The sequence below is a fragment of the Ambystoma mexicanum genome, chromosome 1p (genome assembly GCF_040938575.1).
Source record: "Ambystoma mexicanum isolate Mex_15411 chromosome 1p, UKY_AmexF1_1, whole genome shotgun sequence".
In the NCBI taxonomy this organism is placed as follows: Eukaryota; Metazoa; Chordata; class Amphibia; order Caudata; family Ambystomatidae; genus Ambystoma; species Ambystoma mexicanum.
The window spans coordinates 1,454,196,306-1,455,133,688 of NC_090921.1; the positions used below are offsets into that span (position 1 = coordinate 1,454,196,306).

General features: G+C 46.2%; 1 protein-coding gene and 1 long non-coding RNA gene across 3 annotated transcripts; one reads left to right on the forward strand and one right to left on the reverse strand.

Annotated features, from left to right (window-relative positions):
• Positions 1–4,085: 4,085 nt before the first annotated feature.
• LOC138455244 (fatty acyl-CoA hydrolase precursor, medium chain-like) lies at positions 4,086–824,267 on the forward strand. Of its 2 annotated transcripts, none has more exons than XM_069607092.1 (14): positions 4,086–4,269; positions 5,512–5,629; positions 119,771–119,960; positions 163,991–164,126; positions 266,471–266,604; positions 300,153–300,306; positions 388,516–388,629; positions 408,189–408,293; positions 524,669–524,809; positions 590,125–590,202; positions 698,217–698,364; positions 736,202–736,351; positions 817,936–818,008; positions 818,108–824,267. In XM_069607092.1, exons 2-14 carry the CDS (start codon positions 5,557–5,559, stop codon positions 818,292–818,294), a joined length of 1,683 nt encoding a protein of 560 aa, XP_069463193.1. In that variant the 5' UTR covers positions 4,086–4,269; positions 5,512–5,556; the 3' UTR covers positions 818,295–824,267. The 2 variants fall into 2 exon arrangements, with proteins under 2 accessions (XP_069463193.1, XP_069463194.1); XM_069607093.1 differs by lacking the exon at positions 4,086–4,269 and adding an exon at positions 4,555–4,642.
• Positions 683,928–684,858, reverse strand: LOC138455271 (uncharacterized). Its single transcript, XR_011261914.1, has 4 exons — positions 684,776–684,858; positions 684,594–684,668; positions 684,413–684,479; positions 683,928–684,017 (listed from the first exon to the last, which is right to left on the reverse strand). It is a non-coding gene; the product is annotated as an uncharacterized lncRNA (long non-coding RNA).
• Positions 824,268–937,383: the final 113,116 nt, after the last annotated feature.

The following is a 937,383-nucleotide window of genomic DNA, read 5'->3' on the forward strand; positions in this document are numbered from 1 at the left end:
CGCAGCAGCAGAAGTAGAGTTGAGGATGTCCCAAACGCAGTGAACCCGCACAGTTTGTCACCACAGCAGGGCGACGGAGCAGCCGTGTGTATTTTAGCCCAATGTACACTGCTCACTTCAGACCTGGGAATGCCAAGTGTACGAATCATGTGAGAGTGGCAGGGACTCGTAATACAACACAACCTGACGGCAGTTACAGAGCAAGACTCCTGGGTAGGCTGGTCAGTCCACTGGATGGCCCAGAGACACTTCCGAAGGCTTACGTGCAGGAGATGGTGAAGATGCAGAGAATAGTTGTTCCCACTATTCCAAGGGGCCGAAGTACCAGTACAGGCCTTCTCGTTCGATCAGAGGTAGAAAGGGTTTCACAAAGCGACAGCAGTGCAGAGGAGCAGTCCTTCAGCGGGTCACCAGCGATTCCTCGGTTCAGCCTCGTAGTTGCAGGATACTTGGCTCCTGTATTCCTTCGTTCGTGAGAACTCAGGAGATCGACATGGCAGTGGTGTTTCCAGCCTCCTCTTATCCACGGTTCCCTTCGCACCAAAACGGAGGGGACCCAATGGGAGATCTGCTCACAAAACACTCACACCATACTTGGACCTATCACGGACCACGGTGGTCCCAGACATTCACGACACACTAGACTCTCTGGCACCCAGGATGTGTATTGGGACCAGACACCCCAGCCCACATCCTGGAGGCACACACAAGGCCTGTAGAAGCCCGCGAAAGCATCTGTGTTTCGCAAGAAAGTACATGCCCAAATAAGGAAAGCCCCGGGTCGGCTCGACCTGGGGAAGGTGAAGGGGGCAAGACGGTCAGCGGGCAGGACAAAGAGCCTCGTGGTCTGGCCATTTTGGGAGCCAGGCCACCATTTTGGGCCAAGCGCGAGAAACACGCTTAAACGCCAAAAGGAGCTCAAAAACACAAAGAAACGATCGCTGCCACCAGTCCCGTCCGTGATTCACTTGCACCGTTCATTAGCAATCCAAAGAGAGTATCTAGGGCCTGTAGAAGACTAGAGACCCAAGAGAGCAGTAACTTAGCTTACAGTGCCCTCTTGTGTCATGTTGCGCGAAAGCTGCAACATGATAAAAGAACTACGGAAAACAACGTCTCCCGGTACTGACTGTCTTAAGGGCATGTCAGTTTCCCCGTAAGAATGGAGCGAAAGCCCAGAGGAGTGCGGCAGAAGGCTGCACTTCGCTGGCAAAGTCTAGATCATGGTGAAAACAACAGCAAAAAGTTTAGGGGTTGCCACATGGAAGGAAAATTACCCAAATTAAGAAATCTTTCCTAACATATGGTAGTTAGGATGTTAAGAAAATTAGTAGTATCTTTGATATAGGTCTTGGTATTTTGTGTGATAGGTTGAAAGAAATAGTCCAAGTATGTTCCCAATGGTTGTAGGATGCTATTCGTTGCGGACACGTGGTTTTATTAATGTTTTATGGATTTTAGGGATAGTGTAGAACACAGGTATTCTTGGGTTTGCAGTAGTTAAGAAACGTCGAGTTTTCTCTGATATCCATTCATTCCTCTGTGCTAAATCCAGTATGTATTCCAAATTTTGTTTTATTTCATTTGTGGGATCTCTGTCTATGGGGTTATATACAGATCTATCCATGAGTTGCTGTGAACACTCTTGATGATAATCTTTAGTGTCTTGTATAACCATGGCACCCCCTTTGTCGGCGGGTTTGAATGTGATGTCTTTATTAGAAAACAGTCTTTGGATAATATTCAAATCTTTTCTACTGAAATTGCTGTTACATGGAGGTTTGTACGAGAGTTTCTTAAAATCATTAGTGACCATCCTTTGAAATAGATCACTTATAGGATAATTGACAGGTGGCATTAAAGTACTCTTGGGTTTGAATTCTTTGTACTCTGTTTCTTGTGTTGGGTTCTGTACGGTCTCCTCTTCAATTGTGGCAAAAAATGCTTTTAGTCTGACTTTTCGTGAGAATTTGAAGAGTTCTATTTCTTTTCAAAAAGTTGGAATGATATGTTGGGACAAAGTTAAGTCTTTTCTGTAATAAATCATTATCTTCCTTGTTCAGTTGATATCATGACAAATTAACTACTAAGTTTTCCTGGGGTTCAGTCGAGTGTGCGGGCGATGTTGGTATATGTCTGCGTCCCCTCCTGGCCCTCTTCCTCGTGGGCCTCTGCCCAAAAAAGTGCTGTTTGGGTTGAACCCTCTTCCTGTGGGACGTTTGTTGTTAGTGCTGGTTCCTTCTCCTGCGTCTTGTTGTTTCGGTACTTGTAGATTCTGGTCCACTGGTATCGGGGTCTGATGAGCTTTTTGAATTCCTAGTAGTTGGCTTCTGGCTATATTTGTTCATCCAACTATAAAGTTCATTGTTCAAATAATCGTATGTGTCTCTACGAAATGTGCGCAATTTCTTATTTTCCAATTCAGTACGATAAAATTTCTAGATCTGTTAGAGTTAGTGCAGTAGTTAATTCTGTTTGTATTTCTAAGATTTCTGGCGCAAGTTTATCCAAGTTTATCTAGGGGAAACCAAACCAAACACGTCTTCTCTCCACTAAAGCACTGCTGGAATGACTGCAGTGATCACACTTCCCGCTGCACTTACGCGCCGGCGCTTCATGCCACACGTCAGGTATTAAAGGTCCACCTCTTGCAATCATTACTGGTGTAGTTGCCGTCAGCTATGGGAAACCAAACACGTCTTCACTCCACCAAAAGCACTGCTGTAATGACTGCAGTGATTACACTTCCTGCTTCACTTACGCACCAGCGCTTTGCACCATATTTCAGGTATTAAAGGTCCAGCTCTTGCAACCCTTAAAAGTGTAGTCGCTGTTAGCCAGGGGAAACCAAACCCGTCTTCTCTCTACCAAAAGCACTGCCAGAATGACTGCAGTGATTATTACACTTCCTGCTGCACTTACACGCCGGCGCTTCATGCCACACGTCAGATATTTAAGGTCCACCTCTTGCAATCCTTACAGGTGTAGTTGCCGTTAGCCAGGGGAAACCAAACATGTCTTTTCTACACCAAAAGCACTGCAGGAATGACTACAGTTATTACACTTCCCGGCACTTAGCGCTGTTGCTTCTCGCCATGTGCCAGGTGTTAAAGGGTCACCTTGTGCAATCCTTAAAGGTGTAGTTGCTGTCAGCCTGGGGAAAGCAAACATGTCTTCTCTCCACCAAAAGCACTGTCGTAATTTCTTTCAATTTACATTCACTGGTTCTGATGTCACTCACTCCACAACACATACGTCTGAGACCCCACTATTCTTTTTTAGGACTCGAACCCTGACCAAACGTCAGTGGGCCGAGTCACAATATGGGACCTGGTATCGAATTACAGTGGACACCTAGGAGTGACATCACAATGGGCAGATTGACATTGGGGCCCCTCCTGCAGTGAACCCAGAACGCTCCTGAGGCTTGGTGCTATGCCCATTGTCTGCGGGTGTCGCATACATGCCAACATGTCCATTCAGCAAATGTAAGACCAGCGGTGTTTTGTTCTTCGAATTACAAGATTGATGACGGGGCAATCCAGGTCTACACTTCTCAGAACGCAGAGAAAAACACTGGGCTCCACAAACATCTCCCGATGGAATGGGCCATGTTGGGGTGCAGTATGCGGCCCTAGTAGTGGCGGCCAGGGGAGTTGCTAGGTCTGGAAAAGACCCGGGGCTACGCTGATATCGGAACTGTCGGGACTGGGGGCTAGCTAGTCTTTTGGCTGTAGCTCCTGAGATTCTATCCGGGGCTACAACCAAAAGATCAGGGGCTACAGCCCCCTTAGCCCCCCCCCCCCCACCAACGCCCCTGGTGGTGGCGCCTTGCAATGCAGACTGCAGTTTCCCTGGGGTATGTGCTCCACTTATCTCGCATTTAAAAATGCGTGTTTGTAGTTGTCGAAGCCAAAAAACAGCGACATCACTCTATGTACTGTGAATAATGGCCGCATCCAATCGGCCTATCAGAAGCCGCACACGTGCTACTGGCCGCCCGGCACTCCCTGGCTTGGTGAGATAGTTGTATTTATTTGCACAGGTTCAGATAGAACATTCACTTACACAAAAACAAACACACGCAAACGAAAACTGGTTTCGCCTCTTGGTCTTATTTCGTTTCATATTATTCGGTGGGTGAAGGAGAACAGTTGGGAGAATTAATTCCTAAGCCTTTAGTCCTGCCGTGTTCTGTCGGATCGCAGTCACGCGAACACATTCTTCGCGAAGCTTCTGCGAGCGCGCCTTTACATTTCCTTTTGGGAGGTGAGTTCTGCGTTCTTTTAATAGCGAAAAACGGTCGTTTTTGATTTAATGAACGAATGTCCATGTTCTGTTTGGCAGCTTTCGTTTCAGCCGAAAAGAACACGGTTCTGCGTTTTTTTTTCCGACCGCTTTTCTGATCTGATGCCAATTTATAAGGAGGCAAATGTGGCTTTTATGTTTGGATAACGTCGCTGCCCCCTAATCCTGTGCTGGAAACTGCGGTGAAAGTTAATACTTGATTTATTTTATTCACTGTGCTGTGCAAACAAAATGTGTCGCGTGACCGCCAGTTTATAGGCCGCATTGAAGGTCTGTTTCGACCACTCGGCGCTTTCGGGTCCAGAGGAAGGCACAGGTGAAACCCCATTGGCAGGTACTGTTGGCAGGGCTCTGGCGGCCTGTCCTCGTGTCCTCTTATGAAGCCGTGTAGAGGAGCGCGGCGAGGCTCGTGCAAGTCCAGGGTTCGCGAGCCGGTAACACGTCAGGCTAGCCTCGTCCTGTAGGGGCCATCAGTGCTGGTCATTGGGCCGGCTCTCGCCGGATCCGAGATCCGGCACCAGATGTGAAGCCGGATCTCAGGATCCGACCAGAGCCACCCCAACCCATGCTCTGCAGCTGGGTTACGTGCAGCGAGGTAGAAAACAAAAACCTCGCCGACGCCGTCACTAGTTTAAGTTGCTTTGCTGCCGGGCCGCGGAGGTGGGGGCTGGGCTGCTCGGAGCTGGCGTGCCCGGGCCATTATGTGTGCTCAGCCAATATGCTGCTCCACGTTACTCCCATGTTTAGGAAACCGCTTTCAAGAATCAAAATGGAAACACTCGCACTTGATACTCTTGAAAAAAAGGCCCTGACAATTTAAACAAGGCTGTTATCTCTTCAGGAAATGGAAGGGGATGGATGCATAGAATTCTAAGCGTAGGGGGGTAGTATTTAAGCTGCAAACGTTGGACGCATTGGGAAGGCGCTCGTAAAGCAAAATGTAGTCTACTCAAAAGAAAATACTCGTGAAAAAACGAACATTGACTAAAAAAAATCGATGGAAAAGAAATGAAAAGTTTGAGCAATCTTAATCTAGAGTCTTTATGTGTGTGTTTTTTTTTCAATCATAAACTTATTCGGTTTTTCTGAGGAAGTATTCTAGTTTATACAAAAAAAGTTACTCTCTAACTAACTTGTCGCCATGATGTATCTTGTTGCGCCCGATGATTCATGGTCCCTTTTCCTATGTCTGTTTGCTATCAGGGGCAACTACGTCGCAGGATTGCAGAGAAACGCGCCTCCAAAACAATGTTCAATGGCAAGCTTATTTCGCTTCTGTTCCTTATTTCGGATCTGTGGATAACATCTATTTCTGCAAATGGTAAGCTCTAAAAATATATTCTTGTATTTTTAATTTCCTCCTAAATAATGACAACACAAACCTTTCCTGAAGCCACTGCAGGGGGGCACAGTCACTTGCGGCTCTCTGCAGGAGCAAGGTGGGTGGGGGGGGGGGTTAGGGGGAGAGACAGAGGGTGCGCAGGTGCGGGCCCTAGTTCACCTGCACCCACAACCGGCCTGACCTCAACATTTGAGTCTTTGGATAGACAATTTCCACACGCAGTCCCCAGAGCCCTGTTGTGCACACCGGGGGACCGATTCATGGAAGTTTTATTTTATTTTTTGTTTTATTGGCTTTTCTGGTTACACAGCATAGATAACCTTTTGCCACTTAAGAAAAAAAGAACATTGATGAATACAAAATAAAAATGTCATGTATGCAAAGGATAATATAAAAATGGGCTTTCACCAGTGTTAATGGCATAGGCAGTTCACCATCATTATTTTTACATTTCACGTTAGATGCATCACTTGACTTGGATTCTCTAATGTCCCCAAATATCCTTAGGAATAGTTTTGTCAATACTATTGTCAGAGGGATAAATACTGCCGCCCCTAGGGAATTCCTCCGGGAGCCATATGTTGTGGTAAATTCAGTTAATACCCTGATTCTCGCCTCTCTCATGGCAGAACAATATGGTAGCAAGTGTTTCAAGGTTTCGTATGAATCTCCTTCTTTACAGAGTCTGCACGAGGTCCAAGATTCGTTTTGTTTCCCTGTCGGGAATAGGTTAAACCGAAATCGAAGGAACTGGACCCTGAAGTACCAGTTTGTAAATTTCACTAGATATTTTGGCTGACTATTCAGCTTTCTTGCTTCCTGAATCGGCCTCCTGGACAGTTCGAATTTCTGGCCTTGATGTTGGGTAATGATCCAGTCTTGCGTATACAGTTTTTTTTAACCCTGTATCCCTCAGGCTTTGATCTGATTCAACTGCAATATTTACCCTGTGCAAAGTGACTTTGCACTGCCGACAAAAACCCTGTTTCATGGAAATGTGCAGTGTATTTTTGCCATGCAAAGATACGTTGCACTGCAAAAATACACTTTGCACAGTTCCATGAATCCGAGTTTGTGTCTGCAGTGCAAAACCACTTTTCAACAGTGCAAATTAACTTTGAACCGGGCAAATGTTCCATGAATCGGGCCCAAGGTCTCTGCTGCGTGATTATCGGTGGCTTTGCCCGGAATCATATCTAAGACTAGCTCTTTTCTTTTTCAGCCTCTTCCCCGCCTGATTTCTCTTCTTCTTCGTCCTGACCGGACTTTGTCTTTCTGCGCACTTAGGCCTTCTGGCGTGTTGCGCATTTTTAACATTAAATAATAATAAGAGGGGCACGCAGGGCTCACGTCAACTATAGGGCAGAGGGCACCTATAATGTGTGATGTGAAACCCTACATCTTAAATAATGAAAGACGCTCTCTTACTCGCACTCATATATCTGCAGGGTGCTAAATAAGGAGAGCCTGATGTACCCCAGCAGTACTCGCCCGTGCCCTCATAACAGCTCGAGGTTATGCTTGTGAACTAGACAAAACCGCCATTTTGTGGGAAAGCGCCATCTTCTCACTGACAGTCCATTCATAACTCTGCACCATGCGGCTTCAGACAAGGCAGTATAGAATGACAACCAGACACCTCTCGCAGGAACAAAGCAGCTGCTTGGGGTACGATTCTTATCCGGTCATATCTGAAGCTGAAGACGGACTGCAGCAATCGCACTCCAAGCGGCACCATTTTAAGTCTGACACTGTTGCGGAGCCTTTGCGTGGAAATTATTAATGCTAAAATGTAGGCCTTTGACCTTAAAGTGTCCATACCCACAGATGTTGGTAATCACTTGATTACGGGTGTTGTATTTCTCATTAATGTAATGCCTATTATTACAGTGCTTAGAGGCAGGGGAATTACACCAAAGAACGCTTCATAAAAAACGTTACGAAATTAGTATTATGATATTTTGTATTGAAAAATGACTGGGAAGATCAGGAGAAGGTGGTGGGCAGATATCAAAGTAAATGTTTTAAATTACTGCATAGTTTGATTTACTGCATAGTTGATCGGAGGCAATGCATTTGTCCGAGCAGATAGCTCAGTGAGTTGAATGCTCACCTCTGGCATGTGTCAGCCAGCACTACGCACGTTAAAATCCCAGAAGGTACCACCATGCTCCTTCCTCCTTCCAAGGTTGATCATTTGAGGACCATTGCGTTAGGTAATAATGATACATGTTCTTACACTGCTTAGAAGCAGGAGGACTTGAGCAAGAGGCGCTACATAAAAAACGATTCCTGCGGAATACAAAGAAATCTATGTCACAGTAACATCAAAACAATATGTTGACGTGCACAAAAGGATAGGTCAAAGAAACATAAAGCAGACTAACTAATAAGAAGTGCTGATTATTTTGCATCCCGCATGCCTGTTGTCTCATATAAACAAACCATACTCTCTGGCTTCAATTTGTAAATCAGCCAGTGAAAGAAAGTCAGAAGTACACCTGAATAGAAGCAGGGAAAATGGCGGTGTCATTGGTAACCCGCAGGCCACATGAACAGCCTTTTGCTGCTCCCTCTGTAGCCTAAGACTCATAATTTGAGAGAGAAAAATAAATATGAAACAATATGCTGTTATGGAGCTACTCCTGCCCAGACACGGCTAATGGCCGGACAGCTATGAAAGGCAAGGTAATGAAAATGTAAACTTTAAAATCTAGCTGCGGCTAGTATTAAGCGTTTGGAAGAATATTTTGGAAAATAAACGTTCCTGCCAAGTACCTATTTAATCAGTACCGTTGCCTGGAATTGCCCAGAAAAAATGCCAACTAAAGCGAAGGTTACTTCCTGCAAAAGTTAGTACAAATGTGAATGTCAAGGTTAAGTTTTAACCTATTATTAGACAACAAACATTACATAAACTATAACCAATATTAATACCAACGTTGTTCAAACCCTAACTCGAGCTCACAAATGACAAATAAAAAGTAGTGTCAGCACGTAAATGCATCTTTACCACCTACTTCTAAAATAAACTGAATACAGAGCAAGCATACAATGCGTTCTCAGAACAAACATTACCGATAAAATAAATAGCAACATGCACCGTCACGCACACTATCCCCGAAAGGCTACTGAAACAGTAACAATGGCAGCTGGTGAATATTTGTAAGCGGAGGGGCACCAACATGCAGGATCGACAGAGGGTAGTGGGTCGCCCTGAACAAAAAATGAGGCGTCGGGAGAAATTCTCCCCTGGAGAAAATGTTAAACATAATAATGTAAAATAGTGCATTTTACAGACACTTTCTGAGAAGGTCACCCAGTTTACAAATGGTTTTGCATAGTAACACATGAAAAAATCCAATAGATGCATGTCACAGACAGTCTACAGGAGAATTCCCCAGCCTATTTCTATAACGCCTTTGCCCACAATATATGCAGGTATGGAAGGCCTGTGCATGCTGTATGTGCCCAAACACGTCCATGCTGGCTGCACTAGTATATCCCAATGATCCCATGCAAGAAAAGACCTGTTTGCTTTGTCCATAATGCCAGTAATGACACCGTAAGAAAACGTGTCCATGCTGGCTCTGTCAGCATATGCCACAATCCCCGCATAAGAATATACTCTTGTTAAAGTTCCAGTAAAATATACTATGCCATAGTAAGCAAATATGTCCAGACTAGCTGCCCCAATGTATGCTGGTAAGGCAACATAAGAACACTCATCATTTCTGGGGCCAGTAAAAAAATGCCATGCCACATGAAGAAAATATTTTCAGTTTGGCTCCACCAATGTAGACCAATATGGTCATGTAAGAATACTCGTTATGCTGGCTTTATACTTGATTCCATTACAAAATGGCATTCCATAGTAAGAAAACATTCTCAAAATAGATGTGCCAATATAGGGCAGTATTGCCACATATGAACACTTAACATTCTTGCTTTACCCATGATGCCCAGTAAAAAATGTTAAGCCACAGTAAGAAAGCAGGTCCTGGCTACCACTGTACAAGGGGACATCGCCCACTCCCCTCTGCCTGATAATCTGGGGTTTGTTACATGGCAGTGCCTGTGTTAGAGTGGTCGATAAACTCCCCAATGAGAAACAGGGCTGTGCGTTGCGTGTACCATATTGTTGACTGGGGGAAGGCGATGTTGACGCAATGTTGCGATTTAGCAGGTATCTAGTGTAGTAAGGAAAGGATAAGTGCTACTTTTAGTGTTACTTCGGGTTTTGATACATTTTAGATTCACATGCGCGCAGCAAGAAAATGTCAAATCTGCCGATGTAATATAAACACAATGGAGGTGCGTGATGTGCCATGTAGCACCTAAAGTTGGGCAGCAAGAAGCTTCAAAAGCACACGCGAGGCAGGAGTTTTGTAATGGAAAAACCACTATGCGAGGACGCAGTAGTCTGGAACATAAACGCACAAACATAAATACATGCGATCTTTACGGACATGTGTTTGGGGTACACGGGATGCACGGTGAATATACAAATCTGCATGCCACAAGTCCTCTCATAGCTAGGGATTGTGCAGGCCCAGAAGCCTTGGTTGCGAAATGAACTCAATGGGTCTGGGAAAACTGGATGAGGAAGGTTGAAGGTTGAGAAAAGGCAGCAGTCAACTGCGATAATATCAGACAGTTAGCCACTTGCAGGCTCAGGTTTTTATGACTTGGTACTATTGTGGAGAGGAGATGCACTCATTTTAAGTGTATGGGAGCCTATTATTCATTGTCCAGGGCAGTCCGGCCATCTGGTAGAGTTAGTTTGGGACTGAGAAATAAACCTGGTTCAAGGGATGCTTAAGGGCAGAATAAACAAATGGTTTATGGGTTGCAATCAGGTTCTCAGGATGTGCCCAGAGGCTATCGGCATCATTACACGGTAGGCGGAGAACCATGGCGCTATTAGCGCCATGGTTCATGCCGGTAAAATACCGGCACCGCCTTGGTGGAAAGGGGAATTACCGACCCATTCCAAGGTTGGTGGGGCGGTAATTCCCCCTTCCATCATTGCCCTTCCCCATTCCCATTTTTGCCCCATAGGGCATAATGGGAATGGGGAAGGCGCTAATTATGGCACCTCAAATTGTGGTACCGTAATTAGCTCCCTGGGTCCCTTTGCGGGTTGGTTTTTAACGCCTGCAAAAAGCAGGCGTTAAAATCCCCAACCCACAAAGGGACCTCGTAGTAAGGCGGTAAGGGTTTACCGGTACCGGTAAACCCTTACCGCCTACCGTGTAATGAGGCCCTATGTGTGCTGAATTGGTAGTTGTATAGATTAATGAGAAATACGGACCAGAGCAAGTCTGGGTGGATAAGATGTTGATCCCCAGTTCAAAGGGAACTTGTTTGTGTCTCTTCCTCCTCATGTTGTTCAAGTGTCTTTGAAAAGACCATGTGCATCACATTCAGGGTTAGCGGTCCCCCACAAGTCTGAACTTGGAATTAGATTTTTTTGTGTGAATGCGTAACTACGGAACAGCGTCATGACTTACCACGGAAAGATTCCAAAACGGGGTGTGCTGTAAATATGAGCTAATGCAAAGACATATTGAAATGGGATGGTAGTTAAATAAGGTTGTCCAATGAGAGCGTGGAAATTAAAGGAGATTGGATTTCTTTGTATAGACTTGACAAATCATGTGTTGGTGGATGATTTGTAATTACATAAGTGGGAGTGTTTTTACTGTTGCAAAATGTATAAAATGTGTAAACCCGTGTGGTTCAGAGAGACTCAGGGTAGTTTGACTTCACAGCGCCATTAAGCTCCTCCTGGCCATTTGTAAAATATACTTACTTTACGGACAGACATGCACTCACTTCTTGAGAGGTGGGCCTACTTTGGGTAAAGGTGATCGGAGGTCTATCCCCACACCTGACACACATGCATTCATACACACTCACTCTCTCATTCACATGCACACCCACAAAGCATTCATGAATTCTCACCCTCTAATTCACTTGTGCACCCATACAACATACACAGTCTTGGTCAAGTGCAAACACAAACAGCATACGCGCTCTCATTCATACATGCACTTAAAGATACAAACCCTTGTACGCACACATACATGCATACACACTTGCATACTTCATTTATTTTTCTTACCTGCAGCACCAGTCCAGACTCACAACACTACCTGCCACGGGAATTTCCTGGTTCCTGCTCATGCACAGTGGAGCCAAAGCACCTCCATCGTGCCACCCCTATGCCTTTGAATGTGGCGAGGTGCCAAAGTACCCCTTAGGCACGTTCAGCCCTGCAGTACTTCACCCTGCATCAATAATGGGTGATGCAAGGCTGGGGAAGCAAAACTCACCCGGCCTTACATGGCCCTTTGGGCATGCACGTTAGAGTATTAAACTGCCAAAGGGAAACTAGGTTTTCTTTTGACAGATGAAACCAGCCCTGGAGCGCTCTATCAGCTGCTGGCTGCAGCTGAATGAGCACTCTTTGTTTTAATGGCCTGGCTTATCTCGTACATAATGCCTAGTGGGTTGGCACCCATTGCCCATTATGGACAGGCTTGTCCATAATCATTAACACATTAGCAAACATGCACGAAAGAGGGTGAGTTTAGGTTCTAACAATGTTGGATCAGGTGTTGGTTCTGTCAGTGATAGCAGCTCTCTAGTTCTCGTTAAGTTGGAATTTACATAGTGTGGGGATCTTGAGGCATTAATTCAGCATAGACACTAGGTATGTACCAAACAGCCTCTTTATTTAGTTCAGGGTTAAGGGTTCAGGTTTAATAAACAAATAAAGGGACAAAGGGAAGTTTGATGAATCTCGGGAACTCGTCCCCTCTCCCTAAGAGGGAGCCCTCCCCCTTTGAGACTAGGGAGGTGTGCCCGTACCGCAACACCCTCCCTAGGAGTCGAGGCAAGAGGGACCTCACCAGGAGGGACTCCCTCTTTGGGGACAAGGACTCCTGTTCCTGTTATGAACTCCCTAAGAAACCATCTAACAGTACCTCTTCCTGCCCAACCAGTAAAGAAAGGTACAAAGAAACCACCAAACTGTGCTATTGTTGTCCGGAAACTCTAAACACACTTTGCAAGAAAATCCACTTTTTAGTGAGGTGAAGAAGATCTGTGGAGTAATAGAGAATGCAGAACAAACAGAGAAGAAGGAACAAGGGATTCCACCAGGGCAGTCCCACCACTGCGTCATAAAGAAAAGGGGAGGAGACTGGAGAGACAGAGGGGAAGTCCGTGAGAAACAAAGCTGCTTGTGGGCTTATACAAAGTGGAGAGTGGACACGCAGCATCCTGTGGTGGAAAGAGATCCAACTGCAGAATTGGATGCCTGGCGTTGGGAAACCAGCAAGACGAGAGAATCAAATGTGGACACAAGGCGTCCTCATACAGAGGGAGAACCGAGTGGTGGCATGACCACAACCAAACTGTGGTGGACCAGCGGTCCCTTGAAATATGCCAGTACCATGCTGCTAAGCCTAAAGCAGAATCTACCCGCGAAAGAGAAACCAGTTAGCTCGCTTGTGCGGCAAGGTGAAAGGAAAGTGATAGAGAATTCACGAGAAGCCATTCTGACAAACTGGAGAGAAGGTACCGGCAAAACAATAAGCCTGTTGACATTATCCCTAAACACGGAAGTTAACAGAGATAATAGGAGACCCGCGAGTGGCCCAAGGCGTCATTATTGTAACGCTCACACTTGTCACAGATGAAACAAAACAGTTATATTGAATAACTGAAAGACAATCAGTATTTGAACTCTAATACTCGTCACATCCGAGATAAAGCATTTATATCAAATGAAGTGAAAGAGAATAATTATTGGAACTTTCATACTCATCACAGTCGAGACAAAGCATTAATATTGAATGAAGTGATTGAGAATCATTACTGAAGTACTCATACTCACCCCAGTCAAGAAGAGAATCTTGATACCCTACAAAATAAAAGAGGGAACAAATGCCAAAGCCAGAATGTTTACCTTTATGTTAAACCAGACCAAGGAGGTCTAAGTAAAGAAGAGGGATATCATAACAGAGGAACATTTTAAGAGAAACTGGAAATAGTGCAAAATAATCAAAGCCTAAGAGAAACTAGACACTGTTAACCGTGTGTTAAATGTCAGAGACCAAAAGGGAAGATCCCTAAGTATTGGATAAAGTTACCTTGGGAAAATAGAAGGATTAATACAAGTAAGACAACTCAAGGAAAGAGCAAGAGAGAAACAGAGTAGTTACATGAGAGAGAAGAATCTGAAGTTGAACAACCCTATAACAGAATTATATGAACTGATAAAAACAGTTACCAAAAATGACTTAAGGATTAATTATTGAACTGAACTGTGTGAAAATGCCAGTATTCAGGAGAAGGAATATATCCTTCTGGTTTTGGTTATTAGGATAGTGGTAGGGTTAGGATAGGTTCATTTGGACATTGGACAGATTTGATTCTGGACTCTCACTGACCACTAAGGAGCACCGTAGATAGTTTGGTTAGGTATGGATACCCCATAGCATAGGGAAAGAAAGGCATTCATTCTTTACTTTAATAAAATTATCAGTGAGATGGAAAATCAGAGTCTGCGTCATTCTTCTGGCCCGCCGGAGGAGCTATACAACTAAAGAAGGACCTCTGAACAAGACCGTCAGGATGGGTTAAACTAAGTGGTGATCCCTCAGTGCTTCAAAGGTTTCCTTCGTAAGAAAATATAAATGTTCAAAACATATTCTATTAAGGTGCTTGCCTCTTCAGGGATTCCCTAGACTACAAAGTAATTTCTAAACAATATGAAGAAGAGCTCAACCTCATTTCCTATACGTGTGTAGCCTCCTGACTAAGCTAAGTGAATGAAATAAATGTTCCAAGTATTTGGCCTAAGAAAACACTTCCTCAAGGTCCATCCCTATTCCACTGCAAAAAAAAACAGAATAGTTCCTTTACGAAGGTTCTTGTTGCATTTGCAACAGGTCCCTCTTGGACCTTGGGTCAATCAGGATGTACAACAGGCCCCCCTGGTCCTTGTTTCATTCAGGCATCTCAAATGGGCCCTTCTTCTGGACCTTATCTTAATTCAGGATTACTAAACGGTTTCACTGTTTCTGAGACCTTGAGTTTTAAAAATGCATGAACGTTTTCTTTCTTAGGCCTTGGGTTTCTGGGTTTCCAACAGGTCTCTTCTTAGACCATGGGCATTAGAATTCACAAACATTTTCTTCCCAGATCTTCAGATTCGATATTCACCACAAGTCTCTTCCCAGACATTGGGGTGCAGGATTTACAACACATTTTTTCTTAGACTTTGGGGTTTCAGCAGTCACCACAGGTCTCTTCCCAAACCTATGGTTGCAGGATTCATAACAGGTCTCTTCTTAGACATTGGCCCCTCCTGCCACTGGCATGGGCCCTTTACTATCATTCGCCAGGTGTTGCTGGTGGAAAGCCTCAGGCTTTGGCTCGCCAGTTCCCCCAAGGACTTGGGCAGTGTTCTGGTACCCCTGTGGTCAGCCTACCTTGCCAGGGCCTCCAAGGATTAGCCACTCTCCCCCTCTTCTACCAGCCTCTTCAGACTTCTACTGCCCTGCTCCAAAAAACAAACAGTGATTTTTGGCTGCAGATACCCCAGACCTGGTCATGCTGTGTAAAAGGTATTTGACTCGGGGTATAAAGGGGTTGTTTATGGTAAGTAAGTGGTTGAGGGTAGTGATGGTATGAGGAATCATTGTGGAATATGTTTTTTATCAGTGAAAACAAATGTCTCCACGTAGTAACTGCTGACACGTTCCAGGCCCTGTGGACCTTTCCCTGCTGTCCTTCTGGTTCACAAATAAAGGGTGAGCTCACAAACGTGGAAAAAGGGCCAAATAGGAGCATTCCGAGGCTTGTTCTGACCGTATAATGAATGAGAACATGCCCGAGATGGGTGATATATGACCTTTTTCTGCAAAAAAGAACATTTTGTTTTGGCTGCAAGACCAGCAGTTCCTGAACAGGCCTGCGTGTGGTATGTTATGTAAATAAAATCTCAATTAGGGTATAAAGGGGTTGTTTAGGGAAAGTTACAGTTTGGAGGTGTGAGGGTATGATCAATGATTCTGGCACCTTGTTTTCAGAAGTGGAAAACAAAATGCTCCAAGTGGTCTGTAGACCTTTCACAGCCTCTTAGTTCTTTCATAGAAGATGATGATGATGATGAGGGAGATCTATGTCTCCTCTTCATTTTTTTCGATGATGACGAAGAGTGTCTCGATCTACTTCTAGATCGAGATCTCTTTGAGTGCCTATGGCGATCCGATTCCTTAGACTCAGTCGCTTTCTTTCGTCTTTTTGACGTAGCCTTCTTTGAGGCCTCCTTCCCCACCGACAGTTTACCTCTCCTCTCACGAAGAGCTTTCTCGGTCATAGACTGGCAGGACCCGCAGTCGTCGGTTCGGTGACTGGAACCGAGACACCAGAGACAAATCCGGTGGGGATCAGTGATCGACATCTTAGACCCACAATCTGCACACTTCTTGAACCCACAGAAAAGAAAAGCGTGCCGTTCTCGATAGCGAAGCGATCGGAAAAACAGAACTGAAGCAACGGGCGCGGCTCGAGCTATTTATACCATCGGTGACGTCGACAGAGTACGGAGTCCATCGAGGGACAATCGACGCCACGACCTCGAGCACAGCGCCCTCTGCCGGGTTAAAATTTCCTGCAACAGGAGCGGATCCGGAATTTTGGTGGAGTTGGCTCCCGGTGGATGATTCCGAGGCCTTTTTAGAAACGGGAGAAAGTAACCTTGGGCTACTGTTTCCAGTGCCCAAGCATCTGAGGTAATGCCCCGCAATTCCTTCAGATGTTGAGAGATCCTGCCTCCCACTGGTGATTTGTGTAACAAGGCCTGAGAGGGATTTGGAGGCGGCTGCAGGAGTGGATGAGGGTACAGATGCCGCTGCTGAGGCTGATTTTGCACCTCTTCCTCGTGCTCCACGAGGGAAGTTTCTTTTGCCCCTTTGAGAAGCCTGTCCTCTTCCTCTACCAAAAGAGGAGTAGTATCGAAAAGAATGACGCCTCCAGGAAGATGAGCCGGAATAGGGTTTTAGAGGCTGGCGCAAAGAGGCGCTAAGTGATTTAGCTGCAGCTTTCGAGGTCTGAAGTTTTTCTAGGCTTTCATCAGCCTTTCTGCCAAAGAGCCTCGAGCCATCAAAGGGCCTGTTGAGGAGTCTAGCTTGCACGTCTGGTGCAAACCCCGAATTCCTCAACCACGCAAATCTGCGTAGCACAATGCTTGCAGCCATGGATCTGCTGATACTATCAGCAGTATCCAGTCCAGACTGGAGACATTCCCCCATTGCCTCCTTCCAATCTTTGACTATATTCAGGAAGCCTTCCCTTTCCTCGCCTTCCGGAATATGATCAGCCGCTGCCGAAATACAGTCCCACAGGGTATGGGTAAACCTGGCTAGGGTACAGGTGACATTTGTCGACTTAAGTGCCATACTGCCTGACGTGAAAACTTTACGTGCCCAGGCATCAATTTTTTTATCCTCTCTATCTGGAGGGATAGTTGGATAAGCAGTTTGTTTTGAAGTAGATGCTGCCTGAATGACTAAATTCTCTGGATTCGGATGTTTATTCAAGTATTCAGGATCCGTTCCAGTATAACACGGGGGAAGGGCGCGCACCGAGGCAAGGACCGGAAAGGACCACTTTGCCACAGACGTCTGCTCCATTGATCCTGACTTCCCCTTGAGCGTTTTTTACTTGGACTCATTTGCTGCTGTTTTCAAGGTGAACTTCCATCAAGAACATATTCTTTGTTAACATATATATATTGGATTTAAGGAGAGCCCTAAATAACATATATATTTACTTATTAATTTACTTATTATAGAGTCATTTACTTGGCCACGCCCCCTTTTTCGGCGTAGAGGATACATTTGAAACGTGTGTGCACTAGCGCGTGCGCAACGAGGCAAGGACCGGAAAGGTCCACTTTGCCACTTCACCGCGGCGTCGTGGCTTTGTGCTTGTGTGCCTTTTCTGCCTCTCCGTCCTTGATTTTCCTCTGTTGTGGGCCCCACTCAGCCGTTGCTCAACGCATTTCGGCTGAGCTGTTCAGGGCACTGGTAGCTTCCAGTTTGTTCTCGTTTGGAACTGTCTGACATTGCCATTACTCATACGTAAGTGCGCTTAGTCTTACGAGGCTTGTTGTTCTGTTTGGCAAACTGTTGTTATATATCTTTTGATGTTGCAGCGCTTATATTCCCTAGAAACTGACAAGCCTGCAGATTTACTTTCATTACAAAGGAGAGATCGGGGTGGAGGTGGTCCTAAGGGTGGCAGCGCAACACGAGTGTCTCGTAAATTCATCACTCTTAACACCTGTGACTCGCTGCTCCTCGCTCACTCCTACCCGCGATATTCGTAAATTTTTTCCAGACACTTTTCTGCCCGTTCCTACAGTAAATTTACCCTTGTGCAATACTAATCAATCACCTTCTATGTCTCTGACAAATCCTGCTCAGCCCATACAAGCGTCCGAAACAATAAATTCTAAAATAACTTCAGATAAAGTTGTTGTGGTCTCGGATGAAACAATGTTAGGAACACATGGCTACCCGCTCGCTTACCTCCAGCGGACATGCCTGTGCCGGGAGTAGTGGATGAAAGTCCAGATTCAAGCTATGTCATCCCAGATATTTCATTACATGCGGGCGATTATGACCTTTACCAAAATTCTGAGGCTTGTGCTGCCTCCACGCCAAGTGCTCATGGCTCGACTTCACCTGCGTCTCCAGCCATTTCTTTTGTGCATCCTACTCCTAGAAGACCCACGGTCCCTCGAGAAGAGCCACATGAGCCAACTTGTGTTCCCGCTCCCCCCACCATGTTGGAAATCACATTGGCAGCAGTGAACATGACTATTACTAGTCTCTTCAAATTGTATGTAACTCTAGAGATTAAGCTCACTAAACAAACAGATCTTATCCAGGGTATTTCAGACTGGATTACAACTGAACTAGCATCTAACCAGAAAGGCCACCGTAATAGAGACAACCCTGTTCTTAACATCACTCCTGCTGGTGCTGCCAGACCCAGGACGCGATCATTGGAGGAGATTCCGTCTGCAATACCTTACAGTGAACAGGTTATTAAACCTGTTTCGTCACAGAACATGCCACCTGACAAATGTACAAATTCTAATTCGAAGAAAAACAATTCCTGGATTAGCATTGAGCAAACTTCTCAGGAAGATATACCACACCCTGATCAAATACACATTGTTGAAGAACATTTTGACATCTTTTCTAAGAATAAAGATAATCTGAATAAGAAACAAAAGCTATCTGTGAACTTGTGCAAGTTAAGACTTGGAAGAAAAAAAATCACAACTCTTGATCAAGTCACGTGTGACTAAGCCACCAATAATGCCAGCACAACTTGAATCTGCTAAAGAGGACCAGTAAGTCATGTATGATCAGATTTCGGCAACAGCCCATAATAATCAAACGCTAACGCATGCCCCATTAAATGATCTAGTAGAGGCTTTAAGCAAAGGCGACCAGCGGGTAAATGAGGAGCTACCCGTTCCTCCAGCAGCAGTGGAATCAAATCCACTAGTCAATTCCAAAGAAAAGAAGCTTGCTGACCATCTTGTGAAAAATATCAGAAACACTATGAGTTCCACAGATAATTTGCTTCTTGAACAACGGAGGCTAGACATTAGGACTGAAGTTGCAGCTTATTTAAAGAGTCTGACAACACAGGAGAGTCTTCTTTCAAACCCAATGTTGGCAGTGATGGCCAGTGCGACCACACACGCAACGTGTGACGACAGGAGGCAGTTTTCATTGTGCGATTCCAAAACAAATTCTGAAAACTGCAGCCATACTGAAATGCATCATGAACAACCTATATCTGATCAATTCGATCATCGAAACCACCTCTCTCTAAAAGTGATTCAAGATCTTATGCAAGATCAACTTGCTAGGAGGAAGGAGCTCCAACCGGACCAACGAGTAGCATCTCGACGCGAAGCGCTTGATACCTACATGAATCAACAACAACCAAGAGGAACTGCCACTCCAGATCAACATCAGTATATCACTTGTGGTGCTAACTCAAGGCCAACTCAACAAGTCGAGACACAGGCCCTAATCGTTGAAATCAGTGAGTCATATCCGAACAAATTACAGTCCGTGTCAAATAAATCACGCACGGAACATAACTGTGATCTCTCGAGTGAGAGACGGGTTGATTTCACTGTTACGTCAAATGAAGACATGACCAAACATCATTCCAGTCAAGCCTCTAGAGACGTGTTACAAGAGCAAGCATGCATTGAGATGTCTATAAAATCGTGCTTAGATGCCTATTTTCGGAAAATTGAACCTAAGAGCGATTCCGAAGTCTTCCATCAGAATAATACCATGAGATCGAAAAAAGACAGCACTTTGCAAAAACACCAACTTGGCATTGAAGAGTGGCATAACACGAATCCTCGAAAGGAAGAAAGTGAATATGCTTCGAGTTATAACAACCAACACTCTCAGAATAAGTTAAGAAATAATTCAATTAAAGCAAACAGCAAAGAACTAATGGTAACAATGACTGAAAAAAGATACTCACTCATTATAAAATGTCATGCAGCTCCATACCGCATGTTTGATCTGTGCAGGACAAGTGTCTTAAACATCTTCGGAGATATCCCCGAATTAGAAGACTTGTCCTCAGCTGACATTGCTCAAATAGAATTCTTGAATGACGAGGATCTTTCAATCATTCATTTATGGCTACCCACGATTGTTGTGCTAAACGCAGTGGTCGAAGTTAGCTGGAGCGGTCGGGAGCGGTGCTCCTCTACTTTTTTAAATTATGTGTTACAGCTCTTATACTCTTATTTTAAAAAGAAACCGTTCCTGAATGGTTTCGTTTTAAAAATAAAAGTGTAGTAAGATGTTGCAGCTTGCACTTTCAGTGCACTGCACTGAATGTTCCCTTACACAGCAGGTGAAAGTGTTTGGGGGTTTGTATTGTGTGTGGGAGGGGGTGTGGTGATGGGTTTGTGGGGAGCAGGGGCAGGCCAGCAGGGAACATAGCTCCACTACTTCTTTTCATACACTTCGACCACTTGCTTATAGAAAGCAAAGATGGAGGTTTTCAAATTGGGTTTCATAATTGCTCAAGACCCGCATGCAAAAGGACAGTTAGAACCCGAAGCACATCAGCTTCCAAAACATGTGCGACAAATCTACCAAAAATCACTGCAAGACACTGCAGTGAACCAGAGTACATAACAATCAAACAATCCATCTCAGATTATCTCCCTGGCCATATGATATACCCGTGGACATAACCACCTTCAGATTGAAAAAGGTAACTGCTTGGAGGATTATGATGTCATTGCTCTACAAGAAACGTGGCTGAGGGACACTCCTCTTTGGAATAATCACAACGTTTCCTTCGTACCAGCTATCAAAGCAGCTAAGGGTAGACCAACATCTGGATTATTAATAGCAGTAAAACTGAGCAGTGGATTTACCATCAAGCCCTGGGCTGCACCGAATGCATTTCTTCAGTTGGTTAGAATTAACTTCCAACATTTGTCTTTAGCATTAATAAACATGTACAGAAATCCTGTTGGTATCTCAGACGATTCATTCTATGAAGCACTGTCCTCTTTACTTGATCTGATTTTAGCCTCTACAGACATCTCGGCAACTATTATAGTTGGAGACATTAATCTCAATTGCATCTCAAATAAAAGTAAGTATCAATCGGAACAAGTAAATAGATGGATTCAGTTCATGGCTGATCGAAACCTTAGAGTAACCAATCGTTCTCTTCCAGGAGATGTACCACCGAGAAACACCTGGCATCGTGGAGATTCTGGCAATATCATTGACTACATCTATGTTGATGAAAATCTATTCAACATAGCTACCAAGTTTATGATCGTAGAACAAATCAACAGCGATCATCATTTGCTTACGCTAACCGGGCTTTGGTTTGTTAAGCAACCTATTGCTTATTTTAGACGAGTGAAGCAAAGTGTGTTGGTCAATAACGCAAAGACTAGATTCAGATGGACTGATAAGAACCTATATACTCTTGGAAATGACTTAGTCAAGCTAGATCAGAATAACATCTCGTATGTAAACATCATGAATAAATACAGGACAATCTTCTGGAAAAATGATCAGCACGCCTTTTCCCATAATCATCTTTTCGATCAAGAAGTAAAAGATCGCAAGATCGAATTAAGAAGAGAAAGAAGAGCCATTAAGTTACTTCCACAGGAACTACAACTCCAAGCTTTGAGAAAAGTTAAAACCAAGTTTAGGAATTGGACTTGTGCCAGAGCCTCAATCCTGTTTCAGAAAGGCAGTGCTTGTATGTTGCAGTCCATCGCCAACAAAAGCACCGCTGAAACTTGGTCGCTACTCAATAATGCTCAGTATGACAAACAAAATCATAGTCAAATAAACAGAGTAATGGAGTGGCAATGGATACACCACTTTTCTAATCTTTACAGTGACTCTAGCCCCTTAGTAATAAACTATCATTCACCTGAAGCGGCTATATGGGACCTAATCTTTTCACAAACTGAAATCGAAGAGTTAATAAAACGCTCTAGTGGATCAAGAGTGGCTGGACCAGATGGTTTAAACAACGCAATGTTCAAGGCAAATCCAATAGCTTGGGCGGCAATACTTGAAAGAGTTTTTAGAAACATCATACATACTAGAAGCTTACCAGATTCCTGGCAGACTTCCATCGTAGTACCTAGTTTCAAGAAGGATGATCGATCTCAACCCAGCAATTATCGACCAATTGCACTGCTCGACGCTCCAGGCAAGATTTTTGCCAGACTAGTGCTTAGAGGCTTTAACTCCTGGACAAATTCACATGAGAAGCGAGACCCGAATTAAACAGGGTTCGTACCAGGTCTTGGCCTTCGTCGACTTTAACGCTGCATTCGATTCGGTCTCTAGATCACTGTTAATGACCAAACTTTCGAAAGCGGATTGTCCAAACACACTTAAGGACATTATCCTTGTTTTTCACTCCAACACCTCCATACGGATCAGATTAAATGCAGAAGGCCTACTCTCTCCAGCAATTCAGACTATGAAAGGATTGAAACAGGGATGCATACTAGCGTCAGCATTGTTCAGCTTCTTTGTGCACGACTTTAAAGAAGTCTTCATTAATCAAACAACAGACGCCCCGAAATTGAATGGCAAGCCCATAGCAGCATTACTTTATGCAGATGACTTGGTCCTTTGCTCTAAAAGTCTGGTGGGCCTACAAACTTCACTAACTCTTCTTGCACAGTACATTCAGATCAATCTGAGTATAAACTTGGGAATGAACAAAATTGTGATGTATGTCCCAAAAAGAACAACTCGCAACATAATGGAATGGTCTTTACAAGACATCAGAATTGATGTTGTAAACCAATATGTCCATCTGGGAATCACCATTGATATGAGCCAACGCAATCAAATACATTTAGATCAATTGCAACAAAAGCTACAAACAGCAATATCCCAAACAAAAATTATAATGAAGTATAAAACATTTTCGATCATGCCTGATTGGACTTATTATACTCAAAAATGTACTCCAGTTTTGTTATATGGAATGGAAGCGTTGGAATTAATGGATGAACACTTTCTTGATAAACTAGAAGCATCTTTCTGGAGAAAGATATTGAATCTTCCCCAAGGAATTCCAGTTGTCTGGATCCGTTAGGAACTGGGTTTGATTTCTCTCACTGCGCAGTACCACTGGCGCCTATGTGCACTTTTCAGGAAGTGTCTTATGTGCAATAATTCTAATACTGTCTTGAAAACGATATCATCTTATTTGTTATTGTCCAATAATATGTTTGCTAGAAAATGGTTGCAATGCATTTATTACACGCTTGCGAATGCTAATGTACCAATTGATCTCTTAGTTAAGAATCCGGTGAAAGTTAAATCTCAAATATTCGCTATTGGTTGGATTCGCACTAGAGAATCAAGTTTGACTTATAAACATTTTGATGGCAATTGTATGCTTGATAAAAAGTTTAGAACTATATCATCTTATTTGGTCGAAAGTCTATCTCCAAATGTTCGATCAGCAATTATGCGTCTAAGATTTAATCTATGGCCGACAAAAGAAGTCCTAGCCGATAGACGCATAATTCAGAAAGCAGATAACATCTGCCGCTTTTGCCAATTGTCATGCAAACAAGAAACCATTAAACATCTTATTATGGATTGTTCGAAGCTAATTCTCTTGAGAAAGACACACTTTGCTAACTTATATTCCTTTCTCGCAGATATTGACCAAGAACTAAGATGGCAAATTATTTTTTCTGCTCGTCTAGTGAGAATTAGAATTGCCACTGTTAACTTCTTGAATGCGCTGAACTTATCATCTTGTCCTCTCTAATTTCTTTTGTATGAATTGATTATCTTTTTATTGTAAAATTCAGAAACTAAAATCTTATTACTGTGGCATTTAATTCTCTTTGTTTTAATTTAATTGTGTTTTAAGTGTGTCTTTTTTGGCTATGTAAAAATGAAATATGTAAAAATGAAATAGATTTTTTTTAAAGAAAAATAATGATATTGTAAAAGTTAATTAATTAACTATAAACAATAAAAAAAAATAACGGGGTGGTTAAGTATGTTACTGTATATAAGTCCTTTTTCTGAAATGTGCAGTTTATATATAATTGGCACATGTACATGAGGGCTGTATGCCTATAGCTCAGGAATTTGTTCTGCCTGAAATTCTTTGGTCTAATTCTTTCTGGTAGAAAGTGGGGGAGATGCCTGTCAACTCCACCGCTGTTCCTCCCCAATCCCCACAAATATTGCTTGACCTAAATCTATCATCTACATTTTGTGGGTCAAATTTTCTCCAAAAACGAATTGACCTTTTGCTCTATGAGCACCAGACCCAGTACCGACATAGAATATTGTGCATATGTACTGTTCTTTGGCTATGCCATGTGCAAGGTGCACATAACAACTGTTTATAACTGATTCCCTGTGCACTTACCAACATTGTGTTTGGTTGTGACTTGTAGGCACCCTTTACATGTGTCTAACATGGATGTCCATGAATGTTTCGATTACAAACATTTTGAATACAAAAATTGCGAATTTAAAATGTACGAGATTGCAATAATCTCGAACATCACTACGCAGCAAAATGCCATGCTTTTAACCTGCTTGCCCTCAAACACCCAAACTTACCTTTTTGCGGCACACTGCATTGTGTGCTGCTGGCTCCCCTTCTCCCTGCAACGCCAGTTCCCTTCACTTACGTGAACAAGAGCCAAAGGGTCCTTTTCTATTGTAGTTTTTACTTTGTTTGCCCCCCTCTTTCCTTTTTATGGAAGTGGGGGACACCCTAGCTAACCCCGAAGTCCCACAATGCGGATTAAGGAGAGTGAGGGAACCCCGCTCCCCTTGCTCGACGTTATGAGAATTATCTAATTTTTCCAGTGCCGATTTCGGCATTTTCATCAATTCAAATTTTCTTTTTCGAAAATGTTGACGGCTACCTTCTAACGTCATTATGGAGTGTGATATCACTGTTAATATGTACTGTGTCTGTTTTGCATATATTTCTCAGATATGCAAGTGTAAAGTATGCAAGAACTACATATTGATAGTGGCATGATAATGTGATATGGTGGTACATTGCGCCCAAAAGCCATGACCCAATACATCGGTCCACTGGCCATGGCCGGCAGACCATGGACATTTAATGGCAATACATGAGCCACTGCGCCTACCTACTGACGTGTGGTTTCTTTGTTATATAGCCTCTTCTGTTTCTCTGAGCTGATACTTAGATGTTGCTGGATAAATGCACCTTTTATGGGTAGCTTGAAGGAATTTTCTCTCTTCCTCTGCTCCCTCGGGTCCTTCCCAACCTTCCATAAAAATGTTGATCACATCCCTGGGGTTTCTCCTATAACAAAAATCCAGTGTACCCTCAGGAAATCTACCTGACCAGGAGTATCCAGAGCATATACATCCACATCTAGTTGGTTTACAACTTATATGGACAATAGGAAGATATTCACATATGTTGAAAGAGACTAATTACTGCAGCTAAATGTGCAACATCCATGAAGATAATCACACATGTGGAAAGTGACCAATCACTGCAACTAGATGAGCCACATTTGTGTTTAACTCCTCCTGATGAGCCATGAAAGGAATGGTGAAACACGTGTAGATGATTATCACCTAAGGACTATGTACTGAGGACTATCAGTTAAGGATTATACACTAATAGAATATTTCGAGCATCATTGTTTGAGAACCAAGTATAAATTGTACGTCTATTAAAAAATTCTATTATCACATCAAATTGAGCGCGTTTGGAACTCTTTACACTATTAAGTGGGCCATCACCCTCACTGAACTACTTAAGGTTTTACACTCTAGCACAGCGAGTTGACATCATCAAGTATGCAATGTTATTGGGCTGACACAATAGAGGGGCCGCACTAGCGTCAGCCAGACCCTTTTAAAACCATAACTATGAGGCCTTTTGCCAAAGGTCTGACTTGTGTCTGTAAACCTTTAGATTGTCTGAAGCTTTGTAAGATTATCTAAGCAAGTGCCTGCCAAAAGGCTGCCACAATAATCTATCTTAGAGCAGGTACAGCTCTAGCAATGATGGAGCCTCTATCTTTGGACAGAAAGGGCTGATTTTGTTGCATCAGCTTCAGATAGTAGGCACAGCTCGGCATTATGCTATTAACATGTGGCCTCATGAAAAGATTGGAGTGTAAGTAGACTCCAAGGGCTTTGGCCTTGATGGAAACCTTAACATCAATTCCTGAAATCTCAAAGCTCTGATGCTCCTCTCCCAGTTTTTTTTAGACATTTAGATGTACCAATAATCAGCAGTTCCGTTTTATCATTCAACAGAAGCCAGTTTTGCACCATCCAGCTTTGGATAACAGCATAAATGTTATTAATAAGGACAGTCTCCTTCCCATGATCACCCAACAATTGAAACAAAATCTGTGTGTCACCAGTATAATTCGTGTAGAAAATACCTTTTTTGCCCAGCATGTCAAACAGAGGTTTTGTAAATATATTATGTAGCGTTGGAGATAAGCAGGGTGCCTGGGGCACCCCACACTCCAACGTTACTGGATTGGCAGAAATATCTTCAGAATAGACCTTAACAATAAGAATGGTAAAAAAAGAACTCACACAAGCAGCTTCCTCTGGTGAAAAATTGGCAGAGCTTAAGAGTCTGTCTGACAATAGCTTATGATCCACCAGATCAAAAGTGCTGGACAGTTCAAGCAGCATCAATAAAACAGCTTTTCTAGTGTCCATCATCTTGAATATACTGAATTTAAGATCCAGAAGCACTTTCTCCACACCATGTGCCTTCTAAAGCTTTATTGTCTTTGACCGAGAAAGCACTTCTGCTCGAGATGGCGCTATACCTGGATAAAAGCTACCCTATAAAGGATTTTCAACAGAAATGGTACATTTGTGATGGGCCGATAATTTGTAGCTACAGCTAGATCGAGATTAGGCTTTCTCAAGAGCGGCGTAATCCAGGCCTCTTTTATACCAGATGTAGCAATTGCCGTAGAAAATTAGGTAATAATAAACATAGTAATCAGCGTAATCAGAGCAACAGCACATTCCTTGACCACAACGACAGGACAGATGTCCCTTTGCATAATGTGGGCTTCAAAGTTGCAATGATTTCAGACACCTCCTCCTTCGACAGAGCTACTAATGTAAATGGAGGATGACCCAGTAACGATGAGCAAGGGGCAGAGATAGGACATGGAAATTGTTCCAGCCTGGCACAGATATTATTCTGCAGTTTCTAAATCTTACTTAACAAGGCATTTGGAATTACAGGGCACCACGCATGATCCTTAATCACTGTGGCTATGGGTTTCCCTTTGGGTGCTTCCAGATCTTTCAGGATTTTAAAGAGAGCTGCAGTGTAAGGTTTTGCCTTCGCTATCTCAGCTTCAAAGTGAACTTTTTTTGACAGATTAGCATTCTTGTATTGAAGTACAGCGCTATTATATGCTTCTTTGCTTTCCCGAGAGGGAGACGAGATCCAATGCCTGTGACGCTTTCTTTTATTTGCTCTATGAGCAATACGTTCTGATGAAAACCAAGAGTTGGTAATAGGACACATAGTCAGTGTTTTCAGTTTCTATAGTGCAAATGTATTAACTGCTCCTGAAAGTAGGGAGTCATTGTGATCAATTAGCTCATCTACTGATACCAATTTGTTGAGATTAACTATCTCTGTTTTCAAAAAGGAAAGCATATCTTCCTTTGTTAATTTGCGATGATTCTGCATTTTTAGTCTTTTTCTAGCTGGGGGGGTTAAGCTGAGTTTTGTCAATACTTGGGGTTGGTCCCAGACGTGGACTCCCTGCTCACTGTGCTCTGAGAGGCACAGCTCCACCTCACTGATGAGGCCCAACAAGGCTGAAACACGTGTATGGGGTTGCTGTTGGTACTCTTGTTTCGATGCTGGACTGCCCATGTGGGCATGACAAAGACTGATATGCAAATGGGTATTTCCCATCTGTGAAAGGTACAGTGAGTTAAAGTGTGGCTGCTGACTCTCGAGTGGGTACCTTCCCAAAGAACAGGTCAATGGGTCATGTTCGTTCTGGCAGAGGGGTACCTATGGCCTATTTTTTGATTATTTAAGTGACTTAGGTTTAGTCACCCTAAGTTTCCTTGGGTCATCCAGACGTGGACCCCTTGCTCACTGTGCTGAGAGAGGCACAGCTCCACCTCACTGGTGAGGACCGACAAGGCTGAAACACGTGTATGGGGTTGCTGTTTGTACTCTTGTTCAGAAGGGAATTGCCATAGCATTTCAATGCTGGTCTGCCCATGTGGGCGGGACAAAGACTGATATGCAAATTGTATTTCCCATCTGTGAAAGGTACAGTGAGCAAAAAGCGATGGCTGCGATCTCTCAAAGTGGGAAAAAAACGCAGAACAGTTTATCATACAATGTTCTTTCTGGAGAGCGGAGCCTGCTACCTTTTTGAGAGTTTTGTCAATAGCAACATCAAAAGAGACCAAGAGTTGATCTGACCATGGACATTATGTACTTGAGTGCAATGAATATGAATGTTTAAGTGGGAAACCCAGTCAAGCGTCCACCCCTCTCTATGAGTAGATTCCCCAACCGCGAGAATAAACCCAAGGTTAGACAGTGCCTGTTCCACAGCAACGGGTGGTGTATTTCCACTTCCAAAGTATTCGTCTAAAGTATACATATCTATTCCACTTTGGAAGTGTATGCCATTCTGGGCTGTCCTGGCCACTTTCTGGTGCCTCAAATGGGTTGTGGCCAATACTGGTTAATGAGATCACCTATTCCACTGAGATTTGAATGTGTATATAGGAAGTAACATGCTGTTTCAGCTGCCCTGGACATTTATTGATGTCCTGAACGGGTTCTTACCAATACGGGTTAATAAAATGATCCATCCCACATTTTTCTACCCCAAATCGTTACCCCAATGTACAGATATCTCGTTCATGTGGATTTCTGGATTTAAATTCACACATTAGAAGACCCTTGCTATTCTTCTCTGTTCCTTTCCTGGTTACAATGACTTCAAAGAATCACTAGTTTGCCTCATCAAGAGTTTGGTGGTAATTCGGTTTTAAATCTGCCAAATTACTGCCAAACTCATTTACTGTTACCACCACTGTGTCCCATGAATTTACCACAGGATTGCGAGTGGTGGCCTGTTGGAGTTAGTCCCCATCTTTTGAGTCCTAGGACTGCAGGCGGATTTTGGAAGAGTTACTATGAGCGGTAATTCTGCTGCTGTAATCCCACCGCTATTTTACCTTAAAGTGGCACATTCACCTCCAACATAATTCTGGATGTAAGCCCTCCACTTCAAGGTTGATTTGGAATTCAGCGGTATGGTAAAAATGGTGATCATTTCATTACCGCCAAAAAAGGTGATGTAACGGAATTAACGCCACTTTTTTACCGCACTGCCAAACTTGCAATGAGGCCCACTGTGTTTTCCATATTTTCCTATTCCAAAATATTTTTCCAAACTAGATGCATTCCAATATTACCTTGATATGAATTCCTAAATTGGGACTACTATACCATTCAGAGCTGTTCTGGGCCCTTACAGTTGTAGGACTTGGTGGGAAGCAGTTAAGTACAGCATACCATTTCATCTTTTTTTTGTCCAATAACAGTCCTTGAATGCTTTAATTCGGGTCGACATACCGTTCTGGTCCAAATGTGCTCTTTCAAATGGGTTTTCGGCAACAACATATTAATGAGCGCATATAATTCCACATCTTACTTTTCCGAATCATGCTTCGGAAGTTTGGATGCATTTATCTCCCAGGATGGAATATTTAGATTGGAATTACCAGGTCGTTCTGGGCTCTGCCACGCACCTCTCCTGTTACAACATTTTGTGGGCCTGAATGTGTTAATGAAGGCATATTATTTAAAAGGTTTCTATTCAAAAATATTTTTCAGAAGTATTTATTCCTGACTCGGGTAGATTTGAATGCTTCAATTTGAATTGGCTGGTCTCGGGACTTTTTGCTGTTTGAACGGGTTTCTGGGCATGAACTGGTTAATCACAGCTTCTTGTTTCGTTGTATTCTCTTCCAAACATTCTTTTTAGGTGTGCACACCTATGCCAGCTGTTTTTAACAAGAAATGTTTTCACGTGTGAACTGCTATTGCCCGTTTCGAGTACCTTTACCTTTTCAAATGTGAAGTTTGGTCACCAGTGGGTCAAGGATAGCACACTATTTTTGATTTGCCATCTTTAAAGTATACTCTGTGTGGAATAAGTTTTAGTTTCGTTTGTTCCGCCTACTCTTGTGCCTTGCGTTGCCCTGTCTGTTTTGTTTTTCTGTTGTGTTCCTGTAGTTCTTTTCGGTTTATATTTCTCATCTATTGCTTCAATTAATTCTGATGTTTGCATTTCTGCATTTATTGTAACCCTGATACACACCGTTGTGCCTTTTAATTGTTAATACAAGTTACATTGTTATCTTGGATTATTGCATACTCTGTGTGTTTCTCCATCTTTTTCAGGTGGTTTTCACTAAATTTGTAGCTATTTTGACACCTTTCCGTCCGATTCTGGCGTAGTTTGGCTTTTCCCCAGACCCAAGCCTTGTCTGAACCTTAGATGTCTCTTGGGCTGCAATCGTATCTAGGCAGAGTCCGTTGTTGCCTCACTGTTTTTGTACATCTCTGTGCAGCTGTTACTCGGTAGGGGCACTGCAGTTCCCTCTCTACTGTTTTTTTTTTCGGTCATGGGAAATTACTGTCCCTGGCTTTCTATATGAGTTGGTTAGGGCGCTGGCTGTCTCTGTGCTTGTATTTGTTCTGGGGATGGAATATCTCTGGGTTTATATGAGTATTTCGCCCAGTGTAGTGTGCCACTGGATGTCTCAAGGACATAGTTGCCAACATGACCCATTCCAATCTGTAGGTGCTTATCCAGTCCTGTTTTTTTCTTTGCATTCTGGGATTTGTAGTTATGCTTGTCTCTTTATAAAACTCCGACTATAAGACCCAGAATGCAAAGAAAAAAACAGGACTGGATAAGCACCTGCAGATTGGCATGGGTCATGTTGGCAACTATGCTCAAGGTATGTTGTTAGTAAATGTGTGCTTACGGCAAGTAGTTAGGTTGTCTGGAAGGCTCAGGGTCTGCAGATGTATTTTGTCCATCTTAATACCCGTACTGTTGTTTAATGTAAGAAGTGACACTGACCATGTCAAGTCTTTTAGCTGGGTTTAGGCATATGTATTGGCTGGATGTTCACAAAGCTGATGTCCATTGAGTCGCCGCCTATCTTATGAAGGTGAGAGAGTGAAATAGCTCACACATACCAACATGCCCAAACTCATTCGGCAGTTACTCACTCAGGGGGTCATTAAGGGATAGCCAGTAAGCCGGCAATCTCGGTTTATCGTTTGTGCTGCCCGACATCCCGGTATTACCAGGATATTCCGGGTGGCGCAGTAATGGTAAGGTCCCGTTCCCATGGAGATGGGAACCACTGAAGCACCGGCACCGTTTTTAACAGTGCTGTTGCTTCAGTGAATGATCTGCCGGTAGGGGCCTGAACTGGCGGCAGGTAGTTTACTGCCCCTACCGGCAGATTTAGAGTATGCCGGTCCGGGAAAAAGTGCCAGCACATGTTATCGGCACCGTTTCCAGACTGGCATACTCGTAATGAGTTTTGTTTTTTTCTTTGTATTTTGATTTTTTATAGTTTTGCTTTGTCAATTATGAATCTTGGACTAAAGTCTAAAAATGCAAAGAAAGATCCGAAGTGGATGAGCACATCCTGAATTATATGGGACACGTGGGTAAAACAATAGCCTCATTGTAAAGAGCCTGGCATGCATGCAGCGCATCAGTGTGCCTAGGGTCAGGACATACCCTAGGGTGCCGGGAGGATAGCTCAAGGACAACGTGCTCGCCTTGGAAGCAAGACGATGCTGAGCAATACAGGGGCAATCCCCGGGGCCGCGCTTCGAAACCTCTGGGTATTATGCGCGTTATAAATAACCAATTACAGCTGTTTGCTGAACAGGATCCGTTGATCCAAGATAACAGGCGGACACACATTTTCAGTACTGCATAGGCCAATCAAATTCCTGGATGTCCGCAAACCCAATACTCATAATATAAATACATATTTTGGGGTATTTAATTATAAAAAGCAGAACTGATTTTCACCAACCGAAAAATGATTTTCACTTGGCTCCGAACACAACTACTAGTCCAAGTTTGTTGTGAATGCATGTAGCACCTTTTTTTTAAAAAAAATACCCCCTCAAAAAGTGAAAAGTGCAGTTTTTGGTGCCCGCCTACCCCACCTGGTTTGGAACTTTATGAAACTTTCCAAAACATGTCAGCATTAAATGGATTTTTTGCTAGTTTTCTTGAATGGCGCCAAAATAATAGCATCTCAAAAAGTGCCCTTCCTATGGTAAGTCCAACTTGACCACAACTGTTCAAGCTGTAATTGAACACCGAACATAAGATAAAAACCAACATTGTTGGAGCTTTAGTACACCCTCAAAAAACGAAATTCAGAAACTAAGAGCAGGAAATATGTACATCTTTACGACATACACCAAGAACATACCAAGATGCCGCGCAAACACACATTACATTTCAAACACACACACTACAATTTAAACAATAGCTCTAATATAGAAATGAAATAGCGTAAACCATACACACAAGCTTACTCAAAGCACTAGCTCTCAAAGTCATTCATTTGCCACCAACTTCATGCCACATTTCACACCGAGCAACAACATACAAGCACTATGAACACGAACCCGAACAAACATGAGAGTTAAGATTGTAACAATGTTGGTTTTATTTCATGTTTATTGTTTGAGGTTGCCCCTTTCTATTGGCATCGGTGTTATTTGTAGATGTGAACTTTTTATAGGCAGTAAACTAACTTTTGTGAAACACATTTTTGACACATATAGAAACCATAGACATACACACACACATCACTATTTTATTAGGAGCTTACTCCCCTGGATGGGCCTGTCCACCTTTGAAAGGGCTGGACTTGCATTTCCAAGTGGCAGCCAATGGTTTCCCCGGGTATTCATTAACTTAGCTGGGCGCTGGCTTTTGCTTTTCTTCATGCTAAAAAGAGGGCGAGGAGTGTGTACTTAAGAGATACTTTAGAAAACTGGCAATCAGATAGCAGAGGAAAGGTGAACCTGAACCGTGGCGAATGTGGTATAAAGCTCAAGTGGGATTTGCATTCTTCCTTCAAGTTCAGGCGCGTTCTTGCAGAAAGACATTTTTGAGACAAGCAGCCTTTTCCCAAACAAGCGGCGCCTAGAATGCAGAACCGATCTGATTACTAATGCATGCTATGAATGGTGTTTGTGTTTAGGCAACCTGCAACACAGGCAGAGAGCCAGTATTCTGGGTCTCATGGGTCCATAAACGCCCACTGTTTGGTGCCAGGTGAGAGGAGAATGCCAGGTTCTCAGGAGAGTTTAAAAACAAGCATTGGCAAAGCCACCCGTTTTGGCTTGTATATAGATATTAGGCATTTGCCAGGCAGTGCTATTAGATGCCCAGGTAATCGCACCATTTGCATCTGATACCATCAAGGAGGGCCAGTTAATACCACTACGGCTGTGCCTGGCAAGTACCCTTTCCCATGCCTACACAAAAACCCAAACAATTGGCTTTGCCAATGCTTGCCTTTGAGTGGCCCCTGTTCGCCTCTGGAGCATGCACAGCTGTTGGAGAGAGACTGCGTGGGTGGGCAGCGGGGGCCTCCTTCAGTGGGTCCAATGAGCTTAGGCGCTACACTGCCAATGGGCAGTGGACTTTAATAAATTCTGTGCTGTGTGGTTTTCCGGAACACCCAGTTCCATGATGGCTGCTGTGGAAAGGGCTACAAGAAGAAGTACTGGCTTTATAGAGGTATCCCTATGCCTGACCGGACGTGTATAGTAGAGTGAGAGTAGAAAGAGGATTGTCCGCCATAATTACAGAAGGTTAAATGCGCAACGTAGACTACAAATCCCAGCTACAGAATTCCTAGCTAAAAAGGTAAGCAGCATTTGATTTAATCCTCTCCCAGCATCACGGCACCTAACTTCCTAGTCACCACTGCCTTGCTGCAACTGGAAAGGGCTGGGGTAGCACTTGGAAAGAACAGAGGTACACAACAGTGTACACACGTGACACGCATTCGAGCATGACAAGTTCGACCGCTTGAGACCACGCTGTTATCAATACAGGCGCGTGGCCCCTTGCGTATTTATTTACAAGCACGAGCCAGATCAATACTGGTCCTGGGATGTGGGACAACACAGAATGCAATGCACAGCACTGAGCAGTCTTATGTCATGGGTTTTGGCATTAGGATTAGTACTCCAACAGGTCAAAACCTAACACATTTTGGCGTAAATAGAAACAAATGTGATTCGTTGCAATGCAAAAAATGTAGAGAGACTCAACGGTGGGCTGGGGTCCTCCTGCCAGTGCACCACCTGGGGAGAAAAGCTATAATGTTACAGGTGGGAACATTAACTTTTATGAACACTCTGATAAACGCGCTCCCTGTTGTAAAGCACGGCATAAAGCCTTGCAGACCCATTGTTGACCCTGAGGGAGCTAGAAGGAAAAGGGGATTAGGTGCCAGTCTACGACCGCTAGTGCCAATGCAGCAAGACCGTGCTAGTCAGGGGCGCCGAGTAAGGGGGGCTGCGCCCCCCCCCGCAGAATGAAGTCGGGGCTGAGCCCCCCCGCCCCCACCCCCCGGCCGGAGAGAAGAGACGCAGTATGGATGGCCCTTTGTTCCATCCATACTGTGTCTCTCTCTGGCGGCCAGGGTAAAAGCCGGGGGAAAAACGATGTTTAGAAATTGCGGGACAGATGCAAAGCAGGAGGCTCGTGCTTTGCATCTGTCCCTCAATTTCTAAAACTCGTTTTGGGTTGGGTAGACACAGATGTAGAGGTACACCCAACCCAAAGCGATTTTTAGAAATGGAGGCACAGATGCAAAACAAGTCTGTCCCTCAATTTCTAAAAATCGTTTTGGGTTGGTTGTATTTGTACATCTGTGCACCCCTGTTGGCAAGAGGGGTGCACAGATGTAGAGGTACACCCAACCCAAAACGAGTTTTAGAAATGGAGGCACTGATGCAAAACAAGTCTGTCCCTCAATTTCTAAAAATCGTTTTGGGTTTGGTGTATTTCTACATCTGTGCACCCCTCTTGGCAAGAGGGGTGAACAGATGTAGAGATACACCCAACCCAGAAGGATTTTTAGAAATAGAGGTACAGATGCAAAGCGAGGGAGGGAGCAGGGGCAAGGAGAGGGCAAATGAGACTGTTTGCATGTCTCTGAGTGTGCACGTGGTGAGGGTGAATGCTAAGGGCGGGGAGCGGAGGCGTATGAGCCAGCACTTTCTAGTAGAGCTGCCATATTTGAAATGGGGCAATGCTGGTACTCCTCAGTTAGCTCGCTATACTCTTGAGGGGATAGTACTGCTGTAACAGGGTTTCTATAATTGTTGAATCTTCTCAGCGATAATACTATGCTTTTGTTGAGGCAATGCTAGTTCATCTTAGTGGGGTTGCTATACATTTGATGGGACAACATCAGCACTTCTCAGCTGAGCTGCTACACTCTTATCGACAAGGCCCCAGCACTTCTCAACAGATGTATTTCTTTTTATTTTAATTGGTTATTTATAATGCGTGTACTACCCAGAGGTTTCTCAGCACGGACTGAGGGAACAAACCTGTGTTGCGCGGACCGAGGGAGCGAACCTGTGTTGCGTGGACTGAGGGAGCGAACCTGTGTTGCGCGGATCGAGGGATCGAACTTGTGTTGCTCTGTGTCGTCTTGCTTCCAAGGCAAGCGCGTTGCCCATGAGCTATCCTTCCGATACTCTAAAGATCTGAAGTACATTTAATGATACAGAACCAGAGCTATTGAGCAAGTCTGTCATCATCAGAATAACTCAACACTGTTGTGGTTATACAAGAGCTCCTATATTTAAAGGGATGGAATTACCTAGAATGTAGCAGCACTATTCAATAACCCAAAGTTCTTAAACATAGTTAATGTGAAAATACTACACTTCTCACCGTTGGGACAGTACTGCCACTTCTCACAGAGGCTTCTACACCTTTTATGGGGCAGCACTGATCCAGCCTACTGCTCACATGCTCAGAATTGTCATTTCTCAGCAGGACTGCAACACTATACCATTGTGTTCTGTATGTTGAGTGCTTCTCCACCACCAATGCGGATTCATGGCTCTCTCCCAGTGTCTAAATAGTAGATCTGTCTACATTCAATTGGCAATAAGCAGCCGCTCAGGATGTTGGGAGCCGTGATGGGGCAAGGGATAGAAGGCTCGAGCCTGTCGGATAGCAGAATCAGCAGGGACTTAAAACCTACTCACTCCTTCTGGAGGGGCCACAGGGCAAAATGAGCCTGATCCCACATACAGGGGGTTGTTACCCCTTTATCTCTCCTGAATGAAAGAATGAGCTCTCTCAGACACATGTTATCACCCCTGCACACACATTGAATGAATATGGTATGGATCTATAGATTGAGAAAACTGGAGTGACAATTCAGAGTATTTTAACAGAAATATAATTGTCTTCCCAGATGGGAGACTGACTCCATTAATATACATGGGGTCACTGAGATGACCAAGAGTGAAACTGTACATTCAGTTGTAAGATTATCAGCAACGGTTGATACTATGCTCCAAGGAGTGAGGTGCCCACTCAATATATCACACTGTTTATAGGTCTGAGACCCATCCTCAATGCTTGCCCAAAGAGCCTTGGCCAGAGTTTCACACTGAAGAAGTGAGCATGTGATCCGGGGTCTGCAGCCCACACACACACAGGGGATTCCCATGCTCCCACTACCGAGATTTGTACCAAATTAGTGAAATTGTGCTCCAAGGTAGGAGGCACACGCACAGTCTTTGCTCTGACGTTTGACACACTCACAGGATGGGACAGCATTTCGTTCTCCCATCCTAGTTGTGTTGCTCTGCCTATTGAGGGCTACTACAACCGGGATGATTATAGAGGGGTGGAGTAGGGGCAGTGATGGCTTACTGGAATGCAACTCGAAGGCTTAAATCTCCTTCTTACTTTAGTGTATGCAGTACATGCTAGCCAATGTTTCCACTGTTCTGCGCTGCGCGCGGCTCCACCCCCCTGCACGCTGTTGCGCCAAGTTGGCGACTGCTTGCAAATTTGTGGTCCTATAACGGCCAGTGATGTCACTTCCTGTATTTGGGCCCACCCCTGGGAAATTCATAAGTCGGCTCCCCTGGTGCTAGTATGTGACATGCCCTACTCAAAAAGAATTCCTGTGATTTTTGGTAATTTATTGGGAGTATTAGTAATCTATAAATCCATGTGCAGGAAAATCCGACCCCAGCATGTATCTGGGAAACATATTATTAGGATATATATAAAGCCCCCAATGGTTCGGACACCATAGTGGATGGGAAGGACCGATGAACTCTGAAATGTTATGTCGATGAAATATTAAAGCGTCAGCACCCAGAGCCCCAGGCTCAATAGGCCCAAGCAATATTGTATTGTTTGATGAAATGTGGGGTGGGTTTTTGGAAGGCATGTGATAAGAAGTAGGTCTGTTATGCATTTTTAATTCTGTGAAGTTTGGGGATGGTTAGGGGGGTGTGGATTCTCTGTGATGAATTCTACAATTACAATGCTGATAAGTTTGATGTTTGTATGTTTTCTGTAAACTTCAATAAAAAATTAGTAATTAAAAAAAAATGCTCCAGACACTTGGGCTACTATTCTATATATTGCATTTCAGGATATCGCGGCCAGGCACGTCCATGGTCCTTGCAGCCCTCGGTAGGACACATGAGTGTTTACTCAAATTGCATTCTGGAACCTGAAGTCCTGCAATAGTATAGCTAGCTATAAGGACCAGAGTGCAAAGAAAAACATAGGACTGATAACTGTGCATGCCCTGGCACACAGAGCACTGAAGTCATCATTATAGTACTTAAAAGCAGCATTAATTCTGTATTGTGAGGTGCTATACAGTACACGAGGAAGGAATTTTCCACATGTAGGCACGTGTGCACAAATGCACAATACAATAAAGGGTCAATTGGGGAGTGGGGGTGTACATAAACCCGGAGCACGCGCATGTCCCTCTGTCGCAAGAATGGGGGCAAGTCAGCATTTTGTAGTTAGGGGCGAGGTAACAAAGCAAACCTGTGGCCAGAACCTTGAGAGAACTCTTGTCCAGCGCCTTTACGATACACCTGTTAGCCTATGCAACCTCCCCACCTCGGCACTCACTCACCTAGGCAGGGAGAGGCTCTGGAGGGGTGCGTGTATCGCCAGGGGTCTGAAAGGCTTGGGGGTGTTTCTCTCCCTCCTTACACCCCGTCAAAGATGCCTGTTCTTACCTAGTGCTTTCAGATAGGTTGGGCACACAAACGCTGATGATGCGTAGCGCAAAGGAGGTCCAGTCCCAGGCGTGGTGGGAGGCTGGAAGAAGGGGCTCATGCTATAGCATGCAACAGAGGGAGAGAGTGTGGGAGTCAGCGGCACGTGCCCAGCGCCGGCCCTGATTGGTATGTCACTGCTGTGACAAGATCGGGTTGAGAGCCCCAGAGCCCTGCACGGGCTGCAAACCAGGATTCAGTGAAACAAAATGGATGCCGTGTGGGAAAAAAGCACATTCTCAGGAGCTTATAACATAATAGTGACATCACTAACAAACTGGATAGTCAATCAGTTACTGCTTGAATCTCAAAGCACCAAAACAAGCCCCACAAATAACCTTTCTTTAAAAACTTTATTTTTGAAGGTTTTTTCAACTGTTACAAACAACCTCACCCCCATTAGGGTGAATTAACTGTAAGCCGACCCCCCACCCATCCCCCTCTCCCGCCTCCAATCGTTTTCGCCTCCAGTTTGTTGACCTCGTTGGTCCGCCGTTCTCTCCTCCACGCCTTTCACTTGAGGTAAGAGTTCCTGAGTTTGGGCAAGTTACGTGTCTGTGCCCTGAGTGCCTTGACCCCCCGAAGGGGAAGAAGAGATCTCATCGGCCTCATTGATTAGGAATGACACCAGTGGGACCCAGATATCCGGTGGGCGTGCGTGTTGAGGCAGTGTCTTGACGAAATCAGACTCTATGTCTTGGCAATAGAGGATGTCCTTACGCCAGTTAGCTACTGTCGGAGGGGGTCCTCGACCCCACAACATGGCAACTCTTCTACGGGCGAGTGTTAATAGCACCCCTGCAAGTTTCCTAATAGCTGGTGAGAGTGACTTTGTCATCCCCAGAAGTGGCGCCGTCGGGAAGGGTTGGATCTCTTTGCCTACTATTGCTGTGGTCGTCTGCAGGTTCCAAAATGGGGTCAGCTTGGGGCGAGGTGGATAAAGTCGGCTTTGGGGTTCCCACACCTTTCACACCTTGACAGTGATTCTGGTTGTTGTTTGCTCTTTTTGACGGGTGAAGTAAGTTTGATGTAGGTAATTGAAATGGATTAGTTTAAGGCACGAGTTGAGGGCAATTTTTTGTGTTTGTCTTAGGATAAATGTGCATTCCTCATCAGGGATAGTTGCTTGGAGGGACATTTCCCATCTTATTTTCACGCGGGTGTTGGTGGGAGTTGTGTCGGTTAGAATGGATTTGTAGATGGACGAGACTAGTCTGCCTTCTCCTTGCGCCTGGATCACGCTGTGTAGAAGTTGCCAAGTCGGAGGTTGTATCGGAAAGGTGGGAAGGAGTGTTTGAAGGGTGTATCTGGTTCTGAAGTAGATGAATGTGTCAAGGGAGGTGCTACCTCCTCTCAACTTTGCTTGCTGGGGGGTTAGGAAGGTGCCATCAATGAATAACTCACCTAGGGTGTTTATTTGCAGTTTCTCCACCCAGTGATGGAAGACCCTCTCTGAGGTCAGCAGGATTCCTGGTATAAATTTGACTGGAAGGAGAGGCGAGTACCGTACCTGAACCTTGTATTTTTTTGCAATCCTCTTCCAGATTCCGTATGTTGCGAGTACGATGTTCATGGTGGTGTAGGGTACTGGAAGCTGACTGATGATGACCGCTCTCAACAGATTGGGAGTCGATAGGGCACGTTCTATTTGTACATGTGGCCTGATAAAGTGTGTGGAGTACCAAAAGCTGAAGAATTGTGCCTGAGCTGCCCAGAAATAGTTCTCTAAGTCAGGGAGAGCTAAGCCTCCGCATGACACTGGAAGGGTCAGTGTTGAATGTGCCACTCTGGCTGGTTTGCCTGCCCACAACAGCTGGAGGACCAGGCTTTTCAGTCTCTTTAGGAAAGATTGCGGTAACAGAATAGGGATGTTAGAAAATAAATACAGAAGCTTCGGTAGGATTACCATTTTAACTCGTGAGGCTCTTCCCCATAGGGTCAGGGGGAGTATCTTTCAGTGGGCCACTTTTTCCTGCAATGATTTCGTTACCACTTCATAGTTGTCTCGGAATACATTGTGGTAGCCCAGTGACATCTGTATTCCCAGATAGCGTACTTGTGAAGATTCCCATGAAAAGTGAAAGTCGTCGGCAAATGTCTTAGTGGCTAGGGTCAGCGGAAATATGATCGATTTAGTCTGATTGATTTTTACACCAGATATTGCCCCGAATTTGATTACTTCCCTCATTACTGGATTCAGGTTTTCGATGGGATCATCCATGAATAGCGCTACATCATCCGCATATAGGGATATAATCAGCCTGTGTGGACCCATGTTGAGACCCCTAAAGATTTGTTGTTCGCGAAGGTTGGACGCTAGGGGTTCCATTATCAATGCGAATATTAGTGAGGAGAGTGGGCATCCCTGTCTGGTGCCGTGTTGCAGTTTGATGGGGGAGGACTTTGCTGAGCCCACGATGATGTTGGCCTGGGGGTTGGTGTAGAGCTGAGATATTAGCTTGATGAAGCGGGCGCCTAGGCCCATTTGGATGAGTACTGCGAAAAGGAAGCGCCATTCCACCGAGTCGAAAGCTTTTTCAGCATCTAGCAGGACTGCGACTGCCTGGTGGTTGGGGTCAAGGGCCTCGATGATTCGAGCACAAGAGCAGGCATCAGTGGCCTTAGCCTGTTTGTGAGCACCTTTGCCAGGATTTTATAGTCCAGGTTGAGCAGGGAAATGGGTTTATACGATTCGCATTCTTCGGACGGCTTTCCGGATTTATGTAGAAGGACTATGTTGGCCTCACAGGTTGATTGAGGGAGGGATCCCTTTTCCAGCGCTTCTTCATATACTTCAGCGAGGAGTGGAGCTAGGGTGCCTGCAAAGGCCTTGTAGAATTCACCCGTCAGACCGTCAGGTCCCGGGGCTTTGGAGCGCGGAAGGGTTTTGATGACTGCGGTGATCTCTTCCGGTGAAATGGGCTCGTTGAGGGGTTTGCGCAGTTGCTCTTCTACCCAGTAGAGTTCAGTGTTTTCTAGGTATTCACGCAGGGCGTCTGAGTCTGTATTGTATTTTGAGGAGTACTGGTCCGGGTAAAAGGTTTTGAATTCCTCAGCGATTTCCTTGTCGGTGTGTATCTTCGTGCCTTGCTTGGAGCGTATCCTTTCTACTGTGGTTGGTTTCCTGTATGCCTTTATCAAATTTCAGAGGAGGGCTCCTGGTTTTTGGCCTTCGCCGTATTGACGGACTAGGCTGCTGCGGTTCAGTAATTTTATTTCACGTTCTGCCGTGGCTCTGAACTTCTGTAGCTCTACTTTTAGCGCGGCTTGGGAGCTTGGATCGTCTGCAGTCATGCACTTGAGCTTGAGATGTTTTAGTTGGTCTTCACAGGTGGCCAGCTCCCGTCTGATCAGTTTGAGGATGCCATTTTCCTTAGCGAGGCAGACCACTCTCGTAAAACATTTTAGTGTTTCCCAGATTGTGCTCATCGAGGAGACTGTGCCCAAGTTAGTTTCTAGGAATGCAGAGATCTCGTCACGTAGTTCGGTTGCGAACGCCTGGTCTAGCATGGAACCTGCCTTGAAGCACCAGCGCGCCAGCGGGGGTTTGAAGCTGGATGAAGTGCAGATGAGGGTTACTGGGGAATGGTCGGAGAAAGTCTTAGATAGGATTTGGCAGGATCCACATCTTAGCGGGCCTCTTGCGAAGATGAATAGATAGTCAATTCTAGAGCTAGTGTTTTGCACAGCCGAGTGGAAGGTGTAGTCTCGCTGCTCCCAGTTTCTGTGTCTCCATGCATCTATTAGATTGTGGGCTCTGCAGATTTCCTGAACTTGAAGGCTAGCTTTGGATATAGGTTGTGGCGAGGTCCATGATCTGTCTTTTGTGGGATTGAGAGCAGTATTCAGATCGCCTCCCCATACTATGGTCGCTTGGCCTTGAGCTGAAAGGTGAGTTAATACCCAGTCAAAGTTGTTTGCCCCGTCCACATTGGGGCCATAAGAGTTGACAAAGGTGATTTTTTGGCCTGCCACAATTCCACTCACTAGGAGAGATCTGCCTTTGGAGTCTTTCTCCATGTTTAGCAGCCCGAAACCGATTCTCCTGCTGATTAGAATTGCTACTCCTCTGGCGTATGAGGAGTAGGAGGAGAAGTACCTATGGCAGCCCCAGTTCCGAGCCCAGTGGTGTTCTTTTCCGGGGAATAGGTGCGTTTCTTGAATCATGGCTACGTCTACTTCATGCCTTTTCATTTATTGTAGGATCTTCCTGGTTTTAGAAGGGAGATTGCCCCCTCTAATGTTCCATGTGGCGACTTTGAATTGTATGTTTGACTTGCTTGATCGGTTTGGTTTCATTTGTTCTGACTTGAGGGGTTGCGGGATATTGTGAACTGGACCATTGATTGTCTGCTGGAGAATTCCTAGGCATTCGGAGGAGGAGCGGCAGTAGTAGTTGGAGGTTCAGAGGGTTGACGGCGGGCGTTGATCTGGGGGCGCGTTTCCCTTCCCCTTTTTCTGTTTCCTTCCTTTCACGGGCAACCCCCAACTCGCCCGTTTGCTTACTCGACCGGGAGGCGAACCTCAGCATGGCTGGACTGTCGCCTGATTTCCCACCCAATAACAAAAAACTCTTGGGATAACTGTGCTGTGCAAGTGGTTCTAGGGGCTTCCCAAGCAGCCTGACCCCGGAGTGCTGAATTCTGGTTATTGCTTCGGTAAGGCTGCTGTGTTTTGCCAATGTATATTTTGCCTCTGACCTTATTTTTGTTATGGAGGGTTCCTGTGATTTCTTTCTCTCTGTGGATGAGCTTGGTTAGAGTTCAGCCCAGGGCAGCCCGCTTGGTCTAGGAATGCATTTGTTTCCTTTGGCGATTGGAAGAAGTGGACTTTCCCACCATGTTGCACCCTGAGCTGTGCCGGAAAGACCATTGAGTGGGCTATTTGGTTGCCTTTAAGCCTCTGTCGGATGTTCGCGAAGGATCTCCTCTGCGTTTGAACTGCGGGGGAAAAGTCTGGGAAAAAGTGGATTTTGTCTCCTTCGTGGAGTAGTTCTCCTTTCTCCCTGGCTAGACGAAGGATGGTGTCACGATCTCTGTAATTGAGCATTTTTGCGATTATTGGCCTGTGTGGCGCTCCGGGAATAGGTCTGGAGGATGGAATTATATGCGCTCGTTCTACTATGAACAGGTGGGAAAGGGCTTCACAGCTGAAAAGGGATGAGCATACTGCTTCCGCAAAGTCCTCCATTTTGGTTTGTGGCTGGTGCTCCCTCACCCCAATAATTCTTATGTTGTTTCTTCTTGAACGACCCTCTAAATCTTCATATCTGGCATTGGCTGCTTTCATTTGAGATTCGAGTTGGGACTCTCTTTTTGTCAGGCTTGCAGTGCCGTCATCTAAATTGGACACCCTTTGCTCTACTTCGTTTAGACGTTATGTGTGGGTGTCCATACGGTGTTGTAGGAGATCGACCTTGGACAAGAGTCCATCCATTTTGTTGTTCAGGCTACCTATGCCTGCCTTCAGGTCGAGTAGGAGTCCCTTGATGTCAGTGGGGCAGCTACCCTCCTCCATTTGGAGTGAGCTTCCTGATGGGAGTTCTGATTCCTCCTGTAATCTAGGGGCTTTGGGGTTATACCAGTTTCGAAGGTTAGCTTTCTTTGAGACCTGTCTGTTTTCCCCATTACCCTTGTGACGTTGGAGGTGGCCCTGAGTTAGGGTCGCTGCGCAACTGAGGTTGGTGGGCTTCAATGGGTGTCTGACGAGGAGGAGTGGCTCATGCAGTTCAGCAGAGAGTGGTGACGGAGTTGTGGGGTTGTGACGAGTGTCTCAGGGTTGTTAGTTACTTAGCGGGATTTTCCTGTGGTGACCTGGCTTTCTGGATGGAAATTGCGACGGGGCCCAGAGAGTCTGCGGATGTTACCCCCTCTCACCACGCCGAGTAGTGCAGCTCTGGGAAATTGTGGCTACTGCTCGTTGGGCGGATTCAGATATAAAGTGGCTTGTCGTGTTATGTGGGGCCTGCTTTAGGCGGCAGTCAGTGCGCCCGGAGTATGCGGCCCAGCTGGCGTATAGATGGCTGGTGGTGTGGTCGCCTTAGGGTTGAATTTATTGGGGTGTTTTCTGCTGTGGATATGGGGAGAGAGGCTGGGCTCTGAGGGGCCGCGGGTGACCCTCTCTCCCGCCGAGTTGGGGGGTGAAGCCTTGAAAGATTATGGCTGCCTTCTGACAATTAGTTTCGTGTAGGATGAGGCTTGCCGTATTGTATCTAGTGTGGATGGATGGCAGCCTGTGCGTAAAGGGAGTGAGGCCTGGTAGTTATGCACAATGCTAGAACCCCCGCTCCCGCCGCGTGAGCCGTACCTTGTCAGGATGGAGAGCCGTGGGGATCTTTTCCTGGCACGCCGGCGTGTCCTGAGGAGTCTTTGGCGTTCCGCCGCAGCACGGGGGGGTGATGCCCAGGGCCTCCGGAGCCTGCCTCCTGGTCCTCCGGAGCCCGCCTCCAGGCCCCGGACCACCACTCCATATGCTGATAGTGAACCGCCGGGGGTCCCGGCGGCTAGGATGGAGAGGATTTCGGGAGGGGGGGTGCTCCGGCACCCAGGTCGCCTCTATCCACCCTCCTCTGCAGCGTGGGATGTGCGTGGTTGACTCCGGCTTGCGCAATGAACGCCTTTGCCAGGGCCGTGCTGCAACTCCTCCTGGTATGGGAAGGTCTCTCGCTTGACTTCAGGTGTCCGCTGTGTCCCGCCGGCGCCCCTCACATTCGCAGCTCCCAGAGTCAGACGCTGCGGATTACACTGATCCTCCCAGGCCGGCCTGTGACAGAGGCTGCTTTGTGTGTTCCGGTGGCTCGGATGGAGAGGATTTCGGGAGGGGGGGTGCTCCGGCACCCAGGTCGCCTCTATCCACCCTCCTCTGCAGCGTGGGATGTGCGTGGTTGACTCCGGCTTGCGCAATGAACGCCTTTGCCAGGGCCGTGCTGCAACTCCTCCTGGTATGGGAAGGTCTCTCGCTTGACTTCAGGTGTCCGCTGTGTCCCGCCGGCGCCCCTCACATTCGCAGCTCCCAGAGTCAGACGCTGCGGATTACACTGATCCGCCCAGGCCGGCCTGTGACAGAGGCTGCTTTGTGTGTTCCGGTGGCTCGCGGGGCCCAGCTGGACTTCACGAGCTCAAGGCTTACGGAGCTGCGTTTTGGGCCACCGTGGTGCCGATTTTCATCCAGATTTCACAGAACGGTGGCTGCGCCAGCGGGTTGCCTGGGGGTTGTCTGGTCAGGGCGGTAAATCACCAAAGACGGCAGGATTAATAAGGATTAATTCGGGGCTGGGTGGGTGCTCACACTAAGGCGGCCATCTTGGTTGGCCCTCTAGCGCCCTCCTCCCCACAAATCATTAAATGAGCATTTTTAGAACCACTTTGAAACCAAAACCTAACTAGTGCAGTACTTTGTTAATTTTAATACAAAATACAGTAAAATGTGTAACATAACTTGAAAGCTGCAGTTAATATAATTTAAAGCATCAATCAAGTCAAAACACTTTTTAATAACTTTAAAACATGGAAGCCACCGTTTTGGAAGTAAAAATGTCCGACAAATCCACCACACAGTAGAAATTGAGCCAAAGAGTGCAAAAGGAGGTGTGGCTGGAAGGGAAATTGGTGGGAATGGGAGGAAACTTCTATACATTTCACTTAGCAATGGGCGTTAAATGGGTGGGACGCAAAGTCAAACTACCATGTACCCATCCTCATATGCCAACCTGCATTGAAAAGTATTACAAAAAAACAGCATCCAAAGCCCCAGTTTCAAGCCCTCATGTTAAAGCTCCTTTTTAATGACAATAGTTTTGGCTTTATAGGTAGCGCTTTCAGCGTCACCTAATAGCCAAAACTAAAAAATCTAAGCTATGTTGGCTGAAGATCCATTTCTGGGTCTTACTAGATAGAACTTGAGCTCTGCTAGAGAGCTTTGTAGAGGGGACTAGGTAGCAATAATCTGCTGTGGGATTCATAAAGGGTGCATCATGGAGAAAGCTTTGTTATAGATATGGACATTTTGCAGAACCTAGTACAACTGTGCAAGTTTTGGCAACTATTGTCACATTTTGCTTTTAAGAGCTTCTTTTTCTTCCATGTTGCTTTTGAGGTTTTTCTCATTGTTATGTAGGATTACAGTGTCTTTAAAAAAATATACTAATGAGGCTCCAAATCCCACATTGTTTAGATGTTCTGTGATGCAGAGTCCCTTCCATTGGGCAATTGCATTTGAACTAAAGCAGTTTTTCCTTGGAACCACTACTTGTTAACACACAGGACCAAGTGGTCGTAACGGTAAACAAGTTTGGCTGTCATTTGGTAAATTTACACTGAATTACCTTCTCTTATTCCATATTTTGAATTCTTCATTCTATTCGTCAAAAGTATAGATACTAATCTCACGTGGATGTCAATGGCTATTAATGGGCCTCATTACAAGTTTGGTGGTCTTTCTCCAGCTTATCTGCCGAAATATCACTAAACAGATTTACCGTTACCAACACTTGTTCAGGCGTAATTACCGCTGGATTGCAAGTGGTGCTAGGAGGTGTTAGTCCCCAATTACTGGAGTCCACAGGACTCCATGGGGATTTTTGGCAGATTTACCACCGCCGGTAATTCCGGTGGCCTTAATTCTGCGGATTTGGTTGTGTTTGGGTAGTAAGGTTCAGGAATTACCGCCAGAATTCTGGTGGAGATTTTTCCTCTGCCTTACCCCCAAACCCATAGTTTAGAATTGCGGTAACGCAGTATTAATGCAGGGGTAGCTCTGTTATCGCTACATTATCACTGTTTTTAGCCACACCTCATAATGAGGCCGATTGTCGTTCATGGCTGGTGGTCCCTGTAAATTTAGCTGCTTAGAATTGGTTTTATGCAGGAACTATTTAACAACAGCATATTGTTTCCTTGGAACGGTAGAACATGCTTGCAATGTTATTGCTACATGTGTGTGTGTCAGTTTTGTGATAATGCTTTTGTTCAATGTGCATTTTCTTTGTTTGGGACAGCTTTCATCTGCAGCATGTAATGATACAGTTTAGTGAATGAGTTAATGAAATTATAGCAGAATGTTACTGTATTGTTTTGTGTTTATCTTTTGTATAGACCTTTTAACCATTATTATAGTCTCAATGTGCTGTTAGTGGGAACGCTGTTGTAGGATGAAAGTCCAGCGTGTTGGAGGTCATGAAGTACTATGAGGATGCGTGTGTGCATTTGGCCAAAAAGGCTTGACAGGGCTGGCAAGGCACTGGTAGAGAGCAACCCATGCATTCAGGCCATTGGGTGTCTGCTGAGAGGAGACGGGAGATGGCGTGGGTGCTAGAGACTCGCTATGTGTTCAGCGTGCCTGAATTTGTCATAGGTTTGCGCTGCTTTCTGCTGTCATAGGTGTTGAGGCGTAGTCAGGTGTAAGTAGCACAGAATTATTTGAACAGCACAACCACTTTTTTCATAGTCCTTGCTGTATACTGATGTGTGTGGATAGCCATGCCTGCGGCCAGTGGTGTGTCATATCTAACTTGCTGAAATCGATGGCGCTTTGTTATTTGGGCACCCGCTCAGGTACTTGGCTTCTTCTGTCAGTTTGTGTGGCTGTGATAAAACGATTAACAAGAGCGACAGTGTATGCCCCAACTATTTGCCACAAGAGGAGCATGGGTTGTACTTCCTGATTATTTTAGACGGATAGGGTGGCGAGTCTAGCCTGATATCCAACGCTTACTGAAAATGTTAACAAGTTACCTTTACCATGGGCATCCAGTCATATGGTACACACACACACACGCAATACCTGCCCATCCCCCATCCCTTCCACAGCATACTGGGATGGTTCTTTATTGCCCCCCTGTAGTGTTGCATGCCCCCCATCCCCTGGCCAACTGGTTCGAGACATGGCCATGGCGGCACAAACTCCCGTGACAATTCCTTGCAGCGCATCCCAATCTGTCCGATTGCAATGGTGGTGCTTCTATCACACCACTGTGCTTCTACCACTCTGTATGTGATTTTGACTGTTTTCCCATAGATACAGGAACATTCATCATTCCTGTGACGTTTCATCCATGAGGGCTGTGATTGAGCTGGTGGTGTTTGAGGAGAACAGGGTCATGATAGGTGTATGATAGTGTGTGTGGTTATGGATGATTGTGTATAATTCTAAGCCGTGGCACAGATACACATTATATAGAATAAATCGCTGCATTTTTCTCTATTAGAACATTTTAGTTTACTGATTGTTTTTTAAAATAGTGTATATTCAATGGTGCCCCACATATGATATGATGTGAAATATCATTTATAATAAGCCTGTACACAAGTTTTTCTAGGCCGACAAGACAAGGGAGGGAAGACAGAGCAAGGACAAGACAAACCACCTGACTAGGCCTTGTTTCATCAGGTTCGTGCAAGCGCGACAATGTAAAGTGCAGGGGGGAGGGAGCTGGAGGAGTGCCAGGGAGGGGGAGGAGTGAAGGGTAATCGGGCAGTATTGCTCTGAATAAGTGCATCCAGGGCGGTGCGGATCTGGGTAGGTGCAGGAGGCAGGGGATTATAGAGGTTACAGTTACAGTCCCTACATGCGCGGCAGGCGCGAAGGCAGTACTGGGAGCCTCATCATGGAGGAGCGGGGTTACCAGTGAGCCTCTGTGGGTAGCCAGCAACTAGTCGGTACAGCAGACAGGTAAGTCAGCAGGGGAGGGAGAGAGAGAAAGCAGAGGAGAAAAGGAAGGTCTTGAGCTGCTTCTGGAACTTCAGGTGGTCCACCTCAAGAATGAGAGGGGCAGGGAGGCCATTTCAGAGGGAGGCACCCAGAGGAGAGAGATATACCCCCCCAATCTGTGCCTGGAGAAGTGTCTGACCCTTAGAGAGTTGGAGGTAACTGAGCAAAGGGCTCGAGAAGGAAGGTATTTTGGAAGAGAGAGTTAGATGTAGTGTGGGAACCGGCCTCAGAAAGCTTTGTGGACGATGCAGAGGGTCTTGAACCTGATCCTTGTAGCCACCCAGAGCCAGTGGAGAGATTTCAGGGCTGGAGAGGTACAGTCCTGGGCTTGAGGCCAAAGATAAGTCTTGCAGTCCTGTTCTGGATTAGTTTCAGAGGGCAGAGAGTCGCGGCAGGCCGATTGAGAAAGAGGCGGTTGCAGCCGTCCAGCCTAGAGAGAACCAGGGCTCTGGAGACAGTGAGCCTCTGGGGAAAGTGAGAAAAGGGATAATACCTCTGATGCGGTGCAGCTGGAAGTGGCCCTTCTCAGCAAGGTCCGTGATGTGGGGAGAGAAGGAGAGAGTGGAGTTGAAGATGACACCAATGTTTTTTGCCTCACAGGGAGCAGAAGGAAGAAGGCCCAAGGAGGGTGACCAGTGTGAGAGAGGGAAAGTGGGAACAGGGGTCCCAATGAGAAGGATCTCTGTCTCACTGGAATTAAGGCAGAGATAGTTGGAGGTGCACCAATCCTGAATCACAGATAGACAGTCAGGAAGGGAGGAGAGGAGGCTGAGGGGGGCCTGAAACTGAGCTGAGTGTCATCTGCATAACACTGAAAGTTAGAGGAGAAGGTAGAGATCAGGTGGGCCAAAGGGGCCAACTAGACATTAAGGAACCAGGGTGAGAGTATAGAGCCCTGGGAAACACCACATGTGGAGCAAGAGGTGGTGGAGAGAAAAGGATGCAAGTTGGACCTAGGAGGGTCAGTCCAGGAGGAATGAGATCAGCCACTCTAGGGCCTGATCGCGATCTCACAGATTTGATTGATCAGGATGGTGTGATTTACCATGTCAAAATCAGAGGAAATGTCAAGGAAGATGAGGACAGAAGGAAGGCTGGAGTCAAGATTACAGAGCAGATCTTCACAGTTGTTTAGGAGAGCAGTTTCTTGGCCTCTGGCTGCACGGAAGCCGGAATGATGGTCATGGAAACAACCAACAGATTCAGTGTGGAGCGTAAGCTGGAAGATGGCCAGCTTTTGCAGGAGTTTACCCAGGAAAGGATTAATAGAGATTGGGCGATAGTTTGCTGGACAAGTAGGATCGGTAGAAGGCTTTTTAAGTTGGGGTGCCCAAGGAAGTGTTTGCAGAGAGGGGAAATATCCAGTGGTGAAGGAGTGATTGCATAAACCAGCCAAGGTTAGAGCGAGGGTGTCAATGTGGTCCTTGATGGTTGAGGAGGAGCAGGGGAGCACCTGTTTGAACGACACTTTGATATATCGGACTTGTCTAGAAACATTTTCAGGTGTTGTGAGAGTGAAAGAGGAGAAAGGAGGAGGAGAGGGAGAGGCAGCCATAGGGGTGCCGAGAGAGGTAGAGGGAGAGGAAGAGGAGAGTGATGGCCGGATGTCCTGAGTTTTAGTGATGAAGCGAGAAGCCAGAGCTGTACACAGGGCCTGGGAGGGAACAGAAGAGGTGGAGACTGAAGAAGGATTGGCCAGCTCCTTTCTGATTTTAAAGAGTTTGCCCGTGTTGTTAGAGGCCACAGAGATGCAGGCTTGCATGTGGAGTCTCTTCTTGGACAGTACAGAGAGTCTGCATTGCCCTTGGAGCAGGCTGCGGACCAGTTTGCCAGAGGATGTGCCCGAAAGCCTCCACTTCCTCTCAGCCACCCTGCACTTGCGTATGAGGGCGGCAAAGTCAGAGTCATTTAAAGAGTTGCACTTGGAGGTAGGCTTCAGAAGGATTCTCATGACAGGGGCAAGGATGTGCAGGGTATTGGAGAAGGAAAGATGCAGGTTAGAGAGGGTTGTGTTAGAGTGTGAGTCTGCCACAGGAGAAGGAAGAGCAGAGAAAGTAGAGGCAAAGGCATCCACTGGCACACGCTTCATGGGCCGAATGACAGAGAAGGTAGGTGGCAGTGCTGGGGTGAGCTTTGCCTGAGGGACAGAGAGTTTCAGGTGAGAGGAAAGCAGAAAGTGGTTGGTCTAAGAGAGAGGGGGATGTCTGAGGAGATGAGAACATCCAAGGTATGTCTGGCAGAGTGTGTCAGACCATAGAGTAGGGGGGAGAGAGAGAGAGAGAGAGAGAGATATATATATATATATATATATATATATATATATGGCTGTTGAGGTCTCTGGGGAGTAGAAGTTGAGAGGTGGAGGCAAGGAGAGAAAAGGAAAGATCAGCCAACTCTGAAAGGAAGAGGGCAACCTGGCCAGGTGGCCTGTAGAGGGTGGTCACTGTCAGAGAGAGCCCAGGAGAGATAGAGAGCCTGCAGACCAGGCATTCAAAGGAGGAGTAGCCCTGCGTAGGAATGACAGAAGCAGGGACCCATTTTGGGAAGATCAGAGCTACTCCACCTCTGGGTGGTTGTTCTGGGCTTGGAGAGGATCTTGTAGCCATCATGGAGAGGATCTTGTAGCCATCAGGGAAGAGGGTGTCAAAACTCGTAACAGAGCTGGCCGTAAACCATGTCTCGGTGAGAGCAAGGACATCCAGGTCTCGCTCTTTGAGAAGGTGGCAGATGTCAAAGAAGTTTTTGACAGCAAAACTATAGTTGAGAGTAGCAACGCAGAGCAGGTTGCCGCAGGGAGCTTTGAAACACAATTTACATGATGTATAAGCGCCTTACAAATGCACAATAAAATAAATAAAAAATAAATGAATTTGAAAGACTTCCATGGTGGGGTACAGGCTACAGGTACACCCAGTGAAGTGGTAGAGGGGACAGAGAGTGGACAGACGTAGTAGCAGGAGGTGGCATAGTAGCCAGAGAGGAGGAGGAAGATGCCAGAGAGGCGGTGGAAGAAGGATGTGGCAGAGAAGCTAGAGAGGTGCTAGTGGGAGTAGAGGAAGTAGGAAGGAAGTTGATAAGACAAGACGCCTATCAAAAAGGAGGAGATTGGTCTGAGTGCCCTGGACCAAGATGGGGCCATTCTGATAGACATTAATGATGTTCTTGGATGTCAAGAGGACCTCCCAACAAGTGCCACCATTAATGGGAGGGGAAGAGATAGGAGAGAGAGCCGAGACAATATGGGGCTTCCATAGGTCTGGGGAGGGACTGATAAAGAGGATGTTGGTGAGAGTCTGTCTGGAAGAAGCATGGTTATCAGTGACAGCTATGGCTTATATACAAATGCGTGTATCCCTGTATTTTGTTGCTCTTTAATGTTCTCTGTATTATTTCGATGCTTTGCTTTTTGTAGCATGTATGTCTACATTTTCCATGCCCATCGCTGCAATCAGTAACAATCCATGCCCACACTGTTGTTCATAAATGGATTGTACTACACGATCTTGAGGAATGCGATTATCCGAACCTATAAAAGCGAAAGCTCACCCTTTATTCATTTCTGTTGCTTTCCCCCTTTACACTAACAAATAAATGTTTACCCTCCGGTTCATTCAGTTCTGTTAGGTACCCCTCCCACACTCATCCTCCGTATTATGCTCTGCCCCAGGCACTTACATTTCCGCCAATGGCCAGATAAGCACGACTGCACACTGACTATTGCACAGACACACGACTGTCTAATGTGCTTTCCAGCCCGATTTTTCAGCTTTTCTTTCTTTAAATTAGTGTAGGCGTGGGCGGACCCACGCAGGCGCTTCCCCATCCAATTGGATGATGTGCACCTATCCACCATTCAGCATTCAACCCACGTAAACTCACAATTCCTCCCACCGCCCTGTCTGCCTCACAAAATCCAACAACACACTACTCCTCCTCCTGCCTCTCACCCCGTCACCTCCCAACAAAGCCTTCCCACTCAACTCAGCCACACCCTGCGCAGACAACCGAACCCTCATCAATTCTCTCTCTACAGCATGTCTCTCACACCTAAACAGAAAATGTTCCACAGTCTCAGACACTCCACACACCGCACAGTCCCTCGACTCTCGCTTCCCCACTCTAAACAGACAGTCATTCAGCGCCATATGCCCTATTCTCAATCGATTCAGCATCACCTCCTCCCCCCTCCTCCATTCTAGACTTCCCGGATCCACCTTTACTGACACTTTCTCACAAATACTAAACATCCACATGCCTTTCACCCCACTCACCCACTTCTCCTGCCACTCATCCATGACCCGCCTCACCATCACTGTCTTCATCTCATCCACACTCAAAGGCAACCTTACATCAACCGCTTCCCTTCTCATACCCTCACCCGCCGCCAAATCCACTAACTCATTTCCCAGAATGCCGCTGTGACTGGGGACCCACCCCAACTCCAGATCCATCCCCCCACGCACACACCGATCAATCTTTCTCCTGATATCCAAAATCACATCCTTCCTATCACCATCCCCTGCCACAATCGCCTGCAACCCACTCAACGAATCTGAAAACACCACTACTTTCTCAAACCTCAACTCGCACACCCTTTCAATCGCCATTGCAATCGCCACCAACTCAGCCGTACAAATTGACACATCATCCGTCAGACGCCCCACTTTATACTCCCCAGTGCTTTCCAAATAATACGCCATTCCCACTCTTCCAGATACCGGATCCTTTGAACCATCCGTGAACACCCTGCACCCTTCTTTCTCTGCCACATATGCCTGACCCAAAGCTTTGATCTCACCCCGCAATCCCCGCTTCTTTGACACCACACTCGTCAACTCCAAGCACACCTTTGGAGACCCCATCATCCACATCGGACACCTCACCAGATCCATATCTGTCACAACCATCAACTCGCCCACACCCCACTGCACCCCCTTCTCCCACATGTGAAACCCCAAAGTGCCCCCTTTCCTCCTCCACCGATCCCCATAATAGTCAAACCTCCAATTATACCGCAAACATTCACGTACCGGATGAGCCACACTCTTCGCACTACACTTCACCCAATACCTCATATTCAACACATCCCTTCTCAACCCCAATGGCATCTCCCCCACAAGTACTTGAACCGCATTCATTGGAGAGGATCTCATCACACCCGAACACACCCTCAATGCTCTCGCCTGCACCCTATCCAACCGCAACTTCTGACTCATTGTGAAACCCACTGCCACCTGACATCCAAAATCTAACACACTCAAAATCAATCCCTTATATAACATTCGTAAACACTTCTGCTGCGCACCCCACTCTTTCCCAGTCACCGCCCACAACAAATTCAGCCTGCGTTTACACTTGTCCATCACTCCATCCACTTGCACGTTCCAATTCAACTTTCTATCCAGAATCACCCCCAAGTACCGGAACTCCTTCACACTCTTCACCCTCACACCTTTCAAAACCAAGTTCAACTCCTGCTGCACTCTTCTCCTCGAAAACACCATACTGACACTTTTTTCCACAGACACAGAAAAGCCCCATTTCCCACACCACTCCTCCATGCGTACTATCACAGCTTGCAACCGACTCTGCACCATCAACAAACTCCGCCCTCTTACCCATACCACACCATCATCCGCAAAGAAATCTACCTGACACCCGATTCCCATCATAGCCCGAATCAGCCCATCCACCATCACATTAAACAGCATTGCACTAATCACACTTACCTGCGGTGTCCCATTCTCCATCTTCCAAACTTCAGACAGCACCCCCCTCACTCTCACCTGAAAGGTCCTATCCGCCAAAAATGCCCTTATCCACCGAAACATCCTCCCCTTCACACCCATCTCCAACAATCTTACCAACAACCCACTCTTCCACACCATATCATATGCCTTTTCCAAATCCAAAAAGAACGCTCCCACCAACTCTCCATCACATAATGCCTCCTCCACCCCAGTCACTAATCTCACTAATGGATCAGCCACCGACCGATTCTTCCTGAACCCACTCTGAAAGTCACTCAAACACCCATTCGACTCCAAATAAAACCCCAATCGCTCAACCACCATCCGTTCCATAACTTTACACATCACAACAGTCAACGCAATCGGCCTATACGACTTACACTCCGTTGGAACCTTTCCACCCTTCAAAATCGCCACCACAATCGCTCTTTTCCACAACTTCGGCAAAACACCACTCTTTCAAATCTCATTGATCAGAGCTAATACTTCCAACTTACATTCTACAGGCAACTTCTCCAAAAATACATACATAACACCATCCACCCCTGGACTTGACCACTTCCCCTTTCGAATCGCACCATCCAACTCCAACATCGAAAACGGGACCTCATATTGCTCTTCCCAAGGCCCAACATTTGCCAACACCTCCCGCATCTCCTCCTCTACCACACCCATTCGTAACCTCACCGCTTCTGGGAAGTTCCCCGAACTGTGAACCCCCGCAAAATACTCCCCCATCAAATTTGCCTTTTCCCCATCCTCACTAATCACCTCTTCTCCTTTCAACAACACTGACATTCCACCCTGTGGTCTCGTTAATCCAGACATCCGCTTGAACTGTTTCCATACCTCGCCCACACCAGAATCACTCCCCAGGGACCCACAATAACCCCTCCAATAACCACGCTCCCGTTCCCTAATTACTCTCTAAGCCATAGCTTTAGCCTTTTTATATGCCACCAAATCCACTATCATTCCTGACCTTACCGCCCTGGCCCTAGCCTTCTTACGTTCCGCCACAGCTCTCGAACATTCCACCGTCCACCAAGGTACCTCAATCTTCCCACTCTTCCCCTTCTCAATCTCTGGAACTGCCGCCTCAGACGCTGCTCTCATTCCCTGCACCAAATATTCATTCCATTCATCCACCCCCCCATCTCTACCTCGAGGAACAATCACTTCCTGACACACTCTTTTATACATCTCCTAATCAGCCTTCTTAAAATTCAACCGTCTCCCAGTCATCCGTGGCCTGATCCCTACCTCACCCCTTACAGTCACCAAGATACCAGAATGATCACTCCCCATGTCCCCATCCACACGCACCTCCCAATCACATTCACCCGCTATTGCAGCAGACACCCAGGTCAAATCCAAGCACGACAACTTCCTAGTTCTCACATCCAACCGCGTACCTGAACCATCATTCAGTAAAACCAGACTCAATTCATCCGCCATGTCCTCCAACAATTCCCCATTCGTATCTGTCCGATCGCTACCCCACAACGTGTTGGCACTGTTAAAATCGCCACACAAAACACAAGGTCCCACATATCCCCTTATCACTTCCGACAGCACACCCACTTCCACCACCTCACACGGATTATAATAATTCAGCACCAATACTTCCGATCCTCCTACCCGTATCCCCGCCCCAATCGCCTCTACTGCTCCTTCCACCACAATCTCCCTTGCTAGCAACCCCTTTCGAACCGCTAGAGCCACACCCCCCCCCTCTCCCTTCCAACCTATCCTTACGAAACAGCTGAAAACCCAGAATCACAAACCTCAGATCACCCCTCAACCACGTCTCCTGAATACAAACCACGTCAACGTTCAATTCCCCACACAACACCGCTTTCAACTCCTGTCCATTCCTCAACAAACTCCTCACGTTCCACTGCAAAATCCTCATGCCGGGACCCCACTCTGCTTCCGCATTTTAGCAACCATCTTAAATACATCCTCTTCCACCACATCCACAACACTCAAATACCTCCTCCCCGCTTCCACCACTCCTTTCGTAAGATCCGACACACTGATAGACGCATTCCTCTGAACCAACTCCAGCACACTCACTATGAAGCACATAAACTCAGTTTTCGAAACAATCACCATTTCTTTGCCTTTCACCTCACCCATCACTTTCTTCCTTCCCACACCCTCTTCCACTACCAGCTCTTTCGCACTCACCTCACTTACTACCCGTGCCGGTTTCACCTTTGCTGCAGCCTCCGCATAAGACAAACCTTCCGCCGCCCTAACCTGCACCACCTCTCTCGCCACCCTGTGACTCTCACACCCCCTAAACGCAGTAGAATGCCCTCCCCCACAATTCACACACTTCATCGGGGTCTCCACCTTGCATTCCTTAATATCATGGTCCCCTCCACACCTCCCACAATGTCTCTCATTCCTGCATACTCTCGCCATATGCCCAAACTGTTGGCACTTATAACACCTTATCTGTCCCTTATTGGCATCGCTACATAAGCTTTCACACGGAACCTCTGATATCCCAACTCCACCATTTCCGGACAGTCCTTCCTCGCAAATCTCACTGCTACTGTCGTGGATATTACATCCCCACGTGCATCTCTCCTCCCCAACCTCCACGCTTCCACCACCCCAACATCCACCAATTTATCTTCTATCTCAGACATATTCACAGCCACCGGCACTCCATACAACACCCCCTTACACGACACACCACTTTTATCAATCGCATGTACCGCATGTCTACCCAAACAACGCACCTCCAGAATCTTAGCCTTGCTATCAGCATTCGTTCCCTCCACTAGCAACCGACACCCAGCCACCACTAGCACCCGAGTAACATCCCCCACAGCTGCCTCTATCCATCTAGCAATTTCCAATGGATTCACCCCCAGAAATGTCTTTTCGCGACTATCAGGCTTCAATACCACCTTCCACACACTATCACACTGCATCTTCTCCTCCTCCAGCACACCGCTCCCCAAAGCCCCCAGCTCCTCCAAACCACCTTTTTCCTGAGACTCCGACCCTGAGATGTCCTGAACCAACCCTCCTTCATTATTCCTCTGAGGAGACCCGCTGCAAAGCCGTCCCCCATTTCCCCCTTTCCCCTCCTCCACAGATGAGGATCTCACAGATGACACCTTCCCCCTCTTCTCCCTTTCCTCCACCCCTCCTTTCTTTCCAGGCTTCCCGTCCCCCTTTCCCATCCTTACCTCCTCCTCTGGACACACTTTCCCCTTGCTCCCGCCTAAGGAGACCTCTCAGCCTCCTCAAGCCCAACACCCTCCTCCCAGTCACCGCTCCGCCCTGCCTGAGTCCGCCCACATAGGAAACCGGCCAACGGCAAAACGTGTTCCTTTCTCCGGCCTCCGCCGCGGTGCTCCTCGCCGCCTCCGCCTCCTCCTCCACCGGCGTGGAAGGACCAACCAACAACAACACACGCCAAATCCAAACACCCGCCGAAGACGGTTTTTTGATTTTTCAGCTCCCTTGGCTCTGTTGGGTCGCTACTCCCTTGAGCCACTACTCCTTTGAGCAGGCGCCACTAGACCCCGGGACTTCTGTCTCCCACTCTGCATGAGACACTATCACGGAACGCATGCGCCCTGGTTTTTATCTCCACTGCGCATATATACAGCTTCTTTTTTTCAGAGGCAGCACCAGCGCCATTTCCAGACGCCGTCGCTTCCACAGCCCGCACTGACTTCTGCAGGTATTTTTCAGGATATGCTTTATCACCCCAGAGGACAAGCCATTTCTTATTAGCAGCTGCCTCTATCTTTCAGCCCCTCTCACAGGCCACCTTTCATTTTCTCTTGCCTCCCCTGTATAGTGTTCCAGGGTGCTTGTCACGAACCATACCAAATCGGTCGAGTTTGGACGACCTCCTTGCCAGCTTTTACTTATTCTACCCACATCGCTGAGCTCTGCAAATACCTCCAGGTAAAACGCAGCGCTTTGTATTTAGCTGTTTCTTCTTTTTTCACAGCCTGCTGTATTTATCTTTATACTTTTCATACCTAACCATTAATATAGCAACGCTGACATATATTTATATTTTCTCACATGCATTTTAGACCCGCCGGAACAGATTATCATTTGTTCCTGGGCCCTATATCTATACCGTCCGTACCTACATCTCATGGCCCCCCTGCGCCACCTATTTAAGCCCCAAGCGGTCACCTCTTCTGCCCATATGGACCAATGAAGAAACCTCTCCGATCCATCCACCCATACTCACAGCAATTTCTGCGGTGAGTGTTCACTTTATTTCTGGAACTATATTGTTTTTGCTGACGATAGCAGCTACTCTTCTATGACCCTTTCTCATATTCAGTCGCCATTTTTTTAAAACTCCAATCCTTATTCTATCTATCTTTCTGAAATACAGAGTTCTCTGACCATCTTGGCCCCAGAAGAAGGCGTTGACTTACTTTGCCGAAACGTCAGCAGCGCACAGACCCAGAACCTGCATGGACTGTTTCTCATGCTGCATCTATACCTCTAACATCCCACCTAGACGTAGGGCACCTGAGACACGGGCACCTGAGACACATACCTAATGTCTTTTCCAACTGAATTTCCACCACCATGTGTTGATGCATTGGCATAATTTTATTGAACAACAAGTTGCCTGTTGTAAATACAAATTGTTTATGTTGGTTGTAACACTTTTTCCTTAAAAAGTATTGGGCACCAGAGACAAATGCCCAATATCTCTTCTAATTGTGTTTCTATCTCAGTGTTTTGACGCATTGACACGTTTTATTAAACAACAAGTTTCTTGTTGAAAATACAAATGACGTATGTTTTTTCAAATACCATTACTTAAAAATATTTTGAATTTAACCTAAGCTGAATATTTTACATATGAGTAAGCAATATGTGTTTTTCACCTACATGATTGTTGTTTCTAACAGTGGCTGCCCCAACTGCAAGGGCTCCCAAAAGGGTTTAAATACCAGTTTGCACCTAAATCATTGATGCATTTTTTTAACCTTAGAGGGAAGGACAACCCCCCAGTCACAGTATCAGTGACAGGGAGGCCTGGGTTGGAGACCAGGATATCCCTCTTGAACCTTTTTCTACCAGACATAGTGATAGGGATATGAAGTAGAGTAGCAGTGTGAGAAGATGGGAGCGATTGCGAGCACCATAGAGGGTGCGAGGAGGCAAGAAGGGAGTATGACAGAGGAGAGCAGCACAGACAAAAGCCATGCAACACCGGAGGCAACAAAGGCGAGGGTAGCATAAAGGAGGGGGTGCACATGAGGCAACAAGCAGTCAACCACAGGGGAACGCAGGAGCAGTGTGGCCGAAAGAGGGGGTGGGGGAGAGCACACTGTACAAACTCCCAGATTCAACTTTCCTAAAAAGTGGGAAAAAGGTCTAGTTTCAACACAAACAACGATGTAAAAACACCCAGATTTGATTTTCCTAAAAAGATGGAAAAAGGCTTAGTTTCTACAAAAACAGCGGTGTAAACACACCCAGATTTGACTTTCCTAAAAAGAGGGGAAAAGGCCTACGTTCAACACAAACAGCAATGTAAAAACACCCACATTCGACTTTCCTAAGAAGAGGGAAAAAGGCCTAGGTTCAACACAAACAGCAGTTAAAAACAAGGAGAAAGCAAGCTTTCCTGGAGAGATGGCCAAGCAATACAGTTCACTGGGATGCGTATGGGTGGTGCAGTAGGAGCAACAGAGTAATTAGAGGGTCAGTTTAGAGGTGTGCAGTGTGCAGAGATTGCTGAACCCCCTGACCTACCAAACTTACTTTGGCAGTCACAGCATGTTGATGGCTGCAGGCTTCTTGCTTTCCCGGCTATACCGGCAGACACCATCTGGAGCTGTTTCTGTGGGAGCTGCCCTTTGCCTAGGGGTTCTTCACCAAATGGGCTCTCAGGGCAGTGGGGCTGCCCTGGAGGGGGACATAAGTGGGTCTCATGCCCAATCAGAGCAAGGATGGGATGGCTCGGGGCAGTCACAAGGAACCAGGAAGTTCATGATTTCCTAGAGCAGACTCGAGAAGAAAGCGCCAAGATGAGCACAAGTCTACAAACACCAACACGAAAGTGGCAGTTCAAATATTTCTAAAGGCTCAGGGAGCTCTTACCCCCATGAATCCAGCAGTGAAGTGGCTGCCGGCAGGGAAAAAACCAAGGGATAGACCCTCTTCACATACAATGGGCCTCATGCCCAATCAGAGTGAGGATGGGAGGGCTCAGGGGCAGGCACAAGGAATCAGGAAGCTTGGGAGGCCCTAGAGTGGCTTCAAGGAGAAAGCACTGAGTTGCGCCCAGGTTTACAAACACCAATACGAAAGAGGCAGCTCAAATATTTCTATAGGGTCAGGGAGCTCTTACCCCCACGAATCCAGCAGTGCAGTGCGATATCCAGTGGGCCAGCTACAAACATTCATAGAATGATTTATGACCCGCCAAGTCATTGGAATTCTACAATGAAATGCTTTCTGTTTCTGGTTGCTTGTGTTCTAAACTTTAGAATACAAGCAAAGCCAGAAGGGTATTGAAACCGATTGAAACACCTTCATTCACTACATATTTATATTTTTTATTTATTTATTTATTTATTACATTTGTTACACGGCCAGACCCTTAGGTATCACGGAGAGATTACAGACAGCTTGTTAAGAACAGTCGTTGTGGCACAATTATAGCATGGATATAGGCAAACATTCAAAGAATGTACATAATAATAATAGTACAGTACAAAGACAGTCATTATTTACAAGTAAGAAGGTAGTGACTTGCTTATTATTGGTTAAATAACCACGTTTTTAACAGTTTTTAAAGCCTGTGAATGTATCCTGTTTTTTGATACTGCATGGAAGGGAGTTCCAGGGTTTAGGAGCTAGATATTGGAAACTACTGCCCCCTGCTCTGGTGTTTCAGAACATAGAAGGCAACACAATTACCAATGTCTCAAGTAGTCTTCTGTAGCCTACACTACATAATGTTTAATTTTACAATTAGGTTTCTATAAAACATTATGCTTTTTGCCTCAGAAAATGTTCACTTTTTTATAAAATGTAAAGTTACAAATAAAACAATACAATTAATAAACAAACATCAAAATGCCTCTTTTATACTAGTTTTTAATTCTTTCGTCTCTCTCTTATCTTGGATATTCTGACTCAATCCTTCAATGGTTTTATTCCTTATCTTTCTAACCGCACCTTTTCTATTTCTTGGTATGGTACCTATGCTCCTTCCTCATCTCTGTTATATGGGATTCCCCAAAGTTCTGTTCTTGGCCCCCTCCTTTTCTCTCTGTACAGGTCTCTGCTTTCTAAAATCACCTCTGAATTTGGCTTTTCCTTTCATTTCTGTACTGATGATACTCAGCTCTCCTCTCCTTTTCTGATTTCTTTTCGGTCACTCTTCCTATGACTTTTTCCGCCTCTCTGACCCCAATCCAACAATGGATGAATTCTCACTTTCTTCATCAGAATCGCTCCAAGGCAGAGGTTCTTTTCTTCCAGGCTTCTTTCACTCTTTCTCTTCCTGTCTCTGCTCTTTGTTTTATTTTGTACCTATTTCCTTTTTCTAAATTTGCTTGTGATATAGGCATAACATTTGATTGCTCGCTTTCCTTTTCTCACCACTTTAACTCTGCTGCCCATAGTTGATGGTTCCATCTCTCTAAGATCTGTAAGATTCAACCTTTATTATCGTTGTCTGATTCTAAAACCCTTGTCTGTGCTTTCATTTTCTCTTGCCTTTTCTACTGTTTCTCCCCTTCTTCGATCAGTCTACCATCTCTCAAGTCAGACTTTGCGTTCTCTTCCTCCATGTTCTTCCATTTCCTTGGCTCTTAGCTCACTGTCTTGTTTGTCTTTTGAATCACGTCTCTTCTTTAATTTTATATGCATTGTATTCAAATCTCTCTATGATCTTGCACCACCTTATCTGTCGTCTCTTATTTACTTCTACTCACATTGTGTTCTGTCCGTTCTTAGTCCTTTTTACTTCTTGACTTTACAAAGCCACCTTGTGCCTCCTCCAGGTTTTGATCCTTCGCTCTTCTTGTTCCAAAGTATTGAAACTCCCTTCCTCTCCCAATTCGTTCTTTGCCTTCTTTACCTTTCTTCCACACTCAACTTAAATCTTTCCTCCTGTCTAAATGGAAGCGCTTTATGAATAAATAAAAATACAAATATCAATGTTTCTTTTTTTAAAAAGCTTTCAGGGGCAAGATCCACTGGTCTGTCCCGTAGACAAAATTCAGACCACCATTGAAAGCTTGTAAGGTACGGTTGACACTCTAGAAGAAAAAAAACATTTTTAACACTAGAGATGCTGGGTTTGAAATGTGCATCACATCTCAAACCCTTGCAGTGTTTATTAAAGCAGCTTGTGATATTTCTCCTCAGCATTTTGTACTGAACAGTAGTTTCTGAACGGGAACTAATTGGTGTGACTTTTTATAGAGCCCTATTTAAGACAAAATTTCAAAGTTACAGTGACCATGTTTTTTCATCACTTATCCATCCATTCAGTTCACTTCACTCAACATTTTGTAGCATCCAACGGAAGTGAAAACATAACAGGAGCAAAGTAGCAGCGTCTAACACAAACCAAAGCGAATAATAGTTATGCAAATGTGACCTGCCTGATATTCTCCCTGTTGCCTTCCCACCCCCTGCCCGGCCAAATCCTGTGATTTCCCTTTCACCCCTCCCCACTTACCTGCGGGACAGGAGCTTGTGCTTTAGTCCCGGAGCTCCTCTCATCTGGCCGCTGCCATTGAAATAGAAAAGGGACTAGGCCCCTTTTCGGATCATGTTTTCCAGGACCTAGTCCCTTTTCCATTTCCATTATGATGTCGGCAGGCGTTTTATAAAACTTTATTTTTCTATGACGGGAGATGGGCTCCCCCTGAGATAATCTCCCGTCAGAAGGAAGAAAAAAAGAAAACTATACGCACCCCGGCAAATCCCATGGTGCAAATAGCTTTCATGACCCAGCGTGGGGCGGCCATGGCCTATAATGTTCCGCAGCTTGAGCGGAGTCCCTCACTTCCCTCGGGCCTACCAAAGCTTGTGGTGGCGTACTGTTAAAGCCCATGTCCACCCCCACACCTCCGCCGGGGCGTGAAAGCTATATTATTACTTTAAGGATTGAATAGGTAGCAAGTGGAATATTTTGACAGTCTCTCCACAGAAAACCGAGCGAAAGAGCTTTTTTTCTGATTCCTCAGTAAGTTGGTATATAGCACAGGCTCTCCAGCAGGGTTTTCTCCTGGCCTTTTTCCTGTGGTGGTGCTGCGGACTGCCCTCTTGTTGTCCTTTCTGGGTTGTGTGCCTCTCTGTCCCAGTAACAGCATGGGAGGCTGAGGTTCTGATAGCAGTTATGTGCCAGCATGTGTTTAAAACATGCACGTGCCGCTGAGTGTCCCCACATATACGACTGAAACTGGCCCATTCCCACGTGCATACTGAACTAGTTAGCTACCCCTGTAATCCTGACTGCTACCTACCCAACATGCCCGAGCTACCCACCCTTCTGCGGCAGTCCTCCCGGTTATTACAGTAGCAGAGCTGAACAAATGTCATGAGGTCTGAGTGGATCAGTGTGCAGGAATAGCCAGCACAAGTGCCCAGGGCTGCCCCCTTCTAGTTCATTGTTATATATTAAAATTGATAACGAGCACAACAGCACAGGTGTGGCTAATCAGGTTCAGCAACAACGCCCAAGAGTTTTTGCTTGTTCTGTGACTACAACTGATTGAAGGTTAAAAAATAGTTGCCAAAACAACACCTTGATATTGAACTTAGACAATAAGAGCCTGTGCTCAAAAATAAGTACCAGAGCTCAGCGCTGGCAACCCTTACCCCACAAATTAAGTACTGTACACAGGAGCATGGCAAGGAGGGGAGAGGGCTACTCAACACTTTGGCCATCACGTCGCCCCCCGCATCACCTGACTCACTAGATGCCATCCACCCCTCTCCGTCACTCTGTACAGCTTTACCCCTCCTCTGTGCCTCTCTGAATCCTACCCCCACTGTACATTTATTCTGTTGTTACCTCTGTAAAGCGCTCCGTTATGCATCTGTACAGTTGTATACCTCTGTCAAGCGCTCAGTTATGTATCTGTATTGTTGTATACCTCTGTACAGCACTCCTTTGCTTCTCGAAGTTAGGTCTGCACTCAATAAATACTACAATAATAATAATAATAATAATAGTAAAAAAGAGCAAGATCATTTTACATCCTAAAACCTGTCACGGACTGCTTCAAAAAGAAAACGCAGGAGCGCCATTTTGAATCAATAGATGGATTAATGATGGTGCGGCTCCTTCGCAGGTGGCATCAAACAAGATGACGATTATACTATTGCAGAGAGGCACACATACAGGAATCCTGGGCCCTACACTCGCACTGAAAGTATGTGCCACCCTGAAACTCACAGGTGTAATGTATGCAATGTATAAATAAGAGGAAACCCTAGTTATCTGAATGCAATCCATGCCACAAACTCAGAAGACAATCCACTGTGTTGCTTGTGACTAATACCATGACAAGCGTTATGTAATTTGGCAAGTGAATTAGTAAAAGAAACGATGCAAACGTAGAGTGAAGGTGCAAACGTAGAGTGAAGGTTATTCATCTAGAATCTGTAGGTGGACGTCTGTCCGTTTCCAGCATGAATGGTCTCCATATTTACCATTCCATGGAAGAATCAACAGCAGTCATGGTCACTTTAGGATTGTTGCTAACCTGGTTTCTAATGGTATTCAAATTGTTCAGCTGACAGAGGCCTTTGAACTGGGTGCTTTGGAAGACGTTGTATCACAAACAGCCGGTTGTCTGATATTGTGGTGGTGTGCTCTTGCTCTTTTCCAGGCCATATGGCTGCAATAAATTCAGCAGCATGCCCCCAAAGGTCCTGTTATCAACACCTCTGTCCAACAGGATGGCAGCGGTAAAAATAAAAGGTGATTGTAGAACTTTGGTTCTAGTCGGACGGTAGCGAGGCTTGTTTGTGTGAATGAAATGTACTGACTTAGCATTTGCCCAAATTTCCTTTCAGCTTTCCCATCTATAGAACCTGCCTGTTCGTAGTCGCTCAGGGCATGGGGGGAGTATGCAGTGGGGCTTTGCACGCTGTATTTCCTTGGGCACGGTTTCTACATACCTTGACTCACCATGCAGTGAGAAAATTGCAAACATAACCCTTTGTGCAGCAAACACTTCTTCTCCGGCTATCTTGCCTTTCAGGGCTGTGCCCCATTGTTAGGAAAGATTTCCATTAATGTGTAATTTTCCCTCCAGTTGTGAACCCCCCAACATTTTGCTGTTATCTGACCATCCTACCCTGACGTTTGCCAGTGGACCCCAACCTTATGTTGTACTCCACTGGGGTTTCGCTCACTTTGTTATGGGGAAACTGACATGCCCTTAAAGATAGTCAGTACTGGAAGACTTTGTTTCCCTTAGTCTTTCACTTTGTTGCTAGTTTTTAGCAACATGTTAACAGTGCACAAAGTACATTACAGTACAGTGTGCTGTGGTCTTCCTTTCGTTTTTATGGCCATTCCATGAGGTCCTTTGTTTTGTCCTTTGGTCATCTTGTCACTTTGCCTTCCCCAGGTGGAGCATGCCGGGAAAACCCTTATTTGGTCATGCAGATCCCCGCTCAAACTGAAGCTTTTGCGGGCTACTGCATGCCTTTCGTATGTGCCTCCAGGATGTGGGCTGGACTCTCTAGTTCCAATCCACATCTTGGGTGCCAGGATGTCTGGTGTGCTCGGAATGACTTGGACCACCTTGGTCCGTGATTGGTCCACGTCTGGGATGGCTGTATGTTAGCAGATCACTCATTGGGTCCTCTTCGTTTAGGTGTGAAGGAGATTCTCGATAAGAGAAGGCCCCTTAAACCTATACCAGGTCGATCTCTTGAGTTCTCACCGAACTTAGGATAGGAGCCAAGTATCCTGAAACCAAGAGCTGAGGAACCGCTTGTGACCCGCTGGAAGGTTTGGCACCCTGAGCCCACTGTCGTCCCTTTGGATCCCCTGTTTCACATCGAAATGAGAAGGTCTGCAAAGACACTTCGACCCATTGGAATGGTGGGACTAACTATTCTCGGCACCTCCAACTTAACCTGAAACCAAGCCTTTTCGGAGGTGCTCCTGGACCGCTTGCACAGTACCTTTGCCCTGGAACCGCCGCTGTCTCGAGTTGACACTTGAGCATTTGGAGACTTTAAGCTCTGGGTATAAGGCACTGTCCCACCGAGTTTCGTACACCTAGCATTCCTAGGTCTGGAATTAGGAAAGTACGCCTGAACCCGAGCATATGAGGTCACTGTGTCTCCCTGCTGTGGTGATGAACTTTGTGGATGTCTTGTTGCACTTCTCCCCTTTGCCCTTAGACCTGCTGCAGTGGAACTGGCCTGATCCCTTCATCAGGAGCGGAGAAATAGCCACAGTCCTGCCACGGAATCATCCCTGCAACACAGCCCCTGAAAGCCACAGAACCGCACACCTGCAGGATTCGAACCCGCAACCGAATCTTCTTTTTTGTGTAACCGAAGTGGACTCGACTGTCGAAGTTTAGTCCGAAGTGCACCAAGGTTCGGGACCGTGCATCCATCCAGTTTTATGCACAAGTGTCCCCTGACGGCCACTCCTCTTTATCGATGTAGCGCTGAGCTCTGAGCTATTCCCAACTCTTGGATCCTGTTCTGCCCTCTTGGAGAAACCCTCCTCGAATAGTGGGAACTTATTCTTCACTGCCTCACCCAACTTCCTGAGCTGCTACAACCCCTGCAAGAGACCCCGTTTTGGCTCAACCGCACGATCGCGTGCATCAGCACCGAAAGTACTTTTGAGCACAAGGCTCCACTCGAAGTAGGGAATGGACTGCCTCTTAGTTAGGGTTTGATAAGTGACGGACTGCCTAAATAATATTTGCACAATGTGCTCCCTTTCTTCACAGGTTGTGGACCCTTAGTGTGCACTATTGCTTTAGGCCATTGGTAACTGTATATATGGTTAATAGTAGTGTTGTATTGCTTTAGTTATTATTGCTGATATTTGCTTTGTGTTTGATTTAAAAGGTCTTTAATACATGTATATGGATTTATGATATATAAACCTGACTGAGAGCATTTTGTAGTGTTGTGCTCATTGTGGGCTTTCGATCACTCTCACCCCTCCTGAGACCTAGGGCCTCATCACGAGTCTGGCGGTAACCCTTAAATGCAGCAGTAGCGCTATTACCGCCACATTTAAAGGTCTGCCAGATCATGGCCTTGGCGGATTTCACCCCAGCTCGGAGCTGGGGGGAAATCTGCTGCAAATGTGCCGATTTTCGGCACTATTACCGCTGGCGGGAAACCTGTGGGAGTGGTTACACTGATGCACTGTGCAGTCAGTCTGGACACATTTCCTTGCAGTAGCATGCCATTTTTAACTGGCATCAAGGATAAAGCCAACATGAAAAGTGTTCTTGTGAGTCCCTCTGGACTAGCCTACATCGGTGCAGCCAGTTTGGACATATGTTCTTACTATGGCTAATGCCATAGTAAGAAAATATGTCCAGCCTGGCTTTGGCATGATATTTGTTACTTGGCATCAAGGGTGAAGCAAACAAAATAACATGTTATTACGTGGCTAGACTGACCTACATTTTTTTTAAATTTATTTGTTTTTGTACATTGCTGCATTCAGTTAGAAAATATGTTCTTACTGTGGCATTGCAATTTCTACTTGCATCAAGGGGAAAAACCAATATAAGTGTTCTTATGTGGCCTGCTGTATTGGCCCACATTGCTGCAGACGGTCTGGGCATATATTTTCTTACTATGGCATGATTTCATAGTAAGAAAATATGTCCAAATTGGCTTTGCCATGCATATTGTACTGGGCATCAATGGTAAAGCAAACATAAGTGTTATTACATGTCTAAACTGGCCTGTGCAGCCAGTCTGGAAATATGCTCTTGAATGATAAAGCAAACATGATGAGTGTTATTAGGTGATAAGAGTGGCCTAAATTGTTGCAGCAAGTCTGTATGTATTTTATTTATTTTATTTATTTATTGGACATTTGTATGGCGCCTATACACAAGTGTTTCCAGGTGCCCCAAGACAAAAAGGGGGGAGGGGCATAGGAACAAAAACAAAAGTGCAGGGGAGGGGAGGAAGTATAGGAAGGGGTGGGATGGGGGAGTGAAGTGTAAGAGTGGGGGACGCAGGGGGGGTCAGCAAGTTCTGAGGGGATCAACAAAGTGCTGGAGCATAAGTGGGAGAGGGAAACAAATGCGGTGGACCAGATTAGGCTAGTCAGGGAAGCGTTCCCAAAGGCAAGTGCCGGTTAGGTATGCTGGGGGAGACTGGACAATGTTATCCGTGGCATGTCATTTTTTTACTGGGCATGAAGAGTAAAGTGGATATGATAAGTGTTATTATGTAGCTAGACTGGCCTACATTGGTGCGCTAGTTTGGATATGTTTTCTTTCTGTGGCATGGGATTTGTACTGGCAAAGCCAACAGTAGTGGGTGGAGATGGGTGGACATCAGGGTAGATAAAGTTAAAATTAAATATTGAGGAGTCTGACCCAGGGACGAAGGAATGGATATGTCTGATGTGAACTGTGAAGTCTCAGATGAGGACGAGGAGGAGGTAGAAATAAGTACAGGGATGAGGATCCCTGGGTGGCAGATAAGGAGAAAGAGAGGGGCCGAAAGCAAAGGAAGAAGGGAGATAAGGGGGAACTGGGTAGAAACTGATTGACTAGCCACAGGAAGGTGAAGATAGGGATGGCAAAGGTCACAGGAGGGGAGGACGGACCCCAGGTCCCAATCAGCCCAAATGTCCCTACTACAGAAGGGGAAGGGTGACGTGCACTATGTGTCATGCCGTCCCTTTCCTACTTAAAATCATAGACAGAGTAGCATACCTGCAAATCCAGGACTACTTAGAAACTAACAATTTACTAGGATCACGGCAATCTGGCTTCCGTCCCCTTCATGGTACTGAAACAGCCTTGATTGACCTCAAGACCCAAATTGAAGGACAATGGTAAATCAGCTATGCTACTCCTCCTTGACCTATCTGCGGCCTTCGACTTGGTAGATCATGCAGTCTTATGCAATCACCTAAGCTCGGCCGCTCATTTCTCAAGTGATGCCGTAACCTGGGTACAATCCTTCCTTGCAAACCGGACAATGAGAGTCTTCTCCCCCTCAGCAGCCGCTGATCCCATACAAGTTTCATGCGGTGTTCCCCAAGGATCATGTGTTTCTCCGACGATGTATAACATCTTTACTAAGCCCCTGTTTGATAAGTTGGACAGACTGGGTGTTGTCTACACTAATTACGCAGATGACACTCAGATTCTAATCCCCCTTTCGGGTAACTTCTTGGAAGACACGGCCTTAGTAAATAAGATATATCTCCTCATTCAGGCTTGGATGGCATCCCATGGCCTCTGCCTGAACGACGACAAGACTGAGCTACTGATCCTTGGCTCAGCGTTGGCCATCAAAAAACTTGATTCTAACTATGCCTCATTTAACATCGACAATAACGTCATCAAAGTGATGCCTGCAGTCAAAACCCTCGGGGTTTATCTTGACTCAGCGCTCACCTTCAAAAAACAAACGAACTCTCTAGCATCCTCCACTGCATATACTTGCAAATTGATACGAGCACGCAGACCATTTCTAACTGAGACTAGCTGCATCACATTAGCCAATGCTCTCATCATATCCAAGCTGGATTACTGCAATGCCCTCTATGCAGGTTCTAACAAGTATATCCTTGACAAACTATAAACTCTCCAAAATAACGCTATCAGAGTAGCTTTAAATATTCCTAACAGAGCCCACATCTCCACCTCTAGGAAAAATATCCATTGGCTAAAAATCAAAGATAGGATCACCCTCAAAATACTTTCCCTCACATCCAAATGTCTTAACAACATTGCCCCCCCCTTATCTGGCCAACAGAATCCACAAGAGAACCTCAAACCGTCCCACTAGACTGACTAACGCCTTCACCTTAGTGATGCCTAGATACAAAAAGAGTACAGCCGGCGGCTCTAGTTTCCCAATCATAGCTGCGCAAACTTGGAACAAACTCCCTTTGGATCTCAGAATGGACCAACCTTACTCTAGTTTCAGGCGAAAAGTCCTCACTTGGATTCGTGCCAATGACACTTAGCTTGACCTCCCCCTCCCATATAGACACTAGACGTCTGCAACCAGCTGAATGACATCCGATCAACTAGACTGAACCGTAGTTCTGCATTTTTCTTTCCTTTCTGCGTTCTTTGTACACTTACCTTTGATCTAATGTGAACTGTATAAACTGCACTTTTCCTGATCTAATTGTGAACTGCTTAAATTGTATTTCTCCTGTAACTAAGTTCTTAAGTAATCTTGTACTGTTTGCGCCCAGCTACCCCTTCGGGTTTGGTTCTGCGCTATACCAAATAAACAAACAAACAAACAAACAAACGATGGATAGAGACAATTTAGTATACATCTTGCCCTCCCTTATGGCAGAGGCGAGCAAGTGAATATACACTGTCGAGAAGGAGGCAGGAAGAGCTTCTTTGCGGTGATAATAGGGGAGCGAGGGGACAGAATATGGGTACAAGCAGGATAAAACGGCATTAAGTTGAGTACAAATCTACACAATGGGGCCCCCTTTAATAACTACTGCGCCCATGTATGCAAGGTTCTAAGAAGCATGTACCCCAATCCCTCAGATCTGGGCACTGTGATGGCCTGCAAGGTGAAGCCAGACGAGGACCCGCAGAATATGGTACGAGGGCTACCCCCAGACATGCATACCTCCATGAATAAGGTAGTAGCGATAGAAGCAAAGTGGTGGCCAGAGATACCATCAACTATCATACATTATTGCAAACGGAAGCAGGAAAGGGAGAGGGAATCTGTGTGTAATGTCATTAAGGGGGAGAACAAGCTAGCACAAAAGAAACTCGCAAAGCTCTCCATGGAAGTGGCAGTGCTCACCCCAGGTCCTTTAGAAGGGGCTCCCGCCCAACAGGGGAGGGTTCCCAGTAGGAAGTGGGCCATAGCAAGGAGGGTATACACAGCCACAATATGCCCAACTGTGTGGAGCCCAGCCACCCAGCTTTTACTCCCAAGGAGGGGTTTATCAGCAAATGGGGTACTACCCACCGGGTAGAGGACACCCGTAGAGGGGGGTTGGTTACAGAGAGGCAGGGCCTAGGTTTCTTGGACCATGATTTTTCTGTGGTCAACAGGACCACTATGCAGGAATGTGTCCCTCTGGGCAGCACATATACTATAATCCCGGGAAACACAATTAGGGGGCCCACCAACACAGCAGCAGGCCCCAACACAGCAGGCACAGCCACAGCAGACACCGCCACAGCAGGTGCAGCACTTGCCCCAGAAAGCAGAGATGTTTGCCCAAGCAGGGCATCAGGGATCTTGGAGAGGCCCACAAATGCATTGCAAGCACCACACAAATACACCCACAAGGGGACAGTACATTGTTGGAACAGAGCGTAGTGCCCCAGTAGACAGGAGTAACTGTTCTGGGAGGGAATATTTTCCCATTCCCACAGAATTCAACACCTCAATAGGAGTGCCCACAGAGAGCGCGTGTGTGCCCTGTCCTTGCATTAACTGAAGACCCTGAAGAGGAACCCGAGGTAGCAGTGAAGATAGGACAGAAAGGTTCTCCTTCTTGATAGATAAGAGGGCCACCAAATCTTGCATAAAGGAGGGTTGGGTCCCACAGTCAAATAAAGTAATGGACATACAGGGCTTTTCTGGGGATATTTTCACGGCTCCAGTTGCACATGATCTACCCTTAACAACAGGAACACAACACCTTGTAGCTCCCCTTCTGTACTCAAAAGATACTCCCATAAACATATTAGGAAGAGACTTGCTAAGCAAGCTAAATGCAACCGTTTCATTCAGAGAAAAGGATATGGTGTGCTCAACTCCTGGCATTTATCCAGTGAGGGTGGCAGCCATCATACAGGCCTACCATGCCCACAGCACCTTCAGAGGGCAACCAATGCACCAATACTATTGGGATGAGTGCCAAGGAAAAAAGGGAAGACATTCCGAATAGCCACAGAATTTCTCTTCAGGCCCTCGTGGCACAAGGACATTGCTCCGGGTACACAAATATTGTACTTAGAGGAGGTGATTGCAAGAAAAGAGATGGTGATACTATGTGGGACTGATGAGGATGACATTGAGTGGCGTACCATACTCTGCATTTACCACACATTGACTTTGACTGATGTGACTGATGTACAGCTTTTTGCAGATGGGAAAGAGGAGGAAGATGGTGAAGTGGTGTTCCAACTACACATCCCATGTCCCATACACGTGATATAAAGGTTAGTTCTACAACTGACACAGATGGTGAAAAGCAAGCAAGCTACACTCAAGAGGATTTGAAGAAGCTCTCAGAAACATTATGGACAAAGGGGCCCTATGATGTGGAGTGCTCAAAGGAGCAGGGGCGGTCAGCATAAAGTTAAAAGAAGGGGCTTTACTGCCTCGGGTAAAACAGTACTCCCTTTCCCGCAAAGCAGATGAGGGCATTCATGACACACTCCTCGCGTTATGGCAGCAGGGTATAATACACACGCCAGCATCCCTATGTAACCCGACCATATATCTGATCAAGAAGGTAAATGGAGGGGCCTGGAGAGTCATACAGGATCTCCACCCATGAACAATGTGGTGGATGCCAGATTTCAGCTCATTCCTAACCCTGCTACAATATTCTGCAACATTCCAATAACACAAAATACTTTAGTTATCGATCTCAAAAACGCCTTATTTTCCATCCCATTACATCCTGACTCAAGGTATCTCACCATGTTCACGCATCGCGGGATCCAATTTGAACAAGCCAGGCTAGTTAGTCCCCCAGTTTGTTCAACAGTGTGATCCACATGGATCAGAGCAATTTAGACGCCCCTAGAACAGTGATAAAGTATGTGGATGACCTCCTAGTGTGCAGCATGACAGAGGAACAGCGCAGGGACGATTCCATCCTTCTTTTGACCCTGCTAGCAAACAAAGTGTACAAAGTAGACAAGGAGAAGCTGCACTATTGCCAGGAAGAGGTGGTTTACCTAGGACAGATAATATCTACAGAAGGGCAGAGGATAACACCTTAAAGAGTGGAAGCCATTCATCCAGCACGGTAAAGGAGAAGCAGCAGTTCTCAGGACTGTGTAATAACTGTAGGCAATGGGGGTTCGATTACTCAATTTTCACCAAGCCCTTCCTCCAGGCATTTAAAGAAGCCCAAAATGTTAAGGGTCATATTAAATGGACCTCCGAAATGAATGAAAATGTTGCTGAACTGAAGGAGGCACTGACACACGTACCAGTGTTGGCAACCCCCAACTATAAAGAGAAGTTTTACTCGTTCTCACACTCTGACAGCATAGTGATAACAGCTGTCCTCACCCAGAAAAAGCTTTCTTTCTTTATTTATTTATTGAACATTTGTATGGCGCCTATACAGCAAAAAGTCTTTCCAGGTGCCACTTTCAATGAGGCATCATATCAGCAGTCTGGTGTCAAACTCCTCATACTACATTATACAGTTTGCACAGATTAGACCTTTCCTTAATGCTTGCAACTGTGCCACGTTAGCCAGGGCAATTATTGGAAGTCACCTGGAATATTGTGCCAGTATCCTTCTTGGGGTATGAAAAACATAAATAAACCACCTAAAAGTTGTCAAAAACAATGCAGTGAGAGTCCTAGTAGGTCTACGTAAAACCAATCACGTGTCGACAGCACGAAGATCTCTGCACGGGTTGCCTATAGCAAAGAATTTTGATGCACATATGTGTTTGAGAGGGCTAGGTCCCCTACCCACTTGTTTGTTGATTGTGATTGTAATTGGTTATTTAAAACGTGCTTAATACACAGAGGTCTCTAGCACGGACCCGCGGATCGACCCTGTGTTGCTCCGTGTCGTGTTGCTTCCAAGGTAAACACCTATTGACAGAGTGCGCTTTTATACTGACGCTCCGAACGCAGGCTTTGATGGGAATCTGAGAGCAGAGTCTATTTGGAATCTATTCATGGGTGGTTGTCATGAAGCATGCATTATATTCTTTACTATTTTATGGAAAAGAAGTGCCAACATTATGGACATTTTGACATAACGTGTGTAGATGAAGGACGAGTGAGTATGTTTCTATTTTTAGGATGTTTTCTTGGATTTAATTCGGATGTTTTTTTTTTACTGTGTGGTATTAAAAGTTTTTTTGTTTTGTTACCTGTACAATACCTTAATACAAAAATAAATAAATAATGGCATACTTTGTTTCAGGAGGGATGTCCCCTTCTTCTAGTGATCATTGAGGCGGCTGATATTAGAGGAGTGATTCTGAGGAGAAGCAGTTTGGGAGTCCTGGTTATAGCTGAGGCTGGGAAGGAGATCTTGTAGGATCATATTGATGTCATTGGCTGCCTGTAAACCTACCATTCCTAGTTTCTATTCGCTGGCTTGGCTTAATAGAGAGTTGAATGTAACATGCGCTGCTTTGCTTGCATTAGTTACCAATCCAACAGCTAGTGGCTATGTCAGGCTCCATATATTAACATATTGTGCCTACATTTACAGGTGGCAATTTAGGAACAATGCCAACATAACACTTCTAATTGGTGTGAAGAATTGCTTGTTGTACCCACAGCTGTATATATGTGTTAATAAAGAAGTAAGCCCGCTTATTCGATTTGTGATACATCATTTATAAACAATGGAACACTGTGTGCTTTTTAACAATTTTATTCTTCCTTTTACAAATTTAATTGTAAAATAATTAAGCAATAAGCCCCAAGGTTGGAGGTCAGGTAATGGCCTGGGGCCTGAGTTACAGTTAAAATGGTGAAAATGGCGTTCTCCCATGGTTGCGAGGGCTGGGAAAGCGGGGAATAGTATGTATTAAAGCCCACTGTCCGAGCTCCCTGAATGAATGGGAGGTTCCGTGACGTCACCTAATGGGTGCTCATTTTTAGCAGGAAAAACAAAAGATTTTTGTTGTCATATTGTTGCTAATGAATAACTAATTAGTTAACCATCTTTCTATACCACTGGATACATTGTATCCCCTGGTCACACTCTAAGAACCTTACAACTACCATACACTTGCTTCTCACTTATTAGGAAAACACATCTGGCCGAACATGCGTTCTTCTTCACAGCCTAATCTCATTTCTTTAGAAAAAGAAAATTTAAATTCAAGTTTTGCATTATATCCTGTATATGCTGGGGCACATATTGTTATATATTCTATACTGCTATCCCTGGTTCATCTTTCAATAATCTAAGAAAAAGCATGAAGTCCAAATTCCCATGGAATTTGATCGGATATTTAAAGTAAAAGTTGCTGACTGTTTAGAAAAAGGGAATCATTGGCTTTGATGAATTTAGCTTGCATCCAGAGTAGTAAGTATGGCCATCCTGACACAGTGATTGCTGAACTCAGTTGTGTTTTTATTAAATTCAGGCTTGTAAAAAAGTAACATAGGTTGTGCAACATAGTGATCAGCATATGCTTTCACACTGTCTGCAACTTTGGGGTTAGTCTCCTCAGTCCTACACAGCCAAGTGAGTGGGGCATGGTCCGTGGCATGGGTACATTAAATGTATGCTAGTCCATTCTGGGGGATCTATATATGCCATGCACTTGGTGGGTAATTATGCACAATGGTGGCATAGTTCCTTTCACGAGGATGGATTGTTCTGCTGGTATAGAGGAAGGTTATTTTATGCCATTCTGGATTTGCGAAAGTGCAACCCCCAAACCTAAACAAGAGGCATCTGTTTGCATGATAAACAGATCAGTAAAACCGAACATTATTATGAGGGGGAAATGGTAACAACTTTCAAAACCTTAAAGGCCTTTTTGGTACTTTCGGTCTATAGATATGGTTACGTTTGGATCGGACAATGGTTTGAACTTTCAAAATTAAGTGATGAGACCATCCCACTAAGCAAAGGAAAGCTCACAACTCTTTCATATTGGCCGTCTGGAAAAGTTAAACTTTTGCTTCATGGTTGGACTGCACCTCTTCCATCTGAAATTCCTGAGGGAAGAACAAGGTGCCTTTTGGCCAGGTTGGCTTTCAGTCTAACGTTATTGATACTTTGGACCACCAGGAGCAGATTTCAAGTTGTTGGCCCAGTCCAGAATGTATACAATGTTAAGCTACAGAAAGAGCTTGGTGAGGCCAAAGGATCTGTTAGCCATTGAAAAGTTGCAGGAGCCCCATGTAGCCTGATGAGTTTCACTGCAAACGGAACAAGCCCATCTCAGTCACTAAAGCTGTTTTCTCAAATACTTCGGTGGCTAAGGGGATCAGTCACTATCCTTTTGTTAAGTCAAGGGTGGACATATGTATTGCCTGTTCAGTCCTCTTGATCATTTAATCTATTCTTGACATGGGATATGCATCAAAGTGAGAGATATTGCTTATTTTCCTGTATCCTATGCAGAATCACCTGCTCCCATCAGGCATGGACACAATAATGATGGGCTAAAACTACTAGCTTTGTGAAGTTTCTGTGATGCCCAGGTGCTGCATTTTCTTCGCCTCCACAGCCTTCCGATGAACCATAGGTCAATAGGTGTGACTGATTTCCCCAGAGGGGTTCCGATACAGTGTAAAAGCTTGTTGGCCTGGCTTGGCCATTTGAACAAATGTGGTCTTAGATCTTGGGTCTGGTATGGAGCCATATCCTTTATTATCAGATACATAAACATGTTCTCACTTTCTCCAGTTCCCAAGGGCCCTGTCAAGCTTGTTAAATTGGCTTTCTGCCAGGTCTTGGACACATTTGCATGTCATATTTGGGAGGACTTTTCACAATCATCGTTCTGTTCTTGGTAGTTGAAATCACTGAGGACTTGTGTGACTTGGTAAGCCCATGCCACTTGGTCACCAATGTGTTTTCCAAAGTCTGGAGTAATACTGGGACAACATCACCTAGATTTAAACACCTTAGGTTCGCCTTTTCATCACATAAACATTTCTGCTTTTCATGACTGGTATGTAGATGTTGTTGTGCCCAATTACATATCAGTCCATGTCTCTCTTGAGTAGTTCACACTATAGGGTTCATCCTTCTTGTTCTTTTATCCCTTCTCAGTCTTCCTTCAATATTTAAAAGAAATCTTCGGGTTCTCAGTCATAGACCATTATGACTGGAGGGTATCTGGTGGAAGCTTACGGTGTTTTGTGTGCCATAAAGAGGTACCATAGTACTACTTCATCCCACTTTCTCACATCCTTTGAAACCAATTTCTGTTGAAAGTTCTTTAGGGTCTGATTGAAGCTCTCCACTAAGCCATCTCACTGAAGGTGCTAGGCTGATGTCTGGGGGCTATCTTTTTGCAACAGTCTTTTCAACTCTGTCAGGAGTCTAAACATAAAAAGTGACCACTGGTCAGTGATAATTTCTTCTGAAACCCCACGTGTGTACAATAAAGTACTAGATGTTTCAAAACGTCTTGTATGGTGTTCAGTATCATAGTGATTCCCTCGGGATAGAAATGAAGCATAATGCAATTTGACTAGGAAAGAGAAATGCCAGACAAATCCATGAAACTAATCACATCCATTCCAATTCTTAAGGGTACGCCGATGATAGGTAAAGATTGTAAAGAACATTACCCACATCATTCATAGATGTCTTTGGACACACTGGAATTTCAGACACTATTTCTGGATTTGATGATATATCTTTGCCAAAACAAGTGACTAAGGGCATGCTCCTGGCTCTTAGTCACTCATTTGTGTCCACCCAAAAGATGGGAATAAGCCATATCAATAATGACTTTCTAGAAAGAAGAGTGTACCTTCAGCTGATATCTCCTCGGCCCATCTCCATCACATATTTTGTTACTGTATGCAGAATACCCCTTTGTTCGACCAAGTAAGGCCCAGTCATTTCCCTAAGCCCCCTTTCTCTGCAGACACTGACATTAAAAGCAGCTCACAGAGATGGGTTATTCCTCCTTCCCATGATGCACTTGGCCTCCATATGGGGTTCCTGTGTTCCATAACCCTAGGGTTAGGTATCCGTTTCCCTAAAGAGTCTAACTGATCCTGCTCTAGGGGGTGGGTTGGATGCCGACTACTGCTTCTCTGGGATCTCTAGGATACATACGGAGACCCAAAATCAGTGTCATCCCCTTCAGTTTTCTCTAGCTTCTTTATTTCTTCATGTTAGGTAGTAAGCTACATTTCACAAATCTTCTGAGCCATGGGATCCCTCCCTTGGATTATGCTTCAATGCTATGGTTAAACAAAGGTAGCCTCAGCATCCCATACTAATCCCAGGCAACCACCCCAAAACCTATGCCATATTTCGCAGCTAAAAAGGATTTGGGAGTGATCTTTATATAGATAGCCTCAAGTAACTAAACTTGAAGGTCTGTAGAAATTGAGTTCACTACCTTAGAGGAATTTCTACATTATACAAACTGTGAAGGTCCTATAGAGCTGGGCATGGTCTTGGGGGGTGCTTGGGCCATTCTGGAGGTTCTAACCTCCCAGACTCTAAGGCTGGGAGAACTTGGGTAGGCTTGCAGAATAGCTTGGCGGGGACCTCAAACAGGCTCTACACAATTCTTATGTTAAATCAGATTGTATTTAACACACAAATGTTCTCTCCTGGGCCAAATGCAAAACCGAAGGTGTCCAGATAGTCTCTTCTCAACAGTTTCAACATTGTGAGCTTCCTTATAACTTTTCCAAAGTTTTGGGGTACTGTCCCTTTGCTTACAGTCTTAAGGGTATTCTGTCTGAGCTTCTTCTGGCTTGTTTCCGGTTTTGGGTGGGATACAGCTACCTATGGTGTGCCTAAGGCAGATCCAACTGCATTTGCCTTTCCCATTTTCCACCAGTGAGTTTAAGCAGGTCTCCCCCTCTCCTATGGCCTGATCTCCTTCTTCACCAACTCCCTACTCATGTTCTGGTCTTGCTCCTCCCTAATACCCTATTACCTGTGAAGAGGGATGGGGAAGCCTACCACCCCCTTATACGAAATTCATGACAAGGAAGAAGGCCAGGAAACACTGCAATCACCCTTTCTATTTCGGACCGATTCCCAGTGGTCCTATGATAGGCACGTATGTCGAGAGATACCCCCCAGCCAGCCATACCCCTCAACCAGCCTTACAGACCAGGTGCAGTACGGATTTACCCCCAAGTGAATGAAGAACCACAGTCCATGATCAAAGATACCTCTATTGACAGCTTCTACTAAGCACCAAGAAGCCATGTTGCTGACGTTGTTCGAGACACTACGACATAGCAGCGTTAGTCATGAAGCACATGTGCCATCTGCACTTCGGGACACAAACACACACTCGAATACATAAAGAATACGAGCGTACACTTCTATAGTTAGAGAACAGATACATATACATACTGTCATTGCTTTTATGATTTTGCCATTAGCCAAACGCAATAAACACAAGAGGTAAACACAGACGACAAAGGAGCCAGCTGCAGAAAATACGAATACATTCTCATAATTTAGAGCTGCACAGCTCTAATTCGTGGTCGATGAACATGTGACGCGGCAGAGCAGAAAATGGACAGCAAGAAGCGGTGGGAAAGGAGCACTGGCCCAAGGCACTATACACAGACAGCGACAAGTATGCAAATAATATGCTACAAGTGTTGCGCCTATCAGGAGAGCACTCTTATAAGCTAAGGTGCTACACACAAGTTACAATGCAGACACATAGTCATTCTTGTTACCTTGAAGAGGTACGCAGAGAGCTAAGGTCTGGCATCAGCTCTAGCCAATCACAGTTTAGTATCCTATGGGTGGGTAGCAATAGGCAAGAACCAATGGTATGTCCACCACACTGCAACATTGTTATAGATAGTTGCTTGGGGATGGACCAGGCCAGCCACCTCACATGCGAGGGCCAGTCGAGTAACATCTATATAGTCCACTATAGGTGGTAGGACGCTCGATACCCAATTGTGTGGCACGATAGGTTTTCTGGAGAAGGGCCCATATTGTGACATCATGCTGATGACATATCGCATTAAAACCAGCCTGCGATCCAAGCAAGAGCGAGATGTGCATGGAATTTTACTGTTCCTGTGCTGATTCCTGTTGGTTTCGCCTGTAATAAACCACAGTTTGATCTTGCCATTGACTGATTCCTCCATGTATTCTGGGCAGGGTTTTGAGCTCTCCAAAGTCTGCTGACTTCCAGTGATGCTCTGGCATACCTGGGAGTTCGTCCGAACACCTGCTTATTCCCCCTCCCACCATGGGTCTAAATGCTTCAGATTGGGGTCTCAGCCTTAACCTCTGCTTTTGGCAAAGCATGCCCTCTTGCACCCTTCTGATCTTGCTAGATTTGGCCTTGCTAGCCTTCTGTACTTTCTCCTGACGCTTTTCCCCAACTTCCATCTAGTGTCGCCAAGTAACCCTCCTGATGTTGTTGTCAAGCAACCTTCCTCCTTATCTTGCCAGCCAATATATTCCTGACTTAACTGCCCCAACCTCCTTCTCTCACCACTCTGCCGCCAAACTCCTTCCTAACTCTCAAAATCACTCCAAATGGCTACTGCCAGCTCCTACTCCAAACACCCACACTGCATGACATAGCCTTCCCTCTGCTCCCCAGCACCCTCCATCTGCGCCGGATTGCCACCTTGCTGCGCACTGCTGGGGCTAAGGAATCAGAAGACATTCATTTGACTTTTTGTGTGCTACAGCGTGAACTCGACTTTTGGTCGGTAATTGCACGATTGTGATCGCGCCTATGATCTGTTAGCTGGTGTTTGCAGCATGTTGCACTCCGTACTTATTGTACGTTGCATTTTCATTTTATTGTTTGGGCCCTGCCTACTGCCACCATGCCTAATGCATTCCAAGATGGCCGTTCCTTGTGTGTGCCTGAAGATGCTTTGAAATGTTTTCCTGTTTGTGGGCCAGCTCCCGCCCCCCATACCATTGGTTGCCCTTGGCCCCTTAAGCCAATGGCTGCAACAGGGAGGCGGGAGCCGGCCACACCAGTTAAGGCCCACAACAAAGGCCCTGTCTACCCCTGTCCACCACTGTACACCGTGTTGCGTTGCCCCTGTGAGCTGACGTCAGTGTGACCCCCACCCACCCCCTTGCCCCTCGTGAGCATCAGTGTGCTCTCCATCACCCCATTGCCCCCTATGAGCTTCAGTTGGGCCCCCCACCCATCCCCTATGCCCGTGAGCATCTGTGTCCTCTAACCCCCCCTTTTTTAGTTTTTTTATTCCTTGTGCTCCCCACCCTCTCCCATGCCCCTCGAGTTTATCATTGTTTCCCCCCTCCCTCCGTCATTCCCCTCCCATACTCCTCTGTCCCCTTTTTAACTCCTCAGTCTCCTTCTACCCCCGTCTTACTTTGCTCCCTCCTGTACTCTTCTTCCTCCCTCCCTTCCCCCCACCCCCTCCCCTTCACCCTTTCCTGTTAAAGTCTGGCACTACCCCTGTTGCTGTCAGGCATAGTAATCATAGCGGCAGGTCTTTCTCCCCCTCCTGCTCTGCCCTCCCCCTTACCCTTTCCTATTAAAGTCTGGCACTACCCCAATTGCCATCAGGCATAGTAATCATAGCGGCCGGTCTCCCCCCTCCTGCCCTCCCCACCTCCCCTTTCCCGATAAAGTCTGGCACTACTCTCATAGGAGCCAGCAGATGCTTCACGTCAGCTGGGTTTTTTCAGCTTCAGAACAGGACTCCCTCTCAGGTGGACGACGCCAGGGTGCACGTAAGCCCCGCTCATTGAATGCACGGTTTGCGTCTTCTTGCAGAGATCTTTCAGGCGCACCTGGGAAGTACCCGAAGTACGGCTGTTGGCTGGGAACGCTGGGACAGCTCGGACTGCTGGATTAAGAACGCCACTGAGGCGCCGTTCTTCGCGGCGTCAAAATACCTCGTAGAAGAAGCGGTCAGGACGTACATAAAGGCAACACGGAAGTTGCCTGACTCTGAGATGTTCTGATTGGCCATTTCTTTTGCAATCACGCCCTGACCCCGCCCACTCGTAGCGTCAAATACGCTGGTCACTGCGCACCTGCGCGCGCACCTGGGAAGTACCCGAAGTACGGCTGTTGGCTGGGAACGCTGGGACAGCTCGGACTGCTGGATTAAGAACGCCACTGAGGCGCCGTTCTTCGCGGCGTCAAAATACCTCGTAGAAGAAGCGGTCAGGACGTACATAAAGGCAACACGGAAGTTGCCTGACTCTGAGGTGCATGACGTATAAACTTTAATAGCTAAACTTTAATAGCTAAAAGCTATCTGTTATAACGGTTCTGAATAATAAGGAAGAGGACGAGGTGTGTTTGTTTCTGCTGCTTTGCCTCTCCTCTTCCAGATGTTCTGATTGGCCATTTCTTTTGCAATCACGCCATGACCCCGCCCACTCGTAGCGTCAAATACGCTGGTCACTGCGCACCTGCGCGCGCACCTGGGAAGTACCCGAAGTACGGCTGTTGGCTGTTTGCTGCGTTGTGCGGTGTGCAGTTGTGCATACGTGTGTGTGCTGAATTATATAATCGAAGGCCTGTACGAAGACTTAACAACAGGGCAGCCAGTTGACAAAGGTAAAACATCTATTGGAGGGAAAGAAGTAGATCTGAGTAAGGTACGCAAAGGTAATCACGTGTGTATGCTTGATTGAAGGTATGGTTTTTTCGACACAGATCATAAGATTAGTAATGAAAAGGAAGTTTGCCAGGGGTAAAAGAGACCCAGCTATAGCAATGAATATAATAAAAATGTGCCGTATGAGCATGGCGCACGCTATTGCAATAGCTCTTCCACTACCCTCCGATTCGGATGAGGACCTAATTGAATGTGCCCAAAATGAATCCGACAGATTAATTGCTGAAAATCTGAATGATGTGATCCCTGTCTCCTCTCAGTCCCTGTTCAATGAAGAGCAGAGACTGGATACTGTCTCATTTATTGACACACCTCACATATTTACCTCTGGTGAAATAACTTTACTGGGTTTATCTGAACACTTTGATTCATCTACACAATGTTCGAATGAAGTACGGAACATAGGGAATGTAGAGGAAGCTATAAGTGAGCCCAGTCGAACACCGAGATCAGAGAGAAAGGATGAGATTCAGGATCTCATACTAAAAGAAATGAAGTCGCAGACTCATACTCTAAAAGAAATCTTGCTTGCCTTGACAGCTTTCCCGGAAATGCTAGCTGAAAATATGAAAAAATGGAAATTAATGTCAGGAGAAGGCGCCCTCAATACTACACCTAATACACTGAACAATGGGGATCAGGACGCGGATGAGTTACACCTGATTCTCCCTAGTTCAGATACGGGAGACATTGAACAGAGTGTTATCGAGGTGCACAATACTAGGAAGAAGGATAGCTTGACGGGAGATTTGCATATTCCTGCTGCCGCCAATGCTCCTATCAGAGTGGCGGATATATTTAATGTCAGGATCTCTAAAAAAAAAATGAAAAAAAATAGACAAAAACAGGCTCGTGCTCTAAAGGCCATGAATGCATCTGCCTTAAAGTCCTTAGTGATATTGAGACACGTAACCCTGAATCAGCACGGGGAGTGAACTCAGCTACAGGACAGAAAAAGGATGGGGTTGATGCATGTATGGACGCTGATAAGCTTAAGAGAAAAGGGTCGAAGTTAGGAATCACCTGTATAAACTCTACGAACAACAAGTCTGAGGGGAATAATGCCCAACCGAGCTCTGGCAATGGCTCAATCACTGATCCCAGTTTGATTTCGATCCTTGACACAGAGCTTATTAATGAGCCAAAGGTGTCAAGCTACTCTGATGCGGTCAACAACTTATCAGATGCTATGAAAAATAAAATAGTCACTGATAGAATTGATACTAACTTGAAAAATTTAGAACTGGGCATGCTGGATATCTTTGATTTATTCAAGAACCCGGATGCTCAGATGCGTACAAAGACACCCTTCAGCGAGCCGAACGGGAACGATAAGTCAATGGAAATTGTCGAGAATGCTAGTAGCTTAAGAACAATACATGACGAGCTTAAGGGTGCTCAAAGAGATAGATCTATGGAAGCGAGAAGTCTTGAGAGAATTAGTAACGAATTCTTTCCTATAGAGCAGACGTGCACAAATAAAGGGGTTCAAGACAAACGAATCCCTGCAGAGAAGAGGAGAGATAGCCCAGCACGAATGCCTGTACCAGAAATAAGGTCAATGAGTGACATCGTACAATCTAAAAAAGAGGACACAGAGGAAAAAGAACAGCCCTTGACTGTTTCAAGTGTGAGAGAAATAATTCAGGAAATTTTGTCAAATAAAGCAGGAAGACTGCCCGCTTTAGAAAATGCAATCACAGGAAATGATATGTCGCTTAACAATAGAAATAATGAACCGAGTAAAGAGTCCTGGGGAAAACCTAGGCTTGAAGTGAGTATACAGGAGGCGACCAGTTCTCCTCATGAAGACGCTACTAGGGAGCGCGAGGTGCACCATTATCGAATGCAGGACATGGCATATGATAATTATGCAAATAGGAAAAATCTGAATGGTAATCTATCTGATAAAGTGAGACAGCCTGAAGAATCTAGTGAACCAAGCTTGATTGTATATTATGTGTTTGATGATGGATATCATCCCATCTTAAATAGATCTTATATCTTGAATTTGTTTAGAGAGATACCAGAATTAACTCTTGTATCCTCATGCGATATTCAGCTAGTGGACTTTATTGATCCTCATAGGATGGATTTTGTGCGTTTAGTGATCACTTCGCCCATGGTGCGAGCTCTTATACTCAAGGAAGCCGGGGCCCTGCAAAAGAGGGGGTTTGATACGTATGAATATGTTGATCATGGTGAGAATACACGTGTGAGATATGTGGAGCAATACCCCCGAAATAATAATACAAGAGAGAAATATAGGGCGGCGAATCAAGCAGGAGGTGAGCATGTAACCCTAAGTGAAATGGATGAATGGAGATTGATGGCGAACTCTCTTAGAGATACTTTGGAACAACTAAAGGGATTGGGTAAATCCCTTTAGCGATGACAGCTTTTTTAAATTGATATCCTGGAATTCTAGAGGACACACACACCTGGTACAAAACAAAAAAGTATGTATGAATTTAGAGAAATTTGACTTTGTTTTGTTACAGGAAACTTGGGCATGTGGTTCACTTCTCTGGGAAGGATTTGTTGTCCTCTGTTTGCCTGGTACGAAGGGCACGAGAGGTCGCCCGAAGGGTGGCATGGCGCTTGCGTACCGTAATGACCCAGATATATCTTTGATAAAAGAGACGCATGTACATGAGTCATGCCTAATGGCCAATTTTAAAATCCTAACTAAAGAGAACATTATTCACCTCATGATCATTAATATCTATTGGAATGATGTGGAAAATGATGATCGTATGCTTGAAAAATTGTTGTACGACCTGAATGTACTGCTAGATGAATGGATAGTGGCTACCCCAAATGGTTTGATAATTCTAGCAGGCGATTTAAATGCGGATTGCGATGTAACAAGTAGCGAAAGAGCAGCAAGATTAAGTGGGTGTTGCAACCAAAGAAGGCGACTAGATAATAAACGAAAGAGAGGAGCCCTATGGTGTAACTTTGCAAACGCATGGGGGCTGATACGGTTGTTTAATGACAAACCCACTTGGAAGGCGCGTGGACTTTCCTCAATTATTGATTTCATTTTCGCAAGCGAACATCTAATTGGTAATAGGACCAGTATGCATGTGGAAGACAATTTAGAAAGTGATCATGCAATGTTATCAATGAACATAAATATAAAGAAACAAAATAACCTTACCAAAGCATATTGTGCCCAAACAATTGTTAATGTCAGAGGTTCGAGAATTAAGTGGAACATGAAAAAAATAGCGAAATTTAATGCTATGATGATGCATGATTTTGAGAAACGTACTATGGAGGTAAAAAAGACCCAATACTCGGGTGACAAATTTAGTGAGCTCTTGGGTACAATCATGGCCAAGGTGGAGCAACCAACAGCCAGAATAGCGCTAAAAGATAAAAATCATAGGCACGCCTTTGATCTTGAGATTAAGATGCAAAGGGCATGGTTGAACAAAGATCTCTGTGTCATAAAAAAACAAAAATTACCTGTTGAGGATGTAAGGGAGCAATGTAGACGGAGACGTCAAGCCTATAGGAACTGGAGGCTGCATCATCAAGCCTACTTATTACAGAAGGATGGTGAAAAAATGTTGAATGCAATGAAGGAAAGCAACCCGAGAAATTATTGGGCCATCATCAATAGTACTGAGATTACTCAAACCCAATTAAACACTAATCCAACCAGTGAAAAGGTATGGTGTGAACACTTTGAGAAGTTGTATGCTCGCTCGGGTAATGAGGATTATATGTTTGAAAAGACGACCTGTCAATGGTCCCTTGATGTCTCTGTGGAAAAAATATTATCCATAATAAAGAAAATGAAAGCCTCCGGCACCCCGGGACCCAATAATTTGTCCATGGCGGTGATAAAGCAGAATGAAAGGATGTGGGCGAAAATACTCCACATACTATTTAAAAATGTAATTGAGACGCAAACTATGCCAGTTTCCTGGAAAGTTTCTTACGTAATCCTGATCTATAAAAAAGGGAACGGACTGAGTACGATTAATTACAGACCAATATCTTTATTAAATATAGAGACAAAGATCTTTTCGGCCATAATTCTAGAGAGTCTATTAAAATGGATGGAAGAAAAAGATGTACTAGATATCAGACAGATGGGTTTTCGTAAAAACTTAGGAACTGATGCTGGGGGCTTAGTACTTACAATTATGCAGAATCAAAGATCCAAAAAGGGGTATGGACCAATTTATGCTGCCTCAATGGACCTTTCGGCTGCATTTGATACGGTGGATAGGCTTCTTTTATGGCAGAAATTGGCAAGGTTAAACATAGAGGGCGGCTTACTTTCCATGATCATGCACCTGTATTCAAACACAACTCTAAAGGTGCGACTTAATAATGATGGACTGATGTCCAAGGAAATTCATGCAAAGAATGGTTTGAAACAAGGCTGCGCATTGGCAGCAATCTTATTTAACCTATACGTCTCTGGTGCGAATGCTAGACTGGACCCTGCGGGCCTATTATCCCCCAGGGTTGGAGGCATTGAGATTAAATGGTTGGCTTATGCGGACGATTTCATTCTTTTTGACAGAACTAAAATTGGTCTTCAGAGGCTTATTGATGCTTTTGTTAGATTTATAAGTGATCTGAAATTGAAAATTAATCCGCAGAAAACAGTGGTAATTAACCTAGGTGAAAGTAAAAAGAAATGTGCAAATCCGGTTTGGTATGTTGAGGGTATCACAGTCCCCCTACAGAATGCATTCAAGTACTTGGGTTATTCTTTTGTTAGTAATATGTCATATAGTTTTGTGAAACAATGTTTGGAAGCAAAAACCACTGATGCGGCAAACCAAATGAGAGTTATTGAAAGCAAGTATGGTAAATTTTCGATGAATGCCTGTAGAGATTTCTACCTAATGAAGGTGGTACCAAGACTGTCTTATGGTCTTGAATTCTACCCAGAGAAAGAAGCTTTACAGCTAAAAAGTTTTGAATCAAGAATTTGGAAAAAGCTACTATTTTTTCTGCCAAAATGTATACCGATGGAGTTAATAAGATATGAGTTTGGTTTTAATTCATTAAAATGCTGCATGGATTGCAAAAAAGCGATGATTTATAGAAAATGTGTTCTTGCCAAACAGAATTCAATATACCAAGTTTGTAGGAATGATACGGGGACATATATGTCTAACTTGAAGGTACAGGTGGAAAAGATCCTGAGAAATATGGGTGTTACAGTGAATGTCCTCTTAAAAAGACCTGATAAAATCAAAACAATGATCAAAGCCTTCGATTGGGTTGCGAATAATTCTGTAATAATAAACTCAAAACTGTATGCGCAAGTACTATCGGTCTGGAAATGGTTCCCAATACCTGAGCAATACCTAGTAAAATGTCCTTCACGGAATTTGAGATACAGTATTATGAGATTCAGAATGAATGTAATGAATACCAATGAAATATGTGCAATAAGAAAATTGATCCCACAGAATTTGAAAGTATGTAGATTCTGTAAGTCTGAAGATCTTCCTGAATCTTTGTTACATTTGCTGTTAGGCTGTACCATGCTAAAGAATGAAAGACTTGCCTACTTTGCTGAATTTGTCACGGATACCTCATGTGTATTTAGAGAGCAAATCTGGTTTGAAATGCTACATGGTCGTAATATCATACTAAAAATAAGGGTGATAGCGTTTTTGGCAAATGTATGCAAAGTTACATAGAAGGATGGAAATCTGTCATGGGTGGTCACACGGATATATCCCTGGGAAAAATGACCAAATGTATGTAGTTAGATGGAAAAGGGAATTATGTACAGTTGAGGTCTCCAATTATGGATGAGGAAAAATCAAAGAATCTTAATTACCGTAATTTTTTTTTTTTTTTTTTTTTTTTTTTAGCAGAAAGAAAAGAATTGAAGACTTGTATGTGAGTTCTTTTAGTTATCGGGTGTAAAATGCTTATTATATGTGTAAAAAGATGTTTTAAAATGGAGGTGAAAAATGATAAAATGTATTTTTGTACAATTTTATGTTTTGATAATGAAAATTTGTAAAGGTTTTTTCAAACCAATATACAATAAATAAAAAAAAAATAAATAAAAAAAAAAAAAAATTAAAGTCTGGCACTACCCCAATTGCCATCAGGCATAGTAATCATAGCGGCCGGTCTCCCCCCTCCTGCCCTCCCCACCTCCCCTTTCCCGATAAAGTCTGGCACTACCCCAATTGCTGTCAAGCATATTAATCGCAGTGGCCTGACTTTCTCATCCACCTACCCTCTCCTCCCCCTTCCCCCTTCCTGTTAAAGTCTGGCAATACCTCAATTGCTGTCAGACATAGTAATCGTAGATGCCTATCTTTCACAGCCTTCTGCCCTCTCCTTCCCTCCCCCTCCCCTTTGTCTTATTTATGTCTATTAGCACTTACTCCTATCATTTGTCCTGTGACTTTTGATAGCAGCCCCCTTTTTCCTCCTTGTCTTCTCCACCCACTCCCCCCACACTACTCTAATTAATCATCGTCTGACCTTTATGATAGTTGCTTGTCTTGTTCCTCTCCTTCTCCCATACTCCACTTCCCCTTCCCCCTCCTTTTGTACACTCATGCACTACAACAATTGTCGTCAGGCATAGTAATGTTACTGCTCGTTTTGTCTCCTTCTTTCCTTTCCCCTCTTCTCCTTAATTGTTTCCCAGCACTTGCACTATCTGAAATGTCGCCAGACTGATTATTATAGTTATTTTTCACATTCTGAATTGTTTCAAGGACTTGTAAGAATGTAATTTGTATTATCTCCCATGTTCCCTCCCTCCTTGAAGCGCTGGGCCTCATTACGAGAATGGAGGTAATGAAAATAGGAAGGCGGAATGGTATTACCGGCATCGTTAACGGGTCTGGGCCATTACGACCCGACAACCCGCCAATACCGCCACCGCCCGTACCGTGCCCCTTCATACCGGCTCATGCGCGTACATGGGCCCCTTCGCGGAGGAAATACTGGGATGCCGGTAATAGGTGGTACATCACAACTCAGACGGGCATGCAATTTCTGGCATCCCGAAGGCGGTAATTAGGGCCTGCACGATGGCGGCCAGACAGGCATCGTGGACCACCCGTAAACAGCAACCTGCAGTCAAGGCAACTGCCACAGGTGCACACAATCACCACAGGTGGAGCCATTGGAGCCTGTCCCAGCATTAAAGGAGTACACCCACACACCACACCCCTTCTCACACCAAAATGATACCACTAGCTGTTGCAATCATGGCGCTGGAGGACATGCCCATACTGCTACAACTACAGCAACAACAACAACTACAGCCACAGGCAGCACAGAGGAGATGCAGGAGGAGAAGGAGGGTGAGACAGGCCCAGCAATTACCACCAGTGCAGCCAGTAGTACCTCATCTGCAGCCACCAATCCCGCGCATCAGACCCAGTCCATTCAACCTTACCCCTGAGCAGATCCACACCCTGTACAGGTTTGACCGGGACACCATCACCGCCATTGTGGACATGATACATGACGACATTGTCAGCCTCATAGAAATACGCACTGCCATCATAGAAATACGCACTGCTCCACTTCCTTGCCACAGGCACCTACCAGCACACAGTGGGCCAGCTGCATGGCAATTCACAACCACTCTTTTCACACATGCTGATCCAAGATCTGGATGCCCTCCTGAAGCACGCTAGCACCCACATATCCCTACCACGGACTGCCGAGGAGATTGCCGACACCAAAGTAGGCTTCCATGCACTGGCAGGTATGCCCAATAGCGTCGGTGCCCTCGACTGCACCCATGTCAAATTGGTAGTCCCTCATGCCATAGAGGCTGTGTACCGCAATCGCAAGCAATACCACTCCATCAATGTGCAGATGGTATGTGACTGCAGCAAGATCATCACACATTGTTGCGCCCGATATCCCGGATTTAGACATGATGCCATGGTGCTGCGTAACTCCACGCTACCCCGTCACATGGAGCGACATGCTGGACGACGTGCCTGGCTGCTTGGTGAGTTGCCTGACTGGACCATGGCAGTGCATTGGGGTCGTGAGGTGGGGGGATGCATACTCCACATGGGTGGGAATGGGCAGTGAGTGGAGAATGCACGAATAGCTACACACTCCTGACCTGAACCTCCCAACCCGAACATGAGATATCACTGCCACACGTTGGACCAATGCCGTATATCAATGACAACATGTAAGACGCCCAACCTGCCCACCATGGGTATGTCAAGCAATGCATGACCAAACATGATTAAAACAGTGCTAAAGTGGCTAGTGTGATCATGCACAGAGTACACAGCAATCATGGGAGGCAAGACATCGTCCTGCATCCACAGTACATCCGCATCAGCATGCAAGTAATCACCCTGCATCATCTGTCCAACGCCATCCAGATTAGCACACCATATTGTAGTATACAATGCATCTAAATAATATTTGTGCTTACATACAGGGACATGTGCATGTCAACAGCAAATTGCTGCGGCCATGGCTGTGAATCGTGAAGGTGGCAGCTCAGAATCACTCACACAGACCTCTATGTACTCCCATACAGGTGATGGAGGATATCCCTTGAAGCCGTGGCTACTTACCTGCGGAACAGCCATGAAGAGGAGTACAATCGGGTCCATATCTGTACCCGTGTTGTTATTGAGCAGACCTTTGGCCTGTTGAAGGCGCGATTCCGCTGCCTAAACAGGTCTGGTGGAGCACTCCTTTATAGGCCTGAGAAGGTTGAAAGATCACCCTGGCCTGTGTCATGCTGCACAACATGTGCGTCTGGAGAAATGTACCACTGCCACCTGACATTGACATGCATGCACCGGGTGAGGATGATGAGGGTGAAGACGGAGGAGAAGCAGCACCCCTCCCAGTACGTGATGCACAAGATGGCCTTGCAGTACGCCAATCACTGATTGACGAATACTTCTGACCCACAGGGACGTTTATGGATATGTGTCAGTACTACACAGAACACTGGGTCCATGTGGACATGCACACAGGGAATGTGGGGAGTTGGGCACTGTGCACTGTCATGAATAAAATGAATACACACGAAATGAACAATGTCCAGGCATTGAATGATTTTTCACAAAACGAGTGTATTAATGTAAACTACAGAAATGTGCTACCTCCCTCACCCCCCACAACACCAAAAAAAACATACCTCCCAATGAACACCCCATACCCCCCAATGAACTCCCCAAACCCCCATTGAACGCCCCATACCCCCAATGAACACCCCCTTATATACCTATACACCACCAACACCATCTAACCCATGCCCATTGTCGTCCAGCACTGTTTCCTTGCTAGCTTGGTGTCCGTGGGCTGCATTTCTGACTGCCTCGCACTCCGTCTTGTCTGATGCACAGGGCTGGAGGGTGCAGAGGAAGGGGGTGTGGTGGATGGGGTGGAAGCCGTGGTGGTTGGCATGGCTGGTGTGGGTTGTTGCTGCTGCACGTGCAGCAGGATTGAGGTCAGGACCTGCGTGATGGCCCCCAGACTGTCTCGCATCATCACTGCAGATGCATTAATGGCGGCTGTGTTCCCCGCTATGGCCTGCGCTCTCTCTCGCCTCATGTCCTCTCCCTCCGCCACATATTGTCGGACAAGTCCTGTCTTGCCTCCACCCTTGCTAGCCGTGCCTCCAGGTTGGTGGGAGCAGCAGTGGTTGAGGGTGCTGCAACCGGGCGTGCATTGGCAGGACTGGCCTCGGGGGTGGTGCTTAGGTCTGAATCGTGGAGTGCAGGATCCACAATGGTGCATGTGGGTGTGTCCTGAGTGTGGGGTTGGGGGGTGAACAGGGGGCTTGGGGAGTGTGGACATGCCACGTGGATTAGCCCTTCCTCGTCCACATACTCCTCTGCTCCAACTTCAATGTCGCTCTGTGGGGCAGTGGCAGCTGTCTCGCCCACGGAACTGGTTTCTGCCGAATGGGTGCCACTGGCCTCGCCTTCTGCTGGTGTTGCCAGCTCTGTTGTTACGGTGTCAGGCGTAGCTGTGGGGCATGGCCTGGGCACTTGCCCTGGGTTTTGGTGTGGCCTGCGAGGCTTCCCCGGAGGTGGTTTTGCCTGTGGCAGTTGTCTGTGCCGGGATGTGGATGCCCTTGTGGGTGTTTCCACACTGGCATCTTCTCCATCGGTGCCTGGGAGGGTAGAAGAGATGCAGGGCATCAGTGATGGTGTTACATGCAAGATGCATTATATGGTGCTGTGGAGAATTACATTTATCATGCATTCATATCTTACAGGTGTGTCACACATGGTAGTTTGAAGGGGGCATTTTGGCATTTGCAGTGATGTCTCAATTCAGGAATGCTGCATAGCAGGTGGCATGCCGTTGTATTGGGGTTTGTGTGATGTATTACATGGGCACGGTCCATGTGTGTTGGCTGTCTATTAGTAATGGGATTGGCACTCAGCATGCATTTCAGTGTGGCAGGGTTTGGGCCTCCATCTGAACATGGATATGTTGATGTGTGTGTTGGGATATGCATTGCCTTGCCTAGACTCTATTCCAGATCACTTGTGCTACGTCATGGTTTCCCCTACTGGGGTCTGCAGGGTCACTCACCTCCATCTGCAGATTTTGCGGCACCCATCTCCATCTCCCCGATGCCCTCGATGGACTCCATCTGGATGAATGTACTGCACGTCTCCTCCCTGCGCATTAGTTTTGTCGGAGATTGGGCCATGGCCGCCCTCCTATTGCTGGCCAGGATGTTCTGTACCCTAAGGCGGAGGATCCCACCTTTTCTTACAGTCTTTGACGGTCCGTGGGGTGGTGCCGACCACAGATACCTTGCGGGCTACCTCCTCCCAAATCTCCTTTTTCCTTATCTGCGCCTCCCTTTTGAGGTTGTGCGTGTTTATCTCCTCAGCATGGGCAACAAGGGTGTCTGCTAATATGTTGAGTTCTTCATCAGAAAAACGCTTTTTGCGCAGGCGGGGGGTTAGATTTTCTGCTTGCCTTGGAAATGGTGATCTGGAAGGCCCTGGTCTCTCCTGTAAAACACTGGTGGTTTGGGAGGATTGCAATGGATTGTGTTTTTAAAGATGGCCACCGGCTAATTTCCCGTTCCGACACAATGACGTTACTTCCCGGTCCGGTATTGCGAGCCTGGTATTAGCATGGTTTTATTACCGGGTCGATATTAAGGGGTTCCTACCAGGCGGAGGCGGTATCGGCGGGTCCCGTGATGGCGCTATCGGGGGGTTGGAGGGCCTTTAGCGCCATGGCGGTATGGCCATTACCGGCATGGGGGTTCGCGCATGCTCGCACACTCATTATCAGCCACTATTAGCGGCGTCAAACGAGCACGGACCCGCCAGTTCCTCCATGCCAGTAATGACCCCGTTTTTAGTGCACTTCTCGTAATGAGGCCCACTGTGTATAGGCGCTATACAAATAAACAATCAAATCAATCAAATCAAATCAAATGACTGGGAGTTTGATCCCATATAACCATGTGGGATGAGCTTCCTGTGAGGTCTGCACATAAGGGTGTGAATGTGAGAGGGTCTATAATTACCTCTTTTCAATTACTTCACCTGGATTTCATTTGGGGTTTTGGGGCCGGCCCATACTTTAAAAAGTGTAGTCTGTCATCTTGGATTACTCTTCTCTCCACTTTGCTGGCCTGGGCACTTCATGGCTTCTTTTTGTGTAATAATGCGAGGGAGCTGGTATTTCTACTCCACAGGTGAGATACATGAAGCTGAGAAAAATAAAGGCATTTTTTTATTTTAGTAAACTTTCCCTGCTTGCTGTTTTTGTCATGCTGGGAATGAAAAGCAGCATTGGATTGTTAAGTGGACTTGCTGTGCAAGTTCCATAGGAAGAAATGCCAATATCAATAAAGCGGGCCACCCAGAAACTTAGTGTTTGCCTGATTGTCACAAATGAAGGTGATATTACTGGGATTTAGCACAATACAACAATAAAAAGTAAACTTCAAACGTATTATTTACAATCCTACATATGAAGTTTCACCTCATCACACCCAACCATCCTGCACATTGTGAAATGAATCATAGATGCATTTCCAATCATGAAAAACCATTGGATTCAAAAGTGAAAATGTAATTTTAATATTCAATTATACAAAACAATCAAAGTCAACAGACAATTAACATATGCATCATTCAGTAAAATAAGTACATGAACACATAAACAACCTCCATAGAAACCATAACAACCCGCCATCAGAAGTTGAGCATAGCCACACATAAATGTATAGTTCCGCACTTCTCTAGATCACTTATTATCCAGTTTTTCAATCCTGAGTCCTTTGTGCTTATGGTTGTTAAAAAGAAATGTATATTCAGAGGGATTAATTTTTCCTATAGCAGAACTGGTTCTGAAACCTGAATATGTTTCCTTCCTCACACGCACAAGCAGAACTTCATCATGAGAGAAGCGGTTATAAAGCAGCCAAGGAAACTAAAAGACAAACGAAAGAGTGTTCCTCAAAGTTACTCATGTGTATATAGGAAAGTAAAAAATACTTTACATTTGTTTGTGGGCAAACATTTTGAGGTAATGAATTAACCATACTCGAAGAGACGTAATAAGTGCCCAATTAATCATTTAAGGAATACATCCTACATTTTATTTTTATTTATAAAATGTATGTAGTACCCAGACCTGGGGGTATCACGACGTTGGTACAGATAAACAGCAAGTGAGGATTCAGAAACGTTTTTTGTTAAGCATGTTTGTCAAACAACCAGGTTTTTAGCAATTTTTTTAAAGGTTGTATATGACTGTTCTTTTCTCAAGGCTGATGGTAAAGAGTTCCAAAGGGTGGGTGCAGTTACACAGAAACTGATGTTGCTTGCTCTCTTCTTTCTGTGACATTGTTGAGGTATTTTGGGGCATCTTTGTATATGCAGCGTTGTGCAATAATCAAAGTCTTAAGGTCAATTTGGTAACCAGTGGACCTCCCGTCTGGTTGCAGAGATGTGGTCAGATCGCTTGATGCCCTGGGCGGCTCACAGTTCTGTATTCTGGAGCAGCTGTAGTTTAGCCAGCTTAGCAGCTGTGGCTCCCATGAGTAGAACATTGCAGTAGTCTAGCTTGCTCAAAATGATTGCACGGGCGAGAGTGAGGCAATTGTTCAGAAAGAGAAATTGTCTGCTAAGGGATATAAGTTCGGATGTATGGGCTGCAGCTGAATATGGCTGGTCATGGATAGATCTGCTTCAAGGTATACTCCCAGAGTTTTTAGATGTTTGAGGACCACGATATCGAAACCATCAATGCACAAGGTGGAAAATGTGGGTTCAAGGTACTTTAGCTGGAGTGGAGAGCCTACAGCGAGGAGCTCTCTTTTATCATCATTGAGGCAGAGATTATCAGAGCCCATCCATTTTTGTATGATACTGTATGTTCTGTTTATGGTAGCCCAGTCGCAGTTGTGGTTGCTCGATATGCGAATGAGGATTTGAGTGTGTTTTGAATATGAAAAAGTTGCTTCTGGAGTAGGCTCTATACAATGCTAGTTTGGGCTTCCTCGCATGGATACAAAAAGACACACTAACTCCTATTATCAATTAAGGCTACAGATTGAACTGTAACATCTCAATTGCGAACAAACCTTACAGTACTGACCTAAGTCTTTGTTAACTTCCCTATGGACGTTTACATTTGTAGCAATCTGGGGATTGGATTACCTCAGAACATGTATGGCAAAGGAAGATCCATAGAAAGGTTTTTGCGAAGAAACCTTATTATTGCTCACTAAGTTGAACGATACAAAAATAACATAGGCAGATCAGGGTCCAGAATCATATACCTCTTTTCACCACAGGAAAGTGCAGGTACCAGTGCAACAACGGGTATGGAAGTCATCTTGTAACCACCACCATATAAATGGCTGTTGCTGGTAATTTGCCAAAACTTTGAGAAGCCAAAACAGTTTTCATATTGTGCAGTTCATAAATGATGCTGAATTCTCTGTGTATTGTTATGAATCCAATGGAGTCATCATGCATTCCCTCGTAGTGACCTCCTCCCATGTGAGCCAGGGGGTGGCAGCCACTGCCTTATGTTGGCCCTTGGGGCAGCTATAAGAGGGAGGATAACATGGGAGGAGACAACTACCGGGGAGATGTTGTGACTTCATTGGACGAGATGTGGTATTCCCCCCACCACGTTTTCCCATGAGGAAGACCCTCTAATTCCCAAGAGCTTAATGGCCTATTGCCAACTGTTCGTTCCCCCTTGTAGAGGAAGTACAGAAACACCTTCCCAATACTCTTTAGGTCAAACCCACATCTATGACCTAAACACACAAAGCTCCAACAAAACTCTTTTTGCTCCTGATGTATCTTTATGTGAAATTGTTCTTTCAAGTAAAACTACTGAGAAAAACTATCTAACTGATATATGTTCAATGACACCCATGCACTCCAACTCCCATAACCATCTAAGTACAGAGATGAGGAGCATGGAGTTGGTACAAGGTAACAGGAACCCGAAGCTCAATGTGCAGACTAGTTGTTTGACAGAATTACCTGTGCGTGCGACATTTAAGGATGGCACCACACTACTGAGTGTGGCAGTGCAGGAGAAGACGTTGGCTCCTATGCAGAAGCTTATGAGCGTTTAAGACATGTACCGGTGTAGCGGAGCAGAGGAGACAACCAAGGTAGAAGGAGAAACATAGCGCGCGATCAGGCCATGCTGTGGAGATGCCAGGAGCGGCAGCTCGAAGAGGCAGTGTTTTCCATACCTGGACCTGAATGGAAGCAGACGTGTGACCACAGAGCCACAAAGGAAGCCAGAAGGACCTCTGCACAGTCCAGAGTGGAAAGCAAGCAGCAGAACCACGCCACAGAAGTGCGAATAAGACCGAAGACACTGGAGAGAACAGGTGAGTCAACAGAAAAAAGAAAGTGAGGAGCCTGGTGCATTTCGGCGACTGGACCAACAGCAATTTCAATGTTAGGAGATTGCCAATGCAGAAACTACAAGAAGATTGTTTTAATGAAGAAAAGATTAAGTGCAGATCTAGACCCAAATAAGATATGAATGCATCAGATACAAGTGTTCTGCACAGTTTGAATAAACATTAAAGAAGAGGGATAGATATACAGAGTCAAGAACGGCATATACAGATATGATATATGAGGAATTGTGAATCACAAGAGAATTTCTGGTAAGGAAAGGATACCAGGCAATTGAAACACTAGAGAAGTCATGCAAGGGAGGGATACCAGGCAATTGAATCACAAGAGAAGTTGTGGCAGGAGAGTATACCAGGCAGTTGGAATTGCATAAAGAATCCTGGCAGGAGGGCATGCCAGGCAATCTGCAAAGCTATACGAAATACTAAAGAAAGAGAGTGTTTGCTAAGTTGGAATTACATAAAGTGTCCTGGCATGGGATTATGCCTGGTGATTTGCAAAGCTACAAGAAATACTAAAGAAGGACAGTATTTGCTAGACAAAGGAGACATTTGTGTTAAAGAGTGTTGCAAAACGTGTTGCTTAACAGGAATATTGTGAACCAAATAGAGACATTGCCATCCCATTTAAGAATCCAGGGGAAGGGAACCATCCTCTGGATCCAAGGTCTTTTACCTTGTAGAACATTTTTCGTTGGAGCTATTCTAATTTTTATGTGCCAATATCAGGTTGAAGACATTTCCTTAAACACTTTGGGTCTGATTCATGGAATATTTTTCACGTTTCAAAGTGACTTTGCACTGCTGAATGTGCAAAGTCTGTGCAAAGTCAGTGCATAGTCATTTTTGTGGTACGAAATGATTTTGCACATACTTTGCACTGCAAATATACACTCTGCACTGTTCTATGAATTAGGGTTTGTGTCGGCAGTGCAAAGTCACTATTCAGCAATACAAAGTCACTTTGAACCGTGCAAAAAATTCTACAAATCCGGCACTTTATTGTTTTGTTAGTAGTATGAGGGTCAGGGTAAGGTTTTTTCGGACAAAAGAACGTTTTTTCAGTTATTGACATCCTTACACAGACAGAGCCTTAGTTTATGATTTCTTTTAGGTAGGGAAACTCCTCCTTTAGAATAGGGTCAGAGAGGCATTTTTCCATCCCATTTTCATTTCAATAAAAGTATTTAACCAAAAACATGACAACTTTGTGTCCGGCTTCAATTTCTGACCCCTCACAGTATGTTGTGGAGTAAATGAATGCCTTTTACAGATATATCAGATTGCAATTGCTAGGTATGAGAAACTCAAAAAATACATCTCCATCTCTGACACATTCTTAATTAGCTACCATGGAGAAAACCTACCTCAGATGTTTTCAGGGGTCAAGAGATTCCAAATAAGATGTTAGGTAATCTGACATAAAGGTTACTAGAAATGTCACAAGTAGCAATTGGTCATGAAGAAAAAAGGGGAATGATCTTAAAATGTACACGTTATTTTTTATTTGACTTTAATGTGATTTTATGTTACTGGTTTATACAATCTTAAATACCACTTTAATCACACTTTATGAGTACATGATATAAAACAGTATATAGTCTCAGATCTTTCGTCAGCAACATTTTGACTCCAGTGCCAAGCACCTCACCATAAAGACCTTAAAGAAGTAGCACGGTCCAAGTGCGTGCTAAACGGGCACGAACTAGATGCTCACTCTCCCTACTCCCACCCCGGACCAACAGGATAAGGGACCAGTAAAGGGATGTAAATGTCACATAGTCCTAACTGCACTAGCAGCTCTAAAGAAGCTGGCACTCCTCAATCACAGAGGAGGGAAAGGAATTACTGGGGAGTATTATCCAAGAAAAGAGGGTGACACAAGGGATCCCCAGCCACTGCCACCACCAGAGCAAACTCACATTCCCGGGCGATTCGCAACAATCTGATTGACATACCTGCTGACAACATTGGTCGTTCCACTGCCCTACTGCAAGAGTGCCCCTGATACTAGACGATCTTGGCATGTGTACCCAAACCTCTAGCCACCTGAATCATAGTTTCCAATCACCACCTCAGTTAGTATGGGGCAAGTTGTACAGTGCTCCAGAGCTCCGTCTACGAGCGATAAATCATTTGTAGGGTCAGGGCATGCAGAATTTAAACTGGCTCTCAATAAATCCTGCAACAGGAGCTTAAGACTGCAGCAGGGGTACGGCACGCTGCGTGAAAATGCGAGAGGGGCCCACAGGGGGAGGTACGATATTACTGCACATGGTCCCTAAAGTAGATTCTGACCACCAAGAAACTAGGGAGTCGCTAATCAATAAGGGCACCCAATGGTTTTGAGTGGAATGTGGTTGCCAACCTCTCATTCGAGATGACAGCCAACATTGCACCCGACTACTCAACAATGAGGGGTCCATTTTTTACGCTATACGCATAAAATTGAAGGAACAAAGAGTGTCTAAGGGCATACTAGGCATTACAATGAGACGTCACCCGTCGCCACACACTACGATCGAAATTAGCCCCCATCCCTATGATAATAATATTCACCCCACAGGAACAAGACCACAATACACCACGCTTTCAGGCACCAATGTAATTCCATGTGGGAAAAGATTGGGGGGAGTCATCTTTGGAAGTGGAGAGGGTGCCCATCAGACTAACTGATAAGAAAGAAACAGAACTATGATGTTCCAATGACAGAAAAAGGCCCAGTGGCAGTCGTGATTTTAGATAGTATCTCTAATTTGTTTTTTTTGTTTTTTTGTAATGCGCTATGGTAATTTTTAGTTATGAAACTAACTGTTTATTTGTTTGATAACCTTATGGCGAAATAGAGTTAATATATTACTACTGAAAATGTTTTCAATTGCTTTCTAGAAAAGAATAAATACTAAACATGTGGGTTGCAGCAGAGGCATTGCTAGGGAGGGGGCGAGGGGGCTATATCCCCAGGTCCTTTGGTTTTAGCCCGGATAGAAGCTCATAGGCTACACCCAAAAGGCTAGTTAGCATTGAGTCCCAACAGTCATGACATTAGCCTGGCCCATAACCATTTCCGGACCTAGCAACACCCCTAGGTTGCAGAACCTTAAATTCTCTTTTGACTGGTTATTTCCCGAGTGTATTTTTTGAAAGAACATTCCTTTCCAAGCTGTTAATTCCCTACATGTGTTGAACAGGTGTCTTAGTGATACATTTGATTTCTTGCATAGTTGACGACAATACAGAAATATTGGGCCTCACTGCGAGTTTGGTGGTATAAATCCAGTGTTTCCGTGATGTCAGACCCTCCGTTTCTGGCAACCCAAGACGCTGGAAACAACGGCTGAACATGGGTTATCCGGCATGCGCATTCCGGCATGCCAGAAACGGTGTCACTGGCATCATGGAAACACTGTGAAAAGTGGCAAAAAATTACAGCACCGTCGCTGCCGGTGCCAGCATCACTCGAAACAACAGCACCAGAATTACCGTGAGCAGAAATAAAGTGATCGCCGGAACAGGAAGCAGTCCGGTAGCCATCATGAAAACACAATCCATTGCAATCTGCAGCATCCACTTGCCATCCACCCCTCCTAACTGCATACATCGATAGTGGAACATGTCCACTTGCATCCGCGAGGCCCCACAGCGCAAGCCGCACTACTATGAGGCAGAGCTGAACATGCTATTTGAGTCCATTGTCCTACATCCAGGGGAGTTGTTCTCAACTGACCAGCACCACCAAACACAGCAGCGGAAAAAGGTCATATGGAAAGAAGTGGCAAAGAAGGTCCCAGCAGGGGGACAACGCCACACACAGTCAGGGATTGCCACAAGCAGTGGGATGACCTATGCCTGAGAGTCTGGAACCTCCTGTCAGCACACCGCAGGCAAAGAATAGCCACAGGTGGTGGAACCTCCTCGCCAATTAGATTTATGCCCAGCAGTGTGCTGCACATGGAGACCATAGAAGGGGTTGGTGCTGCAGAGGCTAGAGCCGGGACACCCGACAAGGCCGGTGAGTACACATAGCCCCACAATACTGAGCCACCCCCCTGGCCACCCTGTCCCCACCACCGTACCACCACCATACCACCACATCACTGAGATGGGAATTGCATCATGCCCATCCTCCAGAATACACCCTGCAGGTACACCTCCTCACACCTGAACCATCACCCAGGGCCCTGTCGTGGCCATGCACCCTAGCTCCCTCACAATGACCCATGCATGTAATAAGTGATGAACACTGCACAGGGACCCTGTACTGCCAAGTGTAGAGGCATCTTCCCCCATACAGACACACAGCACCCTGCCACAGTGTACTGCATGCGTGCCTGGCGAGGCCACCACTGGTACCAAGACACAACAATGTTGTACCTCTGCTCCACCCACACATGGCCACCCTCCCATACAATGGCAATGACACATGTCCCCCACGTCCCTGACAGACCTGACAAACACCCCAATACCCATTCTGGCCCTGCAACAGGGTCATCCATCAGGCCCAGGCTTGCCCCATTCAACCCCCCCTAGGCCCTCCCACATCCCAACATGCCACACTCTGACAGAGCTCCCATACCACCATCCCCCGCAAATGCCAGGTCACCCTGCCAGTAGTCCCAGTTCAGCAGTGTATCATGTACCAACATCCCAAATCCTGCAGCTAAGTCCGCACAACAGAGGCACGTGTGCACCATTCTATTTGTGACGGCTTGTCCCCTCTACAGCACACCTCACAACCTACACATTGCATGTATCTGTGCACCTTGAACCTACACTGGTCCCTAACATCATGCCTTTCTTCCACCCAAAGGCATCTCATCAGACAGCAACGTAGTGCAACCAGGTGCCTCAAGGAGCACCAGACGACGACGGCAGACAACTGCACGGACCACCACCACCCAGGGCACTGCAACAACTGCTGCAATGGTCACAACTGCCACTCCAAGCCAGGCTGCACCTGTAGTGGCTACACCTGCTGCCCCCTCTGCCCTGCCAGCACCTGCTGTGACTACACCTGCTGCCTCCTTCGCCTTACCAGCACCTGCTTTGGCTACACCTGCTGCCCCCTCTGCCCTGACAGCACCTGTGGTGCTGCAATTGCCTGCACGGCCAACAGCAGGAGGACGGACACTGCCATCACCATAGCAGCCACATACAAATGCCAACTCCAGTGCAAAGGAGGCTGCTGACGATGCAGGAGACACCACAGGGGACACTAATGACCATACCACCTATGAACGGACTGAATTAAGCCTCATAAACCTCTCAAGCCCCCCACACCCACCATTGCCCAGTGTCAGGGACATGGATAGACATCTGCGCCGCATTGAGGAACGGCAGGAGGGATTAACTGCCCTGGTTCAGCAGCACCCAGAGGAGTCCTGTCTGATGCATGGGAAGGCATCCATACTGCGCACAGAGGCTCAGCAGATGCATGAAAGCGTGCAGGCTACTGGGCGGCACACTGCACACACCCTTGGATGTGCTACATTGGATATTGTCCCTATGGCCAGGAGTGTCCGCGAGGGCAACAGCATCATGTTGGCCATGGCAGAGTCAATTGCAATGTTCCTGCAGGTGGCCCGGGATCGACGGGCCAGTGACCCTACACACACCCCATCCACAAGCTCCACACCTGCCAGTTCTCTCTGTGGCAGCCCAAGGCGGAGGTCAATGAGCCTGTTAGGCACACCACACCAGAGCAGCCCAGGTGGCAAGCAGTCCCGTAAATATTCCAAGGACTAACATATGCCTTGGGTGTGTCTTGGGCTGAGACATCATGGGAATGTGCCACAAGTTGGGGAGGGAGTGTGGGGAGGGATAGATGGGGAGGGAGTTTGGGGAGGGATAGTTGGGGAGGGGGTGTTGGTCAACCTGTTATTTAAAATCATACTTGCACTTGCCAACAGCTGGCCGTATTTTTTATTATTGTTTTCTTTATTCTATGTGTCTCATGTACTGCACTGTCCCCTCCCATCCCCCCGCACTGTTCCCCTTCTCCCTTCCCATGCACTTGCGCGATCTGAATGACACCTGGCCTTGTAGGATCGTTGTCTCTGTCTTCCCTCTTTTCACCCTCCTCAAGGCCTTGTCGCGCCTTGAAACACTTGTGTATAGGCGCGTTATAAATGCCATATCATATCATATCATGCAGTAGAAAAAGAAGGTCAGGCGCGCACTCTGGTTCCAAGTCATTTAATCCTGATGTGAGTAATAACAGGGTTGAATCCCAACACAGTTCAAAAAATAATAACAGGGCTGAATCCCATATGCAAATAGTCCCAACAATGTCCAAAAATTACCAGGGTTAAATCCCAACTGCTACAGTTCCAAAGCACAATAGTTAGTTCTACTCCTCCAAGTACTTTCAAGTCTCAAACTCTCATCAGGGAGGCTGTGTTAGCTCTGTTCCTTTTCAGGTGTTACTAATTACTTTTTTCAATTTCAGTCTCGAAGGATTCTGTGTAACGCTCACCTGATTCCCACGGAGGCGCAGGTCTGGCTTCGAGTGCTGATGCTTCTTCAATGGTGAAGCGCAGGACTCTGTAGATGGACAGGAAGGGCCCTCTACTCTGGCTTCTTCGGCTCGCAGGAATATTCCCCTATGCGTGAAAAGGGAGTATTACCTACTGACTGAGTTATGCTCAAGCCTCCCACTCTCTTCCAACCCTCCACGATACCCTTCCACGATTCCCCGTGAAGTCTCACCTTAGGGTCAGGAAGGATGAGCTCTCCATCCTGCTTCTGATGCAGCGGCGCGTTGAAACCCAGTTACTTCACTGGATTGAGGATTGATGGGAGTTCAGGTAAGCTTGACTATTCAGGTAAGGCTCTGTAAAAGTTCTCTTGCAAGTTCAAAAGTCCAAGCTTAATAATAATGTTCATTGTCTTTTTGCAGCGAACGCTAATGCTTATGTCTTTTTTCCCCTTAGGGGCTGGGGTTTGGAATGCCGTAGATATGGCGCCGACCCAAAGTGAAACGTGCAGTTCCAGTTCCAGTAAATGGCAGGTTAGTTCTGGATGAGCGCTCGGGAACTATCTTTGCATACGCTCATTCAATGTCTTTGTCTTTTTTCCCCATGGGGCCGGGGTCCGGAAAATGCCTGGAAGCGGCAAGACCCGAAATGAAATGGGAATGACCCAACAGGTAAGTCTTATTCCCTTCCTTCTCTCACCTCTTATTCTTGTCTTTTTCTCTAGGCTCTGGGAAGTGGCTGTGTATCCGGATGATCGCTGCTGAAGATGGAGGAACCCAGGAAAGGTGAGTGAAATGCAGCACTGCAGCGATCGTAACGAAATGCTTTTAAAAATAATGTCTTCCCTTTCAGGATCGTCGGTGATGTCTCCGTGGAGCAGATTTAGCTGGTAAGGTCTCTTGTCTCCGTTTGCAGGTGACCCAGGATGCTGACAGGCGTGGCTGAAGTCCAGATGCAGGAGCTGACACGGTGAGCGTCCAGCTGCGAGGAGCAGAACAACGCGAAGCGTGAGTTGCTGATCGGGTGTGGTTTAAATAGCTTTGGAAGAAGTTCCAAGTGTGTATCCTTCCTCCGATCAGATATGTATCCTTCCCCGACCACACCCGGGTGGAAAGTAGTCCCACAGGTAAAGTAGTTCCATTCAGGCCTCAAACGGGCCTGGATGTGGCAGCATGGTCTGCATCAGGTAAGTGCACATAAAAACACTTGAACACATGTCTAGCTTTATGAGCCTGGCGCCTAAGGCGCCAGGACAGGGGTCCAACATGAGCCTGGCGCCTAAGGCGCCAGGACTGCGTCCAAAGGGCCCCAGCTTGGGCCCGCTGACACTCCCCTGGGGGAAATGATGCCTGCCTCTGGGGTTGCTGGGTCGGACCTGGCTCCTTGGAGGTAGGCAGCATGACAGTACCACCCCCTCAAGGCCCCTCCCAAGGGTCTTCCCTCCGGGGGTTTTGGCTTGTTCGGAAATCTCCGGTGAAACCTTTGCACTAATCGAGGTGCGTGGACATGGTTACTTGGCTCCCACGATCTCTCCTGAGGTCCATATCCCTTCCAGTCAACAAGATAGAAGAGTTTCGACTTTACCCCCTTGGAGTCTAAAATGTCTTTAACTTCGAATTCTATTTCCCCTTCAATTTGAACTGGATCTGGAGGCTTGGACAATCGGGTTCCTGGTTGTACTGGCTTCAAAAGTGATGCATGAAAAACTGGATGAATACGCATGTTGGACGGTAGATCCAGTTTCAAGGCCACTGGGTTGATTATAGCTTTGATAGGATAAGGTCCTATGAATCTGGGATTGAAGGTTCGCGGGCCCTTGAGGGGTAAATGTCTAGTTGCTAGCCATACCTGGTCTCCTACCTGGTAAGGAGGAGTTTTACTTCGGTGCAAATCAGCGTTTTCTTTATACTTTTTCTTGGCTTGCTGTAAATGAGTTGCAGCTTCTTTGAAGGCTCGGGTTATTGTGGAATGCAGATGATTTACTGCGGACATTTCCAGGGTCAGAGGTGGATCTAGCTCAGAGGTCCGAGGATGGTGACCATACAAAGTATAAAAGGGGGTTTGTCCGGTTCCAGAATGCACTGAATTGTTGTATGCATATTCTGCGATCCAAAGGATGTCTTTCCAATTTAACTCGGATTGGTGTAACATGCACAGAAGATATTGCTCGAGAGTTTGATTGGTTCTCTCGGTTTGTCCGTCGGTCTGGGGGTGGTGGCTGGTGGATAACCGCACATCTATTTGTGCTAGTTGGCAACACTTCTTCCAAAAATGTGAGATAAATTGACTTCCACGATCCGAGACTAAATTGGAAGGGAAACCATGTATGCAAACTATATTCTCCAGGAATACCTTGGCCAAGGTGGAAGCTGAAGGCAAACCCTTTAAAGGGATAAAGTGGGCCATTGTGGAGAATAGGTCCACAATTGCAAGGATTGTGTTGTAACCAGCACAAGGAGGCAGATCTGTTATAAAGTCCATTGACAGGGTGTGCCATGGTGCCGGTGGAATATCCAAGGGTTGAAGTAGGCCGGCTGGCCTTTTCTTTTGAGCCTTGTTTTGGGCGCAAATTCCACAAGACAGTACAAAAGACTTTATGTCTTTTCTCCAAGAAGGCCACCAGAAGTGGCGTTTGATTTTTTCCTCCGTTTTAGCGATACCAGGGTGTCCTGCCATTAAAGATTCATGATGATGGGCAATAACAAGTTCTTGCAATTCTTTACTTGGCAGAAACAACCACTCCTGGAAGTAGGGTAAGTCATCCTTAACGGTGTAATGAGGACCCTTTTGACTCCATTCCATTAAGGTTGAAGAGTCTAGAAGTTGTTTTACTTGCGTTTGGATATCCTCAATAGTTTGCAATGAAGTTAAGCCTAAGATTCTTTGCTCAGGTATGATGGGCACAGGTTCTAAGCTCGAATTAGGTTCTTCCATGCCAATCCGGGATAAGACGTCCGCTTTTCCATTCTTGCAGCCAGGGCGATAAGTAATTACAAAATCAAATTCCGCAAAGAATAGAGCCCATCGGAGTTGTCGTGAAGATTGAGCTTTGGCCGTCTTTAAATACTGTACGTTTCTGTGGTCCGTAATTACGGTGATGGTGTGTCTTGCCCCGAGAAGGTAGTGACGCCAAGCCTTGAAAGCAGATTTGATGACCAGTAACTCTTTATCGGCAATTGCGTAGTTGATTTCAGGAGGAGAAAATTTTCTGGACCAAAAGGCCACTGGGTGTAGTTGGTTAGTTTTTGGGTCTCTTTGCGACAGGACAGCTCCCATGGCCGAACTGGATGCATCGGTTTCCACTATGTACGGGAGATCTGGGTGCGGGTGCTTCAATACAGGTGCAGAGGTGAATTTGGTTTTCAGGTCCTGGAAGGCTTGTTCGGCCTCAAGAGTCCATTCGAAGCGTTTGTTTTTCTTTAGGAGAGCGGTGATGGGTTGGACTGTTCGGGAAAATTCCGGGATGAATCTTCGATAGAAATTGGCAAAGCCGAGCATGCTCTGAACTCCCTTCACCGAGCTTGGAGATGGCCATTTGAGGATGGCATCCACCTTTCTCAAGTCCATTTGGACTCCTTGAGGTGTCAGGATGAATCCGAGAAACTCAACTTCTGTGGTATGAAAAACGCATTTTTCGAGTTTTGCAAATAGTCTGTGCTGGCGCAGTTTCTCAAGAACTGCCCTAACATGTTTTCTGTGATCAGATTCTGAAGAAGAGTACACCAGGATGTCGTCAATGTAAACAATGACACAGACATCGATAAGTTCCCGAAGAACATCATTCCTAAAGTACTGAAAGACGGCAGGTGCATTGCACAAACCGAAGGGCATCACCTGATATTCGAAGAGCCCAAATTTGGTGCGGAATGCAGTCCTCCATTCGTCGCCTTCTTTTATGCGCACCAGGTGATAAGCTCCTCGGAGATCTAACTTGGTGTACACACAAGCGTCTTTCACCTGGTCGATAAGCTCCGGGATCAAAGGCAGAGGATAACGATTCTTAATTGTTATTTGATTTAGGGCGCGATAGTCTATACACGTTCTAAGGTCGCCTTCTTTTTTCGGCACGAAGAACAGAGCTGAAGAGACAGGAGACTTGGACAGGCGAATAAAACCATTGGCTAGATACTGATCTAAATACTGACGCAAATGCAGGTTCTCAGGTTCCGTAAGAGCATAAATCCTACTACAAGGTAGTTGAGCATTGGGTACCAGATCGATTTGGCAATCATAAGACCGATGGGGAGGTAACGTGTTAGCCTGTTCTTTCTGAAAAACGTCTTGGAATTCTTGGTATTCTGACGGTAGCTGTACAGGGGTGGAAGTTGCTGAGGCTAGACCCATAGCTGGATTTCTTGGATAACAAGTTGGTTCACAATCAGAAAAACTTATCTTCTTTGCTCGCCAGTCAATTCTGGGATTATGTGTTTCTAACCAAGGAATTCCAAGAATTACTTGAAATTGTGGGGCCTTGATCACATCAAACACGATTGCTTCCCGATGTCCATCCTGACCCACCAGTGTCACTTCAACAGTGGAATGCGTTACAGGCCCTGAGGCTATTTCGGTTCCATCTACTGTAGCAATGACATCTTGGGTTACTTTCGGGCGGAGTGGAAGCTTAATCCTGGAAGCCAATTCACGGTCTATGTAATTTCCAATAGCTCCACTGTCGATGTATGCTTTTATAGCATGCAACTGCTGAGGCTGTTTTGGGTCCACGAGCACCATTGGCATGACAAAATGCGAGGTCAAAGAGTTAGTTTTCAAGCTCGGCAAGCGGACCCCTACGCTTGCCGGGCTAGGTCGTTTCCCGAATCAGGTGTCACTAATTCGTTATCAGTAGCTCCAACCACCTTCTTAAGTGGTTTAACTGGACAATTTCGAAGAAAGTGACCGGAAGTCCCGCAATACAGACAAAGTTGCATTTGCCGCCTTCTCTCTTGTTCTTTCTGCGTTAATGGTCCTTTAACACCACCGATTTGCATAGGTTCAGATATGTCGGTACTCTGGGAGTTAGCGTGGGTTTTGATCGGTGCTCGGTTTTCATACTTGAACCGATCTGCTTTTCTATTTTGAAGTCTGTGATCAAGTTGAACCACCAAGTCAATGTAGTCTGCGCAGACCTGGGGTGGGTTTACTATCTGAGCTAGAACATCCTTAAGCTCTCCGCGCAGGCCTCGATGAAACAATGTGATCCTTTTGCTTTCTGGCCATCCAGTTTCCACAACCAGTCTGTTAAAGGTGGCTATGTAGGACAGAAGATCCTGATTACCTTGTCGTAAGGATAGCAGTTCGTTATCAAGGGCCTGTCCTTGAGAGTGTCGAGCGAACAATCTTTCCATGCTGGCCTGGAAGCCCTGCAAATTCTGGAGAATGAGATCATCCTGATTTACCAATGGAATAGACCAATCGGCAGCACTGCCACTGAGGTAAGATAGTATAAAGGCTACCTTGGTCTGGTCGTTAGGGAAGGCTCCGGGTCTGCATAGAAAGTGTAAACGACATTGGTTCATAAAGACGGCATATTTCTTGGGATCCCCCGCAAAACGTTCAGGCGGGGCCACAGGCATGTGTCCAGGTAGATTAATTTGTACCGGGTTACTCAAACCCATTGATGTGGAAATGTCTCCGGAATTAGGTAAAGGAGTGTGCCCTGCCTGGGCCTGTAATAACCTTTTGGCTAGGTCATCTGTTCTTTCCTTGGATAAGATCAGTTCTCTTTTGAGAGAGTTAGTCTCCTGGCGGGCTGAGTGCACCTCTGCCCGTAATTCCCCCAAAAGCTGGGCCAGCTGGTCAGTCTCGGAAGTCTCCATAGCGCCTGGGTGGGAAATTGTGGGTAGGCTTCGCGTTCTGTAACGCTCACCTGATTCCCACGGAGGCGCAGGTCTGGCTTCGAGTGCTGATGCTTCTTCAATGGTGAAGCGCAGGACTCTGTAGATGGACAGGAAGGGCCCTCTACTCTGGCTTCTCCGGCTCGCAGGAATATTCCCCTATGCATGAAAAGGGAGTATTACTTACTTACTGACTGAGTTATGCTCAAGCCTCCCACTCTCTTCCAACCCTCCACGATACCCTTCCACGATTCCCCGTGAAGTCTCACCTTAGTGTCAGGAAGGATGAGCTCTCCATCCTGCTTCTGATGCAGGGGCGCGTTGAAACCCAGTTACTTCACTGGATTGAGGATTGATGGGAGTTCAGGTAACCTTGACTATTCAGGTAAGGCTCTGTAAAAGTTCTGTTGCAAGTTCAAAAGTCCAAGCTTAATAATAATGTTCATTGTCTTTTTGCAGCGAGCGCTAATGCTTATGTCTTTTTTCCCCTTAGGGGCCGGGGTTCGGAATGCCGGAGATATGGCGCCGACCCGAAGTGAAACGTGCAGTTCCAGTTCCAGTAAATGGCAGGTTAGTTCTGGATGAGCGCTCGGGAACTGTCTTTGCATACGCTCATTCAATGTCTTTGTCTTTTTTCCCCATAGGGGCCGGGGTCCGGAAAATGCCTGGAAGCGGCAAGACCCGAAATGAAATGGGAATGACCCAACAGGTAAGTCTTATTCCCTTCCTTCTCTCACCTCTTATTCTTGTCTTTTTCTCTAGGCTCTGGGAAGTGGCTGTGTATCCGGATGATCGCTGCTGAAGATGGAGGAACCCAGGAAAGGTGAGTGAAATGCAGCACTGCAGCGATCGTAACAAAATGCTTTTAAAAATAATGTCTTCCCTTTCAGGATCGTCGGTGATGTCTCCATGGAGCAGATTTAGCTGGTAAGGTCTCTTGTCTCCCTTTGCAGGTGACCCAGGATGCTGACAGGCGTGGCTGAAGTCCAGATGAAGGAGCTGACACGGTGAGCGTCCAGCTGCGAGGAGCAGAACAACGCGAAGCGTGAGTTGCTGATCGGGTGTGGTTTAAATAGCTTTGGAAGAAGTTCCAAGTGTGTATCCTTCCTCCGATCAGGTATGTATCCTTCCCCGACCACACCCAGGTGGAAAGTAGTCCCACAAGTAAAGTAGTTCCATTCAGGCCTCAAGAGGGCCTGGATGTGGCAGCATGGTCTGCATCAGGTAAGTGCACATAAAACACTTGAACACATGTCTAGCTTTATGAGCCTGGCGCCTAAGGCGCCAGGACAGGGGTCCAACATGAGCCTGGCGCCTAAGGCGCCAGGACTGCGTCCAAAGGGCCCCAGCTTGGGCCCGCTGGCACTCCCCTGGGGGAAATGATGCCTGCCTCTGGGGTTGCTGGGTCGGACCTGGCTCCTTGGAGGTAGGCATCATGACATTCTGGTTATTGTAGTGATGGCACAAGTGTTTCTTTCAGGAGACCAGGAAAGAACTCCCCTCCAAACACAAATCTTACCCACAATTGGGGGAGGGGGGAAACCATGAATATGGCTCTCCAAAGTGGGGGCATAATAGCCCCGGTGCTGCTGACTTGGAACCAGAGTGCGCGCCTGACCTTCTTTTTCTACTTCATATCATATCATACATTTCAATACACTGGGTGTTGCATAGAAATCATGACTGAAGATTCATTTTTCATGTGATTGTGTGATGTATTTTGTGCATTATGTAGATTGCGGTTGCTGGCCTAGGCCATGTGCATGTGTGATCTGCTCAAAAGTAGTGTCTGATCAGTTCATTGCGTGCGTCACGCCCATCTATGGCATCCCTTTGATGGGGCAATGCAATTCATCCTCGCTATCAGTGTCGTCCTCCGGTGGATGCATGTCCATGTCTGGGGGAAGATGAATGCTGCGCCTAATGCACATGTTATGTAACATGGCACAGGCCAGAATTATCTTGCCCACCTTCACAGGGCTGTACATAAGTGCACCCGCAGACCTACTCAGGCACAGAAGCTTGCCTTTAGCAGCCCAAAAGTTTGTTCTATGGTGCACCGTTTCTGGATGTGTGCACAGTTGTAGGCATGGTCATGCTGGTCTTGCGGTCGCCTGACTGGGGTTATCAGCCATGGCATCAAGGGGTATCCTGCATCACCTGCATGGGAGGGACACAAGGGGGACAAAGTAATTGCAGTGGTAGTGTCATGGAAGCCAAGTCTGTATGTTGGTCTGTGTCACATGGGATTGGCACAAAATGTAGGCAATGGCACAGATAACCCTAGTATCCGTTGCATTATGTTTAAGGCTTCTTACTGATTTTTACACATTCGTGCAGATGGAAATAAGCCTGCTTGCAGTCTGCATTTATGTACGAGCATGGTAAATAAGGCTAAAACAGGTCTGTCTGGCTGGTTCACTCTGGCGTCATTCAGACATCGCATGGCAATCTTATTGCAGATAGGGATAGTGCAATTGTTGTATGGAAATTGCAGTGAAGGTTGTAGGTTTGCTCAAATCACATATCTTAAGGCAGCAGGAGTCACAGGAGCTATCGTTTGTTGCTATGGAATGAATGAAGCTAGGATTTCTTTCCTTGTGCATGCATGCTTTAATTAATGGATTTTTGATTTTCAATTAAAGCAGATTAATACTGCTTGTGATTTAACTTTTCATTTGACAACACAGAAATGTGGATGAATGCAGAATGAAAGGCGCTGAAATAAATGTGGATGAAGGCAGAATGAAAGGCCCAGAAATGAATGTGGATGAATGCAGAGGGAAAAGCAAGTTGATATATGCCATGCACCCAAAGCCTTAATCATGATAAAGGGGGTGGGGGGCTTTAAAACACACCCTGCCCATTGACCGTTTGGCAACACCAGCTTCTAGCTTGTCCATTGCGTGTGCTACTTCTGGTTCTCTTTGCATTTCTTGCGATGGTCATCTCGCCCATTTGTTCACCTGTGTTCAAACATTGTTATGCTTCATTTCACATGCATATAGGTATGTGCACTTCTAACAGGCAGGTGATCTGGCTACATGCTGCAGGGTACAGTTCCTGGGGGGGTTACATTAGCCTGACATGGCTGTTGCACAGGTGGTGGGGGATGTGCACAGTGTGTAGATGCTGGGATTGGTGGCATGGGTAAAATGCATTCTGGTACCTGTAGTGCATGTGTCGTGGCTGTCTTTCATCAAACATAGTGATGGGGTGTGCTCCATTTGCCCATGCACCACATACCAGACATGCCCTCCCGCTCATGCATGCTATTTGTGTACATGCCATTGCATTACACCCATGCACTGGTGGCAGTGGACAACCCCCACCCTCCTTTCCACAGTGCACATGCCATGTTACTTTGATTCACCCAACAGCCAGGTCTGGTCCCTGCTGTGTCATGCCATGCACCCTGGGAGCGTGGAGTTCCGCAGTACCATTGAATCATTCGTGGAGCCTGGGAAACGACTGCAGCAGTGGGTGATGGGGAGGTCTGCATCGCACACAACCTGCACATTCAGGGAGTGGTACAGTTTGCGCTTCCTCATTTGCATGTCTGACCACCAGCCTAACATGTGTGCTGTCCAGCGCACCGATGAGAATGGGCATGCCTGCCAGAGCACGGAATACCACTTTGGTGGCATTCACCTGGGCTGGGCTATGTGGTCTGACTTGTGCCAGAGGAGTGCATCCAGGACCTGGAAGAGCACCCTGGAGAAACAAGGTTGGGATAACCTGTACAGCTCTCCCATGGTGTGCTGAAAGGTGCCCGTGGCCAAGAAATGCAGCACCGATACCACCTTGAGCAAGGGGGTATTGCAGTCCTGATGTTGATTAAGCTGCTGATATAATCATGGATCAAATCAACAATGTGTGCAATGGTCTCCCTGTCCAACCGATACAGGGTGTGGATCTGTGCTGCACTCAGGTTCTAGGGTGTGGCCCTTAGGTGGAGTATGGGTGGCATATTTTAGTATAGATGTTCATTTGTTGTACTATTTAGTGTATTGTAGTAATTAGTGTGTTGTTCAATATATGTTCGCACTTTTGTGATTTTAGTGTGTGAAGACAGTGTTATAATTCATTATTTGTGTTGTTTTTCAGTTTTGCACTGTGTAGGTCTATTTATAGTTATTTGTTTCTTGTTTTTTTTTTATCATGTAAGTATACAAGTTGCCTATTTGGGTATAGCTGTATGTATTGCTAAATTATATGTCATTAGTGTAGTACTGTCAGTAGAGAACCTTGTATTAACCTTTTTGATAAAAGATTGAAATTAACTTTTGATATAAAAATGTGTTTTAGTATAAAAATGTTTAAATGTATTTTTATAATAAATTATGTGAAACAAGGCAAATAAGTACAGAGAGATTATTTAATTGTTTAATCTCCCATAGGGAAGTTTACACCTCCTAAGTTCGGTACTCTGCAAAAAAGGAAGGCCTTCACTACAACCAGTCTCATTGTATGTTTTTTGAGTTTTGATTCCAGGGAAGACCGTGTTGGTTTTACTTACCCTGCTGTTCCCCCTTAGTCTATCAGGGATATGGATGGCTGCCTACAGGGTGCTACCTGCTGGCCATTGTTACTGGCCATGCCCTTCATCCTCCTCCTTCTCCTCCTGCACCTCCGCTGCCTCCTCTGCCTCTCTGTCTCTTCAAAATCCTCCTCATATTGGAGCCCTGCATGCAGGGCCCCCAGATCCATGACTTGTACTGCAGCTGCCAGCATGGTTGTGTTGAGAGGTGTGAGGTGTGGGGTGTGGGTGTGGGACTTTTGAGAATTCTCAGTGCTAATGGTGTGCAGCTGGGCTGATTATGTACACCTGTGGTCTTTTACTGCACTCCTGAGACTGCTTTCCGCCTGATCCGCGATGCCGGTGTTTCCCGGCGTGGTGATCACGGTGGCACCAGCATTTTTATGCCGGTGTTCCCTTGATGGTGGTACTCAGAATGTGACTATACGTCCGACGTGCCAGTGTTTCAGGCACAGGCTCCTGGTGCGATCGCTGGCCGCGGTGCTGTCGGCAACGGTGACACCGTGGGTCTTGTTTGCGGTAATAGTTTTTCTGGCAGCGCAACTCGTACTGAGGTGATCCGGAAACGGGTGCCGGTATCGTACAGCCGGCACCACTATTTCCAGACCGCCATACTTTTAATGAGGCCCCTTGTGTCTTATTTCATGCACCCATAATCTCATTTGTAGTGGGCAATTGATTGAATCTAAATTTCAAGAAAAAACTGTGGTACACATTTTAAGTTGAACTGGGGACAGTAGCATTTACAATTTAGTGGTAATGTTCTCCCATAATCTTGTCTAATGCAATGTCATCTACTGAATATTTTCAACTGTCCATTGCTTTTTTTACCCTTTTTAAAATCCAAGTATTTATTAAAACGTGTCATATTTATATTAGAGCATTCCAAAAGTTATCGGACATTCTAAACATTCTGATAACCTTTATGTGCTGGTTGGTCTAAAATATGTTCTAAATATCCCCATCCGTTTTTCGTGCATCTCAAACCAAATCGTATTTCAAATCAAAACATATCTGACATAATCAATATGATCTAGAGTGCCCCAAACAATTTTGAAAACTTTTTGCCACATCTTCCTTGTAAAACATCTAGCTTTCCTGTTTAGTGTGTGTCTAACATTTCTCCTTCAAAACAGATTGTGGGCTCGATTGTATCTCTGTAAACCTTTATAAGGGAAAAACAGATTCACTGGGCCTCATTAGGACTCCGGCGCTAAACCATGGTGCTATTAGCACCATGGTCCATGCCGGAGTCCGCCATGGCGGAATGGGGCATTACCACCCCATTCCGAGGTTGGCGGGGTGGTAATTCCCCATGCCGCCATGGCCCTTCCCCATTCCCATTTTTGCCCCATAGGGCTCAATGGGAATGGGGAAGGTGCTAATTACGTTACCGCAAATTGCAGTACCGTAATTAGCACCAAGGTCCCTTTGCGGGTCCCTACTTTAACGCTGGTAAAGCCAGCCATTAAGGTCGGGTCCCGCAAAGGGACCTCGTAATTAGGCGCTAGGGGCCTCATTACAACCCTGGCGTTGGACCATGGTGCTATTAGTACCATGGTCCATGCCGGATTCCGCCATGGTGGATGGCGGATTTACCGCCCCATTCCAAGGTTGGCGGGGCGGTAAATCCCCATTCACCATGGCCCCTTCCCCATTCCCATTTCTGGCCCATAGGGCTCAATGGGAATGGGGAAGGCGCTAATTATGGCACCGTAAATTACGGTGCCGTAATTAGCACCAAGGTCCTTTAGCGGGTTGGACTTTAACGCCTGCAAAAAGCAGGCGTTAAAGTGTGAATCTGGCGTTAAGGGTTTAACGGCACCGCAGCCTTTTACGGCACCGTTAAACACTTAGCGCCCGGGTCATAATGAGGCCCACTGTCCCATTCAAAATGAAATCTCAGCTGCGCAGTCATTAGCAAACATCGTTTATTAATCCAGATTCCCTCTAATTGGTTCTAGGATAGTTTATTATTACAAGTGATAAATATGTACATTCTTGGTCTATTTTTAACCTTTTACCTCCAATAAACCTTGTTCCTTTGGAAAGCGTGTATTTACCAAAAAGACATCATAATATTTTTGCATTTATATAGAGCGACAAACCCTCAGGCATCTGAGCGCTGCTTATTATTACCCACAGTGAGTGGTGCTCATTCATGGATCTTGGAAGGATGAAAGGCTGAGTTTGGCCCTGCTTGAATTCAAACCTGCGTCAACAGGCTCTGCACGGATGTCAACGCGAGCGCTCTACTCGCTGTGCTATCTGACGGGTTAATAGTGCCCTGCCTCTTTTATTTGTTAAAATGTCAAATCAAATCTTTCATTTTACAGTAATCCTGTTATATTTAGCAGCTGTTGTAATCCAGTACTAACATGTTCCACTAAGGATTCTATCCCGACGTTTATAAGTAATTCATACTTAATTTAGGAGGTTGTTTACATGTCCTGATGTAAATACTGAGGGAGGTCCACCAAATGTATGTTTAAAAGCATCATTGATGAAATGCATCCTTGCTTTAATTTACCCTTAATATCACTCATCAGATATAATCCCCATAGTTAATGGTTTTACTTTACCTGACGCAATTCAGGTTTAGCTGGACACACAAGGTTTCGGCTTCATACACCAGACTAAAAACACAAAGCACAACACTGCTGCCATCAGAATGCAGTGACGACCTACGACAAAATTCGGTCCAGCTGGACACATAACTAGTCCCTTGCACTCACGCAATCTCCCGACCACCTCAGCACCCACCCACATGCTTGACCTTCATGGGTAGCTTACTGGAGCTCGGCGTGTGTGTGTGTGTGTGTGTGTGTGTGTGTGTGTGTATATATATATATATATATATATATATTATATATATAGCTGGTACAGGGGGGTTACTCTGGGGGCTGGGCCCCTACACCCGCTACATGATGTTGGGGCACAGGGTCCCCCCCACAACACAGGAACCCTGAGACAGGAGGACTCACTTGGCATATAGTGTAGCTACTGTATCTTTAAGAAATCAGACCAACAGAGTTAAAATGATATCTGTGGGCCCTGCAAGCCCAGACTCTCAGTATGCAGGGAAAATAGTATTGTGGGGGGTTGGAGCAGCTAAGCAACAAGTGGTGGATCAGAAGCATTGGTGGTACAGGAGGATATGTAGTGGGAGGGAGGAAATCAAGAGAGGTTGTTTGAGGTGGATATCCAGGAGGAGAAACGGTAACAGAAGACTTTGGAGGATGTTAAGAAGGGAATACGTAGAAAACCAACAGAAAAAAGTAAAGCAAAGAGGTTGTATGGAGGAAGGAGAGGTAGTTGGGTGAGAGAGCAAGAATCAAGAAGTGAGCGAGGAGGACTATGGGAAGAACACTGGAAGAACAAGGAGAATACCAGACATTACTTGTTGGCACAAGCTTATTTGTTGCCTGGGAGAAGTGACAGGAGGAATGAGCATGTGGTGAAAGGTCGAGGCAGCCAGATAACAGCTCAACAGAGTCAAAGTTTAGCAACCAGCCACAGACACAATTGAGCATCAACTTGGTGAGCAGGGGAGAAAGACTGGGTAAGGTGATCATAGCTTTAGAACCCTAAGGCAGGGAGGTGGACAAAGCAAATCAGACACCAGACAACCGTCCTGGCTAACCTCACAGCTGGGAGATGCTGTGAAACCTGTTCAAGAAGAACCTAGAGCTGACACAAGGCTAACAGACATCTTGGTGGTGCTATCCACCCATTGGTATCCTGGCAGAGGCCACTCACCCATCAAGACATTTAATAGAGCAACTCCGTACAGGAGGGAAGAGAACATAGGGGAATGAGGAAGGTTTCTCTGTGTACACAGAGACATTTTTGGAGAGCTATTTTGAATGAAGAAAACATTTTGCCATGTATACCCCTTTTTGAATTTCCCTTATATATTACATAGTGACTAATAAATCTTTTGAAATTAATTCTCGAGTTGCATCCTTTGTGGAGTCCACTTTGTTTTGTGACAGGAGGCACAAGGTGAAGGGACTGTGCATTTTAGCATGTAATATCTACCAGTTAAAGCATTTAGATGTGTAGTAATCTGAAGTGAGCAATTGCAATAGTACAGTATGATTCTTAACCCGTGTCATAAAGCAATGGCGTGCCTAAGGTATTTGTCTATTTTCCACAGATCCTATTGTAGCTACCAGTTATGGAAAGCTGAAAGGAAGACGTCTCAGCATAAAGGGAACTGACCGAGCAGTGGATGGTTATTTCAGCATTCCTTTTGCAAGACCGCCAATCGGGCCTCTGAGGTTTTCTCCGCCTAGGCCTGCTGAACCATGGAAGAACGTCAGGGATGCAACTGCATACCCTCCAATGTAATCTATCCTCTTTCTTTGCTCTTACCATGTAACTTTGTCTGCTGTCATGAGATTGAGTGATCTGTACAAAAGACTCAAACCCTGCAGTAAGTTTAACAAAAGGCATATTTAGGAAATTAACACAAAATGGCACCAGCAACCCACCAACACCCTCTTGCTTTGCTCCTCGCAGCCCCGACAGAAGTCCGTACCTAAGGGTCTTCCATCCTCCTCTCTTCTGGGAACCTGACTCTCTCCTGGCTCCTTACGTACTTCCTTGTCCCCTTGTCAAGTGTTTTTACATCCATCCACCAATCTCACACACCCTTTTTGCTTAGTGTGTAAATTCTCTTCATTTCCACTCTTCTTTAGATCTTGCTCTCTCTTGCCCTCCTCCACACTATGCCTTCTCTTCTCCACAGGTCTTACTTCTATCATCACCTCCTCCTTTCTGTGTTCTATTTCTGTCACTACCATCACTTACGCAGCACATATCCCCGCCTTCCACCTATCTGCTGCTTTTTTCACTACCACCTCCAACTCTACTGCTTTTCACTTCCTTTCCCACTTCTTTTACTCTCTCCTCCACCTCCTCTTTTGCTCCTTTCACCCACCACTCTTCCTCCCTCTAAATATATTCTGCTCCTCCATTCTCCTTTTCTCCTCCAGCCTCATCTACTCCTCCATTCTCTCCTTTCGACAACCTTCACCAAACTCACACATACTCTTTTCCAACCTCCCTCACACTTGCCCTGTTGTAGCCTCCTTATATACACCCCTCTCACCTTTCAGTGGGTCAGGCTCTTCTTTATGCAGTCCTGCAGGTGTATATGATTTGGTATGCTGGTGCAGAATTGGTTGGATTTGAATATACACTGTAACAGTACTGCCTCTAATGGAGAAGTGTGAAGTTCCCTTGTCCTCTGGACTACAGCTTTAAGAATCCAGTCTGCCATTTTGGTTCTTGTTTACTTCTCGCACCTCAGTACAAGTAGTGCACAGAGGCCCAGCCCATGTCACGGCTTCATGGTGATGAGGAAAAGGGGAGAGTGCAGTGGTCTTAGAGTTTCAGTAGTAAATTAAGTACTTGATCTGGGAGAGAAAAAGAGTATAGAGGAAGACCCATGTGGAGGATTGGGCTGCAGTTGAGGTGGCTGAGGACCAGAGTGGAAATCAAGGACTTATTAGAGTGATGGGTGTGGTGTGAATGGATCCGGAGAATATTAAGAAGGTTTAACCAGGCCACTGTGACAGAGAACGCATTGAATTGTTGAAGGTTTATATCACTGCCAAACAATTCTCACGGTTTGCAAGTTGTTAAGCAGAATTACATGCAGTACCCTTTGAGAACACTACACACAATTAAGACTACTGGTGTAAGCACAATCTCACCTTTGGTACAAGCCTGTACTACACAGTTATGTGGTAGCAGTGGCTGAGCAGCCAGACTTCTCAAGAGTAATGTGAGCAGTACAAGATGTTACACAAAGGACTTGCAATCACAGTAGTTCAAACAAACACCATTCAAGGTTTCTGGGTAAAAGAATATACATTTATTTACACAATCATTTGAAAAACATTCCACTAGTAAGAAAGCAGCTCAATATCACACACTAATATACTACAGTACACAACCAATATGTTTCTGAACAAGTTAAACTCCCCTGAAGTGAGAGCAAAATGGCACTTCAGTTACTTTCAAAAGGTGTAGAAAGACAAGGTTAAAATAATTGAAAGCACAATTACTTTCATAGGCAGGGAAAATAGTTTTAGTTCACTACAACCAGCAATTCAATTCAATAGGCCTGGGCCAAAGTCAATGGTTCAGAGTCTTGGATAGGATAGCACAGTTCTGGTAGTAAACGGTTAAGTCTTTGCCAATGTTCGAGGAAGTATTTTGCTAGAAAAAGAGTTATATGTCGCTTTAGGAGCGAACAAGGCCCCAAAGTTGGGAAAGTTTCACAAACTTTCACCATGGCAGAAAGGATTTCCACACCGCGTTTGCCCAGTACCTTAGTTATGAAGAAAAGCTGTAGCTGAGGCAGTTGTTCCTGGCAGTTCCTGCATATCTCGCTGTTCCTGAGATTCAGTCGTGGGGACAAGAAGGAGAACGTCGGGAGGTTCCTGCACTGCCCAGGGAAGAGGCCACAAGCTTGACTAAGTGTCAGTTTAAGGTCTGAGTGCCTTAAAGCCCACAAACTGGTATCCTTCTCACTGGCTATCCGGTTTTCAACAGCACTCTGAAGAAAATTCAACCAGTATGGAGACGGTGTCCAGGCGGTTTACGAGTTGGTTGTTCCCACCAGCTCAAGGGAAGAAGCCGTCCTTGAAGGAGCTTCTTTGTCGATGGAGTTTCAGGCAATTCGGACCTGCAGCAGGGCTTCACCAGGCAAACCAACGGTCCAGGAGTTTCAGCAGTCGCCTTCCTTCAGCTCGTCTTCGGTTCTTTCATTCCAGTGGTCGACTCTGCTTCCAAGTCACAGAGACCTGCTTTTAAACAGTTTTCTCCTATTCATTCCAGCCTAGCTGCCACTCACCTAGCAGGGTGGCTGTCCTTGTCAGACAGCCAGCCAATCACGCCAGAGTACATTCCATCTCCTAGGAGACTAAGCAGAGGGAGTTTGGGGAACCTCCCTCACATCTTGTCCACCCCAGACACTCTGGCGCCAGAGGAGGGCTTCCGCACTGAAGCCCGCCAAAGGGCATTGAACAAAGGGACCAAACCTGGTTTGGCGCACAGAGTTAAACACAAGAAGGGCCTTTCCTAAAAGAAACGGCGAAAAAAGATGACCAGAGTCTGTTTTTACAGAGGGGTCATGGGCGCCATATTGAAAAACATGGCTGACCCGATTTTTAGCTACCGGTGTTCGCGGTCGGAAAAAATCATGGTAGTTTGTTCTAAAACCACTGCCACCAGCCATTTCAAGAGGAAAGGGTAACATTTGACTGTTACATGAGTGTTTAGACACGGGATGCTAGGCAACCCCTCCAGCACTCTATAGGAAGATAGTGTGTGCTGGGTCTATGAATTTAAAAGGACTAGTAAAGTCAGTTTAACTTCACATGCTCTGGGAGATGGTAGTCAGTCCCAGAAAAGGTATTTAAACCTTGGGGAGTCTGAAAGACACCCCTGTGCCACTGCACTTACGGTGCTGTGTGACACACAAGAACATGCCTTAAAACTCCATATCCAAAGAACACAAAAGTAAAACACACATCAAAATACATGAAAGAGTGGGAAAAAAGGCTCACACTCTTTCCAGGTAAAAATTAAAATTCTAGAAGTCCAGCAAAGTTGCTGGGGGTCTTGAAAGGTAAGGGAAATTAGCACATTCTTGAGAATTCTCCCTAACACAAGTCTTGTATTGCAAGGATAACTGAAATGACACAGAGATTTTAGTTGCTTTTCCTAATGGTTTATTCCAGTCTCCAGGTAGGACAATTCTGCTGCATCTGCATGGCATCAATACATTCTACACACTAAAAGCAATGGAACCTGTTTACAATCCAACATGTAACTATGTGCAGTGCTGGTAACTGGAGTTACTATACATAAGTAAATAACTTTACAGCACACCTCCTCTCCTAGGGCATCAATACATTGGCACTTCACCCCTCATGCATATTTTGCAACCCATGCCTTATTCCACACTTTGTCACCACACAGCCTTACTGCATTCCCATAACCTTTCTCTACCACCTTGACCGGCGAGAATCTCACATCACACTTCCTCAGTCTCCTTGCCAACAGCACCTTTACTCTGTCACCTTTCTCAAACTTCAAAAACTTACAGCACATCTTCTCATAATACCTGCCTTTGGCCACCTCACCACATCTCCTTATTCAATCCCTCATTCTCTCAAGAGTCAACCTTAACCAACCTGGATTTCCCTAGCCAACTGGGAATGAGGGGGGTGTTGAGTTTCCTACCCCTGAACAGTTCAAAAGGAGTTACTCCTGTTGTACTGTTCTGATCTTGAGGGTTGTGCAGATTATCGTACCTCCGTCCCCAAGTACCGCACAGACAGGACAAATAAACTGCCTGTGCAATCTTTGAGGCCTCAGGTGTTGTGAACCATCAATCAGGAATCAGGAACACCGGAAGAACCCCAGACCACTGTAAGGCAATGGGTGATTATTTAAACAGGTGCAGTACTAAGGAAATACAATGTAAGCACCAATTGAAATAGGGCTTACCCCAGTGCATGACAGTAGTGCCTTGAATGTATTGGGTAGCAGGAGGTCGAGGGCTGAAAGACCAGGCGTTCCGCACGGCTTGTAGGAGGATATCACCTGGGTCAGATGGCAAAGACCCGAAAGCACAAGTTCCAAGATACAGAATTCAAAGATCCAAAGTTCCAGAGAAATTGATCGGAAGCAATCCAGGGGATGGGCAAAAATGAGGTCCGTTGAGAAGTCCGAGGTGATAAGGGACAGAAGTTCCGAATTCCGAGGAGTAGACAAAGATCGAGTCCATAAGGCAATTCGTACAGGATACAGTTCCAAAATCCAAGGAGAAGGAAAAAAATCAGGTCCGTTGAACAGTTCGAGGTCGAAGTAAACGTGATTTGAAGGGAAAAACAAGAAACGCCAAATATCCTCACGAGATCAGCTATGAAGCACTGCTTCTGTGTTTTTGGATGCTTTTGAATTTGTTTGAGCCAGTCACGTGATGTGAATCACGGAAGCGTGCAGCGTGAGGATTGTCACGTGATCTTGATCACGTGATGCAGGATGTTCGAGGGTGCTGTGGGAGTCTCTCTATGTGTCGCCAGGATGATCGTGAAGACCGGGGACGTTGCCAGTTGTGGGAAAGTCTCCATGGCAACTGGCAACGAAATGAAGGACGGAAAACACCCGGATTACATGCTAGTGTTTTCACTCGTTGGGTAGGATGCTGCCGCCTTGATGTGTGTGCCGTGACTGCCGTTGCAGGTAAGTCTGAGGAGGGAGGAGCAGCTGTACTGGGGGACGTGACATGTACTATGGGGCATGACCTTGTACTGGAGTATTCTTTGCGCCAAATCTTGCTTTTATGTTCATTCCATTGGCTACAGCCATCCGTACTCCAACCATTGTGGTCTGGCTAAAACTCTCAAGATACCCATTGCATCGAGGGTAGTCCAGGGAGCTCTTCTTGTGTTTCATGCCCAGCGACTTGAGCCATGATTCAAACTTCAGAGACGTAAATTGGGGCCCATTGTCACTAACAAGACTAGTGTGAAAACCTTCTCCCAAAAAAACCTCCCTCCAAAAATTCACTCACATTAGCTGTGGTAATCTCTCTCAAAACACCTACCTCGGCCCACTTGGACAACAAATCCACAGCTACCACCACATAGCTATCTCTAACTCCTAGCAAATTGAGTGGGCCCAGCAAATCATTGGCTACCATCTCCCACTGTACTTTTGGCACATCTGATTCCACCATGGGAGCTGTCCTGATTTTCATAACGTTGTCACTCTCACCGACAATGTTGCAATTTTCTACACCACGCTGAATATTGAAATCCATCTGTGGCCACCAAACGTCCACTCTAATGAACAATTTGGTCCTAGAGATGCCATGTGAGCTCTGTGACCCAAATTAATCACGGTTTCTCTCATGTCAGCAGGAACTAGCAACTGCTCCCCTCTACAGACTAAATCATCTCTCAGACACAACTAATTTTTGATACTGCTAAACCTCCTAAGGTCATCCATCCTTTGCATCTCATAATCGCAACGCCAATTTCCTTTGATAAGACACTTCACCTGCTGATAAACCTCATTGCTGTCACACGCCTCCAGCCACTTTGACTCATCTAAACGTTCTTCTACAGCAAATATGTCTTTGAACCCTACATCAGAATCTTTTACATCACCACAATCTTCCTCCACTGGGGCAGTCCATCAGCTACCACATTCTCCCTACCTTCTATATGTTCCACTACAAAATCCAAATCTTGCACGCTAGTCACACATTTCACAATGTGCCTGGAAACTCTGTCTAAACTTCCCTTGTTAAATTATTTTTACCAAAGGCTTATGGTCCGTCCTCAGAACAAAAGGCCTGGCAAACAAATATACCTTACACTTTATTACCACCCACAATACTGGCAGCGCCTCCTGTTCAATTACTGAATACCGTTTCTCAACATCTTTAAGTTTCCTGGATGCAAAGGCTACTGTGTTCGTGTTCCCTACAGAATCCTCTTGCATCAGAACCACCTCAAGACCTAACTAATTGGCATCAGTGAAGACAATGGCTTTAAGTTTACTCTTGAACCCTTTCAACAATGAAGCCATAACCAATTGATTTTTTACACACTGAAATTCATCCATAAACTCAGATGACCATTCAAACTTAACGCCCTTTCTGGTAAGTTTCTTCAGTGCATGTGTTTTTCTATGCAAACTCTTCACAAACTTTCATAATATTCAACCAGCCCAAGAAAGGATGCCACCTCTAACTTGTTCTTTGGAGCTGGCATGTCCGCTATGGCTTTAATCACACTTTCTTTAGGTTTGAATCCCCTCTCAAGTCAACTTGTGTCCAAGATATTCCACCTCACACTGACGATACCGACACTTCTCAAGTGTCAACGTCAAACCTGATTCACGCAGCCTTTACCAAACCATCCCTATGCCTCTCATTATGCTCGTTGACATCACCTCCTCAAATCAAAATATCGTCCTGATAACATTTTACTCCTGACAGATCACCCAAATACAATTGCTGGCGACACCAAGCCAAATGGCATACCCACACACCTGAACATACATACATGTGTAATAAAGGCAGTGAGATCTATTGATTCTGGGTGTAAAGGTATCTGATGATAGGCCGATCTTAAATCAAGGAGCGAAAATACCTTGGCCCCAGACAAATCCAGAATCAATGTATCTATCTTGGGCAGTGGAAACCTCTCAGCAATTATGTTCTTGTTCAAACCATGCTAATCAATGCAAAGCTTTACAGACCCATTGGCTTTCCTTGCCACGACAATTGGACTAACCCACTCCGACGATTCCACTGGCTCAATAACTCTCTCCTTTACCATCCGCTCAAGTTTCCCCTCCACCTTCTTCCTGAGGGCTAAAGGAAAAGTCCTCACCTTTGCCACAAGGGGAATTGCATCATTGCTCAACCTGATTTTGTGCATGAAATGCTTCAAATACCTGACTTTATTGGCAAAGATTTGCAGCATTAATGAAGAAATCTCTTTATTTACAGCAACACTCATGACCACATTGATCACTTGTCGCAGACCCACTCACAATGAATGTATATACCGAGTGCTCGGCATTGGGTTCAAGCTTGATGCCCAGTGCAGCTTCACTGCTCCATGATAGTAAATCTCTGCCAACATTGGTTACATATACCTTGCTTCTGGTACTTCTCCTTGGAACTTGAGTTCTGCATGTAACTCCCCAATTATGTGAATCGGGTTCTCTCCATAGTCATGAGCTTTGACACTCGCCTCCTTTAAAACACAGCATTTAAACTGCGACTCCCTAGTGTTTTTCCCAATAAGGTTATAATCTGCACTACTGTCTATTAGCATTAACACTTCAACTCCTTTGACAGTGACAATTTCTCTGGGTTTCCGCAGTTTCATTCTCATCACTGCATTGACAACTTGAATAACTTGTGCACCTCCATAATACTCAGAGTCTGAATTTCGGTCCTCCTCATTCTCTTGTATATTTCCAGGTCTGTTGGACATCCTGCAACACTTTGCCAACTGTCCCCCGAATGCCGCGTACTCCCACACCTAAAACATCTTTCCTGTAGCAGCCCCATTTTGCGATTACTCACTCTGCATGTTTGTCTTTTGCGTTCCCAACACTCTTTCTTTCCTTTGTTCCCTCTTGGTCTGCCAGCATCATTGTTCCTGTCATAATTCCTCCTCCCACCTTGACCTTTCCCCTTGGCAATCGAAACTACACTCACACCTGTGGCACTTTTCTCCCCAGATTCTTTATCGGTTTCTACACTTAGTTGTTTAATGTAGATGAAAGTATGCTCCACTTGTTTCGCTGTTTTGATTGTTCTGTCTAAATTGGGATCTCTCTCCTTCCATAGCTCTTTCCTATCTTGTCATCTGAACATCTAATCATTAATTGGCCCCGTATATGTTCATCATAACAGTGTCAATAAAATTGACACTGAACTGCTAAACCCCTCAGAGCAGTGACATAGGGCCTCATCAGGGGGTGGCGGCACAGTTAAAATGCAACGGTAACACTACTGCTGCCACATTGCTGCTCCGCCCAATCCGGAGTTTGGGTGGAAATTTGGAGCTTTAAGCTGGAGGTAAATCTGTCCACTTTCTGCCCATTTTCAGCACTATTACTGCGGCACTATTAGCGCTGTGGTAATAGCGCCGAAAAATGCCCCATTGGGACCCAATACAAATGGAGACTTACCACCCTTGCCACAACTCGGTATCCGGCGTTAATAGCACCGGACCGAGTTGAGGTAACACTATTTGCAATGGGCGGTATCCCGGCCCAACTTGTCCTGACCCCTATGGTCTTCTATTGTCTCCTCATTCTTCTTCCCTCTCGTACCAAAATGATACCTCGCCAGAATGTTATTCTCTGCAACCTCATAGTGTTTATCAAGTTTGGTAATAATTATGTCAAAACTGTTCCACGTGCTTCCATCAGGCAGTTGAAGAGGTGGTTCTGAGACCCTCTTGAACACTTCCTGCACCGCATGACCGAGACAATGATACAATAATGCATCCATAGTTTGTACCATACACCCCAGAACAAACATCATAAAATCCTCCTTCGACTCTTTCCATTTTATCATTGGCTCCCAGGCTGAGGCAAGGACAGTGCTGGCCGTGGAATATTAGACACGACAGCACACCTTATGAAGCAGATTTGGAATAATAACAATTGAAACACTGTGTACACTCCCAGTAATCCTTGAAGTAGCTAATTGGCTGAAACACATAGAGTGGTGTCCTCCTGAACCCAACTTAAATTCTCAATGTACTCCCAAATATCTCCTGTCTAAATAGTAAAAGTATCTTCTCAACACCATCTCAATTCCTGATGCACTTCTAAATTCATAAAGTGCCTGAACTACCACGAGGTAAAAACTGCTAAATGCCTGAACATTCAGTATTTACGATTGTAACAAAATCAAACAGCAATAAGCAAAATAACATTTGTGCATCAAAATCAAATGGTTAGTTGGTGCAGACAAAATAAATTAAATGTTCTTTTTACAGAGAAAACAAATCAAATGAGCTTGTTGCGCTCCACCAACTAGTCTTCCTATAGGAGAGCGCACTCAAACCAACAGTGCATGACCGAGCGCTGTGAAATGGATGGATGAAATCAATGGATGAACGGAAAGTCCTACAATTCGTGGGTCGCAAGTTAACTATTGCCTCAGTCAGCGCTTCAGGTTGAAGGACGCACTGATGCCCTTGCCTCTAACACACCGATGTGCGCCATGTCACCATTCCATCATAGTCTTCTGAGACGACTTCAGGAGTTCTGTGTCAGGTCACAGCCGGCAAGGAATCAGTATGTGTAGTATGCTTTCAAACTATCTTGTTTAAATGATGATATGCGCGGGCGCCATCCCCCGAGGTCTACACAGAGGTGTTTCCAGGCGCCACAAGACAAGATGGGGGAGGGGAGGAGGGAATTGAAAAAGCAGATCAACAAAAATACATTTATATTGGCCTTGTGACAATCCTACCATGCCAGTGCATGACAAGGTGGTAAGTGCAAGGGCGAGGGGCTAGAGGGAGAAGTGCAGGAGTGGGGTACCCACAAGGGTGGGAATGAGAAAGTGCTGCCTGGACCAAGGCAGCAAGTGCCAGATAAAGGGGGGAGGGAGGCTACGTGCGGTGGGCAGGGAGGACGAAGTTGGGCTAGTCCAGGTAAGGAAGAGGAATGGTGAATCCGCCAAGAGGCTCAGGCCCTCCAACCTCATGACAACTTGTGGTCATTTATGGGGATCCCATTGTTTTGCCCTGTTCATTTCATTTCGGCTTAGTCTGTCACATAGGCACCAATAACATTGGCCTGAATTCTTTCTGAACAGCACGCACATTTACGTCCATGTTGAAGTGCAACCTCTGAAAGTCCACTGGATGATCCAACAAAAACTGGCAAAGCCAAATGGGATGGGTAATCTACTGAGATAGGACGTGGCCAACTTTATTTTATTTTTAGTACATTTTCCACATAAAATGTTACTGTATATTTATTCATTTCTTTATTGCATGCTGTTTCCCCCCACATACGTGAATGCAGATTTGCTGCAGATAGGTGTGTGGGTGGACCACAATACTTTCTGAGGTGAAAAGACTATTTTGTGTTCAGATTCTCTTCACAGGGTGACTCACAAGCATATATAGTAGCACATTATTGAAACTACAATGACATATTTGTGTGAATGAAAAAGTGGCACTTGCACTGAGCCTAAACTTTGTGAATTTCAACCGCATGCCTGCCAGTTTCAGAGCAGTATGTGCTGCACATTTTGATGCAAACACATGTATGTTGTGCAGCCACCATTGTTTTAATGGGTTTATTTTCTTTCACATTCTCCACAAGACCATGGGAAATCGTGAACTATTCTTAGCAATTGAATACTTTTAAGTAGTGAAAAGACACCATTCAATGAAATGACCAGTTCCATTGTCCTAGAACATAACATAATGTGAGCCTAAAAAGTCATCTCCTGAGTTTTGTTATAAGGTTACCTGCTTCAGTCATTGGCTGGCTATGCAGCGGATTCTCTGTTGTGATAAAAAATAATGTGCAAGTGGTAAATAGAAAGTAAGGGGAGTTCACTGTGTGATTTAATTCCTTGTTAAATAATATTAGGTTGATGTATTTGCTGTGTGGGGGGCTTTGAAACCTGTTGTACCGATTTTATTGCAAATGATTCAATCTGTCACACTAACCAGAAAGAATTGTCACAGGCAACCGAGGAAGATTCACTCAAAAATAAAGAGCACAAATGGCTTCATAGAATTATAAATAATGCATTTTAGTATTAGCCAACTAAAGAGTGTGAATTTATTCAGCAGTTGAAATGAGGAAGAGAGGTTTTGCCCTGCCGAAATTCAAGCACATGCATGTTTTCTCTTCTCAGACAGAGCAGTAAAATGCGTGTAAATTAATCGCTAAACAAGAACATTCATGATCCCGATAAAGGGAGGAAAGCAGAAAAAACATAAACCCTGTATGTTCACGTAACATCTTTCCCTCATGTACACTCCTGTTTCTTAAAAACATGCCACAACAGAGCTCTCAAACTATATCCTTGTATTGATCCACGTGCCGTTTTTTATTCCTGTGCATATACTATATGCAGGACTACATGTGACAGAGGTTAACCTGAAATCCAGAACATTGCATATTATTTCATAGTAGACATAGCGCTAGATGACCTCTGAGAACTACCCTATGAATATTGTTCTTTTGTCAGACTTATAACCCAAAATAGTACATGATTTGTCTAATCATACACTCACAAGGTGGAATATTTGGCCTGTTCAAAGAAAAATAGCAAGGATCCTTTTTGGTTCATTTCACAAAGATGAAAGTGTTGAGATGTATTTCTAAACTCTGGCCTGGTGGGCCGAAGTTTAGGGCACCACCCTCGGTTTAGTGAAACACAGGAACCTTCTGGACAAGCCAGACCAATCTAGGTACCTTGGCAGGTGGTCAAGACTAAGTCTCAGGAGGGGTGAGAGTGATCGGAAGCCCACAATGAGCACACACAGTAACGAACTACAAATTACTCTTAGACAAATGTATATGAAAAATATCTATACATTGATTGTCAGCCGGACCAATAGACACAAGTAACTTTAGTAATGCAAAAAGAGTTATCACACAAAATCCTTATAGTATACAATATATTTATACACTACGTTTCCTAATGCAATACAGCGGTAAACCACAACCTGTAAAAAGGGGGGTTGAGTTAACACATTAATAGCATTAGGCAATTCTTCAGAGTCGTTCCCCAACTTTCGAGTTCAGCCTTAAGAAGATTGGAGCCTTCTGCTCAACCGTACAGTTTGTGCGTAAAAACGCACGATCGAGCATGTGAAGCAAAAAGCGGGTCTTCTTGGGAGAGCTGTAGCAAGTCAGGAAGGGGCTTGAGGCAATGAAAAATTGGTTCCCTCTATTCGAGCAGGGTTTGCCTTTGCGGCAGAACAGTTTTCAAAAGGTGACAATAGCTAGGGAGTGCAGGCTGACCCAGCCAAGATCGAATACCATTAAGGGATACTTGTGCGTAAAAGTGATTGGTTGTGCCAGGGGGGTCACCGGTAAGTGATGCAAGTACTCACCAACCCTCAGCACAGTCCGGACCAAACTTTGCCAGTTTAGTCGAGGTCGCTAGTAGGTTCGAGAGCTGCAGTTTCGCAGCCCAGGAACACTTCCAAAGGGGCTTCTTCAGTGAGTAATCAGGGGGTGCCGGGAGTAGTTGTTACCACTACTCCAAAGGGGAGAAGCGGCCTGGCAGGTCTTCTTGATCGAAGAAGAAATCAGGGGGCCGACGGCACAGCATAGGGCTAAAGGTGCAAAAACCTTCCAAAGTGTCTCTGGCGGCTTCACAAGTCCATTTCTTCATGCAGGAGACTTTGCTCCTTCTGTGGGTCAGTGAGAACACAGGTGATCGACCTGGAATGGATGCAGAGGCCCTACTCTTATCCGAGATTAGCTTTGCGTCAAAATCAAGGATTTCCAATTGAAGATCGGCTCTCATGCACGCATCCCAATCGTGGACAAATCACGGTCCACGGTGGTCTCAGTCATTCAGGCATGCCAGATATCCTGGCACCAATAGTGTGGGTTGGGACCAGACAGTCCCAACCTGCTTCCTTTGCATACACACGTGACAGGCAGAAGCCTGCGAAAGAGATTGGTTGTCACAGGAGGCTCCATGCCCAAATAAGGAAAACCCGGGTTACTCGACCTGGGTGAAGGCAAGGGACAAAATGGCCATGGGACAGAACAAAAGACTTTGTGGCTTGGCCATTTTCGGACCTGGCTACAGTCTTGATCCAAACGCAGTAAACACGATGTGATTCAGTAAAAAAAAAGTAAAACACTATAAAAAGTAACTGCTGCCACCAGTTCGTCCCAGGCACACTCATACAATCAACCAAAAATCCTTCAAGGGTGTCTAATGCCATAAAATAAAAAGGGACACAGCGCACGGTACTGGGAGATACATTGTGCACTGTTAAGAAGTTACCAAGAAATGTCAACATAGTCGAAGACTAGGGGAAACATAGTTTCCCAGTACTGATAGTCGGAAGGACATGTCAGTTTCCCCATAACAAGTGAGCAAAGCCCAAGGGAGTTCAGCTGAAGACTGGGCACAACTGGAAAAAGTCAGGATAGGACAGCCCAACAAAAGCAAAAAGTTTGGTTGGTCCACAAATGGAGGGAAAATGACACTTAAATGAAATGTTTCCTAACACTAAGCAACTAATAACACAAGTTTTAGATATTTGTATTGAAGGTATACACTTGTGTACAGGCGCGTTATGAATGCCATATCATATCATACAACTCTGTTAATGCATGGAATCGTAGTATAAAATGTGATTCACTATCAATACAGAGCAGGAAACCTTACTAGTTTAACCTTTAAATAAGTTCAACATAAAGAAAATTGAAAATTGCACTGTTTTGAATCGGTAGCTTGTGAATGTCTGGTGTTGACATTCAAAGTCAAAATAACGCTGTTACATTGGAGAAAAAGTGAAGTTCTTGAGATGGCTCAATGCAATGTCATAGGCAGGGTGTATATCAGAACCAGGAGGGAGTGTGGATAATAGTGAAGAAATGCAACAACTAGCAGTGAGTACAATAGACTAGTTTTCTGCACACGGGTATGAAAAGGCAACACATATTGATTTCCAATCATTGCTGCAAGTCTTGAGACACAGCAGGTGCTAGGGAGAAGCTGCATAAAAAGTAGCCTACCAGAGTCTTCTAAGTACAGAAAGCTTTTAACCAAGTACCTGGCCAATCCAGTTGGTGGCTGTTTTTTTTCTTCTTTTTTTAAATGCTTATTCAAAGTCACTAATAGAAAAAGGATCTTTATTCACTGCATAGTTAGCGGCCAAGTAGCCTGTTCAAATGGATAATTCTGCAGGCCTGCCCTCGTATTTGCAAATTTAATGATGGGACCTGACGTTTTATTTTTAATATTGTAGTCGGGTACAAGGCACAGCATGCAATGGAAAAACCTGGACTATCTCGGGGTGGACACCGAAACACCTATACAGCTAGTACATAGTGACAAAGGGCGTATGTGATTTGTTAAGGTGGGTAGGGCAAGGAGAAGTTACATGTGCTAAATGATTTTATGTTATTGGGGGTCATTGCGAGTTTGGAGGCAACCATGGTGCTAATAGCACCATGGCTGCCTCAAAACCCGTGTCTGGGTCCGTGGTGTCGGAATGGGAACTTCCCCGGACATTGCAACCTTTGTGGACTCTGTAAATCCCCATTCCGAAAACCATTCCCCGTTCCCATTCGAGCCCCATAGGGCTCAATGGGAATAGGGAAGGAGCTAATAACGGGCCCGCAAATAGTGGGTCCGTTATTAGCTCCTTGATCCCTTAGCGGGTCCCGCTAAGGGCAGCTGGTAAAACCAGCCAACCCTAGTGGGACCTGCTAAGGGACCTGGGAATGCAGCGGTAGGGGGTTAATGGCACCAGCATCCTTACCAGTGCAGTTAACACCTTACCGCCGCACGCGGAATGAGGCCCATTGTCTTTAACATTTGCTGCCTGCAGAGTATTGTCTGCTATGGGCTTACTCACCCCCCTAAAAAAAAGCATCTTATACAGTGACAGCAGGCATCACCAGCAGTGGCATTGTCCAAGGTGTGTGCCGCCAGGGCTGACTGTGTTACTGTGCATTATCGCAAGGTGGTTGTCTGTTAAAAGAAGGTGTCTAGGTGAGACATAAGGCTAAGTGCACTGAAATATAAGTGATGTTCCATCAAAAACATTCCTATAATACATCACTTTGAGGTGCAAAGCGAGTGTGCTGATAATTCATAGCGAAAAAGGGCATGAGGTGACCATGCCTTTAATATAAGTTGTGATTGTAGGTGTAACTTTTTAGATCATTTAAAGCAGTGGTCTTCAAAACTTTTCTGGCCTGTGCCCTCCTGAGCAAAATGTTGGTAGGCCGGACCCTCAAAAATGCCAAATGGACATTAAGTCCAAATGGCTGTGAACTATCGTGCGCCATCACTGCACCCTGCTCCCAGTATATAGTCCCTGGGCTCCCCCACCACCTCCCATCATAGTCTCTGGACTCACTCATCCCACTCTTAGCCTGGTCCCTCCCCACCTTACACCACCACAGAACCTGGGCTCTCCACACCCTGTTCCCATCAAAGTCCATGGGCTCTCCCCACCATGCTCCCACCACTATCCCATGCCCACTCCCCATCATGCTCCAACCACAGTCAATGGGCTCCCCCACCCTGTTCCCAGCACAAATCCAGGGTCAGTGCTGGTTGGTGAGTTTTTTAAGTGGAGAGTCATAAATATTACCCCCAGATATGCCATAGTGATTGAGCGTAGCGAGGGAGCCTGAACCAATGAAGGACGGTCCGGGGGTCCCTTCCGGGAATTTTTGAAAAAAATAATGCTGCATTTTAGAGCAAATCTTTTTTTTTTTTAAATTGGGTAAAAAGCCTAACAGTTTGCAATTGGCACTGGGAGGTTCAGGGGGACAGCATGGTATTTTTTACTGGACATTGGTGACAGCTGCTGTATTTCTCTATGATTCATTTTTGTTTGCTAAGAACTGAGACTGCCATTAACATACAGTATGCTAAGAAACAATTGCCAAGATTACTAGAACTTAAAGAGGCTGAATGGAATGTCTCAGTATGTCAGAAGTGTGCAGGGTATGATGACCCCTTTACCCAAAGAGAACAGTATTAAATATACTTTTTAAACAGCTACATCTATTGAAAACAGAGTATTATTGTAGCTCTTTAAATTCAAACATTAACATACGTTGCAGCAGAGAAGCTATATTTTCAAGTTTCTATAGTGGAGATTGGGTTCATATCCAGGTATCACCATTTTTCTACAATGTGTGATCCTTAGAAGATGATTTTAGTACAATGGACAGTATCTGCAAGATTTGGGATTAAAGATATATGTTTTGCGTTGAGGGTCTGAGAGTTGTGGTGGGAAGACAGGAAGCCAATAATGAGTTGTGTTTTGAGGGTGGGCAGGCAGGATGCCATATATGGGCCTTGTGTTGTGGGGTCGGAGAAGCAGGCTCAAAGGCATAGTTTTATTGTGGGGGTGGGGATGCAGAATGGCAGGTACAAGTTTGTGCTTTGGCAAATGGTTTATCGTGGTTCTTTTGCCATCTTGGGTTCAGTTTGGCTTTTAGATCCAAACAAAAATAATAACAATTTGTTATTTATATAGCGCTTTCGTCAAAGCGCTGTATACAGAACTTATTTGCATACAATTATCATCCCAACCTAAGTTGATACTCATATACACACACTCTCTCTCTCTCTCTCTCTCTCTCTCTCTCTCTCTCTCTCTCTCTCTCTCTCTCTCTCTCTCTCTCTCTCTCTCTCTCTCTCTCTCTCTCTGCCATCACTGTTGACTGGTTTAAATCCAAAACATAGGGCACAAGCTGAAGGTGTTGATATGAAAATGTCCACCTACAAACACACATTTAGCTTCTCTTATGTCAGGTAAAACAAAAAGCCTCAAGGTTATGTTGACCCCATCTCCATGCCCCATAACATTCTTTCACAATTTACACCCCTGATGCCTGGAATTAGTCTGGAATGTAGAACCTAGATTCTAGACCAAAAAAAAAAAGATTATTTTTTCCTTCAGACTGTGGACATGAGGCAGCACCGCCCTCCCCAGTGGGCCGCTGTAGTATATCGCCCACCTTAAGTGAAGACAGGAGCCGTACTTGAGTTGCACCAGTGGTTTATTGATGCTGTAATTCAATAACGAATTGAAGAGGCACAGGGTGCCAACATTACTAAAGGCCAACGGGCCCAACTGTGCTGAGTGTCAGGATTCCTCAGGCTGCATAAATATCGAGCTTTGAAGTCCCGTGCTCGGAGGAGCCGGGTAGACGCCTCTGATTGCGTCTTGAGCTCGTCCCGTAATCGCGCGTAGCGCGCGGGGGCGGAGCTGTGTTTGCTGGCGAGGTCTCGCGAGAGCGGGGCTCTCGCGATCGCTCTACACACCTCCCTTTTTCAATACAGAACGAGTTCATTGTAATACATAGTCATTGTATCTCACCGGTCTTCTGTGTTCCCTTCTGGGTCTCTCACCGGTTCCAGGGCAAGGTCCCTGCTGCTCAGGTTCTGGGTTTAGGTTGGGTTCTTCTGGTTCTGTCTCGGTTTCTTCTCTTTCTCCGTCGTTTCCTTCGGGTTCTCGTTCGTCGTTTCCCCCATAATCCTTTTCGGCTTCCACGCGTGGTGTCTCTGGGGTTCCGCCTTTTCTTGCCTCCGCTGGTATAATGCTACTCTTTCAAAGTTCCACGCGCGCCCGTCTTCTGTGCGGACATGATTGGTCCCTTTGTGAGTTACTTTTATGGGCTGACTATACCGGGATCCTGTGGTTTGATCTTTTCTTGGTAGTTTTATTTTCACCCAGTCTCCTTTTCCTATGCTGGGCACTCGCTTTGTCCGCCTTCTTTCGTCGCTCCACGATTTCATGCGTGACTTGTTTTTCTCAATGCGCCATACTACTTCAGCCATGTTCACGGCTTCATCTTCCCTTACTTTCGACAGCCATGGTGGAATGAGCGTAGATGCAGCACTCCTCCCTCTCAACATTTTGAACGGGGATATTTGTGTAATACCGTTTGGCGTGAGCCTGTGGGCTGCTATGGCTTCTTTGGTGGTTTTGAGCGGGTCCATACCGGAAGCCGTGGCCAGTTGGATGGCGCCCTTTATGAACCTGTTCGCCCTCTCGACGAGTTCATTGGCTTGAGGGTGATATAGGGCCGCTTTCTTTTGTTTAATATGGTTCCTTTTTAAAAATTCTTCCATGTCTTTGGAAACTAATTGTACACCATTGTCTGTGACGACCTCCTTGGGGAGGCCTTCCCTTTGAAAAATTTCTGTGAGTACTTCTATGACTGTCTCAGTAGTTATGTTTGGTACAAACTCTGCTTCCACCCACTTGGATAGATAGTCGACAAGTACTATGCCGTATCTGTGTTCTGTCGCCATCGCCTCCAGGGGCCCTATGAAGTCGATGCCCACTTTGGACCATACCGCTTCTGGTATCTCTGTGGGTATGAGGGGTGCCTGGCGAACCTTAAGTCTTTTGTCGCTATTCAGGCATTCGTGGCAGCGTTCTATCATAGCGCGAATTTCTTGATCCATAGACGGCCACCAGTAGGCTTCTCTCACCCTGCGACGTATCATCGTGTTCCCCAAATGTCCCGCATGGGCCCTACAGAGGATTGTGTGTCTCATTCCTGTGGGGGGGATGATTTGGTCTGTCTTTATGATTATCCCCTCTGTTTCCGACAACTCATCTTGCACTTTCCAATACGGTCTCATGCCTTCGGGCAGCGTTTTTTCATTGGGCCACCCTTCCCTGATCCATCCGCGAATCTTTGCCATGGTGGGGTCTTTCTCGTCTTCTTCTTCCCAATGCCTTTCACTGAGTTCCAGGTACCCTGGTGCCGATAGGTCTGTGATGGACGCGACTATGCATTCCCCTTGTAGGAACGTGGTAGCCTCATCTTTGCCCTCCGGCAGTCTCGACATGCAGTCGGCTTGTGAGTTTTTCCAGCCTGAGATGTGCTGGATTTCGAATGTGTACTCCTGTAGTTTAGCTGCAATGCGGGCCAGTCTGGGCGTGGAAGCTTTGGTGCCTCCTGGGCTGAGCATGTGAATGAGCGGCTTGTGATCTGTAACCAGCTTAAACTTTGTGCCCCACACGTATATTCGGAAATGTTCAACTGCCCATGCGCATGCTAGCATTTCTTTTTCAATGGTGGAATAGTTCTGTTCCGCCACTGATAGTGCCTTTGAGGCAAAGGCCACTACATGTTCGGTGTCCCCTCTCTTCTGCGTTAGCACTGCCCCTAGTCCGTACGCACTGGCGTCTGTGGTGATTACAGTTTCCCACTTTGGGTTAAACGGTTGGAGACATGGGGCTTTCACTATGTGCTGTTTTATGGTTTCTGTCGCCTTCTTCTGAGGCTCTCGCCACGTGAATTCTGACCCTTTCTTGAGCAGATCACGGAGAGGTGTGGTGATTTCTGAAAACCTGGGTATGAATTTCGCATAGTATTCGGCCAATCCTAGAAATGACCTCACTTCTTCTTTAGTGGTGGGTTCCGGAGCTTTGGTGATGGCTTGCATGAGGTTCTGTTTGGGACTGATCCCTTTTTCCGATATCTTGTACCCTAAGTATTCGACTTCTTTCACCCCGAACGAACATTTTTCGTGGCGTAGGCGCACTCCTGCTTCTTGTAACTTGTTGAGAACTAATTTGAGTGTGGCATTGTGTGTCTGTTCATCTCCTGCATACACCAGGATGTCATCCTGGAAATATACCACATTTTTAACTTTCCGTAGCAGGACGTCCATCATGCGTTGGAATGCAGATGCAGCTGACGACAGCCCGAAAGGCATTTTGGTGAATTGGTATGTGCCAAAAGGAGTGATGAATGCCGTAAGGGGTTTTGATTCATTGTGCAGCTGTATTTGGTGGTATGCGTTTCTCATGTCCAGTTTAGAGAATATTTTGGCTTCTTTCATTAGTAAAATGAGTTCATTTATGCTTGGGAGCGGGTAGTTGTCCGTAATGACTTCTAGGTTTAAACTGCGCAGGTCTATGCACACCCTTAATTCTTGAGATTGGGGTTTCTTTATGAGGACGACTGGGCTCAGCCATTCGGACGCTTCAATTTCTTCTATTACCCCTCCCATTTTCATTTTGTCCAGCTGTTGTTTGAGGGTGTCTCTTGCTGTGGCTGGTACTGGTCTCACCCGGTGTTTGACAGGGACAGCATTTCTTTTGAGCACAATTTTGTGAAGAAAATTTTTGATGTGCCCCGGCTCCTCCGAGAAAAGTGTTGGATAATCGCTCTTGACAATTGATCCGTTCTTTGCACTGACAGACAGGACCTGATCTTCTGTACTGGGATCTAGTTTGATTTTTAACTTGTCCTGGTCGTCCCAGCCCAAAACCGCTGACCTTCGTGACTGAAATATACTCGGGTGATGGTTTCTCTCCCTTTGAATTCGACTTTTCCATTGATATAACCTAACAGTTCAACTGACGCCCCTCCAAACACCGTGGGCTTGTGTCGCGTGGTGAGAACTTGCACTTTCTCCTTACCCACCATTTCTTTGTAAGTGCGCAGGGGTAAAATGGTGAGATCTGACCCGGAGTCTGCAATGACCCTTGTCTCGTTTCCATCGATTTTGATGAGGCAATGGGGCTTCTCTCTCCTGGCCCGTGTGCTGTTCACCATAATGACTGTGGGTCTTCCTTCATCTTCTGAGGAGGATTCTCTTACCATCGTTCGATCTGTGGTGAGACTGGTGACCTTCTTGTTTCTCCATCGACACACTATGGAGAAGTGCCCAATGCGCTTGCAGATGGAGCACTCCTTGTCTCTAGCTGGGCACTCCCGGTCAAACGCCAGGTGCTTCGTGCTGGTGCACCTGTGGCACTTGAGGGGTTCTCTCTTGTATCCTCTCACCTCTCTCATGTCCGCTGTCGACTTTTCTTTTTTTACGTGGAAGCCCACCGCTTGTATTTCCGCGGGACCCTGGGCCCCTGCAAATTCTTTTCTTCTTCCCACCGTTTCTTCTACCGCCCTGGCGATCTCAATAGCTTTCTCTAAATGTAGCTCCTTTTCAATGATGAATTTATCTTGGACTTTACGACTGTTAGTGTGTACGACCAACATGTCGCATATGCGGTTTTCTGCATTGGTGCCGAAGTTACACAAGGCTGCTAGTTCCCTCAATTTGGTGACGTAGTCATCGACGGGTTCAGATTGTTCTTGTTTCCGAGTGTAAAACCGTATTCTGTGGAGCACTGTGTTCTCTTTACTGGCGAACCTCTTAATGATTCTCCTGACCGCCTCCTTGAACACATCCTCATTGTCATCGTCTACAGGAATCGGGGTAAGGCCCTCGAATATTCTTTGCCCCTCCACTCCTAGGGCATTGAGTAACATGGCCCTGCGTCTTGCCGCCGAAAACCCTGCTCCCCCCATAGCCTCCACGTATGTCATGAACAGGGGTTGCCATTGTGGCCATGGAATGGCAGGCCTACCTGGCGTTTGCAAAAAGGGTGGCGGTGGCGTGGCTCCTTGCATGCTTCTGTGTAGGTTCTGGTGATGATCCTCGTCGCCAATTTATGTAGTATATCGCCCACCTTAAGTGAAGACAGGAGCCGTACTTGAGTTGCACCAGTGGTTTATTGATGCTGTAATTCAATAACGAATTGAAGAGGCACAGGGTGCCAACATTACTAAAGGCCAAAGGGCCCAACTGTGCTGAGAGTCAGGATTCCTCAGGCTGCATAAATATCGAGCTTTGAAGTTCCGTGCTCGGAGGAGCCGTGTAGACACCTCTGATCGCGTCTTGAGCTTGTCCCGTAATCGCGCGTAGCGCGCGGGGGCGGAGCTGTGTTTGCTGGCGAGGTCTCGCGAGAGCGGGGCTCTCGCGATCGCTCTACAGCCGCGCCCCTCAGTTTCAATACCATTGGTTTAAAGATGAACATTATTTGTATTTAATTACATGATAATGTTGTGCATTTTTCAAATTTACTAAATGTTTTGGGAACATATAATGAAATGTCTCTTAAGAAGAGTTCAGAATGTACTGTTTTTACTGATCTACCTTGTGTGATACTATACACTTTGCTTAAAGACTATATCAGAAGAGGTTGCCATGTTTTAAGGATGAATGCCACTCATGACTGTTAGCTTTATTGAAATTATGTTAATTTTATGGCACTTGGACATCACCATTTGAAGTACCATTGAATGTCAAGGGATATGAATGTTTTGTGATGTAGCATAACTGATAAAATCTCATCGGTAATGGTGAGACCCTGTACACCCTATGAGTGAGCCATTGATAATGTATGTTTTTGGAAGGTTTTAATATGTGACTGTTTTGTTTTTAAGAATGAAAGTTGAATAAAGAGATATATGCAAAATGTCAAATTGAGAAATACATTTAAAAAAAGTGAATGTTACTATCTAAGATGTAAAGTCTATTCATGTTGTATAAATGTTCATATTTAACTTAATTTTAAAACTAATAGTAACAATAACAGTAAACATAACACACAATAAAACTCCATTAAAACAAACAGTGTTGGAATCTTAATTCACCTATTCTTTTGGATTTGCAGTAATGTGTGAATGTCTTCAGGAGTTAATAATGTTTGATCTTTTGGTTGAATATTATTGTTGTATATGTGGTTGTAGGCATTCGTTTTATAGAAAGTAACTGTATTATTTTTGGTTACATCATAGGTGCCTATTAGCATATTGTGGTGGAGGCTACAGTGTAGAGTATGAACATGAAATGAGATACAAAGCTACAACAATTATTTTGTCAATGAACACCTAGAAATCCCAATAATATTGGCTTTGCCAATGCTTGATAGATGAGTTTTTATATCATGTTGGCATGTTTTATTACATTTTATGAAACCAGATACAATGCTACAACCATGTGTTTGTCAATAAACAACTACAAATGCCGAAACCATTGGCTTTGCCAGTGTTTTTTTGCATGCTTTGTCAATGCTTATTTCTTGTTTACACAGACAGGGGTCATTTTAATTGAAAAAGCAACCATTAATGTGGCAATAAACACATTCAATGCCAATGCTTTTTTCCTTCATTTTTACCTGAGTGAACCATAACAATAATTCAAGCTACAACAATTTGTTACTCAAAGAACAAGTAAAAACAGCAAAGGTTTTGGCTTTGCAAAACTTGTAATTTTGAACGTTTTTCACAGTGATTGGCTGTGGCAATTGAAGTTGTGACCATTTATTTACAAGTAAACAACTGCACTCAGTAAAACAATTAGCCTTTCCAAAGCATGTTCTTTGCTACATCTTCACACAAGGCGCTGGTGGTGGTTATTGAAGCTCTGAGAGTTTGTTTGTAACCAGACAATTACACATGGCAAAACTATTGGCTTTCCCAATGCTTGTTATTCCATACATTTCTGTGCATGTGATTGTTCATAGTAATTTAAGGTATTACAATTTGCCTGTCAAAGAACTACAAGTGCCATAACAATTAGATTTGCCATTTCTCAATATTTCATCAATTTTTACACAGTAAGTGTTCATAGTAGTTGGAGTTATACACATTTATTGGTAAATGAAAAACTGTTCATCAGCAAAGCTGTTTTCTTTTGCAAGTGCTTTTCATTTCACATGTTTTTACTTGAGTGATTGATAGTAGTAATTGAATCTTACACCATTTATTTGTCATGTAACAACTACAAATGGTAAGCATATTGGCTTTGCGAGTGCTTGTTTTTTTGTACATTTTTACATGAGTGATTGGTCATAGTAATTGAAGCTATGGCCATTTGTTTGTCAATGAACAACTGCAAATGCCAAAAATGTTGGCTCTGCCATTTCCTGTTATTTCCTACACATTTACACGAGTGATTACTCATAGTAAACATATTTGGAATTGTACTTCATAGTAAAGGGGACATTGTAAAGTGAACATGACTGTCTAATATATTTGAAGGTATGCACACACTTTCACAAGTGATTCATCATAGCAATTGTGTTTGTAATTGTACTTCGTACTCAAGGGTAAATTGTGAACTGAATGTGGCTTTCATCTATATTTCAAAGTGTTTTGTAAAAATGTGTACAAATGAATGAAATGTATACAAGACAGATTCAATGTAGTAATTGTATTTACAATTGTACTTCAGAGTAAATGGCATACTGTGAATGGAGCGTTCCTTTTGTATACATTTGAAGGTGCCTTGTATAAGTTGGGATGCATGTGAAATGTCCCAAAAAGGAAAAGAGATTTATGCTACATAATTTATATTAGCCTGTGGTGTGGCTTCTTTAAACGCGATGTTGCAATGAACATAAGTGCTCTGTAGTTAGAAGATTTGGGATATATATGTTACTTTGAATACATTTTAGTTTGCATAATGTAGCAACATAAGCAACCATGCAACCACAAATGTTATCTGTGGGGAATCACTTTGGGACAACTTTGTAGCACATAAAGTGCAGTGTGAGGGGCTCCATGCTTGCTTGAAAAGGGGTTTGTCAACAAAGAAGCAGTAATCGTATGAAGTGAACATGTAGGGACTTGAGATGTCTTAGATTGAATATGCAGTAAGAATCTCATGGTGTTATGAGTTCTACCGTCTATACATAAACACTTTGAATATTGCAGTCTGCTTTAGGCTGCAGAGTTTCAGGTCTGCAGTGGCTGAGTCTTTCTTAGTCCCGGGGTGTTTGGATGACCAGGTCTAGAGAGGTGGAGGAAGTGAACCATGTCAAGCAGATGGCGATAGCAGACCAAATGGTCTCTAGAGGCGATAACAGAATGAATTGCCATTAAGTTGGGTTTTATTGCCAGATGGATGTGTAGATACAAGGGACAAACTTTCTGAGAACACAAAGCCTTGTTATTGAATGACCAGTGGGGTCCGGTTAGGTTGCAAGGGTCAAATTGGGTTTAGGTAATAAATGCATGGAATGGAAACTTGAGGGCAGAGCTTGACCAGTGTTACCAGTGTTTTATAGTTCCATCTGGATTCTCAGGAAGATAAGAATAAGACATGCCAGGGAGGCCATTGATTTAAGATGGAAGTCGCATGAGGTGAGGCTAAGGAATGCTGAAGGGACAGAGTGGGACGCCAGCTTGTCTGGGACGATAAGGAGATTATTGCGCAATCAAAGGAATGGTCTCTATTTTCTCTCCTTCGAATTTATGAAAGCATATCGAAGTCATGCACATCACATACTGGGTTCAAATTTCAACTGTTGAATTGTTTGACATAATAAACCAATTATATTTCAGGATGTCATGATTGACAATGTAATGGGATCACGTGGAAAGGGGATTGTGTTTAGTATATTTATCCAATAGGATTAGTGAATGTAGGGGATGGTTAGATTTCTTGTATAGGGTTAACCAATGGGGATTGTGGGATGATTTTGTAACTGGCATATGTAATTATGTAAATTATCTAGTTTTGTGTATAAAAACTGTAACTTTGTTGTGCACCGTAAGGAATTGTTAGTTTTCAGCTTCACAAAGCTTACTAACCCCTTCCGGCTGTTTGCATGTAATAAACTTGCTTTCCGACAACGTGCATTCACTCTCTTTTTGGAGTTGTTTTTCATGTTGGGTTTGGGTGTACCCTTCTACTTGGGGTGACCATCACGTGATTCCAGGCCCTGCGGGAGGCTGGAGGTTTCCTTGCTGCACACTCAGCTGTGGCACCTCTCTCTGCAGGGACCTGTCTATGTGCACACCAAAGAAGGGTTTGTCGGCACCATATTGTTTGAAGTTCTGCCTGTTCTCTGAGACAAGGTGCCATGGCACAACTGTGCAGGCCATTGGAAGGGATGCAGCTTCGGAGAGCTTAAGAGGATGTACATTATGTAAGTGCACTTTGTTGGAAAACCGAGAGGGAAGAGGGAAAGGTTATTATTTGAGGTTATGGGAATGTGTCAGGTTGAATGGAGTCAGAGAGGTCATTAAGGATGAAGGGAGTTAGAAAGGTATTTGAGAATGAAAGGTTAAATTGAAGTGGTTTTTTCAGCTTTCAACTTATTAAGCCCGGCAACCTGTTTCCTTGTATTCCTGTTGGAAGGTGTCACATGTGTGAGGAACATGGAGGTCAAACAAACCCCACCTCCAAACAAAGCATTATAATTGGGTCCTTCCCAGAAAGGATGCACCAAAAAGTGATTATGGTTAAACACCATTTAATATAATCAAAGCAAAAAGAAACTCCTATTAGGAGAGGCCCTTTAGATGACACATGTTTCAGCAGGTAGTGCCTTTTTCAAATCTAGAGCATACATTACATATTGTTTCCTGGTATTTGCAGAACACAAAGCTTATGGTTTTGGAATACCAATTTCAAAAACAAATGATGCATACAATGACAGAGAACAAGGAGGTGTATGGGGGAGGGGTGTTGAGGCTAGAAAAGTAAAAGTTAGGGCTGTGATCAGTAATGCTCCAGTTTTAGCAACACTGGACTATAAGAAACCATATTTTCTATTTTCACATTCAAATGGAAAAGTAATGGCAGCTGTCCTCACATAGAAAACATCTTTGTTCATAAACGCTTAGCCTATTATAGTGGACTTTTAGATCCAGTGATGCAGGGTCTTTTTCCTTGTGAGTATGCTTTAGCGGCAGCAGCTTTTGCTATACAGAAGTCTTCAACCTTTCCAATGGGCTGCCTGGTGACCTTGTATGCAGAGCATCCATTTTTTACAATCTTGGAAAATCTAAGTCAACCCTTGGCACACAGAGGACTTCCAATAAGGTGTCACACAGTTAATCCTGCGACATTCCTAGCTGAGCCAGTGAAGCCAGATGTGGTTGTGCATGATTGTGTAACATACAAGGGAGAACTGGACGAGAGTACGAATATCGGGGAGGGTGCACTCGAAGTGGAAGAAGTACTCCCCATTTATGGTTCCTCGACAATAGATCAGTACACTGGTGAAAGGCACACTGGCAGAGCAGTTTTGTGCCTTATGGATGGTATCAGGTCAGGGCGAAGAAGAGATTGCCTTGGCATTAGTCCTCACAGGCAGCAGAATTAGTGACTCTCATAGAGGCACTAGGAATAAGCAGTAAAAAGGCAGATACTATTTATTCTGTCTCTGCCTATATTACATCTGCTGTACATTAAGGGTTGTTGAGATGGCAGAGAAGAGGTTTAAAAGTGTCTGACGGTACATCTGTCCAGCATGCAGCATTACTTTCCAGACTAATTAAAGCATTAGTAACGATAGTGAAGTGTGCCCTGTACACTAACGACATTCCTGAGCGAGCAATACAAACATTTTAGCAAAACAGAAGTGTTCTTTGCCTCCATCTTGGCTCCTGGTGCTCAGGCGCTGCCAATGCAAAATGGCTTCAGGTGACCAGGTATGAGATGCTCCAGTTTGCTAACCATATGTAGCATGAGTTTAATGCCATTAAGGAGGAGATCAAAGCGATGTGTCGATAATGCTCCAAAATTGTTACACTCTTGATCTCCTCACTGCTTTGGAAGGAGGGGTGTGTGAGAAAGTTAGCAGCTCTTGTTCCACCTATACCCTCCTAATGACTTGTATAACTGCTCTTTGTCTCATGACATCAATCATTGCATAACCTTTGTGCAGCTATGGAGAAGGAAGCTGGAATAGTGAAACATGGCTGGGCTCTTTGTTTTCTTGGGTCCCGTCCTCGTTAGGCCGAGCTATCCAAAATATTATTGCCTATCGTTGTTTTCCTGCTTGTAATTGTTTGCTCCTGTCAGGTACTTTTGAGGTGCTGTTCTGCCAGACTACCTAGAACCGCCACTATGGTGTTGGTCACTCTGACTGTAGGCAAGGCCACTCCAATCTTAAAACATATCGGCATAGAAACAGATTCAGGAATGAATCCAAGTCTAATTGGTTCTCCAGGTACTCTTTTGTATCCTCCATCTGATTTAGATAATTATCTGGAGCATTGGGTAGATTTTGGAAGAGATGGAGGGTGTTTGTTTTTGTCTTGTACCCCAGAGGAGTATGCTTGTAGTGGGGAGAGCATGCAGAATGTTTGTAGGGTGTGGGTCTCCAAGGAAGATTTTATCAGAGAGAGGGATGTGAACAGATTAGTTAATATATTATTTAAAGGGGAAATGTTGGGGTGCACGTACAATGTCACAACAAGGAAAAGAAGTGTACGCTATGTATTAGCCCATGGTATAGCTTGTCTAAACGCAATGTTGCAGTTATTTTTTGTGTCGTTAGAAGATTTGGGATATATGTGTTACTTTGTTTCTAGTTTTGAATACATTTTAGTTTGCCTCATGTAGCAATGGAACAAGCAACAATGTAATCACAAATGTCATCTGTGTGGGATAACTTTGTATTGCCTAGAGTGAAGTGCGCATGGCTCCGCGCTTGTGAGAGAAGAGATTTGTCAACAAAGAAGCAGTAATTATATGAAGTGAACATGCAGGGACTTGAGATGATATATTGAATTTGCAGTTAGAATATTACGGTGTTAAGAGTTCTACCATCTGTACATGAACACTTCAAAGATTGCAGTCGGCTTTCTTCCACAGAGTTTCTGGTTTGCAATGGCTGAGTCCCGTGGTGTCAAGAGAGGTGGAGGAAAGCGAACCACGTTGAGCAGATGGCAATAGCCGACCAAATGGTCTCTGGAGGCGAGGACAGAATGAATTGCCATTAGGTTGGGTTTTATGGTGAGAGGGATGTGTAGATACAAGAGACAAGCTTCCTGAGAACACAAAGCCTCGTTATTCAATGACCAGTGGGATCTGGCTAGGTTGCAAGGGTCGAATTGGGGTTATTAAATAAATGCATGGAATGGATATGATATGATATGATACGATACGATATGATAGGTTATTTATAACGCGCTTACTACCCAGAGGTTTCTAAGCGCGGACCCGGGGATCGAACCTGTGGTGCTCCGTGTCGTCTTGTTTCCCCGTTGACCCTGAGCTATCCTCCCGGATACTCAAAGGCAGAGCTTGACTGGTGTTTTGTGGTTCCATCTGTACTCTCAGGAAGATAAGCATAATACATGCTAGAGAGGCCATATTATTTCAAACAGTTTGTGCACGAGCGCGATAGAAATAAAATATCATATGATATCATGGAAATCGCATGAGGTGAGACTAAGGAATGCTGAAGGAGCAGTTTGGGACACCAGCTTGTCTGGGGCGATTAGGAGTTTATTGTGCGATCATAGGAATTTATTTATTTATTTTACATTTTTAAACCGCTCACACAGCCCGTGGGCATCAAGACACTGTTACACTGTTACAGAAATCGTTGTTTTTTTTTGTCAGTTGCGTAATTGGTTTTTTTTTGTCTTAGTTGCGTATTTATAACGTGCTTAAACACCCAGAGGTTTCTAAGCACGGACCCGGGGATCGAAACTGTGTTGCTTCGTGTTGTCTTGTTTCCAAGGCGCACGCCTTGCCACTGAGCTATCCTCCCGGGACCCGGAATGGTCACTATTTTCTCTTTTTGGGTGTTGACCTGTTCTCATACATGATACTGTAACATCGCCTTTGAGAATATGAATGTACTTTTAAATACCCATTGTTTTAGGGGATTAACACATGAAGTTGATCACTAAGCAATTTGCATAACATTCTTCTTTTCTAAAAAAATACTTCACATGTGATCTGTAACATATATAAGTGTATTTACTGCTTAGTGCAAACATTTAATTATTTTCTTTATTCTGATTCATAAGAATTACTTCATTAGAATTGTTTGAAATTACTATTAAAATGGAGACGATTAATCCTTATAAACGTGAATGGATAACTTGTCAATTCATTGATGAGCAGTGTATATTTTGACTATTTAATGTGATCATGTGCGAAGGGGAATGTGTTTAATAAATGTATACAATGGGATTAGAGAATGTAAGGGATGATTAGATTTCTTGTATAGAGTTAGCCGATGGGGATTGTGGGATTACATTGTAACTGGTATGTGTAATTATGTAAATTATCTCATTTTGTGCACCAAAAACTGTAACTTTGTTGAGCACGGTAAGGAGTTTTCAGCTTCACAAAGCTGACCAACCCCTTCTGGCTGTTTACATGTAATAAACCCGCTTTTCCTACACCATGCATTCACTCTTGTGTTTCATTTTGTGTACCCTTCTATATATATATATATATATATATATATATATATGTTTCCTTATTCCGTATATATTTTTATACTGTGCATGTCACACATATAGATACATTCGTGGGGTTTTTGGGAGGTCATGTCTTCTGTTAGTTGGTGCATTTGTCAAAATATTTTCACTAAAAACATTTGGATGGCTAAGCTTCAAATTCTAGGCAAAAATGAGAAAAATAAAAGCAGTCAAATTTGAGAAATTAGGTTCTGAAAATCAATTTCCCCAGCGCAGATTATCACTCAAAGAAACTGAAAAAATGCATTTTTGGCAACTTCTCATTTTGGATGGATGCTTGTTTGATTTTGCAGGCTTGATCAGATCAGTCACACACATTAACTATAGGATGGAGACTGTGGGTCTATCATACATATGTTCTGCTCTGCATCTATGTGCCTCATCTAACAATCATTGCGTAACTACATAATAAGGGAGGCAAAGTTAAAATGCTCATGTACTTATTGCAGGGGGGTCATTTCACCAAAATGCCAGGGGTAGTGGAAGTGATGAAGTGATGTAATTTGACCCCGCTCCAAGTGACATCACAGATAATTATGGCGCACAACCTTCTAATGCGTCTTACACCCGTGTTTCCATGATCACACATATGGGGAATGTCATTTTCCAGATTCAGCGTGGAGCCTATATGTAAAACATACATAATGCAGTACTTGTAACAGGGGAACTGAAATCTCTAACGCAGTCTACAGCTAGTGTATGAAACATCTATAGATCAATGGACACAGAGGTACTCATTATATGTGGCATACATGTGTTCAACAAGTAAAAAAAGCACTGATCTAGTGAGACAAGCACTTTCTGTTTACCCAGGAACAAAATGCTCCACGATCAAGGGCTGAAAATTAAAACATTGACCAGGATTTAGTATCAAGAAAATTCCCTGGTTATAAATGTATCTATGAGTCAACTACGATAGAAGAATTGTATTGAGGCCATCCGTCTCTGTGTGCATATATCTTTAAGCTATATGACAAGCAACCACATGTTTCCCCCCACAACCCAGAGCCGAACATACCACCTTAATGTCCTAGGCTTTGATTCATGACTCTTCTTCAATTTTTTATAACAGGGTGAGGTGTGGCGAGGGGAGGCTGCACTTCCCATAAGATTGGAGATCAATGCATCTAGGATTTTCAGAGCTCAATGTGCGAGTTGCGTTATTTATTAACCCCCCCCAGCCCTCCAGCAACGGCCCGTGAAAGAAGCTTTCACAAAGCCCTTTGCAAGAAGGAGTTGGTTTGGGAAGGAGTGGGTCACTCCATTGCTCTCTCACTTCTGAGAATCTGTGTCCAACACTTATTTTCTTAAACAGTGTTGTACCACAACAGGGTCCTGGTCGAGTTTGCAGGCCCTCTCAACCCTTCACATCACACTTGAATGCGTTCAAGGTGAGCAGAGCCCTATCAGTGGCGTAGCTCAAAATTTGGGGGCCCCCCTGCAAACCATGCTGAGGGCCTCACCTCAAGCTCCTTAACAAAGCACAGGTCAGCCCACACCCCGGGCCGGCCCGGACCACCACGTATGCACAATGTCCATGATGAGTATGCCACTGCAGGGGCATGCACTAGTCCAAGTGAAAGAAGAAAATATATTTTTTAATCAAAGCTTAAATGTTTCACCTAGAATAGAAAGAAAAGGGCAGTTCCTGGACCCAAAACATAACAGCCACCAGTGGTGCCTGGTGAGTTGTTTTATTGGAGGGCGTTAATATTTGCCACAAATATGTGATTGAGACTGAGCATAGCAAGGGGGCCCAAACTAACGAAAACGGGTTTGTGGGACCAGGGGGATTCTTCCCCCTCCAATGAGAACATGTTTTGAATAATGGGTTATAATGGTGGATTACACAATACACTCTCTTAAAAAAATGGGTGGAATGCCAGACAGTTTGCAATTGGTTTTGCAGGGTTTAGGGAAACTCATGGAAAAAAGTGTACAATAGATGCAAGTCACCAAACGTGCACAAGCACATTTCTCAATGCATTGTCATCAATATGTGCCAATATAAAAAACCTTTTCATGCTGGCTATGCCCATACATTTCCATTCTGGCTCCACCAACATATGCTAGTATTTCCATGTAAGAACATACTCATGTTCGCTTTGAGATGTTTCTTATAGTATCATTACTGGCATTAGGCACAAAGCTGTCTCTGCCATTATATGTAAGAAAATACTCCTGTTGGTTAGGCCATTAAAAGAGGGCATTAAAAGTGACATGTCACAATAAGAAAACATGTCCAAACTGGTTCCAATGTAAGCCAGTCTAGTCAATGTAAGCAAGGACCCACTTATCATCCTGTGCATCATAGATGCTCAGTTAATAAAAAGTCATGCTACAGTAAGAAATACACATGCGGCTACACCAAAACATCAGTCTAGCGAGGTAATACTACATATACTACATGCTTTATCAAAGATGGCGAGTAATAAATGTCATGTCAAATTAAGCAATGGCTAGACTGGCTGTACCAAAATGGCAGTTTAGCCAGGTAATGGCACACATGAACTTGGCTTTGCCCAGAAATATCAGTAAAACATGCAGAGTCATGAAAAGATGTATCAAAATGCTCTAGTGATCCCAAGTGTCCTAGGCACTTACACTAGCACCCACCCTCCCAGAACATTAACACACACCTGCATTCCTACTCACTCACCCACTATTCACTCACCCATACACATTTCACGTCTACTTGCACTGCATTCTCCACACAAGAACCCACCCACCTTCCCAGAACATTCAAACACAAACTGTCACATTCCTACTCATTAACCCACCACTCACTCACAAAGCCTGCGTAGGCTACTGGCGTGGTGCTGTGCGACACAGGGCCACAGGAGATGCTGGCCGATTGATCCATAGCACTTTGCAATACAGCCACCCAGCATACCCTTTGAGAACCGAGGATCGGACCCTCCATGGCAAAGCCTGCATAGGCTAAGGGTGCAGTGTTGTGCGACTCAGGTGTTTAGTGGCAAAGGGGAGTTTGAGCATGCAGTTCAGCTGTCGACCAGCAGTGACCATAAGGTAGGTAAGGTTTGGGCGGGGGCGCAGTAATCACTGCCCCTCACTAACCTGCCCTACCTCGCGTTTACTCCTTTCAACGTGTGATGCATTCTACACTGTTTCTGCACACCCATTAGGTTTTCCCCTCTCCCGGGTAGATGTACTTATGCCTTGGTGTTTCGCTACTATTTATTTGCATTTCTCATGCATTTTTCTGCATTGTCCCTCTAGGTGAGATGTTGCTGTGTGTTCCTGTCACACTGCTTATTGTTTTGTCCTCAAGGCCTTTTTCCTCTCTAGGTCGTAACTGATCCCGGTTGGCTCAGCACTATTCCACTCACGACTGTTCTACTGCCCTCTGTTGACTCGTATCGTCTGTGCTCTGCTATTTCTTGCTGTCTCCCTCTTTTCTCCCCTGTCCCTTCCCTAGACCCCTCTGTGTTTTCTGTGTGGCGCAGCTCTTTGCTGTGCATCCCTTTCTCTCCTCTTCTCCCCTGTGCTCTCCCTCCTCTCCCACACCCTCTATAGCACTCTCAATTTGCCCAAGCTTCTCTAACTGCTAATCTATTTCCTATCCTACCCCTCTCACTAAGTCTGAAAGGAAGAAACTCATGAGGGATACCCTGGTCTCCAGCCCAGACCTTCCCATAGCTGACACTTATGTCAGGGCCTCTGCCAGAAAGACTCTCACCGACAACCTCTTTATCATTCCTATCTCGCGCCTATGGACCCTTGATATGGTCTCACTTATGTCTCCTTCTTCCTCCTCTCCTATTAATGGTGGCACCCAGTGGGAGATCCTCATGGCCTCCTTCCTGCCCTGCAGAGTCACCATTAATGTGTATCTAAACTACAACGTCATGGTCCAGGGCTCCCAGACGATTCTCCTCCTATTTGATAGGCACCTCCCTCGCCTCATCAATTTCCTTCCTTCTCATGCTACTCCCTATATCTCCACACTGGCTCATCTGCCACCTTCTTCTTCCACCTAGCTGGCTTTTTTGCCATCTACTACCTCTATCTCTTCATTGGCTCTTCTGCTACCTCCTCCTTGCACCATGCAAGCTCCTTTGCCATCTACTACCTCTCTGGCCCCTGTGTCACCCCCTCCTACCACCTATCTGGCTCCTCTGCCACCTCCTCCCTTCACATCGGCTCCTCTGCCACTTCCTATAGGTACTCCTCTCTCCTGTACCTCTTGCCAGAAATCTTTCAAAAATCTTTCCACGTAGCTACTCTCAACTCTCGCTCTGCTGTCTAACACTCCTCCGACATCTGCCAGCTCCTTGAACTCCAGAACCTAGATGTTCTCGCTCTTACCGAGACATGGTTCAAGGTCAGCTTTGTCACAAGTTTTGACACTCTCCTCCATGAGGGCTACAAATCCTCTCCAAGCCCAGACCCAACAGGCCCAGAGGCGGAGTGGCCCTGATCTTTCTTGTGAGGATCCATGCCTCCATCATACCCAATTGGATCTTCTCCTCCTTTGAATGCCTGGTCTGTAGGCTCTCTATCTCTCCTGGCCTCTCTCTGACATTGGCCACCTCTACAGGATGCCTGGCCAGGTCACCCTCTACCTCTCTGGATGGGCTGACCTCACTTCCTCTCTCCTTTCCTCTTCCTCTAAGGTTCTCCTCCTTAGGGATCTCAACATCCAGCTCAACTCCCCAGACCCATCCTCTGGGCTCTTCCGCAGCCTCTGCAACTCTCTTTCCCTCTCCATCCTACCCAATGGTCCGACACACTTAGCCGGACACACCCTTGATGTTCTCATCTCTTCAGATGTCCCCCTCTCTAATCCTCCTACTACTCGACTACACTGGACTGACCTATAAAACGAGTGTCAGTGGCTGCCTTTACCTCCACCTTCTCTCACCCTCCTATCCCTGCACCTGACTCCCACTCTGACGCCACCCTTTGCAACCTTCCCCTTTCTATCTCTAACACTCTTGATCTCCTTGCCCCTGCCATGAGGACCCGCCTGAAGCCTCCCGCCAAGTGCAACTCTTGGTTAAAATCCTAGCTGGCCGCTCCGAAATGCAAGTGCAGAGTAGCTGAGCAGAAGTAGGAAGCTTCGGCGCAACCTCTGACAAACTCACCTGTCGCCTGATCCAAAGTCAATACAGACGCCATCTTCTCTAAAAAAGAGAGTCCATATTCAAGCCTGCATCTCTGTGGCCTCTAATAACACAGCAAACTTTTTAAAAACTGCAAGGAGCTGGACAATCCTACTGCAGTCTCGACCTCTTCTACTCCCACCCAGGCCCTCGGCATGGCTCTGACTTCCCACTTCACCGGTAAAACCCAGGACATGCTGTCTGCTGTCTGCACTCTCCTCTGCTTCTCTTCTTTCTCCCTCTACCTCTCTTAGGCTCCCCTTGGCCACCCCTCCTCTTTTTCTCTTCTCCCTCTCTCTTATAACACCTGATGATGTTTCTAGACAAGTCCGGTCTATGAAAGTGTCATCCAAACAGGTGACCCTTTGCTCCTCCAGGACCATTAAGGACAACATTGTTTCTCTCACTCCAACCTTGGCCGATTTCTGTAATTACTCCTTTGCCGCTGGATCTTTCCCCTCTCTTCTTAAGCACCCGATACTAAAAAATCTTCTGCCGGCTCCTCCTGTCTGGCTAACTATCGCCTGATCTTTATCACTCCCTTCCTGGGCAAACTCCCAGCTAACTGAATCTGTTGGTTGTCTCCATGACCATCAGTCTGGCTTCAGAGCAGCCGGAGGCACGGAAACTGCTCTCCTGAACACCTGTGAAGATTTGCTCTCTAACCTCGACTCAAGCACTCCCTCTGTCCTCATCCTCCTTGACCTTTCCTCTGCTTTTGACGCAATCAACCACGCCATCCTGATTAACCGACTCTGCAAGAACCTGAGCATCATGGGGCAGGCCCCTCCTCTCGGACCGACCCTCCCAGGTACAGCTTGGGTCCTTTCTCTCCACCACCTCTCTCTCCACATGTGGTGTTCCCCAGGGCACTATCCTCTGACCCTGGCTCTTCAATGTCTATCTGGCCTCCCTGGCGCTCCTGATCTCTACCTTCTCCTCTAACTTTCAGTGTTATGTGGATGACACAAAGCTCTCTTTCAGGCTACCGTTGGCCTCCTCCCTCACCTTGCTCATTCCTGACCGTCTATCTGCTATTCAAGCAGTTTGCACCTCCAACAATCTCTGCCTTAATGCCAGTAAAACAGAAATCCTCCGCATTGGGACCCCTGCTCCCACTTTTCAGCTCTCACTCTGGCTGCCCTCCTTGGGCCCTCTCCTCTCACCCTCCTGTGTGGCAATTAACTCTGAGGTAATCTTCGACTCCACTCTCTCCTTCTGCCCCCACATCACAGAACAGGGCCCACTTCCAGTTGCACCTTCTCAGAGGTATTCTCCCTTTCCTCACCTTCCCCCAGAAGCTCACTGTCTCCAGAGCCCTGGTTCTCTCTAAGCTGTACTACTGCAACAGCCTCTTTCTCAATCTGCCTAACTCTACTGTTCGCCTTGTGCAACTTATCCAGAACAGGCCTGCAAGACTAATCCTTGGCCTCAGCCCAGGGACCGCATCTCTCCGGCCCTGAAATCCCTCCACTGTTTCCGGTGGCTGCAAGGATCAAGTTCAAGACCCTCTGCATTGTACACAAGGATTTCTGGGGCTGTGGCCCTCACTATCCTCAACTCTCTCTTCTTAAATACCTTTCTGCTAGAGCCCTCCACTCATCTACCTCTAACTCTCTGTGGGTCAGTCGCTTAGTCCAATTAGAGAGTGGAGGGAAGATCTCTCTCCTCTGGAGAAGCCTCCTGTAGAGAATGTTATGCTGTCTCGCGGCGGTCCCGCGTGCTCTCGTGTTATCCTTTGAATGAGAGTCGCGTGACCGCAGCGGACAGTGGCAGTTAAGAAAAAACCAGAGTTGAGCTCGGATTGATTAGGCGACCGGGGAGCTCCGTAGAATAAACAACTTACCTCTTCTACCAGTGTGGCCTCCCTTCTTTCAAGTGGCGATGAGGAGGCACACGGAGCTTGCCGCGGAGCCTGGCGACGTTTCCCTCTACGCAGAACGCGCCGTTCGTGGCACGGAGGGCAGGCCCGGCGACAGGAAAAGGCCTGTGGAGAGGTGGGGGCCTGAAGAGGGACTGTCTCCGCGGCGCCTCGGAGCGTGGCGCTGAAGGGGGACGTTCTCCCCACCTTCACTCGAGCGAGTGACCACACAAGAAAAGGCTGCTTCTCCTGGTGGTTGCCACCCACTCCCCCTCTCATAGGACAAGAAGGTGAGGAGCAGGGAGAGGGGGGGCTGGGGGCACAGCCAGGGAGGAGGTACTGCTGAGAGGAACTCAGGGCCAACAAAAGGCCATCATAAGAGGGGAGTGTGTCTGAGGACATTAAAGCTGCCGCAGCGGTGAGCCCCCTAGTGGACATTCAGGTCATTGCAGGGTTCACAGGGAGAGTGCCTCCCAGAGGACAGTAAAGTCACTGCAGAGGTGGAAGGTGCTTCACACAAGGCTGTGTTTCAAGGAAATACTCATATACAGTGAACCTGCGCCCTCTACACTTTAGAGTTGCCTAAGAGCATTTAAGCATATAGGACTGACGAATAGTAGGAGATAAAGAGAATAACAGTGAGTAGGATTGGAGATAAGGGTGCAGTAACGCATGTGGTGATAATTGATGTGAATAGGGCACCATACACAAGAAGATGGCTGCGGCTAGTATGCAACCCCCGCCACCGTTCCTGTCAGAACCTGGTGCTCCACCTATAAGGTGGGACAGGTGGAAGAAGTTGTTTGACACGTACCTGATTGCAATTGGAGGGGACAAGTTTGCAGCAGCGAGAAAAGAGGCGAACCTGCTGCACAATCTGGGACCCGAAGGCAGAAGTGTCTATGATGGATTACCTGATCTTCCACAGCAAGGCCAGGGGGAGGTGGACCAATATTCCATGGCGGAAAGGAAGTTGGAAGTTCATTTTGAAGCCAAGAAAAATATAACATTTGAGAGACACAAGTTCTTCCAAAGGGTACAAGATGCACAGGAGCCGGTGGAAAACTTCATTGCAGCGTGGAGGTCTCTTAGTCATACGTGTGAATTTGGGCTGCTCACTGACTCTGTCATAAGGGACCAATTGGTTTGTTGCACGAATAACATAAAGATACAAGAGAGGCTACTATCTAAAGATGCATCACTGGAGTCGGCATAGACATGGCAAGAAGTATGGAACAGACCCATAAATATATGACCACTATGAAGGGAGACAAGTCGGAAGGAGAGGTGGCTGCAGTGAAGGGATTTCGCAAGGGAGTCTCCAACAAGGAAATCAAGTGCTACAAGTGCGGTAGTAACCGTCATATTTCCACAAGTATGTTTTGTCCAGCCAGAAATATCTCATGTCTAAAATGCAAGAAGAAAGGGCATTTCGCAAGAGTTTGTCGTGAATCAGGGACAGTGCAGAGCATTGAAGCAGGTGGAAGAATGTCTGAACAAGGTGAGGATCTGGAAATGGGAAAGAGCAACCAAACGAAGCATGTACTGGAAGTAACAGAGGTCTCAAGCAAGGGAGGTGCGCCTACAGATGTATTCATGGTCGATGGAAGGGTGGTGACAATGAAGGTGGACAGTTGCTCACCATGGACATTGATGTCAAAGGCGACATTTCTGAGTTGCATGCAAGGAGACGTGACACAATTGAAGAAGCACAACATAGAACCGTATGCATATGGAAACGTTAGAATTGGAATTATAGGGATGTTCCAGGCTTCCATCAAATATAAAGGGAGGAGCTGCGAAGCAGAGGTGTATGTTACCCAAGAAGGTTCTTCACTCCTAGGATGGGAAGAACAGTGGAAGTTGGGAATTAGAATACAGGCGAACGCGGAGAGACCAGTTGATGTAGCTGAACTGAAGGATAAATGGGAAAAGGAGTATCCCATGGTGTTTCGTGAGGAACTAGGGATGTTGAAGGGTTTTGAACATGAAATTCAACTAAAGGCAGGACCCAGTCCGAAAGTGCACAGGGTGAGGCCGGTACCTCATGGATTAAATGAGAAACTCAAAGAAGAAGTGGAGTTGTTACTCCAAAGGGGAGTAATAGAGAAGAGTGAAAGTTCGGAATGGCTATCGCCGGTAGTAGTAGCAGCTAAGGCCAATGGAGATATTAGACTATGTGTGGATCCGAGAGATCTGAACAGGAACATCTTAGTGGATAGACATCCTCTACCAATAATAGGTGACCAGCTATCAGTACTGAACAATGCCAAAGTGTTTTCGGTTATTGATCTTTCACAAGCTTACCATCAGATTCCGCTGAAGGAGGATTGTCAACACCTGACAGCATTTATCACGGTGTTTGGTTCATTCAAATACTGCAGGATGCCATTTGGGCTTGCCTCGGCGGCAGCCGTATTCCAAAGGGTCATGGAGACGGTGTTGAGTGGAGTAAAGAACATTATTGTGTTCCAGGACGATGTGCTGATATATGCTAGTTCTACTGAAGAACATGATGAGGTGTTGAGACAAGTGTTGAGCAGATTGAGCGAGGCAGGGTTGACGGTGAAGAGGAGCAAGTGTAAGATTGCGGTACATAGAGTGGAGTATCTGGGACATGAGATAGATGAGCAAGGGGTGAGGCCTAAAATAAATTTGGTGGAAGCAGTGAGATGTGCACCTGTACCAAAAGATAAAGAGCAGGTGAAATCATTTTTAGGTTTGGCCGAATATTATCATAGGTTTGTAAAGGATTTTGCCAAAGTGTCAGTTCCCCTCAGAATGTTACTCAAAAAGGGAGTGAAGTTTGAATGGTCTGCTGAATGTGATGTGGCTTTTGAGTGTATTAAGCAAGCAGTGGGTGAGGCACCATCCATAGGTAGATTTGACCCTAAGGACAAGACTGTTTGGGTAGTAGATGCGAGCATGTTGGGACTGGGTGCGACGTTAGTGCAGTACGACAGAGACAATACTGAGAGAGTGATAGCATTTGCGTCTAGGATGCTGAGAGGGGCAGAGAGCAAATATTCAGTTATTGAAAGAGAAATGTTGGCCATGGTTTGGGCAGTAAATCATTTTAAATTCTTCTTGTGGGGAAGGAGATTTGTTGTCAGGTTGGACCACAAACCCATGGTTCAGATGTTTGAGAGTGGGAGATGGGCCATGGGTTCTCCAAGAATAAGCAGGTGGGGTCTTGGACTCCAAAACTTTAACTTTGATGTGAGCTACTTGCCAGGGAAGCGTAATGTTGTGGCAGACTGCCTTTCCAGACTACCACTCAGGGGTGAACCTATGGAAGACAGAGAGACGGAGGAGGAGTTAGTAGTAGCGGAGTTACAAGGTGCGGTTAGTAAGGAGGAATGGGCAAAAGAAGAAAATTCTGATGATGATCTCAAGCTAGTCAAAAGTTGGACGGTGAGGGGGTGGCCAGAAAAAAAGGACTTGGATTGTAAATTCAATACTTGGTGGGAAGTGAAAAATGAGTTAAACCTATGTGATGATAGGTTAAGGAGAGGGAGGTGTATTGTTCCTCCTCATGCCCTTAGGTCGGTACTAGTTGAGCTGGCTCATCAGGGGCATCCTGGAGAAGCGGCTATGAAGAGGAAATTGAGGCAGAATTATTGGTGGTCGGGGATTGATAGGTGTGCGGAAAGGTATGTCAAGGATTGCATAAATTGCCAAACGAGTGACAAATGCAGAGTGGTGAGGGAGGCTCCGATGATTCCAAATGTGGTACCGGACCAGCCGTGGAGCAAATTAGCGGTGGACATAATGGGTCCTGTAGCGGGTCTGGGAGAAGGCTTGAAGTTTGTGTTTGTCGTGGTGGATTTTCATTCCAAATGGTTTGAGTGTGAAGCTGTAAAGGAGGTCACGGCAAAGGAGTTGATTGGATTCTTGGAAAAAGTGTTTCTTAAGGAGGGGGTACTGGTTGAAATTGTGTCGGATAATGGGGTGCAATTTGTGTCTGGGGCAATGAAAAAGTTTCTTGCGGGATACAGCATAAAACACACAAGGACTGCTCTGTATAATCCTAAAGCCAATGGACTTGTTGAAAGAATAAACAGGTACATAAAAGGGGGCCTGCAGATGGCCATGACATCGAGACAACCATGGAGGGAAGTATTAAGGATGCTGACATGGAATTATGTCACTACGCCACATTCTGTGACGGGGGTATCTCCATTTGTTTCGATGAAAGGAAGGGAGCCTGGGACAAGGCTTTGTCCAGGATGGCTGGGAATGGCCAAATTGGTTAATGTTGATCGGAATCATATTATGTAACTAATTACATTGAGTCAGGAAAGAAATAAGGAACTGTTTGATGACAGGATGAGAGTGAAGGAACGAGAATGGAAGGTTGGGGAAAAAGTATATGTCAAAAATCCTAGACTAGTGAACAAGTGTGTGGAAAGTAGATTTCTGGGTCCGAAGAAGATATGCAGTAAAAGGTAATGTGGTCGTTTTGGAAGGTGGTGAAGTTTGGTCGAAAGGAAGGTTGGCAAGAGCGGGTGATGGGGAAAAGAGTAAAATTGAGGAACAGTTGAGAACTGTGGAGGAGGATAATCCTAAATTGAATGAAGAGATGAAAAGAGGGGTGCCAGATGAGAACATGGAAAATACAGGTGGGAAGGTCAGAGAAGATGACCTTCAAAGGTCAAAGAAGATTCTTCACATAGGGCTAGATCTAAGCCGGTGTGGATGAGGGATTACGAAACTTGACACTAAAGTTGCTCATGTCATGTGTAAGATATGCATTATGAAACTGGACTCTGAGGTTTCTCAGGTCATGTGCAAGCTGTGCATTACTGTTGACTTTCTATTCTGTCCAGTTCAGACACATTTTTTCTGATTACTTATCTGTCGTTTTGTTACGTTTTTTTACGTTACTGTTATGAGCATTATTGAAAAAATGTATTTGCCCTGTTGGAGGGGGAAGATGTGTAGAGAATGTTATGCTGTCTCGCGGCGGTCGCGCGTGCTCTCGTGTTATCCTTTGAATGAGAGTCGCGTGACCGCAGCGGACAGTGGCAGTTAAGAAAAAAACAGAGTTGAGCTCGGAGTGATTAGGCGACCGGCAAGCTCTGTAGAATAAACAACTACCAGTGTGGCCTCCCTTCTTTCACCTCCCTATCGAACGGCCTCCCTGCCTCTCTCCGTCTTGAGCCGGATCTCCTTAAGTTCCCGAAAGCTCCTCAAGAATCTCCTCTTCGCCTCTTCTTTCTCTCTCCCTCTGCCCTGCTAACCTACCCTTGCTCCTGCTCCTCCGACTCTACTGACTGGCTGCTTAGCGCTCTCTGAGTCTTACAAGACACCATGCACCCCTCGGGCATGTCCACCTGCACTTGCCGCCTAGCACACCTTGCACTACCACCTGGCCTACCTTACACTTCCTGGCTGGGATTGCACCCTGTTGTCCCAGTCTTCCTGGCATTTAAGTCAGAGCCTGCTTTCCTGGTTGGACTCCCCCTGCACCCTCTCCCCTAAACTTTGCATTGTGCACTTGCACAATCTGAATGTCACAAGGCCTAGTAAGATTGTTTTTCTTGCCTTCCCTTTCTTACCCTTCCTTGCCTTGTTGTGCCTTGAAAAACATGTTTATAGGTGCATAATAAATAAACAAATCAATCAATCAATCAATCACTGACCTATACACCTTCTATCGCATCCACTCACACTGCATTCTCTACACAGACACGTACCCATCCAGAACATTGAAACACAGTATCGCATTCATACTCATTCACCCACCAGTCACTCACTCATACACCTTCTCTTACATCCACGCTCACTGCATTTCCTACACAGGCACACACCCACCCACCCATAAGATTCAACCGCACACACTATCACATTTCATCTCATTCACCCACCACTCACTGACCCATAGCGCATACATAATATCTGACACGCAGTTCACACATGCAAAATACACATCACATTTGTTTTTAAAAAGCCTTCTTACCTGTTCTTCCAGCTTCGGTCCATCACTCCAGGCCTCCCTCGGCTCCTCCGTGCTGCTCAAAAACAGAAACCAGGAAGCTGTGAGAGCTTCCTGGTTCTTGTATATGAGCCGCGAGGTAACCAGAGGAGAAGCTGTTACAGCTGAACGTGGCATGTAACACGTGCCACATGTCAGGGTCAGCTCCAACCCCTACTGAACGCTACCTTCTTGCGCTGCAATCCTAAACCCAGCCTTTACCCTGATGGGTGAAGACTGCACCGGGACTGTCGCACTGCAGGGGCTGTAGGGACCCTCGCAGTCAGCAGTGGCTTATGTTTAAAAAAATGGCAAACCTCAAATTACGTCCCTGACTTATTGTCCATTTCTGATATTCTGTCAAGCTACTGTGTCAAAATGTAGCTTTCTTTTTCCCAAAAATCTTCACTGCATTAATCACATGCATTTATGTCTTCAGTGAATGAGAAGGACCACTTTATGTTGTAAACATTAAAATGACACATCTCTTGGTATTGGTGTTGCAGTATTCGTGTAGCTAGCAAACAGCCTAACAGTCTATTCTTCTGAATTTACATCTGTACATCAGGTTTTTCCTGTCCTCCAGTATTGATAGTAAGGGCGCTTTGGTGCCTTGACACACTTACTCCAACTGACATGCTCTTTATGTTCTTTAGAAATAATCTCCCACCTGCTTTCCTCATACCTTATCACCAACGCTCACACCTTTCTCTCCCATCAGCCACTGATCTGCTGGAATAAGAAATTGACGGCCATTGATCACAGGACATGACGTTGTGCACACTGTTATCAGTGTACTGTACACGCTCTGGGAATCAGTTAAAATGATGTGCTAATCGCATGCCTGGGTCCGCCACTGTGTGCCCTTACGTGAACTCCTGGTGCCTCTGTGCACTTTTCACTAGGAAGTGGAAAGAATGCATGTCAACGTTATTTCCCTTCTGTGCCCTGCTCAGCCGGTCAAAATGAGGGATTCTGTATTTCCATAAACATGTGAGTGTCATAGAACATGAGAAAAAGCAAAGCAATGCTATCGAAGTAGTACTCTGTATATTTAAGACTTTGCTATTTTTATTTTCTGTCCAACAAGATATTTTTCTTTATCATTGTTAGATGTGTGCAAGATATAAGGTTGCTCAACATATTGCCGCTTATGAAATTAGAAATCCCTGAAATGAAATACTCAGAAGATTGCCTGTACCTTAACATTTACACTCCTGCAAACCTGGACAGAAATACCCCGCTGCCGGTAAGCAAACAACTAATTCATATTAAAGATACATGTAATGAAAATATGATCAAATGCATTGTTTCTTAGACTGCATATGATTAAAGTATTCAAGCATTGGTGTGGAACTGTTGCTAGGGTACAGATCCCATGCAGCAACCTACCTGGTAACTTGTGGGTACATGTTCATGCATGCAGAGATCCATAAGGTAGAGCCGTTCCCCTCTTTGACGTCAGTAAGGGAATGCCCAGTTGGTGAATGGCATGCGAATGAGTATCTCGTGATACATTCAAACCAGTTGGCCTGACGTTTCCATCCGATAAAAAAAGACTGTGCTTACTTTTAAAAAAAAAATGTTTTATTGTGTTCTAGCCGTAAATACGACTTTTCACAGTTACTTTTAACAAGCAGATGTAAAAACATTACATTCATTTGTTTATACAAAATAAAATAAATTCAATTTTTTATATAAAACCCAAACTTGAAACACTTACAACACTTCAATGGTGAGACAGACATCGTGTCCATCTATCAATCTCTCCCGAAAAGTCTCAGAGGACAACCAAACTATTTTATCTACAAACCGGGCGAAGCAGCTTGATTCTCGTCTCCATGGAGCCCCTACAGACTATCATTATATGTTTTAAAGACTGCTTTGTCATCTCGTCACAAAGAGAACAAATATTGGCACCTTGGGAAAACTTATTCTGAATTGACTGGATGTCGCCCATACAGAGTATATTTAAAAGAAATCTTAGAAATTCCGACCTCCATTTTGAGTTTGGAAAACGTTTAAGTTACATTGGTAAAACATCTCTTTGCTTGTCATGAATAGACCAGGATTTTGAGAGTACTAATTAACGCATCTTTGTTATAGTTCAAATTCAGTCCATTTGAGCCAGGGCCTCCTCGACACCCACAGGGTTCACAATCAGATCAGTCACTGTACGATCACGCTGCAGCAACATTTTAATGACATATTTCTCAAACTGAACTAAAACTGGGCTGGACCCCTTATTTAACTCAGACCCAATGTCTTCATACAGGAAGGTCTTCTGAGGCACCACTATACATCTGTGCAGTGAAATGATTTTCCAATCAATATACACCTGTAAAGATTGTAGCCCCAGCTCATACCTCAGACTTGCCATTGAAAGGCTCTGAGGAATACTCAGAACCTTCCGCCATATTTACCCCTCTATTCTAGCCCAATAAATTGCTTGGGATTGAGATTTTGTTTCCATTCATAAAGCAATGAAGGAACTACCTTTGTTTTACAAAATGTTACCAACTGTACTATTGAAAATGTACAGTAGGAATTACATAACATTTTCATTTGGCAAGCCAGCTGTATCAATTTATTCTCCATTTCTAACTGAAGCTGATCATGCATTGTATAAGAACTCATTTTAAAGCCTAAATTTGTGATTTCTTTTGTCAAGGGAACCAAATGATCCAATAGCGTCCATTTACAATTTGGTGTAGAAGTAGACTTCATGGGCCTCTTAAAGGTTAAGATGTTTGATTTTGCTGGATTTATTTGTAGATTATTTTTATGGCATAATCACCAAAAGCAGACAGGAGGCGTTGTAGGCCTATTGGTGTATAGTCAAGAAGAACTATATCATCCACGTAGGCAATACAATATAGAGAATGAAAGCCAACCTTAGGACTGCCTAGTGATTGTTGTTTTAGTGTTTCTGCTAGGTCTGCGAGATAAAGGTTAAAGAGGTACAGGGCAATAATACACCACTGCCTCACCCCTCCCTCTTTGGAACAAGAGCGGTCAAATGGCCCAACGCATTCAGTCTTACTTGGAGGTTGGAATCATGAAACTTACGATTATTGCTAACAAAGATGTTGGCAGATCCCAGGCTTCCAACTTTGACCACAGATCCTATTTATAGTATCAAAAGCCTTGGAGAAATCTATCCAAGCGCTATACAATGTGGGACTGTCCTTCCTCCAAGACTTTCCACCCACGATACTCATTACTAGGCCGTTAAGTGAAGTGGAAAGGCCCCTTCTGAAACCTATTGGATGTTTTGATAGTATATTTTGTCAAGTGCCCTGGATTCTAACTACCTCAATACAGCCCCTGCAAAAATGTTGCTATCTGCATCCAAGACGGCGATCGGGCAGTAATTAACAGGATCCGACCCGATTGCCCTTCTTATAGATAGGGATAACGACAGCAGATTTCCAAGATTCTGGGAAGCGCCTTCTCTTCAAGACCTTGCTAAAAAGAGCTAGCAAGTTTTTAGACCAGAGTTCTACATTTGATTTAAGAATGGAATTATTCAAACTGTTCGGTCCCACTGCCCTGGAGGATGATGATCTTAAAATTAAATCTGATATAGTATCCTCATTCAGGTACAGCCTCCAAGCTATATTCGATTTCAGTTTAAATACCGATGTTGAGGGTCTCATATAACAGGCGCCAAAATAGTTACACCAAGTTGCCTCCACAACAACATTGCTTTGGATTGCTTTGGAGGCGGCTCTGGGAATTCAGGGGCGACCAAACATTACATGAGTTGTTGTTCGCAAAAAGTCCCAACATTCCTGCTGATGATGTAAGTACCTATGAGACCAAGACCAGTATTTAAAGCTATTACCCCAATTCCTCAATACAAATTGATAAGCTTGCTGTGTTTCAGTCACATGTTTTAAGTGCCGAATTGACTTCCTCAGGGCTCTTTTCTTAAACCATGTTTCCTCATCAAAGGAATGCTTATAAATTTGGCGCTAAGTAGTGCTATGGGTTCCTGGCGGGTCAAGATCGCACAGAAAATCCAAAAGCTTAGTTAGATCACATGCTGTTCTCATCTCCAATTCAGTTTAACTATTAACAGCTCTTTTTAAGTTGTTATTCAAGGAAACACCTCCCTTTCTGAATTTTACTATTCTGTCCGTACCATTATTCACCCTCAAATCAGAGCAATGTCCTATTTCCATCATTGTTGGTCTAATGGAAAAAGAACCTATCAGCATATTATGGTCGTTACTACCACCACCATCTACCCAAAAACCATTGCCCCTAACAAACAGATCCTCCAAAAAAACTGTTGAGTCCGAACAGGCGGGGTTCCAGTAAATATTAATCACAACTGTTTCTTTGTGAGGCATGCTTCCACTCATTGCTATTTTGACGGCTAACAAGACTTGAGTTTGAAATAATTCAAATTTAGTACCTATTCAATTCTGCATCACTATCAGGGGGTCACCTGCTGGATGCCCTCCCTTACTCTGAATCGCTAACGGTTCAACTATAAAGAAACCATCCACCTTAAAACAGTGGATTAACCAGGTTTCATAAAACAAAATTAGATCATAGCTGCCAAATATTGCCTCTCTCATTGTTTTGTTCTTAAAAGACCTGGAACCCTGCATATTCCAGCCCAACAGTCGAAATGTTCTGTTCACTAAAGAGTATCCTCAGTGAACCCCATCTTCTGAAAAATCTGGGTTAAGATATCTTGTAAAAGAGACCAAACCTTTGTCTTGTTCTCATTCAGCGAAATTGACTGTCATTAGCTTAACAATGATGTTCTAGTGTTTAATGGTCCAATTTCGGGATAGATATCAACCTGATTTATTAATCTCACCTCTCACCTCTTTTCTCTGATTATTATCCTTAGCATCGTTAGTGATTGATTCAGATGAAATCTCATACCCCAATTTTCTAAGCGCAGTGCTTACCACTAATACTGCATTTGCAACTAATGTTGTTTTTAAACCAATTTTAGCTATGAAAGTACAATTTCCATGGGGGAAACGAACATGCTCAATATCATTAGTTGAAAAGAGATGCTGACCAAATAGCACTTTGATTTAGAGCTTTAGTGTCCTTTCCTTTTTTAAATAGTTTGATCCATACATCTTCTGTTGTCTGACGCTCCTGAACCAAATTATAAGAGGAGGACTGCCAATGGATTTCGTCGTAAATCTTTTCCATTTTCTCCTAAAACAATCTCGGAGCCTTGATTTGCTAATGATTCTGAAATAGTAGAGGGTGCTACCTGGACTTTTTATGATGACTATACAATATAAGCTTCCACTTGAATGGAGCCTGGACTTTTTCTGTTTTATATTCCAATGCTAGCTTGCTGTTCTGAATCCTTCCAAATTACTACAAGCCTTTTATGATCTTCAAGTACCTCTCTATTGACAAGTGGCATTACTCGAAGAAGTTTGTTTTTACTGAGTCCTTAATTTTGCAACCCTTTTGATTCTTTGGCTTAGGTTCCGGATGTAACGATGAGGGCTCCAGGCCCCCACCATTAAGCTTGTTTTTCCTCCCGTTGCAAATGGTCTTTTTTGATACATGCGACTCGATTAAGTCCACAATCCTTTCTCCCTCTCCTTCCGAGTCATTGGCTGCTTGAGCCATTCTCCTAAACTCTCCCAATACTGAGTCTGAGAGCAGACTATCATCCAACACCTGATTAAACTCCTCAACCATGGGTAGAATTTCAATGACCTCATCCTTGCTATTGCGTTGCTATGCGTTATCTGTAAGGACTAAAACATTTCCTTTCATGTTTCCATTAATTGATTGATTTCCATAGTTTTGCCATGCAAATCATTAATATTGAGCTCCTGTTTTTTTACTTCCTTCTGCAGCTCTTGACCAGACTCTATTATTGTTGTATTTAGCACAGATCGCAAAACTATCAACGATGAATCGCATCCACTCACTTCTTAAGTTAGTTCCATTAAGATTCCTGAATGCACCTGCACGTCTCCTTTCAATGATTCAAAAACATTCACCAGTGAATCTAAAAGCTGATAATGTAGAGTCATGTATGCCTTTCTGATTTTCAGGCTCTGGTGTGCGTGCAATCCCATTTTCAGACACAAAATGCAATGGACTCTCTATTAGTAGCTGAGATTGCATTGCATGAGCCAATACAGGGCTCATTGCTATAGATTGTACAAAGGCATTGTGACACGGAATCGTAGTTTACCACTGGAGTTACATTGTTAGAAGACCCCACCAACCCCCCACAACCTAAACTCAGCATTACGTGACAAATTGTTACCTTCATTACTTTCATAAAGGTCAACGTCGAGCCTCATCACAAGTTGGGCGATATCCCTGCGCTTATTGCACCAGGATACCGCCCAACGCAATTAGTGTTACAACAACTCGGTCCGGTGCGGGGGGGAGTAAGCAGTAAATGCAGCGGTAATAGCGTTACCGCCGCATTTTACTGTTCTGCCCAACTTGTGATGAGGCCCAACGTCTCCCAAACTCCGACTTTGCTCTTTGTGAAGCAGTAATTTATTTTCCTTTTTATATTTGTTGCCGTTAAAATATACTCCAGGCCACTTTCGAAGGCTGCCCTTAGATCCTGGACTACATTTGGAGAGCTGATTGCTTTACTTGAACCTTTATGCTCTGATATTTCAAATACAGCGTGATTTGCTTTATTTGGGAGAACTTGTAACCGGTTCTTGAGTCAGTGATAATCCTAACCTCTCCTGCAGAGGCAAATCGTCAAGTGCAGGTGCTCTTAAATCCTCCCACAATGATTGACTGCACAAATTGTATATTCTCAACATTATATATTTCTTTTTTACTAAATCTTGGCAATGAAACCTAATGTAAGTTTCCAACAAGAATGTCTAAAAGAGTTTCAAGATTTAAATCCCATTTTTTTTGCTAGGATGACTTCTAGATTGTTAACAACTGAGCCACTCCCCAAGAGTTAATCCAATGGAAAACCAAATGCACACAGAGAACTGCGCAAACCTTAACAACTCTTTCCGCTCACCTTTCGCAGATATGCAGTTCTACCGTATTAACAAATGCAAACAATTTTGCAAAGCAACTGTCACTTTAATAGATATTATTTTAGGAGTAGGTTGGAGTATTCGCAATGCTCACGCACCCACCCTACACCACCCTCTCTATCCCCACCCACCCAACCCCTACCCTCTACACCCCCCCACCCTACCTCCACTCTCTCTACATCCACCCACCCCAACTCTCTCCACCGGATCCACCCATGCTACCCCACTCACTCTACCCCCACCCACCTCACCCCCAATGTCTCTACCCCCAGTCTTTCTACCCCAACCACCCTGCCCCATTTTCGCTACCCCATCCTACCCACCCTACAACAAACACTCTCTACCCCCACCCACCCACCCTACTCCCACTCTCTTTACCCCCACCCAACCACCCTACTCCCACTCTCTCTACTCCAACCCACCCACCCTACCTCTGCTCTCTCTACCACCACCCAACCTACCTCCATTCCCCACCCACCCACACTATCTCCACTCTCTTTGCGACCACACACCCACCCTATCCCCCACTCTCTTTTCCCTCAACCACCTGATCTCCACTCTCTATTCCACCCTCCCTGCCTCCACTCTCTCTACCCTACCCAGATACCCTACCTCCACTCTCTACTCACACCACCCATCCCCACCTTGTATAACACTGCCCAGCTACCCTACCCCCAGCCATTCTCTCTACCCCATCACTCTCCCTACCCTTACCCATCAGCTCTACCTCCATGCTCTCTACCTGCACTCACTGACCCCACCTCCATTCGCTCTACCTCCACCCACCCTTCCTCCACTCTCTTTACTCCCACCCTATCTCCACTCCCCCACCATACCCTCAATCTATCCCCACCTACCTTACCCATCACTCTCTATCATCACCCATACACCCTACCCTCTATTTCCCCATGAACCCAACTGTCTCTACAACCTACCCAACCCAATCCCACTCTCTGCCCCTCTCATCCTTCCTCTCACGCTCTCGCTTTATTTCTTACTCTCTCACTCACAACCTTTATCGCTCATTTTTCTTCTTGTTCTTCATCGATGGCACCCCCTCTCAATCATGTCCTCCCTTGCTCTATTCTCCTTCTTTCTCGTTGCTTGCACACTGTACACCTTATCGCATCCTCCTTTGAAACTATACACTGTCCTTCTTACACCCTGGTGCCTATAAATGCTAAATACAAAGAACAGCAGTAAACGCCAAATCCATTGGCTTTGCCAGCGCTTGTTACTATGTACACAAGCCACATACGATAAACATGGTTAGTAAAAGAAAAGGCATTGTGAAAAGAGTAGCTAGCCACTGTGATGATGTGCTCCCAGATGATATAGTGGAGCGCCAAGTCAGGAAACCTTTTTTTCATTGACCTGGTCAGTGGCTCAAGCAGAGCCAATTTGAGGGTGTCATGACCAGTAGACTACACAGGAGAACAGAAAAAGGGGAAGGCAACAGCTCTATGCAAGATTGGGGCAATATGTTGTCGACAGATGCTGGAAATAGAAGGGAAAATCCAGGGTGAAAACCGCACACGAGAAGCGTGGGAGGCTAAACTCCAAGGAGCAGACTGCTGTTAAAGTGGACACCTGGCAGAATGCTGCATTTTCAAACTTGGGAGTTGAAGCTCCTCGAGAGCATTCATACCACTGACCTGATGTAAATCCAGCAGATTACCTATAGATGATTTACTGAAGGAAGGCCCCAGAAAAAGCTTGGAAGTCTAAAGAGTCTATGTTGAAAGCCAATAAAAGATGAAGAGGTACAGAATTAAAAAGTGTGTTGTGGAGGGGATGAAGAAAAGAAAAGGATTCTCACCCTAGGAGACCATGTGGAAGTCAGCTATGACCAGAAGAACCTTGCTGCTGGAATGAAGGGAGGAAGAGGGTTAGGAGAGCTTCCGTTTAGCAGAGAGAATACCTGAGGTGGTATTAAAGAAACTGATAGACAGGGCACAGGGTTTTGGAAATAACTCTCTGCTCGAAAGGGAGTCTAACAAAGCCCCATGCTTATTTCTGGGGGTCCCTAGAGGGGTGACCAAGGGGGCCAGGTACCTTCCTAACCTAGAGGATGATGGATCCCAGGGCAGTATGAGGAGGATCCCCTGGTCACTCTCAGTGGACCCCTATACCAAGGCAGGAACCAGTCAAAGGAGGCCTGAAGATCACCCTGCACTGTCCCCACAGGTTTCCTGCTGCGCCGGAAAGTTTATTTTTAATGGATTGTAGATGCATATACCTGAGAAGCATAGACCATATGTGAGAGGGGAAATCATGCTCTCGCAAGAATGCAGTATTTGTGATTGTGCTGAAAGTCGGAACTCTGTAGCAACTGCCTTCTTTAATTGAAGCAAGGAAAGGTTCTTCTGCAAAGGATGCCTGCCTGGCTCCCCTTACATGGGTTCAGGAATCCCTCATAAGTGCATTGCATAAAAGGGAGGCACCTGAATTAGGAGAGGAACCTCAAATGCTACCTAGTTGCCCATCCCACAAGGCTTCCATTCTTGGACAGCGATGAACAGGTAGATCAAGGGAGTCCACCTCAGGGTCAGTGTTGGAGGTGTGACAATTAAAGAGAAGATCACACAAGGAGGGAGCAGCTAGTCCAAAATTCCATATCAGAACTTGAAGCCATCCACAGGGTTGGGGCCCACTAGCCAATCCCTATGCCAACTTCCTGATGAAACACACCTGAGATCCCTCAACCGGGTGAAAGACAGAAAGCCAGACTACAGTAGAGGAGGAAGACCAAACAGGGGATGGGATGAACCAATTAAAAGTCACATATCTTGGCTGTAAACCATCCCAGCGGATGGAGCCTGACTGCTGTCCCATCCCAGCCAACACACCTGCCTGAATTCTTATTCACCAGCGAGACCCTGGAATGCAGGAATACAGCACTACAAAATGCACGGTCTCAGTCTGTCACAGAGGGTGCAGAAGGTATCTGTGAGCTGAGACAAGAGGAACGAGGGAGGAGCCAATTTGGAGCTGGGTGGAGAAGACAGCAGGAGGCTACCCAAATCTCAGAAGAGTCGAGAAGAGACCCAGAGGATTGGTACTTAATGATACCTGAGGACTCACAGAGGATCCGTAGCAGGAGCTTCAGAGTTCAGAGGGGTGGCTGGAGCAGAAGCCTAAGTGCCTGAAAGGTATTGGGGCTAGAGGCCAAGGGTCCGAGAGGGGAGGCCTCCAACCCCCATCCTTCGTATAAAGAAGGGTAGTGCTGAGAGGAGCAAAGAAGGCCAGGAGGATAACTCAGGGGAAACGCTTTTGTCCTGGAAGCAAAATAATACATATCAACACAGGTTTGAATCCCAGTCTCGCACTTAGAAACTGGTCTCCGGTATGAAGCGCGTTATAAAATAACAAAGATAATACAATTATAAGGTGCCTGGAAAGCAGAAGATGTCGAGTGAGATAGGTGTATTGGGGGCTGTCCACTGGATTGAAGCATTTGGGGATGACAGTAACATAGAGATTGGTGGGCAAAGGAGCAGAGAAGTCTAGGGCAGGGCGGTCAGTTCTAAAATGGGTGAAGAAGGCAGGATAGTGAGAACAGTACACAAAGGGGTGAAGAATGAGAAGGACAGTAAATGTGGGTAAGAAGACGAAAGCAAGGTTGGTAGAACTGTGATGAGAATTGGAACCCAAGGAAGAAACCTTTGATAAAAGGCATGGAAGGTTTGAGGACCTTTTGATTCAAGAAGTGTGATGGAAAGGTGATAAAGAGAGGATTAACCACAGTGGGCGAAGAGGAGGAATGGCCGTTAGAGTGGTGAGCTTATGGCCCTTAAATAAGTAGCATCTTGTGCAGCAGATGGAATGCAGAGTAACTCTTACACCAAAAAATCAAACCAACTCAGGAAGGTGGCAAAGTCATTTTACTGTTTTATTTTCAATGGTCTAAAACAGGGAGTTAAAACGGACATCAATGGACGCCGCACAGCATAATCTCACTCACTCAAAGCATTTCATAAAAAATTACTTTTATGTAGTATAAACTTGTCATACGTGATGTCATACTATGTGGCAACTAAGAGAAACCTACAGGGAGTTGAGTTGTGGTTGGCTTAAGGGTAACATCTAAGTATACTTCTATAAGGGGATCGGGTTGTGATTGGGTCCCTACAGTCAGGTGCACCACTTATGCCCAACCCTAGTGCAAGTAATCTTCAACAGTTATTTGACACACAGCTCATCATTGACTATCAAACTATAAGGCTCTTCATTATATGCCCTTCTACAAGTGGTTGGCATTCTTGTGCCCTTCTGAAACATTTGGCTCACTAGCAGCACGTAAGCTAGTACCCCAGGTGTCAGTGTGTGGACTTTGACCGTGTCTCCCCACCCAATTAGCCCAACATCTTTCATCACCCATGCCTTCTGCCATGGAGATTGCCTTTGAACTTGACCTTGCAAAGTATCCATGCTCCTGGGAATGTATGGGAGTGTGAGCACACACTATCTTAAGTCTAGAGCTGCATGCCCACTTTCTATTCCTAGCCATAGCCCACGTGGCAGGAAATCGCAATTCGGCTAATTTTCTAGCCTTTAATTGTATTAAATGAATAAAACTTGGCACTCATAATGTTCTTTCTTTGCACCTTAACAAGGGATGACTCAGCCTCTCACATTCACTGTTCTTCAAGGATCGATAACTAATTCTTGGCTGCTCCCTCTTTTGACACCGGGCCAGACAGCCTGTCTCGGTCCTTCCTCGATTCCAGCTGCTTTCTTGCCATCTTCTACCTGGGCTTAAGCTTACTAAAATTGTGACACCGAAGTCCAGATTCTACATAATGGTGGCACCACCTGAAGTCTATTCACTACGTATAGCCATCTTATATGATTACTTAGTCTACTTGCGTTGCTGCATCTGTACAGTTATCAAACGACTTGCATTTCTGCAGTGCTCTTTACACATGTAATCTTAACTTCGCATATGAAAGTTTACTTGATTCTTTACTTCATCATCAGATTCCATAAAGTCTATACATCCTCTTCTTCAGCCACTCTTCTCAGTGCGTCACGCTCATCTCTTGTGACGTCACCAACTTCTCTTCCTCTCATCTTCATATTCCTTCGGGGATTTCTTCCAAGAGATTGTCATCTCTACCGGGATACATCAGATAGGTTTTTTTGAATGGGCACCTTTACTCAAAGACTCTTCGCAGAATAGGCACAACCATTGGTGTCATGCATGGCACGATTTCTAGCTTCCAACATATAGGTAGGAGAGGGACGGGACTTGCTGCAGAAGCATTCAGCTGCTCCTCTACACTGGCTATACGAGATAGACAAGTAGGAGAGGGGCCAGAGCACTGGGAATACCATTTGAAATAACCACAGGAGAAGTAGTTGTAGAATACTTGGCCACACTCCTACCCTGCTTCACTTCCCTGGACCACACGCCAGGCTTTGTGAGTTGCCCAACCTTGACCCAGGTGGTCAGTCAAAAGGCCGAAAAAATAATATCGAATTACAAAAATCTCGAAAAAAAAATATCGAATTATTTATTTATTTATTTATTTATGTGTTTTTGGGGTCAGGTAAGTAAAAAAAAGGGTTAAAATAAAAAAATAGAAAAAAGGGGGGTTGCGGGGGAACCCCCCCATTTAAAAAAAAAAACGTCATAAAAAAAATTCGATATTTTTTTTTCAGCCTTTTTTTTCGAGATTTTTTTTTTTGAGATTTTTAAGTTCGGTATTATCACTATAAACCCTTGACCCAACCTTATCTTTCCCCTGGCACATCACTCTGACACCTCTACAGAAGTCAACTAGGCAGAACAGCTCATGGGGAACCATAGGAAGAACAAATCACATATGAAGGGCCAGCAGAATTAAGGACAGAAGGGAGAGATGTCCCTATAAGCCAGGGCTATGAGCAACCAACCAAAAACCCTGGAGAAGGCAGGTGCCCATGTTCTGGGAAGATCAAAGGCATTTTCTTGTTTGGAAGTGACTTGATTTTACCACACATGAAGGGAACTTGGAGACTGCCCAAGGCTAAGCGGAAGCCCACTTGAAAAAATTGCCCACAACATTCAGTTGTTGCACAGCACTTGCACCGATTGTTTTGTTTTTTTACTTTGTTTTAGGAAAAACAGACGGACATCATAATAACAACAGTATGATATGCATGATGAGTGGCATGACATAGCGAAGTGTGGTTCATCGCAACATAAGGCAGTACTTAGCTACAATCCAGTAACACCCACATCAGTTCGGTAGTTCCCACCCACTAGTAAATCTAGTCAACCAGACACATGATCATACCGACTGCGATAAATACACCCATTAGGGACTCCAAAGGTCTTTAGGGCTGCAGATCACGGTAACCATGCCTGTACAGGTACCTTCTTCATCGCTGATATACACCAATTCTTTAAACCACTCCATGCAAGTAGGGCTTGACGTTGATTTTCAGTACCGTAGGATACACTTTTTGCCACAATACAGGCTACATTAAAAAATCTCCTGATGACTATCGATACTTTACCAATGTCTCCCAACGGGTATTTAATAGGGGACAGCGTGGGCGGAATATTGGCAATACCACTGAGCATCTCTGCCACACTTTGCCAGAATGGAGGAACAGGAGGGCAGTCCCAGAGCATGTGCATTGCGTTTACCCGGGGACACCCCCACTTTACACATGCAGCATCAATTCCCGGAGTAAACTTTGAAAGCTTAGCAGGGGTGTAATGTTGTTGGTTAAGCAACTTGAATTCTATTAATCGATATCTGGCACACAGAGATACCTCTCTGGTTAAAAGGCAACATCTCTTCCACTGCACGTCCGCGAACTCAGCTCCCCAATCCCATTCCCATTTGGAACGTACCCCAGTTATAGAAGATTGACTGGTTTGGAACAGATTATATCATTTGGAGACCATATGTATAGTTCCCCCTTTAACCACCCCTGCTTGAATACATGCATGGGTCTCTGGCTCTTTCGGGAATGTTGGTCATAGAAACAGACAGCTGCCCTCATACGGTAGTACTGTAATATTTTTACAGGTCTTTTTCTGAGCGTGTTCATGAATTGCTGTAGTGTCACGAATCGCCCTTCAGGGAATAAGTCACCAAGTAGCAGCTGTTCCCTGCATCACAGGATTTCCGCATTTCACCGTCAAATGACGGGGGAATGCCCGGGAAATTCCATAATGGGACCTTCCTGTTATATAGAACTGCCAGTCCCAACCTGCAAAACAACATTGCCCATGCATTTACTATAGTACGCACTGGGTCAAATGTGCAGGAGTCAACATATCTGTCGCTAAATAGTACTGTTTTCAATTTTACAGGCACTGCCCCACATCTCTCTAATGGAAGATGTACTGCCGTAGACTTGTTAGAGTACCAATACCCTGCAAATTGGACCTGTGCCACTAGATAATATCACTCAAAGGGCCTCATCACGAGTCTGGAGGTAACCCTTAAATGCGCCGGTAACGCTATTACCACTGCATTTAAGGGTCCGCCAGATCATGGCCTTAGCTAAGAGCTGGGGGGAAATCCGCGGCAAAAGTGCCGATTTTCGGCATTATTACCGCCAGCGGGAAATCCGCCGGCGGTAATAGCGTGAATTTTCCCCATTGGGCCCAATGGGGAATGAGGAATTCCGGAATGGGACCAATGGGGAATGGGCACTAACCGTTCCGCCAAACCCATGATCTGGCGCTAATAGCGCCGGGGGTTTAGCGGTAGGGCTAATAGCGCTGGCGTTACCGCCCAAGACGTGATAAGGCCCAAAGTCTGGTGTGGTCAGTCTCCCTTGTTCATAAGGTACCACTAGTTTTCTCCAACTGATCTTGGCTACCCCAGTCCCCCAAAGAAACACTTGCACCCATTCTGACATTTCGGTTGCACTCTTGTTGTGAGGAATTGCCATATGGTGAGGGTGTGAAAGACCTAGTGTTTTTGATTTGTGTTAAATAATACAATGATGCAGGTAATGCCATCTCAGAATGTGGTGTCTGATGAATAGACCCCCTTTCAGAAAGCTCCATAGCAAACCTATAGCGTACATCTGTCCTCAGTTGCATCAGTCTCCTGATCTGTAGCTCCTGCTTTTCAGTGACACGCAGCAGGTTCAAAGGTTTCAGGTGGCCCACTTGAAAGCCGCAGTGATAGCAAAGTCACTGCAGATAGAGGTTGCGTTTAAATCTTCAAGACTGATCCAAAATCATAATAATTATGATGAACTATTAATCTGGTGGCAGGATAATCTGTAATAATAAGCCGTACATAGGTTTTGGTACAGTGATAGTTCAGTGTGCCTGTCTCTGCTCAGCCAGAAGGGAAATAGGGAGGAAGGCTGTGTTTCCTTCTTTTATTTATCAGATTTATTTCAGTGGAAATACACCATACAATATAAAATACAATGATACCAGCTCAATAACACATAATAAAAACAACACAATTTGAAAATAAACTTACTATAACAAATTCATATAAATATGCAGAATAGTGTGCTAAAATAATTGCAGAGAATTCATCAGATATACCAGTTTTCATATGGCATTTCTCATCATTTCCCCAGCAATCTTCAAAAATTGAATGATTGCCCACAGTGAAGTTTTGGATTGTGCTTGAAAGCAATAGGCAAGAGATTGACTTATCATACCAGTTCCATTATTTCTCAATGCCATATAAATGGGGCAACAAAATAGAAGATTAATAAATTCTTCATGTACCTTATGGCGCAATTTACACTTGTCTCTATATTCAATCTTCCATTTATGAACAAACATAGCCAAAAGTACATTTCCTATGTGAAGTTTCAAATAAAGTGGCGTAGCCTCTCTGTCTTCTATCACCGATAGGTATACTCCTTGACCCAGGTGATTCTTCTTCTCTACCTGCATGCCGTACACCGGCATGGGGCTGCCGCCAGTTTACAAGAATAAAAAACACATTTGAATGTCATTTTGGCAGCTAATTTTGGCGGATAAATATACCTATCTGAACCTTGGGCATGTTTCCGGAGGTTGTGTAGGTTCAGGTCAGTAGCTAATTTACAAATATGCTTGAACCATACAAGCTTGCTTGAGCCATCCTTACTCAAATCATCTCTGCAAGCATCCCTATTTAGGGCTAGACAATCTCTAGTCCAAAGATTGTGCCAAAACATTAAGGGACTAAGTTGTGCTTAAGAAAGCTATCCCATGGACGCCAATTTCCAGATGTAGGGGAATATTTGATGTACTCGTATGGAGTTCAGCAAAGATTTGAAAAGAATGCACTCTCTTCACTCTAATAATTGTAGCTTTCCGAAGCCCTAAATCTCTGCATCATGTAAAGCTGCAGACTGCACCTTGGCTGCTTCTAGGGCCTGGACAACAGCTTTCTCCCTATAGGACCTGGAACATGAATGTATGCACTAGCATATCTGGATATGGATAACTCACTGTTTTCAATTTGCTTTCCCCATGAGCCTTTTTCATCAATACATACCCTAAGATGATCATAAAGATCAACTCTTTCTAATAATGTATCCCTCAGATTTAAATGTTAGTTTCTCATCTTCTTTGTTCACCAAATTAGATACGATGGGCCTCATTACACGGACGGTGGTAAGGGTTTACCGGTACCGGTAAGGGCACCGGTACTGGTAAACCCTTACCGCCTTACTACTAGGACCCTTTGCGGGTAGGTACTTTAACGCCTGCTGTTTAGCAGGCGTTAAAAACCAACCCGCAAAGGGACCAGGGTGCTAATTACGGTACCGCAATTTGCGGCACCGTAATTAGCGCCTTCCCCATTCCCATTATGCCCTATGGGGCAAAAATGGGAATGGGGAAGGCCAATGGTGGAAGGGGGAATTACTGCCCCGCCAACCTTGGAATAGGGCGGTAATTCCCCTTTCCACCTAGGCAGTGCCGGTATTTTACCGGCATGGACCAAGGTGCTAATAGCACCTTGGTCCTCCGCCTACTGTGTAATGAGGCATCTCTAAGTCCATCTTGGTTGAGGATGAATCAAAAATAGATAGTGCATTCAGGAGGCCTATCAGTGTTTTGCAAAACTGCAGCATCAGCGAAGCGCAAGATGCCAACTCCCTCTACGCTTAGACATATTTCATCCTTAACAAGACTAGTAAGAACATTGGAATGTTTATTGATGTAAATGCAAAACAAATGCAGGGCTAGCAAGCACCCCTGTCTAGCCCCCCTCAAGAGGAATGAATGTGCACATGCATTCTCCTTCCACTCCGAATCTTGCCTGTACAAACGTACAAACGTATCTTGATATAAATTAGCCATTACGGACAGCAGATTTTTCATGATGCCTACAGAGATTACCTGCACCAGAGCTCCTTCCTCAAAGGCTGCCCATATGGCAACAAATATCAAATACAATTGTTGGCCACATAAAGAATTTAAAGGTGATACACTTGGTTGGTAGTACTAATGCCTGGTCTAAACCGAGTTTGAAGTTTTGAAAGTATTTAGCCATCAGCCACCCAACAATATTGGAACAGTATAGTGAGATGGATCTATTGTTTGATCATTCATTCCATCATGCTTTTAAAAAATGGAGATTATTTCAGCATCCTCCTATGTGGGGGGGAATGCTTACTTATTATGCCATTAAATAATTCATGCAAAAAATGAATCCTGATCAGTGGTTTACTTTGGAAGACTTTGGGTGACTTCTGTAAGGATGCTATCTATTCCAGGGGCTTTATTCTTAATTTGAGTTAAAAGGCTTCTTCATTTATTTTTTTGGTGTACTCTGGCCACTTTTTCCATTCTTCCATTGTCTCATGGTATCCCTAAACATTTCTACTATATAACATAGACTAATGAGTTGCCCACATATCGCTCGCAATATGTGTGTCTAAGTTAGTTGACTCTAACCCTTTGTTGTTAGCCACGGCACCCCAGAAAGTCTGCAAATCTTTGTTACTAGAGGCATTTTTAAGTTGGCCCATTTATTCATCATTTGCTGTTTTTCCTGTTTAAAATCAGATGTTTATATGATTACCTTAATTTTCACATTTTGATGCACTCTCTTTCATAATCAGACTTTAGTACAAGATGAGATTTACACAATCTACATTTGTAATCATTCCATCTATTTGAGATTTTATTCAATCCTGGGTGGCCTTTTGCCTTTATAAAGAAAGGAGTCTCGCACTAATTTCTGTTTCCTTTTGGGCCTACAAGACAAGAATCATTTATTTGGACCTTGTTGAGAGAACAGTCCTTTCCATAGTGCTCCAGTTGTGAGATGAAGACATGTGTTCCAAGGCAGAGGCAAGCCTCTGCTCCCTAAACATCCCAAGGGAGCATTAAAGGCGAACTGCTGTTGGATTAAGACTTGTACTCTCCACTAGCTGCACTGGTACCCAGACTCCTGTAGGTGCCAGCTAGCATCCCCAGACAGGAATGAAGAGAGAGGAAAAGGACAAATCTTCTCCATGATCCCCTGGATTGGAACATACAGCACCAGAATAAGCCAAGTAGCTGGATTCTGGCATTCTATTGCTTCAAGCCGTCTAGAGAAATTAGTCAACCATGTTCTTCGAACCACCAGGACCCCAGGTGCTGCTTTTGGCACTTCTTTGAACCACTCCTGCAGCCTTCATTGAACAGCCTTGATGCTGCATCATACCAGCAGAGCATGTCATCTATTTGGATTGAACACAAGATTGCTGTTGCAGATGACTTCAAATTGCCTCCTCTTTTGAACATCATATCGGACCATCAGGATCCCAGCTTCAAACCTCTTCAGACCTCAACCTGAACCGGTGGAAGCATTGAGTCATGACCCGCCCAAATGGTTACAAATATCTTGAACCAGCTGGATCTCTGAACCGACCGGGGTAAGGCCTCCAAACTGCACCCCTTAAACGCCACCTTTGAACCTCACAGTGCTCCGCTTTGAACCAATTTGATGCCAGCATGGACCAGCGCAATTTGCTGCATTCAAAAGAAGTTTGACCGGCTAAGACAGAATCCAAAAGCCTGGCTCAATGTCGTAGAACCACCTCGCAACAGATACCCTTCAAAAGTCCAGGCCCCGTGGTCCACTTTTGGGAACCTAGGGATTGATAAGCCACCAAAGACTTGTCCTTTTAAGTGTGATGTCCTGCCTTTCACCCCTGCTCCTTACCCCGGGTGCTTGCTACTTTCACTTTCTGCATATTCTGTCATTTTTTCAACAGCAGTGGGTTTTTGTTAGTGTTTTCCTAGTACAGTTATATTGCATATGGTGTGCTTAATTAAAGTAAATATATTTATATAGAACTTTGATTGCACATTCCTTTAATTTGGACTGTTGTACTATTTCCGTTTGGGTTGCTATTGTTGTCACATTCACATCCCTCTTAAGAGTATAGCCAGCCGTTTGCCTACGTTCCCACGGAATGGGAAGGAAGCATATCTTTTAACTATGACCGTTTCACCTTTATGAGGTGAGCAGTAAGGAGAACTTGCATAATAAAGTCATGTGGATGATGATGTAGAATGGTAACTCCCAAGAAGCAATGAATGTATTGAAAGGGTGGGTTTAGAACTTGGGAAGAATGGGGGAAGTGAAAAACCCTGTGGGGCACCACAAGTGTGGGGGCATGGAGACAGAGAGTGAGGAGGCAAACAAACTGGCTCAGGAAAGATAAAGAGAAAGGAGGATAGTCCAGCCAGGGCACATCCGGCAATATCAAAACCAATCAGGCATTCAAGAGAATTGCCCAGCATGTTAGTGGCCTTGTACATGATACTAGACAAATATGCAAATGGGCATTTCTTCTCTCATAAAGCACAGTGGGCTAAGACATTACTGTAGTCCTTTCTGGATGGGTATCCTATTGCGGAATATGTTATTTAAGCCATGGTCATTCTCAGCTGAGGGACTGAGGAAATTATGGTCAACAGTGTTGAAGACCACCGAAAGATTGAGCATTACCTGGCCCTATTGCCATCCAGACCTAGGCAAATCTCATTCAGTGCCACCAGAAGGGTGATCCGTACCCCAACTAGGGTGAAATCCCCAGAAAGGGGGTGAGGAAGTAAAGAATCTTCAATGGAAAATTGGAATTTTGCTGTGGCAGGCGACTCGAGAATTTAAGTAGGCAGAAAGGAGATGGGGTAGAAGCTGTATGGGACCAGAGCGTCCAATAAATGTTTCTTCTGTAGGCAAGGAAAAACTGCAGATTTTAAAATGGTGACACTGTGCCTGTCTTAAAGGGTTAACTGAGAATGTGAAGCAGTATCCCACTAACCAGATCGGAACAAGGTTTGATAATGTTAACTGGGCAATAATCTTAAAGAGAGCCAGATGTAAGCCTCATGAGTTGATCTAAAACAATAGCGGTGAGAATAGTGGAGACGCAGTCTCGGGTGGGATGGAAGGGAGGTATTTCGACCCGAGGGTCTTTTTCAAGGCTGATTCATTATTCAAAACCATGTTTGTGAAAAACCGTGACAATGGATGTGACATGCATCATAAGTATACAGGTAAGGTGAGTGGTGTTGGGGTGTTGGGTGATAGTGACGTTTGAGAAAAACATATTAATTTGTCATAGCATCAATGCAAATCAATTGGAGCCAAGGTGGCGGCAAATAGGAAGGAAGAGGGGGGAGGAAGGAGAGACAAGGTAAGTCAAAGGAACTGGGGGATCCTATAAGGAGTTAGTATGGGGCGTTGACTCCTCTTACCTAGTTATTAGCAATTCAAGTTTTGGATTTCCTATGGAACTTGATATTCAACTTAACTATAGTGCGGCAAATGCCACATTATAATATAGTATCACATTTTTGACTAATCATATTGCTAAATTATTGGATAGTATAGCCAACACATGTTTCGAGCCATAATGTCCATCAGGGTAACAAACATTTGTGATGTTAGTAATGGTGGCTCACACTTGATAAACATTTGTCCAACAGAGTTAATGAAATTACATTATTTCAGAATTTGACTCTTATTCACATATATTGATTTCCAATTGTCAGTTTCCAAAATAATAGTTACTAAATTAAGGGCCTCATTACGAGTTTGGAGGTAAGTAACTGTCCTTACCGGCATGGAGCAAATACTGTGTCCGTGTACTAAAGAGCCTGCTAATAGAGGTCTATTACGAGTACGCGTGCAGAGCTTTGCCCCATTTTGGTAACGGCATTACCGGCATGGCGTTAAAGTTAAAAAAATTGCCCTTAGAGGCATCATGGAAAGTGCAGACAGCACTAACGGCATCAATTGAAACGGCATTAGCGGTGACCGCTATCAGCTGTGACCACTATTAGCCGTCACTGTAAATAAGCGGAACTGGAAGTAGCGTCATCTCACAGGAATGGGAAAGAGCACGGCGGCCATTTTTCAAAACACAATCCATTGCCATCCTCAGCACCCAGGACCTGGAGCATATTGCTGAGTACATACAACAAACTCCAACAACTATATCATGCCTAAGGCAGTTAAAAAAGGAGCAAGGAGCGCTTTAATAAGGATGAGCTCACCATGCTGGCTGAGACCCTGGCTGACAATGCCGAGGTCGTATTCGCAAACAGCCTCAAGAGTGTTGTGTGGCCGCCCGTGCCTCAGGCAGGCCTGCATGCACTCCTGCGCACATTCACACAGGAACACACGGGACACGGTGTTGGCCGTTTTGCGTCCTGGCCGTAACTGCCGGCACGGGCGCACTTTATTTAACTGCTCATGCGCGTAGCCCGAATGAGGCTCGCGCATGCGCGCAACGTGACTCGCACGTCACATCCCTTTTTTTCTTTAACGAAAACCCAAACCCAACATATGTGGAAATAACGGTCCAAACTTGGAACACCCCCCCCCCTCTGTTACTCCCAGAGAAAACGACTTCACACACCCCGGCTCAGTCTCCCGAGTCCAGGACATAGTCCTTGAGGTATGAGGGCGGTCGGCGACCCCTTATCATCAGGTACCTGGACATCTCTGGCGCGGCTCCACGGAGGCCATCCTCAGCTGGGCCAGGCTCCCTCTGGATGTCCTCCATTCGACCCTCTGGGGTTTCCTTGGAAACCCTGCTCTCGCTCGGCTCACTCGTATCCGCTGACGTGTCGACTCGCTTAAAGAAGGACTTGTTGCGAGTGACTGTGCCACGGGCACAGGCTGCCGTCACCATGGTCCCCTTTACATGTATGACTCTCCACGGGTGGGGTTCATAGGGTAATGACAACTTGCCTTCGGGGTGGCGGTTACGGACCAGCACCGCATCTCCCACGCGTACCTCTTTGTCTTGTAGACCCCTTCTTCACTTTCTCGCTGGTTCCGTGCCATGCGATCCTCTCTGACCTTCTCGTTGCCAATGACGCCTGGCCCGCGGCCCTCGATCTCAGGTATCATGCCTCTGGGCCAGCGTCCAAACAGCGCTTCTGGTGTGGGGTGGTCCTGTACTCTCTTAAGAATTCCACTAGCTTCTTGGGAAGGTCCTCCCCTCCATGAGCGGAAATTCTTAGCACTTTGTTCACCAAATTAGATACGATGGGCCTCATTACACGGACGGTGGTAAGGGTTTACCGGTACCGGTAAGGGCACCGGTACTGGTAAACCCTTACCGCCTTACTACTAGGACCCTTTGCGGGTAGGTACTTTAACGCCTGCTGTTTAGCAGGCGTTAAAAACCAACCCGCAAAGGGACCAGGGTGCTAATTACGGTACCGCAATTTGCGGCACCGTAATTAGCGCCTTCCCCATTCCCATTATGCCCTATGGGGCAAAAATGGGAATGGGGAAGGCCAATGGTGGAAGGGGGAATTACTGCCCCGCCAACCTTGGAATAGGGCGGTAATTCCCCTTTCCACCTAGGCAGTGCCGGTATTTTACCGGCATGGACCAAGGTGCTAATAGCACCTTGGTCCTCCGCCTACTGTGTAATGAGGCATCTCTAAGTCCATCTTGGTTGAGGATGAATCAAAAATAGATAGTGCATTCAGGAGGCCTATCAGTGTTTTGCAAAACTGCAGCATCAGCGAAGCGCAAGATGCCAACTCCCTCTACGCTTAGACATATTTCATCCTTAACAAGACTAGTAAGAACATTGGAATGTTTATTGATGTAAATGCAAAACAAATGCAGGGCTAGCAAGCACCCCTGTCTAGCCCCCCTCAAGAGGAATGAATGTGCACATGCATTCTCCTTCCACTCCGAATCTTGCCTGTACAAACGTACAAACGTATCTTGATATAAATTAGCCATTACGGACAGCAGATTTTTCATGATGCCTACAGAGATTACCTGCACCAGAGCTCCTTCCTCAAAGGCTGCCCATATGGCAACAAATATCAAATACAATTGTTGGCCACATAAAGAATTTAAAGGTGATACACTTGGTTGGTAGTACTAATGCCTGGTCTAAACCGAGTTTGAAGTTTTGAAAGTATTTAGCCATCAGCCACCCAACAATATTGGAACAGTATAGTGAGATGGATCTATTGTTTGATCATTCATTCCATCATGCTTTTAAAAAATGGAGATTATTTCAGCATCCTCCTATGTGGGGGGGAATGCTTACTTATTATGCCATTAAATAATTCATGCAAAAAATGAATCCTGATCAGTGGTTTACTTTGGAAGACTTTGGGTGACTTCTGTAAGGATGCTATCTATTCCAGGGGCTTTATTCTTAATTTGAGTTAAAAGGCTTCTTCATTTATTTTTTTGGTGTACTCTGGCCACTTTTTCCATTCTTCCATTGTCTCATGGTATCCCTAAACATTTCTACTATATAACATAGACTAATGAGTTGCCCACATATCGCTCGCAATATGTGTGTCTAAGTTAGTTGACTCTAACCCTTTGTTGTTAGCCACGGCACCCCAGAAAGTCTGCAAATCTTTGTTACTAGAGGCATTTTTAAGTTGGCCCATTTATTCATCATTTGCTGTTTTTCCTGTTTAAAATCAGATGTTTATATGATTACCTTAATTTTCACATTTTGATGCACTCTCTTTCATAATCAGACTTTAGTACAAGATGAGATTTACACAATCTACATTTGTAATCATTCCATCTATTTGAGATTTTATTCAATCCTGGGTGGCCTTTTGCCTTTATAAAGAAAGGAGTCTCGCACTAATTTCTGTTTCCTTTTGGGCCTACAAGACAAGAATCATTTATTTGGACCTTGTTGAGAGAACAGTCCTTTCCATAGTGCTCCAGTTGTGAGATGAAGACATGTGTTCCAAGGCAGAGGCAAGCCTCTGCTCCCTAAACATCCCAAGGGAGCATTAAAGGCGAACTGCTGTTGGATTAAGACTTGTACTCTCCACTAGCTGCACTGGTACCCAGACTCCTGTAGGTGCCAGCTAGCATCCCCAGACAGGAATGAAGAGAGAGGAAAAGGACAAATCTTCTCCATGATCCCCTGGATTGGAACATACAGCACCAGAATAAGCCAAGTAGCTGGATTCTGGCATTCTATTGCTTCAAGCCGTCTAGAGAAATTAGTCAACCATGTTCTTCGAACCACCAGGACCCCAGGTGCTGCTTTTGGCACTTCTTTGAACCACTCCTGCAGCCTTCATTGAACAGCCTTGATGCTGCATCATACCAGCAGAGCATGTCATCTATTTGGATTGAACACAAGATTGCTGTTGCAGATGACTTCAAATTGCCTCCTCTTTTGAACATCATATCGGACCATCAGGATCCCAGCTTCAAACCTCTTCAGACCTCAACCTGAACCGGTGGAAGCATTGAGTCATGACCCGCCCAAATGGTTACAAATATCTTGAACCAGCTGGATCTCTGAACCGACCGGGGTAAGGCCTCCAAACTGCACCCCTTAAACGCCACCTTTGAACCTCACAGTGCTCCGCTTTGAACCAATTTGATGCCAGCATGGACCAGCGCAATTTGCTGCATTCAAAAGAAGTTTGACCGGCTAAGACAGAATCCAAAAGCCAGGCTCAATGTCGTAGAACCACCTCGCAACAGATACCCTTCAAAAGTCCAGGCCCCGTGGTCCACTTTTGGGAACCTAGGGATTGATAAGCCACCAAAGACTTGTCCTTTTAAGTGTGATGTCCTGCCTTTCACCCCTGCTCCTTACCCCGGGTGCTTGCTACTTTCACTTTCTGCATATTCTGTCATTTTTTCAACAGCAGTGGGTTTTTGTTAGTGTTTTCCTAGTACAGTTATATTGCATATGGTGTGCTTAATTAAAGTAAATATATTTATATAGAACTTTGATTGCACATTCCTTTAATTTGGACTGTTGTACTATTTCCGTTTGGGTTGCTATTGTTGTCACATTCACATCCCTCTTAAGAGTATAGCCAGCCGTTTGCCTACGTTCCCACGGAATGGGAAGGAAGCATATCTTTTAACTATGACCGTTTCACCTTTATGAGGTGAGCAGTAAGGAGAACTTGCATAATAAAGTCATGTGGATGATGATGTAGAATGGTAACTCCCAAGAAGCAATGAATGTATTGAAAGGGTGGGTTTAGAACTTGGGAAGAATGGGGGAAGTGAAAAACCCTGTGGGGCACCACAAGTGTGGGGGCATGGAGACAGAGAGTGAGGAGGCAAACAAACTGGCTCAGGAAAGATAAAGAGAAAGGAGGATAGTCCAGCCAGGGCACATCCGGCAATATCAAAACCAATCAGGCATTCAAGAGAATTGCCCAGCATGTTAGTGGCCTTGTACATGATACTAGACAAATATGCAAATGGGCATTTCTTCTCTCATAAAGCACAGTGGGCTAAGACATTACTGTAGTCCTTTCTGGATGGGTATCCTATTGCGGAATATGTTATTTAAGCCATGGTCATTCTCAGCTGAGGGACTGAGGAAATTATGGTCAACAGTGTTGAAGACCACCGAAAGATTGAGCATTACCTGGCCCTATTGCCATCCAGACCTAGGCAAATCTCATTCAGTGCCACCAGAAGGGTGATCCGTACCCCAACTAGGGTGAAATCCCCAGAAAGGGGGTGAGGAAGTAAAGAATCTTCAATGGAAAATTGGAATTTTGCTGTGGCAGGCGACTCGAGAATTTAAGTAGGCAGAAAGGAGATGGGGTAGAAGCTGTATGGGACCAGAGCGTCCAATAAATGTTTCTTCTGTAGGCAAGGAAAAACTGCAGATTTTAAAATGGTGACACTGTGCCTGTCTTAAAGGGTTAACTGAGAATGTGAAGCAGTATCCCACTAACCAGATCGGAACAAGGTTTGATAATGTTAACTGGGCAATAATCTTAAAGAGAGCCAGATGTAAGCCTCATGAGTTGATCTAAAACAATAGCGGTGAGAATAGTGGAGACGCAGTCTCGGGTGGGATGGAAGGGAGGTATTTCGACCCGAGGGTCTTTTTCAAGGCTGATTCATTATTCAAAACCATGTTTGTGAAAAACCGTGACAATGGATGTGACATGCATCATAAGTATACAGGTAAGGTGAGTGGTGTTGGGGTGTTGGGTGATAGTGACGTTTGAGAAAAACATATTAATTTGTCATAGCATCAATGCAAATCAATTGGAGCCAAGGTGGCGGCAAATAGGAAGGAAGAGGGGGGAGGAAGGAGAGACAAGGTAAGTCAAAGGAACTGGGGGATCCTATAAGGAGTTAGTATGGGGCGTTGACTCCTCTTACCTAGTTATTAGCAATTCAAGTTTTGGATTTCCTATGGAACTTGATATTCAACTTAACTATAGTGCGGCAAATGCCACATTATAATATAGTATCACATTTTTGATTAATCATATTGCTAAATTATTGGATAGTATAGCCAACACATGTTTCGAGCCATAATGTCCATCAGGGTAACAAACATTTGTGATGTTAGTAATGGTGGCTCACACTTGATAAACATTTGTCCAACAGAGTTAATGAAATTACATTATTTCAGAATTTGACTCTTATTCACATATATTGATTTCCAATTGTCAGTTTCCAAAATAATAGTTACTAAATTAAGGGCCTCATTACGAGTTTGGAGGTAAGTAACTGTCCTTACCGGCATGGAGCAAATACTGTGTCCGTGTACTAAAGAGCCTGCTAATAGAGGTCTATTACGAGTACGCGTGCAGAGCTTTGCCCCATTTTGGTAACGGCATTACCGGCATGGCGTTAAAGTTAAAAAAATTGCCCTTAGAGGCATCATGGAAAGTGCAGACAGCACTAACGGCATCAATTGAAACGGCATTAGCGGTGACCGCTATCAGCTGTGACCACTATTAGCCGTCACTGTAAATAAGCGGAACTGGAAGTAGCGTCATCTCACAGGAATGGGAAAGAGCACGGCGGCCATTTTTCAAAACACAATCCATTGCCATCCTCAGCACCCAGGACCTGGAGCATATTGCTGAGTACATACAACAAACTCCAACAACTATATCATGCCTAAGGCAGTTAAAAAAGGAGCAAGGAGCGCTTTAATAAGGATGAGCTCACCATGCTGGCTGAGACCCTGGCTGACAATGCCGAGGTCGTATTCGCAAACAGCCTCAAGAGTGTTGTGTGGCCGCCCGTGCCTCAGGAAGGCCTGCATGCACTCCTGCGCACATTCACACAGGAACACACGGGACACGGTGTTGGCCGTTTTGCGTCCTGGCCGTAACTGCCGGCACGGGCGCACTTTATTTAACTGCTCATGCGCGTAGCCCGAATGAGGCTCGCGCATGCGCGCAACGTGACTCGCACGTCACATCCCTTTTTTTCTTTAACGAAAACCCAAACCCAACATATGTGGAAATAACGGTCCAAACTTGGAACACCCCCCCCCCTCTGTTACTCCCAGAGAAAACGACTTCACACACCCCGGCTCAGTCTCCCGAGTCCAGGACATAGTCCTTGAGGTATGAGGGCGGTCGGCGACCCCTTATCATCAGGTACCTGGACATCTCTGGCGCGGCTCCACGGAGGCCATCCTCAGCTGGGCCAGGCTCCCTCTGGATGTCCTCCATTCGACCCTCTGGGGTTTCCTTGGAAACCCTGCTCTCGCTCGGCTCACTCGTATCCGCTGACGTGTCGACTCGCTTAAAGAAGGACTTGTTGCGAGTGACTGTGCCACGGGCACAGGCTGCCGTCACCATGGTCCCCTTTACATGTATGACTCTCCACGTGTGGGGTTCATAGGGTAATGACAACTTGCCTTCGGGGTGGCGGTTACGGACCAGCACCGCATCTCCCACGCGTACCTCTTTGTCTTGTAGACCCCTTCTTCACTTTCTCGCTGGTTCCGTGCCATGCGATCCTCTCTGACCTTCTCGTTGCCAATGACGCCTGGCCCGCGGCCCTCGATCTCAGGTATCATGCCTCTGGGCCAGCGTCCAAACAGCGCTTCTGGTGTGGGGTGGTCCTGTACTCTCTTAAGAATTCCACTAGCTTCTTGGGAAGGTCCTCCCCTCCATGAGCGGAAATTCTTAGCACTTTGTTCAAAGTGCGCATTAACCTTTCGGCCTCCCAATTGGCGCAGGCAACAGAGGGGATACCCTCCGGTGGTGAATGCCTCTGTCTTTGAGGTATTGGGCGAAAATACTGCCTGTGAACGGGGGCCCATTGTCCGAGCATAATATTTCCGGGAACCCATGGGTCGCGAACATTTTGTCCAGGGCCCTAGTGGTGTATTCAGTCGCGGTGTGTTCCAACACCTCCACCTCCGGGTATCGCGACCATTGGTCCACGGCCACTAAAAAGTACATGCCCCGACCAGTCGATCCGAAATCCATGTGTACCGTTCCCCAGGGCTTCTCGCTTTGTTCCATCGACCTAATCGGTGGGGCCTTGTCCCCGGGAGCCGCGGCTTGACACGGCATACACCTTCCCACAAAGCGCTCTACCATGCCCTCAAGGTCGGGGAACCACATCTTCGGACGGAGCCTCGCCTTGGTCTTGATGACCCCTTGGTGCCCGATGTGTGCTAACTCCAGGACGCAATTCCTCAAGGCTTGCGGAATCACAATCTGTCTCCCTCTCAGTAGCAGCCCATCATCCGAAATGGACAACTCATCCCTCACCTTCCAGAGCGCCTGATGGTCCTTCTGGACTTCTAGCTGCCGCCTGGAGTTGTCCCTTAGCACAGCTTTCCAGTCACCACTCCTCACCGCCGCCTTGATGATGTGGAACACCTCATCCTTGGATGACTCAGTTGCGATGGTGAGTCTCGATAGCGCCACTGGCAATGCCCCTTCCGCGACGTGGCAGAGTAGTCCTTGGCATTCCGACACTTCCTCGTTCAGGTCCCCACTCCCCTTGTTGGGGTGGCGCGACAGATAGTCCACCGGGATGTTGGTGCCTGGCCTGTACACGAGCCTCACCCCATACTCCATCAGGGCCAGCATCCACCGCTCGATTCTGGGAGGCGGCTTAGACGATACTCCCACCAGGATGGGCAGTAACGGCTTATGGTCAGTCACGACCACCACGGGCTTGCCCAGAATGTATAGCCGAAAGTGGCGACAGCCCCACAGAATGGCTAGAGCCTCTCTTTCAATTTGCGAGTAGCGCCTTTCAGTGTCCGAGAGTGCCTTGCTCGCATACGTGATGGGTCTCATTTCCCCTCTTTTGTCTGGCTGTAGTAGCACTGCACCAACACCCACGGGACTCGCATCTACAACAATTTCTGATTCAACTGATGGGTTGAAATACGCCATGGTGTCATCATCCGACAGGGCATTCTTGAGGTGCTGAAAGGCCTCTTGCTCCTCCCTCTCCCAAGTCCACACGGCATCGTTCCGGGTTAACGCCCTGAGAGGTTCCGACAGGGATGCCAACCTTCTGATGAAGCGCCCACAGTAATTGACCATCCCCAAGAAACACCTCACCTCGGTAGGGGATTGGGGCACGTCGGCCTCACGAATGTCCTTAATCTTTGCCGGATCCGGAGACACACCGCTGGCATGGAAGATGAATCCGAAGAACCCGATCCTGTCCTTGAAAAATTTGCACTTTTCGCGATGTAAGGTGAGTCCCAAATCATCCAACCTCTTTAGTGTGCACTCCAGCCTCTTCATGTGTTCCGATTCAGATTCTGCGAACACTAGAATGTCATCACTCATGTTCAAAACACCTTTTAGGCCCGCCAGCGCCCCCCTGATGGTGTTCTGGAAGACTTCAGCAGCTGAGGAAATGCTGAAGCTCAGGCGCTTAAACTGGTACAGGCCTTCATGCGTCGTGAACGTCGTAATGAATCTGGAGTCTGGGTGGAGTTCAAGCTGATGGTAGCCCGCTCGTAAGCCTAGCTTTGAGAATACTCTTGCGCCTTGCAGTTCACCTATAACGTCATCCAGAGTTGGTGTGATGTGTCTCTCCCTCTTGATGGCGGCGTTGGGGAGCCGCATATCTACACATATACGCACCGCTCCAGGCTGCTTCGGCTTGGGGGCTACCACAATGGGTGAGACCCAGGGCGTAGGGCCTTCCACCCTCTCAATGATGTCCATCTGCACAAGCGACCGAAGCTCCTCTTCGACCTTTTCCCTGAGGTGGAACGGGATTCTACGATGCTTGAGCGCCATAGGCCTGACGGTGTCATCTATGTGCAGCCGTACCGGGGGAGCCTTCAGTTTCCCCACGCCTTCGAAAATGCCTGGGAACTTGCCCAGTAACTGCTCTATGTCGACTTGATAAACTTCCCATGTCAAATGCACCAGGTCGAGGGCCTCAGAAGCTGCACAACTGAGGAGAGAGTGAGGGCTCAGGTCTGTGACAAAGAAACGAGCTTTGATGGTCTTGCCTCCTCTGGACACCGGTGCCACGAAGACGCCCTTGATGGGGAGCGGCGTATCTCCTCCGAACTTGAATATTTTCGCCGTTGAAACATCCAGCGCCGGTGGGCCCCGTATGCACTGGTAGTGGTCGTACACCAGTTCACGCACCGAGGCTCCCGTGTCTACCAGTACTTGTGTCGGCACCCCTTGAATGTCCACAACACACTTCGGTTGCCTTTTCTTCCTCGCCCCGTGGCCAAACTTGAAATGAAGAACACCTCCTCTTCCTCCTCTTCCTCTTCCTCTGCCAAGTTGAGCCTCTGCATTTCCTGCTCTAGTGCGACAACGCTCCTCTGTCTCCTTGCACTTCCGCCGAACACCCTGGCGGGGCCCCTCTGCACGGTCATCGTGGCAGGAGCATGACACATCCGTGCATAATGACCAGGACTGTTGCATCTGCCACATGTTCTCGACTTGGCCGTGTGGAAACAGAGAAATTGATATGAGGCCGGGTAGCCCAAAAGGAAACACACCAACACAGGTTACAAAGGACATACAAAGCGCTTTATTTCAAAGTTACAAAGTTACCAAAGTCAATTGACATACGGATAGCTATTCGGCCCTCTGACTAACACGCAAACCTTCAACGTAAGGTTCGCACTTAAAGTGGGAGAGACCGATCATCGGGATGCTTGGGTTTTTATACGTTTTGTCCTGCATTGGCCAGCCCTCTCGCAAGTTACCCATTCTTGGAACCGTGGCTAGGGTTCGTAGCCAGGTCGAACACACAATTTACCTAATTTGATCAGTTCCGCTGATACAGTTACATATTTACACACAGGTTAAAGAGAGGACAAGGTCTTAGTTCGTGACCCTAACAAGTGGCCTGCGGACATATTGTTTATTCACGTGTGCAGAGGTCACCATGGCCGGAGTCTTACTCAAAATGTCATTCGGCCTCCATTTTGTGATTCAGGGTGACTTCCACACTGCAAAAGTACCTAAAATGGCGGCTAGATCCAAGATGGCGACTTGCACAATACAATAAGGTCGAGACCTTGCCGCGGAACCTATATACATGGTATTCTTTAGACAGCTTGGCGTAGGCCAACATACATTTAAACAATGCGATTGGGGTCACAATATTATATCGATTTCCACAGACCCTCCTTTTTTGGCCTATGCCAAGTGCTAATACATCATTTCCTAATACTTTCGAAAATAACTGAAGGCATTATCATCCATAGGTTCCGCATCATTGTCCGAAATGTCAATAGCCATAAAGTTGTTCATAAGAACTTCTTGCAACATGAACTCTTTAGATGCTGTCTTCGGGGTGTATATCTTATGCCCTATTTCGCTCATTACCTGAGCACAACATCCCCCCATCATTCCACATATACTCGGGAGGCATTGAAAACAACAGCAAAGAACTAACAGAATCCCTAAAAAGCCTAAAATGACAGAAATCACCTTCCGCCCCCAAGATCGTAAAGAATCCCAAAACCAAGTACTAAGGTTCCAGTCTCCTACAGGGATATGGACTTCAGAACTGAGAGTGTGTAAATTCTGAATTGCTTTAAAAATTGTTGGCGAAGAATCTGGTACGAAAACACAACAAGCGGACTCCACTAATTTACATACTCCACCTCGTTCGGCTAAAATGACATCTAATGCCATTCGATTTTGAAGGGCTACCAATCTTATCGCCTTTTGCTCTAAGGTCATATTGTAAAGTATGTCCGTGGTCCGGTTGATCGTTTTCTCCAACACCCTCGCTAATCCCCTAATGTTTTCTGAATTTGCTATTTGTCCCCAAAAGGGCACTACTGATTTGACTATATCCCCGAACACTTGTCCAGGGGTGTCTCCATTACTATCCCGTCGCGGGCGAGCCTTAGATACCTCTAAGGTACTGGCTATAAATACACCTGGTAACAATATCCCTAAATAACAAGTCCCCTGCCAATCCTTCGGCAACCAGGGAAAAGCTAAACTACCACAAACAAAATAAACGGGTCCCCCTACATACAAAGGCCTATTTTCCCCGGTGAAGTTTACAGTATTTACACAAGGCTCGAAGTCTCCCATTGGCCTAGTGCCATTTCTTTGTACACAGAAAGGAACTGAATCAGGACTATGATTCACAGAATAAGAAGGAGGCATGGCATCCTTATTGCCTATCGGAGCCATCTTAAAAAAAACTAGATTTTGGAAAGGAAAAGATAGTTTATCAGACGGCCTAATAGAAGCGACGTTAGGTTTGCTTCTATTTGCGAAAAGCGAGCATCCCAGGGGAGTCAATTCACGTTTTTCAAATTCATTCAAATTAGTCCCATCGAAGTTCCCTGAGATGCTATCATTCCATCGGCCAAAGAAGAGTGCTCTAAGAGAGGCATAGCAAGAAGTTGTTAAAGGTAAGGGATCTATATACCATCCCAGTCCCTTGTTCCCATGTTGTGGTAAGTGAGTGCAGATCCAACAATTACTCTTATTAAAAATAGCATGCGTAGCATTCATCACTATCATCAAAGTGTTATTATGATATTTCTGTCTATGCCGAGAGTCCCTAGGGGACAGAGTGTGAAGGTGTACAGAGGGAGTCAAAACAGTTGGTACGATTTTGGTCGGTAACAGAGGCTTCAAAGGATAAATTTCTTCAAAATACCAAATTCCCACGGCAGCAGTTGCAAAAATAACAATAATCAGAACGAGAACACAACAGTACGTTTTCGGGGCCCAGGCACATTGTTCATTATTCGATTTGGTCACCTCCTTATCTAATAGTTCAATACGGGGAGCAGCGGTGAAGGCGGCAGGATTCATGGTCATCCCGATCGACGGCCCCAATGTTCGTTGCTGGCGGCACTTCGGCCGCGCGATTTCTTAGTCCTTCCCAACCCTAGCCAACAGAACCCTCCTTTTCTTTGTTCGAAAAAAGAAAGACGACAGTACTTCAATCACTCTTTTCCTTCCAGATGCACGACACTCGTGCGGTAGTTCTATTTCCGTGGTCGAAGGTTGTACCTGATGGTACCCAAGTTTGTTGAATCCAAAAGCAAAGTATCGTCGCTCCCTGAGGGGAGCGTCGTGTCGGTGGCGACGGAAGTCGCAGAGCTCGAAACAAGATTTTCCGGAAGTGATTGATCAAGAGAGTGCGGAGACAAAATGGACGGCTCCCCGAGCTCCTCAGGCTCAGAGAACTTCTCCGACGCACTCACAACTCTGCCTGCTACTCCGAGATACGAGATTGTAGCACCAGCGAGGGGTTCTGTTTCTTCTGTAGCATGTGGCGTCGGGTGAGGGATCTTCTTAACATGCGTTGCATGTATCCAGTTCTTCTTTCCTGCCACCCGCACTGCCGTCCTGGTGACCAATAATACCTGGTAGGGTCCGCGCCAGCGAGGCGCAAGACAGGAAGACCTCTCGTAGGCCTTCACCAGGATCCAGCTACCGGGCAGTATATCGTGTCCTGGGCCCGTAAACCGTACAGGTAAGGCAGCATTCACCTGGTGGTAAATGAAATACAGATTCTTAGTCAATTGATTACAGTAATCTATGAGCAATACATTATCCACATCCCTCAGGGCTTTAGGTTTAGGGAGACCCCAGATATTAGCAGGCCTTCCCATTACCACCTCGAACGGAGAGAGCCCAGTTCTAGTCTGGGGTGTGGTGCGCATAGCTAACAACACAATAGGTAAAGCGTTGGGCCATTTTAGCTTAGTGTCGGCACATGTTTTTGCAAGTTTGTTTTTCAGAATACCGTTGTGTCTCTCTACCAACCCCGCACTTTGAGGGTGCCTAGCTGAATGAAAACTCTCAATCCCTAGGGCAACACATATTTGCAACATTACGGCTGCGATGAAATGGGGGCTGTTGTCCGACCAAATTATCCTCGGGAGCCCAAATCGAGGGAAGTACTCTTTCACCAGGATCTTTGCGGTGGTCATGGCGGTAGCATCTTTGACAGGGAAAGCCTCGACCCATTTGCTAAAAGCACAAATGATGACAAGAACATATTTCAAGTTATTACATCGCTCCATTTCAATAAAATCAAGGTGAATGGTTTCAAAGGGGACAGAGGGGGGCCCGAAACCTCCCCTTGGAGTCACTGTCCCTTTACCCACATTGTGCTGCAGGCAAATCATGCAATTCTGAACATATCTCTTTGCAGTTTCCAAAATTTGATCGTTCACCCAAACCTGCTGCAATATCTTCGTAATTTGCTGGGCACACACATGCGTTGGACCGTGTGCCATTGTAACCATTGCTAACACATAAGAATCAGGAAGCAACCATTTCCCGTTGGATGCGTCCACCCAACACCCTTCATCATCCAATTTTCCCATGCCTTCAGCCCATTTCCTAGACTCTTCAACTGAGGCATCAGTCTGCATATCTCGCACAGACCCAATGCCTTCATCTATTATACAAACATCTCTCACTTCCCTCGAAGTGTACATGTCTGTGCTAAGGTCTGTGGCTGTTTGTCTAGCTATCAAATCTGCAAAAGCATTTCCTCTGCCCACATTGTCTATGACCTTGCGATGTGCTGCACATTTCATGATCGCTAATTGTTCAGGGAGTGAGAGCGCTGAAAGTAGTTGTACTATTAGGGGGCCATGCTGAATCTTGGTCCCATGTGAGGTCAGAAACCCTCTTTCCGACCACAGTTTTCCGAAGTTGTGAGCCACCCCAAAGGCGTACTGGCTATCCGTATAAATATTGACTCTATGCCCTTGGGAGAGCTCACAAGCGCGGGTCAACGCTATAATCTCCGCGGCCTGCGCGGAGTTATGCGGAATCCTTTTAGTTTCAACAATCTTGTTCAAAGTAGTAACTGCATTAGCAGCTGTAGATGTGCCATTCGGAAGTTTGAAGCAGGAGCCATCACAAAACAGCTCCCCTTCCGCATTCTTCAAAGGAGTATCTGAGAGGTCTATCCTGCCCTTTGTTTCTTGTTCGGTGGCATACAGGCAGTCATGTAATCCTTCATCACCGCAAACAATATTTTGCGGGAGAGGTAAGAGTTCAGCCGGATTGAGAACACAACACCTTTTAATTTGGATATGAGGAGCAAATAGGACTAATTCGTACCTTGTCAACCGGGCAGAGGTAAGGTGTTGCGTTTGAGTTTTATTCAATAGAATATCAACAGAGTGAGGTACCATCAAAATTAAATCGTGGCCTAGGACCATCCCCTCACTCTGTTTTACAGACGCAGCGGCAGCAGCAACAGCGCGCAGACATCGTGGCAAAGCGCATGCAACAGGATCGAGGGCGGAGGAATAATAGCCACACAGCCTATTCTTCCCTCCATGTTCCTGTGTTAACACAGACAAAGCACATCCATCACATTCATGCACAAACAACACAAAGGCCTTATCGTAATTTGGTGTACCCAGAACCGGTGCTGAACATAGCGCGGTTTTGAGAAGCTCAAATGATCGTTGATGTTCCGATTCCCATGGCAGTGGCAGAGAAATGCCCTTCTTCGTCAAAGCCAACATCAGTTTTACCACTAGTGAGAAATTCGGGATCCACAGTCTACAGTAGGACGCCATCCCTATCAGGGCTCTGACTTCCTTCTGTGATTTTGGGACAGACATGCCAGAAATGTGTTTTATTCGTTCAGGTGCCAATCTCCTTCCCTCCTTTGACAGGAGGTAGCCTAAATAGGCAACCTCCTGGCAACAATATTGAAATTTTTTTAGCGAAGCTTTGTGACCATTTTCAGCTAGATGAACAAGCAACAATATAGTGCCTTCCTTACAAGCTTTCTCAGAGTCTGCAGCCAAGAGCAAATCGTCTACATATTGAAGCAGCGTGCAAGTAGGTGGCAATTCAAGGGTGTCAAGCTGCTCCTTTAAGGCTCTACTATAGATACTAGGACTTTCAGTATACCCTTGAGGTGCCCTTGTGAAAGTAAACGAGCGTCCCCCCAAGGTGAACGCGAACAAATACCTGCTCTCCTCATGTATCGGAATACTAAAGAAGGCGTTTTTCAAATCTACGACACTAAAGTGTGTAGCCGTAGCAGGGATCATTGTTACTATCGTAGTTACATCAGGCATAATTGGAAATTGTGGGGCTACCACTCGGTTAATAGCACGAAGATATATTATAAACCGGTACGGAATTGCATTGTCTCCTTTCTTATATACTGGCAAGATCAGGCTATTACATAAGCTACCTGTTATCTCTTCGATCACTCCACGATGTACAAAATCGGAGACAATGCATTTCAGAGCACGCTCACCTTCAATTGAAATTTTATATTGCGGAATGCGCGGTAGCTTAACCCCATGTTTCAAGACTATCTTAACAGGCTCGATGTGCAATATCCCGACATCATTGTTGTCTATTGCCCACAAACATTCCGGGACAATGTCAAACTCGGGAGGTAGAGGTCGGGTCAAGTACTGGGAGTTAAAGGGTTGCTGTGGTGAAACTGTTAATCTTATTCCGTCAGGGGAACAATGAATCACTGCATTCAGTTTCTTTAACAAATTCAACCCTAGCAAATTTTCTCCGCAGTTTGAAGTAAGAAGAAAAGGGCACTGGTCTGTGAAAGGACCCAAAGAAACAGATACCGGTGCAGAAACCGGACAAACAGTTGGTATACCAGAGAACCCTATAGAAACGTTTGTTTGCCCTGACAGTGGGATGTTTGGAACCCTAGAATGGTCAATGGAGCACTTTTGTGCTCCAGTGTCGATCAAGAACTGATGTTTCCTATTCCCCACCAATAATTCTACGTAGGGGCCCTTCTGAATAACAGGAATAGGTAAAGGTTCCAAACGCTGCTTCGGGCAATCCTAGTAAGGCAGAACTTCGTCAAAGGGAAGTTCTTCAGAAAGATAGGCAGCAGAAGGGTGATCAAATATATTTCTCGAGTCCATACTCGGAGTCTGATTTTCCCGTGAAAAAGGTTGTTGTGGATCTTGTAGAAGCTGACCCCTATCAGGGCCCCCTGCTCCGGGGAGGCCCCTTGGTCGCCTACCCATACCTCCAAATGTGCCTCCTGACCTCTGACGAAGGGCAGGGCACTGTGCTGATATTAGGAAAAACCCGAAATCTGCAAAAGCATTTCCTCTGCCCACATTGTCTATGACCTTGCGATGTGCTGCACATTTCATGATCGCTAATTGTTCAGGGAGTGAGAGCGCTGAAAGTAGTTGTACTATTAGGGGGCCATGCTGAATCTTGGTCCCATGTGAGGTCAGAAACCCTCTTTCCGACCACAGTTTTCCGAAGTTGTGAGCCACCCCAAAGGCGTACTGGCTATCCGTATAAATATTGACTCTATGCCCTTGGGAGAGCTCACAAGCGCGGGTCAACGCTATAATCTCCGCGGCCTGCGCAACAATACCTTAGTCTTTAAGTCGCCCCTTCTTTTTTCGATTTTCTCTTTTTCATTATTAACCCGATTCTCATAATACTGAGCCATATGCAAAACCTCTGACTGGGATTTTGCCTGCCAAGCGCTCTCTGAGGACATAATTTGTGACTGGATGTCGGGCAACAATCCACGTACAAAATTGTCCACAAACAACCTCTTCCCCGACTCTGTGCCTAAATCCTGTCCACTGAAGTCAGAGAACACCTGTTCAAATCTATTAAAGAATTCAGTAGTACCTTCAGTTTTCCCTTGGACGCAGGCCGTAAGCTTGTCCCAAATAATCCTTTTTTCTGGGATTAGAGTTTTTAGTTTAGCAACTATTCTATCGGGTAAGAAAAGTATTACCTGGGGTGGTTTCTCACCAGCTGGTCGTTCCCCATCTATTCTAATCAGATTTATCCATGTATCCCCTAGCCCCGGCACATCATCTACTGTCCGTATCTGTTTCCATACATCAACTGGCAAAAGCACTGGAAACAATAAGTCCATGTCACTTAAAGTGAACACAGAAGACTGTAAGACGGATTCTATCTCTTTATAAAACCCTGTCGGGTTTTTCCTAATATCAGGGACTGATTGTCTAATCGTGTTCACTTCCTGTCGAGAGAACGGGACGTGAACAAACTGCGATACGTAATGTGCAGGGATATCCGTCGCGGGAGTACCAGTCGCCGCGTCGGCGGGGATTTCTACTTTTGGGACAAGGGTCGGAGGGACCTCTCTCATAGGCAACTGAGATATAGGGACCTCCGACCGCTTACTGAGCAATAGGGCCAAATCGAGCGCTAAAACAGCTGTAGAAGTGTCAGGCGAAAAAGCTCTTTTACAAATACCCAATAATTCTATGGGGCAACCAACCTTCTTCCTTATACATTCCTCCTGTAAGTGCTGTACCATCACTTGGATTACCTTTCTTTGCATCTCTACCGTGTATTGACTGTATGTGTCATACACCTCATCTGGCGGTATCGATGAATCCGAGATCCATCGAATCGCGTCTTTGGTACAAATTCGTACTTCCTCAGGTGCTGATCTTCGGCACGAAAGGAACCGTTTCTGTACATATATCCTGTCGTCCTCATCATCCTCGTTTTGTAACTTTTCAAAATCCCTCCTAAACTCAAACAACCTATCAACATGTCCATATACTTTCTGCTCTGTATCCCTCGAAAGTGCCAAAGCATTCAGATCTCTCACCCCTTGTGGGAGATCCGAAGTCTGCAATCTACCCCACATTACACATAAGTGAATCCCCAGTCCTTCAATAAAAACATTTTTCTCGGGAAAATCAAGCAAATTAGATAATGTTGAAAATGCATCAGTTTGTTCACCTTTTTCCATGCAATGCTTAGCCCAAGCAAATAGTTCCTGTTTCCTGCCCGCAGGAACAGTACTACGAGTCACAATTGTTGACCCTGCACCGGGATCTGTTTTAACAAACACGGGACTCCCCGGAGTCGAAAGTATAGGTGGACTTAACAAGGGTGCAGGGGAGAGAGGCAGTGTAATAGACAGAGGAGCGACAACCAAAGAACTAGGAGCAGTAGGCTGTGCAGGGGGAGTAGGGATAGCAACGGAAACAATAGCAGAAACGGGCAAGGTGCCCACAATAGGAGCATACGGAGGTGGCGCTGAAGAATCAGGCCTCCGTTCGTTCAATATTTTCTCAATAAACTCCTCGGAAACATGGAAATCTTTAGAGGGGTAAATTTTCTGGACCTCGAGCGAGAAAGCTCTATCCATTTTCTGGGCTTCTTCTAATCGTTTTTCCTTGTCATACAACAATGCCTTTTCGGCATTTGTTTTATGACGACGTGCATGTTTATCCCTACTTTTAAGCTGCTGCAATGCTTCCTTTTTCCAATTTTGTAACACATCAAAGGCTGCTGACCTAGCCTTTTTCTTAAGCAAGATCGATTCTAAGTATTCAATACGGGGGATCTCAAAACTACCATTGATTGGCCACTGAAATTCGGAGGCATTTCTGGTCTGTCTGTGCCAAATGTCATTAAATACAATACTACCAATGCCATACTTACAGTACATAGTACACGCCGGCGACCCCTCCTGTGGTGCTGGACGGCTAAATTCCAAAGATTGTCGATCGCTGCGGAACAGAGCCCTAAAGCAGCTAGACAATTTCCCAGGCATTTCTCAAAGAATTGGTGTTACCTGGTCCAATAATTGTGTCTGCAGATACAATACGCCAAATTCAAATTGTCAGGGTTAAATTAAGAGCCGGGTCACGACTGCACCTGACCAAACCTAAGGAGGACCATACGGTTTACAAAGGACTTCAACTAACGAATTTTTACCTGCGTTCGGTGGTTTCGGCAAATCTGCCCGCCTCGGATTTGGACCCTCGTCAAGATGCCGTGTCAGACCGCACGACTATCGCCCAAGGATCGGATCGTGCAGCGCTGCCGAGGTATCGCGTCTCGATCGGTCGGGCCCGCAGAATCACACCGTCCGATCCCGATTCGATAGTCTGTGTCAACCTTCAATGATCCGGCATCAATCTTGAGGGTCCCTATTCGGGCGCCAACTGTGGAAACAGAGAAATTGATATGAGGCCGGGTAGCCCAAAAGGAAACACACCAACACAGGTTACAAAGGACATACAAAGCGCTTTATTTCAAAGTTACAAAGTTACCAAAGTCAATTGACATACGGATAGCTATTCGGCCCTCTGACTAACACGCGAACCTTCAACGTAAGGTTCGCACTGAAAGTGGGAGAGACCGATCATCGGGATGCTTGGGTTTTTATACGTTTTGTCCTGCATTGGCCAGCCCTCTCGCAAGTTACCCATTCTTGGAACCGTGGCTAGGGTTCGTAGCCAGGTCGAACACACAATTTACCTAATTTGATCAGTTCCGCTGATACAGTTACATATTTACACACAGGTTAAAGAGAGGACAAGGTCTTAGTTCGTGACCCTAACAAGTGGCCTGCGGACATATTGTTTGTTCACGTGTGCAGAGGTCACCATGGCCGGAGTCTTACTCAAAATGTCATTCGGCCTCCATTTTGTGATTCAGGGTGACTTCCACACTGCAAAAGTACCTAAAATGGCGGCTAGATCCAAGATGGCGACTTACACAATACAATAAGGTCGAGACCTTGCCGCGGAACCTATATACATGGTATTCTTTAGACAGCTTGGCGTAGGCCAACATACATTTAAACAATGCGATTGGGGTCACAATATTATATCGATTTCCACAGCCGGACACTCTTCGGAGTGTGGAAGGTCATATCCACAGTACTGGCACACAGATGGCGCCCCTTGCACCGACCCCGTGTCCTGGCACCTTTGGACCCACTTAGCCTTTGACGCCCCTGTTTGCCAATTGCAAAAGCCTCCTCCACCTTACCCGGGCGCACTGCGGCATCCATTTTGGCAGCCCTTGACTCCGCCAGCTCATGCGTCCTGCCGCTGTCCAAAATTTGTTGTAGAGTCCAACCCGGCTCCCTCAAAACCCGCCTGCGTAACTTGCCAGAGCCACAGCCTTGGAGGACCTGATTTCGAACAATGGATTCCTCATTGTCCCACCGACAGGTTGTAGCCATTTGACGCAGGCGAGCGCAAAACTGGTCGAGTGACTCCTCTTCCCGCTGCTTTTCGCCGCAGAACAGGAATCTCTCGTAGTCCACATTGGATAACGGGATAAAGTAGTTCTCAAGAGCAGCTTTGACGGCGTCATAGGTTGTTACCTGTAGATTCAGGGACTCATAGATGCGTAATACGTCCATGCCCGCCGAGTACAACAGGGTGGCTCTCTTTGCGTCGTCATCGGTTTCCCCCATGGCAGTAAAGTACATGTCTAATTTCTTGATCCACAACAGCCACCTTGGGCCTAGTTTGGAAGGGGGGCCTGTCGTATCGAACTCTTGCATGGGAAGTAACGCCCCTTGTTGCCTCCTTACCACCACTCTCGCTGCCTCTTGTTCGCCGTCGCTCTCTGCCATGTTCACAGGTCGCACAGGCACCTCGTGATGGGTTTGAGGCCGCAAACCTGCCTTGGATGACTATTGGACGTATCTTGAAACACTGCGCGGTCCTTGAACCTCCGAGTTGCCTGAATGTTGCACCAGCAGCCCCTGGGTGGTGGCGGCTAGTTGAGGTACAGTCCTCCTGTTTGGTGAAGACTGCAGGGTTTCCAAAAATTCGGTTGTGATAGGCTTTTCAGGTACACAGCAGCGCACGAGCACCTTTTCAGGCCTCTACTGATGTCCACGAAGTGTGAAAACACCTCTGTTGTGTTCGCGCCGGGTTCGTAACATACCGTGGTGCAGCGTTGTGAAAATGAAAGCATTCACTCTGCACCCCGCTGGCGTCCCGCCTCGTCGCCACGATGTTGTGTGGCCGCCCGTGCCTCGGGCAGGCCTGCATGCACTCCTGCGCACATTCACACAGGAACACACGGGACACGGTGTTGGCCGTTTCGCGTCCCGGCCGTAACTGCCGGCACGGGCGCACTTTATTTAACTGCGCGTAGCCCGAACGAGGCTCGCGCATGCGCGCAACGTGACTCGCACGTCACAAAGAGCATACATGCCAACATTCTGTGACCAAAAATTTGTAGGAATCTTAAAGTTTCAAAAATAGTAATTAGCATAATGATGACATCACAGGAAATGACGTCACATCAATTTGACCCAATGAAAAATGACAGGGCATGACATCACAGGAAATTATGTAATGTGAACTTTGACCTTATGACTTCACAGGAACTGACCTCAAATGGCATATGGCCTTGAGAGATCAGAGGAAAGTTCAACATAAGGGTTGGAAAGTGCCTGCTGGAAAGGAACCGGTGTGATAACACTTCTGTATATCCCAAGGTTATAACTGCTGACTGGAAACATGGAGCAGTTGCTAGAGGTATCTCTGAGGTTCATGACAACTTTCAAATGTCAAGGTTGAAAGGTCCTGATGCTGTCCCTGACCTTGACACATCAAATATTTAAAATAGTAACAAATGTTCCTGCCTCAGAGAACATACATTTGCAGCTGTGTATTCAGCACAGACGCTGCAAAGTTTATTATTCTGCAGTGAGAGACAAAGCACCGGGGGAGCTCTAAACAAACACAGTAAATTATTCCACAATGCATGTCCAAACATACCTCTTAAAACACAGTGGCAAAAAAACATTGGAAATAAAAACGTTATGATGCAAGATCCTAAGTGTGGAAAAACAGTGTTATATGTCACATAACTAAGAGACACAGTGGAAGCCCTCGCGGAAATCAGCCTCCCACAATTGACGGAGGAACAGGCCCAAATGTTAGATGCCCCTCTCACGGTAGAGGAACTAACAGAAGTGATCACCCAGCTACCGACAGGGAAATCTCCGGGGCCAGACGGGTTGCCAGGCGAATTCTATAAACAATACAAAAACGACATAGCCCCGAGACTGCTGGAAACATTAGAGGAAGCATATGAGAAAGGAAGACTCATGAGTAGCATGTCAGAATCGATAATAGTCCCCATCCTTAAACCGGGAAAGCCACCTCTCGAATGCGGCTCCTACAGACCGATCTCCCTGATAAACCAGGACTCCAAGATCCTGACGGCGACATTGGCTAAACGCCTTAAAAGAGTGCTACCCACCCTGATCCACACAGATCAGACAGGGTATGTACCGGAACGAAACACGTCCTGGAATCTACGCAGACTCCATTATGTCATAGAAAGGACAAACCAAGAGGGAGGGGAGAAGGCTGTAGCTTCACTGGATGCAATCAAAGCATTCGATTCGGTGGGGTGGGACTGGCTCCTGGGAACGCTCGCCCACTACAGGATTGGACAAGGGTTCATACGATGGATAGAACTATTATACAAAGATCCGAGAGCGAGGGTCAAGACAGGTAGACAAGTTTCTAAGGAATGGGGCATAGAGCGAGGCACAAAACAGGGATGCCCCCTGTCTCCAATGTTATATATTCTGGCCCTGGAGCCGTTCGCAGTATTCCTAAGAACGGATTACAAGGACACGGGCATAGAGATAGATGGGGGAACACACCAGATATCCATATACGCGGACGATATACTCCTCTACATACAGAACCCACGCACCCACCTGCAGGACTTGCTGGAGGCGCTGAGCGCGTTCGGTAGGTTATCCGGAATAGTGGTCAACAAAGAAAAATCCTCACTATTTCCCCTAGCTGGCCTACGCGCAATACCGACAGATCAATTGCCGCACCTAGGTATCGCATGGACCCCGAACACCTTCAAATACCTGGGAGTAGACATTTACCACGACACCACGGAAACACATGCAGGTAATACACAAGCAGCCCTAAACAAAATCGAAAATGCCATGAAATTCTGGCAGACCTTACCGTTGGGCATGATAGGCCGAGCGGCGCTGCTAAAGATGACGGTCCTGCCCCGACTTTTATATTACTTTACAAACATCCCATATAACATACCAAGGTCCTTCTTTAAACGCCTACATACCATGGCGAGAACCTTCCTGTGGGGAGAGGGGAGAAACAGGGTGGCACTAAATACACTACAAAGGAGCTATGAGTGGGGGGGCATCAAACTCCCAGATTTTGAGTATTACTACTTGGCAGCACAACTCCAATTTGTGGTGCGATGGCTAGGGGAAGAGATCTCCATAGACGCAATACTTTTTGGGCCAACACTCCGGAGATACTACCTGAGAGAACTCTTATGGATAAAGGCCGCCCAAGCCAAAGACCTTCCCAACATAGTCCAGCTAGGCCGAACACTATGGAAAAGAGCCTGGAAATCACAAGGCACACGAGACCCCTGCTCAAGACATATTCCACTAGCGGGGCTAGTGGACACCCGAGTGGCCAATTTGGCCACGTACAGAACACAATGGGAAGACAAAGGAGTAGCCCAAATAGGGGACCTGTGGCGAGAAGGACAATGGGTCGAATTCCAAACCCTGGTGGACGAACAGGGCATGCACAGGGGCCAATTCATCCTGCATAATAGCCTAGTTTGCGCAATAAAGAAAAGGTGGAACACCATGCCAGAGCCCGAGGACACCGAAGGAGCATTGGACGCATGTATGATGTTTCCGAAGGGGGACACACCGTATCCAGACTCTATGAGCAATTGCTGGGAATCACCAACAAAAAGACACTAAGAGCACGTATGAAATGGGAAGAGGAACTTCAACAACCCTTTGAAGAAGAGGAATGGAACAAAGTCCTCTGGTACACGAAAAGGGTCTCCAGGAACGCCAGGTTCAGGCAGCTGAAACTCTACATAGTGCATAGAGCATATCTGACTCCCAAGAGAATGTCGAGGATGGGTGATGGACAGGCCCGGTGCTGCCCGCGTTGCGGAGTCGAACAAGCCGACATGGTGCACATGTTCTGGTCGTGCCCGCAGATAACAGACTTCTGGAACATGGTGAAAGAGAAGGCGCTGACAGCAGACATACACATGCCAGCGGGATCGCCAGCATCATACTTATTGGGCCTGTTCCCAAGGGGGCACCGGCAGATGTCACATGTGGCAAAAATGAAAGACTTAATGACAATATTGGCGAAGCGCCGCATAGCGATGGCATGGAACAAGAGCGAAGGCCCCTCGAAGGAGGGCTGGTGGGCCGACCTACAAAAATGGACAATTGCAGAGACGGCAGTCTGGGTGAGAGCCACTCAAAGGGGGGAGAGTAACAGTGGGGCCAGACTATTGGCATGGAACTCTCTGGTACAAGACCTGCTAGGTAACAAAAGTGGGGATGACACGAGCGACCCGGGCAACTCAGGAAATGAGGAAACTGGCCCGCCCACGCCGGAAGGCACCACATGATTCAGAGACAGGAAAGTACTGGGTGGAAAGAGGCCTGGCCGTGGCCTGCGCAGACACTGAACAGTGTAAATCCTACTTGGAAAGGCCAACATATACACGCATAGACGAGAGCAGGGGACACTCCCAGTGAAAGGGGGGAGGCTGCTGAGAGATCGGTCCCTCCGCTATAAACGCGACAACTGTTAGAGCCAAGACCGAGGAGGCAACGGACTACGAACATACCGCGGCAGCCTTTGGGAGAGGGAGAGGGGAGGAGGAAAAAAAAGGGGAAATGGGGAATGCGTTCTTTTTTGGTTTGTTCTTTTCCTTTATGTTGTAAAACAATAAAAAGAAGTTAAAAAAAAAACAAAACTAAGAGACACAGCGTCCCCAATAAACACTCAGAGAAGCAAACTCACCACTTGTATAAATAACAAAGCCACCCGCACTACGTTTCCTCGATGTTTGCAGTTCCATAGAGGGGGCCCTGTTTTATGACATCAAAAATGAGTGACGTCAGGGGATGATTCAGCTTCACCGTTCATTGCGCTCATAACCTGTTGCGTACTACAGCACAGATGTCACATCTTAAGGCACACGAATGTGTGGGAAAGAAGTTAAAAAGTACATGTGTTCAAAAATTGTACACCAACATATTCTAGGTATGGGCTTACCTATCCACGTCATTATGTCCGCCTTGAAGCTCGTGATAGACAAGAAAGGACCTGCTTGCCTGTGAGCAGAAGCAGGTATGCAAAAGCTAATATGCTGACTTTTCCAGTAACCGCTTCTCGCCAATACATAGTATCTTATTGCCAGTCAATGCTGTCCCTTTCTGTGGATGAGAGGCTTATGCACCTCACAAGTAAAAAACAACAAATATACTCGAACCTAAGGCATGTTCATTAACACTGCCGTTTTCAAACACTAAGAACTGACTACATAGTAAATGGTGATGTGTCTAAATTACTGCATTAAAATACAATGGAAAATAAGGGCAGAGAGTGTCTGTTTCACTCAGCAGCATGTCATTATCAATCCAAATGAATAGCCCATTACGCTGAGCTTCAAAGCACTAATCGGTAGGGTTTGACATGGAAATCGGTAGGCCGTAGGACTGCTTAAAAAGCAGTATCCTGCCGCATAAATCTGTAGGGTTGGCAAGTATGCAAGAGGGAGGCAGTGATCAAGAAAAAGGAAATCTGGGAACTTGTCACCCAAAGAGTCAGCGCGGTAGGCAACACCCCCCGCACAACAAAGGATGTCCGGAAGAGATGGGATGACCTGCGCCTGCGAGTCAGGAACATCCTGTCTGCAAATAGGAGCCAGGCCATGGCTACTGGTGGAGGAGCAAGCCCACCAATGGAGCTAAACCAGTGGGAGGAGATTTGTGCCAGTACGATTGGCATAGAGGCCATCGAAGGCGTGGGCGATATGGAGAGTGGCGCCACCTCATTGGCGGAAGGAGGTGACTGTCCTAAGAAAACACTGTGATGCAGTCTGATGATAGTACACCAATCTGTCTGTCTAAAGAGGCAAGGCATGGCCCAATACATACACATTCCCAGCCTAGTTGTCGTCCACAGCACAGATGCATGTTCATGCCTGCAGCATGGCAATGCCATACCTGACACACACCACACAAATATGAAAATAGCATAAGTCACACTGCACGCAGGCCACAACAGAAATTCATGTCACATAGCATACGCCTGCCCCAACATGAGTGACCCCGACGGATGCCTGCATGATACACCAATATAGCAAGAAACGTGATCATCAAAACTCCACTGCCTATTCCCCTTTAATGTGTAGATGAGCAATAATACAAATGTATGCATGATGCTTGTCAAACCATCACTCATGCCATCCCTCTCTTCATCCCCCACAGGCTCAGATTCTGACAGCGAGGCCCGGGAATCACCCCCACAGGTGACTACACCCCAGAAGAAGGCCAGGGATAAAGGCAACAGGCCTTCCACTTTGAAAGCCCCACACAAGCCACGACAGGCACCGAAGACCAAACCAGCCCAGAATGCCACGGCACTGGTGCCGCGAAGGCCCATTACTACAGTACCCACAACACCTGTGACAACTGCACAGGAGACAGTCGAGGGGCCACAATCTGCAGAGAACAGCTCTGTTGGGGAGGCGGCAGCTACAGCACCCCTGACAGATGACAAAGTGCAGGGACAGGTGTGTGTGCCTGTCGAGGACGTTTCCTCTGACCTACCTGCTACACCATGTCCGGCCCCACCCCCCCAGGTCACACCTGTCGACTGGGGGGAGTCCACACAAGGGAGCATGAGTCCCATAGAGCACCCAAATGCATTTGCCCATATCACGTATGCACCCTCCACCCCCACTGGTGTACGGACAGGGGTGCTGCAGGCAGGTCACGCTGCGCAGCGCCAGGAGGAGCTCACTGCCCTGGTGAGACAGTTCATCACAGACAGTGCCCAAGCAAGGCAGGAGGGGCGCAACAACACTGCCTCCCTGAGGCAGGTAATCCTGGAAAGCACCAATAGATTGTGCAAGGATGTGTCTGCCCTGAGGCAGGTCCTCACCCGCATTGCAGATGCACAGCAGGCGGCCACCCCATCTTCCTCAAGCTGCACGCAAACCAGCCCCCTACGCAGGTCGGCGCACACCCTGCGCCGCTCGGACATGCCGCTGACAGGTGCAGGGAGTGGCAGGATGTAGACGGGGCAGCCTGATGAAGGCAATAGACAATTGCTAGGGCACCATGTGTGGGGGAGTTGTAGGGGGAGGTGGAGGGGGAGAGGGTGTGTGGGGGAGTTGTGGGGGGAGGGGGAGAGGGGAGAGGGTGTGTGGGGGAGTTGGGGGAGGGGGAGAGGGTGTGTGGGGGAGTTGTGGGGGAGTGGGGAGAGGGTGTGTGTGGTGGAGGGTTTGAGCACTTTAATCTTTATTGCACAGTTAAATACACCCGTTGTGTGAAAATAAATCTTGAGTGGACATTCCTTATTGCATATTTGTCATTTATTCAAATACAGTGCATAGTGTACATGTACTCCCACACCCAGTGCCCTTTGTCCAACTTTCATGTCAGCCTCTGCACCCATGTGTGTTAGAAATATTGTGCAATCAATGACGCACGCAGAGCACGTCCCTCCTGTGCATCGGCACCGCGATGAAGTGCAGCCACATCTTCTTCATCCCCTTCATCATCACCTAGTGGTTGCAGTTCAATGTCAGGGGGCAGGGGCACTTTCCATCGGATACACATGTTGTGCAGCATGACACATGCCACAATGATCTTGGCCACCTTCTCATGCCTGTAGGGGAGTGCCCCACCTGACCGGCTAAGGCAGCAAAACCGTGCCTTCAACAGGCAAAAGGTCTACTCGATGACCACACGGGTACGGGTATGGGAATGACTGTAGTCCTCCTTGTGCCTGTTCTGTAGGTTTCCGACAGGGGTGAGGAGCCACGGCTTCAAGGGATAGCCACTATCACCTGCATGAGAGGCAATAAAAGGTATATGTCAGTCGATTCATGATGTCGACTTCAAAGAGCTATAAAAGTCCTCTTTTTAGGGGCTGTGTGGGTGAGGACAGTGAAAACCAAAATACAAAGAGTCCCACAATACAGCTTCCTTCCCTTGCTGATCAGAATGAGTCACCATAGATGCATGTCAACTTGCTTGTGCTCGCCCCTTATCCAAAAAGACAAGCGAAAAACCATGTACTTATCAAAAATATACACATATTTTAATGTCTATCAAAAAACACATCACATTCACAACTGAATTTTCTTAAAAGTAACACATCATTGTGGTCTAGACACATCATGAACCACATATATCCGTGTATACATGTTTAACAACTGGCATAGAGACTGATACTTCCAGAGAAACCTTTTCTATGCCTCCATGTGGGGTATTTTTATGTTTTATATTTTAGCCACCACTATTATTCATGCCCTCCTTAATTTCTACGGGCACCAAGGCTGTGCCAACACTTCAACAATGTGTTTCTAAAACCAACATAGAATGAAACATGTGAAATATACATAGAAATTCATCCACTCTGTATATTCTGTTGGTGCTGTCCCCAGGGCACTCAGTCTTTATACATGTTCTGGTATTCTCCCATCACATTTGAGTTTGCCAAAATCTCAACAATTCTAAAAAACAAACAGACATTGATACTTAAAACATGGTTTCTATTCTTTTGTGCATCACAAGTAATACATAGCATCTATTCCAACTTCATCTCTATTTTCCATGAAAACCGCAGGGAATTATGACTTTAAAGGGCTATTTCTTTTCCCATTTTTACTAAATGTTTGCAAGTTTTGCATATTTCAATTTTCTTGTTACAACATTATTTAGACAACGTGTTTACCCAATTCGCCTCTTTCTACACATTTAGTTTATTAATCCTAAAACGTGAATTGCCAATGTCTGTCTCTCAAAGATTTTTTGTTGACTATGCACTTATTTGCTATCTCGATTCTCCTTTTCATGAATAGATTCTACAGGGAACAATTCTTATTCTATGTTTCCCCTCGAGTAATGAGAAAGCAACTATCCCAACGATCACACTAAGTAAGAGCTTACCTATTGGGAACTCTGTAATTATATCCCTCTATGATCCTAGCTTCGAAGGATATCTGCTGTGCTTTTACAGCTGGGACGGCGCAGGAATCATCTATCTAGGCGCCTTCACCAATCTACTGTGACAAAACGAAAATGCGTTTTGAAAAACGGGGTTTTATTCCTGAATAATACTGTAATTGTACTTATTAACTTTTGGGGCTTACCTCTTAATCATTCACCCATAACCTCATTATCGGGAAATAGGGGATTACCCACTGCAGACAACGATATTTTCTTGCTGCAAAGTCTATATGGCCAGAAACGAGAAGAAGGAAAAAAGGAATGATTAGATTCCCTTACACGTTACGTTAGTAAGTATTCCCTTATTGCGCATCCGTCTTACCTCGCAATTCAGTCGTGTCCTTGCAGTAGAGCTCGCACACGTTGCTCTCATCTCGGAGCGGTCGAACAAATGATACTTACCCTCCACCGTCTTAAATAGACAGCCTCGTTAACTTGCGTACGCACGTAGCCGCATTTGTGTGCCGCTCACGTGACCCGCAGCCATGTTGTTGGAGTGACATTATACCCGAGATGTTAGCGGGATCGCTGCATGTATTCCTTGGGGGGAATAGACGTTTCATGATTAAAGCAGTGGCGCTGGAACACTGCATATATTCCAACACTTCTCTTCCCAAACTACCCTACATTTATATTCGTTTTTTATGATGAATAAATAGGGACCATTCAATGGAAATATTAAGTCCATTCCTTACACTGTCTAGGGAATAAATCCATTTCTGTTTGGCCTGTCTTAATTTCAGATCTCTGTTACCCCCTCAAGGTTGGGGAAGTACCATCTCAATGATGAACCAGTATATGTCATCCACCCCATGGCCGACACTCTTAAAGTGTGCTACCAGGGGTTTCTCTGGTACCTGATTTTTCACACAAGATCTGTGTTCGCAGATTCTCTGACGAATCGGTCTTTTAGTTTTCCCAATATATAGTAAACCACATGGGCACCTAATGCCATAGACTACCCATTTGGAATTACAATTGGTGAAGTTTTTTAACACCCATTTTTTTCCCTTGAGATTGACAAATTTCATATTGGATGTTAATTTGCACACTGAGCAATGACCACAGGTGAAGTGGGCTACTACCGGTGGTAAATTCCACAGGGTCGGCTGGGTCATCGACTTCTCTTCTATAGGTGTTCTGTAAGTATGCACCAATTTGTCAATCAGGTTAGGCATACGTCGAAATGCAAACCGTGGTTTACTAATGGAAAAGTCGTCAGTGTTGATTATATTCCAATTTTTCAGGATACACCTGCGTAATTCATTACTAACAGGCGAGAATGTGGATACACACGTAATCTTGTCCTCTGTGACTCTTGGTTGAGGAGTGAGGCAATCTTGCCTTTGTGTATTTTTTGCTCTTTTCATCGGCCTACGGACTATAAAGGGTGGGTATCCTCTCGCTTTCAGTCTAGTCTAGTGTACTAGTCACACATGCCTGCAGATTATTGTTGGTCACATGCACATGTCCCTGGTTGTAGGCACACAATTTTTAGGCCCTCAATGTGTTCTGTGCCATGGACCTATGGTGTGGGTTGCATCTCCAAGTTGATACACGGTGTACACTGCCTTGATGTTGCTCATGCATGTGGATGCATATTGCTGTGTTTGTGTCAAATTTGTGATGTGTACTGGTCTGTCTGATTTTCTAACTTGCAGCGTTGGCAGTAGGCTCTGCAATATTAGGCATTCAGTGCTGATTATTACGATGTTGACATGCTGCACTTCTGTGGTGGTGGCGGCCCTGTGACAAGCAATGGATTCCCTTTGTGATTTGGTTCAGTGCACTCCCATGAATGCTTGTCCTGTGTAGTGATTTGCTGCAGTCATTTACATAGTGACTATTCACAGCATGTTCCAGGATTGTGTTACAGAGGATGAGGTACGATGATGGGTGGTGGACGTGTTGTGGGATGTGGGGTGTTCTTAGGTTTGGCATGTTGTGATAGGAGTCCAGCTTACTTCATTGCTATGGGATTTTGTTGTCATGTTCAGTTAGGGATGCTTTGGGGCAGAGTGTTTTGTGATGTGCACATCGTGCTGTCACATCAACTATGACCCCATGGTGGTGTGTGCATCTATAGCCCCATTTCACTGCCATGTGCCTGTCATGCAATTTACCAAGCAGCCAGGCACGTCGTCCTGCATGTCGCTCCATGTAGCCTGGTAGCGTAGAGTTCCGCAGGACCATTGAGTCATGTGTTGATCCAGGATATCGGGCACAACAATGTGTGATGATCTTGATGATTACCACCTCCATGGCATGCGGGACCACCATCTCCACGTGGGTGCAGTCGAGGGCACCTATACAATTTGGCATTCCTGCCAGTGCATGGAAGCCAACTTTTGTGTCAATAATCTCCTGGGGAGTCTGTGGTAGAGACATGTGGACCCTTGTGTGCTTCAAGAGGGCATCCAGCACTTGGTTCAGCATGCGAGAAAATAAGGGTTGTGATATGCCATGCATGTTCCCCACTGTGTGCTGGTAGGTGCCTGTGGCAAGGAAGTGGAGCACCGACACTACCTTCAGTAGAGGGGCGATGGTGGTGCGTATTTCTATGAGGCTGACAATGTCGTCATGTATCATGTCCACGATGGTGGTGATGGTGTCCCTGTTCAGACGGTTGAGGGTGTGGATCTGCTCAGGGGTTAGGTTGAATGGACTGGCTCTGATGCGAGGGATTGGGGGCTGCCTGCTTGGTACCACTGGCTGCAATGGTGAGGCATGCTGGCCCTGTCTCACCCTCCTTCTCCTCCTGAGTCTCCTCTGTGGTGCCTGCTGTTGTTGTTGTTGTTGCTGGTGTAGCGATGCAAGCATGTCCTCCATCCCCAGTATTGCTACTACTAGTGGAATCATTTTGGTGTGGGAAGGGGTGTGGTGTGTGGGTGTGCTCCTTTTGTGCTGGGCCAGACTCCATTGCCTCCACCTGTGCTGATTGCGTGCACCTGCGGCAGTTGGGAACACTGCACATAGCAGTTTATGGGTGCTTCGCGATGCCGGTATTGCCGGCATGCCGGTATCCCCTATTAGCACCTTCTAGCGGTGCCTCTAATACTGGGTTCTTAGGTCAGAATAGCCCGGAGCGGTATGCGATGCCGGTAATCCTTTACCGGCATTGTTTTTCCATTACCTCCAACCTCGTAATGACCCCCGAAGTCTTCTGTGTCCCGTTTTTAACTTAAACACATCATATTGGTAAGAAAAAAGTAAAGTGAAAAAGTATAAATGAGAAAAAAAGGAAATACGGCCAAGTGGGGAATGGGGCATTCCCGAATGGGCTCAATGGGGAATGGGGATTTCCAAATCCGCCAAACCCGTGATCCGGCGCTAATAGCACCGGTGGGTTTGGCGGTAGGGCAGATAACGCCAGTGCTATTAGCGCCTGCGTTACCGCCCAACTCGTGATGAGGCCCAGGGAGGCCAGCTTTGCATACAAGTATTTGTCCCATATGGAATATATGCCTTCCTATTTGGCTGGATTTTTCAGTCAAATATCCTTCTCTGCTGTAGCCCATCTGACCATATTCCTCGTCCAGAGTCTCGAATACAACCCCAAGAACAGCTTCCACTTCAACGCTATTTGCCTGTTTGCCAGTTTTAGCCCTGTAGCACACATTTCATCCCCAATGTACTATTCTTCTTGCTGGGTACGATGCCAAGTAGATATGTCTTAATTGATGCTGTGAGTGCCAATCCCGTAAAGTGTGCTATAATTTCCACTACTATACACCAGAAGCCATGCACCTAAGGGCATTCCCACCACATGTGTATATATGTGGCCCTTGGGCACGCACACTTGGGGCAGTTCACACTGGCATGGTTAAACATTTTCGACACCATAGCCGGTGCTATGTATGCCTGGTGCAAACATGTATAATATATTAATTTGAACCTCATATTACGTGTGACCTGTTTATTGTTGCTGCATGCTTTCTTCCATTCTGGGTTATCCAGCTCCTGGATGTACTCTTTCCATTTCTTTCGGATATATAGTATGTGCTGGACCACTCTCCTCTTGCACGCTCTGTATATTGTTTTTATACTTTGACCACCCTCCCTCAATGACAGAATAGCCTGATTGATTGTGTTTATTTGGGGCATGCTAGGGAAGTCCCCCCAAGTTTTTCTGCTACATGTAGTTAGCCTATCACACATCAGGAAACCTGCTGTCCCTATGTACCACTTGGCTGGGGCCTACTCGAACTACAGAAAGCCTTCATCCCTGTATATCTGTCCCCGTTGTTTGATGTTACTTCCCTGCGTTGTGCCCCTTCCCCGTGCCCAGTGCGGTGGTGGGTATATAGTGTTCCCCCATACCACCATTTGGCGCATATACATGCATTTGTGTCTCTCTATTTTCATGCTCCTGTTCCATAACTTATTCATGGTCTACTCGTGGTGCAGTGCGACCTTAATTTGCCTACTGCAAAATAACATAAAATTCAGTAGCTGTTGTGGCGCGATTTCCGCCGCTATTAACCCTGTCACTTGGTCCTGACTGTTCGATATGCCTCATGTCCCGCATGCACGGTGACGTGAGGCACACTAAGAATAAAAGGCCCGCCCTGCCAGAAAGCAGGCAGTTCCGGGTACGAGCAGGAGCAAGCGTGCCGTGTCCTTTGTTTTCTCCCCAGCTGGGCCACCGAGACAGGCCCTGAACATCCCTCCCTCCGTCGGCTGCACGGGCAGGGAGGAACTCAACGCTGGTGACGAGATGAGGGAGATGAACACATGCTCAGCTGATCACAGGCTGTAAGTCAGCCCACACGCCCATGGCACGGGCACATTTGTGGAGACACTATGGGGGCACCATCCCCCACCCAAAAAAAATACTTTTTTTTTGCTTTCTCCCAAAAAATTCAAGCATCCACAAAAAGAACCAGCAATACAGTGGATGCCACTGGGACATTTTGTTTTTCTCGTTGCCCACATACATACGCGGGTAAATACAGCACCAGGGCAACATGGCAACTGGCCTTTTTACGCTCAGACCCAGTACACCGGCAAGGTTAGCCGCATCCCTGACACACCCGGTGCCATCTCCTCGACCTCATGGAGGTGCCACAGCTGTGGTGGGGTCTTTCGACCCCTACACCGACCCGTCATCAGTGGGTCCATGCTGGATGCTGTGAATCCAAAATTTCGAGATGGCAATGGACGGCAAGGACATTACTAAGGCCAGGAAGATGAGGTCACAACTTCTGCTCAATGTGGGTGACGACTTCGTATGCATTTTCAACACACTGGTCATTGACAATTGTGCGGACATATACCAACTGGCCAAAGGCGCCCTTACAGCACATTTCATGCCACAGGTGAAGCCGAACTACAAAACCTTCAGTTTCTGCACCACAGTACAGATGGAGGATGATACACTGGACACTTACCAGACAAGGTGAGGAAACTAGCACTCTCGTTTGAATTCGACAACGTCGAAAAGGAAATAAGGCACCAGATCATCAACGGTATGCACTCTGAGAAACATGCGCAGGATAGTGTTGGGCGAAAAGGGCATCACCCTAGCCAGGATCCTTTAATATGGGTGCCATATAGAGCTGTTGCACACTAGCTGTCCCACACTACAGAAGCTCCAACTGGCGCCAATGACAATGGTGAAAGCACAGATCGCCAACCGCCAAACACCAAGGGAAGACTACAATTAACCACTGTGGCAACCGAGAATCCTAGCGCCTACTGAGTGCGGATGGTGCGATGGATCACCACATGGAAGAAACTGCCCAGTGCAGGGAACCATGTGTGGGGCATGTGGCCAGAAGGACCACTTCACACGTGCCTGCAGATCCTCAGGGCAGCCACAACGTCCACAACTGCAACAAGCTAAAGCCTTCTCCAAGGAAAAGAAACAAGCGAATACGCGTCGCATAGCGGCCACCAACTCATCAACAGACGAATCCGGAGATGACAGTGGTGACACAGTGATGGATGTGGCGACTGGGAGAACGAGGAAAAGGAACAAGGTCCATTAGATGTCAGCACTTAATCTCAGAAGCACGGATACGAGGAAAAGACAGAGAAGACACAAATGCCTTGTGTCCATACAGGGCCAAGAGACACTAATGACGATAGATACCGGAGCATCAGTGAATGTCATGCCATCAACTATTTTCTGGACACTGCGTCCTTGACTTGACCTCAGGTCAACTGAAACACTTCTGTTTGCCTACGGAGGTAAGACACCACTACCAGTGGAGGGACGCTTCAGAAGTAAGCAGAGGGGAGACAGTCATCAAATCAAAGATATATGTTGTCAATGCTGGAATCAAATGCCTGCTTAGTGGTGATGCAGCGGAAGACCTAGGACTGATCCGGTTCATCTGCGACGTCACAGACTTAACAGATGTCTCTGACCTCCTAGAGCAGCACCTGAGGATCCTCAACAGCATTGGATGTTTGAAAGGCAAACTTATAAAGCTTCACATCGACCAGACGGTACAGCCCCGGGCGGTACGCCACAGGAGAACCCCATTTCATATGAGAGACCTGGTCACAAAGGAAAGGTTGATTACCTCTCACAATTAAAAACTGCACCACACAAAAGGTTGTGTTATACATATTTCACATTTTTTACTCATGGTATATTCACATTGTTCAAAACTTTACAAATTATGATTTGCCCTATTGGATAACACGTGTTTTGATACCGCAAGTGTCTTTGTCAAATCAGGGACAATTTGATACCAACGATGATTGCGTCTGAGTTCAGATTCAGAAAAGTTTTGTTTATATGTATGGGATATGCAAAGGAGTTACGCTAACTTGAAAAGGCTGGCATTATTGAACAAGTCACAGGACTAACGCCCTAGGTTTTGCCGATGGTGTTGACAAAGAAACCGAAGCAGCCAGGGAAAGTAAGGATTTGCATTGACATGCGCCTACCAAATGCAGCAATCAAAAGGGAGCGACACAAAACCCCCATGCTAGATGATATAATTATGGCCCTCACAGGGTCGAAAGCTTTCTCGAAAAAAGACCTCAATGCTGGGTACCACCAGCATAAACTACACTGGGACTCAAGGTACATCACAACCTTCTCCACCCAGCTGGGTCTCCGGCAGCACAAGAGACTGTGTTTCGGCATCTCCTCAGCGGCCGAGGTGTTCCAGCAGGCAATCCAGGAAGTGATCCAGGGAATCCCAGGGGTGCTGAATGTCAGTGACGACATCCTTATCCATGCCAGCGACAGGCAGGAACACATGCGTTGCCTCGAGATGGTGATCAGCAGGCTGGAGACCGCAGGCCTAACCATCCACTGGGACAAATGCGAGTTCCTGAAAGAAGAGAGAATATTCTTCGGGTACATTTTCAACAGTGAGGGGGTGTCAGCCGACCCACAAAAGGTGGCGGACATAAAGGAGGCCTCCTCTCTGACAACACCCACAGAGCTATGCAGTTTCTTGGGGATGGCAACCTATTGCGGTAGGTTCATCCTCAACCTGGCACCAATGTCTGAGTCGCTCAGGGAGCTCACCAGATCGAACACTAAATGGAACTGGAGCTCTGAATGCCAGTAGGCATTCAAATGAATCAAGACGTCTCTGACATTAGAAACTACAATGGCATATTATGACCAAACATTGACGACTGACCTATATGTCGATTCTAGCCCTGTTGGCCTTGGGGCCATCCTAGACCAACTATCACGTACAGGCGAAACAAAGCCCATCGCATATGCCTCCCGAGCCCTCATGCCCACCGAACAGCAATACTTGCACATTGAAAAGGAGGCCATAGCGATGCTCTGGGGCTGCCACCACTTCCATGTCTACCTCTATGGCAATGGAAATTCAGTGCCTACACAGATCACAAGCCATTCATCCCGATCTTCACAGGGTCATCTGCACAACCTCCGGCCAGAATTGGGAAGTGGCTGCTCCACCTTCAGCACTATGAGTTTGAGTTGGCCTACCAAGCGGGCAAGGACAATCCGGCGGATTTCCTATCCAGGCACCAGAGGGCTGCTACCTTGGGTGAAGTGAGCGAAGCAGAGGAAACGGAGGAGCACATATGCCAAATCATACACACCATGAAGCCAAAGGCAGTCGGCATCAAAGACATTGTGGAGGCCAAGCACAATGACCCTTGCTGTGACATAGTGAAGAACTAGCTACCCCTGCACTTGGGGACTGTTTCTGTATCCCTACAGTCCCACTACCAGCACTTGATTATTGTTGCCTGCACTAACCTTTGACTCTTACACTTGCCGCCTGCTGGCCGCACTTTACTTGTTATTATTCTATTATCCATGTACTACACTTGTCCCCTCCCTCTTCCCATGCGATCTGAATGACACCTGGCCTAGCAGGATTGTTGTCTGTCTTCCCTCTGTTCCGCCTCCCTTGCCTCGTCGCCTTGATACACTTGTGTAAAGGCGCGTTATAAATGCCATATCATATCATATAACACTATCATGTCGGGTGATTGGAAATCATTCCTCCGCCACGTACATAACCGCACGCCTGCTGCCAGAGACTTCCTTACCGGCATATTCCCAGGCCGACAGGAATTGTCTGTCACCAGCGAAGGACTGATCCTGAGGGGAACCCATATAGTGATCCCCATCAGCCTGCAGATCAGAATCATGGCTCAGGCACACGAAGGCCACCAGGGAATGGTCAGGACAAAGGCCAGAATATGACACCGGTTGTGGCTTCCTCACATTAACAACAAGGTAGAGCAAGTCATTACATCCTGTCCCCCTTGCCAAATCACAGGAGCGTCTCCAAACCCTGAGCCTATACAGTCGGCAGAGCATGGATCATCAAGATGGGACGCCATCAGCGTTGACTTCTGAACAGTGCAGGAAGGAACATTCCTGCTGGTGGCCATTGACGACCGCTCACGATACCCAGAAGTGGAGATCATATCCTCGACAGCAGCAGAGACTGTAATACCTGCACTCGAGAAGATGTTCGCAACACATGACCTGCCAAAACGCATCAGGAGCGACAATGGACCACCATTCCAGGGGACGGAGCTCAGGAAATACCTGGACGATTTGCACATCAAACATCACCACATCACGCACCGGTGGCCACAGGCGAATGGCGATGTGGAGAGTTTCATGCGGACAATCAACAAAGTGTTAGGCATATCCAGGGCTCAAAACAGCCCCTGCTGAGTGGATCTATACAGATTCCTACAGAACTACCGGGTGACACCCCACAGCTCCACCATCATAACCCAGGCGGACTTCATGTACGTGACATTGGTAAACTCAACCATACAGCGACCGCACCCAAAGAAGGAGAGTTGCAGAAAACAAATACATGAGCAACAGGAGACATGCAAGAAGGTCGAGACACAAAGTCTGCGATCACATATTGGTGCTGCAAAACCCTACAAAGTCCAAGCTGGAAATGCGATTTGACTGCGCACCCTGGACAGTGACCCGAACGGATGGAACGATGTTGACAGCGGCACAAGGGCAACAGACGATCACCAGGAATGGTTCTTGGTTCAAGAGGGTGCCCCAGCAAATGTGGACTGATGAAGACAGACAGTCCCAGGCGGAGGCAAAACTGCCACCAGATGCTTCGAGTCACCGTGGCGAGGGAGAGCTTGAGGAGTAACCAGAAGGATCGGAGGGGGCATATCCAGAAGATGAAGGTGAGCCAGAAGGGGGACCTAGCCCTGAGACAGCTTACCGGCAGAGGCCCAGCAGGTATGACCTAAGGGCAGCCCCGAAGGCTCCAGGGAGGCTGAGACTACAGGGGTCATTATGAGTTGGGTGGTAAGCGAGTACCGGCACCGGTAAGGAGACCGGTGCCGGTAATCCCCTACCTCCCAATTCCGAGGTCCCTTAGCGGGAACCGTACGGGACGTGTGGTCGGACCACATGTCCTTTACGAGTCCCTCTAAGGGACCAGGGCGCTAATAACGGGCTTGCTATTCGCGAGCCTGTTATTAACGCCCTCCCCATTCCCATTGAGCCCTACGGGGGCTCAAATGGGAATGGGGAATGGTTTGTTCAATGGGGACTTACCGGTCCCTCCAGGGTCAGAATGGACCGGTAAGTCCCCATTGAACGAGACTGGTGCCGGACCCGGTATTGGAGGCAGCCATGGTGCAAATAGAGCCATGGGTACCTCCAATCTCGGAATTAGGCCCTGTGAGTGGTGAAATGACAAGGTGGAAAGCGCAGAACTGTGCCAGACTAGATATGCACAGGAAAGTTTGAGATGTAGTTTGATGTGGTTATGTGTTTGTGTTCCGTTGTGTTGGGTGGGGAAAAAAGGAGGAATTTTAGATACGCCTCACGTCCCACATGCGCGGTGATGATGCTCATTTAATTAGCCTATATACTGTTTTCAAGTTGGTTGTACAAGCTGTTTTTGTAAAATTGTTATCAATTGAAAACATTATTCTAATGTAAATTGTGTACATATCTTTCCTTAGAACTGTTTGATTTGCCCCTGATGAAGAGTGTTGTACCACTCGAAACGCGTTGGGCCTTCTACAATTTCAATATCAAGAATAAACATGAATTTCGGTTCTTGTGACCTACTCTGACTGAAAGTTGATTTCTTCAATAATTGACTTCCCTAACCTTTTTTCATGCCAAATGTTTCTTTAAAAAGATATTATTAGAAATACTGTTTAAAATACAAATTAATTGTTGGTCTGGTCATCCAGATATTAGAAAGTGTGCAGGGGACGTGAGTTCCTTAATTGGGAACTTTTCTGTTTCTTATTACTTTAGGCAACCTAGGTGTCAAGGTTGCCTATCTCTCCTCTGCACCTCACATCTATTCTCTAATTTCTTTCAATTTCCTACTTTACACAGTAATCTATTGCAAGATTACCTACACTAATAGAGTGTGCCATATACGTCCAATTTTGTTTCTTCTAACCTTCTGGACAAGCCAGATCAATCAAGGTAGCTTGGCGGCAGTCAGGATTAGGTCTCAGGAGGGGTTAGGGTGACTGAAAGACCTCAATGAGCACACAGAGTAAAGGACGCTTACAAATCACTCCCAGTCAGGTGTAGATATATTAAAAATACATTTACATTTATTTCAAGGCCTTTGAGTTTCAACACACAAATCATATCACAGTAATACTATTAAGCCAACACAATCCTCTCTATATACATATATACAAGACCATTTGGGTCTAAAGGATTAATGCACAAAATGAGTCTACACCATAAAAGGGGAAGGACACAGGCAGTGCAAATAGTCTTTAGTCCCTTCTGCATCCAACACACTCCTAACTAAGAGGCAGTCCAATCCCTAAGAAGAGTGAAGCCTAATGCTCAAATGTACATGCGATGCTGGCGCATGCGGTAAAGCAGATGGGCAAAAACAGGGTCTCTTCAAGGGTCTGTAACAACTCATGAAGGTGGGTGAGGTGATAAAGAATAGGTTCCCACTATTCGAGGAGGGTCTCCACTTCAGGGCAGAGTCAATTCCAAGAGTTGGGAATAGTTCGCTAGTTCGCACTAGCAGTGGAAAGGAGAGGGGGCCCCAGGGGCCACTTGTGCGTAAAAATGGATGGAGGAGCTAGGGGCCGCCAGTTAGGGTTGCGATTACTAACCGACCCCCGGCGCACTACTCACCAAACTTCGGTAGTCGAGTCCACTTCGGTTGCAGTTTCAAGTGCGGCAATCTGGCGGCTCTGCGGCTTTCAGCGACGAAGATACATCGATGATTCCCAAATGGGATAGTGGGGATCTCTCCGCTCCTGGTGGATGGATCAGGCCAGTTTCACTGCAGCAGACTTCAGGGCTTCAGGGGCAAGAGGGGCACAAATGCAGCACTCCTGAAAAGGTCGTCACCACAGCTGGGCGACAAGGTAACCGGTTCAGGCGTACTCGTCTCACTTCAGACTTGGGAACGCCAAGTGTACGAAATTTGGTGTGAGGGTGCCATAAACACAGAGCTAGCGATAGAACAAGTTTCGAGGGCCTCCTCGAAATGGTGGCGGTATCAGGGCAAAGAGTCTGCGTAAACTGGTCAGCCCACTGGTTGGCCTAGGGACACTTCCGAGAAGGCTTACTTGCAGAGTTTGATGAAGGTGCCGAGAATAGATGGTCCCATTCTTCTAATGGCTTGAAGTGTATTCGCAGACCTTGTAGGACGACCAGATTCAGAGGGGTCCCATGGGACAACAGCGGGCTCAGGGTGCCAAACCTTCCAGCGGGTCACCAGCGATTCCTCCACTCGGCTTCTTAGTTTCAGGATAAATGGATCCTATCCTTCGTTCAGTGAGAACTCCAGAGATCGACATGGTATGGGTGTCGGGTCGGCTCGACCTGGTGAAGGTGAAGGGGCAAGATGGCCAAAGGACATGGCCATTTTGGAGCCAGGCCACCTATTTGTGCCAAACACAGTAATTGCAGTTTACCTGGCAAAAATATACGAAATGATGAGCTGCCACCAGCCCTGTCCAAGGCACATCTGCACTTCTCCTAGAAAATCCTTCGAGAGTATCTAGGGCCTTTGGAAATGACTAATATACTGGAAGGTACATTGTACACTTGTTACATGTTGCAGAAGAGTTGCAACATTGGAAAGGACTCAGAGAAACAAGGTCTCCCAGGACTGACTGTCTTTAGGGCATCTCAGTTTCCCCAGAAGAAGTGAGCGAAAAGCGCAGAGGAGTGCAGCAGAAGTCTGGGCTCCTCTGGTAAAGTCAGACAATGGTGTTAAACATCAGCAAAAAAGATGGGGAGGGTTCACAACTGGAGGGAAAATTACACATAAATGGGAATCTTTCCTAACAATGAGCAACAGCAAGCATGCCGTGTCCTTTGTTTACTCCCCAGCTGGCCACCGAGGCAGGCCCTGATCATCCCTCCCTTAACCGGCTGCACCGGCAGGGAGGAACTCAAGACTGACCACTTTCTGTGAATCACAGCACTACATATTGCAGAAGTGCCGCTGTATAGTAGAATCTGAAATCAGGGGCCCAAATGCCCCCTTCCTCGTATGATAACTGCAGGGCCTGTATCCCTATTCTAGGGTGCTTATTGCCCACGTATAAATGCACCATTAGCTTTTGAAGCCTCCTAAAGTCCTGTTCATTTATCACCATAAGACCCCCCCCTGCAATGCACAGAAAAGCTTGAGGATCACTTTTATTTTGGAAACCTACAACATTCCCACCAATGTCAAAGGAAATCTCAACCAATGCTTCTCCAGAGTGTTGATATTATTCAAGGATTGTACAACATTTGCTTCATACACCTCTTTCAGGCTTGCATGGGGCATAATGCCTAAATAGCGAAAGAGCTTCTGTGTAACTGGTATGCCTAATCTGGCTAGTGGTGTTGTGTTCATCTCTGGCAGCGGATAGAGTTATGATTTTACCCAGTTAATTTGCAGTCCAGAAACTATCCTGTACTCCTCAAATTGCTCCAACATGTGCGGAACATTGGTGGCCTGGTTTTTTTATATTTAGTAAGATGTCATCCGCATACAACGAGATTACAGGGGTCTGCTCCGCTCTGTTATACCTTGTGTCCTTGAATTGCTTCCTCACTAAAGAGGCCAGGGCTCCATCAACTATGGCCAATAGCATCAGAGACAGAGGACAGCCCTGCTTCGTGCCCCTGCTGACCCTCCATCTCCCTGAGATGGTCTGATTCCTTTTGATCCTGGCAAATGGCTTGTTGTAGAACAGTTCCACACAGCTAACAAACCCTTCCCTATCCCAAACATCTGTAGTGTCGTGGCCATAAAATGCCAATCCACGCAGTCAAAGGTCTTGTGCGCATCCAAGCTAGCCACCACCCACTGCCCCCCCCCCTCATCATGCCTTCCATTTCTAGGAACATTCTTCTAAAATTCATCATGGTTTTCTGCTGTGGAGAAAACTCTACCTGATCCTCATGCACTATTTTGTGTATCATTTAAGCTAGTCTGCGGGCCAGAATTGTTGTCTACATTTATCAATGAGAGCGGCCTGTACGAACCGCAGTCCACCGGGTCTTTTCCCTGCTTCAGTAAAAGTATAATTATCGATTCACGCATATTTGACGGCAACACGCCATTCGTGTTCGCCTTCATGTACAACTCAATCAGTATGGTCGCCAACAGTTCTTTATAGGTTTTGTAAAATTCAATCAGGATCCCTTCCCACCTGGCATTTGCAAATTTTGAAGGTTCTCTATAGCCCGGATCTCCTCCATATTCAGTGGCTTATCCAGTCCATCCCTGTCTGGCACCCCTAGTCATGGCATCTCCGCCTCCTCTACCACCAGTTATTTGATTTGCAAATGTCATTAGCATTTGCAATTTGTCTGAATTTGGCCCATGTTTGTAGAGTGGCTCCTTTAAAGAATGTACCATATATAATGAAGGAGGAACAGAAACATTACATGTCGGTATGACAGACGTGTATTTATTTATTTATTTTGCCATTTGTAGAGCGAAGCAAACCATAAGGACATCTAGGTGCTGGTTACAGTAGAACAGTGGTACAGACAGACAATACTATTAATTGAATGCATAAAGGTTTTACATACACAGTAGATCATAGTAAATGCAATGGATTGAAGTTATTGAGTGAATAACCATGTTTTGAGACCTTTAAGGAGGGACCACAAATATTATTCTGATCTTAGTGAGAGCGGAAAGGCGTTCCAATGTTTAGCAGCCACAACTGGGAAGCTGTGACCCCATGCTTTTTACAGTTTGAATCTATGGATAGTGAGAAGGTGCGAGTGGATGGCCCGGGTAGGTCTGTTAGATTGTGATTTGGAGAATTGTCTTGACAAGTGTCTCGGGGAAGTATTTGACAGGCATTAATGTTAGTGTTTTTAACACAATCTGTTCGCCAACAGACAGCCAGTGGGCATTCTGTGTAGCAGAAGAAATATGGCATTTTTTTGGAATGTTCAGTGCTGCTCTTAATGCATTATTTTGTATGATCTTTTTTTTCTTATGTTACGAGTGGTCGAGCCTGCAAAGAGGCCATTGCAGTAATCTATCCTGGAGAGAATGGGGGCTCTAGCAATTGTGATACAGCTGTCAGTGGTCAGGAAACGTCTGCAGGCGTTGTTAAGTTTAGACGTGTATGCTACTGCGGAGTCGATTGCATTTAAATCTCTAGTTAGCGATAGCGAGGAGTCCAGGTAAACCCCCAAGGCTTTTACTTCTTTTGAGACTGGGATAATGTTGATGTCAATGACGAAGGATTTGTAAGCTCCGTTAAGTTTGTTTAAGCGTGTTTGTGTTCCGATAAGGAGCAACTCGATGTTCTCGTCATTTAAGCATAGAGCATGTCGAACAACCCAGGAGTGGATATTTTGATCGATTTTGCTCTGTGCGTTGGCGTCAGTGTCATAAATGCCTGAGATAGGAAGGAGGATCTGGGTATCGTTCACATAGTCAGTGTAGAAGATACCCATATCGTGAAAGAGGTCAAAGAGACGCTTCGTAAAGATATTGTATAGCGTCAGGGAGACACAGGAGCCTTGGGAAACTCTGCAGGTGACTGGGGCTGGAGGGGCAGATGCGGAAGTGGAAAGGATCCTCATTGTTTGGCTTGATAGGAAGGACTCAAGCCAGGCTGCAGCTTTGGTGGAGAAATAGGCCGCTGAGGAGAGGTGTTGGCAGAGGATTTTATGGTCGACCAGATCAAAGGACGCTGAGAGGTCGAGCAAAAGAAGGAGGGCCAGGTTACCATTGTCTTTGATCACATCCATTTGGACTTTTAGGTCCAGGAGTGCTGATTCTGTTCCATGACCAGGGTGGAAACCGGATTGGTGCAGACCAAGGATTTTGTTGGCTTCAAGATACTTTTGAATTTGCAGGTATCCTGCTCTGTCCAGTATTTTGAGTAGGAAGGAGATGGTCGTGATGGGGGGGGGGTATCAGGTGGGGGTATTGACTTCTAGTGTGGGTATCTTGGGGAGTGGGAGGACCCATGCATCTTTTAGATTGTCTGGTACATTATCAGAGGAGAAGGAAGTGATCATAAGTGATGCGATGAAGGGGGCCAACTCTGCTACACAGTCTTTTATAGCATCTGGATGTCTTCAAGAGCTTTGATGATTTTCATAACTTCTGAGACAGAGACCGGGGTAAACTCAAACAGGTAAGTAGAGTGAGGAGGTGGGAGAAGGGATCTGGTGGTACATTGGTTGGGAATTAGTTTGTTTTTCTTAGCCACACTTTTAGTTTGTAGTAAGGAGATTTTGAAGGTTTTAGACAAGGAGGTGAAGCTTTATTGGCAACTGATGGAGACTTTTCTATGCAGTGTTGGCTGCTCGCTTTATAGAGTGTAGGGCTTTAAGATTTGGGGTGTACCAGGAGTTTAGGTGAGCTACTGGTTTAGGTTTACATTTGCTCAAAGGTGCTACCTTGTCGATAGCAAGTAGGAGAGTTTGGCTATATAGTTCTTCCATGGAGGTAGGATCATTGGTTGAATGTAGGTATTAGTAACATGTTCATGGTATAATCTATGGGTTTTCAATTTTTGCCCTGAATTGATGCGAATAGGCCTTTTTTTGTAGCTTTGAGGAACAGGACTGGGCTCCCTCAAAACAGGAGAGTTCCTGAGAATCCCATGGCATTAAGGAGCTTTTAAAATAGTGCAATATTTTAAAAGTGCATGTAGCGTCACTGGTTGATGGTTAGTTTGAATTGTTTAGATGGTGAAGGTGTACAGACATACTTTGGTAGAAGAATTATTTTTATCCAGTACACAATATGAAATTGTAAGAAATGAGGAAAATATGCTAATTTAATAATTGTTTTATGTCTATTGAGAGCATCTCATTTATTTTGTATAAAATAAAGTTTTTGTAAGTATTAATGGTGGTATACCCTCTTGTTGCAACAAAATTCAGATGGCACAGATCCTTTGAAAATTAATACTGCTGAATATAACAACCACAACTGTAACCCCCACCACCTGCACAGCCCTTGAATCATAATTTGTGGATGACACAATATGAGCTCTGGTGTGCCCAGGCTCATTCGCCCCCCCCACCTTTTTATGAAGCCACAACATTTCCGTTAACAAAACAATTAATAATTTACAAAGGATCATTATCCCAGTGGCACCTCAACCATGTCGAAAACAGGGGAGATTGCCATCAGAGGCTGCACCCCTCAAGGAGGGCTTAATCTGCTTTAACTCTTAACCTCAACACATTGCCTGCCTTAAGTAACCAACAACCTTTTCCCTCAAAATTGTTGGCCACAATGCCTTTCACTTATCGTTGCCCCATGCCCACTTTACCCATGTCTTGCAATGCAATCACACATTACTTTACTTCAATTTAGTTTCAACATAGAGCATGGCAGCCTTGGCATCTTCAGAAAATTGACATTTCCACATCATCTTGATTGGCAATTTTGCGGGTGACAGTAGGGCATATGGGATTATTTTTGCTCTCAATAGTTTCTTTGTCAAAATGTTTCCTCCGCTTCTACATAGTCCAGGTTGACATCACTCTGTACTCACATCAGTGACAGTATCTGGACCTTGTGCTGATATCTAAGCAGTCTCATCATGATCCCACATGGAAATGATCCAGGCAGCAGCCTCTGTGTTGGTATATGGTGGGCCCTTTTCACATTTACCTCCTGCAGCCCAGCTAGATCACCAAATAATGTGGGCAACAGACGCTCCAGAAACCGCTCCATGTTACCCCTCTCTGTCCCTTCTGGCAGCGCCAGCACCCTAACATTGTTCCTCCTTGATCTGTCCTCAAAATCACTGATACTCAGTGCCTGGTGCTTCAGTGCTTTTCTCAGTATTGCCAGCTCCTTACCATGCATGTGGCTGTTGTCCTCAAACTTTGACATGTGAGTGCCCCCTCAGTCCTCCATGCCCGTCGCTTTCCACTGCTCACTGTCCTAGGGGAGTACGGTATGCAGAGTTTTATTACGCCCAGCATCCACACCGTCTCGGCCACTCCGGGTACCTGCCATTGGTACTCAGCCCCTCTTTCAGTGCCAAATTCACCCGCTGCACCCTGCACCTTTAAAGGCGACTCCGGTGTCTGGCCCGCTCACCGCCGGTGATCTCCCACCTTGAACCGACATCAGACTGCAGTAAATTCTTCCTCGCCAGGGGCTCACTATGCCCAGCAGCCACTGTCAGTTGTTGCAGATCCAGCGTCTCCAAAGGCTGTGCCAGCCCGCACAAGGCCACACAGTTCAGCAAAGCGCCTTGCCCCAGGCTTCTTCAACAGTCGTCGTATTCAATGCCTCCCTGGGCTCTCCACTGCTGGCCTCTGCTCGAAGCTGGTCCCAGCTATACCCTCTTCGCCAATGGCCTCTGCGGGGTGTAAGCCATGGGTTAAGTTGTTCTGCTAGCAGCTGCATGGCAGAGTACCTTTTGCGTGCAAATTACTCAGTGGCCGTCTTAACTCCTCCCGCAACACTCATAGCTGATTATTATTCTATTGTATTTTAAATATCTATAACTTTTTCTCTGGCCTAATTATACTAATGGTACTAGTACATATAGATAGTTGTTCATTACAAACAAGTACAATTTATATCATATTCTGATATCAATAATGATAGCTCTACTATAATAAGGTCTATTCTATTTTTATTATATATCATAATAATTTCATACATTCTCTTACCTCTATAATTGTTTGCAGCACACCTTGGACATTCGTTAGGAACTGCTTGTTCACCTGTGTTTGATCACCATTTTGTTTCCCTTAAATGCAGTTACTTGAGACATAGAAAAAGGCCTATTGAACAAGACACATTGGGTTATGGGTAACTGGTATTCATCCGAAAATATAATTCAGTTTATGTTCTTTATTCAATCCATCTTTGATACTGGTGTATTCAAAGATTAATATTACTGTCATTTTCTAAAGTTCCTGCTTTCTATTTCTTCCTTTTGGGTAACTGTGAACGCATTTGCAGCCACAAAACTGTATGTTGCTTGTCTTTTCTTTAGGATGTATAGTTGTCCAATGTTGTACTGTTGGTCCGGGTAGCATATAAATGTTCTCTTAAACTGAACCATAGTTCTTCTTAGTGCTACCTATGTAAAATATGTGGCATATGCATGCAATCACATAGATCACATACCTTGTATTACAATTGATACATTCTTTCACTTCCATTACCCGATTTGTGTAAGTGGTACATTTTTGAACTTTTGGTATAGCATATTGCTGCATACTACATTTTCCACATTTAAAGAGAACATATATTTCTATCCGGACAAATAAACTGCAATATTCTTTGGCACTATGTCAGGCACAATTGCATGCAGTACCCTCTGGGACCACTACACACAATTAGGACTACAGGTGTTAGCCAAACCAACCTTTGGTATAAGTCTGTACCACACAGTTTTTGGTAGCGAGCTGAGCAGCCACGCTTATCTCAAGAGTGAATGTGAGCAGTACAAGTAGTTATACAAAGGACTTTCAATCACAGTGGTTCAAGTAAACACTTATACTTAAGGTTTCTTGGTAAAAACACGTATTAATTTATTACACATTCATTTAGAAAACATTTCACTAGGAGAAGGCAACTTAATATTATAAACCAATACACTTCAATACTAACTTCTAAGGTTTTGAGACAGTTTGAGCTCCCCTGAAATAGGAGACAAATAGCAGTTCAGTACTTCGAAAAGGAGCAAAAGGCATAAGGTAAGTAGAACCGATCATATATACTTTTTTTGACAGTGCAAATAGTTTCAGTTCACCAGCGGAGTTCAATTCAAGTCAATAGGCCATGCAAACTAAATGTGCTAGTGTTCTGGATAGGGAAGAGCAGTTCTGGTATCAAAGGGTAAAGTCTTTGCAAAAGTTCTTAGAAGTAGTTTAGGCGAAAAAGAATCATATGTTGGGTCACAAGCTGATTAGGCCTGCAAGTTGGGAAAGTTTCACAAACTTTCACCGCAAGAGTGGCGTTCTCTCAATTGGGTTGGCACAATACCTTTGTATGACGAAACAAATGCTGCTGAAGTTGGAGTTCTTGGCAGGTCCTGCAGATCTTGCTGCTCCTGAGCCTCAGTCGTGGGGACAAGAGACAGGACGTCGGGGGACTCCTGCGCTGCATGGGATCGTCGAAGAAAGCAAACAAAATGGAGTCACTTCAGTTCCAGTAGCTGTAGATTCAAGAACACAAACTGGCGTCCCTCTCCCTGGTTAATCCTAACCAGCCTTGAGAATGGTATCCAGGTGTTTTACAAGTTGATTGGTCCCACCAACTCAAAGGAAGAAGCCGTCCTTGAAGGAGCTTCTCTGTCGAATGAAGTTTGGCAATTCGGACCTGCAGCAAGGCTTCACCGGGTAAACCAACGGTCCAGAGTTGCAGCAGCCGTCCTCTTTCAGCTAGCCTTTGGTTCTTTCGTTCCAGTGGTCGACTCTGCCTTCCAGTCCTGGAGACTTGCTTTTTAAACAGTTTTCTCCCATTCTTTCAATTGCCGGACAGTCAGCCAGCCAATCACGCCAAAGTGCATTTGGGTCTCCTAGGAGACTAAGCACAGGAAGTTTCGGGCACCTCCCTCACTTCCTGCCCACCCCAGACACTCAGACGCCAGAGGCGGTCTTCAGTCCTGAAGCCCGCCAAAGGCACACAAACAAAGGGACCAAACCTGGTTTGCTGCGCAGAAACAAACACTAGAAAGACCTTTCCAAAAAGAAATGGTGAAAAAAGTAGACCGGGACTGTTTAAACAAAGGGGTTCTTGAAAAAGATGGCTCCCGTGATTCTCAGCTACCGGTGTTCGCGGTCTGGAAAAAGCATGGTATTTTGTTGTAAAACCACTGCCACCAGCCTTTTCAATTGGAAAGGGTAGCATTTGACTGCTACATGAGTATTTACACACAGGGGATACTATGTAACCCCTCCAGCACGCCATTGTAAGATGGTGTGTGCTGGGTCTATACATTTGGAAAGAATAGTAAAGTCAATTTCACTTTACATTCTCTGGGAAACAGTAGTTTATCCCAGAGAAGTTATTTAAACCTTTGGGGAGCCTAAAAAGACAACCCTGTACCACTGCACTGAGGGTGCTGTGTAACACACATGAAAAGATGTCTTGGGGATCTATCTTAAAACTCCAAATTCAAAGAACACAAAGGTAAAATACATCAAAATACATGAAAGAGTGGGAAAAAATAAAGCTCACACTCTTTCCAGGCACAAAATAAGTCATCAAAAATCCAGAAAAGTTGCTGGGGGTCTCTAAGGTGAAGGGAATTAGCACATTTATGAGAATTCTCCCTAACACACAACATTGGACAACTATACTATACTGATGAAAACGTCAACAACATACGCTTATATATTGGTGGCAAATTAGTTCATACGAATGCAAGAGGAGGAAATAGAGAGGGTAGCCTGAGTATTTTTATGGTGAGACTTATACAAATACAGTTATTGATTAGTTGACTAATTAAACACAATGGGCCTTATTACAAGTCTGGCGGTAACCCTATTCCGGCATCTGACTTCCTGGTGCCGGTAAACAGGTCATGTTACAATGGATAATGTTGTAATGACTTATTGCACTTTTTTGTCACAATGGATAATGTTGTATGACTTATTGCACTTTTTTGGTGAATTCAATGTGCATATACAATGATGTGTTATGAAATGTAATGTGATTAGGTTCAGAGTTGTGTAACTATTTAAGACAAGATCCATATAGCAGTGGAGCTTTTAACTGCTATAATTTATAGAATGTAAGCTAGAAGATATATACTATGATTAATATACAGACTATATTCATTAACAATAATCATACTTACAACAATTAATGTTTCCATTTTTTTCTCATTTATACTGTTTCCTTACAAATAAAATGTGGTTAAGTTAAAACCAAGAAACAGAAGACTTAATTTATTAACAATTATTTTAGAAATTGACAATTAAAAATAAACATATGTGAATAAGAGTCCAATTCGGAAATAGTGTAATTTCATTAATGTCTTAAATGTTTGTTGCCCTGATGAAGAGCCATATGGCTCGAAACATGTGTTGACAATAATGGGCAATGTCAGTAATAGTTTATCAATATGTTTATTCAATAAACGTGACTATATATTTTGGGTTTTTCATGGCAATAACTCTGCTGTGAGTAGTGGTTGAACTTGAGGTGTTTCTTTTTATATTAATATTTCAACACATTGGGCCTCATTATGTCTGTGGCGGTAAGGCAACAACGGCGCCAGTAGTGCTACCAGCGCCGTTGTTACCATGCCACCACATTACGAGGTCTGCTCGCGGGTGCCGCTCTGCACGCCTGGTCAGACCAGGCGTGCAGAGCGGCACCCGCAAGCAGAACAGGATGGTAGCAACGGTACCGTTGGGGGTTGCCATGCCCTTATTAAGGGCATGGCTACCTCCAACCTCGTAATGAGGCCCATTGTTTCCTCATTTGGTTTGCCTGGTCTAGTCTAGTGCTCTATGAGAAGTATACTTGCAAATAGTCTCACTTACGAAATATACATTTGGCACACATTTGGCATAAAACACAATAGCCATTGTAAAAAGTAAGAACAGCTTTACTATCTCCAATAAGATACTACAATACAATTTGACTAGAAATAAGCTTGAAATGGATTCTTAATAATGTAATTGTTACCAGCATGCCTATACATGAATTTGCGGCTTTCTTCAGCATTTTGGCTGGGTTCTCAGGTACTTGGGGGGAAAAGTCTCTGTGATGCATGTTGCCACAAATGAATTCTGTGCACTAATTATTAATATCTGATTGTGATATTGTGGTGGTTTAGGATATTGATGCAGAGCAACTAGGGACAATCGGACTAAGTCCACTTGCGTATTTGCACAACATTGTGGCAATTTGTAGTTTGCTAGAGTTGTTAATATGCAATTTTGCACGACATCCACTCGCTTTATACAACCGAGTCCCCTAGCTTATTTTCACATTCATAATGTGGCAGTTTGCACTATGTTGATGTTGTTGAAATGCATTTTTGCCAGGCACACATTCACTTTACAAATCTCTAGGCGTCAGGGGAACGGTTTTGGCAAAATCGTGGTCAGTGGTAAATTGCTTGACTATATCCCATTTGTATTTTATTCATCAGAAATTGTATGAACAAATAGCAATGATTTTAAATCACTATTCCAAGTAAGTGAGTTTTAGATTGTTTTAGGCATTTACTCCAGGCACTTGGACACATTAAATTATTGATTCACTTGCTCATTTGCGCTATTTTGCACTTACTATGATGTAAAATGCGTTTACAATGCAATTTTACACGGCACATAGCCACTTTAACACAATCGGCAGCAGGAGTGTAATACATTATATTAACCTTGCCTGTGAATAAGGGGGCGATATGCGTACTGATATAAACTAAACATGTTTGGGAACGGTATTAACGTTTCACTACACATCATAACGCTACAAAATGGCAGCCATGAGAAACCTAGAAACAATGAAGGATATGTGGTGTGGACATGGAAGAAGGACAAGCCTATTCATACCAATCGAGTTGGATTATGTATGTACATATGCCTTGCCCAAACACCAAAACCTTTGTGTGATCAAGCCACCAGTTGTTGGCGAAACGCGTTACATGCAGCCTCTGCTACCTTTTTTAATGTGTTTATTGAATAAAATTACTTTCTACTCTCCACACAAATTTTGGGTTTTACATGTGAGAGCACAAGTGGTTTGAGTGTCTTTATCTTCGAAGAAAAAAAAAATATATATATATTCACCCCAGACCTTCTCATACTCCGCAACGAGAAAAAGGCTGCACTCACACAATGGCAAACTTCCCACTCGGACAAAGATAAGATAATCTTCAAAGCCCTCTCTATCAAATACAAAAACGCAATCACCCAAGCAAAGGCCAAATGCTTCGAATCCAGAATCTCGGAGGCCCAATCTAGCACTAAAGAAATCTTTGCTATCTTCAGGGAGCTAGAGACGCCCACTCCCGCCCCCCAGAATTTCACCAAAGACAAAGCCTGGTGCGACGAAATACAGGCATGCAAGCCAAACTGAACCTCCTCCAAAAGAAAATATCAACCACTAAACAATCCATGCCTAACACAAACATCCTGTCCCCCCGCCAGCCCCTGACCACCCCAACCTTTCTCTTTCAAACCCATACAGCAGAAAGACATCATCAACATAATGAGGAATATCAAACCCTCTAACTGTAAAGGTGATGCATGCCCAGCTACCCTCATCAAGGACTGCACTGAAGCACTAGCTCCTTTCCTTACAGCCTTTGTCAATGCCTCCTTTGCCACTGGAAAAGTCCCCGCCTCCCTCAAGGAAGCCTGGGTCCTCCCTCTATTAAAAAAACCAACCCTTGATCCCACCTCCCCCAACAACTATAGACCAATCACCACTGTCCCATTCCTCCTCAAAACACTGGACAAAGCAACCTATCTGCAGGTTCAACATTTCATTGAAGTGAATAAACTCCTAGGTCTCCGACAGTCTGGCTTCCGCCCCAAACACGGGACTGAAACTGCGCTACTTGATTTGAAAAACCAGATGGACGACGCCAAAGACATGGGCAAACCAGCACTCCTCCTACTTCTCGACCAATCAGCAGCCTTCGACCTTGTAGATCATGACGTCCTATGCCACCACCTCTCTGCCACCGCTAAATTCTCCCCTGAAGCCACAGCATGGATCACATACTTCCTACAAGACGGAACCATGCAAGTATTCTCTGACTTAGCCTCCGCCTCACCCACCATCATCCTCTGTGGTGTGCCCCAACGCTCCTGCCTCTCCACCACTCTCTACAACATCTTCACACGACCCCTCTTCCTCATCCTCGACGCCATGGGTATCTCCTACACCAACTACGCTGACGATACCCAGATCCTCCTCACCCTCACTGGCAACTATGAAACTGACTCACTGACCCTCAACAACCTCTACAACACCATCCAAGCCTGGATGGCAGACAATGGACTATGCCTCAACTCCGACAAGACAGAACTCCTCCTGGTAGGTTCCCCCGACACGCTAAAAAAGCTAGACTCCCAATTCAGTCATTTCACCATCGACTCCATTAAAATACTTGTCTCAGACTCGGTCAAAACTCTTGGTGTCTACTTGGATTCCAACCTCTCCATGGACAGATAAGTCAACACAATAGCCTCCTCAGCTGCGTACCATGCCAAACTAATCAACGCAGTCAGACCCTTCCTCTCCAAAGAGAATTGCACAAACATAGCCAGAGCAATCACCGGCTCTAGGCTAGATTATTGCAATGTACTCTTCCTAGGAACCGCCAACAAAAACCTGGAAAGGTTACAAATCGTACAGAACAATGCCCTCCGCGCTGCCCAAGGTATTATGAAAAGAGAACACATCTCTGAGGCCAGAAAATTAGCCCACTGGCTACCAATAAGGGAAAGAATCATCTTCAAAGCTCTGACACTGACCCACAAGTGCATCCACCTCACCGCCCCTGTCTAACTCTCACAAAGAATCCACCCTGTATCCTCCGCAAGGCCAACCAGGTCACCATATACCAACATGCTCTGTGTACCACTAGTAAAAAGAGCCAGAGCTGGAGGTTCCAGCTTCCCTTATCTCACACCATCACACTGGAATGCCTTACCTCCCACAATCCGAGGCGAGCCCTCCCTCACTGCCTTTCGGAAAGCTATGAAAACCACCCTCTTCACATAAGGTCTTTGCAGCACCATGTGTGCCAATCAACTGTCTGTAATGTAATAACCAAAGATGCATGAGCTGTAATGACAAATATGTTTGTAGCAATCATAATGTGCCAACTACTGCTACCAATCCTGTACCCCCTGTAACTAAGTTCCTGCAAGTAACAGCGCCACAATGCCCCTGGGCTGTCTGCGCGCTATATAAATAAATAAATAAATAAATATATATATATATATATATATATATATATATATATATATATATATATATATATATTTGTAGACAAAAGAGAAGTGGTAGGGGTGCAGCTCTGAGTCCCAGATGCAATCATCTCAGAGTGCAGTGTTGTTCGCCTCCTAGCACACATTTTCATGTTTGAGCAATCTACAGGAAGGCAGATCTGATTCAGGTGTACAAGGTTGAATCCCACTGGTTAGCTGGTTAGTGCCAGGATGTTGCAGCAAGGAATTCTGGTTCCTGTAGTTCAGAGCCAGCTGGGATCCAACTCACCACATCATTCAAAATTATCCCTCAGTGGGAAGAGTGTGGAGTTGCCAACAGTGTGGCCCTCTAGAGTTAGGCTTAGGTAACCTGGGTTCAGCCCCTCTGGAAGCGTAGACTCTAGTAACATTTGTAGATAAAAGAGGGGTAGTAGGGGCACAACTCTGGGTCCCAGCTTCAATCAGTTTACAGTCCTGTAGTGTTCTCCTCCTGGCATGCTTTCATGCCTCAGCAATCTTCAGGGAGGCAGATCTGATTCAAATGTGCAAGGCTGAATCTTACTGATTAGTATCCGGATGTTGCAGCAAGGAATTCAGGTTCCTGTAATTTAGAGCAAAACTTGGGATACAATTCTACCCATCATTCAATATTAGCCCATAGCGGGAGTGGGGGAGTTACCAACAGTGTGACACTCCAGAGTCAGGTATAGGTAACCTGGGTGCAAGAGGCTGGGGATCCAGAGGGGCTACACCTAGGTTACCTATGCCTGACTCTGGAGTGCTTTGGCCCCCACTCCCATCCTCCCTCTGGTGGAATGGGAATCAGTATCAGGTGCTGTAGATGAGATGGGAATTAGCTGCCGGCTCCAAACTGGGGGATGGCTTGATGCCCTGGTGTGGGATTTGGGATTGGGCTGTTCCTCCTCCTGGGTGGTCCTCCTTCTGATTACCAATCCCTGGCTCTGCCTTCCCACCTCTCTCTTGGTAATTTGAATACATGTATGCTGGCTTGGTATAGGGTACTTGGGAATCATACTTCTCTGAGCCTGGATGGGTCTGGACCACAGCTTCGAGATCCACATCTGCATAGTGGAGTTTCCAACTCCCTCTTTCCCTTTATGCTTCTAATTAGGACTAGCTCGTGTTTTTTGGGATTCCTTGGTGTAGCTCAGGGCCCTCTTTTTCTTTAGATGGATTCAAGAGAGATTTCAGCACCCACACAAGGGGAGCTGAGCCTACTGGAGCTATCAATCCGCTCCTCTATTTTCTTAAAGAGGCTGGTGTAGCTACATTTATCCTATGATGATCTTCTGCCTTGGAACGTGGCATGTGAAGTCAGCCCGGGGATCCTCCAGATGCTGACCCTGGGCTCAGCCTAATGTTGCTTGTGCTGGAACATTGGCCCCATTGGCGACCCCACCATCCACCAAATCGGTCAGGCAGGGCACTTTGTCTAACCAGCCGATAAAGATGAAACAAATACATACTTGGGTAATATAGTGGCAAATGTTTGACTGCCAGAATGCAGGCTAGAGAAAGGAGCAATAGGGGGCTTCATCTGCATGGAATGTTATATCCACACCAGCACTGCTGGATGTAGGTTTAGAAAGAAGAACAATATGATAGTCAGAGGGGATTGCAGCAGCAATTGCGGGTTCAGAGGTGCCGGCCATGCTTCCATGATGAAAACGCGGTCGAGGAAATGGCCAGATATACAAATCGGAGTTCTGTGGTTTGTTTAGGAAGGAATAATGGATTAAGGAGAAAGGCATGCAGTTTGACTCTCTCCCAGACCCTGCATTTCTGAGTATCCACTTCAGGTTTTTCCCTGACCCTGGGTTTCTCAGCATTCACTTTAGGTCTCCCCGGTCTTAGGTTCCACATGTTCGTCAACCCTGCAGGTGCAGCCTCTGTCCTTGCTTTGAGAGAGTAGTAATCTTACTGGGGTTTCCCAGAATGCAGGGTCTCTGTGTATTCAGGAAATCTGTTTAAGGGTGCCTGCTCTTTCAATGATCTCTCATGGTCTGGTGTTTCCCAGCTTTTCCTATTCTCCTTCGTTGGTGGGTAATTATACGGATGTATGGGATTTCTTCGAAAATATTTCACCTAGTGGAGATTTCACCAAATCCATTTAACCAAAAAAACAAAATCTACTTTTTACTTTTTCTACTTGTTTTTAATATATTGTGGGAGGAGACACCCCGCAGCCCCTCCTCACCCCTCCCTACCCTAACGTATACCCTTACCCCACACTCCACCTATTATGCATTACACAGATACTATTTCCCCTTCCATTTTTGGTTAAGTAAATTCGGTGAAATCTCATTAGGTGAAATGGCATTCAAAGAAATCTACGGTAACCAATTTTACATTGGGATTGGCTCTCTCTCTGAGATTGTCTCAGGTCTGGTGATTGGTTGGTTTTCATTTTAAATTTCAATTGTCTTTTTTTGTTATTATCATAATGCTTTTCATATTGCTTAGGAAGTCATTGATTACAATTAGTTTCTATTACTGTCTGAAAGGAGTTATCGCAGTGTCCGTAGCATTCCTCACTGTCCCACTTTCTTCTCAAAAGTGGGGCTAGCCTTTCTGTCTTCTTGCAAATGTCTAAGTTGCTATCTGTGCTCTGAATACAATATTTAATGAACGTGTGTGGGTGTATAGAGAGTAGTGTTTATGCCTCTCATAATCACAGGCCATTCCTACTCCACCCTCTTTGTCCTCTACCATGGGTGGCAAGGTTTGTGATGATTTTTACTGTTACTCTGTTTATGCTTTCTTGGGGCGTACCAATATACTTCGTCTCTGAGAGAAGGCGAGTCTAAATGATCAAACTACTTCTACACTCTGGGAGACACATTGAAGTGCTGGTACAATCCAGTCCTTAGTGGCTAGCCCTCCCCACACAGTAAAATGAGGAGCTCTCTCAATTCTTTACAGATCAACATTGTTGTATTCTTGTGTTAAAAAAGGAGGAAAGGTGTGCATTAACATATCACAGAATTATCGTACCTTGTGTTGTCTGTTAACTACGAGAGCAAGAAATTGTCTTCCATCCCTTTCTTCCCAGGGTTCCTATATCTGTTCAACAGAAAAGGTTTTGGCTTGTCGCCCCTAGTGTCTTTTGTTTAGAAGCTCTAAACAGCTCCTTAACTATTGTAGGATGTCCCCTCCTGAATGGGAAAACCCATGGCTTGCATTAGGTCCTCCAGAGCTTCATGGTCTGGTTTGGGGGAACGGATACAAGAGGAAGGAATCTAAACAAAAACTGAGAGGAAGGAGAAATAAAATAAATGCAGTGTCTGCACCTACTCTAAAGGACCTAATGTCCAGTTTCCACCCCTAATATAAGTTCCAAAACTCCTGATCATCCACATAGTGTCACAGGTTTCCCCCTCTCTCACCTGTTTTCGCTGCTTGATGGATTCCGTTGTAGAAGTTTTCTTCCTTATGGTTCGGGTCTTGTACAAGCGCACTCGGCCGTCGTCGGCTTCCAGTGTTCGTTCAACTTCTTGTCCAGGATCGATAGTAAACTCCAGGTGATCCAGGAAAAAATAAGGGGAAGAAGCAGTCGGAGGCGGGTGCACGGATTCCGGGAGAAGGTTGGGTAAGAAGGAAAAGGGATAGAATGAAGCAAGAGTCCGGGAACCAGGAAAGCAACAAAGTTCTGTGAAAGCGAACTACGGGGCACACGTCTAGTCACAGCTAGAAGCGCGGTGGTGTGGCAATTTTATCGAGCGTGCTGCAATGAACGTGAAGGCTGGTAGGCAGCGTTCAGTGTTTGCAGCCATGTTGGTACTACAACAGAGTGCACGCCCCGACGTGACAGGGACCAGGAGGCCCAGAAGGGGCGTGTCCGATGGGTCATGACACATAGGACAATGTTCTGCCAGTCAGAGGCACGACTAGGGATTGCCCACCACAGGCATTTGCGAGCTGCATAATCCTGGTTGACAGAGAAACAGAAGTTTGTGAGAGCTGCTTGCAAGAAGTACCACAGTCCATACTGAGATTCAGGGTAAAAGATCCCGCAACTCACAGTATTGCAGAAGCATGAGCAACTTGCAGAACATGGTGGACACATGTTTTGTAAATTCGGCTAGCTAAGGTATGCAGCAATCCGCTAGGCAGCACATGGCAGCTGGAATATCTGTAGTTTGTGCAGTTCATGACTATTGACACGACTTCCTCACATTGCTAACACAGCTGATCTCAGTTATACAATTACACAGCCCTGCTCAAAACCCAGTGATTGGTGCTTACAGCAAAGGGGAAGTGTGTGAGTTTGGAGTTGATGAGCAGAGTTGGAGGTGCAGAGTAGAGCATGTCAAAATGGGGACGAGAGCGGAGAAGTGGTAGAGAGGGGAAGCTGAGGGGACAGAGAAAGAAGGGGGGAGAAAGCAGCGAGCAGAAATAGAGCATGGTAGAAGGGTAAAGAGGGTAGGAGGAGAAAAAGCAAAAGAATAGGTGGTGCGATGGAAGAAAGATGGGTTATGAAGAAAACAGAACATCTGAGATAAAGTGAGAAGAAAAGAGAAAGGACAAAGAGCCATATCGAAGGAGGGGGAGGGGAAAATAAATCACAAAGGAGAAGCTGGAGAAACAAGGGAGGAGAAAGCAGAGAGGAGAATAAATGTCAGGGACTAATATAAAAAGAGGAGAAAGGGTAAATATAGGACACACCAGCGACTGTACCCTGACCCTCATTTGTAGCGAGTTTCATCTACTGGTGGAGAGACCTTCAGCATAGGCATACAACTTGAATACATAACATATGAGGTTACCAATTGACAGTGGGAGGGAACATCTGATAACCCTGGGGTCCAACGTTTTAAAAGAGTCTGACCTGACCTCCACTAAGATGATCCAGGGAACCAGGAAACCAGGAGTGGTGGTGCCAGGTAAACTCTAATTCCCGGAGAAAGAATACAACATCCTGACAGCCTCAGTGACCATCAAGAATGGCCCAGCAATGGCCAATAAAGAAGTGAAGGGCACTTTAAATTGCCAAAACTCTGGGTCACTGTTTGCTGCCAAGAAGGTGGGCCTGGTTGAGGGGAGAGTCGGGGAAAAAAAAGACCACGGTTAGAAAGAAAAGCTGATCGTTTTCTGAAAACCCTGACACCCATCCAAGGGACTGAGATAAATGTCCAGTGTTTGATACTGAATTTAAGGATCTAGATGATCCGACCGCAGCTGATTTTCCCACGGCCGGAAAGTTTGCATGAGGAATGTGCGAACCACAAAAGGTGCGCACATTTCCCATGCGAACACACATCAAAAATCCCTACTTACCCACAACACACCAATGACGCACCCCCCACCCACACCCTCAACACACCCCAACCACACCCCCAACATAAACAAACCCTACTTACCTTTTTCTTCACGCTGAGTCCCTGCGGCGCCAGTTCCCTTTTATTTTATTTTGTTAATTTTTCGGGAGCTGCAGGGGGCACCCCTGTTTTTTTTTCAGGTGTGCTGCGGGGGTGTCCACGCTATACCCTACTCACTATACCACACAGTATAGTGAGCGGGGTGTTGTGGGGAATACCCCGCAGTCCCTGTTTTTTGGGGGGTTTTTTGGGGTGTGCTGCGGGGGTGTCCCTCGCAACACCCCACTCACTATACCACACAGTATAGTGAGCGGGGTGTTTCAGGGGACACCCCCGCAGTCCCCGCAGTTTTTTTTTTTATACTTACCTACAATGCTACCACCAAAGGTTCTAACTTTTGGTGTTCGAACCTTTGGTTAGCATTTTTCGGTCTTTTTGTACGGTCGGACCTTTTTTTCGGTCTGATCGTACAATTTCGAAATTAAAGGTGAAAGTGAAATTCTACATGGTTGGTGACTTGTCTCACCCCTCAGATGTGTGACCACACATGCTGTGCTGATAAATTACACTACCTTTCTCTTCCCCTCACAGTGACAGAGATGTCCACAAAAGATATGGCCAATGACACCATACAACAACCCCCACAAGAGACCAGGTGCTACAACCATCCTGCGTGCAAAGGCTTTTTCTTGGACATTTTCCTATCCTGGGCATGTTGCCGATGATATTCTTGGTTGTAAATCAGGCTTTCTAAGATATCATCTCGCAAGGGTTCAAACGAGGTGTGTCCAAACTCACCACTTATGACCTGATATGCTCCCTGAAGCTCAACTGTCAATAGTGGTGCCCAGGGTCGGACTTCGGTATAAGATTGTCTCGGGCACCAATGGAAAAGATGGGCCACTTTTGCAGATGGCTAGTCATTCCCTTTGTGAAAGACTTGTTCGAGTAGTAGCCAAAGGAGGATTTTATGGAAAACAGTGTAGCAGATTGTGCATTTTAATAGATATTTGTTCGGTAATAATGGTTAAAACATCTCGCTGCACATTGATAGCTAATCAAACTTTCCCACTTCAGCCAAAAAACAGCCCAACTTTGACCCAGAAAAGTGGCCCACTATAGTATATTGAGACTGTACTTTGGGGATTGCCATATTACCCTATAGGCAAGTCTGATGGTACCACATGTTGTGGCCAACAGGTCTGTACCAACAGGTCTGTACCACGTGGTTGCCTCTGCTATCATCAACAATTTTTGAAGAATCCCTACTGGTCCTCACAAGCCAAAAATATCTGCAACAAAGAGACTGTGGGTTAATTCAAAGGTCCCAGCGCAGCCTGCTGCCTTGTCTCTATTTTGTTTAGAAATTGTTACCAGTGTGACTGGTCTGGTGTCTTCCACTGACTCTCCAGCCTCGGTCACTGTGAGAGCTGCTTGTTCTATTTTCTGAGGGTGCAATTCTTCTAGGCCTTTCTCTTCCATGGGTGGCAGAGTTGAGTAACTCCCCAAACCTGTTTTAAAAAGGGGTGGACAAAGGGGATTATGTTAGTCCAGCTGCTACCCGATATGCCTCCCAGAGGGTGGATGAAGTGGGATTCACTGGGCTCGACCTGCCCACAGACATGGTATTCCCATATCCACTTTAATGATGCCACTACCATATAAAAAAAGTTCACACCACTAAAAGTCCCATCATGCTCTGGGAGGATTATATTGGGACTTTCGAGCAGTAGAGAACTATAACCGTTCAGTAAAACAGACACAGGAGGGGGATTAAAACCCACACTTTCAAGTAACTTTAATTGTGGAGTCAACCAATTTACACTACAGAAAAGTGGTGAACTGCAAGCATTCTGCGAGCACTGACTGTGGAAGAGACAAAGTATGAATACAAAGGTAAGTTTACTGCCTCTGGATCAAAGACACAGCTTGGACAGCTTGCGGTCAAGATTGCAGTTCCTGCCTACGAGGAAAGAACAGACAGCCTCGGGATACAGCAGAGCCACTAAATGAGGCATGGGCAGTTTCACAATTGTGCTGATAGCCTTTTCTGTACATTGAGACTCGAAACAGGCCCTAAGGCCAAATGCCAAACAATTATATCCTGGCCAAAACCAACACACGAAATGGGTCGCTCAGGGAATGAACCAATCCCGGTGTCAAGCAGAGAAGTGCGTGAGAACAGAGTACCTGTTTTCTTGACTGTGGTTCTAGTTGGGACCGCCAGGCTGCATCCAGTGAATTGACGAGCATGTGACTCGGGGAACCAGCCTCTCCACCACCCTAATGACACAGGGTGGTGAATGGACCAACTCCCAGCGTCACGGAAGACCCTCTCCTGATTAACGTGACGAAGGGACTGTGCAGGCACAGGCAGGAGAGGCCACAGTCTAATGGAAGGTTACTGGATACTGGTGAAGTCCAAAAGAGTCTTTTCCAGAAGTACGTGATCCAGTGAAGAAGCGAGATAGTCCGGGATACTTCTCAGATGAATACAAGGAAAGGCCCCCAATCCACGGGAAGACAAGTTCCAGCAGATTCACGTAGCTGGTCCGGGATGACGGATCTGCTCGAGGTACAGTGGGTCCAAAGGATGAGGCACCAGGCAGGACCAAACAGGAAGAGGGAACCAGATCGGGAGGGGAGACCACCAAGAGTAGGGATCCCTAAGGTATGTCCCAAAACAGTGAACGAGGGCCCCAGGAAGCAAGAGGAGAAGCTGGCCCAGAAAGACCCAGGGAGAAGCCCAGGAAAGAAAGCGGGAGTCCCCAGGGAAAAGCAGGGAAAACTGAAAACCGGACCCAGGGAGGCTCAAAAACAGACAGGAGCAAGGAGGGCCCAGGCAGGTAGTAGGAGACTGGGACCAGGCAGGCAGGGAACCCACAAGGCAGGGAGAACAAAGAGCAGGTTGGAGCAAGGCAAGGCCAGGCACAGGGAAGCAGGAACCACAAGTGGCTGGAGCGATCAACACGACCGAAGCAACCGCGTTGAGACGCGAATTGCAACTGCTCGCGGCTCCTCTTATGGGCCGCCGGCACTCGCGAGGCCTGAAACGCAAGCCGTTTCGTTTCCGAGCGCCGGCGGACCCAGAATGAGGCTTGAAAAGCAAGCCCTTCCCAGAGCGGAGGCCCAATCTACGGTGCATGCGCGGAACCGAGACAGTGGTTTCCCGCGCATGCGCCGCAGCCCTCTAGCACCGGCCCCAGCACCTCTCCCCCCGGCGAACGCCCAAGCGCGAAAGCGCGGGTAGATCCGCCAGGAGATGGAAGAGGGAGCGGGTGCAACGGACCCCGGTCTCCCAAAAAGTGGCGTGACACCCGGAACGGTTCACAGAGACCAACAAGCCCATGACAATAAAGGAAGCTGGAGACCACCACAGGATGGCAAATGCTGTAAGAAAGCAGATGTGGTTCTCACCACTCCTTGGATACAAAGGAGGCTGCTACCTTAGAGAAGTTAGTTTTGCCTTCTATCCACAGTACTGCTGATACATGATTAAGTGCAAGCCACAAAGACCTGTGGTACCATTGAAGCTGGAACCCAGGGGAATGTTCATTTAAAAAGGATTGCAATGAACAGGAGGGTCTCCAAATTGGGCATTTCCTGAAAAGCTTTGAGAAATACGACCCCTGGCAGGAGAGTGAGAATGTTGTCTGTCTGAATAGGACCCTGAAGGGGGTGGACGTATCCATTAGAGTCAAGAGTGTTGTGCTGAGCATCAGAGGTCGCCAAGAGGCCTACGAGTGTTCAAATAAGAGCTGAAGTTTGTGAAGAGACTTAAGATAATTGTTAGAGGACGAGAGGTCATTGAGAGACCATAGAAGATTTGTCCTGAAAATATGAGAATGTGAGGAGGCCTTGTGTTGTGTGTTAAGAAGAGGCTGTGAAGTGGCCTAGTACAAGATGTTGACGAGGGACCTGGAAGTAGTCAGATCCATGAGGATTCCCTGGAGGGGCTTCTAATGAAACATCTGTCATACGTTTGATTTTAGCATAGGGCTGGATTTTAAAGGTTTAGGTTATGAACACCTTGGCCAAACGTGTGAAACATTTCTTTTGTCGGGTAGGGTTAGCCAGAAGGCTGAACGACATGCAAGAGTAGGTTTAAACTTTATGCTGCCCATCACCTTTGCACTTTGGTTTATAGATTAGGGCATTCCTGGAGGGACAGAGACTTGTATCTTTAGAACTACAGTTGTTGGCAGAAATACGTCACCACCCTGAGGTGTAGGACGCACTGCCAAACCCCACTTTGTGTTGCATTATACTTGACTCTGCTTTTCAGAAGAACCTATTATTAATTTTAGAACATTTCCTGAATTCTTCTTGCCCTTTATCCAACCCAATACTGGCATTACTTTATACCAACAAAAGACATGAACAACCTACTTGCGATGTACATTGTATCTTTGCTTGGCTTCCTTACAGGGGGTATCATTCTTCCTCTTCCTCTCTGTGGGAGACCTGGCCGAGTAATGCTGGTATTTGGAAGTTGACTATGTCCCAGTTCTTCTGAGCCTGGGAGGGAATTGGTAAAAGGTAGATGTCCCAAAAGCATGACCACCTTCTTGAGTGTGGTTCATCTTGCCCTTCCTGCTTCTGGCATTCAGTTCTTATCTCGGATTCCACTCACCATAAAGTCAGCCATTGGTTAGGTGTCCCTTTGGGTTCTTTGATGAAGCCTCCAGCCTGGTTATAGTGACCACCAACGGGTTGACTCACAGGCCATGCCCCACCAGGAGCAAATGGATTTTGTGCCCGGGGAAGGTATGTGGAGGAATCCCTGGTCACCCAATCTAGGTCCTCATCCCATGGTAGGGGACAATCACAGCAGCTCATCAGCGTACACTTGGGAGCCTGGTTCCATGCATCTCCACAAGATCAGTATGGAAGGCTAGCCCTAAAAGCTTTACATATGCCCACACCCCCTGTGAGAACTTGCATGGCAATAGTGCTGTATCATAGCCCCAGTTTAGAAATCTTGAGGCTCTCCATAGGCCAAAAACTCCAGCAATGTTAAATAGAGCTTTCTCTTGAAGAAAAATGATTTCTCTTCTCTCAATGGTATAGTGTTTTGATACAGTTACAGCTTCACCGAGTACATCAAAGGAGTCATTTCACAAAGGTCTCATGATAAGCTGTGAACTCTGTGGCTCCACAGAAACAAAGTTGCTAATCTGCAACCTCCTGAATGCAGTGAGCTCTTTGAGGAAAACAAGCACACATAATGTTACACTCACCTGGCTCCCACAGGGGCGTCGATCGGACCCGGACAGCTGTGACCTCCTCCAACGTGAAGCGTAGTGCAGAGATAACAGACTGGACTGGACCGCCTAATCTCGTCTGCTTGACCCGTAGAAATATTCTCCTGCAAGTGGAGAAAGGGATTCAGCCACCCGTGGATTTTAGTAATGGCACCCCAATGTTCTCCCCACTAATCACCAACGATATTCACTTTCTGTAAGCTCACCTTATGTTTGTAAATGATGAGCTCTCCATCCTGCGTGGAATGCAGGGGTGCGTAGATACGAGTTACTTCACTGGTTTGAGGGCGTTGGAAGAGTTCCGGATGAATATTGACTCCGAGGTTCCAGGCGAGAACCCGTAAGTATAAAGTTCAAAGAGTTCAATATGTCCGATGTTCACTCTTGTAAATTCCTTTCTTGTGTTGCAGCTGGGTCCAAGGGAAGATTGTCTTGTGGCAGCTGATGGTGTCGAGGTAAGAGTCTGTATTACCCAACACTGTCCGGAAAAAGATGCGTGTGTTTAAATTGCTGGTTTCTCTCTCCTTACAGGTGCGGCGTAAGAAGTTGCGGTTTGTTACAGAATAATGCCTCCGGTTGTTAATCAGGTAAGTCTATGGTGGAGAGGTTGTATTTGTTGGCTCTCTCGGCTCACCTTATGTTTCTTTTGTCCCCTAGATGGTGGAATTCGGCGGAGAAATGATGGAGGCTGCGCCGGATCGAAAAATGCTGTGAGGACTGGTGATGCGACGCGTGTATTATAATGTCCTTTTCAAGTTCGAAGACGTGATGAATCCGGAATTCAGGTAAGGATTGAAATAATGTCTGTTTTCTAACCTTTCCTTCTTCTTTCTTCTATTGCTAGGTGCTCTGGATTCGAGACGGGCGTGGCTGAAGACTGGATGCTGACTGCAGGCACGGTGAGCCTTACGCTGCTCGATGCAGAATAACACGAAGCATGTGCTGCTGTTCGGGTGTGGTTTAAAAAGCCTCCGAAGTAGTTCCAGGTAAGAAGTCCCTAGAACCACACCCGAGTAAAAAATAGTCCCTGTAGAAAAATAGTCCCATCCAGGCCTCACGTTGGCTTGGATTCATTTGCAGCATGTTCTATAGACTGATTTCTATTATGAGCCTGGCACCTAAGGCGCCAGGACTGAACAAAGACAGCCCCTAGCCGGGGCTGCTGGGTTTTATTAAATACCTGATTGCCTGCTCCCGGGGCTGATGGGCTTGATCCGGATGCCCGGGGGTAGGCATCATGACACATAAGTACTGATTCCTGGCAAGGGATTCCTGCACTTGGCATATAAAAGGTCTCTTTAAATTACTGCCATCTTGTTTACTGTTTCCACCACTCAATCCCCCAGATTACAGCAGAGCTATAAGTGGGGACAAGGTGGTGTAAATCCCTGGGATTCTGCCATGGTAAATTTGATGTTTTGCCAGTTAACGTTGAGGATTCATCTCCACTTCACTTTAACTCCAAACTCTTAATATGGCGGTGCAAGAAGCTGGTGGAAAAGTGGTGGTAATTGCATTAACCCTCTTCCCCCTTTTACCACCTATTTTTCTCATAATGAGGCCAAGTGTTTTTATTTCACTGCGCGCTCCACCTGAAAAGAGAAACAAAGTGTTTTAAAGCTTACCCAGTGTTTTCCCCTCTAATTCACATGCTGCTGCTAAGACCGAAGACCTCACTTCAGCACAGGAAGCACCAGGAAGGGTCGGAGCAAGAAGATTTAAATTGAAGATGCAAGACAGGTCAGTTATTGGCTTGGCCAGCCCTTTGAGTCTAACGCATCCATAGGGGCACCCAGGGACCACAATCAATCAAAGCCCTCACATTCGTAGAAGCCATAGGTGTAGACGCACACAGAAAGATCCACCTAAGGAGATGAGGAAACACAGTGGAAAAGCACCCAGCCTTAGCTGCTCAGTCTAGGTTGCTGGAGGCGTGTGTTTGGTAAGGCTGGAGCATAGAGAGTGGATTAGGAACAAAGACTGGAGAGGTGGAAAAGAGTGGAAATGCGGCAGTAGTAGAAAGCAGGACCAGGTGGAGAGAGGTAAGAGAATCAAGAACGAGGTAGGTACATGCCAGGGTGAGAGTTGATAGAAGCAGGTTGTGAGACTTAAGAAGGTGAAGACGGATTTGCTAAAAACAGCATGAGACAGAATAGGAAAAGGTGGTAAGAGTTCTGGGAGTGACAAAGGAGATGATAACATCAGAAAGAGGATGATTGCAGTAGGAGTTGATAACTTCAAGACCCAGCAGCGAAGGTCAAGAGGAGGTGGTAGGATCAGGGTGCAAGAGGAAGCAGTGGAACCCAGTGGGAAGGCAGCAGTGATACCATCAGAGCCCTTAAGTAACATCAGTGGGAGAGAGTGATAAGGAGGAGGGAGATGAAAAAACACTGTGAGGTGGACGTGGTGGAGAAGGTGGTAAAGAGGAGATTAGAGGTGTAATATCAGGGGGAAAAGGAGATATGCCAGCGAATAACTCCTAGAGGAGGAGGAGGTGGTTTAGGGGTAATAACACTGGAGAAAGAGACATGATCAGACAGACGTAACATCCTGGGAGGTGGAAGATGTTGTAAGCCCTTCAGGAGGAGAAGGAAATAGCCAGAGCAGTAACACCTAGGCAGGACCAGATGGTGGTAGGAGGAATTATATTGTGTTCGTGAGGATAATGTGAGATCAGAAAGATGAAGGGAGAGGACCATGGATGAAGCCCAGGAATACATCAGGGAGCTTTCTTGATCTCTTCCTTCAAGCTACATCCTATGACCTGGCTTCTCATGAGGTTCTACTCCAGAGTGAGTAATGGGGTATGGAACCCCAGAAAGTGTTTGAGTCACCCTAAACTGCACAATTCTAGGAAGCAGTGTGGTAGCGCTTTTAGAACTGTACAACTGGGACAATTGATTCAGAGTGTGAGAAGGCCTATGAGTTTTCACCCTCTGGAACAAACATTGGATAAGGGAAGTCTCTCTGAGTGGAATAGGACCCAATCACTTATAAGAGTACCACACTGATCTTTCTTGTTTAGGAAGAGCTAATTGTTATTTGCATTGCCTCGTCTTGTAACAGATCCCTCAATAAAACATCGTGAACAACAAAACAGGATCTTGTGTGAGTGGTGAGAAATGTGGGGCAGACAACTTAAATGGTTTCTCAAACTTTACCATTTTATTAAAGTATTCATTTCATCAAACGCCTCACTATCCCTACTCTGACGAGGATTTCCCTGCCTATCAAAACTAACAGAAACCACTCTAACACAGGATATCTGGCCCTCGCACTTAAACATAAAATACATAAAGAAATATATGGCAATTGATAATAACATCAACAATAGTATTCACAACATTTCTTGGTAACATGGCTGAACTTCCCTTCCCCAGGATTCAAGTTAATTTCAGTTCTAATGTACAACAAAAAGAAACAAGGAAATCCGGGGAAGTAATAAAGTCTCAAGTCAGTTCTTGGCACCTTCAATAGGTCAAAAAGAGGTTTTGCTAACCAAAGTTCAAACAATAGAAAAGCTCTGCTTCTTGCTGGAATTAAGACTTGCCTCTTTATCAGATAGCATCAATGTTATTCCCAGCCAAGATGCGTTGCCACAACTTCTATTTGTCCAAGAAGAAATACCACAGTTTTTTTGTTAGGTTCAAATCGATACAGCCTCTAATAATGTTAATGAAACACAGCTTTTGTCAAGACCTAGTATGTCTTTTGGTATGATATTAGGAATTACAGTTTGTAACTTTGTCAGGATTACTTTACAGCACTTCTACTTTTTTCTTAGCAACTCTCAACTACTCCTCCACCTGATAGAATTCCACCTTCATTTGTGCTACTGAAGTACCAAAATCTATTGACAACCAAAAACACCACCAAAGATTCAGTACTTTATGACTTTAAACAGTTTTCAGATAAGACAAGATTCACTGTATGGTACTTCAACACCTTCAAATAAGCAAGGCACTCTTCCTCTGAATATTCCCTTTTGAATGGGGCAGCCGCTTTGCCACTCTTGTCTGTCTGCAACAACAACCCAAAATTGCCTTTAGGGCACACTTCTCGATTCTTAGTACTGGATTTGACAATATGGGCTGTATCAGCTTTAAAGAAAAATTACAAGTAGCAAGCTTCCCTTTCCCCAACTTGCCATAACCTCTTGGTTTTCTGCCAGCCAGGATAATTTACACAGAAGCTTTGTTGTTAGTCTCTCTTGTCTTCAGGTAGTGTTTGCACACTCTTGGCTTGGGCAATGCTGGTGTTCTGTTTGGTTCACAGCAATGTTTACACCATTCTTTGGCTCTGGGAAATGTTGGTTTCACTACAATTAGGGAAACACTTTGATCACTCTTAGCTTGGGAAATGCTTGCTCTTTACAACTTGTAATGATACTGTTCATTTACTTAGTTTCTGTTGTGAAGTTTATTTATCTGCTTTAGTATAGATTCAGAGGTCACTCTTCCTCTTAGAATCTTTATTAAGCACACACAACCACTCCTTTATGTGCTTTCACAAAAGTAAAGTTTGATAATAAAGTTTCACAGCGTTCCTTTTCCCCTCAAGTAAAATAAAGGTTATTTGCTACATTTCAAGTATTCCATTGTTAAACAATCACTGGTTAGTTTAGCATCGCTTTTGCTCCTTGGCAAGTGATTGTATTTCTGGACACTGTTGCCAGCAGTGCTCAAGCAAGGAATTAGAATCCTCGGTTAGACTCACCGGCTTCTGTTTTCCTTCCTTCGTGTGTTGTAGGACCTCTACGACGTCTGGCTTTTATTTGGACCCACAGCTTTCTTTGTTGAGGGTGTTTGCGGTTCGGCCACACACTTAAGGAGTCTTTCTCACTCCTGAGACCCATGACTTCACAGCACCTTCTGGTCACGGTCTCTGGCCCGCTTCCTGCTGCGCAATCCTTGAAGTCTGGTTAACATGGGGAAAAGCATTTTTCCTTCACACCTTCCGCTGTGCAACCTCTGCACCTCATTGGGGGAACAGGACCCTCACAGGACAAGTAATTGAAATCTGCTGGATCAAAGTCTTGGTGTCCCTTTGGTTTCCCCACTTCTGCCTGGATTGCCAACACTGTGCTTTCTTCTTCCTGCTTTTACTACTGCTGCACTCAGGTGTGGGCTATCAGACATAATTGACTGACTACTGCTGCAACATTGCCCTTCAACCCTCTTCCTCGTCCCAGTACTTAAAGGATTATGGGACTTGTAGTCTCCAACAGCAAGAGTAGGTATTTTTGTCAACTTTTTAATTTGGAACATAACTTTATTTCCCGTAAGCGTATTTAAGGGCAAATTACCAGAATGCATTGATGAAGATGAATGCAGTTTATTTAAGCCGTTATTTATAAATTCCCTTTCGCTGTGTCTTTGGGAGTAAGAGGGATTTTTACCATTAGGAATCTCCAATGGTCTTTTCTTCCTTAGAGTTTGTACAGATTTGATATCCGTTGTGCCCACATCCACAGGTTTAATAAATGGTTCAGACACATCATAACGACAATAGGCCATTGCATGCTTTGGCAACTTTAGAAGGTTCTCCCTTTTTAAGGATAAAACAGTGTCTCACCCCACAGGATCTCCTCACCTCCTTGGGCCTTGTCTCCTCCATGTGATCCACCTGCAGTACACCACCCCCAAGGTCAGGATCAGGAAGCGTCTGCCTTTCCCTGGTCCCCTGGGAGGAGACTTTAGGCAGGGTTCTAATGAGGGATCCACAGGATTCATCATACTTGCCAGCATTTCTGGTCCCAGTTGGACCTTATGATAGTTTCCAGGGAAAGTCATCATTCTCCAGATTGACCTTCTCATCTCTGGGGCCATCAGATAGGAGCTTTTCATCGTCGGAGGAAGACTGTAGAATGCTCTGGCGATCGGCAAGACCACTGATTAAAACCGAGGAGAATGTTTTTAAGTATCCTCCTTCCTTCCCCTATTCCAGGGACATTGAGGTTCTGTATTCTCCCCCAATCCCAATTTAGATCTCTTGGGCATGGGGAACCCCAGCATAGGTTAATTATCCCACTCCTGGTACCAAATGTCACAAAGTACAGCTGGGATATCAGACTTGTGAAGCTAAAGGGTGGCTTTTAGCAAGACTATTGTAGTGGTTCTCAAAAAAAGGGATTAACTAAAATAAACCCCAACTCTCAAAATTCCCTTCACTGCAGTTTAATGGCAAATTGTCTGTGGGTTTACTTGATGCCACTGGGTTTTTGTTAGAATGGCCGTTCTTTGTGAGACACAGGAAATCTTAGGAATATAAACAGTCTCTCCAAAACGGTCACTTGGGCATATAGCTTCTTCCAAATGACTCAGTGATGCACCATAAAACAAAGTCTCTCAAAGGGAAAAACAAAAAAGGAAAATATCTCCCATCAAAAAAGCCCTCAAGTTTGTTAGGACTCTCCCGGAGTCATTCATTCATTCTCTGGTTTTCTTGGTTCTGATAAAGAAAAAGAGTTTGATTGTTCCCAGGAAGATTTCTGACTTTCCTGAGATAAGGTAATCGTGGACCTTATTTTGGATCCTCTGGCAGTTTGGGTACTGGGCTCTTCTAAAATCTACAACCAACGGTCGACATGGGTTCATAGATATTGCAAGGGCTAAGACTTCCACAACTGGAAAGACATTTGTTCAGTGGCTTTCGCAAGGAGGGAGGTTGGGTGGGTGGAATTTGGGACTGACCCTTAACGCCTGGCACACTACCTTCTCCCAGGGTTCTGTGCTTACAACTCATCTGCCCTGTCTGAATCTCCTACTAGCCTCCCTGAGGTAAGCTTGTGCGGCTCGTCCTCTATTCCTCCTTAAGGGGCCTGGCAAACCACTGCCTCCTCAAATACTTCTTTCAATGCATCTCCACATGCTCATACCTCCTCCCACCACTCTTGCAGACCTTGTTATCTTTGGGTGTTCATGCCCCTATCTGTTCTGTCTCTCCTTACAAACTCTCAGCTCCTTCATTCACCTACATCTCATCAAGTCTTGCTCTTGCTTCCATTCTCTTCACTCCTCCTGTCACTATCTATCTTCTCCCCCTTAGCCCTTACTACCACTTCTTGTACCTATGCTTTTTCTTTGACAATCTCGGCTTGCTCCACCTTGCACTAACTTTAACCCTTTGATATAGCTGCGGGTCCCAGTGGGCTTAGGTTTCCTTCTAACCCTATATTTTACTGTGTTTTATTTACATGTATGTATTTTCCTTTTTGGGGGGATGTGAGGAGGAAAGGGACGGTGGGATAAAGTGTGATAATAATGTGATTTTTCTTTTACAGGATGGACTTTGGGGATGGGTCTTCACACACTTTGGCCCAATGTGATTTTCTGTAATGTGTTTTCTGTTACAGGAGGGACGTTTAACATTCTTTTACAGGATGGACTTTAGGGATGGGTTTTCACACACTTTGGCCCAATGTGTTTTCTGTAATGTAATTTCTGTAACAGGATGGATTTGCTCACATCAGGGTTCAATGCGATTTTCTGTAATGTGGTTTCTTTTACAGGATGGACTTAGGGGATGGGTCTTCACATTGGGCAAAAGTGTGTGATTTTATGTGATATATTTTTTTCCTTTACAGGATGGACTTTGGGGGATGGCCAACAGTTGGTCTCTGATTGGTAGTTTAGTTGAATAGTGTTTTGTCATTTTCTATGGGTATGGGAATATGACGTGGTGGGTCGTGTTGGGTGTTGCCTAGGTATATGTTTCCTGGGCAATTATGTGATTGATACGCATTTGGGATGCATAGTTCACCTGGTTTGGATGCTGTGATGTGTATGCATGGCAGTGGACAGTCTTCCATTCTCCGCAGAAATGACTGTCTCCTGAGTATCTCCTGCTGCACCTGAATCCTGCCCTGCACATCATTGATGGAGGATGGTTCCCCCGTCCTTGCTCCACAGTGCATCACACAACCACTTCCGACATTTCATTAGCACCTCTCCACGCTCCGTGCCATTTCCCTTCTCTGTCACTAGCACCCCGAAGTTTTTACAGTCCAGACTGCCAGCACCACTCCAAACAAAGAATGGGGCAACATGTTTCTTCCTGCCACCGTACATGTCATTGACGTAGCAGGCCTCCCAAGCCATACTAGCGTTTCCACACTGCCTCCGAAACTGGTGTGCTGAGGCTCACCGGACCCTCTGGAAGCACAGACCGCAGGATAGGTTCCACCACCAAGCCAATCCAGAGCCGCTATGAAACGTGGCCCTGCAGTTCCGAAGTGCTTTCAGCTACTCAGGTCCATCACTGAGCGCGGTGCCTGGTAGTGCCCCTTAGTAGGGCTCCAGAGCAGACACTAGGGCACAGCACCCCCCACAGCCAAGGCGCCACTAGCTGAAGCGCCCCCAGCAGGACACGAGATGCGACGGGTACCCCGTAAAGTCCTGTTCTCTGCTTCAACGCAGAACTGCGCCGCCCTCACTGTCGACCAACACCTTTTCACGAGGAGGCACTGTGCCCCCAACAGCTCTCCTCACCAGCCTCCGACACACCGGCTTGTGTGCAGCGCCACCAAGAAGGACAAAACACGGCCAACTACGCCAGAGAGTCTTTGCCAGTGCAGCGCTGAACACTCCGGAGCCACCACAGGGAGGACAAAGGACGCTGCCGGCCATTTCTTCTCAGGACTCCGACTATCCGGTCCCCCAGCCAGCCCGGCCGGGTGGGGTGGTTGGTCAACTGGAGGGCAGTGTCGTCACTGCTGGACCGTGGGGTGGTTGGTCAACTGGAGGGCAGTGTCGTCACTGCTGGACTGTCCCCTCCGCAACGGTTCTCCTCGTCGCCATGTGAAGTGACCTCGCCGTGACACGTAAGTCTATATTAAGATACAACTTTATTCCATGTTACAGTGTCCATGTTCATTAAGAGAGAAGGTACGTAGATGACACCGGTAACACCCCACCCGGCAGTAACAGTCTTCCCCGAACTGACAAATATAGAATCCTCACACGCACTCGCACACTGCACATTCTCATTCCACAAGCCCAGCCACACAATCACGTGCACATCCTCCGGCACGTAATACAGATTACGACACAGTGCTAGAGCGTAGGCATAGGAAACGAGGGACAGAGGCAGGTTAGAGGCAAGGGAAAATGTTAGCTAGAAGTCAGATGAGAGGTAGGTTAAGAGGGCAACCTGAAGGCCAGGAGGTAGGATTTTATTTTGGTTGTAAACAAATTGGTGTGGACTGTTTCTCAAAGGTATGGGGGAAGAGAATTCCATGCAAGTGGAGCAAGAAGAGAGAAAGAGCGGAAGTGAGAGGAAGCACTGGGATGGCGAGGTGGCACACGGGTAGTTTAGGAGGCAGAGAGGGGATTACGAGAAGGCTTCTAGTCTTGGATAGAGGATAAATATGGTTGTGCCTTACCATATGTAGAGGTGTGAACCAGGACAAGAAATGTAAATCTGGCTCTGGTTTGCATCATCAGCCATCCAGCCTGATGACAGTAAGAAGAAGTAAGTGTTAAGTGAGGGAGTTCAAAGAGAGCCCTGGTATGGAAGTTAATGATCTTGTCGATAGGACAAAAAGCATAGTTGAGGAGAATAAAGATGATGCTCGCACGGTAGTCCAGTTTAGATAAGACAAGAGTGGTTAGCAGATGCTTGGCAGCATTGAAAGGATGGAGGAGCCAGATTTTCCGAATATTAAGGAGTTTGATGAGAGCTGCTGTTACAGTTTTGGAGATGAAAGTAGAGAAGTTGTGAGTATGGTCAGAGATGATGATGAGGTTTCTAGCTGAAGAAGTGTGGGAGAAAGTGTCAGGTGGGACCTGGATAGGCAGGAGAAGAGATAAGAGAGAGCTTTTGACAGGGTAGAAGAGCACCTCTAGTTTACCATCAGAGAGTGCAAAGACATCCAACATTCAATGGCAGACAGTCAGTTGCACATTTTGATTTATTTCTGCTTTTTCAACCTCAGCCTCAAGATTCTGGAAGAATGTGGCATAAATAAATATGCCTACGCAGCCCTTTGCTTAAGGCACGTGAATGCCAACACTTTATTGGCAGCTTCTAGCCAGCAACTCTGGTGAGAAATAACTGATTTCTTACCAGACCTTTCTCCCGAAAAAGAGGCTGCTTTTAAGTCAGATCTTTCCAGGTCTTTCCAAAAGCAAAAAAAGATGGCTCAAGACCTCCTTAAATCTACTGTTTACCATATCAACAGTGCCAGTCTGGTATTTGTAAGGGGGAAAACATGAGACATTCAGCCTAGGTGAGATCAACACAATTTTCCTGAGATGTGCAAGACCAGATTTTGGATGGCCAGTTCAATGCCACCAATCTGTTTCATTCCTCCAAGAACAAAAAACCAAGTAGTCCCCTTCTAGAAAACACACTGGCAGTATTGCACAAGCTTCAGGTCAAATCCTATCCACAAACTCACTCCAGGCACAACTCCAGATGCTGACCATTTGGGGGTTTCAGGCTATTATCTTGATTGATCACCAATCACACATTGAGGCAAGCAGCCCAGGATGGCTGAAAAAAAAAGATTTTTATGTGCCCCCTATTCTTGAACAGCCTCATGGGCCAAGAAACAATGAGATAAGCGTGCAGGCCCAACTAACGCCAATCAGTGGCAGACTGGCCCGGTGTATCGAAGCCTGGTGTCCCCATCTTGAAGATCCCTAGATCCTACCCATCATTTCAGGGGAGTTTCATCTTCCTCTCCCTGCCTCCCCCCATCTTCTTCCCCTGTCCTCCAGGTTTATCATGCACTTCTACTGGAGATAAGGAAACTCATTAAGATGATTGCAGTCAAGCAAGTTCTTTTCCCAGAGCGGTGGCAGGGTTTCTACTTGGCCATATTCTCAGTGCCCAAAAAGAACAAGCCTGGCCTGAGGGTAGTACTTGACCTTTCTATTCAAAATCTTTTTCTTCCGTTAGAAAAATGTAAGATTGTGACGCCAGTGTAGATCGTGCAGTATCTATGCGCAGGATATTAGATATGTTTGGTGGACCTAAAGGACACTTACTTACCAATATATGAACCAGATTACAAGTTTCTGTACCTGTCTAATGAACAACCATTTAAAGTACACCGTGTTTCCCTTGAAGCTCAGTTTGGCCCCAAGAGTTTTCACGGAACCCATGAATGCCATGGCAGGGATACTCACATTAAGGGTCTTGCACATTTCTCAGTATCTGGACTAATGGTTGGCGAGGGACTCCTCCACAGAGGAAGCATACAAAGCCTTCAAGGCCTTTCTCCAACTTTTGTTGGTGGTGAGATTTTCCATCTATCTCTCAAAGTCCAACCTAAACTTTGACCTTTATCTGATTCAGGCTGGACATGGTGTCTGCAAGGGTGTTTCCCACTCCAGAGAACATAGCAGACATGTATAGAACAGCCTCCCATCTCCTGTCTAGCACAGCTCCTCAGCTTAGTTGTTTCAGAGGCTTTTGGGCCTTCTGGCCTCCTGTATTTTATTTTTTCCCTTCACCATGCCCAGGCTGAGAAAAATCCAATTCACCTAGCCCAGTATTGGTTGCAGGAGACAGGAAGTCAGCATGGCTCTCAACCTATTCTTCCCCATCTGACGGTAGACCTTCTGTGGGGGCAATGCGCTCAGAATCTCATGGGGGATCCTTGCAGGTTCCCTCTGGCTTTGGTTATTTTCTCTGCTGATTCATCCCTGGAGGGATTGGGTGCTAGCATGACAGATCTTTCCGCCCACAGCTTGTGATCAGGCAAGTATCTGTCGGTCCACATCAACATTCTGGAACTGAAGGCTATCTTCAATGCCGTCAGTGCTTTTTTACCCGCATTCAGAACAAGGTAGTTCAGGTGGACATGCAGGTTTTGGAGGCACAGCACAACCTCCATATTTTATGTAAGCAAGCAGGGGGTACAAAGTCCCCAAATATGTATCTCCTTTGGGCCATAGAGCACAACATCATTCTAATACCATTAACATCATTCTAATACCATTTCAAATTCCAGGACATCAGAACACAGAAGCGGAAAGGCTAAACAAGTGGGAGCTCAATCTTTCCAAGCGTCAGGAGATTTTCAACCTATGGAGCTTCCTGAAATCAATCTCTTTGCAACAAAAATGGCCCTTGTTCACATCCTTCATGGGCGTTGGTCTGGGTTTTCTCGGTGATACATAGAGTGGAACACCAGGATGTTGTATGCCTTTCTCTGCTCCTTTTCTACAGACGTTGACCAACAAGTTCAAAATGTCTCAATATTGCACTCTTATTTTTGTGGCTTCCCGCTTCCCGTGAGAATTAGATAAAGATCAGCCTAAAAACTACCGCCCGATAGGCTTATTGGACTCTGCCGGGTAAACCTTTGGCAAAGTCTTGCTGGCAAAATTGCAAAAATGGGTAGATGATACAGGGATAATCAGTAACACCCAGGCAGGGTTTCAAGTTGGATGGGGCACTGTGGACCATTGCTGCTTGTTGTCCTTAACAATCCAGAAATATACAAAACGACTTAAACTGAAACTATATGTTTTATTTCTGGATCTCAAAACTGCCTTAGACTCAGTACCAAGAGCATTGTTGTGGCAGATCTTGAAGAGGCGGGAAGTCCCAAAAGAGCTGGTTAAACTTCTCTATGTGCAAACTCAAGCTACAGTGGGTTATGGCCTTGGAGGGGACCAGACTGACCTGTTTAACGTGATGAAGGGGGATCACCAGGGGAGCGTTCGGGCCCTGCTCCTGTTCCTGTTATAGATCCAGGAAATTGTGGATGCACTGGAGGCACTGGGTAAAAAAATTGCCCACTTTATTTTTTGACAACGATGCAACGATCCTCGCCATTACCCCATCTGGGATGAGATAGGTGCTTAACATCTCTTTGGCAAAATGCAAGGAGCTCGGCCTGGTGCTTAATGGCACCAAAACCAAAGTTATAGTTTTCAAACCCCCCCTTCTCCAAGCCCTCCTAGGTGAAGATCAAGGTTGGTGGTCTTGAATTGGAGCAAGTTAGACACAGGTTTAATGAAGTGGGGGTGTGTGGTCCGACCAACTCGTCAAAACTACAGCAAACTTAAATAAATATAGTGGGGGTATTCGCTTTTTTTTGCAAGTCATGGTAGTGGGGCAATCTCACCGGCTATAGCACTATTCGACAAGCAAGCATTGCCAGCATCACTTTATGGTACTGAGATTTGGGGCTTTGCGAATACGAAAATGTTATCCCCCGTTGAGAATAACTTCTTAAAGAAGTTATTGGTCCTGCCTAAGAATGCCCCAAGCTCACTGATTTAATTGAACCTTCAAATCTGGAATATAGCTGACCTGATTGCCCATAAGCCAATCTTGCATTGGATGAGACTTTGGTCTTCCCCGGGCCTGACTCCATATAGAGATGCCCTGAGGTATTTTTTACAACTGGAAAGCGCCAAAAAACATGGTTGAGCTTTCCATGTAAAAACTATTTTATGTGGGTTGGGTGCCAGTTATTTTTTGGATAACCCCAGGTGGTGCTGCCCTTCGTTGAAGATTGATCTTAAGATAATTGCAAGGTGCAACGCATTCCAGATTCTAGAGGCCCAAAGGTATTCCTTGAAGAATGGCCCCGAATTCCTTTTATCTAATTTGCTAGTGAATTGTAAATCCTTTTTAGATGGAATCCATCCCCCCCATCATCGCTCTCTATATGTCCGCTTTAGATTGGGTTTCCTGTATACCGCTTGGTATAGTCGTGAATGGTCACCACACAACTCTGAATCATGCCCACTTTGCAAACAAGCTAATCAAACCTTAATCCACTTTACGTTGATATGTCCAATTTTACTTGAGCTTAGGTGAAAGTATTTAAGACCCCTTTTAGTTGATATGGGGCTAAGAAACTCAAGGGAAGCAATGCAGCTTCTCACCAATACTCTGGAGCGTAAAGTCGTATTTGCTTCAGCTCGGTATGTTCATCGTGCATGGCTTTTAAGAAACAAGTTGATGGGTAACATGGTACCACAATTGTAGAATATCCCTGAAGCTGCAAGCTTGCTCTCCTCTTGAGGTAAAAATATTATTCTACAGATGTTTTTACTTTGTATTCTTTTTCTTTTTCCTATTGCATGTGGTTCTTCATTTTTTATTTCGCATTAATATGCCCTGATTTATTTTGTACCTATCCTGTGTTTTAAAAATGAAAGCTATTGCACTAGATTTATTGACCCATCTTGCAAATTTGAATCTTTGAATTGATATTCTGGTTCTTATGCTAAAGGACTATTTCGAATAAAGCTTTGAAATTGAATTGAGAATTGGATTCTGAAAGCTCCTTGTACTCTCTGCAGGGGGCGGAGAGGGGGCTGATTCTATTTCATCTAGTTCAGGATCTCCCTTTTCAGCAGCAGTGGGGAGTTCTTTATACTTGTCCTCAACTTGTAGCCTTAGCAGCTTAGTACCTGAAGAATTAAAGTTGGGAGATCGGGGAATTTCTCAAGAGAACAGCAGGATAATGCAGACTGCAAGGAAACCACTGCCCTTTAAATCATTTAGCTTAGGGCTTCTAAGCCAACAGGCAGAAAAAAGGGGACTGCCGGTTGGGTGCCAGAGGGTGGAGCTTGCAAGGCAGAGCCACTCGCCGACACCTGTGACAACAGATGCCTTCAGAATTTAAAGGGGAAGCCCTGTTGCAGAGCAAAAGGCTCTGGTCCTGGCCGCTATGGGGGCGCACCCATAGGGTATGGAGGAGAGGGAACTCTCGACTAAAGGTTCAGAAGTCACTACTGTGAGCAACCTTTTCTTTGTGCATCCCTCTATTACTTCCCACCTAGTTTTGCACTGTGTAAAACCCAACACATGCTTACATGCGCAGAGTGCGGTCATCATGTAATGCTATCCAATCCTTTTCTCCAATAGCCCTTGTGTAATTAGTACCTCACTTAAGGTAAAATGTTCTGTAGTACTATACGACGCCTGTTAATGCATTCCATCCTGATCACAATTAAAGAATGGTGCAATTTGTAACACATTTAAATGTGCAATGCAAATATTGGCACCAGCTATGTATTTTAACATGTTTATCAACCTGCAAACTCACTTACACTTGATCTGTAATTGAATCTTACATTGGGGTTGCCTGCTTGTGTTCCGATGGCCGTTCTGCAGTTTGAACTTGGTATAGTCTTGCTGAAGGACTGGTACCAATGGAGGGTTTTGTCTTTAATGGGACATTGCTTACGCTTATGAGGGTGTCTCCGTTCCTATTTATTAATGGTGAGGTGACAACAATGAATGTGCTGTCTCCAATTGGGCTCCAAAGACACTACTTTTTAGAGCGGATTGGATAGAAACAATCCAAAAAATGAGGTTGTATTCTCTCTCTAGTAGTCGATTCTGGACAGATAAGCCAGTGAATATGCTAATGAGATACATAGCGCAGTTTCCTCATCCCTACTGGCGTCATCAATTTATGTGCCTCAAACTGAATCTACTGTTGACTGGAGAAATACAAGCTATTAGATCTGGGACTGTCTCAGGTGATGGGATGTGTGATTTTTGTACAACGCCACGTTCGAACCAAACTAGACAACATTTGGTCATTGGTTGCAATGCTATACAAGGTCTGAGGCTAAAGTAATTTCTCAGATTTGTGGACAAGCAAGAGTGGCTGCAAACTGATTGAGTTGCTAGAGTCATGGGGGATACGCGGTGGTCATACCATCGCTGTGGTGAAATTCCTGGGAGCCATAGTTTGGCAACAAAGAGGAGAGGGTGGAAGACCAGCACGGAAGCATTGACTGGGAGATCAGAACAACCCCTCTTGTTAATTCTGATGGAACTCGACTTTGAGCCATTCTCCATTTAACGGCACCTTTGCCATTGAAGCCTGAGCATCAGCCTTTTTGCTTCATCCCGACATACTGGAAGAATTTTCGCTTCTCTGTTTACAGCACTGTCCTCTACTTGATTCTATCAGAGTCTGTTGAGGCCTATGAAGAAGAGGCGTCCAGCCTCGAAACGCGTCGCCACCCAGAAACACACTACTGGCAACACTCCTTCATTCTTCATTCTTCACTTGTTTTTTGCAAATGTACTGAGATTGCTTTTGTCTTTGTACCCAAAAGCCTGTACTTAAAAATAATAACATATGCACTTATATTTTTTCCAAATAACTTTTTGTGTTTGAAACTTCTTGTGTTTAAATACCATTTAATTACTCATAAAGAATTTATTTCCTCGAGGATATAGTAGTTGGATTATCCAACACCCCCTACAGTGTGCAGGGGACGCGAGGGTTCAAGTTTGAATCTTTTCCTTTTTTGTTATATGTAGAGGTCTTGTGCCAGGATCTCAATTCCTGCCCCGCACCTTTAAAATTTAAATACCATTATTTTTTACGTTTCTCTAAATAATCAGTATACTAGGTTGTGCACCTGCCTTGGTATTTTCTAGCCATAGGCTTAGAACCCATAAACAAAAAATTAAAAAGTTTAATTTCTCTTTGAAATTGTGTACAGTTGAAAAGTGGTGTGTATCTACTCTTATTATTTTTGTATAAATTTTTTATTAATTGAAAATGTGAAATGATGAATTGTTGAATTGATATATCAATAATATGTTGATCTTATTTTCATAAATGTTTAAATGTGGTAATGCTTACATTTTCCATTGTATTTTTATGTAAGACCAACTTTTCTTGGTCAATTCATAATAAAATATTTTAATGTTTTTAATTGAATCTTTCAGGTCATGGTCTGGATCCATGGGGGTGCTTTGGTGAGTGGTGGAGCATCGCTTTATGATGGTTCAGCCTTATCAGCCTATGAACATGTGGTGGTAGTAACAATCCAGTACAGGCTTGCCATCCTGGGATTCTTCAGGTAAAGCATTTCACTTTGTCATATTGGTAGTCTTGTGATCGTGCATGAAACGAATGATAACCATAGGAGTATCTAAAATGAGAATACATTTTGACACCTGTTACAGGCTCGTCTTGCTCCCCCAGAACCCCTCAGGGACACGGACACAAATAATACACAGGAGACCAGAAGTAGAGAGAAATTGCATGTAATGCAAACAGACCAGCGCATGGGAGGGCTGCTCACTGCTCTATTGCCCCCCCACCCCGGGTGTGGCTCATCTTTATATACAAATGGAGTGGCTAAACCCATTCTCCACCCATGAAACAGCACGTATAATAATAAAAAGGCCGATTTCGGAGAAAAGGGGAAGTAGGGCCGCAGTTGTGAAATGCTTTCTCTGTCATATCTGCGAGGCAGCCTCTGGTCTTGGGGATCCGATCCAGCAGTGTCGTCAGCTGTGTACTTCTCAGGAGCGGCTGCCTGAGGTGTAACACGCATTCCACAGCGCTGCGAACTTGCTTGGCACAGGTGTTCAGTTGTAGCCCAGTCTTATCGCTTCACAACGGCCTCAGAGAAAAACCAAAGGAAAATTTAGTACCCAAGTTGGTAACAACACCAAATAAGCAACATTGAAAAGGAGCCCTCTCAGATCTTGGAAAAAAGAAGGTCATGATAAGGTGCCAATAGAGGAAACGTGTTCAGATTTATTTTTATCGCTAAAGGCATGCCCCTGCACGCTCACACTAGAAAGAATACAGCCTGCTCAGGAAATGGGCCCAAGAAACTCTTGCAAGGATAACAAGTATTTATTTCTTACAGAATAGAAATGCATCGGAAAAGAGCTATGCTGCCGCTGAATATTCTGAGCTCCATAGGCATGTGCAGCACATTATGAGCACAAACAACGTCACTGATGGCGTAATTATATATAGTACAAGTCTACAATCCTAATTGGAAGGGCTCTATATCTGTAGGGCCTGCTCCATATGGGAAGCCAGGCCATTGGTCCATCTTCATCAGTCCCTCTCTGTCCTGGTGGGCGTTGCCGGCCTCATCATCCGAGGTGAGGCTGGCCTAACAATTAATTGGCTACTAAAAGAAACAATGTTATTTTATCTTTGGAACTGTGCAACTGGCAGATACAGGGATGAGCTCAGGGATGGGGGGAGGGCTGAGGCCACACTAACTCACATGCTCCACAGATTTCCCAGGCAGATAAACAACTCCCAAGGTCCTTCAACTTCATTGTGGGCTATAATTTGTTGCCACCCTGCACCTCGCTGCACAAATCATGTGACCCATTAGTGAAGGCACGATAGCACTGCCTTCGGATCTTAATGATCGATCGAGGGATGCAACTTTTTATGGTCGGTGGTCTGGGTTTAGATGGTCCTGTGGCATGCAGGGGTCTCAGGATGAAAGCATTGAAAAACTGTATTTCTCGTGTAGGGATCGTTGGGGGGCAGGAGGGCCGTTCTATCTTTACTGTGGGATGGTGCTGCCAGGAGGAGTGCTGCTCCTTTCACATGACCTAGCAGGGCGCATTCTTCCCTGTGCACCAGGGCCTGTAACTTTTTCGAAGAATGGAGGAGTTCATGGACTCTATGAGACCTGGCTGGGTTTGGGGGAGACGTTCGCGCTCATGCAAGGGACCTAATGCTAAAGCACACAATGCGGTTCGCTGCGCTTGGGCCTAAATTATAAGATGGCTGCTGTTCGCCAGGATGCCGTTCACACCCACATCTACCACAAACCCTCCTCTAGGTGCATCACCTGCTCCCTGGATTTGCTCTCTTGGCGTTTATTTCTCATTTGGTATCGCGTGGGGGGAGCAGACCCACTCTCCTTCACAACATGCCCCCTTTTGTTAAGCCCAAATTAACAAACTCCTGCAGTGTAATTGGCAGCTAAGTTCCAATATATATGTTCCTCCCCCCTCTGCACCCGCTCCAACTTTTCAGCTTCCATGTATGGTGACGACCCAGTCCTTTGGTACCCATGCTCTGCAAACATCTCGTAAAACTTGCTCCAGACTGGGCATATTCCTCCGTGGTGCATGTCATGTAAACACAACCCACATCCCCGGTTAAATCAACCCAGTGGTCTGCATAGTTCTCAGGATCTGGTGGGGGTGTGGTGATTGTGCCACAGGGGTGTAAGGTATAGGACATTTCTATCATACAGGGTTTGTTTGGGTCGTCTGTCTGGGTACTACTTTCTGTGGTACCACGAGGTGCCATGGGTGCTAACCCAAGTGAGACTATAATCATTGCGCTATTGGGTACTGCTTTGCCACAACACCGGAGTCTCATTTGGCACATGCAAAAGATGACCATGATGAAGACAATGACGGGCACTAGCATTTTCACAATCACCCTCAGCCAGGATGGAGCCCAAGAGAAAGTTAAATTGAAACAATCTGCACTCTGTATTCTAGCTTCCTTCCTCATGCAAACTCTCAGGTTGTGTACAGCTTTAATTATGTGTGATAGAGAGCCCTTCTCAGCATCTTCAGGAGGCACGAATGTGCAATAGGAATCCCCGATTTTTTTTGCACACGCCTCCTTCCATCGCAGTCAGCATATTTAGGATGCAGTGATTCTGCATTGTCAGCAGCCTCAGAGTGCAGAGTTCCACCTTTATGACGTTGAACCCTTGATTGCCAGCTGTATCAATTCCTAACAGACAATTTTTCAGCCATTTAGCGTTGGCCACAGCTTGCACACCAGGTAGTAGCATTGAGGCGAAGAACGTCTCTGCTTTGCTGAAGAGCCTGTACTTATCTGGTATTTCATTGAGCAAGTTTGATGAATCTTTGGACAGATAGTTATCTCTTTTCTTTCTTCGCAGAGTTTCTCTTTTTTCTTTCCAATGGAAGGTGTGCTACTCTGATCCTGACAACAGGTTTCTTGTTTGTTCTTCAGATGTTGGAAAGGTGGTGGGGGCAAAAGTCTCTGTTGGCCCCCCTTGCAAATGTACTTCTGTGGTTACAAGCAAGACTGAGTGTAGTGTGGCCAGCAAAAAAAAAGCCCCTCCATGATGGTGGGAGGTACAAGTACGTTTGTTGGGCACACACCCAATAGTAATCCATCACTGCCGCCGTCCTTTTTTTAAGATCAGGAATGAGCAAAGTCTTATTGCAATGTTCATTGACCCCTAAAAATGTTGTTTCGGCACTATAAAAGCAAAGTTCATATGTTTCTTCTCTGTGCACTTTCACTGGTTTCTCCATTTCTTCAATCCATGTTAGTTTTGTGATGTGTTCAGTCCAGAATGATGCACATGCTGCTTCCACCCTGGCCAGAGTCCCTTCTTCATATCCTATTAGAACCTCTGCAATGCAGCTAACGGTTGTTTGTTGCCAGTTCTTGTTTCTTGTTTCAGCCGGTCAAGTGGCACAGCGAGTAGAGCGCTCGCTTTGACACCCGTGCAGAGCCTGTTAACGCAGGTTCGAATCCCGGCAGGGCCAAACTCAGCCTTTCATCCTTCCGAGGTCGATAAATGAGCACCACACACCGTGGGTAATAATAAGCAGCGCTCGGATACCTGAGGGTTTGTAGCGCTATATAAAAGCCTAATTATTATTATTTATTTATTATTGTGTATTTATTTAGGCATTGGTTGTTGTTCAGATTGTTGTTGCATCGACAGGTTAGAGTCGCACATTGTGTGCCTGAAAAGTACCCCTGAGCCTACATAGCGCAAGATGTACTTGACATTGTGCCTCTAGAATTGTTACTTCTTGTGGCACTAAGACATTGGGTGCCCCTGATGCATGCATTATCAACGAACACACATAAGAGCTTCCATTCACTCTGTTCCTTCCTCTGTTTCAATAAATTGCTAAAAACTTGGCTATTCAACCAATACTAGACATCCACTCCTGTAGGGTAGACCTATACCAACTATTGTAAATAATATAAATGTATTAACCTTTGCAATTGTGTATTTTATTGTATCTGAAACTGCGTTAATTGTATTTTAAACTGTCTGCAACAATGCTGTGATACCTAAGGATCTGGGCGTTTAACAAATGTAATAAAATAAATAAAGTAAAATAAAATGTCTTCCCCTACTTCCACCAAGCTCTTCTTTTATATGTCCCCCTAATATAAGGAAGCTCCTAAATAGATCCCTAAAATAAACATAGAAATAGTGTACATGCTTGCTATAAAATGCATTGCACACATATATGAATATGAAAACCTAGACATAACACTATTGAGTGAATATATTTGACTGTAGGAGTGGTTTCACCTTCTTTACTATCAGAAAGGCAAAAATGTATGCACCCAGAAGAGAGAGAAAGAGAGACTGAGAGAGCGAGGCGCGCAAGAGAGCGCCCCCTGTGCAAAAGTAGCATTTTTGGCAGCTGTGCGTGTGCGTGGGTTTGGGGTGGGTGGGGCAGTCCAAAATTTGAATGCTGCTAGTGGAAAGGGAAATGAGGTAGATGCACACTACCAGTCCTTTAAAGTGCTGGTGCAATGCCCGAAGGTTCCTTCTGAACGTCGGCCAAGTGGGTCTAATAACAAAGTCCCTTAACTTTAACTGCAAGAGGAGTGGAAAACTCTACCTCAATCGGTCCATTGAATCTGGGGCTGCCCCACCTGTTGATAAAGGACCGCACATCGACGAATTGTCCGGGAAGCAGTGGGTGGGTGGATGGGAAATCAGTCTTGGAGTTAGCTGTGGCTCCTGGCACGTCTTCGATCGGGGTGGTGCAATCTGTCGGGAAATGCAACAATGATATGATATGGCATTTATAACACGCGTGTACGCAAGTGTTTCTAGGCACGACTGGACAAGGAGGGTCAAACAGAGGGAGGACAAAACAAAGATCTTACTAGGCCTTGTGTCATTCAGATCGTGCAAGTGCCGGGAAGGGGAAGGGAGAAGTTCAGGTAATCAAAAGTGCAGCCAGCGGGTGGTTCAGTCCAGGTAATCACAAAGTGCAGCAAGAGGTGGCTTATAAGTGCAGAGAGATGGGACTGTAGTGTTACAGATACAGACCACAAGTGTGGGGGGTGCCAAGAGGCAATGCAAGGTGCAACTGGACAGACAGGGACCTGGGCCCAAGTTCAGAGGGTGACCAGGTGACCAATGCGTGAAGCAGATGGGTAATAAGCAGGGGAGAGGAAGACAGAAAGCATAGGCAAAGAGAAAGGTCTTGAGTTGCTTCCAGAACTAGAGATGGTTCTGCTCAAGTTTGAGAGAGGAAGGGAGGCTGTTGCAGAGGGAGGCCCCAGCCGAAGAAAGAGATCTGCCCCCAACTCTCTGCTTATAAAAGCGACTGACCCTTAGAGAGTTGGAGGTGGATAAGCAGAGAGCTCCAGTTGGGAGATACTTAGGAAGAGAGAGTTGGAGGTAGTGTGGTCCCAGGCCCCAGAAAGCCTTGTGGACAATGCAGATGGTCTTGAACTTGATCCTTGTCACCACTGGTAGCCAATGAAGAGATTGCAGAGCTGGAGAGATACAATCCCTGGGCTTGAGGCCAAGGACAAGTCTTGCAGTCCTGTTCTGGATACGTTGTAGAGGATGGAAAGTAGAGGCAGGAAGATTTAGAAAGAGACTGTTGCAGTAGTCCAGCCTTTAGAGGACCACAGCTCTTGAGACAGTGGGCCTCATTATGAGCCTTGCGGTTAGGCAACAACGGCGCCGGTAGTGCTACTGGCGCCGTTGATACCTCTCCCCAACATTCCGAGTTCTGCAGCGGGGTCGGTTCGTATGCCAGGTCAAACCAGACATGCAGAGCGACACCCGCTAGCAGAACAGGATGGTAGCAACGGTCCTGTTATTAATGTACCGGGTCCGGGTCCATGAATGGGAATTACCGGGCCCGCAAAGGTTGGAATGGCCAGGTAATTCCCATTTTTCGGGACCCAGACCCGAGTTTGGGGTAGCCATGCCGGTAAAAATGGCATGGCTACCTCCAAACTCGTAATGAGGCCCAGTGAGCTTCTGAGGGAAAGTGAGGAAATGAAGAATACCTCTGAGGAGGTGCAGCTGATAGTCTGACTTCTTAGAGATGACGGAAATAAAAGGTGAGAAGGAGAGGGTGGAGTCAAAGGTGACCCCAAGGTTTTTGGCCTCACAGGTAGGAGCAGGAAGAGGACCCAGAGTGGGCGGTGAGAGAGAGAGGAAAGGAGGAAGTTGGTGTTCCGATGAGGAGGATCTCCGTCTTACTGGCATTAAGGCAGAGATAATTGGCGGCACACCACTCCCGAATTTCAGACAGACAGTTAGGAATGAGAGAGGGAGTAAAGGTGGCTGAGGGGAGCCTGAAAGAGAGCTGTGTGTCATCTGCATATCACTGAAAGTTGGAGCAGAGAGCATCGATGCAGTGGGCAAGAGGTGTAAGGTATTAGTTTAACATCCAGGGAGAGAGGTTAGACCCCTGGGGAACACCACAGGTAGAGAGAGAGATAGAAGATAGGAAGGACCCCAGTTGGACCTGAGAGAGCCGGTCAGTGAGAAAGGAGGTCAGCCAGGACAGGTTATCACGGTGTCATCAATCGGGGGGCTGACCTGTGATTCAGTGTCAGATTCACTGGACGAGATGTCTGATCCGGAAGGTTCTTTGGAGGTCTTGTCAGGCGCTCCTTTTTTGGTGCAGAGGTAGGGTCCGTTCCAGGAACTCGCCACAGTTGTTGCGCTTGATAACACTATGCAACAAAAATGACAATCCCCCTGCGCAGCCCAGAGAGGGGAAAAAGCTGGTGGCATTAAAAAATAACAGATGGTCCTTTACTTACAGTACAGTTCCAGAAGGATGAAAGACCTTTATGTCCTTTCATTGGAGGAAGTCAGTAATAGGCAATATCCAAAACGAACTGGCAGGTTTCCTTGGGGGAAGTCAGTAATAGGAAAATATCCAAAAAGGACTGACAGGTTTCCTTGGAGGAAGTCAGTAATAGGAAAATATCCAAAAAGGAATAGCATATTAGGGCAACAAATGGCAGAAATCAGTATCCATTCGTGGATACAAAATGCCAAAGTAATAGAAAGTAAGGGAGAAAACTGAGTGGACAGTACAGGCGAACAGTAGTCGGAGCTAAAAAAGTCAAGGAAAGTGTAAGTAGAATGGAGAGACACTGAAAGGGCTCGTTATACTGAGAAGAATCAGCACGGGCAAACTATTTATTTATTTATTTATTTATTTATTTATTCAGATTTTTAAAGCGCGCGATCAGCCCGAGAGCATCGTGGCGCTGTTACATTCCAGAAGACACTTGTCTGGTTGCAGAGAGTAAAGGTAGATTAGGGTACAGGCATTATGAATTACAGACTATGCATGCGTTTTGGGTTACAGTCTGTGCATGCAAGGTGATATTTACAAGGCATTACGTTTACAGTAGCGTTATTTTGTTACATTGTGTTTGTTACATTTTCGTCAGCAAAAGTGTTTGCGGTACAGCTTGGGTGGGGGTGGAGCGCGCTGGTTATGTAAAGAGTTTGGTTTTGAGGGCCTTTCGACAAGTGTGCCAATAGAAACAACAAAATTAGACAAATGAGAAACCAAAGACACCTTACCGAATCGTGTCAGGGTGGAACAGAGCTTTCGTGCGAGATCAAACACAACAGAAAAAGAAAAAAAAGCTAGGCTCGGGCTGGAGCAAACCAGGACCGAAAGGCAGAGACAGAGGGAAACAAGTAAGAAGCAGAAACCGAGGGTGGCGAGAAGAGATAAAGGGAACCGAGCTATGGAGTGGAACAATTAAGTGAAGCAGACAATAAGAAAGCGAGTCACAAGAAGAAGCAGTACGGCTACAGAAAGCAGCGATAAGGCAGAATAAGGAGAAAGGCTGGAACGCAAGCGGACCAGTTGAGCGAAGAACGGGAACAGTTGCAACGCACCAAGGGGGCGTGGCTTCCCAGAGTATAAGCAAGAGAAAACGTAAAGAATAGACTGCTTCGTGGAATGCCTTGATGGGTCAGTCGATGGCCTCTCCAGTGGGTCCAAACCTTCCATTCACTTCCCCTCATGACACACTGAGGCACTTGAGCAAGATGGCAAGGTTGACCATTTCAAAAACAGAAGAAAGATCAAGGAGAATGAGGACAGAAGGAAGGTTAGAATCAAGGTTGGAGAGCAGGTCTTCACGCATGTTCAGGAGAGCAGTTTCCATGCTTCTGGCCACTCTGAAGCCAGACTGATGGTCATGGAGACAACCCACAGTTTCAGTATGAAGGTTAAGCTGGAAGATGTCCAGCTTTTCCGAGAGTTTGCCCAGGAAAAGCGTGAAAGAGATTGGGCGAGTTAGCCAGAGAGGAAGGATCGTCAGAGGGCTTCTTTAAGAGGGGGTGCACAAGGGAGTGCTTCAGGGAGGAGGGTAAGATTTCAGTGACAAAAGAGTGATTGCAGAAAACGGCCAAGGCTGGAGCAAGTGTGTCGATGTGGTCCTTAATGCTTCTGGAAGAACAGGGATGAACCTGTTTTCAGGAGACTTTCACAGATCAGACTTGTCTAGAAACGTCATCAGGGGCGAACAAGGGAAAGGAAGAGAAGGTAGGAGAGGCAGCCACAAGAAGGGCAGGAGTGGGGGAGGAGGAAGAAGAGGAAGAGATGGTGGACAGGATGTCCTGAGTTTTAGTGATGAAATGAGAAGACAAGGCTGTACAGAGGGTTAGGCAGCTCCTTGCAGATTTTGAAGAGTTTGGCCGAGTTGTTAGATGCTTCAGAGACGCAGGCTTGGATGTGAGCTCTCTTCTTGCCGCGGACAGAGAGTCTGTATGGCCTTTGGAGCAGGTGGCAGGCCAGTTTGTCAGAGGGTCCACCCATTGCCCCCCACTTCCTCTCAGCCACCCTGCACTTGCAAGGAAGGAGTCTACCTGGCCGGGCGGCCAATAGATAGTGGCCACAGTGAGAGAAAGAGACTGAATATGTGTCTGGATATAGTAACCCAGACGACTGGAAGGACGTGTGCGGATTTCCACTTCATGTTCTTTGCTCGTTATTTATTCGTTGTTCTGGTCTGTGAAATTTTCTTTTTTTAAAAATGATACTGCAATTCAAAGTGGTTTAAAAGTCTGTAGGGTATTTTTATTCCAAAAAAGGCCTGCGAAATTGGTGTCTGATGCATTTCGGTCAGTTTGACCATCTTCAGGGACAATTTCTGGACAAAACGGAAATTTACAATCAATGATGTGAACATTTTTCAAAAATGATATTCTTGAAACAGTATTTCACACTCATTCATAATTGTGTACTTATATTTACCAGGCTTCTATTTCCTAGCTTGGCAAAGGCTTTATCATTGTACTCTGGATCTGGAGCCTTTGGGTGTATCTGTAACACATTGGGTTTTTTGCACTTAGTACCTTACATTTGTTGAGGTTCCTCATTGCATAGTCATACATTTTGTACAGTAAGAGAAAGGCCAGGAGAGAGAGCCTGCAAACCAGGCATTCAAAGGAGGAGCAGTCCTGCATAGGAATGAAAGAAGCAGGGATTCACTCTAGGAAGATCAAGGCTACACCCCGCCAGGATGGTTGGTTCTGGGCATGGAGAGGATCTTGCAGCCATCAGGAAGGGGAGTGTCAAAGCTTGCGACAGAGCTGGCCGTGAACCATGCCTCAGTCAGACTGAGAACATCCAGATTGAGTTCTTCCAACAGACGGCAGATGTCAGAGGAGTGTTTGACAGCTGAGCAAGTGTTGAAAGTGGCAATGTGGCGCAGGTTGCCCCCTTTGAAGGACATTTTCGTGGAGAGCTACAGGTCAGAGGTATGCCCTGAGGAAGTGTTGAAGGTGCCCTAGATGTGCAGAGGAGGAAGGAGGAGAGGGCAAGGTAGCCAAGGAGGAGGAGGTGGGTGTCAGAGGCGTGGCAGAGGCAGGATGCAACAGGGTGGCCGGAGAAGCAGCAGATGTACCCGTAGAGGTGGCAGAGGATGGAGGAGGCAGTGGAGCCAGAGAGGGGAAAGAAGGGACAGCAGGAGAAGAAAGGAAGCTGATAAGGCACGTGAAGTATCTATAAAAAAGGAGCAGGTTGACCTTAGGGCCTTGGACCAAGACAGTGTTGTTTAGGTAAACATTAATGATGGTCTTGGAGGCGTGGAAGGGGGGCTAGGAGGGCTTCCCATTGGGTGCCACCATTAATAGATGAAGAGGAAAAAGGAGAGAGAACAGAGACCATATGGGGGTCCATAGGCATGGAGAGGGAACGACAAAGAGGATGTCGGTAAGGGTCTGTCTGGAGGAAGCACTGGTGTAGATTCAACGATACGGAGGCCTGGGTTTGGAGAGCAGGATATCCCTTTTGAACTTCTTCCTACCAGACTTAGTGAGAAGGATAGGATAGTCAATAGAAAAGCAGTTAGAGAAGATGGAACCTAGAAGTAAAGAATGGACACAGCAGGGATGCCGGCAATACAATGTAGCAAACAACGAGGAGAAAGCAAAAACGCCAGAAACAGAACAATCGACCAGTGAACCCAGAAGAAAAAATGAACAGCAGGGATGCCGGCAGTACAATGTAAGAAAGCAACCATGGATAGTAAAACATCACAAAGGCAGAACAACTGCTGAAGGAACCTAGAGGAAAAGAATGCAAAAAACCATGGAGAACAAAATCACAGAAAGTACAAAATAGATCAGGGGGGAGGGAGTTAGGGAAGGGGATAGGAGAGGGCCCTCAGGGGATGCAGAGGGCGTGCAACCGAGTGGAGAAGAAAGGCCTAGAGTTGCAAGGGAGCGCACACAGTCTAGGACGTGAGGGAGTGCATGCAATCTAGGATTGAGAGAGTACGCACGTGGCCTAGTATGTGAGGGAACGCACGCAATCAAGGATAGTGAGGGAACGCACACGGCTTTGGATGCGAGTGAGTGCAAGCAATCAAAGATTAGGATGGAACGCGTGCGGCCTAAGATGTGAGTGAGCGCATGCAATCTAGGATTGCGAGGGAACGCAAGAGGCCTAAGATGAGAGGGAGCATGCACGGACTAGGGTGCGAGTGAGCGCATGTGATCAGGGATTGCGAGGGTTCATAGTGAGCAGGGGCAGAGGATAGGTCACGGAGGGAACAACAACGCAAGTGCAAGAGTGAGAAGGGGCACCAGGTCAGGGGGGTTACATGGAGTGAATCAAGCTAAACTCTCCCTGCATCTTCTTACCTGGTGGCCCCAGACAGGAGGGTGAGTCATCTGCACTCACTGTCTATTCTGCATCCCCTTTGTTGCCAAAGACCTGCATCGCTCAACACTGCAGCCCTGTGCTGCGATGGCTTTGCCGCAGAGGGTCCGTGCCTCGGTTCTTATAGACACAGATGCATGGATGTAGCGAAGTGTGCTACGTATCGTCGGGCAGCGTCCAAGGGGCAGATGACAATGATCAGATACCGGGACCCGCTGCATCTCTCCCCATGTCAGCGTAGTCGATATACAACTCGTGGAACAGCCCAGTGGGGTGGGGTAGAGTGCCTCTCAGTATCCTCATTGTCATGCCTGTACCGAAACTTTGGGACGTGCTGCACCTAATAACCATACTCGTCAAGTGTTCCTGGATGTTTGGAATACACCCGTCCTCCTGCATATCAGCATCAATGTGATGTTTGGAGCTGTGGGAGGGGTGGTGGAGTTCATGAAATTCTATTGTCAACTGCTTTTCCTGTGCATTCTTGCTTTCACAACAAATCAGTAGGGAATTATTTGCACTCTCTCCTTACCCACAACAGTTTTTCCTCATCCAAGGCCCTTCCTTGTAATTCAATAATTTGTGTTATGGGCAGGGCATTGTATGAGACAGGTGGCTGGTTATTGGCGGGTGTTGTGAGAACATAATCAGCTACAGTTGGTACTGGGAGATGTGCTGCTATTTCGACCAGAGTGTCTGCAGTGGCGTTTCTGAGTGACACTCATCAGTACTGTAAGTGTGGGCGGGGCATTTAACAAACGCCACTACAGAAGGCTGGGAGAGTTCGAAAATTAGCTTGTCTAATAATGCGGCATGCTGTACTGGGGACCCATCCGCCCACCTGAAGGCCCTCCTTTTCCATCGCGACAGACCAGAATGCACTGTTGTGGTGACATATGCCGAGTCAGAATAAATTGTCATGTGACCCTTGCAAGGCTTGTAGCGCTTCAATAAGTGCAATGAGTTCTGTTGCCTGCATGGCATAATGCATCGGTAGTCTTTTTAGAATTAATGTCTCATATTCACCATCCAATAGGCACACCATCGCTGCAGCAGTATGTCTGAGACTGAGACCCGTGTCATGGTCAATTGTTACTAACACATCAACGAAAGAGGACCTCCACCCTTCGAGTGGCCTGTCCTTTGCCTTGGAAATGTCATCCTCCTCCCCCTCATATGTTACACAGTGGTATCTGGCCAAATACTCATCGGTGCACATTTCTGTTTATGAATGTTGCGGGGTTCACTGTTTTACACCACACAATAAATGTGTATATTTGTGCTGTAGAGAAAGAGAGGAAGTGGGGAAGTAAGTGGTCTGTCGTGGGCTGCTTTGTTTTGGCTGAAGTGTGTTTACAGTCTCTATTGAGGGGGCAGAGCTTACCAGAGACTGTTCCCAGCAAGGACCATAAAATTCCTCTCGCAGCGCAGAGAGCGCGTGCAGAGGAATTGGGGAAGTAAGTGGTCTGCCGTGGTCTGTCAAAGGGCCGGAAGGATGGCAGGACCTGACTGAGAACTTAGGGTCCAAGCAGCTGAAGCGGATTAACAGAGAACAGAACACTTTAGTAGAAGTGGCGTTAGGGCGGCATGACACGCAGCAACAAAAAAATGTATTCTATAGCGCGAGTGTTATTGGAACACTGGAGCGGTTTGCTAAGTGGGATAAGGGAAACTGAGGAAGTCATCTACCATGATTCAAAAGGGGACACTCGTTGGTGAAAGAAGTAGAAAACGACCCGCAGAGTAACCACAGCAACCACCTAGATAAGGCTCGGCATAATAACTAGTTAACTGACCTTTACTGATTTTTACCAATATGACCGATGGGGAGACTGGGAAGTTAATTCCTTTGATCCTGTTCGGTCTAGAAACATAAATTGCCGTCCGCCCTGCGAGCCACGGAACACCATAAAATTCAGTGTTATGCCGGCACGCTTAGAATCGGACTGCACTGGGCAATTCCTCTAAGTTCTCGTTCCCTCAATCACGCTGAATGAGAAACAGCGGTGGAAAGAAATTAAGAATCCTGAGTGTTCGGGCGCCTTTCAATAAACCCATACACAAAGTTAATAAAGGAAGACAGAATATAGCAAAGACTTGTGCACTAAAGGAAAGGCAAACTACACATTTGTAAAGAATGAAACTGCGGAGTAACCCCCCACAGGAAGATTGGAGGGCACCGCAATGGAAAGAGCCCATAAGGGGGGCCAAATCCACAGACTGTTATCAGAAGGGCCCAACTTCCCAGGATGGGACAGAATTGCACTCGTTGCTAGGGGTGCAAAGCATTCAAGCTCTAGTGCATGCTGAAGCGGCACCTCCAACACTGGAAAGGAGAGGGGAGTCATAAGAAGATGCACATTCCATTACACATAATTGGAAAAGAGGCCTTGAATTTACAGTGACAAAGAAACAAATTAAAAGGAAAATATAAGATCATTTTGGGAAGAAAAGAAGCAAAAGTGCAAATGAGGAGGGGTGGCCCTAGATAACCACAATGAAGCACAGTCACAGAAAAGAATCAGAAGGGACAGCATTGTATCCCATATAATTTCCACTCAGAATGAAAGTCAAGCAATGCCAGAAAGGCTGAACATGTCAGATATGGACAATGATCAAAATAGCTGTGAAGTTGTGGATAAAGGAATGATTGATAAAGGAGGTGTGGTGGACATAGATTCATACAGTCGACAGACTACCCAAAAATCAGGAAACCAGGTAAACGAAAACACCCTCTCAGCATTGAACTACGTTCTCAATTCCCTAGGCCCATAGAGTTCCATAAAAATAACACAGTCTGAGTGCTTTTAGATGAGGAGGGTCATCTGTCTGAGCCAGTGAGAGTGGAATGGGGAGTCTGTCAGGGATGCCTAGGAGCACCTCTTTTCTTTAATTTATACGTAGCTGATATGGGAGAATATCTGGCCCCGTCGGCCTTGGCAAGTCCAGTGTTGAATGGGGCAAAGAAACACTTGCTCGCCTATGCCGACGACGCTGTTGTCCTAGACAGGACAGCCATTTTATTACAACGTCTTTTAAATAGGTTGTATTGCTATGCAGAAGAAAACGGGCTAGCCGTGAACCCAAATAAATCAAACATATTGGTTTTCAGACAGAAGGACAAAAAAGTGGTCTTCCAACAATGGACAATGGTGGCCAGAAGATACCAAGGGTAGAAGTGTTGGTGTACCTGGGATACAAAATCTATGCTCTCCCGGCACTATGTAAAGTAGAGCAGGACATTTTGATGAAAATAAAGCAACTATCTGCTTAGATGAAGAAAATATTTATGAAGTATGGCAGATTGTCCATTATTCCATTATTAAAATTCTATCGAGCCAAAGTAATTCCAGTCTTATTATATGGGGTGGAAGTAAAACCCCAGGTATGGAATATATCATGGCAGAAATGGGAGGGGCTTCTGTGGAAACATGCTCTTGGGCAGCCAATGTGTCTCTCGATGTCTAACATCAGGTTTGAACTGGGTATATCACTAAAAGCACAAGTAGGGTGGAAAATAATAACACTATTCCATCGGAAAAGAACAGCTCAAGATGTAACACTATACGCAGACATAAAAGTCCACATGAACACATGAAAAACAATAAATAAAAAATTCTATCAAATGTATGTACCCAAGTGGAAAATTGTCGCCTTAAAGCAGATATTGAGATGAAAACCCTACTGGAGAACCCTTTAAAAGCAAAAAAAAAAGATGGGAAGAAATTGATTGGATTAAAACAATTGAAGAAGTGTGTTCTGGGGCCAATCCAAACCCACTGCAGAAAGCTGATCATAAACTTGGTTACCTAAGTAAATATCTGGTGAAGTTCCCGGACTGGAGAATCAGGAATACATACCTGATACTACGGCTGAATGTCATCCATACAGGAGAAGTACTTGCGAAAAGAGGCCTTGGGGACTTTGCCATCCATTTGTGCCAGGTTTGTAAAAATCCAGAAGAGCAGTCCACTAAACACTTACTATTGGACTGTGAAGGCACAAGGCAAGTAAGTTCCCTCACTTTGGTAAATTTGGCTTTGAATAACCACATTATATGCCAGAACTATTCTGGGAGAAACTGATGGATAGTCGCTCACAGGGCATGACAATAGGAGTGATCCAAATGCTTGAAAGATGTAAGATAGTGCTTTGAGTGGTAGGGACTACGAACTAGATGGATGAAAATGGTAGGAACCGTGTTGATTTCCGTGGCCTCATCACGAGTTTGGTGGTAACCCTTAAATCCGACGGTAGCGCTGTTACTGCTGGATTTAAGGGTCTGCCAAATCAGGGCTTCGCTGATTTCTCCCCAGCTCTGAGTTGGGGGGAAATCCACCAAAAATTTGCGCTCATACCGCCAGCGGGAAATCCGCCGGTGGTATGAGCGTGAAATTTCCCCATTGAGCCCAGTGGGGAATGGGGCATTCCCGAATGGGCTCAATGGGGAATGGGGATTTCCAAATCCGCCAAACCCGTGATCCGGCGCTCATAGCGCCAGTGGGTTTGGCGGTAGGGCTATTAGCGCTGGCGTTACCGCCCAACTCGTGATGAGGCCCATATTTATGCAAGAAAAGTGGAAGAGGAAAATGAAATCTGTCAGGGATGTGCTCTGTATTTTAGATTTCAAGGGTGAAGTGTATCTTCTTACTCTTTTTTACTTTTCTTGGATTTAATTTTCTTTTTTTTTAAATGTGATTAGTAGAATGAGCATTGTATTTGTTTTGATGCTTATATCGATATTTTTCCATAATGAATATTTGAACGAGAATTGCATTTGTTTTGATGTCCACATAGATATTTCTTTCCTCTCTAGTTATTGTTTTGGTGTTTTAAGGATTTGTATGGTTGAAAAAGGTTATGTTAACCAAATCCAACAATACAAATAATAATAATAATAAGAAGAAGAAGAAGAATTATCCCATATGCAGATGCTCGTTGGGTAGACAAGTTAGATTTTGATCTTTCTAAAATGGCAAAGACGCCATGTTCCAACCCATCAAAAGTGTGGAACTTTTCTCAATTGAAAATACGGCTGCCGCAAGTGCCTGTTCACAAGCGAACTGCCCTTCCATCACGGAGTCTAGTGTGCCACTGTAATAGGCCAGTGGCTTGTGGCCCATTGTGCTCTTTTGTATCAACATGGCAGTCATGAGCTGGCCATTAGAGTGGGAGAATAAGTAGAATTCCTGTGTGTAATCTGGGGTTGCCAGCACCGGGGCAGTTGAAATTAATTTTTAAGATCATTGAAACATTGGGCCTCATTATAATCTTGGCGGTTACGATATGAAGCGCACCGGCAACGTTCATACCTCTACCGCCGCATTACGAGTTCTGCTTGTGGGTTCCTGCGCCCGCCAGAACTCGAACTTGTGATTGCACTGGCATCGTTATCAATGGTGCCGGTGCAACCATGCTCCCCACCCCCATTCTGCCCTATGGGACGGAATGGGAATTGGGAGCCCGGCAATACCGTCACCCTCGAATGGGCAATTACCGCCCATTCAACTTGTAATCGGCCGGTTATTGCGCAATTAAGGGTGGTGGTGCCAGTAGCGAGTTTGGCGGTAGCCGTGCCTGTAAAACAGGCACGGCTACCGCCAAGCTCATAATGAGGCCCATTGTACCATTTCTTCAGTCCAAACCACTTTACTGTCAGTTTTTTGTGCTTCTTTGAGGTCCTGTAAGAGAGGCCTTTTGTATGCTGCGTAATCAAGTATCCATGCCCTACAGTAATTGCACAACCCTAGGAACTTTTTAATTTATTTTACTGTCATGGCCTGTGGAGTGGCAAGTAAAGAGGCAGCGCGGTCCGGTATTATTATTTTGCCATCAGCTGATATGACCTGTCCTAGATATAAAACCTCTTGTAGACAGTACTGTAATTTCGCCCTGTCAACCGTATATCCCTTGCATGCTAGAAGCTGTAAAAGTGTATTTGAGTCTTGTCTGCAGTGTTGCTCAGTTTTTCTGAACACCAGCAGGTCATAAACCATACTGGATGATCGTGCTGGACACTTGGATGTTGCCAAAATCTGCGTGGAGCATTCATTTGGAAATGCAGGGGCTCTCACAGTACCCTTGAGGTAATCTTGTGTGTTCATACCCCGTCCCCACATGTTTAAAAGTGGTGAGGTACTGTGAATCAGGGTGTAATGGTATGGAGAAAAATGCATTTTTGAGGTCAACCACTGTGAAATGTGTTGCCTCTTTGGGGATGCTACAGAAGATCGGGACAGGGTTAGGAAGCACAGGAAACTCTTTCTGCACAACATCATTTAGGGTGCGCCAATCCTGAATCATTCTCCAATTGCCCCTGTTGCCTTTTTTATAGGATATAGCCATGTTGCATGGGGAGGTAGATGGTACAATTATCTCTTGGTAGAGTAGGACATTGATTGAGTCCTTAATTCCCTCCTCTGTCTCCCTGGAGAGTGGATATTGTTTCACTTGGGGCAATACTGCTCCTGGTTTCAATGTTATGTGTACAGGGGTCAGTCCATGTAGGAGCCCTACATCATGGGGGTAGTTGTCCACAGTCTCTCGGGCACCTGCTCTAAATCTGTGTCAATGAACTAGGGTGGAGCTGCAAGGGGACACTGGACCTTCCAGTACTGCACTATTATTTCACAGGACATATAGTTTGCTAGCACTATTTCTCTGTCACCCGGCTTGTCTTCAAACAATTCTGCATTAGTCACCTCCTTCAGAGATACCGTGGGGTCAATGGAAAGCACTGTATGCGACTCGCACTGTCCTGGTCAGTCCCTATCACAACAATGCTTTTTGTTGAAATCACCAATCCTTGTAAATCTAGGGACAGTATTTTACCTGCTGCCAACTCAGGGGACACAACAGGGCGAAAAATGAAGTCTGTGGGCACTCGCCAACACCATTTACCAATCTAAGGCACCGCCTCCACAAGCACTGTTACTCCACACACAAAAATGTCTGGATCTATGGGAATCCCCCGAACGACCACCTCACCTCCCATTGCATGGGTTATCAACATTGCCCTTATGGTGCTCATCCCTGGTGTGGCGCAAACTATGTCACTGTCTATGAACAAGATTGTCATATTGAGCTTGGTGAGCAGATCCCTGCCCAACGAGTTACCTAGGGAGCTTTCAGAATATAGTAGGGGGGCCCACACCACCTTCCCCCCCTTTTGATGTCAACCTCTTCAATGTATGGAACCCTGGAGACAGCCCCAGAAAAACCTTGTGTGTCAAGGGTTTGGCCAGATAGTGGAAAATCTCCCTCATTGATGCATGATTTTGTGGCACCAGTGTCGACCATAAAAATGAAGTGTTTCTTTCCTCTCTCTGTGACCACTAAGTGTTCCTCATCAGGGCGGACGGTCATAGATAGAACTAGACACTCAAGCGCTCTCTGTGGGCTGTATGTGTTTTTTTCCATGGAACATGAAAGGGCTGTTTCCCATCATGCTCACTCTCACACCCCGGTAGGCTCATCGTGGGAGGCTCCCTATACTCCTGTTTTCATTTCCGTAATGTTCTCCTTGAATAATAATAATAAAAGCAAAAAATCACACCCACACCATACAAAAAACCTTGTTCTCTGTCTGCTCACAAACCACACTCTTTCCCATATACCCCTCCCCTACTTGTTATCACTTGCAAAGGTATACTTACATGTGCAAGTTCACCTGAACTCCTCCGTCACAGGGTTTCAACACTGGTCTGCACTCTCTCCGGAGCTGTGCCCCACTTCAAAGAGCAACAGGAATTCTGTAAAAACGGCTCCTGCAAACATCTGGGACTGAAATGTCTAGGACTGGTCGCTGCAGGTGAGTGGAGCTCCTTCCGAGAAGCGGCCTGGAAGCCTCCGTCAGTTCGGGGGTCGCTGGGATCTACAATCCTAATTGGAAGGGCTCTATATCTGTAGGGCCTGCTCCATATGGGATGCCAGGCCATAGCTCCATCTTCATCAGGCCATCTCCGTTCACGTGGGTGCTGCTGGGCTCGTCATCCGAGGTGAGGTTGGCCTAACAATGAATTGACTACTAACACAATCAATGTTATTTTATCTCTGTAACTGCACACCTGACAGAGACAAGGATGAGCTTGGGTGGGGGCTGAGGGGGAGGGTATCTGAGGTCACACTAACTCACATACACCACTCATTTCCCAGACAAATCAGCAACTCCCAAGGTCCTCCACCTTAGTTTTGGGCTATAATTTGTTGCCACCCTGCACCTCGCTGCACAAATCATGTGACCCATTTGTGAAGGAGAGATAGCCTTGCCTTCTGAGCTTAGTGATAGATCGAGGGATGTAAACGTTTTATGTTCGATGGTCAGGGTTTAGATGGTCCTGTGCCATGCAGGGGTCTCAGGATGAAAGCATTGCAAAGCTTTATTTCTCGTGTGGGGATCGTTGGGGGCAGGAGGGCCTTGTTATCTTTCCCATAGGGACTGCGCTGCCAAGAAGCGCACTACTCCCTTCACATGACCTAGCAGGGCGCATTCTTCCCTGTGCACAAGGGCCTGTAACTTTTTGGAGCAATGGAGGAGTTTATGGGCTCTGTGACACTTGGCCGCGGTTGGGGTGATGTTCGCACCCATGAAAGGGACCTAATTCTAAAGCTCACAATGCTGTTTGCCAAACTTGGGCCTAAATTCTAAGATGGCTGCCGTTCGCCAGGATGGCGTTCACACCCGCATCTACCATATAGCTTGTAATGCAGGCACTATGGTTATCGTGCACCCTCCTCTATGTTCACCCCCCCTGCTCCCTTAGCATTTATTTCACATTCGGTATCGCCTGGGAGGGTGGGAAGACCCTCTTGCCTTCCCTACAGTTTGCTTCTGAGTTAATTCTACCTTTTTATGCGTGAGAAAAGAGATGAACATCTTATTGATTCAATATTCACCAACAGCAGACCTATCAATACATTCACATGGTATAAGCGACTTCTCTCTGATCAACGAGTAGGACATGCTGGGGTTTCTGGTGAAACCACAGCCACCAATCACATGGTACATATAAGCTCCTGACTGTTTCTCCAAAGAGAATGCCTTGTCCAAGAGAATAGGCAGATACCATGCACCACCCCTATATACATATAGTCTTACTTAATCTCTATCTACAAGCTGTTAATATGTCCTACATCCGCCCTCAACAGCTGTCATTCCACCAGGTCAAAATTCTGTCTGAATAGAATGTAACCAGCCTTTAGAAAGTGTGGCTGTCTGCACGAACCACGTGCCGGCTTTTTATAGCTTATGAATGAAATGTCCTTTCCTCAATGCCATAATACATCTGAAAACTTGTTGACGAAACTTGCTAGCACTGAGTTCTTGCATTCCAGAACGAGCAGCCTCAAACTGAAGCTGGAACAATTCGAGATGTCACCATCAGACCCAGCAGCAATGCCTTGTAGCGTCAAATGGCCAGCTGTGGACTGCCCACAGTCCAGGGGCCTCATTACGAGGTGGGCGGTAAGGGATTACCGGTACCGGTAAAGTCACTGGTACCGGTAATCCCTTACCGCCCTATTACGAGTTCCCTTTGCGGGTCGTCCCTTAACGCCTGGTTTTACCAGGTGTTAAGGACGGGACCTGCAAAGGGACTTTGGTGCTAATAACGGTACCGCAATTTGCATCACCGTTATTAGCGCCTTCCCCATGGGAATGGGGAAGGGCCCTGGTGAATGGGGAATTGCCGCCTCCGCCAACCTTGGAATGGGGCGGTAATAGCTCCATTCACCAGGCCAGAGTCGGTAAGGATTTGGAGGCAGCCATGGCGCTAATAGTGCCATGGTTACCTCCAACCTCGTAATGACCCCCCATGTCTAAATATTCTATATTTTGAAAGCGGGGCAGTAGGTTTAAAACGAAAATTTCCTGTTTTTTGGAAAATCAAGTAATACTTGTACATACACATGATTCAAATAAGGGTTGCCATTTTAATTATTGGGTAAGTTAAGATAGTTAGACCTCATACACCCAAAACCCACAGAAAAGCAAATGTTCAAACCTTCGAAAAGAACGGATGAAATGCAATTCTTCTTGCTTGCGTGTTCCTCTCCTTTTTGCCCATGAGGTTCATGCTCTTGAACTACTATACGCAGCAGCGGTCGCTCGGTCAAGGTCGAGGAGGAACATTATGCATTATGACTCCATAATCTGACCAATCTATAACAGCTTGTCCAAAAGAGCGTGCAGGTTGCTAAAGGTGCCCAGTCAGACATCATGTGGTGTTGAGAGAAGCAATCGTTTCAATAATCTTTTATGGAAGTCCTCAAGCAGAGGCATATTGGCACAGTGATAACTACATTTCTTAACTTTGGTTCCAGGTTGCGCCAAGGCAAACATATGAGCGGGCAAATGAACGATGTTTTGGATTCTGGATACTGTGACCAGTTGCTCGTCTCATTTTAGAGGCCGAGACGCAGCCATTCAATTGGGTACAATGAGATTGGTAAATGACCATCATGTCATAGGATGCCTTGGGAAACAGCAGTGAAATTATGTAGGGAGAAGGCCTTTACCTCTTTATGCGTCTTGGGAGGATAGTTCAGGGGCAACGTGCTCCCCTTGGAAGCAGAACGACACACAGCACCACAGGTTCGACCCCTGGTTCCGCATTTAGAAACCTCTGGGTATTAAGCGTGTTATAAATAACCTATCATATCATGCCGGGACTGCTTCTGTGTATAACTGGCCAAAACGCAACATTTGGTTATCATTTGGAATAGATTTCCGATAATTAGCCTCTCTCCGGTAGGGGAGGAGCCAACAGGTTTCCAGGTGTCGGCTGTGCTCGCGGTCCAACCTAAGGTGCTAGAGGGGTAGTAATTTCAGCTGCATTTACAGTTTTTACTACCACCTTTTGGGTGGCGGTAACAATTGGAGCTGTTTTATGAGGTATATCAACACATAATCAAGTTGTATTTACTACATTAAGATATTTATTGGAGTATTGTATGCAGCAAATGCCACAAATCTCATAATTTTAGTGGGCAGTGGTAGTAGGAAGAACTGCCTGTTTTACCATGACTGCACTGGTGTAACGGGTGCCCCGCCACCACATGGCCTGGGAGGGGGACCCCTTGGGCTAAAATAGTCACTCTGCCTTCATAAAGAAATGATGTCTGTTATATCCGCCCTACGTCCCGCAGCGCGGTGACGTAGGGCAGCTAAATAAAAGCCCCGCCCCCTGGAGTGGGAGGCAGTTCCGGGCGAATGTGAACCAGCGTGTGTGTGTTTTCATTTAGCGCTCCTGCCTAGGCCGTGCTCAAGGCCACGCGGCCTCCTGGACCGGAGCCAGCCCCTCATGCTAGGCCTCCGAGAAACAAGCATCTAACAATGGCGACGAGGAAGTGAGCGAGCATCCACGCGCTCCACCACGATTTCGCACGCGGATGCCACACGGATGCTCCGTGTAAATTTTTGGACACCCGGTGGGGGCCCCCACGATCACGTGACCCCCACCCCCAAAAAAAACCCTCCCACACCTCATCCTCAGGGGGTGAAATTTTTTTTTTTTTTTTCTCTTCTCGTTTCATCCCGGTCATCACCTGCACGACGTCTCCTGCATGGCACACAGGCCACGAAGTGCCAATCCATCGGAGCACAAGTGCCGGGGGGACACTGCCTCACCACAGGGCGCGCACGAACCCAGAGGGCGGAGAATCGTTGACCAAGCGCACGCAACACCATGGCGACTGGGTCATCTACCCCTGGACCCTCAACACCGTCCAGGATGGCGGCAAACCTGTCTATGGCGTCACCACCGCCTCGCACGCAGGGGAGTTCGTTGACGTTGATCCAACCATTCGACACATTCACAGACCCATCGTCCAGTGGGCCCAGATGGCAGCTATGGCTACAGAAGTTTGAGATGGCCATGGAATGTAAGGACGTCACGTCATCCAGAAAGATGAAAGCTCATCTACTCCTCAGTGTGGGCGACGAGGTGCTGCGCATCTTCAACTCCCTGGATGTGGATGACGGCCAAGACGCATACCGGAGTGCAAAGGACGCTCTAACAGCACATTTTCTCCCGCATCTAAATCCAGACTATGAAACCTTTATCTTTTGCACGACCATCCAGGCCACCGATGAGACTCTCGACGCCTACCACACGAGGCTGAGGAAGCTGGCCATGTCGTGTGAGTTTACGAACACTGAAAGGGAGATTAGGAGGCAAATCATAAATGGAATTCACTCGGAGAAGCTGAGGCGTCTCGTGCTCAGCGAAAAGGGCATCCCTCTACAACGCATCCTGGAACTGGGTCGACAGAGGGAACTTGCCCACTCCAGGGCCGCTAACATGGAAGTGACCCTACAAAAACTCCAGCCGTCTCTCTCCACGGCGATGGTTGCTCAAATCTCGGACAATCAACGAGAAGCGAAAGTGGCAGCGGTTACACCCAGAACAGGTGGCAGCCTCGAGCACCAGGACCAACCGAATGTGGATGGTGTGGTGGTCAAAGGCACGGAAGGCGAAACTGCCCGGCGCAAGGCACCACGTGCGGTGCATGTGGCAGGAAGGATCACTACGCGAAAGTGTGCAGATCAGTGAACACGCCACTACAGCCTCCGCAAGGATCCCAGGAAAAAGGGTCATCGAAAAAAAAGAAACAAGCCAGCGCGAGGAGGGTAGCGGTAGTCAACTCCTCGACGGAAGAAGAAGGAGATGACCTCTCAGCCCTACGACAAACAGCAGGCACGGAGAACGAAGGAAAGGGCCGAAAGGTGTACTTAGTATCGACACTAAACCAAGGGCCAGCACCGTCGAAAAGAACCGCCAGGCGACGAAAATGCATGGTCAACATACAAGGCCAGGACATACAGATGACCATTGACACGGGGGCCTCGGTAAACGTCATGCCAACCACTGTGTTCCAAACCCTCGCACCACGGCCCGAGCTAAAATCCACAGACACTCGGCTGTTTGCCTACGGCAGTCGGAAACCTCTACCAGTCATCGGGAGGTTCCGCACCACTCTTGAGCATGGCGAACAGAAGTTGTGGTCGAAGATCTATGTTGTCAAGGCGGGAATTGAAAGCCTGCTGAGCGGAGATGCAGCTGAAGACCTGGGCGTGGTCAAATTCATATGCCACATTGACGACACGTCCGAGGTAGAGAACTTCCTCAGGCAACACCCCAAGCTACAGAAGGGGATAGGCTGTCTCAAGGGAAAGACCATCAAACTACATATTGATCAATCAGTGCAACCACGCGCGGTAAGACACCGAAGGACACCGTTCCACATGAGGGAACAAGTTGATAAGGAGTTAAGGTCACTCGAAGCCGCTGGCATTATTGAAGAAGTCACGGGACCAACACCGTGGGTTTCCCCGATGGTGGTCACCCGGAAGCCCAAACAGCCAGGAAAAGTTCGGATCTGCATTGATATGCGCCTGCCCAATGCAGCCATAAAAAGAGAGCGACACATAACACCTACAATTGATGAAATCATCACTGACCTCACTGGATCGTGTGTGCTCTCGAAGGTAGACCTAAAGGCGGGGTACCACCAGCTGAAGCTCCACAGAGAGTCGCGCTATATCACCACGTTCTCAACCCACCTAGGTCTGAGGAGGTACAAGCGCCTGAGTTTCGGCATATCATCGGCCGCGGAGGTTTTTCAACAGACCATCCAGGAGGTCATCAGAGGCATACCAGGGGTATTGAACGTGAGCGATGACATCCTAATACACGCACCGGACACCAAGGAACACATCAAGAGACTCAAGACACTACTGGGCAGGCTGGAAAACGCCGGACTCACAATTCATCGAGAGAAGTGCGAATTCCTAAAACCAGAAAAAAAATTTTTTGGATACAGGTTCGACCGCACCGGCATATCACCTGATCCCCAGAAAGTGGCGGATATCCAAGCTGCCAGCCCCCCGACGACTCCCACCGAGGTGCGCAGTTTCCTGGGAATGGCCACCTACTGTGGCAGATTCATTCGGAACCTAGCAACCCTATCCGAACCGCTGCGGGAGCTAACAAAGGCCAGCACCAAGTGGGACTGGGGGCCCGAATGCCAGGAAGCATTTGAGAGCATAAAAGACTCCCTGTCAACTGATACCAAGATGGCCTACTATGACACGGACCTCCCGACAGAACTATATGTGGATGCCAGCCCAGTCGGACTTGGAGCAATCCTGATGCAGGTCACAAAAGAGGGCACAAAAAGGTCGATTGCATATGCATCCAGGGCGCTCACAGCAACGGAACAAAGGTACTCCCATATAGAAAAGGAGGCAATCGCCGTTCTATGGGGGTGTCGACACTTCCACATGTACCTATATGGGCGCAAGTTCACGGCGATCACCGACCACAAGCCCCTACTACCAATCTTCATTGGGTCATCGGCACACCCACCAGCCAGAATCACCAAGTGGCTGCTACACCTCCAGCAATATGATTTCGAACTTGTCTACCAACCGGGCAGCGGCAACCCCGCGGACTTCCTGTCGAGACACCCACGACCAGCCACCCAGCAGGAAGTGCTAGTCGCCGAAGAAACGGAGGAGCACATTTGTCAAGTAGTCCACACCATGAGGCCCAAAGCGATAAACATTGAGGACATTGCAACAGAAACCCAGAATGACGATCTGGTAAAAGATGCCATCATGTCAGGCAACTGGAAAGAATTCATGTCGCACACACGCAACAGAACCGAGGGGGCCAAGGAGTTCCTAGCAGGCATGTTCACGGTTCGACAAGACCTCTCAATCACTGAGGGAGGGCTCCTGCTAAGGGGTGACCGCATCATCATACCCCCAAGGTTGCAAGACAGGATAGTTGCCCTCGCGCATGAAGGACACCAAGGGCTTGCAAGAACAAAGGCCCGGGTCAGACACAGGGTATGGTTCCCTCACATCGACGATCGTGTCGAGGACCTAGTGAACACATGTCTACCCTGCCAAATAACGAGTGGGCCACCAGACCCAGAACCAATCCTATCGGCCGAGCGTGGCCGGGCACGATGGGAAGCGATCAGCATTGACTTTTGCAAAATCAGAGAGGGTCTACATCTACTGGTGGCAATCGATGATCACTCACGCTATCCAGAGGTCGAGATACTGGAGTCCACCGCCGCGGAAGTGGTCATCCCGGTGATAGAAAAGATGTTTGCCACCCACGGTCTGCCCACGACCATTAAGAGTGACAATGGACCCCCGTTCACAGGGGAGGAATTCAGGTCATACATACAGGAACTGGGCATTAAATACCACCACATCATGCCAAGGTGGCCACAGGCCAATGGGGATGTCGAGCGATTCATGAGGACCATCAACAAGGTACTCAGAGTATCAAAGGCAAACGCCAGCCCGTGGAGGATCGACCTATTCCAGTTCCTAAGGAACTATCGGGTCACCCCCCACAGCACCAGGGGCATACCACCTGCTGACCTTATGTTCGGAACTTTCATCAACTCGTTGATTCCCCATCATCCAAGCAGGACCCCTGACGACGTCAACCATGCACGCGTGGAAACGAGGAGAACACGTGCCAATGCTCACATGAGCGACAAGAGAAGAGCAAGGCCCTCAAACCACAGAGTGGGTGACCAAGTCATCATGTTGCGAAACCCCACGAAATCCAAGCTAGACACCAGGTACGAGGAACTGCCATGGACTATCAGCAACCGGCGTGGGACCATGATAACTGTCACCCGGGGAGGTCGGGAAGTAACAAGGAACGCCTCCTGGTTCAAGCCCGTGCCCCAGCACCTCTGGACGGATTGCGAGGGGCCTCACGACGACAACGAGCAACAAAGCAGCGACGTGCCGGCGCAAGACCCCGAGGAGGAATCCGCAGGGGATCGCAGCTGGCAATCACCGAGACTGCCCAGCAGTGAGGACACATGCAGCGAAGGTGAGCAGACTTACGAACCGAGCGGGGACAGCCCCCAAGCGAAGCGATACAGTCTGAGAAAGACCACGAGACCGCCTGCGAGGCTGAATGACTATGTATGCTAAGCCAACAGCAGTGGCAGGAGTTTATAGTTGAGCAGGTTGTTTGTTGTTTTGTTAGGTTATTTTGAAATAAAGGAGGAATGTTATATCCGCCCTACGTCCCGCAGCGCGGTGACGTAGGGCAGCTAAATAAAAGCCCCGCCCCCTGGAGTGGGAGGCAGTTCCGGGCGAATGTGAACCAGCGTGTGTGTGTTTTCATTTAGCGCTCCTGCCTAGGCCGTGCTCAAGGCCACGCGGCCTCCTGGACCGGACCGGAGCCAGCCCCTCGTGCTAGGCCTCCGGGAAACAAGCATCTAACAATGTCTGTTACATGATTACATGTGAATGATTACTGCCAAACTCGTATTCACCCTTGAAGCACGTGGATATAGTGCACTCATGATGCGCATTTGGGCATAACCCCTGTCAAGTGCAAAGATGTATTGTGGTGCCAAATAAGCGCCGGCTCAAGCATTTCCATCCATCACGTTTTACTTTGTATTACCGTCTTCAGGGAAACATTTTCTGATCAATGCTGGCTATCCCTAGTTTGGTTGACCCGAAGTAATACGTTTCTAAATCGCTGAGAGGAGGAGCGGAACGCAACGTGTAAGTATCGCCAGACAGCGTTTACTCATTTTGCAAAACGTGGTGTACACGCTTGCACACTGCTTTTTGCCCTTTACTTTTGCACCTAGCAGTGCAAGTGACCAAAATGTGATGGCAGGGACCCGCTTACGTTAAATTGTAAATGTAACAGGACCCCGCCTTCAAATTACAGGGAACCCGAAAAATGAGCCCTTTGTGTTTTGGTAACATGCTGAAGTGCTTGGACAATTCTTCTTGACATGTAACCTCAGCATAGATTCCTCAGTAGGTTTACTTTTTGGGACAGGTAGCGCAGTTGGTAGGATAGGCTTACTGCAGCAGTTAGCTTCCCTGAGCAAGTAATGAAAATTATGTCACTTGGGGAAATCAAATAAAATAGATGTGGCGACATAGAATCCTATTAGAATTTTTTCCTGGAATCTAATTTCCAAAGACATACTTTAAAAATAATCGATTTCCTGACAAATCTATCAGAAAAATGTTCATGAAAGCACGTCTAAACTTGCTGCCAACACAGGAAATGTTGGCCATCTGGGCGGCTAGCGATGCCAACAAATGCAGACTGTGTGACGATCCGTATCAACCTGAAACGATCAGACACCTCTTGATGGTATGTCCTCGAATGAGACAGGAAAGAGTCGCCTATCTGACGCCACTCTTTGCAGGCTCGTCCCTTAATGCAGAGGAAGTATGGTGGAACCGCTTGATTTCGGGCGATCAAACGAGATGGCGACTGCAAACCTTTTGGAAATTGCCTTGAATAAGATAGAATCTCGCCGAGAGTTGTGAACATCTCTCCCCAATATACTTCGGACTGGATGTTAACCTGGAGCAATCTCCGAAAGCTTGAATCACATGCCACAGGGCCTAATACTTCCGCTCTCATCTGTAATCCCTTATTTGTGATTTCTCTACTCCTTTTCTACTGCATCTTAGACCTTGTACAAATCTTATTGATTATATACAAGTAATAAAAAAAAATGTTTTTTAATTACAAAGCATATATATATATGCATGGGAGTAGACTTGTAAACAGCAAACATCTACCTTCCGTGCACTAGATTAGCTTATTTGTTTCATTGTCTTTAAAATGCGCTATGATTAAGCATCACATCTAGTTTGGTGTAACATGAATTTAAAAAGCAAAGTGTTTAAAGATTGGAATAGTTTGTTTTCGTATGCAGTGCTTCCTGCTGTATTCTTCCTGTGTGAAAGAGCTGTAAATGCAGGTGTTATTATTGCCCAATGTAATGGTACTTGACTTATCCACCTCAGAAATATGGATTGAGTCTGCCCTGCTGCAGGAGTCATACCTGTGATCGGCAGGCTGTCCCTATGGATAAGGCGAGCACTGAACTCCAGAGCTATCCACCCGAACAAGCTGCCTCTGTGTTTACCTATTGTCACAGAGGGCCTTAATAACTTGCAGAGTCTCCAGGAAGGTTCAAGGGATTTAGCGTGAGGTGCATGGGCTGTTATGGTCATCAATATTAGATTGTTCAGTATTAAGGCAGGTAGATTGTTTAATTCTGAGGTCGGTAGATCAGTGCAATGGTATGCACCAGGCTGGAAAGAGGGTGTGGGGGGTATACTAATTGGCATCCCTGTCTATTTTCTAGTGCATGTAGTTTAGGTTTGCTCCCTAACCCAGGCATCCCTCAAGCCCAGGATGGTCTCTAGCGATCAGTAACCACTACTGTTTATGGTTCTGTCTATCTGGTTGTGGTGGCACAAAGGCAAATGTCTTATCTCTCAATCGCCCTCTTGGAACACTCTAGGTGGTCCCTAACCTAGGTTTCCGGATATGGTGCAATATAGGGATAGACACTCAGGACCCACTTACTGTTCCCTCTCATGCCCATGTACTCCTCACCCTGATGGTCTATTCTGACTTTCACTTTCTTATACCCTTCTTTCTCACACTCTTCTTATCTCGCTCTTACTCACCTTCACTCTCTGCCACTACTCTGCACCACTCTCCATTCTACCATACCCCCATTCTCCACCCTACCACTACTCACCCCACACTACTTACTACTTTCCTCTCCTCTCTCTACAACCCTCTCCTGAACTCTCATGGCACCCCTCTTCTCACACCGAACTCAGGGATAGTGTGCCCTGCTCACCCTTCCAGTATATCCGCTCACACCTTTCTCACACCACCCTCATTTATCTCCTGCACTCTTCTTCTTACACCCCACTCTTTCACCCAATCAACTATCCTTGCACTCTCCCAACATCCACTTCCTCACACTCTACCTACTACCCCTAGTCCCCTACTCCTATTTTCCACTCTTCCCCCACTACTCCCCTCACCTTCACAAAGACTACCTTATTCACGGCTTCACTCCCACAAACTGGTACCACTCTCCCTTACAAATACCTCCCCTGCACGCTGCTCCAACTGTGGCACCAACTCCTCCACACTCGACTCCTCCATCTGTCCGTCCATCCTCGTCCTGGTCACTCAGTCTACTTCCACACCTCCTGACCTCATGCCTGCAGCCCTCACTCTGCCTTTCATCTACTTCTCTTTTATACTGAGGGTCTCTTCCTTCTAGCCCCCACACCCACTTAGATGGTGTTAGGGAGAATTCTCATAAATGGCTGATTTCCCTTACCTAATGAGTCCCTCAGCAGCTTTGCTGGATTTCTAGGGTTTATTTTTTTCACCTGGTAAGAGTGTGAACCTTTTTCCCACTCTTACATCAGTGCAGTGACACAGGGTTGTCTTTGAGACTTCCCACTGACTCCATTTTTCTGGGGCTGACTACTGTCCCCAAGAAAAGATAAAGTTGCCATTAACTTTATGTTAGTCACTTTAAACCACAGACCCAGTACACCCCATTTTACATGGAGTATTGGAAAGGGTTAATTCTTATCCCTTTTTGTCTGTGTCTCTTGGAGCATTGCTTTGCTCCCTTTACATCAAGACTTGGCTGGTGGCAGTGGTAACTACCCTATTGTTTATACTGCGGTTATCCTAAATAACTATGGTATTGTTTTAGGCTATTATATTAGCCTCAAACATAAACCCGCTTGATCATATATATTTTATCACGGTTCCGGCTGGGTTTATTCGCCATTTCTTTTTGTAAATGTCTTTCTTGTGTTTTACTCTGCGCGCCAAACCAGGTTTGGTCCCTTTGTTTGCCGTCTTTTTGCCGGCTTCTGCACAGAAGCCCTCTGTAAGGCGCCTGAAAGTCTGGGTAGGCAGAATGTGAGGGAGGGGTCTTAGGACCCCTGCCATGGATTCCCTTGGTAACCCAAGTCGCACTCCTGTTTGATTGGCTGGGTAACTGTCCTTGCCAGGACAGCCGCCCTGCTGTGTGATTGACAGCCAGGCTGTATGAATGGGGGAAAACTGCATAAAAAGCAGGTCTCTGGGAGTGGAAGAGCAGAGTCGCCACTGGAATGAAAGAACCAACAAGGAGCTGATGGAAGAGGACCCCTACAATGACTGAACCGCCTGGTGAAGCCGTGCGGCAGGTCCAAATCTTCAGAATCCGACGACAGAGAAGATCCTCCAGGAAACTTCTTCCCATGAGCTGGTGGGACCAACCAGTTCGCCCAAACGTCAAGCCAGGACCTCTCCTCTGGTCAAATTCGCTGTACAGAGCTACAGTGGGCCGGATAGCCAGGAAGGTCGGACCCTGCTTGGGTTTTAAGGAGCGCACCTTTTATTAGTTGTTTTGCTCTGCTGCTGGTTTCTTTCCTGTGTAGTGCAGGACCCTCCAGTCTTCCTACTTCTTGTCAGTCTGACAGTCGCTTCAGGAATCGTGAGCCTGCAGGAACTACCAGGAACTTTTGCCTCAGCTACAGCTTCCTCTCCATTTTAAGGTACTGTGCAAATTCGGTTGTTCATTTCGTCCAACCGTGGTGAAAGTGTTTGAAATCTTTCTCCAATCCGGGGGCTTGTCCTTCTCTTCTCTTTAAACTAACTTTTCTGCCAACCAACCTCGTCCGGAATCCTTGGCACAAACTTTACCGCGAACTACCCTGAAGCGTGTGATCTTTGACCTAGTGACTTTTGCCCTAAGCCTTTTTACCTGATTCTATCATTGTGGTTCCTCTTGTTCAATTACCCTGAGTACTTACCTGTTGGTGTGGTTAAATTATTATTAACTTTGTCTTTCCCTCCCTTTTAAATTGCTGGAGTGCCATTTTGCTTCCACTTCATTTTGTGAGCTTAACTTGTCTGGAACTTATTGGGAGTGGTGTGGTGTATTAAGAGTATGATTTTTAAACTGCTAAGAATAGTGAAATGTTATACAACTGGAGAGTAAAATAAATGTATATTCTTTTACTTGGAAACCTTGAGTCAGTGTTTGTTTGAATCATAGTAATTGCTGTCCTTCGTGTAACTATTTGTACTACTCACTTACTCTTGAGATAAGCCTGGCTGCTCAGCCACTGCTACCACTTTAACTGTGTAGTACAGGCTTGTACCAAAGGTGAATTTGTACTGTCACTTGTAGTTTTAATTGTGTGTGGTGTTCCCAAAGGGTACTGCATATAATTCTGCCTAACACATGGACACCAGCGCTTAGCTGAACTCTGACTCTAAAAGTCTATCTGTGCATGTCTTTTCCCCAGGGGCTGCGTAACACAGGCGAAAAGCTTAAAAAAAACCTCTAAGCCACTCCCCTTTTTCCAGCATGGTTTTTTTGGCAGCCTCTGATTGTTTGCCTGCTGTTTCCCTGGGATGCTGTCGTCTGGAAATGTGTTTCTGTTGTTGTGATGAGTTCTTTGCTTTTCTTGGTTCTGCATGCTGTTCGGTAGTGGTTATTAGTTGCAGCCGTTCATGTTTTCCCCTTTGTTTGGATCTGTTCGGGTTTTCTTTTGTGCTTCCAGGTGCACAATGGGAGTTGGGGTCCAAGAAAATAAGAACAAGAATACTGGCAGAAAAATTACTGGGAGGCATTTTGCAGCAGAGAGTGGCACCATTACAACAGGCATGGCACATGAAGGGCTATCAGGGACTGGGGTCAACCTATCTATGCCCCCCCAACAAGGGTATTGCCCTTACCCCTGTCACATACCTCTACCCTTTCTCCAAAGCCCTCCTTCTCTTTACGCAAGCTAACTTTCATTCCCCAGAGGTTGTTTGGGACCTTCTGTCCCCCTCAACTTGTCTGCTCCAGGCTATCCCATGGAGAATGACCTGAAGGTATTTTGGGACAATGATAAATGATGTACCCCCTATCCCTACGGGTACAGCATCTAGGCACTTGGTTCACCCAGTGTGGTATGAAATGGGCCCTGTGGCTTTGGTTTTTCTGCCATAATGACTCCATCCATTCTTGGGATCCTGGAATTCCATGCAACAACATCAGATTCTCATGGAGATTCTGAATTACAATGCCACTAGTGTTCCAGGCATTGTGCTTCATGTGGAGAGGGACCCCCACTGTGCAGTAAGTCACCAAATCCCTGTGAAGTAGCTATGTGGTGGTGTTGGTGCTGCCTGAGTCTAACGAGGCCAAGACCGTTTCCCCTTGAATTTGGACCAGGACCTGGAAGGTTTCTTCCAGCAGATCTCCCCGGGTGTATAGTTGTCGATGGTGTGAGCATACCTTGGCAGTTCTTCTCTTGCCCCTACCCTATGATATTGGTTTACTATGGGGAAAAGGTCTGACTCCTTGGAACCAACAAGTTTGGCACCTGAGAGGGTCTCAGAGACTGGGGTCCGCCTATCTCTCCCTTCCCACTCTGAAAGGGTCATGGCACGTCCCCTGACACTATATCCAGAGTTTGCATCACAGAGAGTAAGGTCATGAGATGAAAAGATCTAAATATATACAGATATGTATTTTTTAAATGATGTAACTTCTGATTATTTTACATGCACCACTTTTTCAACATCTGTTATTTCTCTTTCAGCACCAGTGATGAACATGCTCGTGGCAACTGGGGATTCCTGGATCAAGTGCAAGCTCTTCAATGGGTTCAAGAAAATATTGTACATTTTGGTGGAGATCCAAATTCTGTCACCATATTTGGAGAATCCGCGGGAGCAGTCAGCGTTTCTGTACTGGCAAGTTATAGACAGAAATCCAGCATTCTGTTACAGAATTGTAGGGCAACTGTATTAAACAAATTCACATATATATGTTGGCCTGTGTTCGTTTTAGCTCCTGTGTGGTGATTCAGCACCACCTGAAGGAGGCTAGTCTAAGGCGTATAAGGGCTGGTAGATGCAACAAACAATATAACAGTTTTTATTTTTAGAGTGCCTCCACACTAGGGTTGAAGGCATTGTCCTCTGTCTTTCAATAACAAATAGAAGCCTTGGATAGTTTACTGTCCTATTAGGAAAGTGAAGAACACAGAATTGATCTGCCGGGACCAGTCTGCATTCCTTATGTTTGAATGGTCTGCCATTTCTCCCCAGCGCTGCACCTACCTTGCACCCAGTTTCTGTCCTTTGCTGCAGTGTCTCTTCCCTGCCCTCCCCTTCTATGTCTGATCCCTAACATCCGGACTTCCTTGACCTGCTTTCTCCTTTCTTCAAAAAAGCAGGGGTGAGGCGCACACTACAATTCCTGGCCAATATATTACCTGAACAAGTATCCAAAAACAATCACAGGGTTAAATCCTAAAGTGTCCAAAATATTCACAGGGTTAAATCCCAATAAAGTCACAGGGTTAATTCCCTTCTTGCACTGTTGTACTCCTCCAAGCGCTTTCGTGCCTGCAATACTCATCAGGGAGGCTGAGTGGCCATTCAATTCAGGTGAAACCAATATAAATGCAGTTGCAGTCTCTAGGAATTATGGTCAATGTAGTGAACCCATTTAAACAATTCAGGTGACCAGTGAAAGACTCCCCTCCAACACACACATCCTTTGTGTCATGACTCTTCGTCTTCTGCTCGGTACTGCTCACTCTCCACTCATCCTGCTGGCTATCTTCCAGCCCCCTGTTTCAAACAGTGACTTGTGGCAACTTTATTTGTTTCCCCACTCTTTTCAATCACACTGACAGGTGTCAATACTAACAATGTCTTTCAAGGTGACTATACTGCCTGTTAATGGCCCGTCAACCCTTGCAAGGTCTGAGTGACCCAGAAACCGGGCCATTACCAAGTGGTACTGTCCACCTGCAACAACATTATTACTTAACTAGAGCCTGGTTTCTTCCTTTAAAACACTGAAAGTGTAGAAAGCTGGCTCTAACCACCAATAAAAGCCTGCCTTCCATGATTTGTTAGTCTCACTCTTTTAGTTCTCCAGCCAATCAGCAAGTTTGGAATGCAAGTTATCTAACCACCTGTGAAGATTGCATTCTAAGCTTCCCTTTGTGATGTGCCCATTTCGATACACCAACACATTTTACATCTGGCGCAGACATTAACACAACCATAATCAACATTGCCTAGTGACTGATGACCTTGAGATCCGATGAAACCAGGATTATAGGCTGTACTTACTGTTTTTAATATTGATGTGCCGTCCCAGCCAAAGTGAACCTACCTAATCTCTTACCCCTATGGGATGCCTGCCTGTTCTGAACCAGCCAAAAAGGTGAGGGTGGGTGGGACTTCAGGTGGGGGGGGGACTGGAAAGAGGCTGAGGTGCCAGTCCCCCACCTTATATCCCATCCCCTTCCTAATCAAACACCACCTGTTTTTTCAGGTGGAGGTTTAGATTTTCAGTTAAATGCATTCATGAATTACTTTCGTATGATACGTTTTATTATTCCTTAGCATTTATAAAGCGCTACGAACCGTCAGGTGCTATCGGACCGTATGTAAATGTATGGATATATTTAGTTTTACTATTGATTGAACCAATGATCATGAGAGTTATTTTCGACCATTTTCTTTTCTGTCCCTAGCTATTGTTATTTTAAATGACCGAAGTTATCATTAGTTAAAGATGAGCGATAAGGACACTGCACCATATTTATTCACACTTTAAGCTTCATGTGAAGGGGTTGTTAAAGGGCCTTTGACGCCAGACCCTCCAAGCCACCGAATTAACAGTGCCTGGGAGCGTGACCTAGCCTGGGAGTGCTCTGATTGGTGGAGTGATCTATAAAATGCAATTGCTAGTCTGACGTAGATGTGGCTTATTGGATGCGTGCGCAGCATGTGGGAAGTGGGGCGGCCATTTCACCATCAGACCAGGAAGGTCTGGAAGGCTCAAACTGATGGACTGTCCAGTTTCTTAAATTGATATACCCATGGCAAAGTCCATGACAGAGAGAAGATCGTAAATTGACTGTAATAGCCAGACATGTTAGGGCTGAGTGAGAGCCCTGTGTATTTAGTCATAAAAAGTGGGCAGTGGGCTGGTGCACCATTCCTAAAGTTAACCATCTTGCCAGGTTGGCAGCAAAAAGAGTGAACCTTTTGTCACCATTGCTGGGAAAAGAGCAAATTACTGACCCCCTCCCCCCTCTTTGAGTTTGCCAAGTGCTTCTCCCTGTGGTTGCCTAAAGATTCCATTTGTGTTAAATCTGGGATACTAAAATCGTTTTTGAGAACAACTCCTGTAGTGTTAGAAGAGTAAATAGCAAAAGATGCTTGTAACCTATTGGTTTCGGCTACAAGTAAAGTGGTACTGTAGGAAAGGCCAGTGATCGTCCTCATCATTGGACTTACAAAGTGGTTTCTCTGGCAGTTTATGATTATTACTGGGCACAAATGTTAGAGCTGTTTATAGCTAGTCTCCCATTAGAAGCAATTCTTTACAAATTATCTGTTTCTTATCGAATCACTTGTACTGAGTCTTTACCTTAATCCTAAAGTTAAAGAATCAATAGTCTTACTACTTCTTAAGAATCCTTCATTGGATACCACTTTTTAAAGACTGACTGGCCTGTAGCCGGACTGCCATGGCCTTGAGGGTGCTGGAGAAGGGGTGATGGCCCAGTTACAAAGATAAATTAAGGGTTGTTCCCTTTATGAAATGACGGCAATGCTTTGGTCACCATGGAGCTGATGTTTGACCCATCTGTGGCTTTTGACACAGTGGATCATGATATTCCTCAGTGTCATTTATCAAACACAGTGGGTGTTTCGGACCATGCGTTAAAATGGTTCCACTCATTTTTGAAAGGGCGGTCTCAGCTGAGAAGAATGGGTCAATTTCTGTCTGTGCTAATTTATGGATGGCCTCTGGTGTCCCTCAGGGTTCTCCACTGTTGCTCCTTCTTTTTACATATGGGCAACCTTTGCTATCGATCTTCACTAAATATCTTTCCATCGTATGATATGATATGCTATGTCATTTATAACGCGCCTATACACAAGTGTTTCAAGGCGTGAAAATATGATGAGGAAAGTATTATGGAGAGTATTATGATGATAATACTCTGTTCCATATTAAAGTCGATAACCCAGAGGTAGACTTTGAGACTATCATTTATTGTATGAGTGAAAAAGGGAGTGGGATACTACTTAACAGGCTCCAACTGAATCCACGGAATAGAGAGATTATCCTTCTAGGCCCCAAGTGCAATCTTCATAAACTCGAATAAAGGTACTTGGCGCCGGATTTATTTGTCTTGCCACTATTGTTTACTGACAAGATAAACAAATCTAAGGATTTCCTGGCAATTGAATTTGGATCTCAACAATCAAATTGGAAAATTGGATAAGCCAGTCACTAAAATAAAGTTCTACAAATTACGCTTATTAAACCCAGTGTGCCCTATCTGAACAAAGACCACGCCAGTACTGGTATTGGCACCTTAATGCCAGACTAGATTATTGTAATGATGCCTGATGATCAGATTTCACGTTTACAAAGAGTACAAAATGCGGTAGTTCGACTAGCACTTGGCCTTCCTAGGTACTGTACTGCATCTGCTGTTCTCTGCATTAACTTCTGTAATTTGCCGAATTTATTTTCATATTGTATGTATGGTCTTTAACTGTGTACATGGAATGACTCTACGTAACAGTATCAGGTGTCAGGGGCAAATGTTTTGATTCCTGGAAAATCCCTTGGCGTCTCTGTCATGAGTGAGTGCATTTAGGACTTCGTGTTCCAGCAGTCTATGCGTGACGTGTATGGTCAAGTGATCATGCAATTGTAGCTACCAGTGGCTACGTGACCCGGAAGAGAGCAAGAACGGAACACCGCGAGGACTGGGACTCAGCACCTTATGAACCAGGTAAGACCTAGCATCAGCGTGTCATAGCTGTGCTCTTTGTCTTGCACAGTTGCTTGTTACTTGGTGTTCTTTCCGTGCGCGTGACCCATTTTCTGTCTCTTTGATTTGTATAGCGGTTACTGTCATCAATCTTTGCTGAATTGATGGCAAATACTTGGATGTGAACTTGGACTTTGGCTTTCTCTGATTTGTTTGATTCTTCGGGATACATACTGGATTGCTGACCTTGGAACTGTGAACTGGACTTTGCGCCTCAGAATTACCGTCCTAGCTTTAGTGATTCATGACTTTGAAATTGTGATTCTGCAGGACTTACCCTTGGCTGTTCCCATCATTCTCCCCCTAGGCGCTTCCTTGTGCCGTCTGGTTGCAGCTCCGTTGTGCAAGTTTTCCCTGAATTCGTTTTTTATGGACATTGTGTCCTGTTTTGACTGCATTTTTCCGATCAGTTGTCTGTTCCCTTGTCCCTGAGGATTTTGGACATCAGAATAATTCACCGCAGGTAAACCAGAGATACTTCTGGGTTGTGAAAGGTAACTCGGCTAGTACTGCACTATACTTAGCATTGTTTTTTCCCTTTTACAGTTGCTGAAAAGAAGTGTGAGTACACTTGGCCAGTCTTTTGTCCAATCACCCTGTCGGAGGATAAGCTTCATTTCTCAGCAGGCTGATCGGGAAAAAGACTTCTTTGTGAGCTTGCCTAGAAAGGAATCAGACACATCTGTGTAGCCTGACAATCTGCAAGGAAAGATTTGTCCCGACACAGCATGTCAATCTCTTGGCTCATAAAATCTCTTTCTTCTCAAAATCCAAAGGGTAAAATATAGTTCTAGAAGTGATTGAAGTTTCTCTGCCAGAGCACCTCATTTATGGAATGCACTACCCTTGTGTCCTAGAAAGGCGGATCACTGTCTTCTCTTTCATACATTTCTGAAAACTACTTGCTCTGTTAATTGCCATCTTCACAGGATCCAACATTAAGATGTGTGCACCTTGCTGTAGTTTAGTCTACATATGGCGCTTCACAAATACTGCTAGAAATAGAAGAAGAAATAGATTCAAGTAGCAAGAACAACTTCATGAGAGAGTTTATTCATTAAGGATATTTATAAATCAGGGAAAACCGTGACCTGCATTGTACCATCTATAAACAGTGGCAGCATGTCCAATAAGAAAAACCTAATTGACCGAGGTGTCCACTCTTTAGTTAGTGAGGCAGTATTTCTGAGCTCCTATTAGGGTGCCCTGCGGCGTTCCATAGGACTCACCTCTTTCTCCTTTGCTTTTGAATATTTATATCAGGCCTCTCATTCTTCTTCTTAAAACCTGGGGTCTTCAGTTCCTTTCCTATGCCAATGGCTCCCAGATTATATTAAAATGCGTAATCCCTTTGAGGATATTTCACATCTCATCAATGGCTTCATCTAGTCTAGAGATAAATCGATAAATGCTCATTTACATATAAACCCCTCAGAAACCTGACTAATTCTGATCGTAATGATACTGGGCCACATTACGAGGTTGGCAGTAAGGGAAAAACGATGCCGGTAAAGGATTACCGGCATTGCTTACTGCTCCGGTGTATTATGACCCGGCAACCCGCTATTAGCGGCACCCTAAATAACGGTGCCACTAATAGCGGCATGGGCGCGTACACACGCCCCTTCGGGGAACAAATACTGGCATGCCGGTAATAGGAGGGCATCCCAACCCACACGGACATGCAAATACTGGCATCGCGAAGCCGGTAATCACGGGCTGCACGATGCCGGCCATACAGGCATCGCGGACCACCCGCAAACAGCAATCAGCAATCAAGCCAACTGCCACAGGTGTACACAATCCCCACAGGTGGAGTCAATGGAGGCTGGGCTAGTATAAAATGAGCACACCCACACACCACACCCCTCCCAACACCAAAATGCTACCACTAGCTGTTGCAATCATGGCGCTGGAGGACATGCTAATACTGCTACAACTACAGCAACAACACCAACTACATCAGCAACAACAGGCAGCACAGAGGAGACGCAGGAGGAGAAGGAGGGTGAGACAGGCCCAACAATTACCACCAGCGCCACCAGCGCAGCCAGCAGTGCCTCGTAGGCAGCCACCAATCCCTTGCATCAAACCCAGGCCATTCAACCTAACCTCTGAGCAGATCCACACCCTGTACCGGTTGGACCAGACACCATCACCACCATAGTGGACATGATACACAACGACATTGCCAGCCTCACAGAAATACGTACTGCCATCCCCCCGCTACTAAAGGTGGTGTCCGTGCTCCACTTTCTGGCCACAGGCACCTATCAACACACAGTGGGGCAGCTGCATGGCATTTCACAACCACTTTTTTCACGCATGATGAACCAATTGCTGGATGCCCTCCAGAAGCACGCAAGCACCCACATATCCCTACCGCGGACTGCCCAGGAGATAGCCGACACCAAAGTAAGCCTCCATTCACTGGCAGGCATGTCTAATTGTGTTGGTGCCCTGGACTGCACCCATGTTGAATTGGTAGTCCCCCATGACATAGAGGTGGTGTACCGCAATCGCAAGCAATACCACTCCATCAATGTCCAAATGGTATGTGACTCCAGCAAGATCATCACACATTGCTGCGCCCAATTTCCCAGATCAACACATGATACCATGGTGCTGCGCAACTCCACGCTACCCTGTCACATGGAGCGACATGCTGGACCACGTGCCTGGCTGCTTGGTGGCACTGATGTGTAGGGATGCATACTCCACCTGGGTGGGAAAGGGGAGGGCGATGCACACTTCACCTGGGTGGGAAAGAGGGGATGCATACTCCACCTGGGTGGGAAAGGGGGGATGCATACTCCATCTGGGTGGGAAAGGGGGGGATGCACACGCCACCTGGGTGGGAAAGGGGGGGCATACTCCACCTGGGTGGGAAAGGGGGGATGCATACTCCACCTGGGTGGGAAAGGGGGGGATGCACACTCCACCTGGGTGGGAAGGGGGGGATGAATACTCCACCTGGGTGGGAAAGGGGAGGGCGATGCACACTTCACCTGGGTGGGAAAGAGGGGATGCATACTCCACCTGGGTGGGAAAGGGGGGATGCATACTCCACCTGGGTGGGAAAGGGGGGGATGCACACGCCACCTGGGTGGGAAAGGGGGGGCATACTCCACCTGGGTGGGAAAGGGGGGATGCATACTCCACCTGGGTGGGAAAGGGGGGGATGCACACTCCACCTGGGTGGGAAGGGGGGGATGAATACTCCACCTGGGTGGGAAAGGGGGGGTGCATACTCCACCTGGGTGGGAAAGGGGGGGATGCACACTCCACCTGGGTTGGAAAGGGGGGGATGCATACTCCACCTGGGTGGGAAAGGGGGGTACATACTCAACCTGGGTGGGAAAGGGGGGGATGCACACTCCACCTGGGTGGGAAACTGGGGGGGATGCATACTCCTCCTGGGTGGGATATGACGGTGATTGTAGAATGCATGCAGCGCTAAACACTCCTGACCTGAACCTCCCAAACAGAACATGACACATCACTGGCACACATTGTACCATTCATGCATATCGAGGACAACAAGTAAGAGGCACGACCAGACCACCATGGGTATCACAAGCAATGCATGACTGAACAGGATTGCAACTGTGCCAATGTGGCTAGTGTGACCATGCACAGTGTAGAATACACAGCATGAACGGGAGGCTAAACATTGTCGTACAACCACAGTACATCCGCATCAGCGTGCATCATTACACCCTGCATCATCTATTGAACGCCATCCAGACTACCACGCCTCATAACAGTATAGTATGCATCAACGTTACAATCTTGCATACGTACAGGGACATGTGCATGTCCACACCAAATAGCTGCAGCCATGATTGTGCCACCTGAAGGTGGCAGCTCAGAGTGACACACACCTATCTGTGTTTGCTTGCAGGTGATGGAGGATATCCCTTGAGGCTGTGGCTACTTACCCCTGTGCAGAACCCGCAGAACAGCCGTGTAGAGGAGTACAATCGTATGCACACCCGTACCCGTGTTGTCATTAAGCAGACCTTTGGCCTGTTGAAGGCGCGTTTCCGCTGCCTAAGCAGGTCTGGTGGGGCACTCCTATATAGTCCTGAGAAGGTGGCGAAGATCACCATGCCTGTGTCATGCTGCACAACATGTGCATCCGGAGAAATGTACCACTGCCACCTGACATTGATATGCATGCACCGGGTGAGGATGATGAGGATGTAGACAAAGGTGAAGTAGCCCCCCTGCCAGTACGTGATGCACGGGATGGCCATGCAGTACACCAAGCACTGATTCACGAATACTTCTGAACCACAGGGACTATGATAGACATGTGTCACTGACACACTGGGTCCATGTGGACATGCACACTGGGATTGTTGGGAGTTGGCCACTGAACACCGTCACACATAATATGGATATTCACAAAATGAACAATGTCCAGCCATGGATTTTTTTGCACACAATGGGTGTATTTGTTCTAACAGAGAAAAATGTGACCACTCCCCCCCCCCCAACCCCCAGTGAACTCCTAAACCCACCAACAAACCCCAGTGCACTCCCAAACCCACCCAACAAACCCCAAACGTCCCCAAAATGTACCCTATGAAATGTCCCCCTTCACCCACAACCATGTGTCCCACTCCCATTGTGTAGGCACTCTACTTCCGGGACTTTTTGTTCTCCGGGGGTGGCATCTCTGGGTGCCATGCACTCCTCCGGGTCGGCCGCACAGGGCTTGCGGGGACAGAGGATGCAGGTGTGCTGGCTGTAGATGTGCCTGAGGCAGGTTCCACGCCCGCTGCAAGGCGTGGACGCTGCATATGGAGTAGGATGGAGGTGAGGACTTGGGTTACTGCACCCAGACAGTCCCTCATGAGCACAGCCGACGCATTCACGGTGGCTGTGGTCCCCGCAATGGCAGTTGCGGTCCCCGCAATGGCAGTTGCTATACCCCTCCTTGTGTCCTCACCATCAGCAATATACTGCCGCAGGAGATCCAGCATGGCCTTCTGTCGGGCCTCCACCCTCGACAGGCGTGACTCCAGGGTGTTGGTGGGAGCTGGAGTGGTGGATGGTGCATGCACGGGGCCTACATCCTGGGTGATGTCCTCCTCGAAGGGGCACCGGTCTGAATCCCTGAGGTCTGAGTCATGAAGGCAGGGATCATCACTGCTGTAGGCGGTTGAGGGCTCGATATGGGGGGGGCAGGGGGCTTGGGGTGGGTGTAGAAGTCACCACTGTGACTCCCTCGGCGTCCACATTGGCATCCAAAACGTCCTCGGTGTTGGGTGACGCAGGAAAGGACACCCCTCCGACTGTGTGAGTGTGTGCTGCTGATCCTGATGTGTGTCCGACACACTAGCAGCAGGTGTTGCGGGCTGGCTTTCCACCCGGTCAGGCACACTGCCTGTGGGTCTGGCCTGTTTGTCTGGCTGGGGGGTGGTGGTGGCGGTGGCCCTTGTCTTATGGTGTGATGTGGATGCCCTTGCGGTCCTCTCCTGACTGGCATCTTTCTCATCGGTGCCTGGGTGTTAGAAGAGATACAGGTCATCAGTGATGGTGTCACATGCCAGCGGCATACCATTGTGCTGTTCAATATTCATACATTCATGCATCCATGTCTTACAGGTGTGTGGCACTTGGTGTTCTGAGGGGGCATATTGGCAATCACTGTATGGCAGGTGGCATGCTGTTGATATGGGGTTTGTGTGATGGGTTACATGGGCACGGTCCTGGTGTGTTGCCCGTGTGTTGGTTATGGGATTGGCACTCAGCATGCATTTCTGTGTGGCAGGGTTTGGGCCGCAATCTGGACTTAGATATGTTGATGTGGGTGTAGAGACATGCATTGCCTTGACTAGTCTCTCTTCCACATGACTTGTGCTACGTCATGGTTTCCCCTACAGGGATGTGCAGGGTCACTCACCTCCTTCTGGGGATGATGCCGCACCCATCTCCATCTCTCCGAATCCCTCAATCGACTCCGGATCGATGAATGTGCTAGCAGGCTCCTCCCAGGGCATCAGCTTTGCAGGTGAGTGGGGACCCCCGCCTGTCGCCATGACCGCCCTCCTGTTGCTTGACAGGATGTTTCTCACCCTCAAGCGGAGGTCGTCCCACCTCTTGTGGCAGTCACGCACAGTGCGTGGGGTGGTCCCCACGGCCGACACCTTCCGGGCAACCTCCTGCTAGATTTTTTTTCCTCATCTGGGCATCACGCTTCATGTCATTAGCTTTCATTATGTCTGCATGTGCAGCGAGAGTGTCCGCCAGCATATTTAGCTCTGCGTCGGAGAAACTCTGTTTCCGCTGCCGGGGGGTCGTCTTCCGGGTGGCCTTGGACATCCTCAGGGTTTTTCAACACAGCACAACACCAATAGACTGGTGGTTTTGGAGGATTGCAATGGATTGTGTTTTTAAAGATGGCCGCCGGCCAATTTCCCCTTCCGACGCGATGACGTTATTTCCGGGTCCGGTTTTACAAGCCCGGTATTAGTGACCATGGTTTTACCGCGCTACTCGTAATGAGGCCCACTGTCTTTGTCCCATTTGTGAAAAATCTTGGTTTATTTTGCAAAGCCAATTTAAGCCAAAAAGCTTAGGTCACAAGACCTCATTTTTCAGACTTCCATGCCATTATCAGCGAAGTCACTTTTTTACTCATTCTGACCTGCCTACTGGCTCAGATGCATTCATAAATATCAAAGTAGACAATTGCTGTTTGCTCTGGTATTCAACTAGAATGCCTTCAGTATATTCAAAATTCCAAAGTCTCACACTCTATCTAACTTTCAGACAGATCTCAATTGATTGCTAGTCATAGGTTATGTTTACAAATCTTCTGTCTTGTTTGTAAATCTCTAAAATGTTTTGTTCCTCCCTAACCTGCAACTAAGCTTCTTCCTTAAAAAACAATGTGGGAGCTTTGTTCCAAAAATATATGCTTACTGACAGTTGTCAAATCTACATGTAAAACTTGAGGTGACAGCATAGGATCACTCCCATCATGATCAACTTTTCATAATGACTTGAAAGCCATCCTCTTCTGTTGATCCTTATTCTTGCTTGTGGCCTCCATAAAGTATGACACAGTGTGCCCAGATGCAGTTCAGTGTGTCCAATTCACACAATACAAATGCAATCACATCTCTAAAACAGTTATAACATTGGAAGTCAAAGTGAAACAGTAACTCCCATTAAACATGGAGCATCTCTAATAACCACTGGCAGCACTTTGGCTCAAATATCATCAAATGACCAATATCAGACATTGTGCCTCATTATATTTGTGCCGGTCTGGAATTAATGTGCCAGTAAATACGTTTACTGGCATGTTTTCAGACCGTCAAACTACAGGTTTGCGGATGGGGTGGCCTGATTTACTTCCAGCCAAGATCTGGCAAAAAACAGCCTGGATTACCAGTGCCGGTAATACCGGCAATCCATCCATGGAGTCAATGGAGTGGGAATTAACGTATCCTTACTGGCACCCCTAATCTGCCTGTAATTCCTGCAGACCGTTACAGGGAACAGTATTAACCATTTGGTGATATCCCACCAGATGTACTGTCGTGATTCCAACAAATTTATTATGAGGCCCATTCCCTTTCTTGGAATTCTGAAAATCCATCAACCAATATGGGGAGGTAGCATTGACCTCTTACTCAGACAAAAAGAGACAATCCTCATTTTCAAAACAATGTGACATTTGGTCTAAATATTGATCATGAACTACATGTGTTCCTGTGAAATAGTTTATGTATATTATGAACGGAATCAGACCAACCAATTGTAATCCTATGATTGTTCATCCTCTACCTATCAAAGAGTATACTATGAGTGTTTAAAATTCGTCATGTACTGTAATTTGTATACAATTGTTTCACAGATGTTGAATTACGATTAGGATGAAAACGAAAAATAGCTAATGTCACCATGAACTAGACACAACTATCTTATTAGATATTGTATCACAGAATGTTTTTTAAACACAGGTGTGACACTTGCAAGACAAGGAGGGTATCCTGTACAAACACTACAAGTCGTGATACTGTCAAGGAGCGTACAGAACTTAGAAGTTACTCTCCGACAGAAATAATTAATATAAAATTATCTATGCTTATTCACATTAACAACTGAACAGAAACTCAGTTTGCAGTTATAATCACTCATCATGATGGAGAATACAAAAATAATGACAATGATAATTGACACCATGAAGTCAACTTGGCTTCTTCGGCAGTTTCAAGCAGTGAAACACAAGAATCCAGCTCCCATGGCTTCTCTGGTGCTGCTAGTCACAATCCAGAGGCTCTGGGACAGGATTAGTCTGTTTCCTCTTCATTCATTGGCCACGAAGGCTAGCTGGCACTTGCAGGTCTTGGTCCAACAGTAGTCATGCCCAATATTCTGTGGGGATGGTTGGGGGACAGAGCTTGACTCTACCTTGGAACACCTGTCTTCACCTCCAAACTGGAGTACTTTGGAAAGGACTGCTCTCCCAAATGTGTCCCAACAAATTCTTCTACTCTTCAAGAAATCCCCAAAAAATAAAGGAAGCAATTGAAGAACCCTTCCTTGTAAATGTGTATGGTCACAAGGAATACAATAAAATCAAACCTGCTTTAAGGGGTCCAAAAGCTGTTGAGGTGTCAAGTGGCGTTTGCCTTGTTGCATCATGTCCAAAGTGCTCTTCAGGTACTAGAGGAGACAGAGGAAAGAGGAGCCAACAGAAAAACAAGAGGAAGGAACATTTCCTTCTGTTCCTTCCACTATGTCTGATTATTCTAACTATGCCCCCTTTCCAAGCCTGCAGACTCAAAGGCCTTTTGGTATTCAACACCGTTCTGTAAGGCTGGCCATTTTGTTATGGGTGTGTCTGGGTGTGTTTCTTTGGCAGATGGTTCCCAGGCACTCTCCTGCTTTGAGTTTCCTTGGCAAGAGAGAGGTGTTACCCAACCTCCTCGAGGTTTTAAGAGAGACAGCCTTTCTGCCTGCTGTCGTGCTTGCTGAAGCAGAGAAAGGCATTCTGATTATGAATCTACATAGCCTTTCCATAGCTGGCCTGAGCTCAAAGTGTTGACATGAGTATGATGCAAATTTGTTGTGCCTTTAATAATTGTGTGGACTATCAATCAATATACCAAAACCTAGGTATGGCTTATTCTTAGAGATCACACTGCCACCTCATGGTTCACCTTTACAATTATTAGGTTTTGCCTCAAAGGGGCAGAATTCAAATGCAGTTGTGGACTGCACTGATTTCCTTGTCAGAGGAGCTGTCAAACAGGAGACATAAGACCTTTGAAAAGGCTCTGTGCCACTGAAGACTGGGGACTGCAGATCAGGAGATTGATGCAGCTGGGCACATGTGTTTTGCATATGCTTTCGGCTTGGTTCTTCCTGAAAGGGGGATCTGATTGGCAGACCACCCTTTCTCAGATGGATTTCCTGCATCATTAAATTAATCATACAAATAGAAAAGCCAGGACTTTTATAGTGAGCGCTAATGAAAATGGCATGAACATGCACTGGTGGCTAGAGGGTGAGAAATCGACAGTCACCCAACACACATCTGAATCATTTCTTATGAATATTGGCTGAACACAGAACTTTGGGTCTAGATGACTGGTGGACCATCTTCATAATGGTGATATGATCAAACACGTGCTGGAAGTGGTCAAAAATTCTAAACAAATTGTTCTAAAAAATAAGGGGGATGTTGTGAGACTTATGAAGAAACTCATCGGAATTGCCGTGGAATATGGTTTGTCTTTATAGTTTTTTATGCAAAAATTGCAAAAAAATGTAATCAATTAAATCCAAATAAAAAAAATATATATATATTGGCTGAATTTTGCCTAGAACGTCAATATCCCTAGAGACCGACCTTGTGCCCTGTTTACATTCCCAGTACCTATTGTTTCATTTCCCTCAAAATGTTTCCTATCTTGATTTTCTCTTTGCTCCTGTTCTAGTGTATATCACAATACATGTGTTTGATGATTAACTTGGCCTTCTGAGACCTTTGTTGATCTGTGGTGTTGTAACACATGATGTTAGAAGTGTGATCAAAGGGACCTGGCATAGCGGTTTCACTCAAGGTGGGGCCTCCTGCACTGAATATCATTTTTACTTCCAGCAAAGATAAGTTTCTGTTCTGGACCACCCCTTTAGCAGAGGGATTTGACTTGCATAGTAAGAAACATATAGTGGTGTCTGAGGTAAGTAGAGCCTTAACCTTCACATATCTAAAAATCAAGCTACCCCGGGGAACGTACTAGGTGATAACCTTAAAGATCAGACTGGTTGCCAGTCATTGTATGGAATTGGGAGTGGGAGTGATGGACAGAGACAACGCAGGAGTCATTGTGCTGCTTCTGCTGCTTCTGCTCAACAATACAACCAGCCCTATCCAGTACTACAGGAAGGTTCTATGGCACAGTTTATCTGCAAGCTAATTAATATACTCTACCTGAAAGAGTTCAAGGAATTGTCCCTTAAAGCCTGGGAAACAGGGAGGTTTGTGCCCACTCTCCCCTGAGTAGAAGCTCCACCTCATGTAGATGGATGAGTTGCGTCCTCATGGATTTTTCAAAAGCCCAGAGGAATAACACTCTTCCCCCTGCCCCTCTCCCATCGCAATCAGCTTTTACAACAAGTGATTACCTTGGAAGATGGGTTGTGGAAACAGGGTCCTTTCTTTGAAGAAAAAACAGGTTTCTTTACAGAGAGGAGACCAATGTAAAAGAGGACATGATCACCAAGTTCCAGTTGATAGTTCCACTTCCCTTCCAAAACACATTATTGAAACTGGTGCATTCCCATTTAACATCAGGGCATCCAGGGATCTCTAAGACCATGGAGTGTTCTCACAAGTTTCTATTAGCCAGAGTATAGCAACAAGTATGCCTATACTGTTAGACATTTCCTATAAGCCCTAAGACCGCTTGAGCAGATATAAGTAGGGCCCATGACATTGCAATATCCTTCTCTCAGATTGGGAAGATGATATCATAAGGCCCCATTCATCTCCCAAGGCAGGGAGCCATTAATATTTCATATATCTAGATTATGCCTCATCCTACCCTGGAGTCTTTTCCCTGAAGAAAAGTACAATTCAACAAATATTAAAATACCCTCCTTTACATGGGTGGATTTTCACTGGGAGATTCTCACATATATATATCATGTTATCTGGCTCGGAGCAGAAAGAGGATTAAGAGCCCACCATGACATCAATGGCTACCGAATCTAAAGAGTAGAATATCCATTGGCCAGAGACCCAGTCTAAATCCGGAGAGTTTGTCGCCATCACAAAAGCAAGATTTGCAATGATTTGTAGATTATTTTTTGCATGACTTTTCAGAGAAACACAGAAAAGTTACTCGCTTTTTTGATCATATTCATGCTAGATAGGGAGACACTTTTTTCACCTAGAACCCTAACGGATAAGTGAGGCCTGGGGTCACGTGAACATAACGAAATCCACAAAGTGCTAAACCTGAACCTCACTAAACGATCCCAAAGTCAGTTGTCAACCCCCAATCATACTTATGGGAAAACCAGACGTCAGCTCACATTTCTGTATTGACTTTAGGAATGTCAAAGAGATTTCTCTTTTTAATTCATATTACGTGCCTTGAATTGAGGAGATGATTTAGAAATTTGTGGATTTCTCCTATTTACATGCTGAATTTAGGCAAGTTAGTACGTTCCTATGGACCGCAAGACAAAGAGAAATTGTTTTTTTTTTGACCGAAAAAAGAATTCTACCTCTTTAAGATTTTTCCGTTTGGTCTACATTGAGCTTCTGTTAACGTTCACTGATTTCTGGACCACCTGTTGGAAATGCACAAAGAATACGCCAAAGCTGATATCAGTGACATTGTGATTCACATGAACTCCCCGGAAACCCACGTGGGTCATCTCTACTTGGTGACCTAGACTCTCTGCAAAGCATGACTTGCAGCAAATCCCCCGAAATATTTAATGGCTCAAGTGACTGTCAAGTGTTTGGGGGTTTAAGTCAGTAGCATCCTGGCACAACCCCAGTCTGGCATAGTGGAAGCTGTAAAGCGGATCCTGTCAACCTGTACAAAGAAAGGATTGGGGGCATTCTTGAGCCTAGTTGGATTTTACAGATGGTGCACAACAGACATTTGTAAACATAGCACACCCTCTCGTGGATATACTCAAAACTAACCAACTGTACCATATACAATGGGTGAAAGCAGGAAGAACAGTGTTCTAGATGGTGAAGAGTTCCATTCTCCATCCTGCTATATCTATATTGACTGACTTCTCACAACCTTTAATTTGACCAACAACTGCCCCACACATTGGGCTAGAGACTGTTCTATCACAAGAAATTCAAGATAGTGAGAAACGCAGTCTGCATATTTGGAAGCTGTTTCCTAGCAAGAGAGGCTATGCCCCTTTTGAGTTAGAGAGCCTGGCATTTATGTTTTCCATTGAGGCTCTGCAATACAATTTAACAGGATGCCAGTTCTGACACCTTACTGGCCATGGTCCGTTCTCATGGTTAGCAAGCAGCAAGGACGCTTAAAGCTTGAATCATGGGGTAGTTGTATAAAATGATTGATTTATTGGTGTTATGTTAGATGCAAACCGTCCTTTGTAGCGTCCCAAAAGAAGAGGGAAAAAAGGGGGGTGGGAAGTTCAGGAGCATCTGAATATTAGAAGCCTTGGAACATTCAGACCTTGCAGCCTTTCATCTTTTGTGAAATGGTCATGGATCTGACCTTGGCAGAGCTGCACAGGGAGGCCTCTCAACCTGGGGCACGAGGCCTACAAGGGTATAAGCAGGGCCAGACTGAGTAGTGCTGAGGTGGAGGTAAGAGGGATCCCAGTCCCTGGCTCCCCAGCCTGTTTGAAGTCATGTTTGTTGATTGGTGCCAGTGTCAATAGCTTGATCCCTAGTACCCTATCCCCTGGCCATGTGTCCCTCTCTAATGTTTCAGATGGTCCCACAGAACCATGGGAATCAGAGTTGGACAATGGTTATTTACGAACTGCCACACTTTACAATGAAACAGAGAGAGAGAGGAAACTCCATTTAATGTATATCAGTCACCACCCTTGTCCTCACTTGAAAGAATCAACTTGGGGAAGTCAAAATAAAAGGGGGTGTCTGGGCTGTAGTCACCTGTTCAGGGACAGGAGGGAGCTGTGGAAGACCACCTGCTAAGTGATAACAACCCAGTGGTAATATATGCCTGATCACCCAGGGCCTCCTCCCTCTTTTTGGACCCTGCGTGTTATTAAATCATGCCCCCCAAAAGAGACTTTGATTTGTTTTCTTCTTCACAGGCATTTGCACTGCCAAACTGCGATTGCGCTATGCATACCTATATCACTCAGACATCACAGCCACTGGTGTGTGGTCTGTGACACAGACTGCAAACTGCCGATCACCCTGAATTGGCAGGTATCATTGCTGCAGCTTGGGCCACAAGCACACACAGGTCCAGAGATCAATAAGGCAACACTACGGTCCATGAAGGAACACCATGACAGGGGCGCAAGATGCAGAACCAGAATAGTATGTGTCTGGATTGTGGACATGTCAGCCGATCAATGATCACCTGTAGGGAATTTTTTCCACTGGGCCCATGGTAGAGCCTATGCAAAATGATCAATCAAGCAGCACAGACATTAGTTCCCACAGGTGCCCCCTCACAGTCGAATAATAAAAAAAATGAAACGTGTGCTATCATATTAAAGGGAGCCAAATGCCAGGATTGGGATGGAAGTTTGGAGATGGGAAGAAGCTAAACTAGAATGAGTAAGCAGCAAGAAGAACAAGTACGGAGGGAAGAGAGGAGGTTGGCAGTAGGAAGTGGAGAGAGGAGACGAGGATCCCCTGGAAGCAGGAGGAAGTTGTTGAGAGGCTAGAAGAAGTTGAAGTTCAGAGCAGAGACGAGAGAAAGAGCAAGAGGAGGATAGTAGTAATGAAAGAACCGTTGACAGTGGTGAAGATAGAAGCACGGAAAAGAATAGAAACAACTCTACCCCCCACAAGCCTGGCCAGACCAAGATGTTCAAGGAATGGAAGAGGGAATCAGGGAGTGAAACTTCGAGTCAGAGTGGCAAATGGTAGTAGAGTAGGGCCAGGATGGTATCCTGTCTTTTCATCGAAACATATTTCACCTAAACATTTTCCATCGAATATTTTCTAACAAATAAATGTTCACCAAATATATTTTTGGGTGGGGTACAGGGTTAATTTTGTTTGCAAAATGTTTGTGGTGGGTTTTTAAGGGCTCTAAATGCGTGGTTGGGGGGGGCCCAAAAAGAAAAAAAAGAAAAACATGCATTTGGTGAAAATGTTTTAGTTAGAAAATATTCGATGAACGTAATTAGCCCAGAGTCAAGAGTTCTGGAACCCAATCCTAAATACTCTGAGTAAGAAAGAGTAACAGGACAGCCGAGGAAACTGAAAATGGTGGAATTGGCAAGTTCACCAACGATACAAAAGGAAACTTGCTAGCCAAGCGATGGGGAAAAGGTTCTGGGCTTCACTGCTCTTGTCAGGAAGCTATAAGGACAGTCTGAAAATGTACTCACAGCCATATGAGAAGAAACAATCAATCACCTGTGAAGAATTGGCTTCTAGCCTTGCAGGAGTACAAGGGTGAGTAGAGGCTAAAGCACCTACTCAGCCACCAGACTTCTACAAAACAAGAGTGAACCCAACCATAAAGATAAAACAGGCACAGCTAAGATTCAATTCTCCTTTGCCTACTGTAGCAATTAGGGCCAAGGGAAGGCTATACTCTTAAGAGGGGTGTGAATGTGAAAAAGTGGCATCCTATGCAGCAAAGTACAAAAGTCCAAGAGAAAGGAATGTCCCAGCAAGCTTCTATTCAAATATATATACTTTAATTGAACACATCATATGGAATTATAACTAAATGGAAAACAACAAAAACCTGCCACTGTAGAAATAACACAGAATATCCCATGATAGCAAGATGCAGCACACTGGGTAATAGGATAGGGGGAGAAAGGCAATAAAAAGCACAATGTTCTTCAAAGAGGATATGTTCTTACATACAGAGGGGATTAAAGTGGCCTAGGCAGTCTCCAAGTCCCAGAAAGGAATAGGGGGGCAGTTATGAGGCAATAAAATCTTTGCTGTGTCTTCGCGGTTCGACAATGGCTAATCAGGCTCTTTAGCACTGTGCTGGTGGTTCGATACAGGCTCAAATGCGGTAGCAATAGTAGAAAATGTTGGCAAGCAGATGTCGAGTCGAGGCTGAGCTGGAAGTTGCTGCGGTTTGCATAGATGCTTGTGCAATGAGAATCATAGAGATAAGCTGGTTCGATTTGACGGCCGCGGTTCGATAGCAGACGAGCTAATGTCAGAATGCACAAGGCAAGTTGTTTCGATGCTGTACTCGAAGGATGTGTTTTGTGAAAAACACCAGGGTGGATTTGACCATCAACTGGATCAGCAATGAAAGGGCTAGAGGTTTGTTCTGTGGTTCGAGTGTTGAAGGTGCAGCAATGCTTATTTTTTCAAACCAAGGTAATGATGTGCTTCAGCTGGTGTGATTTTTCTTTTTGATTATTTAAAGCCCTGACCTAGCTCAAGAGCAGCAGACCACTGTACAGAGTGTGGATAGCCAGCATTTGGGCTACCCTCTTTTAACAGTAGCGCAATACTGTGCAATTCAGTAGCAAACTGGTTGGAACATGCCAGACAGCAGTTCGAAGGTTGGCGATTGCCAAAGGCAGCTGCAGAGTGTCCTGTTGGTTTGAACAGGTGTTGAACGGGCTCGAATCATGGTTCACATCGTTATGATGATGAAGTTGCAGGGATCGTCACTGGTTTGGCTCTCAGGTGCTGTGAGTGCGATTCCATGGCTACAGGGGCAAGATTAGTCCTTGTTCATAGGGTCCCAGACACAGAAGAGATTAGAACACACCTGGAGGAGTTCTTGAGCACAGTCCTGGGTACCAGTGTCGCTGGCAGAGAAGCATGTATTATTCCAGCAGTAGTTCACCCGCAATGAGCTCTGGGGATTCTTAGGGAGCAGAGCTTGCCTCTGCCTTGGACGACATGTCTTAGCTTCACAACTGGAAAGGACTGCTCTCCCAACAGTGTTCAAACAAATTCTTCTTCAAGGGCAGAACTCCAGAGATGAATCAGAGAAGGAGTGGGAGATCCCTTATTTTAAAAACAAAAGTCCACAGATTGTTTGACTAAACCAGCCTCATTTAAGGGGTCCGATCCATGTGCTTGACACAAGTGGTCTTTGCCTTCTGACTTCACACCCAAAATGCTTTTTACTAAAGGAAGTAGAGGGGACGTAAAGAGGTTGAGAGAGAAAACAAGATGGTGGAATCTTCCACCTGTGAGCTGAGCTCCACCTGTCTACATTACATTTGCCCCCTTCCCTTGTCAATAGTATCAATGGCCCTTTTGGTGTGCAGCACCCTGGTGCGAGGCTAGTCCTTTTGGGATGGGTGTGTCTTTTGATTTCTCCTTCCCATGCCAGCTCTTGCTGGTAATCTAGCTCACCAGAGAGAGGATCAAAAGATATCTATAATCATCCAGTCTACAGCCCTGGCAGGGCCAGGCTGAGCACCATATGTATAACCCTTCCACAGCTGAGCTGGACACACATTACTGACACTTACATGATCTCAAATGATGTGGCTGTAATAAGTATGAGAAATACTAGACAACATCCCTAACAGAGGCATGGCTTATATTTATAGGTTACGAATGCCAACAGGATAGTAACTCTCATAGGTGGATTTAGGAACCGGGGTGCATGTCTGAAAATCAGACCCAGCACTGCAGAGACTTGGCTGTCACTGCGGCTGGCTATAGGGTACCTGTGACCCCTGAACCTGCTCTTTGCCACTGGAGAGAATGCGCTGCAGATCAGGGTAATGATCCAGCAGGACACAGTTGTGCATTATGCTTTTGGAATGCGCCTTGGGATAGAGGGGCATGGTTGGCAGATCACCCTTTCTGAGATAGAAATACCTGCATAGAAAACTATTGAAAATACTATAGAAAATGTTATTCATTAATAAAAATAAAGAAGTGAGGGCTTCCACACCCTTGCCAGTTGGCAATACCTCATATCACCTGGCAAGCATCTGCATCATGGTCCTTCATAAGGAACTTTCAGGGGTCGATAGATAAGCCAGGAACTCTTAGCCACTTGGTGTTTTGGATCTTTGTTTTCCCAAACAGTGACTGAACTTTGCATTTGCTAGATCCTTACTAGAAACTGTTCTTGTGCTCTATCAATATTCCCTACACCTATTGTGCCATCTCATTCACTGCATTCCCTACCATGGTTTTCGCTTTGCTTGGATTCTAAGGAAGCGCAATCAGTTTGTTTGCTGAAGACCTTGGCCTCTCGAATCATTTGTTGATCCCCTTCCTTGTAATAGAGAACATTCAATAGAGAAGATGGTTGAGGGAGTTGATGGTCATCAGATGAGGTCAAGGGAGTTGCCATGAATATGAGTTGGTTGGTCATGGAGGCCTTTCAGGGAGTGATCTGATAGTAAAGAGTCAAGGTCAAGTTGATGGTGGTGGATATTTTAGGGAGGTGTGATAAAGTACCCTTACTGACTGCTTTGATGGGGACAGAGGGGTCACCATGGGTGCCAGGTGCCGTCACAAGTGACGTGAAGCTAGGCCTCGGGGTGGCATACAGAGGATCCCCTCTCTACCATCACTGTGCAAATAAAGGGAAGGTGATGGTCAGAGAATTTGCGATGCTCCTGGCCATTTCGGAGAATACAGAAGTGATCCCATAGTGCTGCCAGCACCTGCATGCTCTGCGCCCCTCTCAGAGGTGAAAAAAGCACTCCTAAATCTACCCAGAGCAAGAGGGGATCTGAGCGGAAATCCCAGAGTCCGTCAGACAGTGTGGAGTACTCCGCACTCAGAGTGGAGTACTGATAGACAGACCTTGTCCACCTGGAGTTCATAGCCAGAGTGTGACAGCCAGGGAAAGAACCACACAATGGAAAGGACAAGTCAGTCTCAAGTCCAACTGCAGAAATAAAAGTCATCCTCAGGAGTAGGACCCATTATCCAGCACCTGTACCACTGACCAAAAGGGAAAGAGACCAAGCCAAAAGCAGAGAACTATGGGCCTCATTACAAGTGTGCCGGTCTAGTTAAAATGCCGGTAATTCTGGCTCTGGCATTTTTACTGACCGGCAGACTTCAAGTTTGCCAGTTGGGGCCTCAGATCCCCCGTCAGGTCTGGCCTAGCAGGAGTTCAGGCCACTACCTGCAAACAAATGCGAGAATCACCGGCACGTTACTAACAGTGCCAGTGATTCAGTAAATTCCATACCATGTAAGACTCCATGGGAATGGGAACCTACCATCACTCTGCCGTCCACCGGCATATTGGGTGGCAGAGATGGTAAGGTTGCTGTATCCCACCGGAATTACCGGCAGGATACCAGCAGCCCTTTAATGAGCCCCTATGACTCCCAAATCTACTATACCAAACCTATACAGCTATATTCCCATAGCCCAGAGAGGGGCTGGAGGCAGGGCCAGGGTGTGTGAGTTAGAAAGAGAACCAGCCATGGGGACAGATGAACCAGCCCCAAGTGCCAAAACAGGCATGTAATCCATCCCCTGGGGCAGAGCCTAGTAGTCAATTTCCATCCCATCTACCACACCTAAGTCCCCGTACACCAGAAGGATGTGGGAGGGGGAGGCTAAAGCCCATTAAAAACACAAAGACTTAATTAGTAGGTATTGGAGTTTGGAGAAAGAGCTAATTTGGAGTTGGCTGGCGAATGAGCTGGAGATATGGGACTGGGGAAAAGCCCATGGAGTCCGGGGGAGAAAGAGACAAGAGAGGCTGAGAAAGCTGGAGTAAGGAGTAGACATGAAGCTGTAGGTAATGTTTAAAATGCTGGGGAAAGACACAACATGATGATGGGGCTTTGGGACCCTGCAGGCTGCCAGTAATATACTCCAGTTGGCTGTGGGAACGAAAGCTAAGAAGGAGGGAGTGATAATAAAGAAGCAGACATTCTTGACCATTACTCACAAGGTGTTCAAAGGGCATGTACAAGGGGACCAAAGGGGTGAAGAATTTGGGAAGGAGAGAAAGGGATGGAAAATATTGATGAGAAGTGGATACAAAGGCAACAGGAGATGGATGAAAGAGCAGCAGGATTGGTATAAGAGTTGTTGAAAGATGTGGAGGATGTAAAGGAAGAGGTGATAAATAGAGGTGAAGATGAAACGCTAGGTAATGTTAAGGAGGTGAAGAAGGAAGAAGTAGAAGGAACTGAACAGGTGAAGTGGAGGGTCATTAAAGGAATAGGGAAGGTGGTTGTACAGAGATGTGCAAATTGGTATATTATTAAAAAGGAGGTTGTGGACCCTGATACCAAAATATGTACACCTAGGAAGACATACAACCGAGTGTAAAGCTGAATGGAAGAGAGAAGCCAGGGAAGAGAGTGGGGTGGGGGCAGTTGGCTGGTGGAACAGACCCCTGAGAGTGAGGGAGGTAGTGAGAGACATGGGAAGAACCCTGTGCTAGCTGCAGGAGAGCCTTCCTTTCTCCTTGGCTCATCTCCCTACTGAACGCCCAACCCTAATGGCCTCACTTACAATTCACCAAACATGCTCCAACAAGAAACAAGGAGAAGAGACCCTTAGACCTACGAGGAAGTGTCCAGGAACACTTCTGAACCCCATAAGAACTAAAAGAGTAGGAGACCTTTAAGCCTGAGCCTATTAGTTCACTAGTTCTTGGATGTATTTTCTGGGGGAAACCTGGTCCTGGAGCTGCTCAGAACTGGGAGAACCTTTGTCTGAGCACTTTCTACTTCTCTGTGAAAAATGTTCTTTTGTCCAGTGGTGCCAGTGGACTATCCCACCCTGAAGACTAACCATCCTAATGCATTTTACTTTAATTCGGAGCCTTCTCGTTTCTTATTTTCGTTCATGTCGTCAGAGTCATTTTGAGTCTGTGATTTCTGCACTGCCAAACTAGCTTGCCAGGGCACAGGCATAGAGAGAAAGAATATATGTTTATGTTGTGGGGTCGATAGAGGTCTTGGCCATGCGAGACTATGGGGCCGCTGGCAATTTTTTTGACGTAACCTGGGTCAAGGATCAAGGTATACCCTTACTAGCCAAACACAGACCAGTTTCGGTAGAGGGTGTAGGTGGCACTCCACTTCCTTCTGGGCCTATTATTATGGAGACGGAAGCCATGTGTGCGCTAATGGGAAGCCACAAAGAAGAGATATAATCAGGGCAGCACACTTCCCTGTTATACTGGGAATCCCCTGGTTACGGACCCACAACCCCCGGATCGACTGGGTGGAAAACACTATAAGCTTTGACTGTTCATATTGCCAACAACATTGTTTGCTAACACAGTCAGAAGAACCATGCCAAGGACGGAATCACCCTCTCAGCACTTCCGTTGTATCGAGTATCCATCTTCAGTATCAGGAATATGCTGAAGTAGTTAAGGATAAGGTGCCTAGGCTACTACCCCCTCACAGACTAGAGGACTGCTCTATCGAGATCCTACCAGGAAGGACTGTTCCTTTCGGCCAGATGTATCCTCTCCCCTTACCAGAGAGGCAAGCGCTGAAGGACTATCTGGACATCAATTTACACACGGGCTGATTCGTGAATCCAGATCCCGAGGAGGAGCAGCTCTTTTTTTATCTCGAAGAAGGGTACAGCAGAACGGAGACCATGTATCAATTACCTGTGACACAACCATATTATCATCCAGGATTGCTACCCAATGCCCTTAATTCGTGACATACTGGATGCTGTTGTCAGGTTGGAGCGACATATTCTTTTACATACAGTATCATATACTCATTTACATTGGGTCAGGGGAGACACATATTTAGTATAGAAAGGTTTTGGGAAGTTATTATGGGTTATATTTTTAAACAGCCAATTTTGCCCTTAACCTTCATTGCAGTCTATGGAAAATGCCCCAAGCCAAGATGGAGGTTCTCAGTCTAAATTCTAATTGGCTGGAGATTGTTTATAGGGAGGACAGTGAACATTCTAAACTGCCTTTCATCGTCTTTGCCCAGCTGAGAGGTTGTGTGCTTTGCTGCTCCTGCTTAACTTGTTCAAGGGTGTCAAGTTTCAAGCAGTCGAGCGGCATCTTTGAAAATAGAACAGGAGTCGTGTATGGAGTTTGGTGGAGACACAGGACAGGAGTGAGAAATTTCCAATTTTCTGAGAAAAGAAGTTTTCAAGTCTCAATCACAAGATAAGTGACTTTCCATGTTTTGATGAACTTTGTAAAAAGGTTATATTAATTTAAAGGGATTGAAATTGCAAATCTGTATCTAAAAACTGAAGCGCGTACGTTTGTTTTCTTCCCTACCCATCATTTCAAACTAGCGCGTGATTTTTTTCCCGTTATCTTGAGCCTGCGCGTGTGACCCTAGCGTGAGCGTGAACTTTGGACTCGCGTTTACTGTTCATATACGCGAGGGTTTTTTCTGCGTGAGTTCCCGTGTGTGTTATATTATGCGTTTCATATCTGCGCGTGCGCAAGAACAAATCTATGTGGAGCTTTCGCGCGAGCTCTCAGAAGTGTCACGTGATAAAATAAAAGCGCGTGTGCTTTTTTCCCGCGATTTGGTTTTTGCGCGTATGCGTATTTTTTCATGGGTTGGACTTAGCGCGAGTGAGTTTTACTCGCGTCTTGGACTTTAGCGCATGTGCCTCTTAACCGCGATTTGGATTTTCAGCGCGTGTGCATATTTCCCGCGACTTGGAGTAAAGCGCGTGTGTTTTTTCCCGCGGTTTGGATTTTCAGTGCGTGTGCGTATTTCCCGCGACTTGGAGTAAAGCGCGTGTGTTTTTTTTCCCGCGGTTTGGATTTTCAGCGCGTGTGCGTATTTCCCGCGACTTGGATTAAAGCGCGTGTGTTTTATCCCGCGGTTTGGATTTTCAGCACATATGCGTTTTACCCACGGTTTGGATTTAGCGCATGTGCTGGATTTTCCACGTGAAGATTTCATCGCAAGTTTAAAATTCGTTCCAGAGTAAAAGACACTCTAAAAAGAAAATATAAAAATAAATACAAGAACTTAAAAGAACTTCCTTAAACTTATTTGAAGAACTTTAGACCTTGTTCAAGAATCTTGAGATTGAGAAGACGAACTACAAAGTTAAATATTACATTCATGGACCTGCTGAGAAGGCTGAATGATCTTTAAGATTCTAGTCAACAAGTAAGGAAGTCTTGTCTGCTTATCACTTCTCTGGGCATACTGAAGAGAAGTACCAGGTATGGTGTTTTGACTATTTTGGTAAAGGATATAGAGTTTTGAGGTTAGTATAGTAACCCATTGAGTAATGAGGTGTATTACATGTTTATGTTTTAACTACAGGTGAAGAACCAGCGAGTTGATAGCTTCCAGCCTGGTGTTTGTTTATTTGTCCCTTCCCCCTTTCCCCTGGAAGTGAGGTAAACTGAGCGGTTATATATTATCAGCTCAGAGTGCCACATTTTGGGTGGATTGTCGGGGGTTCAGCAGCTTCCGCAGACACCAGGATCTCAGCCTGACAGAATGAAAGGCCAATAAAAAAAGTGTCTGCCCAAGCTGTTATGAACCCCGACGAGACAGCCATGGAGGCTTTGGGAGTAATGGTTAGGGAAATGAGAGAAGAGTTACGGGTGGCTCATCAGGAATATTCAAGTCTTTGTCAAAGAATGGATGAGTTAAATTTAAAGGTAACTGAAATACAAGAAAGAGAAGTTGAAGTTTCGGAAGGTGCAGGAAACCCACCTGAGTTGGTGAGAGTAGGAGAATAACAAGAACCTAGACTTCCCAGAGGGGCAGTGGGAGGTTTAGGAACTTTAGTTATGCCTGTTCCTTTGGCTGCTCCCGAACGTTTTTTAGGAGATTCAAGAAAGTTTCAAATTTTTCAGACTCAGTGTGAATTGCATTTTTTAAGTCATCCAGAGTTGTTTTCCACAGATGCTTCAAAGGTAACATTCACCTTATCATATTTATCTGGAGAAGCTTCTGCTTGGGGAAGTCTTTTCGTGAGTCAAAAGAGTTTGGCTTTGAATAATTATTCCCTTTTCCAGACCGAATTTAAGAAAGTGTTTGATAAGAGACAGTTATCTTTAGAGGTTGATGGAGAGTTACTGGAACTGCACCAGGGAGGAAAGGAGTTGATTTCTTATATCACTCAATTTAGAACTTTAATTTTAGAAAGTAAATGGCCAGAGGAGAAGAGGGCTTCCTTATTTTATAGAGGCTTAAAGGATGAGTTAAAAGATGCTCTGGCTGGAGTTTTGGAGTGACCAAATACTTTAGATGCCTTAATTGATTTGGTAGTTCAGTTGGATTTTCGTTTAACAGAAAGACGTTTAGAGCGTAGACGTTCTCAGGGAGAGGTTAGGTTTCCAGGAAGAATGGAGAGGCCTAAAGTTGAGGTGGTGAAAAAAGAAGTGAAGTCAAAGATAATTGACCAGCAGAGCCGGGTGAGAGGTCCGTTGTCCAAGGAAGAGAAGGCAAGAAGAAGGGAGAATAATTTGTGCTTATACTGTGGTAGGAGTGGCCATTTTCTTGAAAACTGTCCTTTTACCCCCAAGAAGATCTCCAAATCTTCAGGCAGAGTACAACAAGTGGCTAACACAATACAGACAGCGGTTCCTCACATAACTGTGAACGTATCCTTGATGTTTGAAAAAGTAATTTTAGGTTCTGGGCCAATTATTATTGATTCAGGAGCTATGGGTAATTTCATGGATAGGGGATTGGCAAAAACTCTAGGTGTTCCTTTAGTTGCAAAGAAATAAATGGAGCAGGTCAGGGCAGTTGATGGGACATCTCTTTCTTCAGGTCCAATCACTCATAATACAGAGTAACTTGAGATGGAGATGACTGGAGGTCATAAAGAAAATATCTCTTTTGAGTTAATTGACGCGCCAATCTTGAAAATTATTTTGGGTATGCCCTGGCTTACACTTCATAATCCCAGAATTGATTGGAGTGCAGGAATTGTATCCTTAGAATCAACCTTTTGTCTGGAACATTGTTTTTCAGGAAAATCTTTTGAAGAGAAAGTGTCATGGTCTCTGCTTCCAAAAGGTCAGGGTTTTCCCAACTCCCTTGGAAGCAGATCCATAACCCAGGTTCCGAGTGCCAACCAGTCCCAATTGGGACCTTTTGGACCCAGTCCTGGCGCCAGTGGCACCAGGCTCATAAATATGCCCAGTCCCAGCGCTGGATGCGCCGGGCTCATAATGCTTGGGTGGACTTACCTGCAGCAGACCATGCTGCTTACTTGCCTGCCAGTTGAGTCTCTGATCCTCTTCTGTTTGGAACTACTTTTCCTGTTGGGTGGGGCTGGAGCCACTCCCTAGATTCAGAACACTGGAACTCTTCTGGAAGGCAGGAACTCTTTTCTTACCAGGAACTCTTTTCTTACTTAGGCGTGGCTGTGGAAGGAGACACCTAAGCACTACAGGAGGCTATTTAAACCACACCCGGTGGATGAATCTTGCTTTGCGTTATTCTGCACCCTCTGCAGCAGAACGCTCATCGTGTCTTCTGCATCTGGTCCTGGGCCTAAGGAAAAAGGCTTACCATCCTGAATCCAGTCTTCAGCAACTCCTATAAATACAAGAAAGAACAGGTTAGCATTCCGGCATCTGAAAGGCAAAGGCTTACCTACTCTTCGTGCGCTCCGGAGGTCTTCACACTGCATTCCGGCATCTGAAAGACAAAAGCTTACCAACTCTTTGCACGCTCCGGAGGCCGTCGGCGCTGCATCCCGCATCTGAAAGACAAAACAAGGTGCGTTTCAAGACATTGGGGAACTTTAATACTCACGTGCCATTACTCCTTTCCACATCTAACCCAGTGGGTATCCCGGCACCCTGCAGCCGCTCCGAACTTGTACCTGCAAAATAAAAGACAGTTAGAGCGCATCGTGAAGCTGGCAACAAGCGCTTACTTACGTGCTTCCAGGCGCTTCTATTCATCACACGGGCTCCATCTTCAACTCACTTCAGCCCGTCATCCGCCATCGCCGGAACCCTGCAAAACAAGAGACATCATTATTAAAGACTTTAAAGACATTTGAGTTACTCGAAACTTACCGTTCGTGCAGTAAACGACGGACAGCAGTCCTCTGAAGTCAAGAGGCCTGCGCTACCTATCCAGTGAAGGAACTGGTTACAGCACCCTGCCCCGAGTCAGATGGAGAGTTCGGCATTCACTTACCTAAGGTGAGAGCGTTAACTTGTGGGGGTCTACAGGAGAGGAAAAGAGGAAAGAGATAGGGACACCCCAATAACCCCAGTTCATTAACCCCATATTTTCTATCTGCAGACATCCTCTCTGCACTTCAGGCATACAGGGCAAAGAGGTCCAGCCCAAAGAGCCAACCGGGTGCTGCACATCACCTTTGAAGATACAGTAGTCGCCCAGTCAAGACCGGCACCTCTGCGAGAATCAGGTGAGCGTTACAGAACGCAAAGCCAACCGCAAAACTCTCGCCCAGGCGCTATGGAAACCTCGGATACTGACCACCTAGCCCGGTTACTTGGGGAACTAAGGGCAGAAGTGCATGCAGCTCGTCAGGAAATGAACGCTCTAAGAAGGGAACTAATTATTTCCAAGGAGAGAACAGATGATCTTGCCAGACAATTGCTACAGTCACAAACCGGACAGACCCCGCTACCCGCATCAGGGGCAAATCTTCCTTCAACACCCTCTATGAATCCAGTGCAGATCAACCTACCTGGGAATGTACCTTTGGCTCCGCCCGAACGATTTTCTGGTGACCCAAAGAGGTTTGCGGTATTTATCAATCAGTGCCGGTTGCACTTCTTATGCCGGCCAGCAGCCTTTCCAACTGATCAAGCTAAAGTAGCTTTTGTACTTTCGTACCTTAGTGGCAATGCGGCAGACTGGTCGATCCCTCTAGTTAATCAAGATGATCCGGTTCTCCATGATTTTCAAACCTTTCAGCTTAGTATGGAAAAACTGTTCGCAAGACATGCACAGGGGCAGGCCTTGGATAATGCGCTTCTTTCGTTGCGACAGGGTAATCAAGACCTTTTGGCTTATATTGCATCTTTCAATAGACTAATAGTGGAAACTCAATGGCCTGAGGACAAAAGGATTATGCTGTTTTATAGAGGTCTACGTGGAGAGCTCAAAGACGTTTTAGCCCAAGTAGTGAATCCCCCACAAGACTGTTCGGATTATATAGACTTGGTCGTTCAAATAGATCACAGACTGCAGAACAGGAAGGCCGATCGTTCCAAGTTTGATGCTCGAGTATTTTCCAAACCGCCAACTCCATCCAAAGGAGTAGACTCCGGGGAACCCATGCAAATAGGGGGTCTGAAAGGTCCTCTAACACAAAGGGAGCGGGAAAGGAGAAAACAGTTGCAATTATGCCTATATTGCGGAAACTCAGGGCACTTTCTTCGAGACTGTCCGGTGAAACCTGCCAAGAAGGCAGTAGGAGCTGCAGTTACCACAGTTACAAACTCTGAGCAGGGAAACGACCGCGCCCGACAAGAATAGAGGTCCTCTTGCCGAGCGTGAAAACCAGTTCCGTGACCTCGCATTTCGTGATACCTATGGTCCTCATTAGCCCTGATAATCCGGATCGATTACATGCAATTGAAGCTTACGTCGACAGCGGTGCCATCGGCAATTATGTGGATCATGAAATGGTTTTGAGGATGAATCTAACTCTTTGTCCCAAGGCTGTAAAGGACGTCATTACTACGGTGGATGGTACGGAGATAGCCTCCGGGCCAGTAACGCATACCACTCAAGAGGTGACGCTAGTAAGTCAAGATGGACACCATGAGAAGATCGTGTTCGATGTGATCAAGGCCCCTCAGTTCCAGATTATTCTAGGAATACCTTGGTTAGAGAAACACAATCCTCTGATCGATTGGCGAGCAAGAACGGTCCAGTTTCCAGAATGTGTCTCTACTTGTCACCCTCCACCTGGTGTTGCACTGGCAGCAATTTCTTCAGAGACTCCCTAGTTACCTCCCGAATACCTAGAATACCAAGATGTTTTCCGGAAGGAGCAGGCTAACTCTCTACCTCCTCATAGGTCTTATGACTGCCAGATAGACCTGATACCTGGATCTACTCCTCCTTGTAGTAGAATTTATGCCCTCACCGAGCCTGAGAACCTTCACCTTCGACAATACCTGGATCAATACCTGGCAAATGGGTTTATTCGTCCTTCCAAGTCCCCTGCCTCTTCAGCTTTGTTCTTCGTTCCAAAAAAGGAAGGAGACCTTAGAACTTGTATCGATTATCGCTCCCTGAACCAGATCACCGTTAAGAATAGATATCCGTTACCTTTGATCCCTGAACTCCTGGACCACGTCAGAAAAGCATGCATATATACAAAGCTGGATCTTAGAGGAGCTTACCACTTGGTACGAGTAAAAGAGGGCGATGAATGGAAGACGGCCTTCCGCACCAAGTATGGGCTATTTGAATATCAGGTCATGCCCTTCGGACTTTGCAATGCCCCAGCCGCCTTTCAATATTTTATGAACGATGTCCTCAGAGAGCTCATAGATGTGTGTGTTGTTGTTTACATCGACGACATTCTCGTTTATTCTTCATCGGTATCTGAACATCGGAAACACGTGAAAATGGTCCTCGAAAGATTGCGTCAACACAAACTTTTCGCTAAGTTGGAAAAATGTGTTTTCAACGTGACTGAAGTTGAATTCTTGGGATTCATATTATCACCTGGCGGAGTGCGTATGGATTCAAAGAAGGTCGATGCAGTTCTCAAATGGCCATCACCATCCTCCGTAAAAGGTGTGCAAAGCATGTTAGGCTTCGCTAACTTTTACCGCAGGTTTATCCCCGAGTTCTCTCGAACAGTCCAGCCCATCACTGCCTTGTTAAAGAAAAACAAACGTTTTGAATGGTCTACCGAGGCGGAACAAGCTTTCCAGGATTTGAAGACTAAATTTATCTCTGCACCAATCTTAAAACACCCTCGCCTCGAACTCCCCTACATCGTGGAAACTGATGCTTCAAGCCTTGCCATGGGGGCAGTTCTATCACAAAAGGACCCGGTAACCAATCAGTTGCATCCCGTGGCATTTTGGTCCCGCAAATTCTCGCCTCCTGAAGTCAATTACACGATTACTGACAAGGAACTTCTGGCTATCAAGTCTGCCTTTAAGGCTTGGCGGCATTATCTGCTGGGGGCCCGACACACCGTTACTGTGATTACGGATCACCGAAACTTGAAATATTTGAAAACCGCAAAAGCCCAATCCTCTAGACAACTCCGTTGGGCATTATTCTTTGCCGAGTTTGACTTCATAATTACCTATCGACCTGGTACAAAGAACGGTAAAGCCGATGCCCTTTCTCGGATGGGAGTGGAAGAACACTTGATCAACCCTAAACCTGTACCAATCATTCCCGAACAAAGAATTCTGGGTGTAATCGCCACAGAATCCATAGAGGAAGTTAAGGATAAAGCCAGGCAACTGGTAACTCCAGCAGACATACAGAATTGGCATCTGCAGGGAAAGGACTTTGCAGTAAAGGACAACTTATTGTATTTCCAAGAACGATTATACCTACCCAGCACAGATTTACAGAAAAAAGTAATCTCTTGTTATCACGACTCTTTAATGGAAGGTCATCCCGGTATAGCCAAGACCTCAGAAAAGATCAAGCGCTACTTCTGGTGGCCGTCTTGGAAAAAAGATATCAGAGACTTTATAATGTCCTGTGGAGTATGCGCCCAAAGCAAGAGTCAAAAGGAAAGACCAGCAGGCCTCTTACGCCCTATTGACATCCCACCTCGCCCTTGGCATACGCTTTCTATGGACTTCATCACCGATCTACCTCCATGCTCAGGATACAATACGATTCTAGTAATCGTGGACTTATTCTCCAAGATGGCGCATTTCATTCCGCTCAAAGGATTGCCAACAGCAGCAACTCTGGCCCGAGAATTTCTCGAAAACATCGTCCGACTGCACGGTTTTCCTTCGGTTCTAATTTCGGATCGAGGTAGTCCATTTATTTCTCATTTTTGGCGAAGTTGCTGTCGGTCGGCTCAAATTGATGTGAGACTATCGACCAGTCACCACCCTCAGACCGACGGACAAACCGAGAGGACCAATCAAACTCTGGAACAGTATTTACGCTGCATGCTGCAACAAACTGAAAAAACTTGGAAAGATGTCCTTTGGATAGCCGAGTATGCCTACAATAACTCTGTCCATTCGGGAACTGGGAAAACCCCGTTTTTTCTTTTGTACGGCAGTCACCCTCGAACCTCGGAGTTGGATCCCCTCCAAGATCTTGAAACACCAGCAGTAGACTACCTGCATTCTACAATCACCCAAGCCTTTAAGGAAGCTGTTTCTCACCTTCAAAGGGCTAAAGAACAATACAAGAAAGGAGCAGATCAACATCGGAAGGAAGCCCCTCACTACCAAGTAGGGGATCAAGTCTGGTTATACACCAAATATCTATCTCTAAAAGGGCCACGCACATTCAACCCAAGATACCTTGGTCCCTATTCCATCACTACCATAGTAAACCCAGTAGCGGTCAAGTTGGACTTGCCACCGCACATGAAGATACATCCGGTCTTCCACGTCTCTCTATTAAAACCCGTGCAACCTCAAACCCGACTAACCAAATCTCCAAAACCTATCCTAGTTGATGGAGAACTCAAGTTTGAAGTCAAAAGCATTCTGGACTCCAAGATCTCCAAATCTAAACTATTCTACCTAATTGACTGGAAAGGCTACGGCCCCCAAGAGAGATCCGGGGAACCTGCTGAATATGTCCACGCTCCTCGCCTAATCAAAAGATTTCACCGAACATTTCCTGACAAGCCAAAACCCCCGGAGAAGCCCGGTTTGGGAGGGGCCTTGAGGGGGGGGTACTGTCATGGTCTCTGCTTCCAAAAGGTCAGGGTTTTCCCAACTCCCTTGGAAGCAGATCCATAACCCAGGTTCCGAGTGCCAACCAGTCCCAATTGGGACCTTTTGGACCCAGTCCTGGCGCCAGTGGCACCAGGCTCATAAATATGCCCAGTCCCAGCGCTGGAAGCGCCGGGCTCATAATGCTTGGGTGGACTTACCTGCAGCAGACCATGCTGCTTACTTGCCTGCCAGTTGAGTCTCTGATCCTCTTCTGTTTGGAACTACTTTTCCTGTTGGGTGGGGCTGGAGCCACTCCCTAGATTCAGAACACTGGAACTCTTCTGGAAGGCAGGAACTCTTTTCTTACCAGGAACTCTTTTCTTACTTAGGCGTGGCTGTGGAAGGAGACACCTAAGCACTACAGGAGGCTATTTAAACCACACCCGGTGGATGAATCTTGCTTTGCGTTATTCTGCACCCTCTGCAGCAGAACGCTCATCGTGTCTTCTGCATCTGGTCCTGGGCCTAAGGAAAAAGGCTTACCATCCTGAATCCAGTCTTCAGCAACTCCTATAAAGACAAGAAAGAACAGGTTAGCATTCCGGCATCTGAAAGGCAAAGGCTTACCTACTCTTCGTGCGCTCCGGAGGTCTTCACACTGCATTCCGGCATCTGAAAGACAAAAGCTTACCAACTCTTCGCACGCTCCGGAGGCCGTCGGCGCTGCATCCCGCATCTGAAAGACAAAACAAGGTGCGTTTCAAGACATTGGGGAACTTTAATACTCACGTGCCATTACTCCTTTCCACATCTAACCCAGTGGGTATCCCGGCACCCTGCAGCCGCTCCGAACTTGTACCTGCAAAATAAAAGACAGTTAGAGCGCATCGTGAAGCTGGCAACAAGCGCTTACTTACGTGCTTCCAGGCGCTTCTATTCATCACACGGGCTCCATCTTCAACTCACTTCAGCCCGTCATCCGCCATCGCCGGAACCCTGCAAAACAAGAGACATCATTATTAAAGACTTTAAAGACATTTGAGTTACTCGAAACTTACCGTTCGTGCAGTAAACGACGGACAGCAGTCCTCTGAAGTCAAGAGGCCTGCGCTACCTATCCAGTGAAGGAACTGGTTACAGCACCCTGCCCCGAGGCAGATGGAGAGCTCGGCATTCACTTACCTAAGGTGAGAGCGTTAACCTGTGGGGGTCTACAGGAGAGGAGAAGAGGAAAGAGATAGGGACACCCCAATAACCCCAGTTCATTAACCCCATATTTTCTATCTGCAGACATCCTCTCTGCACGTCAGGCATACAGGGCAAAGAGGTCCAGCCCAAAGAGCCAACCGGGTGCTGCACATCACCTTTGAAGATACGGTAGTCGCCCAGTCAAGACCGGCACCTCTGCGAGAATCAGGTGAGCGTTACAGAACGCAAAGCCAACCGCAAAACTCTCGCCCAGGCGCTATGGAAACCTCGGATACTGACCACCTAGCCCGGTTACTTGGGGAACTAAGGGCAGAAGTGCATGCAGCTCGTCAGGAAATGAACGCTCTAAGAAGGGAACTAATTATTTCCAAGGAGAGAACAGATGATCTTGCCAGAAAATTGCTACAGTCACAAACCGGACAGACCCCGCTACCCGCATCAGGGGCAAATCTTCCTTCAACATCCTCTATGAATCCAGTGCAGATCAACCTACCTGGGAATGTGGGTGAACTTCCAACTTGTTATCAGGATTTTTGGGATGTATTTGATGAAAAGGAAGCTGGAGAGTTGCCTCCTCATAGACCTTTTGACTGCAAGATAGAGTTGGAGCCTGGAGCTATTTTACCTAGCAGTAGGGTTTATGCCTTGGCAGAAAAAGAGAATGATTATTTGAAAGAATATTTAAAGGAAAATTTGGCTAAGGGATTTATTCGACACTCTCAATCGCCGGCAGCCTCACCATTGTTCTTTGTGCCTAAAGCTGATGGTTCTCTCAGAACTTGTATAGATTACAGGGCGGTAAATAGAATGACAGTGAAAAATCGGTATCCTCTCCCTCTCATTTCAGAAATGTTAAATCAAATCCAAGGTGCTACCATATTTTCTAAGTTGGATTTACGTGGAGCTTATCATCTTGTAAGGGTCCAAGAGGGGGATGAGTGGAAGACGGCATCTAAGACCAGATTTGGCCTGTACGAGTACCAAGTGATGCCTTTCGGTCTTTGCAATGCCCCAGCGGCTTTTCAATTTTTTATCGATGAGGTTCTTCGGGAATTTCTTGATGTTTTTGTTATCGTCTATATTGACGACATTTTGATTTTTTCCCAGAATTTGGAGAAACACAAAATTCACGTTCGACAGGTCTTAAGAAAATTGAGAGAGAATAATCTTTACGCTAAATTGGAGAAGAGTCAGTTCCATACGGATTCGGTAGAATTTTTAGGATTTGTGATCACTCCTTGTGGCCTGGAAATGAATCCAAAAAAGGTGGAAGCGGTTTGTGATTGGCCTACTCCAACTAAGGTGAAGGAGATCCAGAGCTTTTTGGGATTTGCCAATTTTTACCAAAGATTCATTGAAGGGTTCTCCGGTTTAGTAGCTCCAATTACTCAACTTTTAGTTCCATTTGTTTGGGAAGCTAAGGCTGATGAGGCTTTTCAAATTTTGAAGGAGAAATTCATTACCTCTCCTATCTCGATTCATCCTGATACCTCCAAACCATTTTTTGTAGAGGCTGATGCTCCCAATGTGGCAATGGGAGCAGTGTTGTCTCAGTGGCATAATGTTACAGGACAATTGCATCCAATGGCCTACTTTTCTAAGAGATTTTCACCTGCGGAAGAAAATTATACCATTTCAGACCGAGAGCTTCTTGCTATCAAAGCAGCATTTGAAGAATGGCGACATTTTTTAAAAGGAGCACGTCACACTGTGACAGTATTAACTGACCACCGAAATTTACTTTTTTTGAAGACAGCAAAAACTCTGACACCTCGACAACTTAGGTGGTCCTTATTTTTTGCAGATTATGACTTTATAGTTAGTTTTAAGCCAGGTAATCAAAATAAAAAAGCAGATGCTCTGTCACGGCAGTTTCTAGAAAGTGAGGTTAAGTCGATCTGTGAGCCTCTTCCATTGATCGCTCCAGAACGCTTTATTCTTGCTGGGATTGAAAGGAGAACGAAATCTTCAAGAAAGTACGGGAATCCATTTCTGAAACACAACTTGAAGATTGGGTTTGTTTGGATCCAGCTCGCAAAATTAAAGATGGTTTACCTTATTTAGATGACAGACTCTATTTACCATCAATTGAACTTAGAGAAAAAATGTTGAAGGAGTGTCACAAATCAGTTTTGGCAGGACATCCAGGGTATCGGAAGACTCTTGAGTTGGTCAGAAGACATTTTTGGTGGGAAAAAATTCGACAAGATACCCTTAATTTTGTTAAGACCTGTGAAGTTTGTGCTAGATCTAAGAATCTCATCGGAAAGCCTTCTGGGTTATTGGAGCCGTTACCAGTTCCACCGCGGCCTTGGTACTCAGTGTCCTTAGATTTCATCACGGATCTTCCACACGATAAAGGGTGTACATCGGTATTGGTTGTAGTTGATTTACTCACTAAAGAAGCACATTTCATTCCAATGAAGGGAGAGGTTACCGCTGATAGTTTAGCTCACATTTTCTTGCAAGAAGTGGTAAGATTACATGGAATTCCCAGTCAGGTCATCTCAGATAGAGGGTCTCAATTTATTTCTAAGTTTTGGAGAGCTTTTTGTAAGAGATTGGGAGTTGAGGTATGTCTATCATCAGGTTACCATCCCGAAAACAATGGGCTGGTTGAAAGGATAAATCAGGAGTTGGAAAAATATTTGAGGTGTTATCTGCAGACAGGTGAAGAGTGGGTAGATTTGTTGTGGTTTGCAGAATTCGCATATAACAACTGTAGTAAGGATGCCACCTCTATGCCTCAGTTTTATTTGGGACAAGGTTTTCATCCTCGTTTTCTTAGTATTGAGATCAATAATGATTCAGGAAACCCAGAAGTCGAAAGGATACTAGAAGTCATGAAAAGAAACTTGGAAAAGGCAAAAGGGGTGTTGGTGGAGAGTAAACAAAAATACAAAGGGTTTGCTGACCGTAAAAGAAAGATTAGTCCTCAATATAGTGAGGGAGATTTGGTGTGGTTATCAACCAAGTTTTTGAGAATTAAAGGTAGAAATAAGTTTTGTCCTCGTTTCGTAGGACCGTTTGTTGTCGAAAAGGTGATTAATCTAGTGGCTGTTCGTCTTAGATTACCCAAACACATGAAAACTCATCCAACTTTCCATGTTAGTTATTAAAACCTTCAGCAGTTGTGATTGAGGAAGATGCTTCCGAAGAATTTCTGGTTAAGAGAATTCTGGACTCTAGAAGAGTAAGAGGAAAGCTACAGTATCTCATTGATTGGGAGGGTTTTGGTCCTGAAGAGCGCACTTGGGAGAAAGCAAGTGATGTGCATGCTCCTCGTTTGGTTGAAAGATTCCATAAAAAATTTACATTGAAAAGTGGCCCAGGGACTGGGCGTTAGGAGGGGGGTACTGTCAGGTACTGTCAGGTTGGAGCGACATATTCTTTTACACACAGTATCATATACTCATTTACATTGGGTTAGGGGAGACACATATTTAGTATAGAAAGGTTTTGGGAAGTTATTATGGATTATATTTTTAAACAGCCAATTTTGCCCTTAACCTTCATTGCAGTCTATGGAAAATTCCCCAAGCCAAGATGGAGGTTCTCAGTCTAAATTCTAATTGGTTGGAGATTGTTTATAGGGAGGACAGTGAACATTCTAAACTGCCTTTCATCGCCTTTGCCCAGCTGAGAGGTCGTGTGCTTTGCTGCTCCTGCTTAACTTGTTCAAGGGTGTCAAGTTTCAAGCAGTCGAGCGGCATCTTTGAAAATAGAACAGGAGTCGTGTATGGAGTTTGGTGGAGACACAGGACAGGAGTGAGAAATTTCCAATTTTCTGAGAAAAGAAGTTTTCAAGTCTCAATCACAAGATAAGTGACTTTCCATGTTTTGATGAACTTTGTAAAAAGGTTATATTAATTTAAAGGGATTGAAATCGCAAATCTGTATCTAAAAACTGAAGCGCGTACGTTTGTTTTCTTCCCTACGTATCATTTCAAACTAGCGCGTGATTTTTTTCCCGTTACCTTTAGCCTGCGCGTGAGAGTGAAGCGCTAGCGTGAACTTTGGACTCGCGTTTACTGTTCATGTACGCGAGGGTTTTTCTACGTGAGTTCGCGTGTGTGTTATATTACGTGTTTCATATCTGCGCGTGCGCAAGAACAAATCTATGTGGAGCTTTCGCGCGAGCTCTCAGAAGTGTCACGTGATAAAATAAAAGCGCGTGTGCTTTTTTCCCGCGATTTGGTTTTTGCGCGTATGCGTATTTTTTCGTGGGTTGGACTTAGCGCGAGTGAGTTTTACTTGCGTCTTGGACTTTAGCGCGTGTGCGTCTTACCCGCGATTTGGATTTTCAGCGCGTGTGCGTATTTCCCGTGACTTCGATTAAAGCGCGTGTGTTTTATCCCGCGGTTTGGATTTTCAGCGCGTATGCGTTTTACCCGTGGTTTGGATTCGGCGCGTGTGCTGGATTTTCCACGTGAAGATTTCATCGCAAGTTTAAAATTCGTTCCAGAGTAAAAGACACTCTAAAAAGAAAATATAAAAATAAATACAAGGACTTAAAAGAACTTCCTTAAACTTATTTGAAGAACTTTAGACCTTGTTGAAGAATCTTGAGGTTGAGAAGACGAACTACAAAGTTAAATATTCATGGACCTGCTGAGAAGGCTCAATGATCTTTAAGATTCTGGTCAACAAGTAAGGAAGTCTTGTCTGCGTATCACCTCTCTGGGCATACTGAAGAGCAGTACCAGGTATGGCTTTTTGACTATTTTAGTAAAGGATATATAGTTTTAAGGTTAGTATAGTAACCCATTGAGTAATGAGGTGTATTACATGTTTATGTTTTAACTACAGGTGAAGAACCAGCGAGTTGATAGCTTCCAGCCTGGTGTTTGTTTATTTGTCCCTTCCCCCTTTCCCCTGGAAGTGAGGTAAACTGAGCGGTTATATATTATCAGCTCAGAGTGCCACATTTTAGGTGGATTGTCAGGGGTTCAGTAGCTTCCGCAGACACCAGGATCTCAGCCTGACAGCTGTACAAGGATCTAAATTCTTCACCAAGCTTGACCTTAGGCGGGATATCACCTCCTAAGAATTAAGGAGGTCGAGGAATGGAAGACTGCATTTAGAACCCCATTAGGGCTCTGTGAGTACTGTGTAATGCCTTTTGGTTTGGTGAATGCACCAGCGGTGTTCCAGAGATTTGTGCATAAGATCTTTTCGGATCTTTTGTTTATTTCAGTTGTAGTTTACCTGGATGATATCCTGGTCTTTTCCTCCACAGAGTCCGGACATCGGAGACATGTTAAGGAATTCCTTTGCTGCCTACAGGCAAATCAGCCATACGCCAAGCCTGAAAAGTGCCAATTCAATGCCACGTCAGTCTCATACCTAGGATACGTTTTATCCATGGAGGGTGTATACATGGATCCTAGCCAGGTAGCAGCCATTCTTAGATGGCCCGAACCACAGAGTGTGAAGGATGTTAAGAGATTTTTGAGTCTGGCAAATTTCTATAGGCGCTCCATTCCACACTTCTCGTAGACAGTCCTGCCAATCACAACGCTACTAAAGAAGGGAGTCAAGTTCCCGATGAACAAATCTGCACAACAGGCTTTCCAGTTGTTAAAGACCCTTTTCACCTCGGCTCCTGTTCTCATTCAACCAGACCAAACAAGACAGTTCATCCTGGAGACTGACGCCTCTGATGGAGCATTAGGAGCTGTACTCCTCCAGAAGGACACAGACAATCAGGAACATCCCATTGCCTACTACTGTCATGCGCTGCCGAGCCGATTGGCGGTTACTTCCGCGATGGAGGCTCCGGCGCTGACCGTAGTTCCAGCACGTTGTGTTGCTTCCGTGCAGTCACGGTCTAGTCTTCCTTCAACACGGCGATTGCTGGGAGGTACATAAGTCTTCCTCTCCCAGAAATCAATGCGTTGCAACCCCTGTAGCTCCGCTTCAGCCTTTTGGGTGAGACGCTAGTTTTCCGCCTTGCGGCTTGGCCGCTCTGTCTTTTTCGTCTTATCGCTCCTTGCGATACCTCTTGTTCTTCCGCTACTCCCCCCTCTCTTTCTCTTTCTGGTTCTGGGTCAGTTTCTCTTTCAGTTCCGGCGGCTCGCCCCTGCTCCTCGGCTGAGTCTCTCTCTCTCTCTCCCTCTCTTTCTCCTGGGTCCAGTGACCGCTCGAGTTCTCTTGCTTGAGCTGCTCTTACGCTCTTCCCTTTTAGTGAGAGCGCTTCCTGGTCTCCTTCACCTTCGGCTCTTCTCCACCTCCTCAGCCCGCAGCAGCCATCCACCATCACTTCCTCGACTACTGGACTCTCGTACTTTCCCAAGAAAGACTTCCGTTCGACCTCCTGTCTCGCAAGGGTTTTTTGTGCCAAGAAGGCTTTTTCCCTTGTCGCCTACTACGGGAGAGGAGTCCCAGGACTGCTTGTTCCAAGCATTCACTGTGGCTTCCTCTCGTGGTAGACAAGTTTCTTCATCCACAAGGAGAGATTTCTGCGCACGTCGGCGTCTCAATACAGACAAATTGGAGGATTGCCACTCAGGTGAGGAGGAGAAAGGAAAGGAATTGGACAGATTGCAACGCCCCGAAACCAAGATGTCGGCAGAGGAACAGATCCAGGAACTTTGGAAGGCGGTTCAGGGCTTATCACAAGAGTTGCAGACCGTCAAGACTGAAAACATAGTCCTACGACAGCTTGCCACTACCCGAGATGTTCCGCCTGCCGAACTACCCCCAATGACGCTCTCCTCAGGGAAGTTTGATGGTTCACCAAAGAAGATAAAAGAATTCTTGGAGGCGTGTGTGGTGTACTTTACCTTTAGGCCTCGTGCCTTTGCTACCGATCAATCCAAAGTTGGGTTTTTGATCTCAAACATGACGGGCAATGCCCTTGCTTGGGCCACACCGTTGGTTACCAGTGCAAACCCCATACTACACGACTTTACCGGGTTCCAGGGTCTACTGAAACAGACATTTGAGCGACCGGAACTAGCTTTCACTGCCAGCGAGGACTTGTTGGATGTAAGACAAGAAGCCTCAGATGTACTTACATACATATCTCGATTCAAGGCTCTGGCCGCAGAAGCAGGGTGGCCGGAACAAGCCCAGTATACCATATTCAGAAGGGGCCTTCGAGAAGAGATCAAGGACGAGCTAGCCAGGTCCTCCCGACCACCAACCTTTTCTGATTTGCTATCTTCCACATTACAGATTGAGTACCGCCTTCAGGAACGCCGAGCTGAACGCCGCAAGCACCGCCTCGCAACGGGTTCTTATGCTTCCACTCCGTCTACGTCCTCTTCTTATTCTTCCTCCCATTCCTTCGAAGAACCAATGCAGATTGGGGCTACCAGAGGCCCTCTTTCGTTTGCTGAGCGAAGACGGAGAAAAGAGAAAGGACTGTGTGCCTATTGCGGGTCAGAGCAGCACCTACTTAAGGAATGCCCGGTGGTACCAACCAAAGCACAGGGAAACGAAAATCCTCGGCGCCAGTAGGGACTTGGTTCCGAGGATCACCTTGCAATTTCCTACGTCCCTACGTATCTCTCGCTATATCTGCTCCCAGCACTTTGGAAGATTCCAGATTAATGGTGATTCCGGTATGTATCGAATCCCGGGGGAAATCCATAGATGCCCTAGCCCTCTTGGACTGTGGGGCTGCCGGAAACTTTGTGGACACTCTATGGGCTGAGAAGGTGGGTCTTCATAGAGTAGCCTGTAAAGAGGATCAAAAGGTAGAAGGGGTGGACGGGTCTCCCCTCTCTTCGGGCCTGATAACACATACCACGGAGGAACTAGGAGTCACCATTTTCCAACATACAGAGGTGCTCAAGTTCGATATCATTCGAGCAGCTCATTTTCCGATCATTCTAGGAATAACTTGGCTGCGCAAGCACAATCCTCAGGTAGACTGGGCCAGCAACCAGTTGAGTTTTTTGTCTCTATTTTGTAGACAACATTGTTTCTCAAAGTCATTCCTGAACAATCACCAGACCGCAACGATATTAACAAGTGACCATGTGGGTATTGACGCTTTACCACATTTTTGTTTACCCTACCAGGAGGTCTTCAAGGAAACAATACCGGCGAAACTGCCTCCTCATAGGCCGGAAGATTGCTCTTTGGAACTAGAACCAAATGCTTTGGTCCCTTTCAGCCGGATGTTCTCCCTAACCCAGTCTGAGAGACAAGTATTAAAGGGGTATTTGGATACTAACCTGCAAAACGGTCTTATTCAACCCTCCAAGTCTCCGGCAGGAGCTTCTTTATTTTTCATAAAAAAGAAGGACTACCCCGAATTGCGTCCTTGCATTGACTACAGAGGACTTAATAAAGTAACCATAAAAGATCGTTATCCCATGCCCCTCATTTCTGAAATCATAGAGGCTGTTCAAGGGGCTCGCATTTTCACCAAACTGGACCTACGTAATGCATACCATTTGCTTCGCATTGCCAAGGGTGATGAATGGAAGACGGCATTTCGCACCCCGTTCGGTCTATACGAATACAAGGTTATGCCATTCGGATTGGTGAATGCCCCAGCTATATTTCAGCGGTTCATGGACTGAATATTTTCCGATCTACTTTTGGTCACGGTAATCGTCTATCTGGATGACATTTTGGTTTATTCATCAGATCTGGATTCCCATATCCTTCATGTGACTCAAGTACTGGAGCGTCTTCAACAATACAAACTTCTGGTCAAACCAGAGAAGTGCGTGTTTGCAGCCTCCTCAGTGCACTATCTGGGATACGTTCTCTCTGGGGAGGGTATTTCCATGGATGCAAGCAAGGTCGAGGCCATACTGGGTTGGTCCTCCCCTGGTAATGTGAAGGAAGTACAGAGGTTTCTTGGTCTCTCGAACTTTTACAGAAGGTTCATACCGAACTTCTCTGAGGTAGTTCTTCCCATCACAAGTCTCTTGAGGAAAGAGTCAGGACCTTTCTTGTGGACAACAGAAGCTGAACAGGCTTTTAGGGATCTGAAGAGATTGTTCTGTTCCGCTCCGGTTCTTCGTCATCCAGATCAAAACCTACAGTTCATCGTTGAAACAGATGCATCTGCCATGGCTATAGGAGCAGTACTTTTGCAAACCTACAATACTGTGGAACATCCTGTCGCCTATCTCTCTAAAACATTGTCCCCCAGCCAACTCAATTATTCGGTTCTCGAAAAGGAACTACTCGCAATGAAACTGGCTTGTGAGGAGTGGAGACATCTACTGATGGGAGCACGTCATCCCTTTATTCTTAGGACCGACCATAAGAATCTCAAGGTCTTACAAAACATTGAGTGCGTAAATTCTAGACAGGCCAGATGGGCTTATTTCTTTGCCCTATACGACTTCCATATCACTTATGTACCTGGCACCTCTAATAAGGTGGCGGACGCCTTGTCTAGGAAGGAGATTCCCGGGGAGGGTGCCCCTAATCCTTGGGAGACCATGTTCAGAAGGAATAAGATCCTGGGATTTATCAATGCTTTCTTTCAGGAAATTAAGACTGCTATAGCATCAGAAAGATCAACATCTCTGAGACCACAAGGAAAGGCATACACCGAGAGGGAAGGTTTAGTATTTTTTGGTAACAGACTGTACATTCCAGAAGGTCCTTGGCGCAAGAAAATCATTCGGTGGTGCCATGATTCATTGACTGCGGGTCATAGAGGAGTGCTTAACACCACTGAACTCATCGAAAGAAGGTTTTTCTGGCCCAAGCTAAAAGGAGATGTTAGGGACTACGTCAAGGCTTGTCCGATATGTGCCAGAGCCAAATACCCCTCTGGGAGGCCTTTAGGTTTGCTTACCCAACCAGAGATGCCAACACGCCCATGGGGTCTCATATCGACCGATTTCATTGTGGACCTACCAGTGTCTGATTCCTGTACTTGCATCATGGTGACGATTGACACTTTCACCAAGTTGGCACATTTTTCCCCGCTTCCTGGATTACCTACCGCCACTCAAATGGCGGAGACCTTTACAAGAGATGTCTTTAGACTGCATGGTCTACCAGATAAGATCATTTCCGACGGAGGTAGTCAGTACGTCTCAAACTTCTGGAAGGCATTGTGTTCTAGGGTCGGCATAGAAAGGGCACTTTCTTCTGGTTTTCACCCTCAGTCGAACGGCCAGACGGAACGACTGAATGCCACCCTAGAGCAATATTTGAGATGCTATATAAACCAACATCAGGATAACTGGGTGTCTTTATTACCCACAGCGGAATTTATGTATAACAATTCCACCCATTCCGCTATAGGTCTCACTCCTTTTTTTTGTACGTATGGAGTGCATCCTCGATCCATTTTTCCCCTGATTCCGGTGCCCACCAATTCTCCCACTGCAGAATCAGTGCTCCAATCCATTGGGGAGGCACATAAGACAGCTAAGAGCAGTCTACAAAGGAGCAGAATCCAGAACAAGGAACAGGCTGACAAACACCGGCAGGATTGTCCCGATTGGAAACCGGGGGACAGGGTGTGGCTCTCTACCAAGTTCCTACCTCGATGGGTTCACCCTTCCAAACTTTCTCCTCGCTTTCTAGGACCTTTTTCTATTCTATCTAAAATCAATCCTGTTTCTTTCAAATTAAAGTTGCCTCCTCCTCTCAATCGCATTCACCCTGTTTTTCACTCCTCTCTTCTCAAGCCCTTCACTCAAGATCCTCACCAAAGATTCCCTCCTCGTTTTCATATTCAGGGTTCTGGAGGTGCTAAGGAGTACGAAGTTGCGGCTATCCGTGACTCCAGATTCTACAGAGGTCGATTAGAATATCTAGTCTCGTGGAAGGGTTACCCGGAGTCAGAGGACTCCTGGGAGCCGGTCTCCCACATACATGCCCCCCGATTGCTGAGAGGTTTCCATCGGTGTTTTCCGGGTAAACCTGGGGGATTTCGTTTTGGAGGGGGGCATACTGTCATGCGCTGCCGAGCCAATTGGCGGTTACTTCCGCGATGGAGGCTCCGGCGCCGACCGTAGTTCCAGCACGTTGTGTTGCTTGCGTGCAGTCACGGTCTAGTCTTCCTTCAACACAGCGATTGCTGGGAGGTACATAAGTCTTCCTCTCCCAGAAATCAATGCGTTGCAACCCCTGTAGCTCCGCTTCAGCCTTTTGGGTGAGACGCTAGTTTTCCGCCTTGCGGCTTGGCCGCTCTGTCTTTTTCGTCTTACCGCTCCTTGCGATACCTCTTGTTCTTCCGCTACTCCCCCCTCTCTTTCTCTTTCTGGTTCTGGGTCAGTTTCTCTTTCAGTTCCGGCGACTCGCCCCTGCTCCTCGGCTTAGTCTCTCTCTCTCTCTCCCTCTCTTTCTCCTGGGTCCAGTGACCGCTCGAGTTCTCTTGCTTGAGCTGCTCTTACGCTCTTCCCTTTTAGTGAGAGCGCTTCCTGGTCTCCTTCGCCTTCGGCTCTTCTCCACCTCCTCAGCCCGCAGCAGCCATCCACCATCACTTCCTCGACTACTGGACTCTCGTACTTTCCCAAGAAAGACTTCCGCTCGACCTCCTGTCTCGCAAGGGTTTTTTGTGCCAAGAAGGCTTTTTCCCTTGTCGCCTACTACGGGAGAGGAGTCCCAGGACTGCTTGTTCCAAGCATTCACTGTGGCTTCCTCTCGTGGTAGACAAGTTTCTTCATCCACAAGGAGAGATTTCTGCGCATGTCGGCGTCTCAATACAGACGAATTGGAGGATTACCACTCAGGTGAGGAGGAGAAAGGAAAGGAATTGGACAACTACTCTAGAACACTCACCTCCAGTGAACAGAAATATTCCATACTCAAAAAGAACTCTTGGCCATAAAAAAGCACTGCTCATACCCTCTAATGAGCGAACCCTCACCTCCAACTAAGAAGAACTCTCCATCAGATAAACCCATGCAAATTGGAACCACAAGGGGACCCTTAACCCCAGAAGAACAGCAAAGGTGCAGTGAATTATGGCTTTGCATGTATTGCAGGTCTTCAAAACATCTTTTAAGGAACTGTCCAGTAGTACCACCCAGAAGAAAGGGAAACGCTCCCCACGATCTTATGCAGGGGAGATATTGCGAGAAGTCGAATTAATCCCTTTTCTCATGCCCAAACACTAAGGCCAGACAAGGACTCCAGACTTATGGTCTTCCGTATTGTGTCACGAGTTTCACGAGGAGGGGTCTCCTTAGCTGGAGGTGATGGTTTGCTCGTTAGAGGGTATGAGCGGTGCTTTCTCTTTTCCTGTCGACGTTCCATCATGCAGAATTCGATCGGTAAGGTGAGAGTTACTAGATCCTGAAGGTTTGTAGGACGAGCGACCTGGGCTAATTCGTCCTTCAGGTCTTCATGAAGTCCCCTTCTAAATAGGGTCTGTTGTGCAGAATCTGTCCATCTTGCATTGATTGCAAGCTTTTTGGAATCTGGACACATAAGATTGGACGTCTGAAGAACCTTGTCTGACATCCAGCATGGATTCATAGGAGGAAAAGAAGACTTCCGGTCTGTCAAACTGTGTCTTCAGTGCTTGTACAAACTGGGCATAATTATTCAATGCTGGATCATTATTGGTTACTAGAGGCATGGCCCAGGCTATGGCATTTCCTACTAGGCTAGATACCATGAACCCTACGCAGGTTTTGTCTGTTTCATACATCCGGGGCCTGAAAGTTAAGTAGACCTGACAATAATCTAGGAATTCTTTCAACGACTTTGGGCTCTCCTTCAGGTAACAGATTCAGGCATACCCTCCCGAGACCCCTCCTAACCTCTTTCTTCTGAAGAGCTGTTCAAGTCTTCAGATGTCACCTTCCGTCGGATCTTCTTACTGTCCTTGGGCTTGCTTGTCTTTGTCTTTTTCTCCTTTCGATCGTGTAGGTAGGGTCTTTAGGAGTGAAGTGTGAAACACTGGGTGTACTCTCTGCAAGCTCTTAGGGAGACGTAACTTGTAGGCTACAAGATTTATCCTAGATAGGATTTGAAAAGGTGCCAAAAACTTAGGAGCAAACTTCCCGGCGTGGATCCATCGAGGCAGATGTTTAGTAGATGACCAAACCCGGGTGCCTGGTTTCCAGTCGGGATTTGACCTTCTCTTCCGGTCTGCCCAGTTCTTGTATCCCTGACGGCTTTCTTCCAGTGTCTTCCTGGCTTCATTATGAGCTTCTTTGAGCTTGTTGAGCAGACTGTCCACAGCTAGTGAATTGGTTGACGAGATACTAGTTAAAGGAAGATGTTGAGGATGGCATCCATAAGTACAGAGGAACGGACTCATGCGTATTGTGGTGTGATAGGTGTTATTGTATGAAAACTCTGCCAGAGGAAGCAGAGTTTCCCAGTTGTCCTGTTCGCTTTTGCAGAAACATTGTAAGTATTGTTTCAAGTTGGCGTTCAACCGCTCTGTCTGGCCATTACTCTGGGGATGGTAACCAGAGGAGAGAGCTATACTGATCCCCAGCTGCTTACACGTTTAAGATGGACATGCCTGCATTAAAGAAACCCATCTAGACTCTTGAAAGTTAAGATACAAAATGTAAAAGGCTTTAGTTGGGACATTTCTTTTTCTTTAGTGCCTTTCAGAAAAAAACTGGAGTCACAATTCTTATAAATAATATAACAAAGATTCAATTAATTAATGAAGAGAGGGCTACTTACGGTTGCTGGATTGTTAGGTACTATTATTCATCATTTATCGGCTACTATTGTAAATATGTATGGCACATAGCTCCTAAACTTTACTTTTGGAATAATCTTAAACAAAGATTAATCAAAAAATATTCTGATAATTTAATCATTTGTGATGATTGTAATCAGATTTGCGATTTTATAATGGATTGTAAATCCAACCCCTAATTTTTTTAATCCAAATTCCACAAGAGTTTCTTGAACTTCAAAGATGACTTAACTATTTTTGACTCTTAGCATTTTTGTTATCCTGATCTGAAAGAATTTACATTCTTATTCTCACCACACAAATCTTTCTCCAGGCTTGACTATACATGTATTAATTTCTCATTATTTTCTGCTTATCAGAATTCCAAACTAGGACCCGTAACCATTTCGGATAATGCTCCAGTCCTTACATCCATTGAATGGGAACCCCAACATCTATCGAGATAGAGATTTTAGATCATTTCTTTTGAATGATAACATTTTTATTGAAAAAAACTATCAACTTTAGTGTGGAATTCTTTAATAATAATTGCCATGGGGATACTTCACTACACAACAATTTCTACGCTTTCAAAACATCTCATATGGGTTTTATCATACAATATGTAGCATTTAAGAAAAAACAAGCTGTGAAAAACTTCTAATGATCTACTTCTATTAAATCACTAAAAACAGCTAATTATAATCTTCCCTCTGATGATACTTTAAAAGATTTAATAGCTAAACACATTGAATTTAATAAATTGTGTACGGAAAAGGCTTGCAACTCTTTATTCAGAGTCAAAGCTAAATTATATAGCAGCTGTAACAAGGCAGGTATATTACTAGCCAACAATTTCAAACATATTTCATTACTACATCTATTACCGTATGTGCTGGCAGTAGTCTATGTTCTAATACAAGAATCTTTTTCACTATCCTTTCCCACACCCAAAAGTCAATTGGTCCACTTACTCTTGGCCCTGAGAAGGCTTTTGATTATTAACCATGGCCATTTATGCTTAAATCCTTGGCTCTGCATGGAATTAGTCCTACCTTTAAAATATTTTGAAAAATCCTCTCTGCCACACCCTCTACATGTTTTCTTATTAGTCAGTCAGAACTGCCTTCTTTCGGCACTAGACCATAAAAAATTCATACTATTGAATAAAACCATTACAATTAATGAACACAGATGTATACATAGCATACAGCTATTAAAACAAATCTGAAACATATATTGACATAACAAAGCTTCTAGATTGTAAAGTGCAGTGCAGTTGTGATGCATGTCCATAACAGCATCCTAATTCAAATAGCCATTACTATAATACAGCACATAATAATCATTGGGTATGACATACAACTTTAAAACCTTTTAAAACCTATTTCAGCATCTCATAATTTCCATTGGTTAAAGTGGAGTGGAATACAGTATAATTGTTTTGATCTCGTGCTCCTGGTCTACATAACCATTACTGCACACAGGTAATTCAACCAATGGTCAAGGTCAAGGTTTTATTCTTTTAAAGCCTCCTCAACCACGCTCTGTGTACGTACTTGGTGATAGTAAAAACCTACAGCTATTAATAATACTCTCTCACAAGATTTTCCTATTTCAATAGGTACTCAACAAGGATGCCCTCCAGCTCCGATATTGTTTATTTTAGCTCTAAAACAACTTCTGCAAAATGTTAGAACGCATTATATCATACCTGGTGTACTAAAAGAGAATGATTTAGTTACACTATCAGCTTATGCTTAGTTACTATTATAAATTATTTTTCACTTGTTTCCAGTTATAAACTACATTACGAAAAGTCTGATATGTTACCCCTTACAATTGGCTACTCTCTTTCTAACATCTCCTTTTTTGGGATGACTTGGTTTCCCTTATCAATTATATATCTTGGCGTTCACTTATCAAAGGATATAGGTACAACTATTACCATCAATGCCACTCAAACTTTTAATAAAATTCGGGATGTAATTACTATATGGTCACCCTTATTTTTAACTTGGTGAGCCGTCTTGACTCCATTGAAATGACTCTCAGTCCTTTTGTGTTATACATGATTTCTATGATTCCAGTTTCCTTTTCCTCTCAGTTCCTTAATAAACTAGATAGTTAGATTATTCTATGTTCTATGGAACAACCAGACACGTAGAATTTCATCGAATAAACTCAAACTTTCTAAAAAGAAATGATGGAGGTGTTAAGTTGCCGTACTTCGAAACATTTCATAAAGCCTTCATCTCATTGCAGATTGTCATTTTCCTTTATAATTAGAATTATCTGAATAATGCCCCCACCTGGGTTAAGATAGAAACACATTTGATTTCCCACTATCCCTCTTTTCTTCAAACCTCCTCTCGGGCAAATATCAAAAAACGTCCTCTTTTGAAATTTATTTTGAACAATCTTCTTGCTATTGTATATGATATGGCTGATACTAACAATATATTTCTATGGTTCAATGAATATGTCCTGTTAAAACTCAATTTTATAATTTTTGGAACATTTATTTAACAATTATAATGCCATTTCCTTTCCCTTAATATGTTTAAAATTCAATCGACTCCCTTCAGATTATGGGGCCGATTCATGGAACAAATGTGTGCTGAAATTTGTGGCGCTAGGTGGCGCAAGCGTGAAAAAGCAAGCGCACGCGCACACGTGTGATTCATGGAAGGCCATGCGCGTGTTTTCCCCGGGATGTGCACGAAATCCGCGGGTGGCGCACACGGGCGCACACATCATTGCAACATCCAGAACGAAAGCGCACAACGTCAGCGCACACACCAAAAAGGGGGCGGGACACAGGGCGGAACACTAGGAATGGGGAACAACGCATGAAAAATATGGCATAACTGGGGAAATACTGCAGGGAAATACACGGAACACCCACACGCACGCGTACAACACGTATTCATAGATTTGAATACGGGAAACCTGCGCACACCAAAAGACAGGCACAGGCATAAACATGTCCGCCACACGAAGGCAGGGGGAAGCGTCCCCATGCAGTATAAAAGTGCGCGCCAACAACAAACACATATATACAGCAACGATGAATGTCCCATTTGTCGCAGCACTGATCGTGAGACAAGACAGGAGGAGGAGAATAGCTAGGCCCCGCATTTTTTTAAACACAGGACCAGCCTTTTTGGGATGCCTAATGACCAGGTCTATGGCAGGTATAGGTTTCCACCTCATATCATCCTAGACCTCGTCACTGAGTGGGAGGATGACCTCACATCACCCACCTTTTGCTCCCAAGCACTGAGCCCCTTCGAAAAGGTGCTCAATGTCCTGCATTTTTTGGCCACTGGTTCATTTCAGCGGACAACTGCCATAGTTGGGGGCGTCTCACAGGCCACGCAGTCATGCTGCCTACACCAGGTGTTGGCAATCAAGACTGCGCGCCCCTCAGTCCGCAGGCACATATACATGCCCAGAACACCCGCAGAAAGGCAGGCCGTGGTCTTGGACTTTTACAGGGTGGCACACTTCCCCAAAGTGCTTGGTGCCATAGATTGCACCCATGTGGCCCTACGTCCACCTAGGGCCACTGAGCACATCTATCGAAACTGCAAGCACTGGCATTCCATCAACGTACAGGTTCTATACGATGCCAAGGGAATCATCACCTCTGTCTATGCAAACTACCCTGGGTCTACACATGACAGTTTCATATACAGAATGTCCGCCCTGAGCCGGGACCTGGAAGCTGGGAAGCATGGCGACACATGGCTCATTGGTCAGTACAAATGCCTGTGCACATGCACGCATGTCACACACAGACAAATTCACAAACCCAACTAATGACAACCATCCTCACCTCCCCAGGGGACAGTGCCTACCCTCTGAGCAACCACATGATGACACCAATACGGAACCCCACCACACCACACCAGGTAAGATACAACGCCGCCCATATTGCAACCAGGGGCATAGTGGAGCGCACATTCGGAGTGCTCAAGTCACGCTTCCGCTCCCTCTACCGCTCTGGCGGGCAGCTACTATATGCACCCCCAGTAGTGTGCAGGATAATTGTGGCAGTATGTGTCCTGCACAATGTTGCCAAACTGCGGGGCGTACCGGTGGACATGGTGGTGCCCCCACATCTCCAACCACAGGCACAGGTGCTGCCCATGGGAGGGGAAAGGGCACGTGGCGAGGCAGCCCGGACCCAGCTTGTGGCCTCATTTTTCACTTAAACTCCCACCCCTGCGGAGTGCACACAGGCCTGGCACATACCAGGTGACAATCGATGATGACAAAGAGACAGTCAACTGTCACAACCCTACCACCCTGAGAATGTTGCCATGGAAGTGCTACATTGTGTGCATCCCTAGCTACTGAAAGATAACCAATCTGGTGTGACCAAAAGGAACACATGCAAGGTGTACATCACACCATCCCCCTGCAAAACAGGCCATGACAATCACTGGTATGTCACCCAAACCCTCCCAACCCACATCACCCTTGTCTGCCACACCATGACATGGCATGCAACAGCAAATGAGCAAACCAAAAGCCCAACATATGACCAATTGGATATGAAGTGACATGTGATAAATGGAAACAGGCCTGAGACAATCACACCTGACATGGAATCAGGTCAAATGACTGACCAACAACCCCGCCCCCACATACAAAGTCATACACAAATGCAAGCCACCAGTGGTACCATCAACAAAAGACAGAATTCCTGTTGGCATGCACATTGTCCAAGCCAAATCCGCAAATCCCTAACCCGTGTGCTATGTGTATCTCCTGCAACACACAGCACAGTGAGCAGCCATTCTGTTGGGGATACACCTTGAGCATCATATAAAAAGGACAAGCAACAAAAATAACCCATTGACGCATGTACACAATCCCCAAATGGTAAGTGAACATGCGCTGCAGGGACACAGCAAGCCTGAGAAGGCAATCTGTTTGCACGTGTAGGCACGGAATGGTGGTTGTATGTGTGGTGGAGCATTGTGCAAGTGTGTGTGTCAGTAGGGACATGCACGCAATACATGCATGTGAAATCAAGTGACCCTCAGTGTCCTGTACACATCACATGTGAACATTGCCCATGTGTAAACCCCAGTATGTCAAACCACAACAATCCCCTGACACCTGAAAAGTAAAGCCAATACAGGAACAGCCATTGACCAGCAGAACACATCATGTACATAGTACCCCACCATGAGAATGTCGTAGAGTGCACAAATACTGTAGCCCAAGCATACTGTCCGACAACAAAAGGCCCTCCCTCATTTACTCATCACCATGACCTTCAGAAGAACTGTGTCTGGTGTCCGTTGCCTTTTTCCTCCTAGTCTACCTGGCTTCAGGGTCCCCCTACCCCTTGGTTTCCTTGTTCTACCCTGCGTGGTAATATGGTCCAGCCCCTCTCAGAGGCTACCTTGACTGGTAAAAATACGAAATCGCAGAGAACTCCAAGGAGCCAAACCCCCAAACCAGGGAACAAGCCGGTAGCTCACAAAAAATCCTGAAAGAGTCTCCAGTAGATGACTTGAAGTTGCTGAATATGGCCAAGCACATGTCCAAGCAGAATGATAGAAGAACTACCAAGGTAGCACAGTTGAACACTGGATCAACAGGATGGGTAACATTTTCAGTACACAATAATCAATGAGGATGCAATAACTGATGGGTAGTGTCACAGCTCTGGTCTCCAGGCGCAGAAGTGGCACAAACCAACCACCCCCTCTGCGGTCTGGGCGCCTGCAAGGTCAAACTTACACAGGCCTCCGAGACCCCGATGGGGAAAGTGGGTCAGGGATCCGTTGGTTGGATAGGCATCAGAATTCAGAATTACCAGAAAGAGGGTCAGGAGAGGGGAGGTGGATGGGCAAGGGAAAGTAGGCAAAAGACAAAATCCTGCTATTGACAATTACACATACTCAGTCAGAGAAACCATGCTCCTCATGCACATTGTACAAAATGGCTCAAAGCCGAGGCGAAGAGAGACTTATCTCTGGAGTGAGTGCTGGCCTCCTGCCTGCGCACTCTCAGGTCCGGTAACAGGAGCAGTTCAATGCTGCAAAGAGAGCGTGCGTTACTATTCTGTGTGTGTTTTCCTCACACACATAACGCCACTCATGCCTCAAACTTAGTGACTCCTCCCCAAACAAGCACTTTTGTCTGCTGCTTCATTCGTATACTTTTGTTTGCCCCCGTGATGGTTCATACACTGTTAGTGCGTTAAGGCAGCCACATGTGGCTATGCGGTAAATGGAAGACCATGTGGTAAGAATCACACATGAAAGAATGGTCCTTGGGTGAGCTGCTAGACGCGTGTGGCGAGGTGCAACTTCAGTACAAGTTGCGTTCTGCCTACCGTGGATTTCTATAGGTAGAGCACGTGGCAATTTGCATATGGTAATGATATGCACTGCACTCGAGTTTGTGCGGTGCTGGGTGCCCCTCCTTGTGCTGTATTAGTTTGTGTCTAGGAACGCTACTGTGCTAATAACTTAGCTTCTATGGAGCAGGGTGGACTCGAGGATATGGCCGACGCCCCTTGCGTGTGCCCCTGACAACTCGGAAAGCTTCTTGGCATTTTGTCCTCAGCGCGGCTTAGCTGTACTGTGCGCATCTTCCCCAACGCCTGGCCAACCTCCCCAGCACTGGCGCAACTTAGCTGGTATGTGTGAGGGGCCTGGAGGAAGGTCGGCTTGGGCATGGCCCCTCTTTCTGCTCACCTTGCTTGGAGCTCCTGGAAACACGTCTGCTTCTGTCGGACGTCTGAGCACAAGCCCCGTGCTTCTGCTTGCGCGCATGTGCACGTTTGCCCCACCTAATGTGCAAGGGTTTAGTAGTTCTTGGACTGGTGTCTGCTGGCAAAGGTAGTCTGGATGCTCCTTTTCCTGCAGAAAGGGAATAAAAGGCATCCATAAGTCTTGAAAGTTTACTGTGTGTGTCTTCATGCTGTCAAGGGGCCATGTCTTAGACCTACATCCGACCTCCTCCCACACAACCCCAGGTTCTGTACCCTGACAGGTAGAGCTGGAACTTGAGTCAAAAATAACCAAGGAGGCTTGCACAACAGGATGGTTCAGCTGAAACCCAATCAATCATTGATAGTCTGAACAGAGAAAGGCAGAGACAGCAGAAGTCTTGAAAGGCACAGAGAATGTGAGATAGCCGGAAACAGCTGACAGCAAGTCAAGAGCCGCAACAGTTGAATAGCATTGGCAAAAGCCAACAGCCAACATAAAGGCATGGATGTAATAGATGAAAGACAGGAGGAGTGACAGAAAGATGTTGTTGCAGAGAATTCTACAGAGTGAAAGGAAGCGCCCCCAATTTCAGCACGATCCTCCCCGCAATGAGAGACAATAAGGGACTCTCCCGTAGTGGGAATAAGACCAAGACAGAGTGCGGGTGAGCGTAAGTGGGAGTTTATCCAAAGAATAGGGCATGCAAAGAACTCTGCAACCTCCGAGAGCGCTCTGTCCGACAATAGCAAAGACAGGCGTATTTCTAATACAAAAAACGTCATCAGAACCTACACACTATAGGGGGCACAAGTTAATTGGGATTGGGTGGCGTCGACTAACTATAGGTGTTGCTGCAGCGCGGTTGGTCTTGGCGTGAGGACGTCACTGGTCAGCCTCGTGGGTTGGGTTGGGCCTGGCAGGCCAGCTTGAGGTCATCCGAGCGGTGTTGGTATGCTGGGGCAGCCTGTGACAAAGATGAATACCTCTCCTGACTCGTTTGCCCTAGGCCATGCACACTGCAGTTATTCAAGAAACGACATCTAAGTTCATCAATAAATCGCTCAGCAGTTTGTCTTATACAATAAACGCAACGCATGAGGAATGCACCTCTTGAGAGGTCCGGTGATTGTCGGTTAGGGTGAGATTTACCTGTGTCCTATTGACCGGTATTCTAGGTCGAGGGGCTGAGTTTTGGGGCTTGAGACGACTGGTACATGCCTGTCTGCCGCGTTAGAAGTTATTATATAAATGGGTCTCTGTGTCTTGTCCCAGTGATGGGGGTCGTTCTTGGGGTGGTCTAGGGGGAGGGTTGTGGACTTTACGAGAGGGTGCTGGTAGATCAGAGGATTCAAAACGTGGGTTTATTACCGTGCTGTAAATAACCCAGGTGGTGGGCTGTGGCCTTGGATGCGGTACCGGGGCCTCTGACTCTCTGAAGCGGCTCCAGCTTGGTTGGGGGAGGTGAGGGAGCGCGGCACAGGCCTTAGCTTCCTTATCTGGCAGGCTTGGCAGGGTGGGAGGGAGAATGGCCTTGCATATACTCACAAAGGTTTTTTCCTCGTGCGTTGCTAACTTTTAAATGCAGAACTTTTATAATGTTCCGCCTTATTTTGATGTTATTTAAACACACATATATATTTCCATTTCGTTACACATTTCTTTAATACAGTCGGTCCGAGTACCTTTTCGTTACCTAACATTATATTTACTACATGATGTGATTATTTTATGTACATTAAACGTTACACGAGGTCGTTCTAGGTTATGGCCTACAGAAATTGATGCTCGTTGCGTTAGGTGATTAAGGAAACATATATGAGTAAGTAAAGGCTATACATTTGGCCGACATCTTTCTCTGTGGTTGTAGCAGCACTAGTCCAGACCTAGGGTGGTATCATGTAACGTTACATCTTTATGGTTTATTCACAGTTTACATGATCTGTTTAACCCGAGGTAGTTTGTTAATGCCAATACTTGAATTATTTTCTACTTTCTTCAGATAGTGATGCTTCAGCTTTTTTCCCGTCACCCCGGCCTCGCGGACCAGGTCATGCAGGGTGCGATATTACATTGTGGATGAGAATAATGTTACAATGTTAGCATCTCGGGTTAGTTCATATCCGACTTTCTCATGGGAACGCGCTCGCAGCGGATCTACCAAGGCTACTGCGGCGGCAGAGATGCATGAAAGGTCCTCCAAAGGTGGGGGCCTCGTTACAGTGTGCTGAACTCACGCCATGTTTGCTAAACAAGATGGCTTCTAGGCCTAACTGAATTTGGGTATATGCAGGGAACGGATATGTGTGGGCAATGTCGTCGGCGGGTGACCCCTCCTCCACCTGGGCCCGGGTGGCATGAGGGGACGGCCACCGAGTCATGGTCCTCACCTGGGGAGAAGGCTGCAGGTGAGGAGGGCCTCGCGGCCAGTCCTCCCCTACATTTCCCCCCTTTCGTTACTAAAGTAACGAATTCTTTAGCTCTTCTAATCTTCTGCATTCCTGCTCCTCTATCACTGCGTCGTCCCATGCAGGTGTTCCTTTTCTAGGCATCCAGGCTCTGCATACCCCCCTCAAGCTCTCACCTCTTCTAGCATACTCATCTGGGGTACAGGTTAAATATATACAGTCACCCGTCTCTTCCAAGTCCACCCAGACCTCCTCATACCATTCCAGTTCCACATCTCGGGGTTCTTTGATAGTGGTGTGCCATAGTTTGTCTACTATGTACTTATCACGGCACATAGGCACTAACTGGTATCTGGGAGTATTATCCGGTCCTGTCTGTACATGTACTTCTTGTGTCGCCTTAATTGTACCACCTGAGTTGCCCATTGTCACCATCATCATCGCACCGTTAGGGACTGCGTTAGCACAACATCGAAGGCCCACCTGGCACAGGCAGAACACCACGAGGAGGACCACCGCAACCGGTATCAATAATTTCATCGTCATTCCAAGCCAGGAGGGAACCCAGGAGAAGATATTGTCGAACCATGAGCTGTCTTTAGCCCCACCTTCCAGCTTCATTTTCTCTCCCAGGTTATGGACTGCTTCAATGACGTGGGACAGGGACCCATTTTCTGCGTCTTCAGAAGGTACGAACGTGCAGCACGCACTTCCTATTTTTCGGCAAACACCTCCATCGATTGCTGTTAGCAGGTCCAGAACATACCTGTTCTGCATGGTCATTAGTCGCAGAGCTCGTAATTCCACCTTTATTATGTTGAATCCTTCTTCAGTGTCATTGGCCAGCTGAATCAGTTCCCACCGTGTGATCTGAAGCCATTTTGCATTTGCTCTTGCTTGGACACTTGAGACCAGTGAGGCAAAAAATGTTTCCACGGAGCTGAACAGGCGATACCTGTCTGGGATCTGTGCCAATAAATCGGATGACGCTTGTGATATATAGTTTGATGCTCGCTTGTTCCGTGATAGCTCCTCTTCTTTCCCTCCGGAGGACAGGACATAGAGGTGTGCTTCTGCAGTGGGAGACGTCTCGTCCTTGTTCATGTTTCCTTGCGTTTTTTTATTTTTGTCGACGTGGCTTTCTGGAATCACCATTAGGGCCGAATGCAAAGTGGCCATTGAGCAGCTGCCACTCCATGCCTGGGGAAGGTGCAAGTAAGCCTGATTCCCGCACACCCAGTATGTGTCCATTAGTGCTGCTGTTCCTTTTTTCATGTCTGGGATGGTGAGAGTTTTGTTACAGTTTTTGTTCGTTCCCATTGCCACTTTTCCTTCCCCCTTGAAACATAGTTCGTTTTGTATTTCACTTTGTAGCTTGAAGGGTTTCTCCATCGCTGTTACCCATGTTAGTTTAGAGATGTGTTCTTTCCATATTGGTAAGCACGTTTTTTCCATCCATCGCAGCTTGTCTGGTTGGACACCTCTCAGTGCTTCCGCTTTGCACAGTACTTCTTCATCTTTCCATTTGTTTTCTGAAAACAGCGTCCCTTGTATTGCAAAGAAAGGTTCTTTAGGACAGACCACTCCAGACTCTTTTGAATAGCACGTTTTGTTGTCCTGTATTATTTTGTCAGAGACATCGTGTGCTTGAAAGGTGTTCTTTATTCTACACAGTGTGAGATGAAGGAGACATTGGGCATCCACAATGGGCAATTCTCTTGGCAACAACACTTTGGGTGTACCTGATGCATGGGGGATGAGCGAACAGACATAGCAGCTTTCATTAGTTGTCTGTTTAGCTGTTGTACTCATATCTGCATACCATTTATTTGCTTGGTGGGGGTGTCGTGGGTCTTCCATCTTGTCTAATCCTAACCCATAATACTCATCATACCCCCTCCTGCTTGTCTCTCTTTTTCGCCTACTTCTCTCCCCCCTCCTATACCTTATAGTTTCGATAGCTGTAAGAATAGGCCCCCCTTTCTCATTCCCTCCCCCCTTTTCCAATTCTTTATATAGGGACTTGTGTTCTGTCATTGTAATTACTTTTCCATTTTCCTCAATAAACAACAAGTCGCTGTTTTGTATCGGGGCGGGAAGGGTAGTGGGGCTGTTATATATTTCAGGTAGGGACATTGTGTCATTTTCCATATCTTTATCTTTTGATCGTGACGGGGCAGCAGTGGGTGGTGCAGTGTAGTAGCCCCATACAAGGCGGGATCCATCCCAGATCAAAAAATCACCTTCTTTAATATTCATATTTGTAATTGAATTCGTGCCAGGGGCAAGGGTGGTGTTACTCCCCCCTCCCCCCTCGTTCATCTCAGTAGAGATGAACGCTATGACCCAATGAGTCATTAGGCAGAATATTGAGAAGAAGAACACAATAACACACGTTGATAAACCGCATTCGTATGAATATGTCAATCTTTCTACTAACATTTCTCTAACTCTAACAAATCTATTAGTTGCAGGCTGCCCATCCGATGCCATAGTAAATCCTGTTTGAGACACAAAAGTGCATTAAGTACACGCATGTAAACATTTAGAACATTGTAAAATTATTTCGGCAAAGTATGGGAGTGGGTGAAGGAGGGGGTATGTCCACAGACAAGGTGACTTTACAAATATTACTATCACTACATCATTTTATACATAAAAAGAAAAGTCGAGAGAGAGAGAGAGAAAAGAAAACTTCTCCAAAACTTAAAAAGGACCAAAAAAAAAAAAAACTTCAAAAGTTGCAAAAATTATATATATATATGTATATACACATGTTCATTTCAGTACTCATGACGTGCGCCATTCGTGTTCAGTGTTCAACACTTAATGCACACAAAATTACCATCATCCATTCTGCACAACTTCATTGTCCGCAGTTGTCTGTGCCTCGTCCTGTGCCTCACCTTCCGCGGCGCTATAAGCTCTGCGTACGTCTGTCAAATGCACCCAGTATCGTAGGCCCTTTACCTTTACTGCTGTGGGTGTGCAAAACACTACCTCATAAGGGCCATGGAAACGTGGTGCATTCCACCTTCGCACAAAACGTCTGACATATATAAGGTCACCAGGCATTAGTTGTAATGGTTTTTCAGGCATTGTCTCTGTTTCTGTTGTGTTCCCCTCCTCTCTTGTAGAGGGGGGGGCTAGTTGCTTTGCAATTACGCGCGCTGCCCGTGTCAGTTTTCTCAAGTACTCTGTGAACTCCTCTCCTAATATCGCTGCGCTTCTGTGTGCATCAGAACGTTCACGGAGAGGTGAATGCGCTGTGTGCATTCTCCTTCCCGTGACGATCTCATGCGGGGACAAGTGGTGGTCTTTACTTGGCTGATTTCGTAACTCGAACAAGGCCAAAGGCAGGCAGTACATCCAGGTCTTTTTAAGGGAAAAACACAGTTTTGACAATCTGCTTTTTAACAGACCGTTCATTTTTTCCACTACGCCATTACTTTGAGGATGATAAATTGAACATAATTTGTGCTTTATTCCCAATAGGGTAGTCACTTCCTTGAATAGTTCATTAACAAAATGCGTGCCGTTATCTGAGCGAATAACTTCGCAAATCCCCCAGCGCGGGAACACTTCCCGCACTAGGAACTTCGCGGCGCCCTTCGCATCAGGGCGCGCACAGGGGCCTGCCTCCACCCATCTCGAAAATGGACATACAACCACAATCATGTAGCGAGCCCCGTTACATCTTTCTCCCATGTCTACATAATCAATGTGGAGCTCTCTGAATGGGCCATTTGGTTTGGGTATCGTTCCTCTCAGTGTGCGCAATGTCATACCTGAGTTGTAAATCTGACATGTCGTGCATTCTAAAGCCAGTCTTGTGACATGTTCATGGAGGCAAGGTGCAAACCAATCTTCTTGTATCTCTGCCATTATGTGTTGCTTTGCGTTATGTGCGGGAAAGTGTAGTTGTTGAAATGCTATTTCTAACAATGTGACTGGCATTACCGCTTTTCCTGAACTTTTTTGTCGCCATAACAAATCAGTCGGCGATTTGCTGCATCCCCTTTTAGTCCACAGCAATTTTTCTTCTGCACTAGCTCCCTCTTGCAGCTCTATTATTTCCTGTGTGGGCATCATGTTGTATCCTGTGGGGACCTCTTGGCTTGCTGTGTGGTGCAACATGTATTCTCCTACTACACCTTTCTGTAAATACGAAGCTTCTTTGGCAGCGGCGTCTGCTGCCGCGTTCCCCAAAGATATAAAATCTGTATTTGTGGTGTGGGCTTGGCATTTTACGATGGCCACTGCCGTGGGGTCTTGCAGAGCCTCAATTAGTTCTTTCAATAGTTCTGCATGCTGAACTGGTGTTCCATCTGCTCGTCGGAACCCTCTCCGCCCCCACCGTGCCAACCCGCCGTGTACTGTCGTTGTCATGTATGCTGAGTCGGTATATATTGTCACTGCGCACCCCTTGGCGGCATGCAATGCTTCTATTAGCGCAATTAGTTCTGCTGCTTGGGCTGAATAGTGGGATGGGAGGCGGTGTTGCACTAGTGTTTCGTATTCATCTTCCTCTAATCGTACAACTGCCATACCCACATGTTTCTCTCCTGTCTCCATATCTATTGATGCTGACCCGTCTACGAAATACACCTCTCCCTCGTTCAGGGCATTCTCAAAAATCACTTGATCCTGACCTTCGTCACCTGTGAACGTAGCGCAGTTGTGGTTTTGCATGTCCTCTACGGTGCATGCCTCTGTGATGAATGTGGCTGGGTTCACTGTTTTACATCTTACTATGTGGATGTTTGCGCTGGACAGTATTATTTCATATGCTGTGGCGCGTTGTGTTGTCAATGTGCTCTTTGATCGCTCTAATATTGCAAAGAGTGAGTGTTCCACAAAAAGTGTCACGGGACAGCCCATCACTATCGTGGCACTTTTCTCAATCGCGAACGCGGCTGCAGCTAGAGATTGCTCGCACGCGAAATGACCTTGCATTACTGCGTCTAGGGTGCCACTATAGTAAGCCAGTGGTTTGTGCCCTAACGATGTCTTTTGTGTCAATACTGCTGTCATCAGTGTTCCTTTGCAGTGTGAAAATAAGAAGAATTCGCGCCCATAGTCTGGATTTGCCAGTACTGGGGCGCTTGATATCAGCCCTTTTAGTGAGTCAAATGCTGTGTTCATCTCTTCTGTCCATTCTATGTGTTTGTTTTCCTGCTGTGCCTCTTTTAGTGCCTGTAACAAGGGCCTCGTGTATGCTGCATAATCCAATATCCATGCTCGGCAATAGTTGCACATTCCCAGAAATTTCTGCATCTCTTTTACTGTTTTGGGCTCCCCAACTGCTCTAATCGCCTGTGCCCTGTCTGGTATGATCCGCTTGCCATCCTTTGATATCAGCTGTCCCAAGTATAGGACCTCGGTCAGACAGTATTGTAACTTCCCCTTGTCCACCTTGTACCCTTTATTGGCCAATAATGTCAGGAGTGTTATTGAGTCCTTTCTACACTCTTCCTCAGTTTGTGCACAGATCAATAAATCATCAACGTACTGAATCACTGTGCTTTCTACACACAAATTCCCCAGATCTTCATGTAGTACCCTGTTGAATATGCTTGGGCTCTCGCAATACCCTTGAGGTAGTCTGCAGTGTTCGAACCTCCTCCCCCCTAGTGTAAACGCTGTTAAGTACCTGCTCTCCTCTGCTAAGGGAATCGAGAAAAATGCATTTTTTAAGTCAATAACTGTGAAGTGGGATGCCGTTTTTGGAATGTTGCACAGTATTGTTGATGGGTTCGGGACTAAAGGGAACTCCTTCTGAATCACATCATTGAGTGGGCGTAAATCCTGGATCATCCTCCATGAACCTCCCTTCGCCTTTTTAATCGGGTAAATACATGTGTTGCATGGGGAGTTTGAGGGCACTATTATTCCTTGTGCTAGCAGTGCATCTAGTGTCTCTCTGATCCCTTCTTCTGCTTCGCGTGACAATGGATATTGTTTTACCCGGGGTATAATTGCTCCCGGTTTCAGTTTTATTACCACAGGCTGAACCTCATGTAATAACCCCACGTCATGGGGGCCATTTGTCCATATGTTAGTGGGTACTAACCGCATGTCGTCATCAAAAAATGCATGTGGTGCTCCTACCACTGCCATTAATTCAACTTTAGTTTTTCTGGCTGTAACTACAATGTCACACGGCATTGCTAGTTCCATCACTATTTCGCCATCTGTCTCAGTGTCTGAAAATAGCTCCTCGTCCGAGAGCTCCCTCAGTGGGATATTTGCATTTGTACACAGTACTGTCCGCCACTCACATCCTTCCATGTCAACGCCAATCACACATATTCTGTTTGCTGACACGTGTACTGCGTGTAAATCCAACGATACCACTGACCCGAGAGCAGTGTCGGGGCTTGCTATGGGGCGGAAGAGGAATTCGGCTGGAATCCTCCAATCCATCCTTTTTAGTTCTGGTACTATGAGAGCCAATGCTCTCATGCCCTCAACAAACATCTCCTCGTTTCTTGGTAATCCTCTGATCTCTTGCATCATTGTGTGGCCGTGTATTACTGCTAATATGCGGAGAGGGCATATGCCTGGCGTCGAACATACGATACCGCTCCCTGTGAATGATATTGTCATGTTTAGTTTGCTCAAGAGATCTCTCCCCAGCAAATTAATGGGAGAGTGTTCATAGTACAGTAAGGGTGCTTTCACTGTTTTACCCCCCACTGTCACATCCAATGCTTCTGTGTAAGGAACTTCAATTACAGCCCCAGAGAACCCCTGCGTCTCTAACGTTCTATTAGATAACGGGAACCGGCCCTCTCTAATGCATGATTTCTCCGCTCCCGAATCCACCATGAATATGAACTGCTTGTCTCCTATCTGCGCTCCTATCAATGGTTCCTCTGATGCATTGTGGGTCGTAGATAGTACTGGACACGCAAGTGCTCTCTGTGGGCTGTCCTATGCGGGGTGTCTCATTGCCCCCCCTTGATCAAAAATGTTCCCCGAAACTACTGACACTCCGCTGTAAGGTGCAGGAGCAGGTGCTTCGTTAGCTACTGTGGCGAAAGTGTTACCTGGCGTGTATTGCATGTTGTCATTATTCTGTGGGTGGTTTTGTGTCCTGTACTGATGTCCGTGTAGCTGTGCGTTACTTCTTTGTCCTACATTTTCTGGTTGTTGATATTGTCCCATGGGGAGGCCGTAGGGGCTTCCTGGGTGGGGGTGACCGTACTGTCCTGTCTCCTGGAACCCGTTGTTTTGTCTGCTCCTGCACTCTCTTGAGTAGTGCCCCCATCTCCCACAATTCCAGCAGCTCCCCTGTGGACCTCTGGGACCCTGCCACCCATTACCTCCCATTCCTCCATACCCTTGTCCTCCTCTTCGGCCCCGGTACCCACCTCTTCCCCCTCTTGGGGCCCACTCTTGCCACATTGGACCTCCGTTCTGCTCCTGCTCAGTCCACTGTCGTTGTCCTTGTCCTGCCCAATTTGCTGCTATTCTTCCTTGTATTGCTATTTGCCCCTCCTCTCCTTCGTCTCCCTCCCTCATGAGTGGGAGTCCTGCTACCGCTGCTGCAACCTTCACTAGTTTTGATTGTACCAACTTTGCCTCGTCTGCCAACCTTTTCTGTGCTACTTCCCTCTCTCTCTCTTTGATCCTTTTGCAATGGTGCACTATTATACTTTGGATCTCTGGCCACCCCTTCGCCTCAACGCCCGCTATCTTATCGAGTGCCTTCTGCACCTCTTTTGGGAGCCCTCTCTTAATGATAAAATAAAATAGAGATGTGGATTGGTGCCAGGGCGTGCCCGTTTCCGCTCTCCACATCTCCTGCACCCGGAGAATGTAATCCATAGCATCCTCCCCGTCATTCATTGTACATTGCATTACTGACTGTAAATCAGGGGTATCTGGGAATGTCTCCCGCAGCGCGTCCCACACCCTTGCTCGTACTGTATTAAAGGAAGCCCCATCATGACGATCATAATCTAACGTCACGGCCGGGAAACCAGCCTTAGCCCATACTCTGTCCGCTTGATCTCCTACTGCGGTTACTAGTAGGCTTTTCACATCGCCTACTGCCAACGGTATGCCGGCGGTATGTTTCTCAAATGCATATATCCACTTGCTCGCCCCTCCTGACAGCTGGGGCAATAATTTCATTAAATTAGCCTTATCCATCTGAGCCCATGGTATATAGTTTGGTCTCCCCCCCCCTCTGTGTATCAATGGAAGTTGTAACTTCCCTTTTGCAGTTGCACCCTCCCTTTCCTTAGTCGCTGCTGACTCCAATGACGCCATCTTCCCCACCCTATTTCTTAGTCGCCCCATCCATTCGTCGTCTATAGTCCCTAGTGAACATGCACCGTCCACTTCCTCGCTTTCCCCTCCCACTGCCATACTCAACCTATCACTGTCATCCAACCCTCCTCTGACATCACATAACAAGTCGTCTCTGATCCCTCTCTCTCGTGATACATCACCAATGCTCCCTTCTACTGCTCCTACCTCTATTATTCGTGTCGGCTCCTCCTCAATCCTGAACAGTATTTCCCCCTTTTTCCATCCTTCCTCAATCTGTCTACCTTCGCTCGACGCTCTAGACGTGCGTCCTGATTGTGTGGGGGCACACGCTGTGCGCTCACATATGTCTTTTATCCTTGAGAGTTCATCCCTTGCCACAGTAAGCCTCGACTCTAAGTCACTCGTTAGCTTCTCTATATCCACCCTCTGTGTGCTTCCCTGAGCGCGCTCTCTGGTGCTTTCGTATGGCGGGGGGGCTGTTGGTCTTTGTGGTGTACCAGTTGTGGGGGGAGGCACATACGTAGGGTCGCTGTATCCTGCTGCGGGGGCTGGTTTAGGTAATATCGGGTACAAACTAATCACCTCCGCAGGTTGTGCTGTACTTAGCTGTTCCTTCTCCTCTCTTGGAATCATCAATGGATTATCTGTGGTGGAAGGTAGATCAATATTTGGTGCCGGAGCTTTGGGTGGGGGTACCTCCTCAAACAATCTCCAGAGGTCTAATATCTCCTTCCTATTTTGCCATTGTTTCCCCTTATACTTGAGGCTAATGCATGTTCGTACCATATCAAGAACGCTTTTGTCAAAAGACCCTCCCTCGGGCCAAATCTGGGGCAGACCCTCCCCCTTCAATTCTGTTACCCATTGATCGTGATATTTATTTATTCGTTCAGCGTATCCCGGTAAGCTCTTACAAATATGTGACAAGGGAGTTTCGGCCCCCATCTTCTAAATCACTCTCACAGCCGTGTCCACCTTCTTTACGTTTAGTTAGGTGTAGATCTATGTATGTATACCTTTATGGCACAGACAAGAGCGGACGTCTCAAATATTATCACCCAAGTTTATTTACTGCGCAAATCCTTTCGCACTTACCATAGCTCATTTCCTTTCCATTCCCATACACTCTCATGTGATTCCGCTCACAACTGATCAAGTACTAGTTATGGTCAACACTCTCTGGCGCCACCTCGCGGTCAACCGATCGTCTCCAACACTCACACGGTGCGCGCACCCATCACAATGCCTTTCCACTCACACTTCTTCTTATTTCCTCCCTTTCCTCCCTGGCCAGCTGTCCCTATTTTTCTGCTAAGGTTGCTATGTTCACGTCTGTACGTGCCACTACTTAGCCCCCACTCGTCAAAATGTGCTCCCTACTTTATAGTCCTTCTACAAGTATATTTATCTTATACCCTTTTCGCTTTCTTCCCCTGCCCCGTGGATTGAAAAAAAAAGAAATAGAGAGAGTAGCAATCACTAAAAAATATTCCCGGTGTCTCCTTTTGCCAGACACCAATAACTTATTTCTTACTTCTTCATATATTCCCAGTACTAGTTTAGATAGCACTATGCGGCGCCGCCTTCCACCCCCTTTCGGAGCTAGGTTTCCGTCACTTCTACCACTTCACTTATTTCTTACTCCTAATGGCCATATGCAAAGAAAAGATAAAGAAAGTTTCAAGACCCGTCTTTAGTAGACCCCCGTTATTCTTCTCCTCTACCTGTCCCCGTTCTCCTGTTCACCATTTCCCCTCCCTTCCCCTTTACGATCGCTCGCACTCAGTACTCACGTGCCCGTCTTGAACCGATAGTCTCCGAAACTGGGTCCGTCCAGGCGGTGTCACCGGTAACTCAACGGTCAGCCCCTGGCTCCGGCGAGCGGCACTCAAAGGGGATTTTTTTCCAATCGGGATCCCGTACCCTTTCTCATTGAGTGCGCACTTCTTATTGTGCCGGTCGCCGTTGGCGGGCGGCCTCCCGGAGCCGGCTCACCGTGCGTATCCCTTCTCGACCGGAGATTCTCGTGCCACAAGGGGGTCGTTAGAAAGGAGTTAGGAAAAATAATTTGGAGATATCACGCTATCGGGGTCACCACTGAAAGGAAGCGCCCCCAATTTCAGCACGATCCTCCCCGCAATGAGAGACAATAAGGGACTCTCCCGTAGTGGGAATAAGACCAAGACAGAGTGCGGGTGAGCGTAAGTGGGAGTTTATCCAAAGAATAGGGCATGCAAAGAACTCTGCAACCTCCGAGAGCGCTCTGTCCGACAATAGCAAAGACAGGCGTATTTCTAATACAAAAAACGTCATCAGAACCTACACACTATAGGGGGCACAAGTTAATTGGGATTGGGTGGCGTCGACTAACTATAGGTGTTGCTGCAGCGCGGTTGGTCTTGGCGTGAGGACGTCACTGGTCAGCCTCGTGGGTTGGGTTGGGCCTGGCAGGCCAGCTTGAGGTCATCCGAGCGGTGTTGGTATGCTGGGGCAGCCTGTGACAAAGATGAATACCTCTCCTGACTCGTTTGCCCTAGGCCATGCACACTGCAGTTATTCAAGAAACGACATCTAAGTTCATCAATAAATCGCTCAGCAGTTTGTCTTATACAATAAACGCAACGCATGAGGAATGCACCTCTTGAGAGGTCCGGTGATTGTCGGTTAGGGTGAGATTTACCTGTGTCCTATTGACCGGTATTCTAGGTCGAGGGGCTGAGTTTTGGGGCTTGAGACGACTGGTACATGCCTGTCTGCCGCGTTAGAAGTTATTATATAAATGGGTCTCTGTGTCTTGTCCCAGTGATGGGGGTCGTTCTTGGGGTGGTCTAGGGGGAGGGTTGTGGACTTTACGAGATGGTGCTGGTAGATCAGAGGATTCAAAACGTGGGTTTATTACCGTGCTGTAAATAACCCAGGTGGTGGGCTGTGGCCTTGGATGCGGTACCGGGGCCTCTGACTCTCTGAAGCGGCTCCAGCTTGGTTGGGGGAGGCAGCATCAAAGTCCAAGAGGGAAGACAGACACAACGTGCCATCCAAAGGGAACAGAGCGTAGTAGTAGTATAGGCGGACAACTCAGGTGAGGACTGGACCATGACTTGTGCCTCTTGGGTCACATTCCTAATGCATCCCCCTTTGCCACAATCCCCAGGAGCTGAATTCAACATGCACCAACTTGACATTGTCAACATCCGCCCCCTCCCACCATCAGTGTGACTCTGACAGGCAAAGGGTGCAGGCTACTGTCTACAGCATGAAGTGCATCAAGCACATCTACAGGCAAGAAAAGAACATACTTCGCAATCAACATCAATAAATGAACATTTCAATAATGTACTCACCAAAATTGATTGCGGACATGCCGTGGAGAAAACATCCATAATCCCCACTAGGGGTGTTAACACAAGTAGTACAGCAGCAGACAGTCCACAGATATGACGAAAGTCCAATGCCCTTGTGTAAATCGTTGTAACACCGAACCATCCTTGCAAGCGCATGGATAGGGGAAGCAGGAGTGGCATATGTGAGTCAGGACCCCAGGCTGCAAACAAATACACGAGACAAGCTTGAAGGGCCCAGCTGGAACAGACAGTGGATGCTTTCAAAAGCCACAAAGCACCACACCATCACATGAATGCACAACAGACAAACAATTTTAAACGATATTAACTAATTAAACTAACTATAAAAATAAAAAATTGCCACATACAACCCGGGGAGGGGGAACCAAGTGGGGGAGTACAGGGTGCACCTCAACACCCACATGCAATGAAGTTGAGATCTAAAAAAAACCTCCATGAACTCAACGCCTGCACGGCCCGACCTATGTGGGAGATAAGTCGTCGTCCTCCTCACCCTCTGACTCAAAAGGGGGACGTGGCACAGTACCCTGACCACACCCATGCGCAGCTTGCACCTCGTTGGCAGCAAGTCAGCGGGACCGATGAGCCTGGTTCTGTGTGGCGATGACACGTAGGTCAGCATGCAGAACCTCACGTGATACGCATGCTTCCTCTTGCAAGGTAGCACGTGTAACACAGAGTTCTTCCTGCATGGCCTGGCATGACATCTGGAGCACCTCCCGTCAAGCATGTAGCTCAGCCGAGTTGGTATTCTGAAGCTGCTCCAACCTCTCCTCTGTCCGCAGCCTCTGGGATATCAAGAGCACACCCAGAGTAGATCTGAGAGAAGCATGGTCTTCCCTCAGGGCCTCCCTGTGTGCCTCTGTGTGAGCAGCAAGTGCTTTATGAAGAGACACCATTTCAGCCCGGCGTGCCCTGTCTGAGACCGCCATGCCCAGCCTGAGCGAGCAGGCTGTGGACTGTTCTGCCCGCTGCTGGATATCTACCTGCCTAGCAGCGGGGAGCACGGATTGGGCCACACGTTCCATGCTCTGAGTGATATTATCAATTGCTGCCCCCTGTTGATCGGAATTGGCAACCATGGCTTGCTCCAACTCAGTATACCCCGGTGGCACATGGCCACCGCGTTGTTGGGCTTGACACCCGCGGGGCCCAAGGAGCCACAGTCCTTGTTGGGTTGGCACCGTCCACGGCTGCAGGACTACATTCCTCCATTGACGTGATGCCCCAGGCACATCAGCAACTTGTGTGGAGTGTGACCGTGAGTCCTGATCCACCACAGGTGGAGGTCCCACCACCGTCTGGCCCCTCAGTGCATGTTTCGTGGACAGAGGATCGTCCACATCAGAATCACTCACCGTTGATGAATAGATATGATGCGCATCCAACTCAACATTGTCGTCAGAGTGATCATCCGGGGCTAGAATCATTGCCAGCCTTAGACACGATGGTCTGGAGCACAAGTGGGTTCTCGTGGCCTACCACCCCACAACCCCCACTTGTGCTGGGTTGCTGGTGTAATAGCAACCCTGTGTCTGGAATGACATCACCATCTTCTGCCTCCATTGCGTCATCATCTGAAAAGTGGAAAAAACAAACATGAGTACACATGTCAGAAGCACATAACCCACACACACATAGACATCACATCGACAGCCAACACATGAAGCAAACATCTCACACACAAATGAGAATCTGGCATGCATCCAGTGGCATTGATATGCAAACACATCCCAAAAGCAGAAATGGATATGTCTAAATACCAAACCTACACAAGTACACAATATAGTATATCACCTCCATCACACACCACCTCTGTCAGACACATGTCACAGGCAGAAAAGAAAGATGGCAACAAAGAGATGGCACATACCATAAGCATGTCTGAACTGCAAAATGGCCACATCTGCAAGTGAATCCGAACACACAATGACACACGTAATATGCATCTACACATGCATCACTAAACCATTATCACCAATATAGCTTCATCCATCTGCAGCTCGGCCCGTACCAGGTGTCATGGGCCATGTAGATAAAGCGAATGTCCCGAGCAAAGCGAGGGCCTGCAACCAGGCATGAGGGACCATAACGACCAGTACGGTCCGAGCTGCAGGCCATGAAGCCTCCAGAACACCCTTCAGGGCCTGATTGAGTACATTGTGCTATGAATATGCCCTATTCCATTATTTGCGGAAGACACATGTGTAAATGAACAATTTCACACACACATAACTGAGTAGCCACAATGTTGCACTACACAACGTTGAAGCTGCTTGCATATGTACATGTGAAAGTGTTCAAAAACACCCTTTTCCCCATACACCTGTATTGTGAACATGAACAGCATCCAATACAGCAAAGCAAGCAGCTACAACGCTGCTTGCTTTGATGTATGTGAAAGTGTACACATACACACGTGAAGGCAGCTCCACAGTCATTACAACCCGATTGGCAGGCTACAATCCATCTGCGCCCTGTACCAGTTGGTATAGGCTGCAGATTGACCAATCAACCTTGCTAAACACCCACTAGGGTGTTCCAATACTGAGTACATGTGTCACAGGATGCACCTGTGCCCGTGGCATTCATGACAGTGAAGGGATGAAAATCTGACCATACATGCCAGGTCACTTTGACGTTGCAGCAGTGAGTAGGCATGTAGAATGGTGTAACACGGCTCAGACATGGGTTGATGCAGTGCAGAACATGTGTACATTACCCAATATTTACATGAACAAGTACATTATGATGTCAATCAATAAACATGAAGGCAATGTACGGGCAAGTTCAGGCATCACGTGCAATGTGCATGCAATGGGTTGCTTGGCTACAGGCAACCCCCCCCTTAGTGAAAATAAAGGGATGCATTGCATGTCAGCGAAAGGGTGACCAGAGAACTGTGTATTGGCAGACAGTGTTGACTAGCGTCAATTGCATCATCTGAGTCAACTGACAACACAACAGATGAGAATGGGACACTAAGCAGGACACATGATGAACCCTCAGTAGTACACCCATGTGTGCAGAAGCCACTACACCATTTGAACAGAGTTAGGGGGCCTGAAACAGGGGGAGGCCTGTGCCCCACACAGACTGTGACACCCCAAACATGTGCTTGATGCAGGACTGAGCCAGAGTGGGCATGGAATGGATGATCAAATGCCATTAAATGTATGTCATACTGGACACGTACTACAATGATCATCCGGGCAAGGGCACATAGGGGCATGCATGCAATGCACATGGAGCATGAATGGGCACTCATGTCCCTGCGGAGCATCTGCCATCTGCACAGTCCGAGTGAGACACCCTGCATCAAGGACAAAGGATGTACCCCACTGTATGTGTCTGGCAGGTTGGCAGGGGGAAGTGTGCATGTACACAGGAGCGTTGAACAGGCCATTGCAGTACTCCAACATGATACCCACCAGTGCCATGGTTAAATTGGGGTGCAGGGGGGTGGAGGGGCAAGGGAGCATGCCTACGTGGAGTACCCGCATGCAGGCAAAACACACATGCACGTCAGTCATGCGATGACATAGTCCCAGTGCTGAGTGGAAAGACACCCCAGGCTACATGCAGAAGGGCCAGTGCAGTGAGCTAGAACATGGACCGGAGGGGCAGCCGGGTAACTAGCATGTGAGCAGGGTGCAGGTGTGGTGATGAGGACAGTCTCCGTCTGCTCTACATGGCCAGCATTCTGCACAGCAGGCACGCATCAGTGAAGCATTGCATGACTCGCACATGAGAACCATGTACACATAGCACAAAGTGGCAGTCAAGCACAACACATCACACAAGCAAACCACACAAGGTCTGGACAAACACGCAACAACACTCACTGGACGGAGCATCAAAGTCCAGCATCTCTCCCACTCCTTCGTACATTTCTGCCGGTATGAACTCTGCAGCGACTGACTCGTGCGAAGTGAGATCTTCCTCCTCAGGTGGTGGCCCACTACCAGTCACCAGAGTCGTGTTATAATTACAGGTACGCTTTAGCTTATCAGAGCGTCGGCGGTCATCCCAGCGTTTTTTGCACTCCTGAGCTGTGCGCACCTCATGTCCGATTGCACTGACACCCTCCGCAACATGCTTCCAGTGATACAAACGCTGGGCAGCTGTAGTGTGACAATTCGGGCCCATTAGCATATCACGGTCATGTCCCGACACATAGTTCACAAAGAAGTCCAGTTCCTGCTTGCAGAAAGGCTTCTTCCTCGACGTGGCGGAGGCCGGAGCCCTATCTGGGGTCCCAGCCTCTGCTGCAGATGCAACCTTCCTCCTCTTGGACAGTGGTCCGGCCCTGAATGGCAAATGCCGCCCTGATCAGTATGGGCAGTGGCGCTGGTGGATTGAACCGAGGGAGTGGCAGGTGGAACAAGGACAGAAGCCCTGACTTGCGTCAGTGGCTTCTGGGTGCCCTTGACTTGACCCTGCGCAGTAACATCTGCTGTGCCAAGGTCATTGACCGGGACTGTCCTGGGTGATAGACTCACAGCCGGGGTGGTGTCAGCTGCATCTGGCCATGCACTTGCCAACACCCGGCTGCTCGGGCAGCAGATGGCAATACTGCCCCAGGGACATGTGCCTCGGTCAGCGCAGCCCTGCGTGCACTTACTGTGTGCCTCCTTACCTCCTGAAAATCATCCTGGGACTCTTCAGGTGCCAACGCAGCATGCACTGGCTGAGCCTGAGCCTGGGTGGTGGAGTCCACAGCTGCACCTGCAGCTACCACTACCCTTGGGCAGTCCATGAAACGGACTGCCGGGTCACATGGGCACCAGTGCCAGATGCAATAGCTGCATCTCCCGGAACCAAAGGGGGTGGTGGCATGACTGCACCAACACATGGCACAACATCGTGCTGAAGTGGTGCACTCCTGCCTCTTCCCCCTCTGCAGCCACTCTGGACACCCTGTAGTCCCCCTACTCCCTAGTCAGCCCAGCCACGCCCCTGACCATGCCCGTCATGTGGAGTACGCCCAGCTGAGGCGCCCCTCACCTTTTGTGGCCTCCCAACCATGGCACAGATGTAGTAGTGACAGCACAGATGTAGTAGTGCCAATGGGAGGTGTACACGACAATTGTCCTGGGCAATTGGGATGAAGGGGGTGGGATACAAGATGTTAACAGCACCCCTGTGCACCTGCAAGGCTGTATGTGACCCTGGTGATAAAGTGATGGGTCACGCAACGCTCAGGCACCGCAAAACTGCAGTAAAACCGTGCACGCAACCCCCGGTAGCCCATGTGTGTGGAATTAACCTCCCGCAGTACGTGGTGGCACCCAGGGACACGAAAAACACAAACGCGTGGGACATGCAGGCTACTATGACCTTGAAAACGGGTACGCGATACACAGGGGGACCCGCAGTGGGAAAAATAGCGTGCGCAACTCACCGTCTGACTAGCATGATAATGAAAAACACGCATAGCCAATGCCCCCGCCAAAAGAAGAGATACGTCCTTGATCCGCTGTGAAGTTGTGATGGCGTGTGAAACAACCAGAAGTAGCAACACACGCGTCGGTCTCCGCGAAAGGCACGTACAGCGAACTGCTGGCCCCGCTCACCTTTAACCTGTGCTGAGGGAAATGCCCACGCATGTCACGTCACTTACGCGCTTAGGCCCTTCCCTTGAATTACACACATTCACACACGGACATGCTGTTTTTTCATGTGCTGAATCACTATGCACCCGTGACGAGGGAAACGCCCGCGCGTATAACGTCACATACGCGCTTACGCGCTAAGGGCCTTTCCTCGAATTACACGCTGGTGTGCTGTTTTTTCACGTGCCAAATCACTCCGTATCAAGCTGGCCACGCGACAACACACGGAAGACCATGCTCCTGCCCAGAAGGCCATTTTCCTGCCCCTAGAACCGCGAGCAGACTCCCATCTGCTGCTGCCTGCCTGCCTGCTGGCCACGAGCCCTGCCATTTGGTGCCTGCACGTCAGCCATCTGCAGGGGTCCAGTTGCTGTGACCACCCCTGCTGAAACAGAAGACTCCCGACTGAAGTTCCTTCGCTCCACAGCCCAGCACCAGGTCCCAGTTGCCCACCCACACGTGCCTCGGGGGTTGCCATGTCGGGGGAAACACCATCAGACACCACTGGCAACCCCCAGCCAGAGAGGCAGAGGGCTGCCAGCTTCACAACAGGAGAGGTTGGCATCCTGGTGGAGCAAGTCCTGGTGCATTAGGATGCCCTCTACGGAAGAAGGCGCGCCGACAAGGATGGACGGGAGAGGATATGGTTGGACATCGTGGTTGCCATCACCGCGGAGAGGGTGGCAACCCGTGACATATAACACGTCTGTAAGCGCTGGGAGGACTTCAGGTCCAGGGCCACCAGGAAGGCCTGGCTCCTCTTGGAAGCAGCGCATGCAGTGAGGCGCCGGGTCAACCTTACCACCAACGACATGAGGTTCCTGGAACGCATTAACACAGCGCTTCACCGCCAGGTCCTCGAGAAGGAGACCGGTCCGGAGTTGAGCGGTAAGTGTCCATGCGTACTTGTTGGAGTGTGAAGCTTGGATTTATGTCTGAAAAGGTCCAGGTATGGATGTGTATGTGCAGGGACATGACCATGCTGCATGTGAGTCCTGTCATGAGTGATGCACATCAATGGTGTATGTGTTCCAAAGCATGATGCGCAACTGCATGTGGAGATGCACACATGTTGGTATTTCTGTGTATGTACTATGGCATGGTTGGGGTGTGACACATGGATGCTGGTTACACCTTCATGTACGTTCATGGCATACATGTGCATGCGTGGGATGCACATGTGCGACAGTGATACAACATGGATGCATGTGACACAGACATGTATGAACCTGATTGGCAGATGTGACATAGTTGCCGATAATTGCACTGTGACAGGTAGTGGAGATGTACAGATGCATGTCTGTCTGTTGACACGTGTGCATGTGTTCGGCACTCCCCATGTTGCTTGTGACGTCATGCCAACCTTCGGATGTTGATGATGGTGAGTGTGTATGGATGCTGCTGCTTGCTGCATGATTCCTATTCATTTGTGCATGTGTGTGGATTCGTATGATATGAGTGTTGGGGAGTGTGATGCCATCTGTGAAGTTTGACACTGCCACTCATGTGCAACTGTCATGTGTGTATCCGACCATTGTACAGTGCCCTGATGCCTGTGTTCTGTCTCTCCCTATCTGAGGCGTCGACTGATAAAGAGGGCAGAGAAGGTGCTGTGGAGCACAGCGGCAGGGATCCCACCGCCAGCCGGAGACGCAAGGACCAGCTCTCCTCCCACGTTGTCATCTCTTCCGGGAGTGAGGAGTCTGGTGCCGCGTCCATGGCCGCAGCTGCTGAGGGGAGGTCCAAGAGGTGGAGGTTGGAGGTGGACTCCTCGGCAGCAGTAGGGGCAGCTGAGCCCCCACAGGGGCCTATGGAGGAAGATGGCACAGAGTCATCCACGTTGGTGGGGGGTTTGGTTGGGGAGGAGGCCGTGGAAGGCCCACGCACAGGGCCTGGAGGGGGGATTCCACTAGTGCTAGTGGTGCAGTCCAGGGGCAGGGACAGGGGCAGCACAGGCCGCCGCGGAGGTGCCCGTGTGTAATCCAGTCCCCAATCCTGTGACTGCATCATCCCGCATGCCTTCGTCCAGACCCGTTTTCAGGGAGGGGATGCACACACAACTGGCCTTCCTCTCCCTGTGGACGTGGCAATCCGTGACCGTGTTGAGCCTGTCCTAGTTGGGATGGCGTTGCGTCAACGTGGTATTCGGGATGACGTGCAGGTTTCTCGTGAGGAAAATGCACGTCATTTCGAATACCTCATTGACCGCGTCTGCCTACTAGGACAGGTCACCAAGGCTGGGTTCCTCCGTGTGCTGGATCTTCTAGCGACCTCCTCCTCAACTGAACCCCCTATGCGCCAGTCGTCCTACGTGCCATCTTCCTGCCCAAGTATCACCTGGGCACCCTATGGAGCTGCCCCTGACCCAGCGGCCAGGCTGGTGGATGACACATCCCTTCCACAGTCGGGAATCAGAGGTCCAGTAGGTGTGGCCACCCCAACAACTGGACCCCAGCAAGAGTCGGACATGCAGGCATCGACAATAGGGCACATGCACGGAAGCAGTAGGTTCAGGATGGGAGCGATGATGGCTTGGGCCTTCAACATCACAGGGGCAGGAATCGGCCGAAGGGCAGGAGGACCCCGGATTGGGAGTGTCTTCCGTGTGGCAGCGGTTGGGCCAGCGGATAGATGCGGAGCGGCAGTGGGCGGAGGAGGCACGGCTCACTATGGTCAGGGCGAAGAACTCCATGGGCAGGGTATTGAGGCGGGCTGAGTGCAACAAGGCAACTCGCAGGGAGTTGGAGGACTCCATGACTGCATCCCTGCGAGACCTCGAGGCCAGGGAAGAGGCCCACCTCCGGGACATCGACGTGGAGTTCGATGATGCCCTGGCCCGGAACATCAACAAGTGAGCCGTTGGACTTGCCCGCCGCCTTTGTACATAGTTCTTTAGTGTTATGTGTCCTTTGCTTTTTCTTTTTTTTTTAAGATAATGGACTTTGCTCCACTTCATGTATATAGTTTTTTATTCATAGGACTTTTTGGTAGGTTTCAATTGTTTTGGGGATCATGGACCCTTTGGACTTGGATTGTATATAGTTGAAGACTTGTACATACTTCCTTTTTTGAAATTTTCCATGGATCAGTGGTTTCATTTTTTTTGGATTCTTTTTTTCATATGGACATTGGCGATGGACCACTTTTCTTTTTTCATGCCGTGGATTATGGTTTTTCATTGGATTTTCTGTTTTTTTTGGTAATATCTGTCATTGTTTATTGATTTTCAAGTTTGATTTTCTTTGTTATTTCATTATGTTTTTAATACATTTATTCTAACTTCATGATTAGTGTTGTGTACTATCATTGGTTTTGTTCATGTCTCAGTGAACATTGCCTCCGTCATGTGTTGCCACTGTGTGGCTCTGTAGTGCATTTATGCATGGGCATGGTGGTTCTTTTAAGACTGTCATGGCATGGGTAATTTGGGAGTGGGTGCTGTGGATGGTTGCATGCTTGTACTGGGGGGTAAAGGGGATTTGTGTTGGCCCTGGGTCTGTTTTGTTAGGACATGTTACTTGGTGGGCCATGTGGGGGGACATGAGTCGGGGGCCTGCTGGCAGGTGCCCGGTCAATGGGGGTGGGTGGGGGGTGTGGGGGACATGAGTCGGGCCTGCTGGCAGGTGCCCATCAATGGGGGTGGGTGGGGGTGTGCGGGGACATGAGTCGGGGCCTGCTGGCAGGTGCCCGTAAATGGGGGTGGGTGGGGGGTCTGCGGGGACATGAGTCGGGGCCTGCTGACAGGTGCCCGCCAATGGGTTTGGGTGGGGGACATGTGTCGGTGCTCCCAAGTGCATGGTGCAATGTGGGCTGCCTGTGGGGCATGGTGTGGGGTGATGGGCTGCCTGTGGAGCATGGGGAGGGAGGGCACACCCAGGAGGGCACACACTGCCAAATCCGCGCACCCCCGGAATACACGTACGTCAGCGAAATCCTGTGTGAAAGTCCATGCATACCCCCAGAATACACGCAGGCAGCCCATCCACCCTCCCCATGGCCCGCAGGCAGCCCATCACCCCTGGGCATGCCCCGCAGGCAGCCCATCACCCCTGGGGATGGCACGCAGGCAGCCCATCACCCCTGGGCAAGGCCTGCAGGCAGCCCATCACCCCTGGCATTGCCCGCAGGCAGCCCATCACCCCTGGGCAAGGCCTGCAGGCAGCCCATCACCACTGGGCATGCCCCGCAGGCAGCCCATCACCCCTGGGGATGGCACGCAGGCAGCCCATTACCCCTGGGCAAGGCCTGCAGGCAGCCCATCACCCCTGCGCATGGCCCGCAGGCAGCCCATCACCCCTTGGCAAGGCCTGCAGGCAGCCCATCACCGCTGGGCATGGCCTGCAGGCAGCCCATCACCCCTGGGCAAGGCCCGCAGGCAGCCCATCACCCCTGGGCATGCCCCGCAGGCAGGCCACAACACAGGGTGGACTTGTTCCACACATTTTACCTGATGCAGCGGGGTACGTGTATTCCAGGGGTGCGCGTGGACTTTCACACGTGTTTTCGCTAGCGCGGGCGGGGTACGTGTATTCTGGGGCTGCGCGCGGACTTTCACACGTGTTTTTGATGGCCTACATGTATTCCGGGGGTGCGTGTGGACTTTCACATGCGTTTTCGCTGGCCTACGTGTATTCTGGGGGTGCGCGTGGACTTTCATAAGTGTTTTTGCTAGTGTGGGCGAGGTATGTGTATTCGGGGGGTGCGTGTGGACTTTCACATGCAATTTTGCTAGCGCATGTGGGGTACGTGTTTTCCGGGGGTGCGCGTGGACTTTCACATGCATTTTCCCTAGCGCAGGCGGGGTACGTGTATTCCGGGGGTGCGCGTGGACTTTCACACACGTTTTCGCTAGCACGGGTGGGGTACGTGTATTCCGAGGGGTGCGCCGGGATTTTTCCACGCGTTTTTGCTAGCGCACGCGTGGTACGTGTGTTCCGAGGGGTGCGCAGGGAGTTTTCCACGCATTTTTGTGGTTGTGGGGCTGTATGCTGGTCCACTGGCCTTTGCGCCATGTAGGGGATTTGTGCAATGTTTTTGGCGCACAGGGTAGGGTTGGGGGCGTAGCTGGCACTGCTGCAGGGTTGCTGCGCCACTGTGCCATAGCTGGTTATGGATATTAGTGTCCATGAATATGCTGTGCGCTAAAATGGGTTTTGGCGCACGCGGCTGGCGCAGACTGCTGCACACGCACTCTGTGCTCCAGCCACGTGTGCCACTTGTGCGCTAAATTCTATGAATTACCCCTATGTCTTTACCATACTCTTGTTAGATCTATTACTAAGGCTTTACCCATGTTTTCACAAAAACTTCCTTCCAAACATTTTACATTAACAATGAATAATCATTGTACCAAAGCCGCTAAAATTATATGTTATTTTAAATTAAACAGATAGAAGTGTATTTAATACTAATACTATGAAAAATTGAGAGGCTGACTGGGATATGCACTTATCCCCCGATGTCTGGGGGAACATTTGGAAACAATTCCACACTACTTCTGTGGCAGGCAGTATATCCCAGTGCAATATTTCTGTTATCTTACCACGTGCTTACTTGGAAGAATTTCTAATTTGTCTATTAGCACTTCCAATCTATGTTGGTCTATGTCAGACTTTTTGCATTTCTTTTATACATGTACATTTGTGATTACTTTTTGTAGGAAAGTATGCACTGGTTTGCAAACTATTTTTAATTTTAATGAGCCACTAACTGTTTGTGATCGAATTATTGGTGCCATTGTCACTGTATTTAATGTCTTTATTTGTATTGGTTTTCTTCTTATTTCATCTAACTGGAAAACATTTAGACAAACTTACTTATACTTTATGGTAGAATTCTGTTTGCTCTATTCATAGAAGTGAAAAATGTCATGCTTACTCTAATAACAATTCTCATAAATTTGTTTTAAAAATTAGATATATTTACCTGTTATCTCAGTAGTAGATCATAGCATTCACTGTTAATTACTTTGCCATTTACTACACATTTGATTTGTCTTGTCAAATTCGCTTCCTTACAACTTCTTGTTTGCCTTGTCTGACTACCCTGTCCATTCTCATAAGGTTTGCGACCTGTCATTGCTTTTTCCGAGGTGGGTACTCTACTATAAGGGATGTTGATAAAGGGTACTTCATGAATCCCTTAACTCACTGTGTTCTTTTCTCTTTGTACAGCCTGTGTGATCTCTTGTCAGCAGTCTCACTTTTTCCTTCACCTTCTTCCTTATAGCCGAGTCTAGGCACTCCCATCTGAGTGGTGGAGAACTAGGTGGGCGGAAGTGAGAGCGAGGGAGGGGCGGGGGCTACTGCACAAGTCACTGCGCCCCAAACGTGACATCAGAGTTTTTCTCAAGGTCACATTCCAGATATTCAGCTTGCAACTTGCCCTACATAGGGGTTCATAGTTTTTAGTTTGTTACTTGCTCATTTGGACATGACATCATTTATTTAAGAAATAATTGCTTATAAAACAAGAGGTGGCGTCTTGTGTATCATTTATAATCAAAAAGGGTGAGCAACCCATACTCTACCAGTATAAAAAGTGTTAGGGAGGAATATGGCAAGACTAAGTACAATCCTCATTCGGCACAATGCTGCAGGGACTCAATCCCCATGGGAACAACTATTTATTTTCTTATTTTCACCAGTTATTTCAAAGTGATCAGGCAATTGACCCTCCTCAAAATCTATCGGTCAGTTTTATCTATGCACATGAAGTTAAACACATGCCAGATTAGTGTGCAAAAAATGACCATTTATTTCACGCTTTGGCAAATTCTCATATTAAAATCTGTAACGTGCAAGCCATCTGTAGTACACATTATCACAAACCTTCTTGCGTTTACACATGGATGTTTGGAAAAACCTTGTTCTTGAAAAAGTGAAAAGTGTGACACACAGTTTCTTCCCCACCTCCATGTGTAAATGCAACACATTCATTATCATTCACTTTATTTCGGTAAAAAGAATTTACCATAAAAGACAACATGTACATTACAAAACCGAATAAAATTAATATACAAAAATATAAATGTTACAGATAGCATAATTTTCACAAGCAACATAAAAAATCAGTTAAGAACTAACTGGCAGTCCCTTTTTAAAAACAGCTAAAACCAATGTCGAACCAAAGTGCTTCTGTGCATGCAATAGATATATTGTACACATTCCTCAAACGATGGAACATCCGGTAGAGGAAATAATTGTAGCACTAGGCCGGGGATTCTTCAGCCCATCGGGAAACATGGATAGTTTAGGGTCACCATTTAGCACAAATATTGATTTTACAGGAAAAGATTGCTCAGCTTTTTTCTTCTAAACCAAGCCCGAAATAAAGAACCAACCCACCACGAACGTGCCCAAGGGAACCTTAGCACTTAAACGGAGCACAAGAGCCCCACTCGCGGTTAAGACATGTAATTGAAGAAAGAGATGCCTTAGTGACATATTTTGAATATCCTTATACATAGGACAAAGGAACAGGAAGTGAATGCGATCTTCCATTACCCCTGGACAAAAATGACAATCTGAGCTCACATTTGAATTCCATTTTGATTTATATAAATGCTTAAGCTTTAAGAAAGAGAGAGCGCATTAACTTGGGTCTCATAACATTGAGATAGACTTCGTAACCCTGGACCTGTTTAAGGGCCCAATAGTTACTAAACTGCAATGACGTGCCGGTTCTCTCTACTTTGTCCTTCATTCTTTCCCCCTTAACAGCATGCAACATTTTAGCTTTAGTGGATGCATTAATAGTCGTGGGGTTGGTCAAGAGCTCTTCAAGGTTCGATATGAGCAGCTCAGACTTTACATGCTGCACCCAGGGTAGTGATGATCCTCCCTCCTGGTCGATTACATCTTTTAGGGCTAACCAGTATTTTAGAAGGTTTTCATTTTTCCACAACCTAATCCAGTACAGGAGCGGTTTTGCTCTGCATATTTGTCTAATAGATTGAAAATCTAGTTCCAGAAGGATCTGGAGAGTCGGAGCACTTGATGGAAGCCCTAATACACTTTTAAGAAAGCCATTCTCTCCCACAGATAGTTTTGCAAGATTTGTCCATCCCATAGTTCCGCACCATAGACCTGGCCTGTGTCTTATAGGCCTCTAGAGTCACACAAACAGCACCACCCCCATGTGTTTAAGCAAGGTTGGCTATAGAGCCACCATATCTGGCCAAAGTCAACTCTGCCTTTTTAGATTGCTCATTCCAAGAACAGTTTTCGTGCACTCTTATACCCAGGTAGTCATATTTTTGAAACTGCTCAATCCGTGACCCATTTAGGGTCAAAATTCCCCTAAGCACCCTTAGAAACCATGCCCTTTGTTTGGTCAGAGTTTATAGTCAAGTGTATCACAAAGGGGGCTCCTGGTTGCCACCCTATTCTGCCCAGGAGGGCTAACCATTAATCAATCACAAACGAACAGGGTCAATGTAACCAAACCACCTACTCCTTAAAATTAATGAACACATCTAGAGTGAAAAGACTTAATTAATTCAAAGATTGTTTACATAGGTCAAAACACAGAAGACTTGTAGCATATAGATAGAACGATAAATGATGGAAATGGTGTTACCCCAAGGGGATTGCCTTGGGATGTGGTTCATACAACAAAACAATACATATCCTTCTGTCAATCAATGCAAATGACGGGGGTCACAATGGTATACAAGACAAAACAACACATAGTGCTGTACTGCACAATTATAAAACAGTGTACATTTCCAAACACTGTGACTTAAAGTCAGAAGTCTACACATAGGCGTTTCGGCCCTAGAGGGCTAGATTGTGAGCCAAACTTGTATGGGCCTTCATCGTTTGTCCTCTATAAGAATAATTCGATTGGACCCAGATAGTAGGACCTTTGATGTCCCCCGGACACCTGATTAGTCCAGATAGTCTGTGAATCCATGCAGTGGTCTCTAGCCCTGTTTTGACACGAACACAGAGAATACTCTGTCCCCACATTCGTCCTGTCCTGATGAAGGCCCGTACAGCACTATGTATTGTTTTGTCTTGTATACCATTGTGACCCATGTCATTTGCATTGTTTGACAGAAGGATATGAATTGTTTTGTTGTATGAACCACATCCCAAGGCAATCACCTTGGGGTAACACCATTCGCATCATTTATCGTTCTACCTATATGTAAAGAGTCTTCTGTGTTTTTTCCATTATTGACACATTTCATGTTTTGACCTATGTAAACAATCTTTGAATTAATTAAGTCTTTTCAGTCTAGATGTGTTAATTCATTTTAAGGAGTAGGTGGTTTGGTTCCATTGACCCAGTTCGTTTGTGATTGATGAAGCGTTTACTGTCAAGCCATTTTTATCACAAAAACTAGAGAAAATCTCCAGCTGACGCCGAATTCCCCCGGGTGTTAGAGACAAAAGCATGGCGTCATCAGCAAACATCACAAACGGGATTTTGTCATGTGCTAGTGTAGGGGCATCCGTGGACAGAGACAAAAGCTTGCAGATTACACCATTTATAAATAAACAAAACAAAATGGGGGCCAAAACACATCCTTGGCGTACTCCTATCTCAATGCTTACTTTACTAGATAATGCCCCACACATGCCATACTGTATCCTAGCGCCATTCTTACGGTATAATAGCACAATGGCTCTGAGAAGGGGTGGGGGAATACCCAGGTTTTAAATAATAGTCCACAGCCTGGCCCTGGGGACAGTGTTGAAGGCCGTCCTAAGGTCAATGCAGACCGAGTAAATGACAAATGTTCTTAATTTGACATATTTATCACAAAGCAAAGAGAGCCTTAGTGATTGGTTGACAGTACTGAACAATAAATGCAGTACAACCTTCCCAAATCAGATTCTGAGATCCACAGCCTTAATTAATATTTGTGTGGCTATCTCGCCAGCAGTTATTAAATCCCAGATGCAGGAAAGTACAGTGACCTCTCCCGGGACTACTCCCCTGATTTTCAAGGGGGACTGCTTGTCTCATGTACAGGCACTGAGCTCACACATGAGACAGAGGCTGCTTTCGGAAAGGGCGGATTTGCTCCCTGATACCTGTGATGGTATTTCCTTGATTAGTGGGTGTAAGGAGTTTGCTCGTAACTTGGTGGATATGACAACTATGGAGGCTGTCAATTGTGAACACTCAGAATTAAGTGCAGAGGTTATATAGGCATCTTCCCTTCTTATGTCACCCCACTCTGACACAGAGGGAGAGAAGCCTAACTGTGAGCCAGAAACCTCCTCTATAGGACCGCATCATCTTTCCTGGATGATGGCCTCCAGAAGCAGACTTCCCCTGAAAAATGGGTATTGGTAAAGGCCAATATAATTAAAGACCTAAACCTGTGTAATAATTTTGCAGACATTTGTACTTGGATGGATTCCTTAGACAACTGTTTAGGGAACTACCATCTAATTTAGACTGACACTTCCTGCCAAACGGATCCTTGAATCCCTTCCACATCGTGTGCAGGTATTTACCATCTAATTAAGTCAGACATATCTTGCCAAACTGATCCTTCAATCCCATTTACAACATCTCTACAACCTGGTCAAATGAACATCAGCGTCCAGGTAGTTCCTATTCTGGGGAATTGACCAGGGCACACAAAATATCCAGTCAGCATCTGATGTTGCGTTCCCTGTTGCTGGCCTTCCCTCAAGGGTTGTGCTACATGAAATCTCATGTGAAGCAGGCAAAGGCTCGGAAGGTCCTGATCCCTTACCAGTAGTGGACATAAGGAAAACCAAACCAGGCCCCATCGAGGTGGTCCAACTTGTGAAAGGCCGGCCCAGTTCATTCAGTCCCAAGATGTTTTGAGTTAGGAAAGCATCAATGCCGGTAGTCAGGGATAAGACCCTACGAGACTTTGTCATGGATGATAGAAATTTCATCATCACTAATGTAGAGAAATCATGTGGGTATGAACCGAGAGAGGCTTTAAGGAACAAAGTCTTGGCCTGGCCTCACCAAAGAAAAGGGCTGGGAGTGGTCAGATGCTCAGACTTGAACATTTTACATAGACTGGATATTGACGAGCCGTGTACCCAGGAAAATCGGTTTTGTGTCCTGGTAGGATGTGGGGCCAATAATCTACCCAATGTTCTTAGTAAATGCAAGTACCTGCCCAAGATTGTGTCTGATTTAAAACTTATAGTGGACTAGCTGTGGACTGCTATTTGTTAAGATTGTTCATATTAAGTTAATTAGTACTGCTCATGTATTTGTGTTTTTTTATGTTGAACATTTTGTTTAGTTACAGCGCTCTGATGCCTCAGGCTTTCTGCACTTTATAAACATATAAATACATAATAAAATAAATAATACCCCTTTGAAACCCTGCTTGGAGGTTCTACCAAGGCATAAGTCTCAGCAACTCATGTCTCCAAATGGACCAAAAGTGTTTTTGCCAACAATTTTCCTGCATCATCAAGAAGGGAGATTGGCCTATAGTTGGCTGGATGGTGTCTATCACCCCTCTTGAAAACCAGGACAAGCCTCAGTCCAGGAGGTTGGTACTCTCCCAGTACACAAGACTTCATTTAAAAGTTTGGTCAGATAGGGAACCCATACCAGGGGCTCGGTGGCAAAAAAGTCGACCGGAGTCATGTCAGCGCCTGGGGCTTTTCCCCTCTTTTGAGAGCTCAATGCTGTTTTTATCTCGGTCTCATTGTGAGTTAGACCTTGATCTGTGGATTTTTCTTTGGGAATGGCCTCCTCCCAGATCCTGGTCTCTCTGTAGAAGGTTCCAAAGTAAGCAACCCATTCATCTTGCGAGATCCCCCCCTGCATTATGTTTTGCATTGTTGCTTGCCCTCTGCTAACTAGTTCCCAAAAGGTCCTAGTTTTGCCATTTTTTATAGCATCCATGAGGGAGATTTTTTTGAGTTCATCAGCCATGCATACTGTTTGCGTGCTTCATGGACAGGCAGATCCTCTCTGTGGAGACTTTTCACGCTTGGGCAATCACAGTTGCTTTTGCTCTGCGACGGTGTCCCTCATACCAGGGGTTCTTGCGAACAGCTCCTCTCCCTATAGCTTTTACAGATTTTGAAAATAACCCTCCCACCTTACTCATCAATTCTCCATGTGTGTGGATGAGATCCCTAAACCCCTCATCAGAGTCAGTAAAAAGGTGACCAGGTCTGGAAGATTCAAATAGTAAACCAGAGGAATGGTGGTTTCTAGATCCACCTGATCCCACTTGAGTAGTTTCTTAGTGTTAACAGCGATGAACACTTCAACTATGGGTGACACCATCTCATTCCCCGGCAAGCTCAGGAAGCCAGATAGCATCTCAAGGAGGAGGGGGTTATAATCACTCACAGTCCTGCTTGGTACCCTAAAGTCCATAATATAATGCCAGGCCTCAAGATTCAACAGGATGTAATCGATCAAGCTACAGCGATTTCCTGATTGAGTTTTTTTGCGCTGGCATATCCCCTGCAAAGCACCCATTACAGTCCCGGAGATTGCTGGCAACGAGTATCCTCATTCTTATAATTCCTCTTGGGGTAGAGGGCTACCAACTCAGGGATCCCCCAACAATTTATGTGTATTACCTATCTCTTGTATATTCATGTTTTTAGTTTGAGAATGTATCTATGAAATAGCTACATATTTTTGCATACTAATCTTGGAAGCGTGAATAGAGAATAGGTGACATTGCTTGATCACTATGAAATGACCAGGGTGAAAAGAAAGGAATAACAAAGTATATGATTGGGTGAAGTTTGAGCAGAATAAGATTGAATTTAGATTTGCACTTTTCCTCCCTAAATCCCTTGTGTTTTTGTTTGTGTATCCTTTATCGCTAGTCTGCTACTTTACGAAAATCAAGACTCTATGATTGCATTCATATTACAGCTGCCATTTCAAGAAGCGAACATTGGCATTATGATATGTGATAGGATGAACGAGTCCGAAAACCTCATGCCTCTTGTTTTTATTTGTTGCAGATATTATCTCCCATGACCAAGGGCTTGTTCCATAAAGCCATATCGGAGAGTGGCGTTGCATTTATTCCAGCAATCATCAGCACTGACCCGGACGAGGTGGCCTATGTGAACAATGTACGTTCATCTGACTGTAACTGGGGTGAGGGATTGTAACAGATGCCATAAAAGTCTTGTAATAAGTAGAAATTCTTCTAGTTTACAGGAAATCATTGAAGCACAATTGTTTAGGGCAGTTTCTTTTACAACATAACCTCCAAGAGGACTGACAGCTAATCAACAGTTCTGGTCTTGTGGCCTTTCTGGGTTCCAGCTCATTTTCCACTTACCTAATTAATATGGGAGCCCCACGAGACAGGGAGCTAGAACAGAGAAGCCCTTTGGATTGTTGCCTTCATACTATACTGGATCATTTCTCAATTGGGTTGCCTGTAGTATCCAACAGATCTGTTTATGAACAAAAATGAACTTTGTGTCATTGTGAGTCAAAGGTAAGATAGCGTGACAAGTGGCATGGTCAGAGGGAATAGGAGATGTGTTCTTGGGTATCTGTTATCTTGTTAGGTGCATGTCGGACATTGCGCATCCACGTCATCAAAGATTGTTGGGAGACCACAGTGTCAAGGAGTTGATCATTTATATTGCATATGAAAAACTGCTGCAAAGCATTTATGTCACTGTGGGCGACAGGCCTTTTTGGCACCCTCTCCCTTACAATGGAGCAAGATTTTATGTTTTATGGGGATATTATTGCCACTCACAATGCCCTTCTGCTGCAGGCATTATAGGTAACTGCCATGTTTTGCCTTATTGTAGCACTGGTCTTGTGGAGGTCAAACAACTTTAAAAGTGTAGCAAAGGCAAATGCAGATTGTGTGAGTGGATTAACATGTCCCTGCACTCACTGAGACAAAGAAAGAATAACATACCAGGCACATCACATAACTCGCTTTTTATACCAAGCTTGATAGCACAGATTTATTGGCTTCATAGTGCTGAGTAATATTAACAGGTTTGTTAAGATAACAAGGTCTTTCCTCTCCACCAGGCTTAAAATAAATCACTTTGGATTGATAGAAATCTATTGAGTGGGAGCATTATCCCACTGAGCTATAGTACTGGCTTGCCTATGACTAAAAGGACATAAAGTGGGCCTTGCTATGCAGAAGAAATGCTTTAAAGAAGTGAGTTTACTCTGAACACGTTTTAGATAGTTCAATTAGAGGAATTTGCAGGCCATTCACCCCTAGGCAAAAATGTATTTGTATTTGTATTTATTCGAATGTATACCATTCTTTCACCAAAGCGCTTTTCCAAAAATAAAGGGACGGTACAAGAAAGTTACAATGCAGTATTGGCAGTACACATGAACAGATTATAGAGTAGACGGAGAAGACAAGAGGCTAGCCTTTAAGCCAGTGCGTGAAATTTGAAATGTAAAAGAAGAATGGATAGAAAGGGGGAAGGATTTCCAGTGAAATGGAGCAAGAAGGGAAAAGGAGTGAAAGCAAGAAGAGGCACAGGGGAGTTTGGAACAGCAAGGTGGTATGTAGTCTGGGAACATAAAGCACAAGTGGGGGAGTAAATAGAGACTAATGAAGCAAGATAGGGGTGGGCAAAACCATGGAGACATTTAAAAAAAATAGAGAGGAAGCAAAGCAGGAGTCGAGATTCACATGGTAGAATCGAGGCAGATAGAAGTGAGGGGAAAATCGAGGTACGGGGATAGATGGAAGAGAAGGCGAATGTCAGAGTTTTAAATGGAGCGAAGAGTGGTGAGACAAGCCGCAGGAAGTCCAATCAAGAGGGATGAACAATAGCTAACAAAGAAAAAATTTAGAGCAGAAATTAGAAATTTACAAGCGTTCAGATAAAGAAAGGGACAGGCGCAACGAAGATTAAAGGGGAGGAAATACCAGTTTCATGAAGTGAGAGAGATATGAGAGGAACAAGACAGAGAAGAACCAAAGAAGACTCAAAGATTCCGGGCATAGGAAGACAGGGAGAATTTCAGAGGAAGTACTAATTAAACATGCATGGCATTAATACAGGAAGGGTATGAAGCTGAAAAGACTCAGTGCAAGAGTAAAGAAACTGGGAGCCGTTTGCTTCAGATGGTTGGTAAAGAATAACAACTAAGGGATGCCCCTTTGGGTAGTCGTGGAGGGGGTCAAATGTTGTGACAAAGGGTATATATAGTCCACGCTGTAAAGAATATTTCACTGTTCAGTATCTAGTTATTTTTGAGAAAGCAAGCGTGGCATGGTTATAAAAATCCACCAGTTCTGTGCAGTTTGTCCCAATGCGCAGGTACTGACCATATGGTAAGTTCCCGCGAAGGTTGCGGGGATGGTCACTTGAGAAGTGCAGTAAAGTGTTTCTGTCACTTAGTTTCCTGAAGAGACTACAATTGACAATTCCAGATTCATGTTCGATTTTGAGGTCTAAAAAATAAACCTCCATTTTGCTGAATTCCATAGTGAATTGAATGTTCAGGTCAACATTGTTTAGCTATAGTAGAAAAGATTTTAAGTCTGTCTCTGTGCCATCCCAGATTAACAGAATGTCATCAATATATATTTTCCCGTTTAAAATCTGACTTGGAAAGGGATTCTTGTTGGAAAGGATATTAATAGATTCAACGTTTGACATGAACAAAATTGCTAGGCAGGGGGCAAATGCTGCACCCATGGCAGTGTCCTTGGTTTGAAGGTAGAACTGTCTGTTAAATTCAAAAGAGTTTTTACACATGGCCAAATTCATGAGCTCGATAATGAACTTATCCGGTACCCGGTCCTGCAAACTAAACTGCGTCAGGTGATCTCTCATACATTCAATGGCCTGGTCCTGTGGTATGCTCGTGTAGAGCGACTTGATTTTCATAGTCACTAACCACTGACTAGACTGATCAAAGGCGAGGTTCTCAAATATGTGTATTGTGTGCGTGGTGTCTCTAAGGTATCTTATTTGTTGCATTGATTGTCTTGTCCTTCTGTAAAACTTTTTATTCCACCAATATATTTTTCTAAACTGTTCGATCAATAAAGGTACGTATATATTTTTCCAAATCAAACGTGACAGTGTCATTGAGGGTTCGTATACCAGACGTGGCATCATGTTGATGCACGCTCCCATTCTCAAAAATAACTAGATACTGAACAGTGAAACATTCTTTACAGTGTGGACTATATACCCTTTGTGATATAAGATGGTTGGTAAGCCAAGCTTCAAAGCACTGTTTGATTGACGTATACTCAGACTACAGCTTTGTTTTTTAAAAGCCTACAGGAAAAACAGCACCACAAATTTGCCTTCTGGGACTTACTTAAATACTTTAAACATGGGGCCTCATTACAACTCAGGCGGTAAGGGTTTTACGGCGCCGTAAACAGCGCCGACCCTTACCGCCTGAGTACGAGGTCCCTTAGCGCCATGGCGGATTTAACACCTGCTTTTAGCAGGTGTTAAAATCCATGGCGCTAAGGGACCATGGAGTTAATTACGCCACCATAATTTACGGTGGCGTAATTAACGCCTTCCCCACTCCCATTATGCCCTATGGGGCAAAAATGGGAATGGGGAAGGGTAAATGGGGATTGGGGACTTACCGCCCCGCCAAGGTCGGAATGGGGCGGTAAGTCCGCCAACCACCATGGCGTAAACGTAGTTTACGCCATGGTGGTAAAGTCACGGCCCAGGCGGTAACTTACCGCCTGGGTCGTAATGAGGCCCATGGTATTAAAATCCTTGTATCAAAAACCAAGGAAGTAAAAGAGCATGATACACAACGAGATGTTATACTTACACATTGTGGAAAACTAGGGAATCAAACACATAGCAAAATAATTCTGACTGACCAATACTTCAATTTAAACAGCCCAGAATGTGGGCCTCAATTTGTGTCCTCTAAACAGGGTAGTAAAGGAAATGCCATGAATGACAAAAAGTGCCGACCTCCTCCACCTGGCCAACAAACACTCCTCTGACATGTCTCTCCTTCTTGAAGACATTGACCTTGAGATTCTCGCACTCACCGAGACTTGGTTCAATGCCAGCTCAGTCACTGGGCCTCATTACAACTCAGGCGTTAAGGGCTAACGCCACCGTTAACCCTTAACGCCTGATTCTGATTTTAACGCCTACTTTTAGCAGGCGTTAAAATCCATGGCGCTAACCTGCCATGGTGCTAATTACGCCGCCGTAATTTACGGCGGCGTAATTAGCGCCTTCCCCACTCCCATTATGCCCTATGGGGCAAAAATGGGAATGGGGAAGGGAAAATGGGAAATGAGGATTTACCGCCCCACTCACCTTGGAATGGGGCGGTAAATCCGCCATCCACCATGGTGTAAACAGAGTTTACACCATGGTGGTAAAGTTGGTGCACTTAGCACCAAGGTTGTAATGAGGCCCACTGACTTTGACTTCCTCATCCCTGATGGCTCCAAGATAATTTCCAAGCCTCGGCCTTGCCGCACTGAAGAGAGTTGCCTTAATCTTCCCTGAGTGGGTTCTTGCTTCCATCTTACCCACTCAGCTCTACTCTTCCTTTGAAAGCCTGGTTTGAAAGTTGGTCACCTCTCCCACCTCCACCCTGACTATTGCCACCATCTACCGGCCTCCAGGCGCTACCTCCCTTTTCCTCTCTGAATGCGCTGACTTCTGCTCTTCCTTACTTTCCGCCACCTCTAACCTTCTCCAGACCGGTCTCTCTCCTCTCCTCTCATCTGGGTCACATCGGCCTGCTGACCGTCCCGCAAGTCACACCAACCTCGTTCTCCAACACCTGCCCAATGAAACGAGTGACTTGCGCTGCCTTTGCCTCCATTCCTCCTTACCCTCCACTTCTGACTCTACCTCTGACTCCGCACTCGGCAACCTCCATCTTTCCATCACCAACACTCTTGGCATTCTTGACGTAGTCATGAGGATCCATCTGAAACCTTCCTCAAAGTGTAACACCTGGTACGACACCAAACTCGCAGCCCTGAAACGAAAGTGCAGGGCAGCAGAACGGAAGTAGCAAACCTCAGGCTCATCCTCTGACAAACTGGCCTGCCCCGTGCTCCAAAGGCAATACAGACTCACCAGCCGTGCAAAGAAAAGAGCCCACATTCAGGCACGAGTCTCTGGCGCATCCAATAATACGGCTTAACCTTTCAAAAACTGCAGGGAACTAGCCAACCCGTCCGCAGTCTCCTCCTCCCCCTCTCCTTCCCAGGCCCTCTGCAATGCACTGGACTCACTCTTTGTCACCAAAACTCAGGACATTCTGACCACCCTTTCTACACTCCCTCACAACCCATCCCATTCCCCCACCATGCCCCCCTCCATCCTCCTTCCTTCTTTTCCGCTTTCCCTCCTGTCACACCTAAAGAAGTTACCAGAGCTGTCCACTCCATGAAAGTCTCATAAACAGGTCCTCCCTGGCTCATCCAGGGCCATCAATGAGAGCCCTTGCCCCTGCTCTCACTGATTTCTGCAATCACTCCTTTATCACTGGATCTTCCCCTCCTCCCTTAAGCACTGCCTTGTGTGCCCACTCCTGAAAAAACCATCCTCTAATCCTAACTTCCCTGCCAGCTATCACCCTATCTCCATCCCCTCCTTCCCAGGGAAGCTACTTGAGTAACTGGCCTTGCCCCAACTTAACTCTCACACTGAACTTGTTGGAGGCCTCCACGACCACCAATCTGGATTCCGAGCATCCCGAGGCACAGAAACTGCTCTTCTGAACACCCGTGAAGAACTGCTCGCATCTCTGGACTCCAACTCCCCAACTGTCCTTATCCTTCTCGATCTCTCCTCTGCATTTGACACAGTTAACCATTCCATCCTCAACAAAGACTCCACGATACACTTGGTGTCTCGGAGCAGGCACTGAATTGGCTGTCATCCTTCCTCACTAACCACTCTTCCCAAGTCATCATGGGCCCCTTCTGCTTTCCTTCCTCCATCTCCACATGTGGGGTCCCCCAGGGTTCTATAATCCCCCCCTGGCTCTTTAACATCTACCTTGCTCTCCTTGCACCCCTCACCTCCTCATTCTTCCCCAACTTCCAGTGTGACGCCAATGACACACAGCTCTTCTTCAGACTCCCTGCTGACCCTCTTGCACCCTCCATCATCCCTGACTGCCTATCCACCATCCAGTCCTGGTGCGCCTCCAGTGATCTCTGCCTCAACGCCTGTAAAACTGAGATCCTTCCCACTGGGAGCCATGTTCCCTCCTTTTTCCCTTCACTCTGGCCTTCCTCCTTGGGCTCTCCCCCGCACCTTCAACTGAAGCCAGAAACCTTGAAGTCGTCTTCGACTCCTCTCTTTCCTTCCTCCCTCACCATCAGGACATTTCCATGAAGTCCAACTATCAGCTCTTCCTTCTCAAAGGAATTCTACATTTTCTCACTTTCCCTCAGAGGCTCAATGCGACTCAAGCTCTTGTTCTCTTTAGAATTGACTACTGTAACAGCCTCCTCCTAATCCTTCCTTCTTCCACTCTGCGACCCTTCCAGCTTATCCAAAATAGGGCAGCAAGACTTCTCTCTGCCCTTAAGCCCAGGGACCGCATCTCTCCTGCACTAAAAAGTCTTCAGTGCACAGATTAAATTCAAATCCCTCTGCAGGGCTGTCAGAAGATGTTGTGAGGCCCGGGGCAAAACATTTGGTGAGGCCCCCTTACAATTTTTTGCACTCGGCCAGCGGCGGCACCTCCGCAAACAAGAGACTTGAGAAATCTCCCCTTGAGTTTGTGTGCAGGATCCCAAATATGGTTTATTACTACAACTCCAAATCAACTACAGCAAAGTTAGATTTCTCTACTGAATAAAGGTTTATGCCAGACTAACTTTTATATCATATGCAAAACTATATATAGAATGGCATGAGCTCTCCACTGCGCCACCTCCAACTCTCTGAGGCTCAGTCACTTTTCAAAGCAAAGAGTTGAGTGCAGATCTCTTTCTTCGGCTGGGGCCTCCCTCTGGAAACAGCCTCCTTGCCTCTCTGAATCTTGAGCAGAACCATCTCCGGTTCCAGAAGCAACTCAAAACCTGTCTCTTTGCTTCTGCCTTCTCTCTTCCTCTCCCTTGCTGATCACCTGCCTGATCCATTAACTGGTCACGTGGTCAAGCTCTGAATTCGGGCCCAGGTACCTGCCTGTCCTGTTGCAATCACCCACTCCCTCTTGGCACCCCTGCACTTGTGGTCAGTATCTGTAACCCTACAGTCCCCTCTCTTGCACTTATTCTCCACCCATTGGCTGCACTTATGAGTAACCACACTTGCCACCCGTTGGCTGCACCCTTGTTTCTCCTTTGTTCCTGCACTTCTGCAACCTACCCCCCACTCGGAACTTCTCCCCTCCCCACTTCCCTGTTCTTGCACGATCTGAATTACACAAGGCCTAGTAAGATCTATGTTTTGTACTACTCTTGGTTTGGTGCCTGAGCAGCTAATAGCAGTGTCTGGCAAATGCCTAATACTTATAAACAAGCCAAAACTGTTGGTTTTGCCAATGCTTGTTTTTAACAGAACTTCAGTGAAAGACACGCAGGGTGTTTTTAAATCGAGTGGCCAAAGGCAGATCTGATTAAGACATTTATATTACACCAGTTCCGTGTTTACAACTCCAATGAAGTCATGAACTCTCAGAAGACTCCTTTGAGGAAACACTTCCAGGCACATTGAGGGCAAAGATTGATGGCAAGGAGTGTTTAAAGCTAGCTCAAAGAGTTCCAGTGAGGAGGTGTTTTGGGTGGGGAGGGCAGGAACTGGGTGAGAATTGCCATAGGGATTAGCATGGCCATGAGAGGAAGGGAAGTGGTGACATGAGACATCTCATTCTCACAGCAGTCCGTCCTTAAGTGTGACGTTTCAGAAATGAAGGCAAGAGGTGGCTGCTTGTAACATTGAAGCTTCACCAGAATAGTCTAATTCGAATGCGGAAAGATGTTAGGTGCCCCCACACAAGGAAGTTTGCCCCTCCCTCACAGCCTCTGATGTTAGCGCCTCGCCTAACATTTTAAGTGTTAGTCCCCCCCTATCCCCTGACATTTTAGCCTAGGGCACCTCTGATGCCATGAACCCACCCCTTAATGAAGTGGCCGCCAGGGCGGCTAGATTTAGGGGTGGGGCTGAACACACACTCACACAAAACACTTTCACCCATGCATTCATCTCCAGTTACACAACTCGATGCACACATACATAAAACCAAACACAGCATTGACACAAACACCAACCTGCACACATGCATTCATGCATACACATATACATACTAATTTAAATACACATAAATACACTTTTAATTTAAAATAAAAAACACTTACCTTACCTCCATGCACTCCGACACGTGGACATGCTGTCTGACAGGAGAGAACTCCTCTCCTATCAGTCAGTGTGTTCACACTGAGCAACGTGAACACACTGACGAACAGGAGAGGAGTCCTCTCCTGTCATTCAGCAAGTCCGCGTTGTCAGCTGAACAACGGGAGACAGCAGAGCTCGAGCCCTAGTGTCTCCCATTATTTTGCTGTTTGTTGCGGAGCCAAATGACTTCGCAACAAACAGCAAAATCATTTCTGGGGCATAGAGGAGACAGCACAGTCCCCCGTGTGAATAATGGACAAGGGTGGACTGTGCTGCCTTCTACTTATGAGAGGGGGCCGCGAGACCTCATGACGGCCCTGTCCCTCTGCATCATCCACAAGGCTTTCTGGGCCCGAGGACCACACTATCTTCAACTCTATCTCACCAAATACTCTTCCTCAAGACCACTTTGCTCCTCTGACACCAACTCTTTGTGTGTAAAGCATTTTGCCAAACAAAGGGCAGGGGGTTGCTCACTTTCCTCTGTAGGCTCCCTCCTTTGGAATAGCCTCCCCCTCACCCTGCGCCTGGAACAGGATCTCCTCAAATTCTGGAAGCTCCTTAAGACTTTCCTCTTTTCCTCCTCCTTCCCTCCTTCTCTCCTCCGCTAATCTCACAGTTGCTGAATCGGTGTCCTTGCCCTTATGCATCTTCCGGGCCTTGACCTCCCACACCCATTCTTCACAGCGCCTGTCTTTCCACAGTGCTTTCCATCTGCATTACCTCCGCTCTGGAGACTTGCACTTACACCTCCCTCTGCCCAGGCGTGTAGCACTCAACACTTGTAGAACTTCGTCCATGGCTCACCCTTGGACTCAGACTACCCAGCACGGATCCCCTATTGCCTTTTCCTTCTGCACTTGCACGTTCTGAATATTCACAAGGCATAGTAGGTCTGTCCCTCTCCATCTTCCCCCTCTCCTCTTTAAATATTGTGTTGTAATTATTGTAATGTATTTCTCACTCTCCCTTCCTCCCTGCCTCCCTGCCCTTTGGGCACTTTGAAACAGTATATTCTTATTGTATAAGAGCCTTACAAGCAAACAAACAAATAAACAATTAAATACATAAATCCCATTTGTAAAGAACATATCAAAGAAACGAGCAAAACAAACATCCTCTGGAAAAACCCAGAAAAACTGGAAAGGCTCACTAGCACAGCAGAGGACAAGCCAGAGGTATTGAACAACTACTTGAATGGGGGTAAGAGACATATTAGTAGAAACTGATGTAGTTCATCCTGCATTCATTTACTATATAAAAGAAATGACAGAGTTTGCGGATGTTATTGGAGTAAATTGTGCTTAATTCCTTAAGGCAAAGAAACCAACCAAGTGTGCTGTGAATAAAAAATAGAATAAGACTCTGCAATGAAGAACAAAGGAGACCAACATCAAACAAAGGGAAGTAAAAACAAAAACGCAAAGAGAAACACAGAAGTAAACGACCAAAAAGCACTGCAATAAAAGCTTCGTTGATTACAAGTCAATCTCACTTAGCTATTTCTTTGGGTGTATATGATATTGAATTAAAGAAAAGGAAAGGCACAGTGAAATGTCAACTGGATTAAAAAAAAATAGGATTTCAGACAATTGTGGGGTTCGAACCTCCCTGAACAATCGACTTTGAAGATGCAACAAAACGCAAGGCTCCCTGAAGAGGAAGACTTTATCAAGCCATTGACTTTGATAACAAACAATAACAAAAATAATTGTTAGTTCAAAAACCACCCGAGTCGCTGGGTCTAATGGCTTACCCAATAAAATCTAAAAAGACGATCCCACTACATGGTTTTTAATACTGACTTCCATGTTTCATAATATAGTGAGTGGCCAAATGATACACGAATCCTGGACTGAAGCCCCATTAATAGCAATACAAAGAAAAGGAATAAGAGAGGGCCGGAGAAATGACAGGACGCCTTGAGTGGGGGCATTGAGAGGGGGCTGCGGGGCTCCTGTGCCTAGTTGTGCCCAACTCGCCTTCCTTGCTTGGCGTGCCGCCCAGAGGCGAGACGCAGGATAGAGACGCTGCCGCAGCCAAATGGGGAGGAAAAGAGTCCGCGGGTGCTGCATTCGGTCCGAGCGGCGGGGCTGCTGCCTGGCGGCCTGTCGAGCGGCGCAGGAGGTGGCCTCCCTCGGTCTGATGCGGGGCTGATATGAGCGCTCCACTCCAACTTGGAACGCTGGTTCTCCATGGACAAGCTATCACTGATGCTGTCTACGCACGCTCTGCTGCAAAAACTCTGCAAGTGTTCTTTCATTTCCTTGCTATAATGTACTACTAGAGGGGTGGCCTACTAGTCTGCTCCTTCCAGTAGGTCTACTGCTCTTTGGATTTCTTGCCCGGTACAGAGATTGGTGTGGGCCTAATGGCTGCATTTCACTAAGCTGCAAAGTAATACTACATCTAATGGGGGAGTCTGCAGCCGGACAACACCTGAAGGGTATCAGATGGGGGGGGCTGCAGTGTCCTACAGGGAGCCCCATTACGTAGGCCTTGCATGTCCTACACTGCTGATAGCCATGGAGGCTCATAGCAGTCCCTCTGCAACCTGTATCCTCGAAGAGACTCTGTTCAGAAGCAGCAAAATCTATAGTGCAGGGCTTTGGTCTCTCTTTCCTGGGGGCACGGGTGTGGGCAACCCTTGGGGGCACCTGGTGGGCCGGCATCTAGGGAGTGTGCCAAAGTGGGTAAACAAGGAGACATTTAATTATAATTATAATTGGTTATTTATAACGTGCTTAATACCCAGAGGTTTCTAAACGTGGACCCAGGGATCAAACCTGTGTTGCTCCGCATCGCCTTGCTTCCAAGACGAGCACATTGCCCCTGAGCCATCCTCCTGAGATTTCATTGATGCTGCAGCCGGCAGATAAGGGCAAGCACAGCGAGATGACCAAGGTCCAGATACATGAGTCGGACTCAATCCTAGACCTGCTAACACAAATCGGATCTGCAGGACCTATTGGCTGAAATACGGAGGGACTGTCCCACAAAATCTTGGCACTAGTTAAAAGGGTCACTGAGGTGGAAGATGCCCTTTGTGAGAAATCATATGAGGTGGGGGAATGCTCCAGCAGGTTGGAGGCATTGGAGGCCCGGTGTGACACCTTAGAAGACAAGCAAGAAGATGGAGAGAATAACTCCTGCAAGGAATAATATCCGGATCCGGGGCATTCCCTCAGCGGTGCGGGATGAGGATCCCCCTCAGTTTGTGGCAGACCTTTTCTGTTTCATCTTGAAACTTCCAGGGTATGCTGAGATCGAATTGGACCGGACTCACCAGACAAAGAGCGGGCCATCTTCTCCACAAGACAGGCCAACCAATGTGCTTTTGCGGGTACATTTTTTTAAAGGTAAAGGAGCGCATAAAGACTGAGGATAGAACCCTCCCTACAATTTCCTTCCACAACAGCACTCTTTCGCTGTATCAAGACCTGGCCTCCAACACGCTGGCGAATCGAAGAGCACTCAGACCATTGACAGAGTGGTTGCGCAGCAGAGAAGTTAATTATAGATGCGTATTCCCTTCTGCACTTCACTTCTCATATCAAGGGAAACGATGGGCTGCGTGAACACTAAAAGAGGCGGAGAGCCTGCTGCACAGTGGAGAGGCGGCAGAGAAGGGGGCCAAGGCTGAGGGGGAAAGTTCTGAGCCTGCACAGGATGGGGCACAGAAATGGATGAAGGTGGGGAGAGGGATGAAGGTGAAAGGCCAGAGCAGGAAGACTTGACAGGGACTGCCGCTGGTCGGCTGGTGGCCTGATGTGGTGGGTTCTGTTGGGCTAGGTTCTCATGGCCCGGGCAAAGGAATGAATTGTGTACATTGGGCTCGGGTGGGGGTGGGGGTGGGAATTTGGAGAATTAGAGCACCGTTAAAAGTGATGTATTACCTTCCAAGTCAGTGTCCTGTTTGGTTCAGTTGGATGACTGACTTCCGATTTTCTTTATATACAGTTTATTGGTGGGTCTGAGGTAAGGGTGGGGGGGCAGAGGGGGTTCTAGTTACACATTTTTACTGTGGATCTGGCATTGGTGGGGTTTTACTTGTGGGTGTCACTTTGAGGGGTGAGGGCTAAGGGACTGGGGCGCTGCCAGCTAGGATCCTATGTCTGAAAAGAGGTAGATCTGGGTTGCGGGGGATCTCATCAGGCTGAGTACATGGAATGTGCAGGGGCTGAATCCCCCAAGGAAGAGGAAATTAGGGGATATGTCCCTCCCATCGTTTTTCTGCAGGTGACATGCCTGCTTGCACAAGATGAGAAACACATGCGGGTCAAGGGGTCCTGAGACAGTTCTTTGCTTCGGGGAGGGTGGGGGAAGAATCAGGGAGTGGCAATTCTGAGGGGAGAGGGCATTTAATTCTCCACGGTTAAGGTCCTACAGGATCCCTAAGGAAGATTCATATGTGTCATGGGGTTAACATGGGAACTGAGGCTCAAGTTGGTATCTCTATATGCCCCTAACTCTGGGCAGAGGGTATTCCTGTAGGGCTTTCTTTCACATGCACTCCCTTTTATGGAAGGGGAATTCCTGCTGGGGGGTGACTTCAACTTGCTACCCAATCCCCTGTTGGACAAAACCCTGTCTGCTACTAAGATGGATTCCAAATGCACTGTATCACTTGCCTCCTTCATTAGGGATCTGAGATTGGCGGACGCTTGGAGGCTGTTCCATGGTGAGGGGATGGACTTTTCTTTCTACTCGCATGTTTATGGTGGCTATTCGAAGTTGGATCTCATGTTGGTTGCCAGTGGGTTATACCCCTGTCTCAGTGAGGTGGAAATAGGGCAGTGGACATTATCGGACCATGCCCCGGTGACGGTCATCCTGTCTGTAATGGGCAGAGCAGAGAGATACAGATGCCCGTGGAACCTCTATGAGCCAATACTATTGACCTGATCCTGTGTCGGAAGATTGTGGAATTGATTCCGAAATATTTTCAGGAAATAGTAATTTGGGTGCCCCTCTGGAGATTATCTGGGAAGCCATGAAGGTTGTGGTCCGGGGAGAATTAATGAATACATCTGCTTCATTCACTAGAGAGCAGTAAATAATCTGGCTGGGACTGGAGAGGGAGGTGCGACGTGCAGAGCAGGAGCGCAAGCACACTGGATGTCAGTTCCTGGCCCAATCTTGCATGGAGGCAGCTCGAGCACCTGCCTCCCTGTTGGGTTTTGACACCTGGGAGTGTGAATTACTGCAGGCCCCCACACCCCGGCGGGGATAGAGGGTTAGGGTCTGCTGAGTGGATAGATAGGGGGTTGAGGGTAACCAGGAAGAGATTATGGCTAGGGAAGGGAGTTTCGGAAAACCATGCTTTTCGGCTCTGGCATCCGCTCCTGGGGTTCACGATCTCTGGCCTTTCATACCTTTCATTGCACACAGACTCAGAGCCCCAGGTCTTCTGCCTGAAACCCTGTTTGGTTCAACACTTCTCTTCAGGGCCAAAAAGCATAATGGGAGCCAACTGCATTAGCATTGCTTCATGCCAACCAGCCTATGATTAGCCTACTATTGCGTGTGTTTCCAGATCAATATTGGCCTTTAACAGATTTAATATTCTTACATGTTTCTTACATATTACCCCTAATCCTGGCAGAGTTTGTATACACTTCAGTGCAACAATTTTTGTAAGAAATAAAACACGATGCAACCAATAAGTCTCCCTGTTTAGCATATGGCTGCAGTGTTTCCCCAGAGAATAATGCACTGCACGCGTATTTGCGTTCTGCGTGATGCGCATTTTGTAATGGTAGCAACAGCAACAGCACTGTGCGCTTATTCGGTGTAATGTTCACTTATCTGTATCATGGAGCGGGGCCTGCAGCAGGTACAGGCAGAAGCTTCTCAGAGGCACCTCCGTTCGCCTTGGAGGCCTGTAGCGCGAGAGAGGCCTTGCGGGCGTGGCGTGTGCACTCATGCCCCCCTTCAAAGGTGTGTCCCCGGCTGTGCAGGAAGGCTCATGCTTGCACGGCCCTGCTGGGAAATGTAGTCTGGGAGTGTTCCTCTTGCTCCCCGGGCTTTTCCTAGAATAAAAACAGATGAGCCTTCTAGCATACCTGATTCTAGGCCTTCTTCTATGTTTTACATCACTTGTACCTCCAGCCAAATGTCTTTTACTTCCAGCCACATGTCTTTTCCTGACAGTACTCCCTCTCCCTCCAGCAGGCCCAGGTTTAGCAGGGTGATTGCGGTGGAAAATGCAGAGGAGTAAAGTAAAATACATTTTGTGCGGGCTCCCAGGAGCGGTCTTCTGGCCGCCCAATCAACTATGTACCATAATTGCCACTTTCGCAACCGTGAATTAAGGATTGCTTTGACCTCAAATTCTGGAGACCCATCTATTAAGATTGGCAGGGGTTTCTTTTGGCGAATGGATGCTGGGGCTGACTTGAGCAGTGCCACGTGGAAAACTGGGTGTATTTGCATCTGTGGGGGTAGCGTCAACCGCACTGCTACTGGATTATTGAGTGCTTCTACTGGGAAGGGTCCTATGAAGCAGGGTTGGAACTTCCATGCCCCTAACAGATGGAGATTGCATGTGGCTAGCCATACCTTGTCCCCAACCTTATATATGGGACTTTGTCTCCTCTTCATGTCTGCATACTGCTTATACTTTCGTCAGTTTTGGGGTGATAACTGGTGAACAGTTCCATTCTCAGGATTAGCAGCCTCACCAGGGCCATCACTCAGTTCGGACAGCTCCCCCTCGTCCTCACCTGTCTCAATGGAGCTGTTTCATATGTTCTTATCTCTTCTTCTCCCTCTTGCACTCCACTTTTTGTGGAAGAAATATGGTCTCCCCCAGAGGGAAGCCACTATGCCTGCCTGAGTAACTAGGGCGGGTTAGTGGCCCCTTCCCAGAGTAAACCTGCAAGAGGAAAAAGCCCAGACCGGTAAAAACCTCTTGAATGCAGGGTTCCGATGGTCAGGAGTGGAGCGGGTGTTAAGGAGCAGATTCCTTCTGATGAAAGTTTGAGACCCAACCTCAGAGTAGTAGACCGTAGTAAGCAGGAAGACCACTTCGAGCTAATCCAACCGGAGACAACACTGTGCCCCCAGGAGAACGGGACAGTCCAAAGACGAGAAGCCAGGCAACAGAGAGAGCGAGGGGGAGAAGCATCCAGAACGAAGGAGCAGCACTGCGGGAAGGAGCGCTGATACCAGGCAGACAAGGTAAGAGAATACAAGGAAAGCAGCACGGAAGAGCCATGCTGACAGAGGCACAGAGCACAGAGAAGGAAAACAAGAGTGGGAAGGGAGTCCAAAGAAAGTCCGAAGAGTGCCGTGCGAGAACCACCACTAGGAATTTGGTGAAACATTGGTTTTCTAGAAGCTCCACTACTAAATGAAGTGATATCGTGGGCCAGGGCATAGGTGGTGTAGGAAGTGGTTGTAGCTTTCCTGCTGGTTTTTGGTGATCCGACTTTCTTTGTAAGCAATTTTCACAGGTGGATACATATTGTTGCATGTCTTGTTTCATGTGGGGCCACCAGAAGCGACGACTAACTAATTGTTGAGTTTTGGATATTCCCAGATGCCCTATAAGAGGTGAGTTGTGGCACCATTTGATAGGCTGCTGTTGGATACCTGTGGTTGGAAGAGAAAAGGCTGATCCATAGAAAGGTAATCTCCAAATTTGTAGACACGGAGAACTGGCTGCTCTCAGAAAATGTCTGGAACTTGTTGATCTCAGGACATAATACCGCTATAACATTAGCAGTCGGCCAGATTCTCCAAAGAACTGGAGTAATCCACAAGTAATGAACTGCATGGGGTAGGCGGTACACAGAAATCCAAACAGTCACAATAAAGAAGTGGCCAAGATTTGGTTGGTCTTAGATCAAAGACAGCAGTCCTCTGGTGGAAAAAATATTTTGTACTTTTTTATCATGTTTAATTAGCCACATTCACTGTTGTTTTATATGTCAAAAGAAATTGATTTTCTTTTTTTGTGTTCCTTTACTCTTATTCAAATTATATATTTTAAAATTAGTAAATTACTATTGTGAGTATAGGATATGTAACCTTCTTTTCAATTTTTATTATGTTCTAACTGTTGTCATTTTTTGTAAAGGTTGATTCATGACCAAAACAAATTAAAAAAAAATAAAAAAGAAAGGTAATCTGTCCTTTACCGTTTGCTTGGGGTATTCCTTTGGGCGAGTCTTGCGCCGTCATGGCTTTCAAATGCTTTCAAACATGGGTAAAAAATACAATAAATATAATGATAGTGATTCTACCTAGCACCCTTGAAATGTGGCCCCTAACCACATAAATGACATCACTGATGATATCACATATGACATCACTTATGGCATCATGCGTGACATCACGAGCACAGCAGATCACACATGCAAAAAAGAGAGATGCAACATTTAAAAAGCATATTTCTGCAAATAGGGGTGGACTCAGGTGCAAGAGCTTGGATGGATCAGATACTCAGTAGCGGGACATGTCCACTGCAAGGATACATTTTGGGTTAATTTAGGAAAACTGAGCTGAATTCCATAATATCTGTAAAAGGCAATCAATGGAGCAGAGCACCACTTGCCTTCCACATTTGGTAAACATTTGTGGAGGAAGTTCCCTACAAGAGTTTCTGTTAAGTTCTCTTTTGGGGGCACTCTATAACTTTGTCCACTTTACACCATTAGTGACCTTAACATCCCAGATCATAAAATCATGTTCTCACTTACCTTTTTCATTACAGAATACACAAGAATTTTCATACTATAATCTTTTTTTTCACCATAAGATATCATTGTTTCCTTACATGGCCTACACATTTCATTCTATGATGTTTCATTCCAGAATATAAATATACAGTATATTAAATATTGTTTCCATAATGAAAAATGTGTTGTAAATGAGGCATTATGTCCCTAATACTGCTCACAGTACTCACCCACTTTCTCTACTCTAATGGGTTGCTTATTGTCTGTTGACAAGCTGGGTGTCCAGTCAAATGGTCGACAGACAAATGGTCGACAGACAAATGGTCGACACAATTTGGTCGACAGGTCAAATGGTCGAATTTTTTTAAATTTATATATATATATTTTTTTAGGTTTTCGTTTAGGGAAAAAAAGGGGTTTTAGCAAAAAAAAAAGGGGGGTTGTGGAGGACCCCCCCAAAAAAAAAAAGTGAAAAAACAAATTAAAAAAAATTCGACCATTTGACCTCTCGACCTTTTGGTGTCGACCATTTGTCCTGTCAACCATTTATTTTCGACCAAATGACCTAGAACCGACGAGCTGAGCTAGTGTTATATTTTACTTCCTTTTTTGAATGTTTTCATTTTCAAAAAGCATCCATTAAGAATGCTTAAAAAGCAAGCTTTTCATACATAGGCAAAACTGCAAGCAAACATGTGAAAACAATTCCACTTTTGCATGTAGGTTGTGTTTATGAGTTGAGAGGAGAGCGGATATGTATTGTACACATTTTGGTCAGCACCTTATGTAGAGATTTAGTTTAACGCTTTCAACCCAAGCTTTTTGCCCAAAGGAAATCATTAAAGACAAATCACATTTACTCAAGGATAGCACAGAAATGGCTTAGCGAGCAAAGGGATGTAATTGTGGGTGAGGGGAGGGAATTAACAGGTGCGATATCCCTAAATATGCCATATGGGCTCATTTTCAAGTGCCTGCCTAGAGTCTGCTTTAGTCCCATTCTAGCTTTAGCTATTGTAGGGTTTTCTCATATCCTCCTCCTATTCACCAAGCATCAGTGAGATATCCGACCATTTTTTTTCTTCTGGCATGAACTCTCCCTGATAGCCGATCATAGCCGTTCCTCATACCTGTCGCCACATTGTTAAAATCTTGGAAAGGGTCGCTGTCTTTCGGATTTTCCTGAGAACTGTAAAATTAATAAAAATTAACATGAAATGCTGGAAGCTCCCTTCCATTTGTTGGTCATATTTGCATTTACCCCCTAATCACAAACTCCATGACTTCAGGTTTTTGACAACATGATTGTCATGTTTCAGTGGGGCAAACGCCTCCACTTTAGAAATGATTTACAAGGACCTTTTGCAGATGTTTTATTCGCGTGAAGGCTTTTCACCAATGGAGGCTGATCGGTTCAGCCAACTGCCTTTTTTCCTCCGTTCACCCTTGGAGCTTGGCATCCTTCTAGAATTTGCAGCAATAGAAACGTGTAGGTCTTCCTTGGGACTGACACAATTTGTTCAAGATCTGGAGTATTTAGGTCGTGTTTTATGGAACCCAGTTGTCCTGATGAATTTCGCAATACAGCTTAACCTTTGGTCCTCAGAGGTACACCGAGTAATTTCTTGTGGTTGACCGGCCACTCTCTTCGTGGCTAGTTGGCAGGCTATAATGAATAACGGTGCTATTGAGGAGAAGCAATTGAGCAAGAACAAGATGTTCCCACCCATCTCCTGTGACTGATTCGAGTGTTATGGTTCTCACAAATGCACACAGTGCGCTGAATCATTGACTCCAATGATGCTCAAGTGACCATGTTCTGATGTTTTACATAATGTTGGTTAAACCAATTACTGGGAGGAGGGTAAAGTGGGCCAGTTGGGATATTGCACACACCATGGTCTATGCCTTTGTACATTCTCAAGCTCCATTAGTTAAGCATCTCAGCCACAAGTATGCAGTCGTGCGTCAGGATAAAACACTGTCAGGTGACAGAACCAGGAGTTCTGTTCATTATCTTCTGAGACTTCTACTGTTATCAATTTTCAACAATGAACCGTCTACACTCTCCCTTCAAATATTCATTTGGTATACAGCAATATTGGAAGTTTGCATGAGGAGTAATAAATACATTCATGTCATTTCCAGAGAACCACTCTCAATTACTGTGCTTTCCTCTTTCTCGCACGCATATAAACCTTACGTTTTTAATTTAAATGAGTTATTGCTTTATAAGTTTCAGAAGCAGCCCTGTGATCAATCCCACTCCAGCGGCTTAAATTCCCTGGTGAAGGTTTTTACTATCTTAACATGGAGGTGGTTACCACCTAAACATGTTGCCAACTAAACATTTTTTATAATAATGCTGAAGTAGCCAATAATGAAATAATACAAAATGACAGAAAAACAAATAAAATGGCACATCCCATTTGTGATACAAGAGAGTGCAGTAATTGAGTGATTCTCAAGAAATGGTATAACCCATAACGACCCTCGTCCCCCTCCCCCTCAGCTCAATTTGAAAATTAAGTGGTTCACAAGAAATAACAAGACCCATGATGTAACTGCCCTACCTCCCCCAGCTCAACCTGAAAATAAAGTTTTTTTTTATTTTTATGACCATAGAGGATTGCTAACTTGTCCAACTGTGAAGCAACAAATTCAGTGGCGGTGCTTAACTGCATGAGGAAGAAAACCGAGGAGGAGCTACTGGATGTTGCCATTCGAGTGGTATGTGAATTCCAAGTTTAAATTGATTCTTCAATGTAATTGTGATGTGCCCAGAAATGTGACCAGGGAAACTTGGAAGTGCTAGAGTGGCTCACACTAGTGCTGACTGCTGGCAGTAAAGTGTTTGCTTCTTTTCCTGTAAAACAAAGGACAATTTCAAAGAGCAAGATAATACAAATTATATCATAAAAGGTGTTATGGGTCTTACTTGGTTAGTAGCAATATCGAACCAGGTAGAATAGCGTAACAATTTAAACTGATGCCTTTGATACTGCCTCGAATAATGGTCTATGGTTAATAAACCATCGATAGGACCAGATTAACGGATGATTGTGACTGTGAGCACCAGTCAGGCACAGATGTGTCCTCCTCTGACCCTAACAAATCCTTCAGTTAAGAGAGGACATTTGGCAGCCCTTTAGTTTGTACATGGTGGCGATGTGTATTTATTAACAAATGTTTTTGCTGAAACAGATGCTTTGGGCCTACTGCACAAAACACCCAGACTCGCTTGTAGTGGCAAAGGTCGCTTTAATGTGACAGGCCACAGCTCACAAATAACCGCTAACCTGGTCCCTGGCCTTACAGACTAACATATCTGTTTTTAACAACTTGCCAAACAAATTAATAATTAAACATTTCAATTCCCCCAACAATTAAATAAATAAGTCAGTTTAAATTCCTCCCCACCGTCTCCTTACCACCTTCACCAGTCTTCCTTCCCGCTTTCTCCCATCTTCATCCCGGGGCCCTGCCTCTCCATCTTCAATACCTGTTCCCCCTCTTTGCACCCCCGGGGTAGCCCGTTCCTGCAAACAGCGCCACCCCCATCCTTTCCCGCGCTGTTCCCCCATTGTGCTTCCCTCCCTCCCTCATACAAAGGGGCCATGCCCCCGGCACCAGAAAAACCCTCCCCTGAGGTGTTCTTTCTGCCCCCACCTAACCTAACCTTACCTCTAATTCCAATTGTTATTATGTCCTATACCCCCCACATTGCCCCCTAATTCATAACTATTCACATATACCGATAGATGCACTCTCTCCTCTTAAAGCGAGAATCCTCAAAAACTGTTTCCCTATACACCAGCACTTGTGCCCCTGCCACCCAAACAACATCTCCAACTACCTATTACACTTCTTCCTAGACCGTCCCACTGCCCCTTCATTCACCGTCCCCCTGCAAACCTCCTCAGCGACAGATTTGTCCAACGACCTTACCTTGAGCCCTATCTCCCGAAACCAGCTAGGTCCCCCAATTATTTCCTTTAGCAATGCTCCCCTATACCTTGATAACTTGTTTAAATCCCCCGCAAAACCTTTGCCTAACCTTTGCCCCCCCACCTTTTCCGGTAAACTTTAACTGCAATACGGTCCTTCCCCCCCACCTCCTAGCCTCGCTCCTCGACCTTTCCCTCTGTCCCCTGCCTGAAAACAATGCGTAATCGGTTGCCGACCCACGCATCTGCTGCACTTGTGCTTAAATTTGCACATCTTCCTCGAGCAGCCTTCTTTATTGAAAGCCCAACATGCTGCTGAGGGCTGACCTCTGCCTCCTCCCCCTGCTCCATCTGGGGCAGGGCGACCAAGAAAGGGCCGGTTAAGGCACTGGTAAACCACTCGCTGTGTGTAACGTTGGAGCTGGCCTCGTCAGCACCATCTATTGCAGCCAGAGATCCATGTCGATCTCACCCCACACCGCCTGGCTGTCCCCTGCCATCCTCGCCCTGAGCTCCTCGTCATAACGTACCCACGTGAAGCCCCCAAAACTCGTGAATGCCTTCCTTATAACATCCATATATTTCCACAATGCTACACACCTCTCCGGACATTTTTCATAGTAGACGCTCGCATAAATAACAAAAGCCGACGTCCAATTCTCATTCGTCACTGGCACCTTTGGACGCAGGGCCAGCTCCTTCTCCTCCTCCTTAGAGCCCTCCTTAGCCCTTACTTCCCTATGTAGGAGCTTAAAAACATCCACAAATTCTCCTTGCCATATCTTATCCTTTGTTGCCCCCATCAAGTGTGGGCCCAATGGCTTTGTAATGCCCATATATGGCAATCTTTTTTCCTTGTTGGTACCTTACGCCGCCCTCTGCTCCGGAGCCTGCCCTTCCTCGGGTACCACAGGCTCGTCCACTTTATCCATTTGCACCTCCACTGAGGATACCCTCCTCTCCATCTCCCCGGTCCCCGCAGCCCACAAACCCTTTTCACCCCCTATCACCTGGGCCCCAACCCCTTCCCTTCCTGCCCCCCATCTTGTGTCACCCATGTGCCAAGCCGCTGACCCCTCCCCTTCCCGCTCCCGCTCACCTCTTTCTGCCCTGCCATCGCCCAGCCTCTCTGTCCTCCTCCCTCCTGCACTCATATGCAGGTATTTTCCTCCCCTACCCCTCCTCACCACCGCCCCCTTCCGCACCCGGGCATCGCTATCCTCACCCCCTGCCTGCCCTGCACCTTTTTGCAATCTCCTATCCCCCAACTCCTCCACCGAGTCTTTGTCCCCCAAATCTCCTCCCGTGCCCTCACCTACTCCTTCAGCCGCTCTCCTGGGCATCTCCTTCCTGCTCCTCCTACCCGCTTTCTCCCAAACCTCCCTTCTACTGGGCGCAGGGCTGCAAGCTACCACTGCAGCAAGAGCCCCATCTGCCGCAGCTCTCCGCTGTGGCCTCCCCCCACCATCCTCCTTTTCCCCCGTAACTTCCCCGACCGCCCCCCTCAAGCTGGGTCTTAGTTGCCCTGCTGATAATAGCCAGGGCCTTCCTCTGTGCCTGGTCATCAATCAACCCCTTCTTCTTTCCCCCTTGTCTCACCATCCTGCCACAGCAGCACTGCTTAATATGTGTGCACCGCCCTGCTGACCCACTTAAAAAGCTGGCCCCCGAGCCAACTTATTCCCTGGATGAACCGCGTAACAAGGGGGAGAAAATCTTCTTTATCTGAAGCCCAGGAATCCCCCCAAATCCCGCCTACGGTGAACTTTCCCACAAGACTCCCCGCAACAAATGGCCCTACTACCTGGCACCTGCAACCCCGCAGGCCTGGTGCACGCAGAGTCCGAAAACAGAAACCTGTACCCAGACTCAAGCTGCCCGCACAAAGTCCCCACTAAGGACCCCCCTGATCCAGGTAACGGGTGAAAACACCCTCTTAACTGCTCTCCTGGCAGCCACTACCCAGACCCCAACCCAGCGAAAATCTGACACCGCGACCATGCTCCCCCTGTACACCACCCACCAAAACAGCCAGCGGTGGGGAGCTGCACACACAGTAAGAGGGTGTACCTTATTTATGGTACACCCGACTATGTGAAAAAAATGTTTTATTGTACTAACACCCTAGTTAACACTACCCAACCACCAAACTAAACTCTGCTACAATCCCTGCCTCACCTCAGCTGTCGCTACACCAGGGAAGCCTCGGGAGCAGGCAACCAGGACAAACGCTTGTCCTCAACAGTTGCCTGCTCTCAAACCTTCCCTGCCCCCTCAAATACCCCCGGCAGCGCACTATGCGTAGGCCAGCTCGCTGACCTGTGCAGCGCCCAAAACAACCCCGGGGGGAAACGCTTTGTGTTCCCCCGGGTCCCCCCAAACCACATAACCATGGTTCTTCAATCGCCTGCAGAGGATTTAGTTTAAATTTGCAGCAAAACACTTCCTGGCTGCAAGAAGATCATATACGCCAAATGATCATATAATTGCCTTCATGGGTGCCAACTTTTTATTTTCTCCACTGGGGGAATGGGGGAGAGGGAGGAGGCTGTGCAGAAATTCCCATACCAAGTGAAGCAAGGGAGCCTTAGCGGTGCTTTAACTGGCCCGGTCCTACCCGGCCCTCAGTACCTACACTTCTTAGTTTTTATCATTATTGGATACATCATTTCTTGACTCTGGATGCTGAATTGTTTTCTCCGGCTTTTGCGCCCTGACGCCCGCAGGCTCCAGCGCACTATAAATATACAAATGAATAAATAAATGTGAGTACCTGCACTTCTCAACGCCTGTAAGAGAGTACCGGTACTCAACTATGTTGCGGGGTGAAAATGAAAGGTTTTTGTTTCACTTTTTCAAAAGCCTAAGCTTCTGCAGCCTTTGCTGGGGAAAGCAGTGCCCCCTCCCTCCTCATCTCTCCACCACCCACAGTGCCCATAATATCTCCTTCGGGACCCACCCTGCAGAACAAAAGGAGAGATAAACATGCACCTACTGTGCTTGCAGCACACTAGACGCGGAACACTGTTTCGCTAAGTGTGCTTCACCTGTTACCCTTGCTGTCCTTTGATGGAGCAGGGATTGATTTGGAAAGCCTGGGAAATTACTTTTTTTAAGATGGTTCTTTGTTATTAGTTGTCATGGAACGTTTTGCAATGAAAACCTGGACACAGCTCACAGAAATGGATCCTATGATCTTGAAATTCCAGAGTTTTCTTAGCTGCTGCTGCCTTCAGGATCCTGTGACTGTGCCGGGAGTCACTCAGCCACACCAACAGTGGGGGACCCAGTCCCGACGAGAGATTCGCTTTTGATCCAGACAGTCTAAGCATGTAGCACTTGTCGACGTATAGAGGGTCTTCTTCCACATCAAGCTCAAGCAGCTCGGGGAGCCATTTCAAAACAAAGCCTATTGGGTCGTCCCCTTCTGCACCCATCTGGAGACCAATAATACGCAATTGTGAAGCCTGCATTGTATTTTTGAGGAATTCAAGTCTGTTGTCAGACACCCTACCACTCTTCACCAAGAACTCAATTTCTTGAGTAGGTTTCTGCACCTGAGGTAGTGTTGGCATACATTGTTTGTCCAGCTTGCTGGTCTTCTGTTCGAGGGTGGAGGTTCTTGTCTCTAGCTGGGCCACTTTCTCTGTTAACTTGTTAACTTTACCTTCCAGCCGTGACATCGGTTTCTCTATCTGGCCCAGTACAGCCATGACCAGGTCCTGGTGTGAAGACGTGTCCAGGGTACGTTGCCCAGTGTGCGGCACAAAGAAATCGGTGTCTTCTGTCATGGATTTCTTCTTCCCCTTCCCTGAAACCATTTACCTTTGCCTCTTGTCACGTCGGGTCTCCAGGCTAGCCACACAAGACAGCCAAGCCCTCACATGTCCTTCACGAGTCCCCTCCACTGACAAAGGCCAATGGAGATATGGAGTGCCAAATATTGTGGATAGCAATTGCTCCGAAATGCAGATAAATGCCTCCTTCTCGTCCCAACTGGATGTAGTGTGCAGTTGGTCCTAATTGGGCTGCCCGTTATTGAATGTCTGCAATACACTGTGCCAGCCTCAATTAGCCACACTGATCCACAGCACAGCAGCCCGCTATGTGCTTACAGGAGCTCGACCTGCACACTCCCAGTGTGGCTCCCAGCAGTGGCCCTCCGCGGTCCGATCCTGGCTCTGTTAACCACAGCTGGGTAAGCAGGTCCCAGACCGGAGCTGCGGCGAGTGAATCAACCGGGAAGGGGCCGGCCGGCCCCTACCCTGCTGTCTTGGGAGAGCAGCCCACAGAGAGGCATCACAGCGGCGCAACCACTGCTCACTCTGGTGACCGCTCGGCATGCACACCAAGCGCACCCCACAGCTTCAATTGTGTCACCTTGCAGCGGGATTCAGAGCTCCAAACCACCGCTGGAATCTCTGCTGCAGATGAACTAAGAGGTCTGATCTCTGGGCCCCCAACGCACTACATTTAGATCTGCATTTGGGGCAATTCTAACGGCGTCCCGTCCCTTCACAATGCTCCCTCTTCCGCATGGCCTACTCTCGTAGAGAGGAGCTTCACCTCGAGGCTGCCATCTTTCTCGGGCCAGCGAGCACCCATCACCCTGATAAATTGCTAGTTCGATACGTAAAAAAGAAAGTCTCATTTAATATAGAAATTCAAACTTTCTTAACAAAATGCATAACAACAAACTGGAATTTTGTGTGAAAGGATCTCAGATATACTGCTTTAGCAAAGTGTGTGCTCCTTGGCACATAATTTAATCTCACTAGGCATTGCCTGCAAACAACATGGTGTGTTTTAAAGGGACCTGTGCCCAAGGTGCCGCCCCGAACGGCCGACGAAAGCGCTGCGCAGAAATGTCCGGCTTTGTAGCTTGGTGAGTACCTGCACTTTTTGTTTCTATTTAAAGCACTGAGCCTTACCCACCCCAGGTCGAAACAGCCCATTTTCGAACACATTTTGCAGCAACAATTGGAAAAAAGCTGTATCTTTTACAGGCAGATCTACACCTATGACATTTCAGCATCAGTCACCTAACCTGCTGAGCTGCCTTTCCTCAGCATTCTGCTTTTGGATCTCCACAGTCACCCTAATTCTTCTGCACCGGCCAAGCAGCTTTGGCCTGTCCAATCCTCTCCTTCCCCTTCCGCCCGCAATTAAGGCTCGAGTGGTCCATTGATAAGGCATCCTTCCTACAGAAGGGAGCAGCACATGCTAATTTTGCAAGATGCAACACTTCACTGAGCATCAGTACAGCAGTGAAGAGCCAGAAGCTATTTATAAACGCACAGCACTCAATCCTATTTCTTGTTTTTCGTCGTCCCCATACAAATACATGCAGAATATTCACATGGGCAAAATGGCACTCCAGCCCATGTCGTTCAACAAGTACAGGTGAATTGTCCCCTCTGCCTCCATGCACTTGGCGCCTATGCTCGCCTTGGTTTATGTGATACCCACGTATGTGCGCCTTGTTGCTTCGGGGATGTCTTTCATTTTGTAATCCTGCTGTTTCTAGCACAACGCATAACCAATCAATTTTTGAAAACCAAATAAGTGGGTTGTTACGTTTTGTTTAATGTATGCATGGATGTGTGGGGAGGCCTCGCTACAGCAATAAACACTCAGACGCAGGATCTCTCATCTGGAACTGCCCACCTCCCGGAAGGGTGGTTCCATTTATTCCTCCTGTGACGTCGCATCCTCCAGCACCCGTTGCGCATGCAGATCGATGTCACCACATACCTCCATAAAAATAAACAACAAAACCAACACGTGCAACAGTTAACAAGCATACACATACCCCTTAAATCCCCTCACCCACCCTGGGCACCTCCCAGTGTTCCTGACGCTGGTGCTTTCCTCTGACTCGACCAGGTAATATCCTAGTCTTGGGGGGCGGGGATCCATCTGATTTCTTTAGTGGCATATCTTGCCTGGGTTGGATCTTTTGCGTCTTCACCACGGGATGCCTGTGCATCTTCTTTCGTGCCCATCTCTTCCCTAGGCATTGTACTGACCTCTAGATCAGCACATTCTGGCATAACTGGTCCTTTTTCAGTCCTTTGCTCGAGTGAATGAGACAGAGAGTGCTTGCTGTGTGTACGTTGTGCAAATGTGTGTGTGTGTGTGTGTGTTGTATGTTCATGTATTTATTATTTAAATATGTGTATGAAAGCATGTATGTGTTGTATGTGTTGTGAGCGAGTGCATGATGGGTGCCTGTGTGAATGAGACAGAGAGTGCTTGTTATGTGTATATTGTGTAAATGTGTGTGTTTGTTTGTTCAATTATTTACATAAATACATATATGGATGCATATATGCTTGTGTTATGAGTGAGTGCATGATGGGTGCTCGTGACTGTAAATGAGACAGCGAGTGCTTACTGTGTGTATGTTGTGTAAGTGTGTGTGTGTGTGTGTTTTTGTGATGGTCCGAGTTGATTTTGGCGAGTGGAGGTAGGAGGTTTGTACAACAAAGGCATTTTAAAAATGCCTTTGTTGCACAACCCCCCTCCCCACCGGACAAAATCAGCTCTCCGTCTGAGGTGCTGTGGGGCCCAGGGGACAGGGATGGTAGACATCTATGATAGATGTCTAGTAAAAAATACCATACCCTCCCCTCTGGCCCCCCCAGTGCCGTGCATACACACATAATCACTTTGTGTGTGTTTGCTGCTGTGGGGTCCAAGGGACAGGAATGCTATGTTCTTTAATGGACATCTATGATAGCTGACCAGTAAAAAATACCATCCCCGCCCCCTGGACCCCGGTGCTTGGCATACACACAATCACATTCATTGTGTGTGTGTGAGGCACTGGGGCCCAGGGGGAAGGCATGGCATTTTTTTTACTGGGTATGCCCAGTAAAGAATGCCAGCCCAGTCCATTGGGATTCCTAGCACCTCACATGCAAGGTCATGCATGACCCCTAAGACCCCCAGAGCCTCACATGTACACACAATTGATTACCTGTGCATGTGAGGCGCTGGAAGGCAATGAGGCCCCCCAGCACCTCGCATGCACACAGTAAATGTGTGTCTGTGAGGGGCTTGGGGCTTCATGGGGCAGGCATCTCAGTTTTTGGTGGGTATGTATTTGAAGGGTTCAGATATTCTCCAATGCTTAGAGGCGTTTGATATATCTTGTGATATCCATGATGTTGAACAGAAGGATTGGGCTATGTGTTTGCTGAGTAGGGTACCTCATGCTGGTTATGACTGTATTCTGAAACTGAGTGTGGATGAAATGGGCCAGTATGAGTTTATGGAAGCCGCTTTGATTGCCAAGTTTGGCAAGACACCTTAAGAGGTTCAGGGAACATGAGAAGAAAGAGAGTATGTCTTGTGTTGACTGGGTGAGTGCTTCACATTTGAACATGATAGGGTGGATTAATGTTTACAAAGTGAAAACGTTTGTTGATTTGTCTCACTTCTTGTTTTTTTAGCATTTTGTCTGTTCACCAGAGCTGCATCAGTACATTGCTGACCAGATGTAGACCTTTTAAGGTGGCCAAGATGGCCGACAACTGGGTGTCCCACAGGGTGTCCCCTAAGGATCCCAGTGGAAAGGACAAGGACAAAGAAAAAGAGACCTCTCAGAAACCTGATGTGTCCAGAAAATAGCCACATTCGAGTAAACCTAAGCATCCCTCCTCTAAAATTCATAAACCTAGTGGGGATAAGTCCCATGGGGGTGGGAGTAAGAGTAGTGGTACTCCTGCTGTAAAGAAGACCCCCAGTGGTCCAAATCTAGTTCCTCACACCCCTGGTACTTGTTGGGAGTGTGGGGCCCAGGATCACAGGAAGGGTGACCCCAAGTGTAAGAGTAAGGCACTTGGTGTCCAGGCTGTCAGCCAGACCTACCCTTGCCCAATACCTAAGGTGGAGGCCACAGCCCTCACCTCCTCCACAGGAATCGCCTTTGGTGCCTGTGCAGAGATCGGTATTATCCAAATTGTTTGTTTACAATTGTTGGAATGAACAATTGACTGAATTTAAAGGGTCACAATTGACCTTTTCACAATTGACCGTATATATATATATATATATATATATATATCTGTTTGGTAATATATATTTATATATATATATATAGGGGTTTTGGGGGGTTTGGCGTTAGGTGGGGGGTTGTGTGGGGTTTCCCCCCACATATATGTTACAATTGACCTTCACAATTCGGTCAATTGTGAAAAGGTCAATTGTAATTCGAACAGTTGTAAAACGAACAATTCGTATACAACCCAGAGATCTCCTTAGTTTCCCTTGGGGCCTGGGACGAGTACTCAGAATTTCTGGCCACTATCCAACCGAATAACCAGAGATATTTCAGAAGTGTCCTCATTAATGGCCAGCCTTTCACTGGCTTGAGAGACGATATGACTAGCGTGACCATGGTGGAAAGGACCCTGCTTAAGCCAGAGGAATATACAGGTGCTCCTCTGAGAACCACCAGTTTAGCTGATGGGCCTCCCAGACATACCCCTGTTGTTCTAGTCACCATCCAGATTGATCACACGACAGCAACAATTCCTGCAACTGTACAAGATCATGTGCCTGCCCAGGTGTTGTTGTGTAATGGCCTAGCTGAAATGGGGCTGGTTTCCGATGGGCCAGTCCTGACTGATGCTGCAGTCACTAGGTCTTAGGCCAAGATTGTCTGACTGATACCCAAGCCAAAGGGGAAACTAAAGGCAAGAAGTAAGAGCAAGAAGGCCACCTCTGTGAAAGGAGCCCATTCCCTTACCGCTGCATCAGCAGCACCCACTGTGGTCCAGGATCCTGAGGGACTAGGCCCAGTGGTGACACTAGACTCAACTCCTGAGGGAGAAGAGCCAGAGGTCCCTCCTCAGGGAGAGGTACTCACCCCAGAGGATCACCATGACCTCCATTGTCTGTTGACTGAACTTTGGCGCTCTAGGGCAGATTTCTGTAAGTGTGAGAGAGAATGCCACTCTCTTGAGGATCTGAGGAGATGGGCCCAGGCACAAGGTGAAGTACCGAAGACCTTCAAACTGTATTGGCAGGGTAAGCTCCTTTATAGTGAGCCCACAGAGTCAGAACCCAGCGCAGTTAAAAGGTTGGTTGTATCTCAGGTCTGCAGGCCCTTCTTTTTGCAGTTGGCAGTTTAGCAGTTCATTATGGCATTAAGAATACCAAGCAAAGACTCTCAGCCCACTTTTACTGGCACAGGATGGGGATAGAAGTGTAAGCCTTCTGCAAGATCTGCCCACTTGTCAGTTGTCTGGCAAGACTGGAGGAAGTGTCATTGCCCCAAGGCAGCCTTTGCCAGTGGTTGGCACACACCTTTGAGACGGTTGGTATCAACATTGTCGGGCCCTTAGACCCTCCCACATAAGGGGGACACAGGTTCATCCGGGTTCTGGTAGATCATGGCACCAAGTACCCTGAGGCTATACCCCTTCGGACTATTACAGCCAAGGTGGTTCACCAGAGTGGCTTTCTCTAAAGAGGTAGTCTCTGACACGTGATCCAACTTCATGTATAGTTGTTACATGCAAGCAATGTTTAAGGAGTGTGGTGTAACTTGCATGTTCTCTAAATCCAACCACTCCCAGACCAATGGCTTGGTTGAAAGAATTAATAAAACTATCAATGGCATGGTGAGTGTTTTGTAAGAGCCCCTGATGAGGAAATTGGACCTCCTCTTACTATGCCTGCTGTTTGCCTATAGAGAGGTGCCTCAGGAGGGTGTTGGATTCAGCCCCTTTCAGCTCTTCTTTGGACATCCAGTGAGGTGGCCCTTGCCATAGTTGGAGAAGGCTTTTAGGCAACACCTCCAGGTCGTACCAAGCAAGTGGGGCACTATGTGTTAGGCCTCAGGAGGAGGATGGCACAGATGATGGGTCAGGCATCAGCCAATCTCAAGGCGAGCCAAGAGCTGAACAAGTACTGACATGAGCTTAAGGCCTCACAGGTGGACTGGACTAATGGGCAGGAGATCCATGTTATGGAGCCAACCAAGCCCAGAGCGTTGGCAGATAAGTGGACTGGACCCTTCAGGATAATCTCCAAGATGGGCAAAGTCAACTATCTGGTTGACATGGGTAGCCCCTCAGTTTTTCGATGTTAACAGGCTCAAGCGGGAAGTCTCATGCCTTCTGTAAGCCTCAGGGCAAGAGGAGGGTGAGAGTGAGCCCCTTCCGGACTTGCTGCATAGCAACCCTCAGGGTGGCCCAGTGGAGAGAGTGAGTCTCTCTCCAGATCTGACAACAGAACAGCAGAGGGCCTGCAGGGTTTTGCTCCAGCAGTATGCCCCTCTGTTCTCACTGTCACCAGGCCTCAGCCCAATGGCCAACCTCACTATCAAGGCCACCAAGTTCCAGATAGCCCTCATATCATGAGGTACGAGGGGATCATATCCAACCTTTCCCCAGCAAAGTACTATCTTTACAGAACTGGGAGACACCCACTACTCAAACCCAGATGAGAGCTGGGTACTACAGAAACCTCATGGCAGACTATGGTACCATAGCTGTCCCTCTGACAGCTCTGACAACCTAGGAAGGTCCATTGGATGGCGACTGTCAGAGGGCCTTTGACTGGCTGAAGGAAAGTATGTGTAGGGCAACTGTGTTGTGTTCCCCTGACTACAGTAGACCCTTTATTGTACAAACTGATGCCAGTGACACCGGAAATTAGAGCTGTCTGATCCCAGTTGGATGACAAAGGGTGAGAGCATCCGATGATCCTCATCAGTAGGCTACTGAAAGGTAGAGAACAAAGGTGGGCAACTGTTGAAAAGGAATGATTTAACATAGTTTGGAGGCTTTGGCATTTCAGACCTTACCTTACTGGGTCAGCCTTCAAGATCCAAACTGGCAATGAGCCCTTAAAGTGGCTTATGCAGATGAAGGGTAAAAACCCCAAAAGTGCTCAGGTGGTCCATTAGCCTGCAAGGGCTAGACTTCACCATTGAGCAGAGACAAAGGAAGAGTCATGACAATGCAGTTGGCCTTTCCAGAAGGTATGTTGACCATCTGGAAGGGGGTGGCAGATTATCTCGTGAGAGATTAGTCCACCCTAACCTCAGTTCCGGGGGGGGGGGGATGAATGTGATGCTGTTGATTCTCTTGGAGGGACAGGGCCTCCTCGTCCTTGTCCTACCAGTTCCCTGTATGTGTTTTCTATGTGTTTTCTGCACAGGAGTCCAGTTTGTACCCCTGGCAGTGAAGCTCTTCCTCTTTTCCTTTTGGTGAACAGTAACACATGGGACACCCCTATGGCACCTATGGGCATGGGTATACCTTGGTACCCCTAGTGTGATTTTTTTAGGCACCTGTGTTTTGCCCACATAGCAGGTTATGGGCTGGTCTCAGCTACTTTCTGACCTGACAGTGGCCCTGGGTGTCCTCTGTTTTTGGGACACAGAGGCCCTGCCATAGTAATCAATGGATTCCTGAACAAAGGCAAGTTGGCCACTGTAGCCTCATGCTTTCTTTTGCCTTTCCCCCTTGTTTCTCCAAGTCCAGAGAGACCCTGGCTCTGTTCCCTTCTCCTGATTGGATGTTGGGTAGAAGGACCATATATGGCTCTGGTGCTGCCCCAGGTGCACTGGTAGGAGCTTTCCCAGCGACTGCTTGTTTTGGGTACACTGAAGGGGTGGGATCTGAATGAAGAGAGGAGCAAATACACCTCCTTTGCTAGGGGTGTCTGGTTTTGGTTGTGTGTCACAATGCCTGTGGCCTGCCTGAGCCATTTGTGACGGAGACTGAAATTAATGCGGTGTGTGCTCTGAAAGGCTGGGAGTTCCCTCCAATACACATTCACTGTTTCAAGTGTCTGTTTTTGGGTGAATGGCCTGAATGCCTGTGAACCTGATTCGATGCTGCCTGATGAATGCACTAGTGTGTGATTGACTGTCTGAGCCTAGCTCTGCCTGGATGAATGGGGGACATGTGTGTATAACAAGGGACCCCTCACTTATCTTTGGGTCAAAAGCCGAAGTCACAAACCAGAAGAATAAACCTGGACTTTTCCTGAAGCTTGTAACCCGAATCCAACTGGTGCGACTCTTCAACAAATTCAAAGGCTGCTGTGCTGATTCAAGGACTGAACCAGAGAAGACCTGGACAGGTGACCACTTCCCATAGCAACGAGGGGACATGGTGCAACTGCTGCTCTTCAACCGAGGTGAACTGAAAGCCAGTCCTCTGTTCCTGCCATTTTGCAGAGGTATCTTTGTGGGTCCTGAAGAGGAGTGTCCAGACATCTTGAGCCCAAGATGTCCACCAGTAACGTCCAGGGTCCGGAGGCTGTTTGTGACAGCTAAAAATCTAGATTGCTGTGTATCACCCAGAAACGGGGGTGCACTGGCATAAAATTGAATAGTCGCATGTATAGCCTATTGCTGTCACATTGGGCCTTGCTGCTCCAACTAATGACACTCGTCTTCCTTACCTCCACCCTTGGTGGCCATCTTCAGATTTTAACCACACATTTTCAGTCCTTGAGTTTCACTGCTCAACTTTCTTGAGAATTTTGCCTATTTTTTATTGTTATTCCTTCCCATTTTTCTTAAAATCCGTCACTGTTGTGAGTTGTCGGCAGCAGGGATCCATTGCCGGTCTCGATCCCACTGTCCGTCAGATCGTTACATCGTATGAGGTTGCAGAAGGAGTTTTGGATCTAGTTCATGTGCCGTGTCGGAGGGCAAGCAGAAGAGCCTCTTCAAGGCCTGTTTAAGATGTGGTCAGAAGAAAGCCTTCATCGAGGACCGCCTCTAGAAATGCATCTACTGCCTGCACCCGACACTATGTGGAGGGATGCCCCAATTGCCAGTCTTTCTCCACTTAGACAAGGAAGGATCACCATCGGAGACTGGTCTCATGGCTTGTGGAGGGTAAGGCCTTTTACTTGCTGGCTGTGCACAGTCATGCTTCTATCAGAGCTAGCAGACCCAAAGAGCATACTCCCTCTGGCAAGAGGTCGAGATCCTGTGAGGACCATTCCAAGGGAAAGGTACCTAAAAAGGCAAAGTCATTGCACGCTCCGACTTCTTTGTTGATGCCGTGGCATCTCACTCATCTGGATCGGCATGAAGGGAACCCCGTCTTCAGAGGGCTGGAAATCATCCACTCTTTCATCGCCATACCCATCAATGAAACATTGTTCATCGTCGTCGGCAGCGTCATCATCGACAACCCCAAAGTCTTCCTCATCGACAACACCATGAGTGTTGTCTAAATCATCCTCATAGGCGAAGACTCTGTCAACAACATCATCAAAGACACCATCCGCCAGGCTGGCGGTACCGTTGTTTGTCACAATGACAGACTCATCAATGACTGAAAGTTCCATCTCGACAGTCACGGCGGCTAACTCAAGCGTAGCATTGCCTGCAAGGCCTCCGTCAGTCCTCCTCTTCTCCTTCCCTCATCTCTGACTGTCTTTCTGCTATCCAGGAATGGTGTGCCGCCAACGACCTCTGCCTTAATGCCAGTAAGACTGAGATTCTACTCATCGGCACACCCACTCCCTCCTTCCCTGCAGCTCTCTGGCCGGCCTCTCTTGGCCCTCTTCCTGCTCCTACCTGCAAGGCAAAAAACCTTGGGGTCATCTTCGACTCCATACTCTCCTTCTCTCCTCACATATCCGACGTCTCTAAGAAGTCACACTACCAGCTACACCTCCTCAGAGGTATCCTTCCATTCCTCTCCTTCCCCCAGAAGCTCACTGTCTCTAGAGCCCTGGTTCTCTCGAAGCTGGACTACTGTAACAGCCTCTATCTAAATCTGCCCGCCTCTACTCTCCGCCCTTTGCAACTCATCCAGAACAGGACTGCGAGACTTGTCCTTGGCCTCAAGCCCAGGGACCGTATCTCTCCAGGACTGAATTCACTGCACTGGCTCCCAGTGACTGCGAGGATCAAGTTCAAAACCCTCTGCATTGTCCACAAGGCCGTCTGGGGCCTTGGGCCAAAATACCTTCAACTCTCTCTTCCTAAATATCTTCCTTCTCGAGCTCTTCACTCATCCGCCTCCAACTCCCTCAGGGTCAGCCGCTTCTCCAAACAACGAGTTGGGGGCAGATCTCTCTCCGCTGCAGGGGCCTCCCTCTGGAACAGCCTTCCTGCCTCCCTGAAACTTGAGCAGAACCATCTCCGGTTCCGGAGGCACCTCAAAACCTTCCTCTTTGCCTCCGCTTTCTCTCCCCCTCTCCCCTGCTAATACTACTGAAACTGCACTGAATCTGCAACTGGGCCACTCACCGTTCTCAGTCCTTGGCCCAGCCACTCTCCCCTGCACTGCCTCCATGGCAACCCCTGCACTACGGGACTGTGTCTGTATCCCTACAGCCTCCCTTCCCAGCACTTGTCTGCACTTACTTTGCACTTGCCGCCAGCTGGCCCTTGTTATTTATCCTGTTTGCTGTATGCTATTAACCCTGTACTGCACTTTCCCCTCTCCCTTTCCCCCTTGCACTTTTCCCTTTCCCTCTACCCTTTGCACTTGCGCGATCTGAATGACACCTGGCCTAGTAGGATCGTTGTCTGTCTCCCCTTGTTCCCCCCCCTGCCTCGTCGCGCCTTGAAACACTTGTGTATAGGCGCGTTACAAATGCCATATCATATCATATCATATCCTGACTGGGTCTGTTCTGCCTGCATTACCTTCTTCAGGTGCGCCGTTGCAAAGCACCTTTCCGAGAGATTCCAACAGAGAGAAAGAGGCACCTCCAGATCTCTCTTTTCTGGCAAAGCCCACAAGTGCCCCTCAAGTGCCTGCTACCCCTGTGGGGCCTTCCACGGTTGTGTCTCCAGCCCCTGTCTCCGCTCCTACCATCCTGTCAGAGCAGGAAGAGGAAGAAGAAGTCTTACAAGACATCAGCTCACACCCTATTGAGGGAGGTGTTGACCTGCTTCCGCGGCCAGCCCCAGGACCTGCACAATTGCCTAAGGCTGCTCAACATACGAGCCCCTGGCTGCATGCACCAATACTGGCTCAGAGAGATTAATTGCCAAGGGATGTTTCTCTGGACATTTTGTTGACTCTCCACACTCTAGTCTCTGTGATTCAGCAAGCGACTACTTCCTGTGGCTCCTGGCCCTCCTGTGGCTCCAGGCCCAGCTCCTGTGGCCAGTCCTCCAAGACTGTCTCAGCCACACCAGGCGCCACCTCTTCCTGTGCTTGTGATCCTGCAGCCACCTACGGTTGCATGGCCCTCTATCGTGGAGGAGTTGGCCCTCACTGGAACGGACACTGGTACTGACAACAACCCGGATACAGATGATGTCCAGGGTATGGATGAGTTTGACGACTACATCCCGGAGGATGATGAGTCACCGGATGTTGACCTACCATCTAGTGACTCTCTTCGAGGTGTAGTTGGATCTTTCCAGGCCATGATTTCCCGAGCGGCCAAGCTCCTCAAACTGGTCACAGAGGAGAAGAAGGAGGGATTCCTCTTCCAGCACAGTGAATCCTCCAGAAAGGCTTTTTTCTCATTCCCGCTTCTGGATGACGTGTGGGAGGATGGCCTGCTGGTGATACACTAGCCTTTTTCCGCACCTACAAAAAATGAGAGGCTGCAGAAAAGGTATAGGGTGCCGGATACAGCTCGTAGATGCCTCAAGGCCATCCAACACCAGACTCAGTAGTCTTGGTGGCTGTGAGGAAGAGATTGTCGAATCCTTCATCCTCATGCTCAGTTCCACCTGACCTGGAAGGAAGCTGGATGTGGCTGGCAAGCGCATCCGCACCACCACCACTGCAGCATCTACAGTTAAGGCCTCCAATGCCCTAGCCATACATGCATGGTACAACAGAGAGCTGTGATACAAGATGGGGCCCATCCTCGATTCCCTGCTAGATGACAAAAAGGCAGAGGCCATGACGATCTTTCAGCAAGCGGAGGTGGCACCCGACCATGCCAACATTGTCACCCTGGATATTGCTGACTCCGGTTTCTAGCAGATGGGCAACACGGTTGCCCTACGTCATCAAGGTTGGCTGAGGGCCACACATTTCAGGCAGGACATCCAGGCCAAGGTAGTCAACATGCCGTTCAACTGGAATAACCTTTTTTCAACAAGCCAGTGGACGAGTCTCTTTTGGCCATCAAAACGGACAGAGACGGCACGCTCTCTGGGCATGCTGCAACAGAGGAGGCAGACCTTTAGCTCTGAAAAAGGGAAAGATGTCCAAGGTGCTCAGCCCTTCCTACCGTCATCCCTCCCGCTACACTACTCAGGAGGCGTATAGATGACATTCCCAGGTCTATAGAGGAGGTACCCATCATCGTCCTCAAGCCACCAGGACCCAGACGCAGAAGGAAGCTTGTCCAGGCCCAACACCTTACTTCAGCACCCCAGTGGGAGGCTGGCTATCTCAATTTGTCGACATGTGGCGCAACATCTCCATGGACAAATGGGTGCTCAACGTCATCGAGCAGGGACACCCTCTGGTGTTCTGAGAAAAATGCCCCTGCCTTCCTCCCGTGATGAGACCAGAACAGCACAGAGCACAACTTGTCAGGGAAGTTAAGGCCATGCTGCTGAAAGGGGCAATAGGACCACGCCCCTCTCCCCTGTGCCTCCGGGGCTCCGGAGTGTACTCCATATACTTTCTGGTTTGTAAAAAGTCGGTGGGTGGAGTCCCACCCTGGACTTGAGTCGTTTAAACAAATTCCTAAAATCCCCGAAATTCAAGATGGTCACGCTACAGCATGTGCTCAGCCAACTGGACGAGGGAGATCTCCTGGCGACGCTGGATCTGCTGGTTGCATATTTCCACATCCGCATTCACCCAAAACATTGGAAGTTACTAAGGTTTGTCATCCAAGGAAAGCATTACCAATTCAAGGCGTTGTGCTTAGGCCTCAGATCAGCCCCAAGGGTTTTCACCAAATGCCTAGCCCCAGTGGCGGCAGTCCTTCGTCAGAAGGGAGTGTATATATAGCCCGACCTGGAGGATTGGCTGGCCCAATCTCGTTTCGATGCCTAGGCAGTGCAACATACAGCAGAGACGTTCCAGACTCTAACCTCTCTGGGATTCTCCACCGACTTTGCCACATCTTTTATTTTTATTTCATACTATGCATATAGCTTGTGATAGCTTTACATATAAAAACAATGCAACATATAGACATATTAGATACATTAAAACTTTTCACAGAAAAGGTATATAGTTTACAGCACGTTTACACATTACAATATCCCAGCGGATAATTTAGTTAAAATGTCCACACATAAAGCAAAAATGTCATCATATTATACATCCGATTAATATTGTTGCCCTCGATTAACAGATTCCATCTTACTTTGACATCGTCCTCCCATTTCATACTGTTATAGGCTTTCATATATTGATTTTGAAGAGAGGTCAGACTATTGCAGTAGCTCATGATATGTTCTGCAGTTTCAAGCGTTTCCTCGCCACATAATCTACATAGTAGCTCCTGGCGGGGAATGCCAAAACGCGCACCTGTAGTTGCCAGAACTCCTGAGACATTAAACGTAAACACGAGATATTCACTAACGGTGACACTGTTAGGAAAGGCATAAATATATCTCAGTTACTTGGAGAGATTGTAGGGATTGAATAAAAACAATACTATTATTGTAAGTGGACAGCTGAACGAGATACCGTTCTGCATTGTGAGAACAAATAATCATTTTGATTTTATTTTTTCAAGTTTGAGCAGATAGCCCATAACTGGGGAATTCGTGGTCATAGGTCCACTTGTGATGTATAGACCAACAGTGACCAATTTGTCGGAATGTATCACCTTGATGAAGCTTGCATTACTTCTACCATTATAGTTTCATTGTCCAGGTGTATCAGAGACTCATAGCTGGTGGTGTGCTTATATTCTATTCTGGTTGCTATGCTCATGATGTTGAAATCTAGGGATAAGTATTCAAATGGAACAGTTTTAGACATTCTAAACAGTATGCACAAAATTGTTGTCTCTAGTTTGTATAGGTCTCTACTATATCTTGCTCCCCATACTTCACTCCCATAGATCATGCATGGAAAGATATTGGCCCTGTATAACAACAGTATAGTCTTAATGGAGAATCCTCTTTGATTACCGATGAAATGACTAATGGCATGGCACATCTTCATGCATTTCATTTTCTTTTCATCCCATTGTATATCCCACTTCAATTTGTCATCAAGGTAAACCCCCCAAGTATGTGTAGCATTTAACTGGGGACCAGTTTTCTGGTCAAGGCACCAAGACATCCGATTAGATTTTTGAGTCTTAACTTTACCCAAAAAGGTGAACATTTTTGTTTTCGCTGAGGTTATCTTTAGACCATTTTCCTTTGCAACCACACCAAACAGCCAAGCTTCGCTTGTAAACCTGATGGGGTGCAGTCTAGCAACAACAGATCGTCAGCGTATCCAAGCCAGTCAAATTGAAGGGAACCTATTTTTAGCATGCAGGCTCTTATGGAATTGAAAATCACGGCCAAATCTGCTAAATATAAGTTATACTGGCTATCCCAAATCCTGCATGGTGCTGTACAAAGATTCTCTGCACCTGGGCGCCTGCCTCAGCACAGTATTGTGTCCCCCAACTACATCAGAAGAAAGAATAAAAACCATCTTAAGGAAAGTGCAAAGGCTGTCATCAATCAGTGTTGATACAGTCCGTTCCATGAAATCCCTGTTGGGGATGATGTCCTTGTGCATTCATATGGACCCTGATTGCAGACTGCACAAGAGACCGCTTAAGGAGTTCTTGGACGACAGGTGAAGGCAGATCTCTGGCTCATGGAATGACAGGATAGCCCTCAACCAAGCTTTCTGCCAAGCCCTGCACTGGTGGTCCATTTGCCCTCACATCTCGCCGAGAGCTCCCGTCAGGACCCCTGCATATCAGGTGACGGTCACGACTGACGCTTCACTGGAAGGTTTGGGCGCTCACACGTTACACCTATATGCCAGAGGCCTATGGCTTCCGGAGGAGGATAAATTGCATACCGACATCCTGCAACTACGCACAGTTTCAGCTTGTGGGAAAGTTGGTAAGGGTCTTCACGGACAGCACAACCACCATGTATTACATCAAAAAGCAGGGCGTGATGAGGTCACACTTCATCTCTATGGAGACTCAGAACCTGTGGTACTGGGCCATTGCACACTGGATGTGTCTAGCCCCGTTACACCTGGTCAACACACTCAAACTATCCCACAGTAGATGATCCTCATTGCACTGGTGAGGCTCAGACAGATGTGGTACCTGGACCTTCTTCACCTGTCAGTGGTCCCGGCCATCAAGCTTCCCCCTCTACTGGGCCTGCTATCCAGAGAAGGAGGGGCAATCCTGCACCATGACACAGCGTCCCTGAACCTGTTGGCCTGGCTTCTGCAGCCTTATAATTTTGCATTTCTCGCTGCCGTTGGAATGTAGGAAGATTATAGCCAAGGCCAGGGCTCTGTCTACACTTTCATGCTACAAACACAAGTGGAAACACTGTACAGTGTGGTGCCAGTGACAGAGGATCTCTCCGCTCTGTGAGAAACCTGAAGGTGTCTCCCTGCCTAAACCTCGAGGATCTGTCAACGAGGTGGCCAGGACACGGCCATCGCTATTGGATCCAGTTCCTGGGGGTGGACCAGTGAGGGAGGATCACCTGGATGGGGGTCCTGAGGAATGGGAGTGGAACACTGACGGGTGAGATGCGGTATCCCCCCTCATTTAACACCTATTCCCCATCCTCTCACGTAGGACATTCCAAACCACAGCCCCCCCCCATTTCTGCCACGAACACTTTTGCACAACTCAATGGACAATAGACTAACACAGGAGCCGTTTACCTGACATGTCCCAATACCAGGGTCAGGCAGAGTCAGGCAATTGATCAGAATCACACACACCTGACAGCCCTTTCCCTTCCCCACAGGGATAAAAGGTGGAGCCAGAGAGCACAGTACGAGCAAGGTGAGGAAAGTGAGTATGGCAGACGGCACACGGAGATGGCTACCAAGCAGCAGTTCAAGAGAAGGAGAAAGGCGTTGGGAAGTGAGAGGGTGGTAAGGAGAGAAGTGACCTTACCCTTTTCGTTCCCGGCCAACGGAACCTTCATGGAGGAGAATGCAAGACCGTCAACAATAGCACAAGTGTCCTGCTGCAGATGTCAACGGTATACGGGGAAAGCCTATGCAGATAAGGCAGAACAGAAGAGACTCCCACGCCTGTGGTACAGGCCTTGACTCCACTGAAGCTGAATGCCCAACAGTTCATCAGAGCCGGTGAGTCGATGGGAGGATCGATAAGCACTGGGCTGTGTTGAGTAAGAATCTGACAGTGGCGAAAGTTTGAAACAGAACTAATGAACTTTGATGAACTGTTAAAATTGTAAAGGGGAGACCAGCTGCAGGGTGCCAACTCAAGAGTCTCTGGTCGAACCCCATTGAGAAACGGTGTCCAGTCAACTGGTCGAAAAAAAACTGGTCGACTGCAATTTGGTCGACGCAATTTGGTCGAAAACCAAATGGTCGAATTTTTTTTTTTATTTATATATTTCTTTTTCGGGTTTTCGTTTAGTAAAAAAAGGGGTTTTTAGAGAAAAAAAGGGGGTTGGGGGGGGACCCCCCCCCAAAATTTTTTTAAAAAAGGGTTAAAATAAAAAAAAAAAAAAATTCGACCATTTGGTTTTCGACCAAATTGGTTCGACCATTTGTCTGGTCGACCAATTTTTTTCGACCAAATGTCTGGCAACCTTGAGAAACTACAGAAACCATAAGGCCATAGGAGGGCCACCAATGGAAGCAAAGTGGTCATACGTGAGGGTCGAGCAAAAGACAAGTACAATTGAAAGACTTTGATCCGCAAGTTGAATAAAAGTAAGGGAAGTGAATCCCACCTGGTGAATGAAAGAAAGGGACGCGAATCCTGTGAACATTTGAATTGAATTGAAAGCATTAAAGAAAAGACAGTAGTGAACCCAAAGAAGGGAGTTCCAATGGGCTGTTTTGATGAAGACACTGAAAAGTTAAGAAGGGTCCGAGCCTGGACGAGGGAGATCCAGGGTGAAGATAAAAACTCAACGCTGACAGTCGAAGAGAGGTCTGAGCCCGGATGAGGAAGAACCAGGGCTGGCAGTCGAGAGAGGTCCAAGCCCGAGCAAAGGAGATCCAAGGAGTTCAGCTATCACCCTAAGATGATGAGAAAGGAGTAAGAGCTATGAAGTATTACAATTCAGAAGGGTCAGCCCAGAAGAGGGGACCCAAGGGTGAAAACAATCACCCTATTTGAACTTTGGATTGACATTGAGAAGGGTCAGCCCAGAAGAGGGGAACCCATGGGCCATCACCCTATTGGAAATTGTGAAAATCTAATACAAAAGGGGTCAACCCAGAAGAGGAAGACCCAGGGGTGAAACCATCACCGGTATTGAGTTTTGGAAACAAACTTTCATTTGGTAAAGGAAGTTTTGTTTTATTGTTTGAACACCTGAGAACCGAAGGCAAGAGACTTTCTAAGGAAACGAGACTTGCCCATCGAGAACTACCATTGGAACTGTCGTCTCGTGCTGGTGAAGCCCAAGACCACCTAGCATTGGAACTGTTGTCTCGTGCTAGTGAAGGCCAAGATCATACTGTGCTCCAAGCTCCAACCTTGCCCCATGCTTAAACCGTGGGGAAGGAGACCCAAGCCACTGCATCCTGACTTATTATTTAAGAACAATTCTTTCTTTCTTTTTTTCTTAAAAACTTAACCCAACACCCTTTGTTTTTAGCGTAAGGAATTGGCAATAGGTTTTCTTAGTATAGGCCTTTTTATTTGACTTGACATCACTAGTACTGCCTTATTTTTCATTTTCATTTGATGGGCGACTCCTGTCCCCATGATAAATGTAGGTTTAGATTAGGCATTTTTCCAACCCGCATGCGATTTTCATTGTTCAATAAACACCCTTGAACTGTGATAACTTGTGTTTGTCTTACTTTTGGTCACTGTGTGTTTCTCACAGCTGCAAGTCACGGTTTATAGTGATAATTTCGACAACAAAAATGTCGAAAGTCAAAATTTCGAAAAAAAAATGTTAATTTTTCCCTTTTTTAAACTCCCGAACCCCTAAAATAAATATATAATTAAAAAAAACGAAAGTAGACATTTTTTTTTTCGACATTTTTTTGTCGACATTTTTGTCTGTCGACATTTTTTTTCTCGAAATTATGACTGCCCACCGCAAGTCACAGCACCACAACTTCTACCTTACCTGCTCTCGCTGGCAAAGGCTTGTCTTGCCAATGTATCAATCAAAGTGCACGTAGCCAGAATATCCCAGTATGCCTGGCCTCCTGGCAAGGTCTCCCTATGGTCTCACAGGCTCGTGAAGGAATTCCTCAAGGTTCACTTCAGAACGTTCTCTCTGGTGAAGCCTTCTACCCCGGCATGGGAGTTGAATCTGGTCCTGTCCAAATTGATGGGCGCTCTCTGTTTGAGCCTATGCATCTGACATATTTGAAGTTCCTCTCGTGTAAGACCACCTTCCTAATAGCGATCACTTCAGCCAGGTCAGTTGGAGAGATCCAGGCTCTATCCTGTAAGCCTCCATATTTGATTTTCAACCAGACTCATCTGTCCTTTATGACAAAGGTCCTGTTACGCTCACCTGGTCTCTGCGGAGGCTATGGTGCACGGTTGCAGCCCTCCCTGAACTTGAATCACCCCCTTCAGGCCTCTCCCTCAGTAGAAAAGCTGTGAGCGGCGGTACGTTGTGATACTGCTCCTGCGTGGAGATAAGAGTGTGTGAGTGCACCAATCTGTGATTGTTGTACCTCTCAAACCCTTCACCCCAAAGTACGGTTTCTGTGAGCATACGCCAGCCCATAAAGCTCACCTGCGAATTATGGAAGATAAGCTCTCCGTCCTGCTACTTCTGGCAGGGGCGGGTCGAATGGGATCTAGTTCCTTCACTGATCCCTGATTAGGATTAGTCCAGTCCAGCTGCGACTATGCTTCTCCTTATGATTGGTAAGTCTTTCTTGAGCTCTTGTGATGCTGTTCGTTCTGTTTAAGTTGCTCCTATTTATGCCCGCAATAATGTCTCTCTTCTGTTTTCTTCCCTTAGATGGGAATGCGGCATCAATGCAGCTGTGAGATGCGAGACGCAGCCGGGTAGAAGATGGATGCTACCACAATGTCGACAGCAGGTAAGTGATGGTTTAAGGAAAGCGCAAAGTATGGCGAAGCGCAACCTTAAACTGACTGTTTTTTTGATGTCTAAACTTGTCTTCTGTTTTTCCTTGCAGGTGCTGCTGTCGACGATGGAGCGTGAGGTGCTGCGGTGCCAAGATGATTATTTCGGCCTTCCGGAAAGTGTAAAGATTAATACTTGGTTCGCCGAAGTGATGTACAGGTAAGTACAGCTTCCCCCATTTGGCAAGTATGCTGGCAAGAAGCAGGATGTCTGACCTCAGGCGACGGTGAGCGTTACGCTGCTTGCAAGTGCAGAATAACGTGAAGCATCTGTCTTGAGGATCGGGGCAGCTTATGTAGCTCAGATCGTGGGCACGCCCATTAGGGCCGGCTTACCAGCACACCCTGCCACCCCTATAGAGTGAGCACGTGCGAAGGCAATCCATTAGCAGCCACACTCAACAATACAGTTGGGGCTGCTTAATGGATTGAATGTTTAAGGTTAATGCATCTGAAGTGCTATGTCCATAATAAAAGCTTTTTGGTGTTAAATGGATGTTCTTGTTTACTTTTGTTCTTGTGCCTGGTGCCAAAGGCGCCAGGACAGTGTCCACCCAGGTTTCCTGTGCTTGCGACCCCTGCATGCCTGAGCCCCTGACTTCATGACCATGACAGATCCCTTCTGACTTTCATTTAAATTAACATTTGGTCTTACCAGTTTTCTTCGCAAAGCCTTCTATGCCTTCTGAAGGGGATTGCATTCACTGGATTTCTGCGTGCCTTGAAATTCTATGTGACACGCACTAAAGACTTTCAAAATACTTCTCATTTTTTCGGTCTTGGGAAGGCCCTCTCTAAAGCCTCCATCTCCAGCTGCATCATGCATTGCCATTGCCAGACAGAATGAGGGCCCATTCTACCAGAGTAATCGCATCTATGACGACGGTCCCCTTCGGTGTTCCCCTGCTCAATATCTGCAGTGCAGCTACGTGGAGGTCTACCCACACCTTCACGAGATTCTACTGTGTCGACGTGGATTCGAGGGAGGAGTCTTGTGTCGGACAGATGGTGCTAAGCAACTTGTTTTCTTGAGGTGAGTTCGTTCTAGGCTTAAGTTTTATTACTTCAGTTGAGCCTTGCCGCCTCCCGTGGTTGTCTATATGTACTGCTGTGTAATCGTATTCATTGCAAGTGAATCCATGCAAAACCCCATGTTGAAGAAGGAAAAGTTACTTACCTGTGACTCCTGTTCTCCAGCATGGGTCTTGCATGGATTCACATGCAAATCCTCCCTCCTTCCCCTCTGCAGCTCTTCTTGGGACCTTAGTGCCACTTTGCGTGCATGACCAAATCTGAAGATGGCCACCTGGGGTGGTGCTAAGGAGGACGAGTGTCATAGGTTGGAGCTGTATGACAGCAATAGGCTATACAAGTGACTATGTAGTTTTTAACATAGAGCTAAACTGTTTTGTTTTACAGAGGATTCCCATCCTGCTGACAGGGAGTATTCATAGCATGTGAATCCATGCAAGACCCATGCTGGAGAACAAGAGTAACAGGTAAGTGACTTGTCCTTTCTTCATTCCAAAATTGAAATACTTTTTTACAAATATTTATTTGCAACTCGCTAAAATAAGAAAATCGTTAATCAAAATGTACCTGTTTGTTTATGGCAACAAGAAGAATAAAGACCAGAAAGCGAATGAGCCCATTCTAGAGCTCTCCCTCTGGAAATAAGCTAAAGCAAAATATACTAAGGTTAATTAATCAAATAATTCCAGGTGTCTACTCCAAATGTGCTTGCATTTCTCCTCTTAGTTTTGCAATGTCAGAGGAATACATTCTGAAGAAGCCAATTTTGGGTCCTCTGATTCTATAGCTCACCTTCCATTGAAGTTTTTGGCTTCCCCTATTTTAGGTCCTTGAATTTGCAGGCAGGCAGTGCTGGAGGAAGTTTAAGCGTGGCTTCATTTATACATTAAATAGCGGGGACAAAAGGGAAAACTACTATGTGACACAAAAGGGGACTTCAGAGAAAACAGATTGTTCCCTGACTTCCCCCTTGGTTCACCGTTTGACAGAAATGAATTGAATCCACCGTAAGTGGTACTCAAAGACCACCAACAGTAAGCTTTGATGTATGATCATGCGATCTGCGTCTATGAAGTAGGCCAGTAGATCAAGGAGTATTTGGGCTCTGTAACAGCCAAGTGCACGCGCCATACTGAGAAACATATTTCCTTTCCCATGTCTGAAATAAATCCACATTATTGTCTGTCCTGTGGTGTGCTTGGTTGGGCAGCTGCCTAACTTGTGGTAGCTAATTCCACAAGAATTCCTTCTGCCCCTGCGACCCTGCTAAATGTATTCAGTGTAGTTCTATCCAGAGTTAAGAAACTCCTTTAGAAAGGGTTCCAGGCACTCAATGTGTGTAATGGTTTTCCAGGAATATTGACAGGCCTTTGTTGTATTAGCAGGTGTGACCTTCAATAATGTTGTTTATATGACTTTGTCCAATGGTTATTTGTTAAATAGAGGCCCACTGAATAATGTGCTTCTTCTATCTTTCCCCCTTGGCTTTTTTCTTAGTAGATTGATCTGGTTTGCCTAATGATCACAGTACCTGACTTCCTGCCCCATTCACGCTCTCACTCTTCCTAAATTCCCTGTTCAGGACTGGTGAGTGAAACCAGGACATACAATCACTCTCCTAATGCCAAACTTCATCATATCAAATTGATTACTCTTTTATGGTCTAAGAACTGTTTGACTTCTACCTTACAGATTAGCTCACTAGAAAGCAAACCTCCACTGCTATAACCAACATGACCTTTTTAGACATGGATTTGAAATTGCATCAATATTAATACAGCAGTACTCATCGATGCCCTCTCAAACCTCATGATACGATCACTAGCAACTACTAACTAACCTGCAAGATGTAATGATATTGGCCCAATGCCAGACTAAACAAAAACAGAAAGAAATTGTATTTGAAAGAGTTATGTCTCCTGAAGCAGAATGCAGGCGTGCTGAAGATAAAAATTCACACATTCCAACTGACCCCATGCCATTTTAAATGTATCATTCATTTACAAACAAGCCCTCATCATAATGAAACAGTTCTACAAACAAATATGTATTAAAGGTGCTAAGAATGCACCAAAAGATCTTTTTAGACTCTGCACGGAACTCGTTTTTGTGCTGTAACCAAGTCCCCTGCTTGACCTTGGGGGGTGCTAAGGTGGGTGTTATAAGAGTGCCGGGCACTTTGTAGACCTAGAGGATGATGGTCCCGGAGATAGTGTGGAGAGGATCTCCTGGTGATTCACCAGGGTTCCTATCAGACAGCATGGGGGTTGTCACTTTGGGCCATAAAAAAAGAACCCCTCCCCATGTATGAGAACATTATGCTCCCAATAGTGTCAGGACTGGAAAGCACTTGCACAGTCCCCAAAGGTGAAGGCAGAGGACAGCAGCAGAATGTCAGTTGTCATGGTGCCAAGGCCAAAACCCCTTCCCCGGAACTACCAATCCAGGCAAGCCATGCGCTCGCAACATCGAGTGTGTTGTAGGCACACCTGGAACAACCCCACGGGATGGCATTACAACACAGAATGTTGCAATCTCTCCACTGAAACATGCCGGGAAGGACCACAAAATGCTTTTCAATGAGCTCCAGACCTGCTCCTGACTGCCGTGAGTAGCGCCCTTTATCTGGATTTTCTTGCTACTTCTTCCCTGCTGACCTCAGCCTGCTGTTCTGATATTTTCTAATAATGAATTTTGTCTGCTCAGGATTTCCTTTTGTGACATTCTAGGTCTTGTGGAGTACCACGACCTGGAACCTTGTTTGTTTATATCAGAGGATTTTGGATTGGGAGAGTGACATTGGGACTTGTACACTAGGAATTGACTTTGGGATCGCTGCAGAGCATTAGATCTCTGATCTTTGTCTCGGGAAACTACTTTTAAAGCTGCCCCTTCATGCCCACCAGGAGTAGGCCCTTGCTTTTGCCATTTACCATCATCTGACCACCTATGGCAGGCAATCATCCAGACAGTGAACCACAGAGAACAGGAACAGTGGGAGGTTTCCACCTAGGTTCATAAGCTAGTCCAGATACATATAGGTAGAACCACGTCATGGTTTGTAGGGGGGGTGTTTTGTGGAACACTGTTGAATTAGCAACCTTGCAAAAAATTCATTAATGTAATGTAGTTTCCTAGGAGCCCAGGAGGGAATCAGACAGTATTTCCGCTACCTTTTTATTCAAGCCATCTGTTTCCGTGATTTGTGTGTATCATGTTTTCAGTGTTCTCAGGAGGAAAGTCACCCCAATAACGAGGCCCTCGATTATTCAGGGTTCTTTCACGTCCTAGTGTTTGCTGAACAATCTCGACACACAGTCACGAGGTAAAGTATCCATACCCGATGTCATAAAGATTTCAAATCCACAAAGAAATACTGCTATCACGGAACCCTCTAACCTAGTTGGGGCATTGGCATGTTTATGAGCTGCAGTACATGTCCATGAACCTGGCGCAGTCCACAGACCCAGCAAACCCCACAAACCAGACCCAAAGTCATGGAGGCTGGTTCTCAAATCAGTTGGAAGACTTTCTCTTGTGACCTGTGCACCCACACCAGCCACCAAACAAAGGCTTGCCAGTAGAGGAGTTTAACACAAGCGATCCAAAACTGCAGTTTTGCTGCAGACACACAGGGCCTCATTACAAGTGTGGCGGTCCAGAAACATGGGTGAGAGTAGTAAGCTTACCGGCACCCTTGTTTCTGGACCGCCACACTATGAGTCTGCCTGCCAGGGCCTCTACGACCAGCAGGTCTGAACCTGTCAGGCGCAACGACCCTGCTAGGCAGATTCGTCACAGAAGCACTGGCACCTATTGCAATGGTGCTGGTGCTTCCATCTCCCCACTCCCACAGAGTCCTATGGGACTCTATGGAAATGGGGACTTACGAAATCCGGCACCTGACTTCCCACGCTGTCTGGACTTGTAATGTCCTGGTGGCACCGGGAAGTCAGGCGCCATATTCAGTGTTACACGGTTGGCGGCAACCCGCCGGATGCACTGGCGGGTTACTGCTAACCTCGTAATGAGGCCCACAGTCTCATTTCAATCAAAGTGGCAAGCTTACTAAACATTATGCAGACACAAAGCAGTGGTCAAGAAATGCGTTGTACCCATTCCCACTGTCCCCACCATGAACCAAACATGAAAAGTGAAAGCCAAGAGGGTGGCTGGGCCAGTTAAAGTCTTGGCCAGGCCCCCTCTTTTCCAGTTAAGCCCAGGTGAGGATAAGGAACACAGCCAATGACACAGGGCTATCGCTCAAACACACAGGTGCAAGCCCTCACCAAGAGTCCGCCAATGACGCAGGCTTAAACACACAGCAGCAGTCCCTTACCCAGAGTACAGTTAAAAGGGAAGTGTTAAGATCCTGAAGGAGGCCACAAAACAATCCCTCACAAACCTCTCTCCTCACTTTGCTGAAAGGTAGCATCTTCAAGCCAAACTAAAGATAGTGATAAAGGTGGGGAGGAAAAAAGAAGCCTGAAGTCAATCACTCCAGCTGTGGAAGGACCAGAGAAAGAGAGTCAGGAAATTGTCTGCACACAATGTGAATGTCAAGTATAGATAACAGGGACCCAGAGGTACCTGAAGGTGTGCATGAGGTAGCAAGAGACCTAATGCAATAGGAGAAACACTTGATAACGCAGCCAGGAGATCAAGATGATCCTGTGGGCTTGCCAGAATCAGAACAGAAAAAGAAAGTTCACAAAACACAGATGGACCAAGACAAAATGAAAAGAGGTTAGGTAACAAACTATGGAGACTCACCAGGAACACAAGTGCAGTCTGAGGTCAACATAAACAAAGTCCTACATACACTAGCAAATAAATAATATTCATTAAGAAGCACCAGGTGTTCAAACTTCCAGGATTAAATGCTCCGTAGCTAGCACAGGGGTGAACATCATGGGACTGGTCGTATTCCCATTCCCATTGGACATTGATGTCTGAGCTGCATCTATGCTGTTCTCTACCTGGTATGCCCAGAAACATTGTTTGGAAACACTGGCAAGCGTAGCAGGTGGCATTGGTATTCAAAGGATTGCACCCCACCAGCGAACCCTGAAACACAATATCTATTGTGGCATGAGGAAGCCATGCCAAAAATACAGTGACAGCCAACAGGGGTGGCTTTGGTGGTGCCGAGCTACCAGTGGAGTCGCACAGGCTTCTGACAGGGACCTCACCCTGTAAAATCTCAGGTTAATAGTTCTTTAGTGTGGGAGTTTGGAGACAGGAGGTTGATCAATGGAGCAGATGAAGGAAGCAAGAGGCCCACATGGAGAGTATACAGAGGAGGTTGGAGGAGAAACTGGTGGTAAAAGGGTAGGAGGAGCTAAAAGAAGAATAAGGAGGAGGTCGGTGACCACATGGGGAGATGGAGCTGGTAAGTCACTCAGAGGATAAGAACATCTGAGGGAGCAGGGTGGACAGAGCAAAGAGGTTGGGAGTAAGAGAACCTCAACTGAAAGTAGTCAGTGAATTTCATGAGGAGGTAGTGGTGAGAGATCATGAAGAGGGGTCAGGAGAGTCTCAAGAGGAGCAGGCTGGTGAAGAAAAGGAGAATGTGACAGGCAAGAGTTAGGTGTGGACTAGAGACCACCAGAAGGAGACTACTGAGAGACGAGGAACGCTCTGTCAGGCTCAGATGGCCCAAGGCAGGTGCTAGATGTTGGAGGATGAACTAGTGGTGGAGAGAGAAATTGCAATAAGATCAAAGTAGAGAAAGATGAGAGGGTAAGAGACCCAAATCCATGTCCTGGAAGGTGAGGGGTCCTCCTCTGTGGCTCTGCCTGTCGCCAGATGCTCACAAACCTCAGGCACCAGGAAACCTATTGGAGAAGATGACGATAGAAAAACAGAAGAGAAGCACATGTAACAGACAACCAAGAAGGGTTCAGACTACCCATAAACCCACAACAAGAGAAAAAACCTGAAAACCGAGAGAGAGAGGGGCACGGGGATGGGAAACCCGCTATAGACACAGGAGAGAGAGAAGGGGTTGGGGATCCCAAATACCCACAACAGGGAAATAATGTGAACCTCTCAGAGGAAAAAGAGGAAAAGTGGTGTAAGAGTCCAACCCGAGAGGCAAGTTGAGGTGGCTTTCATTACCCTTGTTGTTATGGCCGATTCTGTGCAGAGTCTGAAAAATAGTTACGTTTAACCACATATATCTGTTCTTGGTGACATATATTGATACATTGTCACTATCTGATTTTGTGACTGTTGTTAGGACAAAATTACATTCCATATAGAGGTCCATTTCTTCAGGATCATTATGGACATAGTCAGCCCCTTGGAACCTTTGAGATCTGGAAACCATTACATCCTGGTGATGGCCAACTATGCGTCCTTATACCCTGAAGCATTCCCCCAGTGAAGCAACACCCTCAAAGCCATACTAATGGTCCTAATAGCATACTTCCCTCAAGTGGGCTGTCCAGCTGAAATCCTCACCAGCCTGAATTGCCCGCTCTGTGCAGAGGGGCTACGGGTGGTTGCCCTACCTCAGCACTCCCCAGTGGGTCTCACGACAGCTGCTGCTGAAATGTGGATGTCTCCCACATGATCCTACAGTCTGCGAGGTGTACAGATTAGGCAGGACGCGCTCTGAGGGAAGAAACCCACATTGAGGGACGATCCATCTCCAGCGCTACTTGCGGCAGTCCTAGAGGAGCGAGATAAAAGAGGCGCTGTTACTTCCTACTGATCACAAGGTACGCCGACCATTGCAGCCAGCATACACTGGCAACCTGAGCGCCTGTGCTGCCCGAACACTCGCCTCCTTGCCTGGGGTGATCCTTCGGGGCCTAAAAAGTCACCAACTGCCTAAAGGACGCAACAGTCTCCCCCGCCCCCAACGTTGTGCCTTCACGGGGAGCGGCTGGAAGAGGGGGTCTGGCTGGCAATCAGACCTCTCCCCTAGGCAACACTTACGCATAGACCATGTTGCCAGCTGTTCACTGGGAGCTGCTGCACACAGGGAGAGGGCCTCTCCTTAACATTTACTGCTGCAGTGTGCAGGCTGGCCTATGCACCGTGGGCTCCAACATGGCTGGAGGCCCATGAGCAACCCGACCACAATGCTGCTCTACACCATGTCACCCACCAAGAACAAGGGGAAGCCCACAATTATGGACTCATTTCCTGGAAAGGCCAAACCAGGCAATACCTTCCAGGCGGGGGGAGTAATCCACAGTGCTCAAATCATCACAAGACCCCCATGAGGTCCTCGCGGCGATAGCAGCCCTACGCTCATCTCTTGAGACAAGCATTGACAAAATCAAAATTGACGTCCAGCTACTGCGACTGGACGTCAGACACTTGGCAGAGAGAGTCACCACGGCGGAGGGGCAATTAAAGGAGACTGTGACCTCCACTAAAGACCTAGAAGCAAAGGTCAAAGTATTGGAAAAGCAAAATGCATCACTGAAACTTCGAGCTGAGTACACTGAAGGCAGGTCACTCAGGAACAACTTGTGGGTACTGGGCTTGCCAGAAGGTACCGAGGGTCACGATCCGACCTCCTACATCGAGAACTTGCTACTACAGGAGTTCATCCCTGGTAACCAGTCGCAGGGATTTGCAGTTGAACGGGCACACCAGTCCTTGCAGAAAAAACCTCCAACGGGTTCTCACCCCGAACTGTGATTGCCAGGATCCTTAACTCCTGTGACAGAGAAATAGTACTGAAATACTCCAGGGAGCGAGGTGAGATACTGAGGGGTAGCTCGAAGATTGCTATTTACCCGGACTACACACCAGCGGTTCAGCAGGCAAGGAATACATTTGTCCCCATAAAGGCTAGACTTCGGCAGCTAGGGATTAAGTACATGCTTATATACCCGGCGATGTTGAAGATTATACACAATGGTAGAATGCAATTCCTGGACAACCCGGAGGCTGCATCCATGCTGAAGCACCATAACAATCTGTCTAGCAAGAGTGACACCGACTCGTGAAATGACTTGAGCTTCCTGTTCCTCATAATAAAGCCTGAGATTGGTCCATTAAGGGCCGCCTGTTGCTGTCTGGGGATTTCGCTGAGGCTGATGCTAATACTGAAACTAAATTAACAGAAGGACGGGGCTGGGACTTCCCTGACTCTCGTCTTGGTTTCCCCTGATGCTGCAGTTACTGTGTTCTCCTGCCGCAGTCGATGTTTTTTTCTTTCTAATATACAGTGGGGGTGCGACCCAGTTACCCACTGCTGGTCTTATTTGCTGCTCACAGTTGACACTAGGCACCAGCCCATTGCTGTTGCCTTTATCTAGTACACAATGGTCGCTTGCGGCCTTGGAAGTACAGCACAGCCCGAACAACTGGTATTTGTTGGGCAACAGGTTATAGTTATGTTGTTAACATTGTTGTTTTGTTGTGTTAAAAGGCTTATGATGTACTACGATCAGAAGGGGTGACTGGATCCAGGAGGTGGCTGTGCCTCACTTACACCGACAATGTTCCCAATGGCTGTGCTTGGGCGAGGTTGGCATATGTGATGGGACTGGGGCCCCTTTGGACCTCAATGATCAGGGATGAGGTGGGCTGTACTGGAACCGAGGTGGTTGGTACAATGGTAGCCTAACCATGTTGCAAATTAAGGTGCTAACTTGGAACATGAGAGGGTTGGGGTCATACATGTGTAGAAACAGAGTTAAATCCTATCAGACCCATAAAAAGATCATTATAGCCTTGCTCCAGGAGACCCATCTGCTGGCTGAAGACCAGGATGTGATTATACATCGCTGGGGGGTTCTGGTTACGGCACCCCATACTGTAAGTTTGTTCGTGGGGTCCTCCTATGGATAGAAGGGAGCTTGCCATTTCAGCTGTTGGAGGTGGTTAGGGACAAAGGGCCTCAAAACGAGTTGGGCGGTAGCCCGGCTGGGATACTGCACAACTTTATTTGCGTTAGCGCCCACCCGTCCGGCGGTATTACCACTGGATCACGGGTTGGGCGCTAACCGTTACTCTCCATTCCCCATTGGGCCCATTGGACCCAATGGGGAATTTTCAGAGCAATTACCACCAGCGGTATTACCGCGCGGCAATTGCTCTGAAAATTGGCATTTTCTCGGTTAGTTTACCCCCAGCTCTGAGCTGGGGGATACACGCCAGACTCATGATAGGGCCAGCCCTTAAATGCGGCAGTAACACTGTTACCGCCACATTTAAGGGCTAACACCCAACTCGTGATCAGGCCCAAATAAGTGAGATATTTGATTTTGCAGGGTTTCCTCGAACATAGAGAAATATTTATTGTTAACTCCCACTTTCCAAACCAGAAAATACCGGACCAGGTGCGTACACTTTGTGGTCATATTGCGTCCAAGTGAGATGTTTTCCTTATATGAGGCGGAGACTTTAATTGTGTGTGGGACCCTGTGCTTGATAGATCCACCTTTGGTGGTTCCGGCCCTTCGTCCGCCACCAATGCCCTGAACGAGGCACTGTCTGAATTGAACTTGATAGGTGTATGATGGGAATTGGATCCAGACACCAGGAGCTACTCCTTTTATTCATCCCCCATAAGCTGCATACCAGGATTGATTATCTCTTCACTGGTACTGAGCAAGTGACTGAATTTGTTAATGCAGAATACATGGGCCGCACAATCTCTGACTAGTCACCACTGCTGGTATGGTGGGACCTTATGGGCCCTAGGCCCCCTATTCCCATGTGGCGCATGCCCACTGAGGTCTTGAGTGATGCTCTTTTCAGGGACAACCTACTGGGTACCATAGTTAACTTTCTAAAAGAAAATATTGGGAGTGTTCAAAGTTTGGGTACTGTCTGGGAAGCTATGAAGGTGGTTGTGAGGGGTGAAATCACAGCTAGTGCAGGGGGAATTTGCAGACAAAAGACAGAGGAACTGGAGGCTATGGAAAATAACATAAAGACGTTAGAAACCACACACCCTGGACTACAATCAATTGAGGGGGAACTTGCTCTACTAAGGTCCCAATGCCTACTCGCATGGGGGAGACTGTCTAAATTTGATGATGCTACTAGGATAGCATAGGCCCACACAGAGGGGGACAAATCCAGGAAGACCCTGGCTTGGCTCTGCAAACAGGAAGGACCCAGGACCCTGATTACACTACTACGGGATGACTGCGGTGTGCGGCAGGGCTCCCAGGACGCAATCAACAACGCTTTCACAACCATTTATGCACAATTATATAAGGATGATGCTAAGGTGCCCTCAGACACGATATCAGAAGCGCTTTCCTTGATTCAACACCCGAGACTCACTGTGGATCAGAGTGCCTCCCTGGATCTGCCTCTTATGACGGCAGGGATCAGTGAAGCAATCGCCTCCCTTTCCACTAGTAAAACACCAGGAAGCGATGGCCTCCAGGCCGAATTCTATAAAGAATATGACTCTGCGAGAGGGCGCTAAAGAGCCTAACCAAGATGGCGGCTCTCCTGTGAGCTGTCGAAAATCCTAAAAATAGACGCCTGGGGTGGCAAAAGAGTCACACAGACAGCGAGGATGGCCTTCTGAAAACCCCCTGATCACGAAGAGTAAGCAGGAGGGCATGGGGAGCCCTCCGACAATGAGGATGCAACATCGGCATCAGGCGGGAAAGCAATCTCTGCTCTGGCAGCAGACCAACGAGCGGCCTGAAAGCAGAGGTGGCACCGAGAATCCGACAGTGGTGCCTGATAACTCCCCCTAACCAGTGTCCGATCAAGAGCCCATAAGGCAAAACTCTTCTAAAAAAATAGTCACAGCAGAGCCACCGGCGAGCAATCCTAACTGACGCCCGAAAGCTGAATCACCGAGAGTGTCCTCACAGTCGCATACTCTGTGACGAAAGCAGCTGAGAAGTAAAAGCAGGTGCTCAAGAGAGGTGGCGCCGGAGCAGCCAGGAAGCCTAGCAGAGGCCCCTGACTGCCTGAGATGAGAAGCTGGGCGGTCGGTGCGGCACTGGGTGACAGCTGCCACAAACATCACAGACGCCCGATATCACTTGGGCTGCCTGTCGGAGGAAAGCAGAGGAGCCAGAAACTCCTGCAGAACAAAACCCTGGGACGAATAGTCGTGCCTGAAATCGTAACACAGACACCACCAGAGCGGAGGCACTAAGGAGCCTACCCCGGACCCGATTGCACACGTTCATCCACAAGCCCAGCGAGAGTCGAGGGCAGCTGGCTAGAGCCAGGGAATGCCCACGTGTCGGACAGTTTGGGACACCCCCGCACATCAGCGGCAACCCAGGGGGCTCCGACACTTGCGACCCAACAGGGGACACCAGAGCCAGGAGAGAGGGTTGAGTCTTCCTTCCCTGTCTTCCCTGCCCTATATGAACCGTAGGCCCGGAGCGGGGCACCACCCGTGAAAGAGCGTGGGCCCATGCATTCGCACTTGACACAGATCCCAATCTAATCTTAACTAAGCGCGGCCTGGCGCCTCTACCAGCCCGACACTCGAGCCCCCCGACACACTCCCCTGACCCTGCTGGCCCAGGACCTGGGCCTCGGAGTGATCGAGAGCCCACCACAGGGCCCCTGGGGAACCTTGATCCCGGAAAGTGAACTAAGCAAGCGGATCAACTGCAATTACACGGCCCCTCCTCTCCACACTATGACGGGCCAGCCCGCTGGGGGAAAAACACAGCCAACAGTCACGACTATCAACAGGGCGACGAGGGCCCTGACAGAGGCCCAACAGCTACCAGCAAAGTGATTCCGGTATTTGTATGAGTGAGAAAACTAAATGACACCTCTGCAGTAAGGAAAACCAGTCGTCTGCCACAACTGGACGACCACCAGTCAGGGGGGATACAGGCAACCCCTCCTGGCTGATACGGGCTCACTGTGGAACGAGAGAGGTGAGACCCCCACTTCTCTCCCCCTCTCCAGCCGCAGGGTTAGAGATGCTGCTTCTGTCACAACCGCACAGTGCGTCAACCCCAGCTGGGGTTCAGCCCAGAGCAGGCCAGGCTGCAGTACAAACCCGGCAGCCGTACATACCCCTGCGGCACCTCGCTAACAGTGACACACACCGGACAGACCCGACAGGCAGAGGTGTCCCCTCTAACATAGGATCTGGGGCTGGAGGCAGTCTGGAGCCCACCCCAGAGTCCCTCAGCAGTTCTCAGCCCCATAGTGAAGACAGAATTACTCGAGTGCCCTGCATGGTGCAACCTCCTCACAGTATAACACTGTGGACTATAACGCAGTAAAAGGCACGTTCAAGACTTCGCTGGTGATCGGGTGCAGCAGAACAACCCTACATCACAAAGCACCAGACAGAACGAACAGCAAAGCAAAAATAAGCCATACCCACAGGTGAACGAGACAGCGAACCCCAACTGCAGCTAAATAACACAGTAATCAGGCAGCTCATGGCGAAAGTAAGAGACTATCCCTCGTGTAATAAAGGCTCCCAAGTAATCAGCATCCAATACCCAGCCAAGATAAACTGTATGAGGCGAACAAAGCATCACAACCACCATAGAAGTGGCCCAGCGAATTGAGAGCGAGTGATAGAGAGTCACCTTGCACAGACATTCAAGGGAATAGAGCATAAAAGTCATCATCTGGCAAATATCTCCAAGTGAAAGCCACCACCAGCGAAAACAAAGACCTCACAGCAGGTGCAGGACGAAGTGGGCTTACAAAACGATAACCTACTCTAGTCCTGACCGGACAATTTCTAGAACCTTTTAACGAAAGCACCAGCTGGCACGGTGCCGCACCGATACAGTCCTACTCTCAACCCTGTCGGAACTCCTCCTAATAAACCTCTCCTTAACAACAGCAATCGAGCATGAGAAAATCAGACAAATCACAAAGGAAGCTGAACTTTGAGTCCCGGGCCATCGCCAGGACACCCAGTTCACAACCGCAATCAGAACCCCCAGCAACAACAATGGAGCAAGATGAAGAAGCGGCCCAGACCCCGAACGTTGACATCTGAGAGATTCTGTTAGAACTCAAAGCAGGCATCGGGAATCTAGACGGAAAACTAGATGCGCTCTCCTCGAAAGTTGATCTGTTAGGCACCGGATTGACAAACACAGCGACAGATCAGATACAGCCGAACAGAGGGTGTCGGACCTGGAAGATGGAAGCACTGCATCAACGGCCAGAGTGACTGCATTGAAAGTCCAAGTGAAGGCAGTGGCAGCCAAAAATGAGGACCTACAAGGGAGGACCCGCTGCAACAATATCCGGCTGGTTGGGGTGAGAGAGAGGCAAATCCCGCAGAGAATGGAGGAATTTGTCAAAACAATGTGCAAAGAGCTGTTTGGAGAACCCTCACTATCCCATCTCTTTGTGGTCGAAAGAGTACATCGGGTGATGCCAGTCGCCCAGTCCCGGGAGCAGTCCCCCGCCCCACTCAATCACAAGGACCGAGACACAATCCTGCACCTTGCCAGGGAAAAGGGGAGTTGCATTACGATGGAGACAAGATCCAAATTTACCCAGACTTCTCATCAGCAGTCCAAGCAACACGCAGATCCTTCACATGAGTGAAAAGACGACTGAGAGACAACCAAATACAGTACTCCATGCTTTTTCCCGCAAAACTCTGGGTTCAGCACACCGGGAAGGCGCAGTTCTTCATCTCACCTGAGGAGGTGAGCAACGTTCTAGATGAGATCGGCTGTCGACATCCTAATAACAATCCACGACCTGTGAGAGAAGACCGAGATAGGAGAAACCCATCCTGAAACTACCCGGTATGTGACGAGTTCCGTGACACGTTACACTCCCTACACCATGAGGCCGACAGAGGCTGCTCGGGCGGGGGGACACAAAATGGGCCACCTCTGTTGTATTACTGATATTGAGATAACTGAGTAACACACCCAGGCACAACCATGTACACCCTAAGAAGGGAGCTAATGGACATGGCTGGGCACTAGCGGCCCAAGCTCAGCACTGTTTAAAAGTTATTTGTTGAAGGGGGAAAATTGACTGGTGGGTTGGGAGTTGCCCGTGTGGGTGGGAAAGGGTGTGAAACCCGGCTGCAAGTTAACAAGAATAGAATGCAGTGCATTGAGAGCCTGGTCCCCACCGACAAACTCCACTGACAACTTAGAGATGAATACAGACACTAGCGGAATAGTACCTGAAAAGTTTGAATATACACTGTATAAACAGCGCAAAGACCATAGAGATTCAAGGTAGCAACATGGAACATTTGAGGGGGAACAACCCAGCCAAGACAAGGAAAATATCTCAATACCACAAAAGGCATAATATTGATATTGCCTTCATACAAGAAACCCATCTTCTCCCCTCCTCCGAAAGAAGATGGGCCACTAGTTGGGGCTGCCATAGATACTTTTCCTCCTATGCTAGGAGAGTAGCGATATTGATTAGTGGACATGTGAAATTTCGGCTGCTGTCAGTGACAAGTGACGAGGAAGGCAGAGCACTACTAGTACATGGGGTGCTTGAGGAGAGACTGGTCGCCTTAGTGAATACATACGGGCCGAATGTTGATAGCACAAATGCATTTGACTGGGTCATGACACACCTAGCAGAATTCAACACAGCCACGATTATATGGGGCGGGGACCTGAACACCACCCTAGACCCCAAATGGGATAGATCCCACACGGCCACGCAAAACACCCACTAAGGCGAGTCTTCAAATACAGGAAATCTGCAGAGCTTATAATCTAACTGACGTGTGGAGACTTAGTCACATAGAAAACTGAGAATTTACCTTCCACTCCTGGGTTCACGGCACCAGCTCCAGGTTGGACTATATATTTGTGTCCCGAGAGGGGGGGGTTCCACTGGGGCGATAGCCAAATTCTCCCGAGAATGCATTCGGATCACTCCCCAGTCATCTTGGAATGTATAACCACAGCCAGCACGAGAGAGGGGAACAGGTGGAGATTCAAAAAAGAGGCACTCCAAGATTCAGTATTTACCCAAGAACTCCTAGATGAGATCAAATCCTTTATTGCAATAAATCTGGAATCAGTTACATCGAGTGAGATCCTTTGGGAATCCCTGAAATGTTACACCCGTGGGATCTGTATGGCCAAAGAAAACGGAATCCTAAGAACCATTAGAAAAGAACTCGCCGAAAACGAGACCCGGTTTAAAGAACTAGAAAAAACTTACACTGAACACCAAGAACCGCAGACCCTAGCCTTACTCAAAGAAGAATTTGATAAATTCAGAGCTGACACTGAGTGTGAAGTTCGGTTCTTAGTGCATGGCCATCAAGTGAGGCAGTACGGCGAGGGCCAGAAACCAGGGGCCCTCCTAGTGAGGCTATTGGCCGCCGACAGACACTGCCCACATATAGAATATGTCTGTGAGCCTCACGGAAACATAGTATATACCGAAGAGGAGATTGTGGAAGTATTTCACACATATTACCAGGACCTCTACAGGTCGAAAGTCCATGAAGGACCCCATAGCCCTGCAAGCTTACCTAGAAGAGATAGAGTTGTACTGGGTAGAAGAGGAAATGAGGGAGTCCCTTAATAAGCCACTTACTCTCAAAGAAATACTAGCAACAATAAAAGAACTACTGGGTTCCAAATCACCGGGCCCCGATGGACTGACAGGGGAATTCTACAAAACATTTGCCCCAACCATAGCGCCGATTCTACCATCGGTATACGAAGAGGCGTTAAAAGAAGAGAGTCTACCCCCTACACTACGCAAAGCTAATGTTATCCTTCTTCACAAACCGAGGAAACCCCTGAAGAGTGTGCCTCGTACAGACTGGTCTCACTCATGAATGTTGACAATAAAATTTTCGCAAAGATCCTCACTAAACGACTACTCCTGCTTATACCCGGTCTGTTCCTAGTGGACCAGGCAGGCTTTATACCAGGACGGAATACAACATTTCGTATTCAAAGACTCTTCGGCATCATGGAAGCTTTAGACCCCTCGCCTCAAGCAGTGGCGGCCCTTTTAGACGCTGAAAAAGCCTTTGACTCAGTCGAATGGCCATAACTCTTCGCAGTACCCCGGAAGCTGGGCCTCAGAGGATATTTCCTGAAACTAGTCTCACTTCTTTACAAGAACCCGGTAGCTAGAATTGTGCTAGGGAAAACACAGTCAACTAACATAATGCTAAATAGAGGCACCAGACAGGGTTGCCCACTGTCGGCCCTATTATTCGCCCTTGCGATGGAACCACTTGCTGCAGGCCTTAGAGCTAGACAAGTCGAAAGGGGACTCACCCTAGGACCTCAAGAACTAATTCTATCACTGTACGCCGACGATGTAGCCCGCTTCATCAGCGACCCAGCGACAAACCTAAACCCAGTAATGAGGGAAGTACTCAAGTTCGGAGCCTTTTCAGGGCTAAAAGTTAACCACACCAAATCAGTGGTATTCCCCCTAACAGCAGACACGGCGGCATTCAAGGACGAATTTGAGTTCCGATGGGAGACCACAGGAGTCAGGTACTTGGGAATAATGCTATCAAGGTATTGCAAAAAACCTTTCTGTGACAATTATGGGAAGATGATAGAAATGCTTCAGGACAAAATATCAAGATGGCGACAACTCCCGCTCACACTCTGGGGCCGGGTTTCCATGGTAAAAATGGCCATACTACCCAAACTCTTGTATCTGTTTGTCAACATCCCGATATTACTGTCGTTTTTTTTTTCCAACGCCAACACAGACTAATTCTGGAACTAATATGGGCAGGCAAGCCAGCTATGGTGACTTCCAAGGTACTGGTTCAACCAATAACGAAAGGAGGACTAGCACTGTCCGACTTAGAACGTTATTAATTGGCCGCACAGGCATATCTAGAGCACTGGTATGCCACCAGTTTCATTCGTACCCATGTTCAAATTGAAAGAGCCCTCATAACCCCCAATCTCCTGTGAGCAGCGATCATGGGTGAACTCCGAGTACCGCCAAAGACAATAAACATAGCCCTGATCACATACAAAGTATGGAAAAGAATAGCAAAAAAAGCAATGTCACTGATAGATATTCACCCCTTCTCCCGGCAAGATTTATTCCGGGGATCCCACTTACAGCTGAACGGGTATACTTGCAGTGGTATAGTAAAGATAGAAGTGTTAGGAGGAGATTTATTTGGAGAAGGGTGATTTCTGACAATCCAACAGGCATGGAAAAGGGGAGCAGATTCAGCCCTAGACGCGTTCATATACTTCCGACTCCGACACATACTCAAATCACTATTCCTGTCATTCTCGGCACAACCACCCACTTGGCAACTCCTACATGAGGTGATCCAAACACACGGCGACGACAGGCTAATATCTAGTATCTACAAAGACCTACCAGTACACACCACAACTAGACCGACAACCCCTAAAATGAGGTGGGAGGGGGACGTTGGGGATTTCGATCACAGAGGAAGACTGGTCATACATAATGTGGCAGATGCAGAGGGTTTTCCTAAACTCCAGGTACAAACTAATTCATTTTAACTTTGTATACCAAGTGTATCACACACCATCCAGGCTTCACAGACAATGCCCGTCCATATCAGCAGCCTGCGTGAGGTGTGGCGAGTCCCCGGCGGGCTTTCTACACTTGGCTTGGGAGTGCCCGACAGTTGCCCAATTCTGGGGGTATATACTAAACAAAGTCTCGCTAATTGTGGGAGACCAGTTGGAAGGTAGCACAATAGTGGCGAAGCTAGGCTTCACTAGAAATGTGCAACGCCTGATGAGGAGACTGGCCAGGCTACTGCTAATACTGGCACGAAGACGGATAGCTATATCCTGGGGAAGAGGTTGTCCACCCACAATACAGCTATGGCTCCAGGATGTGACGTATTGCAATGATATGGAGTCATCTTTTATTAGAACTCTACCTCTGAATGCTTGCCCTCCAGACGTATGGGGGCCCTACATTAACTACCTGTTAACACCATTACACTGAAACCTGGTGAGATATTTCTGAATTTCCTCTTTTTATCTAGCTTTCCCTTCTCTGAACTCCACATACAGACTGCAGTGAAACAGTACTACTAACGTAAACATTCCGCTCAAACTGCAAGGGGTGGTGGGGGGGATTGAGCGTTACACAGCGCATAGTTGTAATTGTAACTGTTAATGTTTTTGTAAAACGGAAAATAAATATTGAAAAAAAAAATGAATACGACTCTACCCTGTGCTCAACCCTATTGAAGGTTTTTGAGGAAGCATACGAGAGTGGCATACTCCCGCTTAACATGAGGGAAACACTGATAATGCCAATACTTTAACAGAGGAATCCTGCAGAGAGGTCCGACTCCTACCACCCCTTGGCCAGGCTAAATTGTGATGTGAAACTACTCTCGACGATATTGGCTTCCCGCTTGCGCAGATACATTAACTCCCTTGCACATGCTGATCAAACTGGGTTTGTACCAGGCCGTAGCACCACCCTGAATCTTCGCCGTTTGCAGCACATCATCCATCAAACTAACTCCCAGGATGAGTGCCGTGTAGTTGCCTCTCTAGACACTGTAAAGGCCTTTGACTCTGTTTATTGGGAGTGGAGGATTACAGCTTTAAAAGGCTTTGGGTTTGGGGATGGTTTCATTCGGTGGTGACATTGCTCTATTCCTCCCCAACGGCCAGGGTGAGAACGGAAAGAAAGGTATCGGCTTCATGGGACATACAGAGGCGTACTAGCCAGGGAAGCCCGCTTTCCCCAGTGTTGTACATACGTGCCTTGGAACCTGTGACTGTGTATCTGCGACAGGAGTATCAGGAGGCTGGGATGAAATTGGGTGACAATACACATCTCATATCATTGTATGCTGATGATGCACTTTTTTATTTGGGTGAGCCCCAACATAACCTGCCTATAGTTCTCGATGTCCTAGATGATTTTGCAGCGCTGTCTGGGATCCTCTTTAACATGCATAAGTCCTGTCTTTTTCCTTTAGCGGGATTGCGCGGACTAGACGCGAGGTCACTTCCTGAGTTGAGCATGCAATGAGAACAGCATTCCTTTCGATACCTGGGTGTCTGCATCATACACTCGCCCCAGGAAACGCACATGTGTAACAAGCTCAGAGCAGTGGATGGCTTTAGGAATTCCATGGTTTTTTTTGGTCTAAACTGCTACTCTCTCTTATGGGAAGGGTAGCTATAGTTAGGATGATCATTCTCCCTAGGTTGCTGTACTTCTTCACTAATGTTCATTTTTACATTGAGGCATCTTTCTTTGGCTCGTTTGACACCCTACTGAGGGATTTCCTGTGGGGCGCGAGATTACATAAACTGGCAATTAAGGTGTTTTGCTTGCCTTATAGTGACGGTGGGGTGCAGTTGCCGAAACATGAATTATATTATTTGGCAGCTCACTTGAGTTTTGTAGCAAAATGGTTGCCTGACACTCCTACTTCTGAATCGAAACTACTCATGCCTCTGGTAAGACCCACCTGGCTTAAGGAGGTCCTTTAGCTCCAGGACGGCCACATTGTTCCCATTCCAGTGCTCGTGAAGATGGGTAACCAGGTTTGGGTCAGAGCACTGAAGTTATTTGGGGTGTGCAACCCCTACTCACCTAATTCTCTGATCATAGTGGGAGAATGTGCAGGTGTGAGTGAGCTGAAGGTTGTGCGATGCTGGGAGGTCTGGGGGGATATGTATGACAATGGGATGTTTAGGGATCTGGATAATCTGCTCCAAAAGGAAGGCCTCCCAAAGGGCCAATTTCCGAGGTATATGAGGGTGATGGGGGTAGCTAAGAGTCGATGGGAGACATGGCCTGTTGAACTGGAGGAAAACTCAGTCTTGGCCCTTTTATGTAATTTGGAGGATGGCTGGAGGCCTGTCTCTAGACTCTGACTGTTGAAAGGGACTAGTACTAGGAGTGTCACATTGAAGATGTGCTGGGAGACTGATGTTGGCTCTGACACATCTAAGGCACATTGGGATCGGGCCCTGATTTTTACTAAACATGTTTCCCAGAACGCCAGATTTCATCTGCTCCAAGTAAATGTAATTCTTTGCACCTACATGATCCCCAATACGGTGGCCAAATTTCATCTGAAAGCCACATCAGCCAGCACCTGGTGCGAGCGGGAAGGTGCTGCCTTCATACATATGTTTTGGAATTGTACAAAGGCACAGGGGTTTTGGGCTCAAATAGAGTGGGCTTGCATCGCAGCCGGTGTTACAAGATACCACTGGAGCCCTCTCAAATGCTTATTGGGTGTATATACTAGGCCTACCAAACACAAGCATGTTGTTAAATGTATGAATTTCGCCTGTGTTTTGGCAAAGAGGTGCCTGGCCATGGCATGGAGGCTCAAAAAAGGACTGCAGTACCTACTATGAAGTAATGACTTTTGGACTTGTTGTGAAGCTGAGACGAAAGCATGGCTTGAAGCATCATTAAGGATACACAATGACAATTCAACTGAAACGTTTGAGGCCTGGGAGCGGCTTACCTTGACAATGTTTCACCCCTCTGATGATAAGCCACCCTGAATGTGTTGTAGTCACTGTTTGAGGCTCTGTGCTTTGATATCTCAAGTGTACTATCGCTGAATCCTGCCCCCCTTCCACAGTCCAATACCTGGTCTAGTCACACTACTGCACCTCCTGGTGTCCTTCATGGTGCAGCGGCTGATTGTAAAATGTGCTGTTCATCTAAGCTTATGTTGTTTGTTTGCAGTTGTGTTATTTGGCTCTGCTTATATTGCTCAGATCACATTTTAAATCCTGATTTTATGTGATTATCGAAAATGTCAGTAAACAGAATTTAAAATAAAATAAATAAATACCTCCCAGATTTGGATATACCATGCCCAACCCGGTGGTCTGATTGAGAGATTCAACCAAACCTTGAAGTGCATCCTTTGGAAGTTGATTACTGAGGATGGATGAAATTGGGACAACCTGATTCTGTGGGTCCTATTAGCTATCTAGAAAACATGTCAGTCATCTGCAGGCTTCTCACCCATCGAATTGGCCTATGGGTGAAACCCACAAGATGCCCTTGACATCTTGTGGGAAGAATGGGAAGAACTGGATAACCAACAAACCAACAACCATCCAACGGTGAGGAACACCCAAGACTACATGAAGAAGGTATGCAGACTGGTTGGAGGTCATCTGCTCCTGCTACTTATAATTGTAAAGCGCTCCATTGTTTCCCAAAGCTATGTCCACGCTCAATAAATACCCTAATAATAATAATGAAATAATCTTCTGGAGGCCCAGGCCTGCCATGAGAGGGCCTACAATAAGGAAGCCAAATTGCGTACTTTTAACGTGGGAGACAAGGCGATGGTTCTACTCCCCACCACGCAAAATTAACTCCTGGACCTTATGCCATCAGTGATGTTATCTCCCAGATCACCTAGGACGTCCAGCAAGCATGCATGCGTAAAGCATCGGAGCTATATCATATAAACAAATTACAAAGCCTGGAGAGACAACAGTAATCCTCACCTCCTGTAGCTGTATACCCTCAATACCAAAGAAATATTTCTGCCAACCGAAGGCCAAGGGATCATGATACCTGTAGGTCTCTTCATAATCAGCTATCCAAGAACTTGCTTGGTTTATTGAAGATTACCCAGATGTATTCTCTCCAAAACTGGGACATTTGAAGGGAGAGGAAGAGTAATATCTCAAATCCATATTGCCTACCAGAGTCTTTTTTATAGCTAATAAAATGAGGCCTCGAAAAGATAAAATAATAAAGATCTTCTTGGCAGAGCAAGGGAAATGATATGCATTGAGATTTCTGCCTCTTGCTTGCTGGCACGATTAAAAAGAATACCTGTCAAACGGCAAAGCTCTCCCGAATTTTGTAAATATATTTTTAAAAATGACTTTGGAGTTGTTTTTATTTCAAAGAATGAACCATGCTACATTTGAAAGGCTGGCCCAGAACTGAAGTCATTATATAGCAGGGAGCCATGGAATTAAAAGCTACACAACCTGCACTTTTCTCATGTACTTATAATGCAGTAGCCTGTGTAAAGATGATGTTCTTACAGCAAAGTTGTATTTCCAGTCTAAATGAGACAAATACACATATAATGTGTTTTTTATTCTGTCATGTTAAGTATTCTTTCTAAACTATATTGTGTTAAAACCTAAGAATCAGACCGAACATGCTATTGAAATGCTGTGTCATGCAAATTGAAAAGGCAGGTCAGCATTGCAAAAATAGAGAACATAAATCCAGGGGGGCTGAAATGAAAGAACAGAATCAAAATAGGATGGAGGTTTCAATTCTCACTTGCAGGGCATTATGAACAGGCCACCTGTTGAAACCTACTATAAGACTGTTAGATGTCATGGAGTGGCCACATGGCTTTTAGGCCTCCCCGAAAGACTCCTCCATTGTATGCAAAGCAGGTTTTCAAAGCAGATAATTTCTGTAAATCTACATCAGTCATTCACTAACGGAAAGAGGTCTAAGCTTGAAGAAAGATATTTCATATAAGTCAGTTCCCGTCAGCTTGTAACCATTGCATTAACTCGAGAGGTTAAATGAAAAGGTGATAGACATCCAGATGCCTGGCAACATACATCTGCCTTGGTTAGTCAAGGTGAAAGGTCATTGAGAACATGCACACCAGGAGAACCTTACTTTGGTTAGTGGTAACATGGAATGGGAATATTTAGGTAATGTATTGTCTCTGCCCTCCAGTGAAGAACAGCTGCAATTGTAAAGAAATGCATCCATTTAAAATGAAGAGAAAAATACCAAAATGTATAAACACGCAATTAAGCAGTGCATCTCAGGAACATCTGATTGATGCCCAGAGTTTGACTTTTTGTAGATAAGAATAACCTCTAGCACAATCTTTACTATATGTATAGTATATACACAAAAACTATATGTCCTCACATTTTAAATCGTCTAACAATTGATATAAACATCTATAATTGTTACATTTCATCACCCAATATTCATTAATATCTCTAAATGTTCACCTAAATGTGTAGAATCTAAAAATACATATATTTCACCCAGCTTGCATATTTTAGGCACATATAAGAGTATAAAAACAAAATTAGTATTTCTTCAAAAAGAGCAAGCTACCTACCACCTTTTCTAGTCAGGTGGCTAGAAAAGAACACCTCTGACAAGCCAAGGGTGGGGTTAGAGGGAAATATAATGGCATAACCATAGAACAGAGAGAAATTATGGAAAATTGGGTGAGGAAGATTGAGAAGGCGAGCAAAATGGTGTCTGTCAAGCAGAAGGACAGACCTGCCATTGAGAGAGGGAGACCAGAACAGCTGAAGGGGGATTGATTTCTATATAAGCCACCTGAATTGAGGGTGTGCTGTAAGAATGATGTCCAACTGACTGGGTTCCCTGATGGTTCTCCCAAAACCAGAAGTTACTCCTGGAAAGTTAAATCAGCCCCAATACCAAAATTGTCTCCTTTGATCAGGGTAAGGTTTGGGAAGGTGAAAGGACTCGACATTCAAAGGGGTGCAATTCGAAATCAGGGACACAGGTTCTAATATCCTGATGTTCTGTGTGCCACATATATATGAAATACAAAGTGAGATATTGTTCTTAAAGACCTAATTGACCATGTATAGAAACATGAAATTCAAAACTGAATACGTTTTGGTGTTACTATAAGATGGAACTGTTTTGTAAATGTAAGTAGTATTTGAAAAATAAGTAGTGGTTTAAACCAGTGTGAAGTCACTAAGTACTATTGTCTGGGATGATATAATGCATTTAATGCAGCCAGAAAGAGCCATAGTCTTAGGACAGATGTGTGTGCAACAAAATGCATGCTTTCCAACTGGAACCCCAAAACTGGTTAGTGGATATAATTAGGGATGAGGATGATACATAGGGAGTTCCTAGAGCTATGGTACTCGCATCAAAATCTCATTAGGGGCATACCTTAGAACTGGCAACCATTTTTGCTTAAAGAGAATTCAGAGCCCTAAATGGCTGACTAGCTGGTGAAATTCCAGCTGGGCCAACGTTTGGAGCTCTCAATACCATTAGTTTAATTGATTATTGTATGATTCATATTGTACAATGGAAGCTAGCAAAAGCTATATTGGTTCTGGAAAGTCCTGAGAGGGATCATAATGAATTATACATCACCCTGAACTATGAATTAAGGGAAATCATGAGGCATTAAATGCAGTGGGTGTAACTAGATCAAGTAAGGGTTGCAGCTTGAAATGGAGCATTATAGATAGTGCAGATTTGTGGGCAGAAACACATGATGAAATTAACCCTTTATTAGTAGATTGTATGCCAGAATGTTTTGGTCATGTTTTCTTTGAGTCAGCTTTTTATGAAAACTTAGTGAGAGCTGTATGATTTTTTTATTTGGCAAATTAAGAAACCTAGAGTCAGTAATATGCCTAAACAGAAGGGCCGGTTTGATAATTACTTTAAATTAGCAAAAAAAGAACTATTACTGCCCATTAAATCTGAAGGTAATGACAAATCAGAGCCGTTCAAGTGGAGGAGAAATGAGTACATATCAAAAATGAAAAATGATCAAAGTGAAAAAAAACATGGAAATCGAGTCGAGATGGGAGAATTTATTAAAAGCAACTCGTTAACATGACCAGAAAAATATCTGGAAAATAGTTTCACATGGAAGCTTAGAAGCTGATCTCTCTGCCGTCATGACTATTCCTGGTTTAGTCTGGTTTGAACATGTCAAAAAGCCCTGTACTCGAACCACCCCTGGAAACCATAATGGTGCGTGGCGAAGTCTCCCATGAGTTCACTGCAAATTATAAGTGAATGTCCCTTAACAGTCAAAACAATGAAAAAGCACCAATCCCGGATGGTATCCCTATCAACCTTTTTACGATTGATTCAGCTCAATGGGCACCCGTTTTATTGAAATGTTTTAATCTGATAAATAACACACATGAACCTACTTCTTCCTGGTAATTCGCAGTCATAATCCCAATTTCTAAAAAGGGAGATTGCAATGATCCCTCAAACATCAGACCAATCTCCCTGTTGGATAGCTTGGGCAAGGTTTACGCTAAAGTATTGGCTAATTGTTTACTCGCCCATATGGATGGAAATAATGTGCTTCATCACACTGGCTTCAGAAATGGCATGGGCACTATCGAACAGGTCTACAAGCTTTCTTTGATTGTACAAAAACACATATCCCAGAAGGCTATGCCCCTATTTCTGGTCTTCATCGACCTAAACAATGCCTTTGATAATGTTGACTGAAGCCTGTTATGAGCAGTTCTGTTTGATCATTCACTCCTGCCCCAGCTGATTCATTCCATAAAGGTGCTTTATACTGATAACACTGCAACAGATAGGGGGTGGCAAAAAGGTGAATTGACAGATCCATTTATGGTATCCAAGGGAGTGAGGCAAAGCTGTGTCATGGCCCTATATATATTTGTTCTATTTATCAATGATTTAGCCAAATCCTTGCTTGCGAAACACACAGATGCACCATTGATTAATAGAGAACGTCTTAACATTATTTTGTTCACAGACGATGCTGTCCTCTTATCTGCATCTCCACAGGTCTTAAAAAAAGTTTTAAGTGAATTATTTCCTCTATGTAGGCCAAAAGAATTTGTTATTAATGCATCCAAGACCAAAATATTGACATGCTACAAAAACATATTGCCCCTCATTGAAATAAAATTGAACGGAGAAAAAATATTAAATGTTGATTATTGCGACAACTTGGGTATGCAATTAAATAGGAAAGGGGACTGGAACTTGTATCCAGAAGAGCAACTTAATTACAAATAGAAGAACTGGGTGTCTTTGAGCTTCTCTGGAAAATGTGGGGGTTCAGTAATTGAACCAACCCTAGAAGTATTCAGGGCACAAACCCATTCAGCAGTTCTGTATGCTGCTGAATTCCGGGGGCATCATCATATATCCAAAATGAAAATGGTAGAACATTTTTGAAGAAGCTACTGGGAGTACCCGTAGGCACCCTCAATTCAGCAGTCACAATGTGGTATTGACTAGCATGCCCAGTTGAAGCCCCATCCTATTGTGGAGTAAGTTATGGACCAAGAATGAACTTAAGCAATTTAGGGAGCCCTGGGCATGGTTTCATCATGTTAACAACGTACAGAATCCTGATTGACAAACTTGTGAAAAATCATGCCAATATCATCAAATTGGACACATGCAACCAAAAGACCTTCGGCCAACTGAAAAAGGATTGTACCTAAGCCCAGTAGTAATCAGTCCTGACTTTACCAAAGAGATTTTTTTTATTACAAACAGATGTTTCGTCCATTGGTCTAGGGGCCTTAACATCTCAGGTCCAAGAGTGAAAAGAAAAACCAGTCATGTTCATCAGTAGAAAGTTGTTCCCTTGAGAGAAAAACTACCCTGTAGTCAAACTAGAATGCTTAGCAATCAAATGGGAAGTGTTCACCCTCTGCTACTACCTAAGAGGCCAACATTCTAAGCTGGCCAGTGATCATGCCCTGCCAGTCTGGATGGTGAGGAACAAAGATATAAGCCCCTGCATCTCAAGATAGTTCTTGGCCCTACAGTCGAATTCCTTCAAGATTGAACACAGGACTAGAATCAAGCAGGCAAATGTGGACTTTCTGTCACAGTTAGTGGTCAAGAGGAATGGGACCGCTTGGGAACAAGGGTGGAGGTGTGTGACAATGTCAATAGCCTTACCTTGTCAAGAGAGAATGGGAGCGTCTCTCCGCAAGGGGTGGAAGGGCCACCAACAAGGAATCCAGAGCAAGTCCTTCCCCAGAAGGGAACAGTGGAAGTTGGTAGGACCCCAATTCCTGTCCTCTTCCAAGTGCCCGTTTATATGTGTGCAACAACCACTTGCACCACCCAATGCCTATTTAACCAAATGCAGACCAGGTTTTTTGTCTATTTTCTAAAGCCATTGTTCACATCATGATGAACTGGAGAGACAGACAGGGAGAGAACAGTCCACCAAAATGCAAGGGAGAGAGCAGTCCCAAGCTACCAGCATCCCAGCACCGTATCCTGAAGCCATCAAAGAGAGAGACGATGGAGAGAAGAACTCAGGGTTTACGTGGTCATGGGATATGCAGAGAAGACCCCCTGGCCCACCAGGGACATGTGAACCCACCACCATTAATGACTAGACCTCCCTTGTGGGACGCCACATTAAGGCTGCCTAACATGAACATTGCACCATGCAGGCTGCCATTTTCTCTTAATCCACTATTTCAAAGCTTTGCTATATAGAACACCTCTGAGGTGGGGAAGTCAGGGCCAGATTGGCCAGTGACCGACAACCAATCAGTGGATAGGGAGGTGGCTAAGAAAGCCCCAGGAAACTGGAAGGTATGGGCTGTTTCGGTGAGTCCAGAGGAGGTGGTGGCAGACAAAGATACTGGCAGGAGGAAGGACGGTGTAATAGAGCGTGGAGGCAATTTTTGGAAAAAGTGAGGTAGTGGATGGTGCGAGCGGGTGCTACTGTTTGGTGAATGTGCATTTATGAGTAGCAAATACAATTGTTAGAGAGAATGTATAGAGTGAGTGGGAAGTGATTATGAGTAAGTAAATATTTATTCAGAATGTATCCATTAAAAAAATAAATCAGTAACAGCACATAAAATAAAATGGAGCAAACATTAATAGAATTCATACTTCAATAAATCTGCTTCTAAAAGCTATCTTTACATAATGTAAAACATCATACAGAATATCTACACCGTTAAAATGCAGCCCAAGCTATTTTTTTTCTAAAATCAGTAAAAATACTGCCAATTGTTTAAAATAAATAATAATAATTCAATCCTTGTGTCTCCCCATGCCACAAACGCATATCCTATTTGGGCTCAATCCGCTCATCCTTGCTTTCGGAGTTAGGAGATTAAGTCTAACCATTAGTATTATCCTACAGCGTTCAGGTGATTTGATTTTATCTATAAAAGCAGCTGCCCTTAAATGCACGCAGGAAGAGCTGAAGTATTTTAATGATGGCAGTGTAATAGTTCTATCCTAGGTTAAACAAAAATCTATTTTGACTGCCCTTTATTTGAGTAGGGTCTTGCACTGGGATTTTGAGATATTACTCAGGGCTATTACGTCCAACAGCCCCCAGCTTTTCATCAAAGCAAGCCGACTAGCAAACCAACTCGTGGGGTCCTTACTAGGAAACCATCTTAACTCGACCATTGCTTTATTCAAATTAGGGTTTGCTGAAATGTCAATCAGGAACCTAGGAAAAAACTCCTAAAACCTTTTCTTTGGGCCCGGCAGGTCCTGCTTAGAATTCCCAATTTGCCCCTGAACACGTCTTCTGGGGAACAGGGTGATAGCCTTAAACCTTCCTCCGGAAGGTGTTCTGCATGATCTCCAGACACCCACAAGGTGCGGGCCCCCAAAGCTGGCTTTTATATAGTACAGCCATCTGGATTTTAGCCTCCAGCACAAAGAGGCATTTGTGAACTTTATATTTATATTTATACTGGCAACCTCTATTTTTTCCTTTTTAATAAACCAGCTAGCTTTCACACCATCCTTTCCAAAAACCAAGATCTTTTTTGACAGTCAGTTTCAGACTGTGGTCATTGAAGAAAAAGTTAGCGTTAATTAAGGTCTGCTGTAAACTACCATGGGCCTCATTCCGAGTATGGCGGTAAGGGATAGCGGCCACCGGTAACGAGACCGGTGGCGGTAATCCCTTACCGCCATACTCCGAGTTCCCTCTGCGCCCTCGCCCTTAACGCCTGCTTTCAGCAGGTGTTAAAGTCGAGGGCGCAAAGGGGCCTCCAAGCCAATAACGGTGACCGTAATGAACGGTCACCGTTATTTGCATCTTCCCCATTCCCATTGAGCCCCATGAGGGCTCATTTGGGAATGGGGAAGAGCCTTGGTGAATGGGGAATTACCGCCCCGCCAACCTTGGAATGGGGCGGTGATTCCGCCATCCACCAAGGCGCTGCCGGTCCGGGTACGGCGTCAACCAAGGCGTTAATAGCGCCATTGGTTAGCGCCGTACTCGGAATGAGGCCCCATGTGTCAGATCAATTACAACTGTGTCATTGATGTAAAGCAGGGTGCTAAATGTGGTCCCATTTAAAAGTGGAAGGATTAGCCTTCGTGAGAGGTTATGTTGCTTAAAATCATACAAGAACAAGGAGAATAATAACAGCGCTGAAGGACACTGTAAGGAAGGCATGGTATCAAGCAGTGAAGACAGACACAAGTGATCACAGTTCAAGTGTGTTTATTGAACTTCAATGGGTTGGTAGAATGCCTATCTAAACAAAAATCTAAAGATCGGAGCAAGCTACCACCATCAGAAAATAATAACGCAGTCCTAGTGGAGTCTGTCAAAAATAAAAGGGCCTATACTAATAAACCTTTTGCCAATCCTTACTTCTAAATACAGTGTGGGATAACAATGTATGCAAAAGAAAAGTGTTCAAGAAATGATACGTTAGGATAGTTAAGCAGTTGGCTTCCCTTCCCCATGTTTTCAGCAAGGGGCAAGGCAGCACGTTGGGGCTTCGCACACACTCTGTCTTCTTGGCCACAAGGTAACAGTTCAATGCATAGGCATCAGGGCCTTCCGCCAAAAGTCTCTCTCACAATGACAGTCTCTTATTTGCAAAAGGCCTCATGTAACAAACAAAAAACTAAAGTTTCTTTCCTTTGTAAGTGTGATGCTGGAAATGCATCGGAGGGACAGGGCCTCCGTATCCTTGTCCTTCACTGCCTTTTTATCGTGTGTTCTGTCGCGTTTTCCGCGCAGGAGTTCATGTGGGACTCCTGGCGGTGCAGCTCTCTCTCTTTTGGTTTGGTGAACAGACCCATGGGATACCCTTACGGCACCCATGGGGGGGGTACAACCCTGTGCCCCTAGTGTATGTTTTTGGGCACCTGTGGGTGGCCCACAGAGCAGGGTATGGGCTGGTGGCAGCTCCATGCTGAATTTGACAGGTGCTCTGAGTATCCTCCATTTTGGGATACACAGGACCTGCGATTGGAATCAGTTGATTCCTGATGGAAAACAAGATGGCTCCTGTGGCCTCTTGCTTTGTATTGCCTGTTACCTTGTTTTTCCAAAGTCCTGGGAGGCCCTCACTCTGTCCCTTCCCCCTGACTGGCTGTTGGGTGGAAGTTCCATATATGGTGTTGTTGTGAAGTCCAGTCCAGACTGACTGGAGCCTTTCCAGTGCCTGTATGTTGTGGGTACACCCTGTGGGTGGGACCTGTGTGAATGGAGTGTGTGACCAATATGCACTTCTTGTTGTGGCTGTCTTTTTTTCTGGTATGAAAGACAAAGACTGAGACAGCCCTGCCCGAAACTGGCCTGAATGCAGTGTGTAGTGTTGAATGGCTGGGTACTTGTCCCAATCCACATTCCTTGTTGTGAGTGTCTGAGAGGGAGGAGGATGGCCTGAATGCACTGTGTGCTTGACTGGCTGACTGTCTGCATGAATGCCCTTCTGTATGATTGGCTGCTGAGTGTGAGCCAGCAGTGTGGATGAGAGACATGATAGTATATCTGGGAACCTCTCACCACTGGGAATTGTTCAGACGCTGTGTCTACATTTGAAGAGTAACTGGAACTGCTGATCCTCGACGCCCAGCTGGAAGAAGAAGACTTGCTGTTGCATTTGCTTCGACCTGATCTGAAAGCTGCCGAATTCGTCGAAGACTGATCCGAGAGAGGACCTGGTAAGGCGCCCCCTTCCCGTGCTCCGAGGGACCATCGAGCACGATAACCTTCGCTGAAGCTCCGTGGAAGTCAGACCCTCGAAAGGCTGCTGACCCGAGACGGGACCGCTGAGGAGAACGAAGTGAAGCACCCGGACTTCGCCACTGTCGAAGTCCATTGCCGTCGACCAGGGTTCGCAGGTTTGTGTGACCACTGGAGGCCCGTCGAAGTATGTTGCCCCAGAAGAGGGGACCGCTTGATGCCGTGCCGCTGACGACCGGAGCCACCCGCCCGCCCCTTTGCCTAAGAACATTTGAATCGAAGGACTCCCTTGTCCGCACCAAAGACCGCTTTGTCCCGCCGGAGAGAGTCAAGGCCGCCGACGCGCCGAGGAGAACCCGCCGGTGGATTTTCCACCACCTGAAGGCCATAAAGACTTCGATGACTCGACGCCCTTGCTGGGCCACAGTTCTTCCAAAACTCTTTGCGGTCCTGAACAATCAATCGCTGAGGTGCCCGGCACACCTCATCCTCGCAGGACGTCGCTGACAAGCACCGCCCGGATCGACGCTGTGGTCTCGGCACCCTCGAACTTCTCTTCGTCGACGTCAAGTTCACCTTCTTCGACGCCTCTCCCGCTTGAAAGGGGGTCACTCAAGAAGGATCTGCTGATGCATCTTCAAACAACTCTACTCCACCAGGTACATTGGGGGGTAGAAACATTATAGGAGAGAATAAGACTATTGAGCAATATATGGACTGGGCTTGTGCTATATATCTTTATTTTACAGGTTGCCCAGGTGGGGGGATCTCCACACAGAACTGTGTCTAGTGGTAAGGGGCCAGTATTCTGCCAATTGTGTCAACCATCTTGCTTTCCTTCCTATCCCTATTGCTGGTTTCCTTGTTATTGATCTGTGTGACATTCTAACAGTATAGTTGATGCACCTTAATGAGATCTGATAATATTGGTGGTACCACTTTAGAATTGTATATATTTACCATTGTTGATTTCTGAGTACAAAGTGTGTTATTGTGATAGTGTACATACCTTTGAATATTGATTATATAAAGACTGTGTTTTCAGTAATACAGTGTGTGGACATTCCTTTGTGGGGGCTTGGGGACTACACTGTACTTAAGAACCATCCCGCATCACCTCCTAAGAAGCTAGGCCTTGATTGCTCGACTACGTACCAATAATAGATAATCTTGGCTGGGGTCCTCTGTGCCTCTCCTCTACCATATAGAGAGCAGAGGTACAGACACCCTCCTCCGGTCCTTTAAGTAAGGGTTTTCATTTTCATAAATTCAAGATTGGTCTCCCTGCTTTGGCCTCGGACCATGGGTCCCCCTTGTCCGGGCTCAGACCTCCTTTCTACAATGTTCACAATGTGGTCTCCCTCATTTGGGCTCGGACCATGGATCCCCCTCAGCCAGGCTCAGATGAGCTGAGAGCTGATCAACCCTACCCACTTTTCAGAAAGAACCTCATCACCCACCTCAATCTGACCGAAGACTAGCTCTAACTACTGCACAACAGCACACTTTACCTCCCAAGATTGTAAACTTCTGTATATTATGATGTAAATAACTTTCTTTGAAATCTACTATATATGTAAACTATTGTATACTACTTTACACTATGAAGTAAATAACTTTTTTTGAAATGTATTACCCGCACACTCTGTGCCCTCCCTATTTTGCTTTTCACGTGTCAAGTTATACTGTTTGCCATTATGTAACCTTGTAAGCCTTGCATATCATTTGCTGCGCCCTGTTACCTCCGGGTCTGGTGCGCATTAGAAATTCAATAAACAAACAAACAAACAAACAGATCCTCTTTTCCACAATGTTGCAACTTTATCTCCCTCGTTTGACATGGGCCATGGGTCCCCCCTCATCCGGGTTCAGATCCCTTTACATAACAGAATCAAAGACTTTCGAATGTACGATGGATTTTGCTTAAACTGTCGCAGGACCACTTAGATTCACTTTGCACAATTTACACTTCACATCAATCTTCTAATTTCGTTTCTCTTTTCAGGATACTGTACAGCAGAGGTCTTCAAACAAACGCGTTCCAGGGGGGGCGCCAGAGCCCACCATGAAATGTAAAAAAAAAAAAAAAACATTTTTTTTTAGAGTGGAGGAAATGGGATGGGGCAGCTCACATGGTCAGACTGGACCATAAAACAGTCTTAGGGACCAATGAAAAAATGGCCTGCAGTTGCAAATGGATATTCAGTTCTTTAGTCACAGACTGTTTGAATAGTACCCAAGGGGTTGTTTTTGGTTCAAATGTAAACAAATTGTGATATTTAAAGAATATTTATTCAGCAACAATGGTCAAAACTACTAGCTGCATAGTGAAGTAACTCCTCAAACTGGCCCACATTGGCCAAAAAAGTGACCCATTTTGACTGGCCTACACTAGCATTTTGCATTTCTGGTATGGTCATCGCCCTATTATCCTATAGGCCAGTCCAAGGCTGCCGGCTCATCCATAATGGGTCAGGGGGAGTCCACCCAGTTGCCACCTCACCCATTATGGAGGAGCCAAGGAGCCAGCCCAGTAAAACACTGAGCACTCCCTCAGCTGCTTTTTCCAGCTGAGGGAGTGCTCCTGGGCTGGCTGAACTGTCAAAAGGAAACACTGTTTGCCTTTGACAGTTCAGTTCCCCAGCCGCACATGATCACTGAGCCATGCAACGCTGGGGGTGTTTTGCTTCGCCATCCTTGCATAGCTCATTGGAAATGCTGGCTGGGGCACTGCATGTATGTATGTTCGAGGGGATGCTCCTGCGCCTCCTAGCACATACAGGCAGAGCAACCGGGAGCGGGGCATTTTAGAAACCACGCGCAGGCCCCTGCAGAAGGTACGTTTATGGCGATTTATTTTTTATTCAAATGTGTATGCTTGTGTGTATGCTTGTGTTATGGGATTGTGGTGGGAGCAGGATGGGCGGCAGCACTGGGATAGTGGTGGGATTAGGGTGGGGAGAGCCCAGGGTCTGTACTGGAAGTAAGGTGCGGTGACGGCACGCACATGTTCATAGCGATTTCTACATACTGTCCATCTGGCCATTTTGGGGGGCCCAGCCAAACTTTCCTCAGGGGGGGCCCTGGCCAAAAAAGTTTGAAGACCACTGCTGTACAGAGACCTTCGACTGAGCACATTCACAGTGCCAGATCACTCTGGCAATGGTATCGTATCTTTCCTTTTAATGTTCAAATATTCAACAGCAATTTAGCTTCACTCGTGTCTTTCATCACACGCGTTTAGCGATGTTCGTTCCAGCGCTCTTTTTACAATGTTGCTGCTTGCAACCTTGACTTCAACACAGACCAGTCTGTCATTGGTCGCCCCAACTCACTGGTTGTGTTGTTCTCTGTCGCAATTTTGTTCTTGGAGACAAGGACGATACCACAGTGTCTGCTGATTCTCCCAACCTTGGTCAGTTATGCAGGAGGACCCTCGGTATATCCAACACACAATGCAGGATTCTTCAGCCTGCTTTCCTGGTCTTACGTTTTCTGCCTTGCAGGTTTCTTGAAAGTAACGGCTTCCTGCCAACATGGTCATGGGCGTTTCCCCTCTCATGAACCTCTTGTACCTGGCCGTCTATCTCCCCTGGTTCAGCTGCCAACTCAAAAATGCTGTACCTTTGTGTGTTTTGCCTCGCTCAGAGTGTGCTCTCGTGCTCCGCCTTTTATTCATCTGGGGAAGTGTAATGGAAGTCAGGTGTGAGTGATTGTCGATAATTGCCTGACCTCGCCTGACCATAGTATTGGGACATGTCAGGTTCACAGCTCGAGTGTGAGTCTGTTTTTACCCAGAGCGGGCTGTCTTTGTAAAAGTCTTTGTGCAGGAAAGGGGGGAGGGTTGAGTTTCTAAATATCCCATCGGGTAGGATGGGGTAAAGGAATTACAGGGAACAGAGGGATACCGCATCTCACCATCCAGTTTCCCACTCCCCAAGGACCCCTCACCCAAGTGATCCTAACGCACTGGTCCCCCTGGTCTAGATCCAAAGGCGATGGCCGTGCTCTGGCCACCTGTGGGAGAGACCTGCGAGTACTAGCGGGTGAGACACCTTCTTGTTTCTCACAACACCCTTGTATCACGCCCCTATTTGTGCAAAGGTCCCTTGAGTACTCATTTGCCCTGGAACATCTAACCACAGCTGAGGTATCCTCATACATCAGTTTCTTTAGTTGAAGGAGCCCGGTCGTCCCCATGATACGGTCAAGCACTTTCCATAGTAAATTGCAGTTAATAGAGTGAATGCTTTTGACAGATCTAAAAAGGCAGCATAAATTGTATTATTTTTATTTTTTGTATATTTCTGTACAATGGCATTCAGCATAAAGCACTGATCCATGGTGGAGAAGGCTTTCCGGAAACCAGCCTGGGTGTCAAGGAACGGTTTATTTTCCATGACCCATTCTTCCAATCTCACCGTCAGAAATGCTGTGAAAAAATGTTTAAGACATCTATCAGCACGATTGGACATTAGCAGTAAGGATCTGCGCTGAATCCTATTTTTAAAAACAACGGGACAAGCAGGCTTCTTTTCCAGGAGGAAGTTTAGGTCATGCACAATTTAATACAAACCTGACTCAGGACTGGTAACCACCAGTCTTTGGACCATAAAAACACCTCAGTCTTAAGCCATCCGGGCAGCCAGCTTTGCCCTTTTTCAGATTCTTCATCTGAATTGCTATCTCATCCCAAGTAAAATTGATGTTGTTTTGGTCCATTCTTTCCTTCAGCATATTTGATGACCCTTTGTTCTGAACGTTAAATAGTACTCCTTGAAAGTGGTCTAGACAGGCAGCTGGAGAATTTGACCCCACATCACCCTCCTCTACTTCATCCCCTTGCAACTAAATTCCAATGCTTTTGAGTTTTTTTCCAGACCGCCTAACCCAGCATCTCCCACTGTGAATCAATATATTGCCACTTCTTTAATTTGAGGAGATTTCTATAAGCGTGTTTCATTGCGTGTAATTGCATTCCATTCACAGCAGTCTCCTGCATAACCAAATGGAGACCCCGTTTTTCATGCCTGGATCCAGCGTCAAACCTGGGCGCATTATTTCTGGGTACCATTTTCTGCCTCTTTGGAGCCCCCAGAATAATTGATGCTTTTTAATAAATTGAACACAAAAGGTGTTCGAAGTGGGACAGTATATCCTGTGAGTCACGGGCAATGGGGACATTTTGCCATATGCCCAGTAGTTTACTATCTTGGAGAATTCTTGTAACCTCATCTCTATCGACTTTTCTCATGGTGCGGTGAGCAGACACCAAGCCTTCCTTATCCTGGCAGACCCGCACCATGTTTGTACCTACATATCATTCTAACACCAAGGTATTATGGTCACTCTCTATACGGTCCTTGACCTCAAAACCCTTGGCCTCATGGAAGGAAAAACAGCCTAGTAGGCAATAATCAATAACAGTTTTCCTCAACCCTGGCATGAAGGTGCAGTTCGGGGGAAAGTCCCCTTGCACTTTCCATTTAATTCGACAAACAAATGTTTGCTCATGAAGGTATCTATTAAGTGTCCCATTGCATCTTGACCCTTTCCGAAGCTCCTCTTTGGGATTCCACAGGTTTCGTCCACCCTCATTTATTCATCAGATCAGTCCAGAGCCCTCACTAATTTTGCATTAAAATCGCCTTCAAGTATGGTGCTGGCATTCGCTTCACCCAGCATCCTAGCTGGGAGGAAAACATCCTCCTTAGTGCTGATAACTTGCTTCATTGTGGGCAGTATATAAATGAAAGGCAGAACTTCATTCTACACAATGGGCCTCATTACAACCCAGGCGGTAAGTTCCCTACTTTACCACCATGGTGTAAACTACGTTTACACCATGGTGGATGGCGGATTTACCGCCCCATTCCAAGGTGAGTGGGGCGGTAAATCCCCATTCCCCATTTACCCTTCCCCATTCCCATTTTTGCCCCATAGGGCATAATGGGAGTGGGGAAGGCGCTAATTACGGCACCGTAAATTACGGTGCCGTAATTAGCACCAAGGTGGGTTAGCGCCTTGCATTTTAACGGCTGCTAAAAGCAGGCGTTAAAATGGTAATCAGGCGTTAAGGGTTAATGGTGCCGATGGCGCCGTTAAACCCTTAACGCCTGGGTTGTAATGAGGCCCAATGAAACCAACCACAAGATCCCATAAGATAAAAATCGAGATAAAACCAAAAAGAATAATGATTAAAATAAAAATAAAAATACAAGAAGAGAAGTACAATAAGATCTTGCAAAGAGCAGACCCCCTCAAACACTTCACTCGAAACCTCTAATGGTTACCCCTCAACAGCCATTTACGTACTGAGCACTGGATATCAGTGCCCATGATTGTTCCTCAGTTAGCGATGTGTATTTATTTAATATTTTTCCCAAAAACATTGTTCAGGATTCCCCTAATGATGGACAGAGTAACAAAAGATGTTTCAGGATTCCCCTAATGATGGACAGAGTAACAAAATATGTTTCAGGATTCCCCTAATGATGGACAGAGTAACAAAAGATGTTTCAGGATTTCGACTATCGTGGCATTACCCCCTTAGATAGCAAGACCGACAGAATTTAGGAAATGCTGCCCAATCACCTGCGCAGAGAGTAATTGCATCACCAGTGTCAGAAGACCCTTTCACTAACAACCCTTTTAATATTGTTCTGCCTTAACCAGAAATATGTTAACATTTTTAAACCTGTCATACAGGCAGGCCTCATCGTCCAGCCATGTTTCCTGCAAGCAAGTTATATGAAACCGGTTAAGCCACTGAATCCAGTCCACATCATAGAGTTTGTTTTTAATACCTGCAATGTTCCAACTCAGAATTCTTAATGAGGACCCCTCGGTGCCTGCCAGCACGTGCACCCTCCAGCTACCTTTCTGCATTACATTAAACATGTGTTGGAGGGACAAAATACATGGAGCAGTAAACACTCTCAGTTGCGCGTCTAGAAACGACAGCTGGCGATCTGCTACTATTTTTTAATGTATATTCCAGCACATTGCTAGGCCAGTCTAGAATTGACTGATGGGCTTGCCGGGCAGAGCCAGAAACAACCCGGGGTGAGAGTATGGCACCAGTGAGGGGTTCCAACCATGAATCATGCAAATGGCAGAAGCACTTCAATTCCTTTTGCAGCTACGACAGAACATGCAATCGGAGAGGATTCGGTACATAGTGAGGATTCTGCACCAGATGTTGTTTACCCCCTAGATCTCTGGCATGGCTTTCACAAAAGTGTGCTTATAAGACTGTTTGTTTCCATGTGTCCGTCCTTTGAACGTGCAGATCAGGTTCAAACTTCGACAACCTTCTAGGGGGTACGTTCGTGGTGAGTCTCTCTGCCCAACACTCGCAGCAACCCTGGCTTCCTTTTCCAAAGTCGGTGCCGGTTGACCCAGTGACTTTAGTGGGTGAACCTCTCTTCCAAGCCGCTCTTGCTCACTGCTTTCTTTAGAAACACAACCAAGAGTTCTGTTTATCTCATGAGCAGTTTCAGTGCACTCTGGACGGAGGCTGACCGCAGTCACACGAGTAGAGTTGCAGGGCCTTTTGGCAGGAGCAGCAATGCGCCGGTAACAGCAAGTAGATAATCCTGAGTCCGATGAGCCTTCCTTCATCGCTGCCTCTACTATGCTTAATGACACTGTTGCACCCAATGCCACTTGTTCTTCTGGCGACTCTGACAACTCAAATGGCACCCCGACCAAGGTCTGACAGGCTTTGCCCACCATTCTGCTTTCACACTTTTGCCCATTTATACCGGCTCCCGAGTATCGTGTTGGTCCTGTTGGGCATTTTAATAGCCATTCGATAATTTCTATACATTTATTCAAGTGGATAAGATCTATCTTTCTTATCTCATTTTGAGCCCTTATGGCCCTTTCGAAAATGCCTTAGGGCTGAATCTGCATTCTCTGAACATGGCGAGAATGGCGGGGTAATATCTTCCTCTGCTTGTTGTTGGGCAAACTGCTGTCACCAGTGTCTAGTCAAAGGATCGAATGTAAAGGGTCGACAGGTCAAAGGATCGACACCAAAGGGTCGACAGGTCAAAGGATCGAATTTTTTTTTTAATTATATATATTTTTTTAGGTTTTCGTTTAGGGAAAAAAAGTGTTTTTTAGCAAAAAAAGGGGGTTGGAGTATATGTGAAAAAAAAATCGATCTTTTGACATGTCGACCCTTTGGTGTCGATCCTTTGACCTGTCGACCCTTTAGATTGGATCCTTTGACTGGCAGCCGCTGTCACCTAGTGCAGCGGCTGCAGGAACCAGTGAACTGGTGCTTGACATTCTTCAAAGCCCTACCGTTTGAATACTTGAGCTAACAAGCAGGCTGCCGTTCTCCTTGGCGCTCTCCGCCCTGCCAAATACCTCATTCGCCCTTGATGTGTGACACCGTAAAATGATTGCAGCATCGAATGCAGGGATTTCTGTGAAGTTTTGTTTAGTAAAGGTTGTAATTGAGTCTTCTAGAGAGAGTAGTTATGTCTCCATCGCTGCTGTGAAGTTCACGCAAGTCGATATCTGCTGCCCGGAGGTTGCACGCTATAGGGGGATGAGGACTGAGATCCACTTGACAATTAACTGCATGCAGCCAGCCGATCGATCACCACAATGCCTCTAAGATCGACCTGATGGAATAGAAGTTACACGGCCAGTTACATGGCTAATTGGACTCCCAGCCGCCCCATCCTCTGCCTGGTGCTGAGTTCTCTCCCTTGTATCTCCCCTGTCCTGATTAGGTTTTCTTTTTCTTCTGTTTGCAGCTGTTGAGCGTCATCAATCATCCCGATAGTTCCACAATTGGGAGTGTGAGCACAGCTGCATTACTGATATTTAAACTGTTTGAAATATTTGGAGTGCTTCCATGCAAATTACTGTTTTCTTCCAACAGTCTCTGACTTCTCAGGGCCCATTTTATTGTTGACTGGGTATATTTATTTGAACCTTGAAAATGTGAAAGTTGTGGTCGGTGGTGGTCCTGCCCCTTACCGAACCCACTTTCTTGATTTTTGGCCTCAGAGCCACCACTGGATGTGCAATATCAAAAGGTACAGACTGATGGCCATCTAGTGAGCTTACGAAACCTAAGTTGATAGACTGGTTTGGCATAAGTAAAGGAAGGGGAGTATTTACGCTTACACCGACAGAGCAGGCGGTAAGCGGGCGATCGTTATCAAAGACCACAATAGCCTTGTGGTCTAGACTGGGCTGAGCTCGTGTATTGGATCCCGACGTTGCCTGCCTCATTCCCCAGCAGTCACGTTGAGAGTTGTAAAGGAGGGGAGAAGGAAGGAGGAGGCAGACAACAAATACTGCAGTGCACACCCCAGCTTGCAGCACTTCAGATGGTTACCCCAAACGATTGACGGCTGCCTGCCATCTCCTTACCGCCTACAGGAACATGATGTCTCTCTGGTTTCTCCCAGCGCTCCCCGCGCTCCTTTGCTGCTACATGTAGCTGGAAGCTGCTGGTGCTCTGCTTTTTCCTTCACTCTCCAATGGTTCCACACAAAGCAAGGAAAGGGAGAGGAAAGGACCCAACACGTCTAATGTCAAACTGCACTGCCTGGAATAGCAGTCACTTCCGACATTGGTTTGAGTTGAAATGAGAGTGAGAGTGAAAGGAGGATGACTGAGAAAAAGGTGTGATGGAGTTGTAGGAGTAGTGTGACTGAGGGAGTAATATTGTGGAGCAGGGAAAAGTGGTGCACAGGAGGGAGGATTAATATCAAAGAGTGGAGGCAAGCAGTAGAAGGTGAGTGTAAGATTTCAGTGAAAAAGGAGGAGGACCCTAGGAGTATAGGAAGTGAAGGTGAATGGGTTTGGTAGCTCGAGAGTAGCTAGAGGAGAACATCAGAGAGAGAGAGAGAGAGAGAGAGAGAGGGAGAGAGACAGAGAGAGAGAGAGGGAGAGAGAGAAAGAGAGAGAGAGAGAGGGGGGGGAGAGGGAAGGGGGAAGGAGTACATGGGCGTGATAGGAGGAATACCGAGTCTGCCAGCAGGCACTATACAAAATGGAATGTGTTGCTTTAGATGCCCTGAACAGAATCAAAGTTGAGAAACTCATAGAATTATGTGTTGAAAGGGAACTTAGCTCAGCTGGCATAGGCTGAGCAGGAAACGCTCAGAACCAAGACCGGTTCTCTATAGAGAAAGGATACTCGGAATAGTCCTCTTCCCTTGCTCCTCTAGTTCTTTCACCAACCCTGCTACAGAATAGGTCCTCAAACTACAGCAGATGGCGCAAAAGCACATGAAGCCCCAATTGACGCAGCAGGGGAAGACCATGGAAATTGAACGGAAGGAGCTGGAGAATCTCAAACTCAAGGGGTCTCATTGCAGGTCTACCGGGACGGAAATAAGGGTGTCGGTAGCAATGTACTAGCACCCTTTCCAGACTGCCACACTACGAGTTTGCCTGCAGGGGCTGGTGGGCCCAGCAGGTTTGACCTGCCGGGAGCACTGCCGCTGCAGGCATGGTTTTTACAGAAGCACCGGCAACAGTGCTTCTGTGTCCCCATCCTCATGGAGTCCTATGGGTAGACATAGAACAATCACTCCTACAGTCTTTACTAATCAGAGAGGTAGCATTTTTGGGGGAGATCATGGATATCATGAAACCCCCTAAACCTTCCTAAAGCTTAGGTCATATACATCCTGATGATTATAGACTTTGCCCGTCAATATCCTGAGGCATTTCCAATGAGGAAGAGTGCAACCAAGCAGATCACTAAACACACAGTTCCCTATTTTACCCTAGTGCCCAAAGGGATGAAAAAGCTAAAGATTGTTGCACCCAAAGTGTTAAGCAACTGGAGGGGGGTATCTGTACTCCTGCTCTCTATATGGCAGTGGAGAGGCACAGAGGACCCCAGCCAAGATTCTCTATTGTTGGTAGCAATGGACGAGCAATCCAGGCCTAGCTTCTCAGGGGGTGATGAAGGCTGGTTCTTAAGTACAGTCCAAGCACCCACAAAAGAATGTCCACACACTGTATTAGTTAAAACACAGTCTTTATATAAATAAGGTTCACGTTATATACACAATCACAATAACACACTTTGTGCTCCGACAATTCTAAAATGGTAAATATGTACAGTTCTAGGTGGTACAATGATTACACTGATTCCATTAAAATGCATCAACTGTACTCACTTCAAATAGCATACGAATCAATACAGCAAAACAATATCAACCATAGACTTAGGATGACGATAAGTTGGTTTAGACAATTGGCAGAATACTCGCCACGTTACCTAGACACCATTCCGTGTGAGGATCCCCCCACCTGGGCAACTTGTAAATGAAGATGCACTACAAGCCCAGTCCATATACTGTCTATTAGAGTGTTTTCTGCTTCTATAGTTCTGCAACCCAATGTACCTTGTGTTGTAGAGTTCTTCGTCAGGGAATCAACGGGTCCTTCGTGAGTGTGCTCAATTTCAAGCAGGAGCCACGGGTCATCGAACTTTCAAGATGAAGAAAAGGTGAACGCTGTCATTGAGGCAGCAGCTTTGGTCCTTGCGGTGTTCGTTGACGAGGGATCCAAAATGTCCTGCAACAGGGGAGGCGTGCGGTGCACCTCGACAACGATGGTTAATTCCTGCAAAGAGTTAGTGAAGAACTTTGGCTCAGCAAGGGCGTTGATCCATAGCCGTCGGTACCCGGGATGTGACCACGGCTGGCTTTGTCAGCGTCTGAGGTCTTCGGGTGGTGGGAAACCCACTGGCGGATTCTCCTCGGTGCTCGGCGGCCTTGACTTTCTCCAGCAGGATGAAAGCGGTCGATGAGGATGAACAAGGGAGTCCTTGGATCAAATGTTCGTAGGCAAAGGGAGCACTGTGGCTCCGGTCGGTGATGGCAGTCGGTGACGGCAGTCGGCGACGGTGGACACTGTCCGGTGCTTCTCTTCGTTCTCTTCGGCGGTCCTCTTCTCCGGTCGACAGCCTTTTGTAGGTCTGTCTACCAGGGAGCTTTGGCAAAGCTCAGCTGGTGCAGAATATTCTTGGTCAAGGTTTTAATTGTGGAGGTCAAGCAACATGTTCTTCATACATAGAGAGAGAGACTTTGAGAACACTGACCTAGAAGGGGAGGAGGAGGAGGTGGAGAACGAGTGGGGAGTTGTAGGTGAATGCCAGAAGTGGGAGGAAAAGATACAGAGGGAGGTGGAGAATGAAGCCTGGAGGGAGAGAAGGAGATACAAGGAGCAGAAAGGGACAGGAGACCAGCTAGCCGGCCTAAGAAAGCTCCAGAAGTCAGTCCAAGGCAGACACGGAAGGGGGGAGGAGGTAAAAGATGGTGCCTCTGCACCAGAAATGAGGGTGGTCCTACAGGAGTGGAGTGAAGGGAGGAAGGTCCAGCCCGGGGACCCCAAAGAGAGAGAAAGGGTTAGAAATGGAGAATAAGGCCACGCTTCCTTGACTATCTTACAGGGCCTTCAAATGGCAAGGGCTAAGTAAACGTGACCAGGGAGGTCAACGGCGCATCACCCTGCAAGATCTCGTCATGACGGTGTTGTTGTGGTAGGCTGGTCATGGGAAACTGGCCCCTGACAGCCCACAACTAATCTGCCTTTAATAAGGCCGATACATTTGTAAAGCCCGCTTATGTGCATACTTTAATAATAAAAATCACAATAGAAGCTTGCCTCGTTTCTGATCATAGTCCCAATCCTGACGGAGGCTACACCCGGCATAAAATGAAAGCATTTAGGAATGTGGGGTGTAGTTAGCATAGAATACGTATACCGGATGTCGGAGTCTGGCTGGCATAAGATGGAAGCAACTGGCCACATGCAGCTGTACTCTAATATGTAGCCAGTGTCCCTGGCCTCCGTGTGTTTGCCGGGAGTACCCTTCTCATGTCATAGAACCCCACTCATGCTATATCAAGGGGCAGCAGCTTTTAAATATGTGGTAACCAGTGATTTTGTTGCAGGAAAAACTAAAGAGACAATAATACATGGTGCAATAACAACGACATTAAAAATAACCGAGGCTAAAAACATCGAATCGAGTTTTGCATATGGAAAAGCATGTCAAAATGAAGATTTGGAGGTGGGAATTTGATAACAGAAACATGTCTAAGTAGAGTTCAGTGAAAAAAAGGAAAAACGGAAGGACTACGGGAAACCTCGGGGAAAGAGGGAAATTGGGTTTGTGGGGTAGGGTTCTCCCCCAAAAAGAGGCATTTGTAAGTCAGGTGTGGATAGTATGCATGTTGGCTGAGGGAAAGGACAGGAAACAACCATACAAACATTTTAACAATACAAACGCATTATTGTAAGAACCACAAGAGGGCACTCTGACACCATAGATCGTGAATGCAGGCAGCGCTGAAACGGGGAACTCGATATTTTTCCTAAAGTTATTTGCGGATTGAGGAATAACCATCTCGTGGTTATAAAAACGGTAAAATCACATATAACCAAATATGTTTGCTTTCCAAAATCCCAACGATCAAAGTCCTCTCTATATCACCGGGACAAACTCGTGAATAAACTCTTGGGCAGAAGGAATATTTACTAATACCTGTGGAGAAAAAAACCCTACAGAAAATCATATACACACTAGATGCCCACAGTTTCTGATTTGTTCGACTATTATAATTATGAGCATTAAAAAACGTACAAAATAATGCACTTTCACATTTCACAAATTCATGGTCTTAACTAGCAGACAATCATTAAAAAAAACTTGCTGCATAGACTGTGAAGATCTTTCGATACTCACTAGCGCCCCCTTGTGTTCTAGTGTATTTATAGCTGTACTTATAATGAACAGTCATGAAAGATACCAGACCATAAGAGTGGGATGGGATCCCACGAAAGTAGATCATTGTAATTTACATGGAATACATGCTGCGTGGTTGGTTTAAAATGTCATTACTGCTCGGAATTGTGAACCACATTGACAGGTAATGACTTCTACGTGTGGCTGTGTCAGTGCACTGCTAGGCATTATATCGGGGGATTTGTACAACTTCGTATAAGGGCTATCTATACAGTAAATCTTCGTATACGAAAGATTATAGTTGCTAATTCTGATAGAAAATGAATATAGAAAAAATACAGGGAGAATAGAAAACCAGATAACACGATGTTTCTTTTCTCCATACATTATAACAGTCTCCGTGGGTAAGGTGAGGTATCATTTGATGTTGTTTGCAAAGTCTGTAAGTTATTTTGTTTTGTTGAAAACGAATAAAAAGCGTTTTTTAAAAAAAAGGTCTTAACGTATCACTAAATACTGTTCAACGCGAGTCTTGACCGTGCGCAGATTAAATCCTTCGCGTGTTTTTGGAATAATCAATTATCTGCTATCCAACATGGGTCTTAGACTCGTCCGCACTGAAATGATGTACCATCCTTGTGTATAGTCAATCTTCAGTCCATGCTTCATGTCTTCCGGTAACAGCACATGTAATTCAAAAGCATGTGCAAGATTAACTCAATGTCATTCTAGTATAATATTAGAAGTAAGGGTGTTTATTTCCCTTGAGTTCATTATTTCCTCTTTTTACAGGAAAAGCTTTTGCTTGGGGTCAAATTTCCCACAGAGCTAAAGACATAAATAGGAGACATTCAAGGGTTAGGGCAACTGGTCCATTCCCACAATGTTCTACTTACTCGTGAATGTCTCCTACTTATTGAGATACGAGCATTGGTCTTCGACATTTACTCTCTAAATCTACCTGCGGATTACTATATATTTAGCTCTTTGGGAAATCTGGAAATAAGAGCTTTTCCCTGTAAACAGAAACACGAAGTAAAAACAAACTCATGGGAATTACATCCTCTTAATTGTAGTATTATAATCATTACAGGTTAATTATAACATGCTAAACGTTTCTATGCGCGGCCCCGGGACTCGAGCCTTTGTTCCTCTGCGTCGTTTGGCTCTCCAAACAAATGTATTGCCACTGAGCTATACTACCCGGGCCTTTGTTGTGGAGTTACATATATACTGATGCTTGCCTACAATGGACACGCCATGTTGGAGAATCTAGATGGCTAGACTCAGCAATGACCTCAGAGCTACCAAAGAACAACCCATCAATGAAGAGATTGATGGTGTTTGACGAGTCTAGAGACAGAGTCCATCAAATCTTCCTGACGTTGCAGAACACAGGAGGTGAAGAGGACTTGAAAGTAGCCATCGTTGACACCAACACTCTTTGGCAGCCTGCAGTAATTGCTTATAGTTTAAAGAAAGATAATTGCTCTAGACCTCAGGGGAATCAGTAGACTGATTACTTGTGGGCTGCACAACCTGGGGTAAAGGTCAATATCACACAAGAGTGTCACCTGGAGAAACTGCGAAGCCTAATGCTGAGGTTGGGAGCCAGGTATGATGCTGGACCACACGTCAAAACATGGCAGATCTCATGTGCAAGTAACAAAGGGCCTCATTATGAGTTTGGAGGTAGCCATGCCATTTTTACCGGCATGGCTACCCCCAAACCTGGGTTTGGGTCTGAGTCCCGAAAAAAGGGAAATACCGGGCCATTCCGACATTTGCAGGTCCGGTAATTCCCATTTTCGGGACCCGGTCCCGGTACGTCCCCATTCCCATTTGAGCCTCCATGGGGCTCGATGGGAATGGGGAGGATGCTAACAACGGTCCCGTTAATGATGGGACCGTTGTTAGCATCCTGGTCTGCTCGCGGGTGCCGCTGTGGATGTCTGGTTTGACCAGGCGTCCAGAGCGGCACCCGCAAGCAAACTTGTAATGTTGCGGCGAGGTAACAACGGCCCCGGTAGCACTACCGGCGCCGTTGTTGCCTCACCGCAACACTTGTAATGAGGCGTAATTGAATTGGTCATAGCGAGCAAGCACTGAAGCAAGTGCCAGATACCACAGTAGTCAATGGAGAGGTAAGGCATGCTTGCCCAAACGGAGGTCCAAAGTCAGGAGGAGCAAACACGTCAGCACCATGTGGGGGTTGTTTGTCTTTTGATCATCTACATCAAAAGATCCCCAAGTCAAAACATAGACAGCAAAAGGTTGTCTTGCTACAAAGGTCACCATGCATTGTCTTTTTATGCACATTAAAAGATAACCAGGTCAAAAGATAGGAAGTAAACGGTCGACCTGCTACAAAGGTCGACATGCCTATGTTTAAAGGATTGTTTTTAATTTTGACATTGAAACATCATCAGGTTAAAATATTGACATGTATAATGGGAGGCGGGGGCTTTCACGCTTTTTCCTATTGAACCCTTGATAAACTTAAAAAAAATATAGAGTTCTTTTAAATGTTTTTTATTTCCTTTCAATTACTTTGCTCTTATAATGGGAGGTTTCACCCTCCACAAACAACTCTTTCATGGCAATTAATATCTGTCCCTGTCCCTCATTTTACTTCCTTCTCACCAGATATACAGGTCAACCTTAAAACATCTATATTTTGGGACAGTCGACCTGTTGTATGTCGCCGCTACTGCCTAGGGGACCTTTCTCATGAGAGTCGGTGTTCGGCCGAAGGACAGATGCGCTCCTCTTGAAGAAGTATTAGTCATTATGAGAAAGAGTGCTTGTTAAGTTAGGATCGAAGGTCAAGAGCAGGAGAGGGCTGCAACAAGTAGGCCAAAATCCGTAATAACACCTCTTCCACAGCCTCGTCAGACACCGAAGAGGACGACCCACCTCTGGTATAGGTTTGACTGCCACCAAAATGAGATGCATGGAGATCACACCTCAAAAGCAAGGTCGCCTTTCAAGGCCTGGAGGTAAAAGCGTTCATAGACACTGGTGCATCGACAATGGAATGGCCTGGGAGAAGTTTCAGTAGCTCAAGTCCAGAATATACACATACAGCAGTCTAAGCCTAATGCCACCACAAGGCACATTCAAGTCTGGGGTAAGGATACACCAGGTACACAACCATATCTTTACCAGTGAAACAGGCAAAGGCATCCTGTTATATTGCACCATCGCTGAGTTCTTCAGTGGATGGATTTTGGCAGTTGCATTGGCACCTAGGGAACTGGACAACATGTTTGTGGAGTTCTCAGTGCACTTTGAGGGAGTTGGATAGTTGCAAGAGAGGCGGTAGACCTCAGCATTGACAAGACTGTGCAGACATCGGCAAATCTTGGTCCACATATGGAAGAAAACGGAGAGAGACCTAAAAAACTGGAAAGGGAAGACATCATTGAATTGGTGCAGGAAGCCACAACGCAAGTCTCCTGGGTAGTCCTCATGAAAAAAGTCAAACAACCGAAGGAGCAGAGATTATTTGTAGACATCGAGAATCCGAAAGCAAAGTAAGTTCCTAATAGAGGAACTCCCGTCCCCTGCACCCTTTCACAGGTTCATAATGAGCCAAATTGTTTATATGACTTAGATACACCATAAGAGTGTATAGAGACTTTACAATACTTATTAATTTGTACAAAATCAAGAACATTGTTTGGTATTCAATGAAGAACCTCAACACATCAATTGCAGGTATTTTCAGTTTCTTTAATTTTCAATAATTCATAGATGACCCAACGCGTTTCGAGAAATTCATCTCTTCTTCAGGGGCATATTCAACAATCGAGAATCCATCAGGCAAAAGTATTATATGGTGCCCACCATGGATGCATGGCTGTCGTTCTGATCGATCTGAACGGGACAGGTGGTTTTGGAAATGGGACCTTAACGCAGGATGTTATCTATAGGCACACCCAGACTCCTGCTATATTGCCACGTTCTCAACACACCTAGGCCCAAGAAGAAGTGAGAGCCTCAAAGTTGATGTGTCCCTGGCAGACTACATTTCTGGGAACAATATGCAAGAAATAAATGTTCGCCGCCACTGAGAAACAGGACAGCTCTGTGCAGTACTATGCTGACTAATAAACAATGGGCCAGCCATTCACCAGGACACATGCACATTTATAAAGACCGGCTGAAGAGTTTCACGCACATCTCATCAAGCACAGGGTTGTCTACTGACCCAAAGTAGGTCCAAAACATCAAGCCAGTCACAGCAAATAGGGCATGGCCTACAAGGGTGCAGTTTTCCCAGAATGGTGATATATTGTGGAAGATATATCCCCAATCCCACCACAGTGGCCTCATATTTACTGAAGAACAAAAATAAATAGAAATGGACCTCAGCTAAAAAAATGTGTATCACAGAATGGAATCAAAGATTGTGTATTGGATGTGACAACCATGTCCTATTTTGAGTCAAAAAAAGGATACATAACTCTTAGTGGACTCCTGCCCTTGCAAGCCTCTTGGTGTCCTGTCACAGAAGGTCACAAGGGCACTCTGACCTATCTCATTTGCAAGCCATGCGTTCAACCCTATTGAACAGCAAAGAGAGGCAGAGCAGACTGAAGGGCATATGAGACTTCTAGTGGAAAGTGTCTGCACAAGCTCCTTGTGACTGACCAACATCTGAACAGCTTCCCAACGAGATGAGTGCTTGCAGAGGTTTCTTCAGGTGCACTTGACAGGGGAATGTGGAATCCTTCTGCCTGAACCTAATGATCCAAGCACTTGTGAAAGTTTAATAACAGTTGCCCTTATCATCCGGAAGGGTGCTACTTAGGAATACTCACATCTTTGTACCACAAAGTTTCCCTTGGTGGACAGTGGTCCTCGCACATACCAAGCACAAAGGAGTCCTGAAGATGAAGATCAAGGCAAGAATTTAGGAAATAATATGGTTTTATTCATTAATGCCCTAGTTGTAGCAAAAGTGACTTTGGGGCATATTTGCCAATACACCGAGGTTGCTGCCAAACTGCCTTCAATCCTTCAATTGGGACATTAGTGACACAACCTAGCAGAACGTTAGCAGCGGCTTTTGCCTGTTCCCAGATGGACACTGGATGAAGCCATCTACCAATGGTGGCAGATGAATGCTCAGCGTATCCTGAGGTTGAATTAGTTCAGTCACTAACTGTGCATATTGTATTCCTGAAATTAGAAAACATTATAGCAACACCTGGTCCTCTCAACGAGTGTACAAATGTAAGGCCACACAAGACTTTGAGAGAGACCTGGTGGAGATGACTCAGGAAGGATGCCCCTACTGTGCTGAAGAAGCTCCTATAACTGACAGAGAAATGCAGAGACGGTCATTGTCTGGGTGGTCATCACGATGAACCTGCACAGCCTATGACATTCTCTGGAAGTAATCCAAGGTAAACTTTGTCAATGCCCTTGTCCTGCAGTGTTGCTCACATGGGCCATGCCACAGAGTTAGCAGAGGACTCTAATGATTTAACTGCCCTGTTCTAACAATCTGTCCTGAGCAGAAAATTATTTTTAACATAGGGCTCTTTCTAAGCGCTCATTGCACAAATACATTGTCACATACACATAGGTCAGCACCCATGTGACTGAAGTAAGTTGCATAGAATTCAATAAAAAGAAAATTCCTGCAGGCACGCCGGACTCCCTCTGACATAGAGAAACAACGTGTGTGTTTTTATTGTGTGTTCAGGGTCCTTGGTTGTTAATACATTGAGGATATACTGACAAATCGATGGAATTCGTCCCTTCAACCCAAGGGGAAGACCCCCCTTTGAGGCTAGGGAGGTGAGCCCGCTCCACAACACCCTTCCTAGGGGATGAGGCAAGTGGGACCTCACCGGGAGAGACCCCCCTGTGGGGACAAGGACTCCTGTTCCTGTAAGGAACTTCTAAATTCGTTTATGTTCTACTTGGGAATATCAGAAAACATGGAAACTATACAAGGTAACGACTGGAAAGAAGAAGATGGTACCATTCGTTATTTCCAACTAGAAGATGCATATATCTCTTTAAATAGGGAAGCCCATTTAAATCGAATGAGGAAGCTGAAGTCGAGAGAGATGCCGCTATCAGCTGAGGAAGAGAGATGCCTACATCAGCCAGGGAAGCCCCAGGCAGACGGAACACCTGAGAGAGGAGTATACTCTAATGCCAGCAAAGTCTGCAGGTTTGAAAGTTGCTGGGAAGCCACAAGAGGAAGACGGGACCTGGAGCATACATAGGGAGCTGAGACGAGAGAAGGAAATTGTAGTAGCGTGACCATGGAAACCCTGTGGTGGACCGAGGTCCTCAAACTGAGCCAAAACTACTAGACCGATATAATCTACCAGACGGTCACACGAGGAGCTGATGGACTGTATCGAGAAAGGATATGGGACGGAAAACTGAAGCGAGACCGAGTGGGAACAAGGAAACTAGCCTACTCTGAGCAGACAAAGGCACCAGGTGACGTTATCTCGGGCAAATACAGGTAACAAGAAAAATGGGAGGCCTGAGAGCAATTGTTATGGGTCCATTCATACTAATCCAAGTAATATAAATGTGAGAATAAGAAAACAGAATGATGATGACAAGAGAACTTTGAGCAATCATTACTGGACCATTCATACTCGTCCCAGTAATATAACAGGAAGAATAAGGAATTGGAATGATCAGGAGAAGAGAAGCCTGAATGCTATAAGTATTGGAAAAAATACTATTTTAAAAATACAGACACCTTAGGAAAGAACCAAAGTACTAAATGAGGGAGATACGAATGCAATAGAGACTGTGTGGCACTTAAGGAGTGAGAGAAACAAGCCTGGGGAACAGTGCAACCACAAATATCTATCCAAGGCCATAGAACTGAAGAAATAAAATTCCAGAACATAGGCGAAAGAGAAAGAGATTTAAAGCGAGATAAAATGCAGGAACCGAGTATCAATACTCTGGTCAAACGGGAACATGACCCTATTTTGTATTTTATTATATAGTATTGTAGTTGTCATTTATATAGTCCCTTTTCACCGCGCTTTGTGACAGGAACGCCCTCAGGGACTGAAGTCCAGGTATGGGAACATTCTCAGTAAAAGGCTTAAAGTGTGTGTGTGAATTTGGCCAAGACTAGGAATTAGGTGGGCTGGCTAGGCTCCAGTAAGCAACCCAAGAGATCCGGCTTGTGGACGGGTGCTGAGGGAAGTCACGACAGAGTACTAGTGCAGACGAATTGATGTGTGCCCAGCTAGACCGAAAATTGTCGTGGGTTGTCGCTTTATTCTAATGGCAGAGGTGTTGAGGCAAGTCTGGTGTAATGGCGAGAAAGCCATTATGTGTCCAGGTAGACCAAATGTGTCATAGTCATAGCTGCATTCCAAAGTGTGTGGATGGGTAGCCATGCCTGCTGCAGATGTCCACCAAAGTGGTACGTTTAAACATACCTTAAGCTCAGGTGGAGCTTATCTTTAATCTCGTTGTGAGATCCAGTCATCTTTGTGAAGAAGACAAGCTACACTCATAAGCTAATTCTAGGCACTATAGACAGGCTACCCTAAGCGTAAATAAGACATAATATTTACCATCTTCTAAACGTGGAGGCCATGCTGCCATAGGATCCAGAGTCATAGGGTTTTGTAGCGCAATAGACAGAATACCCTTATAGTCTTATTCTGTATCTTCTAAGTTCATAATTGACTAACTTCGGGCAACTTCTAGTGTAGTTTCAAGAATACCTGCATATATCATTACGAGTCACAGTGACTGACTTGTAAATCTTCTAGTTGCAATGGATAGATTACCATCATAGATCTTCTAGTGCAATGGATGGAATCAACATTATAAGGTGCCACCAAAATGTCCACTGCAAGATCTGTCCGGGGCAGCACCTAGGTCACAGCTCGGTGCGTCTAACCTTCATGGATCTTCTAAGTGAAATACCTATGCTAACCATCCCTATCTCTACTAGAGCCGTACCTGTGCAGGTCTTCATATTTCTAATGTGCCATTGAATTTGAAGTAGTTGGTGCTAAGGTCATTTGTGAGGATACAATGTCTCTAGATTGGAGGAGGGCATGCTGGTTTAATATATCTTATAGTTGTAATAGACAGGTTCTCATCTATGAGCTTGTGATTCCCAATTTCATGAACATTCTGAGCACTTTTTTTGCCAATCCATTTAGATATTTGACATGAGAAGAGCTGCTAGTATTGGCCCTCTAAGTGTGCAGCCAACACCGCTGTAAAGACGGGAACCCAGTGCATATTTCGTGCCCTGATTGGCTATCCTGAAACTTTTCTTTGGTAACGTACAGGCTACCATCAGACTTTCAAGTGTTGTATACAGGTAGCCTGAGCGCACCGACAGAGTGAAGGAGTTCCAGAGGGCTGATGTGTGTGCAAAGAATGGTCTGCGAGTTGAGTTATCAGGGCGGGCCGCTGCGACATCGGCCGCCATTTGCCTGTGGGTTTGTGTATAAGAGGTTGTCAGAGATTGATGTGAGTAGGGCGGGCTGCCGCGACAACAGCCAGCATCCTCTACTTCATAACCCAAGTAACTATTGAAGACCCATAAAACCAAATTCCAGGAAAGGAAAGGATTTTAATACAGCTTTAAAGGAACTGTAGGAGCTGCTTAAAGGAGTCACAAGATACTGCTTAAAAATATTGTACAAAAAGCAAAGAAAAAAGCAGAAACTTTCCAAACGTAAACTCCAGGAGAAGGAATAATTCTCCTGTCTTCAGTTATTAGAACAGCAGTAGGGTCAGTTAGGTTTAGTTTGGACGGTGGACACTTTTCTTTCTTTTGAACATTCACTGATGCCTGACGAGTACCTCTGATTGATAGGTAGGGAACACCACTTGGAAATAGTGACAGTTAGGCATTTTGTATATTCTTTAATAAAAACCAACACTGAAATGGCCACAAAGAGTCAGTGGGCCTCTTTACAAGTTAGGCCATAACTGTGCCGGTAAAACCATCAGGTTGCCGCCAGACTTGCAATATTTACCAGCGCCTGACTTTCCTTTAGCTAGCACCAGGGTATTACGACCCCGGTGCTCCGAGAAGTCATGAGCCGATAAATGTAAATCCCCATTCCCATTTGTGTCCAATAGGACTCAATAGGAATGGGGACCACGAAAGCGCCGGCACTGTCAATGACGGTGCCAGCGCTTCCATGAAACTCTGCGGACGTGTGCCGTTCTGCCTGCCAGGTCAGACCCTGGCAGGCGGGACGGCACCCAGCTGCAGAGTCGTAATGTGCCGGTCTGGTAACAACGGTGCGTTAGGCTTACTGGCACCGTTGCTACCGGACCGGCACACTCGTAATGAGGCCCAGTGTCCTCCTCCTGATCCACCACAATAAACTTACTGTACTTCTAGTAGATTTTGAACCTACCAAACTCTAGGGTACATAACCACTGTGCACAAGTAGAGGATGTGAGTGAAATAGGGCCGCTGGGTCAAGAACATCAACTTGCCCCCTCATGGTGTACTAGGAGGGAGGTGTCCTAAAATGCAGTGTTCAAATTGGGGGAACTGGCACAGCAGATTGTTAAGCAGACTTTCCGCCCCCATTCCCCACTTAATAAAATGTGTACAAGTGCTCTCCCATTTTCCCACGACAACCAAGCAAAGGCGGTGTTAGGAAAGATTTCTCTTTACTGCACCTTCCTTCCATTTTTATGGACCCCTAAGATTTGTGTTTTTATTTTTTATCCTGACCTGTACTTTTTACAGTGCAGTAAAGCCTTAAGCTTCACTACACTGCCTTTTAGTCATCTGTTATGGGGAAACTGACATGTCCTTCAGGCTGTCAGTACTGGGAAACATTGTTTGCCTTAGTCTTGCAGCTTTGTTACTACTTTTAGTAACTTGTTATCACTTGTGATAACTTTTATCATTGCACAATGGATGTTACAAAGGAGAACAATGGGGTACACTTTTTGTTTTGCCCTAGACTAACACTCAATGGATTTTTTGGTTACTCTAGGTGTACTATCCTGAACACCCATGAAGACCTGCTTGCTGACCTTGAAGCTTCCCCTCCTTCTGTCCTCATTCTTCTCGATCGTTCTTCTGCTTTTGATACGGTCAACCATGCCATCCTGCTCAATTGCCTCTGTGATAACCTGGGTATCACTGATCAGGCCCTGGCCTGGCTGACCTCCTTTCTCACTGACCTCCCATCTCAGGTCCAACTGGGGTCTTTCCTCTCTTTTATCTCTCTCTCTCTACTTGTGGTGTCACTCATGGGTTTAATCTTTCTCCCTGGCTTTTCAACCACTACCTGGCACCTCTTGCCCACCACATCGCTACTTTCTGCACCAACGTTCAGTGTTATGCAGATGACACACATCTCTCTTTCAGGCTCCCCTTAGCTGCTGCTTCTCTTTCTCTCATACCAGACTATCTGGCCGCAATTCAGGAATGGTGTGCCACAAATGATCTCTGCCTTAATGCTAAGACTGAGATCCTCCTCATCATAATACCAGCTCCCTCCTTCCCTCTCTCTCTCTCTGGCTGCCCACTCTGGGCCCTCTTCTTGCTTCTACCTGTGAGGTTAAAAACCTTGGGGTCATCTTCGACTCCACTCTCTTCTTCTCTCCTCACATCTCTGACATCTCTAAGAAGTCAAACGATCAGCTGCACCTCCTCAAAGGTATTCTTCCTTTCCTCACTTTCCCCCAGACGCTCACTGTCTATAGAGCTCTGGTCCTCTCTAGGGTGGATTACTGCAACAGCCTCTTTCTAAATCTTCCTGCCTCTACTCTCAGACCTCTGCAATTTATCCAGAACAGGACTTTAAGACTTGTCCTTAGCCTCAAGCCCAGGGAGTGTATCTCTCCAGCTCTGAAATCTCTTCACTGGCTCCCTGTGGTGGCAAGGATCAAGTTCAAGACCCTTTGCATCGTCCACAAGGCTTTCTGAGGTAGGGACCGCACTTCCTCCAACTCTTACTTCCTAATCATCTCCCTTCTCAAGCTCTGTGCTAATCCACCTACAACTCTCTGAGGGTCAGACGCTTTTCCAAACAGAGAGTTGGGGGCAGAACTCTCTCTTCGTCTGGGGCCTCCCTCTGGAACAGCCTCCCTGCCTCTCTCGAACTTGAGCAGAACCACCTCCAGTTCCGGAAGCAACTCAAGACCTTCCTTTTTGCTACCACTTTCTTTCTTCCTCTCACCCTGCTGATGTCCTGACTGCTCCACGCATTGGTCACCTGGCTGCCCTCTGAACTTGGGCCTAGGCTCCTGCATGTCCGGTTGCCCTTGGTGGCTCCCCCAGCAATTGTGGTCTGTATCTGCAACCCCAGAGTCCCCTCAATCTGCACTTATAAGCCACCCCCTAGCTGCACTTATGGGGTTACCTGCACTTAGCCACCCGCTGGCTGCACTTGAGTTACCTGCACTTCTTTCCCCTTCCTCTACCCTGCACTTACGTGATCTGAATGACACAATGCCTAGTAAGATCATTGTTTTGTCCCCCCTTTGTTTTCCCTCCTTGTCGTGTAGCACCTAGAAACACTTGTGTACAAGCGCATTATACATGGCATATTATATCATATATCATAACTGTGGCTAGTGTCCAAACATGGCCGTGCCACATGGTTTTTTTGCTTGTCCTTTGGCCATCTTGTTCTTTAGCCTTATATGGACTTCCAGTGCCGGGGAAGGCAGAGGCTTTTGGTGAGCTACTGGAGGGCTATGTGTATTTGCTGGAAGGACGTGGGCTGGGACTGTCCGGTCCCAATCTACAAACTGGTTTCAGTGTGTCTGAGTGTTATGCATGAGTGTTCCCGCCATTGGTCCTGATTGGACCACTGCTGGGGTGTGGCTAGTCCTCATATTGGCTAGTCGGATTTTCGGCGCTTACCTGGCTTTTATGATAATAAGAGGGCCCCTGCACCCATTCTTCAGAGATCCTGGAGTAACCTGAAGGAGCCAAGACTCCTGTCCAGCTGTGAGACCCTTGAAGAGACCGGAGGCACGACTGAAGGATGCCTGACAACCAGCTTCTGCTGCTTTCCTGGTAGAGCCCTGTCTTGCTTGTGATTTTCACAGTCCTGCGAAGGAGCTGCGACCCTTGGAGTGGAGGGAACATCCATTCCTGACATCTGCTCGTTTCACTGCGAAGAAGAGCCTTTTAGAAATGTCCCGGGACCATCCTGTGGCTGACCAGCTCTGCGTTTGGGCTACCATGCTGCCAACACCACCATTCCAAGTTGAGACCTGCATCTTGGGGGTCATTTCAGAGTTCTATCGTCAAGGGGACCCGATATAGGAGGGAATGTCTGACTGTGACAAGTGAGGCCCTTTGCATCGCCGTTCTGCGGCGACCACTAACCCGAAACAGCCTACCGGCATAGAGTCCAGTACTGAGAGGGGTCCTGCATTGTGTTTTTCTGCATTAATAATCCAAGAGTCCTTGCACCAGTGAAGGACACCAACCAGAGATCAGCTCGAACCTGCAACCCCTGTGAATCAATGACTGAGGCTGACGGCGGGAAAAGCAACCTCAGACCCTCTTCCATTGACCTGCCAAGTCCTGGGAAGAATCGGATTACGGGGGGTAAGTTACAGTGGTTCTTACCTGCCCCTAAACGCCCTTTAAAAGTTTTCCTAACTTTTATAAAACTTTTAATATACTTTGGTTTTACCAAAGCTTGCTGGTGCAAGCATTCCGAAAGTTGGGGACACTTCTATTAGTTACAATACATTTTCCTCTAACCCTTGGAACTTTTCACTGGACCCAAGAGACCCTACCTTCATTTTTTCCTTCATCACAAACTGTGTCAGAACTTTCCTGAACTTTTGGGCATAAGGCCCCAGACAATTTAGGGAAGGACTTTTGAAGTTAGGGTTAACTCTCTGTGGACCTATAGTACATGAAAGTAACCTGCACTTTCCTTACAGGAGTTTGATATGTATTGTTTCCTATTCTGGTGACTGTATATATGTAATCTATTATTAGTGTTGTGTGATATTTCTTCTTGTTAGTAGTCATTTTTCATAGTGTTGCTTGGCCATAAATAGATAACTGTGTTTTTATACATACTGTCTAAGTGTAATCTGTGATTCCCATTGTATGTACTCATTGTGGACCCTTTACAAGCTCACCACCTCATGAGACTTAGCCTATACCCTCGCCACTGTTACCTTGAACTGGTCTGGTTACAGCTCTCCAGAGTTGTCCATGTCACAATATAGGTTGGCCTTCTATTCATCTGTACCCCAGTCCAGAGTATAGAAAATCTGTCCTAACAGGCAAGGCACTCCGAAAATCCTACCGAGGGGGAAATTGCGGTCCCCGTCACTATGGTTTGGAAATCAATGTGGGAAAAGAGCAGATTATGGAGATGTAAGGTAGGCCTGACATGAGGGCTGCTTTAGCATGGTGCCAGGCAGGAGTGATAGCCTGTACATCCCCAAAATTGCCCAGGGTGAGCAGAGCCTCCAGTGGGTCTGGGAGTAGGGCTCAAAAGATTGAGAGTCCAGAAGCATGCCCCGAGAGAGTTATGGCAAGTTCAGGAGGTGCAAAGGCCCCAGGACAAGATTGAGAGCACAAGGGCCTACAAGTGAGGGGCAAAGTGTGAAAGGGGGCAGTATAGGCTAGATGCCATGGGTTCATCAGGCAACTATATGAACAAGTGCCCCACGGTGGCTGGGTCAGCTGAGGCGCAGCAAAAAGACATTCTAGACCCACTAAAAGAGGGCACAAGATTGGAGATATTATATATGGTGTGGCCAAGAGTGGGTCATGCTCGAGTTTACAGAAGATTTATTGGAGGAGGAGTTATCAATTCTGGAATAGCCAAGCAGGCAACAGGGGTGTTGCTTGAGGAGTGGATGCCACTTGGAAAGGCTGCAGTAAAGAAAGTGGAAGGGTGAATGTGTGCCGACACCCGTGTCAGAAGGGGAACAAATTAAGTATAAGTTTGACAGAAAGGATTGGTGATGTGAAGTATATGGTGGGAAAGGTGCTTGGAAATTATTGAAGGCGCCATCGGACTAAGAAGAGAAATTGTTCAGTTTCACAGGTAGGAAGAGATATCCGCGTGGGGGTCCGAAAGATGGGGAAGTAGGGTCAGGTAAAGGCAGTAAAAAAGTCACTTTGGTCCCCAGTGCAGTCAGCGACACAGGCAAGAAAGGAAAGAGGAGTGTGGTGGGATGCTCGCGAGGAGGAACACGCTGAACGAAGGAACGTCCCATAGTCACAGGCTGAGGTGGACGGAGGGTGTGGTCCACCTCGTAGTACCCTCAGTGGAAGATAACTATAGTAAGCAGGGCCAGAGGATCCTTGAAAGTGAAGTTCCAGGTCTGCAGATAAAGGGGGGTTAAGAGACAGCCGCTGGTAGTGTGAAGGAATGGTCTTGATTCAAAAGACGTACGGGGGGGAAAGCAGCAATAAAAAGGGTGAGAAAGAGTGGAATGAGCAAAAGGTGTGGTTGAAAGCTTTGGATGCTTCAGTGAAATGATGCGACTATTGGAAAGAAGAGAAAGAAAAAAGAGGTTTAGGGGGCTTTGTAATGGTCGAATTGGGGGTGGAAGAAAAAGAAATGGGGAAAATGAGAGCTGGAGGTGGATGAGCGTTTGCTGGTGACAGACAAGGGCAAGGTGTTCATTGAAACACAGATGAAAGGCAATGTGATATCAGACAAAGAGGTAGGTAGCCCTGGGGCATCTCCGCAAAGGTGGGCCGGGGGAGGGGTGAAAAGGGGAAGATGCCAGATACCCTACATAGGAATGTCAAAGTAACTTGGGACACATCTGTCAAAGGCTTTTAAGAAAAAGAAATGGGCTGGTGAATTTGTGCACATTTTCATTGTATTACATAGAGAGGAGAGATGCAAGGAAGGATCCAAAGAGGAAGAGTGGGACTTTGCAAGAGAGCCGAGACTGCCGATAACAACCGGAAATTGGACATCAGCCTTTCGGATTTACGCCAGCATTTATTGTGAAAAGTTCCTGGAGCGGAGCCTCACCATGTTCAAGTATATGGTTGTCACACAAAACTCTAAAGTGAACATTGGGGGCGTTGCATGGATAAGTAATGATGAGGAAAGTAGGTGGAGATTGGAGCACAAACAAAAATGTGTGGAGTGGGGCGAAGTGGACCCTGAATTATGGATGCAGTCACTGGCATTGATGGGGCCAGTAACAGGCTTCCATAGGGCAACCAGCCTACTGATCCCACATGCAGTGTTTCATAGAGGGCCCACCTGGAGAGCGGTGGGTGGGAAAGGATGCTTCGAAGCAGAGGTCAGTGGGGCATTCTGGGCTTATAGCCACAGGTCATGCACTTTCACAGCTTGCAGATGTAAGCACGAATGCGCAAGATGCGGTGGGTGGCACCTGTCATGCAGTGCTCCGGACCAGGGAACAATAATAGAGGAAGAGGGGGTACCGCAGGCAGGTGGTCGTTGGGAAAAGGAATTGGGCCTCATTACGACCCTGGCGGAACGGGTTAAACGGCGCCGTAAAAGGCTGCAGCGCCGTTCAACCCGTTCCGCCACATTACGAGGTCCCCTCGCGGGACACGTTAAGCACGCCTGGGAAAACCAGGCGTGGATACCGGGTCCCGCGAGGGGAAGAGGGAGCAAACAATGGGCCATCTCGTAATGGCCCGTTGTTTACTCCCTCTCCCATTCCCATTCAGCCCTATGGGGGCTGAAATGGGAATGGGGATGAACTGTGTCCGTGTCCTCGAGTGAGGAATTACCGGACCATCCGAACTCGGAATGGTCCGGTAAGTCCTCATTCCGAGGACACGGACACGGATGCGGTTTGGCCGGCAGCCATGCCGCCAATAGCGGCATGGCTACCGGCATACCTCGTAATGAGGCCCATAAACTCTTGTTAATGCACTGAGATGAGCAGAATGGCTGGACCACTACCAAGACAGAGAAGGTCCAAAATGATTGGCAGAACTTTACAGGTTCACTTTTCACATTCGGTACCAGGTCCCAAGAGTTCCAAGCTGGGCAGACAACCTAGTCACTGAAAGAGAACAGTGGATTAGTGGGAATAAAATTGAGTAAAGAGGTGGCAGAGGGCCAGATGGTGGGCACCTTCTGGTCGATTCCTAGTCCCAGTCTGATTCTCACCTAGGGGGGAAAGGGCCAAAATAGGGCAAGGCTTAGTTTCGAATGATTCATCATTTGTCTTGGCCGGACGGCAAATCAATACATGACTACAGAGATCTGAATATTTGTGCAGTAATCTACTCTAGTGTAGAAGGTGATTGCACTGGTTCTAAAATGAGGACGTGTCACTGAGATGGGGAAGTGTGACACCCACCGGGCCTTCTGCCAATTAACGGTACACCCTGGTGACTTCCAGTTGTTGGGTAGACAGTTTGAGAGCTACATGGACAAGGCTTTGCCCATGGGTTGCCGAGTGGCATGAGCACTATTCAAATGCTTTAGTACTTTCTACAGTGGGCATTCTTGAGGTGGAGTGGTTTGGACGATTTTTTGGGCGAGTTCCTAATGGCTGGCAGGAATATGGATACGTGGGATTGTGTGAGGTTAGGAACTTTGCAAAGTGTGGCATGTTACTTGGGCATGTACTTGGTCCCTGGGAAGAGGGAAGACCCGGAAGTAGTTTTGATTTTCCTAGGGATTGAGCTGGATTCTGTGGCTGTGGAATCACAGCTGCCAAACGACAAGATGGTGTGTTTCAAGTGTGTGATTGATGAAATGACAGGCTACAGAAAGAGCTTTACTTTAAAGGTGGTGGTGCCAGGCAGGGGGCTTTGTAAGTAGTGGGCATTAACACCCCTGCAAGATAAGAGACTGCACCACAGGATTAGATTAATGGCTCATATACCTGAGGACCTCAAAGTATGGAGCACTCTCTTTGGACGAGTATAACAGCGTGTCTATGTGGATCTGCTCTGTTCTCCAGATGTAATTTCCGACACGACAGTCTCGACAGACCTAAGGATTTATTGAGAAGGTAACCGGTGTGCTGAACAATGGCTAGAGGAATGGCTAGAACTGAAGCACAGCATTGTCTTTTTTTAGTTCTTCCTGGTGCTGGTGGTGCTGAGCCTGTGGGGCAAGGAGTAGAAAGATAGAAGAGTTACCTTAGTGCTAGGCAAAGAGTGTGGTTAGCATAATAGATAGGTAGTCCAGCAAGGACTGACGGCTTTTGAAGTTGTTGAGTAGCACTGTTGTGTTAGGAAAGCAATATTGTATTCGGGCAAAGCATATTTGGGTGTGACTTGCTGATCTATTGTCCCATTCACAGTTGACGAGATTCTGTGACCTTGCTCTGATAGCAGGCTTGTGGCCTACGCCAGTTTCCAATAGTATGTTGGTATATTGTGACCTGGGTACGCAAAGGTGCTGGATTTGATTGCCGGTTCCTTATTGGAATCCACACTGGCAGCATACCGAGTTACTTGGGTGGAAGCTCAAGAAAGTGGGGTGAGGTTACAGTTGGGCTGGGATGTGCTGGGATTGTATAGGTGGAAAGAATTCAGTGGGATATGTATTGTCAGTCAGGAGGTGGTCTCAAAATATGACAGCGGCAATGTTAACATGGATTTAATTTTCTGGGAAGTTCTTCTGGGGTTATGATTCCACAGCGGGTGAAATGGGTATAAGAATGGTAGCCGGATGGACCAGATGGAATATTGTGAGGTTTTATTTTTGGATTGGGCACGAATGATGTCTGTTCTATTTGATTTGTGTGATGTTTATGTCTCATAAATGGTTTCATAAAAGAAGGCAATAGAGATTGAGAAGGACGGTGCAGCATAAACAGCATCTAAACGCAGGGACGTCAATTGGTGGTCACCAGGGGTCGCACCAGCGACCCGTGCGGTCTCCCTTGCTACCCCTGTGGTCTCCCTTACTACCCCTAAAGGTTTCTTACACAAAATATTATATATATATATATATATATATATATATATATATATATATATATATATGTTACCACATGGAGGATAGAAAAACCTGCACTCCATGCATGAAGTCAGTAGATCCCAACAAAAATAAAAAAAAAAACTCGAATCCAACTAGATGAAAAAGATCGAGTTTTAATGAAAAGTACAAAAATATATATATAAGGCAAGCACACACAGCAGACAATACAGGACGCCTAGGCAGTGTCCTTAACGACGCGTTTCGCGCTTCCCTGAGCGCTTGATCACATATATATATCTTCAAAGCACTGAGAAACGTCAGGCAGGGTGAGTAGCACTTTTCATTCTTTCGAAATTAGCATAGTCCGGACATCAGAGTTGAAATAAAATATATTCTTTATCCATGCCTTGCAATGTGGCAAAAAAAGGATTAAAAAGCCATTACAGTGAGGCTCTCCCAAAGTGCAAAAATCTCCATGCGCGTTAGGAACGTTAACGCGCTTCGCGGCTTGCCTCGCCGCTTGATCACAACAATGCGTTCCCAGTAAACCATAGAGTTTTAAACCGTTATACAGAGTCGGCGACAACTATTTGTGCCGACATGGTGGAGGGACTTCGTTTTGAAACGCGGCCCATTCGGAACTGGCCCATGGCGGACATCTTAGTATTGTTGGAGCCACACTAATGTCGTGCTAATGCATGCCACTTTGCCATGATCTGACTGTGTGGTCCCTGTCAACTGCCCTTCTTTTGGGTATGTAGTCTACATAAAACTAATTAGATAAAATCCAATGTCGGTCCGCCACGGTCTGTCACGAATGGTAAGCGTATCTCAGCGGAGCCCCTCTATGCCGAATACCTTATTATGATTGAAATGACACAAATTTTCAAAAATGACATAATTTAAGTAAGATCCTTCTTTGACCAGATAATTATATATCAAATTTTATCGTTAAGGTGTCACAATGAAATGCAAAGATCACTATAAAGTGCATAGTGCAAACAACATGATAAAGTGCAACAGTCTCTTTAAAGTGCAACGATCACTATAACATGCATAGTGCAAATGTCTTCATACGTGTGAAATGCAAAAGTGCACCAAATACCGATCTAAAGCTTGTCCAATTAGGTCTGGAAGCCTACCATATCATCTTGTTCGTATTAGGACTCGGCAATTATTTGTTCAGGCTCTGTAATACTTGTTCTAAATCAAACTCTGGTTTAAAAAGGCACAGTCAAATATCACACGTGTAAAATAGTTGGTAAAAAGACAACCACCTAGTGAAATAAAATCGTATTGAATACGAAATAAAACAATGTAAAAAGAATGTTTTTAAAAGACAGGAGGGGCCGGGCTAATTACTGTACTCCTCATCCATTGTGTTATATAATGGAACAGATGAAATATGAGAATCTTACAATATTTCTGGACACAGCATAAGCAAGATCACATAAAATCTTTTATCTTGTTGTTGATACACTCTGAAACTTTCTGGAGACAAAGAAGCAGGGGAGCAAGGAAAAGTGCAAAGGCATAAAGAAAAAAGAGGAAAGAGAGAACAGACAACAACAATGGGGGTAAAAATGGGCACATTATATAATGGTTGTGTTGAGCTATCCCTTGATAGTGCGCCGAAAAATAATGGAATGGCAAGTAGTGATGATTAATAAATTCCTTTTATTTTTGTGATGTTAGAGCCTTTGTGGATGACACGTGTTTCGGCAGAGCTGCCTTTATCGAATCAAGGCTTATTAAATGAAAAGAAAATGAAAAGAAAATGCCATAAGGGAATTTGAAAACACACTAAAAAGAAAAAATATATACATATGTACGTATAGTCATCTGGCTGAAAAATACTACATACAGAAATATCTTAATTGCAATAGTATAAAACATTGCTGAATTTATTGAAGAGACCCACTGCCTTTACAGGAGTATAATCACCTATTGCACCATTTGTAAAACGAATAAAAGAAGAAATTAACAGAAGGAAAATAAGGGTAAGCGATGAGTCTTATGGTACATTATGCGAAAAGTTCAAAGCGAAAAAAGAGGGAGTTTAAGATCAGATAGTGCCCGAAGGGGACATAGGTCTACCTCTAAATGTGAGAGGAGTGAACAGGTTGGGAAAGAGTAGATAAACATGCACATGGTAGCTATTTAGTGACAGTGCAGGCGCTTTTTCTTACCTATATAGATAGCTCATAAGTCACTGCATAATGCATAAAGGTGCTGAAGTTCACAGGGATGAATACCTCCTAAGTATAAAACATATAAACAAGTTGTTGGAAATGGATTCCAGGGATGTAGTGGCAACTTATTTGAACAAGTGTTTAAGTTTAAGTAGAAAAAACCCCCCTACGTAGTGCGCAGGCACGCAATATGTAAGAGTAAAACTGGGTCAGTCATATGTTATGTTTCAACAATATACATAATAGCTAACTGATGGTTCATAAAAGCAACCCGTGGTGACATAAATTGTAACGGCTTCAAAATGCTGGCCAGACCCCATGATTAATTCATTAATAGTTAGGAAATACTGGCTAGATGGCTGGAAAGTATTAAAGTTTCCTTTTTAAACGTGAAAATGTAAAAAACGAACGTAAATACATAGTTCTGGAACACATGCGTTTTGGTAAAGCGCACGTGTGAGGTTTAAGGAAAGCATCAAGTCTCAGAGGAAGCCCCCGTGCTTGCCCGCACAAAAGAAAGGGTCCTACCTGGTACAAAGAAGTCCTCCGTATGTACGAGTGTCCTGTGTTTACCACATTGGGTGTAATGAATAAAAGGCAGAAAAGTCCTATGTCTGTTACTATTACTGGCGGCCATATTTTGGGAATGGGAAGCGTACTTGGGCTGCGCATAGTGGTTTATGTCCCATTTTGTGATGGGGTTGCCGCATTTTGAACTTGGAAACATATACTTAAGGTGTGGGATTAAGCATGAATATAGTCCTATAGGTGCCTGTATTGATGTTAGAGAAATACATACAGAACACGAATTTGGTGCAAGTACAATATATTGGATGTAGCATGATGAGATGAATTCGTGGCTGATCAAAACGAAAATGGGGTATTATGGGAAACGTAGTGTGCAACTGTTGGTGGTGTTTCCGGCATGAGAAAAGGGGGATTATGGGAGATGTAGTCAGACTTCAATGTTTAGAATTGAAGAATCATGGGCGAATACGTGACTGATCAAAACTAAATAGGGTATTATGGGAAACGTAGTGTGCAACTGTTGTTGGAGTTTTCTGCATAAAAAAAAGGGGGATTATGGGAAATGTAGTCAGACTTCAATATTTAAATTGAAGGATGGTGGGAGAAAGGAAGGCAGTTTTAACAAGAGAAATAAGTGAGAAATCAAAGGCGTATCAAGTTACATGATTAACACAACAAAGTAAATTACATATCGTAGTATGTCAGAAGTAATTATAAAGTAATGCATATAACAAATATAACAAGTTGCATAATTTTATAGAAAATGTATCATTTCATTGTCGGAGTTTAGACCCCACTCCACTGCTCGATGATGCCAAATCAGTCTTGCTTCGGCTCTTCTGAGAAAGAGTTCCTGGTTGCCTCCTCTTGTGGTAGTCTTGATTTTTTGTAGACCAATAAACTGAATGTCCAATTTATTTTCCATTTGATGCTTTGATTGCCAGTGTTGTGATAATGGCAAATTGCTGTCTTGACTTCCGATTACTGAAAGATGCTCTCTTATCCGAGTTCTTAGTTCACGAATGGTGGAACCAATGTATATCAATTGACATGTGCATTGAATTGCGTATACAACAGATTTAGATCGGCAATTAATTTGCTGTTTGATCAAAGTTTTTATCCCTTTTGCATCTGTAAATACAGTTGTTGGTGAGTGAGCATGTTTACACATGTTGCAGAAGCCACATTTTCTAAATCCAGTTGGTTGCTTAAGCCATGTTTCTTTGGTAATTTGTTCTTGTTCTGGTAAGAAAGAAGGGCTGACACACATTTTTAGAGTTTTGCCCTTTTTAAAGATGAGAGTAGGAGTATCTTTGAGATTTTCTGAAATATGGGGATCAAGTTTGAGGAGATGCCAGTTTTTCTTTAGTGCTCTTCTGATTTCTTTGTTATTTTCACAATAAGTGGTGATGAATTGTACCACTTCTTGGTGTTGTTGTGGTTTTGATTTTGGAGTTAGTGTCATTGTTCTAGTCATTTGCATGGCCTTGGTTCTGGCCTTGTTGATGTCTTTTTTAGGGTACCCTCTGGCAATGAATCTTGTAGATAGAAGTTCACATTCTGCTTAAAAAGATGTGGTATTAGTACAGTTCCTTTTTGCCCTGATGAATTCTCCTTTCTGAATATTTTTGATAACTGGTTTGTAGTGACAACTTGTGGCGTAGAGAGTTGAGTTTACCTCTGTTTCTTTTCTGTAGGTTTTGGTTATTAGTTTATTTCCAGAGACAGAAATTGTGAGGTCTAAAAAGTCAATCTCGAAATCACTGGATTTACCTGTAAATTGAAAACCAAAAGTATTGTTGTTGGCTTGTACTAGAAAGTCCATAAGAGCAGTTTCTGGTCCGTTCGAAATCAAAAAAACATCATCTATATAGCGCGTCCATTTGACAATGTGATTGTTGTAGGCCGGTAATTTGTAGATAAAGAGGTCTTCAAACATGCCCATTACCAAGTTGGCAAGGGCTGGGGCAAATTTAACGCCCATTGCAACTCCACAAGTCTGCTTGTAAAAATGATGATCAAAAATGAAAATATTGTTTTCCAACGTAGTGAGTAGCATTTCTTTAAGCATGCAAACGTAGTTAAAGTGTGATGAGGATTCCTCCTGGAAAACGTAATCTATGGTTTGTAGTGCTAAGTCGTATCCATTTGAGGTATAAAGAGCTTTAACATCCCATGTTGCCAGGAGGAAGTGTTCTTGCCATTCAATTTGAGCCAGTGTATTAATAATGGAAGTACTGTCTTTTAAGTATGCTTTTACCTGAACCACCTTAGGTTTGAATATGTTGTCAATATATTCAGCAATTGGTTCAGTGGCCCATCCGATGCCACTGACTATTGGTCTCCCTTCTGGGATTGTTTGAAAGGGTTTATGTACCTTTGGTAGAAAGTAAATGGTAGGTATCGTTGGAAACTAGGAAACATCCATTTGTTAAGATCGCTGGAAGAAAGACCAGATTATCCAATACATGCAACTATGCAAGAATTGGAGATTCATCCAGTTGAACTAACAACCAAAGAATTCAAACCAAAATCTAAATTCTTGCCACAGTTTGGACCAGACAATATGATAGATGCCTTCTATAAAGCTGTAACCCAAGACTTATATCACAGTTTCAACAGATTCTCCCATACAAAGTGGATAAAAGGAGCACATAACCTTACCAAACAAGAAATATCTGCCCTATCAGACCTACAGTCCAACACAGAACTTGTTATAAAGGAAGCTGATAAGGGAGGCAACATCATTGTAATGAACAGGTCAGATTACATCAAAATGGCCCACAATCATCTTTCAATCCCAAATTGCTATGCACAACTAACCAGTAATCCTACCAAGGCAATTATACAAGATTTGAGGAGCCAGATCAACAACTGGCATAGGCAAGGACTGATTACTGATGATGAGAAAACCCATTTGTTCATACCAAAACCAACGATACCTACCATTTACTTTCTACCAAAGGTACATAAACCCTTTCAAACAATCCCAGAAGGGAGACCAATCGTCAGTGGCATCGGATGGGCCACTGAACCAATTGCTGAATATATTGACAACATACTCAAACCTAAGGTGGTTCAGGTACAAGCATACTTAAAAGACAGTACTTCCATTATTAATACACTGGCTCAAATTGAATGGCAAGAACACGTCCTCCTGGCAACATGGGATGTTAAAGCTCTTTATACCTCAATTAGATACGACTTAGCACTACAAACCATAGATTACGTTTTCCAGGAGGAATCCTCATCACACTTTAACTACGTTTGCATGCTTAAAGAAATGCTACTCACGCATTGGAAAACAATATTTTCATTTTTGATCATCTGTTTTACAAGCAGACTTGTGGAGTTGCAATGGGCGTTAAATTTGCCCCAGCCCTTGCCAACTTGGTAATGGGCATGTTTGAAGACCTCTTTATCTACAAATTACCGGCCTACAACAATCACATTGTCAAATGGACGCGCTATATAGATGATGTTTTTTTGATTTGGAACGGACCAGAAACTGCTCTTATGGACTTTCTAGTACAAGCCAACAACAATACTTTTGGTTTTCAATTTACAGGTAAATCCAGTGATTTCGAGATTGACTTTTTAGACCTCACAATTTCTGTCTCCGGAAATAAACTAATAACCAAAACCTACAGAAAAGAAACAGAGGTAAACTCAACTCTCTACGCCACAAGTTGTCACTACAAACCAGTTATCAAAAATATTCCGAAAGGAGAATTCATCAGGGCAAAAAGGAACTGTACTAATATCACATCTTTTCAAGCAGAATGTGAACTTCTATCTACAAGATTCATTGCCAGAGGGTACCCTAAAAAAGACATCAACAAGGCCAGAACCAAGGCCATGCAAATGACTAGAACAATGACACTAACTCCAAAATCAAAACCACAACAACACCAAGAAGTGGTACAATTCATCACCACTTATTGTGAAAATAACAAAGGAATCAGAAGAGCACTAAAGAAAAACTGGCATCTCCTCAAACTTGATCCCCATATTTCAGAAAATCTCAAAGATACTCCTACTCTCATCTTTAAAAAGGCCAAAACTCTAAAAATGTGTGTCAGCCCTTCTTTCTTACCAGAACAAGAACAAATTACCCAAGAAACATGGCTTAAACAACCAACTGGATTTAGAAAATGTGGCTTCTGCAACATGTGTAAACATGCTCACTCACCAACAACTGTATTTACAGATGCAAAAGGGATAAAAACTTTGATCAAACAGCAAATTAATTGCCGATCTAAATCTGTTGTATACGCAATTCAATGCACATGTCAATTGATATACATTGGTTCCACCATTCGTGAACTAAGAACTCGGATAAGAGAGCATCTTTCAGTAATCGGAAGTCAAGACAGCAATTTGCCATTATCACAACACTGGCAATCAAAGCATCAAATGGACAATAAATTGGACATTCAGTTTATTGGTCTACAAAAAATCAAGACTACCACAAGAGGAGGCAACCAGGAACTCTTTCTCAGAAGAGCCGAAGCAAGACTGATTTGGCATCATCGAGCAGTGGAGTGGGGTCTAAACTCTGACAATGAAATGATACATTTTCTATAAAATTATGCAACTTGTTATATTTGTTATATGCATTACTTTATAATTACTTCTGACATACTACGATATGTAATTTACTTTGTTGTGTTAATCATGTAACTTGATACGCCTTTGATTTCCCACTTATTTCTCTTGTTAAAACTGCCTTCCTTTCTCCCACCATCCTTCAATTTAAATATTGAAGTCTGACTACATTTCCCATAATCCCCCCTTTTTTTTTCATGCAGAAAACTCCAACAACAGTTGCACACTACGTTTCCCATAATACCCTATTTCGTTTTGATCAGTCACGTATTCGCCCATGATTCTTCAATTCTAAACATTGAAGTCTGACTACATCTCCCATAATCCCCCTTTTCTCATGCGGGAAACACCACCAACAGTTGCACACTACGTTTCCCATAATACACCATTTTCGTTTTGATCAGCCACGAATTCATCTCATCATGCTACATCCAATATATTGTACTTGCACCAAATTCGTGTTCTGTATGTATTTCTCTAACATCAATACAGGCACCTATAGGACTATATTCATGCTTAATCCCACACCTTAAGTATATGTTTCCAAGTTCAAAATGCGGCAACCCCATCACAAAATGGGACATAAACCACTATGCGCAGCCCAAGTACGCTTCCCATTCCCAAAATATGGCCGCCAGTAATAGTAACAGACATAGGACTTTTCTGCCTTTTATTCATTACACCCAATGTGGTAAACACAGGACACTCGTACATACGGAGGACTTCTTTGTACCAGGTAGGACCCTTTCTTTTGTGCGGGCAAGCATGGGGGCTTCCTCTGAGACTTGATGCTTTCCTTAAACCTCACACGTGCGCTTTACCAAAACGCACGTGTTCCAGAACTATATATTTTCGTTCGTTTTTTACATTTTCACATTTAAAAAGGAAACTTTAATACTTTCCAGCCAACTAGCCAGTATTCCCTAACTATTAATGAATTAATCATGGGGTCTGGCCAGCATTTTGAAGCCGTTACAATTTATGTCACCACGGGTTGATTTTATGAACCATCAGTTAGCTATTATGTATATTGTTGAAACATAACATATGACTGACCCAGTTTTACTCTTACATATTGCGTGCCTGCGCACTACGTAGGGGTTTTTTTTCTACTTAAACTTAAACACTTGTTCAAATAAGTTGCCACTACATCCCTGGAATCCATTTCCAACAACTTGTTTATATGTTTTATACTTAGGAGGGATTCATCCCTGTGAACTTCAGCACCTTTATGCATTATGCAGTGACTTATGAGCTATCTATATAGGTAAGAAAAAGCGCCTGCACTGTCACTAAATAGCTGCCATGTGCATGTTTATCTACTCTTTCCCAACCTGTTCACTCCTCTCACATTTAGAGGTAGACCTCTGTCCCCTTCGGGCACTATCTGATCTTAAACTCCCTCTTTTTTCGCTTTGAACTTTTTGCATAATGTACCATAAGACTCATCGCTTACCCTTATTTTCCTTCTGTTAATTTCTTCTTTTATTCGTTTTACAAATGGTGCAATAGGTGATTATACTCCTGTAAAGGCAGTGGGTCTCTTCAATAAATTCAGCAATGTTTTACACTATTGCAATTTAGATATTTCTGTATGTAGTATTTTTCAGCCAGATGACTATACGTACATATGTATATATTTTTTCTTTTTAGTGTGTTTTCAAATTCCCTTATGGCATTTTCTTTTCATTTTCTTTTCATTTAATAAGCCTGGATTCGATAAAGGCAGCTCTGCCGAAACACGTGTCATCCACAAAGGCTCTAACATCACAAAAATAAAAGGAATTTATTAATCATCACTACTTGCCATTCCATTATTTTTCGGCGCACTATCAAGGGATAGCTCAACACAACCATTATATATTGTCACAAACGGAGTGGAGGGACTCTAAATCTCCGTAGTAGCTAAACCTGGTGCGACGCAAGATCTTTAACATCACCTCAACTTTCATGGACAAACCCTTCTAATTTAACGGGGCGCGTAGGTACTGCAGCAGGTGTCATCACAAACAGTCCCTCACCAAGAATGCAATACTTGTCCTTGTGACATCACTGTACCAGGCAAGACCCTCAAGCTAATTCTATCTAAGCCAACAATGGCGGAATACCTAGAAAATCGAGAACAAGAAGCAGATACCCTTTTCACCCCACGGGGTAATAATACACATGCATTTACCTCTACTACCCCTAAAAGAGAAGATCTCAGATCTAAATTCATTAGATTAGAAAGGGTATCCCGCCGCGAAATCGACAAATATTGGGAGATTGTCTCGCTAAAAAACTATCTTTCTAAAGATCAAATACCGAGAGGTTTACGTATTCTTATTTTTCCTGATTTCAATAAAGATGAAGACCATGACCTAGCCAATAACTGGGAAACTAATCTTAACCATTGCTCCAAACAAATGCTCCAGATGCTTATTGAACATGCTGAAAGAGAACAAGCAAGATCTATAGCTCAAATAGATTCTATTAAGAAAGAAATACATGAAGCCAAAGCTCTTGAGGTTACAAAGGAAAAAAACTTTCTCAAAATGTATGAAATACTAAAAGAATATCAGGATGATATAAAACTGCGAAAACTAAGAACATTTTATAGGGACGACCGGGATTATAGTGAAGACAGAGTGTACACTTTCCAGGAGAAATATAACAAATTCACGAAACCAATATCCAAGGAGACAACTCCCAATACTTCCTCAGCTAGTTCAGAAGCTGAAGAAGAAGCTGAATCTAATGAACCAAGTACTTCAATCATTACCAAGAAACAGGGACATGGTTTCCTTAATCAGATTAGACGCTACAAAAAAGGCAATAGAAATATGCCTGTGAAACAGGTCCGTTTTCAATTACCGAAAATACCGGATACTTCCCAACTTTCAGTCGGAAAAGAGGGAGACGAGGATCAGGAGGATCAAGAAAATCCAGACAATCTAGACGCATACCGACGACTAACGAGGGCAGCAGCAAGGGAAGCAGCCAAGAAACCAAAGTAAACAACCTTGTCATGAATCTATCAGACCATATTCTTACTAAAGATGAAATTACACTCCTCAATAGAGGCTTGTCTTTTGCCCCTACTGCATTCTGCGAACCATTTCAACTCCATGTAGATCTATTCAAATTCATTCTTAAACTTAAGTTGAAAAAATTCTTTGCTACTCAAGTGGAACAGCGTAAAAAACTGAATACTAGACCTACAATTAGTGATATCACAATAGAGGAACTAGGAAACATCCATTTGTTAAGATCGCTGGAAGAAAGACCAGATTATCCAATACATGCAACTATGCAAGAATTAGAGATTCATCCAGTTGAACTAACAACCAAAGAATTCAAACCAAAATCTAAATTCTTGCCACAGTTTGGACCAGACAATATGATAGATGCCTTCTATAAAGCTGTAACCCAAGACTTATATCACAGTTTCAACAGATTCTCCCGTTCAAAGTGGATAAAAGGAGCACATAACCTTACCAAACAAGAAATATCTGCCCTATCAGACCTACAGTCCAACACAGAACTTGTTATAAAGGAAGCTGATAAGGGAGGCAACATCATTGTAATGAACAGGTCAGATTACATCAAAATGGCCCACAATCATCTTTCAATCCCAAATTGCTATGCACAACTAACCAGTAATCCTACCAAGGCAATTATACAAGATTTGAGGAGCCAGATCAACAACTGGCATAGGCAAGGACTGATTACTGATGATGAGAAAACCCATTTGTTCATACCAAAACCAACGATACCTACCATTTACTTTCTACCAAAGGTACATAAACCCTTTCAAACAATCCCAGAAGGGAGACCAATCGTCAGTGGCATCGGATGGGCCACTGAACCAATTGCTGAATATATTGACAACATACTCAAACCTAAGGTGGTTCAGGTACAAGCATACTTAAAAGACAGTACTTCCATTTTTAATACACTGGCTCAAATTGAATGGCAAGAACACTTCCTCCTGGCAACCTGGGATGTTAAAGCTCTTTATACCTCAATTGGATACGACTTAGCACTACAAACCATAGATTACGTTTTCCAGGAGGAATCCTCATCACACTTTAACTACGTTTGCATGCTTAAAGAAATGCTACTCACTACGTTGGAAAACAATATTTTCATTTTTGATCATCATTTTTACAAGCAGACTTGTGGAGTTGCAATGGGCATTAAATTTGCCCCAGTCCTTGCCAACTTGGTAATGGGCATGTTTGAAGACCTCTTTATCTACAAATTACCGGCCTACAACAATCACATTGTCAAATGGACGCGCTATATATATGATGTTTTTTTGATTTGGAACGGACCAGAAACTGCTCTTATGGACTTTCTAGTACAAGCCAACAACAATACTTTTGGTTTTCAATTTACAGGTAAATACAGTGATTTCGAGATTGACTTTTTAGACCTCACAATTTCTGTCTCTGGAAATAAACTAATAACCAAAACCTACAGAAAAGAAACAGAGGTAAACTCAACTCTCTACGCCACAAGTTGTCACTACGAACCAGTTATCAAAAATATTCCGAAAGGAGAATTCATCAGGGCAAAAAGGAACTGTACTAATGCCACATCTTTTCAAGCAGAATGTGAACTTCTATCTACAAGATTCATTGCCAGAGGGTACCCTAAAAAAGACATCAACAAGGCCAGAACCAAGGCCATGCAAATGACTAGAACAATGACACTAACTCCAAAATCAAAACCACAACAACACCAAGAAGTGGTACAATTCATCACCACTTATTGTGAAAATAACAAAGAAATCAGAAGAGCACTAAAGAAAAACTGGCATCTCCTCAAACTTGATCCCCATATTTCAGAAAATCTCAAAGATACTCCTACTCTCATCTTTAAAAAGGCCAAAACTCTAAAAATGTGTGTCAGCCCTTCTTTCTTACCAGAACAAGAACAAATTACTCAAGAAACATGGCTTAAACAACCAACTGGATTTAGAAAATGTGGCTTCTGCAACATGTGTAAACATGCTCACTCACCAACAACTGTATTTACAGATGCAAAAGGGATACAAACTTTGATCAAACAGCAAATTAATTGCCGATCTAAATCTGTTGTATACGCAATTCAATGCACATGTCAATTGATATACATTGGTTCCACCATTCGTGAACTAAGAACTCAGATAAGAGAGCATCTTTCAGTAATCGGAAGTCAAGACAGCAATTTGCCATTATCACAACACTGGCAATCAAAGCATCAAATGGACAATAAATTGGACATTCAGTTTATTGGTCTACAAAAAATCAAGACTACCACACGAGGAGGCAACCAGGAACTCTTTCTCAGAAGAGCCGAAGCAAGACTGATTTGGCATCATCGAGCAGTGGAGTGGGGTCTAAACTCCGACAATGAAATGATACATTTTCTATAAAATTATGCAACTTGTTATATTTGTTATATACATTACTTTATAATTACTTCTGACATACTACGATATGTAATTTACTTTGTTGTGTTAATCATGTAACTTGATACGCCTTTGATTTCTCACTTATTTCTCTTGTTAAAACTGCCTTCCTTTCTCCCACCATCCTTCAATTTAAATATTGAAGTCTGACTACATTTCCCATAATCCCCCCTTTTTTATTTTTTTATTTATTTTTTTTTCATGCAGAAAACTCCAACAACAGTTGCACACTACGTTTCCCATAATACCCTATTTCGTTTTGATCAGTCACGTATTCGCCCATGATTCTTCAATTCTAAACATTGAAGTCTGACTACATCTCCCATAATCCCCCTTTTCTCATGCGGGAAACAGCACCAACAGTTGCACACTACGTTTCCCATAATACCCCATTTTCGTTTTGATCAGCCACGGATTCATCTCATCATGCTACATCCAATATATTGTACTTGCACCAAATTCGTGTTCTGTATGTATTTCTCTAACATCAATACAGGCACCTATAGGACTATATTCATGCTTAATCCCACACCTTAAGTATATGTTTCCAAGTTCAAAATGCGGCAACCCCATCACAAAATGGGACATAAACCACTATGCGCAGCCCAAGTACGCTTCCCATTCCCAAAATATGGCCGCCAGTAATAGTAACAAACATAGGACTTTTCTGCCTTTCATTACACCCAATGTGGTAAACACAGGACACTCTTACATACGGAGGACTTCTTTGTACCAGGTAGGACCCTTTCTTTTGTGCGGGCAAGCACGGGGGCTTCCTCTGAGACTTGATGCTTTCCTTAAACCTCACACGTGCGCTTTACCAAAACGCACGTGTTCCAGAACTATGTATTTTCGTTTGTTTTTTACATTTTCACGTTTAAAAAGGAAACTTTAATACTTTCCAGCCAACTAGCCAGTATTTCCTAACTATTAATGAATTAATCATGGGGTCTGGCCAGCATTTTGAAGCCGTTACAATTTATGTCACCACGGGTTGCTTTTATGAACCATCAGTTAGCTATTATGCATATTGTTGAAACATAACATATGACTGACCCAGTTTTACTCTTACATATTGCGTTCCTGCGCACTACGTAGGGGGGGGTTTTCTACTTAAACTTAAACACTTGTTCAAATAAGTTGCCACTACATCCCTGGAATCCATTTCCAACAACTTGTTTATATGTTTTATACTTAGGAGGGAATCATCCCTGTGAACTTCAGCACCTTTATGCATTATGCAGTGACTTATGAGCTATCTATATAGGTAAGAAAAAGCACCTGCACTGTCACTAAATAGCTGCCATGTGCATGTTTATCTACTCTTTCCCAACCTGTTCACTCCTCTCACATTTAGAGGTAAAGCTATGTCCCCTTCGGGCACTATCTGATCTTAAACTCCCTCTTTTTTCGCTTTGAACTTTTCGCATAATGTACCATAAGACTCATCGCTTACCCTTATTTTCCTTCTGTTAATTTCTTCTTTTATTCGTTTTACAAATGGTGCAATAGGTGATTATACTCCTGTAAAGGCAGTGGGTCTCTTCAATAAATTCAGCAATGTTTTACACTATTGCAATTTAGATATTTCTGTATGTAGTATTTTTCAGCCAGATGACTATACGTACATATGTATATATTTTTTTCTTTTTAGTGTGTTTTCAAATTCCCTTATGGCATTTTCTTTTCATTTAATAAGCCTGGATTCGATAAAGGCAGCTCTGCCGAAACATGTGTCATCCACAAAGGCTCTAACATCAAAAAAATAAAAGGAATTTATTAATCATCACTACTTGCCATTCCATTATTTTTCGGCGCACTATCAAGGGATAGCTCAACACAACCATTATATATTGTCACAAACGGAGTGGAGGGACTCTAAGTCTCCGTAGTAGCTAAACCTGGTGCGACGCAAGATCTTTAACATCACCTCAACTTTCATGGACAAACCCTTTTAATTTAACGGGGCGCGTAGGTACTGCAGCAGGTGTCATCACAAACAGTCCCTCACCAAGAATAAAAATGGGCACAGCTGGATTTCCTTCTTGACGATTAATCACTGGCCCATAAATGTATACAATTCCTCGTCTATGTTGTGTCCATTTGGAGTTTTGCTCTCAAAGTCCAATATGTAGCGGGTCTCCCTCTGTCTCAGGATTTTTTCTTTATCGCCTCCTCTGGGTCCTATCTCAATTTTATGCACACCAAAGAACCCGAAGCTTGCCATGTTTTTCTCATGAAATTCCGCAAAATGTTTGGCCATTGGGTAGTTGGCGTTGTTGTTTACAATGGCCCGTACGTGTTGTTGGATACGTGTCTTTAATTTGCATTTGGTGCTCCCTATGTACCACTTGTTACATGCGCAGGTCCGCACATAGACAACGTATTCCGTTTCACAGGTAATTTTGCCCGATATGCAAACAGTTTGACCGGTAATGGGGTGATTGAAGGAGCTCTGAGGTTTGGCGTATTTGCAAATGTTACAATGGGTGCATTTGAGAAAGCCCTCTTTTTTGTTAGTGGATAACCAATTTGCCTTGTTGCTCTCCTCTTCTTGGGTCATGTAACTTTGCACCAAGACGTCTTTTATGGATCGATTTCTTCTGAAGGTTATCTGTGGGCTATTTTGGAGGTTTCTATTAAGATCCTGATCCGCCATGAGGATTCTCCAGTGATTAGTTAAAATACGTCGAATCTTAGGACCCTGAGTGTCAAAGGTTAAAATTAGTCAGGTGCTGTCTTTCTCCGTATTCTTCCTCTCGTTATCTTCGGTTCCTGCTATGAGACTAGAACGTTCCTTAGCTCTCGCTTTGAGATATGCCCTTTCAATCACTCTCTTAGGGTATTTTTGTATAGCAAACCCTTGAGCAGTTATTCTACTCTCCGTATCATAGGATTTCAAGGTACTGCTGTTTCTTCGCAACCGGATAAACTCTCTGTAAGGGACACTCCATATCAAGTTTTTCGGATGTCCACTGTGTGCATGGAGGGGTCCCTGTGATTTTTCTATGTAGTTCGCTGGTTATCTTATTATTTACTATTTTCACGTTCACGTCAAGAAAAGTAATCAAAGTGCAACTGTGTGTTTCTGTAAATCGGAGATTGTTATTGTTGAGATTGAGTCGGTTGACGAACTCTATCCATCCTTGTTCGGTTCCCTTCCATATTATGAAGAGATCATCTATGTATCTCAGCCAGAGAATGATATTGTCTGTGTGTTCTTGGTTCATATCTGTCCAGACCTCTCGTTCTTCCCATGCGCCCATAGTAAGATTTGCACAGGACGGCGCAAATGTGGTGCCCATAGCGGTTCCTTGTAGTTGTTTAAAACATTCATTATTAAAGATAAAAATGTTTTTCGTCAAACACAAGTCTATCATTGATAGTACCATTTGATTGTGTTCCAGATAGTTGAGGGATCGGGTCTGTAGAAAGTGTTGACACGCCTGTTTCCCATATTCATGGCCAATAGATGTATATAACGAAACCACACCCATGCTTGCAAGTAAGTATCCTTTCTCCCAGGGAATGTCTTCTATTCTTGATAGAAAATCTGTCGTGTCTCTTAAGTAAGATGGCAATACTGACACAAATGGAAAAAGAACTTCGTCTATGTATTTCGACATATTTTCCAATGCGGAACCTATCAAGCAGACAATAGGTCTTCCTGGGGGTTGGTTCATATTTTTGTGTACCTTGGGAAGAAAGTAGATGGTAGGTGTAATAGAGTTGGTAGTCATTAGGAATTTGCGGCTCTCTTCGGACAGCAGACCTTTTGCTTCCCATTCTGTGAGTAAGGTTGAACAAAACACTCACCCCACGGGTGGAAGAAAGTCACACGTTCCGCCTGAATGCTCAGGCTTCCTCAGACCTACCAGACATACCAGGCGGCCTTAGCGGGTCCCGCAAGGAGACTTCATAATGGGGCGGTAAGGGTTTGATGGCTCCGGCACCTTTACCGGCGCCGTTAACCCCTTACCACCTAACTCGTAATGACCCCCAATGTATTTTGCTTTTTGCAAGTTGCAGTTATAGCATGTTTCTTTCTGCCATTGTCTCTGTTACGATCATCACAAGACATTCCATCTCATTGTCCTCGATCACTTGACACAATCTTTGTGCCTAAAAGCTTGTGTTCAGTGTAGAAATGTTTGACCATAGCACATAAAGTGTCCCTTGTTTTCATTGTGCCACAATGGGCCTCATTACGACTCAGGCGGTAAGGGGTTAACAGCGCCGTAAAAGGTGTCAGTGCCATTAAACCCTTACCGCCTAATTACGAGGTCCCTTTGCGGGTCCCAACCTTAACGGCTGGTTTTACCAGCCGTTAAGGATAGAACCCGCAAAGGGACTTTCGAGGTAATTACGGTACCACAATTTGCGGTACCGTAATTACCACCTTCCCTATTCCCATTGAGCCCTATGGGGGCAAAAATGGGAATGGGGAAGGGACAATGGTGAATGGGGAATTACCGCCCCACCAACCTTGGAATGGGGCGGTAATTCCGCCATTCACCATGGCGGAGTTGGTAAAATACCGGCGTCAACCATGGCGCGGTTAACGCCAGGGTCGTAATGAGTCCCAATGTATGCTTTGTTGTAATGTGTTTATCTTTCCTACCTCCATGGCATGCTGTTTGGGATGTTTGTTTGCATGAAGGAGGTAACGAGTGCCCAGAGTACGGGATGGCGTGTGAGTGCGCTGCTTTTCCTGCGCTACTCTAAATTCTTTAAATCACAGTTATGAACCATCCCAATGGTATGTATTTTGCCAACATCTGAAGCCTGAAAAGTAGATCCACACAGGCTTGACATTTGGCCAACCTTTCACCAGACCTGCAGATGAACTGGCCTGCTGTTAAATGTCAGTTACCAGTTTAATGGCATCCACTACAGGGCGTAATTTGCTTTCTGACTTGCTCATTTTGATATAGCCGGTAAGCTAGCTCGGGGGTTGAGCGTGTGCTGTTGCGATGTGTGTGTGATCTGCAGGTTTGAAACCCTGCAAAGCCAACTCAGCCTTTCATCCTTCTGAGGTTGATAAATGAGTACCAACACAGGTTGGGTGATATTTTATGTATATTTGTTCTATATGAAGTGCTTAAGCTTAAGTGCTATATAACAACACATCATTATCATTTGGTCTTGAACATCTGCTTGCATTCACACTAATTTGGTAATCTGGGCCTATACACACTGATATTAACGATAGGTGATCCATTCTTGTATGAAATGTATATCACATTACAGTGATATTTTAACCATATTTTTCGTAGTGTACTTAGGAACAATGTTATGTGATGACACTTCTGTTTTGTCAAGGGGTGAAAGGTTGTGTTCCATCACTTCTATTGATGTCACTTCTGGCTGGGGTCAAATGACATCACTTCATCGTCAATCTCCCAAAATTGCCTATACTGATGGCACAGGGCCGGACCCCTCCCTGTGCAGGGCAAATGAGTGGGATTTATCAAATGTCACTATCGCCAGTACACCCCAGAGTGGTATGCCGACCTTGAGCCACAATTTCAGCCCACCAACTGTTATGGGGATGGAGCCAACCCTGAACATACATTGGGGGTTCATCACGAGTTAGGGGGTAACCATGCCGCTATTAGCGGCATGGTTACCCCGTTACCGTGTCCGGGTTCCTTGAATGAGGAATTACCGGGCCATTCCGACCTTGAAGTGCCCGGTAAATCCTCATTCAAGGAACCCATTCCCATTCGAGCGCCCCATAGGGCTCAATGGGAATGGGGAGGGTGCTAACAACGGGCCCGTCACTAACAGGCCCGTTGTTAGCACCCTGGTCTGCTCGCGGGACCCACTAAGGGCGCCTGGTAAAACCAGGTGCCTTAGCGGGTTCCTGCGAGCAGACTCATAATGAGGCGGTAAGGGGTTGACAGCTCCGGCACCATTACCAGCGCCGTTAACCCCTTACCGCCTCACTCGTAATGACCCCCATTGTCACTCACAGATGTACCTCTTCTGAGATTGACAAATGCCAATATACTTTTCTCAAAATCTCGATTGATCATAGCACTACTATTTGTATTGTTAATATTTATCGCCCTCCCAAAACCATGACCTGGTTTGAGAAACAACTTCTGGTGGTCTTTGGTGACATCATAAAGAGCACATCCTATGTGGTTATCCTGTGTGACTTTAACTATTGGGCCTCTCACCCTAACAACCATGTTGCCCATGGTCTCCTCCACTCCCTTGAGGCCATTGGTCTGAAACTGTTTGCTATGAGCCCCACCCATAAGGACAGTCACACCTTGGCCTGGGTACTCACTCATCGCTTGGAAATTGATGATCTTGAAATCTCAGCTTGTCCTTGGTCTGACCACTTCTTTATATCCTTTACTGTAAACCTACCTGGCAAACTTGTTAGGCAGACTACTAATCCACGCTCTTTGAGGGTTGTTTGGAATACCGATAAGATCACCCCTCACCTTTCCCTGAACAAGCTTTGCCTTTACTGGCCAATCTTACTCCCTCCAACAATATTGTGACTCTCACTGATCAACACAATGAGACTATTGCAGCCATTACCAACTCTCTTGCACCTCTTTTTACTAAAACCGTGAAGGCCGAAACCCTTGCTAAAGCGTGGTTCTTTGATAAGAGTCTTCACCTTCGAACATGTAAAGACAAAAAGAGCAGTTCTGGCAGACAAATCCTTGAACTGACTCTCTGGCAGCTTATCGTAGAGCCGCCACTGAGTATAAACTGTCCATCTTGGCTGCTAAACCCAACTATTAACAAGAACACATTTAAGCAGCCAACTCCTCCCACAAAATAACTCTTCACCATTCTTAAGGAATTTGAAGGGAAAGATAACCCTTTTCCTCCTATTGCACTGAAACATTTAATTGCACTATCCCCGTTTTTAACTTTAAAGAAATATCGGAAGCTGAACTCTCTAATATCATTCGCAATCTGAAGCCATCTTCCTGCCCTGATGATCTCTGTCCACCATTTAAAATTGAAGAATCCTTTGACTGTCTAGCACATTTTGTCACTAAATTTTTAATTCCTCCTTTGTCACCTCTACAGTACCGGCATCTCTTAAACATTTCTGGATTTCCCCTGTTATCAAGAAGGTTTCTCTTGATCCGGCTGCCGTAGAGAACTACCGCCCTATCACCAATGCTACTTTCTTGTTTAAGATTCTGGACAGGGTTGCTTAACTGCAGCTTCAGAAACATATTGAGGAAAATCGGCTTTTGGGCTCTTTGCAATCTGGCTTTAGAGCACTTCACAGCACTGAGACTGCACTGTTGGACCTTAAGGCCAACCTATGCCGTGTTGATGACTCTGGTCAGGTTGCTATGTTGATACTCCTCAACCTCTCTGCAGCGTTTGGCCTTGTTGATCATTATCTGCTGTTGGAGAGTTTGGGGACCATCGCTAACTGTTCCAGTTGCACCTTGGGATGGCTGGCCTCCTTTCTGGGACCCTACTCTGCCTGTGTGGCCTCCAGTGGCTTTAAGTCACTTGACAAACCTCTTACTTGTGGTATCCCGCAGGGTGCTGGCCTTTCTCCCACCTTCTTTAACCGCTATATTCGCCTTTTCTTCAATCTTCTGGATAGCATCGGCGTGGGTTACACTAACTACGCCGATCATACCCAGATATTGATCGAGCCGACTGGCGACTATGAGAGGGATCGTTCCAGGATCACTTCTATCTCTACTTTGATTGAGGAGTGGATGATCAACAACTCACTGGCCCTTAACGGGAACAAAACCAAACTTATGATGGTGGGCATTACCCAATGCCTTGGTAAATTAGATCCCAGGTATGCCACCTTTGCCATTTCTGATACCTCTATTAAAACCAGCCCCTGGGTCAAGACTCTTGGTGTCTATTTTGATGCTTCTCTTAGCATGAATAAGCACGTTAGCCAGGTGAAGAGATCCTGTGACGACACTACTCGCCTCATTAGGCAAATCAAGCCCTTCGTCTCTACAACTAATACTGCTAACCTTGCTGTTGCTCTGGTCAACTCTAAATTGAACTATGGAAATAATCTATTGGCAGGCACTTCTGCGTCCAACCTGGCCTTGTTACAGGTGGCTCAGAATAATTCTGTTCAAGCTGTTTGTGGTCTGGCGAGAAGGAATCATGTCACTGAGGGTCGTTGATCCCTGAATTGGCTTCCAGTTAAACATTGTATCACCTATAAAATTCTTCTCCTTTCTTACAAATGTCTCAGTGACAGGGCACCTCCTTATCTGAAGAAAAGGATTAGGTGACCCAGTTTCTCCCGTCGTCTCCGATCTAATAACTCTAATAGACTCAAGCAGCCTCGCTATAGACTGGCTCGAAATGGCGGCACCTGCTTTGATTCTATTGCACCTTGCATGTTGAATGTGCTGCCCACTGATCTTCATCTTTGCCATGAACTTTCCTCATTTGAGAGATCTCTGAAAACGTATCTCTTTAATTCCAATGACTAAGCTCCTTACTTCTTCCTGTCTCCTTTTGGTTTTCTAGACTTCCTGTTTCTCCTCTCACATGCTGCGCACTGAGGCCCAGGGGCGAGTTGCGCTCTATAAAAGATATTTGACATTAACATTAACAAACACACTTTCCCAAATATATAGATAAATTTGTCAACAGTAGCTACTGTTAAAACAGAACTATTTCTTTAATAAATAAAGGATCTCAGAAATTTGACAATGGCTATCTTTGAGTTATATCGTTGATAAAGCCCAGTGGGGCCAAATTGCTAAGGAAGATTGTTGTTTGGATTAATTAACCTGATTAAATTGTAACACTCTTAAAAGATTGCAGTATGTTCATTACCATTATACTGTTTATTTTGTAATGCCACAGGGTAATAATGTAGTACTGATATTAAACTCAGTTTTCAGAGAATTAGTAGTAAGTCAATGTACCAAGGCTGTGTAGCATGAGGCTAGCTTTGTTTACAACACATACAGGACAAGAAAAAAACAGGATCTCTGAGCTGACACCTTGGTTGGTATTTTATAAAGTAAGTTAAAGACAATCCTCCCAAGCACAAGAAATACCATGTGGGATTGCAGGGTGGCCCACAAACCCTGTCAATCAAACATGAACCCGGAAGGCTACAACAGCAAAGGGAGGATAACTTAATTTATAAAACATTTCATAATGGGCTATTAAGAAATAGTGATTGCAAAATATAGTGGAATCTCTCGGGAGGACAGCTCAGGGGCAATGTACTCGCCTTGGAAGCAAAATGACGCGGATCAGCACAGGTTCGATCTCCAGGTCCGCGCTTAGAAACCTCTGGGTATTAAGCGCTTTATAAATAACCAATCATCATCATCAACATAGGCATTCACACAGATGTAGGCAAAAACAATACACAATGTGCAACAATCTATAGGGATCCTAGGGAGGAATACAGGGGAGAACCAGAAACAGACCATAATAGGGAGTCAAGGAACAGGAGCTTCGAAACACCAATTACATATCCAAAACCTCTCTCCTCTCCATCAAGGGAAAGGAAGGAAAAGGAACAAGAATAGGAATTCACCCAAAGAGGGGTGTCTCTGGAATCAAGTTTACACTGCAGAGCACATCAAGGTTAATGAGCTCGAGAATAAATACACTCTGGACCTCATTATGACCCTGGCGGTACGGGGTAAACGGCGCCGTAAAAGGTGCCGCCGTCGTTTACCCCGTACCGCCTCATTACGAGGTCCCCTCTTGGGACCCAGGAAGCAACGCCTGGTCAAACCAGGCGTGCTTACCGGGTCCCACGAGGGGAAGAGGGAGCAAACAACGGGCCAACTCGTAATGGCCCGTTGTTTGCTCCCTCTCCCATTCCCATTCAGCCCTGTGGGGGCTGAAATGGGAATGGGGAAGGACCGGGTCGGGGTCCTTGGAGGGAGGAATTACCAGGCCTTCCGAACTCAGAATGGCCTGGTAATTCCTCATTCTGAGGACCAGGACCCGGACGCGATTTCGGCGGCAGCCATGCAGCCAATAGCGGCATGGCTACCGCCGAGGTCGTAACGAGGCCCAAATCTGTGTTGTTCAGGAACAGGAAAGCACTGGAAAGTGCTGACTCAAAAACAGAGGAAAGCTAGAAAGGGAATCAGCGAGGCAGAAAAGAATAATAAGCAAAGGCAATCGAAATCCAAGAATACAGGAACTAGGTTCCAGGTGCTAGGAACTAAATACTAGGATTATAAAACCAGCAACAAGGGACAGCACAACAAAAAGGAACTCTGCAACAATGACCAGTGCAGGACTGAACTAAGTGGAGGCTTTGTAAGCTTACAAACCTGAAACAGAAGAGAGAAAAAGAAGTGCGCCGCAAAATAACCAGGTTAGAAGGAACCAGATACCAAGTACTTAGGGAGGGTGTAACTGAGGAGGGAGGAGCGAGAAAATAAATGACAAATCTGAAATAGTGACATTGAACTATAAGAAGAAAGACTACCATAAGGTTATATTGTAAACGGTCCTGCCTTGATATAAAGCAGCCTTTTGTCAAAGAATAATAAGTGTTGTGGAGTATAATTCATGCCATACCTCCCAGGGGGCACAGAGACACTGCCGCAGAGAGGTGGAGGTCGGCAGGGAAGTGGTATGTGAAATCATAAGTGTATAATATTAATATGAATTTTAGACAGTGTTGTCCCATCTATTATATTTCCTTTTAGCTGATTTGCTGACCTTAAGTACGAATTAATCTGTATATTTGTTAGATTTTTACAAAGCATGATTGTGTTATTAGTTTTGTAAATTGTTTATTCTGCATTTATTGTATTTTACTGTATGTATCCTGTGCTTGTTTAATAAGCATTTCATTAAACCTTTTGTATCTTCAAAAAAAGTTATTTTCAGACACTCACCAATCGATATACACATGAGAGAAGGTTTACTTAGAAAAGTTGGAAGCGCCATGTACTGTAGGGGCACTGGGCGCCACTGCTGAACGCAGAAAGAGGTGTGATTCCATGTACGTGGCCTATGAACTGGACATCCCCGTATAGTGAGAGCACAGAGAACTGGGTGTACCAAGAGCTCCGCTGCAGTATATCCTGCCCCACTCCCCCTTTGTTACACTCGCCTCATGCTCTGTCACCATGTCTCAGAATAAGGCATAGGGGGTCATTACAAGTATGCCGGTCTGGTAACAACGGTGGCGGTAAGCTACCAGCACCGTTCCTACAGGACTGGCATAATCTGAGTTCTGCGGGCGGGTGCCTTTCTGCCCGCCAGGTCTGACCTGGTGGGCGGAACGACACCTGATGCAGACCTTGACGGATGCACCGGCACCGTTCATGAATGGTGCCGGTGCATTCGTCCTCTCGAATGGGGATGGGGAGTTACAGTTTCTGTCGCCCGGCAATGGGAATTACCGGGACCGCCAGGACTCTAATGCCCAGTAAGTCCCCATTGCTGGGCGCCGGAAAAAAATGCCTCCGGTGGCAGCCGTTCGGTTTTTACCGGCATGGCTACCGCCGGACTCATAATGAGGCCCATAATCTTAAATTAGCGTTGCTTTAAGTGTGACTGTTGTGACTCTTATTCAGGCATGCTGTATAAAAAGCAAATCAAGTAGTTTCTTTGCTCGCATGAGATATGTACAACCCTAATTTTCGATCGCCATCGTGGAAGCTGATTGAGAACCCAGTCATGCATGGATTGCAGTGAGAGGCTATGAGGCTGTAGCCTGCTGGGAGCAAAAATCAGGATGTTGCCAATTTACATAAACGTGCATATTATTTATGATCTAGGCATTTAATATCACCAGATGTATGTGCCCACCGCGCAACATTTGCCCTCTCCAAATATAATTCATGAGCAAGTCACATGGTCGTCAGGCAGCCTCAGCGTGCAGCATTCGCCAGCCATGGCGCGCCCCCTGGTGGAGGGGTGGCATGGTGGTGGGGTAGCTTCAATGAGTTGCTTGAAGACATCATTGTGAGGGAAGTAGATGATTTTATCTAATATAAATGAACTGGTGATGTCCCGGGTTTCCACTATCTGGGAAACATTAAAGTGCTACATGAGGGGAGTGCTGATGTGCAAGACTGGCAGCTACAGAAGGGACAATGAAAGGGAAGTGAAAAAATGGTCAGAAGAGGCAACAGATCATGAGCTATGCTATGTGAATATACGGGACCCGGTGGTTCAAGCGCAACTCAGGAAGAAAAAGTATGCGTTGAATAAGATCATAACTGACAAGGTCGAGTATGCAAGGATCTATGTGATCACTGCGCCTCTCGTAACTGCGCCGGATGAAAAAGCCGACGCCAGTGTTCATATAGATCACTGTGCCTGCTTCCCCTGGCCTGCTTTTACCTTCCCACCCCACACCCCACTTACCTTTTTCAGCGGCACACTTCTGTGTGCGCCGCCTGCACCCTGCTATCCCTGCGGCATCAGCTCCTCCCACAAACATGGGTTAGAGTTTACGCCGCAGGCTGCTTTTCTTTTTTCTTTTCTTTCTTGTGCCCCTCTTACGAAAATGGTAAGCAGAGGACACCCTCACAACCCCATCACCCATTACGGCACCCAAGCAGAGCGGGACACACCCCTGCCACCCCAGCTCTGCTTAGGCGCAGTAAATGTCACCCTCATTTTGTGTGCCCCCAAAGTCACAGTGACTGTGGAGGCGCACAAATGAGGGCGATATTTTAGTACGATACTGTATGCAATAATGAGGTGTAGGATACATTACTTAGAACAAGGAGAAGGAGCTGAGCAGTTTCTAGCAAATAGATTGAAGATGGCAGAGAGTGAGCAGACCATTACGGCGATTAGAGACAACTCTGATAACATGTAGATGACTCCCAGAGGTATCAATGATGTGTTTCAGACTTTTTAGAACAGTTCTACTGCTCTGAAATTACATGCAAAACCGACTATATAGCAGCTGTCCTATCCCAGATTGAGAAACCCCAAATTTACATAGGAGTCTCTGCATCAATTGGAACAGCAGATCTCAGGAAAGGACATCGGCTTGGCAATCTCCACACTGAATGGTAACAAAACAACAGGCATGGATGAGCTTCCCTCTGAGTTCTACTGCATCTAATCTGACGGCACCATTGCACTTCGTCGGGATGTGTACACTGATTCTTTTGATAAAGGAACTCACTATTAAGCATGAATTAAGAACCGCTCTACTGAAGACAAATCCCTGCCAGATTGTTTGAACGACAGACCTATAACTCTGATTAACACAGATTGCTAAATGATGGCCCTATACTGGCAAGGAGATTGGAAAAGGTGATAATTCTGCTGATCCAGGAAAAACAAGTCTGCTTTCTCCCAGGGAGTTTTGTAGCTGACAATATGAGAAAACTACTGTTAACTAAAGAATGAGGAAGTAAACGTGCGGACCGGTGGCAGCTGTCTCCCTCAATGCTGAAAATTCCTTTGATAGGACTGAGTGGATGTACCTCTTTGAAATCCTGAGGATGATGGTGTTTTGATTCATTTTCATACGTTGAGTTGAGTTACTTTAAATGGTTCCTACTGTTAGCAACCTCACAAATGGTCTAGTATCAGATGTGTTCCGTCTACAGGAACCAGGTAGGGATATCAACTCTCTCCCTTCTTGTTCATTGTTCCTAAGGAACCCTTGACCATTCTACCAAGGACAAATGAAGGCATTCTTGAAGATGCACACGGAGGTCGCTCAGGCAAGATCTGGCTGTATGCCGATTATCTTCTGGTGGTTGTGGAGGATCCTAATTCGAGCATTGCCTCCATGATGTTGGTAATTGATGCCTTCTCCAAGATTTCAGGATATAAGGTTAACTGGAACAGGTCTGAGATCCTACCTGTCTCTACTTCCTGCATGAAGCCCAGCTTTACATGGTGCCCTACCAAGATGACATACTTGGGAATCTGGATAGGCCAGGAGGTGAATGACCTAGTCCAACTACATTTCACTGTCCTCATACCCAAAATCAAATCAGACATGGATTGGTGGTCCCTTTTGAGACTTACGTTGTGGTTGAAAGTTAATTGAATCAAGATGAATGTGGCACTCAGGACCAATTATATTGTTTCTATACTGCCTCTCAAAATGCCTAAAAACCTATTCAAAGAGATAAATGCTCTTATTCAAAAATTCATGTGCGATGGCAAATTTAGGAAAATTGGCGCTATGGAAACTGCAACTTCCATCAAATTTCAGTGGCATGAATCTACCAAACGTTTCAAATTGTCATCTGGCTTTCTCTGTGACACGTATCTGTAGGATGGCACGACCTGAGACCGATCTGTGGGTGAATATTGAATCCAGCCATAGCACACAGCTGGAACCTAAGTTGTTATTTACCGCGATCTGCAAGAACTTACGACTTAAAAACCCCCTTACAGAATGACTGTTGGCGCAGAATCTTGCGATTGTTAGGTTCTGACACATTTTTATTCCCCGATGCATTCATATGGCTGAATCCTGCATTTATGATACGGGGGAATCTGTTTCCTGGTCGTCCTCGTTCTTGGGAGGTATCGGCTATGTTAAAGATCTCCTTGATCAAGACAGGTGGATATCTTTTGCCTGACTTTGTATGAAGAATAACTTGCAAGACTGCCCCTATAAGTGATAAAAACAATTGAGAGGAATTATTGCTGAGAAGCTCAATTGCACATCTTTAGCATTTCCTCAAAATGTGGCCTGGTCACAATTGGAATTGTGTGCAAGTGCTGCCCATCCGGCCACAACATTGTTCAAGATTTTTGTTTCTGTTGGCGAGAGTGACTCAGAACTTCTGCCTATGTGGACCAGAGAGGTGGGAGAAGACCTGGACCCTGGCTGCTGGAGGAGCTGCTGCAATAACATTTGCCTGTCATCCAAAGACTGATGTCTAAGGACCTCGCAGATTAAATGGCTCTACAGGACGTTCCAGACTCAGGAGTGGATGTCCCAGAGACAGCTGTCTGACGATGATTTGTGCTGAAAGTGTGGGCAGAAGAAAGTAACACTGACCCATTTATTCTGGTTTTTCTGCAAAACTAGCGAGTTCTGGAGAGGCCTGTTGGAGCGGAGTGATTGAGTCTGGTACTAAGACTTACTATACTCGTGAACGCTTCCCTGCTTGTTCTTGGGGACGATCACCTAGTAAACTACATCAGTTATGCAAACAAATTCTGGCTACTCTGCGGTTGCATGGTAGCAAAGAAAATGATCCTGTGCACATGGAAATATCTGCATTGATGAGTTGCCAGCCCTCTCGACTTTCGAGAATGTTTTTCATAAGCATAAGGGTGAATTGGACAGGTTTGCTGAGATCTGGGGTCCGTTTCTAGAAACATATGTTCAGGGGTGTACTGGCCTATAGGGAACTCTGGAGATTTCCCGGTGGGCCTCTGCACCATGGGCCTCTTTTGTGTGGTATTTCCAAATTCTCTCATAGGAAGAGCATTGGGCTTGTTGAAAATGTGTCATATGGGGCCACTTTGAACATTATTTCCAGGGCCTCTTTTGGTCCCCAGTAATTATTTCCAGGGCCTCTTTTAGTTCCCAGTCCACCCCTGCATATGTTTAACATGGACAAGAGTTAAGGACATTACTCCTTGCATTCTGCTTCTGGCTTTATTTGTCTCTATATACGTGTCCCTATATTTGCTGTGGTTTCATTAAATTACTACTTGACATGTGTTATAACTGAAGTGTTGAGTTTTGTTTTGTTCTTCAGTTCTGCTGTTTGGACTAATAATGCTCACCAACTGGCTACTCTTTTAGGATTATGTTTCTGATGTGTTGCTCCTATGTATTTTCACTCTCTGTTCCACGGCTCCGCACATATTGCTTTGAATGTTGTATTTTATGTTCTGTCTGCATTTCTGAAATAAAAAATGAAACCTTGAAAAGTCAAATAATGTGAAATTACAGAATGTATACGTTACAAAACAGCTCCTTTGTTTCAAGCAGTGAATTTCTGTGGAACAAATAAAAAGTGACTTTGTTTCCCATCTAGAACAATCTGTACATACCTGGTGTTGTGGATGGTGTGTTTCTTCTGAAGAGCCCCATGAAGCTTTTAGCCAAACAAGAGTACCACCCTGTGCCCTACGTGATTGGCGTCAACAACCATGAGGGTGGCTGGCTGATTCCTACGGTAAGGACCCGCGTTATACTCTACTCCCTCTGCTGTACGACTGAGATGCACAATTAATTACCTCTAAATTGTTCAGTTGTCAACTGCACATGCTTTGGAAATGGAAAGTTATAGTGTTATTAATACAGCTGATACACTATCACCCCTATCTTTTCCTCTGTGTCACGTTTTTTGTCCAACAGAGAGTACTTAACATTGAGCTTGTAAAATGTTGCAAATAAATAATAGAAAAGGGAAATTCCTCTATTCCTTACTGTACTTGAGAGGTCTACATTTCATCTTAATCCCCCTACACCTACCGCCAGCAGCATTATAGGAACTATTTTGGCAACTGCAGTGTTATATTTAGGGTCACCATGGAGTTGTCCTTTGCTTGCCATAGAGGATTGACAGGTAGTGGGTCCTTTTTACCACACACTCAAGCAAACAAGACGAACCATGTCCAAGAAGAGAATTTGAATACAAAATATAATCAATTATGAAAATGGCATGCTGTGAAGTAAATTATGACGGCGTGGGGAGAGAGTACCAGGGGGATAGACTACAGAAACTTTGCACCAGTGCAAGGGCAACGTTGCACCATATTAACACTAGGACCAAGTTTGCCCTGGTACAAAAATGGATTGAAAGTGCATGTTTTTTGCACTAGGGACATTTTTACCCTGCTGCTTATGGTTATATAGTGATACTCCTGGAGTGAGCAGGTAGGTTGTTCAGATGTTCATTTTTTCAGATACAGGCCACAAGAAGTTAAGAACAAGACAGGTACATGTCAGGGTAGGAGGGTACAGGACAGAGCCACTGACCCCCACCACCCAGGCTCAAATCTCCAACTGTCTGGGTGTGGAACCCCTTTCATACACAAACATTCTCAGCACTCACTGAACATTCTTCCAGTGACATCACTCGCTCAGGCATTCAGGAAGGACAAGATACCACACATCTTCTTTCCTTCAATCTTCACAACAGGGGGAACACACAAAACACCCACAGCTGCTGCACTCCGCAAGGTATGGTCTTTGCACAAATATTACTGTTCTCACTATCCACATCACACCCGAATCACTTGAGCAACCTTTGCAACCAACAGAAGAGAACAACGCACCTTTTAATCAAGGCTGCCACCCATGAGGCCCAGGCCTGCCACGCCCGAGCACTACCTGCCCGACCATCGACAACCACACCTAACCATCACCAATCCATCAATAAGAAACTGTGCACCTTGTACCTGGACCTGCCACCCCATGCCATGAACCTGCCACACTCTTGCACAAACTTGGAACATCAGAGTGAAGCAACTTCAACAATGGGCCATACTACTCAAACGCAAACCCGAACTGCAACCTTAAATGAATCAGCCACCAGCGAGGAGGAAACACATGCAGGGAAGGACTTACCACACTCCGGACATCAAACCCAAACCACATACATACTACATGCACCATCTCACACTCCTCTCCCTTCTTCATAAACAAAGATGTTGCAATAAGGAAGCATAACAAAAACTAGAGACACTTACAGGCAATTAGGTGGGATGGAACATCCTAGCCGTGCCAAACCAAGAAAGAAATCAGAAGCAGCTTCTGCATCCTAAACCCCTGGCCAGTATGTTTATGATCCAGCACAGTCCAACTTAATATGAAAGAAATGGCAACACAGCACATCTGCAATGCAAGGACACACCTGAAGTACATGCCATAGCCGAACTCCACAGCTCTATCCTCAGCAAACATCTTTCAATGTGTCCTCTCCTCAGAAGAAGGACCAGACTAACACCCAGCCAAAGCTACCAACGGGCTTGCCAACAAAATGTCCCACAATACCAGGCCTACAAACAGCCTGAGAGTTTCTGAGTGGAGAACGGATTATAAATAGAAACATTTCAAACTGCCTCTCTGACAGGGCTCTGTCAAAACACAACAATCGCCACAACCTTATAACCAAGCCATGCCCTAAATTGTAGAACAACACCAAAACAAAGTGCAAACATGTGCACAAAGTTATATTCCACAAATGATGGTTCCTAGAACAGCATTAAGAAGTAAATACAACCTCTAAATACAATGCAGTCCTAAATCCAAACTCCAAGCACCACACAGAATACTATGGTGGAATACACCTCCAATGCACTCAATGGTGTATTTCGCAACACAAGGTTGCCCACCTTCCAACTCTATCACCCTAAACTCAATCAAAACAAACAAAGTGTTCTACACACTGGGAAAAACACACACACTGAAGTAAGACCAAGCTCAGTGCATCTAAGACTCAAGCAAACTTACAATGGCTGGGTCAAATCCGCGAAACCAAAAGCGGTTCACATTAAACACCGCACTTTGTTAGAAGAAGAATGTTCTAATCCTCACTCCAGTGTTGGAGCATACATGTGTATTACGTTTCACACTCATCCATACTACAGAATTCTGGTTGCATACACAAGAAAGCACAAGAAAGTGGCCATTATTAATCCTTGCAATCATCCTTGCACATGTATATAAATATACTAATATCATTTAAGTGTCCAACTAGAAGTCCTCACTGCACGTAGCAGTTCTAAAATCTAAAATTCCTCAAAAGGGTTAATACTAGTGAAAGTACTTACACACACCCAGTGACTTCCTATTCTCATGTGTAATTCACGTTACATACTTCCCAAGTATCAACACCAACATTAAAGTATTAACAAATTCTTACACAAATCATGCAAGCCCCTGCTGCGCAGCTGTTACTTGGAACCTGCTCTACAATGGTTAATCCTACGAGGCAAGTATTATGCATTAAATCTTTACTTCTGACACCAAAGCAGCAAAGAAAAACCTTAACAATAAATATGTTTCTTCAACTGAAACAGTACTTAATGAAATCCAAGGGAAGAATCCCCAAACCAACATGGAGGCCAGGTCACGGCCTGCAGGTAACCAATAGGCAGAGACCCACCCCCATATAAGTCCTTTCCTCAAACATCAACTCCTCTTCTGCAGCTGTATCACACCAGACGCCAACCCTGAAGACCAGATGTTGTAACACAGAGACATGACCCATGACCAACTCTGAGGACCTCGTACACCGCAGCATCTCGGGACGTCGTAGGTATCTCCTTGACTGGGCCACGTCACCCGAAGCTGTATGCAAAACAAATGAAAAAAGGGTGGGTGGGTGGGATAATACTTGCCTCATTGTCTTTGATAGAATCTAAACCCCCTCTCACGTTAGTGAGGGGGATTAACCATTCTTTTTCAAGACAGGAGGCATCATGTTATAGAAGTTTAAAGCCCTTGTATCACATTCATTGCAATATGATCAATACGTTTGTGGTAAAATGTCTTGAGCGTGGACTCTCTGGACCAATCAGCTGCCTTCAAAATGTGTTCTACACTTCCCCCAGGAAAGCGACCTTAGAGGCCATAGCACCCCTAACCGAATGAGGACCGAAAGAAGTGCTTCCTTCATAACCCACCTAACCCACCTGGCTAACGTGGCTGTGGACACATGTTTGTGTGGTTTCCTATAAGAAATGAGCAGCTGAGAGGTATCCAGGGGCCAAAGACCAGATATCTTCAACTCAAAACATGTTATGCATTGCACCACACACAGTTTTGGATCTTCTGGAAAAGCATGGTAAGCAATGAAGGAAATCAAACACTTAGTTCTGGAAACAAAGAAAGTAACCCCTTGTGGAGTGAACACCTTGTTATCAAGATCCAATGCTCTGATATCTGAAAACTTTCTTAATGGAAATAAGGCATAGCAACATGGCTAACTTGGAGAAAAATTGCTGCAAAGTCACTTCATCATTATGAGCTCAAGAATGAAGCAAATCCAACACCGTATTAACATCCTGTAAGATGGAATACTTAGTCTTAGGTGGAATCTTGATCCGAATAGAAGTGCCTACCCACTGGTTCACCTTTTACCAACACATGTCCAGCAGAAATGGCTGACCTGAACCTATTGATAATTCTGCATGCCTTACCCTCCTTAAATAATTTCACTAGAAAATTAACCACTTCTACTGGAGGGGCAGAGAGCGGCTGCATGCTGAAGAGCAGCCTGATTTGGTAGAAGCCGCCCAGGAGTCCTTGATGATACAGATAGAATCATGCAAAAGTCCCTGGAAGCACCAATAAGAGCTGATATCTTCCAAACCATAAGGGAGAAATGCCCCTGAAGGAACAGCTTGTGAGGGATACTTGTTGGGTCCATTAGGAGCTGTTGGTGGAGAGGGAGAAAACAAGGAATATCCACCACTAACTCCAACAGGGCTGGAAAATACACATGAGAGCGCCAAAAGGGAGTCACCAACACCAGCGTCGCAGCCTGTCTGCGCACTTGAACTAGGACCCTGGTTCTCATGACAAATGGGGGAAGAGCATTGGACAGGGGAACCAACCAATCCTGGAGGAAAACATTGGTTGCTAACGCACTGGGATCAGGTCTCCAACTGTAGGAATGGGTAACCTGACATTTGAGTCTTGAGGCAAAGAGGTCTACTTGAATCAGACCCCAAAGGGAAAAGATCTTGGCAAATACAGCTTTGTCCAACATCCAGTCGCTCCTGTCTTGGAGATGCCGGAATTCCAGTCTGCTACTGCATTTGTGACCCCTGGACGATATTCTGCCTTCAATAAAATGTCCTTGTCTATGCAAAAATTGCAGAACTCTCTCGCCACATCTACTAGGGCATTGGAACGGGTTCCCCCAAGATGGTTTATGTACCGAACTGCCGAAATATTGTCCATCCGAAGAAGGACACAGCAATTGCCCTGATCTTTGAGAAGACTCTTGACTGCAAAGGAACCCGCTAACAACGCCAGACAGTTGATATGGCGCCTCTTCTCTAGATCCGACCGCTTTCTGCCTGTGGACACCTGCCCTATCATCTGGCATCTGACTCTAGAATGACATCCAGAGTGGGACCAAAGATCGCTCCGCCATTCCAGGCATACATGTGCCTGAGCCACCAAAGGAGTTCCAACCTGGCCTCGGGAGACAGAACCACTAACTGAGAGTAAGATAGATTTTGCATAGATGCTTGCCCTTGAGGCGTTGCAAGGCCCTGTAATGGAGGGAAGCCGGAAAAATGGCTTGAATGGAGGCTGACAACATCCCCACAACCCTGGCTAGCTGTCTGAGGGAGACCTTCCCTTTCTTTCTCTGCAGTCTGGAAGGAGAAGATGCACTGCTTGGAATCTATACTGAAGCCCAGAAATTGGATACATTGCGTAGAGTGGTAAATTGACTTCTTTGTATTTCAACAAAGCCTAACGCTTGTAACAGAGAGACTGTTAAACTCAGATGAGCCTGAAGAATCTGAAAACTCTGATCTAGAAGGAACATGTTGTCCAGGTAAATGATTATACAAATCCCTTTGGACCTGAGGTGAGCCATCACCAGTTTTATTAATTTGGTGAAGCACCAGGGGACTGACGAGAGGCCAAACCGCAGGGAGGCAAACTGCCAAGAGCGAGACCCTCATTGGAATGGCAGAACCTCCTTGTGGGGAGGAAAGACTGGTACTACCAAGTATGCATCCTTGAGATATATCTTGACCATCCAAACCACCGGGAGAATGGTGTCCCTGAGGAAATGAATTCCCTCATTTTGAAGTGTTGCTACACTACAAACGAGTTGAGGGCTTGCAAGTTTATAACTGGGCGAAAGCCCTCCTCGGACTTTGGGACTAGAAATATTGTGCTTAGAAATTGAGAGGCCCTGAAGGAGGCTGGAACCACTGCCCCTTTCAAAATGAGATCCCACACCTCTGCATCTGTTAATTTATGCTTGACCTTGTCGAACATGAGGGGAAGGGGAAATGAGAGCTGTCAAGAAGAGGAATACAAGTATTTTTGGAAACCCCTCACCGTTTGTAACACCCAGGGATCTGAAGTGAGCGCCTCCCACTGAGGAAAAAACCTGGCCAACCTGCCCCCAAAACCTTTGTAGGAAGAAACATTTAAAACATGTGGCATTACGTGGCTCTGCTCTTGCTCTACCAGCACCCATGCTGGGACGTTCTCTCCAGTGGAATCCCCTCTAGGGGTAGAACTCAGTCTGGGCTCCAGGAGCAGAGGAGGAATTGTGTGCACCTCTGCATGCATACTGTCGTGATGAGTAGAGCCCTGGGGAAAACGGTCAGAGGAGCGGGCTCTACCTTTTCTCCGTCCTGTCAAAATGTTTTGGGGCAAAAACCTTTTTGATGTTGACCTGTGCCTTATCAGTCAGTGAAGGTATCTACATAAGCTGACAGATCCTTGCTAAATCGCTCGCCGAATAAATTACCCTGGGTTTTAGGACTTGTTTCCCCTTCCGCCATATCCGCTAATTTGGAGTCGAGGTGCATAAGGAGAGACTCACGCCATTCCTTCGAAATAGCAGCGTTGGTATTGCCAAGCAGGCAAACCGCCCTCTGCACCCAGCCCCAGAGGGCTTGCACATCTACAGGGGAATTTGATAGTGCAGCCTCTTCTGCCTTCTCAAAAATCTGTGTCAAGGGCCCTAAGACATCCAATAGTATCAACCCCTTTCTTCACTCAACTAGAAGGTGTGACTTTGCTTGTGGCGTCAGCAGCAAAGAAAGAGGAGTTGATGTTTGAGGAAAGGACTTATATGGGTGTGGGTCTGTGCCTACTGGTTGCCTGCAGGGCATGACCTGGCCTCCATGTTGGTTTGGGGATTCTTCCCTTGGATTTCATTAAGTACTGTTTCAGTTTCCGTTGAAGAAACATATTTATTGTTAAAGTTTTTCTTTGCTGCTGTGGTATCAGAAGTAAAGATTTAATGCATAAATGAAGCCTTCTGTCTTGAAATAGAATCCACATTCCTGCAAAGCCTCAAAATGTTAATACTAGAATGGTAAAACAGGTATCTGTGACAAACATTCAAACAGATTTCGAAGAATATTTTCCCATAGGTAACGGCAGCCTAGAGAGGGATAGATCCGATACAAATGCAGGATACAAAAAAGTTTGTCGAGCAGCAGGAAAATGTGCAGCCGATGCATCGCCCATTGCGAGGCTGCAACTGTCCATTCTCCTCGTCCTTTTTTCCTTGGTGCCATAATGCCAGATGTTGGGAGCCCTCTGACCTCTATGGATAAACGCACCGTAATGCTGCAGGGTTCCTTCTTCAAGTAGATGGTAAAACAAGAACTATGGAGCTCTGTATATTGTGGGTCTTCGACAATCGCTGAGCAAGCGGCAGACATCTTAAAATGAGAATTCCAATGTCCGCCATCCCTGACCGCAGCCCAGCTGATGTCATCATTTTTGGGGGAACTGGGCTGGCGAGCGTAACTCTCTGCCACCAACGATCCAAACGGCCTTACCTTAACAGGTGAGGGTCGTGCACCGGTGCCCTGGTCCAGGACATCCAGGAAAGATCTTTCTTTCCTTGGGAAGAACTGGTATCTCTAGGACAGAGACACAGGCCTCTCCATAACACTTATGTCCCTCCACAGAGCCTGATATTTTCACCAGCACCTTCCTCCGGCTCAGGCAGTTTCTCCAGTCAAAAGTCTAGGCAATGTCATGCAGCTTCTCAAGCTGATGATCCCTCTGATCATCTGTGCTGGATAAGCCACACTCAAAATTTCCAGGAGCAGCACCACTTCATCCTCTATGGTGGGAAAGTATTTGCCAGCCCAATCTTGAGTCCTGGATGGTCAAACTGCCCCAGGATATGCTCTCTGAGAGAAGCACCCTGCTCAGCCCCAATCCTCAGTCTTGGGTTTTCTCAGCACCTACAGTCTAGATGCATCCCAAGAATAGCCATGGGTGGACCTTACACCAACAGTCCAGATGCCGCCCCAGTAAAGCATTGCTGACTAGGGGGAGTACTGCCTCGCTGACTGGGGGAGTACTCCCCTGTGCCAACCTTCAGTGCTGGGTAGTGGGTAACCGACCTTGGGGGGCAGTGGCTCCTGTCTAACCCTCCCTGCAATCCCTGCAACAGGTAACCCCTGTATCATTGTTCATATTGCAGTTCCTTCTCGCCTGGGTCCAGATCACAGGACAACTCATTGCCAATGTTAAATACTGACATTTCTGGAGGCAGCAGGTACGTTCTTCAGAGTTTCCTTTATTCAGATACAGGCCACATGAGGTTAAGAACAAGACAGGTACATGTCAGAGGGTACAGGACAGGAGCCCACTGGCTCCTACCACCCAGGCTCGCATCTCCAACTGCCTGGGTGTGGAACTTGGAGAGCCCATTGGGCACATTCCTGGGGACACTGATTCTCACCCAGTCCCCAGCACAAAATGAAGATGTTTGGGTGGCATATGTGGACTCAAAGTTCTCCTTTATGCACTCTTGTGTGGCAGTCAAATGGGAGTGCACTTAGTGTTGATCTGGTATGGTAGACATGTCTGTGGAACAAACCTTGATGAGCCATCAAGTGTTTGAGGGAAGCAGGGTCTTGCACTCTCTCAAGAGTTTGAAAGGACACACGCAAGTGCAGGAGTGTGGGGTGCTCCTGTAACTGAACAACATGCATAGGGTGGGCCCTAAGAATTCCTGGCAGCTTTTGATAGTGATCGGTATTGTGGAAGTGAGCACCCAATTACATTTCTTGTAGTTTATGCCTAATCCGAGCAGGGGGAACTATCCTGTCTGTTCTATAGAGAAATTTGTCATACAGAGATAATTTATTTTGGACCTTCGATAGGGAAGAAGAGGGCCATTTAGAACTTATGGGAGGGGCCATCCTGTCTTCATGATTTTCTTTATGTCCTGTAAGATGGGTGGTGTCCAAAGTCCAGTCTTTCATAGTGCTGTAGCCCTGGGAGAAGGTGTCTGTTTCATCTGTAGTGACAATGGCATCAAACGGCTCCATTGCAGGTGATTCTGTGTCCTTCTGAATTAGGTGTCTGAGACAGTTGGCGGCCAGGTTGCCACTGCTCAGCTTGCTCTCTTGATCAACATGCTGACAATAGTAACTGTAGTAGTGGTTTATTGTCTATTCTGAGTTTGAAAGGCGCACCACAGAGATACTGCCTGAGCTGGTGGTCAGAGTATTTAGACTCCGCTGGCTGAAGTAATCTGGAGGAAAATGCTACAGTTTACTCCCTACCCTTCCTGGCATGTGATAGGACCACCTCAACCCTTTGGTACTTTCGTTCATGGTATGGTGCCGTTGTACTGAGTTGAAAAGGGTTGGAGGGTGGGTGCGTAAGTTATAAGTCACTTTGCCTGCTCAAATGCAATCTCCTGCTCCCTTGACCAATAAAATGTGCCCCTTTCTCGACAAGTCTTTAAAAGGGTTCAACTGGTGTGGAAAATGTGGGCACAAACTTGACATAGAGGTCATACTGTCCAAAACAAGGCAGAGATGTCTACACCTCAGAGCAGTTGGTAAATGGACACAAGTGATGGGCATCAGGCCACAGGTGCACCCAATCCACCCAGATGCACATGGGAAGAGTACAAAAGGGCCACACCATCCCCAAAAACACTCCCCACACAACCATGCTGCCACTCATTACAGTGTACATGGAAGCACAGCTGCTCCAGGCCAACCTATGGCTGCAGGGGCTGGAGTACCACCTGAGAGGACTGGAGAGGCAAAGGAGGGTGGTGCAGGTGATGAGGGCATGCCATGCAAAATGTGTGGCCATACCACGTGAAAGGGCCACACCATGGACACTCACGAGCACACAAATCCTCACCCTGTACCGCCTTGACGGCGAGACCATCACAGAACTGCACACCTACATTCAGGAGGACATATGGAGCAGAATTGGCATCAGGACAGCCATACCACTGCTGAATGCCACCAAGACCCACTTGTATGCCATTACTGGCATGCCCAACATTATGGTAGCATTGGACTGCATGCACGTTGAGCAGGTGGCCCCCCATCCTTCAGAGGGGGTCTACAAGAACCAAAAGCAATTCTATTCACTGAATGTCCAGGTCACCTGTGATGCCAACCTCACCATCACGCACTACTTTGCTCAGTTCCCAGGATCAACCCAAGACGTGATGGTCCTGCAGAACAGCATGCTGTCGGCATACAAGGAGCGCCACAAAAGGCAAAGGACCTGGATATTGGGTAGGTACGTGTGTAATACCACATACCTTGCAGTATGAGTGACAAGCAAAAGTGTGGGGGCAACAATGTCCCAAATGCTTCTCCGGACTAGTCCCTGTCAATGCAAGATCAACCAGCACACACCACAAATGAAAACCCACGACACACAGGCGTAGCACATGACTGGAGATGTAGCAGTCACTGATCAGGCCATTGCAACCCTAACAGGACAACCACACACAATGCACTACAGGTACCAGAATGCAACACCACACCCCCCAACAGGCAATGGCTGTACAGTGGTTGGCTTGGCCACCCAGGGGCAACAAAGTCCAGGGGCACCCCCAAGAGCATGGGGGTGGGCCCAAAGATGAAATATGGCAACAACAACAATGACCAAGGTTGACGTCCATTCACAGGAAACAGCATAGTACAGTAATGCACAATCAGCAGTCTCTACCCAATGACATCTATTCATCCAAGATGGGCTGCCCAGAGCCACTCACACTTGGCATAAGCTCAGGGGGTTTGGCAAATACTAGGTGCAGGGCCCACAAACAACGTTTCCTATGGCATGGCCGTTAGATGAGGCACCTGATTACAGATTGCATTATTTGCAGTTGGAGTGCTATGTGGCGGTGTGCCTGCAAAACCCCAAATAGCTTGTGTGCATGTCTAGGGGACCTTGGACAAAAGAGGGTGGCCACTGGTTGGAAGTAGGTTACAGAATGTTGCCTTGTGCCCTTGGACATAACAGGGTGGCTACTGGTTGGAAGTAGGTTATAGAATGTTGCCTTGGGCCCTTGGACATAACAGGGTGGCTACTGGTTGGAAGTAGGTTATAGATTGTTGCCTTGATTGGGTTCAGTACTGTACCAATATGTACCTGTGGACAGGAAAGATAAGTGGTCACATGTTTCCATGATTGGCTCCATTGCTTTGCAGTGGGTGTGGCGAAGGAATAGGCTGTTGGCAATAAAATCGCAAAGAAATGGTGCAATGTATGGGAGTACTGTGATATTGCTATGTGGATTGTACACATATGTACAAACAGTAGTGTAGGTATTCGGCACAATACCTCAAACGCAATGTAGGCATGTATGGGAGGACTGTTATAATGGTGTGTGAATTGCACATATACGTTCAAAGAGTGCATTGTGTCCAGAGTGCATTGGGGATGGGAAGTGAATTTGAGGTAATTCGAGGGTATTTGCAATTGATGTATGATGGTATGTTGTGCATGCACAGGTGCACTGGATTGTGTGCATGGCTGGGGATAGTGGATGTAACAGTTTAGCCACTAGTTGAAAGTAGGTGTGAGAATGTTGCACACATATGTAGAAACAGTAGTTTAGGTGTTCGGCACAATGCCTGAAACGCAATGTAGGCATGTATGGGAGGACTGTGATAATGGTGTGTGAATTGCACACATATGTAGAAAGAGTGCATTGGTTCCAGGTACAGTGCATTGGGGATGGGGAGTGAAATGGAGGTAATATGAGGGTATTTGCAGATGATGTATGATGGTGTGTTGTGACTGCAAAGGTGTACTGGATTGTGTGCATGGCTGGGGCTAGTGGATGTAACAGTTTGGCCACTGGTTGGAAGTAGGTGTGAGAATGTTGCCTTGTTTGAGTCCATTAGTATAGCTATACGTACTTGTAGGCAGGAAAACACCATGGGAAATGTTACCATTCATGCCTCTATTGCCTCCCAGTGGGTGTGTAGTAGAACTGGGCAATTGGGTGCATGGGCAGAGGCCTTAGGCCTCCGCCTATGTACCCAAGAGCCTAGGGCTTGGGCACATCCTTGCTTTAGGGAGGGCTGTCAGACATTGGTACATGGAAGGAATTTGTACGCAGGTACTCACATATACTTTATTGGTGGGCAGTTGTGGAGGCGACTATCATTTTTTGATGAGTGCCGGGAGACTCCATTGGGGATGGGGAGTGCATTGAAGACAAGATGAGGATATTTTCAGTCAAAGTGCTATGTTGTATTGTGATTGGAAAACCCATACTGGCTTCTGTGCATGACTGGGGCCCTTGGACATAACAGGATGGGCACTGGTTGGAAGTAGATAACAGAAATTTGCTTTGATTGGGGGTACATTACTGAACTGCTATGTGCCTGTGAACAGAAAAGGTACGTGGTGAGATGTTTCCATGCATGGGGCTATTGCTTTGCAGTGCGTGTGTCGAAGGAGTAGGCTGTTGCTAACTTGCTAACTAAACCTGCAACGCAATGCTGCTACATATGGGAGTACTGTGATAGTGGCATGTGGATTGCAGACATATGTACAAACAGTACTTTCACTTTGCCTTAGGTCATTTGCATAAGTTATTATAAGTATACTGTGTGCCCTACAATACACTTGTAAATATGTAAGTGTTGTAAGGTCCGCACCTTTGCAGAATCACTGTGGAGTACATGGTCCGTTTCGTAAAGGAGCATTGGTGAGATAAGACACCATTTGTGTTAGGAGTGGTGAGGACGTGAACAGAGCTTCGCTTCAGGGAGTGCAGTAAGAAAGTCAGACATGCAAGGATTGTTTTACTGCGTAACGTTTGCGACATGGCCCATGGACGCAGATACTAACATATAAAGCGTTGTGAGGTAGGTGGGCAGGCGACAACCTTCAGAGGCTATTGGGCATGGGGACTGTATTGCAGATGATACAGGGATTTTTGTAATAAGTGTACCAATTTGTGTTGGGAGTGGCAAGCGCCTACTGCCGTGTATGGATGGCTACAGGTGTTTGATGTAACAATGTGGACATTGTTAGGAAGTGGGTTTCAGAATGTTGCCTTCTTTGGGTCAGTTCTTATACTGATATGTAGCACCAGCGTACACGGTTGGAAATATGTAGGTCTCGTGTGGGTGCTCACTGTTACAGCATGGTTGTAGAGGAAAGTTTGCAGTTGACACAGCAGTAGAGGTGGCGTGAAGTGACTGCACTTGAATATGGTGAACGTTACTGATGTAGTTGCCATTCACATACTGAGAAGCCACAATTATTAATGTACAGAATGGTACACCTCTCCTAATACCCTGTATTTTGAGAGCGAAGGAAGGTAGTGCAACATGACACGAGTTAATAAGCATTACACATGAAAAGTATGGATAATGTACAGTCGAACACACATACATTTGCAGGCGACAACATCATGAACGCCATTAAATCCTGCTAAATACAGGATGGCAGGCCATCTGACTGTTACCTTTGCTTGGTGTACTTGTTGAAATGGTCAACGGAAGCGGGTGCAGCTTTTAGTGTGTGCAATTTTAATTTGTGCATCGCTTCTGTTAGCTATGCCTGTGTGCTGCATACACCATTGCAGCAGTCACTGGCATTTGTGCGTTCACTTGTGGACAGTCATTCCTCACGGCGTGCACTCCAGGTATTTATTGTATGTGCGTGCCAAGCATAGTGCACTCTGTCATGTGAGCACCTAGCTCTGGAAAGGAACACCATAAACAAAAGCAAAAGCGGACATGCGCACACAGAGTATACGGTTTCAGAACATTCCATACTTTACTAACAATACAGAGAGTGGTTGGAAGTGCTTTATTTTGCCACACAATGTAAATGACAACGTGTCAGTTGATGCATGCACCACTCTTTTGTTTCGCAAAGAAAATCCAGTGACCAATGTCATCTGTGCAATTCTGTACTTCTGTTCTCGTCTAGCAAAGCGGGAAAAGGATTACGTAGTGGTGCTTGGCGGCCCGTGTGGAAGAATACATTTTCTTTGAAAGGTGGAAAAGGTACCATCTGGTGCCTCTGGGATGGCTTACAGAATAAAGGTTTGCAGGTTGGTTCGTGTAGCAGGAACCGCAAGTGGAAATACCGGCCCATATTGGTCGGTCCAGGTAATAACGATGGCAAAGACATTGCTTATGGTAATCTTCCAATGGTTGGTCCCCCAGCCGTCTGTTGGAATGTGGAAGGATTGGCATGCGCAGTAGGGTGCAAGATATCTGAGTAGAAATAGGAATAAGAATAGAAGTAAGTAGCGGGTATTAGTTGCAGCGCACAGGACAACACTTTGTGGGAAGGATGATGTAGTAATAGCTGCATGCCTGATGGACCATGCTCTGTGTGTTAGTGTGTAGCGCCATATCTTAACCCACTGCCTTCATCCCTGGTTTGCAGGTAATACTGTGATTGTACGGCTGCACACAAGAAAATGTCTTGGAACCGTCGGGACTACATTCTGTTTTTATGTGTTTCTTTTTTACAAAAGTTAACAGTGGGAGCGAGTGCAGTTGGACCCACGGCACAATGTGTCGGTGTGTCTGCAAATAAAGAAATAAAATAAGAAACGTAATTGGGGGTCACCTTCGATTGCTGGAGAATGGAGGACCTGCTATGGTAAGAAGTGTGTCAATGAAATTTGAGCTGTAGATGTTTGTGTGCCGGTTGACCGTTGCGTGCACCTGTGGCTGTTATAACTTACAGTACCCTGAGGGTGCGTAGACGCAGTAATTGTGTGAAAGGGCATACAAAGGGCAGAACAGGGAATGTAGCAGTGTATGAGTGCGCATAAGGTGTGGTGCTTTAGTGTACGACTTGCGTTCCATGCTCGTCTTGCCTTGTATGTCTGCATTTGGAGGGGTTGGGGAGGAATGGCAGCAAACGAAAGTACACTGTCAGTTGCAATTTAATGGGAATGGTGAAGACATGGCAGTGTAACAGTGTTTTTTTACTGCCGTCACAAATGTTTGCGTAATGTACAGAGAGAAAGGGAGCGGTAGAGGACATTTTGAAATATGCATACTGAGGAGCACCTTCCCAAATGTTAATCGTAATACACATGTGATGTAAAGGTGTATTTACATAATTTCGGCAAACTCCATGCTTCTATTGGGTGGGTGTGAAATTGCAGTGTACGGTGTATGAGATTGTTGCATGGACTCATGGACAGAGGAACTGCAGTGTAAGTTATGTATCTTTTTTTGCTAGACTTCTATACAATATGTGACCTTGGGGCTAAACATGCTTCCCCCTCAAGGCTGTTTTACAATGGCCGTGTGTCCTGTTTAAGGAGAGGTATGTTAGGTTTCGATTTCCGGAGATGCTTCAGGAAAAAAAGAAAGCAATCAGCAGGCAACGTGTTTCGATTGTAGCATGTATTTATGAATGTTGGTAGTGGCATTACAGTGAAGGTAGTGCAACGTACAAGTTGATATGATGGTGCCGTAGAAATGGTCCCGTGAATACACACATGGCAAAATACATAAAATGTGCTTTCACAGTGGGTAAGGACCAGTTATATGTGCAGTGTGTTTTACGAGGGAAAGATGGGTAATGTCAGACTGTGTTTGCTGTTTCAGAAGACGTGGGTGGGTGGTCTAGCCTACACACTTTGGTTGCGTGCTGCATGACCTTGTCTGGGGCTACTGTTCAGGAAAGGAAAGCAGTTAGTATGAATGTTTGTCTAACATTGTGAGGCAGTTATGGGTGTTAAATGGTGTTTCCTTTACACAAGAAAAAAGGGGAACAGAAGTTTCAAAAGTTAAGCAGTAAGGTAGTGGTTGCAATATGGCTGGAGAGCTATGATCTATGCGCTGCAGTGAAATATGGATTGGATACGTTCCTTGGAAATGGTGTACATGACAAAGAAAATGACCTAATGGCCTACACATTGCCAGTGGAAAGCACAAGCCAAATGTTGCAGCAGTTACGACAATTACGTAAGATGTATTGATGCATGCAGGAAGTTGTATTGTTGTGATTGTGCAGATTGTAGGGTAGGTTACTGTAGTGTTGTTAATTCAGTCTGTGTCCTTATGACAGGGTTAGGTGACCAGTGTGCGTTGGAAACAGGTTATGTATTTTGTGTAAGAAATAGCAGCCAATGTGCACTGTAATGGGTATTGGGTAGGTGGCTGAGTTATTTGTGGTGTTAGTGGTACGTGGATAGATGTTTGTACATATAGTTCTGCAGTGCAGCGGCAATAGTGAGCAAGGTGTACAATGTTTAGTGTATGGCTGGAGGCCCTACACTGTACAGAGTGTAGTGAAGCATGTAAGGCGTATGCAGAAGCTGCATAGTGTAATATAGGTGTGCAATGTAAATTGGTATGGTATTGGTATGTGTATAGCAGAAGTAAGTGTACTTATTGTACTGTGGATATTGTAGAGAAGTATAATAGCAATCGTTGCAGACTTACTGTTTGGATTGAGGAAGGCCTGCACTGTGGTTTGTTTATGGAGTGCAAAATGTTGTCATACTGGATGATGCATTATCTGTGGGAAAAGAGAACAGAAATGTTAGCGCAGGTATTTTGTTAGTTTGCAGTCCACTACATAGCATGCATTTCTTTATTTTGGGGACCCTCAGAACTAGTACTTTGTAAGTACTATGCTTTGAACCAGTGTACTGTGCAATCAGCGCAGTTCCTGTGGTTCTTTGCATTATCAGTGGGTGTGTGGGGGAAAGAAATCCATGTTGGATAAAAAAAAACTTCAAAATTCTGTTGCTACTATGGTGCACAATGAATGATAGTGAAGTTTGGAGTGGTTACAGCACTTTTTAAGGTGTACTCTTGAAGAAGGAGGAAATGTAATGGTGTACGATATCTGGACTATACATGTTGTTAGGCGTTGTATAGCAGGTAGTGATTTGTAAATGTTTTCCTGCTTCCTTTTTGTACCACTATTTGTTTATGCGTTTGGTTGCTGCTGCTACTGTAACTGAGTATACTTTGGAAGTGTTTGACGCTATGTTTGTAGCACAGTAATTGTTGAAGATTGAGTTGGGTAGTTGTGATGCTGCAAATAAGATTCTTGTATAAGGGTTGCAGTTAGATACCAGGTATCTGTTTACAGTGTCCCGTTCGTAAAGGGTACGTGGAGAAGATTGTGCATTCCTGTGGTTAGTTGGACATCTGTGTACATTTTGAAGTAGTATTGTCCATTTGCAGATTTACGTGGTGATATGTCCATATGTGTTGGAGTTGTATGACTATTTTCGGAGAGCTGGTGACTGATTTGCATAAGTGGTGATTTTAGAGGTTACTGAGGATAGTTTTAAAATCTCATGCTTAGCACTTTCCCTTCCACGGATCCAGTGGAAAATACTGGTACTGTGCTTTGTGTACACGCACTGATTTTGTGACTGTACTCCTTGGGTTCATTGGGGATAAAATTGTCCAACACACAATGTAGTGCATTTAGTCAATGCTTCCAGTATGGTAGGTTGCTTTAGGTCGATAGTGTGGAAGGGAAAATATTTTATGTACACTTACAAAGGTACTGGTTGATGCTGGGGAGTAAGGTATAGTAGGTTTGTACATCAATGAGTACATTTTGGATTGAAGAATATGAAGTAGGCATTTGCAAGATTTGCAGGTAGTCTCTGCTTTGGACTCATGAAAGTATTATTGCAGTCCCACCATGACGATTGCTTTCTAATGTATGCAGTATAGTGGCCTCCATTGGTGGAGTCCCTGATAGTTCAATATTCTGACGGTAGTTACGTACCTGTTGTTGTTCTGTAACTGCTCATACTTTGGAAGTGTTTGATGCTATGTGTGTAGCACAGTAGTTGTTGAAGGTTGAGTTGCGTAGTTGTGATGCTGTAAATAAGATTGTTGTATTCAGGTTGCAGTTAGATACCAGGTGGCGTATTCAAACTGTTTACAGTGTCCCTGTTACACAATTCCGGCGCTGGTCTCTTTTGCAGCGCAGACAGCTATGTGGAGCGATACGAATGTATACGCCCAATATGGCTGCCGACTTCTTTGACTGGGCAGGAGATAGCGGTCCAGTTAATTCACGTTCACAAGGGACGTTACCGGTTGATCACGTGAGTCCATATACGGACGGAAGGACAGCAACCCAATGCGTTGCTACTGTGTATACTCGCGCTCCGTAAGTTCGTCCCTAGGTTTCAGCTTTGTGTCCACTAATGCGTGTACTTTCTCCTTTCTTAACTTACTTGTCTGACTCTTACTACATCTAGACTTTCCCAATGGCGTTCTTCATCTGTCAAGTTCCCAAAGCGGCTCCCGTTTCTTATGTTCATCTTACCTAACTATTCGTCCTCATCCATCTACCACATAGCGAATTGCGAATTTCCCGCCTTTCATAGGAAAGTGAGTCTTCATTTACACGCCAATAGTTCCCTCATTAGATCTTCATCCTCTGTCCTCTGAAAGTAACGCTTTCTCTCTCCGTAGGGTTGTTTTTCTTCCAGCATTTCTGGACATAGGTGCTCTTATCTACAGTAATACGGGTCTGCGTATGCACTTAAGCAAACCCCATTTAGGATTTCTAACTAAGTGTTAGTTTTCCTACCTTTCCTATTTTCACTTCGTCTACTCCTTAGTGAATACTTACCTGTCCTTTCTCTCATCCTTAGAGAATCCACCACTGCCATCACGCCTTCCATACTCCAGAGGACTGTGACCTATCTCAAAGACCTGATCCTGAAGTCCTGCTGCCTGCGCCTAGACAGGGTTTTTTCCCCCTGGAGGGTTTCCCTGGGGGCCATGTTCCTTCCCTCGCTGGTCTTATTATTCCTGGTGAGGGAGGGGCAGGACGGCCCGGAGATCTTTCAACTCTGTTAGTGTCAGGCACCAGCCCTGGAAGTTCGTACACCATTGGAAGTACTACTTGTATGGTTCCGACTGTTCCAGGTTGACGGTCTAGTTCATTTCCAGTATGGCCGACGGAACCTATGATCAACAGATCAGACCAACTCTCTGCACGTTGTATCATCTATCGCTACATGCGCTGCCAGTCTCTTTCAGAGCGACTAGCCTCTCAGTACTAAAGTTTCTATGCTTTTTAGATTTCTCCCTATTTTAGTACTATCTTTCCGCTATTCCTCACGTTCGCTGCCTCCAGATTTTCAGGTAGGTGAAGGTTATTTCTCTCCACTATTCTTTCTATCACGACACGTTAACATCCTCGTGACTAACGAGCCTTCCGTATTCATGTCTGTCTCGGCTACCTCTCTCAGCCTACTCGCTCTGTTCTAAGTACCGCCTTCCTCGGTATTGTCCGTCTCTTTGATCTTGCTCTATCTTTTTTTTCCAATCCTCTCTTTATCTGTATTCTGTAGTTTTGTTTCTTTCTACTTACCTGATACCAGGCTTGGAACGTCTCCTCTTCGTTCTGTCCGGTCTCATAATTCCCACTCCACTTAACGGAGGTCCCTACCTGATACATTGTGAGGCTGCACAGAACCTGTTGGTCTTCATGGATCGGTCCTTCCCGTCTCACCGGAGGGATAAGAAGTGAATACCACCTGTTATCCATCTACACGATTCTTGTGTTGCTGCCAGCAGAGAGGTTCGTCCAGTCAGCCAATCTTAAAGTGGCACTAATCCTTCAACAACTCTTAACTTCTGAAGACGGATTGAAACACAAATCGGGGTTTTTTGCCTTTTGGCTTTTTCCCCGCGCTAAGGGCATGCTCCTCGGGTATCCCCCAGATCTGTATTCATTCCAGATCACGGTGGCCATCGAGGGAGCGCGTCCCCACCTACGTCAAAAGAAGGAGAAGAAGCCATTAGAAAGCACAAGGATCAAGAAGAAGAAAGAAGCAGTAAAGTGGGAGGAGATACTAGAAGAACCAGGTGAGGAGGAGTTTGGGGAGGAGGAATCAAAGCTTGACAGTTAGTGTGTACTCTGAAGTAATAGTTATTGTTAACAGTTAGCGACGCCTCGTGAAAGAGAGGTCAGACAGCATTGGCAACGGAGCAGCAAATGCAGCAACTTATGGCAGCTATGCAGTCAATGTCTCTGGAAATGCAGTCCCTTAAGCAAGACAATGCTTATTTGAGACAGGAAGTCACCCAAGCATTTTCAGAAACACCCCCAGTTACTTTGCACACGGGGAAGTATGATGGGGATCCTCACAAACTGAAGGAATTTCTGGATAGCTGCACCGTCCAGTTTACCTTCAAGTCCTGTTTCTTTCCAACTGAAAAGGACAAGGTTGGTTACCTAATATCACACTTATCGGGACCAGCCTTAGCCTGGGCCATCCCACTAGTCCCCTTAGTCAATGCCATTCTTGACTCCTATCTGGCTTTTACTAACAGTCTAAGATCAATGTTTAGCCGGCAGGAAATCTCGGTAACTATCCAGGAGAAGCTTCTTGATCTAAAACAAGGGACCAAAGACCTTATGTCTTATATCACCCAATTTAAACAGTTGTCCTCCGAAACGGGATGGCCTGATGACAGACTTCTCACATTAGTCCGACGAGGACAGTCGGAAGAACTCAAAGATGAAGTCTCTAAAGTTCCTCGGCCAGCAAATCTGGCAGACATGATTACCCTCACCAAGCAGATCGACTACCGCCTCCAAGAACGTTCACATGAGAGGAAGAGAGGGAAAGGGGTTCGACCACACACAGTGTATCCACCTACCGCTAGCAAGCCAATACGAGTGGAAGAACCCATGCAAATGGGATCGGTGAGAGGTCCGCTTTCTTCTACTGAGAGAGAAAGGCGAAAGACTCCAGGGTTATGTATGTATTGTGGGTCATCCTCACATATTCTACGGGATTGTCCGGTAGTTCCTCCATGCCGTGCACAAATCCCTGTGCCGGAAAACGCCAAGCCCCTGCCGTAGGGGGAACCACGGCAGGAGTACACAAACAGGGTTCCCCTCATAGGATCGGTTTATCTCTGGAATCTTCCACAGTCAATCAGACTATGATAGTTCTATCCCTAACTATACTACTACCTGACCAAGTTATGCAGGGTATACCTGCGTTAGTTGATTGTGGGGCAGCTGGAAACTTTCTAGATGACCAATGGGCTGCCAAAAGAGGGTTTGCTAGGGTTGCCAAATCTTATGTCTCTCCAATTCAAGGTGTAGACGGTAGCCCCTTGAGCTCTGGGCCCATTCGGGAACAGACCGTACCAGTAACATGTATGATTGCATCTCATAAGGAGACCGTAGTCTTCGATCTGATAAAGGCCGCTCATTTCCCTGTTATTTTAGGTCTTCCATGGTTACGGACTCATAACCCCTTCATCAACTGGACGGCGGGTACTCTTTATTTAGGCTCAGAATATTGTGTAACTCATTTTCTCTCCCAAGATTCAGTAGGGGTGCAGATTCCATCAGAGGTGGCCCCTTCCTCTACTGTTCCCTCCATTAGTCAGTTAGGTTTTGTACCAGAATGTCACCAACAACATCAAGGTGTGTTTTCGACACCCAAATTTCCCACATTACCTCCGCACCGGAGAGACGACTGTCACATAGATTTACTCCCGGACAAGCCAATTCCATTTGAAAGTATGTATGTTCTTTCTCAACGAGAAAAGACAGCTCTCAAAGAATATCTTCACTCCAACATACAGAATGGACTCATAAAGGAATCCAAATCTCCTGCTGGTGCCTCCCTATTCTTCATCCCCAAGAAGAACTCGGAGGAACTTAGACCCTGCATCGACTACCGAGGCCTCAACAAGATCACTATAGCTGATAAATACCCTATGCCTTCTCCGACGACCATTAAGGAAATCCAACAATTTCTGGGTTTCGCAAATTTCTATCATAAATGTATTCCCTGTTTCTCAGAGACAATTCTTCCTATCACCAGACTCCTAAAAAAGGGGGTTTAAATTTCCTGGGATAGGCAAGCTCAAAAGGCCTTTGAGACTCTGAAGCCTTTATTTACATCTGCCTCTATTTTGTCCGCTCCTGACCAAGTTAGGCAATTTATTGTCGAAACGGACGCCTCCCACCATGCCTTAGGGGCAGTTCTCCTACAAAGATCTGAGCAGAGGGAGGAAAGACCCGTTGCTTAACTGTCGAAGACCTTTAATCCATCAGAAGAAAATTGTTCTGTCCTCGAGAAGGAACTATTAGCTATCAAAAGGGCATTCGAGGAGTGGAGACATCTTTTGTTGGGCTCACCTTTTCCGGTGGAAGTTCGTACAGACCATCAAAACCTCAAAGTACTTCAGCAAGTTCATACTACTAATAGAAGACTGGCACGATGGGCCCATTTTTTTCTACCCTTTCAAATTGAATTCACCTTCCTACCAGGGAATCAAAATCTACGAGCAGATGCTCTTTCTCGTAAGGATCCTCCCACTAACAGATTCTACGTGGAAAGATTATTTCCGAAAGCTAAATTTGTTGCTGTGATCACTGACTTTCTTCAAATGCTAAAACAAGATTCTTCCCAGCAATGGCAGTTATGCGAGAATCTCGCGTATACACATCAGCTCATTAAAGATCGAGGTTATTACTTTTACGGAGAACAAGTCCTGGTTCCTACCCCTTCTCTTCAGAAGGAAGTGCTTCAAATGTGCCATGATTCCAGGGCTGCTGGTCATCGAGGTTATCAGACCACCCTCGATCTAATCAAACGTCATTTCTGGTGGCCCAATCTCCAATCCGATGTACGAGACTATGTAGCAGCGTGCATGATTTGCTTACAAGCCAAGACTTCACGATCTCCCCCGTTTGGTCTATTAGCCCATATGTCTATCCCAGATAGACCTTGGCAAGTGATATATACAGACTTTATAGTGGATCTTCCTTTTTCTTCTCATCACACCACCATTATGGTCACTGTAGATTATTTCACTAAACTGGCTCATTTTACCCCATTGCTCAAAATTCCAGGGGCCGCTCAGATGTCCAAGATATTTATCTCTGAAATGTTTTCCAAACGCGGCCTTCCAGATACTATTGTGTCAGATAGAGTGCCCCAATACACCTCTCTCTACTGGAAGAACATTTGCCACATTCTGTGAATCAAAAGAGCACTTAGCTCGGGGTATCACCCCCAGTCCAATGGGCAGACGGAACGCCTTAATCAAATGCTAGAGTGCTACTTACGTTGTTTTGTCTCAGCAGCATAGTATAACTGGGTGGACTTACTACCATTAGCAGAATAGCATTACAACAACGCTAGTCATTCGGCTCTGAAAACTAGTCGCTTTCACTGTTCTTATTGGTATCATCCCTCGTTTGTACCTACAGTAACATCACCCTCCTCCTGTTGTCCTGGGGCGGACAGTCTCATGACCGATATACAGAATGGGCATCGGATCGCTCGTTTATCCTTTCAAGCGGCACAAGACCGAGCTAAACGCTATCCAGATCGCCATCACCGTGAGATACCAGCTTTGAATGTGGGAGATTCGGTCTGGTTGGCCTCACGGTTCCTTCCCAAGCATTTAGTCCCTTCTAAAGTATCACCTAAATTCTTCGGTCCTTTCAAAGTGGTGGCTTTGGTGGGAACGGCCACAGTTCGTTTGGCATTACCCTCTTCATGGTCTCGCATACATCCGGTCTTTCATCTTTCACAGATCAAGTTGTCAGTAAAAGGCTGTTTTCTGCGGACAACCAAGGCCCTTCCTCCCCCGGTGGTCACTGAGACAGGACCTGAATACGAGGTGGCCAGCATCTGTGACTCACAATATCATAGGGGTCGCCTTCAATTCCTCATAGATTGGAAGGGTTATTCCGCGGCAGAAAGAACCTGGGAACCGGATTCTGGAGTTCACGCTCCCTGATTGGTGCAAAGATTTTTTTGGCTCCACCCGGGGAAGCCGGGGTCCCACTCTTGAGGAGGGGGCATACTGTTACACCATTCCGGCGCTGGTCTCTTTGCGATTTATGAACAGTTACTGCATAAGCTAGCGACAGAGAAAACTGTTCTCTGCGTACATACATGTCTTTGAATAGAAGGAATCTCGCAGTTTTGCGTCCTATATTTATGATTTCTGAAAGTTTATCAAACTTGATGTTTCCAAACTGAATGCTGTTGTCCCGTGTGTATGTCTAGGAGCCAGCAACTGTACCAAGTGCTCCATTAACTAAACCTTGCCCTACATCAATCTAACTCTACAGTTGACACATAAAGTTAAACTTTTCTCCAAACCAGCTGCGTTAGAGATGGAGTTCTCCAAGGCTTGTAGGCATGCTATGCCTTGTTGACACATAGGTATTGTCATACCGTGTACGTCCAGTTTGTCTGTGGCATGAATTTGCACTAGTGGTTGTTTTTCCTTTTGCAGCATTGTTGCATTAAATTGTGCACAGCTTGCTAGAGTTGGCATTAAGGCCATACAGCTGAAATTTCATGGATGCGTCTACTATTGAGGGTAGACAGCGCCTCCTTTGATAGTACACTGATTCGTATGGTTTTTAAAATGTTGGCATAGGTGAGGTCTGCAGACTGACGCATGTTTTAAGTTAGTGTTCTGTATTGTAAATCTTGCCAAAGATTTACATTCCTGATACTTCCAAGACTTTTACGGCACTGTTTGTGTCCTATGGGTTTTGAAGATAGGTTCACCTTTGACTGGTGTCGATTGAAGGAGATCTCGGAAAACAATAACATGTTTTCCTCCAAAGAGTTATTCATAGTCTGTTTTGAGTACCTCTTGTATTCTGAGGTGAATCAAAGCTAACATTAGGTTGGAGACCATGCTCACCTCATCTATTAGGAGCATTTTCATTTGCTTCAAAACTCTGCGTAGCTCCATAGCAAATTCTGCTGAAAGTGTATAGTACTCATTTGTTTTGGTGCTCTACTGGAATGAGTAGCAATCAGTGTAGAGTGACTCCACCTATGTTGTAGGCAGCCAAACCTGTAGGGGCAGTTATAACCGCAGAAAGGTTGTTGTTTGTTAGTTGTTGGAGGTATTTACTGATCATTTTTATTAAGAATGTTTTACCGACCCATCTTTACCACTTACATACAGCAGTACAGGTTTGTAGTTGTCACAGGGGCAAGTTTTACTTTTGTGCTGTATGACATGTGCAATGGTTTAACTTCTACAAAAATGGTACGCTGATCATCGTTTAGTTGGGATTTAAGTACTGCCAACTATTCTGTGGAGTGCTCATACTGAAGAATAGTGGTGGTTACCTCTGTCATGGCTAATTTCACCTCATTTGCTATGAGTGGCTCTCCAAGTGGTTCTTGGCTGCCTGTTTGTGTAGGTCCACTGCTCTCAGAAGTGTCTACAGTTAGTTGTACTTGAAGTTCTTCTTCTTGTTGGTGTTCATTGACAAATATGGTTTTTGTTCTGTGTAAAGTTTTCATCTGTAATTGTACTTTCAGTTGCTTTGAAAGCATCTTGATAGGAGGTGTAGGTGGCTAATAAATCTTCTTCTTTTCTCCATGGTTTGAAAAGTTTCAGTAGAGCCATGTACTACAGTTCTTTGTGGCGAGGAGTTTTTAAGTACAACTTCATATGATTAATTAGGCTGCATTTGGTAAGTCTCACCAGGCTGCCGTCACAACTTTCCACTGTGTATCTACCTTTTTCCTCATTTGGTGTAATGTTGTTTTTGTATGAGATGTTTTGGGCTACCTGGCACAAGGCTTCTAAAGTACTACTTCTGTTTGGGTAGTATGTGTCCAGTAACTTGTTCTTCAAAATATCCTGGCTGTTGGGATGGCTTTTGGCTATTGTTTGTATGTCCTCGTACGATTTAAGAACTATTCTTCTCGATGCAGCAGACCTAAGTCACACTTTGTTATCAGATTTCCCATATAAGGCTGTGCCGGTTAAGCGGCCAGCGTCTTCGTAGCTTTCACATTCTCTATGAGACAGCATTTTAATGCCAAAACTGTACAATTTCTGTGCCAGTATTTTGTCAGAGGATATGTTATACCAGATGTCTTTGAGCTCTGTTTTCTCTGCTTTGGTTATGTAGGCAGTGACATATAGTGCAACAGCAGTGGAATTGTCTGCAATGTACTGTACATCAACATTGGCATTGTAATCATTGATATACTTTGATGCTTTGCTGCTTTTTATGCAGAATGTGTTTTTAGGAGATTTTGCTTTTACAGTGTGTCGAACCGATGACATGAAGCTGTTAACTTGGCCTGCTTTTGAAATTGGTCTAGGGAAACCAAAGCGGCATTTGGTGTAGTATTTTCCTCTGTTCTTATATTTGCGTCGACAATACTTGCCACACTTGGGTCTGTGGAATTGCAAAATGTGGGCTCGTAGGTCACTATGGGTGCTTTCTGAAGGGATTTCGCGAGTGACATATTTGTGAATGAACTCCAAAACAGTTTCATCACTTTTCTCACCAAATTTAGGAGCATTTTTAATCCACAAAAGCATGTGGATGTCTGGTGCTCCTTTGGCTTGATATTTTTTCTCCAAAATAAGTGTTCCACTTCCCCGAGTGGAGGAACTGCTTTATTTGCAAATGAAGTGCAGCATGGCAAGAAAGCGATGATGAAAGTAGCATGACACATTTACTGGATCGAGAGAGCACAGCTCTGCTGGTGTTTTCATATCTACACCTGTTTTGTTTTTGTTTGCTATGCGTAGGAAAGTGTGCAAGTCTTCCCATGCAGACTCAGCACAACTTAAAGTTGCAAACCAATGTAGTAGGGCCAAGGTTGCGTAGCATACACTGTACATCTGCGTGCCATAGAAACCAGTACTCTTTCGTACCACGCATGTTTGCTAAGAGATTTGTAACACTTGACTTCAAAATTTCGTCTTTCTGTTGCACCTTTTGAAGTAGTTGTGTAGCAGACATGTTTGGAAAAGGGAACATGTTTTTAATGTGTGGGCAACTCCATAGCATAGCGTTGCTAGTTCATTTTCAAAGAGCAGGTGGAGTATGTACTCCACGTTCTTTCTAAATCTAGGGTCTTCAGAATACATTCGTAAACAGCGGTATTCTGCTGTTATTTGAGTGCTTCTTTCATCCTACCCTCCACCTTTTCCAGTGGGGAAGAGTAGAGGAAAGGCTTGTGCTTCCACACTTTATTCCCATATACTGATTGGCGCTCCTTTTGCTTGCTGCATTTGATATGTTTCTAGTGCATCGTCTATGGTGTCTTTGGAGTGCAGTGGGTGAATTGTATAGTGGTCTAAAATACTGGAGGCTGCACTAGGATCTAGATGTTCAAATTGGCCACTTGTTGAGTAGTCCTGAATTATTTCAGTTGTTTCTCTCAGATTTTCTTGAACGTTTATTTCCTTGTAGTATTCATTGTTTTCTTTTGTCTTTTGTAGGTACACCATTTACCAGGATAATCAAAGATTCGTGTATTGGCCTTTGCACTCGTAGAGTGTCTACATTTTCATTGAGATCAAAGGGCAAAAAGACTACTTTACCGTGAATGCCTTTCAGTAATTCTGTGGGAGCTAATTTTGCAGTTTTTGGTTGAATACGTATTATTGCTTGAAATTGGTGCACTGTTTGTATTATAATGCTCTCATACAAATTGTTCCATATTATTACTAATTGCCCATGAAGGCCTTTGGTTATTGTCAAGTTTTGCAGTGCAGTAAGGAGGTGTTGCTAATGTTGTATCTGTTTTCTGCTAGAATGTACAGAGCTAATCAAAACCATTGGGATTCCCCATTGCCTTCTATTTTCTGCATTATTTCTACAGTTTTGGTGCTTTTTTTATAGAAAGTTCTACGACAACACACACATACCTGGTTTGGCATTTCAGCAGAAGTGCTTTTGAACGTTTGTATTTCTTTTCTGTATGTGTTATATAAAAAGTTGATAGCGGCACTGTTGTCAGTGCTGTTGTGTGAAAATGTTGAAGTGGGTACGTGCACAGTATTTCCTTTGGATGTGCTCAATTTCATCGAGCCCTTGTTTGGCAGTACCGTGTAGGAGAATATCATTTACATGTTGCAGTGCTAAAGCTGGAGTTTTTGCATAGTACAGTTGTACACTAGATATCTGACTGCTGAATGGTGGGTTGCTAACATTTTAATACGGTGGAAGGTGCTTTTGCAAGCTGGTCCAGAAATACAGGCTAAGGAATGTCCTTGTATTCCAGGGTAGTTGCGCACTGGACACGAGTCCATAGGTTGTAGTATTTTCATTTTTCTTTTATCGTTGCCTTTGATATACTGATTGAGGAATTGCTGCACATTTTTGGTTAGGCATTGGCAAAGTTGTACATTGATGTGCAAAGCCATTTGTATGTGAGGCGTGTTGGTTTGGTGGATTGGAGATTGACATCTAAGTTTGATGGGCATATTTCTGAAAGCAGTGTTTCCGCTTCCATTATGGCATTGTGTATCTTTTCATGCCCTCGTCCACTCTGATGTAAGGCAATTTGGTTTGTTTGTTGTTGTTTGTATGATTCTTCATTGAAGTATGGCTCTGTGTTGGTGGTGTGACGCCACTCACCTGTACAGATGTGGCCAAAGGTATCTATGGTCACATTGCATTTGTTTTGAAGTAGTGCTTGCAATTTACCAGTTAATCTTGTTAGTGGTTTCATTCTCTTCAAAATTACTATAAACAATTTCCACTTCACGCTTATAGCACTGTCTACAAGAGCTTCTAGGATGACTTTTCTGCATGGTTTTGAGGGTTGAGTGTGATTTGTACCCTCTACTTGTAAGGTTCTGAAGGACTCTGTGGTGGAACATTTTTTGTAAAATTACTTTTTTAGAATGCTTGCTTGTGATTACATTACCATTTATACGTGCTCTCTTAGCAGTAGTGTGTGTTGCATTGTATTTAGTGGTTTCCTTTACATTGTCATATTTTGCCAGATCACCTACACTGTCTTTACTAGTAGATGCATTTGTTTTCCTGAATGACTGAATTACCTCTTCTTCTTGACCTTTCTGTTCACGTTCAGATTGCAGTGGATGGCTACTTTCTGTGTTTGTAGGTTGCGTGGCTCTCTTTCTGCGTTGCTTTCTACGGAATTTCTGTTTTGTAAGCATTGTGTAGTAGCTGTTGGCGAAGAGATGCAAGTGTGGGTGTGCAAATGTTCACAGGTGTATGTGTGGAATGTGTGTCAGTGGGTGAATGGGAGGGTAGGCAGCTATTTAAGTGAAAGTGTGTGGCTGTGCAGTGGTGAGTAAGGTTAGGTTGGGGACACTATGTTAGCATGTGTGCATTGTTCTAATGGTGGCGACATAACAAACACTTAGCATCTGTAAAGGTGTGATCAGTAACAGTGAAGTACATACTGCTGGATGGGCATACATCTATATGCTACAGTACAACAATAGTGCACTCGTTTAGTAAGACAAACAAGAGTATGCTGGTATTGTACTTACTTTGTTGATTGCAGAGAGTAGGTTTATTGTAGGCTGTATTTTGAAGTGCACACTCCATTAGCTTTCCAGAGACAGGTGTGTACTGCTCCTGTATAAGAAGATGGTAAGAAAATATGTTGACTAATGACATAGTGCTTACATTTGTAAATTACATTCTTCAGCACTATAGGGGGATGTGTTGGCAGGAAGACAAAGTGTGTGTGTATAAATGGAAGGTGTGCAATATGTTTGTTAAGTGAGTAGGTGGGCTATTTGGGAGTTTAGTGTATCACCGGTTATGAAAAACGTGTGTGTATTAGTGTAGGCCTATTTACTTCACAAATGCAGTACTGCGCATTGTGGAAGGATGACACAAAGGTGCGGAAAGATGTACAGACTGCAAAGTACAATATCTTTGGGTGTCTATTTGCATGCAGTTTTTGCATATGTATGCTTAGTACATGAGTGTAGGCATTGCTTCAGGATTTTAATTTCATTATGCACATTTACGAATGTAATTGTTGTGAATGTGGCAATAACTTTTTTTATTGCTTAACTGCTGTTATGTATGACGTGTGGATGGAAACTGTCATTATGCTTTAAATGCATGTACTTTGCATAGTTTGGTCGGAAAGGCTGCCTGATAGTTTTGTGTGCGATTTGTACAAATCTGTTAGGAGGTGCTTTAATGGGGGAAAGAATTGTAGAAATGACGGAACAAAAGAACAAAGTAACTGTTTTAGTATAGCAATGCATGCTGTGGGCAAATGGAACCTTTGGCACTACCTACCACTGTATGAGCGATTTAATGGTAGGTGATGGGAGACATAGCCGTACAAATTTTGAGTACATTATGGAGATTTACTTCTAGGTTTACTGTTTCTATGTACGCATAGCTCTCAACCTTTTATAGCCCTTGGGCAGGTGAAAACGCCTGATTTTGTAATTGGCGTGTGAATACCCATTAATTCATATGGCCGTTTAGGGAGGTTGGCGGGTGAGAGAGTTTCCTAAGTGGCGGGTGACACCCGCCAAAAGCGTGTGAGTTGAGAGGTATGCGCACGTATAACACAGTTGGCACTGTATTGTAGAAAAAATAGTAATACCTACTGGGTGTGGTGATGGGTAGCGATGTTGATGTTTGTGGGTGCAGAATGCATAGATCGTTGTACAGTACTTTCTCGTGGAGGTGCTTTGATTTACAGGATATTTCACCTCTGCGGGTCTAACAGCTGTTATGCACTGTTGATTAGATGTGATAGCATTACATGCACAGTTCTTGGATGTAATTGGTGGATGCGTATGTAATACTTTAACAGTAGCCAATAAGGGAGTGCTGCTGAAACAGTAATTGAAAGGGAAGAAGGACTGGCCCTGCTTGACTGGGCTGCGGCCCTCCTGGTAGTTGGGGAAATCGCATGTGCTACTGTAATCTGTTGTAGTATATACAATGTATGCTGCAGACACACGTGTAGTAATGTACAGAGGACAAGCCAAGAGCAACCCCTAACAAAGAGCACCTAAAAACATGTTTCTTTACACGTCGCTTTAGCAAAACTAGAAAAAAACACTTTGCACAACTTCTACGAAGATGCCCACTTTCTATGGCGCTTAAAATGTGTTTGTGTAGCCCCGTACACAGGGCAATATGTTGGCGATAGCCACACCTTTTGGGGGTGCGCACGTGCTACATCTGGGTCTTTTGAGTGTGGCTACTGTGGAAATGGGACTGTGCAGGAGTTGGGATTGGTCAATATCAATTTGTGGGTGTGGTGTGTAGCAACAGATTGTGCCAGAACATCTGTTTACCAATAGCAGTAGACATGGCTATGGGGACGGGTGTGCCGTTCAGTAGGCGGACTATATGGCTGTTGGGTGACTCATGAATACATTGGGTACAAGTTTACACAGAGCGTTGTGCACTAGCAGCACACCTTGGTTTCCATAATGTCGATGTGCGCTGGTACGGGATACGTGGGATGCAGTGGTTCCATGTAGATCCTTTTTGTGCCAGTTTGGTGAGGCTTGCTCATCCAGACATTATTATTGTTCTTTGTGGAGGGAACAATTTAGGGAATGTTACCAGCATTTCACTGCAGTTTGCAATGAAGGAGACATTTCGGCAACTCATGGAAATGTTTCCAAAATCAAATATAATTTTTTCTCGCATTGCCCAGAGACAAATGTTGCTTCGTTCTTCCTTCTGTGGCCCACAAATGGAGAAACCGTGGCGCAATGTGAACAAGGCTGTTTGCGCTTTTTTGCACAACGTTGGCATGTTCTCCTTCCACAATGAAAACATTACGTTTCTTAGTAGGAACATTTTCCGTTCAGATGGAGTTCATCTGACTGATGCTGACAATGAGATCTTTCTGCGTAATATCCAAAATGCTGTGCAGCACTTCCTGCAAGTGCAGGATGCATTTTCCCTATAGTTGTTCACCACTTTTAACATTGAAAATACAAACTCCACAAAAAGACTCTTTTAAGAGCCACCACTTGTTTTTGCAAATGATTGCAATGCTTTTGACAGTGTCCCGCTGCCCAATGTTGCCATCTCTGAATGTGGCGCTTATAGGCAGCGTCATCGCCTGCATGTTTGCATTTAATTTCTATTTTTGACCAGTGCAAGGTGGCTTTGAAAAGAGCCTTTTTGTTACCCCCACCTTCTCGCTGTGTAGCATTTTTCCTGTTGTCATAAAACACGCCAGAAAAGGCAGCAGTGCAAGGGAGATTTGGCAAAGGGTACCAACCACAGGGATAAATTGTACGTCAAGAGTGGAAGATGTACGGTGCACCTTACTTGCGTAGGGGGCAGTGTTTGTCACGGTCCTGGACTCCAGCCTCAAACAAACGCACTTCGCAAATGTTCTCCTCTACACAGTACCGCGTAGCAGTATATGCACAATACAGAGCCTTTGAAAGGTAGGGGTCTGTTGCACTACATATGTCCTCTAAGGCTGCTTGCGGGAAGCAGTGGCACACTGGAGTGTCCCTAGTGGTGGCAGGAGCCGATGCAGAGGATGCTGTAAATGACAATAACCTACTGCCTGCTTGGAAGGGGAAACCCTCCAAATAGCTGCCTGGTGGTTCGCTTTCATGTGCCGCTGCATGGAGGTGATGCCATGGCTGTACAAGCCAGGTTTTCTGCGACTGAGTGTGGCACTCAGTGCACTGCACCTGGTTAGCATGAGATTTTGGCACATCTCCAACGGTCGTAAATAGTTTCCACAACCAGGATTGCTGCGGGCTGTAGGCAATGGGGGTTCCTTTTACTTTATTCTCGTTTCCTTTTCGATGTCCTTCCACATTATGACGCCTGTCCCCTTGCTCAGGACTTTCAGAAGGAGGTGTTGATGGTGAGGGTGTGGGTGCTCCCGAGTCAGAGGTATTAACAGAAGCTCTGGTGGTCATTACTTGGAGAAGTAGTTTGCAGGCACACAATTGGTGAGCAAGCAAGTTCTGCCTGAACCAATGTGCACCGGTGCTCTTCTCTAGAAAGCCAAACAGAGCACCTGTGGGCTGTGTTCTTTTATAGGGTTTATGTGGAGCTTGTGGCACCACAAAGGGGCACTATCTCTTTCCCTACAATATCTACATGTAGAAGGAAGAGTGGAGGTTCTCTGTAAGGGTGCACTATCACTGTAAGACTCCATACATTGCAGAAAACTGTCCTCTTTCGATGTCTATGGATCTTGGTCGTGTCCACCAAATAAGGCACCACGCACACCGTTGATCCGTTACCATGGTGACGTCGCCATTGTTCTCCATTTGCAAGCTTGTCTGCCAGACGTATATTGGACATTATACTTTGTAGCACGTGCATAGGTCACTTACCAATACTCTTGCAATATACTACTTAAATATATGGCACACGTACATTGCACATTTCTACCTACGCTTGCTGAGAGCACGATACAGTAGGTGGAATGTTTACGTGGAAAAATTCTCGCAGGACATGGGTGCACACTTCTAGCTTGTACAACTACATCACATTATTTGCATATGTTCAACAGGGACAGTGTTACCAGGCATCACAGGACGATACATGCATGTGCACAGTTGTGTCACAGATAAACAGATGCTCCTGCAACTATTTACAGACGGTTTTGTGCATGCAAGAATGTGGCCCGTAGTGGCGTCCTACGGATGCTTTTATTGTGATTGCGCATAGGGCACTCAGGTGCGGCGGTCGTCGCCTCCTCCATTTTTCCCACTTGCAATCACCGCTACTAGTGTTGTGCCCTTCACATTTACAATGGCCTTGTTAAATGAAAACAAATAAGGGACATACACAATCAGCACAAATTAACATATCAATCTTTATTAGCCCACTTTCATAGCGACTATTCGGAAAGGGAAGGGGAACAAGAAATAGATACATATATTGGGAATTTTCCCGTTTCAACAAGCTGCTGGTGAGGGGAAGAAGGGATTGAGGTCTCATCGAAGCGTCTTTTATGACACTTATTTTGCAGGGAAGGGGGGCTGGGAAATGGGGAAGGCGGGCATGTGCAAGTTGGGCAGTGAACAATTTGGCGCATGATAGTTCTTCCAATGATCTCTGATACTTGTCTACCAACATTATATTGACAATCCCTTGTGGAGGCTTCCCATGAAAACTAAATGCACATGTGATGTCATCAGTGATGTCGTCAATGACATTTGTGATGTCATGGGTGGTAATCCTTGCAGTGCAAAGTGGTAGCGCGAGTTATGGTTGCGTAGCGTACCATAATTTGCAAATTTCTGGGGTTTTTAGGTTTTACCTGTAACCATAACGTCTCTGTAGCAACATTTTCCCATTGATTTTCATATGTTTTTTGTGGTGCAACTTAACCATAACACCCCTTTAACAAAGGTTTTTGTTATTGAATACATATATATATGTATATATATATATGTGTGTTTGCAGACGCACGTTGCAGATGCACTCCGCCGCATCTCAAACCATAAAAAGAAGCTCCTGCATCCAAAACATTGGCTCACAGTCCTTTATTAGTGGATCCCTGGACAGGGAAAACAAAAGAAGCAAAGTATTAGATGTTTCACAACAACCGTATTGCTTTTTCCTATACCAAATATATATATATAATATATATATATATATATATAGGAACTCTCGACTGTGGTAAGTGAGTCGGAGTGAACTAGAGGGTGGAGCATGGTGTTTAATGGGATTGTGAACATGCCCCAGGACCACTTATGTAATAAATTGCTCCAGTATAGAGATAACATTTTAAAATACCACTTCCAGTGGATGCAGGACACTGCTGGACAGCGTTTTCGAGAACGTGCAGGACACTGCTGGACAGTGTTTTCAAGAATGGCCAGGAGAAGGAACGTTCGATTGTGACACAATAAAGAGCATGTTTTCATATTTGTTTGCTACATATAAAAGCACCAAGTTGAAGAGTAGGCAAAATATTCTAGGCCTATGGAAGCTCTATGAAGAGAAAAAAAAGGAACCTGCCAAAGAGGTTGGGAAAGGTAGTGAAACAGCCGTGCCGCCCCGCACCGCCCCCTGCTTTTGGGCTGTACCCTACGCTGAAGCCTGCAGCGGAGTACACAAACCCACGATGGGTGTTCCCAAGTAGGGATAAGGCAGAAATGGGGAAAGGAAAGCCAGAGGCTATAATCACTACTACTGACAGAACAGCCATCTGCAACAAGAAATACCTGGCAGATATAGACAAAATTAGCAACAGCAGTAAGGAACTGTGTTCAAAGAGGCCAAAATGAGAAGGGAATGTGGTCCTGAAAAAAGAGGAGGCGCAAGGGGCAGCGGGAACACAGGGTGGTTGGACATCTAGGAAAATCATGTTTAAGTTAGATAAAGAGATCCCCGAGGAGGCGGGCTCCATGGGGTCCGAAGTGGACCACGAGGGCACCGACGAGGATGTCAGAGCAGGGCCTGACAGAGACGTAATATGGGACAAAGAGGTATTGGACGAAGACAGAGAGAAGGAAAGAGAAGAGAGGAGAAGACAGAAAATAGAAAGAGAGAGGGAGAAAGAAAGAGAGATAAATTGGAAGAGCAGTAGAGACAGGTCCCAGAACATCTGTGAAAAAGGATAAGTAGGATAGTGGTAGCTAGTTCTGCAAAGGGTGGGGCTGACCAGTGCCGCAAACACAGTTGCCCCTGTCATAGAAAGGCTGGGGAGGAGCACAGTACATACAATGGCAGAGCATGGACAGAGATAATTTGATGTACAGCTCGCCATCACTCGCATGGGGACAGGCAAATGGATATATACTCTTGAGAAAGAGGCAGCAGGGATTACCCTGGTGTTTGGCAATATGAAGAGCTTATTCACAGTTAAATTGGGCAAATGAGGGGACAAAATATAGGTGCAGACAGGATATGATGGAGTAAAATTGAGTAGTAACCTACACAATGGTGCGCCGTTTAACAACTGCAGCGTACATATGAAGAAAGTATCAAGGACTATGTACCCAGACACATCAGACATGGTGGTAATTTTGGCACGCAAGATGAAACCAGACGAGGATCCCACAGAATACATACAACAGATACAGGAGATGTAGAAATTAGAGATGCAACAATCATGGGACGTTAACATGATAATATTTTACCACATATTGGTCCAACACCTCCCCTCAGATGTGTAAATATCCCTAAAAAAGGTGATTGGGATTGAGGTGCACTGTTCTAAGAGGAAAGAGAGAAGGACATGGCAGACAATGCAATTGAGGCACAGGCGAAATTGGTGCAAAAGAAATTAGGAAACATATCCATGGAATGGGCTGTAGCTACCAACATTGTCCCAGGACAGCTCAAAGTAGCCATCGCCCAACAAGGGGTGTTTCCTGCAGGGGGTGTGCCACAGGGAGGAGTGTATCCACAGCAAGGGGTGGGGGTTCCAGAAGCAGGGAGGGTATCCCCAACAGGGAGTGTATCAGCAACAGAGATATTACCAGCTAGGTGGGCATTACCCACAGACGGGATATTAACAACAGGGCAGAGGTTACTCACAGGGAGGGAGGGAGTTTGGATACAGAGAAGTGGGACCCAGATTTGGTGGACCATGTTTGGGCAGAGAGGACACTTTGCACGGATGTGCCCACACAGACAACAGCAGAATTATGGCTAAGGGGGTCCCCAGATATATGTTCAACCCATGCAGCCAGAAATGCAACCAATGCAGCTACAGGTGCAGCCCATACAACCACAGATGCAGCCACATCAAGCACAAATGCTACCACAGCAGGTGCCCTTCACACAGGCAATACAACGTGTAGGGCCCGCAGTTGCCCAGATACCACAGGTAAATGCACTGCAGCAGAAGACAGTACCAAAGAACCCCTTACAGGCTCAAGCACAAATATACATGCAGGGGGACAGCACATTGCTAGCTCAGAACACATTACCACACCACACAGGAGTGACTCTTCCTGGAGGTAGCCCGTTCCCATTGTCAGGACTATGTTCAAACGCCCAATTGGCCAGCTCACATGTGTGTCCAATTATTTCCGTAATTCAAGACCCCAAAGAGGCACCTGTGGTAGCAGTGAAGATTGGACAAAAAGATTTCAAATTATTGTTCGACACAGGAGCCACCAAATCCTGCATTAAGGAGGGTGGATTTTTCTTGTCGGAAAAAGTAATGAGCATGCAGGGATTTTCTGGGGCCATTGTAACGGTTCCTATCAAAGAAGATTTACCACTCACAAATGGCACACAGAAAATAGTAGTGCCCCTGTTGTGCTCAAAAGACACTTCCATCAACATATTAGAAAGAGACATAGTGCCTCATCATAAATCCGGTGGTAAACCAGTGCAAATTTCCATTACTGCCAGGTAGTGCGGCGCAGTTAGCGCTGCTTCACAACCAGGCGTGAACATGCACCTGACTCCGGCAGTTACGCTATTAGTGCCTGGCGGAAATTGGATCAAAATAAGGGTTACCTCTGGAAAATTGGCACTAATAGCTCTACCACCGGTGACCCTGGTGCTATTAGCGCCGGTGGAAATTGCATCATTGCCGGAATGGGAAGTAGTGCAGGGACCATTTTGAAAAATGCAATCCATCAAATATCTCCACTCCCTGCAGCCATCTGGACCTGGAAACAAGCCAGAATGTCTCAGGGAAGAATCAGAGGCAAGTGTGCCAAAAATTGATTCTGAAAAACAAAGTTTAGTGAGGGTGACCTGGTGGTCCTGACCGATGAGGTTGTTGCTCACACTGATGAGCTATATGGCATGAGGCAAAGGAAAACAGCAGCACAGTGCAGGACAGCCATCTGGCATGCCATCAGCCAGAAAGTGGCAGCTGTGGCCAGCGTCTCCCGTGATGGGGTGGACTGTCAAAAATGCTGTAATGATCTCAGGGTGCATGGACTGCTGTCCCAACACCGCCAGGGGTCCTTTGCCACAGGAGGAGGAACTGTGGAGCCACTAGTCCTCACTGCCTGGGTGGAAAAGTGCAGCACAGTGCTGGATATGGAGGGTATCGAAGGGAGTCAGATGTGCGTAGGCGGTGCCAGCAGCCAGGAGGCAGGAGGTGAGTTAACCCGTCCCCCAGCACAAGTACATGCGCAAATGGCAGTCTAGCATAAAATGCCCCAGTGAACCGGGATACATATCAGCAGACCCATTAGTTGGGCATGCCAACAGGGTATATTGAGGGGGTGGTACAACAGCCACACTCCACCGCAGCCATGGGGCATGGTACCAAGGGCACCCATGTGTATTGCAGCAGCGGGAAGGGGTGGCAAGTGATCTATCCAAGTGCCATGTACACCACATCCCTACTGGTGCACCCTGTGCCAGCGGGACTGTGGTGCGTGAGCAACCACAATACCATGCAGCAGTCACACCAGCATGTTGCAGGCCCAGTTAGCCATCCCATGTTGGCATGGCAGACAAGACACAGGGAAGCTCATGTCCCCCTGCACTGACATGGGCTCATATAGCCAATCACTGCACTACACAGCGCAACTCTTCTGGCTGCACAGCAGTGCCCCGTAAAGCCATGCCATTGAGTATTCCAGCACGCCCACCCCCACAAGCTGAGAGCCAACTGTGGAGGGGATGTGGGTGCATGAAGGAGCACAAGCATGCATGCCAAACATCAACTGTCCCAGCATGGACAAACCTGCATGCCCCCCACACAAGCCAAAGACCAACTGACCATGTGTCACACACGCATTGCTGCAACCATACCCATGATGCTGGACCCATATGCAATCTCCCCTGACCTATCATGCCCATCTGCCCAAATGTGTGGGGGTCCTACCCTGTACCATAGCAAATCTGCATTGCATGCCAACACACGTGGAAGAAACATACCTGATAACATTTCCTATGTCCTCTACAGGCCCTCACACATCACCAGAGGCATCCGAGAAGGACAAGGGGGCAAGCCCATCTGGGAGGGGTGCATCCAGGCCGTCAAGGTCCGTCACCCCACAAAGTCACAGATAGCCCATGCCAAAGCGGTAGTTCTTCCATGAGACACTGCAACCCAGCAGGACCAGGCCGATGTCCACCCCACAGCCCACCAGAACCACTGCAAGACCCACTGCACCCACTCCGGCAGCTGGAGAGTCTGACACAGAGGCCACACTTCTAGGCCGGGTGACTGTGGAAACACAGTGGGACATCATCCTGGTGTCACCACATACAGAAGGGCCTCAGACCACTGGGCGCCCTCATCGTCCGCAGCGTAGCCCAACACCTGAAAGCTGGCATCACCAGCAGTGTAGCCCAACACCTGAAAGCCCTAATCGCCGGCAGCGTAGACCAATACCTGAAACCCCTCATTGCTGGCAGCGTGCCCACTCCCCAGAACGGCCTCACCTCCAGCAGCATGCTCACACACCTGAGTCGGACGTCGAGACCCCATCCTTTGGCTCCCATGACAACAGCCACGTCTGCACTGCAGAGCCCCCCTCCATACGCCACACACCAACAAGCAGCACAGTGCTGCAGAGGCTTGATGAGATGGAGCGGAGACAGAAAGAGATGGAGGTGATAGGGCACACGCATTCCGAACACTTGCAGGCTATACGGGACTCCATCCAAGGGGCTACCCACAGGATTGTGTGGTCCATCACAAAGAACTGGGCAAAGACAATTGCCAGTACGGCCGTCCTGACACTATATGCCCAGAGAGTCAAGGAGATGACCGAAGGTGTCTCAGCACTGGCAGTGGCCATCCACCAGAGCACATAGGTGCAACGCCAACAGATGCAGGGGCCAGGCTCCATCCCTTCCAGTTCCATCAAGGCACATCGAGTCATCAGTCAGAGCGCCTTCAGCACCAAAGATCACCAGTGGCTGGCAGGGGGGGTGGCTACGGTTGTAACAAACTCTGAGGCACTAATTGCCATGAGTGGCCATGCTGGGGAGTTGGTGGTGGAAGGTGGGAGGGGAGATAATGTGCTGGGGAGTTGGTTGTGGGAGGCAGGAGGGGGGATAGTGTGCTGGGGAGTTGGTGGTGGGAGGCGTGAGGGGGATAGTTCGGGCATCAAAAACGTTGAACTTCATCAATGTGAGGCCATTCCTGATTGTGTCATTGTCGTGTATATTGATAGAGGCGAGCGTAACACAGTCGTGCATGGCGTGTGCCATGTGAAAGTGTCAGAAGTCTATCAGTCCCTAGCGTGTCAATCTCCCATTCCTCATGTCATCTCTGACAATCCGTGCATTTGCCTCTGCCGCATGCACTGCATCCTCATCCTCTGGGGGTGGCATGTCCACTTCATGGGGTAGCGGAACATTCCTCTTCAGGCAGATATTGTGCAGCATGTCACACACAAGCACAATTTTACCCACTTTCTCTGGAGTGTACATCAGGGCTCAACCAGTACGGTCGAGGCAGCACATCTTGGCTTCAGGAGGCCGAAGGTATGCTCGATACATGCACGGGTCCTGCTGTGAGAATGGTTGTAGGTATTATCCTGCAGTGTTTGTGGATCACGCACAGTGGTCATTAGCCAGGGCACCTGTGGGTATCCAGAGTCACCTGCACGGGGGGAGGCACAGGCATTGGTCACGGTGTATTTATTTATTTATTTATTTTCAAATCTGTTTATTGGCATTTGTTATTTGTTATAAGCACAAGAAAATTGCCAGATCTGGCACCAAACAATAAATCAGATTGCATCTCAAATTATTAACATTTACAACTTAACATAGAAACTTTAACTATCTCCAAATGTCTGCTTCTTGAGAAGCCGGTGCCGAGTGGGGCACTGGGGGGGATCAGGACTTTCAGGGGGTGAGGGGACTTCCTTTAGCAGGGCTCGCATAAACTTATGGTTGGGCTTCTACTAGAATTCCACTCCTGTCCGTGGGACTTCCTACTGCAGGTTTGTGCTGGTTCATGGGGGCTTATCGTCCGAGGGGTAAAACAAGGAATCTGTGAGTCCCTTCCAGGCCTCTAGGGTCATACTCGAGGCATCTGTGGATCTGGCTACACTTTCTTCCCAGGCTTTCGTTTCGGCTTGCACCCATCTTTTCAGTTCCCTGTGCCAGATTTTCAGTTGTGGTCCCGATGGTTTCTTCCAGGACATTGCAATTGTCCTCTTGGCCAGAATGCACATAATGTCCATTAATCTAGTGAGGTGTTTCAGCTTTGCTGGTCTGGGGTATGTGCCAAGTAGGCACTCCGCAGGAGTCCATTCATATCTGGTCAGCCCCAGAGTTTCGCTTGTCTGCTGTATAAAAGACCACAGTGATTGTGTCCTGGCACACCGCCAGAACATGTGGAGCAGGTCCGCGTTGTCCATTTCGCACCAGGTGCATTCAGGGCTCTGAGTGTTATAAAGTTTGGCCAGCCTGGATGGGGTTAGGTATGTTCGATGCAGCAGGTTCAATTGTATTTGTCTAAATCTGTGATTTCTGGATACTGTTTTAGGAAATATGAGGGCCCTTTCCCATTCCCCGTCCGTTAACTCTCAGCCTATGTCTGCTTCCCATTTGGATTTTAGCCCGGCACTGCGTGGGTTGGGGGTGTCATTTAGGTGGCCGTAGATCTGAGACACTGGTCTCCCTCCCTCACCTAGTTCATATAGTAGCGTAATCAGGGGGTTCGTGTCTGGTTCCTCCGGCCATGTTGGCCATCTGGCACGTGCCGTGGATCTTAATTTTTGGTACCATAGAAACTGGCCAACGTGGACATCATTTTGTTCTTGAAGTGTTTCAAATTCCATGAACTCCCCCTCCGTGTATAAGTCCCCCCATGAGTAAATCCCCTTCTGTTCCCAGTGCCTGAGGTGTTGCAGATCTGGATGGGTTTTGCATAGATCTGAGACAAGCGGTATGTTCGGGGAGTATTGGTGTTTGGCGTGTGCAAGGGATTCAGCCCTATGCCAGATTTTGCGTCCAAGGGAGACCAATAGGGGGGCGTCTCTTATCAAATGGGTGGGGGCCCAGGGAAGTTCCCTCATATATAACGGGGAGACCAGTGGCTGCAGGAGTGGCGTCTCCGATGTGGCATCGTCTGCTAGCCATTTGGTGACAAATCCAAGCTGCGCTGCTAGGTAGTACTTTTCAAAGTTTGGGAGTTGGATTCCCCCCTGAGTGTACGGTAGTGACAACGTGGCAAGCGCAATCTTTCGTCTTCCCTTCCCCCACAGGAAGTCTCTCAGCATACTTTCCAGTAGGCGAAAGAAGGGCGCTTTGATGTAGAAGTGTACGTTCTGAAATCCATACAAGAATCTGGGAAGGACAATCATTTTAGTTATGGAGGCCCTGCCCATCATGGATAGGGGGAGTTTCGCCCAGAAGGCCATAGATTTCCTCAAGGCCGGGAGAGCCGCTTTAGTGTTGCGCTCATGCATTTGTTCCGGGGAGTGCATTATGTGTATGCCTAAGTATTTGAACGAGGTGTGTTCCCATCTTATTCCCACCGAAGGAAGCTCCGATGCTTCCATTCCCTTAAGATTCGCCAGGGGGAAGAGGCAGGATTTGGTTCTGCTGAATTTTATTCCAGAGACCTTCGCAAAATTATCTAGGACCTCCAGCATCGTGGGCACATTATAGTATGGGTCCCTGACAAATAATAGGACGTCGTCCGCGTAAAGAGAAATAATGTGGTCAATGTCTCCCAGCCGGATCCCAGCATCAAAAAATTGCTTTCGAAAATAGATAGCAATGGGTTCCAGGCCCAGTACGTAGAGCATGGGAGAGAGGGGGCAACCCTGTCTGGTTCCTCTGCATATGTTCCAGACCTCCGAAATATGCTTCCCCGTTTTTACTCTGGCTCTAGGTTTCGTGTATAGTATCTTGATCCACCTAATGAACCTAGGGCCAAAACCAAACCCCTCCAGAACCGCCAGTAGCCATTCCCAAAAGATCGAATCGAACGCCTTGGTGGCGTCCAGGGACAGCAGTGCGAACGCTTCTGTGCAATCTACAGTTTGGGCGATGACATGCTGCACTCGGCGCAAATTCATGGTTGTGTTTCGGGCTGGTATGAAGCCGCATTGGTCCTCATGTACTACTTCCCCTATAATTCTGGCCAGTCTATTAGCTAACACTGTCGTCAGGATTTTCGCGTCATAGTTAAGCATTGCTATCGGGCGGTAAGAGTCGCATCTATCAGGGGGTTTATTGGGCTTAATAATCGGGATCAGGAGGGTCTCTCTCATGCTATCGGGTAATATTCCTGTCTCATATGCTTCCCGAAAGACCTCATGTAACAGGGGCGTTAGTGTAGGCTCATACGTCTTATAAAACTCCGTGGGTAGGCCATCGCTCCCAGGCGTCTTGCAAGTGGCTAGTGATCTAATAGCTTCCGTGATTTCCTCAGTTGTGATATCTGCGTCTAGGGCCTCTGATTGCTCTGGGGGCATCCTGGGGAGTCCTATCTCTTCAAGGGTGTCCATGATTTTTTCTAGGGGGACCTGGTCATCATGAGAGTAAAGGTGTTCATAGAAGCCCTTAAACGTTTCGTTAATAGCTTGTTGTGTCTGTGCTACCCCCCCCTCTTCGGTCTGTACTCCAGTGATTGTGTGCCTGGGGTGTTCTTTCTTGCAGAGCCAGGCGAGCATTCTGCCTGGTTTGTCAGCCTCCGTGTGTAATCTATTAGTTTTGGTGGCATAATCAAATTTGGCGAGCCTATTCCATGCCAAGGTAGAGTTAGTTCTAAGTGCTCTGAGGTTGTCCTCCCTTTGTTCTGTGTCGACCGGGGCTGCTTCCAATTGTTCTATTTCCTGCTCCCAGTGGGCCAGATCGCCCCTAAGTTGTCTCCTAATGCCCCCTGCCTTTGCTATTATTTCTCCTCTCGTCACTACCTTTAGGGCGTCCCACATTGTACTTAAGCGGTCTACGCTTCCTGTGTTTCTTTCTATGAAGTCTTCTATGAATTCGTGTAGGTCCTCCCTAAATGTCGGGTCGCCCAGGGCATCTATCGGCATTCTCCACATTGGGATAGGAGGTCTGGGGCCAGTGTGATTCCAGCCCACCAGAAGAGGCGAGTGGTCAGAGATGGTTCTGCCCAGATATAGAGCTTCATCTATCTGTGAAAGGTGTTCATTGCTTATGAAAACATAGTCTAGTCTGGTGTGGAGACCGTGTGGAGAGGAGAAATATGAATACCCCCGAGCGTCAGGGTGACACTCCCTCCAGGTGTCTGCCAAGTGTAACCTGTTGACTAGTAGGGAGAGGGCTGTAGTAGCTGCTGAGGGCCCCTTTGGGTGCGGAAAGGACCTGTCAAGTATCGGATCATGGACACAGTTGAAATCACCCCCCCAGAAAAGGATTTCATGCCTATTTAGCGCAATCTTAGTGTACATGGAGTTTAGGTGTGATGGGATGTTAGTGTTGGGGAGATAAGAGTTCACTATGCAAATATCTGATTGTTCTAGCCTGCCCCATATTATTACGAATCTTCCCTCTGGGTCAGACTCGGTTTTGGTTACCCGGAAAGGGAGTTGTGGGTGAATCCAAGTATATACCCCTCTTGCATACTTAGAGTACGAAGATCCGACCCCCTGGCCTCCCCAGTGTTCATTTAGCCTCGCTAAGGATTCAGCCGTGCAATGTGTCTCTTGGAGTAACGCTATCTGTACTTTCTTTCTGTTCAAATAGGACTTGACTCTATTGCGGCGTAGGTATGATCCCAAGCCTCTCACATTCCAGGTCAGTATCTTTATATTCATTTTAGCCGCCATTACAGGGTAATTGAGTCACACTCACAGTTGTCCGACCCCTGTTGTCCTCGTGTGTCCTGCTATCTCGTCCTGGACTTCTCCCCGCCTGCCTTTCCGTTCCGGCCCCGGGTCTTTCGCTGGTTGGAGATTCATGAACTTGTGTAAATCCCATTGTGGTAAATGGGAGGAAAACTAAACAAAACTTTCTAAACTGTCCCTAGCAGCTGCTTTTAACTTGCAGCGCTCAGGGGCTCCTGAGCCTTCCAGGCCACTCCTGGCCTTCCGGATCAGGTTGTGTGTGAGCAAACCGCTTACACCTTTGTTGGTGGGGTGGGTTGTTTGTCCGCCACTTGTGTGCTCCTCGGGTCTCGCGTCCGATGTAGCGAGGTTAATAGTAGGACTTTCATGATGGTTCAGTCGTCTACGATTCGTGTGGCTTCCCTTTTATTTGCTGCAGGGATTGCCTTCTGCCCACATGCACCCGGGGGTGGGTGGTCATCCCCGATCCGAGTTCGGTGGATCCTCCTTGCCATCTGCCAGGTTGTTGTGCTCAAGCCACATACTAGCTGCGGCTGGGGTCTCCTTTCCCCTTATATAGAATCTTGAGCCGTGACGGGTATAAGAGCATATATTTCAAGTTGAGCTTTCTCAGCCGGGCTTTTATCGGAATGTAAGAGTTTCTGGCTCGCTGTACTGCAGGGGTGTAGTCTGGGTATATGACTATTGTGGAGCCATTTCTTTTTATCTCCCCGCCTTCTCTGGAGAACCGCAGTATGATTTCGCGGTCTCTGAAATTTAAGATCTTTGCTATGATTGGCCTTGGATGCGATCCAGGTGGGGGACGTCTCTGGAGAGACCTGTGGGCCCTTTCGACGGAGAACCCCTGGGAGAGATTTGCCGCCCCTATTTCTTGCTGTAGAAGCGTTTCGATGAAGGTCGTCGGGTCCGGGCCTTCCAGATCTTCAGGGACCCCCAGTATACGAATGTTATTACGTCGCGCTCGACCTTCCGCGTCCTCTGAGCGGGCTTCTAGCCTTGTTACCTTTTGTTCCAAATCTCTAACCGCCAACTCCAAATCTCGGGTGTTCTCAGCATTTTCCTGCAGGGCAGTCTCCGTTACCGTGACCCTTTCCGTTAGGTTGCGGGCGTCCTGCCGCATAAGTTGCATGTCAGATTTCACCTCTTCGAGCCGTCCCTCGAGTGATGTGCGGAGGGCAGCTATTGCTTGGAGGACTTGCGTGTGCTTAAGGTCTTCCACTTGTTGGGGCAGGTCTTCGGGGGTTTCTCGGTCTTGTTGAGATGACTGCCGTTGGGGTTTGACCGTCGTGAAGGAGTCCATCGTGACTAGTTTCGGCTTGGTCCTGGGGGGAGACATCTCCTGATCAATGTTCTGTAAGTGCTGCCCCCTGCAGAGTTCCGTCGACGGCCCCTGTATTAAAATTTTCGTGTGGGCTACTAGGGAACTTTGATCCCAGGAATCCAACTCCAGGTATTCAGTTGTTTCTGGCTACTGGTGTTTCCCGGCAATTAGGTTCAGGTTGTGTGAAGGGCCTTGCTCTGGAGGTCGTTGTGGTGCAAATAGGCCCGGGGCCTCAGGTTACGTCTAGTACTTTCTGATTCCTGCCGGCTTCTCCAGTGGGGGTACTGGCATGCAGGTGTCTTCCCACCACCAGTCAGAACATTGGTCTCCTTTCTCTCCCTCGGGCCTTAGTGCTGTGAGTGGGTTCCGTCCGCTGGGGCCTTCGTTCCGCGGGGCCCCGCAGATTCCGACCAGTACTCCTCGCAGGAGTCAGTGTTGGGCCCCAGGGCCGGCCGAGCCTCGCTCACTCGGTCTGCTGAAACCGCATGAGTTAATTGCGGGTGGTCCCATCAGGGAGCGCTGTGGAGGGGACCCGATCCCGCTTCGAGCGTTGGTGAGGGGCCCGCCGCCTTTCGTTCTGTTCCCCGTGGCCGGTCTCACCCTTGCACCGCCGGAACTGCTCCGCGTTCCCTGCTCTGGCGTCCGCGGCCGACGCGACCTCCTCCTGGCTGTGCCCGCGCTGCGCCGCGGTTTCTCCTACCTCCGCAGTAGTCACCGGCGCCGGCCCCCGCTCTCAGATGCTCATCGGCGACAGGCTCCTCCACAGCGGCCGCCCTCAGCCGCGACGGTTCGTGGTATGACCCAGGGGGCCGAAGCTGGCCTTTTCCTACTCCGCGGCGGGCGCCGCCATCTTGGAATCCCTGGGGGCTCGAGTTCGGGCTTCCCGTTCTCCGCCGTTCGGGCTCGGATTTCACCCAGAGTTGTTGCCGAGTGCTGGCAATCGGTTCCCCCACAATATTCTGGCCTCAGTTCGTCTCGTAGACCTGGATTCAGCGAAAGTTATGCGATTTTGTCAGGATCGCGGACGGAGCTCCGTGGAGGTCTGTCTTTACGGCATGCGTGCTGGCCACGCCCCCCTTGGTCACGGTGTAAGGTGTGAGGGTGGACTTACACAATATCAGGGCAATTGACAAATTGTGCAAGGAAATGAACCTTTCTTTCATGTCATGTGTCAAATCTATGTCTGTGCATGCTGTTTCACTCTTGTCATGCATTGTTTCTGCTTCACATGCACCCGGTTCCCTTGCAGTATATCGTACATAAGGTGTATGTGCAACTGACATGTGCAGCTGACATGGTGGCTGTGATGTGGCAGTGTATTTTCTACTCAACCACTATCCAGGTCCATTGTCCAATGTGCCTCTCCATGTATCCTGGCAGTGTGCTATTCCGTGGGACCATGACATTGTGGGTGGAACCAGGGTAGCAGGCAGATCATTGGGTGATGTAGAGGTTGCGTTCACAGGTCACCTGCACATTCAGGGAGTGACAGTGTGTGCAGTTATGCTACACTGCTTCATGGGCCTTGGGGTTCACCAGTGCAACATGGGTACAGTCCAGGGCGGCAATCACATTTTGCATTTGGGCAATTGTATAGAACTGTGCCTTCATGGCATTGACCTGGGTTGGGGTGCTAGGCAGTCAGACGTGGAGTTGCACTTGTCGCATGAGGGATTCAAGCACCTGACCCAACATTGCGCAGAACGTGGGATGTGCCATACCATGCATCTTGGCCACGGAGTGCTCAAAGGTGCCAGTTCCAAGGAATTGTAGGAAAGACACTAGTTTCATTAGTGGGGGCACGCTGTCGAATGTTGATCCTGCTCATTATGTCGTCCTGTATTGTGGTGAGCAGCTCTATTATGGTCTCCTTGTTAAGACAGTACATGGTGACCAACTGGTTGTCAGTGAGGATCCAGGGTTAGGGCCTAACCCTGGAGATCAGTGCACACCTTGTCTGGGCTCTTCTCCTCCTCCTCGTCCCCCAACCCCCACCCTGTGCACTGGCTTGGTTGTCCTGCCTCTCTGCTTCCAGGCGCAGCATTAGCAGGTGCCTGTCGGAGCTCACAGTGGCTAGTGGCAGCATGGTTTCGGAAACATTGTTTGGGATAGGGGTGTACCTTTTGTAGCCCTCTTGGGTGGATTGGGATCACCTGTGGCTTCATTTCAGCCACCTGTGTTCATTTACCTCCAGGTGGAGGTAACTGCACCATCTTTTCGGAGGAAAACCGGCGGTAATATCACCGAACATGGACTTGTGATGTGCTGTGTTTGCGCCTTGTGTGGACGGCTGTAATAGCGTTGGCTGTAATAGCACTGGCTGATTTTACAGTCGGTGGTATTTGCACTGGCTCATGATCTGGCTGAGAAGTACTGGCGCAGCTAATTCTGTTGCCGCCACTTTTAAAGGTTACCGCCAGACTTGTAATGAGGCCCATAATGAGCAAATTAAATATGACAATTTAATTTTCAGAGAAGGGCATAGTATACTTGACACACAGTATCTTTTATGAGCGGATTGCAGTCATCATACAAGCATTTTGCACACACTCTGAGGTTTTCCTTTATGGGGTACAAGTATTGTTATGGTGGGTACCCAGAATGAAAGAAAAGGCATTCCGGTTGGCCACAGAATTCGTTTTCAGACCAGCGGTACACATAGATATGGATGAAGAGGAGAGTGCTGCACGGTCCTCTACATTGACCTGACATTACAACTAACCAACTTACTGATGAACAGCTGTTCTCACAGGACAAAGAGGAGGGGAGATGGTATTTCAGATATGCATCCCATGTCAGGTAAATATAGAGGAGAGACAGGTCCCCCAGAGATTGCAGATAGTAAGCATGGCATCAACTCACTTCCAGGAAGATTTGAAAAAAAGTACGAGAGGTTGTATGGACCAGTGGCCCCCATGATGTAGGGCTGTTGAAGGGAGCTGGGGTGGTCCGCATAAAGGTGAAGGAAGGGGCACTGCTGCTCCAGGTTAAACAATACCCCCTATCACGTGAAGCACGCAAGGGTATATAAGACACACTCCTCACACTATGGTGACAGGGCATAATAAAGATATCAGAATTCCCATGTAATACAGCCATTTACACTGTCAAGAAATCAAAAGATGGGGTGTGGAGATTCATTCAAGATCTCTGCCTCTTGAACAATGTAGTGGAAGCAGTGTTTCCACTGATACCAAATCCAGCCACAATATTATGTAAAATACCGACAGAAGTGTTAGGCAGAATCACTTGCAGTACCCTTTGGGAACACTACACACAATTAAGACCACAAGTGTCAGTACAATTTCACCTTTGGTACAAGCCTGTACTACACAGTAATGTGGTAGCAGTGGCCGAGTAGCCAGACATATCTCAAGGATAATGTGAGCAGTACAAGAGGTTACACAAAGGACTAGCAATCACAGTGATTCAAACAAACACTTACTCAAGGTTTCTTGGTAAAAGAATATACATTTATTTACAGAGTCAGTTGGAAAACATTCCACTAGCAAGAGCAGCTCAATATCACAATCTAATACACTACAATACACAACCAATCAGTTTCTGAACATGTTCAGCTCCCCTGAAGTCGGAGCAAAATGGCACTTCAGTTACTTTTAAAAAGGGTGAAAAGACAAGGTTATAAGAATCAACAGCCCAAATACTTTCAGAGGTAGGGCAAATAGTTTCAGTTCACTACAACCAGCAATTCAGTTCATTAGGCCTGGGCCAAAGTCAATGGTTCAGAGTGTTGGATAGGATAGCACAGTTCTGGTAGTAAACAGTTAAGTCTTTGCCACGGTTTTTAGAAGTAGTTGGTCAGACGAAAAGTTAGATGTTGGTTTAGGGGAGGACAAGCCTTCCAAGTTGAGAAAGTTTCACAAACTTTCACCGCGGCTGAACGGAGTTCTGAACCGCACTTGCACAGTACCTTTAAAATGAAGACGAGCTGGAGCTGGGGCAGTTGTTCCTGGCAGTTCCTGCAGATCTCGCTGTTCCTGAGCCTCAGTCATGGGGACAGGAAGCAGGATGTCGGGAGGTTCCTGCACTGCCCAGGGAAGAGGCCAAAATCTTGGCAAAACGTTGGTTTAAGGTGTGAGCGCCATAAAGACCATGTACTGGCATCCTTCCCACTGTCTATCCAGTTTTCAACAGCCCTATGAAGAAAATTCAAACAGTATGGGGACGGTGTCCAGGCGGCTTAGGAGTTGGTTGTTCCCACCAAACTCAAGGGAAAAAGTTAACATTGTCGATGGAGTTTCAGGCAATTTGGACCTGCAGCAGAGCTTTCCCGGTGGACCAGGAGTTGCAGCAGTCGTCTTCCTTCAGCTCGTCTTCGGTTCTTGTTTTCCAAGTCCCAGAGGCCTGCTTTTAAACAGTTTTCCCCCATTCATTCCAGCCTGGCTGTCACTCACACAGCAGGGTGGCTGTCCTTGCTGGACAGCCAGCTGGCCAATCATGCCAGAGTGCATTCAGGTCTCCTAGGAGACTAAGCACAGGGAGTTTCGGGCACCTCTGTCACACCCCAGACACTCAGGCGCGAGAGGAGGGCTTCAGCACTGAAGCCCACCAAATGCCAATGAACAAAGGGACCAAACCTGGTTTGGCGCGCAGAGTTAGACACAAGAAGGACCTTTTCTAAAAGAAACGGTCAAGAAATTTGACCGGAGTCTGTTTTTACAGATAAGTCTTGGGCGCTATATTGGAAAACATGGCTGACCCGATTTTGAGCTACCGGTGTTTGCGTTCGGGAAAAATCATGGTAGTTTGTTAAAAACCACTGCCACCAGCCATTTCAAGTAGAAAAGGGTAACATTTGACTGTTACATGAGTGTTTAGACTCAGGGGATGCTAGGCAACCCCTCCAGCACTCTATAGGAAGGTAGTGAGTGTTGGGTCTGTACATTTAAAAAGACTAGTAAAGTCAATTTAACTTTACATGCTCTGGGAGACAGTAGTCAGTCCCAGAGAAGGTTTTTAAACCTTGGGGAGTCGAAAGACACCCCTGTGCCACTGCACAGAAGATGCTGTGTGACACACAAGAAAAAGATGAGACCTCTGGAGTTGTTTTAAAACTCCATATCCAAAGAACACAAAAGTAAAACGCACATCAGAATACATGAAAGAGTGGGGAAAAAAGGCTCACACTCTTTCCAGGTAAAAATTAAAATCCTAGAAATCCAGCAAAGTTGTTGGGGGTCTCAAAAGGTAAGGGAAATTATCACATTCTTAAGCATTCCCCTAACAAGAAGCAACATGCTTCAGTTATTGATTTGAAGAATGCATTATTTTCCATCCTTTGCATCCAGATTCAACGTATCTCATTGCATTCACTTATGGCCGGAGAGGTGCCAACATGCTTGTTTACCACAAGGTATTGTGAGTCACCTAGTGTGCTCAATAGGGTGATCCAGAAGGACCTAAACAACTTTCAAATGCACAGCACAGTCATCCAGTACATGGATGACCCCCTGGTGTGCAGCACAATGGAGGACAAGTGCAGCAAAGATTCAGTTACGCTTCTGACATTGTTAGCAGAGAAGGGGTACAGGGTAGACAAGGAGAAGTTGCAGTACTGCCAAAAAGAAGTAGTGTACCTAGGACAAATAATATCAGTAGACGGTAGAAGAATCACTTCCCAGAGAGCAGAGTGATACACAGCACACCACAGCCATGCACGGTCAAGCAGATGCAGCAGTTCTTAGACCTGTGCAATTATTGCAGGCCCTGGGTCTTCGATTATTCCACATTTATGAAACCCCTCATCAGAGACTAAAAGACGGACAGAAGTAAAAAGGCCCCATAAAATGGACAACTGAAAAGAATGACTCATTTGCCAAACTGAAGGAAGCGTTAGCACATGCAAAAGTTTTAGCAACCCCAAACTATAAATGAAAATGGGCCTCATTAGAGGCTGCCCGATCCCGAGTCCTGCAGGGGGGAGGTGATCTTCCGCCAGGTCTGACCTGGCGGGTTGAACACCTCTGCCTGCAGGTGGACGTGGAAACACCAGCACCATCACGAGATGGTGCCGGTGTTTCCACTTCCCTATTCCCATTGAGTCCTATGGGACTCAATGGGCATGGGGATTTACACCATTCCGCCTCCGGGATTCCCAGGACACCAGGGTCGTAATGCCCTGGTATTTCCAGGAGTCACGGAGGCGGAATGGTAATACGAGTCCGGGGGTAGCCAGGCGGTTTTACCGCCGGACTCGTAATGAGGCCCAATATCTTTCTGTTTTCCCATTCTGATGGCAGAGTGGTGACGGCTTTCCTCACTCAAACGAAGTCACACGGACACAAGTCCTTGCCCTAAAACAATGGTCTTCTAGACCCGGTAATGCAAGGCCACTTCTCATAAAGAAAAGGCACTAGCCACAGTGGCATTTGCCATTGAGAAATCAACAACAATAACAATGGGCTAAGCAGTCACGCTCTGTGGTGTATTCGCTTTTTGCAATACTGGATAAATCAACAAAGAGCATTTCAAGCACGGGTTGTCCACATATGGGGCCGGCGGTGGTTTGTTATTATGAAGGAGAATTTTAGGTGTGGGCTCAGATAGGGCTGCCACTACATTATTCAGCACAGACAGCTGAGCTGGCAGCTCTGATAATGGCCATGGATATATCAGAGGGGCATGCTGTCAAAAATGTTTCAAATTCATTGTACTTCACATCCACCGTGCATTTGTGATTGGCCCGATGGGAAAGGAGAGGGTTCCAGAGGAGTGATGGCTCCCCTGTGCAACATTTTTATTGATAATTTCTTGACAAACCTGGGGCTCTGTGAGAAAGGGTGATAGGGTATCATCTGTTGTAGTCATGATGGTGGGACATGGCATCAGGGTGATCTGGTGGCATTAAGATAGTGTAGCTGGATCCAGCATCTTCATTGGCAAATGGGATTTAGGAGACGGTAGTGCTTTGGTGGTTGCTGTGACAAAGTCCCCTTCCAGTACCGACATTTGGGGGATGCAGTGGTCACATAGGCCAAGTACCGCCACCCTTTGTGTGATGCTGGGGCCAGACAGCAGACCATCTAGGGCAGGCCACGCTTAATTCTCCTGTACCTTTCAGGGCTACTAAGGTGCTGTGTGAGCGAGTCAATGCAGACTGATCAATTTCTTTGACAGCCACCAAAATAGAGAAGTGTTAGGGAGAATTCTCATAAATGTGCTAATTCCCTTCACCTTAGAGACCCCCAGCAACTTTGCTGGATTTTGAGGTCTTGATTTTCTTACCTGGAAAGAGTGTGAGCCTTTTTTCCCACTTTGTCGTGTATTTTGATGTGTGTTTTAAACTTGTGTTCTTTGATTATGGAGTTTTAGATAACTCCATAGGCATAATCTTTTCATGTGTGTTACACAGCACCCTCAGTGCAGTGACACGGGGATGTCTTTTAGACTTCTCAAAGGTTTAAATATCGTCTCTGGGATGGAATACTGTTTCCCAGAGAATGTAAAGTGAAATTGACTTTACTAGTTTTTCCAAATTCCTAGACCCAGCACACACCATCTTACAATGGAGTACTGGAGGGGTTACATAGTAGCCCCTGTGTCTAAATACTCATGTAGCAGTCAAATGCTACCCTTTCCTATTGAAAAGGCTGATGGCAGTGGTTTTTCAACGAACTACCATGATTTTTCCCGACCGCGGTAGATAAAAATCACGGGAGCCATGTTTTTCAAGATGGCGCATTAAGCCCCTTTGTTTAAACAGGTCCCGGTCTTCTTTTTTCGCCATTTCTTTTTGGAAAGATGCTTCTAGTGTTTGTTTCTGTGCGCCAAACCATGTTTGGTCCCTTTGTTTGTATGCCTTTGGTGGGCTTCAGGACTGAAGAGCGCCTCTGGCGTCTTGAGTGTCTGGGGTGGGCAGGAAGTGAGGGAGGTCCCCAAAACGCCCCGTGCTTTGTCTCCTAGGAGACCCAAATGCACTCTGGCGTGATTGGCTGGCTGACTGTCCGGCAAGGACAGCAACCCTGCTGGATGAGTGACAGCTAGGCTGGAATGAAAGGGAGAGAACTGTTTAAAAGGTGAGTCTCTTGGACTGGAAAGCAGAGTTGACCACTGGAACGAAAGAACCAAAGACGAGCTGGAAGAGGACGGCTGCTGCAACTCCTGGACCATTGGTTTGCCCAGTGAAGCCCTGCTCCAGGTCTGAATTGCCAAGTGCATCTCGACAGAGAAGCCCCTTCAAGGACGACTTCTTCCTTTGAGTTGGTGGGACCAATGAACTCGTAAGCCACCTGGATACCATTCTCGAAGCTGGTTAGGATTAACAAGGGGGAAGGACACCAGCTTGTGTGCTTGAAGAACAGCTACTCAAACTGAAGTGAATCCATTTTGTTTGCGTTTTCCGACGATCCCGTGCAGTGCAGGTGGCCCCCGACGTCCTACCTCTTGTCCCCATGACTGAGGCTCAAGAACAGTGAGATCTGTAGGAACTGCCAGGAACCAACAACTTCAGCTGCATTTGTTTCTTCATACTAAGGTACTGTGCCAACCCGATTGAGCTGACGGCACTCTCGCAGTGAAAGTTTGTGAAACTTTCCCAACTTGCAGGCCTAATCAGCTTGTGACCCAACAAATGATTATTTTTTTCCTAAACTACTTCTGAGACCTTTTGCAAAGACTTTACCGTTTGATACCAGAACTGCTCTTTCCTATCCAGAACACTAGCCCATTGACTTTGGCCTAGGCCTATTGACTTGAATTGAACTCTTCTGGTGAACTGAAACTATTTGCACTGTCTAACAAGTATATGTGATCTACTCTACTTACCTTATGCCTTTTTGCTCACTTCTAAGTAACTGAACTGCCATTTGATTTCAGGGGAGCTCAAACTGTCTCAAAATCTGAGAGTTTTGTATTGAAGTGTATTGGTATATAATATAAAGTTGCCTCCTTCTAGTGAAATGTTTTCTAAATGATTGTGTAATAAATTAAGAAGTGTTTTACCAAGAAACCTTGAGTATCAGTGTCTACTTGAACCACTATGATTGAAAGTCCTCTGTGTAATAACTGTTACTGCTCACATTCACTCATGAGATAAGCCTGGCTGCTCAGCTCGCTACCAAAAACTGTGTGGTACAAACCAAAGGTTGGTTTGGCTTACACCGGTCGTCCTAATTGTATGTGGTGGTCCCAGAGGGTACTGCATGCAATTCTGCCTAACAAGAAGAACAGTTGTAGTCTTACTGGGAATTTTGAGACCACCAGAGTCATGCTGTGGGCACCAGGTTCCCAGCCAGTATGTCTGCTTTCAGACAGAAGTGAGAATGTGAGGTCGGGCCACTCAGCAGGATGCTATGCTCAAGCCTGAGGAGCGAATATGGTGTTTGAGTCTGAAATGGACTCTATCCATTTCACTGAGTACTGAAACAGAGACACATTACCAGCAGCAGGTAAAATCAATATAGGGGAAACCATTCACCCAATCACACAATGGTTATCAAAAGTGTACTCTATTGTGACTACTCCAAATAGGGTGGCCAGTGGGAAGAGCTAGGCCTGTATAAGGGAACAAAGAATCTGATAGCAGTATGGGCACAAGGGGTTTATGAATGAGGCCTGGAGGCAATAAGAGATGGAAGAAGAGTAGAGACATAGGTGGCAACAGGGAGCAGGAGATAGGAATAAGAAGAAGCCCTGTAAGAGAGGGGGCTGGCGTGAAGAAGAGAAATTAGGTTGGATCTGCTAGAGGAGAGGTGGAAGGAGGAATGAGGGAAGGTGGTCATAGGAACAACAAGGAGAAAAGAAGGAAATGTAAGGTTGTGGTCAGAGAAGGCACTATATTACACGGCCACGGTAGTGGCTGTGTAGTTATGGTTAAGTTGCTAATCCCATAGGAAGAGCACTTTTTGGGCGGCTTATAACTTCACTCCCCCTGGACGAATCCTCACCAAACTTTGCAAAAAAAAGTATATGGCCCACTCTGAATTTTCTTGGAAAGTTTGCTGAGGTTTGGTCCGGGGGGGCAAAGTTATAGGGGGGGTCCCAAAATTTCTTTTTTCCCCATAGGCTGAATGCGGGAAAAACTTGTGCACGGCTACAGATCAAACCGCTGGACGGATTTTCACCAAATGTGTTGCAGGAGCAGCGGTTTGGTCCCGAAAGCGTGCTTTTGTAAATTTGGTGAAAATCCACCCAGCATTTTTTTTTAAAACAATCAAAAAGTAGGTCTAAAAAAATTAGTGATATCTATGTCCGCTCCGTGGACACACTTCCCTGTTCCCTGCGCGAACAAGATAACGGTTGGCTAATCAGACACGTAATGTTCACGGACATGTGATGCATTCGCTCATTGGATGGTGAAGAGCGTGAAGTTCGTCAGATTGTTCCGATGCGCCCGCCATCTTTCATCTGTGGTTTGTTGTCCGCGGACATCGCTGCAAAAACATATAAAAAAACATAACATTGCACTTGTTAAACTTATCAAATACTGTCTCGGAAGGTGAAGGTTGATGAGGCTAGGATGGGATGTGGCAGCAAGAAACAAAAAAGTGGTGTTTTTTTGTCACGAAAGTCATACCGTACATTTGGAGGTGTTCCTCAATATAATGTGCGTAAAGTACAGGCGAAAGACTAATGTGTCTGTGTTACAATGTATTTAAAATAATATTGGAGTCAGGCTGGCGCCCCCTAGAGTTTGGCATCTGAGGCAGCCAACTGCATTGTTTGATGATAACAGCGGCTCTGCACGTGTTCTCATGAATGTGTTGAGCCATGTTGTTGCAAAGTGAGAATGTATTTAGATTCTGAGTGAAGGTCACCAGCTTTGATTTTTTTGGTTGCGAGCTAAGGAAGCCCACGCATGGGACAGAAACTATAAGGGTCAATTGTTTTTTGACCTTGAGGGAAAGGGAATATTCAGTAAGAATGCAGTGAGAGGAGGTTTGGAATAAGGAACATTTGATAAGGTTATGCATTCCAAAAGTTTGTAAGGAACATGTCAAATCAGTTCATGAAGAATCTTTGGTGCTAGCGCATTGAGCATTGCGGTCTGAGTTACGCGAAGAGAATGGAGACCTTGAATATCATGTAAGTTTTCTTTTGACGACTGTACACCGGAACAAGTTTTAATTTATTATTATCTGTACATTAATTTTGGCAATGTAACTGAAGTACTATATTTCTGTGTGGTTGTCATTTTTATGTGGTTATGGGGAGTGCAGAATCTAGGTGTATGTAGACTATCACTAGATTCACCCAGGTTCAACGCTAATATTTCTTCAAAATGTCATGTATGACCATATCGAATTGTGTATCAGTTTCCACTTTCTTTTTGTCTTTTTTTAGATTGTTTGATGTGTGTGCTAATCGTTAGTTTAAACTGTATGCCGAATTAAGAAATCAATAGATGTATTGTAATAAAGGTTGGGTATTGATACATATTTTCTGTTATGTTTTCAAATAGCTACATGCTGCCTTACTGCAATTGCCATGGATTCCAGATGCCAACTGATGGCTTCTTCATTCGCCAGGTACACGTAGTCGTCAACAGCTGGATCACCGTGACTGTTTCGTGGGACGATCGCCCAAGGCCAATGTGCCCGTACGCTGCACTAGCGATTAGGAGTAACATAACATCTTTTATGGTGGTCTATGCCCAAGTTGATGCAGACGCCCTGGAATTCACTGTGTGACCCAAACGGTTCCTTTATCGAAAACGAACACTTTGTGTATGGGAAAAGAACAACGTGTGCCTCAGGATTAACATTTTCGATCACGGGCGAAGAAACAAATTTGCAATTTGATTGAATATGGGAATAGTCAGATGTTCTCAGAGAGTTTATCGTGAAATAAAAGTACTTTACAAATTGTACAGTGTTATTGTTTTGTTTTAAAGAGCGGTTTAACATTTCGAATTGTGAAGTGCTATGTTGTTAGTCGATGTGTGTTGATTTTCGGGTACTGCGTCACGGCACGTAGGTGATTATGGGTGCATTTGGCTCGCTGAAGAGGAACGTCACCGAGAAAGGTGTTGAATATCACTAGGGTTGGTTATGTGAGGGTCAGGGGCGGGGTATATGATTTAGTGACATCAGGGCAGTTTACCTTAAGCAGATGCAGCAATGGATAAGAATAGCACAAGATGGACGCGCCCTACTGTCAGATTTTGTATGTTTCTAAAAGAGGAAAAATGAGGTAAGGTGAGTTGGAAATGTTTGTGATAGATCAACGTATGTACAAAAATACATGCTAGAACCCTCGCGACAATAATATTTTCTGAGCGTTGCACTTGTGAAAGTTATGCCACAATGTTTGGGGAGGTGAGGGGTAATGCTGATGGGTGGAATATTTCTGACGTGATTTCGAATGAATTTACAAAGTTTGTTGGGATTTTGTGCACACCTTATATGATAAATCATTTGTGTATTCTTTTGACAGTTTTGAAAAAATAAAACTTGGGTGGATTTCCAGCAAATCTGCGTAAGGCTCATTGGCAACGATTGAAAAGCATGGTTTTGCCAATGTGGCAGTGTTTTCTTATTTGACAAGTGTCATAATGTAGTTCAAAAAAATAGCGGTACAGCTTTAATGACTGAGGGGTAGGCTGTAGCCATGGGCAGTGGCCAGAATGTCGGGGTCATGTTATAAGGTCATGATTTGGACAATGTGGCTACTGGCCATGACCAGAAGGGACAAAACATAGGATTAAAGTGGCCATATCCACCTGGGACTGGCTTTGTGGTAAAGTTATTCGAAAATTAGGATAGATTTGAAAGGGAAGAAAAATGTGCATGTGGTAATATGGTCACAGGGTTTTGTTTTTGCCTTTTACAGGCTGCCATGGAAAACGAAGAGTATGGTGGCCATCTTGGAAACGGATTTGTGATGTCATCTTTGATATCCTGGGTGTTAGTCTTAGCAGTGCAGGGTGGTGGCACGAGTTATGGGTGCTTAGCTTACCATAACTGGGTTTTCGGTTTTACTTGGAACCATAACGTCCCTTTGACAACATTTTTTCACTGAATTTCATAGGATTTTAGTAGCGCAACTTAACCATAACGTCCCTGAATATACATATATAGAGAGAGAGAGACAGAGACTGTGTTATAAGAGAGAGCGAGATAGAGAGCAAGAGAGACAGACAGACAGACAGACATAGAGAGAGAGAGAGAGAGAGAGAGAGAGAGAGAGAGAGAGAGAGAGAGAGAGAGAGAGATCTAAGAGGAGGTAAGAGTGAACTTCAGGAAGCAAATATATGAGACTCAAGGACGATGAGCTGAAAAACAGCTGCTAGGCTCAAGAAACCAAACAGGAAAAGCGGGAACACCATCAGCATAGCACCTTGAAACACCTTGGGCCTCATTAGGACCCAGGCGTTAAGGGGTTAATGGCGCCGTAAAAGGCTGCGGTGCCGTTAACCCCTTAACGCCTTACTACGAGGTCCCTTTGCAGCTCCCGACCTGAACAGCTGGTCTGGACCAGCCGTTAAAGTAGGGACCCGCAAAGGGATCTTGATGGCAATTACGGTACCGCAATTTGTGGTACCGTAATTGCTGCCTTCCCCATTCCGATTGAGCCCTATGGGGCAAAAATGGGAATGGGGAAGGGCCATGGAGAAAGGGGGAACTACCGCCCCGCCAACCTTGGAATGGGGTGGTAATTCCCCCTTTCTCCATGGCGGACTCCGGCATGGACCATGGTGCTAATAGCACCATGGTTTAGCGCCGGAGTCCTAATGAGGGCCCTTGAGAATAGGTGCATTATAAAAAATATATAAATGAATAAACACCACCAGCGCCCTTCGCTTAGCACCCATTTGGGCTCCAACTGGTATCAAAGATGATCTCCAGTCCCTTCCATCTTAGCCTAGGAATAGAGGAAGAGATAGGTTCCTATTTTTCCAATGGGAGTAAAGGAGACAGAAATAGAGGAATCAAAGAGGAAGCCGGCTCCTGCAGCCCATGAACCGATCTGAAGGCAGTACTTAGCATATTTGAAAAAGGGTCATTCAGGAAAGGCAAAGTCTGGCGGTGGGAATGTAATAAGAGAGGGAAATGAGATTGGAGTGTATATCCCGGAAGTAAGGTTTAGTGTTCCCTGCTGCAGTGTGCCAGAAGAAAAGAAGTGGAAAGGTCTTCCACCCTTTGATTCTGAGAAGGGGGAACATTTACCTTCAGCCAATGGAGGGGGATGGTGTAGCAAATGCCAGGAGGCTCTGGCTGCATGAAGGTGGCCTGGTAAAGGGCCCTGCACATACAAGACTGAGGCAAGCCATGGCACCAGACCCCAATGACACACAGAGGTGAGAAAGGGGATAATACTCCCCCTGTCCCTATTAGTGATTGGCTGAATACTGATACCCAAGGCCTATGACAGAGACCGGATGTGAATTTTAAAACCCAAAGCATATGATAGAAGCCTGTTGTGAATCCTGAAACCCAATCTCTATGGCAAAGGCTTACTGAGAATCCTGAAAACAAAGCCCTATGGGAGAGGCCTGCTGTGAATCCTGGAATCCAAGGCCTATGAGGGAGACCTGCTGTGATGCCTGAAATCTAAGGTCCATTAGAGACCTCTGATAAATCTGTAGAGAGCTAAGGAACAAGTCTGTTTTTGTATTAGTATAGGGCTGGCCCATCCTGACACTGTTTGTTGTACAGAGAAATCCCTTTTATTTCTAGAGTGTCCAATCCAACCCCTAATTAAATTGGTACCAAATAACGATCTGTTGAACTATATTTTAGGTGTTACCTAAATCCCTGTCTCAACTTCCCCAAGTGACAGGAAAGCATTTGCATTACATCGCCTGTCATCCTTCACTTCAATGTATCCATTGTTCTTCTTGCCTGCGGGTCTTCATCGTAGTATTCCATGACAAATTCAATTGAAAACCTCCATCTGGGATTTAATCACCTAGGAGCTCATTGTCATTGGAGCGTAACATTAATGAAAGGCGTAAAAGCCTTGTGTAAGGCTTCGACCCGTTCCATTAACGTCACACCCCATTTTCATTCACTTGTATGGTGGATAGGAGGGGCAGAACACAACTTGCATTTCCACTACCACCCTTCCTCTCTGCCATACCAATGGCATGAACATCCATGCCAGACAAATGCTGGGGATCCCTACGGAGTCCATCTGCTGTATGCAACAGCATAAAGCAGGAGGAGTCCATAGGAATGCATTGTAAACGATACCTGCCAGGATCGCATGCCAGGCAGCATTTACTCATCTGCACGGCGGAGTGCAAAAGTGCAGAGCAAAAGGTGGCGTACCTGCGTATATGCTGCTTTTTGCCCTGCCCACTTGCACTCTTTCATGGAAATGACAAAAGTTTGGCGCTGGGGAGATGCCTACGTACATGTCTACACGTAACGGCTCCCTCGCGCCAAATTACAACCTGGAGCAAAATGAGCTCCCTAGGGTTTACCCCCCCCCCCAAAAAAAGGCACTTGTACTTAGATCGCATCAAATATCTCTTGATCTATGACAAATGCGGCGCACTGTCATCGGAAAAGGGCTGCCGTATTGTTTCATTTAGAAGGATAGACAAAACGTCTGGACTACTGAAATGTCACAGATAGTGCCAGATATGTCCTTGCCGTAATCACGCATTGACATTGACTCATTGGACAGTCTCACTGCTGGGCCCAAAAGCAGTGATTGACAAGCATACCCTACTGGAAATAAGGGTTTTCAGCAGTTATTTGAGGCCTGTTGTGGACTGACAAAACATGTGATGCAACATGTGGATTTTCATCCTGTTTTATTCTGGTCCAGAGGTGGTTTGATTTAAAAGCCAATAAGGATTATGAGTTTATCTACAAATATTGAAAGCGAGTGATACAAAAGGTGGCAAGATGGGCAAAACTATCAGGTGTCTGGGTGTTCCATCAAATAGGGATACTGGTCCCCCTCGGAATCTCTACTCTCCACAGTCTTGGGCCTATAGTGCCCAGCATGTTCCTTTCCCTCAATCACACTGAAGGGGATATACCGCTTTGCTCGCTTCTTTGCTGAAATCACAGTCACAGACATACGATCATAGGGATATAGCACCCAGTTCAATATTTGTAATCTTTACAGGAAGAAAGTGCCTGCCTCCCTTCTTCCTGCTTCAAGAAATCCAAGGCTATAGTGTCCAGCTCACTTGAAAGGGATGTAGCAGTGTCCAACTCAGTTGTAAGCCCATCCATTTTAGAGTCTGAGGCTTGCCACTCTCTCAGGCCTTTCTGCTTATTAAGCATCCACATCTTGGTCAGGCTACCAAGTCTTCCCTGGACTCTGAGTTCTTATAAAACTTGCAACCTGCAAAGGCAGGCCTGCAACTTGCAACCTGCAAAGGCAGGCCTGCTTCATGCATCTCTACTCCTTCCCTGGCACGGTTCCATGTGTTAAAATTGCGCCAAAAATTGCTATGGTTACAAAATATTGCAGCAAAAATGACGTGGTTTTGTCACCGCAATCCATGTAAAGGAGGCGCGGGACACCCCCGCAACCCCCGGGATCAGGGGACACCCCGCAACCCCCGCTCCCCTTAAATGGTATAACAGGGTTCACCTTTACCGGGTCAAACCACAGCATTTTTGCCGTGATTTTTTTGTATAGGCGACATTTTTGCCGCAATTTTATCACTGCATACCCCTGGCACCTGCACACCTGCAACCTTGTCTCAGCCACTCTATGGACTTACAGAGGTGTTTTCATTCCTGGGCCTATCTTAGTTGTTTTTTGCCTACTCTCTATCCTCTTTTATGTGGCTCATAGGTTCATTAGCTTTTTTTTTGCTATTCCCCCCAGCTGTTGCAGGCCTGCAACTTCCTAAGGCTTGATAAGGGTGCATTGGGTCCAGGCAAAATATCTACAGAATGACTGCCCCTTTTGTTTGGCTCATCACACTAATTTTTGTATTAGTGGCACCTTAGAGCCGTTTGTAATCCAAAGCCTTCTGCAACACTGGGCTGTCGATGGCTTTTTTCAAATTGGTAAACGTCCCAGCGATTCCTGATGGCATACGGGATCCAGCAGTGTAGTATCACACATTATACTCTTTTCTATTCTAGAACGTGTGCTACGGACCAGTATGGCATTTCTCTGCAGGCATCCCCATAATCACACAGGATCCCACCTGTCAATGCCCTTCCGTATCAATTCTGTCACTTAAAGTGCCACAAAGGAGGAGTATTTTTTTAATGACCCTCCATCTCTTTATGCTCACACAAATGTCACGGGCTGAACAATTATCCTGCTCCTGAATGAGAGAGGGTATGCACTTGGTTAGGGGAATCTAGCTAGGTCTCTGCTAGCAGTCTGCAGAATTTCATCCCAATCAGTCTACAACATTCCTCCGATAAACAATCCTGTTTTCAGTAGTGCTCAATTGCTGAAATAAACTTCTTGGTTGAAGGCACAAGATTATGAATTCACTTTCCTGATTCCCCAAAAATGTAACTAGAAATATTGGTATTCACTTACAACAGAAAATCAAAACTCTCAATTTTTGCCTTCATGCTGTACAGCAATCTATTGTAAATAGAATGTTAAGATTGCCACCTCATTTGTATGAAATATTTATGTAATCATTCATAAAAACTTGATTTTGAATTCATCAGACATCATTCTTCATTATTAATACCTTCATGTATTGTCAAGACTTGTGGATCATGTAGATTATGAATACCCCCATCCCTAAGTACCCAACAGCGAGATACAAGAAACTCGCTGTTCGTTTATTAGGGGCACAGGTGGCAGGAACAGGAACACCGGGTCCTCCGAGTGGCTGCAAAGGAAATGGGCAGTTTAGGCAGTATACAACAAACCCAAGGGCATGCGCAACTACAATGAAACGGACAATGAGGGCACCTACCAGGAAGGTGTATGTAGGCCGTAAAGATGGGAGGACAAAACAACAGTAAAAGGGTACCCCAGGCCCGTGTCACTGCCCCCTCAGTGAGCTACGTTGCAGCAGCAGAGAGCGACCCTGGTGACAAGGTCAGGCAAGATGAAAGCTCACTGGAAGCCCCTGAGGGACAATTAAGAGTCAATGAATCCTGTCAGGATGGGAGCTTCAGGTGGAATGGCGTATAGCTCCAGCAAAAGTTTGTGGTGATCCGGAAGGCAAGAAGCAAGACTGCAAAATCCAGGCAAAACAACACAAAGAAGGGTGATCCAGAAGCAATCCGTTATTTCGAGTCTGAGGTCAGAGCTGAAGAAGCCAGTCGCAAAACCAGGTAGCACGTCAAAAAAGGGCAAGGCGAAAAGCAGTCCGTTTAATGGAGTTCAAGGTCAGAACAGGTACAAAACAGCAAGAATCCAGAAACGAACCGCCAAACGCTGAGTAGGAACTACAGCTGAGAAGCAAGGTATGGCACAAACAACCGCTGTTTTATGGGGTTGCCACGGATACTGAGTCACGTGATAGTTGCGTACATGACACATGACGGGTTCTGTACTGTGTCATCATAGAGACACGGTTAGCAGACGGGCGTGTGGACGCCAAGGATGTTGGGTCACATGATTGTTGCCTTTGTAACACGTGGCGAGTTCCGTGTCCTGTTGCCAAGGTGAGGCGTCTCGTTGATGGGCGCGTGGATAAACGCCATGGTAGCTGCCAATGAAGAAGCGGGCGAAATCGCCCCGCACAGCGTGTCTATTGCATATCCTTCTGCGAGTATGTGCCCATTTGCCAAAGTGTCGGTGAGGTAAAGCGTTGCTGCTGTAACAAGGTAGCATGGGGCGTGGCAGAGGCCAGAGGCTTGGAGTACGGACCTGTGAGATCCTGGGAGTGTGAGTGCATAAGACGTATCCACCATAAAAGCAAGTGACGTAGAGAAAAAAAGAACATGTTTTAAACGTGTGCCTGATCGTTAGATAATAACAATCCCAGACCAAATCAATCTTCATACATTAATTGGGAGTATGCCTATTATGAAGTAGAAAGCTCATTGGACACGGACAATGTTATGTTCTCTATGTCACTTGTTTTTATGGTGGATAAGTGATGATATTAATGACGAAAAATGATGTCTGGTGAATTCAAAATCAAGCTTTCATGAATGATCACATAAAAAAAGAATGATGTACAAACGTTAACATTCTATTTACAATCAACTGTTGTAAAGCATAGAGGCAAAAATAGTGTGTTTTGATTTTTTGTGTACTACGTGAATGCTACTTTGTCTAGTTAACATTTTTGAGTTTTTGGGAAATACTTTACATACCCATGAAGTGAAAGAGAACTTTATGCTCCTGGGCATCCATCTTAGTACCTTTGCAACTCTTCTACCACATGACCTCTGCTAAAACGTGACCACTTTAAGGAACTGCATAGCAACCTTGGTCGTTCTGGGCTGCAGTACTATGTGCATGAATATATTGCAATACAAACCTTTCACCACCACAGTATGATAAAGCAACACATACCCTCAGCTTTATAAATGTTTTTGAATATGACATATTAACAACTCACTGAATTGTATAGGTACTCTTTTGCATGACTTTGGATGGAAGTTTATTTTCTCCTAAAGTTATGCCTCAAATTTATTTGATCAAATAAATGATAGGGAATCAATTTTCAAGACAGAGGACATTAATTTTAAGCACCTTTGTCAGTCTTGTATAATAACTAAAGTGGGATCTCAGTGGAAAGCAAAGGTGGCATTGTGATTGCAATATAACACACTAACACCTTCTAGATTTCAGAATGATCAGAAGCAATTACATGGCAAGAGCTTTCACGTTGGCATTTCACCATTTTGTATGAATTAACTCTTTAAACATTCTGCATTAATGTGTATGTTTAAGATTCCCTGATTAATGCACAAGAGTTAAACCACCTTGTGTTTTATTCCACAGCTCTTTCTGAATATTTCGGATATCGAGAAAGGCATGGATAAAGTGACAGCAACAAAACATTTAGACTATTTTCCTGGGGTAAGAATATTACATTTTTGTGCAAAACTGTTGTGTAGAATTCCGTTCTCTTAGTGTGTTTTAGTTCTTGGCTAGTCATAATGAACATTTAGGATATGGCAGTTGTGAACACAGCTGCAGCAAATGCTGAAATTGCTGACATTATCCTATTTAGGGCAGTGGTTAATAGTGCTCAAATGTATAGTGCTTAATAAATATTTCTGGATCTTAGACTGAGAGTTGCAACCCTGTGGTTGATTGGTGTTCGATACAGGTAAGTTGTATTTAACATTTAAATGGTAGATTGTAGCCTGCCTATAACCACTAGTCTGCCAGACTCTTTTGCCAAAGCAATGCAGGTATGGGCACAATTGTTTTATTTAATGGTTCAGGGATTATGCAGTTACGTTGCATAGGCCGACCAAGTGGGTTTTCAGCCCAAATAGTCAGGTCTTGAATGTGCAGAGGCATACTGCGGAAAAAGCCTGTCTTCATTCCTATAAAAAGAATGGTATTTCCAGGGGACCAAGAAAGTTCTTCATTTGTAGATTTTGTAAGGAAGTGGACTTATTTGATGGTGATGGGTTCCTTATATGTCCTCAACATTTATGTTACCATGACAATGAGATCTCAGTTGTGATCTCACAAACTATCAGAACTACTACTATGACTTTCACTCTCATTAAACACTGGGCAGAGTTTTGCTGAAAATGTCCACCTGTCAATGATGCCATCTCCGTTGCTGGAAAAAGCAGTTTGCCAATTGAAATAGGAAGTAACTGCTGAATCAGCGTTAGCTACGTTTAAAATTCCATTACTGTTGGAGGAAACAAAAAAATACTGTTACTGCAGGTGAACCTCTCTACACAGACATTCTGAAAATGTTTGATTGCTCCTCACAATGACATCTGGCTTGGTGGACATTTTTGTAAAATCAGCTCATCACCATCCTGCTCTGGTAATGAGCTATTGATTGAAAATAAAGGAGTGGCAAAAGTGGCTGTGGGAGGTCTAGGGGGGGCTTGAGCCTCAGAAAGGTAAAGTTCTCAGAAAAGAAACTTGGAATCCTAGTGGTAAGGTCACTGAGGAGGCCCTCTGCTTGTTTGTGGCCCAGAAGCAAACAACATTGGCTGGAAAAAATGATCATATTTGGCAGCAAAGTCCATACAAGGAGACTGCCCGTGCATGGGGGAAGCGGTGCACTAACACTGCAAACAACCTGCTGGGAGGGTGCAGTCCCATATGTCTAAGCACCAGAGTTCATAGCCACTGGAGAGGGCACTGTGGAGCCACTCTCCTGAAGCCATAGGATGAGACGGCGGCCAGGATCCTGGACTCAGTATCCCCCTAGAGAATCAGGATGACAGAGCTCAGCACAGAATCCCTGACAACTTGTGGTGAGTACACACACCTCATCTATGTAATTTGCAATATGCCCTGTGGTCGATGGATGCTTCCTATTAGGTTTCTCACCATAACAAGACTGCCAAAACTGGAAATACACTTCAACACCAATAGTGGACACTCTGGATTTTTTACAGGGCATTATGTTTGTGCACAGTGGTCCTGGAAACTAAGGGGCACCTCATCCTTTTTTTTCAAAGCCTTGCCACACAGCAATATGAAACATTGTGTCATCTGTACTTGTGTAGTAATGCCATTTGTGAACTCATTCAGCAGAGAATCTTAGCTGTGCTCCACTTACAACACCTAACAGCCCAAAGAAATATAGCATGTCACAAAGTGAAATTAAGTCATCCAAAGGAATGTAATGCAGCTTTTAGCTCTGTATCATATTAGTTTAAGTTCATTTATTTATTTTATTGTTCATTTATAACGCCCTTGATACCAGGAAGTGTTTTTCGAAGCACAGGGTTGGGATTCGAACCAGTGTTGCATCGCGTTGTCTTGCTTCCAAGACAAATGTGTTGCCCCTGAGCTATCCTTCCTCCCCTGTTGAACCTACAGGGCTTCTGAGAATACGTGAAAATGTATGTCATTGTGGAAGGGGAGCGATGTGAAATTTGGAAGAGGAAAAGACAGCTGGGAACAGTCTAGTTACAATATGTGCTGGTCTGATGGGTCTCATACCAACTTTACACATAGGTGTACGACATCCTTCCAAACTCAAGTTAGCCATCATACAGGCCGATGTAATTACATCCCACATGCCACATGTGTAGGACATTGTGGCATCAGCAATCTTAGAAGTCAACTGTGCCCAATGCAGCATGCCATGCCGAGCTGTGTTTCAATGTCTGAAAGTCAAAATATCTAGGGAGAAAGTCATGTAACTAATGGTTGTGGTAACTGCTACAGAACATATAACTTCTCCCATGGCCATATTGCAGAATAAGGCACAGCCCCATACCAACAGGCCTAGCAGTGTTGTAATGCGCAATGCTCACTAAGAACTTCCAGAATGAACGGGTGCCCAATCCACATTGCCACACAGAGCCAACCCGCGTATAGAGGGGGCTGTTCTGCAACAGCCACATGGCAAGAAATCAATCACAAGAGGAGGCCAGGGTGTCTGCATATTTTCACACCAACAAGGCAGACCACCATCTGATCAATGAGTATCCCCAGTGACCCTGTAGGGGCCACCTTGCATTGCTCAAGGACTGCTCTTGTGGTGTGACTGACCTGTTAGTATCTCACACCCACGATACAAGGATTACCTGTATCGGAAATCAGCAGCTGTACTGGCTTTAAAGGAAGGTTAATGAATCAAATCTTTGTTAACAGGACTGCAGGAAAACATAGACAAGAAGAACACAAACATGTGCCGGCGCCTTACAGTTGCAATCCGTGATCGCCCTCTCCCATAAAATGACTCGTCCTCATACCTATTTCTTTTTATTAGTTTCAATGCAGTGAGTGGAATATTACCATGAGGTCTCTGGGAGGGGTTGGTCTTCCCTAATTAGTACAGTGCCAGACTGTGTGAAGCCAGGCCCTCCTAGATACCACCCAAGACTAAGGCCCTCATTACAAGTTTGCCGGTCCACAAAAAGTGCTGCTCACGGTGTTACCGCCACTTTCACCGGCAATTTTCCCGAACTGGCAAACTCGTAATGAGGGCCTAAGACTACATGAGAAAACTTTGCAGTCATGCTTATTAGCAGTTGTAGTATGAAGCACCCTTTATCAGTATCACTTGACTATATTTTTGGCAGTAACTGTGCTCCTTTAAAGAATGGTGCCGGTGCAGCAGTTTTAACCATGTAATTGAATGCTTCATTATTTGCAAAGCCTTTTGACTCCATTATACTTGATTCAAAAGGGTTTGCATTCTCGACTGATTTAAATCCGAGTTTATCAAATATACACACACTTTCCATATCTATGGAGCCAAATGGTATCTTCCCCTGTCACACTTCTAATTCTGTTTTCAACAGCTGTCTGTAGTATGCTTGTCAAACAGGAGATCCACAGACCAATTTATTTGAGGAGGAGGGGACAAGTAGCCAAGCTAAGATGCATCACCACAGTGTCCTCACCAATGAGTCTTCCAGCATGGCCACTGTGACCACCCCCTCTGTCACAGCCGTATCAGCCATTGCCACCACGGCCACTGCTCACTCCACCACTGTGGTTTTGACACAGACCATAAGCGTAAGTTTAGTTCTCTGCCAGCAGCAAATCAGGCAGCAAAAGTGTTGCCCTTGGATCCTCCTTGCTTGCAACACCTCCTGCAGCACAAGCAGCAGTTCCCATATCAGAAGAGTTTGGCGACCTTCTATGCCCAACTCGGTTCCCATTTGCAATTTGGCAGAGGAGGAGATGGAGAGAGAGGAGGAACACAGTCAAGTGTGTGACACTGCTGACCCCTGTGAGTCTCTCCCTAATCAACATTAGTGCACTACTGACATTGATGTTGACTAAGGAGACACACATGAGAATCTCGCCCCCTACATAAATGCTATCTCCACTAAGCACCAGTGGCAGAACCTTTTGGAGGACCAGTTCTTCAAGGCCCAGCACCATTAGATCCATATATTTTCAAACTGGACAATATCCTGGTATACGTGCAGTGCAATTGATCACAAGGCACGTAGAGGTCCTGGCAAGCCTCCAAATGGCACGAGTGGGTGGTACTTAAACCCATTCTGCCTTCTACAGGCAGAGACCACAGCAGCCATTACCGTTCAGGCCCAGTGCACATTGGAGAAAGGAGAAAACATGGTCCAGGCATTATGTATTCTCTCTGGGATCTTTACGTGGATGGAGTGTATGTTGGCCTCAAAGCAGATGCAGTTGCTGGAGGATACTACACAATCAACCACCAACACCACACCACCAAACTTGATGTCTCAGAGCCCACATTGCTGTTCTGCTAGGGCTGATACTCTCAACCCCCCCTTGTTCTGTGCAGGTTACAAAGGAGGGCCATAACATGTGTGGGGCTATTGGGAAACAACTGGTTGGTTGCATTAGGAGTACTGGGTAAGGGAGGGGATGGGATACTAAGACTTGGGCTACTAGGACTAGGGGTGGAATAGGACTTTGTTGCCAGGGTGTGTGTACTGGGATGTTGGAGGGGTAGGTTTGTCTTTTGTTTGTAGGGTAGTAAATATGGCGTGTCACTTTCACTGGTGCATGTTTCTCTTCCTGTGGTGGGGCTGAAAAGACAAGTGAGATACACAGGCATGCATTGTGTGAAATGCCATATGTTGGCTGTTTTTAGTTGCTCTGGGATGTCTACACACAGATACTCCTTGCAGGTAATAGTTCCTGTCTACATATAGGCACTCTTACAGATTGGTTCCTGGACATCCATTATACAGGACAGGTCTATGCTGCACAACAGTATTGTCATCCTTGCACTTAGGCTGTGTGGTATAATTCTCAGAAACTGCCACTGTAGCCCTAAGCTGGATATTGAGCAGCATCGTGTAGCAATGTTCTCTTTGTGGCTTTGTCAGGGCAGTGCTTGGGTCTTAATATATATCTCCACCTGTCATGCATTTGTAGTGGTGTCCATTTCCGAACATTATGTCATCTAGTTACACTTCTGACACACTGATCCGCAGGAGGATTTGAAGGGGTGATAGTTGCTATCTCCAAAGATCTCAATGTTTTCAGCAGCAACCTAATGCTGTCATGGTCTTCTTCCTGTGTGCATCATTTCAGTCATTTCTTAGGCTTCATTTCATATGTAGTGTAAGGAACTCATGGTGGCAACTGTAAAGACAGAAACAAGTGATCACAGTTCAAGGGTGTTTATTGAACTTTATAAAGGGTGAGATATACGCATAATCGAAACCTAAATCCAAGATGGGAGCAAGCTACGACAATCAAATAATAATAAAGTAGTTCAAGTGGCGTCTTGTCAAATAAAAAAGGGCCTAAACTAAAAAAAAACTATTGCCAATTCCTTACTGCTAAATTACAAAAAAGAGTGTGGGATAATGAAAAGAAAGAAGGGTTCACAAAATGAAAAGTCAGGATGGTATGGCTGGGTCTCCCTTGCCGAGGTTTGAAGCACGGGACAAAGTGGGACTCTCGAGCACAGCGCACTCCTTGTCCTTGTCAGCACAAGGTTCACAGTTCAGTTCAACTATATCAAAAACCTTCAGAGGCTAAGTCTCCTTCTTGCAAAAGTCTCTTTCCTTAGAAGGTTGGCTGATTCAAAGAAAGAAATGGATAAACAAAAGTTCTCTGGTGCTCTTGCACTTTGGGCAATTGCTCTTTGCCCTAGGATCTCCCTGCGCCGGGCTCGGATCCTCCTTGAAGTTTGGTCCTCCCTGCGCCGGGATAACTATGGCCTTTCTTTAAGACAGTTCATGTATTTCTAACACAGGTCATGTACTGCTCATTTTCATCTGACAGCAGGGCTTTCCTTCTCCTAGCTTTCTTTCAGCATCCCTCTGTTGAGTTCACACTTACCTTATTCCACAGTTCACAATCTTATCTGAAAGCAGGGTTCCCTTTCCCTAGCTTTCCTCTGGCCACGGGTCAGATACTTTCCATTGTATAAGGGATTCAACATAACCCTTATAGGACCGCTCTAACGCCTCATGCCACCCCTTCCTAGGGCTTCTGGTTCTTGTAGTTTCAAAGAATAGGACCCAGTCAGAGCCTTTCGAATGAGCGCCCACGTGGCGCCGGACCCCTCTGCACCTGGACTTCAATTGGGCTTTACCTAACGTTCAAACACAAACGCAAGTTCTTTGTCTTTCGGATTCCTTGCGTTCAAGAATGTTGCCACTTGCAACCTTGAGCTCAATACAATTTGGTTTACTATCAGCTTCCTCCGACTCACCGGCTGTGCTGAACCCGTTGGCTTCTTTGTTCTCTTGAGTCAAGGATAGTACCATGGTAGCCAGCTTGCCTCTCTGCCTGCGTTATCAAAGCGGGAGGCCCCCACCGTGTACCATTGACATCTGCTGCTTCACACGCCAGCTGTAGCTCCTGGTCTTATGATTTCCCTTTTGGAGGCTTTGCAGGTCTGAGTTGAAAAGGGCAAGGGGCGATTCCCCCTTTGTCGTTCTTCCAGGTCTCACCGCCTTTCTTCTCCGTTGGAACTGCTTGTTTGGTGTAGCTGTCTCTTCATACGTTTGGCCTTGCTCGAAGTGTGCTTTCATGATCTGTGTGGGGAAGGTAAAGGGCCGTCAGGTGTGCGTGATTATTGTCAATTGTATGACTCTGGGCCTCATTACGACCCAGGCGGTAAGTTACCGCCTGGGTTGTACCTTTACCACCATGGCGTAAACTATGTTTACGCCATGGTGGTTGGCGGACTTACCGCCCCATTCCGAGGTTGGCGGGGCGGTAAGTCCCCATTAACCCATTTACCCTTCCCCATTCCCATTTTTGCCCCATAGGGCATAATAGAAGTGGGGAAGGCGTTAATTACGCCACCGTAAATTACGGTGGCGTAATTAACAACAAGGTCCCTTAGCGCCATGGATTTTAACACCTGCTAAAAGCAGGTGTTAAATCCTCCATGGCGCTAAGGGACCTCGGAATCAGGCGGTAAGGGTCGGCGCTGTTTACGCCGCCGTAAACCCCTTACCGCCTGGGTCCTAATGAGGCCCTCTGCTGACCTGTGAATTGGGACATGTCAGGTAAACGGCTCTGGTGTTAGTCCATTGTCTGTTACAGTGTAAGAAAGGGTTTGTGTGGGAAAAGGTGGACGGGTTGATAGAGCTTCTAAATATCTTACAGGGTAGTATGGGGAAAAGGTGTTACACGGAAGGGGATACCGCGTCTCAACAGAATGGGATGTTCTAATCCATCGCAGACTTCATATAGGACTGCTCCTAACCCAGTAAGGGAGGCATCCGTCTGCAATATAAAGTCTTTGCAAAGTCTACTTCCTTCAGGATTGTGTTTTGGCACAGAGTTTGCTTTAAGATATTATAACATATGCCATCCTCTTCAGACCAGTAAAGTTTTTGGGGTTCGGCGTTCTTAAGTTTATTGGTCAGCCTTGCTGTTTTGTATGAAAAATTAGGGATAAACCTACGGTAATATCCTATTAACCCTAGAAAGGCTTTCAAATCCCTTTTAGTTTTGGGTGTAGGTGTGTCTAGGATGGCTCTCACTTTCTCATGTTGGGGCTGGATGTTCCCATTCCCGATAACAAAAAAATAAAAGATATTTTACTGTTGATTGTGTCAATCTGCATTTAGATGGATTAGCAGTTAGGCAGGCTTGTCTGAGGACTCTCACAATATTGTGAAGGTGAAAAAGGTGGTCTTCCCAGGTTTTACTATGAATGAGGATATCGTCAATGTAAGCTCCGCAGAAGTCGGGATAGGGGCGTAAGATTTTATCCATTAGGTGTTGGAAAGTGGTTGGTGCGCTGTGCAAGCCAAAAGGGAGGACTTTTAATTGAAACAGTCCTAAGGGTGTTGAAAATGCTGTCATTTCTTTATCTGGCCCATACACTGGTACTGCCAGTACCCTTTTGTTAATTCTAGGGTGGCTAGAAAGGTGGCTGCTCCTAGTTGATCAATTAGGTCATCAATATGTGGCATGGGATAGGCATTGAAATTGGATATCGCGTTGACTTGACGGAACTCTATACAGAACCTCCAGGAACGGTCAGGTTTCTTTACCAACACGATAGGGGAGGACCCTGGGCGCAATGAGGGCTCGATGATATTAGCTTGTAGCATTCTGTTTGCTTCCTCAACCACTATCTGTTTACGGGCCTACGGGAGTCCACTTTGCCCTTAGGTTTTCTAATATAGTGGTAAGTGCCTTTGATTCTTCCTGGTTTGTCTGAGAATACATCAGGGAAGGATGCGATTACAGCTTTTAGATCTTCTTGTTTTTGGGTAGACAGCTCAGGAGAAATTAGTTCAAAGTTGTCTATATCTTCTGGAACCAAACAAGATAGTACTTTGGCATGGGTGGCTAACAGGTTCTCCTTCCACTCCTTTAGGAGATTCACATGATATAAATGGACCTTCTGCTTTCGTCCGGTTGGGCTACTATTTCATAGGGCCCATGCCACTTAGAAACAAGCTTGTTTTCTGAGGTGGGTAATTAGACCAATACTTTTTGTCCGATAGAAAACAATCTTAAGCTTACTTTCTTATCGTAGTTGGATTTCTGTTGACTTTGGGCCTTTCCATATGAGTGTTGACTAGATCTCAGACAAGTCTCATATGTTCTCACATTCGGCTAGCGGTTTGCGAGATGAGAATGGGTGCCTCTTCTTATTCCTCCCAGGTTTCCTGGCGCATATCCAGGACATCTCTGGGCTCTCGGTCATAAACTAATTCAAAAGGGGAAAATCCTGTAAAGGCATGTGGGGTTTTCTTCACTGCAAATAGTGCCAACAGGATCATTCGGTCCCAGTCCTTCTTGTCTTTAACTGCTAGTTTCTGCAGGATTAATTTTAAGGTTTTATTGTATCTTTCTACCAAACCATTGGTTTGTGGTGGTACACAGAAGTTTGTAAGGTGGTAATATGGAGTAGCTCTTTGACCTCTGCCATGAGATTAGTCATAAAATTTGAACCTTGATCGGTCAATATTTCCTTGGAAAAGCCGACTCTGGAAAAATACAGTAGGAGGTGTTTAAGGATTTGCTGTGTGGTATTATTTCGCATTGGGAATGCTTTGGGTTATCTAGTGGCATAATCAACAATTACTAAGACATACTTGTTGCCTAATCTGTATGTTTCTAGAGGCCCAATAATGTCCATTCCATTTCTTGAGAAAGGGACTCGTATGATTGGTAAGGGATTCAAAAGGGGCAGGCAAGGGCATGTGTGGGCTGGTTTTTTGACATATTTCACACGTCTGGATAAAGGTCCTTATATTGACGTGGATGTCTGGCCAGTAAAACTTCCCACTGATGTGTGCTTGGGTTTTCGTTTGTCCTAAGTGAACCCCGGTAAGATGTGAGTGTGCGATTTCCAGTACAACCTTTTGGTGGGTCCTGGGGATCACCAACTGCAACTTTATTAACCCTTCGGTCGACGATTCCCTCCTATTCAGTAATCCCTGCTTTAAAAAGAAAAAGGGCCTCACTTTCCCTATACATTCTCCTTCCGGAATAGCCTGTAGAAAGGCCTCAGCGAGAGCAGGATTGTTTCGCTGGGTGAAATCTAGATCAGGACAGATGGTGGGCTCCTCCCCCTTCATGCCTTCAATGTCAGAAAGTTTATCAGCTTCTCCAAAGCCTTATGCACCTTTTGACGTTTTATCTGGTTCGCTTTCTTGGAAGTGAGGAAATAGTGCCTTTTTCTAAAATTCCATGAGCAATTTTATCCCCACAATGTACCTCAAATGGGACGATTCTGTAAGAGAACCTTTACGTCTCCTTAAAGGTGGGGGTCGATGACGCCTGCTAAAACGTCTATAAAAACTTGCATGCTAGGCCAGAATTTGGGGCTAACCTGATGCAACACCCTGGAGTGGGTATCAGAACCAAATCGGTAGGAATCATTCCTCTTTTCCCAGGCGGAATGATAGCTTCCCTACTGCTACAAATATCGAAATTCTTTTGTGGCAACAGAAGGGCTAGAAGCTCGATGACTACGTTTTTGAAATTGTATGGTTCTCTAATTTGTTTCAATTGAGTCACATCCCACTTCTTGTACCATATGTAAGGAACTCATGGTGGCAACCGTGAAGACAGACACAAGTGTTCACAGTTCAAGGGTGTTTATTGAACTTTATAATGGGTGAGATAAACACTTAATCTAAACATAAATCTAAGATGGGAGCAAGCTACAGCCATCAAATAATATTAAGGCAGTCCTAGTGGCGTTTTGTCAAATATAAATGGCCCATACTAAAAAAATAACTTTTGCCTATTGCTTACTGCTAAATTACCAAAAAGATTGTGCGAAAATGTTCACCAGAAAAGAAACAAGTGTTTAAAAAATGAAAAGTCAGGATGGTATGGCTGGGTCTCCCTTCCCCACGTTTGAAGCACAGGACAAGGCGGGATTCTCGAGCACAGCACACTCCTTGGCTTCATCAGCACGGGGTTCATAGTTAAGTTCAACTATATCAAAAAACTTCAAAGCCTAAGTCTCCTTCTTGCAAAAGTCTCTTGCCTTAGAAGGTTGGCTGATTCAAAGAAACAAACGGATAAACAAACATTTTCTGGTGCTCTTGTACTTTGGGCAATTTCTCTTTGCCCTAGGTGTCCCACTTCGACTCCCCGAAGACCCCTCAACCATTTGATCCTCCCCCATTGGTCCACCCCCAGGAACTGAATCCAATAGTGAGGGCCGTGTCCTGACCACCTGGACGACAGATCTCCGGGGACTAGTGGGAGAGACACCTTCATGTTTCTCACAGTAGCAACAGTACAAGCCCCATAAGGCTATGAAAGTCCAACTGTTAGATATCTACTGTTGTGTACCTTGCGCCAAGGTGCCATTCGTTCAACCAAGAAATGGGGCAACTTCTGAATGTAATCTGGTGTTGAGGGAGGCAGCATTCAGGAGGATTTGTTGCTGGTGGTGACATGATGCTGGATGAATGTACTTACCTAGGTGCCTGCATCCTTCTGGCCATTTGTATTTCTGGTGCCTGCTGCCCCTGCATATTCCAATACATTTGCGGTGCTGTCCCTGTTATTGTGTGATGGTACGGTCAGTAGCTGGTTCATGAGGATCAGGATTAGAGTGTGGTCCCTTGTACTTCGGTCAACCCTCAATCTTTTCTCTGTGGGGCATATGTTTTCTTACAATGTCCGTCCAACAGCCTGGTTGTCTTGACCTGTGTGTGACACTCACACAATTGTTGCTACAGGTTTGTTGGCCCACCATGTTGGCCTGTCATATGCTTCTGCCTGCTATGGCCCTTCTGGACTCATGTGCAGGGGGTGGACTGCACATGTTGTTGTTTGGGAGATATGCTGCTTATTTGCATGCTTGTCCCTCCTGCAGCGCTAATACAGACCCTTGGGAAGTGTGTGCCATGTTGCATGCTCTCTTGGGCAGAGGGGAGGGGGTTAGGGTCGATCCCGCCAGGGACGTCATTTAGGTGTCGCCAGAGGTCGCAACCTACTGGGCTGTGGCCAGCACCATGTGGATTTTTACTTCTGGAGTGGCTGGCTTTCTTGTTCATGCCCCTTAAAAAAAGAAGAACAATAAGAACAGGAGTGCCACAGGTCTAACACTTTCGGCACTGACCCTAAATAGGAAATAATAGGAATACCAAATAGTGTGTCTTTCTGGAACTCTATACAATAATTGCTGGACTCATTAAAGGTTTATTTCAGGCACACTTCATGGGGTGAGTCACTGATTTAGTCTGTTCTTAAATACCTCAACTCAGCCTTTCATCCTTCTGAAGTCGATAAATGAGTACCAACACAGGTTGGGTGATATTTGGTGTATATTTTTTCTATATGAAGCGCTTAAGCGTAAGTGCTATATAATAACACATCATTATCATTTGGTCATGGACGTCTTCTTGCATTCACAGTAATTGGGTAATATGGGCCTATACACACTGATCTTAACAATACATATTCACAAACAGTCACCAGACCTTCAAGGGCAGCCTATGCTAACCGCATCTCTGTCCCGCACATGTGCAGAGTGCATGCAGGAGGCACCAGCTTCCCCACTATGGAACAACCTCGCAGCTCAGATTAGATCAATTGATTCTCACACAGCCTTCCGCATGGCCTTAAAAACCCAGCTCTTGGTATAAAAAGCCCTTTACTCCAGGTATGCACTACCCGTAACGCTCACCTGATTCTCGCAGAGGCGCCGGTCTTGACTGGGCGACTACCGTATCTTCAAAGGTGATGTGTAGCACCCGGTTGGCTCTTTGGGCTGGACCTCTGTGCACTGTATGCCTGACGTGTAGAGTAAGATGTCTGCAGATAGAAAATATGGGGTTAATGAACTGGGGTTATTGGGGTGTCCCTATCTCTTTCCTCTTCTCCTCTCCTGTAGACCCCCAAAGGTTAACGCTCTCACCTTAGGTAAGTGAATGCCGAGCTCTCCATCTGCCTCGGGGCAGGGTGCTGTAACCAGTTTCTTCACTGGATAGGTAGCGCAGGTCTCTTGACTTCAGAGGACTGCTGTCCGTCGTTTACGGCACGAACGGTAAGTTTCGAGTCATTCAAATGTCTTTAAAGTCTTTAGTAATGATGTCTCTTGTTTTGCAGGGTTCCGGCGATGGCGGATGACGGGCTGAAGTGAGTTGAAGATGGAGCCCGTGTGATGAATAGAAGCGCCTGGAAGCACATAAGTAAGCGCTTGTTGCCTGCTTCACGATGCGCTCTAACTGTCTTTTTATTTTGCAGGTACGAGTTCGGAGCGGCTGCAGGGTGCCGGAATACCCACTGGGTTAGATGTGGAAAGGAGTAATGGCACGTGAGTATTAAAGTTCCCCAATGTATTTAAACGCACCTTGTTTTGTCTTTCAGATGCGGGATGCAGCGCCGAAGGCCTCCGGAGCGTGCGAAGAGTTGGTAAGCTTTTGTCTTTCAGATGCCGGAATGCAGAGTGAAGACCTCCGGAGCGCACGAAGAGTAGGTAAGCTTTTGCCTTTCAGATGCCGGAATGCTAACCTGTTCTTTCTTGTCTTTATAGGTGTTGCTGAAGACTGGATTCAGGATGGTAAGCCTTTGCCTTTCAGATGCCGGAATGCTAACCTGTTCTTTCTTGTCTTTATAGGTGTTGCTGAAGACTGGATTCAGGATGGTAAGCCTTTTTCCTTAGGCCCAGGACCGGATGCAGAAGACACGATGAGCGTTCTGCTGCAGAGGTTGCAGAATAACGCAAAGCAAGATTCATCCACCGGGTGTGGTTTAAATAGCCTCCTGTAGTGCTTAGGTGTCTCCTTCCACAGCCACGCCTAAGTAAGAAAAGAGTTCCTGGTAAGAAAAGAGTTCCTGCCTTCCAGAAGAGTTCCAGTGTTCTGAATCTAGGGAGTGGCTCCAGCCCCACCCAACAGGAAAAGTAGTTCCAAACAGAAGAGGATCAGAGGCTCAACTGGCAGGCAAGTAAGCAGCATGGTCTGCTGAAGGTAAGTCCACCCAAGCATTATGAGCCCGGCGCTTCCAGCGCTGGGGCTGGGCATATTTATGAGCCTGGTGCCACTGGCGCCAGGACTGGGTCCAAAAGGTCCCAATTGGGACTGGTTGGCACTCGGAACCTGGGTTATGGATCTGCTTCCAAGGGAGTTGGGAAAACCCTGACCTTTTGGAAGCAGAGATCATGACACTACCACTGTATCACCATGTATAGGACACTTTCTGTTTTGCCACTTGCTACCTAGACAAGAATATGAGTAACCAAATGTAACTATCACTATGTATCATCTGTAACCGTGTAACTAGATCTAACTGAATCTACTTAAGTGTACCTTCTGGGGCCGCTTATTGCAACCCTCAAGCAAGCCTTCTTTAAATCTCCTTATATCGCCTTGTTGCCTCTGGGCTGTAGTGCGCTCTATAAATACTAAAATAAATAAAATAAAATAAATAATACATATGGCGATCCATTCTTGTATGAAATGTACATCACATTATAGTGATATCGTAACCATATTTTTCATAGTGTACAATGCTATGTGATGCCACTTCCTATTTTGACAACAGGTGAAAGGTCCTGTTCCATCGTTTCACGCGATATCGCTTGGGTTGGGGTAAAATGACATCACTTCCTGACTCTGGAACAGCCTTCCTGCCTCCCTGAAACTTGAGGAGAACCATCTCCGGTTCCGGAAGCACCTCAAAACCTTCCTCTTTGCCTCTGCCTTCTCTGTCCCTCTCCCCTGCTAAATTCTACACTGAAATTGCACTGAATCTGCAACTGGGCTACTCTCACCGACCTCGGTCCTGGGCCCAGCCACTCTCCACTTGCACTGCCTCCCTGGCATCGCATCCCCTGCACTGCGGGACTGTCTCTGTATCCCTACAGCCCCCCCTTCCCAGCACTTGCCTGCACCTACCTTGCACTTGCCACCAGCTGGCCCTATTTATTTATTTATTTTTATTCTACTTACTTGTACTGCACTCCCCCTCCCCTTCCCCTTGCACTTTTTCCTTTCCCCTACCCCTGCACTTGTCTGAATGATACCTGGCCTAGTAGGATCGTTGTCTGTCTTCCCCTTGTTTCCCCCCCCGCCTTGTCGCGCTTTGAAACACCTGTGTATAGGCGCGTTACAAATGCCATATCATATCATATCATGTCATCAGGGGGTCAAGGGTTGTTTGATGTCACTTCCGCTATCCCTGGCATTTTGGTGAAATGACGTCCCTGGCCCCCGCTTGTTTTGACTACATTACTTATTTCATAGCTACTACTAGTTTGAGTTTGGGGTGACTGAAGACAATTGGCTTACTCATCCCATGAGTATAGCTCTGCTGTGTCCCTAAAGTTGATTAAAAGGCTGCACCTGAAAGCCAGCTATTGAAGATTATGTATATAGGGCAAGCCAGGTGCATATTGCAATTTCACCCCTACAAACATAAAGTACCATTTATGGTGGCATCCTTGATGAGCTCTAGGATTGGCTCTTTTCATGGAAAAAATAGTAAACAAGCTTAAACAGAATTGAAAATTATACATGGATTCTATGTCAAGACAGGAGGCGAGTATTATGCTTTTCTTTCTTTATTGCTGCAACATCAGCACTTCAAAACATTGAATTGTTTAACTCAGTATTTTTCTGTTTTACTCCAGAACTCAGAGGAAAAGGTAAATCCAAGGTTTAAAAGTTCAAGAAAAAATCTTTCCACTGGCACTACGAGCCCCAAGAGCCTTTAGTCTCTAGTAGTCCGGAGGCTCTTCTCTTCCACCTATCAGGTGCCTGTCTGTGGTATCAGAGCCCTATGTCCTAGGTCCCTTCTTCTTCCTCTTTCTTTTTGCTGCATTGAGATGTGACTTCATATTTCTTGTAGTATTGGTCGAATTGGTTTATGTAGTATTCTTCTTTGTTAGTTTTCATATATTTACATAAAACATTGATTGTTTATTATCAATATCGTAGAGCGCATCTCTACGTTTTATTTTGGAACGCGCTAGCGTTACAGAGGTTGGGGGGGACGGGCCTCGAGTTTACACGCGCGCGTGCATATACATTTCTTTTAGAAAGGATTGATAAAAGATTTGAAAGAATACCTGAGAGTCGGGACCGGAGCCACGAGTGAACGCGCTCGTATTAGGCACTTGGCCCCGCTCCTAACGTCTCACTCAGATCCCGGCCACGGTTGCGCCGGCAAACGCAGCAGACAATAGGACCCAGGAGAGCAGGAGGCTTTCTAGACTTCCCAGCCTCCTCATGGTCTGATTTCTCGAGCAGCGCGACTCGACGCACTGCGAAGAAAGCAGTAAAAGGATCTCAACAAGATATCTAAAGCAAAAAAAAAGCGATTCATTACAAATATCAGACGGAAGACACAGAATACTGTCAATAGACATTTGCTCTGCTGTTGAGCCTTGATTCCACGCTGACTGTCCGGAAGGTGGTCCTGCCATCCATAAACACTCATGGCTCCTTATGAAGGTCCTAGGGGATCTCAGTCAACTTCCCCAGAGTGGAGTGAAGGGGAATCAGCAAGAAACTGAGCTCAAGCAATCTCTCAAGGGGTACAACCCATTGCACAAAGGCTGGACATGCTAGAAGCCTTATTGGCTGAACAGAGAGAGCATCTAGCCTCTAGAAAAAGACGGGCAGATAGCCCTGGAGAAGGGACGTCAGCTGGACACCCCAAGAGGGGGTTGAGCAGAAGGGGTGTAAATTGGCGCAGAAGAGGCTAACCTCTTTGACCCCCACCCGAGCAAGGTGCGAAGGGTAAACGCTCTTCCCCAAGGAGTGGAAGACCCTGTCACCAAACTAAAGAAGACCTTCTTTTTGAAGTCAGCAAAATGCCACGATAGACCCCCTACCCCAGGGGTGGATAATATAGGGGGCAATAATTGTACAAACTGATAATATATGTAGGTTTTGCCACGTTTCAACTCAGAGAGAGACTTTAAGACACATATTGGCTGAGTGTCCTAGTTTATGTGAACTAAGAAAGAAAAATTGTATGCACCTGTTGAAGGAACACAGACATGTTGATTCTGACTACTTGTGGTGGTTGATACATAGTGGTCATCTTACGAGTGTCAGAATCGCAGCACTTTTGACTCTGAATAAGGGAGAAAGCAACAGGTTACATATTGACATAATTTTATCGAAATGTGTTGGATAATACAAATCCTTACCTGAATATTACCGGTTGCCACAAGGAACTCTTTGCTAGGGTTAAGCTGCAACCTGCAAGGAATCGGACAAAAGTGAAAGTCAGACATTTCAACTCTTACGAACTACATACTTACAGCGTCTTGCCGGGACGGGAATCTCAGAGTCAATATTGTTCTGGAACTCACCATTTCCTTCGAGCCAGTGAAGCAACTGGTTATCTACGTGCCCCTGCGCTCAATGCAGGATGGAAAGCTCATCTTTCCAAACCATCAGGTGAGACTATAAGAGGGGACATCAAAGGTGATCAGTGGGGAGAACAGCGAGAGTGGGGGCGTTAACGCTCAACTCCACGGGTGGTTAATTCCCTTTCTGCATTTGCAGAAGAATATTCCTACGGGCCAAGCAAATAAAGCTAGGTGGGCCAGTCTAGTACGTCATCGCAGCACTATGCGTCACATTGGTGGTGACCGCAGCTGTCCAGTTCAGATCGATGCCCCTGTGGGAGCCAGGTGAGCGTAACAGAACGCGAAGCCTACCCGCAAATTCCCACCCAGGCGTTATAGATACCTCAGAAACTGACCAATTGTCCCAATTACTAGGGGAACTGAGGGCTGAAGTGCATTCCGCCAGTCAAGAAACCAATGCCCTTAGGAAAGAACTGATTTTGTCAAAGGACCGAACCGATGACCTTGCTAGGCAACTACTGCAAAGCCCGGCTGGACAAGCACCACTACCAGGTCCCGGGGGAAATCCAGCTCCTGTGTCATAGAGTAACCCTGTGCAAATAAACCTACCAGGAAATATTCCATTAGCTCCGCCCGAACGCTTTGCCGGAGATCCCAAAAGGTTTGCCGTGTTTATGAACCAATGCCGCTTGCACTTTTTATGCAGACCTGGAGCCTTCCCAAACGATCAAGCCAAGGTAGCCTTTGTATTGTCATATCTCAGCGGCAGTGCAGGTGATTGGTCAATTCCACTAGTTACTCAGGATGACCCAATTCTTCAGGATTTTCAGGGCTTTCAAATGAGCATGGAAAGACTATTTGCCCGGCACTCCCAAGGACAGGCCCTGGGTAACAAACTTTTGTCCCTACGACAGGATAACCAGGACCTTCTATCCTACATCGCGACCTTTAATAGGTTGATAGTGGAAACTGGATGGCCTGAGGTAAAACGAATCACGTTATTTCATCGAGGGCTTCGAGGAGCTCAAGGATGTCTTGGCTCAAGTCGTGAACCCACCTCAAGACTGCGCTGAATATATAGACTTAGTGGTCCAGTTAGATCAGACTTCAGAATAGAAAGGCTGATCGAGCCAAGTTTGAGAATCGGGTGTTGGTCAAAACCCACGCTAACCCCAAAGGAGCAGATGCTTCAGAACCCATGCAAATCGGAGGGGTTGAAGGACCCTTAACCCAGAAGGAAAGAGAAAGGAGACGGCAAATGCAATTGTGTCTATATTGTGGAACTTCTGGGCATTTTCTACGGGATTGCCCTGTAAAACCGCCCAAGAAGGTGGTAGGAGCTGCTGATAAAAGCCATATGGAGTCAGACTCGGGTAACGACCACGCCCGACAAGCGTAGAGGTCCGCTTGCCGAGCTTGAAGAAGGATACTCAGACCTCGCATTTCATCATACCAATGGTCCTCGTAGATCCAAGGCAGCCATCGCGTATGCACGCAGTAAGGGCATACATTGATAGCGGGGCCATAGGAAACTATGTGGACTACGGATTGGCTTCCAGGGTGAATCTACCTCTCTGCCGAAAAAACACCTCCACAGTCGATGGAACTGAAATTGCCTCTGGGCCTGTAACTCATTCCACCGCAGAGATGACACTATTGGGTCAGGATGGGCATCGAGAGACTATTGTGTTTGATCTAATCAAAGCCCCACAGTTCCAAATAATACTGGGGATACCTTGGTTGGAAACACATAATCCTTGTATTGATTGGCGAGAGAAAAGAATAATCGTCCCGTATTGTGCACAAACCTGTTACCCAAAGAAAAATCTGAACGCAGGCCTGGCCACAGTAGCCACAGCAGTCGTGCAAGTACCTCCAGAATACCAAGAATTCCAGGACGTCTTCCAAAAAGAACAGGCAAACACCTTACCACCTCACAGATCATACGATTGTCAAATCGATCTCATACCCGGTGCACAACCCCCTTGTAGCAGGATCTACGCCCTTACTGAACCTGAGAACCTTCACCTACGACAATACTTAGACCAGTACCTTGCTAATGGCTTCATTCGGCCATCCAAGTCCCCTGCATCTTCAGCTTTGTTCTTCGTGCCCAAAAAGGAAGGTGACCTCAGAACGTGCGTAGACTACCGCGCATTGACCCATATAACTGTTAAGAACCGATATCCATTGCCTCTGATCCCTGAACTACTAGACCAAGTGACGGACGCTTGCATATACACTAAGTTAGATCTCCGGGGGGCATACCATCTGGTACGTGTAAAAGAGGGCGACGAATGGAAGACTGCTTTTCGCACTAAGTATGGGTTATTCGAATACCAGGTGATGCCTTTTGGGTTGTGCAATGCACCAGCAGCCTTCCAATACTTCATGAACAATGTCCTTCGTGAACTCATTGACGTTTGTGTTGTCGTAGATATCGATGATATTCTAGTATACTCCTCTTCAGAATCTGACCATGTGAAGCACGTCCGAGCAGTCCTTGAGAAATTGCGCCAGCACAAACTATATGCAAAACTGGAAAAATGTGTTTTTCATGCCACAGAAGTTGAATTCCTTGGGTTTATCCTGACCCCAAGAGGAGTCCGGATGGACTCACGAAAGGTGGACGCAATCCTTAAGTGGCCATCACCAAGTTCAGTTAAAGGAGTACAAAGCATGCTCGGCTTTGCCAATTTCTACCGCAGATTCATCCCAGATTTTTCACATGTTTCACATGTTGTACATCCCATCACAGCACTCTTGCGAAAAAAAAAAAAAACGCTTTAAGTGGACTGAAGAAGCTGAAAATGCCTTCCAAGAGCTGAAAGCGAAATTCACGTCTGCACCTGTATTAAAGCATCCGCGCCCTGAACTTCCATACATAGTGGAAACTGATGCATCCAGTCTAGCCATGGGAGCTGTCCTGTCTCAAAAGGACCCTGAAACTGGCCAGCTTCACCCGGTAGCATTTTGGTCCAGAAAGTTCTCGGCACCTGAGTTAAACTATGCGGTTACCGACAAGGAGATATTAGCCATTAAATCCGCCTTCAAAGCTTGGCGGCACTATCTTCTCGGTGCCAGGCATACCATTACTGTGATCACCGATCACCAGGACTTACAGTATTTAAAGACAGCCAAGGCACAATTGTCACGCCAACTCCAATGGGCATTGTTCTTTGCTGAGTTTGATTTCGTGATAACCTATCAACCAGGTTGTAAGAATGGTAAAGCAGACGCCTTATCCCGAATAGGGATGGGAGAGGCAGAAGTGAACCCAGAACCAGTACCTATAATTTTCCGAACAAAGGATTCTTGGCATGACTACTCTACAGACACTAGAGGACATTCAGGTAAAGATCCAACAACTCATTGATCCTACAGCCCTGCAGGACAGGGTAAAGAACGGCCCAGACTACTCTGTCACCAATGACCTGCCTTATTACCAAGGGCGGCTATTTCTGCCACATAAGGAACTACAAGAGCTAGTCATTTCCCGTTATCATGATACCCTAATGGAGGGGCACCCAGGTATTGCAAAAACTGAAGCTAAGATTAAGAGACAATTCTGGTGGCCCACCTGGCGAAAGGATATTAAATCATTTGTGATGTCTTGTGGCATTTGCGCCCAAAACAAAAGTCAAAAGAAAAAACCAGCTGGACTCTTACAACCTTTAGACATTCCGCCTACACCATGGCACACCTTATCATTAGACTTTATTACTGATCCACCCCCATGCAATGGATTTAACACCATTCTAGTTACTGTGGATCTTTTTTCCAAGATGGCCCACTTTATTCCTTTAAAGGGATTACCTTCAGCTTCAATCCTGGCCAAGGAGTTCTTCGAAAACATTGTTCGCATACACGGATTTCCATCCGTATTGGTCTCTGACCGGGGCAGTCAATTCATTTCACATTTTTGGAAAAAATGTTGTCAATTGGCGCAAATCGATGTGAGGTTATCAACCAGTCACCACCCCCAAACCGATGGTCAAACGGAGAGGACCAACCAGACTCTCAAACAATACCTGCGTTGTATGTTACATCAGACTGACAGTAATTGGAAAGACATTCTTTGGATCGCCGAATATGCATACAATAATTCAGTACATTCTGGAACTGGACAAAGCCCCTTTTATACCTTATATGGGCACCATCCTCGAACCTCAGACCTTGACTCACCCCAACACTAATGCCCGCAGTGGACCATCCGCACGCTACGATTACACAAGCCTTTAAGGAAGCAACTGCACATTTAAAAAAGGCGAAATAAAAATACAAGAAGGATGCTGATTGGCATAGAAGTGATACTCCACAATACCAGATAGGGGACCGAGTATGGTTAGCCACAAAACATATACCTCTAAAGGGAACACGGACCTTTAACCCCAGATATTTGGGACCTTACTCTATTAAGGCCATTATCAACCCGGTGGCTGTCAAGTTGGACTTACCTGGTAATATGCAAATTCACCCCGTCTTTCATGTGTCACTTTTGAAGCCAGTGCAACCAGGGACAAGACTAACCAAGCCACCAGACCCCATACTTGTAGACGGGGAACCCGAATTTGAAGTTAAGAACATCCTGGACTCCAAGCTGATAAAGTCAAAACTTTTTTATTTAATCGACTGGAAAGGTTACGGACCACAGGAAAGGTCATGGGAACCTAGTGACCACGTTCATGCACCCCGATTGGTGAAAAAATTCCACAGAAATTTCCCAGACAAACCGAAACCACAGGGAAGAACGACTTTAGGAGGGAACTTGGGGGGGAGTGCTGTCATGATGCCTACCCCCAGGGACCCAGACCAAGTCCAGCAACCCCGGAAGCAGGCATCAAGTTATTCTAAGCAAGCCCAACAACCCCTGCTAAGGGCTATTTGGGTGCAGTCCTGGCCCCTATGGCGCCAGGTTCATATGGAGAGTCAGTCCTGGCGCCATAGGCACCAGGCTCATAGATTAAAACGTACCTGATGCAGACCATGCTGCAAACTCACCTGATGCAGACCATGCTGCAAGAGCTCCAATCCAAGCCAAAAGAGGCTTGGAAGGGACTACTTTACCTAGGGACTATTTTTTTACTCGGGTGGGACTGGGGAGGAATACTTACCTGGGACTACTTTGGAGGCTATTTAAACCACGCCCGAAGAGCAGCACACACTTCGCGTTATTCTGCACCCAGCAGCATAACGTTCACCATGCCTGCAAGTCTGCATCCAGTCTTCTGCCACGCCCGCCTCGAGCCTGGAGCTCCTAGAAAAAGGGAGAAAGAAGGAAGAAAGGTTAGAACAAGAGCAATACCTTTGATCCTTACCTGAATTCCCGATCCATCGCGCCTTCGAGCTGGAAGAAAGAAGTTATTTCATGCGCGTCGCCTCGCCTGCTGCAGCGCTGCGCTGACCTCACCGGCCTTCGCAGCATCTTCACATTCTACCGCATCCTTCTGCATGTTCCCGCCGCACTCCGGCACCTAAGGGGAAGACAAGGAGAGTAAGGTGTGCCAAGGGAATACACAGAGGCAATATTAGTTACCCCCCATAAACTTACCTGATTTTACCACCGGGGGTACTATTCCTCTTCACGGGTCGGCGCAGCTTCCACCACATCCTCGCTGAACCCCTACGCCTCTGGGGGGAAACAAAAGGACAGTAAGGTGAAACAAAGAGACAAACCAGGGGAAACCTCCTCACCACAATAGACTTACCTGATTTTACTGCCGGAGGCATTATTCCCCGAGACTTCATACTTTCTCTCAGCGCCTGATTAAGGGAGAAAGTAACAGGTTACATATTGACATAATTTTATCGAACTGTGTTAGATAATACAAATCCTTACCTGAATATTACCGGTTGCCACGAACTCTTCGCTAGGGTCAAGCTGCAACCTGCAAGGAATCGGACAAGAGTGAAAGTCAGACATTTTAACTCTTACGAACTACATACTTACAGTGTCTTGCCGGGAATCTCAGAGTCAATATTGTTCTGGAACTCACCAATTCCTTCGAGCCAGTGAAGCAACTGGTAATCTACGCGCCCCTGCGCTCAATGCAGGATGGAGAGCCCATCTTTCCAAACCATCAGGTGAGACTATAAGAGGGGACATCAAAGGTGATCAGTGGGGAGAACAGCGGGAGTGGGGGGGGGGGTTAACGCTCAACTCCACGGGTGGTTAATTCCCTTTCTCCATTTGCAGAAGAATATTCCTACGGGCCAATCAAACAAAGCTAAGTGGGCCAGTCCAGTCCGTCATCTCGGCACTACGCGTCACATTGGTGGAGACCACAGCTGTCCAGTTCAGATCGACGCCCCTGTGGGAGCCAGGTGAGCGTAACAGCTACCTAGCGAATTAGTGAAAACACTGGACTTTGATCCGAAGATGGTCACATTCATAACCAAATGGCCAGAGATTATAGGAAGGGCATGGACCGCGCCTGCAGAGGGTGTCAGGATAAACTCCTGGACCTGGCTGGGCCTCTGGCCAAAATAATGGATTTGTCAGAGAAGGCCAAAGATACAGGAACACCAGTGGATGCCCAGGTGCTGGGTAAAAGGGTGCAATGCGCAGTATGCCTCCTAGGTAATGCCAACTGCTCCCTCTCCTCGGAGAGTCGGAGAGGAGTGTTATTAAAGATAGACAGTAAGCTCTGTGACCCGGCCTCATATGAGGCAGGAGAGGCAGCTAAAGGACTACTCCTTGGCAAAGCCTTTGCAAAAAAGATGGTGCAGTTTGTCAAACTTACTCTGTGTTGGAGAAGGCCCAGAGTTCTATCAGGAAGATATTCCCAGGGCGAGTTTTTGCTGGGACCGGACATCATCGGGGTTGGGCGTACAGTCGCTGCAGCTTTCACTGCAGACCCCAGGGGCCTCAGGCCCAATATTGGGAGGGGATTCAACAAGGCACATTCTTCCCGGCCAGAGCACGATTTCCCAGAGGTCGTAGAGAAAGAGCCTCCTACATACGGCCGAGTGCTGCAGGGGGTGAGTACAGTGAGCAAGCATGCGTTGCATGTGGGAGGGGGCCCTCAGATTTTTGCGCGAATGGCGAGTCTTGTCGAACAATGCATCGGTGCTCCGAGCAGTAGCAGGATTACAGCTAGAATTTGCCAGTGATCCAGTACAGATGGTAGAGCCTCAACCGATACACATGCCACGAGAAGAGTTAACGCTATTGCAAAGCGAACTACACAAACTGGCCGACAAGACTGCGATAGAGCATGATGCGAAAGGAGGAGCAGGGTTCCTCAGCAATATGTTCCTAGTGCACAGGGGAGAAAAGATAAGGCCAGTAATAAATCTAAAGGGACTAAACTAATGGCTTGCATACAATCATTTTAAGATGGAAGGTATTCACCTACTGCGAGGCCTCCTACATACAGGAGATTGGCTAGCACGGCTAGATCTCAAAGATGCGTATCTCGTGACATCGCACCAGAGATTTCTTCGCTTTCAGTGGAACGGAGAGACGTAACGCTTCATGTGTCTTCTGTTCGGTCTAGCATCCGCCCCTTGGGATTTTACCAAAATAATGAGACCAGTAGCCGCGGCCATAAGGAAGAGAGGAATACGAATTATCATTTACTTAGTGACATTCTAGTGTTAGGTCGGGACAAAGTCAAAGTAACTCTCCGCGAGAATGCACGTTGGGATTTCAACCTATTATCTGTGCTGGGCTTTATAGTGAACCTAGACTAGGTCTCAGCTTCAAGTAGTTCAGAGGATAGAGTTCTTGGGTTTCACGATAGATACCACAAAAGCAGTCCTCGACCTCCCGGGGCGTGAAGTGAGAGCGATCAAGAACGAGCTCAGAGCCGTCATAGCGAAGAACACTATTTCGCTTCACAGTCTAGCCAGGATAGTGGGGCTGCTTGCAGCCTCGATTCAGGCGATCTTCCTGGGCCTCTGCATTACAGAGCTTTACAGAGACTCAAGATCAGACACTTGCAAGGAGGAGTAGGGTACCATCAGCTAGTGACCCTAGATCAAGAAGCACTTACCAAGCTCCATTGGTGGCTTCAGAATGTGGAGGCCTAGAACGGTTGAGCGATTTTTGGCGATGTGCCAGACTTGGTGATAGAGTCCGACGCAAGCAAAATAGGCAGGGGAGCCAGATGCGAGCAGGCAGACACAGGAGGGAAATGATCAGAAGAAGAATTGAAATTACACATAAACACATTACTTGAACTCCTAGCAGGTTCTTTTGCAGTACGCGCTTTCACCAAAGACAGAGTCAAATGTTGTGTTTTACTCAAGATGGATAACATTTCAGCCATACGCTAAATAAACAAGCTAGGGGGGACCAGATCCAGGATGCTAGCAGAACTATCGAAAGACTTCTGGCATCACTGCCTACAACACCAGATTGCAGTGTCAGCAGAGTACTTACCAGGAACACAGAACAGGGTAGCAGACTGGAATTTGCGGTATCTCCTAGACTCCAGTGACTGGAAGCTACATCCCTAAGTACTTCAGTTGGAGAATAAATTCAGGGGCAATGGGGACAGATGCCTTCTTGCACCCATGGAGCGGGGCAGTGTACTATGCCTTCCCGTTGTTCATCATGCTGACGAGAACCTTAGCGAAAGCCCGCAGGGAAGAAGCGGAGCTCGTGATGATATTACCATTTTGGAAGTCCCAGGCCTGGTTTCCAATAGCAATGGAACTTTCTTCAGATTTCCTGAGGATAGTTCCTCATCGGCAGGACCTTCTTCTCGGCCCAACCGGCCTGCCACCGTTGTTGATAGAGCGGGCACACTACACTTAATTGCTTGCAGGGTTTCAGGAAGAGAAGGGAATTGCCAGGCATGTCGCAACTCGCTGCCGACTGTATCAGAGACTCCTGGGCACCCTCCACCAAACAGAGCTTTGGTGCCGCATGGGACCGTTGGGCCCAGTGGTGTGCAGAACCTGGTATGGATCCCGTTTCAGGCACTGTAGTCCACGTCCTCAACTTCCTAGCAGATAGGTTTCGACATGGCTGCGCCTATAAAACGCTAGGAGTCTATTGATGAGCAGTGTCTGCAGGACACCATAAAGTTGAGGGAGGACCAGTGGGGGAGCACCCCGCAGTTGTGCACCTTCTCAAAAGAATAAAGCTGAAGAGACCAGCAGAGCCTAAATACGCAGTGTTATAGTACGTCAGGGACGTAGTTCGTCTCTTTCTCAAGTGGCCGGAGAATAGTAGCCTTTCTCACTCGCAGCTTTCAGGGAAGCTAACGATGCTGCTGTGCTCAGCAGCATGTCAAAGAGTGTCAGATGTCAAGGCGCTGCAAATAGACAGGAAGATATTTTATCCGGAAAGTGTGGCATTTAGCATAGCTAAGAGAACGAAGTGTGACTCAAGGATCATTTCCTACCCTTATTTTTCTGAGAATAAGGAAATATGCATAGCATAGTGCATAAAAGATTATGAAGAGGCGACAGCGCATGTTAGACCGCAGGGCGTAAAATACAGCTGCTCATAGCGCGTAGGAAGCCTCATCACGCGGTAGTTACAGCAACGATTGCTAGATGCGTTAGAGAAGTGATGCAGTGGGCTGTCATAGACTTATCCTTATTTGGCACGCATTTAGCTAGAGGTGCGATGGCTTGGAGGGCTTTCTCAATAGGTGTGTCATTGCAAGACATAATGAAATCACCCAATTGGTCTTCTGAATCAACATTTAAAACATTTTATTTCAAGCCTGTATCAGAAAAAACTAGTAGGGTGGTAGCGAGCTTTGAACAAGCATAATGCTCACCTCCTGTCTTGACATAGAATGAAGATTGCCCAGGCTTACAGCGCAGGGTAGTCTTGATTCTATTAAAGACACGGAGGCGAGCATTATATCCCACCCGATATGATAAAAGTCTTGAGGTTCAGCATGTAACTGCATACTGTATAAGAGCTTCAGTGCGTCCCCACCCTCATGGTTTCTTCTCCATTCCTCGTATGAGACGACCAGAAAGCAGCTTGAGAAAGGTTCGAAATGTTGCATCATGAAGTGCACACCTTGTCCCGTTGGACCAGAAGCGACCGTGATATCGAGGGGTCAGTTGAGAGTTCCTGATGTTGGAATGGTTCGCTTAGAGCAAGTTTGGCGTTCAAAGTGGAAGTGCAGTTCATCGCAAAGAAAGAGGAAGGGACCTAGGGCATAGGGCTCTTATATCACAGACAGGCACCTGCTGGTAGAAGAGAGGAGCCTCAGGACTACTCGAGACTAGAGGCTCATGGGGCTCGTAGTGCCAGTGGAAATATTTTGTCTTGAACTTTTAAAACTTGGATTTACCTTTTACTAAGAGTTCTGGAGTAAAACAGAAAAATAGCCAGTTTAAATGTTCAATGTTTTGAAGTGCTGATGTTGCAGCAATAAAGAAAGGAAAGCATAATGCTTGCCTCTGTGTCTTTAATAGAATTAAGACTACCCTGCACTGTAAGCCTGGGCAATCTTCACTCTGCCAAAGAAAACTGTTCTGTATTTCATGCTCACAAAAGCCACATAATCTTATTAAAAACAATCCAGAGCACATAGTTTTCAAACAATGCAGTAACTCGAATTTTTAACTTTATTGTCTTTACAATTTGAGGAGGAACTTGTATCCTGAGATATGTTATTGATTTATTTCCTTGTATTTAAATGTAAACATATTGTTTGTTTTGAGGAGGCAGTGTATTTGTATTTGTTGTTGATTTGAAAAGTGTGCTTATCACTGAATAGGTGGAATAGTGCTATGGGAAAGGATTGGCGGAAAGCATGACAGTACTTAGAAGATTCATGTGCTGAATAGCAGCATTTAAGTTTATGTCTGAATAGTAATATAATACTTTCTAAACAAAGACATTGTGATCCTTTGTACACTTCTTTATGGCTTGATTCGAGAACGATCTGCCACCATTTTTGATTTTGCTGAGTCTATGAACTGTAAGCAGGCAGCTTTCTTGAGGCCTAAGTTCTTTCAGTGGACAATGAAGGTGTAGTCTTATTGAAAAATTTTATTTTCCCCAACGTTATTGCCCTAATGCATTTTGAACTGTATTCTCTTTTTTACTAGTAGCTAGTGGAGACAAGCTATACAAAGTGAAATAAATTCCTATTTCCTTCCTAGTGGCTGCATTTTGATTTTGCTTCAGGCACGACACCTGCTTCCGTGGGACACTCAGGTAGATGCTGTTCCCAGAGTCCAGCTAGGAGGAAACAAAAGCATGAATGACTATTATTTTACGTAGGGAAGAAATGAGAGGTACTATATATTTTCTAATTTTCAGAAGTGGTGAAAACATAATTCACCATTGCTGTTACTTGGAGTTCAAGTACAAAATCCGGATCCATGATAATCCAGAGACTATGCACTGACGGAAAAGGTTATGGGCATGTGCAATAGGCCTATTGCCAGGCAGTAGTGTTCCAAGGGTTCTTATGTGCGTTAAAGGTACGTATCTATTTTTTCATGATTATTTTGAAAAATATTACATCCATCCACCCTAGTGGACAAGCACTCTCTAGTTTTGCAAGCAGATGATGCTCTGCCTCCAGAAAATTTAACATAACTTCCTCCCATAACTTCTGATCAATCCTGCTAAAGGGTTTACATTTTAATCTAGAAAAAGGAGAGGCAAGGCTGAGTCCTCTGGCACACTGAAAGACAAAACATATCTTTCCCTATTCCTAAGAGGGGTTTCCCTGCCTCAAATAAAGATCTAAGGTGACTGTCAGGATGTCTGTTAAAGTAAAAGTGCCCACTGTCCTGTGTCAAGAAACCTTACAAGAATAAAACAGTACTGTTCTGGTCCCAGGTGAATGCCTCCCTTCTCCTGGGTTATGGTCAAGTTCCACAAAATGTTTCCTTGGTGAGCCAGGAGAATGCCTCTCTTTTCCTGACATCCAGGTTCAAATAACCTGGCGAGTGACTCCCTTCCCCAGGTCACAAAGTTCCAAACACGGTTTACTTTGTAGGTCAGGAGAATGACTCCCTTCTGCCGGCGTTCAGTCTCAAATAGCCAGGGGGAATGACTCCCTTCCCCAAGTCACAAAGTTCCAAGCAATATTTACTTCATGAGCCTTGATAATACCTCCCTTCTCCTGGTGTTCAGTTTCAAATAGCCTGGGCGAATGACTCATTTCTCCAGGAATGTTGGACCTTACACCTGGTGCTAGTTATCTGGAGAATGAAACCCTGCTACTGTTACTCATAAAACAGTCTCTTAGAGCCGGGGGGGTGGGGGGGTGACTCCCTTCACCTGGTCTTCTCTTCACTGGGTTTAACACCTACAATACTCAGCTCTGAGTGTTGGGCAGGCCCTCAAACCAGGCTTCTCTTCTTCTTTGATTGGGCCCACTTAGTTCACTTTACTGCCAAGTACTGTCACGAGGGAGAGAACTCGTATCACTCTCTTTGTTTGGCTCCCGGACCAGGGTTTCTCTCTTTCTTTGATTTGGCCCACTTGGTTAGCTTCCCTGCCAAGTACTGCCATGAGGAAGATGGCTTGCATCACGCTCTTGGTTTCGGGGTTCGACCCTTGTTTCTCTCCAGGTTTGATTTGGCCCACTCGGCTCACTTCCCGTCCCAGGTACTGCCATGAGGAAGATGACTTGTATCACTGTCTTGGTTTGGATCCTCGACCCTGGTTTCACTCTTAGTGGGTTTAGCCCTGCCACTGTTGTGAGGGACTCTACCTTTCAGGTTCTCTTGATAGTACTTGGGGTCATCGACCATTCCCTGGTGATCAACGTACTTCGTTTCACTCTTGAAACTAGGAGGAGATGGTGTGTAGGCTTTCTGCCCCTGCTGTGCCACCCAAGCCTTATGGTTGCAAAGGAGCCTAGGGACAACTGCGTGCGCCCTTTGGCAAAGCCACCCTGCATCCCCACCGGGTCTCCCATCCCACCCTATGCCTTGTTGAGGACATCAACACGTCACCAGGGATTCCTCGGATGAAGGGCATTCTGTTCGGCTTCTCTAGCGTCTTGCCTTCCCTCCGGCTGTGCTACAGCATTCCCGGCTGCCTTCTGCTTTCCTTCCTCCTGTTCTCGATGCTGTTGGACACCAGTCTGCTCCTGCATACCTCCCGATTATCAGACACAGCAGACTTCCAGCATCCTTGTAGTTCTCCCTCTCCGGATCAACAATGCAGGTTCGTATCTCCTGTGTTCGGTGCGCAGTACACCTGTTGTCCTCCACGGATGCACGAGACTCAGTGCTTAGTCCATTGTCGATTTTTATACAATGTGGCCAGCAGTGTCTGGACCCATTGTATATGTTTTTTGTCTATTTCATATGTTTCATCTTCATTGCTCCGCGGGCCAACTCATCCCACTACTTGAATTACCTATGTTGCTGATGTTCTTCTTCATCTCAGTAATTTCTAGATTTTTAAAGTATTCTGCCTTATAACAGTACATAGGTCTACTGTCTACAAAGAGGTTAGCAGAAAAAGGAGAGGCTAGAGTATGTTGGGCAGTGTTTTTTTCATAAGGTCTGTACCCTAGATGGTCGTCCTTCTCTCTAGGGAGGTGTCCCTCCCCATGCCTCAGGCTTTATGCAACCACTAAGGGGACTTTCGGGTAGCGGCCTCATCTCCCTGGCCTCATGCGAAAGGGCTCCCCCTCGGGGACAAGTGGTGACATCTACTGGTTCGTCACACTATACATTTTCTCATTATACCAGCAGCACCAGTCAATATTAGGTAGATCGACAAAATGTGGTGGTCAACTGTGTCGAATGCCTTTCATAAATCCAAAAGGAGTAATGGCCCCGCGCTGCCACTATACAATTCTTCTTACATTGGGCCATCTGGCTAGTTCCACCACTTTCACGGCTTCCAAAAGTCTTCCACAAAGTTCATAATTTGGTTAAATACCACCTGTCTAGTTGCTTAGCTACAAAAAAAGAGTTGTGAGATGTGTCAAACATTCCCCAGATCTTCTGGATCAAGTAATGGTTTTTAAGTAGTGGACACATTTCTGGCCTCTTCCAACAATCAGGCACATAGCCAATAGCTATAGATAAAATAAATATATCTTTAATTGGACTATTTAACAGCAGATAGACTTCCTCAGCAATTTTTATCAGCAAGGGATATACCAGTGATCCTGACAGGAAAGATGAGAGCAGCGATTTGTGTACCTTCAAGAGTGATAATAATTGGAAGTCAATCGAAATCAACACAGGGGAAAGGAGCGTACAGGCGTATTTCCCCAATGTGTGTTGTGATTCATGATGATGTTTTAATATTGTTGTTATCTTAATGTATGTAGCCCTCTCGAGAGCGCAGAGAGCACTTGGTTTTAAGGTCTTTATGTGTTTAGGCATGGCCATGCAGGATATCATCTAGCAGTGTCTCTATCAGAAACCAGAAATGGAGTCCTTTTTAGATGCCACACAGCTGTGGGTGCCTCAAAGAAGCAAAATTATGCCAGAGCAAAGATGACTCCTGTCCTTGCAGAGCTGCTGTTTTTTGGAGTGGGACTGCTGACTGCATCTGAAAAACAGTACTGCCCTAACTCATTACTGCCGTTTCCTTGAATTTTTTCACAGCTGTTTCACCACAATTTTTCACAGCATTTTTATAGGGGTGTGGGTTTAGGAAATTTTCTAAAAATATGTAAGGGTAGGGGAAGAGGGGGTTTTGAAGTGAGGCATAGGAGAGCTTGCCCCCATACAAAGAGCACAAAGATGCGGGGAAACAACCACAGGAAGTTGGTCCCACTGCAAGCTGTATCAGATCCCTGAAAAACTCTGTATCATCCCCTGTTGTGCATTACAGAAATCAAAGGCCTGGGCAAGTGGCAGATGTGCAGAACATGATCTGCAAATTGAAGGCCCTAAGGTCTGACCATGAGCCAAGTTGAGAGAACAGAGGTGTGGCGATCGTGGCATCAGGAAGCATTAATTTACGCTAGTGTCCAGTATCTGGAAGTTGTGGTAGAATTCTGCAATTGTATGCACCCTACGGTGAGAAGGTTCGCTAGTATTGCGTAAACAAGTATTCTCCTGGACTGGTGGGGGAGAGTCCTGCTCCAGATCCCCAGTGGTGCTGCAGAACCCTTCAGGCTGCCACACTTCGCTGCCATAGTATTTTCCCATCAGTTTTTGTCACCACAATATCAGCAAGTGACCACCATATAAGATCACAGTGTGACTAGTGTCACAACATAAGGCCACCACATTAGATCAATGCAGCCACGTGGATCACATCTTGAGATTCTGGGGAGAGTAGGATTTACTCTTCTCCCTCCTATGCACCATTAATTTAAAGGGAGAGAGTAAGGGAATGTGAAAGAGTTGAAAATTGATTGAGCAATTTTAAAGGGGAGGTGTATTGCTTTATAGTAAACAATAAATATCCCTGAGATCTGACACACACAACATGGCACTATTTAAAGTGAGAATGTGACTCGTTACGTATGATCGCACCTACAGAAATGTACTCCATCATCTGCTGAACGCATCGTATGAAGTAGGGGGACGATGAACTAATTTTGCTCTGGAGGCATAGGTGACACAGTGTTGGTCATGTCTATCCCCTCATTCTATGTCAAGACTGGAGGTGAGCATTGTGCTTCAACTTCTATTTATTTACTCCTCAGCAGTTTCAATAGAAACATAAGAAAAAACTGAAAAGGACCTTCTTCATCCCTTTTCCTCTCTTATAAACTACACATCCCACTGTCTCTGTAGTCCTATCATGTTCAGTCCAGTTTATGACACGCTTCCTGTCCTGGACTCCTCTTCTTTTACTGCTCTTCAGCAGATGAGTACCCTTTTATTAATACTCCAAGCAATGTATAATCTCTGAACGATTTTTAGATTTTGTAGAAGAGAAATAGGGTAAAGTGGTGTTAAAGCGCGTAAGCAACGATAATATTGTGGTTAAAAGTTTTATAATATGTAGGAAGTCGCATGTAGCGACCAAGTGCCTTATTGGTACACAACTGACGGGAACATGTGAATCGGTGCAGCACGTTAGAGCACGTAGTTGGGAAAACTATTAGTCACCAGTCCGAGATCAGCCTGAGGCAGGCAGCCCCCATGCAGCATTCCCGTCAACACCCGGGGGCTCTCCCTTCCTCGCAGCCATCGGTGGTATTTCGGGAGGGAGCATGCGGAGCACTCTGGCCCCCTCCAACAGAGAGGCAGAGCCGAAGCGCCGCAGCCCATAGTCGCAGTAGTAATGCAACAGCAGAACGAGCGGAGATATTTGAAAGACGGGCCTGGCAGTGAATATTTTCTACCTCGCGCAGACAGCGCATTGAAATTCCACTAGTGATTACGGACATCTGCAGCTGCAGAGGACAAGACAGAAAGATCAAAGGATCTGTTCACTCAGATGAGCGGGAAGCAGCTCAAGAAGCCCTCCGAATCCGAGAGATTAATCTCAAAATAAAACAGCCCCAGAAGGCCCGGATAGGGGCGATCGGGCGACAGAGCAATAAAGAGCGAACAAAAGTGCTGGCCACAATAAAAAGAAAAAAATAAATAAAATAAATAAATAAGACATTTCTTTGCTGGTATTACATATTGGTTAGAATACTCCTGAATCAACGCAGCAGTGGGCGTGCGCAAGACACCTATCACAGGTAGCAGGCACAAAGCACTCAGTATCATGTCAGAGTTTGAGTGGAGCGAGGAGGAGCAATCGCTGGACCTCGCCTCCAGTTTTAAAGAAGTGCTGGGAAGCTCTTTGGTCAATGCTGTTGCGCAAGGGGTGAAACCCTTACAAGACAAGCTGGAGACCCTAGAATCTATACTAAGCCAGTCATAAGAAAGCACCAAAGAGACAGACAGCATGCCCATGGAGCCCTCAAGTAAGGGAATGAAGGGGAGTAATCAGACCTGCAAGAGGAAATCCTCTACTGCCCCCTGGGTCGACCTTATGGGGCGGAAGAAAAGAACCCAGAGGCAGCCAACGCTTTTGGCAAGCAGAGATAGGCCTTCATGCAAAGGTCAGCAGTGCCAAGCCTCATGACCCCTCCCGCTCCCTAGGGGAAGAACATTTGGGCAAAGACCCAGGCTCGGAAAAAGAGCCGGCAGAAGGCAATCTGTCCTCCCAAGAGGAGGAACAGAAAGCAGAGGAAGAGTGGGAAAGACCCAGCGGGGGAAAGAAAGCCCGCAAGGAGAAGCATCTAGATGAAGAGCTAGAGGAAGTGATGGACATGTTTGACCCAGACAGTAAAGGGAACCCCAGATCCTCTGATTGGCAGCCCTCCCCCAGCGTAACAAAATACATAGGCCTGAGATTCAGGAAAGCCCTAGACAAGGAAGTGAGACAGCGTTTGCGCGCGGAATGCCCACGGCTGGACCTTCCGGGCAAAGTGGCGGAGACGCCAGAATTGGACCCAAAAATGCTAGCATTCGTTTCGGAAACTAGCAAAGGCCTACAGAAGGGGATAGACAGGTGGTGGAGGAGCTGCCAGGAAAAAGTACTCAGTATATCCGGGCACACGCTTTCCAGCAATACATGGGTTTTTCAAACCGTCAGAGGTCTGCAGCTGGAATTTATACAGGTGCCCGTACAAGAGAACTGTCCCAAGCCACCACGCCTAGCGCAAGCGGAGCAAGAGAGTCTAGACCACGAGCTGCGCCAACTAGAATTGAAAGGAGCCATAGAGAAGTGGGGATCGACCCCAAGATTCGTAAGCAATATGTTTCTGGTCCACAGAAAAGAGAAAGTGTGACCGATCATAAACCCGAGGGAATTGAACGTCTGGATTATATACCGCCACTTCAAGATGGAAGGGATACACCAGCTAAGAGACTCCCTAAGAGAGGGGGACTGGCTAACAAGATAAGACTTGAAGGATGCATTCCTTACGGTACCGGTGCAGGTGGAATTCAGGACTTTCCTTGCTGGAGCAGCCAATTATGGCAATTCAAGACAACGCCCTTTGGGCTAGCCTCAGCATCTTGGGCTTTTACGAAGCTGATGAGACCAGTAGCAGCAGCGATCCGGGAGAAGGGTATCCGGATGATCATATACCTAGACGACCTACTGCTCCTGGCGGAGGATCAAGAGGTGCTGGTATATAAGACTGTGTGGGTGCGAGATCTACTTTCATCGTTAGTATTTCTAGTCAACGTGGAGAAATCAGACACTACGCCAGCACAAAGACTGGACTTCCTGGGCTTCATCCTAGACACCAGGAAAGCAACTCTAAAATTGCCAGCCCGAAAGATCAGGGACATCAAGAAGGAGATCAGAGACTGCCTAAGCAAGCAGAAACAAGCAATCAGAGTGCTAGCAAGGATAGCAGGGAATTTTGCAGCATTGATTCAAGCTATCTTCCCAGGTACCCATGCACTATTGAACACTACAGAGGCTAAAGATCAGGCACTTGCAGCAAGGTCTGAAGTATCATTAGTTAATTCCCTTGGATCAGGAATCCATCACAGAACTAGAATGGTGGTTGAAGAATATGAATGCCTGGAATGGATGTGCCATTTTCGGAGATCGACCAGATCTAGTTATAGAATCGGATGCCAGCCGAATGGGCTGGGGCGCAAGTTGTGGATTTCTAGAGACCGGAGGGAAATGGAGCGGGGAGGAACTCCTCCTTCACATAAACTGTTTGGCGTTCACACAAGGGAGAGTGAGTTCATGTGTTCTGCTCAAGATAGACAATATATCAGTGGTCAGGTACATAAACCATTTAGGGGGAACGAGGTCCAGATTGCTAGCAGAGCTAGCAAAAGAGTTTTGGCATTTTTGATTTTTTGCCGTCAGTCAGGGACTTCAATGACGGCAGAATATCTCCCAGGGGCACTCAGCGTAGTAGCCGACTGGAACTCTCTGTATCTAATGGACTCCAGTGACTGAAGACTGAGCACAGACGTCTTTCAGCGACTGAATCAGCTGTGGGGTCCAGTCCACACCGATCTGTTCGCGTCTTGACTCAACACACAGACGCACAACTACTTCAGCTGGTGGTTGGATCCATCCACCCAGGGCACAGATACATTCCTCCAAAGGTGGGCAAGAGAGCTGCATTATGCGTTTCCTCCCTTCGGGATGTTGAGCAGAGCCCTAGCGATGTGTCGGAGAGAGAAAGCGGAGTTGATTCTGATAGTGCCGCTATAGAAATCGCAAGCATGGTTTCCGGCGCTTATGGAACTGTCTGCAGACATTCTGCGAGTCCTCCCAGATGGAGAGCAGCTGCTCACGGACCCAGCTGGGTCGTTTCATCCTCTTGAGAGTGAGAGGGGCTCTCCTGCTAATAGCTGGCAGAATATCAGGAGACAAATGGAGCTGCCAGGCATTTTAATGCAAGCTGCAGAGCTCATTGCGCAATCTTGGGCCCCATCCACTAGGAGGAGCTACCACGCGGCTTGGGCCAAGTGGTTGAGCTAGTGCAGTGGGAGACATTTTCATATTGTTTCATCCACTGTAGTTGCAATCTTGAATTTTCTAGCACACCTTTTGCAAGATGGGAAAGCATTTCGTACCATCAGAGTGTACAGGACTGCTATTTCAGCAGGCCACCTTCCGATCAAGGGGGTCCCAGCAGGGGACATCCAGCTGTAACCAGACTCAGAGAAGGAGTTCGAAATAAAGCACCCCCGGAACCAAGATACAATTAATTGTGGGACGTTACAGTGGTGCTACGGTAACTAGCAAGTTGGCCGGCGGACAGGTATCTGTCGCTGAAGCAGTTGTCCGGCAAATTGCCAATGCTGTTATGTTTAGTGTCTTGCAAACAAGTAGCGATGTCCAGGCTCTTGAAATACACAGGAAGACTTTCGGCCCAGAGAGAGTGACCTTTTCGATAGTTAGAAGGACAAAGATAGGGTCCACCACAGTGCATTATCCCTATTTTCCAAACTACACCAAATGGTGCATAGCGAGATGTATTAAGGAATACGAGTACAGGACAGCAGTGTGTAAGACAGCCGGTACTACACAGCTGTTGATAGCGCACAGGAAGCCATTTCAGGTGGTAGAAATAGCCACCATAGCTAAGTGGGTGAGAGAGGTGATGCAACTCGCAGGCATAGATTTGAGAGAGTATGGGGTGCATTCAGTGAGTGGTGCAATGGCATCCAGAGCTTTCACAGCAGGGGTGTCTCTGTGGGATATTATGTAAGCAGCTGATTCGGCTAGCGATAATACTTTGAAAGAGTTTTATTTCAAGCCAATTGAAGGGTTGGCTACGACTCTATTGGGGAAGCTTTGAAGAAGCAAAATGCTTGCCTCCAGTCTTGACATAGAATGAAGATTACCCCTGCGAGTTGCACAGGGAGTCTTGATCCTATTGAAGATTAGGTGGCAACCATTAAATTCCCACCCTTTCATGTACTGTTTACATTGTATCCAATTGATGATGGCTGAGCGACAGTAAGGACTCCACCCTGATATTGTTGTTTGTATGATCCTTAGGGGAAGACCAGAAGAATAATTGAGTGATGAGGAACCGTAGACAGTGAAGCCTGGAAGACGCTGAGTAGCACAGGGTTGAAGCAGCAAAGTTGAGTCTGCAGAAGTTGGATTGGTTCGCCCAGTTGGTTGGACATTGTTGTGAGAGTTCAAGAGTTGTAGTTCAGAGAATGTAAAGAAGAGGAGGATTCCAGGAACAGGAAGGGTGTCCTAAGCTGGTTGAACATGAGAGGACTACAGAGACAGTGTGAATTGTGGTTTAGAAGATGAAGAAGGTTCTTTTCAGTTTTTTCTTATGTTTTTGTTGAAACTGCTGAGGAGTAAATAAATAGAAGTTGAAGCATAATGCTCGCCTCCTAGTCTTTAATAGAATCAAGACTCCCTGCACAACTAGCAGAGGTAATCTTCATTGTGTTGTGAACCCTTACCTTTCAGAGACTGTGAACTTGCTTGCTGCATATTATTAACTGAGAAGTGAGTGGGTGCAAGGTTCAAGAATACTTAGATCTTCCCAATCCAGGCTCCAAATTATAAGTGCAAAAGGTTTGCAGACAAAACAAAATGGAACCATATTTTAAAGAAGTGCTACAACACCAATGCTCCATGTCAAAACCACAGGATGTACATTTAGGCATGGCATATACAATCTGGCCCTCCTAGCCAGCAACCTGATTTTGCTGCTGGTCAAATATACCAATTATGAAGGACATAATTCATGGGATTTTCTCTTCCACCTTATCTTTAAACTAGAATGAAAGTCAATTTCACCACGCACAACAGAAGAGGCAAATGTTCTTTTGGGAATTTCAAAACCCTGAAAGATGAATACACCAGCCAGTTAGGACTTAGTCATCTTCCTGAAAGGTGGAATAGGAGGTAGGGCCTGGCAAATCAGTCACAACAGCAAGACACCTCCATAGACAACCTAGTTTTCAAACAGTGGGAGCAATCAGGAGGGTGAGGAGTCCTGACTAGAGTGGCGCACTTGCTAGGATTGGTACTTTTCGAAACGCGGATTACAAGCTGTGAGTGAACTGTATTGATTGGCAAATTGTTGAGGTTTTCTCTATTTATTCCATATACCACAAAGGTAGGGTTAGGCTCATTACTGTTTAGGGCTCTAATTATTGTAACAAGGTGCATAATGAGTAGCAAGACAAATCCAATAAGCTTTTAGTTTATATTATAAAAATAGGTTTTCAAATACACACAATTTGGCTCGTAGTCTATGTGGGGGTGCCTGTGCAGCTTTCCCTCAACATTTGAAGGGCTCCTAGCCACTACCCCAGTCACCCTAGTCCAACACGTCATATTGGAGTTCCAGTTCACTATCTCCAGGATACCCCTACTGTTTGGTCTATCCCTGCCCTAGCGAGTACCTTAAGGATGTAGCCTTATCCTCTGACTGCCTCAGAGACTTCCTTGGTGACCTAGCAAAGGTACACTAATTGTCCTGGCACACTTTTTCTTCTAGATGGGCATCTCTCAACCTTTTCTTCGTTCATCTGTTTCATCTTCTCCCCACCCTCCAACTCCCTTCTGGTCTCACCCTTCTCTCTACACTCAGTCTCCTATTATTATCTCTCCCTCCCTCCTTCTACTTTCCCACTATCTATGGATCATATCTGCTTCCCTTCAAATCTCACCCCTCCCAGCAACACTACCCCTGATCCTACTGTCCCATACCCTCTGTTGTAAGTGGGAAAAGGACAGAGCCCCTTTAAGAGGGAAGCCCAGGACTAATGGGAAAGAGCGGGAGGCAGGAGGAAGGGGAGGAGCAAGGGAAGGGAAACGGCAGTAAGGCCATGGAGGAATAAAGAGAAGGTTGGAGTGCATAATGGCTCCTGTGTGGTTATTGGGCGTACTTGAAGCAGCCCCAACAGGGGGCCCAACAACTGGCGACGAAGGGAAACATCCCGCGCCGTGGAGGAAATGGTGAAGGGCCCGTGTGCCCAGCAGTAACAGGGGCCCGTATGCCCAGCAGTGAAGGGCCCGGGCACCCAGCAACAATGGAGGGCCCGTGTGCCCAGCAGTAACGGGGGCCCGTGTGCCCAGCAGCGACGAGGGCCGTGTGCCCAGCAGTGAAGGGCCCGTGCGCCCAGCAACAATGGAGGGCCTGTGTGCCCAGCAGCGACGGGGGCCCATGTGCCCAGCAGTGAAGGGCCCGTGTGCCCAGCAGTAACGTGGGCCTGTGTGCCCAGTGGCAACGGGGCCTGTATGCCCGGCAGTAGGAGGTGGGCCCGTGAGCCCTGCAGCGGGCCTGCACGCTCAGAGTACCGGGCCTGTGTGCCCTCGTGGTGGACCCGTGTGTCCTGCAGTGGGCCTGTGCGCCCAGGAACAGAGGTGGGCCAGAGCGCCCTGCAGTTACAAGGGGGCCTGAGTGCCCGCAGTGGGCCTGCGTGCCCAGCAGCATCGGGCCTGCGAGCCCGCGCGAGCGGAGGGCCCGTGCGCCCAAAGTGTGGTAGGGCCTGCGCGCCCAGCAGCTGAGGAGGTGGAGGCCGGTGCGCCCAGCAGCACCTGGGGCCCGTGTGCCCGCTATGAACAGGGGCCCGTGCGCCCAGCAGCGGAGGAGACGGTGGACCCGTGCACCCGCAGCAGAAGAAGACCCGTGAGGAGCTCCGGAGGAGGGTCCGTGAGCCCAGCAGAAGGAAGACGTCGCGGGAGCCCACCCCGACAGCAGAGAGGACCGCCGGACGCAGCCCAGCAGAGGGAAGACGTCGCGGGAGCCCACCCCGACAGCAGAGAGGACCGCCGGACGGAGCCCAGCAGAGGGAAGACGTTGCGGGAGCCCACCCCGACAGCAGAGAGGACCGCCGGACGCAGCCCAGCAGAGGGAAGACGTCGCGGGAGCCCACCCCGACAGCAGAGAGGACCGCCGAACGCAGCCCAGCAGAGGGAAGACATCGCGGGAGCCCACCCCGACAGCAGAGAGGACCGCCGGACGCAGCCCAGCAGAGGGAAGACGTCGCGGGAGCCCACCCCGACAGCAGAGAGGACCGCCGACCGTAGACCAGCTGAAGGAGGAGCCGCCAAGGGTCGTCCAGCAGAGCCGTCGGAACAAATCCAACGGCAGGGGGAGGCCATCGCACAAGGGGACCCCAGCAGGAAGAGGAGCCGCCACCAGGACTACGGAGCCGTCGAACAGGGAGGAGAAGACCACGCCTGCAGCCACCGTGACAGCGTAGCAGGCCCGGCTGTTTGCCCGCTTCATCCATCGGCGGCAACAAGAGTAGGAGAATAAACGGACCGCGGCAACTGCAACCCCAACAAGTATGGTGTTCTGTCGGGGGTCGGAAAAAAAAAAGGGGAAAGGGAACCTTGCGTCTCCCCATGTGACATTCAAACACATACGGGAAAACCACATTCCGGCCAAAAGGGAATCCCCGTGTCTCCCGCACGTGACACATAAAATAATACGGGGGAACTACAATACGAAAAAGGAATCCCTGTGTTTCCCCACGTGACACCCAAGGGGATAATAAGCTAAGAACGCTACGGCAGAAGGGAATCCCTGTGTCTCCCCACGTGACATCCAAAGGGACAAAACGATAAGAAACACCACGGGAAAAGGAAATCCCTGTGTCTCCCCGTGTGACATTAAAGCAATTGTGCGACAGAGACCGCCACAGCAGAGAGAGGAACCCTGTGTCTCCGATGAGTGACACCCCTACAGACAACAGAGATAAACCAAAACAAAGAAGGGACTCCCAAAGCCAAAGAAGGAGGGAAACCCCGTGCTTCCCCAAGTGACATTCAAAAATAAAGGAGTGAGCCACGCTACAAGGGAGAAGGAAACCCCGTGTCCCCCCCACACGCAACATTTAAAGAGACCATACAGTTAAACCAAACCACAACAAAAGAAAGAAAGCCTGTGCTTCCCACGTGAGACCCAATCAGGAAGCCATAACACCAAGAGTCAACTGACCAACGCCCACGTGCCACCTGACTAACGAAAGCAGACCAAGCGACACCATCATGTCGGCCCCGGATGCAGCGGACCCCAATGCCCAACCACCAGTACCAGGAGCACCCTCCTCTCACGCAAGCCTAATGAGGAGACCCGCCCCATTCACATTAAGTCCACGTCACGACCAGGGCCAACGATGGGAAGAGTGGATGGAAGAATTTGAGGACTTTTTAGGCGCAATTGGGAACAAAGACCCGCCAAACAAAATCAGCATATTTAGGAACCTGGTAGGAAAAGAGGTAAATGACATCATCAAGACAATCCCAGCTACAGACAAAACCACGTACCAACGTCTCCTAGGTGCACTAAACGACAAACTCATAACAGGATCCAACAAAGACTACGAACGCCTTGCATTCAACCAACACAGGCAGCGTCCACACGAATCGATTGGGGAGTTCGTCATACGTCTCCAGCAAAAGATAGGAGACTGCGACTTCGCCAACTTCAATGATGAAGAAGCTATAAGACTAAGGATCATAGAAGGGTGCACCTCGTCAACGTTCAGGAAACACCTTCTCATAAAGCCCCTACCCCTAGCGAAAATACTGAATATGGCAAAAACATACAAGAGAGTTGAGGCACAGGCAGACACCATTGAAAGGAAAGTGGAACACGACGCTATCGCAGCCCTCACGGAAGAGCGACCACAATACTATGAGCCCACTCGACCCTGGAAAAGGAGGAAACCGATAAGACACTCGCCAGAGAGCCCAGACACAGAACAATACCACAGGCGAGGGTGGAAACACACCCACAGAAAACCATACCCAGCCTTTGGACGAACATGCTGGCGCTGCGGCCAGGAAGGTCACCTTCAGAGAATGTGTAGGACAAGACCACCCACAAGCTCGACATGCCAACCCACAAGAAGGACTACGTGCCCGAAGAGCAGGTGACAACTATGACAGAGAACCACGACAAAATGACGCCAAAGGACTCCCTCCTCCACGAGCTATACTTTGAAGAGCAGGAACCAATGAAGGGAGAAGAGATTGAGAGAAAGGAAGAGGAGAGAGCAAAGACCTATGAAACACTGCAACAAGAGAGCGTGGAAGAGACCCACGAGCAATCAAGGAGGCCCCACCGGGCCACAAAGAGACCCCAACGTCTCATCGAACAAATGTGACCCGGGAAGTCTCATGTTAAGCAAGGGGGAGGTGTTGTAAGTGGGAAAAGGACAGAGCCCCTTTAAGAGGGAAGCCCAGGACTAATGGGAAAGAGCGGGAGGCAGGAGGAAGGGGAGGAGCAAGGGAAGGGAAACGGCAGTAAGGCCATGGAAGAATAAAGAGAAGGTTGGAGTGCACAATGGCTCCTGTGTGGTTATTGGGCGTACTTGAAGCAGCCCCAACAGGAGGCCCAACACCCTCCTGCCTCAATCTCTCTCTCTCACACACACACACACACTGTTTTGCTCATATACATACTTTTACCCCCTTCTGCTCTCCCTCCAATACGACCTTCAATCATTCCGTCACTCACTCACACACAAATTGCCAAAGTGGTACCATTTCCTCAGTCCAAACACCTTATCATTACTCTCTCCAAAGACTCTAAACGTCTCGTGTGAGTCCTTCTCCGCCTGCTACACCTTCCTGTCTGATCGCCTGTTCTTCTCCCAGCTCTGCCGACCTCACCCAAACACCTCTCACTGTTAACAGGCTTGGCTGGCTTTTCATAGACATTTCCCTCCTGACTAGAAGCTTCCCTGTGCTCCCATTGGTTACATGAGTTAGATGCTTCGCTGGGCCAGTCCCTGTCTGAACTATCCCCTTGTGACCTGGAACTTCACCTGGAAGTGTTCATACAGAACTTTAGCCCCTCCCCCTTTCAGCCTCCATCTGTGCCATGCAGTCACCATGGTCATTTGTTCTGTTTCTCTCCTGTAAGTTAATGTCCACAAAGGCTTTGGGTTGGGTTCCTTGCTCTCTCATAGTGCCGTATTGCTCTCTGCTGGTTCCAGCCCTGGCAGTGCTGCTTCCCTCTACCATGCCTGGCCAGTTTGTAGTCTGTGTTTGATCTCCCATGTGGTTCCTGAATCAGGAAGCCTATCCCTTTCCTATTTGGACAAGACGTCTGTTCCTCCGGTTGCAGGCCAGGTTTTGCCCGCTGGGCCCAAGTGTAGTCCATGTGGTTTATGTTTAGGCTGTGCTACGTCCCGAGATCCATGATCCATCCAGGAATATGGTAATTGCAATATCTTGGGAAGCACCTAAAAGAGCACAGAAATAGACCTGGGAAGGACCTAGGCTGATAGGCATTGGGCTGGATAAGGGCCAGAGTACCAAATTACATGCACAACTTCATGCAGACTGGGGAGCTGAAAACAGAGCTCATCCTCAGCTTCCCCACACTACCTCTGCATTTCTTGCCCCCGACCCCATTGACGGGGTTAAACAAATTACCCTGTCACATTATAATTTTAAAAGGATTAATAGCAGTTGTTTTGTTCATTTAAAGTAGTGAAAATGGGGCTGGAGGAGGACTAATTGCCTCAGCTGCACATGTGGTTCAAGGTGACTCTCTAGTTTAATGTACCAGGCACATGAAGAATATTAAATGCTGTTGGGGAGACAAAAACCCAATACTGTCAAGTAGACTGGTAGTATATTTTTCTGACCGCGGTCTTACAGGTCACCATGTTGAATTCTGCAAAAGATAAATGCTCGTCACTCTTCCTGGTGAATTCTTTTGCATTTTCATCTTTCATTTCTGTGTCATAATTTCTCTGCTTCCTGTAAGGGGAACGGGGGATCCGAAGGAAGGAATATCATAAGCTATGAGTACGCTACTGAAAAGTATGGAATAATAAATAGTTTTCAAGAAAGAAACAGAGTATGTGATAATGCATAGCCCCATCCATGAAATGTCCCTTAGATGACGACAATACGAGTAGGTAGCCTATATGTTCAAGGATTACATTCTCTAGTGAAAAGGGCTGCTATAATTTCTAGACTGTGATTTAAAATTGAATCATAAAGTGTTGCAATACATTCCTTTGACACAACAGGGTGAGTGGCTGCTGCATTCTACATTTTTCTGAAGCAATATTTATCTTCGTTTGGAAGTAAGTTGCTATTTTTGCTCGAAAATGATTTTCACTTTAAAGTTCAGGCAATTTATAAAGTTAATGAAGGCAGAATGTTAGTCTTGAAAGACGTACAAGGAGATACAACTATTACGATTGTGACTACATGTGGTCCAAATGAGAGGTATTAGTCTTTTTATGGGACTGTAGCCTGATATAGCAGATATTGTGGAAGGGAAAATCATTGCAGGCATTGATCTTATAATGGACCCTGGTGCTAGATTGGTAGGGTAATAGACAAGTTCCAGGAAAACTTTGCAGTTTATCTGAAGGGATAGCTAAATGAAATCTAAGGGACTCATTACGAGGTATGCCGGTAAGGCAAAAAACCGGCATCGTTTATCGTCCTGTTGCATTCCGACCCGCAAACCCGGTACTAGCGGCACACTAAACAAGGGTGCCGCTAATAGCAGCATAGGCACGTACAGGCGCCCCTTCAGGGAGCAAATACCGGCATGCTGGCTATTAGGGGGTAATTCCAACCCACGCATACATGCAAATACCGGCATCGCGAAGCCAGTAATCACAGGCTGCACGATGCCGGCAATACAGCCAACGCGGACCACCCGCAGACAGCAAGCAGGATACAAGGCAGCTGCCGCAGGAGCACACAATCCCCACAGGTGGAGCCAATGGAGGCTGTGCCAGTATAAACTGAGCACACCTACACACCACACCCCTTCCTACACCAAAATGCTACCACTAACAGCTGCAATCAAGCCGCTGGAGGACATGCCTATACTGCTACAACTACAGCAACAACAGCAACAACAACAGCAACAACAACAACAACTACAGCATCAAGAACAGGCAGCACATAGGAGACGCAGGAGGAGAAGGAGGGTGAGACAGGCCCAGCAATTACCACCAGCGCAGCCACCAGTGCCTCGTAGGCAGCCACCAATCCCTCGCACCAGACCCAGCCCATTCAACCTAACCCCTGAGCAGATCCACACCCTGATACAGAACGACATTGCCAGCCACATACAAATACGCACTGCCATCCCCCCACTACTAAAGGTGGTGTCTGTGCTACACTTCCTGGCCACAGGCACCTACCAACACACAGTGGGCCAGCTGCATGGCATTTCACAACCACTATTCTCACGCATACTGAACCAAGTGCTGGATGCCCTCCTGAAGCAGGCAAACCCCCATATATCCCTACCACGGACTGCCCAGGAGATAGCGAAACCAAAGTAGGCTTCCATGCACTGGCAGGCATGCCCAATTGTGTTGGTGCCATCGACTGCACCCATGTGGAATTGGAAGTCCCCCATGCCATAGAGGCGGTGTACCGCAAACGCAAGTAATACCACTCCATCAATGTGCAAATGGTATGTGACTCCAGCAAGATCATCACCCATTGCTGCGCCTGATTTCCTGGATCCACACATGATGGCATGGTACTGCGCAACTCAAAGCTACCCCGTCACATGGAGCGACATGCTGGACCACGTGCCTGGCTGCTCGGTGAGTTGCACAACAGGCCCATGGCCATGCTGTGGGGTACTGATGTGTGCGGATGCAGAAGTTGGGGGGCCTACTGCACCTGGGTGGGAAAAGGGGGGGGGAATTGTGCACCTGGGTTGCACTAGCCAGTGAGTGGAGAATGCATGCAGAGCTAAACACTCCTCCCCTAAACCAGCAAAACAGAACACAACACATCATTGGGCCACTTATCACAAATATTGCAGATGGATGACAACAAGTAAGAAGCACAACCAGGGCACCATTGTGATGGCAAGCAATGCATGAATGAATAGGATGGCAACTGTGGCAAAGCGGCGAGTGTGACCATGCATATTAAAGAATATACAGTATGATTTGGAGCGCAAACTACCAAAGCACATCTGCCAGTGCATGCATGATTACACCCAGCATCATCTATTGAACCCCATCCAGTGTAGCACACCTCATTACAGTATACATTGCATCCAGGTGACTTTTTGTAAACGTACAGGGACATGTGCATGCCCACACCAAGTAGCTGCTGCCATGACTGTGCTCCCTGAAGGTGGCAGTTCTGTGTGACACACACCTATTTGTATCTGCTTGAAGGTGATGGAGGATATCCCTTGAGGCCGTGGCTACTTACCCCTGTGCGGAACCCGCAGAACAACCATGAAGAGGAGTACAATCGTGTGCACACTCGTACCCGTGTTGTGATTGAGCAGGCCTTTGGTTCCGCAGCCTCAGCAGGTCTGGTGGGGCACTCCTATATAGGCCTGAGAAGGTGGCAAAGATCACCATGGCCTGTGTCATGCTGCACAACATGTGCGTCTGAAGGAATGTACCACTGCCACCTGACATTGACATGCATGGACTGGGTGAGGATGAAGGGGATGGAGACGGAGGCGAAGGAGCCCCCCTGCCAGTACGTGATGCACGGGATGGCCATGCTGTACACCAAGCACTAATTGACAAATACTTTTGAAATGCATGGACAATGTAAGTAATGTGTCTGCGACACACTGAATCTGGACATGCACACTTTTTTCTTTCGAATTGCCCCACTGTTCACCATCACACAATAAATGTACATGTATAAAAAGAACGATGTCCAGCCAATGATTTGCTTGCACACAACGGTGTATTTTCAGCAGACGTGATATGGTGAACATAATCCCCTCACAACCCCCAGTAAACTCCCTCTCCCACCCCACAAACCCCATAAATAACCCAGCAAACTCCCTCTCCCACCCCACAGAACCTAAACGTCCCCATATGTCCAACAAACAGTGGTCCCTTCACCAATGTACTTTTTCAAAATGTCATTGCCTGTCCTGTTATTTCTTGGCGATTTTTGGATCCGGGGGTGCCATGGTCAAGCGCCGTGCACTTCTCCGCATCAACCGCACAGGGCTCGGTTGGGCCGAGGTGGAAGGGGTTGTTGCAGAGGAGGTGTCAATGGTCAGTCCCATGGCTGGCCCAAGGTGTGGGTGCTGCATTTGCGGCAGATTTGCGGCAGATTTGCAAGAAGGGCCTGTGTAAGTGACCCCATACACTCCCTAAAGGCACATGTCGATGCCTTCACAGCAGCAGTATTGGCTACAATGGCCGTGGCAATGGCCCTCATGGCCTCATTCCCATTGTTTACTTGTTGCCGCATGAGTTCCAGCATGGACTCTTGTCGGGCCTCAACCCTTGCCAGGCGAGCCTCGAAAGAGTCGTCGGTTGCAGGAGTACTGGTGGCTGGCAGGGTGGTGGCTGGCAGGGTGGTGGCTGTCACCTGCGTGGGGGCCACGTCCAGGGCACTGTCCTCCTCAAAGATGCCAATGTCCGAGTCTCCTAGGTCCGAGTCATGGAGGCACGGATCATCCATGCTCTCAGAGTCTATAGGGGGGGGTGGTGGTAATGTGGCTTGGGGTGGGTGTTGAGGACATGATGTCAGCCTCCTTATCCACCTCTGTAGACACAACTTCCGTGGTGGCTGGCTGGGCATCAATGGAAACGCCTCCCACTGTTGTGGGTGGCTGCTGCTGTTCTGTGGCTGCAGGTGTCCCCTGCAGGGCTACTGCCTTGCGTGGTACACTGGCTGTTGCTGTAGGGAGTTTCTTGGGCTGGGGGGAGGCAGTGGCCCTGGTCCTTGGCGTGCAGTGGATGGACCTGCACCCCTGTCCTGCATTCCTTCTTCCTCATCGGTGCTTGGGGGATAGAAGAGATGCAGGTCATCAGTGATGTTGTCAAATGGCAGCTATGATGTATTGCGGTGTGATGTGTTCATACATTCAGGCATCATTTCATTTCTGGGCTGTGGCATTTGGTGTTCTGAGGGGGCATGTGGAAATTCAATGCATGGCTGGTGGCATGGCATTGGTTTGGTGTCTGTGTGGTGAGTTCCATGGGCATGGTTGGGTCATGTAGCACCTCTGTTGGGATTGGGATTGGCACTCAGCATGCGTGTGGTTCAGGGTGTGGCACACATTCTTGAATGGATATGTTTATGTAGCCTTGGGACATGCATTACCTTGCCTAGTCTCACTTCCACATCACTTGTGCCACATTATGGTTTATTCTACATGGATGTGATGGTTCACTCACCTTCCTCTGTGGATGATGTGGCGCCAACCTCCTGGTCTCCAATTCCCTCGATTGATTCAGGGTCGATGAAGGAACTTGCGGTCTCCTCCCATGCTGTCAACTTCACAGGGGAGTGTGGGCCCCCGCCTGTCGCCATTGCGGCCCTCCTGTTCTCCGCCAGGATCTTCCTCATCCGGAGGCGGAGGTCGTCCCACTGCTTCCGGCAGTCACGCAAACCCCTTGCAGTGCTCCCCACTGCTGACACCCTCTGTGCGACCTCCTGCCAGTCTTATTTTTTTCTTGTTTGGGCCGCATGCTTCAGGTCAGTGCTCCTAATTGTATCTGCATGCTGTGCAAGGGTGTTGGCAAGCATGGTGAGTTCTACGTCTGAAAAACGCTGCTTTCTCTTCCTTTGGGTCGACTTCTTGGTATCCTTAGACATCCTACTTCTGTTGTGGCACACAACAACACAAAGGAAATAGTGGTTATGGAGGATGGCAATGGATTGTGTTTTTAAAGATGGCCGGCGGCCCATTTCCCGTTCCTGCGCGATGACGTAATTTCCGAGTCCTGTTTTTGCAAAAACGGTAATACCGTGCCAGTATTACCGTGCCGGTATTTAGGGGTTGTTATGAGGCGGTTACGCAATGGGCGGCACCCATAATACCGGTATGGGGGGGTTGGTAGCCCGTTTTACCGGCATGGCGGTTTTGCCACTACCGGCATGGGGGAACGCGCGTGCTCGCGCACTCGTAATCACCCGCTGTTAGCGGGTTCATGCGGGCACGGACTTGCACGTTCCGGCATGCCGGTAATGAACACGCTGTTACCGGCCTACTCGTAATGAGGGCCTAAGTCTTTAAATGAATGGCCACTCCCTCTCTTACTCCACAGGGGTTTTACAACAAGGTGCTCAGTGTGCTAATGCCATTGTATTCCCAAGTCTGGGGGGCTACTGCAAATAAAAAGTTCAGTGCGTTTCAAGTTTCCCACAACAAAAGTATCCACAGAGTCTTTCGGTTTCAGGTTTGGTGCCTCTTCCCCACCAGGGGTCCCTAGGGAACAGTTAGTCTGGTCCTCTAGCCCTCTTTTTGGTTTCTGGGTTTCCCAAGTCACGGAACCATGGCTTGCTGCAGATCAGGTTTCAGTTTCAGTTTAGCAAGCCTTTATTCGACAAAAAGTGACATGGGCAAACATTTAATCGAACAAATACAAAATAAGCCATGCCAGATAAAAGGTAAAATGATCACGCCCTACAACTCAATGGTGGTGGGTGAAAGTGTGGGGAGTTATGGCAATGGAAAACATTTGCGCCACAAAATCAGGGTCATATCTGAAATTCTTAGCCATATGGGACCCACTCCAGGGCCCTCATTAGGACCCAGGCGTTAAGGGGTTTACGGCGCCGTAAACGGCGCCGACCCTTAACGCCTGATTCCAAGGTCCCTTTGCGGGATGGTGATTTTAACGCCTGCTTTTTGCAGGCGTTAAAACCCATGCCGCAAAGAGACCTTGGTGCTAATTACGCCACCGTAATTTACGGTGGCGTAATTAGCGCCTTTCCCATTCCCATTATGCCCTATGGGGCAAAAATGGGAATGGGGAAGGGTAAAATGGGAAATGGGGATTTACCGCCCCACTCACCTTGGAATGGGGCGGTAAATCCGCCAACCACCATGGCGTAAACATAGTTTACGCCATGGTGGTAAGGGTACGACCCAGGCGGTAACTTACCGGCTGGGTCGTAATGAGGCTGCAGGACTATGTGGGGGAGGGGGAGAATCAATATTTTAAACCCCGGGCTCTTAGAAACATCCATATCAGATAAAGGCAGCAGAAGATATGGCGAGGGGCTCCTCTTAGAACTGTTCTGGTTACAACCATGGTTTTGATTGGTTCAATTAATAAAAGGAAGGGGGGGCGAGGGGGGAGGAGAGGAGGGGAGGGGTGGGGAAAAATATGAAGACAATACTAGACTCTACAAGAAAGTTCAAGGGAGTTGAATAAAAGGTTCATGTTGATAACAATGTTCTTAACATATGTTGTGACGAAAGCTCAACTATTGTCTTAAGTTTAAAAAATGAAAATAAAGTTGGTTCAAAAAAAAAAGCTAAAATGATCACTATGTTAATACACATACAAATTATCAATCCAAGTTACATAATTACAAAATGTCATCAATCTTGGTAATTCTAAAAGCACTCGTTAACAAGTGTGTATTCACATTTAAAACTAGGTCTCAATGCTTAGGATGCACATTTCCGCAATCAGGACCTTCTTGGCCAAACTCGATGTAAATATTTTACAACAGAATGAACAACATTTAAATCATTGTGTGACTTACAAATGAGCATAGCCTGGGCAATGTTACGCACATTATAAAGGTTTAAAACAGGCTTGAAATACCTGACTCTGAACGCTTTAAAACCAACACATAAAAACATCAGGTAAATGATCGTCTCCTCCCCAGAACCACAAATTTGACAGAGGAATGTTCTGTTGACCTTCCAATTGTTTGTGAATTTAGCCACTCTCAAAATGTTCATCCAAAATTTTATATAAAGTGCACAACATCGAAAAAGATTTCATACCCAAAGTCTGACTTGAGTTTTAGGTATTGCGGGCCTGTTGATATCCGGTGGCAGGCATCTTCCATCCTAGTGAGTCCTAGGACCACAGGCGTTTCTTTCACAACATTTGTTGACCCAGAACATATACCATGCGGGTTATCCCAATAAGACCTTAGCCACAAGGTGATCTAACACCCCTTAATGTGTACACACTATGGGAGAGACCTCCCTCCCTCCAATGACATGACATGCATCAATGCATCCCTATATTTTGCTAAACCCCGGAGACCTCCAGATCTGAACCGAAAACAACACTGGTCTGACCTTAACATCTTCCGCAATAGGTTTTATATCTGTCTCCAGGTGAAGCAGAGCATGAGGGGTACTTAGAGGGAGCATAAGTAGCTTCTTTAGGAAAATATTTTCAGCATTAACAAGGTTCTGAATGTTAGAATGCCCCCATACTGCAGCCCCATAGGTTGCTGCGGGAAGGGGTTGGCCTTTATAAACCTTAAGCAATGGTAGCTTGTCCTGGCCACCTTGCCTCTGAGCAAATCTTCTTACAGCCCTGCTATTCATAATGCAGATAGTACTAGCTTTTGCAAGGTGGGAATGCTGGAGATTTCCCACCAGGCTGGGTGCCAGTCCACTACCCATGATGGCTTCTTTGACACCATGGTGGGGTTCGGTAGAGAAGTGTGGCCTTAATCTAAACCACCCACTTCTCTGATTGCTGCTCTTTCGCAAGCTTTCCTAGGCTGTCACTAACCCTGTTTTGGCCGTCCTGCTCTCTGCATAGTGTTTCTGCCTTGTTACCCCACCCACCTCTACAGTCTCCCCTGGACCCACTTGATCATGTGAAACCTATCTAGTCTCCCCAGTCTTCTTCCTAGATAGATCTGACTCTGTTCCCCTCTCTAGCCAATCAATATTTTCCTCCCTCTACCCCTTATGTCCTCAGATCCAAACTCTCAGCCAAGAAGTCTTCTGTGACTTCCTTTCTTCCCTGTCCTGCCCCCTCCCAAATCTTTGCTTCACACTGTCTAGCTATCTCCTCCTCAAGGCTCTCTTTGACTCAATATATCTCTTCGTTGTAACATTACCTTTTGTCTCAATATCCCTCTCCACCTTAAGATCTCTCTCTGTCTCATGCTTTCCTTCTGTATCAATATCTTTCTCCACCACAAGATGATCTTCTGTCTCAAGCTCTCTCTCAATCTCAGTATCTTTCTCCCCTGCAATATCTGTTCCCTCCTTGCTAAAAGACACTTGTCCCTCTGACAACACAGCATAACTCATTACCAACCCTCCACCTTCCCTAATAACCCAGAGTCTCCCTCGAACCACACACAATGTTCTCCTTCTTTCTCTTTATCCCAGTATCTCCTTCCGGTTCCACCACACTACCTCCCTCCTCTCTAACACATGCTTCACCCACCTTACCACTTACAGGCCCCTCCTCCTGCCTGGTCTCTGTGCTTAATTTCTCCCCACTTGAGGTCTCTAGGAGCAGGGTCTGCCAGGTTCTGCTGTTCTCCTTCTGCTAGTCCTTTTTCTGTCAGCTCTCCCAGGTCAGTATGTGCTGCTCCTGCTTGGTCTCCAAGGGAATGACTCAATGCTGCCTGGGCCAGTTCACTTTAAAGCCTGGTCTCTCTTCCCACTTGGTGGTGCTTAGGGTTATGGCCTGCACCTGTGTAATGGGGGCTGGGTTTTTCTTGTATTTGGGTCATTTACTTGGAATCAGGTGGGTTGGAAAGTGGCCGGTCCAACATTAAGGCTTGTCTGCATTTTACTTTCCAGACCTTGCATGAACATGTGTGATGTCTTCACCCTTAATACCTTCTTAAATACATGCTTTATCCTGGGTCCCTCTGCCTCTCCAGCATGTGAGTTAAGAGTTAGAAGTCCTTTGGTAGGCATGTGAAGCTGTTCGTTTTAAATGCAATGGCCCTCATTACGACCCAGGCGGTAAGTATCGAACATTACCGCCATGGCGTAATTTACGTTTACACCCTGGCCCCATGTCGTAAAGTGCGGCACATTCCGACCCATCGCGCACGAGCATTACGCCATGGCGGTAATGTAAAGTACGCGATGCCGTAAATGACCCTCAAACGGCCCATACCGGCATCGTACGCCGCGCAAGGTGCACTTCCGCCACCCATCATAGCGGTCACCGCAATTAGCGGTGACCGTAATTAGCGGTGACCGTAAATAAGCGCAACCGGAAGTAGCGTCATCGCGGCGGAACGGGAAAGAGCACAGCGGCCATCTTTAAAAACACAATCCATTGCCATCCTCCCCAACCACTCCACATCCGACCCTGAGACCCGTCATAACCCATCACCCATCCATTTACCAACTCGAAAATGCCAAAAGCAGTGAAAAAAGCCTGTGATCGGCAGCGCCAGGGCCGCTTCTCCCGTGAGGAACTCACCATGCTTGCGGAGACCCTCCAGGACAATGCTGCGGTGGCCTTCTCCACGCAAATGACCAGGCCGACAATTGCCAAGAAGAAGGCCATAGGGGCCCTGGTGGCAGAGCGTGTCAGTGCGGTGGGAACCGTACCCCGCAACGCACAGCAGTGTAGAAAGCGGTGGGACGACCTGAGGCTCCGGGTCAGGAGCATCCTCTCGGCGAATAGGAACCTGGCCACGGCAACCGGGTGAGGATCTGATTCACCCATCAAATTGCAAGCATTGGAGGAAATCTGTGCCTCCACTATTGGAATGAAGAGTAGAGAAGGAGTAGGAGGGATGGAGAGAGGAGCCCCGACATCAGGCGATGCAGGTAGGTGGCTCAAATCAAGCCATGCAAAATTCACCAAAGTCCAATCATGTGAAGTACAATGTTGCACCATAGTGCAAACGCAACACAGCAGCAGGAGACTGCCCACAGACACATCCGATCTCCACCCTGTACACATGCAGCATGCACACCCTAACTGTCGGCACCCACATACCTCCATGCTACTTCCACACAAGAGGTAGACAACCTGTATGCTCAAATGTGCTGCATGTACTAACTGATAAGATGCCATTCGTCACAATGCAGGCCCAATGTCCGCTGACCCATCAATAACACTATCCCTCCTTTGCTCCACCACAGGCTCAGATTCAGACCCTCAGGATGAGGGCACCACTGCCTCCACAGCCACCAAGAGGGCCAGGACAACTGTGCCAAGACCGCAAGCCTCCACCTCTGCCGTCCCGATGAAAACACCACAGCAGCCACAATCCCTGCCAGGGAAAGAGGACAGGGCACTGACAGCCACCATAACTGTCGCCACAGAATCAGCAGCAGCAGCGCACATTACACCAATCGTGCCCACCGAAGGGACAGGCTCTGCTGCAAGCAGCACTCTTGGCGAAATCGCAGCCATTGCAGCCTCCTCCGATAGTGAAGCTGGGATCATTGAGGAGACTGAGGATGCAAGCCCCACTGCCCACCTACATTCCCCCTACATATCCCCAAGCAGCCTGCATGCGGATGCCACACAGGTGCAGTTAGGGGACGAGGATTGGCCAGCCACCCCATCCCCGCTGCCGTAGGTGAGCAGCCCAATGGGTATGCCAATGCCATCAGTCATGAGCCAGAGGAATGAACAGACCCTGGATGAGATAGTCACCCGGCAGCAGCAACTATCCTCGCTCCTCAATGAGCACGTTGCAGAGGGTGGGGGGGCAAAGGATGCAATGGAGAGATGTGCAGACAGAGTCACGGCTGCCATTGAGTCCTCCACGAAGGGCATCTGCACAGAACTCGCCGCTGTGCGGCACGTAATCTCAGAACTGGTGCAGACCATTCGGGACATGCGTCCAAATGTGCATGCAGGAACCTCCTCGTCAACCAGCTCGGCACAGAGCAGCCCCATCACACGATCAGGGAGGAACCTGCGCAGCACAGGCAGGGGTGCCCCGGGGGCCAGGGGAGGGGACTGTAATTAGTGGCTGGACAGTGGAGAATTACTGCATCACACACTGCTGCACAGACTCACTCACACCTTTGTAGGGATTCCGGGGGGGGTGGGGGATGGTTGTGTTGGGGTGTTCAGGGGGGAGGGGGGAGTGGGTGTGTTGGGGTGTTCAGAGGGGAGTGGGGAGGGGGGAGTGGGTGTGTTGGGGTGTTCAGGGGGGAGGGGGGAGGGGGGAGTGGGTGTGTTGGGGTGTTCAGGGGGAGGGGGAGGGGGGAGTGGGTGTGTCATACCTTTTCACATTCATAATACACTTTTTCGTTTAGCACAAATCAAATGTGTGGACATTGCTCATTGCGTATGTGTGCTTTATTGTTGTACAGTCCACAGTGTGCATGTCCCAGACACACACAGTGCCCCAAGTGCCGTCTCCATGTTACACGCACACGCCGTGTGTGCTAGAAGCATTAGTCAATGAGATTCTGACGCATTTCACGCCCCTCCTGTGCATCGCTGCCTCCTTGAGGTGCTGCTCCATCCCCACCCTCATCATCCTCATCATCAGGGGGTTGCAGTTCGGCGTCAGGGGGTAGGGGCACATTTCTTCTGACGCACATATTGTGTAGCATAACACATGCCATGACAATCTTCGCAACCTTCTCATGGCGGTACAGGAGTGCCCCGCCAGACCTGCTGAGGCAGCGGAAACGTGCCTTCAGTAGGCCAAATGCCTGCTCAATCACCACACGAGTACGTGCATGGGCACGGTTGAAGTCCTCCTCATGCTGGTTCTGTGGTTTCCGGACTGGTGTAAGGAGCCACATCTTCAGGGGATAGCCTGTATCACCTGTTAGTGGGCAACAATGTATGTGTCAGGGATGAGATTGATTTCTGTACATGACGTGCCACCATGCCTTGCATTCATCTGTTACTTTGCACCACTTTTAGTTGCGCTAATGGATTCACACTATGCAACCGGTATATGTTCATGGCTCTCATGTACAGTTTTGCATGCCAAGACACAATGCAGGGGGGACAAGTGCCATGTGAGTGCCCATCCACTGTGTCCGTTCAGGCCGTTTCTTTAGGTGACCTGGCATGTGTCCTGTCAGGTCAACGCTCACATGATTGCAACATTGCTGTCTGCCTCATTATGACCCCAGTGAGCAATACTGATGTCAAAAGGGACAGTTTGTGGGCCTTGCTGTCTGTGTTGTGGTGTATTGATGTTCCTGTCCGTCATGTGCCTCCTTTGTGCGCAGTTATGCGGGACAGGCCTTTCAGTTGATGGTGTTTGGTGACGTGCATGTAGGTGCTTTTCGTTGAAGTCACTGTGGTCACATTTTGTACAATGCACTTGCAGATGGTTGTGTCATGGTTGGGAGACACCTCCATTCCCATGTTAGGGCTGCTTAGGTCAGGCATCATGTATACAGTTGTCAGATGACGTAAGTGCTGCCTCAGGGTATGATCTGGCTACTGCTAGTCGCAGCCAGGTGAAGCATGCATCATCCCCCCCCCTTTCTGGCAGGTGAAGTATGCATTATCCTCCCCCCCTTTCTGCCAGGTGAAGTATTCATCATCCCCCCCTTTCTGCCAGGTGAAGTATGCATCACCCCCCCTTTCTGCCAGGTGAAGTAAGCATCACCCCCCGCCCCCTTTCTGCCAGGTGAAGTATGCATCACCCCCCCCCTTTCTGCCAGGTGAAGTATGCATCACCCCCCCCTTTCTGCCAGGTGAAGTATGCATCATCCCCCCCCTTTCTGCCAGGTGAAGTATGCATCATCCCCCCCCCTTTCTGCCAGGTGAAGTATGCATTGGTACGTTGATCACCTACCCACTTCACATTTCCATGCTCATGACATTAGACTCACTGAGTAGCCAGGATCTTGGGCCTGCATGTCGCACCATGTAGAGTGGGTGTGGAGTTCCTCAGGACCATTGAATCATGGGTTGATCTGGGGAATCGGGCACAACAATGTGTGAAGATCCTGTTGGAGTCACAGACCGTTTGCACGTTGATTGAGTGAAATTGTTTACGGTTGCAGTACGCAACCTCCATGGCATGTGGGACCACCAATTCCACATGGGTGCAGTCGATGGCACCAATGCAACCAGGTATGCCAGCTAGTGCATGGAAACCCACTTTGGCGTTAGCAATCTCCTGGGCAGACCATGGCAATGGTCGTCTGTGTGCTTGAGGAGGGCATCGAGCACTTGGATCAGTGTACGTGACAATAATGGTTGTGATATGCCATGCAAGTGCCCCACTGTGTGCTGGTAGGTGCCTGTAGCCAGGAAGTGGAGCACGGACACCACCTTCAGTAGGGGGGGGATGGCGGTGGGTGTTTCAATCATGCTGACAATGTCGTTGTGCATCATGACCACAATGGTGGTGATGGTGTCCCGGTCCAGTCGGTACAGGGTGTGGATCTGCTCAGCGGTGAGGTTGAATGGACTGGCTCTGATGCGTGGGATTGGGGGCTGCCTGCGTGGTGCCACTGGCGGTGCTGGTGGGGCTCTCTGGCCATGCCTTGGCCTCCTTCTCCTCCTGCTTCTCCTCTGTGCAGCCTGTTGTTATTGTTGTTGTTGTAGTTGAAGTTGTAGCACTTGCATTGCTATCAGGTCCTCCAGCCCCAACATTGCTAGTCCTATTGGTATCATTGTGGAGTGTGACTGGGTCTGGGAAGGGGTTGGGTGTGCTCTTTTTCTACTTCCTGAGTCTGTATTGCCTCCACCTGTGCTGATTCTGTGCACCTGTGGCAGCTGGATTCACTGCACAAGGCCCTTTATGGTTGGTTTGCGATGGCGTAATTAGCACCATGGCGGTAAGGTACTTGACGGGCTGGGTGATGGCGTTAGGTGCATGTCCGCTTGGGTCGGCATTCGCGTACCTTTGCGCCATGCCGGTAATTACGGTGTGGGAGGGCGCGTGCGCGCGTCCTTGGTGCAGTTAGCGGCAGCGTTAACTACGATGCTGCTAATGGCATCGTAGTTAACGGTCACGGGTCATGATCGGACCTAGCGGAAAACGATGGCGGTAACAATTTACCGCCATCGTTTTTCACTTAGCGCCAGGGTCCTAATGAGGGCCAATGTCTCTGTCGCTAGGAATTTCCTACTTTGTGATTCCTGCAGCATTTTACAGGATTGGGAGAATGGGGATTATTAATTGTCTTCTCTAGTGTTCAGTGTGAGTCCGTTTGCCATTTTCTACATACAACTCTGAGTTTTCACTGTCTGCACGACTATGGCTCATAATAGAAACTGTTTCTCTCAGCATCACGGCCTAAGAAACACATGTATTTCCCTGCTTTGTTCCCTTAAAGGGGAATGCTTTATTTCCTACATCAGTGGATGTTGTCTGTCTGGGGGGCAGTTGGGTGGGGGGGCACTTGCATAAGTCTCCCTCAATACTACAAGGTTTTCTTGGTTTGGCCCCATACATGGGGGTCTTGGGGCCTGAAGAGGTGCCGAAACGCATTCTGCATAGCCTTCTTGTGACTGTCCCCTGCCCAAATGCAGTAGAATTTGACACTCTAAAAATAGATAAATATATATTCACTGAAAAAACGTTGTTAAAGGGACTTTATTGTTAAGTTGTGCTACTAAAAACCTATGCATTTCAATGGAAAAATGTTGTTACCGAGACGTTATGTTCACAGGTAAAACCGAAAAACCCCAGAAATTCGTAAGTTATGGTAAGCTAAGCAACCCTAACTCATGCTACCACTATGCACTGCAAGCACTAACCTTTAACCATAACTAGAAAAATAAAAGAGTATTTTACCTTCTAGTTGTGCCACCTGAAATTATATAATCTGCGTGTCAAACCAAAATAAAGTAGTCAAAGTTTCAAGTTGTTACCACAGTTTAATTTGTAATTTGTGGCTTACAACTTTCGCATGAGTACCTAATGTTTTGCTCACAATGGGTTATCTTTAACTTTTGAGGATTCGTCCTCTTGCTATGTTCAGATAGGTACTCCTATTCAGTTTGGGTAGTTGCAAGGTTTTGAATATTGTTGCTTCACAACAGTGTTCCTTTAGGATTCAATGTGTACTTTTGACGATAGTTTGTAGTGTCCCTCTATTGTTTTTTCACAATGGTATTCCTTTAAGTCTCAATATGTCCTTTCGCCAGTAGATTGTGGTGTCCCTCGACACGTGTTTCCCCAATTGTAATATAATTGGTTCTTCAGGAGGGTAAAATTGTTTGGTCTTAGATGCTTGTCTTTGATTTGATCTGATTTGAGTGTGCAGGGCTCTAATCTGACAGGCGCTGCGTCCAAGTCACTTGAAAGCGGTTATCTAATTTAAGGCATACATGAACAGTGCAGCGTTCTATTGTGGCATGCACTGTATGGAGGTAACTTGTATTGTAGCATTAGGTATCATGCAAGCGATAGTTAAAAAAAGTTGCATGGTCTCGGTATGATAGCCGCGATAGTATTCCTATTTTCTACTATTTTCAGCATTGGGCAACCTCGATGCATATTTTACCATGCAGCCCCTGACAACAACCTAAACACACAAGCTTAAACTAGGAGCTCACGTCAAAGATTGCAAGCAGGTTGCCACCATACTTTGTCTTTATCTGTAACCATAACTACCCTGTAACAACTGTTTTCCATTGAATTGCATAGGTTTTTAGGAGCGCAACTTAACCCTTATGTCCCTTTAACAACGTTTTTTCAGTGAATTTCATTGGTTTTTAGCAAGATACCCTTAGTTTGTATAGATGTACTGTGCAACATAGGGAATCTGCTGGCACATGTTAATGAAACAGCACTGGCAGACCTGCACGTGTACCCCTTCCCCATGTCAGAGCCTGCCATCCCCTCAAAAGACATTATAGTGATGCCTCAATCTCTTCCTCCCCTCACAACCAACTTGTGCAAATCCTCAATTACCTACAATAAGTATTCACTTCTGCTATCCCTTCCCTTTCCTAATGGTGTGTATGAATGTGTACAAGTAAACGTTAATAATTAAAATGTTGCTGATTGTATATGTGGTATTGTTTTTTTGTTGAAATGCCGTTCTGACTCAGCGGCACACAGTCCTTGTTGGAATGACCGCAATTAATGAAAAGGTAGGTGTCCTACGGACACCGCAGCTGCCCGGCCTATCCACAATGAAAATGGAGGCATCCGTATGATGCCAGCATGCTCTGCATGTTCGCATGGGCAACGGTGTGCATAGGACACCTATGCACATGTGCATAAAGTATTCCGCCCAAAATGCATCCTGCGGACAGCCATCCCAAAGGAGAACAGTGGCGACCTCACCATACGACCACACCCACGCTGTGCATGGGCCCTTATTTCGGGGACACGATCCTGACCCTCGGACAGCGGCAAAGTATAGTGTTGAGCAATGTACAGAGTGTTTTTCAGAAAGTACACGCTTATAAACACACCACCTTGTGCCGTTGTACCTGTATATATGTTTTTCAACTATGTAGGCCTGTTTTCCGGGTGCAAGTTCTCCACAGCAGCCCTACAAAAGGCCACACCCCAGAGCTGCTCCGCAATCTGTTTGCAGCTTTTCAGAATAGAATAGCAGGCCACATAGGTTTGCTGTGTAAGTGATGTTGGACCAAATCTGCTGTGCTACATTGTGTTTGCAACTGTCAGTCCGGCTCAGTGCGCATAGTAATGGAGAAAATTATGAACGGCCCTTCCTGTAACTCAAACCCACAGGTGCGATAGTCCGCACTGTCCCAATCTCATGGGTAGCATGATGAAAACGGGAGTATGTGCACGTGCGTTTCCCCAAGGACGGTGATGCCCATGCCCCAATAAAGCAGGAACATTCCTTCTTCCCTTTCCACTTTCTTCTTTCCAGCATGCTGTCATTGCGTACTGTTAAAATGTTCCACCCGCATCCACTAATGACATTGAAGAGCTCTCCATGTAACGTTATCAGTTCCGTACAACAGTCCTCTGCGTACACACCACACCCAGAAACGTTATTGCGCAATCCCTCTGCCTCCACAGTCCCATTTCCATGACCGCCATCCCAAAAATCCCCAGATGTGGCTTTCGTGCTGCGTGCGGGCGTGGGGGAATAAATTGCAACCAGGGTAGGGGGAGTTTGATGTAAGCGGTGGCTCTGTAAAGAGCCTTTTTTTTTTAGATGCTTCTAGAGAAACACCTTTTTCTCTGTTTTTATTTGATTTTGTGTTTTCTTGCGCTCACATTGTTACAGTAAACTCTTCACCGCATCCTGTAGACGGGCAAACAAAACAGCCTTACCAATGGGTGACAACAAAATGCCATTTGCTTGGAAAAACTCAGTATTTCCACAACTAATGAGGTCATTGTTGCAGAAGAACATCCCACCAGCGGACAAAAAAGAATACATGCTTCTGTTGATGAGACACCTTCCTGCCTCTGGCTCAGAACATCCATGATCTTTGTCCCATACTCTTTGTGGTGTTTGTGGATGAGAAAAGCACATTGGCAGCAGGAAAAAGACTCTTCACTACATTTAGCAACCTCTTCAGTCGACGGAAAAAACCTCAACAAGCCACGTAACCCATATGCACACCGCCGTAGTGGATGACGATAACATTGACAGTAGCAAAAGTGGCCAGATCTTTGCAAAGTGCATGCATATCGGCAATACTCCGCTCATAGGCACCGTTCCGCAATGCGTCCACATCTTCCAAATCGAAATTGCCATCAAAGTGTCTTTCCAGGGCATACTTGTGCAGATCTAAAATAAAGGTATCACCAACAGTCAATACAATGCGTTTCACCATGTCAGCCAGCCTCACTACGCAGAGTAATGAACAACAGTATGACCGCCCACAGTACTTGATTGGATAATCCCCACAGTCCCATGTCCAATGGCCAGCATGGTGAGAAGCGCATATTGTGGCATGTGTGCTTCTCAAAGTACCGCGAGGGCTGCCCCCCAGTAAAGCAGGAGCAGTCCTTCTTCCCTTTCTGATATCTTTTTTCCACCACTACCTCATTGGTTAAGGGTAAATAGGCACACACGATTGCACCAATGCCATCTAAGACGTTAGCATCTAACACTGTCAGTTCTGCACAACACTTCATAGTCACTGTTACAAATTCAGCCTGCACTCGAAAGCACGTCCAGTAGAAAGTTCAGTAAAATATTGCAAGATTTACGTATCCACATTCATCCACATGAGCACCCATCACCACAAAGGTATGAAAAATGTTTGTGCAGTATGTTTACAACTGTGTTCAAAGTGCCTCTGCGCATGTTATCTGCCACTGAGCACCCATTACGTTCTTTAAAAGCATACTGTTTTTTTTCCCATCCCCTACCATCAAGTGGCACTTCAGTGGTATGTGCTTGCAATGTTTTCATTTACCCATATCATACATTGTAATATCGAAACAGGAACTCTCTGCTTTCCTTCTGCCAATGCTACGAAATGGTTTCCCCACTACCCCATCTCCTACATAAATCATTAAAATATGCCACCAAAAGCAACACTGCATGTATCTTACCAACCTGAGGCAAGTTTCCAAAAGATCACTGTGTGCACAGCTGTGCTTCTGTCTGGGCTGCACTATTGCAACAGGCTCTTTTTAAATCTGTCCGCTTCTACTCTCCGCCCTCTGCAACGCATCCAGAAGAGAACTGCGCGACTTGGGATGGTATCTCTCCTCCACTGAAATGTCTGCAATAGCTCCAAGTGGCTGCGAGGAATAAGGTGAAAACCCTCTGCATTATGCACAAGGCCTTCTGGGCCCTGGGACCACAATACCCTCAACTCTCACTTCCTACATATCTCTGTGCTCGAGCTCTTCCCTCATGCGCCTCCAGCTCCCTCAGGGTCAGTCGCTTCTGCAAACAACCAATTGGTGGTAGATGTTTTTTTTTTGCCTGGGGCCTCCCTATGCAACAGCCTCCCTGCCTCTCCGAAACTTGAGGAGAACACCCGCCGGTTCCGGAAGCACCCCAAAGCCTTTCTCTTTGCATCTGCTTTTTCTCCTCCTCTCTCCGGCTGACTGCCTGGCATAAACTGATTCTGCACTGGTTCCCTGGCAACTCTGTGATGTCGGGCCCATGACACCTCCCCCCGCCAGGTGAACCCCTGCACTGCCTTTCAAGCAAACCCCACACTTGGGGACTGTTTTCTGTATCCCTAACAGTTCCTCCACCACCTGATGTGTGCACTTATCCTTGCACTTGGCACAATCTGTCCGTGTTTTTACTTATTGTCATTTGTTCTTCTTCCATTGTACTGCACCTTCCAATCCCCCCACCCATGCGCTTGGGCGATTTAAGTCACACCTGGCCTAGTAGGTTCGTTGTCTCTGTCTCCCCTCTGTTCCTCCCTTGCCACGTTGCGCTTTGCTAAACATGTGTATAGGCGCATTACGAATGCCATAGCATACAATTGCACAACATATGATATCATACACACAATGCATTTATAACAGTAGGATGCCTGCCGCTTACCTTGTACACTGCACAGGTTGTTTTTTTTCGCAGTACCCCACTTACTTTACACTTTTCAAAAATGATCGCTCAAAAACAGCAATGCATGCATGTTACGAACTTCAAACAAGTACATACAGTTCATGCATACACCCAGGATGCTTGCCCATTACCTTGCACACTTCTACCATAGCCTTCTGCACTTCTTTGTACAAAGAGACCTTCTGCCACAGTTTTTGCGTACACACCACAAACCTTATTGAGCAGTGTCTTTCGCTCCACAGTCCCATTTCCATTGCTCACATCCTGAAAATGGCTGGTTGTGGCACATGTAATCCTGAAACTACAGCGTAATCCGTGGAGTTTCCATGATAGGAATGGGGGGAGTGGGAAACAGGGTAGGCGATTGAGTCTTTAGTGGTCCCTCTGAAAAGGTTTTTATTTTCTTTGGGGTTTTTTTATGTGTTTTTTTACATGCTTGCAAACCAACTTTTTGTTTTTGCTCTTTGTATGACTTTCTGTTTGCTTCTCCTCCTTCAATTTTTACCAAATTATGGGCAACGCTTCCTGCACAGTGTACAAGAAAATGGTATTGCCAATGGCGTTCAAAGAAATGCCATTTGCATGGAAGCAGTGTATATTTTGGAAATTCATGCCCTCATAGTGGGTGGAGAACATACCATCAGTGCACATAAATGCAGGTATGCCTCTGTTCATAAGACACCTTCCGAGCTGTGGCTCGGGACAAATTACACCGGCATTGTTGCATACTCCTCTTGGGGGAAGGGGTGAGAAAACGACCTTGGCAGTGGGAAAAATCTGCATCACTGCATTCATCAACTTCAGGTGACGGGGCAAACGTCCACACGACATATAACCCAAATGGAGACCTACATAATGCACCACAACAACTTCACTAGTTACGATAGAGGCCAGATATCTGCAAAGGCGAACCATCCTGTCAAAACTGCACGCATCGAGACTGGCCCACAAAGCGTCCACTCCTTCCAACCCGAAATGAGCATCAACGACTTGCATGTGCTTCCAAAGCACCTTCCTTACAAAGGTGTGGAAAATAAACATGATTTCAGTATCCAAAATAGTCCAGAGTGGCACCCATCACGCCCTTGACCATGCACACAAGACTCTACCGATTGCCGACACCTATCACAGCATAATTGAGCCATGCATGAGAGCATGTGGCATGAGAGCATGTGGCCATAAACCACAATCCACAAACGTAGCCAGCGGCACTTCTGCCCAACCCCAGCACCATAACACAGCGATGCATGGAAACATGTGGCAGTTAGAAGATTCCACAAACATACCACTGCCTCCGCCATACCTGCCCACTTCCATTCACAAAGTATTATGTCACTGGCAACCAAACTGCACAATCTTCACAACCGTGGGCCTACTCCCAGGAAGCTACACAAACCAGAATGTCCAAGTAAATAGAAGATTCACTTCAACCCTACCCTGTTCTTTACTGACAGTGTTCCAAGACTGCATCCCATGGACACACTGCAAGACTTTTCACTGCACAATCTCCAGCCATACACAGAAGACTGTAGGATGTTGCAACAATGACCGCACCCATGGAACCAACAATGTATGCATGTCAGCGCACTTCTGGTGCTCTAAAGTACAGATAACTACTGGCCATACACCCGACACATCTTCTGCTGCTAACATGCAGAGGTAACAGAACCAGAGGTTGTAAACATTATCCGGAAAATAAAACTGCAAAGGCGATATCTGCCCTGCAACATTAGTCAAAGACTGCGCAGACTCCTTGGCAAATTTCTTGACATCCTTCATTAACGCATAATTCAAGACCAACACAGTCCCCTCATGTCTCAAAGAAGCATGGGTTCACCCGCTCGTAACAAAGCTCAACCTAAACCCTGAATCTCCCAACAATTACAGACCTTTTAGAACGGTCCCTTTCCTTCTAAAAATCTTAGACAAGGTTTCCCACACCCAAATTCAACAATTTCTAGAGGCAAACAAAATCCTAGGCATGCGCCAATCAGGCTACCGCCCAGGCCATGGCACTGAGTCTGCTCTATTGGATCTCAAGATCCAATTAACCGATCTAGTGGACAAAGGGCAACCTGCATTTCTCCTTCTACTAGACCTGCCGGCTGCCTTTGATCTTGTCGACCATGACAACCTCTGTAAACACCTCACCAACGCTGCTCTGTGGTGTACCACAAGGCTATTTCACAGCCCCCATGCTGTAGAATATATTCACCCTTCCCCTCTTCAAGGACTTGGATGAGCATGGCATAGATTACACTAACTATGCCGACAACACACAAGTCCTACTCCCCCTCACCAGCTCTTGCGAACAAGACTCTGCAGCCCTTGACAACATCTATGCTGCCATCCAGACATGGATGTCGGCAAATGGGCTATGTCTCAATGAGGATAAAACGGAGACCCTCATTGTTGGCACTAAAGAATTACTTAACAAACTAACCCGCAATACCAGACCTTCATAATTGACAACACACCGATCAAAGTATCCCCAGCTGTCAAAACACTTGTGGTTTTCATTGACTCAACCCTATCCATAACACACCATGTGAGTGCCATTGCCTCCTCCTCAGCGTTCTCCACCAAAATTATTAATGCTATGAAACCCTACTTATCCAAGACCAACCGAATAGCAATAGCCAGAGCTACAGTTGGGGCAAAACTGGATTACTGTAATGCCCTACTCCTTGGCACCTCCAACAAAAACATCCACAGATTACAAGTTACCCAAAATAATGCTCTCAGGGCTGCCCTAAGCATTCCAAAAAGGGAACATCTCACACAAGCAAGGAGGGAAGCACATTGGCTACCAGTCAAGGAACGTATTCTCTTCAAATCTATGGCCATCGCACATAAATGCATCTCACACACTGCACCACCCTACCTAACAGCAAAGATCACTCCCCTCACCTCCTCCAGACCCGTCCGCTTACACCTTGCAAACATGATGTTTGTCCCCGATTCAAAAAAGTCAAAGCTGGTGCGGCCAGTTTCCAGCATCTAGGGCCCAAACACTGGAACGCCTTACCCACAGTGCTTAGAAATGAAGCATCCTACACAATCTGTCGTAAAGTTCTTAAAACTAAATTGTTTAATTAACATGCACCGCACTGTTCCATTGTAACCAAGGAACACACTGTAAACCATTTATCCAAATGAAAAACATACCTAACTGTGTTCTGTACCCTATTTAAATGTATGTATGCAATGTCATATCCCTGTAATTAAGCAAGGTCTCTGCAACAGCGCCACGATGCCCAAGGGGTGATTGTGCCCTTTACAGGAAATAAATAAATAAATAAAAACTGTGAAAAGTAAAATGTGCTCCACAACCATTCTGTGAAGGTGACCACCCTCTGAGAGATGTAGTCAAAACTGCATTGCTGCGGTGGGTGTGGTGAAGGCCTTTGGATGCATGGCCTATGGCCTACAGCCTTTGGCCATGCACACAATAGTCTAGGCCTTGGCCATACCCACTGCAACGTAATCCAGCCATGCATGGCAACATGTCACCAAGTACCACAATCCACACACATACCACAGCCACCGGCGCTCCTACCCGAGCTCTGCACCGTTATACATCTATGCATAGAAAGATTCACCTTCTACCAGAATCTACAAACTTAACACAGCCTTCAGCACCCATACCAACTTTCATTCACATACGATGGTGTTACTGTCAACCGAACCAACCAACAGTATATGCATGTCAGCTGACTTCTGGTGCTCTATCAAGTCTACAATGTGCTCCACAACCATTCTGTAAAGGTGAGGAGTCTCTAACAGATGCAGTCTAAACTGCATTGCTACAGTGGGTGTGGGCAAGGCTTACACTATTGGGTGCATGGCCTACGACCTACGGCGTTTGGCCATGCACCCAATACTCTAGGCCTTGCCCACACCCACCACAACGTATGCAGCCATGCATGGCATCATGTGCTCACATAACACACTGCACACACGTACCACAGCCACCGCCACTACTACCCAACCTCCACACTGTAATACAGCTATGCATGGAAACAAAACACAGCCTGCGGCACCCATACCCACTTTCATTCACATAGTATGTATCCCAGTACTCTATTCAGTACACAAAAGCAATATGTCATATTGCTGTACAGTAGTTACCACTCCACAATGGACACTACACAATCCTATGCAATATGCAGTTTAGCCCGTATCCACTTCTAGGCACACACTATTTAAGAATTGTGCCCACTTCTCACACTGCAGTATCCATGCACATAGAAGGTGCACTTCAACCCTACCTTCTTCAATACTGTCAGTATTACAACACTGCACTCAGTGGACACACTGCACAACTGTTAACTTCAGTAGCTGCAGGCATGAAGTAAACACTGTAGGATGTGCTAAGAAGCACTGCACCCATGAAATCAAACATCTATGCACTGCTGATCAACCACACACAGAAGGGCACAATGTGAAACCTAATTCCAACCACGGCACATAGTTGTCGCTGCAAGGCCTCCATCCATGCAACACACAACGGAGTACACGCTATCTTACAATATGCCTGTCATGTGCAATGCACTCCCCTTCTGCAATTGAACTCCCACCAGTCACCACGAAAGAGGTCTCTGAACCAGCTATCGTGCTGTAACGAAGCCTGCCTGCATGCACACATGGTAGTCGGCTGTGCACAGACTCGCGAATTGGCGCTGCACGCAACAACACTGCAGGCACATCAATGTCATCATCCACCTATTGACATATCTCAGATGATTCACTTTTCACTCCCCCACCCTTTCCATCCCTTCTTCCCACAACCACATGGCATAATATATGTTTTGCAATACACTCCCTGTTTGCTATTCAGGTACCGCCAGTCAGCACGGTAAGAGGTTGCGGCACAAGCTATAGTACCGTAACGAAGGTTGTCTGCATTCACCACACATGGTATTTGCATGTGCAGGGACCAGCGAATTGGCGCAGTACGCACAGATACTGCAGGCACACCACCGTCTTCATCCCCCTAATAATCACATATCTCTGATGAACCACTTCTCTCTCCCCCACCCTTTCCATCCCCTCTTCCCACCACCACATGCCGTACATTATGCTTGTCAGTCCCTTTCGGTGCCACGCTGTCCTCCGATACACTATGGCAGTGTTTACCAAAAACTTTGATGCACAGCACGCTTCCCTCAAGCCAACCACCGGCCGCGTCCAAAGTTCGCCGACAGCCTGGCGTACTGCAAGCCAATGAGCCTTCTGGCCGCAGAGCGATCAGTGAAATGGGTCTGCAGAGCGGAGCCAGATATCACACATTTTTTGAGACGCCCATTTCAGTTCTTTGCAACAAAAGTACTGGTTGGATTTCCACTAAAGACACAAAAACACGCATTCTGCCCCAAGCCTTAGCTCCTGCCGCAAATTTGGTGCAAATCCATCCAGCCATTTGGCCTGTCGCCGTGCGCAAAGTTTTTCCCCATTCAGTCTATGGAGAAAAAAAAAACATTGGGACCACCCTATAACTTCCCCCCCTGCACGAAACCTCACCAAACTTGCCCAAAAAATTCAGAGTGGGGCTTGAAAGGATGAAAGCCTGAACCAGCCTGCCACAAGATTTAAACTTTCAAAGTACAGGCTGTCTCCATGTCTGAGGCGACTGCTGAACTTGGGAATATTTACCCAGGATCAATAATACGCGTTAATATAACCAAATGTAATGTCACTAAATGTACAGGCCTCAAAAGGTTGAAGGTCTCATTCGATTCAGCCAGGTGTTGCGAAGGAGAGAGGGTCTTCCCTCCCCCCTAGGTGATCCTGAATGAGAAATAAACACTAAGAGAGCATATCAAGGGAGTAGGAGGGAGGGGGCTGCACATAGAGGACGGTGCGCGATCACTTTCGTGCATGCATTGCAAGCTATATGGTAGATGCGGGTATGAACGCCATCTTGGTAAGATGCAGCCATCTTTGAATTTAGGCCCAAGCTCGGCAAACAGCATTTTGTGTGTTAGTATTAGACCCCTTGCATGAGAGCGAACACCACCCCCACACTGGCCACCTTTCAGAGATCCACAACATCCTCCATTTTTCAGAAAGTTACACGCCCCCACGCCCTGGGAATAATGGGCTCTACAAGTTCATGAGAAAGGAGCAGAGAGCCTCTTGGCAGTACCATCCAACGAAACCGATAGCGAGGTTCTCCTGCCCCCAACGATCCCCACATGAGAAACACAGCTTTGCCATGGTTTCATCCCATGACCCCCGCCTGCTACACACCATCCAAACCCAGATCACCGACCATCAAACATTTACACCCCTCGATCGATCACTAAGATCGGAAGGCAAGGGAATAGCTCCTTCGGAAAGGGGCCACGTGAATTGTGCAGCGAGGTGCAGAGTAGCATCAGAATTACAGCCTAAAACTAAGGTGGAGGGCCTTGGGCGTTGCTGATCTGTCTGTGAGCGAGTGAAACATGTGAGTTAGTGTGACCTGGTTTCTCCCCCCTCCAAGCCCATTCCTGTAGCTGGCAGATGCAGTGTTACAATGATAAAATAACATTGTGTGTGCAAGTAGCTAATTGTTAGGTCAGCGGATGACGAGCCCATCAGCGCCCATGTGGACAGAGATGGACAGATGAAAGATGGACCAATGGCCTGGCATCCCTTATGGAGCAGGCCCTCCAATCCATATTATGTCATCAGTGATGTCGTTAGTGCTTATAATGTGCCGCACATGTCTACAGAGCTCAGAACGTTGCACGTTGAAACTTTGTTTGGAACACTATTACTTTTATCGCTGGCATCCCTACACATTCTTTAGCTTTAGTTGTGAGGGCAAACATAGGTTTTGGACACAGACAGACTTTTAGGTTGAACTCTTTGACTCAGACTGTCCTTAGTTTCTTTAGTTAGGGAAATCTCAGCTTAGCTTAGGGCAATTTAGGCCTTCATCCATCCTGACATTTAAGTTAAATAAAGTACGTTTATTTGAACTTTTAATCTGTTGTCTCTGTCTTGCTTCATGATGCCTTCACAATATCTTAAAATACGTCAACAATTTTTAAGATTCCGCTTTAAATCTATATCCTACTCAACACATTCTAGGTACAAGATCAGAGCACCAGTTGCAAGGTCAAATATGTCGATTTTGTGGGACAAATACAGAGGTTGAATCCTTGAAACATTTAATTTTCAAATATCCATGATGGTTAGACCTCAGTTTAAAGTATTTTGAGAGAGAATCCATGCAGTGGTAGTATACGTTCCAATGAATATAGCAACTGTAACATTTTTAGGGCTGATTGTAGACAGATTTTAAAAGGAGTTTAAGATTAGATATATAGCATGTAATGAATTTTAAACAAAATGAATGTACTCATGTTATATTATATGAAATGGAATTGTATGGTGATGAAGCGTGAAAGGTATGTAATGTACCGAACACATAATAAACGCATAAATAAATAAATAAATGCATTGTGAATGGTTTGAAAGGGACATTCACTGCTTTCAAATGGAAAGTTTAGAATTTATTTTTGAGAACTGAAGCACACATTTGATAAGCCATGAGTGTAAATAAAATACAAACACATATATTTGTACAGTAAATGGTTGGAAATTAAAAAAAGTATTTATCTAAGAAAAAGGTGGAATATATATTTATTTTAGCACAATGCAACAGTCATATTTGTAAATGGCATAAAACTGGAAAAAAAAATTCTTTCAAATAAGTACAAGATTATTATGTTTTATATTGTATTTCTAGCAAAATATTTTAAACATGCTCATATGGGAACTTTGCATTGTTAGATTGCATGCAGGACTTTCCTAACGTAGCTGGCTGTATGCACCAAGATTTATTTTTGAATGTGATCACAAGACTTCATTTAGCCTTACTTGTTTTCACAATTAAGTGATATCAATTAGATATCAAGAGCTGGCCAGTCATTGTAGCATGTCAGGAAAACTTCAGAGTATCATTGTCCGTAAAGAGCATATTCATTTCTTTTGAAAATGCTACTGTATACTGGAGCATGGATTTCGGATGATCTTCAGAAACCATTTGTGTTGTTCCTTAGTATATAGCGTGTAATTGTGCTGGACGTGCTTCAGCAGGCGTTTGGGCACTTTCTTTTAAATAGAACAGACATTAAAATTATGATTTCAAATATTTGTACTTGAGCAAGTCCGGAGATGCCCTGAGCATCTTAGATTTGCTCCTGCTACTCAATATCTTATTCACAAAGATTAATCTGTAGCTTCCATGGGTATCTTTGAGATGTTCATGTGCAAATAAAATTCACAGAGATTTGCTCGGAGGCATCTCGAACATGCTCCAGAAAGTTCCGACATTTCTCTGGTTTTAAATTTTGGGAATCAGACATGAGGTAGCAGGAGAACATTTGAGATGGCCAGGACAACTCCTAATTTGATTCAGTGCAAATATTGATGAATCAGGATCTTAATGTCTAATCCTTTTTAAAGAAATTTCCATTATGGGTCATCATTACCTCTAAATTTTGAGTTTTATTGTGTATACATAAAAAGACACTGGAGTTTTTGATTGATTGATTGTTTATTTGTATAGCACTTTTAGAGGGCGCTCTCTGTCGGAAGGCACGGCGGGCGACGGGATTGAAATAATGGTGCCTCATCTGTGTCACTTCCGTGAGAGACGTCCATTCGTTTGTGAGGACTAACGGTTAGCCACAAGGTGAAACAGCTTTATTAATCAGCACAAGAACACCAGAGTATCGTAAAATGACATCAGGAGCCAGGCGCTCCACATCGATGCATGGTGATCAATTAGGGACCGCGCCATGAGGCGAGGAAAGCTCAACGTTATATGATGAGACAGCTTCATCTGGTGGCACGATTACATAAAACACTGAAAGTGTCCGCAAACACGTCGCCTGCAGTGAAGGCAGGGAAAGCCAATCCTTTGACATTCATTATGAGTGCACAGCAATACAGACGGGCACAGACCCAGGTTAATCTACAGCACAGTAAATCACCCCAGACCCACATAAACTGCTTACTGACGGGGGCCCAAGATTCCTGCAGAGACGCACCAGAGTGTCAGTATGCACAGCTCCAGCGATGACTATAATAAGCCCCATACCAGCAGAAAGTGGGCAGAGCCCAACAGGGGTTAGGCAGTACAAAGAGTACTGAGCGCAGGCTTGGGACCATTATCTCAGGGAAGGAGCTTGATGGAGGACCTGATCATGTTCTCCCAAGGGATGCAAGCCCTGAGAGAAGAGGCCTCAGACAGAGGTCATGCAGTGCATGGGGGAAAAAGAAAGCATGTAAGGCCCTCAGCAGCCAGACACCCCGGGCGCACCACGAAGAAAGAGAAGTAGTGAGAGAAGAGTGAGGTCTTGGGGGAGGAAGGACAGATATTACACAGATGAGGAGTCCACTTCGGAGGAACTGGATGATGGGCATTGGGATGTAACGTCTGAGGAAATCTCTGAGGAGCGAGCGTTATCATCCCCAAGCCCTCCAATAAATCATAAGGATTCCAAGAAAAGCAAAAGGCAAAGGGAGAAAGAAGTGCTGGGTGAAGTGTTCCACCCGGACTCTCTCATACATCCGAGGTCAGCAGAGTGGGAGCCCTCCTCCCCCCACCAAGACTGCCGAGTACATTAAGAAAATGATTTATAATCCTCTGTCGAAGGAGGCTAGGAGAAAGCTCTGGGCGGAGTGCCCCAGGCCACATGTGCCAGACGGTGGAGAAGAAACAACAGACATCAATGAAAAGATGCTATCCTTCATGGGAATTTATGGCTGAGATATCAAGAAGGGCATGGCGGTCATGCCAGGATAAAGTCTTGGATATTCTAGGTACTGTAACCAAGATCTGGCAGATGACCGAAGAGGCGAAACAGCTGTAGCAGAAAGTGGACCCAAAAATTTTATCTGGATAAGCACAGAGGGCAATATGCTTACTCAGCAATGCCAACAGCACACTGACAACGTAGAGCAGGAGGTCTATCTTGGATAAAATAGACCTCAAGATTGGGGAGCTGCCCACCTCAGAGTCAGCATCGGACAAAAAAGGCAAGCTCTTTGGGGATGCCTTCATAAAAAAGATGGCGAAATTCACCAATACTTATGCCGCTATTGACAAAGCTCAGGCCTCATTGAAAAGAGTATTTGGGCAGAAGGATTTTTGAAAGGCTGGCAGAGGCAGGGGCCACTCAGCCAGTCACTACTCATCAGGGTTTAGAGGAAGAGGTTGGAGTAGCAGCAACAGAAGCCAGAAAACAAATTCAGATGCGTCTAGTCCAGAAAGCGTTGAAACAGCGAGCATGGCCAAGGAGCCAAGACGTAGGGGGAGGACGGCAATATTCTTAGAGAAGTGGAAAGATTTATCAGGAGATGCATGGGTCGAACATACTGTAGAAGGTTTACTAGAATTCTGTCAGGACCCAGTTCAAACAGTTTATCCAAGACCTATAGTGTTCAGCAAAGAAGATGCAAATATGTTAGACAAAGAGATATTAGATTTAGAATGAAAGAAGGCCATCACACAGACGTCAAACTCCTCAGTAGTTTTTTATAAGAAATATGTTCTTAGTAAAGGGCAGCTGGAAAACCACACGAATGATAAACCTGAGAAACCTGAGCGCATTCATTATTTACATACATTTTGAGATGGAGGGAATCCACCTCTTAAGAGATGTGTTACAAGCAGGATATTGGCTAGTGAGGATAAGATATGATAAGTAATTTGTAATGCGCCTGTACACATGTGTTTCTAGGACCTCAAAGATGCCTATCTTGTGATCCCAATTGCAACAGAGCATCAGAGATTCCTTCAATTCTGGTGGAGAGGCCTGAAGTGGGAGTTCACATCCCTCCCATTCAGTCTGGCATCAGCACCTTGTTTTTTTTTTTTTTTACGAAACTGATGAGAACAGTGCTAAGTCACCTGAGAGTGCAAGTTATCAGGCTGAAAGTATATTTAGACGACTTCTGTCTGATGGGGCAGGACAAAGTAATCTTAGAACAGCAGGTGAAGGTGGCACACAATCTGCTGCAGTGCTTGGAATTCCTAATAAACTCGGAAAATTCCGAATTGGAGCCGACTCAGTCTCAGTGTTCCTAGATTTTGTGATAGAAACGAGGGCTACCATGCTCAGCTTGCCGATATCAAGGGTGAATCTTATCAAAAAAGAGATTAAGACACTAATAGCGAGGCAAGACATCTCGTTGAGAGAGCTGGCCAGGATAGTAGGGAGACTAGCCTCATCCATTCAGACGATATTTCCTGGTCCGCTACATTACAAGGCAATGCAATGCCTAACAATTCAGCACCTCCAGAGAGCTTTATTTTACGAACACAGAGTACCAACCTCCACAGATTCGAGGACAGAGCTATGGTGGTGGTTCAAGCACATGGAGGCCTGGAACGGGAGAGCGATATTTGGCTCAACCGCGGAACTCATCATAGAATCAGGTGCCAGCCGATGGGGCTGTGGAGCCCGTTGTGGGGAGATGCCAATGGGAGGCAGGTGGTCAGAGAAGGAGCTAGAACTCCACATCAACTGCTTAGAGCTAATGGTGGGGTCCTTTGCAGTAAGGTGTTGGACCCAAGACAGAACTAAGTTATGCGTGTTACTGAAAATGGACGTCTCTGCAGTACAATACATAAACAGGTTGACCTGGATGAAGTCCAGGATGCTAGCAGAGCTAGCAAAAGATTTTTGGCACATGTGCCTACAGAACAGGATCAGTGTTACAGCAGAATATCTCCAAGGTCTGCAAAACGAAGTGGCAGACTGGAACTCAAGACACTTGAGAGACACCAGCAATTGGCAACTAGACAGGACAGTATTTCAGACCATAATGAATCCGAGGGGTCCACGCAGGACAGATCTGTTCGAAATCAGGCTGGATACACAGCTGGCTCATTTTTTCAGCTGGAGACCACACCCAGCAGCAGAAGCAACGGAAGGCTTTCTACAGAGGTGGGTCCAGAAAGAGAGTACACATTTCTGCTGTTTGCAATGATTCCGAGAACAGTTGCTCAGGTCAGAAGACAACAGGCAACTTTACTGCTGGTGACGCCAGACTGGAAGAGTCAGGTATAGTTCCCGGACCTTCTAGAATTATCACTCGACAAACCACTGTTGCTCCCTTAATTCAGAGCAATAATTCAAGGTCCAGCATGCGAGAGTCATCCCGTGATAGAAGAGGGCAACCTGAAATTAATAGCTGGGCGATTTCCAAAGAGCTTGGCAGAGGCCAGGACTTTCGAGAGACGCTGAGAAATTCATCGAAGAGGCACTGGCACCAGGTACCAGGAAGGCCTACAGGTCGGGTTGGTCACGATGGAATAGCTGGTGTGTGGCAGAGGATATGCATCCCACTAGAGCAAATATAATTCAGGTAGTTAGCTTTCTGGCAGTTTTGGCTGCTCAGGGTAAACCATACAGGACAGTGAATACCTGTAGATCAGCCATATCAGCTAGACACCCTAAGATAGAGGGCATGCCAGTAGGGGAACACTTGCTAGTCTGCAGACTCCTTAGAGGGGTAAGGCTTTTTAAGCCACCGATGCCCAAGTACTCTCAGACATGGGACGTTAATGTCATCCTGAATTTCTTTAATACTTGGCCAGAAAATGATCAGCTTTCGAGGAAGGCGTTATCAGTAAAGCTTGCTACACTGCTTTGCCTCATATCATGTAAAGGGGTGTTGGAAGTTAGAGCACTAGAAGTTGACCGAATATCCTTCAGCCCCTCAGGGGTCACGTTGTATGTTAAAAAGAGAACTAAGACAGGTATGAAAACCGTTTCATACACACCATTCCCTGATGAACCCAAGCTATGCCTGGTACGTCGACTGAGAACTTATGAAGCTATGACAGATAGTCTTAGACCGTGCTGGGCAACTCAATTGTTGATCGATTTAAGGAGACCATTCGCTGCAGTGTCTGTGGCAACCCTAGCTAGGTGGGTAAAGTGGAGTATGCTCCAGCTGGGCATTGACATTGGAGGGTATCTAGTAAATGCATTGATGGACTTTCCATTGAATTCATTTGCATCGAGGGATTTGCATCGAAAACATATGCATCAAATGCATGTTTTTAAAGTGTAAAGGGTTAATTTTGGTTGGGGTTAAAGGATAGAGAACGTGAGGTTGGGGGGACACCCCAATAAAAATAAATGAATTTAAAAAACGCATTCGATGCACATTTTGTTCGATGCAAAAAATTTGATGAAAATGTCCCTCGATGCAAAAAAATCGATGGAAAGACCATAAACCACATTGGAGCCTTTGGGGATCATTGAATTAGAGGAGCAATGACAACTAAATCATATAATGCAGGAGCATGGTTAGAGGACATTTTAAAAGCAGTAGACATGTGACATTGTTGTATTGTGTGTGTTACAATGTCATGATCTCTGCTTCCAAAAGATCAGGACTTGCCCGACTCCCTTGGAAGCAGACCCATAACCCCGGTTCCGAGTGCCAGCCAGTCCCAATTGGGACCTTTTGGACCCTGTCCTGGCGCCAGTGGCACCAGGCTCATAAAAATGCCCAGTCCCAGCGCTGGAAGCGCCGGGCTCATAATGCTTGGGTGGACTTACCTGCAGCAGACCATGCTGCTTACTTACCTGCCGGTTGAGCCCCTGATCCTCTTCTGTTTGGGACTACTTTTCCTGTTGGGTGGGGCAGGAGCCACTCCCTAGGTTCAGAACACTGGAACTCTTCTGGAAAGCAGGAACTCTTTTCTCACCTAGGCGAGGCTGTGGAAGGAGACACCTAAGCACTACAGGAGGCTATTTAAACCACACCTGATGGATGAATCTTGCTTTGCGTTATTCTGCATTCTCTGCAGCAGAACGCTCATCGTGTTTTCTGCTTCTGATCCTGGGCCTAAGGGAACAAAGGCTTACCATCCTGGAATCCAGTCTTCAGCAGCACCTGTAAAGACAAAGAAAGAACAGGTTAGCACTACGGTCTTCAGTGGCAGCGCATCTCTTACCTGGTCCATCGGCTGTCACCAACGCCTCGCACTGCATTCCGGCATCTGAAAGACAAAGGCTTACCTACTCTTCGCATGCTCCGGAGGTCTTCGCACTGCATTCCGGCATCTGAAAGACAAAAGCTTACCAGCTCTTCGCACGCTCCGGAGGCCTTCGGCGCTGCACCCCGCATCTGAAAGACAAAAGAAGGTGCGTTTAAAGACATTGGGCAACTTTATTACTCACGTGCCATTACTCCTTCCCACGCCGAATCCAGTGGGTATTCCAGCACCCTTCAGCTTCTCTAAAGCTCCGAACTTGTACCTGCAAGATAAAAGGGACGGTTAGTGCGCATCGTGAAGCAGGCTACAAGCGCTTACTTACGTGCTTCCAGGCGCTTCTATTCCTCACGCGGGTTCGATCCTCAACTCTCATCAGCCCGCCATCCGCCATCGCCGGAACCCTGCAAAACAAGAGATATCATTACAAAAGACTTTTAAGACATTTGAAGTGCCCAGAACTTACCGTTCGTGCAGTTAACGACGGACAGCAGTCCTCTGAGGTCAAGAGGCCTGCACCCTTATCCAGTGAAGAAACTGGTTACGGCACCCTGCCCCGAGGCAGATGGAGAGCTCGGCGTTCACTTACCTAAGGTGAGGGCGTTTACCTTTGGGGTTCTACAGGAGAAGAGAAAGGGAGGAGGAGAGAGGCACCCAATAACCCCAGTTCATTAATCCCATATTTTCTATCTGCAGACATCTTACTCTTCGAGTCAGACATACAGTGCACAGAGGTCCAGCCCAAAGAGCCAACCGTGTGTTACACATCACCTTTGAAGGTACGGCATTCACCCAGTCAAGACCGGCGCCTCTGCGGGAATCAGGTGAGCGTTACAGAACGCAAAGCCGACCGCAAAACTCCCACCCAGGCGCTATGGAAACCTCGGATACCGACCAGCTAGCCCAGTTACTTGGGGAACTAAGAGCAGAAGTGCATGCAGCCTGTCAGGAAACGAATCCTCTAAGAAGGGAACTGATTATTTCCAAGGAGCGAACAGACGATCTCGCTAGACAATTGCTACAGTCACAAGCCGGACAAACTCCGTTACCCGCATCAGGGGCAAATCTTCCTTCAACATCCTCTACGAACCCAGTGCAGATCAACCTACCTGGGAATGTACCTCTGGCTCCGCCCGAACGATTTTCTGGTGACCCAAAGAGGTTTGCAGTATTTATTAATCCGTGCCGGTTGCACTTCTTATGCCGGCCAGCAGCCTTTCCAACTGATCAAGCTAAGGTAGCTTTCGTGCTTTCGTACCTTAGTGGAAATGCGGCAGACTGGTCGATCCCTCTAGTTAATCAAGTTGATCCGGTTCTCCATGATTTTCAAGCTTTTGAGCTCAGTATGGAAAAACTGTTTGCAAGACATTCACAGGGGCAGGCCTTGGACAATGAGCTCCTTTCATTGCGACAGGGTAATGAAGACCTTTTGGCTTATATTGCGTCTTTCAACAGACTGATAGTGGAAACTCGATGGCCTGAGGACAAAAGGATTACGCTCTTTTATAGAGGTCTACGTGGAGAGCTCAAAGATGTGTTAGCCCAAGTAGTGAATCCCCCGCAAGACTGTTCGGACTATATTGATTTAGTCGTTCAAATTGACCACAGACTGCAGAACAGGAAGGCCGATCGTTCCAAGTTTGATGCTCGAGTATTTTCCAAACCACCAACTCCTACCAAAGGAGTAGACTCCGGGGAACCCATGCAAATAGGGGGCCTGAAAGGACCACTAACACAAAAGGAGCGGGAAAGGAGAAAACAGCTGCAATTATGCCTCTATTGCGGAAACTCGGGGCACTTTCTTCGAGACTGTCCGGTGAAACCAGCCAAGAAGGCAGTAGGAGCTGCAGTTACCAGGGTCACAAACTCTGAGCAGGGAAACAACCTCGCCCGACAAGAATAGAGGTCCTCTTGCCGAGCGTTAAAACCAGTTCCGTGACCTCGCATTTCGTGATACCTATGGTCCTCATTAGCCCTGAACATCCGGATCTATTACATGCGATTGAAGCTTACGTCGACAGCGGTGCCATCGGCAATTATGTGGATCATGAAATGGTTTTGAAGATGAATCTGACTCTTTGTCCAAAGGCTGTAAAGGACGTCATTACTACGCTGGATGGTACGGAGATAGCCTCCGGACCAGTAACGCATACCACCCAAGAAGTGACGCTAGTAAGTCAAGATGGACACCATGAGAAGATCGTGTTCGATGCGATCAAGGCCCCTCAGTTCCAGATTATTCTAGGAATTCCTTGGTTAGAGAAGCACAATCCTCAGATCGATTGGCGGGCAAGAACGGTTCAGTTTCCAGAATGTGCCTCTACTTGTCACCCTCGACCTGGTGTTGCACTGGCAGCAATTTCCTCGGAGGCTCCCCAGTGACCTCCTGAATACCTAGAATTCCAAGATGTTTTCCGGAAGGATCAGGCTAACTCTCTACCTCCAATAGGTCTTATGACTGCCAGATAGACCTGATACCTGGATCTACTCCTCCTTGTAGTAGAATTTATGCCCTCACCGAACCTGAGAATCTTCACCTCCGACAATACCTGGATCAATAACTAGCGAATGGGTTTATTCGTCCTTCCAAGTCCCCTGCTTCCTCAGCTTTGTTCTTCGTTCCAAAAAAAGAAGGGGAACTTAGAACTTGTATAGATTATCGCGCCCTGAACCAGATCACCGTTAAGAATAGATATCCGTTACCTTTGATCCCTGAACTCCTGGACCAAGTCAGAAAAGCAATCATATATACAAAGCTGGATCTTAGAGGAGCCTACCACTTGGTACGAGTAAAAGAGGGCGATGAATGGAAGACGGCCTTCCGCACCAAGTATGGGCTATTTGAATATCAGGTCATGCCCTTCGGACTTTGCAATGCCCCGGCCGCCTTTCAATATTTTATGAACGATGTCCTCAGAGAGCTCATAGATGTGTGTGTTGTTGTTTACATTGACGACATCCTCGTTTATTCTTCATCGGAAACTGAACATCGGAAACATGTGAAAATGGTCCTCGAGAGATTGCGTCAACACAAACTTTTCGCTAAATTGGAAAAATGTGTTTTCAACGTGACTGAAGTTGAATTCTTGGGATTCGTATTATCACCTAGCGGAGTGCGTATGGATTCAAAGAGGATCGATGCAATTCTCAAATGGCCATCGCCATCCTCCGTAAAAGGTGTTCAAAGCATGTTAGGCTTCGCTAACTTATACCGCAGGTTTATCCCCGAATTCTCTCGAATAGTCCAGCCCATCACCGCCTTGTTAAAGAAAAACAAACGTTTTGAATGGTCTACCGAGGCGGAACAAGCTTTCCAGAATTTGAAGACTAGATTTATCTCTACACCGATCTTAAAACATCCTCGCCCAGAACTCCCCTACATCGTTGAAACTGATGCTTCGAGCCTTGCCATGGGGGCAGTTCTATCACAAAAGGACCCAGTAACCAATCAGTTGCATCCCGTGGCATTTTGGTCCCGCAAATTCTCGCCTCCTGAAATCAATTACACTATTCCTGATAAGGAACTTCTAGCTATCAAGTCCGCCTTTAAGGCTTGGCAGCATTATCTTCTGGGGGCCCGACACACCGTTACTGTGATTACAGATCACCGAAACCTGCAATATTTGAAAACCGCAAAAGCTCAATCCTCTAGGCAACTCCGTTGGGCACTATTCTTTGCCGAGTTTGACTTCATAATTACCTATCGACCTGGTACAAAAAACGGTAAAGCTGATGCCCTTTCTCGGATGGGAGTGGAAGAACATTTGATCAATCCTAAACCTGTACCTATCATTCCCGAACAAAGAATTCTAGGTGTAATCGCCACACAATCCATAGAGGAAGTTAAGGATAAAGCCAGGCTACTGGTAACTCCAGCAGACATACAGAATTGGCATCTGCAGGGAAAGGACTTTACGGTGAAGGACAACCTATTATATTTCCAAGAACGGTTATACCTGCCCAGCACAGATTTACAGAAAAAGGTAATCTCTTGTTATCACGATTCTTTAATGGAAGGACATCCCAGTATGACCAAGACCTCGGAAAAGATCAAGCGCTACTTCTGGTGGCCGTCTTGTAAAAAAGATATCAGAGACTTTATAATGTCCTGTGGAGTATGCGCCCAAAACAAGAGTCAAAAGGAAAAACCAGCCGGCCTCTTACGCCCTATTGACATCCCACCTCGCCCTTGGCATACGCTTTCTATGGACTTCATCACCGATCTACCTCTATGCTCCGGATACAATACCATCCTAGTAATCGTGGACCTATTCTCCAAGATGGCGCATTTCATTCCACTCAAAGGCTTACCAACAGCAGCAACTCTGGCCCGAGAATTTCTCGAAAACATCGTCCGACTGCACGGTTTTCCTTCAGTTCTCATTTCGGATCGAGGTAGTCAATTTATTTCTCATTTTTGGCGAAGTTGCTGTCGGTTGGCCCAAATTGATGTGAGACTTTCGACCAGCCACCACCCTCAAACCGACGGACAAACCGAGAGGACCAATCAAACTCTGGAAGAGTATTTGCGCTGCATGCTACAACAAACTGAAAACACTTGGAAAGATATCCTTTGGATAGCCGAATATGCCTACAATAACTCTGTCCACTCGGGAACTGGGAAGACCCCGTTTTTTCTTTTATACGGTAGTCACCCTCGAACCTCGGAGTTGGATCCACTCCAAGATCTTGGAACACCAGCAGTAGACCACCTGCATTCTACAATCACCCAAGCGTTTAAGGAAGCCGTTTCTCACCTTCAAAGGGCTAAAGAACAATACAAGAAAGGAGCAGACCAACATCGGAAGGAAGCCCCCCAATATCAAGTAGGAGATCAAGTCTGGTTATCCACCAAATATCTACCTCTAAAAGGACCACGCACATTTAACCCAAGATACCTTGGTCCCTATTCCATCACTACCATAGTAAATCCAGTAGCGGTCAAGTTGGACTTGTCCCCTCACATGAAGATACATCCGGTCTTCCACGTCTCTCTATTAAAACCCGTGCAACCTCAAACCCGACTAACTAAATCTCCAAAACCTATTCTAGTTGATGGAGAACTCGAGTTTGAAGTCAAAAGCATCCTGGATTCCAAGATCTCCAAATCTAAACTATTTTACCTGATTGACTGGAAAGGCTACGGTCCCCAAGAAAGATCCTGGGAACCTGCAGAATATGTCCACGCCCCTCGTCTAATCAAAAGATTTCATCGAACATTTCCTAACAAGCCCAAACCCCCGGGGAAGCCCGGTTTGGGAGGGGCCTTGAGGGGGGGTGCTGTTATGATCTCTGCTTCCAAAAGATCAGGACTTGCCCGACTCCCTTGGAAGCAGACCCATAACCCCGGTTCCGAGTGCCAGCCAGTCCCAATTGGGACCTTTTGGACCCTGTCCTGGCGCCAGTGGCACCAGGCTCATAAAAATGCCCAGTCCCAGCGCTGGAAGCGCCGGGCTCATAATGCTTGGGTGGACTTACCTGCAGCAGACCATGCTGCTTACTTACCTGCCGGTTGAGCCCCTGATCCTCTTCTGTTTGGGACTACTTTTCCTGTTGGGTGGGGCAGGAGCCACTCCCTAGGTTCAGAACACTGGAACTCTTCTGGAAAGCAGGAACTCTTTTCTCACCTAGGCGAGGCTGTGGAAGGAGACACCTAAGCACTACAGGAGGCTATTTAAACCACACCCGATGGATGAATCTTGCTTTGCGTTATTCTGCATTCTCTGCAGCAGAATGCTCATCGTGTCTTCTGCTTCTGATCCTGGGCCTAAGGGAACAAAGGCTTACCATCCTGGAATCCAGTCTTCAGCAGCACCTGTAAAGACAAAGAAAGAACAGGTTAGCACTACGGTCTTCAGTGGCAGCGCATCTCTTACCTGGTCCATCGGCTGTCACCAACGCCTCGCGCTGCATTCCGGCATCTGAAAGACAAAAGCTTACCAGCTCTTCGCACGCTCCGGAGGCCTTCGGCGCTGCATCTCGCATCTGAAAGACAAAAGAAGGTGCGTTTAAAGACATTGGGCAACTTTATTACTCACGTGCCATTACTCCTTCCCACGCCGAATCCAGTGGGTATTCCAGCACCCTTCAGCTTCTCTAAAGCTCCGAACTTGTACCTGCAAGATAAAAGGGACAGTAAGTGCGCATCGTGAAGCAGGCTACAAGCGCTTACTTACGTGCTTCCAGGCGCTTCTATTCCTCACGCGGGTTCGATCCTCAACTCTCATCAGCCCGCCATCCACCATCGCCGGAACCCTGCAAAACAAGAGATATCATTACAAAAGACTTTTAAGACATTTGAAGTGCCCAGAACTTACCGTTCGTGCAGTTAACGACGGACAGCAGTCCTCTGAGGTCAAGAGGCCTGCACCCTTATCCAGTGAAGAAACTGGTTACGGCACCCTGCCCCGAGGCAGATGGAGAGCTCGGCGTTCACTTACCTAAGGTGAGGGCGTTAACCTTTGGGGTTCTACAGGAGAAGAGAAAGGGAGGAGGAGAGAGGCACCCAATAACCCCAGTTCATTAATCCCATATTTTCTATCTGCAGACATCTTACTCTTCGAGTCAGACATACAGTGCACAGAGGTCCAGCCCAAAGAGCCAACCGTGTGTTACACATCACCTTTGAAGATACGGCATTCACCCAGTCAAGACCGGCGCCTCTGCGGGAATCAGGTGAGCGTTACATACAATGTCATATGTGTTAGATAGAGTGGCTTTAAGATATAAGGATGACTAGCCATAACATAACTCAGAATGTGAGCATATTACCATCATCAAGGAATAAATATTTGGATGTTTCCAATATATTTTCCCCTCAAAAAATCTAGTTTGAAAATTACAGATCCGTCTGATAATCTCAACAAATTACTGGACAGAGTCTATGGACCCACAACATATGACACCATACAGAGAGCTAGGACTAGGATATATAAATCTCTAGTACTAGAATTTATTTACCAGATGTTATAATGGACATTTACACCATGATACTTATGCAACTACACCGAACAACATACGCCATTTTTAGCAAGCTAGGAACAGGACTAAAGTACCTTTATACTCATATGCTATGTCATATATGACATTTTGCATATTTATATGCTTTTGGAGAATATACAGCAACCGATAGATGCAGTATGTTATTCTGTATAAACGTCATCACAATCAGCAGGCGCGGACGTCATCACGCACACGCAAATGTAGTAAAAGCATGACATCACAATTAGCAGGCACGGACGTCATCACGTCACACGCAAACGTAGTAAAAGCATGACATCATCACGCCATAGCATGATGACGTCACACTATAAACATCGGCCATCTTGTTGAAGGAGCACGAACACCGCGAGGTGCAGTGCGACTTCCCCAGATGATAAACAATTATCCAGCAGGCAAGGTAAGAAGAGAGGATGGACCATTACAGGTCCTCTTAACTAAAGCTACAGCCTAAACGATCTTTAGCGGTCCTCTCTACACACGCTTATGGACTTATCCTTTCTAATCCCCATTAGTTATATCCAGCCAGGAGGGACTGTTTTTTCTACATCAGTGGAGGCTGACTATACCCATAGGAAAGTGGGTAAATTGTATCACCCATTTTATTTACCACTTTTTTTTAATATCCCTGGACCTAATACTAGGGTATGCTCAAACAATGCTCTAATACTATATACATCCTATAAGGGCAGCTTCAGATCATTATGGATATAACAGTGAATCTAGTTCTAAACCCGCTGAAGAAGGGATTTGGCAATAGCAATCATTGAAGGAGTCATGGCAAGCCATCAGAGACTCTAAGGTAACTCGAACATAGAAGCACTCCTAATCACAGCTAGATTGCACATAACTTGAATGTGTATACTCTCCAATTACTTATTAGAAGAGACTAGCATATATCCCTTTTGTTTTAGGTTGCTTAGTATTGAGACTTGTGAAACTCTGTGACATTACTTTAGAATATAGACCTAATGAAACCCTGGTACACTGATATGAAAGTGAACATCCAGATGTTTATTACTATTCGAAAGATTATGGTAACATGACATAATAATATCCATTCAGAGATAATTATCTGATTACAAAATTAAATTATATATTATAGGTGATTGAGGAGAAAGAAAAAAAGAGAGAGAAAGTGGGTGAACAACTCTTGAAGAAAGGGTCAAATCTAAACCCCGAAATGTGTCAGTAAATGTTTCATGTTTTTTTACTTGTTCCAGACTAATATGTGACCTATACAACTCAGAGCATATGTAAGGAATTGATTATTGAAACATTGTTTACCCATGAGGACAAATTGTCACAAAGGTTAGATTTGTATAAGCCTGATGTTTTATATATTACACTATTTTTCAAAGTACATTTATTCTAGTATGCCTTTAATACAGAAACAAATAATTGGATGTACGTACCAAAGTGTAAAGGATAACATGTGAAGTATAGCAATCATTAATTTGAATACATCTTTCTTATATATATATTTAAAAAAACGGTCTCCTAAGAATTTATTCATAGTGATCATTGCAAATGTAACAAATATTGATTGTATTTACAATTGAAAGGGTGTGCAGGGGATGGGAGAGTTCCATATGTTTATGGACATCTGTTGGTTTCGCATAGATTGATACAACCCAGTGTCAAGGTTGTTTTTCTCCCCGGCACCCCACAAATTATCCTAGAAACACCAAAGGTAGTTGAACAATTAGGTGTGCTCTGTGCAAAAGGATTTTGTATAGGAGCAACATGAGCCCCATAGTGTTATCTCTAGTCAAAAAATATTTTCAGCGAATGATCTCGAACTTCGAGCAATACAAGCTGCATACTCACAGTTGACATTGCATATTTCCTTTTTGAGCTTTTAACAGCTTTCAAACATAACATTATCAGTGGCCTAGCAGTTGTCAATCAATATTAACCTTTTGCTTTGCTCTCTAATTGTAACTGCCTTTGTAGTCATCTACTTTGCAGTTACAAGTTAGATATTCTCTAGTAGATATCCTAAATTGGCCAAGGATCCTCCCACAGAAAAACATGTCCCTGGAAATGTTTTTGGATTTTCATGCACATTTCTCATGGAAGTTAAGGAGGCATTAGGTTTGGAGCCAAATAGTTTGCCTTTTGTATTTCCCAAAGTGTCATTCAAAAAGAAATTCGGTTTGTATTTTTTGTTTATATTTGTTAGGACATATTAAGCAGTTGCAATTGGGTGGTTGTGCTTTCATCAATATACTGCACCTACTGCGCATAGAATATATATACAAGGCTGCCTGTGGATATTCACAGTTATATTTTCTCTTCTCGAGTGTATGTCAGAATAGATGTACGCATTAAGAACTGGTGGGGTTCATCATTTTTGGGAATCATGGCATCCTATTACTATGGATTTCATTGTAGGATTCCCCATTCCATTGGAGGGTTCCTATTACAGGTGGGTATTTAGCAGTGGTGTCCGCTGAATGTATTCTGTATTCTGTAAATTTATTCAGTATAGGGGCGTCAATGTTTCCCCTGAACGTGTGCAAACAACCTAGTGTAGAGAGAGGCCCCGAACCAGCTAAAGAGTATCTGGGAAGGTTCTCTCCCCAAGTGTTTTTCAATAGTGGCTTAAAATGGTGCATTTTACTGAACGCTATTGGAGACAAATTGAGTAAAACGCCATACAATTTATAATAGTTTTTTAGAGTAATACATGAAATAAAATTCCAGTAAATGCTTGGTCACCCGCAGTACACAGGAGCATTTTCCAACGCATTTTCGTGATGATTTTGTTAACAATATATGCCCAGTTTTCTGATACTAATAAAAGGCATGTCCATGTTGGCAGTGACAATATATGACAGTTTTCCCACTTACGGAAACATTCTTTTTAATTTTGCCACTAACACACATATACCAATGCAAGAAGAAGTGTCCATGTCAGTTATGCCAATGTGTGCCAGGTTTCCCACATAAGGATATCTTTGTGTTGCATTTGCCCATAACATAAACACTGCCACTGTAGGAAAACATGTCCATTCTGACTGCCCCTCTATGTGCCGCCATTGCCCTTTAAAACTTGTGCCTGATATCTTGGTTCCAAAGAATCACTGCAGGCACCTCAACACTTCTTCCCTCTTCACCCTCCCCCCACCCCGGAAATACACAAACATTACTCATACAAAATGCACATTTACGCTTCCATTCAAATGTGTGCAATTAAACACAACCTCTTTCTTCACACACGCATACATAAAAACTTTTTTTCATATTTTGCTACTTCGTAGCTGTTACTTAGAACCCACAGCACGCACTGATGCTCTCTGGGTGGCTCGCCATGCACACTCTTCGGACAGGAAGCAAGTGGGGTGTCAAACAAACACTCTCCCTCAGTCCTGTTTCTTGACATGAGAGGAGCACCATCTCTCACCACTCCTGACAGACCATAGGCACAGAATTGTCCCCTTCGAACCTTTTGTGCCAGACTGTATGCCTAAAGTGTCATTAAAGGAAGGGGAAGTAAAACACCCCTGGTCTTGCATAGCCCATTGATTATGCACAGTTGGGATACTCCAAGCCACACAACACAGCGGGTCAAGGTGTAGAGGAGCAGCTGCATGCCTCTGCAGGAAACCCTGCTCCCCTACCTCCCATATGTTGGAGACATGAGTTTGTGCCGTGTTTGACACAGCAGTTGTTGCCAATACCGCAGGGTGTTTTTGAAAGAAGATACCCATTGAGACAACCTTACCAAATGTATCCCTGAAGCGCTGACAACCTAAGGGAGGAACTCCCTGAAAGAATATGAAAAAGAGCTAAGAAAGAAGCTAGTGATGTCACAAAAGACATATATGACGTCCTGAGATACTGGCTGAAGAGGATGTATGGATCCTACAGAAACTAACGACGAAGTAAAGAATCAAGTGAACGTTTAAATACGAAGTAGATTACACCTGTACGAAGTCCATGTGCTGCAGAGAATCAACCGTTCAATAATTGTACAGATGCTGAAACACAAGTAGACTAAGTCATCATAGAAGCTGTATACGTAGTGAATAGAATGCAGGCGTAGCCACCATTATATAGAAGCTGGACATTGGTATCATGAATTTAGTAAGTCAGGACTCATGAAGGGGAAAGGGAAAACTGTGTTGCAGCAAGAATAAGCTGAATGGTGGAGCTGCATGGTGAGGTTATCTAGCCTGGCGTCAAGACCGAAGCAGCCAAGGTCAGCTATCTATTCTGGAAAGGAGCTAACGTGCGAAGGATGAATCATCCCTTCTAAAGGTATAAATAAAGAACACCAAGAGTGTCAGGTTTAATTAATTTAAGACATTTAAAACCTGCTAGATGGAACAAATTGTGGTCTTCTGTCACGTGAGCGAAGGATGAAAATAGAGTTCGGACTTGGAGTCCCAGAAAACCTAGTGAGTGCTTGCACTCCCATGTATTCTGAAGATAATGATACTTTTGCAAGGCCAAGTTCAAAGTCAATCTTCATGGTAGAAGGTATGGGTGATGAGAGATGCTGGGCTAATTGGGTGGGGAGGTAGTGCCATGCTCCGTCTCCTTGCACCTGGGTCTGGGCCTACGTGTTGCTAAGTGTACCAAATGTTCCAGACATGGCACAAGCATGCCAAACAATTGTAGAAACTGTGTGTCTAATGTTTCTGAAGATGACATGTTTTAGAGGTGGGCAAATATTGTCCACCTGACAGTGGGCAGCCAATCACAATCCTAGTTCCTATAGAAAATATATTTAGATGCTCCCCTTGAGCCAACCCTGACCCTAAGTAGGTTTTTCATTATTTACCAAGTAGTATGACGTCACCTCTGATGTATTTTTGATATATAATCTATGTTTTGTGAAAAGATCACTGAGAGAACCTGAGCGTACGTCTATTGATTTTCATTGTAAACTCCCTGTTTTAGATGATTGTTAATAAAACAGTACTTTGCCATCTTCCTGAGTTGGTTCGGTTATTTGGAGTTATTCTGTGTGATCCCATCCATTACATACACATTCCTAAAGGACCCTAAACTCACAGGCGTGCTACCTCAGCTGTGCCCCGAGCTGGCTTTGGTTCCTCATAATGGGTGGCAGGTCCACACTCTTGCATCCAATTTGGACAACCTACTGCTGTTCTCTTCTGTTTTCTTCTCAAAGGCACTGCTGGGTTCAGCTGCATGCCCCTCATGTGTTCCCATGTGCCCACCTCCTGTATTCTGTTCCAAGCTCATCATGTGTTCACCTCCATGTCCCTCATATTAGTTTCTGTGCCCTAAGTGTGTGCTCTCTGTACCATTCTTACATTACCCAATAAAGCCTTCATCGGTTTCTCTGTGCCAGTGCTTCGTTCCCTCTAAGCCACTCCAGTGTTCATTCCCTACCAATTCTGAATTTCCCATCCCACATACATGCCAACATGCTCTGTGTCATTCAAAGGATTATCAGATGGTCTTGTACATGCTTTGCATTTTGGAACTTGTGGTTTTGCATTAGTTATTGTAAAAACAGGTCTACAAGTCCCAAAAGGCAGAGAAATAAACATGTAAATCCAGAGTGTCATGTGGGGTTGCCAGAGCACTTGCCTCTAGCTCCTGATGTCGCTCAAGCCACAGCAACTGCTGACTGCTTACTAGTCAAAGCAGTGGCTCTGATCAGTCTTGCAGAAAAGGAAGCTAGTGCACAGCAGCTTTTGCAAGATTATCTTTCTGGAGGCTCTGTCTACTATCATTTGATACCATGTGGAAAAGAGGTATAAGCATATCAATATACACAATTCCGCGAGGACTACATTTCCCATAATCGCTCAGGTCTACAAAAATAAAACTAAGAAACCACAATCCTGATCACAGGTCACAGGAATAGGGGAACTGGGTGGGTGGCCAATCCACAGAGATGCTGTTCAACCAATAGGGAGGACATCACAGAGGAACCCACGCCACTAGCTGATTAGAGGGGAAAAAAGGCACCCTTGTGAAAAACCAAGGATAATAAATATAAGAGCCTCTCTCTCTCTCTCTCTCCCTCTCTCTTTCTCTCTCTCTCTCTCTCTCTCTCTCTCCCTCTCTCCCAAACTCTCTCTCTCTCTCTCTCTCTCTCTTTCTCTCTCTCTCTCCAAAAGAACAAAGACAGCCATAGCCCCACAACAGATTAGGGGATCTTTTGAGGAGGAAAACACCAGAATTGAAGACAAAGAGGGGCACCTGCCTGTTGGGCTCACAGAGAGAGGTGACTGTGAATAGCAAACAGGAAGGGAGAGTTCAAGGGCAGCCCAGGGAGATCAAAAATGCCCATCCTGCCTCTCATAACACCTGTTTCATTAAACTCGCCCCCTGGGGAGCAACAGGGAAAAAGTGACATCAACCAGACATAATCTTTCCCTAACTCTAAGAGGGGGTTCCCTGCCTCAACTGAAATAACTAGTGCCTGTCTGTTCAAAGCAAAAGTCCCAATGTTCGAATCCTAACTCTGCCCCTTAACATCTTAGTTTTAAAGTAAATGACAAGAAGGTATTTCTAGCACAAAGGGGTGATTCCATTACTCTGGATAAAGGACAGTTTGGGAATCTTCAGATCCTGAAGTCTTGGGGAATATCTCCCTTCCCCGGCCTTGTTCAGGCTTGAAATAAAATTCAGCAATTGTTGGGAAAACTCTGTTCCCTAGTTGGCCCTTCTCAGGTTTCTTTTTTGTCTCTGGGTCACCGACCCTGACGGAGCAGACCTGGTTCCTTTTCACCATACACAGTTGCAAAGAAAAGGAGCTTGGATATGTTTCCAATATGGGGTGGGTCCCTGGCCCTGGTTGACAGACCCGCTTTCCTCCTCCCAGGCACTGTGACAAAAAGGAATAGCTTGGATGCACTCCCAGGCTGTGGTGGGTCCCTGACCCTGGTTGGCAGACCTGGTTTCCTCCTACCAGTTACTGCATCAAAGAAGAATAGCTTGGATGCACTCCCAAGCTGTGGCATCACATATAGACTTGGTTTACTCACCTGTCAAGACCTGCATTTATTGTATGTCACTCTGACAGTTCTCTTTTCCTGGATGCGGGCCCCAGACTCGCACTGCTGGTTTCTGCCAGTACCTCGCTAAACTTGCTTCACTGTTCTGCCAAATATTATTCTTGTAATTAGGCTTTCTGAATGTCTTTTGACTTTCGAGAGGGATGCAGAATCAATTATGTGGCTTTTTACGCTTACTCGTCGGATTGTCTCTGCCACCCTACAGGGCGCCCGGCGCTTCCCAGTTCATAAGGGTACCATATTTTGTGGTCCCTTCACACAGGAGCAGGTGAACAGCGAACTCCTTTTTGCTCTGCTCCCCGATCTGCCTCCCTCCTTCTCTGAGCATACTCCATCTCTCGATTCCTCCAGGGCAGGCTTGACACTTCGTCAAGTCCTTCTTTGCTTTTAACTCAGCTTCTTCCAGTCGGCTGTCGAGAACCACTAGAATGTGCAAAGTGGTTCTGGCAAGTACTCTGTACTGCTCCGTGCCTCCTCCTCGCACCAGTTCTTACTAAGTGAATAATTAGAGATCTTCCTCGTCTCAGTACTCTCTACTTTTGTTTTACTACAGAAATATATGGCATTGGGTGGAGAGGTAGGAGGTGAAGGAGAGGTGGGGGTGTTGTAGGAATACTGCATTCTATCGATATGGTCATCAATGAACTCAAAGGGGGTTTCCCCTCCCATGAGATCCACCTGCTGAGCACCCCCCCCAGGGGAACTATCGGCTAGTGACCTCACCTCCCTGGCCTCATGGGAAGGGTATCTCCCTTCAGAAGCAGTGATGATATCCTGGGATTCGTCACAGGGTTTATTGGAAGAGGTGGGTGGAGGGAGACTTCCAAATCAATAACAACAAAGGGGATTGAAGAAAGTAAAGAAGAAGTAATGGTATCAGAGAAGGAGGAAGGTTTGGATTATCTAGAATTGGAGGAAGGTGGCAGATGAAGCCAGAAAGACAATGCTATAGCAGAGGTGTGGTGTTGGGACAATGGGAATTGGTACACTAAAACATGACCACAGTGAGCAGGGCACGATATCCCTTAGAGGTGGGCAAAGCAGAAGGGTCTGCAGTAGGGTGTCAAGGCCGAAAGGTGTCAAGAAGAAGGGGCAAGGTCCAAAGAGGGGAAAAAAGATAGAGGGGAGGATTTGGGAATTACCCAGAGGGGTGAAGGCAGGCCAAAAGGGGTGAAGAAGGGCTGCGGACTCAGAGGCAGAATTGTTGGCTACATCTCTCCTCCCTTCTCTGCCCGTAGTGTTGCTTGCCTAGAACTGTGCCCCCTAAGCGCCAGACCTCTTTGTTGTGCCAGGCAGTCCTGCCGAGAAGTGGGGTGAGGGTACCCTAAACCCAGTCAACCTTTATCATGCCAGAGGCTTCTGGTTAGAAGCGGGATGCATAGCCACCACAACCCAAAAGTGGTAGAGTCCACAGGAAATCCATGAAGTGAAATGTGGCCTTTATTTGGACCCTGGGAATCCTAGAAGAGTGCACACCTTGTTTGACTCCCATTTACTATTTGGCTTACACTTTTTCTCACTACCGTAAAAGCACCTTGATTTATTAAGATAAATCACGGTGCTTTTAGGGTAGTTGCTAACCTTCACATTCCCTTGACAATAACTGCAGGCCCATAAACCTGCCCTGTTGTAGCAAAGAATTGTTATTTACCATGGCCTATGATTCTCCCCTAATCTCTGCTCCATGCCTGAAGAGTGTCACAACACCGGTCACGTGCTTCAAATAACACCTTCTTCAGCTCCAATGTTGGTGAGCATTTCCCGCACCTGCTTGGAGAAAGGTTCCAGGTCATGACTAGCAGCACCTAACTAGGCTCTAATGAACTGTAGTGGCCAGCAACGTTATTTGCATGGGAATTGCAGATAACGTTGCTGATTTTCGAATGAAAGGAAAAGTGGATCCCAATTCTTAAAATACAATTTTGCTTTGGATGCTGTTGTTTGAAATCAGGTCTGCTCATGTAGCTAATGGCATTCAGGATCCCCCATTTTCATCTCCTAAAGGGGCAGTACTGCCAGCACAGGCAGAAGCACAACAGTACTTGTACACACACTTGCTCCTGCCCATGCACTCTCAGCTTAACTGGTACAAGCTGGTAACTGGTAACCCCTGCCCCCTTTCTTACAGAACCGCCAGAGCGCCAGGGTACCACTCCGGTGGTGGTAGTGCACGGTACAAATATCCTTTAACATTAACATAACTCAGTGTCTCTCCTTTTCTCTTGGCCCTGTGGCATGGTGGGGCTCTGCCACAACGTATATTCGCCACTTGCTACTGTTGTTGAATTACTATGGTTACTATAGATACCTTTCCCTACGTGGTACATTTTACTCAATTGATCAGATTGTAGTCAGCCTTTGAGCTTATGTGTATTAGAGAATGTCTCACAAGCTGCGCTTACCCACACGTTTATGTTGGAGGTGTTTTAGCATAGATACATATACATCCAATTTCTGTTTATAGAGACAGGTAACCAGAAGCTGTATAAATAAGTAAATATAGTCTCCGTCAGATAGTTATAGGGGTTTATTTCACAAACACTACACGCCAACACGTGTTTCAGCCCTCTCTGGGCCTTCCTCAGGGAGTTTAGAAAGGTAATAGTTTGGATTCACTATAAGCATACATTATGACAAAATAAAATTGCATTACCATAATTGCCATGTAATAGTTTGAAAAGCAAGACAAACCATACAATAATATCAGGTCATATTTACACAATCAGCACCAAGTGCAGGTGTGAGGAGAGAGGACAAAGGCCAAAAGATTGGGGGGGGGGGGGGGCGGGGAGAGAAAGGAAGAGAAGAAGAAAACAAATTAGTAAGTATTGAAGTATGAGCAACTACTGTAGTTAAATGCATAAAATAGAGAAACCAAAATAATTAGGGTGAGCAGATTTCCATTTGAAATAAAGGCATCTAGTATCCTGCCACAAAATAAGGTGTATTAGAAGTATGGTGTGACCACATCACAATAATGGAGAAAAAGCAGTCTAAAGGCACGTGTTACCTGTTAAAGTAAACCCTTCATCATATGTCTTTGTTAGCTTGATGTCTTTTTCTTTTTCCAAAGCTTACTGTAAAGTAAAAAACGTGCCACTAATTACTAAATGTATCTGTTGCAGTGTTAAGTAGTGAGGTTAACAAATAAATACCAAAACTGGATAATGGGTTTAAATGTTCGTGCTTACCAACAGATTCAAGCTTATTGCATAGTACAAAGAATAAAGCGCTGTCGTTTCCGTGCTGCAAATCGATTTTCAGTTCTAAGGGTAACATGGGAGAAAAGCACAAAAGGCAGGTCTCCCGTTAGCCGCTGTGACCATAACTGTGCCATAATGTTCAAAGGAAAGGCAGGCTTGCAAGCGCTTACCAGTAGCTGCTTCCATTAGCCGCTTCAACGCGTGTCTGTGTCCTGTCTCCATCACGTCCTTCAGTCGTGTGCCTCAAGGAATGTGGGTGTTGTCTGGTCTAGCCAGTCACAGGACAAATGGGCCTTAAAGACCACAGTCACATGATACATTGCAATTAGGGTTGCCAAGCAACCAAGTACAGAGTTTAGTCTCGGAAACGTCTGTGTTTTTAAAGTCCGAACCAATAAAACTAACAATTCTGTTACTGCAACCAGTTTATGAAAAATGTAGATGGATATTAAGTGCTACTGTCACATTCTACGTGCATTGTTTAGTCTAGGGAGTGATTATCAATGTAAAGTATATACGGGTGCTGAGTTTAAGATGCCTGAGTAAATCTGCGCGTGCTCGTATTAGACTGCAGTTATTCCAGGGCAATGTTTTTAAATATGCACAAAAAATACTAGGTGTTAGTGCTGCTAACTGAGTATGTAGTTGGGTGTTCAGTACCATTAGAAAAACACGTATACGGAAACCGGCTGCCTGGGGATTGGTCAGCCGTTTGGCTTGTAGAAAAAAGTGTGTCTAGCTTTAAATGCATGTGTCATTTAAAGTGAAACAGAAGCTTAGTTATGTGTATGTGCTAGTCCGTGTATAGAAGGGCTGTGGTGCCAGTGCAAAGATAGTAGTGCCTGACCTGAAAAATACGAGGCATGTATTCCAAATAATAAATGGTTACACAATAATAGTGAGATAAGAGGTCTTCAATAATGAGGACTGTATGGGTTACAGTGCCAGGATGGATAAGAGTGTTTAAAGCAGTACCGGAAAAGCCATGTTTAAGCAATTAGATATCTCCTGGTATGTCTCACATGGGTCCTTGGAAGGAAGTAAATGCAAATAGTTAAGGTAACTAAGGTAACTAAGGTTGATCAGTCGAATTCGCCTTAAACTTAGAACGACAGTTTATGAATTCAGTAATATTAGTGCTCAGGTTACCATGGCATGTGAATACTTTAGTAGGTGATAAGGCGAACTGGCAAAAATTTTGGAAGGGATACTGGGAGAACTACCCTTCTGTGCCTCACTACTGCAGCTAACCTTTTAGACCAATCCAGTTTCACAATAATTGCTAAATCTGTGCGCAACCACCCATATTAGGGACTTTTTCTCGGTCTCGCTAAGCCTTTGAGCTTACCTTTTTATTTCTTACAGATATATTTTACCTTCAAAGTCTTCTGCGAAAAATAATTTCTGATAGGGGTCATTAGCATATCTCAGGCTGCTTCTTACAGGCCAATTCATGGAATTAATGTGCACTGAAAATTCCTGCGCAAGCGTGCAAAACCGTGCGAATCGCAGTGCAAGTGCGAAAATCGCAGCAAAACCCGTGCAATTCGATTAATGGAAGTCCGTGCGCGATTAAAATCTGGGATGTGCGCTGAAAATCTGCGTGGCGCGCGCCGGTGCACAGGTCATCTAACGGCATGCGCTACGGCCACAGCGAAAGCGCACATAGCGCGGCGCACATAACAAAAGTAGGCGTAACACGGGGCGTGACACGAGGAATGGGGAACAACGCGTGAAAATGTGGGCGTCACTGGGGAAGTGCAGGAGGCAAGTGCGCGGAACGCCCACACGCTCGCCTACAACACGTATTCATGGAATCGAATAGGGCAAACCAGCGCACGGGCGAAGACGCGCACAGGCCTAAACACGTCCGCCACACGAAGGCAGGCGGTAGCGTCCCTGCGCATGAAAAAAATGTGCGCCAAAATGTGCGCTAACAAAAAGCACATCTATACAGCTCTGATGATTGTCCCATACTGTGGCCCTCTAGTTCAAATGACGTGCAAAGGGGTACGCGACAAACACGAACACCCGCTGTGTCAAAAATAGCATGTGCGTGTATTTCGGGGGTGCGCGGGCAGTTTCACATGCGATTGGCCTTGGGCGAGCGGGTGCATGTAAATCTGGAGTTCGCGGGAAGTTTCACACGCGATAGGCCCTGTGCGAGTGGGGTGCGTGTATTCCTGGGGTTCGCGTGAAGTTTCACACACGATTGGCCTGGGTACGTGTAAATCTGAGGTGCGCGGGAAGTTTCACACGCAATTGGCCTTGGGTGAGCGGGGTACGTGTATTTCGGGGGTGCGCGGGAAGTTTCACACGCGACAGGCCCTGTGCGAGTGGGGTACATGCATATCTGGGGTGCAGGGGAGTCCTACATGTGAATTGGCAGTGTGGGTCCTCCCAGGTGTTCCCTCTACACCCTCCACGGCCCCTGCAGGCAGCCCACACCACAGGGGACTACCCTGCACCCCTGGTCATGTCCTGCAGGCAGCCCATCCAACATGGGCATGCCCCCCAGCCAAGCCACATGTCAGCTTGCACTACTGATCACCAACGCATGGCCCCTCCACCCCCACCCCCCCAGCAGTGCAGGGCACCTGCCAGTAGGCCCCCACTCATGTCCCACTCATGTCCCCTTGCACCCCCAGCAGTGCAGGGCACCTGCCAGCAGGCCCCCACTCATGTCCCCTTGTACCCCCACCCCCCAGCACTGAGGGGCACCTGCCAGCAGGCCCCCACTCATGTTCCACTCATGTCCCCTTGCACCCCCACCCCCAGAAGTGCAGGGCACCTGCCAGCAGGCCCCCACTCATGTCCCCTTGCACCCCTACCCCCCAGCACTGAGGGGCACCTGACAGCAGGCCCCCACTCATGTCCCACTCATGTCCCCTTTCACCCCCATCCCCCAGCAGTGCAGGGCACCTGCCAGCAGGCCCCCACTCATGTCCCCTTGCACCCCCACCCCCCAGCACTGAGGGCACCTGCCAGCAGGCCCCCGCTCATGTCCCACTCATGCCCCCTTGCACCCCCACCCCCCAGCAGTGCAGGGCACCTGCCAGCAGCCCCCCACTCATGTCCCCTTGCACCCCCACCCCCCCGCAGCGCAGGGCACCTGCCAGCAGGCCTCCACTGCTGTCCCACTCATGTCCCCTTCCACCCCCACCCCCCAGCAGTGCAGGGCACCTGCCAGCAGTCCCCCACTCATGTCCCCTTGCACACCCACCCCCCAGCAGTGTAGGGCACCTGTCAGCAGGCCCCCACACATGTCCCCTTGCACCCCCACCCCCAGCAGTGCAGGGCATCTGCCAGCAGGCCCCCACTCATGTCCCCTTGCACCCCCACCACCCAGCAGTGCAGGGCACCTGCCAGCAGGCCCCCACTCATGTCCCGCTCATGTCCCCTTGCACACTCAACCCCCAGCAGTGCAGGTCACCTGCCAGCAGGCCCCCACTCATGTCCCCTTGCACCCCCACCCCCCAGCAGTACAGGGCACCTGCCAGCAGGCCCCCACTCATGTTCCACTCATGTCCCCTTCCACCCCCACCCCCCAGCAGTGCAGGGCACCTGCCAGCAGGCCCCCACTCATGTCCCCTTGCACCGCCACCTCCCAGCAGTGCAGGGCACCTGCCAGCAGGCCCCCACTCATGTCCCTTTACACCCCCACCCCCCAGCAGTGCAGGGCACCTGCCAGCAGGCCCCCACTCATGTCCCACTCATGTCCCTTTGCACACCCACCCCCCAGCAGTTCAGGGCACCTGCCAGCAGGCCCCCACTCATGTCCCCTTGCACCCCCACCCCCCAGCAATGAGGGGCACCTGCCAGCAGACCCCCACTCATGTTCCACTCATGTCCCCATGCACCCCCACCCCCCAGCAGTGCAGGGCACCTGCCAGCAGGCCCCCACTCATGTCCCCTTGCACCCCCAGCAATGAGGGGCACCTGCCAGCAGACCCCCACTCATGTTCCACTCATGTCCCCATGCACCCCCACCCCCCAGCAGTGTAGGGCACCGGCCAGCAGGCCCCCACTCATGTCCCCTTGCACCCCCAGCAGTGCAGGGCACCTGCCAGCAGGCCCCCCACTCATGTCCCCTTGCACCCCCACCCCCCAGCAGTGCAGGGCACCTGCCAGCATGCCCCCACTCATGTCCCACTCATGTCCCCATGCACCCCCACCCCCTAGCAGTGCAGGGCACCTGCCAGCAGGCCCCCACTCATGTCCCACTCATGTCTCCTTGCACACCCACCCCCCAGCAGTGCAGGGCACCTGCCAGCAGGCCCCCACTCATGTCCCCTTGCACTCCCACCCCCCAGCAGTGCAGGGCACCTGCCAGCAGGCCCCCACTCATGTCCCTTTACACCCCCACCCCCCAGCAGTGCAGGGCACCTGCCAGCAGGCCCCCACTCATGTCCCACTCATGTCCCCTTGCACACCCACCCCCCAGCAGTGCAGGGCACCTGCCAGCAGGCCCCCACTCATGTCCCCTTGCACCCCCACCCCCCAGCAATGAGGGGCACCTGCCAGCAGACCCCCACTCATGTTCCACTCATGTCCCCATGCACCCCCACCCCCCAGCAGTGTAGGGCACCTGCCAGCAGGCCCCCACTCATGTCCCCTTGCACCCCCACCCCCCAGCAGTGCAGGGCACCTGCCAGCAGGCCCCCCACTCATGTCCCCTTGCACCCCCACCCCCCAGCAGTGCAGGGCACCTGCCAGCATGCCCCCACTCATGTCCCACTCATGTCCCCATGCACCCCCACCCCCTAGCAGTGCAGGGCACCTGCCAGCAGGCGCCCACTCATGTCCCCTTGCACACCCACCCCCCAGCAGTGCAGGGCACCTGCCAGCAGGCCCCCACTCATGTCCCCTTGCACCCCCACCCCCCAGCAGTGCTGGGCACCTGCCAGCAGGCCCCCACTCATGTCCCCTTGCACCCCCACCCCCAGCAAAGAGGGGCACCTGCCAGCAGACCCCCACTCATGTCCCACTCATGTCCCCTTGCACCCCCACCCCCCAGGAGTGCAGGGCACCTGCCAGCAGGCCCCCACTCATGTCCCCTTGCACCCCCACCCCCCAGCAGTGCAGGGCACCTGCCACCAGGCCCCCCACTCATGTCCCCTTGCACCCCCACCCCCAGCAGTACAGGGCACCTGCCAGCATGCCCCCACTCATGTCCCACTCATGTCCCCATGCACCCCCACCCCCCAGCATTGCAGGGCACCTGCCAGCAGGCCCCCACTCATGTCCCCTTGCACCCCCACCCCCCAGGACTGAGGGGCACCTGCCAGCAGGCTACCACTCATGTCCCCTTACACCCCCACCCCCCAGCAGTGCAGGCCACCTGCCAGCAGGCCCCCACTCAAGTCCCACTCATGTCCCCTTGCACACCCACCCCCCAGCAGTGCAGGGCACCTGCCAGCAGGCCCCCACTCATGTCCCCTTGCACCCCCACCCCCCAGCAGTGCAGGGCTTCTGCCAGCAGGCCCCCACTCATGTCCCATTGCACCCCCACCCCCCAGCAATGAGGGGCACCTGCCAGCAAACCCCCACTCATGTCCCACTCATGTCACCTTGCACCCCCACCCCCAGCAGTGCAGGGCACCTGCCAGCAGGCCCCCACTCATGTCCCCTTGCAGCCCCACACCCCAGCAGTAAAATGGCGATCTCATGACACAAACCAAAAGTCAACTATGTACATCAACACATGTCTGCCACACAAAGGCAGGCGGTAGTGTCCCTGCGCATTAAAAATTGTGCGCTAACAAACAGCCTGTATATACAGCTCTGATGAATGTCCATACTGTGGCCCTCTAGGACAAATGACGTGCAAAGGGGTACGCGACAAACACGGACACCCGCTGTGTGAAAAATAGCGTGTATTTCGGGGGTGCTTGGGAAGTTTCACCCGCGATTTCAGCAGGGTACGTGTATTACGGTTTTCGCGTGAAGTTTCACATGCGAAAGGGCCTTGTTTGAGCGGAGTAAGTGTATTTCAGGGGTGTGCGGCAAGTTTTACATGCGAAAGGGCAACACCCGTGCACAATACGTCACAGACGCGCCTACGCGCTAAGGGCCTTTGGTCCAATGATATTGCGTACGTGTGCTGACGCGCTTACGCGCTAAGGGCCTTTCCTCGAATTACACGCTGATGTGCAAGATTTTCACATGCCAAATAACTCCGTATCAAGCTCGCCACACGTACACACACGGAAGACCATGCTCCTGCCCTGAAGGCCATTTTCCTGCCCCCAAGAGCCCCGAGCACGCTCCCACCAGCCATCTGCTGCTGCCTGCTGCCCACGTGCCCTGCTATTTGATGCCTGCACGTCAGCCATCTGGAGGGGTGCAGTTGCTGTGTCCACCCCTGCTGGAACAGAAGACTCCCGACTGGGATTCCATCGCTCCACAGCACAGCCCCAGGACCCAGTTGCCCACCCACTCCTGCCTCTGGGGTTGCCATGTCAGGCACAAATCCATCTGGCACCACTGGCAACCCCCAGCCAGAGAGGCAGAGGGCCACCAGCTTCACTGCCACCGAAGTCGGTGTCCTGGTGGAGCATGTCCTGGGGCATGATGATGCCCTCTTCGGAAGGTCGCACGCCGACAAGGAAGGACGGACCAGGATCTGGACGGACATTGTGACTGCCATCAACGCGGAGGGGGTGGCAGTGCGCGAATTCCATCATGTCAAGAAGCGCTGGGAGGACTTCAGGTCCAAGACCCTCAAGAAGCCCCAGCGCCTCGTGGAGGGGGGCCGGGGCAGCATGAGTATCATCCAGATGAGGGTCCTGGAACGCGTAGGCCCAGCGCTCCATGCCCAGATCCTTCGGAGGCAGTCCCGTCCGGAGTTGAGCGGTAAGTGGCCAAGCATTGCTGTATGAGAAAGGGCATGTTGCAGGGTGCTGGTTGTCTGATACTTGCCTGTATGTGTGACATAGGCCATGTACGTATGTGTGTGTGCAGGGACATCATGGTCATGCATGTGAGACCAGTAATGTGTGAACCACATTATTGATGCATGTGTTACAATGCAACATGCGGAGCAGCATGGGGAATGCACACATTAATGCATGGCTGTCTCTGTTATTGGACATGGATGGGGTGTGAGAGATGGGTGCTGCTGTCATGGACATGTATGGTGTCCATGTCTGTGTGTCTGTTACTTGGAAATGCCATGGATGCATGACACATGTCTGTGACAATGTTCAGATTCACTGATGCAGCCTACTCATCCTTGTATCCACTGTGTCTGGGGTGTAGGAGGCCAGATGGATGAAACTAGGGTGAAGTGTGTGCATGTGATGGGCATGACCCATGATACACGTGAGTTTCAAACCAGCATTGTATGTTTGAAGAGTCCCTTGGACATGTATGCTAATTCATAAGCATGCGTCATGCCTGTTACTGCATGTGTTTTGCCTGCACTGACCCATGTGTTGTGGAGGGACATGATGGAAGTGCTGTTTGACAGTGCCACTCATCTGCTATTGCTTCCTTTCTAGCGGACCATTGTACAGTACCCTGATGATTGTGTTCTATGTCTCCCTCTACACAGCGGCAAGTGATGAAGAGGGCGGAGAGGGCGCTGTGGAGCAAAGCGGCGGGGATGCCCCCACCGGCCGGCGATGCAAGGCCCAGTCACCCTCCCAGAATTTACCATCGTCCGGGAGTGAGGGGACTGGTACTGCGTCTGCCACTACAGCTGCAGCGGAAGGGGTGGGTGAGCCCCCACAGGGGCTTGCAATGGCGGAAGACGGTGTGGAGCCATCCAGGTTGGTGGTTTCCACAGAGGAGGAGGAGGCTGCTACTGAGCCGCACATGGGGCCTGGTGGGGGTGGTACCACTGGTGCAAGTGGTGCAGTCCAGGGCCAGGGGTAGGAGGCAGCACAGGTCACCGCAGAGGGGCCTGTGCATGTCGCTGTCCCTGACCCTGTGACTGCACCACCATGCACCAGCAGGGATGCCCCATCCCAGGCCCGTCCGCAGGTAGGGGGGATGTCCATGTCATCTGACACTCCTCTACCTGCGGATGAGGGGACCCCTGGCCATATGGAGAAGGTCCTGATTGGTGTCGCGTTGCGCACTCGTGACATTCGTGATGACGTGCGTGCTTCCTGGGGGGAGCATGCATGTCATCACGAAGAGCAGCGTGACAACGTGTCCCAGTTGGGAGTGTCCATGGTCGGGGGTTTTGTACATGTGTCGGCCACTCTGGCGGCCCTCTCCTCCTCTGTGGAGACTATGCGCCAGTCGTTCTCCATGCTGTCTTCCGGCACCAGGGCCCCTGTGGACCTGCCCTGACCAACGCAGCCAGCTCAGTGGGGATCCCATCCCTGCCACAGTCGGGAGTCAGAGGTCCAGCAGGGGTGGACACCACAGCAACTGGACCCCAGCAGATGGAGGATGTGCCGGCATCATCGAGCAGAGCACGTGCACGACGGCGTCGGTGGATTCTATCAGCCTAGATGCCGTCGTGCTGGCAGAGGCATTTGCGTCGGAGGCAGCAGCAGGCTCAACGTGGGAGGCATCATGGCTCGGGGCAATCTACATCAGAGGGGCAGGCATCGGCCGGAGGGCAGGAGGACCCTGGAATGGGACTGTCTTTCGTGTGGCAGCGGTTGGGCCAGCAGATAGGTGCCAAGCGACGGCGGGCGGAGGAGGCACGGCTCACGATGGTCAGGGCGGAGAACTCCATTCGCAGGGCGCTGAGGTGGGCTGAGTGCCTCAAGGGAATTCGCAGGGAGTTGGAGGTGGACATGGCGTTATCCCTGCGAGACCTCAGGGCCAGAGAACAGGCCCGCCTCCAAGACATTGAACAGGAGTTCGATGATGCCCTGGCCCATGACATCAACAAGTGAGCCGTTGGACTTGACCGCCGCCATTGTATATATTTCATTAGTGTTAAGTTTCATTAATTTTTTATTTCATTTGGGGCGCATGGACTATGCCCCACATTTTTGTATATAGTTAGTAATTTGGTAGGTTTCATTGTAGGTTTCATTTATGTCATTGGACTCATGGACCCTGGATTTGCTATTTGTACATAGTTTTACAGTGGTTTTTTCTCCTTCATCTTTATTTTTCTTCACCATGGAGCAATGGATATTACGCTTTTCTTTCCCTTTGGATTTGCTTTGTTGGACGGTGACTTTGGACACATTTTCATTTGGATTAATTTGGATTCTCTTTTTTTTTATTTATCATTTTTTGGGACATGCTGCATTTTCATTATTATTGGCATTATTGTGTGTTTTTATTTCATTCCCTCCATTTTGACTTGATTACATTTTTGTTTCTTACTTCAATGTGTGGTCTTCTCTCATTGGTTTCATGCATGTCACAATGTGAGTTTTCTCAGTCATGTGTTGCCATTGTGTGGGTCGGACAGACTTGTACTCATGCGCATACTGCTTATTTGTGATCTATCATGCAATGGGGATTTCTATTTGGAGTGGATGTAAAGCTTGGTTGGTTGTTTGGACTGGGGTGCTGTGGTGTGGGATTTGTGTGGCCTTAAGAGCCATCTGGATTGTGATGACGTGTTGGCTGGGGGACATGTGCCAAGGCCTGCTGGCAGGTGCCTGTCAATGATTGGGGGGTGGGGTGCAGGGGGACATGTGTGGGACATGTGTGGGGGCCTGCTGGCAGGTGCCCCTGACTTCCGGTGGGTGGGGGTGCTGGGGGACATGTGTGGGGGCCTGCTGGCAGGTGCCCTGCATTTCTGGGGGGTGGGGGTGCAAGGGGACATGAGTGGGACATGAGTGGGGGCCTGCTGGCAGGTGCCCTGCACTTCTGGGGGGTGGGGGTGCAAGGGCACATGAGTGGGACATGAGTGGGGGCCTGCTGGCAGGTGCCCTGCACTGCTGGGGGTTGGGGGTGCAAGGGGACATGAGTGGGACATGTGTGGGGGCCTGCTGGCAGGTGCCATGCACTGCTGGGGGGTGGGGGTGCTGGGAGACATGAGTTGGTGATCATATTGCAACGTGACATGTGGCTTGGCTGGGGGGCATGCCCATGGTGGATGTGCTGCCTGCGGGACATGACCAGGGGTGCGGGGTAGTCCCCTGTGGTGTGGGCTGCCTGCAGGGGCCGTGGAGGAGGTAGAGGAGACACCTGAGAGGACCCACACTGCCAATTCACGTGTAGGACTCCCCGCGCACCCCCGAAATATGCGTTCCCCGCTCTGAAAGCAAAATCGTGTGTGAAACATCATGCGCAGCCGGATAATACACGTACCATACTCCAATCCTGTGTGAAACTTCCCACGCACCTCTGATATACACGTACCCAGGCCAATCGCGTATGAAACTTCCCGCGCACCCCTGAAATACACATACACAAGCCAATCGCATGTGAAACTTTTCGCGCACCCCTGAAATACACGTACCCAGGCCAATCGCGTGTGAAACTTCCCGCGCACCGCTGAAATACACATACCCAGGCCAATCGCGTGTGAAACTTCCCGCACACCCCTGAAATACATGTACCCAGGCCAATCGCATGTGAAACGTCCCACGCAACCCTGAAATGCACGTACCCAGCCCAATCGCGTGTGAAACTTCCCGCGCACCCCTGAAATACATGTACCAAGCCCAATCGCGTGTGAAACTTCCCGCGCACCCCTGAAATGCACGTACCAAGCCCAATTGTATGTGAAACTTCCCGCGCACCCCTGAAATACACGTACCCAGGCCTTTCGTGTGTGAAACTTCCCGCGCACCCGAGATACACATACCCAGCCTAATCGCGTGTGAAACTTCCCACGCACCCCCGTTATACACGTACCCCACTCGCACAGGCCCTTTTGCGTGTGAAAGTTCCCGCAAACCCCCTAATACACGTACCCTGCTGAAATCGCGTGTGAAATTTCCTGCGAACCCCAGTAATACAAGTACCCCACTCGCACAGGCCCTTTCGCGTGTGAAACTTCACGTGCACCCCAGTAATACATGTTCCCCGCTTGGCGTTTGCTGTTTGGCAGCCCTGTAAACTGGTCCAGGGTTAGCGCAGCCCTTTGCGCTGAATTGGGAATTTTGATGGCTTTTCCTTGCGCGAGGGCGTTCTTGGGGGCTTAACTGGCGCTGCTGCAGGGCCGCTGCGCCATTCTGCGCCACAGCTGGTTTTGGAGGCTAAAATCCATGAATACGCTGTGCGCGGAAATCGATTTTAGCGCACGCGGCTGGCGCAGACATTCGCACGCGCACACTGTGCGCCAGCCGCCTGCGCCACTTTTGTGCGAAATTCTATGAATTACCCTGTTAGTGTTTTGAGGTCGTTTTTGTACGACTTTAGGTATTAAATTGGACCTATCCAATGATTCTCATCCTCAAAGCAATGATCGGAAGGAGAGTGTAAATCCGATACTTGAGCATTATTTACATTTCTTTGTTAATACTACTCAGACTAATTGGAAAGAACTCTGTTTTTCACAATATGTTTATAATATTTTTGTGTATTCAATATACAGCTTGTACCCTGTTTTTCTGCGTTCTATGTAACATGCAAGATCTATTTACTCATGACAGTTTGCATACGAGGAGATGTATGTTTTTCTGAAGTGTTTATTCTTTTTTAATCTATATCTTAATTGATTATAAAATCAAATAGTTTTATGGTTATATGGTTTAATGCTATGCATGTTGATTGTATTAATGAAATCTTTTTGTGTTTTTTTTTATGTTGTTGGTTACTAAGTGTGAAAAGTGTTTATAAACTGTAGCACACTATAAATTATTTAATATAGTAATAATAATAATAATAATAAAAATAATAATAAAATGCAGCTTTTACCTTGTTGCCTGCATTGTATGTGCTATGAGGATTTTCTGAGGTACTTTGATCACATTAGATGGTAGGTGATTCTCATTAATAGGTATGAGAATTGCAGAAAACTGATCATTTAGTTGCTAAAAACACTTGAGTATCAAAATAGGGCAATAAATGTGATCTGATGTTTCTCAAAATGTGCTCCCAAAATATTGTTTTGTCTGCCCATTTTTGATAAACATTTGTTTGGGGGGCTGCATTGTTAACACTGTCTCTCTGACCTTACATCGCTAATTGGAGAGTTTATCCAATGTTTCTCCACTGGTAACTTGAAATGTGTGATCGCAATCCATTTTCCCTGTGTCTCGGTACAACCTCCTTAGGTAACTTTGGGTGGTCTTGAGGAGTATACGTTTTCACAAATGTGTGTTGCTCAAATTTGCTGAGTTTATTCGCATTGTTTGATACATTGAAGGGCTATCATGTATGTGATAGGTTTTAGGAATCTGTTTCTTTTGTTCTCCCGACTTCACGTTTTTTACTGCCATTTTCGTGGCGAACCAAGTAATTTGGGGTGTTGGGTGAATAAGGCACAGGTATATTACTAAGCATGGACTTCGGGACCAACAAGGCAAACTTGAGTGTTGAGACCAGCATGACGGCCCATGGTGCCAGGGGCATCCTGGGGACATGTGTCAACATTACAGCATGGGGCAAGTGTACCGGCTTGGTGAGTCTAGGCATCAGATTCCGATTCTGCATGGCGGCATTGGGGCTTTAGCACTTCAGCATTGCGTGTTCCTTTCTGCAGGTAGTTTAGAATGACGTCATAATCCCTTTGTTCATACTAGGCCAATGTTGAGGATTTGGCGGAGAGAATACTATGAATAGAAAGAGAATGATTTGTTGCATACACTAAGATGCTTATAGTTGTTGAGACTACTCCAATGTGGCTTATTTTCACATGGGTATAGTGGACTAAAGTATGTATTTGGCCAGTGACATCACAACTCTTCTATGGCTGCTTTTGTACCACTTGCCTGTTTGTTACTGATTTCTGCTTCTGTAAAAAATGTAGGTGAGTTCCGTGTGTGACCCTGCATTTTTATCAGCCTTTTTTTCCCCTTCAATTGCAACCCAGCTGCAGTATTCAGATGGTTGCTAAGTGTGTTTTTATCACAGACAGCAAGTCTGGCAATGGGCAAGGGCCCTCCATTTCCGTGGATGAAAAATGATTAAGTGAAGCCAGCATGTCCTGAATATAGTCTTCCAGTTCTATTGCCTGTCTTTCTCTATGTGGGTCCTGGCAATATAATCCAACTTACTCCTAAAGCCTGGTGGATTATGTACCTTTCTTGAGGTCTACAGTCTGCAGGACAGCATTAACATTTCCAACCTGCTCTTACTAGGGTCTTTCCCTCTCACCCAAGAGGACATTACCCCACTGATAAATTCCTTAATTGCTTTGCTGTAGGACACACCATGAGGCCCCCACCAGTTGGGGTGCACCATATCGGCCCTGCAAACAGTAAATATGGTCTCTTTGGCAGAGAGGAGGCATGGCAATGGCGTGTTTCTTGTGGATGTAGGAAGGATTTCTCCGGTACTGCATGGCCACCTCTGTACTGATCTCGACTGGATAGATTATCCTTAACTGAGGCTCTAAAGTGTTTTCTTTGCACTCACCATGGTGGCAATCCTCACTGTTTCCTGTTATGTCTTTCAGTGGCACATGCATAGGTCAAGAGTTCATTCTGTTTTTTCACAAGTGTCTCTGCTGTTTTAGCAAAACTGTCTTTCACGCCTTTATACTATAAGATTAACAGCCTGTTCTGTATATACTAGGGTGTTGGGCCTGAATTTAACCACCTGTTAATCGACGAGTACATGGGCGATACAGAAGACCCCCAAGAAGTGAGAAATGGCTTTCTTGAGATAGTTGGAGATTTACTATTTGTTGTCCCTTCTGTGAAAGCTGCCAGACTCCATAGCGGTAAGTCTCAAAGAGCATTTAAAAACCTGCATCATTTCTAAAGAAATATTGACCAAGAAGTGACTTGCTGGGTGCCTGCAGTGTTCTCAAATGTTTTCATTTTCTCCACCTTGAGAGTTGCGTGTCAAAGAGGCGGCAACAATAGTTTATCCGGTACATTGGAAGCACAATATTTCTTTTTTTTCTTATGATCGGTTTCATGTGGCCCTGAAGCAATGTAAATTTCTTTTTTTTGTTAACATATCTTATTGAAGGCACAAAACCATGTGTGTACATCATAGTACAGAAAAAGAATAACAAAGCAAAACATCTTATATAATAGTCAATCTTATGGGGGCTTTAATTGTTGAAATAAGATTTGATGCATTGGATTAAGGGTATGTATGAGCGAGAAAGAGGACGTTTTTAAAAGTAATGGGGAGGTGAAACATATAACATAAATGACAGACAAGAGAGTGGGGAAGTGAGGAGGATAAGGATAAAGGGGAAAGGATGGTATAAGGGCAATCCTTAAACAGGAATAATAATATCATTTTAAATAGATTAATCATTTGAGGTGAGGAAATCAAAAAAACTCCATTTCATTTCATACTTATGATTCAGTATTGGGGTTATAGCAGTACATCCCTCCAATCTAGGTATATTACATGCTGAGTTCAACCATATTTTATGATTAATCAGGTCAAATTTCTTCCAATTAGTTGGGATGACCTGGACTGCAGTTAGAATAAAAAGGTCAAATAAATAAGATGTGTGGGAGTCTAAATGATGTTGAAATAAAGAACTGCCCAAGAATAAAATCTTAAAATGAAAGGGTTCATCTAACTTGAAGATACATTTAACTTAGATTCCAAAAACATATGTTTGAACAATCCTTCACCATCATGACAATTCCAACATTTGTTACCTTAAGATATCTTACACTTAAAAAGCATAGCAGGGGTGATACAGATTCTATGATGAAAAAAGAAAAGAGTTTGGGTTAGATTAGCTGAAACAGTTATGTTAGAGGTTTTTTCCAAAAAGACGGCCAGCCATAATCTTCTTAAGTAACTGCACAGTCTTGTTGCCATTGTTGCTGTGTTTTCCATTGGGGATTCTCCACCAAGCCATTAGTAAGCTCTTTATAAAAAAGGGAGGTGAAAACTGGCAATTTTACATATGATTGTGTCTAACAACACTGATTTGCCCCGGAGGATTTCATCAGAAGCTGCAGATTATCTACAATAGCATCAATTAATAGTAATGGTGATAAAAAAGACTTAAGAGTGGCAAATTTCGCCCTGAATTCATTGAAAGTTTGTGTTATACATTGATTAAAAAGATGATGTACATATCTAATTCCTTTGATTATCCTTGTTTCCAAAAAATGACTCTACCATTAATCTGTATGAGATTATTAAACCATATAAATTTAGAGGGGTTTGTAGAGATGAAACACATTCTAATCTGTTAAACTCTAAACAGAACATTAGTACATTTCTTTATTTTTTGTAGCAAACAAATTACAATCCGATCGAGGAAAGGGCCAACCCATAATACTTTCAACACAAACCCATGTAGTGGTGAAAACATTTTCAGTTTGACAAAATCAACCCTGTGCTTGCTTAAGTATGAAGGCAGAATGATATTTAATAACATCAGGGAATCCCACCCCGTAAAGATGACTTTCCTCTTAAGTCTACTAAGGGAGATCCTATGTTTATCTTTCAAACATTTACTGGGAATTGGCACAGGAAGCATAAATAAAATGTATAAAATAATAGAGGAAATCATAATTTTAATGGATTGAAGACAACCACACCAAGATAAATGTAGCGGGGACCAGGAATCTAAAATATCTTTAATTTTGGTTAATGTGATGTTAGTGTTTTCCTTAATAATATCTTTGACTGACAGAAACATTTGCAAGCCTACATATTAAATTTTCTTAGAACACCACCTCATGCCATAGGGTTGGACTAGATGTTTAGTGCAATGAATATTCAGAGGAAGAATTTCTGATTTGTCCATATTTAATGTATACCCTGAAGCTAATGAAAAATGTGACACAGTATCATGCATGTTATCCAGACTAATTTCAAGATCCTTAAGGAATAGAAGAGTATCATCTGCATAGGCTGCTAATTTGACCTTTAAATCACCAAAACGTATTCCCTGGATACGAGGATGTATCTAGTAGTTTCTAAAAATGGTTCACAGGTTAAAATAAAAACTTCTAATGTTGGATGCAGAGAGTCTTCCTTTAACATACCCAACCTGGTCTTGTTTAATTAATTTAGGCATAAAAGGGAGAAGTCTATTTGCTACAATTTGGCGAAGATTTTGCACTCTGGATTATTTAGAGAGATTGGTCTATAGCTTTGTGGTAATTCAGCATCCTTGTTAGGTTTGGGGAATGCCAGAAGCATAGCTTCAGTAAAAGTACCTTCAGATTTTGCGTTTGAGATAAAGTGAGCAAAAAGTACATATAGGGGTAAGTACCGATTAAAATGGGCATAGAAGTCAATAGAGGATCCATCGGGTCCTGGTGTCTTACCTTTTTTAAGCCCATGTATAGCTTTGATCATTTCATTTTGCGTTATGGGTCAACATCAATAGTCGGATAATTTGAACGTGAAATATTTTGTAGGAAGGTAACAATATTTGGATTATTGGGAGTGAGAGGAGTATAATTGTTGATGGAATGTACTGAATACCTTAATAATCTCTTTATGTACACATTTTCTAGTGACATTTGAGTCCTTTATGACTGCAATTCTACTTGTCTCTTTTTTATTTTGAGGTAGGAAGCTAGGTATTTGCAAGTTTTATTAGAAAATGGATACATTTTAGATTCATATTTTAGCAGGTTAGTACAAGAGTATTCAGAGGCAAGTTTATTATATTTAATTCTTAGCGGTAATATTTTAAAATGAATTTCCTGAGAAGGATTAGAGATATATTGTTTCTCAAGAATATTTTATTTTCTTAGGATCTCTTCAGAGTCATGTTTCATATCCTTCTGTTTTTGCATCAAAATAAATTATTTTTCCTCTTATTACTGCTTTATAACAGTCCCAATTATTAGGGATAAATGTATCTGCCACTTTGTTAATCTCAAAATACATATTGTGGACACTTGTCAGAAACAAAGCACATTTTTCATCTTTTAATAGGGCCGAATTAAATCTCCATCTATTTGATTTGGAAACAGGATTGGTTTATCTGAGTTTAATATGGATAGGGTCAGGATCCAACAGGAATATACAATCTATAGTAGAATCAATTAGATTAGCAGACAAAGAGTTGGCCAAGAAGATATAGTCCATTCTGGAAAATGAGTCATGGGGACTGGAATTAAATGTATAACCCATGCCTGATGGGTGATGTAGATGCCAGGCATCAGCAAGGCCTATTTCAGAGATAAACATTAGAAATTGGTTAAGACATTTTGAGTTTTTAAAGAAAAATGTAGACTTTCTGTCTAGGAGAGGATCTACTATTTCATTAAAATCCCCACATACAATAATGTTTTGTAATTTTGAAAGTGCAGACGTTCCTTAAGTTGTTTCCAGAAAACAGGAAATTATGCGTTAGGACCATATACATATAAAATTGAGGAGTAGGTAGAGTTAAAGGACAGATTTCAAAGGACCCACCTACCTGAGTCATCAGATTCTGAGCAAATGATTCTGCAATCAAAATGTTTGTTTATCAGGGTTATAACACATTTTTTTCTACCCTCTGCCGCACTAGTAAACACTTTACCCATCCAGTGCTTGTTAAGCTTAGCAGTTTCTGATGTTGAAATGGAAGGTTAAATTCTATTGAGGTAACGAAGAACGTTTTGTCTCTTTATGGGATTGTGAAGGCCTTTAACATTCCAAGATGATACATTAATTGACATAGGCATAAAAGATTTAAAAACCTGAACCTAACATAAAAAGTCATCTGGGTAGTTGGTGAATATGAAAGTATGGATTTCCAAACAGTTCTGATATGACATCCAGTTATTATGAAAGATATGATACCCATGCAGAAAAAACATAAGGATAAAGAGAGACACATGGAGAAGATGATGACAAACAGCAACATGAATATGAGAAAAAGTTGACAATAGTAATTGATATTACAAAAACGTATGGATAGCAGGATACAGCCAGAACATTTCATGTTGAAAGAAAAAGCAATGATGAGGGCGGGGCGCCCAGCGAGATCAGGCCAACCAAGGAATCACTCATGCACAGCTGTATTTAAAAGTCAAAGAAGACATTTTTCAGAAGGCCTTATTGTACAATACTTGGACAAGGTCCAGCAGTATCCATTTTCATCCACCCTTTGAGATTGAATACATTGGGCCTCATTACGAGGAAGGCAGTAGGGGGTTAACGGGGATGGTAGAGCTGCCGGCCCCGTTAACCCCCTACCGCCTCATTACGAGGTCTCCTTGCGGAACCAGGCATCCTTAGCGAGTCCTGCGAGCAGACCAGGATGCAAACAACGGGCCTGTCACTAACATACTGGGTACCGGGTCCGGGTTCCCTGAATGGGGAAATACCAGGCCCTCCAAGTCAGAATGATCCAGTTTTTCCCCATTCAGGGAACCCGGACCCGGTACCCAGTACTCAGTATGGGGGTAGCCATGCCGCAAATAGCTGCATGGTTACCTCCATTGTCGTAATGAGGCCCATTGTCTTAGGTCTCCATGATTATCAAAAGAAGTGGTGTGTCCTTTAAAGGTTACTTTCAGGGATTCAGAATGGATCATTCCATATCTGGCATTAAGTTGTTTCAAAGCTGGCCTTAACGCAATAAGTTATTTTCTTCTAGCGGCAATAGAGTTTGCAACATGTTGAGAAAAGAATATATTATTTCCATACCAGGTAAGGTGTTTAATCAGCCAAACTTTTTTCATTATAAGCTGTACATGTTTGAAGTCCAAAACAGCAAAGGTAAGAGTTCTTGAGGAATTTAGAGCATTAGCTAAAGGGCATAGAGGATCAATCTTATGAGATCATTGGATGTTGAGTTGCAAGGAAGGGGGTAGATCTAATAGCTTAGGTAGCATTTCCTCCAGGAAGACCAATTATGCAAAGGTTATTTTCTCTATTCCTATTTTCCACGTTTGCAGAATGTTTTTGAAGCGCCTTGACCGAACTTTCCAAGTTAACAACTCTGTTAGACATGTCCTCTGCGTCGCCCGCTCTGCGCTCTACTTCAGATATCTTAGACTCAAAGGTTGACCATTTGTCATCCAAAAGTTACAGTTTGTTATTGGTTGCTTCCATGAATGGTTTTAAGGCTCTGATTTCGGTTAAGATGGCAAGCATGGCTGGATCCATGTTTTCTTCATTGGGAGTAGGCGATTGACTTTTTGACTTTTTTGCCCCTTTAAGGTGGTAGCAGCTGTTGAGGCCAAATCTTTACCAAGGTTTTTCTTAAGTGTAGCCATAGTTGTATTGGAAAGTTGCTCCTAGGGTGATAGGCTTGAAAGGTATAATATAAGTACCCAATATCACCTCTTAAGAAAGCAGAGTCTCAATTTAGTAATATAATTTTCAAATTAAGCATCCAAAATAATTCAACTGAGTAAAAAGACACCTTTCATGCAGGGTAAGAAATTATTGCCAGGTAAGTCAATTGAAATATACCTGAAGAGCCATTAATTCAGCTCCTATAGCACTTCAGGGAGCAAAGAATGATTCCACTGAGTTAGCTTGGTCGATAGTCGTATTAAAGAATAATTAGAAGTACCTGGAGCACAAATATAAGGTATTTTGGTGTTATTTTCTGCTTGTTTGCTTTAAATGGTCCATGTTATGAAGAAAGCCTGCTTCCAAGAGCAAGCTACACACATGCTGCGCGTCGGCCGAAACAGTTAACAGGAACCTCTGCTCCATTGTTACGCCAGCGCGCTGCTTAACAGCCTTCTTGGGCCGCCTTTCCACACTACGTACAAGCGACTGCGTTAAGCCATCGACACAGTTCCTTTCGGTGTACCTCTTTTTAAACGCCCTCTTGATGAAAGAGATGGTATGTAGAATCGACTTCTAGATATCTTTATTTATTGTTCTTATGGTGCGTAGAGTGGAGCCGAGAGCTAGTCCGCCATCACGCTAGTCCGCCAAGCCATACCCCCCGCAACATACGTTTCAAAGCGTTACTTTTAACTGAATGGTGGGTCACTGCCAATGAGAGTTCACAATTCTAGGTTTAATTTAAGAAATTAGTCTATTTTCTTGTACTAGGTAGTTGTATTTGTCAGATTACTCTTTGACCTGGCCTCTACCATGGGTAGCATCAGTTCTCTCTCACAGTTCACCCTGCTATGCACTGCAATATTGGCCCTCAAGCAGTGGCTACTCTGTTATGTCGTCCTCTACTTGGTCTTCAGAGCCTCTGTGCCACGTTGGCAGGACGTGCACTTCCGAAACAGTTCACATTATTTCTCTTGCGGCATCTCAATACCACACGATTTACCTTGTGAAGCGACAGAAGCACAACTTCTAATAAACAACTTTTCTCGATTCACATTCCCTCTCTCCCAGCGCCCTTGTGTCACTTTGAGGGTGACAGGGCTTCAAGCCCCCCTAGAATACAGTTCACCTCCTTGAGGCCTCGACGTGTCACACGCTTTGCAGTGTGCAGTGTCAGAAACACATTTCCAATCATTCTCCATGGTTCTCCTTCTTTCAGCACGTTTGCACTATATCAGAGTGTTTGTACTTGAACTCCCAGAGTGCAGTTCACTGAGCCTCTTTTGAGGCTTCTCCTTCAACAACCTTGCCTTGGGAAGTGTTAGAACCACTACTTTTACTTTCTGTGTCTCAGCAGTTCTTGCTCCATATTACATGTCACTTTAGTTCTCTTCAAGCTTCTCATTTCTGCATCCTGTGAAGTGCCGGAACAAGTACTTCCACTTTCTCTTTCTATCGGCACCCCTTGAGCGGCTTTGCAGAGTGACTGGACTTCCCCTCCCAGGATCCAGCTTAAACGGGGTCTCTTGAACCTTCTCAGCACCACACGCTTGTGTTGTGAAGTGTTAGAACCATTACTTATCTCTCTGTCCTACTTGCACTATACTGCCAATCTCATGCTCCCAGCTCCTCCTGAACTCTCTTTTCAATTTATTTTTGTAGGCGCCTTCTATGAACAGTTTCGATTTCTTTCAATCAGCACCCCTTGCACCACATTTCACTTTGGTTCTCAAGGCGTTGGTAGTGCCACACAGTGAAGGAGAATGTTACCTCAAAGTTCTTTGGTTGTCGCAAAGTGTAAAAGACGTGTATCCGGTTCAAGACATTGTCCACAATGCTTTCTGGGGCCTGGGTCCAATTGACCTTCAGCTGTCCCTTCCTAAATACCTTGCCATCAAGCTCTTCGCTCCTCTACCTCTAACTCCCTCAGGGTCAGTCGTTTCTAAAAGAAGCGAGCTGGGGGTAGATCCTTGCCTTCGGCTGGGGCCTCCTGCCACTCTGAAACTTGAGGAAAACCATCTCCGGTTCCGGAAGCACCTCAAGACCTTCCTCTTTGCTTCTGCCTTCGCCTCTCCTCTCCCCTGCTGATCTGCTCTCTCTTGTCACCATGCTCCTGGCCTACCTTCTGACTTCCTTGCCCAGGTACCCACTTACCTTGCCACCCACCTGCACTGCCTCCTGCCAAACCCTTGCACTGGGGCCTGTATCTGTAACCATACAGGACCCCCTTTCCTCTCTGCACTTACCAGACTCACCCTGTCTATTGCCTCAAACCTAGCACTTGCTACCTGCTGGCTGCACTACCACTTTTTGTTGCTTGTTTGTTTATTTATTTATTATTTATCTGTATTCCTTTGCTCTGCACTTTCCACTTCTCCCCCCTCCCATGCACTTTTCCCATTTTTCCCTCTCCCATGCACTTGGGGGTCGCAATGTCACTGGGCCTAGTAAGATCGTTGTCTTTGTTCTCCATTATTACTCTACCTTGCCTTGTTGCGCTCTGAAACACCTGTGTACGAGTGCGATATAAATAAAATATCAATTCAATTCAGTTAAAAAATCTGAGCACTAAAGGCACCATATTGATTGTAGCCATGCATCTCGCATATAAAGCAATTCGAGGGGTTCTAAAAAAAGAATCTCTGATTTAAGGTGGGGTTCATACAGATGTACACATGCCATCCCATATTGTGGGTCAGATGGAGCCCATCAGCATCAGACTCCCCCCCCGCCCCACGCTGCTAAAATTCAAAAAAGAACTCAAGACCCACCTCTTCAGGGAATCTCAGCTCATCAACACCTAGGCCATCACGTTGCCCCTCGCGCCACCTGACTCGCTTGATGCCACCCGCCCTTCTCCCTCCCGCCACCCGGTACAGCTGTGCCCCTCCTCTGTGACTGTCTGTATCCTACCCCCCAACCCCGCTGTATATCTGTTCTATTGTTACCTCTAATGTTTTACACCTCTGTAAAGCACTCCGTTGTGTATCTGTATTGTTGTAGACCTCTGTAAAGCACCCTGTTGTGTATCTGTAATGTTGTACACCTCTGTAAAGCGCACCGTTGTGTATCTGCAATGTTGTACACCTCTGTAAAGCACTCAGTTGTGTATCTGTAATGTCGTACACCTCTGTAAAGCATTCCGTTGTGTATCTGTATTGTTGTACACCTCTGTAAAGTGTTCTGTTGTGTATAGGTCCACGCTCAATAAATACCATAACAATAATAAATAATAAAAGGAGGATATGTGGAATGCGCATTTGAGGACTTTCCTTCAATGAGCCCAAATTATTGTTACTTTTAAACTGTGGGAATATATTAGTATATAAAATGAAGTCACTCCATCACTTGCTGACTGTGTCCGGATGAGGACACACATGTATGAAGGCTGAACACCATACTCGCAAGAAGCTGAAGTCCCAGGGATAATCACTGAAAAGCAACTAAGACTGCAGTTATTGCCAGAAGAATGCCTGTGGCACCACAAACACGTATTCTTATTTCAGGTTTAGGGGTAGGTTAAGGCAGTAGTATTCGCGCATACAAATCAGCACCAGGTGCTTAGATAAAAAATGCATTCTGCCAAAAGATTTATTTTTAAAAATCGTATGGTCTTCACTACATGCTAAATACGCTAAATATGTTTGCAAGTTACAATTCATAAGCAATGTTGGCCTTATTTGATTGGTGGTATGGCAGTACTTTTATTTGCAATTTTATTGTGTTTTCATTGAATATAGTACTGAAAAATGTGTGCACAGATTATCCTCATTAATGTACACGTATAGGCGTATGCGTGTGTTGCATGAATTGTGATTAAGTCCTTTCACTACTAAACATGCTAATTTGATTAAAGATTTATAGCCCCCAGCAGCTAAACCCCAAACTCCCACTAATGAATAGGCCAGTGCTAATACCTCGGCCTCTGATAACAAATGCACATGTGAATAACAATTTGAGGATAGCCCTACAGATCCAAAAGTTGATTTTTTGCTTCAATATAATGCTAGGCACATGGACCCCCAGAAATGTTAGCTGGATTGCACGTGTATGTGATCTTGCCACCTGAAAAAAAGGCCATCCCATTGGAGGTTTCACATGATTCAGATGACTGGCAGCTACCACTGTGTAATTACAGGTCATGTTGTTATTTACATTGGTATATGTGCTTGGAACTCGTGCACACAATTTCCTCTCAAACACAGTTTGATTTTTCTCTTCAGTTAGGTTCAGCTGTTGGCATTTGCCAATTTCTTTGACTTCACAGGTCATACGAAAGCAAACATCCCCTTGAGTAACATTGTAGATTATAATTTGGTAGGTTTCTCCATTTGCGATTTGTTTCTTGGCAAAACTTGAAATACTCATAGACAGAAAAAGACAGCCATACATCAGAATCCTGTACTGAAGAATCATTTTCATGACCCCCAAAAATTTGCCTCAGGATCGGAGCAGGAATTGGCAATGCTACAAAACAGGTAGTCAACAAAGCTTCTGTATGATACACGTCAGTGAAGCAGAAATGTGAAATGTTTAAAAGTTGCTGTGCTATTTATTATGTTATTATGTTCTCCGTTTGGGGAATCATCAGTGAATATCTTCGACGTCCTACGGACATCTCTTGCACAGCCGACATTAATGTTGTTTGTGTTTTCACCTGACGTGTCTTTCATATTCCACTAATCCCGTTGTTCGGTGTGATTGGCTTTTTGGCATCAGCATCTGGCTGCTTTTGGACATCATTTCTCCTCCTCATCAGACTCCCATAGATCAGTGGCACCGATAAGACATTTTGCATTGGTTGCAACATGCCGTTTGACTCTCCCGAAAGGAGTCCATTGAGTCCCACAATTACACCAGCCAGACACATGATCTACAAGGCAAACCCAGAAAAGATATATCTCTGTTGATAATCACTCTCTTAAATAACATTTGTCTGCGGGCACATAACTCCATCTTTCCTTGCCAGGTTCCATCAATAAGACTACTTGGTCTTTGCCTGATTACATCTGCGGGTACCGGTGGGGCACTTGGTCTTTCGACCCACACTTTTGCTCCTGGTACCATGCTGTCTGAAGAGCTGAAAACAGTATCCCCATGAGTAGTTAACACTGTGGGGGGCTCCCCCTTTTTGATCATGGACAACTTGACTGGTACAATAATCAATTGGGCTACTCGATCTCCCTTATGAATCAGTAACACTTAGTCTCCAAAGTTCATTAAAATGACTTTGATTTCTCCTTGGTAATCTGCATCTATGACCCACCCTATGACAATTGAATGCCTTTCAATGCTAATCCAGATCTAAAGGCAATCCAACCCATATGTTCTGGTGGAATCTGAATTCCAATCCCGGTTTCAATAACAATTATCCCTCTTGGTTCTAACCTGATCTCTTCATGAGAATGTAAGTTTACCCCTGCCGATTCTGGGCTTGCTCGGTATGGAGCTTAAGAACCCGGTATAATTTCCCAGTAAATTAAAGTCTCTCTAGCTGAATTGGGTTGAATCTGTAAAGCAGGAGTCATTAAGCGTAGTTATGGTTATTCACTCGTCTATTATTCAACACCTGTACCACATCAAACACCGATCATGTCAGCCTACTAAACTGCCATTGCCAGATTTGCAAAGATGTTCTTTCAATAACCCATTAATTCTCTCAATCATACCTGATGCCTCTGGGTGGTAAGGGACGTGGTACACCCACTCAATGCTCTTTTGCTGACAATATTCCTGAATCAATTTGCATTTAAAGTGTGACCTGATGTCACTCTTAATTTGCAAGGGTCCACCATAATACAACGTAATCTGATCCAACAATTTAATGGTGTTCAGTTGTGTAGCATGTTTACACAGCAATACCATCCAATATCCGGAGTATGTATCCACAATGGTGCATGCATATTGAAAGCCTATGCTGATTGGCATTGGACCAACATAATCAATCTGCCAGATTTGACCTGGTAACTTTCCTCTTTTTGCAACGTGCCCTGGACAATTTGAGGGATGGGTCTATGCTGTTGGTGTTCACACACCGGACATTACAAATGATTATTTTCACTACCTCTAAAGGGATACAGATCCCTCAAGCTTGTGCCCACCTGAGAGAAGCTTTTTCTCCAAGGTGCCCACATTTCTGGTGCGCCCATTTGGCCAGAGCCTCCAAATCATCCTCATAAATCTCTGCATCCACAGATGAAATCTTGGTGTGTTCATCTGCAACAGAATGAAACCAACGTTCTAATGAATCCGTAGCACAATGTGCATCTACATGATACACAGTAACTTCTTTGTGTGATAACATTTCCACAATATCTTGCCACAGTTCCTTTCCCCACAATTCTTTTGAATGAATTTTGCATCAATTCTTTTGCCATGTTCGCAGCCACACCACCAACCCATTCGCCACTGACCATGAATCTGTGTACAAATGACATTGACCAAGGGTCTCTTGTTTCAATGCTTGGTAAACTGCGTAGAGTTCTGCAAACTGACTGCTCTTTCCTTTCTGTAATGTGGTCAAAATCTTGTATGACACTGCTTTCCAGTATCGCTCGGTTCCCACATAGTGAGCCGAGCCATCCGTAAAAACACAGGCATGCTCTGTGTGCTCTACTGTCAGATCTCCATAACGTACTCCCCATTTTACAGGAGATCCACGTATTTTAGTCCCTTCCTGTGGTATGCGCTCTGTGGGTGGTATGTTGGCCACTTGCTCATGTAATTTCGCAACGCCACCCTTTCCTGATTTGGCTCTGTCTTGAATGTACCATTTCCACTTGATTATACTGGCTTCTTGAGCGTGTCCTATTCTGTGTGTCTTGGGAGAGCTCAACACCCATTGCATAGTTGGGATTTCGGGCCTCATCAATACATCATGCCACACTGCCATTTGCTCAGTATCAACAAGAGCCCAATAACATGGCAGCAACTTCTTCTCAAACAGAGTGTTGGTGTTACCAGCCTCGGGCAACTTAAGGCTCCAGAATCCCAATGGAACACATTTTCTGTCCTGGTTCTGCTACACACTCCAGTTAGTTAGCATAATTGTCATGTACAGACACATGTAATTCCACTTCGCCTTCCTTCAATGGCCACAAATCAAGCACCTACTGCACAATGCCTTTTGTCAAATCAAATGTTCTTTGCTGCTCCTCCCTCCACTAAAATTCATATTTCTTTCGTGTCACTTTATAGAGGGGGGCCGGTATCTGCCCTAGATGGGGTATGTGTTGCCTCCACAACCCAAACAGTTCTATGAACTGCTGAGCTTGTTTTTTGTTCATCCGAGTGGTGAACTCATGTATTTTCTGTCAGGCCTTCAGCACCATCGCTCGATGCCCATTATGCCACTGAATTCCCAAGAATACCACTTTCTCAGTTGGCCCTTGAGCTTTGTTAGGTTAATCTCCCACCCTTCCTTCTTCAACCCTTCAATGATGACTTCTAACTGAGCTAGCTCACTTTGCTCATCTTTCCCCTGAATCAAAATATTGTCAATGAAGTGAGAGATTTGTATATCAGGTTTACATGGTATCTTGCCTAAGTGTTCTGTCACCAGCCGGTGACCGATGGTTGGGCTATGTATGTACCCCATAGGTAGTCTTGTGAAGGTGTACTGATGCCCGTTCCAAGAAAATTCAAACTGCTCTTGGCACTCCTCAGTAATTAGCACAGAGACAAATGCATGGCTAAGTCTACCACTGCATACCCGGTTCCCTCAAACATTTGGACATTCTCAATCAAAGTAATGACATCTGGGACTGCAGCCACTAAAGGAGGAGTTTGTTTATTCAACTTGCGATAATCCACAGTCATCCCTCAGCTTCCATCCCCCTTTTTAAGAGGCCAAAGGGGATTGTTCCAAGCCGTAGTCACAGGGTATAACACTCGTGCCTCTACATACCCTTTGATGGTGTCAGAAATGTCCTTATGCCTCCAGGAATGCGGTATTGCTTCATTGATACACGCTTGGTTGGCAAAGGCACAGGCACTGGGGGCATTTTCAATTTGCCTACGGTAACTGGTGTACAAGCCAGTGCTCTCACTCCAAACTGATAGGTTTTACCTCCAAGTCCCAGAGTCAACCCTTCCAAAATGTCAAACCCAATTATGTACTCAGGTTTCGGGACAATCAGCACTTGGTATTTTTGCCTTGTCAAATTGCCTCTTTTCATCTCCACTCCTGTGTTTACTGCTGGGGTTTACTTCTCCCCTAGCCCTGTAATGGTAAAGTGTCTACCTTTGTGTCGGATTTCCATGAATCAAAGAGGACTCCGCCACATTATCATTCAATGTTTGCACCTCTTGTTTATTTCCTGGCCCCAAAAATGTTTCATATTAACATGAGGTTGCCTATCAACTTTTATGCGAGCAGACGCTGCCGGAGCTTGGCCATAATCCTAGTCAAACTTTGAATTAGTATATCCCGACTCTGACTCTAACATGGCACTCACCACCTTCCTCAAATCAGCAAATGTTGGCAGGTACAGGGAAGGCATCCCCATAGACCCTTCTTCCTGAGGAGGAGCTGGAGGTGAGATGTCCCTCTGTGGCTTAGTCACCACATATCTCTTAACCTGTTTATAGCACTCTTTCACTGCCAGCCCTCTCTTTTTGTATAGCTCGTATATTACCATTGTTTCAATGCCATCAATTTCTTCTCGTGGAACACCATCTTTCAACAAGGCCAAAAACATATCCTTTCTGGACACTCTGGAGTCTCTACTATCTTGCCTCCTACCTTCAGTTCTTCTCTCGATACGCCTCTCTCTCTCTCGTGGCTTATCTTCACCTTTGTCCCATTCCTCCACGTCTGCCAGTTGCCGGATGGAATCCACTACTTCATCAGTGGGTTTTCCTTTCATACCTACAAGCAATGTCATGGTGACCTTTTTGTATGCGGGTGGAGCAGTTCTTATCACCATATTTCTGGTTGAAACTGAAAGCAACACTACCCCATGTGTCCTGGCTCATCTACGTGAATCGCCTCCTTCACGGCGTGCTCTCTGAGCTTTTGAATCGCTTGTTTCAAAGTAAAAACCTCTTTTCCTCACTAGGCCAGTCTGCAGCAATTGGATACTTGAGGTTACACCCTTGGGCTGCTAAGAGCAACATAGACACCTGCGAAGCTTGACCATTAGCTTCAGTGGGTGGCCCTGTCCTCAATACCTCCTGTACATTGGTGTTATTCGACAAAGTCAGGACGCGCGGGGAATCCATTGCATCTACCAATAACCCTGCTGCCCCTTTGTCAAACAGCCTCACTATCCATGCCAGCAAAGGTTCCCCTGACTTTTGCCTCAGCCGAGTAATGTTTGCCCAACTACCTGGTGGGTGTAATCTTCCAGCGTAGTTAAATCTACAACTCCTCTCCCCGGATTATGCGGATGCAGCCCAGCTCTGCGTCTCATAATGGGCTTGGCTGTCACTGTCTTTTGATTAGATTCTGACTTAGATTCTGCCTCCCCTTCCGAGGTGTTCTTGGAGCCGGTGGAGTTAAAAATGTCTCTATACCAGGTGCCGGGGTCTCAGTCTATGGCGATTACAGCTGCTACTTTCCTTTGGTTGACCCCCCCCTCATCGCTTTCTCTTTTTATATTGAGCGACTCTGACTGCTGCCCTCTCTCCTACGATCTGATATATATCAGCCCTGTCCTTAAAAAGCTTAGGGAAATCTATCTTTCTGCAGCTAACTCTTTTTTTCCATTTTCTTTTATTTTATTGGTTTTCTGTAACACGCCTAATTCCGTACCTGAGTTCGGTTTCTAAGCGCGGATCCCAGGTTCAAACCTCTGTTGCTCTGCGTGGTCTTGCTTCCAAGACCAATGCGTTGCCTCTGTGCTATCCTTGGTTCCAGCTGTAAAATATCCTCTTTCAACTCCACATTCCTCTGGTGTATCTTTCTATAAGCATGTAAGAGAACCCACCATCTTCTGCCTAAAGCTGCACATCCCTTTCCCTTCTCGACTGAAACCTGCTGTAAACAAAACACAACCTCTGCATGACTAGTGTCCCCTAAACTCTCATCCCATGGCTCACTTAAGCCTGCCCCACATGCCCAAGCTTGTGCCAATTTATCATATGAACTCTTGGCCCAGCCTGGAATAAGGATTTTGGGACATTTTTCCGCCAGCGTATGCCCTTTTTCTCTTAAACAAACTATTCATTTTTACAATGATTTACAAACCTCTTTTTTACGGTCATTTCTTCACTCGCGCAATGCGCACACAGAGAACACTGATTAAGTCAGCCTGACGCTCACTGCCAAGCGCAAACAAAACTTCACTTGTGCTATAAATCTTGCCTACGACGTTCAAGCACAGATTCTTGGATTCTTGGAATTCTGCCTCATGATGGACCCTGCTCACAGAGCCACAAAGTGCATGGACAGTCATATATATATTTTATCAACAGTACACTGAATGGCAAACCTTGGACGCAGGTAGGCAATGATTCACAGATACACACGCAGTTAGAAGATAAGTTAGCTCCTATACTGCTATGTATTCATAAAAGGCATACATAAATGAATAAACTGCAACAGGAATAAATCAGAGAAAAATTAGTAATCGAAAGAGAATACATGTAACGCTTACCTGGGCTTCTCGGGACCGTAGTACCCCTTCAACCTGTAGACCTGATACCTGGAAGCCTTTAGGATTCTTTTTTCTGTTAGGACAGACAGATAACAACAATAGATATGCTGTAAAAACTATTAACTGTGGTAACTACTTAGATAGGTGTGTATAAACACCTACAAATTACCCCCCCCTTTCTTACTCTAGTGCTAAATCCCTTTTCACCTGTGTTTTGGAATTGTGGAGCTCTCCATCCTGCTTTCAACAGGGGCGCATTGAGATGGTGAAATAATAGTTAAACTTGGCATACTGAAGAATTCAATCATTCTTTGAAGGAGAGTGTCTATCTTTGAAAGAATGAATCTTTAGGAAGATAAGCAGATGAAGACACTATAGTCCTTAAGAGTTTTAACTGATTCCTACATTGGAAAGACCTCTCATGCTAATTTCTGTTGTCTTTTTCCCTTTTTGCAGGTTCTAGGGATTTGGAGCGCTGACTACAATTGATACGTGCTTTAAAGGATGAGTTTTTCTTAATGAAGAAGAAACTATGAATGCGGGATGGCTGCGACATTACTCAGGATCTGAAAATGTACAAATGTAAGTTTGCCAATTCAGAGTAACTGTAACCTTCAAAAGTGGAGCGCGGTAATAACCGTGAGACGATAACTTGCAGAAACCTCAGATACGTAAGCACATTAAAAACGTCTTCTCTTTTAGTCTGTAAAGTTCGTTTTTATCATTAAATATCTTTTGTGTTTTCTACAGGGTTTCGGAACGCTGAGGGAAGACCTTCGGAAGATGCTGCGGCTGCGAGTGAAAACCTCTGACTGAAGATGCTGCAGCTGTGAGTAAAACTTCTGACTGAAGATGCTGCGACTGTGAGTAAAACTTCTGACTGAGGAGATGCTGCAAACGGACAAATATTCTTCAACGATAATGACAGCAGTGAAAGAAAACCCCTGTCAGGTAAGTCTTATCTGTGGTCTGTGATGCTCTGTAATTGTCGCAAGAAATAATATTTCTCTCATCTTTGGTTTCTTTAGGTTCTGTGAGGAAAAACGCTGGAAGCGTTACACCGCTGTCAGCAGAGCAGTCGCAAAGCATGCGTTCCAGCGGAAGCAGGGCTTAAGTAGCCCCCAATGACAAATGAATAGTACCATGCTGCTGCTTGTAAATGGATCCTCCAAGTGGCCATTTTAGGAGTACAGAATTACTATTGAAACCCATGGAAGTCTATGGGATTGGATGCTGTGAATGGTGTGAATGCCATATGTGCCAGGCTAACACCCACCATTGACCTTCTGATTGCTATAATGTGTTCTGCCTAGCCTGAGTGAGTGAGCACTAGGTTGTCTGACTGGGATCATGACAGTTTTCCCCCCCAAAACCCCTCCCAAGGATGGACCCTCCGGCCCTGGCTTAGTTGGGTGATTCTGATGAAACTTCTGAAGAAATGTGGGAGGATGAACATTTGAACTGGGTTCCCAAGTTCTGTCTTGTGGACCAAACTCTTTCCAATCAACTAAGTAGAACAATTTCCTTTTGACAATCTTGGAATCTAGGATTTCTTTCACTACGAATTTAGGTCCCCCCCCTATAATCATGGGTTTGGGTGATTTTTGTAGTTTGGTCCCAGGATTCATTGGTTTCGATAGGGAAATATGAAATACAGGATGAATTTGCATGTGAGATGGTAGGTTTAACCTTACTGCTACAGGATTGATGATAGCTTCCACAGAAAATGGGCCCAGAAACCTAGGGTGGAATTTACGTGGGCCCTTAAGTGCAATGTGTTTAGAAGCTAACCACACTTTGTCTCACACCTCATAATCTGGAGGTTTTCTTCAAAGTTTATCCGCAAATTTCTTTTGACTTTCTTTTGCTATAGTCAAATGCCTCAAGACCTCCTTCTGTACTTGAGCAATGTTCTCATGAAGATTTTGTACTGCGGGCATCTCTAAAGAATCTGTTGGATCGAAGGTAGAGGTCCGAGGATGTGAACCATTAAGAATGTAAAAAGGGGTATAACCCGTGGAGGTGGGCTCAGAGTTATTGTAAGCATACTCTGCAACCCAGAGTACATCCACCCAAGAATAATCTGTTTGCTGGAGAAGACATTGAAGGTATTGTTTGAAGGTTTGATTTCTTCTCTCAATTTGACGATCAGTTTGTGGATGGTGACTGGTAGATAAGCGTACTTCAACTTTAGCCAACTCGCAACATTTTTTCCAGAATTGAGAGACAAATTGACTCCCTCTATCAGAGATCACTGCTGACGGAAATCCATGAAGACGTACAATTTGTTGAAGAAACACTTTTGCCAAAACTGATGATGAGGGAAGTCCCTTAAGGGCAATAAAATGAGCCATCTTGGAGAACAAGTCCAAGATGGCTCATTGTTATAACCCGAACAAGGGGGTAGCTCAGCAATAAAAGTCCATAGAAATGGTGTGCCATGGTGCTGGTGGTATAGGTAAGGGTTGAAGGAGTCCTGCCGGTCTCTGCTTTGAACTTTTGTCTTGGGCTCAAATACCACAGGTTTGGATGAAATCTATGATATCCTTGCGCCATGTTGGCCACCAAAAATGTCTTTTGATCTTGGCTGGTAGTCTTAGCAATTCCAGGCTGGCCTTCTAGTATTGCTCCATGGTAATGATATGATATGATATGATATGGTATTTGTAACGCGCCTATACACAAGTGTTTCAATCTGCTATGACCTTCCTTTGAAGCTCCTGAGTTGGTAGATAAAGACAACTGTCAATAGGGTAAATCTTCTTGAATGAGACACTTTGGTTCTTTTAACTCCCAGGCTTCTAAATCGGAAGTGGTCATGCTATGTAGAATCTGTGATTTTAGGTCTTCCTCTGAAAATCCATTGACTCCTAGCATCTTTTCATCTGGAATTATGCTCACTGGATCCGGGATACTTTGGACTTCCTCCTTTTCTCCGATACGTGACAAAGCATCCGCTTTACTATTATGTACTCCTGGGCGATAAGTTATGGCAAAATCGTATTCCACAAAAAGCAATGCCCAACTGAGTTGTCAGGATGACTGAGCCTTTGCATTGCGTAAATATTGCAGGTTTCTGTGGTCAGTGAGAACCATGATGGTATGTCAGGCACCCAATAAATGGTGTCTCCATTCCTTGAAAGCGTTCTTTATTGCTAATAATTCTTTATCTGTGATACGGTAATTTAACTCTGCTGTTGAAAACTTCTTTGACCAGAAGGCCACTGGATGCAATTGTCCTGTTTCCAAATCTTTTAGAGAATACAGCTCCCATTGCAGCAATGGATGCATCAGTTTATACTACAAACGGTAACTCAGGTTGTGGGTGTCTCAAAATGGGAGCTGTGGTAAAGTGGTTCTTTAAGGTCTAGAAAGCCTCTTCGACTTCCTGGATCCAAGAGAATGTTTTGTGCTTTCGTAATAACAAAGTTATTGGATGGACTAGTTGGGAAAATCCTGCCACAAAGTGTCTATAAAAATTAGGGAACCCCAGAAAACGTTGGACTCCTTTCACTGACGTAGGAGAAGGCTAATTTAAAACTGCCTCACCTTTTCCGCTGTCCATTTGAATTCCTAATGGTTACAGGATGAATCCTGAAAATTCCACTGAGGTCACATGAAATGAGAATTTTCCAGCTTGACAAATACTTGTTGTTGCTGTAGCTTTGTAAGTACTTCCCTCATATGAGTTATATGCTCCTGGGTCGAGCCTGAATAGATTAGAATGTCATTGAGATACACTAAGGCACAAACATCTAGTAGTTCACGTAGAACATCATTCATAAAGTTCAGAAAAGCTGCTGGAGCCAGATTTTGTGTGGAAGGCAGTTTTCCATTCATCCCCTTCTTTGATTCTCACTAAATGGTAAGCTCCTCATAGGTAAAGTTTGGTAAAAACATTTGCATCTTTGACTTGGTCCATTAACACTGGTATGAGTGGAAGGGGGTATCAGTTCTTAACTGTGATCTGGTTTAAAGCACGATAGTCTATGCAAGTACGAAGATCCCTCTCCTTCTTTGGCACGAAGAACAGAGGAGAGGCCATAGGGGTTTTGGATGGCTGAATAAAACCATTGGCTAGGTAGTTATCCAAATACGTTTTCAAATGAATATTCTCTTGTTCGGTTAAGGCATATATTCTACTACATGGGGTTTTAGAACCAGGGATTAAATCAATTTGACAGTCATATGGCCGATGTGGAGGCAACACGTTGGCCTGTTCCTCTTCAAAAACTTCTTTAAAATCTTGATACTCAGGTGGTAGAATTCCTATTAATCCTAAAGTGGGATTTTCTCTTAAGATCGCTTGAACTTCTTTTCTGAAGTTGCCACCGTGAACATAGCAGAAGTGTTTACATTCCTTGATGAAGACAAAGGTTTTGGCACGCCAATCAATCTGTGGATTATGTTTCTCTAACCATGGAATATCTAAGATTATTTTAAACTGTGGAGCACTTATTAGGTCAAACAAGATCTTTTCTCGATGTCCATCCTGGCAAAACAAGGTACAGACTTCAGTAAACTTCGTCACTGGTCCGGATATTAGGTGAGTACCATCTACTGCAGTGACATTTTCTACCACAGACTTTGGATGCATACCAATACCCTTCTTGCCTGCTAGTTCGTAATCCATATAGTTTCCAATCGCACCACTACCACATATGCTTCAAGAGCATATACCTTGGAAAGTTGAAGGTCACTACTTAGGATAGCTGGAACAACGAAATCAGAGATCTGAATTTCCTTCTTCTGGCTTGACAAGTCGATCTCTACACTTGTCGGGCGTTGGAGTTTTCCAACAGTCCATTTTTTGTTATATTCCTGTCAGCCTTGTCAACGGCTCCCACTGGTTTCCATGGAGGTTTCACTGGGCAATTTCGAAGATGATGACCAGCTGAACCACAATAGAGGCACAAATTCTGCTGTCTTTTTTCTCTTTCTTCTTTTGAAATTGGATCTCGAACACCTCCCAATTGCATTGGTTCTGAATGACCTTCAGTCTCTTGACGAATTCCACTGTCTTTTGAACGGACAAAGAGGGATCTATTTTCTGACCTGGCAGGATCAGTTCGTCGATCTTGCAACCGGTGATCCAATTGTACAGTAAGGTCAATTAATTCGGCACAACCCGTAGGAGGGTTCACTACCTGGGCCATTATGTCTTTGAGTTCTCCTCGTAACCCACAATAAAAGAGTGTTGTTCTCTTCTCTTTGGGCCAATTAGTCTCTGCTACTAATCGATTAAAAGAAGCTATGTAAGCCAACGATTCTTGATTACCTTGGCATAAAGAGAGCAGCTCATTATCCAAGGTCTGTCCCTGTGTATAATGGGCAAAGAGTTTCTCTAATTCCTGCCGAAAACCAGAGAAGTTTCTTAATAATGGGTCATCTCTATTGACTAAGGGAATGAACCACCCTGCAGCATGTCCACCCAAATATGATAACACAAATGCCACCTTAGCCTTATCTGAAGGAAAGACCCCGGGTTGACACAGGAAATGTAACTTACATTGATTCATGAACAATGCAAAACGCTTCGGATCCCCCATAAACCTGGGGCTAATGGAATGTTCCCCGGTAAGACCACTTGCAGAGGAGGACTAGGAGCGGAAACCTGACCCTGTGGGAGATCACCAGGAAGTGGTGCTTGTCCTGCTTGAGACTGTAATAATTGGCGACCCAATTCATCAGTGCGTTCCCTATTAACCACCAACTCTCTCCTAAGAGAATTGGTTTCTGACCTTGCTTCGTGGACTTCTGCCCTTAACTACCCCAAAATCTGGGAAAAATGTTTCTATTTCTGTGTTTTCCATTACTTTCAGGTGGAGTGTTTTAAGTATTGGCTGCGCGTTCTCTAACGCTTACCTGGACTCCTTGGGAGCGTAATACCCCTTCACCCTGTAGACCTGATACCTGGAAGCCTTTATGATTCTTTTTTCTGTTAGGACAGACAGATAAAAACAGATATGCTGTAAAAACTATTAACTGTGGTAACTACTAGATAGGTGTGTATAAACACCTAAAAATTACCCCCTCCTTTCTAACTCTAGTGCTAAATCCCTTCTCACATGTCTTTTTTAATTGTGGGGCTCTCCATCCTGTTTTCAACAGGGGCGCATTGAGATGTTGAAACAATAGTTAAACTGGCAAACTGAAGAATTCAATAATTCAAGGTCTATCTTTGAAAGAATGAGTCTTTAGGAAGATAAGCAGATGAAGACACTATAGTCCTTAAGAGTTTTAACTGATTCCTACGTTGGAGAGATCTCTCATGCTAATTTCAGTTGTCTTTTCCCCTTTTTGCAGGTTCTAGGGATTTGGAGCGCTGACTACAAATGATGCACGCTTTAAAGGATGAGTTTTTCTTAATGAAGAAGAAACTATGAATGCGGGGTGGCTGCGACGTTACTCAGGATGAGAAAACGTAAAAACGTAAGTTTGCCAATTCTGAGTAACTGCAACCTTCAACAGTGGAGTGCAGAAATAACTGTGAGGTGATAACTTGAGGAAACTTCAGGTACGTAAGCAAATTAAAAACATCTTCTCTTTTAGTCTGTAAAATTAATTTTTATCATTAAATACCTTTTGTGTTTTCTGCAGAGTTTCAGAACGCTGAGGGAAGACCTTCGGAAGATGCTGCAGCTGCGAGTGAAAACTTCTGACTGATGATGCTGCGGCTGTGATTAAAACTTCTGACTGAAGTTGCTGCGGTTGTGAGTAAAACTTCTGACTGAGAAGAAGCTGCAAACGGACAAATATTTTTCAACGATAATGACAGCGGCAGAGGAAAACTTCTATCAGTTAAGTCTTATCTGTGGTCTGTGATGCTCTGTAATTGCTGCAAGAAATAATATTTCTCTTATCTTTGGTTTCTTTAGCGCCGGTAGCGTTACACCGCTGTCAGTGGAGCAGACGCGAATCGCGCCTTCCAGCGAGGAAGGGCTTAAGTAGCCCCCAATGACAAATGAATGGTCCAGTGCTGCTGCTTGTAAATGGATCCTCCAGACGGCCCTCTTAGGAGTACAGAATTACTATTGGAACCCATGAACATCTATGGGATTGGATGCTATGAATGGTGTAAATGCTATATGTGCCAGGCTAACCCCCACCTTTGACCTGCTGATTTCAGTAATGTGTTCTGCCTAGCCTGAGTGTCTGAGTGAAGACTAGGTTGTCTGGCTGGGATCCTGACAATACATCACTGTTGGTGCAACTTCATTAAACATCTTCATCTTGCCAGAAGTGGCTGGAAATCCCCGGGAACAGCCAGGCACAGAGCACACCAACCAACAGACCCGGAGCGAAGCGTCCCTCTCCAACTGAGGACTATGCTTTCTGTCTGGCCTTTCCAGAGTACCACATTATAAGCACTCTGCAAAGGCGGGGTGGTATTTTCTCGAACCTTCTGGCCTTAGCATCTGCGCATTGGTGGTTTACCACTTGCCCCTGGCCGGAGTGACCTACGGTAACCTCAAGTAGCAGAGCTCTTTCCTTTCTCAAAACATCAAAGAAAACAACTTTGTAACTCCTCCTCAACTTTGACAGTGTCCATGGCAACCTTATCAGGTACCAGCCTGCACCTGCGTATCGCCATCTTCTCACGCCCTGTGTCCTTGGATGAGCAATGCAAACCAACATAAGCAACGAATAACAATGCTGAAAATCAGTGTACAGTTCACGGTAAGTTCAGCTTTCACTGAGGCATGTAGCAAATATCCATTATGGCTCCGAGCGCACCAGAATGCACTGCGCACCAGCGCCATATTTTAGCTCACAGCATTACAGGTGGGGAGGGTCAGGTACTGGGTGGGAATGGCCATAGAGATTACCATGGCCATAGAGTGTCAATGGGTCGGTAAATAACCAAACAACACCCACAAGCTCCATGCCCCTCCTTGCATGTAATTTCCCTCCTACCTGTTCTCCAGTGCAATAGTGCTGGCATAAAGATGGCACGTAAGTGCCACCTAGTAGCCCAAACTATAAATGGTAGCATCTCTTTGAAGATGAATTTCCTATTCAGTAAGGAATGCACTCTTCTTGCTCACCACCAGCACTACTTGCATATTGGCCAAGTCAGGCGTGCCACAATTGAAAGCCAAGTCACCCGAGTGCCAGTTATATCCCTATGCTGCCATTGCTCCAAAATACACACTCAGTCAATTGAGAACTGCTACCCATGTTTATTTCTACTCTTTTGACAGAGCTGCAATGATCCTACCATTTGCACACTATGAAGAGACCTCCATGGACTAGCTGTGGCTCACATTACATTCACAATTCATACTGACATATATTCATGCATATTTCTGACTTTACTCAGAAGTATGGAAAACTGCTTATTGGATTTTGCATGTCTCATAATGAACATGTTGTACTTTTGGAAAACCTGCCTTTGCCATATGCTTGAAAACCAGAGTTCTCAGAAGTCCAATGGGCCTGCTTTGCATTCACTTTCTAAGGTTTAGAGAGGGAGGAGGCAGATTACTTTCAGCTGTGGTGCTTCATGTGCAGCAAATGGGTCTGCTGCAGCACAGGATGTTTGAGTACTGAAGCAGCTGCCTGGAGAAGCACTTTGTTCTTGCATTGGGCTTGCTTCCAGACCCTTTTGCTTTGAACCGCAATTTCCTGCTGAGCCCTGTCACTTACTGTTGCCAGAACGTGTTTTTGTCCCCGTCCCCTTGTTGCCTGCGTGCAGCCCTGTGCTCTCTCACTTGGCGTTCTTTGCTCTTTGTCTGCAGCCTCTCTACGCTCAGTCCATAGTTGCCTTGATTTTTCAAGCTGCAATTTTTGTGTAGTTTCCTTGATTCTAGTCCAAAGCTTTAGTCCATAGTTTGTAGTTTTATTGTTCCTAGTGTGTAGTTCAGGCTTTTGTTCCTAGACTCCAGTCCACAGTTTCCAATCCACGGTGTCAGTCTTCAGCTCCCTTGTTCTTTATCTGCAGTGCCCTTGCTTATGCTGTTGCTCCCCATTCTTTCTCTTGAACCTAGTTTACTTGCGCTTCCTGTTCTTTTCCTGCATTCTTCTGTGAAGGTTTATTGTCCTTGTTTTCACTTATGCTCATGTCATTCCTTTGCCAGCTCTGGACATGTTCTATTTCTGTATTGCTCATTGTGGCATATTGGGTAACAGTGTGCTGGTTCCTGTTTCAGGTGGCAGTTAATGTCCTGCTGGACCCATGCAGGCTTCTATCTTCCAAGTATTGTTTCCTTGTTCGTGGTTTAGGGCCCAGACACAGATCTCCACTAACATTGCATTTCCCCTGATATTGTGGAACCCCACAAGGGAAAGAAATGTGTTTATATTCCTTGCCCTTTTTCCGTTCACTGTCGTCATTGCTCTTCTATACGTTTAGACTTTCCTCTTGTGTGTGCAGGGATCTATTCATTTTCGACTCCTGTATTTCATTAGTGCTTCAGCGTTTAAGTCCAAAACGCCATCGAGCCCCTGACAAGAGGAAAGGTTGTAATAGATATGCTGGCAGACTCAGAAATCCAGAGGGCAGGCTCATTGAGGAAAATCCTCACTATTAACCACAACAGCCCACTTATTACATTTGTATATCATTGGATTTGTTTATGTTGCAAGCAAAGTTGAAGGGCTACTGTGACAAGCCATCATTGCCCAGGTTGACTACTCAACTTGCACTAATAGTCACTCGACACTTGCATAGTAATTTGGGTGGCTAGCAGGCAATGTTGAGCTGCACAGTTGGTTCTTTTGCAAAACTCAGGTCACACTGCAAATTGCAGGCCTACTCACTGTGATATTTATTTGGACCTCAATAACACCTATTCGCACACACCTGTAACTCAGCCCCTCGATTTGTATTCACTCCTACTGCTAGCTGTGTAATTTTCCAATAGTTGGACTTATTGAATAAGAGCGATCCATGAGCTACTTTATGCCTCATTCACATAACCAACAAATCTGGAGACCCATGGAGCAATTTTGAGACCCTTTTATGGTTCTCAACGTTTAGCTGAAGTACATCTGAGAGATGCTCAGGCATCAATGTTCTCAAATGGTGGGCTTAGAATCAGGTATAAGGCAGCAGGTGCAAAGGTGAGATGCTAATGGGCCTGTCGTTATTTGTTGCAGTGATACCCGCAGACACAGTAGACCCATTTAGAGGGCTATAAACAGCACTCTCTGAATACTTCACAACACAAATGTGGACTATGAGAAACACATCGTATACACCACGACGCAGCACTAAGAGGAAACCATGGATGTATTTATAATGCACCTGCGAATAAGGATGAAGTACTGTGCATTCAACAACTACTGCAATAATGAGGAATATTTTTTCAAAAGAAGTTGCTCCAGAAGCTACGATCGCTAGAGGAAATACTCATGCTGACAAGAGCAGAACTGGTGGTGGAGCAACAGGCGGAAGCAATGAGCAGAAGAAAAATCACACAGGAAGCACCAGACACAATAGGTTGGCCACGGTGCCTTCATCACAAGGTCGGGCCGAACAATTCTGTTTCCGGTGCGGGTTTGAATTCCCACACAAAGTCTCCTATCTGGTCATACCGGCAGTAGGGTTGCTATGCTCAGAATGCGGAGGGGAAAACCACTTCAAGGCAGTATGCAGAATATCGAGAAACCTGCCAAGAGGTGAAAGAGAACGACCCATGCCCATGACCAAAGGACAGACCAGGCACCACAATGGCAGCTGCATCCATAGCAGTGACTGGGATGCCGAGGAGACACAAAGAAGGTGGCCGATTGTAAGAAGGGTCGGTGGATGACAGAAAAACGGGGAAAAGAAGAAGATCTTGTGCCCCCTCTGCTTACCCACTCAGAAGGACGAGAAGCCATGTACGTTACCTAATAGGACAATCCGTATCAGACAGTGAGTCAAGATTGTCAGCAGGTGATCAAAGACCTACATGCTATCTGTACGCACTGGGAAACCTGCAAGTGACGGAACACATCCTGACACTGCTGCTACAAATCAACAACTTACAATCAGAATTCCTGGTGGACATGGGGGCCATGGTGAATGTGATCTACAAACAAGTATATAAAACCATCCCAAAAGTACAGAAACTGAGACCATCAGAAGTGGACAACTATCCATACAGGTAGAAGACACTGTTACCGTGTAAAGGATACTTCAAAGCTAAATGCAGGTACAAGACACAAGAGAACAAGATACCAGTGCATGCACTTGATGTGTCAGCGAAGGGCGGTTGCATATTAAGCTTCAAGGCTACAACGGAAATAGCTTTAATCCACATATTCTGTGGACTAATGATGCACAAATACATAGATACTGTGGCTAAAATTTCACAGCATTGTTTAAGGGGCTAGGAAAATTAAAACACAGACAGATCCGATTGCACATTGACCCCACAGTTCCACCAGTGACACAACATTACAGAGGCATATCTATAAACATTCAAAAACAGGTAGAGGAAGAATTACATAAACTGTTGGAACAAGATACTATAGAGCCTGCATCAGTGCCCTCGCTGTGGGTATCACCCATCGTACCAATACCAAAAAAGGCCTTAGATGCCGACTGTACGTGTACATGAGAAGACCCAATAAAGCAATAAGGAGAGAACATCGCCAAGCCCCACACATTACAGGCATGATACATCTACTGAATGGGGCCAAAGTCTTCTCCAAACACAATTTGAACAAGGGCTACCATCTGCTAGAGCTAAGCACCGAGCCAAGATATATCACCATGTTTGAAACACACTTGGGGCTATACCGCTACAAGAAACTCTGCGTGTGTAGTTAGTGGCACAAACATTTCAGGCCGTAATGCACAACATCATTAAACACATTCTGAACTGCTTAAACTACGGCGACAAGATTCTAGTCTTCAGCACCAACACAGAACGACACAACGATACGTTGACCAGATTGTGCATGGCTCTAGAGGCGGGAAACCTCATCCTAAACAGAGACAAATGCGAATTTCATAAAGGCATGGTGTGTTTCTTCAGACATATATTTCAAGTGCAAGGGATGACACCAAACCCTGAGACAGTCACAGCACTGAAAGAGACAACCCCACAAGCCAATGCTTCAGAGTTCAGATCTTTCCGAGGGCTCGCCAGCTACTGCATGAGATATCAAGGCATTAATGGCCATCAGCGAATGGTTGAGGAGCCCACGCGACAACACACTCCACACCAGTGGTCGATCAGATGTCAAGAAGCCTTTGACAGCATCTGTAGGAGAATCTCAAATGACGAAACAGGGCCTACTTTGACAACACAAGAGTAACAGAACTGACGGTGGATGTGAGTCCAGTGGCACTAGGAGACATACTGGCACTGGTGGGAGAAGATGCGTAACACCAAGGGCATATATGGGCTCATTCCAAGTTTGGTGGTAAGTGGAAAAAGTGTTGGTAACAGAATTACTGCCACTTTTACCACAATGCCAATTATTGACTTGTCGCTAAATCCACTGGCAGATCTACCGCTGGTGGAAACACTGCTGTTGGAATTACCACCAAGATCCGGCGGAATTATCGACCCGGCTAATTCCACCAATGAAATTACTGCCAGGACCAGAAATGGCATTTCCACCAGATTACAAATGGAAAAACAGCTGAATTAGCACTGCAAATTGGTGGTAATTGAGCCAAAAACGCAGTGCAGGTAAGTGTACACAGGTGATGGAAATCAAGTCACAGGTGCTCCCAATCCACTCATGAGGAGTATATAAGGCCCACACGTTCCCCAAACACACATCCAAGCAACATGCAGCCACAAGCAGAAGTCGATTATGGGATCCACAACCTGCTACTATTCATCCAGCTACAGAAGCATGCAAGACTTCAGCAGGACATCACCTTGGACACTAGCGAACAACCAATTAGTGACATTCTATCGCTTGAACCATCACAGACCGGCTCACCCTGATCGAGGCTGATCTCCAGAGCACCATTGCAAGCACAGCTGCCACCCCATCGCCACCTGGTAAAGCTTGTATCAGTCCCACACTTCTGTGCCACGGGCAGATTCCAGTACACTGTTGGGACACTGCATGGAATGTCCCAGCCTACTTTCTCAAAGGTGTTGCAACAAGTCCTGGATACGCTCATGAGGCATGCCCATCAGCACATCTCCATGCCTACCACCCAGGTGCATACAGCAAAAACATGTTTCTACGCTATTGCCCAGTTCCCCAAGGCCATTGAGGCAATGGATTGCACACATGTGGCATTAGTGCCCCCCAGGCAATGGAGCAGGCATTCCGGAGCAGGAAACAGTTCCATTCCATGAATTTCCAAATAACATAGGATGCCAACCTTACAATCAACCATTGCTGCGCCCGATACCCTTGTGCCACACATGATGTCTTGATATTGAGGAACAGCACCATATCAGCGTACGTGGACACACAGAGAGGACAGCGAACTTGGCTTGTGGGTAAGTAGTAGCAGTCAATCTGTCAAAGACATAGCACAGTGACACACATGGAGAACAGATTGAGAAGTAATGTGGGCAAACTACAAGTCCCATAATGCATCACCAAGAAAGCAATGAATAGGCCATGGGCCATGACTGACTTACACCAGTGCGCATACTGACCTCATGTGAATCCACAGGACATCCTGGTATGCAAGGTAGCACGCACAATCAGTGACACCAAGCAAGGCCTCTGTCAAAGCAATTCCCTGCCAATGCTTGGTGATAGGGTGGTGCATGGTCTGCTGCCATCTCCATAGTGTCAACTGCATGGGTGACATTAGCGCCTAGACAAACACATGATGAATGATGCTGCACACACTGTGAATGACTGAAAGTGCACTCTGTAAGCAAATGCCTCTCCACCACAATTGATGCAAGATTAGCCATCCACATGCACAGATGAGCACACATAGGCAACGGCATAATAGGTCCATATACATGTACCTCGACAGACAAACAGACATGTCTAACATTGTACATTCAATTTCTTCTAGGTGGCTCAGGCTATCCTCAGTTACCCTGGTTGATGACACCTGTGAGGAACTTGGGTGCAACACAGGGGATTGCCCCTATTGAAGGCACAGGAAGACCAAGACATGCATTGAGCACACCTTCGGACTGCTGAAGGCTAGATTCAAGTACATCCACCACACAGGTGGTGCACTCATGTACAGCCCTGAGAAAGTGGGTAAAATCATAGTCATATACGCAATGCTGCACATCATGTGCATACGAAGGCACATACAAATACCACCAGATGGGCACCATTCCCCCCCTGGTTCTGACGAGGAAGACATTGGAGGTGAATACAGGGCACCTCAGGACATACATGGGGAGGTGAGGGAAGGACGAATGGTCCACTAGGACCTCATGGACAACCTTTTTTTGATTTAGCACATATGCACCTCTGATGTCACTGATGATTCACTGAATGCACATGTATCATCACCATAGAATACACACTGTACATATTGGCTAGACTCAAAAGTCATTTATCATCAAATCAACACCCCCGATCCCCAACTCCATCACCCAACCCACACCCTGATCCCCAACTCCATCACCCACCCCACACCCTAATTTCCAATTCCATCACCGACCACACACCCTGATTCCCATTTCATCACCCACCCCACACCCTGATTCCCAACTGCATCACCCACTCCACACCCTGATCCCCATCTCCATCACCCAGCCCAAACCCTGATCCCCAACTCCATCACCCACCCCACACCATCAGTTTGTCCCACGTGCTTAACTACTAGTGCTTCCTCTTCTCCCCTTGTTGTGTGGGCATGGGAGCACAGGATGTGCAGCATTGGGAGTGTCTGGGTGGTGTGCTGGCCACTGATCCCTCGGCGGGGGTGGCTGACATGGAATTAACTGGCTCACTGCCCCGGAGGTGTTGTATGGTTACATTGATGCCCCTGGCCGTGGTCTGATGTGAAGCCAAGATTTGTTCAGCAAGCTCCCTCACCCTCTGACTGATGAGGGTGTTAGTTGCATTCAAGTGTACCGTATGCCAGCACAACCAGTCAATGGAAGTGGCCATCTGCCTGCAGGCACCCTGAATCGCATCTCATGTGGCCTGTGAATGGCACAATTGCTCCTGGGTGATGCCATGCATTTCCGCCTGCTGTTACGCAATTCTTCCCAGCCGCTCCCAAATGGCTTGCAGTGTGGGGCCCTGCACTGGCTCAGGACCTGGTTGTGGCCCAAATGTCTGGCCTGTCTGCTCTGCATGGTCATCCATGTCCTCCGAGTGCTCAAAGTGGAGGGCATGGCAAGAGGACAAGAGGGGAGTGCGAGGACCGAATGAGTGAGAGGCTGCGCAGGGGGAGGCGTCTAGTGAGAAGTGTCCCACATGTGAACCTGCAGGACTGCAGTTGGTGGAGGCAGGCTCAGATTGCATGGTGGCAGCGGGGTGCAGTGGCTTGGGCCTGTGCCTGGATGTTGCCAGCACTTGGGCGGGTGTGTTGCAGTCCTGTGTTACCAGCATTGGCGGGAGGTGCCACTGTTGCGGGTGGATCCTCAGCCTCCGTAATGGGCGGTGTAGGTGGTTGACTTTTGTCTGGTGTGCCAATGGCCATGGAGGTGGATGCCACTGTCCCCCTCGACTTGTGTGTTTTTGTGACACCCCCCTTCCTGGCTGAAGCATGGCCTGTGGCCTTTGCAGCGCTTACTGGTGCCGGTGTGCCCGCGGTGCTGACACCTTCCGAGGGTTCCTGGATGTTTTGTGTGTCTGTTGGGAGACATGAAATTGTGCATCAAACCTTAATGGACATGTGGTAGGTGTGTTGTCATGTGGTGACACAGGGTGCTAGGCCTCCAGGGGGGCAAACATCATGTGACTGACAGTATGGCAGTTTATAACATTGAATGATGTGCCTGCATATGGTCAGTGTGGGGGTTGTGCCTTGCTTGGACCATGCAGTCATGTGCATCACTGACGTACAGGGTCACGTGTGCAAATGTCGGGCAGGACAGATGTTGCTTGCCTATTCTGTAGTACTGTCAGCTGAGGGGTGCCCTGCTAGTTGTGGTAGAGTCATGACGACGTAAGGTTTGACATTATCTCCATGGTGGTCTTGCAGCTACTGGTCAGTTGCAGTGGTTGTTATTTTGAGACACACGTCCAGTGGTGTTCTTTACTTGACATGCGCTACATGTTTGAAACCATGCTTGCTGTGGTGCCTGTGCTTAGATGACCATTGTGAGGGCAAGCGGTGGTTGTGATGTGCAATGAAGATGTGTGACAGTCCTTGTTACTTGCTGTTCGATGGTGGTTGTTTTGTACACCATGTCCTCATCATCCTAGTTGGTAGCAATTTAAGGGGGATTACAGCTTCCATGACTCATGATGTAATGGTCTGCAGTGTCAAATGGATGGGTAATGCATTGTTGGGGTTACTGTCACCTGGATGCCTGGCGGTTTGTGTATGTCTGCATGCTATTAGGGTTGTTCTGCAATGGGCCCATCATTCACTCATGTACTCACTAATCTCTCCCTGGCTGCTAGCCCCGACCTCCACCGAACCCACACCCTCCAGGCCCACCATGTGGCGGATGCTGCTGACCGTCTCCTCCCACAGGGTCAGCTGTAGAGGGTCTACTGTTCCTCCACCTGTGGCAGCTGTCTCTCTGCAGTGGATGAAAATTAGGGTGCAGACTTGTGCCTTAAGGTGGTTCCACCTCTTCTTCATGTCATCATTGTCCCGTGGGATATGGCCTACAGCCACGACCTTGTCCCTTATGTCTGCCCAGATGGCATTGTGTCTGTTGCTGGGTGGCCTTGCGTTGTTGTTACCCATAGAGCTCCTCCCAATGGGCCACCACCTTCTCCGCTAGAACTGTTAGCTGCTGATCACTGAATTTAGGTTTTCACACACCCACATATCAGGTACCTTTCACTTGCCTTTCCCTGCAGACATGATTGCCCATTACTCTGGGGATGGATGGCACTCCTTCAGGTAGATTTTGAATGGATTGTGTTTTTAAAGATGGTTGCCATAGTACTTCCTTTTCCTGCGATGATGCTATTTCTGCCGGCGGTAATTCCGCCAGCAGATTTAGCGCTGAATGAACCAGCGATAATTCCACCAGACAGAATTACTGTTACCCTCAATCGTGTGTGCGCTCCCATCAAGTTGTAATACGGCAGTAATGGTAATTCCACAGACGTGGATTTACAGCCGTATTACCGCCAAACTTGTAATGAGCTTCATAGTGTCATACCCCAGCAGGGGCATGTCAAAAACAGAACAGGCATACTCCCAAGCTTAAAATGAAAGCCTGGCGGTGGTGAGGGCTTGTGAGCACTTTCACCTCTTCCTATATGTAAAGCTGTTAATGATAATAACAGACCATCAAGCATTGTTATTCATCTATGGCAACCCTCAAGCAAGAATGCCCCCACGCATTGCGCAGTGTGGCCTAAGGTTACAGGACTGTGCTTCCAATATCATACACGGGCCAGGGAAGGCTTCTGAATTCCTCTCTCGACTCCCGGTTATGGCAAACCAAAGATCCGTCACTTGAACAAGCTATAGAAATTGCCAGAACTATGGAACTGGGTGATCGATGCATGAGAGAAAGATTTGATAAAAATGAGGAGAAAGAAATCAAAATGCTCCAGGAGGAGGCAACAGAGGACTCTGGAGAAACAATGGTGGCCATGATAAAGAAAATGTCAACCAATAATTCCAGAGCTAACTCAAAAAGGGGTAGAAACACTGCATACAGAAATCAAATTCAATCCAGAGACAGGTTACAGAAATCAAATTCAAAACCATTAATGACAAAGCTACGTTAGCTAAACAATTTCCCAAGGTGTTCTGTGAAAAAATTGGACTGTTAGAAGGATTCCAACACAAGATAATCTTAAAGAAAGGAGCTAAGCCAATAGCACACAAAGTAAGAGGACTTCCCATTGGCATGAAGGAAGCACTAAAAAAGGAACTTTCTAGATTGTGCAAACAGAACATAATAGAACCCATAGAGAGTTCTGAGTGGTTGGCTCCCATAGTTCTGGTAAAAAAGCCTGATGGGTCCATAAGGATGTGTGTGGATCTCAGAGACCTCAACAAAAATATTTGGATAGACTTACTTATGACCATGAAACCTGCCAAAATTTTCAGCACCCTTGATTGGTCTTCGGCTTACAATCGGATAGCATTAAAAAATGAGTCCAAAAGTTTAACTTCATTTGTCACTCTACTTGGTGCATTTATGTTTAAGAGGATGCCATTTGGCCTGGCTTCCGCTGCGGCGGTATTCCAAAGACTGATGTCAATATTGTTTGGTGGTCTGGAAGGAATATACTGCTTTCAGGATGACATTTTAATATTGGCCAACACTGAGGAAGAACATGATACGAAACTGATGGGCGTATTACAAGTAATTCAGAAGAATGGCCTAACATTGAAACTAGATAAATGCAAAATCAAGTGCGATAAAGTATCATATTTAGGTCATTCAATTGATGCAGATGGTATCAGTCTGAAGAAAGAATTGATGAACACTATTTTGGGCATAACTGAAACGAAAAACAAAGATCAAGTGAGAAGTTTCTTGGGCATGACGGAATATTATTCCAAGTTTGTGAGTGATTATACCAATAAAACTAAACATTTGAAGAAATTAAGATCAATATCAATAAAGCTCTGTTACTGGGCATGTTTGACTGCAAAGCCAAAACCATAATTTCAGTTGATACCAGCAAAATAGGTTTGGGTGGCGTGTTGGAGCAAATACAAGAGAAAGGTTTGGTGACAATAGCCTTTGCATCAAGAGTTTTGAGGGATGCGGAATTAAACTACTCTACAATAGAAAGAAAAGCTTTGGGAGTAAAATGGATACAGGAACATTTTAGGAACTTGGTTTGGGTATTACCTGTAATCCTAAAAACTGACCACAAACCGTTGGTACATGTGTTACAGTCCAAGACGCCACATTTGATATCTCCAAGAATTAGACGGTGGATTCTTGACATAATGCTATACAACATTTGCATATGTTATACCCCTGGGAAATTAAATTTTGAGCTGATTGCTTCTCAAGGTTACCAGTAGAATGCACTAAGACCAATAGTGACATAGAGAAAGAGTTGGGAGGTGATGACATCATTGCCACCATAAAACCCGGGGTGATGAAAGAAGAATGGAAAAACATAGCTGATGGTGATATAGAACAAAGAAATATCAGAGAAGCGATAAAAAATGACTGATGCAAATGCGACCAAAGTTTGAGAGATGATGCCCAAATAAGAAATTTGGATGGATTCAAAACATATATATAGAGGAGATCGAGTCATCCCTCCAATGTCCCTGAGAGAAAAAATAATCGCATTGGCCCATGAAGGACACTTAGGAAAAAATTTGACTAAGAGAAGAGTAAGAAGTATATATTGGTGGCCTGGTTTGTGGAGGGACGTGGAAGAGAAGGTCAGGAACTGTGTTGCATGCGCCACAAGTGATGAGACCAAAATAGTGAGAAAAACACTGTTGCAACCTGTTGAAATTCCCAATAAAGTGTGGTCCAAATTGGCCATAGATATCATGGGACCATATGAAAATCTAGATGTGGTGAAAATATACATTGGGCCTCATTCCGAGTACGGCGCTAACCAATGGCGCTATTAACGCCTTGGTTGACGCCGTACCCGGACCGGCAGCGCCTTGGTGGTTGGCGGAATTACCGCCCCATTCCAAGGTTGGCGGGGCGGTAATTCCCCAATCCCCATTTACCCTTCCCCATTCCCATTCTTGCCCCATAGGGCATAATGGGAGTGGGGAAGGCGTCAATTACGCCACCGTAAATTACGGTGGCGTAATTAACATCAAGGTCCCTTAGCGCCATGGTATTTAACGCCTGCTAAAAGCAGGTGTTAAAAGCACCATGGCGCTAAGGGAACTCGGAGTATGGCGGTAAGGGATTACCGCCACCGCTCTCGTTAGCGGTGGCCGCTATCCCTTACCGCCATACTCGGAATGAGGCCCATTGTAGTTTTGGTAGATTACACTTCGAATGGGTTGAGTGGGGAATTGTAGAAGAAAGTGTCACCACTGCAAAAGTTTTGAACTTCCTAAGCGAAATCTTCAACAGAGAAGGTGACCCTAACGAAATAGTGTCAGATAATGGACCACCGATATATTTCACTGGAATTTCAGAGGTTTTTGCAAGAGAGAGCCATTCACCACATAAAAACGTCACCATACCATCCCATTGCAAAAAGACTTGTTGAGAGGATGAATAAGTTCATGAAGGGAGTGATTCAATTGGCAATAGCTAATTCTATTCCATGGAAAGAGGCTCTCAAAGAAGCACTTTGCACATATAGAACTACTCCACATTCCACTACGGAAATAGAACCTTTTACTATGATGAGGGGCAGACAAGCATTCAACCGACTGAGGCCTGTTTGGATGTTTTCAGGAACAAGAGATATTCATATAGACATGGAACAAATTGTAAAGAGAGTGATGGATAAACAAAAAAAATACAAGGAATACTATGACTGCAGAAATGGAGTAAAAGAAAAGTTGTTTAAGAAAGGAGATTGGGTTTGTGTTAAAGAACCTAAGAAAACAATCAAAGGTGAATCCAGCTTTAAAACGCCACAGAGGATACAAAGCAGCTCTGGTAAGTCAGTAGTGTTGGAAGATGGTAAGAAGTGGTCCAATGATGACATTGTGTGGGTGCAAAATAATGCTGAGAGGCCAAGTACCAGTGGGAATAGCAACCGTACGTCATGGGATCTTATGAACTCTGAAACATCAAATGATGGTCAAGATGTATGCATCAAAGCGAATGTTCATGACAGTGGGGCCATTGTAAGCGGGTTATCCAAAAGAAACCGCAGAATCATACAAAACTTTAATAAGGACTATGTATATTATTGATGATTCCTCAGTTTGCAGTTCACATGTATCCTTTTGAAGCATAATGCAATATTCAGCTAATTCTTTTAGTTATGTCTCTCTAGTATCCTGTTTTCGTTTGTATGCTCCCTATACAATACTAATTTCAATATTATAAGAGAGGGGGATGTTATATAGATTCACACACAGTACGCGTCATCACTGCGTGGTGTGTGGAATCCAAGGTTGTTATGGTTCTGGAATGAATCTATTCCAGAACCATTGTGTTTGCTTGAATATCCTCGGATGTTTGCTCCGGGGGCTCTACCAATAAACCCATATAAATATCACAACATGTACGGTTCATTTATAACATAAAGCGTCAGTTGTACAGCAATCTTTGCCCATTGTTGCTGTATTGCAGTGCATTTACACAGTCATTTTATATGAATTGTAAATTGCATGCAGAAAAACAAAAGCGATAGCAGTTATGTGCTGTTGATTCGCCTGCATGCAATTTTAAACAATCACAAGTCAGAAGGGACAAGGAAATCATAAAAAGGTGAGCCAAATTCGCTTTTCTCTTCCATTTTCCTCTCTGCCACGTAAAGAAGGAAACGACGCCTGCAAATTTTGCTTTGGAGTCAGCACTTACCAATGGATTCCTATGGAATCCACCTGGTTTTCAGCCTAGTTTTCCATAGGAGTCCATTTGTTTTACACCTATATGAAAATCTAATACAGCCATGAAGTGAAGTGCTCACACAAGGCAGTGGAGGTCCGCTCCATGCCCCTCCTCCATTTTGTGCCAGCACAGAAATTAGCTAGAGTGTTAAATGGAGATGTTAAAGCATTATGCCTTGCTTTTGCATCCAGTTAACGCACCGCCCATTTTGAAATTAGGCTGTTAGTGGATTTTCTTCTAAATGGTAATTTAACCCAGTTGTGTTTATAAAACTTTTTTTCTATCATAGAATCCGGTTATCCTGTCTTCATGTACGAATTTCAGCATCGACCAAGTGTATATTCCACTACCAAACCAGATTACGTGAAATCTGATCATTGCGATGAAATTGGATTTGTCTTTGGCTTTCCATTTTTAAATAATGAAGTAAAACTGATTGGTAAGTAATCTACTGCATCCATGGCACACTATTTAATCCTGATAATTATCAGAACTAGCAAAATCACATTATGGGTCTTACGGATGCAATGTGTAGCTATGTAAGCGTGATTTAAAACATCTTGAGTGAATATTACTTCTTCCTCAAGCTTTTCAAAATTCTTTTTTCCATAATATGGACATGAATATGTGAGTCAAAGCTTATTAAAGGCTGTTAGTCTTTGAAGACTGATGGGGGGGACTGTGATGTAAAGTTTATTGTGTCTGTGTGATTTTTAACTTGATTGGTGTTAAGTGCAACCATATTTCACAGTTGTGTAATGCTTTAAAATACATTGGGCCTCATTACATGTTTGCCGGACTGGAAACAAGGGTGCCGGTAAGCATTGAGACAACAATAGAACGGAAAGTGACCAAATAAAAGGAATGTCCAAGTAAGGGTCCATAAAAATACTCACCTGTCAGTCATACAGTGACGCCAGTTAAGGAATCACTTAGTAAACCAACCCTGTTACCAGAATACCATTCTGAATAGTGGAACACAAACTCATGGAACAGTATACACCTACACTACCTTCAGGATAACACACAGTCATACCAGATGAATAAGACCTTATGGAGTAATATACAATTACAGTTACTTTTCAGATCATTGGAACGCAGAAGGTAAGCAATAACGTCCCACACTGAAGGGAGACTTATTCTAGACAGGCTAAACAACAGGTCTGAAATAGTAAAGTGAAGCCAACAGCATTACTTTTGGAAAGAGGCATAACCATTTCACAGGTGAGTAGAATAACCTTATATATATACTTTTCAGAATGGCAAAACACATTCATGGTAAGTAAAAACTGCTGTAACTGCTCACTCTCAGAGGGGCAGTTACCATCCAACTCATTCACAGGTAACATTTAAACACTTGTTATACTTTTCAAGGCAGAATCCTTTTCTTATCCAGTCCTTCACTCGTCTATTGCATGGGTTCTCTCAGAGGCAGAAGAGGGACCCTGGGGGTCTAGGTACCAGCTGTAGCAGGGTGAGATAGGGATCAGTTGCAGGGAAAGTTCCGGAGGAAGTCTCTTCAAAGAAGTATTTCTTTTTAGAGTTAGGGTCCAGGAACCTCTGAGAAGACACTGTAGGAGGATTCCAGCAGTGGGCCTGGGTAAACTGGACGAGAGGCCTTCCAATCACTAGAAACACCCCAAAGCTACACAGGAATCTTAAAATCTTAAGGTAAATATATACCCCAGCCAAAACAGTACCTCAGCACAGAAGAAGAGTTGCAGCAGGAAGACTTCAGGATCTGCAGCCAAAAACCTGGTCAATGAACTCCTTGTCATGAAGACTGAGGACAGGACACTGGAAGGTATTTTGCAGCAGGGACCAATGGGGAATGCTCCAGGCAAGAGTTTCTTCATATCTGGATGTGGCTCTGTGGTCTTGGCGCCCTTTTCAGGAGCCCGGAGAAGACTGAATATTGCCCTTTTGGATTCTCGTTTCTAATCTGGTCCAACACTCTGATGAGGTGACTTCAAGGACTCAATCGTGTCCCTGGAGATCCAGTAGGATGCCACCAACGTTTCAGCTCAATTTGGAGTTTGGAAGACCATGCACAGCCCAATGGATTGAGTTCCCAGCATATTAGGGTATGCAGCCCAACAAGGTCGAGGCACGTCTTGGGATGAATCAAAATACAGGTCTTCTTGACTCTAGTGGATCTCACTAGGCTTTGGGTTGGGGTTGTCATTTTCTGAGTCCCCAGGTCGCTTAGAAGGAAGGGCTACAGCAGGGTCTGGCAACACAGCAGGCTCTCTGGTCGCTGGAAATCTTTTCAGCTGTGTTTTCATCATCTTTCTCTTTGGATTTAGGTCCAATGGTCGACTTGTCAGCAGCTTGCAGGTTTGGAGTATTTAACAGGAACTACATCACAATATCTGCAGTCTATCCCTGCATTTTACAGAAATGGCCGGTCTGGCTGTCCAATCAGGACAGCCAGCCCCCCTTTGAGACTGGGCTCCTTTCAGGCAAGGTGAAAAACAAAGCGGTGCAGAGTTTATGACTCCTCCCTCTCTTCCTGCCTTCTCAGACACTCTGGAGCTTTGGCAGGGGAATACAAGATTCCTGCCGAAAACAAAACTCCCACTGAGGACATTCCCACCTAGCATGGCAGGGGAAGACCTTAGAAACTACACATATGCAAGAAATGGTGAACAAAAGAAGGAGCCCACCATTTTAGAAAAATTGTGGCCCTTCTGTGCATTACCAAGGCTGAATTAACAGCCTGCACGCAAAAATGACTAAAGGTCATGAAGGTAAAACCACGAGCCATTCAAGCAAACTTGCAATTATAACTAAAATGTTACAGGTAAGAAAGAAAGGGTATACATTGCATGCCCCGCCACTCCACATAGGTTAAGGTGGGGTGTGCTGGTTCTCTATATAAAATGTAAAGGGGGATGTAAATCTCTCTTTACTACTTGTAAACTGTAGTTCTCACAAATTTAGCCAGAGAAAATTTAAAAGGGGAGCCCAAAGAGCAACCCTGCAACAAAAGCTCTATATGCCAAAAAGTTGTCAAAGAGGATACAATTAAAAGGACACTTTGAAGAGTCTTTAGAATGACACACGTGAAAAGAATAAAAGGATCTGTGAGTGTGGAAAAAGGTTCCCACCAACTGAGATATTGGGGTAAATAATCCACCAGTCCATCAAAAAGTTCTGTGGCCCTCACAAGTGAGGGAGATTTAGCACTTGAGTTAAAATCTTACCTAACAGTGGGCCTCATTACACGGACGGCGGTGGACCAAGGTGCTATTAGCACCTTGGTCCATGCCGGTAAAATACCGGCACCGCCTTGGAGGAAAGGGGAATTACCGCCCTATTCCAAGGTTGGTGGGGCGGTAATTCCCCCTTCCCCATTGCCCTTCCCCATTCCCATGTTTGCCCCATAGGGCATAATGGGAATGGGGAAGGTGGTAATTACGGCACCGCAAATTGCGGTTCCCTAATTAGCTCCCTGGTCCCTTTGCGGGTTGGTTTTTAACGCCTGCAAAAAGCAGGCGTTAAAGTCTCCAACCCGCAAAGGGACCTCGTAGTAAGGCGGTAAGGGTTAACGGTCACCGGTACCATTAACGGTGACTGTTAACCCTTACCGCCGTCCGTGTAATGAGGCCCAGTTACTTTTAAGTCTGAAATGTGGTCAATTCCCATTTTAGCTGCTGATGTGTCTTTGGACTGGGCATAGCAGAAAAGAGCAAGTACCTACCATATGCATGCCAGTGATTATTAAGCACTCAGTGATCCTGAAGACAGCTCAAAAATAACCACGCACACTTTTGAGCCATAGAGCACATGTGGAAAGCTTGCCTGTTTAGCAGAGCACCATTACCACAAAAACACCTTTACTTTGCCTTGCTTCACAAAAATCTAAAAAGCTCATAATAGTACCCGCCCGTAGATGGCAATCTGTCAAACTGTATGATTTATTAATTTACTGAAGTGTGGAACATGCAGGAAGCATCCTTTGTGCACCCTTTTCGTCTCAGACTACCTTTGTACCAATGATGTTGCTCTTTTAGCTGGCAGTTTTCCGCTAAATGGTTTTAGTATTAACTGGTGCTTCATCAAGAGAGGAGCAATTGAAAAAGCAATTACTGGGTGAAGTCCATGCCAGGAAGCGCCTAATCTTACAGGCTAAATATTCCTGATCATTTGTCGGATCTCTTGAGATCTACAAGTGCCCTTAATATGGTTGCCTAGGCTGCCCTTCCACCATCTGTTTTCTTATTGTTAGACCCTGTTAGACTGTTCACAATAATGTGGCACAAGCAAGGATTTCAAGTGTGGAGATACACTGTCTTGCTTGTTTTATTTTGGTAGTTCGAGCCCCACGAGCCTCGTGTGTTGTATTCCAAGTCTTGAATACATGTAATTACAAGGATTGTTTCATCATGTTGAGGCAAGCTCTTTCTGCCTTTTTCGGATGCCTTTGGCATTCCTGGATTTGGACATGCTAGAGACTGATGTACACCACCCTACAGCAATTGAGACTTTAGTACACTAACAACCTTGCAAGTGCAGTTTGATGCCCAGAGTTATGCATTGGGAGTACCTTCGGCTTGGCATGGTGTTGTCGAGGCTGGCATCACACCTTTCTAGTGGTAATGTGGGAATGTCCATTACTGCATGATGAATGCGGCAGGTATATGATTATTGAAACATTGCTTGCCACGTTCTGAGGATAATGTAGAAGCTATTCTAAAAATATCCCTATTAGAGGCATCTCAATTTTCTAAATCAAAATACACATGGATTGCACACCATCATGGGTTCAGTTTGGTACGCCATTTCTGGTCGAATCGTTCAAATGCATACAATAAGCAGTGTTGCATAACAATTTGCTATGCAAATCTGTAGGTTTGCTAATTAAATTGCCACTTGTGTAGCAGAGCAGGCAATTTAAATGACTGTGTTCAATGAAAACACAGCTCACCCTGCATTTCCCTCTTGCCCTCAGGGTTCTCCCCACCTCGTTTCACCAAGTTCAAAGGGACTAATGGAGATAGAGTGCAGCAATAATCATCTCCACTATTACATGTGCCAAAGGCCTGGGTGGGAGTGCTAGCCAAGAAAGGTTCTTTCTTTTTCAAGTAATTGCAAACCAGACATAATCACAGTAATTCTTTCATTAAGCTAACTTCTTTTTTTAATTTTTTTTTAAATTTAAAGTGAGTTAGCCATACATTTAACATACAAAATAAATACAATGATTAATGGCTTTTAACACTATTAACAAACATTTCACAAAAAAGAAAACTCGGTTAAGTCAGGACAATAAAGAAAAAATAATAAAACAGAAAGAAATACAGGAGAGGTAAAGCTCGGTACAAACCTACAAAAATTTAAAAGAAGCAGGACCAGTTAAAACACAATACATCAATCTAAACCAACATATCCTAAAAACAGCAATCATATATTCAACAATGCAATCTTGTTTGACTTACAAATCTCTCTCACCTAAACCTAATTCTTTAAGAACTGCAACTATCTCAAATGTCAAAAAAGCCTCCTCATCTGAAGATAATCGATCCCAAAATATATCTAAATTCAACCACCTCACATCATGAACAAAACCCCAAAATCTGGAGACTCTCAAAACCCACATACCTTGGCACTTTGAGAGTAAATGGTAAAGGGACTGACTTTCCTTATCCTCACATTTGTCACAAAAAATCAGTCGGGTAGTCCTCACTATTTCTTATTGATAGGATTTCCTGCTTGGGAAGGATATTCAATCTAAATCTCAAAGAAATAGATCTAAAAGCTGAGTCTGATGACCAATTTAAATAATGTGGCAGATATGCTCTTCTTTTAGCAGTTTGATTATGAGAAGCCGAGAGTTTTGAAAGCCTCATTTTGTCAGTTGACCTTATCCAGTCAGCTGGCTGCATGCACACTTTGACTTTCGTAGGATTCTCAGCAAGTAATTCCACAGAGCAATCCGACTCAGCCAGTATTTCTTGACATTTTAGCTCCAAATTACTGAGGAAGATATTAACTCCTCTCTGCCTGGTCAATGCAACATCTTCATATAATGAACATTTAGGCGGTTCTAAGATCAACCTCAACAGGGAGACCCGTTTTCACTGCATGATTCCCCTCAATGAAGTCAAGCCCAGTTCATACCTCAGAGAACTAATAGGAACGCAGTTGGGCAGATTCAGTGGCTTCTTTAACAGTTTGGCCTCAAATTTATCCCAATCTATATTGAAAGATAGGGGATTAAATTCCAAACCAAACACAATAATCGGAACTACCCAGCCTATGTAAAACTTCTTAATAGGCAAGATAGAGAACTTACAGAATTTATAAAGAATTTTTTTCATCTGCACTCCCAAATTAAGGAGACGATTCATGGAATTAATGTGCGCCAAAAATGTCAGCGCAAGCGTGCGAAAGCGTGCGAATCGCAGTGCCAGTGCGAAAATCGCAGCGAAACCTGCGCACAGCGATTCATGGAAGTTCGTGTGCGTGGCAATCCATGGATGTGCACCAAAATCCTGCTTGGCGCACGCTGGCGCACACGCCTTCAAACAGCGTGCGCTAAGCGCACAGCGAAAGCGCACATAGCGTGGCGCACACAACAAAAGTAGGCGTAACACGGGGCGTGACAGAATGGAGAACAACGCGTGAAAATGTGGGTGTCACAGGGGAAGTACAGGAGGCAAGTGCGCGGAACGCCCACACACTCGCCTACAACACGTATTCATGGAATCAAACGGGGCTAACGCGTGCGCCAAAAAAGACACGCTAATCCGAAACACGTACGCCAGCAGGAAGCAGGCGTACATGGACCCGCGCAGCATAAAAGTACGCGCAAACAACAAACAAGCTCAGACGCCATGATGAATATACCGTTCCTAGCAGCAGTGGTCATGGGATACCGCAGGAGGAGGAAGAGGATAGTCAGGCCCAGAATTTTTACACCCAGAACCAGCCTATTTGGGATGCCTGATGACCAGGTGTATGGGAGGTACAGGTTTCCACCTCACATAATACTCGACCTGGTCAGTGAGTGGGAGGATGACCTCACATCACCCACCCTGTGCTCCCAAGCACTCAGCCCCCTGGAGAAGGTCCTCAATCTACTGCACTTCTTGGCCACTGTTGCGCAGTGACTACACAAGTGTTACGCATGCGTGAGCGGGATCGAGGCTCGCGCATGCGCTGTTATAAATAAAGACGGTCCTCCGGCAGTTTGAGCCGGGGACCCGAGCAGAGCACACACGTCCTGCATGGTTCCTGGTCTGTGTGTGTCGGTGTGCGTGCAAGTGCAGGTGGGGGCCCTGGGAAGCCCCCACCATCTAACACTAGCGACGAGGAGGCTCAGGAGCGTCCCGTACCCGCTCCGACTGCATCGGAGTGTGAGTTGATGCTCCGTGTCGTCTCGGACTCACACGTGCGGCCCGCGGCCATTTTGTGCTATCGGAGATTGCAGCGGTTGCGGCCCGAGAGGGTGCTCGTGCGCCGGTTGCAATCTCCAGTGCAGCATTTACAATTTTTGGACCCTCCCACTGCCCTAGGGCTGTGGTTTTGATAAAGAAGGAGAAGAAAGGTGGTTTTGGTGCCGAGATCACGCCTTCGCCATCAAGTGTCATCGTGAGTACGTGGCCTGCTCACCAGCATGGGTGAAGAAGGAGAGAATGAGGGTGCCCTTGCGCCCATCCCACACAGAATGCACAGCACACTAGCCCCCATGCCCGAATTTGACACCACGGGCCCACCCTCCAAGCTGGGGCCGGAATGGCTCTGTGGGTCAAGAAACTGGAAATGTTATTCAAGGCTTCTGGGGAAGAGGATGATGACGCCAAAATTGCCATCATGGTGTATTCTGCAGGCACAGAGGTGCACAGAATTTATGACTCTCTCAACATCCCGGTGGTCACGTATGATGCGGTGAAGCAAGCCCTAAGAGATCACTTCCTGCCCATGGCCAACGTGGACTTTGATAGATTTGTCATGGGCGCGGAACGGCAACATGATGAGGAGTCGCTGGACCAGTTCTGTGCGCGGCTGAGACACCTGGCAACCTCCTGCAGGTGGGTGAATGAAGAGGAGATGGTCCGTAATCAGCTGCTGCAAGGGTGAAGTTCTGGGAAACTAAGAAGGCAAGTACTGAGAGAGCCTGGTCTAACTCTGCAGCAAATCCTGGACACGGGAAGAGCGTACGAACTGGCCGGGGCCAGGGGGGCAAAAATGGCCGCAGCCAGGCACTCTAGCAAGGGCAAAGAGGCGTTTGCCATTGGACGCTCTGCCCTAGGGAGGGCGAGATGGACACCAAAGAAGGGAGATGGCCCTCCAGTGCCTGGGGCTGCTCTGTTTTGCACCTAATGTGGAGATGACTTGCCACACGTGGGGGAGTGCCCGGCAAAGTCGAGGGTCTGCGGCCGGTGTGACACACAAGGACATTATGCGAGGGTGTGCAGGGCTACCGCACCGATAGCAGACTCAAGAGGACCAGCGATAGTTGGCGGGAGCAACACTCGGAGGGAGAGGGGCGTGTCGGCTGTCGAACAAGACATGCAGGACCTGAACATAGCAGAGGAGGAGGAGGAAGAGGAAGAAGTCTTCTTCATCTCAAGCATCGCAAAGGGCCCAGGAAGCCGGCAACCGACATGTACGGTAAACATGGGGGAAGTCCCCACACCAGTCCTCATAGACACAGGGGCGTCGGTCTGTGTGTTAGCAACGGATCACTATGAAGCACTCCCGGGCCCACCTGAGTTGGCACAATCCACAGCGCGGATATATGCATTTGGAGGTGACTCGCCACTCCCCATTCAGGGGGTGTTCGTGGCGCCGGTTTCCCATGGGCAGAGCAAGATAAAAGCGAGGTTCTTCGTCACCAGCGTGAGCCCGCACTCCTTATTAAGCTGCGCTGCCTCAGAGGCACTGAACTTGGTGCACTTCATGTTTGCCGTATATCACACTGACCTGGAACACCTGCTGCAGCTCTATGACATGATCTTTCAAGGCATCGGGAAGCAAAAGGCCGACCCCATATGACTTCACATCGACGGGTCGGTGAGGCCGACAGCGCTCAAGCATCGCCGCATCCCGTTCCATCTGAGGGCGCAGGTGGAGAAGGAACTACAGACGATGGTCGATCTAGACTTCATCGAGAGAGTGGAAGGGCCCACCCCTTGGGTCTCGCCAATAGTGGTGGCCCCGAAGCCGAAACAACCTGGAGCGGTCCGCATCTGCATGGACATGAGGCTACATAACCTGGCGATCAAAAGGGAACAACACCTCACGCCCACCCTGGACGACATTGTCGGCGAGCTGCAGGGAACGAGAGTGTTCTCTAAACTGGACTTGAGATCTGGCTACCATCAGCTGGAGCTTCACCCCGAGTCAAGATACATTACTACCTTTACGACTCACGAGGGGCTGTATCAGTTCAGGAGGCTCAGCTTCGGGGTCTCGTCGGCAGCGGAAGTCTTCCAGAATGCCATCAGGGGAACACTGTCGGGACTCAAAGGGGTGTCGGACGACATCCTGGTGTTCATGAGATCGGAGGCGGAACACCTAAAGCGCCTGGAAAACACCATGGAAAGGCTCCGTGGCCTCGGCCTGACTCTCCACAAACAAAAGTGTGAGTTTTTGAAAGACCGGCTGGAATTATTCGGCTTTGTGTTCCAAGCAGGGGCATCTCCCCAGATCCGGAGAAGGTGAAGGACATCCAGGAGGCCACCCTGCCGGGGTCACCCGCGGAAGTAAGTAGCTTCCTGGGGATGGTCAACTATTGTGGACGATTCATTCGCGACTTGGCATCCCTGTCGGAGCCCTTGCGGGCACTGACTAGAAGTTACGTGGCCTGGAACTGGACCGGGAAGGAACAGAGGGCGTTCGCCGCCATCCAGAACGCCCTGTCGGGCCAGGAGACGATGGCCTACTTCAATCCGGACCGGGAGTCGGAGATCGTGGTGGACGCCAGCCCGGTTGGACTGGGGGCGGTTCTCATGCAGGCGGACCCCCAAGGGATCATGAGACCCACTGCATATGCCAGCAAGGCTCTCACCGAGAGAGAGAGAGGCGATATTCACAGATCGAGCGCAAGGCCTTGGCTATCCTATGAGGCTGCAAGCACTTTTGCATTTACATTCTGGGGAAGCCCGTAGTGGTGGTGACGGATCATAAGCCCCTGATCCCGATCATGTCTGGAGCGTCGTCCAAACTACCAACAATGCCAGAAGGGGCGACGATGCTCAAAAGGACTTGAGGGCACTCTGGAAGACACGTCATGAGCTGTCGGTGGCCGAGGATGGCCTCCTGCTGAAGGGGCACCAGATAGCAGATAGTCATCCCATGCACTCAAGGTGGGAAAGGTGCTGCAGTTGGCCCACAAGGGACACCAGGGGACGGCAAAGACGAAGGCGTGGCTCCGGTTAAAAGTGTGGTTCCCGGATCTAGAGAGCAGGGTGGATGAGTTTGTGCAGGCCTGCGTTCCATGCCGGGCGGCGAGTCCGGTGCAGAGAGGGCCGCCTATCCAAGCCATGGAGAGGAGTGAACGCCTGTGGGGGACTGTGCATGCAGACTTCGGGTCCACGGGCCATGGAATGTACTTTCTGGCGGTGACGGAGCACTGGTCCCGCTATCCCGAGGTGGAGCTGGTTGAGTCCACGGCAAGTGACCACACCATACTGGCCATGGAGAACATTTTTGCCACCCATGGTTCCCTCTGGAGATCTGTTCGGATAACGGGTCGCCGTTCCAAGGGGCAGTTTGCTCGCTACTGTGAGGAAAGGGGGATAAAGCACCGGAAAGTCACCCCGCTCTGGCCCAGGGCCAATGGGGAGGTGGAACACTTCATGCGGAAGCTCAACAAAATCTTCCGCATATCGATCAATGGAGGGGAAGATCTACGGTGCAACCTGTTTGACTTTTTGCGGGAGTATCGCACGACTCCACATCAATCTACTGGGGTCGCGCCGGTGGAGGCCCTTTTTAAACGGGTACCCCGAGGACTGTTGCCCGAAGTGGAAGGTCAGGGTCCGGGGGAGATCAACAACAACCGGTGCGAGCAGAAAGAGATGCCCGGAACGAGAGTGAGACGGCTCGGAGAGGATTGCCGGAGAAGGCGATCGCAGTGGGGGACACCGTGCTGGTGCGGAACAGGATGCCGGAAGGAAAACTGTCGTTGAACTGTGAGGCACAGCCACTGGGGGTGACCCATGTCAAAGCGTCCATGGTCACTGCGGCCAATGCACAGGGAACAGTCACGAGTAATGTGTCGTTCTTCAAGCGCATAGAGGCGGCACCTGACCCGCAAGAGAGCACCATGCGGGAGCCCAAGCGGCACGCTGGATTGGCACCGAGGGATGATGGACCGCCCGAGACTCCAGGAACACCAGAGGTGCCCCCAGCCGAGGCATGTGGGTACCCGAGCCGGGCGGGGCGCAAGCCGCCGCAGAGGTTCCAAGGCTTCATTATGGACTCTGCCTCGTAACCGGTACAAGACTGGCCGTTAAAGTTTGAAGTACTGTTGGTAGTTACATAAGTTGTTATGGTTTTTTGTTTGGGGGGGGAAGGAGGGATGTTGCGTAGTGACTACGCAAGTGTTACGCATGCGCGAGCGGAATCGAGGCTCGCGTATGTGCTGTTATGAATAAAGATGGTCCTCCGGCAGTTCGAGCCGGGGACCCGAGCAGAGCACACGCGTCCTGTGTAGTTCCTGGTCTGTGTGTGTTGGTGTGCGTGCGAGTGCAGGTGGGGGCCCTGGGAAGCCCCCACCATCTAACAGCCACTGGATCATTTCAACGCACAAGTGCTTTAGTGGGGGAGGTGTCACAGGCCACGCAGTCATGCTGCCTACACCAGGTCTTGGCCATCATGACTGCACGCCCATCAGTCCGCAGGCACATATACCTGCCCAGAACACCTGCAGAAAGGCAGAGTGCCGTCCAGGATTTCTATGGGATGGCACAATTCCCCAAAGTGCTAGGTGCCACTGATTGCACCCATGTGGCTCTACGTCCCCCTAGGGCATCAGAGCACATCTATAGAAACCGCAAGCACTGGCATTCCATCAACGTGCAGGTAGTATGTGATGCCAAGGGAATCATCACCTCAGTATATGGCAACCATCCAGGGTCCACCCACGACAGTTTCATTTACAGAATGTCAACCCTAAAACGGGACCTAGAAGCTGTGCGGCATGGCGATACATGGCTGCTTGGTGAGTATAAATGCCACAGCACATGCATGCATGTCAGATACTGAGTAATGGCACAACCCCACTAATGACACCCATCACCACCTCCCCAGGGGACAGTGCCTACCCTCTGAGCACCCACATGATGATGCCAATTCGGAACCCCACCACGCCACCCGAGGTAAGATACAACACAGCCCACATTGCAACCGGGGCATAGTGGAGCGCACATTCGGAGTGCTCAAATCACGCTTTCGCTCCCTTGACCGTTCTGGCAGGCAGCCGTTATACACTCCCCCAGTAGTCTGCAGGATCATAGTGGCATCATGTGTCCTGCACAACTTTGCAACACGCCGGGGCCTGCCGGTGGACATGGTGGTGCCCCCACATCCCCAACCACATGCATGCCCGCTGCGCATGGGAGGGGAAAGGGCACGGGGTGAGGCAACCCGTACGCAGCTGATGGCTAATTACTTCACCTAAAATCACACCCCTGTGGAGTGCACACAGCCCTGGCACATACCAGCTGACAATCAATGATGATGACATAAGGGACAGTCAACTGTCACAACCATACCAGCCTGAGATTGGTCACCTGGAAGTGTTACATTGTGTGCATCCCTACCTACACAAACACCACCAATGCTGTGTCATCAAAAGACACTTCTATGCTGCTAAATTCATTACCCCCTTGCAAAATACAACATGACAACAGTGCCATGTCACCCAACCCCGCCCCAGCTCCGCCACCCAACACACCATGGCATGTCATGCTATGTGAAAGCAAACAAAGCAATCCCCAAAACCTGACACAAGTGTCACAAAGTACACTGTCCCTAATGGAAACTGGCCACACACAATATGCTCTCAGTAATGTAGAACTAACAACACACATGACCAAATACTTACCAACAATAAAATGCAGCAACACAACCTGAAACGTAGGAAAAACATGACAGTACTAAGTTAAAGTAGTCGTAGTCCTACAACCTGAATATGCCACCAAATCGACCCCTTCCAACTGTAGTGTTGCAGCGTTCCAAATTTGTCAGTGTACTGCATAGAACATGAACTCCATCTCCAAAGTAGACTGCCTTGTGAAGACATGAGGAATGAACCTGCAAATTTGGAGGGAGACATGGAAGCACAAGCACATATCAATACACCATGCAGTGTACAGAACAACAACAATATCCACTAGGAATGTCTACACAGTATTGACTACAGACTGCCCACACAGCTCACTGGAGCCCAACGTCACTGTGTAATTCACTGTCACTTGGTCACAACCTTTGAAAGCCCATGGAAACGGGAAGCAGGAGGGGTGTGTCTCTCACGAACCCAAGCATCTAACCCAAACTCAGGACAAGCCTGCATGTGCCCAGCTGGAATACAGTGGATACCCACGGGAGCCACACAAGGCAACACACTGTAAAAAAATAATTAAAACATTTTTAAAAAATTAAAAATGGCCATGTGGGGGATGGGGGGAGGCCACCCAGGAGGTCCGAGGACAGGGTGCGCATCAACAGCCACCTGTGTGGATGTTGGGAAAAAAAAAAACAACACCTCCATGGGCTCATGGCCTGCACGGCAACGCTATTGTGGGAGAATTGCTGCTGTCGCTCTCATCACCATCTTCTGCTGCATGAAGAGGTGGTGGTGCTATGAGAGGCAGTCCACGCAAAGCCCTGGTATGGTCCTCCATGGCAGCAAGCATGCGGGTGTTGAAGGTCTGATTCTGGAGGATTAAAGTGCAGAGATCCCCATGCACCACCTCATGGGTTGCATGCATTTCTGCACGCATGGCCTCCTGTGATACCCGGATCTCTTCACGTGTTGCCTGCATCTCAGCTGAGAGCGAACGTGTGAGCCGCTCCAGCTGCTATTCTGTCCTCAAATTAGTGGAAACCTCAAGGTCAAGAAGAGTCTCCCTGAGGTTATGGAGTTCTTCCCTCAGGGCTTCCCTGTGGGCCTGGGACTCTATTGAGATGGATTGGCGCAGAGTCTCCAGTGCTGCCCGTCGGTCACTGTTGGACGCCAACATGTCTTCCCTGTGTGATTGGCAAATGGAGTCTGTTGCCTGCTGTAGTTGCTCCATCTGCCTTTCAGGGGGGATAATTGAAGTGGCCAGCCTCTCCAATGCCTGAGCCATCATTTCAACTGATGCTGCCTGTTGGGTTGCCATACCGTACATGGAGTTCTCCCATACGGTATTGCCTGGTGGCGTACGGCCACCGCGTCGACGGGCACCACACCTGTTTGAGGCAAGGCAATGTGCACCTTGCTGTGCTGGCACAGCCTGAGGCTGCAGGACTGCATTCCCCCTCTGATCTGGTGGCCCAGGAACAGGATCAGATGCTGTGGAGTGTGACCCTGTACCGTAACCGCCAAAGGCGGATCTACCAACACTGACATCCCCATAGAGGGTTCTACCCCTGGTGCAGGTGGGTTGGATAGAACAGAATCCCTGCCAGAAACACTTACCTGCAACGGCACATAAGTCTCATCATCCAATTCAGCACCCGAATAGAGGTCTGGGGAGGTGCACCCAGAGGCACCCCTGGAGAGTATGGTCTGCAGTAAGATTGGGTTCTCACCCACCACCACACCACGTCCCCCACTGGTGCCTGGTCGTGCCTGAGAGTCCTCCTGGGTCTGCACCATCTCCTCAACAGCATCAAGTGCGTCATCACCTGCAAAAACATGAAAGACAAAAAATGGAAACAGGCATGAGCACCATAGCACACACATAGGCCATGACAAGCCACAGATCCAGTACATGATTTACACATGTCCCACATGACTATAACCATGCCATGCATGCACTGTCAAATAGTTGGAAGTGGAGTCAAAAGGGCAGACACTGGGGAGAGCAAGACGGAAAAGCAACACATTTGCAGCATGTTGGGTAGCACTGGCATCACACATCAGGCTGTGAGTGCCATGTCCAATACACATACATGACATATGCCAGCACACACATGTCATGTAGCGTAGCCACGGTAAAGTACAAAACTACAGCTATATGACAGTGTATTGGCACTGTCACACATCCATGTGACATCGACATGATGAGAGGATTAATGCTGAACAGTGTTGCAAAATATGCATGTGCCACACACTGAAACACATCCAGTGTCCAATAATACAGTAATTGTGGGTTGATCTATTTTTCGTCACTTTGACATCACAGGAAACATCTGTCATTTTCCACATGCAAACAGGCACTTATCAAAACATTTCTGCAGGCCAATACTCCATCAGCCTGAATGGTCTAATCGTGAACATAACCAGGTAAAAAATTGACCCAGTGTGGCCAGTAAACAATGACCGAAGCATAACACATATGTCGCAATAGGGTAGATAAATGTCTAGCAAAAAAGGGGAGAGTGGAAACTATCATCCTGAAGGCACACTTACAAATTCTGACCAATGTATTTGCAAGATGGCAGTACAAGGTAAACTGCACTAATGTGGCCCTAATAGGCTACTGTGGGCAGAAGGGATGCAGTCATAGCCAAATACAAGGCACGTGATTGTATGTGAGGAAGGAAATGGGTGACCCATAACACTGTTGAGTACACACCCTCACCTGGCACTCAATCAGAACCCGTCACCCAAACAACATACACATGCATTACACACACACGCATGGGCACTCACCGGACAATGCTTCGTAATCAGGTAGTTCTCCCACACCTTGGATCTGTTCCTCTGTGACGAAGGTCCCAGCAACAGATTCATGTTCAGTGAGTTTGTTGTCCTCTTGTGGAGACCCACCACCAGGCACCAGAGTAGCGGCATGATTTAAGGCCAGCTTGTTCTTTGCTCTGCGTTTCAGGTCATTCCACCGCTTGTAGCAGTCATCAGCTGTGCGCCTCACAAATCCAAGGGCACTTATGCGGTCCGCGATGATCTGCCAGTGTGCCTTACGTTGACCAATTGTGGTCTTGCACCCTTCAGTCAACAGCATTTCGTGGCTATGTGCCGACACATAGGTCACAAGTGCATCAAGCTCCGCTTCATTAAAGCTAGGCTTCCTTGACATGCCGGAGTGTGTAGCCGTGTCTGGGGTCTCAGCCTGTTGTGCCAGAGCACCCTTCTTCCTCTTTTTTGAAGGTGGAGCAGAGCCAGAGTGGCTTACGCCGCTCTGGTCAGTAGGGGCAGAAGCACAGGTGGACTGGGTAGTAGGAGTGTGGGAATGCACAATGACCATAGGTCTTGGTGCAGGCATGGGTTGCAAGGTGTTTTTGGCAGGGGGAACGTCAGTTTGATGGACCTGGACCAACACTGTCCTGGCTGGGAGAGTCAGAGCTGGGGCGGATGGAGCTGCAGCTGCCCCTGCAGCCTCCCAACCCTGCATACTTGGGGCAGCAGATGACATAGCTGCCCCAGATCCACGTGGCTTGGTGACAACAACTTGCACCGGCACACGTGGCCTAGACTTGCTGACCTGGAAGTCAGCCTGGGAGTCATCCTGTGCCAGGTGAGGTGCCACAATGGGCTGGTCCAAAAAGGGCTGAGCTAGGATGGTCTCAGCCACGTTTCCCTCAACCATGGGGGGGTATGGGTGTCCCTGATTGGTCCTCCACACATGGGGGTATAGGGGCACCCTGCAAATCCCGGCCACGTCCCCTACCGTGCCCACCACATCCACCTTTTGAAGGTCGGCCACATTTGCCTCCCTTACCGCTTGGTCGCCTCCCAACCATGGCACTGATGTTGTTGTGCGTATGGGAGGAGCAGTAGACTATTGTCCTAGGCAATGGGGGACAATGGGGTAGGGTACTAGATGAAATTCGTACCCTACTGCTCTAACAAGGCTGTCTGTGACCCCTGGGGGAAGATGACGGGTCACACAACGCACAGGCAGCCCAAAAACAAACACTAACGTGCACACAACCCCTCGTAGACCACGTGCGTGGAAAAATGAACCTGCACTACGCTGTGGCACCCAGAAACACAAAAATAAGCATACGCGTAATACATGCAGCCTACAATGACCTCTGAAGGGGTACGCGACACACGGGGCAAGCACAGTTGGTAAATACGTGCGCGACTCACCGTCTGCCTGGAAAAAGAACGTGAAAAAGAAGCACGTGTGCGCGTTGGCAACAACCCTGCCAATAGAAGAATTGTACACTGTCTGAGGAGACAGGACAAAAGGAGAAGTGAATGCTGTTTGAGGAAAATGGCCCAAAAAAATAAGAAAAATGAAAGCTGTCAGAGGAAACAGGGAGTACGAACTAGAAACGCTGTGAAGTAATCGCGTGTGAACCAACAAGAAGTACAGATTTCACCCACTCGCTCTCCACGAAAAGCACGTACAAGGAAATGGCGTCCTACACGTAGATTTTAAACCGGCCCAAATGCACATATCACATACGCGTGTACGCGGGCCCTTTCCTCCAATTACATGCGATGACACTCGGACGTGCAGTTTTTACACGTGTGCTCTGTCATCACGTGCTATGAGGGAAACGCCCGCGCGCGTAATGTAACTTACGTGCTTACGCGCTAAGGGCCTTTGGTCCAATTAAATCGCGTACGTGTGCTGACGCGCTTAATTGCTAAGGGCCTTTCCTCGAATTACACGCTGACGTGCACTTTTTTCACGTGCCAAATCACTCTGTATCAAGCTGGCCACGCGAAAACACACGGAAGACCACGCTCCTGCCCTGAAGGCCATTTTCCTGCCCCCCAGAGCCCCGAGCATGCTCCCACCTGCCATCTGCTGCTGCCTGACTGCTTGCTGCCCACGTTCCCTGCTATTTGGTGCCTGCACATCAACCATCTGCAGGGGTCCAGTTGCTGTGTCCACCCCTGCTGGAACAGAAGACTCCCGACTGGGATACCATCGCTCCACAGCCCAGCCCCAGGACCCAGTTGCCCACCCACACCTGCCTCGGGGGTCGCCATGTCAGGGCAAACACCATCTGAGACCACTGGCGACCCCCAGCCAGAGAGGCAGAGGGCCACCAGCTTCAGTCAGAAGGAAGTTGGTGTCCTGGTGGAGCATGTCCTGGGGCATTATGATGCCCTCTTCGGAACATCACGCGCCAACAAGGAAGGACGGGAGAGGATCTGGGAGGACGTAGTGGTTGCCATCAACGCGGAGGGGGTGGCAACCCGCAACATCAAGCACGTCAAGAAGCGCTGGGAGGACTTCAGGTCCAGGACCCTCATAAAAACCCGGTGCCTCACGGAGGGGGGCCGGGCACGCATGAGTAACATCCAGATGAGGGTCCTGGAACGCGTAGGCACAGCGCTCCACGCCCAGATCCTGCAGAGGCAGACCTGTCTGGAGTTGAGCGGTAAGTGGCCAAGCATTGGTGTGTGAGACAGGGCATGTTGCAGTGTGCTGGTAGTCTGATACTTGCCTGTATGTGTGACATAGGCAATGTATGGATGTGTGTGTGCAGGGACATCATGGTCCTGCATGTGAAGCCACTAATGTGTGAACCACATGGTTGGTGCATGAGTTACAATGCTACATGGAGAGCTGTATGCGTAATGCACACATGAAAGCATGGCAGTCTCTGTTCTTGGACATGGAGGGGGGTGAGGGATGGGTGTCATGAACATGTATGGTTCACATGTGTGTGTGTCTGAGAAGTGTGTTTGTGTGACTTTGAAACGCCATGGATGCATGTGACTGTGAAGGCAATATCTTCGTTAACAGAGTCCCTTGTACATGGATGCTGATGTTGATTGAAGGCGGCGGGACTGTTTCTGCATGTGTGTTGCGTGCATTCGACCATGTGTTGTGGAGGGACAGGATGGAAGTGACATTTGACAGTGCCACTCATGTGTTTTTGATTCCTGTGTAGGGAAATTATGTACTGTAAGTGGATGGGGTGTAGAGATGCACACCATTAGATTTAAGAAATTTAAGATTTAAGTTTTAAGGTCAATTTGATTGGTAAATTAATTACAAACAACTTTAGGTGCTCCCAGAGAGTAAAGTGCTACCTTTACTTGAAAATACTGAAGCTGGGAAGATTCACTGCAAAAACACGGTGAATGAACTGAGGCACAGCAATAGGCAATCGGTATTGCAAAAATTTAGTTTTATGTAAGGAAACCTTAATGAGCATATTTAAATCAAAAATAATTCAAATAATAAGCAGTTGTGTAAAGTACACAGTACATTATTTCTTTTTATATCTTTTTATATAGATAACATGTATTGGTATTTCAGCATACACTAATTCTTTAGTTAGTACAAATTCTGGTAAACTGTAAACAAAAAAACTTAAAGTGCTTTGTATTTCAACAGCAACTTCATAAACATAGTAACCATCTCATGACAAAATTCAAAAGAAATATCCAAAAATCAAATCAAGTCCCAATATATGAGTAGACTTCAATTGTATGTTATTGGTATTACAAATGTCTTCTCTTCTTAACTACGCGTTTCGGGCGGTAAACGCCCTTCTTCAGGTTATCTATATTGGGTGAAGGCTCTCTAACTTCCTCCTGCAAATAATTACAAAAATATTTCAATGGGATATACAATTATTACATACTTAAGTAATGAGTACTAAATTCCTTAACAGCATAAAAGGGCACTAACCTGAATGGTGGACCTGGAGTTAAGTCCAAATATTTACATTCATGTAAGCTGTAAATTAGCTGAAAGACATATGTACATATGTATTATTCAGACACGAAGGGGAGTAAAATGTGGCTCAGGGGGAGCAGGCGCCATGGTTATAGCGCTGGGTCCCCCTGTAGCCACAGACAATTAAGTCAAACAGTGTAAATGTACCTACTGAAAACAGTCTAAATCTTACCTAAAAGTTAATTACAGCCAGAGTCAATCTGCTTAAGTCGGAAGTGAAAATTTGGAGGATTCTCGGAGTGCCGGATCAAGTTCGGATACCGGACCTGTAACATATATTATATGCTAAGTTTCGGGCTTCACTAACATATTTCGATATATGTAAAATTAAGGAGAGACAGCCTACCTGTCTCGAGGGCAGCATTCAGTATATCATCTATCCTGATGCGAGTCACCACACAATCGCTCAATTTACTCGTGTATATAGGTAACGGGAAAATTCTCTGCTGCAAAACCAAAACAGAGTATGCACTATGTAAATACTGGATATATGAGCATTAACTCAAAGAGATTATTTACAGACTCATTAACAGGAGGATACCTTAAACGTATGAGTCCACTCAGAATCCTATTCTCTGCACAATCCAATATCAATTTGCCACCGCCGTCTCAAGTAAGGAAACGCGGGTTCTATAGTGATATTTCTGCTTAAATGTCCTTTTACTATTTCTATGACTGCTCAAGCACGAGCGCCATCTTAGAATGGGTCAGGACGCTGGTTCGATAGTAATGTATCTACCTTGAAAGTCCCTCTATTGTTTTTATGACTATTAAACGCGAGCGCCATCTCAGAATGGAACAAGATGCTAGATGCTATGTGTGTATTCTATCTGGTCTATTTGTGCTCTTAATAAAACATTGTAATGATAAAAGTAGTTCTAAGTGTAACTTATGTTTTGTTGTAAGAGTTCGACATCAATACAACAGAGGAACACACATAGTATTGCAAATGATAACAAAGGTGACTGTTTAGCAATGCCCCATATCTCAACTCAAAATCACTTAACAAATGCATAGTGTATATAATTCACTAAATATGAGTCCATCGTTCCAAGAAGGCACAACGATGTACTGTACCTGTTATGTTAGCTTCAAAAATCAAGAATCTAAATCACTTATACCACTACTCTAAACAGAATAGTATTTTCACTTCAATTCCCACTTAAAATATCACAAAAAACAGTTCAAATCCCAATCAATATTCATTCCACGGGGATACATAGTGTCCAGTTTCTCGATCCAAAAGATCTCTCTTTGTTGTAATAGTTTCATCAAATTACCACCCCTCCTGGGGAGTTTAACTGACTCCAAAATCACAAATTTCATCTGGGCAATGGTATGTCTTTCTGTCATAAAGTGTTGTGCTACCGGTGATTTAGTAGAACAATTCCTTATGTTTGACTTGTGTTCTCCCCATCTCACTTTAGCTTTTCTACTGGTGAGTCCAACGTAATATATGCCACAAGGGCATTTAATTCCATATATTACATTTTTCGTATCACAGGTAGATGTGTGAAATAATGAGATGTTTTTTCCATTGTGAGGATGACAGATAGAATTTCCCCTCAGTACATTATTGCAGCAATTGCAATTGTTGCATGTTAGTGTACCCCTGTATGTTTGTTCCACTTTGATTTTTTGCGAAAAATCCGATTTGATTAAGTGGTCTTTCAACGATTTACTCTTGCTGTAAGCAAAAAGTGGCGGGGTAGGGAATAGTTTTTCAAGTGTTGGATCTAGTAATAATACATTCCAGTTATTCTTAATGATATTTTTTATTTTTCCACTTTGATGGGAGTAAGTAGTGACATACACTAACTCGTCTTCTTTTGATTTTATTTTAGGCTCAAGGGCCATTGTTCTTGGAATATCTCTCACTGTCGAGTAGTGTTCAGAGAGAACTGCCTCACTGTACCCTCTTTTGATGAATTTGTTTTTTAATTCCACAGATTTTCTCTCAAAGTCTTCTTCATCAGAAATAATACGCCTATAGCGTAAAAATTGGCTCAACGGTATACTTGTGATAGTTTTCCTAGGATGGAAACTTGTGGCCAAAAGTAAGCTGTTCCTGTCTGTTTCCTTAGTATAGATTGTTGTAGCCAGTTTGTCGATTTTCCAATATACTTTAACATCCAAAAAATCAATGCAAGTTTTACTGGTCTTGTGGGTAAACTTGATTCTTGGCGCAAGTTCGTTCATGTAATCAAAAAATTCATGGATTTCATCTTCAGTCCCGTGCCAAATTCCAAAGAGGTCATCAATAAACCTTGTAAAGAATTTCAATTTGTTGTTCCATCTTGGATTATTGATCACTCCTGTTTCTTCCAAATAAGCCATGTATATGTTGGCATAACTCGGTGCCATGGCTGCACCCATTGAAGTTCCAGATATTTGAATGAAGTATCGCTTTTCAAAAGAGAAAAAATTGTTTTCAAGTACAATACTCAGTAATTTTAGAATGAATAAAGGATCACTCTTCACCTGTTCTCCACTTATTAGTAATTTCCATTCCATTGCCTCCAGTTAAGAATAACTGGAATGTATTATTACTAGATCCAACACTTGAAAAACTATTCCCTACCCCGCCACTTTTTGCTTACAGCAAGAGTAAATCGTTGAAAGACCACTTAATCAAATCGGATTTTTCGCAAAAAATCAAAGTGGAACAAACATACAGGGGTACACTAACATGCAACAATTGCAATTGCTGCAATAATGTACTGAGGGGAAATTCTATCTGTCATCCTCACAATGGAAAAAACATCTCATTATTTCACACATCTACCTGTGATACGAAAAATGTAATATATGGAATTAAATGCCCTTGTGGCATATATTACGTTGGACTCACCAGTAGAAAAGCTAAAGTGAGATGGGGAGAACACAAGTCAAACATAAGGAATTGTTCTACTAAATCACCGGTAGCACAACACTTTATGACAGAAAGACATACCATTGCCCAGATGAAATTTGTGATTTTGGAGTCAGTTAAACTCCCCAGGAGGGGTGGTAATTTGATGAAACTATTACAACAAAGAGAGATCTTTTGGATCGAGAAACTGGACACTATGTATCCCCGTGGAATGAATATTGATTGGGATTTGAACTGTTTTTTGTGATATTTTAAGTGGGAATTGAAGTGAAAATACTATTCTGTTTAGAGTAGTGGTATAAGTGATTTAGATTCTTGATTTTTGAAGCTAACATAACAGGTACAGTACATCGTTGTGCCTTCTTGGAACGATGGACTCATATTTAGTGAATTATATACACTATGCATTTGTTAAGTGATTTTGAGTTGAGATATGGGGCATTGCTAAACAGTCACCTTTGTTATCATTTGCAATACTATGTGTGTTCCTCTGTTGTATTGATGTCGAACTCTTACAACAAAACATAAGTTACACTTAGAACTACTTTTATCATTACAATGTTTTATTAAGAGCACAAATAGACCAGATAGAATACACACATAGCATCTAGCATCTTGTTCCATTCTGAGATGGCGCTCGCGTTTAATAGTCATAAAAACAATAGAGGGACTTTCAAGGTAGATACATTACTATCGAACCAGCGTCCTGACCCATTCTAAGATGGCGCTCGTGCTTGAGCAGTCATAGAAATAGTAAAAGGACATTTAAGCAGAAATATCACTATAGAACCCGCGTTTCCTTACTTGAGACGGCGGTGGCAAATTGATATTGGATTGTGCAGAGAATAGGATTCTGAGTGGACTCATACGTTTAAGGTATCCTCCTGTTAATGAGTCTGTAAATAATCTCTTTGAGTTAATGCTCATATATCCAGTATTTACATAGTGCATACTCTGTTTTGGTTTTGCAGCAGAGAATTTTCCCGTTACCTATATACACGAGTAAATTGAGCGATTGTGTGGTGACTCGCATCAGGATAGATGATATACTGAATGCTGCCCTCGAGACAGGTAGGCTGTCTCTCCTTAATTTTACATATATCGAAATATGTTAGTGAAGCCCGAAACTTAGCATATAATATATGTTACAGGTCCGGTATCCGAACTTGATCCGGCACTCCGAGAATCCTCCAAATTTTCACTTCCGACTTAAGCAGATTGACTCTGGCTGTAATTAACTTTTAGGTAAGATTTAGACTGTTTTCAGTAGGTACATTTACACTGTTTGACTTAATTGTCTGTGGCTACAGGGGGACCCAGCGCTATAACCATGGCGCCTGCTCCCCCTGAGCCACATTTTACTCCCCTTCGTGTCTGAATAATACATATGTACATATGTCTTTCAGCTAATTTACAGCTTACATGAATGTAAATATTTGGACTTAACTCCAGGTCCACCATTCAGGTTAGTGCCCTTTTATGCTGTTAAGGAATTTAGTACTCATTACTTAAGTATGTAATAATTGTATATCCCATTCAAATTATGTACTGTACCCTGATGCTTGTGTTCTATGTCTCCCTCTATGCAGCGTCAAGTGAAGAAGAGGGCGGAGACGGCGCTGTGGCGCCAAGCGGCGGGGATGCCTCCACCTGGGCGGCGACGCAAGGCCCAGCCACCCTCCCAGGAAGTTCCATCATCTGGGAGCGAGGGGGCTGGTGTCGCGTCTGCCACTACGGCTGTAGCGGAAGGGCCGGGTGAGCCCCCACAGGGGCTTCCAATGGCGGAAGACGGTGCAGAGACATCCAGGTTGGTGGTCTCCACAGAGGAGGAGGAGTCCGCTACTGAGCCGGACATGGGGCCTGGTGGGGGTAGTACCACTGGTGCAAGTGGTGCAGTCCAGGGTCAGGAGGCAGCACAGGTCACCACGGAGGGGCCTGTGCATGTCGCTGTCCTTGACCCTGTGACTGCACCACCATGCACCAGCAGTGATGCCCCGTCCCAGGCCCGTCCGCAGGTAGGGGAGAGTGCCATGTCATCTGCCTCTCCACTACCTGCGGACGAGGGGTCCCACGACGTATGGGCTCCGTCCTGGTTGGTTTGCGTTGCGCACTTGTGTCATTCATGATGATGTGTGTTCTTCATGGATGGAGCACGCACGCCATCACGAAGAGCAGCGTTGTGATGTGGCACTGCTGGGAGGGGCCCTGGTCAGTGGGTTCCTACATGTGCCGCTCACTCTGGCGGACCTCTCCTCTTCTGTGGAGACTATGCACCAGTCGTTCTCCACACCGTCTTCCGGCCCAGATTCCACCAGGGCCCCCTGTGGACCTGGCCCGACCAACACAGCCGGCTTGGTGGAGCTCACATCCCTGCCACAGTCGGGAGTCGGCGGTCCAGCAGGGGTGGACACCACAACTGTAGACCAGCTGATGGAGGATATGCAGGCACCATCAGACAGGACACATGGACAGCAGCAGGAGCAGGCTCTAGGTGGGAGCAATGATGGCTCGGGCCATCAACATCAGAGGGGCAGGCATCGGCCAGAGGACAGGAGGACCCAGGAATGGGAGTGTCTTCCGTGTGGCAGCAGTTGGGCCAACGGATAGATGCGGGGGTGGGGGTGCAAGGGGACATGAGTGGGACATGAGTGGGGGCCTGCTGGCAGGTGCCCCTGACTGCTGGGGTGTGGGTGCAGGGGACCATGAGTTGGGGCCTGCTGGCAGGTGCCCCTGACTGCTGGGTGGTGGGGGTGCTGGGGGACATGAGGGGGGGCCTGCTGGCAAGTGCCCCTGACTGCTGGGGGTGCTGGGGACATGAGTGGGGGCCTGCTGGCAGGTGCCCCTGACTGCTGAAGGGTGGGGGTGCTGGGGGACATGAGTGGGGGCCTGCTGGCAGGTGCCCCTGACTGCTGGGGGGTGGGGGTGCAGGGGGACATGAGTGGGACATGAGTGGTGGCCTGCTGGCAGGTGCCCCTGACTGCTGGGGGGTGGGGGTGCAGGGGGACATGAGTCGGGGCCTGCTGGCAGGTGCCCCTGACTGCTGGGGGGTGGGGGTGCAAGGGGACATGAGTGGGGGCCTGCTGGCAGGTGCCCCTGACTGCTGGGGGGTGGGATTGCAAGGGGACATGAGTGGGGGCCTGCTGGCAGGTGCCCCTGACTGCTGGGGGGTGGGGGTGCAGGGGGACATGAGGTGGGACCTGCTGGCAGGTGCCCCTGACTGCTAGGGGGTGGGGGTGCAGGGGGACATGAGTGGGGGCATGCTGGCAGGTGCCCCTGACTGCTGGGGGGTGGGGGTGCTGGGGGACATGAGTGGGACATGAGTGGGGGACTGCTGGCAGGTGCCCCTGACTGCTGGGGGATGGTGTGCAGGGGGCAGGGGGACATGGGTGGGGGCCTGCTGGCAGATGCCCCTGACTGCTGGGGGGGTGGGGATGCTGGGGGACATGAGTGGGGGCCTGCTGGCAGGTGCCCCTGACTGCTGCGGAGTGGGGGTGCTGGGGGACATGAGTGGGGGCCTGCTGGCAGGTCCCCCTGACTGCTGGGGGGTGGGTGTGCAGGGAGACATGAGTGGGACATGAGTGGGGGCCTGCTGGCAGGTGCCCCTGACTGCTGGGGGGTGGGAGTGCAAGGGGACATGAGTGGGGGCTGCTGGCTGGTGCCCCTGACTGCTGGGGGTGGGAGTGCAGGGGGACATGAGTGGGACATGAGTGGGGGCCTGTTGGCAGGTGCCCGTGACTGCTAGGGGGTGGGAGTGCAGGGGGACATGAGTGGGGGCATGCTGGCAGGTGCCCCTGACTGCTGGGGGGTGGGGGTGCTGGGGGACATGAGTGGGACATGAGTGGGGGACTGCTGGCAGGTGCCCCTGACTGCTGGGGGATGGGGGTACAGGGGGACATGGGTGGGGGCCTGCTGGCAGGTGCCCCTGACTGCTGGGGGGTGTGGGTGCTGGGGGACATGAGTGGGGGCCTGCTGGCAGGTGCCCCTGACTGCTGCGGGGTGGGGGTGCTGGGGGACATGAGTGGGGGCCTGCTGGCAGGTGCCCCTGACTGCTAGGGGGTGGGGGTTCAGGGAGACATGAGTGGGACATCAGTGGGGGCCTGCTGGCAGGTGCCCCTGACTGCTGGGGGTGGGGGTGCAGGGAGACATGAGTGGGACATGAGTGGGGGCCTGCTGGCAGGTGCCCCTGACTTCTGGGGGGTGAGAGTGCAAGGGGACATGAGTGGGGGCCTGCTGGCTGGTGCCCCTGACTGCTGGTGGGTGGGAGTGCAGGGGGACATGAGTGGGACATGAGTGGGGGCCTGCTGGCAGGTGCCCCTGACTGCTAGGGGTTGGGGTTGCAGGGGGACATGAGTGGGGGCATGCTGGCAGGTGCCCCTGACTGCTGGGGGGTGGGGGTGCAGGGGGACATGAGTGGGACATGAGTGGGGGCCTGCTGGCAGGTGCCCCTGACTGCTAGGGGTTGGGGGTGCAGGGGGACATGAGTGGGGGCATGCTGGCAGGTGCCCCTAACTGCTGGGGGATGGGGTGCAGGGGGACATGGGTGGGGGCCTGCTGGCAGGTGCCCCTGACTGCTGGTGGGTGGGGGTGCTGGGGGACATGAGTGGGGGCCTGCTGGCAGGTGCCCCTGACTGCTGCGGGGTGTGGGTGCTAGGGGACATGAGTGGGGGCCTGCTGGCAGGTGCCCCTGACTGCTGGGGGGTGGGGGTGCAGGGAGACATGCGGGTTGAAAGCGAGGCTTGGCCTCGTTTTAGTTGCTAAGCAACACGCACATACATTCAGGAACTTCCGCCGGCAGGCGGAACAGCCGGCGGCCACCTTTAAGGCCACTATAAGGCCAAGCTACCCTGTTAGCCCCTGTTCGCCGCTGGCAGGCGCAAGGCGCTCGCCCCCTTCGAACCCTGCCACAGAACCTGCCTCCCCCCAACAGTACCTTTGATCCAGGTCTCATAAAGTGCCGAATACCAGCTCTCATGCTCCCTCTGAAACTCACTTACAACCTCCTGATTATGCCGGCACCTATTCAGGGTAAGAAACTCAATACCAGTATACATCCCCAACCATTTTTGCAATCGTATTGCACTGTCAATGTATGGCTGTGTGACCTGAGCATACTCACCATTTCCAAACTGTATTGTGCCTTATGGTCGCTTTCAGACCACTTTTAAATTGTGTTGTGCCTTATGGTCGCTTTCAGACCACTTCTAAATTGTGTTGTGCCTTATGGTCGCTTTCAGACCACTTTTAAATTGTGTTGTGCCTTATGGTCGCTTTCAGACCACTTCTAAATTGTGTTGTGCCTTATGGTCGCTTTCAGACCACTTTTAAATTGTGTTGTGCCTTATGGTCGCTTTCAGACTACTCTAAACTATGTGTGCCCCATGCCTTTGTCAATTTCCATGTGCCATGCCCCACTATATTGGCTTTTTTAGCCACGTTTAGGACTTCCCAAGCCTGAACCCCTGCTGTAGCATATCCGCCTTACAGATACTAACAGGATCTACCAACCTAGACTGATAGTACACTCGCACCCATCCCTTCCAAACTCACCAAATACAAGCATTACCTCCATCGCTCCCACATTATGCACACCACTACCGGCGTCTCACTCCCACGTGGGACCATAGCCTGGACTCTCCTAACCATCACCATCATAATGGCCCTCACCAACTCTACACCTTGCAACTTGCATGAGAGAAACCTGCGACTTAGAGCTAGGCTCTCACGACTTTATGACATCAAAAATAAGAGAACCAACACACCAGTATCTACACGCACCCCCACTACCATCAATCCTAACCTCCCAGGTCCTGTGACGATAAATCGTCCTCAACCACTTGACTACCCATATTACAAACAGAGGAGACACAACCACCCCAATCCCAGAACTGCCAAAGATAACAAGATAAATCCAACACTATCAGGAGCCCTCATTAATGCTAGGTCCATTATAGCACACAACACCGAAATAGCAGATATACTGTCTTCGGACAATTTAGATATCCTTGCCGTCACTGAAACCTGGCTTCATGAGGCAGCTGGCCCTGCCCTCTCGACTGCCATACCAGATAACTTCAATATCCTTAGAGTCGACCGTCCCAACACTAGAGGAGGTGGCCTAGCCATCATAACCAAAACACATCTAGCTGCCAGACTCACCCCACACCCAGCTCTCACATCATGCGAACTTCTTTCAGCTAAAATACCTATCTCAAATAACAGCACACTAACTATACTTCTTGTGTACAGACCACCAGGCCCACTAGGCAATTTTGAGGAAGACTTATCTAGCCTCCTCACCGACAGCATCAAAGACTCCACTCAGCTCCTACTACTAGGCGACTTTAACTTAGGCTTTAATGACGCTGAGGACAAACAAGCACAAGCAATCGAATCTACTCTAGCCAATCACGACATTACCCAAAATGTCCTAGCTCCTACACATATAAAAGGCCGCACGCTAGACTGGATAGCCAACCACAACTGCAACATCACCATCTCCAGTATCCTACCTCAAATATGGACTGACCATCATCTTATTTGCTTCACAGCCAACATTGAACCTCCCAAACCCAATAAGAATACAATAGCACCCCCCATGCCAACAAGAAGTAAAAAAGAAATCACAGCCGAAAAACTACTCCCACTCCTCCTACCAACTCTCATAGCTAGCCCTAATGATTCCAACCCCAGTGAGTTAGTCGAATCATTTAACAACGCCATGACCAAAGCGCTAGACTTGATTGCCCCCACCAAACTCCACAAAAGTAAACGGGAATCTCACCTCAACTCTTGGTTTACCCCCCATCTCAAAGAAATGCGTATCCAAAAACGCAAACTCCAAGCTATCTGGAGGCATACCCCCTCTGCCGACAATAGAACCACACTTGCTAACTTTGCCAAAAAATACAAAAAGGAAATCATTCAAACGAAAAAAGACTCATTCAATCATAGAATCAGTAAAGCCAACTCTAACTCCAAAGAACTCTTCACTATTCTTCGTGAATTAGAAAACCCTATTGCCCCCATAGACAATATCCCCAAGGACAAATCCTGGTGCACCAGCATCCAAAATGCCCTTGCAAATAAAATCATAACCCTTCAATCTAAAATTGCTGAGAAAAAAGCCTCCTTGCACCCGCACGGTACCCACACTACCCCATTGAAGGAGTTACCTAGCACACCCCCCCAAAACAATGTTAAACCCTTCAGGTTCACCAACATCTCTATACTGGAAACGGAAAAGGTCATTCTGTCCCTTAAACCGTCAAATTGCCAAGGCGACAATTGCCCTGCGCAAATCATTAAGGATGCAGCCAGAGATCTAGCACCCTTCATCTCGAAACTTATCAATGCCTCCTTTAACACGAGCACTGTACCTACCAACCTTAAAGGATCCTGGGTTCTCCCCCTCCTCAAAAAACAGACACTTGACCCAGCTATCCCCACTAACTATAGGCCTATTACTACGGTCCCATTCCTCCTTAAAATTATTGATAGAGTAGCCTACCTCCAAATCCAAAACCACTTGGAGACGCACCAACTGTTAGGTACACGGCAATCCGGCTTCAGACCACTGCACGGTACTGAAACAGCCCTCATTGACCTTAAAACACAAATTGACGAGTTGAAGGACAAAGGTAACATAGCTATGCTCCTCCTCCTTGACCTGTCAGCGGCCTTCGACCTGGTGGATCACGCAGTATTATGCAACCATCTAGCGTCTGCCGCTCACTTCTCAAGTGAAGCTATAGCATGGGTACAATCCTTCCTAGCTAACCGTTCAATGAGAGTGTTCTCCCCTGTAGCAGCAGCGGACCCAATCCAGATCACTTGTGGTGTCCCACAAGGCTCCTGTGTCTCCCCGACTATGTACAATATCTTTACTAAGCCTCTCTTCGACAAACTTGACAAACTAGGGGTAACCTACACGAATTATGCAGACGATACGCAGATTCTCATACCTCTATCAGGCAACTTTGTCGAAGATACAGCTCTAGTAAACAAAATCTACCTCCTCATTCAGGCATGGATGGCCTCCCACGGCCTCTGCCTAAATGACGACAAAACTGAGATACTAATACTGGGTTCCGACTCCAACCTAAAAAAACTGAGCCCCAACTATCGTAACTTTAACATAGATGGCAATACAATTAAGGTGGCTACCGAGGTAAAAACCTTGGGCTTCTACCTCGACTCCACTCTATCCCTCAAAAAACAAGTCAACTCCCTGGCATCCTCTACAGCGTACACCTGCAAACTAATCAGGACCTGCAGACCTTACCTCTCTAAAACCAACTGCATCATGCTTGCCAATGCGTTAGCCATGTCCAAACTAGACTATTGCAATGCCCTCTATGCAGGGGCCAACAAGTCCATCATAAATAAAATGCAAATCCTTCAAAACAATGCTCTTAGAGCTGCCCTTGACATACCCCGCAATGCACATATCTCAAACGTTAGGAAAGACCACCACTGGCTCAAAATCAGCGACAGAGTCCTGCTCAAGACACTATCACTTACCCATAAAGGGCTCAACAACACTGCTCCCCCCTACATCTCAGCCAGACTAACGAGAAAATCATCTAGGCACCATACCAGGGCTACTAACCACTACCTACTCGAAACCCCTAGATTCAGACGCTCCAAAGCAGGCGGAGTAAGCTTCCCTGTCAAAGCTGCCCAGGCCTGGAACGCATTACCCACTGCACTAAGAGCCAACTTACCCTACTCCAATTTTAGACGCAAGGTAAAAAATTGGCTCTGGACAAACGACAACTAACTCCTGAGACACCCAATGTCCATAACACCGTTGTCCAAAATGACGTCTGTTCTCAGACCTGCACACTCTTTCAAAACTACAATATGCTAATTTTTCTTTTTCTTCTGCCACACGGCAAGTATTGATATGTCTTACTGTACTGTTATGTTGTTTCTCGCCTATACTCTGTATGTAACCCAAGCTTAAGTAACCTTGTACCTGCTGCGCCCGGCTACCCCTGGGTTTTGTGCGCATTATCAAATAAACAATACAATACAATACAATACATGAGTGGGGACATGAGTGGGGGCCTGCTGGCAGGTGCCCCTGACTGCTGGGGGGTGGGGGTGCAGGGAGACATGAGTGGGACATGAGTGGGGGCCTGCTGGCAGGTGCCCCTGACTGCTGGGGGGTGGGAGTGCAAGGGGACATGAGTGGGGGCCTGCTGCCTGGTGCCCCTGACTGCTGGGGGGTGGGAGTGCAGGGGGACATGAGTGGGACATGAGTGGGGGCCTGCTGGCAGGTGCCCCTGACTGCTAGGGGGTGGGGGTGCAGGGGGACATGAGTGGGGGCATGCTGGCAGGTGCCCCTGACTGCTGGGGGGTGGGGGTGCTGGGGGACATGAGTGGGGGACTGCTGGCAGGTGCCCCTGACTGCTGGGGGATGGGGGTGCAGGGGGACATGGGTGGGGGCCTGCTGGCAGGTTCCCCTGACTGCTGGGGAGTGGGGGTGCTGGGGGACATGAGTGGGGGCCTGCTGGCAGGTGCCCCTGACTGCTGCGGGGTAGGGGTGCTGGGGGACATGAGTGGGGGCCTGCTGGCAGGTGCCCCTGACTGCTGGGGGGTGGGAGTGCAGGGGGACATGAGTGGGGGCCTTCTGGCAGGTGCCCCTGACTGCTGGGGGTGGGGGTGCAGACGGACATGAGTGGGGGGCTGCTGGCAGGTGCCCCTGACTGCTGGGGGGTGGGGGTGCTGGGGGACATGAGTGGGGGCCTGCTGGCAGGTGCCCCTGACTGCTGGGGGGTGGGGGTGCAAGGGGACATGAGTTGGTGATCAGTGGTGCAAGCTGACATGTGGCTTGGCTGTGGGGCATGCCCATGGTGGATGGGCTGCCTGCGGGACATGACCAGGGGTGCGGGGTTGTCCCCTGTGGTGTGGGCTGCCTGCAAGGGCCATGGAGGGTGTCGAGGGAACACCTGGGAGGGCCCACACTGCCAATTCATGTGTAGGACTCCCCGCGCACCCCCGAAATTCACGTACCCCGCTCTGACAGCAAAATCACATGTGAAACTTCCCACGCACCCCAGGAATACACGTACCCCACTACACAGGGTCAATCGCATGTGAAACTTCCCGCGCACCCCTGGAATACAACTACCAGGATCCAATCACATGTGAAACTTCTTGCGAACCCCAGTAATACATGTACCCCACTCGCACAGGGCCTATCGCGTGTGAAACTTCACGCGAACCCCAGAAATACACGTACCCCACTCGCACAGGGCCCATCGCATGTGAAACTTCACGCGAACCCCAGAAATACACGTAACCTGCTCAAATCGTGTGTGAAACTTCACGCGAACCCCAGAAATACACGTAACCTGCTCAAATCGCGTGTGAAACTTCCCACGAACCCCAGTTATACACATACCCCACGCGAACAGGGCCAATCGCGTTTGAAAATTCACGCGCACCCCAGTAATACACGACCCCACTCGCACAGGGCCTATTGTGTGTGAAACTTCACGCTAACCCCAGAAATACACATACCCCACTCGCACAGGGCCCATCGCATGTGAAACTTCACGCGAACCCCAGAAATACACGTAACCTGCTCAAATCGCGTGTGAAACTTCCCGCGAACCCCAGTTATACACGTACCCCACTCGCACAGGGCCAATAGCATGTGAAACTTCACGCGCACCCCAGTAATACACGTACCCCACTCGCACAGGGCCAATCGCGTGTGAAACTTCACGCGCACCCCCGAAATACACGTACCTGGATTCAATCACGTGTGAAACTTCCCACGAACCCCAGTAATACACGTACCCCACTAGCACAGGGCCTATCGCGTGTGAAACTTCCCACGCACACCTGAAATACACGTACCCCACTCGCACAGAGCCTATCGCGTGTGAAACTTCACACGCACCCCAGAAATACACGTAACCTGCTCAGATCGCGTGTGAAACTTCCCGCAAACCCCAGTTATACACGTACCCCACTCGCACAGGGCCAATCGCGTGTGAAACTTCACGCGCACCCCAGTAACACACGTACCCCACTCGCACAGGGCCTATCGTGTGTGAAACTTCACGCGAACCCCAGAAATACACGTAACCTGCTCAAATCGCGTGTGAAACTTCCCACGAACCCCAGTTATACACATACCCCACGCGCACAGGGCCAATCGCGTTTGAAAATTCACGCGCACCCCAGTAATACACGACCCCACTCGCACAGGGCCTATTGTGTGTGAAACTTCACGCGAACCCCAGAAATACACATACCCCACTCGCACAGGGCCCATCGCATGTGAAACTTCACGCGAACCCCAGAAATACACGTAACCTGCTCAAATCGCGTGTGAAACTTCCCGCGAACCCCAGTTATACACGTACCCCACTCGCACAGGGCCAATAGCATGTGAAACTTCACGCGCACCCCAGTAATACACGTACCCCACTCGCACAGGGCCAATCGCGTGTGAAACTTCACGCGCACCCCCGAAATACACGTACCTGGATTCAATCACGTGTGAAACTTCCCACGAACCCCAGTAATACACGTACCCCACTAGCACAGGGCCTATCGCGTGTGAAACTTCCCACGCACACCTGAAATACACGTACCCCACTCGCACAGAGCCTATCGCGTGTGAAACTTCACACGCACCCCAGAAATACACGTAACCTGCTCAGATCGCGTGTGAAACTTCCCGCGAACCCCAGTTATACACGTACCCCACTCGCACAGGGCCAATAGCATGTGAAACTTCACGCGCACCCCAGTAATATACGTACCCCACTCGCACAGGGCCTATCGCATGTGAAACTTCACGCGAACCACAGTTATACATGTACCCCACTCGCACAGGGGCAATCGCGTGTGAAACTTCACGCGCACCCCCGAAATACACGTACCCGGATTCAATCACGTGTGAAACTTCCCATGAACCCCAGTAATACACGTACCCCACTAGCACAGGGCCTATCGCGTGTGAAACTTCACGCGAACCACAGTTATACATGTACCCCACTCGCACAGGGGCAATCGCGTGTGAAACTTCCCGCGCACCCCTGAAATGCACGTACCCCACTCGCACAGGGCCTATCGCGTGTGAAACTTCCCGCGCACCCCTGAAATATACGTACCCGGATCCAATCACGTGTGAAACTTCCCGCGAACCCCAGTAATATACGTACCCCACTCGCACAGGGCGTATCGCGTGTGTAACTTCACGCGAACCCCAGAAATACACGTACTCCACTCGCACAGGGCCTACCGCGTGTGAAACCTCACGCGCACCCCCGAAATACACGTACCCTGCTCGCCCAAGGCCTATCGCGTGTGAAACTTCACGCGAACCCCAGGAATACACGTACCCCGCTCGCACAGGGCCTATCGCGTGTGAAACTTCACGCAAACCCCAGAAATACACGTACCCCGCTCGCCCAGGGCCCATCACGTGTGAAACTTCACGCAAACCCCAGAAATACACGTTCCCCGCTCTGCGTTTGCTTTGTGGCGGCCCTGTAAACTGGTACAGGGTTAGCGCAGCCCTTTGTGCTGGATTGGGGATTTTGATGGCTTTTCCTTGCGCAAGGGCGTTTTTGGGGGTGTAACTGGCGCTGCTGCAGGGTCGCTGCGCCACTCTGCGCCATGGCTGGTTTTGGATGCTGAAATCCATGAATACGCTGTGCGCGGAAATGGATTTTAGTGCACGCGGCTGGCGCAGAGATTCGCACACGCACACTGTGCGCCAGCCGCATGCGCCACTTGTGCGCTAAATTCTATGAATTACCCTGTAAGTGTCTTAGGTTCTAATGTTGCGTCAACATGACCCATAGTCGGGAAAGATTGAATACTAGCCCCTAAGTATGTGATCTCGGATACAACCTCTACAATCTGGTTCTCCAACACCCAAGTGAATAACTTTTATGACTTTTTAGGATGTTTAAATACAAGAATTTTAGATTTTTCTGGATTAATCTTTAAGTCATTACACTTGGCACAGTCTGCTAGGGCCGATAATAGACGCTGGAGACCCGCTTGAGTGTGGTCCAAGACTACCACGTCATCGGTATATGCAAGCCAACTAATTTTCAGATCACCAGCATTTGGGGAGGCCAGACCCCTATCATGCAACCATAGAGTCAAGTCTGAGATAAAAAGAATGAATAGAAAGGGGGCAATCAGGCACCCCAGGCGGACTCCTCGTTTTATCTTAATTGGGTCCAAAAGGGCGCCAGCTCTTGATAATCTAACTCGCATTGAAGTGTCCTGATGGAGTTTGTTGAGTATGGACAGGAGGTGTGGCGGGGCCCCCCAGGCGTTCAATTCTTTCCAAAGCAAATTTCTATTAATGGTGTAGAACGCCTGGGATAGGTCAATCCAACCTCCAAAAAGGGGCAACCCACCATTCCCTCCCGATTGTGCACTGTGCACAAAGACAACTCAATACCAGTGCATTGAGGGAGGTTGACAGCCCCCTTCTAAACCCTGTTTGTTGTCTTGAGATAATGCCCTTTGACTTGGCTCAGATCTCCATTTCTGCCAAGATCAAGCCCACAAAGATTTTACTGTCCACATCTAAAAGAGATATCGGACAGTAATTTGAGGCAGCCAAGCAGTCCCCCCTTTTAAAGATGGTGATCACCACAGAAGATCTCCAATATTCCGGAAATTCTTTGGTCAAGAGAATGTTATCAAATAGATGTTAAGCTAACTTCATTCAGTTTGACAAAGAAAAGTAAGTGTTAGCTTTATTTATTTTATAAACATTCCTGCAATTCTAGTCCTAAAAATTTAAGTTACTACATAATGCATAATGACAGTACATCTGCTGTAAAACAATGCCTTGTTACCATATTTTTCAGTAAAGTTTAGGTTAGTGTATCTAAATCTCAGTGTCAACTAGATTTCATTTTGCAGGGAAAGGTGCATCATATTGATGAGTGAACACCATTCAAAATCTACATGATCACACAGCCAAATGCTTTTGATGGAAAGCCTGGTGCTCTGACCTGCTGGTCAATACATCGGTGCAACTAGTGCTCAATCAATGTGCTGATCCTAAACACCTTGGCATTCTGTCTTCTCACCCTATTGTTTTATACCAGCTACTCTGAAAGTGATGTCCCCAAACTACAAAATTCCACTTAGGTGTCCCAGTTTTCTTCCTGCTACGTCATCCACTCTACTTAGTCTCTTACTTTCTTTCCTCTTACACAGTGAATACACAAAGCTAACTAGATATTTACGCAAAATGGCGATAAATCGTACCATGCAGTCTGTACATCTATGACCTACTGCGACACCATATACTGTAGTTAGTCTCCAAGCTTGCTTTGCTCTACAATTATGAATTAATTATATTTTACCACCTGGGGAGAAAGCTGGCCAGTCAAGAGTCTTGGAATGCAAGCAGAATCAGCAAATAGCTTCCTGCATTTCATGCTGGCCCGCAGAGTCTCGGCCCGGCCTTAACCTTGTCCTTAGAGGCAGTGCACCAAGCTGATTCTCTACAGGAGTGCCTCACCTTGATAACTCTTCCCACCCAGACCTTCAACGCCCTGCCAAACCCTCTGCCAACTCACTTGCGCCCCTTCTGGGCCACCTTCAGGTCTTGAACATTTCCAATAGCGGACATATGTGAAATTTCTATTTAAGGGGGGCATGAATTAAGCAAAGCCTGGTTCCTTTAGTACAAACAAAAAAAAAGTGTTGTCACCACAGATAGCAGCTGGAATGGTAATAGCAATAAATATTGCTTTCATGGGCACTTGGCCTGGAATTTTACGCTTGGGCCTACTTGGCTGGGCTTGAGAGGCGCTGACAGCCCTGCCCTCCCCCAAAAGTGGTATTTAACACTATGTTGAAAATAGTTGATATCAATGAAAGGCAAGGGCCATCTTGTACACCTGAAGTTGACAATTACCCTGCTTCCCACAGCACATACTAACTACTTAGTCTCCATCTATAACTTTACTTTAACAATGTGAACATTTTGATTCATGAAAACCTATGAACCTCCCCTTGCACAGCACATGATGGGGCAAACCTACAGTTTACAGGACGCTGCCACACGGATGTCCATGATTTGACTGAGGCACAACATTTCGAATTCGAAATTGTTGAATGCGGCAATGCCTCATTCGAAATGTGCCCCTCGGTCAAATCATGATCCCCCCGCCTCCTTCCCCTTTCTTACCTGTTGGCAGCACACCTCGTTGTGTGTCGCTGACTCCTCTATCCCTCGCCAATGCTGGTTCCCTTCACTTACGTGGATGGGAACCGGTGCCACAAGGTCCTCATCTTCTTTTTTTTTTTTTATCTAACTTTATTTTCTCGGGAGTGGGGGACAGCCCTGCAACCCCCGATGCCATTATAGCGAAAAAGGATGCGGGGGTCACACCCATAAGCCCCACTACCCTTGTTCACTATAAGGGTACCGAATCAGATATTTCTTTGAAATGTTCGGCAGTTGAAAATTTTCATTCAGCCAAAATCTGGACAAATATCCCATTCGTTTTTTTTTATTCTAAAAATTCTACAGATACCTTGCAACACTGACTGCAGCTACCTGCACAGAGCCTTACACTGAAAACTGTAAGAGTTTTCTTTAAAGAAATCATTTGTGTCCAGCTATGCAGTTAAACTTTACATTTGACAGCACTCATCTCAATAATGTCTTACTTCAGTGTGACACAAACATTTTAAACTGACGCTCATTTTATGTCTTAGGTACAAACAACAACTGCTGACATGAAACATAGCAGTACAGCATTTCTAATCAAATAAGCTTATTTTCTAATTGAGAACATTTTAATGAGCAAACTCTTCTAATCAATATTTGAAAACTAATTTATGCCTGTAGGCATTTATTATGTAATTTATGGGAGTAGGTGTTTTGGGGGTGCACAGAGGGAAGAGGGTCATGGGGGACGTCTCTGCTCCAGGCTCTTGTTCTTTGACTCTCTAGAGACCACAATGCTGTACTGATCTCAGGGTGATGTTTCTCCCTTCTTAGTCCTTTTCCTCTGTGATTTGGTATTTCTAACCTCTGGATGCTTTGTTTCCCTTTTGCAAGACATAGGAGGTCTCTCTGCATTGCCTTTCTGCTCAGTGGTTGCAGTGTTATGCCTGGGTAAGTAATGAACGCCCTGAGCAGAACAAGAGGTAGCACCCACAGTCCTCGATGTGTGTCAGGAGTGGCTGGCAGGGTGAGTGTGGCCATCTTCCATGCTTAAGGGTCCCATTTATGGTAACCTTCCCCCAAGACCCAGAAACTTACTCTCACTGGCCTCCTCTTTTCTCCTTTACCATCTCCCCCTCACATCATTCAATCTTTCTTATCTTCTGAGAATGACATTCCCATTCCTCTACACCTCCTAGTTGTTTATTACTTTTGCCTCTCCTGGTCTTGCTGCTGTGTTTCACCGCTTGCCCACCTCTCAAATCAATTATTGTATAAATGTCCGGTCTCTTTCCTCTAACAGCTTCTCTTTCCACTGCCACCTCTCATCAACTGTTGTCACTTGACTGTGGTTCTCCACCCAGAAGTAAACGAGCCTCTCTGCCCCTTGATTCTTCATCCATAACTTTGCCCTTCCCCTCCAACATTGTTCATAATTTTTCAACCTCCTTTCTGCAATCAAGCTTTGCGCTCCATCCTTCCTCCCTGCTCCACTCTCCTCCTTCAAAACACTCTTTGCTAATACTCCTCCTCATAAGGTTCCTCCTCAACTCATTGCTCTTCAAGTCACCAGCTGTCACCCTCAGACACCTGTAACAAATTCACATCCTTCTCAGTACTCCCTTCTTCACCCTTCTGTGTACCTCTCAGCTCCTAACCCATAGTCCCTTCTCATTCTTCACCACTTTGGGTATTACTCTCTCCTCCTGCTTTCTAGCTTCTGCATTTCTCATGCCTCTCACTCCTTCACCCCTATGTGATCCTCCCACTCCCATTAGGGATCTCCTTTCTCCTTCTACATCCCTTTTGTTAACTTTCTGTCTTTCTGCAGCCTTGCTGCCACTCTATTTTATTAGTTTGCTGATTCAATTTTCTGTCTCACTTTCCTTCTTCACCCTGTGGGCACTTTCCCCTCTTCCAAGAAATAATCTTTGTGAAATCTTTTTCACCATTGTGGAAATCTCTGGGGATGTCACCTACCTCTGGTGATCTCCCCATCTCTGCCAGGCTCCCCTCAGTCTCTTTAGCCTTCACTCTCCACCCATTTGTCTTGTTGCTTGAGCGTTGGGACACTAATCTCGCCCAACCGCATTGGTATCCCCTCCAGTCTGTGGTTCAGGCTCTACTCCTTCCACTATCCAATGTCAAATTAGCTCCTAACTCCCAGAATAGAAGCCCCAGTCCCAAAATGCCCGACCCTTTTGTAGTTGACTGATTCCCCTTCTTGCACCACCCCTTTCCTAATAGGAGATGGCTGTGTGTGGTTGTGGAGGGATGGGTCAATGCTTTGTATGCCCGGTGTTCCCTCAGATTGCCCTCAAGGAGGATTAATCTTTGCCTATTTGATTCAAGTCTAAAGGCTGCGTCTGGGAATTTTGGGATTTGTTGTTCATTATGCCTGGACTGAGTTCTCCCTGTGTGTCCCACTCTAGCCTCACCGCCTAGGTTTGGTTATGGCTATTGCAGATTGGACTCCCCATGTTGCTCATGCAGGCGGGTTGAAGGTATATATCTATTGGTAACAGGACTGATTTTCCACCATTAAGCCCATTGTTACTTAATAAACCACATAGAAATTTACTGAAGAAGTGGTTTCAATGTATGAAGACGTAAGCCTTTGTGAGATGGGCAATGAAAAGTCCAACCAGGAAAATACCTTGGGGGATTGGAAGGTGAAACTGACTTGGGCTGACTTTCACTTGATGGTAACTAAAATGGTGAAAGTGTGTTGTAAAATGTTCGAGGCGTTTGAAGGGGCAAACTGGCCTCTTAGGCTCTATCTCAAAACGTATGGTCAAATTGAAAGAAACAAGGTTATCTGAAGAGGCTAAAGAAGCCGTAATATGCAAGGGGGTTGCTGGTGCTCAAGGAACCCCGAGCACGCCAATCCCTATTAATTGCTCTGAAGAACTGCCCCAAGAATAGTCTTTAGGAGTGCAAGACAAAAGGGATTGTTAAGCAACAGAGGTTTTGGAGAAAACTGATCGTCTGGTAACGGAGAGGGGGAGGAAATCCAAAAGTAAGAAAAAAGGAAAGCAAGGTGTGTGGCCAAGGGGGGAACAAGGCGCCAGTAGATTGCTTTTAGAACATTTGTTTGGAGATTGGAGGGCCTGGAATATTAAACAGGCCTAGGGTATTGGGTCTTCTTTACCAACTACCAAGTCTTAGGTTGATCACATCTCTAGATATATATATATACTTGGTTGAATTTCTTGACCCTAATAGGGAAGATTATGTTGTGCTTACTATCCCGTCAAGGATTGTTACGATGTTCTGCTAAGAGGTAAATTACCTAAGACAACTACGGTATGATTTGACACCGCTCTCTGATAAGGGCGAAGAAAGAAAAGTGGGACAAAGTAAAATGAAGGTAATGAAGGAACCTGCTTGGGGGGCAGAGGAGGAGGAGCAAAAGATCTTGCACTTTAGGAAAAAGAAAGGGGGCAATGTATGGTTTATGAACCAAACACCACTAATATGAATGAATGGAAATGGCTAGAGATAAAGTTAAAGGAATCCATCTCACAGTTAAAAGAGATGAAGAAACAACTTTAGCGTAGTGAAAGGGGTGTTTCATGGAATGTGCAGGGTTTTAAGGGACTAATTACAATCTGCAACTATGCACGTTCCTAAAATCACATACTCTCCTCCTAACGCAGGAGGTTTGAATGTTGACATGTTCTGTTTTAGACGGTTATCAGACAGTCTTGCAACTGGCAACAAAAGGAAGTCAGGGACAACCATCGGGTGGTCTAATTATGGCAGTACAGAATGGTTGTGGGTTTAAAATTATTAAACAGAAGGATGTATGGAAAGGTGTTTTAGCAGTTACCCAGAAGAGTGACAAAGAATTGGGAAGATTTTTTGCGGATTGTACACATTTATTGGCAACGGCTCGATAACAACCATGAATACATTCTAGGGAAGCTGTATGATTTGTTGAAGGGATGGTATACAATTTATCCAGGAGGGCGGATTTTGGTTGCCAGGGATTTAAATTCCTATTGTGGAGGGATTCAGTCTGCAGAGCAGATTTGGGAACTAGGGCAACACATCGTAAGGTTAGTAAAACTAAGCAAGGTCGGTGGAGACATTTAATGGAGGACTAGGGCCTGTTTTCTGCTTAATTAACAACTACATGGGGATTTGGATCGCCATCCATATTGGCGTAGAGGCTAATCCTCTTCTGTCTCAAACTATATGTTTGTGATTGAAATGTTTTGGAGTTATGTTTATATTCCCATATAAATGAAATTAGCCCTAGCGATCATAATATGGTTGTCGCCACTTTTACTATGTAGACCAAAGGAAATAGGATAAAATGGAGTGATAGACATTTAGCATTTTTAATAAGAATATTGACTTTACTTTTGTTAATACTACATCACAACAAAAAATGCAACTATACTCTGTAAATGATATTAGTAATTCCATACAATAATCTCTTGTGTTTTTGATACAGTGTTCTATTAGAGTGGCAGTGGCTGGGCATCGTATTCATAAGTTTGACCAAAATGTGAAGGAAAAGAAAAAGGAAAGTAGGAAAAGTATACGAGAAATAAAATGTAGTGCACAAGACCCTAGGTTAGGGATTGTTTAACTATGAAAGAAAAACAACGATGGAGGAATTAGTCTAAAGCCAGTCGATGTCAGCTTGAACAAAAAGACAGCGAGGCTATGCTTGCCATTAAAGCATGGAAGCACGATGCCAATTTTTATACTACCTTTAACGCCTTGGAAGTGAGGCAAGAGGAGGTGCAGACAAATCCCATTCCATAGGAGGTATGGATACAATACGTCTTTGCTCTGTATGGAGAGGTAGGAGAAGCTTTTATGCCAATAACAATTGCGGAGATGTTGGAATGGCATATCAGATGATGATATTGACAGGATTATTAGGCGGTCTAGTGGATAGAGAGCTGGGGGTCCTATCAAAATAATTTTTAAACAAGCCCCTGAAACTTGGGCAACTATGTTGTTTACAGATATTATCATTAAGCAAAGGACACCATTTTTCTGGAAGAATGCATATGTCATGCCTATTTTTAAAAAGGTAATAAATCACTACCAAATAATTACTGACCAATAAAACTTTTGCAGACTGTAAAATATTCTCAGCTTGGATTTTAGGAAATTTGGATGAATGGGTGGAGGAAAAGGGAATTTTAAATAAACTCAAAACTGATTTTCATATAAATATAGGCATATATTGTAATGGATTTTTTATGAATTGTATACAAAAGCTAGTCTGGGCCAAAAATGCAGTTCCCATATCTGCTGCATTCTTTGACCTCACCACTGCCCTTTGATTTGGTAGACAGAAGCCTTCTGTGGATAAAATTATATAAATGTGTGCTGGCCTGCGGTTAGTTTCGTATCTTGATTTACTTGCACGAGGGAACCTCCATACGGGTGAGATTAAATAATGAAGGCATGATGTCAATGCCTATTACAACAATCTCTGGAATGTGGCAAGGGTGCATTTTAGCACCCTGCCTTTTTAATTTGTTTGTTGCCGATATTGAGGAAATTTTGGAAAAAGAAGCTTTTGTTACCCAGAGAGTTGGGGACGTCAAACTTGCGTGGCTAGCATACGCTGATGATTTTATTCTTTTAGACAAAACTGCAATAGGTTTACAGCGGATGTTAGTGGACTTTGAAAAATATATGGGAGAGAATACATTGAAAATTAATCTGACCAAGAAAAAGGTGATTACATTTTGTACAAAAGAATGGAAATGTAAAACCAGTTGGTTTATTAAGGGTATGAAACTGGAAATCAAAGATTGTCTTGTATACTTAGGCCTCCTGGTTTTGGCTCATGCCTGTTAAACCTATTCTCATAGACTTTTAACTAAGAAGGCTATATTGCTAGCTGCGTAACTGAAAAATTAAATTAAATTTGGGAAGTTTACTTTATTGCCCGTATTCAAGTTTTATACTGGGAAAGTTGTCACAAAGATGCTTTATAGTTTGGAAATCCTTCCGATTTGGTTGATGGATTAATTAGACTAGGATGAAGCCATGCTTTGGAGGAGGGTTTTATTTTTCCTTCCAAAGTGTGTCCCTTTAGTGGTCATCCTTCGAGAACTTGGACCGCAATCTCTACAGAGGAGAGTCCTTTGGAAACAGCTGGCCCTCTACCATACATTTTTGTGCTCTCCCTCTAACACGCTGTATGCTCATGTAGGGGTTGAGACACTGGTAGCGGCTGGTCCGCCTATAAGAGCTCTTGAGAGATTACTGTGTAAACAGCTTCACAGGTTGGACATGACAAAGGAAATGTTGATTGTAAATCCCTGTAAAGTCAAATTGACAGTGTTATTACGAGATTGGATAGCAACAGATGATACATTGTGGGATTTTACATTGTATTCCCACTTGGGATTGATACAGAAAAGAGTGGGCCAACCAAAGCCCCATGTATTAACATTTCCAGACAAGGATCAAAGAAATTTGTTTACGCATTATAGATGTAATGTTTTGGCCATGAATGAAATTGGGTGCATAAGTAATAAACTTCCAGAGCAGGTGGCATTTTGTAGGAAATTAGGGAAGATTTTAAGCACGTTTTATTTTTTAGCCCTGCCTTAAAATCCCTGCATATTTAACTTTCGGTAAATTTGTGAACAATCTGGAGTGGATAAATGTGGAGAATTTTTGGTTGACAAGGTTGGGGGGTGGATCTGTTGCCCTAACTATTGCTGTGGTTAGAATTTTAAAGTTTTGTAAGTTATGTTAATGAAGAATTTATCTTACTGTCATTGAAATTTGTATTGAATGAATAGATTTTATGTAAATATAATGTTTTGGAAAATGTGTAAAAATTGTAAAGGTTTGTTTTAAACCAAATAAACAAGAGAAATAAAAAATAAAATAAAACTATATGAATACAGGAGCCCACCTGTCTGTGGAAAAGCCTAAAGTGTTACCTTTAATAATGCTTGTTCAGGTCTGTGTCCTTAGGGCTGCCACATTTTGTTTGAGCCTACTTCCATCCTTTTCCCTGCCCTCAAGACTCCTGGGATATTCGTATCTTTGGTATCGTGAATGAAGCATTTTTTTGCAAAGCTTTTAAAAAAAGCAATGGAAGTCTCTATCTGGGTGCTCCTCCACATGTGCTCCCACTGAGCCCACTTATGCACACATAGTCTCCCATGCCTCTGTCTCTGCTTTCCTCTGAACAGTATCAGATTATTCTTGCAGAGCTGGGTGTACTTACTTGAATTCATGATATTTCAAATTCTTTTTGGGGTTCCACATAAGGAGGCTTTTTGCCTATAGTCCACCAGTTTTCTTAAGGGTACTTGTTTAGCCATAATAGCTCACAGCAATAGCTTTAGACAATGTTGAGACTACCTATCGTATTCTCTGCTGCAGGCATTAGAGACCTGTGTCCCCGCAGGGACGTCATTTAGAGCAGCTAAGGGGTGCACTGCGACCCCTGCTGTATCCCTTGCTACTTTACTGGCTGTGGTGGGCGCGGCCTGGCTGGCGGCGGAGGAGTCATAAGATCCATGAGCTCCGTAGCCCTGCCTAGGAACAGGCAACTTTGTGGAGCCCATGAGACATACTCAGCCCCTGGAACAACGGGCTTCACTGGGCAACCTGACTGTGTTTTGGTGGAATCAGCTTTGGCCTGAATGGTGCTGTGACCCTGATGCTGATCAAGGCCAGCCTTTTCATGGCAGCCATGTCCTCTTAGAGGCCTGTGCGGAGCCCCTGCTCTAATCAAGCGCCCGTGACCACTGAGGTGTTTCAGACCCAGACCACTACAACAACTACTGGAGCATGAGGACCCAATGCTGCACCATTATCCTTGCAGTGTGATCTACAGTTGGATGCAGTAATTGCTCTGGAGGCCCAGAAGTCCCATGGCCACCTTGCACCGACGCTGCCATGTCACATCGTAGAGGGCACCCGGAGTGGAGCGCGGGCAGTGCAAAGTTCTGTTAGAGGTGTCCAGGCTGAAAGACTTTTTCAGCCCCTTTCTAATACGGGAGCTGCCTTGCTGTTGGTTATATCTGGAGGCTCTTGGTGCATGGCAGTCAGGTGCACGGCACTGCCAAATTTAATTTGCTCTTGCAGAGCACCCACGATCCTTGGGGCTGGTCAGCGTGTTGGGGTTCGGGGTGCATGAGCCTTCTCCCAGCAGAAATCATCTGTACTGGCTTGTAGGAAGTCTGTGGCTAAGAGTGCCCCTCTGGATCTCGGTCAATGTGCCCTGCATGACTGTTCTTGGAGCCAAGGGCTGAGGCCTGAGCAGCCTTTTTTCCCTTCCTTGAGGCTGGGTTGTTGGCCTCCAACTGGCTTGAGACACCTCATGCCGCCCTTTTCAGCAAGTTGGTCACCATTGTGCTCCACCCTCCCCTGACTGGTGGTGTGTTTAGCACTTTATTGGGGGCACGCCTTGGAGGTAAGCATTTACTTCTATACTGGGCCCTTCCACCATTGAAGCGCGGCTAACCAAATGCCTCAAGTTTACCCTCCCAGCCTATCCTCAGGGTCTCTTCACTTCTGGATGGTGGTCTGTGCATCCTTGGACTGTGATGGATAAGTATGGAATACCTCACCATGAAGACCAGCAAGTCCAAAGAAAAGTCTGCACCCTCCATTAAAGACTTACTGTGATCCCTCAAAACAGCCCCGTCCAGGTCGGCAGGCGTGGACCCGGTACCTGTACTGGACTGTAATTTGCAGCCAGCTACAAAAAGTGATATTGCACAACTGCTCCAATCAATCCAAAAAGAAATGGCATCTACTTTGTAAAAACTGAAAGGCTCTTTTCAGGAGCTAACCACAATGTGCAACAAGCAGAACTCTGGTTGGGTGATCTGGAAATCGCTTTCTGTGATCAGGCCAATTCCTACGACCAACTTGAACAGACAGTAGCTGCTTTGGAGATGCATAAAGCTGCTACAGATGAGTGGATAGAAGATAGCGAGAACCGCTCTAAAAGAAATAACGTCCGGATTCGAGGGATCCTATGTGAGGTCTAGGATCGAGACTTGGAGGCATATGTGCGTGATCGTTTTCACAGCATACTGGGGGAAGATGATCAAGTAGATCTTACACATACAGTTTATTTTGACTTCCAGCAGCACCAAAACCTCCTCCCAGATGTGCTGTCGAGTTGTGGTAGACAAGGTTGGCAGGTCTGCTGTCAGCAGTTGGTAAAGCTTGGTGACACCGTGCATCCTAATCTGGAATTAGCTTCTGAATTTTGTTCAGGCAGAAGCTGAGTTTACAGGATGTAAAAAGCTTTAAAAATCCTTTTTGATCTGGGCATATATTGATCTCAGTGTATTGGTTGTTCATACACTGTTTTCCGTTCAGCAGCAACAGTTTGTCACCGGCTGGTTGACAATGCTTTATTGCCTTATGGTTGATGGCGCTATACACACTGATATTAATGCTACATATGGTAATCCATTCTTGTATGAAATGTATATCATATGACAATGACATCGTAATCATATTGGAACAGTGCTATGTCATGTCAGTTCGTGTTTTGTCATGGGGTGAAAGGTCATGTGCCATCACTTCCTGTGAGGTCACTTGGGGGTTCAAATAGCATAAATAGCATCACTTCCTGTGATGCAATCAGAGGTCAAGGGTCATGTGATGTCACTTCCGCTACCCCTGGAATTTTGGGGAAATGACACCCTTATATCTCTGGTGCTTTGACCCTCAGTATCATTGGCCTGACTGTGCTCTTTGCGACTCCCTTTCATTTCCCTTTCATTTCAAACTGCCAATATCAGGCTTCACAGCTATGTGGAAGTGTTCAGTACCACAGCCCTTCTGGCCTTCACTGACTTAGTTGCAATAAATAAAAAGGTGACTAGGCAGACTTCTTCCGTTCCATCGAAACCTGGTGAATTATTTTCTTCAAACAAGCTGCCCGTAATTATTTCTCATTCCAAGATGCCCACTAGGCCTTAATCCAGGTGAGAATGTGAGTTCCACTGGAGATTCCTGTTTCAGGAGATAGCTCAAACACCAAACTGTCTAGAATTTGGTCCAGAGCCTGAGGATCTGGTGGCTATGTCTGGCTGTGGTCCAAATCCTTGTAATGGCTTTCTTTTATGGGCTTTGTCCAGTGACTCCCTGGAGACATCCATGTGACAAAGTTCCCTACTACTGGTAACCTTTCCAAGGCCACATGCTTACAACCCAGGGATATTCTGAAGGCACCTAAGTGTTCCACCTCCTAACTTCTATAACTTCCCTTGCATGGTGCAGAAGAGCAAACAAAATAATAAACCCCCCTCAGTGCCCTGAACGCAGTTGCCCAGTGATCAAACCTCAAAGCACACAAGGCATAGGTCTAGAAACTGTTGGCCGAATGCTGTGAGTGCTATGAAACATGGTCCAAGCTGCATGTTTAGGTAGTGAAACACACTCCACTTATTTAGCGGGAAGGGTACTTTCCTTCATTTAAGAAGCAGGCCATGACCACTGTAACCAAGCCCAGATGACCACTCCTCAGTGACCCCTTCCAAACTTTCCTGATCTTCTCAACTCGTACCACCCCATGTCTTTTTGGTCCAGTTCCAGAGTTGCCAGACTGAACACAGAGGTACAGTCCATGATTAGGGGCATACTTCTGCCCACTATGACCGTGGGAGGACCACCTGCTCCCCCCAATTGCTTCCATTGACACACATACTCTGACCAGGCTAGCCCTTGGTTTACCCGTCCCCCATCACAACTCCATTGGAGGTCTGGGGGTTTCCTGTCAGTGTGTCCAATGCCATCACAGATGGCAATGCCTGCGTAAGCATTGACTACCCCCTTTATTGTCTCATTGTCTTCTGGCTCTGGGAACTACCCAGTCACAGGTAGAATAGGCAAGGGCAAATGCCCTTTGGCACTATGCCGTCCCTGGTTGCTCTCTGGAGGAAATAGTTACAGTTCCTCTAGCTAAGGTTATGAGAGATAATAAGGGATTGCTTAAAAACTCGAAACCGGGTGTTAGTACATACCTCCCATTGCCTTTTACTTTGGTACTGCTGGCTTCTTACTCCACCCTGGCAGCTCTTTGGGGTTCCAGCCCCAGCAAGTGGATATGGATCTGATATAGTCTGCACTGCTACATCAGTAGAAAGCAGAAGGAGTGAGTACCAGATGGTGTTCCTATTAAAGGCTAAATTATACCATTCTATACTCAAGGTGATTGTGGTATGGATGGAAATAAAACTGAAGGATTTGGTAGTCTGTGATACAGGGTTACGGGTCAGACAAGAGGGGCATTCCTATCCAAAGGAATGTGCTGATGGTAGGGGCATACATTCAGGAAAAGCCACCTCATCACCTCTCACGACAACACATTGGAAACAAAATACAAGGTTACATAGGATAATACACTTAGGGTAAAATCACCCACACAGTGCTATGTAGTCACCACAATACTCAACTCTGCTCTGATAAGTATCAAATAAGGGACACCTTGGTTAAAATAGTTTAGAGGGTGGCGAGGGAATTGGGATGTCTTCAGTGCCTTAACTCCTTGAATGTGCCTTCAATGAAATGACTGGTACCACCTTCACTCACGCCATACCATACAACCTCAATTCTGGGCAGAGTTCTCTTTTCTTTATTGCAAAACTGCCAGGACCAACATGCCTGCTGAACATAGTGAGTCCCTACAGATTTAAGGGCTCTGGCTCCTGTTTTACATAGGCAGCATTACTCACCACAGATTGGAACTGTGATCCTGAAAAGAAAACAACAAAGACTGCTGAGTTTGCTATGCACCAAAGTTGAGCAGGGCTAGGAAGGGCTTATACAGCCTTATGCCACAATACCAAGGAGAAAATGCAAAAATTAGATTGGGCCCCCAGTTCATGTGAAATGCTGATCTAATGTGAGGTGGGGGCTAACAACAAGAAATCAAGGGTATACAATATCTGTGTGTGCCACAGAGAGTGCAAGGTGGTGGGGTGTGGCCAGGAGGTGTGGAGGCAGACACTGAGACCAGGAGAAGGATGGAAGGTGGAGCAGAGCACTGAAGAGACCGTGGACAAGTTGGATAGGAGTGCATGTGAGATATTGTGTGTGAGAGAGAGTGGGTACTCTGTGGAGCGTGAGGAGCTGTTATTGTGAGAGTGTATGTAAGAGTGAGTGGTAGTGGAGGGGGGGTGTAAGAGACAGAAATGAATAGTTGAAAGTGTAGAGGGTGAAGGTGAGAGTAGATAGGGAAAGTGAGTGTAAGAGAGTGGTTGAACGGTAGGGGAAGAGTAGTTTTGAAAGGTGAGTGGGGAGTTGTAGATGAGGGAAGATTGGAGGGCAGAGAAAAGTAGTGGGTGGCGAAGAGAAGTGATAGACCTAGAAGGGAGAAGAGTGTGAGACGATTAGAGGAAGAGCAGAGGAAACAGGTGGTAGGAGAGAAGGAGAGCGAGAGAGGAGGAAAAAGAAGAGAGAGAAAGGGAGGTGAGAGTGGGAAGGTGGTAGTAGGAGAGAGGAAGACGAGAGTAGTATTAGGAGGAGGAATGGGATTGAAGGGTTAGGAGACATGAGTTCAGGGTGAGGAGTGAGTGGGAGAGAGTGATGGGGAGCATGGTTGAGATAAGCCAGGCACCATCAGAAATCATAAGGACCATCATTTAGGGAACACTACCATCAATAAATCCCAGAGAGAGAGAGAGAGAGAGAGAGAGAGAGAGAAAGAGAGAGAGAGAGAGAGAGAGAGAGAGGGAGAGAGAGAGAGAGCGAGAAAGAGAGGATAGCTTAGACAGTAGAGATTACCAATCATTAGTGTGAACGTGGGCCATGGGGGAGGCAGCCCACAGGAGGTTGAGAGACCAGCTAGAATAACCTCTTAGGCAAACTCCCCTAAAGCCTCACAACGAAGACGTGAAAGAGGTGTTAAATAAAAAGACTGGAAATGTTTCTCTCTGTATTGTGAGTTTATGAAGGCCTTCTTAAAACCTCCAATTTGATAAGCGAGAAGCTCTTCGGAGTGGATAAAAATGAACAGCTAGGGAATTGTAAAACAGGTGCCACTCCTGCAATCCCTGTGCAAAATCTAAACTGATGAATATTCATAAATGAGCTAAAGCTTTTCTCTGCTCCAATTATGCACTCAATTGTCATTATCAAAAGAAATTATGATGTTCTCCTTTCCAATTATTCAATTTTCTTCATATCACTTCATCTCTCTTTTTAAATGCTCTTATGATGTCACATGTTACTTTGTCCAAAAAGGTGGACAACATGTTTCAGTGGATATCTCCCGAGTGATCAATTGCTACAAAGAAAAAAAACACTTCAGAATTGAGCTCCCATGGATAACTGCAGTTTAACAATCAATACACTGCATTACCATTACCGCTGATTCTATAGACTCATAAGTCTTCCAGCTGAGACAAAACATGATTTCTTAAACATAAAGTGTTGAAACTGCTCTTAATGCCTGATTTATAAGGAAGAGTTGTAACTCTGAAGGTAAGACTACAAACAAAACATACTTGGTCTTAGGGGCGTGGCTTGGACGGCCATGTAAGAGGTCGCACTCTGGAGGAGCTCCGCTGATCTGTTTTGATCCTGATGGAGGGGCACGTCCACGGGGGCCGGCCGACGTTGGAAATCGATGTCCAGGTGTGTGAATGCCACCACTGCATCCTGTGAAAGTTTGGGACGTCCAGAGGGCTCAGAAACCGAAATATTTGTGATTGACTGGGACGAGCCCTGGGCAGGAGGACAAGACAAAATGGCGGCGACACGTTGCGAACACCGAGGATCATGAAGTCAGTGTCGCGATCACGAGTGCTGGACCTTTGCGTCCCTCTGCTCGGAGACTAAAACACATGAGTGCCGCTTAGGACGCACGGTGGCCCAGCGAGCGGGGGTGTCGAACGGATGTGGCTGTAACGACAGGACCGTGGGCCTGGTGGTCGGAGTGCTCCGGGCGTGTTGGATGCCCCATGGTGTGGTGGGTCAGGCTTTGGACGTTGGGTGGCGTGACTCCCCCTCGGTGACTGGCGGGACGGACCCCCGCCCGACTTATACAACATTATGACCACGAGAGGTGTTAAACCCAAGGCCAAACAGCCCACGATGGAGGCCTACGCCAAGTCCCCCCCAGGGGCGGAAGGAGGCAAGATCAAAGAGACCCCCATGACGACCGCGGAGTCACCTGGCACGATACAGGAGGTGCTGGCGGCGATTGCGGACTTAAAAGTGTCATGGGAGGCCAAGCTGGGCCTCGCCATGAAGGAACTACAGGAAGGCTTAAACCTCAAGATCGGTGCCGTCCAGGAGGAGGTGAATCTGCTTAGGCTGGATGTGAGGGCGGTCTCGGAACGAGCGGGGGCCATCGAGAAGGAGACGGCCACGAACACGGCAGATTGCGCTGCTCATAAAAAGGAGCTACACGCCCTTGTGCAACGGGTGGGTAACCTGGAGGACAGAGCGGAGCAGGCGGAGGGACGTGCCAGACGCAACAATATCCGTATCGTGGGCCTACCTGAAGGAACCGAAGGGCCTGACCCTACGGAATTTGTGGAATCCATGCTTTTGCAGGAGATTACAGGCGGGGTACTGACCCAGGGGTTTGCAGTTGAGAGAGCTCATAGGGCCCTAACCAGGAGGCCGCCTCCCGGGGCCCCCCCGCGACCGGTGATCGCGAAAATCCTGAACTACCGTGATCGCGAAAAGATTCTTGAATTCTTTCGAAAAGGGGGAACGATTGACAGAGGATCGGCCAAGATTACGGCCTACCCTGACTACACGCTTCAAGTACAGCGGAGTCGGATGCACTTCGGAGCGGTGAAAAGGAGACTTCGTGAAGCTGGCCATCGCTATATGCTACTCTACCCGGCCAAATTGAAAGTCTTCTACAGAAGCAGATCCCTGTTTTTCGAAACACCAACTGAGGCGATGGACTGGCTAGACGCGCTGGGCAGTCCTCAAGAATCGGACATCCAGGCAGAGACTACGGAAGATAAGTAGCTTGTGGCTGGGCTGCCTGGGGCAACGGGGCCAAGACATTGGGACTTGAATATAGTCATTGGTACGATATGTGATGCGTATGATGTGGTACTGACTGGCTGGCCCGTAGGGCGTGCCTACCCGTGGTCACTTGATTGCGAGCTCCAAGAGGCTTCCTTTGTCCCCAATAGTAATATATCTAGTTAGTTAGGTTGCTGTTAGATCGGCGACGCCCCGCGGGGTCCTATTCCTTGCAAACGGGATAAGACCAGACGCGGGTGGGCCTGAGATCCAGGGATGGAGCTGGGCCTTTGTTGGGATGGGAGGGGTTGTTTGCTGTGGTGTGTAGTTGGAAAACAGGGAGGGGGGATGGGGATCAAGGGCGGAAGAGCCGGCGGAGTGTTAGACCAAGGGGGTATTGTGGGGAGGGCGGGGCTGAATACAGACCAAACCGATGGCATCGGATAGTCTTCGCATAGTTACCTGGAACGTCCGAGGCCTTAATAGTTACCTCAAGCGAAACAAAGTCATGCTATACCTGAAGAGGATGCTGATAGACATAGCCCTGCTACAAGAGACCCACCTCACTAGGGAGAAATTGGAGGTGGTTACAAGGAAGTGGAAGGGCAAGGTAGTGGGTGCCACGTACTCGGCGTATGCTAGAGGGGTCATCACCTGGGTGGCGCCGCATGTGCCGTTCCGGGTGCTCGACTCGATAGTGGACCCGGAGGGTAGAATGGTGGCGATAACAGGACTCCTAGAGAACAGGGAAGTACACATCCTCAACCTGTATGCCCCCAATCATGATACTGCAGCCTACTTTAGATCCCTCTATGGCAAACTTGGCCCCTTGATAGGGGGCGCGATGGTGTGGGGTGGAGACTTCAATTGTGTCTTAGATCCCAAAATTGACCGGTCTGCAGACACCAAAAGGAAAGTGTCGCCGGCGGCCAAGGCGCTCGGGACATTGCTAGGAGACTTGGGACTGGTGGATGTGTGGAGGAGACTCCACCCCACGGAGAGGCAGTATTCGCATTATGCGGCGCCATACGACTCATATACGAGATTGGATTATGTGTTTGGAACCGCCGAGGTAGCGGGCGAAATAGTGGAGGCGGAATACAAAGCTCGAGTATTGTCGGACCATTCGCCCCTGGTGGTAGAGTGGCGACACCAACCCCCTAGGCCTCGGGTCCCCACATGGAGACTCCGGGCGGAAGCACTGCAGGATGAGGGTTTCCGGGAGGACCTGAGGGTTGCCATCGGGGAATATTTCGAGATAAACACGGGCAGTGTGCGTTCTACGGGAACTCTGTGGGAGGCCTTTAAGGTAGTGGTGCGCGGTGTGGCCATCTCTAAATCCAAGGGTCTTCAGGGGGGTATCGAGAGGGAGCTTCAGGACACCGAAAGGGAACTGGAGAGCCTGGCTCGTCTTGAGAATGCCACTCAGGTAGACAAGACAAGGATGAGAGACCTTCAGGTGGCGTGCAGCGCTCTTTGGGACAGACTATGTAGACTGAACCATAGGAAATACACTGAGAGGCTGCACGCGGGGGGCGACAAGCCAGGCAGACTGTTGGCCTGGCTGTACAAGAGTGAGTCCCCCCGAGCGGTTATCCATGAGATCCGTGGTGAGGACGGTGGCCTTCGCAACACTCAGGATGGGGTGAACGAGGAATTCCTCAAGTTCTACAAACGTTTGTATGAGGACACTGGGGAGGACAGGAGCCAGGACATCCTGAACACACTGGAAGACATTGGTCTCCCCACCCTAGACGACCTGGAGCAGGAGGAACTGGACGCCCCTATCACTTCTGATGAGCTGGAGGTGGTGATCCGGGGCCTCCCCACGTGTAAGGCACCTGGGGCGGATGGCCTGCCTGGAGAGTTTTACAAGGCGTACGTGCAGGAGCTGCTGCAGCCACTGCTGGCCTTGTTTAACGAGGCATACGAACAGGGTGAACTCCCGTTGTCCCTCCGCGAGGCCATGATTGTCCCATTACTGAAACCAGGCAAGGCGGCTGTTGAGTGTGGATCTTATAGACCTCTGTCTTTGCTAAACCAGGACAGCAAAATACTCACGGCGGTGCTGGCCAACAGGTTGAAGAAGGTGATTGGCAAGCTGATCCACCCGGATCAAACGGGATATGTCCCAGGCAGGAATATCAGTGATAACCATAGGAGGCTGCACCATGTCATCGACCATACTAAGGATGACACGGGCGAGATGGCGGTGGTATCGCTGGATGCGGTCAAGGCCTTCGATTCAGTGAGATGGCCTTGGCTGAAAGCGGCCCTGCAGGGATATGGCGTGGGCGCTGGTTATATCAGATGGGTCCAGTTGTTCTATAGCAGCCCGGTGGCTAGGGTCAAGACTGGGGCCACAGTCTCGGATGCCTGGCAGCTTAGCAGGGGGACCAGGCAGGGATGCCCTTGGTCACCCATGTTATATATACTTGCGCTGGAACCACTGGCGATATGCCTGCGGCAACAATACGGAGAGGTGGGCATTAATACTGCCAGCGGCATCCACTTAACATCTCTCTATGCGGACGATATGCTGCTGTACCTCCGCTACCCGGAGGAGAACCTGCAGTACGTACTGGAAGTACTGGATCATTACGCCGTCCTCTCGGGCATATCAGTGAACCCCGGAAAGTCTAGCCTGTTCCCGTTGGGCGGGTACAGGGACGTCCCGTTGGAGAGGCTGCCTGTGTTGCCAATACCATGGCGGACCGACACGTTTAGGTACCTGGGGGTAAATATTTACCACCGGCCTGAGGCGGTACACAAGCATAACACAGAGAGAGCCATAGAGGGGGTCAAGAACAGCATGACATTCTGGTCCAGATTGCCCCTGTCCATGATGGGGAGGGCGGCGTTGTTGAAAATGGTAGTCCTTCCAAGACTCCTGGATTTTTTCGTGAACGTCCCGTATTTGATCCCTAAGAGCCTATTTATACGACTTCATAGTATGTGTAGGGGCTTCGTGTGGGGTAACTCCAGGAATAGGGTGGCCCTGTGGAAGCTCCAGAACCCGTATGAGAAGGGGGGTATAGGCTTGCCCAACTTCGAACTATATTATTTGGCGGGACAACTGTTGTACGTGGCCAGGTGGTTGTCTGATGAAGATTCGGCGGAATCTAGGTTGCTGCGTGAGGATGCGGCCCCATACTTCCTGAGAGAGGTGGTGTGGCTACAAAGGAATAAACTGAAGGGAAGAGGGTGGCTGTTGAGGTTGGGATGGGAGGTCTGGCACAGAACATGGAAGTTGATGGGGGAGCCAGAACCACTATCTTGGCAGGTCCCGCTGGTGGCCCTGTGCGAAAACGACACCCAACTGTTTCACTCTATCCGTAGGTACTGGGAGCCGGTGGGCCTGGCCACGCTTGGGGACATATGGAGAGAGGGGGAGGCGCTGGACTTTCAAAAGTTGCACGATGAGACGGGGGTGCACAGAGGTCAGTACATCACCCATGCCAGGCTAGTAAAACGAGTAAGAAAGAGATGGCCGGAGACGGCACTGGCAGATGATCCTGATGCCACCCTTGAAACTATGTATGATGTCTCAGAGGGTGGGCATGAAATATCACGGATATACGAACTCCTCAGAACGAAGGTTGGGAAAGAGTTGCCCCAACTGAGGCATGAATGGGAGGAGGAAATGGGTGAACTCATGACGGAGGGTCAGTGGAAGAGGGTCCTGGGATATCATAAAAAGGTGTCCCGAAATGCACGGCTCCAACAACTCCAGTTCTACATTACTCACAGGGCCTACCTGACTCCCCAGAAGATCGCACGGTTCGGAGGCTCGATCACTCAAAAATGCCCCAGGTGTGGGGAGGTGGAAGCTGGGTTGCTACATATGTTTTGGGCCTGCCCGGAAGTGTATAGATTTTGGGAGGAGGTCAAGATGAAGCTCGCAAGTGGGGGAGTGGTGTTGGACGTGGGATCTGCCTGGTCATGTATGCTTGGGATCTTCCCCAGGCCCAGTCACTTTAGGCACCTGAGCAAGCTGAGGGACCTGGCATATGTTCTGGCCAAACGCAGGATTGCCATGAACTGGAAATCGGCTAGCAGGCCGAGAGTGGAACTATGGTGGGCGGACCTTATGAGGTGGGCGGAGGCTGAATCCGTGGTTTGGTTTGAAGCAGTCACTAGAGGGGGCGAGGAGGAGATAGGGCCCTTGCTGGCCTGGCGACAATTGGTGGCCTTTATGACCAACCCACAACAGGGCTTGGACGAATCTGAGAATTCTGAAGATGTGCCTACGGACAATTTTTCTCCTGACGGTGCCCCGACTGAGGATATAAGGGAGCCGGCTCTGGCTTGATGGGGGGTGGGGGGAGTTTTTTTTTCCTTTTTTCTTTTTTTTCCTTTCTTGTATTTTCTTTTGTGGTTTCTGTAAATAATTAACAGTTGTATTGTGTTGTGCGTTTGTTTTTCTAAAATATAAAATCAATAAAATATTTAAAAAAAAAAAAAAAACATACTTGGTCTTGCCTAGTGCTAGCCTGGCTCATAAACATAGGAGATAGACTGCATGACAGAAATGAAAACATATTGAAAAACGTACTGTTCTGCGCCTGCTCCTCTGCATCCTTGCACTACCACGCACTATCTTCCGCCTCACACTCTGTAACTAACCCCCACAACTCCTTGTGACTCCCACTCCTGTCGAAACTGGCAGGATTTCATTTATGATAAGCACCTGAATGTAAATGAGCCATGGGCAGAGCAAACCTGCATCCATGGTTGGGAACAATACATGTTGACCAAAGCCATGTTTGGGGAGGTGGTATTATGAGGAGTCTGCTTGATTGACACATTTACAGTAGCCCATAAGGCTGTGCGGACATGACTTTAGCCTCTGTCCAGTTGCAGTTACCCCCAGCAACGGAGGAAACGTCACTAAGGAAGGCATGTTTTACTGCGTGACAACAGGGCTAATGGTAACGTGGGTGCAAGACATCGTATCAGGCTGAAGGTGGTGGGCTGTATCATGTGGTGGACTGTATCGAGGGTAAACGGACTTGTACAGGTCTGGTATGATACTGTAAAGCCATGCCCCTAAAGGCCAGAGGATGTTCAGTTAGGAACTTTGTTGTTAATGTAACCAACTAAACAAATATTATTGTCATATCTTTATAATGCTCATTGTGTAATACACTAGGGTGCTCTTTTTCGATGTCCCAGTAAACTTCATGGAGGGGACCTGTTACATTTGCACTTGGGTGCAAACGGATCCCTGCTGCCCTATATTTCTTTTTTCCACTTTGGAGTGCAAAACAGAGATATTCAATGGGTGCTAACTCACCTTCATGTTTCAATTTTACACTCCGCAAATTGAGAGAACGTCTCCTCCCATTTATGCATGGCAGGCAGAAAGAATTTACAATGGATTCCTATGGAACCCGCCTGCTTTCTGCTACTGTAAATGCAGGCATATTTCATAGGAATGCACAGCATGTGTACCAGCATGAAAATGTCATGCTGGAGTAAATTCTGGAACATAATGTCAGAGATCGGGGGTGGGAGTTGGAACAATAAATTATGATGTGGGCCCCCCCTTCAGAATACAAATACATTAACCTAACGAGTAAGTTCAAATGAATTTGTAAAATGTTCATGCATTGATTTTACGCGTTAGCTTTACAGTCCTCACTATGAAACATGAAAACCTTTAGAAAATCTCAGGTGTGTGAGCTTGGGCCACATTTACATGACAGGCATACTCTGCCAGTTTCCTTATCCAATTCTGCACAGCTGTATGAAAATAAGGACTGTTCCTACCTTTGCTGCCTTGGCTTCCTATTGGATTACTTGGTGATGGGTTTCCAGTTTCAATAATTGGTGCAGTCATGCCCCAGATTTGTAATACTCAGCTACGAGACTAACTGGTGTGGGAGGCCACACACCACAAACACCTTTTTGCACACAAAGGATATATAAGAGTCCTGATCGAAACTTCCAAAAGGAGTTCCGAAAGGGGCCTGTCCTTTATGGTTGATGTTTCTTCTTGCACTGAACTAAGGCCATATTGCTTAAATAAAAGGGGCACCAGAGGTAGACTCAGAGGGGTTGCATTTGAGAAGAATAGAACATTTGGTCAGGTTCTGTAAAATGGGTAGATGAGTATTTGGAGGGGTGCTAAGGGCACAGACAGAGAAGGAACCAAGTAGAGGGTGATAGCCTTTGGAGACATTGATTTAGTTCTATTTTGTTTTATTATCTCGAAATGAGGAAAATGAACAACTAATCAGGGTTAATGAGAAAACAACATAACCTAGGTTAAGGGGAAGGGACAGTCTAAATTTGCCTTGTACCGCAGATAGGGGCACAGCAGTATACTAAATGTATATTCATTAGTGGCCAGAAGATATCTAGAAAAATGAAGTACCAAATCTCAGGGGTATAGCGTTAGGCAATTTCCTGTGGTAACATTGATTTTGCAAAGTGTTGATATTTAAGCTGTGCATTAGAAGACAAGGAAGGGAAGATGAAACTAGAAGAGTCTAATGTGTTTTTGGATTGATTTGAGGAAGTTCTAAGAGAATTAGAGAATCAAGAACACACGGGTCAAAGAAGACAAATAAGAAATTGGGTATGAGTTACAGAAAATGAAGATGCAGAAGACAGAAACAGGATTGGGTTAGAAAAAATGAGAAGGAAAGGTGGTGTCCGATTCCCCGATTCTGAGAAGCTCAATGACATTCCGGTATATATGCACTGGACAGTGGGGAGCAAAGATGAAGAATATGATATGAAGGACGAAGCAGTGGATATCATTTTAACAATCACTGATTCCATTTAAATGGCAATGCAGAACATGCTAGCTGCCTGGTATGGTACATGCCGCATAGACAACTGGGGATTAGGAGAATTTGTCTAGGAATTTTCCAATATCAGGGAGGAGGCAGAGAGCGTTACTGAGGGGCTGAGGACAGTAATACAGTGTTACAACCCCTGATGGCTGATTTGAATCAAAAGAGTGGCCGATTCACCAAGGATATGGCAGCAGGGGTGGAACTAATACAAACCTGAGATATATTGACATTTAAAATTCCAATCACGTGGTTGAGAAAAACAGATTAGGTAAACAAACTCTCTGAGTTAATGAGCAACTCCCACCTTTGTGAAATCATCTCAGGAGAAGTTTTTCTAATAAAACAACGTACATTCCAAAAAGGTCGAATCGATGATATGCTAGCTGATAATAATCTGGGCTGTTCTATCCTCAAAGAAACATTACTGCATTTAAAGTGTCTCCTTTGGAGCGCTGCTCCTCATAAAAGACAACCAGATGGTCAGCCCAATGGAAACTCAAACAATTGAGGTCCTGTCTCAGCAGATCCAGGATAATTATTGGCTGGGAAGCATGCTAGCAGTATCCCTTGAAATGAAACTCAAAGGTGAAACTGAAAGATGCCCAGAGATATAATGGGGTATGTGAACCAATGCTATTCATGCATTCAAAAATGAATTATGACCCACAATCCTCAACTAAATCACTTAGAAATAAACTGAAATATGTGTTATGATCATCCCGCTTTCATCTATCATATGAAACCAAATTCGAATTGCATGTGTTTTTAATACTCTTGAATAGCAATAACTTCATGACAATGTATGCCAACATTGATGCCACATATCCAGATATCTGTCCAGGCTGGGAGCTCCCAGAAATTGATATTTCATCATTGTGGCATGTTGCTATAATTAAATATGTAACATAAATGATTGCTGCATTCAAAACTGTTTGAGCAAATAGCCCCAACATTATTTTTCCTTTCACATGCATCCAAGTAATGATTAACAAATAAGAACTGGAGGGGTGTATTAGGTGTGAGTGTCTGACTATGAAGCAAGCCAATATTTGACCAATCAAATAGTGTGACATGAGCATGGGAATAAGACCCATGATAAAAGTAGAAGCACATATGGAATAGGGATCTGACTCTGGAATCAAAAGTTACACAGAATGGATGGAAGTGCTGATCCTGGACATTATCTGGAGTATTGGGCCCTATCCATGAGGAGAATATTAGCTGCAGCAGGGTTCTTTCAAAACGCGAGGAGAAGCTTACTGGAAGTTCTTGGGAAGCTCATGAGGGCCCATTCTGACTCAGCACCTTAAAGAATATTTTGAAGTGAGCAGAAATTTCCCAAATTCAATTAGAAAAGGACCCTAGAATCATTGTCCTGATAAGCCCCTGGAGTGGGAAAGATGAACAAGTTACTTACCAACTGGTAACGTTCTTTCGATTGGATGTTCCTCCAAAGTATTCCTCATCTTAGATGTAGTCCATCCAGCTTTGCTGCTCTTCGGAATTTTTTTTCGGCAGAGGGCGCCTTGCATCGATGTGTTCGGGTCGATGGCCCCTCGAAGGCCTCCGTCGAGGGTGACGTCATCGGGTCTATAGGTAGCACGCCTGGTGCCCGTTGGCCTCAGTTCTGTTTTTCCTTTTTCACCTTTGATTTTGTACTGTGTAGATTGTGCCGGTAGACAGGTATCAGCCTTGCGAGAGTTGAGTTGGCAGTAACCTGGAAAAATCTACAGAGGGGTAGGCTGGGAGGGCGATGAGGAATACGTTGAAGGAACATCCAATCAAAAGAACGTTACCAGTTGGTAAGTAACTTGTTCTTCAAATGGATTGTGTCCTCCAACGTATTCCTCATTTTAGATAGACTCCCAAAGCAGTATGGACAATTTCTCTTGAGGAGGGGTTAGATTTTTCAATACCCTTAGATGGCTGAATATAGTACTGCTTTACCAAAATTCAGCTCTTTAGACTGGGAAGCATCTAGACTATGGGAATTTTGAAAAGGTGTGCAGTGAAGACCAAGTTGCTGCTTCACAAATGGACCTTATTGGAACACCTCTTTGAAGGGCTGTCGAAGAGGCGATGCCTCTGGTGGAATGAGCCCTTAACCCTTCTGATGGGTCTTTTTGTGCTAATCTGTAGCATTCTGAAATGCAAAGCACAATCCAGCGTGATATTGTCTGTTTTTTGTCACCGATTGACCCAATTTCCTTCCAGTGTAGCCGATAAACAGTTGCTTGTCCACTCTAAGCTTGTAAAGCCTAGAGTTGTAAAAGCTTAAAGCTCTTCTCGGATCCAACCTATGTAATCTTTCCTCCTCCTTAGTAGGATGAGGTGGAGGATAGAATGTGGGTAAAACAATTTTCTGACTTAAATGAAAATCAGATACCACTTTAGGTAAAAATGAGGGTTTAACCCTCAACACAACTCTGTCCTTATGGAACACAGTATAGGGTGGCCCAGAAGACAGTGGGCCTCATTACGACCCAGGCGGTAAGTTACCGCCTGGGACGTGACTTTACCACCATGGCGTAAACTACGTTTACGCCATGGTGGTTGGCGGACTTACCGCCCCATTCCGAGGTTGGCGGGGCGGTAAGTCCCCAATCCCCATTTACCCTTCCCCATTCCCATTTTTGCCCCATAGGGCATAATGGGAGTGGGGAAGGCGTTAATTACGCCACCGTCGCCAAAAGCGGGTGTTAAAACCTCCATGGCGCTAAGGGACCTCGTAATTGGCGGTAAGGGGTCGGCGCAGCTAACGCTGGCGTAAACCCCTTACCGCCAGGGTCGTAATGAGGCCCAGTGCCTGCAATTCGCTCACTCTTCTAGCAGATGTTAAAGCAACTAGGAAAGCAGTTTTCCATGTCAGTAATCTTAATGGACAAGTTTCAAAGGCTCAAAAGGAGCACACATTAAGAATTTTAGAACCAGATTGAGATCCCAAATTGGCACTTGGAATGGGTAAGGGGGAAACACATTAGTGAGCCCCTTTAAGAATTGCACTACCAAAGGAATTTTGAAATGGGAGCATTCTTCCGACGAGCGCTTGAAAATGGAAAGCGCTGCAAGATAACCTTTAATGGTACCAACATTTAGAGCTCTATGTGCTAGGGACAAGAGGAAGGACAGTACTTCCGGAATAGAACATAGAAAAGGATCGACATTCTTTTCTCTGCACCAGTTGCAAAACTTCCTCCAACGGCAACAGTATAGAGATTTTGTTGCTGGCCTTCTTGCTGAAAGCAACACCTCCATGACATCATTTGGAAGGTCCCAATCCTTGTATCTCAGCCTTTCAGATACCAAGCGTGAAGGTTGAGAGTTTTGAACTCTGGATGGAGAACCTGACTCTCCATTTGTGAGAGAAGGTCCTCTCTCTGAGGAAGACTTACTGGGGAACAGATGGACATGTCTAGAAGGTCCGAGTACCACGTTCTCCTGGCCCAATCCAGGGCAATTAGGATCATGCAGTTCCCAAACCATCTCAGTCTTCTGATGACCTGAGGAATGACGGGAATTGGAGGGAACGCGTACAATAGTGGGAAATTCCACTCCACCACGAACGCGTCTCCCAGGGCTCCTCTAGGGGAAATTCCCTTGAGCAATACCTTTCGCACTTCCGGTTGATTCCGGTCGCAAATATAGGTCTACTTGAGGGGTTCCCCAAAGGGCAAAGATCTCTTGAATGACTTCCTGAGCCAGTTCCCATTCGTGGGACACCGTGCTCTGCCTGCTTAGAGCATCTGCCGTCATATTCTCCTCCCCGACTGGGTGAACTGCCGTTAAAGAGATTCCTTCCTGAATTGCTCAATACCAGAGCTGCATTGCCTCTCTGCACAGAGGTAGTGACCCTACACCTCCTCTTTTGTTTAGATAATGCATGGCCACTGTGTTGTCCGTCATTATCAGGACATTTTTTCCCCTGACAGACGGCAGGAAAGCTTTCAGCGCTAGTCTGATGGCTCTCAGCTCCAGAAGGTTGATGTGTAGTTTAGACTCCGATGGAGACCAACGACCGCTGATTGTCAGATTGTTGGCATGAGCTCCCCACCCCTTGAGTGAGGCGTCCGTCACTACTGTGATCTCCGGCCATGGTTGCCAAAAAAGTTCTTTCAGGATATTCTCTGAACAAGTCCACCATAGAAGATCTTGTTGAACCTTGTTCGGAATCTGGAGAAGATCCGGCATTCGACCTGAGAACTGGGACCACTGAGTCTTTAGAGCCCATTGAAGGGATCTCATCCTCAAACGTGCCTCTGGCACCAGAAAGATGCAGGATGCCATGAGGCCGAGCAACCTTAAGAAGTCGTAGGCCTGGAGGTTTTGAGCATTTTGGAATTTGGAAACTATCTGAAAAATGTCTTGAGCCCTCGACTTGGGAGGCAAGCTCTTTCCCAAGGATGTGTCTAATACAGCTTCTATGTACTGGAGCTGTTGGAAAGGTGTCATTTGAGACTTCTTGAAATTTAGGGAGAAGCCCAGTCTGTGGAGGAAGTGGCAGGTGACTTTCAGATGATCCAGTGCTTGTTCGGCAGAACGTGCCCTGATCAACCAATTGCCCAGGTAGGGGTAGACATGAATCCCCCCTCTCCTGAGGTGTGCTGCCACCACTACCATTAACTTGGTGAAGACCCTCGGGCGGAGGTCAATCCGAATGGCAGGACTCAAAACTGATAGTTTGAGTCGCCAACTACGAACCTCAGGTATTTTCTGTGCTTGGGATGAATCGGCACATGAAAATAAGCATCCTGGAGGTCCAATGACACCAACCAGTCCTGAAGTTGAAGGGCCTGAAGGATCTGAGAAAGGGTAACCATCTTGAACTTGTCCTTCCTGAGGAACTTGTTCAAAGTTCTTTCAGGATATTCTCTGAACAAGTCCACCATAGAAGATCTTGTTGAACCTTGTTCGGAATCTGGAGAAGATCCGGCATTCGACCTGAGAACTGGGACCACTGAGTCTTTAGAGCCCATTGAAGGGATCTCATCCTCAAACGTGCCTCTGGCACCAGAACGATGCAGGATGCCATGAGGCCGAGCAACCTTAAGAAGTCGTAGGCCTGGAGATTTTGAGCATTTTGGAATTTGGAAACTATCTGAAAAATGTCTTGAGCCCTCGACTTGGGAGGCAAGCTCTTTCCCAAGGATGTGTCTAATACAGCTTCTATGTACTGGAGCTGTTGGAAAGGTGTCATTTGAGACTTCTTGAAATTTAGGGAGAAGCCCAGTCTGTGGAGGAAGTGGCAGGTGACTTTCAGATGATCCAGTGCTTGTTCGGCAGAACGTGCCCTGATCAACCAATTGCCCAGGTAGGGGTAGACATGAATCCCCCCTCTCCTGAGGTGCGCTGCCACCACTACCATTAACTTGGTGAAGACCCTCGGGGCGGAGGTCAATCCGAATGGCAGGACTCAAAACTGATAGTTTGAGTCGCCAACTACGAACCTCAGGTATTTTCTGTGCTTGAGATGAATCGGCACATGAAAATAAGCATCCTGGAGGTCCAATGACACCAACCAGTCCTGAAGTTGAAGGGCCTGAAGGATCTGAGAAAGGGTAACCATCTTGAACTTGTCCTTCCTGAGGAACTTGTTCAAGTTTCTTAAGTCCAATATGGGTCTCAGTCCTCCGTCCTTTTTGGGGATCAAAAGATACGGGGCGTACCATCCCTTGTTCTTCTCTGCTGCAGGTACTGGTTCTATAGCACCTTTCTCCAGCAGGGTTAGAATTTCCTGCTGTAGGAGCTGGTCTGAAAACTTCAAAGGGTGTCTCCCTGGTGGATTGCTTTGAGTTTGCATTAGAAAAGGAAGGCAGTAACCTTGGGCTATTATTTCTAGAGCCCAAACATCTGAAGTAATGGCTCGCCATTCTTGCAAATGCTGTGACAGCCTGCCTCCTACAGGTGTTTTGTGATGCAAGTATTCAAAGTGGTTTTGTGGTGGTTGTTGCAGCCGCTGATGGCAAAGAGTCTGCAGCTGGAGCTGGCTTTGCACGTTTTGCTCGTCCACCACGAGTGGCCTTTCTCTGGCCCCTTTGACTGGCCATTCCTCTCGCCTTTCGATATGAGGAGTAGTAACGATAGGATCGTCCCCTCCATGATTGTCCTGGTGCACGAAAAGGCTGAGGTTGCCTAATAGCAGCCTCTAAAGATTTGGCAGCTGCTTTTGAGGTCTACAACCTCCCAAGGCTCTCGTCTGCCTTGTTGCCAAAAAGGTGAGACCCGTCAAAGGGCATGTTCAGAAGGCGGTTCTGTACGTCTGGTGCGAAACCCGACTTCCGTAACCACGCAAATTTGTGCATTACCGTGCTAGTGCCCATGGACCTGCTTACATTATCCGCAGTGTCCAATCCAGATTGAAGGGATTCCTGCATGGCTTCCTTCCCATCTCTGACGATGGCTAGGAACCCTTCCCTTTCGTCCCATTGCGATGCACTCCCACAGAGTGTACGAAAACATGCCAAGACACATGTGGAGTTGGCAGATTGTAAAGCCATACTCCCAGCTGAAAATAACTTTCGTGCCCAGCCCTCCACACGCTTATCGTCTCTGTCTGGAGGGATAGAAGGGTACGCAAGTTTGTTAGAAGCTGTGGCTGCCTGTATGACCAGACTCTCAGGAGTGGGATGTTTAGACGGATAGCCGGGGTCGCTACTGTCAGGGTGGTATTTTGAGGTGAGGGATTTATTCACCGGAGAAATAGAATCCGGAGTCTCCCAATTCTTGGCCACCCTATTTTGCAGGGCTACATGAAAGGGTAGTATTGGGTCTTCGGTGGGTCCATGGTCCAATATATCTGTCAAATCATCCTGGATGAATTGGGCTGATGGTCTAGCCCATCCTAAGTAATCTACTACCTTCGTCATTAGCTGACGGTATGATGGACTGGCATGCTCTCCTGGTTCTGGTTTGCCAAAGTCATTTTCAGGAGATGTGTCAATGCCACTTGCATTGTGTAATGATTCCACCAGGTCCCTCATCCTGCTTTCTTCTGAAATCAGGCATTCTGGGACATTTGGGTGCCATATTCTAGCCCAAAAGGTACATTCTCCTCATCAGATCTTTCCTGTTCCTCAAAAATTGAGGCCAGGGACTTGCAAATCTCCTTTCTAAGGAGAGGCTTGAAAACCTTCTCTGGAAGAGGAGGAGGAAGAGGTGTATGAAAGGGCTCTGAGGGCATTACAAGTCTTGTAACCCTGTCTTTCCCTTTTTCTGGCTGGCCTGGCTTAGCTGGAGCCTTTGGCGCCGAGGGCTTCAGGATCACTGCCGACAAAGGCGTTGATGGCGTCGACGAAACAGTGGTCGTCGACGGAGCCAGCTTCGAGGGCGTCGAGGCGCTCTTCTAAGATTTGCCCTTTGAGGTGAGTTGGGTCTTGGACGGCGTCGGTGACCTCGAGTGGTCGACTCGACTCTAGCGGTCTTTTTCGCTTGGCGTCCTGGAAGGTGCTCTATCATTTCTTTTTCGATCACCCGGGCTCGAGGGCGCACGAGTGTCGGGGCGATGACGCTCCCGGCCGGCTTCCGAAGAAGGCGCGGACCGAGACTTTGCTTTCTCAAACACCTCCATCATTTTGACCCTGAATGCTTCCCACTTCTCGGAGGACGAATGTTTCGTGGGGCATTTCATCCTTTTTGGGGACCCGTCTGAGGACGAGGTGGAGGGGGACCTGTGGCGTCGTTTCTTCGATTTTTTCGTCGAAGATGACGAGCGATGGGAATCACTTCGGGGCCTGGACCGATGCCTTTCGTGTCGAGGAGATTTCTCCTCACAGTACCTCAACTCGATGCTAGAGGCTTTACAGTCGTATTTATGACCTACCTGTAGTTTTCCCCTACTTTCTCGCAAGGCTTTTCCCGTCATCGCCTGACACTTCGTACAGGCCTCCATGTCGTGGCCTTCTCCGAGGCACCACAAACACTCTCGGTGCTGGTCTGTGATCGACATTTTTGAACCGCACAACTTGCACTTTTTGAAACCCGGTCTCGGGTCGTGGTCGGCGTCGATGACGAGGACATATTTGTTCTTTACTATTCTTTCACAGAACTCGAGGCGTGCCGAATCTCCGAAGCAACGTATACTGCGGAAAAACGGAACTGAGGCCAAAGGGTGCCGCGCGTGCTACCTAAATACCCGATGACATCACCCTCGACGGAGGCCTTCGAGGGACAATCGACTCAACGACATCGACACACAGCGCCCTCTGCCTAAAAAATTGCAAAAGTGCAGCAAAGCTGGATGGAATACATCTAAGATGAGGAATACGTTGGAGGACACACTCCATTCGACTAAGGCGGAGATTTCCACTATGGGGTGCTCATTCACAATATAATATCTTGGTATGTTTGTATGAAATAGAACAGTGCTTTCTCACTGTATTTAAAGCCAAGTGAGATTTGACTTCTTGTAGAAAACACAACATTTCTGTGTGCAAAGAGACCATGGGGTGATAATTTGCTAAATCAGAATGAGAATATGGTGTTTTAGTTTGCTAGTGTGAGTTATATCCTACTTTCATTGTACTAAAGCTGTGGGAGGTTACATTTAAAGTAGAACAAAAATGCTTTTTCTGTGATGTGTGCGCTGTGTAAAACCCGGTGCATTTGCCCAGGCCAAAAGTGCAACATTTTCAAAATGATAGCTAAAATAAACGGAATACTGCAATACATAGTCTAACACTATGGGCTGTGAATCAGTGGCTGTGCCTCCTAGCCTAAATAGAAAATTGCTTGATAATATACAACCTGAGAATGCCAGATATGTAACAGGTGAATGGGTAAATGAAAGGGAGTTTACCCATCTTAAATCCATTCCCAAAATAAATCATACTAATATAAAATACATCACTTCTCTATTGACATAGCCAATTAGGGGAAGTGCTCTGCACCTCTGAGACCCCATTTGCAAAGTGAAGTGGCAGGGGTATTCTTGTATTTAAAAAAAAACATAAAACTAAGTTCCTGTTTTGGGTGGAGGAACCAAGGTCCTGCAGTTCAATATTGATAGCACTGATTTTGTAATTCAAACCTGCCGAATTAATTGAAACTCATTATAGTCTACATTCAAATTACATACACAGATAAGAAATTCACCACCCCACATTAATACGGCGAGGGGGCGAAATGAAGTAAATATGTGCACATAAATGTTATTTTTCGATGCAACCATTCTCTAATACTAATCTTGGTTATGATATTGGAAAAAATAAAATGTAGTAAATGTGCTGATTCTTGGCCTCATCAGGAATCTGGCGGTATACCGGCGGTAGTACCGCCGGGATACTGCCAGCACAAATAGTGTTACTGCTACCCAGTCCGGCGCTATTGGCGATGGATCATGAGTAGCGGTACAGCAGTAAGTTCCCATTCCCCATTGGGTCCATTGAACCCAATGGGATTGGGGGGTGCTATTACCGCTGGTGGTAATTGCACTGGGGGTGATAGCACCAGAAATTGCCAAAAACTGGCAGTAAGGGGACATTTGTACATCCAGCAAAAAGCTGGAGGTAAAAGTCCCACTTACCGGCCGACTCATGACTGGGCCAACCCTTAAATGCAGCGGTATTAGCGTTATCCCCACATTTAAGGGCTAAGGCCCAACTCATAATGAGGCCCTATGTGATGTATGAGTATTTGAACACACACACTGGCTGACAAGCGGCAATGCCATTATTAAAATATTTGGTATTGTGCAGATCCTATTTTGTAATTCTGAAGATTAGTATTGAGAAATAATAATTGATATAGTGTGATTGCATGTGTATGTGCCACCTCCTAGTGAGATTGTCACAAGCAGGCCAACTCTGTTTGTGTAAACACAACCATGTTAATATATATCTGATATCTTGTGGTCACTTCCCATGCATAAAGTAAGGGGACCACCTTTGGTTTTCTTTTTATTTAAATAAAAGCGGGTTTGATCACAAATAGCCTGTTTATTGTCCATAATCGGGGGTGGGTGTGTATACTAGGGGATGTTAGATTGGTGATTTTCACTTAGTGAGAAGATCAATATATCAACAAATATCTCTACAACAGTATCACCAAGATATACTTACGTTCTCTTGTTGCAGCTCCATGTTCTTCTTGAGCAGGTTCCACAGTATCTCCCAGAAGTGAAGAAGGCAAAAAGGGATTCCCACCAACTATTTGACTTCTGGTTCACCTCTGCCTTAGTTCCATGAACCTTTGACCACCCAACCCTGTTTTTCTCACTTCCCAACTCAGCCAAGTCAATGTTCACACCTGCCTATGGGTCGGTTCCTAGACATTCTCTCTAGCCCGTGAGCTGACTATCATGTGATAGTTTTGGCATTCCGCCATGTACTTGTTCCTCCCCCCACTTCTCCTAAACAACAAATAGCATTGTGCTATCATATTGTCTGTCTGGCACCCTCTGTGCACATCCAAGGGACTTTCAATGGTCTATCAGAAGGATAGCTCAGGGACAATAATTTGGTCTGGGAAGCAAGACAACGCAGAGCATCACATATTTGAATCCTGGTCCCAAGGTTAGAGGCTGGTCTTCGGTATGAGACGCAATATAAAAGATCAATTATTTGTTCCTGTCCTGTCTCACTTCCTGTTTCTTCTATCCTACATGTACTTTACCTTCTTCTGTCCAACTTGTCTGCTATTTCCCCCCTTATTTCCTCAAACCTCTTTGTCTTCCTTCTCCTCTCCTGGCTGTTCACCTCCTTCAATCACACTTGCTTTCTCCCCTATCCCTGTACCTCCAACTCATCCAGCACCTCCTATGCATCTAACTTGCCACTCGCTGCTCCACTACTCCAAACTCCCACACTCCTATTCTCCCTGCATAGGGCTTTATATTGATTCCTTCCATCCCCTTGGGCTAGGCTTTCAGCAAGGACTTGCACCTGGGTATGATCATTTTCATGATTCAGGGATTGACTGTGCCACCATAGCTTCATGTGCCCAGTTGTGTCTAGTTCAACATTAAAGGCTTCCCTTGAACACGGACCTAGCCTCTTATAGACTGGTTCCCCATATTGGATTTGCTAATGTTTTGCATGGATACTAGAACGCATATACCAAGCTCTGTTAGTAAAGCAGACAGGACCTGCGTCTGCTCCACAATCTGCTGCTCTTTTCCCACTGTAGCTATGAGCATGTCTGTGGTTGAGTTTACTCTGGTAAGCTTCTGTGTTTTATTGCAATAGGCCACACCCCACGGGTACAAGCTTACAGTGACTACAATACCCTGGGTCTTATTTCTTAAAGGGTAAGTTGCAGCAGCATGAGCTACGTGGTGGTCCACGCTCCCAGGCCCCCATTGTCCTCCCCATTCCACCCCAGATCCCACATCACATAACAGGGGTGGGGCTATGACCTCTAAGCTAAGTTCCACACAGCCATTTAATATCAGGCAGGGAACATCTTCACAAGGGTCCGTAATCAACCTTTGTCCAATACATTCCTGGCTGGCTTGTCGTTACTTGAAGATGAAAGGTGTGTATATCGCCTCAACCTCTTCCAGCCAAATGACTTGCAGTTGCTCTTGGGGCTGCCAAACGTGTACTCTTGTTACTTACCATTTTGGGCTCTAATTGTTCCCACATGTCCTGTGGGGCGGATCCCTCCGGCTATCCAGATGCTGCCATATGGTCTTTCCTCAGCTTCTTGGTGTTTCGCCTTGGTCCACAAATCAGCCATGTCCTCGTATTTACTTGAAGAACATCGTATTCATATACAAATGCCCCATTGTGCTCTTAGATGTCGACCACCATATACCTGCTTCACAGCCTCAGAGTCTTAGTCAACCTTGTAAAATGTGCAAACATACTTTCTTGGTAGATAGCTTTCTTGGGATTCTGGATAATCCCTATGGAAGGAGTTCTGTAGCTCCCCTTGAGCAAACTTTGCACAATGCACAAGGATGTTTCTCTATGTCTTGGCAAGAAATCTCCTTACTTTGCAGCAACTTTCATACCACTGAGGCCTCTTTTTCCTCCTCAAAGCAGGCACGTTTTCATGGCCATCCATCTTCAGCATGGGCTCTCTTATTCACAGCTCATCACCTGAATCATATTTCTATGGCAGAACTCTCCTGGTGGCTGCATCACATGGATGCTTGGAAAAGTCATGACATTTTCATTCCAACTCCCGTTGTTGTTATATAATAGTAAGCAAGTTGTTGGAGTTGGGGTCTGCAGTTTGCTGACACAACCTCATGGCTTTGTGGTCTCTAAAGAAGAGGTCTATCCATATAAATAAGCTGCGGCTTTTGGAAGGTTCCTTTTGATGCAGAGCCTTGCAGATAGCTGCTCCAATTGCTGTATCCTCATCAGGATGGATAACATCTTAGCAGTTCGCTATTATATGAACCACTAGGGGGCATTAGGTCCAGGGGCTCACAGATACATCCAGACCGCTCTGCTCAATTTTCTGGAGCACAGCATTGTTTTTCATGTGCAGTCCAAAAGTTGGCAGGAATTGTACTCCAAGTATTATATGAACCACTGCTGCTTCTTTGACGAAATCGCAGCCCTGTGGTTGCCAATAGTATTGAATTGGTTTGTCTCCATTTTGAATGCTCAGTTAGTCCACGTTGTAAGCTGGCAGCCATGGATGCAAATGCATTCCTCCCAGAATGGTCAATTTAATCAAGCTTTACCTTTCCATTCTATTGCTTTGCATTATATGCCTGTATGGTCCTGCCCATGGTGCTCCTCAAAGTTTGTCATCAGCAAACATTATCGGTCCTAGTGAAAATTGATTGGTCAGAAAACCTTTGGCTTCAGGCACTCTTGGAATTGCCTGTATCTGTCCCTGTAGCCTGCATTCTAGTCCTTTTACTGGGGCCGAATGGTGCATCACACCATATCGTTATTGTGGATCAGCTCTTCTCCTGGGGTGGAAGATTTCCTGGGCTCCTGCCAATTTCTGTCCTTTTCGTGCTTTGGACAGTGCATCCTTTGTAAATCCTGGATGTCAGGGACAGCTCAACATGACATGTTTGCTTGGCCTGTGGTGTATGGGACAGGGCGTGATCACACTTCTTTTTCTGAGCTGCAGGTGGTGAACTACTATTCCCAGCTTTTGCACAAGGGATTCACTTATTGCTCCATTAAAGTTTCTACATTGCAGGGCAGCTGAGGCCCATTAGCCCAGGATCTTTTAATGTATCACATAGTGCATTACATTAAACTTTGACAACCCCATAATCCCAGCTACTACATCCTATGGGAAGTGTGATGAATCGGAGATGATTCCCCCAGAAAACCTGGCCTGGGACACTTCTCATGTGGCCAGGGAAAGGCAGACGCTTCCTGATCCTGACCCTTGGGGAGGTGTTCTGCAGGAGTATCACGTGGGAGGGGGAATCAGGTCAGGAGGAATGTGAAAGCCCATTTACTAACTTTCCCAGAGACCCTACAATCTTAATGGCATATTGTGAAATTGAAACTGTGGAAGGAAAAGGTAATTTGACCATTGGCGACTTCAGGTCCCACAAAACCCAAAGTACTGGGGCGAGGAAGAGGGATGAAGAGGCTCTAGTCTAGTGGTTCTAATGACCCACACCTGAGAGGGACTGGTAAGTTTATAAGACCCCCTCAGGTGCAGGGGATTAGGATTAGTAGAAGGTGAAGTTCCTGCAGAGACTCTACGTTGCAGTGGCAGCAGAGGAAGCAGAAAAGCAGAAACACTGGAGCCACCGCTATTTTCAGAGCGGATGATGGTCCCGTGGGAGTCTCCAATTTTGATAGCCTTGCATGCAGAGGTTGTGTGGCGGGAAGCGTTATTGAGAAAAGTGTTCTCTCCTTTGATGGCCTGGAGTGCAGAGGTTGCGTGGTGGGAAGTGTTAGTCTGAAAAGCTTGTAATTGGTGCTCTGGTGGCAGCCGAGCACCCTAGTGTCCTTGGAGCATTCTTGGAGTGTCCTTGGAGCGAGCAACGCTCTTTTCCCGACCGGCGTGGGTCGCTGGAAGCAAAACAAAGCAGGTTGCCCTGTAAACAGAGGCGGTGGAAGCAGAAAGCACTGTGGCAGCGGAGCAAGCAGACGCGTATTCAGCAACTGGTGAGTTCATAAGTATTCTACATGCCCGCAACACTCCGTAATCAACCGCTGGCCATAAATAATAACTTTGAATACTGAATTTATGTAAAGAAGTTAAAATGTCGGAATAAGAAAACTTTGAATACCGAACTGATACAAAGAAGTGGCAGAATAAGAACTTTGGGAATAGACAAGAAGGTTATAATAGCATTTATAAAGGTGGAAGTAATTGCCAAAGCCAAAAAAGGGCGATATCAAGAGAAGTTAACAAGAACCAACATTGCCAAAGCCAAGGAAGGACAATATTAAAAGAAGTTAACAAGAACCCTCATTGCCAAAGCAAAGAGAGGGCAATTCACAATCAAGCTAATTGTAACCCCTATTGCCAAGGGGAAAGGAGGCAATAGTTGGAAAAGACCAAGCGTTGTCTAAGCCAAGGAAGAGCCAGTGTGGTAGAACGCCATTATTAGTCTTTGGTTGATGTAAGAGTGGAAAAACAAGAGTGGTGGGAGAGCAGCCCTCCTTATAGAAATAATTCAGGAGAGGAGTATAACCTGCATTGCATGTTGAAGTCACAAGAGTGGAACAGATAGCACCAATGTGTATCACGTCCTCCCAGAAGAAGCAGTTAATACTGATGTTGTTGAAAGTTAAAAGACTTTATTAAACAGTTTGAAGTAAACTTATCACAGAAGTACTTGTAGTAGTGTTTGGGCCGTTTAGTCCTGGCAGGCGAGTATACCACGTGGTAGTCCTGGTAGGTGAGTGGACCAGGAAGAAGGAATTGAAGTACTGTGTTGTGGTAAAAGGCTGTGAAGAAGACGATGTGGCAAGGCCACTAAAGTATTTTGTGAACTGTTGCAGAATCATCCTGACAAATCTTTGCTGTTGATACAGATGAATTATGGAAGTATTTTGGCTTCCTAGGAAGAAGTTGTGTTGAACTCTTTCCTACAAGTCGTGAGATAAAGATTTGTCATTTATTTTGAACTGTTGGTTAAAAAATCTTGTTTTGAATCTGGGGAAGTGGACCTCACCCAGGTTACAAGGATAAACAGTTAATAAGTTTAAGTTGGACATAACTGTTATTTCTGTTATATTTAATTGCCATATATTCCCTCTATAGGTTTGTTGTATGTACAAGTGTGAGGGACAGATTCCTTTTGTTAGTGTTTCCTTTAGTTTATTTTGATAGGCAGGGTAAATGTCTTCAGGGTAGGGATAGTGAGGCGTTTATCAAACCGCTTTGAGTTAATAAAATGGCATCTTATAAAGAACCTTTACCAAGTTGTCCGCCCCACATTTCTGACCACTCACAGAAGTTGACATGGTTCTTCAAGTCTTTCTCTGTTAGCTGGATATGCTAACATTTCTCTGAAGCATCCCTTATGTAAGCACAAAATGCTCCTTTGCCTCTTGGTCTGCATGTGTGTTGCAGCTCCCTACCTGGAGATCGTCAACATCTCCCTAACTTAAAGCACCTTCACACCAACCCTAAAAACAAGACAAATCCTCCCTCTACTAAAGAAACCCACTCTGGATCCCGACAACCTAGGTAACTATTGCCCCATCACCCATATTCTCTTCCTAGGCAAGATCGTCCATAAAGCAGTAGCCGCACAACTGCAGCAACACATCGACACCAACAATCTCCTCCAAACCTACCAATCCAGGTTCAGACCCAGTTGCAGCATGGAGACAGCAACCATACAGCTGTTTGATGACGCCCTCAACATCCTTGAAAATGCCTCTTAGGTCTAATCATCCTCTCTGCAGCTTCAAACACAGTAGACCACCAGGCACTTAAGGACAGCCTACATCAGCGCTTGGGATCAGCAACCTTGTCCTACGCTGGTTCAAGTTCTAACTCGCCAACCGCCAGAAGTTTTTTAAAATGGACTCATTAAGATAAACAATGCTAGCCATCACCTGTGGAGTCCCACAGGGATCCACCCTCTCCCCAGTGATCTTCAATCTATACATGGTGACGCTTGATGCCCTTCTAGCCACATACAGCATCCACATCCACCAATACACTGATGACACAGAGCTATACCTCAAAATTGACTACATCAAGGACATCCATATGTTCAAAACCTGCCTCTCGTTGATCCAGTCTTGGATGTCGAGTGCACACGCTCAACTAATCCGGGCACCTCTATTAGACATACAGCACATAATACCTATCACGGGCTGCAGGCACGCCCCACTCAGCTGTGACATAGTGTCCAATTGGTACGCAGTAACGTTCCCTCACAGACCCAATTTTGTCCATTAACCCGGAGGCTGATTCAGTGGCGGCTTTTGCCGCATTGGCTGTTACCATGGAGATCAAGGAGTGTACGCCTTGCACGGCAGCAGGATCACGTGACGCGGACCCACTCACGTTGCAGTGCTTCCATGGCAACGGCTTAAACGAACGCCCTTAACTAAATACAGCGCTTCTCAGCTGTGTTAATTCCTGCGAGTTGCATTTCTTGAGGATTACGATTTTTTGGATCTTGACCTTGCTACGTTCTTCTGGAATTCCCTTCTGCTTAACCCCTGGCCACGGCGCAATCTTCTACTGGATAACCCAAACTGCTCTATGTCGGCACGGCCTCACAGACTGCCTTTGCTCTGACGATTTTTGCTGCATTGCCCTCTTCTGCTGGATAACTCGAACTGCTCCATTCTACACAGCTTCACAGACTGCCTATGGAATAACGATTTTGTTACAGCATTTTGTTCGATTTCATGAACTTATTGATCTCAGTCTTTGTATCCTGTTCCCCATTAGGATTCTTCTGGTACCACGTTCTCTCCATCATCCTTGAGGCCTCCCTCCTGGGACTGTGGTCTATGGTGACAATCCAGCAAGTGCCTCTAGGATCCATTGCCAGCTGGGTCCTCCTATAGTGCACTCTGCCATCCTGGGGAACAAGCCTTGCACTGAACAGCTGGAGACAAGTTCCTCCACCTCCCTAGGTACACTTCTTCCCAGCAGCTCTCTGGTAGGTGCCTTGTTATTCATATACATCCAGGTATAACTGCCTTTTGTGTCATTTGCATCATTTAACACTTGACCTGCTTTCCTTGCAGCTTCCTGGGAACCTGGTGCTCTTGTTCCAGTCACCTGCGGCCCCAATAAGTTGTCAGCAAGTTATTCTGTATCTCTCTGACCAGTGCTTGGGGACGGAGGTATTCCTAGTCTACGCGGCTCCTGATTCTTGACAACCGAACACCCAAACATACAGACCTGGCTATCCATACAGACCTGGCTATCAACCATGAACTTTGTGGGCTTTACACCCAAGCTCACCTCCTGTGCCAAGTCCTTTGGGGTCGACATCGACAAACACCTCTCCTTCAAGACACACATAGCTTAGAAAACTTGGTATCAGCTCTCCCTCTGCAGAAAGTCAAGCTCTTCCTCCCTCTGGAACAGCTTTAGATCCACCATTCAAACACTAGTCCTATCCCACCTGGATGGGGGCAATGCACTCCTCGAAGGTCTCTCGTGGCCCTCCCTTGTGCCCCTGAGAAGTGTCCTACATGCAGCTGCACGCCTCTTCAAGTGTCTTGCAGATACGACCATATCACCCCGTCCCTCATCGACCTTCACTGGCTCCCACTGCATGCACAAATCACCTTGAAGTCTTGCTGCATCATCTATAAGGCAGTCACTTTAAATTCACCCAGCTATCTCACAGACAAACTCAACATCTCCAGCAGACAGTGCGCCACCAGGACATGTGCAGACTTTAAATCCGCCACTGCAAAAAGCAAAGGACCAGAAAACAAGACTTCTCTTCCTACACTCCAAGACTATGGAACTTCCTCCCCGTCAGCATCAGACTTGCCCCTATGTGCCTACAATTCAGAAAAGAACTGAAGACGCACCTCTTTAAAGTCTCTCTCCTCTTCAACACCTAGACCATGATGTCGCCCCTCTCGCCACATGACTTGCTAGACACCACCTGCCCCTTTCCTCCCCACCACTCAGTACAGCTGTATCCCTCCTCTGTGCCCCTCTGTATCCTACCCCATGCTGTATATCTGTTCTGTTGTTACCTCTGTGAAGCGCTTCTTTATGTAGCTGTATTGTTACATATATCTGTAAAGTGTGCTGTTGCTTCTCGAAGATAGGTCCATGCTCAATAAATACCATAAAAGTGATAATAATAAATCCATATCAGCACCAACCAATGACATCCCATGTTCTTTCATTCAACAAAAAAACAACTTTTCTTAACCTTTAGAACAAACACTCTCCTACTGTGAACCGAAAGGGATTGCGAAACCTCAGCAGGTCTTGCACAAATCAGACCCACAAATCATGTTCTTCACTTTGAAAAGAAAAAAAAAAACATGACAAGCAAATGGGATTCTAGTGGTAATATTCAGAAACCATCCATCTTTGTTTTCATCACTTGTGTATGGAATTTAATTAATAGCCTCATGTAAGGAGAGTAAGTCTGCTGCACACTGTTCATTGGGCATTTAACTAAGATTCAGATAAGCAATTGGATGGTCTTCATTCCCTAATCTGTGAGGCGGAGGGTGGCAGGTGCAGGCATGCTTGAAATAACCATAGAAATTGGGTCAAAATGTTGGGCATTGCTTTCTGTATGTTTATTTTTATTTACTTGATGTTTTGTAGCACACCAAAATTGTGGACGGGACATTTCGAGGCGTGGGGAAAGGAACAATTCACATCTGATCACAATATAAAGTTCAATCATAGATAAGAATAAAGACCTTACGCCGAAAACACAAAGGGTGTATGGAGCAAGGAATCTTAGCAAGCCCTTGTCAGCAGCGGGAGAGAATTCCAAATTTGGGCCCGTATACAGCAAGGATGGACCCACTGTGATGATATCTGCAGAACTTAGTAGGACTGGGCATGTTCTAGGAGGCTGATCTGAAGATCGGGTAGGGATATGTTTTACTCAAAAGTAGTTCAGACATCTCTTGGAGAGTCTTTTGTGGGGGGGGATTCAGAGAGTGTTGAATGTGATTCACTGCTCAACAGGGAGCCATTTCAGGAATTTCGAGTCTGGTGAAGTGGGATCCCCTTGTTTAAGGGATTAAATGAGTGTAGCAACCTTGTTTTGGTGAAGTTGCAATTGACGTAAAGAGCCCTTGTTGATGGAATTACAATAGTCCTGTATTTAGAGTCTTAGGTCGTTGGCAACTAGGTTTTCCGAGGCAGTTTTCCTCATCATATGCAGTTGAAATGGTGTTTTATAAGCAGCAAGGTGGTTTTGGTGATGAAAGTAAGGTAGTCCACGTCTCAGGTCTTTTAAAAGAATTGGTGGTCAAGGGGAGATCTGTATTGGCAGGCTTCAAGCAAAGTTTATCGACGTTGAGCCAATCTTTCACTCTTAGGAGGAAATGAGTGATGAGACTTCAATCAATGTCATTGGCCAAAGTCTCCAGGAGGATTTGTGAGTCATCTGTATAGTTACAAAAATGTAATGGTTGAAAGCGTTGATCATGTTGGCCATGGGCTGGTGTATAGATCTTTCAGCCAAAGATAAATAATAGACCATTGGGCAACACCCAAAGATTGCTCCGTAGATGAGGAGAGGAAGACACCAGTTTTCACTAGACACAAACATTCCTGTTGTTAAACTTTTGATCAAACCACTATGTCACCACATTGCAAACAGTTATCCCAGATGGCATTATTTCAATGCGGCAGGAGAAACAATCCACTGTGAGCAGTAACCCAAATATAATCCCTTTGGTCCATATAGATTGTTTCAGTTCCAAATATTGCTTCTAGAAGGGTTTGTTCTTAAGTCATGCTGCAAGAAGACAGTTACAGTGATGCTATAAATTCGGCTTCAACATGAACTCTCTGCGCTGAGCTATGTACAAAGTATAGTGTCTGGCAAATGGTTGCTTTTTTTGCGCAGAATACCTTTTATAACTTGTGACAGTGGAAAGCTTTATTGAGCTTACTCGAATGAAGGATATTCAGGTGCTTATTTCAGAAAATAGCTTTGTGGAACCTTCTGCCATCCCGCAGAGTGTTGTCCAGTCATGATTGTTCTTTCTTCGTGATTCCCGAAGGCCACCAACAGATTACACTCTTTCACCATCCGCTATGAATGTCAACCTAGGAGAACTGTGCCTAGAGCGAATTAGGTTGCTAGTGTTCGTATTGTGTCTGTCATTCCCACTCAGGTCTACTCATCCTAGCCCCCTGGCCTATATGATAGCCACCTTCACCTCCAAGTTTCAATGTTACGCAGAAGACACTCAGCTCTCCTTCAGACTACCCTCAGTCTCTTCCTCTTCTTCACTCATACCTGACTCTCTGTCCGCAATTCAGTCGTGGTGTGCTGCAAACGACCTTTGCCTCAATGGCAGAAAGACAGAGATTGTCCTCATCAGGACCTTTGCTCCCGCCTTCCCCCTTTCTCTCTGGCCGGCCTTCCTTGGCCCTGCGCCTCCACCTACCAACGAGGCAGCAAATCTGGGGGTCATCTTCGCCTCCACTCGCTCCTTCTCATCTCACATCGTGGACATGTCTAAAAAGTCCCACTACCAACTGTACCTTGCAGCTGTATTCTACCTTTTCTCACCTTCCCCCAGAGGCTCACCGTCTCCAGAGCCCTGGTCCTCTCTCGGCTGGACAACTGCAACAGCCTCTTTCTCAACCTGCCCTCTTCTACCCTCCATCCTCTTCAACTCGTCAGAACAGAACCGCAAGACTTATCCTTGGCCTCAAGCCCAGGGACTGCCTCTCTCCAGCGCTGAAATCCCTCCACTGGCTCCCATGGCTGCAAGGATTAAGTTCAAGACTCTTTGCATTGTCCACAAGGCTGTCTGGGGCCTGGCCCATTCTATCTGCAACGCTCTCTTCCTAAATAATCTCCTTCCCAAGCCATCTGCTCATCTTCCTCCAACTCTCTGTGGGTGAACCACTTCTCCAAACAGAGACTTGGGGGGAGGGGGGGGAGATCTTTATCCACTGCAGGTGCCTCCCTCTGGTACAGCCTCCCTGTCTCTCTGTCTTGTGCCGGATCTCCTTAAGTTCCAGAGACTCCTCAAGACTTTCCTCTTCGCCTCCACCTTCACTCTCCCTCTCCCCTGCTAACCACCTCTTTCTGCTCTCTCCCTCTCTCTCCTCTACTTCTGCTCAGTTTCACTGACTGGCAGTCTGGTGTACCTTCATAGTGTCACAGGCGCCAAGCTTTCCTCGCCAGTCTCCTGCACTTGCGCCCGGGCCTTGAACTTGCCGCAGCACTACTGCACTTCGGTTACGACCTATGAGAGTGTTATCTCTCTGCACTTAACCCATGTTCTAATGGGACTGGGCGCACTTGGTCCCTATTGCCGCACCCCCACCCCACACACTTCCTGTTCTGTTCACCTGCGTGATCTGAATGTGCCTGGCATAATAAGATCATTTGTCTTGTCTTCCCCTCCCATACATGGTTGCGCTTTGAAACACTGGTGTAAAAGTGCATAATAAATAAACAATCAATCAATCAATTGCTAGCAACAAACATGGCCTGATGCTTTCTGTCTGTAAATGAGAGAAGCAGGAAAAATGCATGGGGGGAAAAGATAGGAAGCCAGAATACACTGACATATATGAGACACCAAAAAGGAGTTTATGCTTGTGGTTTGTGCTGCATCTTCTCTGCTCTGATATTCACAAAGGGCAAAGTTTGATCACTAGCAAGGAACTGCTCATTGGCCTTTTTAGCGTTCCCTTTGGAAACTGCAGTGGTCTCGGTTTTGTGTAGTAGGTCTTCATAGCTGGCAGGCAGAAATGCTCAATCTCGCACAGGAGAAATGCTACATTTTACAACTTAAGATAGTGTTAGTTTGTGATAATTAATTATAATATGTGTTTATTTGAACAGCAACACTTAAACCCCCTTCTCCTACAAACGCTACTGAAGTGTAGTGCCTTGACAGCCACTTCCAAGAGTTAGTCCTACTTTTATGTTAGTTGCCATGTCCCGGTTTTTTATTTTTTAAATCTCGTTACCCTAGTTAGGGCTAGAGTTGAATAGGCCTACTCCAGGTTAAATTAATTACTGAGGAATTTGAAAAATGGTAAACTCAGCCCTTAAGCATTAGATGTGAGTACCTAGGAATACATGTGCATTTCCATATTCATGCTTCGTGCTAGCACTGAGACTGACTATGTAGACTATGTATTTACAGTAAGCTTCATGGATCCACAGTCTGCAACTTTACAACTAGCACTCATTACCGCAGCTGATTGAAGTACAGGATCTATAGAGACAGATGTGGCAAATGAGTGCTGTGAAACATACAAGTGGGACCATTAAACATGTCTGCTTCAGATAATCGTGTTATTGATTGATTATATATACAACAAAAGAATATTTCTAGAAAAATATATCCTTGTACATAATGTGCTCCTCTCAGTTAATAATGCATATCTCTCCAGGTGAAGCTACAGAGGAAGAGAAAACCCTTTGCAGAACAATGATGAAGTACTGGGCTAACTTTGCACGAAATGGGTAAAATACTAAGTAACGCATTTCCAGGCAAAATCGTATTCCAGTATCCCACTGTAACCAATTGAAACGCTGATGTCATTTTCATTGTGACATTTGCAGTGATCCCAATGGCGATGGCCTGTCCAAGTGGTCCGTTTTCGACATCAATGAACAGTACCTCGAGATAAGCCTAAAGCAGAAGATGGGGAAACAACTCAAGGCTCATAGAATACAATTCTGGTCCAAGGCTTTTCCAGAAAGAATTCATGCAGTAATTGAAGAAAAGAAGGAACATACGGAGTTGTAATTTGAAATGCCTTAAATGTTTAAATAGTTTATGTATACCCTGTTCCCGGAAGGAGAAATACCACTTTTCAATAGGAATATTGTAATTTCATGAATCAAGGCACACCTTAAACATGTATGACTTTTCATGCCAAACCAGCAGCATTGCAGTTGCTTGTTTCTTTTTTAATCTATTACAATTTTCATTAAAAACTGTCTTGCCTCATAACAACTGCAATAGTCTATAAGGGATCGTCACAAAGCCTTAGAAAGGCCCTTACACGGTCTCAAGAGACACCCTTAAGTTGCCCAAGCTGGCCTTGCATACCATTAAAAAAGACCCGAGGCCATAACAGATACTCTTAAAGTCCCCCAGCAGCGCCTCATTTAGCCCAAAATACACCCCAGTCACATTGAACCGCACACGGCTGCCAATTGTTTCTCAGACAGCACCTGCAGAAAAGAGAGAGACAGAAAGCCACGAGTCATACCTGTAATCTTCGCTACGTTGCAACCACCTAGCCATGCATATGCAGTCATTCATTTGTCACCCACAGGGGACGGGTATGTCCGGACATGGGTCCTGAGCATGCTGTGCATAGAGACCCAAGCCACACTTCACTGATGTCACCCCATGAGGTCGAAACATGTCTGGCCGTGCTTGTGGGATCGTGCAGAAGGGCTGTGACTTAGCCGTTTGGGCTGAACTACACCTTCTGGGGTGGGACCAAGGATGATTTGCAAATGGTCGTTCCTCTCCATATTAGAATGGCACGCTGAAAAACAGTGGTCAACCTTTAGTTGTGAAATCTTCGAATCATTTTCCAAGCACTCTCTCAAATGTCTGTTTCAACATCTGGTCTGTTCCCTCAGTCCCTGTAGAGCCCCAGTCCCCTGTCACCCTGGCCATCAGTTTGCCTAGGTTGCTCCCATTTCTAGGGTTTCAAGATACTGAAGGAGGGCTGGCACTAAGAAGAAGGGGTGTGTGTGTGTGTGTGTGTGTATATATATATATATATATATATATATATACACATACACACTTCTAAATGTAGATTGTTATCCCTTATGGACTATTCCAGAAGGTGTTCCATTGTACGTGTCAAGAAAACCGGTCCCGTGAGTCATACCCCTTCTCAGCAGCTACTTTATGACCAAATGCCGAACCACATTCCTCAATCGAATGGGCGGGAGCTCTCCCTGAAGGTCATTACACCTCTCTACTCCCGGAAAGGGAGTGTATGAGTGTGTGTGTGTGTGTGAGGGTGCATGGCCAGGAGCCATGGCCAGGAGTACTCTGGCTTTGGCAAATAAGATGAAGATTCTGTCAACCTGAAATATGAGAACTATGTCACAGTGTAATATGTTGGAGGACGTTTCGATGTTCCATGTAGGTCTCTGTTCCACCACCTGATTGCTAGGGTAATCAGTGACACAGAAAAGACATAGCTTGTTGCAGTACCTAATTGCAAATCAGTTTGATTTTTGTGATCCCGAATGGCACGATCTACAAAAGTAATTTATTTCTTGAATAGTAACTGATGAAGTGGCTGTAAAATATGACGTGTGTGACAGATGGCACAAGAATCAGTTGAAGTCTCAGAAGAGGTCCAAGGGTTTTGATTGAGATAGTTGTGGGCCCTAGAGCCATGCCTTCTCTCTCTCATCTTATATCAAACCTACCTCCTATCCCCGGCCTCGCTTACCCCGAGATTAGTAGACACAGGAGGTTGACCCCTACTGTCTAATTCTGTCTTCAGCATGGTATGAGAACCTACAGAAAGAACACTTTATTTATCTAAGCTCCCTCAGGCACTTCCTAACTTTCCCTACACTATCCAGTGGTCAGTGTTCTACCAGGATTGGGCATTGCCTCCTTCAAATAGCCTGCTTGATTCAGGTTCACTTTCACCTGCTCCCTGTCTTACTCCTTTCTCTTGCCCACTCTGCCTCCCTCCTCCCTCCAATCTCCTATCAGTTCAATGTTCTCACTCCTCCTAGGTTTTGCCTACACCCTTTGATGTTACTCTTCTTTCCAAAAATCTAACACTGCCTTCTCCATGATCCTACTCCCTCTTCCACACTACTACACCACCCAAACCACTACTCCTGCCTCCAAACCACTACACCTCTCTCCAAACCACAAGTCTGTCCTCCAAACTACTACTTCTCTACCAGCTACCAGTACTCAAACACCCTCCTTCCCATCCACCTCCTTCACAACCACTCCTTACACTCTTTCTAAACACGCTAGCCACACAAACATGCACACTCACACCACAGTACCACTTCCAATCTCTAGCCAATACCTCGCCTGCTCTGGAAATTGCCTCCACAGTCGCCGCCTCTTCCTTCCTCCATCTCTGACCTAAACGAATAACCCATACTCCCTCTTTCCTGATCTTCCATTATATTACCTCCCACCCTCTGGGGATTGGTCCTCTTCCCTGGCCATTCTGATCCTGTCTTCCCCAACCCCGGCGATTGTGGGCCGGCAAAGCAAGTGTTTGTGTTACAGGATCTGTTCACAGGATCTGTTCCATGCGCCCCCGGAATAAATTCTATTGGGGAGGGTGGATCCCGCCTTAGTCTCGGTTAGACTAGTGAGCTAATGTGTTATTGCAAAGGCATGCTGGAGCCTTTCAGCAGCCACGTGAGGTTCTTCCTGTAGCCGAATGGGAGTGTGACTTCTCCCTACTCCTCTCTATTTTTCCATGATTAACCAGTGAAGTCTGTGATGCACGTTCTCCCAGACGCTGGTGTTTCTATTTGTGGGTTTCACTCTCCATGCGGCTGCCAGGATTCAAGTTTTCCACTGTGGACATAAGGCACAGGATCTGTTTTCCCTCTTATTTTTAGGACTGGATGTTGTGTCGCTAGAATAAACAGAGAGACACTAGCAAGTATATGATATTGGTGGCAATGTTTGAGATAAATGTGATCTGTGCAAAACATGCTGGCACAAGGGGAGACAGATCTGGGCCCTCTCTGCTTCCCTCAGGTTTAGGGCTCCCTACCTCTCCAACCACCTATTGACACAGGTTCTGGCCCCATTTTGACAAAGTCAAAGTAGTGGCCTTGTCACACGTAGCGATACGCCTATCTTTGTGCTACATGGACATATACATTGCACCTACACAACTGGATGTGTGGTTCCCACCGACTCGCATTAAAATGTTCAGAACATCAGAACATCTTTGATACCTTTTACAAAGGATGACCAACCAGAAATAAGATGTGGCAGATATAGATCCACATATTGTGATACTTTTTCCTTCCCAATACAAAAGCCCTGCTTTTACCCAATATTCAAAGGTTATTTTGGGCCATATCCATAAATCACTCACAGGGTCAGTGCACTGTTTCCACCAAGCTGGTTAAAGTCCCAGTGTCTGGACTCAGCAGAAGGGAGTTCTAGCTGAAGAAATGCCAGCTTTTGACAGCGCATCAACTTGTGGGTGCGTCTGAACTTGCACTTAGAGATTGAGGTAGAGAAATTAAATATCTAAAGCATCAAAACATAAGATGATCTGGTGGGATGGTGATGAAAACGTTTTAATGGGAGAAAGACAGGCCCTTCATTGGATGAAAACGAGGTGATGGCTGAAAGGTGTTGAATTAATCAGAAACCTCTAGGCAACGGCCAAGACCATCGCTCTTCACCTGCTGAGCCATTAGAGAAAGGGGACAGACCATATGCAAATCAGGATTGGTCCCACCCCCAAAGGGGCAGTCCAGCCCGAACTGCTAGGTCACATCCCTTCTGCATGAGACCACAAGCATCCCCAGACATATTTCAGCCTTCATTGGAGGAAGCCTGAGGGGTCAGGCAGAGCGTTTTAAACGTAATGCTCTTCGCGTCTGGTAGCCAAATACTTAGTGATATAATTTGGGAGACTCACAATAACATCAAACCCTTCCCCTCCAGGTTTTATACCAATTGAAGGATTCTCATTGATTGCATTACCTGCTTAGATGTGTTTTTGTGCAAACTGAATCTTCTATAGAAAAAAAGTACTTTTACATAGTTTGGCTAAATCCTATTGAAATCATGTTATCAAGTGAAGAATTCGATCCAAAAAAAAAAAAACCAAGGTTGATTTAGAAAGACCACTGATACCGCTTGGAGTGGTCTTTCTAAATCGACCAGTCACACCCCTCGCCACACAAGTGCGTGCAGGGGCTGACAGGTGCGGCTGGGCCAAACGACGGACCTCGTGGGCGAGTAAATTAAGTGTATGTCTGTATGCCTGTGTGTCTTTGTGGGTTTTGGGGAGTGATGTCTATCGTAGAAGCGATGGAGTGGGGAATGTCTGTAGCATCGAAGGGAGGGGGTGGGGATACAGGTTAGTGCATTTGTGTGTGTGTGTGTGTGTGTGTGTGTGTGTTTGTGGGTCTGTGGGAGAGTAGAGGGGGACTGTGTTTTGCGGGGCAAGGATGGGGGCTGAGGTAGCAAACCACCCCCCGTTTAAAAGAATCCCTGTCAGCACAGGAGAAGGTGTGGGTTGGGGTGGGGGGGATGAGACCCAAAATCATCATAATCTTGCATTTTGAAGGCTGCACAAAATCGTCTGAAACAATCAGTCTGTTTTTGTGTGCAGACTTCAAAATGCAGAATTATTACATAGAACAGCTATCAGTCATGTGGTGTCCGTTTTATTAATGGTTTCATACCCCAACCGTTGCATATGAATGGATTACTTTATACATTTATTTGAAGGGAGAAACCCATTACAAACCTCCATTGAGCGTCATTTGGGGTGCCCTCTAATACAAAAACAAAAACGATTAATCATCCCCTTGCTATGTCATCAATTTCATATTATTTTCACAAAAAGCCTCAAAATTGAAAGAAAGAAAATCGAGGGAATTCATTTAGTCGCTTTGGGGTGGGTGGCCTTAAATACAATTGTCAGTCAACCCTTTCCATTGTAATGCCGGTGTCTTTTCTGGCCTCTCATTAAAAACATTGAGTACACATTGTAAAAAATATGTTAACCTGTTCATTTAAATCCACAAGTGAGTGCACCACTCCACGTTCACTCATTTTCCCTGGTAATTTGTCCTTAATCAATGGAAGAGGTGCCCACCTGTTTTCACTTTCACAAACCTTGCCCATAATTCGTGGTGGGGAAGTCTGAAGAATGTACCTGAATGTATCCTCTTCTCTAAGTCCATCAAACACCCAACCCTGCCTTTACACATCTAATATCGGACGCCAGAGAGGAGAAGATAAGTGTATCCAGTGGATTGACTTCGATATCTAGGTCATCAACCGCACTGTCCTCATAACCAAGATACTACTTGTCAGTGTATTTACAATGTATCGAAAGAAGGCAAGGTGCTAACACATGACACAGTTAGCTATTGTGGTTTTAAAATAACAATACACTAAATAAATCATTTGAGATTCCCTGTTGATTTATGGAAATGAAGCCTGAATTGCAAATATTCATTATCTCTAGTTTGTGGATAAGTGAGGTCTAAATTAAATGCCTTTGCTTCAACAAGGGGGAGGGGGGGGTTGCAAGTGGGCAGTCTGACTGTTCCATGAACATCCTTTCATTAATATTAAGCACAATGGAAACTGAATAGAGCGTGAGACTTTAGATGAAAGTGCTGCCTGATCTTAATTCTGATGTTTGTATGACTTAGGTCTGTGTACGGTCTGCATTTTTTCAGGTTCATTTACTTGAGGTTTATTATGATAATATTGTTTCGTTGATCATTTTTGCAATGTTAGTGTTTTATTATACTTATTGCTGATGCAAGTACGATGATATTCTTACAGCTGTGTGAACATTTTAGCTAGTTTTTAGCTAATGATTGACTTTATCTATAGACATTTCTGACATAATAATGGCTCTTCTTCAAAGCTTAATGTTTTTTTCTGATTATTGGATCAACCTTTTCTAACCTATATACTTGGGTCTTATCAATTCAGAATCTTTAAATTACATTGAGCATTAAGGAATTAAAATTGCAAAGAAAACAATTTCTAATTTATGTTTGTTCACTAATTGGCCTTTTCATTTTTGAAAAAAAAGAACTTTCTTTGCTGCCAAAACAAGTGTTTCCATGCTTATCTCGCTTGGGGTCTTGTGCAAGCACTTTCTCTGCGCGATCTGGTGCTCTTCTTTGGATTCATTTACACATTTACTCAGGCTTCCCCACCTCTGCGGCATCCGGGTCGAAGACTCCTCCTGCTCCACATGGGGCCTGAGGACCAAACCAAAGAAGAGCGGTACCTTTTCCGGCTGTCCCGTATCTCTAACAAACCCTCCCTCATATTGCTGATATAACATGTGCTTCTGCCTCCTGGTTATTTTAGATCCTGTGTGGGGACCCTGACTCTGCATCTCTTATAAAACATATCATGGATGGCCTCCGAGGGCAGGTACTCTAGAACGATATGTTGTGGGCTCACTATAGGGCTTGTAAGGATTTATTTCAATTGATTTGCAATATATACTTTAGCTTTAAATTGTTCTCACAGAGCCTGAAACCCCTAGACTCTCACAACAATCCCACCCCAAGAATCTGGCACACAAAACAAGCTGTTTTTGATTTGAATATTCAAAGATGTTAAAATAGATTCAAAACCACAGATGGTCCCCTAACCGATTCCATGTGATAATATCCCTGCAAAAAGGTCGCCGCAAAAAGGCAGTGGTTTGCAGGGACATTATCACTGTGAACCTGCGAGGGACACCCCATGCCACCCCTGTTTTTGGAATTATTATTTTTTTTCCCCAAGGACTGCAGGGGGACAGCCCTGCTCTCCTTACAAATAGTCACCATACATAATGTCGCCACAGCCTTTTCCCAGTGACTATATGTATGGCGACCATTTGTGTGGGGGCAATATTAGCGGATACACCCTAACATTATGCTCGGGCATTCACCCACAATATAATAAAACTACAGGAAGCTTGTCTGCAAAAGAGAGAGATAAAATAGCCTGACTGTTTTTTCTCGCTACTTGTCAATGCACACAAACATCCATTTGTATAGTCAAATCTATGTAGCTTTTTCTAGACAACAATATAAAAGGAATATTCCAGTTATCACTGCTTACCGGCATACATGTATACAAACAACTTTCATCAGCAATTGGCAATTTAATACAGTTAATTTTCTCTAACATCAATGACAAGAATTGGCGTCAGAGACAAATGTAAACTTAACTTTTAGCTGGATTTTCTCTTGCACCATTGACAAGCATTGACATCAGAAGGAATCCACATCATATGACCTACCTATAGGCTTGGCATGAGGGAGCTGTGCTTTCATTCATGGCAAGCACAAAATATGGATTTAGTTAAAAATCACACAAACAAGAAAATATGATCCTCTGAAGGGATAGGAACTAGCCGCCCAATGATACTTGGCATTCATATTCTTTCAGATACAGTGTCATTCCTTTTCAGGTTAAGGTTATCAGAAAGATTAGTTTTCAATACTTATTCAAATTGGCATAATTTTCTGGGAATGGAAATTAACAAACTAAATTTGTGCAATCTGCATTCGTGCAGAAAATATTTTGGGGTTCTATGCTAAATCACTTCCCAATGTCTTCTTTTACAGCCCACCCCATTCAGTGGCTTAGCTGGAAAAGGACTCCCCCCCCCAAGGGATTTTCAATTTCCCTTATGGGGTTTTATACTCAGTTCTTGGTTTGTCTTGTAAGGCATATAACCAGTTTGACATCCCACAGTTCCAGGCAGCTTCACCCATTCAGCTGCCACCCAGCTGTAACCCTTTTCAGGGAATCTGGTCCTATTTACACTAAGATCTGCCTCAGCTTTCCTTTGGACAAGGTCTTTGTAGGGGTTCCACCAATTATCCCCAAGGTATTAACCCACTTCAGCTCCTCTCCTTTGTAACAGGGTCCCCCATCTGCAGATTTGTCAGAATCCCAGAGCGCTCTTGACTTCCTAGGTGTTTGGGTTTAAATATAGGCTACATTGTCCCATGCTGTGCCATTTGAAACAGCAATTTTTCATTGGACATGTTTTCTCATTGGTTCACTTCAAATGCTAACACTTTCATTGATATATCCTCTTATTATGATAGGTCCAAGATATATAGCCATGTGACAAGCTGAGATTCTGATCAGATTCTGACCCAAATCGATGTTTGTTTCATAATTTCTGTTCTGAACCTATCCCATTATTAAGGCGTACATTTTCAGTATCAAACAACAAATCCACAAAGAGATTAGCCAAGAGGTCAGTGTGAGCGGATGGCTTCTCTGGCACCTCCCATGGACCCGATGCCCAAGAACACTCCCTGGACCCTTGATGGGCCCAACAGAAGCTGCAATGAAGGCAGCTCTGTGCTGACTCTACAGGGGCTGACCGGAGCCAGAGACTAACCGGGCGGAGGCGCCGCAGGAGTAGAACGGCTGGGGCTGGCAGCGCAAAGCTCCCTACATGGCGGACGGGCCATGTTGCAGCGGTGAGTGAGACTGGGAGGCACCGTGGCCTAGTGGAGTGTTAGGGAGGGTGCCGGATTGCCTGACTGAGGCGGGCAGCCCTCGTACTCCTCATCGCAGTGCTCAGCCTATGAAGAAATCCTCTCAACAAGCAGGGATTGTCCCATTTGGCGGAGGGGGGAGAGCAGAGAGGCAGTGGAACCGAGCCAGGGACAATCGGTGGTGCCCCGCCCCACCCTTTCCTTTCTTAGGGGACATGGGGCCGCCTACCCCGGCTGGGGTTGGGAGAGAACCACGGAGCACGAGCGTAGAACCTGGTGGTGCTTCCGCTGGAGGTGAGAGCGGCATCCATCATTTGCCAGCCATGGCGGCTGGCAATTCAGAGGAGCACCGGCTGAGGGAGACCACTGGTACAGGCACGTCCCACACCACTATCACTTGCAAAAAAAGGTGCAAGGGTGTAAGCGTGGCCCGGTACCGCCCATGCACAAAGGAACAAAGGCTGAGAGAAGCCCAGAGAGTGAGGAATCTTCCCCCACCCCTACATCTAAGAGGGCAAGGTTGCAGATCGGAGCAAGGGAACCTGGGAAAAATACCATAACCCACAGTAGAGAGCGGTTAACTGCACCAAGGGTACACTAAAATGTCAAAAGCCCTGCGCAAGTCCAAGGAAACCAACATCCAAGCTTACCTGGCCCCAGGGAAAAGAAAACCTGACTCTGGAATGCCTCTGACCACAGGGTTTCTGCTTAGCTCACCCCAATGTATAAAAGAGGATATAAAAGACATGCTGCAGGCAGAATTATCCATGCTGAGATTGGAACTTACGGAAGCAATTGCAAATAACAGAAGAGAGATCTCCAACTTGGAGGAACGGGTCGAGCAGGCAGAAAGAGAAATCACCACCCCGAAAGAACTGCCTAAAATGAATGAAATAATTAGCCTTACCTAAGATACAGAGGAGAAACTTCAACTAAAATGCGAGGACTTGAAAGACCGGGCAAGGCGGAACAATGTACCAATCTGTTTCCTAAAAGAAGCTCCAGAGGGGGGAGACATAGAAGTCTATGGGCCTCATTACAAGTATGGAGGTAGCCATGCCGCTTTTAGCGACATGGCTACCCCCATACCGGGTACCGGGTCCAGGTTCCAGGAATAGGGAATTACCGGGCCATTCCGACCTTGGAGGGCCTGGTAATTCCCTTTCCCAGGACCGGGACCCGGTACATCCCCATTCCCATTTGAGCCCCCGTAGGGCTCAATGGGAATGGGGAGGATGCTTACAACGGACCCGTTAATGACGGGCCCGCTGTTAGCATCCTGGTCTGCTAGCGGGTCCCGCTAAGGACGCCTGGTTTTACCAGACATCCTCAGCGGGACCGGCTGCAGACCTCGTAATAGGGCGGCCTAGAATGTACGGTACCGGTCCCTTACCGGCACCATACATTCCGTGGCCGCCCTCCTCGTAATGAGGCCCAATGTCTCAGATATCTTCAAGAGCATTATGGAAGAAGAGCAGAGCATGCCAATCAAGATAGATAGGGTACACAGAGTGGGACCAGCTCGGTCAGAGAAAGGACACCCGCCTCACTCCCTCCCCTCCGAGACATAGTGGTCAAGCTCCACCAGAAAAAAACGAAGGAGGCCATCCTGAATGGTGCCCAAAAGAAGAGTCATATTGAATTCCGGCGCAGCACGATCCATATCTTTCAGAACCTAACACAGAAAGCAGTAGTGGCCCTAATGTAGTGGCCCTAATGTCCACAAAATCATTCCATTCTAAATTAGAGAAAGTAAAAAGGATAGGGATGGGTGATATGTGATAGCACAAGGTACCTTGGCAGTGAGAGAATTTATGATAGCATCATTCTACGATCCTAACATAGCACAAGAAACATGCAATGTTTAGCTCACTGCACCCTTCAAGGAGGAGAAATATCCATTTGTATATCAGTCTGGTTCCACCCACCGGTGGAGTCCAGCGCTGAAATGCTAGGCAATTCTCCTCTGAACAAGAGTACCATCAGCAACCCCAGACACGTGCTTAGGCCTAGTTGGGTCTCTTCAGTGAGGTGACACTGAGCCTCTCTAAGGTACAGTGAGCACGTGGTCCACACCTGAGTTGCTCTTGGTTACTTAGGGTGAAAGTCCAAGTTTTACAAAATTAAAAAAGAGTTTGAGAGCCCCTCCACTGAGAATGAACACGGGTCAAATACCCAGTTCTTTGGAATTACTTCCACTCAGGTGGTTCTACAACCACGTTTTAGCTCACTGCACACTAAGGAGAAATGCCCATCTGTCTGGTCCCACCCACACGGGCAGTCCGTCACCGAAATGCTGTTGGTACTCTTGTTCATAGGAGAATTTCCTGGCATTTCAGTGCTGGACTGCCCAAGTGGGTGGGACCAGACTGATATGCAAATGGGTATTTATCCTCTGTGAGAAAGGTACAGTGAGCTAAAACGTGGTTGTAGACCCTCCATGTAATTCTATTATCTGCACTATCGGTGTTGCATTAAGCCCTCTAGCAGTGCATTTTGTTCTTTAGTTATTTTAATCAATGCTATGAGTGGTATTTTCTCCTTCTCGCCAGGGAACAGCAGTGTTCCTTCTGGCAAATATAGTGCTTCTTTTGCTGCTCTGTCTTCACTTTTGTTACCCGATGAAATAAAATCTTGCCCCCGATTATGGGCTTTGCATTTTATTATTGCCAGTTCTACTGGGAGTGATAGCATTTCCAATAATGTACTCAAAAGTGCTGCATGTTGTACCTGTGTACCATCACTTCTCCTGAGCCCTCTCCTTTTCAATCTTGCTAGTGCTGAATGTACTGTAGATGTGACTTCTGCAGAATCTGAAAGATATTTACTGCATGTCCTTCTGACATGTTTAGTGCCTCAATGAATACCACCAATTCTGCTGCTTGTGCGGAGTAGTGTGCTGGCAGTCGTGTTTGGGAAAAAACTGTGAATTCCCCTTCCTTGCGTATTCCACGTTTGGGTCCTAATACTGCTGAACCAGAGTACCTCTGTCCCAAATATGGGTCAATACTTGAAGACCTATCAATTAAGATCATGTCCCCCCTCAATTACTTCTTCTTTTACCAAAGGGATCCCTTCGTTCCTGTCCATGCATTCCACACAATCATATGTATAATATCCTTACTCTTTTGGTTCTGCAATGAATTCTGCTTGCTTTACCGTCCTGCATCTTACAATTTCTATTGCAGGGTTTGTCAGTATAATTTTCATAACCTGATGCCCTTTGAGTGGTCAATGTTGATTTGGACCTTTCTAGTACTACAAACAATGCATATTCCATGTACAAAATTACTGGACATCCCATTATTATTGTTGATGTCTTCTCAATTGTGAATGCTTTGGCAGCCAGTACCTGCTCGCAAGGACAGTGTCCCTGCATCACTGGGTCTAATGATCCACTGTAATATGCCAGTGGCTTATGTCCCTATCCTTTCTTTTGAGTCAGAACAACTGTCATTACTTTACCATCTGAGTGAGAAAACAAATGAAATTTCGCTTTGTAATTGGGTGTGGCCAATACTGGTGCATGTGCCCGCTAATTTTTGAGCTCGTCAAAACTTTCATTCATCTCAGCTGTCCATTTTATGTTGCTTTTGTTTTTCTGAGCTTCCTTAAGTGCCCGTAGGAGTGGCCTGGTGTACGTGGAGTAATCAAAGACCCATGCTCTGCAGTTATTGCATAGACCCAGGAACTGTTGCACTTATTTCACTGTCTTAGGTCAGGGTGTTTTATGTATTGCTTCAACCCTTTCTGTTGTTATTTTTCTCCCATCTGCTGATACAATCTGCCCCAAGTAAACCACTTCTGTTTGACAATACTGCAATTTTTCTTTGTCCAATGATAGTAGTGTCACTAGGTCCTCCCTGCACTCATCTTCTGTTGTGCTACACACTAAAAGGTCATCCACATATTGTATTACTGTACTTGCTACTTGCAAACTGCTCAAGTGCATTTGTATTACTCTGTTAAATATGCTGGGTCCCTCACGGTACTCCTGGGGCTTTCTCGTGTGTTCAAATCTGGTCCTTCAATACGTAAACACAGTGAGATACCTGGGGTCTGGGTGCAGGGCAATGGAGAAGAAAGCATTCTTCAAATCCACAACTGTGAAGTAGCGTGCCTCTGCTGGGATGCTGCAGAAAATTGTCACAGGATTTCAAACTAGCGGAAATTCTGCTTCGATGATGTGGTTAAGAGGGCAGAGATCCTGCATGAATCTCCACACACCACCCTTTGATTTTTTAATCAGATGGATTGCCTTATTGCATTGTGATGTAGATTCCTGTTTGATACCTTGCTGCCATAAGGCATGCAGTGTCTCATATATGCCCTCATCTGCTTTTCATGAGAGGGGGTATTGCTTCACTTGTGGCATCAGAGCTCCTTCTTTTATTTTAATGCACACTGCTGCCGCCCCCTTTAGTATTTACACGCCACAGGGTCCTTAGGTCCATAGTTTATTTGGAACTTTTTCCAAATCCTTCTGCATGCATTTTGTCTCTTTTTTCACCAATTGTGTCATCTAGGGCACTGCTCTTTCCTTTATCTGTACTGGACAGGGTATGCTCAACTGAAACACCATCTACCCCTTCTCTTCATCTTTTGTAGCGAATAACTCTGTGTCTGTTACTCCTATCAGTGTTAGCATGGGATTGATACACAGTATTGATCACCACTCCATGTTATCATCATCTGTAGCAATCATATATAACCATATCCTGTCTCACTACTACTTCCTCTAGGTATAGCAGTGTGTGTGTGTGCCTAGTGTGATGGTTGAGGGACACTGTGGTCTGAATCTAAATTCATTTGACAGTCGAAAGACCTTTCCCTATATCCCTGGGACCCATCCTAGCAGTACTTATCCCTCTCAATGTGCTGTGTGCATAATACACTTGTATCAACACTGCCACCGTGGCTGGGTACATCCCAGGTGTGGTGTAGACATCCCTTTTTCAGAAAATGAAATTGTGGTGTTCAATTTGCTTAACAAATCTCTTCCTAATATGTTAATAGGTGTGTCTTTTGAGTATAATAATGGCTCTACAATATGTTGCGTCCCTATTATCAGTGGTAAATCATTTGTTAGTGGAACTGCTTTGATTGTCCCTGAAAAGCCTTGCATGTTCAATTTCCTGTTGGATAATGGGAACCTCCTTCTTTTATACAAGATCTAGTAGCTCCAGTATCTTTTAGAAAGGAAAGTCCCTCCGACCTATGTGAACTGCTACCTCAGGCTCCTCTTTGGGGTCTTCAGTTACTGCTAGGACAGGACACACTCATACTTCTCATGGGCGCTTCTACTGGGAAACTTATTGATTGAAGATGCAAATGCATTTCCACCCACCACTGTGACCCTGATGTAATGGGGCACCTCATTCTGTCACCATATTCTCACCTTCTCTTGTGTGTGTATCTACGCTGGTGCCTGCAGTACGCTTACGGTACCCTGTGATCCATCTATCATTCCCCTTTGGGCTCATACTTGTCCCTGTGTCGGTACGACCTGTGTCTGTATAGGCTGCAGTTGTATCTGTTTCTGCAGTATCATCTGCGGTTGTTGAGGTTGTGTGGATGTCGGCATGTATTGCTGTAGTGGCTGCACTCCTCCTTGCTGTATTGTTTGTTGAATGAGTGGGCATGTTCGGGCATAGTGACCAAAATATCTGCAAACAAAACACTGTCCTCCAAACCAGGCCCCATGCCCCTATATCCAAATACCTTTCCCCATGGATAATATCCCCTTCCTGCCTGATATTCTCCCGTGTAGTGGTGTACTCCTCCTGCATGTGCAGATACAGGCTGTTGTGCATGTATAAATCCGGACTACTGTTGCATCTGTTGCACTCCCCATTGTGGGTTATATGGTGATTGTGTATATCCCCCTTGCTGGTCTACCGCTGTTACTGGAAGCCCCCCGTGTTAGGCGGGTGGAAAGCTAACTGGTCCCATGAGCACTGCGCTTCCATGCTTATTTTTGACTGTTTTTTCTGCACAAGTTTATGTTCCACTTTGACCGCGTTATCTACTGCCTCCTTGTCTTTTTCCTGTTTTCTTTTGTACGATAGACGCCTGTATCTCGGGCCATCCTTTTGCTTCGATCCCTACTACTTTTTCTAGGGAAGCCTGCACATCTGTGGGAAGCCCCTCACTAGAATGTGATAGAATAAAGATATTTTATCGTCCCATGACTGTTTATTCTCTTGTGTCCACATTTCTTGTATTGATCGTATGTATTCTACAGAGTCCTCATCTGGCTTGATTGTATGTGCTAATATTGACCCCACACCTGATGTATCTGGATACAGTTCTCTCAGAACTTTCCACATGTGTGCTCAGTAATTGTTAAAAGGTGCCCCTTCATGTATGTTGGTGCTTAATTTTACCCCTGTATACCCTGCTTGCTGCCAAATCTTATCACTTTGTTCCCCTACCAAAACTGCCAATAAACTCTTGATGTCCACTATGGCCAGTGGGTTCCCTGCTGTCTCCTTCTCAAATACATATATCCACTTGCTGTCCCCTGCCATTAGTAAAGGTAAACTGTACACCAAATTATCCCTATCCATCGTCTGCCAGGGTACGTAATGTAAAAGGGGCAACTGATTTTGTGCTCTGGGCTTATCCCCCCGCCGGTCATGTTTTTTTTGCTACTGCCATCTTTGCTTTCCTGCTTTGAAGCCTAGCTCGTGTATAGCAGGAGACCGAGTAGAATACTAAGTCATGCAGCCGCTCTCCGTAGGACCCAACTTGGGTATGTAGTTCGTCAAAGTTTGTTACGCTCTTTCCTATTCTTCCCCTTCTTTTTGCCTCCTTCCTCTACATACACTTGTTAAATCGCAGGGGTCTAATTCGTTATCCCAACTGTCATTGTCACTGCTGTCCTCCCAGTCTGATGCAGTATTATCACCTTCTGTCGTGTCTGGCTCGTCTTCCATGTCCTGACCCCAGTTATCAATTTTAAATTGTATACGTCCTGCTCTCCATCCCTGCTGGACCTCTCCTTTTCCCTGTTCCTTCCCTTTTTTCTCTATCCCCCTCTCCATTTCCTTTTCTGCTTCTCTAAAAATGGACGCCAGTTGTGGTTGTTTGCTTTCCTTAATGTCTGCTAAATATTTCTTATTCCCTTTCACTGTCTTCAAATGAGGTTCTGGCTCTGCCTTAATTTTCTTGGACCTCTCCCTGTCTGGAGATGCCCGCCTAGGATTTGTATATCCTACAGTCAGTTTTAACAATGGAAACGATCCATAGGGAGCGGGGGGAGCACTAGCTTTCTCCTCTTCCCCTACTCCCTTCTTTTCTCTACTTTAGTTTCTTCGTAAAGTTTCCAGAGACCTAAAATGTCCTGTCTCTTTTTAAGCTTCGCACCTTTATATGTTGCTAACAGATGTGAATTCATGCTGTCAATTATATCGTTTTGAAATGTTCCTTCTCCGGGCAATTCCTGATAACACTTTCCCACTGTGTCATTCAACCACTGAAAATTATATTTTAATATTTTATGTCGATATTGGGGCAATTTATTACACATATGATCAAGGGGTGAATCCATATAATAGGATGACATTATTGTGCCATTTTCCCAATTTACTCTTCGATTTTTGACCCCCCTTACTTCTATCTCCAAAGCTTGTACCCCCTTCCTCACTCACACTCACTCACTCTTATACGTACCGTCTTACTCGTTTATCCTATTTCGTTCACACAGGCCTTCTCGGCCAACAACCTTTCACACAACTTACACACAATGGCCCTCTCCACAGGCCCATCCTGTTAATTTCAGTTAATACAGAAATGGCCCTCTACAAAGGCCCGCAACCTTAACAATTATGCCCTATGTTAATGTGCCTAGGGTATGGTTGCTCGTCCCTCCATTCAACCTTGTCCCCTGCCCATGCTACAGCATCTCCTCTGATATTTAGTTCGGCTCTGGCCCTTCTGCGATTTCCACAGCCACAGTAAACATAAAACACAATAACCACTTTATCACAACAAACTACCACTGTTTCAACAAATCACCGGTGCATATGCCTTTCTCCTTCTCTTCACAACTTCAATACTCCTTAATCCGTAAATATAAAATCACACAACTATACCAATTGCCTGCACTACGTGTAACTCTCGTCTAACAATGTCTACCACTTACTACACAACCCTCTGCTCTAATGCAGATGTGCCACCATCCACTCACTCTCTATCGGGTAAGTGGACCTAATATCTACGACTACTATGGCCAATCGTCCTCCACCTCTTGAGGGTGCATCCTATACATGACACATTAACCACGCATGCACGGGTACACTCACGTATCCTTCTTCAGTGATTCTTGAGTCTTCTTGACCCCAGAGTCTTCCTTTAAAGGCCAGTACCCCCTTCCAAGAGCAGGGAGGGTTTTCGACCAGGCAGACCTTTGCAAGCTCAGCATCTGCACGGCCTCCTCAGTGTTGAGCTCTTAGGCTGGTCTGCAAACGCTGTCCCGCATCCCTCCTGGAGCATGGCTGGAATTCCCACATCTGGTTGGGAAAGCTGATGTCCCTGTACGGGCCACCAAAAATTTACAGCAAGTTGCCTCAGAACCCACCAATATAAAATTACAAAAGTAATCCAAAAAGGAGTGTAAACCATGCAAGAAGTAACGCAATTTATTATGGGACCAGTCACAGCTGGGAAAGCAAAATTCATACAGAATGCGGAACAGAACTGCATGAAAGGCGCTGTCAAAGATAAGTCCCTAAAACTAAAGCTTTTATAATCATACAAACTAATTAGCATCAAACCACATTGCATCATTAGACTAGTCCTCCAAATGAGGCTAATTGGTAGAGCTACGTATTTCCCCTATAGTGGGACATGCATTATCCTAAAATTATTGTGCCCTGCAAACCTTGCCATACCACCCTCAACTGCCTCTGTCACAGTCCAACCCACAATTCCCTCATCATAGTGCCAAAACATTGAGACATTTAAGATGACCAGCGGATCTTTATTCATCTGCCGCCCGTCATCTCCTTCCATTTCTCATGGGAATACAACTGATCATGACACTGCAAGAGCCTTGAACCATTGACAAGTTACCATTATAATATAATGTTGCATCTTGGGAACTCTTCAAACCTCTTCTCAGGCTGAGATGTGCTAAGGGGCAATTTGAAACCAGCATGGGACATTTTGAAACCGTCAGTAGACTAGTTTAATAAACTAATATGCTGAATTATAAAATAATTGTGCATTCACTGCCTTTCCCCGGCACCCATGAGCTTTGCTTCTTGACCCCGAAAGAATCAAAAGCTGTCCAGTTCTTACCGTATGATCCAGGGAACAGGTAGTTTGCAATGTGCTGCCAGCCTCTGCGGCTACTAAGCAAGTTAATAAAATGTGAATTTGTTTCTAGTGAAAAGCATGCTCTGAGGCCTGTTGTCAGTGCCTTGGTCTAATGTTAAGCCCTGTATACTTACCTGTAACCCAACTTTATCGCCTATATGGTATTTGCTTAAACCACAATTATTTAGAGCATTCTCCAGCCTAGTGCATAGAACTCTGTTGCTATCAACAAAGCTCCTTCCCATTTTAGTGGGCTAATCCCGCAGCTGATAGGTTTTTACTGCAACAAACTTGTATTTTTACCATACCAGTGCCTTTCTCGCTTCTACTGGAGCCATCTTCTGTTCCCCGTAATCACTGCTCCTTCTATACTCAATTTTGCCAACTTCTTTTGTACTAACTTCGCCTCTTCCTTCTGCGCTTTGTCCGCTACTTCCTTTTCCTTTTCCTGTCGCCTTTTGAAATGATGCCCTACATTCGCCTGAATCTCTGGTCATCCCTTGGCTTGGACCGCTACTACCATATCCAAATCCTTGTGTACTTCTTTTGGGAGTAAAATACTCATATTGTTTTGTCCCATGATCCCCCGGTCTCAGCCCTCCACATCTCCTGAATCTGTAGTATATTCTGTGCTGGATCTTCATCTTCCTTTATTGTATTGAATGTATGTCTGGTGTGTCAGGATATGCTAATCTTAGTGCAGCCCACACTCACGCCCGACGATGGTTAAAATGTGCCCCAACATGATTGTCGTCACCTATCCATACCCCTGGATATCTTGTCTTTTCCAAAATGTCATCTGCTTGCTCCCCCAACACTGCGGCTAACAAGCTTTTCATATATCCTACTGCCAAGGTAATACCTGCAGTCTGTTTCTCAAGTGCGTATATCCACTCCTTGAGTGCTCGCTCCTGTGGCAAGCGAGGACAATGCCTTAATGAAATTGTTTTTATCCATGTGTGGCCAGTGCACATACCGTGCTCTGCCGGGGCTTTTGTGTAGCAATGAAAACCCACCTGCTTCACTGGTAACGTTCTACCCCCTCACTTCCCTTTTACCACTGACATATGTCCTTGCAGCACTCTTAACCTTGGGCCCAACAAACTATCTACTGTTGGCATCACTCTGGGTGACACCTCTTCTCCCGACTCCTCATCTGTCCCCGACTCATCCTCCTCCTCTGCAACCTTTTGCATCAGCATCTGGTAGGATGGATTCATAATCTAACCTATTTGCTCATGGTCACCTTCCCATATATCCATCATTGCGACCATCATCCCTAGTTTCAACATGTACATCTCTATTCGCAGTGCTGTCATTTCTGAATAAAATATCGCCTGCTCTCTATTCATCGGTAACTATCGGCGCTCTTCACCCTTCTCCTCGCTCCTGCATCACTCGCGCAAGCTGTGCTTCTGTCCTTCACAGTACTCTTTCCAAATCCCTTTGTGCCCTATTTTCTAAGTTGCAGGTGCTTGTTGTCATGCAGTTGCATGGGGCACATACTCAGGGTTAGTGTACCCTGCAGCTGCTTGCATGGAATAACACCCCTGCGGGAGTGGCAGGGCTGTGGGTACTACGGGCATTGTGGGTTGTTCGTAGGGACACGGGTGGCACGCTAGGTATGGGAGTGACACAAGGCACTTGTATTACGATTTCTCCCCTCTTTGAATCCTCAGAGACATCTTGTGAATCCTCTACCATTGTCCAAAGCTCAAGAATAGCCTTTCTATTCCTCAACTTCTACCCCTTATATGTGACTGCCAAATAAGTATACTTATGATCCAGAACTTCTCTGTTATTCGTTCGTTCTTCGGGCCAGCGCTTATTAGGGGTATAACGGTATACTGTTATAGATACCGTGAACAGCTTAATTGAACTATAATAACCGTCACATTGTTTATACCAGTATACCATTTTAGGGCCTGCAGCTATTAAGTGAGCTTTTCAATCTGATTTGGAAAGGCTTCAGTAAGCAAGTGCTGCACATTCCGGATCTTCCACTGTGGGATGTGGCGTTTGGCAGACAAGAGCATAGGGAAAGTGAGGCCACATTAGTAAATGCAGCTTTGATGCTGTGACCGCTCTTTCTCTGTGATCAGTAGAGTCGGGTTAAAGATCAGACGATTTGTAGTTTTCCCACCAATTTGAAAGATGGGGAACTACACATCCCAGAATACAAAGGGGGGAATGAACTGGATGCCCTTCTGATGCATGTCCACAATAAACGTTAGCTCTGTAGACTGTATGAACACAGGGCCTATCAGTGCTTTGTGCTAGTATATAAACTGCCCCCCCACACCCCTCAACTGTCCTCCTTGTAGATTTACACATTGGCACTAGAGTTGTTGCTTCGGTTGATCCTTCACCTACCTTCTGCATATTGAACTGGACTCAAGCAGGCAGGATAGATTCTACATTCAATTTGATGTATCCACAGCAATGGGGGTAAGATATTTCTCAGGTCTGTCCTTGATTTGTGACACCACCCATGAAAGCATTCCTCTGTCTCAACTCACATGACAAGGGTCCTTATGCGCTCAGACCTGGGGAAAATGGTAATGATGAGGCTGTGGTGATGTGGTGGTCTTGGCCATATTTGTGCCGATATGTATTTTAACTTTGTCATTTTCAAAATGTTTTTGTGCCACTATCTTTAAGAAGGTAAATGAACATGTATTGCAAGAATCAAGAAAGAAATCAACAGCGCCCACTGAACGCTGTCCTGTTAGGATTACATGGTCAGTGGAGACTCCAACATCAGACCTTTATAATACACCAGGCAGATGGTATAACAAGCTATAGTGATTTGATCAATATGTAACCTTTCGGTGAGTGTGTGTTGGCTATGACATTTTGACAAAAGAAACACAATGACATGGGCTTTCAGACCTCACATGAGTGACTTTTCTCCCTTTAATGGGATAAAGTGTTATCAAAACAAACTTTTATGACTGATCGCAGCGAGGGGTCTTGACGCCCATGCCATGTGGTTCCAAAATAATGCAGGTCAAGGCCGATTTTCAAATCGATGACCTGTAACTGAGGTCTATTGTCATTCCATCGACACCCAAAGCATCTAATGCTAAACCATAAAAAAAGCATATAAAAAAAAGCATCTAATGCATTTATTTTCCTTTTTTTTAACCTTTAAAACCCATTTTTATTAAACTAAACCCTTTACCATCTAGAAAAATGCATTAGATGCTTTTTTTTGGGATGCTTTTTTTTAGATGGTTTGGCTGTCGATGCTGTGGTTGTCAATGCAATGACCGGATACCGTGACTGAGCAGAAAGTTCATTACCCAAAATGTGCATTTTAACACTTCCACTAGTCACTCTTTCATTCAAGGCGATCAACGAGTGAGCGCCATGAAAGACCAAATCTGCTGCCGCCTTAGATTCCTCGAGGATCAGCTAAAAATGTGCAGGGACAAGTTTCAAAATGCTGACAATTTATGACCTTTAAGAAAATATTTCTTAAGATTAGTTAACTCGACTTGCTATACAGCGATAACCATGATATACCGTCATTTGGCAAGAAGGTTATCATACCGCCATAAAACCAATACCGTGACACCCCTATTTCCCCTCTTGTATCAACAACCCACTCATTGTGATATTTCATAATTTTTTCCCGGTAGAGCAGAAGTGCAGTAGACATATATTTCAGTAGCATCAGGGAGCCTAACTTCGTAACGCTACTTCATCTCCTGAACACCGATCCAGCTGTATCAATCTTCTCAAGCTCCCACTATGGTCCATCCTTCCCGTTAACCCTCCTTTTCTCGACGCCGCACTACACGCCAAATACCACACACAACTCTCCACACCATTCAACAATGACTACTTCATACCACAACAATTCATAACACCTTGAGCCACAAATCAATAAAAATACAAATATATATAATGCCTTAAAGGTTCCTCAATCTCCACTTGAGACAATGGCATTTACCTACTTATGCCCCCTTTTGCTGGGCAAACGGATTCCAGGTCTGCAATATAATGGACCTACACAACAAAATCACACTTATTTACAGAATGGTGTAAAATTCCCTCTGAAAGGGGAATTTACCTCCTCACACTCCCTTGTGCCAAGTGGAGGGTTCCCAGGTTCTCCACATAATAGACCTCACTCCTTATTTTATCCTGCAACGCTAACTTTCCTCCACAATCAGAGAAGTTCCCATTACTCCTCCATCATCTTTTACCTCATAATATATACTTATACAAAACAACTGTATACTGCCACGTGGTCTTGTCATACTTCACTCACTCCCCATCAACTCACTTCACACACACACTTTCCCTTTACTGTTTTCTCCTGCAAAGGTGCACTTACATCTATGTGTTCTCCTGAGTTCCTCCAATACGGGGTCCCATCAACGGCCTGCACAATCTGGGAGCATCGCCGCGTTCCGAAGAGCAGACAGACCTTGTGGCAACACGGCACATGTGAACCACTCTTCAAGTCGTGCATGGGGACTGGTCACTGTAGATGGGCGCTGCACCCAAGGATGTGCAGCTGAAACACCCCCTACCTCACGGGGAGTCTGGAATCATGTCGGGGTCACCAAATTGAAAGGAATGCAGCCCAAAAAACAGTGGATAAAAACAATACAAAAGAATCCCTGCAAGGGATAACAAGGTTTATTATTTGCAAAAAGGGTCTCAGATGATCCTGTAGAACCAAAGTGGCACAGAGCTAATCTTATCTCAAAATGATCAGCTTATATATTGGAAATTCTGCAAATTGACAATACTATCCATAATAATGAGTACAGAATAATTCCACCACCCTCATTGGCTACCAGCTATAGAACATGCTGATCCCCCGCTATATTCCCTTCACTGACTTATTTTATTTTATTTATTTACTTATACGGCGCCAACAGCCCGCAGGCATCAGGGTGCCACAAAAACATATAAAGACGAACGTATAGGATGGGACGGAGACATTAAGTCAAGTGAGTGAACAGTGTAACTTGAGAAGAGAGAACAAAGGGAGGAAAAGTTATCTAAAAAGGTGTGTTTTCAGTGCTTTCTTAAATAGCCGTGGATTTTCCAAAACTCTGATGGTCACCGGTAGTGTGTTCCAAAAGGAGGAGGCGATAACTGGAAATGATCTGCCCAGACCTCTTGATCTTGAGTACTTCATTCCTTGTAGCTGTGTGACAGATGAGGAACGAAAGGTCCTCTTAAGTTGGTAAGGGGGAATCAAAGCTTTGAGGTATTCTGGAGCTTCACCAAAGAGAGAGTGAGGGATTAGCATACCAATTTTGAATTGAATGCGTTCCTGCACTGGAAGCCAGTGTAGGTCTCTCCTAGAATTGGAAATGTGTGATTTCCTAGGAATTTTCAGTGCAACGCGGACCGCGTCATTTTGAATAACCTGAATAGCACGTATGTTGGATTTTGAGGCTCCGCCAAGTAATGAAGAACAATAATCCAACCTGAATAGTATTGTAGCTCATGCTATTGTAACCAAGTTCTTATAGATGAGGATGGGCCAGATGCATCTCAGAAGTCTAAGGTGATAGTTGCACGTCCCGCAGAGGTATTGCGCCTGGATGTCAGAGTTTAAAGAAGCTTCCAGAAAAACCCCAAGGGTTTTAACCTTCAGGTGGGTCTTAATGAGGTTGCCTTGAATCACAAAGCGATCGTAGGATGGGTCTAGTTTAGAAAGGGCGTGGGGAGAGCCGAAGACCAGAAGCTCAGTTTTATTTCCGTTGAGACACAGCCAGTTTGTGGACATCCATCTCTTGATGGCATTATAGATGTTGTCTAAGGTCCCTGAGTCGATGGCGTGATCCCCGGACATCTCGATGACCAGCTGCGTGTCGTCGGGATAGTTAGTAAAAAATACACCTAGCTCTTCCAAAAGAGTGCAGAAAGATCTAATATACAAGTTGAAGAGAAAGGGGGAAATGGAAGCTCCTTGTGGAACGCTACACTAAAAGGTAGAGGAGGGTGAAAGACTGAGCCCCAGTGGATCTTAGATTTGCGATTGGACAAGAAGGACTGAGTCCAATTTGCTACAGCTGTGGAACAAGCACCCTGCGGTTGTAGGCACTCAAGCAGGCGCTCGTGATCCACGAGATCGAAGGCCGCAGACAGATCTAAAAGTATATACATCCCGGCATTCCCCGTCTCCCGTATTGTCAACAGGTGGGATAGAAGGTTCACCAGAGGCGTCTCCATGCTAAAAGATGGTTGGAAACCTGATTGTCGGCTGTTGAGGTTTTTGTTGGATTCCGTAAAGGCTTGTAGTTGAGCTGTAGCTGCCTTATCAAGGATTTTCAATAAAAATGGACTATTTTTAATGGGCCTAAGATTACAAGGGTCAGTAGGGTTTAGGTTTGGTTTCTTGACAATCAGTGTAATAGTGACTTTCTTAAATCCAATGGGCACGTAATTGTCTCTGAAGGAGGCATTTACGAATTGGGTGAAAAAAGGTGCGAACAGCTCTTTATGCTCTAATATCAGTTTAGGAGGCAGAAGGTTGAAAGCACAAGAGGTCAGGTGCATTGATGCAAGCATATTGGTAGTATCGTCCAACGAAATAGGAGAAAACGAGAAGGCCTCTGTGGACCCTGCTTTGTCTGTCGGGCCGATGGAAGTTGCCACTACCCGCTGTCTAGACCCTGAGCTAGTAGAATATGGTCCCTTGCTAATGAGATTTTCTCCCTAAAAGCCTTGTGGGTTCGAGAACAGTCTTGGTCTGTGGCTATGAAAGGGACCTCAGAGGCTTTGGGTTTTTCAATGGCTTTAAGAATCTCAAAATGTTTGCGCGTTGAGTTTGTGGCCGTTTTGATTTGGTTACTAAAGAAGTTTTTCTTCGTCTCAATGATTAGTAATTTATATATTTTGTCCTGTTGTTTCCACTCCATTCGGGTGGCATCAGAGGGATGCTTTAACCAGCATTGTTCCAGCACCCTTTTCTTCTTTTTAAGGCTTCCAGCTCAGCTGTGAACCATTTTTGATGCCTCGGGTTATCTCTAACTAGTTTGATTTTTTCTGTGGCGATGTTATCCAGCATATTGCTGAAAGTGTCGGTGAAAATAGCCAGTAGTTTGTCCATGTGATCCTCACGGGATGAGTGAGACATGATGGATTCCAGACAATGCTGAAGGTCGGCGGAGCACACTTTTTTCAAATTACCCCGGAGCCGGATTTCACAGTGTTAATGGGTCTGGTCAGGGGGGTAGGGACCTCCAATGAGAAGCTGATGGTAAAATGATCGGATCAGATACACGGGAAAGTGACAATGTTATTGACTCTGAGGTTCCTGGTCATGACCCAGTCTAGGATATGGTTGTTGGTCCTGGTGGGATCGGAGTTGATGACTTTGTGGTCGCTGTGTAATAGTGCTGTTTCCTGGCCGATTGCCTCTTTGTCCCCAGGGTCGCCTCTGCAACATTTTAAATCCACCCAAAAATAGGGTAGCTGAATTAGGGCTGATTATGTCGTTAAGAAGAGTGGTAATGTCTGATAAAGTTGAAGTCTGGCATTGATATTGAGATTTTATTTCTATCGCGCTCGTACACAAGTGTTTCAGAGCGCGACAAGGCAAGGGAGAGGAACAGGGGAGAGCAAAACAACGATCTTACTAGGCCCAGTGACATTGAGAACTCGCAAGTGCATGGGAGAGGGGAAAGGGAAAAGTGCATGGAAGGGGGGAGAAGAGGAGAGTGTGGAGAAAAGGAGAAAAAGATCAATAATATAGGCAACAAACAGTGGTAGTGCAGCCAGCAAGGGGCAAGTGTTGGGTTAAGGCAGCAGACAGGGTAGGTCCGATAAGTGCAGGAAGAAAAAAGGGGGGGACTGTATGGGTACAGATACATACTTCAGTGCAAGGGGTGGCCCGAAGCCAGTGCGGGAGGGTAAGCAGGTGCCTGGGCCCGGAGGACAGAGGGTGGCCAGGTGCACAGTGCCAAGAAAGAACAGATCAGCAGGGGACAGGGGGTGGCGAAGGCAGAAGCAAAGAGGAAGGTCTTGAGGTCCTTCCAGAACCGGAGATGGTTCTCCTCAAGTTTTAGAGTGGCAGGGAGGCTGTTCCAGAGGAAGGCCCCAGCTGAAGACCGAGATCTACCCCCAGCTTGTTTCTTTGAAAAACAACTGACCCTGACCAACTGACCCTGAGGGAGTTAGAGGTAGAGGAGCAAAGAGCTCGAGAGGGGAGGTATTTGCAGAGCGAAAGCTAAAGGTATTTTGGACCCAGGGCCCAGAAAGCCTTGTGGACAATGCAGAGGGTTCTGAATTTAATCCTTACATCCACTGGGAGCCAATGGAGAGATTTCAGAGCAGGAGAGATATGATCCCAGGGCTTGAGGCCAAGGACAATTCTTGCAGTCCTGTTCTGGATTAGTTGCAGAGGGCGGAGAGTAGAGGCAGGAAAATATAGAAAGAGGCTGTTACAATAGTCCAACGTACAGAGAACCAGAGCTTGGGAGACAGTGAGCTTCTGGGGGAAGGAGAGGAAAGGCAGAGTACCTCTGAGGAGGTGCAGTAGGAAGTTTGACTTTTTAGAGACATCAGAGATGAGGGCGGAGAAGGAAAGTGTGGAGTCAAAGATGACTCAGAGGTTCTTAGCCTCGCATGTGGGGGTAGGAGGAGGGCCAAGGGAGGCCGGCCAGAGAGTGAGGAGAAAGGATGGTGAAGGTGTGCTGATGAGGAGGATCTCCGTCTTGCTGGCATTCAGACAAAGATCATTGGCGGCACAACAATTTTGAATGGCAGTTAGGCAATCAGAGATCAGAGAGGGAGATGAGATGGCCGAGGGTAGCCTGAAAAAGTGTCGTCAGCGCAGCACTGGAAATTTGAGCAGAAAATGGCAATGCAGTGGGCGAGAGTTTCCAGGTTTAAAAGCCAGGGGAATAGATTAGACCCCTGAGGAACACCACAGGTAGAGAGGGAGATAGATGATAGGAAGGACCCAAGTTGGACCTGGAAGGGTCAATCCGAGAGGAAAGAGTTCAGCCAGGCCAGAGCCTGATCGGTTATACCCAGGTTATCACAGAGAGTGTTGAGCAGGAAGGTATGGTTGACCGTGTTGAAGGCAGAAGAGAGATCGAGTAGGATGAGGACAGAGGGAATGTTGGAGTCAAGGTTGGAGAGCAGATCTTCGCGGATGTTCAGGAAAGCAGTTTCTGTGCTTCTGGCAGATCTGAAACCAGACCGCATGTTACGGGGGGTGGGGGTGGGCGGTAGATAAGGATTAGGTTAACACAAAAGTGCATCAAGAGAGTCATTTTAAGATACAAACTTTGCATCCGAGCAGGAAATGGTTACAGGGAACAGTCCTAAATTGGATTCGGCAATGATGGCCAATCCCCCACACCCTCCCTCAATGCGGTCTAAACTAAAGAACGTGTATCCAGGTGGGGAGGCCAAGGAAATAGCGGGGCCAATGGTATCCTGAATTCACGGTTCTGTGACACAAAGGATGTCTGCCTCATTTCTCAGGATAAGGTCATGAAGATCATGTGCATGCTTTACTAGAGAACGTGTGTTAAAGAGGATGATTTTGAGCACACTGGTCTTGGTCTCTACCACCGCTGAAGTGCCGCAACCTGAAGGCTGAGGGGAAGCCTGGGCCGATAGTTGGACTGCGGCGGGGGATCTGAGCAAAAGGAGGGGCCTGACAGGAAAAACTGATGTAATCGGTGTGTGCAGTGTTTTCCCACCTGATACATTAGGTTCTGCCATGGTAGGGAGGTCTGCTGGTGTGCTTCCTTGGGGACCAGAACCCTCCATGGGGATGGCAAGGCTGTCTTTGGCCACATCTATGCTACCCCCATTCCTCTAGACACTTGGATCCCTACATCATCACTGTCAAACCCAGTTATATGATTAGTGGGTTCTTATCAATAGGTTCAGAAATTTGGAACATCACGTGATGTGCACCCTCCTGTTCCAGAGTTGATCAAAGTAACTTGGCGAAGCCATCTCTGCTTTGACAAGACAATAGGCTTCCTCATTAACCCAGACGCAATGGCGCACATGAGCTTCACCACCGACCTTGACCTACATTCATTGGCATCGCTTCCGCTCCTTCGATCCCAAATTACAAGATGTTCCAGACATGGCTCCCCCCTTATCGCCTCCCAACTCCAGGTGCCCAGGGATGACGAGACCAGGGCACCGCCCTTGAGTCTGAATTTTTGGGATTTGTTTAAGTTGTGTGTCTAGATGTAATTCAAATGGGATGTCTGCCTCGGGCTGAGGGCATTAGTGTTCTAAATCTTTGCCTGGCTCTTTGGCATCACAGAGTCTTGTGCCCTATTCTCATGAATTTGTCATTCAAAGGGTGCATCCCTTCCGGCTCTTCTACCAACTAACATTTCGTTCCCACCACGTTCAGGCCCCCGCATCTGGATAGAATTAAAGCTCATCTGCGCACTTTGGATGCCTCTGACCTCGGCCTCTCTCCGGGCGAAAGGGGACTTGTTTTTGGAGCTGAACTACCAGAGATGCAGCTCCACACCAAGGCCTGTGTTCTTTTCATTTCATTGTGTGTTAATCCTTAATATAAAAAATGGCAACACTCCTGCCAAGTTAATACACTGACCTCGCTTCTACCACACTACCTTGCTGACTCCATCTTCCACATATTTCAATCCTTCCCATGCATATAATGCTGCCCTATCTATGACCTCAACCACAACATTCATACATTTGTTGCTCTTTCTGTGTTGCTATGTGTCAGTATCTAATATGTATCAGACCTAAGACAATGTATGCGCTGTACACAGCACAACCTTCACTCTGCAATGAAGAAGCAATGATTCGCCCAGAAAACCTGGCCTCTGGCCCTTCTCATGTGGCCATGGAATTGCTGGTGCTTTATAATCCCAACCCTAGGGGTGGTGCTCTGCGGGAGGATCAAATGAGGGGGGAAGCAGATCAGGAAGAGTGGGAAACCTCCTTGTTCAACTTTCCCCGAAGTCCCACTCTTCTAATGGCTTATTGTAAAACAACAGAAATTAGAAACTCTGATTTTATTATTGGGGACTTCAAGCCACATAATTCTCAAAGTACTGGGATGAAAAGAGGAATGAAGAGGCACCATTTTGCAGGAGTGGTCACTTCATTAGAGCAGATGACCCACACCTGAGGGAGACAGAGGCTTAAAAGGTCCCCTGAGGTGCAGGCCATAGAGTTGGCGTTGTTCGTGTAGAGTAGAAGAAGGAGCAGAAGCAGCGTGGTCTGTGCTGGCAGCCCGGGCAGATGCTGGAGGAGCGAGAAGACGCCGGAACTATTGCTGGGCAGATATCAACTGACGGTCCTGAGAAGGTCTGTGCCCCCACAAATCTGAAATGCAGAGGTTGTGCACCGGAAGGCGTGTCAGAGGAAAGCTTTCCCCCCTGTGACCTGATCTGCAGAGGCAGCGCAGGGGGAAGCATGCATAAGGCTGTCTCAGGTGGCTGGCATGCACCTGAAGGCCTTGAGGCTGTCTCTGGTAGCTAGCGCACACCAGAGAGTCTCTGGAGACCCTCCAACTGAAAGTGACGTGGACGACGGCAGACCTACTGAAGTGATTTGGCAGTTCGAGTGTAGCCACAACAGCTGAAGTCCTGTGATCGGTGGGGGAAACAGAGGCACGTGTCTGATCCGGTGAGTCCACCGCTTGCTAGTGAACCCAGAGCGCTGTGTACCCGATCGCATAGTGAAAGTAGGCACCCGGCGAGTGAATTGTACTTGTCTAGAAGCAGTATTGGAAGAAAGAAGCAGAAGTAGAACGTGCATGTCTGAAAGTGAGTCACACGTTACTGAAATATATCGAACTATTGTAAAACAGCAGCAGCAGTATTCTTTTGTGAATGGAAGTGATTCTCAAGTTGGTTTCAAACATCAAACCATGGAAAAGTAGCAAAACCATTGCAAATCAAAGCAAAATGATTGTAATTTTGAAAGGTTGAGGCTGTGGAGAACCTAACCAATGGTGGGGGTGACTTTGCTAAGAGTTGACAAGTATTGTCCAATCCAAGAAAAACTGAAACAATATTGCCAATAGCAGAAGGGGGTTAATGCCAAGTATATAAACTCTAAAAATAGTTGCCCATATTGTATACAACATCTGGTACAAAATGGGATACCCACACATTGCCATTGTCTTTGGTTGCTTGTACAGTGGGAAACCAAGAGAAGCCAAAGCGGTGCCCTTCTGGGAACAGTTAAGCAGAAGTAACAGAGCATCATTGCCGGAAAGATATTGAAGACCATCAATGTGAATCTTGGTTTTCCCTGAAAAGTTGGGGAACGTTTTGAAGATGCAATTTGTTGAATGCTGTGAAGCTGGTATAAACTTTTATCAGTTGACATTGACCACATAAGTAGTTTGTAGTAGTGAAAATCTGTTTGGGCAACCTTTAAGCCTGGCAGGGAAGCAGGGAAGCAGGCCAAGTCAGAGAATGCTGCGAGGCGGTCTTGACACTTCATGTTGTTTGTGGAATCGAAGAAAGAGCCAAGCAAGGCTGTTACAGAGATATTATATTTATTGAGTTGTTAAAGTAGCAAATCATCCTGACAAAGGCCTTCATTGTTGCTATTGACGAACTGAGACGAACTGAGAACTTATTTAAAGAAGAAGAAAAGACTTGCATCTTCTGTGTTGCAAATCAGGATTTCCTTATGTTCTTCCTTGAACTTTAAAGCAGAAGTACGTTTGAACCTGGGGAAGGGGAGTCCTCCCAAGTTATGAAAAGAGACTGTATACATATTTTGAATTCAGTCATTATTGTTTTGAACTGCCATATATGTTTCCTTGTTTATTTGATGTATGTATACATGTGAGGGATAGATATCCTTTATTAGAGTGTTTCCTTGAGTTTATTTTAGGCAGGGAAATCATCATCAGGTTAGGGATAGTGAGGTGTTCATCCAACCTTATACTAAAATAAAATGGCATTTGTTGAGAAAGTTTCACAACCTGGTTCGCCTCACATTCACAACTCCCACGATGTTGCACTCTAATAGGTTTTCCTGAACCTGAAACTTTTTGCCTGGCTGGGACGCTGTACGTGCATCCCAACACACCTAATGAATTTATTGTTTGTACTGCAGTTCAACTTTAATCGCTTCCCTGTCCAGTCTGGCACTTCTTCTAGACCAAGCCCCTGAAATTGCAAAGGTGACCTGACACAACAGTATTGTAAACTTGGTGTAGATTCCCTGGTGGCACCCAAGGTATTCCTCCCCTGCCTGGTCCGTGAAGCTCACGGTTTAGCCCACTCAGGTAAAATGTATTACTCTATTGCAGTGAGATTGGATGGCCCCTGGTTTAACCTCTATGGCTCAAAGGTATTATGAGAATTGGGTTACATGTTTGACACATAATGTTGGGAGAGCGGTACCTACAAGGCTGTCTGCGTGTCCAGTACCAGAAGGTCCCTTCCTGCACGTCCAGATAGACTTCATACAGCTGCCCACCTGCATGCATTTTACCTACTGCTTGGATGTTGTGGACGTGTTCTCTGGTGGGTAGAAAGGCAGATGCTGTTAAAGTGGCTAAAAAGCTGTTGGCAGAGTTCATGCCCCGATTTGGATTGCCTCTCAATATAGACTGTGACAGAGGCACCTGTTGTATTGGTCAGGTTATTTAAGAAGTGTGTAAAGCTCTAGGAATAACTCAACAGTTCCATTGCGCTCACCACCCCCAGTCGAGCTCATTTGTAGGACAATACAATGGGGATATTAAGTTGAGGGTGTCCACGGTGTGTAAAGAGATGGGGTTGAAATGGCCCCATGCCGTGCCTCTAGCTCTGTTTGCTATACGCAATAATCCCCAGCGTAAACATAAACTGTCTGCCAATAAAATCCTCAGAGGTTGTCCCATGAGAATGGGAACTGCACCTCCAGTAATTCCACACATCCAAAGTTTGCCTTTAGAGCATGATACTTTACTCAAATACTGTCAGGGATTGTTCTTGTATAGGGAGGCTTCGATTTGGCACAATCCAGGTTTGCAGATCAATAACAAAATGTTATGTTGGACGAGTTAGATTAGTAGAGGTGTTTTGTTAATTGGGGGTGTCTGGTGTGATGGTAGTTTGGTGGCTTTTGAAAACATAAAGGAGAAATTTAGCTTGCATAAGAGAGAGTTGAGGAGATATAATTTGTTGATGGCTTTGATTTCAGAAAGACAACGGATGTTAGAGGTTCCAATGACCAGAGGCTGGAAGGGTGTAATCTTCTCAAATCTGTGCCATATAAAGGTGTCAACTTTTTTGAAACTTTTTCCATCAGAGACTCATATGGCTGGGTCATGGGATAAGTTTCGACTTACTTGGTCTGAGGAACTGGGTAGGGCAATTTCAACAAAGGAATCGGAGAGTCTGTGGAAGGTTCCTATTAGGGCGAAAGTTGACTTGAATTTACGTTATATTAACCAGAAGATATTGGGGCGCCTTTATTGGACACTGGTTCGGATGCACAGATTGGGATGGATAGAAAGTGAAACTTGCTGGGGATGCCAGAAGGAGAAAGGTACCTTGTTACATCTGATGTGGAATTGTGCCAGAGTGAGGGATTTTTGGAATGGTGGGTTGGATAGAATTGATTTGATATGAAATATTATATTTCCGAGAACTCCATCTACAGTGATTTTTAAATACCCCAAGTATTGTAGATTTATTGATTGTACAGCATTAGGTTAGATTAACAAAGTCCTTTGGGTCGCAACAAGGCAAGTACTAAGAGTCTGGAAAACCAGGAAAAAGCCATGTGTGGCAGAATGGCTTGTTAATGTGCAGGTTCTCTCAAATTTTGAAAAGGTTAAGTTTGATAAGCAACATAGGGAGGATGTTTATATGGGACAGTGGGAACCATTTAATGAATTTTATGATTAATGTTTAGACAGAGTGTTTGTGACTTTGCTTGCTGTTGTCTAATGAGGTGGGGCTTTGTATTGCGAGTATGAGTCTTGTCATGTCTTGTGTTTCACTTGTTTATTGTACTGTTTATTATTTAACCATTATTAGTTTTTAGTGCTTAAGACTCATTGTTCACCTCATATGTACTATGGTTTCTGATTTAATTGTTAATTGCTTAGAATTATAGTTTTACTTTGCTGTTCTACATGTTACTTATGTATTGCTTGCTTATTTGTTATTGCTTCTGTAATCTTTAAATAAAGAGTTAAAAAAAAATACTGTCCCCTGTTGATTAAAACAGTTCGATCTCTACATACTCAGGTCCTTGAAGCCCTGCCTCAACCAGTTACTGAGCCCTCAGCCTGGGTGCTGGGTCCTATTGAACCTGGAAGGTCAGTCAGGGAAATCTGCTCACTAGCCCCGGTAGCGCACCCAGTTCCAGGTTCTCTTGACTACAAACACTGCCGTGAAGTGTGGTGGGATCCATGCAGCGCACTGCTGCAAAATCGCCACCCCAGCCAACGACACCATCCCTGCTATGATCGATCCTCCTCAGCTTGCCTCCAGTTCCACTACAACAACCGACTCCTCCATCAATGATGCCACTGGTCATTTGAATTGTAATGTATTGCACTTGTCATTTATATAGAGCCATTTACCATTGTTATAGTTCCAATGCGCTGTTAGTGGGAATATCCTCGGAGGACCAAAGTCCAGAGTGTTGGAGGTCAAGGAGTGTGATTAGGATGCATGTGTGATTTGGCCAAATAAGGCTTAGCAGGGCTGGCCAGGCTCCGGTAGAGAGCAACCCATGTGGTCAGGCATGTGGATGGGTGCTGAGAGGACTCAGAAGATAGCAGGAGTGCTAGAGACTCGCTATGTGTTCGATGTGACCGAATTTGTCATAGATCTGAGCTGGAATCTGATGTCAAGAGGCGTTGAGGCGTAGTCTGGTGTAAATTGGCGCAGAATTAAATGAACAGCACAACCACACTTTGTCATATTCCTTGCTGTTTATTGATGTGTGTGGGTAGCCATGCCTGCAGCCAGTGTCCCCCGGAGAGGTGCGTTATACGTACCTAGCAGAATTTGTTGGTGATTTGTTGTTTGGGTGCCTGCTCAGGTAATTGGCTTCTTCTGTCAATTCATGTGGCTGTGATATAATGGTTAGCAACAGTCTATGTCCCAACTACTTGCAACACGAGGAGCACAGGGTTGAACTTCCAGGTACTTCTAGGCAGATAGGTGAGTCTACCCAGATGTCAAGCGTTTATTGAACCTTTTCAGTTGTTCATACATGCACAATATCTTATCTGCCCATACCCGCATTCCTTGCACAGCGATTTTGGGGCTGGTTCTTGAATGCTCTCCTGCAGTATTGCATGGGGGACCCCAATCTGGCCTACTGGTTCGAAACATGGCCATGGCGGCACGTCCTCCCATGACAATTCCCCGCAGTGCATCCCAATCTGTCTGATTGCAATGGTGGTGATTCAATCACACCACTGTTATTCTACCATTGTGAGTGTGATTTGTCTGTTTTCCCGTACATGCCAGGTCCAGTGACTCATCAATCCTATGACATTTCATATACGAGGGATGTTGTGCTTGAGGAAAACCAGGGTCATGATTGGTGTATGATAGTGTGTGTGGTCCGGACCACCGTGAAAATGGCTGGTGCCGCCAGGTGCTGAGAGGTCGGCAACCACGAATGCGGCCGGCACGCCTGGTGTTAAGTGGTTCTAAGTTTGGATTGGGAATTGGACATTTTAGGGAGGGGTTTCAGGACAATGCGTCAAATAGCCAGGTTTTGAGGACTTTTTTAAGGAAAGGTTTTTTTCGGTGCAGAGGAAGAGTGTTCCAGATGGTAGGAGCTAGGATAGAGAAAACCGACCTTCCAACTCTGGTGGAGTGGTAAGGGGGAATAGCGAGGAGCAGAGCTGAGCCAGAGCTGCGGTTTCTGGGGGATTGGTAGTGGATGATTTTGTTCTGCAGGAACTCAGGTCCTGTGTTATGGAAGGCTTGTTCTGTGATGCAGATGTCTTTGAAGGTTTCTCTGTGAATGGAGGATAGCACGGGACAATGCGCTGGTCTTGGAAGCAAGACCATGCACAGCAACAGAGGTTAGAATCCCGAATCCATGCTTACAAACCGAACTCAGGAGTGTTATAAAAAAAACTATAAAATAAAATTATTCACGCTAACAGGGAGCCAGTGCAATATTCTGAGTGCGGGGGTGATTGGTTCTCTGGCAGAGAGGGCAAGGACAGTCTGGCTGCTGCGTTTTGGATTCGTTGAAGTTTCCTGAGCTAGCCGACGAGATAGACAGAGTTGGCGTAGTCTAGGCAATTTCAACTCTTCCAGTGCTCCTGGGACAGAATGGGAGGTACCAGAAGACAGGGGGTGGCCCTCGATCACCCAGTATGCTCACATGCTGAACCAGGACCCACAGTTGCTGAACCTTTGCCTGGCGGTCGAAGTCCCAGAGGAAAGAACCTCCCTTCTGGCGTACCACCTGCAGTACCTGACCCCTCTGGATCTCACAAAGCAGCCTCCAAAAGGTACGCTTTGCGATCCAGTGGAAGCGTTTCTGAGAACCAATAGCTTTGAACGAAGTGGCAACTGGCCAGGTTACTCGCCCCTGGATTTGTCCCCTCAATGATGATGAAACCGTCTGAGGTCACGGTGCACTGGCAAAGAGTAGAAGCAGCCACCGTTGATTCACCAATACTTGAAAGTTTTGGTCCGTGTTGGTACTATCTGCTGGTCATTCTTTTTGTTATAATGACCCTAATATGCAAGTGGCTCGGACACTTTAGATACTTGTAGTTTGAACTTTTAGCTGGAACTTTCGTTCAAGAACTGTGGACTAAATTCTTCATTTGGTACCGGATTTTGTTAACTTTTGAACAGTGAAGTTTACTTTGCTACAACTTCACAGAGTCTATAAAACTTTGAACTGGATGTTTTTGCTTGGCAAACTTATTTCACCACCTGTCTTCTAGTCACAAACCTTTGTGCTGGAGCTACGACTTGATTCCTGAACCTGGATAACTGAGGATTGGCATTAGGGTATGTTAGGAAAGATTTCTTAATTGTGGGTAATTTTCCTTCCGTGTGGCAACCCCTAAACTTTTTGCTGTTGTTTTCATCATGATCTAGACTTTGCCAGCGAAGTGCAGCCTTCTGCCGCACTCCTCTGGGCTTTCGCTCCATTCTTACGGGGAAACTGACATGCCCTTAAAACAGTCAGTACCAGGAAACATTGTTTTCCGTAGTTCTTTTATCATGTTGCAGCTTTCGCGCAACATGGCACAAGAGGGCACTGTAAGCTAAGTTACTGCTCTCTTGGGTCTCTAGTCTTCTACAGGCCCTAGATACTCTCTTTGGATTATAAATGAACGGTGCAAGTGAATCACGGACGGGATTGGTGGCAGCGATCGTTTCTTGTGTTTTTGAGCTCCTTCTGGCGTTTAAGCGCGTTTCTCGCACTTAGCCCAAAATGGTGGCCTGGCTTCCAAAATGGCCAGACCATGAGGCTCTTTGTCCTGTCCGCTGACCGTCTTGCCCCTTTCACCTCCCCCAGGTCGAGCCAACCCGGGGCCTTCCTTATTTGGGCATGTACTTTCCCGCGAAACACAGATGCTTTTGCGGGCTTCTACAGGCCTTGTGTGTGCCTCCAGGATGTGGGCTGGGATATCTGGTCCCAATACACATCCTGGGCGCCAGAGAGTCTAGGGTGTCGTAAATGCCTGGGACCCCCGTGGTCCGTGATAGGTCCACATATGGTGTGAGCGTTTTATGAGCAGATCTCCCATTGGGTCCCCTCCGTTTTGGCGCGAAGGGAACCGTGGATAAGAGGCGGTTGAAAACACCACTACCATGTCGATCTCCGAGGTTCTCACGAACGAAGGAATACAGGAGCCAAGTATCCTGCAACCACGAGGCTGAACCGAGGAATCGCTGGTGACCCGCTGAAGTACTGCTCCTCTGCACTGCTGTCGCTTTGTGAAACCCTTTCTACCTCTGATCGAACGAGAAGGCCTGTACTGGTACTTCGACCCCTTGGAATAGTGGGAACAACTATTCTCGGCATCTTCACTATCTCCTGCACGTAAGCCTTCGGAAGTGTCTCTGGGCCATCCAGCAGACTGACCAGCCTACCCAGGAGTCTTGCTCTGTAACCGCCGTCAGGTTGTGTTGTATTACGAGTCCTTGTCACTCTCACACGATTCGCACACTTGGCATTCCCAGGTCTGAAGTGAGTAGTGTACATTGGGCTGAAATACACACGGCCGCTCCGTTGCCCTGCTGTGGTGACAATCTGTGCGGGTTCACTGCGTTTGGGACATCCTCAACTCTACCTTCTGCTGCTGCGGAATCTACACGACGCTGAGACGTCCCCTGCTCGTATCTGAACCTGACAGCACTGAAACTGACGCGGAGAAGCCTGGGTCTGCCTGCATCGGGGACCGGTGAGTAGCATCGCTAGGAACTAGTCGCCCTCCTGCAGTAGCCCATCGCTTTTCCCCGCTGTGTCTAACAGCACGCCTTTCCGTACTCGCGCTCTGCTTCTGCCCTCAGTGGAGGCTGCGCTTGAGTCGCTGAGCTCTGTTCATCTTCATTTGTTCATCGAACTAAACTGCCTGATTCCCTTGAAGAGACTCCCCTTTTGCCTGTTGGCACCAGCGTGTGCAGGTACTTTTGAGCACAAGGCTCCACTCTTCGTAGGGCTTGGACTTCCTTTTAGTTAGGTGCCTCTGAAGGCGGACTGAGTCTAATTATTATTTGCACTGCCTGTTTTCCTCCCCATCTAGGTGGTCTACACATTTCATGCGTCTAACTCGTTAGACTCGTTTGTATTTGTATATATATTGTATTGGATTGGTATGTGATGGATTACTTGAGTTTTATTGTGATTTCTCGCTACGGTCAATGTTACAAAGGCCTTGTAATAAATGTGTATATATTTTTAATATAACACCTGCTTGGAGTAATTTGTAAGTGTTCTTGCTTTGTGTGCTCATTGCAGGCTTTCAGTCACCCTCACCCCTCTTGAGACCTAGTCTTGACCGCCGCGATCGCTACCCTGATTGGTCTGGCTTGTCCAGACGTTACCCTGTTCCAAGAAACTAGGCTGGCCTTCTGAACCTCTGCCCCTCCAGAAATCCATCTTAACAGGGTACAATATGTCTGACTATATTTCTATCATTATAGGTTTTGTCTGAATATTGCTATATTATCATTTCACTGTGACTGCTGCTTTCCACACAACCCGTCATGAAAACGACGGTCCTTCTGCACATCCCTGGGTTCATAGTGAAAACACTTACCTGCACCTCTAATGAATGTTTGCCTGTATTTTTAATCTTACTGCCTGCTGGGACTGTGCCCATTTGCCTCTTGATTTATCCTCCAAGTTCCCTATTACGCCTATTCCCTTTCAGTGGGGGGAGATGTCTGTCTGGATCTTAGGTTGGTCACCCAGTCCCAAGGCTCATACTCAGTTGGGTTTCACTGCTTCTCAGAATTTACCCACTCTAGACCAAGTACGCATCAAGCCAGCAGCACTCCATCTTTCCTCTCTGGCAACTGGTTTCTATGTGACATTAATCCAGGTCCTCTGTTTATGGAAGTTAGCAAATGTCATTATTACTTGATATGATATGGCATTTATAATGCTCTTATACACAAGTGTTTCGCTGGTATTTGTCCACCAATACCAGTGTAGTGATGAACATGGTCACATTTGCCTTTGATCCTGTTTTTTAGGTGTTTTATTTTGATACGCACACTACATTGTACACTCTATGAGTTACTTGGCGCCTGATCTGCAATAGTCTGTGCAAAGGAATTAATGTACTACGGGCTGCAATAGCACATCTATTTTGCGCCTATGCCTCGACATGTGACTTCATTTGTGGGTCCCTGTGCTTTTATATTGGCTGCCTGTGATCTTAACATTGCACGTAGTCATTTGGTGTACTGGATGGATGTAGCTATTGTGCTGGCAGTCAGTCAACTTGGTTTATTTAACAAGGTAAATACTGGAAGCACTAAGTGTGTATTAACGCCACTTAAGCATATGCCTTTCTGGTCACAATGGGAGGAGAGCATGTTCTTAATTAATGTAATATATCACCCTGATGTTGTCCTGTAATTGATACGGGAATGCATTTGGGTGTTGAGTGGTGTGAGGATTTGCTTCTACATGCCTATATGTGACGATGGGGCAAATCAGAGGTTTTTGTGCGTGCAACAATATAGTGGAGGAACATGTTAAATGCATTTTGAAATGGTTGAATTGGGGGAGTGCTGAATTACCTGGTGTCACTAGCCAAATAGAATTGCTGTAATACACAAACTTCTGGTATCATGGTAGTAGGTGTTAAGTGTTGGGTACATGGTTTAAATGCTTTTTACATTTCTTTGCTTTTACCTTGTTCTTGCACTGTTGCTTTGCCTTTTGGTGGTTCGTCCACTTGTGTTTGCTAACAGGGTCTTCCTCTTAACTCGTGCCCTATATGGGTTTTATATTTTATTAACTTTTACTTTGGTTTTTTTTGTCCTCTTGACTGGTTTTGCAAACATGTCATCTTTGAAAACTACAATAGTCGACCACTTGAATTTTTTTTCATGGAACGTTAATGGTTTGAATAGCCCAGTTAAACGTGGTAAACTATTATCCTGTTTGAAATCGATGTCTTGTGATATAGTCATGCTTCAGGAAACACATCTTGATGATGCCAAAGCTGGTAAACGTAGACAAGGTTGGGTGGGGCAGACATTTTTCTCTACATTCACATCAAGTAAGAGAGGGGTTTCTATATTGTTCAAGAAGAACTTGCCTCTAAAGGTCCTGCACAGTAACTCGGATTCAGAGGGTAGGATTGTATCTGTGTAGGTCCAAATCTAAGACACTGTAATTTTACTATGCTGTTTGTATGCCCCCAATTCTGATGATCCCCTATTTTCTCATGAACTCGCACAACACATTCAAGACAGCAAGGTGGATTCTGACATCTCTGGGGGGGACTTTAATCTTGCAATGGATCCAATGCTTGACAGCTTTAATGGTGTTTAGTGTAGAATGCCAATCAGGAGTAAACGGTCAATGAACAATCTGATTGATGAGCTTCACCTATCAGACATATGGCACCAGGAACATCCAAAAGAAAGGGATTACAGCTATCACTCCGCAAGCCATGATGGGTACTCAAGAATTGATTTCTTTCTGACATCTGGGCGTGTCACCCCAAGTTGCTATGACTCAGACATTGGTCTTATTGTGATTACTGACCACGCACCAGTGTTGATGCACCTCTCGCTGCGTTATACACTGACTGAAACCTTCTTGTGGTGGATGAATATCTCTGTTTTACATAATTAGGCAATAAGGCCCGAGACTGCGGGCCATTACTGCATAAGGTAATGCCCCAGGGGCCCATAGTAACACCCTGAGCATAGCGAGGGCCTTAACAAAGGCCCCGGGGGCATTGCCATATGCAGTTTTGGCCCGCAGTCGAGTGGCTTATTGCCATTAGTACACAGGCCCATTAGACTGGGGTACTAAAGGCATTTTTTTTCTGTTCAAAAACACTTTGGGGTTTCGGAACACAAAAAAGAAATGTCAAAAAAATTGCCGCTGGGGAAGGTTTCCCTTTCCATGGCGGCCATTGGAAAAAAAATGCGAAAAAAGTTAAACAAAATGGCTGCCATGCGAAGGGAGAAGGGACTAAACGTAGTCCCTTCTCCCTTTCCATGGCGGCCATTAAAAAGATAAGAAAAAAGTAAACAAATAAAATGGCCGCCATGCGAAGGGAGAAGGGACTACACATAGTCCCTTCTTCCTTTACATGACGGCCTGTCGCATATCGGTGCGGACGCTCTCGAAATAGACAGAAAAGAAGGTAAGTGGGTGGGAGGGCGGGAAGGGAATTCTGGGGAGGGGTAAAGTGGTGGGGGTGGAGAAGACTTACCTGATTCCCCGGCGAGCAGAGATGATGGCCGCCGGCCGTGAGGAGGCTCAGGGCAGCGGGATTATCATGTGGTAATGCCCGCATTCTGAGCCTCTCCATTGGCTGGGAGACCCCCACACCCCCTGTAAACGAGGACCGAGTGACCTCAGACGGGCCCATAGAATCAGAGCTCGCCCTCGAATACCTTAAGACAAGATAGCTGTACCTTGAGGAGGTTAGGGTGCAGGATTCACATACTCCAACACAATTCAATAAGGACAACTCAAGGATTTGGCAAAAAGACTTAATTTCATAGAGGTTTATTTCATGCCACTGCTGACACAGAGCAGCCTTCGTGCCGTGGTCGAGCTCCCAGCCTCAACCAGCCCTCAGCATCACACAGAGCTCATTTTTATAGCCAAATGTGAGGGAGCAATCTGCCCCCACCGTTCCTGCACAGTCTTAAGCAACTTCATCGTTAACATTAGCTCACTGGGCAATTCATTTTTAATCAAACTAAACCTTCAAAATCAAATACGCTCTAGCATGCATTCCTGACTCTTCTTCGGTGCTCTGCTCAGTTATAATTGGTGCAGCTGGATTCTTTAGATAAGGTTCCAGACAGGGCCTAATTAAGAGTCTAGGTTCTGCCCATTCGTCAAGTTTCTGACTGCATGCTACCCTTGAATGTTTCAACTTTAAAATTACCTCATCCTACATACTCTGTTCATTTTAGCCACATTTTCAGTTACATGCATTTTCATTAAAGGCATTAGGCAGCGCTATTATCTGTCTGTATACAGAACATCTTATTGTCCATTCTGTGCCTTGCCACCTTACTACATCATGATAAGGACATTTTCGACATTATAACCATGATGCTTTTGACTACTTGTATATACTAACATTATGAATACCATTTTTACATAATTACAACACCACATTAGTCCTTCTCCGCTTAGGTTTAAGTGGGGGGGGGGGGTGGGGTGCCCTCCACTTCATTCAGCTGTTGATTCAATATATTTTTAATTCGGGTCCTCCAGTACACCCCCTCGCCAGGTACTAATGAGCAGATAAAAGGAGGAGGTTGTAAAAGAACTTGATTGTTTCATTGAAATAAATAAAACAGATGAAGTCTCCATTTATTCTGTCTGGGAGTCATTGAAATGCTATATGCAGGGATATCTGATGTCAAAGACTGGACGATTTAGGAAGGAGAAAGAGGCTTTCCATGGAAGTGAAGATTCTTGATCAGAGCTATGTTGCTAGCAGAGACCAAGAAGTGTGATTGGAACTTAGAAAGAGGAAATATGAATTCCATAAGATCCTTTCTGACAGAGCAGATTATGCATTGTTCAGGAGTAAGATTAATTACTTTGAAAATGGAGAAAAAGTTGGGAGGTTGCTGGCACACAGGTTGAAGGTGGCAGAAAGCGAGAGGACAATTGAGGCAGTGAGAGACAACTCTGATAACATACTGCTAGCTCACAAGGACATTAATATGAAGTTCAAAGAGTTTTATGAGCACTTATATGAATATGAATCAAGATGTGAGCCTGAGACAATTGCCTCTTTTTTAAGTCAGACTCAAGTTCCTCTGCTGTCGGAAGATCTTGCTGCTCCTTTAGAAGCCCCAATCTCTGTGGAGGACATCTGTTTCACAATCTCAGGACTAAGGGGTAACAAAACACCTGATGTGGATGGACTCCCGGCTGAGTTCTATCGGATTCTGCCTGAAAGTCCACTTCAACTGCTGCGTGATGTGTACTCTGCATCATTTGAGAGAGGGAGGTTACCAGCCTATATGAGACATGCCCTGGTGACTATCTTGTTGAAGAACGATACATCTCTTACGAGGTGTGCGAAATATAGACCAATTAGTCTGATAAATACTGATTGTAAATAGTTCGCGAAAATACTGGCAAAAAGATCAGAGACAGTTGTGCCATTACTGATACATGAAAATCAAGTTGGATTTGTAACAGAAAGATATCTGGTGGATAACATGCAGAAGCTCATTTTGACCATTGATGAAGGAAGTAAGACAGAAGCTCCTGTAGCAGCAATTTCACTTGATGCAGAGAAGGCTTTCGTTAGGATTAAATGGCGGACCTGTTAGAAAGTCCAAAGGCGATGGGATTTGGGCCGACTTTTCTAGATATGGTGGGGCTACTGTATATGAGCCCCTCTGCAAGTGTGCTCATGAATGGGTTTGTATCTGAGTCATTTCATCTGAAAAGGGGGACAAGGCAAGGATGCCCACTTTCTCCATTGTTGTTTATTCTTGCAATGGAACCACTGTCTATAATGCTGAGGGCCAATGGGAACATTCGTGAACTTGGAACTGTGGAATGTTCTAGCAAGCTCTGGCTTTATGCAGATGATCTGGTGGTGGTTGTATGTGACCCTGAGTCGAGTATGTCCTATCTGATGGATGACATCCGGGTGTTCTTGGAAGTCTCCAGTTAGGTTTGGGGGTGTTTGATCGTATGAAAAGTGATTGCTGCAAACTGATAGAAAAAAAAACAGCCCGCATGCATTTACTTTTCATATGATCAAATGCGCTTAAACCAACCCACCCTGCACCCCCCAACCACCATCCGTCTTCCCTACTTACGTCTTTCCTGCCTGTCCGGTGCACTTCAGCCCTGCAGGACCAGATCCATCCCTCGAACTATGGTCGGATCCGACAGCGCAGGATCCCTTTTTCTTTTCTTTTGGTTTTTTTTGGTCCCCCGCCTAAGGACACCCCCACAAAACCCCCAAGGTGAATACCCCCCCCCCAAGGTGAATACATACCGCCGCACATAGGGAGCGGGGGACATCCCTGCAACCCCAGCTCCACATGCTCGGTATGTATTAGCCTAATTGTTCGGTTTAATTCGATCAAATGTTACTGACCAAATTCAGTCAAATGTAACATTCGGTCAAAAAAACGAACAATTATACTAATACCTCCAGTTACAAGGTAAATTGGAACAAGTCAGAGGTACTTCCAATCACCGGGTCATGCATGCGTCATATGTTTGATAACATGGATTTTACTTGGTGTCCTGAACGGATAAAGTACTTGGGAGTTTGGATTGGCCCTAAGGTGAAATCATTGCCAAGGATCGACTTTGATTTTCTATAAGCGAATCTCAGAACTGATATTGACCGATGGTCGCTTCTAAAACTCTCACTGTGGGGCAAGGTAAACTGCATCAAGATGAACATGGCACCAAGAGTCAACTATGTCCTATCCACTGGAAACATCAAAGCGGATATTCAAGGAGCTTGATGCACTAATGCAGACATTTCTGTGGGATCCCAAGCATCCTAGACTTGCACTGTAGAAGATGCAACTTCCATTGAAGCAGGATGGTATGAATTTGCAGAATTTTTTTTAGTATCATCTCGCATTCACAATGAGGCATTTGTGTTTTATGGTGAAGGCTGAACAAGACCAATGGACTGAATTTGAATCCAACCGCATGTTTCAACTGGCACCCAGGGCCTTGTTATCAACGACCTCAAAGGGCTCTCGACCATTGAGTCCTCTGACTGTATTCTTGCGTGAATGCGGGAGCTCCTTATCAAAACGTCTGAATAGCGACCCATTCCTTTTTACCAAAGCATTCATTTGGCTGAATCCATCATTAACCATACAAGGAAAAGTCTTATTTTGCCCGTCCTAGTATCTGGCCAGAATTCGATACATTAAAGACCTCCTTGAAAATGGAACTTGGATTCCCCTTACACATTTACACAGGGAGTTTGGTTTGATATACTGCAGTTACGCTGAAAATAGACAACTGAGAGGTCTAACATCTGCAAAGTTTGAGCTCACACCTCAGAATACCGCACAGAGTGCTGCTTGGTCAATGCAGGAACTCTGTGCCCGAGCAAACCATCCTGCTGCCACCTTGTACAATGTCCTCGTATCCAATCGTAAGGGGTCTCTGAACTTGCTACTGTATGGGCTGGTGAACTGGGCAAAGAGATTAGTCCTGAGTGTTGGCAGGAGTGCTGCAACAATGTCCGCTTGTCAAGCATGGATTGGGGTCTGAGGGCCTCACAGACTAAACTACTTTTTAGGGCATATTGGACACCAGAAAAAATGTTTAAGAGCCACCTTTCAGAAAATGACCAATGCTGGAAATGCAATCTATCAGTAGGTACTTTGACCCACTTACTTTGATTTTGCACGAGAATGAGAGACTTCTGGGAAGGGGTGTGTGAGAGGATAGGCCTAGTGCTGGAGTGTTCAATCCCTAAAAAGGATTCCCTTCTGATTCTTGGGGATGTCACCCAATTAAAAGGCCTGTCATTTCCTAAGAAAATATGGGTACTAAGAAGATGCATGCTTGCTAAAAAAAATTATTCTGCATGCATAGAAATCCCTCAACTTCTTCACCATTGATGAATGGGTAGAGGATCTGTGGGCCGTGTCCATGTATGAGAAGGCCATTTTTGAATGCAGAGGGGAATCTGATGAATTCAATGATCTTTGGGGTCTATTCCTGAATATATATGGTTGACTGATATGTTGTTTAAATGCTTCTTGAAATATGTGTGATTTAAATGCTTCCTGAAATTTCTTACTAATATGATTTGGCTGCATTGCTGATTCTATAATAGTAATCTGTTGTGTGGGTAGTATACATGTTATACGGAGATTGATTTATTGATTTCCATTTATTTTTGTTTTCCTGTCTTCTTTTTTCTTTTCTCTTTCTCTCTTCTCTCTTCTCTATCCTCTCTCCGTAAAACTTTGATGATACGACTAGCATAGCCATTAGGTTTGCCGGGTTCTATCGCTGGTCCCACATTGTTTGCATTGATTGTGTTTGTACAATTGCTTTAACCTATTGGTGTTAAAATAAACACTTTGAACCCCTAATTTTCTCAGTGCAGGTACGCTACATATTAAGGAGATGATTTTATTTGTGGGGACTAAGCTTATCCCTGGCTGTCAATTAATTGGGGATAGAGTTGCTGTATGGGGCAGGAAAAGCACTGCATGAGAAAACTTTGTTGGCCAAGTAGGATCTCTAATACCAGCATTCAAAATCAAGATAAACAGAGACCGTTTTACTCAACTGTCACAGTTAGTAGAGGATATTGCAAATGCCACTGCATCCTCCTTGTCTCTATTATTCTGAGAGCAAGTAGCCGTTGTGAGTGTGTAGAAGAAGGAGAATGACAAGGAAGGGTCAGGTTTGGGGCTACAAACTTTTATTATGAAAGAAAAAAACTATCTCTCCCTACCTCTAAGGGCTTGCCCTGCCTCGACCTAGGAAAACTTTAGGTGCCTGTCAGAATGTCCACCCAAAAATAATATGTCCTTCGTCCTCTGTCAGAAACCTAGCAATCTAGCCCTAAAACTTAAACAAAAAGTCCATAATGGTGTCTGGGCTCAGTCTTATCTTGATAATAATTCTTTAACAGTCACTTCAAAACAGGGCCAGGGGAATGACTCCCTTCCCCTGTTTCCTTTATCAAGGTTCTCCACAGCGCTCCTTTAGCACGTTTATAGAAAGTTTGTATCAGTCCCTTCAAATCTTTCCAGGAAGTATTTGGATTCCCTTTTAGGTCTGGATGCTAAATATCTTTTTGGCTCCTCTGTATCTTTGTAAACCTTTCACCAGTCTACTTGAGCAGTGATTGGCCCACTGCAACAAGGGAGATTACTCCTGATACCCTTTGCTGGACCAGTGGTGTTGGTTTGGCCACTGCAATGATTTATATGACTCCCAATGCACTCTGCTGGAGTAGAGGTATTGGCTAGTCCACTCCAATGAGGGAGATGACACCCGATGCACTCTGCTGGAACAGTGGTATTGGCTTGATCACTATGACAAGGGAGAGGACTCCTGTTGCACTCTGCTTGAGCAGTGGCATTGACTTATCCACTGTGACAAGGGAGATAACTCCTGATACACTCTTCCTTAATCTCTGCTTCAGCAGTGGTATGAGATTAACCACTGAGCCAAGGCAGATAACTCCTGATGCACTCTTCCTTAATGTCTGCCTCAGCAGTGGTATGAGATTGACCACTGTGCCGAGGGAGGTAACTCCGGATGCACTCTTCCTTAATCTCTGCTTTAGCAGTGGTATGAGATTGACCACTGCGCTGAGGGAGATAACTCCACATACACGCCTGAATCACTTTTCTTTCACCCGCTCCCTACCTGGACTTTCTGTTTTTCCCGCTACCTGCTTTGTGAGAATACTTCACCAGTTCTTCACAGCGCTGTGGGTTTTGCTTCTTGCTGTTCGCTTCTCCTCTCTCTTCTCTTGCGCGGCTCAGCTGCAGGTTAATGTTGGCAGTCACAGCATCATTCAAGGGTTATCTGGTCTACCCGCTACGGGTCACGCCACAACCACATTCCTTCTCTGACCTCAGTGTGTCAGCTCTTTTCCGACCAGTCGGAAGCATTGCTTGTGTTCCTTGGCTTGCCTCTTCCCTCTTGAGGCTTGTTTGTGCTCCAAAATGCCCAGTTTGAACTTCCCAGGCTGCACTCACAGATTTGCCTTTTCCACGATGGATCCCCAAGTCGTTTCTTGCTAGTTGTTTTATTTTGTTGACTCTGCCCTTGCCTAAAATCAACACCATTTTTAAGAGTTCCTTGTTCATTCCTTATGCCTCCTGAGGGCCACCTCATCACAGTAGCTGGTTGCTTTTCCACATATCCATTCCATGTGCTTCTCGTGTTCTTCCTCATCCCAGTATGCTTCACATTTGGAACAGTCAATGTCTCACAATAGCACATGGTTTCACTGTCAATAGAGGATCAAAAGGGTGACAATGAGCGTAGGGGTTTATGTGCTATGGTGGTGGTATGGAATCTTTTCACCGGTGGACGTCCTTATCCCAGGAGGGGAGTCCCTTGTTATGAGGTCCTCCCGCATATTAACACCCCTAGGATGAATATTAGGTGGCGGCCTCACCTCCCTAGTCTCATAGGAAAGGGCTACCCTGGGGAGAAGTGACGAGACATGGTGAATCGTCACACCATCCAAACCATGATGTGACAGAAACACATGGCTTTAGATATCGTCTTAGCCTCACAAAGAGGCATTTGCGCAATTATGAAGAGAGGGTGCTGTACTTTCTTTCCCAGTTACTCAAGTAATGTTACTGACATTTGCCACACCGTGAGCCTTCTTCACACCAGTCCAGAGGCTCCCTGGACATTTGGGTCTTGGATTGAGGGGTTATTGGGACCTCTGGGTGCATCTATTAGACAGATCTTGCTCATAGCGCTAGTCTTAATTATAACTCTGTCCTGTCTGTCAATGGTTTGTAAATGTCTCTATTATAGGGCATGCAACACCTGCCCTGAAGTTTCTCAGGCTGCTGTAAGGAAGGCACGGTATCACCAGTAAAACAGACACAAGTGACCACAGTTCAAGGTTGTTTATTGAACTTCAAAAAGGGCTTGTAAAACGCCTATCTAATCCTAAACCTACAGATGGGAGCAAGCTACGACCATCAAATAATAATAACTCAATCCTAGTGTTGTCTTGTCAAAATAAAAGGGCCTATACTAATAAACCTATTGCCAGTCCTTACTTCTAATAACAAATAGTGTGGGAGACAGTGTTACGAAAAAGAAAGAAGTGTTCACGAAATGATATGTCAGGATGTTTAGGCCGCTGGGATTCCCTTTCCATGTTTTCAGCAAGGGACAAGGCGGTACACTCGAGCTTAGCACTGTCTCTGGCTTCTCTAGCATGAGGATACAGTTCAATCATTAGCATCAGGGCCTTCTGTGCCCAAGTCTCTTTGTCTTTCAAAGTCTCTTCTTTCAGAGTGCCTGATGCTATAAACAAACATTAGTTATTTTCCTCTTTCAGATTTTCACAAGTACTCAATTTCTCAGGCGATTCACTATTCAACCTGGATCCCCCTCAGCCGGGTTCAGATCCTCTTAACCCAATGTTCGTAGGATATTCTTTCTCAGGTGACTCACAGTTCACCCCGGATCCCCTTTAGCTGGGCTCAGATCCTTTCCAACACAATATTCAATTTCCGGTGTCTCTGTTCACCCCGGATCTCCCTCAGCCGAGCTCAGATTTCTTTTAACACAATTAGTCTCCCTCCGCTCGGCTCTGACAAATTCCAATTTCCAATGTAACCTTTAACACAAACTTGCTTTAACCAAAGCTTTTAGCTGATCTCCCTCTGCCAGGCTCGGACCAACTTCATGTACTTTGTCATCAATTTTCTTTATGCCATTACCATCAAAGACTTTCAAATGTGCACAGGGCTTTGCTTGACCCGTTGCAGGACCACTTTGATTTCACAATTCCTTCTCACTCTTTAGCATGTACCACTTTTCAGTTGGATACCTAATAGAGACTTTCGAATGAGCACCCACGTGGTGCCGGACCACTCTGTCTAAGGTATCGTATCTTGGCTTTCACTATGCAATGTTGCTGCTTGTATCAGTCTCCCCAACTCACCGGCTGTGCTGACTTCACTGGGGCTGCTTTGTTGTAGGAGCCAAGGACAGTACCACAGCAGCAAACAATTCACCCAGCCTTGACCATCAACGTGGGAGAGCCCCGGGTACCTCTGACACACTATGCAGAATTCTTCAGCCTTGATTCCTGGTCTTACGTTTAATATTCTCGAAGGTTCATGAAAGTAACAGTCTTTCGTTGAAAAGGTCAAGGGCACTTCCGTCCTTGAGTTCCCCTTCGGTTTTGCCGTCTTTTGCCTTTTTATTAAAGTGCCATCTTGGAACTGCTGCTTCCTTGTGTGCTTTGCCTTGCTCATAGTGTGCGTTTTTGGTCTGCCTTTTATCCGTGTGGGGAAGTGTAATGGAAGTCAGGTGTGTGTAATGGTCATCAGTAATTACCTGAGGCTGCCTGACCATTGTATTGGGCATGTCAGGTATATGGCTCGGGTGTTATCCCGTTTTCTCTCATAGTGAGCTGTCCGTGAGGAAGTGTTTGTTTTGGGAAAAGGGGGTTGAGTTCCTATGTATCCTAAAATGGGGTTAAGGTGTTACAGAGAAGGGGATAGCGTGTCTCAACATCCCCGAAGACCCCTCACCCAGGTGACCCTCCCGCACTGGTCCACCCCCAGGAACTGGATCCAAAAGCGAATGACAGATCCCTGGGGATTAGCGGGTGTGACACCTTCAGGTTTCTCACACTGCCCAAGTGCTTTTGCTTTACTGTCATGGTACAGAATAAATAATATGCTATGCCTGGATGTGAGGTTTGTTCCCTCAGCAATATATTTAATGAGACTGGAGTGAAGGTCTCATAGAAGGGGATTGTGGCGGAAAGTCTGAAATTGAAAATGTTATGTATCCCCCTAGTATATTGTTGTATTATGGTATCGAGGAGACACTGCAAACTGCCATGTTTAAACAGCTGTTTCATGCTTGTGCAAGGCGAGGCTTTAGGCTTTACTGCAAATGTCTTAGAAATGAAGGCTCTTTGCTTAGTGTGTAGCTATGCTGGCCTCCACATCTATCGCTTCTGGCATGCTTCCCTTTTGGCATTTGTAAGCGTGTTTTAGGCTCCCGCTTTCCTAGGAAACGCTGCTTTAGTAGACAGATGTCATCATACTTTAAGTGTTCTCACCTGCTTCAGACCATGTTTTAATCTTTAGGGAGTAAATTCAGCTTCACTAAATCTATCACTTTATGCTGACCTTCCTGATAACATCATCCTAGATGTAAGAATGCAGCTGGTATCAAACACTTGGATAGAGGACCTTTGTTCCATTTGCAACATTGTTACAGTATGATTCCTTGCCCTGCCTGGACCTTCATTTCGATTGAAATGCATGTGTTCCTTTGGGCATAAGAGAACAGTGCTTGGAGGGAGGGGGTTCTCACTTGCGTCAATTTCTGGTACTGTCGTTGGTTTGTTTTGTCCTGCTATCTGCTTTTTACTAATATGTTGTCCATCAATCCACTGGAATAGTCAGTTGTCATTGTTTTTCACAACACAGGCCAGTTTGAAGGGGGTAGGCCCCCACTTACTGGCTATGCCCCTGGGCAGGATGCCTCTGGAATCTGGACATTCGTTGTGAGGTTTGGGAAATAAAGACTTGTGGAGGACCAGGCCACTTCATAATAAATTCCCAGGGATAACTACTGGTATCTGGTTGGGAGTAGGCAACCAATGAGAGTTCTGGCCAATAGAACCACCACATCTGCAAAATATAATTAAACTTAGTCCAGGTCATAAAGTAATGATTGGTGATTAGGTATGCTGTGAAGGAATACGCAGAGGCTTCTACGTAAGATTGAAAGAAATTATTTAGTTCAAATGACATCTGTTCATGGGTAAATAGTACTCTTACAATTGATATTAATTTTACACTGAATAGATGATTTAAACAATACACCATTTATTGGCCAACCATAGGAAATATGTCTAAGCTATTACATCCAATGTAATTAAACCATTTCCAAAATCCGCTTGAACTCCTACCATACATCCAGAAGATTCTAAATGTAATACATCAATCACATACACGGCAGACTACTTATGACTTGGAGAAACATGCTTTCCAGACAGCATGGACAAGTGTTGCCCTTTGTACACCAGGTGACACCTTGTGTTTTGTAGCTAAGGCCAATGGACAGCCTAGGTATTCCGTGGTTTCTTTTGCTACTAATAATATTGTTTTTCATGTTTGTGTTGTATTGCTGTTGTCACAAGCGCTGGCATAGGCAGAATTCAAAGCATATCCATACTAATATCAAATAGCGTGAGATGGTAGCAATGAAAATGGACGATTATGATAAAGAGACCCACCCAAGTTTTGAAGGTGAAATACGAAGACTGACGAGCAGAACTGTTTAAGATTGTGTAGCAAAACTAAGTGTAGGCAGGGACATAAAAATAAAGGTTAGTCTGCAATGATCAGCTGGGGACAAAAGAACAACTTTGCAAACATTGAAAAATGAAGGATAGTAAATGCGACTTATAATTGATGGTGATGATAAAAATACAAAAGGGGCGACAGTGGAAGCAGAATGTCATTAAACAAACATTTCAAATGTTACGAGAGTAGCTGTTTGTTTGCACAGGGACGAGGCGAGGCCCACAAGGTAATGTGATTAGAAAGTGGCAGGGCCCAAAGGGTTCTGCGGGGAGACTGAAGCTAAAGTGATATAAGCACGCGACCCTGGAGCGAGGATGTGTACGCGAGAGACGTTCTTCTCCAAAGATAAAAAGTGCCTGGCTGTGAGAGCATGTCTGGTGTAGTAAGGTACAAAAAGGGGACTGCTTAGCGTGGGCATCCCAGTGCCTTGTCCCCCCCCCTCTTTGTCCTGTCCCCTCGCTCCCCCCCCTGCTCTTCCCCCCTGCACCCCGGCATATGTCATACATCACATGTTGAACCAAAGAATGACACAGACACTTTGTTACGGTTGGAAGATTAGAATGCCTCAGCAGCTTTATTTGCATAAAGTCTTGGAGTTATCTTACAGGCGATCCGTAATTCACCGCCACTGGTATACTACTCAATGTGCGGCTAACTAGGTATCCCTTGCCCTCCCCCGCCCTCCGCCTTATCGTCCTCGTCCGGTGGACGCCTCAGATTGAGCCCGGCCCTTGCTAATACCCTCTCTCTACCCCGGCCGTTTGTTGATTTGATTTCCCATGCCCATGTTTTCCCTATGCCCCCCTTTTCTCTAGGTCTTAGTTGGGAACACCCGACCCCCCCGCTCCTCCCCTGACACTTACCCTGTGTCCTGGGTCTGGGTCTAGGTAAAACCGGCAGCCACGCGGTGCCTCGCTAGTGTTCAGGTTCCTATACCGGCACCACCACAAGTGCCCCAACGTTACACATATTCCATATCCGTAGTTAAGGCCGACACCGCCCTCCGGTGCCGGCCCCCACTTTCTGCCTGCCTAGTTGGTCATCGCTTTGCGACGCCCGTCTAAATTTTGGCCTTTCTAACTCTACTCTGTCCCCCCCTACGTCCCCCAATTGCTGCTGGTACTGGAAGCCCAGTTCTATCTATGCTATGCAACCCCCAGGTCTCCCTTCCGTCTTGCCGAGCCCACAAGAACTTCCCTGTTCCCTCTCTCCCAAGGCCCCCCAGTGAAGTCTGACCCAGTGCCCCCCTGCCAGCGTAATGTCTCTTCCGGATACCCTATCCCTCCTTCCTTTCCCAACTGGCTCCTCCATTCCCCCGGTCCACCATTTGCTGCGTCCCGCCAAGCCCCCCTCTCCCTGCCCTTTCTGGCCCTCCATGTCCTGGCTCCCTTTCCCCCCAGATTTTCTTCGCTTTCTTGGATCCCCCACCTCCCTCCCCCTCATGCCCCCCTCCTTCGTGAAGACTTCCCCTTGCTGTTATTTTGTCACCGTTACCTGACCCCCCGTAGTCTCCTCTTGCCCCCCCCCAACCGGCTTCCCTTGCTGCCCTTGTTTTGAGTTTGTTGTTCGTTCCCTCCCCCCCGCAATTTTGGTCTTGGAATTGGCTCCCAAGTCACCTACATCCCTCTCCTTTTTTCCCAGGGCCTCCCCCAAGCCTATGGTCTCTCCTGACCAAAAGATCCCACATGCCCCCCAACTCACAACCGGACCGCATGGGCGGGGCCCCAACTGCCCCTCCACCACGCTCCCCCCGCCCCGCCGCCCTCGTCCCGATCTCCCCACATCTGTACCACCACCTAAACCCTTCCCCTGAACGTGCAGCCATTGTACACGAGGTCCGCTGCGGGCGAGTCTCGTTGACCCCTGCATACCACGGTCCTCTCCCTTCCTTGCCCCGTCCCCCACCCACGCCGGCCTCAAACCCATGGAAAACCTGCTGCACTGCACACCCCCATCCGAGGAAACCTTCGGCCTATCCCCGAATCTATCAACACGCGGCGCGGCCCCGCAAAACAAACAAAAGCAGGCTGCCCCCCTCGACCCCGCCACACGTGGCGCGGCGGCCATTGGCCCCGGGAACCACCTGCCCTTGCTTAAACAATTTCCGTGGTGCGACGCCCATTCGCAATAGCAACCGCATGCTGCAAAGCCTTGGTAGTCGTACCGCATGCTGTATTCCTCCAACACAAACCCACTGCCTCTGCTCAAACAACACGCGGCGCGGCGGCCAGGAATGCCCGACCCCCTTTACCCCCATCGAAATAGAAACATCTCTTCCCCCGCCCCCTTCACCACTCATACCCAACCAACTGCACAAAAAAAAAAGGGCCCGCCCGCACGCACAGCCTGTGCAGCCCACCGTCGCCCCCACCCATGCGATGCAAAGTTCTACCATGCTGCCCCCTGTTCTCTTCCCCCTTCAACTTGATCCCACCGCAAAATCCCCCCAGAGGAGTCTGGACATTGGACCAGAACTCAGTGAACACAAACTGCTAACAAGCCCAAGGCAGGCCCCTCGACCGCCCAAAACCGCACCCCAATCGGGCATCCCGCACGCGCCCCACCGAACAACAAATGCGGACGCAAAGTGGATGCCAGACCTACCGTCCACTCCCCCCTTCACCCTCCCCGAGCATGCTTGCGAAACCCCCTAAACTACCGCCGCTCCCTTACCCTTGTATTACCACTCGAACGACCCATTCTTTGTCCTCCTCCCCCCTCCCCCCACCATGCTACACCCTCACGCTGGTCGACAACCGCCAAGACGCTCCCCTCGGCCCCCCTGCCTATCTAGCCACGCACGTTTCCACATACCTTTGTTTCCCGTCCGGAACCGAAACCTGCTGCGACAGGAACTCGCCAACAACAACTCTCCAATTCCTTGCCCTCGCCTGTTAACGAACCCCGACATCCACGAATCCCAGCAAGCACGACAACGATCCGGCGCCCCAGGAAACGAAACGAAACGATGGTCCAGTGAGGCGGGAAACCGAGGGAGAATGTGCGATTGTTTTCCAATGCCCCTTCCTTTATGGGCTGACTTCTCGGTTTCCCGCCCCGCCCCTCATGTTTTGCGCGCTTCAGGGGGGCGGGCTAACGTGTGCCTCTCTCCCTCCCGCTCCCCTGACCAATAGTCCCGTGGGGGGAGGGCGGCGCCCGCCATGCCATCTTCACTGGCGCGTTCACCCGCCATTACCTGCCTGGAGTGCCCTTGTATGCCCCCAGACTACAGACACGGGTCGTCTGTTGGGTTGCTTGCTTCCTTGCAGTGAAATGACAACAAACTGACTTTGTTCTGCTTGCAAACCTTACATCGGAGTGTGTAGTGTGTTTGCTTAGACACAGTGGAATGTGCTCCCATAGAGGGGATAAAACATAAAGCTCCTCGCCTCCAAAGGATTCAGTTTCATTAGGGTGAGGAAAGTCATTGTCCCGAGTAGCTAATTCACTGCAAAGCATCTGGACAGATGTCAAAACGTCAACTTGTAAGCTACTAGCTACGCATAAAAAGTCACTTGCCCTCTCAACTCTCCTCTTACAGCAGCAACTTCTTTGATAGTAGGAAAGTAGCTTTCTAACCTCTCAACCCACAGTGGCCACTGAGGGCCTGACTTGATGGTGGCCCTATTAGATCAAACGCTGTCAAAGGAGATACACCCATTGACTGCCTCGGGCGTTTTGCAGGACTCATCCAGTATTATCTTGATCACCCAAAGTTAATCCTTTGATCTTTACTCAGTAGAGTAATGTCTTTCTTTTTCTTTTGAGCGGTATTCCCTCCTTTATTTGCAGGTCCCACCACACTGTCTGAAACAGCAGGCTTTAGCACTTCAAATTAAGACCTGAACCCTGCAGAAGAGGCACACGCACTCCCTTCTGGGAGTCGCAACTCTTGGGCACCCACCTGTGCCTTACTAGGTGACAGATTATCTTGGTGTTCTGTTCACCAAGGGGGGGGGGCAGCAGCACTCCTATAAAAGAGCTGAGGCAAGAGACCAATGGTTAGCTGCTTTGAGCCGCATGCAAAGCAGAGGACCACAGAAACCTTCTGAAAGGACGTGACGCAGCAGGGGCATTGTGTCTAAGGGACCAAAGACGTTGGCACAACTGAACCAACAGGCAATTACAGTTTGAGCGCAAGAAGCGCACACAATCCCAGTGTATTATGCCGAAAACTGCTGCATCCGTGGGCGGGGCTGGTCCTTTTTTTTATTAGCTTGCTGATGCTTATCTCATCCCCACGCACGTGCATTAGCCCCATCATTTCTGTCATAACAAGTGTATTGAGCAGAGAAGGAATCAGAGGCAAGGCACAGTGGTTGCCACACACAGGCACGAGCAGCTGGAGGCGGGTCTCCTACCCAGTGGAGGGGCCGCAAGGTGGGCGGGACGGGAGGCGCTGAGGAGACTAGAGGGAAGAGGCGGCTGTAGGCAGCAGCCAGGAACTGGCAGAGGCTGTGTGAGCTCTCTGTTCAGCCTCGAGGTGAAACGATCTGCCTGACACTGACCTCTCTGTTGCATGAGCTTGCAAAACACTGTCTTCTACAGCTGCCAATCGCTGGAATCTCTCTGGTGTCTTCAATTCCAATCTGCTACTTGGTTGGCCAGGGCTGGGAGATATTCTGCAGTTACACTGATCTCTCTCTGAAGGCAGATGTTCCAGAATTCTTTCACCAGCCCAGCTGACACTATGGACTTCCTCCCTCCACCCCACCCCGCCCAGTTTATGTATCTCACCGCAGAGACATTGACCTTCTTTAGGCGGATGCAGCATTTGACTTCCCTTTGGGTCCAGCGTTTTACTCCGAAGGAACCTGCTAGCCGCTCCAAGCAGTTTATAGTCCGAGTTCCTATTACTACCATCTTCTCTGATTGGCACCTCCCAAATCGGGCACTCCAGCCACTCCAGTTGGAGTCCAATTCATTCACCCAATCCGGGGAGGATCCAAATATCGCTCTCCCCTTCCATACATCTATGTGGCAATAACACCAAGACAACTCCGTCCTCGCCTCCTGCAATAGTGGATCTTTTGCTCGTACAAGAGCCCTTTTTCCCGAGGTGTTGGATCCTCAGCTGTTGAAGTGCTGAGAAAATTGCTTGAATCGATGATGCCAAGTGGCCCACTTGTCTTGCTAGCTCCCACAGGGACAATATGTCCTTTGCTAACACTGACTTGATTTCCCGCTTGATAGCATTTACCTTCACCAGCGGTAGCTTGAGGGTCCTCTGTACTGAGTCTATTACGAACCCCAAGCACTCCAGCTTCTGTGTGGGGGTGAACTCTGATTTCATCCAGTTTACTAGGAATCACAGCTCTTCCAAAGACGTTGTTTGCTTCACATTTGCACGAAGCAAGCGGCTGCCCTGGGACATAATGCAGATATTGTCTATGTAGACTTTCATCCTGATCCCATGATTGCACGGCTTGCTCACCACCGGCTTCAACAAGTTGGTGAAGCACCATGGCATGAACGACAGCCCAAAAGGGAGGCAGGTGAACTCCCATCTCTGTCCCTGCCAAAGGAACTGGAAGAAATTATGGTGGGGCTGCATATGGGAACTGTCAGGTAGTCATCCCTGAAATCGATTCTGGCAAGCCAGTCCTCATTCTGTAGGATGCCTCGAAGGAAGTGAATACACTCCATCTTGAAATGCTGATAGATTAATGACACATTGAGCGCTCTGAGGTTGATTACTGCTCTCACTTTCAGCTTCCTCTTCACCAAGAAGATGTTGCTAAAAAAACTGTCTGTGTCGTGTTCAGCTGGAGCGATCGCAGGATTCTTCCGTAGCTTGATGATTTCTATTCCCATTAGGGACCAATCCTCTTGTGAAAGAACGCTCAGGGCAGCAGGTGCACTTGCATGGGCTCCGATAGAATTCCAACTGGAACCCCTGTACCATCTGTATAACCCGGATGTCCCCAGTAAGCTCTTGCAACTTTGTGCTAGCCTTCCACCTATGGTGGGAATCGATGTGCTCGCTAGCGTGGAGGGTAGCACTACCATCGCTTTCACCCGAGGTGGTGACCTGCTGTCTGCCTCGGTTCCTCCATCCGCTGCTTCCTCCTTATAAAGAAAAGAAGAGGCTGGTAAAGAAAAGAAGAGGCTGGGCATCATATCTTGCTGACCTCACCAGGAAGCTCTGCTGTTAGCGGACTTCTGTGAGAATGTCCAGCTGGCTGAGCGCCAGAGGCGTAGACAGGGTAGGGCCCGAGTGGGCAAGGCCCACCCAAAATCTGATAATGTCCACTCCTGAGCGCTTGTTGGCATTTGCAGATGCAAATGTCACTGCAATGTGCCCAACTACATTAGCTTCAGGCCCCACTTGTTAGACAATCCTGGCTATGCCTCTGCCGAGCGGCCAATTCTGCCTGCACTTACAAAAATGTTCGCAAGAAGACTTTTTTCAGCGACGCCTGTGCTTTATTCAACGCGGCTGGTGAATCTGGCCGTGTCTTTTATGAAAGAGTCTGCGAAGAGCATGCCTTTCGTGCCTGCGATCTATCATCATGAGGATTGAGAGCCTGTGCTCCTTAGATATAGGGCAGTTAGAATTACAGAGCAGACATCTAGCTCTCTGCTCCTGGTCCACCATGATGGGCAGGTCTATTGGACTCTTGCCCTCTTTGCCCTCCTCTGCCATCTACAGAATCTTCACTAGGGGCCCAACAATGTCCAGCAGTTTATTTTGGCAGGACTTCTATGACCTATTGATCCCTTTTTCGACTTCCCTGCTATATCGTTCCATGAACGTCAGTATATGGGTGTTGATCTCCAGCGTGTCTGCCACTTTGGCCTGAAGCAGGGGTCTGGGGCATTCAGCCCTGAGCATGTTCCTGGCTTCTTTGACTATTGGGCAGCGGAGCCGCTTCCTCAAATAATTTGCCACTTTGGCGGGATACTCGCAATCCGAGGACCTTGGATGAATCAGCGCCTCTGGGTCGAATTTATCTCATGAAGGTCCTCTTGGACCATCCTGTTCGTTTCTCTTCCCTTTTTTCATCAGTTCCCTAGTTGTCTCTAAGCTCGTGGACAGTTTGGATTGTTTGTCTCCATTATAAACTGAGGAGTTTGAACATTTTCCACCCTTGGACTCTTCCTCTGGGCTTGAGTGCATGTGTAAACCGGATTTGCGGCTGGTGGACAACGCCCCCTCAAAGGCGGCTAGTGATCTTGCTCTCTTGCGCGATACTTAGATGGTACACAGCGGGCTTCACACTGCTCGGCTGGAAATGTGGATGCTGCCTGCCATGGGATCCTGGCTCTCTGCGCCCTCACGGCTTGGGAAAAGGCAATTCAATCTTCCATTCCATTCAGCTTCCGTCTGAGCGGTCTAGAACCTGTAAATATAGCTTTCTGCACCATGTGATCCATTGCCACAAGCATTGGCAAAACTAACAGTTGTGGCTTGTGTATTAGTTTTAGGCATTTGCCAGGCACTGCTATTATATTCCCATGCACCTTGTTGCAGTTGCTACTATCAATGGCTAGTTAATACTGCTACAGCAGTGCCTGGCAAATGCCTTCCCCATTCCTACACAAAAGCAAAAACTGTTGGCATTGCCAATGCTGTTTCTTAATGCACTTTTACCAGGGTGTGTGCTTAGAAGATATGAGGTCAATCACGGGCATAAATTGCAGACTGGTTTAAAATGCCAGCTTCTCTACTTAAAGTGTGTGATCTTGAGGAAGTCATTTTGTTTTACTGTACCTTATGTGCCAAAATTGTTAGTCTGTAGGAAACAAACAAATGATCTAGGTGTCACAGAGCCCTTCTCACAAGGTAGGCCAAGTTAAAAAGAAACATTCGGAAAATGATCAAATAAGCCTGCAAATGAAAATTGGATTTGCTCAACTGCTACATTTATTAATTAATGATGTGTCAATATGTCATGAAAGTCACTGCTGCTGAACACAGGAGCCAGGAACAGTTTTGCTCAAGATCACAAGGCACTCCAGTGCAATCCCACAACTCCCAAACACTGATTAAAGCGGAACTCAAAACTATAATGCAGGACACACTCCCACAGAGTGATTCAATGCTCGCATGTCAAACGAATGCGGAAACACAGCCAACTACGGTGTGGTCATCTCTATTCTGGCAAATACACGTATCTACACTATTAACTATTGAACTGTACTTGTACCTGATTATGGTGCAATTTTCCGTCACTGAGGTAGGTTCATAGCATATGATATTCATTTTAGGATGGTGGGTGTGGTTATGCAAATAGTTGGAGGGCGGGGCATGGGAATGCTGCTAGGCACAAATGACACTCGAGACCACTTTAAAAGGTTGGCATCAACAAACAGGCTTTTGCTTCAATCCTTGGTGCCCCCCTATCAGTGGTAGAAAACACATTGATGGTTGCACAAGCCCGTGGAACACAGGAGTTGTAGATCTATAGCACAAAGTGCATAGCTAGAGTGGACTCCTTCCTAGATTTCGTCCGGTCTGACCGTATTTCTTGATCTGTCCGGTTGTCTGGTTTCATGTAATGAATCTGAATTGTATCTGCCCAGTGGAACAGCAGTCTGAGTTTCAGTCCCAGGGATGTTGCAGCCTGCTGTGTTTTAAGGTGTACGTCAGCCAGAGCTGAATGGGCTTCCTGCAGTATTCCCTGGAGCTTTGATTTACAGCTCTGTTGTCAGAAAAGGGCTGCCCAGTAGGCAGCAATTAATAGAAACCGGGTCATAGTGGCAAGTTCACCTTCAGTCATCATTTCTTGTGCAAAATACCAACTCTGCACGTAAAGTGCTAATGTTGGGGCTGTTCCCTATAATGGCCCATATGCATTCTCAAAGCAAGTCCAGACTACAGGTTTTTCAAACTATTTGGTTTATTTTTCAGAGTAGGTCAATTATATATTCATAGAAAATTACTCATTTTTTCACAACTGCATATTTTATGTACACGTTTGCAAATTCATTTGCTGGATACCTGTTTTCAAAAATGAAATAAGCAAGCAACGTTTCTTAATAATACAACCAACCCACAGCAGATTTTAGTCACCTCCTTGTTGCAGTGCTACGCGTGAATAGCGCATCAAGGCCTGCTTCCTTTTCTGCATTCTGTCACTTTCAGCCTGGCAATGATAAATGCGAAGGAAAACTACGATTACCAGACTGCAGAGAAGCACTCAGCACTCAGCATAGGATGCACCACTCAGGCCTGACTGACGTGGCACAAGGCATCATGCTTCTCTGCTTCGCAACCACCATACAGAGTAAGGAAGCAGTGCTAGTAAAAGAAGCTGAATGGTGCACAGTGTTTGCTTTTTAGAAAGTGTCAATTTGTATTTCCTTTGCAGTATGTAGATTTGGGAAAAGCCGAACTACAAGTCCCAGAATGCAAACCGGCTTGGGAGGATAGCTCAGCGCCAACGTGCTCCCCTTGGAAGCAAAACGTCACGGACCACCACAGGTTTGAACCTCTGGTCCCTGCTTAGAAACCTCTGGGTATTAAGCGCATTATAAATAACCTATCAAGTCAAATCAAATCATTGTTGAATGAACAGCCAGGGCTGGACAGGAGTGTCAGACATGTTATAGGAGCATTTCTCAATACCTAAAGCTTTGTTTCGATGTAGTGCCCTCTCTGTAGCAATATCAAGCTAACAAATTTCTAGAACGTTACACCATTCATGGCCTTCAGACTCACTTCAAGTTGCTACTTGTAGATCTGCATTTCAAAAGGGAACTTCAGTATTGTAAAAAAGGAGCAACATATCTATAATATTGCTGTATGATTATGCTTAACAAGTGTAACAACAAAGATAACATGGTGAGATCTAGTATCTACTAGCAAGGCCTTTTCTGGGTGTGCTCCCTTGTATTTGAAAGTGCACTGAAACTGCTTTTAAACTGCATTTGAACTGCATTTGAAATCACATTTGAAATTGCATTTCCAACTTAGTCCTCTTTCCCACTACATACAACCTCTGGGTGTGCTTCCTTGTATTTGAAAGTGCACTGAACTGCTTTTAAACTGCATTTGAAATCACTTTGAAATTGCATTTCCAAATTAAACCTCTCTCCCACTATACAGGACCCTTCCAAGTGTGCCCCCTGTATTTGAAAGTGCACTGAACTGCTTTCAAACTGCATCTAAACTGCATTTGACACTGCTTTTGAATCACATCTGAAGCTGTATTTGAAACCTGGGCCTCTCTCCGACTATACAGGACCCTTCTAAGTGTGACCTTGTAACCTGAAACCGCATTGAAACTGCATTTGAACCACTTGAAATTGCATTTGAAACTTAGGCCTCTCATCCCACAATACAGCACACTCTCTTAGTGTGCTCCCCCTATATTGAAAATGCATCGAAACTACATTTTGAAACACATTTGGAACCAATTTTGAAACTAAGGCCTCTCACCTACTGTGCAGGGCTCATTCCACAATACAGCACACTCTCTTAGTGTGCTCCCCTATATTTGAAACTGCATTGAAACTATATTTGAACTACTTTTGAAACCACATTTGAAACTAAGGCCTCTCTCCCACTCTGCAGGACTCTGGAATCTCAGAGAGCTCTCCTTTAATATACTGCACTCTGAAACCTAGCCCTTTCCACCTCAATACAAGACCCTCAGGTCCAATCTCTCTCCTGTATTGATGTGCACTGTGAGAAGAATACTCTAAGTGTCTACACCCTCATCTCTTAACCTAAACCTGCCACACTGTGAGGCCAGAGCCTCTCCCACTATCCAGGTACTCCAGCCTAGGTGTTCAATTTCTGTCTGGGTCTCCCAGTCTGGGTGTTACTTGCTGCTGGCCACTTAGAGCCTTGAACCCCCCCCCCCCGATATCTGGCCTTAATTACCACCAAACTCCTTCAAATCCAAACCTCCCCTGTCACCAGGCGTCTCCAACCTGATAATTTATCACCCATGCCATCTGCGAAGCCAAACCTCTCCCGATAGATTAATGCCCCAATCTTGAGCACTGCCTGCCTTGCGGAACCAAACCTACCCACAACTGTCCAAGGATCAGAAATCAAACTCTTCAATTAGCTTCGGTTATCGCCGAAACCTACATCGCTTCAGACTTCTGATACCCAAACCCAAGAATATAATCTCATTGTAAACCACCTGTAAAATTCAGAAATATCCACCTCTTGTGCCTTAGTTGTCTAGGTGTTATCAGCAACTGCTACTACTGAATCTTACGAACCTGACACCCAGGACATCCAGCAAGTACCCAAGCCTGTAACTAGTACCATAACGCCCTCAACAGTTACCTGCACTCATAGCCCAATCCATACGCCCACCCCTAACGTACAATACCATACGCCCACCCCTAACGTACAATACCCCCAGGACAGCCCTCCCATTGTAAGAGGAATACCATACCGAACCGACTGAACAAAGACACACACTTGAAATTCTCCAGACATAACAACTTAAGAGGATTAGAAACAACTGACAGAACTAAGTCCCACTGACCCAAGACCCAACCGACCGAACAAAGAAAGACACACCCTTGGAAACTAGCAGACGGAACAATTGAAGATTATAATCAACACTGGCCTGGCACGAGGCACCACAATTGGAAACTGACCCTATAAACCACCACCCAGACCAACTCCTCCCAACTAAGACCAAAATGACCCGACGCAGAATTGGATGCAGACAAAGAGAAAAGGAACACAGTATAAATCACAGGGATACACAAGCTCAACCGGCCCGAGCAGAAGACGCCTTCAATACAGAACGCACCCCGCAAAACAATACCATCGACAGAAAAAACATAACAAGAGAAAAATCCTTATACTTTACACAGTACCTCACACCAACCAAAGAACCTAGACACTCCAACGACACCAAAAAACACCAGAACAACGGAACAAAAGACGAGGGTACCAGAGAAGAGAATGGGATGATGCCAACCCCCTTACTCCCTGCATCACAAGAACAGATGGGCACTATTGATACCAACACCAAATGACAAGAGATGACGAAACAATAGGAGTCAGCGACCCAATTATCAACCTCACAGACCGATTCAACGACAAAGCCTCCTTCACAGAACTTCTACCGCTCCGAGATAACATAAAAGCACCCCAACTGAACACTCACAAACCAAAACCGGAAACAAAAAATAAACCAAATGACACCAAAAAGATCCACTGAAATCTAATCAATGCAAGATCAATGTCCAAACACGCCACCAAACTCTACGACCTCTTAAGTGACGGAGGCATCAACATCCTTTTCGTAACCGAAACATGGCTAGATGACAACTACAAGATCACCATCAATAACTGCCTGCCCGATACCTTCAAGTGCATCCAAGTAAACAGGAATTCAAAAAGAGGTAGTGGACTAGCAATCATCTATAAGGAACACCAACAAATTTAATTGGAAGACCCATTAAACATCAACAAATGTGAATACCTAATCATAAGTCTATCAACAAATCCGAGAACAAACCTAAAATTCATACTGATTTACAGACCACCAACGTACGATGCGGCCTTCATAGACAACTTCATAGAAGCAATTACCAACCTAGCTATCGAGCGTAACCAACTGATTATCTTCAGAGACTTCAACATCTGGTTCAATGAAGAAACTACAACCTCACAAAATTCTTTTACCGGCCAACTAATAACAATGGAACTACATCAGCTGGTCAAAGGAGCAACCCACATGGCAGGACATACACTAAACACAATTTTTGCCAACAATAAACTAATTACCACATAACCACCGATTCAGATCCTCTGGAGCAACCACCTCATCATTCCCTTCGTAATCACACTGCCATCCCCAATAACGAGGAAACAAGAAAAACTACCAATCATCATGAAAAGACACTGGAGAAGCATGAAAAACACCAACTTAATGGAAAGAGTGGAGATCACCAAACCACAAACAACGACCATGGGCGAAGCTGATCTAGACACTAAAATTATATATACTTCACAACTGAATCACCAGAACAATCGACGAGATCACAAAAGAAAAACCCTTCAATCCATCCCGCAAAAGAGCAACGGCAAACTGGTTCACCCCACACTAGGCGCCATGAAAAGGAAAAAACGAAAACTAGAACTAGAATTTAGGATCAATAAAGACTGCGGCAAAAAATTCAAACTTCAACAACATACCCGTTCATAAAAAAAGGAAATACAAAAAGCAAAAAGGAAATACTATGACAACAAAATCCTCAAAGCACCAAACACCCAAAAAGAACTGTTTGAAATCATAAACGAAATAAAAAACCTTGCCGGCTGCAACAACACCCCATTACCATCGAAAAAATTAAGCAAAGACCTTGCGGACCACTTCAAAAATAAAATCATGACCATCCAACAGACCATTACAAAACAGACCATGCAACCACTATACTGAAGACACTGACTGATGCAAGGAACACTAAACGCTGAAACTTCCCACACATATCAGTGGAGACTTTAATTAAACTCGTAAATCAAAGCAACAAATCTGGCTCCCCGACGGATCCCTGCCCCCTGACATCTACAAATCAATCCTCGCACAAGGAACACCAATGGAATACTGTAACGCTCACCTGATATATCTGGGGGTGTCTGGAAGGCTCTGAGATCTGGAACCCTGGATGCGTAGTTGCCCAGTGCTGAATGAATCTTAGTTATTTGTAGGGTGAGCTATCCGTCCTGCGTTTCTTGTGCAGGGGCGCTTGATGTTTGTTGGCGAGCTGCCCGAGTTGCTTCACTGGTGCAGTACGCCTTCCTTGGGCCCAGGCCTACTGTGACCCTGAATCTGCTGGTAGGCAGGTAGGTTTGTCAATTGTAAGTCTTTATTCTATTTATGGTGGGAATTCGTTAATGTCTTTATCTCCTTCTTTTCAGGTGCGAAGGTCTTGATGCTGTGTTGCCGGATGGAGAGGCACCTTTCTAGGTAAGAGAAAGCGCGAAGCGCAGCGCCTTTATTGTCTTTTAAAGCTAACCTGTGTTTTCTTCTTCTTCCCCTCACAGGCCGCTGTGGTGCTGCGAGTGGATGAGAGCGTGATGAAAAACAGGCCCCCGGAATCCGTTAAGGTAAGTACAGCGCTGTGCGGTTGTGTAATATTGAAAGCTAACCTGAATATGTCTCTTTTTCCTTTGCAGATGTTGCTGTGGCGCTCCGGCTGGAAGCGTGGCGTAGCGCAATGGAATTCAGGTAAGACTGATGGAATTTGATGTTTATCAGACGTGAAGCGTGAATATGTTCACTTGGTTACCAAGTTCTGTCTTGAGGCCCGTACCCTTTCCAGTCCACTAAATAGTATAGCTTAGATCAGGTACGTTTCGAATCCAGGATGTTTTTAACTTCAAATTCAGGCTTTCCATCAACTAGCACAGGTTTTGGTGGTGTTAAGACACGGGTTCCTGGTTGTAAAGGTTTTATAAGTGACACATGGAACACCGGATGAATTTGCATGCTTGGTGGTAAGGCTAACTTGACGGCCACAGGATTTATTACCGATTCTATGGTATAGGGTCCTAGATATCTTGGACGAAAGGTCCGGGTACCTTTTATGGGCACATGTTTTGATGCCAACCAGACTTCGTCTCCAACTTAGTAATCGGGAGCTTTCTTTCGATGCCGGTCCGAGAATTTTTTTTGTCTGTCTTTGGCTTGCAGTAAATGTTAATTTGCCCTTTTGAAGGCTTGGGTTATGCTTGTGTGTAGAGTTTTTACCGTTGGCATTTCCAAGGTCGTGGGGGAGTCTAGTTCAGAGGTACGTGGACGTCTTCCGTATATTGTGTAGAGCGGGCTTTGTCCCGGGCTGGTGTGTATGGAGTTATTGTATGCGTATTCCGCTATCCATAACAAGTCTTTCCAATTCTCTTCCACTTGATGCAGCATGCAATGTAGATACTGTTCTAATGTCTGGTTTGTTCTTTCTGTTTGTCCATCTGTTTGGGGGTGATGGCTAGTGGATAATCGAACATCGATTTGTGCCATGGTGCAACATTTTCTCCAGAAGTTGGATACAAATTGACTTCCACGATCTGAGATTAGGACTGAGGGGTAACCATGCAGTTTTATAATCTTTTCAAGAAATGCTTTTGCCAGACCGGTAGCATTAGGAAGTCCTTTGAATGGAATGAAATGTGCCATTTTAGAGAACAGGTCTACAACCACCAGAATGGTATTAAAACCTTGACAGGGAGGTAAGTCCGTAATCAAATCAAGAGAAAGAGTATGCCAGGGAGCCAGTGTAATATCCAGTGGTTGTAGGAGGCCAGCTGGTTTCTGTTTTTATGATTTATTCTGTGCACATATCCCACAGGATAGAACAAATTGAGCAATGCCCTTAACCCAGGTTGGCCACCAATAATTCCGCTTAACATTGGCTAGAGTCTTAGCAATTCCGGGATGGCCTTCGATCAGGGAATCGTGATAACCAGACATGACCAATTCTTGCAGATCTTTACTTGGTAGATATAGTCGTTCCCTGAAGTAGGGTAATCTGTCCAGAACCGTGTGATGTTCATTTTGGGAATTCCATTTCTGCAAGATCTCGGGGTTCATTAAGGTTCGAATCTTATCTTGAAGTTCACTCAGAGTCAATGTGGTGGTGAGCCCCAGTAGTTTATCACTTGGGATGATGGCAACAGGGTCCACGGTACTGTTCGTTTTCTCTTCAACACCCATACGAGACAAGGCATCGACCTTCCCATTCTGAACTCACGGTCGGTATGTTATTACGTAATATTATTCTGCGAAGAATAAAGCCCACCGCAACTGTCGTGACAATTGGGCTTTTGCTGACTTTAGGTATTGAAGGTTTCGGTGATCTGTGATTACTGTGATGGTATGTCTGGCACCTAAAAGATACTGCCGCCAGGCTTTGAAGGCTGATTTTATTGCCAACAATTCTTTGTCTGTAAATGCATAGTTGAGTTCTGGTGGTGAGAATTTACGTGACCAAAAGGCCATGGGGTGTAACTGGCCTGTCTCTGGATCTCTTTGAGAGAGAACTGCTCCCATGGCTACGCTGGAAGCATCAGTTTCCACTACATAGGGGAGATCTGCGTGAGGATGTCGTAAAATTGGCGCAGAGGTGAATCTTTTCTAGAGTTCTTGAAAGGCCTGTTCCGCCTCTTCAGTCCATTGGAATTTTTTGTTGTTTTTTCTCAGCAACGATGTGATTCGGTGGACTATCCTTGAGAAATCTGGAATAAATAGGCAATAAAAATCTGCAAAGCCGAGCATGCTTTGGGTTCCTTTAAGTGAAGAAGGTGACGGCCAATTAAGGATGGCATCTACTTTGTGTAAATCCATCTTGACTCCCTTTGGCCAGAGAACAAAACCGAGGAACTTAACTTTGGTGACATGGAAGGAGCATTTCACGAGTTTAGCGTACAGTTTGTGCTGGCGAAGTTTTGCAAGGACTGAGCGAACATGTTCCAAATGATCTCTTTCAGAGGGGTAATACACCAGGATGTCGTCAATATAGACCAGGGCACATACATCGATTAATTCCCGTAATACATCATTCATGGAGCATTGCACAGCCCGAAAGGCATTACCTGATATTCGTACAGGCCATACTTGGTGCAAAATGCGGTTTTCCATTCACCCCCTTTCTTTACACGTACAAGCTGGTATGCTCCTCTGAGGTCTAGTTTGGTGTAGATTCAGGCATCCTTGACTTGGTCCAACAGTTCCGGGATAAGGGGCAAAGGGTAGTGTTTTTTTACTGCGATTTGATTAAGTGCACAGTAATCGATGCAAGTCCTCAAATCTCCTTCCTTCTTGGGTACGAAGAATAAGAGAGAGGCTGCCGGTGACTTTGACGGGCGGATAAACCCATTAGCCAGGTATTGATCCAGATAGGACTTCAAGTGGAGATTTTCGGTTTCCGTAAGTGCATAAATTCGAACACAAGGAACCTGTGCGCCAGGTATCAGGTCGATCTGACAGTCAAAGGGCCTTTGTGGCGGTAATGTGTTAGCCTGTTCCTTCTGAAAAACATCTTGATAATCCTGATATTCTCCTCCTAAGGTGTCGATTGGTTCCGCGATCCCTGATGCTATTCCTTGAACAGATTTTAGGTTTGGTTGTGGTATAAATTTCGGGTAGCAAGCATGGGCGCATTCGTCAGAAAAGGTCAGTCTCTTTGCACGCCAGTCTATGTGGGGATTGTGAGTTACTAACGTTGGCATCCCTAAGATCAACCGGAACTGATGAGCTTTGATGAGGTCAAACGTGATTGCTTCTTGATGTCCATCCTGACACAGAAGGGTTAATTCTGTTGTGCATTGGGTTACTAGACCCGAAGCAATTTCTGTACCGTCAACAGTAGTTACCTTTTCAGTTGTTGGTTTTGTGCATAAGGGAAGTCCCATTTCTGTTGCCAGATCTCGGTCTATGTAATTACCAACTGCTCTGCTGTCTATATATGCCTCTATGGCATGCATCCGCGACAGTCGTTGATGATTGATCAAGATAACTGGTAGGGAGAAAAGTGAGGTCTGTGGCTCATCCTTCTGGCTCGACAGGCTAACCTCTACGCTTGCCGGGCCTGGTAGTTTTCCGATTCCTTTCCATCATCTTCTTTCTCTGTAGCGCCTACTACCTTCCTTGGAGGTTTCACTGGACATTCTTTGAGGAAGTGACCTGATTTACCGCAATACAGGCATAATGGTAGCTGTCTCCTCTTGTCTTTTTCAAACTTGGTTAAAGGGGGTCATACTCCTCCAATCTGCATGGGTTCTGTAGTATTTTCTGATGGACGTTGAACATGGTCCTTTGAACGTACGTGCATAGCACGGTTTTCGAGTCTACTTCGGTCTGTTCTTCGATCCTGTAATCTGTGGTCCAGCTGCACTACAAGGTTGATAAACTCTGCACAGTCTTTAGGTGGGTCTACCGCTTGAGCAAGGACATCCTTCAGGTCTCCTCGTAGGCCCCGATGAAACAACGTGGTTCTTTTATCTTCAGGCCACCCCGCTTCCACGACCAGTCTATTAAAGGCAGCAATATAAGTCAGCAAATCTTGATTTCCTTTGCAGAGGGACAGACGTTTGTTATCAAGAGCTTGTCCATGCAAGTGTCGAGCAAATAGCTTTTCCATCTCCTGTTGAAAACCCCTGAAGACCTGCAGTAACGGGTCATTCCGGCTCACTAAAGGTACCAACCAGTCTGCGGCACTTGCACTCAAATATGATAACACGAAGACCACCCTCGCCTGGTCATTTGGGAAAGCCCCAGGTCTACAAAGAAAATGGAGACGGTACTGGTTCATGAATGTTGCGTACCTTCTGGGGTCTCCATTAAATCGTTCTGGTGGTGCCAGAGGTACTACTCTGGGCAACGTTATCTGTACTGGGTTGACTGATGACGGTGTAGCGACGGATGGGGCGAATCTAGGCAATGGAGCTTGCCCTGCCTCTGTTTTAAGTAGCTGTTTGCTTAGTACATCAGTACGGTCTTTCGTGACTATTAATTCTCGTTTTAAGGCATTGGTTTCTTGCAGGGCTGCGTGTACCTCGGTGCGTAATTGTCCCAAAAGCTGAGCTAACTGGTCAGTTTCAGATGTCTCCATGACGCCCAAGTGGATAAGGTTTAAAGGCTTTGTGTTCCGTTACGCTCACCTGATATCCCCGGGGGCGTCTGGAAGGCTCTGTGTTAGGAAAGATTTCTTAATTGTAGGTAATTTTCCTTCCATGTGGCAACCCCTAAACTTTTTGCTGTTGTTTTCACTCTGATCTAGACTTTGCCAGAGAAGCGCATCCTTCCGCCGCACTCCTCTGGGCTTTCGCTCCATTCTTACAGGGAAACTGACATGCCCTTTAGACAGTCAGTACCGGGAAACATTGTTTTCCGTAGTTCTTTTTGCATGTTGCAGCTTTCGCGCAACATGACACAAGAGTGCACCATAACTTACATTACCGCACTCTTGGGTCTCTAGTCATTCTACAGGCCCTAGAAACTCTCGATGGATTTATAACGAACTGTGTAAGTATGTCACGGATGGGACTGGTGGCAGCGATCGTTTCTTTGTGTTTTTGAACTCCCTTTTGCCCTGTTAACCGCGCTTCTCGCCTTTTGGCCAAAATGGGTGGCCTGGCTTCCAAAATGGCCATTCCACGAGGTTCTTTGTCCTGTCCGTTGACAGTCTTGCCCCTTCACCTTCCCCAGGTCGAGCCGACCCGGGGCCATCCTTATTTGGGCATGTACTGTCCTGTGAAACACAGATGCTTTCGTGGCCTTCTACAGGCCTTGTGTGCGCCTCCAGGATTTTTGGCTGGGATGTCTGGTCCCAATACACATCCTGGGTGCCAGAGAGTCTAGTGTGTCTTGAATGCTTGGGACCACCGTGGTCCGTGATAGGTCCACGTAGGGTGTGAGTGTTTTGTGAGCAGATCTACCATTGGGTCCCCTCTGTTTTGGCACGAAGGGAACTCTGGATAAGAGGAGGCTGGAAACTACACTACCATGTCGATCTCCTGAGTTCTCACGAATGAAGGATACAGTAGCCAAGTATCCTACAACTAAGAGGCTGAACCGAGGAATCGCTGGTGACCCGCTGAAGGACTGCTCCTCTGCACTGCTGTCGTCCTGTGAAACCATTCTGCCTCTGATCGAACGAGAAGGCCTGTACTGGTACTTCGACCCTTTGGAATAATGGGAACAACTATTCTCGGCATCTTCATCATCTCCTGCACGTAAGCCTTCGGAAGCGTCTCTGGGCCATCCAGTGGACTGACCAGTTTACCCAGGAGTCTTGCTCTGTAACCGCCGTCAGGTTGCTGCTGTATTCCGAGTCCTTGACACTCTCACACGATTCGTACACTTGGCATTCCCAGGTCTGAAGTGAGAAGTGTACATTGGGCTGAAATACACACAACCGCTTCGTTGCTCCGCTGTGGTAACAATCTGTGCGGGTTCACTGCGTTTGGAACATCCTCAACTCTCACTTCTGCTGCTGCAGAATCTACACGAAGCAGAGACGTCCCCTGCTCATATCTGAACCTGCCAGCACTGAAACGGACGCAGAGAAGCCTGGGTCTGCCTGCATCGGGGACCGGTGAGTAGCAACGCTAGGAACTGGTCGCCCTCCTGCAGTAGCCCGTAGCTTTTCCTCGCTGTGTTAAACAGCACACCTTTTTCGCACTTGCGCTCTGCTTCTGCCTGCAAGTGGAGGCCGCGCTTGAGTAGCGGAGATCTGTTTGCCCTCCTTTGTTCACCACTCTGAACTGCCTGACTTCCTTGAAGAGACTCCCCTTGGCCCATCGACACCAGCGTGTGCAGCTACTTTTGAGCACAAGGCTCCACTCTTCGTAGGGCTCGGACTTCCTTCTAGTTAGATGGCCTCTGAAGGCGAACTGGGTCTAACGATTACTTGCACTGCCTGTTTTCCTCCCCATCAAGGTGGTCTGCATATTTCGTGCTTCGAACTCTTTAGACCCTTCGGTAATTGTATATATATATATATTGTATTTGATTGTGATGTGTTGGTTTACTTGAGTTTTATCGTGATTCTTTGCTATGGTCAATATTACAAAGGCCTTGTAATAAATGTGTCTATATGTTTAATACAACACCTGCTTGGAGTAATTTGTAAGCGTCCTTGCTTTGTGTGCTCATTGCAGGCTTTCAGTCACCCTCACCCCTCTTGAGACCTAGTCTTGACCGCCGCAATCGCTACCTTGATTGTCCAGAGGTTACCCTGTTCCAAGAAAGTAGGCTGGCCTTCTGAACCTCTGCCCCTCCAGGACAGAGTTCAGAAATCCATCTTAACACTCTTGAGATCTGGAACCCAGAATGCGTAGTTGCCCAGTGCTGAATAATGAATCTTAGTTATTTGTAGGGTGAGCTATCCGTCCTGCGTTTCTTGTGCAGGGGCGCTTGATGTTTGTTGGCGAGCTGCCCGAGTTGCTTCACTGGTGCAGTATGCCTTCCGTGGGCCCAGGCCTGCTGTGACCCCGAATCTGCTGGTAGGCAGGTAGGTTTGTTAATTGTAAGACTTTGTTCTGTTTATGGTGGGAATTCTTTAATGTCTTTATCTCCTTCTTTTCAGGTGCGAAGGTCTTGATGCTGGCGTGCCGGATGGATAGGCACTTGTCAAGGTAACAGAAAGCGCGAAGTGCATCGCCTTTATTGTCTTTTAAAGCTAACCTGTGTTTTCTTCTTCTTCTCCTCACAGGCCGCTGTGGTGCTGCGAGTGCATGAGAGCGCGATGAAAATCAGGCCCCCGGAATCCGTTAAGGTAAGTACAGCGCTGTGCGGTTGTTTAATATTGAAAGCTAACCTGAATATGTCTCTTTTCCCTTTGCAGATGTTGCTGTGGTGCTCCGGATGGAAGCGCTGCGTAGCGGGATGGAATTCAGGTAAGACTGATGGAATTCGATGTTTTGGAAGCGTGCACATTGTAATATTGTTTTTCCTTTTCTCATTATTGCAGGTCGCGATGTTCGAGCAGCAGCTGTGGTAGCGGTTCGCCGGAAGTCCTTAAGCTAGTACTCACAGGTGAGTGATGTTTCTTCTTCTCTCGGTTTCCACAGATTGCAGCCCGGTTGAGATGCTGAGTGCTGGATGGTGTTTTCTCAGGTAAGACAGTATAATCTTGTTCTTGCAGCACTACAGGAAGATGCTGAAGTCCAGGAGCTGGACACAGTGAGCGTCACGCTGCTGGTTGCAGAATAACACAAAGCGTTTTCTGGAGTCAGGGTGTGGTTTATATAGCCCAGCTGAAGTAGAACCACGGAAAGTAGTTCCAGGCCTGCCACACCCAAAACACTAGACCGCATGGCTTGGTTCTTAGAATTAGGCTGTGTGGGTGCTTCCATGTTGGATTTAAAGGCCCATGTACATAAACAGGACCTAGTTTGAACAGCCCTTCCTTCCTACATATGAGCCTGGTGCCAAAGGTGCCACGACTGGCTCCAGGAGCCTTTTTGCAGTGGTTTTAAGGCCCTCAGGGTTCTGGTGGAAGCCTGCTTGTGGCACAACTTGTGCCCCCTCACAGTGGTCATGACAAATACTACAGGAATGTCCTCAACCAATCCATCTCAGCAAAAAGAGTGCCTCAAGCCTTCAAATCTGCATACATCAAACCACTACTCAAGGATACAACAGGAAATGTAGAGGACCTCTCCAACTACAGACCCATCTGCAACATCGCCTACCCAGCTAAAATCCTGGAAACACACATATATAGAACAACCCAAGATTTCATAGAAGAACATCACCTATTAAACCAGGCACAAGTAGGTTTCAGACCGAGGAGAGGAACAGAACCAGCACTTATTTCAATCTGGGATGATCTAAAGGCGAACGCAGACTCAAACAACAGCACCGCTCTGATACTTTTAGACCTCTCTGCAGCATTTGACACAGTTAACCACGACATCCTCATCATGAGACTGGAAGAATTCGGAATCACTGACAACAATGCCTTACTTTGGGTCAGATTCTTCCTAACAAACAGAACAGAAAAAATATGGATGAAGCCTTATAAATCAAGCTCACGAGAATCATCATGCAGAGTCCCACAAGGATCATCTTTCTCGCCACTACTATTCAACATCTACCTGTCACAGCTAATTAAAATCATCGAATGATATGACCTCACTTTTTACAATTACGCTGATGACACACAAATAATCTACAAAATACAAGACTCGCAAGAAGACAACGCAACACCAGAGAACTGCCTTTGTGAAATATACAACTGGATGAACTTAAACTACCAACTCAACCCAGGCAAAACAGAAATAACGATCATCACAAAAAACGGCCTCTACATCCCTTGGCCAACTGAACTTGGCAAAAAGCCAGCCTCATCATCGACTGTAAAAAACCTGGGAGTCCTGATGGATAACAAACTCACTCTAGACGCACAAGTAAACGCCCTAATCAAGAAACATGTCCTTCTCCTGCAATCGGTTAAAAGGATCCTACCATTCCTCTCATTCACCAACAAAACAACTGCCATCATCGCCTTCATCATGTCCAGAGTAGAGTACGCCAACAGCCTATATCTAGGCTTGCCCGAACAACTCCTAAATAACCTCCAACGCATACAAAATGCGGCGGCCAGACTGCTCCTTAAACTACCTAGAAGAGAACACATCACACCAGCGCTGAAAACGCTACACTGGCTAACCATCAAACAGCGTATCAAGTTCAAATCAATGTGCATAACCCACAGAGCGATCCACGACCAAGGTGCAGAGTTCCTTAGAAGAAAACTAAACATACATCAAACTGCAAGGCCACTCAGATCCAGCAGCGACATCCGTTTGGAACCCAAATCATACAACAAGAAAAATCTCAGAGGATCCTCTTTTTCTCACCTCCCCCCAAAAACCTGGAACGAACTGCCAAAAACATACGGAACACAAGAGATCACCTACAATTCAGGAAACGCCTCAAATCATGGCTCTTCACCCCATAACCAGAAAAATGCTGATAAGGACATACACAGAGGAACTAGGTTGAGAGAAGAACCTACCCTGACTCCCTAAATCATCAACCCTTATAAAACTGGTGGACCACCATCAAAACAAACCACACCAAATCATTCGAAGGAACTCACCTGATCAATCGGAAGGGAGAGCAAGGTATGACCCATCAATGGCATCTGGCATCTCGAGGGCACAGGCAGCAATTGGACCACCAACCGTAATAGATAGGAAGGAGCGGGGAGTGATAATATAACTCCACTACCTAAGCAGGGATTATACTCGCCCCATGGGTGTACTAGGGTCAATAATTTACCTGGAGGCCAGCTTCACCCCACGGTCCTAAAACTAGATAGCTAGGAAAGGGAAGAGAAGTCTAAACCACCCAATGAACTACCAACAGTAAGTAGATAGAAAGGAGCTGGTTAATGATAATATAATAGCACTATCGAACTAGGGGATAATGCTCGCCGAACCTGCGGTACTAAGCCAATTTAATCTGCTGGAACCAGAGATGGTATCACTACAGAAACTAGACAATCAGTAAACCTAGAGAAAGAATATACCGACCCAGTAAGACAACCTGATACATAAACTAGACTACAGGGATTATGAGACATACAACCCACTAACCAAAACCTCATATTTCTTTCTACATACAAACACTTCTCTCACAGCAAACCGCACGGGGCTCACCACACCGCAACAACAATCCACACATATCAGAACAACAGTACGCGTGGATCCGCTTCGTTCCTATATGCACACCCAAGCTCAGCGCACGGTGAAAACCGAACTGAAGCTGCTAACAGTACACCACCTCTCACTTTCCTATGCCATCTTCACACACTAACCCACTCCCTCCACCTTCCGCCTGAGCGCCTGGAGACCAACTGCATTGGTGACGGGGCGCTATATAAATACCTTTAACGTTAACATTTTCTGTGACAGCCGATGAGGAACAGAGAAAAGTCCATTGCAAGTCAGTGTACCCAGCGTAACCTTTAATCTCATTTCACAAAATGAATACCCTTCTGGTGACAAATATTTTGTGGCAGGATTTTATGACTTGCATATCCTTTAAAAGGTTGGTATGGATTGTGAAGCTGAATGTTAATGTGCTAATATCAGCTTTCTTGCTCCTATAAAAGTAATTTGGTAGGGCAATATTTCTTAAATATATCAAAGAACCATTCTGTTATTGCTGTGCGCTTTATAAAATGGTTGAAGAATCACTCTCACCTTTTCTCCCGATGAATTGTTTTTGGACTGCCGACTTGTTGGGTTAACGTGCTCGCTGAGGTGATTTATGTGAAAACTGCAGCTATATCTCTGCTGCAGGTTTTTAACCCACTGAGCTAGTCGAAGCTTTCAAAGGTCAAAATAAAGCTTTTAGGAATTATATTACAGCTGTTTTTAAAACAAATATACATTTTTGAAATTAAATGATCATTGTCAGCTAATGCACATCTTGATTATAAAATCTGAACAGCTGATAACAGACCTCCCTAACCCCCGGGATTGGCTTGTAGATTGGGTTTTCAAGACTTTCTCTGGGGAAAGAGGGAGACCTACAGATTTCTGTAACACACAACCATCTCAGTGGGATTAAAGGAATAATGCTATAAAGCATGGGTCCCCAACTGGCAATTGAACCTGGGGAATGCACTGACATCAACTCAGTGAGATTACATTTTTCTATCTCACACGTACAATATGTGGTCACCTCCCTAAGTGATGGACTGGTCTCAAATCCTAGCTTCATCTTTTTACTAAAGTGGGTGATACTGGGCAAATCAGTGTATCCTTCGGTGCCTTATCTGTGGCACATCTAATGTGAACTACATAAGCCCTGTTTTGCATCAAATAAAGGAAGACTGATATATTGCCAGAACCCGTCAACACCAAAGTTGCTCACGTAGAGTAGTCGACGAGTTCTTCTGACCAATGTACCCCTATGGGTGATAAAACACACAGAGGAGTTAATTAGCAGGAAGAAAGGAACACCAGCTGCTGGTCGGATCGTCTTCCTGGATCCCACTGGATGTCATTCATTAAAAGGACAGCGGTAAAAGGTCAGTCGTGAGCTACAACAAGGAATAGCAAGCAAGCAATGACTACCTAGTTGGCATGAGGCAGACGAACACAATGTAAAAAGGCAAACAGACTCACTAGAGGATACGAAAGATAGATTTTCAGGAAGAAGATAAGCCAGAAGGCAAACAGCTGTGGTGTATAAGCGTTCCTGCGACAAATAAAACAGGACCCGTTAGTACCTAGACACAACCTACCTAGACACAACCACAAAGGATAATTGAACAATAGCAAACAGGACTTACCACAGGACACAAGATCAAAAGAAATCAGGTGATGGCAGCTCACAATACAAGGTTATCACGACGGCACGAGGACGCCTAATCTGAGGTGACCCTGTCTCTAGTTCCCAATGGGGTCACCGGACCCGCCGGCACGCGGACAACTAATGCTACTGCTACGCACACTGTCAGCAGTCTCTACTCACTGTGTGCAAGTTACTGAGCCACTATACACCATAATCCGGGTAACCAAAATCCAAACAATCCCAGCAGAGTACCAGTCAGTTCACAGGGGAGCAAATCATATGGCAAAACGTAATCCAGACGAAGTCCTTTGAACAATCCAGATCGAAACCAAGACAGCAAACAGAGTCAAAATCAGAGGGAAGATAGAAGTACAAGGCAGTCCGAGTTCCGCAACAGGCAAAATTACAAAGGGGTGGAGACAAGGCAGTCCGTGGGAAGCACAGAGGTCGGCAACCAAAAAATCCAAGAAACAAAAGCAGCATGAACAAGGCTCTTCGTGATTCGAAAATCAGAAACACTGAGCACCAGAATAGCTGTGCTCTTATTGGACGGCTAGTCATGTGATCGAGAGGTAGCACATGACGTGCAACGTGAACGTATAGAGGAAGCCAATTTCCATGGCAACCTCCAGTGCTTGATTAGTCTATCACACCACGTCATGAAGACCCGTGATCGGATCCCCTTGCACTTGGCAGAAGTAAGCATTTTACGATTACAATGTGCACGCGTGGTCGCCATACCTCCCCTTGATGCATTACTCGTGCCTGATAATGAATGAGCATTACAACGTACAGCTGGACGCGTAAAGCGTTTCATGACACATATATATATATATATATATATATAAATAAATCAAGGGAAAACTTCAGTAGCAGGGACGTTAAGGTTAGAACTTAATGCAACGAAACCCCTGAAATTCAGCGAAAGCCACCATAACTTCACGCCCCATGTTGGTGACATCAGTGATGACATCGGATAACATTGCTCATGACACCACTGATGGCATCACGGATGACATCACTGGTGATATAGCCAATAACATCATATACGACATCAATGATTACTTAACTAATGGCATCAGACCTAAGATCACTCTAGGCATTTGCCCATGTTTAGCCCACCCTTACGTTTCTTCATATGTGATATAAGCATTTTAGAATAGTTAATAACAATGGGTACATTGTTTAAAACAATAAACAGTTACACATGCATCATATCACTACTTGTGAACCTTTATTTTGCAGTAATTGGTAAAAGATATCTGAATTATAAATAGTAAACTGCTTAGAATGTTCCTGTGCGTGGCAAATATATCTAATAAACATATGTAAATAGTCAACTGTTTAATTTTAACAATAATTTGTACACGTATCATTTTCTAAATGACACAAGAAGTGCTTTAAAACAAGAAACAACTATGTGGTGGGATATATTTTAAAGTTTCCCATACATGGGTATTGAAAAAAAGGTGATTATTACTCTAAATGTATATATGTATAGAGAAGAAATGAGTGTATTTTTACTGTGTCTTTCGTAAGTGATTAACATGTTAAAATTGTACAAAGTAAAAGTAATCTTTAAATAGAATCCAATTTGGTAAACATTGACTTTTTGTGTATGTCATAGATGATGTCACCAGTGATGTCATCTGTGAGGTCACCAGTGATGTCATTTGTGATGTCATTTGTGATGTCATCATTGTGGTCACAGGCTGCGCAACAGGGTCTGTGAAGTTAAGGTGGCTTCAGCTGAATTTCAGGGGTTTTGTTGAATTACGTTCTCAGTTTACCGTCCCTGCAACTTGAATTTCAAAGTTTTAGTTACAATGTATTCCTCACCTTAACGTCTTTGCAATTAAAGTGTTTTTCTTGACTTTCAAGGATTTTGTTATTCCATAGATTGTTTTCTGCATATGGCCAGTGGCCGCTGCCTACTGCTGTGCCCACTGTATATTTTAGAACACTACCAGACTCCGCCATGGATGGTGGGCAGATTTAAGCAGCACTGAAAAGGTAACTAAATGACCGGCTGCAAGACATATCAGCAGATACTTTTGCCCCCATAGCGAAAATCAAAAGCTGGCACCGATGAATTTACGCACAGTAAGTGAACATATATCTTAAAGTGAAATATACAAATGTAGTTTATTAGACCTTCTCCTTAGAAGAAAGAGCGCAAGACAAAATAACATTGGGCTTTTAAAAAAAGTAATGGAACACCAGAAAAATAACCTGAGAGAGGAAATGTTGTAATATGCTGGCAAAGTATAAAAGGGGCTCAATTTTTAAACCCAACAATCTGTCGTGAAATATTCCCTGGAAAACAAAATCCCAATACAAAACAAGGGCTTGCTGTCTTGTGAGTAAGCGTCGGCACTGGGAACATGACAACCTGAGTAAAATCCTGGTAGCTCCAATACATGTGCAAGCTTGCCAACCTAAAAAAAAAACAAGGGGTTGCGCCCGCTCTCTGGAAAAAAAGTTACGCTGTCCACCCACATGTGTCCTTTACTTGTGCCCTGAAAGGGAGCCACAATCAGGGGAAAATAACTGTACCATTGTCCAGGATTGCAAACTCTCTTGCCAGATTAGGGACAAATACTCATGACTTACTTGCCCTCTAATCATTCCCCCCGTCACCCCCATGTATGGCTTTCAAAAATACTCTGCTTTATAAACATAACTTGAAAAGTACACATACCCTTGTCTCCCTCAAATATATAAATCCTTATAGAACTATATGAGGCAAAATGCTTACAATTGTGGTATTATTCCCCCATCTTGACTGGGAGACTACAAGTACCAGAATGCAATTCAAGAAAAGGCAAAACAAACTGTCTATGAGTGCAAAACTGACAGTAGCATTGTTTAAAAAAGAAAATAGGTATACTGTGTCTTAAGAGATATTTAAAACTATGAAAAAACACAGCATTCAGAACTGTGAACTGGCTCCCATCAATGCAGTAACCAGGGCCGAGCATGCTTAGCTTCAAAGCGAGGAAGGCTCCGTCCCCGTCAGGCCATGTTGCTCTAAGTGGTCTTGTAACATGAGTTCATTAGGCAACATGGCCTGATGGGGCTGGCCCCTTTCTCGCTTTGAAATTAAGCAGAGTCGGTCCTGGTTACTGCATGGATGAGAAACCTACTGTACCTGAAAAAATACCTATTTTTTTTGTTTTACTAGGTCTAAAAGATTGCAAGCTTTCAGATCTCACAATATTTTCTAGGCAATGCGTAGTGAGATTAAAGTATTTGCTGAGGATCACACCCTTTGGTTAAGCAGTGTGCTGCAAGCCCCTTTTTTTATTCGTGGTCTCTTAATGACTGTTACTGATACATCGAACGACCCCAAATAACCACCTTAAGTAATGGACTTAATGCCTCTGCTACTACTGTGGAAAGGAAGAAGGAGGGTGACTCTTCAACCCATCTTTTCTGTGACCACCTCAGAAGCTCGAACCATCTTTGAGTTAAAAAAAGGAGAATCTCAGGCTCAAGGAAAAGGAGCTGGAGTTTAATCTGTCCAAGCTGGAATTTGAGAGGGTTGAGAGACAGAAAGAAAGATATCACCAGTTGGAGCTTGTCAGGTTGCAGGTATCCACAGGTAACTCCAGGTAATCTGGGGCAATGGTGCTAGATCCTCTTCACATCCTAGACTCCCAAAAGATCTGCTCAGTCTGTAGGATGAGAAGAATGGTATAATGGATTTCTGTGTAACTTTTGAGTATGCTTGGTGCAGGAAGTGGGTGATGCTGCTAAGATTGCATGGTTGATTAGCAGGCTACCCCATTCTGACTGCAGTGCCATTGTGGAAATGTCAAACAGAAAAGACTTTGCAAAATTGAAGCAAGCTCTGATCCTAAAGTTTGGGAAGACTCCTGCCCAATACTTGAAGAGATTCAGAGAACATAAGAAAAAGGAGAATGTCAATTGGGTTCTTGTGACAGACTCCCTTAAAAACTTCAGTGGCTGGGTTGAAGGTTACACGATAACCCTCTTTAACACATTTTTACTTCATGTTCCCTTGAACCTAAGCAGCATTTGGCAAATTCTTAGGAGTTAGATACAAAGAAACTGGCCATTGAAGCTGACTTGTGGGTATCGTTAAGCAGAAGGCTGGGAAGAAGCAGGAGGGAAAGAGGGTGGTGGATCTGATAAAACTGCATACCAGAAGGCCCACAAAAGGTTTAAAGGGACATCACAAGATGCAGGAAAGGTTAGTGGGACTAACAATCCCAAGCATGACAGCAGTTACTCTAAGCCTCCTTATGTGTCAAGGTCCAGTAGATCTTGTTACACTTGTGGAGCCAGTGACCACATGAAGGGGGACCCCAAATGTAAGGGTAAGACCTTGGGGGTCCACTCTGTAAGTCTGGCCTTCTCTCATTCTCGTGTTGAAGAAAATATTCCTACAGGAGTACCTCTCTCTTTGGATTCCTTCCCGACAGGTGAATAATCTGAAGTAGTGTTACTTTCCCTTGAAATTAGCAATATTGGAGTTTCTGCTCCCTTATCTGTTCATTCTCAATGTTAGAACCCCAAGGTCCCTTTGGATGCATTGGAAAAGACATCACCCGTACTATCTAAAATGGAAACCAAGATGGCGCCTCATTGGATCTGTCTTAGAGAAACCAAAGTATCAGACTAGTCTTTTTCAAAATGGCTGCGACCACCTACGTTCAGTTCCTATATTATCTCAATCAAGGGAACGGTTCGGTGCGTCGCTACTTTGCTCTGTTCCTTTTTTGCCTAGTGAACCTAAATTCTAACACTTATTCGCCTACGCGAGTATCCTTTTGTCCGCATTCTATCTTGATTCATTTCCGCCTTGCCGCCGTATCCATTCCTTCTGCGCAGCGGTTTTCCTTTTTACTGTTACTTAACTCGTTGTTTCCTTACCTTCTTCTTCTTCTAGTCCCTTTCTACTTAGTTACTTTCTTCCTATCTTGTTCTGCGAGTGCTGCCGCTAACTTGCTTCCTTCGTGGACTTCTTCCTCCCTATTCCACAACCTCTCCAGTCAGCTCTGCTGTTATACTGACCGGCTGCCTCCTGTTTCCAGATGGTTTTCCCTGCTGCCTGCGTGGAGTCATTCTGCTGCATTCTGCTTACCAAAAATCACAGAACCAACCAACGGATCACCGTACACTAAGCCTTGTCATTGGACTATTCATTTCATCAGCAGATTACCAACTGCTCTCCGTGACAAACCAGGTTTTCTTCCCCAAGAGGGTTTCCCGAGGGTGCAGCCCAAGGGTTGCACGGAGCCCAGTTACTGGTTTCTGAACATCCTTTGGGAAACATCCACTTCCACAAACCTTTCCAGAGGAAACATCGGTTCAGTACAAAGGGAAGACAACCATTGTGAGTACCTTTCTCCTTTCCATCTGGACTGTGATAGTTGTTAGACTCAAAATATGTTTTCCTATGAGGATAGTGTTCAGGTAGCAGGTATAAGTACCTCTACAATTAGGAAGACTGGGCCCAGTCTTACTGTAGTAACTTATGGTAAACCCACAGGCTACTGCCAGAGATCCTGTGGGGCATCCTCAGTTGGCTGGGAGGCCCTCTCTTAACTTCCCAGAATTGCCTGTCGTTAGAGCTGTGAGCAGTGAGAGGGTCAGGCCATCTGTCAATGTTAGAAGAGTTCTGGGTGAGATTAGTCTTCAAGACTTAGGTCCTGATAGACACTCTCCGGGCCCTTCAAGGACTGGTTCTCAGGATCAGGCTGCCTTAGCCACGTCAAAGGGTAAGCCTAAGGGGAAACCCAGGGCTAGAGGAGTCAGAAAGAGCGGCAGAGGGAAGGAACATATTCCCCATGCCCTACATTCAACTTCTGTTAAGGTAGTTAACCAAGTCCCTGAACCAAGCCTGCAAAGGGGACTATGAGAAACCTGAGGCTATTCTCCAAAGTAGATCCCAGGAATCCCCTATTCAGGTGGCCAGGAAGAACTGATCCTCTCTTATCCAAACCCTAAGGGTAGACGAACGGGAAGATCATCTGGGTAGTGGAACCCGGGGTTATGTTCAGGGAAATGCCCCAGGTGAGACGCGTTATCACACCAGTGAAAGGGATGAGGAAGACAAGCTTCTTGAAGCTTTTATAGGTTGTACCAACTCAACCTCCCTTCCACCTAAAGAATCTCCCTTACCCAAAACCAACGACCCCTTCATATCTGGTACATCCTCTAGGAACCAAAACCCTGGTATGTTTGACAACCACAATTCCGAGAATCCCTGTGTTCAACCCAAATGCTCCCAATTCTTCTTCTTCACGTCAATTTGATTATTCTTTTCTGAACACCCACTGTATCTTCACTAAACACTATCATTCCCACAATCCCCCCTTTTCCGACACAAACACTTTTGCACATTGCGAAAGACGACAAACAAACATCAAAGCTGTTTACCTAACATATACTGACACATGGGTCAGGCAAAGTCAAGCAATTAATCAGGATCACACACACCTGACGGCCCTTTCCCTTCCCCACAAGTATAAAAGTTGAAGCACGAGAGCACAATATGTGCAAGGCAGATCGCACAATGAAAGAGCTAACTTAGCACAGAAGTTCAAGAGGAGGAGAAAGATGGCGCAAGCCAAGAGGGTGACAAGTAGAGAAGCGACCTTGCATTTCTGACCCAGGCCCTTGAAACCTCTACAGAAAGAATCATAAGACCGCGAACAATAGCCAGCGTCTGTTGCAGCAGATGTCAACTGTACACAGGGCCTTACTCCCCTGATATCCAATCTGGGCAGAGACGCTTGCCACTGTGATACCGGCCTTGACTACAAAGACAAGAAAAGCCCAGCCAGTGAGTCGAGGGGAGAGCAGATAAGAAACCGAACTGTGTTGAACAAAAGTAGCAATCGCCTAATTTAAGAAAGTGCAAAGAACTGTTAATACGAGAGGGGGAAAACAGCTTCTGAGGAGTCCAGCAACATGTGGGTGCTCACTCGAGAAACTCTGGGCGATCACCCTATTGTTAAAACTACCGTTACCAGAAGGCCCTGGGAACGGGCCAAGAAAGGGGTCAGAGTGGTCATACGGGGCTCTAGCCAAATCCTCTGTACAGTTGAATGTCTTTGACCAGCAAATGAAAGTAAAGTTAAAGGAATTGAGTCCCGCACTGTGTGAATTGCAAAAGGTGGCAAGAGTGAACACGATGGGGGGATGCCGATAAAGAAGGGGCAAAGCCCAAAGTCCCAATAAATAGTATGTTGACAAGAGTGAACCCGGCAGAAGGTTGTCCACAGTGAACTGTTTAAAAAGACATTAATATTTGTGAATGTCACAGAGAAGATTTGTGAATGCCAAAGTGAAAAGATCTTTGCAAAAGCCAGAGTGAACCCGACGGAGGGAGGCAAACATTCAAGAGAGGGTCCTAGCCCGGAAGAGGCGGATCGGGGGGGAAAAGCCAACACCCACCGAAAAAGGCCATAGTGAACCTGACGGAGGGAGGCAAATGTTTGAAAAGGGTCTGAGCCCGGAAGAGGGGGATCCAGGGGTGAGAAGCAATCACCCCAATGCCACGTGAATGCAACCGAGAAATTGTTTTGAATATAAGCCAGAGTTAACCCGACGGGAGGGAGGCTGACATTTGAGAGGAGTCTGAGCCCAGAAGAGGGAGACCCAGGGGTGAAAATTCATCACCTCAAGTGCGATCAAAAAATAACTTTTTGTTTGTTATTTTGAACCTATCAGGCCATCAGAAGTAAGAAAGCTAACTTCAGAAGGTCCTGATATCGATAGGAACTGTTTGTGGATCTGGGTCCCGAAGAGGGGGGTTCAGGGGTGAAAAGCCATCACCCAAAGTACATTTGGAAAGGAACTTTTGTTTGTTATTTTGAACACATCAGGTCCTCGGAGGCAAGAGACTTTTTGTAGAAAAAAGACTTGACCACCGAAGGTCTGGATAGCTGGAAACAGAAAAGTCGTCTTGTGCTGTAAAAGCTCGAGCGTGTGCTGTGCTCAGGAGGCCCGCCTTGTCCCATGCTCAAAACATGGGGCAGGGAGACCTCTGGCTAGTACATGCTGACTTATCATTTGTGAACACTTCTTTCTTTCTTGTGAAACTTATCCCACACTCTTTTTGAACTTAGCATAAGGATTGGCAATAGGTTTTTCTTAGTATAGGACCTTTTATTTTGACAAGACGGCAAGACGGCATTAGGAATACCCTATTAGTTGATGCGGTAGTTTGCTCCAATCTTAGATTTAGGGTTAGATTAGTCATTTTTCCAACCCACACATACAGTTTAATAAACACCTTTGAACTGTGATCACTTGTGCTTGTCTATTCTTGATACCATGCCTTCCTTACAAGACTGCCAGAAAATCTTGGATCCACTGGGACCCCTGCACTACCAAGCTTGCTTGTAGTAGAGGAGGTCCATCGGGGAGGGAATAGTATGGGCCAACATCAAAAACCATCTTTACAAGGCCTGTGAAAAAAGGCCCGTTTCCAGTGGGAGGGTGAACCTCCAGTGAAGCAAAGGATACAAAAGGAAGGTGGGTTACTAATGAGTAAGCCCACAGAGCCTATCAGAGAAAACCATGAGAGGTTGGTAGTTTCTCAGGATGTGTAGCCCTTCCTCCTACGGCTGGCGCATAGCATTCCCCTTGTAGTTCATTCTAATGTCAGAATAATTGATCAAGAGTGGTCTCACACGCATTCTTGCTGGTTCATAATGGGGGTCCCACGGAAACCAATTGTAGGGGTTTCACTTCCTGTCAGCATTCTGACAGATGTGAGACAGGTAGTCAGAAACTCCAGGATCCACTTCCGGGAGTGGAGCCATCTTTGGAAGAGACAAGGACTAACTTAGCTAGCCCCTTGACTCTGTGTAAAGCCTCAGTGTAACGCTCACCTGACTCCCACGGGGGCGCTGGCCTGGTTCGCGCTGCTGTGACCTCGTCTAAGGCGATGCGCAGGGTTCGGAAGACGGACTGGACTGGGCCCCAGATCTGGCTTGTCTGACTCGCAGAAGTATCCTTCTGTAGGTGAGAATAGGGGGTTAACTGTCTGCGGGGTAATGCAATCGGCCTTCCACTTCCCCCTCTCATCCTCCTCAAACCCTTCTGTGCTTCCCCGTAGCGTCTCACCTTAGGGTCTGGAAGGACGAGCTCTCCATCCTGCTTCTGATGCAGGGGCACGTTGGTATCCAGTTACGTCACTGGATTTTCGGATGGGTGAGAACCAAACTTGCTTGGCTTCCAGGTAAGTTTTTCTATAAGTGGTTCCGCTTGTGTCCATGCATTAATGTTCTAATGCTAGTGTCTTTTTCCCCATAGGGGCCGGGGTACGGAATGCCGGGGAACAGGCACCGACCCGAGGTGAGCGGTGAAATCCTTGAGGAAATCAGGTAAGTCTTTAATGAGTGTTTTGGTAATGTCTTTTCATTCACTCATTAACGCTGATGTCTTTTTCCCCTTAGGGGCCGGGGTCCGCAAATGACTGGATGCGGCGCGGACCCGAAATGAAAAGGGAATGACCCAACAGGTAAGTCTTGACATGGAGTTTTAGCTTCCCTTTTCCCTTCTTTCTCTCACCTTTGTTCTTGTCTTTTTCTCCCTAGGCGCGGGGGCGCGACTGCGAATCCGGATGGTCGCTGCTGAACATGGAGGCGCCCTGTAAAGGTGAGTAGAATGCGGCGCTGCAGCGATCGATGCGATGTGCTTTTAAAAATAAATGTCTTCCTTTTCAGGATTGTCGGCGAAATGTCTCTGGGATGCAGATTTAGCAGGTGAGGCCTTTTCCTTCTTCTGTTCTCTTGTTCCCTTCCTTTGCAGGTGATTCAGGATGCTGGCAGGTGTGGCAGAAGTCAAGATGCAGGAGCAGACACGGTGAGCGTCCAGCTGCTAGATGCAGAACAACACGAAGCACGTGTGGCTGATCGGGTGTGGTTTAAATAGCCTTGGAAGAAGTTCCTAGAATGTGTCCTTCCTCCAATCAGGTATGTATCCTTCCCCGACCACGCCCGGGTGGTAAATGAGTCCCACAGGTAAAGTAGTTCCTTTCAGGCCTCAAGGAGGCCGGGGTTCTGCAGCATGGTCTGCATCAGGTAAGTGCACCCAAACACTTTCATAATGAGCCTGGCGCCTATGGCGCCAGGACTGACGTTTTCTATGAGCCTGGCGCCATAGGCGCCAGGACGCTGTCCAAAGGGCCCCTATAAGGGGTTGCTGGGACCTTCCCCGGGGACTTGATGTCCGCTTTCGGGGACGCAGGGCCTGAGCCGGCTCCCCGGGAGCGGGCATCGTGACAGCACTCCCCCCCAAGGCTCCTCCCAAGGTTGTTCCCTCCGGGGGTTTTGGTTTGTTTGGGAAGAGTCGGTGGAATTTCCTGACTAATCGAGGTGCATGCACATGGTCACTGGGTTCCCACGACCTCTCCGGAGGTCCGTACCCCTTCCAATCAATTAGGTAGAAAAGCTTTGAACTAAACATTTTTGAATCTAAAATGTTCTTCACTTCGAATTCGGGTTCCCCATCTATTTGAATAGGTTCTGGAGGTTTGAGTAGTCGGGTTCCGGGGACCACTGGTTTCAGAAGTGACACATGAAAAACAGGGTGAATTCGCATATTAGCTGGTAAATCAAGTTTAACCGCTACTGGGTTAATTATTGCCGTAATAGAATAAGGTCCCAGATATTTTAGGTTAAAAGTTTGAGGCCCTTTGAGCGGTAAATGTCTGGTAGCTAACCACACTTGATCCCCAATCTGATACGGAGGTGCTTCACTCCGATGTAGGTCAGCATTCTCCTTGTATTTTCTCTTGGCTTGTTGTAAATGCGTGGTTGCCTCTTTGAAGGCTCGGGTAATGGTAGAATGCAGATGTTCTACTGCGGGCACTCCGAGGTTCTGAGGTGAGTCGAGGTTTGAGGTTCGAGGGTGATGTCCAAACAAGGTATAAAAAGGACTATGGCCAGTTCCTGAGTGTACCGAATTATTGTATGCGTATTCGGCTATCCAAAGAATGTCTTTCCAGTTGCTTTCAGATTGCTGTAACATACACCGTAAGTACTGCTCAATGGTCTGATTTGTCCTCTCGGTCTGACCATCGGTCTGAGGGTGGTGACTGGTCGATAATCTTATGTCGATTTGTGCCATTTGACAACATTTGCGCCAGAAGTGGGAAATGAATTGGCTTCCCGGTCAGAGATTAGTATAGATGGGAATCCATGTAGCCGAACAATATTTTCGAGGAATTCTTTGGCTAGGACAGAAGCTGAAGGTAAACCTTTCAAAGGAATGAAGTGGACCATTTTGGAAAACAAATCCACAATTACCAGAATGGTATTGTATCCCGAACAAGGAGGCAAGTCCGTAATAAAATCCATTGATAGGGTGTGCCAGGGTGCTGGCGGTATGTCTAGAGGTTGAAGGAGACCGGCTGGTTTTTTCTTTTGACCTTTATTTTGGGCGCAAACACCACAGGACATCACAAAAGATTTAACATCTTTTCGCCAAGAGGGCCACCAGAATTGTCGTTTCACCTTTTCCATTGTCTTGGCAATACCGGGGTGTCCCTCTATTAATGTATCATGATAACCTGAAATAACTAGTTCGTGTAAATCCTTGTGCGGCAGGAATAAGCGTCCTTGGTAATAAGGTAAACCATTATCTATGGTAAAGTCTGATCCCTTTTGTATCCAATCCTGTAGGACTGTAGGGTCCAGGAGTTGTTTCACTCTGACTTGAATGTCTTCAAGCGTCTGTAACAAAGTCATGCCTAGAATTCTCTGTTCGGGAATTATTGGTACTGGTTCTGAGTTTGTATCAGATTCTCCCATTCCAATTCGGGATAAGGCGTCTGCTTTGCCGTTCTTGCAGCCAGGTCGATAGGTAATCACGAAATCAAATTCAGCGAAAAACAAAGCCCATCGGAGCTGCCGTGATGACTGAGCCTTGGCGGTTTTCAAATACTGTAAATTCCGGTGATCAGTGATCACCGTGATGGTATGTCGAGCGCCAAGCAGGTAATGCCGCCAGGCTTTAAAAGCGGACTTTATGGCTAACAGTTCTTTGTCAGTGATTGCGTAATTAATCTCTGGTGCTGAGAATTTTCTGGACCAAAATGCTACGGGATGCAGTTGGTTGGTTTCAGGATCTCTTTGAGACAGAACTGCTCCCATGGCTAGGCTGGATGCGTCAGTTTCGACGACATACAGGAGATCTGGACGTGGGTGTTTCAATATAGGTGCAGAGGTAAACTTAGCTTTTAAATCCTGGAAGGCCTGCACGGCTTCTTCAGACCATTCAAAACGTTTATTTTTCCTCAAGAGTGCAGTAATGGGTTGTACTATGCGTGAAAATCCCGGGATAAACCTGCAATAGAAATTGGCAAAGCCGAGCATGCTTTGAACCCCTTTTACAGAGCTAGATGATGGCCATTTGAGGATGGCATCCCCTTTTCTTGAGTCCATTCGGACTCCTTTGGGTGTCAGGATGAAACCGAGAAACTCAACTTCTGTGGTATGGAAAACACATTTCTCCAGTTTAGCAAATAGTTTGTGTTGGCGCAGTTTTTCCAGAACTGCCCTAACGTGTTTTCTGTGATCAGATTCCGAAGAGGAGTACACTAGAATGTCATCGATATAGACGACAACACAAACATCGTTGAGTTCCCGAAGGACATCATTCATGAAGAATTGGAAGGCAGCAGGCGCATTGCACAACCCGAAAGGCATTACCTGGTATTCGAATAATCCATATTTTGTACGGAAGGCTGTTTTCCATTCGTCGCCTTCTTTTACTCGCACCAGATGATATGCCCCCCGGAGATCTAACTTGGTGTATATGCAAGCGTCCTTCACCTGGTCAAGGAGTTCAGGAATCAGAGGCAGAGGATAACGGTTTTTAACCGTTATCTGGTTCAATGCGCGGTAATCGATACAAGTTCTAAGGTCGCCTTCTTTTTTAGGCACGAAGAACCAAGCCGAGGATGCCGGGGACTTTGACGGGCGAATAAAACCATTGGCGAGGTATTGATCCAAATATTGTCTCAAATACAGGTTCTCAGGTTCGGTAAGGGCATAAATCCTGCTACAAGGGGGTTGTGCACCGGGCACCAGATCGATTTGGCAATCGTACGATCGGTGAGGAGGTAACATGTTGGCCTGTTCCTTTTGGAAGACGTCCTGAAAGTCCTGGTATTCCGGAGGTAATTGCATGGAGGCAGAGGTTACAGATGCTAGATTAATCTTCAGGTTTTCTGGGTAGCATGTTTGTGCACAATCCGGGAAGGTTATTCTCTTAGCTCGCCAATCAATTCGAGGATTATGTGTCTCTAACCAAGGAATTCCAAGAATAACCTGAAACTGTGGAGCTTTGATTACATCAAACACAACTGCCTCCCGATGGCCGTCAGGACCAATAAGAGTCACCCCAGTAGTGGAATGTGTTACCGGTTCAGAGGCAATTTCAGTTCCATCGACTGTGGTGATGACATCTTTGCTGGTTTTAGGACTGAGAGGGAGGTTAATCCTAGAGGCCAATTCACGATCCACATAGTTTCCAATAGCCCCACTATCGATGTATGCCTTTATTGCATGCAACCGCTTAGGCTTTTCTGGATCTACGAGAACCATTGGCACAATGAAATGCGAGGTCTGAGAGTTAGTTTTCAAGCTCGGCAAGCGGACCCCTACGCTTGTCGGGCTGAGTTGTTTCCCGAAACAGAGTCTTCATGGTTTTTATCAGCGGCTCCTACCGCTTTTCGGGGCGGTTTTGCCGGGCAATCTCGTAGAAAGTGTCCAGAGTTCCCACAATAAAGACATAATTTTAACTGCCGCCTCCTTTCACGTTCCTTTTGAGTTAAGGGTTCTTTAACCCCTCCAATTTGCATAGGCTCAGAGACATCAACTCCCTTGGGGTTAGCGTGGGTCTTGACCAACACCCGGGTCTCAAACCTGGACCGATCTGTTTTTCTGTTTTGAAGTCTGTGATCCAATTGGACCACTAAGTCTATATATTCTGTGCATTCTTGGGGCGGATTTACAACTTGGGCCAAGACATCTTTAAGTTCTCCGCGTAGACCTCGATAAAATAACGTGACTCTTTTATCCTCTGGCCATCCCGTTTCCACAATTAGTCTATTAAAGGTTGCAATATAGGATAGGAGGTCCTGATTGCCCTGTCGCAGGGATAGAAGTTCGTCATCCAGAGCCTGCCCCTGAGAGTGTCGAGAAAATAACCTTTCCATGCTTGCTTGAAATCCTTGAAAATCACGGAGAATCGGGTCATCTTGAGTAACCAGTGGAACTGACCAATCGGCAGCGCAGCCGCTGAGATATGACAATACAAAGGCTACTTTGGTCTGATCATTCGGGAAGGCCCCAGGTCTGCATAGGAAGTGCAAACGACACTGATTCATGAATACGGCGAATCGTTTGGGGTCCCTAGCAAAGCGTTCAGGTGGGGCCAGCGGCATGTTTCCAGGTAGATTAATCTGCACAGGGTTACTGGGAACCACAGGAGCGGGGTTCCCTCCGGAACAGGGTAGAGGAGTTTGTCCAGCTTGACCTTGCAAAAGCTGTCTGGCCAGGTCATCAGTTCTTTCCTTTGATATTATTAATTCCCTCTTGAGGGCATTAGTCTCTTGACGAGCGGCATGTACTTCGGCCCGTAATGCCCCCAGTAATAGGGCCAACTGATCAGTCTCAGAAGTTTCCATAGCGCCTGGGTGGGAATTTGTAGGAAGGCTTTGCGTTCTGTAACGCTCACCTGACTCCCACGGGGGCGCTGGCCTGGTTTGCGCTGCTGTGACCTCGTCTAAGGCGATGCGCAGGGTTCGGAAGACGGACTGGACCGGGCCCCAGATCTGGCTTGTCTGACTCGCAGAAGTATCCTTCTGTAGGTGAGAATAGGGGGTTAACTGTCTGCGGGGTAATGCAATCGGCCTCCCACTTCCCCCTTTCACCCTCCTCAAACCCTTCTGTGCTTCCCCGTAGCGTCTCACCTTAGGGTCTGGAAGGACGAGCTCTCCATCCTGCTTCTGATGCAGGGGCGCGTTGGTATCCAGTTACATCACTGGATTTTCGGATGGGTGAGAATGAAACTTGCTTGGCTTCCAGGTAAGTTTTTCTATAAGTGGTTCCCCTTGTGTCCATGCAATAATATTCTAATGCTAGTATCTTTTTCCCCATAGGGGCCGGGGTACGGAATGCCGGGGAACATGCACCGACCCGAGGTGAGCGGTGAAATCCTTGAGGAAATCAGTAAGTCTTTAATGAGTGTTTTGGTAATGTCTTTTCATTCACTCATTAACGCTGATATCTTTTCCCCCTTAGGGGCCGGGGTCCGAAAATGCCTGGATGCGGCGCGGACCCGAAATGAAAAGGGAATGACCCAACAGGTAAGTCTTGACATGGAGTTTTAGCTTCCCTTTTCCCTTCTTTCTCTCACCTTTGTTCTTGTCTTTTTCTCGCTAGGCGCGGGGGCGCGACTGCGAATCCGGATGGTCGCTGCTGAACATGGAGGCGCCCTGTAAAGGTGAGTAGAATGCGGCGCTGCAGCGATCGATGCGATGTGCTTTTAAAAATAAATGTCTTCCTTTTCAGGATTGTCGGCGAAATGTCTCTGGGATGCAGATTTAGCAGGTGAGGCCTTTTCCTTCTTCTGTTCTCTTGTTCCCTTCCTTTGCAGGTGATTCAGGATGCTGGCAGGTGTGGCAGAAGTCAAGGTGCAGGAGCAGGCACGGTGAGCGTCCAGCTGCTAGATGCAGAACAACGCGAAGCACGTGTGGCTGATCGGGTGTGGTTTAAATAGCCTTGGAAGAAGTTCCTAGAATGTGTCCTTCCTCCAATCAGGTATGTATCCTTCCCCGACCAAGCCCGGGTGGTAAATGAGTCCCACAGGTAAAGTAGTTCCTTTCAGGCCTCAAGGAGGCCGGGGTTCTGCAGCATGGTCTGCATCAGGTAAGTGCACCCAAACACTTTCATAATGAGCCTGGCGCCTATGGCGCCAGGACTGACGTTTTCTATGAGCCTGGCGCCATAGGCGCCAGGACGCTGTCCAAAGGGCCCCTATAAGGGGTTGCTGGGACCTTCCCTGGGGACTTGATGTCCGCTTTCGGGGACGCAGGGCCTGAGCTGGCTCCCCGGGAGCGGGCATCGTGACACTCAGGCAATAAGATGACATTGGTGATTGTTGATCACAACACCATGTGCCCGGATGCCAACCCACAGAGAAGGACTGCCAAGTCAGTCTTTTAAGCCTTATTGAACATTAGCACCAGAAGTAGATCCTCTGAGAGTGTTGTGCCTGGTTCAGGCAGCATCTCTATGTTCAGTAGTGGTCAGACCCAGTGGAAGGAAGGTGAGGTGACTTGTAATTGGTCACTCAACTGTCCCCCGCAGGAAGGTGGTCTGAGAGGAAGGTGGTCTGAGAGGAAGGTGGTCTGAGAGGGAGACTCTTTTGAACCCTAACAAGTTTGATTGGAGCACTTAGTGAGCCCCAAAGAAGGCAGTGGAAACTTTTAATGTCAAATGTGTTCCTTAAACCCCAGATCACAGGTGAGTGGTCTGGGCCTTGCCATGTCTTAAGGTGGTGTAAGGACGATGTAAGGTCAACTTTTCAGAGGACCTTGACAGATCTAGCAAGACTGCCATAGAGTTTCACATGAATAATGTGGAGGATTGTGTCCCTAGTGATAAACTTGGAGCCCTGCTGTTGATTACAGAAAGGGGCCAGAGAAATCTGTGACTCCCCCTGCCCTGTGCCAGAGCAGTGCTTCTAATGGCCTCATTGAGCGTGATCTAGAGTCCTCTCAACTGACCCCACAGCAACAGGGTGAGGTGAGAATGTTGCTGAGGGAATTCCCACCCTTGTTTCCTATAATACCAGGCTCAACAGATTGGAGTGGACATAGCTATGTCAGTGGGAGTGGTGGACTTAAACAATATTGGTGTTGTGATGGTTCAGAAGTAAGTAGATCTGCCATTCAGTTGGAGATCAGTGAAATGTAGGATCATGGTGTCATTGAACGCTTTTGAACAGCAGGTATCTCTGGTTTCAGATTCACCATGAACTTTAGAGCTCTGGATGCTGTCACCATGACAGATGTTCACCCCCACCAAATATACCCAAATTGGTAGGACTGTACAATACATTAGCATTTCATTTTTGATCTCTGCAGGGTTTTGAAAAATATCCATGTCAGTAAATGCCAAGGAGGAGACAGTAGTTTCGACAACTACAGAACTTTACTCTAGGGTAATATGGTCAAATATGTTCTGAATGAGACAGATGAATTCTGCATCATACCTCTGGATGAGATAGCAGTTGTCAGCACCACTTGGGAAGAAAATATAAGACATCCAAGGATTGTGTTGCAGGGTCTTCATCAGGCCTACCTTTCTATGATGGTGTCCACATGTCAGATTGGATTGGACTCAGTGGCTGACCTTGAGTATGAAATTGGTGTCTGTGAAGGCAAGACTCAACCTCTTGCCATGGGAGGTTTAGATTGTATAGAATTGGGTGACTCCCACTACCCACACCCAAGTGAGGACTTTCCCTGGGCCTCACTGGGAAATATGGGAATTGTGTATCAGACCATTGCCGTATAGCTGATCTTCTGGCTGCCCTCACTCCTTCCAGAAGGCCTGAACTAATTTCATTGGGCCTCATTACGACCCTGGCGGTCCCGTAATGAACGGTGCCGGTACGGGGTTGGCACCGTTAATTACGGGCTGCCCTATTATGAGGACTGCTGTGGGACCCGCTAAGGAACGCCTGGTCAGACCAGGCGTCTTTAGCGGGTCCCGCTAGCAGTCCAGGATGCTAACAATGGGCCCGTCGTTAACAGGCCCGTTGTTAGCATCCTCCCCATTCCCATTGAGCCCAATTGGGCTCAATGGGAATGGGGATTCATTTTAACCAGGTCCAAGAAAAGGGACCGCCAAGGTCAGCATGACCCGGTTATTGCCCTTTTCTTGGACCCAGTAAAAAATCATTACCGGCGGCAGCCATGCCCTTAATAAGGGCACACTACCGCCAGGGTCGTAATGAGGCCCATTGTCTATGGAGTGTGAGAAGGCCTTCTAAGGCCTGAAGGGTTCCCTTTGCCAGGCCCCTGTTCCCAGGGCACCTGACTTTAATTCATAGTGCAGGCAGATGCCTATGACAGTGTGATAGGAGCAAGCTGGGACTGAGGGTCCTACCTCATCTACCTTTCCCCTCAGGAGAACTCCTGACAGTCAAATTGCCTCTCACAGCATCACGCACAATAACTATGCACCTCATATATAGACCACCAGGCCCAATATCAACCTTTGAGGACGACATCACCTCACTACTCATCGCAAACACTAAACCAGGGTCACAAATGATACTACTTGGAGACCTCAACTTGGGCCTTCAAGACACGAAGAACGACAGTGCCTCAGCACTTGCCAATACCATCACGGAATTAGGCTTCTCCCATCGTATCAACATGCCCACGCATAACAAAGGAAGAACCTTAGACTGGTTAGCTGATCTCAACTGAAATATCAAGATCCTATATAATGAACCCTGTGCCTGGACATTTCCTTCAGCCTACAAGACAACATACAATCTAATCGGAAGAATTCACCGGCCCCTCCGGCATCCACTAGAAACAATTGTAATATAACGGTGGAGAATCTATTACCTTTGCTCCACCCCATTACCAATCCCACTCACACCATTACAGACCTAATCTCAAAGCCTTACAACGAAAAAATAAATGCTGAATCCCTTTGGAAAAATAACCCTACAGCACTGAACAAGTAAACTCTCCAAAATCTATACGAGATACAAAGCTGAGATCCTTCAAACTAAAAAAGGACACCTGCAGCGATAGAATCAACAAAGCCAACTCGAACACTAGAGAACTATTCATCATCCTGAGAGATTTAGAATCCCCCCGCACCACCTCTGGAATCCTGTACCAAAGACACGACTTGGTGCATGATTATTCAAACCGCACTCCTCAAAAAAATTGCTCTTTTACAAGGGAAAATAAAAATAAAAAAACTAAGTCTCTCAGGGGCCTGCCCTTGCAGGAGTCGCAAGCGACTTCTGTAAAACCTAGCAACCGCTTTAAATTCACACCAGTACCCATCTGTGAAATAATGGATATAATAGCAAGCCTTAAACCGTCTAAATGCAAGGGGGACACTTGCCCGGCTCCAATTATGAAAGAAGCCGCCAGGGGATGGGGGGCGCTGTTGCGTGCAACGAAGATGGCCGCCTGATTGATGAGCTCCTCTCAGGTGGCAATCCTTTTGAAAATAAATCTGATTTCGGAGCCTTCCGAGCTACCTACACTGGCTGTGCTGCCTTCTCACATCCCCAGGAACCCCAGGGAGAAAAAAAGCGAAAAATCAGACCCATGCGTCTCAGAAACCGAAACTATGCGGCATGAGGCATTGGGGTTGCGAAGCGACCCGACATATGGAACCAGCAGCTCATTGAAAGAGACCGCAGCTCCATTAGAACACAAAGGCCCTGGAGTGGGCGGAGCCTATTCTCCCACCGGCAGGCTGCTGCGACCATAGCCCATAGCATACTGTATAAATATGCTGATGACATGATCCGGACACCACCGGGGCACCCCTCGAGCAGCAGTTATTAAAATATAAAGAGGGGACCACTAAGCCATGTGCACGGGCAGCGGGGGAGCGCCAAAGGACAAGTCATATATCTACAACTCCTCGGTAAGGAAAGCGCACCCCGATCTCCCCCCTAGGGCCAACCAAGCCCATAGCAACCTGAGCCTCCCGACTCTGCCCGTCGGCCCGCCCCGGAGGGTTAGGGCTGTACGTAGTGCGGAGTGCCAATTGGGTGGGGTCACTAGCGGCCCCGTGGAGCAGCAGAGACACTGGAAGACAGGCTAGGACACCACCCCTCACTGAGTCGTACTGTGGATGGATGGCCTTACTGCCCGACCTCCTCCATACATAATCTGATGCTGGCCAAAACCCAAGTTAGGCATGTGCAAACCACCCGATCCTAGCCGCGGTGTCCCAGGAGGGACCGGACCCGCGGCGAGCGGACACGCAAAGTGGGCTCTAGGGCCTCATAACATACGGCAGCGGGGCACTGCATCCAGGGCCTCCTATCATACGGCAGCAGGGAACTGCAGCTTCCTGACACACCAGACGGCCACGAGACACATACAGACCACCTAGTTCCTGAGCACATGCTCAGTGTAATACATACACCGATACCTGGTGGGTCGTCCAAAGCTAACCTACTAGCCGCCCTGACCAGGGCCATCTGTACCCATATAACGACTTGATCGCTAACCTGATAGCCAGCCAGCTAGCCATAGGGGGACCCTTCCAGAGGGAGTCACAATACTCACCTGATCTACAGATTTAAACATTAAGATACGTTGGAGGTCACACTCCATCCTTCGAAGTAACTGGACTGCACTAGAAGTAAAGGACCAAACAATTGAATAAACAACATAGGCCTTTTAAACTACACAGGTCCCACAAACCCAGGAAGTAGTACAGTGTCGATCTTTGTGGGTGTGCATACCAGTCTGAACACAACATATACTACGGAATTCGCATACACAGACAAGGACATAAACAGCACTCGTGAATAGATCCCCTGTTCAGCTACGCATCTCCTTTAAGTACGAGATCATATTCAGATGCTGGGGAACCTAACTGGAGTGCCGGCCAGGCTGTTCTGACCAACTAGACAGCCATTACCACACGCTATTGATACCCGGGAGATGCCAAGAGGAGCCAATGCAAAGAAGAAGACGACTGGTCCAATGGATTCGTATACAAGCTCCCAGACCCCGACTGGTGTCCCGGGTCCTGCGGTCATAGTCTCCTCGGCTTCCTCATATGACACCAAATTCGATCACCTCCTCACTACAGTACAAAACGGATTCCTGACGGTAAATGTTAAAAAAGACGATATCGTCTCAACAATTGGCTCACTCAAAGCCTGTGTCGATAAAGAGAGTGCTAGAATCACGGAGGCAAACAACAGAATTGGTACTAACGAAGACTCAATAAGTCAAAACACCCACGACATAACCCTATTGAAAGGAGAGTTGACCAAGCTTTGCGCAAATGTGACGATTTGGAATCCAGATTGCGCAACAACATACAAATAGTTGGGCTTGCCAAATCCTTCTGTAAGGGCCCTATGGAACCTCACATCGAATCGCTGCTAAGATCCTTGTTTGGTGAGAACTCCTTTTCACCAATTTTTTGGTGGAAAGAGCACACCGCACTTTGGCCCCAGTGCCCAAGCCGGGGGGGCCACCTCGCACTGTCATCGCCAAGCTGCTCAATTATAGAGATGGAGATGCGCCGCTATGGCTGACCAGGGAAATGGGCCCTCTGTTGCACGGTGGAGACAATATCCACATATATCCCGACTTCGCAGCAGGAGTCCAAATGCAAAGGCGATCATACGAACCGATTAAAAGGCAACTCAGACTGAGGAAGGTTCCATACGCTCTACTGTTTCCTGCAAAACTACGGATACAACACGGCGGCCGTGCGCACTTCTTTGAGAATCCATCAGCGGCAATGGCCTATATAGAAGCTTCCAACCCCATGCCACCGCAAAGGGGTGACCTGGATCAAAATGATCTCCAACAGAGGGCACCGTCTCAAAAAATGGTTATCAACCGGATGAGATGCTTTTAGCTACAGGGGCTGTGGCCGTAACGTACGCTCCCCCGGGAAGTACCACAAGTTAATAATAAGGAATCATCATCAGGTTGGGGTTGATGGTATGGGTGGGGACAGGGTTCAGAGTATTGTTTTTCGGGATGTTGGAGAAGGGGGTTTTGGCATGGAATGGGTAGAGACATGCTATATGGTCGGAAGGAGAAGACGACCACCCGAGAGGTTCCTTGTTGGGCACCGGAATTGAAATGTTTTAAATTTACGATCACCCCCTAACTGGGGAAACACACCCCTCCTTATGGGTTACTCGATTATGAATGAATGGCACAACATGTAAAATTGTGTATGGGGCTGAAGCTTAAACTTCTCACGTGGAATGTCCGTGGGCTTAATAATAGATCGAAGTCCAGCAAAGTCGGGGCTTACATTAACAGACATCACCCCCACATTGCAATGCTGCAAGAAACACACACATTACAAAATGTAAACAATGGTATCTTACGTTAATGGGGTAACAATAGATATTATACTGAATATTCATCTCAAAACAGAGGAGTCCTCACATTGATACACCCCTCATTGGGCTTTAAAACTGAGAAAAGTAAAATTGATCCTCAAGGCAGATATTTGATCATATGGGGCAAAGTGTCGGGTGAGGAGCTGATCCTAGTGAATACCTATGGGCCGAACACCGATGACCCTGATTTCTTTGTAAACGTGATTGTTGAAATTGGTTTAGCGGAAAATGCATGTAAATTGTAGGGAGGGGACTTCGACACTATACTTGATGTGTCTCTTGATAGGTCCTCCGACAAACAGAGGGGTCTCACCAGAACTGCTAACGTTCTACACCAGGCCTTAGCACAATAAGCCCTTGTTGATGCATGGAGAGTTCTACACCCACTAGAGAGGCAGTATTCATTCTACTCATCGGTATATGACACTGAGGGCCTCATTACGACCCAGGCGGTAAGTTACCGCCTGGGCCGTGACTTTACCACCATGGCGTAAACTACGTTTACGCCATGGTGGTTGGCGGACTTACCGCCCCATTCCGACCTAGGCGGGGCGGTAAGTCCCCAATCCCCATTTACCCTTCCCCATTCCCATTTTTGCCCCATAGGGCATAATGGGAGTGGGGAAGGCGTTAATTACGCCACCGTAAATTACGGTGGCGTAATTAACTCCATGGTCCCTTAGCGCCATGGATTTTAACACCTGCTAAAAGCAGGTGTTAAAAGCACCATGGCGCTAGGGGACCTCGTAATTGGCGGTAAGGGGTCGGCGCAGCTAACGCTGGCGTAGACCCCTTACCGCCAGGGTCGTAATGAGGCCCTGAGTCAAGGATAGACTACTGGTTTATTTCTTCCCATTTGGCCAACTTGGTAAATCACTGTGCCATACAACCCCGTACATTATCGGACCATTCCCCAATAACTATAGAGGTAACATTGCAGAACATTAAAACTCCTGTTAAAAGATCGAGAATGCCCCCAAACATCCTCAAAGACCCGAATGTGGTAGAATCACTACACACTGAAATGGACGAATTCTTTAGTATAAACAAAGGATTGGTGGACAAATGTTCAACATTATGGGAACTCTTCAAAGTGTGGGTAAGGGGGGCCTTATTGTCTAAAACAACGGGACTCTTGAAAACAGTCAGGTCAGAACTAACAGAAACGGAAAAACACCTAAAAACGCTTGAGAATGATTACAGCACAACACATGATAAGGGGACCCTAGCCGAGATCAATACTCTCCTTTTGAAATTTAATGAACTGGCAGCAAGGGAACAACAGTATATGATCTCACCCATTAGAGCACGCAGATACAGAGATGGTAATAAGGCGGGGCACTTACTAGCCAGTCTGCTAAAGAGCGAACAAAATCGTACACCAATCACAAGCATTATAACAGGGACTGGTGAAGTTATAAATGATGAAGGAGGGATAAACAAAGAATTTACCAAATTTTACACAGACCTATATTCAAACCACGATACATGCACGGAAGCAGAAATGAGGGATTATCTAGACGGTATCACGCTCCCAACACTGTCAATGGACAGTGCCCTAGCTCTTGAACAACCAATAACTAGCGAGGAAATCGCTGAAGCAATTAAATCATTGACATCTGGTAAGGCCCCGGGATCGGATGGTCTGGGTGCAGAATTATACAAAGAATACTCCTTAGAACTCTCCCCAATCTTGTCTCTAGTATGGGAGGAAGCGATGATGTGTGGCTTACTCCCGGGCATAATGAGGGAGGAAATCATTACAGTATTATTGAAACCTAGACGTCACTCCCATGAAATGTCCTCGTATCGTCCTCTCTCGTTGATCAACACAGACGCCAAAATATACGCCAAAGTACTCGCCACTCGGTTACTCCCCAAAATGACGACCCTGATCCATCCCAACCAATGTGTTTTCATCCCGACTAGATCCACAGCGTTAAACTTATGCAGACTACTCGGAGTTATGGCACATATCAAACCTGAGGCTCAAGCCGCTGCTGTGTCATTGGATGCCGAGAAGGCTTTCGACTCAGTGTCCTGGTCATATCCATTTGCAGTGCTTGAGAAATATGGATTAGGACCATACTTTATCCGGTGTATCAAACTACTATACGCTTCTCCGGAAGCGAAGGTCCTCACCAATCACACTCCGTCCAGCAGTTTCAACCTGGGCAGAGGCACAAGTCAAGGCTGCCTGTTCTCCCCTGTTCTGTTCGCCCTCACAATAGAGCCAGTAGCCGCTGCTGTCAGACAAGGACAGGGGCAGAGAGGTATAAAGATGGCCGGAAGCACCCAGTCCATATCCCTATATGCGGATGACACGTTGGACCCCTTGCTCACTATTCTTAGAGAGACACAGATCCACCCTACTGATGAGGTCCAACCAGATCGAAACACGTGTCTGGGGTTTCTGTTGGTACTCTTGTTCAGAGGAGAATTGCCTAGCATTTCGGTGCTGTACTGCCCCAGGGCAGGACAAAGACTGATATGTTTGGGATATTTCTTCTCTGTGAAAGATAGTGAGCTAAAGACTCTGGGTAAGTCTCTCGTAACCAGGACTAATGTCTGGCAGAGGGAATCCCAGGACCCCCCTTGTTAATTTGCATATTCAAGTAACTTTGGGTCTCACCCTAAATTACTAGGGGAATCCAGACGTGGACCCCTTGCTCACTATTCTTAGAGAGTGTCATGCCCCCATCCACGCTCCCCTCTGACACACCCCGAAACCCGACCCCCACCACCACAAAAACACGGCAGGCACATAAGGCACACCAGGTCCCCAGACGTGTCAGGACACGCTCTCACCTGCAGGCCTGCCGGCAAGGGGTTGGCCAGGAACGTCAACACCGGCTTCTGCCTCGTTTCCCGTTCCGGCGTTGGCAGTTGCCGTGGAGACACGCCACAGGCATCTTGCAACGTCTCCGTTGCCGACGCCTGGGGAGCCCTTCTCAGCACATTCGATCACGTGATGGGTGACGGGAATCACGGTCACGTGATCGCGGTTCAGCGTTCAAAAGCAACGAGCTGACTGCCATTCAGCGCTTCACAGCTGATTCCTGTTTGGCGTTCTACGGACTACGGACTAACCTTGCTACCTCGACCTCGGATTGATTTTGGATACTGATCTGGTTCTTCCCCTCATTGTACTTTTGCCTGGAACTTGCTACCTCCTGAAATACGACCTCGGCTCCTCTCTCGGATTGGTTTGGATTCCCCTTTTGTACCTTTGCTGGAACTTGCTTTCTCCTGGACATGACCTCGGTTTTCTCATCGGACTGCTGTTGAATTTCCCCTTTGTTACAGCCTTTGACTCTGTTCTTTGGATCACGTGCCATTCAGGACTCCTCTACCTGATTGGCTCACAGTTTCAAGTTTCCTGCATCAGGTGGTGACTACACCTTCTCAAGTGCCATGCCAGGCTGCCACCCTGTCGTCAACCTCTGCCGGCTGCCTCAGACAACATTCCCCACACCAACATTGGGTTCCGACCAACTACTCAGGGTAAGCCCCCTTGTAGATTCATTAAGTATTCAGGTCTGGGTTTGTGTTTATTATCTAACCCACTTGTTTGCCTTACAGTGGTCGGGGGGGCATCTTCCGGCATTCCTGGTTTCGGCTGACGACTTTCACCACCTGTGGTCTCAAGGATCGCTCGGGCAGTAACTCATTGTTTGCTTCAGTGGTACTTGGGGACGGAGGTATCATCGTCTACAGGACCATCAAGTCATGACAGAGAGGCACAGATCCACCCTACTGATGAGGTCCAACCAGACCGAAACACGTGTCTGGGGTTTCTGTTGGTACTCTTGTTCAGAGGAGAATTGCCTAGCAATTCGGTGCTGGACTGCCCCAGGGCAGGCCAAAGACTGATATGTTTGGGATATTTCTTCTCTGTGAAAGATAGTGAGCTAAAGACTCTGGGTAAGTCTCTCGTAACCAGGACTAATGTCTGGCAGAGGGACTTCCAGGATCCCCCTTGTTGATTTGCATATTCAAGTAACTTTGGGTCTCACCCTAAGTTACTAGGGGAATCCAGACGTGGACCCCTTGCTCACTATTCTTAGAGAGGCACAGATCCACCCTACTGATGAGGTCCAACCAGACCGAAACACGTGTCTGGGGTTTCTGTTGGTACTCTTGTTCAGAGGAGAATTGCCTAGCATTTCGGTGCTGGACTGCCCCAGGGCAGGACAAAGACTGATATGTTTGGGATATTTCTTCTCTGTGAAAGATAGTGAGCTAAAGACTCTGAGTAAGTCTCTCGTAACCAGGACTAATGTCTGGCAGAGGGACTCCCAGGACCCCCCTTGTTAATTTGCATATTCAAGTAACTTTGGGTCTCACCCTAAGTTACTAGGGGAATCCAGACGTGGACCCCTTGCTCACTATTCTTAGAGAGGCACAGATCCACCGTAGTGATGAGGTCCAACCAGACCGAAACACGTGTCTGGGGTTTCTGTTGGTACTCTTGTTCAGAGGAGAATTGCCTAGCATTTCGGTGCTGGACTGCCCCAGGGCAGGACAAAGACTGATATGTTTGGGATATTTCTTCTCTGTGAAAGATAGTGAGCCATATGGCTCAATGGGAAGGCGGCAATAACGCTACCGTAAATTACGTACCATTATTGACCCCGGAGTCCCTTTGCGGGTCCCGTCCTTAACGCCTGCTAAAAGCCGGCGTTAAGGAAGGACCCGCAAAGGGAACTCGTGGTAGGGCGGTAAGGGTTTAACGGCACCGGTCTTGTTACCGGTGACCGTTAATCCTTACTGCCCTACTCGGAATGATGCCCAAGATGTCCCTATGTATTGACAACTATGAGCAACTCCTACAGAAGATCCATGCCAAGCTTCAACTATGGGCCAAACTCCCTATCTCACTCATTGGCCGGGTTGTGGTACTTAAAATGGTGATCCTCCCCAAGCTCCTATATGTGTTTAGCAATGTCCCAATATGGCCTGGTAGACCATTCTTTGATAACCTACGTTCCATGGCGACAATATTTATATGGAATGGGGGGGGCAAACAGGATGAAATGGGAAAAACTCATGGAACCATATGAGATGGGTGGTATAGCTGCACCGGATTTTGAAATATATTACCTGGTAGCCCAGGCACAATACACTAAATACTGGCGGGACCGACTAATACAGCAACGCATAACCCTGTTGAGCGTCCCTCAGTCCGTCCAACGGACTTGCACTCCATAATATTTACAAACAATCACAAAGACACATGCAAGTATGATCCGGCAACCACCACGATCACGGCATGTGCTACGATCTATAAGAGGCTACAAATCGATGCACCCTATGATGCACAGGCCCCACTGTGGAACTTCCCAGGTATTAAACCCACATACAATGAAAGTATAAATATACGGAATATGAGATTCAAATGAGAGATATGTTCCCGAATGGGAGATTCGTTACACCGGAGGACTTTGCAACCAAAGTGGGAGGGGGCCAGCTAGCCACCTTACTATACTACCACATGAAGTCCGCATTTAAGGCAAGATGGCCATCATTCCCAGAGGAACCAGCCGCGCATGCATGTTTTCAATCCCTATATTCACAAACTGGTACATCTAAATTATATAATATAATACAAACCCAGATGCAGCCACTGAATAAGATCAAAACCTCATGGGAAACGGACAAGGGCATAATTATCGAAGAGGAAAAATGGAAAAGATACTGCCTCTTTTCTAAAAAGGTTTCGTTAAATGCTGACCTTAGGTTAATACAGTTCAAGGTGTTAAACTCCACTATACCCCGGTTAAAACGGCTACATTCGTAAATAATGTAACCAGAAGCTGCCAGAAATGCGGAAACCCCATGGCGGACGCATATCATATGTATTGGGCATGCCCACCAATCACTGTGTTCTGGCTGGAAGCGGCAGGGATACTGGAGGAAATGACACAAATCCCAGCCAACCTCACACCCCAGAAATACTTGTTTGGTGATATAGGGAAAATATCCGAAAAAACTAGAAGACTTTTCAATGTCGCATGCATGGTAGCAAAGAATTGCATACTTCAAACATGAAAAAGTTCCCATGCACCACATATAAACCACTTTCTCCGAGAACTAACATATGTTAATGAATGTGAAGAATCTTATGTCAAAATGGTACCCACCACAAATAGACCGAAAGACATTTGGACACTGTTCAGAGCATATCTGTGTGAATCACTTTCTGATGAAGACAGCTCCATAAGTACGTAATGTGCCAAATCAATGTATAGAAATGTAATGTAGAAACAAAATGTCCATGTTTACTGAATATTTTGTTACTATTGGATATGTGTGACAGCTGTGATGTGATGCGCAAATCAAAAATAAAGTTTTTTTAAAAAAAAAGAGGCTGCCAGAGAACTGGCGCCTTTCACCGCTACTCTAATAAACGCATCATTCGAAACATGCACAGCCCCTACCAACTTAAAAGACGCCTGTGTCCTCCCACTATTAAAAACACCCCAACATCCCAACCATCTACAGACCAATAATACCATCTAAAGACCAATAACTACCAGTCCATTCCTCCTGAAAATCCTAGATAGGGCGGCTTATTTACAGATTCAGGCTCACCTCAAATCCAACAACCTCCTCTGTCTGCGTCAGTCAGGCTTAGGCATAAACACGGTACAGAATCAGCTTTAATAGATTTAAAAAACCAAATGGACGATTTAAAGGACAAAGGCAAGCTTGCGCTCCTTCCTCTTTTAGACATCTCGGCCGCCTTCGATTTAGTCAATCACAAAGTACTATGCCATCACCTGACAACAGAGGCCTAATTCTGTGCCGAAGCCACTGCCTGGATACAATCCTTCTTGGAAAATAAAACCATGAGGGTTTTTGCACCAACTGCATCAGCTGAGCCTGCTCCGGTCACCTGCGGAGTACCTCAGGTGTCATGTGTCTTTCCAACAATGAACACTATTTTTAATAAGCCATTCTTTGATGATCTTGAAAATCTGGGTGTCACCTACACTAACTATGCGGATGACACTCAGATTCTCATTCCCATCACAGGCAACTATGACACCGATTCAACCCTACTCAACAAAACTTATCTCATTATCCAAGCGTGGATGGCCACTCACTGTCTTTGTCTTAACGACGAAAAGATGGATATACTTCTCACTGGCTCCACGGCAAGACTAAATAAACTAAGTAACCAATTTAAATCCTTCAACGTAGACAGCATCAATATAAAAGTAGCGAAGGACATAAAAACACTGGTCATCTATCTCGATTCAGCCCTATCCTTGAGTAGACAAGTCAATGCCACAGCCTCTGCCACAGCATATACGTGCAAACGAATCAATGCCTGCCGACCTTTTCTTTCGACAGCAAGGTGCATCACACTGGCAAGAGCAATAATCTTATCAAAACTAGACTAATGCAACGCCTTATACCTAGGGACAGGTAAGCATAATGTAAAAAACACTACAAATACTGCAAAGTAACGCCCTAAGAACCACGCTCAATATCCTGAGGACATTTCAGCTGCGAGACGCAACACATAATGGCTTTCAGTTAAGGACAGAATCACGTTCAAAACTCTGACCCTCATCCACAAATGCCTCTCAAACTCAGCTCCTAAATACTTGACTGGCAATTTCACCAGAAACACATTGGACCGACCCACCAGAACCTTACAAGCACATTGCCTCAAAGATATAAGCTTCAGAAAGCAGGCGGAGTAGCTTTGCCGTGCTTGCTTTGGAACTCCCTGCCTGTTGACCTAAGATCTGAACCATCCTACCATGGCTTCAGAAAAAATGCTAAAATCTGGCTCTTCTCTCAAGATACATAATTAATGCATTTATCTGCCTTGATTGTACATATCCGTAATGTTTTGTAAGTTAACGCCTGTATATGATTACCTATGCCTACGTACTGCCCATGCTTTGTAATTTAGCGACTGTTTACCTTATCCATTCCTGTACTTACCATATAACTCTATAATACGCCCAGATACCTAAGGGTTCGGTGTGCTATATAAATACTTAAATAAAAAAATAAAAAACTATCACAGCTAGATGACAAAGGTGAAAAACGACCTATATGTCATATCAGCTACCAGTATAGGAGCAGAGAACTCAGATGGCCCCAAGTGGTAAATAAATGTTTTTCCATAGTATGAAGCCTTAGAAAGATGAGGTCCTACCTCCACGGAATCCAGTTCACTGTGTATATTGGCCCTAAGCGTTTGAAGTGGTTGATGGACATTAAGGGAGAGAATTCAAAGTTGCTCAGGTGGTCCATGAGTCTTCAGGACTGTTGACTTCACCATTGAGCATAAGCAAGGTCCCAAATATAGCAATGCTGATGGACTGTCCAACTGGGATAACCGACTAGAAAAGGAAACCCATCCATGGGATTAGTTCCCCCTGCCCCAGTGTGTGGGGGTGGGTGGGCAAGTGTTAGGAAAGTTTAGCAACTTTCCCTCCAACATTTTGCTGTTGTTTTTTTAACTCTGCCCTGACGTTTTCCAGTGAAGTGAAGCCTTCAGCCTTCAGCTTCACTCCACTGCACTTTGCTCGTTGTTATGTGGAAGCTGACTAGTCCTTAAGGCTGCCAGTACTGGGAAAGTATGTTTCCCTTTTCTTGTTAGATGTTATCTATTTTTTGGGTAACTTTTTAGCATTGCACATTCAATCTTACAATGCAGTGCAATGGGGTTTCTTTTGTATGACCCTGGACTACAATCAAAGGGATGTTTTGGTTACTTTTAGACAAGCCTAAAGAAGAAGTTGATGGCAGGAGTTGCCTTTTGACAATTTTTGCAATACTTTTCATTAGCCTTAGTGCGTTACCGAATTTGGCTACTAACTGTGGCTAGTGTGCCAAAATGGCCGTGCCACAATGCTTTTGCTTGTTCTTTTGGTCATCTTGTCTTGTGGCCTTCTTCCTGCCCTGCCAGGTCATGAAAATCCTTTTATGATCATGCATTGCCTGGGAAAGCCTTCGTTTTCGCTGGCTAGTGCAGGGCTATGTGTGTGTGTGCACAGGAAGTAGGCTGGGACTGTCTGGTCCCAATCCACATACTGGTTTCTGTATGTCTAGAGTATATGCATGAGTTTCACCAGCAGTGGTCCTAATTGGACCTCTGCTGGCTTGTGTGTGAGGGGCAGATCTTCCATTGGGTGAGCTGAGTTTCTATCTCACCTGCATTTCTGGATAAGAGGAGGAGTCCTAAAGCCATGCCTCAGAGATCCTGGAGAAATCCTGCAAGGAGCCAAGTCTCCTGCTCAGCTGTGAAGACTGTGAAAGACTGTGGGCCTGTCTTAAGAAGGCCTGGTGACAAACTTTTGCTACAGTTCCGAAGGAGCCCTGTCTGGCTGGTGATCTTCAGAAGACTTTCAATGGAGCTTCAACCCTTTGAGTGGCGGGATCAACCATTCCTGACATCGGAACAGTGTCCTGTGAAGAAAAGCCCTCAGAAGTTCCCCTGGACCACCCAGTGGCTGACCAGCTCTAACCTTTGGCTACCGGGCTGCAGACGTTGCCATTCCGCATTTTGGCCCCTGAACTCTGGGGACCCACAGCTTATCCAAGAGGGGCCACCTATGTGGAACTTCAGCATTGCAGCATCTAAGGGACCTGAGATACGAGGCTGATTGTGACTGCGACAACTGTGTCCCCTCCTGTCGCTGTGCAACAGTGACAATCTGTAGAAACTGTAAGCACTCTGAAAACTGGGGACAGTTTTATTCATTAGAAAATTCAACTACCTGACTTCTGGAACTGTTTTCCAATCCAAGAGACACTTCACTTAACTGTTTCCCAGCTCCTAAAACTACTTGGAACTCTGTGAGCTTTTAGGGCACAAGGCCCCAGTCAACTTACGGTGGGACTTCTGAAGTTAGGGATGTATTCTTGTGGACTGCCACTGTACATCTAACTATACCTTTCCTTTCAGTATTGTGGGGTGGGAGTATTTTGGTTTTATTGCTGGGACTGTATATATGTATTTAATTATTCTTTTGTGTGATATTATTACTTGCTTGTAGTCGTTTTTATAGTGTTTGCTTGGCCATAAATAAACATTGTATTTGTTTAACTACTTGTCTAATTGTAATCCTTCATTACTTACCTTGTGGACTCATTGTGGACCCTTGGCCAGGCTCACCCCTTCCTAAGACTTAGCCTTGACCACTCTCCATGCTACCTTGATTGGTTTGGCTTCAGCTCCCAAAGTTGTCCCTGTTCACTAACTAGGTTGGCCTCCAATACATCTGCCCACCAGACCAGAATATAGAAATCCAGTCCTAACACTATGTCAAGATGGGAGGCTCATATTATGCTTGTTCAAAGCTTACTTACTACCAACAATGCTACCTGATTGATTGGTTTAAAATAGAAGTTCTTGAAGACCGATTTGCTTGACTAGTCTGCTGTCTTAATTAGGTCATCCAACCTTGAACCTACCGTAAACGCCTTTGACGCCATGCCCCATCTTGCTGAGTGTGCTCCAAAGGCTTGCATATCTATTCCCGCTTCGTTCATGACCCATCCGACCCATCTGGCTAGAGTTGCACATGAAACTTCCTTAAATGGCTTAGTTAAACCATTTAACAACAAAGTCTCCCCGGGGAATCTAAGATTAGCTGTCTCTGTCTCATACACCATGAGGGACTTAACTATGTAGAACATTGGCTGCTCGGAAAAACATGGATAGGTGTTACTCACCACACCAAGATTCGAGGATTGAAGTGGTGGAACTCTCAGATCAACCAGTCTCGATCTCAGCTACCCTGAATAATAAGTTGGTTGGAATAGTAGAGCAGATACAGAGCCTAAAAGAACAATGCAAAGGACAATAAGGAACTAACTACTGAGTTAACAAATCCCCTTGAACCCCTAGGGAATGCACAACTAACCTGGAAGGAGATGGTTGAGGAGCCAAGAGGGAAATCCAGTTTCAAGGAAACAACGACAGGAGAAAATAATAAACAGGAAGGTTAGTGAGGGAGGAAACACTCGAACGGAACGAGGGACGCACTAGATACGGGTTGGTGCAGGTAACTGGACAGCGTCCTGAACTGCACTTGCAATGTTAAAATATAAATCCAGCAAAATGTCCAAGGAAGGTAATTTCTTCACAGCGGGAGTAGGCAGTGTATATCCAAGAAGCAAATCACAGGAAGTATTGACCATGAAAATACACTTACTGAAAACAACTAGTGTCAGACGATGATTGTTTTAATATAGCCCTTGTGGAAGGAACCAAAAAGCTACAAGGCAAAGGAAAACGACTTCTAACAGCCGTCGGCAAATCCAGGAACGTTCCGAGTCGTAACAACGTGTAGAACCAAAATCAGCTGGGCAATCCGTGAACAGTCCAAAGTGGAAGGCAAGGTCGAAAACCAGGAAATCTAAGCTGGAAGGTTGAAGAAGGAATTAGCTCGAGGGCTAAACACGTAAGAGTACGTGTAGACTACAATTAGCAGCACTGAGCCCCGAGCGGAACCGGATTAAGAAGGCAAAGGGCGGGGCATCGGTGTACGCGTAGTGCATAATGCGCGTGTCAGCTGACGCAGTCGATACTGATACCGACGTCCATACAGTCTCCATGGAAACCGATAACGCTGCCACAACGATGTCTTTCCCCGAACGGTGTGAGCCGGTGTAACTGCCGAGGGAGGCTGGCGAGAACCGAGCTGTCGGAGCGTAACAGCATCCGCCCCCAAAGACGCCGGCAACCCCCGGGAGGCATGGAACTCTCTAAGGAGATCAGGACAATGCAAATTATCAAGTGGTTCCCAAGTTCGATCCTCGGGACCAAAACCCTTCCAATCAACCAAGTAGAAAGCAGTACCCCTAGTTATTCGACAATCCAGAATACTTGAAACCTCATACTCCTCCTCTCCATCTACCAAAACAGGAGGTGGTCGAGCCAATAACCGTGTGGAAGGAGGACAGGGTTTCAGTAAGGACACAATCAAGACAGGATGGATACGCCATGACTTCGGCAAAGCCAACTTCACAGCGACAGGATTGATCATAGAGATGATAGGAAAAGGACCCACGAATCTTGGTAACAAAGTTCTTTTACCTGCCATTCGCAGGTTCCGTGAAGACAACCAGACCTTCAAACCGACCCGATAGTTAGGGCCAGGCACACAGCGAGCATCCGCAGTCCTTTTGGCATGCTCTTGGGCCCGGAGTAAATGGCAACGAATGTCTCGATGCAACTTGTCCAAATCACGAACACAATCCGAAACAGCTGGATTTGTTGTAGGCAAGGATGGATCGAGAGGCAAAGACCGTGGATGAGACCCATATAGAGCAAAAAATGGTGACACTCCTGTGGCTGAATGCATAGAGTTATTATAAGCAAATTCCGCTTGGGGTAATGCAGTAAACCAAGATTGTTAAAATTGAAGGCACAAACAACGTAAATACTGTTCTATGGTAGCGTTTGCCCTTTCAGTTTGGCCGTCGGTCTGAGGATGATATGACGAGGAGTATCTGTCATCGATGCCAAAAAAATCAGTGAGTGCCCTCCAGAAACGAGATGTGAACTGCGTTCCTCGATCAGACACGATGATGGACGGTAATCCAAAAAACCTGAAAACATTAGCCATAAACAACCTGGCCAACTGAGGAGCAGAAGGCAAACCTGCACAGGGCACAAAAATGGCGTATTTGGTAAAATAGTCAATCAAAACTCAAATGGTATCATATCCACTCACTTCAGGTAGATCGACTATGAAATCCATGAGACCATGTGCCAAGATTTGTAAGGGACCGGTAATGGACGTAATAGTCCTACAGGTTTAGATCTGGAAGTTTTGCATTGTGCACATATTGCACAAGAGGAAACATAATCTTTGATGTCCCTAGACATGTTAGGCCACCAAGCCCAGCGACGTAAGGCCTCTACTGTCTTCTTGTGACCAGAATGTGCCGCGATAACAGAATCATGGGACCACTGCAAGGCCAAAGTACGAGCATGACCCGGTGGTATGAAGATGCGTCCTTGCATGAAAGGGAGACCCTGAACCATGTCTAGGTTTAGATCAGCGACTTCCGTAGGATGGGAAGAAGCCCATTTCTCAATGACGGAGCGTAGAGTGGGTTGCACAGCACACGCACAGATAACCTTATTATGTAGCAGTGGAAGAGGTTCTGTCTTTGACGGCCGCTCCTCAACATGAAGGCGAGATAGAGCATCAGCAGACACCTGAGATCTGGCAGGACGATAAGTAATAAGAAAATCGTACTGCGAAAAGAACAGATGCCAATGGGCCTGCCTGGCAGTCAGGCATTTCATGGTCTTAAAAGCGAGTAAGCTCCTGTGCTCAGAAAAAACTGTGACAGGATGACAAGCCCCTAATAAATGATGCCTCCACTCGGAAAAGGCGTCTCGGATGGCCAAGAGTTCACGTTCAGTGATAGAATAGTTATTTTCATATGTAGTAAGTTTACGAGAAAAGAAAGCAGTGGGATGTATTTCACCAGTAAGAGGACACTTCTGCGAAAGAACCGCGCCAATAGCAAAACCAGAGGCGTCAGCTTCCACATAGAATGGTAACTCTGGATCGGGATGTTTTAGAACAGGAGCTGACGTGAAAGCCAATTTTAGTTGTTCAAATGAATCTTGAGCCGTCTTAGACCAGACAAATGGAACCTTAGCGCTGGTCAAGGAAGTGAGAGGTGCAGAGAGCCTCGAAAACCCATGTATGAAACGCCGATAAAAATTGGCGAATCCCAAAAATGATTGAAGTGATTTCACTGTTTTCAGGCTAGGCCATTCCAAAATAGCCTTCACTTTGGATTTGCTCATGCGAACTCCCTGATTGGTCAAATCATATCCCAAGAATTCAACCTCCGGGGTATGAAAAATACATTTCTCAATTTCCACATATAAGTGATTTTCTCGCAAACGCTGAAGTACAGTTCTGACATGTTGCATATGTTCTGGAAGTGTCCTGGAATAAATCAGAATGTCATCTAAATAGACAACGACATACTGATCTAATATATCATGAAAAAGGTCATTCATAAAAGCCTGAAAGGTGGCTGGAGCATTGCAGAGACCAAACGGCATCACAAGGTATTCATAGAGACCGTAGCGTGTCTTGAATGCGGTTTTCCACTCATCTCCAGCTCTCATACGTACCAAATTGCACGCTCCTCGGAGATCCAGTTTCGTAAAAACTTGTGAGGAACCCAATTGGTCGAGAAGGACTGATATTAACGGGAGTGGATATTGATTTTTAATGGTCACACCATTCAATGCACAATAATCTATGCATGGCCGAAGATCTCCTTTTTTGGGAACGAAAAAAAGTGGAGATGCCGCTGGCGATTTGGATGGACGGATGAAACCCATCGCAAGTGCTTTAACACTTGGTCTTCTTTGAGGGTTAGTGAATACACCCTGCCGGTAGGTTTCTTAGCCCCTGGTATCAGATCTATTGGGCAATCATAGATCCGGTCAGGTGGAAGAGTTTCTGCCATACACTTGTCAAAAACATCCGAATAATCCATATATTCAGGCGGGACTGAAGGTATCGCAGTGGCAGAGATAGCTCCTATATGCAAAGAGGAGACAAGTGCTTGAGTTGGTCTATTCTGATTGATAGTATGCAAGGAAGTGCATGACGTATTGCATACAGAGGATGCAAACTGCACCAGTTGGGAAGACCAATCAATGGCGGGATTGTGGTATTGAAGCCACGGAATGCCCAAAATGACTTTGTAAGCTGGCGCCTTGATAACGTCAAAGGATATCTCCTCGGTATGACCTTTTTTAGTAGACATGAGCAGTGGTACTGTCTGGTGAGTAACCATACCTGAAATCAAGGTAGATCCATCAACGGCATTCACCATTCAGGTTGTTTTTTGGGTATTAAGGCAACCCTAGATACAGATGCAAAAGAATGGTCAATATAATTGCCTGTGGCTCCGGAATCAATAATAGCATTTGCCTCAGATGTTTCTTCATGGGCTACCGGAAAGGTAACAGGAAGATGAACCAATTGGAATTGGCCAAGTTTACAAACCGCTTGTTTGAATCTCCCGACGTAGGGACTCCTTCGACTGTCGGGATTTGGCGTTTCCCGCCTTCTTTTTGGGCTTTTTGGGACACTCAGGCAACAAATGATCGGCTGCTCCACAATACATACAAAGATTGTGGGACCGGCGGTGTTCACGTTGAGCCGGAGTTAGCGGGCTTCTCACCGCACCGATCTGGATAGGCTCAGGGGTTGGTAGTTGTGCAGGGGTATCAGAAGGTACCAACATGAATGGAGGCAACCTTTTTTCCCCACCACCTTCAGCCTTTCGAGCGTCTATTTGGAGGACTAAGTCGAGAAGCTCAGTAAAAGCGGTAGGAACCACAGGAACCGTGGATAGTATGTCTTTCAGTTCCTCAGAAAGGCCGTGTTAAAATACAGCGGCTTTTTTCTCTTCTGGCCAGTCCGTCTCCGCTGCCAATTGATTGAATTTTGCTAAATAAACCAATAGGGAGTTGTTCCCCTAACTATGTTTAAGGAGCTCAAGATCTGTTTCTTGGGTGGTGTATCTAGTGTCAAACACCTTGCTCATCATTGAAAGAAGAGCGTCACAATTATATAATACATGGCTGTTGGATTCAAGCAATGGATTAGCCCATGCTGCTACCGTACCCCCTAAATGGGATAAGGCAAACGCTGCCTTAGTGGTGGAGATAGGAAAGGACGTAGTACGGCATAAAAAATGCAATTTACACTGATTTATAAACGTCCTATTCTGATTTGGATCGCCTAGAAAGCGTTCTGGAGGGGCCAAAGGAAACTGAGTAGTAAGCATCAAGGGAGCTGGTTCTGAATTAGGTATAGGAAAACCAGATCCTGAAGCCATAGCTCCAGCTACTGCTTGAGATGCTGGTGAGGTTACTAGAGACTGGATTGCATCCATGCGTTGACGCAAGGCCTCCTGAGCTGTGGTTAATTCAGAACGTAACTCAGTGACCATTTGCACTATTTGCGCTAATGCTTCGGTTGTCTCTGTAGACATCTCTAAGGCTGCTAATTCTGTTACTCACCACACCAAGATTCGGAGGATTGAAGTGGTGGAACTCTCAGATCAACCAGTCTCGATCTCAGCTACCCTGAATAATAAGTTGGTTGGAATAGCAGAGCAGATACAGAGCCTAAAAGAACAATGCAAAGGACAATAAGGAACTAACTACTGAGTTAACAAATCCCCTTGAACCCCTAGGGAATGCACAACTAACCTGGAAGGAGATGGTTGAGGAGCCAAGAGGGAAATCCAGTTCCAAGGACACAACGACAGGAGAAAATAATAAACAGGAAGGTTAGTGAGGGAGGAAACACCCGAACGGCACGAGGGACGCACTAGATACGGGTTGGTGCAGGTAACTGGAAAGCGTGCTGAACTGCACTTGCAATGTTAAAATATAAATCTAGCACAATGTCCAAGGAAGGTAATTTCTTCACAGCGGGAGTAGGCAGTGTATATCCAAGAAGCAAATCACAGGAAGTATTGACCATGAAAATACACTTACTGAAAGCAACTAGTGTCAGACGATGATTGTTTTAATGTAGCCCTTGTGGAAGGAACCAAAAAGCTACAAGGTAAAGGAAAACGACTTCTAACAGCCGTCGGCAATCCAGGAACTTTCCGAGTCGTAACAACGTGTAGAACCAAAATCAGCTGGGCAATCCGTGAACAGTCCAAAGTGGAAGGCAAGGTCGAAAACCAGGAAATCTAAGCTGGAAGGTTGAAGAAGGAATTAGCTCGAGGGCTAAACACGTAAGAGTTAGTGTAGACTACAATTAGCAGCACTGAGCCCCGAGCGGAAACGGATTAAGAAGGCAAAGGGCGGGGCATCGGTGTACGCATAGTGCGTAAAGCGCATGTCAGCTGACGCGGTCGATACTGATACCGACGTCCATACAGTCTCCATGGAAACCGATAACGCTGCCACAGCGATGTCTTTCCCCGAATGGTGTGAGCCGGTGTAACTGCCGAGGGAGGCTGGCGAGAACCGAGCTGTCGGAGCGTAACAATAGGACGCTGTCGCTATACCTGTCGTCCGCCTAATGATGTGAAAAGCCCCACCACCCCCTCCTCCGGTGTAAAACTTCTATTGGAGACTTCTAGAGCTTTCACATCTGATACTCTCTTGCAGGATATCAAACATATGAGGGTCGTCAATTTGGCTGACAAAGCTTTTCTAGATAAGAGCTAATTATGCGGCCAGTTTTGGAAAAGCCTTAGAACTGATTACACATCCCAGAGTATTTAGGAACTGGAGGCTTAGTCAGTCAAACCTCTATCATAATTCTTCCAATCAATGGGTGTTCCCCAATATGCATACCTTTTATGGCTGCGTGACCTGCCGAGAGTTTTATTCCCCTTTGCTACCAACTTGGAAAGGAGGTTTGCCACTTCCACCACATCTGCCATATTGGGACCTTGGTCCCTCTCCAAGCACCAACCATGCCAGCTGGCCCAAGTTGCTCTGTAGGACCTTGCTGTGCCTGGTGCCCAGGAATTCCTGATGAACTGCCCAGCAAAGTGCAAAAGCCCTGGCTTTCCCCAGGAACGTCAGAAATCTTCAAAGCCATCAGCATCATCGTTCCGTCCCCCACCATTGTATGGAGTTCTCCTGCCAGATCCTGACTGACGTAGAGTATCCTGGGCAGTAAGATATCGGGCTCTATGGAGATCTCTATGAGAATCGGGAACCAAGCCTGCTTTGGCCAAAGAAACGTCACTATCACTATCATGACTACTTGTCTGCCGACGGCTGCTAGTGTATGCGTGATCATGACAAACAGGGGAAAGGCATATTCTGTGTCCTTTCCCCATTGTTCGATAAAAAGGCGTCTGTTGCCACTGCTGCTGGGTAGAACTTATCCAGCTGACAGTTGTGTCTCGACGCAAAAAGATCTGTTGTGCATGGACACCAAATGTGCATCAGTCTCTGGAACACTATGCTGTTCAACCTCCAATCGCTGGTCTCTTTCAGATGTCTTGAGTTCCAGTCTCTGATAGTGTTCGCCAACCTGAGTAAGTACTCTGCCTGCATCGAGATGTTCCGTTCTAGGCAGTATTGACAAAAGTCTTTGGCTAGCTCCGCTAGTAGTCAGGAATGCGTGCCACCCAAATGGTTAATATCTCTTACAGCTGAAACGTTGTCCTGGGAAAATAATGTAATCTCTTCTAATACAGAAGACTTGCCTCAGCAGAGCCAATATTCATTTTCCTCCCCTTTTGCTGCCACTCACCAAACTGGCATGGGCTGTCCAGAATACTGCCCCACAGGAGAATTGGTGAAGCTCTTTCCTATGTCCCGTTATGCTATGTTATTCAGTCTGGTATAGCATACAGTCTACAATTTTCACGGTTTGGAGTTTTAGGATCTGCAAGAAGTGGGGTATGGGGCTAATTTAGGAGCAGGATAAGGATATTTTGTTGCAAAGTTGGTATGTGCATATCTCTGTGGTATCTAGTTTTATATATTTTGTGAGTTGTCTGGAGCAGTGGTTAGCGTGGGCTCTAGGTAACTTGTTTCTGTGATTCTGGTGGCTGCAGGAGTGGTGTTTAAGGAACGTGGAGAGTTATATTGATGTATCTGTGATGGGCTACTGGCTATTTAAGGAAATTTGGTATGGGCATGTGTGTGTTCAGTGTGTGCATTTCATTGTGTAACCTTTATTGGTTTGGGGTTGAAGGGGCTGTGTGTATAGACAAGTGTGGTTATTTAAGGTTGGATGTAGAAGGATTTCAGGTGGTATTACCAGATCTTGCTCAACAGGCCACCTAATAACTGACGACAACCTTTTTCCATTTGGAAACAACCCAGTTGATTATGTGCTTACATCACTGCAAAACTCCCTTTCTCCAGCTTTTATGCCTTGTTATGCCATTATATGCAATGGAAACACTGTTAATCTAAGTGTTTCTAAATCACTGGCTGCCGATTGTTTAATTTCAAATTGGGCTCTTGGCGGGTAGCTCGCCCCTGACAAGGGTTTCCCGACAGAGCCCCTAGTTTCACTGAGGGAAGCAGGGGGCTTGGTGATCTAATCTGCTGTCGTCCTTTCCACGCATCACTTGCACGTTTTCAGCCATTTTGCACAGCCCGTTTTCTTTTTCTGGCCTGAAAGGGACACACTGCCCTCCAGACATCAGATTGTCACCATCTCTGCAGAAGACACTGCTTCAAAGGATCATATCTTGTTGCTGGGTGTTCGCAGGTCACATGCCCACACTGGATATTCTCAGTACTCTTGCTGCATTTGCACTATAAAATGGCCACACAAAGACACTGCTGAGAAAGGAACTCACTGCTTCAATTGCAATCTGCACAGACCTTGCAGAAAAGCACTGCAGCAAGATGCACAAAAGGGCATAGCGAACCATGGGTAAATGGCACACTTGTGAAAGGCCACCTTCAGCAGATGCGATTGGGACACAATATGGACACTGTATCATTTCAAAGTGCATAGAATAGCAGGTGTCCATTAACAGCCAATGACAACAGGCAAGAGCTTAACAAATTGACCATGGAGGACCAAAACCAGGAGTGAACTTAACTGGTGCTGTGTGTGCGATTTTAGAATAAAAATGTCCATTGCATTTCTAACACGGAAACATGAAGACCGTCGTGTACAACAGAATAGTCTCTTAAGTGGGCCATCACTGGTAAACCGCTCGCATTTTAAATGCTCTGACAGAAGGATAAGCAGTCATTGAGGGCTCTCTCCCGGGGTATTTG

What these genes read in the sequence shown, in the direction of transcription:
- LOC138455244 (XM_069607092.1), top strand. Translation starts at nt 5,557, where the DNA reads ATGTTCAATGGCAAGCTTATTTCGCTTCTGTTCCTTATTTCGGATCTG. An exon ending in GCAACTGCATACCCTCCAAT is followed by an intron (nt 119,961 to 163,990) that starts GTAATCTATCCT and finishes TATCATTGTTAG; the next exon opens with ATGTGTGCAAGATATAAGGT. An exon ending in AGCTGCCAGACTCCATAGCG is followed by an intron (nt 698,365 to 736,201) that starts GTAAGTCTCAAA and finishes TTTCTATCATAG; the next exon opens with AATCCGGTTATCCTGTCTTC.